The following is a 904523-nucleotide window of genomic DNA, read 5'->3' on the forward strand; positions in this document are numbered from 1 at the left end:
TGTAATAATTTTAACTACTCATACAATTTTCTAATTTATTCAATTTATAAAATTCTCAAATGACTCGACTTGCATTTTGTATGCATTTACAAATAGAATTTTGCAAAATTTAAAAAATAAATCTATAGTGTAATCGACACAAGGTCCACGACCTAACCACACACACACGTGTAACTTGTGTCGATAATTCACTGTCAATTTGTCGATCGCCAAACATCTTAAAACTAAACCGTGTCCACCTGCCCTAACTCATGCGAGTAGCAACTAAGCACGCGCATGAATTTAGAGCATAAAAATGAACACGGCCACATGTATTTTCACCTACCAGTTTTCTTCATGTGTGCTGAAAATCCTGAGCTAAAAAACTTGATTAGAAACATGCTAATAAAGTGTCTTCCAGCAAAAATTGACTCTAACTTTAAAAAATGTTCAAAATGGAAAATGGAAGATCACTTTGCAAAAATCTAAGTATATCGGTTGTTTCATTTTTAACAGATTTTTAATATCAAAGTAAATTTCTAAATGACTCAAACATTCGTAAATAACTTTGATATCAAAATCTGTTTCTCGCGATACTTTCTTGTACATATGTATTTAAAAAATTTTCACGCGTACGTAAAAATTGAAAGTGACTCTATAACTTTATAAAAGTGACTCGACAACTACTGTGAAATCGGAGGGTCATCCGACTTCTATGTACTAATTTTAATTTTAAATTGAAAAGAAGTTAAAACGCGATGTACAAGAAAACCTTGACCTGATCTAATAAATATAATAAACAATTTGTACGAATTTTGCACGATCGTACAGTCGTGGTCACTATGCTCGCTCAAAAATAAAAAATACAACCAGTTCCCGTGTCGCTTCGGACCATTCGTCCTACGACATGATGGGAACCGGAGGAATCGTAAAGCATGCGACTCACCGATCGCTGACTTGCATTACTGCGATCGTTTCGCCGGTAAAGCATCTGATTGACTGCTTGGCTCCTTGATTGATTGACTGCTTGGCTGCTTGATCGATTGATTGATTGGCTGCTTTCGTCAGATTTGGATTTGGCGATTTGTCCGTGAAGTTGGTTTGACCACTGTAATCATAAAAGGAACACAACGATTAATTAACTGTGTTTAACGATTTGCATTTTGATTAACATGCAGAAATACAATAACTACATTACAGAAATCGGTTATAAATTTGCAAACGTTTATCAATAGTAACACACTGTGAAATATTGTAAAACATTTGAGAATGTATGTCAAAATACTTGGGTAATTACTTATGGAATATGTTAAAACGTTTGCAAAAATATACCGGAATACATAGGTAACCACACCGTAAAACATACAAAACATTCACAAAAATTTGTAAAAACGCATAGGTAATAACACCACAAAACCCGGTAAAATATTTGAAAAATAACGATTAAGCACTTCTACAACTACGCAGTAAATTACATTAAAACACTTGCACAAGCATGTCAGAATATGTAGGTAACCACACCATAAAACTCATTAAATGTTCATAAAAATTTGTAAAAACACGTAGATAACCACACCATAAAACTCATTAAACGTCCACAAGAATTTGTAAAAATACATAGGTAATACACCATAAAACCCGGTAAAATATTTCAAAAATGGCGGTAAAGCACTTATACAACTACGCAGTAAATCACATTCAAACACTTGCACAAGCATGTCAAAACACGTAGGTAACCACACCATAAAACTCATTAAACGTTCACAAAAATTTGTAAAAACATAGGTAATAACACCATAAAACCCAGTATAATATTTAAAAAATAATGATAAAACACTTGTATAACTACGCAGTAAATTACACTAAAACACTTGACAGGTATGTTAAAACACGTAGGTAATCACACCATAAAACCCATTAAATGTTCACAGAAATTTGTAATAACACAAGTAATAACACCATAAAACCCGATAAAATATTTAAAAAATAATATTAAAACACTTGTATAACACCACTATAAAACACACTAATGCATTCGTATAAACATGCGCAATCATAAATTAAAACATCCCGGTAAACACTTTGACACATGAGAAATCACACCATAAATCGTATTAATACACTCCCGTATTTATTAAAAAACACTTGTTAAAACACACTAAACACTTGTATTAATACTGTAGGTAACACATAGATGAACACACAATAGGTAAAGTATGACTTTGACTCGCACCGGTAAGTGTTGACAGGGGACGTCCGACCTCCATGACAGCTTCAATAAAACTGAGACATGCGACCTCTTTCAAGTTCGCGCTAATAGGCTATTCGTGACGACCAATCAACAATCAGTAAATGGACCAATAGCGAGCAATTCTTTTGAGTGAGAGTATATCTTTTATATTAACAATTTTTTTTTAATTTTTCGTTTATTTATCGACTATATTTTTTTTATAATTATTAAAATTTACTGTTTTTACAAGCTTTTTGTGTATACACCTTACAAAATGTGTGTTGATTATTATATCGAAATTTATTTTCTTATAATTTTTAGTTATTCGATTAGTTATTAACTAAATTATTATTATAAATATTAAAATTCATTATTTTTTTAGCTTTTTCGGTCTATGAAAAAATTTTTGTTAATCATTTTTATTAATAAAATTAACGTGATATTAAAGGACAAATAAAAACTACATTTTTTTTTATTTTAATTCCAGTTTTTTTTAATAAATGTTCATTTCATTACTGACGTATTTATTGAACTTTTACGTGTTGGTACATTATAATTTTTGCTTTTTTAATTACATTTGTTTATTGTTATTGTTTAATTTACGATTATTTCTTGAGGGTTTCAAACACCAGATAGATATCAAATTTCACTTTTTAATTCAGCTACCAAGCACGTTGTGATGTAAATCTCCCAATCGATATGGTAGTTTTGGAATTCTTCTTTATCTAAAGCTGCAATCTCGATACAAAGTCGAATACGTCGGTAACTATCGATAATTATTGTTAAAATACACAATTAAAATATACAATTAGGACTATAAAAATTTGCATACCAAATGTATCAAAAATATAAGAAGTCTTCAAGTCTATCGAAGTCCCATGATTAAGAAAATTAAAGTAATAGAAAAGGAGGAGTAAAAGTATAACAAAATCTTATAATATACAATATTAATTTATTCAAGTTAATAGATTATTATATGAGTATTAAACGAATAAATAAAATTATTAATATAAATACTGAATAATTGAAATTAACACTTATAACTTTTAAATAAACTTTATATATTTATAATTAAGAAAAGACTTAGGAAGGAACACTTAAATAATTTGATATATTATATCCGTGCGCAATGCAGAAAAAAAATTCACGAAGAAGCAAGAAACAAAAGAGAATATTAAAATTATTTTATTTTACATTTGCGAATCCAAATTAAAGCGAATGGCATAATGTAAGTAATCGATAATCTAAAATTCATAATTATCGACGTCTTATTACCGACATCAGCATACGTTATCGACTTCTTAATACATTTATTTTTGCCACTTTAATATGGAAATTCAACACAAGTTACAAAATTTTATAAAAAATACAAGGATTAAACAAATATGCATTAAATTTTTACAAATTGCGCTGCTCAGTACATGAGGTAGTCTTCATTATAAATATTCAAAAGATGTTAATATAATATTTGCATAAATTTTCTACAAATTTTACATATATATACTGACATAGAATTTCAAGACATTCAACGCTCACTCAAATATTTACTCACAAGTTTCTTTATTATCAAACCACGAAATAAAGATATAAATGATTTTTTTATATACACATTACAAAGTATATTATAACTATTTTATAAGGTACTATTTAAAAATTCGTCGACTTTTCGTTGAACGAAACTAGCATACAAGGTACGTTTTAAAAATGGAAAAATCGAAGACTCACGATTATTATACACTCGAAGTGGTACAAAGAGCAATAATTTACACGTAATCTGAGCAAAAACTTCTTATCGTCAATATTAAATTAAGCTAAGTTACTACAGTATTCAATTTTTTATCTCGTGCTACCACTTTCACCCAAAGTCCTCCTTGCGCTCTGATTGTCATCCTGAATTTTGGTCTCACCTCCTGTTTGCCGGGAATAGACTCCAATCGACATTTCCTGAGAATTGCGCTGACCATACATTTCATTTCCAGCATCGCGAATTTGTAGCCTGAAAAATATTTGATCAACCATGTCAATTTTGTCAGAAGCTGTTCAGACAATTTTGTCAGCAGACGTTTGCTGAAGCTAATTTTACGAATACGAATTTTACTCTTTACTTATGTTATTCTCCTCACTTATTTTCAGGTCACATGAACACAGTGAGAAGAAAGAAGCTAAGATAAGTTAGAAGTAGATCTTAAGTTGTTTAAACACTACAAAAGGAGATTACAATAAAAACAAATGTTGAGAAATACCACATCATCGGAAGCAATATCTGCAGTCTTAGACTTTGGTCTTAAAAATTAATTTACCGATGCAATTTCTTGGCCCAGCACTGAAAGGTATGTAAGCGTAAGGATGCCTCTTCTCTGAGTTTTCTGGACTGAATCGTTCAGGTTTGAATGCTTCAGGATCTGGAAAATGATGAGCCAACCTATGGGTGCTGTAGGGTGATATGAACACACCACAACCAGCTGGTACTACGTGTTTCCCTAAACAGTACAAATAAAATTAATATGACTGCACTATAAATCAACCTTCCTTAATAGAAGTAAGAACCGTTCATCCTTCAATATTTTGAACAATTCTTTAAATAGCATAAATGTCATCAATAATTATACCGTACCATGTAACATTGCTCTTAACATAAAATTTAATTGCTTTTGCCATAACATCAATAGCCATTATTATGTCATAATGCTAACAGCTACAAATCATTATATTTTACATCAGAAGTGGAGTATATTTTCAGTAGTATTTATCAGTAGTAAGAACGTACCAATCTTGACATCCTCTCCAAGTATCCTCGCTATAATCGGCACGCTAGGATACAGTCGAAGAGCTTCTTTAATACACATCTCCAAGCACCTCATTTCTCTCAGATCCTTCATCGTAGGCGGCCTCGAGTCCCCATCAAAAATATTATCGACCTCCTCCAAACATTTCTCTTGCCATTCAGGGTGGTTTGCCAAAAGGAATATCGTCATTGCGGTCGCGGTACCAACCGAATCCTGTCCAGCCAACATGAACGTACAACACTCCTCCACGATGTCCTCGTCCGTGAAGCAAGGATTCTTTTCGTTCATTTCAACCATGTACTCGAGCAAAGAGATCTTTTTGGTATTCGTGACGTTCGTGGTAGCATCCTTATTTCGTAGGACGTCACGTTTCTCCTTCATCATTTTGAAGCAAGTGTCGAACAAGTCCTTTCGTTGCTTTTCTTCTTGCCTTCCGTGTTTTGTCAGTCGGTAGATCCATTCGATTAACAGCCAGGGTCTCACCATGCGGTATAGTAGCATTATTTGTCCTCTGAAAATGAAATTTCAATGTTTACTGTTTGACCGACGTCCACGTTTTATTGGAAGTAAAATAAAACTTGATTATTTGCCTAATTGAAATTGTACCTATCTTGTTTAGTTTAATTTTACTGCTTTGGCAAGTACGAGTGATATGTAGCTGTATAACTCACTAAATGTTAATACATGAATGCATAGATAATGTAAGTCTTAACGATATGACGTGTGATAGTATAACAGGTAGTGATACAATGTCTATACATGTCACAAACATTTGCCCCATAATAATTCTCTCCCAATTTCGAAGGAAGGATAAAAATTCTCACTTTCTGAAAGGTAAATCGTCGTCCGATGCTAAGCCAGACCGTCGGTTGATGCCCAAAACAGTTTCTGCAAACAGTAAATGATTACTTCAAACAATATTCATCGGTTGCTGGAAACCGTGCGTACCATCAAAAATACATGCGCAGTACGTCATCATCGACGAAAATTTCTGCGTTGTAATTTTATAACGTTCCACAAAAGTTCATTTCAAATGCTAATTGAGATTAGAAGAAAGACAGTTCGATGAAACGGTTTAACATGTACGTCTCGAATAGTTTTCAACGTGATGCAGTGCATAACAAATTATGTACTTCTTATCACGATACGAATCTCGGTACTATGCCACTGATTCAACAATGGAATAATTGGTACATGACGAGTTTCCACAAAAGTTACATATGTTGCACATAAGTTACATATAAGTTATTGTACATGTTAAATTTAAATTAATGTTACATATGAAAACGTGAGGCGACAGACATACGTGTATATTTAAATTCTTGCATTCCCATGTTTCTGAATTTTTGTATCCCTACATCTAGTACTTGTTAGTATTAATAGAGATGATATGTCATACGTCATAAGCATAAGAATGACGTATTTTAATTTACTTTGAAATTTCAAAAGAAGCTGTTGCAAGATGTAGATATAATGAAACGTGCTTCCACCGACCACTCATGATAGTTTGATGTTCCCACAAAAGAATTGCAAAATATCACGTTAAAATGTTGACATTTATACTTATACGCAAAGTGCATTTATGTGCATTTTAGAAAATCAAATGATGTGCAAACAACGTTAGTGTTACCCCTTTTCCGAACAAGTGCGTTTTGCAACCTAATGACCAATTCGCAAATAAAGAAAAATATGAAAAAAATCACAAGGTGAACAATTTGAAACGTGATTGTAATTTGAATCTTCTGTTCATAGGCATATTTACATTTTTTAATTTTTAGGTCTTTGAGTTTATAAGTCTTTACATTTCTGAGTGCTTAAATTTGTGAATTAATTTATTTATAATATCTGGGTTAATATATTTGAAACTTTTACATTGACAAATTTGAGATTTTTACATTAATAAATTTGAGATTTCTAAATTAACAAATTTAAGATTTCTACATTAATAAATTTAAAATATCTACATTAATAAAATAAAAATTTCTAAATTAACAAATTTAAGATTTCTACATTAATAAATTTGCAATATCTTCATTAACAAATTAAAAATTTCTAAATTAACAAATTTAAGATTTCTACATTAATAAATTTAAAATATCTACATTGATAAATTAAAAATTTTCAAATTCACAAATTTAAAATTTCTAAGCTAGGAAACTGAAAGATGTCTAATTTCCTGACTCCAAGAATCTGAATACCAAATTCCAAAGGAAACATACATCGAGACACGATTTCAGTTGTATAGTGCACTTACCACTCAAGATATCATACACGGAATCATTGATGAAAGAGGTGATGTTTATTTCTTGACGATCCTGCTTCAGGAACTCGTTCATCAAGCAGTCTGCGCATTCAGCGAAGCTACTCGTAAATCTCTCGAGAATATGGAGATGAAAAGCGGGCTGCAAGAATTTCCGGTGGGTTCTCCAGGTATCCACGTCCCTGGTGATCAAGCCTTTTCCGAGGAAATTGTCTAGTAGTTTATAGAAGAATATCTTGCGTGTGTGCTTCATACTGCCGAGGACTATTTGGATGTCTTCCGGTTCGACCAATATTACGTACGGCAATCCTGTCAGCCATATCCTGACGATGCGTCCGTACATTTGATTTTCGTGGGCCAATCTGTAGAGCACTGAAATAACATGTCACGTTTAAATCATATCAAGGACAATTTAATTCCATGCTAGTGATGGCTACAATCTCATAGCTTCTGTGAATCACTTGATCAAACAGTTAGAGTATAAATTATGAGTTATATAAGTATACTTTAATTTATTGTATTTAATATATTCTATAATCTATGATATTTAATTGTATGTATAAGAAATTAATTTATGTATGAGGCTTTTTCTAAGATAATTTTTGTACATAATAATTATTTCATTATAACATTATAGCATTATTGTAGATTTTATAACATGATACATTGATGACAATATCATTAGATTAATTTTTGTAAATATTCGACTACATACGATTATCTTTGAGAACGCATCTGGCATTTCCGAGAAAAGGCACAGTTTTCGGTCCGTCCAAACGAGACACAAATATCACGGTTCTGATATAACTCTTCAGAATATACAAAATGTAAATGCTGGCCAAAATAACGAGGTAAGTCCACACCCCACCTGGTGTCTGGTCCCACTGTTGGAAATAATTTACATTAACAAACTTCTATCAAAAAATTTCCAGTAAGCTGCAGTCAATTTCTATCCAAATAAAACATATTATTCAAATAAAAATTTTACAAATCTTATTCAGATTTGTTCACTTGAATCAAGATTGATTCTCAAGTAACACAGACAATTACTTTCACGACTTTTCTAGAGAAATCTTTTTCCACAACGGCCATCACTTCTGTTATCACGCTTCGGTTAATTATTTCGTGTTCGAATCGGCTAAAACAAATTAACACGTTAGCACACGTAGCGGGTACAACTGTGTACAAGTTTTTCCAGTAGAAGCACTTTTCGTACAAAATGTGTTAAAATCTTCTTTAAATAGTAAACGAAAATAACAAGATATCTCACTGATGTACCATTTTTAAAATAAAACTTCATAAGAAATATTGTAGGAGCTACATTGTTTAGCTTTACAAGGATCACCCCCTAGTCATTGATTATTCAAGTTGTATCTGCAATTAATTGATTTATTGGGACGTGCCATTCATGTATCAGTATGCGGATGGAATAATAATGTTTCTCCGCGTGCTTCCTCAAACGAAATTTACAACGATAATGAGACCGAAGATTATAACAATCGAAGCAAGATTTAAGAGAGTAATTTAGTTAAAATTTGCACACATCTTTTCATAAACGTTTCATGCAAAAATCACGCCACCAATATTCGATCGATCAAGAAACGTCACTTACTATTTGTTGCGTTGTAACAACCATACTTCCCGTACGTTAAAACACTGAATAACACCGTGGACGAAAATTTTAGAGCCGTAACATTGAACTCACGCGCACCCATAGAGATTCAAGCTATTTAAACGTTCGCTCCCACCAGATCCTTCTGGACCACTCAAGATTTGCACAAAGTCCATGATATACTCAGAACACGTCACATCATGCAACAGTCACGTAAATCATCCCCAAAGGATATTTTTCTCTTTAATTGACGTATGTATATTTTATCATTTACTAACATTGTCTGTTGGTACAGCGATCGCTACTTATCATTTTTGCACAAAGTCACGAGATTTTTATTCAACACGTTTCGCGCCTAATATTGAAAGAAAACGCTTGAACGTTTCAGAAATAATTATTCCCTGTCGATGGCAAACACTTTCAGTAAAACCTCGGTGTACCGAATTGTAATTGAAGGTCTTCTAATCGAAATTCAAAACTTTGTTTAGCTATGTTTTATGCAGTATTTGATTTTTGAATATTGCGTGTAATGGTCTTTGTAACTTCTTTTTTATTTGTTTGCAACTTGATAAATCATAGGAATAATTTGATCTTAATGGAACATAGTAATTAATTCAATTCACTTCTCCTAATAGTTACTGTATTAAAATATAGTGTATCTGAGCAACACCATCTTAAAAATACACTATTGTGAATTAATCCTACTCATATTAGGACATTTTCTTTTAATATACCAAACTTGTAAAATATATTTTTTCGTCGTTCAAGAATTTTTCATAATAAAGTAAATGATAACGTAACCCTGTTAAAATTGCATTTGCATAAATTTACACTCACAAGACCGCATCATCTAATATCTATGTTGTCTTTATTTAAAATAAATTGAAAAATTGTCACTGTTTTTTTCTACATTTTAAATAATTTTTTCAACGACTATTAATTACGAAGTAGCTGTGCAAGTGGTTGAAACCTATGTTGCCTTTATTTAAAATAAATTAAAAAATTGTCACAATGTTTCCTACATTTTAAATAATTTTTTCAACGACTATTAATTACGAAGTAGCTGTATAAGTGGACATAAAATTTAACGAGGTCCTAAACTAGTCCTAATAAAAAAAGTCCTAAAAACACCAATGACGTCTCACCTTTATCAACACCATAGGAATACCATAGCCCGTGGAGGCACAAAATGGGACAAACACCTCGTGCTCGCGATTAAAGTGATCGTTCAACTAAACCCTCGCCAATGGCTAGTAGTAGTTTATATAGGTGTAATGGAATACGAGGTGTCTTAGCAGGTGTATTAACAAGCAATTCAGAAGCAAATCACGTAACGTCGATATGTGCAGGCGTGCTTTATAAAATATCTTTCCCGCTCAGCTTCTGGGAGGCGATCACCAAAGATGATGTTTAACGCGCATCCTTCTCGTCAGGGTCGGGGGAAAAGAACCTCGAAAAAGTTTGCCCATTGAATAACTTATCACACTGCTTTCGTTAATAATCGCGCAAACACTTTTGTTTATCGTTACGCAATGAACTTCGGTATGAATCGTAAAATTCTTTTTCATCTTCAGCACGTTTGAAAACATTGCGATATTGAGTGCTCCACGTGTTTCACTGATATTAAAATTATTTCTGTGTAAAAAGTTCACACTGGCAATGTTAAATCTTTCAATGAAAGATTTTGTAATTAAAATTGTTTCTGTTGAACGTTTTAGTGTTAGAATTTTTGTCGAAATCGTCCGAGTTTGGGTGAAATAGAAAAACCTTGAATTAAGTTTACAAAAGCCATTACGTTTGTTTACTTTAAAATTCTTTTCCTTTTACGAGCTTTGTCGTATGCAAACCGGCTGTCGAATACAATTAATTGCTGTGCATGTACATTACAGTGCCAGTCAGCGGTCTTGCAATTTAGCTTGGAAGCTTGCCAACTATTCTATTGTATTATTCTTGCAATTTGCATTTACCGCATTTATTTTATTGCAAATGGTACGGTAATTCCTGTAAAACGTCATCGATTTATTCATTAAGTTAACTGAGAACGACAGAAACATCATGTTCGCAATATTCAATAAATAATTATTGAAAATTAACCCCTGCAGTACCTAATTGTTTTTGCAGCGATTGGTAAACGAGGAAATTGGAACAAGGAGCCCTTATGGTCGTTAGGAAATCAATAATCTTAGGTAAATAATTTTAATTGGGAAATACTCTTTGATGTATTTATATTACTTACTATATTTAGTAAGTAATACAAATGGTTTTTGTTAATCTTAAAAATTAACATACACCACTTTTCTATTAAGCTAACACGGTACCTTCTAAGTACATTTACTTTATGACATCATCTTTGCCGATCAGTTATCCCATAACACCATGTCCCTCACCATGAGTGTGCGCGTAAATTTTTACGTGAGATCTCACCTTGATTGACCAGTGTTGATGTACCTGTTATGGAAACTAATGGAATATTTTACGACATAAAATCAAATTATTTGATTCGATGAGACGATCAAAATAAAATATACATTTTACGCTATTAGCTAAATATGGTTGCAGACACTTGGAGTATGAAATTAGATTTAAATATTATTCGACTAGCTTTCAAATTTTCAACTAAATTTTAATAGAAATTTTATAGACATTCAAGGACAACCACTTTACTATTCAAAATTTACATTTTTATATGTGCATTAATGTATATAGATATTCAAGAAATTTGTTTGATTTTTATATCTTCTTACCCTGTTATTATTTTAAAAATTCATTAATATACTTGAAAATGTTACTGATATTTATATCACTATTTTAGTTATATATTTTAAATAAATTATTTAAAATTTAATTCACATAGTTTCATACCATTCCATAAAAGTAAAAATATTAAAACATTCAAATACAATACCGACTAAGCATTGTCGATAATACACCTGCAGTTTAGTTCCCAAGTACAGAATTTTAAAGTCAAATGGCGCTGGTACAATCATTTACAGAACATTATGTGATCTTAATAAAATCACTTAAATATTTCTTATTTTACCAAACTAAAATAATTAGAATAACATTATTTCAGACGGTAGAATGATACATCAACACCAATAAACAGTAATTTATTTTATAAAAAAAGAACTTTTACATTTTATTAGTTCTGTTATATCCTGTCAGATAGCGTTAGTGGTACTACTTCCAAAGCGCGCAATAATACGAAATTACAAACATTTAAAAATAAGGATTACATCATATTATCAGCTAATGAAATCAATCCTTTCTTAGTATTATGACTCTTCTTAATTACTCTACAAATTAGTCAGTTAAGAAGCAAATGTTGTACTACTTAATACTGATAGGTAGCAAATATCTCATACACTTAATAACATGACAGATAACAAAAAGATTAAGAGTATTAAATGAATTTTCACATAATAAACACATTGCTTCGAATGTTGCAATCATTAGTCATTTTGAAGTAGATACTAATTTAATAAACACGATACGGTTGCACAACTAAGTAATGCAGCCCAAGAGTTTGATACATTTTATATTTCTTAATTCTACAATAATATAGATGTTAATCGTGCATAATGTTATCTCAGAAAAATGATTAGAATATCATTTCGAAAAGAAAACTGCGACGCATGCGCAGTGAGACGTCACGCTTCGCGGCTCATGGATGCGCGCGCATCTCGGCGCGACTCGCGGCTTTAAGGAAAAAATTGAACGTACCGCTCGCCAGTAAACTGTGAGACTTCAAGCGATTCGGCAGGTGAAACTTTGTGTCATTATTAAATTTCTCTCAACGGCATCACTAAGCATCTTCGTCTATTACCGTTCATCAAGACCATCGATTTTATGAAGTTCACGACGATTTCGATGTGCTTCGAAGCCGCATCGGTTAGCTGTCAAATTAACAAAGATACGACTCCTAACTTCTCTCACAACATACCGTAATAGTAAAAACCGACGTCATAGCAACTATGGATATTAGTCGGCCACGAGCCGCGAAGTGAGTCACATCGTAGAGAGTTAATCGATTCGAAGAGCAGTGTACCTCGTCTATGCACTCATGTTCGCGTTGAAAACGTCGATTGTTAACCAGTTATTGGAAACGGATAGGCAGATTTTGGCGTAGTGAGTAAACCGTACGAGCAGCACGAGACGGTGACAACGAGAAACGAAAATAGAAACCATCGTAAAAGCACGCGACAGTAAGGGAATTCGTATGACAGCGAACGTGACAAGCAAACAATCGTGACGTTAGATGATTAAGCACACAACAGTTTGTTGTGGCTCGTGAAACGGAATAAAACATCGTAATTTCCCCCCGGAAAACGCGCAGTGAAGTTGTCCCGGTGGATGCCATTGACCGCCATATTCAGGACAATCGTCCGAGACAGTTTCGAAAAAAAACTGTAAGGTTAAGGGCCGGTTGCTAAACGCGTTTACGCGTGGAAATCGGCGGTGAAAAATCGTTGTCGAGATGGAGTTCAAGTTCAACGTAAATAAACTCTTGCCCAGAAAGATCAACAAGGTCACGCATACTCTCATTCCAGAAGACTTCAAAGGTGATCGTCGCGAATTACAGTGAGTACCTTCCTTATTATTACGACTGTAACAAGTACCTGTTTAATGTACTACGAATAGCAACGGCAATAAAAGCCTTTATCACAGTTTATTAAACAGTGTGCTGTCAATAATTTATTATTTGAAAGGACCATGTCAACATTTCACCCATAACTTGTTAGTCAAGATAGAATAACTAAAATACCAAATAAAATATATTTTTAGTAACTGTTTAATCTCAGCTGTCATAAAGCATGGAATAAAATAGTAAACAGCACTAAACTTGACATAGTTATTTCAAGGGTTAACCTTCAGAGTACACAGCTTATTTCTGAAACATGTAGAGTGGGATCACTGATATCTCCCAACTAGTTTTTGACGCGAATTTCATAACTCTGTATTAGAATTTGCAACATTTATTTCTACGAAAATTTTGCAAAGCAGAGTTTGTGGTATACTGTACAGGTTAATGTAAGCAAACGCGCGAGATAAAATGAAGCAGAATGTAAGGATTCGCAAGAAGCGGCAGATGCTTGTAAGAAAGGAAAAATCGATACACCGTAAGAGGTTATTTATCACGGTCGTCATCTTCAAGGTTATACCGTAATATGGAACATACATAGCACTTTCACTCGGCGTCGATGACACCAGCTATAGTCATTTGAAGTCATTCTTGCGTCCCGATCACTTCCTGGAACATAATCGCTTCAGTTTTAGTCGGAACGTAAATAAAGTGTATTCGAATACGTTGACACTGTCACATTGGCCGATATTGCCGGTAAATCGATGGCGAAAGTAAATGTCAATGAAACAGATACACGCGTTGGCGTCGCTTGAATTCTTTCGCGAGATAAATATTTTTGTAATAGTATACCCGTAAAAACTACCGTATTTCAAATTCTTGTAATATATAATTTTAACGAAAATTTCAGACGTTTCTAAGAATACGAATAGCGTGACTATTGCATAAGAAATATTTGAGAAAACTCGTTACGATAATCACGTTAGATGACGCGGTCAGATAATTCTTAAATGTTCGAACTATTCTGGTTTCATCGATTTGACAAATTACATGTAATACAAGGTTTACAACTAAATTTAATTATATACCATTATAAAATTTATAGCACAATATTCTGTAATAAAATGTTTAATCAAATTTTGTTCGTGCCAGGTTGCCAACGGTAGCAGCATTTTTAAACAGTTCTCACAGTACATAAAATACAAAGCCCACTCCAGTTTCTTTCTTCGAGTTCCCTCTATCCATTGTTCACAATGTGGGTGTTCAGAATAGGGGGCAGCTGAAAATAATGGTCTTGGAATACATATTACACGCGTCCTTTAGGTCTCGTCCCTTTCGTAAACACCGAGAAAGAAATTAATCAGGACATCTTTGATTCTGAATATCCTTGCGTTCCAAACTCAAATATTTGCCTACTTACATTTACTGTTTGATTCGAGTGTTTGCATATCATTAAAATGTTTAACATCGCGGTAGGATTAGGATTAATTTTCGCCAACTAAACGGCCGTTCAAACGTTCGAATTCTTAAACGGTGACTAGCAATCTCACGGAAGTCTATGATGAAATTGTGCCGCGGTTATTCGCCCTGTTCGTTGCTGCGATTGTGACGAAATCGATAATGAGTATCCTTTTTCCTGACTGCAATATACCAGGTACCTGAAGTTTATCGACGGAGATAAAAACATAATTCATCTAAAGAAATCTTTATTCGTGTTTTATTCTCATTTTATTGCATAAAAATAGAAATATATAAATTTACAGGAACCCTAAAAAATATAAAACCATATAAAAATATAGGGTTTCTTTTTTAGGGATGTGGAAATTTTAGCGTTTAAAAATTTTACAAGGCACACCGGAGGGGTCTTAATGACCCGGTATTCACTGTTCGAGGGTTAACTAACGATTTCCCTTTAGTCCCTCTTCATTTTGTTCCACGTGTGTGAGTGCAGCGATCTCCCTATCATCGCATGATACTTCATTGTGTCAATTTAAATCTCGGTTTTGTTGTCGGAGCAAAGTATGTTATGTCAGCAAAGTAATAGGTACTTAATCATGCTATAAAGCTCTAAAGGAATTTATCAAGCTTAGATTAATCAGATTGTATTATTTCAATGATAACATTCGTATCGGGTTATAAATCAAAATGTACTGTACCGCATATGGCCATATAGCGAGACTCCACTATACTATGGCGCATAATATAAACCCTCATATATTTCTCCACTATTTTTATTAATTTTATGTACATTAATGAATTATTCGAATATACTTTTAATAAATAATTTTAACCAATTTTATTTAAATTTTGTATAAATTAATTTTATGTAAATTCTGTAATGTATAAACATTAAATAAAATTAATATATTTCATATCTCATCTGTATAAATTGTATAACGTGTCTTCTCAAGAAGATTTTAGAAAACGAGCGTGATGATTTCGGAGTTTGAAACAAACTGCATATTCATGAGAACGATTTTCTTTTTCTCGTGAAAGTAACGATGGAACATTCAACTTCTACCATTTTTATTTCTCCCTCTTTATCAAATTGCTCCATACGTTTCACTTTTTATTCGTTTTCGATTACGCCCATTCGTGCGTTGGATTATAGTTAATTGATACGAAGCCTCTCATTCGATACGATGAAATATTGGCGATAAAAGGAGAAAAAAATTTTAATACCGTGCGATTGCGTTTAGTATCGTTGATAAACGAGTTAGCTTATCAGTATCGAGTGACGATTATGATCATTAGGTGATGCTTGTTTGGTTTTGTTTTGCTTACTTTCTGTTAAAGATATTTTAATGGATTCCTTGGCTTTGCTCGCGCTGGTAGATGGCTCGAAACGAGAACATTCGTACCTGTTTTAAAAATAGCTATGTACCTCTTTCGAAGATTATATGAAATCAAATTTAGATTTGAGCTATTCGCACGTGTACTGTTACTATTCATTTTTGTATAGTTGTTAAAATATATTTTATAATTATATAATAATATAAAATTTTATGTACACGTATTTATGAATATGTAATATAATATATATTTTATAAAATATGAAAAATTGTAAATTCGAAATTGCTAAAGTTAAAAATTTGAAATTTTTAATTTCAATTTTGCTAAAGTTGAAAATGTGAAATTTCCAATTTCAAAACTTCTAAACTCAAAATTGCCAAATTTTGAAAATGTGAAATTTAATATTTTCAAATCCAAATTAGCTAAGTTTCACGATATAACACATATTAAACAAAATTTACAACACAAAAATTATTATAAAAATCAACATATCTTATTATCACTTCTATAAGTCCTCCATGTCTAGCACTTGGCAACATTTCATATTACCTGCAAAGTTAAATTACGTCCAAAATATGGAACACAGTTACGAATGTGTTAATTTGTTCAATAATTCAAAGACACAATTTACCAATGACCTCGCTTGATACTTGAAACTTCACGTGTCCCTCGATGATCCATCATCGTACTTTTCAATGTCTCGTGAAAACATTACGTTGTTAGGGATAATCGATCGTAATTTGCATTGCAAAATAGCTGTACTGGCTGAATTCCAGACTCAGAATTGGGTCGGATCTTGTAACACATTAACTTATGGTTTCATCGACTTTCTTTCACGAATGGTTTCAAATGACAAATATAACAAGCGATCAAACAAATCAACTAGGGTACACGTATAACTGGTCACCTGTACTTATGGCATTTTATGTCATGGACAGGTGCGAGAAATTAAACGGGAAACGAGTTACTGTTTCCTTATACGAGTTTATATGAATGCAAGCATGATTATACTGGTATCGATATTATGTACTATAACGTAATACGTTACAAATGTGTACATTTATCGAAGATATTAAATTTATGTATGCTTTTATAATCACACGTGTTTTGGAATACAGTGACTTTGGAATTATGGAATTTGAAAATTTGGAATTCGAAATTTTGGAATTTGGAATTTTGGAATTTGGAATTTGGAATTTTGGAATTCGAAATTTTGGATTTTGGAAATTTGGAATTCGAAATTTGAGAATTTGGAATTTTGAAATTCGAAATTTTGGATTCTGGAAATTTGGAATTCGAAATTTTAGAATTTGGAATTTTGAAATTCGAAATTTTGGATTTTGAAAATTTGGAATTCGAAATTTTGGATTCTGGAAATTTGAAATTCGGAATTATGGAATTCAAAATTTTGGATTTTGGAAATTTGGAATTCGAAATTTTGAAATTTGGAATTTTGGAATTCAAAATTTTGGATTTTGGAAATTTGGAATTCGAAATTTTAGAATTTGGAATTTTGGAATTCGAAATTTTGGATTTTGAAAATTTGGAATTCGAAATTTTGGATTCTGGAAATTTGGAATTCGAAATTTTGAAATTTGGAATTTTGGAATTCCAAATTTTAGAATTTGGAATTTTGGAATTCAAAATTTTGGATTTTGGAAATTTGGAATTCGAAATTTTAGAATTTGGAAATTTGGAATTCGAAATTTTGGAAATTTGGAATTTGAAATTTTGGATTTTGGAAATTTGGTATTCGAAATTTTGAAATTTGGAATTTTGGAATTCGAAATTTGAGAATTTGGAATTTTGAAATTCAAAATTTTGGATTTTGGAAATTTGGAATTCGAAATTTTGGATTTTGGAAATTTGGAATTTGGAATTTTGGATTTTGGAAATTTGGTATTCGAAATTTTGAAATTTGGAATTTTGGAATTCGAAATTTTAGAATTTGGAATTTTGGAATTCAAAATTTTGGATTTTGGAAATTTGGAATTCGAAATTTTGGATTTTGAAAATTTGGAATTCGAAATTTTGAAATTCGGAATTTTGGAATTCGAAATTTTCGATTTTGGAAATTTGGTATTCGAAATTTTGAAATTGTGAGTTTGGAATTCGAAATTTTGGAATTTTGGAAACTGGAATTTGAGAATTTGAAAATTTGAAAATTTTGAAATTGGAATTTGAAAATTTGAAAACTTGTCTTTAACTGTAACTGCGTAACTTTTCACAAATATCCTCAAAACGACGCCAACCGCGTGAATAACCGCGAATACCGTTTCATTAACAGGTGTTATGCATTTGTCGAATTACGGTCAAACAATTTCCACAACATTCGTGACTGTTTGAAAACACACGGATGTTAACATCGTAACGCAATTACGACACAGAATCAACATTCAACCAGCTTTTCTTCCGGAAACTGTGATTCGTAAATCAATTACACAACCTGATTATACTTGGTTGCGTCGAAATTAGCTTCTGACTCAGCAGCGTGTGATTGTTTTCTGTTCCGCGTGTTTAAAAGTCAGGGAAAAAAAACAGAAGACGCAAGAAACGGTGTGAAGAATGATTCGCGCGTCGAACTGGTCGATTGATGTGAACAAACACTTTAAAATGGCAATAAAGGTGAAAGTATAGCGCTATCGTGTGCCGTAAACTTGTCTGATGTTACAAAACAATCACATACGATAAATCATTTGTAACACGTTGCGTGTTGCACCAGAATATATGGGGTGTTGAAAAAATTGCTGTTGCAAAATGAAAACAAATGAAATACGATTTCTGTTTTTTAAACGGAATAGAATCTAATTAGGAAAACAGTGCAAAATCGATACTCGTGATTTTTTCATTTGTTACATTTTTAAATTTCTAATTTTATCTTCTCATTGTCAAACTTATCGAATTGGAAAACTGTCAAGTTGTCAACATGTTGAATTACCCAACTTTCAACTTGTCAAATTATACTCTTCAACCAAAGTGTTAATTTACTTCGTTCCAAACTTTCTTCCTCAAAATTTTCTCCAATCTTCTGTACATCGACCCAGTGACTGCGCACTATTGAATATTTTAAACGATCATAAATTTCTGCAACCAAGTATATGGTTAAAAAGAAAGAACGGTAGTTTCTTAAAAGGAGAGAATAAAATGAAACTATTAGCGTCGAAAAAGAGAAAAGAGACAAGAACCGAAAGTGGAGCAGCAGTTTCGTGCTATTTGAGTTGTAAACCGCAACTTACGACAAAGTTAATGAATATCATCGTAATCGAGGTCGAATTACTAGAGAACTGATGTGCTCCTTAAGTTTGCGATAAAGTTTCCGGAAGCGCTATCTTAATTACGTATCATTCTCCTCGCAACAGGGGTAATCGATTTCTCTTTTCACCATAGCGGACTAACGCAATAAAAAATTAATTATAGGTAGAAATTAATTGAATCTAATTCATACAGTGTTTGCAAATGTGTGTTTCAGCGAATGTCAGAGGCAATTGGGCAGAATTCTTGATGACATGGGCGAGGCTTCGGCGAGGGCCCAAGGATTGAACAAGTCGATAACCAGCTCCCTAAAACTTCGAGATACGGACCATATAGTTTATTTATTAGTGGACAATGAAGCCAACAAGTGAGTCTCTTAATTATTTCATTGTTATTAATGTAATTTCACTGTGCATTCTTATTTGGATATTTAGTATGACAAAATTATATATACTTTGAAAATTACACTTAAGTATTAGAATAATAAAATTTTAAGGTTTGAAGATCTCAAAGAACAATTTAGCCTCAAATTTTCGAAGAAAAGAGATTATAAAAACCCACATATTCAAAGATCCAAAATTCCATGGTTAAAATTCTAACATTTCTAATTCCAAAATCCCAAAGTCAAAAATCTCAAATTCCAAACTTTCAAATTCCAAAATTTGCAATCCCGAAATTTCAAATTCCAAATTTGGAATTCTAAGATTTCAAATTCTAAAATTTCAAATTCCAAAACTCAAAAATTCCAAAATTTGGAATTCCAAGATTTCAAATCCAAAATTCCAAAATCCAAAATTTGAAATTCCAAAACTCAAAAATTCCAAAATTTGGAATTCCAAGATTTCAAATCCAAAATTCCAAAATCCAAAATTTGAAATTCCAAAATCCAAAATGTAGAATTCCAAGATTTCAAATTCCGAAATTTGGAATTCCAAAACACCAAAATTCCAAAATTTGGAATTCCAAGATTTCAAATTCCAAAATTCCAAAATCCAAAATTTGAAATTCCAAAATTTCAAAATCCAAAATTTGAAATTTCAAAATTCCAAAATCCAAAATGTAGAATTCCAAAATTTGAAATTCCAAAACTCCAAAATTCCAAAATTTGGAATTCCAAGGTTTCAAATTCCAAAGTTTGGAATTCCAAGGATTCAAAACCCAAAATTTGGAATTCCAAAATTCCAAAATCCAAAATTTGAAATTCCAAAATTTGAAATTCCAAAATTCCAAAATCCAAAATGTGGAATTCCAAAATTTGAAATTCCAAAACTCCAAAATTCCAAAATTTGGAATTCCAAGGTTTCAAATTCCAAAATTCCACAATTCCAAAGTTTGGAATTCCAAGGATTCAAAATCCATAATTTGGAATTCCAAAATTCCAAAATCCCAAATTTGAAATTCCAAAATTTGAAATGCCAAAATTCCAAAATCCAAAATGTAGAATTCCAAGATTTGAAATTCCAAAATTTGGAATTCCAACATCCAAAATTTGGAATTCCAAAAACCAAAATTTGAAATTCCAAAATTTCGAATTCCATAATCTCAAATTTCAAAATTTTAAAATTCCAAAATTTCTAGTTCCAAATTCCAAATTTTCAAAATCCAAAATTTCGAATTCCGAATTCCAAAATTTCAAAATCCCAGATTTCTAATACAAAAATTTGAAACTCTAAAATTTCAGATTTCCAGATTTTTAATATTCCATAATTTCAAATTCCAAAATCCCACGTTCACTATTCCAAAAATTCAAAGTCCCAAAACTCCAAAAGTACTAAAATTCCTCCCCATTTCAAAAATAAACATCCCACAATAAAGACCATAAAATAAAAATGCCTAAAGAATGCTCAATAAAGCCACTGTCATCAAAGTACATAAAAGCACGTACAGCCTATACATAGTACGTATAACGTCGATTCTAACGAAGAGCACATTGCAAAAGAGTAACTTGAGCCCCAGCCAGTAGGAAGGAAGCTGTATTTCCCAGGATAAGGGGTATCGCGATGTGCAAACTGGTTGCTGGATCGATATGTCGTGTCTGGTGTCGCCTTGGCTGCAGAAATCCAGCTTTCCCATCCAGAATCCTCATTCAAAGGGTTCTACGCCCATAGCGTTTTCATATTTTCTCCAACACTTTTTCATTTTCCACCGAACTATTTACTTCGTTCAGAAAATTCTTATCGCACGAGTACATGCATGCAAATTCTCGGTAGCGAAACAATGAATCGTTTGTGCACGATGATATTATTCACAACGTTTTTTTTTATGAGGTACGATATTAATTGCTTGAGGTAGCGGATACTACATAGTAGATACATTGGGGTCTTCATGACGAAGCGAATTTATTTTGTGATACGATCAAGCTGGTTGTAACATCACTAGGTGGATATTATCAACCGGGATGATGTGGGAATCATTAATGACCCGCATGAGTTTGATGTACTTGAAGCGAGAGAAAGGTGTTGGTGAAAGATATTGATCTTTCAATTAACGAATTTTATTTTGGTTTTTAGATTTTTTATTGAGTTACTGTTCGAATTTTCAAATATTATAAATTTTGCAAGTTGCAAATTAATGTTAGAATTTTAATATTCTAGAATTTCAATATTTTTAAAATTCTGAAGTTTTAAATTTTCTAATTTAATTCATTTTTAAGATTTCAAAGTATCAAGAGGTGACGTGGACAAACTTTCATATTTCACTTTCCTATATTGCATTTGTAAATTTTCCAAATTTCCTAATTTCCATATTACTAAATTGAAATTTTTCTAATTATCAAATTTCCAAATTTATAAATATAGAATCCTCAGATCCCAAATGCTCAAATATGAAATTCTCAAATTCTCAAATTCACATATATAAATTTCTCAAATTCCCAAATTTGCAAATATGGAATCCCCAAATCCTAAATTCACAAATATAGAATTCTCAAATCCCCAAATTCACAAATATAAAATCCACAAATCCCAAATTCACAAGTATCAAATTTTCAAATTCCCAAATTTACATATATAAAATTCTCAAATTCCCAAATTTGCAAATATGGAATCCTCAAATCCAAAATTCACAAATATAGAATTCTCAAATCCCAAATTCACAAATATAGAATTCTCAAATCCCCAAATTCACAAATATAAAATCCTCAAATCCCAAATTCACAAGTATCAATTTCTCAAATTCCTAAATTCACATATACAAAATTCTCAAGTTCCCAAATTTGCAAATATGGAATCCTCAAATCCCAAATTCACAAATATAGAATTCTCTAATCCCAAATTCACAAATATAGAATTCTCAAATCCCCAAATTCACAAATATAAAATCGTCAAATCCCAAATTCACAAGTATCAAATTCTCAAATTCCTAAATTCACATATATAAAATCCTCAAGTTCCCAAATTTGCAAATATGGAATCCTCAAATCCCAAATTCACAAATATAAAATTCTCAAATTCCCAAATTCACATATATAAAATTCTCAAATTCCCAAATTTGCAAATATGGAATCCTCAAATCCCAAATTCACAAATATAGAATTCTCAAATCTCCAAATTCACAAATATAAAATCCTCAAATCCCAAATTCACAAATATCAAATTCTGAAGTCCCCAAATTCTCCAATTCCCAAATTCACATAAAATTCTGAAATCCCCAAATTCTCAAATTCCCAAAATCACACATATCAAATTCCCACATCAATCTCTCAAATTCCCAAAAATAAATCTCCCTTCCCAAACACCAAACCCAAAAACAACATAAAAACCAAAAAAAAAACGTTCAATCAAGAAAGGAGCAATTCACAGCCCAACTACTTCGCACATTTCTCGTTCGCGCAAATAAAAAGTATTCCCCTCTGATCGTCATTAGCGCAGCGATGCATCAAAACATCCGTTGCATCGCGATCTACGCCTAGCGATGCAAACCACGATCGGTGGACCACAACCGTGAATCATTGTCGCATAATATTACAACCTTGCTTCGATTTAACAGCGGACTGGGCAGCGTGGTAGGACTGTTAAAGACCGGATCGAAGAACCTCTTCATGTTCGACGAGATGGGTGCTCATTATCAGCTAAAGCCGAGATGCATTCTCGACTTCTACATTCATGAATCTCGGCAACGTATGGGCCTTGGAAATATCCTCTATCAGTATATGCTCTCTGTAAGTAATCGCGATATTATTTAGATTTTAAGAGTAACGTGTAGTCGAAGAGTAACGTGTTCACTTCCGTGTAACATCACGGTTGCTCAGTTGCGTTCAAATATTTTATTCAATGCGTTCTGCTGCTGTAAACTACTGGTTTATATAATGATACGATTGAGATATCTGCTTTTTAATATTAGGGTCACGTTACTGTTATATTAATTGAGGCGCATAAAATAGGAAACTAGAAGCAAAAAATAAAAACGATTTATTCTCAATTAAATATTATCATCGCTTTCATTATTGTATTTATCAACTTCTAATAATTATACAAGGTGTCTCACAACTTTGAAATGAGAGATAGCCTGTATTATTATACAAAGAGTATACAAATCGTGAAAGAAGACATTTAACAATCTTAAAATATAAAAATATCTAAACGTCCGGAGAATATAATTTATAAAAATTATCAAGCTTCCCTTTTTCATCCGGTAAAAAAATAACGTATTGTAGCCGATTAAGAGCAAGTTGCGCACGACGTTTGTGAATTGATTGCGAGGAAGAAATCGAGTAATGCACGGTGCGATTAATTTCTAAGTGACGTCCATGAATTCGCGAGGCGGAAAAGAAGAAGAAGAAAAGGGTCGGCAAAGAATTGCCGTTCGTGTTTGTGGCTCGTATCCCACATTCTTTTTCGCCTCGCTCTGTTATGGTTGCTGCACTTCTGTCAGAATCACAGCAAGTGCCTAGCGACACGTGAATTCACCTCGGTCTCGTGCACGGTGCTCAGCTATTACGATTGCCAGCTTGTACGGTACTTTTCCGTAATTAAAGCTTATTTACTCGGTTTCACGATGTTATGCTGCCATTAGTCCGCGTACCGCATTTTGCAAAAAATTACTGGTTTTTCGTTTAATAACGTGCGCCAAACTTCCTAAAGTTCAGAAATATGCGTCGTATATTTTAATTCTGGACTGCGTTGGTAATCGCTTGCGTACTCAAATATCTCATGAATCCTTTGAAAGCCGTGTTACATTTTATATTTTATAATTTATTATTTTTATTTATTAATTTTTATTATTTAAAGTCAGTAGTTATTTTTCACTACTTAAAGTCAGTCAGTAAATTTCCACTATTTAAAATTAATTAATTTTCAAATTATTCTAATTTTTCATTTTTCTGATAGAGTTCAGTATGTTCAGTTTTTTAGAAAACTAAATGGACATTCAGATATTTAAACAGATTTGGTATTTCCTAATTATGCAAACTAACAAATGATTACTTGCACATGCAATCACCAGCGAGGTGAGACGAATTAGCATTTTGGGAGTCAATGGTCTCCCTGACCCCTATCTAGTTACGCGAATGATTTAATGACTATTCTGAATTCAGCGAACAAGATTGAACAGCGTTCAGAGTAATTAACATTAGGCACGTTGAAGGTAATCAACAGTCTTTCGATGCTTTCACCGGCATTCTAAGAATCTAAAGCGTAACTTGAGCTAAGGATGAATAACGAGCAGGTTAATTAACGCCAGGCATGGTTAAGGGTAATTAACAATTTCCCAACGCTTTCACTGCCATCTGAGAGTATTTAAAGTGTAAACGAAGGCTGAACAAGGCTTAGGAATTAAATAAATTTAAAAGGTATTCGCATAAATCTAAATATTTATTGTTTAATTGCTCGGTGATTTCTTTTGTAACATAACAAACGTAACTGCAAATTATTACTCATTGTTTTCCATTTTGTATATTAAATTCTTCCTCTTAAAAATTCTTAGACAAAGTTTAAATTTATGTAATCAAAAACCTAATAAATGTCGAAAAGTATAACATGTTCAATCTACAAAATTGTTTGCGTCAAGTAAGAAAATGAAATAAAAGTTTTCGTCGATAAATGGCCAGCGAACATTGATTAAGCACAAAAAATGTTTGCACACGAGATCTTGATGTCGTGACTGTTTCTTGGTAAGGAATTGTTCAGGCCGTGCCAGTAAAGTGGCAGTAGATGATCTTAAAGAGCAGCGTGACAAAAGATCATTATAGTTGGGTGTTACGGTCGAAGGTAACTCGAAAGGTGACTGAACTCGTTCGAACTGTATTCTACACGATTCATTCATCATTTACACCTATTCACACAGACAGAGAAACTAATCTCGAGGTCTGTTCATTAATAATCGTATCAATTCATTCGTGTGTTTTGTTTATTCGTTTTATAATAATTCTAATTATTTTGCAGGAAGAAAACATCAGGCCGGTGAAACTGGCGATCGATAGACCTTCGGAGAAGTTCTTAGCCTTCCTAGCCAAACATTACGGTCTTTCAAAAATAATTCCTCAGAACAACAAATTTGTCGTCTTTCAAGGATTCTTTGATGATGGTACGTTTCTATTTTTTACTTATTATTGCGCGAGTTCTAATTGTTAACATGTTCAGATGTTTTTAGACATTACTGAGGTGACCTTTGTGTTTTAAAATCACTTAATAACACGCGAAATTAGGAAAAGATAAGGATCTAATATGCTACATTAAAATTACACAAAGATGTATTTCATATACATGAAAATTTTACATCAGTACTTTATTGAGACTTCAGGAGAATTTAGAAGAGTCCAAGGAAAACCTAGAGAGAAAACCTTAGATTGTAGTTGTAAGAGAATCCAGGAAGAAATCAAGAAAAAACACAAGAAAGCTATAGGGAGCCTAGGAGGACCCAGATAGAAACTAGAGAGACATTAGGCAGAACCTAAGAAAGCCTAAAACTAGCCTATGCAAAACTAGAAAGAGTTTAGAAGAACTTAATACCTACAAAGTACTCAGGAAAATCTCAGGAAAAGTGTAAAGAGAACCTAGCTACAACCCAAGTACAAATACAAGTGGAATCCGGAATGAACATAACCTAGAATCTCCTATCCTTGCACATTCCTTACCTGATAAACACCTAAGATGCATGCAATCGTTGCCAACATTTATAATTCTCAAGCTAACTTATAAATAACTAATGAAACTTTTATAAAATTAGTCATTTATTAGAAGCTAATTCCAAAGCCATTTTCAAAATTGTAACAAACACCGTTAAGATAAACGACAGTCTAACGATAGTATAATTCATACAACGCCTCGTCTTGAAGGTGATTCCGTAAAAAGTCAGCCATGAACCCATTGTCGATCTGGTTTCAAGTTAAAGGTACAAGAATGGGGCAACGAAGGTCGGTTCGCTTTATAGCTCGTCCTTCGTCAACCGGTGCCCTAAATCGGTAATTCTTACTTGTCGAAGTATTAAATCGTGGTCAATGTCACTCTACAGCTACCTTATTATACGATTACCCTGATCGATTCGAAGCTGTCTGTAAATGATAAACTCGTTGCCTTGCTGTGTTGTCGATATGCGTAAGCTGATCCAATTCTCGTGACGTGGTATAAAACAAAAAATCAGACATTTTTATCCGAGGCTTCCGATAAGAAACGAAACGACGATTATTAATGCTTAAATTTGTTTTGCATTATACAACTTTTATCGGAGAGCGATAAACTTTCTTGTATAGGAGTTGCTTTCTTTTAAAATTCTTTGAATTATGAGGTTGCATTAATTCTGTATTTTTTTACTTTTCAGAACGTCAGGATGTAAGGTCAAACAGATACAGCTTGCCAGCTAATGCGACGATGGATATTGGTGCATCCAACTCTGCACATAATAATATTGGAAAAAGTAATTCTAGGTGTGTGAATTGTATTATTAAGTAGTTCTCAGCATAATTAGGGGATTAGGAAAGTAGGAAGTTATGCAACTTATGAATGAAATTAATATCTAATGTATCAAGTTTAATCGAGAAGCAAATGTACAAAAATGTAAAGTGTTTTATTCTTTTCAGTATGAATGGTGTCCCATATTCGGCGTCTGTTTCGCGCGCTTCATTTGGCAGATACGCCGCGGCACGACCACCTTGTTCCATGGCAAATGTAAGTACGAGACCATAGAACATGGAATCCAGGTTGGAACTTCCAGTATCGAGTGTTTGAAAAGCAGAAAATTGCATAAATATAATATACCGAGCTACTGATATTTATTAATAAAATATTTAGACTTCATCTTTACTTAACTAAGTGTAGTTGAAAACTCTTTTTAAGATTTTTAAAAATTTACTTCTTTGTTTTTTGATAAGTTATAAGTTAGTAATTGTTTTATTTTTAAGAGTAATTATTTTTACAGATAAATGGAGGAACCCAGAAATTTTAAACAAGATTATGTCGAAAATAATTGAACACTAATAACTAACGCGTCAATCGTTATCGTTAATAATCATTTCCTACAAATAATTTATATTTTAGAAATCGTGAGATATCCTTAAATCGATTACTTTGCTTTGTGTGTTACAATAACAAAAATAATTAGAAATAGAAATCTAGACTAAATATTATAATGCTTGCAACATCTCGACTAATACCGCATTAACGCTTTTTTTCTAGATAATCCATAATACCGCAGTGCTTGGTCCATCCGCCGAGCGTACTGGGTGAGTAAAATCGAAAGATAGTCATCCAGATCGTTGAACGATCTTGCAAAAAGCTGCTTGAATTAATTAGCTATTCATTTGTTTGTTCGTACCTTGGAGAGACAAGCTCTCTCGGACACCTGACACGAAGCTTTAATTGAATTCTTCGATGGACCGTATAGGTTGTTCTCGGCGAATGATAAAATAATAAATGTTACTGTAGGTGCCGTCAACAATTTAAACGAATTTATTGTTAAGTGCTCGTTAACAATATTAACATTTTAATGGCCGCATATTTTACAGAATAGCTCTTATAATTTTTTTTTATATTGAAAAAATATATTGACAACATAATTATTTATTTACTTGATACGTTCAAAAGAATGATATAAATAGATATAAAATGATACATGACAGCGGCCATGAAAGTGTTAAAAATCCAATCGCTAGTTCAATATTCATTGAGACCTGAAGATGCCCGAATTTGGTTGCTAAAGGGTTAAGGAAAACACGTATAACACAGCAATATGCAGCATAAACAGCTTTCACCTTTATTTACACCGAATGTGTACATGCTACCTCTTGCCAGCGCACATTTGAACGCGCGATTAATAATTTCCTGATCCTTTCTCTCTCGCCTGATTTGTCGATTATGTGACCTGTGATTAGAGACCGATAAGATCGTGTTGAAATACTGAGAGGCGATAGAAATATAGGAAACCGACGGCTTACTCTCATTAATCAGAAACCTAATGAATGTACTTTAATTTATTTAATCACCCAACTGCGAAAAAGTAGATCTTGTCTTTCATTGTTTATCATAATTTTGTAAAGAATGCCTCAAGTGACTGAAATAATTTTTTATTATATTGATTAATGACTGATAAACTGTAATTGCAATATGGAAATCATTTATAGCGTTGTTTATAAAGATATTGTAAAAACTCAGAGAAATTTATGAAGAATTTATTGCATTGAAAAGATGGATAAAAGAAAAACGTTATAAAAGATTTTCTATAATTTGTTTTATTGTACAGGTTGAAATATAAGTGTCATTTGTTCCAACGACACTCTTTCAACGCACAGACACTTGATTTATCGTTAGAACAATTTGCGCATGTATGTACGTTAGACTTATTTATTGCGATACCTATTATTTTTCAATGGTCACTCGCACCTGTGCATATAATTAAAAGATGTTCACCAAATGCTCGGCATGAATTTTATATTTATTTCCTTTTCGTTGACAGATATTAAGCGATTCCACTCCTACGAAAAACCAGTTCAATATCCCTCAAAATCCTCTGCACCGGCAACACATGATATCCTTTCATTCTTATTTGCAGAGTAAGTAATTTATTTTGCGTCACTTGCAACAATCGAAGTTTGTGCATGATTTTCTTCTGTTACAACGTTGCAGAAATGTGATTTTGTTTGATTACATCGGCGTACAATTGTATTTTATTATAATTCTACGATATAAAAAGAAATTATCAAAAAGGTTATTCTGATATTTTACAGATTTTGAAACAACGTGATAGTGTGTTTATTTCATTTAGTAGATGCCTTGAAAGATATTCAGATCACGGTTCACTGTAAGTGAAAATGAAAGGAAACGTATGCGAATGAGAGAGAATGAAATAACCCCTTATTCCAGCTTGTAATCTTACAAATTGCACTAGGTCTAATAGTCCTATTAGATCGTTGAGAAAATTTCGCTTATGTGTTATAAATTGTTAGATAAGAGAGAAAATGTAAAAGTTATATTCTTTAACTTTCTTTATCTAATAATTGTGTGACGTGATCTTTCAAGGGCAACAAGACAAATATCTTTCAAAGCACGATTATAATTTAATAATATACAATTGCACGTGATAAGAAATTGTGGTCGTGGAATGCATGCGGTTGCTTTCGTGCATGTCTCCACTACATCTTCATGGGAAGTTACTTTTTCAGTGAAAAATTGAGTACGCCAGCTACGACAGAATCGAAACCGGAACGCCCACGTTCATTGAGCCTTTATTCGGAAGAAGAACAGAAACAACGTACAAGCGAAATGTCCACGGTACCAACACCTGCTTTACCAGAACATCAGCCAACACCTTTCGCTACCATTTTACGGGAAACGGAGAAAACTGAAAAAAATATAAAGCCTTCGCCGTCGTGTAGCCAAGAAGTAGCTGGTACTAATCAGCATACACGACTGGATCTTAAATTTTATCATTCCCCTCTGTGGTAAAGAAGCCCAAAGTGATAGAAGGACCATGAAGCATCTTCACATCTGAGGAAAAGTAATTAACAAGCTTGATGGTAACTGAATGATTAGTAAAAAGATATGTTATATACGAATAATTAAGAAAAGTATATTCTAATGGAATTCATTCAAGTAGACAGTGGAAAATGTGTATGTATGACAATTGGTACATAACTTTTTTTTTCATTATCTGGGACATTCAATAAATTAACATTGAGTGTTGAACAAAAACTTTCTGATAATTAAGTCTGTATGAATTAATTGAAATTTGAAAAAGTGCTATATGCACTGTATAATATTAATTGTAAATGAAAGTTGAAATTTATAGGTGATATTAGTGATTTTGTTAGAATAAAAGGCTGGTGTAATTTTATTTTGGACCTGTGGATAGAATGATAGAATTAGAGGAATCATATTTATGATGATATTAAGTACAAGACATTTTCAATGATTAATGGCTATGATATTATAGTTATTAATTAGTTACTCTTAAAGGAATGAATTAAAATCGTAGTACACGACTTGGAATTATTCGTGTAGAATGCATATATAAACTGGCTTGTAATTTTATACACTTATAAAGATGTACAAGATGTTTTTCATATGCTATGGATATAGTAATGTATAAGTTCTTTTTATGACTGAATTCATCATTCCTTTGGTTTAGGTTTAAAATATGGATCTATAAGAGAACCTGTTACTGTTCATTTCCGAACTTTAGTAATTTGGAAAAACATGAAAATTTTTTGTAGAAAATATATTTACTAGTCATGCATTGAACATTTTGTATTTTGTATTATTAAATTCATAGACATTTAAAACGATGAGATATAAACTAATTATAAAGGTGCAATCAACACTATTGCAAAACAAATTATATCATGTGATAAAAAATAAACAGGTAAAGTACAAAATATTGTGATTTATTTTATAACATAATCATTCATTGAATTAATATATTCCAAACACATTTAAAGTTATCCTTTCCTACCATTAACATTCCTTATTTATACAGAATTTAAAATATTGATCTGATATTATATTAATAATTTCAATATTTTTGAGGCAGTCTTGTCAATAATAACATGTATAATACAGTTAACACTTTTCTGCTTTGGTAGCTTTTCTAATCAAAGTTAAGAATATTAAAATATCACATTTTTTAAATGTATTAATGTATTATAAATAAACGTTAAAATCAATTATATAAAAGAGTCAGTTAAAAAATAATATTTTTTTCGAGTCAGCATATAAACAGCATATTCCAAAAATAGTCAATTTTTAAACATCATATTCTGCACCATCTATTTTTTCATCAGTTATCCAAGCCACTAAATATGCACAAGTTTGAGCATCTAAATACAAAAAACCTAATAACATTCCTTCAATATATCCTAATAACAGTCCTACAACAATATCAAGAATATGGTGCCTTCTCATTAGAAGTCTTGATAAGGCTACTGAGAAAACCCATGCTATTATTGGAAGAAGGAAAATAACAGATACTGGATATAAATAATAATAAACATAAAGAATAAGCATTGAGCGAGAAGCATGACCTGAGGGAAACGAATATTTGTCAGGTCCCATTGCAAAAGGGTCATTAGTAGCTGCAGGTCTTCTTCGTCTGGCAAGGGCTTTCAATATTGCAACAATAACAATGTCCAACAGTAAACCTACAAATGTAATGATAATATAAAAATTATATGAGGCAATACATTTTGATTGTTACTAAACATTATATTTTATCTACTAAAATTAAATATCAGTAATAGCTTCAGCTTTGATATTTCACTTACCTAATAATAAATTCACTTGCATTTGATATAAACTTTTACTGTTAAGAATCCAAATAAATGCAAGTACTGATGCAAGCCAGGGTATACCATGACAAGATATCTACATAGATAACAAATATATGAAGATAAAAATATTTTTAAAACTATATTAAATATAACATAATATGAATGAAACAATATTGGGAAGATAATTTGTAAAATTAAGGTACATATAAATTATATTGTTCGACATACCTCTAATATTGTATAATGTACTTTTAATTGTTTCAGAGGCATACATTTTTCTACCCATTTTACTAATTTTTCTGTCACCTGAGCGTCAATGTCTAATATATTTCTTAGCATTGATGGGACTTCTCTTTTTTGATGCTGCAACAAAAATATATTACATTATAATATATATAATGATAAGAATTATAGCATAATTTCTTTGTACTATAAAGCAGTGTAAGGTTATATAAATAGAATTCTGTTGAATTGCGTTAAAAAATTCCACATGTACTGTAAACAGATAAGAACAATGTGCCGACCAAAACATACAATGTTTTGATATGTATGCATAGAATGATACTGTTTAATAAAAACATACCTTTCCCATTTTATTTTAAAAATAACAGATTAGAAAAATGTGAAATAACAACTTTTACAATTATAATACAACATGCACTTATTTGTTATCATCAAAATTATTCCAACTTTTATGTCTGTTATCACTCGTAGAGTATTCTGTAATGAATCTGCAATAAATATAGAATGACGTTTATAGAGGGCGACACTAGCATGAGGAAATAATTCGAATGGTTTTTAACTGACAATGTTGACGATTCATCGTTTAATGTGTCAATTGTGAATTCAAATGTAAAATTTGTTTAAAATTTGCAACATATTTAAATATTAGCAATAGTACTACGTTGTATACTAGTATTAGAATTAAATTGTTGGTAATATATAAGAATAAAGAAGATGCAGAAAGAGCAACCTGAAGCATCACAGGCACGTCGTATTAAAAGGTAAATAAATGATTTCTTATAATTTTTTCTATTTGAATATAATAATTTTTATAAATTTTTAGAACACGTAATGCTTCTACACCTGAACGAGTTAGAAAGAACATATTGGATACTCCAATATCCAGCATTCATTCACGTGGCCCTCATCATAGAGCAACAATGTCATCAGCAGATTTTGCTATACCACAAAGTAATCAAATTAAATATGTTTTGTAAATTGATGCATTTGGAAGTGGATTAATGGATTTCATTACTTAGGTTTTGCAAAAAGAAAGTTAGCAATGGATAGATCATCTATAGCCCCTGCACCATCAATTTTGGAAGCAAGTAAATTGTCAGACACCGAGTCCAGTGATGTAGAGCTTAAACTTCTTTATGATGAGTATTTACAGAAGATTATGATGGAAATAATTTTGAAAAAGAAAGCAGAAGAAAGAGAGCAGTTGTTTCTATCTCAATTAGCAACGATAGCAAAGGAATACGATCACAACGAAGAAAAATTGTTTAAGTTAAAAACTAGAGAGAGGGATATAATAAATTTGACCAAAATACAGAATAACATTGATGCACAAATTACAGATATAAATAATTGTATCAGTAAGTAGTATTCAAAATTATATATTCGTAAAATCATACAATCAGAATTATGATTTTAGTATTAATTATTTTTTCTTATTAATTATAGAAAGTGAAGATACTAAAATATTAGGAGATATTTTATCTCAGTTGCATAGCCTTTTACAACCTTTGGATAAACTTCGTTGCAATGATATAATTCTTCCTGAAACACCAGAAGAATGGGAAGAAACAACTGAAGCTTTGAAATCTTGTTCTGTTACTTTAGAATCAATCATGAATGTAATTGGAACAAAAAAAGAATCATATCAAAGTGTCAATAATGGTATTAAAGAATTTGTCAGTACTTTCAATAATATTGAGGATCACATAAAAAGGTATGGAGTTCAAGCATCATTTGTTAATGATTATTATATTAACTAATATTATGTTTTAGGTTGGAAAAAGAACTTTGTAGTTTAGAATCCCTTGTTCTGAGAAGTGCATCACTATCCTTAATGCAAAGTGATAATTAAGTATTAAGTTTCAATTTTGAATGTATACGGTAATTATGATACTGTTTTTATACATTGATGGTTTAGTTTAGAAATATTGTGTGTACACTTTTTGTGAAATTTGAGATTTCTTGTGCTTTATAGTTATAGCCACGTTACATACACAAAATAATACATACAATGTAACAAGTATTTATTTAATATATCAATTGCCATTAAATCTCTAAAATTATTTTTCTCAAGAAGACTAAAAGTGGACAAACAATATTTATGCACCAAAGTATTAATATGTAGCAATTCTATTTTTATATTTATTTATAACAAAACCCGTTATAAATTATCATAGCTGTATTATAAAAATAAAAAGTGATTTTAAATTTTATGACACATTTATATCTCTTTCATACTAACATCAAGAATTTTTGGTTCAGGCTCAAGAATTTAACTGTCCTAACGAAAAATATCTCACGTATGATAATTTGATGCAGACGTCGCCATGTTACAAAAATTAGTGCAAGCCTTTTAATTAACAATCACCAGTATCCTGCTACAATTTTCGTCGCAAACGTTTACTACTTCAGAAGTGAGAATCAAAAGAGGTAACGTCACAGAAAAGAAATGGAATAATATGCTTTTACAACAAAGGATATTTTTATGAGTTTCGGGAGATACGCGATGTACCTTCACACGAGGATAGCGCTGCCGACGGAATTTCTTTGGAATCAACGTGTACGTGCTGATTGGCGAGTCAGAAGACGGGGTTGGAGGCGCGCGTACGCATGATCGCGACCTCTCGCCATATTTAATTTTTCCCAAATTTTGCCAACCGGCGCTGCAAAGAAAATCAACGGGACGAGAAACGTTTTCGAGCGGACGATCAATCGGAGCAGTCGAAAGATTGACACGAGACGGTCACGTTTGATATTCCACGAATATATCATGATGGAGGCGGCGAGGCGCAGGTCGCGGTATTCGCGTGCATCCAACCCCCGCGGATTTTTCCTCGCCCGCGCGCGATTTTATTCTGCGCATGGAAAGCAATTTTGCCCAATCATAAATAGGGCTATTGTGGGGGGATGGTGTATGCTGCTGGCGCATTTCATACATCCGAGTGTAATGGTAACCAGATAGAGGCGTCGCGCGGGGCTATCGGCCGGTTAGCATCGTAAATACTTATTACTTACTTCCTACGAAAAATTTCGTCTTCCTTTACCACCTTCTTTTTCCCTGTTTTTCCGTTTCACCTCTATCGCACCCTTCGTTTTTTTCTATTCCCTCTATCTCTTTCTCTCTCACTTCCCATGCCTGTATATATATATATACATATATATCTATATATATATATATATCTCTTTCTCTGTCGCACGCGATACGCTTTTTTTCCTCGCGGCGTGGAAAGCTTACGTATGACGTACTCTGTGCACGAAACGGAAGTAACGGCGTGATGCACGACAGGTCGCGCGCGCGTGACCTCTTACGTACGTGTGTGTCGTAGCGATAAATCGTGTTTGTGCGTGGGGTTGAGCGAGTGATCTGTGACGTCAGTGGTCCGATCGGTTGTCACCTGTCAAGCAAGCGTATCCATCGTCTTACCTCCATTTTCTCTTTCACCCTTTGTCTTTCTTATCTCCCTGTCCCTCTCTCCGAATATGTATTACTTGTACTCGTTCCGTCTCCTCTCCTCCTACTTGCTTCCCCTAACTACATCTCTATCTCTTGCTCTCTTACTTTTGGTCCCTCTTTTATACCATTGCACTCATACTAGTCACTCTCTTGCCGACCACGCAATCCGATCCATTTTCCTCCCTCTGCTCGGCGAGTACCAGCAACTAACCCCCTCTCTCTCTGCTTAACCCTCGCGGTACCCCTCCTCTCACCCTGTCGTTTCTTCCGTCCACCCACTTTCTACCCCATTTCCTCCCCTTTGCTCTCTCATCACTGTGCCAGCTTCTATCCTTGCCCACCCATTTTCTCTCACTCTTTTCGGTGGTAAAAGCAGTGGCGTAGTCAACAAAATTTCCCTTCATTGGAAGAGGAACATTACATCTCTTTTCCTCTTCGTCGAGGGATGACAGTTGTAAGGGCCACGGTACCAGAGATATACAGTTCTATGCGGCTGTATATTCGTATCACGAAAAAGAATGATCATTGGAGGATCGAGGTATTATCCATATTTACTCTAAACCATGACCAGTAAAGGTTCATACCAGGACAGGATCCATGAAAAATTCGATATCGCTAACACAGTGGTTCTCAAAGTATTCAAATTTATAGAACCTTAGAAAAATATTATTTATTTTTATTTTTTTAAGCATTTTTATATGGTATAGGGAATATGGACTAAGTATTTGGGACCATTGTAACACGTTTGTTTAAATTTTTTATTTTTAATTATTATGGTTTGAGATTGTACACGCGACATATTTTATTCTGATTTTTAATGTATGCACAGTTTTATCATTTCTGTTATTATATAAGCTGTTGTTATATTCTTTAAGCTGGTTCTTATTTTAAAGAATAATAAATAATTTTTTGAGTTATGTGTAATTTTGGATAGAGAAACTGCAAGTTTTTGATAACTGTTATTTTATTTGCAATATCAAGATGATTATACAAAATTTTAGGAATTAAAATTTGGTTTAGAAAGTGCATTTTGTGATCTTGTATTTACTAAAGTTGTAAAGTTAACAGATTTTTTAATTCTCAAGTTTTGAGGTTTTAAGTTTGTAAAATCTTACAATTATGAAATTAATAAATTCTGAAGGCCCTAATTTCCAAAACTCAGAAGTTGACAAATTTTGTAAGTCGCAAAGTTTCAGAATTCCAAATTTCTCAAACCTCAAAGGTCCACAGCTTAAAAATTCCAAAACTCCATAGTTTCAAAATACAAAAATTATAAAGTTCTAAATTTTCATCTATCCTAAAGTTTCGTACTCGTAAAATTCAAAATTTTATAATTCTACAAGCTTGAACAAAACTCAAAATTTCAAAAATTCCAAAACTCTTAATTTCACAAATCCATAAGTTCCAAAGACCCCAAATTCGAAGCTTCACCCCAGGAAAATTAAGAAGTTTCAAATTATCGTCTCAAGTCCCAAAATATCAAATTTCCCAAATCGATCAGGTCCCAAACTTCTCGCTTAAGTCCCAAATACCAAAAATATCAAAATTGCAAAATCCGAAGTTTCAAAAAGTTCGACAATGCAGATCTCCCATACCGAGCGCCTCCCCCTTAAAAATCTCAGTGCCGTAACATAGATATCCGGGCACCCTCCGGGCGTCGCTCAGTTTGCGAACCCCTGTCGAAACCGACAGGGGTTACTACACCAGTGGGCAGGAGAGCGTGTGTATCTCTATTCGTCCATCTCTTTCGAGCTTCGAAAGTGCTCTCTTACCGCGGCGTTCCCTTTCCCCTGATCCAGGGTGGTAGCGAAACCACCCCCGGTTCGCCCTTCCTGGTCGCCTCTCTGTCGGGCCGAAAACCGAGCCTTTGAAGCAGCGAGCACGACTGCCAGCCACCCGGTCGCCCACTCAGCCACCCCCGTTCTCCCGTTTGGTCTCCGGGCTGCCACCCACCGATATATACCCCGCTTGCTCCGCTCGCCGCGACGACCGCAGACACAAAAACAATAACAAATCGATTCGCGAGGGCAATGGGAAGGGGTCAGCAGCGAGGTAGGACGACGAAGAAGAGAGGGTCGGGCGGGGGTGTGTGTGCGTCTCTCTGTCTCTCTGGCTCTCTTCCCTTCGTAGCCGCCTCTCTTTTCCCTCGTTCCTCCTCGTCCCTCTTTCTGGATATTGTATAGAGAACGTTATGCTAAAGTATGCATGCACGAGGGTTGGTCGAATGGTCAGGAATCTCGCGAGTTCGTTCTGCGGCAGCACGTATCCGGACACGTATTTCTCGCTGGCGTGCCCTCGTGCCACGTTGCTCGATCGCGCCCGGTACCGCTGCGTAACTTCCGCTCGACTGAGAGGATCGGCTGTGCAACAATGACCCCCCGTAGCGGGCAACCGGGGGATGATTTACCGTAATGACGATCGGACGGAATCGCGGTAGGCCACCGGACGGTCATCCGTAAGACGAATCTCGTTCATTGTTTATTTGTTTTCTTTAAGAGACATTTTTAGTTTTTGCTTTATTTTGCGGTCCGTCGACGGTGCTGCGCCGTTGGAGGAACGCAGTGATGGGCACACTATCGCCCCGAGAGGGCTAACGTGCTTTGGGCCCTGATGTGAGGTACCGGAGATACGTGTGGATCTTGAGCTCTCAAGTTTAGCAATTTACTTGTTTGTTACAAACAGAACAACTTGTTTATTAAAAAATTGAGAAAACTTGACAATTCAAATTTGACACTTGGAGATTCTAAAAATTGAACAGTTTGAATTACAATTGCAACATAAATTGTGGACTCAGAAACTTGGCAATTTGAAATATGAAATTTGGAAGTTCAGAACCTCGTTTATAAAATTTGTAAATTTGCAAGTACACAAACATGGAAATTTATAAATTTATAAATGTAAAAATATCAAATTTTAGTATCACCAAATATTCAAATTATCAAATTTTGCAGTGATCAAATATGCAAGTAATTACATTTCGCAACCATCAAATTTGGCTTCGGTAATTTAGAAATTGAGTAAATATCTGGCCATCAGTGTCCACAAGTGCATCCACATGCTCCGTGTTCTCGCGGACACAGTTGCCCATCACTGGTATATAGCTTTGAAAATGCATCTCTGTATCATATATCTGTAACATTAAATGTGTTATCAATTTGCTAATGAATATTTGATTGCATGTGCATATGTAGTATTAAAAACCAGAGCAAAAATGATGAATATGTACCTTGAGTTAAAATATTGTTCTTCATATGTTAGTGCAATTATAAAATTATACAATTATACAGACCGCAAAATGTTAACTTGCTTGTTTAGCAGCTTTTCACAATCACTGTTGCGAACAGTATCGCGATGATGCGATTTTGTTGACGATGCTGTCGTGACTAAGGTACATAGTTACACAGTTTCAAGTTATAGTACCTTTTTTGAGTGTACTGCTGTTGAGATTTGTATGCATGATTAATTTATTGTTAACTTAAGGAGTGGGTTTGACAACTTTATTTGTTATTTGCTAGATATATTATAGGTGGAATTGCATTGGGAAATTTGAAATTAAAATTTGGGGGTTTAAAAAAATTGAGAAGTTGTGTATTTTAATTTTTGAAGGGCGGAATTTTGGAAGGTTATAAATTTGGGGAATGGGAATTTAGGGAATGGGAATTTGGGGAGATGACAATTTGAAGGAATGGGAATTTGGGGTGATGGAAATTTGGGGAGATGGGAATTTGAGAAAATGGGAATCTTGAGAAATGGGAATTTGGGGGAAGGGAAATTCGGGGAAATGGAAATTTAGGGAAATGGGAATTTAGGGAAATGGGAATTTGGGGAATGGGAATTTGAGGGAATGGAAATTTGGAGAAATGGGAATTTAGGGAAATGGGAATTTGAGGGAATGGAAATTTGGAGAAATGGGAATTTGGGGGAATGGAAATTTGGAGAAATGGGAATTTAGAGGAATGGAAATTTGAGGAAATGGAAATCTAGGGATTGGGAATTAGGGGAAATGGGAATCTTGAGCAATGGGAATTCTGGGGAATGGAAATTTAGGGAAATGGGAATTTGGGGAAATGGGAATCTTGAGCAATGGGAATTCTGGGGAATGGAAATTTAGGGAAATGGGAATTTGGGGGATAAAAATTTGTGGAAATGGAAATCTGGGGAATGAGAATTTAGGAAATAGGAATTTAGGAAATTGGAAATTAGGGAATAGAAATTTATGAAATATAGAAATTGTTCAGTGTCGCCATTTTAATTACTAAAAATTAAATTAAAAAATTGTACAATTATAAACTTCTGAGTTCCACAGAATAAAAATACGAGACTTCATAAATCTCTAAATTTGAAAATATAAAAAAACTCTAAAACTAAAATATTATCCTCACTATGCAAAACCCGAACATACACCATATAGCTACATATCTATGTACATATAATATGTACCTTGCATGGTTCTCTACTATCCGCATATTCCAGCAATCTTAACGCGTTACAAGTGACCCCTGAAACATTTTCTATTTGCTATTAAACCTCCGCATTTTCAAACGTTCCAAAAGCTCGATAGAAATTGTGCAACTAGAATATTTGCTTGCATTATTGTTGTCAGATTTATGAGATAAAACGCAGAGTACCGCAAACAGCAGCGACGAATAATGCATTTCCTCATTTTGCCAAGCTATTTTGTTCGTCGAATAATTTCGACGCGCGGGCGTTCGATAAATTATTTAATAAATAAATTCTCCACGCGCTGAACGTTCCGACATTTTTTCTTTAATTTGCTTTAATTAATTGCCTCCTGATCCCCGATTGCCTTTACTCTCCTTTGAACCCGGAATCATTTGTCTCATTGTTACAAGAACACAATTAGCAAATAAATTATACAACTTTTCTTTTCATACTTTAATATCACGGATTACGTAATCGATGAATCGGGAAAATAATTTATTATGACGTTTCCACGAAAATCTGGATTAACGATCGATCGCAAACTTTTGTTAACTAAAACGGTACTCCGGTTCATTTCGATATTTTTTTTTTCAAACGGAAACGGTCATTAAAATGATTACATTGTCCTGACAGTTTTACGCGCTCGGATGAAGTTTTGGAAATAATGAGTTCAAAGCTTGCACATCGTGGACCTATTTATTAAACATTACAAAATGCACTGCAATTAAGCAGTGCTTCTGGCTGTTGCGAAAACTCTATTCAACATCGTTCCTCTTTTGTTTCCCTGTTGCTCTTTATGCACCAACGTAAATTTAGTGAACTCAATTCGTTTATTTCTCTTCTTTCTCTTTTTTAACACTACAATAACCGGTATGGACGCACACCAATTTTTATATCAAGCTGCACGTTTTCAATTAAACAAAATACTTTTGTATTCGCTGGGGAAAAATATTTTTTCATTAATAAATTTCTTTGGTAAATTGTTTGTGTTTAATATTTATTATGTTTTAGAGACTTTATTGTTTATGTTTATAAGTTTATATTTATAGGTTGGCAAGTTGACAAATTGTCAAATTTACAAATATACAATTTTTCAAATTTATAAGTTGTTGAGAAATTGGCAAATTTACAGATGTACATGTTAATAAGTTGGCAAGTTTTCAAGTTGAGAAAATGACAAGTTGAGAAAATGACAAGTTGACAAAATGACAAGTTGACAAAATGACAAGTTGACAAAATGACAAATTGACAAAATGACAAGTTGACAAAATGACAAGTTGACAAAATGACAAGTTGACAAAATGACAAGTTGACAAAATGACAAGTTGACAAAATGACAAGTTGACAAAATGACAAGTTGACAAAATGACAAGTTGACAAAATGACAAGTTGACAAAATGACAAGTTGACAAAATGACAAGTTGACAAGTTGAGAAAATGACAAGTTGACAAAATGACAAGTTGACAAAATGACAAGTTGACAAAATGACAAGTTGACAAAATGACAAGTTGACAAAATGACAAGTTGACAAAATGACAAGTTGACAAGTTGAGAAAATGACAAGTTGACAAAATGACAAGTTGACAAAATGACAAGTTGACAAAATGACAAGTTGACAAAATGACAAGTTGAGAAAATGACAAGTTGACAAAATGACAAGTTGACAAAATGACAAGTTGACAAAATGACAAGTTGACAAAATGACAAGTTGACAAAATGACAAGTTGACAAAATGACAAGTTGACAAAATGACAAGTTGACAAAATGACAAGTTGACAAAAGGACAAGTTGACAAAATGACAAGTTGACAAAATGACAAGTTGACAAAATGACAAGTTGACAAAATGACAAGTTGACAAAATGACAAGTTGACAAAATGACGAGTTGAGAAAATGACAAGTTGACAAAATGACAAGTTGACAAAATGACAAGTTGACAAAATGACAAGTTGACAAAATGACAAGTTGACAAAATGACAAGTTGACAAAATGACAAGTTGAGAAAATGACAAGTTGAAAAAATGATAAGTTGACAAAATGACAAGTTGACAAAATGACAAAATGACAAATTGACAAATTGACAAAATGACAAGTTGACAAGTTGACAAAATGACAAATTGTCAAGTTGGCAAATTTACAAATTGATAAGTTGACAAGTGGAAAAATTTTCAAATTGACAAGTTGATAAATTGACAACTTTACAAGTTAACAAGTTTACAAGTTGACAGTCTTTAAAATTTCTATTTAAAAATTTAGAAATTATTTAAATATTCAGAAATTCTTATAAGAAAATATATTTTAGTACTTAAACATTTTAATTTTCAAATGTACGAAATTTTTAATTTACAGACCTCTAAAATTAGATTTTTATAAATGTTTAAATTTCTCAATTTTAAAATTCTTTTGAATCAGTGAATGTTTAGTAAATCAATTTGAAAGACTTATAAATGTCTGAGTTTAAAAAATTATAATTTTGAAGTTCACAAAATAATTTCACACAAATTTGTATATTTGAAAAATTCATATAAGTATAAAATGCTAAAAATATATACAGATTGTTCATCTTTCGTCATTATTAAGAAACGAGCTCAGTATAATGATTTCCATGACGATTAAGAAGATCGTAATTTTAAAGTTTGCAATAATTCGCAAAATAATTTCCCTAAAGTTCATCAAATAGAAAACTTCATCCATGAAACATGAAACATAAAAGATAGAGATTGTTCATCTTTCACCGAGATTTAAAAACAAGCATGAACGAACCGTTTGACGATTAGTTATAAACCAAATCAAAGAACAATATTCTGTTCTAGTTGAAGCTCAACACGTTTTACCTTTCATCCGAAGCTTTTCAATATTCCCGTTCGACACAAACTAATACAATTTTCCCCGTTTTACCTTCGATCCCATCGTATGTACACACACGTTCTCGTATCTCATTACGAAATTTCTATTGTAACCTTCCATTGTGCAGTGAAAAGCACCGTTCTCGCTATATGAAAATTGTCTTCATTAATTTATTGAACAGCGCATTGAAGGTATCACCGTGAAAGCAAACGTATTAATGTGCACGAGATAATTACGATTCCATTGTACAATATCGAATCGTTTCTACCAATTGTTTCTGTTCTTTCACTTGTGGGTCTTTCTTCCGTGCAGATGACTTTGGAAATTTTGAAAAATTGCGATGGGGTAATTTATCTACGGGTATGGAAAGGCAAATTGGATGGGGGTGTAATAGAATTATAGCGTGGTCGTACATTTTTGTTATTTTTAATGTGTGCTTTGTGGTTGGTTGATTCGAAATATGTGAATTTCGGAATTTTTGGGGATGGAATTTTGGAATTTTTGGGGGTGGAATTTTGGAATTTTTGGGGGTGGAATTTTGGAATTTTTGGGAGTGGAATTTGGGAGTTTGGAAAATTTGGAAATTTGGAAAATTTGGAAAATTGAGAATTTGGAACTAAAAATTTGAAAATTTGAAAATTTAGGAATTTGGGAATTTGGGAATTTGGGAATTTGGAAAATTGGAAAATTGGAAAATTGAGAATTTGGAACTAAAAATTTGGAAATTTGAAAATTTAGGAATTTGGGAATTTGGGAATTTGGGAATTTGGGAATTTGGGAATTTGGGAATTTGGAAAATTTGGAACTAAAAATTTGGGAATTTGGAAAATTTGGAAAATTTGGGAATTTGGAAAATTTGGAAAATTGAGAATTTGGAACTAATAATTTGGGAATTTGGAAATTTGGAAATTTGGAAATTTGGAAATTTGGAAAATTTGGGAATTTGGAAAACAAAAATTTTCGAATTCAAAACTCAAAAATTCCAAAAACTAGAAACTTGGTAATTCAATAATTTAAAAACTAAAAATTCTAAAAAAAGTAAAAAATAAAAAAACGAAGATATCCCTCAGAACCATTCGAATACTCGTCTCATCCTCCCATACTCTTAAACCCTCATCAATAATTCTCAAACCCACATATTTCCAGATACCCCAAATTCGATATTCCCTTCCAAAAATTCCAAAATCCCCAGCCCTTCCAATAGTTATTCATTGAAATCAGTTCCATCGACTTCCTAAAGTGTCTCCTCTCTAGACGATCAATTATTTATTAACGATCGTCTCTATTCCCGTCTCCCACGTGATCTCATCAATCATTCATCCGTGGAAACTCGACTAGCCGGCATGTATAATTGTCGGGCAAAGAATGAATATCGCCTTTTCCATTAACCAGACCCTATTTTGAGGTTCTCCATGAACCACATCCACCAGTCGTTTTAAATAGTCACTCGTGGAACAACGTTTTCTCAGCAACGAGCTCCTGAACGTCATTGTCTCACAGTGTTCGACGTGGTTTTTTCAGATGGAATATGGAATCTGGAGTCTTCACGCCGCGGGTGAACTTTGGGCTGACCCGCGTCTCGCCCGAAGGCACTCGATTCTGCCACCCAGTGCCACGCAGTTGCTTCCGAGGGCTGCGTTCGCCCTGAGCGGTCTTCTTAGACCTGACATGGTGCCGTTACCGCTCACCTCCACTCCCGACCCCATGGAACCGTATGGACCTATGGAGTTGGTCGCCAAATCCTCCTCCAACGAGAGGGACGCGGAGAACAGCGAGCCCGAAGAGAAGAACGAGGAGAAACACGAGGACAACGAAGGAAACATCGAAAAATCTGACGAAAATGATAATCAGGTAAAATCATTTTATTATACAAAGTTTCCATTGAAATCGATTTTTATAGAACGTTGTTTGTTTGTGCAGGGTGTTTACGTAAGTTGCAGTTGTATTTGAAGAGCTTGCAGTATTTTACAAGACAGGTTTTAATGAATTGGTGATGTTAGGTATTGCAGTGCTATTTGAAGATTATTTTAGTCAGTTTGTTGCTTGAAATTAATTAGCGACCATGAGGATCAAGTTTTAGAAATTGTTTTATTTTTTATAAAAAAAGAATGATTTTCTATGAGACTGAAAGTTGTATTGATCAGTTTGAAGGCAGATTCATTCATAAATAATATGAATCACGTGATCTGAATAAAGTTAATCCAATACTTTTTCGCTTACTTTTGGAAGAGATTCTGGTATTTTATCGGCATTGCAGAGTTTGGAGACATCAATGTGTCCTCTGATAAAGTTAGCTGCAACGTTGGCAAGATTTCAGAAATCTTTTCCAGAAGTACTTGCACAGAAAGTCTATATAAAAAATCTGTTAAATGTTCAATAACACCTTCTTACTTTTTTAATTACCTTCTCCACAATTAGATTATTCATTGAAACTGAATCAATATTTGAAGATTTGAAGATTTTCATTAAAATTTTCAGCACTTCATTATTTATGATTTTGTAAAAGTAATTTATTATAATTTATTAATTACCTAATTGTAATTAGTTTATTACAGTACTTCATTGTAATTTAACAACCTTTGAAATTGTTATTTTATCAGTAATTATCCACTACCTATTCTATGATGATTGAAGCAATGAATATGAAATTTCATGTAATCAATATTAATTAAATATCAATTAAAATTTAATACATATTACAATATTTATAATTTATGTTTACTTAATAATAAAATTCTCTTGTTTCTTTATGGATGTTATGAAAACGCTTCAATTAATTAACTCATGTTTTAATTAAATGTTGAAGTTATATTAAAACGCTGCTTACATTTAACTGATTTATTTTGCAGCCTACTGTACCAAAAGAAAACAACGACAACGAGGATGCAGGGGAGGAGAGCGACACCGGAAGTACGAACAGTTCGCATCGGTCCGCCAACAATAATTTGTCGACGACGCTACTCGACCCGATGGCTTATCTTACTTTCGATAAGGTACTTTCTTTCAAAAAAGGAAGTATTCTTTAGTTTATTTTTGTGCAATGCAGTTGCTATTGATTTCGATTGAATTATTAGAACTTCTATTTTATATATTAATAGCTATGTTTGGATATAATGTATACAGCTTTTTAAAGTAGCAAGAATTATTTATTCATATCTGCTGTAGTTCATTACCAATAATAATGTGCATAGAGTACTCTACACACAAAAAAAATCATAGTGACTTCAATATTTGTACATAGTAAATTTATATAGTAAATTAATAGTGTACATAGTATGCAGTAAGTATATTGTATACAGTAAATTGTATGTATATTAAATTATATATAGTAAATTAATAGTGTATATAGTATAAAGTAAATTATATATAATAAATTAATAAATTTGCTTTTATTTCAGGAAGGATCAGTGACACCAGTCCTAAATGGCTTGGTACTCAGCGCCTACACCGCCATGCTCGGCAGACTTTCTGCAGCAACCGCGGCTCTGGAGGCTACAGAAATCCCAAACGTCCCTTCCGACAGTGATTCAGAGAGCGAGCATTCCTCTTACACAGAAAAGTACGCATCGACTTATCAGCCTTTTCCAATGCATCGCTGCTTTACATTACATTGTACTTAACCCACGAAACGTTCTAGAACAACGTAGAAGCAAGACAAACCATTTAAGGTTCGCCAGAAAATCGATAAAACATGCAATGTATCAGTCGATTTCGAGAATCCTCCTTTCTGTGTTCAACAATGCAAACGCGTTTCTGATATTTCAAAAATCCGAGATGAATGGCGTCGTAAATCAACGGCTTTGAAAGATATTGGCCAGCAGTTGAATTACGAGCCCTTCGTGGAAACTGGCTACGAAATTTCTACCATAGAAATCATTGGGAAATGAAACTACTTTTTATTCTGTTTTATGTAGAAAAACAACGCGCATTCTTTTATTTTAACTGGGTGAGGACTTATAGCGCGATTGAAAAGTTTTAATCCAGCAAAAGGATGTAAAAGTGATATGTGTTCATACTATTTATCTTTAACGTTAACACTTTATCTAATAAATGTTTTGTGCCAATTTTTAGGTCACGAGGTAGCAGTCCAAATGTTAGTAACGCGCATCGCGGATATTCCTGCGGCTCCTGCGACGTGGTTGCACCGACGAGGCCTGCTCTGCGAAAGCACATCGCCGACTGTCACCCAACAGTGTCTAGCACGGAAACGGGAGAAACGAAAAGTTGTCCGTCGTCGGGCTGTGATTTCACAACGACAAGTAGGTGCGAGATGGAGACTCATGTGGCTGCACACGTGGCTCAAGGAATGACTCCCACAGGAAAGAAACGTACCCTGGCATTGCAACGTGTCAGGTATAGGTACTTAGCGCTTGTCAGTATTTTTTTATACAACATCTAAAGTGTATTCAGCAAATTTAGAACTGTAAAAATCACCATACTGCTTCTACTTCTGATGACAGATTTAGAAAGATATTCTGCATAACTTCTGGGGATTGTTTGAAGCAGTATGAAGACTCGTGAGGAGCAGCTGCAGTTTAGTATTTAGGACAATGTTCACTAGGTGGTGCAGTAGATTTAAGTCTAACTCTAAGTCCAATCATAACCTTTAAATAGAAATGTTTTGACACTCCATATTCTTATCAATTTTTTATTGATGTAAAGTGAACAGTGTTCATACTAAGCTTCTGCTAAAATTCCTTATGTATTCACTTTAGAAACAAGAACTTGAACTTCAACATAATTTCGACTGATTGTACGCTTTAATTTGTAGATACGAGAGAGAAGAGTACCGGTGTTCGCTATGTTCATATGCCTGTACCATCGAAAAGGCGTTTCAGAGGCATTTAAGGGCTCACGCAAAAGGTACAGCACCGGAAACAAGGGTGAGCTGCGCCGTTTGCGGTGCGGACAGATCCTCAGAGGTCGATCTCAGCAGACACATGAGAAGGCATCGTGACGATCGATACTTTTGCTGCGACATTTGTATCTTTCGCACGGTTCAATTGAAAAAGGTAATATTTGGGACAGAATTTGAAAGTGTGGTGACTGCAGAAATCTATTTCTATTTTGCAAAGGTTATATAATCCCCTAGTCGATAATAAATTCTACGATATTGCACCTATTCTTTGAATTTTGTAGGACATTTCTACATTATCTGAATCGGAAATTATATTATGTCTCTTGTTCTGACACGTTCAGTTTGCTCTACAGTTGGGCAGACATAAGTATACATGTTTTACACTATGCAAGCCTTGATATATCATAAATGCATAAGTATCAGTAAAGAGTCCTCATAGTTACGTACACTTATTGTTCATCAAATGAATTTATAATGAATGAGTTTATAAATTAGTTCCTATTTAAAGCAGAATAAAAATGGTAATTGTTTTTTGTTAACCAGCTGATCCAGCATCGACGAATGCACACGGGCGAGAAACCACACCTGTGCCCACACTGCGCCTACAGAAGCGCACGCCGCGACAATCTGCGGAGCCACGTAAGGCGAGTACATAAAAAGGAGAATCTTTATTGCGACACTTTTAGTCCGCGGGGTATGCTGTTAACACCCACGATCGGAAGGGACAGTCCTGTGGTACAGAGCCCAGAATCCTCACCGTCCTCCAATTCGGAGTCCGCGAACTAGCGATGCAGCTCGTGAAGAAGCTGGAAGATCTCGCGGGGGATCTCGCGACAATTCGTCGTCGTTCTACACGTCCTAACTTTGTCAATATTGCGACTAGACGGTAGAAGTTTTACGTTGGCAAATCGCGTCGTGTCGTCGCTCTTTTGAGCTGCCTCGAAAGTAATTAGACCACCGAAGTTGTCTAGGAGAAATTTTTCTAAATTAATTTTGAAAGAAATGCAAAGAAATTAATAATGCAACGCTAATATGTACGATAGTCGGATATTTGAAGTAGCAAGAATAGCGACGATGAAAAGCCAGAAGTTGTGTATTTATGATTTTTAAATGAATGCAGCGGTTGCAAGCGCTGTTATAAAAAATACGTACAATTTTATCGATAGACTGCAAAGTATACGAACGAAATTAGAAGAAAGTACGAGGGAAGAGCGCAGCTTCTGGCTAATTACGACAAAATTTGCCACTAGAGACTAGGTAATATGTAGAGAATTGCATGCGAACGTCGATAATTCAATCTCATCTTCGAATTCTAACGAGATCTTTATTATTAGCCAATTTAATTATCGAAGTCTCTTCGTTGATCAGTCGTTGATGAACGAACAAAATAAAGCTGCGCAATGGTGCTAGAATCGTAGACTGGATTATTAGAGGAAGACTGAAAGTAGGAATGTTTCACGGTGTGACATCGTCCTTCGTTTCTCTTTGTGTCGATCACCGTGATACGAGCAGAGAAATCAGTGATTATTAAGACTGGCTGTTCTCCGATGATGTTTCAAAGATTCTCGTGCTGTGAATTATTACTTATATTCTCAATTATTTACTGAGACTTATGGATAAGTAAATTCTATTTGTCAGAACAAATGAAACCAAGAAAAATTCCCATTGCAAACAATTCTGAGGTGTATCTGTAATTTCATAAAAATTTTATTACATAATTTATTTTAGTTAAATGTTTATGTGACAGGGATGATATACATGATTTATTAGAGGTAAAATTCTACAGCATGAGATCTTTGATCCATGGAGAGAGGTGCTATTTTCCAAAGATAATTTTAATATTGCATCTTTCTGCATTTAACACCAACTATATTGATTATTCAGCTATAATTATGATTATTATCAGGATTATTGATAATGATATACATTGTTATTATTACTATTATTATTATTATTGCCATTATTACTATATAGCATATGTAACGACAAGGTGGTACTGTTCTAAAAGGATATTGCAAACAATACGTTATCGTGTAATGGTGTGAAATGCGTTCGTTAACTGAGGAAAGAGTAGCCGAGGGATATTTATCAAATTTCATATAGATAACGATAAGAGACTGAAGAGTCTCTGTTCGATGATATTGGTTCTCTTAACACGCTGACTGCTATGGTGGTCAATAATTTATTAATTCAATTTAATCAAACATTTTAAATAAAGATAAAGAAATTGTTTGATGTCGAACTAATGGCTAAAGTTTGTAGTCTTAATTGATTGTTATTCTTGATATTCTGATATTTTTGCTGAGTATCATTGTACAGTGGAGTCTCATTATATGGCCTTGAAAGACAGTGTTAAAAATTTGTAAATTTGTAAACTGAAATTTCTAAATTGGAACAAATCTCTAAATTTTTAACTATACAGAATAGTTTCATTATAGCAATCAGCGTGTTAAATCACTTAAATACTATCGATCAACCTCATCTCTGCTTTTAAAATAAATTAATGATAAAAGCAGGTGCTCGAAGTGCAGGAATTTCCAACGAATAACTTTATACGCAAGTAATCGGTAAGCGCGAAAATAAATTATAAAAATTCTTTAAGCGAATTCACAATACTCTGTCCTCATTTAACGCGAACAGAAATTCACGTCGCAAGTTTTTTCTCTCTGTAGGATCAAACACCGTCCCCTAACGAAAAAAAAAGAAATGAAAACGGTTCTACAAGTTTCTGCTGAAACGGGGAGGCGATAAGACGAAGCCCAGTACATATAACATAAATGTGTGTCAATTTTTAATGTATCATAACTACGTTCTAGTCGATAACGGTTTTTAAGGGAAAGATAAGAAGGCACGGGAAGAGGATCTATGCTGTTCGATGCGCAACGTTACGGCCGCAATTAGTAAAAGCTACGTTCTTTCTCGTCCGAGACGGCTGCATTCGCATTCAGAAGGAACATGCATTCGAGTCGACTGAATTTCGCGGGACGAATCGTTAGAATTGATCGAATTGTAAAAAGAAAGGAATACCAAACGATTTCCACTGCTTTGGATTTCGTTAACGTGCTCAAAGCGTCGTTTAGCCTTAAGTGTTTCCAACAAAGCGTTTAGTATGAAAGCTGCTTTTTTGTGAATTTGTGAGAGTATTGTTTAAAATAATTGGAGGATTTATTCTAAATTTTAGAAGATACTTTTGATGATTTTAAAGGTGTAATCCTCTAATCATTTTAGAAAGATTATTACTGGTATACTGATGTGTTAATTTGTTTTTAAAATTGTTATTGTATTGTGATTTATGGTTTAAGCAGCGTGTAGTGTTATTTATAGTTGTTCGAACGACTTGGTATGCAAAAATTGAAGAATTGTTATCAGCAAATGTGAAAACAATTGTTATGTACACTTTAATCTGTATGGTTATATGGTCTATATGATTTCAAGATAGTATAAATTTGTTATGCTATTGCTTACTTCATTTTCATCTACTTACGTGCTAATTATAATTAAAAAATAAGTAGCTTATGTTAAATGAATCTTAAATGTAATTCTAATACGAGTCACACAATGTATGTCATAGACTAAAAAATGGTGACAATTTATGTAATGATGATTATGTTAAAAAAGACCAAAGTCGTTCGAATAATTAGATATCCAAAAACTCGATCAATTTAACCAACAACGACGAATCCCTGTATACGCAATTTTCTCAGCGTACGATACTCGTACTTTCTTGCTTTTTGATATACGTGTATTTTAAACGATACTTTATATTTGTGAGCGATTTATTAAGACGGCGTTACGCGGCAAAATCGCGACAATTTTTATACGAATGATTTTACAGGTGCACGCCTAAACGAGCTCCCTAATTCCCGAGGGAGCTGAATGATCCGCGTCGTCTCTTTCATTTTTTCGATATTTCGTGTTGCTCGCAAAACGCGATGCTCCCTCTCTCTATCTCTCTACCTACGTGATATAGTATCTTTGGTAGTTGGTTGTGCCGCGATAGCAAGCTAAAAAAGTAATTATTATCGCGGAACGACGATTGTTGATCGTTGGTATATCGATGCGTTGTGTATTATGATATATTTATAACGATATTCTATTTTTGATAACTGCTCGATTGATTATTCCATTTAGAAAGGATCGTTCACGCGGCCGCGTTTTAGAATAATTTTCTAGCTTTTAAGGTGTCGCGGACTGATATGATCTGTGAAGTCGGTTTTCCTTTATCCATTCGCGTTGCAATTACATATATGTATAAATACGTAGCTCGATGTAGGACGATTTTCCACGGTGAAACGTCTCGGACGTAGATGATTTCGAACGACGAAAAACACACAGGCGTACATTTAGGGGTCACTTGAAGGAATTGCCTTTTGCGAGTGGATGTGGAGCCTCCTCGAGCCAGATTAATTTATTGGCATTCTGTCTGTTACGGTGCATGTACACGCGTAGTAACGTACAAATTTATACTTAATTAATTTGAGTATCTCTTGCATATTGATGAGTACTTCATTTACTGTAATCTTTAGGTATTGCCCTTTTTGTGAATGTTACTTTTGCAAACTTTTACTGTTAATCTAATTTGATGTAATTGCAATGATGATGTTTTTGCAATGTTTACTTATTTTTCTCATTATAGAGTAGTCACTTTTAGACCACTTTCAGCTTCATAGCTGAGGTGAATAATTTCTTATAATTTCTGTATTTTGTCTATAATATACTTCCATAATTTTACTTACTAATATAAGAATGAATTACTTTAGAGAGAATTAAAAGAATAGTTTCTCATTATATTACCACTGAAGGTAAAACACTGGGATTGGCAATAGAGGTTTAGTAAAAATGTTTACTTTGCTATTGCAATTTCTAAAACCCCATTAAAATGATGGTAACATGAAGATGGCAGTATAATGAGAGTCTAACCGAAAAATAATTCCTTCTAAGTCAGAACTTCTAAAAAGAAAGTGCTTAATTATTAAAATACTTTGTATTAATGCTTCAAGTTTGTAAAAGTTGTTAATAGTTTATAAAAGCGCAAAGAACTTTTGTACATTACTACGCGTACAACGAAGATCTTTAATTATCGTCCGAACGATCGATCCTCAGGTGCGTCCGAGATTTATTCTAATTAATTCTAGCAAGCTCATTGTTCGTAAATGTCGTGCCAATAGCGAGGAACAACGCGTGCCAAAAAGATGCGAGCAAGAGAAAGGAAACGTGAGTGTAGTAAGGTTTTAAGAAGAAAGGATAGGGAGAGACGAGTCGACCTTCTCGATCGATCGTTTTCTTTATCTAATCGAATAGAAAAGAATTAAAAAAAAAAAAGAAAAAGAAAAAGATTCGTCGAAAGGGAACGTCGATCGAGCCGCGTCGTCTCGTACTACGAAAACACACGAACTAGTTGTTATAATCTTTTAACTGTTGAATTTTTGCAGTAGATGGTAAGTGTCTTAACGTATACCTTATATAAACTACACGATAATATATTCTATATTAATGTTTCTTAGATTTACGTACGTACGATCAGGCGCCTCGCTTTCGTCGAAGATGTTTTTGGGAAGCAACATTGGCACGGAAGAAATTATTTAAAATTTAGAGGGAAATTGACACTTTTGTGCGGAGTTTAAAAAGGTGCTTTTGAGAAAATTTAATTAGGAAATTATTTAATAGCATTGATGGAATATGTTGAATTTTTTAATGTTATATGTTAAATTTATATTTTAATATACTCTCAATCATATTTTAATGTATAAAATTATATTTTAATATATTCTGAATTATATTTTAATGTATAGAATCATATTTTAATATATTCTGAATTATATTTTAATGTTGAATCATATATTCAGTTTATATTTGATATACATTGAATATTTCAATTTTTAAATAAATTTGAATATTACAATTTATAGTTACATTTAAAATTATTAGTTTATATATTAACACAGATTATTGATGACATTTCAATTCTAGATAAATTAATTTTAAGTGATAGTTTTAATCTGTGAATTTGGGTAAATGTCTACACAGTAAGCTTGTTATATTATAAACTTATATACTTGTTATATTAATTCTGGCAGTATACAATTTTAAGTTCTCAATATATTAAATTGTTCAACAAGATCTCCATTTAATATCACAGTAATTTTTTCAAGCTAGAAATCTATGTAAATGAAAACTCACTGAATTGGCTGTATAAAACAATACATACTATGATTTGTAACAAGCAGTAACAAGCAGGCAGTACAACAAGATTTTGTATTTATAAATTGCAGTTTGCAATTTCTTACGTAAAAATGTTCACCGAAATTTAACGCCTGAACAAACAGTATAATTTCCAACTTATCTAATCTGCACCTTCTCCAAGCACGAACGTGTTAATAAAAATGTACACTGAACCCGCTGACAATTTTTCGACGCGAAGCGTTAGGCTCGATCGATTTTGGAAGCCTTCGAGGAATTGACGCCAAAACTAATTACAAAGTAACACGAACTTTCCCCTCGTAACATTCGAACAATCGAATTTCACCGTTAAAAAAAAAAGAAAATGAAAGAAAACCAAAGAACATGGTAGATAGGGACAGGTGTTTGAATTTATCGAAGGACGTCCGGCCAGAAACGTTTTAATACATTAATACAATCTAAATGTGATATAATATATTTGCTATATTGAACTACGACGTAATTATTATTATATTATAATGATTAATACCGCGCGAATCGTACGGGAAATGCGAGCAATTTTAAAGAGTCCGTCTCCGTGTGAATAATGGCGGGTTTTGCGGCGAGGCGATCGACCGAATTTTCATTTGACGTAGGATGGGATAATCGTGCAACAGCTTCTGCAACCATCGATCGGCTTGGACAAGTACAAAGTACTCGGGTAACTTATTTTTGATTATCGCTAATGAGAAACGAAACCGATCACGCCACCAAAGGAGCGTACGTGTACGATGTACTCTTTAACCCTTCGAGGGCGGTCATTTTAATTAGAAACAATTGACTACTGTTGAAGAATCTCAAATTATCTTGAAGAATCATTAATTCATCGAATGATAAAATTACCTAAAAGAGATCATTGAATACTCGATAAATGTTTGATCTTAATCTAAAGTACGAATCTGAATCAATAAAAAGCTTTGTCCACAAAGGGTTAAATGAGGTACGGTTGTTCGAGCGTGTCGATGAATCAATTGAAAATTTGATGAAAATGGTCGTTTCACCTTGTCCGCGTTTGCGTTCGATAGTACGCCCGGCAAATCTTAAGTCCAGATTTACGATTTGCTTTACGAAGTATAAAATTGAAAAAAGACTCTTATGCCTATATATATATATATATATTATATATATATACATAAATGTATGTGTATGTGTGTGGGTGTGCCTAAAGATTTTCTCTTCGGACTATCTTCTCTTTCACTCTGTATTTACCTTGTCTCTTTGGCCTTCTGCTCTCTGTCTCATGTTCCTGGTAGGCAATTTTTTCTTTCATTTTTAGGAAACGAGAAGAGAGTTGATCGCTCTGATTGATCCTTAATTGATGAGGTACTATTATGTTATATATACAAATATTTTAGAAGATGTTTGAGTAAGATATATGTTTCAAATGAAGTGTTGTTAGGTTGTTATGATTTGGGAATGTAAAATGTTTGAGTTGAAATATTTATGAAATTACTGTGAAAAGCTTTTGTTAATATTCTTAGTAAAATAGTTGATAATCAGTTATAATAATTAATAGCTTTTGAAGCACGAGTTCCATATAGTTTTATGATATTACATTGTAGAAAAGTAGCACGCTTGAAGCTTAGAGTTTCTTTAAAGAACTATGCTTCGACTGATGTTCTTAAAACAAAATGGCTGTCAATTAGACATACATTTAAAATGTACTTCAATGTACTTAAAATGTACTACAAACTTTAGTTTCTATTCAAACTTCAGTTTCAATTTTTTAACAAAGTCTGCTGAGAACTCATTATTTAATTTCATCTCATATTTGTCAAACTTAATCATTTTAAACACACAAATCTTCAGAGTGTATCAACCAATTGATACAAATAAATAATTGCAACGAAAAGTATAATTTCGGACAGTAATTATCGAAGTTTTGTCACATCGAATATCAGCAATTATTTATCTTGTACAAGTTTAACTACCAGTAAGTTAAATCCGTCTTAAATTCATTCTGATTAAGCTTCTTATTATTTCAACAGCGTGTTTGGATCTGAACGAAGCAATGTCAATTAAGGATCAATTGCGTTGTTTAAGAATTGTCTCTCTGTGTTCCGGTTGTACCAATAATATACATATATATATTGTATTCCATCGATCGTTCCTCTTGATAGATGCAGTCGCGATGCAACAATGCGCGTGCGTGGTGCATCTGATTATACATATAAATAATAACGGCAACTATCTGTAAATATACAGGGATTAGATAAAATGTTGAAAACAGTTTAATATAATTAATATTTCAATTTAATGTTACAGACACGTATGTTTTACAGTATGACACATGTTAACAATTATCACCTGAGTATACAATGAGGATCCAATATATGAAACTCTTATTTTAAATATTTAATACAACTCTGATTATATTTAAAATTTATTGTAGTGTAATTAAGGTTTTTATTATGAATGCATAATATGGAAATTTTGTATTGAAATTTGAGGAAGATTGATTTTATAATTTGTTAATACCTCTGCTATTTTATCTGACCTCTGTATATATTTTTCAATCTTTGTTGAAACAAATTATTAGATAAGATAATTTGTTGTATAAATTAATATTTTAATATGATTAGAAAGCTATCTTTATTAGAAAGCTTTAGTTATTAAGTTTAAAATATTAGTAACTTCAAGTAAGTTTTTTGCATTAATTGTCAAATCGATCAAAATTCTATCATTTATTTAGGAATTCCTAGTATTTAATTAATTAAGTATTCACAAAAATGATATTCTAATTAGGTTACAACTATTTTAATCATTCATATGGAAACAATTTTTCAATTGTAAACTTGAATTCTATGTTCGTCAAACAGCTGTTAATCGTGCATCGTAAATGTCCGTTCATTTCGTCGAGAAGCGTCGCGACGCTCATTCTTAACACCGTCCCAAAGATCGTCGACTGTTCGTACTTTAGATTAATAAAATTGAAACCACGATCGTCGATACGCTTCTCGTCGATTCTTACAACGCGTCGAAACTCTCCTCACAAATTAATTACAACATAAACACGTTAAATACCGTAGATTTCACGAATTTAATAATTTTAGTAACGCTAATAATCTCTTGCGCAAGGTATTGAAATGAAAGAAAACGAAAATTTAATTGAAAAATGGAACGATGGTATGGTAAGCAATTGCATAATGTTCCATCTTACCTAGCATTTCTCATCGCGATATTTAACGTGTTAATAAAAATATTTAATGTGATTGTAGCAAAAAATAGTATATACTGTATTATATCTACATAGTATAGTATATACTACTTAAAAAAATACTAATTATATACAGTAATTATATTTCAAAATACATATTGTTTATCGAGTTTCAACCCTCAAATACGACAGTCAAGTTAACTTCAAACTCTCAAATTTTTCTGAACTTTTTAATTGCTCTCATTGACCTTCATTTACGGATTCGAAGGACAGTTTCGTCGCAGTTGCATGTGAACAATAAAACAGAAACGATGCACGTTCACGTATACGAACACAGAGAACCGTGCACGCGCGCGTCGCAGACTCACCCTCTAACGATCGCTCTTAAGGATCTAATTAACAACAAAGTAAACGAATAAAACTTGTCGTCGCCATTGTGATTTAAGGTAGTGGAATTCACCCGTGGCTGATCGCTCAACGTGCAGACCTAACTGACGATCATGTCTTGTTTATTTCTAATTCACGACAAACAAGTTGATTAGATTAACCGATGTTTGCTATTGGCCTTTTGCAAACAATTTACTCTTCTATGGGTTCAAGTAGATGTTCTTGGACATAGTAAATTCCTGAAACAACGAACAAGCATAAATGTGTATAATAATGCATACTTTGAGGAAAGGGTTACTTGTTTTATTTTATCAAAGTGTTATTACTTTGCCAAAGGTATCATCCAGTCTGCATAAAGTGACTGCTTCGTTTTCAATGATTAAATTTTTGAAATTTTGTTTCTTGAAAGAGGAAGACATGTCGTCGGTGGTGCATCTCCCCGTCGAGCAAGCTCGGGCCAATGTTCACCTGTTTGTATTGCCGGAGTCACTATTTGGCTTTAGCGTGATAAAGTCTTAATAAAGGTTTCATTAAAATATTCACATCGCATTCATCTTATTTCTCGTAGAACACCGTCTGTTTCAGGAACTGTGCAGACACTCTACGACTTTACTCCACTATGTGTACGACTTTAAATTAAAAATTAAAATTGGTCAGCCAACTTTTTTTCTTCATACTCATAAATTAATGATTTATTAATAATTAGACTTCGGCTCGCTAATATCAGTCCTTTAATTCTTCTGATTAGTTCGATATTAATTATCTTCTTCACTTGAATCAGTATTCAGTTGTATGAATACAAGGCACTGTAAGTCTCTGAAACCAGTATTACATATCAACAACGAGGGAAGTCTCGATAATTGTTATTGTATGTAATTCTTTATCATTTATTACTCATCGGTTTATAATCAACAGCGCTGCTTGAGAGGTGTGGAACAGCAAGAACCATTGATTAGAGAAGATTCAAAGAATAATATTAACATTTGCAACATCGTTTCGTCAAGAAATAAGTCGAAGATGAACGGTAATCAATGTGTTGAATGTTGCTGATTTCAAAGTTTTAATTATCAGATGAATACAGGAAAGGCAATCCGAACAGTACTTGTCTCTATCTTCTGTCACGTATATGATCCCTTTCAATTGCGTTACAGTTGATAAAAATTATCTCCCTGCCACTGAGGCTGGCAATTGCATGACTCATTCGTGGCCCAGATGATCAATGAAGTTTATTCCCTTAACTTTCATATAAGACATAAAGGATTCGAGAAGACCAACGATCAAAAGTACAGGAAGTGTCAAAAGTATTAGACCGTTCCTGAAAAGAAGTTAGGTTATATTTACATTTCGAAGAATATATTTACAAAACTTTAAGGCAAACTTTATCTGAATATAAGTAAGCTATGTACACTATCAGTGATGATATTCAAAAATATATATAAAAAAATATGTAATTCTATTCAAGAAAAATGAAGTTGACCTTCATTTGTCCTCTATCTGTTATGAAACATCTAAATATGTCGAACATACGTCTTTAGAGCATTCAACTTTTACTGAAATAATTTTAAATATTATAAAAAACAAGCTAGGTACTCCAGATGATAAAGTTAAGGTCATACTATACATTAAAATAAAAGTCTAAAGAATGTACTATCACTGAGTGATATCACTCCATAAGGTCACTTCATAAGGTTTCAAGTTGTAACTTCGCCGTGTTCTATTAGGGGATACTATACTTTGGCTCCAAAATAATTCTACGACTTCCTTATATCACAGCTGCAAACAATGTACCTGATAACTTCAATATTTTCTGTTATTTTATGTAATACATCACATAATTAAATATCTGTAATTTAATACTTACACTTTTTAAGTGATTAAGAAGTCCTCCTTATATTTCCACAGTGATTGATTATATTATTTTATTCCATCTTCTAAGATTTTCATCAGCTGTTGAACGATATTACAAGATGTATATTGTACGAACGAATATGGAAAGGGGAGTTAGTGGGCCCCTACTCGGATATCCAGTTATGCAAACAACATTGTGGCCCGATGAGTTAAACGGAGTTTTACCGTAATGAATTAATAATAATGAATTGATTCAGGTTGATAAGTACATACTGAACTTGATCCGTCACTAATATACACGTGCAAGTTGTGGGTTGCAAACGGTGATGGTGGGGATTGCGACGAGGAGGTCACTAAGAAGAGAAGGGATACGTTGTGCGGCAGTCGCTGGCGCGTCCGCGTAAGAATAGGATGTGATAGTGTCGTTGTGTGCGACCAAGTAGTGCCGAACTATCGGAGCGAACCTGTTCTGTTCTTTTTATCTTATCGTATCCGATTCTATCGTTGTGTAAACATAGAGAGAAAGCACTATTGTAAACTTTTATCGTAACTCGACGGGTCTTGTCAAATTCAAGTGGAAATAGTGTACACTGAGCTGTCAAAGAATGCGAGGAGAAAGGAGAAGCTCGATTGTAAAATGTGAGAGTTCAGTGTGTGTGCCACGTTGTGTGTGAATGTTGCGCGTCTAAACTATATCGTGGCAGTGTGTGTACGTGGATGTATCGTGGGCACAGCAGTGAACTTTTTTCAAACGTGGAAAGGAGGAGAGACGTGGAGAGAGATCATGACAGTGGCAACGGTCATCGGCCAGGTGGGTCTCTGACCCCACTGGACGATAAAGAAGCTTGAGTTTAAACAGTGTTGTATACTGGATTATTTTGCGTCGCTTCGTGAAAAGGAGTGGAATCGTGAATCGTTCCTCGGACTCGTCTTGGATGCGTCTCAAGGTATGTACGTGCTCTCTATATTCTTTCTCCTGTTGTTTTCTCGCCTGGATGACACCTGTGAATCAACAAGTAGTTTCAGTGTTTCTGCCGAAAAAAGTGCCGTGGTGCACTTGAAAATATGTGGCATTATGTGTAAACGTAAAGTCTCAATGTAACGTTGATATTTCCTTATACACATATTCATAACAAGATAACCTTGCGAAGTAAAAATTGTAAAAGCAAATAGTCGCCTATTTTTAGTACGTTTGGTGAGATGCAGACAGCGACGTTTTAGCACATATGTTCGAAGACATAAAGGGTTACGAAAAAGTATTACCGAAGGTAAAAATAGTGATCTACTTTTAATACGAACGCTGAACGAATATGTTGCGATGAAGATGTGCGTGTACGTGCACAAAATGCCGGAGCTCATTGATGTTTTGGCAAATATTTGCCCCTTGAACGAACAGTTGCCAAGTGTGCCACTCGGCACTCGGTTGATGGAGGTAATTGGACCACCTTCGTCATTTTTATGCTGATAGTCGGACAAAGAATTCTACCTAGATTGAATAGTACATTCCTCTTTAGCATAGATCAGTGTAATTGTATTTAAATGAGATAAGGAGATCCGTTTCTACCGTTATTTCTGCATTTAGGTAATTTAGCATTTTCACGATATAGCAGTCTCGATATATGGCCGGTTCAACAAGTGTTTCTTCGCATGGACTTCCATGCACAATAGTGTTACTCCTTCGTCACTGTAATGCAATTTAAAATATTCAGAAAAAGAAAGATTTAGATATATTCGATTTTTTAATTTAAATTTAGATTCTAAATTTTCAAATTTAATTTAATTTAAAAAATTTTAAATTATAGAAATTTTAAGTTTTCAAATACAGGAAGTTAAGAAGTTCAAATTTACCAATTTTGGCGGTAAACAACTTGCAACAGTGTTTTAGTATTACAACGGTCCAGGGTCATATAAAAACGTCGCTGCGCCATTTTAATAACAATGAGAATTTCTCCGTGGGAAAGTGGAACGGACAGTCCTTAGAATAATAGATTAACGTTTTCTGAAATATGGGGAATAAAACTGTACAAGTAACTGTACTGGTACTCCTCCAGTAGTTACAGTTTTAGAACAAAAGTCCTTGCTTATTAACATCGCTAAAAGGAAGTTCCGGACATTTAGAGAATAACGAGGAATACTTATCATTTGCAGCGGAGATATCAGTTAATTTTAGAAACTCTGATGGATCTGCTAGCGCAACTTTACCATGATTCACGTTCCGTTCTCAACTGAGGGAACAACGAATGGCTCTCCTTTGTTCAGCAACGAGGAACATGGAAATCTAGGTCCAGTCCGGTGATCCCCTGTACAAAAATCCGAGAAAAATCATGGAAACATCGACTTGATGTGGATGTCGGTTAGTGTAAAACCGGATATTCGATGCAATGCTATCGAATTTCAGAACGGTGACTCACTATCGTCAAACACATGCCATAGTATTCTTCATTGTGTTCTTATTGGTTGATCATTGATCACGTGACTTGTTTACGCCGATTCGAATGCGCAGGAATCACTCGCGATTAATCATTTTCGCGTGAAACAGAAACTGTCAATTATTTGTAATGATAAGTTATGACAGTTATTAGTATTACTTAAATTTGCTGATTGCTTTTGATAGTTATTTTTATTTTAATTCAGAGTGAGTTAAAGATTTACTCTCGTTTGAAATGTTAGATGTTCAGAATGTTTTATTGGTTAATTGATCACGTGACATGTTTGCACCGTACTGAATGCGCAGAAGACAGTTATTCGTTTTCGCGCCAAACAGGACAATTACTTGTAATTAACCGTGTTGACAGGTTATAAACTACAGATTTTAAGACTACTTTTTATTATTTTCATTTATTAAAGTGAATCAAGCATTTATTTTCGTGAGAAATGTTACAGGAATTGTTATCAAGTATTTGTGCGGTAGTCGTTGATTATGTGGCTTGTTTGCGCAGATTCAAATACGCCGAACTCATTAATCATTTTCGCGCGAAACTACGAACTGTTCGTAATTGAATGCGTTGATGAATAACAACGGATGGGTTTCCCGATTATTTTGCATGACTATTTATATTTTCTACAATCCCGGAATGAAGTTTTTGGTGTTAAATGTAAGATCTATGGACTAAGCAAAAATATTGTCGCTTCCTAACCTAAATCGATGACGAAGATGCAACAAGTGCCCCACAAATACGATGTTAATCAAACTTGTCAATTGATACTCGGATGTTAAAATGGATGTCAAAAGAGTTGAGCAGACTGGTATTTTTATCTACATGAACTGTTTATTTAAAAATAAATATGTTGCAATAATAACTATAGCAGAAATATTAATTATTTGTTTTAATATTAATTATTGGTACACTTAAGTGCAGTATGGACTTTTCTTTGATTTATGGAGATGTAGATAAACCTTGTAGGTAAATTATTTTTGCATAAGTAAGAATATTTTGCGTTTACAGAAATGATGAATTGAAAGAAATAATTTGAACACCGAAATAAAGTAACACATGGAAAATTGAATGAAACGATAAATTGCAGAATTGAAGAAGCGGAGCTAATCGACAGTGATCGAAATTATAAAACCCGATTTGTCCCAACTACTCATTGCTAATCACGTGACTCGGAAGCGGTGATTCAACCGTGCAGAAGTGCTTCGCGCTGAGCTGTCTTTATTTGCCAGTATCATTGGTATAATGCACAAAGAGAATATTGGTAGTCCTTCGAATCAGTGTCTAATGTATCGTCGAGCCATCGAAAATGAAGAACCGTCTACAAATTTCACAACGTATGCTGTATTGGATACCGTTACATTTTTTCCTCCTTTTTTTTGCATCTACTCGCTTGGTAACTTAACACGAAGCAACGTTTGCGGACCGTTCAAAGCATTTTTATGATTCGTGCGACTCTTTTGTTCTTCCATAAGGAATGTCCAATATTAACGCATGAATTATTGACGCATAAGGATCAATTTTTAAATTACGCTTCGATTATGCAACGTGGACATGGATATCAACAGGTTCACGCATGTATGTTGCAAGATCAGAAATGAGCTCGATTTGCTCAGTAAGTTTAGCATACTTTCACTGCATCATGCTGGCACCGCGATCCACTTTACGCTTTTCGTTGCTTGTTAACAATATCAATTTTGATTCTTATCAGTGAAGTAACCTTATCTTTATATGACTACGGATTTGTATTAAATTTCCGTTCAATGTAATTTAAAAAGCAGACTCATATCGTCAAAATCGATGATACTGTAATAAAATAATTATTAAGTTTTTAAACTGAAATTAGATCATAGATCAAAGTCTAAAACTTTGTTTCAGATCGGACAGAGAAAAAGATAAGCTGAAGTCATTTATTCGTTGCGAGCTGGATTTACGTTTATAAACTACTGAGATCAATGATCGATTGAATACCAAGACACAAAATACAAGATGATACTTAACACGTTTGCTACCCATAGCGCGTACATACGAGATTTCAGGAATTTGAGACATTTTCAAGCTTTCAAATATTGAGACATGCAAATTACAGGATTTTTATATTTTTCAATTTTGCCATTTAAAGGCTTTAAATTTTTATATTTCAGATACTTATATTATTGTAATATATATACTTATATTATTGCTTATATTAATATATTATTATTTATATTATTATTATTATTATTATTATTATTATACTTCTAATATATAAAGTTATATTTCCAAAAAAATTGCCTGTTATCAAATTTGCAATCAATGGAAAGCAAACGTGTTAATGTAATCAGAAATAGTTTTAAACTAATTAAACATAATCCACAGTCGAATGACGTAGAGTAAAGAATGTCGAATTAAAAATACGACTGCATTCAAGCACTTCTCCATTCCACATGTTGTTTTACACATCTGGCTCGTTTTACGTCTCGTGTTGCACTGTACGCAATATTATCAAGTCTTCAGGTCTGCGATGACACCCGAATAATTGATGTAGTTACATGATACTCTTATAATATGATCACCGAAAATTACGCGGGCATTGTACATATAATTTTACAGACTTTGACTTTACATTTGTCTTAAATGAAGCGGTGAACAAATTCTAAAAATATTTCTTTTGGAATTTATTTATTTATACAGGGTGTTTAATCGAATCAAACTGTAGGTGCACAGTGGTAGAGTACATATAAAATTATCTTTCACTGTTTTAGAGCTATCATTCAGTTTTGTGGAGCACATATTATGCATAAAATCAGACATTTGCATAAGATCATGTTTAGACAGTGAAGATACATATATCGCTTATAAAAACTATGAATAACTTTGCATCCATTTACTGGCATTGTGTTTGACATAAACACTCTTTTTATAAGCAGTAAACAATATCTTTAAAAATTGTACATACTTTCATACTTTCTTTTTTATATTTTCATTATGTTTCTTCTTAAGCAAATTAACCCTAGAACTCCTGAGGGAGTTTTTTGAATCCCTCTAGCCTTTCTAGTCTTAAAAAATGTATTTAAAATTATATACTAGTCTGTAAAGCATAAAATATTCAGAAGCAAAGTTTGGTTCAAAAAATAATTATTTTTTAATTGAAACTGTAAAATACAATGAAAGTTTGAGAACCCCCAAGAGTTGTAAGGTTAATCATTGATTGCAACATCCGTTGACAAATCAGAAAAATGTCTGAAATAAAATTTCCATTAGAACAATGCTAAAGTTGCAAGTTTGCATCAATGCAGCAATGCAAACCAATAAGAATGCAGCACGACTGACTCAGTCCAAATGTACCTACCATTTATACAACTGACTAAACTATTTAAGGGACACGAATCATGTGGCGCAACTTCTACGTTCCTGGGCGGTTTGGTTGAAGAGTAGCAGCGAGTCGGAGAAGTTCCCGATCGAGATGGAGGTGAAGCCCATACCGAAACCCAGGTCGATGCTGACCGAACGACCCGTACCCGCCCCGAGGAAGTTGCCACCCGCCCTTCCAGCGACTAGATGGCACAGTCACAGCGAATCTTCTCAGTCAGAAAAGAGCGACGACTCGAAATCGACACCGGACTCGCGCAGCTCCACGAACAACGAATTCTTTCGCAACCTGAGCACCAGCTCCCGTCAGCTGAAGGATGAGATCTCGGAGAAGATGACGATCAAGGGTCGGGCGGTGATATCGAGCACCATAAACGCCAGCATACGGCTGGAGAAATCGGTGAAGAATCTTCTCACGAGAAGATTGACCACCATGAACCAGGACGAGCTCCTGCGAGATTCGGCCGACAAGAAACTGAAGAGTCCCACGCAGGACGACAGATGCGTTTCATTGCCAGTGGACGATATTTTCAGCAACATCTCCTTCTATAGCCCGTTGAACAGCAATTTGAGGAGCGTCAGAAACGAGGAGGATCTTTCCGGGATGCGATACAGTCCGCCGCCTCCTGTCTATCCTCCTCCTCCGCTTCCTGACGAGTCTATCTATGACGAACTGCAGTCTGTTACGTCCGGCAGCAGTCGATACGACACTATCTCTGACAAAGTCGAAAGGGATTTTCCAGACTCCTTCGATCTTGCCAATTTAGTACTCAATCAGGTGGGTTCATAGAACTGCAGTTAGTAGGTGTAGTTAGTAGGTTAGTAGGTGATTTAAAACTTCTAAATTGGTAGTACTGGTAAAGTATTAATATTTAAAATTACAGAAGGCTGCTGACAAACATACGCATGTCGGAAAAATAACGGAACTTAAGTTTAAGGAAAGCTAGTAGCGTCTATTAAAACAAAATCTTGAAGAGTTATCTATCGATATGGTATTTTTTAAAAACATTCATTTGAACATTTTATTGAGCACATTTGTATATAATTGAGTAGACGAATAGTATATCTTTATTGTCTTTTTCTCTAGGTGGACATTCAATTATTTATTGAATTAGAGCATTAACCAGAATTAGAGCATAATAATATCGTAATAAGAATGCAGTGTAAACATAAAGTTACCACAGTATCTTTCTTGCTCTCAGACCAGCGACTCCGATCAGAGTTTGAACCTCTCCGACGTGAACGTGGCCGTCCCGTACGACAAGTCTGACAGCATCAAAAGGTTTTCGATATCCGACTCCTGGACGTACTACGACACAGCGCCAGGAAGTAAATCCGAAGGAGTGGATGACTTGGACAGGATATCCAGCGCAGAGGAAGATATCCTGGAGCACGATGTGCCTCTCCTCGACAGAGTCTCCTCAGCATCCAACGAGAGTCAAGCATCCATTCAGAATTCCTTGTATGAAAATCTGTCGACCCGGAAGGAGGAGAAAGAAACTATACCCGCTGAAAATAGACAGCAAACCAGCAAGTCTTTATTGTTCGAGTTTGATCCTCTCTCGAGAGCTCCTGAAGAGAATGTGTACAGTAACAACGACGATCTGATGTTGCTGGAGGCTCTGTTGTCTACGAACGATTCGCCGAGTAGTTCTGGGAGTATTCTGGACTTCCAGGAAGTGGTCGAGAACGAGGAGGAACACGAAGAGGTGGAGAACGAGCATCCACGAATCTTGGCTGTGCCACCCGAACCACCGAAGAGGTTCGATTCGTTGCCTAAGAGCGAGTGCGACACGGAGGCTACTGACAAGAGCGCTACTGGTAAAAATCCTGCTCTGCTACCGAAACTCGCTCATTTGGTGACGAGGAAACAACCTGCGGTACCTCCGAGAAAATCGGCGAAACATCGTTCCAATGCTGTGAACACTGCTTTGAAAACTGAGGCGACTACTAGCAATGCAAGTACACCAGGTAGATATTGAGGTCTTAAGAAAGTGTTATTTAGTTTATTATGGGTGAGGTAAATGAGATAGTGCGTGTATAGAGGAATAAGATAAATGAGATTGCACATGTTGAGTTGAATGAAGTAAATGAGATTCTACATGTTGAGGTGAATATGATAAATAGGGTTGTACATGTTGAGTTGAATGAAGTAAATGAGATTGTACATGTTGAGGTGAATATGATAAATAGGGTTGTACATGATGAGTTGAATGACATATATGAGATTGTAATGTTGATGATAAATAAGACAAATAGAGTTGTACATATTGAGCTGAATGAATTAGATGAGATTATACATGTTGATGATAAATAAGACAAATAGGGTTGTACATATTGAGCTGAATGAAGTAGATGAGATTATACATGTTGATGATAAATAAGGCAAATAGGGTTATACATGTTGAATTGAATAAAGCAACTGAGATTGTACATGTTGATGATAAATAAGACAAATAGCATTGTACATATTGAGTTAAATGAAGTAGATGAGACTGTATATGTTAATGATAAATATGATCAATAGGGTTGTACATATTGAGTCAAATGAAGTTAATGAGATTGTTCATGTTGATGATAAATAAGATCAATAGGGTTGTACATATTGAGTTGAATAAAGTTGATGAGATTGTACATGTTGAGGTAAATAAGATAAATAGGGTTGTACATGTTGAGTCAAAGTACATGAGATTGTACATGTTGTGGTGAATGAGATAAATGAAAGTGTACTTCTATTTATTATAAACAGTAATATTGAATAGACATCTAGAATGAATGATGTGGATGACACCAAGAAAAGGCTCTTTTATAGAATATAACTGTAAGATGTGTGTATGAAATATGTTATAATATGTATGTATGCATATATAACATGTTATAATATTTATAATATGCTATAATAGTGCATAGTGTGAAAATGAAATATGTTATAATATGTACGTATGCATATATAACATGTTATAATATTTATAAAATTCTATAATAGTACACAGTGTGAAAATGAAATACATTTACATCATCCTTAAACGTTACAGCTCCACCAACACCCACTACACCGAACACGCCTGAAGAAACAAGTCCTTCAACAGCAAAAGCAACAGAAGAACACAGACGCGTGGGTATGATACAGAAATTGAAAAAACTGAGGCACGAATCGTCGTCTCATGGTATCAAACCGAACGTGATCAGTTTCGTGAAGAGTGGCAGTAAATTATTGTCCAGAAATCGCGATCATAGCGGAGCTATACCGAGCGCTAAATTGGCGAAATTGGAAAGGCCAAAGGTGGCCGGATTACAGAATCCTGCGACACACAGAGGAATCGTTTACAGGAGCGGAGTCGGTATGGAGAGGGCGAAGGACCTGGTGCCAAGGGCACTGGTATTGGCGGACCAGAAGCTCTCGTTTTATACGGATAAGGGCATGTCTACTCTCAAGGAGGTCATTCAACTCGACACAGTGTACAGCATTCATCTTCTACAGGACGTAAAGTGAGTCTTTTTTGTCGGATAAGGCTTCGGATACTGGAGGAAGAAAACAGTAACGCCTGATGGAATATTGCATTTAGTTCTTCTCTTCAATTTGGAGATTGCTAATTTTCTTTATTAAACTTTCAAATCTAATAAATTAAAATCATGTTCAATTGTAATTATCTGAATTACAGTTTAACTATAATAATGTAACTACAGTAATATTTAACTTCGAAATTTAATTATTTGTAAATTTCTAACTTTATTCCTAAATTTGAAGATTCGATAATTTGTATATGTATAACTTCAAAAATTTCCTATTTTTAAACTTTGTAAATTTAAAGATAAATGTCTAAACAAGAACGTTCGTGAATTTGAAACTTCCTGATCTACAAAAGGAAAGTTTACCTTGCTGGTTCTAACGTATGGAAAGAAAGTACAATTTACATGCAACCAGGTCAAACGTGTAAATAACGGAATAACAAAGGTAATTTAAAATGTTCAGGGTAGTCGATGGCGAAACAGTACATTGCATAGCAATTAGCTGCGAAGGAAGACCGAGTGTTCACGTGTTCTACGCTAAAGGTATCATCGAACGTAGAGTTTGGGCACAGAGAATATTGGAAGCGATTACTTGCGTCTTTCCCACGAAATACACGACAGAGCTGACGAGAACGGGATGGGCTTACTTGAAGGTATTATAAAAGATACAGCAAACGAGATCGAATTTTTTCGAATCTAATTATGACCTTCATATTAGTTCACATGCATTCTAATAAGTAAAGATATTCTACCTAATAAGTAAAGGTATGTACACCTTTCAATACCCGATCTTTCTTTGAGAAAATGTGAAATATTGTAAGATTCGTTACGTCTTTTTTGTAATGTTTATTAGAAAGCTTTTACTTAAATTGCGATGACTCAACTGCGAATACGAATGCAATTTCATGTAAACTTTCTAATGATCTAACATCTGTTTTTATGTAAATATCATTTTTTTTTATTGTATGAAATATAAAATACGTCGTTAATATATTGTTAATTCTTTTATACAATGTTTAATATTTTGAAGTATTGAATATATTGTATTAAATATGTAATAGTAGTTGGTGCGTGTTTCAGGAAGGCGTCACAGGTACATGGTTTCCGGCCTGGGTTCTTCTGCATCAAAGAACTTTAATTTATACAAAATCTCTAGATCCTTTCATGGCCATAAATTTCGGAGAATTGGATCTTCGAAAAGCACGATGCATTGGTAAACTTCTTTCTGATTAAACTACAATAATTTTATCTACTAGAAATACAGGGTGCAAGCTACAGGGTACTTTTAAAGCAGGGATTCAAGGGTTTATAATTTAATTCAAAGAACAAATGTAAATAAATAAAATGCTTTGCACAATAGTTTCTCTTCAATCAATTTTACTTAAAAAGTACACAAAATATAAATTATAAAAATGTAGAAAATTCAATAACTCTAAAGGAAGAGACATAGGAAATATTTTATAATCCCTGTAATTATGATCGTTTAAATTTTATGTTACAGTTTTGCGAGAACAGGAAGGACCAAATCCCGGAAACGGCTCCATTCCAGTAGTGGTTGTGGATGCAGGAGGTAGCGGGGCCTTGCACGTGGCTGCACCAGGAATTCACGAAGGATCTGCATGGAGACACGCTATTTATCAAGCGGCTACCAATTGTGCTCCCGCCTTGGAACAACAACAACTCACGCAGGACAACGTACCTGTGATTCTCGACAAGTGCATTAATTTCATTTATGCTCATGGTAAACATATGCACATCAAAGATTTCTAGAAAAAAAAAAGAACTTTGTGTCAGGCTGATAGTGCCACAAAGAAGAAATGTATACACGTAGCTTTAATTATGTCCAGCCGTTGCAATCTTTATTTAGATTCGCTTCATACATATTTATTAGAGAGTCGCCGTGACACGAATTTAATTATATCTATAAAATGTTAAAGGTATAATGACGGAGGGTATTTATCGTCAAAGCGGATCCAACAGCGCTGTTGTCAAATTATTGCAAGCGTTCCGTCGAGACGCATGGGCGACGCAGATCACAAGGGAAGCCTATACGGAGCACGACGTGGCCACGGTTCTCAGAAGGTTTCTCCGTGATTTACCGAATCCATTGTTTCCTGCCAACATTCACGATCGGCTTTGTTTTACCTCAGGTAAGGGGCATTCACTGTCCTTGACTGGTCGGCAAACTCGCTTTGACAATGAAATTCTGCTTTAGGCGTGCTGGAGAGGTGCTAAATTAAAACGAAACTGGAAATATTAACACGTCCATATAAATCTGACGCCTTCATATGCATAGAAAAAACAAAAATCCTTTACCTGCACAAAAACATTACTACTAAATGTTATTTACATTGCTACTAAATTATATCTTTAACATGGATATAATATGTGAATATTCAAAATATGAATATTCACTTTGAATATTCAAAAAGAATTAGTATACAAAACATAGTTGCAAAATAATCTTATTTGTTCTTCCACGGTTCGTCAAACTTTCTACAATGATTGTCCCCGAAAGTACCTAGGAATTTCTCTTTAAAACTTCTATTGAACGTTTTCACTTGAATAAACGTGAAAGGTTCACGCATGAAGTATTTGTCCAGTTCGAATTGCACGAAGACAAATGAATAAGAAAAGCGAAGAAAAGGAAACATGTTTCCCGACGGTAATAGGTGCAAATAAATCCCGAGCCTTGCCCCCGACCATCATTTGCATACGTAATTATAAGAAGAATGTTAAGCTGGGTCGTGTTCGCACCCACGCGTATTTTCTCACATTGTAAGCCAGTTTCATCCGGAAGCGTAATACTGAATATCCGGTATCATTACTTACGGATTCAACAACTTTCGAACCATGCTTAATCATTTGATTTAATAGATAGTTTCATTAATTTGGAATTAAAAGCACTAGTTTATAATTAATTAAAATTATAAAAATTTTGTTCTGTGGTAAAATCAAATTTGTAAATGGGACTGTAAGTTATGTACATTGATATTATAAATTTGTAAATTATGTATATTGATATTATAAATTTGTAAATTATGTAAATTTGTTAAGTCATCAATGTACATGTTTACAAACAACATAATAATTCAGAATGTATGGTTATGGTTGTTTTATACGTATTAATGTCTGGCGACGTGATGCCTTAAATCACATATAAAATTAATTTGGTCCAAAGTGCATAAGCTGGCTACCAATAATTGGTAATTCCTGTTTATGTACCTTCCCGTCCGCTGTCAGGGGAGAGTCATATGTTTAATGGAGTGACGAAACAAATAGCACATCCGCTACACGACGAAACATCGCGTGAGAATCATACAGAGGTCGTCGATGAATCATAATTCTTCATAACGAGCCTTCGCGCTTCTCAGTGAAAGCAACTCTGTTAAGACATGCATCTCTGTTAAGACATCGCTTGAACCTCCTTGCAATTAGTCACTCCACTGAAAATAAGGTGCAAGAAAGGTGTAATAGGTTCACATTGATAACATCAACATTACTGATAATAAGTTATGTTTTCTCATTTAGTCTATGTAGGATACTGTTACTTTCAATTATTTATGAGAATGAAGTGTTACTGATTTCTGTGAAATTACTGCAGATATTGATTTCATTCTTTTTAATTAAATGGAGTAAAGATACTGATCATTTGATGTGTAACTTATTAGGATTACTAGAAGGACAAAGAGGATTTATTTAGTTACAACAAAGTTGTAACTTTGTTCATAAACATTGTACATAACTAGCTGCATCACATATGATTTTTTATATTATTATAAATAATAGGAATTCAAGCTGGACTTATTGCTCTAACTTGTACTTATAAGTTTTAGAAAGTTGTCCAAATATTTTATGAAACCTCCACCACAATCAGTTCATCAAATTCCATGAATAAAATATTGTAACGTATACAATTGTATTATATGCAATTTTATTATTTGCAGAAAGCAACAATGAAGACGACAGAGTTTCAACCTACAGAAAACTGTTGACCACCCTGAGTCCTATCCCAGCAGCAACGCTCAGAAGGGTTCTTGCTCACCTGCATTGTTTGAGTCAGCAAAGTTCCAGAAACCTGATGACCTGTGAAAATCTTTCCGCTATTTGGGGACCGACGTTGATGCACGCCGGCGAAAACAGCGCCGAAGAATGGAACAGAGCGGAAACCAGAGTGATCGGTGATCTCATCAAACTGTATCCGAAGCTGTATCAATTAACCGCCGCCGATATGGCGAAAGAGGCGAAAATTTTGGCAGTGCTCGAAAAACATCATGTTTCTAATAATGGCCTACGTGGAGCACCCTCCGGAGATCTCAAGATTTGGATATATATCTTTTCGAGGGAGGGCGAGTGTGTGAATGTCACTGTGAGACTTCTTTTAGTACTTATTAATAATTTGTAGAGTCTATAGTTATAAGTATTTTATAAGTACAGTAGATTTTATTCCAAATAGTTGTAAGATTTTCGAAGGTAAACTGATGCAGTTTGTTTTGCAGATTGGGCCACAGAAAACTGCGTACGATGTATGTCGGGAGCTAGCAGAGAAAACAAGTTTATCCGCTCATGAATTGTGTTTGGAAGAATACACATTGTCTGGCGCATTAGAACGGCCACTGCATCACACTGAGCGTGTCCTCGAAACAGTGGCGAGGTGGGGATACTGGGATCCAGACGATAGGAAGGACAATGTCCTCATACTTAAAAAAGATCAGCTGTTCAAGGATATAGTACCTTTGGTAAACAAACGAAAGCTCTATAGTTCCCGTCACGAAATAACATTCTTCCAAAAATCTAAATCTAACTCTACAATGTTCCAAAATTAAATATAAATTGATATTTCCTGCACAAAGATTATAAAAAACAAAGCGTATGTTCATTCTCAGAAACGTGTGTATCACATAACTGTAAATCTACATAGAAATGTGATTTGTATTTGTGCTATTTATGTTAAATGAGTTCAGGGACATAATGGAACTGTTTTTTATAGAGAGCTACTCAGCAGGGATCAGATTGCGTGACTCAGAAAAGAAAAGATAGTTGTATATTTGCTCGCCACATAAACAGGATGTGGTTTTATTGGGCTTAATAGCGTATCTTGTTTTTAATTCGTTTTAATAATGTGAAAATTGCTCATAAAATATATTATATTATCCCTTAAATTCTCAGAACTTTTTATTACGTTTAATATCGCGTTAAAAAACAGGATAAATAAATGTTACTTTCTTTTTTAGATAACTCCGCCAATGACAACGTCGGGTGAACTTAAGTTCGCTGATAGGAAATCGAAAAATTTTAAAAACTACCTCTTTGAGTTCAGTCAAGCGAAGCTTTACTGTTACAAAGACAAATTCTGTTCGAATAAATTGTGCGAATGGAAAATAGAAGATATCATTTGGTATTTAGGTCATGAGCCGAAACGAAATCCACAAACAGGGTAGGTGTTTTTAATTTATATTAAATGTTTCTTGAAAAATTTGTTAAGCTAGGTATTTTCTGTTGTAGATGGTCTATCACCTTTATAGCAAAAAATAAAAAACCAACGAGGTAATAATTATAAGGTTGTTTAAATTTTAAGAATTGTAACTTTCTTTTATTTTATTTTTTGTATAATTTTTTAGGTGTAAAGAAAGTCCGTTTTTTGGGAATACTTTAGCAGGGTCGTTAAAAGATGAGCAATACAAATGGTTAGCAGCTATGACCTTTGGAGAATATCAGTTAAATCTCCGGCCTCCTTCAGTCAATCTTATGGAACCATAAATGATTAATTTATTTTTATAAGCCGCAGTATTTAGTGCCTTCAACGTTTATAACAATTATTTTTGTACCATAATTAAATGTTTTTGATGCATTGCCTGTGCTTGCCCCAATTCAAGTCACGAATTCAATATTTTTATACAATAATTTGTGTATCTGTATCATAATAAATAAATGGTATCGTTGAGAAAGTTGAAATTCAAACTTTCGAACTTTGACCCTATGCGCAGTAGCAAACGGTTACAAATAATGCAGTATATGGATTAAAAAATTGGCGTCCATCTAGCGGCGAAACGGGTGAACTAAGCCTAAAAAATGAGGGTCCGAGCACGCATATAAAGAAAATAAAAAAATTAATATTTCGGCACTTTGACAACGCAGTATGGTTCCTGAGGCATATAGAAACAAATTTCTATTAGGGTTTGATGCGTTTTGATGCCTAATAAAGCCAGAAAATCAATTTTTGTCGGATTCGGTCCAAAACGGTACATGTGGCGCCATCTAGCGGCGAACGGCGGAACTACGAGAAACTAAAATCCCGATTTTCTCGAAAACTAAGCACTTTTCCGAAATTCTGAGATATACAAATTGTTCCTTGTCGCCTACGGAATCGAACGAATATAATTATAGCCTGCTAGGACCATTATTAAAGAAAATAGAAAAATAGCCCATTTCATGGACTAAAAAATTGGCGTCCATCTAGCGGCGAAAGTTGGAACTACAAAAATAGAAAATCCCGATTTTCTCGAAAACTAAGCACTTTTCCGAAATTCTGAGATATACAAATTGTTCCTTGTCGCCTACGGAATCGAACGAATATAATTATAGCCTGCTAGGTCCATTATTAAAGAAAATAGAAAAATAGCCCATTTCATGGACTAAAAAATTGGCGTCCATCTAGCGGTGAAAGTTGGAACTACAAAAATATAAAAATGCGATTTTCTCGAAAATTAGCAAACTCTGAGTACTTCAGAGGCTCAGAAAGTGTTATGTGATCGCATTCGAAACAAAATAAAGCAATAAAAGTTTCCTAAAGGCTTTAATAAAGAAAATAAAAAAAATGTCATTTTGTGGAGAAAATTTGTGGCGCCATCTAGCGGCGAAACTGCGAACTAAATTGAAAAAACGTATGTCCGAACACGCAGTAAAGGGATCAAATAAAAATTGATTTTTTGGGTTTAATAGGCAAAAAAATGAAAAACTAATTGAATAAAAATTGCTTTAAAATGTCTAAAGAAGCATACTACCCCGCCAAAGTTGCGAAATATTACTTTTTATATTTTTCCTTAACGCGTGTACGGGCAATCGTTTTTTCAATTTAGTTCGCAGTTTCGCCGCTAGATGGCGCCACAAATTTTCTCCATAAAATGACATTTTTTTTATTTTCTTTATTAAAGCCTTTAGGAAACTTTTATTGCTTTATTTTGTTTCGAATGCGATCACACAACACTTTCCGAGCTTCAGAAGTACTCAAATTTTGCTAATTTTCGAGAAAATCGGGATTTTCTATTTTTGTAGTTCCAACTTTCGCCGCTAGATGGACGCCAATTTTTTAGTCCATGAAATGGGCTATTTTTCTATTTTCTTTAATAATGGTCCTAGCAGGCTATAATTACATGCGTTCGATTCCGTAGACGACAAGGAACAATTTGTATATCTCAGAATTTCGGAAAAGTGCTTAGTTTTCGAGAAAATCGGGATTTTAGGTTTTCGTAGTTCCGTCGCTCGCCGCTAGATGGCGCCACCTGTACCGTTTTGGACCGAATTCGACAAAAATTGATTTTCTGGCTTTATTAGGCATCAAAACGCATCAAACCCTAATAGAAATTTGTTTCTAAATGCCTCAGCAACCATACTACGTCGTCAAAGTGCCGAAATATTGCACTTTGCATGCGCAGTAAAACTGACATAAGCGGCTCATGTACGTATCGCAATGCTGACACAAAATAATTAATTACTCATTACCCGAACATTATTTATGAACTTTTATGATCGAACCATGTAAATAATGCATTGCTGACCATTCTTCAATCATAAAAGTGCACAAAATATATGCACAAAACGTGTAATTAATTATTCAAAATGACCTCGTGTATACCGTTTGTCACCGTGGCTGGTCTTAGGTTATTAGTTAATAACTAATTAATTTCATTAAAAATCTGAACAAATATGATACGAGAAAGTAGCTGAGGGATCACTGAACATTCTTTTATAATAAAAGTACATAAATTGTGTTTAGAAAATGTATTATTAATTATTTTATATTAGCTCATACGATGTATTCCGCGTTGGATATTAATTAATAACTAATTATTTACAATAAAAATGTGAACATATGTGGTATGAGAAAGTAGCGCCTCAATCAAACAGACCTAGTTACGTAGTCATTCATTGAAATATTTTTATTGTACGTAGATCTTCCTTACTTCATAAACAAAAATGTAGAAAATGCAGTGTAAAATACTTTGAAGTTCTGATATAAAATTCCGGGGGTATTTATAATACATTGCTTATGCAAAGGTGCATACACAAGAAAAACAATGTGTATATGAGCGCAATACTTGATATTAACTTGGATTTACTTCCGAACTGCCCATGTTAGGATTGTCTCAGGAAGATTGAATTTCATCTATGTTTATGTGAGCAATAAAACGTAGTCTCATTTGCAACGCAGGCCTTAATCTTCGTATAATACATTCAACTTCATTCTTCATCATGTCACCAACAAACATGTATTTTATGTGATACCTATTAAAATTAATATTAAGGAAAATACTGGATCTGTTACACGATCATTTAACAGATCGTAAATAAAAGGATACAATAAATCACAGACTGGATCCATGTATTTTAAATGAGATTGAAGACGATCCACTTGTTCCAGCATCTCATATAAACAAACCGCTAGTTCCACAACACAATGTGGCCTTTCAGCATTAAATCTTGCTAACGTCGGGCCAATTAAATGGCAAGCATATATCAGTTGCTCTTCGCTATTCACAACTGGTTGAAGTTTCTCTTTAATAAATCTAAAAATTATACTGTATTAAAATTATTGTTAAATATAACTTGCTATAATACTTTTTTTTTAACTTACTGAGGCATACTAGTTATTTGTCCTACACCTGCATGATGCCACACAGAATGCGCCAATGCTAACATGTAACTATACTTATTTTCTAATAAACTATTATGGGTATTATTGAAATTGAACATTTGAAATGGTGTTAAATTATTATATTGCCAAGTCGCTAAGCCTGGACTGCTAATAGTTTCTACCAGTCTATCATGTAAAGCTGACCAGTAACATTCTGGTAAAGCTGCTAATAATAATCCTACACAATTTATCCATAAATGGATTTCATCTGATGGTATCACTGTGTACCTAGTAAATATTAAAATTGTTAAAAACAGATTCAAATGTTTCAGAATTTGTAAGTGTTTTAACTTACCCTTTTGCGACGACATCTAATAATGAATTAGCAACTAAATTTGGAGCAACAGGAACAGCCATTAATTCAACACATGTAACGTACAGTGCATGAGCAGCAGGATTAGGGAATTCATTGAACCTCCAATCAGTGGCAGGAAAATGAGCCGTGCCTGACATTGCTGTAATACGTAGTTGTTAGAAAAAGGTTACAATTTAAAAATAGCACACTATGAAGAAAAGATTACTTACTTTCGACGATTCTTTGAACTAAACGTATGTAATAATCTAATTCCGGTAGCCAAGTAACAACATCATCCGTAGATCGAGTCATATACATTTGATAAGCTTCTGAGAGTGCCCATCCTGATGCCCTGATTTCTCTGAGGGAACCCAGAACTGCTAAGACTAAACGTCGCTTAAGAGGTGGATTGTCCCTCAATTTTCGCTCATAATAGTGCAATGTATTATAAAGATACGTTACAGGTCGATCTGCAATTCAATATATTATATTAGACAAAAGCAATTTAAATATAAAGATTGTTTAAATTGAAAATAAATCATACCATGAAATTTGTACAAACATCCTAAGTGTTCTAACAATGTTTCTAAACTCTTTGAAACTGCTGGAATCTCTAGATATCTATGTACAACAATATCGAAAACTGGTAAAAATCGTAAGCACACGTTCCCAAAGTAAACTGGTAAACTTTGATATTGACTAGGTCCTCCGCTGGCTTGTTCCATGATACCTTCAGGAGCAAACTTTTCTGGGAATTTTCTATGGAACGCAAGATGCTTCTCATGCCAATTCGATTGCTTCCAGTGCTCCGGTGAATTTTCCTTAACAAACTCTTGCACTCTGTTACGAAACTCAATAGCCTTGAGTAACAACAACTGAATGATGAAAAAGCATACTTGAGCTTCACTACCTTCGTGAGTTCTTAATACTAGACACAGAATCAGTCTGTCAATGGTAACTATATTATATTTCCATATCATATCGTTGATTGTATCTACGCATTTATTTACATGTTGACCACCTACGCTGTTAGCAAACTCAAACACAAGATAATCACAGAACTTTCGAAGATGGGCTGACAGAGCTCGAGCTCCTATTCTCTCTAAAATTTTGTATGCAATTGGACTAATACGATCAGTCTCGAAAATCATCTTCCACAAAAGACACAAAAACAGAGGCGGTGTGCCAGGTACAGAAAAGTGCGCTATTATGTCATTTTCATTGCTCATTGAAGCCCAGTTCCGATACTCTTCTTCTACAGCTTTCTTAATCTGCTGTTTGTTCTCCTTTGGTACACTATTTTGTTGGAAGAATTCACTCAGAACTGGAGGGAAACACTGGAGAGTATGATTAGCCCACGAATGTGGTGTGTTCTGCATGATTGTGTTTAACAGTTCCTTGCACCATGTACCACTGTGACTATCTGATCCTGTTCCTGTCACGTGCATAGACCGTGCCAATGTTAATACTAAAGCTCTGTTTAACTCCTCAGACTCTGCCGATACGAGAGTCTTCGGTTCCGATAAAAATCTTGACAGTTGCGGCTGCACTTCGGCAGACCCCAAACCAGTAATTAAACGAAGAGCAGTGCTTTCTACGCACAGATGCAGTTGAGTTTGATTAGTTTGAGGCACAGCTGCGAGACTATGTAAATGGGACAGAAGTTGAACTCTGTAATGCGGTTGTATATGATGCATCCTATAACTGAACATTTCCAGGAGGGTATACAATGTTCCCCATGCGTGAGATTTAAAAACTGTAGGAAGTAACTGGCTGATGAAGCCTTTTATACCAAGACTTTCAATCTCGGTATATACAAGTAGTCTACTGTAAGTTTCCACTAATGCAGGAGCTAATGCCATGTTACTCTTAGACTGCGCTAGTTTGATAACATGAGTAACAATGCTGTGTATCAAACTCATTTTTGAATGCACAGTTAACGAATCTAAGATGGACATTGATAGCGGAGTAGTTGGCCCACTTGCGAGAGCTGCATTGTTTTGCAATGTTTGCATCGGTTGTTGTTGCTGACCTTTTTGAGTACCAAGTATGGTATCGACTAGAGCTGCCATAGGTCTACCAAAATATTCTTGGTTTGTTGAATATGCATTACAGAGTAAAGCAATGCGATAATCTGAACCCATACAAAGAGAAGTATTTGGCATAACTAGGTGTTGTAAAAATTCGTGATGAAGTTTCAAAGTATGTGGTATTGGTCTATGAATATTTGAATGTTCAGACTGAGCCTTTTTCAATAAATGTATCCATATACATGTAATGGCCATTTGATGAGTACATAATGCTTGAGTATAATCTGGAACAGGTAATGGTTCCTTTTCCGGATAAAGGAGATCATATAACTTTAATACTGGCAAAAAGTTTGATAACGGGTTTCTTTGGATGCTTCCAGATATGAACTGTAACAAGACCCACATTAAGTGGTCTCTTCCCTTTCTTAAGTCTCTGCCTGCTAATTTATCGTGTATTGCCATTACGATACTGGGGAAACAAGCGTACGAAAAAAGTACGAAATATATGAGTTGCGACGAGAGATGTAACCACACATAGTGATTTGCAACAGTTCCATCTGTCCCCTCTGCTGGTAGAGATTCATTTTCTGCGCGTTCCATAGCTAGAATTACCAGTTCCACTAACTGTTCTTCCAAAGCTACACATCGCTGTTTTTGCTACAATGTAAGGAAAATATTTCATTTAAATGCTAGTCTCTAAAAACTATAATTTTTTTGTGTGTTCGTACCTGTTTCTGTAAACCAAGCATTGAACACACCATATCTCTACTGTATGGTTGTTCTAATACGTATCTAAGTAATCCAGTCTGCGGTTTAAGCAAATCTTCATCATAAGGTAGATTTCCTTTCAATGAAAATTTTAATGTAGTTGTATCGAGCACCCATGGGTTAATCAAATCTGCATAGCCGGTATGTTCCACTACCGGCAACATTTTTGAGTGTCCTACTATGGACACCATTTGTGCCGTGTTGCGAAAGCTCTCAACAAAATTTGAAAGTAGCTTTGCTAGTTTCTATAAAAAATATTGATTATATGATTTTATCAACATAATGTAATAAGCTTTACCATCAGAGTAACATACCCAATGTGGCCAATTTTTTCCATCCGGATAAGCTTTCTGAATTTCATTCACTATAAAATATCCAGGTAAAAGGCAAGCACTTCTATCAAAAATGTATTCAATTACATTCTCTAGTGCCTTTAATTGTGGTTGAATAGATGTATTCAATCTTGCTGGGATTGTTTGAGCTTTTTCTTTGCATCCCTGAAACATTATTATTAATGTTCGTAAATTTATATTTACGATGCTAATTTTGTTACTTTGATGATAATATCTAAAATACTTACTTTCATTATTTCTCTAACGCCCTTGTAATCAACTCCTCCAATTATATGTCTAATAAGGACGAAGCATTCTACCCAAAAATCTTCTAACTGATACTGTAGTTTGTCACAACTTAATATACACTCGCATACAAGTCTGGAATAACATTATTACTTGAATGCTCTGCAAGTTTAACTAGCCTTCAATGTATATTATATCTATAACTTTATACCTTGCCGGCAACACATTAGAGGTAACTAAATTTTCTAGCAGCGACAATAATAATTGTAGCCTTCTATGATTAGTCATAGCTGCTGCCATAGATAAAAATTGCCTTACAGCACCTTCTTGCTGTTCTTTGGGTAAGTTGGACATAGCAGAAGTCAATTCTGTTTGCCATGTTGCTAGTTTTTCGTTTTCACTATTTGGATGATGTACAAGAACACAACTAAAAGCTTCTTCGATAGCTTCCACTTTCTGCAATAAATAAATTAGTACAATTATAAGTATACATTTATGTTATTAAACAATTATAATATATGTTTCATACATCAATGGAACAAGTACTAAAATTTTTAATACTTAGAAAAAAAAGATTTCTCTTCAATTTGGTGAAACATGTATAAAGTAAACATTTAAAAATCAAATTTTAATTCTAATATAAAATCGAAATAATATATACTTACTAAAATGTCATTTACAATATTAGTGATTTGCGTTTCACTAGTCATTTTTTTAATTCAATACTTTAGTGCTTTACTAAAACAAAAATCAATGATTAAAATGTCAAAGTAGGAACTACTTGCACGTGATTCATAGTTTATCTCTAAAATTTGCATTTGATGGATAATGAAAGAACTTTGTAAACATATTTTAGAATCTGTTTACGTTTGTATAACCTGTTCATACATTGAATGGAAAAAATGTGATGAGGAAGATGCACCTAAACTCAGTTAGATGTCACTACTATATATATTGCATGAAATGTGCGTTCAAAGATGGCACTGTAAGTAATTTGTATGGAGCGAACTATTAGGCAAACTAAAAGAACAACATAGACTTGGAATAAAACACAATATATTTCTTTGAATTTCTTATAACAACTTGCAGGATCGTCATACGAACAGCGTCTACTTTTCTAATTCAAATCGTGATTGTCCGTTACCTACTATAAGTACCAACATATAGAAAACTAACAAATCGCAGGAGTGCCACTACATGCAGTATAAAACATTTTATCGTCTATATAAACGTTGAATATACAGAAAGAAAGTAATGTTGCTATTATCTATATTTGTAATAAATAGTTAAGACAAAAATGAATTAATTGTATAAGCAAATTGATTCATAGATGTGAACAACTGATCTCTGATTGCTTTCGACAATTAAAAATCAAATAATCGCGCCAAATTGACTAGCGTGACACATCCTGCTGGTTTGCGATTACGTCACATCCTATTGACTGACGATGATGCCACAGCAGCAAGTATTTTGTTCAAATTTTTGCTGTTAGCTAGTGTTTATTAAACTACTACGCAAAAACAAAATAAACAGTAATAAAAAACTACTTTCAATCTTCCAATGTACATGTATCATTTTACAAAGATTTATTTTATAAATTACAGAAAATATCATTGAAGACAAGAAAGAAATTGTATCATTTATCTCAATTATTATATAACCTATATTCAATTTAAAAAATTGGAGTACGATGTTCTCAACGAAACATCTCGTGAAATCAACCTTACTTTATGGACCGGCAGAATTAAGCAAATCTTTTATGTTTGAGGTAAATTTATTAAAAAATAGAAATATTTATGATCTACATAATTTTAATACGTTACATTATAAAATAAAATAAATCTATAAATGCATACATTCCAACTATTGAAATAGATAGTACGAAATTAAAAATAAAACTTCTTAAATTCTTTTTTTAATAATTATTTATTTAAACTAGAATTTACATTCATGAATTAATATCGAATAATAAATTATGAAGTAATATTCATATTCGAATATCAGTTGTAATAAAAAGACGATCGTTTGAAAATTCGTGCGTAAAAAAAGTATAAAAGAACGTAACTTTTATATCGATATATAAATTGCTGTATCTAAACTTCAAAATCGAAACATGTGCGCACTATATCGATACGAATATTCCTATATCCCCAGATCCCTAGATTTCTAAATCGCTATATCCTTAGCATACTGAATTCAAAAAACGCGGGAAAATAGACGTAGTGCGTTTTTGGTTAATTTTCGTTACGCGCGTTATTATTGTGTGGGTAGGGTTCGTTATGAAGTTGCTTTGACAGAACTGATCTCGACATTTCCGGAATTGGATTTTCATTCGTAGGCAGCAATTTACTGGGCCGAAGAAGGACGCCGCGTCGTTTACATTACACCAGCTCCGTTGGAAAGCCTGCCGGCAGCCTGTCACGACAGAAGTAATCCAGCACCCGCGGCTTTCAAGCTGATGAGATTTATGTAAGCGGAACACTTTTCTTGTGGCGCTTCTGCACGTGCATCGGCCTTCAAGATTCGTTTCTAAAAAGAGCGTTAGATTTATATCCATTCGTCCGAACTAAATCGCTTATTTTGAAATCGTTCGTTTCGAGCGAAATTCGAGTCTTGAAGGTCAATAAATGTTTTACGTACTTCGTAATATACGAGACGCGAATAATTCACTTTATTTTCGAAGAGAGATTAAGATCGTTTACAAAAAGTATCGTTCTAAACGATATTTTTCTTTCGGTTAAAGATCACGTATTAAATCATAATTAGATTGTATCTACGAATTAATCAGGCGGTTACGAAACGGCGCCATAATATTGCGCCATAGAATAATATTAGATAGAACGGTTTTCAATCGATGAACATTGTTTAACGTGCCGGAAGCGATCCATCAAGGAACATTAGTTACTTTACACGTCACACGCGACAGATATTGACATTCAACGTGCATAAACATACACATTGTTTACAAGCGATCGTATTTTCAGAGGAGGCTACGTTAAACGCACATAGATCACGTCAAGGAACGTTATTCATCCGGAATCGTAGCGGATTACAGTGAAGTACGCAGTACATTACAGCACAAAGAACTTTGATTCATCGTTGAGTAGTCTTGAATAAATTTGCACAGGACTATCGTTACAAATCTTAAGTACAGGATGATTCAAAGATGGACATGGTCCTGTATATAGAATAACTACATAAAAGGGTCCCCATCACATAACATTTCATTATCAAGCTCTGTCGTCAGCAGATTGGTGCAAATAATTAAAAAATTTTAAATTTTCACATTTGAAAGCTGGATTCTCTAGCAAAAGAATTATTGCTATTTGAATAAATCATTCTATGGAATGATATAGTATGAAGATTTATTTAAAAAAGCACGCTGTTAGAAGCTATTCTTTATCCTGCTGTTTTCTTAATTAATTGTACTCACTAAAGATAGTGCTTTATGAATAAAACGAATCAGTTTCGGACGGTTTATTCTTCTGGTTGAAGCATAGGATAAACAACGAAATTCGCAATTTTTATGCGCGATTCATCGTGCCAGCAGAAGCTGGAGTAAAATAAACGATCGAACGAGGATCGTAGCAAATCAGTTGCCTCCATCGTCTACAGTTTATTTTTCAACCAAGAATTCTGTGTCCGCGCGGAGGAATCATTCGAGTGGCTTCAGGCTTCTGGTTAAAAAGAAAAATTTACATAATTAATTACGATTTGGAAATTTAAATATAATTTCAGAAATTAAATTTATAATATTTAATATACACTTTACTGTTAAAATTTTATGTAAAGAAAAAATATGCAATTGTTGGGTAAAAGTATTTGCGTCTATTCTTTCGTTTTAATAAAATTACATATTTTTGTTATGATATCGTAAATATATCAGAAAATATTCTCATGTAATTAATAGATTATTGAACTAATGTTTCCATTGTCGTAACAAAATATTTGCGCAAAAATAACAATTATAAAATTATTTCATGTCCATTATCGTATGAATCGTTTACATCTATTATGTATTTATGGCATTTTAATATTGTTTGTTTGCTCTAAACTACTATTATTTTCCGATACTAAACGCTTTTTTTCCATAAATTCCGAAGAGGTTTTCTGATGCTTACACTTCGTGTGCGTGGTATTTCAGTGAAATACTTCAAATTCTTTCCCTGATAGTCACGATTTCCATGACAAAAGAAAGATGCGATAGAAAACATTTTTATGTTAAAATAAACATTGAAAACATTTTATTCATAGATGCTTCGTTTAATAAGTCATGTAGGTTACTTTGTAGGTCTTTTCATAGGAATTTATCATAGTATTATTGTCGTATTGTATGTTCACTGAATTTTTTTTTTAAGTTTATCTCTATTGTTTACTTTACTATATAATTGCTATTTTTTATGTGTCAGGTACTTGGAGAATTACGAGGCCCTTATCGATCGACTTGTCGAATTGCACACGTTCACCACCTTGCCTTCTGTCCTCCTGATCGATGACTTCGACACCTATGCGAACGACTACAAAGAGACCGATGCGCCTCAAGCCACACATATCGCCAAATTATGTTCGATAATCCTCGACGCGATGAATTCCTGTTCACGAATATTAAAAAACAGTGTAAGTATAAAACGTATTTAAGTTAGATAAAATCTAACTTTCAAGTTAGAACAAAAATTTCATGCGAAACATTTACAGGTGTACGTGTGCGCATGGTCCTCCACAGCCATGAACGACATCAGCACCTACATGATATACTTCCAGAACATTTGGAACATTAAGAACGAAGACGACAGCAAGACGATTTTACTGCAAAAATACTCGAATGAAGCGTCCACCGAAAAATGTCCATCTTACAGATATTCCAGGCTTCAAGATGACACGAGGGTCTTGAAACAGGTTCTCTATGAATCCAGCGACAACTAAATCTACATTATTCAAGAAAGATCTTTGTTGAAAAGAATGGTTTAAATGAGTATCTGGAATTTGTGTCCTTGAGACATATTGAAGCAGCATGATTACACACGTTTGTTTTACTTCTGTATACCCCCGGCGAATTAAACTCGCAGAGCTTCAACGGCGATATTACATTTGCATAGTGGACGCGTTTCATAGCAACACGCTAGCCCATATTAACCCGTCTATTAAAACAGCTTTGATACTTGCATCATCCAGTCTAGTACACACGTTTCCCTAACAGCATAATGGATTAGGGGAATTCTGGAACAATTTATATTTATCAGTACTTTTCCCCTTTTTGCTATTAGTTTGTAAGAAATGTTAAAGCTAAAGGATATGAATTTTATATCTTTTAGATTTTCACAAATTTAAAATAGATAACAGATATATCTTCTTATATTCTGTTTAATATTCTCCTTTCTTTTCAAAAGTATTTTATTACATAAATTATTGATTCATTCTTCAGATGTACATAACAAGATTATTTTTCAATATATGTATATGTGTCAGTTTAGTATATCCTGATCTTATCCTGGTTATTGTCCCGTAACTAAAATCTTGATTGCATCTCAAAACATAAAAAGGTGTTGCCTCATAAAGGTAACACTATTTGTATTATAATTTTGGCATAATGTGTTCTAGTTTTGTTTGCATAATACTTGAATATGTCGATTGGTATCAGTTTCGATGGATGTAAATTATAGTTGTCAGGTGAAACTCAGATACATTTTGCCATAAATTGAAGAAAGACACCTCCAGAAGAAAAAAGTTTGAAGCACATAAACAACGGAGTTTACAGAGAACAAATGATTGAATGGAAAGTCAACGAACGATTTTTTGACCGTAATCTTCGGCAACATCTAAACCAACACAACAAACTGAAGAGACAGGAGCGGCTCAAAAAGATGAATGCACACAGTGGTTCAGATGTTGGCGTCCTATTGTCTGGCTCTTCTGCTCGAGCAGGTCGAGAGCCGCCTGAACGGGGAGAGCCCCTCATAGACTGAACCGACCACTTGTTCCAATCGGTCCGAAACAATCTGAAACCGTCAGGACTACAGGCAGTCTGCGGCCTTCTTCACGGTAATAAATGGAAAGTTGAAGGCACCGTAAGCTCCGTGAACGGGGAAGCAACGAAAAAGGATGAATCTCAACGATCCACCCAGCGGATGCACAATAGATTCAACGATAGTCCTTGCACCTCGGCGAAATTTATCTACCTTTAGGCTAGAATTACAATAGAGCATAGAAAAGTTAAATTATTTAAATAATCTTGTTATCTAGTAACTAGTAATAACTTAACAAGTAGTTATTAAAGTACCTGTCTTTGTCAAATATAAAAAATGACTGATACAGGAAAATAAGGACAATGTAATGTCTGTACATTAATCACTTCTTAAAAAATAGTGAGCCATCTGTTAATGAAAAATTAATTACTGGAGCATCGAAGAAGTATGTACGTTTATCTGCAGAACAAGCACGATCATTACAGAGCAGAAAATTGCAGGGTGGCTTGCGTTTGCAGGTTTACACGGCGGCGAGCGGATCCAGAGTCGAGGATCAGCGAGACAACGGTAAACCACCGTCGGTGCGTCGCGATGAGAAGCAAGAAAGAGACAAAAGGAAAGGCGAAGAGACGAAGAAGGGAAACAAACGAGTAAAACGAAGAGAGAACGAAGATCGCATACCTGAGTGAACAGGTGTGCCGGAGTGGACGACGAGTGAGTTGCTGTCCGAGCAGCCTGTTAAGTCCCTTCGTGCACACGAAGAACAGGGACGCAATCACCGGCCGATTTCAGAATTCGCGATCACACTCGGAATTCCATCGTGGAAAGTAAAATCTGAAATTGTCCGGGGACCGTAAACGTCAGACCTTTGGCTTTAATCGAACGTTTCTCGGCTCGGCCGTCGTAAAATTCTGTCAACATCGAAGGCTGCAGTTTAAGCTTGATCTTCGGGGATACAGGATGATTCAGAAAAAAGATTTTATAAAAAATACAGTTCTCAGAAGGGATACAGATGTACACTATTTTATTTAAAAATATGATGTTGCAGATTTAGGATGTTGTTATCTGAAACATTGTAGAAAAGACGAGGAGTAATTTATATGAGCTGTAAGACACAGGTCTTGAATACAGAAAATAGCTTTTGTCCTCACGTACATCAGAGGCACACTATAATTGCACTCACGATTGTCGCCACTTTCTCCGCTGGACCGAGTGCATTCGAGTGCCAACCAAACTCCTTCTCCAGAAACTGGTTCTCTTCTTTTTTCCCACTGTTCAATGTCATTTAGGAAGTTTGATATTTTATAATTAACTCAATTATTTTCGTATCGATGACACCTTTTAATAACGTTTCAGTTTAATTATACAAAAAAGAAATTGATACAAGAAGAAAAATATAAGGAGTTTCTTATCCAATAGCAAAGTTCAAAATTTTGTCGTAGATCCAGATCTCTCTGAGTTCCAAAGATTTCAACATGAAACCGTTTAAGAACGTCAATATTATTAAGGTAGTGATATAAATTATCTAGCGCAGATTGAATCTGGTAAACCAATAAAACGTTCTCACAATTTTCATTTTTTCGTTCCAGCCTGACACACAATCGTGTCAGTAAGTATTGGCCGTGATATGAGGCTGTTAAAGGCGAGTTAACAACGAACCCCACGGACGAATTACACCTATGGGCACGTAGGTAGTCGAGCAATAGCAAGTTATTATCTCGATCGCAACGGCTACCAGTTGAACAAGTTCAATCGAAGAGTTCGATCGTTCTGGACGATTAAACAGCATTGTATTTGCTTGTCCTGAGCAGGTGTCTCGAAGACAGATATTGCTTGCACGCGACAACGTTTGGAATTATTGATGGAACGAGCCGTGGCTCGGTCACTTTTAAATCTGGCTAGGAGTTTAATCTCGTTTTGCGTCATGTCTGCTAGTACAAATTGATACGTGTTTTATTCGTACTATTAATTACTGCTTTAGAAGTCTAACGTGATTTTAATTACTCACCGTTTGGTATCTTCGTTAACTTTTATTGGAGAAATCAGATTAATGTGTATCGTTAATATTGTTAGGTTCTTAATGTTTATTAATTATAATTTACCTAACGATAATACTGAAATACAATGTACAATGAAAATGTTAAAATATTGACGATATAAATTAACAGTGTGAAGTATCCATAAAATACTACTTATCGAAGCTGACATGTTGTAAATTCAGAACTATGGTATCTTTGATCATTTCCAAGCTCTCATTCATTAGATCGAAATCAATTTAAGTGGTTCCATAGACCACATGGCCTATCGCAAAGTGCTAGCTTTTAATCCCACTTACTTTGTTAATGAATGATTTCTTGGTTTGTTGAGAGCCGTAATTTCAAGTATGACTCATTAAACAAATGTTATTCTTATAGCTTAAGTAGTTCTAATTAAAGACTTCTACTTTTCGAGTACATTTGCGGTATTATATAATTTTTTAAATAGAAAGTATTTCCTATAACAGAATCGAAAAAATCATGTAACAAAGAAGGAGTCAAAGACAATATATTCTTAGGATGAAAGGCTGCGACATTGTTTTCTGATTCTGGACTTTTTTTCTAGAGGGGACAGTCGATCCGAATGCTGTGGAAGCGCGAACTAGGGGCACCGAAGAAATAAATCAGGGTACCGATTGAAATTTAATGAGGAACGTGGAGCACAGGTGTGCGTCCGCTCCTAAACGCATACGATCAGCCTCCTGCACCCTCTCACACCCTCCTGTCGGCCAGCTCTTGGCTCGCTGTTAAAAGCTACATTCCATCGACCAAACAACCAGTTCTGAATCGGTTTCGAATTCTCGATGACTCATGAATCTTCGATCGCACGGATCTACCTAGAAGTCTGTATCCCGCGGGGAAGAAAGCGAAATCAGCAACCAAATCGCTTTATTCGGATCGATGAAAACGCAAATGCCTTTGACTGAATCTGGAGGTGGCATGAAAGGGACACTTTGTTTGGAACATACGAAACACTACAAACACTACTCAACTACTCAACTAATAGAAAGGTTAACTAGCTTTAGATAACATAGTTACGCAATCTTAATTAATATAAAGAATGCATCTCTTAATGAACGTTCCTTTTATTTTTATAGATTTTACATGAAGTAACCACTGAAGAACTGTGACCGTTTTCAATGTTAAAATGGCAGAACATTATCAATAAAATCATATACCGGTACGAAAGGTTGCTAGGATTATAAGCTGATAAGGAAATAAGATAGCAAGAAATATATTAGTCATTTTGCAAATAAGAGAGTTAGTACAATACAGCATGCAAACACTTGATCTAAAAAGATGTGCAAACGTGTGCTATAACAAAATAATTATCAAAGGATTATTTGCATCATATTTAAAGTTCTAGACTTTAACCGAGCAGTACACTAAGAAATTATAGTTTATGGTTTATTTGAAAGAATACTATCAACTCGGTTATTCCGACCTCCTGCAAAACAAGCTAATTCTGTTATCTTCTTCAGAGGAACCGACTGAAAAATCACGTTTTCAAATTGCGAGTAAAACAAATGTAATTAAATGATAATGCTCTGACACGCCTTTCATACGTATTAGGGTAGGCATCTCAGAGAGACATGTGAGAGTTGAAGAGCTTAAAAAGAAATCAGTTCATATAAGTTTGAAATGAAAAATTTAAGACATTAACTTCTTTTTTTCTATATGGAAAATTTTTGCAAATTATTGTTACTGTGTTTTACATACATTATTTACATTTTTAAAATTAGTCACAATATTTCTGTCTTTGTACAACAAATAATTCCAATCATTATGTGCAAGTTAAATCACTATAAGATCATATTAGAGGAGATAATGTAAAAACAAGCGAAGATGGCGCTTTTTGTCCTTCTACTTGATTTGTTTACAATGTGTTTTCAGTTTGCACACCTACTGAATTTTGTAGTATTCTGTTTGAAAAACCAAGGGCAGTCATTTGTTTGGTTACACTTCAACAGGTGAATAATCAATTTTTGTGAGGGAAAATACAGACTAATCTCTCTGCATGACTAAGCATCTCAAATTTTCAAACTGTGAAATCTTCACATTTTCAAATTTATAAAATATTAATTTTTTTGATACTTTAGATTCCTAGATCTGCAAATTCTAAAATTATCAAGATTTTAAGTTCTCAAGTTTGTAAGTTCCCAAATTTGTACTTTCCCAAAAACCGACATCTCCAAATATCTTAGTTCTAAAATTCTTACATCCCCAAATTTTTAAATGTCAAAATTCCGCTCTGAACTTCGAAACTCTTCCCTGCGTTCGTCGATAAAAAATTATCTCCGTCGTTCCCAGCGCGGCGGCCATATATCCGGAGATGGTAAATTGATCGCGTACGTTTTTCGTCACATCGGAACCCATCGAAATTCCCTGATAGCGAGGAAGAGAAGCGTAGAGTGCAACGGGGAGTCTGCCATCGGGCCGAGAACAGGCTGCTCCAGCAGGCGAGCAAGTGCCAGTTGCTCGCCGGCAGTTGCCACGGCTGGACATACTTACATTTGCGTCCTTTTCGCCGAGGTGTTCGTTTGCATGTAACTACCCTTGTCGTTTGTAACAGGGAATCGGAGGCTGAGCTTGAAGCTAACCGGAAACGAAAGTGGCAAGTTACCCGGCGAAGGAACAACGACGCGTGCAGAGGAAAAGATCATGAAAAGGAGGATGCCATGTGCCAGAAATAGTGAGTGCGTGTGAGTGGCGTGCGTGTACGTGAGTGGCTTCGGTCCTTCGACCCTCGAGGACGTACCACCAGCCGAGGACACGATGATGATCCCGATGATACGCACTGCTATCCTCCTCTACGTCTTCGTTCACCTCGATGCCGCTGCGAACACCATCACTATGGCCAAGGTGAGTGATCTGTCCACGATATTTCACCACGTTTATCTCACCGTAGATGATAGATCTCGGTCACTAGGTGATTTTGAGCTAGGATTCGAAGTCCTACTTTCAAACGTTGGAGCGACGATTAAGTTCTTTGGAGTTTTAGGTATTTGGACGTCAGGACTTCTATTCTTTGATATTTTTGAACTTTGACATGAAGTTTTAGGATTCGCCACTTTGTGATGCTGAGAATTTGGAACTTTGGGATTAGGGAATTGTTTCGAGATGGATCTTTGAAACTTTGGATGGCTAGAAGTTTGAAAAGGAATTTTTTTACTTTAGAACCTTGGAACTTTAGAAATTTGCAGACTTATGACTTGAGGAACTACAGGCTTTGAAATTTTGTAGGCTTTAAACTTTGAGTCTTTGTAACTTTGTAGTTTTTAAATTTTGAGTCTTTGTAACTTTGTACTTTTTAAACTTTGAGACTTTGTAATTTTGTAATATTTAAACTTTGATACTTTGTAATTTTGTAGTATTTAAACTTTGAGACTTTGTAATTTTGTAGTTTTTAAACTTTGAGTCTTTGTAACTTTGTAGTATTTAAACTTTGAGACTTTGTAATTTTGTAGTATTTAAACTTTGAAGCTTTGTGTCATTCTTAAACTTGGAGGCCTTGTGATTTTATGATTCTTATACTTTGAGGCTTTGTAATTTTGTAGTTCATAAACTTTGAAGCTCTGTGTCATTCTTAAACTTTCAAGCTTAGTGCTTTTGTAATTTACTTTGAGGCTTTGTAATTTTGTAAGGTTAAAATTTTTAAACTGAGATACAATTCTTTAATTTTAGAAAGAGTTAGGAATCATATACCCACCATATTAACGTATCTTCAATTTTATTTTCCATATTCTCTAATACATTCTCAATTTAAAAATATGTACATAATAGATGATGTAGAATTGTTAGGCATCTCAAAAATTTTATTCTTCAGTGATTAAAATTTAATTACATTTCATAATATTTTATAGGGTGCTTATTAATATTAAGAATTCATACACAAGCTACTCAATAAATCTGAGAGCCGGATTATTAATTAATTACATACCAGGAACGAAGGAGATTAACAGTATTTATTGCTATTAATCAAGCAATCGTCGGAGAAATATCCTCGCATTAAGAAATCGACTTTATTATCCTAATGATATTGCGAAATAGATTTTCATAAATGTTAAGTGCCTGCTTAATAAAATTGTCGATTCAGAAGTTTACTTTGAAATAATATTCCATGCTTCAATTATAATATTTGCTAAACATACTTCAAAATTATAATATCTATAAGGAAATTGCATTCTTTTGAAAAACAAGGTTGATGTTTAGTTCAGTAGTTTATTTGAAGAATCAATGAAAAATAATTTGAAAAATAAATGGTCTCTTATGTTTAATTGAAAAAATTTAATATTTAATTGGAAAATAAATGTCCTCTAATATTTAATTGAAAAATGAATGTCCCCTAATATTTAACTGCAAAAGTAAATAACCTCGAGTATTAAATAAAAAAACATATGACTTTTAATATAAATTAAAAAATATTTTAAAGTGCCATGAGTAAGAATGCTTCCTGAAAAAAATCATTTTAATCAAATAAGCATCGGGTTAATACACAGGTATACAATGGGTCGTTTCTAGCGTAAAATACAGCGGTGCAACCGTATTTACACGAAGTATTAACCGTTTAAACTGTTCGTTGTGTAGTTAGATGTTCATAGTACGCGGTTGGTGGTTTATTAATTAGACTCAGTTTGCAAGTACAAGCAGAAACAATATTTCGACCAAACGAAAGAACGTTTTTACGGTCGTTACTCGACGGAAAAAATTATTAGCACTCGGCTGGTTGTACGAGCCAAAGGCCTTTTATGTGCCCCGCCATGCGATACAAATACGCTTTTGTTTGCAAGAGGCAAAGAAGAAAGGTAAATACTGTATATCGAATGCTCGATTAAAGATCCGACAATGCACTTTTTTTTCGCTATAATTATAAATAGACGATATACCTATCTCTCTGTATCACACTGTTTCTCTCCTTCACTAATGATTAATCGAGAAGTTTCATTGTACCATGCTCGCTGCTAACTTAATTATGTGGAGCACCCGATAAACTCGCTGCTTTCACACTCGAACAAGATAATTTTGATTTCTTGTTACGAAATTTTATTGCATTCTTTGCTCGGTTCTAAGAACCTTTCGAAACGACGATTCTTCCGTGAAACTTTCCTTGAGAGTTAGCTCGCGTTATATTGCAGTTTTTGGGAGAAGTTTGGGGAGCATTGGGTGGATTGGTGTGGGACTACTATCGCGGTTATATCATCACGTTATAGCGCTATGGGGGTATTTTCATGAAGGTTATATTGATAATGGGTAATAATGGTATGCGTACCACTATATTTTACATTTTTAACTTTTTTATCTATATGCTGTGTACTTGTGTTATATCGTCATATGTTATATATGTAGGTCTTGCATGTATTGTCATGTGTTACTAATATCGTATACATAAATTAACACATTTGCAAATTGTTAAGCTTTCAAATTTTCAAGTTGGTCATTTTGCAAATTTCCAAGTTGTTAATTTTTCAGATTTCTGAATTGTTGTTTTCAAATTAGGTTTCAAATTTTTTGTAGCTTTCGAATTTTCAAGTTGGTCATTTTTCAAATTGCCAAGTTGCTAATATTCCAAATTTTCGAACTGTCAAGTTTTCAAATTGGTTTTCGAATTTTTCAAAGTTTCCAAATTTCTGAATTGTCAAATTTTCAAAGTGGTTTTCAAATTTTTCAAATTTTCTAAATTGGTAATTTTATAATTTCTCAATTAATAATTTTCCTAATTTCCAGTTTGATGACTTCCTTAATTTCTAAATTTCTAAATCATCAAATCTTTAAATTCTCAAATTAAAAGAAGTTCTAAATTCTTTCGAAGTCGTCAAATTTATAAACACTAAAATTCTCAAGTTTCAAAGTTTACAAATTTTCAAATTTCCCGCGTTCAAATTTGCAAATTTGAAAAAGAATAATTAATGTCTATTATCAATGCAATATTGTAAATATTTCAGTACCATCAATTTTTCTAATTACTGAGTCTTCAAATATCGATTACCGTATTCTTACGTCTTGTACCTCTACCCATATTCTCACGCGTTATATCACAGTTCGTTATATCACCACACATGTTATATTACCAATCACACGAATTTTAACCTTAATAATCTTCTTCCTAAATTTCAATAATCTTCTAAAAAAACACAATTTTTGTCCAATATATTGTCGATTAAAATAATTTGTTACCTTTAACCCATCTGTGGCAATATAACAAGAGTGTATTCTAATTAAATGTAACTATAGACATCAATGTTATAAATGTAATAAGAACTTATATAAAATATAAACTAACAAGATTATGTAAATTTTTTTACAAATTTTTCAAATGTTCTCCAAATGTTCTTCGTATAAAAATGTATATAAAAATCACTAATTATTATACATTACTAGACATTTATATATGTTATTATTGACACAGTTTCATTACTACTTTTTTGCATTCATAAACAGGGAGAGAGACAATGATAGTAAAAGTAATAATAGTAATTTGTAATATGTGACGATTTGTCATATGTGATGATTTGTTATATGTGATCATTTGTAATTCAGGAATAGAGGAATTTGGGGATTGGGGATTTTAGGAATTGGGAATCTAGGGAATTGGGGATTTAGAAATTAAAAAATTGGAGTCTTTAGGAATTTGAAGACTTGAAAATTTGTGCATTTAGAAATTTTGAGACTTGAGATTTTGGGAATGTAAAAATTGTGGTCTTTAAAAATTTTTAAACTTGATTTAGTAACTTAGTGACTTGCAGGTCTAAGGATTCAGAAATTTAGAGATTTAGACATTTTGGGACTTAAGAATTTGTGAACTGAGAATTTTGGAGATTTAAGGATTTAAGGGTTTAGGGATTTATAAATTTGAAAACTTAGGTATTCAGGGATTTAACAATTTGAGGCTATAGCAATTGTGGTCTTAAAGAATTTTTAAACTTGATTTAGTAATTCAGTGACTTGAGGATTTAAGGATTGAGAAATTTATGGATTTAAACATTTTATGACTTAGGGACTTGTGAACGAAAAATTTTGAATATATGAGAATTTAGAGGTTTACAAATTTGAAGCCTTAGGTATTCAGAGATTTAGCAATTTAGGAATTTAGAAATTTGTGGATTCAGGTATTTCTGCAACTAGATCAGAAATAGCAAGTAAGCTTGAAAATAGAATAACAATCGAAAGCAAAACTCGTCCGAGCTCTCCACAAGGGGATAAGAATTTCCCTGTTATATCGAAGCTCTGCAATCTTTTCTGAAAGTAAACAGAGCAACATAAGACTCCGACGTAATTCTGCTATCCGCGTTATTAAGATCGCTGTTCCAAGCGATTCGGACTTTTTCGGGTCAGAAAATACGTGAAACGCTCGGTTGTGGAACGTGTTCCTAGAAATTCGAGTGCAGACAGTCGCACATTATCGCGGCCAACAAGAAACATCTTACGCTAAGCAAGTTATCTAGCGAAAGAAAATCTAGATGTAGAAAATGGCGTAGGAAAAAATGTGCGCACAAGCGAGTAATTATTACTCGGTGAAATTTCTGTTATCGGAACACGCTGGTAGCAGGGAACTATTGCACTATAGTTTACAAACAATCGACTCGAGATGGAAAGAAGAACGTAAGTAGCTAGACACTCGTGTACGCTTTTATCGTAATTAATTCGATAACGAACCATCGAGCAGTGCACAAATAAGTAGAATTTTCTCTTTAGCGGCTGCTACGGGAATCGTACATGTCCGATTGCACCGTATCTCTGCGGTGAAATTGATTAGACCCTTGTGATTTCTGTTTCAAGGAAATATTGAAATACTACATCTCTCCGTGTGATTTATAACGTTTTAAGGTGGATAATAATTGTTTTCAGTGGATAACAATTGCTATTTAAGGTGGAAATTGAGTGAAAGATTTAAGAATTGGCGAGGGTGATAATTTTTTTTATGAGAAGTTGTATTTTTGTGGATTGTCGAAAATTGGAGAGTATTTTGGGTTGTGAGTTATTGCAAACTGGAAGTTATTAGGGGTTGTAAATTATTGCAAGTTAAAAATTATTACAAATTCTAGGTTCCCAATTCCAAAAATCCCCAATTCCTAAATTCCCCAAATTCTCAAACTCCAAAATTCCTAAATCCCCGAATTCTTTAATCCTCAAATACCCTCTTTCCAAACTCCCCACTTCCTAAATCCCCAATTCCTAAATTCCCCAAATTCTCAAACTCCAAAATTCCTAAATCCCCGAATTCTTTAATCCTCAAATACCCTCTTTCCAAACTCCCCACTTCCTAAATCCCCAATTCCTAAATTCCCCAAATTCTCAAATTCCAAAATTCCTAAATCCCCGAATTCTTTAATCCTCAAATACCCTCTTTCCAAACTCCCCACTTCCTAAATCCCCAATTCCTAAATTCCCCAAATTCTCAAACTCCAAAATTCCTAAATCCCCGAATTCTCTAATCCTCAAATACCTTCTTTCCAAACTCCCCACTTCCTAAATCCCCAATTCCTAAATTCCCCAAATTCTCAAACTCCAAAATTCCTAAATCCCCGAATTCTTTAATCCTCAAATACCTTCTTTCCAAACTCCCGACTTCCTAAATTCCCAAATCCTCTAAACCTCAAATTCCTGAGCTCCAAATTATCAATATCCTCCAATTTCCAAATCCCTAAATTTCCAACTCCCAAAATTCCACTCACCCAAAATTTTCTCCATCATCTCCAACCGGTAGATTCCATAACGCCGCCATGTACGGCACGGATTTTTTGCCTCTACAAAAGTGTTTATCCCCCTCGAAGAAAGCACACCTGCGGAATGTGTCAAACTTTTTTTTCCCATACTCAAGTTCTCGGGACCACTTACGTAGGCATAGATCCGCCACCGTGTGGAATTCGTACGTGGGCATACTTGGCATCCGGACAGTCTCTTTTTTCTCCTCTTCTCTCTCTTTTTTTCGCCTCTCCATTTCGACTTTACACGCTCTCATCACGCTCCTGGCGCCGATAAATATGCCGTCTTTTTTTTCTCTCTTACCAAACGCATTTTGTCTTTTGATCGGCCTTCAAAATCGGTATTGGATCGCGTCATCAATCAGCAAAGGTCGCTTCTGATGCAAATTATTCTACACAATGAAATGCCATTCATTCGGAAATTCTTGTCTTCATTTCTTGTTTTTTTTTTTTATTCTGCATTCCTACATCGTTAATATATATTTGTGATTAAAATTTCGTTCAGGAACTTTCCATCTGGTTTAGCTGGATTTTTTATGCTAATCCTGACAGTTGTTCTTGTCGTTTTTAAATGATTTTATGTGCTCGGTTATGATTCAATTAGCGTCTTGATTCTTCGCTAAAATATATTCGATTATTCTTTCGATGGATTATATTTGCGAGAACTGTAAGTAGTTTTTAAATAAATTGTGTAGAAATAATTGATCAATTATTCATTTCAAATTATGCGTAAAAATTAGAGTGGTTAAAAATTTTAACCATACTTGACATCGGTTGATTAATTTTACATGAAGCTCTCAGTAAAATGTAAACATACACATGGTCATATTTATTTAATTCGACAAAGTATATTCTCTACTCTTTATTAAATATAAAAATACAGAACGTTTCAACACCTGCTTGATCAGAATCCCATCGCTGAGCCTGCGTGTATCAAATAAATAATTCAGTGAAAAATGAATATTCATATCCTAATAAAGTGATCAAGCTGTCAGGAACGATAACCGTTTTAATTAGATATTAGATAGTATTAATTGAAAAAGGTGGTTGATACCGTAGACGTAAGCGATATTATACATACTAAACGACATGTAATTAGACCTAATTAAAAAAGCAATTGGAATACCGGAAGCGTTAACAACATTCGATAGATATGTACATTAAACCCAGCCAGAAAGATGCGAGACATTAATATACAATGGCTTCGCGTTATTAGCAAGTATAATCATTTAGTACGTTAAATAGCCTTAATAATATTGAGAACCTAATGGGCAATGATTCCAACCGCGGCAACGATAACCAGCTTGTAACATTAGAAATACTAGCCTCTCCCTTTCTCTTAACGATATCATTAAATACTAGTAATACTACTCAAGGATATTAACGTTATTAGGATATTAACTGTCCGATTCAAGTGCACCTCTCTGTTTATCTATCGGGACTGTAAATCGATCGTAAATTTACGCATACATGCACACGAGGGCCAACTTGTTACGAACATAATCTATGTATTAGGTAATGGACGATCTTTTACTATGTAGCTTTGTAAATACATTTATTTCACGCATTCGTGTAAATACACTTACTTTATGCTTAGAAGAAATGCTTTGGTAAATGCACTTTATGGAAAGGATGCGCAAAATTTTATTAATTTCATGCTTTTTGTTAAATATATTTATTTTAGGAATTTCGTTATTGAATCGATTTTATTGAATTTTGAGTTTCAAATTGCGAATGGGTGTAATGTGAATTATGCAATATATGGAGAGGATTGGTATCGAGCGCATCAGATCATTATTTTAGTACAAGTTTTGATTGATTTTGTTAAATTTTAAGTTTTAAATTGTAAATGGGTGTAATGTGAATTATGCAATATAAGGAGAGGATTGGTATTGAATGCATCAGGTCATTATTTTCATACCAGTTTTGATAGATTTTGTTAAATTTTAAATTTCAAACTGCAAATTGGTATAATGTGGATTATGCAATATAAGGAGAGGATTGATATCCAGTACATCAAAGCATTATTTTGGTACTAATACTGATGGATTTTATTAAATTTTAATTTTTAGCTTGTAAATGGGTGTAATGTGAATTATGCAATATATAGAGAGAATTGATATCAAGTACATCAGATCATTATTTTGGTACCAGTTTTAGATTTTGTTGAATTTTAATTTTTAACTTGTAAATGGGTGCAATATGAATTATGCAATATATGGAGAGGATTGATATCGAGTTCACCACCAGATACCATTATTTTGGTACCACTTTCGATCGACTTTGTTGAATTTTAAATTTCAAATTGTAAATAAGTGTAAGGTGGATTATGCAATATAACAAGAGGATTGATATCAAGTGCACCACAAGCTACCATTATTTTGGTACCAGTTTTGATCGATTTTGTTGAATTTTAAGTTTCAAATTGTAAATAGGTGTAATGCAAATTTGCAATATATGTAAAGGATTGATATCGAGTGATTTGGTGTTATGTACGTGGTACTTGAACGACAATTATATCGTGGGTTTAGGTTTAATAAAAAGTTTCTGTCAGCAGCCATATACCCAACTGAAACTACTAAACCTTTGACATGTTCATTTATTTTAAATTATAATTTTATTTTAAATTTAGTAAGATGATCTTGAACCTGTATTGATAATAATGTATTAATTTGAATTTCAAATCAAGTATGCCCTATTAGTTAAAGCATGTGTCATACTTACAATTAGAGAAGCTTGCAAGATGATTTCTAAACGAAAGAAATTTTTGTGTCTCAATTTTGTCAGAAGGAGTAATAATTAATAAAAAGCAGGCTGCACGAATGGCGAGCATCAAGTCCAGAAAGAATGTGTCTAAGAAACCTGTTTGGGGAGAGCCAATATCTTACGGGGTCCTCTTTCTCCTGCTCTCCTCTCTTGCTACTCGTGATGAACACACGTGTGCAGCTTCTCGTGTGCATTGCGACACGAAGAGCTTCGCCCGAATGCTCAGGTGTTAGCATGTAGTCCCCTTTTTACCTTTTGTGTCTCGTTCTGCCTTTTGCATCCTCGATGGGGAAGCTTCTTCATCATTGTTCGATTAGAAAGGATCCGAGATCCATTAGAGGCGATTAGCGTTCGGTACTCGTTTGTGAAAATCTACGAACAGTTACGAAATGTGCACTTTTTTTTACCGGGAAGAGTATTATTAACTGTAGGCATCGATACTGTAATTTGCAACTGATGCGCGTTTGATAGTGGAGGGAATCAGAGAAATTTATTATTCCGAGATTAATTGCGGTGCATTCTTCTTATATCGCCACTCCTAGAAACCTGTTGGATTCAGGTTATTTGTATCGTTAAGGATTGTACGGGGTGGCGATATAACGAGAGCGATGCGATTTTGGTACTGTGATGGACTTCCTGGAGAAGTTGGGAAAATTGCAATTTGGGGAGATAGGAAGTGGGAAATTAAGGAATTGGGGTATTTAGAAATTGGGAAAATTGCAATTTGGGGAGATAGGTAGTGGGAAATTAGGAAATTGGAAAAATTGCAATTTGGAGAGTTAGGTAGTGGGAAATTAAGGAATTGGGAAAATTGCAATTCGGGGATTTAGATAGTGGGAAATTAAGGAATTGGGATATTTAGAAATTGGGAAAATTGCAATTTGGGGAGATAGGTAGTGGGAAATTAGGGAATTGGGAAAATTGCAATTTGGGGAGTTAGGTAGTGGGAAATTAAGGAATTGGGAAAATTGCAATTCGGGGATTTAGATAGTGGGAAATTAAGGAATTGGGATATTTAGAAATTGGGAAAATTGCAATTTGGGGAGATAGGTAGTGGGAAATTAGGGAATTGGGAAAATTGCAATTTGGGGAGTTAGGTAGTGGGAAATTAGGGAATTGGGAAAATTGCAATTTGGGGATTTAGATAGTGGGAAATTAGGGAATTGGGAAAATTACAATTTGGGGAGATAGATAGCGGGAAATTAGGGAATTGGGAAAATTGCAATTTGGGGAGTTAGGTAGTGGGAAATTTGGGAATTGGGAAAATTACAATTTGGGGATTTAGATAGTGGGAAATTAGGGAATTGGGAAAATTGCAATTTGGGGAGTTAGGTAGTGGGAAATTAGGGAATTGGGAAAATTGCAATTTGGGGAGTTAGGTAGTGGGAAATTAGGGAATTGGGAAAATTACAATTTGGGGATTTAGATAGTGGGAAATTAGGGAATTGGGAAAATTACAATTTGGGGAGATAGATAGCGGGAAATTAGGGAATTGGGAAAATTGCAATTTGGGGAGTTAGGTAGTGGGAAATTTGGGAATTGGGAAAATTACAATTTGGGGATTTAGATAGTGGGAAATTAAGGAATTGGGATATTTAAGAATTGGAAAAATTACAATTCGGGGATTTAGGTAGTGGGAAATTAAGAAGTTCGGAAAATTGCAATTTGAGGAGTTAGGTGGCGGGAAATTAAGGAATTGGGAAAATAGCAATCTGGGCATTTAAGTAGTGGAAAATTATGGAATTGGAAAAATTGCGATTTAGTGATTTAGCTAGTGGGAAATGTAGGAATTTGAAAATTAGAATTTACTGACGTCCCTCATAAAAATAGCAGAAACTACAATTAACACCACATCGATTCTTTGATAAAAATGCCAACATATTTCATAAATGCTCCCAGCACAAAATGGCCGCTTCTTTGTTAATAAAAACAATAGATCAATGAATCAACTGAAGGTTGCCAGTTATGAATATCTCATTTTTCAATCACCAATGCTACAAAATGATAGAAGAGTTTCTCATTCGTTTTGCAATAAGAAGTCCATAGTTTTTTATCATTCTGAAATATGATGTATTGAAAATTCAATGTTCATTAATGTAACACATTGGTTGATCCATTATGCACTCCAGTGAACAATCAGCTCGTTAGTATTACGAATATCAATGAAGTATTATAGTACATACAGTCATTTTTTACAAACCTTAATCTTTAAATTGGCATGCTGCAAGTACCTATTTATGTCACTTTTATTGTCAGCAGAGCATATCAAACTTCTTGTGTTTCGAAATCAGTCAACGTTCTGACAACCAGCAATTGCAAAATGTGAATAAAAAATTAATACAGTACTTTCTACATACCTTCAGCTCTAAATTGACATGTAACATGTATTATTTTGCCTCACTTTTATGTCATGAAATCAACCAAACTTCACAGTTATGAATCGTTACTGAATTCCAAACATTACAGAAACTAATTTAAGTATTAAACAGGAATAATTACTATAATAAGTTTGCACAAATCTCAAGCTTTATATTGATACCCCACAAGCGCTATTTTGCACCACTTTTATGTCATCAAATCACTATACACTAATTCCAAGATATTGATATCTATTTTTCACATAAACTTCACAAATATGTGTTCTACGTTCGAATAAAAGTGGTTCTGTATCCGGCATAGAAAGGTTAACGACATAAATCCAAAAGTTTTCATCCCGTAAGGCGATTACTATACCGTCCTTGCGAATCGAGAATTAGGTGCACGTGTATCTCGATTCTACGAAGCTATTCACGTTAATAGCAGCCTCCTGTCGCAGTTGCACAACTGTCTCAACGTAACACAAAAGTAATATTTCACCGTCGCCTGCCAGCTTTTCGCTTCCTCTCGCTTAGTATATCCCCGTATCATTATCGATGAAATTTTCAGCGAGTTCTGAATAAAAACACGAAGCGGTTCGTTTAGCTGTCTCAGCCGCATAGATGTCGATCTTGCTCGATCCAGCTAGCAATTAGCGTGGCGGTAACGAGAACCAATTAAAATAGATCGCAATAACACAATAGTTATTTGGAATGTTGTTCGTTCAACCGGCTTTGTAAAAAAGATTGAGAGTCCTTTGAAATTGAAATGATGCTATCTTTCATTAATATTGAACATTAGCACCACGAGATACCATTATTTTTGTATCGGTTTTGATCGATTTTATGCAATTTTAAGTTTTGAATTGTTAATGGGTGTAATGTGGATTATGCAATATATGGAGGGGATTGGTATGGAGTGCATTAGATCATTATTTTGGTACCAGTTTTAATAGATTTTGTCAAATTTTAAATTTTAAATTGTGTATGGGTCTAATGTGGATTATGCAATATAAGGAGAGGATTGATATCGAATGCATTAGATCATTATTTTAGTACTAGTATTGATGGATTTTATTGAACTTTAAATTTCAAATTGTAAATAGGTGTATTGTGGATTATGCAATATAAGGAGAGGATTGGTATAGAGTGCATTAGATCATTATTTTGGTACCAGTATTGATGGATTTTATTGAATTTTAAATTTTAAATTGTAAATAGTTGTAATGTGGATTATGCAATATACGGAGAGGATAGATATCGAGTGCATGAGATCATTATTTTGGTACTAGTATTGATGGATTTTATTGAATTTTAATTTTTAGCTTGTAAATGGGCATAATGTGAATTATGCAATATATGGAGAGGACTGGTATCCAGTGCAAGAGATCATTATTTTCGTACCAGTTTTGATCGATTTTGTTGAATTTTAATTTTTAACTTGTAAACGGGTGTAATGTGAATTATGCAATATATGGAGAGAATTGATATCGAGTGCATTACCAGATACCATTACTTTGATACCAGTTCTGATCCCATATATTGAATTTCAAGTTATAAATTGTAAATGAATGTAATGTGGGTTATGCAATATAAGTAGAGGATTGAAGTTGACTTTTGTTAGGATCAGTTTTGTTAGGTTTCATATACATCTATCACATAAATGTCCACAAAAACATCTCCCATCTTACAATCAAGCGATAAACATTTCCTAAGAAAGCGAATCATAAGTTCTTGCAACCATTTCCAGATCGAAAATGATACAAAATTACTGCTGACTGTTTCAATATCATCAGAACTATTGAATACGGAAAATTGTACAATTTCACAGTCGATCCGTTAGCGGAGGTTGTCCAGGACCTTGATCGTTGATCGCTAGGTAATACTAGGTTTTTATCTCGGTTCAAATCAATCCACTGTCTCTACTCTGTAATCAATTCTGTCGGTGTCAACCACGGGGCAATCGTTGCCGCATGGCGCCAATCCATGAATACGCTTCCTTTTTATTCCCCCTCCTTTTCCATCTCTTTCCCTTTTTTCGCCCGAGAGACACGCATATGTTTTTCTGCCTTCGGCACCGCGTGCCACCGATCTTTTTCCTTTTTCCTCCCTTTTTTTCCACGTTCCAACTGCTGGCAGCGGTCATTACGGTTCGTGACGCTTGCATCGAGCCTACAATTAATAGTAACTACCGCGGAAAATGTGCTCCGATAATAATTGGCGCGCGTGTCAACGACGACGGCGCCGTCAAGACATGCCTCGGTAATTAACACTCGTTCTGTTAATAGGAACAGCTCGTTCGCTGTTAATTCGAGTGTCACGTTACGCTAATTAATAATCATTCTCCACGGATAATGAATCGAAACGATGCTCACTTTTTTCTTCGGTTTAACGATGAAATATGACCGACCTCGAAATCGAGAGGATTAACTGAAACGTTTCATTTCTCATTCTCGATGCAAGCTTGATTTCGAAAAAAAGTTAACGACAGTTGCAGCGGCGGATGAGCGTCTCTTTTTTACATTTTGATAGTTAGAAAACTAAATATCTGAAGATATTTGCGTGTAGAAATATTGGCATCTAGGGATAATTGCATCTAGGGATATTGGCATTTAGGGATATTAACATCTAGGGATATTTTGCTTCTAGAGATATTGGTATCTAGGGATATTGACATCTAGGAACATTGGCATCAAGGGATATTTGCATCTAGGGATATTGGCATTTAGGAGTGCCATCATCTAGGGATATTTTGCATCTAGGGATGTTGGCACCTAGAGATATTTTGCACCTAGGGCTATTGGCATCTGGGAATATTAGCATCTAGGGATATTGTCATTTAGCGATATTGGCATTTAGGGATGCCATCATCTAGGGATATTTTGCATTTAGGGATGTTGACACCTAGGGATATTGGCATCTAGGAATATTGTCATTTAGGGTTGCCAGCATCTAGGGATATTTTGCATCTACCGATGTTGGCACCTAGAAATATTTTGCACCTAGGGATATTGGCATCTAGGAATATTGTCATTTAGTGTTGCCAGCATCTAGGGATATTTTGCATCTAGGGATGTTGGCACCTAGAAATATTTTGCACCTAGGGATATTGGCATCTGGAATATTATGCATCTACGGTTATTTGCATCTAGAAATATTAGCATCTAGGGATATTTTGCATTCAAGGATATTGGCATCCAGGAATATCGGTGTCTAGAAATATAGAAGGTTAGGCAGAACGTTTCTTAGTGAGATTTCTAGGAAAATCGATATTAAGGCAGATTTGTATTTAGAAAGATCTGAATATAAAGATATCGGAATCTAGAGTAACGGGACAACCATTTTGCATACAAGTTATTAATATTTTAACGATTTAGTGCTACTTTCATATCTAACAGTGTTTACGGTAATATATTTCTGTTATTCTGTTATTATTACCAGGTGCTAATTTGTTTTACCTTACCGGTTGTGCGTCGACTCCTACGTAATTCGGTTTCTAAATGTATCATTATGCGCCATTAAAAAAATGCGTTGTTTGTCTATGAAATTATCGAAAAGGAAATCTATCATGTCGTATCATGTTCTTATTACACACTTTCCTTTTTACGCGGGCATTTGAAAGCTTTGCATAATTCAACCGCCGTAACCGCGCCGCGATCCGATATTAATAGAAACGGTCAAAACGAGCATGATGAATATCCGACGGGATTTTTCATTTTTCGCCGGTAAACCGGCTCCTAGATACGAACAGGGTCGATTTGAATTTACGCGAATCATGTTGTCCACGTGATCGCGTCGAAACTTGAAACCCGCCACGAAACGTAGTTAAAGCGGCACACGAGCGTGCATATACGCGCATACATAGGTGATCGATAACAGGTGCAACAGGTAATCGCGGTGGTCGTGGCTCGTTTGCAGAAATTTACATTTACGTGTCGTCGAGTTGCGCTCGGCACACGCGACTCCGATCTCTTTCTACGAATTCTAATTAGCCGCGTGAAACGGAATTACACTCAGGCCTGCTTGATATTAATTGCCCGTTCAGGGTCGCATCTCGTCACTACTAATTACTGGCTGCTTCATTGTTTCGTCACTTCGATGCTTCTGCGTGCAGATTTCGTGGAGTCTTTTTTTTATTGGCGTTTCTTTGTGGAAATAGTTTTTGTGATCGATTGGGTTTTGTGGAAAGTGAGATTATTTGGTGAGATGTTGGAATGCGGGGGTATTGGATGGTGGGGATATTGGGATATAGGAATTTTGAGACATAGGGATATGGGGACGTGGGGATATGGGGACGTGGGGATATGGGGACGTGGGGATATGGGGACGTGGGGATATGGGGACGTGGGGATATGGGGACGTGGGGATATGGGGACGTGGGGATATGGGGACGTGGGGATATGGGGACGTGGGGATATGGGGACGTGGGGATATGGGGACGTGGGGATATGGGGACGTGGGGATATGGGGACGTGGGGATATGGGGACGTGGGGATATGGGGACGTGGGGATATGGGGACGTGGGGATATGGGGACGTAAGAATTTTGGGACATAGGGATATAGGGACGTGGGGATATGGGGACGTGGGGATATGGGGACGTGGGGATATGGGGACGTAAGAATTTTGGGACATAGGGATATAGGGACGTGGGGATATGGGGACGTGGGGATATGGGGACGTGGGGATATGGGGACGTGGGGATATGGGGACGTGGGAATATGGGGACGTGGAGATATGGGGATGTAAGAATTTTGGGACATAGGGATATAGGGACGTGGGAATATGGGGACGTGGGGATATGGGGACGTGGGGATATGGGGACGTGGAGATATGGGGACGTAGTAATATTGGGACGCGGGGATATGGGGACGTGGGGATATGGGGACGTGGGGATATGAGAACGTGGACATATGGGGACGTAGAGATATGGGGACGTAGTAATATGGGGACGTGGAGATGTGGGGACGTAGTAATATGGGGACGTGGGGATATGGGTACGTGAGGGTATGGAGACGCAGAGATATTGGGACGTAGGGACGTGGGGATATGGAGCGTAGAGATATGGGAACATAGGAATGTGGGGCATAGAAATATAGAGACGTAAAGATATTGAAACATATAGATATTAGAACATAAGAACATTAGAATACATAGATATTAATTGATAAAGATATTAAGACGTAAGACTATATGGACATAAGGACACCAGTTCGTGGAAATATTAGAATGTAAAAATATCAAAACCAATATTGAAATCTAAGAAAAGAAACATTGAAATATACAAGGTGTCTCACAACAACTGTCCCTGAAATGAGAGGTAGCTGACTTGATTCTGAACAAGATTTCCCTTTGCAAAAAATGGATTTGAAGCTTCATTTTCGAATTATTAAGGAAAAACACGGACCAACCAGAGGACGAGGATTACGCATGCGCAGGAGTTCGAAGCTGTCGCGCGCGCGTCTGCGCATGCGCAATCGAGCGCGTGCGCTACACACTAGTTGTGAGGCACCCTGTATGTATAATAGTGAAAGCAAAAAGCTATAAGAAGAGATAAAAACTGGCCAAAACAATGATCCAGCAAATAAAGAAGCACACATTTGTATTCATTAAATCGCAAACAAGAATTACAAGTCCGTATTCAGTTAATAATACCATCACGTATAATTTATCGACATCGCTGACTTCATTATTAAATGTTTCGATTAACATTCCTCAGGTAACAATACACAAATTACATTTATTTATGTATTCCTTATTACGCCTAATTGTCGGTCATTTTGCACTGAAAATATTAGTAAAAAGATTGGACAGTTATTTTCGTGAACGTCTGGCTTTAAATTACTTTGGCATAAGTACTGTTTAGCGATATTTTCAAGTTTCAAAATCGACCACTTGACGTACGGTAACCAGCTATTAAGGGGCACTCGGTGTTACATAATTTCTGATAGGAAGCGTAAGTCGGAATCCGTGCAGTTTTTTCTTCAAATTCGAAATTCCACGTTACGGTTAAAGACACCTTACAGGAACGTATGAACGTGTGCCTAATGACAGGGTTTCAGAGAAGGTGTTTCTTTCTGTTGAGCCGACCATCAGAGAAATATAGTGATTTGTCCGTGTCTCTGATTATAAGGTCGCTGGCAGAGCCGCTTGAAAATAATGATTAAATAAACGAGTGACTACTTATAACCCGCCTCTTGTTGCTCGAACTTCAACAATATACCACTGAACGATCAGCCGTACAGCTTATTTTAGCATTCCTCTTAATAAATAGCTTCTGAGTTAGAAATTCCATCTTCTCGGAACTGTCTGTCTATCCGATACATTTTAACCTCGATATTACGCAGCTTAATTCGCTCGAACAATTATTAATTTAAAATATATTTAGATACATGTGATAGAAAGACTTTTGCTTCTTAGAACTTTTCTATGTTTCATATTTTTTAATTTTTTAATTTAAAACATTATTAAATTTGTTAGTCTTTAAATTCATGGATGTACATGAATTTAAAATTACACATATTTTACATATTATACATATAATTATATATAAACAGGTGAGAGAAAAAAAGGCGGGAAAATCAATCGATTTTAAAATACATAACTAACAAAATCGAACCTATGTCAAACCGAAATAAAATTATCGACTAAAAATTACAACAAAAATTATAATATCTGCAATAATAATAACCACATAGAAATCGATACACTCTAAGTGCTAAAAAGTAACGAACACAAAAGTATTAAAGTCGTGAACGTCGGCAGCGGTCATCGAGGTATTAACAGAAAAATAAACTAAAACGTTCTCGAAGCTCCAACCTGTTCCTATCTAATTTACTTACTAATATACGCTAACGAGCCATTTCTCGCGATCGTATATCGGCGCCGGTCGTAAAATGTTTCGTCGAGATTTACGAAGTAATTAATCGCCGACGAAAATCACGCTTAATTGTAACAAACACTCGGATCTGGTTGGAGCGTCTCGCTTGTATGCAACACGCGCAAAAAAGAAGGAAATTGATAACATGATTTGGTGCGGGACGAAACGGGTTTTTCGGCGCGTAATTGCGCGAACCGAGTCGTTTTCTTCTGGCAGAGAATAAATTTGAAAGCACGATAAACTGCCTTGAGGCGGTGTCGAGGCAACCTGGAAACTTGTACCTCAGATTTCTTCGATGTCCGAAAATATTACTCTTATACCTGAAATGGGCATTGGGATGGGGAGGAAGTAGGGAAAATGGCGATGGGGAAAATAATATGAGGGAAATAGGGTGTTTGATGTTGAGGGTTGTGAGGCTTTATTAGGTTCAATCTTTGAATTTGCAAATTTAGAAATTTGGGATTTAGAATTTGGGGAAATTTGAGATTTGGGAACTTGTTAATTTAGATCACTGAATTTGCAAATTTAGAAATTTGGGATTCAGAATTTGGGAAATTTGAGATTTGAGAACTTGTTAATTTAGATCATTGAATTTGCAAATTTAGAAATTTGGGATTCAGAATTTGGGGAAATTTGAGATTTGGGAACTTGTTAGTTTAGATTATTGAATTTGTAAATTTAGAAATTTGGGATTTAGAATTTGGGGAAATTTGAGATTTGGAAACTTGTTAATTTAGATCATTAAATTTGCAAATTTAGAAATTTGGGATTCAGAATTTGGGAAATTTGAGATTTGGGAACTTGTTAGTTTAGATCATTGAATTTGCAAATTTTGAAATTTGGGATTCAGAATTTGGGGAAATCTGAGTTTTGGGAATTTGTTAGGTTAGGTCATTGAATTTGCAAATTTAGAAATTTGGGATTTAGAATTTGGGGAAACTTGAGATTTGGGAACTTGTTAATTTAGATCTTTGAATTTGCAAATTTAGAAATTTGGGATTTAGAATTTGGGGAAATTTGAGATTTGGGAACTTGTTAATTTAGATCATTGAATTTGCGAATTTAGAAATTTGGGATTTAGAATTTGGGGAAATCTGAGATTTGGGAACTTGTTAATTTAGATCATTGAATTTGCAAATTTTGAAATTTGGGATTCAGAATTTGGGGAAATCTGAGTTTTGGGAATTTGTTAGTTTAGATCATTGAATTTGCAAATTTAGAAATTTGGGATTTAGAATTTCGGGAAATTTGAGATTTGGGAACTTGTTAGTTTAGATCATTGAATTTGCAAATTTTGAAATTTGGGATTCAGAATTTGGGGAAATCTGAGTTTTGGGAATTTGTTAGGTTAGGTCATTGAATTTGTAAATTTAGAAATTTGGGATTTAGAATTTGGGGAAATTTGAGATTTGGAAACTTGTTGATTTAGATCATTGAATTTGCGAATTTAGAAATTTGGGATTTAGAATTTGGGGAAATTTGAGATTTGGAAACTTGTTAGTTTAGATCATTGAATTTGCGAATTTAGAAATTTGGGATTCAGAATTTGGGAAATTTGAGATTTGAGAACTTGTTAATTTAGATCATTGAATTTGCGAATTTAGAAATTTGGGATTCAGAATTTGGGAAATTTGAGATTTGAGAACTTGTTAATTTAGATCATTGAATTTGCAAATTTAGAAACTTGTTAATTTACATGTGAAAATATTCTGATTTAATGTTTGGTAAGTTTGCTAATTTAGATGTGTAAATATTCTAATTTAAGTTCTGAGAAATTTGCTAATTTAGACGAGTAGATATTCTAATTTAAGATTTGAGAAACTTGCAAAATTAGATGTGCAAATATTCCAATTTCCCCTTCATCTGATTTGACCACCCACTTCAACTGATTAACTCCCTAACCTAAACCACTCCCTAAACTAATTAATCTACATTACTACTGTTGACAATCAACCATAGATCAGTGTCCAACTCAATATTAATCACATATTCTCTTCATCCACATCTATAAATTACTCTAATACTAATTGACCTATACTGATCAACTATTCATCTAATCACCTTAATCACTTCCCCAGATCACCCAATAAAATCAGCAAATGTCTCATCGTATAATTGCATGCAAAATTTCTTCCTAACAAGATCGTTTCCGATGACTAACGACCATGAATCATTTTGCAAATACTCGTCGCGTAATGAACGTGTTAGGATAACATTGCAAGCAGCGTGGCTCCATTTCATGGGGATACGATGACTCCACCTCGAATGGGCGATACAAAGAAAGAATAAAAATTAAAACCGGCAGACGAACGTTTCGTTGGGTGACTAATTCTTTCACGATTTTCCTTGAATCCATCGACATCGTTTGGTGTTCCGAGAAGATTGCTAACGCATTATGCTATCTTACGCACATCCGCGAATCGCATTCTCTTACGGCCATAATTGGTGACCAGACATGAACCTTTCGAACGACTCACTCGAAAGGGATTTGGGATCAGATACATTTTCGATGTTTAAAGATTTTATTGACTGTTCTGGAGGTCTTGTGTGTAGTGTGTAGGTACATTCATTGAAGTGTGTGTAATATATGTATTATGGCTATGAGTTATGGCTGTTTATTGGAGAGTGTAGTAAGACACATATGTGGGGGTTTAGGGACTTTGGAGGGTTGGAATTTTTGGAATTCTGGAATTTTTGGTATTCTCGAATTTTTGGAATTAGGAATTTGGAATTCTAGAATTTTTGGAATTCTGAAATTTTTGGAATTCTGGAATTTTTGGAATTCTGGAATTTTTGGAATTCTGGAATTTTTGGAATTCTGGAATTTTTGGTATTCTGGAATTTTTGCAATTTGGAATTTGGAATTTTTGAATGTTAGAATTTTGGAATTTGTGGATTATTGGAATTACTGGAATTCTTGGAATTCTAGAAATTCAGAATTTTGGAATTTTGGAATATTGGAATTCTGGAATTTTTGGTATTCTGGAATTTTTGGAATTTGGAATTTGGAATTTGGAATTTTGGAATTTTGGAATTTTTAAATTTTGGAATTTTGGAATTTTGGAATTTGTGGATTATTGGAATTATTGGAATTCTTGGAATTCTAGAATTTCAGAATTTTGGAATTTTGGAATTTTGGAATTCTGGAATTTTTGGTATTCTGGAATTTTTTGAATTTGGAATTTGGAATTTTGGAATTTTAGAATTTTGGAATTTTGGAATTTTGGAATTTGTAGATTATTGGAATTACTGGAAATTTTGGAACTCTAAAATTTCAGAATTTTGGAATTTTGGAATTTGTGGATTATTGGAATTACTGGAATTCTAGAATTTCAGAATTTTGTAATTTGTGGATTTTTGGAATTATTGGAATTCTTGGAATTATTGGAATTCTTGGAATTCTTGGAATTCGTGGAATTCTTTTAAATCTTGGAATATTGGAATTTTGGAATTTGTGGATTTTTGGAATTATTGGAATTCTTGGAATTCTTGGAAATCTTGGAATTTTTGAATTTGTGGATTTTTGCAATTATTGGAATTTTTGGAATTCTTCGAATTCTGGAATTTTTGAATTTTTAGATTTGTTTGGAATTATTAGATTTTTTGGAGTTCTTGAATTTTTAATTTTGGAATTTTAAATGTTAAATTCTTGCAATTTTAAAAATTGTGGTATTTTTAATTTTTTGAATCTCAAAACTTAAACACTTCCAAAAATTTCAAATCTTGAAATTACAAAAATTTTAATCAAATACCACTTTCCTATGTAACAGCACATTCATAACAATTCAAACTTGATTTTCATCCTCAAATAAAACCAAAAAGATTCACCAAATCCCCTACATATTCCATACCAATCCTGCAATCACAACGAATGTAAATACTAGAACAAAAATTGATCAGTCAAAAACAAGTCTAATCTACGAATGATTCATACGAAATAGCGTGGAACAGAGGCTTCTTTAACAAGTAGTAGGCGCCTCTATCATGCAACGAAGGCGCCTCAAATCCATCAGAAGAGGCGCCTGGTTCATTACGTCATGCATTTGCATTGCACGGAATGTGAAAACCGATTTACAATCTTAAACGCACCACCGTGTCAGTAATTACCCCTGTTGAAATGATTTAATGTATCGCTCAGATATGCTAAGCTAATTATCAGACATGAAATATTACCATCTTCTTGCTGTGACCACTGTTTTGCACTCTTAACGTAACCTGTGTGCTGTTCGTATTAAGAAAATCTACTTTTTTAATTTAATATTTACATGCAATTACTGACTTGTGAAGGCTGAGTTTAATAGCATGCTTTGATACTACTTCAGAATCAATTAGTTGTTAAATGTTTTGAGGATGGAATGTTTGTGTATTGAGAGTGGTGGTTTTTAGTCAATTTCCAAATTTAAAAATTTTTAAGTTTCAAAGTTTTGTAAATTTCTATTGTTACAAATTTCTAAATTTTCAAGTTTCAATATTTGCAAATTTGCAAATTTCCAAGTTTCAATATTTGCAAATTTCCACATTTCCAAGGTTCAATATTTGGAATTTTCCAAATTTCCAAATTTCAACATTTGCAAATTTCCAAGTTTCAATATTTGCAAATTTGCAAATTTCCCAGTTTCAATATTTGCAAATTTCCAAATTTCCAAGTTTCAATATTTGCAAATTTCCACATTTCCAAGTTCCAATATTTGCAAATTTCCAAATTTCCAAGTTTCAATATTTGCAAATTTCCAAATTTCCAAGTTTCAGTATTTGCACATTTCCAAATTTCCAAGTTTCAATATTTGCAAATTTCCACGTTTCCAAGTTCCAATATTTGCAAATTTCCAAATTTCCAAGTTTCAATATTTGCAAATTTCCAAGTTCCAATATTCGCAAATTTCCAAATTTCCAAGTTCCAATATTCGCAAATTTCCAAATTTCCAAGTTCCAATATTTGCAAATTTCTAAATTTCCAAGTTCCAATATTTGCAAATTTCCACATTTCCAAGTTCCAATATTTACAAATTTCCACATTTCCAAGTTACAATATTTGCAAATTTCTGAATACCCAAATTTCCAACTATGCAAGTTCCCAAACACCCAAATTCTCAAATTTGCAAATTACCACCCCAACTTCTCAAAAATCCTCACTTCTAAATTCCAAAATTCCCAAATTTTATTTCCAAAATTCTACCTATACTCTTTCCATATCTTCAGATTCCTCTCAAGTTGTCCCCCAGTTACCCCTAGGTCCCACACCTTGTCCAAACCCCCGAGACCTACTCCCCCCAGTATGTCCCAGTATGTCCCACATATGTACTTGTTCTCACATATGACACACTTCATCGCAACATATACAATTATACCCCAATATATTCTACCCCACTATATACAATTTTATACAATTGTATTGATTGCTGAAATGCTGACCTTTCATCATCACGTGGGTTTGTTTTAGGAGGAGTGCAGAAAAAGGATAGCGGAGTGCACAATGAGCGACGGTGCAAGCACACCGGTATGTGGGAGCGACGGTGTTACGTATTCGAGTCAGTGTCAGGTCATTTCGAAGCAGTGTCAAGGCATGTCTATTCTTATCAAACACACTGGCCCTTGTCCAGGTAGGATGATGCATTCTCCTCGCATACAATGTTAGTAATTACCTACTGTATCTCTATAACTGCATGTGCAACCGTACGCTAGAATTCTGTGTCAGGAATACTGAAAGTGTTATTAACGAATCACGAATCTAATTGTTTCGATTGTAAATTGCGTTATCTTTGCGTATGCTGTTTTAAGCTTTTTGTGTTGTAGGAAAGGTTTACGAATTTGGACCACTCAGAAGTTCTTTTGGAAATATTTTTGAGAGGAGATATAGCGTGAATGATATGGTGCATGGCTCACGAGAAGTCTTTTGGAATGAAACAAGGATACCTGCTCTATTAATTAGCTTTAATATTTTAATATATTAGTTTCACTAGTATTTGTTATTTCAATTATTATATCATAGTCTTGTGTTAGAAATGTGATGATGATTCATGTGTTCTACTGCTAGTTTCAGTACATACATTTCAGAGGACTTCTTGTCTGACACGAATAACACCTATGATTTGAATCATAGAAAATTGTAAAGAGAGAAATTCAAACTGTACTTAAAGAAATTGAAGTTTTATAAATTTTAATTTAATCAACTCATGTAAAATTTATGTGACTAGCATTTCAATATGTAACTAGATTTTAATTTCTACATAAGTTGCTATGTAATTGTACTTTCCTTGTCTACAATTGATAAATCCAGATTTTGGAAGTAACTTAAATTTTAACTCTTGAATGGTCCAATTGAAGTAATCCTAAATGTATGATTAATGAACATAAATTGTAACTATGAATAGTTCTTAAAATGTAGTCATTTGCTATTTGTAGTTGATATTTAATAATCAAAATTAAGATTGAAAGCTTTACAGTCAGTCGAGTCTTATTCTGTATATTATTCTGTATATTATTAGCAAAGTCTAACAAGGGATGTAGACTATATTCTAGATACTGATTTGATCTAAATTGGATACAATTATAGAGGATGATGAAAATAATAATTATCCAAAATTATAAAACACAACATACCAAAAAAGAAGTGCGTCATATAATCTCCACCCTCTAAAAGATCTAAAAATGTGAAACCACCATATCCATCACCATCACATCAGTACCCACATCCCCACTTCACCAATACTCACACCATAACTTATCTGTCATTCCTCTACAATCATATAAAATCTAGATCAAATCAGTGCACCAAAGCTTTCTCCTCACAAACGTAAAAAGATAACATCTAACGAGAAACCATGTGATTTAACCTGTCTATCCAGAGACACCAGCGTGCTTCTCCGCAAGACTGACCGCCAGGCCGGGTGCACGACCAGTCTGTCGTCCGGATGGCACTTACGCACCGGTGCAATGTCACGAGGAAACCGGGTATTGTTGGTGCGTGACGCCGCAGGGCAGACCACTGCCCGACACCTCGGTAAGACACCAAAGACCAAGATGTTTGAAACCCGGTCCCAGATCTGCTGCTTCCACCAGGAGCGGCCAAAGGAGGCGCTCGCCGAACTGGAAGCAGCGAAGGCAGTACAACAGCAAACACAGGAATACGTGCGATCGCGCTGAGAAATCCAAGTTTAACGGGAACCTGATCGAGAACTTCAAAATCGAGTACAGACGGACTAATATCTCTGCCGATGGTTAGCATCTTTCTGAACTCTGCATACATATTTGTTAAATACAAACACGCGATATAATGATTTCAATATTAATATCTGGTGCACTTGTCCTGAAAAGTAGTTCTTCTAATTAATGATATTAATTTAATGATGTACTCATTAACATATAATACGTTTTTGTACAATGGATGTCGTCATGAAAAGGTTTTGTTCAATTCGTCATGGAGAATCGCCTATTTAAAATGCAGTGAAATTAGTTTTAATACACTTCAGACTAATAACGGACTAAACATTAATAAACAAAATGCATAAGTTAATAATACAACTTATACAACATAAGTTGTATACATCAACTTATACTTGTTGATGTATACAAAGTACTAAATACAATGTAACAAGTATTTATTTAAAAATGGTATAGTATGTGCCTAAACCTGTTTTCTTGAAAAGTAAATGTGTGTAAGCATTGATATTTTACTTATTGTAAGATCATTTGATAATAAATGGTTTTTGACAGGTGACAAAAACGTGGAACGCGTGTTGTCGTGGAAGTTCGTGACGCTGGACAAAAACGAGGATGGATATCTGGACAGGGCAGAGTACAAAGAGCTGAGGAGACTAGCGAAGAAGGCGGTAAGGCCGAAGAAATGTGCTCGCACGTTTGCCCGCACGTGCGACCTAAATCGAGATTTGAAACTCTCCAGGCAAGAATGGGGTGCCTGCCTTGCGAACGACTTCACTCGTAAGTTTAACACGTGGTGCACGTGCTTTTCAAACGATATGGGAGAAACGCGGAGGACCTGTTGGACCTCTTGGATCATTGTACGACTGACGATCTTCGATCTTCTCATTCTACTCATCTTACAATTAAAAATATATCAACTACCGATATTTATGCGCTTAGAACAAAACATATGTTTTTTTGTTCTTTATAAAATATATGTAAACTTTGTATTCCATACAATGTGTAAAAATGTGGACACTAAAATAGATCAGATTAATTTTGATCAGATTAATCTTCACATGAATTCAAGGTCATTTTGACTTGACATGTATTGTATAATATGTATACATACTTTGTTGTTTAATGAGTTGTTATTAGGTAATAGATAGAGTATATTCTGTAATGTAACTTCTAGTATAAAAGTTCATATTTGCATGAACATCTGCAGGATAATTATAAGATAATTGCTCATGTTAAAAAAGGTAGTAGGTATTGTTCAGCATAAAATTATCAAGTAAAACCGTAAACATCACTGAAATCTCTGTTTCTTGGCAGGTGAGAGTTTTCAAGGTCACAGTCGAGGTTACTGAGTGCATAAATCAATTTTGAGCATGATATTTGCGAAGCGGCGCCAAGCTATTGCGCCACGGTAGATTGTCTTCTATAGTGATCGTTAGATATGTATACAAGTTGACTCTAAAATTTGGTATTGATACTATACTCTTGTTTGACTGTAGAACCTTATTAATGAATAGTGGTATTTAATTTACATTTTGTATTTTAATTCTCTTTAATCAAAAGACTTGTTCTAAGTTTTGGAATCAACTTATATTTCATGTATACATTTTATTGGACAGATGAAAACTCTTTTATCAAGTGTAGTTTAGGACACTGCTGTGCAGTTTATTTTTTGTAATATATTTATTTGAGAAGAAACGAAAGAGAGGATCCAAGATCGTTTTCGTGCAAAAATGGAATATCTGTTAAACTCGATGTACAATCCTTGACTATGTCGCTTTTTTAATTGAATTATATTTAATTTTGCTCGTCAAACACTACTGTTCCTGCTCAGATCTATGAGATCTAATATGTAAATTATTTTAAATCTTTTTTCTAACATTCAATATATACATTTGAATGTTACGTTTGCTCCTCTAATATGAGCACAACAGATTCATTGATGTAACCAGAATTATTATGACAATAGTATGCAATATTTATATGCTTGATGAATGATAAATATTTATATTCTTCAAGAATAAATTTGAGAGCAATATGATTAAAATATAAAACAGAAGTTCTAATGTGAAGAACAAAGTTTAATTCAGCAAAGAAATGTTAAAATCCACATTCCTTTCTAATGAATTCAAAAGTACAGCTGACTGGCGATCGTAAATCGAGATTAACATCGATACCCTTATTTAACGCTGCTTAACACGCGCTAATCTCGTCTACCCGAGTAACATTACAATTGTCTGCGAGCGAATTACTATGCATACTGCTTTTCTTCTCTCGTTTCCTGGGTGAAGGTTGCTATTAAATCGCTTCTGAACACACGTCCACACCGAATGATTTTCTCTAAAAACCTACATGGTTTCCCAATTTTTTACTTCGTCGAGTGACTGGGTTTATCTATTTCAGTCGCCAGTGGTACGCAAGGTGTTAATTTCTACTAGATTCTTGAAAAAAGTGCTAGTAGAAATAGCATGAGTTCGATGTGGTTTTACTTGCGGTTGATTGAAACGACAGGCATGCATGTAAGGCTTATTAGTTACGAGCAATCTGGGATCACGTATTATGGCACATTACGAGCGAATAAAGCGATATTTCTCGCGGAACAACTGTAATTTATTCCATCAAGATCAGATGAATCGAAGCTCTACTATTTTATTAGCCGCGTTATTAGAAGGTTGTTGTTGACAAAATGGCCGACTGTAACCTCGCTAAAAAATATCTATAGAACATACTTTAATCAAACTCATTCTTGACAGAAAAATGGAGATGAAGCACAAGTCATGTCCTTTTGAAATGATAAATAAAAATATCAATCAATACTGAAAATATAATATTACAAACGAAACTTGAAAAGTTACATGTGACAAAGTTAGATGAGACTTTAAAGAAATTTTTTATCCGTGATCATCAAATTTAAAACTAATTATTAATACCCAATGATGTCAAGATAATTTTCGTCCATTTTCGAGGTTCAAATCGATACCCCGCATGCGCTGCTTTCCTACACTAATTTTTTGTCACAAAATCGTGTTAAATTCTCCGTGTCTACCTAATCGGCCATTTGATACGCAACAACCTCGATCTCCGTTTACACACGGGCATACCTTTCGAATCTTTTAATTCGTCATTCTCGTTTTTCATCCGACTCGATGTCGACGATCGTTTGACATTTTAATACGGCGTACGATAACTATAGAGAGCCGTGCTCGTTTCGGTCATGTAACAGAGGAGCGTTTAAAAAAAAGGAAAGAATATTTGAAGCGAGGAGGAGTCCCGCGGCGATCGTACAGTTTATTTCCACTGTGGCAAGCCATATTTGCATAAATATAACATACGTAGGTTTCTTTCGCTTCGTAGGACATCGAGTTACGATGCTTTTCTTTCCTGCATTCTTCGTTCAATCTCTCGGATATTATGTTTGATCATTATGTCTCCTTATAAATCTACCACCACGAGTATTAACTTTCTTGGATGCAATTTTTACACATTGATGTCTTAAAAATTTATGAAGTTTGACATTTTTTTAATAGGTGTATTCGAGGTACCTTCAACATGGTTCACCTTAACAAATTATTTAATTTTTTATCAAACATGAAATACTTACAAAGTTTATAATAGTAGCTGTCTTGTACTCTCTTCCTATATTTTTCTAAAATTTATAATACAAATTGTTCATCCGATTAAACTTCCCGTTTCCAACTGACTTAGAAGTTCGAAAACGCATACTAAATTGCTGGAAATCTCGCAGCGTGTTACAACGCGTATACCAGGAAGCGTCTCGGATCCGGCAATAAATAAAAATGTCACGAATCGTGTTGCTTATTGTGCGTCGTTTGAGGATAATACCGGAAGATCGTCGTCGGTGTCGTCGTCTCGGCGTCTAAATCGCGGTATAAATTACGAGCGGACAGGATGTCGCACGAGCCAAGGGCCGTCTTTCTCGGGGCCCGCTTAACATTCGTGAATCCTGCCGGAAGTTTGCCCACACTGCGACCGGCTACCGTAGAATTGAAGCAATTGACCTCGTGCATGGTCCACGAGAAACCACCGCCCTCGCAACTCGTCGCTTTGTAAATCCGCGCCTACGCGAAATACAATCAACACTATTTCAAACTATCCGCCATGGCGATCATCGCGTGTCTCGAAAAAAAACTACTTTGGTGCTGAATAAATTAAGTAGGTAGATACACACGATTCCGACGGAAAATTTAGAACTCAACAAATTCGTGCGCAACGAGAAATTTACTAGTTAACAGATAGAATCGCTGAGTTACGCACTTCACATTTATAAAAATATGTTTTTCAGATAATACTATTTGTAGTTAAGGATCTTGAGATTTCAAAAGCTAGGGATTTGGTAATTTAGAAATTTGTCAGTTTTTGAATTTGAGAATTTTGAGATGTGAAGATCTAAGAATTTTGGAACCTAGGCATCTGGGGATCAAGTGATTTAACGATGTAGAGATTTGAAGATTTGAGGATTTGAGGATTTGAGGTACTAGGGATTTTTGGATCTAGAGATTTTTTAATTTAGGTATTTTTGGATTTAGAGATTTTGGGATTTGGGGATTTTTTATCTAGGGAGTTTTTTGAATCTAGAGATTTTTTGGATCTAGAGATCTAGGGATTTGGGGATTTTCGGGTCTACAGATCTAGAGATTTGGGGATTTTTGGATTTAGGGATTGTTGGATCTAGGGATTGTTGGATCTAGGGATTGTTGGATCTAGGGATTGTTGGATCTAGGGATTGTTGGATCTAGGGATTGTTGGATCTAGGGATTGTTGGATCTAGGGATTGTTGGATCTAGGGATTGTTGGATCTAGGGATTCTTGGATCTAGGGATTCTTGGATCTAGGGATTCTTGGATCTAGGGATTCTTGGATCTAGGGATTCTTGGATCTAGGGATTGTTGGATCTAGGGATTGTTGGATCTAGGGATTGTTGGATCTAGGGATTGTTGGATCTAGGGATTGTTGGATCTAGGGATTGTTGGATCTAGGGATTGTTGGATCTAGGGATTGTTGGATCTAGGGATTGTTGGATCTAGGGATTGTTGGATCTAGGGATTGTTGGATCTAGGGATTGTTGGATCTAGGGATTGTTGGATCTAGGGATTGTTGGATCTAGGGATTGTTGGATCTAGGGATTCTTGGATCTAGGGATTCTTGGATCTAGGGATTCTTGGATCTAGGGATTCTTGGATCTAGGGATTCTTGGATCTAGGGATTGTTGGATCTAGGGATTGTTGGATCTAGGGATTGTTGGATCTAGGGATTGTTGGATCTAGGGATTGTTGGATCTAGGGATTGTTGGATCTAGGGATTGTTGGATCTAGGGATTGTTGGATCTAGGGATTGTTGGATCTAGGGATTGTTGGATCTAGGGATTGTTGGATCTAGGGATTGTTGGATCTAGGGATTGTTGGATCTAGGGATTGTTGGATCTAGGGATTGTTGGATCTAGGGATTGTTGGATCTAGGGATTGTTGGATCTAGGGATTGTTGGATCTAGGGATTGTTGGATCTAGGGATTGTTGGATCTAGGGATTGTTGGATCTAGGGATTGTTGGATCTAGGGATTCTTGGATCTAGGGATTCTTGGATCTAGGGATTCTTGGATCTAGGGATTGTTGGATCTAGGGATTGTTGGATCTAGGGATTCTTGGATCTAGGGATTCTTGGATCTAGGGATTCTTGGATCTAGGGATTCTTGGATCTAGGGATTGTTGGATCTAGGGATTCTTGGATCTAGGGATTTGTAGATCTAGAAATTTGGGGATCTAGAGATATCATAATTTAGAAATTTTGGTATCGTGAAATTTTGGAATCTTGGAATTGTGGAATCTAGGGATATTCTACTGTAGGTATTTGGAATCTAGAAATTTGAAGGTGTAGGGAATTTGAAAGCCTTCGAATTTATGAATCTAGAAACTTTATATTCTAAAATTGCGTGAATTTTGAAATTTAAAACTTTCAAAATTTGATGATCTTAACAAATTTCAAACTAGTAAAATTTGGAAATCTAAGAATTTAGAAACGTAAAGTTTTAAAAATTTGGTAATTCAGTTCTTTAATTTCTCATTTCTCTAATCCTCCAAATCCCTAAATTCTAAAATTTCCCAGATTAACAAACGTCACTTGAGAGATAAAACGTTCCAAAGGTTATTATAACGGAGTTATGTGCATCTACCTCAGAGTAGAACGTCGTATAGATCGGTCGATGCGTAGAATTGTGGTCAATTGCATGTTAAGTAATCGCATTCTGGTGAAGATTCTTCAGGATCGACTCGCGTGACCCGGGAATCATCGACGTTTAGACTCGTAGCTTCGAGCTATCGCTACTTATACGTTTCTTTTAAAAATACACTCGACAGACAAGAGAAACGCTAAAACCTTGAAAACTAACCACAAAAGAAATCGAAAGCCTATGAACTTTGTCGACCGTAGCTACCTCCTTACTGCACGTACATTTCGCGTACCTCGCATGATACGCTGAGACCGCATGAATAAATTCCCACTTGTAATTGCTATCAGTAAAAGGGAAAGTATTGTTCATGAAAAGAAGCATAAACGTTGCGTGATAGACACGTAAGAAAGAATAGAGCCCTTGGGTGCGTGAAAATAGTAAAGAGACAAATTCCTGCCTGAAAGTATAGTTCAATGTTCGCCACCGCTCGCTGCTCTGCTAGAAAACCTGCGATGCGCGAATGACAAAAAAACATTGTACATATAGGTAAGGCCGGTCGGCTGAGTGACATCATTGTTATCATTTAGTACGTTTGTTCTTGTCGCTGAACCCCGCAGACGAGCGCCCCGAGGTCCCTGAGGCCCAGAGGACCCGGGCCACGGACCAAGGTGAGTCCTAGTTCTGCTCATCAACAGTCTACCAATTTCTCTCTTAATCGTTACTCGGATTGCTCGGATTAATTGAGGATCTTTCACGATACAGCACTTGGCACGTTAAGCTTGTATGAGTCGATGTGCATCTCGACCATTTATTTTGAAAGCGGTCATTTGCATGAATATACATTATTTTATTATATTATTATATACATTATTTTAGTTACATCACCTAAAACAAATTTGTATAATAAAATTATTGATCAATCAATAAAATTCCCAGTCTTGATATAATTAACCTATATTTTTTCATTGACATGCCAACCTTTAATTTTCTCGAAATAAATGAAAATACACCACTTTCAAAATAAACGATCCATTTAATCCTCTTATATCGTGTATTTGTATTGTACACGAAATATTTGTACACGAAATACAGCACGAGTCTGGAATTTAAACATACCTGACATTTCAACTTTCTTTATTTGTCTTGACATTGCAGTGACGCAACTGACGTAAAAATCATAGGTTAGGGATGTCACGTGGTAGGACATTTAGTGTCGAGCACGCGACGTCGAACACCATGTTTAGTTATCGGAATTATTTATCGTCGATAATTTATCAAACAGTTACAAACTTAGCGATGTATACAAATCAATACAATTTGACTCACGTCAAATGTGCTACATATTATGTGCTACGTATAAGGTACGAAGTATTTTGCATTAAATTTAAAACATTTTACAAATTCGATCGAACACATAACCAAAGACACTTGAAACATACTGCAACATAAAACTTCACCGCTTCTTTACGGCTCATCGAAGCCGTCTATTTTATTCTAATTTATGATCCACAAGACTTCCAAGTTTATTGCAACGTGTTATAACATTAATTTTACCCAACGTAATATTCATAAAATTTCATCGAGAAGAAAGCCAAGTACTGTATCGAATGACTTTATGGAAAACGTCATAATACAAATTTAAATATTCCATAAAACATCATACGAAGATCCTCAAGAATTCTAGTTACGATCCGTTGATGATGACTTTATCCGAGAAATGATTGCCTCTCTCGGTCCTCGAGTAATAAAGGAAATCATCCTGGTTTTCATTCGTCAGCCAGTAAAAACGTCGTTTTCAGAATTATTCGAGTTTAGTGCAAACTTTCGTGGAACGATTGAATCACTTGAACGATCAACGTGGCAATGCTTCTTTCTAAAACCATGTGCTTTTATATGGATCTTTATCGATACGATGAATCATGATACAGAGAGATCTTTCGTTCATCAATTTTATTATGCGTCACCACCCATTCCGATCACTACAATTTCATGTAACATCAAAATTGTGTATTGGTAACTGTAGGTGGCAAGGGAAGATCTTGATGTGAAAAGGGGAAGTGTATGAACATTTTTGAGGTTGGGAATTTAGGAGGGGAAGAGATTTGGGGATTTAGGTAGTGGGGAATTAAGGAGTTGGGAAATTGTGGAATTGGGGAAAAATGTGATTTGGAGATTTGGTAGTGGGAAATTAAGGAATTGGGAACTTATGGGATTGGGAAAATTGGGATTTGGGGATTTAGGTAGTGGGGAATTAGCGAATTGGGAAATTCTCGAATTAGAATATTTAGGAATTGGAAAAATTAGGATTTGGGGATTTAGGTAGTGGGGAATTAGGAAATTGGGAAATTCTCGAATTAGAATATTTAGGAATTGGAAAAATTGCGATTTGGGAATGTAAGTAGTGGGAAATTAAGGAATTGGGAAATTGTGGAATTGGGAAAATTGCGATTTGGGGATTTAGGTAGTGGGGAATTAGGGAATTGGGAAATTCCTGAACTGGAACATTTAGGAATTGGAAAAATTGCGATTTGGAGATTTAAGTAGTGAGAAATTATGGGATTGGTAAAATTGCGATTTGGGAATTTAGGTAGTGGGGAATTAAGGAATTGGGACATTCTGGAATTAGAAAATTGAAATTTGGAAATTGGGAAATTCAGAAATTTCAAAATTTAGAAATTTTTCTGAATTTCCAAATTCGAGATCTTCCATTGTAAATAAAACTGCAGTTTGAACCTTTGCATTTGAAGTCTCACCATAAAAAAATAAGAAATTTATGAAATTTCAACGAAAATTTTTTGGACATTAAATTTAGTAAAAAGAGGTTACATAAAATATGTAAAATGGCTGTACTCAAATGCAAAGTAATATATTTGATCATATTCATGAACCGCTTTATTCGATTTCATTCAGCATGTGTTTTGTACAAAAAGATATCGTTTGCTGGGTGGTGACGGTTTTTCAAAATTATTTATCATATGTGTAAATAAAAATCTCTATTTCCATTTTTTATTTTGCAAATTAACTGCTGTATTAACAAACTACGCGAAAGCAGTGCAAGCTGTACAGAGGAACAGAGTTTCCGTTGCGTACGCACAAACCGGAAGTGAAACAATCCTTGTATATAATCGTGAATATTAATTTGGAAAATAATCGCCCGATGAGAAAGACGATTATTGTTCCTCCGAAAAGTTTTATAGTAATCTTGTGTGTTTCGTGTTTCACAGTGTTGAAAGGCAATCCTGCCCCAGTACATTCGCGACCAGCGTTCAACGATGATCAAATGGACACTAAAGAAGATAGCGATGGCAAGTTTTATTAAACATTTTGTTATACAGGGTTTATTACTTTAATTCGCAGAGTTAGAAAATTTTGTGCTTGGAAATTTTTAAGTTTGCATATTGAAGTTTCTTCAGTTTCAAATTTAGCATTTTTTTTTGTTGGAAATTTGAAATTTTTATTATTAAAATTTCTATAACTTGAAATTCCCATATTTCTAAATTCCCATCTTTCTCAATTCCCATATTCCTCAATTCCCATATTCCACAATTCCCATATTCCACAATTCCCATATTCCTAAATCCCCATATTCCTCAATTCCCATATTCCTCAATTCCCATATTCCTCAATTCCCATATTCCTCAATTCCCATAATCCCAAATTCCTAAATCTTAACCTCTCCATATTTCTACCACAATTACTTTATCCACATAATACAATAACCTAACCTTTATTATACAATTTACAGCAAACGATTGTTTAACGGATAGACGATCCGTGCTGGAGGACGTGAGGCAACACTCGCAAGAGAAATTTTACGTGCCTGAATGCACTCCTGATGGTAGATATCATCGAGTGCAATGTTATTCAGGCTACTGTTGGTGTGTCTATCAAGACACCGGTAAACCAATTCCTGGAACGTCATCGAAAGATCGTACTCCGAATTGTAATCCTGTACCTACACCGAGCAGACCCATGAAAGGTAACATTTCTTAAACTCTACCTTGTGTTGCACCTTTTTGTAACAAGTATTTCAAATTTATCGTTTATGGTATTTCAGGTTGTCCAGAACAAAAGAAACAGCTGTTCTTACGAGATTTAATGGATCTAATGCAGAAAAAGATGAAGGCGTCCGGAACGGACTCGGACGAGACGACGGCCAAGTGGCAGGCTTCGAAAGAGGAACAAATAGCGACTTGGCATTTTGTTATGCTTGATAAAAACAAGAATAAGGCATGAAATATTTTCCTCAAAATTTTTTTTTTATTATTTTCTTTTATATATTAAATTTAACGCATCATAAATGATTTTGTAATATTAGATTTCTTTTTATAATTGAAAGAAGGTATTGAGAAAATTGCTGGTTTTTAAATTGGAATAAATGTGGTCAGCAGACTCTCATTATTTATGCTTGAATGTATTGCTAACTCTAACCTTCCTTATATCTTAATAAAAAACATGCTTGAACTGCAAGGACTAAAAAATTGTTATTGATGTATGTACTATTTTTGCAGGTTTTAGAGAGAAAGGAATGGAAAAGTTTCCGCACAATGGTAGCAAATAATAGGCAGCTTCAAAGATGTGGCAAGAGATTGCCTAAATACTGTGATATCAACAATGACAGAAGGATAAGTATGACAGAGTGGCTCAGTTGTCTAAATGCTCAACGAACCACCACATGTAATTATATTTTTTATTAAAATATACTTAAACTATACAATGATAGGGTGTTAACATTTTCTAAGACATCAAAACAAAAAATTAAGTTGTAAAAAATTTTTAAACATGACTATACAGTGTTGGGTATAACAATGAATACAGTGCCAAAATTAGTATATCTTACCCTATATATTTCTTAAAATTTGAAACACATGATTCTGGAGAAATGTATTTTTAAACTGATGAATAACTATTTCAGCTGACAGTACGGAGAAAGCATCAACGAGTAAGCCGAAAAGAATGGGCCCGAATCCCTTGGAACAGCTTTTAAAGAACGACGATGATTAAGAATATATGTGATATAAATGTGTGTTCGTCATTTCATCAATACATTATTGCAGTGACCGTTCATTTAGCACGTCGATTGTAACAAGAGAAATGGAATATTTAAAACGAAACATGTTGCCTGTGTTAAAAGAATTTTTATTCATATTTTTATAGCCGGTGATAAATACCACTGTCGCGTCATTTATTTTTAATATAAATCATATTTATCTGTGCCTTACAGATATCGATTAGTACGATAGTTTATTTTATCGTAGTCGTAAGAATAAAAAGTAACAAAGTATTACGGGCATACACAATCATGTACATATTGAATTTTTTATTTAGGTGCTACGCACGACACTGCTTTCTCATGACAATATGATAATGCAGACGTGAAATTGGATGTACGATTGCTAAACGAGTTATCGAATTTACTAATTATTTCACTTTGGTTGCATGAGTACTACAGTTATTAAATTTAGATTTTTAGTGAATTTAGACTTGTATGTGTTTAAGATTTCTTTTATAGTTATTAATTGTATAACACTATTGGTTCGAGAATAATTGTAAAGTTGAAATTTGTTTATTGAATAAATTTTGTTTTGACATAATGCGCTTGGAAAATTACTTTCCGAAGCAACAATTAACGATTACTTTTATTTAAAATATCGTGATGTATAATAGTTCGAAAAATATCATCCATGCGTAATTATTATTAGTTCACTGTTCCGTAATAATCAAAAGTGTTGTACCAGTGTAAAAATAATAAAGTTAAATTAACAATATTCAAGTGTCGTTTCGTAAAAACAAAAACTGTGTAAAACACGATACACAAATAATTAACTAGAAACTAAGTAAATCTGGAAATAGAAGGCTTAAATCAGGAGACTGTTTCTGTTTGTACAAAATTTATATATATAAATAATATATATATATTTATATGTATATATGTATAAAAAAAATCTTACAGTTTGTTTCTGAAATTTATGTGAATCAGATATTTGACTTTAACGTAAAATTGTATATACATCAATGACATTAAAATCAAACGTTATACGATTTATCAAAATTTATACAGACAACGAAAATAAACGATAGAGGGCAGTATATATTTGTCGGAACGAAAAATATTAAAATACACGATCTTGGTAACCACTATCAGCCATGCTAGAACTAGGTTTTGCTGGCCCTCCAGATACTTGATGATGAGGATGACGTATATGACCAGGACGTCTTGGTGGGGCTAAGTACTCAAACATACTTTGTGTATGCTGTGCTAACATTTTGCTAAGATCACACGGCATTGGATCAGTCCAGAAAAAATCGTGATTCAATGCCGAATCTGAATCGTATCTTTTAGAGGGATCAAGAATTAAAAGTTTGTCTAACAAATCACATGCATAAGGATCCCTTAGATATGGCTTTAATCTGTCTTTAACCTGTAAACAAAAATATTCTTAATAACATTACTCACATGTATCATAAACTTAATTATGCAAAACTAATAGTTACTTTTCTTTTCTGGCCCTTAGGTAAATCCATTTTGTTAAATAATTCCAAATTTTCTACTCCGGGCCATACTTCTGTTGTTATAGAACCACACAATTGAGAAATTAATATAAGTTGCTGTTGTTCTGTGTTTCCTTGCATTATAGGTGACCTGCAATGTTGAATAGTAATGAGCTTATATTCCCATATTACCACAAATACCATCAAGATATTAACCTGGTCCACATTTCAGCCATAATACAACCAGCACCCCATAAATCTACAGGAGGTCCATAGTTTCTGTCACCAAGTAACAGTTCTGGTGGTCTGTACCACAGAGTAACCACCCTATTTGTATAACGATTTGGTTGACCATTTTTATTTGCACTAAATGCACGAGCTAACCCAAAGTCAGCTAATTTTAGTATACCATTTTTTGTTATTAAAACATTTGCAGCCTTCATATCTCTATGTAAAATCTATAAAAATATGTATACATGATACAAATTGTGATTATTTGGATCAATATTAATCATACAATTCATATACACTTACCTTATTACTATGAATATAATAGAGACCATTTAATAATTGTTGCATTACTTTTTTAATTTCTCCTAAATTAAATTTAACATTTACATTTGATAACAGACCAGCTAGATCATGTTCACAAAAGTCAAATACAAGATAAAATGTAGAACGGTAACGATTATATTGAGTTGCTGAAAAAACAATTTCAATAGTATCAACAAAATATTATTCTGTTGAAGTACAACTACATACAGGTATAGAATATTTACCTCTCGTTCTACATATTTCAATTAAATTTACTACATTTTCATGTTTCAATAATTGTAATATCCTTATTTCTCTTAAAGCAGTTATAGGAAACTGTAAAGAAATAGTTGATTAATATAAAAATGAGGAATACTGTTATACATATTCTACTTTAAAATATTTCATTAAAATGTAAATACTAGTGATGGACATGATACAAGCCTTCATGAGTCTACCTTCATTATTTTTTAGTTAAATAGCAAGATGATTAATTGGTGACTTACACCACATTTGTTTGCAACATTGTACTTTGTCATCATGCCCCATCATTAACAAGTACATCTTAAAGATATAACATTTTTTATTAAACAGAATATAAATACAACAAATTATTGTTTATATACAAACGTTTTGCATTTTTATATAATCAGACGATGTGGACAAAAAATGGAAAGAGATGCATTAAACGATCGAATATTTGAACGTGTACATACCCCTTCCTTTTCATTGTCCATCAATACTTTTTTCATAGCTACGAACTTTTTAGTACAATTTTTATCTCTAGCCTTGAACACCTCTCTACAAAATAATTATTAAAATTAAAAGATAGTAAAAACTTTTACCGTGTATTCAACCTAACCTAAAAGAGGATTACAATTTTGTGTCAAACATACCCAAAGGTGCCCTGACCAATTTTCGCGACCTTTTCATACTTCGAAGATTCGTCGCAATGAGGAAAATCGAATTCTTCGATGTATTTCTCTTTTTCTCTAGTGTTCATTTTCAATATTCATCAGGTAAACATGATTAATGTAACAAAACAGTGTTGCACATACACTTTGTTTCACAGATGATCGAATCCTTTTCGCGCACCTCAACTGAGCTTAGTATACTCCCTACCACTCTGTTGTTCTTCTATTTCCGTATATATATGGTGATCAGTAAATTCTCGACTAGTAAAAACTTAAAAATTTAAAGATTGTAGAATATCAATATCTTTAAATTTGGAGTTTTAGAAATTTGGAAATTCTCAAAATTTTAGAATTTGGAAATTTGAGATTTAAAAAAATTGAAAATTTGAAAATCTAAAAGTTCGAGTAAAAGAACTACAAGGTATATAATCCTGTCGTCGTAAATTTAATAAAAGCGCATGTGTGGTATACCCGGTTGCAGAGTTGCTAGAACCAATCAGAGCCAATATGCGCGGAATGAATGAAAATTCGACATATGAGAAGTTCCATTATCTGTGAAACGAGAACTCATATGGAGAAATTTGACAGAACATTCTTGTACCTAACCTCAAAATAAAAAATTGATCTCGATTCGCGCGGCACCTAGCGGAACCTAGAGTAGACAGTCTCACGCTTTCGGATCGAGAACGAACGTCGCATATTTATGTGTTTTGAACAACAAACAAGTAATCGTTTTACAGTGTTATACCGTTAATATCCGCCGAATTTCGTAGCGGACGTGTCGAACAAAATGCGCGAGAAAATTATGTCTCGTAACATCGTATAATCATGTTATATCCAGACCGGTGTCCAAGAACCGAAATAATGCGAGGTACGTTACATATGTACGAAGTGCGATCAATAAATCATTGAGAAAGGCTTGTCAAAAATATATTTAAGAAATTTCAACGTTCTATCATGTTATTTGAGAAGATTTTCGTTCATTCATGACTTCTTTAAAATAAATATATTATATTAAATTGTACTAACTTGGATGTTACTCTTAATACTTGAAAGTTAGTCGCACTTCGAATTTGTACGAAGATGTTTAAATGATAATCAACTAAATGTTTTTAACCAGTGTTTCTTAGATGTCAGAGAAGCTTAAGCCCTTAACAACGATTTTAAATTATATTTTGTGTACTACGATATGAAATTTTATTAATAAATCAATTAATCGGCATTGGATATATTTCGTTCAAATGGTGAATTCTTGCTTTGAACTGTGCTAGAATTGTACAAGTTTATTTTTGGCATTTGTATCTTAATTTATTCCAATTTTCAAACTTCCGTTTCATAGATTTATTTGAACATTTTATTCTCAAACGTATACGCAGGATTGTGTATTTAAGGTTAAACGCAAAGTAGCTGTATTATTTGCTTTCACTGATTATTAAATATGATTTAAAAGACACTTTCGAAAATATTATGTAATAATCCGCAATTGAATAGACAGTTCGTTTAATCTTATAATATATTAAAGATATAATGTGATTATTTATACATTTAAAATACTATGAAAGGTTTGATAATTACTATGCAAGGAGTATCTGCTGTGTTGACCTTGAAATTGTTATGTACTTTGTCAGCGATGCATACATTGTAGAAAGAAGTATTAGAGTCCTTTTTGCTTGACCATTTCTTTCAGCACCTATGATAAAACTCTGTCAATTATAAATGAAGCTAAATTCATTACAAATAAAAAAATTGTATAACATAGAATTAAATAATATAAAATGCTAAATGTAAAATTTGTATGCAACATACAAACCTGTGCCTACCTTTAAATTTATCTGTATTTTTTTTTATTCTTATACATATAAAAGTTTAACGGATTAAAGGTGGAAAAGTATGAAACATTAAACATGTCTCATGGCTGGAGGCAGGGGCAACAACAAGCAAAGTGGAAATTTAGACAGAATACATCAATGGCTTTATTGCCATCAGCTTTATACTTCTGTCAAGCTTGAACTTCCTTCAAGCGAAATATTTAAAAAACATCAACGCAAAGAAAAGAATCGGATTGTTACAAACAGTCTTAGAAATCTACAAGATAACATTTTGAGGTAAAATAATAATAATTTTATTTTATTTCATACATTCATATCATTAATTAAGAAATTGAAAAAATAAATAAAAACAATAATCAAATTTACAGTTGTATGAAACCTTTATAAATCCCAGCATGGTACAATTAAAATTTCATGAAATTACTTTTTGTTGTATAATTTTATTTGTACAAATAATGTGTATAATACTGAATATTGGAATGATTGGTATAATATATGGTACAAAATTATAAAATATCTGAAACTTTTAATTTAGAAAGTTTATCCGTGAGAGATTTGAGTTTGTAATATTTGTTGCATCTGTTTACAGTTTGTATTTGTATCAAATAATTTTTGTGTACAAAATGTAAATTTATAAATACATAAACTGAATAGAATGTTTTATTGTAGCATATTTACGGATTCTTTGTATTGTGATTTTAACATAATATATGGACATAATATCATACGAACAAACCAGTGTATTATTAAAACAAGAGCTCCACATTTTTACAAGGTTCTCAAGCCTTATTTTATGCACATTAACAATCATATTGATTGCGTCCTTGATAAACTGGAAATTTTTCATCATATAGAAGGCTTTGTGAGGTACTGCCATATTCCTAATCATTTATCTAGAAGCAGTATCTATAAAAACTGTATATATATTTATTACTCATATAATCAAATTATGTCTGTATGGACTCTTGTATAATGCAGAAACATTTGTGTAAATATACATTTGCTATAAACATTAAATTATTTTAAATATAAGAAAAATATCAACAATGTTACTGAATCACAAATTTTTCTGAATTAACATTTCAATGTATTCCCTATATTTAAACTAAAGGTCTCTGCATGCATTTATGTAAATTGTAAATAAAAGATGATTTTTTAATAAAGTATTATATGTTTTGTAATATATTAAAGAATTTGTTTATGATATATATTATGTTCATTGTCTTTAATTTATACTTATAAATAAAAAACTCTTTTTGATTATTTGGGATATGGCAAATGTCTTTCTAATTTTAAGTTAAAAATTTGTAAATTTAAACACATGCTTATTTCGATATTTTTGTGCACATAAAACTTTTACATAAAATTTGCATTTTTGTGATCAAACCTATATTTTAATGCACAGTGTAAATTATAGTTATTAGTAAGTTATCCTTTATATTTATCCTTTTACTATCACTGTTATAAAATGCACATGATAGAATAACATGTATTAGATTCATTTCCTTTTCTATATATTTATACTGATAATTCTTATATTTTCAGGCTTCTATATAGCAATTCAAATTTATTGAATGAAGAACAATTATTGGTAAAACACATTCTGAGTGCTTCAAAGTTTGTGAATTCATCCTCTACTAACAAAATATCAGATGATAATAAAAGGTTACAACTTAGAATTATAATATTTTAAAATTTATCTTGTTCATATTAAATACTACAGTATTTTTTCATCAATGGTTTTCTTTATGTTAAAGATATGTGGATTATACATCAGCAAATTGTCCCTTAACAAGCATTGAAAGTGCAAGAAATGTAAGAGAATATGCTCCAGTGGATGTAAGTCCCACTTTGTCCGATATGGCTGATTCTGGTTTAGAAACTGGTTCTGTAAGTCCACATGAAAATACTACATCTGAGAATTCGAGCACCGACTTTGAAGAATTGCAAGTCACAGAGTATGCTTCAACAAATGACAATACAGACAAAATACGGGCTAGACGTGGAAACCATAAAGATCACAAAGTAGTTATAGACAATGAGCATTACAATTCAACTAATTATAACAGCGCATGTCATTTGAAGGACTTGGTAGAGTCAGGGTTGATGGAATGTGCTTCAAATGATCATAGCGCAACATGCTCTTCTGTCGATGCAGAACAGCCTCAATTAGACTCTTCTAGTTCATCCACAGACAACGCTCAAAAACCCAAAACTCATACAGATGAAATTTTTCAATATGAAAACCAAGTACTTAGCGATCCATTTTATGAATCAGACTGTGGCAGCGATGAAAACGAATCATTCGAATTTATTGATCTTGGTAATGCATCATCAGTAAGTACTGATGTAGAAAGAGCATCTACAAAGGAAGATTCGGTTGAAAAGTTACAAGATGGAAATTTGTGTCAATCTAATTATTCCCAATCTGACACTACACAGTCAGGAAGCATAAAACATGAAGTTTCTCATGATGTACCCAAACAAAAAAGTTCCTGTAACACAAGCAATTATTATTTCATTGATGCATCAACGCTTAACGACGAAGTAGAGGTTCCAGCTTCAAACGTAGTTAAAAATCATTGTTTCGACGACAAACCACAATCATACTCTCCCTATACCTTCAAGTACCTTTCAAGTAAGTCCAACGACTTCGCTGAAGAACAATGTTACAAATTCACTCCGCTCAAAGCAACTAATTTACAAAGTGGACACGAAAGAGTGGCAGAATTCCAGAGAGAGTTGAAACTTACAGAGTACCTAGAACCGCTTACTGACACTCAGAAAGTAAGAAGAACTGATTCGATTTCCGAAGATAAGATAAATTCCAATACAGCAACAAACAAAGAATCATTAGCAGTAGAAATTAAGGAAGCAGACAGCGGTGAAAGTGCGCATCCTTCTCCCTGCCCCGACAATAATACAAATATAAACAATGACAGGCACGTTACATCACGAATAAATAACACTAGTGACTCCGTCACCGCATACACTAAGAAAGAAACGAACGATCAAACTAACGATAAAGACGTCGACTCAACGGAAGATACCCGACGACCTTCTCTCATTAGAAGGAACACGTTCGAGCTGGACTCGAATGACGAGAAACTGTCGGTGTTACGACAGGAATACGAACGACGGCAGGGCAATCTCGTGTTCCAGAATGCTATACCTCAGTATTCGGGGCACCGGGTTGACGGCGATTCGTGTTTTAACCCTCCAGACGAACCTCCGATTCCGATCAACCCTGTACTGAACAAGTTCACCATGGATGCTCAAATACCAAGCGACACTCCATACCACAAGATACCGTACCTATCCCTGGACAACGCAAAATATGAAAGCAATCACACGTCGTCAGAAACCGATACTTTCTCGCAAAGTAACATTTATCCGGTAACAAAGAGCGCCAGCGACGAAATAGTCACGGATTACCATACGGAGTTGGACAACGATTCGAGCAACTGTAGCAACAGTTTGCCCGTTACCTTAAGCTGCATCTTAGAGAAGGATAGTAGGACTGACACGATAAAGAAGACTAAGTGCGACGAGACTACGCCTATTATTTCCGGAGGTGTCAGCACATCGGACTATTCTAAGCCTACCGATAGTCCCACTGTGCGACGGAAAACGGAATCCACTCCTATCGTTTCTGGAGGTTCCGTTATCATGAACGAACCTGACCTTAGAATAAAACCTGCGAGAATGTCTTCTTCCATGACCGCGTGGGTGGTTGATATGAGCGACTGTAATAAAAACGACCCCAAGCCAAGCAACGCTCACGGAATGTCTCAGAGTTTCTCGAGTTCCGAATGCGTGAAGAAACCGGCGAGGAAGATCAGCAATCATGAAAAGCACGGGAGTCTAGGTTTCTTTGTCAATTTGAAGGACATGGACAGCAAGCCTGCCACGCAGCAGAATCACCCGACGGACAAAAAGGAACAGAATGGGTGCAGTAAATCGTACTGCGAATTCTACGTCGACATGTCCGGCGCGAACAATTCACCGAAGCCGAAGAAAGAGGAGGTGGAAGAAGTCAAATGCGAAAAACCTGCCGAGGGAAACGACAAAAAGAATATTTTCTCTATGTTCATCGATCTGAGCGATCCGCCAAAGAACAGTGAAAACGCTGCGCAGCCTTCGCACAGGAGGAGTTTCTCCGCGTTCTCCGACAAACAGATAGAAATAAAATCGGATGACACTAATTCCGGTAAAAATAGTATCACCACGAGGGAAGATCAATTGTCGAGCGAACAAAAGTGTGTCAGAGAGAAAGCTAAACCGAGTGTCTTTATGTACATAGAGTCTGATTCTCCAGTGGTGAGAAGAAGAACTCTGTCCACGTCTCGGCCGGCGTTCAAACGGCATTCTTGGAACGTGGACAAGACGCAGAATGTTAACAACAACGGGCAGATCGCGAAGGAACTGATGTTTAGGAAAGAGCACAAGCGTGCTCATAGTCTTTCCGTGGATCGAGGAGACTTGAAGAAATTACAAGGGAAGCCTAATTCCAGTCACTCGTTGAGCGACACAGCGAAGCCAGAGTCCCTTACGCAGAAGAAGTTCCTTCAGGACGGTAATGGCGCATCTAACATGGACACGTCTTCCGAAGATTGCTTTGAGTATGATGTCAGAGATACGCCTCCAAATTCCCACGTTGAAATAATCAACGAAGAACTGAGAGTTAGTATAAAGGAACACGAGTACACCGAACTGAAAACTGAACGGATCGAGAGTCTTAACATCGCCGACGTTAAGTACGAGGACGAATATTCGGAGACTTCCGCATGGGAAAAGACTTGTACAGAAAGTACCGAAGGACAAACGCGGAAGAGTGAGACGTTTGACATCAGCAGCGGCAGTGGTCCATCCCCCGATAGCGATAATCATGATTACGAATTGTCTGAGTTGTTGAACGGAGAAGTGCCAAATATGGATCGATCTCAAGTAGTTCCTGCTATAGGTAGTAAAATATCGGAAACGCATAAATCTTTGAACGAGACGATTAAAAAGATCGAGAGCGAATTGAAGAATCCGGATTATGTTCAAACGGAAACAACGTACGACCACAATGCGGCGTCGAAGAAGAGCGACAGGGTTATGTCGCATAGTCTGAAAACAACAACCTCAAACTTTGTTCGATTGTCTGATTTAGATAAGACACCCGTAGTATCACATAGCACTGATATTTTGTGCGTGAAGGAAGATAGGAGCACCTATCGGGTGCGCAACAATATTCCGGAGACTTCTTGGATTGAAAATAAATTGCTAATGTCAAGGACTAATGGGTCAGTGAGACCACCTCCTAGAAAATTCACGTCAATCATGAGCACTTCGTTACCGCCTAAGCAAAAGTCTCCTCTTGAAGAGCTGACTGGAGAATATGATGGGGAAGGGATTATATCTGAGTCTGATTTAAGCAGTATGCAGAGCAGCATGGGTCGTTCTGGGGCTGGTAGGTAATTTATTATAGTATAATAAAAACATAGATTAATACCGGTGATGTAGTATAAAGACATCTTGTGTTATAATATAATGAGACTAGAGAATCAACAAGCACCTTGAAATGACTAGAACTTTATGTTTATTTCAGAAGGAAGCACAGAAGAGACTGAGACATCAAGTTTAGCAGGAAGTAGACCATACAACAGATTGGGAGAAGATTTACTAAGGATGTTTTTAGAGGAGATCAATCCAGATGTAACGATCGACGTAGGTGGTCGTCGCATAAGAGCTCATAAATGTATATTAAGTTCTCGTTGTCAGTACTTTGCGGCGATTCTTAGTGGTGGATGGATCGAGAGTGTGGGAAATGTTATTTCTCTACAAGGATACTCTTATGATGCGGTACATTTTGCATTGTGCCACATTTACAGCGGAGAAAGTAATATACCAGATTCTATAAGCATAGTTGAACTTGCAACGCTAGCTGATATGTTATGCTTGGAAGGTCTTAAAGAAATTATTGGGTATACGCTTAAAGTTAAATATTGCCACTTGTTTCACAAGGTATATAGAATTTGCATTTGTTAGTTTCTTTATTACTGTAACAGTATCTTACTGATCTGATTTGTTGTAGCCTTGCCAAATATGCGCTGTTGGTGTATTAGAGTGTATGCCTCTGGCAGCAGCTTATGGCCTTGACGAAGTATATCGAAAATCTCTACGATGGGTTACGAGGCATTTTGTACGAATTTGGCCATGTAAAGCTTTCGCGACGCTTCCAAAAGAACTTATGGCAAAGTGTTATCATCAGCATATTGTACACATGGTATGTTTTTTAATATCTCAAATTTTTTTAAGTACTTTTAAAAGCTGGTACTTTTGGTATTGGTATTATCAAATTAATAATACAATTTGTTTTAATCATACATAGCATAATAAGTTGTCCTTAATTAATTTAACTTTCCACTTTTATTTTTCTGTTACAGTCTACTGATAATGTGCTCCAAACCATGATGGATTGTGATAAACTGTTGGCAACTCTACCAAACGTACGTTGGGCTGAACCTGTGTTCAGAATGGTATCGAATTTATTGGAAACATCGGTGAAATTCCTATCGGACAATTTCTCAGGAGTACTAGGAAATGAAAATTTCCAATCTCTTGGACGAGAATTAACGTGGAACATAAGCCGTTTAGAAGATAACTTCTTGGCGGCTGCTGAACGGTTACCGCCCGAACAAGCGTGCAAAAGTTATTCAAAATTGCATAAAATGTTAGCGTCGGTTCAACAGGACGAAGCCCAAGAAAAGATTAAATGGGGTCCACTGTTTATTGATTTCTTGAAGAAGATTCAGAGTCGAGTAGAGAAATGTTTGGTTAGAGACGCAGCACGCGCCGCGAGAACAACTATGTGGTTAAAAATGGACCTCGAACTTCGACGCAGGATACAGGAGTTGGCTTGCCTTGTAATTTTACCTCGAGAGACGATAAAACGTCAGCCGAAACATCCTAACTTTGTTAAAGTAAGCTATAATGATGATGATGTTATGACATCACTATGAGTTCCTAAGATGGCATTTTTGTCATTTACTGAATACTGCTTCTTTGATTAATGTGCTTATTTGCTACAGGAACCTAGACCAACATCAAGTCGTTCCATGACGAATCGAAGCTTAGATTTAAAACGCGTGAAAATGGTTATATCCGAGCATAATCATAAAACTTTGAAACAAATGGCAGTGGTTCAACAACAGCAAACGAAAAAAGTATTTAACAAGCCGAAGAGCGATCCACTTGAACGTAAAATGCAAACTGATAAACCTACCACTTCGGATACGACTCGACCAAAATCGTGGCCCAATAAATTAGAGGTACACTGTCTAATTTTTATAAGGTTCTCCATTAATAACACACCTACTGGGTACTTTTGTAAATACTAAACTTCTAACAATAATTGTAAACGAATTGCAGATGCTTTTCAAGAAGCTATTTTTATCCAGAATTTTTCACATACTAATTTTTTAGGTGAAATCAAGGTACTTGGAACCTAGAAATAAATCTGTTCCTAAAGAGACCACGCAACCGCCGCAACAAGAGAAGGTAATGGTACAACAACGACGGAAAATAATGATTTCGTCTTCAGATTCATCTCGAACGTCTAGTCCGGCAATGAAACGTGCTACCGATAAGAAACCACTGGCCAAGATAAAGTTGCCTATTAAAAAGGACGTGAAAGCTCTTTCTTCGGATAGTTTAACCGAATCGAACGCTAGTAGAACAAATAACAAAAAAGATTCAATCAGTAAGAGTTGTGGCATTACACGTCCAGAATCGCCGTCATTCAAACAAAAAAATACAGAAATAGGTTTATCCGTAGATTCGTTAGCAGAGTCGAAGAACAAGCCCGTAGTCGTTAAAAAGAAGCCGAACAAGATGGATACTTCGATGTCCACTGATAGTCTGATGACTGAGATAACAACAACGCCCAAATCAAACACGTCAAACAAACTTTCACCGACTTTAGGAAAAACTACGAATAAAGCGCAAGCTTTCGACAAAGGAGCGAAGAAAAATTCACCGCCTATGCAGCAAAGAAGTCCACTGACAGCGGCGAGGAGACCACGAAGATCCTTGGAAAGTTCGACTGCAGCTAGTAGAAGCAGAGCTGCAGCCATAAGTGCTTACCATTTGCGAAGAAATCTTTTAGACGCTGCAAAAACACCGGACGTCCCGAGTAAGTCATTGAATAATGTGTCGTATAAAACTGCAAACGCTCGGCCGGTTACGCAATCCACGGTTAATCACCCTAGCGTGACGAGAGAAAAGAAAGAATCGGTGTTGAATCAACAGGGCTCCGAAAGCCCTAGCAAAAGATCTTCCCCTAAATCGTCTGGCACTAATAAAATAAGTAAACCCGCTGTCGTTAACAAAAGAGTAACCGCTAATAGTAAAACATCCTCTGATGAAAAAGTTAAAAACAAGTGCCATAACGGGGAAGTCCCGAAACAACCTACGGTGGGTTCTAGATCGGGTACCTTTTTGAAAGACGAGCCCACAATACTTAAGAAAGCGGATATTAAATCTTCTCAGATTAACACTTAAATACACAGACTGGTCGCTATGTGTGTTTCTGTTCATACATCGCGCCGTTAGTTTTACGAATTATATTATTAAAGAGAAATGAAACTATCGTCTTTAACCGCGAAACGTGATAATTCTAACCGCGGACCCGTACTATGTGTAAAAATAGAATTATATAATTTTAATTTGAAGCAAGTTGCAGTTGATATTAATAATCAAAAGGAATATATTTGAAATGCATTTATTAGATATATAGAAAAATGTGCTATGATTTTGTTGTAACGTTGAAGGTAATTATGAAACATGGCACTAGGAGTACGCAAACTAAAGTCGTTTTTTTGGGTTATCTTCGATTATATGGCAAAGTGGGAATGTTAGAGACGTCTTAAGTATTGATTGCATTCGATTAAACTATTACACGACTAGGATGTCTTTGAAAAATATCACGATCACAAACGCAGCTAGCTTAATATCCCACCCAATTTTCAACCAATGTGCGCATTAATATGTCATAGTATTACACACTGCATATTTATAGATCGTAGATGTAACATGGCCAGTTATACGTACGATACATTTAGATAGATCTTTCTTTCTTCCACATTAAAGAGCCATATCATCCGTAATTATCTCGTAGAATTATTTACTAATTTGATTAATTGCAGAATGTGTAAAGTAACTTTTTCTTACCATTTAACGTTGCCATTTTACCAATTAATACTTGTAAGTAGAACTCCGTTTATCCTCCATGCGATTCTTATTGATGAATTATAAGTAGTTATTGTATTTATTTATTAAATTTATATCTCTATTTTGCAATGTACATTTTTATGCAATATTTGTATCTAGTCATTTATATTTTAAATATTTACTTTTATGTAATGTTAATAAATAATTCGATATAATGTTAACAAATGACTTAATTTTTTAGGATCATTACTTTTTAAGAAGGTTTGGTACAATAAAAGAATATAAGTTGAAACTCACAAAAGATTTATACAATATTTATTTTTTTACTGTTTTTTATATAAAATTTAATTTATATACACGACAATAATACAATCGATATTTACACATCCAATAACGTTCCTCTGGGTCTTGTCCTTTTTGGATCCGCTTCAGGAGGGGGCATAGCTTTTCGTTTATTCATTCCTTTTCTTTCTAACTGTTTCTCTATTATCCTCGCATTATTAGCGTATGAATCAGCAACTTCTCTCTGAAAGCATGAAATTTTTTAACATAAATTACTTGTTTAAAAACAAAACCCAAAAAATCATCTTCATAAATTTTTTTTAATTCTTAATATAGTACTGCTTTTAAGTAGTGTATATGTTTTGTTAGAAACAAATGTAGTTTTAGTTTGTAGCATTTAATACGTGCACTGATTCCTTTATCCTATTTCAGTATCATTAGTTTTTTATTAGCACCAATTATTTTACTGTGGTTTTTAGAAGAGAAATAAATAAATTACCGCTTCAATTTCATCTTCTTCTTCATCAATTGTAGAGACCGTAACAGAACTGAATTTTCCCATATTCTTGGTATGTTTTGTTACCATTATCTTCTTGGGTTTTTCGATAGCAACTTGGTTGTATATATCTGTCATTGGACCTTCACCAGAACTTTTAATTACTGCACCTTTTACTATAAATACAATGTTTGTTCCTTGATCATGTTTATAATACAAAAACAAGCCGCATCTGTGAAAGTATATGTACAAATTATAATTTACAGCTCTTACAAGGTATAGAAACGACTTATAATGTATATACGGATAATGAGATCTTAATTTTCAGAATCTCAAATCTCGTTTAAATCTTTAAGAAATATTGTTAAGTAAATATATATAAAAACATAACATTCTCACTTTTTACATTTCTGACGATACTGTTTTTCTATGCCTTCGGCGCGTTTTAAGTATACGACTTCATCTTGTTCGCAAGTCATCTTGTGGGCATGTTTACTTCCATCAATGACACGTGCACCATCTCTTTTTCTCAAAGGTAACTTTTCTATAGCACAATCTGTAAAAATATGTAAAAATACGTGTTATATATACCTTTATTTACAACTTGTATTGGAATAAAATAATGCATGTAAACAACTGAAATTATTCTAACCTAAAATCAATGTCATTTGCCCACATAAGCAATAATAAATGTGCAATGGTTTTTCTTCGCTGTATTCTTCTTGATCCTTAGTATCCGAACAGATTATACTTCTTGAGACTACTTTCGGCATTTTTATTTCAGAATTATACGATCACAATACAAATCAGCTGTCATTGACAGCTTTCGATCGAGTAAGCAGTAATTTCTCAACTAAGGTTGTCAAAAGGAGTATACTCTTTTTTTATGTTATATATGTTGTTTTGGAAAGAATACAATATTTTATATTTCTTAAATTATTTGTGCACATCTCTTTGCAACAACAAGTAATTTTATGCAAAATAAACTAATAAACGTTTCACGGAGCATAAAACACTGTAGCCATTTAGCGCCAGGAGGCGGGAAATAATAATACTGATTGTTGAATAAAATTTGTGTGTTTACTGATTTTTTCGACTTGTGAACGCAGTAGAAAGGCTCTAGAGTTAATTAGTGTTGATTTACTAAGCAATTAAAGCATACCGTCGTCAATTAAAATAGAAATATTTTCGAATTTTTTATGAAAACAAGTGGCGTCATCTCTTCTGCGAACAGGGTGAACTACACACTTTTGAAACTGTAGTTTAATTAGTTCTCATTTTCTACCGCTAGATGGCGATAGTCCAGTAAGTGCTCGTTAAATGCACGATTAGCAACTCTGTTTGCACGTAGGGTTTCCAAGTATCGTGCAATAAACACGCATGAATCAAACGGTTGCATAATAACGTTGTAAATCGTAGAGGGCACTACAAAACCTTTGATCTTTGATGATCTGTATTGCCTTATGATCTTAGTCTACTATTTATACTAAATATTATACTAACATTATTGAACAAGACGGAAAATAAGAAATGAAACGTAAATTTATTTCCAAATGTAAATTGTGAGGCTATATCACATAAATGTGACATAATACATATCTCTAATGTGAATAAAATTATAAAATTAAAAATTAACTGTAAAATTTGATAACGTCAACAATTTTTCCTTATCATGTATATCATCTTGATTATTAGAATTAAATATAATTTTTTTAAATTAAACTCCTTAGAATTTTAATTTTATTCAATAAATTATTTAAGAATAAATTTACCATTGTTATAATTGTTACTTTTATTTATTTAAAATTATATGTACTGATATATTTTCATTTACATTATGATAATCTTCGAAAATATTTTTTACAATTACACATTATTTTTACACATCTTTTTATTGAACAGTATAATTAAAAATATTCTAGCGCTAAAATGTGATTAAAATTAATGAAACAATGATATCTAATTCGGTCGGTATTAGACGTTTATTTTTTCCGCGTAAAAATTTGAATGGGCGTAGAAAAATGTCTGCCACTGGGCGCTAGGGGTTACGATGCCGAAAACGTGTTTCGAGTGTACCCAACTTAATGGTGTTATATAGGTCGTGGAACTACTGTGCCCGAGTAGTCGGGACAACAGGAAATATGGCGGTATTGGGCCTAGTAAGAAGGTGAATTTTGTGTAAACCACGTTCGTTTGCGACGATCGTTCGTTCGAGCGAAGGGAAGACTTCTCTCATGAAAACGTGCAATGCTGTGTGATAACATGTGCAGTGTTTTGTGACGAAAACAACAGCCCGTCGTGGCTGAATCGGATTTTTGTTCGCTGTTGGATTGTCGTCCCACGAGACGCATAATTGGCAGTACCCTCGAGGTGGCAGGTACGCAACTCACAAAAACACCCTTTAAACATTTAATCGTTATTCATTGAACGTTTCGAAATTTTATTTGACATACCTTTATCACGAAACACGCGATGTTCTTTGTGAGTTATGTTAGTGGATCATGTATGTATCAAAGTGGAATAAGTGAATCGTTTATGACCTGATTCGGGTGTGTTCCCTGTTGTCATCAACAGGACATTGACTCTTAGGATGTTGCCCTCTTTCGACCTTCTCGTTCGGTTGTTTTGTAGTCAAATTAGAATGATAATAGAGCGATATTCATCCGACGTATTTTGCATTGTATTCATTGTTTCAAAGTAATGAAACATCGTAAAATCTTCCAGTTGAAAAATTTTCGATAATGCGATAAGAGATAAATCGATCATTGTATTTTTTATCGATAATAATGATGTTTGTTGTACGCAAACAACGTGATCAATCGCGTGTTATTGACCTGAGTTAAAAAGGCATGCTCCCTTGGTTAGCTATTTAAAGCGACTTCTCTTTGGCAATGGCCGTGAATATCTGTTCACGTCTTTTGTTCGTCCCTAAAATTAATTAACTCGTAATCGATAACGTTCGATTGTTACTTTACATACTTGATCATTGATATCAACCTTGTTATCAGTAACGAATAAAACACGGCACAATAATACGTTTTTTGTCATTCCAAATGATGAAATTACTAAACGTCATTGTATTTTTCTTTTATCTACGAAACGTTACTATGCGTGAATTTTATTATCGGTAAATTTTCGGACGATAAGGTACTTCGAAAGGAACGTTGAAAAATATTAATAGGGATAATTACACGTAATGGTAGTTACAAATAATAGAACACGAGTTATACACGTGTACGCTTGCTGGATACATAAGTGATATATAGGTCAAGCGCTCCTCAACAACGAGGTCATTGCCCCAGGATTTACCCTGTCGATAAAACAGTTGTTAATTGGCTAAACTCGTCCCATTACCCACATACGTTCCGACGATAGAGGTCACCGTTTGAGATATTCATGATTTACCTTTTCTTTTTTTCAAGATTAATTTAGAGAAAAATTGTGTAATTTGTGATTATTAAATATCATAACTCTCCACTGTAAACATCTACCGTGGATCTCCATTTAAAGCGTCATTTTCTAGAGAAAGTGCTTCTAGTACTTTTCTCTTTTTGTTAATTTTATAAAAATTAATTATGCATTAGTTATCTCAAGTAATACATAATATACGAAGCGTTCAGTGTGCGTGAACCGAATGATAATATTCTTAGCTGTAGTATTCGTGTTACTATTGTTGGAATTTATTAAGTCACTCGTTCCTTTGTTTTGACCGTGGTATGATGAATTCAGGGTCAACCCGCTTCACTCGACTTCCTTCAAACGCGATTGTGAGAAATGTCATTACCATTCAATCGACCACACATAGAGAGTTATATATATACATTCGAGACGGAATTACGACAAAGCTACTCGATATAGACGCGTCTAATCGTATCGATAAGCACGGTCGTTGTTTTAGCGGCTTACGGTATATAAGCGTTTACAAGGTTTTCATGAAAAAGAAAAATTAGCTCGTATATATGAAACCGTATTAATTGTTGTCAATAAAATGGGTTAGAACAGAACTATCTTTATCTGAACTCACAAGTTTGAAGTTTCATCGAAAAGCTTAAACTTATACTAATATTCTCGAATATAATTTTTCAATTTCCCGCGCTAGCGTCATTGTGGATAGTTTTCAAATTTTCGTAACCAGACTGCGACGTCATTTTCAACTTTCCCGCGCAAACGTTCGGTACAATTTTCGAATTTCCCGCGCTGAAATTATTTGGCGCGCTTTTTAAGTTATAATATAAAAGTATATATTTAATATGTATATTTTTCAGTTATAATTCAATCACAAAATTATTCCACACATTTTTTTTAACATAAAAATATTGCAAGAACTTTTTGTGTTAAGTCAGTACACAATCGTAACCATAAATCTTTCTGTGGCCAAGACCCGACATATTTGTGGCGTTTGAATCGATATGCATAATGATCTTAAGCAAACGTAATTAAGGCATAAATGTTGCATACATTTACAGAGAGATATGAACAGAAAGGCCGTGTCGGTTAGGTTTTATTTCTTTTTAATATCGATCGCTACAGGAGAATGGGACTTCACTCGAGTCCACTCGTAAAAGAACTGTTCAACACGCTGAATATTATTTTTAGTATATACTGTGGGTTATTCTACTGACGAATTATTAATAAATGCCAGACTATTTTTGATTAGTCGAACAGTGCCGATCGTGACCCAAATAATAGTAGCGAATGTTTATCGCGCTTAAACTGTGTCAATCTTTATTGGAAGATGTGCAGTACTAATTATTATTAGTATTAGTATTAGGTTATTTGTTAATTCGAGATATGGATATTATGAGTCTGTATATTATTATGATTATGCTGATGTAATAGCCGACTTTGTACGTTTAATGTTTGCAAGTTCTCGAATTACAAAACTTATAAAATTCTCAAAATTGATTATGTTACTAAATCCCCCAAATTCCCTAGATCACCGAATTCTTAAAAAAATTCTAAATTTTCCAAATTTTTTTAATTTCTCAACTTTTCCATTTCCCCAAATTCTCTATCTCACAAAATTTTCTAAATTTGATAAATTCCCTAAATTCCCTAAATCACCAAATTTCTTAAATATTCTAAATTTTCCAAATTTTCTAAATTTCTCAACTTCTCCAATTCTTCAAATTCCCTAACTCACTGAATTTTCTAAATTTGATAAATTCCCCAAATTCCCTAAATCACCAAAATCCTCAAATATTTTAAATTTTCTAAATTTTCTAAATTTCTCAAATTCCCCAAGTTCCCTAAATCACCAAATTTCCCAAATATTTTAAATTTTCCAAATTTTATAAATTGCTCTTCCAATTCTCCAAATTCCCTAACTCACAAAATTTTCTAAATTCCCCAAATTCTCAAAATTTCTAAAATTTCCAAATTTTGAAATTTTCCAAATTTCCATATTTTTCAAAATTTTGAATCTATCAAAGTCCTCGAATTCCCAAATACCCTAGATTCCCCAAGTTCCTCAAATCTTTGAATCTCTCAATTTTGTCAACTTCTAAAATTCTAAAAATTCCCAAATTTTCAAATTTCATCACAGAAAAGTGTGTAAAACATAATTAATGATTGTACTTAGAATCGTTCTTGTTACATTAAGACGAAAACTATAAGAACGCATAAAAAATAGTTGCGTGTCATCTTCATTCATAAAAAGAAAGATTACCCGCGATGAAAGGCGATGAATTACCCGTACGATAGTAAAAGAGTTTACGGTAAAGAATCGCTCAAAGGCATGTTCTTTTTTTCCTTCGTGTTCTTTCTTCATAGGCGCGTTCTCACTTTCAACATCATTCTGCACGTTTAACAGGCGTCATAGAGTCATAGTGGCCATTATTAAAGCCGGACGTAACTACCTAATTAGTACAGAAGGATGATCGTGGATTAAACTAGGTCAAGCGAGTGACGCGCGTACATGGTCGACCGGATAATATTTATTCTTGGCACTGCATATAACGGAGTTGCTTGCAGCTCGTAAGAATATCTCTCGTACTTCGAACACGATTTTCCGGCATCGCCTCGTCAACGTTAATTTTCTGACGTTCGTATCCCGTGATGGACTGACGCGCGGTCTACTTTGGAAAATGTTCAGATTTTTGTTTATCGATAATGAATTTGCGTAATGGTAATAGACGGTGGAGGAATGCGTCATTTTGATAGTTATCTTTTGGCGGATTTTGGGGAGTTGGTAGGTAGTGTAATAAGAGGCATGTTATTTGTCGGATAGGAGGCTCGCGGAGGTTTGATGCTGAATGGAACATTCTTCACGTTGTGTTGGCATTTGGGAATTTTAGAATTTAGGAATTTGGGAATTTGGGAATTTTGAAAGGTTGAAATTTTGAATTTATAGAATTTGCGAGTTTTATAATTTTGGATTAGTGGGAGTTGCAATTTTTGGACTTTCGGTTTTCGGAATTGAATTTTTGGAGTTTCAGTCTTTTGGAATTGAATTTTGGAATTTTGGAATTGTGAGATTTTGGAATTTTGGTATTTTTGGTTTTTGGAATTGAATTTTGGGATTTTGGAATTTTTGGATTTTCGGTCTTTTGGGATTGCATTTTGGAATTTTTGATTTGTGAGATTTTGGAATTTTGGTATTTTTGGTTTTTGGAATTGAATTTTTGGATTTCCGGACTTTTGGAATTTTGGATTTGTGAAATTTTGGAATTTTGGAATTTTGATATTTTTAGTTTTTGGAATTGAATTTTGGAATTTTTGGAGTTTCGGTCTTTTGGAATTGAATTTTGGAATGTCGGATTTGTGAAATTTTTGAAATTTGGTATTTTTGGTTTTTGGAATTGAATTTTGGGATTTTGGAATTTTTGTATTTTCGGACTTTGGGAATTCAATTTTGGAATTTTGGATTTGTGAGATTTTGAAATTTTTATATTTTTGGTTTTTGGAATTGAATTTTTGGATTTTGGAATTTTTGCACTTTCGGACTTTTGGAATTCAATTATGCAATTTTGGATTTGTGAAATATTGGAATTTTTGGATTTTTAATTTTTGAATTTGGAAAATTTGGAAAATTTGGATTTTGGATTTGTGGGTTTTTGGAAGTTTTGGATTTTTGGTTTTTGACATTGAATTTTGAGATTTATAAATTTTTGCACTTTTGGTTTTTTGGAATTAAATTATGCAATTTTGGATTTTTGAAATTTTTGAATTTTGAGAACTAGGAATTTTGGATTTTGGATTTGTGGATTTTTGAATTTATGTATTTTCAATTTTTGGAATTGAATGTTGAAATTTTGGATTTGTAAGATTTTGAATTTTTGTACTTCGGTTTTTTGAATTTTGAAAATTTTTAATTTTTGAATTTTTGTACCTTTGGTCGTTGGAATTGAATTTTGAAATTTTTGATTGGTGATATTTTTGAAATTTTTGCATTTTTGGTTTTTTGAATTTTGGAGTTTTTCGAAATTGGAATTTTGGATTTCTGAATGTAAATCATGATTTCAAAAAATGACGGACCCTTTACTCGGTGACATTTACATCCCTACTTTGTTTTCCTTCAACATTTTCCAGCTCGGTTCTTCGACCAGCTGTAGGCCGTTCAATTAATTTCCAATTAACTTATAAAGGACGGTGGACGTTATGTTAATAAGTTATTGGTATTTTCTTATTACCATCTACTTCGAATAAATTGATTTATTAGTAAGTCTTCATTAGTAAAAATAACTATCAAGGTTATACAAAAATGTCCATCATTTTGTCTTCAGAATAATAATAATTTTAGAAAGTATTCTCATTATTCATATACTGTAAATTTTTTGTGAAATCAAAATTTAATATTAGTCGTTTATAAGAACGTTCATTTTCCAAACAAAAAAAAAAACAAATATATATACTGATCGAATTGAGTAACCTCCTCCTTTTTCGAAGTCGGTTAAAAAATGATAAACTTTAGAATATAAAAATTAGTTATGCTCAACTCTCAGGAACTCTATCATTCCCATAAATAGAATACTACATATCTCCATTTTCATATCTGTACTATTTTTACCACCCTGACTGTTCTGATAATGAATTAACCTCTCATATACCACATACTATTTTTCAAATATACCCTCACAAAACTTGACAAACATTGCACTTTTCTCCTCAGCCACAAAAAGTTTCCCAATAACAATTAAAAATCATATCGAAATATCCCGATCACCAAACACGAGTAGAAATAACCCAATAAAATCTGAAGAGAAAGTCGATCTAAAAGAACGAAATTAAGAATCCTAAAATGTGCGTCGTATAGCGTCACATCTCCAAGGATGAAAAACTTTTAAATTCAGACCAATTTACTTATCTCGTTATAATTTTAAAAGCGTCGCAATAAAATCGTTGCTAATATGGAAATTTCAATCCTCGACGAGAGATAGGCTTGCTAATTAAGAAAGAAACTTGTTTACAAGTATAGAGGAAATCGAAGGATATTAAAAAAGTGATTTGATTGGGTGGAGGGGTGATTGGGTTCAACGATACCCGGTCATTCTTTCGCGCTAGTCAAATCTGCAAAAGCTGTTCGTGAATTTCTTATTTTCGTTCGGTGGTGCACCTGCCGCAGGTGCAGCTACGAGCCAATGAAATATCGTTCCAGGACAACGACCAAAAGGTTCGGTTTAACTGCTTGTACAGGTTCTTTCTAATAATTTGGACTAACTATGTTTGCAAACATGTTCACTGCGTTTGAGTGCGTTGACTCGAAGATTTCGATATGGTTGATCTAAGCGAATTGGTTTATCGGTGAACTAATTGGTAAACTTTTTATCGAATAGAAATGTTTTACTTTACGTTGTTTGTCAAATTTATTATAAATTCATTTGTTCTGCGTTCGACGTAAATGTACGTCAGTCAAAAAATTTACTTTGGTGCAATCAATTTTGATGAATAAAAATTTTATTCATTTTTTGATTTATGTCAAATTTATGATAGATGTATTTGTTCTGCGTTCGACGTATATATACGTCAATTCAAAGATTTACTATGGTGCAGTAAATTTTGATGAATGAAAATGACATCCTTTTTCGTTTTACGTAGAATTTATAATAGTAGCATTTAATCTGCGCTCGACGTATATATACGTCAATTCAAGAATTTACTTTAACGAAATAAATTTTGACGAATGAAAATGATATCTTCTTTCGTTTTACGTAGAATTTATAACAGTAACATTTAATTTGTGCTCGACGTATATATACGTCAATTCAAGAATTTACATTAACGAAATAAATTTTGACGAATGAAAATGATATCTTCTTTCGTTTTACGTAGAATTTATAACAGTAACATTTAATTTGTGCTCGACGTATATATACGTCAATTCAAGAATTTACATTAACGAAATAAATTTTGACGAATGAAAATGATATCTTCTTTCATTTTGCGTAGAATTTATAATAGTGGCATTTAAATCTACGTTCGACGTATATATACGTCAGTCAGAAAATTTACTTTGGTACAGTTAGTCTTAACGAATAAAAAATGTCACCTTTATTCGTTGTATATAGAATTTATGATAGGAACATTTACTTTGTGTTTGACGTATATATACGTCAGTGTATAATTATTTCAATGCAATTGATCTTAACGAATTGTTAACTTTAATCCAATAAAAATATCTCATTCTGCTTTACATTTTTTTAAAATTCCTAATACAAACTTTGTATTTGACGTATATATACGTCAGTTTAAAAATTTATTTCTATAAGGTTAATTTTAACGAATTAGTAATTTTTGAGAAAGATGTAACCCTTGTTTTAAGTAAAAATTATAATAGAAGCATTTTCCTTGCATTCGACGTATATATACGTCAATACAGATTCATATCAAAATGGTTAACGAATAGCTAATTTTTGTTCACAAAAAAATGTCTCATTTTACTTCCCTCTTATATATTATTAATTATAATATAATATTCTTTGAAAACGTTTCTCAAACATCTCTCCTTTAATTCAATATTAAAACTGAAAAATCATTAATATTTTCATTATCATACAGCAGTACTCAGACCTACATAAAAAGTAGTCTGCAATCAAGCGCAAAAGACTGGTACATTTGCATTTATATGGATCGTTGCAGTTGTAAACAAGTTTAAACTGCAGAAACATACATTTTTTTAGACCATTAAGTTTTTTCCCACTGTAATCTTTGATTCATCTACAACCGTTTGAAAAATATGCCTCGTCCCAGTTACGAGAAACACCCTGTACAACTGCTGAGCGAAGTCGTACCTCGAATTTCGCGTTACACAGCGAATTCGAGCATTACCCTCACGACTTCAACCCTTTGCTTTTTTAACCGATTTTCTCGAAGATCGCATCTGTTTGATCTTCACGAGGTAGGTGGTCATTTTCAATATTCTTTGCTATCAATCAATATCAAGAATTATAACTCTGTAGGCACTTTTAATATTTATGAATCAGCACATTCTACACTGTGAACCAATGATCAATTTCAAATCGATCAATCAGTTTCAGAAACCACCAATTAATTATCAATTTCAAAAATTATGAATCAGTTATCGGATTCTAGAATTATGCACCGATTGAGTTCAAGAAAAGTTAAAATAATTTTTGAAGTTAAATAAAGTTAAAGTAATTTTTGTCCAAAGAACGCGTTTTCACAAAAACGAAAATTTGACAAAAGACGGAAGAGCAGAATATCATCGTTAATACGTTGCTAGTCTGCATTTACGTAGAACATGTTATCTTATCTAGTGCAGTAAACAAGTTTCTACACTGTTGCAATTTGTATGAAAAAAATTCGAAGGAATATTTCTTGTCGGCGTAACGACGTTGTAAAAGTGTCTATCCGATATCTTCCGAAGAAGAGACACGACGAGAAGAAGAGAGAGAGAGGGAGAGATCATCGATCACGTAAAACCACGCAATTTACACGATACTTTACGTATTACGTGCATGATGTTACATTTTTGAAGTTACACGTTGTTTCAACAATTTTCCCTGATCTCACGTTCCTTCTAACAGTGAGTTAAAACGTATTTACGTATTATGTGGATTTCGATGACGAGGTAAATATTTTTAGTGCGTCAATGTTTCGTATCGTTGAGGTTTGATACGAAATTTTCAGTTGGAGAATTTTGATACGTTCAAAGGCGATGTTATGTGTTTTGGGTGGTGCTTTGGGAAATTTGGATAATTAGGGAAATTAGAAACATTTGGACAATTCGGGAAATTGGGGAAATTGGAGAAATTTGGAAAGTTAAGAAGGTTTGGAAAATGAAGGAGATTTGGGATATTGGGATATTGGGAATTTGGGAAATTGGAAATTTGAGAAAATGGAAAATTGGAGAAATTTGAAAATTTCAGAACTGGGAAATTAGGAATTTGGGGAATTGGAAAACTGGAAAATAGGAAATTTGGGAAATTGGAAAATAGGAAATTTGGAAAATTTGGGAAATTGGAAAATTGGAAAATCGGGGAACTGGGAAATTAGGAATTGGGGAATTGGAAAACTGGAAAATAGGAAATTTGGGAAACTGGAAAATAGGAAATTTGGGAAATTGGAAAATTGGAAAATCGGGGAACTGGGAAATTAGGAATTGGGGAATTGGAAAACTGGAAAATAGGAAATTTGGGAAACTGGAAAATAGGAAATTTGGGAAATTGGAAAATAGGAAATTTGGGATATTGGAAAATTGGAAATTTTGGAAATTGGAAAATTGGAAAATCGGGGAATTGGAAAACTGGAAAATAGGAAATTTGGGAAACTGGAAAACAGGAAATTTGGGAAATTGGAAAATAGGAAATTTGGGATATTGGAAAATTGGAAAATTGGAAAATCGGGGAATTGGAAAATTGGAAAATTTGGTGGCCTGAAAATTTGAAACCTACGAAATTTAGTAACTCATAAACTTAAAATCTAAAAACTTCCAAAATTGTTAAATTGAAAAATCCAAAAATCCAAAATCGAAATAAAATAACAAAAGAAAACACGTGTTTTCATGAAAGGAATTGTACATCGATTATAACTCGTCAGAATAGTAAGCACACCTTTATCTGCAGCTCGCTTGCACCGGGTCACGTGATTCAAATAACTGCACCGGTTTCTCTGTATGCAGTGCACTCTTCGCACACATTCGCGGTATAATTCGACGAATCTTTGAATAGCATCCCCTTTCTAAGACCCTAATTCAACGATAATTTCACCGCGTAGGTGTCCCGCGAATCGCGGCCCGGATATAATGCATTCAAACTGAGTAACAAAAATTGTGCTCTCACTATCTTTACTGAACCTCTTCTTTCAAAACACGAATCTATTTATAACCAAATAAATTTGTCCTCCTGCAAAATATTAACGTTTTTATTATTTTTTGTGAAGATGCACTTAATACCCTAATAATTATCATTAAGCTTTTTTTCTTTTTCATTTTAATTTTATGCAATCAATTATTTTTGTTCATTAAGAAAAATCTAAGAATAATTGTGCTAGCAAAGATCTAGAAATTTTGAAGAATTTTTTTCTTTTAAAAATGATGGAGCAATTGTTTTAAAACATTTAGCTTGTTCTATTATTGAATTGAAGTAGATGATCAATTTTTTCAAATAAAAGTATTTAATCGAGTTTTTAGAAACATTCAGCATATTTTGTTATTAAATTGAAGTAGATGAACAAATTTTATTAATGAAAGTGTTTGATCAATTTTTGAAATACATTCAGAATATTTTATTATTAAATTAAAGTAGATGAACAATTTTTTTTTTAACAAAAGTATACAATCAATTTCTTAAAAACATTCAGGACATTTTATTATCAAGTTGAAGTAAATGAACAATTTTTTCTTTAATAAAATTACGCTCAATTTTTTCATAACGTTCATATTCCACTATAAAGTGAAAACAAACAAGAAAATTTGTTTATTAATAAAGAATATAAATGTTCATCAAGAAAATGGCAATCAATGAGCCACAAAAAAATGTCAAAGTATCACGACAATCAGAATGCAGATCCCGGTATTAAACCGCATGAAAGGGTTTGGAGAACCGTCACAGCGTCATCAGAATAAAAGCCCGTGGCATTCTATTATGAAAACGTTCTAAGTCGCGATTTTGTACGTGAAAACGTATGTTTTCAGTAACAGTGTATTTTAATAAATTCTACATTTTCAAATTTCCTAATCTTCAAGTATTCAATTTTCTATATTCTAAAATTCTCAGATTTCCAAATTCTTAAGTATCCAAATTTCTATATTCCAAAATTCTCAAATTTCCAAATTCTCAAGTATCCAAATTCCTATATTCCAAAATTCTCAAATTTCCAAATTCTCAAGTATCCAATTTTCTATATTCCAAAATTTTCAAATTTCCAAATTCTCAAGTATCCACTTTTCCATATTCCAAAATTCTCAAATTTCCAAATTTTCAAGTATCCAATTCTCTATATTCCAAAATTCTTAAATTTCCAAATTCTCAAGTATCCAATTTTCCATATTCCAAAATTCTCAAATATCCAACCTCTCAAGTATCCAATTCTCTATATTCCAAAATTCTCAAATTTCCAAATTCTCAAGTATCCAATTTTCCATATTCCAAAATTCTCAAATTTCCAAATTTTCAAGTATTCAATTTTCTATATTCCAAAATTCTCAAGTATCCAATTTTCCATATTCCAAAATTCTCAGATTTCCAAATCTTCAAGTACCCCAATTTTCTATATTCCTAAATTCCCAAATATCTAAGTTTCTATATTCTCACATTCTCACATATCTAAATTCTCAGATTTCCACATTTCCATATCCCCTTAATTCTCAAATTTTCATTTTTCTCTATTTCCAAATTCTCAATTATTCAACTTTTCAAACTTCCCAAATTTTCAAGATCTCAAATTGCTTGAATGTCTGATCTTGAATGTCAAATCTAAACTCTCAAACTTCCCAAATTACTCAAATGTCCAAAGTCTCAAATCCAAACTCTCAATCTTCCCAAATGACTTAAACCTCCAAATTCTCAAATATCCCAAATTCCTTTTATAAAACATCACAACGTCATCAGAAAGACCCATGGCTTCCTCACGTGAAAGCGTTCTGTTTCGCGATTTCCACGTGAAAACGTACATTTCCAACGAGAATGTACCTTACACGTGAAAACGTACAAGTCGCGACTTATTGTCACATACCTGCACCGTACGGTTGAACGAACGTGTGGATTCGAACAAAACAAACGTTCGGTCATTGTTTTCATAGAAGAACGAGTAGCATTAACATCGGACGAATACTCGTCCTTCGAGATGCGGTATATCGCTCCAGATAATGTTCCATGGTAAGCCACGTGTACATCCTGCCCCGTGCTCCAGGGGCAAAGGACTTTGCTTCTGTCTTGCCTCTTCTCCGATGCTCTTCGCTCCTCTTCTCCATGTACATAGACAGATACACGTGTATATACAATACATATATAAGCTTGAAATCCTTCGCGATATCTATAAAGTCACCGCGAACTTTCGCGATTACATTTCCGTGAAGGAATGTTACCGGTGCGCGACGATACTCGTGCGGAGAAATAAGTTCGATGCTACCTGAGGAGTGGTGAGTGGACCGAGTTTCAAATTTTGAAGATTTTACATGGTACATTATGGATGTGACAAGTTAGGGTATTATGTAAAATCAGATAGGATCAGTATTTTTGCTGTACGAAATAATTTTGGTGTTTTAGGAATATTTTTTTAAATTGATTTTTGGTAACAAGTAATGATTGAACCAAATTTGTGCATGATGGATTTTTAATAGTGAACTCAGTTATTTTTATTAAAAATACGCAAATATTACAAGAAGATGCCGGGCATCGTAAAACGTGAAGTCACCAACAGTTCTCAAAACACAAAACGCTGCACGGCAACCAAAAACAGAAAACGAAGGACCGCGAATTTCTTCGTTTAAGAGTTTTAAAAGCGCGTAAATTCAAAACTCCAACAGTATGTTATGTGAAATATATAAAATATACACATATATAATTAAGATTATGTCAAATTTGTGGTGGACAGCCATTTTTAGGTAAGCTTGTCTTAACAATATTCGTTGAAATTGATTTTTGGTAGCAAGTAATGGTTGGACCAAGTTTGTACATTATGTAAAATATATATATAATTAAGATTATATCAAATTTGTGTTGGACAGCCATTTTTAGGTAAAACTTGTCTTAACAATATTCGTTGAAATTGATTTTTGGTAGCAAGTAATGGTTGGACCAAGTTTGTACATTATGTAAAATATATACATAATTAAGATTATGTCAAATTTGTGTTGGACAGCCATTTTTAGGTAAAACTTGTCTTAACAATATTCGTTGAAATTGATTTTTAGTAACAAGTAATGGTTGGTTCAAGTTCGAGCAAAAATTTCGAAGAAGATTTAATATGTTAAACTCTGCACGTAACAAGTTATAATATTATGTAAAACTTACGTTAGACAGCCATTTTTGTGTAAATCTTGTTTTAATAATATTCATTGAAATTAATTTTTGGTAGCAATTAATGTTTGCATGAAGTTCAAACAAATATTTCAAAGGTATAACACGTTGAACTTTGACCCTAACAAGTTTGAATATTATATAAAATCTGCTCAGGTCAGCCATTTTTGTGTAAAGCTTTTAATAATATTTCTTTTACATGGTAGAATGCTTAGTTGAAGTTTTGGTATTTATTTACTTTTACACATTATTTTCAATATAAAAGTAATTAATAATATTTGTCGAGGTTGTTATAGGTGAGAAGTAATTAGGTGCATTCTTTATGATTTTTGAATTATTTGGATTTTATTAATAGAATAGTAGAATAGGTAAATAGGAGAATAGTAGTTTAAGGAAATAGTAGAATGCTAATGTAGTTGTATAGTGAAATAGTAAAATAGTAGTATCGTAGTATAGTAATATTGTAGAATAGTAGTATAGTAATATTGTAGTATAGTAGTATAGTAGTATAGTAGTACAGTAGCATAGTAGTATAGTAGTATAGTAGTACAGCAGTATAGTAGTATAGTAGCATAGTAATATAGCAGTATAGAAGTATAGTAGTATAGTAATATAGTAGTATAGTAGTATAGTAGTATAGTAGTATAGTAATATAGTAGTATAGTAATACTGTAGTATAGTAGCATAGTAGTGCATTAGTACAGTAGAATAGCAAGACAGTAGTATAATGGAATAGAAGTGGAGTAGGATAGTAATACAGTAGTATAGTAGAATAGTAATACAGTAGTGTAGTAGAATAGGATAGTAGTACAGTAGAATAGTAATACAGTAGTGTAGTGGAATAGGATAGCAGTGCAATAGAATAGTAATACAGTAGTATAATAGAATAATAGAGGAGTAGGATAGTAATACAGTAGTATAGTAGAATAGTAGTGAAGTAGGATAGTAGTATGGTAAAGTAGTAGATTAGTAGTGTAGTAAAGTAGTAGAATAGTAGTATAATGGTATTGTGGAACAGTAGGATATTGGAATAGTAGTCTAACGAAGTAATAATATAGTAGTGTAGTGGTATAGTAATCCTAATATAATGACATAACAAAGTAATATAGTAATAGTATAGTGGTATGTTAAAGTAATAAAATAGTACTATAGTGATTTAATAAAATAGTAGAGTACTCCTATAGTGATACGATGAAACAATATGGTAATAGTACAGTGGTACGTTAAAGTAATAAAATAGTAGTATAGTGGTTTAATAAAATAGTAGAGTACTCCTACAGTGATACGATGAAACAATATAGTAATAGTACAGTGGTACATTAAAGTAATAAAATAGTAGTATAGTGGTTTAATAAAATAGTAGAATACTCCTATACTAATACGATGAAGTAGTAGAATAGTATTTCAATAGTATAATGAAATAATAAAGTAGTAGTCCACCATTACAGCGAAATACTATAATACTAGTATAACCACACAATACAATAGTACAACGAAGCAGTATAATACAAGTACAATGACACAGTAAAATAATAGAACATCAGTCTAAGTCACGTGACTTCTACCCCGCACACCCCAATATCAGCGCCAAATAAGAAATCAGACTTCCCGATTAACCGATTGATCTCGTCCACTTGAAAATCGGGTACGAAGCTGATAATATCGACACGATTGAACGAAGAGTAGCTAGTCAGAAAGTAAAGTCAATTGGTTAGGTGAGCGTCGTTAACCGAGCGTCGCTACTCGAGAAAAGAAGACTGAGAAACGACGCGACAGGCGGTCGCGCGTGCACCGACACGGCCCACAGTTTCGTCCGTCGTTGATCACGAACGTGTCGATCGTCGACCAGACCTAAAACACATGCATACATCTCAGGGGTTATCCTCGTGTAACCATACTTTCGTTCTCTTTCTGTCTCTTCTCTTTTCCCCCGTTGACTCGTGCATTCCTCCGTCCGTGCTTACGGTTTACCCTACGCTCGACCAGGAACAACCCCCGAAAATCAGCCCCCGAATGAACAAAGAGAGTCTAGTGTCTAGACGGCTGGATATTACCGGCGACGACAACGACATGCACACACTGTGTTTTCGTATTTTCTTTGTTTCTTTCGCTCGCTCGATATTCTACTACCCGCCCGTTTATGCTTCGTATTTTTAACGAAGCCCCCGCTTAGGGAACGTAATACGGCCTACGGATTTCGTTAACTGCTCGAGCACTAGGCTCCGATGTGTACACTCAGCAGAAACTGTTCGTGGTTTAAGGGCGCGTTTCTGCCAGAGGATACGGGAGGGTGAGCTACTGTAATTAACCCTAGATTTATGGACTTTCATGAACACTTGCAGATTTTTATATTTTCTATTTACTGTATTTTTGGATTTTTTAATTTTTAGTTTAATGTAGTTTTGGAGTTTTTAATTTTCAATTTACTGTATTTTTGGATTTTTTAATTTTCAATTTACGGTATTTTTGGATTTTTCAATTTTTAATTTACTGTATTTTTGGATTTTTCAAGTTTTAATTTACGGTATTTTTGGATTTTTCAATTTTTAATTTACGGTATTTTTGGATTTTTCAATTTTTAATTTACTGTATTCTTGGATTTTAAAATTTTCAATTTACGGTATTTTTGGATTTTTCAAGTTCTAATTTACTGTATTCTTGGATTTTTCAATTTTCAATTTACTGTATTTTTAGATTTTTTAGAATTACTGTATTTTGCGATTAGTAATTTATCAGATTTCTGGATTTGGATTTTAGTGATCTGGTAATTCAGAAATGTAGAGATTCATAAAGTTTTTAGATTATCAAATTTTTGAATTATTAAGTTATTGAATTTCTGAATTTTTAGATTGTCAGATTTCTAAATTTTTTAATAGTACAATTTGTAAATGATCAAATTGTTAAATTTCTCAATTATTAAATTGTGAAATTTTTGAATTCTTAAATTGTCAAATTTCTAAGTTATCAAATTGTCAAATTTCTAAATTACCAGATTGTTAGATTTCTAAATTTTCAAATAGTATAATTTGTAAATTATCAAATTGTTAAATTTCTCAATTATTAAACTGTGAAATTTTTGAATTTCTAAATTGTCAAATTTCTAAGTTATCAAATTGTCAATTGTCTGAATTACCAGATTGTTGGATTTCTAAATTTTCAAATAGTACAATTTGTAAATTATCAAATTGTTAAATTTCTCAATTATTAAATTGTCAAATTTCTAAGTTATCAAATTGTCAATTGTCTGAATTACCAGATTGTTGGATTTCTAAATTATCAAATTGTCAAATGTCCAATCATCAAATTACCTCAGTTGTCCAATCATCAAATTTTTGAATTTCTAAATTATCAAATTTCTAAGTCATCAAACTGTCAAATGTCTGAATTACCAGATTGTTAGATTCCTAAATTATCAAATAGTCTAATTTCTAAATTATCAAATTGTCAAATGTCCAATCATCAAATTACCTCAGTTGTCCAATCACAAAATTCTTGAATTTCCAAATTATCAAATTTCCATCATACCAAATTTCAAATTTTCGATCACACTTTATTTTCAATTTAAAAGTAACTGCAAACAGAATGTAAACCCAGGGATAAAGAAGATAGCCACAAGAATATTTATTGAAAATGAACTCATCTCATGGTTGCTCATCTCCGTTCGAAAGCGAGTGCATCGGACGTAAGTTACCTCTCGTCATCTTATCAGTTCTGTTGCATAGCGCGTACGCAGCGGAACATAGTGATAGTAGAACGATGTCGACGACCCGGTATATCAACACAGACCTACCTGACGCCACTTTCATGATACCGTATGCAAGATGATTTAAAAAGAGCTCTAAAAAATACCTTTCAAATTTTTAAATACATAATTACCAAAATTACCAAATTACTAAAATTGCATTCAATTGCAAACAATAATTAGTAAAAATGATGGGAATAGAATGTTCAACAGGAGGACATGGGTTCAAGAACCCCTGCCCTAGATCAAACACGATATCAAATAAAGGATATCACATATTTGTATCCTCTTCCGCATTCATCTATAGCGGCATTAACGATAAGATACCATAATTTTCTATTTAGTTCTATTTAGTAAAGTAGTTCGTGCATCGATTGCTAAGCATTTTGGTGAAATAGAGTTTCCTATTTATCAGACCGATAAGGATGTTCTTTATGTATCGACTTCCGTCACATTCCTCGGAATAGTTGCGTTGGTACAATAGTCCTCTGTATCCTTTATTTCTGTGCATCTCGAAAAGTTTCTGTATATTCATTTTTTGGAAGGATTTGATTTAACAGATTTTAATTCTTGCAAATTTAAGACGGGCGATGCTTGTGAATTTTTCGGATTTTTCTGTTGTCATAGGTTTATTAAATTATGTAAAAAAATTCGAGAGACACGTGCGTACTTAGGACGCATAAAGAAGAATAACGAAGGAACGTAACGTTTGCAAGAGACTCGATAAAAATTCTGATAGCAGACTCGGTAGCCATTGAATACTGATATCGATTGAGAGATGCAATCTTATTGAATGGAACAGCGAGGGTTCTTTATGCTCTCAGAATAATCGATGCACACTTGGATACAATGCAGCTCTCAATTTAAAAAATTTTCTAATTTTTTACTTTCAAACTTATATACTTCTAAATTCTCAAATATTCAAATTTTCAAGTATTTTTAAATTTCTATACTTCAGAATTCTCAAGTATGCAAATTTTTATATTCCAAAATTCTCAAATTGCCAAGTTTCAAATTTTTCAAATTACTTAAACATCTAAAGTCTCAAATTTTCCAAATTACTCAAATATCGAAAGTCTCAAATTTTCTTAACACTCAAACATTCCAAATTACTTGAATCTCTAAATTCTCATATTTCCCACATTCTCAAATTGCTGAAATTGCTCAAATTTCCAAAATTACTCACATACGCAAATAGCCGAAATTCCTCAAATCCCCAAAATCATAAAATCCTCGAATACCGAACATTTCCACGTGGCGCAATCAATGGCATACGCATACATATCGAAGTTCATCCCAACCCGTGTCCCTTGTAACGGGATTGCATGATCGTGGAAATCAAAAGCACTTTGATCCCAAGTTACATCGGTTGATTGTTTCGTATTAATGTTGTTATCCAAGAGAATACGCAATCGGCCCACGCGATGTTGTTTCATTCGCGAGCACGTATCTCGAATTACTTCGATTGCACTGCATCGATGAGCATTGTGGGTGTCGATTTAACGTCGTTGTTCGCCAGCAAATTACACCCATGCAGAAACGGAATTTCGTTTTGCTACATCGAAACAGTATCGCTAATAATTGCTACTGTGGCTCCCGCTGATATATTCGCTTCGATTGTTCATTTTAAATTCGATTATTTTTGGTTGTCTTCTGGTATTGGGTTTAGCATATTGTTTAGCATGTTGTATTTGGTATTTAGGTATACAAGATGAGAGACAGTTCAAAGATTAGCCAGCAAGCTTTGATTTGAATATATTTTTGATAAAAGTAAGTTTTGTGATGATTATATTTTTGATAATTATTGTGAAGTATTAAGAGAAGTATTAAAAGCATTATGAAGTTTTTAGTAGTCTGAGAAGTAGTCTCAGTTTAGTATTTGTACCATAGAACTTCATATTATTATTACTGTCGTTTATTTAACAAATATATTATAATATCAAGTGTATTATACTATATGTATTATATGTATTATATTATACAGGGTATCTCACAACTAGTGTCCCTGAAATAAGAGGTAGCTGACGTGATTCTGAATAAGATTTCCCTTTGCAAAAATGGGATTTGAAGCTTCGTTTTTGAATTATTAAGGAAAAACACGGACCAATCAGAGCGCGAGGATTGCACGTGCGCAGACGCGAGAACGACAGCTTCGGATAACGCGTAGTTATCCAACGCGTGGTAATCCAACGCGTAGTAATGCAACGTGTGCTAATGCAACGCGTGGTAATCCCACACGTAGTAATACAATGCGTAGTAATCCAACGCGTACTAATACAGCGTGTGGATATCCAACGCGTAGTAATCTAGCGCGTGCATATTCTACGCGTAGTAATCCAACGCGTAATAATGCAACGCGTGGTAATTCTAAGCGTAGGAATCTAATGCGTGGTAATCTAACGCGTAGTAATCCAGCATGTGGATATCTAACGCGTAGTAATCCAACGCGTGGATATTCGACGCATAGTAGTCCAACGCGTAGTAATGCAACGTGTGGTAATGCAACGCGTGGTAATCCTACGCGTAGTAATCCAATGCGTAGTAATCCAACGCGTACTAATACAGCGTGTGGATATCCAACGCGTAGTAATCTAGCGCGTGCATATTCGACGCGTAGTAATCCAACGCGTAATAATGCAACGCGTGGTAATTCTAAGCGTAGGAATCTAATGCGTGGTAATCTAACGCGTAGTAATCCAGCATGTGGATATCCAACGCGTAGTAATCCAACGCGTGGATATTCGACGCGTAGTAGTCCAACGCGTAATAATCCTCTGATTGGTCTGTGTTTTTCCTTAATAATTCAAAAACGAAGCTTCGAACCCCATTTTTGCTAAGGGAAATCTTATTCAGAATCGCGTCACCTACCCCCCATTTCGGGGATATTAGCTGTGAGACACTCTGTATACATAATATTAATAATAAGTTACAATATAAATTATAAATATGTATCATAACATTAATCATCGTTGTCTGTATACAATGTATACATTATATGACTTCACCTTCATGAAATTCTACAATATATTAATTTTGAAATTTACCTGAGTAAAGTCATATACATATTAATTAATATTCCCTTAGTTAAAAACCCGCGTAGCATGTTATTAATCTAATACAAATATTTGTAAACTATTCTTCACAGGAAAGTGTAACTCTTCCCTAGATAAAGTGCCTAGTTACATAAAAGTGTCTATAAAATAGATATGTGTTGACATTAAAATATCAGACTTGCTACATTTTCCTCGAATCCCATCAAGGATGTCCACGATCGAGTGATTTATCGAAGAGTTGTTTGAATTCTTTCTCTTCAGACATTATGCCCGTTAAGCTGACATTTTGCAGCATTCTCAACATAATTCGCGCAGCGATTGTAGCAGGGTTTTTTACTCGATGTCGAGTTGTCACTGCATATTTTCACAGTGGTTTTATCAGCGTACATCATTTATTTATGTTATCAATCAATCGATGTCATCGTTGTCATTGGACGTGTCCTTTCGCTGCTATTGAAAGTATTATCGTTTTTTCACCTTGTTTCTGCACTCGGAAAAATATTTGCGAAGAATGTCGGTTGAAAGAAAATAATAATTCTTTGTGCGATTCGTCACATAACGATGGTATTTGTTTGATCCCGTTGCAGGAAAAATCTAAAAAATGAAGGATGACGTGGACGAGGACGATGCTGGCGCTTTGTCTTCAACATCTGCGCCGGAAACGACCATCTCCTACGGGTAAGAATGCAACTTTTCTATGTTAAATAATTCTCAAGGTTTCGGTTCTATTTCGATTCTACCAAACCCATTCACCGATCGCTTACCGTTCTACGATTTTCATATTTGTTTCGATAGCTGTGCTAGATATTCAACTTCCTGCAATTTTTAATTTCTAAATACACCAATTTTCCAATTACTAAACTACTAAATTTCCATACTTCAATTTCCAAATATTCAAATTTTTTAATTTCTAAATTTCACATTTATGTCAGACTTTCAAATATCTAACTTTCCAAATCTTTAACAAGTATCCAAAGCTCAAAAATATTTCTAAATCCTCTATTTAAAAAATCATAAAGATAGAACTATCTACGTTCATAAATTTCCAGTGAAATTACACTGCAAAATTACGCAACTGTCTTTAAAAAAAGAATTACAATAAAAATGACGTTCTAAACAAAGTAATCTAAAAGATATCCATAACAGTACATAAAATATCACCAGCCTTTAAAACCCGTTTTTCTTGAAAGCATCGAACACTTACAGTCATTTGCTGTAAGTCACCGATACATTTGCATGTAACTGCATGAATAATCGAAAAATGACAAAATGCGGAACAGCCGATAAGCGGTAAAATGCTCGATAACGTTCTCATACGCCGCGGTACTCGAATTCTCGCGCGCAAATTCGTTTCTTATCAGGCGAGTTGGAAACAGCCTTATACAAGGGATCCGCCTAAAACCGTGTTGTTATCACGCAGCGCGGTCCGAGCGCGGCCAGTATTGGAAGGCAGTAAGCGACTCTGCGATTGGTCCTTCAGCGCCGAGTGGGTGGAGTGGGGGTTCGTGCGCTGATTGTAGCGGGGAGTGGGGGCAGCGCTCAGCCGGCAGTTCGCGTTCGACTACCGTGCGCGTTGCATCTTGTAATACGCGTGTTCCTTTTCGAGTGTTCTGATCAACACTGCTCTCGAATAGTTGCGCTACCGGCGTGTTCTATCATTGACAATTAAAGAAACTGTGCGGTGTACTTATACAACGCTGTTCAACTGCCTGTCGACTATAAACGTAAATAGAGGAAGTGACGTTTATCGAGTCGTCTCGTATCTGCAGTATGCATAGTCATCGCGTATTTTCTCCGTTCTAAGAGGCATTTAGGACAGTGTGTCAAGGCCGAAGATTCCTCGGTGAAACATTGTCTGACACGAGTGTTGCTTTATCGCACGATGTAACGGAACGAGACGGCGGAGGAGGAGGAGGAGGCCATCGTGTGTGCATCTCGGTCGAATGTTATTGATCGTGGCCGTCGATCGATGCCCTCTCGCGATCGCTCCGGTTTCCTGCTGCGTCGTCGGGATCTAGAACACGGTGTCAAGGTCGTGAGTCTGGCGAACGAATCGGTGGACGTGTTCGCGGACGAGACTCGTACGTGATGCGATGCGGACGGCGTTTTTTCGCGCGATTGTCAAACGTGTCCGATGATTATTGAGAGAAGCAAGAAGGTTACGGCTGCGTCCCGCGCGATGGAACGCGTCACTCGCGTGACATATCGTAGCATCCACGAAGGACGATACGTTTCTGCACATTTTCTCGCGTCTTCGCTGGCGGCGTAACTTAATCGCGTGCGTAATACATGCAGCGGCACTGACGTAACAATTAGGCGGTTCTTTTATTCCCGACGCCGATTTTCGCCGAATGTTTGCTCCGAGTCCGACGCAGATAAAGAGACTTTTTTATCTGTCCGCGAAGAAACGAGACGAGCGATCGGACGGGCAAGATTAACCGGCGACCTAGCTAATTTTAATTCGGCCAACAAACAAGCCGCGAAGTTGTCGCGCGATAACGGACAGACACGCCACGGCCGCGACGTCGACTTTGTCGCAGTTGTCTGTTCTCCAATATGGCGAACGACGCCGAGGACGAGTCCAGTGTTTCGAACGTTTGTTTGTCGGACTGAGCGACGATCGCCGGTGTGCGTGCACTCGTGAAAGTGATCGAGAAAACGTTTGTCGGGGGTGTTAAATGGATAATACGGTCGAGGATGATCGGTGACGATGATCTATGGGATAAGGATCTCCATTGTAAACACACGAGGGAACTTAGAGGCCAACTTGCGAACTAATTTGTGCGCCGTTGAAACGTACCGTTGATATATCGTATCAAATCGTTCTAAAAGTGGCAGCAACAATGTGGAGGGAACAGGAGGTATACCTGCACCCCCAGCATCCGCAACAGGAAAGTCTTCATCCTGGGATCATCGCCACTGTGGACAGGACGCATCATCGAGCCACAACCATGGATTTGCCTGGTCCAAGGTCAGACTCGTTGTTCTATTAATGAAATATGCACCGAGGATGCGTCAAGGTGAACGGATATGCGTGTGACGTTAACCCTTTTGCTGTGGCGCCTGTTTCTGCATCGTTTGCCAATCGATTATCTATTACCTGATAAATTATTTAGTTATTTTCTTTATGCGGAAACATTTGTGCTTTGAGGAATTTACTGGGATACTACTTTGGTAATTATTTATGGATTATGGGATGTTTGAGAAACAGAGTTTGATTTTTGAATTTTTGAACAAGTTTAGGGAACGACAGGTGTATAAATGACTTAGAGGTTATGCAGTAAATGATTTGGAGGTGATAGGTTGACTTCGTTATAAAGAAAATTTGAAACTTCTTGAAGCTTTGAAAATTCTTATATTTTTGAGTTTTTAAATTTTTAATTTTTATTAACTTGCAATATCTACAAATTCCTAAATCTCCAAACCTTGAAATTTTCAAATTCTCCAACCTCAAAATTACCAAGTTTCCAAAGTTCTAAATTCTAAATATTAAAATTTATACATGCTCAGTTTTGAAATTTTTAAACTTGAAAACTCATGAATATGAAAAGCTTGAAAATACTAGAATTTTTCCCGCAGTCTCTATTTTTCCGTAAAGAAGTTTACGATTGCTTATCAACGCAGTATGAAAACATAATATACTTCGTCAAAAGCTACAACTTGCATTTCATAATCTCAGGAATGATATTTTTAAAAGCAAGAATTTAGGACGACTTTTGTTGGACTCGTACAATGGTATTACGCTGATAATTCGGTTAAAAGTCCGATGTTGATTATGCATTGTTTACTTCACCCTTGTTTGCCAACGCAAGTAAAAAATTTCGTATAAATTACGTCTAGATTATTTGTTGTTACCGTGCTATCATTTACATGAAATACATTTTTATGCGATTATGTTTGTAAACGAAATAATCATCGGTTTTTTCAAAACAACTTCATTTTGCATCCCTTTGCAATTTTGAATTTTTATATTTATAAATTTGGGGATTTTGGGATTGACAGATTGAAGAATTTGATAAATTTGAAGTATTGAAGGAAAGTTGTGGTTTGGAAAATTTAGGGATATTTGGAAGTTTGAATATTTGGAAATTTAGAGGACTTAGGGATATATGTAAGTGTGGAAATTTAGAGAATTTAGGGAAATTTGTAAGTCTGGAAATTTAGGGAATCTAGGGATTTTTGTAAGCTTGAAAATTTGTAAAATTTGAAACTTGCAAATTTAAAAAAAATTGCAAATATTTAAAAATATGAAAACTTAAATAATTTCTAAAATTCAAAACTTGTAAAAATTTGTAAATCTACAGAATTAAAAAATTCGTAAAATTAAAATAAAATTGTTTCTCCGTTCGAATATTGAGTTAAGTAACTCAACGTACGATTAAAGCAAAAGGGTTAGCGTCAATTGTATCGCGTTATCAATCCTCGGTTTCTTTTCTATTCCGTTTAATCGCATCGTGTACAACACACGTCCAGTTGTCCAGAAAACTGAATGCAAGATAGAACGGTGCAAATTATAATACACGAAGGCTGGAGCACACAGAGATTGCAAAGGTCACGATATTGCTTCAACCTTGCAATCTATATTCTACCAAGTCGAACACAGATAACAGTTGACATTATGTTTATTATCTATGTGTATTAACTGTCCTCGGAGAGTTGACTGTAATGGGTCAGTCGATCGCTCTACGGAGTGATCCATTTAAAACGGGTAATAATGTTTACTCAAAAATTTTGCATATAAATTGTGGTTCCATTATCGAGTTATTGATGTACATTGTATATTCTATAATGTATGTTGTAAATTCTTAACGGTGAAACGAAACTGGTTATTTAGAGATAAGCATTGGGAATGTTGTCTTATAGTACATGGTATATAGTAGGTAATATGTGATAATATTATTTTTATATATGTTACAATGCTATTGTATATTATAATGTACAGGGCGTTTCACAATTAGTGTTCCTGAAATGGGGGGTAGCTGACGTGATTCTGAATAAGATTTCCCTTTGCAAAAATGGGGTTCGAAGCTTCGTTTTTGAATTATTAAGGAAAAACACGGACCAATCAGAGCGCGAGGATTATTACGCGTTGGACTACTACGCGTCGAATATCCACGCGTTGGATTACTACGCGTTGGATATCCACATGCTGGATTACTACGCGTTAGATTACTACGCATTAGATTCCTACGCTTAGAATTACCACGCGTTGCATTATTACGCGTTGGATTACTACGCGTAGAATATGCACGCGCTAGATTACTACGCGTTGGATATCCACACGCTGTATTAGTACGCGTTGGATTACTACGCATTGGATTACTATGCGTAGGATTACCACGCGTTGCATTACCACACGTTGCATTACTACGCGTTGGACTACTACGCGTCGAATATCCACGCGTTGGATTACTACGCGTTAAATATCCACATGCTGGATTACTACGCGTTATATTACCACGCATTAGATTCCTACGCTTAGAATTACCACGCGTTGCATTATTACGCGTTGGATTACTACGCGTAGAATATGCACGCGCTAGATTACTACGCGTTGGATATCCACACGCTGTATTAGTACGCGTTGGATTTCTACGCATTGGATTACTATGTGTAGGATTACCACGCGTTGCATTACCACACGTTGCATTACTACGCGTTGGACTACTACGCGTCGAATATCCACGCGTTGGATTACTACGCGTTGGATATCCACATGCTGGATTACTACGCGTTAGATTACCACGCATTAGATTCCTACGCTTAGAATTACCACGCGTTGCATTATTACGCGTTGGATTACTACGCGTCGAATATGCACGCGTTAGATTACTGCGCGTTGGATATCCACACGTTGTATTAGTACGCGTTGGATTACTACGCATTGGATTACTACGTGTGGGATTACCACGCTTTGCATTACCACTCGTTGCATTACTACGCGTTGGATTACCACGCGTTGGATAACTACGCGTTATCCGAAGGTGCCGTTCTCGCGTCTGCGCATGCGTAATTCTCGCGCTCTGGTTGGTCCCTGTTTTTTCTTAATAATTCAAAAACGAAGCTTCAAGCCCCATTTTTGCAAAGGGAAATCTTATTCAGAATTACGTCAGCTACCTCCCATTTCAGGGACACTAGTTGTGAGACACCCTGTATATTATATTTCTTATAACCTGATAAAAACTGCTGAATTGTTTTTATTATAAATTTAAAGACTCATGAATTTGATAAGTGGTTGAAGTACCTCAGATTCGGGAGATCAGATGATTAATCAGCAAGAGTTTGTTCATATTTAAGGCTAACCCCTTATACTACAATATTATGACGCACTCGTGACGCATCTTAGTTCGTGACAAACCGCCCTCATAATTTCATTGCAATTTGCATTCAGATCTAATTACAATCTTGATAATCAAGGATCGCGGAATACAAAACCTGTCTAACTTTTCAATTTTTTTGTCTTAAGTTTGTAGTAGTAATTAAACTGCGACGCAAAAGTTGTAGGTGAAGGTTAATTAAAAATGATTTTGAAATTTTTAATGTAGTATTAAAAGAAAACGAAGGACATTGAAAGAAATTGTGGCATAACCTTTGAGAAGAAACTATGTCTAATTGACGTTATACAACGTAGAATTGCAAAAAGACGTATAAACAATTAACCTTCCGCGTATTTGTTGGGGAAAGGTTTGTCTATCAAAGATAATCGATTTAGCAGGAACTGCAATTTTGATGAGATAATCGACAGACGTGTCAATTAAATTTACATCGGAGATAAGAATATAAGGTACGTGTTGCTTGATCGTAAATTGATTTTAACAATGCTTGTCTTTATTCTTCGGTGATTCGACAGACATTCGGTGCTTAATTAATCCTAGTATCGATATCGAGTTTGATGGTTCGAGAATATCAGCTGTTTCAGGCAAAAGTGGATGAATGAAACCCTATTTTAGTTGTTGTACAAAGTAATTATTTTATTTTCATAAGTAAATAATTCATAAATGACAATAATAATATAATAAACTTCAAATATAATTAATTTAGAATATTTAGTTTTATAGTACAATGAAATGTTTACTTATTTAATATTTTATTATACAAGCTAAAGTAATTATGTTTGTTGCAATAAATAAAATATTACATAAAATTAATATGTGTGGGAGAAAATTCTTTTTAGAAATTTGTTGTATTGATTACAGCGTATCGAAATCGATATTTGATGGATGTTGTGTAGTCTCAGTGAATAAGAACCTTAAAAATTGAAAAATGAATGTTGAGAAACACGATAAATTATCTTATCAGTGTACACGAAATTTCGTGAAAAAATATTGAAAAGTGACAAAGTTATCTTGCAGTTTTCACAAAATGTGTTTCGCGGAAAACGCGTGAAACGTCACTGCAGATTTGTTGATTCAAGATTTTTAACGGTGCAAAGCTTTATATTGATATTTATTTTAGTAGAATTTTAATTAAGTTACAAATAATTTTGTTAAATATTTAAAAGTTAATCCAATTAAAATTATGAAATAAGTATTGTAAACTATTATATTGTATTTTGTCAGAAAATATTATACAAATTGTATTTTATAATGGATCATAAATTAGGTAGACTAATTTTAATTATTATAAATAGTTTAACTGGAAGGATACCTTTTTTCGGCAATATAACGAGAGACTACTTTATGAGATAATATAAACTGTATTTTATAATGAATCATAAAATAGATACACTAATTTTTATTATTATAAATAGTTTAACTGGAAGGATACCTTTTTTCGGCAATATAACGAGAGTCTACTTTATGAGAAAATATAAACTGTATTTTATAATGAATCATAAAATAGATACACTAATTTTAATTATTATAAATAGTTTAACTGGAAGGATTCTCTTTTCCGGCAATATAACGAGAGTCTACTTTATGAGAAAATATAAACTGTATTTTATAATGAATCATAAAATAGATACACTAATTTTTATTATTATAAATAGTTTAACTGGAAGGATACCTTTTTTCGGCAATATAACGAGAGTCTACTTTATGAGAAAATATAAACTGTATTTTATAATGAATCATAAAATAGATACACTAATTTTAATTATTATAAATAGTTTAACTGGAAGGATACCTTTTTTCGGCAATATAACGAGAGTCTATTTTATCAGAAAATATAAACTGTATTTTATAATGAATCATAAAACAGATACACTAATTTTAATTATTATAAATAGTTTAACTGGAAGGATTCTCTTTTTCGGCAATATAACGAGAGTCTACTGTATTAAAGATGACAAGATTTTGAATCTTCGCTTTCTAATTTTTTTTAGTGTATGTAGCATCATTTTTTAGCACATGAAAGTTTATAAAATAAAAATAGCATTTTTCGTTTAATAATTATTTAATTATCTCGTTCTTCTTCATTTATTTAATTATCGTCTTCTCTTTCGTTTTATTTATTTAATTTTCCGTCTGGTCTATCGTACATTACTCACTTAATTATTCTCCTCTTCATTAATTAATCACTTAATTATTAAACGTGTAACCATCAATGATTGCTAATCCTCGCACAGAGTTGAATGAAACGTAATTCGATTAATGCTAAAGATTGTGACTAAGTAAAGTCGCGTCAGTAATCGATATTTATTGATTACGCAGTTACGTGATTAATGAATACCTTCGGATACAAATGAAAGGACGATTAACTCACTATCCATTAATCACCAACTGATTACACAATTTCATTATAATTGAACCAGTTTTAAACATTTTATCGAATAATTTATCTGCTTCTTACGTGTTCAGTCACTCTCAAATGAAATCATCGTAAACTTTCATTCATGTTAACATTAATTCTAACAGAACATCAATTAGTGCAATTTTCTAATTTATAATCATCGATTTGAAATTGCGAATTTATGGTTAAAAATTGCTAATTTATAAACACACCGAACTACAATTATTAATCTATGAATACAAATTACGATGTGATTTATTGCAATAGAGAGTAATTATCGATTATAATGACGTCAACAGGTCGAAACGATCGATCGTTAACTCTGGTCAGTTCTCTCGAATCAAACCGATTTAATACAACGCTGAAATATTCGATCGGTTTCTCAAAATAGAAATCCAAAAAGCTTGTTGACTTCCATATTTGCCGATTGGCTGTTTCATTTACTTTCTCCGTCTGCCGCACCTTCTCGATAACGAAATTAGAACCGTCTGAATTTTCGAGCCTTTCACTGAAATCTTTTTTATCGAAATACAATATGTATACATGCGTCATTTAATTCTGTTGAAATTATTCTACATTGTTCATTTAGCTTTCCTTTCTTTTGCAATCTTTTCTTGAAATTATTTATTTATTTTTTATTATCACGCGATTTATAACGTCACAGAAATTGCAGTAATATTTCAATTTTGTATAAGATTATTTGGGGACAAATAATTAAAATATTAATTAAAACAATAGGTGTTTTCTTAACACATTTATTTATAATATCACAGAAATTACAATAAAAATATTAAAATTTTGTATATGATTATTTGGGGACAAATAATTAAATTTATTAATTAAAAGAAGTTGAACTACTTTCGTAAAAATCATGTTCTACGTCAGAATTATGTGTAATCAGGTGACAAGCTATTTCTGATGAGTTGTCTTGCATTGACAATTTATTTTTGAAAGGCTGTCTTGTGTTGACAATTTATTTTTAAAAAGTTGTCTTGTGATAACAATTTATATTTTAAGAATTTGTCTTGTGCTTAAAATTTATTTTTAAAGAATTTGTCTTGCATTGACAATTTATTTTTGAAAGGTTGTCTTGCGTTGACAATTTAGTTTTGAAAGGTTGTCTTGTGTTGACGATTTATTTTTAAAAAGTTGTCTTGTGATAACAATTTATATTTTAAGAATTTGTCTTGTGCTTAAAATTTATTTTTAAAGAATTTGTCTTGCATTGACAATTTATTTTTGAAAGGTTGTCTTGCATTCACAATTTAGTTTTGAAAGGCTGACTTGTGTTGACAATTTATTTTTAAAAAGTTGTCTTGTGATAACAATCTAATTTTTAATAATTTTTCTCATGTTAAAAATTTATTTTCAAAAAATTTGTCTTATGTTGAAAATTCGTTTTTAAAGAATTTGTCCTACGTTGACATTTTATTATTAAAAAGTACAACTTTTACCTTTTGACAGGTATTTTTAAAAAGTTGTCTTGCACTGACAATTTATAGTTAATAAGCTATCGTGTTACACTCATACTAAATTAAAATTCCGTATTTAAACGCATATCGAATCATTTACTCGTATAATGTCCAAACGAACAACGTTCAAGCATAAAACTGTACTAATTTTTTCTTCCCCAAGAATTCTGTGCATAATTTCTCTTCGTAATTAGGCGATTAAATTACATTTCTGACGTCAATCACCGGTAATATCCATACATAGTAATCAACGTATTAAACTAATTGACATTGCCACTTCTTATGTACCGTTTTTTGAGAAACCGCGGGTAATCATTAAATGACTGTTCAAACAATTCCGCAAGAGAGAAATGGAATCTGGTAAACTGATAAGCGATGCAATTCGCAATATACACCGAAACGTTATCAAAGATACCATAATTCAATCGAATAAGCTCCGAAAATAAATTCTTGAAGAAAGAAAAAATCAGGAGAACTTATCGTCGCAGTGGATTCAGACGTGCACGGTCAGACACGCTTTAACCAAAATTTATTATACTGCAAATGTTATTGAAATATTTATTAAAAACAGGGGGGACAAACATTAAATAAGGAGGAGTTGATTTAAAAGTTTAAATTGATTAGTTAGTCGATGTAGTTATTAATAATTATAGATTAATATGTCTTAGAGCATATGTTACACTTCTACTACAGTAGTTAACAAGATGGCCGCCGCAGTAGAACCAGACGCAGTCAGAAACGCTTCGCTTAAAATGTATTACACTGCAAATACGATAAAATATTTACTAAAAGCAAAGAAGACAAGGATTGAATAATAAGAAATCGATTTAGAAGCTTAAATTAACAAGTTTGACGATGTAGTTATTAATAATTATAGATTAATATGTCTTAGAACATGTGTTACACTTCTACTGCAGTAGTTATCAAGATGGCCGCCGCAGTAGAACCAGACGCAGTCAGACACGCTTCGCTTAAAATGTATTACACTGCAAATACGATAAAATATTTACTAAAAGCAAAGAAGACAAAGATTGAATAACAAGAAATCGATTTAGAAGCTTAAAGTAACAAGTTTGTCAATGTAGTTATTAATAATTATAGATTAATATGTCTTAGAGCGTATATTACACTTCTACTACAGTAGTTAACAAGATGGCCGCCGCAGTGGAACCAGACGCAGTCAGACACGCTTCACTCAAAATGTACTACACTACAAATATTATTAAAATATTTATTAAAAGCAGGAGGGACAAACATTAAATAACGAGGAATCGATTTAAAAGTTTACATTGACAAATTAGTCGATGTAGTTATTAATAATTATAGATTAATATGTCTTAGAACATATGTTACACTTCTACTACAATAACAAGATGGCCGCCGCAGTGGAACCAGACGCAGTCAGACACGCTTCGCTTAAAATGTATTACACTACAAATACGATAAAATATTTACTAAAAGCAAAGAAGACAAAGATTGAATAACAAGAAATCGATTTAGAAGCTTAAATTAACAAGTTTGACGATGTAGTTATTAATAATTATAGATTAATATGTCTTAGAACGTATGTTACACTTCTACTACAATAACAAGATGGCCGCCGCAGTGGAATCAAACACAGTCAAACACGCTTCACTTAAAATGTATTACACTGCAAATACGATAAAATATTTACTAAAAGCAAAGAAGACAAAGATTGAATAACAAGAAATCGATTTAGAAGCTTAAATTAACAAGTTTGACGATGTAGTTATTAATAATTATAGATTAATATGTCTTAGAACGTATGTTACACTTCTACTACAATAACAAGATGGCCGCCGCAGTAGAACCAGACACAGTCAAACACGCTTCACTTAAAATGTATTACACTACAAATACGATAAAATATTTACTAAAAGCAAAGAAGACAAAGATTGAATAACAAGAAATCGATTTAGAAGCTTAAATTAACAAGTTTGACGATGTAGTTATTAATAATTATAGATTAATATGTCTTAGAACGTATGTTACACTTCTACTACAATAACAAGATGGCCACCGCAGTGGAATCAAACACAGTCAGTCACTTATTAAAAACTTATTAAAATAGAAATACAATTTTCTAATAAACTGTACCACTTATTTACCACTATTACTAAAATATGAACAACATTCGAAGTTCTCTAATTTAATTATAATTTTATTAAGCTAAGCACGAGACTTCAGACTTCGGACACCGGTAACCAATCCGACAAGTAAACATGTTAATGATTCTAATTTTAATATTTCCTTCTAAATATAGTCACTTTCACCTTAATAGTCAACGTGTTAATGGCACGCATAAAGTTCTTAGCTCGTGTAGTTTAAACTCGTTAAAAACCGAATCCTTGAACTATCATTTTGATAATGTTATGGATAAACCATTAAGAATGACCTCATACTGAAACGCTTCTTTTACTATGCAGTCGAAGTTTCCAGTTAATTCAGTATAAATCGATTTTTGTAACGATTCAAAGAAGTATATTGTGCATTCATTTTGCTACTATTACAAGTGATCATTTTTAATCGAGTTTTTAATTAACAGAAAATTCCAGTTGATCGTCTACTACGCATGAAATATTGAGACTGTCGTTGAAATTTTATAAAGAAGTTATTCATTTCTTATTTTGATGTCCGTGTTCTTGCGTGAATTTATAATTCGCTTTTGAGCTTGTGTTATATGCCACGTTTGTCTTGTTAATGGTAATTTCGTGGTATAATTAGAGTTGAAGATTGAAGGATAACTTTCTTGTTTAGAAATTTAGAAATTGGACTTCGCAAATTTTTAGGGTTTTATTTTTTTATTTTAAGTGCACAAATCTTTGAATTTATAAATCTCCAAATTTTCTAAGCCTCTAAATTTATAATCCTAAATGTATAATTCTTTAAATTATCAAATTTTCAATATTTCTAGGTGCCTAAATTTTTTCAAGTCTCTAAATGTTGCAATCCTTAAGTTGTCAAACCCCTAAACTTCTAAACCTCAAATTTTTTGAATCCTTAAATTTTCAAACCCTAAGTTGTCAAACCCCTAACCTTCTAAACCCCAAAATTTTTAAATCCCTAAATTTTCCAACTTCTCAGATGATAGACTCCTAACCTTCTAAACCCACAAAATTTCCAAATTCTTAAATTTTCCAACCCCTAAGATGTCAGACCCTAAACCTTCTTCCTGGTGCGTCACTAAAATTTTTGGATTCTCAAATTTTCACCTTCTCAAATTTCCAATCTCTCAAATTTCCACCTTCTCAAATTTCCATCCTCTCAAATTTCCACCTTCTCAAATTTCTATCCTCTCAAATTTCCAATCTCTCAAATTTCCACCTTCTCAAATGTCCAATCTCTCAAATTTCCACCTTCTCAAATTTCCAATCTCTCAAATTTCCACCTTCTCAAATTTCCACCCTCCCAAATTTCCAATCTCTCAAATTTCCACCTTCTCAAATTTCCATCTTCTCAAATTTCCACCTTCTCAAATTTCCACCCTCTCAAATTTCCAATCTCTCAAATTTCCACCTTATCAAATTTCCATTCTCTCAAATTTCCAATCTCTCAAATTTGCATCCTCTCAAATTTCCATTCTCTCAAATTTCCAATCTCTCAAATTTCCAATCTCTCAAATTTCCATCCTCTCAAATGTCCAATCTCTCAAATTTCCATCCTTTCAAATTTCCAATCTCTCAAATTTCCACCTTCTCAAATTTCCACCCTCTCAAATTTCCAATCTCTCAAATTTCCACCTTCTCAAATTTCCACCTTCTCAAATTTCCACCCTCTCAAATTTCCAATCTCTCAAATTTCCGCCTTCTCAAATTTCCACCTTCTCAAATTTCCACCCTCCCAAATTTCCAATCTCTCAAATTTCCACCTTCTCAAACTTCTCAACTCTCAAATTTATCACCCCTTAAATTTTCCAAACCCCGAAACTTCTGAATCTCAAAATTTCCAAACCCCTAAATTTTCCAACCCCTAAATTTCCAAATCCTTAAATTTCCAACTCCTAAATTCCCATATTCCCACTCATCCATCACATTTCCAAATCCCCAAATTCATCAAATACCAAGTCCAACTTCCCCAACTCAGCAACATTACATAATAAATACAAAAACGTTTAGTTGTGAAGTTATTTTGTATGTAGTACACAAGGCAACATAGAACGAAGGATAATAGAAAGTGCATTCCTATGATCGCGATAATAAAACCGACTGCAATGCCAGCTAAACATCGGAAACATTTTGTACAAGGACACGTCCTCGAATAGTATTTACCGCAAACGTGTCTGTCAATAAAGCGATATTTACAGCATCGTGTACTTTATGAATGCCAACGGGGAAGTAACTCGTCTATGGACTATGGCGAATCAACGTTTAAAGACGTCTTTTAAGCCATGATCCTTTAGAAGAGAAACAGAAAAGAAACTTTGTTATTATTGAGTACATATACTGCTTAACACTTTTGCATTTTTAATTATTGTTTATTACGACGTTGGTTGTTATTACGTTTACTGGTTTATTACTGACAAAATTCACTGGCGAGACTTCGTTGAAAATTTATTTATTTTAGATAACCTCTTTTTTTGTAGAATATAGAAAAACGTGGAAGAAGGTGACATAAAATTAATTTGAGATTATGGACATTTTGTATACTATTTATATATTATTATTTTGTATATTATTTATATAAAATGTTCTACATTTTTTTTTTGTAAAATTTGTACATTATTTCTTAGATTATACAGTGAGTTAGATTGACATCAATTTATGGAGTATTACCAAATAATGTAATATAAATTTAGAAAATTGAACGTCATTTTGTTTATTACTTTCTATAAAATTTGTTTGTTATTTGTCGAAGCGTAGATGCAATACGCAGAATGTTTAGCATAAATTGAACATGTAAATTTTGACTACTATTAAAAGTAAACAAAAAATGACTATAGCTTTATACGATCACTAAATGCTTTTATTACCTGCTACATTCATTAAGTGTAAACTTTGAATCTATGTTAGTAGGCTAAGGTTATTTCATTAATATTTGACTTAAGTGAGACTTGCATATAAATAACTGGCTCTGTATAAATAAAATTTGTAAATAATTTTATTTGTTCGGGTAATGTACTTTTGTCTAAAGACTTGTCGACATTTGACTGATATATTGGGGATTATAGCTAATCGGATTTTAACTGTTGGGATTACAGCTAGTGGGATTTTAGCTGTCAGGATTATAGCTAGTGGGAATTTAACTGTTTTGATTATAGCTATAGGGATTTTACCTGTTGGGATTATAGCAAGTGGGATTTTAGCTGTTGGGATTATAGCTAGAGTGCTTTTAAGTGTCGTGATTATAACTAGTAGGATTTTAGCTGTCAGGATTATAGCTAGTAGGATTTTAACAGTCAGGATTTCAGATACCTCCACTTTTATTGACGACAGGTAACAGCAGTAAAACTTCCTGATTATAAAACTTTGATTGAATAGTTTCAAAGTTATTTTTCTATTATAAGTCTCTATTTATTATCTGCTTAATTTACAAATCACAAATAAAACCACAGATTCAGTTATGAATTTTTTATTTCAAATTATGTTAAACCATGTAATCCAACTTTCAAACAGTTAATATTAAAGCAAGAACTATTAGATTATAAAAGATTCTTTAGTTATCATTCTGTAGAAAGAGTAACAGTTTAATAAGGTCTGAAGGTGAATCCAATGCAAGGAAAGAATATTCAAGTTTATTACGCGTAATTCGCAAAATCTTGTTCAAGATCGACGGCGTAGTTTACATGAAAAATTAATTAGCAACGACCTTTATAAAGATCAACCGTGTTGCGTTCAGCAAAAGAATTTCGTTTCTTTATTCTAGTTAGTAGATATCTGACCAGTTGAATGGAAAGAGCAAAGGGTAGAGCCGCGTTTTTACGTTTTTCACGAATCAAACTCGTCGAACCAGTCAACGATGAGAATAACATTTTTATGTAGAAAAATACGTAACACGTAGGTCGTTCTCGTTCCCGATGAGTGTACCTTACGAATAAAGAATAACGAGGCAAAAATAAAAGGTCAGAGAGAATGATAAGGAATATTTGATATTTTATTTTGTTACTGATGAACATGTCGAATATTTCTTTTCATTTTTATGCGGGTGTTTCAGTCGTTCATTTTAAGCATTTTTATGAAATTTTATTGTGGTTGAGAAAATTTTAGGGATCAATTTTTGAATTGTTAAATTTTACATTTTATATGTGCGTCAGATATTATAAAGTGAATGACGCACCTGGTGCGTCAGATACTATGAAGGGAATGACGCACCTGGTGCGTCACTGAGATTTTTGGATTCTCAAGTTTCCATCTTCTCAAATTTCCAAGCTCTCAAATTTCCAATCTCTCAAACTTCTGAACTCTCAAATTTCCACCTTTCCAAATTTCCACCTTCTCAAATTTCCAATCTCTCAAACTTCTGAGCTCTCAAATTTCCACCTTTCCAAATTTCCACCTTCTCAAATTTCCAATCTCTCAAACTTCTGAGCTCTCAAATTTCCACCGTCTCAAATTTCCACCTTCTCAAATTTCCAACCTCTCAAATTTCCAATCTTTCAAATTTCTGAACTCTCAAATTTCCATTTTCTCAAATTTCCACCTTCTCAAATTTCCACCTTCTCAAATTTCCAACCTCTCAAATTTCCACCTTCTCAAATTTCCACCTTCTCAAATTTCCATCTTCTCAAATTTCCACCTTCTCAAATTTCCACCCTCTCAAATTTCCACCGTCTCAAATTTCCACCTTCTCAAATTTCCAATCTCTCAAATTTCCATCTTCTCAAATTTCCACCTTCTCAAATTTCCACCCTCTCAAATTTCCACCGTCTCAAATTTCCACCTTCTCAAATTTCCAACCTCTCAAATTTCCACCTTCTCAAATTTCCACCTTCTCAAATTCCCACCTTCTCAGATTTCCGACCTCTCCAATCACTAAACTCAGACCTCCATCTTCTCAAATTCCCATACTCTCAAACTCACCATCTCGAATCTTCATCTCCTCAAACTTCCAAATTCCCACAATTGAAAATCCTCGAACACGCAAACTCTGAAATCTGCCTTTCGCGAAAGGGAACGATTTAACCTTCACCTTATCCGCAGAATACTTGTACGTTTACCGAGCGTACGAACGGATTGGAGTGTCGTTCAGTCGGACGTATGAATGAACCATCAATAAGCGTAGATAGATGCCGATGGACGCATCGCTATCGTGACGTGAATTTTAAGTATCAGCACTTTGTACCATGACGTACGCACAACAACCGCGGGAACGCATTTCAATTTTCTATTGTACGTCAAAATTATACATTATACGGTTGAGACGACATTTTCTTTCAACGGAACCTGTCTCTACCCCGAATACGTAATTAACAACGTTCATCAACCACCGACCGAATAAATTACCCACTTAATCATTTCGTTGTCATTATTTTTTCTTTAAGTAAACGTAAATAAATCCCTCTCGTATTTTATTTGTGATGTGATATATTTTGTTACTTTGTTAAAATGCGAAATTGGTGCGTCGTGGCTTTCGGTAATATACGACGCATCTGGTGCGTCATGTACTGTATAGCATACGACGCACCTTGTGTGTCTTGTCTTGAATAATATACGGACGCACTTGGTGCGTCAGGTCTTGCACAATGTATGACGCACTCGGTGCGTCATTTCATGTACTGTTTGCGACGCACCTGTTGCGTCATTTCTTGTACTTTTTGCGACGCACCTGATGCGTCATTTCTTATACATTGTGTGACGCACATGATGCGTCATTTCTTGTACTTTTTGCGACGCACCTGATGCGTCATTTCTTATACATTGTGTGACGCACATGATGCGTCATTTCTTGTAGAACGTACGACGCACATGGTGCGTCATTTCTTGTACAATGTGTGACACACCTGATACGTCATTTCTTATAGAATGTATGACACACATGATGCGTCATTTCTTTTACAACGTAAGACACACCTGGTGCGTCATTTCTTTACAATACAAGACGCACATAGTGCGTCACTCCCTTTACAATACCTAACGCATCTGGTGTGTCATTTCTTGTACAGCTTATGACGCACCTTGTGCGTCACTTCCTTTACAGTACCTGACGCACCTGGTGTGTCATTCCTTTACAGTACCTGACGCACCTGGTGTGTCATTCCTTATACAGCTTATGACACACCTGTTGCGTCAATTCCTTTACAATACCTGACGCATCTGGTGTGTCATTTCTTGTACAGCTTATGACGCACCTTGTGCGTCACTTCCTTTACAGTACCTGACGCACCTGGTGTGTCATTCCTTATACAGCTTATGACACACCTGTTGCGTCAATTCCTTTACAGTACCTGACGCACCTGGTGTGTCATTCCTTATACAGCTTATGACACACCTGTTGCGTCACTTCCTTTACAGTACCTAACGCACCTGGTGTGTCATTCCTTATACAGCTTATGACACACCTGTTGCGTCAATTCCTTTACAGTACCTGACGCACCTGGTGTGTCATTCCTTATACAGCTTATGACACACCTGTTGCGTCATTCCCTTTATAGTACCTGACGCACACGGTGCGTCTTGTCTAGTATACAGCGCATTCAATCATTTCTAAAGAATAAATTAGTATAAATGCTTAGTACTTAATTTATGAATACGAAATTCTGAAATTATTTTCCGTAAAAAGTAAGAAATAATATCGAGAACGTAATAAAAGTTAGCGAGCGCAACAGAGATTGAAATATTCTACAGAAGCAAAGGAAGTAATTTCGCGCGCTTTGATACGAATCGACTCTGTATAATCGATACGAGGATTATGCATCCAGCGCGCGCGAGAGTATCGGTGTGTGTCAACGCGGTAGAAAAAGCAGCGAGACACCAGACTGTCTAGTAAGAACCTCGAATTTAAAATTCCTTTTCGCAGCGAACGCGAGACGAAAATAAAAACGAAAAACACGGCGATACGTAAGGTCGACGAGTCAATCAAACGACGATCCGTGTGCGCGCTTCGATTCGCGGAAAGGAATCCATTTCGATGCTCAACAAATGCAAAAAGCGTCGAAAATACCGTGTTTCTGCGCGTTCGGGGTACACAGCGCGAGACGAAAAAAAGAGAATCTTCTTTTTCCTTTAAATCGCGTGAATGTTGTTTAAACATCGACCGAGAAAACGAACGCCGAGAAGACCGGTGCTAACCTTCGAATTTGCATATTTATAGAATGACTTCTTAGATAGCGAAACATCGGAGGAAAGATAGGCTCTCATTTAATTCCTAATTACTATGATCGACGACTAATTTTAATCACTAATTGTAACGTTGTTCTACCTCGTAAATACACTTCTTATCTTCTGACAGCTCTCGAACAGTCATCAATTTTGTGGTAAAATATACTGGTCAGAAAACATATACTTGTACGATGCAACACGGTATAAATTAACGTGGAGTAAATAATTATTTTCGTGGAGGAAGTAAGGGGATCTAGGATCGAATGCAATTAATTCTCGTGGTTCGTATCGCGTTGAATTCAAATTGTAGAATGTTCTCGAGGAAGCGGAACTTCGGGAGAGATCGGCTGAGATCGCGACGCGGTGGAGTCTTGATATATGGCCTTGGAATGGGACGTTTGATAATGGCCGTATAAAGAGAACTCTATTCGTGCTGCTTTTGCTTGTTGTAGCGATGGAAGAATTTTTAATTTTATGATAAGTTGGGGAACTTTGAGAATTTTAAGGAATTTGTGAATTTTGAGGACTGAAAATTTTGAGAATTTTAGGAACTTGGAGGACTGAGAATTTTAAGAATTTTAGGAATTCTGAGAACTGAGAATTTTGAGAACTTGGAGGACTGAGAATTTTGAGAATTTTAGGAATTCTGAGAACTGAGAATTTTGCGAACTTGGAGGACTGAGAATTTTGAGAATTTTAAGTACGTTGAGAACTGAGAATTTTGACAACTTCAAGGACTGAGAATTTTAAGAATTTTATGCATTTTGAGGACTGAGAATTTTAAGAACTTTAGGAACTTAGAGAAATTTTAGTGTCGTACCTGGTGCGTCATTCCCTTTATAGTATCTGACACACTTGGTGCGTCATTTCCTTTATAATATAAACAATTAAAATTTGAAAATTCAAAAATTTGAAAGATTGACACTCTACAATTTGAACCCTTTGATTTCTAAATTTCCAAATCCCAGAAGTTCAAAAATTCCAAAATTGACATATCTTAGAGTGGAAAACCCCCAATTTCTAAATTTCTCACATTACAAAATTTTAAAGTTTCAATATTTGAATTTTCTGAATTTAAAAAATTGCAAAATCCCAAATTCCCAAAATCCCAAAATTCCAAACTCCCAAGATATCAACATCCCAAACTCCCGAATTCCCAAAATCCCAAAATCCCAAACTCGCAAAATCCCACACTGCAAAAATCCCAAGATCCCAAAATCCCAAAATTCTCCACACTCCAAAAATCCCAATCTCCCCAACTCCCGGAATCCCAAACTTCCAAAATCCCAAAAACCCACACTCCAAAAATCCCAAAATCTCAAAATTCTAAGATCCCAAAATCCCAATCTCCCAAAATCCCAATCTCCCAAAATCTCAATCTCCCAAAATCCCAATCTCCCAAAATCCCAATCTCCCAAAATCCCATTCTCCCAAAATCCCAATCTTCCAAAATCCCAATCTCCCAAAATCCCAATCTCCCAAAATCCCAATCTCCCAAAATCCCAATCTCCCAAAATCCCAATCTCCCAAAATCCCAATCTCCCAAAATCCCAATCTCCCAAAATCCCAATCTCCCAAAATCCCAATCTCCCAAAATCCCAATCTCCCAAAATCCCAATCTCCCAAAATCCCAAACTTGCAAAATCCCAAACTCCCAAAAATCCCACACTCCAAAAATCCCAAAACTCCCAAACTCCCAACCTCCCAAAACTCCCAAAACCGTCCTCCTAACAAAAACAAACCCACCCCACTTCCACTCAAAACACAATTACACCACCGCACCAAAACTTCACCTCAAACTCGCAACATAAATTGCGGTGTGTACTCGGCATAAAGCCTCGTACCTTCTGCGCAAATAACTGTTGAGGACAAAGTTGCATATCGCGTTAGAAAAGAGGAATAATTTGCGATCACGTGCAGCAAACATTGTAGCTCAGTGTTAAGAAGTTGCTTGATTAGATTGCTGCATTAGCATTATATGACGTCCATCTGTTTTCTTTTTTTTTTCTAGAATGCATAATTAACATCGTACGTTACGAACGTGAAGTTAGCTAACTTCGCGTTCAAATGTCTTCCTTCTAGTTAAACAATGTTATACGATAATTAAAAGCTATTTTATTCATTCTTTCTGTATTCAAACGATAATTTTTTCATCGTTTGAACAATAAGGTGCCATTAGAAAACCTTGACGGTGTCAAGACATAAGTGGGCAATTAATTTCTGGTTGCAACCGTACCTTGAACTTTGGAAACTTCCTTTTTTGCGGTGGTAATATTTTTTGGTTTATGGAGGAAATATTTGTGTTTTTTTAGGGATGAAGTTATAGGTGATTAAGTTATAGGTGATCAAGTTATAGGTGATCATGTTAGTGCATTGATTTGGGGAATTATTCGGTTATTTAATTATTGATTTAGGGTATTTTGAAGTTTTGGGTTGTAGGAATTTGGGGCTTTCGAAATTTTGATTTTTGGGAAGTTAGGAATTTGAGAAAGGGGGTTGTGAAATTTGGAAATTTTGGAAATTAGGAATTTGAGAATTTGAGTTCTTGGAAATTTAGAAAAATAGGAATTTGAGATTTTAAGAATTAGAAACTTGGAAAATTGGAAAATTGGAAAATGGGAAATTTGGAAGTTTGAGAAGGTGGAAATTTGAGAAATTGGAAATTTGAGAAGATGGAAATTTGAGAGTTCAGAAGATTCAGAGATTGGAAATTTGAGAGTTCAGAACTTTGAGAGATTGGAAATTTGAGGGGTTGGAAATTTGAGAAGGTGGAAATTTGAGGAGATGGAAATTTGAGGGGTTGGAAATTTGAGAAGGTGGAAATTTGAGGAGATGGAAATTTGAGAGGTTGGAAATTTGAGAAGGTGGAAATTTGTGAAGGTGGAAATTTGAGAAGGTGGAAATTTGAGAGGTTGGAAATTTGAGATGGTGGAAATTTGTGAAGGTGGAAATTTGAGAGTTCAGAAATTTGAGAAATTGGAAATTTGTGAAGGTGGAAATTTGAGAGTTCAGAAATTTGAGAAATTGGAAATTTGTGAAGGTGGAAATTTGAGAGTTCAGAAATTTGAGAAATTGGAAATTTGAGAGATTGGAAATTTGAGAGGTTGGAAATTTGCGAAGGTGGAAATTTGAGAGTTCAGAAATTTGAGAGATTGGAAATTTGAGAGTTCAGAAGTTGAGAGATTGGAAATTTGAGAAGGTGGAAATTTGAGAAGATGGAAATTTGAGAAGATGGAAATTTTAGAATTTAAATTTGGAAAATTGGTAAATTGGAGGTTTCGAGGTTTGGTAATTTGTAAAATGGGAAAATGGGAAATTTAGAAAAGTAAGAGTTGGAAAATTGGAAATTTCAAATTTTCAAACGACATAGTCATCTTTTCTCAAACCCCTCTACACCAATAACGAAAAAGCCTATTAAAAATACAAAAACCTACTTAACCTAGCCTAACCTCCATTCATTAAGAAGCATTACCCAAGCCAAATACCCACTCGACCCTTCGAATCTCCTTCACAAAATCGTGCTCACATTTGCCAAGAAAATTGCCGCTCTTCAACTAGAAATATTATTCAACGAGAGTTCGGTTCCGCGAACGATGCAATTAGCGGAATTGGTTGATGGAACTTTGTTGCATAAATGAAACCGCGTCACAAAGAGTCATCCTCGAGAGAAGAATAAAACGTTGTGTATCGGAGTCCATCGAATGCGCAACGTTTTCCTGTTCTCCATTTGTTATCGCCGCTATTTATCGATGGTTTTTATTGTTTCGTACGTTCGTTTTCTTCATATACATGGAATTTTTTACCGGCACTCGTGTAAACAGTTGTCGAATGCCATCACGTACTATTTTAGTCGACAACCACTCGTTACTATGCATTCCTGCACGGTCGAGGACAAGCTGATAGCGAAAAAGACAAGAAAAATTGAAGAAAAACAACGAGAAAGAATTTGGACGAATAAAGAAACTTGAAACAAACAAGATTCGACGGCAATTGACGCATTATAGTCCGCGCGGCGCAGCTTGTGCGTTGTTTCTTGCCAAATGCAATTCGCGACGCACCTGGTGTGTCATGGCTTGTATCGCATGTGACGCACATGGTGTGTCATATAATATAATGTGTGACGCACCTAATACGTCATATTTTATATAATATTGCAACTCAGTGTATGTATGATGCCTTGTACAATATATGACGCACCAGGTGCGTCACATATCGTATAAGGCGTGACGCACCTGGTGTGTCATACACTGTATTATTATGTGACGCACCCGGTGTGTCATACGCTGTATTATGTGTGACGCACCTGGTGCGTCATTCAGAGCATGCTCTATGACGCACCTGGTGCGTCATGCATTGCATAGTCCACAAACTTATATAGTTTTTTGAAATTATTGAAAATTTAAAAATTCGACAATTTGAAGATTGAATGATTGAAAAATTTGAAAAATTGTTCCTTGAAAAATATTTAAATTTCTGTTATTTATAATCTTGGATTTATTAAGTTTTTGAGTTATTAAGTCCTCCTCTCGTTATATTACCATTTAGCTGAAGGAAGACATTATGTTGAATAATTTCTTATGAGACTTAATTCTTAAGACGTTAATATTCCTAGGGAATTGTATGGAAAACGTATGAACAGTATGTATCGGAAGAACAAGGGAAATATAGTATAATTAGAACATTGGAAAAACATTTTCAACAGAATTGCAGAATCACGCGATCCGACGTCATTTTCAAAGTGGAATCAAAAGAGTTGGAGGTTAGCCATGTTGCGATGCATATTCGTCGACACATTACATACATTGTTGCAACTGCCAACCACGACCATGGCAATATACAAATTTATCCGTGAACTTCAACCGATCGCGATCGCGTCAACGATAGACACTCGATCAGCTTATTCATGCGACGTATGAAATTATCTAGCCGATGTGTTCGAAGTTCATTGAAATTTCTATTAATCATGAATTGCAAATCGTTCTTTATACAATTATGTAATAACAAATAGGGGAACTATTTCATTTATAGTAATTTCTTTATATACAAATTCTGAAGTTGTAATATTCTTATTTTTTTCGTATTCGAAACTTTGCAAATTAGGAATTTTCCAAATTGCAAATTTTCCAGATTTCAATTTTTTCCTATTCGAAATTTTGCAAATTAGGAATTTTCCAAATTGCAAATTGTCCATATTTCAATTTTTTCGTATTCGAAATTTTGCAAATTAGGAATTTTACAAATTACAAATTTTCCAGATTTCAATTTTTTTAGATTACAAATTTTCCAAATTACGAATTTTTCAAATTACGAATTTTACAAATTCCAAATTTTCCAAATTTCAATTTTCCCAAATTCCAAATTTCGCAAATTACGAATTACCAAATTTTCCAGATTTCAAGTTTTCCAAATTACGAATTTCCCAATTTTCCAGATTCTAAATTTTCCAAATCCCAAATTTCCCAAATTCTAAATTATCTATACTCCAAATTATTCAAATTCCAAATTTCTATAGGATCCCTTTTTGATCTATTTTGTATATAAAGTATACGACGCATATGGTGCGTCATACCTTATATGATATGCGACGCACCTGGTGTGTCATATCTAGTATAACGTGGAACTTATTTAATATGTAATATTATGTATAATATGCGACACATTATATGTGTGATGCCTTGTAGAATATACGACGCACCTTGTGCGTCATACCTTATATGATAAGGTTAGGTAAGACGCATCTGGTGCGTCGCGTACTTTATTATATGTGACGCATCTAGTGCGTCGCGCTCTGTATTATATGTGACGCATCTGGTGCGTCGCCCACTGTATTATATGTGACGCATCTGGTGCGTCGCGCACTGTATTATATGTGACGCATCTAGTAGGAGGTGGAAATTTGCGAAGGTGGAAATTTGAGTGCGTCGCGCTCTGTATTATATGTGACGCATCTAGTGCGTCGCCCACTATATTGTATGTGACGCATCTGGTGCGTCGCGCCCTGTATTATATGTGACGCATCTGGTGCGTCGCGCTTTCTATCATACGCGACGCATATGCATAAAGTAGTTGATATCTAATAGAAATTAAGAAGTGCAATGCGTTAAGACAAGTCCATACTCAAATTTAAATATATAAAAAATCATATCTTTTAAACTTCCACATTTCTAAACACCCAAACGCACTTCGTATTCGCCATTATTTAACGAAGGATTATTAATATTTGCACGTAGGTACGTAAACTGATATGACTGGCATATGGTTATCGATAACGGTTCAGCTTCGTAAGCAACGTTAATTGCAACCAGCTTTCAACAACAAAGTATTGTTTACAGTTCACCGAATACGATCGCGAAAAGTCATTTCAGATACGCGTTTTAATTAACAGTAAAAGAAAAGGAGAGATACGTATCAGGGTGTTAACGATGGTCAGGCTCTTTGTCGCGTCCAAGCTACTTATCAGATATCGATACCTGATAGACTCACGATACTATTATTATCTACGTACACGGTTGCAATAATCACGAAAAATGTTGTCGCTAACGTTTCCCTTATCACTTTGTCAATAATATATAAACTTGATACCGGATTATCAGGACGATCGCTTTCGTCGATGTTTACAGTCGGGCGTCTGATATGTCGGCTCTGTGCAACTGCGCCCCCTGGGTACTGATGTGCTTTCCATTTATTCTTTTGGTAATTTAGACAATGTTATGTTTAGATAAGTTTTGAGTTGGAGTAAAATTTTTGAATTTCTTCGTTTTTATTATTTTTTTATTTAAATTTTTTAATTTCTGAATTTTCAAGTTTACTGTTAGTAAGTTGACTCATTTTTAGTATTTTAATTTTTAAATTTTGAACTTCTCAAATTTTATATTTTTAAATTATCAAGGTGGTAAATTAAAACTTTTCAAGTTTCCAAATTTCTAAATTATGGAAATAGTATATTAACAAATTCTTATATTCTAACTTCTCACATTTGGAAATTTCTAAATTCCTAAATTATAAAATCTCCAATTTTCAGTTTTTCGAATTCCTAAATCCCCACTCTCTAATTCCCCAAACTCCTAAATCCCCACTTTCTAATTCCTCAAACTCCTAAAACCCTACTTTCTAGTTCCCCAAACTCCTAAATCCCCAATTTCCAATTTCCAGAATTCCTAAAACCCCACTTTCTAATTCCCCAAACTCCTAAATCCCCAATTTCCAATTTCCATAATTCCTAAATCCCCACTTTCTAATTTCCCAAATTTCTAACTCCCCACTTTCTGATTCCCCAAACTCCTAAATTCCCAATTCCTAAATTCCCTAATTCCTAAATTCCCCGATTCCTAAATTCCCCAATTCCTAAATTCCTCAATTCCTAAATTCCCCAATTCTTAAATTCCCCAATTCCTAAATTCCCCAATTCCTAAATTCCCCAATTCCTAAATTCCCTAATTCTTAAATTCACCAATTCCCAAATTCCCCAATTCCTAAATCCCCAAATCCCTAGATCCCCAATTCCTAAATCCCCAAATCCCCACTCCCTCAATTTCTAAATGACCAAATTCCAAAATTGCCAAATTCCTAAATATCCAAATGCTAAACATCCAAATCCTCAATTTCCTAACTCTCCAAACAAATTCCCAAATTGTAAAATTTCTAAATTACCAAATAATTTCCCTAATTTCACATATAAATAAATTAAAAACTTCCAGAAACCTATAAGTTAATAAGTCTGATTAAAGAAAACAAAAAAAAAGCTTGAAACTTCCATATATCACAACCTATTCCACGAGCACATGCGTCTACCTCTGATCCCCCCATCTTTTCATCTCTTCATCTCTTCACCTTTCTATCTTCCTATCTCCCATCCCTATATTAAATCCCCTTCCCACCTTTCACAACTAACCACTCACCCCTCAAACTCACCATCAAAAATATGTCAAACAAGCAAAAATATCGATGTTCAACGCAAAAAATCAACCTAACATAGCTCTCCGAAGAAGCATCGATGACGCCATTCACCTCGCGATTGTCCTCTACATAGGACATTGCGATCGTCGTTGCCTTCGAACGGCAGTCGCGATTACGTCATTCGTTCGATGCAGAAACTTTGTCAACAACAATAGGAAAAACTTGGAAGGCTTTATTAGTTACCGACTCAGCGATATAGCGCGACGATTGTCGAGGCTAAGTGCACCGAGTTGGCGGAAATTTAATCACTTTTATTTGCAGTTGTTCCTGTATTTCTACCGTTGTGTACTTTCTTACGACGCCTTTATTCATGCTTTTTACCTTGAAACTAATTTATCACGGTAACGCTGCGCGGATAAGACTTAATTGAACTCTTGCCTTGAATGTTGTTTCGTTTTTTCTTCGGTTTAATGGATATTACTTTTTCTTTGCTTGGATATTATTTTGATGGAAGATTTTTATACGGTCCTTTTAGACTTTAGTGTTGATTAGTGTACAATTTTTTGGATTCTTGTATAATATGCAACATACTATATGTGTGATGTTTTGTACAGTATACGACGCACCCGGTGCGTCATGCCTTGTATGATATGTGACGCACACGGTGTGTCATCTCTAGTATAACATGAGACGCATTTAGTACGTAATATCTTGTATAATATGCAACACACGATATGTGTGATGTCTTGTATAATATGCGACGCACCTTGTGTGTCATACATTATATGATATGCGACGCACCTTGTGTGTCATACATTATATGATATGTGACACACCCGGTGTGTCATCTCTAGTATAACATGAGATGCATGTAATACTTAATATTTTGTGTAATATGCAACACAGTATATGTGTGATGTCTTGTATAACATACGACGCACCTAGTGTGTCATATATTACATAATATGTGACGCACCCGGTGTGTCATCTCTAGTATAACATGAAACGCATTTAGTACACGTAATATGTATCTTGTATAATATGCGATACACTATATGTGTGATGTCTTGTATAATATGCGACGCACCTTGTGTGTCATACATTATATGATATGCGACGCACCTTGTGTGTCATACAGTATATGATATGTGACACACCCGGTGTGTCATCTCTAGTATAACACGCGACGCATGTAATACTTAATATTTTGTATAATATGCAACACAGTTTATGTGTGATACCTTGTACAATATACGACGCACCTTATGCGTCATACCTTATGCGTCATACCTTATATAATATATGACGCACCTGGTGCGTCGCGCACTGTATTATACGCAACGCACCCGGTGCGTCATTCCTTGTGTAGTATGCAAAATCTACCATATCAAATCTATCTATCAAATCTTATTTAAAATCTCATGAAAAAAAAATTCAGTGCTTACAACATGATATAAAATTGAATTCCGATTTATAAACAAAAAGTCTTCCATATAATTAAAAACAAAGCTTCAATTATTCAGTCTTTTCGAAGAAACGTTTCGTGACACACTGTTTACGTGTTATCGCGTGCAAAAGAATCAAAACGATGAGATAATGATGAAGTAGTTGATTGCAAGTATCTATAATGCATCGCAATATGTTTTTCCATGAATCGAGCCTCGGTTCCGGTTAAATCCGAGTGGTTTCTCGTTGCGCAACAGGTTCAAGGTCCTACCACAACCTCTCGTCCTACCGCAACGTTTGTTCGCCGGTGTTCCCGTATTCAATCGGGCGTCTTTCTCTTTCTGAACCTCTTATCCGGTACCTGTCCAAAACACCTGACAACCATCCTCTGTGGACCTGCGCTTTCTTCGTTGTCTCGTTTGATTCCGCTCGTTCCTTTGTTCCTTTGCTGTTCTAAATTTGACACGACGATATTATGTTTTGAGGTGATTGGAGACTTCTACTGTTTACGGTCGAGGCTTTTTGCTGGGTGGCGGGATTGGGAGAGTTTTTTTGTTTGGTGGGTAGGATGTTTGGGATTTTGGAGGGTGGGGATTTGGGGATTTGGAAATTTGGATATTTGGGAATTCGGGGGTTTAGGAAGTTTGAGAATTTAGGAATTTGGGAAATTAGAAAGTGGGGACTTAGGAGTTTGGGATATTAGAAAGTGGGGATTTAGGAATTTGGGGAATTAGAAAGGGGGATTTAGGAATTTGGGGAATTAGAAAGTGGGGATTTAGGAATTTTGGAAATTAGAAATTGGGAAATTGGGAGTGTGGGGAATTAGAAAGTGGGGATTTAGGAATTCGGGAAATTGGGAGTTGGGGATTTAGGAGTTTGGGGAATTAGAAAATGGGGACTTAGGAGTTTGAGAAATTAGATAGTGGGGATTTAGGAATTCGGGAAATTGGGAGTTGGGGATTTAGGAGTTTGGGGAATTAGAAAATGGGGACTTAGGAGTTTGGGAAATTAGAAAGTGGGGATTTAGGAATTCGGGAAATTGGGAGTTGGGGATTTAGGAGTTTGGGGAATTAGAAAATGGGGATTTAGGAGTTTGGGGAATTAGAAAGTGTGGATTTAGGAATTTGGGGAATTAGAAAGTGGGGATTTAGGAATTTGGGAAATTAGAAATTGGGGATTTAGGAGTTTTGGAAATTAGAAAGTGGGGATTTAGGAATTTGGGAAATTAGAAATCGGGGAATCGGGTGTGTGGGGAATTAGAAAGTGGGGATTTAGGAATTTGGTGAATTAGAAAGTGAGTATTTAGGAATTTGGGAAATTAGAAATTAGGGAATTGGGAGTGTGGGGAATTAGAAAGTGGGGATTTAGGAATTCGGGAAATTGGGAGTGTGGGGAATTAGAAAGTTGGGATTTAGGAATTCCGGAAATAGGAAATCGGGAATTTAAGAATGTGGGAAATTAGAAAGTGAGTAGTTTCTAAATTGCAAAATTTGAGAATTCACAATCTAAAGAATTTCCTTCCTGATTACCTAAGATCTGCGTGATAGAAATTTTTATATAATTCCCTGCAGTTTCAAAACGCAATACTGTAGTTAATAATTCACATTATCTACCGTGTCTGTCACGGCTGTTTCTACTCTATTAATCACACACAGTAGAAACAGTCATATCTAACCACGCGAAGCATAACATAGACGCGTATTAAAAACTGATTTTTCAATCTGATCGCTTAACTGCAATTCTCTGAATTATTAATAACTTTCAAATAAATTATTACTCTATATTATTAAACAATAAACCGTCACATAAAATGTTCAATTTTTCTTTCACTTCAAATGTCCCGTTAAAATAATTTGAATTGTTAGTGCAATTTCAGTGGCATTTAAAATTCACTTTTTTTGTGTACCGTAATTTGTACACTGATAATTCACGTTAATGAAATGTAATCGTAGTTTTTGTAGAAAGTAATTTATAGCTACTGTTCGTTCTGCATATTATCTGACATTCCTGTCACTTATTATTATTCGTAGCATCTCTCAATGTAATCATTCCGTGTGTTAATTTATTCTTGTTTGAGATTAGATTTATCGTACCTATGAAAGTTATAATTAAACATAATTTGTCATTTCTAATTTCAAGTTGCAACACTGAACAATTACATTATTTTCTTTTTCACTCTTCAAAATTGTTTACTTATGTAACAACGATACATAAATGTAAATTTTAAATTTATTTTATGGATCATAAATACACTTTGAACTTTGAAAACTATCTTCACAATTCTGTACTTTATTTATTAAAACAAATTATTCTATCTAAAATTTCTTTTATTTTCAAATTTGTCTTCACGCAATTCAAATTTCCCGCGCTATTCGAACATTCAAATTCTTTCACAAATTTCTTACTGTAAGTTATTAAATTTGCAAGGTGATTTTCTTAGAACTAAATCTCCTCAAGATAAAGAACAAATCTGTTTAATTTATGTTTCATCGTTTGTTTATTTATCAACTTCTTAATTTCGAGACAAGTTTAAATTTTAGAATTAACTCTGATATCTCTAACATCGTCAGATATCCGTCATCGAGGTAAATATTAAGAAATAGCATATGTTCGGTCGAAAACAATCCTGCATTGCACTTCGTAAATCAAATCGATTATTCTTGGTACACGCAGACATATTTGAACGCGTCGGCGTTCTGTTTTTCACGGCGGGGCGCGATTGCACCGTCTGGAAAGTTGCAGGATGAACAGGCAGACGTGTTTCGTCGCGCCGCAGCCGGCCCGTGGAAAGTTCCTTCGTTTCGTGCATCGACAGATAACGCCAGAAAGACGATAGCCTTGAATCATTTCTCTCGCTGCCGTAAGAAATTTTTGCGCGCGTCGTTTAATCGCCGCGGAGCCGCGTTCGTATCTCGCGCGCGTTCGAAACCTGACCGCGTCGATCGCGTTTCCCGCCATTTTCAAATATGGATCGTTCGAAATACCCTATGACTCATCCTAATATACTCGGTAACCTGTACTTTTTAGTCGATGGATGTTCATTAGTTTAATGATAGGAACATTATGCGAGATGACACTATTTGATTATTTTAAACTATGCTAAATAGGTTGGATAATTGGAAAATACAAAAGGTACTGATAGCTTTATGCAAATGTTAGTTGAGTGATGTTAATAATGGCTATTTTTTTACTTGATAATGAGTGAGATATAGTCTAGGGATATTGCGATCTAATAATACTGCTGAGTGGGAATAACGCGAGCTAGGGATATCGAGATCTAGGGATATTTGAATTCCGGGACATCTGTATTTTGGGATTTTGGGATCTAGGGATATTAGGATCTAGGGGAAACTGGAATCTAAGGGATATTGGGATTTAGGCGATTTAGGAATCTAGGGGATATTGGGATCTAAGGAAATTGGGATCTAGGGAATATTGGGATCTATGGGAGTTTGGGATCTAGGGAATATTGGGATCTAGGGGATATTGGGATCTAAGGAAATTGGGATCTAGGGGATATTGGGATCTAGGGGAGTTTGGGATCTAGGGAATATTGGGATCTAGGGAATATTGGGATCTAGGGAATATTGGGATCTAGGAAATATTGGGATCGAGGGGAGTTTGGGATCTAGGGGAGTTTGGGATCTAGGAAATATTGGGATCTAGGAGAGTTTGGAATCTAGGGAATATTGGGATCTAGGGGATATTGGGATCTAAGGAAATTGGGATCTAGGGAATATTGGGATCTAGGGGAGTTTGGGATCTAGGGAATATTGGGATTTATGGGAGTTTGGGATCTAGGGAATATTGGGATCTAGGAGAGTTTGGGATCTAGGGGATATTGGGATCTAAGGAAATTTGGAATCTAGGGAATATTGGGTTCTAGGAGAGTTTGGGATTTAGGGGATATTGGGATCTAAGGAAATTGGGATCTAGGAGATATTGGGATCTAGAGAATATTGGGATCTAGGAGAGTTTTGGATCTAAGGAATATTGGGATCTAGGAGAGTTTGGGATCTAGGGAATATTGGGATCTAGGAGAGTTTGGGATCTAGGGAATATTGGGATCTAGGAGAGTTTGGGATCTAGGGGATATTGGGATCTAAGGAAATTTGGAATATAGGGAATATTGGGTTCTAGGAGAGTTTGGGATTTAGGGGATATTGGGATCTAAGGAAATTGGGATCTAGGAGATATTGGGATCTAGAGAATATTGGGATCTAGGAGAGTTTTGGATCTAAGGAATATTGGGATCTAGGGAATATTGGGATCTAGGAGAGTTTGGAATCTAGGGAATATTGGGATCTAGGGGATATTGGGATCTAAGGAAATTGGGATCTAGGGAATATTGGGATCTAGGGGAGTTTGGGATCTAGGGAATATTGGGTTCTAGGAGAGTTTGGGATCTGGGGGATATTGGGATCTAAGGAAATTTGGATCTAAGAATGTTAGAATCTAGAGATATTTAAGTCTAGGGACATTGGAATCTAGGAATATTCGAGTCTGTGGTTATTGGAATCTAGGGACTTTGGAACATCGTGTCATTTGAATCTAGTTATATTTCAACCTACGAGTACTGAGATCTGGTGATCTTGGAACCTGTAAACTTCGAACCCTAGAGATATCGCGATCTAGTAATCTGATCTATTAGAATCTAGGGATATAGATATCTAAACATCGAAGGACGTAGTAACCTAGTAACATAAAAATAACAAACTAGCACTGTTAGTATCAACGAGGTGAAAAATTCTTTTGGTTGCCTTTTCAATCAAACTGTGTACCGTTCTCAACATCTCCCATTGTGATAATAAAGAAGAACGAATTTGTAATGTAAAAGAACATTATTTTTTACTGAAAGATAAATTATTCCGTCAGCAAAATGAATACCGAAACAATGAGTTATCAGTAAATGCACGTATCGCATACAAATCGAGTTGTTCCAAGCAAAAAGCAACGACACTTGCAGCAACATCTCACGTCAATGCAAAGACAACTGCAAAAACGCATATTTTTTTAACGATTGGCATCGTCGCGGTGAGAAAAGTTTAACAGCCCCGAAAAAATGAATGCACGCGGCACATTATGCTCGGTAGATCGGGCAACTCGAAAAAAAAAGGGTAAAAAAAAGCGGGCAAATTATACGAGCGAGTAGTTCGGCCGGAAAAGCTTTTAAAAATGTCTAGACAACCGGGGAGAGTGAAAAGATCTCATCTCGTTTAATTAGGTTCGGAATTAGTTAATTTTCGTAGTGTAACATGTATCGATAACATAATGCAGATTAAGTTGTGGACGGAGGAAACAATAACAATAAATAATTAATTATATCTAGTCATTTTTGACTAGATTGATGATTTATTATTTGACACCATCGTGTAAAAAATTATTCGTATGATGTTATAGGATTTTTGGTAAATGTATTGTTTAGTCGTTTGTTCTATTGCTTTTAATAAAATTACTTTCTTCATTTTAAAATACCTTCACACTATGGATAACTTCATACTAAATAACTCCATACGACAGATAAATTCACACTTATCTAACTCCACACTGTGGATAATTTTACACTAAATAACTCTATATTATAGATTATTTTACATTAAATAATTCCACGCTATGGATAACTTCACAATACATAATTCCACACTATGGGTAATTTCATACTAAATAACTCCACACGACAGATAAATTCACACTTATCTAACTCCACACTGTGGATAATTTTACACTAACCCAACTGTACACTAATTAACTCAACTCTATGAATAACTTTGCACTAAATAACTCTACACTATATAACTTCCCACTACAGACAACTTCCTGCTAAATAATTCCACACTATGAGTAACTTCACACTAAATAAATCCACACTGTATAACTTCCCACTACATATAACTTTCCACTAAATAACTCAACACTAAATAACATCATATTAAGTAACTCCACACTACATAATTCCCCACTACAGATAACGTCCTCCTAAATAACTCCTCACTACAGATAACTTCCTCCTAAATAACTCCCCACTACACATAACTTCCTCGTAAATAACTCTACACTAAATAACTCCACATCAAATAACTTCCTACTAAATAACTCCACACTACATAACTCCCCACTACAAATAACTTCCTGCCAAGCAACTCCACGCCAAATAACATCACACTAAATGACTCCACACTACATAACTTCCCAAACCAAATAACTTCCTCCTAAATAACTCCACACCAAATAACTTCACACTAAAACACTCATTATTCCCTCCGTCAAAATTTAACCTCCCATTTATTTTACCTTCGAATATCGTCGAGATTAAAGAACAACGAACATTCGTTTAGCGAAAACGTATGCTTACAACTGTTCGAATAAATGGTTCGTAGCGTCGAGCACCGGTGACCCCCATAACAACCGACGTCTTAAGGGTACGATAAAATAACGTTTACAGAAGTATGCTACCAAGGGAGCTGTATCGTGAACGGTAATAAATTTTTTGTGAGAGAAGGTACATCAAGGATTTCACGATAGTCTCATTTTATTTTTAACACCCTACCCACTGGAGGTCATTGATGAATGCTATAAATTTTATTTAATCAGTTATTTCGAAAGAGAAAATTTAGAGTATCTTGTTCCATGAATATTTGCTCAACTATTTATGAAATGAATTTCAATTTCATATTCTTTATTAAATTTTTAAAAAGATGAAGTCTATTCAAAGACGGAAGATTCAATTTGTGATTATATTTATAAGAAATGATGGAAGATTTAGTTAAATTTTTTTTTGTATTCTTTTGAGGAGTTTCGTAAATAGAGAAGAAAATATTCGAAAAAGTGCATTCACATTTTTATTGATGAGTTGTTGTAGAAGGAATATTTGGAAGAGTTAAATTAGATGCAATTCTCGATCGTTCGCGAACAATGATATTATCGACATATGTTTCTCACGATAGCGTGAAAGATTTCGAGCGTTGTTCGCGCAATCTCCTACTGGCAGTCGTTAGCTGATGCTGCGACTAAAGTGCTGACTGTTGCTTCCACCGGTGATAATATTTCAACTTGCCCGAGCTGATCAAACGGTCTGCTCTCTGATTTCATTACATGCTTCCAAAATTCCAAAATCCACTAATTTACATACTTTCAAATTCTCAAATTTAAAAATTTTTATGTTTTCGAATTTCTACCTTGTGAAATTTCTGAATTTTCAAATTTCCAATGTCTGAAGCTTTCAAATTCTCAAATTTTTAAGTTTTCAAATTTCTAAATTGTGGAATTTCTAAATTCTCAAATTTCCAAACTATCAAGTTCTCAAATTCTCAAATTTTCAAGTTTTCAAATTTCCACTTTGTGAAATTTCTAAATTTTCAAATTTCCAAACTCTCAAGTTCTCAAATTCTCTAATTTTCAAGTTTTCAAATTTCTACCTTGTAAAATTTCTGAATTCTCAAATTTCCAAACTCTCAAGCTCTCAAATTCTCAAATTTCCACTTTGTGAAATTTCTGAATTCTCAAATTTCCAAATTCTCAAGTTTTCAATCTCTCAAATTTTGAAGTTTTCAAATTTCCACTTTATGAAATTTCTAATTTCTCAAATTTCCAAACTCTGAAGCTCTCAAATTCTCAAATTTTCAAGTCTTCAAATTTCCACTTTGTGAAATTTCTGAATTCTCAAATTTCCAAACTCTCAAGCTCTCAAATTCTCTACTTTTCAAGTTTACAAATTTCCACTTTGTGAAATTCTTGAATACTCAAATTTCCAAACTCTCAAATTAGAAAACGAATCTTCAACTTCTTAAATTTCCAAATTCATAATCTTCCTAATTCTCAAGTTGAATTCTCAAATTCCAAAATTCGTAAATTTCCGAATTCTCAAATCATTGTCTTTGCATTGCGATGTACTCGTGTGAAACGAACTGTACATACGTTATCTTAAAAAGAGTCCATTGTACTATGTATCAGAGTTGAAGTAATCACGCGTCGGAATAAGTAGGCCATAAAAATGTCCATAAAACTACCGTCCTTTCAACGGATGATAGTCGTTATCTGGTTCGATTAGTCGTTTCGTTGTTCGATCGTTCGACTGAAGTTCACACCGAGATTCCGATCTTGTACAAAGAAACAGACGTGAGTGGCCAAAAAATAGCTATGATACTTTTTGTGTACTTCTGTTCTTTGTATAGAAAGCTGTATGTTGTAATTGTTTCAAGATCGATACGGCACAAATAACTAAATTTTTAAATCTCCAAATTCTCATACATCCAAATTATGAAGTTCTTAAGTTGTCAAATCCTTAAATTGCCAAATCTCCAATTTGTCAAATGCCTAAGTTGTTACATGCCTAAATTATCAAATCTCCTAATTGTCAAATCCTTAAGTTGTCAAATCTCCAATTTATCAAATCTTCAAATTGCAAAAATCCTAAGTTGTCAAATACCTAAATTCTGAAATCTCCAAATTGTCAAATCCCTAAGTTGTCAAAAACCCAATTTGCCCAATTGTCCAAATTGTAAAATTCCTACTTTGTCAAATACCCAAATTCTTGAATTTCCAAACTGTCAAATCCCTAAGTTGTCAAATACCCAAATTGTCAGATCCCTAAGTTGTCAAATCCTCAAATTGCCAAATTCCTAAATTGTCCAATATCCAAATTCTCAAATCTCCAAATTGTCAAATTCCTAAGGATTTTGGGCTATGTAGATTTCGAGACATATGAATCTAGGAACATTAGAGGCATCGAGATCTAAAAAAAGTAGGCATAAGTATCAAGGGATATCTGACTCTAGGAGAATAAGAATGCTAGAGATATAGGGATGTATGTTTCTAACAATATGTGAATCTAGAAATGCAGAGATCTAGGAACCTGACGATATAAAGACATAAATGCCTAAGCGGAGAGATCTACAAATCTTGTTACCAAAATTCGATAATTCACACAATTACAGAAAGAAGAGATTAGTAAAGATATACCCTGAACGTGACAGTTCGCTCAAGACACTTATTTGTTTTTTAATAAACGATACGTTACCCTTTGATGTTACGGCTAACTGCCTCACCGAATGGCTGAGCGCTAAAAGCTTCCGCCATAAACCTTCGCCAATTTAAGTTTCATACGTCGTTAGTCTTAAAAGCTTAGTTCTCAAGGCTGAGCTCGAAAGCTCCGAGGACAGAAGGTTTGCATGCACACACATCGCCACCGCAATCGAGCCGAGTGCAAGGGTTAATTATTCAGAGGCAATCAGTCGATTCGGTTGGTCCACGGATTGTAGCGTTCCGTGATTGCTCGGCACAGTTGGTCGATTATCAGCAAAATTGTGCGTATCGGGGCTTAATTGAACAGCCTTATTCGCACGGCTGCCACCTTATCAACTATGCGAACCGCAAACCGCGAAAAGCACGATGTCGCTTGTCGATAGTCCGCCATCGGACGTTATTGAATTCGACGTTCGCTAATAATCGAACGGTAATTGCAACGGAAACGGTGCAATTAGTGCAAGGTGCACCGCGGAAACCCTAAGAGCAAATTATACGGATACATTGAAATTACTTGGGCAAACGGGAAATTTGTGGGGAGGGTTGTAGGGATTGTTAGGGGACTTGAATTTTATTGTTTATGGATTTTTAGGTTGGATTCTGGATTTTTAGGATTCTAGGGTTTGGGATTCCACGATTTGGTAATTGATCAATTCTGAAATTTCTATGTTTTAGAGGTATGGATATTTGAGGATTTGGGGATTGGAGAATTTGGGGATTTGGGGATTTGGGGATTTGACAATTGGGGGATTTGACGACTTGGGGATTCCATGATTTGAGGATTTGACGATTTGGATTTAGATCCGGAAATCTTTCGACCTCAAAATCCCTAGAATCTAGATGCCTAAATCCCTAAATCCCTAGTTCCCCAAATCCCTAGATCCCCAAATTCCTACATTCTCAAATCTCTAGTTCCCAAAATCCCTAAATCCCAAAATCCCTAGTTCCCCAAATCTCGAGATCCCAAAATCCCTAGTTCCCCAAATTCCTAGTTCCCCAAATTCCTAGGTCCCAAAATCCCTAGTTCCCCAAATTCCTAGTTCCCCAAATCCCTAGATCCCCAAATTCCTACATTCTCAAATCTCTAGTTTCCAAAATCCCTAAATCCCAAAATCCCTAGTTCCCCAAATCTCTAGATCCCAAAATCCCTAGTTCCCAAAATCCCAAGATCCCAAAATCCCTAGTTCCCCAAATCTCTAGATCCCAAAATCCCTAGTTCCCCAAATTCCTAGTTCCCCAAATCCCTAGGTCCCAAAATCCCTAGTTCCCCAAATTCCTAGTTCCCCAAATCCCTAGGTCCCAAAATCCCTAGTTCCCCAAATTCCTAGTTCCCCAAATCCCTAGATCCCCAAATTCCTACATTCTCAAATCTCTAGTTCCCAAAATCCCTAGTTCCCCAAATCTGTAGATCCCAAAATCCCTAGTTCCCCAAATCCCTAGATCCCCAAATTCCTACATTCTCAAATCTCTAATTCCCAAAATCCCTAGATCCCAAAATCCCTGTATTCCAAAATCCCTATATCCCAAAATCCCTGTATCTCAAAATCCCTGTATCCCGAAATTCCTGTATCCCGAAGTCCGTATGTTCCTAGTTGAGCTGAAAATTGCAACGAACATGAACGCATCGCAACATCGAGATAGCAGATACATAGAAATGTAATTGGAATGTCGATTCCCCTAGGATTTCTTTGTGCTATTTCGACGTCGATGGCAACACGGAAATTGGTGTAACACACGAGACGCAAACGTTATCGGGCTCGTGATACTATCCTCTCAAACCAGATCCGCAAGATTCCGTCTGGCAGACGACAAACGATACTCGAGGATGAAAAGCGATCTTGCCGAGAGCACAGTCACGAGCGTACTTACTTCGCGTGTCCTTCGAGATCAGTCGATCCTTTTTTTGCCGGGAATTGCTACACGACCACTGAATAGATTGAACTCCTTCCGATTACGGTAGCATGCTTTCAACTGGTTGCAAACATGCAGCGTCACGGACAACTGTTAGAATGCAGTCAAACGTTGGATATACTAGATTTTTCTTATATTGCCATTTATGGGACTGTGGAAGGTAGTTGCAGTTGGGAATATAGCGAATTTTATTGCTTTTAGGGAATGTGTAGGAGTGGACTGTTGAAATTGGTAATATTGAGAACTCTTGGTATATTGCCATTTATGTTAGGAGTGAGTTATAGTAGTTGGAAATATTTGGAATTCATAATACGGTCTCTTGTTATATTGCCAGCGATGTAACTGTAAGAGTAGGAAATTTTTGATGTTGTCAATTTTGTAGACTCTTGTTATATTGCCACCAATGAAATTGTGGATGTAGAACATTCCTGAAATTGTCAATACTCTCTTGTTATATCGCCAGCAGTAGATCTCTAACAGTAACAAATTTTTTAAATTAACGATTCAACACTCTTTTGTTATATTGCCATCGATGGAATTTTAGTAAATTGAAATCCTTGGTATTGACTGTACTATAGACTCTCGTTATATTGCCAAAAATGAAACTGTAGAATTAGGAAGTTCCTGAAATTGATGATTTAATATACTCGTTATATCGCCACCAAGAGAACTGTAGGAGTAGAAAATTCATGAAATTAACGATTGCAAATTCTCTTGTTATATCGCCACCGACGGGATTTTAATAAATAGTTCTTGGAATTGAAAGTACTGTAAACTTTCGTTATATTATCTCGAGATTTAGAGATTTGAAGATTTGAAGATTTGAAAACTTGAAATATGTAGATTTGGAAATATTGGGTTTAAATATTTGACTATTCAAAAGTTCAGGGTTTTGAAAATTATTAGATTTATAAATTTTGAAATTTAAGAAATTAAACAATTTAGAGATTCCAAAACTCAGAAATACGAAAATTGGAAACTAGAAATTCAAAAATGAACAAGTTTGAAAATGAAGAAATTTATAAATTCAAAAATTCAGAAGTTTAGAAACTTGGAAATTTAGTCTCCGATTTTTCTCAATTAATTCGTGATCGTTCCAGCAGAACGGCTATTAGCGAGGACAAACACGGGTCATTAGTTAATGAGCTACTCCGGCAATGAATTCCTTTCGTCGATCGTGATGCATCCGTGCACTTTGGAAGCTAATTACACGGAAAATGTCATTGAAGCGAAACAAACTAGTTGAACTAAGGTTGTTAAATAATGATGCTTCGATTTAGAACTTATCCCTTAAACAGTATTAATTTCTCAAAGCGTTTAAGAAAGTACTATAATTTTTTTGTAATAAAATAGAATTACCTGAAATAGAATTAATAGAAATTTGTTAGATGGTAACCTGGTAAAAATCAGCACGTGACCCACTAATCGAGACCCGTACTTGAAGATACCGTTCTAAAAACAAATGAATCTAATTCGAAGAAATCCTATTTAAAACGCGTACAAGGGCAAGTATTCTGCCGATAAAACTCTGGCAAAGTTAATTTTACCTTGACCAACATTGATAACGATACTTCTTTTTGTATCGCAGGCCCTTTTGCCTGCGAGTCAACTTGATCGTGTCTAAAGTTACTAAAAGTAATTTGCTAATGGATGCAATTTCCTAGCTTCGAGAACAAGGGCATATCTGGTTCATTCTCTGTTAGGTTTCAATGCAATTTCGCAAAATTGTACTTGATTTTTACTCCGGTGCTTCGTGCTCGGCGTAATTTAATATCGACTTTCGACCTTCTACACAGGCTCTGACGTTGAATGTGCAAGATATTATAAACTGTAGATCAACGTACAACGTATTCAATCTCGCATTACAGAAATAACGCGCAACGGAAAGATGTTTTCTATTAGGTTGTTACGAGTAAAATTACGAAATTACTCTATTTTTGAGATAGCCGATTCAATACATAGACTAGAGTTATTTAAGGGATCTGGTTATTGGCAATATAGTGAGAGTTCACTGTACTGGCAATTTCAACTTCCACGACTACTTGGGTAATGGCAAGTCCCAAATTTCCTAGTTCCAAAATTCCCTAATCCCCAAATTCCCTAGTTCCAAAATTCCCTAGTCCCCAGATACCCTAGTTCTAAAATTTCCTAGTCCCCAAATTCCCTACTTCCGAAATTCCCTAGTTCCAAAATTCTCTAGTCCCCAAATACCCTGATTCCAAAATTCCCTAGTCCCCCAATTCCCTACTTCCGAAATTCCCTAGTTCCAAAATTCCTTAGTCCCAAAATTTTCTAGTCCCCAAATTCCCTAGTTCCAAATTCCCTAGTTCCCAAATGCCCTAGTTCCCAAATTCCCTAGTTCCCAAATTCCCTAGTTCCCAAATTCCCTAGTTCCAAATTTCCTAGTCCCCAAATTCCCTACTTCCGAAATTCCCTAGTCCCCAAATTCCCTAGTTCCAAAATTCCTTAGTCCCAAAATTTTCTAGTCCCCAAATTCCCTAGTTCCAAATTCCCTAGTCCCCAAATTCCCTAGTTCCCAAATTCCCTAGTTCCAAATTTCCTAGTCCCCAAATTCCCTACTTCCGAAATTCCCAAGTCCCCAAATTCCCTAGTCCCAAAATTTTCTAGTCCCCAAATTCCCTAGTCCCCAAATTCCCTAGTTCCCAAATTCCCTAGTCCCCAAATTCCCTAGTTCCCAAATTCCCTAGTTCCAAATTTCCTAGTCCCCAAATTCCCTACTTCCAAAATTCCCAAATCCCCAAATTTCCTAGGCCCTAAATTCCCTAGTCCCTAAATTCCCAAATCCCCAAATTCTCAAATCTCCAAATCCCTAAATCCGCGAATCCTCAAATCTCCAAATCCCTAAATCCAAATTTGCAAATCCACCATCCAAAGATCAGCCACCTGCTCTCTCCCTTGTCGCTAAATTTCCCCTAGTAAAGATACCACGACCACGTCACAAACATCACCCAACAAAATTCATTTGACCAAATTCACATCTCACTCCTTTACTCCTTCCGTCAAGTATCGCGACCAGAAAAAGTTGATCATCAATGCACAGTCTGTATTCTTCTCAACTTTCGACCTTACGAAATACTCATCGTTACGTAAAATGTCTAGAGAAATGTTTTCTCGTGTGCAAGGTCAATACGAATCGAGAATCCGAGATCCTTGAATATTCATAGTCTCAACAGAGAATCGGATTCGTTCTTTTTTTAGACGGTCCATACAGATTGTCCCGCGTGTACGTTTTCTTTCTGCATCGTCGTACCACGTAAAAATTACGTTCCAGTCAACAAGTTAACTCGGATGCTCGCGTGTGTGCGTTTATGTGTGTATGCAACTGATTAAACACCGTGTCGTGAACGACAATATCGTTAATAGTTCTCTCGGTCTCTTGTTCAACAGCTGTCCACACTTTGTCGCACTTGCGACCTTGTCGCTGTGTCCACATGTGCGTGGATTTCGTATTCCTGTTTCCTTTCTTTTTCGGAGTTTAGGTCGTTTATTGCTGAACTGATTCATGTGCGAGAATTTAAGTGTAGTTTGTGTGTCTCGAATGGTGGCAGACGGAGTGTGAATCTTTTAACTTAGATTGTTAATAACAATTGCATCAAAACTGAATTTAATAATAAATGCATTAAAATTGAATTTAATAATCGTTGCTTTAAAACTGAATTTAATAATGAATGCATTCAAATTGAATTTAATAATAAATGCATGAAAATTGAATTTAATAATCGTTGCTTTAAAACTGAATTTAATAATGAATGTATTAAAATTGAATTTAATAATCGTTGCTTTAAAGCTGAATTTAATAATGAATACATTCAAATTGAATTTAATAATCGTTGCTTTAAAACTGAATTTTAATAATGAATGCATTAAAATTGAATTTAATAATGAATGTATAAAAATTGAATTTAATAATGAATGCATCAAAATTGAATTTAATAATCGTTGCTTTAAAACTGAATTTAATAATGAATGTATCAAAATTGAATTTAATAATCGTTGCTTTAAAACTGAATTTAATAATGAATGCATTAAAATTGAATTTAATAATCATTGCTTTAAAATTGAATTTAATAATAAATGTATAAAAATTGAATTTAATAATGAATGCATGAAAATTGAATTTAATAATCGTTGCTTTAAAACTGAATTTAATAATGAATGTATCAAAATTGAATTTAATAATCGTTGCTTTAAAACTGAATTTATTAATAAATGCATGAAAATTGAATTTACTAATCGTTGCTTTAAAACTGAATTTAATAATGAATACATTAAAATTGAATTTAATAATCATTGCTTTAAAATTGAATTTAATAATCATTGCTTTAAAACTGAATTTAATAATTAATACATTTAAATAAAATTTAATAACCAATACATCGAAGCAAAATATAATAATTAATACATTTAAATAAAATTTAATAACCAATACATCGAAGCAAAATATAATAACTAATGCATTCAAACAAAGATTTAATAATTCATGCATCGAAATAAAATTGACTAACCAATTCATAAAAACAAAATGATGTAATGAATATAAAAATTATATTCGGTGTAATTGTACAAAATATTTGTTCAATACGTGAGCGTGCACCGAGCGGTTCAAATTTCGCGCGCCTGGGCTGAGCGTCTTTGCACGCTCATGTTTACATACGAAGACGAGTAAAAAAATATGATTGTCTCGTCTGCTGTTATTCTAGCGCCGAAATGTTTTTATGGAACCGCCAACGCTTGAATTAGACGTGCAAATATTTAGCTACAAGTTTGCCAGACATTTTTAACACTCTTTTATCGTGCGTTTAGCGAGTTGCACAAACTCGAAAAGATGAGTAATAGCTTGACGACGTTGGGAGCTTTTTTTACCCGTTTTCAAACATCAGCGAAATTGTAACAAGAATATAATGGGATGTTAATGTGATTTTGTACTTTTGTTGACGGTGTCAATGTTATTTTGTAACTGTTAGTGATTTTACATTGAGGGTAGGTGGAGGAGTGATTATTTAACACTTTGTGTGCCAGCGTACGAATATTTAAATAAATTTATTGTTAATTTTGATAGAAATATTTTGTATTATAGAACACAATTTTGTTAGAAATATGAGAGTTTGTCAAATTAATAGGGGTTGAATTTTGTGAAAATTGAATATTATGGAAAATTATGAAATTTGTATGTCAGTTTTAATTACAGTAAAATTACTTGCTAAAGGTAACCTAAATTATTGCACTCAAAATGCAAGTGGCACTCAAAGTTTTAATTAAGAGTATGTAGAGGAATAATTACTTATTAACAATAAGTAGAAGAATAATTACTTATTAACAATAAGTAGAAGTATAATTAAATATAAAATAACAAGTGGAAGAATAAATATTTATCAATAAATAACAAGCAGAAGAATTATTTATTAACAATAAATGATACCTATTATAAATAAATACCTATTAACTATAAAACAGCAGAATACTAGTAACCAAACCTATAAACTTAACTAAATAAATGAATCAATAATCTATTATCAGTTACACAGACTACTCCACTAAAGATCCATCGATTACAAAATCGATGAACGCAAAAATTAACAATCAGCTGACGCCCAGACGTTTGGATTTTACACAACGATTCCGCGGTACGAATCTCGATTCCGAAATAAGGATAAGACACGTGAGGCGAATATAACGTTGACATGCAGTCGGCTACGAACGGATACCGACTTCCGACCATTCTTTTCCGCCCTTTCTCGCCGAATTTCCGCGTGTATGTGTCTCGATAATTTTTAATCGAGCCACGTCCACGCGAAACAATGACTCAGAGATACAGCTGCGAACACGAATCGAACAGCGAAAGGGGATTACTCGGAGACGTTTCTCAGGAATCTGCATGTAAGATTAACATGTTAAATTACGATCATTGATAAGGCCTGATAAACAACCACGTAACGAAATAAATGCTTAATTGATTCTTATTCAACGTTTCCCAAGATCGATTTCTTATACTATCTCTACGAACACGAGTTAATTTGATGCATGAACAAATACATTTAAAGAAAAACAACCACTTAGAATATAATTAAACTAACAGGAATCTAATGCGTGGTAATCCAACGCGTAGTAATGCAACGTGTGGTAATGCAACGCGTAGTAATCCTACGCGTAGTAATCTAACGCATACTAATATAGCGTGTGGATATCCAACGCGTAGTAATCTAGCGCGTGCATATTCTACGCGTAGTAATCCAACGCGTAATAATGCAACGCGTGGTAATTCTAAGCGTAGGGAATTTAATGCGTGGTAATCTAACGCCTAGTAATCCAGCATGTGGATATCCAACGCGTAGTAATCCAACGCGTAGATATTCGACGCGTAGTAGTCCAACGCGTAATAATCCTTGCGCTCTGATTGGTTCCGTGTTTTTCCTTAATAATTCAAAAACGAAGCTTCAAACTCCAGTTTTGCAAATTAATCAATTATCTATCGATAGCATTAACATTAGGTTTACGGACATTTACTATCTCTACACGCGTCAATTTGAGGCAAGAACGAATACATTTAAAGAAAAACAACCACTTAGAATATAATTAAACACTAAAAGTAAGAAATGAAAATATGAGATATTTATAGAAAGTTTTTATTATTCAATAATATTTTAGTACATTACTTCGATATTCTACATTCATATTTTTACTTCCCTCTACCCTGCGAACTGCGATTTGTACTGCGACCCGGGTCCGAACCCGGCATACGGCTGAGCCGGCCGCGTGCGACCCCGGACTAGCGAAGTCCGTCGTTTATAAGGTATTGTCGGTGCATTCATATTTATTATTGTTGTAATTTTTGCCTGGGTAAAACTTATTTACTAAAAATTTTATTTACATTACGATCGCGTGAAATTGACGCACATCCGTAGAGATAGGACCACGTAGCAAATTTCAATATTTCAAAGCTTTCGAAGAAAATAGACCTCAATATATATTTACCTCGTTCAATGGATAAAAGTCAGTACAGTAAAATAAAAATGCGAACGGTTAATTTTCCTAAAAAAATTCGAAATGCGTCAAAATACGAATATAAAATTTGAAAGTCCTGAGACGTGGATGTCGAATTATCTAAGAATGTATTCTACGTAATAGAATTTTGTATTATCTTGAAGAGGCAGATGTGTAGATCTAGGTTAATAAAAACTCGGTTACCTCACGAAGTCTTATATCGACGCGGATTCGCGTTGCGTGTTCCGTCAGCATAAATTCGAGACCCAGGAACATAAAATCTACGTTTCAGTGACGTCACGTGAGCCTGTTCCACCTGCACGCGTGGAAACACGGGCCTTTAAAAATACTTTTCGACCAATTTCGTCTACCTCGACCAGACTCCTTGTGTCACGTGTGATGTTGATTAATTTGAAATCCTTTTTATGGCTAGAATGATTTATTTTTCGTCGCTAAGTGGTGGAACAATACATTATATATATATATATATATAAGATTCTTTATTCTTTACTGGATTTTAAAAGATAGTTTTTACGAGTTTGAAAAAGCTGTTTACAAGGATTTAATTCTTTATGAGATTTTAAAAGATTTTTAAGGTGATTTACAAGGTTTTGAAAGATTCTGTGAAATATCTTGAAAGATGGTTTATAAGATTTTAAAAGATTTGTTTGTTTTTGAAAGATAATTTACAAGATTTTAAAAGATAGTTTGCAGGATTTTAAAAGAATATTTACAAGATTGTAAAAGATAGTTTGCAAGATTTTGAAAGATAGTTTACAAGTTTTTAAAAGATAATTTACAAGACTTTTTAGTGATTCTTCATCAGTTTTCAGTTTTTATCTACTACGAATAAAATAGTCTTTATAACAGAATAATTTGTATAGAATCTTCAGCAACAAAAAATTTCCACCTGTAAGATAATACGACAGCCAGAATAATTGAATAATTCATTAGAAACTGTTCAATACAGTTGGAAAAGAATAGGAGTCTACGGCAGAAAACAAATATGGCCGACGTAAAAGTACTTTAACACGAAACTAATGCTAAAAATTCATAAAGAAAGTTTGTACAGAATGAATATTAAACATAATTCTTAATTATATAACTTATTGAAGCTTCTTTTATTATTAAAAGTCAACAGAATGTTATTAATGCTGAAAGATCGTTTATAACCTTAAGTAATGGTCGGCCATTTTGATTAGTTCTTACGTCGACCGCCAGAGTCGCACATTAAATTAATATTCCTTATTCTTTACTGTTTTATATACAAATGAACTATTATATAATACATACAAAATAATAAACCAGTAGTCAAACAATGAATCAAATGTAATTTACGTAACAGAATAAATTAACGAAAAGAATGCGTTTCTCACTCGCTAGCATAATCAAATTTCAATGACGTCAAAAGTACTTTTCTCACGTTTCGCATACCTAGTTACTTGAATAGACCATACATAATTCAACCACCTGTAATAACTCCGTAATGTCCTCGCAATCGGAAAATTGAATTCCAAGACTGTTCTACAGTAAAAACGCCAGGAAACACATCTTGATGTCCTCTAATTGCGCCAATTTCGGTACGACGTACAGCGTCGTTTTTTCTTTTAGACTGTTAACGATAATTGTACGGCTAAATTTGCGTCGATTGTCGTCGAAAAGTCTCGATCGAATTTTGGAGACGGCTGTATTTTTGGTAGCGGTGACACGTTGAAAATTGCCGTGTATTATGGTGGACAGCCTCGTGTAACGAGCGATGTATATCCCTCTGAATGCTTCGAACGAACTCGGTAATAATGTCAAATGGATATAATGATTTTCTCCCACGTACCCTTCACTTTACCTCTCATTCGTTACTTTTAATACGTACACCAAAGATATATCACCTATTTTGTGTATTCATATTACTTACACTATCAAGTGTCTCAAGACTCTTCGTCCATATCGTATTTCATTCATGAATTTGTACATTTATGATGGTAAGCTCATTAGTGAAACGAATAAATTATTTCGTTAGAACATTGACTTATTTTTATGATGGTATAAATTTACTTTGTTAATTTTTTTAATTTAATAAATTATTTCATACAATTGTACATAAGTGTTATATAAACTTGATAGAAATTTTATATAATATCATATCAATTTTAATATTATGCAATTATATCCAGTGCTGTACAATTATGTCTAGCTTGTATTATTTATTAATTGATGTCCATGAAGGTTTATTAAGACCCATAAATAAATATTAATATCACGAAAGAATGCTCGTGAAAGAAGCATCCCAAAATGATAGAAAACTTTCGCAGAAAATTTTATTGAGCAGATGCAATCTAAAGAAGTCGAAAGGAAGAAACGAAAGAAAATTCTTGCAGAAGAAACTCATGTATACACGCTCGTATCGTTCCCTCCCGTCGGATATTTTTAAAAAAGTAACAAGCCCCGCACGACACGTGTAAGCCTCTCTTCCCGAAGTCGAGGCACGAATTGTTTGTCGCTGAAACAACCGGCGGCACCACGGTCCATAAACAATTTGCAACCAACGTCTCCGATGGGAATTAAACAACGCAACAATTTTAATGAAATGGACGAAGTTTGCAACCGCGTAACAATGGAGTTGTGCCGGCGATGAAATTCAATTGTGAACGGTAAAGGTCGAACGGTCTGATCGCGGTCTGTTTCTACTTATTGTTACTTTCTGCTAAACGACAGCTTTTGCAAAAGTTTCTGACAAAAACGGCGAATGAGAATGGGAAGAATAGAAATGTCTCTTCGTGGATTTGCTTTCATAGCTGTGTGAAAAGGCGTTTGTTTCCATGACTGGAAAATTGTGCTAAAAATATTTCGTGTGGTAGTAGGTCATATACAGGGTGTTTTACAGGTGGTTCTTGAAATGGGGGTAGATGACGTCATTCTGAATAAGATTTCCCTTTGCAAAAATGGGGTTTGAAGCATCGTTTTTGAATTATTAAGGAAAAACGCGGACCAATCAGAGCGTGAGGATTGCGCATACCCAGACGCGAGAACGGCAGCTTCGGATAACGCGTAGTTATCCAACGCGCGGTCATCCAACGCGTAGTAACGCAACGTGTGGTAATGCAACGCGTGGTAATCCTACGCGTAGTAATCCAATGCGTAGTAATCCAACGCGTACTAATACAGCGTGTGGATATCCAACGCGTAGTAATCTAGCGCGTGCATATTCTACGCGTAGTAATCCAACGCGTAATAATGCAACGCGTGATAATTCTAAGCGTAGGAATCTAATGCGTGGTAATCTAACGCGTAGTAATCCAGCATGTGGATATCCCACGCGTAGTAATCCAACGCGTGGATATTCGACGCGTAGTAGTCCAACGCGTAATAATGCAACGTATGGTATTGCAACGCGTGGTAATCCTACGCATAGTAATCCAATGCGTAGTAATCCAACGCGTACTAATACAGCATGTGGATATCCAACGCGTAGTAATCTAGCGCGTGCATATTCTACGCGTAGTAATCCAACACGTAATAATGCAACGCGTGGTAATTCTAAGCGTAGGAATCTAATGCGTGGTAATCTAACGCGTAGTAATCCAGCATGTGGATATCCCACGCGTAGTAATCCAACGCGTGGATATTCGACGCGTAGTAGTCCAACGCGTAGTAATGCAACGTGTGGTAATGCAACGCGTGGTAATTCTAAGCGTAGGAATCTAATGCGTGGTAATCTAACGCGTAGTAATCCAGCATGTGGATATCCAACGCGTAGTAATCCAACGCGTGGATATTCGACGCGTAGTAGTCCAACGCGTAATAATCCTCGCGCTCTGATTGGTCCGCGTTTTCCCTTAATAATTCAAAGACGAAGCTTCAAACCCTATTTTTGCAAAGGGAAATCTTGTTCAGAATGACGTCCTCTACTAACCCTTTCAGGGAGTAACACTAGTTACGGGACACCCTGTATAAAGATATCCAGAAGTTTAAAAATACCGGTACATTTGCATCATAAACGAAGTCCACAGTCCACCTTCCAAAGACGTATTTTTACAAAAAAGGTATAAATGGCAATACTTGCGTCTGTTTTCGATGCGTAAAACCGCAAGGACACGCCTTGTATCCTTTATCGGCGTTACTCACCGTTCTCCCGAGTTTCTGCACTCGTCTCTGTCTGTCGTGAACCGCGTTCGACCATGACCACCCTTCGTTAGGGTGCGTGAGGGTGGTAGAGGAAGGTGACCTTCGCAACGTCGTTCCCTCCGCGTCCCGAAATTCCCCTCCGGGTAAAAGGGAGAGACCGGGCTAAACTCGTGAAAGCCACGTTCCGATGTTACCTCCTCCATCCTGGCCCCCCTGTCTGGCTCGGTTTTACGGCCAAGGGACACGAAGGGAGAGAACGTACTTCGTGATACTGCTATTCCGCCGTTGTACAGGCTGTCCCAGAAGGGTTGCACGATATAACGTCGTTTATCATTTTGCAACGGCGAGGCTTTGTTTGCCGAGATACGCGCGACTGGATATGGTTATTCGCTGAGTGTGCGCGCGAGCTTGGTGCGCTCGTGTTGGTGCGGGCCTAGGACAACATGCCGTCGGTTGTCCACTCAGCCGTCTGCTGTCTCAACCTCGTGCACACACAGCGATTGTGTATGTACTCGAGTTTTAGTCGCTATCCTATCTAACGATAGATTACCGATCGTTTCGAATTTATATTTACACGGTCGAGTACGATTGTATGTTCACGGATTAAGTGCGTGGCCGTGCGTACTTATCATTTTTAATTCGTTCTTAATATTTTTGGTGCACTTCGTAAGGGTCATTTTTTATACTTTTAAGTCTTTTACTTTATTATAAAGTCTTATTTTATTATAAACGTTTACTTCATTATTTATGAGAAAGTTCAACTTGTATATATACAGGTATGAGTTGAAATATTGGAGCAAGGAAGTTGATTAGGTATTTGATTAGTTAATTGTCAATACAGGGGTCGAAGTGTCAAATAAGCGGTGAGCAATTGTCATTGGTCAACGTAGGTTATTTATGTAGGTGAAAATATTGGATGTTGAAATAAATTATTTTTGAGTGATTTGAATATATGACGGTTGGCAATCTAGTGCATGATACTTTTACACCTGGCAATTCTACGTGTTGCAATTTCATTTGTTATGATACTACATATAGTAATTTTATTTGTAGTGACATAACTCGTGGACGCTGTGCATTGTACTTCCACGTGCGGCGATATAGCGCGTGGGAACTAAACATTGCGATTTCACGTGTTATAATTCTAATGCGTTACACTTCTGTTTGCAATAATTCTACGTGTGGCGATATAGCGCGAGGGAACTCTATTTATTGCAATTCCGCATGCGGCGATATAGCGTGAGGGAACTCTACACGTTGCAATTTCACACGTTATAATTTTAATGCGTAACATTTCTATTTGTAATAATTCTACGTGTGGCGATATAACGCGAGGGAACACTACGCATTGCAATTCCACATACGGCAATATAACGCGAGGGAACTCTACACATTGCGACTTCATGCATTATAATTCTAATGCTTGACAGTTCTATCTGTAATAATTCTACGTGTGGCGATATAACGCGAGGAAAATCTACGCATTGCAATTCTACATGCGGTGATATAACGCGAGGGAACTCTATGCATTGCAATTTCATATGCGGCGATATAACGCATGGAAACTCTACACGTTGCAATTCTGAACGTAACACTTGTACGTATGGTAGTATAGTATGTGAAAACTGCAACCGTTGCAATTTCATATATGGCGATATAGCGCGTGGAAATTCAAAGCGTAGCAATACAGTGCCAACTGCGTGCTTGGTTAATGCAATATACAATTGCATACGTAGTAACACCGCTCGCTGCAATATATTGCATAGCAACGTATAAACCCACCTAATTAAATTAAATCTCCAAATTACACTTCTAAGTTTGAAAATACAAAAATCCATCGAGTTGCAAATTTAAAAATTTGAAAATTTCCCCGCAAAGTCGTCGAATTAATAAAAAAACGTCGAAAGATTGGTCTTTCAACACCCAATAACGAGTCTTACAAAAAGCGATGCACCAATAAAATCCTTCTTTAAATAACCATCCGGGTTGGCTAAAATCGATCCGTGGAACGCGTAGCCAAAGTCATTAAAACTCCGCCAAAACGACTGGGTTGCACCTGGTGGCTAATTTTACGAAAAACCACGTCGTATGCAAGCGGCGTGCGGGACCACGCCCGACGAACGAGTCGAAAGAGAAAAATAACGTCGGTGAACCGATGTACGTGTGCGCGCGTGTGTGGAGGAAGAAAAAGAGCAATCGAGAGGCGCTCGATTAAGAAATAATGAAACAAAATGACAGTCTCCTCGATGGAACGAGACAGCGGCAAAGAAGGACGGCGTTGGCGAGGTGTGCGGCGCGGAAGGTAAAGAGAGGACAAAGTCTGGTCGATTGAACGCGGTGCGTCGGTGGAAAGAGGGGGCGTCGATGATTTACGATTCTCCGTTGGCGAAGAGCGACGGAGACGGTGGTCGACGGCGCGAAACGCGAAAGAGCTGGAGATATAGTAGGAGTCGGTGCGAAACGAAAACAGCGTGGCGGAGAGAGAAAGGGATTCGGTTTCGGTCGAAGGAGGGTGGGGATGATAGCAGAGGGGTGGTCAGGGTAAGGCGGGAGAGGACGAAAGGGGACAGACAGAGAATTCGGGGCTGTTGACCGGGCTCCGAATTCGAAAGGCTCACGCAGGCTCGCAGTGAGGCAGGACGCGGATCGCGACGCTCCGATGACGTCGACGAGGACGACGAAAACAGCTACAACGCAGCCGCCGACACCGCCCGAATTTCATTTCGACGCTGCCTTTAGCTGTGTGAGCCTGTCTCGCTATCGTGTCTGCCACCGAACACTTTTATAATCCACCGTTGCCATAAAACTGTTGCTAACAATCGTTTTATCAATGAATATTCGTAAACGTCGGTGATATGGAAATTTTATCGATAATTCAATATGATACTGTCCTCAAAATAGCAGAGCTACCTTGCGAATAAAGTAAAATGAGACTCACGATTTTATCATGCAGACTTCATTACTCGTAGTTGAAATTAGGTTAGATACTTTCTATGTAAATACAGACAAAAATATCTGAACAGGAACATTTAATGCAACTACCTGAATTAGTAGCATAAACCTAACCTCACCTAATTTCGTCTCTCTTGACCTAACCTAACTTGACTTCTCTTATCAAAGCCTAACTTAATACAATATATTGTACCTTGATCTAACCTAACCTAACTTCCCTTGATCTAACCTAACTTCTGATCTAATCTAACCTAACCTAACCTAACTCCCGACCGAACCTAACCTAACTTCTGATCTAACCTAACTTCTGATTTAATCTAACCTAACTTTTGTTCTAACCCAACCTAACTTTTATTCTAACCTAACCTAATTCAACCTAACTTTTATTCTAACCTATCTTAACTTTTGATCTAACCCAACCTAACTTTTGATCTAACCTGACCTAACTTTTGATCTAACCCAACCTAACTTCTGATCTAACCCAACCTAACTTTTGATCTAACCTGACCTAACTTTTGATCTAACCTGACCTAACTTCTGGTCTAACCTAACCTAACTTCTGATCTAACATAACCTAACTTGTTTGAATTTAACCTAATCTAACCTAACCAATTTTCTTCTGAGTCTAACTGTAACCTTATCTGATGCGTATAATCTAACCTGAGCTGTTAGGTTCTAATAGGAATGCCTAACCTCACTTTAAGTTTACTTCACTCTAACCTAACAGATTTTTATAATAAAGTCTGATCTAACCTAACTTGATATATAATCATATCATCGTAGTTTAATTACGAATACTTTAATTACAATGTTGTAATTATAAAATATATAAATTAATATTTTTCCCATAAATTTTATAACGACCCAAAAATTGTTAAGATAAACGAATATAAAACTGAACGTAGCAATAAGTTCGTACAATTAAAGAAGAAGAAATCGTAGAACGCAACAAAATTTCATTTGTGCACTTATCGCGTTCATGTCTTATCTCAAGAGGAGCCTTATCAGAAATGTTATCAAGAAGTTTGTTTTCACTTTTGCATTGACCAGGAATAATTGCAAACCAATGTAAGCAAACACGTTCGGATCGTTAAAATTCGCGTTTAAACACGCCGGAGATTCGACTGATTTATTCGGGACTTTTATTTATCTCTAAACATGCAACGTAAATTCATTTTGCAACGAAATCAATATCTAAATATTTAGTCAGAAACGTTCGAGACACAGGTGTAAATAAGGCGGTGCATGTACCCAAATAAAAGCCAGACCGTGTGTTATCTCGTTGCATTGTCTTATCGCAAAATCTATACATTCTTTAATTATGTCAGGTGTACAAGAAAGGTTGTACAGTCCGCTCTTTCGCGTAGTCGAATTTAAAGAAGTTTAACCTTGTTAGAAAATCTTGGAAGCCTTTGCATGCAACAGACGCCTGCAATCTATAGCGCTGATCTAAACAAAGTCACTGAAGCCTTCACTAGGTTTAATAGGGTCCATCAGGCTGCATCAGGGTTCTGATCAAAGACGTGGCCTTCTACACCTAGTCTACTCTAATAAACCATGCAACAGACTCCGTCAAAGACTTCTTCGCTGATTTTAATAAAGTCTACCAATCTACATTCGATCAAAGACATCATATTTACTCAGAATCTTCGACTTTGATAAACTCGACTACTTCAGTTATGTTATGTGATTACAAGACGTCGTGTGTCTTCTCTGCAGAATTTACTTGAAGAGATAAGGTCACCCTGAAGAACTCGGAAGAAGGAATATGTAACTTTATGTTGATTTGTATGCATCATAAAAATAAAGGGATTAATAAGAATCATTATGCACGTGCTTTTAATACAAAATGGCCGACTATCAGTTACAGCGAATAACCAGTTTAATAAATATGAAATTTCATGACATAAAAGTGTAGTAATATGGTACTTTTAATATATAAATTTGAAGATTGAAGCTTGAAGAAAATGACTACGTAAGTGCATCGGTTCTACTCTTAATACAAAATGGCTGACTATCAGTTACAGTAAATATTAATCAGTTTAAAAAACATAGAGTGTCTGGCTAAATTTCATGACATAAAAGTGTAACCTAATAACACTTACGATATGTCAATTTAAAACTCAAAGCTTAACAAGAAAGACTGCATAAGTGCTTCAGTAATATTCCCAACACAAAATGGCTGACTATCAGTTACAGCAATATTAACCAATTCAAGAAACATGAAGAGTGAACTTCATGACATAAAGACTTTACTTCATGACATAAAAATGTAGTCAAGTAGCACTTACAATGTAACAATTGAAAGCTTAAAACTTAATGAAAGTAATTGCATAAGTGCCTCGTTTATGTTCTTAATAGAAAATGGCTGACTGCCAATTACATCAAACATTATCCAATTTTAAACTATAGAATGTCTAACATAACTTCGTGACGTAAAAGTATACTAAAATAGTACTTATGTTATGTCAATTCAAAGCTAAAGGTTCAATGAAAATGTGCATATGTCTTATTAGTATTCTTGATACAAAATGGCGGACTGTCGATCAGCCATTTTATCACTGGTCAGCAGACAACTAGTTTCGTAATGTGAAATTACTTTCATGACATAAAAGTATTCTGAAATGGTACTTATGATACATGAATTTATAGCTTAAGTTCTAACAAAAGTAATTGCATAAGTGTTTCATTAATATTTTTAATACAAAATGGCTGATCGTCAATGTAGTCATTTGAACACAAGTTAGCAATGACCAGATTGTAATATAAAACTTCAGATTTAAATTCATGACATAAAAGTATCTTGAAATGGTGCTTGTGATACATCAATTTAAAGCTTGAGACCTACTGAAAGTGTCTATATAAATATTTCAGCAAGATTTTTTATATAAAATAGCTGATCGTCAATGCAGTCATATGATCACAAGTTAGCAATGACCAGAATGTAATATAAAACTTCAGATTCAAATTCATGACATAAAAGTATCTTGAAATGGCACTTGTGATACGTCAAATTAAAGCTTAAGACCTACTGAAAGTGTCTGTATAAATACTTCATTACCTTTCTCAACACAAAATGGCTGACTGTCTATTCAACCACTTAACCATAACTCAGAAAACAATCACCAGTTTTGTAATATAAAACTTCAGATTTAAATTCATGACATAAAAGTATCTTGAAATGGTGCTTGTGATACATCAAATTAAAGCTCAAGACCTACTGAAAGTGTCTGTATAAATACTTCATTAACTTTCTCAACTCAAAATGACTGACAACCAAATACAGCAGCTACTTTCACTAATAAATTGAACAGACGAAAGACAATAAATTTGTATATGTAAAAAATATATTGAACTTCCACTATAAATACACCTAAAATCTAGCTAGACATCATCATTACTAATGAGTCCAGACTCGTGTTCAATCGTATCCAAAGTCAACAGAAAAGACAATTATATAAAAACATATTAAACTTCCATTATAAATATACCTAAAATGTATCTAGACATCATTATCACCGATGAGTATCCAAAGTTGACACTTCAATGTCTACCACCTATAATATAGCTCGACGAGTAAAAAAGGTGGTTGTGTGCAGTGTTCGCGTAACTCGGTTTCGTCGTTCGACCTTGAACGTGTACACGGCGCAAGGATAGAATCGTAGAAGGGTACCCTCGTCATACACCGTCTGGGTATACCGGGAGTATCGATCCAGAAACTCCCGTAGTTGCCGGCCCTTTCCCATTCGCAAAGCTGCGTTGGCAACTCCTTCCCCGTCAGGGACGGATCGAAAGTCTGGAGGCCTTGACGCGAACAGGGGGTGTACCAGGACGAGCCGAGAGGCCGAGGACGAAGATGAAGAGCTAGGGTCATGGATTTCTTCGTCCTCGCTCAACTACGTTCATCGCAGATCAAGATATAACGCCCGTAATAAAAAGTCTATGATAAAACTTCTGCACAATGTTTTGCCTTTGTTCTCTGCTTTTATTCTGTTAATTATTCTACGAATCGTTCTTTCTTCTTTTTTTGGAGAAAGTTTGAATTACGTTGTAAGTGAGGAAGAGATATTTTAAGAGGATTCAGAAAGTTTTGCATAATTTTTGGACATTTTTGGAATGTAGTCTGCGTCGAATATAGACTCGAAATGTATGCTAATATAATCAACTGTTGTGTCTGGTATGTCCGAAGGCTGAGTTGTATCATCGCTAGAGTTAAAAGGCCGTGGCGCAAAGTGTCACGCGAACTGTGCCAATTAGAGGGAAGCGGAGTGTATCATCCGTAAGATAGACGTAACATAGTATTTTGTAGTTGCTGGATAACGGGACGGGTGATTAATTGGATGTGGGTTCTAGGTGTAGACTTCTTGATTTTAATGTGGTCAAACTTTTTCATTTTTATGTTGTCAAACTTGGATTTTAGAGAAGGTAAATTTTAAAGAATTTGCAAGTACTAACCTAACTTTTATAAATTTCTAAGTTTCTAAGTTTGCAATTCCCTATATTGCCAAATTCCCATATCTACAGATTCCCATATTTTCAAATTCCCATATTTCCAAATTCCCATATTTCCAAATTCCCAAATCTCCAAATTCCCATATCACCAAATTCCCAAATCTCCGAATTCCCATATTTCCAAATTCCCACATCTCTAATTCCCATATCACCAAATTCCCATATCACCAAATTCCCATATCACCAAATTCCCAAATCTCCAAATTCCCATATCTCAAAATTCCCATATCTCCAAATTCCCATATCTCAAAATTCCCATATCTCCAAATTCCCATATTTCCAAATTCCCATATCTCCCAATTTCCATATCTCCAAATTCCCATATCTCAAAATTCCCATATCTCCAAATTCCCAAATCTCCAAATTCCCATATCTCCAATTCCCATATCACCAATTCCCATATCACCAAATTCCCATATCACCAATTCCCATATCTCCAAATTCCCACAGTCCCAAATTTCCATATCCCCAAATTCCCATATCTCCAAATTCCCATATCTCCAAATTCCCATATCTCCAAATTCCCATATCTCCAAATTCCCATATCTCCAAATTCCCATATTTCCAAATTCCCAAATCTCCAAATTTCCACCACCCCCAAATTTTCAATAACCCCTAAAATCCCAAACTTCCAAATTTCCACCGCCCTCAAATTTCCAGTAACCCCTAAATTCCCAAGCTCCCAAATTACCTCCACTCTCAAATTTTCAATAACCCCTAAATTCCCAAGCTTCCAAATTTCCACCACCCCAAATTATTCAACAACCCCTAAATCCCCAAACTCCCAACTCTCCAAACACCCGCAACACCGACTAAAAATTGAAAACAAAATCATCATAAATCAAAGTAAAATCTAAACTCCGTCGATTCCAGTTCATAAACGCAAGGGAATAAAATTACACATGGTCACGTGAGATCGCCAGCAAGTGCACGCGAGTGGTTTTTAATCGTCCTCTCAATTATTTTTCCCGTGTCCAACAACGATTTCGCGTTTTATGGACACCTCGTATGCACGCTACGAATATTAGTCACGTCAGAGTTGTTCCACGATCGAGTTAAAATTATATGCACAGCATTCGATGGAGTTCTTCTTCTTTTTATCTTCTTCTTCTTCGTTGGCTGCATTGTTTTTGAACTCGTCACTCCAAACATCATCGCTATAAACGGCGCAGTATCGTGTGCAGACGATGACGTGACCACGGCGTTTTTTAGATAACGATGGAATATTTTTGACCTTGAACTTTAAGATCTTATTGGAAGCCCTCCCCTGAAATTTTGCATACTTCGTCGCGGGTTTTTGTTTTCGGAGATGGCGATGCTTGATGAGGTGTCGGTGCATTCTGTACATGGGTACACTGTGACCCTGGTTTAAGTGGATAATATTTCGTTTATTGATCGTTGATTGTATGTATGAATTGATCGTTGATTATGTGCATGAATTGATCATTGATTATTGGTATGAAATGATCATTGATTATACGTATGAGTTACACGTATGAGTTACATGTATGAGTTACATGTATGAGTTAAATGTATGAATTACACGTATGAGTTACATGTATGAACTACATGTATGAACTACATGTATAAGTTACATATATGAATTACACATATGAGTTACATGTATGAACTTCATGTATGAACTACATGTATAAGTTACATGTATAAGTTACATATATGAATTACACATATGAGTTACATGTATGAACTGCATGTATGAACTACATGTATAAGTTACATGTATAAGTTACATATATGAATTACACATATGAGTTACATGTATGAACTGCATGTATGAACTACATGTATAAGTTACATATATGAATTACACATATGAGTTACATGTATGAACTGCATGTATGAACTACATGTATAAGTTACATATATGAATTACACATATGAGTTACATGTATGAACTGCATGTATGAACTACATGTATAAGTTACATGTATGAATTACACATATGAGTTACATGTATGAACTGCATGTATGAACTACATGTATAAGTTACATATATGAATTACACATATGAGTTACATGTATGAACTGCATGTATGAACTACATGTATAAGTTACATGTATAAGTTACATGTATGAATTACACATATGAGTTACATGTATGAATTACATGTATGAACTACATGTATAAGTTACATGTAGGAGTTACATGTATGAGCTACATGTATGAATTACATGTATAAGTTACATGTAGGAGTTACATATATGAGCTACATGTATGAATTACATGTATGACTTGATTATTGATTAAATGAATGAGTTGATCATTGATTACACATGTGACTTTAATTATTTATTATATGAATGATTAAATATTTATTATATACATAAATTGATTATTAGTTACAGACATGAATTGATTATTAATTACATGTATGAATTGATTATTCATTACACATATGAATTGATTATTCATTACACATATGACTTGATTATTGATTACACATATGACTTGATTATTGTTCACACATATGAACTAATTATGAATTATATTTGTAAATTGATTTTTAACATTGAGTTATGTTTCATAAGTGTACTATAGAAGTCTTATGTGTATCCACATATGTACATACATATGTACATACACATATGTGTACATATGTCAAGATACGTATTTATAAATTCCTAGATCTTGAGATCCTTAGATCCTTATATCTTAAGTGGATAAACATCATTACACTCTATGTTCTTAGAGGATTAATTATCATAACTTAACCTTTCAAGTGTGCATGACGTGGTAACTCGTTATCAGACTGATTAATATTCAGTACGTCATAGTATATTTACTAACAATTTTTTTGCGTGTAAATATATACGTATCTATATTTTTATTCAACTGAAAATATTTTATTTGCATTTGTTGTCAGCTTGAATTTATTTGTGTTAATATTTCATCACACTGTTCTTTTCAAGTTTTTAGAAAAATATTTTAAAGGAAAATTAGGCAAATTAGATTTGATATCATAAATTTGTAAGATTTTTAAAAAAATGTACTAAAAAGAAATTATAATTGCAAAGAATGAGAAATTTTTCAGATAAATTCGTTAATTATAATATTTGGAATTTGTGTTTGATAAAATATAAGGAACCAATATGTCCCTAGATTTCTGGATTTATAAATCCCTAGCGGTTTGATAAAACAAAAGAAAACACGAGTAAAATGAACTCCGTTAACGCAGCAGTTCTTACGCGATAAATTTTATCAATGTTAATGCTGTTTTTCTTCTTGACGAACGTTTCGCTAATTTATCAGCTATTTTTCATTGCTACTTATCGACTTGCCGACAATTTACAAGCAATTTTTCAGTGAAACTCGTGTTCATTATCAGGGACTAATATTTGATCGATCATTAGCGAACTATGCTTCATTAACTCTGTTTTATTAATTCTCAAAATAATTCTGAAGTGCTCAAAAATTGAAGTTCTAAAATTTCTAAGTTTATGTATTTGCAATTTCTGAATTTTCAAATTTTCGAATTTTCAAATTCTTATTTTCTCAAATTTCTAAATTCCCAATTTCTCAAGTTTCCAAATTCCTAGGTTCCCAATTTCTCAAATTTCCAATTTCTCAAGTTTCCAATTTCTCAAATTCCCAATTTCTCAAACTCCCAAATTCCTAAATTCCCAATTTCTCAAATTCCCAAATTCCTAAATTCCCAATTCCTCAAACCCCCAAATTCCTAAATTCCCAATTTCTCAAATTCCCAAATTCCTTAATTCCCAATTTCTCAAATCCCCAAATTCCCAAAATTCCCAATTTCTCAAATTTCCAAATACTCACATCCCCAAACTCCTAAGTCCCCAGTTTCTCAAACATCCAAATTCCAAAATTCCCAAATACTCAACCCCACCTTCCCAATTTCCCAAATCCCCGAATTCCTCTCCCCAACATCTACCATTTCCCTTAACATTCCCCAAAAGACCCCTTACACATCCATCAAAACACCCAGCAGAACTCCCACCCCTCAACCAATATCCTTGGGTCATTCACGCCACGGTGTTCATTAATCTGCAGTAAATCCCGTGAATCCTTTGATTCGCAAGTTTTTATCATTTCCACGAAGGCGGGTTATCGTGCGTGCTTGGGATACGTATCCCATGGACCGTCTGCGAAATAATTCGAGCCGACTTCTTCGCGGAGGACTGGATACGGGTTCTTCTATCGCGTTGTATCTGTCTCGTACCTCGGTCGGATTCGCATACGTACACACGTAATCGTACACACGAGCACACGTGACGGGATGCGGTTACCATGCACACAACACACAAGTGTGGCTGTTGCGAACAGAGCCAAAGTCCTGGGAAGTTACAGGTTGGATAGGTCGGGATACCGTGACGAATGAATCGATGCATGTGGACAGAGCGGGCAACCGGCTTTAATACCCGAACCCTTTTCATCTGGCCAACCGTGGTCAGCTTTGTTTTATTCACGACGTTGCTGATATACAACACTGTTCAAAAGTGGATGTTGTATGATACTGTTCTAAAGCAGATTTTGTAACATACTGGTCAGAAGTAGATATTATAACGTGCTGTTCGAAGGTAGATATTATAACATGCTGTGCAAAAGTGGATATTGTATGAGACTGTTCAAAAGTAGATATTATAACACATGGTTCAAAAGTAGATGTGATAACATATGGTTCAAAAGTAGATGTGATAACATATGGTTCAAAAGAAGATATTATAACATGCTGTTCAAAGGTAGATATTATAACATACTGTTCAAAAGTGGATATTGTACTGGACTGTTCAAAAGTAGATATTATAACACATGGTTCAAAAGTAGATGTGATAACATATGCTTCAAAAGTAGATATTATAACATACTGTTCAAAAGTAGATATTATAACACATGGTTCAAAAGTAGATGTGATAACATATGGTTCTAAAGTAGATATTATAACATATGGTTCAAAAGTAGATATTATAACATGCTGTTCAAAAGTGGATATTATAACATACTGTTCAAAGGTAGATATTATAACACATGATTCAAAAGTAGGTATTATAACATATGATTCAAAAGTAGATGTGATAACATATGGTTCAAAAGTAGATATTATAACATACTGTTCAAAAGTAGATATTATAACACATGGTTCAAAAGTAGATGTGATAACATATGGTTCAAAAGTAAATGTGATAACATATGGTTCAAAAGAAGATATTATAACATGTTGTTCAAAGGTAGATATTATAACATACTGTTCAAAAGTAGATATTATAACACATGGTTCAAACGCAGATATTATAACATATGGTTCAAAAGTAGATATTATAACACATGATTCAAAAGTAGATATTATAACACATGATTCAAAAGTAGATATTATAACATATGGTTCAAAAGTAGATATTATAACATATGGTTCAAAAGTAGATATTATGACACATGGTTCAAAAGTAGATATTATAACATACTGTTCAAAAATGGATATTGTACAAGACCATTCAAAAGTAGATGTTGTACAAGAGCATTCAAAGTGTGTGATGAATATTGGGAAACATATGTACATATGTGATCCATGTTATGTATGAATGGTACACATATATAGTATGAACATATATGGACATGTTGTGTGTACACGTAGTATGAACATATGTATATGAACATGTTATGTATAGACATAGTATGAACATATATGAGCATGTTATGTATGAACATATGTATTATCACATATGAATTTTTATTATTTATGCACATGTATTAACATATGTATAACTATATTATAAACACATATGAATACGTGTAAACATATGTATATGAACATATTAAAACCACATATGAATACGTGTGAACATATGTATATGAACATATTAAAACCACATATGAACATATGTAAATGTATGTATGAAACATGTATGAAACTAATATTATACTAATAGTATAGACTAACATATGATGAACGTATGTACCAATACTATGAACATATATATGATGAACATATGTAACATTATGAACACACATATGAAAAATAATTATTCCAAAAGACAGAATTAAACATTTTAACTAGAAAGTTAAACAAGAATTAATTTTGAAAGTTAAACAAGAATTAGAATTCAGATGTTAAAATAATGTGTGGGTAGCGTAACATTCCGCTCTTTCGCTCTCTGCTGAGGAATCTGGTTAAAATTTTATTGCATTTCATAATGCTTGAGAGGGTGACCCCCGTTTCATCCCTTGCTGTGCGATTTATTAGTCAGATACGTCAGTCGGGTCTAATCTCTGCTGCAATATTAAAATAAATGAGGAAAGTTGAAATATTATGACTATTTTATATTCGGCTTGACTGTGCTAATTAGACTTGAAATTTGAATTGAAGTGTATGTAAAAGTGGAGTGGGATTTTATTCCATGGTTAAATCGAAGTTAAATATGTAATTGTTTTACTGAACAGTTAAATCAAAATTAAAAATTTAATTCTTTTTCTGAAAGGTTAAATCAAGATTTCTGATTTTATACAATTTTGTGTTATCTATGTCGAGTCCACATGTCTAATCTTTCAATTTTTTCCTTATTAGATTCAATACTATAACAGCGTTGGTTAAAAATTATTCTCTCTTTTCTTTGATTAATTTTCTTATATTAAGAATGGACTTCGTCCAAAAACTTCAAAAATCCCATAAATCTACGTTTTTCCTTGTAAACGGGAAATACCCATGGTCAACTGAACTTTTTTTACAATCGAATAACTGTTAAGAGGAAAAAGCAAGCTTGCTTAATAATTTAAGACAGAAGATAAGAAAAACAAGGTTTAATAATATTAACAGAATAACAAAGCGAAATTACTAAACGAAATGGAATTCAATGATGTCATCTTAACGTCCAGTAAATAAGGATAATAGAATATAAAACTGCGAATATTAAAATTTTCTTTCATTAAAGCTACTTGTATACAGGGTACTTCATAAGTAGTGGTCCCTGAAATGGGGGTAGCTGACGAGATTCTGAATAAGATTTCCCTTTGCAAAAATGGGGTTTAAAGCTTCGTTTTTGAATTATTAAGGAGAAACACGGACCAATCAGAGCGCGAGGATTATTACTCGTTGGACTACTACGCGTCGAATATCCACGCGTTGGATTACTACGCGTTAGATATCCACATGCTGGATTACTACTCGTTAGATTACCACGCATTAGATTCCTACGCTTAGAATTACCACGCGTTGCATTATTACGCGTTGGATTACTACGCGTAGAATATGCACGTGCTAGATTACTACGCGTTAGATATCCACACGCTGTATTAGTACGCGTTGGATTACTACGCATTGGATTACTACGCGTAGGATTACCACGCGTTGCATTACCATACGTTGCATTATTACGCGTTGGACTACTACGCGTCGAATATCCACGCGTTGGATTACTACGCGTTGAATATCCACATGCTGGATTACTACGCGTTAGATTACCACGCATTAGATTCCTTCGCTTAGAATTACCACGCGTTGCATTATTACGAGTTGGATTACTACGCGTAGAATATGCACGCGCTAGATTACTACGCGTTGGATATCCACACGCTGTATTAGTACGCGTTGGATTACTACGCATTGGATTACTACGCGTAGGATTACCACGCGTTGCATTACCACACGTTGCATTACTACGCGTTGGATTACCGCGCGTTGGATAACTACGCGTTATCCGAAGCCGCCGTTCTCGCGTCTGCGCATGCGTAATCCTCGCGCTCTGATTGGTCCGTGTTTTTCCTTAATAATTCAAAAACGATGCTTCAAACTCCATTTTTGCAAAGGGAAATCTTATTCAGAATCACGTCAGCTACCATTTCAGACACTACTAGTTATGAGACACACTAGAAAAAAGAATTAATTAGGTTACTGCGAAATTGTGTTGTACCCAATCAGTATTAAATATGGCTCTGTAACTTAATATAATTTCTAGTAACTATAATTTAATAACAATGTAATTAATAATGTATTAATCATAACAATAAAATTAACAACACATTAACCATAACTCACTAATACAATTTATAAAATAAAATAAATTTGCATATGTTGTACTAAATACATGCAAAGTATATAAAACACAAAACTCCAACACAAAATTTCCAAAATTAATTAACTGCAATCGATCCTCAATCTAATTAAATAATCCAACCGGACAGAAATAAAAACCAAGTCACAAAGATTCGATGAATTCTATCGTACGTTCAAAGGGAACGTCTAATTAAACCAGCTCTGAAATTTGAATCTCCTAGCAATTAATTAGAATTCGTAGAATGGATCCGTTCGCAGTGGAAACATCTCTCTGTCGTTTGGCTTACATCATCTGTAACTTTTTTCCTCGGTGTATCTGGCTGCCAGACGGCACAGAATAAAAACACTCGAAACCGGAAAAAGCAGCCATGAAAAGATCTATCTTGCTAGGGGAACCTATTGCTGTTTTATATTCGATGAATTCTTTTTCACCGTTCAGTCGAAACAAATTGAAACGTGTCATTGTCGATGAAACTAAACATCTGCCTTTGTTCGGGAATTTCAATTTTTAGCTTTTTTTGGTGCATCGTGGAAGGTTGTAGATTTAGTCATTTAGTAGAAAAAATTGTTGACAACAAATATTTAAATGTGCTATATATATCAAGTTAAATAATGAAGTTATAGATTTAATTACTTAGTAGCAAAATTGTGGAGTTAACTTTGACTTAGGTGTTAAATGACAAATCTCCAAATATGCTATCCATCAAATTATTGCTCAGTAGACAAATTACTCAGTAGAAACATTGTGGATCTACCTTTGACTTAGCCATCAAATAACAAATCTCCAAATGTGCTATCCATCGAGTCATTGCTCAGTAGCAAAATTAGTAGCAAAATTGTGGATCTACCTTTGACCTACCACCAACTACCGAATCTCCAAATTCGCTCCAGGTCCACAAGTACCAAATTACTCAGCAGAACTTGACTTCAAAATTAATTTACTCATCAACCAACAAATCCCCAAACTCGTTATCCATCGAATCTACAGATAACTTCTTACTCAGCAGTTAAATAAATTTAACTTTGATTTAGCCACCGGTATCTATCTCCCATGCTATCTCCCAGACCCAGTTAAACTTAAATCTAAATAAAAATAGTCCACAGTTCGACTTTCAGCGACCTGACCATCTCAATTCTACTTGAAACGGATCTCCACAAGGCTCTCTACCACACTAGCCTCCGCGACGATAAAGTCTAAGTTCGTTGTACCGTCCGATAAGAATACTCTTTCGAGCGAACCTGATCTATTCGCTCCACATGAGCACGCATTTATCTCGAACGTTGTAATTTATCGTTCAACTTCGATTTGCTATTCGGTAAATTAGAAATGTCCAGGTTTTAGCAGAAAGACAATCAGCTTGTGTCATGGAATCGGATTATCACTGTTATCTTGTTTTGTCAAGTCTCTCGAGGTCACTTCCCCATGGACTCGAAGCTATGAAAACATTAAAGCTGAGTTTTAGCTGTCGTTATCACCGTGATAACGCGTCTCAAGGCCGTCACCGGGATAATTGGCCAAAGTCATTTTAGCATTGTGTAACGACAAACGGATAACCCTCGAGCACTGATTCTCTTCGGGACGACATTGTCTCGTACGAAAGAATTAACCTATAACGTCCTACAAATATTTTTAGTACATAGGTAGATGCTAATGTGCTCAAAATTTATTAATTATCGAGTTGGTAATGATAGATGGTGAATATCTGGGTATTTTATTTATGATGTTGATTTGGCTACTTTTTTGACGAGGTGGTTATTCATTTTTTATGGTAGTTTAGATTTTATTTTAGGTTTGTTTAAGGAATTGAATTTGTGGAATTTTATAGTGGATTCTTTGGGAAGTTTTCAGAAATTGTGTTATGTAATTTAATTACGTAATCGAAGGTGCAGGTGAGTTAGAATAAAATTATTGAGGATTAGAGGTATATTAAAGTTACAGGGTTGTTCAAAGTTGAAGAGCAATTAAAGTTAGGAGATAATTCAAAGTTTGAGGTAAAGTGAAGTTACAAGGCACTTCAGAGCTAAAGATAAAGTAACAAGATAATTGAAAGTTGAAAATAAATTAAAGTTACAGGGTTATTCAAAGTTGAAGATCACTTAAAGTCATGAGATAATTCAAAGTTTAAAGTAAATTGAAGTTACAAGGCACTTCAGAGCTAAAGATAAAGTAACAAGATAATTGAAAGTTGAAAATAAATTAAAGTTACAGGGTTATTCAAAGTTGAAGATCACTTAAAGTCATGAGATAATTCAAAGTTTAAAGTAAATTGAAGTTACAAGGCACTTCAGAGCTAAAGATAAAGTAACAAGATAATTGAAAGTTGAAAATAAATTAAAGCTACAGGGTTATTCAAAATTAAAGATCAATTCAAGTTAAAAGGTAATTCAAAGTTTCAAATAAATTGAAGTTACAAAGTACTTCAAAACTAAAAGCAAATTAAAGTTAAAAAACAATCGAAAGCTAAAAATCAATTAACTTATAAGATAACTAAAATTATAAATTACAGTATGAATTAAAATTGAAAATTACAAAACTACAAAAATTACCAAACTCAGTCAAAAAAGTCCAAAAACAGCACAAAAAAAAATAGTAACAAAAATTGAAGTTACTAAAAATTTCTCTTTAAATCTCTTCTAACCAATGAACACCTAACCTAACCGTTGACAACAAATGATTGAGACGGTAATAAAAGATCTATTTATTTGAAGAAGCGGGCCATTGGAGTTCGATCGGGTCGCAGCGAGACATAAAACGTCGAAAGTGATTTCTTTGACGGGCGAGATATTTGAAAAGATCCAACGACCTGTTGTACACTTGTCGAGGAACGTGTGCGTGTTCGAACCATAAATCTATGCTGTTTGATATCTCCGTCCAGAAGCAGCTGTTGTGTACACGAGTGCGTAATCGAGGTCTGTACTACGGCTATAATCTACGCCTAACTTTTATAAATAGACGCACTGACGTAGTGCAGCGATGGTTTTAACTGCAGAACCTTCTACGTTTTAACAAATCGAAAAATGGATGTACTCGAAGTTCCGAACAACAGAATAATGGGTTTTTAGTAGATAGTTTTAATTTGGGTCTTTAACACAAGGTATACAGGACACGTCATTTTGACGCATTTCGAACTTTTTTAGGAAAATTAACCGTTCGCATTTTTATTTTACTGTACTGACTTTTATCCATTGAACAAGGTAAATGTATATTGAATGGAGTTTGAAGCTTCGTTTTTGAATTATTAAGGAAAAACACGGAACCAATCACAGCGCGAGGATTATTACGCGTTGGACTACTACGCGTCGAATATCCACGCGTTGGACTACTACGCGTCGAATATCCACGCGTTGGATTACTACGCGTTGGATATCCACATGCTGGATTACTACGCGATTGATTACCACGCATTAGATTCCTACGCTTAGAATTACCACGCGTTGCATTATTACGCGTTGGATTACTACGCGTAGAATATGCACGCGTTGGATTACTACGCGTTGGATATCCACATGCTGGATTACTACGCGTTAGATTACCACGCATTAGATTCCTACGTTTAGAATTACCACGCGTTGCATTATTACGCGTTGGATTACTACGCGTAGAATATGCACGCGCTAGATTACTACGCGTTGGATATCCACACGCTGTATTAGTACGCGTTGGATTACTACGCATTGGATTACTACGCGTAGGATTACCACGCGTTGCATTACCATACATTGCATTATTACGCGTTGGACTACTACGCGTCGAATATCCACGCGTTGGATTACTACGCGTTGGATATCCACATGCTGGATTACTACGCGTTAGATTACCACGCATTAGATTCCTACGCTTAGAATTACCACGCGTTGCATTATTACGCGTTGGATTACTACGCGTCGAATATGCACGCGCTTGATTACTACGCGTTGGATATCCACACGCTGTATTAGTACGCGTTGGATTACTACGCATTGGATTACTACGCGTAGGATTACCGCGCGTTGCATTACCATACGTTGCAATATTACGCGTTGGACTACTACGCGTCGAATATCCACGCGTTGGATTACTACGCGTTGGATATCCACATGCTGGATTACTACGCGATTGATTACCACGCATTAGATTCCTACGCTTAGAATTACCACGCGTTGCATTATTACGCGTTGGATTACTACGCGTAGAATATGCACGCGCTAGATTACTACGCGTTGGATATCCACACGCTGTATTAGTACGCGTTGGATTACTACGCATTGGATTACTACTCGTAGGATTACCACGCGTTGCATTACCATACGTTGCATTATTACGCGTTGGACTACTACGCGTCGAATATCTACGCGTTGGATTACTACGCGTTGGATATCCACATGCTGGATTACTACGCGTTAGATTACCACGCATTAGATTCCTACGCTTAGAATTACCACGCGTTGCATTATTACGCGTTGGATTACTACGCGTAGAATATGCACGCGCTAGATTACTACGCGTTGGATATCCACACGCTGTATTAGTACGCGTTGGATTACTACGCATTGGATTACTACTCGTAGGATTACCACGCGTTGCATTACCATACATTGCATTATTACGCGTTGGACTACTACGCGTCGAATATCCACGCGTTGGATTACTACGCGTTGGATATCCACATGCTGGATTACTACGCGTTAGATTACCACGCATTAGATTCCTACGCTTAGAATTACCACGCGTTGCATTATTACGCGTTGGATTACTACGCGTAGAATATGCACGCGCTAGATTACTACGCGTTGGATATCCACACGCTATATTAGTACGCGTTGGATTACTACGCATTGGATTACTACGCGTTGCATTATCACACGTTGCATTACTACGCGTTGGATTACCACGCATTAGATTCCTGTTAGTTTAATTATATTCTAAATGGTTGTTTTTCTTTAAATGTATTCGTTCTTGCGTTAAATTGACGCGTGTAGAGATAGTAAATGTCCGCAAACCTAGTGTTAATGTTATCGATAGATAATTGAGAGTTTAATCGATTCGATAAAGTAATATTACATAACGTTTTTCAAAGTACCCTTATATGGCCCGAATCACTACATGACCCAACTTTTGTAATTTTGAATTTTACGTGCAAACAATTTTGCCAGCGAATGAGCATCTCTGGAATGCGTTTTGTTTGATTAGTTCAGATATCGGTCGTTTACCTGAAGCTTTATGTACTCTCGTATCGCTGAACTTTGTCTGGATCTACAGAGAAAATTAAATAGCCGAAATCTGTGACTAGGAATGTAGACGTCTCGATTTTATGTTATCGTTAACGTCACGTTAAAGATCGACCACTTTATGTAATCTTCGAGTTTTCATCTGGGTCGTTAAAAAGTGATCCAAAGAAACGTTTCAAGGTTGCTGATACACAGATGTCGTGTTGGTATAGTCTATTAAAGAAAAAAAAAAAAACAGCAAACGATCGGGCTAGACTAACGAGGAACAGTCGGTTGGTCTGACATGTGACAAACATTTCCCTTCAAACTGTCTCCTCGACAGCGGTAGAACACTTCGCGTGATGATCGTTTCATGGTTCGTTACATGTGACATAAATTTAGCTTTTCAACAGGTTGGTTGATACGGAGGTTTTAGAATTTATGTATCACTTCCAAGTTTGATTTTTGTGTTTTTGTATTTTGGGTTTGGAATTTTGGATGGTGAGGATTTTTGGGTTTGAAGATTTTTATTATTTTTGTAGGAGGAAGGTTAGATATTTGGGGGTTTGGGTATTTGGATTTTTTGGGGATTTGGGTACTTTGGTATTCGGATACTTTGATATTTGGGTGCTTAGGTATTTGGATTTTTGGGGGATTTGAGTGTTTTGGAATTTTGGTGTTTTGGTATTTGGGTGCTTAGGTATTTGGACATATTGGGGATTTGGGTATTTTGGAATTTGAGTGCTTTGATATTTGCGTATTTTGGAGTTTGGGTGCTTTGGTATTTGGGTGCTTTGGTATTTGGGTGCTTTGGTATTTGGGTGCTTAGGTATTTGGGTGCTTTGGTATTTGGGTGCTTAGGTATTTCGGTGCTTTGGTATTTGGGTGCTTTGGTATTTGGGTGCTTTGGTATTTGGGTGCTTAGGTATTTGGGTGCTTTGGTATTTGGACATATTGGGGATTTGGGTATTTTGGAATTTGAGTGCTTTGGTATTTGCGTATTTTGGAGTTTGGGTGCTTTGGTATTTGGGTGCTTAGGTATTTGGGTGCTTAGGTATTTGGGTGCTTTGGTATTTGGGTGCTTAGGTATTTCGGTGCTTTGGTATTTGGGTGCTTAGGTATTTGGGTGCTTTGGTATTTGGGTGCTTAGGTATTTCGGTGCTTTGGTATTTGGGTGCTTTGGTATTTGGGTGCTTAGGTATTTGTACATTTTGGGGTTTGGGTATTTTGGAGTTTGAATGCTTTGGTATTTGGGTGCTTAGGTATTTGGGTGCTTTGGTATTTGGGTGCTTAGGTATTTGGACATATTGGGGATTTGGGTATTTTGGAATTTGCGTGCTTTGGTATTTGAGTGCTTTCGTATTTGGGTGCTTAGGTAATTGGGTGCTTAGGTAATTCGTAGAAATTCCCCTTATATGGCCCTTTCTATACAAACCTATTTATACAGCTTTTCTTCTTCAACGTTCAGGGCCATATAGCGAAACTCCTCTACATAATACTGGAACTCCACTATATTCTCTACCATCTAAATTTGCAATGTAGTTCGCCGTCCAGGGCCATATAGCGAAACTCTTCTACATAACAGTGGAACTCCACTATATTCTCTACCATCTAAATTTGCAATGTAGTTCGCAAAATATTTTTATTTATTTATTCTCTAATTTTATGACTAGTAAATTTTACCAGTAGCAAATTTCAGTAACTGGTAGCAAACGTTTATCGTACGCAAAACGCATAGCAAAAACAGTTTACAGAGTAATCAACAATGATCGCACGCGATTCATGGTCACCGTTTGATTACATACAAGTTTTCTTGGTCGAACACCAAATCGGCGCAGTTCCAACATACAAATATTTCCACTAGGAACGCAGAATGCTAAGCTTCCTGGTCGTTCGAATTTCACATCAGCTCGAACAAAATTCACGGACGCACGGAAAATATGAACCTTTCCTCTTATTCTTGATAAATTGTCTTCTACGCATCATTTTCATGTATGTGTTATGTATTTTGTGCTTACACGATGTCAACTTTCTCACGCGGTTCACGTGTGGGGATATTCCATTCAGTTTTTAATTGCTGACCTTGATAATTACTAGATATGAATTATGAATTATGTGGCAAATCAAGGCTGACTGATATTGTACGCGAATATTGTTACACGAAGTTCTTTAAATTTAATGTGAACATTTTTTTAAATTTTATGATAAATATATAAATTATATCAATTCTATAATGAAAAAAAAAAAAAAATCATATTTTGTAATTCATAACAAAAATTTGTTATTCATTTTTAAAATTATTTTATAAAAATTGTTTAATTTTTTCTTGCAAATTTTATACCTTAGAAATATTCATACGAAATTTGTATTTAATAAATTATGAAAATTTCATGGAATTATATTAAAATAAAAATTGTACAAAATTTATATTTAATGAATAGTGAACATATCAGAAAACAATTTATTAAAATAAAAAATTGTAAGAATTTTGTATTGAATAAATATTGAAATACATTGACAAAATTTTCATATTTAATCCTTAAACTTCGAAATTCAAAAATAATTTAGAAAATTAATATATTTACATTAAAAGCTCCTTAACATACAAATTTTATTGTATCTTTTTTATTTGCACAATATTTATTAAAAAAATGCTGTTCACATTAAATATAAGAGACAGTTTCTTGAACAACTTATATAAATCTAGTTTTAATAAATTCCTAATATATATTTTTGTATTGGTTTGTATATTTGTGATTGTATTATGTTTGAACAATTGTTGTAATTGGGTTTGTTGCTTATTGTTGCAGTAATCCGAGGGCATCGCGGAACATGGCGGAGAAACAACGCCGCGACAATCTTAACACAAACATCTCAGCGATGGCTACACTCATACCTACTGTTGCTGAGAGTCCGAGGAAGATGGACAAAATATCCATCCTGAGACTAGCTGCCGCTTATCTCAGGATACAGTACAGTAAGTTTTATCTATTTGTCTTGTGTGACCATTAGCACCTTTGGTGTCATTGTTCCCATCAATAACTGTAGTTACGTACTTATAAAACTTCTATGAAGTTTCATCGTCACTTTAGAATTATTAGAAGTTTTGGAGAAGAAAGAAATTTTCTATTTTGAGAACTTGGGAATTTGGGAAGTTGGAGAGTGAGAATTGCAGAATTTGGAAATTTGAAGAGTGGAAACTTGATAATTAAAGAACTTGAAGGGTGGAAATTTGATAAGTTGGGAATTTGAAGAATAGTACCTTAAAAATTTGGAAATTAGGATTGGGTAGGTAATAGACTTGAACATTGGAAGTTTAGATATTTGGAAATGCGGGAATTTGAGAATTTGGGAATTTGAAGAATGGAAATTTGGTAATTTGGAAATTGGAATATAGAAAATTTGAGAATTGGGGAATTGAGAATTTTGGGATTTGAAGAGTGGAAACTTAACAATTTGGGAATTTGAAGAGTGTGGAACCTTGAGAATTTGGAAATTTGAAGAATGGAAACTTGACAAAATTCGAAATTTGAAGAGTGGAAACTTAACAATTTGGGAATTTGAAGAGTGTGAAACCTTGACAATTTGGAAATTTGAAGAATGGAAACTTGACAAAATTGGAAATTTGAAGAGTGGAATCTTGATAATTTGGGGATTTGAAGAGTGGAAACTTAACAATTTGGGAATTTGAAGAGTGTGGAACCTTGACAATTTGGAAATTTGAAGAATGGAAACTTGACAAAATTCGAAATTTAAAGAGTGGAATCTTGATAATTTGAGAATTCGAAGAGTGGAACCTTGATACTTTGGGAATTTGAAGAGTGGAACCTTGACAATTTGGAAATTTGAAGAATGGAAACTTAACAAAATTGGAAATTTGAAGAGTGGAATCTTGATAATTTGGGAATTCGAAGAGTGGAACCTTGATATTTTGGGAATTTGAAGATTGTGGAACCTTGACAATTTGGAAATTTGAAGAATGGAAACTTAACAAAATTGGAAATTTGAAGAGTGGAATCTTGATAATTTGGGAATTCGAAGAGTGGAACCTTGATACTTTGGGAATTTGAAGAGTGGGACCTTGACACTTTGGAAATTTGAAGAATGGAAACTTAACAAAATTGGAAATTTGAAGAGTGGAATCTTGATAATTTGGGAATTCGAAGAGTGGAACCTTGATATTTTGGGAATTTGAAGATTGTGGAACCTTGACAATTTGGAAATTTGAAGAATGGAAACTTAACAAAATTGGAAATTTGAAGAGTGGAATCTTGATAATTTGGGAATTCGAAGAGTGGAACCTTGATACTTTGGGAATTTGAAGAGTGTGGAACCTTGACAATTTGGAAATTTGAAGAATGGAAACTTGACAAAATTCGAAATTTAAAGAGTGGAATCTTGATAATTTGGGAATTTGGAGAGTGGAACCTTGATACTTTGGGAATTTGAAGAGTGGGACCTTGAGACTTTGGGAATTTGAAGAGTGGGACCTTGACTCTTTGGAAATTTGAAGAGTGGGACCTCGACAATTTAGGAATTAAAATATAGAAAATTTGAGAATTTGGGACTTTGATAATATAGAAATTGAGAATTCAGGAATTTGAAAAGTGGAAACTGAAAAATTTGAAAATTGGTATCTCCAAAATTTGAGAATATAAAAACTGAAAATTTGAAATTAAAAATTACAAAACTTGAAAATTAAAAATATAAAAATTTGTTCACTTGGACCCACATTCTTTTGCAGCTCTCGGACGTGGCACAGTCGACTTTCTACCTCAAGAATTGGGCGAGCTGGACCTGGAACAATACATCGTCGATGTGAGTACTCGAAAATCGATCGACTCTATTACCTCTTGAAACACGAACCACCAATATATAACCACAAACAAATTGTTTTTTTCTGCAGAACTTGATTGGAACCGGAGGCTTTTTTCTCGTGCTCACTACCACTGGAAAAGTAGTTTACATCAGTCCGCAAGTCCAGGAACACCTTGGCCACTCTCAGGTAAACATTGCACTAGGTTTTATACACTAGGTTAAATATTGCCACTAGGATGAAACTGTGCCAATTTTATAATTACAACTATGCAAATAGATATACATTTCATTTTATTTATACATTGCGTTTATTTTCTCTTATTCAAAATATTATTGTTTACTCATTTCTTAGTTTCATGTTTTTTTGATATTTTCATCTTATTATTTCTTTACTTCATTTAGTATTATTTGTACAAGTAGATATATATTTTATTTCATTTATTACACCTGGCTTTTTATTTTTTATTACAAATTTTACTAAATTTTAAAGTTTTAGAATTTTACTTATTTTTGTTATGAATTTTTTTTATTTTTAATTGTATGATTTTTTTATTATATCTGTGTAAATATGTAGACATATTTTATTTATTTACTGCATTATTTTTTATCTTCATTAAAATACCAGAAGTTTTGATTATTTTTATAGCCATGATTTTATGTTAGGATGCAAATATGATTTTATATTATATTTTTATAAATATGTAGACATATTTTATTTATTTACTGCATTATTTTTTATCTTCATTAAAATACCAGAAGTTTTGATTATTTATATAGCCATGATTTTAAGTTAGGATGCAAAAATGATTTTATATTATATTTTTATAAATATGTGGACATATTTTACTTATTTACTGCATTATTTTTTATCTTCATTAAAATACTAGAAATTTTGATTATCTATATAGCCATGATTTTAAGTTAGGATGCAAATATGATTTTATATTATATTTTTATAAATATGCAGACATATTTTATTTATTTACTGCATTATTTTTTATCTTCATTAAAATGCCAGAAGTTTTAATTATTTATATAGCCATGATTTTATGTTAGAGAACAAATAAGTATGCATGTTTTATCTTCTCCATTCACAAAGAATAAAAATGTTCATTTAATTGAAATAATATTAAATCTTGTTATCGATTTATTATTTCTGTACGTACAATTATTTTTGTATACAAGGGTTTATAATAGAATAATTAAAGAGGATTGATGGATGTCCGTTAAATGTAAAATAGTAACGGTGATTCATAAATATAATCCTTTTCATCTTCCCTCCTTTTGTGTAGTACAGAACATGAAAACTCACTCGTTCTAAACCTTTCAAATAGGTTATTCAATATGCTCCGAAAGCTTCCGTTCTACTTGTTGTCCCTTTAGACTTCACCCTCATCGTTCGTTATCTGCTGTTAAAAATGCACTTATTTCCACGCTTACACGTATATACATTCTTTACATTCCTACTGTATGTTACATACAACGGACATTTTGTCCTACAAACAAAAATATAAAAATAGGTCCTACAAACAAAAATATAAAAATAAGTCCTATATAAAAATATTTTTATATTTAATTAACTACAAGGTGTAACTACACATGTGGATGTGATGTGTACATTTAAATGTACATTTCTGTATTAAATTATTTAAAAATAATATTGTATTAAGTTATTGAAATATGAAATATAACATTGAATTACCAAAAAATAAAATGTAACATTGAATTATTAAAAAATAAGATATAAAATCAAATGATTAAAAAATGAGGTATAATATTGAATTATTAAAATATAAAATATAATATAGAATGTTCAAAAAATAGAATATAATATTAAATTATTAAAAAATAAATTTTGATATGAATTATCAAAATATAAAATGTAACATTGAATTATTAAAAAATAAACTGTGACATTGAATTACCAAAAAATAAGATATAAAATCAAATGATTAAAAAATGAGGTATAATATTGAATTATTAAAATATAAAATATAATATAGAATGTTTAAAAAATAAAATATAATATTAAATTATTAAAAAATAAATTTTGATATGAATTATCAAAATATAAAATATAAAAATGAATTTTTAAAATATAAAATGTAACAATGAATTTTTAAAAAATAAAGTATAACATTGAAGTATCAAAAAATTAAAAAAATATTATACTTTGCACGTGTATAAATAACAACCTTGTTTATTATATCACATGAAATCTAACATATCAAATTAATAACTCATCATAAAGTGAAATTTGTATGCATTAAATCTTTGCATCAAATTTTTATATCAGTGTACTAAAAAATGATTGAAGTTACAGTTGCAACTGATTGAAGTTATACTTGCAATCGAAGCATAACTCGTGCAACTCAGTTTGAAATTATCGATCAAACGAATGCAACGTAAACACGCCTCCATGGCAACACTTGTGCACCCAGATATATTCTTTTTCACTGCAACAAATATTTTCGTGTATTTGTTCAGCTGACTCTTCATAAATCACTAAATTAATCGATCGTAAATTTATTTCAGAACCAGCCAGAATATTCTTGAATATACTAACATTTACACACTGATTAACACCGCAAATTTTGTTTAATTGAATAATCACTAAGTAAAAAAAAAGAAAAAACAATTGGAAAAATTTTTGACTTAAAAAATTACATTCTTATAAATTTAAAAAAGTTGTACTGTTGTATTAAATTTTTTTATTGAATTACTTTATTGTATTGTATGTTTATGTAGCATTGTATAATTTTATAATTTGTGTATAATTTTATATATTTATATATTTGTGTATAATTTTATATATTTGTATATTTGTGTATAATTTTATATATTTGTATATTTGTATATTTTTATACAATTTTATATACACAATTTCAATTTGATGTATTTGTATATTTTTGTATATTTGTGTATAATTTTATAATTTGTGTATTTATATATTTTTATGCAATTTTATATACACAATTTCAATTTGATGTATTTGTATATTTTTGTATATTTGTACATAGTTGTTTAGTTGTACATTTGTGTAGAATTGTATTGTTGTATATTTATGTACAATTCTATAGTTTTGTATTTGTTTACAATTGTATAGTTGTATATTTGTAGAGAAGTGTTTATATTGTACATTTGTGTACAATTGTATAATTGTATATTTGTGTACAATTGTATACTTGTATATTTATACAAAATTGTTTAGTTGTATATTTGTGTGCAATTGCATAGTTGTATATTTATGTACAATTGTGTACTTGTATATTTATACAAAATTGTTTAGTTGTATATTTTTGTGCAATTGTATAGTTGTATATTTGAGTGCAATTGCATAGTTGTATATTTATGTACAATTGTGTACTTGTATATTTATACAAAATTGTTTAGTTGTATATTTGTGTGCAATTGTATAGTTGTATATTTGAGTGCAATTGCATAGCTGTATATTTATGTACAATTGTATAATTATATATTTATGTAGAATTGTATACTTGTATATTTATACAGAATTATTTTAGTTGTACATTTGTATACAACTGTATAGTTGTACATTTATATATAATTGTATAGTTGTATATTTGTGTGCAATTGCATAGTTGTATATTTATGTACAATTGTGTACTTGTATATTTATACAAAATTGTTCAGTTGTATATTTGTGTACAATTGTATAGTTGTATATTTATGTACAATTGTATAATTGTATATTTATATACAATTGTATAATTATATATTTATGTAGAATTGTATACTTGTATATTTATACAGAATTATTTTAGTTGTACATTTGTATACAACTGTATAGTTGTACTTTTATATACAATTGTATAGTTGTACATTTATATACAATTGTAATAGTTCTCTATTTATAAACAGTTTTATACTTCTACATATATTTATGAACAATTGTATTGTTCTATATTTGTGAACAATTGTATAATTCTATATTTTTAAACAATTGTATAAATCTATATTTCTAAACAATTGTATAATTGTACACCATACCCCAGTATAAGCACAAAAAATGAAACCAAACAAAATCAGAGTACCTCCCTTCAACTACAACCAGAAACCACCCCATCATTGATTTTCTCCCTTATTTTTATTTATTTAATCATCGTTCCCGACAACATTCATCGTGTCGATAACAGTCGATTCTCCATTTTATTCAGAGAAATCTCGCAACGTTTCCATGTTTCGAAACAAAGGAGAAAAAGAACGAAATTTCAGAGATCGTTAAGAGCAACCAGGCAAAGAAAAAAGAGAACAAGAGAGGGGTTGAAAATGCATTGTGAAAATAGAGATTTCATTTGCCACGTGCTGCATACTGTACCTTTCCACAGAACGATATATTAACAAAAAAAAAGAACTAGAAGTGGTTTCAATCACTCGACACGTGTACACAGTTATTTTTCAAAAATTGTTCGGAGAATCGGGTCGATGCTTTTGCTGTGTTCCTTTTTTTCGCTGCGAGTAATAACTCGACGAATGTACAGAATACGCTTCGTCGCCTGTACGTTCGTTTTTATTCCACGCTCTACGTTTACTGATTCGAATGATGATTTTTATGCGAATACAACTTAAAACGAACGATCAAATAAAAATATATCAAGTCTTAAATCCAAAGAATGTATAAAAAAAATATGAAGTCTTAAATCCAAAGAATGAATAAAAAAAATATGAAGTCTTAAATCCAAAGAATAAATAAAAAAAATATCAAGTCTTAAATCCAGAAAATAAATAAAAAAAAAAATAGCAAGTCTTAAATCCAAAAAATGAATAAAAAAAAATATCAAGTCTTAAATCCAGAGAATAAATAAAAAAAAATATCAAGTCTTAAATCCAAAGAATAAATAAAAAAAAATATCAAGTCTTAAATCCAAAGAATAAATAAAAAAAAATATCAAGTCTTAAATCCAAAGAATGAAAAAAAAATATCAAGCCTTAAATCCAAAGAACAAATAAAAAAAAATATCAAGTCTTAAATCCAAAGAATGAATAAAAAAAATATAGCAGATTAATGTAAAGAAAGAATAAAAAAATAAAGAATTAAAAGAGGAACAGTGAGAATGAAAACTCAAGCCAGGAAGAGTAGGCTGAGTCCATAAGAAAAGCGAAAAAGGAAAAAAAGATGGGTTTTCTATCGATCCACGTGGTCCCGCGGAAATCTTAGCGTTCCAGATTCGAGCATAACGATAATTCGACATTCGAGCATAACGAACCTGCTTGCTGGTCGGCCGAGTTCCGACTTCGGGGTGTAAGGACACAAAGATGGCCGTCGTTAAAGGAGCAAGGAAGAAGAAAGACCAGTGAAGATAGAGAGAAAAGCGGGGGTGAAGCAGAGGGTTATTTCTGCGGGATCCGCCAGTTTTTTAAGAAGATACTCACAATCAGTCGGTATTGTTCTCAAGGAGAAACTCCCCGCGGTGAAAACGTGCCCCGTCGCCGACGTGGTGCACCATCTTCGTCGCGATTAAATCGCCGTAAGACTCAGGATGCAGAAGAACGAGGAACGTGGACGTTTCGTGTCCTTTTTATTCGTGGAACGTGTCGATTTTAATTATGATTAATTGTTTTTATTTATTACTGTGAAAATTTTTATGAGGATTGTGAAATTTATCTGCTGTGTTTGAAATTATTTTAGTTTGTGGACTTTAGATGGTGTTACATATCGAGGTTCGAAAAGTTTCACCCTACAAATATCTAGAGACAGCAAAGTTTCCTTCAGTTTTTAGATTGCCAAATTTCACAAATTCTTACATTAATTCCCTTGTAATTCCCTATGATTTCAAATTAATAAATTCTTTAATTCCCAAGCTTCTCAATCCTTATATTCCCAAAGTCTTGAAGTTCCAAATTCCCTAGTTCCAAAATTCTCTAGTTCCCATACTCCCTAGTTCCCAAACTCCCTAGTTCCCAAATTCCCTAGTTCCCAAACTCCCTAGTTCCCAAACTCCCTAGTTCCAAAATTCCCTAATTCCAAAATTCTCTAGTTCCCAAATTCCCTAGTTCCTAAAATCCTTAGTCCCCAAATTCTCTAGTTCCAAAACTCCCTAGTACCAAAATTCTCTAGTTCCAAAATTTCCTAGTTCCCAAACTCCCTAGTTCCAAAATTCTCTAATTCCCAAATTCCCTAGTTCCAAAATTCTCTAGTTCCCAAATTCCCTAGTTCCAAAATTCTCTAGTTCCCAAATTCCCTAGTTCCAAAATTCTCTAGTTCCCATACTCCCTAGTTCCCAAACTCCCTAGTTCCCAAATTCCCTAGTTCCCAAATTCCCTAGTTCCCAAATTCCCTAGTTCCAAAATTCCCTAGTTCCCAAATTCCCTAGTTCCAAAATTCTCTAGTTCCCATACTCCCTAGTTCCCAAACTCCCTACTTCCCAAATACCCTAGTTCCCAAACTCCCTAGTTCCCAAACTCCCTAGTTCCAAAATTCCCTAATTCCAAAATTCTCTACCTCCCAAATTCCCTAGTTCCCAAACTCCCTAGTTCCCAAACTCCCTCGTTCCAAAATTCCCTAATTCCAAAATTTTCTAGTTCCCAAATTCCCTAGTTCCAAAATTCCCTAGTTCCCAAATTCCCTAGTTCCCAAACTCCCTAGTTCCAAAATTCCCTAATTCCAAAATTCTCTAGTTCCCAAATTCCCTAGTTCCCAAACTCCCTAGTTCCAAAATTCCCTAATTCCAAAATTCTCTAGTTCCCAAATTCCCTAGTTCCCAAACTCCCTAGCTCCAAAATTCTCTAGTTTCCAAATTCCCTAGTTCCAAAATTCCGTAATCCCAAAATTGCCTAGTCCCCAAATTCCTAAATCCCTAAATTCACAAATCCTCAAATCCCCAAAATCCCTAAATCCCCAAATTTCCAAATTCAAAATTTCTAAAAATTACCATATAAGCTATGACAAAAATAACTAGCAAATTTCATGAGTAATCGCAATAAATAGATACCCACAGTATATTTTCACAATTTGCAATTTAATGAATGTTTATTAAAGAAGTTGCACGCAAGGTGAATGTGCATCTAATTGATTTAATTACTAACATAAACATTTCATTTACCCAGAGAATATTCGGTGTAAAGTTCATCAGTAGCACAGTTTAATTACTTTATTCAAATATACCCCGGAATGTATAATGTAGAACGATAATAAGATATTCGACATCTGTGTAAACAATAATCTTGAAACGAGCTCAAATTCGTAGCACATGTTGAAATTTTGAAATTTCGAAACTTTAATGTGCCTTTAATAACAATCGAGTACAATCAATACTTTTGTAATTTCATATCTCCTTTCTGTGGAAAGAGAAAATACGCAGAAAATAACAAATAGTCAAATTTTCAAGTTGGAATTACTGCAGACTCTCGCTATATTGCCGTTGACTTTTAACGAATTATCTTGCAATAATTAATTGTTTCCGTAATTAATTGAAGTGTGTTTCGTGGTCGATGTTACAGGCGGATCTACTCGGCAACTCGCTCTACTCGTTCGTGGATCCGAAGGATCACGAGGAACTAAACAGGAACCTCACCCCGGACGAGATGCAAGGAGTGAGTTCGTCGACGCCGCAGATGGACGGCATGAATGATAATTCCAATTCCTCGGAGGACTCGTCATCCTCCAGAAACGAGAGGAGGCCGTTCCGCGAGCAAAGGAGGAGCTTCGAGCTCAGAATACGGCATCGCACCGCTTCCAGGCGCGAACACACGCAATACGAATGCCTCGAAGTCTCCGGGATGCTCAGGCTTGCGGATGCTTGCAGAAATCCTGAATCGAACGCTAATCGAATGAGACATCAAGGTAACATTCAAATTTCAAACTCTTAATAATTCGAATATTCCTCAAGTAGTCAAATAATTCTGATAATTCCACATACGATATTCAATCAATCAAATTTAGTTAGGAATGTTCCCAACATTTGAACAGCCCAATGTTCCCAATAACCAAATTTCAAATCCACATGTGCCCAATATTGAAACACTCATTGAGCAATTTAGCAACCGAGTATTTCGCAGCTGTTCAAAAATAATGTGGCCATATTTTATCTTCCAGAAGTCAATTCGACCAGCAACGACATCGTTTTCGTGGGTGTAGCAAGGGTTATGATGAAACGACCCATCACCGAAATATCCATAATGGATGCGAATAAAGATGAGTACGTCACCAGACATTTGGTGGACGGCAGGATTATTTATTGTGATCACAGGGTATCAGTGGTTGCCGGCTACTTGTCCGAGGAGGTGTCAGGTTTGAGCGCCTTCAGTTTCATGCATAAGGACGATTTCAGGTGGACGATGATCGTTCTACGTCAGAGTGAGTTCGAACGTTCTGATTTGCTCTTCTGAATATTATCAATTGTAATAATACTCTTATACAATTACCACAAGTTGTATAAAAGTACACACGATTTTCTCTAACGTAACGAAATTGATTTCGCAGTGTACGATCGCGTGGAGACCTGTGGATCATCTTGTTATAGGCTACTGTCGAAAACCGGCGAGTTTATTTATTTGCGTACGCACGGCTACTTAGAGTTCGACAAGGACACGCAAACGGTCGAATCTTTTGTGTGCATAAACACATTGGTGTCGTAAGTACTGCAATGTGCTTTTAACGCGTTTGTTAACCAAACGCTACACCCACGTACTTGACCACGATCGGATATCCAATTTCCTTGCAGAGAAGAGGAGGGTATTAAACTGGTCAAACAAATGAAGAAGAGATTCTCAGCCACGGTGTCCGAATCCACTCGAGCGATCCAGAGCAAGGACGATGCGTCGTTCGACATGGTAATTTTAATGTTACTGACTCTACAAAACGTGCGTGCAGTAGATACAATCGTTATTATTTTATAGAACACGGACTCGCAGCAGTCGAACCCGAAGAGCAGCGTGGAAGACCCGTCGCAGCTGGAGGACGCAATCACGCACTTGGTCAGCGATTTGTCGTCGTCGGTGCCGGATGATCATCTGTCGGATACTCCGGTGCCTAACGAACAGTACGTGAAAGCTGCCATGGTGTCGCAGCATCTGCCACCGGCCGCTGCTCAGGCCAGCAAGCTGGGTATCAAGAAGATCGACCATTATCTGGTGGTGCAAGGCAAGGGAAGTCGAACTCCGAAGCAGGGATCCAAAACGAGCAAGCACGAGAAGCAAGACAGTCCGAGATCTATAGGGAAGACGATAACGATCCACGATGTCACCAACAAAGCTAATGAAACAATGAAAGATGTAAAAATTCCTTCACCAATGAGCGATGCGATCGTCAGGAAAAATACCACCGTAGAACCGAGCATAAATTCCCCACGCGACCCTGGAACGTCTCACCTGAACGTCCCTCGGGATCTGAATATCTTGAGCTCTGGAGCTGTAGTCAAGGATCCCTGCGAGATCAAGGTCGAGCACACCATGGACGTGTTCAAACACCAGGAACCCGTCATTGAATATCCTGATAACGGTATTGTAGATAACACTGCTGCCGGTACGAAGTCGACTCGCCAGTACCCGCTGAAGAGGATATACAGCGAGGAGGATATCAGGACGGGTTGCAATAAGAAGAGACATAGTAATGTCTCGTACGTGCCGGCGAACAGGAGCGATGAACCGCCGAATGTTTCCTACGTCGATTGCAGATCTTTTGTTACCGATGGATACCTGGAGATCGCCACGGACTTCAATCAGTACAACAATATGAGCTCTCAGTCGCCGAATTCCACTTTGAATGATGCTATTGTGGACTATCAGCAAGTGGATTCCAGCGTTCCACTGATACCACCGAATCCGGATGATGATCAGTTCATCCTTAATGACTTGAAGGATGATCCGTTACTGAGTCCAAGTCTGGATGCTAATCCAGGTACTGATGTTACTTTAATTTTAGTCTCATCTCAGTAAAGAGAAGCTGTCTTGCAGAAGACTTTGTCATATTAAGTCACAGTACTTGTCATTGTTTATATAACTTCATTAATGTCTCTTTCCTTTACAGATCTTATAATGAAAATATTCGATGATCTAAGGCACGTACCAATTTTTGAAAGTGAGTATAATATGATATAATGATAATATGTATATGTACATAATATAATGTACAGTCTTTACAATAATAATTATTTACCAATCTTTTCAGACTCCTTCAACGAGACGAAAGTACAATTAGCGGATAATAATGTAAGTATTAATTAAAGAAAATATTATTGAAACAAATACTAAATTATTATTTATCACAGGCAATCAATAACGAGATAAGGAGAAAACATTTACAACTCATGAATACCATGGCATTACAAGAATCACAACTAAATGTTCTAGCAAGGGATTTGAAAAATCCAGCTTTGCAAGCGAAACGGGGAAGTTTAACGCCGTTGCAGGTACATACAATTCTTCATAGTTCAATATATTTTATTTCAAAAATGACATGCTTCATTTTGTCTCTTAGGCGGAGCATAATATGCAGAAACAGATTCTCGAAACGCTGCAGCAAGATCATCATAATATTCAAATAAACATAAAACACAATATCGGTGTATAAAAGTTTTCAAGAGTAAAACACGATCTTAACTAAGTATTTCACGAAGAAGATAAATTAACAAGATAACCAAGAGGTACATGTTAACATAAATGGAATTGTACATTGAATATTTCGGTGAACTTCACTGTAACTCATTCCTCTGCAAGTTATCAATGACGCAATGGTAATGTGGAAAAATGTAACGGTTACTAGTTACATTGACAATCGACGACAGTGTAATAATGTCGATATCCTGTATTATTCCGTAACTGAACAAAGAAGAAAGATAACAGTTATGGTCAGATTCAATATCTAATTGAAGAAAGAAGAAATGTCGTAAGTAGAAAATCCACGAGATAATCAATATAAATATGCAGCCTGCATTATTGAACTGTTTTTGGAAGCCGGATTGTATGGACCCTGTTCTCGTCCACTTTGGCTCAAATATGAACTGTTTACCACACACAACGTGTGCGAGTTCTATTGTAAATGGCGGCTACGTTTTACGTTTTTTGAAGGTCCAATGTTACGCAACTTTCAAATTTTATGATAACAAGTTTGTAGATAGTGTGGACTCGATTTTTAAACGACCGCGCTATTCGTTCAGCCTTCTGGATCGTTTTACACTTGGTCATTGTTTGAAGGGGAATGAAAAAATAAAAACTGTTTCGACGTTAAATAGAGCACGCAACGTGCACACATATATCGGATGGATACAGCACCAGTTCTGTTTAAATCCTATCGTAGGATACGAAGAAATTGTGGATTTGAATCTTTCTAGCGAAAGCAAGATGGCAGTACAAAATTTGTATTTCGAACAAAAGAGACATGCTTTCAGGAAAAATACGTATTATTAAAAAATGGATATTAGATACGTGACTGTACCTAATTTTTATTATTGTTACAAAAATGTGTAACAATGAAATATTGACTGTAAATTCTTTTGTTTTCTTTAAAATAATCTTTTGCAAAAGGGTATGGACTGCTTTCTTCTTTATCCTTCTCCAGGTATGCACTACTTTTTTTTTTAATATACGCAGTTTGGAGCATTTTCATTATTTCTATCAATTTTTTATTTTGTTAACAATTCAACAAAATTAATAACCTTCTATGATGGTGTTAAACACGTAACTTTGAACGTTACTGGCCTCGTTATCCACCCAATATTATGTTGCTTTATAGCAGTGGTGGGCAGATGTGCCCGCCGAAAAAATTACTGGCACGGGCTGTGCACAATGTGCAAAATTTAGGTGTGCTAAGAAAAGAACTCTTCATATATTCCAAATTTTCAGATTCCCAAATTTTGCATTCTAAAAAACAGCACACTAAAAACTTGATACGTTTTAAATTTGCAAACTTCAAAAGTTTTAAATTTGCAAACAAGAATTAATTTACAAATTTCTAAATTAAAAAATTTAGAAATTGTCAGATTTACAAATTCTTAAAATGAGGAATTTAGAAGCACTGCATGAAAGGATCTCTTTCTGTATTGTCCTCTTCATGGCAATATAAGAAGAGACCTCGCGAGCAGAGTAGCCCATCACTGTTTTCTATTATTTTATTGAATATTAGTTAAGCTTTAGTATCCGTTAACGAGTAGAAGTGGAATTACCGTTTTTAGCTGATGTGTAAAGATGCATAGGCAGATTACATTTTTTTAAAGCTACAGTTGACAAGACCGTAAATAAGCATAATCAAGTAAATGAATCTGCGATTCAATGTAAAAATGTTAAAAAAATCTATAAAATGGAGTTGCGCGTATGGAAGATTAATTATAGACGCGCGTTCATTGTGGACATATGCAACATATATAGATATATATATATAAATATATAAATAATATATTGTTTACAAATACGAACACAAGTAGATATGTGCAGTAACACCCGTTCATTCTATTCTCATTGTTGGTCAAGAGTTCTTGACAGAATTTCATGGTCGATTTTTTCGAAAACCGAACTTTGAAGGAAAAAGAAATGTCATCCCATATTTTTGATTTATTACTGCACAAGAAATCATCTTCTTCCCGCTTGTACCATAATTTTTGGTACACCCTATGTACAAAGTGTCTCTAAAAGATTGTATAATCAAACAACTGGAGATTCTTAGTGGCGCTATAAATTAAACAAGTTTTCAGGTTATCTTCTGTGGCTTCGTTTCTGAAACTTTAAACATAATAATTGTAATCATTAATTTTGGTTAGTCACAATTGTGTTGTTATTAATTATTGAAGATGTGATTATTATATTATATGATCATTATTTGTGATTCAAAATGTTTTAACTATCAAATATTATAAGCTCTGCATATTAAAAAAATAATATCAAAACAAATGTTAAGTTTGATAAATAAATATGTGAAAAAATCTAAAATTAAGTCTATTAAGAAGCAAGTGTCAAGAGTATTAATATCTAATCAAACATATTGAAATATAAATAAGTTTCGTTATAAATGTATAACTCTCTAGAGTGTCATAAATTGATAGAAGTAAAGAAAATTTGTTTGAGCACACATAATCAACAAATTCAAGATTGTACAATCTTTCTGGGACATCTTGTGCGTATGTATCATTTAGTTCCATTTTCCTATGTACAACTATAAATAAGGCTGATACTGTAAATAAGAATTCCGTACATCTCAATGTAATCGGTAGTTGACCGAGTAATGAAATCACCGTTTTCTTTTGTGAATTTTGTTCATCGTTCATTCATATTGTACATCTATTTGCAACATCGTGTGCTATCCCCCAAATACATAGTAAAGAAGAGTATCTTTTTTCTTTTTCATGCTCCTGCGTACTGATACAAGTCACGATATCAGGTAGGGTTTAGAATTGTAGTTAACAAAACGATGTTTTTAATGTACGGGCAGCCCATCCCCCTTTTAACGTAAGTTCACGGTTCCAAGGGCAAAGCATCAATGTTCATATTGAAAAAGAAAAAGCAGTAACTTTAATTCGTACTATTTTATGAGCTTTATGACTTTAGCAAGAATTAATATAAACTATATATATATGTATATTTATTTTAATCCTTATCCTTTAAAAAAAGAAAGAAAAAGATGCTTTGAACGAGCAAGAATAACGAAATTACGAGAAGAGGGAATATTACCTGCGTATAATACTTCTTATATATGTACACATCATATGTTCATTGTAAAAAAAGAATGATCGTTAACTCGTTTTTATGTCATTTGACATCGATGTCAAGCGTATTGAGGTAGATCGTCGCTCGTGAATATACATTATTCTATTCAGGTGGTAGAGGGAGCGTAAAATGTACGATATTAAGAAAACTATGCTTGAAATACGAAACTTGTGCTCATTTTTTTATTGTTAAAACGGATGTGACTATTCTTCGCCTCATGATCGCTCGACGTTGATAAGAAAATTTCAACTTTTTTACATGCTTATTATTATATATATACTGTTTAGGAGATGAATGGTACCCGCACGCGTGTAATCCACGATTATTGTGAGCGGGCCATTTAGTTAAGCGAATGGCAGATTTTCCAATTCGTCATGATCATTATAGTACAAACAGCAAGTTTAAAGGTGTCTGTGTTTAGTGTCACTCTCGGTCCTTTTACTCTTACGAAAATTATGCACGATTTTTAACACACGATGGGTTTAATTTTGTACGATTGTCGAGGAGACTCGAAATTGGCGGGAAACTTATGTGACGTTCGAATTGTACAGTTGTAATACTTTGATTATTTAAATTGAATTAGAATATTTTTATAATTCAAATAACTTCGAATGCTAAATGTTTATTCATATACTTTAATTCTGAAAGAATGCAAAAATAAGTTGTGATTAAAATTAAGTTACTACTTCGATGTTTCCTCGTAATCGCAGATTTCTCCCAATCAGTGGTCCATAAATCGTGAATTCCTCGTCAAGCAAATTGTTCACGGTGTGATCCTTTGAGCTTAGCACCATGTTTTGTATATCCTATACGTGGAATATTTCTACAACACCTGATGAAAATCGTTTGACAAGATATATGGTATCCATGATATCTCGTTATTTAAAGATATAATACATGTGCGATTGTGTTAACCTCGAAAAATAATATCATGGTAAGATTGTATCGTCATCCATTTTGCCATCGCTTGAAACAGTAACCGAAAGATTTACCACGAAAATGCGTGACACAAAACAGACGGCACTACAGAATTCGCTAAACGTGTTTAATCTTATAACATTGTAAATATTACCTTTATTATATTTTATACTCTGCTGTTTGCACATAAGTGATTTTTACAATTTCTTTCTGTAAGTTTAACATACGCAAGCACAATACAACACGATTGTGTGGTACATCTTTCTTGTACGTTTATACATGTTAGGAGCATAATGCTGCGAGAATGTTTGTTTGAATCATTGGCGCGGTCGAATCATGTTATTCAGTTGCAGCGAACAGTCTTGTATACTTTTTCGTAATCTTGTTTGTGAGAAACGAAGAGAAAGGAAAATTAGGAAATTGTCAAAACTATGCGTAAAAATCATACTTGAAACGTTACGAAGACAGTATTACGCAGCAGCGTAAACATACCGCATAGTAATATGGTAATTATTCAATTGTTCGAATCAAAATCTTTATAGTATATGTGTCGTCTTCTGTTTTAATTTTGTCGATACTCTTTGTTAATTTGTTGGTACTTTTCAGGTGAAATAATGAGAAAACGACGCATATATTATTTGAATGTACAGCGAGCTTGGCGGGCTTTTCTGAGGAAAATGGCGGCGTAGGAAGACACTAGTGAATTTTGGTTTTAACAGTTTTAAAATTTTTAAATTTGGAATTTAAAAAATTTGAAAATTTAAATATTTGGAAGTGCAGAGATTTGGAGAGTTTAGAGAGATCTAGGGACTAGGGAAATTAGGTATTTCTAAAGATTAGAAATTGGGAAATTTGACAACTGTAGATAAGGAAGGTTTGACAATAGGGTTTGGAAATTTAAGAATTGGGAGATTTGAGAATTTAGAAGCTTGCAGAATTGGGGATTAAGGACTTGGAAATTTAGCTCCTGGGTATTTTGAAATTTTGGAAATTTAGAAATTGAAGAATTTGAGTTTAGGAATTTGAGGATGTAGAAATGTAATAATTGGAGAATTTAAAAATTTAAAAATGTAACAATTGAGGAATTTAACAATTTAGAACTGTAGCAATTGGGGAATTTAAAAATTTAAAAATGTAGCAATTGGGGAATTTAAAAATTTAATAATTTAAATATTGAAAAATGTAAAATCCCATAATATGTTGATTTAGATATTTAAAAATTAGGGAGTACAAGAATTTAAAAATTAAAAAATGTAAAAATATGATAATTTAACAAAGCAATTCATAATTTAAAAATGTAGAATAATTTGAAAGTCTTTTAATTCCAAATTTGATTTCTAAAAATTAAACACTAGTGACCTACTCGTTTTCCAAAGGAAGCCTACACAGCTCTCAAGTAAAAAAACAAATTATCGAGCGAATAATTGTACAGCTATTTTAACTTGTGTAACTCCAGTGTTCGACGAAACACAAATTGCATCGAAGCTGGTAAGACCGCGAATATGATTCGCATTTTAAAGAGCTTCTCTGAAGAGAAATGCACCTCTGTCGCTACATTTCACACACCGAGTACGAGCATAATAAAGCTAACCGATAATTTACATATATTTATTGCAATTATAAATAGTTTCTTCCCCTTGAATTTCGTCGATATTTATACTCTTGTGTGTATATGTGCTGCTCAATTAGAATGTACTGAAATAATAATAAACAATACAAACACAGTGTGTAAAATTGATAAAGAGGTGTATTGCTCTTCGTAGATTGCCAAAGATATAACCCAATTCCGTTCCTCTGTTCTTCCAAAAAAAAATGAGAAATTAAAATGATATTACTCTGTGCACGATGGAAAAATCTAATTCATGCAGAAATTTATAAAAATGTTTACAGAGCTGCTTGGCAGCGTAGATGACAATGGAATGAATCTTCTGAGAACAAGAATTTTAAATTCGAGGGACTCCACTCTCTGATAAATTTGTTCTTTCTAAAATATCTTTCGATTATTAAATTGCGTTCTTGCAGTGACTTTTCTTCTCTTTTAAAAATATCCAAACGAGAATAAGAAATGAACGAATTCTGAAATACAATTGATACAGAAATATTGTAATGATCGGGATCATGTAATACGTATAACTTGTGTCAAGACTGAATTATCAAGACTTCGTAGGAGGTGGAACATTTTTGTAAATAATACTGCCTGAAAGAAATATATGTAGAAATTATATGAAAATTACAAAAGATTGCAAACCCTCATTTCAATGTATTTTTCCCCTTCATATCCCGTCGAGCTATCACTGTTTCAATAAAAACGAGCTACGCTAAGATAATAAAAATATTTAAAATTACTTGTTAATTTATTACACAACAGAGATTCTTAAATTAATTGCGAGACCCCTATCGGCCTGCAAAGACAGTATTACAGACCTTATCACAATTAAATGCTGTCACACAACATACCCTCCGAGCTGTGTCTCATTTTGTTTCGCCCCCACAAACAAATTCTGCACTTGAATGTTTCTCATTGTTTTTTGAGCGTTCGTTAAAAAAACGATAGATTTTGCTAAGTATATAGGACTTCTTCTTTAATGCATATTTGCGGAAAACAAGTGTTCGACGCTTCGAAATATGCTTGCGAAGTAAAGAAGCGTGAATATTCGCTCGAGTATATACATATATGTTCGATAAACAAGGCCCTTCTTTTATTTATTCGTTCAGGACCGCCTGGGCGCCGGGCAGGGGCAAGTGCCCTGGGCAACGCGTTTTGGGTTTACAGATTTTCTGGCTGGGGGAAATTTAGTCAGAGATGCTTATGGGAGATTTGGGTTTGTTTGAAATAAATTTTTGGAACTTTGGGAATTTTAGTTTTGAATTTTTAGAATTTTACGAGGTTTGAATTTTGGGGGTTGGAGAATTTTGGGGGATGGAGATTTTAGGATTTTTGAATTTTGGAGGTTTGAGAATTTGGGACTTGGAGATTTTGGAATTTTGGAAATTTGGGACTTGGAGATTTTGGGATTTGGAGATATTTGAATTTTGCAAATTTGGGATTTGGAGATTTTGGAATTTTGGAAATTTGGGACTTGGAGATTTTGGGATTTGGAGATTTTGGAATTTTGGAAATTTGGGACATGGAGATTTTGAGATTTGGAGATATTGGAATTTTGCAAATTTGAGACTTGGAGATTTTGGAGTTTTGAAAATTTGAGACTTGGAGATTTTGGGATTTGGAGATATTGGAATTTTGCAAATTTGGGATTTGGAGATTTTGGAATTTTGCAAATTTGGGACTTGGAGATTTTGGAACTTTGGAAGTTTGGAACTTGGAAATTTTAGGATTTTAGAAATTTGGGACTTGGAGATTTTGGAATTTTAAAATTTTGGGACTTCAAGAATTTAGAATTTTAGAAGTTTGGAACTTGGAGGTTTTAGAATTTTGGAAGTTTGGGACTTGGAAAAATTTTAGAATTCTAAGGCTTTGAAATTGTAGAGCTTTAACATTTCAGAATTTTGGAAACTATAAAGTTTATAATTTTGGAAATTTGGGACTTGGAGATTTTAGAATTTTGGGACTTAAAGAATATAGAATATTAAGAGTTCACTATTGAATTTTTTAAAGTAAGAATTTTGAGGCATTGAAATTTTTGAAGTTTGAGCCTCTGGCACTAGAAAATTTTACAAGTATTTTGGGACTTTGAAACATTGGAACTTTAAAAATTTTTTATATTGTAACTTTCACATTTTTGAACTTCTGAAGGTTCAAATATTAAAATTTGAGAACTTCATAATGTAAGAATTTTAAAATATTAAAAATTTAGTACTTTGATAAATTCATTTCTTAAAATTTTACTATTTTCAATTTTCAAAATTTTAGAATTATAAATAATGAATTGAGAAATAGAATTGGCAATAATAAATAGAATTGATAAATACAATTAATGTAAATAGAATTGATAAATAGAATTTGTAATATATAAATAGAATTGATAAGTAACACATAAAGATCAAATATGATCAAATTCTCGAAAATATCCTCAACCCATAAGTAAGTCCATAAGTATAGCAAGTCTATAGATATCTCCACGTCAGTTATAATCCTAACCAAAAGAACCTCAAACCAGCAAATCTCAAAGCTCCCATGTACATCTCTGACCGAAATAAAACTATAATTCTACCACATTGAAACACCGTCAATGTCAATACGAAATCTATACAAAGGGTCAATATCATAATCTTTACAATCGATGAATCACAACGTCGAACAAGAAAACTTTTGCCCCGGGCCCCGTAGCTCTCTCGGCGGCTCTGCATCTACGACACCAAAAAGAAAACTTTACGACGAGTAACAAGGATCTTATTATTCGCTACTAAAAATTGCAGCTATGCCTTAATTTACACATCGGCAGCGCAAAAGTCGAATCGAATCCCCAATTGAGTGTCTCGACGACAAAATATATCTACGAAACACAAAAAGGAACACATAATTATCTCGTGGTGATCGAACGGGGGTGTTCCACTTGGACGTCGACCGATTGGACGCGTCCCGATTCGACGCGTTCCAATTCGAAGCATTCGAATTCGACGCGTTTCAATTCGAAGCTCTACCGATTCGACGCGTTCCAATTCCAAGCATTCGAATTCGACGCGTTCCAATTCGAAACATTCGAATTCGACGCGTTCCAATTCCAAGCATTCAAATTCGACGCGTTCCAATTCCAAGCATTCGAATTCGACGCGTTCCAATTCGAAGCTCTACCGATTCGACGCGTTCCAATTCCAAGCATTCGAATTCGAAGCTTTCGAATTCGACGCGTTCCAATTCCAAGCATTCGAATTCGACGCGTTCCAATTCGAAACATTCGAATTCGACGCGTTCCAATTCCAAGCATTCGAATTCGACGCGTTCCAATTCCAAGCATTCGAATTCGACGCGTTCCAATTCCAAGCATTCGAATTCGACGCGTTCCAATTCCAAGCATTCGAATTCGACGCGTTACAATTCGAAGCATTCGAATTCGACGCGTTCCAATTCGAAGCATTCGAATTCGACGCGTTCCAATTCGAAGCTCTACCGATTCGACGCGTTCCAATTCGAAGCTCTACCGATTCGACGCGTTCCAATTCCAAGCATTCGAATTCGACGCGTTACAATTCGAAGCTTTCGAATTCGACGCGTTCCAATTCCAAGCATTCGAATTCGACGCGTTCCAATTCCAAGCATTCGAATTCAACGCGTTCCAATTCCAAGCATTCGAATTCGACGCGTTACAATTCGAAGCTCTACCGATTTGACGCGTTCCAATTCCAAGCATTCGAATTCGACGCGTTCCAATTCGAAGCATTCGAATTCCACGCGTTCCAATTCGAAGCATTCGAATTCCACGCGTTCCAATTCGAAGCTCTACCGATTCGACGCGTTCCAATTCCAAGCATTCGAATTCGACGCGTTCCAATTCGAAACATTCGAATTCGATGCGTTCCAATTCGAAGCTCTACCGATTCGACGCGTTCCAATTCCAAGCATTCGAATTCGACGCGTTCCAATTCCAAGCATTCGAATTCGACGCGTTCCAATTCCAAGCATTCGAATTCGACGCGTTCCAATTCCAAGCATTCGAATTCGACGCGTTCCAGTTCCAAGCATTCGAATTCGACGCGTTACAATTCGAAGCATTCGAATTCGACGCGTTCCAATTCGAAGCATTCGAATTCGACGGGTTCCAATTCGAAGCTCTACCGATTCGACGCGTTCCAATTCCAAGCATTCGAATTCGACGCGTTCCAATTCGAAACATTCGAATTCGACGCGTTCCAATTCGAAGCTCTACCGATTCGACGCGTTCCAATTCGAAGCATTCGAATTCGACGCGTTCCAATTCGAAGCTCTACCGATTCGACGCGTTCCAATTCGAAGCTCTACCGATTCAACGCGTTCCAATTCGAAGCTCTACCTATTCGACGTATTCCAATTCGAAGCATTCGAATTCGACGCGTTCCAATTCGAAGCTCTACCTATTCGACGCGTTCCAATTCGAAGCTCTACCTATTCGACGCGTTCCAATTCGAAGCTCTACCTATTCGACGCATTCCAATTCGAAGCTCTACCGATTGTATACGTTCCAATTCGAAGCTCTACATATTCGACGCATTCCAATTCGAAGCTCTACCGATTGTATACGTTCCAATTCGAATCTGTTAGGTTACATTAGGTTAGGTTAGGGCATGTTAGGTGACCCCGGGGGGAACAGCCGTGCCTTGGTGGTCCGGGTGTCGCCATAAAATTGGAGCTTGCAGTTTTGAGAGAGGTCACTGGCCTCCCCCGGGAAGTGCTCTGTGCACTGGCGCTTTTGGAGAGGTCCCAGTTGAGTTCTTTGAGAGTTCCTGGGGCCCCTCCTAATGCGCCGAGGAGGACCACCGTAAAAATCCGGCATAGCCCTGCGCCCTCCCCCAAAGGTGCGGGGTATCTATTTGAAGATTTCCCCCACGTAAAAAAGAAAGATATGTTAGGTCCATTCGGCACTGCTTTGAGGCGGAACGCGTACAATCGGTACCGCTTCTAATTGGAACGCGTCGAATCGGGATCGTTCAATTGGTCGACGTTCAAGCGGGCATCACTCTGATCGAACGTTTACTGTCGCAGTCAAATCGATACGATCGATCAATGTAACACAAAATTGTAGTCAAAAATGTATTCTTCTTTTCATCACGCACCTTTTTATTCTACTTCCGATGACGTATCTTATGAAGAAAGGAAAAAGGAGATTTGTTGTCTGAAATCGCAACAATGACATACACACGGATGATATTAATTTGTACCTGTATGAGAAAATAATTGGAAAGGCACGATACTCGAGGCGATCTCAATCAAAGGCACGTGTAATTGATAGACGATGGTGACGATGATTGATGACTGATAGTGTCTCTTCAGCAATGAGTAAGCACTGCAGTTTGTCTCTCAATTTTTATTCAACATACTGTATAACCGAACGATTTAATAAGTGTACACAGCGTGGATCAAATCCCAAGCACGTGATTGGAGAAATTATGAATTGAAACAATTTTGAACGCGTTTATACACTTAATGTTAGTGGATTTTACTTGGAGTTCAGTTTTATTTTTTGTGGGGAATGCTGGTTTTTGAAAATTAACGAGTTTGTGGAGGAAGGAAATTCTTTGAAATTTTTGAGATTTTAGGTATTTTTGAATTTTTAGGTTTGGAAATTTTTGGAGATTCAAGTTTTAGTTTTATGGTTTTTCAATTTTTTCGTTCTTCAATTTTATGGGTTAATTTGTCTTGTTTATAAATTTTTTAGTCTATCAATTTGCATAGTTAGAAATTTTCAAGTCTGTCAATTTTCATATTTAAAAATTTTTTAATCTTCCAATTTGCATAGTTAGAAATTTTGAAATACACCAATTTGCATATTTAGAAATCTTCAAGTCTATTAATTTTCATAGTTAAAAATTTTCAAGACTATCAATTTTCATAGTTAAAAATTTTCAAGTCTATCAATTTTCATAGTTAAAAATTTTTTAGTCTTCCAATTTGCATAGTTAGAAATTTTGAAATTCACCAATTTGCATATTTAGAAATCTTCAAATCTATTAATTTTCATAGTTGAAAATTTTCAAGTCTGTCAATTTTCAAACTTAAAAATTTTCTAGTCTATCAATTTTCATAGTTAAAAATTTTTTAGTCTACCAATTTGCTTAGTTAGAAATTTTGAAATTCACCAATTTGCATATTTAGAAGTCTTCAAGTCTATTAATTTTCATAGTTAAAAATTTTCAAGACTATCAATTTTCATAGTTAAAAATTTTCAAGTCTATCAATTTTCAAACTTAAAAATTTTCTAGTCTATCAATTTTCATATTTACAAATTTTTTAGTCTTCCAATTTGCATAGTTAGAAATTTTGAAATTCACCAATTTGCATGTTTAGAAATTTTCATAATTAAAAATTTTCAAGTTTAATTTAAATACTTAAGAATGTTCAAATCTACCAATTTCCATCTGTAGAAATTTGCAAACCCTTAAATTATCAACCAAAGAAATTATCCTTCACTCAAGATTCAAGTGATCCTTCATAACTTCCAGCCCCGCCCCAGAGCCCCCGGCGCAGGGAAATACCAAACTACTGCGCAGTAAAGTTCCAAACTTCTGCGCAGCAAAGCACCAAACTTCTGCGCAGTGACAGACCATACAAAGCTTACTAATCCACTTGCATTAACCGACTTTCAGTGAATCCACTTTCCTCCTCTACTTTCAGTAGAAAGAATTCTCTATTAAATCTAAAAATTGTAACCAAACAAATCCCAAAAAGAACAAAAACTGAACCCCATCGTTTTACCACGTACAAATAGAAGAACAGCGAAGAACGATAAGATGAAAAATAATAATCGGTACAAATTAATAATGACGACATTCGACATTTCATCGTGTGGTGCGTGCGATTTGATTCGTACTGCATGAATGTTCTCGAAACGTTGCAACGCAGTACAATTGATAATAATTGAGGTACAGAGGCCAATGTGCGCTTCGATCAAATAGTCGTTTTGCGATTCGGATCAGGAATAGTCGCCTTAATCGTAGAAGATCGGTAGAACGTTTTATAAGGCTGATCGTTACAACGCAACGGATAATTAATTCATTCGGAAAGAAAGATAGAAAAATATACATACGTGTCTCTAAAATACGATAAAATATTTTTCTTGTCGTTACAGATTTCGTTCGTTTCGAACGATACTTTTATTTTTTTTCGTTGCCACGATGTTAAACGTAATTCGGAGATCGGAGAAAAGAGACCGGTTGAAACTGAAGTCGATCTTCGAGACACAATAAAACGATACATTGTTCGCGTTTTTAACGTCAAAACGATCCACGCTATTGTCGTTTTTGTCGTTCTATACGTGTCGCTATACGGATATCTTGGTCGAAGGATCGAAAGGTTAACGATTAGTTTCTTATCGGTAGTAATTAGTGTACGTTATTTAAATATTAATGATTTTTTCGTTAGGAGGTCGACGCGGTTAGTGACGTAGCTAGGACAAGAGTCGGGGGTGTATCGGTATCTGGGGAATTTTTGGGGAGTTGGGGATTTGAGAGTTTGGGGATTTGTGGGTTTGGGGGATGGGGAGATGGATATTTTGGTGTTTGGGGATTTGGAGGATATTTGAAGATTTGGGATTTGCAAATTTAGGGATTTGGAGATTTAGGGATTTGCAAATTTAGGGATTTGGAGATTTGAGGATTTGGAGATTTGGAGATTTGGGGATTTGGAGATTTGGAGATTTGGGGATTTGCAGATTTGGGGATTTGCAGATTTAGGGATTTGGAGATTTGGGGATTTGCAAATTTAGGGATTTGGAAATTTGGAGATTTGGAGATTTGGAGATTTGGAGATTTGGGGATTTGCAAATTTAGGGATTTGGAAATTTGGAGATTTGGAGATTTGGGGATTTGCAAATTTAGGGATTTGGAGATTTGGGGATTTGCAAATTTAGGGATTTGGAAATTTGGAGATTTGGAGATTTGGGGATTTGCATATTTAGGGATTTGGAGATTTGGGGATTTGCAAATTTAGGGATTTGGAGATTTGGGGATTTGCAAATTTAGGGATTTGGAAATTTGGAGATTTGGAGATTTGGGGATTTGCAAATTTAGGGATTTGGAAATTTGGAGATTTGGAGATTTGGGGATTTGCAAATTTAGGGATTTTGAGATTTGGGTATTTGCAAATTTAGGGATTTGGGGATAAGAAAATTAGGAGTATAGGAAATTGAAAATTAGGAAATTTAGGGATTTGCAAAATGGGGGTTGGATATATCACAATTTGGGAATTTGAGGATTTGGGGATTTGAGAATTTGGAAATTTGGGTATATACAAATCTAGGAATTTTGGAAATTAAGGAATTTGCAAAATGGGGGTTTGGTTATTTGACAATTTGGGAAATTAGGGATTTGGGGATTTGGAAATTTAGAAATTTGGGAATTTGGGTAATTAGTAATTTGGTAATTTGGGAATTTGGGAATTTGAAAAATTGGAATTTTGGGAATTTGAGTATTTCACCACATAGGAATTTAAAAAATTGAGAATTTGGAAATTTAGAAATTTACAAAATGAGGATTCCTACATTTGACAATTTGGGGATTTTGTGACATAGAAATTTGTCTTTGAAAATTTGAAAATTTAAAAACTTAAGACTCATTAAATTTGTAAATTAGAATATTTGAATACATGAATATTTGTATGAATTATTATGAATATAAGAATCTAAAAATTGAACAATCAAAAGATTCAGTAACTTGAATATTTTAGAATTTGCCTACTTAGAAGCTTGAAAATACAAGAACTTACAAGTTCCACAATTTGCAAAAAACTAACACTAAAATCTAAAAATCAAGACAATAAAATTTAGAAATACACGAATCGAAAAATTGTACTACTTGAAAAGAATTGTACTACTTGAATATTTTTAAATTTAAAACATTAGAAAGAGCTTCCATTAAGTAGAAAGAGCTTACATTAAGTATGAAAATTTAAAAGATACATGTACTTAAAATAGTCCCTATATTAAGAGATACCAGGTGCACCCTAAACTAGTTACGTCACTGCCGCGTTCTGTCGCAATGAAAAAAGAAAACTGATGAAAATCAAACGTGAACAATGAGACTAGTTCATAATGAAACGACGTTTGAATCGTGTATGACTGTGTGAAGCGAAAAATGGTTCTGATATACAAATAAATTAATGAACGTTAAAATCAAGAGACGGCGCTGAATCGGTCCCGTCGTGACGCTTCCCGAAATTCTTCGGTTAATGTACAGGGTGTTTAAAAAGTTGCGACCGAACTTCGGGAACTTATGATATTCGTGAGCAAAATTATTTGTAGTTATGTTTTAATCAATTAAGTATATGTTAGTATACTTGTACATATATATTGTATATATACTTGTATATATAGATATTAGTGTAATTAAATTTTTATGTATTAAAGAGTTTTTTTTGTGATTAGTTTAGGCCCTTCTCGAACGAAGTCGATATAAAAAATATTTTACGAGTCAACAGAGATAAACGTAGGAAACATAGACAATATAATAAATTAACATTTGTAAAAATAGATAACATAGACAATAATTAACTTATACTAAGAGGAGTGAATAGCGAGGCTATTGGACAGTAGTAAGATTAGGGCAATCGTAGCATTTGCTGTTTATTTTGCAACCTTGTAATATTTCTTAAATTAAAATTGTAATTATAGAAGATCAGAAATATTCAATTTAGATAATTAATATAGGAATATTTAATTAAGTTAAATTTTATTTATAATAAAGTTTTAAATTTAAGATCTTAAAACTTATTAATAATAAAATCAAAGATATTAAATATTAAATTTAATCAATAATAAAATTAAAAATCTTAAACGTATAATTTTATCAATGATAAAATGTAAATTTCTTTAATGTCAAATGAATTTAATTTTCAATAAATAAATTCGGGGTTAAATTTGTAACAATAAACATAATTTTAACCCTTAAAAACGCGTGGTAGTAGTTTTGCAATTTTAAATTTAATTACAGTTCGTAATTGAATTTTTGTAATTTTAAATTCAGTTACAATACATGGTTGAACCTTGTTAATTTTAAATTTAGTTACAATATATAGTTGAAGTTTTCTAATTTTAAAATTGAGGTCTACACCTCCATTTTTCATTCCTTTCACGAATACCATATGTAAATGAAACTCGGTTGCAACTTCTTTTCTGAACGCCCTGTAGATACACATATATGTAGATATACTTACAGATATATACATATACGTATATGTATATTAATTGGGTGTTTGATTCGCGTTAATCATTTTAATATCTACAGGCTAAGGGCAGTATGTACAGGGGACAAAGGAATGTGAGATTTATCTTTTCCTCCGTTGCCGCTATACGACAGGCCAGCAGTAATAATCTATTCGATATAGATATCTTCTACCGGGAAAGCAGTCTCGATGAACTTCGTGTAGAACCGATGGAAAGCACGCCTGTGAACAGAATAATTACATTCTTACAATTTGCAAAAATTAATTGTATGCAGGGTGTCTCACAAGTGGTCCCTAAGTAGCTGACACGATTCTGAATAAGATTTCCCTTTGCAAAAATGGGGTTTCAAGCTCCGTTTTTGAATTATTAAGGAAAAACACGAACCAATCAGAGCGCGAGGATTATTACGCGTTGGACTACTACGCGTCGAATATCCACGCGTTGGATTACTACGCGTGGGATATCCACATGCTGGATTACTACGCGTTAGATTACCACGCATTAGATTCCTACGCTTAGAATTACCACGCGTTGCATTATTACGCTTTGGATTACTACGCGTAGAATATGCACGCGCTAGATTACTACGCGTTGGATATCCACACGCTGTATTAGTACGCGTTGGATTACTACGCGTAGGATTACCACGCGTTGCATTACCATACGTTGCATTATTACGCGTTGGACTACTACGCGTCGAATATCCACGCGTTGGATTACTACGCGTGGGATATCCACATGCTGGATTACTACGCGTTAGATTACCACGCATTAGATTCCTACGCTTAGAATTACCACGCGCTGCATTATTACGCGTTGGATTACTACGCGTAGAATATGCAGGCGCTAGATTACTACACGTTGGATATCCACACGCTGTATTAGTACGCGTTGGATTACTACGCATTGGATTACTACGCGTAGGATTACCACGCGTTGCATTACCACACGTTGCATTACTACGCGTTGGACTACTACGCGTCGAATATCCACGCGTTAGATTACTACGCGTTGGATATCCACATGCTGGATTACTACGCGTTAGATTACCACGCATTAGATTCCTACGCTTAGAATTACCACGCTCTGCATTATTACGCGTTGGATTACTACGCGTAGAATATGCACGCGCTAGATTACTACGCGTTGGATATCCACACACTGTGTTAGTACGCGTTGGATTACTACGCATTGGATTACTACGCGTAGGATTACCACGCGTTGTATTACCACACGTTGCATTACTACGCGTTGGACTACTACGCGTCGAATATCCACGCGTTGGATTACTACGCGCTGGATATCCACATGCTGGATTGCTACGCGTTAGATTACCACGCATTAGATTCCTACGCTTAGAATTACCACGCGTTGCATTATTACGCGTTGGATTACTACGCGTAGAATATGCACGCGCTAGATTACTACGCGTTGGATATTCACACGCTGTATTAGTACGCGTTGGATTACTACGTATTGGATTACTACGCGTAGGATTACCACGCGTTGCATTACTACGCGTTGCATTACTACGCGTTGGATAACTACGCGTTATCCGAAGCTGCCGTTCTCGCGTCTGCGCGTGCGTAATCCTCGCGCTCTGATTGGTCCGTGTTTTTCCTTAATAATTCAAAAACGAAGTTTCAAACCGCATTTTTGCAAAGGGAAATCTTATTCAGAATCACGTCAGCTACCATTTCAGGGACCACTAGTTGTGAGACAGCCTGTATAATGATGTCTTAAAACATGAAATGATATCTTAAGACATTAAATGCTATCTTAAAACATCAAATGATGTCTTAAAACGTGAAATTTTATCTGGAAACATCAAATGATGTCTTAAAACATGGAATGATATCTTAAACATGAAATGCTGTCTTAAAGCATAGTATAATATGATAAGGTATTGATTGATGTCTTGAAACATCGAATGGCAAACATTAACACTGTGTGACGTTTAGAGAGATTAAATTAATATGTTAGGTATTAAGATTGAAATGATATGCATACCCGACAGCTTCGGCAACAGGCCTCGTAGATTCTTGACCAATGAACACGTGACAAGCAAACCTTTGCAAGGTAGGATGCTTCGTTATGAAGCCGAGGTAGCGATGATCGCGAGGATGAAACGCGCAAAAGGAAACGTTCTTCAGCGAGTAGAAATAATCGTGGCATGGACCTTGACTCTTCTGCTAAAATGTGATATATAAATTTTATTAAAACACAACATTCATTCATTTTATTAAATTAAAAGGCAATAAAAGAAGATTGGAATCGAAAATCAAGTTTGTTCAGATATTACTAATATTATGTAGAGAATGCAACTGATGAGAAAGGAACATTGTGAAGCTACTTTTTTAACTTTTATTAAGTTACAAAGTACTAAATATTATAATGAGGTAAACTAAAAGAGATAGCTAAAGTTGCATAAATATGTTACATAAATAAATAAATTAAAAATGAATGATTTTATGAATTTAATATTCATGAATGAATAAATTACATAAATTATTTGAACATCAGATAAATCAGACAGATTACATAAATTACATAAATTACATGAATATAAGATAAATCAGATAAATCAGATAAGTTACATGAACATGAGGTAAATCAGATAAATAACATAAATCATGTAAACATGATATAAACTAGATAAACATCAAGTAACTCAAACAAAAATAACATAAATTAAATAAATGTTAAAAAAATTAAACTAAAACCTTAGATCAAACAGAAATTAGATTAAAAGAATCTACTAAATATAGAAATGATCTGAACAAAGAGAAATGACCATTACTAACCCGTGGTTTACTCCTGTCAACCATTCGAAGACCCTGATCAGACACTTCCAAGATGCAACTCTGCGAAACCGGCGAATCTTGCGAATTTCCAACGATTCTTCGAACTGCTTGGCAAACGACACCAGTACCTTTATGCGCCAAAGTTTCCACAGAGCCTAAGTATCCCAGAAGATATCGTTCCCTCTTCACTTTTGGCGCTGAAGGATCAAAATCACTGTAATCCATGTCCACCGCGTAAGCCGAGGGGAATATACCTTGACGACCTGTTCTCAGGTTCACACCTTCAAATCATAAACAAATTATGATATAATTTTAAGTTTGGGATAATTTTAATATTAAAAAATATTGAATAAGAAGGTTTTAAGATTGGAACATACTGAATAGAAAAATTTTAAGATTGGAACTAATTGAAGAGAAAAATTTTAAGATTGAAACAAACTGAAGAGAAAAATTTTAAGATTGGAACAAACTGAAGAGAAAAATTTTAAGATTGAAACATAATAGGAAAATTGTGTGAAGGTTCATTCAGCAACATAGCTTCAGGAATTGTTTTTATGATAGATTTAGTAGCCGGAGATTAAATTGGACATCATGTTTTAATTTTGTATTGTTGTTTGTTAAATTATGATATAACTTGCACAAACCTTCGCACCATAGATCGTCAGCCTCTTTCTGAACGTAAATTGGATCACCAATTTCAAGATCAATCTCATCGTGATGTCTTGGCACGAATTTGTGTAGTCCTCGATGCGTCGCCTCTAGCAGTTCCAGTTGAGTGAACGGCACTCCACCACTCCCTTTCAAACAACATAGAAATGGGTATTAATTACATTCGTTGTAATTAAAATAAAAATTTTCAAGCTTCAAAGTTCTTTAATTTAGAGATATGCAATTTTAGAAATTTGTAAATTTGGTACTAGAATTTTGGGACTTTGAGATTTTAGAATTTTGGAATTTTAGGAGTTTGAAGTTTTGGTACCTTGGGATTTTGGTATTTTGCAATTTTGGAACTTTGGAAATTTTGAAGTCTGGAATTTTTTAATTTTGCAATTTTGGGGTTTGAGATTTTAGGAGTTTGAATTTTTAGAACATTGAAATTTTAAGATGTTACAATTTTGGAATTTTAGAAATTTAGAAGTCTGGAATTTTTTAGTTTGGTAACTTTGAGATTTGAGATTTTAGGAGTTTGAATTTTTGGGACTTTGAAATTTTAGGATGTTACAATTTTGGAACTTTAGAAGTTTAGGAGTCTGGAATTTTTTAAATTTGCAAGTTTGAAATTTGGGATTTTAGGAGTTTGAATTTTTAGAACTTTGAAATATTAGGATGTTACAATTTTGGGACTTTAGAAGTTTAGAAGTCTGGAATTTTTTAATCTTGCAAGTTTGAAATTTGTGATTTTAGGAGTTTGAATTTTTAGAACATTGAAATTTTAGGATGTTACAATTTTGGAACTTTAGAAATTTAGAAGTCTGGAATTTTTTAATTTAGCAACTTTAAAATTTTGAAGTTTAGAGGTTTCACTTTTTGGGACTTGAAATTTCAGGATTTTTAAATGTTGGGGTTTTAGAAATTTGGAAGTCTGGAACTTTTTAATTGTACAACTATGGAATAGAGATTTTAAGAGTTTGAAATTAAGGAACTTTTAAATTTTAGGATTTTTAAATGTTGGGCTTTGAAAATTCAGAAGTCTAAAATTTTTTAATTGTATAACTTTGGAATCTGATATTTTAAGAGTTTGAAATTAAGGAACTTTTAAATTTTAGGATTTTTAAATGTTGGGCTTTGGAAATCGAGAAGTCTAGAATTTTTTAATTGTACAACTTTGGAATCTGATATTTTAGTAGTTTGAAATTAAGGAACTTTTAAGTTTTAGGATATCTAAATTTGACATTTCAAGGTTTGACATTTTAAGTTTGACATTTTAAGGTTTTAAACTTATAAAAGAAAAAAATGAAGTCACCTGGAGTACTACTAGGTGACACGGAGTCCGTGTTCTGCAGGGTGTTACATGGAATCGGTGAAACACTTTTGGGCCCGTTTTCCGGCGAGTGGGCAGTAGAATGGCCACTGTCAGTAGCCATTCGCTCGCTGTCGGGTGAACTATCCTCGTGTCTAAGCCTCGAGTGACATTTTCGTAAAACTAAGTGCGGTCTATTAGAAGGTGAACCAGTAGCTGCGTTAAGTTCGTCCGCCAGAGAGGTCGACGACTGCATGAAGATCTGATTGACAGGCAGAGCTGCAAAGAAAAAATATTATTACACAAACTTGATTTAACTTATCTTACAAAACTCTCAAAAACTTGATAACTCAAATTATCTTCAAATTGATATTATTAATAAACATCGACTGCAGTGATATTTTTACCTCAAGTTAAACGCAACATCGTTAGACCTACTGAATATGATGAAAATACTGATAGTGACTGATTATAATTATCGCAAGAATCGCAGGTAAATGAGTCGATCCGTGGATCTCGAACGTGACGCAAGTAAATATTATGGATATTCTTTCATTGCGGTGATCGTTTCTGCGGTTTCATGCGTGATATCTTCAGTGCAGGTGATGATTCGTGACTGAGATTATGTTACTCGTTAAGGTCATGTCAATCGAGGCTGATATTTCGTGTAGCGAAATCTTCATCAGCTTCAGGAGAAATTAAGCAATGTTTGTGTGATATTTTCTGCTATGCTCAGGTCAGTTACCACTGTACTGAACATACTTATTGATTGTATAAATCAAGTATAATGTATGAAGATCACCAATATGGCAGCATATGACTTTCGAAGGGGAGTGTGGACAGAATGAGTGAGTTGGTGAGTTGTAATCAATGATTTAGCAGTAAGTGATTGAATTGGTAAGTGATTGAATCAATGAGTGACTGAATTGGTAAGTGACTAAATCAATATGTGACTGAATTAATTAGTGACTAAATCAATGAGTGACTGGGTCAATGCGTGACTGAATCAATATGTGACTGGATAACTAAGGAACTGAATCAATATGTGGCTGAATCAATACGTGACTAAATCAATGAATGACTGAATCAATATGTGACTGAATCAATAAGTGATTGGATCACTAAGGGACTGAATCAATAAGGGATTGAATCAATATGTGACTGTATCACTAAGGGACTAAATCAATACGTGACTGAATCAATGGGTGACTGGATCACTAAGGGACTGAATCAATAAGTGATTGAATCAATAAGTGACTGAATCAATACGTGACTGAATCAATGGGTGACTGGATCACTAAGAAACTGAATCAATGAGTGACTGAATCATGAGTGACTGGATCACTAAGGGACTGAATCAATAAGTGACTGGATCACTAAAAGACTGATCAATAAGTGACTAGATCACTAAAGGGTTGAACCAATAAGTGACTGAATCAATACGTGACAGAATCAGTACGCGACTGAATCAATAAGTGACTGGATCACTAAGGGACTGAATCAATAAGTGATTGAATCAATACGTGACTGAATCAATACGTGACTGAATCAATGGGTGACTGGATCACTAAGGAACTGAATCAATGAGTGACTGAATCATGAGTGACTGGATCACTAAGGGACTGAATCAATAAGTGACTGGATCACTAAAGGACTGAATCAATAAGTGACTAGATCACTACAGGGTTGATCCAATAAGTGACTGGATCACTAAGAGATTGAATCAATAAGTGACTGGATCACTAAAGGGTTGAACCAATAAGTGACTGGATCACTAATGGACTGAATCAATATGTGACTGAATCAATACGTGACTGAATCAATGAATGACTGAATCAATATGTGACTGAATCAATAAGTGACTGGATCACTAAGAGACTGAATCAATAATTGACTGAATCAATATGTGACTGAATCAATAAGTGACTGGATCACTAAAGGATTGAACCAATAAGTGACTGAATCAATATGTGACTGAATCAATAAATGACTGAATCACTAAAGGATTGAACCAATAAGTGACTGAATCAATAAGTGACTGGATCACTAAGCGACTGCATCAATAAGTGACTGGATCACTAAAGGGTTGAACCAATAAGTGACTGAATCAATACGTGCCTGAATCAATAAGTGAGTAGCTCACTAAGGGACTATATCAATAAGTGACTGAATCAGTCAGCGACCAATAAGTAACCATTAATATCAATAATCTATCTTACACTTTTTCGTCTTAGGTATCTCCGGAAGTCTCCGACGTCTGCGCTCGGTGCTACCGCTCCCTGGACGATTCGACGGTACATGTTCCGGTGTTGGCCAGGAACTAAGACTCGAACAGGAATCACCGACATCGCTGAACACGCTGTCTCGACCACCATGACCGGAAATAGTGGTGCTACCTCCACCAGGACCCGGTCCACCGACGCCTGCCGATCGACCCCTGCTGCTCAGTCCACCGAACAAGCTAATGTCACCCAAGGGTAGTCGTGTAGTGAGCTAAGCTACCTTTTGTCATGCCGTTCAGAGTGTAATTGCTTTTCTTTCTTTCCTTCCGTTGAATATTTTTGCGAATTATTTTAAGAACGGATCACAAAAATCTCACATGAGGGAGGAGTGATTTTTTAAAGATGCAGGAGTTACAATCACATGGACATGCAAACTTCTATTGAACACAGTATTTGTCACTGAAATTGAACAAATTTTTATAGAGTCTTTTATTTTATTTAGAAGAATGGATAGGAAACATTATTTTAATCTTGAAAGTCTGTTAAACGAGTTTAGTATAAATGTCTTCCTGCATGCAGTTATAGAAAGTTGTACTTGAAGAAGGTTTTGTAAAATATGTAAAACTGTAAAATGTCACTGTAAAAATCACTAATTGTAAGATTGAAATTAAAATGAAGAGAAAAATTATTTTTTAGATGTTAGTCTATTCTGAGAAATTAGAATTATTTATTGTCCGGATTCCTTTATTGTTTGTACTTGTTTATTTAGTAATTAATTATGTAAGGTATTAGAGAATTTAATATCGATTAGTTTGTAATATATCAAGTAATTAATTGTTATAATGAAACATTCTATTTCAACATTTTGAAAAGCCCGCCACAAGGGCTGTTATCACCTACGTCATTAAGTGCTATTATCAACTTCTCAAAGCTTGTTAAACATATTATATCGATATTATATATTAATTAATAACGTTATAAAGCTCTTGAAGCATTAAAATCGTTATAAATAAATAAAAAACATGTTATCGATACAAAAGTACTGACAGAGTTCAAGACGTTGCAGTCAGATGGCACTGCCAGTACGTAGCGCGGCAAATTTAAAATTGTATTAATGTACCCAGAGTATCAACAACAAATTATGAAACAAAAAGAAGAAAATAATATCCTGTAACACCTAATAAGTTGCGTTAACTATATTCCTATATCTTTCGACCTATTGTTTATGATTTCATTGTTGCAAAATATTTAGTTATTAATTTCTAATTCCTCAGAAGTTTCGTCATAATGAACGTTACTCTTCTTTCTCATTAGTTAGAAAATTTGAATAAATAAGATCTCTAAACATCATTCCATCTATTACACTCTAAAACAAACAGGAGTTGCATAGTTTCAAGAAAAAATGGTCGAACATTTAAAGTCAATGTTAAAATCAATACAAATCAAAATTATTTAGAATTAAAATTAAAATTAAAACTAAAGTGTTTTCGAAGATTAGATAATTTTAATTGGACACATTTTTCCTTAAACGCAATGTAAAGACAACACTAGCAAGAATTCAAATCTAACAAAGTTTCAGAGCCAAAAAAAAAAGTAGAACACTTACGAGGTTACCAACCTAAAGTCGCTGTCCGCAACAATGGAGCAATTATGATCGAGATCTTCACTGTCATCCCCGGAAGTGTGACCACTCTGATTGTCGTGCCGATGTATCACCACAACTTCCTCGTCTTCGGAATCGCCGGCGACTCCATTGCAAGATCTTCCGACCTCCGCGTCGCTGCCTTGCGACGAGGTCGGAGAATCGTCTATCATCACATCGTGAACGAGTCTGTTTTCAACAAAAATTTATACAGTTGTTACTTTATTCTTTAAACATGTCAAGGATCAGCTTCATTGATCGTTTAAAGATTTCGAGTGATAACTGTTAGTTATTAGTATTAATTGTAGTAGTTATCTATAAAATATTATAGATTGCAGCAGCGATTTTGTGACGATTTATATGTAGTAGATAGCTGAGTGGTTTTTTTTCTCATTCAAGGTGAAATGTTTAGTATTATAAGTTTATTGTTATATTTATTTATGTAATATTTAGTAGGGCATTTTTTTTATTCAAGGTACATTATTTATTGTTACAAGTTTACTATTATATTTACTTATGTAATATTTATTAGGTCATTTTTCTCATTCAGGGTTAAATATTTTCTATTACAAGTTTACTATTATTTTTACTAATATAATATTTACTAGATCATCTTTCTCGTTCAATGTTAAATATTTATTATCACAAGTTTACTATTATTTTTACTAGTACAATATTTACTAGGTCAGGCTTTTATAGTATTTACTATATCAGACTTTTATAATATTTACTATGTCAATCCTCTTCGATATTTACGACCTAATTAAAATTTTATGTATCTCCGTCTATTTTCCGTATAGTGATTTTTCTTGTTCACAAATAAACATAAATCTTGTACAATTTATATCAAACTAAAATTTCATACAATTTGTCTAGTTTCTATAAAACAGTCATTGACCTCATTCAAAATTAAACCTGAAGCCTTTTATAGTCACAATATCATCAAATGCTTTTAACATCATCGTTAAATAAATAAAATAAAAATCTGAAGCTAAAATTTTATAGTTCTGTGTCCATTTTTAGTGCTGCAACCATTTTTGCTCATCCAGAAATTAACATAAATCTTGTACAATTTATATCAAACTAAAATTTCATACAATTTGTCTAGTTTCTATAAAACAGTCATTGACCTCATTCAAAATTAAACCTGAAGCCTTTTATAGTCACAATATCATCAAATGCTTCTAACATCATCGTTAAATAAATATAAATAAAAATCTGAAGCTAAAATTTTATAGTTCTGTGTCCATTTTTAGTGCTGCAACCATTTTTGCTCGTCCAGAAATTAACATAAATCTTGTACAATTTATATCAAACTAAAATTTCATACAATTTGTCTAGTTTCTATAAAACAGTCATTAACCTCATTCAAAATTAAACCTGAAGCCTCCTATAGTTACAATATCATCAGATGCTTTTAACATCATCGTTAAATAAATAAAATAAAAATCTGAAGCTAAAATTTTATAGTTCAGTGTCCATTTTTAGTGCTGCAACCATTTTTGCTCGTCCAGAAATTAACATAAATCTTGTACAATTTATATCAAACTAAAATTTCATACAATTTGTCTAGTTTCAATAGAACAGTCATTGACTTGATTCAAAACTAAATTTAAATCTTGTTATAGTCACAGTATCAGACATTTTTAATATTTACTACATCAATCTGTTTCGATGTCTACAACCAAGTTAAAATTTTGTAGTTCATTTTCAGTCTATGTTCATTTTTAATACTCTAATCATTTTGTTCATTCAAAAGTGAACATAAATCTTGAAACATTTTACTAAAAATAATATTTTGTATTGTTTGCTCAGTTTCAGTAGAACATTAACCTTTTTCATTCAAACTGAAATCTGTTCATCACATCCGCAACATCAAACTTTGTTAACATTCATAATTAGTTTCAAATTTCACTTTGACATCTAAAAGTTAAAAGTTGCAAAACAACTTCTCTAAAAGTCAACGTTATTCAAAACTGTATTTGGTTCTTTCAGTCGCAGCGAATTGCATTAAGTTCGCGTTGTGTAACAAAGTTAAAGGTTAAGGGATGCAATTATTTTTGCACTAATTGCATTATTTCGTTTTGGGTTTTCATTTTGTCTTACAGTAGCTTTGATCGAAGTTTGGAAGACGATCTAATGAGACACTTTACTATGTCTTCTGTTAAAGCATTATCCATTTAAACAGCAAGTGGATCAAAGACTCGCTGCGACTCTCGAGGAACACTTCTTCGCGATGAAGAAACACTCGAATCCGTTTGACCAACAGGTAAACGACGATGTTATCTCATTTAAGTTACCATACACGGACTTTTCTTAGGCTTCGATCTGATCTTCGCGGAGATTTTGATAATCGACGGAAACGATGTTCATAAGAAACTGAAGTATCTTCATTCACTGATACAAAAATTGAAGGGAATGAAATTACTTATTTTAAAAAATAATAATTTTAGAAAATAATTGACTTGAACGGGATGCTTTAGAATTGTGAATAAAGATAGGCAATAAATAGCATGTAGGTGTAAACAGGGATTTTTATAGAATTTTTCTCTAACGACCTGCTATACTCTGACGAGACGTGACGCACTGCACCTCGACTGTGATAAACCTTGCTCGAATTTTTTGTTTCAATTCAATTTGTGTCCAATTATAATTTGACAGGATTAGATTTGTCAAGGATTCTGAAGTACAAAACTGATATAACATTTCAACTTTCTTTATCTATTTTATTACTGTAGCTGTGGTTAGTTAGTTCTGACTGACGCACCAGACAAATAAATCACAAGGGGTTGAAAACAAACAACAGATGAAAAAATATAATGTGTACGATTAAGAATTAAAATAAACCATCACCTTAAACATTTAGTTTTACAATTCAATTACATTCTTTATAAAATTTTATTTGTTCAAAGTAAATTTAATAAGAATTTGTTTCAATTTACGAATCTCGAAAATTCGTGCAAACTTCCTCACCAAAAAAAGAAATAAAAGAAAACGAAGTATGACATTTATATTTTGAACTGAATAATTAAATAACGATAAGAATTGAAGCTCTTCGTTTATTGATAGTAAGCTTGTCAGTGTAAAATAGGAATAGAGACGAATGTCTCGACTGAAAATGATCTCACGTACACGACGTGAACGTATCGATTTTATTTTATTCCCTTTTGCCTTCCGGTTCGGTTCGTGTATTTTCCGACGTAAATAAGTGAAATTGACGCGCACACTTTACGTTTCTTCCCTCCCGTATCATCAATTATTTGAGGCAATTCGTTTTTGAAGCTTCAATTTTAATTTCTTGGATTTATTGAAGTTATCTTGCACTGTTTCTACATATTGTGATTCTAAAAATTACTGTAATTTTTTAAATTTATCACAGGGAAGTTTTGACTTATTTTATTTTGATAATTTTTTAACAAGATTTAACAAATCATTCTTTTAATAACTTGTGCATCATGAATATAATTGTTTTCTTAATAATTTATATAATTGTTTTCATCATTGTATAACATTTCTGTAATTAATGGATTCAGCATTTATTACTACAGTGAGTATTAAAAAATTGCATTTATGTAAACTTTGAGAATTTTCTGCAAACTAGAACGTAGAGTATCAATAATTTGAAATTAAGTCACTTCGATATGCAAGTTATTAATATTTCATATCTCACAGCAACAAAGTTTAAAGGGTACTCAAACGAAGGTTGAAACGTAGGAGTAATAAAAAACTCTGATCTAACTTTTTCAAATCCTCGCCATATTCAAGGCATCTAAAATAGAATACTAAACAGAAAGTCTGAAAGTGTAATCAGTGGTTGCGGCAATCAATATCAAATCACTGAAGATTCACCCCGTGTTAAACGTTTTATTAATATTTTACTACAATTATTCAACTTAACTTTTTACTGAAATTATTAAACCTAACATTTTACTGAAATTTTATTAAAATTACTAAACTTGATACTTTATTTAAATTTTATTAAAGTTACTGAACTTAACATTTTACTGCAATTTTACTAGAATTATTGAACTTAACATTTTACTGAAATTTTACTGAAATCACTAAACTTAACATTCTACTGAAATTTTATTAAAATTACTAAACTTGACACTTTATTTAAATTTTATTAAAGTTATTGAACTTAACATTTTACTGCAATTTTACTGAAATCACTAAACTTAACATTGTATTGAAATTTTACTAAAATTATTAAACCTAACATTTTACTGAAATTTTCTTAAAATTACTAAACTTGACATTTTATTTAAATTTTATTAAAGTTACTGAACTTAACATTTTACTGCAATTTTACTAAAATTATTAAACTTAACATTTTACTCAAATTTTACTGAAATCACTAAACTTAACATTGTATTGAAATTTTACTAAAATTATTGAACTTAACATTTTACTGAAATTTTACTGAAATCACTAAACTTAATATTGTATTGAAATTTTACTAAAATTATTAAACTTAACATTTTACTGAAATTTTACTGAAATCACTAAACTTAACATTGTATTGAAATTTTACTAAAATTATTAAACTTAACATTTTACTCAAATTTTATTGAAATCACTAAACTTAATATTGTATTGAAATTTTACTAAAATTATTAAACTTAGCATTTTACTGAAATTTTACTGAAATCACTAAACTTAACATTGTATTGAAATTTTACTAAAATTATTAAACTTAACATTTTACTGAAATTTTACTGAAATCACTAAACTTAACATTGTATTGAAATTTTACTGAAATTCCTAAGCTCAACATTTTACTGAAATTTCACAAAAATTACTAAACTTAGCATTTCACTAAAATTTTGCTAAAAGTACCAGACTTAATATTTCACTAATATTTTACTAAAAGTACCAAACTTAACATTTCACTAAAATTTCACAAAAATTACTAAACCTAACATTTCTCTAAAATTACTATTTCCTTTAAAAATAATATCAGTTCCCAGTAACAGGTATAAATTAAACGCAACTTAATTCCCAGCATCATAACATTTAACATCTCAAATATTAAACCTCAAAAGAAGAAACATTCATTTCACTCTAACCATCTGCCATTATAACATCTACTAGAAAACAAGATAAGAAGATTATAAAAACGTTTTACCATCGTCACATTGAATTTATTTCAAGTACAAAGAACATCATCGACCGCGCCTCCACGGTTTATCTTTTCGATGCACCTATGCGGTACTCCCATGATCTCCTCCCCAAAGTATACTTCGTGTCGCAACACTATTAAATAATGAAACCCTAATGCAACCTCACTGTATTCCCAAAGAAATAACACAAGAAACTCATACATATGCAACAAACTGCAATACACTGATCGACCTAAATCACCAAAAGGAACTCTTCAAAATCCCCAAACTGGAACACATAAATTCTTAAGCAACAAATTTTCTAGCATTCTTCACATTTGCAGCACGTTAGCAAAATTTCAAATATATGACATTTTACATAACACTTGATCAAATTTTCGATCCATTCGATTGTCTCGCTGTGTTCGAAATATTTGATGTTCAGAGGTAAGATGATGATGAATAAGGAGGAATCAAGGAGAGGAATCTTGAAGAGGAATCATAGAGAAATTACGGCAGAGGAACTACGGAATCAAGGTTTTATAGGATTTGTAGCATGTAGGTTACAAACTTAATTATATCAGTATTTCAATCGAAGCTGAAACTGGTGGCAATTGTGTCGAAGACCCTACAACCCCTACTTCGGACCTACCCACTAATATTTCAGCACCCAAATCCAATGGCAAAGAAATACAAATTAAAACCTAAAAATTTAAATCTGAAGATTGTCTGAAAATTCCACAAGACCTATAGTGATCGTAAGTTTAATAGAATTGCTAACACCCCTCACCATTACAACCCCCATACGAATGTATCCTTAAAAAGAATGTATCCTTGAAAAATGATTACACCATGAAGGTATACAAAACGATAAAGGTGTAGTGTCCGTGAATGTCAACGCGAAAAGTGTACTCACGTGTAATTCGAAAGGGGTGCTTTCAGATGCTGCGGAAGTTTCTCGAAGTAATGTCTGAATTCTTCGAACTCGGTGTCGGCCATTCTGTCAAACGGCGGTTAAGACACGGCGTGGGGTCCTGAAGACGGCCGTGACGGCCTGGAGGATAGAGCTGCTCGTCGACCCCCAGAAAACGTACGGGCCAAGATGTCGCTGACGTTGGGGACGACGTAAAGCGACGACGACCGCTTCGACGCCGCTCGCGACGCCCTATTGATTCCTGCGTGGTGAGCGTCGCGCACACCCCCGCGTGCACTGCACGATTTTGCCGTGCACGCCGCCAGGAAATCGAACCGGAGAAGCCAAAACGTTGTCTTCCAGTCGACTCCAGTCGGGGTTGCTCGATTTAACCTGCTCCTTTTTAGACGGCTCGTTTTCCTACGTAACGTCTTTTCATTACTTGCTAATTAGTTTCGAGGCTGCCCTACGGCCATCACGATTACCAGCCCGGTACTTTTCGCTCAGGACGATTTTTAAAATTAACCCTTCAGATTTCAAGTTTACCGCTGGTTTTTGTATGAAGATATTTTTTGATATAGGGGGATGTTTTTTAGGAAGCTGTCTTTCGATCAGCGAGCTGTTTTTCTTAGGAAACTGTGCACATTTTTAACATGTACTTTTCACTGGGGTTGATGTACGACTTTAAAAATTAGATTAACCCTTGAGGTTTCAAGTTTACCGCTGTTTGAAGCTGTTTTTCAATGAGGGAAGGGAGATGTTTTTTTTTTTTATGAAACTGTATACATTTTTACTATGTCGGCTACTTTTCACTGGGGTTGATGTACGATTTTAAAAATTAGATTAACCCTTGAGGTTTCAAGTTTACCGCTGTTTGAAGCTGTTTTTCAATGAGGGAAGGGAGCTGTTTTTTTTTTATGAAACTGTGTACATTTTTACTATGTCGGCTACTTTTTACTGGGGTTGATGTACGATTTTAAAAATTAGATTAACCCTTGAGGTTTCAAGTTTACCGCTGTTATAAGGCTGTTTTTCGATAAGAGAAGCTGTTTTTTATGAAGCTGTTTTTCAAAAAGAAAGTGAGCTATTTTTCTTATGAAACTGTATACATTATATCAAGTATAACAAATTAATTTTTTATCAATGAAACTGTGTACATTATGTCAAGTATACAAATTTATTTCTTCTTTAAGGAAACTGTGTAAAATAACTGCAATATGTAAAATTACATGCATAGCGACATTGGTTAAGAATTTTTAATAAGTCAATATACTCCTTAATTTGGAGATTATTGAAGAACGAGCTTAAATGTTTGATTAAAACGAGGTTAAATGCCACGTGTCTTACTTGTTAGCAAAAGATATTTTAATGAATATCAAATTATTGAAGAATTTAGTCGATAAATGCGAATATTTATTATAGTATATAACAGTAAGTATTAGTTAGAACTATAAGTAATAAATACGGAGTATTATGAAAATTAGTGAGACTTGATGAGAATGGAAGTATGAATTTTTAACCGCTTCATTGCGGTAGTTAGCGTGTTAAGGAATCTCGTTAGCGGACACAGAATGCGGTTTAACACTTGCCATAATTAATTTGTCTGTTGCGACAACATTAACTGGTCTGTGCAATCTTGAAGCAAGTAGAGCGAGTTAAAATGTCATTTTTTAAAGGAAAATTAAGTAAGAAACGTTAAATATAGGAAAGTTAAAATGTTAACAAAATTTGTCTATTTTTATATGCTTGACAATGTAACAACAGTACTTGATAACATAAATTATTGTACACTTTATTGTATTCATTAATTAATTTATTCTTACATACTTGACAATGTAACAACAATACTTGATAACATAAATTATTGTACACTTTATTGTATACATAAATTAGTTTATTCTTACATACTTGACAATGTAACAACAATACTTAACAACATAAATTATTGTACACTTTATTGTATACATAAATTAGTTTATTCTTACATACTTGACAATGTAACAACAATACTTCACAACATAAATTATGGTACACTTTATTGTATACATTAATTAGTTTATTCTTACATACTTGACAATGTAACAACAATACTTGATAACATAAATTATTGTACACTTTATTGTATACATAAATTAATTTATTCTTACATACTTGACAATGTAACAACAATACTTGACAACATAAATTATTGTAAACATAATTGTATACATAAATTAATTTATTCTTACATACTTGACAATGTAACAACAATACTTGATAACATAAATAACTGTACTTAATATAACCTAATATAACCTTCACATTATACTTGAGCTTCAAATGGAAATGTATTAAATACATTTTTTAGTAAGTACGTCAAGAGTCAGACTCGTTAATGTCAAGGGGTTAGTTTAAGATGTAAGTAATTGAGTATTCAAGGTTTCTATGTAAATAAATCTTTAAATATAATATTACAAAAAATTGTTATTGCAACTTAAATATTGCAAAATAAATTATTAACAAAAATTTTTATATAATTATATTTAGTCATTCGATAAAATTACAAGTTTTACATTGATTGAATTTCGTTCATAATTGAATAAAATTATTATTACAAAATTGAATAAATAAAATTATTATCAGTTTAATTTATGACGTACTATAACTAACAAATTGTACATAACAAATTGTTAAATAAACTTTTAAGAATAAAACTGAATCCAATAAAAATTATACTACTTTCCTTAATAAAATAAACATAAACAATTATAAATAATAATAACTACAATCCAACTACCCCATATACAATAAATTATTTACTAAAATTTATTTACTAAAATATTTTTATGACAATTGCAAGAATACAATTCTATTATTTTATTTATATATGTCGTAGACATATTGAAAATGTCAGTGTATACATACACAGTGCAAAAATGGTTTAGAACGCGACGGAAAAATTGGATGCATGCATTTTTTATCGAGAGAGTTTATTCAAGGTTGAGGAACGTTGCAGGAATAGAAAGTAGCGTGAGAATTTATTTTGGTCATTTAAAAAGTACCAAGAATATTTTTATATAGTACTGTTTATTGAAAACTGAAACATAAGTTAAAGTAACGTGTAAAGAGATATATTACAGTTGTGTAGAAATAACGTGTCTTGTGTCAAGAATTTGTGGTATGAAAATTTTGAAACTTAGGAATTAGGGGATGTAGGAAATTTGAGGGTTTGACAAATTGGAAATTTGGGGATTTAGAAAATTTGGGGGTTGAGAAGTTGGAAGGTTAGAAATTTAGGGGTTTGAGAAGTTGGATATTTGGAAATTTGGGGATTTAGGAAATTTAGGGGGTTGAGAAGTTGGAAGGTTAGAAATTTAGGGGTTTGAGAAGTTGGATATTTGGAAATTTGCACATTTGAGAATTTGGGAGTTTTGGTGTTTGAAAATTTAGGAATTTGGGGACGTGGGAAATTTGGGGATTTGAGAAGTTGAAAATTTAGGAATTTGGGGGCGTGGGAAATTTGGGGATTTGAGAAGTCGAAAATTTGAGAATTTGAGAGCTTTGGAATTTGGAAATTTAGAAATTTGAAGGTGTGGGAAATTTGGGAATTTGAAAAGTTGAAAATTTAGGAATTTGGGGGCGTGGGAAATTTGGGGATTTGAGAAGTTGAAAATTTGAGAATTTGGGAGCTTTGGAATTTGGAAATTTAGGAATTTGGGGCGTGGGAAATTTGGGGATTTGAGAAGTTGAAAATTTAGGAATTTGGAGGCGTGGGAAATTTGGGGATTTGAGAAGTTGAAAATTTAGGAATTTGGAGGCGTGGGAAATTTGGGGATTTGAGAAGTTGAAAATTTGAGAATTTGGGAGCTTTGGAATTTGGAAATTTAGAAATTTGAAGGTGTGGGAAATTTGGGAATTTGAGAAGTTGAAAATTTGGAAATTTAAGGGTTTGAGGAATTGGAAAGTTGAGAATTTGGGGGCTTTGGAATTTGAAAATTTAAACATTTGGGGGTGTGGAAAATTTGGGGATTTGAGAAGTTGAGAAGTTGAGAATTTGGGAGCTTTGAAATTTGGAAATTTAGAAATTTGAGGGTGTTTGAAATTTGGGAATTTGAGAAGTTGAAGATTTAGGAATTTGGGGGCGTGGGAAATTTGAGGATCTGAGAAGTTGAAAATTTGGAAATTGGGGGGATTTGAGGAGTTGAATATTTAAAAATTTAGAAATTTGGAAATTTAAGTTGTTGGAAATTCTGAAATTTGCATAATTGAAAAGTTGGAAATTTGGAAATTTGAAAATTACAAACTTGGAAATTTAAATACTCATAAATTCACAAACATATAAATTTGATACACCAAAACTTTAAACACAGAAAGCCCAAACATTTTAGATCACTAAATTTGAAACCTAAGTGGTCAAACCCACCGCAGTCCACTTACCCCTATCCAGTAACCTACTTCTAAACTTCGCCTCGCAAGCTCCAAAGCACGCCACATATTTTTCGAAGGGTATATTCATTTTACCCCGAAATGATGTACATGCACGCATCACGTAGCAAAAATATGTTTTACGATGCAAGCGGGGAACCAGTTAACGAGAATAGGACGCTCAGCGTAAGGGGTAGTCGATAGAGACGACCTGGCGAGAGTAATTAATGTCGATTAATCGAGTTAAGGAAGTTACCAGCTTGAAAGTTTGAAGAGACACGGTTCGTAGACTATCATACAACCATACAATTTCTTCTTCTCGAATTGGGTCAATGATTATTTGCAATATATCCAGCTTTCGTAATATTATGACATCTGTAATCAGGTATTCGTATAGGTAAACAGCCAGCGGTTTTCGTTGAACTTTGGCCAAGATTAAATTGCGGCGATATATTAAATTTCTTCGATCGATGTTTAATTAAGAATATTACTAATTTTTCTGTATTTGTGCAAGCAAATGAAGCTGTTTTTCGATAGAGGAAGCAAATTAAATATCGGTAAGAAAATAAGAGAAATATCTATCTGAATTATATTATATTATTTACATATATTTTCAATTTATAATTTTTTATAATTGTTTTTAAATTTGTAATTTATATTTTGTGTAAAGCAAATTTTATATCTTTCATAAAAATTCTCATTAAGTATTAATTTTGTATAACTTGCTGTGAAGTAATAATTTCAAATGTTGTACTTTAACCAACACTTTTATTACAAAATAAAGACAGTGTAAAATTATAACAATAAAAATGTATTATAATAATAATAAAATTATTGTATCTCATTTTATATACTGCATTAGAGTGAAAAAGAATTTGAAACTAGATTTGAAGTCTAAAGAATAAATACAGTGAGCGAACGTCCATCTTGAGTGCAAGAGTTAAACAAAATGGCGGACAGTAGCCATCGAGTTCATGAGATTAAATTGTACTGCAGGAGGTTATGATATTAATTATAGTTTTTAACGAAGGATAATTACCTAGATTTCTGTTTCCTGCAATGTGTGCTGATTTTTTTATTATTCTCCGATTCTTCGTTTGAAACAGACGTTAATTCGTGCTGAGAGGGAGGTCCAAGAGGATCTCCCTGTTTGCAAACAGCGACTACCCATCTTGTCCTTACTTAGTTCCTCTATTTCTCGTTAATCGATGAAATCTTTTGAAGAGGTCTGTATTGAGATAGTCTACGGTAAAAGGAACTAGTATTTCACTGGATATTCCAGTGATATTGCAAGTGTACATAAAATTAATACAAGTCTAAAAGACAAAAGTTTAAGCAAGACAAGATGCTCTTTAAAATATAATGAAATTTATTCTAATTTTTCAGTGAGTGATCTGAAAGTTATAAAGAGGGTATTCATAAAGCAAATTGTATTTGTAGAACCACACAATGGTTTCGTTCATGAACTACTAAATTCTGTGTATATCTTTCATCTTGATCTCAAAGTTATTCGAAACACAATAGAGCATTCAATTTTCAGCTTAAAGGACCAATGAAGATATCGCATTTTGTGGAAGCTTGAGCGAAACAGTAGACCTTGAAATGCGGGTGGATGACGATGTCGTCGTGTTTTTTTAATTATAAAAGAATGATAAAAAATAATTATAATAGTTTGGAGCTGTTCTTTGTTATTGAAAGCTACGTTGTTAATATTGGTAGGTGTTATTGATATCAATAATGTGGACTGATTTCTCTGCAATGATTAGCATGTATACAATTATGAGGGGTGTAATGCTAACACTTATAGGAGTTAAGGAGTTCAATTGGAAAAATTGAAAATTGTACTTGATCATTTGAAAAAATACTTTACAAGTTCCTAAACTTCCACGTCTTCAAATTCCTGAATTTCTTAATTTCCAAATTTCTACGACCATAAATTCTCATATTCACAAATCCTCACATCCCCAAATTACCACATTTTCAAATTCCTACGTTCCCAAATCCTCACATCCCCAAATTCCCATATTTTCAAATTCCTACGTTCCCAAATCCTCACATCCCCAAATTCCTACGCCCCCAAATTCTCACATCTCCAAATTCCTACGTCCCCGAATTCCTACGCCCCCAAATTCTCATATCCCCAAATTCCCACGTCCCCAATTCCTCACATCCCCAAATTCCCACATTCCCCAAATTCCTACGTCTCCAAATTCTCACATCCCCAAATTCCCACGTCCCCAATTCCTCACATCCCCAAATTCCCACATTCCCCAAATTCCTACGTCTCCAAATCCTCACATTTCCAAATTTCCACATCCCCAAATTTCCACATCCCCAAATTCCCACTTCTCCAAATTTCTACGCCCCCAAATTCTCACATCCCCAAATTCCCACGTCCCCAATTCCTCACATCCCCAAATTCCCACATCCCCCAAATTCTCACATCCCCAAATTCCCACGTCCCCAATTCCTCACATCCCCAAATTCCCACATCCCCCAAATTCCTACTTATCCAAATTCCCACATCCCCAAATTCCCACATCCCCAAATTCCCACTTCTCCAAATTTCTACGCCCCCAAATTCTCACATCCCCAAATTCCCACGTCCCCAATTCCTCACATCCCCAAATTCCCACATCCCCCAAATTCCTACGTCTCCAAATCCTCACATTTCCAAATTCCTATGTCCCCAAATTCTCACCTCCCCAAATCTCCCAATTGCCATCCCTTAAATTCCCAAATTCCCAAATTCCCAAAATACCCAAAATTCTCAAACGTTCAACTTCCACCCTCCCAACCCCTCAAATCAACAAACTCAAAAACTTGCCAAACAATAATCTAATAAATAATTATTGCTTCCATTCTCCTCCTACTTAAAGTACATCAAAGGTAAATTTATTTCCGCATAAACTACACAGGTACGAAAAATGTTCCTAAAAACCATGTCATTTCTACGCATCAGAATCGATTTACTTCCCGACAAACATGACGATAAACGAAAGATCCATTTCGCAGATCGTACGATACTTTCAATTCTCCTAATGCCAAGAAAGAACTCTTGGTATAATTCAGCGAGGGTAAAGCTTGGATGGTAGCTGATAGCGGTAAGTGATGGACATTGGTAATGTGCTGCATCTGCTTTGCCAAGAATCGAGAAGTAGCTGCTTCTCGAGCTTTTATTAAACACCCTCTTTGTTCCAACGAAGGAAATATAAAGGGAGAACGATTGTCTCATTGAGAAAAAAATTCAATTCTCTGGAGAAGACTGCACTTTTCGGAAACACTTTCGAGTGTAAAGACGTTTGACATTTATCGACACATTTTACTTCTTTTGTATATTTTAAATATCACGTATCGACACAAAATTCGTGTTATAATTCAAATTTATTAGTACATTTTTATTTAGTCTAAATAATTTTGAGTAATTTATTTTGTTGACAATTTTGAATTATTTTAAATAGCATATTTTTTAAGTAGTTTGTCAAGACTTTTAGTAGTTTGTCTGTTAAAATTTGAACACTGTGATTGCAAATGGCTGACTTTGTACAATGATCAAACACTTTTTAATTTTTTAATTACCTAGCAATTTGACAAGTATAATTATTTGCATAACACAAATGAAATTATAATATTGTCTTTATTTTGTATTAATTTTCATATATTTTATAACAACTATTCAATTAATGTACCACTTTCTACCCCTATAAATATTATCTTTGTATTTATGCATCAAAAAATACTTGCATAACAAAATTTATATACCTGCTAAAAATAAAATATACATACTTAAAAACGTTCATACTAAAATTAAAAAGAAGAATCTTTTAATAAAAAAATATATAAATATTTTTCTCTTAAAAAAGAACAGTCGAAGAACTTAATAATCCGCTAAAAATAATTTTATCAAAAATCTAAAATTTTCAAAAAGAAACCCTAGTATTTCTCTAGACTTCTATCAATCCTTGTATCCATGGCGACGTTAAATTAAAAGACAGTAAAAGGCGACAAAAATCGTGTCTTTTCCCTGGTCAACCAATTTCACTTGTCCCAGAAACCCAGAGAACGCCCGCGAGCCGCGTGCGAATCGAACGCAAGTTGTGCAAGGGTGCAAGAGAAAAGAAAAAGCCTCGTTCATGAGATCTCGCAATCTCTTCTCCCGTTCATCGTCTTCGAACCACCCACGATTCGTAAGGTTCCAGTGACGTCACAAAGAATATACATTCAGCAACCGGCACACAGTTACGGTTAAATGGGGTGAGCCAACACTCCTCTTCAACCCCATGGAAAGTCTTATCCGACCAATGGGGAAACTTCGTACCACTGTGCGGCGACCAATCGCGAACAGATCGTCATTGAGAAGGACGAGTACGCGGAGGGGACCGAGGTCTTAAGAAGAGGCGAAGAGCAACGGTACCGGGACACTGTTGCTCGTGGTACTTCAAGGGATAAATTATAGTACTTACTATAGAAATTGTCATCGAGTTTATTTTTAACAGTTCGTGGTACTTCAAGGAATAATTTATAGTACTTACTACAGAAATTGTCATCGGGTTTATTTTTAACAGTTCGTGGTACTTCAAGGGATAAATTATAGTACTTATTACAGAAATTGTCATCGAGTTTATTTTTAACAGTTAGTGGTCCTTCAAGGGATAATTTATAGTACTTACTACAGAAATTGTCATCGAGTTTATTTTTAACAGTTCGTGGTCCTTCAAGGGATAAATTATAGTACTTACTACAGAAATTGTCATCGAGTTTATTTTTAACAGTTCGTGGTCCTTCAAGGGATAAATTATAGTATTTACTACAGAAATTGTCATCGAGTTTATTTTTAACAGTTCGTGGTACTTCAAGGGATAAATTATAGTACTTATTACAGAAATTGTCATCGAGTTTATTTTTAACAGTTAGTGGTCCTTCAAGGGATAATTTATAGTACTTACTACAGAAATTGTCATCGAGTTTATTTTTAACAGTTCGTGGTCCTTCAAGGGATAAATTATAGTATTTACTACAGAAATTGTCATCGAGTTTATTTTTAACAGTTCGGAATAGAATTTATTGTTAACAGTTCGGACGTCTGGTGTCCGTCTGGTTTTAGAAGAAGTTGAGAGTAGCAAGAAATTGGCAACGTCATGAGTGGATCCGGAAAAGGCCTTCTTGGGGTGTGGCTGTACAAGAGGGGTGAACATTGGGCTATCAAGGAAGGAAGTCCTATACACAAGTCGAGCGATGTGGGTTGATTTTTTTATTAGTGCAAAGTGTAGTAGGAAAAGGATCTGGTAGATCTGGGAGTAGAGAGATGGGTCGTGGGGTGGATCGGTGGTGGAACGCTGGAGAACGAGTTAACTGGATGTCGATGAGTATAGAAACTTTTGAGATTGCAAGAACCTTTTGTCAATTTTTTAAATTTACAAATTTATAATTTTTTGATTCATTAAGTTTTGAAATTTACAAATTGGTGAATCTCTTAATTTCTAAATTTCTACATTTCTAAATCTTCACATCCCCAAATTTCTACATTCCCAAATCCTCACATTCTCAAATTCTCACAGCGTCAAATCTTCACATCCCCAAATTTCTACGGATCCAAATCCTCACATCTCCAAATTCCTACGCTCCCAAATTCTCACATCTCCAAATTTCTACGTCCCCAAATTCCTACGCCCCCAAATTCTCACATCCCCAAATTCCTACGTCCCCAAATTCTCACATCCCCAAATTGCTACGTCATCAAATTCTCACGTCCTCAAATTCCTGCATCCCCAAATTCCTACGCCCCAAAATTCTCACATCCCCAAATTCCTACGTCCCCAAATTCCTACGCCCCAAAATTCTCACATTCCCAAATTCCTACGTCCTCAAATTCTCACGTCCCCAAATTCCCACATCCCCAAATTCCTACATCTCCAAATCCTTACATTTCCAAATTCCTACGCTCCCAAATTTTCACATCCCCAAATCCTCACATCGTCAAATCTTCACATCCCCAAATCCTCACATCCCCAAATTCTCACATCCCCAAATTCTCACATCCCCAAATCCTCACATCTCCAAATTCTCACATCCCCAAATCCTCACATCCCCAAATTCTCACATCCCCAAATCCTCACATCCCCAAATCCTCACATCCCCAAATCCTCACATCCCCAAATCCTCACATCCCCAAATTCCTACATTCCTAAATCCCCACATCCCCAAATCTTCCCAAGTTCTCAAACTTCCCAAAATAGTAAAATAATGTCTTCAGCAAGCATTTCATCCACCCATCACTGATCTGAACCTACGAAACATCTCTCAACCCCTTCATAAATATTAATATTATACTTGCTATAATTCTCGCTATATATAATTGCAATATTTAACGAAGAATTGTAGTTATAAAATTTGAATGCAAGTTGAACGTAACGCACGGATATGTTCTTTCCTTCGTTCAGATCCCCATGGTCGAACGAAAACCGAACAGCGACAATAAAAATTCAGTGGTCTTCTCTTTGAAAAATCAAGTTGGCGGTTTGGCACGAGCACTACAAGTGTTCCAGGTACAAGACTATTGTATAAAGATTACTTTTTTCAAAGATTTTAATGACTCTTTATGACTGTTTTTTGATAGCGATTATTAGTACTGATTTTATTAACATGGTAATTCTTTTTAACATTCGTATTAATTAAAAGAGGCTTCAAGTTATTTACTTGACTTCAATTTTATCTTTTCAACTTGTGTTTTTCCCATTAAAATATAATCGTTCATTTGTTTGTTCCTACCCAAAGAGTTTTTTTAGTTTAAAAGAGATTTGAAGAGTACTATTATGCAAAGATTTTGTTGAGAAGAAGCATTTTAATGTAAATTTTGTACGAAGGACCTCGGTGTAAACGTGGTTCACATCGAGTCGCGTAAATCGTTGCGTCGCGGTTCGGAATACGAAATTCTGGTGGACGTTGAATGCGACTCAAAAAGGATGGAACAGTTGACAAGAATGTTGAGCCGCGAAGTCGCAGCGATTAATTTGGCACAATACGAACAAATGGGAACTATTCCTCATGCTCCGTCGCTGTCCGCCGCTGCGAGTTTCGGTAAGTTCGACACATTTCTATTTCTTTAACACTAGGTTTACGGACATTTACTATCTCTACACGCGTCAATTTGACGCAAGAACGAATACATTTAAAGAAAAACAACCACTTAGAATATAATTAAACACTAAAAGTAAGAAATGAAAATATGAGATATTTATAGAAAGTTTTTATTATTCAATAATATTTTAGTACATTACTTCGATATTCTACGTTCATATTTTTACTTCCCTCTACCCTGCGAACTGCGATTTGTACTGCGACCCGGGTCCGAACCCGGCATACGGCTGAGCCGGCCGCGTGCGACCCCGGACTAGCGAAGTCCGTCGTTCATAAGGTATTGTCGGTGCATTCATATTTATTATTGTTGTAATTTTTGCCTGGGTAAAACTAATTTACTAAAAATTTTATTTACATTACGATCGCGTGAAATTGACGCACATCCGTAGAGATAGGACCACATAGCAAATTTCAATATTTCAAAGCTTTCGAAGAAAATAGACTTCAATATACATTTACCTCGTTCAATGGATAAAAGTCAGCACAATAAAATAAAAATGCGAACGGCTTTTGTAATTTTCTTAAAGAAATTCGAAATGCGTCAAAATAATACGTCCTGGAAACCTAGTGTTAAACACTTCGAACTCTGACAACCGTATTGAAATTACGGATACAGAATCTTGTCTGAATGGACTTTGCAGATTTCAGCGAGGTAGACATGCCGTGGTTCCCACGAAAAATAAGTGACCTTGATCAAGCTCAGAAAGTACTCATGTATGGGTCTGAATTAGACGCAGATCATCCTGTACGTTTTTCATGCTAGTTAAAATTTTATAATTTGCAGATAATTTACAAATTCATGATTTATAGTATTCTACATAATTTACAATTAGAAAAATTTTCTTTTTCTTGATAATCAGATTTAAAATTATTTACTTAATCTTTCTCTACTTTTAATAACATAGAAAATTATTTAGACTTATGTGGAGCACCTCTGTATATTAATTTTATGGACGCTATTTAACTATGTATTTTTAAACATTTTAGGGCTTCAAAGATCCAGTTTATCGCAAACGTCGTGTACAATTCGCTGACATTGCAAACAGCTATCGATAGTACGTGAGAAATAAACTTCTTTCAAAATAATTGAGAATATACAAAAATTAAACGATTGTGTACGTAAGAAATTATATTTTCAGTGGACAACCGATTCCTCGAGTTCAGTACACTCCAGAAGAAATCAGAACATGGTTTGTAAAATTATACTACAGTACAGAATATAGGAAATTTGTTTAAAATCTTGTTAACAATTTAGAAATTTTTGAATTTGAATTTTAGAATTCTGTCTTAAATCCTTATTTGCAACTAATATAAATTTTTTTCTATTTTATTCAATTATATTATTTCAACCCTTGTCACAAAACAACTATTGTTCTAATATTAACGTTCTGTTAGTTTCTGTATGTCCTTCATTTTTAATTATTCATTTACTTATTTCCTTTTATATTTACTTGCATTTTGAAGTACAATATTAATCATCAATAATAAATGAGTAATACTTATAATACATCTTGCAAAATATTGTATTTAACAAAAAGTAGCAAAATGCAAGAAATCTTGATTCTCCGCTCGTTACAAGAAAACCCAGTACGTGCTCTAAAGGATGTGAAGGCAATCTGTAACGAAGATTCTTTCGATATCGTCTCAAGTTTTTCCTTCGATTACGAAACAGTTTCTGAGCCTTGCCAATACAAAACGAAGAGTTTTCCTTCCACCTTCCTTCGTGACGTGTGAACAAGCAGAGGTTGGCTCGCATTGAATGCACCCCTTAATTGTCCTTATTCGATTTATCCTCACGATCTTCGAGTGACTTCCCTAATCCAATTCCCGGTGGATGCAATGGAAGTGTGGATAAATAAATTCGTGGATATCTGAGATACTCATCTTTGAACAAGACTTTCAACAATTTGATATTTTGATATTTTTGATATTTTGATATTTTGATATTTTTGATATTTTGATACTTTGATACTTTGATACTTTGATACTTTGATACTTTGATACTTTGATACTTTGATACTTTGATACTTTGATACTTTGATATTTCCATATTTTCATACTTTGATACTTTGGTACTTTGGTACTTTGATACTTTGATACTTTGATACTTTGATACTTTGATATTTCCATATTTTCATATTTTCATACTTTGATACTTTGATACTTTGATACTTTGGTACTTTGATACTTTGATATTTTCATATTTTCATACTTTGATACTTTGATACTTTGATACTTTGATACTTTGATACTTTGATACTTTGATATTTCCATATTTTCATATTTTCATACTTTGATACTTTGGTACTTTGATACTTTGATGCTTTGATATTTTCATATTTTCATACTTTGATACTTTGATACTTTGATACTTTGATACTTTGATACTTTGATACTTTGATATTTTCATATTTTCATACTTTGATACTTTGATACTTTGATACTTTGATACTTTGATACTTTGATATTTTCATATTTTCATACTTTGATACTTTGATACTTTGATATTTTCATATTTTTATATTTTTTAATAATTTTTATGAACATCTAGGGGAACCGTCTTCCGTGAATTACATCAGCTCTATCAAAAGCACGCTTGCAAGGAATATTTGGAGAACTGGCCAAAACTTGTGAAGTACTGTGGCTACAGGTAAAGATCCTTGTTCTAAAATGAATGATGCTCAATAAGAAGTAATTAATCAACCAGAAGTGAAGTAATATATTTAATGTTTAATAGGGAAGATAACATACCGCAGTTACAAGATGTAAACACTTTTCTGAAACGTGAGTAGTGAATCAATGATACATTGTTAAAGATCGAAACTATGAGTGAAAGTTATTATAAATTATCAGGAACCACTGGATTTCAACTTCGACCCGTGGCTGGCTATCTTTCACCCAGAGATTTTTTAGCTGGCCTTGCGTTTCGCGTGTTTCATTGCACGCAATATATTCGACACTCTTCGGATCCATTTTACACGCCCGAACCGTGAGTGTTCCGATATTACGACAGAATTTAATTTGATAAAATACTGTGTTGGACTATTTGTTCATTCTTTTGTTTCGGTGCTGCGGTTAAAAATTCGGGAATTTAGAAAATTGAAAGTTTGGGAATTTAGCAAGCTTGAAATTTGGAAATTTAGGAAGTAATGAATTTAGAAATTTGGCCATTTAGAAAAATAAAAAATCAGAAATCTAGCAATCTGAGAATCTGAAAATTTAAAAAATAAATTTAAGAACTTAGACATCCAGAATCCTAACAACCTGAAAATTTAGAAAATTAAAAAATTATTAATACAAAATAATACAGTAAAATAACCAAAATAGTTGAATAAATTTCTTGTAGATTCCTTAAATCCTACTTTACTTCGATTTACCGTTTCCTGTTCCTGACTTACAAATTATTTACAGGGACTGTTGTCACGAATTGTTAGGCCACATGCCGCTTCTAGCGAATCCAAGTTTCGCTCAATTCTCTCAAGAACTTGGACTGGCCTCCCTGGGAGCCTCGGACGAGGACATCAATAAATTGGCAACTGTAAGTGTACCGTGTTCAAGACACATTTCCTGGTCTCATAAAAACTTTAAAAAAATTTATCCGAACCAGAATTGCGTTAACAAAGAAGAATATTCCGTTACGTATCTTTCTCCACAGTTGTATTTCTTCACGGTGGAATTTGGATTATGCAAACAGGACGGAGTACTCCGCGTTTATGGGGCAGGTTTACTGTCCTCTGTCGCGGAACTGAAACACGCTGTTTCTGCCCCCGAGAAAACTTTTCGATTCGAGCCGGAAATTACTTGCAAACAGGAATGCATCATCACTGCGTTCCAAAACGCCTATTATTACACGGACAGTTTCGAGGAAGCTAAAGAAAAAATGCGGTATGTTAATTTAAAATTCTTTTTATAAAATATAATTAAATGCATACTTAATAAATTTATATTATGTACTAATGATACTTACAATTTTTTAATGACAATATTTTATGTGAGTAGTGACAATACATTATATTTTTAGGTCGTTTGCAAATCAGATACAACGTCCGTTTGGGTTACGTTACAATCCCTACACACAATCGGTAGAGGTTCTCACAGACGCTCAAAAGATTACGGCGGTGGTCAGTGAACTTAGGGGTGATCTCTGTATCGTCTCGAACGCTCTTAGAAAGATACACGAGCAGGATGATACGGTGGACGTTGAAAGGATAACCAGTCTTTTAACGCAAGGTATCGAGTTGCCTCAAGATACCTCCTCTTCTGATAGCGATATCGATAAAAGCCCTAATGTCGAAGCGCCTCAAAACCCGGTTGAAGGTCAAGAATATTCTGATGGTAACATAATCAGTGCACAAGATTAAATAGAGCTCCCAGCGATTAGTATGTTATGTGCGTTATTTAGTATTAGTTAAGAACGTAGTTCTTGAAACTTTCATCGAACCTCTGTAATGTATGCTTACAGTTAGAATTTATGCTTATAGAAAATTTGACTAGAAAATTACTGTGCAGATATTATGTTATGTAAAAAAGGAATAAATAAGAAATTGTAGATGGCATAATAATCGTATTGTATTTATCCTTCCTTTTAATTTATCCTTCCTCCTAATTTATCGTTCCTCCTCTTTTTTTTCTGTAATAACAATGATGGCGCGAAAACTTTTCATCGAGAATAAATAAGAGTCACATGCATACCAACTACCGATAAACTTTTAAAAAACGATTCTTTAGGAACAGTTTCTATGAGAAAAATAACTGTAGTATGTTCTAGATTTGCTCATACTGATTCGACACACCTGTCTCATCGCTGTATTCGCATATATATATACACATTGCTATACATATTGTACACATATGTATAGTTGCATACACACGAATGAAAGTTTAAGAGGTTATCTGAGAAGAAAAGTAAATTTTGTTGACAAGAAGTGAAAGACAAAATGTATCTAAAATGCGTTAAACGTATTTATATTTAACACGAATAACTCTTCTGATAAATTGTAAATACGTATTAATAAATGTCGAGTATAGAAAAAAACGTCTGTTCAATAAGTTAAAGTAATGGTTAACTAAAAAAAATGATTGATGAAGCAAACATTCCTTGAAAAGACAATGTACCTTCCATTATCAGGAAGGTAATGTATTAGTTTTAGTATCTAAATGAACACATGTTGTCTTAATAACTGTACTTTAAGTATATTTGTTTATAAACATGGCACAAATACAAACTTCTGCCATCGATGGATTGCCAAAACATTTTGTCAGTGCCATGCGTACACTTTTTGACATAATGGATGATCAAAATACTGGCTTTGTCAAGTTCTCGGATATTGAAGGCAGATGGCAAGATGATGGAACACAGGGCCTTCCGAAAGGTGTTTTAGATAGCCTCAAGAAAGTTACACCATCTAATGGTTTACTATCCTTTGAAAGGTTTTGCACAGGGCTTAAAATATGTTTACTGCAAATTCAAGCAGACTCTGATTCTAAAAAACATGATGGTCAACCAAATAGACCACCATCTGCTCCAATTCTTATACCTGATAGTCAAAACAAGACAACATGGACGTCCCCAAACACTGCGACTATTAGACCAAATAATGCTATATCTCAGCAACGTACTTTAAGTATGCCACAATTATTAGCAGGTCGAAAAGAAACTAATCATGGACAATTAGAACTAATTGATAGTAGAAATGGAACAGAAGCTAAACTAAGTAAAGCGTACGGACCTCCAAAACCTCCAAGAACAGGTGCTGCCTTAGAAGCTAGGACTACTAATTCTGATAGAAATTTTGATAAATCTGAGATTCGAACTGTATTGCAAAACTGGCAAATGGGTTTGTTAATGAATGATGATAAGGCTATAGAAAAACGGCAATTACCAGCAGTAAACTATAGAACAGATGCTAGAACACTGTTGAGACCAACCCGAATATTGGGAGATGGTAAAGCAGTTGAGCTACAAAATAATCAAGTTAGTCTGCAACCTAAAAAACCGTTGAATCGTCGCAGAGAACCTAGACGCCATACGTTGCAGAATGGTATTGATTACAATATGGTAAAGATGTTCTCTTCTAGGATTCCCAACTAACGATTGGTAATTGGTTTTGGGTATGCATGAAATTTGGTGACTATTAACATGTAGATAGTAGAAAAATTCTTATGCTTAATATTAGTCAACTTATCATATAACATGCTTTTATAATACTTGGACAAATTATATCAGTTGGGAAACCTGTTTTCTTATTCCTAGTAAAAGAAACTATTTGATAATATTTTTTATTTACAGATGAAAAGAATGAAGCAAATTGAACAGGAGAAAGATGTACTGCTACAAGGTTTGGCTGCAGTAGATAAAGCTAGAGAATGGTATTTAAAACAAATCTCTGCTACTCAAGAAAAAATTAAACATCTTGGTCGTATGGGATCTCATGTGGTATTGAAGCTATTTATGATTCTATAAAATTGTTTTAAATTCTCTTTACTAATGTATATGTTTTATATTTTAGGAGCAGTGGACAGAAGCACAGCAAGAACGTTTAGAATTACAACGAGCACGGGTATTGGAAGTTAATAGACATTTAGCTGCATTAATAAGCAGTTGGGAACGTGGTGGACTTCCTCTTCATATGAATCTTGCCTTCCTTAGTGCTCCAACATCAACGCAACTTCAGCAGGATATGTTATCTAGGCTGAAACAGCAAAATCATAGACTTACAGAGGTAAGAGAATGATAAATAAATGTTACACATTAATAAGAGTCATAGTTAACTTATTTGTGATTCTTAAAAATTTAGGAAGTCAGTAAAAAAAGTCAACGAATAACGATACTTGAACAAGAAAAAGACAATTTGGTCAGAGAATTGTATAACAGACAAAGCGGTATGGTTCAGTCTCGAAGAGCAACGATGATTCATGAACAACATGATCAAACATTCATGTAAGGTACTAACAGTTATTATTTTAATATCATTATATATAGTGCTAAGTTATATTATATATAAACCTTGTTTTGCAGAATATAAAAATAACCGACTATCATGAAGAGGATACGTAATGACGTATTACGAAGATACCAATTTTTATGCAAAGCATAGGTATTAAAAATACTAATTAAAACAATTGTTACATTTGGATTTCAGGTTATGTTTATAAAGTATTTGTCAAATACTTAATTCCTAGGTCCATGGTTAAATATTCTAGCATTGCTAGTACTTGAATTTAGTTACATAATGTAAACAAAGTGCCTTAAAAGTTTTATAATCCGTCCTCGAATCAAAAGACTATGTTTTTTTCAATAAATTATTATTCTAACTAATAAACCGCCTTGACCCAATTTTTAATTTCACGATATCATAATCTTTGCTCTTAAAATTCAATAAATCCGCATTCCATACTTGCTTATCTTATAAATAACAATATTTAAAAGAAAGCTGCACAAATTGTGCACAATCCTTCCAGTAGATGTGAGCCGTATCAACTTCCGGAATTATGACCGTACATGTCAAATGTTATCGAACTTTAAAACGTGATAATATATTTCCCTCACCGTTCAGCGCTTCTATATATATCAAATTTGCCGAGAAAAAAGATAAGGCGCCAAATATATTTAATCCTATTACAAAATCTATCATATTTAATACACACCAAAATACATTTTATTATAAAACGTTTAATAACTTTTATGTAATTATTTTTAAATATTAAAAAAAAATATAATTAAATTTCAAAACTCAACGATTTCTATTTACCATGTGGTTTATTACTGGAGAACTGTGTACAATCTTAAAATTATTTAAATTTAGAAATTTAGAGACACGAAAATTAAAAAATCTAAATATTTATAAATTTATAAATTGGAAAATTAAGAATTAAAAAAATTTAACAATCAGAATTTGAAAATTTGTGAATTTGTAATTTAAAAAAATGTATAGTAGCATTAAAGAAGATGAAAATGTCTTACAATTAATTCTGAAATGTTACAAATAATTAACATTGTACGATAATCCCTATAGAAGCTCTACATAAAAAATCGATATCCAACATCAATAATGAAAACTTCTTACTGGTCCACCCTGTATATAAGAGTCGTGTAACAAACGGCCGTTTTTACACCCCACGCATGGTTTCTTGGTTCACAGCAGAGTCCGATGGGCATCCTAACTAAGCTAAAGCGCGTTAGTCTGTACAAACATTTAGTTAATAGTCGTGAAGAGGCAGTTGCCTCCGGCTGCCTGGCTTCGGCGGTTCAGTTTGGTCAGCGCTCTCAACGAGGAGAGTTGTTCGTTGGAATCGGGGGCTTATTGCACCGAACAACGAATTTTTATCCTCACGATAGTGAACGTGTAAAGAACCCCTTTTGAACGCTCGACCTTTGACTCTATAGAGTTGAAGCAAAAGCCCTAACTGCAGGCGCCGGTCGTCGCTCTCTGTCTTCGAACTTCTCTGCGATTATCTGGATTATCGTTATCAGAACACTTCTCCTCTGGACTGCGTACAAGATTTTAAACCCATCATGCTACCTCGATTGGTATCACCAATAATTCTGCTACTTGTACTTATAGGTATGAACACCCTTTTCTTCTTTTTTTTTGCGCTTCATTTTAGCGTTGAACTCTTTTTTAAACTAAAGCGCTATTAACAATACTGAGAGATTGCATTGAATTCGTAAATCATTTTTTGCTAATACAATTTTTGAGAAATTTAACTTTGAAAAGATTGAAATTTTTAAATTTGCATATTTTGTTTAAATAATAATTTTTGTGCAAACATCTCTTAATAATCTCTTTGATATAAAAATATTTTTAAAATTACATTGTGACTATTATGGTTTCTTTAATTCGCGATGTTAATTCATTCAGAGGAAAATAAATCAGAATGGTTTATTTGAAAGAAACGTCTCGGTTCATTCACCGAGTGGTCAGATAACGTGTCTTGATAAGAGAGTATACTTTCGATGATGCACAACATTTCGCATCTCCCCTAAACTGATTTTACTTTGTCGAAGATCGTTTATAATTAACTACGATTTCACTGATAAGAGAAAAACTTAGCAACAATGATAAAGGTACAATAGAATAATAGAATTTACGCTTAAAATTCAATTAACCCACGCAATCGTACTTTATCTCGTTAAACATTTATCAATTTGGACAAGTGGGAAGTGCAATGAACATATCCGGTACAAATACTTGCCTCCGGCAAGTTTCATTATCTCTTTAGGGTAAATAAACTGCAGATACGTTCACTAGATATATATTTATATATATAGAACGTTCAATGAAGAAAACGTTCGCAGAAGTTAATATAATTTCATTGAGACTGCTTGTTAATTTAAACAAGTTCATTTGCTCTTCTCTGATATATTCCATAAAAAAGAAAGTTCAACTATTTGTAAAATTATTTTAATTCCAAACTTATGATAACAGGTACACTGTCACGGGCCTGTGATTTGGATCAAATGCAATATGGATGTCGTATTTACAACGCACAATGCAGGTGCGGTTACGGATGTTCCGCCGAATACAGATATAATAATAATGAAGACTGCAAAGAAGCTTTAAGAGGTACCAACTTACCTAATTTAATTCACATTAGAAGCAGCAATATTTTCCACTAATTCCAGGAAATATACCATCTTCAAGATTTTATATTATAAATAAAAATACATGCATTACTACTCACGCGATATCGCGTGCTAGTGTTCAATAAAATTGATCTATGTAAAAACGTTTGTACGTTTTGTAAAATTTTGCAGATATAAAATAATTATTATTTGTAAGAGAAATGATTAACGTCGATAGGAGCACCCTGTATACAAGGTACCTTTTTATTACTGTTAAATAATAATCATACCTTTGCAGGTAGACGTGGGGACATATGCTACAGGTCAAAACCTTGCTTGAACGGCGGATCATGCTTGCAAATATCATCGGACCCTGGGTATAAATGTCGTTGCGAAGGTACTGGTTACTACGGATCACATTGTGACAAACGTAAGTGATTCAAATTTCAGTTCCCAAATTTGTAAACTTCTAAAAATTATTTGTAGAGGACCTGCCTCCTCTAAAAATCCTAGTCACACAATTAAATTTTATCAAGAATAAAATATATAAAACATTGAGAAAAACCTATCTAATGAAACAATTATATTTTACAGCTTGCCCAGGGCCAAATAATAACCAACGCTTTAGAGGACCGTTTCCTTACGAGTGCGTTATAATTTGATCTGCAACGTTTATCTTCTCATCTATCCGAAATCAAATACATTCAGTATGTTAAGTACAAAAAATAAACATATTCTGCGGTAATTTACACATCTTTGTACATACATAATAAACATATTGTATATATCATAATCCTGTTGTTAGTAAAAAAAAAATTATTGTTAATATACGCTACATTGCACGAGATTAATTGAAAATAATATTTATTTAAAAAAAAGAAAATATTCGATACACGTTGTACATGTCCTAAAAAATTCATTGAAAAAGATACGTGTTTAATAGTTTCATTATTTATTCATCAATAATTTTACAATATGTATGCACATGATGTGTTGGATTCATGAATTATTTTCCGACAGACATTTAGTTTGTATCGTGCTTGTGTTAATGCCCGTTATCATTTTACTCTTTTCGTCTATTCCTAAACAATTTATATCTTGTTTTTGCTATTTTTCTGATGGCAAAACTTATAAAATGCGATTCCTTTACTTTTCACGTAAGTACTTTTTGTTATCCTTTTATGCATATTATATTATCGACTTGAATCGGTAATACTCTAGTTTGATTTTAGAACGCGCGACTGCATCAGGAACTTAACGACATGTATGTGTATATATATATATATAATATATATATTTATTTATTTATATATTATATATCATCTAGGACAAACAATTGGCCAAGTTATAATTTTTTTTTTACAAATTCAGAGGCATTTTTTTTTTCTTTTTTTTGTTTCAACATAGTGACATATTACAATGATTTATATAGTAAAATACATGTCTGCTTTTTCGATTATAAAATTATGTAAATTCACAAGTTTCAACAAGTTTGATTACGTGACCAATTACAACAAAATTATAAATTTTGTTATCTATTATACATTTTAACTGATCGTCGTGTACATTACAGGTAAAACAAATATTCTAAAGAAAATAATATAAATAAAAAATTGTATCAACATTTACGTATATTTTTATAAACACAGATGGGACATTAAACATTACAAACAGGCAGGTTGTCAACAGTATAATAGTAAATTCTTTTTTTTTTTTCAATCCGTAACTGCGTTTATAATAAATCGAATGAAGGAAATGCGTGTAAAATTTTTATTGAAAAAAGTATATATATGTATATAGTAATTAGAAGTTTCAGTAATATTTTGCAACTATTGTTGATAATTACAAAAGTTCGTTACACATTTTTTTTTCAAAGAAAGGAACAAAACATTTGGTAATTTTTTTAGAGAAATCAAAGTAATTCGGACAAACTGCCTTCTTGATTATTTTCATATTGTATAAAGATGATAAAATGACTCGTTGTTTTTCTGTTGTTTATTTTTATATTCTTCTGTTTCTCAACAAGATCATGATCCAATCGACTGATTATTATCAATGTTATTATTGCTGTCATATTAGTTTCAATTTGGCAAATGTTTACGATGCTTATAATAATAATAATCTCGGTACCGAAGTGTATGGACTAAAAACAAGTAATGTAGATTACAATTTGGATAAGCAGTAACCATTTCAATACGACATTACTCTTGGATGGCACCAGAGGTATGCTGGGATCTTTCCTGACTAAATCCACGCGTGCCGTCTGGACCTCTTGGTTGTCTAACTATGGTTAATTTAGGACCTGTGTCTTCCAATGATGTAGTACGTAATCGACTGATTAAGCGTTCCGGTCGTTGTTGACCTGCATCGCTGTATCAAAAATAAAATTAAAAAATCTGTTAATTACTCTAACGAATGTTGTTAAAAAGATAATGGTACTTATGCGTAATAAGTTAATAAGTATATCAGTTTTATTACTATGGATACCTTGAGACATGTTGAGTATTCTTCGATAAAAAAATATGGCGGTCACAGTTATCTGCTGAGATAGAATTTTTATGAATACTAATTTATGAGTAAGTTTATTATACTATATTCTTCTACTATAGCCAATATCCTACTGCATAAATAGCTGCAGTAAAACTTATATAGGGTAGTATATCCAATTGTAATATACTCATTGAGTACTGTTTTTTAAAGAATATTCCTAGTATAATATTAGCTCTGTGGATATTTTCTTTTTAATATGAACATGGATACATTATTATATTAGGTTAGATTGGGTTGGGTTAGCATTAGGTTAAGTCAAGTCTATTCAAGTTACGTTAGGTTAATATAACTCGAGATATCCATAGCAATCAAAATTATATATTTGCGGGATCGGAACCTTTTCATGCACAACAAAAATATATAATAGAAATATATAAATGTGAAATTACCTTAGACGCGTTACATTGCATGCGGATGATTTACCAGTACGTTGATTTGTGATTAAGACGAATTCAACCTGATCCCCTGGTTGAAGTATCGCATGATCTCGAACCTCACTCATGTGGAAGAATAATTTCTTACCCTCATCAACTTCATAAGCAAGAAAACCAAAAAGACCTTTTACTGCGTCCACTGTTGCCCTCCTCTTTTTCCTAACTGCTACAATATTGCAAGCATGGCCTGCCGAGTCAACTTGTAACTGTACAGGATCACCCGCTTGCAGCAACTCGCGTTTGTTAACAAGCCCCATAATTCTGAATTCATATTCCGGTGTATCTTCGTCTTCGTTGGTAGCGTTTATCTTTATCAAGCCAGCATACTCTGCCTGGTCAGGATTTGCACTTCGTAAGGGTCTTATGACCGTTCCATCAAGCACCTCGCTAACTGGTGTTGGCCTAGGAATGCTTCCACGAGGTACCAATTTAACATAATCCGCGGCTACACAACCACCGTTACCTCTACCATTACCAGAACTGATCGTACACTCGATATCAGCTCCTACTTCCAAAGTACTAGCGTCTCCCTCAAAATTACTAAACAATAAAAGTTAGTAACGTATACTAAAGAATAAAATATCAAATAATATTAACTAAGAAATAAGACTTTAATCCATTACCTGAAGTGAAAAAATATTTCTTTATCATGATTTACAGTCTCAATAAAACCAAATCCGTCTTTAAGCGCAGCAATGAAGCCTTGGCAAACTTGACCATTTAACTTTTTGTTGTTACCGTTTTGAGTCTTCTCACCAGAAGAACTCACTATGGATATGTCGACAGCGACAAGTTCTTTATTTCGTTTTACCTGACAGATACTGAACTGAACCTGAAACGTCGATACTTTACACAGATGAATCTATAAATTTACTATACGAACGTATTTTTATATACCTTGTCACCTAATCTTGGAATATTCTTGGGGTCGCAATCTTTGCTGAAGAAAATAACGCTTCTTTGTTGGTTGTCTTTCATGTATCCAATAAGACCGGGCTCAATACCATTTATACCCTGAATTATAGTGCCCAATATATCTTTTTCTATGATCGTTTCAAATTGGACTGTACCAGCTGGTAGATGTTTCAATCTAATTGCACTTTGTCGATTGTTTGAAAATGATGAGGAAGGATCCTATTATAAAAATATTTGTCTGAAATATGTCTCAGAAAAATAAACACGATCTGAAAAAGTATTATTCTTACTTGAATTACTGTGAATTCAACTTCATCTCCTACACTAATTTCTCTATCAACATCCAGAACCTCGTTAAAATGAAAGAAAAGTCGTGCGTCTCGATCTACACAACGAATAAAACCAAATCCATCTTTGAGTGCAGTTATAACACCTTGTTCTCGTCTTTCACCAGATACAGTAAAAGATTCAGGTAGTAGTAATATTTCGGTGGCTCTCTTGAGTTGATCTCTGGTATCTGTAGCAATACGAAATTGGACCCAGTCCCCGTGTCTGCAACATACATCAATCTATGAGTAATCTGATAAGATAAAATAAATTATGGCACTTTAAAAGTACATTCTGTATTTATACAAGTTTTAACTACTTTATGTAACAAGTAGTTTACAAGTAATTTAGGTGAATTATCTTGTATAACTACCTGAGAGTAAAATCTCCTTTTTGATCTTTGTCACCAAACGGGATTTCAACTTCAGAGTGATCTGTATCTCTATATCGAATTCTTCCAGGTAATGGATCATTTTGATGACGAGCTGCAGTACCTCTTTCTAGAGGTTTCAGTACTTGTCCCTTTACTACCTCGTTGCTGACTTCCTCAAAAACGATTGAACCAGGTGGCAGTTTAGTTATATTACAAGCTACCTCCTTTCCCTAAACATATTAAAGGCAATTAAATTTACGTGTACACTAGATACAAAAAGTTGTTTGTATATAAAAAATGTATGTTTACGTTTCGGGTTTGTATTATGAATTCAACATCGTCTCCCAGTTTAAGTTCTTCTTTCATAGATTTAGCTTCGCTAAAGTGGAAGAAAATTTCTTTAACTACATCAGCACGTTCAATAAAGCCAAAATTTTCCTTCATCGAGCATACCACTCCACAATAGCGTACTGGATGTGCGGGATTTTCCAATCTTACGTGACATGCACCCAAATTTCCACTGCAAATGAATTGCAGTACTGTATTAATTCTGCACAATTTTATGTTTTGAAGCAATCTACATACCGTTGATTGGTAGCAATTTGAAATGACACTTTATCGCCAGAACGCAAAGTAACATTCCCTTCAATATCATCTTTTGTATATGGCAGAAAAAAACACTCTCCCCGGTTTTCATAACTGATACGTCCCTGTGAGTCACCGCTTGCTTGTAGTTCTGTTGTTACGAGTCCAATAACTCTTTCCTCGCTTAGCACCTATATTATAAAAATATCTATAAGTTTTCCATTTTTTTCAACAGTTAATTGTAATGTTGTTACATTAAAAGGATTATAGAAATGTTAACTCTCGAATGACAAACTGCTGAGACAATCTATTTCGTTTTCTGTTTTGTTGCATTTAGAAATTTAAGTGCTCAATCTGGGTTGTGATTGACCCAGTTTCACCGTTCGAGAATTAATAATATACTAACCACTTCTGGAGCAATTTTGCTAACTGTACTAGCAATAGGTTTTCCTGTTCTTCGATCATAAGTCATTTCAAATTCAACAGGATCTCCAATTTTCAAATGTTCTATATTACCACTAAATTGGCTAAAATGAAAGAATAATCTTGCTTGTCTTTCGCAGCATTGTATAAATCCATAAGAATGCTAAAATAAAAGAAAAATATTACAATTGTTACAATTTTACATGTACTAATATTTCAGAGACAACCAAAATTCTTACTAGTAATTTTTCAATTATTCCGGTTTCTCGAGGTCCTTGGTTTGCTGATTGATCTTGATAGGTAGAATTATTTGTTGTTGCTGGCTCCTCTGTGTAGCCAGTATTTCCTTCCATTCCTGTAAATGTTCCAAAGGGAAATCTAGTAACTCCGTTGCGTGACACTTTGGTATTAGGATAACCAGCATAGTTTATGGTACTTTTTCCGTTTCTAGGAGGTGAATCCATCATATAATGATCACCACTGTAGTTGTTACCATTACGATAAATATTAGTTGTTGATTGATGTGATCCCGTTATGACTTTGGGACTTGGTATAGCCATTGACTTGTAATCCAGTATTGCAGGGTCAGAGTTCATGATTGGCGGCTGGAACGTTTTCCACTGAGGATTGTTGGACATTGTCTCAAATTTGCACAATTTTAAATGTAATCTTTACGTATAAGATTTCCTTTTTTTCTCTTTTTGTTGAAACAATTACTTAATTTTCTTTTATGTTCACTTCCGTTTCACCACAATATATATATGTATATATATATATACTTATATTTAGAAATTTTTAGTCTTTTCAATTATTTAAGTGTTAACATAGATATCACAGAACGGTTCTTGGTACCTTATATCTTCATTCACTATTATAATGTTACAAGAACTTAATACAGAGGAAGAGAGGCTCTTTAAAATGTTGCAGAAATGCAGACTCCTTTGTGACCAAGAAGTGGAAGGAAGGTTTTGAAAGTATGTTGACCTTTTTCATAAATTATTTTTAAGAGAGTACCTGGGCAACTCTGCACAAAATTGGCACTCTTTATACAGATACAAGTATTTTATTAGTCAAGAGCAGCACAATCTCAGCCGCAATCACAATCACGGTCACTTTTATGGCTCACCTAACTCTTTCTCACAAAGCTTGTGTACATAATATACAAATGAACAATATAGTTAATATTGTTTTACGAATTAATACAAGTACAAAATTCTTAGCACATCATAGACCATTGATACTTTCCACATACGTATGCACGAGTGTTATAACAACTGTTTGATATATGTACTCAATTCAGCATACTCTAGAATAACCGTGTTCCTTTTAAACAACAGTCATCCTTTATAAAAGGAGTAAATCAAAAAACATAGAAGATTTAAAAGATAAATGTTGACTTGAAAATCCTCAGATGTCTTCAATGCGTGCTGAGTGTGATTGTGTTGTTCCAATATTTCTATGTTAGCGTTTCTTTCTTCAGCATTTAATTATGGAATTTACAGTGAGCCTTGGTTTCAAAAATGTCCTAAACTAACAATTACACAAGCTGAAATAAAAACAAAATATTGATTAAATTAATATCTTTCAAAATAAACACTCATGTCATAATGATTACGAGCTTCATTCACAAGAAATTTAAAAATAGAACTAATGCAGATACAGATTATCTTTCATGATACTCCAAAACTTTGCAATGATACAGCTACTCCTTATTTACAAAAAAAAAGAAAATATGTTCTTGACTAAAATTTCTGTATCTCAAACAAAATATTTGAAAAAATTATCTCAATGATTAAGCTTAATTAATTTTTCAAAAAATTATTATGTTCAATAAATAATTATCAAAATTTTAGCAGTTATAAAGACTAAATACAATTTTACGAATTATAAACGAATAATACTTGTATTATATTCTATATATTCGTATGTTAAACTTTACCTTAAATAAATAAAATAAAAAATATACTTTTACCAGAGGTAGTATCTCATTTGTACATATAGGTTATTATATATTTTTCGCTCCACATTATAGGAATATTCAAATATATATGGCAGTTTACAACATATTTTGTGTATTCTATTAGTGGTTATACACGGGATAAATTAGATATTCACAATAATTGACTGCCAGTTTGACATTGACTTTTTATGCTCCAACTGGTATTACTTTTTCAATGTTTTCTACTTGTTTATCCAGATTTTACTTGTGTTCTAAATTTCGTTAATTGATATTACACAAGTAGTCAAGACATCGTTTCCATTAATTTTCTATATAAATCATAATTCTCGAACTTTACTACAAAAGGGACACAATACTTGGACACCCACATGAAAACGTTTAAATGTATGTAATAATACAGTCATTTTAAGTTCTTTGAAAAGTAAATAAGTGTTCGTTATCCTAAACGAAATTTGGTATGGCTAACTTTGAATTCAAAGTGACAACGACTATACCAAAAGGACGAGTTCAAAACAAAAATCCGAAATATTGTACGTACTCGCCAGTTACGAGATTCTAATTTTTTATGAGGTCACTCGTTTCTTTCGATATCGTAAAGATTTATTGAGCTTTCGTGTGCTTATGAAATATGGATACGATTGTCGGGAATCGAATAATTCTGCGGATCGTAAAGGTTTCATTACAAAGCTCGTAACCAAATAGCTTTAGAAAGATTTATAAAACTCACCACGACACAGCACAGCACTGACGACATGCCGCCATGTTGAATGTCAACATTCCAGCATTCACATACAAAACAGGAGCAACTGCGGAGTGATTACAGTTAACAAATTTCAGTTCATAGCAATCTGGTAATATTGTAACATCAACAATTATTCGCTTGTCCTGCTACGTATGAAAAAATTCAAAGGTCAATATTTAATAACTCATAAACATAATAAATAACTTTTTGATTATAATGTTCTAAATACAGGGATTAGAATATAGCCGAAAACAAGTACATATTATAAATATAACTTTTTCAGAATATATTCATGAACAAATGTTACATTCAGTTTTGACATAGTTATAGAGAGATATTTAATATATTTAAAAGCATAAAACAAATATATTTTATAAGGATAAGCGAAGGTATAAATGAAATACTGTTAAGTTCCAAATAAACAAATAACTTAATAAAGTAAAAATTTTAATGTATACAGATCTTTTATTTATACATTTATTTTTTGAAATACTTATTGATACTACACAAAGTAACTAATTATTTATAATTTACAAATAAAATTTATATTAATGATAATATTAAAAATATTTTTTGTATATATTATGAAATATTCAGTTTTTGAGAAGTCTCTCCACTTGATGTCCTCGAATATGCACCAAAATGATTTAGCTGACGCCAATGTAAATCTTCAGATTCTGGTGTTGGAGGAGCAGTAGCACATTCTAAACTCAACTGAAGAGCCCTCCTTAAATCATCATCTTCCTCTGTATCGTCGTTTGCACATGTTTTTTTGTTATAATCGTGAAAATCCAAACTCAGTTTCAGGTACTTATCAATATCATTTTTTTTATTTTCTTCAAAACTTAATTGAAGCGCTCTTTGTAGTTCTGTGTTTTCATCGTCTTCTTCGTCTTCACCTTTCTCAATTTTTATGGGAATTATTTTTTCTTGTGACTTACTCGTTATTGTTTTCTCTTTACTTAATAATGTTCTGGCAAATATATTTGATGCTATGTTATTAGTTAAACCTGTAAAAACAGATGTCCTAAGTGAATTAGAAGTAAATGTATCATTGTAAGTATACGAAATACTGCAACTTCTTCTATTATAAGGGTAATATTTAGGAGTTTATCTTCTTTTTTAATATTCAGATGATAACCTTTTATTTCTGGTTTTAACGATGATTGTCCTTTTGATACAGGTTCTATTGGATTTCTTGTAAGAATATCGTCTGCAGGACATTGAGGAAATATTCCAATAACAATAAAAATAGAATAACCTATAAAGAAACTTATAATTTTGTACTTATAGTTTTTACTTGAATGGACATCATTAAAATGCTTACCTTCTTGTAATAATTGGGCTAAATACATCGAAAGGTAAGTATCTGATATAAGTTCTGGCCCACTTAATACTGAATTTAAATTAAACCATTGCTTCCCAATTTTCCTTATAGTAAACCAGTGACCTTTATAATTACAAATATATGCTTTCATCTGTCTGAAAATGATATCTTTTTTAAAATGATATATATCATAATACATAATAAGCTTTTATTATTTCAATGATGATAATGAATGTAATTTGAAAAATTTGTTTAAATAATTTAATCACTTTTTGCTGATCATACAATATATTAAGAAGAATTTAAAGAAGAATAAACATACATAGGATCATTTTGTGCCATTATCGCTGCTGGTTCTGTACTATTATATGGAATTAATTCTAATCCCCAAACTTTTAATGCACTACTAATAACTTGAACGGAGAAGTATCCACTGTCATCCATGTTTCCTGATGGTTGCTAAGCAAAACAATTAATGCCCTTTACCACACATAATATTATTAGTAAATATTAGTATTTTAAATAAATCTTTTAGGTACATATATATAAACAGTGAAGCCTGGTTACGTGTCCACATATTTTTCTGATATAGCATCCGTTGTTATCCTTTTTATAAGCAACCATTTGAGATCATGTTCCCGTGTCAAATACTGGTACCTCACATACATTTAATCTTCCTTCTCCTTCTATTTGAATTCTAAAATTTATTTAGTTTTCTAAATAAATGTTCAAATAAGGCTTAAGCTATGAACACTTGAACAAACTTCACTGTATATAGACAAGAGTTATTAAGAATTATAATTTATCATAATATAAATGCATCTATAATGCTAATAGAGAATATTGGAAAGGTATAATGCATAGATTCACCTCTAAAAAAAGTTTGTAATCTTCACTGTCAACACCAGATTCTGCCATTCTTATCCTTTCCTCTTCATCCATTTGTTGGCCAAAATTTGCAAGGTCTACAGCATTGAAATATGGTCCTTGTAAAAGAGCATTTAAACAATGTTGTGCGCACAAAAAGCCTTCTTGCTACAATAAATAATACCGTTAATAATTTACGCGCAAAAAGAAAACATTACAAATTTCGCATATATTATTACTTACCTTTTCGTGAAATATGGTATCCATTTTTGTAGTACTATTTTAAGGTAATGCAAGAAGCATGTAAATATTAAGTAACAACGAAATCATATGTCGAATAATCTTAAAAGATTCTATAATCAAACGTCACCCACAAAAATATTTTTTGGTTATAACTAGAAATATGTCATATGCAGTTAGCGGTACTTTTCAATTTTGTAATTCATGTACCTAGTATTGCCATCTTGTAACAAATTTTGCAATTATCACGCATGTTTTTAATTTAAAATAATATTAACATAAGCATTATTATGAGTATTAAGTTAAAAATATTTCTCAAAACTATCAATTTGCAAAATAGGTAGTATTGTTATAAGTACCATATGATGAAAGAATATAAATGTCAAAGAAATAATTATATAAATTAATTATACCAAAAATAATATGTATGTATTATGAAATTATTCCTTTATAGCATTTTATTTATGAAGTCACATATTCATATCAGCTAAATAGTAATTGGTCGAAATAAAATTATATAAGAGAAAAGATCAACGATAGGCGGCGCATGGCGTTGCTTGATGCATAGGAAATATCTAGGGAAATTTTCAGTCATAAAAAGGTCCCTCTACAGACTGTTCTATCTTCGAGACCATATACATAGTGGAGAAACATAAACGAATAGCAAAAACGTGATGTATAAACATTTATACATACGTATAAAATAAAGAAATATGTTCAATCTTTTAGAGGTATAAACGTAAAGGAAGAAAGAGCATAATACATTTCGCCTAATAAGCAAATACATTGCAATCAACAAAAGTTAACAAATCATGAAACTTTCTGTTCACTGAGTACATTGCACTTTTAGAGACATAATGGTCATAAGAGCGCATACGCAGCATCATAGATTATAGAATGTGTAGAATCGAACAGAGATGCGCAGGAGGAACGAAAGCGTTTAATTACTGCAATCTTTCGAAGAATTCCTTAAGCCACATATAAAATATTCTACAAATTACATCGAATAGCGACTTTACGTTACATGAAGCATCGAAAACTACAGAATTATTATTTAAAGGTTTTAACCGAATTTGAGCCTCGTCTGCTACCACGGCATAGAAAAAGACATCAACTATTGAGTAGCAAGTACTAAGAGGTAGAAGAAGGAAATCGCGAGTGTACCGGAAAGGAAGGACTTTGTATTGGCAAGTGTACTGTTGACGTAAATACGTAACTCGGGCAAAAGGTTGAAGTGTATCGGCAAGCACGACGGCGTCGACGACCTGTAGCAAAACACCTGCTTTGCTCGAAACGCGAGACGGGGACACGGTGACGGCGGGGGCGGCCATACTCAAACAACCGCCGAGCGAAGTGCGCGGCACAGCGCAGAAATGAGACGATAATAAATCGTGTTATATTGTTCATAAGCCCGGGGATAAGGTAACGGGTGTAAGTATCTCCGTTGACACATAAAAGAAAGGATCCTGAAGAAAAGTGAAAACGGAAGTGTGGGACGCATAGAGAAAGAGAGGAAAGCGGCTCGACGAATCGAGGCGCAGGGAACGGTATGAGTACAAAGACGGACGTGAACAGGCGGGTCCTAGCGATTCAAGCTAAAAAAAAGAGGCACAAGCCAAGCAAACGAAAAGGGAAGGGCAATTCTCAGGGCGAATCGGATACGTCGGGTGCCCAGTGCTCGAAAGCACCGGCTGCTCGGCAAGGACAAGGATCGGGTTTCTATCAGGATGCCTCTGCACAGAGACCATATTCCAGCGACAATGGAAACAGGTATCTGGCTATCTGTGATAATATGTTATTTTATTTTGTTACGTTGATGTCCTCTTTGCGTGTAATTCAAATAGATCCCTTTCACGTGGTAGCCCCGATATCGAACTTTCTATTAATTTCTTTTCGTAATGTAACGATAATAAATCGTGACTTTGAATAGTTTAGTGAACAGTAAGAAATATTTAATAAATATAGTAACCTGCATTAATATTCGTACACCTTGGTATATGAGATATTAAGTATTATTGTTGTATGTATTTATTTATAATAATGCTTATGAATTCATTGTTTCTTTCACATGTTTGCTAGCATGCGTCACATGTGTGGTACTGTAGAAGCTATCGAGGCCTTAGTGTCATATATCTGTGATATTGAGTAGTTGATGTTGATGTACCTAACAACATATCATGTAAAATTATTAAAAAATTTGATATTTAAATTATGCAGAATAATTTTCTTTTTCCATGGTAGTAATGGATACATTAACGTATTAAAATGAATATTACAGTTGGTAAAAAGATATTCCTTTATTTGATGCAGTTTGATGTTTTCATAAAGCACAATTTTCACTGTAATACATTAGAAAGTGATTAATTGGTTAATTTATACCCTAAGGTATCCGAATATTAATGTAAGTCAGTGTATATATTTCTATTTAGTGTTATTTCATTCTAAAAGTTTATATAGTATTAAGGTTTGTTTCCATATGTCAATTAAAGATTTTAAACTTGATGTTCCATTTGTTATTTGTGATTCGCGTTCTTCTTCCCCACCTTTCGTTTTTTAAACTGTAACTTATAGATTGGAACCATGCCACAGCTCAAGTAATGAAACGATAGAGGACGATGACGAAGTATACAGTAGTGAAGATGAGGAACAGGAAGATAGCACTGATTATTGTAAAGGAGGATACCATCCTGTAAAAATAGGAGATTTATTCTTAAATCGTTACCATGTAACTCGTAAACTTGGTTGGGGTCACTTTTCAACTGTTTGGCTCTGCTGGGATTTGCAGGTATGTATTTGACTGAAGTCCATATTTGTTTTTCTGCTTATTAAGTTTAGGAGGGGAATGTTTTGAAATATTTTGTACAGGATAAACGATTTGTGGCACTTAAAGTGGTCAAATCTGCGTCTCATTTTACTGAAACTGCATTGGATGAAATTAAATTATTAAAAGATGTGCGTGATACAGATCCTAGTGATCCTAAACGCAATAAAACCGTCCAGTTGCTCAATGACTTCAAGATCAGTGGTATTAATGGTCTGCATGTTTGCATGGTATTTGAAGTGCTTGGACATAATCTTCTTAAATTGATCATCAAATCCAACTATAGAGGAATTCCAAGAAACAATGTTAAACGTATCATCAGACAAGTTCTAGAAGGTCTTGATTATCTTCATAATAAATGTAAGATATTAATAAACTTATACGGTATTGGATGTTGCTTTAGTAGAATATATCGATTTACATGAATAAATTATTTTATATTAATATTTAATGCAATATAAATTTAAAAGCACTGAAATTAAATTTTAGAAATGATAGTTTTGATATTGAAAATATATTAAAATTAATTTTTTACTATGTAATACCTTTTTTCAGGTAAAATTATTCATACAGACATTAAACCTGAAAATGTCCTTGTTTGCGTTGATGAAGCTTATATAAGAAAGTTAGCTTGTGAAGCTACTGAATTGCATTCTCTTGGAATGAAATTACCAGTCTCCTTAATTTCAACTGCACCAAAGGAATTTCAAGAACCTACTCCAAACTCTAAGATGTCAAAAAATAAAAAGAAAAAACTTAAAAAGAAAGCTAAACGTCAAAATGAATTATTGAAAAAGCAAATGGAACAAATCGAAGAACTTGAGGAGCAAAATAAACTTGCAAATAGCACAAGAGAGAATGGAGAATTAGAAACAAATAGTCCAGATCAGGATATAAATACAGAAAGTATAGAAGATAATACAGAAAGCAAAGGCTCACCTGATATTTCAGAACCATCTGCACCTTCATTACATATAAATGGCGTAGATAGTTTAGCAGGTGGAGAAAAAGTAGAAAATCAATTACCTCAACAGCCAGAGAAGATGGATAATGCAAACCTATGTGATGTAGAGAAAAATTGTGGCGAAGGTGCATTATCAGCTGATCATGAAGATGTAGACGAATGTAGTGAGGGTAAAATAAATAGAAAATAGCAGAATCTGTTTGAAATTAATTTTTATTTATTTTATTTATATTATTTTACAGGTCGTACTTTACAACCACCTGAAAGTAAACAATTAAAAAGAGCATCTGTAGCGCCCTTAGAACCTGCCTTAGTGGAATGTGATGTTGAAGTGAAAATAGCAGACCTTGGTAACGCGTGTTGGGTCCACAAAAAATTCACAGACGATATTCAAACTCGTCAATACAGATCGTTAGAAGTGTTACTAGGATCTGGTTACGATACATCTGCAGATATATGGTCCACTGCCTGTATGGCATTCGAATTAGCAACTGGTGATTATCTCTTTGAACCACACAGTGGCAATTATTATTGCAGGTAAGATTATTAATTTTATTTTTAAATTGTATTTATAATAAGTATTATTACAATGTATGTTCTGTTTTCCATTTCAGAGACGAAGATCACTTAGCACATATTATTGAATTGCTTGGAGAAATACCAAGGCACATTGCTCTTTCTGGCAAAAACTCGAAAGCATATTTCAATAAGAAAGGAGAGCTGAGACGTATTACTGGATTAAAACCTTGGGGACTGTACGAGGTGCTTACGGAAAAATATGATTGGTCACCAAGAGAAGCACGTGAGTTTGAAGAGTTCCTAACTCCGATGCTCGAGTTTGACCCGAGTATGCGAGCTACAGCAGCAGAGTGCCTGAAGCATCCGTGGCTGCAAATCAAAAAGTGATCGTATTTTTTATCATTTTATCTTTAAATTTTTCAACTCCAAACTCTACCATCTTGATGTAATCATAAGTCGAGAGTGTAACAAAAAGCAACGACCGATAATAGTCGGATCCTTTCATATTATATACAATATTTTATTTTCACGTAACAAGTGCATTATTATAAAAAACGCACACTATAAGATTATTTAATATTTAATGTAATATATATACATATATATATTGTTATACAATACAAAATTATTATGATTGTATCTTGTAAATTATAATTTAGAAACGTTTTACAATTTTTAGCTATTAATAATTTTATAATCATCATTGACATCCATACGCCTCTGAATAATTTCAAAAGCAAAGCAAACATGAAAAATTCGAATAATCGGAAAAGAAAGCCTATGACATTCCACCAAATTCCAATATTTTTAACAGTTGGGTGTGCTTTTCATTGTAACACTCTCGACAGTGGCTGCCTACTTGTGTATTTATAAATTTGTTAAATCATGTTTTTCATTTAGTAATGATATCTTAAATTAAAATTTCGTAGTAATTTATTACTTTACACGATTATCGTTATACTATCCTTTATACTTGTCACTTAATTTATCAAATATCCCAAGAGTCATGGGACCTACTCATAATGTACTTTAGAAAAGGGCAGGCCCATTGTTGTGCTATAATGAATATTGAAATCTTCATAATCATATACTTCTTTTTTCTTTACATTTATTATTCGAAATTTTTCGATAGTAGATTTTTTTTTACTGTGATCTCTCCTTGTGCTTAATTAATGTTCTGAAAGATATAGTAATCATGATTATTATCATAGTCTTGATACTGCTTTAGAAAAAAATACTCATTACACATACGCCGGAACGTGTGTTTAAGGAACTGAACCTTTGTACAAATTCAATGAATGCAGAAATACGTGTATCATTAATATAATTAAGAGTTGGTCGCCAGATTCTTGGTACGGTGATCGATATAATTCGGAATAAGACAGTGAATACCTTACTAAATCCTAGAAAATAAACCAGAAGGCGGTTAAACATGTTGGACTTGTATAAAATTTAACTACATTATACAATAACTTTGTAATTCTAAAAAAAATAAGCGATTCGTAATAAACTTGATATAGTGACATATACACTGTCCAATTTCGAATCATGACCGAATAGATTCAGTGGTTATGGCACACATTTATGTTCGATTCATTATACATTTTTTTAACGTAGGGCGAGTTAGCCATCTTGATCCTTTTAAATTACTCGTAAATTGTTTATTAATTGAAAATTATGTTTCAGACAAAAGTCATATGATAAGGAGGATGTACATTTCAATAATTAATTATTAAGTAACACTCAACTCGGATGAAAAAGAAGGATCTATGCTGTATGATTCTTTAGCGAAATATTTTCATATAACAAATAGTTTATGGATAATTCTAACAGTTAAGTTGGCTAACTTACTCTATGTATTGTTACAATGTATATCATATATATGTATATATATATATGTGTATAATGTAAAATGCTGAAGAAAGAAGACGAGTTTCTGCATCATGACTGATATTTTGGTGAAATATTTGTGGCAAAGGATATACAATGTTAAGTTCTGTGCGACCTTCTTTACTTTGAGCTATTGACTGATTATTGAGCTCTCTGCCGATAAGTTGTCTTCTATTTTATAACGAAGAAAGCGAAACAGTGCAACTCAACTGGATATTCAACGCAACAAGCATATTTTGTGTCGTTGAATTCTGTTTATGCTTCCAAACGAATGTTCTGTTTCGCTTTATCTGCCAATATTAAGATCATTCGATTAAAACAAAAAAAAGAACAAGTGTGATTAATTAAAAGCATTTTGTACAACACAGGTGGAGACGTATATGGGAAGGATATTTACGAATTAAGTTTGTATTAAAATGGGAACTGCACACGTTTCTTCTGGGTGAAAGAGGAGCAGTGATGATTTGAACAGAAATCGTTTTACACATTTTGATTAAATTACATTGGTTGTCGTTGAACGAATTCAGTAAGTAAATATGATTTTGATACAATTTAGAGGTCCATCCATCATTTGATACAAATTCATTTTGAACGTAAAACGAATGCATCGAGGGAGTAAATGTTAGCTTTCACAATGTGTACAGACACACAACGACCAAAATCATAATGGGACGTTTGATCTTATTTCATTTGTATCTGTATCCTTAAATGGACACCTCTTTTCTACCCTTGCTGTGATTCATAAGATTCAATTTCAAGTTCAACGTGACACTATATCATCTTATGAATTTAGACAAGTCTTCGTTTCGAAGTAAAACTCGTCTCAACTTCTTTTCCTCACAATCATGCGATCCCACTGTAGTTACAACCTTGGGACTGATGATAGCAATCCTGTTGAATTTGTACAGTATGACAACTGAGGTTATTAGTAGATATATATGTATATTATGTATAACCGGTATTATCCAGTGAAGTGCGGCCAATAAAATGCGAACAGAATGATTGCATCAGTAAATATTAAAGACACAAAAAAGGAAATGTCTTCAAGTTAAATACATCTCTAGTTTCTACCTTGACCGTCCTTATCGCTGATACCGATCGCCATGCGATTGTACTTTAACAATAAAATCAATGCTTTAACCAGAGAGTGTATAATACGATGTGACATTGCTGGACGAAGATCATCACTGTAAATTAATTGTTTGAAATTACGGGCGTTGACCGATGTGGTCAATAGCCCCACATCGCTGTAAACAAACAATAGTTTCTAAAATGTACAAGTACTCTCTTATGGAACAAACGGATGATCGGTCTCTTTAACAGCGGTTTAACGAATTCAAAGGACGTGTGATTTAATCGCGTAGCCGCACATGTATAAACATACCGAAAATATATATATATATATATATTATATACAAATACAAAAAACATATACATATATACATAGAAATAAATCGAATGACAGTTTACGTAGGTGTGATTCGCTGCTTGGCGCTAGGATAGTTAGGATGAAAATTAACAGACATTAATAGTAAAAAAAGAAAACATGTGTATAGCTTGATGTACGAGAGTCTCCCTTTCCTTCTGAAGTTCGAGCAAGTCATTGTATTCATATTAAAAGTTTTAAGGCTCGAAACGTTTTGTTTCTCTCTCAACAATAAGAAGGCGATATCTATACGTATAGAATTTAAAGACCAGTGAAGAGTCGAACGAAGTCGAGGAAACTATTATAGGGACCCAAATTTGAAACTTCTTCAGAGATCTATGTTCCAATTGATAGAGGTCTGATCACGAATCGTGTATCCGTTGAAAAATTGGAATCGTCGAGATACGATGAGGAGGTTCATTTTATTCTCTTCAATTCGATAGAACCGGGTCTTTGAGAAAGCTTCGTTGTCGTTTCTTTTCTTTCAGGCTGCTCTCGTTCAAGCGAAACTTGAAAAGATAGCGTGCTACGAATTTAAGGAAACACTTATTAACGCACCGGAGAACAACCAGTGATAATCAGTACCAAGGAAGCGCGTGTAAAAATGAGAGATACAAGAATCTCTAGAAAATACAATGTGTGATTTTTGTAATATTACAATGTTCAAAAATGAGGGTTTGACGGACGGATGAACCTGTTAGATTCAGTGATGGGCAACTGCGTCCACTGCGGACATAAAAGTTACGAATATGGGTAACGATTCTCATTATATTGCCACGGAACTGTAGTAATTGGCAATATAGAAAGAGATCCTCCGACGCCTGAAAATTCGCAAATTTGAAAATTTGTAAATTCCAGAATTTGTGATTTTGTAAATTTGTAAATTCCTTAATTTAAAAATTTGTGAATTTAAAAATTCCTTACTTCGTACATTTGAAAATTTCAAGGTTTGCAAATTTGTGAATTTGCATATCAATTCATCTCTGCCCGCGTCGAAATTTCGTCGGGCATCTGCCCATCACTGTATTATAGAAACGAAGCAAAAAAGTCGAATGTTTGCAAAAAAAAAAAAAAATGGTTTCAAGTGAACCCCAAGTTGTATTATGTAAATTGTGGCGTGTGTAACACGCGTCTATGCGATAATGTAAATATTGAAATGTAATTGGGGGTTTTACACATTTTTAGACCGAACGCGTCTGCATTATAAATCGATAACGTTAGGAAATGCTGAGGAACCCAATCCCAACGGATTATATTGTGACCTGTAAACGACTACTTTAACCGAATTATAATCCCTTGGAACTTTTTCTGTAATAAATGGGTGAAATCGAGGTATGACGTATTGTAATCTAACGGATTGGTATATATAGTCATACTGGTCATAGCGTTTGTAGAATCATTTAACTCTGCATGCTTAGCCGATTGCTCGATGTTGTACATACACACATGTACCGTACTGAGCAGCAATTATAAGAATATAACTATATCGATAAAAAGTGCATATAGAGATGCTCGTGATATACGAACATTTTTAGAAATTTATTGGATGATTATCCAGTGCGTGAATAATATTTGAGCAGATAATACGTATAACTAAATGACTGGAGCATCGACATAAAAAAAGGGAGGCAAGTGTGGTTAGCCATGCTTTTAGACAATACTTCAATGTTATAGCGAGGATGGTTTATTGAAGTTGACTGCATAGAATTTCAACTATCGTCAACGTCGAATAAAAGACGTATATAAATGAAACGGCTAAAAATGTTTCCCGTTTGTAAGGGGATAATCGTGAAAATCGTGCTAAAAAAAGAACGTCTTATATTGGGTTCAAATTTGCGCGCGAAATTCGTTACGATATTTCCTGTATTTATTATATTTTTGCATCGAGCGAGAAACAATTTATCATGAAATCAGAATGTGTACATTTTTATATTGTACACTAGCAAACGTGTTAGGCTTCTTTAGGAACAATGGGAGTGCAGGGAAAAGGCGACCCCTCCATTCAATTTTCGGTTGGTAAATTTAAGAATTTACTGTTTTAGAAATTTTTGAATTTGGGGACTTAAACATTTTCAATTTTGCACATTCAATTCCCTGAAGTCGAAGAGAAATGGTGAGCGGTTCTTCCTCTTACACTTATCGTTATCTAAAAGAAGCCTACATCCGGGTGTACTTCCACGTCATACCATTGCACTTTGCGATTGAAAAAAGGAAATATCTTAAAAGAAGATTCAACTAGCAAGTGCATTAAGAAGTTGAAAGGCAACTTACATAATTTTTCAAAAAGTAATGCCTCATGCTCCAGTCACTCGATGTACGACCAGATGAGGCATAAAAAACCGTAGAACATAATAAAGTAGCGATAACAAATCGAATAAATAAACGGATTTGATGTTTAGACGCTGCCTCCGTTATGTGCCCTGCCTCAAAAAAATAAGATGATGTACCCACCTCCCGAGATCGGTATATGATATATGATATTAAAAATAAATTCACATTAAAATAAAATTTCTTGTACATATTCTTCTATCCTCCCGTATAATCTTCGAATTTAATAAATGAATCATTTCTTTTTTGGTACCAGTGATTTATTGTACAAATTGATGTTATTTGTGTTCTGTACATATGTAAAATTGTCATTATTAAAATTAGAAACTACATTTCAGAAACATTCCTTTCAGATGAATTTTCATTTAGATACTATTTATATTGATTATATAATGTTTTTACTTTCATTTGAATTCAATTTAAATTAAAAAGAAATTAAAAATTTGTGTACTAAAAAAATCCATAAGAACTTGATATTTTGAGTTAAAATAGAGATATTTCAAATGTTAATCTGAACCAGAACTAATTACAGTAAGATATTTAAATGAAAATACATCTGTCATATTATGAAAATTAAAATATTATACAGTGAACATATAATACATATAAAATATGATAATTCTATACAACAATAGTTTAATACAATATACATAATACTAAAAATAGGATAACAAGATCAACAACAAGAACTTTCATATTTAGATTATATAGTAAAAATATCAATTTTACCAAACTGCGCTAATTGGATATAGAAATTAAATTTTATTCAAAATGTCTTCTGCCATTTTATATAATCAAATAATTTGATATATATATAAATTGTTGAACTTAATTTGACACATAATTATTTCAATATATTTATGTATCCATAAATCTAAAGTACTTAATAAATTATTTGCTATTAAGTATATTTTAGTGCCATATGAAATTTGTAGTATTATATAAATATCTTAACACATAATATACAACATAGACATTTCATAATGTATATAACCTTTTGTGCAGAAATTAAATATTTTTAAAGTATCACATGTTTGTTCATATCACTATACACTATACCTTGTTAAATACTATAACGTTCTAAAATTTGAATTACATGGTCAATTATGTACTATTGTACGTAGCACAATGTATGAACTTGTTATTTATAGACAAGTCCGGTACTAAGATTGTTATGCCAATTTCTGTAATATAATATATATAATACATATATTTCAATACTATAATATTTTTAACTGACGAAATAATTCCACAATTTTAGCTATATAAACTTGATTATTAATCAGACCAATCCTCGACGTCTCTGTAAATTAATTTAAAACTTATTAATACTTCCAAATTTTATGTGTATCAAGTACAACCCTTCACCACCAAGAAGCTTTGAGAGCAAAGCAAATGTTCATCACCAATCACGATCAAATGATCTACATGAAAATTGTTTTTCTAGCTAAATCGCAATAGTAAACTATTTGCTGAAGCTAACAAATAATTATTTTTGATTAATGTTTTAGTTTTTGCTTCCTTTTAACAACACCTTATTGTCATATGAAATATTATTTCATTTTAGTACAAAACAAATTAAACAGTTTATGATTTTGAACATTGAAAATATGTACTGTATACATTGCATAATGGAAATCAAGACTATATTTCATATAGCAATCACAGAAAATATCTTTTTTTTAATTCCTATTTACGTGCTTATAAAAGTTTGTATACATTCGCTGGTAAGCATAGCATTAACAGCAAATTTAGCACAGCACACAAAAATAAATTATATACTTAATATAGACCCGTGACTTGGACGTCCTTTGGTTTGTTTCCCACGTACTTGACCCTGGTTCTCTGCTGATAGATTTATAGTTAATTGCGCCGTTGACGCCGTAGTTACTTCATCGTCTGATTCCATAGGACTGATTCGAATCGCTTGATACCATTGATTCGTTAAATCTGTCATTTGAGATTTACAATCTTTTAATTCCTGTTGGGTGAACCTTCTAGTAAAGAATGGAATGAAGAATTTCAGATCCCATCTTGCAAAACCACGGATTCGGGATTGAAGAAAAGATACTTCAATTTCTTCTTCTGTAAGTTCTGACAGATGTTCAGAATCTATTGTTTGTCCCTGAGATAAAAATACAGTTCATAAAATACATGTATTTCTATTATGTAGGTACATGTACATAGATGTATAAGCTTACCCATTCCCTAGTTTTACTGAGTGAAATCTCTTTATCTTTCCTTTTCCTTCTGCTATTACTTTTTTGTTTCTTTTCTGCCCTTAAAAACTTTAATAATGGCATTGTAGAACCACCAAATACTAATGTTGTAAATAATACAATGATTAACGTGGTAGTAATGATCACATGTCGTGTTTCATCACTGAAATCTAAGTGCAGTGACAAAGCATAAGAAATAGCGCCTCTTAAGCCACTAAACCACATTATAAACATCATCTTTCTAGTAATTTGATGTTCTCGAAAACGATTGACAAGGAAAGCTAAAGGAAAGATGTTTGCAGCTCTTCCAATCAAACACAGAATAATAGACCATATAACAAGTGCTGGTTCAAACTGCAATTGAAACAAATAATATTAATTATGAATATAATATTGCATCAAGTGGATTTGAATATTACTTTACCCGATGTCTAAAGCTGAACAAAGCTAATCCTAAATATGCAAACACACAAGTTTCAGCAATAAATGCTAAAGTCCTCATTGTTTGTTGCATTGTAATTTGAGTTACAGTTGATAAATTAAAATGTGTGTAATGTGACATTACAATTCCATTAAATAAAATTGCCATAATACCTGAAATAATTTACATCTTTAGTACTTTCCTCATTGTACTAAAACAGTATCAAATAATGAGATTCATACCAGACAGTTGAATGCCTTCTGCCAGAACATATGGTGCATATGTAAATACCAGCATAAGTCCAAATTCAAGAGAAGGATTTTTTCTGAGATCTACATGTTTTAATAGTAATGCACTTATAAGAGCAAAGACAACTCCAATGCCAGCAGAAGCAAAAAACATTAGACAAAATCTGTTTAAGCCAAGAATAATGGCTTCACTAGTGGTTGTTGCATTATTGGACTCCAATACTGATGTAGTTAGTACAATAGAAATAGCATCATTTAAAATGGATTCTCCAAAAACCAACATATTCAATACTGGATCTACATCCAAGGCATGAAATATAGCTACTGTAGCGACAGGATCTACTGCTGATATTAATGATCCAAACGCGAAACTCTCAACAAAACTAAGTTTATATGCTACCTGAGCTAATCCCAATAAATAAATTCCAGCTCCTATAACAAATGCTGATATTGCTGTTCCAAATATTGCAAAAACTAAAATACTGCCAATGTTTTGGAAGAAATTTCCCTTGTGTAAATTATATCCTGATTCAAATATAATAGGTGGAAGAAGTACAAGAAAAAAGGCTGTTGGAGAGAAGGCTTCCTCTTTCCTCCAATTAGCTATATTTTGATTTGACATAAGATTTATGATCATACCTATAGCTCCTCCCAAAAATACAATAACTACAGATTCTGGTAGATATTGGAAATTGGTTTCTAACATAATATGTATAAGTAAAATGCCTAAAGCTAGAACACAGAGGACAAAAAATATAGACATAGAACTATTATGTTCTTCTTCTGCAGATCCTTTGTCAGGTAATACTGGTTCTGCTGGCGTAACTGTTGTTGTACTTGTATTCGTTGAGTTACTGATATCTGAACTCTGCGATGGAATTGTAAAATCTGACATATTATTTCCATTTTTATCATTAACAGTATTTGTAGATACTGTAGCAACTTTCTCAGTACTTTGATTGTTACTGTCATGATCTGATCGAATTGTACTTGAAGATGTATGATGAGATTCTGTATTTACTATGCTTGACGTTGTGACGTTTTCTTTCGCTTTATTATTATCAGAAGTATTTGGAGTGTTTAATTCTGTCGGAGTAGCAGTAGTCAAATTTGTCGGTATAAGAATTGGTTGCGTGATCTTTTTATTGCTTTCCGTGACAGCTTCATGTTTGAGGTTAGAAGCTTCTTGTGCATATGAAGTTGTTGTCAGTACACCAAAAATAAAAAATATTACACTAATAACAACACTTTTGTATAAAAGTTGATTAACTGAATACAAATTCATTTTTAAATTACTTTCACATTATCACGCAACAATTGAATGATTCTTTCGATTCTCGAAAACGGTATGAATAAATACAGCTGATCGTGTGGAATATTTCGATATGTCGCTACGTATTTGCGTCAGCAACAGTCCACGTGTTTTAACCAAGGAAAAAAAAATTTCTGCTATGATAAGCAAATTAACACTTTCGTCTTTATAATTTGAAATAAATAACAAGAAATAAAGAAAAATCAAACAAATTATTTTAATATATCAATAAATATTTATAAAAATATATTAAATAAATTTTATAGAAAAATTGTATACTAAAATATAAAAATTTTTATATTTGTTATATTTATTTCTTATCTTTTTCTACAGAAATAGGTTCATTTTCATAACTACTTGGTAAACCACAACGACCAACCTCTGCTGAGTGCACTGCATCTTTGCCCAACCTTTGTTCAACCCCTTTCCAAGATCTATTATATAAATATTCTGCTCCTGCTTTTCCAATTGCAACAATACCTAATTTGATTAAGTCAATGAGTATAAAATGAAGCGTAATTCAATATTATTTCTTAATTTGTGTTATATTGTACAAATACCTGCAGTGTTATTAATTGCTAAAGCATTCATTTTATCTGTACATGGTTTGTTTTCTGAGTCACAATTTCTAAGTTCACCAGTAATTAAAGAAATATCTGAATTTGTTGATGCTTTAAAATCAACATAATTCATCCCTGTAGGAAGTATTTGTCTGAAATCCATACAATATTGCGTGTAAGATTCCCTTGAACTATTAAATGCCAATTCTACTTCATAAGGCATAAGTATTGGTTTTAAGAATTCTCTAGAATCGAACACTTCATTTTCAGGACATGTTATTACAACAAAAGCATCAATCTGCAAATATACATTGTAATTTCATTAATATCAAAATTAATTTTAAATAATAATTGTAGTAGTACTATTTGAACGTACTTCTGGAAAATTAGCAAGTTTAACTGGATTAATTTTACCAATACTCAAAATGTAAGACTTTTTATTCTTTTGCTTTAAAATATCCTTCATCATTGTTATTACTTTAAGATAATCTTTAATACCAAGCGTTGCTACAACTATACCAACAACTTTAGCATCTTTTAATTTTTCAACTAAGAATCTTCTTCTCTTTAACCATGGTGTGTTCAAAGCTTCATATTCAATAATAGTATTATTTTCATAATAATACCAGTTTTTTACAGGAATTGTCAGTGCTAATGCAGCAAATGTTTTCCCATCACTTCCCAAGAAAAATGCTATGTAATCTTCTATTTTGCATTCTTCTTCTAATTTAAAACTTCTACCTAAGATACTTATAGGTGAACTATTTTTTGTTTGTACAAATTCCACATTACAGGTACAATTTAATGAAGTAAAGATTAAATTTTCATAAATAGGACTCAAAATTTGATGTATACTCTCTACAATTAAAACATTTACAGAATAAATAAATTGATTAAATTAAATTTTATTATATTGATTTTAAAAAACTTACCAATTTTATGTGCATAAGCAACATCATAGAAAAACAAGATTTTTTCAGACTTATTTTCGAAATTGGATTTAAATTTGTTAATTAATTCTACTATATCAATTTCTTTTTTTGGTAAAACATGAAATACAGGTAGACGTATACTAGGACTTAGACAAGTATGACCAAAATGTATTATACTATCACCATTAATATGTTCAGCTGCAATTTCATCAACACAGCAACTACCACAAGTGGTATCTCCCAAAATGTATACTTTCTTATTAATACGTCTCTCTAAGTGTAATGCAATTTCTACTGAATCTGGTAAAAGGTCATCAGGAAATTGTAGGCATACCTAAAAATATTTCATATCTATAAATACAATTATGTTTTTTACTTTGGTCATGATATGTTTATTTACATTTCATTAACATCATATGTAACTCTTAAGAAATATTTATAAAATTCTAATAAGTACAAGTGTTATGATGAACAGAATAACCTCTACAATACATCAAAATGAAAATTACAGAATAAGTCTTCTGCTATAATTCGATTAATTATAATTTACAAGACATTTATTACATAAATGAAATATTCAAACCTTATTTAAATTACACTCGTCAATCCATTTACTACACTTTTCCAGTTCGTAAAGGTTCTCTACAGAATCGTCCATTTTATGATTTATAATTTTTTTAGACACTTCTGGAGTCATGTTGCTTAAAACATTTATACAGTAAGATCGTAATTGTTTACAAATAAATATACATACTTATATTACATATCATTAATGCGTTAATAGTTAATATGTTACACACAAACATTGGTTTATGTATCATATTTATATTTTGCACAGTGGGAGAACATACTCAATCTGCGCAACGTGGTTAACTTCAGTATAGTTTGACGGTAGAGGAGGTTTGTAACTTCGAATGCTATCGTCGATACATAGAGAAAAAAAATAAATAAATAATATCTTTTTTTATATTTTTACTAAAGAAATGATTCCATTTTCCTACGAAAAATATTTATCAACTGATCACAAATTACCACTGCATAGAAAATAACTACAATTAAGACTTTTTAAATCTTTAAATTTAAATTTTTAATTTTTCAAATTTTAAAATTTGCGAATTCCCAAATTTCCAAAATTTAAAATTTAAAAGTTTAGCAACCAATAAGCAATGAGGTTGAATCCTTTTTCCCCTACGTTGCCATTTTCCCTAGAGAAACCTGCCATGCTCACCAGTGTACTGCCTGTTATCTTCTGCTGTCAAGTTGACAGGAAAAGGATGTGTCTGTATTCTTATCAGTATTAAAGTCTAAACAACCTATTTTAATTAACTTGAACGTATTAAATATGTGTGTTAAACAAATATGATATTTACAAGCAATTTGTCATTTCAAATAACATTTTAAAATCACTTTTATAACTTTGATTTGTGAACATTTACTACAATTCGAATTTTAAACCAATATCTTCATGATGAATACATAGTAAGTATGTTTATTATGAAATTGTTGTTGCTCAATGAAGTTTATAGTGATTAAAGTATTATGTATACTTTAAACAATATATGATCTCAGAGTGTTCATAAAAAGGTATCATCTGCTTACAGATTTAAAATTTGACCTATTATGTTTTTGGTTCTTATTATAGTTTGAAAAAGTTTTCATAATATTTATCTATTGTTATATTTTAGTAACAAAAATGGATCAGGTGTATCAGGAAATGCTTTCGATTGTTGGGTACAAAGAACTAACATGCACGATGATTCTGCCATAACAAAAATGCAACATCAGTTCTGGGTTACGAAGCAAGCTTTATCAAGAAAATTGGGAAAAAAAGAAGATGAATGTATAGTAGCATCTGATGCAGAACTAGATGCTAAACTAGAATTATTTCGCAGTATTCAAGAATCCTGCTCTTATTTGCAAAGAATTATTGATAAATATCAAGAAAGATTATGTGGTAAGTGCAGAATTATTCAAGAAATGAAAGAACTGACAAATAGCAAAAATAATTATAGCTAAAAATTTTGCATAGACCTTGCACAGGAAGAAAATGCAATGGGTAGATTTCTTAAAGATGCCGGTAAACAAGACAAAACTAGAGCTGGCAAGATGATGTCAGCAGTTGGAAAATCATTATCTTATTCTGGTCAACAAAGACTAGCACTGAGAGCACCACTTGGTCGATTGTATCAAGAAGTAGAAACATTTAGACAAAGAGCTATTGAAGATACACTGCAAAAGGTTCAAGCAATGGAGAAAGCTCGTACAGAATATAGAGCAGCTCTATCATGGATGAAAAATGTTTCTCAAGAATTAGATCCTGATACATCAAAACAGCTGGAAAGATTTCGCAAAGTTCAAACACGTGTTAGACAGTGAGTATAATATATGCATATACTAACAGTTATACTTAACTTATAGTACATATTTACATAATAATTTGAATACAGGGGCAAGATAGCTTTTGATAATTTAGCTTTGGATTGTCTCCAAAAAGTAGACCTGTTAGCAGCAGCAAGATGTAACATGTTCAGTCATGCCCTAGTTTTATATCAGAGCACGCTTCTAAATTTCACCAAAAAATCTGCACAAGCATATTCAACGATAGCAAGCAGTTTTAAAGGATATCAACGATACGATTTTATGGTTGTAAGAGAACTCGCCGAACCTTCGAGTAAACTAGCTCAGGAAACGGGGGGTGATGATGATCTTGATGATAAAGACAAGTAAGTTATAAGTTAAAAAAAAACTATCAGTAACTAAAATAATAATAATAATAATAATATTTTCTGCTGTAGATTATCATTCTTTGATATGGATTTTCATGATAATATTGAGGAAGCAGAAGAAGTTCAACCTACTACAGCAAATACAGTTGAAAATAATAAAGAGGATGAAAAATTGCTGGATATTGAATGTGACACAAAGGACATATTAGAATTTGAAGGATTAGATATAAATTCTAGTTCTTCGAAAAATGGAATCACAGAATCCACTTCTAACTTAGAACATAAAGATGATGTTGATCAACTTTTTAAAAGTTTATCTTTAGATAATACGTGTCATAATAATAAACAATCAACCAACGATATGCAAGAAGGAAATCAAATTCAACTTGATAAAAGCTTTGATGATCAAAGTTTAGGAATGGACATATTTGATAGATCTGACACCAATTTTAATTTGACTAACTTTTCTTCTTTAGAAGTACAAAATCAAGGGGAACAATCTTTGCACTCTCTCACATCTGAAAATATTGTTCTATTAAATGATCTTTTCAGTGATAAACAGAGTACTGAAAATGAATGGGAGGCAGCCATGTCTACTGATACTTTTTTACCACCAAATATTTTGAAACAAAGTTTAGGCGACGCGGCACTTGGTATTGGACAAAAGAGTACTTTGACTATGAATACTGGTGACAAAGTAAGTAGAAATTAATATTTATTGGTTGTTAAACGTTATCTTTTATCCAGATTATCGTATTTCAAAAAATAGCACTTTACTGAAAATTAGTTGATAGTATAATAGCATAATTAACAAATTGTTTGTTTTAGAAATCGAGTAAGACTGGAAAGCAAAAGGGTAATTCTTGGTTGGACTTATTTGCTGAATTGGATCCATTAGCTAATAACCCAATGGAAAATCTTTCCAACGACAGCAATGCCTCTGCTTAATTTTTTAAAGCAGTTAAAATGTATTATTATTATTATTATTATTTATACTTAGTTGCAGTTTATAGAAACAGTCAGAGCATACGTTTTTATTGTTTCAAACAATGCAATGTTCAGACATCATTCATTTATTGCGTTTGTACTAATATTTCGTATTTATTATTTAAAACTTAACATTCCCAGTTTCTAAAGTTTCACGGAAACCTAAACAATGTAAGATAATAATCAAAAATATTTAAATTTGGTATCTTTTTAGTTTCGCACCAAAGAAATAAGATCTGTTACTTTATAAATATGCTAGTCAAGTACTTTTTCTTAAATACATTAAAAATATTTTTTGCCATTTTTTCTTCATAACTTTCTTATTTGCATTTATAATCATTTTTTCATCAAGTTAAAATTATATTATCATATTAAAACTGCAATTCATTATTACTTCATAGTTTATATCTTTTCAAATAACTTCTTTAATATTATCACTGTATAAAACAATTCACGTTTAGAAAATTTATGATACAATTATCTTGTAAATGTAACGCATACCTTTTTTCAATATACTGAAATATCATATTCTGCTTTCTTTTCTTTTTTTAAATTAAATAAATACAACATAAGCACATTACATCGCCAGGGATATTGCTTTATATCTTTTCTATATAAATATAAAATGCTTATGCATTAAGAAAGTACAGGATCACAGTGTTAACACCAAAATATCATTGTAATTCACGCTTCAAAGAATTTTAAATCAAAATTTAATTTTAATCGGTAATACGTTTGAAATTTATGCGTCGTAAAATTGGGTCACGGCAGTTCTAACTCTGAAACAAAATGAACGTAAAAAATCAGAAATATTTTCATAATATTATAACTGAAAACCTTGTAAAACCATGCCAAAAAATGAAAAGAAATTTTAGGATGAAATTATTCGTCATACTTATCATATAATTGAAGATCCTTGCTTTGACGTAACTGTTGCAGAATACGATAAAAACCCAATTCTTTTAAACGCGCTTGCCTTTGCGCAGCACCAGGCTCTTCTCGCCAGACTAGATTGCACACACAAAAGACTGCAGCAACCTGCAGCTTCACGTTACTATGCATCTGAATTATTATAAGAGACTATAAATTTTTATCGTTACTTTGATAAAATATTATTGAAGAATAATCAGTATGGCTTATGAAAATCATAAAACAGAAAAACATATATTCTATTATTCGAGTAAGCAAAATGAAAATATAAAAAATAAAATTGAACATAAAAGATAAAAACAATATTTTCACACACCATATAATCCATAAGTTTTTTAAGCACATCTTCATTAGCCATAATATGATCTTTTGCTCGAATACCGTCAGCTACATTTGCTAAAATACACAAAGCTTGTTCTTTTACATCTGCTGGATGTCTTGGATCTTCTAAAACTAATATGACAGCTTGCATAACGTGCGCCGCATGTTCTCCCATTATACGATCTATATGTGCTTTTGTGGAGAGCAAGTTTCGTAATAAACCTAACGTTTTCATTAACACTGGTATATCTTGATCCGCCAGAAGACAAAAAATTTGATCAGTTCCCAAACATTGTAAAATCTGCAATTTCACTTGCTGTTCAGCTTGGAAAGCCACGTTCATTAAAGCCCAAATTCCATTTAATCGCAACGCTGGTGTACATCGTTTTGTAAGCGAACATAACAATTCTATTCCACCAGATTCGAGAATTGGTTCTTTGCTCGGACTAAATTCCAATAATAAGTTACATAAAGTACTTGAAGCAACAGTTAATAAATCAATTTCGCTTTCGCCTCTACCTATGTAATAAAACCACATTAATTACTAATAATAAATATCGTTAATAATATGATTAATAATAATTATGGATAAGTATTGATATTTTCATAAATGTTTGATATAAACAGATTTTGTGCAACTGAGATATTTTACAATCTTGTTAAAATTATATTATTCTAATAATAATTGCTAATAGATACATGTATCTCTTATTGAGTAAAAACACTATTATGTTTTACCCTCTAATCCTTTATCTGCACCATGTAACAGTTGCATCAGTGGTCTCCAAACGGCATGATCTTGAAAAGTTGTTCTGAGTTGTTGAACACTTCTAGAGAGAGAATGCAAACATCTAACTGCTGCTAAACGTACATGAGAACCTCCAGGATCCTGCAGACCTGCTACTACCTGTTCCATAAGACTTTCTGTCTCGATAATACGTTTTCTAATATCTTCATCATTTGCACCTAGAGATGCAAATGCTCTGAACGCGGCTTGTCGCATGTCTTGCGTTAACGTTGCATCTTGTACCTAAAGAGAGTAATAACGTTAAGCACACAAATAGATACACTAATAAATACATTACACTTACGTGTGGATGAGGTCGTAGTAATTCTGCGAGTGTAGGAATTAAATGATTACTGATGGAAGCTAGGCGTTGTAATTCAGTATTAACTTCGGTAAGAAAAGCTAAAGTTTCAGCCGCGGCTATTCTTTCACGAGGAGGATGGTCTCTGTGACAGAGTCTCACTAAACAAGGTAAAGCCCAATATATAATTCTCGGATCTTTATACAATAAAACCCCAGTTCTATGCATATATGTGACGCATCTTGCAGCTTCAAGTTGAATTAAGGAGCTTTTTTCACGACCCATTAATTGTCCTAATGCTACAGGTACAAGTCTACCATGTGGTGTATTACTTGTAGTCGCGGAAGCAACCATAAGACATACCCTATAATTTTTATAACACATATTTGCCAAACAAGCCAAAGCTGATAACTGTACATCAGGTAATGGTGAATCCAACTGCATTGCTAGTGTTTCTACTGCTCCACCTTTTGATAATGCATTCTGATCTTCTGTTGTCTAATAAAAATAATATAAATTATTATTGCTGATCATCTAATATTCAACTGTTACAACTTTAGCCTACCTTTACCTTGCATGCTGTCGTTAAAATTGTTGCTACACAAATCTGACATGTAACAGACTGATTTGCTAATGATACTAATCTTGGTACCAATGCAGGGTCCTGATATATTGAATGAACTGGAGCGGCTGGATGTTGAAATACAGTACGTAAACAACGTAAGCATGCTTCATTTAACAAATCTGTTACTTTTGGTTTCCCTTCTAAAGGTATTTCTGAGACAGGTGTAGATAATATGACCTGAAAAAGTAACGGCACTACACCGAGGTCTATAAGTGCCAATACATGTTGATCTGTTCCTTTGGCCAAAGAACCTAATGTTACAGCAGCCTCTAATCTTATATTATCTCCAATTCTATCTGATGAATCGCCAAGAAGTTGTAATAAACGAGGTACTACACCTTGAGCAATTACAGAACCTTTTTGTCTATTACTTCCAATCACAGAGTTTTTAAGACATCTAAAAATCAGGATAAAAGATTAATAAAATTGACCATTAAAGTAAAGAACATTATTATTAAGATTATTATAATGACTTCAATAAGTAACCATTTTTAGTAAACAAATTAAGAGGTTAAGTACGATTTTTACTCACATAATTGCTTCTAAGCATTTTTGTGGATCCAAGGAGTATAGTTCATCGATATAACTTCTCGAGCTCTCAACATCCTGTGATATAATTAGTTATTTATGTTTCAGAATGTTACAATGGAAATAAGAAAATAAGTTGCCATTGTCAAAAGCAGAAGAAAAACCGGTAACGCATTTTGTCTTTTCAATGTTGTCCACTCACCATGAATGGCTGCATTACCGAGACCATATTTCTTTTTTTTCAATTTTCATCAAATTATTATAGTAATCACTTAAAATAATTCCGTCGCCATTAATGGATTACCACGAGGAACCGTCAATCCAACAATTGACTTTGTTTGTTATAAGACCGCTCGCTCTTCTAATTGACAAAATTTGCGTTCTGAAAAAATTTTCACCAACATAGTATTACCACAATAATATAACTATTGTACTATAATATCTAGTAAAATAAATATAAATTTTCAAATCCTCTTACGCGAACATATAAATACCTCAGTATCACATTAGAACAATACATATTGTTATCTAATAATACATCGATATATTAATAAGATGAATGAATATACTATGAGTAAACGTATTCTGTTATTTGTAATTATTTATATTATTTATTCAACGAGAGATCATACTTATTAAACGATGAGTTTTTCTTCATTCTGCGCATGTCAATTCTGATTGGTTGAACCACGTTGGTAACCAAGAGCAACGTGCATGCGCTTGGTGATTTTCGTTACGCCAAATATATATACCTAGTGATCTTATAGTTTATATATTTTGTACATCATAACCTCTTCCTCTTATTAACATATTTTTGTCCACTGAGTATATTATCGATGGAATGAAAAACTTATGCTGACTGTGTTGCGCGATTTGATTATGATTTTCCATTGAGCAAATAATAAAGTAATTTTGAATTTAAAAAAAAATACAAATCGTTCATAACCGTTTCTGAAATTTAAATTTTGAAAAATAGAGAGTTTCTGCTACAGTAATTTTTTAATAATTGGTAATATTGGAAACTTTAAACCAGTTGCACGAAATTATTAACAAAAGACATAACCTTTATACTTGGATTAATTAACTATTATTTACATTAATTAAAAATTTAATCAAACATGATTATAGAATCGCTAGATGAATATTTAGAAACTGTGGCTGGATATATATTTGATGATGATAAATTAGTGAGTATTTTTAACATTTTTCTGGTTGATCATCTTTTAGATTTTATAAGTTTAGAAGTTATAAGGTGTTAATATTTAAAATAATTTTAGGTAACTTACAAATGGTTGAGTAAAGAGTTGGAGGTACATGTTGATATAGCGAAACAAATTTTGTGGAAATTCTGGCAGAAATACAAGAAAGAGAAAAGTTTTGATTGTACTCTTTTATTAATGGGCATTTTACCTGATGATGGCATGCGAGTTGAAGTTGTTAAAGAAAAAGATTTGGAATCAGCTAAAGAAAAATATGAAAAAGTTTTGTCTGAACATATTTATAGTCTCCAAAAGGTATTACCTAATATACAATTACTTGAAATGGCTGAAAATGGAGATATAAAATACAGTGCTATTAAATGTATTGAAAATAATGAACGTAGCAATGATGAAATGCATATGTTACGTTGGGGAACATTATCAAATGAAGTACAGCCTGCTTCTGAAGAAAAAGTAGACTGCAAATCTGAACCAATAAAAGTTAAAGAAGTTAAAGAAGAAACAAGTCCAAAAAACAAAGTAGATGACAAAAAGAAAGTTGGTCAGAAAAAAGGTTTTGATAATCTTTTTGGAAAAGTCACTAATAAGCAGAAAAGTATTTCAACATTATCTGATGCAAAAAAAGCAGATTCTACTCAAGCAACAAAAAAAGGAGATACATCCAAATCATCAAAAAAGCCTACCCAAGGTGGGCTTAGTAGTTTCCTCCAACCAACCAAAAATGAAGAAGTTAAAAATACAGTAGCTTCAGAAATTAAGAAAGATACAGAGTTAGTGATAAAAGAAAAAACAGAGAAGGAAGTTGTTCCAGATAATAACAAACAACAGAAGAAAAAGACACAAGGGAAAAAACGTAATCGAAGCAAAGATACTACTTCTGCTGCAAAAAGGCGAAAACGCATTACAATTCAGGATGATTCTAGTGATACAGATGAAAATGAAGGAAATGAAGACTTGACTTCTGATGAAGAACAAAGAAGAATAGTGGAATCCTCTCCTGAACATGTTTCTCCTGTAAAAGTACAAAATGATTCTCCACCACGAATCAAAGTTGAAAATAACAAACGTAAAGTTTTGAAAACAGTAGATAAAACGTTTGAAGAAGATGGTTTTCTAGTAACAAAAAAGGTACATGTTTATGAAAGTTGTTCTGAGGAGGAACCAGAAATTGTAGAACCAAAGAAATCTACACCACCAAAATCAAAAGAGAAAAAAAATAATAAACAAGCAGCTATAACAAGCTTTTTTAAAAAAATGTAACATATTTTATCAGTTTATAATTTACAATATGCATATTTTGAATTTTAAAATAATGTTATTGCACATAAAGTATCAATAAAGTTACTATTTTATAAATTTATTAAATAAACATTGCTTGTATATTTTATCTTTAAGCTGAAATTATCTGATTCCAAGTATGAACTAGATATTACTATACTTACTCAACATTATTATCAGATATCTTATCATGCCTGAAGCTAAATACATGCTACACCCAAAATATGAGTAATAGTAATCATACTCTAACTGTTTCAACCATTTAGTGTATATACACTTAGAACTAACATAATGTTTAGTTATTTATGTTTAATTGGAATTTATATTTTATGTATCATACAGTATTGTGTGTGTGATATATGTACAATGTGTTTGTGTTCAAATACAAGTAAGTTAAATTATTTTATATTTATCAGTAACAATTTCGATTAGATCATTGATTGAATATAGTTGCGAGTTTTCAATTATGAAATTAAATGGTTTTATAATTAAATACTACATGTATTTGGTATATTTCAGGAAATGAAGAATCTATTATTGATTGTCATGGACAAAATTTTGAAGATAATAACATGTTAATTCCTGACTTACTAACATTAAATGAATATCAATCCATTGACAAACTTATTTTGTCGCAAAACAATATAATTAATGTTCCTGGATATTTACTGAAGAGATTAAAACCTATGAAAAGTCTAGATTTATCTAAAAATCTTATAGAAAATATATATTCAAGTACATATATGAATTTGAATAGTCTTGAAGATTTAAATCTCTCTAAAAATATATTAACAGTCTTTGATGATTCATTGTTAAAAGTGCTTCCTACACTATTGACATTAAATGTTAGTTACAATAATATTCACACAGTACAGAGTGTACCAGACAAATATACATCGAAAATTTTTTCTCTTGATTTTTCTCATAATAATATATACAATTTATCTAAAACGTTTTTTGAACTGGTACCAAATCTGGAATATCTAGACTTGTCATTTAATAAAATTCATTCTTTGATGGATTATGATCTAAAACATCTAAGTTCTTTGAAAGTAATCTACATAAACAATAATTTCCTTACTTTGCTGCAAATGCAAATATATCCTAAGTCTTTAGTTGAACTGCATGCCGGATATAATCAAATTACAGAAATATTTTATGAATCATCTCAACTGCAAACATTAAACATTCAGCATAACAACATTTCTAAGATTAATACAAATTTAACAAAATTAGAGAATTTAAAATATTTAAATATTGGTGCTAATATGTTATCAGATTTCCCAAATATTAAACTTGAAAATTTAAAAACTTTAGATATGTCTGATAATAAATTTATTCGTATTCCTAAAACACTGACTATTGAAAATTTTCCATTATTGGCTGAATTTAACATTAGCAAAAATCCTATTCAAAACTTAATGTTCTATTCGGATTTAAAATTAGATTCATTTATTGCAAATAATATTAGCACTTTGGAAACAATCAGCAAAGAGGCATTTGCAAAGTTGATGACATATTCATCACATTGTCTAAATCTTACTATATCTAACAATAAAATCTTATCTTTCATTCATGAAGATACTTTGGCACACTTAAATTTATGTTCTGTAAGTTTTATCTTATTTCAAATATTAACTTAAAATATTATTTGACAAAAAAATAATAAATATTTTTATTGTTAGTTGGACCTGAGCAACAATAGATTTTCCTATATATCACAGAAGTTAGTGTTGAGGAATAATACTTTTGTGATAAATGATATCAATTTACAAGGAAATCCATTTAAATGTAATTGTTCTTTACAATGGATACTAAGTTATTTAGTACCAAATCTGTACTCCAGACGAGCCGATCTTCTAGACAATCTAAGGTATTTTAACAAATAATTGAATTATTACTTCTCTAAAGTAACAGGCACAGGTATTAATCAATATCTTATACTTTTGCTAGATGTGCTTGGCCTTTGCAAATATCAAGCATGAGGATGATACATTGGTATGGATGGGAAGAAGAAATTTTTTGTAGTAATACATCACACTTTAATGAAAATATTATAATTCAAGTCCCTAAAGTAGCGAACAGTCAGACTGTCAAACTTGATTCTAGTCGTGGTTTACTAATTGTTTTAGGAATAGCTATAACTGTATTATCATGTTTAATAATAATAGGCATTATATGGGCACAAAAGTTGTCTATGAAAAAGAGGAGAGTTAATAGGAGATTTTAAAATTTATTACTTTTTATTATATAAATTCAGCTGTCCTTTATATTCATTTTAATTTAACAACATTTTTTAGTTATTAATATTTTTATATTTAATGAGACTGTTCTTTTAAAACAATTATGACATCTTTTTCGCTTTCATAATAAAAATGACCGGCGGTAAATTATTTTTTTAAAATATACTATTTTGTACGTATTTAATTGATTTTGTTTTTCAACATATATTATAAATATTATTTAAACATAAGATTAAATAAAATATTTTTAATACACAATGTAAATATAAATACATACATATGCGTATATTTATGAAGATGTTATAGTCTTTTAAAAAAAAGTTAAAATAAATATATGTACATATATATACTCTATTCTTACATTCACACACACACATACATTATCACTTCTGTAATTATATATAATACGCTTTAAAATATAAAAACAGCCCACTTTCGATGAAAATAGTTATTTCAAAACTATTTGCATATTTTTAATCTACTGACAACCTTAACAAGATACTTTAAATGGAAGGACGTAAGTATTTATTTCATTGTTCACATATTTTTTCCAAATAAATATTATGTGAAATTCGAGTGATATAGTAATTTAATGTTTTCAAGCATCATATTTTTTCAATATCGCTAAAAATATTTCGATAAAATATTGATCCCCGTTATTAATTATGAGCTAAATTATGTTTGTAATTAAATTAATGATCACAATAGAGATCGACAATATGTTCAAATATACTAAACTAAATTTTTTAATTCTAAAGATATATCAAGTTAGTAGTAGATGATTTTTAAAATATAATTATCGCTTTGGACGCAAAATGAGCTGTATGACTATATGTCATCTATTTGCCAATGACTGGATGTTACTTGAACAGGATTTTCTCTTAACTCATTTAAGAAATTACATATATTTTGATAGTATCCTGGCTGACACCATGTTTCATTGTGAGTACCCCCGGAAATTGAGAGTATTTTTTTACACGAACTTTTGCAATTTTTATAAAGATCTTGCATCATACGCGGTGGCACCAATGTATCCGCCAGACCAGAAATAAATAATGTAGGTACCGTTACTGATCGTATTTTGAGAATTGACAAATACTATAAATTTATTAACAGTTAGTTAATTTTTTCATTATGTAAAAAATTAATAAACTACATGAAATATAATAAATAAGAATAAATTACCTTATTTTTATACAGAAAGAGTGGCAAATACTGTACAAATTTTACCCCAAAAAGCAAAGCTGCCATATCAGGAATACTGGTAAAAGTATTTTCAATGATAAGGCACCAAATTCTTTGAAAATTTTCTAGTCTTGTAGCTAAATTGATGGCTACTGCTCCGCCTATAAAAAGCAGAATAAGTGAAATAACACATCTATGGAAATATAAAATGAATATAAAATTAGCAATAATTCATTATAAATATATATTACCCAATGATCTACCAAACACAACTATTTCACTTGTATTTATATCAGTTCTACTGGACAAATAATCAATTCCAGCACAAGCATCCATGTACAAACCCTCCTCAGATGGTGAACCTTGCGATAATCCATAGCCTCTATATTCTAGCATTAAAATATTGCATTGAATATTGTGGTATAATCCAACCGCATTCTGAAGTCTAAAATAAATTCTAAGTTTTAATCTATAACTCAAGTTAAAATTAAGATAAACAAAGGAAATATAATCAAAGGATATTGACCTATGTCCCATATTACCAGCATTGCCATGAAGAAATAATAATGTAGGCACCTTTTTTGCTTTATCTTCTGGTTGAGAAATAAAGAACATATGTAACATGGTACCATCCTTTGATCTAGTATATATGCTTTGATAAGGTAAATTAAATATTGAAGGTGCAGGAACATAAACTCTAGAATTAGCTGGCCATTCTGGACGATATACAAGTTGATCTTCTCTATGATACAATATACCTATAAAAATAGATTAGAATGTACATAAATTTAACACTGTTAAAATTATTAAATTAAAGTATGAGTACATTTACTTAATATGTATACCTGTAGTTGCAAAACAAAGGAGAAAAAAGGCAGAAATTCCACCATATAACCAATATAAGAGAAAACAGGCAAGTATGTAAGTCCCAGAGAATGCCCAACATTTCATTGCAATACCTCCTAACAAACGAATAGGTTTGCTGCGAGCAAGTCGCACACAAAATGACATGGTTGTTGTGTAGTTCTTCCAAAAAATTGATTAACATTCATCTAATGCATTTCTATATTTATTAAACATATAATGTTATGCATTTTTATTTGATCATAATAAGTTAGTATGAACAATTTTGTAACCTAAAATTTGTATCGCAATTCATTTCATATACGCGACTTTTATTAAACTAATAAATACATGTGTTTCGCTTAGTAAATAAATTTATTAAATTGCAGTTTACATAACAACGAATAGTAAAATTTCAATTTCAATTGATTATGAATCAACATTTTAACAATTTGAACATATAGGTTATATTAATAAAATGTGCCATCGATAAGTGTAAACAAAATTTCTTTCAACGAAATATGTGTTTTATATCGCGTTTTCATATACACGAAAAATAGGTTCATATGCAAATAAACCGTAAGCGTAATCATAGTAACGTTTACAAGATAGTTATCATGAGTTTATCACGTGTCATTGTAAATGTCCAATGCTGTATCCTGATTACTGTTAACTGAGGCTATATAACTAATACTACCTTGCAACTCTACATTCGGCACAAGTTCCATTCTCCATATCGGGTTTTTGGTTAATTTGTCGCTTATTATATTTAAGCGCCGTTTAAAATTTATTCACAAATAATGGAGAAAATACTAATCGAGCCCCGGGACGGTTCCGTAGTGTCATGTTTGTCTAACCTTCTTGAAACGAGTGCTGAAGAGGCACTTGCTAGCGGTGATACATTTAAAGTTGGATTATCAGGTGACATGTTACAAATAAATATCAATTTGAATTACGTATTTAAAAATATTACTATTATGCGTTAAACTTTTGCAAAGGTATGAAATATATTTTAAATGAAAACTTACAGTATAATTTGTACTGAAAGTATAGTTGTAGGTTATGGAGTACATAAAAATTTATATCATTAGAGTTTTAGATAAATTTTTTTATTTACTTATAACTGTATGCACATTTAATACTTTTCACTTTCGGTTTAGTTTTTAACTTTTGCTTAATATTTATCAAATACATATATAATCTTTAACATAAGGATCGTTTATGTTAAAGTACATATTTCATAATGAAACATGAAATCCTTTTTTTTTTTATTAGGGGGGTCTGTGGTTTCCTTATTAGCACAAAGTTTACCTAATATATTAACTGATTGGAGCAAATGGTATTTTTTCTTCTGTGATGAAAGAGTTGTTCCATTTGATAGTAATGACTCCACTTACGGAGAATATAAATCAAAATTGATTGGAAAAATACCAGTAACTGAAGAACAATTTATAAAAATTAATCCCGATTTATCTGGTAAAATAACATGTTTAAATTTTAATACCTAGTCCATTTTAAATAACAATTTTATAACCACTCATTGTCCTACTTATAGCTGAAGATGCTGCAAAAGATTATATTAAGAAGATGTCCGTATTTTTCCCTCCTGATCGTGTACCATGTTTTGACGTGCTGCTTTTGGGATTAGGTCCAGATGGGCATACATGTTCACTCTTTCCTGATCATAAACTTTTGAATGAAGGAAGTCTATGGGTTTGTCCTATCAATGATTCTCCTAAACCACCTCCATCTCGTATTACTCTTACTCTTCCTGTAATAAATAATGCAAAACTATGCATATTTGCTGTTGTTGGATCTAGCAAAGCAGAAATTGTGAAGGTGATTATTTTGCTAAGGATTTAAAAGAATAATTTTTACCTTATAAACATAAATTTTGCTATTAATATTTAATATCTCACAGAAAATTTTGCAAGATAAAGAAAATTTGCCAGCTGCTCGTGTACAACCGCACAGTGGAGAATTATATTGGATCTTAGATGAAGCTGCAGCAAAATTATTACAAACAGCCTAAATAACTTATTCCATTGCATTTGACTATAACATTCTATGTTAATATCTTGTTCTGATGCTCAACAAATATCTCAGGCATACTTTTGTATACATATGTGTGCATCTTACTTAAAATGTCTAATAGAGAAACAATTAAATGAAAACATTTTTTGTGAACTATTGCTCAAAAATGATATTTGTTTATTATGACACTAGTATCATTAAAACTATTTTGTTATTCTGTTTATGTATTTTAATATGATAATTTCTGGATATTTTATTTTTTCATTTATATTTGTATACGTAAAATAAGTACAAAATATAAAATAATACGTTTTCTCAATTGTATAACTTATTTTTTATCATTATAAAATTGCAATTTTATTATGTTCAATAAATTATCTTAATAAGCTTATGAACACGTACTAAACAAAAATTGTGTAGACATTCCATAAGCAAGTATATCTCCAAAGTAATATTTATTTTTATTTAAATATAACGAAAAGACACAAGCAAATATATTTTTGTGATCATCTTGGTATTAATAAAAATAACGATTACTATTCAATACCGCATTTAAATAAATACAATGTGAAAATAATTAAAAATTTTCATATAATTAATTTATTTTCAAGATTAAATATCATAGTTATCGTCATTTGTATACAGAAGTAGACATATCAAGTATAATGCAATAAAAAATGTGTCTGGCAGATTGTAAGATACTCTTTGGTAATTTACATAAAATTAATAAATATGGATAAATAGATATACAGCAAAAAATGATTAGTTATATATAACGCGTATGTTCTTTTTTTATATTCATAAGCGAAATTCGTCACGTTAAGATGTGTATTACTCGAGGCAGGAATATCATTTTGTGACTACATGCTTAACACGTGATACCTCATCAGTTACATTTAATAACCAATGATAATTATTTACTTAAGAACTAAATTTTTACAATAAATTATATTTATTTCTTTTTACAAATATCTTACGTATGCATGGATATCCATAAAAAGAATTAAAAAATTATCGGTTTCATATCGCTTTTTTATGACTTGTCGGTTTTATCATAGTTTTGTAATCATACTATGCTGTGAAATAATTTTTACTTTCGTAAAACGTAATAATATTAATCTCGTACAGTTTTTCATATTTTTCATATTCATAAGCGTTATTTACAAAATGATTTTTGAAATATTATAATTTTATACAACATATAAAACATAAATCAATTTTTTGATCGGCCATATCTTTGTACAATGTATTTAGGATGTAAATGCTGCAATCACCTCAAAAATGGATTGTTTTTAATTTTAATTGCTTTGTTTACGTCGAGTTTTTATTGCATGAAAAACGATGAAAATGCTATAGGATACTTTCGATTTCAAAGATCTGTATTACAGATAAAACCTTTAACGTTTATCAAAAAGAAAATTGTTGAAGTGTTCGTTCTTTTTACCACCAACACTCGTAATTCCTTTTGCAATTAGTGTAAAGAAAAAAGTAAATAAATAAGCATACAATACTATTTTGCGATGTACTACTGCAAGCCTAAATTTACATATTTATAATATACATGATATACATAAGTTGTTCTCAAGGTTCATTCGTTGAAGAACTGATATTGGGAACATACATGTAAAAACAATATCGAGGATATCCATCTATGAAACAAATTTAATGTATAAATAATAAAAAGGATTAATGAAACGTGCAGTCTGTGATGTAATTCATAGCACAACATCATGATAATGGAGGACAATGATAATTACATCAATTTTTGAGTTAATAAGACGTTATGCATTGAATTACCTTCTCATTATAGCTTATAATCATATATATCACAGTATCAATATAACTCGATCCTCCCTATTTTCAGAACTTGTAATTTTATGTAATGTATTCTGAAATAATACATTAGTTCATAACTTGATAAAATTACATCTTATAGGTGTATTACTTGTTTAAAGAACATTTTTTTAAATAGTATAAAGAACTGTCTTGCTAGAATAATTGTAACTATCCGATACAATTAATTACCTTCCCTTTAAAAAAAAAAAGAAAAAAAAACAAACATTAAATTATAATACCTTCTTTTTAACAATATCTTTGTACTATCGTTACTATTTTTAAATTATGGATCTATGTTTTAGTTTTGCTTCATGGAAGTAAAATATGAATGCAAGTCACAACTGGGAGTAGCACTAAATTATTAATACAACATATTAAACACATACACAAAGTGTATTATAAATATAAAATTGTTATAAGTTAATTCGAATCATTAATGCTGGCCACTGTTTTACTTAATCTCTCTCTTGAAATATTTTATAAACGTATGTTCTTATTATATATCAATATCATGATACATTCGAAAAATAGAATGATAGATGTTTAAATAAACGTGGAAGCTTCGAGTTAACAATAAATAAGCGATATTACATTTAACAAAAGGCAGAGCATGCCAAATTGCTTATTATATTAGCCAATGACCGGCTAATTTATTATACACCTTAAAACGTAATTAAAGAATAATTTAATTAAATTAGTATCACCTAAAATAAATAATCATCACGTCATATTAACACCTAAAAGTTCCCTGAAGTTTTCATATACTATGTAACTAATTGATACAGCTGGCGCCACCTAAAATGTAAATAATATATACTTTGATTTATGAAATTTATTTATATTATTATTGCCTTATTATGTAATATATTTCATACCTTCAGAAAGTTTGGAGTTAAACCTCTATACAAACCACGGAATCCTTCATTTCTAAGAATATCTTTAAAAACACCTATCATTGTATTAGGAGACTTGTCCGGCGATATATTAGCTTGCAACCGTGTTCTGACTAGTGCTAGTGGATATGAACATACTTGACCAGCTGTGCTAGACGTTGTCCCACATAACAGTAATATCCAAAATGGTGGTGGTTCGTTTTTATCATGTGTTCGTAAATACCTATTTTTCAAAGTCTACAATAAAAATATTAAATTAATGAACAATGAACGGTATTAAATAAAATATGAAATTACGTGTTTCAATTTTATATTTACTTCATACACAGCCAGATCAATACCAGCATATGGAATTATTCCCATTAAATTAGGAACATAGCCTCTGTAAAAAGATTTCAGGCCTCCTTGCCTGTATATCTTTCTTGTAGCATCAACTAAACCCGAAAACTCTCCTGTTTTTCTAAGAGCAAATCTGGTCTTGAGTACCTGCAATATATTACTACATTTATATAATATTAAGATAACATACCAGCATGATTTTTTTTGTTTATTTTATACCTCCAGTGGATATATAGCTGACTGACTAATTCCGCCAGCTAAAGATCCAGCCAGCAATCTTTCATAAAGACCAAGCTCTCTAACATCGTCTCCTTTAATAGCTCTTTTAATTTGTTCATAAGCCATAAATTTTAAAGCGCTTTCTGGTCCAATTTTAAGTACATTGATACCGTTCCCTCGCCAAAAACTGGTTGATCCACCCTCTTGAAACATATACCTGCAGCAACTTCTGATTTTACAGTGCCGTGTTCCATGTACCTGAAAGCATTTACTATTGTAAATCAAGCAAATCAAGCCCATCTTCATTATAATATCTATTACTGAGCTCACTGGCGGATTTATCATTGAGGGACCAGAGGCGTTTTAAATTTTTGGGGCCCCATCTATAATCTTCTTCCTAAATATCTATATCCCCATATTCCTAAATTCTATATTTCCTAAATTTCAGTGTATTTATATAAGATACACACATATTTCTATATTAGATCTCTATAACTTTCTATATCCCCAGATTCCTATATTCCTAATTAAAATAAGAACAAAATGTACTCTCCAAAATCGGTTATAATCGTAAATATAGAAGTAAAAATTATATACCGGCCACCAAATATTAAATTGAAGTTATTACATGATATAGATTTATATTGTATTACGGGGCTCGGGACGACCGCCTTCACCGCCTGTGCGTAAATCCGTCACTGACTTAAATAATATGTAGACTGCAGTCTCGCTATACGGCCTTCGATGGGGCTGTAAGAGCGGATAAATCTGTGGAAAGGGCCATACAAACGAAGCTACTATTTATTTTATAAACCCACCTGTAGATAGACTTTAATACGATCCAAAGGCGCAGTACACGTGCGCGAGACGGCACCTGCTACACCACCAGAGACCAAATGTCGCCACCACATTCCAGAGACCATTTCACTAGTCGTGAAATCCTCGGGAACACCGATATCTTCCCCAATGTCCATATACTGAAAATACAATATGCGACGAACATGATTATCGGTTCCGAATGTTCTTATACCGTTTCAACGTAAATTTTCTTGTAACCGCACCGACACACAGACGCCGTTTTGCACGTTGATACAAATCATGCCGCGAAATAATGAAATAAATCTCGGTAACTCGTGCATGATTAATCTTTTATTAATTAACCTTATTTTACACCTCATGTTCAGAAACTTTGACATCTGGCTACTCTCTATACATGTGTGTATCGTACTTTTCTTTCAACGATATACATATACATACATACACATGAAAGAACACATCTTGATTGTTTGCATTTCTCATAATTCAAATATGTACATAGTATTCGAAACTGATTGCGATGCTCTTAACTTTTATTTAACTTTCGACAGAAATAATTTAAAATGTGCAGTTTAAAGGGAATTCATAAATTTATTTATTGCCTTTCTTGGTTCAGTTTATTCGTTTTACGCGTTTATGATAGAGCGAACTATGGTCTACTATGCCATAACTTCAGAGATCCGATAAGATCCCACACAGTTAAAGTAGTTAACTAATACAAAACGTTCTTAGACAAATGAAAGATTTCTCGCAAGATATTATCTGCCTGTATATTCGGAACCAGTATTCACTGGTTATATCTTCAATTTAACCGAATACATAGCTGGATATGTTTCACTTGATCCGCTGGTCGAAGTATCACGTGTCACATTTTTCTGCTTCGATCACTTAAAAACCTTTTCTCACTAACTCTTGCAATTCGCAGGTAATTTATTTTGTTTATAATCTGAACGGATGCAATTCACACCGTATAACACGACTAATGTTTAAACAGCTGCAATTGATTAAATTCGAGACTGTTACGTGCAACGCGGAAAGTAATCTGACCTTCGAGTCAATTGGGTTTTAAACAATCGGTAAAAGTTTGGTAGCTAAACTCTTTCACTTTATTAAATATTCTGCACACTAATAAATCTAAATGTTTAAGTACAAGAAAAGACGATTAGTGAGCTTTTTTATAAATACGTTAACATGTAATAATGGACAGACAAGGCCAGGTAAATACAGTCACGATAATTCTATGGTAAATTAACGTCAGTAAGATATTTTAAGGGTGCATTTAAAATAAATTAGTGAATACTCATCTTTTTCCCTATTTCGACAAAATTTAAATGCAAAATGTATTTGTTCATATAGTCAAAAATTTTGCACACATTATAAGAGAAAGAAAATTTATTAACCGTCGCGTTTATAGAACATTCTATTTATCGATATATCGCTGTTTAAAGTTAGACGCCAGTCACTGACACTATACATTCGAGATGCGCGCACCAAATGAAAAATGTTTCGCCTAATTTAGTTCCGAATTCGATCACATTCAAGTGTCAATGGAATTATAAAGCAAGTGAAATGAGTACTTCACCAAGAATATCGAACAGAGTTGTTCACCTTGGTACAAGGCGAAACTACAGTATCGAGATGAAAATAAAAAATCGCACTTTCGAATTTTTCCGTGCGCGGGAGAATATCAGACACAAAAGACGGAAATAAGTTCGACAAAGCCTTGAAGTTGGCAGGTTTCAATGAATTAGATTTCGAGCTTGTACATCTTCGATTGATTACACAAGCAGTTTTTACCGATATCTCTTACGTAGAAAAGCAAAAAATCGATTTAATACATTTTTTAATCGTGCAGGTAGTCTTTGAATTACAAAACCCACGACTATTTTCTAACACAACATAGTCGTTGTCAAAGTGAGGTACTCGACATCAAATCAATGGTACTTAACTTTACTTGAAGCTGAAAGATGATATCTGTATCGAAATCCAGACTATCCATTGTTCGGTAAGTAGCACGCACGTTTGATCTTGAAAAGTGAAATATACAAAACTTCGGAAGACACTCCGTTAAAATCGAATAAATTCACGGCACTACTAAAATGAAAGGATAAATGTACAGGCTTTATTTCATTAAGTCTGGCTAAAAGCCAACAATGCAGCTGGGGTTTCGCCCAATGTCAGCTTTAAAATTTCTTTTGAATCGACCAATATTCTGTTTCTAATGCGAAGATACTCGTGGTCACGAGACGCGCCGATTATTTTGATCCTGGCTGGCCAGACACCCAGGAACTAGATTGAAACCGACTATAGCTAATTCAAATTTTGGCGCACTTTATATCGACCAAACATTAATTTTTGTTCCGTAAAAAATAAAAACGATGTCAAACAATTATTAACAAGAAAGTTAAATAAGTGAATATTTTTAATTATATGTAGGTACGAAGTCAAATTTCACGCTATATAAATAGTTGCAAAAAGTCAAATATTTGTTTGTAAAGCATTTAAAGTTCCCGCCATTTTAATCGCATTTTAATCTTTTACAGTACAGTTTTTCTCGAAATTTCTTCGATCTACGTAATACGGTTGTTAAGACTTAATAGAACAAAGCACAGAATTGTGTCTGTGTTTAAACGTCTAATTTATCATTTATAAAATACGAATGGAAATAACGACGGCTGAAAATTACGAGGAAATCGATATCGGGACTCAAGTGTCAGATAACAATCGCCCGGTCACCAGTTATAATACTACACGTCGAAGCATTGTACTTCTCTTAGTTATGTACGGAAATTTTCTTCGCGACACTTCCATAAATATTTCTAATGATCGTTATCTTTAAAGGAAAAAAATATATAAAAATACTATTCCCTAGAAATTTTCGATGCGAAGTTTTTATTTTGTTTTACAGTAGAAACCTCAGAACATTGAAGTAGCTACTGTTTGAATGATACACGTAATAATACATATTTATATTTTTTATATTTATAAATGCGTGAACATTATCGTAGTATTATATATAGAAAATCTGTTCGTTTAAAATCTGATCTAACGCTTGAGCAAATTCATTAGCGTATGTGTGTGTACGCGCAAGTGCATGTGTTGCATTGTAAAATAGAAGTTAAGTTAGGTCAGGATTAGGGCAGATCAAGAGTGGATTAGTTCTACGTCAAAACAGATCATTATTAAATTATATCAGGATATGTTAAGGTTTGGGATTAGGTTAGATTAAAGTTAAGTTAGGTTATGATTGAGTTAAGATTGTGGTTAGGTTAGGTCACAATATTTTAGCAACTTACAATCATGATATTCAACAATCAAATTATTGGAATGTATAAACTGATAAGTATTTATGAAGCGTCATTTAATGACTTGCTATATGCTTTTAGAATAAAGTTCGTATAACTGTCAAATCAAATTTTTATCGCAACACTAATCAATATGGAGTATGTATTACTAGAATAATGGAGGTTTTATCGGCAATTCGTTTATTCATTATTTAACACGGATCGAATTGTGATGGCTAATAAAATCATTGATATAATCGACACCTACACGTAGAACTAGCATTTTCCTAGGAGGTTCTTTATGGGAACAGAGAGGAACAATCTCGAACAAATTAGAGAAGGGAACAGATTTACATTCGTATTCGCGATGAATCATTGTTTTACTCGATCGCTATTCAAACGTACACGCTTTGTCAACGTACCCTCAATTACAATTTCGCACGCATAGTGATTCATTCATGTTTTTTAAATACTTGTGCAAACATAATAAGTTAAAAAATCATTGATCATGTAATAATTCTGCATGAATAATTAATTTTCTTATAAACTGATATTCATTTCACGAGTTGCCGCAATTTAATAATTCTATTTATGTCAACATTAATTATACCTTTGATTCTGTTTTATTACCATATTAAGAGTAATGAAGGTTCGTATGTTTCGGTCCATAAAATCTTAACGTAACTGTCATGACTTATACTGAACATTAAAAAATATTACTGCTTATCTTATCGGATATACGTTCAGACTCATTATTGAAAAATTTGTAATTTTGAAAGATTTCACTTTAGAAATAGTTTATAAGAAAGCGTAAAGCCAGATTCTTGAACTTTCGCTTTCTCCGTCTACCACGTGACACATCTGCCAGCCATAACCTCTATGCGACTGTATAACCTCTCACGGATATCATTATCAATACAAAAATGTTCCCGATTTAATTAGTCAATGTATCTTACTAATAAATTTTATTTACTACTATTTGCAAGTTATAATTCGCAAATAAATTTTAAAGGATAACACGGAATTGTACTTTTTAAAAACATTTTCTCCCCGGAGAATAAGAACTGCTATCGAAGTTTGTAATAGATCAAGACTAAAGCAAAATTCTTAATAGCATTTCTACTTGTTAGTCCTTTTAGTGTCCATAAATAGTTACCCTGCTACTACAGGAGAAGAGACACTCACCCGTTGCAAAAGTTCATGGTAATTCTGAAGGAATTCTTCGCAAACCTGACAGGTGGAAGAAACGCATTCGTTCTTCAACAGTCCCGATTTTTTAAACGAGTACATTGTTTCTGAATGTAACAAGAACTGTGTTTGCTAAAGTTTGATCTCGTGTACAGAAAGCGTGGTTAAAACTTAACAAAAATCGGTTTGTACATTCATTAGATCCGAGGCGACGTAACAAATAAAAAACAACGGCAATTAATAACGATTTGATAAAATGTACACCAAAAGTATGTAAAACGAGCCTCGCCATGAGCCAACGATATGAGAGCTCGGAGTCCGATCTCAAGACTGAAGAGCGCCAAGAAACGGCAATGGAGTTAAAACCGATATTTAGTCGGGGAAACCCCCACCATGTTTTTGTAACGTCTACGTTGCATACTATAGTCTAGTTACATTACTCATTGCCTAACGCATTTCGTCAAAGAAAATACCTGTTACAATCTGGCTTCGATTTTTTACCCTCCAGAGGCAAATAATCTAATTATTTATTCAATATCATATATATGTCTGTATCAGAAAACAGAATAAAAGTGTAAAATAACACGTGTCATAATCTCGTGTTAACGAAGTCATTTATAGTTCAATAGAGTTTACACCTGTGTTAACGATTATTAGATAAAAATATAACAATATTAAATGTCTATTATTAATATCGAAAGTCCGTATTAACATAGAAGAATCATATGCTTCAGTCAGTACGTTGACACATTTGAGGAGCATATTTTACCGTGTGGCCTCTTTTCATGTGAAAGTTAACTATTCCGGTACGCAGAAATCGAATCAGGGCCGGCATGAGGTGGGTTTAGAATGTACCTCAGAATATAGCCTTACGATTCATGATGAGTTCGTCATAAATTTTTAAGTGCATTGTCGTATGTGTGTGGGTAGTTATAAAATATATAATTACTGCAAAGTTGAAGCGTTCGTAGATTCATGAATTCCGTATTCCACGTGTTTCGTGCGTTCTAAATTCGAAACATGGTGCGTTCCATCGTTTCAAATTTGGAAAGTGGTGCGTTTCAAATGTCCCGCGTTTGAAGCGTTCCGTGTTTCAAACGTTCCGAGTTTCGAGCGTTCCGTGTTTCAAATGTTCCGAAGTTCAGGTGTTCTAAGTTAGGGACCCGGATTTAAATGCATTCATTACACAATAAATACATCGCTTTTGTTCCTGCATATTTTAAGGACTTGGCGCCGTAAATATTTGTCCGGCCCTGGATCGAATACCGTAACAGGCAAAGTATGCTTAGTCACACGTGGTAATTCTATTTTTTCGTCTGTTACAGAGGTATCGTTCTCAAATAAGGTTGAAAGCAATGAAACCGAATATTAAAAAAATGAAATTCTGTTTATGCTACGTCAATTGACCGGCTGTATTTGCGTCTGTTACGTACGTAAACACAATTACAACGTTGTAGATATATGAGAGAACAATGCACTGCGTCATCGCATAAAAAAACCGACAGACAAAACGGCAGACGTTAATAACGAATGCCAAACATTTGGCTTCCAGGAACGATCTACATTAAGTATGTATAGTGAACCGTTACGGAAACCGTTTGCAAGCATAACCTGTGGTCCGGCCTAATACTAAATTCCACAAATTTTAATTTAGGTCCAAGGGCTTTGAAGATTCGTGGTACAGCACTACCGTATTCTGTACTCCTGATCAACAGACGCTGACCTCACACTGTTAGCGAATGGCTGACGAAATGTTGCGAGATATTTCAACATTTTAAAAAACCTATTGTTTTACAATTAATTTTAAATCCCAAGATTGTAAAAATACGACGTCGTCTTCCGTCAAGTATTATTCAAAGTTATCTATGCAATATTTTTTTCTCAGTCATTATTTTTTACACAAATGTATTTAAAATTGTAATTAAGTAACGTAATCACGGTTTTAGTGTGTAAAGAATAAAAGAGGAACTTAAGGATAGAATTGAAATGTAAAATGGTGTCTGATAGAGATTAAAAGTATAATTAAATATAATAAGAAAATTATAATAACATGATACAAGTGATTTAATACAGTGTTTCATACATTAGTAATTAATACTACTAATTATGTTAAACCAAACAGAAAAAAATTGAAACATGTTGTGTACCACGACCGAAATTCTTATCTTTAAATATTGTTTTCGTTTGTCACTGATTTACATTTACATCTTGTTTATGGTTGCAAATTCCGACAAACTTGTGTAATATTCTTGTACAAATCTCGTAAACAGCGATATTATATTACCGGACAAGAATTACAACAGTGACGTAAATTAATCTGGTTACTGTTTTCAATTTACCGGTAGCAAAGTCGAAAATATTTGTATACTGTATAAGAATGTTGCATAAAAGCTTCGAGAGAGCATAGAAAGATGTCTATCGTTGAAATTATTACCGAAGGTAATATCCACAAGTATTAACCGAAATATCTACATTCTAAATCACATTCATCGCAACGAACTTTTTCACTGTTTTAAATACGTCGTGTTGCGAAAGGACGAGTAACAACGAAACAATAAATTCAATGCCATCATCACGAACTATCGCATAATTCGTAACTTTTTTGTCTGCAATGCGAAATCGACTGTGCAAAGGGAAATCTGCACAACGCATGCGTCGGAAAATTATTGGCTCTTATCGCGCATGTGTAGATAAATCAAGCAGTTCGGGAAGGGGCTGCGTTACAGTGGGGAGAGGTGCTGGAAACAGCTGGGAAACTATCAAGGTCATTTTGAATGACAACTACTCTACGTCACACCTCCGGTCGAGCCTCCTCCGTCAACGAATCACAGCTTCGAATGGACTCGATCGTTTCTGGTATGCATGCAAACTACACCCTCGAGTTCATCGTACAACTGTTATACAGAATTCAGATACTTGAACCTATACACTCAACTGCTACGCTTGCGCTTTGTTACGAGTAAACCTTGCAATCGAATAATTTTCTACAAAAAATTGTCATCGAAACAAATTGGATTCCTTTTTAACGAATGATATCTGAGTCTTGTTGCAATTTCCTCGATTCAAAATTAATGATGCATAAGCAGGGCTAGCACGAACGTTTATGGGGCCGGGTTCCAAGATGGTGCGCAGACAACAAAAACGTATATGTACGTTTCCAGCCAGCTATAATCTCGGAAAATTTGGTAACTTGAATTTGGAACAATTCCAAAAGGAAACGTATCGAACTCGGAACGCTACGAAATTGGAACGCTTCAAATTTAGAATGCCAAAAATTTTTATAAGTACCCATAAAAGTACTTGTACGGTCAGGATTAGGTTAGTTCCATGAGTGATTATATTAGGTTAAGTTAGGTCCGGGCCGAGTTAGGTTATAATTAAATCTGTAACATATTGATAATACTTACGTTTGTATGATGCCAATATTCAATGAGACCCAGAAGATCGGTGCTCGGTGCGTAAAGTAAAAAATCTCGCCATTCGTTGAAACTGATTGTAAGACTTTCGTCTTTGTCCATTCTACGAGTATATTTTATATTATTACACCTGCTTAAATTTTTATTTTGAAAATCTGCGTTTTATTTTGTATTAAACTTACCGCTGCAGCAATTTTTTCGCCTCATTATAATCCATTTTTATGCCCAACTCTTCGAATGCTTTTATTAATTCTTCCAGATCGATTTTTCCTGTAAAGGCAAAATTCAGTTGTGAAAATATGAAAAAAAATCGTATATTAATGTTTTCGTGAATTTTTAAACGATCGATTTTTACAAAAATTATTTCAGATAATAATTTTATGTGGACTGGCCAATAGGTGTGGACACTTTCCATTTCCACTTTAAACTTGTTAGGTAATTAAAAATTTTGTCGTACATGTACTGACCATCCTTATTTTTGTCGAGATGAGAAAACTGCAGTCGCAGATTTTTTTCGTGTTCGCGAACATAATGTATGAATTCCGCTAAAGTTATATCGCCACTTTTAGTGCTGTCTGAGCTCGCTAAAAATTTCTGAAAAAAATATTAGGAGATATAATAAATCAGTTAAATATTATTTCCAATAGTTATTCACATATCGTTATATATAAGTCAACAAATATTATGCATTTACATGTTAAAATATGTCATTTTTTTCGATTGCGGAAAGTAGAGCAAAGATGTGTGTTAACGGTAATGAAATCAAAATAAATTGTATTAACCGCAAAACGTGCCGCTATGTGTGTAGTTCTGTCGGAAGAATAGATATTAACAGTAACCTTCCTCAAATTAAATAGTATAGATTAAATAATCTGAAATCAGTGTTACTAAACGATAAGTCCAAGGTTTCTAGTATTTTAATGTTCTGCAGTAAAGAATAAAAAACAATTGATTAATTAAAATTGTGATTAAACATTTCATAAAGCGTATAAAGTTTAAGGGTTTAAAGTTCATCATGAACTTTGCACAAATATCACGGGTTAAGCGTAGTGAAAGTTACTTTATATACATCTATTTTATGGGAAAATTGTTATTCATATTTTTAACACTATAAAATTTTCATTTTATTACTCGAAACATTCAAAAGTCATACATACCAATTTTATTCATGAACATGTAATTTGCATGTAACGTCTATAATACGTATCTATTATGCGTGTAAGTTCGAACGAAGTGAGACACATGAATATCAGAACAGTATTTTAAAAAATTAAATACAATTGTTATAGAAAGAAATGATCAAATGTCATACCGTTCTTAATTTAAAGTTTACGCTTAAAACCGGTACGAAACATCCGCCTATAGTTCAACTGTAACACATAGGAGTGTTTCAAAGTAAAATATAAATTACAGGAATTACAGGTACCTCGGCATAAGATTTATCCACTCCAACTTCACGAAGCGCTTTGGATAAATCTTTCACATCGATTCGTCCGTTTCCGTCCAAATCCAGTTTCTGGAATATTTTTTCCAGTCTTTCTTCGTCTTCAGCCGGCAACTCGTGCAGGTAGTGTGGTGGCATTACGCCATGCACTACGCTTGCTCGACTGTCAGGCATTTTTCCCTCACTTTCTATATGGCAAACTATCGAAATATACTGTTTTTACCATTCACACGCGTTATTATTCACGGATGTTCTCTTTTTCTCTTTATTTCTTGAACACACACGCCCCGCGGACCACTTGCTGCCTTTTTGTTAATATATGTAGTGTTTCGATCGTTACACACGCCTAGAAGAGAACTCATAACTGCATACACGTGGTGGCTACTAAACAACGTACATCGATTTTCCAACTGTTCGCGTACTTTTCGCAACGAGACAATGAAACGCTACGTACATAATGCATGATTAAATTTTTCATAAAATACCACCTGTACGAGTATTAACAGTAATTGGGAATACAATTTGAAGCCTCCACGCCTTTTCTCTGTCGCATAAATTCACTTCTACCGATTTTACATCTGCCACATATAATGAAATTACAACACCGTTTCCTATGCTCGTAACCGAACAACTGTCTGCGCACAACTAAGTCCAGCACTGCTGGAACGTCCTGCTCCGGTCGCGTCATTGATTAGTGGAGGCATCTAGCGGAAAACTTGAAAAACATTTGTACTATAAAAAACGAAATATAATTACCTTTCACATATCTCCAAATCTCTAAATTCTGATATTCCTAGATTCCAATATTCAGATGGAAATATTCTTAATTCCCAAATATTCGTAGATCACAAACATTTCAAAAACACGATATTATTAATTTACAAATATTGTGAAAATCTGCATCTCTATTTATTTATTCGTAACAAAATCCAGGAATCGTGCATTAAACGAGCGTATATTCTGCGGATAATTTTCATCGATAAAGACAATTTCTTCACCGGCGCTGTTTTTAATTGCGATTATGAAAAATTTTATAGAATTTTCAACTTTTTATTAATGTTTATTTATTCAGTGAACAAGTATTAGTATTTCAATTATAAACTAACTGGACATTTTTTTTTATACGCAATAGATAGATATATTACGTTTTTACTCTTAATAAACATATTTTTTACAAAATGCAATCAACTTCGTGAATGCTTATAGACGAGTACAAAGTATTTGAAAAATTTAATGTAGATAGGTGCAATATTGTCTTTTAATAAGTATATTTCTATTGTCAAATTTTCTTTGTGCTTGTGTGTATTAATAAAGAGAAATATAATGATCAAACATTGTTCTTACAGGTTTTGAAAGATGTTCTTTAATGTAGACTTAGACGCTTGCACAAATGAAATTTACAATTGTAACTACACATTAATATGATACAGGTTAATAAACAGTATAAATTTTTTATATGTTATACTCTTCCTGTACTTGGAACAATAAATGGGGTAATAAATTTTACTACTAATGTATCACATGTTTATATTATTATGTGACTTTTTCCATTGTTATTTATTTTAGAAAAATACATTAAAAATGCCAGACTAACATTACATTGAACATAATAGGCAATATAGATATGTAAACATCACCTAGTATGTACTAAAGAAATTTAGCAAAACACACATCATAACATTTTTCATTTTATTCCAAAAGATCTAGGTAACTTTTAATTACAGAAGTTCTGGATGTATATGCACATATACATTGCCCATTATGTTTATGAATAAAGTAACAAAAATCTTACAATCAGAAATTAATTTAACATAAATGTTCAGAAAGTACTATTCGTACTGCTAAGTGCCAAGTGCTTGCTGACTATATGCATTATATACCGATATGTATATAATTATTATTGTTTTATATGTTCAAACAAAGAACGTTAATAATAGATTGTATGTGGCTTCATACCATTAACATAGGTAGGTGTGTATTATTATACACATAGTGACATGTTTAACATGCAATTAATCTGAAGCTTGCACAAACAGTATTTGTTGCGCTTATTACTTCCCAGTGTACACAGCCCTCTTCACATTTACTCTATATTTATTAACGAGTCATACTACAAATAAAAACAAAAAAGAGAAAATGAAGGGCAACGTTTGTTAAATGGATCTCTAGAAAGATACATTGATTATAACTGTTTCAAATAATAAGAACATTTAAAAGATTACAAGGTTTTTAATCTTGCAGATAGCTTAAAACATAAAAAGTAGTTTGAAGCAAAAGTTAATAGAATTATTAATCATGTAAACATATATTTCATGTCAGAATTGACTATATGTATGGTATTTATTTACAGAAAGGAACATTTAATTTTGTGCTTGAATTAAAATATCTAACATAATTTAAATAGAAACTTAAAAAATTCATATAGAAATTTTTATTGAATTTGTGAAACTATTATGATTTAATTCTCAATTGAGTACAAGAAAAGAATCTTTTATCTTTATGTTTAAAAATTATTTCAACAAAAATTTTTATGTCATATGTTAAGACTATTTTATTTCATATGCAAAATTAAAAGATGGCCCCTTTCTGTAATATTGTCACATTTTTGTTTTTTTTTCTTTTTCAGTACAATGGCCAACTGTGTTTGAAATACTAAAATCAAATTTTGTGACAGGTACTTAAATTTTAAAGACCTCATAGTTTTATCGCGAAACTAGTAACAAAATAAATAAAGATATTAACGCATTTCTCAAATATATAAATATAGTCTTGAATCTAAACATAATCAACGCCAATGTTATATCACCAATGTAGAACAAATCATTAAGTATTTATGGTATGTGCTACGTCTGTAATGGAAATATTATTGATTGAAATATGAAAACATCCATAAAGTTGTACAAGAAAATCTGTTATTGCTTCGTGCGATTAAATATAAACATAATTGCATGTGAAATTAAAATCAATTATGTACACTGAAAAAAAAAAAAACATTAATTCTCCATACAATTTTTACACATATATTATTTTATATTTCATAGTATTCCATGACAAACAAAAGAAATTTGTATTAGTATACGATAAAACAAATAAAATTGCACCATTGTTCATAATTTTCACAAGAAACTAGTTATGTTCTGAGGTTACATTTCTTTCCACAGCTCAGGATAATGTGCCTCGTATTGCAAAATTAGAAAATACTGAAATTAATCTGCGCAACTGTAAAGTGCTTTTACAAAGTTTTATTCTGTTGCTGCATGATTTAAAGGCACATTTTAGATTGAAAGAAATATTCTACTTGAACATACCTAGTTCTGTACAGTAAGGTAAAACAATATCTTTAATGAGAAAGATAGAAAGATCAATTTTCTTTGATCTCTACATTTCATAAAAATCTGTCGCTTCCACTAAAACTGGAATTATTAATATCTATGCTATATATCATTTCATAAAAAATAGAACCAAAAAACTATTGCAATGCATAGATCGCTATATTAGTAAAGAGGATGTAACTTGATTAATGTACATGGTTTGATCAAATTTTGTATCACATTTATAAAGTATAATTGATACCAAATCACTCGACTGATCGAGTCAATGTCTCAATAAAGGAACAAAAGTTTTCAAGTAACAGAGATATTGTATCAAATGCAGAAAATAGTCATCAAAAAGTTACATATCTTGCCTACAGAATCAACTATATGTATCTCATTAAATTTTTCTTGTGAGAAATGTAAATTGTTGTTTTCGTTATACCGAAATAAGAACAAAATCTAATGCCAATAACGTTAAATATATTAGATCATGTTTATCATATGAAATTAAAGTAATAGTTAAGAGGAAGCCAATGTGACTGTTTCGGTTTCTCGTAAGTCCGTAAATCGAACATGTTTACAAACGTGAGAGCTGCAGCTCGCATAACAGTCTGTTCACTTCATATCTTTTACTTTTCAGTAAAATATAGTTTTAAGTCAGTGACTCGCAACACTCTATGCTATAAGAAATTTGTACAAAAAGAGAAGAAAAGAATAAACAAAACAAAAAGTGAAATAATTACAGAACTATAAAAATTGAAGAAACACACTTTATGATTTATCATATGAAGACTTCCGATTTTGACATTATGCATCATCGATTGAAAACTGCTGTCTGAAAATTATTCAAATAATTACAGTAAATAAGATAAAATGCAATGTTCTTTTTCACCAGGCACAAATGGAATCTATAGTTAATTTTTTATTATATATTGTCAAAATAAAGGAAAATTTTATACGCGTCATCAAAATTTTCCTTACTTTATTCCCTTTAAAATTTTAAGTATTTGAAATTGAAACATTATGTACTTAAAATGTCAAATGCGTCCATAATATTGATAATTTATCAAAAAAGAAGAAAAAAAAAACAAAAATGGAAACTTTTTAATGTTATAAAAGAATTAACGACCACAAGAAAATCACTTTCTTAACATTCGTATTTATAATCTTATTTAGCAACTTTCAATAAGTTGCGTTGATTTTGAGAAACATTCATGAATGATTGTCAAAAAGAAATAATGAATTAAAAATATTTTAAACAAGAAATCATATTAGAAAATAGACTTAAAACCAAAAAACAATACGTGAAGTATGTAAACATTAAACAAAGTACGATAGCATATATAAATTACCGTATTTTATTCGAAAACATATTTTCAAATATGAAAACATGAATCGTAAAACGGAGCACAATACGAAAACTACTACAGTGCAGTCTCGCTACATGACTCTTCTTTAAATGGAAGTCATACATATTTAAATTTCCAAATTTAGAAATTAAAAAAATTTAGAATTCATGATTGACAAATAGATTAACAATATAGAATTCTTGAATTTATTGACAATTAAATATTACGTGAAAAGTTCTACTCTTATTTTACAGCTTTTTACTCTTACATTCATCACGTCCAGGGTCATATAGCGAGACTCCACTGTATTTTAAAAAATTTTGCTTTATCAGCTAAAAATCAATTACCCTATATATATTATATATATGATATAATTAAGATATATATATATATATTTAATTAAACACGATATATATCTTAATTATGTAAAATTTTAACAGAATATGTTAATTTTATGTATGTATAACACCTATATGTATTCGTATATTTTTTATCATGTAACCTTGTTGCAGGTTAAATAGCATTCTTTCCGAATGTATCAGTAATATAATATTCTTTGCTTCATTGTGCAAACATATAAACAAAATATACTACATCCAGTCATGTTTATAAAACACTGACATTAATTTCTGTTAAATTTTAACAAATCTGCTCTTATCTGTTTAATCTGTTTGTTAAAGAATGTCCCTATTATGGTATTCATAACGGAACACCAATCAACCCTTCACCGGTTCTATAAATGTTAATTTTAATGCGGCAGCTAACTCTCACTTTTTACATTAATTTCTATAATAATAAATTTCTACTGCGGCTAGTAAAAATTAAAACGACGCGACTTCCTGCATAACTAAATATAAGTTACTATCGTCATGAAGGATTTGATGCGTTTTAACAAATTTGTGTCGAAATATCACATACATACACCTAATCTTTACATACTGATAATAACTCCAGGAAAAGTACGTTTTCACAGTTGAAAAAACAAGATTATATACCAAGATTTGTAAAGGCATAGTACATGGGAAAGTATTCAATCCACTTTATGTCATACTATACCAATACCAAAAATTTGCACGCTTATTCAAGTTAGAATAATAAATTCTATTTACCGAGATTTCCTGAAGCGTCATCATCCGGTGTTGTTTCATTGAAATTTAAATTCTTCTTATGCAAAGAGTACAAATTCCATTTACTTTCAGTTATTCCATTAGAAAAATTGAAACACGATGATGCATGGAAGTTCGCATGAAAGATTACTTGTACATGTCAAAAAAACATGTATGTTTTGTAAAACAAATAATGGTCAGATCTAAATGAAGAACTTCAGTAAGATTACAACGTCTTACTATTATTTTTTAGAATTGTCCTCTTCGCTCGACCAATGTTGTAGTTCTTGTAATTCTTGCTCTTGCAGTTCAAATTCCCATCGCAATTCTAGCTCGCGCATATCATTTGCGATACCAGCCTCATACGTGTCTTCCTAAGATTTAGGTCAAAATTTTATATAAAATTTTAGTAACATCCTCGCAATGAGAAGAAAATATACCGCATATTATATTTCATTTTATATAATTTACCTCTTCAGGTTTATAGTCTTGATTAAAATTTTGAGTACCAAGCATGTTATTCGACGACTGAATCCAAGGAACAGTACCGTACGGACTCCAATTTCGTACGTCTTTTTCTTTTTCTCTAATTCCAGCTTCAATCATTTGTAACTCCTGTGTTAACCTTTCTCCAGCCGTAAAGGTGGCTCCTTGAGTAGCGAGCTAGAGACATTTTTTTGTAATGTTATTGCATGAAATCCTTTATAAAAAAAGATATGATATTTATTAATACCTTTAAATCGTTAATTTTCTTTTCGAGATGCTTCAATTGTTGTTTCACTTTCTGTGATTCCAAAATCAAGCTGAAATAATTTATTTATGTTATATTTTAATCTTATCATACTTTTAACTAATTAACTTACTCTTTCGACATGCACTCTGATCGCGCAAATTGTGTGTGCGTAGTTGATTCTTGTATATTACGACCAAAAGTAATGTAACTGTCTTCGAAACCAGAATTATTAATAGATTGTATTCCTCCGTTTGCACCGATAGTGGCGTAAGCTGTAATTATTATACATTTTTATTTGATCTTACTTTTGAATATCTACTTTTCATATTATATTTACGTTGATGATTGCCATAAAACCAAGATGTAACTGAGTTTGTAGTTGGCATAGGACGATAGGCAGACATTGCAGGAGGTGTGCCTCCTTCTCCATAAAAAGTAGCGGGCTGTACACCATTGCTGGATCTAAAACAAAAGGTTATTAAGTTACAATGTAATGCTACATGTAATAAATCTTTTATTACGCAAATGTTTTGAACTATTACCTGATTAAATTTTTAGGTAATTTAGAAATTGGTCCATATTTATTACTAGATGATGCATCAAATGGCACAAATTCATCATCAAATAGAATAGAATCTGTACACGGGAAATTGTTGTTACAATTCATATTTGATGGGGGAATTATAGGACTACTTTGTGTATTTGCCCATATAGAAAAATTTGATGACAACGCATCTCCTTGTATATCATAATTCTGTAAACAAAACAAAACATGAACAAACTATCCATAATGATTAAAATAACAAAATGATCGTACCGATTTCATTTGCGGCACTTGTTTGTTAACAATTGTTTCGAGCTGATTTAAGATTTCCATCCTGCGTTGGAGTAACATCGCCAATGTTTTGGCCACTGTCCGCTGCTAATTAGCGTAAAATAATATTCGAATTATAGCGTGAAAAATTGTATTTATCAACAAATATGGCAAATAATTTTGTATTACCTTCTTGCTATTCGAAATTCCATTAGTTACATTAGAAGAGATCTGCGATGAATCCCACATACCAAGATTAGGTGCAGTATATTCGATAGGTGCATTGGGCATAATGTAATGAGAACAATGCATATCGATATTTTTAGTTGGTACTATAGGCATTATTCCTTGTGGAGACGGTAACATGTAATTTGTCAATGACCCAACAAAATTATTTTCATTCGTCGGAGTGTGATGTTGCATTGGATTAACTTTATTTATAGAATTAAAATCTAAAAAGAATCAATCGATTATTAATCAATCGATCAATATTAATGTATGGTATAATATATTTCACGAAAATACTTACTATCTCTGTGAGTATTATCGTGTGATTTTATGGAATGATAAGACAATTCGTCATTTTGCTTAAATGTCTTATTATTTGATCCAGTAATTACTTTATCTGTTTTCGTATCTGCATTATTGGTGACAGGCAGATTTGATCTAATACTTAACTTTCGGTTTTTTGATCTATATCTAAGTAAAAAATGATTAAAATTATATACAAGCAATTAAATTTTTTAGTTAAAAGTTGATGTATATATACATACTTATCCAATTCCATGTCGCTATGAGCAAATGTGCAATTAGTGGATCTAGGACAAGATCCTCTGAGTGCAAGATCTCGACACATGCTCACTTTATATTTTGGTTGGCCTGGGCCTACACTATGAGTACCATCTTGTGTTTTCCGATTACCATGTTGTTGAATAAATTCTACTAATGCAGCAACTACAGTTCTAACAGCTTCTAAGGCTGCACGACATTCCGCTAACGTGGGTGGTTCAGTTTCTGCAAGAAGACAATAAGTTTCAAACATCTCGTTGGTTCGTATAACATATTTACACGAAACACTGTACCTGGGCTAGGGTCTATTGCAGCTAATAATTCTAACTGAGGTCTTAAACTACTTAATTGTCCAGGATCAGGAGTACGTTGGAGAGCAATAACCAATTCTTGTACACTTTGAGCAAAAGATTGTGGAGTCTGAAGTTTGTCTATAATACTTTGCATGTGAGACTTATGGCTAGTATCTCCATACAGCAATGCAGACCACTGATCAGGTGCTATTCTTAAGCCAGCTTCTGTTGCAATTTGCACTATCTGTGCATCATGCTCCCTTCTTAAAGCTTCATATGTTCTGAATTCTTCTTTCAACTGCATTAATGATGAATCTCCGTCCCGCTTGGATACCTAATTATATAGAAGCAATTAAAAGTTTGTTGTTTCTTGATAATAATGATGAGTAAATAGTAGTTATATTTACATTACCTTGAAACAACTTGCCCTGTATAACAACTGTACAACATGTCCTATGCTTGTTTTGGAAGCTTGAGGAAAATGTGATTCTAAACGTTGAACTACAAACATAACTAACACTTTTCTAGAAAGAGCTGATCCATCTTCTAAAGCCAAAAGAACAAGCTTGAGTACCTCTTCCTGCATTGCTAATAAGAAACAAAATATATTTGAAAATTAACACATTCCAATGTTTTTATATAAATTACTTTATTGTATTATAATATACCTGGGCCAAGAAACTGACATCCTCGAGCACGTACAGCAGCCCATAAGTTAGCATTAAGTTGCTGTGGATTTTGATGTTGAAGTATTAATTCAGTAACTGACCGTTCACCTAAACTTCTAGCTGCTCTAACTGCACGGGCTCTTCCTTCTGGTTCAACCAACTGACAACCTACCAAAGTTACTAACTTTCTTTGCATTGGTCGAGAAACAAGACCTGCCCCTATTATGCATCAAAAAACAAGTATAAGTTACATAAATATTGAACAGTAACATGAAATAGATAGTGGTATTACCTGTAGCTAGAATAGGATTTGTTTGACATGGTTTGAGATATAGAGCAAGCTCCTCAATGCAACGTTTAGCAACCAAGTAATTAGCATGATCTTCAGGTGGTAATAATTTTTGATAAGCTGTTGCAACATTTGTGGGAACAGGATTTCCCACTAATTGTAATAAAGCTTCATTTACAGGTAATCTTTCTATTTCTGTATTAATAACACTCTAAAACATATATATTTTAGTAATACCAAATATACAACTTTTTGTGAATATACATTTATATATCATTTTCAATCATTTAGTTTGCTACCAAATAAAGATACGCATTAGGATTTGACTTGATAATATGTTAAAAACATTATTGCTTTGTACTGACAATATAAGAAAAACATATTAGTATATGTCCTATAAATAACTTGTTAATAATGTTACATACCTGATCAAAAGGACATTGTTTACGATGTAAATTTGCAAGGCACGTTCGACATATAGTATGACCACATCCTAAGGATATTGGGCCCCGTACGGCCACATCAAAATCATGACAGCAAACTGGACAAGAAAGAAATTCAGTCCACTGAGGTGCCTGTATTGGCATTCTGCAATAAAATTACATGAAAATGTTCAATTGTTTGATTTCACAATTCTCTGCAATACTGTTTTTTTCCAACAATAACTGTAAAAAAAATGTAATATTAACATTTAAAATGAATGATTTACATTTAAAAAATGTTTTGCTTATATTTATTTAATAATTACAAATGAACACGTAAAATTACGTTATTGCGTTATTCTAAAAAGCATTTTGTAATTACATCTAACAATTTTAATAGACAAATAACATTAAGAAAAATTATTGATTAACATGTTGTAAAACTAGTAACAAGTACAGAGAAACCTTTTCTTCAATTGGAAAATATTTATCTATAGATACGAACTTATTCGGAACTATAACGTTTGCTCATCAACTGTTTTCTACGCAATGATTATTATTTCTTTTTCTTTTTGTACTCCTTAAAGTATAAAGCCAAGTTCCATAAATATAAAAAGTACGCAAAAAATGTTTCAAACGCACATCGTTTCAATCACGCAATTAGATCAAACTTTTTTTAATTACTGTCGCTACTTCTCTCATATTCATTGAATATCCATTCTATGTAGAATTGAAAATACGATATTCGCGTTTGTCACAATAAAATACGTCAAATTAATGTAATGTCGTTAACGTTAGAAATAACCAAAAACTTACCTCGTTATAGCCCTCACAAAACATCACATTCACTACTCGGTTACTTTGCACGTAGTTCTGCCATCGAAGCAAGAACAGATGAATCATAAATAGTAAGATGAGCTCAGCACGATATCCCTCACGTCGTACGCCTTTTTATCTCACTAGTCCTCACTAGAAACTCGTGACGAAACAATCTAGAAAAATGATTTTCCAAGTTTCCTCAGTAGAGAGCGCTGTATACAACGTAATGTCCAATTTTCAAAATTCACGTAATTTGTATCTATTTTTAACGCGTCTCTTCATTCATAAAATTATTATAGAACAGAATATTCGAATAAATTTCATAAACTTAATGTATAAAAAAATGAAATTGTACAGAACATTAATTGGACAGTATTCTGTCTTTGAACATATTCATACAGTGCATTCACTTGTTTTTGATAAATATGATTGAGTTTCGTATCTAGCAAAATTATAAATGTACAATTTATTTCTTTTTACTTACTATCTCGGAATATATTGGTGACATTACCTAGTTTCCAACAGTTTCCGAATGCGAAAGACAGTAGCGAGCATGCGTTTGCTTAATGGGAGAACTATACCATATTCAATGCATTAATTGAAGCTTAACTGGAACCGTTCTTCAAAATCATTAAATAAACAATACTACAGAGTAACTGATACTTAAACAGGATAAATTCTTATTAAATATGATATCCCCGGAAGATGAACCGTTATGGCCCGATATCGCATTTCGTATGTTAACAAATACTGTTTCGCATCCAATTGAATATGCTAAAGTTTTAATACAGGTAAATACATACAGTAGATATACCATTTAAAAAAGACAGGATTATCGTAAGTCAATAATTTTTATTTGTAATATAATAGATAGGATATGAACCCATTCCACCACGACCAACAACTACTTTATTTGGACAACCGGCTTTAGCTTTACCTAATATTTTTCAATACGGTAAACACATTTTTAATAATAATATGTCTTCATTTTTCTTTGATGGGTACAGTACTTTGTAACACTTTGCTTTGCCCTTACCATTACAGATTATAAAACATGTTGAAATTATTTTGTCATGGAAGCACAATTTATTTGATATTTAATCAATACATTTTTGTCATTTTATTACTTTACAGTTAGGTATATAAAAAGTGTGGATGGATTTACTGGATGTTATTGTGGCCTTATGCCAAAATTATGTGCCTACACTGTAAGTGCTGTAGCTTTTGAAAAAACCTCCAAGCTTATAAAATTTAACGACGAACAAAATACAGATACTTACGATGAATGTCAAAGAGAAGAGTAAATATATGTATATGTGTATATCATAATATCTAAAATTAACAATTCTATAAACATGATAAATTAAAATTTTTTATTTGTTTATAGACATGAACGTAAAAACTGCATATATCAATTCATACGAGATCTAATTAGTAGAACAATTGGAATTATACTTAGTCATCCCCTGGATGTTATTGCATTGAGGATGATGGCACAGTTTGTTGGCGCAGAAAGAAAATACAAGTATAGTTAATTAAACAACATGAAACACATACATTCTGATACTAATTGTAGATGCATTATTTCTATAACTATTTTGTTTCTTTTATTCACTAATAGCGGATTATTTAGATCGTTTGTGGAAGTGTACAAGGAAAATGGAATTATGGGATATTATGCAGGATTAGTGCCCCGTCTTATTGGAAATGCTGCTGCATTGTTACTAGTCAGTTCTTCTACCTATGTTATTGATAAATATGTTATAAGTGACCGTGCATTAAAACCATTCGTAGTTTCCATCATGAGAGTAAGTAAATTATTAAATTATGATACACATAATATAACACCAACAATGAAATAATCACAAATATTTTACCAGTTTGCAGCAACAACAATTACATATCCATTTTTAGTGGTATCACACTGTATGGCAGTTAATAATTGTGGGTAAGTTCATTTAAAATACTAGTGCTACATGGACATAAGATGTACTTTGAAAGAAGCAAAACAGATATTAATTTATCGAATTTTATTTATTAAGGTTAATTGCTGGTCTTCCTCCACAAATGCCAATTTATAACAACTGGTTAGATTGCTGGTCTCATCTTTCTGCCACCAATCAGTTAAAGCGAGGAAACAGTCTTTTATGGCGTTATTACACAGGACCACAAGTGATAATTAATGGAAAACCAATACCTCTTAATAAATATAATTTCCAGTTGCAAAGTACAACATAGTAATAATATTACATTAACTTGTATTTGAAAGATTAACAGTAAAAACACTTCTCTGCTATATATATAAATATATATATATATTTTCTTTTTGTAAAGTTACTATTACAGTATATTGTTGCATTGGAATACTTCACTAAATTTATTGAATGACTTTTTCTTGGGTTTTGTGTACCATTGAAAAATATACTTTACATTGAAACCTAATTGACGCACAAGCATTCAATGAATATAAATATTAATAAACAATTTATCATTTCCAAAACCCACATTTGCTTCTGTATCCAGTAACTGCATTTAAATTATTGTTCAAATAAAATAATTACCTTTAATATTTTTCTTGTACAAAAATTAATATTCACAAGTTGAACAAAAACTGCTCAAAGTCTATTGAAATGCATAATGTAATATTTCGTGTATATACTATGTAAATTGGAAGGAAGCCAGTTTTCTTTTAAACTACATTAATTTTGTGCAAACTAATTATTTTACGAAATTATTTTTTGTAGAATTTATATGAAAATCTGTTATAAATATATATAAATACAATAAATTCATAAATATGAACAAAATTGTTACATGTATTGTTTTAATTATGTATGGAAGTAAACTTAGTAGAGAATTAACATAATATAAATTTACTGTGATAGTATTTTAGTAACTTTTATGCAGATTTGAAAGTTAGTTGTTAAAGAACAGAGTTAAAAATGTATCTCAACATATACATCACTCGTACAAGTACAATTTGCAAATCAATGCTAAATGGAAAAAAGTAAAATTTCTGAAAATAACTAAGCATTTGATTCATCATCTTTATTATTTATTAATTGAATAGTTTTAATCAATTTACAACATGATTTATCAGGCATAAAGAAATTACATGAGTATTGCATTATTAATTACATTGTATCTGTCTAAGTATTCTATGAATAATACACAGAAGCCTATACTATGTTGCGAATTTTTTAATTCTGTAAAAAAAATATCAACTGGAACTGGAACTATAGTTTTAATTATTACATTTGTTTCATCAGTATTACATCTGAATTTCAATTGATATATAGTACGGTATACGAATGTGAATAATGAACAAAACAATCAATTCTTTTTTAACATATACTTTAAAAGTAATTTAAGTAACAAAACCTTATACTGAAAATATTTAAATGTGTTTAATGCTGCTTTACTTATAACTTAATAAACACATGGTAATTTTGCTTTAACAGTACCACAAAATTATATTTTAAACTGGAATAAAATGCTACTTATAAATGTAAGAAACGTGCATTACTAAGCACAATACATCTTACATACTATAATTATAATATCTTGGGCATATATTTTAACTCCCTAAGGTTTCATTTCTTTGTCTTTAGGCATTACCTTTGATGTCAAAATCATTATTCATCTACATGCGAATAAAATTATAATTTATTTTGTTGTTTACATTATACAAACTTATTTTTGTATATTAAAATAATCTGGTTCTAAAATATTTTGAATATTCATGATTTAAAATAAAGTAATGCAGTATCAAAATTTTTATCAAAACGTAACATTTAAATTTATGGAATTTATTTCGTATTACATTTTACATTATTAATACGAAATACACGTAAATATTTGCGGTGTTTTTAAAACAACAAATATTCATTACTTATAATTTCAACAAATCGTGTATAAATATTTGTGTAAACAATTAAAGTGATAATTGAACTGTAAATAATTCTATGAATTGACAAATAACTATGTATTCATTTTAATAAAAGGAATGTACTTATCGAAGGTAAATTTATATAACTTATTTAATTTATTTTAATTCTTTCACAGCTATACAATTCCGTGTTTATCAATACTTTGTGCATAATTTTATTGATCTATTTCATTTCAATTTCTCAAAAGATTTAATGTCATGCAACCATTAGGAAAAGATTATCATAGAACTGTACACTGTTTGGTTAGCCTTCTTTACAATGTGATAAAGGTTCAAACTATTAACATTTAATATTTATTTAGCAAATATTACCTTATACTATTAGATATAACAAGTGATTGCTGTCAGGTTTATATTATCACCATAATAGTTGTAAGTTTCATATTCTATATACATTAAGGAATACTGTATGTCCAGGAATGTTCAACAGAACCAATTAATAATGAAGCACATTTTCATTACAGTTATTTTGACCTAAAATATGTCTTTGTACATTTAAACAATAAATATGCAGCATATTAAAGGACTGTTCAATATTCACATTCCTTGGCAAAGGTTCTGACAAATATCTTGCACGTTTCAGATCTAGGAATTTCTCTCAAATACTATGTAATGAAAGATTCCATCTTTCTTTAAATACTATGTATATACAGCAATATATTTGTTAGTAATTGTTGTAAAAAAATGAAACTTAAAATAAATAAAGTACTAACATTACAAGTGGCAGTATAGCACTTAATACATTAATAGAATGTAATTTTTTAAACGATATGATTATCATCTTACAATAGTCTATCAATTAAAAATTTCCCCAGTTTTATCTATTATTGAAATCATATTAGATTATTTAACCAACTCAGTTTCATTTTAGAAACAAATAATTAACAAATCACCTGAATTACTCTGAATCTCAAAAAAAAAAAATCAATCCAATAATTAAATATATTAACAATTTTAACAATCAGAATTTAATGTATCACTACATATTTTAAATATTTTATTATATAAAACGTAAATTTCTGCAGTAAGATTTTGTAATTAAATGACAGCATTTAATATGTTGCGCTTGAAATTAACTTGAAAAACAATGTACTATGATATTTATCTACTTGTAATTATGAGAAATATAAATTTTTGTTAAGATAAGTTTCTTCTGTTTTTTAGTATTATAAAAAATAACACAAAATTGTTTGATCATTAGATACTCTTAGAGTATGGAACTTTATGTATACTCTTTTATAATGTATACAATAACAATTTTCGAAGAAATATACACAATATTGAAAATATAATCATAACTATTCAAGAAATCCTATGCACCTACAGTAATCAAAATAATTTTTAGTATTATATGTACTATGGAAAATTGACTCATATTTCTATATGCACGTACAATGGCCAATTTTTACTATATCCCAAAATATTTTGTATATCTCGTTCATCAGAAGCAGAGATTTGGAAACATACTTTACAGAAATTATGTATACTTTACTCTTAACGTTTACATTTCTATATATGTATAATGTTATCGTAATTTCTTATACATGTATTAATATACATACAATAATCTGAAATTTTATCATTTTTAAGTAACTACTAAATACTATAATTAGCTTTAGCATATAATTCGTTTTTATTCTGCATAAAGTTCCATCTTCTTATCGTTTGAAATATAACTTCGTATAATAATAACTTGATGTATGACAAGTATTATGCAGCGTTTCAAATCTTTAAAAGTATTTGATAACATATACAAGTTTCATTGTTGAAGATATCGTTGACTGATTGACTAATAATAGATCAAAATTTATGATTCTATATTGTCTGTTTTAAATTATTTATATTGGTTTATGAAGGTAAATTAGGCCATAGTGGACAACTAATGATTTGTGTTCGGTATGAATTAGTACAATTATTCGTGACTAGTACGCATATCAGTATACTGATTTACATTCGAAAAGGAAATGTCACGATACATCATGTGTTGACTGCGATTCTGTGATTATCTATATGAAAAAGAAAATTGTACACGTGTTTTGTTTTAATGTTTACTGTTTATCACTGTTCTTAATATGATAACCATTTTTCTTCGCTATCTCGTCTCTACGTATATTACAATATAGACATAGATAAAACAAAAGATTGAATTCTGTTTACCTAAATCTACTTTTAATACTAATTGTAATGTCATGAATTAATTTCCTTGTATAATTTATATAACTATCGCGGTAAAAATAATTATATTAATTATTTCAAATCTAGTTCGATTTCTGGATTTTCTAAAGAAAATGGTTTCAGATTTTCTACTATCGGTGTTTGATCAGGGTCAACTCTTATGCGGATTCTGTTGGTTTCTAAAGATCGTGGGAGGGTACGCGGAAGATCGTCTTTATACGAACCAGATATAGGTGAAGTGTATGGTACATAAATTCGTACAACATCTGGACTTGGTTGATGAGGTGTCGCTCTGGGTGTGGGCAAGCCACCACTGCCAGAGCTAGCATTAGAAATATTACTTTGAGTATCAAGACTATTATCTAACGCTTGAGACCGTGTCGCCGAACTAAATACAGAAAGATCAGCTGTCGAGGTAACTGATGTATCTGCCAATGACCGACGTGAGCCATTGGGAGAGGCCCCATCATCAAGACTTGGATCAAATGAGAATTTGCTTCCTGCACACATATGTAACTTTTATTATACTACAACAGGATATTAAAACAAACATATTCCAACAGAATAACTTCGCATAGTAAGTGTAATACATCCAAGTTAAAAAAGTCTTTATCTTTAAATGCTTCCTTTACAAGTTATATGTTTTATTTATATGTTAAGAATAATATAGTTGTAACTGTTAATACTAAATGATGCCGGTTAAACCTGACATACTAATGTAATGCAAAAAGAAATATTGTACAACATGCATTAATGTATTGATTTTTTAAACTTATATATAGTCTTATTATTTGTACCGCTACGTATAAAATTTCAATACAGTGCGATATTTCACAGAATAATCACATTCTGCTACTCTTCATTTTCATTTCATTGCATTAAAAAAGAGTTATAAATGAAAATCTTTGATACAATGTAAGTTTGTTCACGATTATGTAGTAGCAATGTTTTCAAAATATATCTTACATAGTATTCTTTTGTAAAGTTCTGTATGTAAAATTGAGCAATATTGTATTTAATACTTTTAACATCGAAACCTTATCTGTGAAAACTATCTTACAATCTAGTATTGTATATAACCATTATATCAATATCTGAATCTCTATTCTGATTTTCCTTTTCATCTTTAATAATGCTTTCTTGTGACAAATGGAGAAGATGAGTATTCGTGTTACCATATACTATACTTTCACTAAATCGTAACTCACCGCCAAGACCACAACTGGTTTGTTCAACTGGTGTTGTACTTTCTCTATCATCGTCAGCGACTACTACCATGTCTCTGCGCTGTGTTATAGACTCACGCATCACATGTTGTGCTTCGCTAAATTCTTCGGTACGCCTACCAACCTATACGTATATAGTTAAATCATAAAATTAATGTATTGTAATTCTTCAACATTTATTATCACACCGTTGACTAATATCAATAGGCACACATTACCTTACTCGCAAATGAAGGTTCTTTGAATGTACCAAATGGAATTCGTGGTAACTCATGTGGCAAGGGAGGGCCTGGGTAATCTAGCTTAGAACGTTTTAATTCTTCCATACTACGTTCCATGGTGCTTATCACTGTGTCATCGTCGAAACAAAAGTCTTTTTCTAACTTAATTTGTAAATAATTACAAAATTCATCTAAACTTTCCATTGGCATAAGAAAACGTTTATGCATTTTCATAACTGTATATGCCATAGCTGGTAAAATACGATCGCCATCTAATAAAAATATATCCCAAATCCGAAGACCAAGACTTACTGGTGTCTATTATAAACAAATAATCGCATATGAATATATATATGTCCTACAATATCTTAATATGTAATAGAATATTCCCTTACCCTCTCTTGAAAAACAACAAAAAACCACTTTAATGCATAAAGAATAGAATCGCAACCACATTTATCAAGTTTTCGTTTTAATTTTGGCAAAAATTTATTCATAATTTTATCGTGATGTTCTATAAAACGATTTAATTTTGGAAATCCATCAACATAAAATCCTAAAAAAAATATGAACATTTATTTAGAAGCAATTTAAAACATTTTTAATGATATAATTATAAAACCAATTCAGACCATGCATGGTATACTTCTTGTCTGCAAGTAATACAGAAAGACCCCAAAATGCATCTTCTTCATCCATGTATAATAAAAGTAATCCAGCTAACACGGACATTCCTTGACAATAACCAACTTCCATATTGTACATACTATAGGCAGCCAAGACGTAAAACATAGATCGTTGTTTTATGCTATATCTTTCTCTATTAACAGAAATTTACTTTAATTACGTAGAAAAATATATAAACACTGGAATATCTAATACTTTTACAGTTATACATAATTGCATTTTACGTACCTATAATTGATATGATCTCTATATTGTCTAGCCACATCAGCATCAATTTGTCTTATTTCAGTGGACCATTGTCGCGCAAGTTGTAACATCTCTTCATATTTACCTGCTTGCTCTTTTTTCAAATTTTTAATACCTAGCAACAATGCCCAAACTTGCCCACGAAATCTATTAGGAATACCTTTATATACTCTGCGCCTTAACTTTTCTTTAGTTGAGGGACTATCCCATTGCTTTGTCATTTTTTCCCATTTTTTCAATCTTTCCATTTCCACTCGATGAGTTTTAATTTCATTTGGGTCTGGCTTTTGTGGTAAACGTTTATCACTAAAAAATTAAAAAATTTATATACCAAAAAAAATAATGGAACATCTGTTATGATTATTGTAAAAGTAATTACTGTATGAATCCATATCTGTCGGTGGTATGATAAACTTCAAAGGTTGGATCTTCCCAAGGATCAATTTCTGCTCCATTTTCTCTTCCACGGTCGTAGCAGCTAAATATTCTATCTCGCTCTGCAGCAGACCGTTTCAATAATTCTTCCTCATTCATCCCCCGTGAGAATTCGCAACCAGACTCTTACAAACATGCCGTCTTATTAAGAAGACTCTATTCAAGTTAGGCTGTAATCTACAATAGAACAAAATATTATTGATAAAATAATAATAAAAGCAATATTTGTATTTTACAAACAATTCTAATAATGTGAACTTATTTCTATATTTTCATGTCAAAATATTATTTTGATAACACATATTATAAAATTGTTATAGATGTATTACTGGTGCAATAACATTAACAGACCATTAACAATTTCAATGTGTTAAGTATCAAGTATTAAATAAACATGTATTATAATCTAAACATATAACTTTTATCTTTTACACACATACATAGATGGGTTGCAATTCTCCTTTGTATATAAATTTTCAATGTTCTAATCTTAATGTACTACATATTGACAAGGAAAAAGGTTATATACATAGGGATTAAATGATACGCCTGACAAAAGACCGTAATCTTACCACAAAGATATTAACTATATATTTATAAATGCTGCATGATTAAGGACTGACTAATTTTCTTCGTTTCATAATACATATAAAATAATTTTTTCAAAATCATTCGTTCAGCAAAACTATCGTTCGTACATACATACCAACACACATAAATTCAAGCCGGATTTGGATGTTTTCAGTCTCTTTTACGAGTAAGTGCTGCCACCAAATTCAGTTACAACAAGTGGCTTTATACGAATTTATGATCTTTTTATATAGAATATTACATATTTCTCCATGTAACCGTAAACTAATTGTCACTTTGCTTTATTCAATGAGTGCTATAATATTATTTGTGATATAATTTTTGAAAAGGTAAGAAATATATAATTATAATTTTCTGTACGTATTTTGTCATCCAAATCTTTTTTCAGAATATCCATTTATAAATTGTGATTCTTTAATGTTCTAATATGTTTGTAATAAATTCATTAGATCTGTTATGATAAATTATGCTTTTCCATTTACGAGACATATGCGGTTAATGTTCAGCTCAAACACGTGTTTAATACGCATCTTACGAAGATCCACCTTTAAAGGTTTAGTCAGTACTTAGTACAATGACATATTCTTATTTTTTATTAAATTTCACTCATTGAAAACTGCTTTACAACTCTACAATTATCTTATAATTCTACCAAGTCAGAATGAAGATTGTAGCTGGGAGTTTCATGACATAAGAATAGTTTCAACGTTTCTTTCGCAGAAGTCTACGAATGTCCAACAAAAAACTGCAATTCTTTCTTTTTGCTCTTTTATTTTTGTCACAGGTAGATATTTGTTGTGCTTTTGCGTGTAGTTTGAAATTCAAACAGTGCTATTATTCATTCAACGGGAGGTCACATTTCTCATCCGAAAAGTTTCTGTTTATTTTGCGCAACACTTCATAACCAAATGCAACGCGCAAGCGTATTTATAGGCCGTTCAACGAGAGAACACATTCGACAGTCGACTAGTTTTCGTTGATTCTGCACATGTTATTTCTGATTGGCCGAAGAATGCTTAATAATCAAGAGCAACGTGCACGCGCATTAATGATCATGTAGCACTCCGTCTATATACCCAGTGATCTTTCATTTTCTATACTTCGTACATCATCACATTTTTGTGATTGACTGATATTTTTTCATACTTTTGTCCACCATGCATATGACTGACCGAGTTGTAGGTAGAAACAAGCCTGCTGAAGTTAGCCAAGTTGCGCGAAACATGCATGTTCTCTTGCTAAACGGGTCGTAGGTTTTCTTTATAAAGGGGAAGTGTTGAAGCAGTAGTTTTCCACCACTTGTCTGATTATTGTTTTTTTTTCACGACGGTGGTAGGGATTTCTTTTTTATCTGATTCACTACGCACTTCGCGTGCTTCAGTCTTCGAAGTTTAGTATTTTGTTCGCGCCAGTGGTATTTCTGAACTTACTTTTAAATTATATAAAGTATAATGGCTCCTAATATTAGCATTGTTAAACGAGCGCGAATCACCGCATTTTGGGATGCAGGACTTAGCGTAGAAGAAATTAGTTACCGAATTCCTTGCAGTGAAAAAACGGTACGGCATTGGGTTAGGATGTGGCAGGAAGGTGGCGAAACTGCATTAGAAGATCATCGAAAATTAAAAAAACATTTGAGAAAATCTACAGAACCAAAGGACGTAACAGAAGTACTCATCCAAGAAATGGACGTAGATCCGTTACTTCCAACGTCGAGTATTGTCGATCAAACGGATAGGGAAGACGAAAACAGCTCTGGTTGAGTATACACGAAGGATCTTTGGAAAGAAGTTCGAAGCAAACCAGAAATGTTTCGCCACCTTGTGCAGTTTCACCCCTAATCCAGTGAGGCAGGTGATCGATCGGCAAGGAGATTGTTTAAAATACTGGAGTCCGAAGATTATTATAAAACATGGCTCTTTTCAGAGCCACCACGTAGTACTACGTTGGAACAACACGGGAATACAAATCATTCACCTTTTTCCTAATCAAACTTATCCCTTTCCTATTTCTGTATTCTTGTTTAACGTCTTTTCTTTAAAAGTAATTAGTAAGTAACATTAGTAATAAGTAGAAAAGAATCAATAATTTTATAACATTTAATTACAAATATAAAATTAATGATTATTTATATGGTTTTTATTTTATAATATGTTAATATTTTCTTTGTTTCTGACTTAATTCTGTTCATTACAGTGCATAAAAATTAATGTTTTACAATACAATTTTTTATAATTTATTCCCATAAAAGATCAGCAAAATGAAGGTATAAGGATGTAGTAGAAATATTGAAACTTCATCTTGAATTTCAATTATGACTGATTAGATTTTCTGAAATGATCTTTATTAATTCAAAAAGTTTTAGTTTGCAACACAAAAATTGCCGCTTTCAAATTTATGGAAAGTATTTGAGCAACTGTGACTTTTTTATTTACATTGTATATTACTCAATAACATCCTCTTACAAAATGTTTTCATTCAATGATTTATACAATTTTATAAAATGTTATTTCTTTATAAAAACAATACCTTTTTACATACGATTTAGAACACTTTGAATTGACCTAAGTTTTGTTATTAATTCCTGTCCATGTGGTTTGCTATATAGAGTGGTTAAGCACTTTGAAATGACATCTTGACACTTTGTTATTATTTTCCGTCTGTAAGCAGATTGGTGAATATTAACGAAAATAAAACAATTGTTATGTTATACATAGACTACAGATTGTGATACATTAAAGTCTACACAATATAGATCTGCAGTCTATTGATTACATGATTTATATATATTTTGTAGACTTCAATATATCATTAATGCATAAATATCTGTAGATATATAAATAACATATTTAATCAATATTTATTTGTGGTCTGTTTACAATAACTCACCTGATGAAGTTATTAGTAACATTAGAATGGGATATAAAATAATTAACCAAATTTGCTGTTGATTCTATAAGATGAAATTCATTTCCTTCATTTAACCATGTTCGAGTATCTTTACCGATCATTCTGGAAACAAAAATATGCAAATCATTTTTCAGTTTGATGAAGCAAATTAAAGTAACTTATAGTATAGCTTAAATGTACTTGTAAATATCTAAAAGATCCTCCATTGAAACTCCTAACTGTAGAAACCCAGATATAATTCCAGTATTTAATACATTCAAGTTACATGCTTTAATTTCCAGCTGTTTTATTAAAAAGTCTGAAACATATTATTGCAATTTCATTATTTCATGATATAATGTTACAATTATCTCATGAAACTTGTGTCAAGGTTTTATTATTACCAACTGGGAAACAATGTGGCGATCCAGAGTATTCTTGTCCAAGGGATATAATTTTACTCGTTAAAATAGCCATTTTATCATCTGCATTGGATGCAGTAGATGCTTTCAATTCTGTAAAACAATAGGTTACAATACTTTTTCGATAAATATAATACTGATGAAATGAAGCATACAAAACGAATACCATTGTTTATGATATTAGTCCAAATTTCTTGAATTAACATTGCATCTTGATGGCCGGAACAGTGAATTATAGATAATTTGCATTCCCATAATTGAAGAGGATCCGCATATTTTTCATACAACTATAATTATTACCCCAAGTTAATTGACCAGTGCAATATAAGTGTTTCATAAAATAGTAATACAATGATCTTTACGTACCTTTGTGATATCAAGTAACGAAAATTTTAATGCTTTAAGCGCATCTTCGCTAAGTCTATCATGCAGATGTTGATTGTAAATTGTCTCTAATATCTATGAAATAATGAAATTACGCGTAATATTATTAAAAGTATATCATTTTTGTTATATCATTTATAAATATTTACCTGTTGTTGAATTCTAGCTACTTCAACTTTATCTTCCAATTCACGTAGAAAAATACCAAGGTATGGAGCATAACCAGCTTGGTCACTTCGCATACAAACCACTGCCCGTGTTAAATATTCAACTCTTTGAGACAATGGAATATTTGATCTGTAAGAAGTAAAACGCGGTATTAAATAAAACGTTTCATATTCGGTCATGTTTATGATACTACTTACTCTTTAGTAGCTAAAGAGTCCAAAATTTTAGCTGCTGCAGCATGATTTTTATTTTTTTCATAAAATTGCCAAAGTAAATTTGGTGCATCAAAACGTGTAAGGTACGCTTCTAAAGAAGGCGCTGCGAAAGCAACGAGTTCGCCGTGAAGCCCTCTGTCAATCATCCAGGTATATACTGATGTGTGAAGAATCTCACATGAGGAATGTAATGCGTCATTGATCATTTTATGTAACTAAAATAAAGAATTATTAACAAAATTGAATCGATGACACTTGTTTCTTAATTAAGCGAAGAACCAACTGTATCTTACTATTTCCTTTGCAGGAGTAACAGGTGCAGTCGAAGCATTTTGAGGGGGAGGTCCAGGTCTGCTAGGTATACTTGGAGTCAACGGATTTGAAATGCTTTGATTATAAAGATGATCCAGCAGTGTAATGAATTCTTTATAAATTTCTGTCCTGTATTTAAACACAGTTATATTAATAAATCATCATGATAAGAAGCTTTGCTCAGAATATAACAAATACCTTTTCATATAAGCAAATCGTCCTTCTTGATCTTCAATTGGTTCATTATTCTTGTAATAATGTAATGCAGCATTATTGTGATCTACTCTTTCTGCACAGCAGAGACATAGCTCCAATACACCCGAATAAAACTGACAGGCAACAAATTGTTGACATACTGCACTTAAATTTAGTATAGGGGCAACTTCTTTACAAAGCTGTAAGTAGAACGAATGAAGAATATAATATATAAATATTAAGATAGCTTTATATATTTACCTTTAAGGCAGATTGCAAATAACATTCCTTTTCTTCTGGGTTTGTGCAACTTTTTGCTTTTAAAATGATTTCATTGGCCTATAATTTGCAAAGCTATCAAGATTAAACTGTGTTTTTCTTATAGAAGGTCAATGATTTATAATTCCATACCTTAGAACAAACAGCATCTTCGCTTCTGTATAAATTTGGGCAAACCTCCCGTAATCTTTGACTAATAATGTCAATGGAAGCATTATCTCCAAGATAACTGTGGAGTATTAGAAAAAAATGAATAAAGACATTTTTCGAAATACTCTATTTCATTTTTAGATAATTTACCTATCTATAAGATGAATAATTAACAACGAAGAAATTTCATGGCCAATTAAAATTAAATCCCGGAATGTAGCAGTAGAAAATTGATTGACCTGGTCCTATAAATAAAAATGATTATGTATCAGTTACAAATTTTCTGAGTCTATATAAAAAAAATGGTAGTTTGCATTCTAATAACCTTCGATAAACAGTTTACAATATTATTTAGATTATTTTCACATAAAATTCTCCAAAGTTCTAAAACTTCGCAGGCATGAATAATAAAGATTTTTAATGCAGCTAAGGAATTTCTTTCTTCGACTATTGGTTCTTGATAATGACTACCCATAGTTGTTTCAAAACCGTCGGAGATACTTCTGGTTGTCCCATGCCTGAAAATCAACAGCAGCTTAATGTATGTAATCACTACAGTTAAACGAAGTATGAAATACGTACTGCTTTGTAATATGGGTATTTTTATTGAGAAACGATCTTAATGCTTGAAGGAGACCTAGAATCCAACTAACTTGTCTTGTTGAAATTGTACTAGAGATCTGTAATTATAGAATTCATTCGTATATAACAGTACCAGTGGAAATCGATGATAAGTTATTTTACCTGCGTTTTATTATTTATAACTTCTTGCTTAATACACCGCATATTCCATATGGGTCGAAGTATTCTTCCTACGTATAAATACAAGCCATTGTGCTTAGCTGAAAACTGTTGTAAAGAAATATCTGTATTAAGTCCAAGTGGTGCGTGAGGTCGAAATCCTTGCAGTCTTGAATCATAGTTTGGCACTCTTGGTGTCGAAGTGCGCATATCACCTAGATTGGAGAGTATCATATATATACATATAAACAAAACAAATATAAGATTTAAATCATCAGTTCAATAATACCTGCGTTTATATTATGTAAATCGATGGCAGGTCCAATGTTGGTCGTTGGTTGACTACCGTATAAAAAAAATGCTCTTGTTGCCCACTCTGCCAACTGACAATAACAAAATAGTGATTATGATTTAGTTTCTTTACTAAATGAACTTTATATAACCCTGATTAATACCTCGGCATTTTGAGAACTTTCAAGCGTCGCTAAAATAAGACATGTTGCACATGCTTGTTCTAATGTTTGTGACTGAAAATATGCCCGAACCGCTTCAGTATCGGGCCCACGTTGTTCTAGTAGGAGCTGCTTCAATATATCCATTGGACGAACTTGTACAAAAATTATAGCGCCCTGTAAAACAACTAGTGAATGAATATGTCCAATAAAAAAAAATTCTTACTCAAATTTGTACCTGGGATGTCAGAAATATAAATTTTCGAGGAGCTTCCATGTGCTGTCTTACAATAAGAGGAGGTTCCCCTTGAGAAGTACTTTGTTTTTCAATACGTATAGCTGGTTCTACAAGAATTTCTGCCATGGCCCATACTGGACTATCAAGTAATAAAGGACTCTGAGTTTCAGCTAAATAAGTTGTAAATGGGTAAGCATCATTACTTAGACATAAAGCAGTTTCTGTATCTCCACCACAAACAAGGATTAAAGTTCCTATAATAAATAAACTGCATTACACAAGAACTCTGACATTTACTATTTAGTAAAGTAATTCAGTGTTACACACAAGACATACCTTTTCTGTAATGTGCCATTTGTACCTTTCTTGGCCTCATTACTGTAGCATTAGCAGCATAGCCTGGTGGTAGTCTAACATGTATTAACTGAAGACCTTGTGGTCTAGTTGTTGGATTAGTAACTGAAGTACAACTGAAGTAGAAACGCGTTCCAGTAGCTGCAACTACAACTAAGTTTAAATGTACTGACTCTGATTCTGTAATAGCAGATATGCTCACCAATGGTCGAAAATTATTACTATCCAAAGTTCTGAAAGAAGCAATAAAACTTTTAATTAATTAGTAATGTTGTTACTTAAAATTATTTAGTACTTATAAACATACTTAACAACGTGAACAGCATTTTGTACTAAAGAGGCTTGTGATAAAGATGCAATTTTGGATGCACCTTCATTATCAATATCCCAAACTGCAATTGTTCCCTTATCACCAAGAGTGTACAGAATATTACGGGTATCATCAACCGAAATTTGTATTATTGCTTCTTCTTCTGACAAAGCAATAGTAACAAATGATGGGACTAAAAATGATAATGGACCTTCGGAATGATTTATTTTTTTACAACGTTTTCCAAACCAACTACTTTCTGCCTATACAACCAAAACATAATACTTGATTATTATATTATTAAACTTATGAATGTTTAACTAATTTTACCTGGTAGTATATTTCGTAAAGAGAACCATTTCTACCACCTAGAAAAATTCTTCCACTATTAGTATTTGCTATTGTTGTAATACCAATACCATCTGTAGTGACTGTAAAAATTGGTTCAGGAACCAGTTGCATTTCAGGGGGAGCACCTAAATCAAGAATTAAGAAAATAAACAAAATGTTTAGACAAGTTTATTTGTAAAGTAATTTAAAAATCTTAATACCTTCAGTTGTTTCTGTTAACATAACTCCAAGAATAGTTATCTCCACTGTGGTTGTAAGAATCAATAAGTATTTTACATAAGATTGAAACACCCCAGATTTGGGTTTCACTAAACCTACACTTATAATAGTTTCATTTAATCCATCAAAATATGCAACATCAGACCTGAAAATGTATTAGCATTATAAATATTATTTGACATTTATAAGAATATATTTTACAAAATTTGAAATAAATATTTACTCATTCTCATATGACCAAACATATATATCGCTATCAATTGTAAGCCATGCTTTTGATATTTCTGTGAAAAGACCCATCATACAATGACATTGCATGTCTAAATAAATAATAAGGAATTATATTTCATATATCAAAACATACATGTTACATGTTATAATGTTTAATATTAAAAAGGATACGATGAAAATGTTCCATTATTTCAGATGGTAAAGAAATTTTACTATGCGCTTTCATTTGATTCATGTTTAAAAAACATTTTGACATTCCATTTACATTTGGATAATCATGACTGTCAAGACCACTAACTGTTGGTCCACCTAAAATGATATTTCAATGTTTAATAATTTGAATTGTAATTAAATATTAAATAGAAGAAAGCAATTACATACCTTGAACATTATATCGCATAAGATTAATTAAAGAAGGAAAGTTGCTATCTGCAGTAATATGTGTGTCTACCACTTTTCCTGCCATTTCTAAAGCATCTAAATGTATTTTAAGCGGTTCCATTTCTGTGAGAGTCATTTTTGTGCTACGTAAAAAACAATAAAATTTAAATTACTGATAATTTAATGATGATTCATATAGATCTAATAGATGTTTATACATATACCTATTTAGCTGTTGTAATATCTAAATTTAAATTTGAAAATATAGATGTTCTATCTAACAATTATTATGTAGAATGCAATTTATAAATATTTAAATGAAAATGTATCCCCTATTACTTGTTACACTGTTTTACCATTTTTATTTGTAACAATTAATTGACAATTTTTTAATTTTTGCAATTCCGGTGAAGTACTTTGGTAAAAGGTTAGATTTGTTTATCTACTTAAACATTAAATAATACACAAACTAACACGGTAACAACATACTTTTTGAAAGAATAATTGAATTAAAAAATTTTTAATATGTACAATTTGGTAAAAAAACACTTACTACAATATTTTCTTACTATTTATATATTTTCACTACTACTATTCGTTTCACGAGGTTTGTGCCGCTCGCGCCATACAAATAATTTTAACTTGTCACAATCCGTTGTACATGCGTAGAACTACAACAAATTTGATTGGTTCATTTTTTGAATGAAAGTGAACATAGCTATTTGAATTTAAAAGTGAAATACTGAAAGTATGTTTATAAACTGTTAGTATCAAAATAAAACATTGAATCAATATATCCAAGTTTGATTACAGTATGAAAACCTAAAATTATTTGATGGCAATGTGTTTTTTAATTCTTCTAGTCTATCTTATAACTATTGGTATATGAATAAATTGATGGTATTAACTTAATATAATCTCTATTCCATTATTACAGATGAAGTATCTAACACAATACAAGATCTTTACTGTGATCTTGGATTAGGAGATGATAAATCATGTCCTATAGATGGTGGTTGGACTTCTTGGGGTTCCTGGAGTGTTTGTTCTGGAAAATGTGGATTTAAAGGTAAAAGGACAAGACATCGTACTTGTAATAACCCATTACCTTCAAATGATGGAGCTCCGTGCATTGGTCCTAGTTATCAAATTGAAAATTGTCAAGTTAATGGTACAGTGAAATATAGATAAAATGATATGCTATAATCTTACAAGTAATTTAAATACATAAATTTCTATGTAGGTTGTAGAATGAATGATTACGAAGAAGTAGTAAGCAATCATCCTATACGTAAGAGGGAAATGGAAATTGTAAAAGAATTTCATAAAGAATTACCTGCTTTAATTGAATTGTGTTTCATTTTTGATTGCACTTTTTTGATTGTAGAAAAGATTCTTGGAAACAATGCGGTAAGAAGTAAAACAATAAACTTTAATGTATCATGGAATTTATAAGTATGTTTTTATATATCCTTCATAGATGCTTTATTGGAATGCTATGAACTGTGTCAAATATGATGTTGGATGTCCAAGTATGCAACTAACATGAAATTATATATTATACTGCAACTTTGATGTATACAAAAATATTTTTCATAGGGCCTGGAGGATGGAGTACTTGGGAAGCTTGGTCACCATGTACTGCAGTTTGTGGCAAAGGACAAAAATATCGTATACGAAATTGTAATAGTCCAGTACCTTCCAATTCTGAATTGATGTGTAATGATTCAGCATTTGAAGTGAAGAGTTGCATGGGATATAACTGCAAGAAACATTTAAGTACATTACTACAAATTTTATGTACATTAGAAAGGAAGCAGCATAATTATATTTATTTATATTTTAACAGCAGGAACTTGGATTAATTGGAGTGAATGGAGTGCATGCAACACAGAATGTGGTAATGGTATTCAAATAAGAAAACGTTCGTGTTCAGATGCACAAAATCTGCAAGGAAATTCATGTAAAGGTTCAACTAAAGAAATAAAGGGTTGTTCAATCAATAATTGTTTTAGTAAGAATATTACTTTATTTAAAATAAAATTAATTTCTTCATTGAAATTGTATATAAGTTTTTATCAGTAAATGGGATGTGGTCATCATGGACAGTCTGGACACATTGCAGTTCAAGTTGTGGAATAGGTACACAGTTAAGAAATCGGATGTGTAACAATCCTTCTCCAAGTGGTGGTGGAATGTCTTGTTCTGGTTCTGCTTCTGAAGTTCGTCAATGCTTTTCTAAGCCGTGTTTAGGTATATCTGAAAGATAATGTTATCACCACTAATGTTAAGAAATCATTTTAATCAAGTTTTGTTTAAAAGTTAGATCACATGAGGTAGCATATTTCACAGAAAAAAGCAGTCTTCTTTACAATATAAATGGAAAACATTCGCGTTTACTTCATATGTATCTAAGATTTTTACCACTTTCACCTTTGGGTGTTATCATTTATCGGTTTGAGAATAATTGTAAGGGATCAATATGTGATTTTATAAAACTGTTTCTACACAATGGAAAAATAGTACTTTTGTCTCAAATCTCTGGCTGTACTTTGAGTTTAATTTATGAACATAAATTGGAAGTAAGAGAAGTCTAATATATATGTGTCTATGCAAGAGAAGTTTAATGAATATTTTTTAGATTGGACAATGGCATGTAATATTAATTGCTATTTATGGGACACGTGGTATGTTACGAGTTAATGATGGTCATCACAAAGTTGCTATCTTTTCATGTATCCCAATATCATACAACCTGGATCATGCAATGAAAGTGGGAGAATTTCATGGTCAACTACAAGAAATTGCAATTAATTTTGCACCCATAAAATTTCATATATTAAAAGTTACTAGCACTCATTTTTTCTTTTATATTTATCGGCAATAATGTTTTAACGTTTTTAAAGCATAAAATGTTATATAGGATAAATATAATCAAAAATTTGTAAATACTCCGTACAGTAGTAACAATGTACAATATATAATAGCAGATGATGAAGAGGGTTTCATTCATATTGGTTTAACGGACTCTGTTACTGCACCAAGTCCAGAAAATATGGAATCTTGGCAAGTAAGAAGTAATAATTTTTATTACTTGTATATTACTTAACAGTAACTTTTAATTATATTCGTTTTGTATATTAGATTACGCTTGTTCTAAAGGCAGAAAATATAAATGGTATTATAGCAATTATCCCAGACAATTCTTTAAACAAATTTATTTTGCTACTGTTAGATGAAGGAAGAATAAAACTTAAATATCATCATGGAGATAATCATGTTACAATTGAAAGTACAGAGCATATCTCAACAAAAGAATGGTTTGAAATAATTGTTGTCCAAAATGGTAAAAATCTGTACATGCAAATTAATGGAAATGAGAGGAAATATATACCTGCAATGTCAGAGAAAATGATTATAACATCTATAGCCAGTATATACTTAGGAGCTATGCGCGATGAAATGAGGGTAAATTGCTTTAGAAAGGTTCAAATTTTGTATGAACTTATAAGTGAATTGTTTAAAATAGAAAAAGATATGTCCCAACTGCATGGAGATACAAATGAGTTTCACTCTTGGCTCTCTAAATATAGATGGAAACCAAATTGATCTTCTATCATTACCAGTTTTCGAAACAACAAGCAAGCACTTTTCAAGTCGCACTATTAGTATATCTGGTAACTTATTCATTTACCAAGTAATGCATTTTAAACGAACTACTTTATTAAAAATATAACTTCATAATTTATTAGACTACTATGAGGAAGTACCATTATTATTAGGTCAAGAACTTAAATTATCGTGTTTTTACAATAAAATTTTCTATGAAAAAGGGCATGCATCTTTTAAAAAAACATTTGTTATGTGGTTATTAATGGACAAACTATTACAATGTAATGATGAAAGGTAGAATGAATATTTGATATTTTCCATTGTATATACTGGTTTAATAAATATTTGCTTTTGTTTTTAAGCAATGATTTCTGTTATCTGAAAGATGATGGACGTGTTAGTTCTATTAACATTGCAAGCTACTCAACTCGTGAAGCAATCGAAAATTTTTATTCGTGTCATTTCTATCACAGAACTAAGTCAGATAAAGCTTCAAGTCAGACCATCTTCAGCTTTGGAATTACTGCAATAGACAAAAGAGAAGGTGATACACTATCATTGTATATATCTATATTTTATTTATAAACGTTCGTTTGCAGAGTTCGAAAGCGTATTTTGGAAAAGATGGAATTTCATTTATATAACCATAATTGTATCATTTATAATTTTGATAATCTGGTGTATATTAGAAATATTATTGGATGCTAAAAATGGGTAAACTGTAGTAATAACAATACCAAACTATAGAAATAAAGACTGCAAATAAAATATGTAATTATTTTTTAGGTATGGATTTTATAGACTTCCACTCAACAATGACTGCTCTTCTATTATAAGTTTTGTTTCATCCAAAAGTGGAGTAACTTTACTGGGTAGTAAAGAAGCTGCAAATGAAATAATATCAGAAACTGTTGAAAATAAGTAAAAGTTTTAAGTAGATGAAATGATGTTATAGAAATAATACACATTAGTACATATACAGTTTATTTAAAAACTAAGTAATAAAATATTTTTACTTCTTTGTTCTATTATTAACAGCAGATTTATAATTCCAATTGTAACATAATTATTTTTAATAGCGTATTTAAAAAAAATATAAATTTTGAATAGATCATAGTAAACGAGATGATCTACGCAGACAAATACTTAGAACAGTGCAAATTGAAATTTGAAAAAAATATATTTATACATATATCGATTTACAACGATGACAGCTTATATTCATATCTTAAAACAACACAACCAAACATTCTATACTATACCTTTTAACGACATCCTGCGTAACAAAATTTAAAAGTAATCTTATCATTTTCATTTAGAAAATTTGTACTAAATGTTATTTTATAGTAAAACAAATTGAGTAATTACTCTTGTTCAAATAACGTTAAAGATTAAGAATGTTATAAATTTTGCAAAGGATAAGATGGAAAAACAGGATGTATTCATACATACTTAAATCAATTACAGAAGTATAACTATTAAACTGTTTTCCTAAGAATCACTGCTACTGGTACTAATTACAGAGGAATGTCTTGTTAACTGAGGCAGTTCAAAATGCCATCTTGTATCTTCGTTTGTATTAAATCCGTTTGCTGTATTATTAAATAGTGGTGGTTTGGCCTTGATACCTAACGTTGTTGGTCTTTTACTAGGATTTTCATCCAACATCATGTTTAATAATTTATGCTAGAAAGAAAAATTCATAATTAAAAGAAAGAAAAGAGCAGATCCACGCTTTTCTGACCACTATTTTCTTACCTCAGATGGATAATCATTATTGAAATTTTCTGGAAATACTGATTTCCTTAAATTTATAAGAGTCGTTATTCTCTCCATTTCAGTAACAAATGGAATAAGAAGTTCGAATAAAATAATTCCTAAGGAATAAATATCGACTTTGTAATTGTAGCCCTGTCCATTTATTTGTTCGGGAGACATGTAAAGATGTGTCCCAACATACGCGGTGTGTAAACTGTTTTTAAAACTAATATCTTCGTTTTCTGCAGGAGTATGAGCTTCGTCATAACCTTCTGTCATCGCAGTTACAAGTCCAAAATCTCCAACTTTAATTTTATCATCGAAGGAAAAAAATATATTTGATGGCTGTAAATTATTTGTTGTCAGAGTGAAGTAAGAACTTATGTTTTAATAATGAAAAACAACTATAAAGTATTACCTTCAAATCACGATGAATAAGTCCTTGTAAATGAACATATTCTACAGCATCAACTATTTGTTGAAATATATTTAATACGCGAGGATAATTTCTTGTTGATTGTATTTTGAGCCACTCCCTAAGACTTAACCTTTGGCACAATTGCATCTGTATATAAAGGAACATTTTTGGGGACTTACGTACGTTTGATTTGTCGTTCAGATTTAAAGAAAACGATGCTTGTCGTTTTCTTCTATTTTCTTTTTCCGAGTGTTTACTAACAGTATCCTCGAATACGATGCTTTCAGATTGCGTACAATCACTTGCCGTGGGTGATTCTTTCTTTACTGCATTGGTTGAAATAGACGAATTAGAACTTTCAGTGGAAATACTAATATTAATTACATTTTCATCTGAACCCACTGATTGAGGTTTTTCAAAAATTATAAAAGAGTCCTCATTTGAATCGTAATTATTTAATTCACAGGCCTCATAAGCACTATCCACCGATGATTGATCAGTTTGACTAACATTAATGCAAACAGAATTATTCATTTTTGTTTCAGAATGAGTAGTTTCCGCAGTAAAGTCTGAACTAGCAGACATTAACTTGTTCATCCATTGAGGATCATGTTTCTCTTGCCATCCTGCAGGTGGACATTCTAGCCATGCATTAAAATATCTCACAATATTTTGGTGATCTAATTTAGCTAATGCTTTCACTTCTCGCATTACACGCTCTCTTGAGTATTTACTATTAACAATAAGATTTATTATTAAGAAATGTTTATGAAGTGTATTAATAAATTTAATTGCAGAAATATGAAAGCATACCTGTTTGGCAGAGCAATTCGTTTAATAGCATAATTGCAATCGTCGATTTTATTTTTTGCCTCAAAAACAACGCCATAACCTCCTTTACCCAAACAATCCACAGGCTCGAAATCTGTGAGATAACGTGATTTAAAATCTTCACCATTCTTTCCATTGTCACTCAATTGAGTATTGCTTACATTTGTTTCTATGTGTCTTTCAACTATTAAAGGCTATATAAACAAAGAATAAATAATTCTCATTTGCATAAATTATAGTAATATAGTATCAAGAAGAATTATAATATTTTTACCGGAAGTACTGCATCCTTAGCAGCTACTGTGGCATTTAATAGACGTTGTGTTAACATAAAGTTGACCAAAATTGCAGTGGTAATTGAAATGACCAAAACTTCCTTCCTGTTGGAACAAATTTTCTATCAGAAAATGCTATGTTATATTTGGCTTATTAATTTTACGTACCACCAACACCACAATGATACAATTATAATTTGAACAGGAGTATTATCATCTTCTCCATGAGTATCATTTGGTGTATGTATTTTCTGTTCTTTATTAATATGTAGTAAGTTTGGATTATTATGATTGCATTGTTTATTCTTGTCTAACTGTATTTGATCTTTAGAATACAAATAGTATCCATTTCCTGAAAAAATATTTTTTCATTAATGTCAGCTTCAGTGTTTTCTATTAGGAATATTTGAACTTATACTAGAATTATACCATTTACATATTCTGAATTATACAAAACTGACAATGCAGTAGTGCTTTGTGCATCTGTTATTTCAAGAAGAGCATTCTCTTCATTATCATCTGCTGAACTTGAAAGAGCTTTTCTAACTGCATAATCTGAAATATATCATATTTCGCCATCATTTATGATAAACAATAACTGTTATATCTGTATTTTTAATTAAGAATCAGTTACACACCAACAGCAGGGTAAGGTTGCCATGGATATTTCGAGTGTTGTATGTATTTTTGTGAAATTTCTAATGCTTTATGTAATTCCTCATTTTCCTGTATATATAGTTGCCTGTCATGCATACCTAAATAAATAGCTGGGCTGGTCGAAAATTCTGTACCCCATGACCACTGTTTGCTATCAAATAAATTAATTTCTTTTAAATTGTTATATTCACTGGTTTTCATATTTGCATCCTCACGCCATATAGCAACAATTGGAGAATCAAACTAATAAACAAAAAATATAAAATTAGTATATAGCTTATGCAAAAAAAAAAAATTTTTTTTATTGAAACTAACCTTCTGTTGCCATAATTTTACTGTAGGATCGTTTTTGTTAATAGCCCACACCAAACCATCAGGTATTACTACTTTAATTTCAATGTCTAAAGAATCAAAGGGAACTTTATTTTGGCAATAAACATCAGATTGAGGCATCAATATTATATTATGCTGTCCAACACTAAAGTTCCATCTATTTAAATAAAAATTCTTGAATATATTGTCATGAATAATTTCCAATAAATTAGACTTTATAATTTCAAATAATTTGTTTAAAAAATACCTTTCAATACCAGATTGAGGTTCAACTGCTCTCACAGTTTGTTGAAATCTTTGGACAACAAGCACTTCCTGTTCAACATAAGATTCTTTCTCTGTGTTATTAGTACAACCACTAATTCCACATTCATATAAAATTTTTCCTGTTGTACTTGAAATACCTATTAATAAAAATTCAAATCAGTTTAAAATGCAAATCAGTTATAATGCATGTAGTAGATAATTACACCTACTATCATTTAAAACTATTTACCATATGATTTAACTTCTCTACCACCTGAAAATACTAAATCATCTGAATAGCGGAAAGATGAATGTAGCAACTGATTTGCAGACACTGGTATTGCTTCTAAATTTTCACCATCAAATTTATATAATCCACCATTTAAAGATGGAATTAAACGAATCCATTGTCCATTATTATTCAGCTAAAAAGGATATTAAGATACTGAGATTGTTAGAATAAATGAAATAACAAAATGACAGTTTAATTTTATTACTTCTCTACGATGAATGCTTGATGACAACATAGGTCCTTCATTTAAATCTAATGTCCATTGTTTCTCTCCTAAATTATTAGCATCCAAAGCAGATATTTTTCCATCCAAAGTACTTACAAACAATAGACTGAAAAAAGAATGATGTAATTACATTTAAAAACTGGTGTAGTTTACAAATGGAACAAAACAAAATGCAAAATGTTACTTAAGTTTGTTTTTTGAATAATTTTATCGTTTTCATATATATATTAAAGTTTGTTATCAAATAAAAATGAATTTAGTTAAATCTACAAAAAGTACTTGTTCCCATTTATAAGCCTGCCATTGTAGACGTTAAATTTTTAGTAAAATATTGTAAAGTATATAAAATTACCTGCGTGAAGATTTTTGTTCGCAAAACGTCAATTGTTTTATGTGACTTGTGTCAATCAGCGGGAATATGAACAAAATCGTACATACTGAACAGAACCATATTCGTTTCCATAAATCTGATCCAATCATTTTTTATGTTCGAAATGGCTCATTAATTAAATATAACATTTTTAAATAGATGTTCATATGAAATAATGTCTAGGATGTTTTATCGTAATATTCGACTAAAATCCAAAACATACTGGTAGTCCAACACACAACGACAGATCATTGTAGGCTGTAGGCTGATGAAGTACAACAAACAAATTTTAGCGCCATCTCACGAATGTTTCGTACATATCAATTCTTTTACACGCGTTCAAATACTGTTTGTTTGTACGTTTTCAATTATAAAATTTGTCTCATGCGAAATAATTTTATAAACTTAAATAATAAAATTACACGAAACTTTATAGAACAGTATATCAATTATTATAAGTTCTATTATAACTTTTCACTGCAGTGATTATGAAGTACAAAAATTTGGAAAACAATTCTTAGTCGAAAGCCCATGATAGAAGAACAACTCTAAAGTGGAAATAAGACTACCGAAATTCGCTTAAATGCGTAAAATGTGTATTTTCCCTCGCAACATTGTTCATTCCACGATAGATCGTACTAAATTTGCGGAACTTAGCTAACTTCAATAGATTTCCACCATTTACTGCTCATTCAATGGCAGATCATATTTCGAATGTTTCGATAATATGTCGACAGGTGACAGTGCACATCGTTGTTGCATATAGTGCTGTACTTTTTCTCTACGTTACTGATGATTATGGCGAAGTTTGCCAGATGGATGTGAAGTGTTGTGTAAAGAATATCATTAACGGTTGTATCAAACAAATTTTATCGAGGTAAGACCAAACGGCAAGTAGAATTTCAATTCTACTTTATAACATTGATTAATCTGATCGAAATTACTTGTAAAAAAGTAAGAGTTTATTTCTTCTCTATTATGAGTCAATATCTGCTTTTTCCTCCAGCCATACCTGAAGGTACAATAATAGAATTGGCTGGAACCTGCAGCCTGATTAAATAAATAGTATTGTCTATCTCTTGAACTGCTCCTACCAGCAGTAACCTAACTACTCTTCTGTCCGGCATAAATAGGTGAAATCAAACGCAAGGAAATTTTTTGCAGTTTTATTAAGGGTTCTAGACACATAACCTTAATTGACTGCAATGTGTTCGAAGGTTCAATTTATTGTATTGTAATTCTATATCTTTTGGCAAAATATACTTATAATGAAGGATTATGTAAAAAAAGAAATAGTATTTTTATATTAACTTTTTACAGTTATCCACGGAATTGAATGTACACATGTTATGATAATCTTATTTGTTCAATTAAGTACAAACAAACAATTTTTTTACGAATCACGTTTTTTGTACATATTATATACTCTTCTTAACTAATATAATATTTATTTTACTTTATTAACAATATTAAGGAAATATGGAACATTTTATTGCAACAAAATTGAGTGCATAAAGAGAGAATTGATTAAAAATTATGTTTTTGAATACTAATTTTTCAATGTAAATATTTCAGATTCTTTCACCTATATCCCCTTTTTTATTATTCATTATTATGAATTCGAAATTTCATTAATTTTTTTAAATTAAATTTTAGTTTGATCATGCATTATTAGCAAATAACAAACATTCATTAGATATATGTTTTTACTTTGAAAACAATTATATAATTTTGATTTACAGTATAAAAATATGGAGGGTCAACAGTTCTGTTTACGATGGCATAACTTTCAAAATACATTGTTGAGCTCACTTCCTAAACTGCTTGATGGTGGTTATTTAACGGATGTCACATTGAGTGCTGGTGGCAGACACATACACGCACATAAAATTATACTTTCTGCTTGTAGTTACTATTTTAAAGAACTATTTAAGGTATTAAATATAGGATCATTTTCTAAATTATTAACCACTGAGCGATCTTCTGGACCTACTATAGTGATATTTATCTTGAAACAAGTATAATTATTGATAAAACTACAATGAAATTCATATGTTATTATAAAAATTATTACATAGTTTTGGAAGTCTTTGAGTCATATGGAAGAACGCACATGGGTTAAATGTGATTTTGTTAAAATGCAACCAGTGAAAATTTAAGTACATTAATTTTTAGGATTTAAGTTCTTTGCAACATCCTGTAATTGTATTACCAGGGATGGAATATGCCAATTTATGTGCTCTAGTCACTTTTATGTACAATGGTGAAGTGAATATTTATCAAGAACAATTACCTGCACTTTTGGCCATGGCAGATACTTTACACATTCGTGGGCTAGCCGATATTGCTGGGGTAAGGAAGTTCATCTGTTTTGATTAATATAATAAACATAATAAACACAGTGGTTGTACAGAATCTTTTCGATCGGTAAGTTTGCATTATAGCTAATCGTGTCATAGGATTTCCTAATACCTTTATTATTTTCTTTGGATGCATACTTTTAACTGTGAAATTACATATTTTTTATCTGTTTTTCTTCTACAACTGTTCTACCAAACCTCTTACATTAATGCTTTATACATCAGGAAGCATGATTGCATTTTAAGAACATCCTACATAATTAACTTTTTGTAAAATTTGAAATACTTTTATGATAAAATGTAAATTATAAAATAAACTTACTAGTTAATTTTTACTGAAGAAGAAAATTACAACTTAAATGGCATAACTAAACCCTCTCAAGTTAATTTATAAGTAATTCGATTAATAGTGTTAAATTGAACTACTTCTTAAATAATTATTATATACTAATTATTATAATTTATTGATTATGGAAAAGCAAAATGTAATTAGCTCTATTTAACAAACTATTGTTCCTTATCCAATGAAGCTTGTTCGGTGTGAATTGTAAAGAATATATAACATAGCATGTATTTTCTTCAGTGCCGTAAACATTAGCGATTCCTTGCTAAAAATTGGTTTCCTTGTATAACCTATTATCTATAAACATGTAGACATATTTATATACTGACAGATTACACTTTCCCTTACAATAATCATGGCACTATTAATTCATTTTGTTGACTAGCAAAATATCCAAATTTCTATATATGTTAAGATTTTTGTTTAAAAATTTCTAAAGATGATATTGAATCATCTTTTTAAGGAACCTACAATTCATTTTTAATTTAAAACAAATAGTTTCATTATCTACCACATTTGTTATGATACATTTTATAATTTGTACATAAAGTATTAAATGTAATAAAAAGGTATCTAATATTATCATTTCCTTTGTTCAGAATTGCAAGAAAGTAATGCATAAAACAAATTACTTATTCGCTTTTTCCTTTCTTAATCTTTATATTACCCTCTGATCGTGTTGTTTTGTTCAGGTCACTTAAATACATTCACTGTCGTTCCTCAAGAAGTATCTCACAAAGGAATTACCTACTACACATAGTATGTTCATGCGTGCATCGAAGGAACGATAATGAATATAAACGATATCCACGAGATCAAGATCGTTGTGTGTGTTGCAACTAAATGCAAGTGGATGCATCCCATGGAACCTTTCCCCATAGAATGAGTTTACAGGTATATCTAAATAGCTTTTTCCAAAAATCTCTACATGACTAAACTTTCAGTAGATATTTTTAGAAGAATTAAGTCTTTTTTACAATAATATGTATTTTGCATTATAATAATGCTTAATATTCTAGACGAGAGTGCCTATAACAAATGTTTAGAATTGATGTATAAATATATAAGTCTCATTTTCATTAAAAGGAAAAAAGAAAAAAAAAAAGAAAATTGAAAAAGGCAGTGCATGAAAATTGTTACACAAGAATAACATACTGTTATAAAAAGTACCATCGAAGTATATTTAAAAAGTCAAAAGGCTTAGTTTCAATTTCAATATATGTAGTTATATATTGAAATATATACATTAAAGTTACATTATAAAATATGCAATATCTTAAACTTTTAAAGATAAGTGTCTATTAATATCTTTTGATACTAAAAACTATTCAGAAATCTCAGAGGCTAGGTAGAACAGAAAATTGTATTTTAAATATCTAATGAAAAGTAAAAGTCAAAATGTGTATAAAAAATATTGAAATATCTGTAAATTTAGTTTTAAAATCAGGGCGCCAAAGTTTCACAAATCTGATTCGTTTCTTTTTTCTTTCTTTTACAGAAAAGTACTAGACACGATAATGGTATGTATGTTCAGCCTCCACCGCCCCAATTACAAGAAAAAATATTATCCGAAACACCAATAAAGAAGGAAAATAAAGACAATATCGTGAGCGGTGGAGAATCATTAGAAACAGTTTTGGAAACGGAAGCAACTGAAAATTTAGAAGAATCATTTAATGATCCAGAGAGTATACCATATTGTGTAAAAACTAAGCCGTATTATTCAATTAATGCAAAATTAAATCAAAGAGAAAAAGTCAGTATTCCTTCTGTTAATACTTCGTCTAATAAATATTCTGATAAAGGATATTCGGAAGGTGGAATGGATGAAAGTACGCCTATTTTAGAAGATCAGATTACACCGGTAGAAGATACCAAACCTCCTCCTGTATGGGATGCAAATTTTAAGTTTCTTACAAGCTCGATAAGCGGCAGAACTTCTCAGAATTATAACAAATCTAGTGTCACTTGCCTTATTTGTGGAAAACAGTTAAGTAATCAGTACAATCTGCGAGTACATATGGAGACTCACAGTAATAGTTCGTACAGTTGTACAGCTTGTTCACACGTGTCAAGATCGCGAGATGCACTTAGGAAACATGTTTCCTACAGACATCCAGTGGCCACACCGCAAAAACGTTCACGATACAATACGCCAAAACCATAGAAATTCTTATTCTTATAGATATGTTGATTTTTATCATGCCCTTGTTTTAGGATATCTCTTTGTTAAAAAAAGATGACCATTGTGTTACTCAACTTAAACCTAAGAATTTTGTTAGTTAAAGCAATTATAATCTTAAACTTAAAAAGTTAGATATAAATTTCCTGATTTTTCATTATTTATTGTTAGAGTATTTCATTTGTTTAAAAAATATTTTAATTGAGGAGAAATCGATCAATATGAAAGTATATTGATTTTTATTATAAAGTTATTAAAATGCTCCCTTATTTAAGTGGTATACTTTGTGCAGTTACAGTTCATTCAGTCGTTGGAAGTTAAATTGAAGAAAGTTTAATATAGTGTACATAAGCGAAATCAAAGAAAAGCGAAACAATAGCGACTTTTCAATTTTTCTAATCCTTTCACTTACAACTTTAATTTAACAACTAAATATTGTAATTAAATACAAAAATTGAATATCTAATGTAACAAAAATCGAGATTATTCAATACAGAACTTATGTGCCTCATCTTCTTTAAACCAAGTATTCGGTATACGACTGATTAAAAATAAGGCAAGCTATAGTAACACCTCAATTATTTTGTTTTTAAATGTACAGATAACTTAAAGCGTGATCACGTTCCTAGAAACCCTTAGTGTTCGAATTGTTACTGTTTTCTTGTTATCTTTATGCTGTTTTAATAAAGACAAAGTAGACAATAGACATTTCCGTTTGATTTCATTTCATAATTAATTCTTTTTACAATGACCCAGTAAAAATTGCAGAATCAAAAGATAAAAGGTATTTTTTTTTATCGTGTTGTAAATATTTAAAAAATAAATGTAGTGTGTAAAAATGCTATTTATAATTGACACTGCGCGAAAATGTAAAAAGATGTTACAGCAATCTCGTTTATAAAGTGTACGTCCTCCCATAATTTCAATTGTATCGAATGTAAAAGACTGTAATATAACTCTATTCAAATCTTATTCCAAAACCGCATTAAAAAATAATACATAATATTCCTTGACTAAAAAATAAATAAAATACATATTAAAAAATTAAGCTCTTTAAAACCGAGAGAAAGAAATATGTTTTTAAAACATTAATTAAATCTTTTCTATACGCCATATCTTAGTATTGCAATCTTGTCCAACTGAGATCAACGTTTCTTCATCGAGCCAAACTAAACGTGTTATCTGACTTTGAGGATGGGCATCTAAAAATACAAAGCATTTCCAATGATTAATCACTGATCATCAATTGAAATGATGAGCAATCTAGATATAAAATTACATAATTTAAACATACTTTTAATGATAGTATGTTTCGCTGGATTAGTTACGCTCCAAATAATGATCGTTGTATCAAGACTACCACTTGCGACCATAGTCGAATCAGGACACCACGCCACGGAATTTACTCTGGCATTATGAAAACCCCATTCTCTATTGTGTGCAAGCTGTAAAAATTATTCGTTATTAATAGATTTATTAAATTATATATTTTTTATGAACATACTGATGCAAATGTCAAGTGAAAAATGTTACTCACCCTCTAAAAATCCAACAAGCGTTTAGGTGGAGCAATTTTTACAAACAAATTTGTACATAAAAACACACATGTACACAGATACTAGCAGTTATGTATGCTTTGCTAATAATGGATATTTAATTGCACTATATACATTAAAAGCATATGTAATAAATTTATAATGGTCGTTAGGAGTGAAATTTGTTAATGATATGAACTACTTAATAACAATGATTAGTTCGGAAGCGATAAATATTTTGCTTGCAACGTGATACAAATGGTAGATGTACATTCTAAAGTTATTTTATGCTTTCCAAATTTTAAAGAATAATTATTTTTACCTTGTACTCCGAAACAGTATAAAGAACCACTTTTCTATTTGTGTCACAAGCCACCAAGTATTTGCTATCAGGACTATAAGCGACATCAGTTACTGAACCTAGATGTTCCAATTGAATTTTTGGAGATAGATTGGTACCTGAGAGCGTATAAACATGAATCTAAAAATTATTTAAAAAATTATTATATTATATTTTCGTGAGAGTCATCATGAGTAAATTAAATGAACATACTGAATTATCTGATGTAGCTCCTACAGCCACATCACCATTTTCTTGGTTTATCGATACACTAGATGGTTCATAATCAATAGGCACGCTTGATATTTTTCGACCATCCTGTGTGACTGTTATCTAAAAGTCCAGTGTCGTTAATATAAATGATTTATTATATTTGGATAAATAGATAATGAACCTACCTGTCGAACAGTTACAATTACAACTATATCATTGTAAATGTCTAAACCCCGTGGTTGAGAGTCTAGTTTAACCACACATGTTTCTGTATACGTGTTTGTAGTGATATCAACTGATCTTAAAGTGTCATCAATGCCAACAGTATAAAGTATGTTCTTTGCAGTTTTCATTCCATTAATCTGATTTCCATGACCATGGCCTTGAACACGGTCATTTTCCCCAGTAGTTGCATTCCAGTTGGTAATATAGCCGTCATGAGATCCGGTATAAATTGTACTTCTATCAGAGCTTAAAGTTAATACTGTTATTGGTTTATTATGTCCCTGAAAAATATCATAATTAGGAGCCCATTCCACGCGAGAAAAAATACTTATCCTCTAATAAAAGTATGTTACTTTTATTATTCTAATCGGTTTTGCGGGATTGTCAACATCAAGATAATTAATAAAACCGCTTAGAGATACAGATAGTAAATGATTTCCTTGCCATAAACAGCTGACCTAAAAGAAAATCATTGTTACTAATCATATTTCTATTTTTCTAAATTTACATATAATAATTTAAAACATATTATTAAAGAGTTACTTGTTGATCATCGACAGTTGATCCCATGTTAAATTCACTGACCAACGAGCGAGTTTCTACGTCCCAAAGTTTACATGTTTTGTCACCAGAAGCAGTTAATAACTGGGTTCCATCTGGTTTCCAAGCTACCTATGGAATTGATTAAAAATATGAAAAATATGTTTATTGGAACTTGGCTAAATGACTTAATTATTGAAAAAATTTATTACTTACTCCATACACTCCACCTTGATGAGCGGGAGATCCGACTTCTCCAACTAAATCGGAGCTTGTACCGTCATAAATAAACACTTTTCCATCGAATCCTGCAGATGCAAACAAATTGCCGCTAGGTGAATAACGCACAGCTTGAACAAATCGTGTATGTTCCTGCTTCGTCATTCTATATATACGATAAGAATTATTATTTCAAACTGCACATGAGGATATTTATAAACGCAGTACACATACTTAAATTTGAACGGCGGTCCTTCGAAAACGGCAATAGTATTGTCTTCACTTCCAGTGATTAATCTAAATGGTCTTGCAGGTCTAAAGTCACATGAATTGATGGGTTTACTCTGCCCAGAAATTTCACCTACAGATGTACCAGTTTCCGCCATAAATACGTGACCAAATCTAAAGTTATTTATGGAAACAAAATAATTACTAAACCTGAAGCTACATTCAAAAAACATTATGTTTCTCACCTTTCCCTTCCTTCTCCAACTACTACCATGCGTTGATTGTCAGGTGACCATGCTATATCTTTAATGGGCCCTCCAATAGGATGGAATTCATTCTTCAAAATATGTTCTTTGTTAACAGTATCCCAAATACGTACTTTACCTGACTGATCTGTAAATGAATGATTAAATGATTGTAAATGTCTTTAGTTAATTACTTATTTCTTTGGGTTCTTTTACATACCACCAGATGCTATGTAAAATCCACTTGGAGAATATTTTGCAACATTAACTGGGCATGAATGTTCTGTGTAAATGTCAGCAATAGCTGGATTCTAAAAATTGAAAAACATTTGAATAATATGTTTGAGTGCTGTATATGTTTAAATAAGCTGTTGCTATACTTACATCAATATTTCTAATAATCACACTATTGCCATTAGTGTATAAAAAGTTTTTCCCTTTAGGATCACCCCCTAATACAAGAGGTTGTCCTCTTTGTGTTCTGGGTAATGTGGCAAATATGTACTCTGAAAATAAATACAATATAAAATATTTATTCAAATACATGAAAAAGTATTAGAAGACATAGTTTATGTCATATATTTTGGAAAAGGAAATTGTGTAATAAATTGAATTTTGTAACTGGAACTCAAATATATTTCCTTGACAATCTGGCACATGTCCAATGTACAATATTTCAAATTATTTTGAGCATAGAAACTATATGCTGATCCAAAATTACAATTATTCAATATCCGTATTTTATCTGATTTTACTTCAAATTGAAATTTACAACTGATAAATATATTTACATTTAAAATATATTAAAATAAATTTTTATAATAAATATGTTATACAATAAAACAGTTTACAATGCATATTTCTGCATATCAAAGTATATTTGTTTTACTTAAAAAAAGTTTTTTGTATTTTTTACACATATGTAAATATTGAAATAATTTTTAATACAGTTTAATTCTTAAAAAATTTTTTTTTAATTTTAACATCAATCTCTTTTTACAGATTGCATATTAAAATTAGTTAAATTAAGTATAGCAAGCTATAGCTGATAAGTTATCTCTATTTCTGGTTGGATAAAAAAACAATACGTTTAAAATAATATGAATTAAATTACTAACAATATGCCGTGAAAAACTTAGATAACAAAGTAAAATAATAAAAAATATCAGAATGATCTCTTGAACAATAAGTATTTTATACATAAATAAGTTCACAGTTATTTTATCACAACATCAAGTACATGAATCACTGATGCACTTAAAGTGTTATGATTCGGCTTGAGATATGCCGAATGAAATTCGTAAGCTCGATATTTACTTGAAATATATAATAATAAATGATAAAAAGAATACAGCAAATTATTAAAGCACGTCCAGATTACTTACTTGTTTCATAAGACATGTTTATTCTGTTCTCTTGTTTTAAATAAGGATTCAAAAAATTTCACAATGTAAATCGGTACAATGCCTCCTCCTTCGTACCTATCTCGATCATCCTCCCCATACACTTTCCGGCGAAATACTTGTTCCGCCCTTGCCTTATTTAGCTGAAACATTGATTACCACGAAACTAGATAAGCGAATCACTATTGAATAAAGCAAACTACCTTAAAGGCTTATTTTCATTTTTGGAAAATAGGTACAGTTCACATCAATGAGCAGGATGTAAGTACACGAAAATGGCGGGAACAATTCAAAGATGCATTACAGATATTAGCCTTTTGCAACTTTTATTTTTATACTTTAGTTATGATAATACGTAACTATGAAAAAACAAAAGCGATTTAAAAAGTATAAATGAAATGTCAAATATCACATTTTATTTTGAATCATGTATACAATTTAGAAACATTATTGAACATGTGCAACATCCAGAACCGTAGTTAAAATTTGTGATGCCTAGAGTAAACATTGATATTATGAAAAACTCTCGTTATATCGCCACGAGATATCGTTATGTTTGCCTGGCACGTACGGCGTTACTGACGTTACATGACTTTTACAATATATTAATTGCTACAATGCAAACCTTATACATAAAAAGAGATGTTCTATCACTTAAATTCAATAACATAATTGCAGTAAATGCAGTAAGTGAACAAATAACATGACCAAAATTCAAACACGAAGATTATCGAATACATAAAAATGTCCTCCGTTAATCATACATGAATTTTGTACGTACATTCAATAGTCAACATAAGAATTAACAAATTTTAGCGAGGTAAGTTCCTTCGAAGCATGAGGATATATCTTAAAAAAGAAGTTTGAAAATATATGATGTAATTGACCCTGAAACGCTTCATACGTGTAACTATATTATAATTGCAAAAAATAAAACAGAAATTATATGTAGACTATTGAAAAATGATAAATTTACGGATAATGAAATAAATAACAAATGAATGGAAAGAATATGATTATAACCATTCATGGCCGGCGATTATTAGTGAATATAAACGTATAAAAATGTGGATAAATAGGATATATACAATCGAGTATGAAATATTCGTTAATATGCATAATTTTAAATTTTATAACGTACTCTAACTAAGAATTATCATAGCAAAAATAAGACATTTGATTGCCGACCAATCGTCATCTAACATTTTAAGTATTATTATCTATATTAAATATTTTCAAAGATCAACAAGATTATTTCTGAAATAAATGAGTATTGTTTGCAAACACAGTCTTTAAACTCACCACCGCTAACTATATAAGATTATCGTTAATATTCTATTCATGATTGATGATCAAAAAATATCACTCTTCACTCATTCTGTTGTCCAGTCACTCAACTAACTCAGAACAAGCAAATGCTTTAAAGTAACAACTTATAAAAAACAATGCTATCTAATGAACTTATCATAAGAACTAATTTTATCTCATCTATCATTTGTAACAATTAATTCCAACTGCATCGTGGAAGACCAGTCTTGTGCTAATTTGAATATTTGACGAGACAAATATAGTAAGTCCATAACATTTCAACTTTATTTGGATGATCCAAATACCTCACTATATCTGTTTCATCAACTATACACGTAAGTATCTTCCATTCAGCTTTTCCGGCTTTCTTAAAAAAAGAAAAAGCTTCTATACTTCGCCGTTCCTGGCAATTCTGCCATGAAGCTATTTCAGCTTTTCCTCCCTGACTGAAAGTAGTCAGTTTTCAAAATGACTTTACTCTTAACTAATAACGTAATTTACGTTTCGCGACGATCTCTTGAAGCAATCGTCTTTTAAATAAAGAATGATCTTTTCGAAGGCAAGGAGATTCCTCGTACGCTTGTCTATGATTTCTGATCACGGGAAACGAGGTCCCCTTCGATTTTTCATAAACAGAGCTTTTATTGGCTTCGATTTCTTCAATTGAAGGTATACGCGAGTGTCTGAAATCTTTGAGGTCTTCATCCTGAGGTAAAGGACGCTTAGAATCTTCTGGAACCGGTCGGCCATCCGGATACACGCGAATCACCATAGGTCCAATCAAATATGGCCCTGTGTGTTCTTGTGGAAGCCGAATATAATCGTGCGCCGATACTGTATCTTCACCTAAGCCGTTTGTTTCGCTACCACTGGTGGCTGTAACAAAAGAAATACTTATAATTAGTATTCAGTAGATTATGTGATGAGTCTTGGTACATTGACGAGCACAAGAGACAACTTGGTGATAATATAACGTCCGCTAATGTTCTTATCTTATCTATGCCGATAACTTTTATACGCAATGCAAATATAAATTTGTTATGGAACGAATGTACATATAATTGCATAATTAATTAGCCAAAAATAAAATCTGAAAGTTTAATCAGAAGACCAACAAGTAAAAATTCATTAATATTTAGGCATTTATGCTGAAACAACATATGAATTTCATGGTAATGGATCCACGTTTCGAATTACCATTGATTATAAATATTTTCAGCACGTTCCTCTTCTAAACGCATTCGTGTTACGTATACCGAATCGGAAGTCATACGTTTTTAGTCAAACGTGACCTTCGTGTTATGATAATTCGATGTCTAATATTTTCAATCCGTTACGATACCACTTCCTACTTCCGTCAGATGTTGAATGATTCTCCGTAAATACTTGTTAAGGGACGCACAGGAATTTGAGTACCAGGAGGAAATTACATGAATGACAAAGAAAAAGTGTCATGTAAAGTAACAGACTAACACTAAAGATACTTTGTATATTCATTCTTTCCTTTCTGAAGCTATCGAAAAAAACTTCCGTAAACGGTCGATTTATTCAGAAGATCGGGTGAAAGTGCAGTTAAGGAGACCGGTCGAATTGAAAACGAGCGTTTTACTATCGAACGCGATCTACTTTGGTCGAAGAAAACAGAAAAGATTTTGTGCTGGAACGTGCGCGATTGAGCTGGCGCCTCGAACTTTCTCACAGCAGTGCCTTCTTTTCATCTATTTCGGTCACGCGGATCAAGCAAGACTTATTTTCTTTTTGTCGTTTGTCGAGTTCAAAGGCATCTTGATTTCCATCATAATGCAGAAATTAATTGCCTCTATCGGTAGCTTTTCTTCGTTAATATCTGGCAGTCTCGCTCGTGTAAGTTTCTGCCATTCTTTTTATCGATAAGAACTTTCTCTTGCATTAATGAACTTTATGCGGCCGACGAAGATGTTTTTGCTAAAAGAGTATGATGCTATATTTAACTGTAAGTAATTCAATTCCAGTATATAAGCGATTCTTCAATACCTGTTATTTCTTACTAGCAGCCATTTAATAATTAAAAGATTAGTCTGAATTATCAATGGTTGTGCGCGTCAATTTCGGTGATATTTGCGTTGTTAGTTTTGGACCATACGCTATAAAATAAGCGTAAGTTATTAGGTTAATAAATTTGCGTAATTTTTTCCTGGTATTCGTAATTCATTTTCTTCTAAATTAATTTATTGATACTCTAATTACATACCTACTGCATCGGTACCGGTGGTGAAGAACGACTCGTTAGGTTCGTGAGCGACTCTTAATGAATATCCGTTCTTTACCATTGCACTCCAAACTATAATTAAAGAATAGATAGTTGACACGAATGAAATTAATTTCACATTATTAATTAAGCATAAGCTAGTACGAAACTTACTAATTTCTTTCGCGTCACGTTGATACGGATCCAATTTGTCGAGGGCATTGTCGTCCATATTAGCCAAATTCCGAAGGCCAGAAACTAATAAATTTTTGTTACAATCTGGCATCGAAGAATCAACACAGAATGTGGCTACCTGTTGACTAAACACTCTGAACAGGTGGCTCATCTGAAAGGAAACATGTTTTATTGTTAGAATTGTTCGATAACAATCGATATACTACTGATGGATCCGATAATTCTACGAATTTAATGCTTTTTTTCTTAACAATATTTATACCAATTATAAAAACATAAGATTCGACGCTGCCATAAGCATATTCGGAAAATTTGCGATAAAAAAATGGCGAACTTTTTTTTTTATTCATTTACAACGTGTCGATCATCGCGAAAGCTGTTTTCCATTTGGTAGAAACAAATGCATTCTGCGCGCGTCCGGTGAAACTCGGCAATGTGTAACACGCGGGATATCGGACACGACAGTTATAACAAACAAATATATATTCGCGTCGCAGCCCGTCGTACATCACGTATCGGGCTGATTGCGATACACGCCTTTTTTCTTTTTCGTCATGAGAAATTCTGTCCACCGGCCGAAACATGCCCCCGTTTGTGTTCTACGTAAAACGCAATGATCGATGTCTACACACTTTTGGCTCCATCTATGGGTTAATCGATTACGCGAATAATCGATCTTAGAATTTCTAATGACATTTCTGTAACACGCCTATCGAAATTTAACATATTTATGCCGACCATAAACTAGCGAAGGTTCATACATCTAAAAAGTACCGCCAAATTTATTAACGTAATAATAGAAATTTCCTAATACGGTATTGTTTTTTATCAATATTATAAAAACGAGGGACATTGACTTTATAAAAAGAGAGTCGCTGTTTACGCATCATGGTAAGTTCCAATGTTGACAAAGTGAAAATGCATGTACTTTGGTGTTGACCTACATAGATCGACAATGCGATCGATGATGGATCACTGTACAATTTTCGAATTCCCGAAACAAGAGAAAGTTTTAGAGAAATAACAGAATAGAAAACGAACAATTACTGCAAAAAATAGTGAGTATATTTTTTAACGTTCCAAAAATGTATAAACCCGCGTTGCAAATATACACGAAGAACGCACTGGAAAAACCATCAATCGTGCTAAGTAAAATGTTCAACATTCCAGAATACAAAATTCAATCTTCTTTCTCATAACAAGTTTCTAAGTATATTCAAGATCCTGTGATCTAAATATTTTACATTTAAAGCACCGATAATGAGCATTACCTAGGATGTCGACGGATTAAGGTCAATATTAAAATACGTCACGATGAGTTGAAGCACTTCAGGTGGTACCATTTTTATTAAGAATGCAGAAAATTATTGTTGATGTATCAAGAAACCATTGTTTATTAATTAATAAGTTTAATTTAGGACCAACACAAAGTATATATATAGGAAATGTAACATAACAAGAAGGGCACAATGTCATGAGAAAAGTCAACGTCCGAGACGCATTCGTGCTATCCCGCACGACTGCACAAGTGCACAAAGAGAGCATTTGCAACAAATATACTTGTCGACTCTGTTCGGTGAAAGTATAGTATCATGAATAATAACAAAGTTTGATTTATAAACAAAACATATAATTTGTTCTTTATACAGGGAGATAAACAGTATTAGTTACTTTAAATCTTGATTAACCCAGGAATGAGATGTCTCCCCGCCGGCATAGACAGTGCACACTACCACAAGTACTTACGATGATCCATCTTTCCCACCATTACTTGCGAAGTATCTTTATAAATCTACTTACTGACCAACCTCATTTCCAAATTTGTAAATTAGAAATTTAAAGGTTAAAGAGGTTGGTCATTTTAAAATAGGTATTTCTTTATTAAATAAAATAATTATTTACAGAAGAATTAAGATTTCATAAAAATATGACGTCGAAAGTCGTCTCTAAGGAAGTCCCTGTTAAAAACTTTTCGACGACGATGTACGGAGAACGCTGATGAAGAATGAATGTTAAATTTAATGATTAAATGCTCAACAATACTTACTTTCTCATCTCGCGAAAGGAATTCCCACATTGGTATCGCGGAAGCAGTGGCACATAATGTATGGCATCCCAATATTAGGACCGCAACAAAGAGCACAGAAGTTCTCGAGTTGCTCATTTTTAGTTCCTCACTTTTTTTTAATAGTCTCTACGAACACACTTGGTTGCACGTACCGTTAGTTCAGACACGCACAGATATTATTGATGTAAAATCAGTGCTCGTCGAACCAGGACTTTCATTAACACTAATTTTACAAACTGGAGATACAATTACAAGTGATCCAAATATTGAATATTAAAAACAACAATATATCATAATTAATTAAATATTAACAATATGATATTGAACAAAATTCACGTGGTCATGAATGAATGAATGGAACTACGATATGATCCACTCTTCTCGGATGGTGTTTGCGAACTGGCTTGATTTCCTCTCGTCCCTGATTATATGTTCTTACGCCAGTGACGTATGCGCAGTTTGAGTCCCCACTCCTCCACGTTTAGAACAGAATACACCACTTGTTCCACAGTATTTACGTCTTTCAGAACGTGATCAGATTCGCGTTATAAAAAGATGCTTTTATACTTCTTGAACCCCATTAATCATGTTATGAGATTTCACTATGTTGAAATGTAAGTTCATTAGCTTGCTTATCTTTAAACACAAGGAGTCTGAACCCGTTTGATAAAGTGTTTGATTGAACCTTTCCTCTTCATAAAACTGATATGTACGTTGTGACCAAGCTGTGAGCCAATGCTTGTTTGTTTAAATGAAATAGTAAGATAGAGTAATATTATAATAGTATAATAGTATAATAATTTTGTCAATATGTAATTGTATCTATTTTTATTGCAGCAGTATAATATTTTGTAAATAGACACATAGTGCAAAAGTTAATTGAAAACAAATGTACAACATTACACGAGGGGAAACACGTTCGAAATCTGCCTTGAAAGAATCCAATCTTGTTCATCCGGTTCTCTCGGCCGCTTTGAGCTAACAAGTCCTTAGAAATCACGTCCTTCAGAAACCACGTCCTTCGCGACATTTTAGATAACCAGTATACATACTCCTTCGTGCAGAACAACAATTATTATTCTAAAATGTATAAACACGTCTTTATATTTATGGTATATTTACCAAAATATTTGTTGTATACCACGTTCCGTTGTGCCCGGAATGTTTTCGAAATAATTTTTACCAGATAAAATTTCAGACGATTGGCAATTCAAAGAAGGTCAATGATAATTGCGGATAAATAACTATAGTGCGTCGCAAGTTGGGACAGTGACGACGACTCTTCTATGACGATGACCAACGTGAGAATTCAAAGCAGTGACGGATTTGATGACACACAGGGTGCGGATACTATAGACCCCCATACAATAATATGAACTTATATTTATATTATATAATAAATTTATATTAGCATTTATTAACCGGTAATTTCTGTTTGTATAGGAATACAAATTGAATACTTTTATTTTTGTGGTAGTCATAGAGTTCGGGAATTTTGTAACGTCTCGGGACCTTTGAAGACTACATCCATCAGTGCAAATGCCGCACGTTTTCACACATGAATTCGTATTGGTACAGGTATACACAATGGAATGAGGAACCTTGTATTATTCGTGCACTTGTACGTTAATAATGTCTACATGTGTTTGTTACCACACTTGTACCATTGTAAGTAATCTCGATTATCTTGTAGGCTCGTTGCACATTTAAACAGTCAGCATGTAGTCATCCCACTATTATGTCATTCGGATCCTACAAGAATAGACTTAACCAACGGTTCTCGAACTATAATCACACATGAACTTCTAACCAGAATTTTCAATTATTATAATACGTCGGCAAAGATAATTGCAATAAGTATGAAATACTTTATAGAAGAGAATGTGAAGAAATTTCAAGAAGGATTTCACTCTTTACGGTTAAGAAGCGACTCTTTTGATAATGGTAATTTATGGTATGTTCAATCGATATATCAGCTGTCGAAACGGCAAATTTATCGCTACTGAGCCGAAGAATTTGCTTTAAATAAAATGACCTCAGGAAAATCGTACATGGTAATTGGAAGAGTATGTTCTACTTTCCAAATCAATTAATCGTGCGCAAGGTATGCCTAGATGCTCACGGGCGTTAACCTTCTACGACTTCAATTTACAAGTTTCCATTACACGTTTCACGGATCAGCTGAGCAGAAATTACACAAACTGGGCCAAGGGTACTCATGATAAGTTTCGATTGATTTCCAATCGATCACACGTTACTGATAGCATTCTTCGAATGTTATACATTCATTTTATCTGATGATTTACTAAATGATGTCAACACATAATATTTTCTCTGACATTACAATTCATGCAAAAAAAAGAAACAGTTTTTATTTCGGTAAGGTTAACATCATTACGATGTTGCTTAATTTACTTATGACTAAAAATCATTTAAGAAATCTTCCTACAAATTGTTCCTACATTTATTTGTCGTCCTTAAAACGTAGAATTCTATTTTTATAGTTTATTCAACAATGAAGCTGTGCAGTCAAGCCAAACATCGTTTTTCTTCGTTCGTGAACCATGAAACGCTAACAGTTCCCACAAATGCATCTTGCAGTTTGATTTCCATTGAATTACACGTTAAATTGTTCTAAAAACGTGGTTTAAAAATCGGCTGTATCTTTGTACACTGATCTATTTACGACAAACGGTAAACTATCTAATGTGAGAGTTCTGAATTGACGAATTGCATCCAAATGAAATGTGGGACGATCGCGAACAGGAAACGGATTTGTTCTGTGATGAAAAAGGGAATGGAAATCACTTCCTCTTTTCCATCGTAACGATCGGATGGTCATCCGAGATCTAAAGGTGTGGAATTCGTTCCGGTCGACGTCATAGTTGCCGGATGCTTTTCGCTGACAAACAAATTCTGATGAACAGCTATCATTTTAAATGTTTTTACGTCATACTAGAAACACATACGCATTTCTAGTTTTAGAGTAGGTCGTATAAATAAGTGTAATATAATCATGTACGTCATGAATCTTTGGAATCTCCAAATTTTTAAAAATGTGCGGATCATCATGACTCATTTTGGTTGCAGGCAAGGAAATCGGAAGCGGATTGTAAAAAGTAGTTCGTTGCTGGCGCTTTTGGTATCACGGTTTCCTTGAAATCCATCTGCGTGATCGCATACGAAAGTGGATCCTTAATTTTTGAAATACTTTTTAACAGAGATCATCAAACATCTTGGAACTATTATAATTGCTTCGTCATTAATAATAAACAAGACTGGCCAGATATCGGGCGAAATTATATTCTGTTTTTTAAGGTAGGCATGATTGAGTGATGGCTCATACTAGTTTTGTCATCTCAATAAAATGCAGGGATTAATAAAATTTTCTAAATTCCTTAATTTCCAAATTCGTGGCTAGCATAATTTTTTCTTTTTGACTTTTTATAACTTCATAACAGTTATTCACTTTTTTTTTAAGTCGTCTGACATTTTTTCAGGAACATTATGCTCTCCAATAACTCATAGAAAGGTTACGATGCACAATACAACAAAATTTTTCACGTGTCCGTACGAAATATTATATATTCGGCAAACTTGAAAATACTAATACAAACGTGTATTGATTATGATCAAATTATGCATGCAGTATTAACTGAGTTACGGTTTGTTGTCGGTAACGGTGTCAGCGAACAGGATGATTATGCGTAAAACTTTTGGCGCCCAGATTGGCGCGAAACTGTGGCGCCGCTTAAGAATGCAGAACTATTGGTCTATGGAACAATGTTGAAGACTGATTAATGAGTATCAAATTATGGCTGTGAATTCCCAAGAATCGGTATGTCGTTTCGGAATGGCAATTTGTTAAGGCGGATAAACTGAATTTATCAAGTGGGCGTCTACAACCTCATCGTCGGGATACAATTACACGTTTTTTGCAAGAATTCCTTGGATGGCCTTTGAAGGTTGTCGAGGAATATCCGTGAAATAAATTATCGTGGAATCAAGTCAGCACATATACAACAAAGATTTATCTACCGTACGAGAAGAATCTATTTTCTTTTTTATTTTTACTAATGCGTGAAAAAAAGTTACAAATTCCGTGAGTCGCGTGGAAGTTTTCCACTAAACAGGTTTCTATACTATGTATTTACATACGTGTTTTGTACTGTTATCATACGTTTAAAGTCGAGAGTACGTGACCGTAGCGTAGGTCACAAATAAGAAGTGAAGTTCCGTCTTGTGTCGGCTAGTTTTGCATATGGGTGCAATAAATCATGATAAAGCAGTCGATGTGTTGTGTCCATTGGCGTAGCTATAGTTTCTGTCTATCTTTTGGACCATCTAGTTACGCCAATGGATGTGGTACATTCTCCTCAACTGTAAACAGTGAGTAATGCTTACTAAAAAGAACATGCAGGTGTAGTCATTGCTAATCTTATAGTTGCGTCTTGAGATTGCTGACACAATTAACGTAACCTTATCAATCTTGGACATATGCGTATTGGCAAGGTTGTACGCAAGGACGTCGAGTAACGCGGAGCCATCACCTTAGTTGTACTTTGAAGTCGACAAGTGTTAAACAAATTTATTCGATCGAAACTTTGTTACTCTGACGTATAATTTCGAAATATATATGTTTTTTGTAAATGTTACCTTTATAAATAATGCGAATTTTTATTATATTTACACGAATTCCTTCTACATAAATAAAAACTGTATAGGTTCAATGATTGATATCGCCACAGGAGATCTTTTAAAAGCGAAAGATACTTTATTAACATTTTACTTCCAACATGATTTATTCACTGGCGCATTCAACCTTCGAGGGGTCCCAGGCGTTACCCATTTTTGGGCCCTATTTATACCATAAAAGCGAAACGTGTACATACGTTATATTGTAATGTATGTACTGAGAGTCTTAACAAATTTGCATAAAAATTTAGTCGAGAAGAAAGTATATATTTATTGCATAATACGAAAAATTATGAGATAGATATTTCGTACAGAACACACGGGGACAAATGATCGATTCGCATATCTTTTGAAAATGGTTGACGTAAACTATAAAATATTTATATGCCGGACGCAATTTAAATACGATTTCGAACTAGTTTAATGAAGTCCGAATACAGGTAAACTTCTTAATCCCCAGGGTATTGACGTCAATATGACGAATATTGAAAAGTTGTAAAATGTTAAGTTGGCGCCGTTTAGTCGGACAACGGAATCGGTTTTATGGATACACGATTACGGATTCAAATGTTTCCGAAAATGATGTGAAAGATAGGCTCGCTTCTCTGTATTCCTTTGACGGTAATAAAGTACGGTAAATGTTCTTTCATTTCATGCCTTTTAGCATATACATGCACAACAGTAAAATGGAAATAATAATATAATGCTATCACAAATGTCAATTTTTCTATACTTATAATATTACAGTTAGCGTTGGATTCAAATTTTATAAGTATTCCGTTATTTAGTATGAATGTGTTTTTAGTCGCGTATACGTCACATTTATGTAGGTATGAAATGTTCTATAATACCATCATAAATAAATATAATAAAAAGTAGACACATTTGTAAATATAAAAATGTATTTGATATTTTAAAATTACAAATATCAACAATTTTTATATCATTTGAACTGCATATTGAAACAACATTAATGAATAGTTAGTAACAAATTAAGAATTTTCGTAGTTTTCCTACACTTTATTTTTGGTAGGTAATTAATATTTTAAAAGTGTTTAACTGCGACCATAGGCATGATGAGATTGGTGTGCTGTAAAAAATGATATAATCTTGACATAAATACACAACTCAATTTATTAACTGTCTAATTGATAATGAATAACAAGAGAATTTTAATAACTTACGTTTGTAAAATTTTGTGCAGTTCACATTAGGCAAGAGAGAATGAATTTTTTCTAAAATTGTTGCCTTTGATGCCAAAGCAGCATTTGTATTCCAGATCTAAAAAAGGAGAAGCAACCATATGAAAAGAAACCATATATTTTATGATTCATTAATATATGGGCATAAGCTTTGATTACATGAACAACATCTTCTCTGTCCCTTATAGATGCAGTTACTCCACAAATCTCATCTCCTTCAGCTACACATTCACCAAACTGTTCTCCAATAGCAGCAAGCACCACCTCTTTCCAGATTTTTTCCTAGAGGCATAAAAACTTTCATGAGTATATTTAACTTTTTTATAGATATTAAAAGCATTTACAGTATAATTTGTACAAATTTCTCAACTGCTGACACTAATAAAAAGATTAAGCACTAATATAAAGTATAGAGCTTACAGTATCAGATTTGTGGCACTTTAATCTCCAGGTCCCACCGTTTTGATTGACAGGTTCCTCCCATAATGGGTATCTTTCATCTCTCATCAAATGGTAATTATATCTGACCTGTAATAGAAGTAAATGAATATATATATACATATATTTCACATACACATTTACACACATGTTATGGTATAGGTATATAACAACTCACCTGTATAGCGCTAACACTAGGTATATTGTTAAAGACAGCCCAAAATCCTTGTATAGTGTTGACAGTATAAATCTTCAATAAATTTTGTTTATATTCTTCAACAGTTGTTGCAGAAATAGCTCTGTCAATTTTACCAACTCTTTAGAACTTTCTATACGCACTATGAGCAAACAAGAGTTCAACTTTTTCAGGATGACTTTATTACATTAACTTTACAAGATAACTAATCAATAGAAGATAACACTCAAATTATAATAATAGTAACCATGTAAATGAAAATTCATATTACAATCTACAATAATTCAATGACATCAATGAAAAACGTAATTTGTATATTTCTGACGTTTCATAGACGGGTAAGATAAAAAAAGAAAATTGATATATCATACTCAATTTGAAATGACAAGTTGAAACTAAAAGAATACCCATACCTTCCCAACCAAAATGTCCATGAAGATTTTAGCGGTACACCTGACGTTTCATGTTCTTCGAATTTTTTAACCGTTTCTTCCGAAAATACCGGCGTTTGTGACAAGTCCGCTGGACTTGCCTCGTCTTTCGACTCACACTCCACCGCGGCCATGTTCAAAACGGCGATATGCATATAACGTATAACGTCAAAATCATGCAATCAGAGTAACGTTGTAATACAAAACATATTATCGTTGTTTATTAAAAAACGTAACTCCGATAATCAGTCTGTTATTGAAGCTTTATATAATCGTACGCTTGTCGACACTTTAACATTTACCTACATATATTTGCCTACATATGATTCAGCTTTACAATAAAGTCTAAAATGCTTAAATTTAATATAAAATCTCACATTTATGCCTATATAATAGTGATTTTAATGAAGACTTATTAATTAAGTAAGGTAAAGTTTTTAAAAAGTCTAAATATGTAGTCTACTTCTTGACAGTATTTCCTAACGGCCCGTTTTTCTAACAGAGAACATTCGATAAATGAACTGTGCTTTTTTTGGAAAGTTTTACGACGCTGCTATATCTCAAACAGGATTATATTATCCATTGTATGATTGAATGACGTATTTAACAAGGAGAACGCACTTTGTGCCATCTATTGGTTGGTTAGCTGCAGTTTAGTTTAACTTGACCTGCTTGACAGTTTAGAGTTGTGTTTGGAAACGGCGAAAGTTGATGGAATTTCTTTTGTTTGCGAAAACATTTGCATGCTTACGAATTAAATACACCTGAAAGCATTAGAAAAGAAGTAGGTTCTGGATGCAACGTGTAACTGTATAATGTTGAAGCACATTATCCTCGTGATCGTAATCACATTGTTATGTTTGTCACAATCTGAGGTTAGAATATCAGTTTATAAAATATTGAAATTGAATTTTTCTAACGTATAATTTTCATTAATCGTTGTAGGCACAATACGATGATAAACGATGTAAATGCATTTGTCCTAATGTTTCATCCGTTGTGAATACAGCGCAATCATCATTAGTACGAAAAACGTACATCATAAATGTTCCACCTTCTCAATGGTAATCTCAATTCCGTTTTAATATATAGAACTTAATCCCACGTGTGTACCATCTGTGGACCTAATTTAATACCATGTAATTTCATTTGAATTTTAATTCACAGTAATTGCGAAGGGGTTGTCTTACCAAAGGTAGGAGATCAGTTAAAAGGCAAAGAAGAAATTTTTTGTTCAAGATGTGGTTGCAAGTATGAAAATAGGAATACCACTATTATTAAAGTTAGTTACTTATTTTATTATTGTTTTTATTAGTAAAGCAGATAATGGAATAATTAATTGTTTGCAGATAGTGGTAATTCTTGTTATTTGGGTTATATCTCTTTTAGTGATTTACATGTTATTCCTAATCTGTTTGGATCCATTATTGAATAAAACAATGCATAAAACTTCCACCAATATTGGTTATCATGAACACAATAATGTAGAGGTATGTTCATGTAATTTATGCATAATATATGCAGTATTTAATATAACTTTTGCATTACATAATTTTTGTTTCTATAGGATGATTCATCGATAGGACCTGGAACATCTCATCCTATGGGTGAAAGGGGTAATGTACTAAACCGTGTTGGTCATCAGCAAGACAAATGGAAACGTCAAGTTCGGGAACAACGACGTAACATTTATGACAGACACACTATGCTTAATTAAATTGTACAGCTTTGTTTCTAAACAAAAGTCAACTATAATAAATAGCGATATAAGGCTGTGGCATTTGTTTGTAGGCATTTGAAGTTTTATACCTAATTCTTTTCTTAATACGTTACATATGAATCTAACACCAAATTTAATTATACAGTATACATATATAACGGATTAACAAGATTTGTAAATGCCAGCAAATCAGGTCACAGCTGATATATTAATGTTGTACCAGGTATGTATCTTAAAATTCGTCAGATTTAGTGTATAAAATAATAAAGTATCAAAAATGTGTTATTTTTCTTAGTAAGTGTGTATATATTTTTGATGAAATATTTGTTTAAAATCAAATTAAAATAACAGGTAGAATGTTCATAAATTCATAAATTGTTGCAGCAAATCGAAGAATTTTAATACACAATGAATCATGCTTGAATTTGCAGAAAAATTAATAGTTGTCACTAAATTTTATTTGATCCTACAAGTTATTTTAGAATTACAATAAATTTAAAAATATTATTCCGAAGGTTTTGAATTTGTTGTTTTGAGCGCGTTATCAATCGTTTCTTTAATTATATCATACAATGTTAAAACTAATGCTCCTCCAGTACCTCTAAGAATATTTGAAAGTGACCCTTTAAAAAAAGCCCCAACACCTTCTGCTTTGGCTGTTTTTACCCAACAGTCCAATGTGTTTTTATACATTACTTCCGCTTTACTGCGCCCCGATTGCATCATCATGCGTCTTCTAACAGTATCAAAAGGATACGATACAATTCCAGCTATTGTTGTTACTACCTGTAAACAATATTACATGTTAAGAAACACACGTGGATTAAGAATCTTTATTTGATAAAACATGAGTTTACTTGGGCAATTAAAAAGTTAATGTGTAGTGGAGTGTTCTTTGGATCTGGAAGCATGCCTTTAGTAGTGTCGTAAAAACCAAAATATGCTGCTCTATAAATAACGATCCCCTGAACACTTACGTTGAAACCACGATACAATCCCATTAAACCATCTGTCTTAAATATTTTTACCAAACAGTCACCTAAACCTTTAAATTCTCGTTTGTCACCTTTTCCGATATCTGCTGCTAATCTGTAAAAAATATTTGATATTAAACTATTTAATGTTGTGTAAAGTTACAGAGAGGTAATACCTTGTACGTGCGAAATCAAGTGGATAAACAAATAAAAGAGATGTTGCTCCAGCAGCACCACCAGATGCCAAATTTCCAGCAAATTGTTTCCAAAATGCATCTTTTGGAACACCTTCCAAGAATAAAACTTTGAATTTGTCTTTAAACGCAAAATTTAAAGCTTGTGTTGGAAAATATCGAATTACATTAGCTAGATTGCCTCTCCAGTAACTAAGGAAACCAGTTTCTCTAGGTATACGTATAAACGCGTCCACCATACCTGCAATAATATAGATTTGAAATACAAATATAGAGTATTAAGAACACTAGTTTAATTAAAAGTAAAACATATACCCTTATATCGGTCTTCAGGTCTTATTTGTTTTGAAGTATGTTGTACCTGAAGTAATAACTTCACTCTTTCTAACGGTGCAACTGCAGTTTTTGAAACAGCAGCAGATATTCCACCGGCTAAAAAATCTACTAAAAACGATTTGTATGCATCCATGTTTTCAAGACATACACGTCTTTGGGAATAAATTGAAATATATTAAGATAAAACTAATTTGGATGAAAAATAATACTGTTCACAACTTTCATAAACAACTTGTATTCATCTTTTCACTTTTATGTAAAACTATTCTAACACACTGAAAATAACGAAAAAAATTTATGTAAATAAACGTTAACCCACATCCGACAACAACTGTCTTTGTAACGTTTTAATTTATATCTTCTATTGTTTTCTGTTTTTGTTTTTAACTTGGGGTAGGTAAATTAGTACGCAGCGATTCTGATTTTAACGTTTAATCGCTTTACATAAAATCGAATCTTTTTCATTAATTTAAGGCGTTAAATTGGTCATACAAATTTTGTCATCAAAGCTCTCAAATGTATTTCAAGAACTATGACTAGTTTTTTTTTTGTATAAAGAGTTTCAGATCACAGTAAATTCTAGCTAAAATCGACGTAAAATACATTAGTAGATTTTAAACTGTAGGAAATATAACTAAATGTTTAAGTGAAGATATTTCAGTTTAAAGACTAAACAAAATTGTTTAACATCAAACCACATTGAATGAGTATCAGAGTAGCATTTCCGTTTCTAAAATGCTCATACTGTTAATTATGTCAATACATTTGAAAGGTACATATAGCATGTTAGAGGAATGTTTCGGCACATAGTGGCAAAGTTACATATGTATGGACAAAACTGGACCATCTTTGGTCAATACGAGATTCAAAAAGATATATTTGCATTTTTTCTCTTCTAAGTGCATATAAGACTTATTAAAAAAAAATATAATAAAAGTAAAATTTTATTACAACTTCAACTAATATAAATATAAATATAAATAAAAATATATTAGATTTAGCATTCAATGTTAATCAAATAAAATACACATTCACTGCCTCTGTATCTCAAGACATTTACTCAAGACATCTATTGCGCATCTTGTAAATGATGGAATATGAATATTGTGCGGACATATTCATTATTATAATCTATTTCCAAATATTTATATGAAGTAATTTCTATTTTTAAAACATTTAAAATTGGCACTAATTAATATCAACTTGTCATCATTAAGTAATTGGCAGTGAAAGTACTGAACTTTTTATCCAAATAAACATTATTAAAATTAAAACAGATTAGTTCTAATATGCAACAGCATATTAAAATAAATGATATATCAAAGATTCATTAAATATTTCATACAATCATGGATGTGGTCAGGAAGTATTTAAAATTCGTGTATTGTTTGTTTAAGCAGCATGGACAGACTGAAAATAAACAAATATAATAAGTTTCCATATATCGCGTTTTTGAAATACTAATTTCTGTAGGAAAGTTTACCTTTGCAATATCTACTCCTGTTAAATTCTTAACCAGTTCCGGTACACGTGTTACAATGTTAAAGACCTCTTCTGTTAATTTCTCTGCTCCAACAGTTCCAGTTCCACTTGAAACCATTGTTATCTTCTTTGCTTGTGACAATGGTGCTGCGACTTCAGCTGCAACCTGTAATGAATAAGAAATTTTTGATATTTGTGTCTAGGCAAATTTAAGTAAAATATTGATTGTTAAATGTTCATGCAATTAATATTGAAATGTGAAAATTACCTTCGGAAGCGTATCAAGCATCATATCAATCATAGCAGCGCTCTTATACTCATCCCATGCAGCAGCTTTCCTTGCCATTTGTACTGTATCTGCTTTAGCTTTTGCTTCAATAGCAAAAGCTTCTGCATCACCGCGAATTTTGATAGCTTCTGCTTCTGCTTCAGCTTCCATTACTAAACGCAATTTGTTGGCTTCAGCCATTTTTTCTAGCCTGAAAATATAACATTTATTAACATCAATTTTTTACTTTTGTTTTTAGATTACCTGTATTTTTCGGCATCAGCTGGACGTCGTACAGTTGCATCTAATTCTCTTTCGCGTCTTAACATTTCTTGTTCTTGTACGGCTATTTCTTGACTGCGTTCAATTACTTTTACTTGCATTTGTTCTTCCATAATTCTTTGTTTGGTTTTTGCAGCTTGTAATTCGAATGCCATTTCTGCTTCTGCTTTCTACGAAGAGGAAACATGATAAATAAATTTATTTTTTATTTCAACAGATATGGAAACGGAAAATCTACCTTAGTTTGCACTTCAACGTCATAAGCAGCTTTCTTTAGTTCGAAATCTCGTTGCGCTTTTGCAATTTCGGTATCGTTAAGAAAACGTGCAGCCATTCTTTGTTCTTCCGCGATAGCTTCACGAATCTGAGCATCGCGACGAGCTTCTGCTTCTCCGATTCTTGCATCTCGTTTCACTTCAGCAGTTCGTGCCATTCCAAGAGCTTTAAGATATCCCTACAAATAATTGATAGATATAATTTAACATGATATAACTAAGAATAACATTGCTTTTGTTAAAAGTTTTGAATGATAACAGTAATTTTAGCACTTATATAGGCCTGAATTGCACAAAGACAGCATACAATAAAAAAATATCACATATATTTAAATAACAGATTTACAAATGCGTAGAAAATTTGTGCTACCATCAAAGCGAACACTTGATATATGCTCTAAATCCCTTATTAATTGAACAGTAATGATTTGTACTAATATCATCTGGAGAGCAGTGCATTGGCGTTATACGTAGTGATAAAACAAAATTTGAACGTACCTTTGCCCCCTGCAAGTAGCAAAACAAAAATGTATTCAATATTTACGATATACAAGATTGGACTAGATTAACTCATATTAATAAAAAGTACTTATAAATATACAACCACTTAAAGGGGGACTTTTGAGAGTGTATACTCTGATAACAGATTACTATTAAAAAGATTTCAAAAACACATATTATATTCTAGCATTTTCAACTGTTTGAATCATACTTTCTTCTATCAATTTCTTCTTAAGTTTTTGAATACAAAATAAATACTTTTTAATGAAAAAAAGATGAACTTACTTCCTCATCTCGAATATCTTTTAATGTATAGGACACAACTGTAATGCCCATATTGACTAGATCACTGCTTGCTACTTCAAATACTTCTTTACTGAACTTTTTACGATCTTTGTATATTTCCTGTGATACATAAGCAAAGTAAGTTAGAGACATTTAATATTTATATTTAATTTATAAAATCTAATAATGTAATGTTTATTATACCTCTACAGTCATGCTTCCCATTATTGCTCGTTGATGTCCTTCTAATGTAACGAGTGCAATATTATGAATTTCATCTTCAGATTTTCCAAGAAATTGTTCACATGCTGTAGAAAGCATTTCTTCATTTTGTCCTTGTATTTTTACCTTTAAATGTATGCACAAATGTCACAAACAAATTTATTGTTAAATTATTATCTTGTATACTATAAGTTGATATTGAATCTGTACCTGTGCAATTCCTGTTACAGATATTGGTACGCCTTGGCATGTATAAACAGTTGGACTCTCTACTTGTAACGTCATGGTGTTCAATGAAATTCTAAAGAATGTAAAGTGTAAAGATAGTGTTTGATCAATAGTTGCATATAGGTACATTATGAAGATAATTATTTAATTGCCAATTTACTTACTTTTGCACTTGCTGGACAATTGGCCATACAAAAACCCGGCCACCAGGTACTAGGAGAGGTTTGCTGTAACAGCATCCTTAAAAAGAAGAGCCAACAAATATTTTATTCAAGGGTGAGATTTAAGGGTGAATTAACATATTTTGACGTTAAATATATGAAATTAATTAAACGTAATTGACTGCATTACGAGTAATCAAACTTCTATCTCTACTGCGGATTAAATACTACGAATCAATTAATTAGTAAACTACTCCTCCCATGTCAATTTAATTGAGACGTATTAAAAATAAATGCACTGTACTAAAAATATAATTACCTGACACTACAAGGGCCTCGTTTGGACCGCAAGTAACAAATCCGCAACTCATAGTTACAAGTGTATACAAGGAAAAACAATAGTTGCTGAAAATTTAAAGGGATCGAATTTCGACGTACACCCCCTTCCACTAATTGACGGCGCTACGTATCGTCATAAGTCTCAAAGATCGTATAAAAGCTTATGGCAAGTTTACAATACATGTCACCGGCGGATATTTTGTCTACAATTTGTTGAAGACTAAATCCGCCCATGATAAACACCCATTTAAACATATATATTTAAATTGTTGATGACTAATCATTTGAAGCAGTTATTAACAATAAATGAAAATTTATTTTACATACATATTTTACATATTATATATATTTGATTATACATTGCAAAAAGATACATAAATTCTTATTTCAAGGTTACAACTATTTTTAAAATCGTCTAAATTGTTTTTTAAATCGCTCGTAGTGGTAATCATCGGTTGCTTTTTCTCCGTTATCTTTTCGTTTTCCTTTAAAATCATCCCTGGGAGCTGTTACTTTCTTTCTATCATCAGAATCTTGCTTAGACTTCTGAAAGTCTGCATCCTCTATATTAACTAAAAGAATAATGTTTTTATAAAGCATATAAGTTAAACAACGTTCATAAAAACATTAAGTACACAACATACATCTGTTGTGTTGTACAAAATTCACAGCCATATTTGTCGGTACAAATTGTGAAGGACCATCTTTCTTCCTGTGTCTGTCCCAAAGCAATTTCAACTTAGCTTCTTCCGTTGCTTCGATATTACGGATTTTTGCTCTGAAAAATATAAAAAGTTGATCACTGACAAAAATGAACTCTCACACATTAGAAGAAAAAACATAAAAGGTCATACTCTATTCCAAGATCTACTTCTGGAATACCAGACAACATTTGATTAGAAAGCATTTCTTCACTTCTATGAGCAGAACTTTGTCTTAAATGTTCAGGTACTGCTTGTAATGCTGCTTCCTCTGGTGAACAATAGGATCCTTTATCATTGCTGGATCCATTTTCTGTTTTGTCTTCATTTTTGCTTTTTCTTTTTGATAATTCTTCTTCTATATACTTCACCCTATAAGAATTATAGCAAATTTGTTACTAACAGTTTATTAATATATTTTATATATTAAAGAAGATATCCTTTGCATACATTTCTTCATCTTCATCTCTTTTGTTTGTTTCAGCATTAAATTGTGTACCTATACCTGTTTCATAAGCATCATTTTGCTTAAGTTTAGTATTTTTTAACGCAGCCATGTTCACCATTCCTCCAGTTTTCACGTTAAATGGATCTGACTAAAAGAAAGATTCTTTTTAAAGGAACAACTTCTACAATGCTTTAGATGAAACTAAATAGTAACTAAATAGTTACTTTGATTGAAACTACAAAACTTACTGTCATCACATCGGGTGTTACATTTTCTCCAAGAGCTAATCCAACAACATTCACTCCTTTTGGACGCTCACGAAGCTTCTGTATAATTTTCATCTCTTCCACTTTTTCTCTGGACAACAAAAATAACTATGTGCAATTTACTTATAATAATGCAGAACCTATGTAGGTACCTAGTTAGGGTTATTTACCTAATCGACGTTTCTTCATTTTCATTATCATCTTCATCAGACGAAACATGTCGTTTCCTTAAAGATTTCCTGGACTTTCTCTTAAATTCTATTTTAACTTCCTCTGTGCTAGTCATCTATTTTGAAGTGTGTAATCAAAAAGAAAATTGTGTATTAATTGTTTATTTACCACTTGGTTGTCAGAAATGTACATGCATGATTTATAGCTTACATTGCTTTTGTGGTTATTTTTATCGTAAACATTAATGTTCATAAATAATACTGCAAACTGTAAGAAAGCAGTAAACAACTACGGATGCAAACATTTCTATCGATGCAAATGTACAATCACTAAATACTGTATGTTTGTATTACTAGTTGAAGCGAAACTTCTAGGGAAAATGGCAGCCAAGGGGAACATATTCCCAGTATTGATATTTGACACAAATTATTTTATAGATGGAAAAAGTCAATATGTATTTTATTAGGACAAGTCGAATTGTAATTAAATTTATTGACAGCGCAATAAATTGAAAGATTTATAGGAAATTTTTAAAAAATCATACTTATCGACGATTCAGCAAAAATTAACGTACATCGATATATTCGAATTTTTATCGAGATTGCAACGTTAGGTAAAGTAATATTCTTCTTCGAATGAAGACACGCTCGCTAAATGCACTTTGGCGGTTAAATGCATTTCGGGTTTGTCGGCGTGCATTAAACGGGCGTGGATTAAACAAGCGTGCATTGTAAGTACTAAATTCATTGCAGTACTCATAGATGGCGTCACAAAACCGCTAATTCCTTTCGCACGATCGGTAAGTCGTATATTTCTTGTCAAGATTAAATATTCTTTTATATTTACTATTCTTTTAAGTATATCATTTAAATGCAGATCTCCAGACATTTTATTTATGCGCATGAAGAAATCGAGAAAAGACACTTTTCTCAACACGAAGTTCATTAGCACAGAAAATTACTGTCTATGCTTCAACTATGTTAGCATAATTTACAGGTTTGTCTGCAGAGAGATTCTATGAGCTTACTAATGATGTCGACACCCTGTACTATGGCAGGTTCAACTGGTATTTGCAAATTTGTGATATTTGGACTTTAGGAAAGGAGATTTTGAAATTTAGAAGTTTGAGAATTGAAGAATTTAAGAACAGAAATTTGCATATTGAAGAATTCACAAGTTTGGTATTTTACAAATCCAAATTTTACAAACTAAATTTAGAAACCCAGGAACGTGCTAATTGCAACAAAAGTTATACAAATATAACATTTATATATTTTTATAACCTTCACAACGTCTAACAGTAAATTACTAAATTTGTACAACTTTTTTTTAGCACAAAATTGAAAAATTTTGCAAATCAGATGTAAAGGTAGAAATGTCATTCGATGAGCATTCCCAGTGCGTCTGCACGCGTGCACCAGGAATGCGTCCCTTCTCCTCATGTTTGCTCATTGTTCACCTTCTGGGTGTGGTTTGATACGTCCGTGTTTTCTAATTAAACAGCATCTAATTTACATTCGCAGAAACACTGTGTCCATGCAAAGCATCTTGTCCAAACAATATCGGTCGAGATAGAGCACGCAAGGGATTCAACCCTTTCTGCAGTCCTGTTTTATCTCAGTCGAATTCCTGAACGCCAGCTCATCCCGTCTCATTGTAATGTTGATGTCACAGCGAGGCATGTCCATGCATTGATTCGCATGAATCAGAAATTAAAACGCGAAATGTATGCGCATATATTTCTTGGCTTACATTTTATCCGCTAACGCGTGGAGTACAGATGTCAACCCAGGAGTTGGCGCGTGATCGACTTGAAGTAAAAGAAGTTTCCAGCGTTACATTTCGGCAAATAAGAATAACGACAATAACAACTGTTGAATGCGATTCGCGATATCTCGCTCGCTCTTGAGACGTTTGCCGACTGTCACTGTTTTTGGCCTGATTGGTGTGTAACCGCTCGAGCCAATAGTACTACCGCCAAAAATACGCGGGAGTCCAGGCGTCCATTTTCCTATTCTGACCAACAGGAGCCGTGGCTCTTCTAAACACTTGGGTCAGCCTCTTCGCGCCAACGCATGGGTTGACATCGGTACAATGTGAAGCCTGAAATCAGTCGTTTCGACTGGTTAGGTTCTACAGTCAAATATTGCGCCGTTTAGAGTCGAATTCGCGTTCGACGAAAACGTCGAGTCGCAATAATAAAAATCACGTTACCGCTATCAAATTCCATCCAGTGTCAAATTAATATTTCGCAAAATACAAGCTTTATTCGCTAGGCATCTCTTCGCACCAACTCATGGGTTGACATCGGTATTTTTCATGAAATAAAGAAGTAATTTATGCGATGCATATTTAAATAAAAGTCAAGAAAAGAGGGTGTGTATCGATTGATTGACATTAACCTTTAGGTGATTAATAACTTACGTTTTTATAAATATCGATCATCTTTTTTCTGCGAATGCACTGTAATTAGATGCTTGTACTAATTAATCGGCGATCCATCGAGCGACTCCAATCATGTTATTACAAAGTATTGCGAAGATGTAAACCGCAGAGTTCAGAACGAGTGTCACGCGAGATAACCGCAAAACGATTGATCTTTTCCGTGATTGTATCACTGATCATTATTAGCTCTTTGTGATGATAATAGGATAAATCGTTTGGAGTTCTTTCGAGAATTTATTTTCTGGTTCTTGTGATATTTTGGACTGTGTGATGTAGAGTGCAATTTGGGGTTTGAGAAGTTGAGGTGGAGATTTGGGGATTTGTGGGGGTAGACTTTGGACATTTGGGGGTGTGGAAATTAGGGGGTGTGGAAATTTGGGGGTGTAGAAATTTGGGGGTGTAGAAATTTGGGGGTGTAGGAATTTGGGGGTGTAGAAATTTGGGGGTGTAGGAATTTGGGAGTGTAGGAATTGGGGGATGTAGAAATTTGGGAGTGTAGAAATTTGGGAATGTAGGAATTTGGGGGTGTAGAAATTAGGGGGTGCAGAAATTTGGGAGTGTAGAAATTTGGGAGTGTAGAAATTTGGGAGTGTAGGAATTTGGGAATGTAGGAATTTGGGGGTGTAGAAATTTGGGAGTGTAGGAATTTAGGGGTGTAGAAATTAGGGAGTGTAGGAATTTGGGAGTGTAGAAATTTGGGAGTGTAGGAATTTGGGGGTGTAGAAATTTGGGAGCATAGAAATTTGGGAATCTAGGAATTTAGGGGTGTAGAAATTAGGGGGTGTAGAAATTTGGGAGTGTAGGAATTTGGGAGTGTAGGAATTTGGGAGTGTAGAAATTTGTGGATGTAGAAATTTGGTGCCTAGAAGATTTGTAAATCTAACAATTTGTAAATGTAAAAATTCACAAACTTATAAATTAATTCCACAGAAATTTGCAAGCACAGGAATTAGAAAATATAAAAATTCATAAACCTTGAAATCTCTACATAAACAAATTTAGAAATCCAGAAAATAAACCTTGACTTTTCTATCCTCGATCCCCATCGCCTTTTCCTAACCTTCCTCAAAAAGAAAATATATAAATCTTCCTAACTATAACTATAGAAGTCTTCCACATCTAGTACAATAGTTCTTCTACATCTAGTAACAATTGCATCAAATACAAGCAAATACGCGAGAAACATTTAGCTTTCGTAGTTGTTGGTAATGAGCAATAAGCCACCCACACGACGCCGTTCATTCATTCACGATCATTTCCGCCGGCTTAATGACGCGCACCACCTACGACCGGTTCCGAATAAATTACGATTAATTTTCGACCGAAAGGAATGTAATAAACCGTGTCGGGCTGCTATTCCTGTGGTTAGAGCTCGTTCGAGCGCGAAAGCGACCGACAAGTTCACGAATACCTGCGGATGAAACCGGTCTCTCGAAATCGTCTAACTCGACGGCCACAAAAGAAGCATCGGCGAAATTCCGTTTCGTCCTTAACGTTGCACCGGTTAGAACATCCATCGAAAGTAAATCTGATAGCTAAGCTCTACAGAAAATATTGTAACCACTGGTGTGGGGAGAGATTTCTCTAAATTTTTAATAGGTGATTTTTAAGAATTTTTTGAGAAGTGATTTTGAAGAATTTCTTGAGAGATGATTTTTAAGAATTTTTGTAAAGTTTGTGGATTAGAAGATGAGTAGTTAATCTTTGATGGAACTCTGAAACATCTTGTAACACAGTTTTTTTTATTCATGGATGTACGAGACACCATGAACGGCGTTGAACTGGAAAGAAAAAAGAAGAGCCGGGGAGGAAAAAACGGATAATAAGCCTGTAAGAAATCGCTCAAGGTAAACGTCAACCGGTAGGCATGACCGATTCCCCTTCTTCTTTCACCCTTTTTCTCGCTATGACAACTTCCTTCATCGAGTCTCCTTCTGAAACGCCGAACGACGTGAAAGTGAGGAGGCAGTGGTACTCACGGTTTTAAAAGTAATACTATTTGGTTTAGTGGGGTCAAGGACTTTCAATTTTTAGAGCTTTGTTATTTTGAAAGTAGGATTTTGTTATTTTGGAGTTTAAAAAGATTTTGGGATATTGAGATTGAGATTTTGGAATTCTGCAAGATTGTCAGATTGTGAGATTAAGATTTTGGAAATTGTGAGATGATACGATTTAAATTTTTGAAGTTTAGAAAATTGTGTGACTCAGAGATTCAGATTTTAGAATTGTGAGACTGACATTATGGGATTGGAAGATTGAGGTACTTGAAAATTAGAAAATTGAGAAATAGGAATTTTAGAAGATTAGGATTTTGAAATTTTCAAGTTTTACAAGTTTCTAACTTTGAAATTCTTCCTAACCTTCTAAAAGCACAAGAGAAAGACTTGAAAATCCCATAAGCAGCCCAACAAAATTTGCCATTAACATTCCCTCAAACATTTCTCACAATTAAAAAATAATTGCACTATGTAAAACTACCTAAACCTAACCAAGCTAAAACCTAACCTAACCTCCAATAATTGGCAATTATTGTCACAGTAAAAATGTCTAGAACGCAAAAGAACGAATTAATAATTTCCTGAGTCACGACAGTTGAATTACCTAATGTACATTTTAATTGCACGATGAGAGTCACTGATGATATCGCAAACGATTTATTCACGCAAAAGCAGAACGTTTTGTCTGGTCGTGCAGACGATGATCACCTGCAGCCGGGATTCGTTCGGTTTGAAACCCGCTGACACCTGGTGCCTCTCGACTTTGGTGAACACTTTGGTGGGGTCTCCAGAGGCTCGTCGAGACGCGCCAAACCGGAGGCTTCAGTTGTCACCGCGACACCACCGGAGAAACATTACGTTCTTTTCTTCTTTTTAACTCTTTTATCGTTGTTTATTTTACGCTCGATTTCGTTTGTGGCTTCAAGAATACGCTCCTCTTTGCTTCACCGATTTTTCGACCCAACGTTCTTCCGCCTCATTTTTACCTGTAATTTTTTGTTCGAATTTGTTTATTTTTTGGCGAGCAATTCAAGTCGATAATTTAAGATGAATGATCGAATGTTTTAGTTCAGTTTTGTTAGTTTTTTCAGCAGTGTGATTTGAACAGTTCTTTTTTTAATTCATCAAACACACTTGCTCTTTTATTTATTTATTAGTTGTTGTTACTATTATTACTATTGTTCATAGTATAAGAAAATAAAAGTTCAAAGCTGTTGTACTAGTGATCAAAATTTTAAAAACAAATCATTTAAAAAAATACTTGTTTTCATTTTTAAAAAGATTATGTTGTAATATTGGCAATTGAATTCATGTACAGTCCTAAATTGTACGTTACAATTTCGCAAAAGAATTGTATAATGTACCAAAGAATTCTGTGCAATCATAAATTGATATGTAAATAAATAATTCTATATGAGTAGATTGAAACAACGTACGAATTGAATTGCCAATATAATTCGACGAGCAGAGTGTTTAAGTGCCGTAAATTCCAGAGAAGAAAGGTGTGCGTCGTCGCTATTTTATCAACGATGATGCTCGAAGAATTCAAGAATCGTGTGCAATTGATCAGTGTTTCCGTAAATTATGTAACCTCGCACGTTCAGTGAATTTTTATTGTATTTTACCCGAAGCAGTGTCGGCTGGTTGTTCGAGCAGCATAATAAATCTTGGGAATCCGTGGTCCTTGAGGAAAATCTGCGGAAGAAGATTACGTTCTTACTGGACAGATTAAACGATCTCAGGTAGGTTTTAGTTCGAAACTTCTCTTAATTCACTTTCGTTGGGTTGCAATTACTGGTGATATAATACGTGACACAGAGAATTACTGCCGTTTGCGTGAGAAGCGCATAAAATGCAACAGAGACTTCTCTTCGGCGACGATAGAACGCAATGTCAGTTTACAAGTTCACGAACTTATAAATTTTTAAGTTTTAAAATTCCTAAATTCGTAAATTTTTAAGTTTCTAAATTTTCGCTACAATTATTCACTGATTAAGTAATTCGTAATAATAATTCATAGTATTCATAACAGTACAAATAATAATTGTAATAGTATAAATATTTATTTTCGAACGCAAGCATTACATGTTAATTAAACATTGTTCAATGATGCAAATGAGTTAAAAGTACGCAAAGTTTATCATAGAGAAGTAAACGAACACCGAACAAGCAGCTGTACACTTGTTCCAAACGAGAAAATATTTGTCCCGTTTGATAACACCGCGGCAATAAAGGTATGAAAAAGACCATTACGTACCGACGTATCTTCGTGTACACTCGTAAATTCTCCACGAGAAAATGGTCTTCCTTTGAATACCTAATTTCTGCAAAAATTAAATCTAAATTCATCTGCGATTGTCAATTATTCTGTCATCTGTCAATCTGAGCATAATTATCATTACCACTATTCAATTTATCTTCATAATTCGTGTAAGGAAGGTTGGGAAGATTTCAGTTACCTGAGCGTCGAGATCTGAAATCATTAACCGTTTCCGTAAAATCGATGAACACGGACGTTGCGCAAACACGATCTTCGAAAAAGTGAAAAGAAAGAGTTACGAAAGCGTCGTTTAAAAGTCCCTTGAATTCGAGAGTCAAATGTCCGGATTCTCCGTAGACGGCATTCAAAAGTCCTCGCTCTGTATTGACTCTTTTAATGGCCATTTCGAATGAAAGACGTGATATAATAACGTCATGAGCAGCTTGATATCGTTGTTCGAGCTCTCGATAAGGGGCTTACATTCGTTCATGAACCCTGAGAACGGTTTGTAACTGGAGAATTTAATTAGAACAACTCGCGGGTCACACGTGCTGTACGTTTCTCGTCCGCGATAAATTGTTGCCTGGAACGCGGCGAATTATTTGCGAACGTTCAAATTTCTTTTTCTATAATGCTGACCGTCGAATTTTTACAACGTTTCGAAAGATAATACCGGGTTTCTGATTTCCATTCTTTGTAGCCCGTTTAGGAGGATCTAAGAAAAATAATTTTGTCAAAGTAACTTTAATTTCATCTTATACTTCATCAACTGTCAAATTTAAATTCTGTCAAAGTGTAGAATTAATAACTTTCCAATTATTGTCTATCAATTTGCTCTTGACATTACATGTACATACTCCTTTATGCATACCTCTTTACAGACTTCCTCATAAATATCAAGAATTCGTTCGAAAGATCGGCGACACACAGTATTTACGATTAAAACCATACCGGTTTCTTCAGCTTTTCTATCTTCTTTCTACTTATATCTCCGAACTTGTATCTCACCCTATGTTTCCCTAAAGACACTAATATAGTTCAAGAAATTATCTATAGATGGCAGGGTTGTAACTGTCAATAACCGGAAACGAAGAAAAGCGCGGAAAACACTGCACTATACAGGATGTAAACAGATGCGAATCGGTAAGCCGGTGCAACAAACTTTAAGTGGTTGTATTAGACATTTATTTAATTCTAAAGTAGGTTTATAGTTATTCGGTACTATCTTTTAGGAAAATTCCTCGGATATAAAAGATTTTTCTGCAGAGTCACCAACGCACCTGAAGAAATATGCAAATGATTCCAGTGTCGTAAAACAAAAGCATAATTGTGGATAAGTGCAGAATTAATGATATATAAATTTTCCTCGGTCGCATATTATAATTTGCAAAGAACTCTTTTTATTCTTCATAATTACGAGAGTTAAGACGTCAGAAATTGCATCACCGAGGTTAAGTGTCGTTTTCGTTTTAACACAACACGAACGATAAAGTAATTTTTATTTCACGATCATATTTTTTGCTGATTTCGTCAAATATGCAAAATTCTTCCCTTTAAAATATTCTGCCACGAACGAATTATACTTCAACATGGGATCATAATAATCGCGCTCTTAAGTGGCTTATACAAAGGATCGTAATAATTAATGTTAGCAACACAGTAAACATATGCGCATGCTGCCAGTATTATTAAAGAGGAAGTGTAAATATATAAAAACTCAGTCTAAAAAGTTTATTTCCAAATAAAAATTAAGAATACAATAAACATTTGCATTTATAAAATTATAGAAAACATCAGTAATATTTGTCTTGTTGCAGTTGTCAAAGTGGTAACTTTTGACTTTATAAACTTCCGGTTTAAGAATTAATACTTTTTTTATTCGAGACACATCTATGGAATCTTTTAACATTGTTAGAATCCTTAGTAAATGAATTTATCCTCAGTAAGTCCGAATAAGTGATGTTATCTTTTGTTGATTCTTATTATGTAATTTTATAAATTTTCGATCTTTCTTGTAGTTGGCAACGCTAAATTTTGGCAGTTACGTTTGCGGTACCGCGTAATGCACAAATAGAACGCAACACGTACATCCTCAGTATCGAATTAATGACTTGAGGTGCCCCAGACATAAAAAGGTTTTGGTACTTATTCATATATTCAACTTAAAGTACAAATCATAAAATAAACTTTCGAAATGTAACATTTGATTTTCAGAATTTTCGTATGGAAATTTTGACATTGAAAAATATGGTGCATGTCTTTGGTAATGAAAAATTTGAGTGATGCCCCCTTCTCTCGATGCTCGAAGAACGTACTTATCTCGTCTAATGATTATTCCAGCTTTGTTCGTCCTATTTCCTACAATTGCAAGTGCGAATGCTGAAGCCACGTCATTATTTAGAAAAACATATGAGGCAAGCTATACGATTACATGATTTGCTATAAAAAAGAGCCATGATGTTAGGTTGAAGTGAAGCAGACGTACGGCTAGAAATAGACAATAGTGACTTCACTCAAATAGTAGAATCATTACGAATTCTTTTGTTTTAAGGTTAACTCATCCGTGCAAGTTTCCATACGCAATTTAAACAGAAGTGTTGGAGGTGGTGTCCCCCTTTTCTCTTTCAGGAGAGGTATAAAATCTTCCAGAATGAAGTGATTATACATTTTATGTTACATTTTTGGGTGTGAGTGAGCTGTCAGTGTCAAATGAGTTAGTTACTTTGTGACTTCGTCTTTATTACTATTTTATCAGATATCCATATTTTCGAGTGTTTATCAAATTTCTGAGTCGTGAAATTTCCGATAGGTCAAATAAAACCTAAATTCCCTAGACTCGAAATTTCTTAATCCTCGCATTCCTAATATATCTACATTTTTATTTGTACGTATCTCGTTCTCGCTCCCGCCCAAATATGGTATTTGAATCTTCCCTACCCCACAGAAGTAAAGGTACGTGAAAAAGAAACGAAATTGCGTTAATATGATACTTATGAATTCACGATGAAAGATGAAACAGGAGTATGTCCACAATTTCTAGGTATCCGTGAATGTTGTAAAGAGTTCAGTAAACTCGCCGGTCATGGTGACGTGACTGTGAGCAGCGCATAAAGGGAGTTAATGGAGAAATGACTTATTTCCAGCCGTAACCCGAACACTGGCCCGGCCATAGGTAGGTCACATCATTGTACAGAGCCCTCGACGCGCCACGGTTTCATTGCGTTGCGTACCATGTTGCGTAACTACGCTCGGTATTAACTTAGTATCTCGTGACTGTGAAAGTAAAGTCCCGCTCACAATCGAATGCCAGAGAGAAAAATCGCCTGATGCAATCTGTCATTGTAAGCATCGACGATTGATCGAGGTACTTAATCATAATCAATAATATTACCATTGTGGTACTACTTCAGTCTTTCAGTTACTATAACATTAATTTTTTTTTATGGCTCTGTTGTTGTCACGTGTTTGCGATTTACATTGTATCATATGTATTACGACACCTATTATTATCTTACTATTTTATTCATGCGAACAGGCTCTTGTTTTACCTGATACTAATGAATAATTTTTCAGGGTACGAAGCTCTTAATTTTGGAATGTAAGAAGCGCGAAATTCAAGGCACAGATTCCCGAAAATATAATCGAAAAGTTAATAATATTAATTAATGATAATACGAATCTTAAAAATAAGATTTACGATGTAGACAAGTCGTTTATAATTAATGTTAATTAACACTTTAATACTATTTGTTCCGCCTTGCGTTAGAGATTGAAATCTGTGGCCTTAAAAATGGAAGGAAATGCATGTGGCATTGAGTGAAACTTATAAAGAATTGTTATCTGTACATCCTGCTGATACAAACCCACCGGATAAATTAACATTCTGTAACGCGATCGTAAGTTTCGTAACTACTATTTTTTACGTATTTAAAGAAGATCGTAACATTGTTTTCTATTGCATAGGATTTCACAAAGGTACACCTAATTCTTCGCATAACTTCCTGCATACGCGATACGTTCATTTTAATCTCGGCTCTGAAATGTTACGAAACATCTCGGCTCCAGATTTTGTTCCCGAAGCTACTCACTTAGATTTGTATTACGTGCGATCCATGGAATGGATATTTAATTGATCGATTCCTTGTCTCACGAGATCAGCAAATCGAATCAACCACGACAGGCGTTGCTCGTAGCAAGTACTGCGGTTCCCGTGGGAAAACACCAACTTTTTTCTTAAAGGGTCTATGCAGCTCCTGAGAAAACATTTTCTGTTCAACGAGGTGTGACGTTCCCTCGCCTTGTAATTTCGAGCGAATCATAATTTTACGAGGGTTGCGGTCATCATGTACACTGATGATAACGAAATTTTTTTTAGTCAGATTTCTTAGGCATTCTTAGGGAAAATATAGCAATTAAGGAGAATGGAGACTTCTCACTCGTTAAGTGTGATGATTTAGGGATCTGAGAAAGTGAAAGTAAAAAATTTCAGATGTACATTTGCGTTAAAAAAGTCTATGTTGCATTTGAGTGTACAACGTAACTCTGTTCAGTTCACTGAACATATTACCAATAGTGTATTACAGCATGTTATATAATCACATATTATCTTACCACGTATTATATCGCCACGTCTTTAACCGAGTCTCAGACCTTTAAGAAATTCTACTGTTAATAATTTATTGATGCAGTAACGCTTCGTTCGAGTAATTGATACAAATCGTTTCGATTGGAAAATGGCAGAGATATTCCCACGTTGACGATTTTCCTGCATTTTTCAGATCTTTACGGGGTGACGGATAGCGTGCGCACGTGACCGCTCACGTGAATGCCGATTACCTATATATATTATCCTTGCCCTGGATCATTGGGGAATTCGACGCGTGACTTACGACACGTAGAGGCAGATTAAGAGAAATTCCCCTTTTAAAGTGCGAATCAGCTACCGTGAGTCATACACACAACCACGACAAGGTGCAGGTGTGCTTCCGGGAAGTTGAAGATCTGTGGTCGAAGATCAGAGGGTCGTGTAGTTTCTCCGTTCATCGTGAAAGTGAAACCTTGATATGAGTTGACATGTAAATTCAGGTGCGGAATGTAAACGATGCTATAAGAGTTCACAAAAATTATAATTCCTTTGCGGTTTAATTTTTATAAGGACCATTATCTCGTTTAAACATTATTTCAAAGATTTAACTGATTTTCATGATTGTAACTTTCTACAAAGATAGAAATTGTCTAAGACTGTAAATAGTCCGAATGGTCTGAGGGTTAATTAATCATAAAAGAAACATGAGATTAAAGACGTCCTTGAGGAGAACGCGGAAAGATTCTTTTCATGATTTTCATCGTGACTTCGCAGTCGCCGGAAGTGGAAAAAAGAAGAAAAAGAGCAGGATGCCTGGCGAGATGCGCGCGCAGCCCTTGAACTCTACAACGTACAATGGTAACAGCATGATGCAGCCCGACGATGAGATTCAGTATGCGCCAAGGAGCCGTCCTGTTAGCTTTTATGACAATTTCAAGGTTAGGGTTCATTTCGTACCACGTGTCATTGTTTACGTTCGTATATTGTCATCGAATTCGTGTTACGGGTGACCCGTGTAAGGTACAGACGATCAATTAAAGAACTTTTCAGTCAGAATCGAGTGTGTTAACATTCTAGTTAACACATTTTATACTAATTTCATTTTAAAAGCTTTTGTAAATATTTTTTTATTTTATAATATTGCAGATGTGTATGATATTATAATATTACAATATAATATTATAATATGACATAATATAATATTATAATATGATGTAAGATAATATTATAATAGTAGACATAATATGTTTAATATTTTAAACGATTATGCATTGATAAGTTAGAGTAGCTTCCTCAGCATCTCTAACTCTTTAGAAATTATAACTCAGTTTTGCAATCAACTTGGAGCTATCTAAAGTGGTATCTGTTTCTTTAGGACGTGCCAATGGTGACACCTTGCGTGACTTCCGCCTTAAGCGCCGACAATTTAAATCAGGTCCGCGATAATCCGTCGATGACTGCGGCCAACAACAACAACAACAACAACAACAATAGAGTGAGCAACGCAGTCAGTGTTGGCAACGTGTCGAAGATCCAGGGCACCAGGGTCTCTGGTCAGTGCGATCAACGGTTCAGTCAATAATCTAGTTTGTTCAAGATAATTTCGGATGCACCTGCTGCAGACTATTTTAATTGATGTAACTATCGATAACGAAGAGAGTCGGTACAGACACCGTTACGACATTCTGCTTTCTTTTTTCTTCACTTTAGTTAATTAAAGTGGCCGACATTATTGTTGGCGCGAGACGAAATTGGATGTACCAATGCACTATCCTAGGAAAGTTCGGCCGAAAATAGAACGGTCTCGGGTGAAATTCGGTCGTCAGTTTGCTAGGACTGGTATTCGTGCAAACTTTCTCGAATTTCATTTTATTCGTGCACTAACCAACTGTTGTAAATATCGCGGGAAAACAAAGCCATGCTGAAAATTTCGCGCGCTTTCTAATTATGTACCGAGGATCTACCGAGGTATATTACTTCAGCCGATCATGTAGGATGAACGAAAAAAGATGATGATTCATTTTACGGAGTTTCAAAACCACGTTTACTTAATGTCGTAATTTCTGCGGTAAAAATATAGTATGGTACATTATCGCGTCGATTACTGGAGCTGTTACTATTATTTTATGTATCTCTGCTTGGCCATTGTTACTTGAATATATTAAATGTACTATCTGGGTCACTGGTGACCCTCAAGGCAGTCGGTATGCTAATTATTCCGAGTCATTATCATATTTTGTAATACCTGATCGAAAGTGGAAGCGGGTTATTATTGTTAACTCGGGTATGCTCGTTAAAGGGATGAATTAAAACCCGATTTGGGTTAAGCCCTATTAAATGCAAATGATAATAATTGTTTATCAAAGAAAGAAAATTAAACAATAATTTCATACCACTGTGCATGACAATACATTAAAAAATTATTGAAGCGCTTTCCTTTTCATAAATAATTACCAAGAATAAGTTAACTAATTATTCCAGTTTTTCTAGTTGTGTTAATTGCTCTAATATCTCTTTCGTCGTAAATCTTATTCTGAGTTTTCTAAATTACTTTCATTTATGATCATTACCCCATTATCTAATGACCGCAATTTATCATGATAGGCGCGGTTTCGACGGGGAACATCGGGAAAATCTATCGATCAGACAAGGAGAAGGAACTCGGTCGAGCTCCATCGATGGCCAACTGTTTGTCAACTACGGTTCCCGTTAATCTGGCAGCCTCTCAAATCGCCGGCCGACACACACCCACAAGGAATTCCCTCAGGCACAGCAGGATGATTGTGCTGCACAGGAGTGGCCATCGTAAGTGCACTTTCCTTGTTTTATGCATAAATTACTTGTTAATTTTCCTCGGTACCTTAAACACCTCTAAAAATGTAATCCCTTATACCAGTGATGATCGACTGAGCTCACAAGAAGTTGGTACATGGATGAGAAAATGAAGAGACACTTGCAAGAATTTTGTTATCTGGTTGCTTGAAGTGGAAGATGTTCCAGTCACCATAGGTTCCTTAGGGTTTTCCCACATTTCCCTTGGTCTTAGATTTTCAGTAAGGTTTAGGTTTATTTAGGTTTTCAGTAAGTCTTAGGTTATAGCCTTCTTAGGTTACCTAGATTTTATACTCCTAGGTCCTATTTGAATTCTAGGCTTCAGCTAGATTTCAGGATTTCTTTTTATGTCCCAAATTACACATAGGTCCTAGTCTTTATTTAGGTTTCCAGTAAGTCTTAGGTTATAGCCTTCTTAGGTTACCTAGATTTTATACTCCTAGGTCCTATTTGAATTCTAGGCTTCAGCTAGGTTTCAGGATTTCTTATGTCCCAAATTACACATAGGTCCTAGTCTTTATTTAGGTTTCCAGTAAGTCTTAGGTTATAGCCTTCTTAGGTTACCTAGATTTTATACTCTTAGGTCCTATTTGGATTTTAGACTTCAACTAGGTTTCAGGATCTATCTCTATGTCCCAAATTATACTTAGGTACTAGTCTTTATTTAGACTCCAGGTTCTTAGGATCTTTCTAGGTCGCTCTTCTCTCAGATCTTAAGCTAGGTCCCAGATTTTCCTTAGCTCCTAAGCTCTCCCTAATATCTCTAACAACTCTCAAGTTCTCTTTATGCACCCGTGACTTCTTTAATGGATACTCGTGTTAGCCATCACTGTTTACTGTGGACGGTTTTACGTTAACAAAGCGCCACGATCAACGGAATCAGAGGAACGGAACGAGGACGTCATCGAATATCACCGAACGGCCTTTCACGGTGCAACGAGCGTTCGTTCCATGGCAGCATACAATGTTTCTGCAACCGATTAATAATTTATGTCGTGTTCGATGCGTTTCTCCTGCATTATCTCCTTTATGAAAGTCAACCTTATATTACAAATTCGTAAGGTCTTTCGAAATCGAAATTTCCCGAGGTTTAATTGCTCGTTTCTCCTATCTTATCTGGCGATAATTTAGAGACCCTTCTTTCGGTCGAAGTTTAGGTTTTCAGAAATAGTTTCTTGTTGAATCATTTGCAACCAAATCTGCCTGGAAGTATCATTTTCTTTGAAGGACAAATTGAAGGAAGGTAGGTTCAACCGGATAATTAAAGTTAGGAATGCAACCAGCCCAGAACAGGTCAACTTTTCTTCCGTCCTTTTTCTTTCTTTTTTTCAATACTCCTGGTTATTTATCTGGCAACAGCTTAACACCTTAACTACCTTGTCATCTGTACTTAGACGATACATCCAGAACAGGAGATTCAACGTTCAGGTGTTGCTCTTTTTGTTAACTCGTCTTCTCTTGGGGTCATTGATCACTGATAAATAGAAGAGTATGAAATAATATAACTTGAGAAGCAATAGAATAATATAACTTCTACATCTACAAATATAGAAATTTATAGATTAAAACATGTATGAATTGACTCCTAAAAATGTGCAAATTCGGTAAACTAATTACCAAAAAATTTTGAATAAACTCACACAAGGCAGGTGACCCAAATTGAACGTTTTTTGGTTCGTTGACCACCGTGCTGGTTTAAAGTGGTTACACGTGCATCTCTGCACAGCGGAAGCAGCAAGCCGGATATACACCATGTGATCTTTTTAGAACACGTTTTAATCTTGGCGCCGTAGACACGTTTTCATTCATTCCCAATATTTTGTTATAGGAAAAAGATTTCTCTGGTGTTATGACCCTTGCTCAATTTCAATTAGCCAATTCCTGGCTGCAGTTTACGTAACTGGAGTCATATGATATTCGCTTTCAAAAGGAATACGATTGCAGCGTTGTGTCAGTTTCACGTTGAAAAAGAACGCAGGATTGTAAATATTATACCTTTTCTGGCGATTATTGATTACAGTACAAGTAAGGTATTATCGTGTTGCATAAAATGTGATCAGTAAATTGAAGCTATTTGCAAAGTTTGAAGTTTTGCGATCTGCACTTTGCGCATCAGGTGCAAAGGACTCGGGGCTATAAAATCTAACGACGGTACTGGCAGGGAAATTAAGGATTTTTCAAGGATAGAAGCATAATAGGCGATAAAAGTTTTCTACGGTGTAGTTGCACAAGTACCGTATTTCTTCTTACGCAAGTCAAGTACTCCGTCATTACCCATGCATCGAGGTCATCGGATAATGAAAATGTACCACCTAGTATGTTTGTACGTTCAGGTTTTTACGTAGTTAGGCGAGTTTGTAAAAAACATTTTGTTCGATTTGTTGAATATCCAGCGTACCAGATAGCACATATTTATAATACGATTTTATCTGTAATACGGTCATTGGTGTAACTAGAATTTCTATCTAGAACGGAAATTCAATGGTCCTTATCTAGTTACGTCAATGAATTACATCTCTCACAGAAACTAGTATTAACTTAATGTTCTTTTATAGGAGGTGCGTTGGGAATTTCCGTTTTCGAGTCCAGCTATCAACTAATTATAATACCGGTCTTGCATATGCATCTACGTGTTCATTATGAATACATTACTGTCTCAATGCCTCACTTAAAAATCGAGTTAATGCTTCCAAGAAGTGCAGTTGCACCCTGAAATGTTTGGAGACTAGTTGCGAAGTTGGATGAGTTTCAACAAAGCTGGAGTTCTGAGTGCTGCTAGATGAACATTTTAATTTGACCCCTGCACGTTCTACCCTAGCAGTGGCATTCTCTTCTCTTCTATTTGAGCATCACTCATACACGTGCGAGGAAAGTACACAATGGGAATGACACGCATTCAAGACCCGCATTCTTATACCGTGCGAATCATTTCACGTATGAAATAGCGATAACTGGCACGCATTTAGTATGCAGCTCATTTAAAAAAGAATTTCACATATTAAGTGTTAAACGACTTATCGTCTGAGAACGAGACCATCTTAATGACATTCATTTGTCGGAGGTTCTTAACTCATTAATAATCAAGCACTTTACTATACAAATATTTGTTTTTACTATTTATATACTTGAGGTATATAATTATTTAGAGTACAATAACTTGGTTACATTTATAGTTATTTTATAGAGTGTTGTCTTCAAATATTATCTTTAACCTGCATTATATATTAATGGGTTAGTAATCTTCTTACATATGTAGAGGTCTTAACCCATTAATACTCATACTTGCACTTTATGGTACAAATATTTATTTCTACTATTTATTTACTTGAGGTATATAATTATTTAGAGTAGAATAACTTGGTTACATTCATAGTTATTTTATAGAGTGTTGTCTTCAAATATTATCTTTAACCTGTATTATATATTAATGGATTAAGAATCTTCTTGCATATGTAGAGGTCAAAGAAGACAATGTTAAAAGATTTGTATATAGAAAGTCAAAACATGTAATTCATTTCAAAGATTTATTTATTTATATTTTTTAAACAATTGTACATGCCTTTAATAATTTTTGACTTCTTTCATTTGTTATTAATGAGATATGTACATAGTTTATAATTGTACATATAATGTGTCAAATTATATGTATGTATTATATGTGTAATTATGTATATGTGTAATCGTAGTTGAAAACACGTGTTAACGACGAACGTCTGTGTACTCCAATCTGACCAAAAGTGGCAAGTTTATTCTTGCTATTGCGTACGTCCGGTACAGTTAGGATTTGTTCTGTATGCAGACCCCGTGCAAAATAGACCCGGTATCGATTATAGCGCGACGAATCAGAATGCGACGTTGTCCCGTCGTAAACTTGATATTTCTTTTTTGCCACGACGCTCGCACGTTAATATTCCATCAACGTCGGCTAATATCCTGCAAACTGAACGAAAGAATTTCCTTCGAAGGGAAGCATTGTAGATCTAAGTACACAACTAAATTTGTATTCATTATTACAATACAGTCATTACAATTTCAAATTCTATTCAAACCAGCAAAACTCGTTCTAAGTACAATACCTAAGAATTTTCCTAGCTACTTCTTTTTGATCATACTTAGTGCTGGAGATAAAGCAGATTTTCATTTTTGAAATATTTTGTAGGTATCGATGAATGCACCCTGTTATGCGGAGGTCAGTGAACAAGGATTAAGGCGGAGCTCAAGAAGATTACTCTTCTGATTGTTATTCTCTTCAGGACGGAGGAACCTCTGGTTCACGCTCTTAAGCCGCAGGAATTATTTCCCCTTCTTTCGTGACCAGGTTTTCCAGCATTCTTCTAGGAATTCGTTTGAACCAACGCGAGTACCGAATGCGTAAACAACGGAAATGGAAGGCGGAAGAACAGCCTCATCAACGTTTTTCTTCTCACAGCTTCAAATTTTAACATCCTGTCTAGTTTTATTCCGAGTCTCTTTTATATTTCCAAGTCTTTGAATCTTCAAGTCTTCAAATTATTGTGCACCTTCAGTTGTGCACATTCAATATATGTTTTCATATTTTCCTGTTGAACACGATTTACATCCACGTGTCTCAACGGCATAAGCCATAACTATCGTATACCTACTTGAAAAATGGTAATCATAATTTTTTTCTATCACTGCCTCTCACTAATTTCGCAAGGTTCCAATGAACTCGCGGCTGATCCACTTTCAGTATTATCAACGTGAACAGTGGGCGAGCATCAACCTCACCTTTTTTCCTCGTATTCGCGAGGAACTCGCAACCCGTTGCAAATCTTGTGCAAACGATCCTAGTGGGCGAGTTTCCTGACAGTCCTATACGGCAAGGACGACACGTCCGATCGTCCGGTTAAGATACCTTGTAAGGAGGGACAGCGAGGTCGTTTCGTTCGGAAACTCTCCTTTCTTTCGGCCCTACATTCGTTTCTCGGAATCAGTCGTATCGACTGTTGATCGAGCCTTCAGAGCTATGGGAAAATGTGTGTCGCAAGAACACATAGATAGCATCACTCGCGACGGACAAAAAGAAGCGTGGCTGCTTCGGAGAAAATCTGAACTTATTTCGTTTTGTAGTAGTACCGTTTACGATTGTTCTCTTCATGTAAAAACTGAAACTGACTACAGATCCTGACTTGAGGGACAGAATAATATATTTGATCATAAAGAATGCTAGAATAGTTTCAACAAATATGAAATATGAAAATGTTAGCAATATTGTTGAAGGTTATTTTAAATATTTATAATTTTAAAATAATATTATCTTAGTCTATATTCATTTTGATTATGTGAAATATTTATAATCTTAAAATAACATTATCTTAGTCTATGTTCATGTGATATACAAACACTTCACTGAGACAGCCTGTACTTCTTTCACTTAATATATTTTCTAGACAAAATCAGTAAAGCGTCATTCTTATTAAAAATGTTAAGAATATGATCTGTAATGTAGAATGATTATAAATTAATGAACTTTGTTTCTATGTAAACAGATGTGATAGCAAGTATATGGTTTTCAGGACCACAAAAGTTCCTCCCTCCATTAGTCTACCACTGGCGGCTGGGAAGATGTCTAGCAGCTCTGCAAACGATTATTGGTGTCGCGGTGACTTCGCTTTCCTTGTGGTTATTGCTTTGGGCACCTCATCTGCCCGTTGCGGATAACCCCTACTGGAGTGGTATGCCGGTGGGTATCGTGAATCATTTTCCTGGAAAAGCGTACAGCAAATAGCTCATTTATCTTCCTTCTTTCGTTTACAGTTATTACTATCGGGGAGCTTCGGAGTTTGCTTGCTCTGTTGTTTCAAGAAGGAATACCCTGGGATGAGTCCTGGATTCTGTCTCACGTCGACGAAGGTGATTATCATTGTGTTAAGAAATTATAAATATAATAACATGATATATATATATCAGATATAAGATATTATATTAGATATGAGATGTTGTATATGTATCAAGGAATGTATCAAGGAACATTGTACAAATAGGGAGGAAGGGATTACCTCTCCAATGACAAACAGTAGGTCTTAGATTTAATATTAATGCTTAGACCTACTAATAGTAGGTTTAAGATTTAATATTAATGCTTAGACCTATTAATAGTAGGTCTAAGATTTAATATTAATGCTTAGGCCTATTAATAGTAGGTCTAAGATTTAGTATTAATGCTTAGACCTATTAATAGTAGGTCTAAGATTTAATATTAATGCTTAGACCTATTAATAGTAGGTTTAAGATTTAATATTAATGCTTAGACCTATTAATAGTAAGTCTAAGATTTAATATTAATGCTTAAACCTATTAGTAGTAGGTCTAACAATTAGTATTAATGCCTAGACCTACTAATAGTAGATCTAAGATTTAATAAGCTTGTTATATGGCTCTGGACCTTGCTACAAAAGCTACCATAGGTCATTATAATGTAATTCCTATGTACATTCAGTCTAACACATACTCCACTATAATATAATTATGAAAGGTTCAGTAGATTTAGCTTAGTTCAGACAGAACTATAAATGTGAAACTACTGTGCATATTTTAGTTTCACTCTTGAAATCCTACCATCACACAAGCTGCCTTATACTAACGCTTTGTTCCTTTCTCCGCAGGTAATAAGCGTGTCCCTGGCAATTTTGGCAACGGTGACCTGCTCCATTGCGTGCGTATTCTCAGCGATACACCTGGTGCGCCTGATGGGCTTGGAATGCAACCCAGCGCGCGTTCTGCACGCTGCCTGCGTGTGCAGACCACGTGAGGACACTTCGAATTCAACGGAAGCAGCGGTCAGGTACATGGATCTGAACTGTCCCGAAGTCGAAAGCATTCTTACGATCCTCCTGATCTTCTCGTCCACTTGCAATGCTCTGGGAGCCGTGGTAGCCGGTTGGTATACCTACCTGCACTGGAGCACCAGACACAAAAGGCCTAAATACATGCAAGTCAGAACCAGTCCTACCAGCGGAAACAGTTTCTTGAGCAGCAGACCGATCTACAATCCGAATCTGAACGAACGATGACAGTTTTTATCTGATATGGACGAGGATGTCTCGTACCTTCGCTATTCTTCTTTGACGATGGATGACGGAGTGTTTTAAGTTCACGAGTCTTACAGCGAACCAAACTTTCAATTTGATGGTTGTGTTTTCTACGAGTTATTATTTACGATTAACCCTGTAGTCTTAGATTTTCATGCGGACGCTTTAGGCGAAAAGTTTGTATTTGAACTTCATTTGTCAAACGTTCGAAATTCTTTGGTAAATTTGAGGAGAAGGGTTAAACAATTATTGCATGGATCTAACACTTAAAATCTAACAGAGAACTAATGAGTTATAATTTAGCTACCGGAGGCAAAAGCCTGAAGCGTGCATAAACTAGTCTCTCGGTTGTATGAGTAGATCAGTGGATGGTTCTCGAAGGAAAGATCATTGTGATCCTTGAAAAGAAGGACGAGTGATCGTTCTCTTCGATAGAATCATATTTAAAGAATAGACATTAAAGAATGACGCGAAGATCATAATGGATAATAACCGTCACGATGTGTTCTGAATATTTATTGTACTCTAAGCGTTATATTATCATGTAAGTACTTTTTAAATATTTATAAGGAATCTCGAACGTAACCGCATTTAAAGATCGGATAAAACGAAAAAGTAAATCACGTGCGACATTTACATATCATTAATTCGTGTCTAACGAGGAAGAAATAGATTTCTGTTCATAGCGAGAAATATTAATAATGCATGGAACACATTTAAAGGAAACTTATCCATGAAACGAGTGAAATACCATAATGATTGCGATCGAATAACGGGTCACTCTGCGTGCAATTCCACGTGGGTCGTCAGTATTTTAGGTTGTAATTTATAAGTGAAATTAAATGGACGTGTTGTGAGTGTTTGTACGTGTACGTATTTATAATATGAGCAAATGACGATGAGTGAAAGCTCGATAATGTCTTGGACTTTTTACCTCAAAATTATCGTCTAACAAGATACATGTATAATTACGACTAGTAACTTATACCGTAGAAATAGATGCGAGGACCATTTTGTCAAATCTTCATACAAAATAACGAATAAATTTTAATATTAAAACGTGAAGGATGAAATGGTAATCATGTTCTTTTTGATATTTTTTATTTTGTCTGATTTGCATTTTCCTTAGAAACCGACTGAGAACTCACTGACTTTCCTTCTGCCTCGTTTATGCGGATCTCTGGTATCATGGCGTCGGTGGTCTGCGATTCCCGAGAGTCCTGAAGAACCTTTGTCATCCTATTCACATAATTAACCACAATATATTTAAATATCAAGTATTTATATAAGAGGTGAATATTTAGGTACGTTGTTTCATGTTCCACATTTTTTACTTCCTCATACACACTGATAATTAAATTAAATATGTTTCTGTACCTGTTACTTGATCCTTTTGTATTACTATTTTCAGGAATATTCTGTGTGTGATCCTGTGGTATTTCCTGTCCCATGTCCATCAATTCAACAACTTCTGAAATTGAACGTTTCCTGTCCACATCCTCAGCAGAATTCTCCATGGTGACCAAGACTTCTGGTTCACCTATTATCAAGATTTTCTATAGAACACATTTTGCATATGAAATCATGTTAGTGGAATACCTTTGGAAGTATCAGTTTTAGTTGATCTTTTGGATAAGACCGGTAACATTTTCTTCCATTTTAAAAACGACGTATCGGTTAGTTCTTCTCTCTTCTTAACTATCTTGAATAATTTACGACGCTCTTCTGTGCGCTCGTGACGCAATTGTATCTTAAAGAAAAGTAATAGTTAATCAGACACTAAATCTTTATGACATGTTAATGAGTGAAGTCATAACAATGCAAATTTTAGTATGAAGATTCAAGAATCACTTATTGGAATCAAGGTTCTTTTAAAAAAATAATACCATGTTTTACAAAAATAGTGTGACAATATTTTCACGTTATTACTGAGTATCAGAACTGATACCTTTAAATCATTATTGGCTTCTCTCAACGACCCAGTCAATGACACCATATAATAAATAATAAGGGTCATCAGAACAATCAGTGGAATTACAATACCGGGTGAAGCAATGTAATCCAGACATCTGCAAGAAAAACGCTATCATACAATGTCAAATAAATGTTAAAAGAAATAGTGACCTCTGAATTGGCTCTGGAAGAGAATCCGTGAGCTGTTTTGTAGCCAAATGATAAATTTTCTTGTAACCAGAAAATGGTCCACAATGCCAAGATGGTTCCACCCAAACAATCGCATAGCCAACAGGTAACACGCATAGAAATAACATTGTTAACAGTAGGGCAAAATAAAAATTGTTAGACCTGAAACAAGTAATAGTAACTTTCATTGTTATTAATAATTTCAGTAGAATGAAGTAATGAAGTAATCATGAAGAATTAATTGTTCAAAGAAGAATGAAATGATTTATTACCTGGAAGCTCTAAAAATGACTTCATGAGGTACGTTGCACGTGAGGACAGCCCAGGACCTCAAGTACATAAGAATCCCAAGCTTCAATAAGTTCAAAACTATCAAACCAGGGCTAAAGAACATTCCCATCCAAATCATCCCTTGATTGTTCACCAGGTGAAGTATGTTCTCAGCAATTTTGAAGTCTCCATACTGAGGAAACTGTTTTTCAAGGTCCCAACACCAGAAGCTGTTCATGTAACGCACGAAGACTGCGCGAAGAAAATCTATACTGAGCGTGGCCATTACACTAAGCACCTGAAACAATGATGTTAAAATGAAGAGAACATTGACAACGTTCTTAGGAAATTTACCAAATCCATAACTGTGAGCTTGGCTAGTTCTTGACCGAACATCGTCTCCCAGCATAATTTACGAAGCTTCTTCCGAGTCTTCAAGTCTAATAATTTTGATGAAGCAGCTGTGATACAGAACAGAGTTTAATCTTCAGCTTTTTATAAATGAACTACACATTAACTAAGTTATCTACACTTTCTACGTGCTAAATTTTCTTCTACGTACTTGTATTTTGAGTTGTCGTTGTGCATACTTGTTCAAAGCACTTGACAATATAATTATTCTCAGATAAGGGAATCACTCTTTTGCTGGCTGAGGAACTATCTGTAGTAGATATCTCATAAATATCATTGGTAGATTCAGTGTATACTGAGGTTACACTTGATTCTGTACTTGTATCAGACATGGTCAATGTACTCAATTTGCTGGCTGAGGAACTATCAGCAGTAGTTACCTCATAAATAGTATCATTGATAGATTCAGAGTATCCTGAGGTTTCACTTGATTCTGTACTCGTATCAGACATGGTCAATGTACTGAATGTATCTAATTCAGTAGATGTATCCATGATTGTACCGAAATCACGAGTTACCTCACTCGTATCATTCGTTTCGTAAAATGTCTTCTCACTGTAAGTAGAATTTTCTAAAAATGGAATCCTGGTTTCAGTTGAATGGGAAGAGAAGGTTATGAATTCCTCATCAGTGGTGTTGAAAGTATCATTTTGTTGAAACATGTCTGAGGTAAGATTAAAAGTTTCAGTGATAATTTCAGTTGAATTTGACGTTTTATTTTTAATGTCTTCTCGTTCATAATTGTCGTAGATGTAATCCAAGGGTGGATAGTCCCCGACGTTGTATATCTCTTCCAGTGATTTGTCGTCGAGTATTGGATTCAAGTAGAGATTGTTCGGCACCAGGAAGAACGGTGGCAGTGCTAAATTAATGGAACGCTAATTTAAGAGATGTTATATATTTGTGATGTTTCCATAATACATAAAGTTTCTATCCATGAAAATAGAAGAAGTGTGAAACTTTACATACTATAAAAACTATGAAACTATGAAAACTATAAAAACTATGAAACTATGAAAACTATAAAAACTATGAAACTATGAAAACTATAAAAGCTATGAAACTATGAAAACTATAAGAACTATTAAACTATGAAACCTATAAAAACTATGAAACTATGAAAACTATAAAAACTATGAAATTATGAAAACTATAAAAACTATGAAACTATGAAAACTAGAAAAGCTATGAAACTATGAAAACTATAAGAACTATTAAACTATGAAACCTATAAAAGCTATGAAACTATGAAAACTATAAGAACTATGAAAACTAGAAAAGCTATGAAACTATGAAAACTATAAAAGCTATGAAACTATGAAAACTATAAAAGCTATGAAACAGTAAAAACTATAAAAACTATGAAACTCCATGAATGAATAAAAAGAGGCTGTCTCATGAAAAAAAACTGTAAATTGTTTGAGAAATATTCAAGACATACTTGTTTCAGAAATCTCACTCTGATTCTGCATCCCAGTAACATTACCCGCTACCATAATTAAACTCAGAGAAGCTAAGGTTGCTAATTTTCGAGAATTTGCCATATCGTCACTGCACGCTATTGGCTTGTAAGAGCAGTTCTTGATAGTTGGTTGAAGATCTCGCAGATCCTCTTTCTGTAATAAAAATACTCTCAGAGATCAGTGGTGAATATACAGTCACAGATAGTTCACTAACCATTGAATTTATTCTTCCAAACAATGCAAAGATCAGGGAGTAGAGATTCAATAAATTCAGGACCATTATTCTGCAACAAATGCATCACAATGTTGAAGAAGTAAAGGTTGATTACACAAAATGCTTCGGCTGCATAATTATGCTAAACCTAATTATGCTTAGGTTAAATTCTTATGTATACCTAGATCCTCAGATTCTTAGATTTCTGGATCCTCATATCTCCATGTTTCCAAATATAAATAAAGAAGATCCACTCACCGTGCAAGTTGTAAACGTAACTGCTTTCTGGGATGATAGTTCTCCAACAAACCTAATATCTCAAAAAACGTTGGAAAGAGATACGTGATCAGAGACATCACAACGGTAATCTCATTCTGTCTCCACCAACTGGCCTGTTCAAGTTCCTCTGCGCTTCGAGCAACCACTTCTACCACGGCATAAGCGGATAAAACCAGCAATAAGATTACAGAAACATTCACGAAGATCCTCATGGATATAATTTTCCAACTGAAATATATTACAATAAGTTACACGAATAAGCCTGAGGAAATTATAAAATTGTGGATGTAAAGAATGAATCCATTAAGAGCAGAATTTAAGGTAGATCTGGGTCAGGGGTTTAACCCTGCGCCATAATTTGAAAGTAAATGCTTCCGATAAGAAAAAGTTCCACAGTATTTCAATGTAATCTCACTTCCTTTCATCTTTTTCCTTTTCAGCCTCCTCCAACAGTGCTTCTTTGAATCCAAGGACGATGCTGGCCATCCGATTATGCGCAGTTTCCGTATTACCGATCATGAAATCCCATCCTGTGAAAAGCTTCCATGAAAATACGTACTCGTCCTCCTTCTCCGTGAGTTTGCTTAAACGAGAATTTTCTGCCATTCTGTAAATATTGTACAGTTTCAGATCTCTTCTTCGCGTTTCAGATGTGTTGAATCATTTACTTGCGCAGTATGGCGACGAAGCTGTAGACATAGACGACTAAGTTCGTGACAAAGTATGCCAAAGGCAATCTGTAGCCGCTGCGAGAGTCTTGATTAGTGTACCAGCCGTAGAAGAAAGGAGAGTACTTTAAAATCCCTTCGAACTCCCATAGAGTTAGCAGGTGCTTTGATTTGATCTCTTCTTCTTTGAGCATGATTTTTCTTTCTCCGGCAGCTGCGGGATCTGCTGCTAACATCTGTTATAAGAAAATATTAGCATAGGAGTAAAAGAAGAGAGGGATATAAAAAAAAATACAATACAAATAAAGAATATAAAAGAAGATAAATATGTGACTCTCTTTACTTCTTGCACTTTTATTTTGACAATGTGATCACTATATCAGAATAAAGGATGAAAAAGATATAAAAAGAAATACAAGATAAATGAAGAATATAAAAGAAGATAAATATGTGACTCTCTTTACTTCTTGCACTTTTATTTTGACAATGTGATCACTATATCAGAATAAAGGATGAAAAAGATATAAAAAGAAATACAAGATAAATGAAGAATATAAAAGAAGATAAACATGTGACTCTCTTTACTTCTTGCACTCTTATTTTGACAAAGTGATCACTATATCAGAATAAAGGATGAAAAAGATATAAAAAGAAATACAAGATAAATGAAGAATATAAAAGAAGATAAATATGTGACTCTCTTTACTTCTTGCACTCTTATTTTGACAATGTGATCACTATATCAGAATAAAAGATGAAAAAGATATAAAAAGAAATACAAGATAAATGAAGAATATAAAAGAAGGTAAACATGTGACTCTCTTTACTTCTTGCACTTTTATTTTGACAAAGTGATCACTATATCAGAATAAAGGATGAAAAAGATATAAAAAGAAATACAAGATAAATGAAGAATATAAAAGAAGATAAACATGTGACTCTCTTTACTTCTTGCACTTTTATTTTGACAAAGTGATCACTATGCTGACTATGATATTAATTCTGTAGAATCATAACGAAGATAATAATTTGTTCTACCTCTGGAATAGCCACGAAAGTTACTATAATGACCGCCATAACAAGATTGATCCAAAACAACCAACGAAGAAATGTGAAATACGAAGCCACCGCGGAACCAAAATGTGACTCGATCTCCTTGATTCGAAGTTCCCAGGGGATCAACCATGTTTGAAGATTTACTATCTCTCTTCGACAGTATTGCCATTTCTGTGATTAAACCAGAAAAACATAATTTAGTTATAATATCACTTATATATCAAGTATTATGTTAGGGTTAATGTTTAGAATGATTCAATTCACAACACATTATACTTTCAGGTTTCCTGTGAATCATTATGTGTATAATTCTTGCCTTTGTGATGAATAATGAAATGCGCGCAATGGCGTCTTTGGTGCTCCGAGTTTGGGCCAGCCTTTCCTGAAGAACACCTTCGTGCCTCCTCACGTACGACTTCGCTTGTCGTACCAGTTTGATTTTTCGACGAAGAGGCCATGGTTGCTGTTTGACTCCGCTCAAAACTTCTTTGTGCAGCTTCAGCTTCTCAAATATTAGTTCCTGGCTTCCGCTTTCTTCCATGGAGATTGCAGTTCTTTGTAATAGAGACATTATTTATAAATACATGTTTCAATATCTTCTGATAAAATTAAGGAATATTGAACAGATAAAATATTTAAGAGCACTGAGAAATATTTAATTATACTGAAGAGTATCTCAACATTGAAGAGCTTTGAATATTGAGGCAGAGTATTAAAAAATATTAGGATGCTATAGTATACTGTTACTAAAATATTGACTATTAAGTTGACTCTCCATATAATACTAACTCTCCAGAGCTGACGGTGTAAATGGACGACCTTCTCCGAAGAGAAGCTTCAGCTTCGACGCTGAAAGGTGACGACGGTCGACGTTTTCGTCTACTTTGCCGTCGACTTGAACTCCGTCGCTGCATGATCGCACAAGCTGACGCTGAATAATCATCTTCATCCGCTTCCTCCTCTGAAATTCACCCAAAAGTTATTTCAATCTAATTCCAAGAACATTTGGTCAAACTTGAAAGAAAAGCGTTTAGGTTCAAAAAAACATTTAATGAATTTCAAATGAGGAACATTTAATGAACCTCAACCAAAGAACATTTAATCAACCTCCAACAAAGAACATTTTATTCTTCTCTACAAAAAAGTTCAAGCTATTGTACTCAGAGAGCATTGTCCAATAACAATGAACTATAATACAAACCAGCTATAGATATTCTTTGCATATTAGAAGCGTTCTTGACGTCGACTCTGCTTTCCGTCTGCTGCAAACTTTTTGGAATATCCTTCTGATTATCCTGAAGGTTGTCTTCAACACCGGCAAAAGTAACTGACAGTCGGTCGACCGACGGTTGTGGGGAAGAAGGTTCCACCTACAGCACAAGGTGAAGCCAGTCAATTAGGTGCATGAATTTTCCTCGTACATCATCCATCGTCACGCTACATGGAACGAGAAGGCTGGACTTAATTTCAGTGGTGCCATTTTTATTGAATACTGAACCTCTGGAACAGTGTCTGTCTTTTATGGAAGATGGTTATTGATCAATGTGTAATAGATAGAGGTAATTCTTCTTTGTACTCAGAAAATAAAATGAGCTTTAAAAGAGAGTTCAGCATTGGTTTTTGTAGTCTGTCAATTCAGTTTCATAGACAGATGTTTTGCTGGTGATATTATTTCAAACAAATCTAATTTACTTGACATTAATAGAATAGCAATTAGTAGAACCATCTCTTCTTTTGTTAAGTTAAATCTGTTTTCAGGTATCAGTTGAAGAGGACTTCAATGATTATAAATAATGAAAATTGTCAGAGACAATTGATGTATTAGAAAAGAAGATGTAAGATGTCTTTTATATGTACTAATAAAAGAAGAAGATGCAACATGTCTTCTATATGTACTAAAAGAAGAAGATGTAAAAGAAATTATTGCTAACACAAGAAAGCTGCACCTACCTTTTACAAGAAGAAAGATTGCAAAGCTAAATGAAGAACTCGAACACATTTAATGAAGATTAATAATGATTAAATGCATCGTAAAAAGACACTGACAATAAGAATCTGAAGAATCAACGTCGATGGATTGGAAGCAACTGTTATCATGTCGATAGAGAACAAGGTCCGATGGTCGTCCCCTAGTAAAACCGCGCCTGTACGAAGCTCGTTTTAATGGTTGTTTCACTCGATATCAGAGACATCGTGTTTTCGTGGACGACACAAATCTTTGAAATCACGAAAGCTCGTATATCACGCGGTAAATGGATACCTCGCTTTACGATCCGATCGTTTTCTTACCGTGTAACTTACACGGCGTTAGAGTGATGGTTTAATTTAACTGGAGAAAATATTGTTGCTTGGTTGATGTAACATAGATTCAGTTTATGGCAATAGGTATCTTTTACTTTGGGAAATTATAGGTTTATTGTAATGAAGTATATATACATACTTTAAACGTTCATATCATGTTCATATGGGTAATATATTGAATATATTATACAATGGCCTTGGTAGTTATCTTTTACTTGGGGAAATTGTGTATTTATTGTAATGAAGTATATACACACTTTAAAAGTTCATATCATGTTCATATGGGTAATGTATTGAATATATTATACAATGGCCTTGGTAGTTATCTTTTACTTGGGGAAATTGTATATTTATTGTAATGAAATACATACACATTTTAAAAGTTTATATCATGTTCATATGGGTAATATATTGAATATACGAGGTGTGACACAAAAGTAACGAGACTAGTCCAATAAATCATTGTACCTACAGAATCAGTTCTCCGTGACATTATCACCTTCAAAGTAGTCCCCTTCAGCATTCACACACTTATGCATTCGGCGCTGCTATTGCTGTTAACAATTCTGGAACGAGGTTTTTGGAAGTCCTTTCGGACGATTCTCCGTTTTTGCCTGAACCTCTTCAACTGAGGTGAAATGGGTTCCCTTTAAGCAAAATTTAACTTTAGGAAATAAAAAAAGTCGCATGAAGCCAAATCAGGCGAATAAGGAGGATTCCCTATCACAATAATAATTTTGCTGGTCAGAAACTGCTTGACAGATAGTGCCGTGTGAGCGTGTGCTTTGTCCCGGAGCAACAGCCATCCATCGCTTCACAACTGTGGCCTTTTTTTCCTAATTTTTTCACGAAGTCTTTTTAGTATTTCAATGTAATAGTGTTAGTTAAAGGTCTGACCACTGGGAAACCACTCAATCATTACAATTCCATTAATGTCGAATTTTGATTTTGACATGCGTTCTTTTTTGGATTTTGGGGATCCTGAAGACTTCCATTGCATCGACTGGCGCTTACTTTGTGAGTCATAGGTAAAAATACATGTCTCATCACATGTTACAATAGATTTCAACAAATTTTACAAGAAACTTGATGTTTATTCGCTGTTCGGTTTTTACGTTAGACATTTTTCCGGCAGAATGCAGTTGCACGTGTTCACTAAATAACGCAATATTTCCAAATGGTATGACCGACTCAATCGAAATTGGCAACATGGATAGAGGAGGTATGTGGGATGATGCCACAAAAACAATTGCTGCTAATTCCATTGTTTTTTCAAGTTACAGACCTAGTCTCGTTACTTTTGTGTCACACCTCGTATTATACAATGGCCTTGGTAGTTATCTTTTACTTGGGGAAATTGTGTATTTATTGTAATGAAGTATATACACACTTTAAAAGTTCATATCATGTTCATATAGGTAATATATTGAATATATTATACAATGGCCTTGATAGTTATCTTTTACTTAGGGAAATTGTGTATTTATTGTAATGAAGTATATACACACTTTAAAAGTTTATATCATGTTCATATGGGTAATATATTGAATATATTATACAATGGCCTTGATACTTATGGTAGTCATTTTGAACATACATGTATAATTTTAAGGTTAAATGTCTAACCATATTTATTAAAATATAAATAGTAATGAAGTGTGTATATATTTTACTCTGTACACTTAATGAAGAAGATAATAATTTAATGAAAAAGTAAAAATTTGTTATCTAGAATTACTAGTATTTCTCTTTAAAGAAATTTACTTGTATTTTTCTACTTGAAAAAGCAAATTGTAATAAGTTGATAGAATATTCCATAATAGTTATACTGTATAACAAAATACAAGTAAGTCTATTTTATTAGTTTTGAAAGTTTGACACCATAGTGATGTAGATGAACTAGAAGCTCGAGGTCGTGTACGTGCCGCACCCTGAAGAGCCATCGTACACCTCTCATTTTTCACGAGACCCCACCTCGTATAATCATTTTTCTTCCAAACTCTGGCCACACTCGTGTTACACGCAAGTTTTAGGAGCTCACGAAAATCACTCCTTCACCCTCTCATAATGCGTTGTCCATTTAGAGGAAACTTATAACGTGATTGTAAAGTCACGGAAACATAATCGTTGTCGTTCATTTTTATAACACTCCTTTGAAATATGAATCATGCTTTAACATGTTTTGTTTGAATAAAAATTGCGGTATTTAAGTTTATAGTGCAAATAAAATAACATGGTTTTATATCTTTCTTTTAGTGGCCATGGACGATGTTTTGATGTAACGAAAGACAAAGTGAAATTTCATGTTAATAAAAATGACTCATCGAAGACGAGGAATGTTGTTTCGTATGAATAATTCGTTAATTAACATTAGGTGCGTATCAGTGATTAATAAACTTTCTGGGAACTAATCGAACTCTGTTACAGTTTTTGCTGCTCACGCGATGCTTTTTGTTGTCTATACATTTGCTGATTAAATGCACACGAAATAATTATACGAAGCTGCTTGCACTTTTTAGAAAGCAAAATGTTAAAACAGTGCTAAATGAGGTCATCGCAGCGTGTAACAAAATGGAGATAAGGGAACCACTGGGAATACAGGAGCTTTACCTTTGCGAGGTAATCAGCATTAATTCAGCTAGCGTTAAATAAGGTTTTAGTTACAGATAATTGGTAGAAAAGCTAATTTTTTATAATTAAATGTTTGTTGTATAGATCTAGTGTTTTTAAAAATTATATTATAAAATGTAAACCTTAGATTAAATTAAAATTTTTTTATTACAATATTTCATTTTTATAATATATGAATTATAATAAAAATAAATGTTACCTTCTGAGGCGATAATAATACTGTCGCCTTGGACTGAGGTCCAGTGTCGCTCGACTTCAAAATTCCAAATACTTTTCCTTCAGATTTATGTTCTGTCTCTTCATTCATGTTTTTCATTTAACACAACAGAAAGCACTACTTTACATTTAATTATCTATTCGATTAAATCTTTTTTCGATGAACTGATTGAATTTTTTACGGGGACTCCGCCGGAAATTGCACAGAAATCACTTTTTTCTTCACCTCTTCAATTTCCACGTAATCAGAGAAAAATTGTTACAATTCACTCTCAGTTTAATAATAAAAATATGAACAGTATTATTACATTTATCTCTGCAATTTACAATTTTGATAATTTGAAAATTTATATTAAATTTGAAAATTCACACCGAAGGAGTTAAATAATTTTTAAAGTCTCTTTAGATGGAGCTAAATTGTTCTGGTCTTTTCACGCTCTACCGATATACTGATAGGAAGGTAGAAAACTACGAGCACATTCAGAATAATGAACCTCGTAACTTGATTACGTTATGACTGATATAATATAGTAACACGCATTCGGTTGCACGCCATTAATAGTGGTGGCTACCCCGCCAACGCAAAAACGTCATTATAAATGGTTCTTCATTGTAAAATTCAATTAGACACAATTTTTTTACAGAATATTTTATTTATAGGTCATGTTAATATTTGAACAGACCATCATTAATTTTACATCCTATTTTTTATGTCAGCTATTCTAGCCTTTGTTTCAATTGTAACTTTAATATGTTTTCTATGAACAATTTTTGAGATTGACAGATTTTATACAAAGATTGTATCTGTTCTCCCAATTGAATACACTTGTTCTTGAAATTGTATATGAAAGGTTCTCTTCCTTGTTTTAAGATCATAAAAAACATTGAATAAAACTTACAGAGACTAGTCTAAAAGTTGTATCTTTGTTTTTATAACGACACAATCGTTTGTCATGTAAAATAATTGAAATTTAGTATGTACAAGAATAACACATTTTTATATACAATCATTGGTCACACGTTGATCACAAGTTTCTCAATTCAGAAGTATATTTAAAATAGCTCTACTTTGGCACGAGATCGCCAGTTTAAAAGATACTAAATATTTTACAATTCGCTTTACTATTCAATAACAATATAGACACTTAAAAAGTTTCTTCATTCACTAAATAAAAACTCGTACATATTCAAAAATTGTCTAAAAATTAACCATCTATTCTGATAACCAAAGACATACTGATTACCAATCATTCCATTAACTCAAAATGAAGAAAATATAGCACCGACAATATTTCATCTCGCCTACAATATTTTAATTAATTTTATAACAAACTATATCAGGTCTTAGAAATTATATAGTCCCAAAGTTTAACTCAATAGTATAAAATTTAAGAAACCATCTGTCAAGAATATTCAGATTTTGAAAATCTATTTGCAGGTCTCTTCACTTGGTCGTGTGACGTGCCCACGTAGTCCTTTGCACCTCAGACATCAGATCACTCCTCGAAGGCAAACGCGCGCTGGTAGTCCGCGACGGAGGTGGTCCAGATGTTCTCAAAATAGTTGCCAGATTCTTCTGCTTCAGTTGGCTCTTATTATTCGTTCCCTGCCCGTTCGAATTCTCTTTAGCCTGCGCTTTCTTAGCCGTAACTTCCGAACGTTTACCCTGAGGTGGAGGATCCAGCACGATTGGTGGTATTTCATCATGTAGGTTCATTCGATCCTGCTTACCCTTTGCTTCCTGGGCCAGGTGAGTATTGTTCTTCTCACCGGAACATGGTAGAGGCTTTATGAACGTTGACTTTGAGTCTATACCATCCAGATTTACGCAGTAGTTATCTACTTTATGCGTCATTACAGGAGACGACGAGAAACTGTTGGGTTGAGAGACTCTTAGCGACATGGAGTTTGGAGACAGTTGAGCCGAATTCTGTAAGTTAAAGAGAAGGGCTTTAGTACCTTATAAGTAAGATAAAGTATGAGTAATATAAGGTAAAATGGAGTAATACGTAGGAGAGAATTTAATCATAAATATACTTACAGATGGTCTACTACTAGGAGGCAGAAGAAGGTTGGGACCCATCGCATAAGGAGAAGGCGTATTGTACGGCGACCTCTGAGGCTGATATGGACTTATATTATGCAGTCTCTCCAGAAGCTGCGTCTGAAACTGCAGTTGATCCGCCGTACTGTTTCCTTGAATTCCTATTGTGTTCAGGTTCCCAGGATACAGCGAGTCTGGTGCGTAAGGGCAATATGGAGAAGGTGGATCCAGTTCCCACGGTGAACTTTGTCCGCCTGTTCGCTGACACTGTAGACACATAATTAATATTAGAAACTTGAAAGTATGCGAGATCGTGCACTTCAAGTATGCGTTACGTGGGAGAATCTGAATCAGTAATATTCAAACTATGTTACTACAGAGAATTTATCAAACTTTGCTATCTCCTTATACCAAGAGCCTTGAACTGAAAATGTTTGGCAACATAATTCAAAAGATGGAAAAAGACATAGTTCAAAAAGATGAAACAGGATTAATATAACAAATTATTATAATTTGAATTTTGAACATAAAGAAACTTAAACTTATAGAATGAGGTCCTGGTTACATGCTGCATAGTGGTTTAAAATTGGCAACGTTACCTAGCATTTGTTGGTAGCACAAAGTCCAAAGTCCCGTGCGAAGACCTGTTACATAACATCGTCACACCGGCGCTTAGCACGATTATTGGATTAGCGATTTAGGTTTAATGACAGCATTAAATAGTTATCTTCCTGTCGGCCAATTCAGAGCGCAACACGTCACTCATAAGCGATAGAGTTTTCAGAGTTTGACCGCTGGTATAGTTTCCTCGGAACGATTAAAAATTCTTCGTGAAACCTACATCAAACTCGTTATGTGTACGAAGTTGCTTAACAAATTTTAAAGCTTAACCGATTCTAGGAACTTGACACATAATCACGATAGTTGAACAAGAAATATTCTCACGTTATTCAATGAATTTTGAATTTCAAATTGGCAAGTACTTTCGAGCACACGAAAGCTTGTCGGGTCTTGTCTGCAAACAAAATACGCAATCAACCTGCACAGATAATGAAACAAATGTAAAAACAAACGGAGAGCATACACAGTCACATCAAATTCTGTATTAGACAAAAACAATTGTAAGTCACTGGTGTAACTAGGTGGTCCAAGTTCTTCAATTTTATTTAATTAATATTTTGATAGTATCCACCCTAGTTACACCATTGCAATTAGTTTAATTCACTCAACGAAGATGGATGCAAAACATAAAAAGTGCATACACAAATCATTTTATTAAGAAGTTTATAAAAAATGGTGATATTACAAAAGGTGGTACAAAAACATGGGGAACGTAAAAAATATATAAAATGTTAATTGAAATGCTATGTTTCCAGGCATACTGCTTGCTGGCTGGTGAACACTCGTGTCATGGTATTCGATAGAGCGTTACCTGGCCGAGGTTCGACAAGTCAGGAACGGTGGTGGTTTGCTGCATCGTTGCTGTGCCAGGCATTTGAGACTGTGAGCTGACATGGCTGCTGGAGATGCGTTCTTGTTCTCGTAGATGACCAACCAGTGCACCTATGTGTTCCAGTAGTTCCTTGTTTTGCATCAGCAGTTGGTGTGTCCTGGTCTGTGAAGAAGGATAAGGAGATAGTATTAGTATTAGTAATTATGGAGACTTATACTTATATAGTACTTATAGATCTTAAACTACATGGTACTATATACTAATTATAATACTTAAACTTATACTTATCTACTTTATATAGTAGAGGTATTTGATTAGGTTAGGTTAGGTTTATTTGGTTATCTATATACACCTGTTGGTAGACATAAGTTCAATAATGATAACTGGTATATTAGTATCTATCTAGCTCATTATTTAGAATTTGTAACCAATGAACTTAATTTGCAGATGTCTCCAAGATTTATATTGATGTAAGATGTGGATATCTATAATCAAAATGACAAGTATCACGACTTACTTGAGCTTCGACGCGGGCTGCCGTTTCAGCCGCAAGCTGATCCTGAAGAAGTCGCGCATGGGCAACGGCGGCTCTGGTTTGTTGGCTCTGTTGCTCTAATCGTTCTCGCAACAGCTGAATCTCATGCTTCAAAGCAGTTAACTCTCCTCCTACCAGTAATCCTCCACAATCGGAGGTCACCATGCCCTACAACATTTTGTCCATAAATTCATGTCACGGTGTACATAATTCTTAAGTGAAGATATAGAGATACTGCAGATTTATAGATATTTGAAATCTGAGGCCTGAAAGGATTGAACTATACAAAAATATAGGATACACTTGATACAACTACAGAGACATGGATAGATTTCTATGAGACATTTCGTTTAATATAATTTAAATAATTTTACCGATGGCGATTGTCTAATCGGCGAGGTAGACGCGGTGGTCGCTGGAACCTCATGTGACCTGAGGAGACATGGAACGGTTGTCTGTTCAGGCACCGAATCTTCCGTATCACCTAACAACGATATATCTGAAACATATTTTAAAATGTCATACAGGATGTTCCACTTAATTCTCTTATACATATATTAAATTATTTTCTGGATAATTATATGTATAGAAAAGAACACTGCAGACTTCAATGACCTTGAGGTATATTAACAAAGAAGTCATGTGAAGAATTGTTATCTATGCAACCACTGTTCAGTTTTAATTTGAGATATATTAACAAAGAGGTATATTAACTGAGGTTAATTAATTGAGGTATATTAACAAAGAAGCCATGTGAAGAATTGTTATCTATGCAACCACTGTTCAGCTTTAATTTGAGATATATTAACAAAGAGGTATATTAACTGAGGTTGATTAATTGAGGTATATTAACAAAGAAGTCATGTGAAGAATTGTTATCTATGCAACCACTGTTCAGCTTTAATTTGAGATATATTAACAAAGAGGTATATTAACTGAGGTTGATTAATTGAGGTATATTAACAAAGAAGTCATGTGAAGAATTGTTATCTATGCAACCACTGTTCAGCTTTAATTTGAGGTATATTAACAAAGAGGTATATTAACTGAGGTTGATTAATTGAGGTATATTAACAAAGAAGCCATGTGAAGAATTGTTATCTATGCAACCACTGTTCAGCTTTAATTTGAGATATATTAACAAAGAGGTATATTAACTGAGGTTGATTAATTGAGGTATATTAACAAAGAAGCCATGTGAAGAATTGTTATCTATGCAACCACTGTTCAGCTTTAATTTGAAATATATTAACAAAGAGGTATATTAACAAAGAAGCCATTTTGAAGAATTGCTATCTACACAACCCCTATTCAGCTTTAATTTTAGATGTATTTTAAGTACAGCCTTGTATACTTTCTGTATATTAAGAAGGTAAGAATATGTAATATTTCAAGCATTATATAACACAGCAAAGATTAAAGAGAAAATTTTGTAGGAAATTTATGGAACATGGAGGTGCCAAGAATTTCTACCACAAGTCCGCAGGATTTCAAAGAGGTTAACGACACTGTGCAATATAATAGTCGTGTAACAGAGAAGCTAGGTACTAAACCTTTGTGCACAGAAGACGGCGACGGCTGCGACTGGTCGTTCGGTATTTCGTCTTGGTCCTCGTAAACGTCACGATGATTCTCACCGTGATCCCTCTCCCGTTCTTTGTCTCCTCTGTCCCGGTCTTCCGTGGCGTTGTTTATACTTAATTTATGGCACACCTCGAAAGCTTGTCCTACCGTTCTGACCACCCTCATCGCTTGACTCTAACGAAATCCAACTCTTTTTTTCAATTGAACGTACCGGTGTAAGTGTATATACAAAATTTGAATTTAAGGGAAATGAGATAATGATTGCTTAAGAAATAATTATCATAAAATTTGCAAATAATTGTTACAAGTATTTGTAGCAACTTTTATAAGTTTACTCAAGTTAATTTTTACAAACTAATTATTAAGCTATTATTATGAAGATAAATCTGATCTTTCACATTCATTTCTTTTAGTAAAATTAATAATAATAATAGTATCATTATCCCATTCTCCCTCAATAAATGATTACTATACAAAAACTAGAAAAATTAAATTAAAATTAAAAATTAAAAACTAGATAAATTATTAGATATTCGTCAAACTTCGAACGTACCAAGATAAAATGTTCTTAACAAATAAAAATGATTTTTTGTTTTCAGGTTTAATATTGAAGACCCAGAGGCATCCTAAGAAAATTCTAATAACAGAGTTTCCAAGTATTCAAACGGTAGATGTATTCAAAATAATCAAACGTTCAGCTTCAAGCACCGAAATCACCATTCGAGCTCCACCATTCTCGTTAAACGACTACAAAATCTCAACCCTGCCACCCACGTTACCCACCCACACGATCGTTCCAAGAATTATACGCGATTTACTTGCTACAAACGAATTAAGCGTATTGCTCTTTCAATTGTAAAACGCGTTTGCTACCGGCGTTACACAAGACAGGACAGATGGTACCACTGGGTGCAGAAAATTTTATGGCGCAGATTAATGTAATGTGGGATATAACAGACTTGGGATTTAAGACTTAGGATTTGGATATTGTAAGATGAGAAAATGAGGATTTATGGATGTAGGGATTTGGAAATTTGGGGACTTGGAAATTTAGGAAGATTTGGATTTGAGAATTCAGGAGGATGGAAATTTGGAAATTTAGAGAGCTGAGAGTAGGAGATTTAGGGATTTGATGATAGGGGAGTTGGAAGTAGGGGGTTTTGGAAATTTGAGAATGCAGGAGTTGGAAATGTGGGAACTTGAGAATTTAGAAATTTGGGAGCTTGGAAATTTAGAAAAGGAGGTTGGAAAGTAAGGTGTCAGTGGATTTGAGGATTCAAGAAGATGGAAATTTGGAAATTTAGAGAGCTGAGTGTAGGAGATTTAAGGATTTAATGATAGGGGAGTTGGAAGTAGGGGGTTTTGGGAATTTGAGAATGCAGGAGTTGGAAATGAGGGAACTTGGGAATTTAGAAATTTGGGAGCTTGGAAATTTAGAAAAGGAGGTTGGAAATTTAAGTATCAGTGGATTTGGGAATTCAGAAAGGTGAAAATTTGCAAATTTATAAATCTGAGAATAGGAAATTTGGGAATATGGTAATAGGGGAGTTGGAAATAGAAATTTTTGGGAATTTGAGAATGCAGAAGTTGAAAATTTAGAAACTTGAAGACTTGCAAATTCAGAAATGTAGAAACTAATAAATACAGAAACTTAACAATACAAAATTGGTAAACATAAAAATCTGCAAATGTAAATTTACAACTCTAAAATTGAGCAATATTGAAACTTGAAAAGTACATCTAAAAATTCAGAAACATTTGCAACAGAAAATGAAGAAAAAGCTAAGGAAAATTCCTGTCTTCACTCATAAATAAATAGTTAGCTACATTATGCATAAATAAGGTGCAAGACACTTCTACCTTTGCACTTCCCCTAAGGGATATCTGTCAATAAATTGCACGCGACCACCTGTCCTGTCTCACCCCACATATAACACCTTCAACATAAAAATCTACATCGTGTACAAGATTCGTATCTTATGAATGTATTACACAATAGCCATTAAACCCCATCGCCTCATCTAAAAGTTATTCAAACAAACCAATCTTTAACAAAGTTATACCAAACGTGCTAATGGTATATACAAAAGTGGTAATACAAGAGGTGTGTAATTTATTTCACCCTCCATAGGGGAGCAATTTTACCACTGTCCAATCAAGTGTCAGGGAACGTACACCCCATACACTATGTTATTTCTGCGATACACATAGTGGCCCCTTTATACCTCGAGTTCTTCGAGGTCATCGTTCTCCTCCTCGAAGGGGTTCTCGTCGAAACTGAAATCAACGCTGCTGGTCGATCGAGCCAGTTGCAGGGGCGGTGGTTTCGGTTTCCCAAAGGGTTTCCTCAATTTCAGATAGCTCAATATTTCAGGTTCCTTGAACGACAGCTTCTTTCTTGGCTTCGGGGTGGAATCCGTGCAGGGACTCGCTGGACCGGAAGCGGGCGATACGGAAGCATCCGCAGAATTAATTTGCTTCGAATTCTTCAACATTGTGGCACAAGTTTTGCACTCGCTACTTTAACATTGTGGGTTTGATCTTTCACATTTTTATTTGTTCTTATGAGTTCTGCAATTATTTCAGATTATGTTTGTTTCTTTAGGTTGCTGGAAAAGTGATGACATAAAAGTATCAGGAAACTGTTCTTGTGATGCATGGATTTAAAGCTTGAACCCTGCTGAAGATGACTACATAAAGTCTTTATATATGTTCTTAATAAAGACTTACTAATTATTGGAAAATATAAGAGGTTATTTAAGAATCAAGGTTTTTATATGAAGAATAGTAATGGAAGGTTTGTCAGACATTTTATAGTAAAAATAATAACAAAATGTTTATGCAGACATTTTTAATGGACTTTAAGCTTCAAATTGATGTAACATAAGTGCTGTTTTATAATACTTTTATGTCATGAAATTTGTTGTTCTGTTTTCAATGTTGGACATTTTAAATGTACCACTTTAATGTCATCCTTAAACACATGTATGTATGTGTACATAAACTTGTAGATATATATGTATACATAATATGTACATACTGTATATACATATACATATTGTATATTCATATTTGTATATACAAGTTGTATGTATGTATACTTACATGTTATGTACATGCATATTGTATATACATATGTATGTCTGTATGTATGTCTGTATGTATGTATGTACATATGTAACAATGAAATAATATGTGCATACATATTGTTGTATTGTATGTATATTTACATGTACATATGCATGTATATTGTATACGTACACATATGAATGTACATATGTATGTACATGTGTAACAATAAAACAACATGTGCATATACATGTACATATGTACACATACACAAAATTCATTACTTCAAAATACACATCAAAAAAGCCCCATCAAAGAACTAAACCTTGTAACAATCCCATAAAAATACATAAATTCCTAAGTGTACACAGGTAAATAAAAAAAGGTATTGTTTCAGGTTATTCAAAAAGAGTATCCAATACGACAAAGAAGTAAAGCAATCCTCTCTATAGAAGGAAGATTTATGGATTCAGGATTAATTCCTCATCGGCGAGGAGAGACACGATGTTACGAACACCGCTTGTTCACGTACGCCTCGGAACAAATAAACGTTTGCGCTCGTTGCACGAAGCTCGGTCGTAAACGACCACGCGGATCCGTAATAGTTTCTAAAGCGAGCAAGATTTATCGGGGAGTTTGCCAGTCGGTCCACCGGCGGCTGTTTATAATTGGAATCGACCGGGAACACTACAACCCGTAAATATCGATTCTTTCGGCCACGAACATCGTGTTCACCGCGTGTTTCTGAAGCAGGTACAAGTGACTACAAGTGATTAGCTGGTAACACGAAATTAACATTTAAAATTAGAAATTTAAGTGATTTGTGTGGTAAAATACTGATACTGAAATAATGTTTGACAGGGGAAGAAATGGAGCTCGGGAGATTAGGTGGAAGATCAGAAGCTGACGTGGAGCCTCATCTGGAATCTCATTTAGGAGGACTTATCTATCAGGACTTATTCTAGGACTTCAGGAATTCGTTTAAGATCTTATTTAAGAGCTTAGAACTTAATTTGGAACATCAAGATCTCATCGAGGATCTGAAGACTTAATTTAGGAATTAGGACTTAATCTAGGACCTTAGGATTTAATGTAGGATATCAGGACCTCATCTGCAATCTCATGTAGGATCTTAGGACTTAATTTAGGACTTTAAGATGTCATGTAGGATCTCAGGACTTAATCTAGGACTTCAGCAATCAATCTAGAATCTTGGGACTAAATCTAGGATTTGAAGATCTTATCTGAAACCTCATCTAGGACCTCAGAACTGAATCTAAAACTTCAGAACCTCATCTAGAACCTCAGAACTTCATTCAAAGCTTTGGACACTTAACTTAGAGCCTTAGAACTTAATCTAGAACTTCAGAAGCTAATCTGAAACCTCATCTAGGACCTCAGAACTGAATCTAAAACTTCAGAACTTCATCTAGAACCTCAGAACTGAATCTAAAGCTTCAAAACCTCATCTAGAACCTCAGAACTTCATTCAAGCCTATAGCACTTAACCTAGAGCCTTACAACTTAATCTAAGACTTCAGAAGCTCATCTGAAACCTCATCTAGGACTTCAGAACTGAATCTAAAACTACAGAACCTCATCTAGAACCTCAGAACTGAATCTAAAGCTTCAAAACCTCATCTAGAACCTCAGAACTTCATTCAAGCCTATAGCACTTAACCTAGAGTCTTAGAACTTAATCTAGGACCTCAGAAGTCCATCTGAAACCTTATCTATAACCTCAGAACTGAATCTAAACCTTCAGAACCTCATCCAGAACCTCAGAACTTCATTCAAAACTTTGCCACTTAATCTAAGACCCTAAGACTTAATCTAGAACTTCAAAATCTCATCTAAGATCTTACCTAGATCCTCAGAACTTAATCTAGAACTCCAAGATCTCATCTAACATCTCATCTGTATATTCAGCTCACAATCTAAAGCTGAACCTCATCTATTACCTCAGAACTTCATTCAGAACTTCAACGGTGGATCAAAAAGAAGTGGAAGAGTAGATTAATGCATCATCATCAATGAATCTGAGCTCCTGTTCATAAATCTCGAACTTGACCCAGACCATCAGTGATAACGAGGATATAGTTGGTCACTTTGATTAGCGAGCGTGCGTAATGGGTATAAACACGCTCGTCGGTGATTAACTAGCGGCTTGATAACGCGAACTCTTCTCGATCGAATACACGCGATCGCGTTTACGATCATGCATGTTCTTTTTCGTCATTACAAGCGTCTAGCCGTAATTCATCATTCCTTTCTCATTTTGTCAAGCCCCTTGGCTATTAGGAGAGTCATTGCTCGTCGATTACGATTTCAATGTCAACGACTTCTGTATGAACACTGGAAACAGATTTTTAATATCTGATAAGCTTAATAAGTTTCGTTACTTGATATGTTTCACGATGCAAATGATGTTTAATACAAATACGTCGAGTCATAAATTATCTCGACGTAGTTAATATTAAATCTGATGATTAAACGTATCGACTCATTTGATGTTACACGTTATTGTATTAATAGAACGAGGTAATTTAAAAGATTAAATGTGCGGTTCAAAGATTGATACAGAACAGATAACTGAAATCGTTTGGTCTGAAAACACGAGGTACCATAAAAATAAATTTTCAAATGCAAGATAACAATTTGAAAGTTTAAATCTGTACATTTAAATGTATTTTCAAGAATTCGTATTATCATATGCATCTTGCTACAAATATCATATATGACGCATCAGGTGCGTCATCAATTTCATAGTATACATATGACGTACTCGGTGCGTCTTCAACTTCGTATTGTACATATGACGCACATGGTGCGTCATCGATTTATAATGTATATATGACACACCCGGTGCGTCATCAATTTTATAATGTATATATGACACACACGGTGCGTCATCAATTTTATAATGTATACATGACACACCCGGTGCGTCATCAATTTCATAGTATACATATGACACACCCGGTGCGTCATCAATTTTATAATGTATATATGACACACCCGGTGCGTCATCAATTTAATAATGTATATATGACACACCCGGTGCGTCATCAATTTCATAGTATACATATGACACACCCGGTGCGTCATCAATTTAATAATGTCTATATGACACACCCGGTGCGTCATCAATTTAATAATGTATATGACACACCCGGTGCGTCATCAATTTTATAATGTATATATGACACACCCGGTGCGTCATCAATTTTATAATGTATATATGACACACCCGGTGCGTCATCAATTTCATAGTCTATATGACGCACAGGGTGCGTCATCGATTTCATAGTATGTATATATGACATACCCGGTGCGTCATCAATTTCATAGTGTACATATGACACATCCGGTGCGTCATAAATTTGATTGTGTATACATGACACACCCGGTGCGTCAAGAATTTGATACAAAAGCGAAATATCAGATTGCGCAGAGTTTTATAAAAAGTAGAAAAAAAGGAAGAAAAATATGGTTACTTAAAAGTAGCGTATTGTTTCAGGCAACCGTGAAACAAAAACAGAAATCGCGAGAAATCAGAGGCACACTACGAAAACTTCATTTCCTGAAAGCTCTCTGTAAATATTTGCCAGCCAGAAAGAGGTATGTTAGGATTCGATTCACCGACAGAAAGAGTGAGTTCTCTGTGACCTCGTTACCCTAAGATCTTAGCGAACCGTCAAGGGTTTTCAATGAAAAGCACGCTGTTAGTTCTCCCATTGAGATAAGAGCGGAAAAACGAGACACTCGAGACAATGACAAATTTTACCGTGAAATGGCGTTGCATCGATTACTCGGCATTTCATTTATTATTTCTGCGATCAAGTCACGTTTGTTTGTTAATTTTTTTGGAACGCTGCGAGGACAGTTTTGTAAGATTCTTGCGCTGTAGCGTTCGTCGCTGTTCACGTGTTAGGTGCGTTTATTGAACTTCGAAGGCACGTGCGGTGAAACTTCCACGATTTTCTTGGTTAGTTTACATTCTACTTTTTCTTGGGAGGTCAATTTAATATTACCTCGATTTCCGTGTATCGTGAGTTTGCATCTTACTTGTTCGATAACTTTCATTTTGGTTCTTCATTCTTTCATTTTTGTTGTTCCTTCACAGTTTCCATTAACTTGTTAATTGAATTCTAGGGTTTATTGACCCAGTCTGTACTGTATTTTCATGTATTCTTCTTACTGTGCGTGCATGTACAGGTGAAAATATATTTCCAATTTCATGTAAATTGATAGTGATCATCAACAGTATTATTATATTGTAATGTGATCATATGTACTGTGTTAGCTATGGATATTCATCTTCCAAGAGTTAATATGAAGCTGTATCTTTTAACGTGTATCGAGCTACAACCCCTAACCAGTTCTCCAGTTAACTTCTCTAACATACAAAACCCTAATTATACGGAGCTTCATCGAACATCCACTTTGTTCAACCACCTCAAGTTCTCCAAACTTCCACAGCCACAAACTATACACCTGAAGACTCCCGATCACATTAAAAATTAATTGAAGTAATTCCCGTATATTGAATCCCAGTGAATTAAGGTTGTTCTCTCGTATCACGAAGGAATCACGTGTCCCCGAAGAAAAGCGTGAAACCGTGCGAGCGCGTGTTCTATACTCGAAATACTCGGCCAGGTGGAGCGGAACTAAAGCGTGTTGCGTCTGATGGACGCTGCGATTCGAAGCGACGCGGAGCAGAAGCGTCGCGACGCCACCTCCACTCGCTGGATTTTTCCTCCGGTTTATTTATAAGCGCATTAATATTCTCCCGTTCGGAATGGCATTTCCGTACCGATCGTCCCGAAACACCAGCTAATGACGAAAGTCCCGATTCTCGGCCTCGATACGCCGGCCCTGCTCTCGACGTCACTCGTGGGCGTGCTACGATCTCCACGGCGTAATGTATCCTATAGAAACATTCCTATCTTTAGCCTTCTTTACAGTTCTTTAGTGTTCTTCTTTCGTCTGTGGCGGAATATATTTAGTGGTACGGATATCTTTCTAATTGACACGCACAAGGTGCGTCTACCTTATGGACGCACCTTGTGCGTCTTGTATTAGACAATCTATCTAATTGACCTACTATGTGCGTCTTATATTAAACAATGTATCTAATGGACGCACCATGTGCGTCTTACATTAGACAATGTAACTATGTGACGCAACATGTGCGTCTTGTATTAGACAATATAATTATATGATGTACAGCATACGTTTTATATTAAACGATGTATCTCATTGACGCACTACGTGCGTCTTATATTAAACAATGTATGTAATTGACGCACTATGTGCGTCTTATATTAGACAATGTATTTAATGGACGCACTATGTGCGTCTTATATTAAACAATGTATGTAATTGACGCACTATGTGCGTTTTATATTAGACAATGTATTTAATGCACGCACTATGTGCCTCTTATATTAGACAATGTATTTAATGGACGCACCATGTGCGTCTTACATTAGACAATGTAACTATGTGACGCAACATGTGCGTCTTGTATTAGACAATATAATTATGATGTACAGCATATGTTTTATATTAAACAATGTATCTCATTGACGCACCACGTGCGTCTTATATTAGACAATGTATCTAATTGACGCACTATGTGCGTCTTATATTAGACAATATATGTAATTGACGCACTATTTGCGTTTTATATTAGACAATGTATGTAATTGACGCACTATGTGCGTCTTATATTAGACAACGTATTTAATGGACGCACTATGTGCGTCTTATATTAGACAATGTATGTAATTGACGCACCATATGCGTCTTATATTAGACAATGTATTTAATGGACGCACTATGTGCGTCTTATATTAGCCAATGTATATAATTGACGCACTATGTGTGTCATATTAAAGAATGTATCTTATTGACGCACTACGTGCGTCTTATATTAGGCAATGTATCTAATTGACGCACTACGTGCGTCTTATATTAGACAATGTTTCTAATTGACGCACTACGTGCGTCTTATATTAAACAATTTATCTAATTGACGCACTATATGCGTCTTATATTAGACAATGTTTCCAATTGACGCACCATGTGCGTCTTATATTGGTCAATATACCTAAGTGACGCACATTATGCGTTTAACATAAGACAATATAACTAATGCCGTATTACATGCATTTTATATTAAGCAATAGACTTAGTGATATACGGTATGTGTTACACAATACTCGATGACGCACCGTATGCGTCCTACATCAGACAACACAAACCGATGATGCGTCGTACATGTCTCACATTTCTCAATGGAAATTATAAGCGCATTGTACACGTCTCGTCTTAGGGAATACAAATAGCCGACGCACCGTATGCGTCCTACATTACAGAATACAATCAACGACGCACCTTATGCGTCTTACATTAAGCAATACAAACGAACACCACGTGCATATTACACTAAATATGAACTGATCTATAGGTTTCACATTAGGCAATGTAAATCGACAATGCACCACATGTGTCCTACATTATTCAATAGAATTAATAAAATACCATGTGCGTCCTACAGTAGTCAGTAACGTGATACACGATCTGCGTCCTACGTTGTTCGATGAAATCGAAAATGCGTGCGTACAAATTATCTGTCAATGTCGGGTGTTGTCTGTTGTATGAAAACGCATCGTATGCGTCATATGTATACTATGAAATTTGATGACGCAGTGGGTGTGTCATATATATCCTATGAAATTCATGACACACCAGATGCGTCATATATATATATACTATAAAATTGAAGACACACTGAGTGCGTCATATATATATATTGTAAAATTGAAGACGCACCGACTGTATCATATATGGTATGAAATGGATGACGCATAAGGTGCGTCATGTATACTATGAAACTGATGACACACTGGGTGCGTCACATGTACATTATGAAATTGAAGACGCGTCGAGTTTGTCATGTATGCTATGAAATTGATGACGCACCGGGTGCGTCATGTATACTATGAAATTGATGACACACTGGGTGCGTCATACGTACACTATGAAATTGAAGACGCACGGGGTGCGTCATACGTACACTATGAAATTGAAGACGCACGGGGTGCGTCATACGTACACTATGAAATTGAAGACGCACGGGGTGCGTCATACGTACACTATGAAATTGAAGACGCACTGGGTGTGTCATACATACACTATGAAATTGAAGACGCACGGGGTGCGTCATATGTACACTATGAAATTGAAAACGCACCGAGTACGTCATATGTAGACTATGAAATTGAAGACACACCGGGTGCGTCATACGTATATTACGAAATTGAAGACGCACCTGATGCGTCATATACTATTTCGCACCATGAACATTTTACAATTTTCATCCGCCAAAACTAGATTATTACAACCTACATTAGTATCAGCAAATTATATCGTTTCTAACTTGAAATAAAAAGTGAACAGTCCACGCGTTGAATTATATTCGACAATTACACAGTACCGGTATTTCGCTCGAAAACTTCACCTCTTCATAGAATTACACTACCCACAAAAAACCGAAGAACCATGCGAAACTATTTGAAGCGTGCATTTGTCACATTCTTCAGCACATTCCCGTTTCTCTTCGCGTTCGTTCATCCGACACTTTTCATGAAATTCGTTCTCCACCCACGGTGACCTCCGCCACGATTGCTTCTCATTACGCGAACGAAGAACGTTCACGTAAGCCGGCCAGCCTGACGCGTATCGCACGTTTGTTCTCCGCTTTCCAGTGTCTGTCGACACAGCTGACCAGTGTCTGCGCGTTTTGTCGAATGACGAGCGAGTCTCGGCTCGTTTCGGAACTCGAAAGGAGAGGAGGCACGGAAGAGCTTAAAGTGGCCCGGCACGAGGGGGCTAGTGCTTTCAGAACGCGGAAAGCAACGCTTGAAATTCACCGGGCGCGTCTCTTTGCGTTCCGGTGTTCCGTTTCGAGCACCCTTCACCGGGACGAGACCGGTAATTCGGTCGAGCAATTCTCGCAGACCCGTTTCCTTCGTTTCACTTGCAGTGATAAGCACCGTTACCAATTCACTGACTCACGGCAATTTCAAAAATTTAACAACTCGAGAACTCGTGTTAGCTTGAGGATTTAGGTATTTGGGTGGGAAGGCAATTTTGGGAATTTGGGGAGTTGGGAAATTATTTGTGGAAGTTTCAGAGAGTGGAGATTTAGGGGTTTGGGGATTTGGGAAATATGGGATTTCGGGGGTGTAGGAATTTGGGGAGAGGGATTTGGGAAATTAGGGGTTCGGGGTTGTAGGGATTCGGGAGATGTAGAGATGGAGGAACGTTGGGAATTCGGGGGCGTAGAGATTCAGGGACGTAGGAAGTCGGAGGCGTAGAGATTTGGGGACGTAGGAATTCGGGGGCGTAGAATTCGGGAACGTAGAGATTCGGGGACGTAGGAATTCGGGAGCATAGGAATTCGGGGGCGTGGGAATTTGGGAAATATAGAGATTCGGGGACTTGGGAATTTGGGGACGTAGGAATTCGGGGGCGTAGAAATTCGGGGGCGTTGGAATTCGGGAGCGTAGGAACTCGGGGACGTGGGAATTCGGGGACGTGGAAATTCGGGGGCGTAGAAATTCGGGGGCGTTGGAATTTGAGAGCGTAGGAATTCGGGGACGTGGAAATTCGGGGGCGTAGAAATTCGGGGGCGTTGGAATTCGGGGACGTGGAAATTCGGGGGCGTTGGAATTCGAGAGCGTAGGAATTCGGGGACGTGGAAATTCGGGGGCGTAGAAATTCGGGGGCGTTGGAATTCGGGGACGTGGAAATTCGGGGGCGTAGAAATTCGGGGGCGTAGAAATTCGGAGACGTGAGAATTTGGGGACGTAGAAATTCGGGGGCGTAGAAATTCGGAAAACGTAGAGATTCGATAATATTGAAATTCGGGAAACCCAGAAATTCGGAAACCTAGAAATCCCAGAAACGCAGAGCTTCGTCTTCACATTTCTAAAATAGTCACTCCAATTGAGGAAGTCTTGAAAATAAACGCAAAGTTCCCCTAACGAAGGAAAAATCAAACGATTGACTATATCGGACAAAAGCCAGAAAAGTTTCCCGTCAAAGTAAGGGAAGATATACAGAGCTTAATTCATTCTTGGAATAGTTTATTTTTAGAGTAAAACACGCTCGAAACGAGAAGCTACTCGAAAGTCGGATCACTTTGAAGTCTCCGAGGCATCGACGTTTATTTTCTAAATGACAAATTGTGCTTTGCGTGAAAACTTTACAACGCGTGTACAATGTACACACACCTTGAACTTTCGACGTCGAAAATGTTTCCAAATCGTGATTTAAAATCCCTTTGAAATCCATGTATCTTTTCTAGAATAATATAAATGATTCGCGTTATTTCTGCGATATTAAAACGGCGGTTTAAACAAATAAGATATATAGCTTTTAAAAATTCTTTTTGGACTTAATTTCAGAATTAAAAACAGTTGATCATTATTAATTTTTAATTTTGTCAATAATATTATGGTTTTTATGAATTTTTGTGTAGTTTTGTTAATAATTTTTCTTGTGTATGGTTATTCTTAATTTGCAATAGTTAATTACAAAATATAAATTCACTATTTCCCATTGAACGTTGACCTATACTACTTACACCATTAGTCCAACCATATATTGATCTACACTACTTAGAACATTAATTCGTTCCATTTACTATGCAACGCATTTTTCCTTTGTCACAAATTTTGTATAAAAAGTTCTCATGATCTACCAACAATTAAACATACAAAATTTTTCTTAATATAAAGAATATTCAAACAAAAAATTAATATGTATAATTCATACAATGAATATGCAATACTTGTTAAAAAAACACTATCTTTATATATTATTTATATAATATACAATTTTTGTCTTAAAAAATAATAAACATTTCATAGACTTTTATGTACCACAACTGTTACAAATTTTTTATAAATAAAAAGTATTGTATTTCGACTCGTTGGTTAGGTTAGGTTACCGAAACTGAATGGTCGATCGTTTTGTCGCGTGTTTACAATGGCAAGAGGTCGTTAAAATAATTTCGGTGAGACGTCGCGCGCAGAGCACAAAAAAAAAACGATCGCAAGATAAAAGAGAAAAAAATAGAGTCGGTCAGAAGGTCCGTAGAGAACCGTCTAAGCTTAGAGCTTCTCGCATCGCGTCACAATTTGTATACACGAGTACTCTTCTGCATCAAAAGACAAGCTGTATTTCGTTTCAAAACAAACTTTCGCAAAAGTGATCCTCCGCTGGAAAATACGAGATCGAAAGTGCGCTATGGGATTTATAAAACCATTGGGCATTGTTTTACAGTAGGTTCGAAGTTTGATGACGATGATTAAAAATTAATGGAGAAGTTGCTTACCTTTTTACTAGATTTGAAAACGTTGCACTTGAAAGTGTTACTGCTTCCATCGCGCGCAATATAGCTAAAAATCTTTAAGTCGTGGCTATCGTGGGAGACGTAGAATATCCTGCAACAGTAAAGAAAATTACTGTGAGCAAGTTTATAGGTTTAATTAAATAGTAACATTGTAAAATAATAAAATACTATTGCTGTATACATACATGTGTACTAGTAATAGTATAGTATTATTTTACAATATAATAATAATAATATTATTACAAAATATACAGTATAATAATTATTACAAAATATGAAATATTAGAATGACAAAATGGTGATCTTTAATCTCAAACATTAAAATATCAAATCTAATAATTATTTGTAAAACTTCATTCTTACTCTAATTCACTTATCTCTATTATAAAAATAAAGAAGCTATTAAAATTCTAATACATGGACACTCGTTATATTGCCACCAACAGCGTTGTATGAATAAATATATCATTCGTTAAACTGCTAACATCAGTAAAATGTTAAATTGCTACATGTTATAATTACCACCTGAAATACCTCCGTGTCAAACCACTATAATCACCATGAGTTATAATCGCCACGTGTCAGATTGTCACGTGTTATAATTGCTATGCGTTAAATCACTACTTGTTAGAATTGCAACGTGTTAAATCACTGCGTGTTAGAATTGCAACGTGTTAAATCACTACGTGTTAGAATTGCAACGCGTGAATCACTGCATGTTATAATCGCTATGAATTCAACTACAATGTATAGTAATCACATATTAGAATCCACATTGTGGAATCGTACATTACAATATCCTCACGTTATAATCACTGCGCGTTACAATGACTGTACGTTACAATAGCTACATGTGCTGAATTATAACACGCGACAATCGCTATAAGTTACAATCGCTATATGCTACATTTTATATGTGTTTAACTATCACAAGTATTATGTATAAGTTACAATAGGGTGTTACAATTCCTACTCATTATAACAACATATTTTTATTTCCACAGGTTGTGTCATCCTTCATCCATGAATAACCAAATCTCTGTACAATCCATAATTTAATCCATATTTTCAGGTAGCAGCACATTGCACAAAAATTTCATTCTCCTACATCGTCATCCTTGGCAATATAGCGAGAGTCCTTCATTAATGGAACAGTACTACATAGCAGAAAATAAACGATAATTATGATTAAATATAATCGCAAAGCAAAGAAACTTTAATTTCAAGATTCTAACTGACTATTCTAAGATAGAAGATGTAATTGAGGGAGCTACAGAATCTTGCTGGAACAAAAAGTAAGAAGAAAAACGTTCCCATGGTAGCAGCGGTCTTACCTGTATATGGGATGGTGCATCAGGTATATTTTGTTCTCGTCCATCCACTGCTGCTGCTTCTTCTGCGCAAACACAGAGCAAATGACTCATTAATCCATGATACGTAGGTTGTTACTGAGTAAGAGCTACAGTAGCACGCCTCGAATTTATACGTTATTACATCTAGAAAGACATTGAACTTCGTTTATTCCTTTCCTGCTTTCTCTCTAATTATATCAAAAAATTGGTAGATTAACTTGGATAGATTAACTTAGTTATGTCAGGTTTAGACTACATTAGTTAGGCTGCATTTGATTAGGTTTGACTAGTCAAGTCAAGTTGAATTAGATTACATTAGATCACAGACTGTATTAGATTACATTGAGGTCATAAAAATTCATGAAGATATTTGTATACATAGCAAAGTTGTTCAATAGCAAAGTTATTTAAAAACTCATAGCATAGTTCAAATAACCACAACAATATATTTCAAGGTCATCTACATTGAAGTGCACCTTTTTGTAAATAATTACCATACTGAAAATATTTTTCTAAATATCTCTGACATTAAATAGAACCTGTTCAAAATATTCTTGACAATATAATTCAATATCAATATTCACATACAATAATTATCATCCTTTCTTACTTCACAATATTTCTTAAATGGCTTTGAAATATTACAGTTTCAATATACTAGACATATGAAGCGAAACCATTATTTAACCAATTTTACAATTCATTTTTAAACACGTTACTTCTACTGAATGGTGATGGACACAGTATAGTTAGGGCAGATGGTGCAACAAGCCAAAAAGCTCGGCGCAATAAATCAGAGACCAGGATCTCTGAGTAATTGGACCGTTAACATTGAAATATTATGGACTCTTGATTCGGTGAGACCGGTATTTAGCATCTCGCTGCATTTCAAACAGGTGTATGAATAGACATTAATTTTATTCATGTTATTCTAGTAAAATTTAGTACCTGATGCCTTACTGTTTCTAACTATTCACCATGTAGTGTTTAATATTTGATACTCAATTTTAAATTTTGCATACGTTACATGTGTTCATTGTTTCATATTCAGTATTCACTTACTACATTGATACTCAAGATAGTACATTTGCTGTTCTGTACATAGTATTCAATTTTACAATTCTTTGCTGTGTAGTCAATTTTATAATTCTTTGTTGTGTACTCAATTTTATAATTCTTTGCTGTATAGTCAGTTTTATATACTTTGCTATGTAGACAATTTTATAATTCTTTGCTCTGTAGTCAATTTTATAATTCTTTGCTGTGTAGTCAATTTTATAATTCTTTGCTGTGTAAACAATTTTATAATTCTTTGCTGTGTAGACAATTTTATAATTCTTTGCAGTGTACTCAATTTTATAATTCTTTGCTGTGTAGTCAATTTTATAATTCTTTGCTGTGTAGTCAATTTTATAATTCTTTGCTGTATAGTCAATTTTATAATTCTTTGCTGTGTAGTCAATTTTATAATTCTTTGCTGTGTAGTCAATTTTATAATTCTTTGCTGTGTAGACAATTTTATAATTCTTTGCTGTGTAGACAATTTTATAATTCCTTGCTGTGTAGTCAATTTTGTAATTCTTTGCTGTGTAGTCAATTTTATAATTCTTTGCTGTGTAGTCAATTTTTTAGTTCTTTGCTGTGTGGTCAATTTTATAATTCTTTGCTGTGTAGTCAATTTTATAATTCTTTGCTGTGTAGACAATTTTATAATTCCTTACTGTGTAGTCAATTTTACAATTCTTTGCTGTGTAGACAATTTTATAATTCTTTGTTGTGTGGTCAATTTTACAATTCTTTGCTGTATAGTCAATTTTTTACTTCTCACTACTCTTGATTCGATTCCTGACATTGAATATTCAGAGTTCAACATAAATTGTCCTATTCTTGCATACTTAACATCCACTGTAGAATTTAAACCCGGCACTCAAGAGGTTAATAGACGGTATCCACAGTTAAGTATATCTATTACACGTCGAGTAAATTAAAAAAACAATTACACGGCCAAGGGGAAAGCCCAGAGTACCGGAGTAATTACGGTGAACGTACGATTCGCCGCACACGGTAAACTGCAAATAAACGAGTGATCACCTTCTTTTTCCGAAGAGTGACTTTCAGACCGTCCACCGATACCTCTAGCGTCACTTTCTTCTTTTTGATCCCTTTGGCCTTGAACTCGTACTGAGGACAGACAGAGCAAGACTGAAATTAACCAAGATCGGCCAGCGGGTGTAATTGGTCGCGGTTAATTAGAGATTATGCGAACTCACGCGGATTCTTCGCATCGCCGCCACGATCTCCACTCGGCTGGTCGGTCGAGGAACCTCCATAGAGCCGATGAACTGTAAGCAAATGCCAGACAGAATTAAAAGCTTTCCACTTGTTTGCATGCTTGCCAGTCAGACGTTGAATCATTCCTACGCAAACTAATTATCTTAATTACTCTAATGGTTTACTACTCTGATTCGCGTGAATACGGATGCTGAACATTAACGCGCTTGAAATATCGCATTTCAAACTCCGATGGAACTTTTATCTAATGCACACACCATGAAATAATATTTATTTACTGGAGCAGTTTGGAGCTTAATGACGTTAATAACCTATTATATTTTACTGGATTAGTACACTTAATCAAGTTACAAAATCCTGTTTATCCAAAGAGAACGGTAACGTGAACTGATGTAATGATGAAGAAATGAAGTATCACAATCATAAAATATGAACAGTAGCATAACATAGATATAGTCAGTAATATACTAGTATAACATAGCTGTATAATGTGACAAATACTGAAATAACAGACAACACTATAATACAATACTACAACAGTAGAACGTCAAAAACGATAAGAATAGTATAACAGTATCAAGGTACAATATGACATAGTATAACAGAATATGACATAATAGAAGAGTAGAACAGTAATATGGCAACATCATGGATCAATGTCCGCGAATAACATAAAAATATAAAAGTAATCATAGCCATCAACACAAAATAGTAAAGGAGAAAATAAATCATGTATGGAGGAACACAGGGCAGCTAGAAGCCGTATTTAGAATTTCCCTATTGAAACGATAACCTGGCCACGTGTTCGGCCGACTCGTTGCACACGTGCTGATCTCCCACGCGCGCTACGTACAAGGTACAAAAGAGCCAGACGATCAAGTTTCTAACGATCGATACGTCGATGCAACAGTCAACTTAAACCTAATCGGGGCAATGACAATTACATCAATTTCAAATCAATATTAACTACTCGTGAAAGATACTAATTGCAGATTTACAATAACAACATACTTCTTTGCAATATTAGTAGACAAAATTAATATACAAAATTTAATTCTTATTTAACAATGTGACGTTTACGTTTTAGAATATAGTACTCTTGTCATATTGCCGTGTTTGATAGTAAAAGAAGATATGTTGTTATTGACTGTATAGAGAATTAATGGTTCACTGTATAATGCACTGAGGTATACCGCGTGGGGTTCAACGTATCACGACACAACGCGTAGCAATGGAATGAAAGATTATATAATATATGACAACATCTAACACGTGGCAATGCAGCGTTAAATTATGCAACGTATGATATCTAACGTGTTGGATACTACGAGTGATGATACTACACGTGATGATATTTAACATGTGAGAATACTACGCGTGACAATATCTAACATGTAGTAATACAAACGTGATAATATTCAACGCGTGATAATATCTGACAGGTGACGATACTACGCGTGGCGATAGAACACGTGACGATACGAAGCGTGACAATATCTAACGCATAGTGATGCAACGCGTGACGATAGAGTACATGACGATAGAAAGCGTGACGATATCCATCGCGTAGTGATTCAACGCGTGGCGATAGAACACATGACGATATAAAGCGTGACGATATCCAACGCGTAGTGATTCAACGCGTGACGATACAAAGCGCGATAATATCCAACGCGTAGTGATTCAACACGTGACGATACAAAGCGTGACAATATCCAACGCGTAGTGATTCAACGCGTGACCATATCCATCGTGTAGTAATTCAACGCGTGACGATACAAAGCGTGACAATATCCAACGCGTAGTGATTCAACGCGTGACGATACAAAGCGTGACGATATCCATCGCGTAGTGATTCAACGCGTGACGATACAAAGCGTGACAATTCCAACGCGTAGTAATTCAACGCGTGACGATACAAAGCGTAACAATATCCAACGCGTGACGATACAAAACGTGACAATATCCAACGCGTAGTGATTCAACGCGTGACGATACAAAGCGTGACAATATCCAACGCGTAGTAATTCAACGCGTGACGATACAAAGCGTAACAATATCCAACGCGTGACGATACAAAACGTGACAATATCCAACGCGTAGTAATTCAACGCGTGACAATATCCAACGCGTGACGATACAAAACGTGACAATATCCAACGCGTAGTGATTCAACGCGTGACGATACAAAGCGTGACAATATCCAACGCGTAGTGATTCAACGCGTGACGATACAAAGCGTGACAATATCCAACGCGTAGTGATTCAACGCGTGACGATATAAAGCGTGACAATATTCAACGTGTAGTGATTCAACGCGTGACGATCCAAAGCGTGACAATATCCAACGCGTGGCAATCTAACATCACATAGTACGCATAGCAACCACGCATGGCGACACAACACGCTACAATAACTCATAGCGCCACTATGGCTCTAACTTTGAAATATCATGAGGTTTGTTTGACGTAGCACATGGTACATATGGTTGTATAAATACAGGGTGCAAGAAGCAGCCAAATATATGACGTGAAACAAAAGCAACGTAAACGTCGTGTTTGCCAAGAGAATCCGGCTAAAATTATTGACTTTACTAGGGCGAGATTTTTCTCTCTGAGACGCTTACAAGAATACGAATTTCATTTAGGAAATATAGATGATTATTATACACAAAAATTAAAATAGTTTATGTATGAAATTTCAAAGTTACTTCAAGTTCGTTTGAAATTTGAATCTACTTTCATGGGTAAAAATTGGACATGCATATGTGGATCGAAAGGGAACGCCTTTGAGCAACATTATCCCTTTCATCGAACGAAACCCGGCAGAAAATGAACAGTCGACGGAACGTGAGCTCTCGAGGGAACGAAGATTAATCGCTGTTCCAGAAAATCTTTGGAAGCTTAGACGGTTGTGTAAGCAGAATCCATCTAACAAGCTTTGGGAACGAATATGCTAGCTCTTATCCGCAAAAATTGGGATGCGAAAGGGAAGAGATTATAGATTATAGATTAGAGATAACTTAGAGTGGTTGCTGTAAGTTCAGTCCGTTCAATATATTCAGACGCAAAGTTCTAATCTTTTGTATTAACAAATTAGACACTAAATCATATTCCTAAACCCCGAAATTTCTAGATACTGAAGTTACTAAATCCTCAAACTCCTAAGTAGCTACCCTTTCCTCTCTGAAGCCAAAATCCTCAAATGTTCAAGTCCTCAATAAGTTCCTGAGCTTCGTACATTGTCGATAAACTAATAAATAACAAGAAGCAATAAATATATAATAAGTAACATATGTTGCTCCTCGATTACCGAGAAGCGAGATAAAACATGTAAAGTCACATTGGATATATTCTCGTCGACCGAAATTCGAAAGGAGGCTGACGGTACGGCGCCATGCAGGAATGAAAATTAATCGTCGTTTCGGCGTTGAACCCGAGGGAAACGCGAACGTCAGCGAGAGAAATCGAGAACGCCGCGAATAACCCGCGGTGTTCCCTCGCAAAGTGACCGCGTTCGCGCACGCTTTACGAGCTTAGACGCCGGCGTCCGCGCGAAAGCTTTAACCTTTCCGAGAAACGTACACCGCTGAAATAAACATGTGCACAATGACGTCACGGTTCTCCGTTGGCGACCGTCGACCAAAAATACCTCTCCCTGTCGCGATTGTTGCATTGCTACGCACCCATCGATCGTGCACCTACTGCCTCCCCTACCGTTCTATGGTACTCTGCCTTCGGAGGGTTGTTTCATACAACCACTCCACGGACAGTCGCATTTTACGCTTTCGACCTTATTCGTATCGTTCTTTATTACATTTCTTCGCTTTACTATTTAACTTCTTAAAGGACATCCCATTTTTCAATTAATATTGAATTACATGGGGATGTTTTAAATGTTTAACTACGTACAGGCAATTTATGTTGTTATTTCTTAATTATTATTAAAATGAAATGGTCTTTCAATATGTTGTAGATAGACTATTCATAATATATTAAATATATTGCACAATATTTCTTAGTTATTATTATAATGAAATTATCTTTCAATATGTTGTAGATAGACTATTCATAATGTATTAAATATATTGCACAATATTTCTTAGTTGTTATTATAATGAAATTATCTTTCAATATGTTGTAGATAGACTATTCATAATATATTAAATATATTGCACAATATTTCTTAGTTATTATTATAATGAAATTATCTTTCAATATGTTGTAGATAGACAATTCATAATATATTAAATATATTGCACAATATTTCTTAGTTATTATTATAATGAAATTATCTTTCAGTATGTTGCAGATAGACAATTCATAATATATTAAATATATTGCACAATATTTCTTAGTTATTATTATAATGAAATTATCTTTCAATATGTTGTAGATAGACTATTCATAATATATTAAATATATTGCATAATACTTCTTAGTTATTATTATAATGAAATTATCTTTCAATATGTTGCAGATAGACAATTCATAATATATTAAACATATTGCACAATAATTTATATGAGTATAGTAAGTCTACATAAATGAAAAGTTTAAATATTTAAATATTTGAACATTTGAAAGTTCCTAAATTTGTTTATCGAATTTTCTTAAAAAGTTAAACCTCACAAAATATGTTGTATCATGCCTATACGTTTAACAGCGTATATTTTTGTAAAAGTTGCAAAATTTCATTATTTACAATCAATTCTCGTGGACCGATGTACATCTACGTAGGAGCAGTTTCAACAAACAGATCAACGGCTTCCGTAAAGCAATGCTACACTTTTTAGGTTCTCGGAAACACTTGCGGTTTTATGTGGCCATTCGCTCGGGTCGAATTGGGCGGTAAATTATAGCGTGGCTTGTCAGGTATTTCGGGAAAACGGGATTCTCTCGGTAAATGGCTTCGCGATGCAATTATCAAAGGCTAAAGAAAACACATCAAACGTTGCATCCGTAACTGTTCAAAAATATGTTTGTAATATCTTTGCTCTACTTGCTGCAACCTCAAATAAAAACTATTAACAAAAATATAATTTTAATATCGTCGAACGAATTTTATAAATATATTTTCAATGTTAAATATAGACTCCATAACCTCTTCCCACTCATTAAAATACGATCTGCTAACAAGAATAATCGGGAGCTTTAAACTCGATGAAAAATAAAACTCCATGTTTATGATATAATTTTAAGCAACCTCACTAGAACCTCACTACTTTGTCTATAATAAAACGTCTGAATATAATCCAGAGTTTTGTTAGATCGTTGTGACCGTTCTCGTTTCAACGCCTTTGCCATCCGATCGTATTTCGAACACTTAACGTTTACCTGCCGCGAAATAACTGTCCTGTACCAGTTCCGTGGACCAGTAAGAACCGCTAGTATTCAGAAACGATCGAGCCTTCTTTCCAGAACACGCCGTTCCTTATGATACATTAAACTTTCTTGCTTGCCGCGTTTGGATACCATTTTCCCGGAAGTAATTTCAAATGAACGAATCGTTCGCTGGTGACTGATCTGCTCTTTGTTCCTTGATGTGGATAATAGAAATGGAATTGAAACGAACGCTGGATCAGTTTCCTTATTCAAGACTCGTAGCTGTAGGTCTCGTGAGTAATAATCCGCAGAAACTCCAATAATGGGGTTGGGATGATTGGGAACATAATGAAAGAACGTTCTTCGGAGTCACAGAGATCGTGGAAGTATTAACTAAAATCAGGAGAGAAAAGGATGAGTACATGTAGGAACATAATTGTAAATATTAAGTAGTAGGAGAGTCGGCGACGCACGGGTTATGACATAGTCGTTCATGAGGGTAACTGCAGGTAGTTTAAGATATGATAACATCACGAGGCATCAAAGTATCAAGTCCTAAAGTTCCTCCATTTTCCCTAACCTAATGTCCCTAAAGTTAAAAAGTCTAAAAATACTCGTACACAAATACTGTCTTACGCATAGACAACCCTCATCAACCCAATGCTACCTACGGTCTAAATTACATGCCCGCGCGTACTTCGAAATTACATGTTTCATTAAAAAGTTCCAGTGCGAAGGATTATTGTCGAAGCATAGAATTGTATGTACTTATATCCTTGGTAGGGTTAGTGGAAATAAGGAAAACTGGTTATCCTTATTTGAGACACTGATTGCGAGTTAAAATAACTTGCGAGGTACAAATTTGTAACGTAACGACACAGCCATTCAACCTATGGGTTAAAAATCTTATTGTAAGAGGTTGCAAGAACAGATGACGGTACAGCAAAAAGTATGAAATGATTTGTCGATGATTACCTTGGCGTGGAAGACGATTCCACGGTGGAACGCCTCTTCGCTGTGCAGTGGTATCCTAGTGTCGTACTCGTCATTATGAACGAGATTGTATTGCTTCTTAGAGGGCATGCTTGGCCCAGCTTCATCCGATTATGTTCGTCCAGTCTCGCTGAAACATTAAACTTTGTGTTAGCTTTGATACTATCGTTAAACTTTATATCCCTAACCGTCTTATACCTAACACATTAAGAACATAAACAAAATAAAATACCGAGTTAAAAGTACTAAACACATCATGAAGTTTCGCGCTATCGTTTAAAAACGGATATCATATTTCTTCGCCGTTCTTGGTGTCTGTAAAAACACACACGGATGCACACTAAGGGCGTATTTCTGAAGGACTAATTGATTGCAAATTCTTCCAGTCGACCGAGCTCTCTGAAAATAGTACGATCCCTGCTCCTAGAGAACCCGTGGAAGGTTGAACCCGTTCGAGAAACACGTGCTGCAACTGGTACCCGCATTCAAGGTCAGCCACGATCTATACGGCCTGTAGCTGACGCACATCTGACGTGTTTCTTGATCGAGTCCGAAGGTGCACCGGCCGAACAAAAAGGCTCGCAGAGAAGCTCGGAGATAGCATCGAGGCCAAGAATAAGTACCGATTTCCTGCGCCCTCCCGATTCGACGCCTCTCATTCATGGGAACGAATTGCCAGGTGGCCCAGGAACGCGTGTAACGCTCCACGATAATGTGCAACGTAACGCAGGCACGAGAAATTCGTGGGTTTCTCAACCTTTCTTGCCTTGAGGCAGTCTTTATCATCTTTCAAATGATTCTGCAATTTGGACTAAGCTAGAACTTTCTTGTGAACGAAGTCGGAAAAAGTTGGACAAGAAAATTTTCTACTGTTTAATCCTACAGTAGATCTCGATATATCGCCGTGTCCTTGGTACACATTAGTGTTACACTCGTCACGTTGTATTACTGCGAGGCTGTCAGAGTAAATCGATTCCATGAAAACTGCCGTAATATCAGAGAATTAAACTTTTTAACCTACCTAACATACTTTTTGCCAATTCCAAGAACTTTCTACCGCTACAACCTTGTCGATGGCAATATAACGAGGGTCTACTGTGATACAGATTATAAAATTAAACTTAAATTGTCATTGATTCAACAGTCTGCCTCCGAGGGTCAACAAACTCTATCATTCGACTATATGATTTTCTCCACAAGTTTAATGAGCCTGCCTAAGAAAAGTATATATTAGAACATAATGTTAAAAACTGATACGTGCTCTTTCCATGTATTTATTTGCATATATGTTTTTAAATTACGTATTAAAATTGATACATACCAGAATGCAAAGAAATAAAATACTTCCTACTTTCCTGAACGAATTTATTCCGTGAAACGAGTAAAATGACAGAGTTTTATCAGTTTCAGGTACAAAGAGAGATAAACATCTTCCAAATAGGAAGCAGTTTTATTACATCCGTTTTAACGGCGTGTTCGATAGTTATGGAATTATGGTTCGAGAGGGAAAAAAAGGTTTCTGATACTAGAACTCCGCTAGAAAGTCGCAATTCCTGGAAAAAACGATGACTAAGGTATTTCTTATGAAACAAGATATCGTAACCTTTGTAAACACGTTAATACGTAATATTAATTCGACAACTATTATTTGTAACAGTAAAGCTTGATCGCGTAGAATTATGTTTAACTGTTCATGTATTTGCTTCACTTCAAACGTCATGCAACTCTTAATTAATTTAACATGAAAATACTTACAATTTACATTGAATTCACATTCTATTTCTCAATAGCCTAACGAACGTTTAATCCTCATAAATAATTCGTAGAAAGTTACATGTTTATTGTATAAAAAACCGTTGTAACGGTTTACTAGATTTTTAACAAGGTACTGCATAACTGATTTAAAAAAGCGATACGTTAAATTACGGCACATGCGCATGCGCACTTAGTCATAGAATATCCGTCGCACTAGAAAAATTATCGACGCGGTTAAAATGCGAAAATTAAAAAGAAATTGAGCAAAAATAATATAATAATATCTACAAAGAAATTTTACGGTAGTATTTGAATGCTAAAAATGATATACTAAAAAAAAACGCGGTAAACAATATCCCACGCGCATGCGCGATACACCATAAAATAACCTAAATACGTAATTGTTAAAGAGACGCGTACACGGTCACGTCGAAACGCAGAGTTCAAGCACCGCCGAAGGGTGGCATCTTTGTGCACACCTGAATTAAGGTGGCATTCACAAAAGCGTACGTGAATCGAACAAAGAACAGCATTCTTGTACCTACAATCGGCATCCACCTATGGTGACAATAAGTATAGAACGGTAAACGCGGGTCGCATATTCATCGTACGAGTGTCTGATCTGTTTGTAATGCGACATTCATCGTAAATACGATCTGAGGAGGAAACGCTCTATCTCTTGTGTTAATCTGTTCCTTCTGCCAACTGTCGGATTAGATTTTCAAAGCGTTGAAAAACCGCGTTCGAAATGAAATTCTAATAAATAAAAAATATTGAGTTTGTAACAAATGAAATAAAATATAAGTGATCTTATATTCGTAAATAATTTTTAAAATTTATTTTTGACACCCTTCGTAAATTTGCTAATCGAATAGCTCGGGTGTTTATAAATGTTGCTCGTCAGCAACATCGAAGAGACCCATCGGAAACTGAGTTAAAGTGAAGGACCTCGTTTAACCACCCCACGTGTGTTATTGAACGTGTTTTACGGCCTGTGAGCATGTATCCCGCTACTTTCGCACGAGTCGTTAATTTCACTGAAAAATTCATCGGTTTCGTGATTTATAACGATCCGTTTCGCTTCTTTAAAGGAGCGTCACCGAAACAAATACAACGCAAAGAAAACGACAGGAAGAAGGAATCGTGCCAGAATGAAAAATACTTGTAAGTGAATCCAGGCGTTTTGTTACCAGACCCGAGAATACAGAAACTTTGTGCGAAGAATAAATTATTCAGCGGGAAACGATTGAACAGTTAGGGAGAAGTTTGTCTAATAAAAGGTGCACGAAGGAAATAAAAGAACCAGTATCGATGAATAATCGATTGTGTTCTTCAAAACTATTCCCGTCAACGATACGCTATCGCGTCACGAGTGTAAACAAAAATAAAAGAGAAAAATGAAAAAGTTGGATAAAAACCTGAATGTATATCAAAATAAAATTACATCGTTGTGTAATCGCATTCGCTCAAGTAACATTATCGAATAAAGCAACAAAGTTAGGTTCCGATTTAATATCTGACGAAATATTCGAGATCTCGTGACCTCGATCGATAAATTTCTCGATGATTTAATTCGGTGCGATGCAACTTGATACGATTTGACAAGATACAATTCAATTCAGCGCGGTTTAATTTGACGCGTTCAAATTCGCTGTGATTCAATTCCATGCTAACATTCGAACGCTGGATTTAAATTCTACCAACGTTCGCTCGCACTCAGGTGTTTGGTATGATCGAACATTCAGCTCGATGGTAATTTACGCTAAACGAGCACGAGCTCTCGCTTTTGTTCAAAGTTCTAACTCGCTTAGTTCAAACATGACCTTACCTGCTAGCCGATTGGACGATCGAAACGGGATAGTCTTCATTAACCGGTTCGATTCGTGTTCCTGGCAAGAACGACCGAGACACGGTCCTTGCCCGAAAATCGGCTTCCTTTGTGAATGCAGCTTAACGATGGAAGGCAGGCCAGTCAGCCAGGAGAAATATGCACGCATTCAGGTCCCGCCGTTCGTGAAGGACCAACACTGACGCCCCATGGCGCGCTTATACACTAACACAGAAACCGTCGACCTCTCTCTTCTTGGAAACAGATGACAGTGACTCGGTCACCGTAACCCACGAGACGTCCCACGGGAGCACCTTAAAGTCTCGATCTTATTCCACGCAACGCGACCACCACTTGATCACTGTACGTGTACGTGCCACCGGCCCCATTGGTTTCTCTTCTCTTCGCTTTCTTCTTCTTCTTCTTTATTTTCGTCTTTGATCCACCGCGTGTCTGTTCTTCCTACGGCGAACTACGAGAATTCGTTGATTTCGTTACGATACAAAGCAAGGTGATCGCGTGTTAACTCGACCGATTCAGAGAAAGGAAACGACGCACAGATTCACAATGTAAGCACGCGCGAGATAACGAGGAAGGGATGCGGCCACTAGCATTCGAATCGCACCATTACTTTCCTTACCGCCTTTTAATAATGTCCTCGGGATAATCGCGATACCTCGGTCACACCATGTCCCTCTCACCGTTCCTCTGATCTTTCTCTTGTTCTATACTTTCGAGGACTTCGCGTTACCGAGTGACGCTCATATTGTCCTTTGGTTCTACGTCCGTTTTATCCTATCGCGAAGAAGGAGCGCGTGTTTCATAGAAACACCGTGCACGCCGTACACGACCGTGGTATGTATGGTTCTCCGAGGAACGTGCGAATCACCCCCACCGTGGACGCGACCGGCATCATACTGAAAACCGGCTGGGTCGGTACATGTTTCCTGGGGGAGGAGCGGGAGTTCTTTACGATACTAACACCATCTGTCAAACACTTCCGGAAGCTTATCGTTGCACCTGTCGGTATAGCGGAAATTCATTTCTGGCGGGTTAATGATGCAGATTTGAACTGGAGCAATGAAAGCAGATTGTATCATAACATTTCCAATCTAGGTCATGAATAGTTTGTGCCTTTCTCGATAAAAATGCTACGTGCAAGTTGAAATCGTGTTATTCAGCGCATACTTGTCGAAGAAAGTGGATAAGTGGAGTTTGAGAAATGAATACCGTTACTTGTATCGCACCCATCAATATTGCTGTTATAAAATATTGTACGTATTTATTTTTGTTATTTTTTTATTGGAACTGCATAATCGTCATAATTATTATACCGTTTTATATGTTTATTAAAATAACGTATATAAGAAATTTATTCGTTCACATTACATACATTGCAATAAAATATATGTTAAATTACTAAATTATACTCTTATTCACTTTTTAAAAAAATATTTTATCAAATAAACGAGATAATATAAATAAAGATTATAATTCTTGTTTCCTATTCGAATGCCCGCCATTTTTAGAATTCCGAAAGAAAATTTGAAATTGATACAAAATTTTCTTTACTATTGCACAGTATATCATTTTTGTTAAATTCGGTTGCAACATACAGTTTTACATTCATATAAAAAGACACATTTAAAAGTATTATAAGCTTCTTTTGAAACTGACCTTTTACAGAAATTTGAATTTAAATAGATCTTTTCAAGTGTTGAGTGTAGAATAAATTGTTTAGATGAAGCAGCACAGGTCAATAAACCTTCTTTTTTTTATTTGCAGGGGGCAAAAGAGATGATAAACTTATTTTACCATTAAATGATTCCATCAGTGCTACTTTAGATACAGAGCAGGTAAATATACATAACACATTGTATAAATATCATAAACTTATTCCTGCATATATTAACTTTTAGTTATGTGCAAAAACTACTGTTATGATCAGTCCAAATTTCAAGAACGATTGCATATGGTTAAATGGAAAGTAAGTTTGAAAGATATATGTACATATTTTAAAAATGAAATATAATTTAACATAATTTTATAATTTTCCAGGGAAGAAGATATCAAGAATCCTAGGCTACAGAATTGTTTAACAGAAAGTATATAAATCTATAAAAATGTACTGAATGTTTGGAATTTACAAAAGTAATAAAGTGTGTTGTTTTAGTTAGAAAACGAGCAGGGCATTCCAAACATTTGAATCAATGGAAAATTCACATTTGCTCGGAAAATAACTTTCCAACTGCAGCTGGTTTGGCTTCTAGTGCAGCAGGATATGCGTGTCTTGTAACAGCTCTTGCAAAATTATATGAAGTAGAGGTATCATGAAGAAGATATATAGTCTTATGTTATCCAGTGTATGAAATTATTACAATTTTTGTATGTTTAAGTATTGTTTTCTAGGGTGACATTAGCATGATAGCCCGTCTTGGCTCTGGATCAGCATGCCGTAGTACAACAGGAGGTTTTGTAAGGTGGTACATGGGTTCTGAACCAAATGGAACTGATAGTATAGTAAAACAAATTGTTCCTGCTAATCATTGGCCAGAAATGAGAATTTTAATATTAGTTGTATGTATTATCTGCAATTATTATTTTGTACTGATATTGGTTTATTAAACATATTTATAGTTGCATTGTTTTGTATAGGTAAATGACTGTAGGAAAAAAGTTTCTAGTGCAATTGGAATGAAAAGGACTATGGAAACGTCTGAGCTTCTAAAACATAGAGTGAAACATGTTGTTCCTGAAAGAGCAAATAGAATACAACAAGCAATTATAGAAAAAGACTTCAAAACATTTGCTGAACTAACAATGAAAGAATCTAATCAATTGCATGCAGTAAATTTAGATACATATCCACCAAATATTTATATGAATGATATTTCACATGCAATTGTTGAACTTGTTCATTTGTATAATGAAGCTGTTCATGATGTGAAGGTGAATAGTAACAAAGTATTTTATTGATTGAATCTTAAGCTTTACAATTTAAAATAATACTATTATTCTTAGGTCGCGTATACTTTTGATGCAGGACCAAATGCAACTTTGTATCTTTTAAAAACTGATGTACCAAAATTTATGGGTGTATTAGATTATTACTTTCCACCATTAGAAGATGTTTTAGTAGAATATAAGAAAGGATTATCTATTGATGCTGTTAAACCTTCTGAAGTAAATTTTTATATTTATATAAATATCATTTATATAATAAAACTAAACATTTTTGTTTTCAGGATTTGTTAAATAAGATTAATATACGAAAACATAATTTAGGATGTTTCAAATATATTATTCATACACGAATAGGAGATGGTCCTAAGTATCTTCAAGATTCTAAAGATCATCTTTTAAATAACCAAGGATGGCCTATCAATCGTATTTAAGTACAATGTTTGAAGTATTTGTAAATGATATTTTCTAAGATTTGTTAGATAATAAAAGATGAAGAATCATCTGTCTCTATTATCTAATTATATAATATTTTCTTTATTTAGTGATCTCAATATGCCTTGATATCAAACAGATAATGCTAATTTTATGTGCATTACAGAAACATTTATTCATTCTGAATGTCATGTAGTCTATAGTTTTAAAAATCCGTTACGTCTCCGTTGCTTTCGTAATTCATGGTTAGCAGTAGGAATTTCTTAGCATAATAAATATAAATAGGTTACGTCGAACATAACGTGTATGACGTTTCCAAAGTGCAGGAAGTATCTGCAATATAAAGAAGTACTAATTGTTGTTTACACAGTGTATGAAAAACTTTTGTTGGACAAAACATATACGTATATAATTTTGAATAAAAATAAAAGAATATAAACGAAACTATGTCTAAAACAAGTCTTATAAAAGCAATTGTTGAGAACATTGTTAAAAGTAATAAGTATGGGCAGTGTTTAAAAAAGGTAAATATTTATATATGTTATAATACCTTTTCTTTATACATATTTTATGTTGAATAGTAATTAATATATTGAGGATCAATATATTGTACTGAATGTTGTTCATAACAAAACAGGATGAACATGTTTTATTAATTCTTATTTTCTGCTTTTTTCCATATAGCTTGAAATCATTTCAGCAGGAAATGGAAAATGTAAAGCAGAATTGGTTGTCTCCGAAGAACACTTGAACCATGGTGGTACTATGCATGGTGGTTTTACCAGTACTCTTGTTGACTGTGTGTCCACGTACGCTGTAATGACTGAAGGGACAGGTGCACCAGGTGTTTCAGTTGATTTACATGTCACGTACGAATACTTTTTAATATACCTTCCTTATATGTAGTTACAGCTAATTTAAATATATTGTAATAACAATATTTAGGTTCATGAAACCAGCACTTCCTGGTGAGAAAATAACAATTGACGCAACCACTGTACGAGCTGGCAAGACATTAGCTTTTCTTGCAGTAGATATTACAAAAAATGATGGGAAAGATATAGTTGCTCAAGGGAGACAAACAAAATTCTTTATACAAGGAAAGTAATGTATATATTGTTTTGTATAGCAAATTTTAGGTAACAAAGGAATTAAACATTTGATAATTTAACATTGTCAAATGGCTGTGAAGTACTTATGTTGTTATTGATATGAATACAGTTTTTCATTGAACATATTATGGTGTACATTTTTTCTACAAGTTTTTAAAGAATTTTAAGGATGCTACATATACATATACTATTACAAGTATACATTATAAATACTTATAATGCTTAATGGCACGTCATAAAAAATGTCCTGTTTTTTGATACATAGTAATCTATACCAAAGTTGGATCTATTAAGTAATACATATATTTATATAATAATTGTCTTAAAAAAAAAGCATCTCATTGTTTATGCTGGACATAAACCTCATTTAAAAGTCACATTTTTACATTATCAATAATTAATAGATACAAGTAAAATGATATGTATCTTGTACTGTTAACAAGGCAAAATGTCACAAAAGATAACAAAGTATTCATTATCTTCAAAACATTAAATTCAAATAGTCCATTATACATTCGTTTTAATAAAGTCGATTACATAAATAATTTGATATATGTAAATGTTAAAATGTCCCTATACTATGCTACAAAAGCGAAGCGTAATATTTGCAGTAAAAGAATGTTCAAAATAAAAAATAAAAATATTAAAAACGAAAACGAGTTGCCCCATTTTAAACATCATTGAACATATTACACGACCGACAATTTTTTATCACGAACAAGATAATTTGAGGCAAAGATTACATCGATTTTAAGTATATTCTTGCAACACGAGTAAAATGGGGCAGTATATACTTTCCTTGGCAGGGTGTCTAAGATATCGCATATAAGACTAGAGATAATAACAGACACCTAAGTACAGTAACCGCTCGTTAAATGCTAACGTTCATTTATCGAACGCTCGTTTAGCAAACGATTACCGTAAATCGAGCTCGAAAGAAGGCAACAAAGAATCTTTCCACTCGATCGTACTTTGTCAATCCGTGGTGTATGTACAATTAATAAAAGTGCAAATTTAACGAACCCTGAAAGAATCTAACAGAGGACATCCAAGCTCTGGCATTTACATCTTTCTCGAGATATGCCGATGTTTCAAAATAAAACGAATCCATAATATCTCTTAAGAGTAAAGAAGGATTGTCTAGGATGTGTCTGAACGATTTTATTACTGTGATTTTTTAATATCCTCTAAAAGATCCTTCAACTCTTCTATTCTATAAGACAAAGATTCTGCGAGGTCCTTTACGTTCCTACACTGTTGCTCCGTCTCCTTAATCGTTCTTTCCAGATGCTCTATCATCTCCCTTGGACCTAGCCCCTCCACATCCTTGGCGACAAAATTATTCTGAGCCAGCGAGTATTTGGCTGCGCTGCGTCTGAACCGCGAAATGGTGTTACTCTGATCCTCGCAGCCATCGCAGCAGTCGGACCAGACCCTCAGATCCACATAAGGTATCTCGTCGCAGGTAACGAACTTGTTGTCACCTTCCGGCAGTACAAACACGTTAGGTTGTATTCGATCGATCTGGTCCCCGTTGTCGCAGAGGATCCTAGCCAAGCTCGTCTGCTTGATCTGAGCAAGCTGGTCCGGTTTGAAGACAGTGGGACTCTCGTACCAGAACCTGTCGCCGTTTCTAGTACGCCTGAATTGCTCCAGCAGAAGACACTTAAACAGAGGACCCACTTTAGCGTTCGGTAGCTGATCCTCCAGAACTCCACCGACCCAGACATCTATATTCCCAGGATGACCGTACAGTTCCCTCAACTTTTGCCTAACTCTGGCGCTGCGTATTTCGCCGGCCAAGTCCTCGAAGGTCTCCACGTGCGTCATGTTACAGAATCGCCTCCATTCCAGGTATCCTGGCAGAGCGTGATCTCTGCCACGCTGGATGTTCATCGCCGCAAGATCAAGAGCCACCGCGTGCGCGGAGTAGAACAACTGCTCGGTCAGTTCCGTGTTGAGATTCTCTTCGGGTAATTTCAATTTAGCCGCCGTCGCGAACATCCCTCTCATCAGAGGATCAACGCCACCCTCTTCGACCAACCTCCACGGCGCGAAGAACGCGTCTCGCAGTTTAAGGGGACCTTGAGGTATCGACTGGAAGGAAGAATTAAGACGTTGAAGCCGAGGTTGTATCAACGTATGACCGAACCTGAGAGCCGCAGTGGCGAAGACGTTGGAAATGCTCGCGTCCAAATTAGGATCGTATCCTCGATACGGACCCAGAAGCTCCTCCGCAGTACCGTCGAACACGTGGGGTATCCACTGCTGATACGTGATGTGCTGCATCTCGGCTCCGACGATCTTCCTAGCCTCCTGGTACAGCTTCTCCCCGTTCCAGTGGGGGTTCATCTCGCGTAGACTGCGGGCGATGCGGTTGTGCTCTCGCAACCATATCGTGTGCATCGCTAGGAGACCGATCTGCTCGTTCGCTCGAATATCACCGGCTACGAAGCAGTTGATGGAGCTCTCGAGAGGGTTTCTTCGGCAATCGACGAACTGACCGGAGGCGTAGGGGAGCAGCGGTTTATGGCCGGGAAAGGTTGGTCCTTCTCTTAGCAAACCGTGGTCCGTGGTGAGGTCTCGCAGGTCCCTGGCTAAGGCATCGTCGTAGCCGTACACTTGAGAAGCGTCCATGTAGCTGGTGAGTTGGTTCAATTGTTCGCGAGGGGTGAAGCTGCCCCACAACACGCTGGTTGCGCCCGAACCGCAGACCGCGCTGGTCCTGATGAAGTCAATGCACCTTCTGTTGTTCACCCTAGGATCACCCGGTGGAACGTCCATGGGGAAACAAGGCGCAGCGTTGTCGCAGGACTTCTTACAATCGATGCCGTCCCAAGACTCGCTGGAGACCGACGGCAGAGCGTGGTCCAAATCGTGGTCCAGAAATTGACCCCACTGCATCACCATGTGCGTGATCCTTTCGTCGGAAGTCACGTTGTGAGTGGCCACCAAGGTAGTGGAGATCAGCCGCGCGGCAGGCTTCGGGTATCCATAGTAACTACGTCCTTTCTCCCATCCAACCGGTGATGAAAATCCGTTCTCGTAAATTGGTTGCAGCACCCTGCGGAAGCCGGTGTACGAGGAACCCCAGGTGGGGTGGCGCAGATTGTTGCAGCTGCCGTCTATGCTGCGGTATTTGGTGTGATAGCACATGTTCGTGCAGTTCTGACGGTGCCTGTGGCCGGTGCATCCTGACAGTCTCTCGATTTCTCTGACCTACGATGAGGATGCGACGTTACGACATTTATGGAAGATTTAATAGACAGATAAAGCTAATGGATTAACCTCTTGCACTATGACTTATTTGTCAGGTGCGTCAGTCAGAACTGCCCAATTAAGCTGTAATATTAAAATAGATAAAAAATTGAAATGTTATTTCGATATGTTATTATTCAATTGTTGACTATGCAAATTATAATTGGACTCCAAATTGAAGCGTATTCAAAATTTGAGTAAAATTGATCACGGCCGAGGTACGAGTGCGTCAGACTCGTCAAAATAGTGCAAGGGGTTAAGTTTACATCTTGTTTTGCTTATTAATACTAGCTATAGAAACCCACCTGTTCCGCGGTCAGAACTTCTTCGTATCTAAATTCGTTCGTAGCATTCGCGCTGATACCAGCATTTATCATACGTCGAATATTAACTAAAGTTCGTTCGAAAACTTCCGCAGGTCTGGCCGCGGCGCGACCAACGGCGTCCGGAAAACGCGCGAGTCTGAATGGACTCACTCGCGCGGACCCGTCACCGCTGAAGAGGCTTATCAAGGTGTTATTTATGGCGCGATCAATTTCCTCCGTGGCGTCCTTGAATGCTCTTATCACCAGAACATCTGTCGCCTCAGGCTGGCGAACGCGTACCAATGCTTGAGCAGTTGCGCGCCCATATTGGTTCACGGCTGAGCATTCGTATCTGTGAACAAACATAATTGCTAATTATTATCGCTTAACTGGGTATCCAAAAATATTTCAATTCAGCTCGTTGTCTCGTAAACAGTTAATCTTAAGACAAATAGAGAAGTTTATACTTTGCAGTTAACAATCCTTGATTGTGCAAATTAGCGTGAGTCATGATGTGTGACTTGATATTGTAAAAACAGATAAAAGGTTCAGGGACATCGGTGCAACGTTTCTTGGGCGTAATGGATGTCTTAATGCAGCGATGGATAATACGAGAATGTAGAGCGATTTTAGAGAGAACTTAGGACATGGAATAAGTCAATGTTGCGTTCAAATTCGCCCACGAGAACTTGGACTACCTATGATGGATTACCGAATCTCTCGAGCAATCAATTCCTATCCCAGACAGCTAATTAATTCACCTGCCAGTGTCCGTAGAGGTAACATTATAAAGGTATAAGCTACCCTTGCGGGATATTCGTACTCTGTCCCCTTCCACGGCTGTTCCATCCTTCTTCCATTGTATTACAGGTTTCGGAACACCTTCAACCCTGCAGGGCACCTCAATTATGGTTCCAGGTTCCGCCTCCATGTCATGAGGCTCGTACGTCATCCTAGGAGGACTGTAAGAGGTATCGACTACCCTCAAGTCCGCGCTGGTTTCGGCGTATCCGTTAGAGTTTCTCGCTTGACAAACGTATCTCGCCGAGTCGGACTCCTTCGCGGCAACGATTCGTAACACGTTGCCGTCATCCTCGATGAAGATTCGACCACCCACGTTCAACAACTGACCGTTTCGCCACCATTGGACACGAGGCGTGGGTTGTCCCTCGACTCTGCATTCGAAGGAGACGTCCGAACCGACTTGAACGGTTTGAGATTCCGGTAATTGGGTGAATCTCAGGGACGGAGACACCGTGATCAATGCCCGGGCCTTCCTGGACTTCGTAGAGCCCATCTCGCTTTTGGCCACGCACTCGTACTCCCCGTTGTCTTGCTCCGTCGCGTCAGATATTATCAGCGTTCCGTCTTTCTGGATCACGTAGCGGTTTCCGTCGGGAGATACCTCGTTCGAGTCCCGCATCCATTTGATCTCCGGTGCTGGGTCGCCTATCACCTCGCAAGTGAAGCTTATGGTACCGCCCAATCTGACTTCTACGTCCTGCGGACCATTCATTATGCGTGGCTTACCTGGAAAGTAAAGATTCGGTGAAACTTTCTGTGATAGCTATCTATGTACATTATTTTGTCCTTGGTGAGTACAGCTTGTCATAGGGAAACTGTAAGGTTCTTATACTACTGGGAATCTTTGATAGTCAAATTCCCAAAACCCTAAATCTTTACTTTTCAAATTTTAAAATTCTCTGATTCTAAATCTCTAAATTTTCAAACTTCCACCTTGCCTCCCAAAGTCCCTCACAAAGTTGTCCCTGTCCATCGTCGTTACCAAAGTAAAAAATCCGTGTCCCCTAATTAATTTCTGTCAGGACAAGACAAGCTCCCTTCACTAATATTAAGAGCGATGCGTCCTCCGAGAGTGATAAAGGACCCGTCCCTACCGTTTTCAGGAATTACTCAACTGCAATGGAAATCGTCAGGGGACATGGTCGTCAGCGAGCGTCCCTTCATCTCGTCGGGTGCCTGGCAAATGGCCGCCATCTCCGAGGATTTGCTTTGAAGCCTGTGCACAAGCCAGACCAGGTTGCAGTCACAAACGAGGGCATTGCTGTCGAGGCGAAGTCGTGTCATGGGCCCCACGTTATGAAACGCGTCGGCGGGAACGTGATGCAGCATGTTGCTGTGAAGGAACAATCTCTCCAACGACGGTAAATCATTGAATGTTCCTTTCTTGATCTCCCGCAGTTGGTTGTAGTGTAAATACAGTTGTTCTAATTTCGGCAGGCCGGAGAACGCACCCGGGGAGATACGTTCGATGCGGTTTTTGTAGAGGTAGAGGATCCTCAGCTTCGGCGCACCCTCGAAGATCCTTGCAGGCAGATGTCTCAGACGATTATCGTTAAGCAACAGAGTGTGCAACTCTGGGAGACCGTAGAAGGAGCCGGGACGGAGCTCTGCTATGTTGTTGAACCGCAGATCTCTGGAACATTTTATTACTTTTTCATTTTTATTGAAGTAACTGATTTAAGTAACTTAGTGCTGTAGAACTAACCCTGTCTACATTGCTGTACATGAATGAGATAGATGAAGACAAGTTATAGAACTTGCTCTACATTTCTTTTTAATTAATGAAAGCATAAGTTGCATTCAATATAATATGTAATCTATATTGTGGAACATTTCAATAATTTTTAATTGTGACTGAAATAACTGATATGATTTAAGTAGCTTGGAGATGTAGGACTAACATAATCTGTCTACATTCCTCTACATGAATGAGGTAGATAAAGACAAGTTATAGAACTTGCTCTACATTTCTTTTTAATTAATGAAAGCATAAGTTGCATTCAATATAATATGTAATCTATATTGTGGAACATTTCAATAATTCTTAATTGTGACTGAAATAACTGATATGATTTAAGTAGCTTGGAGATGTAGGACTAACATAATCCCTTCTACATTCCTGTACATGAATGAGGTAGATAAAGACAAGTTATAGAACTTGCTCTACATTTCTTTTTAATTAATGAAAGCATAAGTTGCATTCAATACAATATGTAATCTATATTGTGGAACATTTTATTACTTTTTAGTTTGATTGAAATAACTGATGTGATTTAAGTAGCTTGGAGATGTAGGACTAACATAATCTGTCTACATTCCTGTACATGAATGAGATAGATAAAGGCAAGTTATAGAACTTGCTCTACATTTCTTCTTAATTAATGAAAGCATAAGTTGCATTCAATATAATATGTAATCTATATTGTGGAACATTTCAATAATTCTTAATTGTGACTGAAATAACTGATATGATTTAAGTAGCTTGGAGATGTAGGACTAACATAAACCCTTCTACATTCCTGTACATGAATAAGGTAGATAAAGACAAGTTACAGAACTTGCTCTATATTTCTTTTTAATTAATGAAAGCATAAGTTGCATCCAATATAATATGTAATCTATATTGTGGAACATTTTATTACTTTTCAGTTTGAGTGAAATAACTGATGTGATTTAAGTAACTTGGAGGTGTAGGACTAACATAATCCCTTCTACATTCCTGTATATGAATAAGGTAAATAAAGACAAGTTATAGAACTTGCTCTACATTTCTTCTTAATTAATGAAAGCATAAGTTACATCCAATATAATATGTAATCTATATTATGGAACATTTTATTACTTTTTAGTTTAATTGAAATAACTGATGTGATTTAAGTAACTTGGAGGTGTAGGACCAACATAATCCCTTCTACATTCCTGTACATGAATGAGGTAGATAAAGACAAGTTACAGAACTTGCTCTACATTTCTTCTTAATTAATGAAAGCATAAGTTGCATCCAATATAATATGTAATCTATATTGTGGAACATTTTATTACTTTTTAGTTTGATTGAAATAACTGATGTGATTTAAGTAACTTGGAGATGCAGGACCAACATAATCCCTTCTACATTCCTGTACATGAATAAGGTAGATAAAGACAAGTTATAGAACTTGCTCTACATTTCTTTTTAACTAATGAAAGCGTAAGTTGCACTCAACATAATATGTACTTTACATTATAATTATTTTAAAAGACTTGTTAAAAAGAAGCTTAACAATTTGCTCATCTCGCAGATACCTTATATGAAGTGTATATGGCTGAGACGTATTGAATTCAAATGATGCAGAGGATGAAGAAAAATGAAACGTAGGAAGAGAAATATGAGTATTTTATGCGGCTTTCTCAACGTGGCATTTTTAGCTAAATGTTTTACGTCTTTTTCTATCCCTCCAGAGATTAAACAACCGGAAGAATGGTTTTAGAAGAGAATGAAGAACATCAAGATTAGACGAAATCACCGTGTAGGTTTTATGTTCGCGAAGAATCAGGCGCTTCGTATCGATTATGGCGTAACCGCGCAAACAGAATCGGATATAAAGACGTTGATACTCGGAGACGAAAGAGAAGTTCGTTTTTCTCGGAGCATACTGATTTCTGTTTGCACGATTAGATAAACGAACGACGTTGCCTCGGCAGCTGGTGTATGTACACTATCGAATAACAAAGACAATCGAAACGGTATGGCGCATTACACGGTTCGCCGCTGCAAAGATCGCTGGAGTCATAAAGCGCGAAGCTCTTAATTAACGATTTCATTCGACTCGTTGCACATTATTTCCTCCCTCTAAATTGCTGGGCTAGTTTCTCGGTTCGACGCGCCAGTATTTTAACCTCTTTATCGCTCCGGCTGATCTTCCAGTGGCTCGTTCCATGCCGGAGGAGGAAGGGGAAAAAATGGAACAAATCCTGCGAACGGTCCTCGATGCTTCTCGCGGTTCTCACGACCAGCCTCGAAATAATGAAAAGCTTTCGCGCGATGAATAAAGCTCTCGCGAGGAACCAGAATCGTTTTTTGCCCCTTCTCTTTTGTCTGCGTGCTACTTTTCATTCATGTTTTCGCGATTTTCCGTTCCGTCTCGCTGACGACGAAGAAACGATGTCAAATTCGTTGGAAACGAAGAAATTATTCCTGCGGAAAGGAAACTTTAACGAGTTCACCTCGAGGTTCGAGCCATTTGCAATTTTTCCACGGTTTGTTTGATACACAGAGAGCCTGAAAATTACTGAATATTTTCTTAAAATTCGCTCGCGGTAAATTTCCGATTGTTTTACGTCGGAATACGGTTCGGAAGCTCGATTCAATTTAACGAGAATTTTCTGCGATCACTTCTATAGAAATATACAAGAATATAAGTATATATACATATTGAATTCTCATAAAATAACCTGTGCTTTATTCTACGAATATCATTGTAAAAATATTTGTAAAGGAAACTGACCTACGTCTCTCAGTCTAACGCTGCATTTACGGTAGAAACGTCGAGCGAAACGAATGGAAAATTCGAAACAGAAGAGAGATTCCCTTTCACTAGTCCCAATGATCATATATTTTGACGCGTCACTAATAATGACACGTGATATTTGCAAAGAACCGCTTCAGTAACTCTCTTCGGGTACTTGTAGACGTCCATATTCGTTTGCTACGATTCGTTTCACGTTGATCGCTGTAACGCCATCCAAGTTGTTTACGGCTTGTAATGTTCCCGGGAACAAGTTAGAACATTCTTGATTTTAAATCAAATACGTAATAGAGGAGCGAGCAAATAACGTTAATCAATAACTTGTTAAAACGATAAGTGAATAACACTTGTCAACGCATTATGTAAATAATATTGGCTAACAACTTTATCTTTGCCAAAGAACATCTTTAAGACACTTCATGGTTCATAGATTGCTCTTATATGTTTTATATAAATTAAACAATTTGTATCTTTATTTATGTTCTGCATTTTATATAACAATTTAGGTTTTGCATTTTATTATTGTATTTTTGAATTGTTTGATTGTTATCTTTATCTTAAGACAAGTTGTGTCGTTCAACTTAGAGTTCAAAGTAAGTTAGTAAAATTAGAAAAGATGTATTTTATTATTGTATCTATAAATTGTTTAACTATTATCCTAAGTTATGAAGCTCAACTTAGAGTTCAAAGTAAGTTAGCAAAATTAGAAAAGATGTGTTTTATTATTGTATCTATAAATTGTTTAATTATTATCTGAAGTCATGAAGCTCAACTTAGAGTTCAAAGTAAGTTAGCAAAATTAGAAAAGATGTACTTTATTATTGTATCTACAAATTGTTTAACTATTATCCTAAGTTATGAAGCTCAACTTAGAGTTCAAAATAAGTTAGCAAAATTAGAAAAGATGTATTTTATTATTGTATCTATAAATTGTTTAACTATTATTCTAAGTTATGAAGCACAACTTAGAGTTCAAAGTAAGTTAGCAAGATTAAAATAGATGTATTTTATTATTGTACCTATAAATTGTTTAACTATTATCCTAAGTTATGAAGCACAACTTAGAGTTCAAAGTAAGTTAGCAAAATTAGAAAAGATGTATTCTATTATTGTATCTATAAATTGTTTAACTATTATCTGAAGCCATGGAGCTCAACTTAAAGTTCAAAATAAGTAAACAAAATTAAAAAAGAAGTATTTTAATGTACCAGAAAAGAATGTCCATGAAAAATATATATGGAGATACATTTTAGAATTTAGTAGATAAAATGATACTCCCAGACAAAATTTAAATTGAAATTTCGAAAGGTAGAACTGTTTCACTTCGGAAAAAGCGTTTCAATACATTGGAACGGAATAATCGATTAAAATGCACCGCTGGAAGTATATTAAATTACGTATCGTCGAGTAAAAAAAAAGTAGCGAATAAAAACCGATAATGAATAGGAAATAAATTTACTTTCACCTCGAGCAGGGATTTCGCTACTTTGCGTCCCGCTGTTGATATGAATATTAATGGCGTGCATTATTTATCGCGTCTGGTCGTTAGAGTTTCCTTCGCTGCAGTTCGACGTGCATAACGCGATCGGCCCTATTAAAAATCCTCGCTATTAATATGAACGATCGAGGTAAACAGAATTTACGACGACAGTTCGTCGAACAATCATTTTGTATTTTTAGAATTGTCGCGTAACATTTGGTAACTCGTTCTTCCAGTTAATATTCATGAATTAATAGTATAATGATGATGTCACGGTTTGTTTTATCGGTTTTCTGAGTCAGTGTTCTGGGAGATTAGTTTTGAGGTTTTTGACTGGTTCTTTACATATTGTTTCCGGTGATGGAGATGATTACATATGGTCTCAAATACATAGAGTCACAAATTTGTATAGTTTAGTGGAACTACTACTGACAGTCTCTATCAGTAGGCACTCTCTACAGTTCAAAATTTCTGTACTCCCAAATATCTATAGTTCAGTGGGACTACTACAAGGAGTCCCTCTATCTGTAGGCACTCCCACTACAGCTCAAATCCCTATAGTCCTAGACACTGCCTACAGTCCAAAATCTCTAGAGCCCCAAATCCCTAGAGTTCAAAGTCTCTAAAGTTCAAAATCTATAGAGTTCCAAATCTCTAGAGTCCCAAATCTCCAGAGTTCCAAAACTCCAGAGTTCCAAATCTCTAGAGTTCCAAATCTCTAGGGTCCCAAATCTCTAGGGTTCCAAATCTCCAGAGTTCCAAATCTCTAGAGTTCCAAATCTGTAGGGTTCCAACTCTCTAGGGTTCCAAATCTCTAGGGTTCCAAATCTCTAGGGTTCCAAATCTCTAGGGTTCCAACTCTCTAGAGTTCCAAATCCCTAGAGTTCCAAATCTCTAGAGTTCCAAATCCCTATAGTTCCAAATCTCTAGAGTCCCAAATTTCTAGAGTTCCAAATCTCTAGAGTCCCAAATCTCCAGAGTCCCAAATCCCTAGAGTTCCAAATCTCTAGAGTCCCCAATCTCTAGAGTTCCAAATCCCTGGAGTCCCCAATCTCTAGAATTCCAAATCTCTAGAGTCCCAAATCCCTAGAGTCTCAAATCCCTAGAGTTCCAAATCTCGAAACTCCCAAATAAAATACATAAATATTTTCATGTATGATGTATTCATTTTTATGAGATCAACTCTTGCAATGTACCTTACTTTAGCAAAACTTGTATTGTTCTTATACTTTTATAATTTAAAAGCGATTTTTGTAAATCTAAGAGCGATTCTTTAAAAACTGATCTAGTTTTGAAGCCCTGATTCGAAGGGGGAAATATATAGGTCCAAACTAGATTTTGAGAGCAGGTAAATGGACGATCAAGATTCTTTAAAAAATGATGAAATGAGCGGTGTTCATGCGGGTCGACGAGCGTATACCTATTATGGATATTGACCTGAATATCGAGTGTACATAAGTGGGGTTTGCCCTGGCTTCGTCGAATAAATACACCTTTGTTATATCACCGATAAACCATCCGATATACCATCCGCAGCGGTCAATTTTTAAACAATTAACCAAACATCATTTGCGAGAACCGTCTGTTACTTTCTCTTAGAAATTTCCACTTGAGCGACGAGAATTTCTGTACATTTACTTCTGAAGAAATATAAAAGAAATATGTAAAAGAATGTACAGGAGAATGTTCCGTTAGCGATGTATTTATTTATGTTAAAAATACGACTGAATGTTTGTTAAATGAGTTATGTGAATTTACGTTATCTCCGTTATCATATCAGCGTTGCAAACTGCGGTAATTTGGGAATATTGGAATTTGGGAATGTAGAGATTTGGGACAGTAGGGATTTGGGACTCTAGGAATTTGGAACTTTAGGGATTTGGAACTCTAGAGATTGGGGACTTTAGAGATTTGGAACTCTAGGGATTTGGAACTCTAGAGATTTGGGACTCTAGAGAGTTGGAACCCTAGAGATTTGGAACTCCAGAGATTTGGAATTCTAGAGATTTGGAACTCTAGAGATTTGGAATTCTAGAGATTTGGAATTCTAGAGATTTGGAACCCTAGAGATTTGGAACTCTAGAGATTTGGGACTCTAGAGAGTTGGAACCCTAGAGATTTGGAACTCCAGAGATTTGGAATTCTAGAGATTTGGAACTCTAGAGATTTGGAATTCTAGAGATTTGGAATTCTAGAGATTTGGAACCCTAGAGATTTGGAACTCTAGAGATTTGGAACTCTAGAGATTTGGGACTCTAGAGAGTTGGAACCCTAGAGATTTGGAACTCCAGAGATTTGGAATTCTAGAGATTTGGAACTCTAGGGATTGGGGACTCTAGAGAGTTGGAACCCTAGAGAGTTGGAACCCTAGAGATTTGGAACTCTAGGGATTGGGGACTCTAGAGAGTTGGAACCCTAGCGATTTGGAACTCCAGAGATTTGGAACCCTAGAGATTTGGAACCCTAGAGATTTGGAACTCTAGAGATTTCGGACTCTAGAGAGTTGAAACTCTAGGAACTTGGAACTCTAGAGATTTGGAACTCATAATGTAAAGAGCGTCGCAACAAAATACACCCTTCCACATGAAAGCATGTTCGTATCTGAATCCAAGAGAATCGTAGACATTTTCCCAGTAGTCCGTATCTTTGTTTATAACCAGTCGCAGACAAAGGGTGATCGAAGGTCCGTCGTAAAAATCGAAGCGTAGGAACGAACAGGGTCGTTCTCTTTTTTGCCTCCTCCGTAAACGGGGACCGAAAGACGGATGAATAAAAATGCTCTTCGAGGTTGAATGTTTTCATTAAACTGAACAGATTAAATTGCACTTCGATCGGAATATCACGGAGTACAAATGACCCTCGATGGCGATCTTCTTTTCGCCGGAGGATCACCGAGGATAAAACGATCTCGTTAAAATGGAGGACCCTGGCGAGGACAATGGAGGCAAGCTCGCTTGTTACTTGGATTGAATTAATTCGAACGTGGGTGGGGTTTTCTTTAAATAACGACTGTATTGTGTACGTAAACGTTTTTCATTTCCTTTTATGTTTTTGTTAGTTGTATAAGCAGGAGGAGTGATTTAAATGTGGACTACTTTGAATGATATATTTGATAGGTATATAGCAAAATTCTAAATCTCTAGAGTTTCAAATCTCTAGGGTTCCAAATAATTAGAGTTTCACATTTTTGGAGTTCCAAATCTGTAGGGTTTCAAATCTCTAGAGTTCCAAATTTATAGGGTTCCAAATTTCTAGAGTCCCAAATCTCTAGAGTTCCAAATCTCTGGAGTTCCAAATCTCTAGAGTTCCAAATTTATAGGGTTCCAACTCTCTAGAGTCCCAAATCTCTAGAGTTCCAAATCTCTAGGGTTCCAACTCTCTAGAGTTCCAAATCTCTAGGGTTCCAACTCTCTAGAGTCCCAAATCTCTGGAGTTCCAAATTTCTAGAGTTCCAAATTTATAGGGTTCCAACTCTCTAGAGTCCCAAATTTCTAGAGTTCCAAATCTCTAGGGTTCCAACTCTCTAGAGTTCCAAATCTCTGGAGTTCCAAATCTCTAGGGTTCCAACTCTCTAGGCTTCCAACTCTCTAGAGTTCCAAATCTCTAGAGTTCCAAATTTCTAGAGTTCCAAATCTCTAGGGTTCCAACTCTCTAGAATTCCAAATCTCTAGAGTTCCAAATTTCTAGAGTCCCCAATCCCTAGAGTTCCAAATCTCTAGAGTTCCAAATCTCTAGAATTCCAAATCTCTAGAGTTCCAAATCTCTAGAATTCCAAATCTCTAGAGTTCCAAATTTCTAGAGTCCCCAATCCCTAGAGTTCCAAATCTCTAGAGTTCCAAATCTCTAGAATTCCAAATCTCTAGAGTTCCAAATCTCTAGAATTCCAAATCTCTAGAGTTCCAAATCTCTAGTGTCCCCCATCCCTATAGTCCCAAATCTCTAGAGTCCCCAATCCCTAGAGTTCCAAATCCCTATAGTCCCCAATCCCTAGAGTTCCAAATCTCCATACTTGCCACCTTTTATATTGCCAAATTCTTTCACCTCCAAATCCCTATAATTCCAACTCCCATTGCCAATTCTCCAAACCCTAATATCTACACCCACAAATTCCTAAATGTACAAATCTGAACAAACACCAAACCTCCATATAACTTCCCTAATGTGTCCACCAATACAACCTGTCCACCCATGGCCATATAGCGAGACCCACCATAAAATTCTACCGAATCACCCATAAATTAACCGGAATATCTACTCGAGAAGTAAAATATTGTAGTTCCTAGATTACACGACTGGTTAAACTAGAAGAAATTCAATTTATGTAGAATTATGTCAGAGATAGACCAGTATGGGAACGTTATCTGAATTAACCGAGCAACGGTTCAATTAACTACGATTTCTCTTAATTATGCCTTCGAATAAATATTACACACTTGTTTCCGTCAGTGACTCATCTCCAGATGCAAACAGTTCGATCGAACTAGATTTAATTACCGTTAAATAACCGGCGCAATTAAATCTTCCGTTAATCGTTTATCATAAATACAAATCAGACTATCGTTTCCTGTGAGTTCGATGGGAACTTCAATTTCTCTTTTACGTTAAATGAAGTATAATTCGATACAGATTCTGAATGGTTGTTCGAGAACGGGATATTGTTTCGTTAACTGTAAAATTGTAATGTCTGGCGGAGTTCTATCGTACGTCAATTGTTATTTCGCTTGTAGATATGCAAACAATTTGGTAAAATTAGACTGGAGGACTTTCGAGTTATTCTCAGAGGTCTTTATTTTTGAAAACGTTATTTTTTAAACAGTCGTAGGAGTGAAACTCTCTGTATACCGAAATCTATAAACAGAGTAAGAAGGGTAAAGAAGAAGAACGACGAAGACAAATATCGAGACGTCCCTTAGTCGGATCGACTGACCGAAACGATAAAAACGTCTCGACGCGTAAATATTATCACCAGATAGTACTCGTTATCGTGTTTTCACCTGTGATCCACGTTTTCGAGGGAAAAATCAACTTCGCGAAGGGAGAGTAAGGCGTTAAACCGTTAAACAGCGTCGAGTTGTGTCCGCGTTTCGACGGATCGTATATAAAACGTGATGTCACGTTCCGAAATGTTGATAAGAACGAGGACGCTTCTTACGAAACGCTCTGAAAATATCGGCGGTGAAAAAAACATGATGGACAAGTAGTTCTTTTTCGTAAAAAACGTGAACTGGTCGGTGACCTTTTAAGATATTCAATGACGAGGTCGTGGCATAAATTTGCAGTCTACTGTGTGTTATCGTTAATTGAAACTGAGAACCGAAATCAAGAACGTTGTAATACTCGACTGTAATGCGAATTAGTAGAAATCGATAACGCTATCGTATTATCGTCGATGATACTCTTGAAACGAGTAGATCGATGATGCTAAATAAATTTCCACATCTACGGGTTTTCAACTCGATCGTGGGTTGCGTGGTAATATTATGTAATATAACGCGCGGTAAGGTTATACGTGTCGATATAACGCGTGGCAATATATCGCGAGGTTACTTAACGCACGACAATGTTGCACGCGGTGATATATCGCGAGGAAACTTGACGCACGATATCATAGCATACGGTAACATAATACAAGGCAATATATCGCGAGGAAACTGCAGGCACACTAATATAACATATGGCGATATAATGAGAGGCAATATATCGCGAGAAAACTTAAGGCACGATAATATCGCACGCGGCGATATATCGCGAGGAAATTTGGCGCACAATAATGTAGCATGCGGCAATATACCGCGAGGAAACTTGACGCACGATAATATAGTATACTGCGATATAATGCGAGGTAATATATTGCGAAGAAACTTCACGCACGTTAATGTAACGCAAGGCAATATAATACGAGGCAATATATCGCGTGGAAACTTCACGCACGCTAATGTAACGCACGGCAATATAATACGAGGCAATATATCGCGTGGAAGCTTCGCATACGCTAAAGTAACACACGGCAATATAACACGAGGCAATATATCGTGTAGAAACTTCATGCACGCTAATGTAACACACGGCAATATAATACAAGGCAATATATCGCGTGGAAACTTCACGGACGCTAAGGTTACACACGGCAATATAACACGAGGCAGTATATCGCGTGGAAACTTCACACACGCTAATGAAACACACGGCAATATAACATGAGGCAATATATCGCGAGGAAACTTCACGCTCGCTAATGTAACACACGGCAATATAATACGAGGCAATATATCGCGTGGAAACTTCACGCACGCTAATGAAACACACGGCAATATAACACGAGGCAATATATCGCGTGGAAACTTTACGCACGCTAATGTAACACACGGCAATATACCGCGAGGAAACTTGACGCACGATAATATAGCATACTGCAATATAATACGAGGTAAAATATCGCAAGGAAACTTGACGCACGATAATGTAGTACACGGCGATATAACACGAGGCAATATATCGCTGGAAAATTTAACATACGATAATATAGCAATTGGTAATATAAAGCGAGACAATGTAACGAACAGTAATATAATATGTGGTAATATTCTGCACGGTAATACAGCAGATAATAATACAGCGCGTGGTACAATATATGGTAATATAACGAGTGGCAATATAACACTTGAGAATGTAACACGTGTAATAACATGTTTTCTTTATGTCAGAAAAATAAATGTTCCCACATTTTAAAGCATACGAGACGTACAACAAGAAAGGATATAATCTGACGTGAGAAATCGACAACGTTGAAATAGCAAAGGTGCGAAAATAAAAAAAACTGGTAATCGGTGATTGGTCGTTTTACCGAACAACAAGTAGAACCTAAGTATGCACACGTGCAGCCAAGAATTTGCATTCACGCGATTCCACCTTTGTTCCTCTCTTCGGAGATTCATCCTCGTCCGCCTCGCCGTATCTTATATATAGTTTAAGCAACACGGTCATGCCTATTTTAACTGGATTCGTGGTCTCGATGCTGTACGAAGAAATATCGAAGCGTATGGACAAAGCACGATATAAATACTGACCGAACGAAACAGAATTTTGCAGACCGAAGCGTATTGAAATGGTATTTTCAAACAGAATCGTACAGAGTAACATATTTTATTTAGAATTCCTATCCCCGATTTTCATTTTTACCAAACCGAAGTTACATTCGTAATCCATATTTATTTCATTCAGAAACGAAAAGATCATTTTTATACGCGTAATAATTGAAAGTATATATTGGACATTCGATACGGGCGTTACTTCGGCACAGGTATATACAATTCCTTTTATCTTTAGTGAAACACGATCCTCCAATTATGTATATTGAACAGCGCGTCTTCGATCAACCATTGCTTCCACGGCACACGGAATATCAAAACGAAGATTCAATTAACCAGAAGCCTTCTGACTTTTATAACAGCTGCGTGAATCAGATTCCGCTGTATAATTAATTGAATACCGAATCAAACATACGGTGCACGTATAATTACACGGGCGGATTCTTAACAGCGTAAAATTCTTGCAATTGCCAATATACCCTATTAGGTGGTCATACAACGAGTGCTAATTGGCCGTAACGTTAAAAGGGTCGACGGAAAACGGAGTTAAAAAGCTCAGAGGACTTCTACAACTTTTTGGACTTTCGGGATTGTTAGAGCTTTTAGGATCTTTAGAGTTTTAGTGACTTTTACTAGTAGACACATATTCTTTTAGATACGTATATAGATAGGTATCAGATATAGGTATACTTATATACATAGGTATCATACATAGGTATACCTACATACATAGGTATGCCTACATATATAGGTATCATACATAGGTATGCCTATCTATATAGGTATCATACATAGGCATACGTACATACATAGGTATCATATATAGATATACGTACATACATAGGTATCATATATAGGTATACGTATATACATAGGTATACCTACATACATAGGTATCATACGTAGGTATACCTACATACATAGGTATCATACATGGGTATACCTACATACATAGGTATTATACATAGGTATACCTACATACATAGGTATCATACGTAGGTATACCTACATACATAGGTATCATACGTAGGTATACCTACATACATAGGTATCATACATGGGTATACGTACATACATAGGTATCATACATAGGTATACCTACATACATAGGTATACGTACATACATAGGTACCATATATAGGTATACGTACATACATAGGTATCATACATAGGTATACCTACATACATAGGTATCATACATAAGTATACGTACATACATACGTATCATACATAGGTATGCTTATATACATAGGTATCATACATAGCTATACCTATATACATAGGTATCTAGTATACCTATATACATAAGTATCCACATCTTTAGATTCATCCCAGATCCTTACATCCTTAGATTCCTATATGTCTAGATACCTACATTCCTACATCTCTAAATTCTTAAACCTATACATCCATAAATCCCTAGATCTATAAATTCGATTCCTAGGTTCCACTCTTCCACATCACAATACTTATACTCCAACATTCTCAAATCTCTAAAACCCTAAATCCTCAAATTACTATACTCGCGCATCTCCACAATCTTAAAGCTGTAGTCGAGGACTTACAGAACGGTGGTGTTGGTTGGTACCCGTGGTACACGGTTGAGCTTCTGAAACATGCACCGCACGGTACTCCCGAAGCACATGCACTTATGGGGGCACTCGGTCCTGCCATACTGCGACTGGTCCGCCCAGGATACTCGCAGGATCAGCAGGACCAAGCAAACGACGTTCACCTCTTGCAGCCTCATTGTCTCTTTGGTCCAGTCTCTGACCCCCGTTCACATCCACTCTGACCACGCTACTCGAGCCAGCACGTGCTTCTGCTCATCGAGATGAACGCTTCTTCGGCCCTCGATCGTGTTTGGCCACGCGGTACTTTCACTTCTTCGTGAAAATCAAACGAGGTTGACTCAGAGACTGTTGCTCGCACTTTGTGTACCGCGACGGAATCTTGTCCGGACAGTGGCGGATTTATGCGAACGCGGTGCAGCCTTTATGGGGTCCCGTGAAATGGGGACCCACGGTGATATTAATTTATACAGGGTGTCCGAAAATTGCGGTACAAACTATCAGATTCTACGTGAATGAACATGTGGAATACAGTTGTTTCGTGCAAAGCTTTTTGAGAAAATTGAACTGGGAAGTTTGTTAAAATATTTGTAAGAAGTTTTAATAATTCTTTGGTTAATTCGGTAGGTAACATATGTTATGATACGTGTAATTATTATCAATGAAGTTAATTGGTCATAATGTTACTTATACTTTTATTATTCATCTTATTTAGATAATATACTTCGGGCACCCTGAAACCTAAATCCGCCACTGTCTACATACTACAGGGTTGATCGTTCTTGATTATATAGGGTGTCGGATAATTTGTCCGAAATTTGGTAACACGATATGGATCATACAAGAAGCACTTTATGGAAACATTACAATCAAAATTATACTACTGCAAAGAAGTTTAAAGTACTCAATATTGATATACAATATCAAATAAATTTTTACCAATCAGGTTTACCTTTAGTTTTATTCTCGATCCCATAATGATTTACCAATTTTTACCTTTCACGATTTCACTCACAAACTTTGGAAATACAACTTATCGAAGTGCAATTTGTATGATCGTAAAACGTGCTACTAAACTTTGATCCGAAAATTGTCCGACAACCTGGTGCACGTTCGGCTCAAACGAAGAATTTCCAAACCACGAGATCTGCTGTAAAACAAATTGCAGAATCTCTTGGGAATCTGTAGGCGCAATCAAAATCACAAACAGAAAAACGATTCAGCAATCCATTGAATTGCTTCATCAATCTCTACGTATCTCCGTATGCAAAGTAATAAATCACCGGGTTACAGAGAAAGTGGTATCGATAAATCACGGTGCAACCAAAAACGAGATACGCAACAGAACCATTCACACATTTCGCAAATCAGCACATACAATATCCTTGAACGTCTAAACGGAACGTGCACCGATATGTTGATCAAAACGATCCCCGTTATAATGATACGTTCTCGAAAGCAACTTGTACCCTGAAGAATCTTCCTCACAGTTCGAGAGAACACGCGCGGTGAAGAACCTCGTACGAAATCCTCGGCGAGGAGCACTTTTGACCCGTGCAGAAGTCGGGAGTCGTGTGAGATCGCGAGGAACGGCGGTAAAGGGGGCGGCGAAATAGGGAAGGGACGCAGAGGTACGCCGCCGCTGCGATCTCGTCTCGTCGCGGCGGCTCAGCTACAACTGGAGCTGGTCGGCGCCGCTCCGCGCGCTCGATAGCCTGGAGATGGAGCGTACGCGCTTCGGCCGGCAGTAAAGAGCTTTTCCTCGACCGAGCGTCTTTCTTTCCCCCACCTTTCACGATCCGAATTCCGCTTCGCGCCAAGCGTCGAGCTCTCCTCGATCCTTCGTGATCCATCGTGTATGGATCCTCGTTTATTTAACCTACAATGTACATATGACGGCATTACAAGACAAGAAATAGCACCAGTTAAGTTTGGACTGGTGGGACTTAGGGATTTTGGAAGTTCTCAAGCTTCAAGATTTTTGGATTTTTGAAATTTGGCTCTTTGGAGTTTTGGAAATTTTGGAATTGCAATTTTGGAAGCTATTGTCTTGGACTTATGGATCTTTGGTAGTGTTGGATTCTGAGACCTTGGGATCTTTAGAGTTTGAGGTCTTTGGAACTTATGGTCTTCTAACTTAGGACCTAGGACTAGTAACCTTGAAACTTGGAAGCTATTGTCTTTGGACTTATGGATCTTTGATAGCATTGGATTCTGAGACCTTGGAATCTTTAGAGTTTGAGATCTTTGGGATTTATGGTCTTCTAACTTAGGACCTAGGACTAGTAACCTTGAAACTTGGAAACTATTGTCTTGGACTTATGGATCTTTGGTAGCATTGGATTCTGAGACCTTGGGATCTTTAGAGTTTGAGATCTTTGGAACTTATGGACTTCTAACTTAGGACCTAGGACTAGTAACCTTGAAACTTGGAAGCTATTGTCTTGGACTTATGGATCTTTGGTAGCGTTGGATTCTGAGACCTTGGGATCTTTAGAGTTTGAGGTCTTTGGAACTTATGGTCTTCTAACTTAGGACCTAGGTCTAGTAACCTTGAAACTTGGAAGCTATTGTCTTGGACTTATGGATCTTTGGTAGCATTGGATTCTGAGACCTTGGAATCTTTAGAGTTTGAGATCTTTGGGATTTATTGTCTTCTAACTTTAGGACCTAGAACTTGTAACCTTGAGACTGTAGGAGCTTTTGAACTTCTGGTTTTTGAGACCTTGGAGCACTATAGCTTTGGAACTTTAGTTCCAACTGATTCCTACATACACATATCCCCAAATCCCTACATTACAAATCCTCAAATAAAGATCTGATATTCCAAAACTATACCCAAAAATTTCTATACTCCCAAATACACATCCTGCAATTCCTATATCCTCATCCTCCTACATCTCAATATCCTTAAATTTCTAAATTTCTATATTCCTAAATCCCTGCAGCAGTATACTCCCAGGTTCCCATATGAACTAATATGTATGTATAACCATGCAAGGAAGTAAGGCGCACGCAAGTCAACGTTTTGTTGGCACCGTATATGCATATTTTAAAAGACTATGTGTACATTATGGGTGCATGTATGCATACGTCTAAATGGAGCGTTATGAAACGTGATTGTTGTTCAAGTCAGTGGTTCTAGTGTTAGACCCTTTTTGCGGCTTGCAGTTTCAAGGAAACCGTCGGTACATAATTGGCCGCTTTGTATCTGTCCACTTTAATGTTTTTACGAGCATCTTGTGTAAGACACTGTTCTCGTGGAACACGTTGCGACTGTTATTACATGCTTCTTTCCTTACTTCAGCATCTTGAACCCCCTGTTTTACACTGAACTCTGTATTCCGACGCAAGTTTGCGGCTTACGCTCGCAATTCGCTGTATGTGATTTGCGTTCTCTTGCGCATTCGTGTAATTTGATTGAGACTAGGGTGCGAAGGTTATTTCGCATTTATAAATTTTAAGATTTACTGATTTTCAAATTTTCAAATCTTCAAATCTCAAAATTCTAGATCTCTAGAATCCTACATCCCTATAATTCCAAAATAACAACTTTGAAAAATCACTCTCATTCCTAGTGATCCCAAAATGACCATATAAAATTTTAATAGACCTATAAAGGTCTCTATCAGTTCACGGTCTAATTAAAACCATAAGAGGTGATTTACCTGAATATTAATGAAATTGAAATTGATAAGCTATCAGAGCCGGGAGATCACGACACGACTTCGTCGTTAAATTCTAATTGTACGTGCATGATGGACTATGCATAAATGCAATATTTGGCGTAATTTGATGTTTATCGATCGTGCGTACACGTTCTCGTACATTTGCCATTAACATTCCGTATGAAATCCGTAGGCAGATAAGTGGAATGCTCGGTGCAGGGGCGCGTTTGCATATATACGTGCTATCTGCATGCAGTCGCAAACGTGGAACGTGCACGCATGCAGCTCCGCGTGCAAGTTCAACGAGCGCCAATCCGCTCCAGACCGCGCCGCGGCGCCGAGCGTCGATCTTTGACCACGCGAGCTAACTGGGGTAGATGTCCGTCTAACGGCCGTCGTTCGAATAACTGTCATTTTACTTATTTCGTTTAACTGAAAAAAGAAATATAAAAAGTCATTCTAGAAAAAATAAATATTCAATTAAAATTGTATACTGTAAACCTATGCATTGACACATGTGGAATTAGGCCAAGACTACCTTTGTGAATATTTTAAAAATAAATACTCTGTTCAACAATTTATAGTTAGTCTTCTATGCAGCATGCAATTAGCCTCTTCATATGTAGCTATAAAATAAAAAAAGAATTAGTATTAAAATTAAAAAATTAATAGAATGACAACCTTTATATTCTGTTTTAAATTAATTTATAAAAGTTATTGTCGTCGACAAAATTATTGTGTTAAATGAAAGAGTTACATACATTGTTACTGTTGAATATTCTTTTGTTTTTTCCGCACTGGTTAGAGGTGTTTTTAAATTGTTCAACCCTCGTGGAACACCGAATGCAACACACTTCATCTGTATGAAAACGTTAAAAAGATTTGTTATAACTGCATTTAATGAAAATTTAAATAAGAATACTTCTTATGCGTGGTTATCTTAAACATCGTTGTTGCAGGTTAGAATTATATTTACATGTTAATAGTTAATTCATAAAAATAATGCATTGGTCTGTTTCAACAACAGAGTAAATAAATTTGTTAAAACTAGATAAAAAACGTTTGTTCTTACCAGAAATTAAAATGTCGATTTTTATCAAAATTGATTGAAAGTATGTCTTTATACGCACAGTGAATGGGTCCTATAAAAACAAAACAATACAGGTGGCGCGTTTAACGGATGCTTTACAAAATACATATCCGGTGCATCTATGGTAGGCCTTAGATTTAATAGTCGATAGTAAGTCATAGTTAAACAAAGGTTAGAATTGAATTATTCATAACTAGGTAATTAACATAACTAGATCACGTTATACGTATTTATGATACATCGAGATCTACAAAATGTAAGTAAATCATATGAGAGTCATAGTCCATGAATTAAGTAATTTATCTTAACCTTATAGACTATTATAGTCTATTATAAACCACGTAGTCTATAACTATTGTTAAAAATATATATTTAAAGAATGCACGAGATTATTACTTTTATTCTAAAGTTATAATTATCGTGAATGGCAACGGCACGAACAGTCGACTTCATAATTGCAGTGAACGCTCGGGTCAAGAAAGTCATGTAGCGATATTCTTTCTTTTTTCCCGCGTCGCGGCAGAAAATGAATAGCAAGTTTCGATAAAAATTGTCGAGTCACCTAAATACGTTACCTTTGTAACAACGGAGAGCCTTCGTGGCTTTCTATGCCCATCACGAAAGATTCCCCGTTACAATCTGTTTCCTCGTCCACATAATTTTTATTTTGAAAGAAAGATCTTGATGGTACCGTGGATGTTCTGTCCAGACCGAGTGTATATCTACGGTGGAAGAATAGCCGAACGCTCGGAACGCGTTATTGGAAGCTGTCGTAAAAATACTTCGTAGATACCTTCGGTTCAATTCAATGAACAACTTCGACGGACCAGGAGAGAAAAAATCGGGTCATTACTTTCGTGACCCGTTATCGCGTTGTCACGAAACAGCTGTGTGACCAGGGAACAATACAGGTGCACTGAAACCGAGAACAAAAGAATACTTAACGAAAGAGAAAGTATTAACATACTGGGTCACCGGCTGTTAAACACCGCTACTATTAGATGCTTAGGGATCGAAAGATCGGGGCGCTGCGTCGCGAATGGCGGTAAGCGGCTTTTGCGTCTGAACACAATTTTTTAATTTTGAAATTTATTATGCAATTTTTTAAGTTTGATAATTCATTAATTTCCCAATTTTTAAATTATAAAATTCTTTAATTTTCAGAACAGTAAATTCCTAAATCTCTAAATTACCAGATTCGTTAATTTTCAAATCCTAAATCCCCAGATTTATAAATTTTCAAAGCTGTCAATATCTAGTTGTATAAATTACCAAATTAGAAAATTCCTAGCTCCTAAAAGTTCCAAATTTCTAAGTCTGAAAACTCTTAAATTCTAAAATTTTCAAATCTTTAAATCTACAAATTGTCAAACCGCAAATCCCCAAATCCCTAAATCCCTAAATCCCGTCAAAGAAGTCAGCATTAACAGAAAGAAATCGTAATGTACATCAAGTGAAGAGATCTTTGCGAACGAAGGAATGAAAATCGCGCAAATTCCTGCACGATGAATATATCTATAAAAAATAAGCAGCAACGATGCAGTGCGGCTCTCCGTGACATCTTAATTCGTTGAAATTGAGACTGCGGCTAAAGATGACCGTCTCGGATGAAAGTTTATGCGCGTCTGACTTGCCGCGGAGCAGAAGAAGAAAATTCATTGACCTTATTACTTAAATGGCGGCCACTCGTAGCGGCTGCAATCAAAGGATCCGTTGGTCGATCACGTTTAATGTTGCCGGAGCACTTTGAACTGGAAAATGTGCTTTCAATAGTTCCTTCAATTATCGATTACGCTTTCCCATTAAACTCCGCGAAAACTGTACCGTTCTTTACGCTCCGATGACTAGATATTTTATACGAAAATTAGATTCGATTATTCATTTGCAGGTGACGTTTTGAAATTTATAAATGTCAGACGGGATGAAGGTTTTTATACAGTTTGAGAGGAAAATGTGACGTAGCGAAATATTTCGATGCAAATAAAAATTTGGTAAGATTATTAAATTATTATTAAGTTTAAATTTATAAATTGTATAAGTTTAAATTTATATTATAGTGAGTGGTGGTTGACGACGAATAGGTTAAGTAAAAACGACAAGTATAGCGATCGGGTTAAAGTTGTCTACATCGCAGTAAATTCTTTCGATGTTTGCCACGTTCTTCAAATTTTCCAGCTGTTCGAGCCGAAACTACGACCTCAGCAATTCTGAAATGCTAAAACAACGTTGAAACTGCAAGCAAAGCGGGATAATCCATCGAGCCGAAATCAAGCCGAACCAACAACGTTCCTTCCGAACGATTCCCGTTCGGCTAGAAACGAATCATCGACAAGGAAACAACGCGTAAGCAGCGAAAAATAACTCCGGTGTATCTTCTACGACCACCGTCAAAGGTATCTACCATTTTGTGCCATTGCAGAAAGCAGAATACAAATTACATGCTTGTACAGTACGTCTACGCACTCTTACCAATTTATTCTATTTTAGGTACGTGTGTGGTGCGTCACGCAGGTTTCCACGTATTACTGGTGGCATTTAGTGCGAATTTAGGAATCTGGTAATTTGTAGGTTGAGAGGTTGGGAAATTGAGGATTTGGGGAATTTGGATTTTGGGGAATTTAGAATTGGGAGATTTGGAATTTGAGTGATTTGGAATTTGGGGGATTTGGAATTTGGGTGATTTGGAATTTGGGGGATATGGAATTTGGGAAATTTGGAATTTGGGTGATTTAGAATTTGGGGGGTTTGGAATTTGGGGGATTTAGAATTTGGGGAATTTGAAATTGGGGGAGTTGGAATTTGGGGGGTTTGGAATTTGGGTGATTTGGAATTTGGGGGGTTTGGAATTTGGAGAATTTGGAATTGGGGGAGTTGGAATTTGGGTGATTTGGAATTTGGGGGGTTTGGAATTTGGAGGATTTAGAATTTGGGGAATTTGGAATTGGGGGAGTTGGAATTTGGGTGATTTGGAATTGGGGTGATTTGAAATTTGAGGGATTTGGAATTTGGGAGGTTTGGAATTTGGGAAATTTGGAATTGGGGTGATTTGGAATTTGGGGGGTTTGAAATTTGGGTGATTTGGAATTTGGGGGGTTTGGAATTTGGGTGATTTGGAATTTGGGGGTTTGGAATTGGGAGGATTTGGAATTTGGAAAATTTGGAATTGGGGTGATTTGAAATTTGGGGGATTTGGAATTTGGGAAATTTGGAATTTGGAGGATTTGGAATTTGGGTAATTTGCAATTTGGATGATTTGAAATTTGGGAAATTTTGGAATTTAAAAATTTGTAAACATACCTAATCTTGAATACACAAAATACAAGAACATCTTCTAGCACACTAATTTAAATGATAGAAAACGTAGCCCAGTTCCATTCGATTCCATTGTTGAAAGAAGCTATTTATAGTAAGAAAGATAGTTGTCGTAAGTACCGATATTCACTTTCCATGGTTTCAGGTTTACGGTACTGCACTGCTTTATTTGGGAGCCACTGATTTACAAGGACATCCCGTGGAGAAGAAGCTATTCCAGTTATTGGTGTAATCGGATTGCTCCCTGTCGAGTGTCACTGATAGAACACTAAGGAAGCAATGGTACAGCACCTACCTCTACGAATAACTATCCCACGAAAAAAAGATTGATATTAATGCGACTACAATATTCGGTGAAGCGTGTTGATCCTGTCCCCGATGATCGTTTCATCGACTTTCATTAAAAGTGCCCGGATCGAACACAGCTGTCCCTGTCGATGCGTGTATTAATCATCATTATAACTCTTTAATGGAACGATAGTAAAGGTCTACTTCTAAGAATCCTTGCTGCTTTCATTCAAATTAATTAATCATTAAAAGCTCTTTATTGTTCCATCTCAGTATTACATAAATTCAATGTTATAACATTTTTTACTTTCTATGAAAAGGATTCTGTAACTGTAAAATTTATTTTATGAGGTAAACTCCTTCATTAAATATCTGAGTCGCTTAAATAGGACCATTAAATGCATATTAAAATACGTATCATATATTGCAGACAACATCTATATTAAGGATGAAGTTTGAGTGATCGTTGGATGATTGACGAGTTACACGATGCTCGCGAATGTCTAAATTCCGTGGAAATCTATTAATAACGCCAGTTTCACGCATTAAATCACGATCCGTGGCAGTGAATCGCACATTCTTGCGTGCATCGACGGAACATTCGTTGACCTCGAGCTGAAGTATCGAGGCAGACCTAATTTGTGCTCTTCGAATAATTAAATCAAGTTGAAATTTAATTTTACCAGCGCCATTCAATCTGCGGTTAATTCACCGCTGCGCCAGGAAAGACGACTACTTAATGCGGTATCCATTTTGTATCGTACCTCGTAACTCTTCTGGCTTCGTTAAAAAACTCTTTTCGTTTCACTTTTGATAGACAACTTTTACCTATAAAATTCTCTTTGATTACAATTCAATTTTTTATGATATACTTTCCTCTCGTACTTTTTGTATTTATGTGCAGACATAATTTTAACGATATTTGGACTTAGGTGGTTGAAGAATATTTTAGGTCTTTTAGGGACTTATAGGAATTATTGGTTAGGTGGAGATTTTTAGGGTTTTTGGGACTTGTGGAGTTTTAGGACTTTTAGGGACTTATAGGGATTATTGGTTAGGTGGAGATTTTTAGGATTTTTGGGACTTCTGGAGTTTTGGGACCTTTAGGGACTTTTAGGGATTACTGGTTAGTTGGAGATTTTTAGGATTTCTGGGACTTCTGGAGTTTTAGAACTTTTAGGGACTTTTAAGGATTATTGGTTAGCTGGAGATTTTTAGAACTTTTGAAGTTTTAGGATTTTTAGGGATTTAGGTCTGCAGGACTTTTGGATTATGGGACTATAGAGACTTTGAATTATAGGACTTTTGAACTATGAAACTTTGGGGATTTTGTACTGCAGAACTTTGAAATTATATTACTTCTGGGATTTTGGAGTTATGGTACTCCTGAAGTTTTGAAATTTTTGGACTTCAATAAGTTTCTCTACTTGATTTATATTTTAAGCAAACATTGTAACAATGGAATTTAATAGAACATTGTATACTATCATACATCACTATCTTAAATTAGAGCTTTTGTTACCCACTGTTCATCGCTTCTAAATCACAGCCTGATACTATTTCTTCCAGAGTGAATCTCCTGCCCAAATTTTGAGACTAAAGTCTAGGTAACTATCTAATTGAATCGACTTCCTCCATAGGAAGTAATGTACCTATTAGTTAATGTACTTTTGAAGAACTAAAAAATGCAGTTTAAGTTGGCTCGACGTGAAAGGTAAAGTTTATACGAATCGATTTCTCGTTTATACGGTGCGAACGCGTTGTTGCGCAACACACGACAATGGCCTGATTGTAAATAGCAATCGTAGCAACTGATAAATTATGTTGATTCGAGCAAAAGCCATTTTGCTTCCTCGGTTCGATTCGACGTATATTTTCGTACCTTATCGTTGCTTTACATCGACGAGCATAAAGTCATGTTTCCCTTGTTAATAATCTCAAACGATACGGTTGTTTTCGAAGGAGAATAGGATATTCTTAGAAGTGATCGCATCTGTTGTTTCTATTCGCTGAAATTGTTTTAGATACTGACATAGTCGAGAAAATTGTATGACCGGCAATAATCGTATCGTGTATCTCGTTCCTTTTATAAGAGACTGCAACTTCACATTTTACATTTCTTTATCAGAATTTAACTACTTATAACTATTTCCAATTTTTGTGTATCTACTTATAATACTCACAATATTTTTTAAGTGTTAACAAAATATTACAAGCAACGCTATTGTCATTTTATAAACTATTATAATACAAATTAATTAATAAGTCATTGTATCAAAAGAAACATACATTTGTACAACAAGAATTAAGTTAAAAATTTGCAACAAAATTTTTGTATATAGGACTTCGTTTTCAAGAATATTGAATTGGAAAGTTCGTCACAATATTTGTTTATAACAACAAGAATATTAAAAATACAAGAGAGCGTTACAATTATAATTATTGTAAAATATGTGAACAAGAAGTTTAGTTTAAAGTGCAGTGCGTTGCACGGTCCAATTTAAGCGCAATAAACATTTTAAAAGGGTTCAAGTTTCCGTCTCATATTAAACGTCCGTTTTTAGGCTGTAGGTCGAATTCATCCGTCACGGCTCTGAGACTTCCGTTCTTTGTTTGGTGCCTCTATTTCAGCACATCCTCAAGTACAACATGACGTAAAGAAGACCGTAGTTATCCCCTAATAGCATGTGAACAGGCTCCTAACCTTACCTCAGAATTACACTACTTCCGTTGTTTCTATATTTACTATGTTTCAAATTTCTAAATTTAGTCATTCTCAAACCCCAAATTCTAGATTCCCACATTCTCACATTTTAATCCCCTAAATTAGCAATTTCCTAAATTTCTAATTCCCTAAATACCCAAGTCCCAGAATCCTTAAGTCCCTAAACCCCAAGTCACAAAGTTGCAAAGTCCCAGTACTAAAAATTAATCCCAAACTATTAAAGAAAAGGAACCTCCAAGATTGCAATCAAACTCGCTAATTTTCAAGCATGAATTGACTACTCAAGATAAATGGCACTCCTAGACTCACATATTTCATCGATACAAAAGCACATGCATCTACCTGCTTGATTTTCAACGATGACAGTTTCTGCAATTACAATCACAATGGTTAATCAATTCTCCGACCATCCAGCAATAATCTACCATCATGTGTAAACGTCAATTCAGGCAGTACAATTTCGTCGAATAAATACGTTTCGGAAACGTTAAATTCACACTTCCTGTATAAAGAGTCGATCGAACAAGGTTAATAGTCGGCTTCCTGCGTTGATCGCGTAATTATGATAGAAACCTTGACGAAGTAATACATTGTATTCCGTTTGTTGCATCTACAGCTGCTAATTAACAATTAATTGACATTCATGAAGCTAAGACAGCAAAATTCAAGTATGTTACGAATATGAGCCCCTTTGACAGGTTCTTGGACGAGCAGATGCTCAATTTATTGGCCTCTTTGCACACTTTGAACATCTGAACCCTCTCAATGAGCCAAGGTCTTCTTTGATCCTAATATTAATCTTAGACTACCTTGTCTGCTCACGTATTGTATTAAATACTAAATATTTTCCCATATTCGAAAATTGAATTTATTTCGAAATACCTCATTTTTAGGTTACAATTATGTTCTTCGACTTGTCCTGATATTTTTTGATGACTTGTACATCCTATGATTTGATACATAAATCTTGATAAGTGTATAACTTGTGTGTCATTGTAAATTTGCCCTTGGAACTTCTTGAGGATCATCTGTACAAATAAAATATATCCATGAGTTTACAGTTACAATAAAAATACCTGTAGTTTATGTTAAAAAATATCTTTGTAAGAAAACACAAGTGTGAACTTAATAATTTTTAACGATTGTTTAAATTTCAAAATCTCTAAATTCCAAGATCCATAAATTTCTGTGTTCCTAAGTTCTGAACCCATCCCGTAATTTCAGATCCTCAAATATACGTAAAGCTCAACGAATTGTAGGTTTATTCACCCTTTGTTGACCCATTTTCTCTAGGAAAGCTAGATTTACTCTCGACTGTACTCTGATTGCACGCATATCAGTTCTACCGGTGATATATCACAGTGTTGACAAACACTACACCGTAAAATCGCGACTGACATTGAATTAACGTTACGTAAAGCTATTTATATTGTATGCAGTAGCTTTTAACAGGACAAGCCTGTATCGTGCGTAAGATAAAAATTCTAAAGTGCTTCCGATTCTGGTTAACTCAATCGAGAAACTGTTTCTAAAAGACGTACTATCTGTTCGCCATTATCCTAGTATGAAGACTATATATAATGTAGTTTACAGTTGTAAATAAAATAGCCTTGATCCATCAATACACGATTTCTATTTCTGAGACGTTACGGAAGATAACAAAAATACCAAACCTAACCTCGCGCGCAATTGTTTCGTAATAAGTTACGACTTATAATTACGGCGCACTCGCATTATATAGCCTTACGAACAGATCCTTCCACGAAGGAAAGGAAAAGCCTTGAAAGCGTATAAAAAGATCCGCAGCTAAGGGACAATTTTAAAATATCGTTCCAATGATCGGAAATCACGATCGGATCAATCGAGTAAAGGAGCTTAACTTGACTACCTATCCTGTAATCGTTACGCTTATTCTTTTCATCGTGGAAATCCATTGTCCGCCTCGTTAGCCGACTAGTCACGTTTTATGGGTTCACAAATCGTTTATATCGAGCTAAACGCGTATGCACTTCGTGTCACGAGCTACGAGACAGAACAAGGCTACAGAAATAGTCAGTGACTCAATATTTAGGCAGCATTGATTTTCCCCTGTACATTGAGCAACCATCGTCTCGCAGGATCACCAATCACTCTTTGCTAATCGAAAATTGATGACTGTTCAATAATTTCTGATGGTCTCTTCGTGACGTGACATCTATAAGACAGTGATTTGTGTTAATATTGATTTTACAACGAAATCTTTCGGTGTAGATTATAAATACTCATGTGTATTAATCGTGGTATGGAAATTGATCGATGTAGTTATCGGTTGCCAGGAAAATCTGATCGATAAATTAGAAAATGCATATTTGTACCAACAGAGGTACGATAGGTCAGTGACTGGTAGCGTTACTCACATTTCATACTTTCAAATATAGAAAGTTAGGAATTTAGAGATTTGAAAATATCAATGTTTTAAGATCTGTAAATCTGGAAAGTTCGGAATTTAATTTTTAAATTAATAAAATAGTGTTTGATACAATTGTTGAACTAATATCTACATTCTGAATATAACTACCTATGAATTTACTTTAGTGTTTCATACGATCTACTCACGTTTTAAATTAGTGGAAGCAATCCCATGCTTTAGATTAGAATATTTACTTACTCGATTCATCCTAATTTCATGCGGCTCGTTGAATCAACACAAAATCACCATAAATCAAAAACGTAATCGTATACGTTGCGCACAGTATCTCCAGCACTATAACCATATAAATTAATCAACTATCAATTTTAACGCTCTAATTCACCTATAATGTTTTTTTTAAGTTACTTTGCAACCGAAAAACACTTTATTAATATCAATAAAGTGCCAGTATCGCTTATTTCTTGCCAAAAGTAATTTTCCGATTTGCCACTTTTCCCGCTCGCCGCCAGGGCGCGCCTGCGCCACTTTTTGGCGGTCTTTTTGAACGCACAGTAGCTCTTGAAAAGCACAGGAAAAGGAAAATAATAATTCGATCGCTGTCGTTGTAAATATAAATTTATTGAAGTCTTCAAGTGCTTATACTGAACAGAAAGAATACGGCGAAATGAACAATTAAGTACACCTAAACTTCATCGCTAAATTCGCCGTATAAATATTGTACATCTATGCAGATTGTATCGTATTTGTTTGATGTGTCTATATATATCTATATATAACTTATATACAAATGAATGAAACATGACATATGTAATTTACATACATAACTGTCGGTAGAAAATACGACTTAGTCTTGATGAATTATTTGTTCGAAAGCGATTTTAGATCGTACGTAAATTGATCTTTGTACTGTTTGTACACATAAAATAGGGAATCAATATTCTCCAATTTTTCGATACGTTCGCACATTCTCTTTCGGTTCAAATTTTATTTTGACGATACACAATCTGTCAGAAAAGTTACATCGCGATTTACGATCGGCTGATAAAATTGCTCGTCTCGTAACGATCAAGTCTTTTATTGTACTCTTTAAAATATAATCGAGTGAAAAACGAAAGTGAATTCTAGTTGGCTTTAACGCGATTGAAGATGCTTTTACAAGTATATTTACAGACCTTAAGAACTAGATAATGGATATGGAAATACAGTGTCGTTCACGCTCAACGACGATCAAGATCTTTCCATTAAAATAATAAAAATGAAACTGAATGTCAAAATACGATTACGTACTTAATCAAAGTAATAAAAAAGAACGAGGAAATTAGTTATTTTGATATTGCCTCTCGTAAAAATCTCTCTAAGCCATTGCTGATTTTGTACCAAAATCGCGCAAACAATTTATACTAATTCATCAGCAATTTCTTCAAAATTGTGCTAATGTACACTCGTTGAAAAAGTAGGCTTCCTCCGCACTCTCAGTTTCCTAAATTCACAAAGTTCCAATTTCTAAATTTACAAATACTCAAATCTAAAAATATGTTAGATTTGAAAAATTCGTACTACGAAACCAACGAAACTTTCGTTCTCCGCTATCTTGAGGGAAGCCTACCACGCCGGTGTACGTACAAACACGACCGCCAAGTCGTTGTTAACCCAAGAACAATCTATTCGAAAAAGTCTATATACAAAAAGAAAACTAAAGATCGAACATCTCATAAAACAAGTATAATACATCATGGACGAAAGTTCTTGCAAATTTCTTGCTCCTCTGTTTCTCTTCGATCTCGACGCAGTTGCGATTGTTCCCATGCATAATCGGCTTCTCCGATCAGTCTGCATCCACCAACGTGGATTTGGGTTCAGACCAAGGACGTCTCGACGATCCTCGGGCAGGCGTTCACTCTAGGCAGTGGGTGAATCCGTTCACGCAAGCTTCATGTATATCGTTCTGTCCCTCATTTTACAGTGCTTCAGTTCTCTGAGGGCCCTCTGTGCCTCGCTGGGCGACGCGAACGCCACCCTGGCATCGCCCGTGGGCATGCCTCTCTCGTTGTAACGACGTATAACGTTCTCCCGTTTCACGTCAAAATCCCCGAAGAACTCGATGATCTCGTTGATGTCCGCCTTGAAAGGTACATTCTCCAGAGACAGAACACAGCCGGGTTTCCCGAAACCCTCCACATAATCCATGGACCCCGGATGTCGACTCAGCAGGTGTCTCGGTATGCCCATAGGACCTGGAGGGCACCTGGGTCCAAATGTAGAATTGCCGAAGCGATGTAGATGATTCATAGGCCCCGAAAACCGCGGTCGTTGTTCCTGAAGAGGTGGGAAGTGCTGCTGCTGCGTCTCTATGGCTTGTGGGTCCACCATGCCGAGCGTCTCCAGCATCTTAGCTCGAGGGACCAGTTCTATGGTGGGCACGTTCTTGCCGAACGGCAGACCGTTCTTCGCGGTAGCCCTGAGGGCCTCGTCGGTGGTGTCGAACTCGCAGAAACACTCGCCGGCGGGTTTACCGCTCTGGTTGAGCAGCATGTGTATCCGGTGGGGCACGATGCCGATATCCGAGAAGAAATCCAGGATGTCGCGGTCGATCGTCTGGAACGGAAGACCTCGCATGATCACGCAATCCGAGCTGGCGGTCTGGTTCATGCTGGCCTGCTCGTGGTCGCGTTTCGCTTGCGCGAACTTCTCCTCGGTGATCGCTGTAGCGGTTACAGGTTTGTTGCCTATCTTCAGCGACGCGTTGACGGACGCCTTCGCGTCCTCTATTCTAGCGAACTGCACGTAGGCCATGTACTGGGCGCTGCCGGACTCCTTGCTGCTGGTGATGAACAGGTCGTTGATCTTCCAGTCGTGGAACAGCTTCGCGATGTCCATTTCCTTGGTGAAGGACGGTAGGTCTGTTAACAGTATACAAGCGGATGACCTCACATCTTCGACTCCGTCCTCGCTTCGGTCTCTCTCTTTCTCGGGCGAGTAGGAGTCCACCGCTTTGTCGAAGATACTCTCGTCCAGGTGCAGCACCTCTACCTCGGAACCCCGGACGTATCTCGGTGTGCTCAGTGCGAGCTCCTTCCCTTCGGCCTTGCTGAACTTGACATAAGCGATACCGACGCGGTTCCCGTGATTGTCGTTGATTAACTTCAGTCCGTCCTTCCTTATATAAATACCCTGAAAAGCGTGTCGCACGTCGTTGTACGTCGCGCTCAGCGGCATGTTGCGGACCTCCACGCAATGCCCGGTCCCGCTACCGCTCTTGCTCTCGTTGGAGAACCTCGAGTTGCCCGTAGCGGCGCGACTCGCTTGTCTATCATTATCGAATCCGAACTGTGAGCTGTTCGCTTGAAAAGCATGCGGGTTGCGACGGCCCTCCAGCTCTTGCACCTTGCTCATGAAGGGATTATTGGGTCTGATCCCGGGTCTGTAGTTGATCGAGCCGTTGGAGCCGTACATGTCTGTACCGAATTGACCGGATCTACCGGGGAACCTGACCTGGTCCATTCTGCTCTGGTCGTTCTGGTTCCAGGGCTCCTTGGACCGGTTCAAAGTGGTCACTCCGGTGGTCAGATTGGGCAGGCTCGAGTTAGCTATGTTCTGGGATAAGGGACTCATGCCCACGGTGTGTCCGAGCGTCTGCACGTGCGACTGCATCAGCCCGACGCTGTTTATCCCGTTTATGGGGAACTGGTTCTGCTGGAGCAGCGACGGGTGTCCCATCACGGGGCTGCTGATCATCATGGAACGTTGCTCGCCGTCCTGCGACAAGGCAGCCACCCCAGCACCCAGTATCCCAGGTGCCAACATAGCTTGCATCTGCGTTTGAGGAGGAACCTCCCAGATGCCGTTCTCCAGCGGCTTCTTCGCGCTGGTCACCGGCTTGTCTTTATGAAACTGCCCCACGCAGACCACGTCGTTCGCGTCGTCGTCGTTCGCATCCTTCCGACGTTCCCCCGTGGAACTACGCTTGGTATCCCTGTCCCTGGACCGGGTACGGTCTCGGGACCTGGACCGATCGCGACGACGACGTCTGTCTCTCCTGTCTCGCTCTCTGTCTCGAGATCTGCTTCTGTCTCGACGTCTACGATCCCGACCTCTGTCCCTGTCTCGCCTATCTCTGTCTCGGTCCCTGTCGCGGTCCCGGGACCGAGACCTGTCCCTGGAGCGCGACCTGTCCCTCCTGTCCTTGCGATCCTTGCTCGACTCGCTATCGTTGTCCTTCTCCTTGTCCCTTCTGTCGCTGGGAGATCCCGGTTTCTGCACCACCGCCGCTACCGCTACTGGGGTGGATTGCATGAACGACTGCAGACTCAGTGTCTGCTGTCTCGCAGCCTCTATCACCTTCTGCATCTCCGTCCGGGAACTCAGCAGCAGCTTGATCTTCATCTCCTTGATCTTGCCGCCGTCGTGCATCATCGCCTGACGGGCGTCCTCGTCGGTGCTGCAAGGTGCACCATTTTTCTCGTGTAAGTTACATTGAGTTGATAATTTTTGTTACACGTTCACACGGTATTTATGATTTTTAATATTTGTTAAGTTTAACTATGTCCTACTCTGTATCTTATGGATTTTACTTGAAATGGAGTTTCAATCGTGTAAGTTTCATTGACTCGATAATTTTTATTAAATGTTCACTCGGTATTTATTAAGTTATTGTTTAATACTAAAACTACCAAATCGGTCAAACGACCGCTCCACAAGTTTCTTATTATAAGAAATACATTTTGTTAAAATACATTTCTTCAAATCAGAATTGATTTGCATCAAGATCAAGAATAAATGTGTGTACTAATTTATGTTTCATCGTTTGTTTATTCATTTTTTAACTTCAAATTAAAATGACCTACATGGTAAGTTTAGTGTTAACTATGTTCTACTCTGTATCTTATGGATTTGACTTAAAATGGAGTTTCAATCGATCACTCGAAGTACGTAGAATCTCTGTACGAGTTATAGATAACAACCTGTTGCTTCGAGAAGTATACCGTTGAATGTGTGAACGTGGATTCAGAGAAGGGTTTCGATTATTAATATTACCTGAAAGCTATGAACGCATCTCCCAGCTCACCACCGACGATATGCACCCCTCCTTCCGGTATGCTCAAGCCTCTGAAAAATTGGCGAATGTCCAAAGCGTTGGCGGACCATGCCAAGTTCTGTAGTCTAATTATCACGCTCATTTTCGACGTTTAAGGATCTGCAACCGAGTCGAAGGATTCGAATTAAACGGGGAACGAGTCCTCAACAATCAAGTGTTTACGAAGTACATTCGGATGGAACAGATGGGATAACATTAAAAAATAACACTGAGACATTCAAGTTTTTTAATGCTTTATTTCTTTTGAATTTTTGTACAGTTCTTTAATGTACATTTTAGAGTATACAATATCGGTATTATTGGTATAGTACTTTTGCTATTGTTAAATGTAAATAGGCAACAGGTTTATTTGGTCGTTTTTTATTGGAGATGATGTGAATAATTTTTTTTTTCTTTTGGAGGAACAGCGAGTATAACCAGGATTTTTGTAGCGTTATTGCAAATTTAGGAATATAGAAGTTTAGGCGTGTAATAATTTTGGGGATGTAGAAATTAAAAAATGTACACTACCGTCCATAAGTATCCGGACACAAGCGAAATATGCATTCGCGTTGCATGAAAGTTATTCAAGTATCTGCAACAGTAACTAAAATCGATTTTTTTCTGCGAAGGTCAGAATACTGGAACGTTTTTCGATTGATAATTCTCGTTTGGAACTCATATCTCGATGGAAAAGAAGCTACAGACGAACTAAACCGAAACTGTCGAGTGCGTAGCGTTACCTCCATTCTTATCTCCATTGAGGGAACCTAAACATCTACCAACAGTTTACAAACACTTGAAACATATCGAAGAACCCTCTGAATACGTTCTGCACCATAGAAATGAAACACAGTAGAAATGAAAATTTTTTTTAGAATCGAAAGCGTTTCATTAGATTCACAAATTTGAACTTTGTACTTCTGGACATGAATTTTACTTTCACACTTTCATTGTATAATTTGTACTTAAAAATTAATTCTATTACGTTATGACAACTCGAAAAAGATAATAATAATTATTACAAATGATATGATAACCCTGAATACCTTTCGTACAAAGTTCAACTATGTTTTATGTAACGAAACCAAGTGTCCGGATACTTATGGTAGTGTAAGTACTTGGAAACTTAGTAACCATAAAAGTAATCACTCTTTTCCCTCATTCTCCCCTACAAGTCCCATATGTTTTACAAATCCTTATAACCCTCTCACTGTTTACTTATCATAAAAATCAATCTCTCAACTAACAAACCATATTCTAATTTTTATCTCAACTCTATTTTATACATGAAATCTGAACTCTATTTTATACATGAACTCTGAACTCCATATACAGAATATGTAAATGTTTCACCGCAGAACACGAGCTCCCACAGAATTTTCTCCACATATCGACGATGATTTATGCTGCAACTGCATCCAATCAAACATATCGATCCTGGAGTATCAACGATGATTTCAACGATCGGAAGCTGGTTTGTACAAAATGGAAGACGATGAACGTAGGACTTTAGTTTATTTTTTAAACGCTCCCAGTTTAACAATACCGCGATAAAAATATTAACGATCAACATTTTTAGATTAATTTTGTACGAAAACTTCAAACATCTCGCAGAACATTTTCATGGCTTAAAATCTTGAACGAAGGAAGTACTCGTAAAATTAATTATACGAACGGCCACCATACGTCGTTCTCAAAGCAAATCCCATGCGTTACATTTATTGCTTCAGCAAATTCCACGAACGTAGATCCTTCAATGATTCGTTTAGCGCCGATAAATCCGTGAGACGTGTTGTCGAGCAATAAACAAGCGAACATATTGCTCGAATAAATCATCCTGTTGCAAAGTTTCCGAGACAGAAATAATATCCTCGTTATCTTGTGCGATCGATGGACCAAAAAAGAAATTTCGTGCGTTTCTAGTTAATGAGAACTCGAGTGAGAGGCAAAATTGCCATTAATTTTAGAGGTTCAGTGCAATTTTATGACATAAAGATATCCCTAAAATTTTTTAAAGGAATTTTTTTATCTGAGTGTAAGCTTGTTTTATATCTGAGTGTCAGCTTGAAATCATTTATAATGGTTTACTAATTAATTATTTACTGGACTATTTGCTAATTAATTATTTACTGGACTATTTGCTAATTAATTATTTACTGGACTCTTTGCTAATTAATTATTTACTGGACTCTTTGCTAATTAATTATTTACTGGACTAATTATCCAAGAATTAACATTTCTATATTGAAAATTAGTTGAGCTTCAAATTGACATAATACAAGTGCAATCTTGCGACAGTTTTGTCATTAGATTATATTAGATTTTAGAGAAGTTTAGAAATCGACTGTCAGGCATTTTTATCTGACATTAATTCAAGGTATCTTCATAGAACTTTAAACTTCAAATTGATATAACATAAGTGCTATTCTGAGGTACTTTTATGTCATCAATTTCTGTCGACTTCGAAATCGGTCATTGTACCCTGTACTTGGCTATCAGCCATTTTGTATGAACGCTATGTCATTTCTATAACAATATGGGTTTATCCAGTCTTATTTGTAGAACTTTGATCTTCAAAATTATGTACTCTACGTCACTTTATGTGTCATAAAATTCTACATTTCTTTATATGTTCCAAAATTAACGTCATTCGCTACAATCCGTAACAGCCATTTTGTGTTAAAAATTATTGAGGAAGAATTTATGTAGTCTCATTTACTAAACTTTAAGCTTTAAATTGATGTATTGCAAGGGCCATTTTGAAATACTTTTATGTCATGAAATCGTGTCAGATTTAAAAATCGATCATTCTTTGCTACAGCTGATAGTCAGCCATTTTGTATAAAGAATATTAACGAAACGTTTATACAGTCATTTTTAACAGACTTTAAGCTACAAATTGACATAGTAAAAGTACCATTTTAAAATACTTTTATGTCACGAAATCGTGTCAGATTTAAAAATCGATCATTCTTTGCTACAGCTGATAGTCAGCCATTTTGTATAAAAAATATTAACGAAACATTTATAGAGTCATTTTTAATAAACTTTAAGCTACAAATTTATATGGTAGAAGTACCATTTTGAAATACTTTTATGTCATGAAATCGTGTCAGATTTAAAAATCGATCATTCTTTGCTACAGCTGATACTCAGCCATTTTGTACAAAGAATATTAACGAAACATTTATACAGTCATTTTTAACAGACTTTAAGTTACAAACTGATATAGTATAAGTTTCATTTTGAAAAACTTTTATGTCACGAAATTGTCTTGGAAAATTTGATATATTACTCTAACAAATTTAATTTTCAAGCGTTAGTAATAAAAGAGCACCAGCTTTCAGTTACCCTAACGCCGGTGTTTTCAGAAGTCCGATTCGTCGGTTTAAAAATAGGAGGCCAGCTAGACGGGAGTTTAACAGCGCAGACGCTTTTCAAACGGAATCCTTCAAGGCCTGTTTCGATCTTCCATCTCAAATATCAATCCGTATCGAAACTTCGAAGCAGCACCGTCATTAACGCCGGGCAAACTCGCTTAAACTTAATTCTCGAAATTACAAATTCAAAGACATTTTAAAATTTAGGTACCATCAAATCAGAAATTCTTAGAGTGACAAATTCTCGAATTGGAGGTCCTCGAATTTAGAAATGTTCAAAATTCCAAATTTGTAAATGTAGAAATATTCAGAATGACTACTAGTAAGTACTAGAGTTTATTTTCCGAAAAGAGAAAACGCAGCAATATTCGAAACTCGCAAACGTTGTATTGGAAGAACCTCTTCTTATATTGCCGTTACACCCCCATCCAATGCAATACAACGAGAGCCAACCGAGCGGTGTCCACTATGATCTAACGCAGTCACCGTAACGCTGATTGCCCACAATTTTCGTTCCGCAACGCTCAAACTATCGACGGCACTGTTTTTTAAAAGTACCTGTCTATTCGCTTGGAACTCGAGCCCGTAGATCGGTTAAAAATTTGAGATTTTACGTAACATCGACATACGAGAGCGATCAAGAATCGTCGCGTTAAATAACCAGCGAAAAATATATCGGTTACAGTACCGATCGCGATGATTGCAGAGGGTGCTATATTTTTCGAACAGAGTAACTCGTGCAATCGACGACGACGACGACGTTTATTGCCAGTTTTCTCAGCTTCCATCCAAACAGCGGCGTCCATAACGTGGTCGAGAAAAAACGAGACTCCGAAGAGGAATTTGACCTTGAACGCGTTCCTCGCAATTTTTTTTCTCATAATCGTTTTCCTCTCTCGTAGAATTTTTTGCAACGTCTTGTACAAGTTCGATGAGGATGAATATCGATGCTTGAAAATCCGGTGTTCTTTCATCGAGTCTGTGTCTTAACACACCGCGCAGCGACCTTCGGTAAAATCGTAAAAAGTACACGAAATTAGGAGACGAGTACCTAAACGCTAGGTCATGGCCGTCACAACGGTATATTTCGTAGACTTGAAACTTTGCGCCTTCCGAGCTGCGTTGCTATTCCGGGAACGTAAGTAGTTTTTCGAGTACAGGGGAAGAACCCTCAAAATCTGTTCTGCTTCAGAAAGAGAACCAGACTTCGAATGCCTAAGTCGGACGCGAAAACTTCTTCCTCGAAGAATCGTACGTACTTAAAAATAATTTCAGTGTTTTATGGAAACGTAAATTAAATAATCACTGGAGTACCGCAGTACAGTTTCGTTTAAAAATGTTTCATCAGAATATTTTGTCTTTTAACACTTCACCGACCGTGTAATATTACACGTTTTAAAAGCGGCGATGTTTTAGGGCGTAAGACGTAGGACACAAAGTTTAAGAAACAGAGCCACTAAAGAATTGCTCTATATATTAAAACGGAACCCTAAAAGAGAACGTAGTATACGATCCTGAGCGCTGCGATAACAGATAATCACTTTTTAGCGCATTCGCTGCCAGCTGAAAATCATAAGACGTGTCGTGTGTACTTGCTGATCAACCTCTGATGTGGCGATAATCGACAGGTTATCGATACCCTAACACATCGAGTAGCGCGTCGACTAACGATCGCGTTAACGCGTTCAATGTGTACATAGACATCAATCACAATTTAGCTACTTCAAATTCTCAAGTTAAATAGTGCTCCGTTACATTCAACGCGCTAACTCATTCAGTTCCAGCTGTGTTAAACACATTCCAGAATCGGTGATCTCTGATCTTCTCGAACGTAAAAATACCCTAAGGAATATAGGAATAGTAATGAATTCGCTAGGGACCGTAGGATTATTTCGTAGACTTGAAAGTATTACGCCTTCGTTTTATAGCTGCGCCCATTATTTCCGGAATCGAACACGTTAAGACCCGGTGAAGGAAGGGGGGATAGGAGGTTGATGTCGGTCCAAAATCGCAGTAATTCGAAGCTGGCTGCACGTTCAGCTCGAGCACAAAAGAAAGGTCGAAGTACGATCCAAGATGTAACACGGGTTCCAACATGAGACTCGGTTCCATTCGCCAGGCTTTTATGCGGCCAATCTGAACCTGAAGCTGCATCAACTTACAACCATTCACGACGACCAAGACATCGTACACTAATTGTCACACTCTCTCACATATGGATTATCCTTTCCAGTTACATGCTCGAAACTTCCTCCGCACTCACCTTCCTCGATATCACACTACAAGATTGCATAGAAATTCCGTCAGTAAAAGAAATTTCGAATAGTGTTTGTTGCATAACCTCAAATTTCGCGAGGTCGCGTACAAACGCTTAGCGCGACTATGTGTATAAAGATAAGACGAAGTAAAATGTTATGTTGCTCACGATTATTGTAATAAGCTCTTGTGTGCACGATCTGATTATATGTCATCAGAAACTGTGTGCCCAAGACACAACAGAAGCATGTAATGAGGTATATGGTGTTGGTAAAACATAATTGCTATATTGCCGTTGTCCATGTGTTATGATAACGATGACAAATCAACGTGGTGACATCTTCGACGATGAGTCCAATAATGTTTACTCGATTTTTAAACGTTTTACATTTTCATATTTAAAAATTTAGGTTTTATACGGTTCTATTTTTATGATTGTTTTATCATTAGTATGTATGGTTTAATTATTTATAAGCGCGTAGAAATTTGTGCTATATTACTGCTGTAAAACTTAATTGCCATGGTGCCATATGTGACCATGTATGTATGTTGCTATTCTTGTACAATGGGAATTAAGTCAAAGGGTATACTGCACTTTGAGCACCAGTACAATATGTAAAATATGCAACAGAAGGAACAGTGTTCGGAAAAGTTTGCAGAGTAATTTGATGACCACTGTATCCACGTAGAACATGCAACAGAAATGCATTTGTATGAGAAGGCGATGACTCCCAGCTTTCAAGGACCACGTAAGAAAAATGCACTTCACAGCAAAGAAGAGTCAGGAGATAGAGATGCGGCAGATATTCCACTTCAGCATTTTTGTGCTCCTTTCTTTTTAGTTTATCTGACCACTACGTGAAAATCATAAGCTGCACCTACTCAATCTTTCCTAGTACTTTTCATTTTGCTTATTTTAATCAATTATGTATATATCTTTGATATCTATGAGATCTTATGTAAACATCAAATTTTAATAAATAGAATAGTTATAAAATTTAATTCCTAAATTATAAAAATTTTTTGAACCGTTTGAAAGTTTTGACAGAGTTTTTAGAGTGAAGGGTAAACTATTTTAAGAGAGCCTATTGCAATGTAAAATAATTTACTTCACAAAACATTTAGACATTTATTTATGCAAAGCTTTCTTTATGACAAATAAACTTACCTTTTTTCATAAGTAACAAATGAATTCAAGAAACATAGTTGCTGCATTTTATATGTTAAAAAAATACAAACATATGCAACAAAATAAAGGTTTAATAAAAAGTTTAACTGTGATGATCAAAGACTGTGAATACATATTTATAGTTTAAATTTATGCAATTACAAACAAAACCTATCATCATGATCAATGTTAAATTGGTCACAAAAACATATGAGTTATATCTCATATTTTATGTCATTGGAATTTGTGACATTATATGCTTTATGAATAACTATCAATTTTTTTTAATTCATTAAGGTAAGTTTATGATGCTAGGATTCACTGATACTGATTAATATTTTAAAGAAATGAAGAACATTAGATAAGCGCAAACACAGAAAATGTTCTCCATTTATATTGAATATTTTGTTTATAATTTCTTTATTACTCCTGCTACTGTTATTTTCAATAATTACTTACCATTTCTTATTGTATAAAGTAAATATAGAATAAAAACAAAAGTGTTTTGTATAAAATATAAATATGAAATTATAATGCTTAATTTTGAAGAATTATCTCAGAAGATCCAAGATAATAAAGAATGAAATGAACCTGTAGTAAAATCACAACACTTCCCTCCACAATTATGATCTAGATTTTATTACATTACTTATGAAGCATTACCTTCGGCCTTAGATACTTCAGAAATTTCTTCCTTCTTCACCCTCAGTTAAAATGTACGATGAAAGATAAGAAGTCGATGCGAATAAAGACGACCAAGCAGCGAACAGTCCATCAGCGAAGGACAATAAAATGGAGAAGTGGAAAAGGAGTCAACTGCACCATGTCATTGTATAAAAGTCCACTGATGATGCAGATACCTGATCTTGACACCTAACACACACTGACTTGCCTAAGATCCTGCAACACACACCATTTTTTCCATACTGTACCTACAACCTCGTATTACATACATTGTAACTATAAAGAAACTCTACTCAATTTGAATAAACTGATGTTATATGTTTTAAATTATTGTGATGCCTTATAAGTGTGTTGCTTCTTCATTATCAAAATTTAGGTACTCGTTACTAAATATATAATGTGAATACAATATAAATTGATAGAATGATAAATAAAAACAATTTAAGCTGAACTAATATCAATATCAGAATATGTTACATGTATGTATCTGATTGTATTGATCATTCGAATCTATTTATAATTCACTTATTTATTGATACGTAAAAAACAGTACTTTATACTACTATAGATACATGATCGATCAAACTCGTTTTGGTAATTTCTTCAATAACTTTACAAGGCGATAAATTCAACACAAGTGCACACAAAACGCATTATCCAAGATATGGCAACCATATTGATTTTCATCGTCCACGTCATTAAACCGTAGAAATAAACCGTCCAAAGAAAATTCAATACGAATAAACGTCATTAATGGTACGAAAAAGTTATAGGACAGTATACGAATTAAAAGGTTTCATGCACGAGATTGAGTTTTGAAGTAAGCAGCGAACTTATGATACGAGAGGAGGAACTCCTTTTTACGTTGCATTACCCATTCGCCATGTTCATGACTTAGAAATTTTGATGGAAATATTTGAGAAGCACACCAGAATATTTGACTCACCGAACTTACTATGAAAAAACGGTGGATCTCATAAAGAGAATGCTGATTACAGGCGTCGGAAATAAGTTTAAGCGCGAGAACAAAGAAATTTTCTTCCTCAATAAACGCCAAATGCTTCCTTAATTCTACCCTGGAATGGCTGCTGTTTTCCATGCAATTGGGTGTGTAAACCCCGCGGACGTGTAATTGTCAGTGTTGCCAATGTTGTAAAATGAAATTTTCTTTAAACCTCTGCTAATGATTTTTAAATTGTTAGTTCTACCAGTATTATAAATAACATATATGATTAAAATTGTTGCAGACAAATATTATTAAATTGCTTTATAGGTTAAACCATTTACGATAACATGAGGATAATTTAAACTCCGTTCTATAGAAGACCATATTCAGTTCGCGTATATCTGCTAACTTCGGTGCAGATTTCGCTATTTAATACCAAGGAAGATCATATACACGGTGGGCAAAGATATCTAAATATGTAATATGAGTGATACACGACAAGGTTTATGTTGGGTATAAAATAAAATATCACTAGGTATATTCGTTTAGAACCGGGTAAATTATCACTGCGCATGTGCATTATCTTCAATTTGTAAGAGTAGGGAACCAATCAGAGTAAACATGCGTAAAATTAACGAAACTTATCAGTGGATAAATATGACCTTGTGTTAATGAAATAATATGTTAATACATAAAAAAATTAACGGTTAAATTATACTTCACATACTATAACATTATTTTGTAAAAAAATTTAAATAAGTAACAAAAAATGTAGTTTTTAGCATTCTTTTTTAAACATAACACAAGAGAGCGCTAGTGTTGCGTGCGTCTTCGGCAACACTGTGTAGCCCGCGAAATAGTTTTGGGACGTTCGAGAAGCCAGGAAGTGGTTCGATTTCGCGGGTAGACGATAGTTCGTTTGGCTTGTGGAGGGTAATAGAGAGGAAAATGGCGATGGCAACAACTCAAGTGAAGGGAAGTGGTTGGCCAAGAAGAGCAAGTAACAGTTCATTCGAAGGGAAAGTGGTGCAGAACCAGTCTGTAACTATCAACAGGACAGTTAATTTGTAAGTGATAATCAGTATGTGACTTAATTACATTATTTTTTAGAGTTAATGTTTTGACTGCCTCTCCTGTAGAACAACTATGGCCGGTTAAGAGACGCTAGCAATTAAAATTATGTTCCTAACACCTTTCAATACATCTTACATGGTACAACCATGAGACGGCTGTTCATCTTTTCGTTAAGTATCTACGGAAATTTTAAGCAGCGCGCTGAAATTATTGCCTCGGTTATCGTATAGCGTATTAATTATTTATCTTTGTGTATCACCGTGTAACATAACCAATTACTGTAATACTTCTTGGAATCTACGATAAACGATTTTTTTCTAATAAATTTTTTTTAACTGTATTACGACTGTGATATGCTTAAAATTTCCTGATATAGAATAAAATTATACCTCCTGTGCTTCACCTGCACACAATATACAATCTTGATTAGAGAGAAGCTGAAAACAAATTTAATTTCTATTACATTATATTTGTCAATTTATGAAAGCTGTAGCCATCGTATATATGATGTACGTTGGCCTTCTTATATATTGAATGTATGTTTGCGTACAAAATGTTCTGTTATTTTTTTACAGTCACTGTAACAATGTGACTATTGATTTGTAATGCGTATATACTTGAAAGCAGTTGTATCATCACTGTTATTTTCACTTGTACATTATGAATTATTTTTATGTCTTGTATAAAATGAAAAATGTACAAAATAATTCTGCAAGTCGGATTGTTATGCCCTAAGACTTGTACACTACCTGTAATAATTAAAATTAATGTTCTTTGTATTTTTTTTTATTAGTAAATTGGCCTATCACTTTTCATGTAAAGTGCAATTTGCAATAGAAGATATTTTTGTATTTACATTATCATGAATGTATTTGTCTCAGGTAGTTGATAACTGTATCTAGTTGTTAATCTAATAAAATGTGCATTGATATTACAATCATTTTGAATAATACTTTATAAAAGGATAAAGTTAATTTAAAGTAGTCTTAATGCATTCTAAGATTGACATCTTTTAATAATGCGTTATTGTTAATATTTCATAATATCTAATATGACATCAAAAACTGTATTATAACAATTACATATTTACAAATATATCACAAAGCACTATTTGATACTTATAAGTAGGTATATTACATTATTTATATAATGTAATGATTCAATTATATAGGTATAAGTATTTTGATCACGTTTTTTGCATTTATAATTATATGGTACTTAAAAGTACCACAAAGAATTAGAAGATATTTGTATATAAAAAAGTGACTGTTCAAATTTAATCTATAATCTGCAGATCATATCATATATGTGATGATAATAAAAGTTATAAATATATGAGTATAATATAAATACATGTATTATGTACTTTAAAATGAATGCTATAAGTACATTTGATAAACATAATGTAAAGATGTAATGTTATAAGTAATATACTGCTTTGTACATATCAGATTACTTTTTGTATGTATAGTTACTATTTTATAGTTAAAAACCACATGTATGTGGTTATTATTGAAAAATTTGCAATTATATAAGAATATTGTTTAATTTATGTGGTTCCTTGATGTACATTGTTCAACATTGTATCTGTATACCAGCTTTGTAAATTTTACAGGTATAAATTCTTTTAATTGCCATTTGTTCTTAATTATATTATATATAAATATACTTTGTGCAGTATATATATATAAATATAATATACATCCTTAAACATAAAAGTGTCAAGCAAAATATTTATTTTTATATCATAAATCTGTATGTTACTCTAATTGCTTGCATGAAAAATTATATTTTCTGTTTTGTATAAAATGTGGAAATTAATTATTAAGGTTACCGGGTGCAAAATTACATGCTCAAACTATCTAGTGCATTGTGAGTACCTGTATAATCTTCACGATTATATATTGTAAAATTCTTTGTGAGAATAATGTTGAAGAAACTGGATTTAGTTACTGAAGGATTACATAAAAAAAATAAGAACCTAACACAGAAATAAAACTCATTTATCATAGATATCCTTTGACAAACTATACATTTGGAACAAAAGAGCCACTCTTCGAGAAAGATCCATCAGTACCAGCAAGGTTTCAGCGCATGCGAGATGAATTTGACAAAATTGGAATGCGGCGCAGTGTAGAAGGGGTCTTATTGGTACACGAACATGGATTACCACATGTCCTCCTTCTACAATTGGGAACAACATTCTTCAAATTGTAAGCATAAATTTTACTTGTAAACATTTAATAAACTTCGTGTTTTCTGCATTTATTAAATATTTTATACATTTGTTTTATTTTCCAGGCCTGGAGGAGAATTAAATGCAGGAGAAGACGAGGTAGAGGGCCTAAAACGGCTCCTAACAGAGGTAACAGTTAGCACGACGCCTTATGCTACCTTACAGGGTAGCTAGGAGTGGCACTTTGATATGTTAGATTGTAATACTGACTAGGAATCTATTGTATCATTCCTACAAACATTTGTAGAACTTATGTAACCGGGCCTGTAGCTCAAAATAGGGATTTTTTAAGTTATTATGTTAGAATTTATACTTTTAGTGTGCTGCATGCCCGGACACTTTATTGTTTATAATAATCTATTTATAATGTGTTACATTATATGTATCATGGTTAGCTAAGAACATTGTTCTTATTTCACTCATAGGTATTAATTCAGACAGAAAAAGGCAGCGGGTGAAGATTGTATGATTATAACAAGAAGATTGTAATGTACATATCTTTTAACACTTTGTTGTCATCTGTTGACAAAACGAAGGGAAAAATGTACTAAATAATACGTATAGTGTTACAGTTCTCATTAGAAATTAATTAAAATATGCAGGGTCCGTAATTTTTCTCAATATGGTTAATAAGTAATTTTCAGATTTTAACTTTATACATTTATTAAATTTCTAACTGAAATTACAAACGTATGTACAACAGCTGTTTCATTTAATTAGGTATCTGTAAGCAAAGGATGTCGAAAGTATTTGGATAAATACTTCTGACCTGTGTTATTGATTATGTAGTAGTTACAGGAACATGTTAGGAAATTGTTGATTAGATTGTTAATAGAATCGATAACATTATACAGCCGTTTTAAACCTGTAAAAAAAAACTTTTGTAACCATGTTCTTAGTGGACTGAGCGAAGAAGACTGTCTTGTAATATCTATGAACGAAATATGAAATTAAAAATTGTGATAGTACAATATTAAAATAACTTTTAGACATTTGGACGTCAAGACGGAGTTAAACAGGAATGGGTGATAGAAGATACCATTGGAAACTGGTGGAGACCTAATTTTGAACCGCCACAGTATCCCTATGTACCGCCACACATTACTAAACCAAAAGAACATAAAAGGTTGTTTCTTGTTCAGTTACAGGAGAAAGGTAATACTTTGTTACAAGAGTTGGAAGAATTATCTTGTACTCGTGAATTAAGATTATGATCAAGTTCTGAATTTCCAGCTCTATTTGCAGTACCTAAGAACTATAAGTTAGTTGCTGCACCGTTATTCGAATTATATGATAACTCTCAGGGATATGGACCAATTATATCTTCTTTACCACAGTCACTTTGCAGGTATATGAAATAACAGTCAACTAAAAATCATTAAATACGTCTAATCATTTTCTTCTAATATTTCATTTTATGTTTCAGATTTAACTTTATCTATATGTGAAAGAGAACCTAAGTGAGAAAGTGGAGTAAATTTTATTTAAGTTCATAGAAACTACTACTAGTACATGTATGTCTGAGACGATGAGTGAAACTGCAAAAAAGACTTGTGTTCTATGTATAATATGACGTGCACTACAAATTAAATCATTTTTTAAGTAGTACTTATACAATTAGCACTTTTAATCTCTAATCCTTATATTTATGTCGTTTATTCGCTTCGTGTTTAACGATAGCGATTATATCAGCGTTTAGTCTTAAGCTGTACATATATTGTTATATTTCATCGTTTGCATATAATTGTAAAGCGTGTTTATTTTATGTTCTAAATTCTCTACAGAAATCTATTTAATATACATATAATTTTGTGACAAATATAATTTTGTAAAATCGCAATACAATTCATAAAATGTCATCTTTGAAAAATTAAACCTTCGATTGATATGAAAATTATTGTAATTTTCCTTTCATTTTACGACTAAAAAGATATGGAAATATTAAATAGACATTATTTGATAAAATAATGTAAAAATGTATTGTAAATGTAAAGTACAAATTAATATAATCTGAGACTGAAATTCTGATTGGAAAAATGATATTGATACTATATTCCAGTATTAAATATTGTATTTTAATTAAATAACCAAAAAAGATGCAATAAACATCTGTATGTAAAAGATACGTGATTACATTTATTATTATATTGCTCTATGTCATGGTCATACAAATTGTGTTCTACACAGGTAGTTCCGCCATTTTGTATTTGATAAGGTATCTAAAGAACACGTGTGTCTGACGTTAAGAAATGTCAGATTTTGAAATGTGATTCAGAATTTATGTTTATTGTAACAGAAAAGTGTATGTATTTGTTAAGAAAATGACGCAGAAAGGTACATACATTATGATTATGAGAAAGGTACATATAAGAACAATTACTGCATATGTTTTATTCGAGATCGACAAACTTATCTTATCTTAACCTGAGCTTATGACATTTCTCACCTTCATTTTGTGCATCATAGATACAAAAAGTGGAAGATACTTTGAAAGACTCCATGTATAAGGTTGATTTACTCGAGAAGAAGCTTAAAACAAAACAACTCACTATAGAAAGTCGGGAGCAACTAGAGACAAAACTAAATGAAATTAAAAAGGTATTAAAAAAAAATGAAGAAAAACTGAAAAGATTAAGAAAGCAAAAAAGTACGTTATTCATGGTAGCAGCAGGCATGGTTTTTGCATGTTTTCTGTTTTATGGATTGTACTTAATGATTTATTTAAAGGTATAATTTAAAATTTTTACACATATGTATATTAAAGAGAATATCATATTAACAAGTACTTATGTACTGTTTTTATATTATCAATAATGATATACACTGCCATAAAAAAAAATAGATTTGTATCGCAATATAAATTTTTATACTTTACATGTTCTATTTTATATCATGTCGGTCTAATGATATTATATGATGCTGCATTTATGGCATGATATGACTAGGATTAGTATTGCATTTATAACAAAAGCAATATTTTATTCTCTTAGCTCATTATACAAAAGAACCTATAATATAAAATATAATTGTCACAATTAGTATGTAAATGATACGAGAAAAGGAGAATTTTTATTTATATTACTTTTATAATTAATATTTTTGTAAAATTTGAAGAACATTAGTCATCAGACTATTACCGAAATAAAGAATGTATTTTTAAATACAATATGTTACATCAATTTTGAAAGTGTAGCCCGAACAACCAGATCATACTGTGGTGTACCAGCCTGACGACTTTGTATGTATTTAGCATGAACTTCGGTATCTAAGTAACTGCACTGAACCGCAGGATTTTCCTTCATAGCAGATTTCCACTCCAACTGAAATTGTAAATAAAACAATTTGTAATTACATGTACACGTTAATTTTGTAAGATGGATAATTTTACATTATGATGTATAAATAAATTTTTAACTTACCAGTCTTTTAAAACGATCTTTAGGTATAATAAAATGATCTCCACGTAGAACTTTAATTATATCTGATCTTTCCCACCATGGCCAGATCATGAAGTCCACCATTCCAGGAGATTTGCCATTAAAGAATGGTGTATTTCTTGAAGTAAGTTCCCTCTCAAAAACTTCTAGTTCAGTTAATGCTTCATTAAATACATCACGATCTGAAGATGTATTGGCATAGCACTGAAATAAAAGTACTAGGAATTTTGTACATATAATATTTTATGGTTTTTCAGAAAGTATATACAGTGAAGTCTCGCTAACTGATGCTTGTCAATCTAATCTTGTTACAAGTTCCCCTTCACAAGGACTTTAGTCTGTAATAGTGACATTCACCATTTCATTATTTGACTGAGAGGCTAAAGGTAGTGGAAGCAGACTAGATTGAACAAGAGAATGCTACATAAGTAAATACACATTAGAAACAAATACAATGTATGCACAGGCAAAAGTGAAAGAACTGTTTACCCAGTCTGCAAATTTTTCTGTTTCTAAAGCCCTGTGCAGAGATAGTTAATGAGACTGCACTGTATCAGAATTTCATATACCTTATACATAATATTTATAACATTATTAAATCTAGAAATCAACAGTTTATCTTTAGCCCTGGCCAGAGGGTCATCAGGATAAAGTTTATTCTGGGGATATACATCTTCCAAATAATCAGCAATGATAAGGCTTTCATACAATGTTTCTCCACTCTCTAATTCTATACAAGGTACCTTACTCAAAGGATTCTTCTCTGCTAACCACTCAGGTTTATGAGTTAAATTTACATAAACAACATCATATCTGTAATTAGAAAATTTTTTGTAATTAAAACACCATTAAATAATAGCTACTGAAAAGGTCCATAAGAAATCAAAACAATTAATGCTGTAATAAATAATAGACTTATTTAGTGCAAATGAATAATATCCGAAATATAAACAGTGTAAGAGGAAGTATGATTAATGACATGATAAGCTAGATAAATCAATTTACTTACGGTATACGTTTCGCATCGAGTACTAAATGAACTCTTTGTGCGTATGGACAAAATCGCATACTGTATAAACGTAATTTTCCAGGAACAATGGGTGGGGCAACCGATCCTGGAACACAATAAAATAAAATTCTATTATTGTACTGATTTCCACTAATGATAATATGGTCTCACCAGTCGATAAATGCTTAGAACTCATTTTGTTTGTTCCGTTAATTACAAATTCTTAAGAATTCCTTCCTATAATTTTCGAACTTCTCCTTAGCTGCGATTAATGTTTCACATTTTCTTGTATCCAGGCGGCCTAATAAACATTGACAGCAGTTCAAGGTTCTCCGTATAGGCGTAGGTTACCTGCAATTAATCCAGAATAATCTCTTTCCATAATTCATGCATAAAATTATCATGTTTGTTATTATAAAGCGTTCTTAAAGTCATCTCAATAGCGAGCTATTGAATTAATGATTCGTAACCGATAATCGTTTTCCGCGCTTTTCTAATCAGCGGAAAATTTTCAACCGTGGAAATTTGAAATGTATATCGATTCATGATAGACACTTTTCGATCAGAAAGTTTCTAGCTTGTCACTCGGAAAATTGCGTATTTTCAGGTAGATAGGAACTTTATTGTTTCAATGTTGGTTATAGAAGTGAGGAACATTAGCGCCACCACGCATGTTCTAGATTTTTCAAATATGGTTCTCCGGAGGTGCGTAAGTAATAATTTATGTTTTATTTATTTTATTTTGATTTAATTACCTGATATTATATTAGTTTCCTTCTTTTACATCGATTTTGATTAGTATTGTTAGATTGAGATGCATGTGGACAATTGCGGAGAGAATCTATTTAAAATACGATGAAATATTTTGGAGGGAATTGTAAGCGATTGAAATTGTACGTTACATATGCGCCATACAATGGTGGAATAGAGAAGGTAATAAATAGATAATAATTTCATAATGTGTCATACATGATACTTTAATTAAATTAGGACAGGAATAGAAAGGCCACAGCGAAATAATAATTCTATAATTATTTGAGAAATAATTTGGAATATAAATAAAGCCTTGTTTATGAAGTATTTGTAAATGTCATTGTAAACATATTAATGGCGGATGTAGCGATCTATTTTGGAGGGAACATATTGGTAGATAAACAAAAGCAAATTTATTGCACGATATAAATTAAATTGGGGATATCGGAATTTGGAGATATAAAGATATAGAGCACAGACTCGAAAATTACATTCAGTTAATATTATCAATATTGATATTAATAAATGTCAGTAATTATAGTAAAGGCCACCGATTCCAAGTTTTTTTTACATATAACCGCCGGTCGGTGAAGGTCAGTAAAATGTACTCTTATTGAAATATCTATTATATTCAAGAAAATAAATTCAGAGTGCTAATCACTAACAGCTCTTAATTTTTAGAAACCAGGTTACCACGTCGAAACCCTGAAGAAAAGATGAAGAAAAAGGGGTTAAAGTCGATCGGTTTCACTCAACCTTTATCAAGCTGCAGCTCTTGAACCACTGTAATAACCGTACACACGGAGAGGATCAGAGGGTAGTACCGCTTAGGTAAGTGGTAGCGTGGAGGGCTCGCATAGGTGGGGAGAAGAATGGTGGTGGTAGCGGACGAAGAAGAAGGTTCGAGGGTAGAAACTCGGGTCGAGGAGCGAGGTTATAGCTAGGAGGAGAAGGAGAACGAGGAGGAACAGCGCGGGCGCTGATTGGTAGCAGAATCGATTAGCCGAGCCGAGCTAAACCGGCACCGCTTCGGCGACGCCACGAATTTCCCGAATGGGGGTTTCCCGTTGGGGCGGGCCCGAATCCAGGGAATACCCGGCGTTCACCATGGCAACCCGACCAATTCGCCAACCGCCGACAACCGAGGATGACCTACCGTGTGTTGCTTACTTTTTTTTCTCTTCTTCCTCCTTTTTATTTTTCCCGTTCCTCCTGTTTCCCTTCCGCGCAGTCCCTCAATCCGCTTCTCGTTTCGTTGCCTTCCTTTGTGTCTATTCCTCCTTTTACCTTTGTCTCCTTTTTTCCAGGTTTCGTTTACGCCTCGAGAAGGAGAAAGACTGCAGCCTTCCTCTTCGACTACCTATGTGTATGCGTGTGTGTGTGTGTATGCGCATGTACGAGTGCACAGATACCAGAGAGAGCCACATTGATTTTGCCGACGACTGATACAACCCCGTCGGCACGTTTAATTAGAACATGGCGACTTTAATACAAGCGCACGACAACAAGAACAACAACAGCGCCCCTTCCAACCCCACCGCGCTCTTCTGCTCCTCCTCTTCGCTCGTCACCGTTCGCTCTTCGTTCCTTGTCCATTTTCTTTAAACTCCTCGCGCGGAGGAAAAACAGCCCGCGTCTTTCGTTCTTCGATCAAGGTCTCCGCGTCTCCCGCAGCTCGAAGGGGTCGCTTATCTACCTAGCCTAACGCGGTCTATGCTAGAGTCAGACACCCCTCGTCCACCCTCTCATCCATCATCCTCAGCTTCGTCATCGTTACGATCATTCTGTGTTCCAGTTTGAGAATCACGCCTCTGCCATGCACGCTACGCTCGTTCGCGATTCGACTGTCTCTTTTTATTCTTTCAGTCTCACATAATCGTACATGCACACGCACGCACACAGGCATACGGATCATACACAGAAATACATTCTCGCGCTAAGACTATGATCCCTACACGCCTACGCTACACATGAAAACACCCTATCTACATTAGAGCCCGTCGACGTTCCATGAAGCCATCGTTGGAAAGCCAAGTTCCGAGGAGGCGTCATTTTGGTCCAGTCTCGGAGAACCGTCGACGCGATGCACCCCATGGAACGCTCGACCGGTTGGTGTACTAAATCGTTAGAGTAATTCTAGGGATGCTTACGAATGGTATTATACAATATACGACTTAAGAAGTAAGTTGTTTCTTCGATTGGTGTACATTGAAGAGCAGGGTTGCCTTTTATGGGGAAAGCGATGGAAGAGAAATAGGATTCACCATTTTGTAAATTTTCAAATTTAGGAAGTTGAGAAGTTAGAAAATTTGGGATTTGAGCAGTTGGAAATTTGAGGAATAGAAAATTTGGAGTTAGGAATTTAAAAATTTAATTTTTAGAAATTTGGGTCTTTGAGAAAATGTTTCAATTCATAAACCTGATTTTCCAAAATCAAACTGTAGTGGTGATGTACCCCTTAGTTGTCCTTATCCATAAGAAGGCTACCTTGCATCCGAGTGTACACCTTTGCAACGGGGTAGGTCGCCGTCGGATCAGTGCCAGGTGGACCACCGTTTCTCTGGATCCACCGTAATGGTTCCCGGGTATTCCTAGTGACCTACCCCTACGTTTGTACATAGATAGAGCGACCGCATCTCTCTGAAGTCGGTGAGAAACGACGGCGAACGCGGCTCGGGATTTTTGATATGACTCGACGCGTTGTACTTTATCAAAATCTCGATCGTTGCGATTCGAGGTTGGACCGACGGACAGGTTGGCTCCGGGTTCGCATTCTGTTTATTCAATTTTCACGGTGTCGTTTCACGACTGTTTCTTCTCGTACCAGGTACTGGGACTTCAGCTAAGACGAACTCGATGAAATCGAGAAGAGGAAGATGAAGGGGAATGAAACTTCGTGACTGAATCGTAATAACGTACAAATTTCGTTGGTCGCTCGCAGTTAACACCTTACCGACCGTTTGCAAATAAAATACATAAACATATTTTTAGTAGGGTAATGTATGAGCTCTTGGCTTTTTAAAACATGTTCTTCAATGCATTTTATTCAAGATGCTATTAAATAAAATATACTAAAGTTATTGCATACTGAAATGATAAATTGAACAATACAGAGAACATAAAATGTTTGAATATGTTCTTAAATGCTTGGTAACATAAAAATATCACTATGGAACAATTCTATATTCAGTAGAATTTAATTATATATTATGAAAGTCTTTTAGTTATCAGTAAGAATAATTTAAATAATAATTTCAATATAAAGCGAGTGGTTAAAAGTTAGCGATAATTTACTTTATGATCAATAGTTGACCTTAAAAAGTTCAGGTTGGTAAGGTGTTAAGTCACACACACACACACACAGTCCTGAGTAACATTGAAACACGTTAGCGCGCACTTCGTTGTAAAATTGTTGCGCATGGAATAGAGAACATGAAACGTAGCGTTTGATTTGTTGAACGAACGTGGTGTGTCCGTTGAATGTGCGCCAACTACGAGCAGCGTGTCTCGCGATGATTTTCACGAACGACGACATGCGGTTTCTCTATCTACACTTCGTTATGTAACAAATAAGTTAAAAGAGTTTATAATACACGCATTACTCTTGGCCCGAATCGAACATGTACACATTTTTTTGGAAGTAAAGATACGTCTTCGGGTTTCGTTAGAACCAGCTTTCTCGTATGATCCTTCTCTTGATTCATTGATAAGCGAATGAATGATGAACGAAAGTTATCTCCGTAAAAATGAGCATGTTCGATCCCATCCAGTCGGAAATGCCGACGTTTCTCAGCGGAAGTACGCCGGTTTGTTATTCGCGTACAAGGCGACGTCCTCTCGAACAGGATAATTCTCGACACACGGTTTATTTTATCTCGTGATAGGTTAAAATCAAGCTGCAATGAATTAAGAATAGTTGTGTGATATCTTGATGCAAAATAAATTTGTGAATTTATCTGCGAACATAAATTTGTTCGCGAAATACATTTTGCGGTTAGGATGTTGACACTTTGATGTCACTGTAACATTTTTCGTTATTTCACTTTCGTTCACTTTATCGAATGTTAATCACAATTGGGAAACTATAATCTTGCAACTTATGTCTGCGAAATGAAACTGTTAGCATAACTGTAATTTCTTGTTGACATGCTATAACCTCACCGGTTTATAACCTCGATTATGTCCATGTTCAAGGAATCTAAGAGCATTTGAGAATTGCACCGAAATAGTCAAAGTGTCGAATAAAAATTTGTTTCGAATACCGACGAGATAAAACGACTGACGAGAATCGTCTTGCGAACGTACCCTGTACTTACGTAATCCATTATATTGTATGTACAACGTTCTTACAATAATTCGAGCGCGCCGTCGGCCATCAACGGACGCATCTGGAACGATCGATCCACGCTGCCAAGGAAATGGATCGAATGATCGTGACAGAAAGGATGCGTTGATCTTGTCGTTTACGTCCTTCTGCGCTTTGCAATTCGTTCATTCTGCGTATTCCATCATCGACTCATAGCGTCCCTGGTATTTTCAAACGGATTCAGGGTTATATTGTAATATTATTCAACGCGTGGCAATTCTATGGGTAGTTATGCTGCGTCTGAGATTGCTACACGTGGAATTACATCGCATTGAATTTACGACGCCTGGAATTATAGTGCATAGAATCACGGCGCATGGAATTACGATTTGCGTGGAATTTAGAACGTATAGAATTATAGTGCGTTGCATTACGCCACGTAGAATTACAGCGTGTGGAATTACAACGTGTGAAATTATGATACGTGGAATTATAACGCGTTGGAATGCGACGTGTGGAATTACGGCACGTGAAATTATAATGCGTTGAATTGCTACGCGTGGAATTGCGATGTGTGGAATTACGGCTCATGGAATTATAACGCGTTGAATTGCGACGCGTGGAATTGCGACGCGTGGAATTGCGACGCGTTGAATTGCAACGTGTGGAATTACGGCACAGAATTATAACGTGTTGAATTGCGACGCGTGGAATTGCGGCACATGGAATTATAACGCGTTGAATTGCTACGCGTGGAATTGCGACGTGTGGAATTACGGCTCATGGAATTATAACGCGTTGAATTGCGACGCGTGGAATTGCGACGTGTGGAATTACGGCTCATGGAATTATAACGCGTTGAACTCCTACGCGTGGAATTACGGCTCATGGAATTATAACGCGTTGAATTCCTACGCGTGGAATTGCGGCACATGGAATTATAACGCGTTGATTTGCTTCGCGTGGAATTCCTACGCGTGGAATTGCGGCACATGGAATTATAACTCGTTGATTTGCTTCGCGTGGAATTGCGACGTGTGGAATTACGGCTCATGGAATTATAACGCGTTGAATTGCGACGCGTGGAATTACAACGCGTTGAATTGCGACGCGCGGAATTGCAACGTGTGGAATTACGGCTCATGGAATTATAACGCGTTGAATTCCTATGCGTGGAACTGCGGCACATGACATTATAACGCGTTGAATTCCTACGCGTGGAATTACGGCTCATGGAATTATAACGCGTTGAATTGTGACGCGTGGAATTGCAACGTGTGTATTTACGGCACATGGAATTACAACGCGTTGAATAGCTACGCGTGAAATTGTAATGCGTAATAATATAATCGAAAGAAATGAAAAGGTAAGCATATCACCACGTAAAATCCATCGTGTTTAAAACATAACGTAATGTCGACACCATTCATCTTCTCATAACGCAATATCGTTTCAGATCGGTTGGTAATCTAGAAGAAACGCAGAAGGACTAAACCCGATGACATACGGAAGATCGTTTCGCCGAATAAGAGGCCGACGGCACACCGTAGACCGCGATGTCTGCGGTCTCAGTATTCTCTCGGTAGAAAGTTTTAACGTGGCGTACCCAGAGCGCCCCAGTGTTCGGCGGTGGGTCATGCGTAATGGGGATAGGTGCCCAGATGAGGCGGCACATGACCGGAGGCCGTGTGGTGTCCCGCGTACAGGTTGGCACCTGGACTCGTGGACCAGTAGCTGGAGGCCGATTGGAATAGGCCTCCTGGAACGGAGACCGACACGGAGGCGGCTGGCGGTGGCATCAGGTTCAGTTTAGCGTGACCGTAGCCAGACATAAACAGCTCGCTCTGGTATTTGTACGCGGCTGGGTCCGCGGCTGCCGGCTGCGTCGCCGCTGCCAGACCCTGGAAGTCGAATTTGTACGCGTACCTCTTCCCGTGCACCTTTGTCATGATGTTCTTGTCGTAGTAATACCTGCAAACAGAACAGGCTGGTTCGAATACACCCTGAGGATCATTCAGGGAGCTGTTAGCGGATCAAACGAAGTTACGTGTTCATTCTTCCTTTATAGCCAGGGGATGTCGAGAGTCAGTGGGAGCCATTTTCTGGGTAACACTGGGTTAGGGTTGTTACGTTGTTGGTATACTGATTATTAGATTTTATTAGTGGGGTCAAAGTTTATTTTCAAAGCAAGCTGTTTTGTAAAATGTTTGTGAGTTTTTGACTAACAATTAGATTGACTGGGTGTGTCAATAAAATGTACACATACTGTTCAATAATCTTGCTGTCTTATTAATCACTGTTCTATTAATTTATTTAATGGTTTCAGTTAGAACATTGTGACAGAAAGGCAACGACATCTTATCTTATTAGATTGACTGGGTGTTTCAATAAAATGTACTCATACTGTTCAATAATCTTACTGTCCTATTAATCGGGCTGTTCTATTAATTTATTTAATGGTTTCAGTTAGAACATTGTGACAGAAAGGCAACGACATCTTATCTTATTAGATTGACTGGGTGTTTCAATAAAATGTACACATATACTGTTCAATAATCTTACTGTTCTATTAATCGGACTGTTCTATTAATTTATTTAATGGTTTCAGCTAGAAGCATGTAACAGAAAGACATCCACGTTATCCCAGGATCACAGGTCAAAGAACGTGCAGTAAACAGTCAATGATGTTAAGTGTTGCACCAACGAAAAATAAAGTCAAGACTCGAAGGATATTCGAAGCCATAAGCGACCCTTGCATTTTCACGAAGCTTTGAACGTACCACGAGATATGATCGAGCGAAGTCCACGGACGCGTTCTGCCATAAAGTCGCGATTTACGAAGCCGCTAGGAAACGACGAGGGTCGTAAAAATCCCGCGCAACCACGGAGTCTTATTTAATAAATTCCATTTGCCAGCGTCGATAACGGTGCCGCTTCCGCTACGACGGAAACGCTTTTCATTTTTCTATTTTTTCTTTCTTTTTATTTTTTTTCGTCGAGTTACCGGGCGCGGCTTGCAAACTTCTCGCCCGGCACGGGGGACGGAGAGAAATAGAGAGAGAGTCGAGCAGTCTCGCGTAATATAATCAGTCGATCTGATCGAAAAATAATAGCCGCGTCTGCCGTCGGTCTGACTGTCGGTGATTGAAATTTCTCTCCCCTGCTTTCCCACCCTCCTTTCTATACCATGGTTGCTCGTACCGTTTCGTTCAACGAATTTACTTTCTCCACCGATCTTCCATGTCTGCGCGCTAAATATCGACGTTTCGCCGTGTTTCTGTCACGAGGATGCGGTTTAATACGAACATTGTCATGACAGTCATCGGCGACACGAATTTAATTCGATTAAATAATTATGGAATATCAAGAGGAATAGATGTTTTATTAATAGTACGTTGTGCGATATAATGCGCGGCTATAGAGCGATGGTATAATGCGCGGCTGTGTAATGCGATGATGTAATGCATGACGTTGCAACGTGTAGATATGTCATGTGTAGAGATACAATACGTCGTGATACAATATGTAACGATATAACGCGTACAACGGAAGTACAACGCGTGACAAACTGGAGGCGTGGCGATACAACGCGTTGTAAATGCAATACGTGACAAGTACAACGCGTGACAAATTGGGGACGTAGATAACAACGCGTAGTAAACATAACGCGTGGCACATACAACTCGTAATAAATGCGATGCGTGAAAAATACAACAGTCGATGTAATTGTTACACGTAATGTATTGCAAATGCAAGGCAAATATGACACGCGACAAACTTCGCGTGCCGCAAATATACGGCGTAGTAAATATGTAACAAATTCAACGCGTGGAAGTAGAACGAGCGGCGATAAAATAATTAGCGATATAGTAAATCATTAGAACGTTTTGCTCACCTCAAAGCCCTCGACAATTTGTCGTAATTCATATTAGGCTTGGACTTCCTTTCGCCCCAACGTCTCGCCACCTCGTCGGGGTCAGTCAACTTGAATTCGCCGTTGGTTCCTTCCCACGTAATGCACGCTGCGTTACTCGAATCTGACAGTAGCTCGAGCAAGAATTGCCACAGTTGGATCTGACCGGAACCGGAGCTCGCCAGACGACTGCTCGTCGCTCCGAACATTTGATAGGGATCTAAAAATCATTCAAATGACGTATTCTTAGGAATAAACTTTACTTCTTTGACAAATATTGTAATTTATAATGTATTCGCTTTGGATATTTTATACACCTGATATTTTAAGGCCTTGCATGGTAATAGCAGTTCATTGTTATTTATAGTTTTAGTGGTATTATTAAGTTCTTTTGGATTGTTAGAGTCATTAAGAAGTTAATATATTAATTCATTAGAAGATTCTTTTATTACTATTACTGTACATACTGTTAGTATGTAATTTAATTACTATAATATTTTCTTTAAGTTATAAAACTTGAAGATGTAAGATTATTAGTTGTGGATACACTGAATGATTTATAGATTAATTTTGATACTTTGTTTTTGATACTTTGTTTTTAATTGTGCTTCTGCCAAAGCGTAAGGTAGTCTTTTTATACAGTATAGTTTTTAGGGTAAATTTTTATTAAGGCACTCGAAAGAATTCTTTTTTATCCCCATATTTCCCCCGAACATATACCTATCCATTACATGGTTGTTTCCCAGTGTTCCCTGTATCGCCCTTTAAAAGCCTTACAATGCGTCATCACCGTCGTTCGCTACTGCTCAGACCTGGAGTGCCCTACAACCGTACAAAAGGATATAATCGCAACCCTACAATAGAATAGAGTTCGTTTGGATCATAATAATTTCAATTGAAGGAAGGAACGAACGAACGAACGACCGAGTGGTTCAAAGGGCGTGCGCGAATGTCTTCTCCGAGAATCATTGTTCAACTGATTCTGAACATCGCGTTTGGTAACATCAGCTAAATATCTTTTGTTGCTCAGTGTTTTACCCTTAACTTCTAAATTTTTATCATTGTATATTTGTATATTACCATTGTATATTTCAATGTATATTTATTATTGAATGTGTACGTGTCACTGTATATTTCAGTGTATATTTATTATTGAATATGTACATGTCACTGTATATTTCAGTGTATATTTATTATTGTATATATACATTGAATATCAGTGTATATTTCAATGTATATTTATTATTGTATATGTACATTGCATGTCATTGTACATTTTTATATATATTTATTATTGTATGTGTACATTGCATGTCACTGTACATTTCAATGTATATTTATTATTGTATGTGTACATTGCATGTGACTGTATATTTCAATGTGTATTTATTATTGCATATATACATTGAATATCACTGTATATTTCAATGTATATTTATTATTGTATGTATACATTGCATGTCACTGTATATTTCAATGTATATTTATTATTGAATATGTACATTGAATATCACTGTATATTTCAATGTATATTTATTATTGTATGTGTACATTGCATGTCACTGTATATTTCAATGTCTATTTATTATTGTATATATACATTGAATATCACTGTGTATTTCAGTGTACATTTATTGTTGTATATATACATTGAATATCACTGCATATTTCAATGTATATTTATTATTGTATATGTACATTGCATGTCATTGTACATTTTTATATATATTTATTATTGTATGTGTACATTGCATGTCACTGTATATTTCAATGTCTATTTATTATTGTATATATACATTGAATATAACTGTGTATTTCAGTGTACATTTATTATTGTATATATACATTGAATATCACTGTATATTTCAATGTATATTCATTATTGTATGTGTACATTGCATGTCACTGTATATTTCAATGTATATTTATTATTGTATGTGTACATTGCATGTCACTGTACATTTTAATGTATATTTATTATTGTATATATACATTGCATGTCACTGTACATTTCAATATATATTTATCATTGTATATGTACATTGCATGTCACTATATTTCAGTATATATTTATTATTGTATCTGTACATTGCATGTCATTATATATTTCAATGTTTCATTCTTTGTAAATTTACAAACATATCATCAAACTTTTCAACATTCATACTTTTCAATTCTGAAATTTTTAAATATGTAACTTACAAAGTTTGCAAGTCTAAAAATGTTGAAGTATGTATCTCACATGTTTCTCAAGTATGAAATGTCTAAATCTGTAATTTTGAAAGTTTGTAAACGTGAAACTACAGAATCTGTATCTGATTTGCCACCGTAAACTGTAATTAGCGTAATAGCGTCCAATTGCGTTTTCAAAATGCGAAATCTGTTTTAAATGCAAACCGGAAAGAGCCATCAGCGGAGGAAGAAGAAAGTGGACGAGATTTCAACGACGATTGCTTCGCGACTGCCATAAAAATACATTTGAGCGATTATGATAGGGGACAGACGTAGGCGAATGGGGATGGTCGTTGAATTGCCGGACCTCAAAGGTCGTTTCGCCCGATGAATCCCCTGAAACGTGTGGCGGAGTGATCGCCTTTCGATCGAACGGTAATTCACTTACAAGTTAATAATGGCAAAGGGGCGCGGTACACCCATTTATCCGTTGAACGAGGAATCGAACGGAGGAATCGCTACTGTTTCCACGAATCGGTTCTATCGAATTAACCAGCCAAGAAAACAACCGAACGTATACCAGTGACCCTGTTCGAACTCTAGATCTTTCGATTCGGAATAGAATTTACAACGATTTGCATGGGAACGTTTCATGGACTCTGTTCTATGGAAATTCAATCTGTACGAAATGTAAACTTTCTAGAATCAGACTTTTCGTCGTGAATTAGATGATAATTGTATGCTGATTTCAGGTGGACGAGATTCTTGACTGATTAATGAAGGACTCATTTTTGTGGAAGAGATCTGCTTGTTTACATTCTTGGAAGCTTTACGACTTGGAAGCTTTATTTCAATGGTAAGCTAGATTCATGAACTTTATTGTGTATTCAAGGTTTTAAACTGGTTTGTTTTTGTTCGAGGTACCATGACCTGGGAGTTCCAGCGTTGTGGATTTATCTGGGATTTGAGGATGTGGAGATGCTGAGTACATTTCTTCAAGAGTTTCAGAATGTTAAGGTGGATCATCAGAAGTGAAGATATATTGGTATCAAGTAGTATCAGTTTCAAATGACTGACATCATGATTTATTTAGAATTTGAGGATGTGGAGATGCTGAGTACACTTCTTCAAGGGTTTCAGAATGCTAAGCTGGATCATCAAAAGTGAAGATATATTGATATCAAGTATTATCAGTTTCAAATGACTGTCATCATGATTTATTTAGGATTTGAGGATGCGGAGATACTGGGTACACTTCTTCAAGGGTTTCAGAATGCTAAGCTGGATCATCAAAAGTGAAGATATATTGATATCAAGTATTATCAGTTTCAAATGACTGTCATCATGATTTATTTAGGATTTGAGGATGTGGAGATACTGTGTACACTTCTTCAAAGGTTTCAGAATGCTAAGCTGGATCATCAGAAGTGAAGATATATTGATATCAAGTAACATCAGTTTCATCAAATGACTGACATCATTATATTAATTGTAAGCTTCATCAAAAACTTGAACACATACTGGTATTAAATATTGTTAATTTCTTCAAGATTTTGATGAGGTCTCTGCAACTAAGTGTACATGTTGTTACCTTCAAGATTGTAAGAATACACTGATACTAAATTAGTTGGCTTCATCAAACATCCTCAGACATGAAGATACTGAGTGAGTTTCATTAATAGTCTGAAGACATACTGATACTATATACTAGCTTCACTAAGATTTTGATGAGGACATACTGCAGCTAAGTGTTACTGCTATTAGCTTCAAGACAGTAAGAACACACTGATATTAAATTAGTTAGATTCATCAAATGTCCTCAGACATGAAGATACTAAGTGAGTTTCATTAATAGTCTGGAGACATACTGATTCTACATACTGGTTTCATTAAGATTTTGATGAGGACGTACTGCAACTAAGTGTAAATATTGTCAGCTTCAAGACTGTAAGAACATACTGATACTAAATTGGTTAGCTTCATCAAATGTCCTCAGACATGAAGATACTGAGTGAGTTTCATTAATAGTCTGCAGATATACTGACACTATATACTAGCTTCACTAAGATTTTGATGAGGACATACTGCAGCTAAGTGTTACTGTTATTAGCTTCAAGACAGTAAGAACACACTGATATTAAATTAGTTAGCTTCATCAAACATCCTCAGACATGAAGATACTGAGTGAGTTTCATTAATAGTCTGAAGACATACTGGTACTATATACTAGCTTCACTAAGATTTTGATGAGGACATACTGCAGCTAAGTGTTACTGTTATTAGCTTTAAGACAGTAAGAACACACTGATATTAAATTAGTTGCCTTCATCAAACATCCTCAGACATGAAGATACTGAGTGAGTTTCATTAATAGTCTGAAGACATACTGATACTATATACTAGCTTCACTAAGATTTTGATGAGGATATACTGCAGCTAAGTGTTACTGTTATTAGCTCTAAGACTGTAAGAACACACTGATATTAAATTAGTTAGCTTCATCAAACATCCTCAGACATGAAGATACTGAGTGAGTTTCATTAATAGTCTGAAGACATACTGATACTATACAACTAGCTTCACTAAGATTTTGATGAGGATATACTGCAGCTAAGTGTTACTGTTATTAGCTCTAAGACAGTAAGAACACACTGATATTAAATTAGTTAGCTTCATCAAACATCTTCAGACATGAAGATATTAAGTGAGTTTCATTAATAGTCTGGAGACATACTAACACTACATACTGCTAGTTCCTTCAAGCTTATAACGAAGTCACAACTAAGTGTAAATATTATTATCTTCATGAAGAGCTTAGCAATACACTAATACCAAAGTTCTGATATCTTCATCAAGGTTCTGAAAATACATTCATACTTAATACCGTCAGTCTCATCAGAGGTCTGAGTACATATTGATTCATTCTACTTGAAGCTCCAACAGCTCTAGTTGAATACAAAAGTACAGTATTTAAAACAGTATTAATTTGAACTGAATACAGGTGTGTCTTACAACATTGTACAATGAAATCACATGGACATAATGATCCTTTAATATTGGTAGATAAAGTACTGTTTAAGTAGATTAAGTATTTCGTGTGATTTCAGTTTAGTAATTTTTCATATTTTCTAATGACAGGAACGGATTCGTGGAGATCGGTCACGAGCTACTTATTCGAAGCTATTGATCAGTCGGAAAGAGTAATTTTTGGGCGTGGCGTTGAAAAGTCAGGCCAGGAACAGAGGGGCTCTGCGTGATTAGTGACGAACGTAATAATCGTGAAGGTCATTCCGTGCAATTGCTTTGGTGAAATCGTCGACGATTGGGTCACGCATGAATGCTTGCTTTTGTATAGGCTGTGATCATTTCTTTTTTTTGCACGCGCGACTGTGTCTATCGTTACTTTCCTAATTGACCGACAATCGGATACTAAACGGTTCATCAATTATCTTCCTGGTTTAAACGTTGGTTGCGTTACTGAAATATATAGACAGGACCTATAGGGTTTTTAATATTTCTGATCAGTTTAGAGATTTAGTTTGAGGAACAGGAGAACTCTTATACAATTCTTCTTTTTATTTTACTCAATAAAATAAACATTGGTATTACTATTTAGTTAGAACGTTTAAACTGTAATTATTTTTTATTTTTAAGTATGATTTATTTACAGAAACATCAAGAGTGCTATTTACATGGCTACTTCGTTTAAAAAAAGGTGTAGTGCTTTAACTTCTCAAAAATATCTACCTACTACATACCAGGCTGCCTGAGGTGGGTGTGCGTGTCCAGTGCTGACTTGGATAAGCTGCTTCCGTATCCTGTAAAAGAATAGTTACGAATTTATGCGACTTATCTTTCATAATATGGAATCTTTTATACATTTTGGCTGAGTATATCTAAGCAGTGAAGGTAATCATTAGACCGCCATGTTTAAATCACTCTGCAAAACTATACTTCCATTTGATAATTAAATAGATTTCCCTGAAGTAAGATTAATTTACTTGAGACCAACGTAATTTAGAACGTTGGTGAATATTCTTGATCACTGTAGTTATTTTTATTTTCAGCAATGAATTGCGACGCATGGAATTGGGACGTGTGGAATTACGGCACGTGGAATTATAACGTGCTGAATTCCTACGCGTGGAATTACGGCACGTGGAATTATAACGCGTTGAATTCCTACGCGTGGAATTAGGGCACATGGAATTATAACGCGTTGAACTCCTACGCGTGGAATTACGGTACGTGGAATTATAACGCGTTGAACTCCTACGCGTGGAATTACGGTACGTGGAATTATAACGCGTTGAATTCCTACGCGTGGAATTACGGTACGTGGAATTATAACGCGTTGAATTCCTACGCGTGGAATTACGGCACATGGAATTATAACGCGTTGAATTCCTACGCGTGGAATTACGGCACGTGGAATTATAACGCGTTGAATTCCTACGCGTGGAATTAGGGCACATGGAATTATAACGCGTTGTACTCCTACGCGTGGAATTACGGTACGTGGAATTATAACGCGTTGAATTCTTACGCGTGGAATTACGGCACGTGGAATTATAACGCGTTGAATTCCTACGCGTGGAATTACGGCACGTGGAATTATAACGCGTTGAATTCCTACGCGTGGAATTACGGCACGTGGAATTATAACGCGTTGAATTCCTACGCGTGGAATTACGGTACGTGGAATTATAACGCGTTGAATTCCTACGCATGGAATTACGGCACGTGGAATTATAACGCGTTGAATTCCTACGCGTGGAATTACGGCACATGGAATTATAACGCGTTGAATTCCTACGCGTGGAATTACGGCACGTGGAATTATAACGCGTTGAATTCCTACGCGTGGAATTAGGGCACATGGAATTATAACGCGTTGAATTCTTACGCGTGGAATTACGGCACGTGGAATTATAACGCGTTGAATTCTTACGCGTGGAATTACGGCACGTGGAATTATAACGCGTTGAATTCCTACGCGTGGAATTACGGCACGTGGAATTATAACGCGTTGAATTCCTACGCGTGGAATTACGGTACGTGGAATTATAACGCGTTGAATTCCTACGCATGGAATTACGGCACGTGGAATTATAACGCGTTGAATTCCTACGCGTGGAATTACGGCACATGGAATTATAACGCGTTGAATTCCTACGCATGGAATTATAACGCGTTGAATTCCTTCGCGTGGAATTACGGCACGTGGAATTATAACGCGTTGAATTCTTACGCGTGGAATTATAACGTGTTGAATTGCGACGCGTGGACGCATTATAATTCAACAACTATTTTTCTAACAAGGAACCCGTCAAGGTATCACTCAAGTTATTAGATAATTACCATAATCAACATATTAATTCCATTGTTATATAAAAGCTACCAAATTTCAGGATGAAGAGAAAACGGTCGAGGGAAAATAGTTGGCGACGGACCATCGAAGATGAAAAAGTACAAGCTCGGTCGAGCGTTAGAAATCCGTTAGAGAGGATTTCCGTGTAGGCAAACACGGGGCTGAGTGCTCCGTATACGTTTCTCCCCTGCTTCACGTTTCATCGACGTTTCGTTTCCTTTCCTTCGCCTTATCAACGTCGCGTTGGTTCCTCTTCGCGTGTACGCGTGAGCAACGCTGAAACATGCCCACCGGTCACGTTCGCGCCACTCTGCAATCTGTTTAAGGCACAATGCCCCTTAATTTCGCCTCGTTATATGCTCTCGTTACGGGAAATCCCCTCTGTCGTCCGGTAATCGCGCTATATCGCTTTGATTTCTACCGTTCGACCGAGAAACGATGAAACTGATCATTTTGAAAATCGATCAGAAGCTGCGAATGTCGTGTAAACGTTTTCAGAAAAACAAACTTAGGTATGACTTCATTTCATGGTCATTCTTTAATCATTTTCTACTCTGATTTATTTATATTTGTAACTGTAGTTGATTTATTTTTATGGGACTATAAATGATTTATTTATATGGGACTGTGATTGATTTATTTATATGAGACTATGAATGATTTATTTATATGGAACTGTAATTGATTTATTTATATGAGACTGTAATTGTTTTACTTATATGGGATTGTAAGTCATTTATTCATATGCAGCTGTAGTTGATTTATTTATATGAAATTGTAATTCATTTATTTATATGGGACTGTAATTGATTTATTTACATGGGACTGTAAGTCATTTATTCATATGAAACTGTAGTTGATTTATTTATATGAGACTGTAATTCATTTATTTATATGAGACTGTAATGCATTTATTTATATGGGACTGTAATTGATTTATTTACATGGGACTGTAAATCATTTATTCATATGAAACTGTAGGTGATTTATTTATATAAGACTGTAATTCATTTATTTATATGAAACTGTAATTCATTTATTTATATGGGACTACAATTCATTTATTTATATGAGACTGTAATTCATTTATTTATATGGGACTGTAAGTTATTTATTCATATGAAGCTGTAGTTGATTTATTTATATGAGACTGTAATTCATTTATTTATATGGAACTATAATTCATTTATTTATATGAGACTGTAATTCATTTATTTATATGAAATTGTAATTCATTTATTTATATGGGACTGTAAGTCATTTATTTATATGGAGCTGTAGTTGATTTATTTATATATGACTGTAATTAATTCATTCATATGAAGCTGTAGTTGATTTATTTATATGAGACTGTAATTTGTTTTGTTGACTTTGCACAGTCACTTAGAAGTTAAACTTCATTTTTCTAATACTGTAAATAATTTATCTGTATAGAACTTTAATTTATTTTGTTGATTTTGTACAATCACTTACAAAATTGAACTTTATCATTCTAATACTGTAAGTAATTTATTCATATGAAACTGTAATTGATTTATTTATATGAGACTGTAAGTCATTTATTTATATGGAGCTGTACTTGATTTATTTATATAAGACTGTAATTAATTCATTCATATGAAGCTGTAGTTGATTTATTTATATGAGACTATAACTTGCTTTGTTGACTTTGTACAATCACTTAAAAGTTAAACTTCATTGTTCTAATAGCAAAACTTGTAATCACCATGTAACTATTGATTTGACTTGTCATTATAATTTGACTATTGTCATTATATATGATTTACATTGAATAAAGCTAACGTTATTTTTCTTTTTGCAGTAATAAGAACATCTGAGGAATCCTGCAATTCATCTGCAGAAGGCAGATGCTACCTCTAAATAGCAGTTGGTGTCCGCTGGTGTTAAACAATTTGATTTGGTGTCTGATTGGGACGCGGGACAACCTTGGCCGAGGGTCTGGGACTCGTCGCCTCGGGTCCAGGTCGTGGGGTCCTCCGCAATCAGTATAGCCGCGGGGATACCAGTTAGCCTATGTCAGAACTCTGCCACTATCATAACAAGAAACCCTAACCGGTACTGCTTTCTCTTTTCTTTCATCTTCAATAAAAACTTGTAACACTTCTGTTTACTTATTGTTCTTTTCTTCATTTCAGTTTGGGTTATTGAAAAAAGTAAGGCTGCTGTTGCATGGTGAGAGTCGACGAGGTTAATTAAAAATACAGAAAAGAGACAGCTGGTATTAAACATTACAGTTTGGGTCACCTGTCCAGGATACTGATTTGCATTCCTTTTCCAGGTGTATAGTACATTGATTATGTATGAATTAAAACACTCATGAATTAACACAAAGCTACAGAATTTACATACTGTAAGTTTTTGCCTAATTTTGCCAAGGTGTCAGAACTGGTCATAATCTCTACAGTGTAGCAAATGGAATCCAATTAAATAAAAATGCCACACATGAACCTGAAGGTAAAAATAATAAATAACTTTATACACCAGCTTATAAATAATAAATAGCTTTATATACCAGTTTAAGTAATAAATAGCTTTATACACCAGCTCACAAATAATAAATAACTTTATATAGCAGCTTACAAATAATAAATAGCTTTATACACCATCTTACAAAATACTAAAAATCAAGAAACCTTATTTCAAACAATAAAATTATTTTCAGCGAAGCCAGACTAAAGTTTCATGAACAAGTCAACTGTGTCATCTATAACAACAACCTCTCCGACTTTCTTGGTCCGAAGTTAACAGTTGGACGAACGTATCAAAACAAGTAAACTTGTTTCTCGTCCAGGAGTCGAGGTCAGTAACGTAGGAACCGTCACGGAGTTTGTACAATATATGTATAGATTCGACTCGTGTCACCTCGAATCGACATGTTCCTATTGTCACGCGTATATCTGCGCATTCACGAGCAATTACTCGGGGCGGGGTAATCCCGTTAGGCAGCGTACGGCTTCCTCTTCTCGAGGGAGGATCAAAGGATTCGCTATTCCGAGCTACTGCACTCTTTGGCCGCGTACACAATGCTGGGCCAAGCAGCGGGATTCAAGAAGGGAGAAACAGTGGCACCAGCCTGGTACATTGGCGTAGCTGGGGAACTGGATTGTTGAAATTTGCAATGGTATTTTTGGAGGAGGGATGTTGGAGATGGGGTTACATTTCTAAAATCTTAGATTGAAGAATTTTTAAATCAGTTGCTAATTTGTACATTGTTCCTGAAGTCCAAAATCTCAAGTTCCCAAATGATTGAACTTTTAACACTAAACCTACCAGCAATGTGTACTTAATTTGAAATTAAAAATGGAGTTAAGAAATAAATAAACAACGAAACTTAATATACACATTAATTCTTTATCTTGATTAAAATCAATGCTGATTTTAAGGAATGTACCTTGACAAAATGTGTATATTATAATAAGAAACTTGTGGAGAAGTTATTTTACAGGTTTGGTAGTTACAGTGTTAAATCTTCAGGGTTCCTAATGCTAAATATCCAAATTCTCAAACTTTTCAATACCTACATTGCCAGATCACCAAATTCTCAAATTTCTAAAGTTCTTGATCTTCACATCTCCAGATTACTAAATCTGCAGATTCAGAAATTGTTAAATCCTCAAATATCAAGATATTAGATTCTTAAGATTTCCAAACCTTCAAATCCAAAATTTCTGTACTTTTAAATACTTAAGATTCTCAGTTCTATATATTCAAATTCTCAAACATACCAATATCTACATTGCCAGATCTCCAAATTCTCAAATCTCTAAATTTCTTGATCCTCACATCTTCAGATTCCTAAATCTCCAGATTCAGAAACTGTTAAATCCTCAAATACCAAGATGTTAGATTCCTAAGATTTCCAGACCTTCAAATCTCAAATTTCTGTACTTTTGAGTCCTTAAGATCCTCAGTTCTATATATCCAAATTCTCAAACATACTAATATCTACATTGCCAGATCCCCAAATTCTCAAATCTCTAAATTTCTTGAACCTCACATCTCCAGATTCCCAAATCTCCAGATCTAGAAATTGTTAAATCCTCAAATACCAAGATGTTAGATTCTTAAGATTTCCAAACCTTCAAATCTCAAATTTCTGTACTTTTGAGTCCTTAAGATTCTCAGTTCTATATATCCAAATTCTCAAACATACTAATACCTACATTCCCAAATCACCAAATCCTTAAATCTCTAAATTTCTTGATCCTCACATCTACAGATTCCTAAATTTCCAGATTCAGAAACTGTTAAATCCTCAAATACCCAGATCTCAAACTCTTTAAATCTCCAAAACTTCAAATCTCAAAATCCTTGGATCTCCCAACCTCCAGATCTCAAAATCCTTAAATCTCTCAATCTCCAGATCTCAAAATCTTTAGATCTCCCAACTTCCAGATCTCAAAATCCTCAGATCTCCCACTCTTCAACTCCCAAAGTCCTTACAACTCCAAATTCCTCAAATTCCCAAATAAAAATACTACCACACAGATACATTAATTTTGTTACAAAAGCTAGAGGTGCACTGCAGAAGAATCCTAGCTACGCCAATGTTGTTCCTGCCGATGGTTCCTTGACTCGGAAAACCTTTGGGCAAGTTCCAAATGCGTGGCACTGTTCGGTTAAAGTCGAAGTCTCGCGTCGTCGCGCAATTATCGTTACTGCTCCGCTTCCGTACCTCTCCGCCATTTTTTGCGATTTCCGGTCTTATTGTAACGATTTGCGAATTATGAATATTCCTCTTTTCCGATTCCCTTGTACCTTTTTATCGGCGTCAGCAAAATTGTACAACTTGAAGGATTGTAAAAATTGCGTCAATTAAGTAGAAGCTTATATTCGTCGCGCGATAATATCGCCGTATAATATTGTTGCGTAACATGTTACTTAACGAAGCAAACGATTATGAAGCATTATTCAAATAGCGGTAAGAAATAACGTACGCAGTTAATCAAAATTTTCATAAACCTGGTAATATTTAATTATTTTCATTGACACGTATCGGGTCACGCGCAGGAAAAGTCTCGCAGTCTTACACGAAACGGCAATTGCTTAATTATGATTAATTGCGACTTTACCGGGAAAAAGATCGCGCTGTAACGCGCGAGGCGATTACGCGATGCGGGGGCCAGAGTGATCCGCCATTAAAGACCGAGTTGCGTGCCACGCTCGTTTTCTTGCTTTCACGCATCGTACCGAATAGATATGATCACTCGACGCTTTCCACGATACATTCGCTATAATTATTCGGACCATCCGCGATTTCTCGTAAATAACTTTATTGCTGCTGTTAAAAATTATACTTGTATATTCAACCCCTTTCTGTTAACAGACCTTCTATAAAAATATACAACTATAATTTTTGTTTGTTCTGTTAACTGTGTTGACTGTTAAATTAACTTCTGTGCATGTATTCAATATTTAAGATCATTTAAAAATATTTGAAAGACTTCATGAATTAATCTTTGTCACTTTCAGGTGCAGTTGTCTCATTTTTGAAAGAGGAAAGGAAATATTAAATTGCAAACAGACCTTCTGTAAAATGATATACAGCTATAATTTTTGTTTGTTCTGTTAACTGTGTTGACTGTTAAATTAACTTCTGTGCATGTGTTCTATATTCAAGATTATTTAAAAAATATTTGAAAGATTTCATGAATTAATTTTTGTTATTTTCAGATGCAGTTGTCTCATTTTTGAAAGAGGAAAGGAAATATTAAATTGCAAACAGACCTTCTGTAAAATGATATACAACTATAATTTTGGTTTGTTCTGTTAACTGTGTTGACTGTTAAATTAACTTCTGTGCATGTGTTCCATACTCAAGATTATTTAAAAAATATTTGAAAGATTTCATGAATTAATCTTTGTCACTTTCAGGTGCAGTTGTCTCATTTTTGAAAGAGGAAAGGAAATATTAAATTGCAGTTTGATAAAGCACATATACTTTATACATGTATTATGTATATATTTTACAATGTTTGACAATATATATTTTACAATTGTTTGAACTGCTTCATGGATAAAAATCTCTGTCTATTAAACTTAATGCAAGAAACTCAAAGTAAGATCTTCCTCAACTTCTTCATAAAGGATAAGGACAATAAAAATTGTTTTAATACATTCATTATAAATAAAATTACAAGCAGAAAGATTTTCCATAATCATCTAGCAGTACCTATAAAACAAAATGTTTTTTAAAATATGTTTTACCAAATTCACTAGTAAAGTACATGAAAATACTTGTTTGTCCAGGATGGTAACGGATGACGTCTTCGAGGTTCGTCGCTTGAACGTCCGGTCGAGAGTCACGTCGAAAACGTAGCAATGGAATAATTTAATAGAGAGAACGTTGCAACACGGGCCAAAACGATCGTCATCGGTTCAATCGTCTCTGAACGAGGTTAAAACACTGGCACCCGCCGCTCTTATTTACGTCCGACAATAAGTCAATTCATCACTCTGCGATTTGGACTTAAGTGGTATCACTGACTCATACGCACACCCGCGTATAATACAACAGCGTCGATCCTATTTCGGGCATAAATCAGTGCGTCGTGTGGCGGGCCGGCCCGTGCGGTGCGTAATAATGAGCAAGCGAGCGTAGCACGCGACCCTTTAGTGTGTTGCTCGCTCAGAAACGAATGGACTGAGCTACCGGGAATTAGCTCTTAGTCCTTATTTCGATATTGAAAACACTGAAATATTGTATGGATTTGCTGGACTGAACAAAAGGAGATGTAGGGAGTTTAGGAGACATTGGATGGTATGCAACAAAGTTTGGATGATACTTTTTTAATGTTAGAAAGATACAAAATTCCAGTCACAGATCCTTGAACTACTGATGATTATAATGTTTCAAGATTCTGGAGTTTCTAGGTTTCAAAGTCTCAAAGAGCCAAAGTTCAGAGATTCCTCAAGTTCCAACGTCCCAATGTCTCAAAGTCCCAAACTCTCAAGGTCCCAAAGTCCCAAAGTCCCAAACTCTCAAAGTCCCAAACTCCCAAGGTCCCAAACTCCTAGGGTCCCAAACTCCCAAGGTTCCAATCTCCCAAGGTCCCAAACTCCTAGAGTCCCAAACTCCCAGGGTCCCAAACTCCCAAGGTCTTAAACTCCCAAGGTCCCAAACTCCCAAGGTCCCAAACTCCCAAGGTCCCAAACTCCCAAGGTCCCAAACTCCCAAGGTTCCAATCTCCCAAGGTTCCAAACTCCCAAGGTTCCAATCTCCCAAGATTCCAATCTCCCAAGGTTCCAAACTCCCAAGGTCCCAAACTCCCAAGGTTCCAATCTCCCAAGGTTCCAAACTCTCAAAGTCCCAAACTCCCAAGGTCCCAAACTCCCAGAGTCCCAAACTCCCAAGGTCCCAAATTCCTACGGTTCCAAACTCCCAAGGTCCCAATCTCCCAAGGTTCCAAACTCCCAAGGTCCCAAACTCCCAAGGTCCCAAACTTCCAAGGTTTCAATCTCCTAAGGTCCCAATCTCCCAAGGTTCCAAACTCTCAAAGTCCCAAACTCCCAAGGTCCCAAACTCCCAGGGTCCCAATCTCCCAAAGTCCCAAACTTTCAAAGTCCCAAACTCCCAAAGTTCCAAACTCCCAAAGTCCTAAAGTCCCAAAATCCCAAAATCCCAAAAATCTGAATCTCCAGGTCCCAAACGTCCCAAATATCCCAACATTTCCCAAAGTACCAAAGTCCCATTGGCCTCAAAAAATTGCCAAAAAATGCTAACATATCCCTATCAATGTCAGTACGTAATTTTGCGTTGTTTTAATCATAGAGAGCAGGAAGCAGAAAACCGAGCGGATTCTGGCACGGATTTCGCCGACGGAGCGGTGGCCGACGGCCACGAAAACCCGGGGGACACGGTTCGTGGGCAACAAGTCACCGGGAAACGGCGCGTGACCAACACGTTCACCCTGCCAGATTTACGACAATAAAAATGGGCAACAACGAACTCTGCTGATGAAATTATAACTTCCTTCGATTTTCCATGCGACGTTCTCCTTGAACGAGTCTGTTGTTCTCTTTGAAAGCTCGGAAATTGAGATACTGTGCTTTCTAGTGGATGGCAATCGTCTTTTTATGGAGCACTATTTTATTCTTGGAATAAAAAGACTGTAGCAGGTAAAGCGTAAGAGATGCATAAGAGAAGCATGTGTATTTAAACATATGTATTTATTTAAAGGTTAAGTAGAAATTGTTTGTTAAATGCAAGTTTGATAGCAATCATTCTTTTTGCTTTTTTACATATCATGTAATATAAACATTTTGCAGGTTATGGTGGATAGTACAAAACAAGGATTTGCTGGCGCTATTGGACATCCAGGTTACTACTTCAGGAAGAGATTATCTGATGGCAAGGAAATGATATAAGTTTAAAAATTGTTAGTTGATACTTGATTTATTAGGTGTACTATTCAGTAGTTTATACTAATATACATCTAGGTAGAAATGTAGTTCAAATTCAAAATGTGACTGTTCATAAGAGTCATATAACAGTGACTGATCATAAATATTGTGTTAAGTATTCCATAATAAATATTACATTATAGGAATAGTTGCACTTAAAGCAAGGTATGAATGTTATCACAAGATATGACATTACATACAAGCAGAGTATGATACCTAATATATTTTAATAAATGAGAACTCATATACATCTTACTATATGAGACTCATACTTTAATACATGTATGATACTGTGTAAGAAAATTCATACATAGTGTAATATATTAGACTCATACTTTAATACATGTATGATATTATGTAAGAAAATTCATAAATAGTATAATATATGAGACTCATACTTTAATGCATGTATGATATTATGTAAGAAAATTCATACATAGTATAATATATGAGACTCATACTTTAATACATGTATGATATTATGTAAGAAAATTCATAAATAGTATAATATATGAGACTCATACTTTAATACATGTATGATATTATATAAGAAAATTCATACATAGTATAATATATGAAACTCATACTTTAATACATGTATGATATTATATAAGAAAATTCATACATACATAGTATAATATATGAGACTCATACTTTAATACATGTATGATATTATGTAAGAAAATTCATACACAGTATAATATATGAGACTCATACTTTAATACATGTATGATATTATATAAGAAAATTCATACATAGTATAATATATGAGACTCATACTTTAATACATGTGTGATATTATGTAAGAAAATTCATACATAGTATAATACATGAGACTCATACTTTAATACATGTGTGATATTATGTAAGAAAATTCATACATAGTATAATATATGAGACTCATACTTTAATACATGTATGATATTATGTAAGAAAATTCATACACAGTATAATATATGAGACTCATACTTTAATACATGTATGATATTATGTAAGAAAATTCATACATAGTACAATATATGAGACTCACATAACCTCGAATTTGTTTCAGTGGTCAAAAAATGTTCAACGAGAAGAATGACAGCAGAGCAAAGAGATAGGCCGAATTTACCCACGATATTATTCTTCAGGCCGCTACAACGATCAGAATAGGAAGAAAGTTTCCCCGTAACATATTGGAAGGGTCGAAGGGACACATCGAAGTCGCTGTCGCGGCTCGTATTGTGTCTTCTCGCTAGTACATACACGGCCACGTGCCTATGCGTGACACGTTCACGCATCGCTGCCCGGCTTTCCACTCTCTCCCTCGTATCGGCCCGTATTCATCTCTGATTTCTTGTTGGGGTGTGCACGGATTGCGTTTCCACTTTAACCGTGCGTCGTTGAACGTCTATCAAGGGTACACGAGCTGCATGCTACTTAACCCCCTGCCCGAACCAACTCAGTCACTAGACGGGTCAATCTTGACTCATAGTGAAATAACATTTCTTATCAACAGAGACTATCATAACTTTATGTAACAATTCTGTTTCTAGGCTTTAGAAGTAGGTAGTAGGTTAGGTTGGTTAGGGGGGCTTTAGATTGTGATAATTCTTAGGATTTCTTTTAGATAGGGTTTTAGGCATTAGGGTTAGGTTTTAGGTATCTGGGACTGTACTAGGTTAGGTCGTTTCTGTGGTTCTTTTAGTATGGTTTTTATGGTTCTTTTAGGTGTTAGAGTTTTAGGTATTTGGGCTAGGTTTCAGGTATCTGGGACTGTACTAGGTTAGGTCGTTTCTGTGGTACTTCTAGTATGGTTCTTATGGTTCTTTTAGGTGTTAGGGTTTTAGGTATTAGGGCTAGGTTTCAGGTATCTGGGACTGTACTAGGTTAGATCTTTTCTGTGGTTCTTTTAGTATGGTTCTGATGGTTCTTTTAGGTGTTAGAGTTTTAGGTATTAGGGCTGGGTTTCAGGTATCTGGGACTGTACTAGGTTAGGTCGTTTCTGTGGTTCTTTTAGTATGGTTCTTATGGTTTTTTTAGGTGTTAGAGTTTTAGGTATTAGGGCTAGGTTTCAGGTATCTGGGACTTTACTAGGTTAGGTCTTTTCTGTGGTTCTTTTAGTATGGTTCTTATGGTTCTTTTAGGTGTTAGAGTTTTAGGTATTAGAGCTAGGTTTCAGGTGTCCAGTACTTTACTAGGTTAGGTCTTTTCTATGGTTCTTTTAGTATGGTTTTTATGGTAGATTTTCATCTTAGTTTGTATTTATATTTTTGAAGTCTTCTTCCTATGTAAAATTCTTTAACTAAGTTTCAAATATCTACATCCCTTATGCACAAGTAATTGTCATTTCATTTTAATTTCAAAGATAGATATCCACAAGAATATTGTGATGTTGTCACTGACCTATACTCTTGAAGTTTGTGAAGTATCTTTTTTTCTAAATAATTATCCATATTAATAATGTAACTTCAATTGTCTTCAACGAATCATATATAGTATATATCAAAGTTGTAAGCTATTTAATAAGAATTAGAAAGGTTGTATCAGAGACACAATTTCGTGCAAAAGGAAATCCTCCCCGCGTCGAGATCCTGACTCGAGACAAGAATCCTTTTTCTTCGAGTGTTCATTCGTTGTGTCGCGTTCACGCTATGCGATAATTAGGAAACGATTAATTTCACTCGGCGTAACACGTCGTTACAAACAGGATTTGCTACAGTAACGTGTTATCTGATGAACAAAAACATATTGCCGCGAGCACGAAAGCGTACCGAAGAAAATGCTTAATTCGGAACGATAAAAAAGGCCCGTTGACGGAACGATTGCGTTGCAATTACGTTTCACTTTCCGTAACACTTAATACGGCTTGATGGTACAATTTCATGGTACGTTTCACTTAGAACTCCAGATAGAATATGCGGTGCTTTTTCTTATAACTTTATACTTACTAGGAAATTAAGATGGTGGATGGTGGTTCATTTTTGGTGAGTGTTTTGGTTGATTTTTAGATGTAGGTAGGTTCTGTCATTGAAATTGGTGGTTTAGGAATTTGTAGAATTTTATGTTTTTTAATTGTTTAATTTGTGGAAGTATAATTTTCAAATTTCTGTATTTCTAAGTCTTCAGATTTGCAAATCTTCTAATTCCCAGATCTCTAAGTCCCCAAACTCTCAAATTTCCAAACTCTCAAATTTCCAAGCTCTCAAATTTCCAAGCTCTCAAATTCCCAAACTCTCAAATCTCCAAACTCTCAAATTCCCAAACTCTCAAATTTCCAAACTCTCAAATTTCCAAGATCTCAAATTCCCAAACTCTCAAATTTCCAAACTCTCAAATTTCCAAACTCTCAAATTCCCAAACTCTCAAATTCCCAAGCTCTCAAATTCCCAAGCTCTCAAATCTCCAAACTCTCAAATTCCCAAACTCTCAAATCTCCAAACTCTCAAATTTCCAAACTCTCAAATTCCCAAACTCTCAACTTCCCAAACTCTCAAATTCCCAAACTCTCAAATTTCCAAATTCTCAAATTCCCAAATCCCCAAATCCCCAAACCCCCAAACCTCCAAATCCCTCCACCTCCCCATCCCAAACCTCCCAACAATCCACATCCACCTCAACCCTCCTCAATTACCCCAAAACACCCATCAACACTTCCCTCACATTAGCACCTTCTCAAAGCTCCATTCTTCCAAGAATCTTCAGCCTTTCTCTGTTTACCGAACCCCCTTAAATCAAAGCTAATTTCAATTCCCCGTGTCTCAGAAATCGCACTCTTTCTAGGCTCCCTATAGGTCGTCGAAACGGGTGGTAGGGTCGTTACCTATGGTGTCGAGGTGTATGATAGTCACGGCATACGTGATCGGACGCGTGAGCGAACTGCCAAGGCACGCGCCGTGCCGGAGCACGTAATTATCATAGGGAAGTTAGGGTTGCCCCTCGTGGACACGTAGGTAGAGTGTGTATACAGACACACGTACACGAAGAAGGGAGGTCGAGGGTTCGGTTCGACTCGGGTCAGGAAGTCACGCGAGGCACACTCGCAGCGGACCTGGAAACAGGGAGGAGTACTTTTATTGTTCTACCAGTTGTCTTAGACGGTTTTCCTGCCCACTGGGCAGACCAGAAACTCTCGATTGCTCCCGCTGGAATAGTCTTCCTTTTATCCTAGAAACTTAAGTTATAGGGTTGTTTCTTCTTGTTTTTTATGTACTTTGGTGATTAGGGTGTATCTTGTCTGTATATGGTTAGGTTTATGGTTAGGTTAGGTATATGGTGTGTATTGTCTATATTTTTATGGTATATTTGTTTGGACTTAAGGGACTATTTTGTTTTGGGGCTTTGTTGGATTTTGTTAAGAGGACAGTTTGTTTTAATTTTTATGGTGATTTGGAATGAAATTCAGTCATTATAATTCAGTATTATTATTAGTGTTATAATTCAGTTATAATCTGCTCTTTGTAGTTCAGAAGCAAAAATATAAATTTACAATTGTATGTACATGAATCAGTAAGAGGTGATCCTCATCAAATTTAGACAACAGTTATCTCTCTTTGTAAAAGACAGGACTCACTGTTAGCTTCAAGTAGTTAATATACAATGGTATAATAGTATATATGTATATTGTATAATAGTATATAAATAATATAAGTACATATATATATATTTTTGTTTATACATCAATTGGATGACAGTGAGTCCTTGCTTTATCTGTTAAGCAAGAAATATTGTATTTATATCAATATAAGTATTGAAGTGTGCATTGAAGAGCGTCAACAGCTATCAGTTTCCAGAACAACTACCACTTTTAATAGACATGACTCATTATCAATGGCAACTGTATTCATACATTTTACTGTATAAATGTAAATGTATTATGTAAATATAAATGTACATTGATATTCATATAATTGTACAATGTATTGATATTCATATAATTGTACAATGTATTGATATTCATATAATTGTACAATGTATTGATATTCATATAATTATACATATAATATATTGATATTCATACACAGATAAGTCAAAGGTAGACAGCAGTCATCAGTCTCTAAAAATTCAACTACATCTCTCAATAAGAGTCACCATACATTATTATACGCATATCAATGTACATTATATATTTATAAAATTGCGACGAACTTCAAACACAATTACAGTAGCACGAATCATAGTTAAAAGAAGAACTGCCGTTGAAATGATGTCACCGAAATTTACGTTTGAAAATGATGTTATAGCGCGCACGTGCGAGCGAGACCATCAATTCCCTCTTTGATAACTGATCCATGGCGATTGCAATCTAACGAGGCGTCGAAACCACAAACCGTTTACATCAAATTGCCGCAGGCTGGGGCTTTGAACTCCGCGAAATGATCGTGTCACTTTGTATTAACCTTTGCTGTGTCAGAGATACCTGCCATAATCATCATATGTATTCTATTTATAATATTTTCTGTGTTTATAGTTATACTGAAATTGTGATAATGGTAGCGGTAGCGATACTAGGGTATGTTAAGTTTTAGTTAATAGTGTTTTTAAGGAGGAGAGCTGGAAGTTGGGGATTTGGGGAAGTTGGGGATTTGGGGAGTTTGGGGAGTGGAGATTTAGGAGTTGGAGATTTAGGAATTGGGGGTGTAGGAATTGGGGACTTAGGAATTGGGGACTTAAAAATTTGGGATTTAGGAAATTTGGAGACTTGAGAATTTGGGAATGTGGGAATTGGGGACTTGGGAATCGGGGAATGTGGGAATTGGGGAATGTGGGAATTGGGGGATGTGGGAATTGGGGACTTGGGAATTGGGGACTTGGGAATTGGGGAATGTGGGAATTGGAGAATGTGGGAATTGGGGACTTGGAAATTGGGGAATGTGGGAATTGGAGAATGTGGGAATTGGGGACTTGGAAATTGGGGAATGTGAGAATTGGGGAATGTGGGAATTGGGGAATGTGGGAATTGGGGACTTGGAAATTGGGGAATGTGGGAATTGGAGAATGTGGGAATTGGGGACTTGGAAATTGGGGAATGTGGGAATTGAGAAACGTGGAAATTAGGAAATGTGGGAATTGGGAAATGTGGCAATTGGGAATGTGAGAATTGGGAAACGTAGAAATTGGGAAATGTTGGAATTGAGGAATATGGAAATTGAGGAACGTGGAAATTGGGAACTTGAGAATTTGAAAATGTGGTAATTGAGAACTTGTGAATCTTCAAAATCCATAAATAGTCTCTCCCCAAATCCCCCAAATCCCTCCAAAGCCTCCACCTCCGTCAAAGCACAGTTCCACATCAAAAATGGTATCTCGTACAATATCGTAAGAGGCTCTGTAAGAAACAGCGATAGAACGCGATCGATGTCTACACGTTATCGTCTCTGCCACTGTACGATTGGAAGGTTGTTCGTCGTCCGAAGATTTTCCTTCTCGTCCTCGATTCGCTAGAGAGCACAGAGGCGAGTAAAGGGTGCCCGGAGTCGCCTCTGGGTGCAAGTTCACGCGTCGCGACTCTGGCTTGTTCGAGAATTCGCTTTGTGTGCACGCGGCCGTGTGTGTGCGGGGGTGGTTGGGCGTCCCGGCGCTTTGTGGCGCGTTGAACCGCGACCCCTTTGTCGTCGAGAGAGAGAAATAGAGAGGGAGAGAGGAGAGAACAAGCCCCGGGGGCTGTGTAGAGACGCTTGGCCGCACGGCAACACACCGACGAAGCCAGCCAGGACCCCACCCTGTGGACGCAACCTACACAGACGTACCCTCGCACAATCCTCTCGCGGATATCACAGAGCCTGCCCGCGGGCAACTTGTTATAAACGGCTTCTGGTCTGCCCTCGCCACGCTTGGCCAGCTTACAACCGAGCCACGCCATGGATCACCTACCAAAGAGCGAATTAACGCTTTGATTCTCGCCTGCATGCGAAACACCTCGCTACCGGTGGGAAATTAAGGTGGAGACCGTCTTGTTTTTTCTTTTATGAGATTTTCAGAGGTTTAGAGATTTTGAGCGTGCATTTTGGGGCGGTTGGTACCACTTGCAGGTTGCTTGGTTTTGGTACCGCTTGCAGGTTGGATGGTTTTGGTACCACTGGTTTAGATCGACGCGGAGAACGCAGGAGGTTATACTTTGTATTTGGAGGATCATTGAGAAGGTTTTGTTTTACTTACTTTCGAGTAGTTAGATTGGAAAGTAAGACTTTTTTAATTTTAGCAAGATTTTTTTAATTTTTAAGTTTACAAGTTCATAGATTTCGTTCCCTTAACCTCAAATTTGTGAATCGCGAAGTTTGATTGCTATGTTTTCGAATTGTCAAATTTATTGACTTCTAGATTTTTAGATTTGTAGATTTTCAAATCCCTATGATCCCAAATTCCCAAATCTCCCAAATTCCAAATCCCCCAAATTTCAAATCATCCAAATTCCAAATCATCCAAATTCCAAATCCCCCAAATTCCAGATCCCCCAAATTTCAAATCCCCCAAATTCCAAATCCCCCAAATTCCAATTCCCCCAAATACCAAATTCCCTGAATTCCAAATTCCCCAAATTCCAAAACTCTCAAATTCCAAATCCCCCAAACTTCCAATTCTCCAAATTCCAAATCCCCCAAATTCCAAATCCTCCAAATTCCAAATCTCCCAAATTCCCAATCTCCCAAATTCCAAACACCCCCAAATTACAATTCCCCCAAATACCAAATTCCCTGAATTCCAAATTCTCCAAATTCCAAAGCTCTCAAATTCCAAATCCCCCAACTTCCAATTCTTCAAATTCCAAATCTCCCAAATTTCAAATCCCCCAAATTCCAAATTCCCCAAATTTCAAATCTCCCAAATTCCAAATCCTCTAAATTCCAAATCCCCCAAATTCTAAATCCTTCAAATTCAAAATCTCCCAAATTCCAAATCCCTCAAATACCAAATCCCCCAAATTCCAAATCCCCAAATTTCCACACCCCCAAACATCCACCTACAAAAGTTCCCAAAATCCCCCAGTACCACCAAGTTTCCATAAACCGCGAAAAATATTAAAATTGAAACTCACCCTGTCCAGGGGCCGGTGACGTGGCGTGGCTCCAGCCTCCTTTGTACGAGCTGCTGGCATCTGCAACGATGAAATAAAAAGAGGACTCAATTAAAAAGCAACGATCGTACGTGTGAGTACACAACGGTCTGTCTATAGTACATATATCAGTTACACGATGTTGAAACGAGAAATGCAACATTGATCGAAGCCAAACTAGGCAAAAAGTGGCACGTGCTACGAGTACTTCGTGATCCCCGGTTAAAGATTACCGCCATTTTTTTTTTTACCTTTTTGTAGGTCACGTTATTAGAAGACGTATAACGTCTGCAATTGCAAGGTAATCTGTAGCAAGAATCGCGACTGGTCGTAAAATATATCTGATAGCTGGTTTTCGAGCAGCCTTCGTCGGAAAACAATTTCTTAGGAAAAATCTTTACGACACCTTAATGACACGTCGGTCTTGAAATACGATTTAGATTTCCTTCCTATGTTTCTATTCTTTATCGGAGATAATCAGTTTTTAGACGGTGGACACGAACTTTGTTGCTAATTTTGTGAAAGTGGATGTGTTTAAAAATTGATTTAAAGTTGGTAGTTTATGTATGTTATGTATTCTATAGACAGTTACATATTTTGCAGTTTATGAAGAACAAAAATTTGGAACATTACCAAGGATCTATCTGTTCAGTTATTTGACTTGCTACATTTACTTAACCTTTAAAATGTTACTTCATAGAAAGTGTTACATAGGTAAGTACTTTCTCTCTCTCAAATATTGTATAATAAAACAAACAAATATTTTGTAGTTTATGAAGAAAAATACAAAACAAGGAAGTCTATCAGTCTGTATCTACTCATGAAGCTATTTGACAGTGTCAGACCTATCACATCTACTTAACCTTCAAATTATTACATAAATAAAAGAGTTATATCTGTGAGTACACTTTTTAATCTTACTATAATAATCTCATTTAAGTATTGTCTAATAAAATAATAATATTTTGTAGTTTCCAAAGAAGAATACAAGACAAGGAAGTTTATCAATCTGTATCTACTTATGAAGCCATCTAGCAGTATCAGACTTGCTACTTCTACTCAACCTTCAAACTATTACATAAAAAAATGTGTTATAGTGGTGAGTACACTTTTGACTCTGCTATAATATTTTCCCTTAATTGTGTAGTATAATAATAAATATTTTGTAGTTTCCAAAGAAGAATACAAGACAAGGAAGTTTGTCAATCTGTATCTACTTATGAAGCCATCTAACAGTATTAGACTTGCTACAATTACTAAACCTTCAAACTATTACATAAAAAAAAGTGTTATAGTGGTGAGTACACTTTTGACTCTGCTATAATATTTTCCCTTAATTGTGTAGTATAATAATAAATATTTTGTAGTTTCCAAAGAAGAATACAAGACAAGGAAGTTTATCAATCTGTCTCTACTTATGAAGCCATCTAAGTATTTGACTTCCATCTACTTAAACTTCAAACTACCAAAAGTCCTGTCATGGTGAGTAATTTTGTACTTTCCACGAAACATAAAACAATGAATTTTATCAACCAGCACCTACGAAGCTATTAAACAACCTAATCCTCTGATTAAGTCTCAGATTACGTCTAAGATCAAGCCTCAGATTAACTCTGAGATTAAGACTTAGATCGCAGTCTCGATAAAGGTTAATAGGTCAAGAACCCGATCGATTAAAAACAACCAGATACAATTAGTTATCGTTGCAGTACGATAAGAAAATATTTATGCGAAATATTCATCTCGTTGACCGTGCTTTCGAAAAACATCGAACACAAAGTGGTATAGAAGTTTCTCCCGAAGTCTTGCCACTGTGTTTCCATCGCCGACGGTGTGTTTGCAGACAGATATATTTTCATTTGGCAGTTATTGGCACGAGGGTGGCAGCCGTGTGTACATACGTACAGCAGTACGTCATGCTCCTGCAGAAAGTCCGACGTAGTCGTCGTCTTTCTGTGTAAACACCGACCACGGTGTACTGAACGAACCGACCTTTTCGTCTTTCGCTGCCCCCTTCATTTGATCTACAGCCTACGGTCCATTAATACAGCCTCGGATTTCACGTTTCAGGAAAGCGTAGGGGTTGCGTACATCGACACCTATCGCTCACCTAATGCCGGAAAGCCGAGAATCTTTTACGTAAATCGGGTTCTTTTGTAAACAATTGCATTTGTTCCTTATTTTCAATACTGATCTCACAAGGTTTTCATGTTCATTGGGTTTCAGTATTTGTTCATTATCACATATCTGTACTGTAAGATTATTTAGATATTTACATTTACAAAGTCTTATATTTTTAAACTATCAAATGTAAGAATCTTTAAGTTTGCACATAGAGAAATGATTCAATCTTCAAATTCTCAAATTTCGAAATTTTCAAACATTTTTAACTGTACATTTGGAAATTCATAAGTATCCAAGTTGCTAAATTTCACTTGACTATGTTAACCTTGTTCAGAATGCTACTACTATAACAAAGAAAAGGCACCTTCCATTATTAAAATTTCCCAAGAGTATGAAGAGTGTCTGACACCACATCAGAAACAAAAATCAACCGTCGCACAAAGCACAAATATTATAATAAACCTGTTTGGTCCCATCAGTGACGGATTTAATTTTTAGGGGGCCTGACAATTATACTATATTTAAACACAATCTTTGTTTCAGGTTTCTTCCTGTAAGCAGATGACGATACGTGGATCAATTTAGAATACTTGCAGTTACTATAGCAGTTGATATGTATAAATACGGTATTCTATATGTACATATAAATACCTTGTAGGTGTACAGTAATTTATACGTATAAATTCAATATGTTGTATAGGTACAGTATTCTATGCGTGTGGATGCAGTACTTTATGTATATGAATTCAGTACTTTGTACATAGAGTACCTTGCATAAATACAGTACCTGATAGGTACAGATACAGTACCTCATGCATAGAGATACAGTACTTTATACATATGAAGTGCCTTATACGTACAAGTACAGTACCTTATAGTACACATTCAGTGCCTTATTGTACCAGTAGCTTATAGTGCACATTCAGTGCCTTATATGTACCAGTACCTTATGCACACATTCAGTGCCTTATATGTACCAGTACCTTACAGTACACATTCAGTAGTTTATACGTATAATTATGGTACCTTACGCGTACACAATACTTTATACATATGAACCAGTACCGTATACATACAAATACAATACCGTATACCTTACAGTAGCTTACAGGTAGTTGACACGTATCGAAAGGAATTAGTAAAAGGCTCACTAAGTAAATCCGTCACTGTTACCGCGAACCCCCACTGCCACGTGGCCCGTCGGTCTCCGAACACTGTACCGAAGAGGACGTACCGGCGAACAGCATCGAAAGATTGGTGAACGCCGTGGTGCGTGGTAGTTCCGCGGCGGTGGTCCCGCTGCTCTTTAAGTCGAGCATCTCGTCGCGTCCCGTGTGCGAGCGGCCGTTGATTACGGCAGCCTGCACGGGTCTTTTCCTCTCCTCTGTCTGGCTAGTCACGGCACTGTCAACGTCCGGATCGCAGCTAACGACGTGAGAAAGCTGCTCATAGCAGCCCCGGTTGACCGTTTAACGAACCACTGCGAACGGAAGTGGGATCGCGACACGCTGGATCACGGCCTCGGATCGGTAAAAGTTAATGGGCTGCGCGATAAGGGCGCCGATCATCTTGGCGACCCGCTCTGAGTGACACTGGCCCTCGAACCAAGAAATCCAGCTAACGGGGGGTTCACACCCCGTCGCCGCCCCCTGCGTCGCCAGAGGGCATTCGCGGAGACGGACCTTCGATCCGTTTGGCGAACAGGGCGGAGTTTACGCCACCGTTTTACACCCACGTTCCGAAGGGGCGGATTGACGCATGCGTCGAGGAGAGCAGTCGAAGGGGTTGCAACCCCCGCGGTGTAGGCTGCCTAGAACGACGCGGCAGGTTGCTAGGTGGCCGGGCACATCGGCGTACCGGACCTCCTGCACTTACCGACCGGCGTTGTCGACGACGTAGTTTGCCCCGGTAACGACGTGCCACCGGTTCCCTTCCGGAACAAACCCTCTGTGGTAACGCCGCCCGTTTACGGACAGAATGGTCAGGGAATTTTGGCAGTAATGGGCCAAGGTGTTTCCATTTATTCTTCGGAACCGACGTTTCATCCGTCTTTCCGTTTCCCGATTTTCTCTCTTCGCGGATCTTCGTTATTTCATTGATTCGTCTCGTGGACCGTAGGCTTACGGTATACCTTGGAAGCTTGCGGGAAATGTAGCGGATTAGGGTATTTGACTATTTGTGATTATTATAGTATGAATTTGATAAGTACAATTAGGAGTATGAATTTGATAAGTACAATTGGTAGTATGAATTTGATAAGTACAATTGGTAGTATGAATTTAATAAGTACAATTTGTAGTATGAATTTGATAAGTACAATTGGTAATATGAATTTGATAAGTACAATTGGTAGTATGAATTTAATAAGTACAATTTGTAGTATGAATTTGATAAGTACAATTGGTAATATGAATTTGATAAGTACAATTTGTAGTATGAATTTGATAAGTACAATTAGGAATATGAATTTGATAAGTACAATTAGTAAATGAATTTGATAAGTACAATTGGTAATATGAATTTGATAAGTACAATTAGGAATATGAATTTGATAAGTACAATTAGTAATATGAATTTGATAAGTACAATTGGTAATATGAATTTGATAATTACAATTGGTAATATGAATTTGATAAGTACAATTGGTAATATGAATTTGATAATTACAATTGGTAATATGAATTTGATAAGTACAATTGGTAATATGAATTTGATAAGTACAATTAGGAGTATGAATTTGATAAGTACAATTAGTAATATGAATTTGATAAGTACAATTAGTACTATGAATTTGATAAGTACAATTAGTAGTATGAATTGATAAGTACATTTGGTAATATGAATTTGATAAGTACAATTAGTAATATGATTTTGATAAGTACAGTTGGTAGTATCAATTTGATAAGTACAATTAGTACTATGAATTTGATAAGTACAATTAGTAGCATGAATTTGATAAGTACAATTGGTAATATGAATTTGATAAGTACAATTAGTAATATGAATTTGATAAGTACAATTGGTAATATGAATTTGATAAGTACAATTAGGAATATGAATTTGATAAGTACAATTTGTAGTATGAATTTGACAAGTACAATTAGGAGTATGAATTTGATAAGTACAATTGGTAGTATGATTTTGATAAGTACAATTAGTAATATGAATTTGATAAGTACAATTAGTAGTATAAATTTGATAAGTACAATTAGTAGTATGAATTTGATAAGTACAATTAGTACTATGAATTTGATAAGTACAATTAGTAGCATGAATTTGATAAGTACAATTAATAATATGAATTTATATAAACAAATATTGAATTGACAAATGACTAACTTTGTCAGGTTAACAAGCTGACTAAGTTATTAGATAATAAAGTACCTAATCCTTGAATCTTCTAAATTACAAAATTACAAAATCTTTAAATTGTTTGAAGCTTTGAAATTATAGTACACTAAAGTGTCATATTTTAAACTTTCCCAAATTATAAAATTCTAAAGAACCAAAGGTGAAATTACCAAAGTACTAAATTTCCACATTCTTGAATTTCTAAAAACATCTCCCAACTTGTAAATTTTTGAACTTTTTAAACTTGAAATTTTCAAATTTCTAAATTCACTAATTCTCAACCTCCAAATTTCCAGATTCTGAAATTGTCTAATTCCTAACTCCCTAAATTTCTAAACTCCTCAGTCCTAAAATTCTCAATTTCCCTTTTTAAATTTTTAAATAAAGTCCCCACATTCTCAAACCCCCAAAAGTTAAAATCTCTAAATTTTTCAATTCCCTAAAATTTCCAAATACTCCTAACAATAAAATTTCCCATCCCTCGCTACCCCTAACTCAAAAAAGCTACTTATCGCAATTGCAGATATCCATTACCGTATATCGCATTAACGCAGAGTTCGGTAAATGCAAAACACGTCCATTTATCGACGAATATAAAACGAAGCGTATCGCGGTAACCGGTCTACCTATATCGTAAACTTTCTTTGTCAGGAATTATAATCGCGGTAAATAATTAATTAATTAAGACAACCTCATGTTTTCCCGTTGCAAAGCAGATTTTATGGAAATAACGGGCGGGCATTAAACGCGGCCAGAGCCAACTACGGAGTAATTGCAACAAAATGCAAATCGGGTTAATAACGGGGTCATCGCGTAATTCTCTGAAATACATTCACGACCACCTGCGCCACCGCGTATAATTATTATAATTTGTCGGTGAAAATACCGGGCCGATTAAACGATACTCATTGACAAGAGAAATCTGTAGGTGGCCGTTGATCGCCGGACAATGTCGATAATTAAAATCTGATTTCTCTACTTCTCGTTAATTATCATCTATCCTCTTTTACGCTCGAGTAATCGCCCTCCAAAATTGTCATTGTTCGGAAAATTATTGTTATCGTTCTTTTCTTCATTATTCTTTTACTTATTAGACATACTTTTACTCGTACATTTTAGTATTATTAAGATTATTGTTAGATTAATTCATTTTAGTATACACATATGTATACACACATGTATTTTTATTTAATTATTTATTTGACTTAAAGGTTGTATGTTGTTTTATAGATAGTTTACTGGGTGAACATAAGCAGACATACATATGCATTAATATGTGATGGGTCATATGGAGTATGTGTGTACATCATGTGTGTATACATATATATACATACATATATTTGATCATAAGTGATCATACATGTATATGTAATCATGTATGTATATGTATGTGTGATCATGTGTGTGTATACATACGTTTGATCATATGTGTGTATACATATATTTGATCATATGTGATCATACATCTATATGTAATCATGTATGTACATGCATATGTATGTGTGATCATGTGTGTGTATACATACGTCTGATCATATGTGTGTATACATATGTCTAATCATATGTGTGTACACATATGTCTGATCATATGTATGTATACATTGAAATTATTGTTTTAATATATATATATATATTCGTTTGATGTATACATACAATTAATACGTATATCAAATTAACATGTATAACCAACTAAAGCATGTATTTAATTCACATGTGTTTTCATTTAACTTTGTCACATATGTTCATATACATATTCATATACATATACATATATGAACATATGTACATTCAATTCATGTGTACAAATTACCAAATATATTCACTTAATGTATACATTCAATCAATATAAACATGTACACACATATTATTAATATGTCACATATATTAACGTGTACATTACATATCACTTAATACATGTACATACACTTATCTTCATATTTAATCAACACGTACATGTAACTGTTCCCAAGTTCATCATGTACATATGTACATAATTTATGTACCTCCTCATATCTGAAACACATGTCTCACCATATATGCTCAGCGTTAGAAAGTCTCGTACCAAGATTCCCCATAAGAACTCCCACAACCCGACACAAAAACCGAAGACGTCGAAGGCTGAAAAGTGGCCATCAGTTAGCTCCTATTATACCCGTGATTCACGCTAACGGGACAGCCCCATAGTGCACGTAGGTAAGACACTCCTGCTCCACACACACATACGGTGTTCCATAGGTTACCTCGGGCATCCTTTCCATTGAAAATCCCCCCATAGGATGGCACGCGTACGCCACGCGACCGAGCGCGGCCAGCGGCGCATTTAACGCGCGATCGCTCTCGAGTGTCTGCGTGTGCAGCCTCGAAGGGGGTTAAGTGCACCCAGAGGGGGGTCAAACCACCCTTGCACCCCCTTGCCATTTTCCATTCACCTTCGTCAAGGTCCACGGACTCGGACATAGTGTCTTGTGACGGCTGGCGATTTTAGGCCTTGTGAGTCTCTTGATTTATTGTGCGATCGGAAGTTGAGGAAGTTGAGGAATGAGGAAAAATGATTGTTAGGGGGAGGTTCTAGGGTGAAGGTGGGGTATGTGGGATTCGGTGTGGGATATAGGATGATTCGGAGTATGAGATGGTGTGGTTGGTGGGTAATGAACTTTGGGTGGTTATCAATTTTTGTTGTGCTAAGGACTTTAATTATGTCAATCTTCTAAGTCCCTAAATTCCCTAATTTCTGTGTACCACAAGTCTCAAACTTCCAAATCTATAAATTCCCAAATTGCTATATCTCCCAATTCTCAACCTTGTAAATCTCTAAATCTCCAAATTCCGAAATTCCTGAAACCCTAAATCCCCATATTCTCAACCTCGTAAATCCCTAACGTTCCAAATACCTACACTACCGTCCATAAGTATCCGGACACTTGGTTTCGTTAATAAAATATAGTTGAACTTTGTACGAAAGGTATTCAGGGTTATCATATCATTTGTAATAATTATTATTATCTTTTTCGAGGTGTCATAACGTAATAGAATTAATTTTTAAGTACAAATTATACAATGAAAGTGTGAAAGTAAAATTCATGTCCAGAAGTACAAAGTCCAAATTTGTGAATCTAATGAAACGCTTTCGATTCTAAAAAAAATTTTCATTTCTACTGTGTTTCATTTCTATGGTGCAGAAAGTATTCAGAGGGTTCTTCGATATGTTTCAAGTGTTTGTAAACTGTTGGTAGATGTTTAGGTTCCCTCAATGGAGATAAGAATGGAGGTAACGCTACGCACTCGACAGTTTCGGTTTAGTTCGTCTGTAGCTTCTTTTCCATCGAGATATGAGTTCCAAACGAGAATTATCAATCGAAAAACGTTCCAGTATTCTGACCTTCGCAGAAAAAAAATCGATTTTAGTTACTGTTGCAGATACTTGAATAACTTTCATGCAACGCGAATGCATATTTCGCTTGTGTTCGGATAGTTATGGACGGTAGTGTATCTCCCCAAATCCCTAAGTTTCCAAATTCCAAAATCCCCAAATTCCCTATATCCCCAAATCTCTACATCCCTGAATGTCTATAACCTCCAATTCTCAACCTTGCAAATCCCAAAATCTCCAAATCCCTAAATTTTCAAATTCCAAAATCTTCAAATTCCCCATGTCCCCAAATCTCAAAATCCCCAATTCCCAAAATCCCCAATTCTCAACCTTCCAAATCCCTAAATCTTGAAATCCCTAAATTTCCAAATTCCAAAATCCCCAAATTCCCTATGTCCCCAAATCTCTACATCCTCAAATGTCTATAACCCCCAATTCTCAACCTTGCAAATCCCAAAATCTCCAAATCCCTAAGTCTCCAAATCCCATAATCTCCAAATCCCAAAATCTCCAAATCCCAAAATCTCCAAATCCCATAATCTCCAAATCCCAAAATCTCCAAATCCCAAATTTTCCAAATCCCAAAGTCTCCAAATCCCAAAATCTCCAAATCCCAAAATCTCCAAATCCCAAAATCTCCAAATTCCAAAATCCCCAAATTCCCTATGTCCTCAAATCTCAAAATCCCCAATTCTCAACCTTCCAAATCCCTACACCCCCAAATTCCCATCTCCATTATTCAAATTTAATTTCCAAAAAGAACCTATAAATAAACAATGCTTGTACACGCATAAGTCTCGTGTCTGTCTTTCCGTTTCCAAAAACATGAAACATATTCGGCTGGTCGGTTGTAAATGACTCACCATATGTCGGCCATAACTCTGCCTGGCAAGGATTCGTATCAAAATCATACGACAGGCTAAACGTGCTAATATATTCATTATTCAAATTCAGTCTGATGATATACGATGGGGTGGTCAATAGACGCGGAACACGCCATCGTTTGTTTCCTTGCTCTTTCGCTCCGATGACGATAATGACTTTACGCTGCTAGCCTTAACAACCTTATAAAAATGAAGATTTATAAGCTTGATCAGTTGCCTATCATAATCTTAATTAAACCTGGGGCTCTTTTATGCTTCGCATGAATTTATTAATATTCTGAATTTTGTAAGATGTTAGGCGAGGTTCGATGAACGTCTTTGTAGGTGTTTCTAGTTAGGTGATGTGTTCATCGTGTCGGGTAACTTGTTGGACGTAAAAGATATGCACTGTTTTTAGGCGAAATTGTTGTCAATTATCATAGCTGCGTGTAATAAAAATTTATGTACTGTTATTTCAATTTTATAGTACTGGAGTTTTGGTTTCAAAATTTTGATGTTATAAGGTATCAAAGTTTTAAAATTTTATTGTTATAAGGTATCAAAGTTTTATATTTCTAATGTTACAAGGTATCAAAGTTTTATACTTCTAATTTTACAAGGTATCAAAGTTTTAAGATTTGGTATTACAAGGTTTATCTTCGAAGTTAGAAAATTATAAAAAATGCAATTACCTATTTAAGAATTTAACGATCCCTTTATTTCTACTCTCAGACCTACTTCCGCTAGTTCTCAAGTAACTAAATTTATCAGTTTACTTCCCCATTAACCCACAAGCAATTAAAATTAACAAATATCCTCCACACCCTACGAACCCATTACTCAATCTATCCAAAAGTAGTTCTACATTAACCCTAAAATAATCAGGTAATTTCCACTCGAAAGACTTCTTCCCACGTGCTTGACCCAGGTGCAAAGGTCCACCTGTCCATATAGAAGTCCTGCAATCTCTTCCCATCGGTTGCGCGCACCGTTCCAGCAATAACAATAAACCCCATTAACCATGCATACCGCTGGCTCCCTTTTTCGTTCGAAAGGATGATTGCCTCGATCGGGATAGCGAGACGAGTGTCGTAATCGGTAGCACTATACAGGGTGGTTCTTGTAACTGGGCTGAAAGGAATCGATTGCTTTAACGGAAAGATTCGAGTGTTGCATTTAAGACTAAAGTGTAATTGGTACGTGTAAGTACTTGTAACTACTGTAATCTGCTTGCAGATTATAAGCTAGGTGCATCGGCTCACGAAGAATACGATTACATTTTATCCACTGTTTACCTCGAACCTCTCATTCATACTTTTTTCCTGTACGATAAGAGAACCGATCGGTTTAATCGACTAATCAAGTTTTCGATAAATTTAACGAGAGGATTTATTCACTTTCTGAGACTTACTGACGTTGCAAGTTTAATTCTCTTACCAGTAGTCCCTTTACCACTCCATGATCCTTCAGAAACAATGTTTCATTCAGACAACCTTTCCCAATCGTCCGCATTCGAACAAATAATCCCACACCGATCATGCGACTTCTCACCGACCACCTATCACCTCGATCACCCGCTTACGACCTCCCGTTCGCGCCTCACCCGGTCCACCCCGTCACAAATCGCGAAAGCAAAATAGCAGCGGGCAATCGCCTTCGAGCCTGAAAAATACGTCGCCGCTAACGGTAACTACCCCACCCGGCCCAAAAACGTACATACAGAAATCCGTAAGAGGCACCCAGCCGTTGGAGGCGCGTTAAAAATGGAAAGCACGAGTTAGAGCGGAAAAACATGGTATCAGATGCGTGCAACGGTTGTCGCACAATTTCCCTCGGTGGCAGTAGAATTAGGGGCGATAGGAAAAGCTGGGGGCACGGGGGTACGTTTAGCGATAACAATGGAGGCGAGGTCTATCTAGCAGGTATACGAGGTGGCGAGGTCTATCTAGCAGGCGACGTTGGTACGAGGTTGACTCGTGATGTGATGCATATTAATGTGCAACGGTTTCATTAGGCTTGTCGCCACTAGGCGGCGCATAGGACCGAGACTTTCTCGATAGTACTCAACCTTGCTTCGGTCAACTTTAGTCTTCTATTTACACAGATACTTCCTGTCCATTTAGTTCCATCCTTGCATTCAACCCTTTAACCTAGTATTTACTTGAATTTACTAGAATTTTGGGCCGAAAACGTAAACAAGGTTGCTAGTTACAGGTTAAGGAGTTACAGCTTGTTAGGTTAGCAGCTGTGCTAGTTTTAAGTTAAGGGGTTAGTAGCTAGTTAGGTTAGCAGCTAGTTAGGTTAGCAACTACACTAATTGTAGGTTATGGGGTTAATTCAAGGCTAGTATGCTTTACTGACGACTCCACTAGCAGGTCCTAAACGAAACTTTCTACCTCGCTTTCATTTTTTCTGTCTCCCCTATTAGTTACTCAAATCACCAGAATATAGTATAATTAGTAAAAAAATATAGCTTGCCCAAGTATCAGGAATCAGACTGTACACGGTGGGTCAGTTACAGGGGGAGCAGTGCATTATCTTGAGATATCGCTTCGGCATTAGGCGGTACTTGTAGTCGCGGGCCAATATCGGCGTTAGGGCGACGAGTATCATTGTACGGCATGAAACATGACAGGGACGGCTATTGTACGGGAGACGCATAGCTAGTCAGGGAACGGAACGACAAAGAGGGAGCCAGTTAACCAGCCCTCTTCTTCGTTTCCGTCCGCTGCAACAACTACCCTTCGTTCTTCTGGGTCCGTAACACGATAAGAAACGTGTCACTTTCCTAGCGCCGCGGACACCAGGGCCCCTTCAACGATCGCAGATACCCGCCACCCTCACAGATAATTCCCCGCATTCAATTTGTACAATATGCCGGATACCGTGCCCGACTATCGGACAACCGACTTTTTTTTTTTAGATAACACCCCTATCTTTTTAACGAAACTTTGTTGGGGATGTTTGCGAAATTTGTAGTTTTTGGAGGGTTGGATTTGGGAAGATTTGAATTTTGGGAATCTTGGATTTGGGGAGGTGGGAAGTTTTGTAGGGTGGAATTTGGGATTTTTTAATTTGGGGTGTGAGAGGTGGGAGTGTTTGAATTTGGAAGGATTGTATTTGGGAAGCTTGGAATTTTGGGAGAGTTGGATTTGGGAAGATTTGAATTTTGAGAGCGTTGGATTTGGGAAGATTTGAATTTTGGGAGGGTGGAACTTGGGAAATTCAGAAATTCGGGAGAGTGGGATTTGGGAAGCTTGGAATTTTGAAAGGGGTGTATTTGGGAATCTTGGAATTTTTTGAGAGTTGTTAATTTGGGAATCTTGGAATTTCGAGAGGGTGGGATTTGGAAAGCTTGGGATTTTGAGAGGGTTGGATTTGGGAATCTTAGAATTTCGAGAGGGTAGGATTTGGGAATCTTGGAATTTTGAGAGGGTGGGTTTTGGGAATCTTGGAATTTCGAGAGGGTGGAATTTGGAAATCTTGGAATTTCGAGAGGGTGGAATTTGGGAATCTTGGGATTTCGAGAGGGTGGAATTTGGGAATCTTGGAATTTCGAGAGGGTGGAATTTGGGAATCTTGGAATTTCGAGAGGGTGGGATTTGGGAATCTCTGAATTTCGAGAGGGTGGGATTTGGAAAGCTTGGAATTTTAAGAGGGTGGAATTAGAAAATCTTAGAATTTCTAAATATTGAAACTTCAGAACTTTTAAATATTACTCTCAAGAAATTTTGTACTTCTTATTTGGTCGCACCCAAATTTTGAACCACAAACCTTTGATAAATTTTCAATTTCAAAATTTTCAACAAAAGTATCATCTTTAACATTGGTAATCTTGATGTCGATTCCGTCAGGAATATTCCAACGAAAACGTAACACGACAAACTCTTTGTTGAATGCGGAATACGAAGGGACGGTCTCTCGAGCTTATGAAACCTTTTATCGAGTATCTTTGCATAGCATTTTAAAGTCCAAAGCATCCACGCTCCTGTAGCATGTTTGCTGACCTGCAGTCGGCATTCGCACAAAGCCGAACCTTTACAGAAAGCCCTGTTTCGATCGCGTCTCTCGCGATTCGAACCAGATAATCACGTTTATCGACACACCCTTTCTATTCTCGAACTACGAATCGATCGTTTCTGTACTTAAAACTGTCATCGATATTTTTTTTTTCAAAATTGATATCATGTTGCACTCTCAAATTATGCAGATTGTATAGATTATATTTGATTGGATTATGTTTGACCATGCTTGATCATGTATGATATAGTATAAATCAAATGTGATTTGGTTGGATTCGATTATGTTTAATATAACATAGGTTAGACTTGATTTGGTTGGGTTTTATTATGTTGAATCATGTTTGACATAACATAGCTTAGACTTGATTTGGTTAACATAGGCTAGATTTGAATTTGATTATGTTTGATTATGTTTAATATAACATAGGTTAAATTTGATTCGGTTGGGTTTGATTATGTCTAAGCATGTTTAATATAACATAGATTAAACTTGACTCGGTTAAGTTTGATTATGTCTGATCATGTTTAATATAACATAGATTAAACTCGACTTGGTTAAGTTTGATTATGTCTGATCAAGTTTACTATAACATAGAATAAACTTGACTTGGTTAAGTTTGATTATGTCTGATCATATTTACTATAACTTAGGTTAAGCTTGACTTGTTTAAGTTTGATTATGTCTGATCATGCTTAATATAAAATAGATTAAACTTGACTTGGTTAAGTTTGATTATGTCTGATCATGTTTACTATAACTTAGGTTAAACTTGACTTGGTTAAGTTTGATTATGTCTGATCATGTTTAATATAACATAGATTAAACTTGACTTGGTTAAGTTTGATTATGTCTGATCATGCTTAATATAACATAGACTAAACTTGACTTGGTTAAGTTTATGTCTGATCATGTTTAATATAACATATATTAAACTTGACTTGGTTAAGTTTGATTATGTCTGATCATGCTTAATATAAAATAGATTAAACTTGACTTGGTTAAGTTTGATTAAGTCTGATCATATTTACTAAAACATAGATTAAACTTGACTTGGTTAAATTTGATTATGTCTGATCATGCTTAATATAACATAGACTAAACTTGACTTGGTTAAGTTTATGTCTGATCATGTTTAATATAACATATATTAAACTTGACTTGGTTAAGTTTGATTATGTCTGATCATGTTTACTATAACATAGATTAAACTTGACTTGGTTAAGTTTGATTATGTCTGATCATGTTTAATATAACACAGATTAAACTTGACTTGGTTAAGTTTGATTATGTCTGATCATGTTTAACATAACATAGATTAAACTTGACTTGGTTAAGTTTATGTCTGATCATGCTTAATATAACATATATTAAACTTGACTTGGTTAAGTTTATGTCTGATCATGTTTAATATAACATAAATTAGACTTGATTTGTTCTAACATCGATTAGAAATGAATTATCCTTAAAATAATATGTCAGGATAAGTTTGTTCACGTCTAATAGAACCTTCCTCAAATCACTCAAACCAAATTCAATATCCACAACGTCAGATTAGACAAATTACCCGAAATCAACTAGAAAGGCTCAAAAATCCCAGAGAACTAGCGGGCGAGTTCAGGTTAGGTAATTCGTGATTCGTTTGTCGATCCGGTCCGAGCGGAGATGCGTGGAGGACTTCCGTGAAGAGGCGGGTATCCGCGCTCGTAGTAGACCATTAACGTAGAAGGCCATTAATTACGTCACGGAAGAATGCAGACGTTGGCTCAAACAAAGGGTCCACGGTCTCGCATTCCCCCAAAGTTATCGATGCGACCGCGTCGTTCGTGCATGCTTCATGTATCCAGCCTAATTACGACGGATTTGCATATCTCCAGTCGCGCTGGACCGAACAACTTCATGCTTTTGTTCCTGCCAACAGGACATCCGGTGCCATCCGCTTCGTTGCTGCCCTCGGAACCGGCCACCTTAGACCACCGTTTCGGTATCGCTCTTCGAAATACTATGCATAGTCTTTTCCAAAATGCATTTCATTTTTAATCTCATTCTAGGAATTTTTGATAGGAATTTTTACTGTTATTTATTTATTGGTTGGATACTTTTTTATTGTGTTGCGAGAGTTATCGATCAATTGATACATTCACTATTTTATATATCCACATACGATGTATGTATACATATGTATATTAATATGCATATGTGTATTAAGCTGTTATGTACTTATGCACATGATAACTGGCGATGATGATTATTATTATTATTGCATGATTATTATTTCCCTATTGTATTATTACATCCAGAGAGTCCATACTCATCGATCTTCAGTATGCAAATTATAATTGTTGGACTTCAAATTGAAGGGTATTAAAAATACCAATAAACCAATTACAGTAGGAGGTTAACATTAGAAGCACCATCATTGAAGCACACTTTCAAATTGAAAATAAAATAGTACTTTACCCGACAAAAATATTGAAGAAATTGAAGAGTATTAAAAATACGAATAACTACAGTAGGGAGTCAATTAGAAGTCCCATCATTGAAGCACACTTTCAAATTGAAAATAAAATAGTACTTTATCCGATAAAAATAATGAAGAAATTGAAGAGTATTAAAAATACGAATAACTACAGTAGGGGGTCAATTAGAAGTCCCATCATTGAAGCACACTTTCAAATTGAAAATAAAATAGTACTTTATCCGATAAAAATAATGAAGAAATTGAAGAGTATTAAAAATACGAATAACTACAGTAGGGGGTCAATTAGAAGTCCCATCATTGAAGCACACTTTCAAATTGAAAATAAAATAGTACTTCATCCGATAAAAATATTGAAGAAATTGAAGAGTATTAAAAATACGAATAATTATAGTAGGTGGTCAATTAGAAGTCCCATCATTGAAGCACACTTTCAAATTGAAAATAAAATAGTACTTCATCCGACAAAAATAATGAAGAAATTGAAGAGTATTAAAAATATGAATAATTACAGTAGGGGGTCAATTAGAAGTCCCATCATTGAAGCACACTTTCAAATTGAAAATAAAATAGTACTTTACCCGACAAAAATAATGAAGAAATTGAAGAGTATTAAAAATACGAATAACTACAGTAGGGGGTCAATTAGAAGTTCCATCATTGAAGCACACTTTCAAATTGAAAATAAAATAGTATCCAATGAAAATATGCTGGAAAGAATAAAAAAATGTAACATAACGAAACATTTAACTCTAGTTTTGATACAACAGGTTGTAACGCGATAACGTAAAAAAAATTTGCGCGTAAAATTCGGTTAGATAAAGGGGTGGAATTTTGAATGGTCGGCGACAACGATCCCAAAGACTCCGAAACGAAGAGAGAAAAGGAGAGCGGCGTTAAAGCGGGAGGGGATGAAAAGACGATAGGAAAGCGGAGAACCGAGAGAGCAGAGGCATCCGCGCGCTCATTTCCGTTTCGGAGCCGTCGAGGGGGATGAAAAGGGGGCGCTAACTCGCGAGATATTAATTCCGTGTTAGCGCTAGGAGGGTTGCAGGGGCGAAAACTACGTGCCGAGGGGGTGGCCAGCCCTCCAGCGTCTCCTCATCCTCCTCTTGCAGCCACCCACCCCTATCAAACGTCTCTCACCCCCGCGGACATACCGTCGGCCTAGAGGCAGCCACCCCTGCGATTCCGGCGCAACCCCCACGTAGAAGGGAGGCGTTACAAATCAGAGATTAGCCATAGTTAACTCGACTTGCGCAGTCAAACAGTTAATCAATAAACGATTATTTACATCGTGTGCCCGCAGCCACCGCGCCGGCTGCCTGGATGCCCTGCCGCCGAACACCGTTGCCCGACCATATTTTCTCTTACGAACCAATAATCGACGCAGCGATCGCACGGTGCTGTGCCAACGATTCGTCTCGCGATTTGCGATTATGACACGGTATCGATGATATTTGTCGATTTGGGGAATTTTGGGAGTTGGAGAGTTGGAGAGCTGAGAGTTTGAGAGCTGAGAGTTTGAGAGCTGAGAGTTTGAGAGCTGAGAGTTTGAGGGGTGTGGAAATTTGGGAACTTAGGGATTTGGAGATTTGAGAATGTGGGGAGTATAAGAAATCTTGGAGTTTAGGGATTTGGGAAGTGGGAGTTTCGGGGTATAGGGGATTTGGGGATTTAGGGATTGGGGTATAGGAAATTGAGATTTGGGAATTTAGGGATTTAGGAATTGGGGTGTAGGAATTTGGGGATTTAGAAATTGGGAATTTGAGAATTTGGGGAAACTGGAATTTGGGAATCTAGGGAATTGGGGGCATTTGGAATTGGGGGAATTTGGAATTTGGGGAATTTGTAAATTGGGGAATTTAGAATTTGGGAATCTAAGGAATTGGAGGAATTTGGAATTGGGGGAATTTGGAATTTGGGATATTTGGAATTGAGGGCATTCAGAATTTGGGAAATTTGGAATTTAGAACATTTGGAATTGGGGGAATTTGGAATTTGGGAATCTAGGGAATTTGGAACATTTGGAATTGGGGGAAATTGGAATTGGGGGAATGTGGATTTGGAGAAATTTGGAATTTGGGAAATTTGGAATTGGGGGAATTTGGAATTGGGGGAATTTGGAATTTGGAATATTTGGAATTGGAGGAATTTGGAATTTGGAACATTTGGAATTGGGGAAATTTGGAATTTGGGAATCTAGGGAATTTGGAAGATTTGGAATTGGGGGAATTTGGAATTTGGGATATTTGGAATTGGAGGAATTTGGAATTTGGAACATTTGGAATTGGGGAAATTTGGAATTTGGGAATCTAGGGAATTTGGAAGATTTGGAATTGGGGGAATTTGGAATTTGGGATATTTGGAATTGGAGGAATTTGGAATTTGGAACATTTGGAATTGGGGAAATTTGGAATTTGGGAATCTAGGGAATTTGGAAGATTTGGAATTGGGGGAATTTGGAATTTGGAACATTTGGAATTGGGGGAGTTTGGAAGATTTGGAATTTGGGGAATTTGGAATTAGAGAAATTTGGAATTGGGAAATTTGGAATTTGGGGAATTTGGAATAGGTGTATAGGAATTTGATAATTTGAAAATTTAGTAATATAGGGAATTTTGAAATGCGAGGAGAAATTTGTAAATATAGGGATTTATAAACGTACAATTGTTGAACTTCCAAAATTCACCACTTCACGAATTTTAAAATAAAGAAAATTTGTTAAAAATTTAAGAAACGAAATTCTAAAAACTTGAAAATTTTTAATAATCAAGTATTAAACCTTGAAATTGCAAAAATTAAATCTCCAATAAATCTCCAATAAATCTCCAATAAATCTCCAATAAATCTGCAAAATTCTAACACCATAAAAGTACGAAACCACCGAAAAGAATTTAGAATCACGAAGAAAGCATCGAAATGAAAATAGTAAGAGAGTTTATCAGAAAATAGAGAAGTCCGGTAATGGGAAGCGATTTTCTAATAAAACGGATTTAACCCCGTCGCTAATTCGCGGCGGACGATGAAAATAATAACGGAACCCTTTGTCGAAGGGGGTGGTCGGGGAGTGGGCGAGGGTTGACTGTGTAGAAATTACTACTATCGATCCTGCCGGTACACTCGTGTGCATACGCCGATCAGCACTTGGTATCTGTTCCATAATCTAAATGACGTATTCGCAGATTTTACATTCAATCTCCATTTGGAGGTGGCTCGAATGCTCGTTATCTGTGACCCGTAAAACGAGCCTCGAACTTGACGAGAAATATTTACATCGATCAAATGTACCAGCCACTTTTCCCGCCGTATCATAACTGCTACGAAACCTGCTACCTCTTCTACCATTTTATCTCTTTAACTCCATTTTATTGCAATACACGCTGCTTTTTTTCATTTATATACAACTTTACGCGAACTTCGGAATTTTGTGAAGTAATGAAGTCGACAGGAGAAGATTTTTCAAAGACTTCTTTCTTTTTGTTCGTTGGTAGAAATTGTATCTATACAGGGTGTTACCTGTAACGCTACTCACGATTTTTCTCTCACTTGCAGCCACCTTACGAAAAAAGTTTGGAACAATTTTTACAGGGTATGAAGTGCACAATAGATATTAGTAAAGCAAATTTTGAAAACAGTTTGTTCTCTTCGCAAAGTCAAGGTCACCTTGGGTTTTTTAAATAGGGACATACATTTTTTTTTATTCATAGCTTTAGAGGACGTCGAGACGAATTCAAAGCATATATTACATGATATTTTTATTAACATATTACTCGATTACTTCGATAGGAGGATACTAGTACGATGCAATAGTAGAATTGTATAATAGTAGTATTATGCTATAGTAACAATTTGAAAATTTCATAGTAAGCAGAAATAATGTTACATGAACTCGGTACCTTCTACTTCCATATTGCAACATTTTTATTTATAATTCCACTCAAAACCTTCCAAATTCTGCAAAATTGGGGGAATTTGGAATTGGGGGAATTTGGAATTGGGGGAATTTGGAATTGGGGAAATTTGGAATTGGGGAAATTTGGAATGGGGGAATGTGGAATTGAGTGAATGTGGAATTGGGGGGATGTGGAATTGGGGGAATTTGGAATTGGGGGAATTTGGAATTTGGGAAATTTGGAATTGGGGAATTTGGTATTGGGGAATTTGGTATTGGGGGAATTTGGAATTGAGGGAATTTGGAATTGAGGGAATTTGGAATTGAGGGAATTTGGAATTGAGGGAATTTGGAATTGGGGGAATATGGAATTTGGAACATTTGGAATTGGGGGAATTTGGAATTTGGAACATTTGGAATTGGGGGAATTTGGTATTTGGGAATCTAGGGAATTTGGAACATTTGGAATTGGGGAATTTGGAATGGGGGAATTTGGAGTCGGGGGAATGTGGAATTGAGTGAATGTGGAATTGGGGAATGTGGAATTGGGGGAATTTGCAATTGGGGAAATTTGGAGTTGGGGGAATTTGGAATTGGGGGATTTTGGAATTGGGGGAATTTGGAATTGGGGGAGTTTGGAATTAGAGAAATTTGGAATTGGGGGAATTTGGAATTGGGGGAATTCGGAATTGGGGTATTTGGAATTGGAGAAATTTGGAATTGGGGGAATCTGTAAATTGGGGAATTTGGAATTTGGGAATCTAGGGAATTGGAGGAATTTGGAATTTGGGAAATTTGGAATTGGGGAAATTTGGAATTGGGGGAATTTGGAATTGGGGGAATGTGGAATTGGGGGAATTTGTAAATTGGGGAATTTGGAATTGGGGAAATGTGAAATTGGGGGAATTTGGAATTGGAGTAATTTGGAATTGGGGGAATTTGGGTAAACCTTGAGAAATCTCCTAAACTCCTAGTAATCCACTGAACTCTGAAAAATCCCATGGAATCCACGAAATTTCCTAAGCCCCGAGAAAACCCTCAATCTCTCTAGAGGAAATCCTCTAGACCCCTATATATCCGTGATATCTATATAACCCTGAGAAGTTCCTTAAACCCCAGAAAATGTAACCCCGAGAAATCCCCAAACTCCGAGAAAACCCCTAACCCCAAAAATCTCCAAAACCTCCTGAAATTTCCAACACCCCCAAATCCCAAAATTCTTCCCTTTCCCTCGTCTCCCCAAAGACTTCCTACTCCCAAACCCCCTTCTTCCCCCAAACCCCAAAAACCCTCCTCAAAAGCCTCCCAAAAATAATAACAACCCGAATCGAATTTTCCCCCCGCAAGCAATTTCATCTCTGTTCCGAATCCCTGTTGCGTTTACCCCTTCGGCGAAAAAGCGCGAGCCCCAAGATGTAGGTTGGTTGGATAAGGTTGATAGCCGAAGATCGCGGATACGCGTGCATCCCGGAATCCTCGGCGACGGCTCACCATAGGTGACTAGAAAGCTGGTAACAAACGAGGAGGAGCGGGGTTGGGGGTGGAGGTAGCTGGATGACTGGCGGCGGAAGCGTCGTCATGGCGACGCATCGATCAGCCACCGCCACGCGAATCGAGTCGAGCCGAGAGAGCACCGCACACCCTCGCTATACTTCGCCACATCGATGGATAACACGCGTGTATTCACCGACACGAGTGTCACCTAAGGATTGGTGGCGACACCACAGCGATACCGAACGCCGATGCATCGCGACGCATCCCCCGCGAGAGCTCGCCTTAATTCGCCGCGAGTTTTCTTCCTACCTGTCGATCGAGCCGGAACTAACGTACTTGCTAACCGTTCAATGCGTGTCGATCTGGGCAGGATATGAGAAACGTTCGAACATGCTTTCTATTTAATTACCTTCTACGATTACGAATAGTACTTACTAGGTTTTGTTAGATTCTTAGCGACACTTTTGAGGAATTTATTAGATTAACCAGTTAACTGTGTTTGACGACTATATCCGTCATAGAGATGTGGCAGAATTTTGTGTCATGACGACTATATCCGTCATGCGTAAAATTTTGTTACAATTTAATATTTAATTTTGGCGAAAACTAAATTATATTCGTAAATTGTAATATGTTTAAAATGTTTAGAGGTCAACACGCAATGAAATAAACAAATACAAAGTGTAAATGATTTGAGATGGATTCATAAATTCTTGGGAGCTAACTCGTCATCGATTGATTATCGTGACGCACACTGGTGCGCGCTTTGCAAAAAGATCGCCATAGTTAACTGGTTAAGTTTTTGCACTCTTTGCAGTCAGATGCGCTTAGGATGTGAGGGTCAAAGGTGATGTTGACTGGAATTTTTAATAAGCTTCGATTGCAAGTTTCTGATTATAATTTGCGTAGGGGAGGTAGCTGAATGAATTGTTAGCTCATTGCAAATTTATTTATTGGTTTTAGTATTGTAGCTGTGGATAGGTCTCACTGACGCACCTGGTGAGGCATGAAATTGTAACAAACTTCAGAGCAGATGAACGTCTCAATGTTCCAATGGAAAGTCTTCAATGGAGGAACGTAATAAAGTATCAGAGAACTAAATTTTAATTAGAATTTCCATAGGCAAGGATCGTTGAATGAATTGCCACCTCGCTTCAACTTTATTTATCTTTTTTAGTATTGTAGCAGTGGATAGGTCTCACTGACGCACTCGGTGTGTCATGAAATTGTAACAAACTTCAGAGCAGATGAACGTCTCAATGTTCCAATGGAAAGTCTTCAATGGAGGAACATAATAAAGTATCAAAGAATTAAATTTTAATTAGAATTTCCATAGGCAAGGATCGTTGAATGAATTGCCACCTCACTTCAACTTTATTTATCTTTTTTAGTATTGTAGCTGTGGATAGGTCTCACTGACGCACCCGGTGTGTCATGAAATAGTAACAAACTTCATAGAGCAGATGAACGTCTCAGTGTTCCAATGGAAAGTCTTCAATGGAGGAACATAGTAAAGTATCAAAGAACTAAATTTTAATTAGAATTTCCATAGGCAAGGATCGTTGAATGAATTGCCACCTCACTTCAATTTTATTTATCTTTTTTAGTATTGTAGCAGTGGATAGGTCTCACTGACGCACCCGGTGTGTCATGAAATAGTAACAAACTTCATAGAGCAGATGAACGTCTCAGTGTTCCAATGGAAAGTCTTCAATGGAGGAACATAGTGAAGTATCAAAGAACTAAATTTTAATTAGAATTTCCATAGGCAAGGATCATTGAATGAATTGCCACCTCACTTCAATTTTATTTATCTTTTTTAGTATTGTAGCTGTGGATAGGTCTCACTGACGCACCCGGTGTGTCATGAAATAGTAACAAACTTCAGAGCAGATGAACGTCTCAATGTTCCAATGGAAAGTCTTCAATGGAGAAACATAACAAGCTATCAAAGAATTAAATTCTAAACATCCACGATTTTTCAAAAATCTCAAAATGACTCAGGTCCCAAAATGATTAAGTTTGAAACTTATTATAAGATGCACAGTTTTAGTCTCAAGTCCCAAAGTCCAATTGATATCATGATTTAGTCCTAGTTATATAGTCCTCAAATTATAAAGTTGTTAGGTCCCAAACTCCATTGATCTTGAGGTCCTCAGACGCTACTGAGGATGTGTTACATATGTTGCATGTATGTTGCACTATGGCTCGCTCAATCCTCCAAAGGTCTTCCTCTACTCTTTGACTTTTATATGTAAATATATGTGTACATAAGAAATATCAATTTTAGAAAATTTCATGATAGTCGTATTATGTAGATACAAATATTTTCCATTATAAACTCCAACATGAATTTACACACATGATGCAGATTAATGTTCCAATAGATTCTTGTTAAGACTTCAACGGAGAAAAGACCGCGTCAGTATACTGTACACAATATAAACTTCTGTTAACATTCTTATTATAGTAATCGAACGTAGAAATAAACGTGTGAGTGCATTCACATATGCTTTATTCAAAAGTGTGCAGCACTACCCTAGAATAAGTTATTCAGAAGTGTGCAGCACTACCCGCAAATAAAAGAACCTAGTTGATACATCGATAGTACCATCCCCCCCCGAGAAATCTGTATCGTATTAAAAAAGGCCCGCGAAAGTTAGTCGACTTAAGGTGGGTGAACACCTGAGCAGGGGATCACGCGATCTAGGTCTCTGAGCGGATAGAAAGAAAAGGTGTACCAGCGGGTCGGTTCGACTGGCACAGTTGAGCAGCTTCCGGTGGGCAGCCGGAACGGGTGTTACGTCGAAGCGGGTGTCGGTGGTCGATCGATCCTCCAGGAGCGTGCTCGTCGTCTACGTCGACGACGTCTGTGTCGTTTCAGCTCGCGTTCTCTGGCCTTCCGAGCTCGGACTGAATACCGCTGATTGTCCTTTGCTCTCTCGCTTTATCGCCCTCTTTCCCTTTCGTTCGCGTCGTTTCCCGTCTTCCTCGCGCCCGTATCGCACCCGCTCGACTCTCCACTCGTAACCACCCTCATCCTCGAAAGCCACCCCTATCCTCCGCCGTGCCGTGCTACTCCTACCCACTCCACGATAATGATGGCAATCAGACCCTCAGAAAGGATTTCAGGAAATTCTCTCGCCTTTTTGTCGGCAGCCGGGGCGGAGGCGGACGCCACAAACACCGCTCGTCGTCGTACGCCCTCTTCCTGCTGCTGCCGTTCCGCTGCTGCTAGTTATAGTCGCTCCGATTTCTCCTAGACTTTTACTCTCGTCAAACTGATCGACACTACTCGATACCTGGACCATCACGATTTTGAATCACTCGATTGACTTTTGCGGATCCTACTGTTTTTCACTTTTTAATACAATTTGATCTGATGTATTCACTTTGTAAATTTTATTTGCATTTTTACACTTCAACTTGAAGTTCAATTGCAAAGTTTTAAGCATCGAAAGAATAATTTATGAAAAGGGTAATTTTATGTATTAAATACTTTTATAAGTTAGTTACATTGAAACAAAAAATAATTTTAAAAATCAGAATGCAATGACAGACATATTTCATCGAAAGATAATTTTGCTGTAGGGGTTGTAAATTTATATATTAAATACTCTTATGAGCTACATAATATTAAACCAAAAAATAATTTTAAAAATCAGAATGTAATGACAGACACATTGCATCAAAAAATAATTTTGCCGTAGGGGTTGTAAATTTATATATTAAATACTCTTATGAGCTACATAATAGTGAACAAAAAAATAATTTTAAAAATCAGAATGCAATGACAGACATATTTCATTGAAAGATAATTTTGCTGTGGGGGTTGTAAATTTATATATTAAATACTCTTATGAGCTACATAATAGTGAACCAAAAAATAATTTTAAAAATCAGAATGCAATGACAGACATATTTCATTGAAAGATAATTTTGCTGTGGGGGTTGTAAATTTATATATTAAATACTCTTATGAGCTACATAATAGTGAACCAAAAAATAATTTTAAAAATCAGAATGCAACGACACATACATTGTACAAATTTTTAAAAAAAATAATCTTATTGTAAATGATAAAAAAATATATGTACATTCAAATCTACATTTAAAGGTTGTGGTAGCAAATGCATTAAAAAGATTTATAATTTGAACAGCTATAATATAACTCAAAACATGTATTTTAAGTTTCCTTGATTTCCCTGTTTTTTCCATTTGCAAATCTTCAATAATTAAACATCGTTATTTTCAAATGAATTTATAAATTTGTTCTTAAAAAAATGAAAAAGAACCAGTTTTTTAATTTTCTAAGTTCGTGATGATTAATCTAAAAGTCTTGAACAGTTTCTCCTCGAATTTGAATTATGAAAATGAATCGATTACAAAGGAAAGAAGAAAGAGCATAGAAGAACATTTCTTTCTTGAACTAATTGTAAGTTTTTCTGTCGTCTTCCTGAAGCAAGTATTTCCACCCCTTGGTGCGTTGTTTTCGCGCGGTGCTCGCGAAAATGGCCCGGAATTAACGTGTAACAAGCTACGAAACTCCCTATTCATAGAGCGCTAAAGAACTGCGACTACGTGGAGTCGCTGCACGGTCGAGTGATTAATTTCTATCCCGGGGGTGGTGCAACTAATTATCCTCGCGTTTTATCGCTGCTGGTAACTTAGTCTTCCTGGAACACACTCTCGATAAGCGCCAATGAAATTATCGCCCGCAGGAAAATGGAAAAACTGCTCGTAGTTATTCCGTGACATTTTTCAACGCGTTCTTTGCGGTTGGAAAATTTTATTAGGTGACATTTTTATTTTGGAATCTTTTTAAATTTATTTTACAAATTTTCACGTTACCGAATTCTCACATTGTTGAATTCCTGCATTTCCGAATTTCCATATTCTCCAATTCCCATATTCCCTAATTCCCATATTCCCCAATTCCCACGCACTTTAATTCCCACATTTCCCAATTTCCAAATCCCCGAATTCCCACGTTTCCCAATTCCCACATTCCCCAATTCCCACATTTCCAAATTCCCACATTCCCGAATTCTCACATTCCCCAATTTCCAAATCCCCGAATTCCCACGTTCCCCAATTCCCACATTCCCAAATTCTCACATTCCCCAATTTCCAAATCCCCGAATTCCCACATTCCCGAATTCTCACATTCCCCAATTTCCAAATCCCCGAATTCTCACGTTCCCCAATTCCCACATTCTCAAATTCCCACATGCCCAAATTCCCACATTCCCGGATTCTCACATTCCCCAATTTCCAAATTCCCGAATTCTCACGTTTCCCAATTCCCACGTTCCCCAATTCCCACATTCCCAAATTCTCACATTCCCCAATTTCCAAATCCCCGAATTCCCACATTCCCGAATTCTCACATTCCCCAATTTCCAAATCCCCGAATTCTCACGTTCCCCAATTCCCACATTCCCAAATTCCCTAAATTCTAAATTCTCAGATCCCTCAATTTGTAGCCCCCAAAATTCTCAGATCCCGAAATTCCCAAATCCCCAAAATTCCCAAATCTCCAAATTCCCAAACCCCCAAATTTCTACATCCCTCCCTACAATTTTTGTCAAACTAAAAAATGACCATTTAAGATGCCACTAAATAGTATAGAACAGTGAAGGATTTTGTATGGTATTGAATTGTAGAGGTTGTCGTATGCATCCAAGAAGATTAGAAATAGAAAATATGGCGATAGAGGGTGGTTTGAAGTCGCCATCGTTCGTCGAGGAAGATCGTTCGCTTCCGTTCGTGACAGAGGTACTTAAAAGGCAAGATTTCGTGTACTTTGTAATGGCTACTTCGGCGTATTTACGTGCTCGGCTACGTGTTCCATGAATCGGCACACGGACCAGGGGAAACGTAATGCCATTAGATCGATTTCGATACCCTTTCTCATGACTTGTTTCTTACGGCGCAACATGCTACTGCTTGTATTCGACAACACTTCCGCCATTTTTATTATTATCATTTCTATGAATTTCTTTTTAAGTCTTTTATAGACACTTCTGGGGAAGTTGTATTAAATATCTCACTGTAAAAATTGGGGTTATATTTATTAACCCCATATGAGTACATATGTGTACACATACACATATGTGTGTACATATGTGTACATATATGTGTATGATGCATAATGTGTCTTTTTAAACATATGAATTTGAATTGGTTTATGGGCACTTCTGGAGAAATGGTGTTATACATCTCACTGTAAAAATTGAGGTTATATTTAATAATCCCATATGTGTACATATGTGTACACATATGTGTATGATGCATAATGTGTCTTTTTAAACATATGAATGTTAATTGGTTTATAGACACTTCTGGAGAAATGGTGTTAAACATCTCACTGTAAAAATTGGGGTTATATTTAATAACCCCATATGTGTACATATGTGTACATATGTGTATGATGCATAATGTGTCTTTTTAAACATATGAATGTTAATTGGTTTATAGACACTTCTGGAGAAATGGTGTTAAACATCTCACTGTAAAAATTGGGGTTATATTTAATAACCCCATATGTGTACATATGTGTACACATATGTGTATGATGCATTATGTGTTCTTTCAAACATATGAATGTTACATGACTTTTTTTTACACCCTGCACCTGTGCATACATTTACATATGTACGTATGTATGTATACATGCAGTATGTATGTATGTATGTATGTATGGAAGCACGTGTCTATATATGTGTACATATATGTATGAACGTGTATAATTCCTCGTTAAAGAATAGAGTATTAAAAAAGAGAAGGTACGTTTAGTCAGGGACAAATTGTTGGGGCGATTAACGTCGAAAAACGTCTGTCACTTATCGGGAAAAAAGGTTTGACGAGGGGTGCATTCCACCCCCGTTGAAGATGATTCTGCAAAAGCGGCGTTGGCTCCCCGAGGAGCGTAGCAGCGGGAGAACTGTATAGAGAAAGTCATTAGCCAGTTAATCATGCGTTATCGTGTGTGCTTAATGTTCCGTCGATGAAGGAGTGACGAGGGAGTGAGGCCTTCGCTAAAGGGACTCCCTTCAGCCCCTTTTTCGGCCTTTTCTTGGCTTCTAGTCAATATTGTCCGCGTGCATACTACCCTCAGCAACAGATCACACTTTGCGACCTCGTTCTTTGCCTTTCATCGTTTTACAACCATCTTTTATTTCGTAATGTGTTAAGGTTATGTTAATGATACGTTTACACGTAGTTCATTCATACGTGCATTCATATGTATACATATGCGAGACACATATTTATATAATAGATATATGGACAGACAGTACAGATATTTATATAATAGATATATGGACTCATGCATATGTGTATGCACACATCATTCATTCATTGATGGATACATGTGCATATGTAGACATATGTGAGACACATGTACACACAGATATTAATAAATATATGTACTCATGCATACGTGCATACACACATCATTCATTCATTGATGGATACACGTACACATGTAGACATATGTGAGACACATGTACACGCAGATATTAATAAATATATGTACTCATGCATACGTGCGTACACACATCATTCATTCATTGATGGATACACGTACACATGTAAACATATGTGCATACATACAGATATTCATACATATATGCTTACATACACGCACTCATATATGCATACACATATGCATACATACACACACATATGCATACATACACACATATATCCACTTATGGATACATGCATACATACACACATACATCTACTTATGACTACATATTATATGTATGCACATATACATATATGACGAGACATCTATCGTGGCCCGATGTAACTGAAATAAGGGAAGATTTCGGAAGACACTGCCATCTACCCGAAGATTCCTCACGTTTAGGGGTTGTTAGTCGTCGGTTTAGGTATTGATCTGACTTGCTCGTTGAAAAATTCTTCTACACTAGTGTCTCTTGTACCTAGAATGGATTCTACGTGATCTTCTTAACCGATCATCGTTAATATTATTCCCTAACTTACATCTTCTTATAACAACATAAAAACTATTATATTTATTATTTATTTATTTTTGTTCATTACGAATGTCTTTAATAAGGTAATATTTAGACAAAGAGGTTGTTGGTTGAATTTGTAGATGTTATTTTATTTATCTTGTTATTTATTATCAATTTTATTTTGTCTTTTGTATTTAAACCCTCTTATGCTTTTTAAAATCGTAAATTTTGTTCAATATATTTATCGCAAAATTTTATTAAATTCATTTAAAAAAAATTCTTAGCAGACGTTGCAATTATAAGTCTTTAATAAATATATATATTCCAAAAGATTGTCTTAACACTTTACATTCTACAAATAACTTAAAATCCCTCAAATTCATTTACGTGAAAATTTAACCACCCCTCAACATTTTAATAATATTTACAATTTTTAAAATACAAAGAACATCAGCACCAAAATTACAGTGTTTACAAAATACAAAAAGAACATCGAAGATGATATTCCCAAGAGCACCATCAATTTCAATAAATTAATCCACCCCAAAAACGTCGACGCAATCGGCACGTGATCGAAACACCAATCATCCCCATAAAAACGATGCGTCGCGAATAAACGAAAGAGACTCGCGTTCGAACTTCCGTCAAGTCACGTGGATCGTTCTTTTCCTTTACCCTCCACCCTTACTATCGTATCATCTAGTTTTCTTTTCTTTTTTGCCTCCACAACCCTCTTTCCACCTTGCTGGTGGCGAGTTAGCCACTTAACGAGGTTATTTCACGACGTCGACCGGCGCGGGTCACGGGTCGCGCGAGGATGAATAATGATTCAGGGCTGCTAAGCCGAATTTAAAGCTTTCTTCTACGTACTAATTTATTTTTATCGCCGAACATCTCTACGCCTGGGAACGCTTTCGATGCAGGCTATTTTACGTAGCTTCCGTGCAATTTATAAATAAAATTATAAAATTGATTTATAAGAAGTCTTGCAAATTATGAACATATATAAGACTTACAAAATTAACAAGTTTATAAATCTTACAAATTTTACGAGTCTATAAGGTCTAGCAATTTTTATGAATTTATAAGGAGTCTTGCAAATTATGAACATATATAAGACTTACAAAATTAACAAGTTTATAAATCTTACAAATTTTACGAGTCTATAAGGTGTAGCAATTTTTATGAATTTATAAGAAGTTTTGCAAATTATGAACGTATATAAGACTTGCAAAATTAACAAGTTTATAAGTCTTACAAATTTTACGAGTTTATGAGGTCTAGCAATTTTTATGAATTTATAAGAAGTCTTGCAAATTATGAACATATGTAAGACTTACAAAATTAACAAGTTTATAAATCTTACAAATTTTACGAGTCTATAAGGTCTGGCAATTTTTATGAATTTATAAGAAGTCTTGCAAATTATGAATAAATATAAAATATACAAAATTAACAAGTTTATAAATCTTACAAATTTTACGAGTCTATAAGGTCTAGCAATTTTTATGAATTTATAAGAAGTCTTGCAAATTATGAACATATATAAGACTTGCATAATTAACAAGTTTATAAATCTTACAAATTTTACGAGTCTATAAGGTCTAGCAATTTTTATGAATTTATTAGAAGTCTTGCAAATTATGAACATATATAAGACTTACTAAATTAACAAGTTTATAAATCTTACAAATTTTACGAGTCTGTAAGGTCTAGCAATTTTTATGAATTTATAAGAAGTTTTACAAATTATGAACATATATAAGACTTGCAAAATTAACAAGTTTATAAATCTTACAAATTTTACGAGTCTATAAGGTTTGGCAATTTTTATGAATTTATTAGAAGTCTTGCAAATTATGAACATATATAGGACTTACAAAATTAACAGGTTTATAAATCTTACAAATTTTACGAGTTTATGAGGTCTGGCAATTTTTATGAATTTATAAGGAGTCTTGCAAATTATGAATATATATAAGACTTACAAAATTAACAAGTTTATATATCTTACAAATTTTACGAGTCTATAAGGTTTGGCAATTTTTATGAATTTATTAGAAGTCTTGCAAATTATGAATATATATAAGACTTGCATAATTAACAAATTTATAAGTCTTACAAATTTTACGAGTCTATAAGGTCTAGCAATTTTTATGAATTTATAAGAAGTCTTGCAAATTATGAATAAATATAAAATATACAAAATTAACAAGTTTATAAATCTTACAAATTTTACGAGTCTATAAGGTCTAGCAATTTTTATGAATTTATAAGGAGTCTTGCAAATTATGAACATATATAAGACTTACAAAATTAACAAGTTTATATTGGAGATAAAAGTAAAAATAATATAAGAGCGATACACGAATTAGCATTAACATTTGTCTCCATCTAGCGATGTTAATCATCATTGTTTGTTCCTTCTTGTGTTCGCATGTTTCGATTCAATTTTGTTCTTTAATATTCTTCTCACGTAATTCTGATTGAATTTTATATCGTTCTTAAATAAATAGTTTTTATGCTTTGTATATAATTAATTACGACACTATTTGTCCCCGGATCTCCTCGCCTTCAACAGTTTATAAATCTTACAAATTTTGCAAGACTATAAAGTCTGACAAGTTTTATAAATTTATAAGAAGTCTTGCAAATTTTGCACATCTATAAATTTTACAAATTTTACAAGTTTATAAGTCTTACAAATTTTGCAAGTCTATAAAGTCTGACAAGTTTTATAAATTTATAAGAAGTCTTACGAATTTTGCACATCTATAAATTTTACAAATTTTACAAGTTTATAAGTCTTACAAATTTTGCAAGTCTACAAAGTCTGACAAGTTTCATAAATTTATAAGAAGTCTTGCAAATTTTGCACATCTGTAAATTTTACAAATTTTACAAGTTTATAAGTCTTACAAATTTTGCAAGTCTATAAAGTCTGACAAGCTTCATAAATTTGTAAGAAGTCTTACAAATTTTGCACATCTATAAGTCTCACAAATTTGACAAATCTATAAATCATCTTACAAATTTGACAAATCTATAAGTAATCTAACAAATTGATATATAAAATTGTACATTCGTAAAAATACTAGATCATGAATTTACAAATTGCCCCCCAGTAACATTATAACAAAATAAATTTAAAATTTTCCCTTCACAAAGCATTCAAATGAAAAAATATCAGAGTATAAAAACTCGCAATTTGAAACCTCCCCAAAATTCGTGAAAAAAATCGTCCCCATATTCCCAAAATCCGTGAAAAAAATTTCGCAACAAAATTCCCCGAATGACAATGAAAACGCCGACAGCGAGGGTGGCAGAAAAAGTTGAGCGAGTAAAATCGTTGAAAAGCGACATCGATAATAGCGGAGAAAAACGTGGAGCCAGGGAAACGAGGAAGAGAAACATCGCTGGAGGAAGCAGCCACGAAAGACAGCGATATAGCAAGAGAGTTAGCGAAAGAGAGGAAAAGAAAGAAAACGGGGAGCGACGAAGAGGAAGATGTAGCAGGAAGATAAGGCAGCAGCAACGCAGCCCTTCGATCCTGTGCCACGTTCTTTGTTGCAAAGCGCAATAATTGCGCGGGAGGGTGAGCCACAGAGGGTGGCAAGGGGGAACGGTAGCACGCGCCGGAAACGGAACCGAGAGTCGTGTGTCCCCGGCGTTCCCGCCCGGAACTATCATGATTAGTCACGGGGCCTGCAATGAGCCGTACCAGAACAGAAAGACCCACCCTCTTCGTGGTACCCGGAATTCGTTCGACCTGGGAACACTGAATCGATCATTGTTCGATCTTAATATCGAAGGATACTTCTTAACCCTTCTTCAGATGATTTATGAATGGGTAGAGCTTCTGGGAGTTCCCTTTTCATTTTTCTGTCGTATTTCGCCTCTTTTTGGGGACGGTGTAGTTATTAGTAGTCAGTTTACAATTTTTTAATTCACTGTTCTTATTTTTCTAATGCACAAATTTTAGAACGGTGTATAGATACTTGTAAACGTGGACATTCTGATGGGACAAGAAATTTTACATACTTTCTTTTGTTATGAAAGCTGTGTTATTTCTGACCTTGCAGTATGAATCAGGTGCGTCAGAACTAATCACAGTAATATTAGAACAGGCAAAGAAAACTGAAATATTATGTCAACTTAGTTAATACTAATTAATGTTTAGTTAATAGTTAGTTAATACTGCATAATTGCAATCGACTATGCAAGACTTGAACTCCAAATTAAAGTACCAATTCGAGTAAAATATTACGAAGTGCGTACGTAAACCTGAGCGCAGTACTACTCTCAAGGGGTTGAAATGAGATTAAACGCGATTTGGTTTTAACTTTACCTTACTTAATATCACAATTTAATTTGTAATCAATGTTTGTTCTAAGGGATATCGATTCCGACCAATTAATCGTAGCCGGTTTGCGAAAACTGGGGCCACGACTTGAAGGGTGGATGACGGTGACCAAGACGCGTTGATAATTGCCGGTATCGGTTAACCCGGGCGAAGGGGTGGTTACGGGGTCCCGAACAGCCCTTGGTCTCAACCGTATCCCCACGGTGTGATCCCTTTTTGCCCTTCATCACCGGGAACCTTTGCTCGCCCCTTCGCTTCCGCCACCGGCAACTGCCGCTGGTTCCACCCTCGTTACACCCCAGCTTCAACGGGTGACTAACGTTCGGAGGATCGTAACTGTCTTACCTCCAGAAAAAATGGAAAGAATACATTAAAGAAATTCGGGGACGCGGATGACCCCGGATTTCCGTTTGAATACCCTCGAGATAGGGATAGAATCTTTCTCGGATTATCGGATTTGCTTCAGGATTATTTTATGAATACTTCTCATTGTGCGATGGTCTATTGTGAAGATTTATTTATTTATTAACTATGTTTATATTATTAATTATGCATTTATTAACTATGCATTTATTAACTATGTTTATTTATTTACACTGAAGTTTTATATGCATTTAGTAACAACTTCTGTCACCCGCTGCTCTGCTCCTTTGCGTTTAGTAACCTTCTTCTTGGTGATCTTAGGTTTGTCTTCCTTAGTGATTTCTTCAGTAACAGTGACTTGTTCGCGGACCTCTTCAACTTCTGATGGTTTAGCTCCTTTGGGTGCAGGCAATGCTTTCACGGTCTCTTCAACGATTTCTTCAGTAGGACCTTCAGTGACGGTTGTCACTGGAGCCTTACCTTCTTCTTCAACAGTAACAACCTCCTGCACCTGCTGTTCTCTTCCTTTACGTTTGATAACCTTCTTCTTGATGACTTTCTTAGGTTTACCCTCCTCAGTCACTTCTTCAGTAACAGTTACCTGTTCTCGGATCGTTTTGAAGTTTGTAAAGCATCTACCTAGAATTGTTATATCTTTCTGAAGTTTGTCAAACATCCATCTATAATTTTAGGATCTTCTTGATGTTTCCCAAACATTTATCTTAAATGTTGCACCCTTATGAAGTTTCTCAAGCATTCATCTAGAATTCTTAAATCTTCCTGAAGTTTGAGGAGCATCTATCTAGAATATATAAATCTACCTGAATTTTACCAAGCGTCTATCTATAATTGTTATATCTTCCTGAAGTTTACCAAACAATTATCTATAATTTTAGGATCTCCTTGATGTTTCCCAAACATTTATCTTAAATGTTAGCATCCTTATGAAGTTTCTCAAGCATTCATCTAGAATTCTTAAATCTTCTTGAAGTTTGAAGAGCATCTATCTAGAATGTTTAAATCTATCTGAATTTTCCCAAGCATCTATCTATAATTGTTAAATCTTCCTGAAGTTTACCAAACATCTATCTATAATTTTAGGATCTTCTTGATGTTTCCCAAACATTCATCTTAAATGTTGCACCCTTATGAAGTTACTCAAGCATTTATCTAGAATTCTTAAATCTTCTTGAAGTTTGAAGAGCATCTATCTAGAATGTTTAAATCTACTTGAACTTTCCCAAGCATCTATCTATAATTGTTAAATTTTCTTGAAGTTTACCAAACATCTATCTATAATTTTAGGATCTCCTTGATGTTTCCCAAACATTTATCTTAAATGTTGCACCCTTATGAAGTTACTCAAGCATTTATCTAGAATTCTTAAATCTTATTGAAGTTTGAAGAGCATCTATCTATAATGTTTAAATCTACCTGAATTTTCCCAAGCGTCCATCTATAATTATTAAATCTTCTTGAAGTTTACCAAACATCCATCTATAATTTTAGGATCTCCTTGATGTTTCCCAAACATTTATCTTAAATGTTAGCATCCTTATGAAGTTCCTCAAGCATTCATCTAGAATTCTTAAATCTTATTGAAGTTTGAAGAGCATCTATCTAGAATGTTTAAATCTACCTGAATTTTCCCAAGCATCTATCTATAATTGTTAAATCTTCCTGAAGTTTCTTAAGCATTTATCCAGAATTTCTAAATTTTCCTGAACTTTCCCAAGCATCTATCTAGAACTCAATATAAAAACGCGATGTACAATCGACAAGAAAGAACCAGTACCGAAAACCGCGATGTTTTCGCATAACACGAGACAGTGTTCCAGTTTTTCGCACCAGGCACAATCAGTAGCCGCTGTATCCCGTGTTCCAAGGCACTCTATGCACGCGCGAAATTGCCGCGAAGGGTGCGAGAGGCAGCCTCTTTTATGTCGCATCGTTTGTCTCGGGAGGTGCCCTTATTCCGTGCAATTAGACAAACGAGAGGTAACATTACCCTCGGTCATATAAAGCGTAGGCGTTCCGACGCTTTCCGGCGCGAGGGTCCGCTCAAACTCTCGCGACCGATACTTTTCTCGGCTTTAATTGCCCAAACATTCTATATCGCCGGATGACTCGTGTTTTTTACCCCCACTGACTCCTCTCGCTCGGAAAATCGTTCCTGTAATTTCGCAAGCACCTTCGAATTTGCAGCGCAATATGGCGGAGGAGACTGTTTCAAGCGTTACAGTTTCGATATTTACAACATTTTATAGAGTTTCATTTGAAAATTATTAGTGTAGGACTGTTAAGGTAGGACTGTTTCAAGTAGGACCGTTTAATAATTTATTGAAAGTAGTTTGGAGATTGTGTAAATTTGAGGTTCATTGATAGACTAACTTGGTGCATGTGAATTTTTATTGAGATTCAAAATGTCACAAATGATGTAGTATTCAGTTGTTACTCATTTATGTAATCTTCAGTTTAAGCAATTATTATGTACTTCAAAGTGACGAACATTTAGGCATTCATTAGATAATTTACATTACTTCTTCACTGAAATTCTTATTGTTCACAAACTTGTTGTATTCACCCAACCACATGTGATTTTGTCAGGTGTGTCAGACACACTGATCTAGTAATTGTCTTAATATAAAAACAGACAGAGTATGATCAAATGTTAGAGATATTTTGTACATAACGATCATTCATGAACAAGTTGTTCAGGCTATGGTCCACAAAACAGGTTCAACTAGAAATTCAATCATGGTGAAAATATGAAGTAGATTAATTGCACTTCACAGCTACGTGCGTCATGTGTGAGAGGCCATTTTGTATGGTAAGGTTGATGCAACTCTATGAAATTTCAGACGATATTCAAAGTTGATGTGATTCTATGAAATTTGAGACGATATTCAAGGTTGATGTAGCTCTATGAAATTTGAAACGATATTGCAAGGTTGATGTAGCTCTATGAAATTTGAAACGATATTGCAAGGTTGATGTAGCTCTATGAAATTTGAGACGATATTCAAGGTTGATGTAGCTCTATGAAATTTGAGACGATATTCAAGGTTGATGTAGCTCTATGAAATTTGAGACGATATTCAAGGTTGATGTAGCTCTATGAAATTTGAGACGATATGCAAGGTTGATGTAGCTCTATGAAATTTGAGACGATATGCAAGGTTGATGTAGTTCTATGAAACTTGAGACGATATTCAAGGTTGATGTAGCTCTATGAAACTTGAGACGATATTCAAGGTTGATGTAGCTCTATGAAATTTGAGACGATATTCAAAGTTGATGTAGCTTTATGAAATTTGAGACGATATTGCAAGGTTGATGTAGCTCTATGAAATTTGAGACGATATTCAAGGTTGATGTAGCTCTATGAAACTTGAGACGATATTCAAAGTTGATGTAGCTCTATGAAACTTGAGACGATATTCAAAGTTGATGTAGCTCTATGAAATTTGAGATGATATTCAAGGTTGATGTAGCTCTATGAAATTTGAAACGATATTGCAAGGTTGATGTAACTCTATGAAATTTGAGACGATATTGCAAGGTTAATGCAACTCCATGAAATTTGAGACGATATGCAAGGTTGATGTAGCTCTATGAAATTTGAAACGATATTGCAAGGTTGATGTAACTCTATGAAATTTGAGACGATATTGCAAGGTTAATGCAACTCCATGAAATTTGGGACGATATTGCAAGGTTAATGCAACTCCATGAAACTTGAGACAATATTCAAAATTGATGTAACTTTATCAGGCTTATAATAATATTATAAAGCAATAGTCGATATACCCACAAGATTCATTGACCACAAAGAAAATAACTTAACGAGGTAAAGCATAACAATTTACCAAAAGCGGTAATGTCACATTTTCCATCTAGTGAGTTTTGTATCGTGGAGCAGTCGGTTACACGAAACACGCCACGTTCCGTATCCGATCGGCACCGTTACATATCGGATATTGTGTCAGCGTGTCTGAGGGCGGTGCATGTATTTAATGTTCGTCGGTCGAGCACCATCCCGCCTTGTTTGCGCTGGTAATTGATGTTTGACAAAATGAGGTGACGCGCATGCCGACAACGTGTTGTTTGCCAGGGATCGCGGTAGTTAGCCCTTTTAAGGTTCACAGGGACCTCGACACCCTCCTTTAATTCTCTACTCTTTAACGTATTCAGAAGCTCGTCATTTTATTAACATTGTTTATTTACAAATTTGTCCAAACATTTTTATAATGTTTTATTACTTTTGTAGTTCTAAGTTGTTAATACAAAGCATACGGAGTTAATACTGACAATTTTATTGAGCAGCATTGTTTGTCTGCAAATCTCATATGTTTTCAAATATTTTTGTTATAGTTTTGTTGTATTTGTTACTCATCAAGTAGTTGATACTTGCAAGTAGTTAATTATATCTGCAACTGGGTTATTGAAGAAACTGTTTATGATATTGGTGATAGATTGGTTAGGTAACAAATTATAAATATTTAAAATTTTATTACAAATTTAAGCGGTCTATGTGGGCGACTCATGGACGGTAGTGTATATTAATATGTATTTATGGTGTAGTATCTTTAACATCCACAGACTTCTTAGTACAGGGAGCTCATAAACTACCTTCCTCATCATTAAACAATATTAGCCGCAAGAAATCACTTCTGCATATGCGCACATCTTTACCAAACTTAAACCACATCTTCAACGATCTTAAAAATGTCCAACAAAAATCTTCAACAATCATCTTCACCTTCTAACCAGACACGCAGTTCCATCTAAAAGTTCCTTCCTTCTAAATTTTTAATTCATTATACATTTTCTAACGTACCCATTTCTGTTCTGTTTATTTCTGGAGGGGTTAGAGTTTAATTGAAAGCAAGAAATCACTTCTGCATATGCGCACATCTTTACCAAACTTAAACCACACCTTCAACAATCTTAAAAATGTCCAACAAAAATCCTCAACAATCATCTTCACCTTCTAACCAGACACGCAGTTCCACCTAAAAGTTCCTTCCTTCTAAATTTTTAATACATTATACATTTTCTAACGTACCCATTTCTGTTCTGTTTATTTCTGTTGGGGTTAGAGTTTAATTGAAAGCAAGAAATCACTTCTGCATATGCGCACATCTTTACCAAACTTAAACCACATCTTCAACGATCTTAAAAATGTCCAACAAATATCTTCAACAATCATCTTCACCTTCTAACCAGACACGCAGCTCCATCTAAAAGTTCCTTCCTTCTTAATTTTTAATTCATTGTACATTTTCTAACGCAACCATTTCTGTTCTGTTTATTTCTGGCGGGGTTAGAGTTTAATTGAAAGCAAGAAATCACTTCTGCATATGCGCACATCTTTACCAAACTTAAACCACATCTTCAACGATCTTAAAAATGTCCAACAAAAGTCTTCAACAATCATCTTCACCTTCTAACCAGACACGCAGCTCCATCTAAAAGTTCCTTCCTTCTAAATTTTTAATTCATTGTACATTTTCTAATGTACCCATTTCTGTTCTGTTTATTTCTGGAGGGGTTTAATTGAAAGCAAGAAAGAAAGAAACGTATCTCGATAGTCTCGAGGTGGTCGAAAATTTTCCGCGAGATCGTCGCCGTTGCAAGATGGTGGGTCGATGATGGCGGCGTAGTCGCGAAAATGTGGATGACAAGGGAGGAGGAGGAGGAGCGGTTAGGGGTTAGCCGGGAACGTATCCATGACGACCGACCGCCCCACGAATCGCCACCCTCCGAGATCCCGGATGCACCCCTCGACATCCCAGCATCCCTCTTGCCTCCAACCCTTGCAAACCCTCCGAGCTATACGGCTTCAACCTCTATCTATCTAACCGTATCTCTGCTCCTCCGCGGGGATCACCGCGAGCTACTTAGATTTTAAGTCGAAACATTTCGTGCCGACCCTGCACCTGGCTATAATTCTTTCGGTCTTTCTAACCAAACGGAGATGCTACAAATTTTAACTCGCTCTGAAATTTTACCTCGAGAAAATTTTAGAGCACCTGTAATTTATTGGTTGGGAAAAGTGCGGTTTGTTTGCGGGTAATCTCTCGGAGTGGATTTATGAGGAAAGTTGTGAATTTGTGAGAAGGTTGTGGAAAAGGATATGTAAGAAGGAGGTTGAGAAAATTGAGTCTTTGGAGACGGGATGTTTGGAAACTTCGAAGCTGAGACTTTACAGTGTTTACAGACCACAGAATTGTCAAAGTTTGACATATATTAATTTAAGAATTATGAATAAAAGTTGAACAGTTCAGAAACCTTCAGTGAAGAGGTTCCCCAAAGTTCTACAACTTAACAATTCATAGATGTAGAAGCTCTCGGATTTCAAACAGCTCTAAATTCCCCGAATCGAAGACCTCAAAAATTTCAAGATACCAAAATTTCCAAACTGACCAAACTTGAATCCGATATTTCAAAATAAAATAGCAGTGTTCTAAAATAGATTCTCACTATTCCAAAATAGAACTGCAGTATTCTAAAATTGTTAAATGAATGGTTCCTTTCTCAATAAAAATAAATACACTTGTACACTCTTAATATACTTTATGAACAAAATAATAGAACTTTATTTGATTATTAATGAGGATTATTATTATAAACGTCGATGACGCGCACCACAGCAAAACGCCTCTTCATGGTGACCGTACGACATATTCGCAACGCGAAATTCATTTGTTCCTTCCAAACGCATCCAAAATTCCGTACATATCAATAAAAATATCAAAGTTCTAAGCTATCGACCTCGAGAAATTCATAGAAGCAACTGTACCAAAGCCCCAAAGTCGAAACCCAGCAGAAGAGCCTCAAAAGAGAGAGCAAACGAGTAAACAAACTAGAAAATAAAAAAGCTGGAAAGAGGAAAATCTCGGACAGAATAATTTGTCAGGGCCAATGGCGACCACGATACCGGCAACCTGACTGTTGCTCTTCGTTGTCGCCGATTTCCGATTGTTTTTTTAAAGCGCCGGTCGCCGAGGACATTAATTACCCGGCCAGTGTAAATCACGTTATCTACTGGCCACGTTCATTCCACCCTCTCCCTTCTCTCTCTCTCTCTCTGGGAAGAGAGGAGAAGGCTAGAGCGAAGTAAGGGTGGAGGGAGGTGAGTTGCAGGAGGGTTGCACCGCTGGCAACTGAGCAAAACGGTCGACGACTGCTCTCCATGGCCACACCAATATCCTGCTTACTTCTCGGAAATTTATCGACTATCGCATGAAAACTTTACGCGCTCCTTTCGATCACGAAACACTGCTTGTGTTCCGCGTTCCCGCTGAAAATACGCTGCCGTCGATTTATATTCCGCCGGTGTTTTATGGATTCCGTGTTAAACGCGCTGTCGTTCGTGCAAATCACTCTTTGGCGCGAAAATTTAAATTCCCGTTGCATCTTGGATATTTCGATGCAGTGGTGTTTGGAGATGTAGCGACTTGGGGAATTTCGGATTTGGGAGAGACAAGATTTGGGTAACTTGGAATTTAGAGAACTTGGAATTTGGGGAATTTGAAAGTTGGGGAATTTATAATTTGGAGAATTTGGAAATTGGGGAATTTGGAATTGGGGGAACTTGGAATTTGGAGAATTTATAATTTGGGGAATTTGGAAATTGGGGAATTTGGAATTGGGGGAACTTGGAATTTGGAGAATTTATAATTTGGGGATTTTGGAAATTGGGAAATTTGGAAATGGGGGAATTTGGAATTTGGAGAATTTATAATTTGGGGAATTTGGAAATTTGGGAATTTGGAATTGGGGGAACTTGGAATTTGGAGAATTTATAATTTGGGAAATTTGGAAATTGGCAAATTTGGAATTAGGGGAATTTGGAATTAGGGGAGTTTGGAATTGGAGGAATGTGGAATTGGGGGAATGTGAAATTGGGGGAATGTGAAATTGGGGAAATTTGGAATTGGAGGAATGTGGAATTGGGGGAATGTGAAATTGGGGGAATTTGGAATTTGGGACATTTGGAATTGGGGAATTTGGAATTGGCGGAATGTGGAATTGGAGGAATGTGGAATTGGGGGAATGTGAAATTGGGAGAATGTGGAATTGGGGATTGTGGAATTGGGGGAATTTGGAATTGGGGAAATTTGGAATTTGGGAATCTAGGGAATTGGAGGAATTTGGAATTTGAGAAATTTGGAATTGGGGGAATTTGGAATTGGGGGAATGTGGAATTTGGGAAATTTGGAATTTGGGGAATTTGGAAGTCAATGAATTTAGAATTTGGGGAATTTAGAATGTAGAGAGTGTGAAATTCGGGGAATCTAGGGAATTTGTGGAATTTGGGAAGTCTAGGGAATTTGGGGAATCTAAGGAATTTGGAATTTGGGAAATCTAGGAAATTTTTGGAATTTGGGATTTGTGAAATCTAGGAAATTTCGGGGCTTGAAGGGTTGGGATATTGAAGGATTTGAAGAATCAGAAGAATTTGTGGAATTTGGAGAATCTGAAGAATTTGAGGAATACAGATTTGGGGAATTTGTCTGAAATGTGACTTGAGAAATTTGTAATTTACGAAATTCAAGATTTGTTACATTTGATACCTGAAATATTAAACTAGTAATATTAAAGAATTTGATATATAGAAGATTATTCTCTCCCAATAGAACATACTAAAGTCTTCACACTTCCATAATATAAAAGCAAATATTAGCTCATAGTTAACGTAGCCAAATCGAGCCCAAGTTACGGTGAATTATCCCGTAAGTCGACGTGAGAAAAATGGAACCGGCTGAATACACGAACAGCAGAGAGCAGCGTAGATCGAAACGTTCGATTAGATGGTTGATTTCGTCAAAGTCGTGAGAAAAACAGTGACTCAGAGTAATTGTCCCGACCAATCGCGTTAACCTTTCGATTTGACGTGGTATTAAAGTCGAGGCAAGTAAATCCAGCGAACAAGTTGCTCGGCGGAACGACGTTTCCGATGTTAATCGCGGGTCACGCAACTACTTACGCGTGGAAAAGCACACGCGACTTGATTACGTGCAAGCTCGTGTTGGAAAGAGATAAACCATCCCCTTAATTAATATTCCAACCGAATCTTCTGTTTCATTTTAATTTCAAATTTCTTTCTTCGACCGACGTTCGAGTCGAATCGCGTGACGATACGTCGTTCGCGGCTTATTATTAACGCGCCAATTAAATTCGTATGCGGAATCGTTTATTAAAATTTTTAGGAAAGGGAGTTTGCGAGTATCAGTCGGCATTTTGTATGGCGATGAAATTTTTGGCGGAACAATATTTTTATTTCTGTTAGTGTGGACGAAGAATAGGGTGACTCATATAGACACCTTTATATACACATCTATCATATGTGGAAAGAATGACTTTGTTCGAGAACGACAATTTAAAATGTATCACTGTCTTTCCTATTTCTTCAGTTACGTCTACTTGTGATGGTAGATATATTGATCAAAATATGTCACGATTATAAAACAGAATAACATATACACTACCGTCCATAAGTATCCGGACACAAGCGAAATATGCATTCGCGTTGCATGAAAGTTATTCAAGTATCTGCAACAGTAACTAAAATCGATTTTTTTTCTGCGAAGGTCAGAATACTGGAACGTTTTTCGATTGATAATTCTCGTTTGAAACTCATATCTCGATGGAAAAGAAGCTACAGACGAACTAAACCGAAACTGTCGAGTGCGTAGCGTTACCTCCATTCTTATCTCCATTGAGGGAACCTAAACATCTACCAACAGTTTACAAACACTTGAAACATATCGAGGAACCCTCTGAATACGTTCTGCACCATAGAAATGAAACACAGTAGAAATGAAAATTTTTTTTAGAATCGAAAGCGTTTCATTAGATTCACAAATTTGGACTTTGTACTTCTGGACATGAATTTTACTTTCACGCTTTCATTGTATAATTTGTACTTAAAAATTAATTCTATTACGTTATGACACCTCGAAAAAGATAATAATAATTATTACAAATGATATGATAACCCTAGATACCTTTCGTACAAAGTTCAACTATGTTTTATGTAACGAAACCAAGTGTCCGGATACTTATGGACGGCAGTGTAAGTATGAACATTCATATGTAACATTCATATGAACACTTATAGAGAAAAAACGAGTTCGTCGAAAAAAGACACTGTAACCCCTTGCCTCATCAGTAGGTGCGTCAGTCGGAACTAACCGATCACATGCAATATTAAAACCGAGAAGAAAAATTGAAATACGTCAGTGTCATATGCAGTACTTGACTATGCAAATCATAATTGTACTCAATTTCCAAATCAAAGCGTGTTAAAAATCTGAGCAAGATTTGTCGCAGTTAAACCATAAGTTCGCCACGTGTGAATAATATAAGGCAAAGGGTTAACACGTGACTACCTTCCTCTTCAGTCACAATCTATGACTTCTAGTAATAATAAGATAATAATTATCTGTGATAATAATTATCTGCCATAATTATTACAATAATTATACTAGTATAACAAAATGGAAGAGCGATAGTAAAGTGATCGATTAGACTCACCGGTAATGGAGGCGGTGGGCGAAATGGCGGATGGATTGGCACGTGGTGGCGGTGAGAAAGCACCGGACAAATATCCACCGCGATCTGCGAGGGCTTGTTTAGCTTTGTCGACGCTTTCTTTCAATCTTTGAAAGGTGCTACCACAGGTTAGACCGCGATATGGCCAATTCTCTTGTTTGACACCGGCCGCGGTTACACCTGCGGCCGCGGCCGCGGCTCCTGCCCCGGAGGCTCCCTTTAATTCGAGCGCACCTGCGTACGAACAGCTAGCGCTGTCGTACATCACCAAAGAACCCCTGAAAAACAACATCGTGTACACTGCCTGTCCAAACCATCATACTACACAGATTTCTTTCCAAAAATAACCTTCCAAAATAATCTCCTTTATTGATTTCGCTTTTTAACAGATTTCATATCGCGATCTTTTGGGAACTTGAATATTTATTCTTTTTATTGGTTGAGTGTTTATTTCCATATTATGACGTTTTTTATTTTGAAGCACGAATGCGTGAATGTAGAATGATTGGACCACGCAGTATGTTTCAGAGTGTAACTACTATGGTGACTTATAAAATGACATCATTCTTTTCTAATTATCTCTTTTATATTCGACAAAGAGATAAAGTACGATGAGTAGGTCAAGTGCCCGCGGGATAGAGCTGGGCAGTGGTGCAACTGCGCAGAGTGGCCAATTAGGAGCTTTCGAATAAGATATCAATTTTTACATTTGGAAGTTTTCAAGCTTTTGGATTTTCAAATTTTTGTGTAAAGATTTAGCAATTTGGGGAATTGGGACTATGGTAATTTAGGGAATTTGGGGAATTTGAAATTTGGGGAATTTGAAAGTTGGAGAATTTAGAGTTAGGCGAACTTAGAATTTGGGGAATTTGGAAATTGGAGAACTTATAATTTGGGGAATTTGGAAATTGGAGAACTTATAATTTGGGGAATTTGAAAGTTGGAGAATTTAGAGTTAGGCGAACTTAGAATTTGGGGAATTTGGAAATTGGAGAACTTATAATTTGGGGAATTTGAAAGTTGGAGAATTTAGAGTTAAGCGAACTTAGAATTTGGGGAATTTGGAAATTGGAGAACTTATAATTTGGGGAATTTGAAAGTTGGAGAATTTAGAGTTAGGCGAACTTAGAATTTGGGGAATTTGGAATTGAGGAAATGTAGAATTGGGGGAAATTGGAATTGGGAGAATGTGGAATTTGGGAAATTTGGAATTAGGGGAATATGGAATTAGGGGAATGTGGAATTGGGAGATGTGGAATTGGGGGATGTGGAATTGGAGAAATTTGGAATTGGGGGAATTTGGAATTTGGGAAATTTGGAATGGGGGGAATTTGGAATTGGGGAAATGTGGAATTGGGGGAAATTGGAATTGGGAGAATGTGGAATTTGGGAAATTTGGAATTGGGGGAATATGGAATCGGGGGAATGTGGAATCGGGGGAATGTGGAATTGGGGGATGTGGAATTGGGGGAATTTGGAATTTGGGAAATTTGGAATTGGGGGAATGTGGAATTGGGGGAATTTGGAATTGGGGAAATGTGGAATTGGGGGAAATTGGAATTGGGAGAATGTGGAATTTGTGAAATTTGGAATCGGGGGAATATGGAATCGGGGGAATGTGGAATCGGGGGAATGTGGAATTGGGGGATGTGGAATTGGGGGAATTTGGAATTTGGGAAATTTGGAATTGGGGGAATGTGGAATTGGGGGAATGTGGAATTGGGGGAATGTGGAATTGGGGGATATGGAATTGGAGGAATTTGGAATTTGGGGAATTTGGAATTTGGGAAATTTGGAATTGGGGGAATATGGAACTTGGGAAATTTGGAATTGGGGGAATTTGGAATTGGGGGAATGTGGAAGTTGGGAAATTTGGAATCGAGGGCATGTGGAATTTGGGAAATTTGGAATTTGGAGAATTTGGAAGTCGGTGAATTTGGAATTCGGAGAATTTGGTATTCGGTTAATTTCGACCTGTAATAATTTAGAATTTGTAAAATCTCCACAACCCTTACAAAACCTCCATTCTCAAAAACCCATAACAAATAATTTTGACGTTAGAAACTGTTCACCGCGAAGAGATTCATCTCGTTCTTCGAACGAGTTACGTGAATTATCCTCGCGACAGGAAGCGAACAATGACCAGAAGAAGAATGGCCGCGCGTTTTACCTGCTGTCGCTTCGACGTTGTCCACGATAAAACGCGATCTGCACACCGTCCACGTTGACCATCGATCGATCGACGCGAGAGATGAAAAAAAAAACAACGCGATCGTCGATGATACGATTTAACGAGACGCTCCGTCGTCCCTTGCCCGGGGCATCGTCGTTCTCTCGAAACAAAGCAAACAGCTCGAAATGGACGCGCGGATGTTCACAATGTATCGAGGTCAATTTAATCACGTTCACAAAACTGTTCACATAATCACGGTGCACCTCCGGCGGTCTGCGAGTACACGATTTCCGTGTCCTGCTCGTTGTTACCGATTCGCAGAATAATTTATCCTCTCGATAAATGTCCTTCTATATTACGCTGTACATCTTCTCGATCCAGACAATTCGATCGAACATTTGCCAATCACCTTTCATTTCCTCTGCAATTACTTCGAATCGTTTCGATATTTGATTAATAAGTCTTCCATGTTGCTCTTTATACTCGATCTCATCCTTCAGTTTTCGATTTCATCCTCATCTCCTTTTTGCAGACGTCCTTGGATCATCCTTGGATCTCGAAGAGATTTGTCGGCATCTTTGCTCGGAGGAATGCGGGTACCGATGGTCACCGTACGTTTAGCAGCAGCGAATGGCAGAACGTGGATGGATATCGAGATGCAGAAGAGGCTGGACCCGATATCAAGAAGAAGGTACTCCGGGCAGGTTGTCTCGCGCAACTGCGGCCGCCGCGCCGCGGCCAGCAAATTGCCTGCTTCCGGGCCTCATTACATCACTCTGTTACTCTGTTAACGCTCGCCGGAAACCCCTCTGCCTACCTCGTCTCTAAACTCTCTCGTATGTACCTACACACACTATTTAAATGCGATGTCGCGAGCGGACGACACAACCGACCGGTGCCCGTGCGAAAGAGGGAGAAAACTTTATCGTACCTTGCTGATTTTCGTCTCTACTTTGGATCCTTTCCGAATTTATTACCTTTTATAGTATTTTGTATATGGAGACATGTGTGGATTTTATGACGTTCTTCTTCATTGGATATTTTTTTTCTTGTAATATTCGTTTGTGAGTTTTATGGTTAATTGCTTGGTATGGAGGGGTTTTTTGGAAATTAGTTTTATTGGGGGATGTGGAAGTGGGGGAATTTGGAATTTGGGAAATTTGGAATTGGGGGAAATTGGAATTGGGGGAATGTGGAATTGGGGGAATTTGGAATCGGGGGAATGTGGAATCGGGGAAATGTGGAATTGGGGGAATTTGGAATCGGGGGAATGTGGAATCGGGGAAATGTGGAATTGGGGGAATTTGGAATTGGGGAAATGTGGAATTGGGGGAAATTGGAATCGGGGGAATGTGGAATTGGGGGAATGTGGAATTGGGGAAATTTGGAATCTGGGGAATGTGGAATTGGGGGAATTTGGAATCGGGGGAATGTGGAATCGGGGAAATGTGGAATTGGGGAAATGTGGAATTGGGGGAATTTGGAATTTGGGAAATTTGGAATTGGGGGAATTTGGAATCGGGGGAATGTGGAATTGGGGGAATTTGGAATCGGGGGAATGTGGAATCGGGGAAATGTGGAATTGGGGGAATGTGGAATTGGGGGAATTTGGAATCGGGGAAATGTGGAATTGGGGGAATGTGGAATTGGGGGAATGTGGAATTGGGGGAATTTGGAATCTGGGGAATGTGGAATTGGGGGAATATGGAATCGGGGGAATGTGGAATCGGGGAAATGTAGAATCGGGGGAATGTGGAATCGGGGAAATGTGGAATTGGGGGAATGTGGAATTGGGGGAATGTGGAATTGGGGGAATTTGGAATCGGGGGAATGTGGGGGAGTTTTATAGCATTTTTATGGATTAGATATTTTTTGATTGTGATATTTAGGTACACAAGGATGTTAATTCACTTGGTGCATATGTAGAGACTGATGGTCATATATGGAGACACTTGTATATCCTGATTTTATCTAAATCTCGTTCATTAGATATGTTCCTCGATCATATTTTTTATGTATAACAAGTTAAACTGATTTTATTCCATATTCAGTATGTATCTCGTCTGTTCATAATATTCACATATGAAGGTTCGATAATTGAACACCTTATACATAGCAGCCATGTATTCAACCACAATATTCATAACATTCACATATGAAGGTGTTCGATAATTAAACACCTTATACGTAGCAGCCACGTATTGGAACATTTAGGTAAATTCTCCTTCTTCAATCATCATTAACTAAACATACACTTTCTTCATGATATAAATGTATAAGTAGACGTTCGATAAATAACCATTCTTCATAGTCACCATATATGATAATGTATATGTAAATTGATTTTGTTCAATCGTTATTAAATAAACATGTATATCATTCATGATACCAACATGTAAATACACATTCAATAACTGAACCTTCTTCACATGATGGCCATATACTGAGACATTGATATAAATTGATCTTCTTAATCATCATTAAATAAACATGTATGTCATTCATGTTGTCAACATGTAAATAAATATTTAGTGACTAAACCTTCTTTTCATGATGGCCATATATGAAGACGTTTATATAAATTCATCTTCTTAATCATCATTAAATAAACATGTATGTCATTCATATTGTCAACATGTAAATAAATATTCAGTGACTAAACCTTCTTTTCATGATGGCCATATACTAAGACATTGATATAAATTGATCTTCTTAATCATCATTAAATAAACATGTATGTCATTCATGTTGTCAACATGTAAATAAATATTCAATAACTAAACCTTCTTTTCATGAAGGCCATATATTGAGACAATGATATAAATTCATCTTCTTAATCATCATTATATAAACATGTATGTCATTCATGTTGTCAACATGTAAATAAATATTCAATAACAACCTTCTTTTCATGATGGCCATATATTGAGACAATGATATAAATTGATCTTCTTAATCATCATTAAATAAACATGTATGTCATTCATGTTGTCAACATGTAAATAAATATTCAGTGACTAAACCTTCTTTTCATGATGGCCATATACTGAGACATTGATATAAATTGATCTTCTTAATCATCATTAAATAAACATGTATGTCATTCATGTTGTCAACATGTAAATAAATATTCAATAACTAAACCTTCTTTGCATGAAGGCCATATACTGAGACAATGATATAAATTGATCTTCTTAATCATCATTATATAAACATGTATGTCATTCATGATATCATCAGATAAATGCACATTCACTAACTGAACCTTCTTTACATGACGGCCATATATTAAAACATTAATATAAATTGATTGTTCTAAATTATTATCGACTGAGTATATATTTTGTGCATGACATAAACATGCTAGTATATATTCAATAACAGCTATTGTATACTGATGACCATACATTAAGATGTTAATATAAATTTTCTTAATCCTTGAGGACCAAACATATATTCCGTTGATGATATACATAAATCGATTTTTCTTAGCCACAGTGTGTTTTCTTTATATTATCTGTACATAAAGCGTCCATTGATTGAACAGTATACGATAGCCATATAAGGAGACATTTATGTAAATTAATTGTTCCGATCATAATTGGCGAAACGTGTATTTTACTGGCAACGTCCCCGCGTAAGTGGGTGTTCGGTGGTTAAACCCGTTGCACAGGATAGCCATATACGGTGACATTTATGTAAATGAATTTCTTTCAATCATTATTTATCGAGCGTTTCTTTTGTCGACGATATACATTTACCGGCACGATCATTTTAATATTACAGGTTGATCTTCGAGCACAGGAGCGATCGTCTAACGAAGAAAATGAGTCGAAAGCAAAAGGAGCATCGACTATTATTAGTCGAGGTGCCCTTCCTTCGAAAACAGGAATACCTTAATGACAGAAATAAAGGTACAAGTTAACGAGTAGTTTCCACGAAGAAGACGCGTGTAATTTATAATAATCTCCGTCTCCTACGAAGCGGAAAAGAGAGAAGACGAGGAGGACGAGTGCAAGAAACGCGGATGATTGCGGTGCATGCGACGCGTCGCGCGACCGGCCTCCGGGGAGAATACGAAATTTATGGGGCGTTAAAAAAATCTACAACAACGGCGTAGAATAGGGCAATAAAAGGTAGGGAAGAAAAATCCTGAACCGGTAATTTACCGTTCAAGATACGCGTCGGCGTGGTTAAATCGTGGAACAAGCGCGTGGACAGGTGAGACAATTGCGAAAGAGGGTGCCACCTACAACTCTATATTACATATATTATCTGATATGTAACTGCGATATGCGACGAAAGAAATGTTGTTGCGATGGAGATGTTAATTATGGAACTGTAAACGCTTTAGCGATGGTCAGGTTAGGATAAGTAGGCGATTATAGTTGCATAGATCATTTGGTCGTTGATAAAGTTATCGACGTGATTCTAGTGTGTTTTTAATCTTACTTGTGTGTTGTAAGCGAAGTTGTATGTGTTGTATGCGTATTGTAATATGTGTTGATACTTGTGCACTCAGTTGTTGTCGAAGATAATGTAACTGCGAGTACAGGAGTTTTGTGATGTAGAGATTGTCGAGTACAAAGATTTGGTCGTTGATAAAGTTATTGACGTGATTCTAGTGTGTTTTTAATCTTACTTGTGTGTTGTAAGTGAAGTTGTTTGTGTTGTATGTGTTGTATGTGTATTGTAACATGTGTTGATACGTGTGCACTCAGTTGTTGTCGAAGATAATGTAACTGCGAGTACAGGAGTTTTGTGATGTAGAGATTGTCGAGTACAAAGATTGTGGTACATGTGTGGTAATGTGAGAATACATCACTGTATGTAAAGATATAGGTTATAGATAAATACAGGTTTGATCCAAACTTGGATTTGAAGATGTAGAGACATACATATCTAGAGATTTAGAGACTTAAGAATTTGCAATAGGGATCTGATCATGTAGAGATTAAATAATGCGGAAAGGTAGAAAGATGGTAATATTGAAATGTAGGAACTTCAGAGATCTGAATGTATAGGATTGCAAACATCTACGAATCCTGAAATCTATATGCATCTGTAGGTTACTATCAATTATGTCTAAGTTCAAAACTACCCCTATGCAAGATCATAATCTTCAAACTAAACTCCTACTACATTAGTTCCAAACTAGAGCTCCACAATACCTAAACCCATAGGGTCTTCAAAATAAGCTATCCAAAACTTGTTCACCGTATCCTTCATATAACAAAACATTCCACACAAAGGAACCCACGATGCAAATGAACTCGCCGATCTCTACAAAGATCATCCAACGACAAATCCATCGATTCTAAACGTAAAATCCATCGAAACAGCTTGTCACACGAAACACATTGTTCCCCAAAACTTACTCATCGTATCTTTCGTACAACGACCGTATAAAAACTCTTTAACCACCAATCTAAAATCAGCGTTGATCCATAAAGTATCGAGAATATTTACGAGTAAAATAATCGGCATAACTCACCGTCAATGCGGGGGCCTGCGTGTGTCGTTATCCAGCACTGTCAGATCCAGCTTCGCGAGATTGGAGATCCAGGTGTTCACCCCCGTGTTCACTCGCGATGTTCGATCGGTACCGCGATCGCGTCGGAAGCGGAAAGTGAACGGGGCACGATCAGATCCCCGTCGGGCCACGAAGAGAACACCTCGGTTTTATCGGCGGATTACAAGCTGGGGGATGTAACGACGAGTCTGGGAACGCGTGGACCACCGTGGCGAACTCGGCCGCGACGCGACGCGACGCGACGGACGCACGATTCGGCAGCGTCGTTATCAGTCGCGGTCCGACGATTGGCTGTATCGGAGCCTGCGCCGCCGCCGGGACGCCGGGAGAGGGTGGACGAGATGGCGTGGAGGAGGGTTGCACGCTAACCCCCGTCCGACGCTTCTGCCGCGAAGCGGCTCCTTAGAGGCGGGATCATCCACCAGGGTGGATCTTCCTCTCTCTCCCTCCTCGCCTTACCCGACCTTGTCTTTCCTTCCTCCTTCCTGCATTTCCATCTCCGTTTCCCCCACGTACGCGTTACGGTTTCACTTTTTCCCAGCCTTTTTCCGTCCCCCTTCAACCACCTTCTCATCCGACTCTTTTCTTCCTTGCCTTTTTACATCCAGGTGCACGGGGGTATTCTTCGTCTCGTGTTTTCGGATCGAGAACTTTTCTTCGACGTTTCTCTTACTATTCCGAGGGGTTGTTTACCTATTTAATTCGTACGTGCTTCGGTTACGATTATATCCGACTCTTTCTTTCTTTATATGCTTTTCTATCTTCAGGTGCTCGGAGTTATCTGCGGGGGTTGCGATTTCGAGCGTGGCAATATGGCGCGAGACTAATCTACGCATGTTATACAAATAACAATAGTTTATACATATTAGTCCTACGCGATATAGCATTCGTATATTTTACAATGTGAATTCATCATGTAACTAGCGTAACTTATAAATTTGACAATGTAAGAAAAGTCGAAAATTGCAGAATTTGAGAATTGGAGATATTGTATAAAATATTTAGAGATACAATGCCAATAACGTTGTAATACTAATCGTAAAATCTAAACAGAAGTCTCGAGGAAGTTGTGTCATTGCACCGACTTCCGTTTACAGTCAGAAGTTTAATCGCTCCTCTGATTCTGAACCGTAGCCAAAAATGTCCCTAGCAGTCGTAAGACGATGGAAAATCTCGGGATACCCCGAGATCAAATCGGCGTTGAAATAGGAGTCCTGGAAACGTATAAAGTATAAAACGCTCGATCGAATGGAGGCAATTGGGCGATTCGGTCAAGAGCGATCGGTAATTTCTATATTCCCGTCATCAATAATACTAAAAACACTCCGGAACACGATGTGACGTTCGAACGGAAAGCTTTCTGTCGGTTCCCACCTACACAAAGGGGTGGTCGAGTACACAGAGGGATGCTAGGGGGTGCGAACAGGACAAAACTCGGTAAAAAGAGCGTCGACGACGAGGATAGACTCGTTTCTTCGTGAAACGAACAAGGAACGAACTATGAAGAGATCGCGAACGGAGACGGAGATACGTGAAACAACCCTGAAAACGAACCACCGATGGACGGAAGAAGAGAATTTGGTAATTGGATAACATTACTGAGACCTAAACAAGACGATTTTATTTCATTTATGAAAAGCGAAGATGACGAAAGGTTAGGTGCAGTGTCTGTAAAAAGTTCAAGATATTCGAGAAAGATATTCGAGGACTATTCTTCTTATAAGAGTTATGGCGGCTCTTTGTAAAAAATCATGGAGTCTTTCTTGAAATGAAGGAACACTCTTTTAACAAAGGACATGGTAGCAGGAATCAAATTCAAGAAGTGTAAAGATTAAATTATAATGAATTAGTCTGAAGATATTCGAGTTAGCGATTCATCAAATGGATATGAAAAAATGTAGTCTAACTTCTATCAGAGAAAATTGATGCAGAAGAACAAAGACAGGTTTCGAACGAATATTTGCACTCCGTTGGACAGAAGATAAAAATGAACAAAAATGAAATAATCTCTTATGAATGCTAGAATAGTCTTCTCTTAAACAAGCAAGAAAAAATTCACAAATTTAGAGAATGCAAGAATGCAGAAAGAGTTCGATGCAAAAATTAAGAGCAAACCACGTATGAATGAAATTAAAATTCCATGCATGGAATTCTCATGCGCTATTGCAGCAAGCGTGGAATTACTAAGCGTAGAATAGTCTCGCGTTGTATTGCCATGCTTGGAATTACCTCGCGTTATATTGCCACGCGTGGAATTCTCATGCGTTATATATTGCCAGGGGTGGAAATCTTACGCGTTATTTTACCACACGTGGAATTACTACGCGTAGAATAGTCCCGCGTTATATTGCCACACTTGGAATTACCTCGTATTATATTGCCACGCGTGGAATTCTCATGTGTTATATATTGCCACGCGTGGAAATCTTACGCGTTACTTCACCACGCGTGGAATTACTACGCGTAGAATAGTCTCGCGTTATATTGCCACGCGTGGAATTCTCATGCGCTATATATTGCCATGCGTGGAAGTCTTATGCGTTACTTCACCACGCGTGGAATTACTACGCGTAGAATAGTCTCGCGTTGTATTACCACGCTCGGAATTACCTCGCGTTATATTGCCACGCATGGAATTTTCATGCGTTATATATTGCCACGCGTGGAAATCTTACGCGTTACTTCACCACGCGTGGAATTACTACGCGTAGAATAGTCTCGCGTTATATTACCACGCTTGGAATTACCTCGCGTTATATTGCCACGCATGGAATTACCTCGCGTAATATTGCCACGCGTGGAATTCTCATGCGCTATATTACCACGCGTGGAATTCTCATGCGTTATATATTGCCACGCGTGGAAATCTTACGCGTTACTTCACCACGCGTGGAATTACTACGCGTAGAATAGTCTCGCGTTATATTGCCACGCTTGGAATTACCTCGCGTTGTATTGCCACGTGTGGAGTTCTCATGCGTTATATTGCCACGCGTGGAATTCTCACGTGTCATTTCACCACGCGTAGAATTCTCACGTGTCATTTCACCACGCGTGGAATTACTACTCGTAGAGTAGTCTCGCACTATATCGCCACGGTTGTACAACTTTCGATCTAACATCACAAAACCGATACAATCGCACCATTCGATAACTGTACTACCCGTCTCTTAAAGAAACAGAAAATCCGAAGGTACAAATTCGTATAGGATCAAAAAGGACCCACGAAACCGTAACAGGATGAACGATACATATTTCCCAGGACAGGCAACAGATTCGATTAATATATCAATGATATCGGTCGATCTTTATGCAAGGTCAGAACGCGTGTGTAGCCGGGTATCTGGTTGTACGAAAATTATCTGATCCTACGGGTTGCAGTAACAACGGGGGCGCGACGCTATGGACACGTGGCCAGGGCATGATTTTCAAAGGGTAGCGGCCAGCGAGTGGTATATATTCTCGTACGTGTCGCGATAACAATATATCGTTATCGTCCAACTCGTTAACCGGCCCGATCGACATGAATTCGCGTGTCATCGATATCCATTTTCGTTGTTCAGATCGCGTTACCCTATATAGAACGATGTTAAACTTCAGCCTCCGATTAATTTCATTCTTTAGTTCTACTTTTCTTGTTTGTATTCGTTCTTTTCTTGTTTGTAGCGTTCTTTCTTTTTTTGTTGGTTGTTTTAGTTATTTCGATTTGTTGTAATGTTGTACTTGGCGTTTTATTGTAATGTTATATTTGGCGTTTTATTGTAATGTTATATTTGGCGTTTTATTGTGATGCTATATTGTCATCTGCTAAATTTGATACGTCGTGTTGTATTGACATATGTTTCAGTATTCTTTAGTTCTACTTTTCTTGTTTGTATCGTTCTTCCTTTTTTGTTGGTTGTTTTAGTTATTTCGCTTTGTTGTAACGTTGTATTTGGCGTTTTATTGTAATGTTATATTTGGCGTTTTATTGTGATGCTATATTGTCGTCTGCTAAAGATACGTCGTGTTGTATTGACATATGTTTCAGTATTATTGCGTGTTATTGTCACTCGTTATATTGCAATGAATTGTATTATTGTATGTTGTACATCGCTACGTGTTGTGATGCATATTTCTGTGTATACCATGCATTGTGTACTGCTGTGTGTTCTATTACTACATGTTATATTTTGCTGTACGTTACGTTACTACGTGTTGTATATTGTCACACGTATATCACCACAAGTTGAATTACCACGCGTTGTGTTGTTACTTATACTATTACGACGTTATATCACCATTCATTCATTACGCGTTGTACATTACCACACACTGTAGCCATTTATTATATTACTGTACACTCTTATATCCACGTGTTGCATTATTATACACTGTGTACAGCAGTATATTATTTTGCTACATCCTGCAAGCTTATATGTTACTAATTCAATTTGTACTGTGGTAAATTACAACCCCATCTTGTCAAACAAAAACTTAAAAAACATCTGTTATTATTAGACTAATAATAAGAACAACTCTCTTAGAGTCTGTTACTGATTCAATTTCTATTGTAGTCAAAAATTGCAATCTATCTTGTCAGCCAGAAACATCAGTGCTCTTCAGACATCTATTATTGTTAGACTAATAATAAGAACAACTATCTTAGAGTCTGTTACTGATTAAATTTCTATTGTAGTCAAAAATTGCAACCTATCTTGTCAACCAGAAACATCAGTGCTCTTCAGACATCTATTATTGTTACACTAATAATAAGAACAACTATCTTAGAGTCTGTTACTGATTCAATTTCTACTGTAGTCAAAAATTGCAATCTATCTTGTCAATCAGAAACGTCAGTGCTCTTCAGACATCTATTATTATTAGACTAATAATGGGAACAACTATCTTAGAGTCTGTTACTGATTCAATTTCTACTGTAGTCAAAAATTGCAACCTATCTTGTCAAGCAAAAACTTAAATGCTCTTCAGACATCTATTATTATTAGACTAATAATAAGAACAACTATCTTAGAGTCTGTTACTGATTCAATTTTTACTGTAGTCAAAAATTGCAACCTATCTTGTCAACCAGAAACATCAGTGCTCTTCAGACATCTATTATTATTAGACTAATAATAAGAACAGCTATCTTAGAGTCTGTTACTGATTCAATTTCTACTGTAGTCAAAAATTGCAATCTATCTTGTCAATCAGAAACATCAGTGCTCTTCAGACATCTATTATTGTTAGACTAATAATAAGAACAACTATCTTAGAGTCTGTTACTGATTCAATTTCTACTGTAGTCAAAAATTGCAATCTATCTTGTCAACCAGAAACATCAGTGCTCTTCAGACATCTATTATGATTAGTCTAATCATAAGAACTATCTCAGAGTCAATTATCTTAAAGTCAACTATCTTAAAAACCAATCAGTATGTATCTATCAACACCTTACGTTAAGTATTCTCAATGTCAGCGCCAAGAACAACTTCCGACATCTCTAGCGTAATTCCACTCTCTCTTTAACCACCCCTTCAATTTCCTACTGAAAAAAAAGATCAGTTCCTTCCTCGTAAATTGATGCTGCGTGAATAATCGATTAAAGCGATCCGAGCTAAGGGCTAGGATAGTTTTCCACGTTTCGACGACTATCCCCTCGGCCAGTTCGTTTCCGGTGAAAATCACGAATCGCGTCTACCAGTGGCTCGTCGTTCATGCGTGAAGCTTCCGATTGTCGAGCAAGGACCGGTGTCAATCGTGCGAGAAACATCAAACCTTTTGTATTCGAACAGTGAGTGCATTTTCGTGTACGGACTCGTTGGATCGGTTGCTGCTTCCGGTCCGGCCGATCGTTTCTAACTTGGCCGGAGGATCTCTGTTCGATGCTTCTTTTAAGCGATTATCTTTCATGGATCGTCTTTGAGTTTCGATAGGATCTTCAATTTTATTGTTAAGAATGTACAAATTAAATGAACTTTAGGGGACTCTTACTGTTGAGTCAATAGTATAGACTGACTGACTAAAGATGAAATTCAATGATTAAATATTCTTGTTACTACTACTATGTAATTACAGTATGTCTGACCACATACATCACTAATGTATTAAGTTCCTTGTACTAATTATATATTAAAACTTGATCATTTGCAGGAGAAGAAAGCAGAGGTGCACTTCAGAGGACTCTTACTGTTGACCCAATGATGTACACTAACTGATTAAAGGATGAAATTAAAGGAGTAAGTGTGCTTGTTACTACTAGTTTGTCTGACCACATACATCAGTGCTTCTTGTAATAATTATATATTAAAACTTGATCATTTACAGGAGAAGAAAGCAGAGGTGCACTTCAGAGGACTCTTACTGCTGACCCAATGATGTACATTAACTGATTAAAGGATGAAATTAAAGGAGTAAGTGTCCTTGTTACTACTAGTTTGACTGACAATATACATCAGTGCTTCTTGTAGTAATTAATGTATTAAAACTTGATCATTTACAGGAGAAGAAAGCAGAGGTGCACTTCAGAGGACTCTTACTGCTGACCCAATGAGATACACTAACTGATTAAAGGATGAAATTAAAGGAGTAAGTGTGCTTGTTACTACTAGTTTGACTGACCACATACAATCAGTGTTGCTTGTAGTAATTAATGTATTAAAACTTGATCATTTACAGGAGAAAAAAGCAGAGGTGCACTTCAGAGGACTCTTACTGCTGACTCAATGAGGTACACTAACTGATTAAAGAATGAAATTAAAGGAGTAAGTGTGCTTGTTACTACTAGTTTGACTGACCATATACATCAGAGCTTCTTGTAGTGATTAATCTATTAAAACTTGATCATTTACAGGAGAAGAAAGCAGAGGTGCACTTCAGAGGACTCTTACTGTTGACCCAATGATGTACACTAACTGATTAAAAGATGAAATTAAAGGAGTAAGTTTCCTTGTTACTCCCAGTATGTATTACAGTATGTCTAACCACATACATCAATATTCCTTGTACTGATTACTGATTAATTTTTAATTATTTACAGAAAAAGAAACCGAGAAGAACTTTAGATAGATCTTAACATAGGAACAATGTACCACAATGTACCATCTACACCAATAAATTAAAAGACAAAAATTGAAAGCTTGACTCCAATTCATACTAATCTGCTACAGCGTGTCTGACGACAAACTTCAGTCTCCACTGCAGTGATCAACCTAGCCAACCTACTATAATATAATCTACCTTAACTCTTGAAAATAAATTCGACAATGTGGTATTAGAGTCAGTTAAAAGCAACGAAGAATAAAGTCTTCCCATTTCAAGGTAAATTTCAGAGAACAATCGGACGCGTGTTGAAAACGTTCCAAACGGATCAGGATGATCCTGAATTGTTAGCGGCGATCACGAACGATCCGAGTGGCGTATACATATAAACCGAAAACGAGTCTATCGGCATTTAGCCGGGTTTCGTGAATGTAAACTAGGCGTTTCCTGCACGTATCGTACAAAGTGCTCGATTCGCTGGTCTTTTTTCACCGGGTCGATCGATAATGCCATTGCAAACACCCTGTATGTGCTCGGTTAATGTTAATAGCAGGGGTTGGCTCGGTTGAACGGGGTGGTTTGCCCCTTTGCCCGTGAGTTAGAGCTTCCTGAGGCTTTCCTCGCATCCACCGAAACCACCCTTACCGGCCCGAGCCTCGTGCTTGGCTAATGGTAAAGCCAGGAAATATCAAAAGTCGTCTTCGCTACCATACTTTTTACTTTCGTCCCTTCTTTCTTGCTGTCGCTCTTTTTATACCTGCGGAGGAATTCGGAACTCTTGTGTTTGCGTTAGAGAAACGATATTGACGCTTCGAACGGACCGTAAGTATGGAAATCACTTTTCTCACTTTTTAGGTTCATAGAAAATTACTATACACCTAATGATAACAGATGTAATTTTATTTAATAATTATTTGAGGTATTTTATTCAACATATTTTTTATAAAATATTTTATTCATGAATACTACAACAATTATAAATATATAAATGATTGATAATGTAAATTTTGTTAGTTTGCTTTCATTTCTTTTTAAAGAAGGTTTCATAGAGGTTGAAAGTGTAAGCACCATCTAGCGTTTGGCGTTTTCAGCCTACTCCTGGTAGCAGGATCGCAGGAAAGCAAGGAGGTATTCGGAGTATCAGGTCTCCCGCGCAGCAGCGCGCATGCGCGATAGAGCTAGGCTTGTGCCACCTCTCCAACATGGCGACTCTCTAAATAGATCGAAATAATGAAATACAATAATTAATTACTCATTATTTAAGTATGATTTATGCACTTTTATGATCAAACAATGATCTATGATTCAAGATCTTTTTTTGATACACTGTTAATTAAGATTTCATTTCGAAATAATTAATCATTTACACACGAAATAAATAAAATTAGTGCCTATACATTATAATTTATTATTCCTTTCCTGTACACAATTTATGCACTTTTATAATTTAAAAACAATCTCTGAATCATAATCTATTTTTTGACGTAACATACGTTAAGATTTTAGTTGCACGTAATTAATTATAAATTTTCATTCGCAAGCATTACACTGGTACGGTATCCTATCTGCACGTGTACCATTAGCGAAAAATCTGTCGGTAAAAATAAAAATTTGATCAGCGCCATCTAGCGGATTTTTCCCAAAGCTTGCTCCTGGTAGCAGGATCGCAGGAAAGCGAGGAGGTATCCGGAGTAATAAGAGGTTTCCCGCGCAAATCCGCGCATGCGCAGTAGGCGCAGACTCCCGCCACTTATCCAAGATGGCAGCTCTCTAAATAGATCGAAACAATGATTTACATTAATTAATTACGCATTAACTAAATATAATTTATGTACTTTTACGCTTTAAAAATATTCTTTGAATTTTTTGAAACCTTCTGATATAAAATTCATTAATGAAATCTCGCAGTAATATTATACCTGTAAATAGATATTAGTAATTAATTATTTAGAACTAAAATCTTAACAAACGTTGCATTAAAAATTATGGAATAAATTAGAAAACAATTATTAATTACGAAGGTGCATAAATTACACTCAGAAAAGGAGAAATTAATTATTAATTTTTATTAGGTAATAGGACGCCATATTGGAGAAGGTGGCGCGAACTGGGTCTGCCGCGCATGCGCGGATTTGCGCGGGAAACCTCTTGTTACTCCGGATACCTCCTCGCTTTCCTGCGATCCTGCTACCAGGAGCAAGCTTTTGGAAACTTCCGCTAGATGGCGCTGACCAAATTTTTATTTTACCGGCAAGTTTTTCATAAATGAACATACTCGTTTAATGCACGAGCCGTGCGTTAAGCGAGCACTTACCGAAAAACACCTCACCGGTGTTATACTTACAAGCAGCTCTTAATAAATAATTAATCGCAACTAAAATAGTAATAAATATTTCTCCACAAAATAAATAACGCAGTCTCGGGTCCATCGAATCATAAATTCGTCCCTGAAGGCGAGCTTGATCTACAACGATCCCGAACAGCCGTTAACGCGGTTATCATCGGTAACACGATCGTTGGAATGATAAAAAATGTATCTAACTCAGGAGAACAAATGTAATCACTGCTTGTCACGAACACAATGCATTCAACAGGTTAAAGTCTGCATATTAAAAAGAGTTTATTCCGAGTGCTTATAAATCCCGGTGATATTCTATTAAAACGTTTCTTTCAGTTCGTTGAGAACATTGTAGACGTAAAAATGCGAAAAAAGATCGTTCAGGTTTAATCTGAAATTTATAATCGGTTTGATTGATGGAGTGTTGCATGTTATATCACTGCAAGTTGTATTGCGGTGACATCGAGTTAACACACGCTGTATGGCCACTCGTTATGTTGCCGTGTGATAAAATACTAGTTGTAGTAAAATATTTTTACGCGTTAGAGTATCACGCGTTAGAATAGCTATGCGTTGTATTGGCAGACGTTATATCACCACGTATTTATTGTCAAGCTAGAATACCTCGTGTTATATTGCCGTTTGGTCAAATATTACACATAGTTGATATTTTTATACGTTATGACATTACACATTAGATCACCACGCGTTGCATTGTCAAGCGTTAGAATTCCTCGTGTTATATTACCGTTTGTTGGAATTCCACGTATAATAGATATCTTCACGCGTGGTGTTACTACGCATTATATCTCCACGCGTTATATTGCCAAGCCCTGGAATACCTCGCGTTATATCACCAAGCGTTGGAATTCCTCGCATTATATTGCCATGTGTTCGAATTCCACGCATAATAGATATCTCCACGCGTTGTATTACTACGCATTATATCTCCATGCGTTGTATCGCCAAGAATTGGCATTCCTCGCGTTATATCGCCAAGCGTTGGAATTCCTCGCGTTATATCGCCATGTGTTCGAATTCCACGCATAATAGATATCTCCACGCGTTGTATTACTACGCATTATATCTCCACGCGTTATATCGCCAAGCGTTGGAATTCCTCGCGTTATATCGCCATGTGTTCGAATTCCACGCATAATAGATATCTCCACGCGTTGTATTACTACGCATTATATCTCCACGCGTTATATCGCCAAGCGTTGGAATTCCTCGCGTTATATCGCCATGTGTTCGAATTCCACGCATAATAGATATCTCCACGCGTTGTATTACTACGCATTATATCTCCATGCGTTGTATCGCCAAGAATTGGCATTCCTCGCGTTATATCGCCAAGCGTTGGAATTCCTCGCGTTATATCGCCATGTGTTCGAATTCCACGCATAATAGATATCTCCACGTGTTGTATTACTACGCATTATATCTCCACGCGTTATATCGCCAAGCGTTGGAATTCCTCGCGTTATATCGCCATGTGTTCGAATTCCACGCATAATAGATATCTCCACGCGTTGTATTACTACGCATTATATCTCCACGCGTTATATCGCCAAGCGTTGGAATTCCTCGCGTTATATCGCCATGTGTTCGAATTCCACGCATAATAGATATCTCCACGCGTTGTATTACTACGCATTATATCTCCATGCGTTGTATCGCCAAGCGTTGGAATTCCTCGCGTTATATCGCCGGCGTTGCAATTCCTCGCGTTATACCGCCGTATGTTCGAATCCCACGCATAACAGATATCTCGACGCGTTGTATAACTACGCGTTACATCTCCACGCGTTATATCGCCGCGCACTAGCATTCCTCGCGTTATATCGCCGCGCACCAGAATTCCTCGCGTTATATCGCCGCACACTACAATATTACGCGCACCTAATATCTACGCGTCAGAATCCCACGCGTTATGTATTCCCACGATATATTTTCACACGTCGCATCGCTACACGTTATATTGCCACGCGTTTTATCACCAATTCTGAAAATTTTTGAAACTTGTAACTCTGAGACTTTGAAAACTTGAAAACTTGCAACTCTAATAAACAAAACTATGTAAATTTGAAGTCTTCAAATTTTTAATATCGCACAATCACTAAATCACTAATACAGCACATAATTTAAGAACCAACCGTGATATCGCCACGCGGTGTATCGCGAAACCGTCGACACCCGGATCTGCGAGATGAGCGCAAAGAAAATTGCAGAACTACTTAGTTCGAATGAACGAGCGTACTCGTTGTAAATCCCGTGCCCCTTAATTGGAAACAATGGGCCAACGAAGATAGATTAAAGCGTTGAAAAGGCGTGCACAATCGCGGCACGCTTCTGCCGCGCGCGTACATTTCACCCGAGGGAATCGTCGATATCGCGTGATTTAATTTGTTACAATTAGGGCAAAGGGTCCCTTAGGTGGGACAGCCGTTAGAACGGTCTTGTAACAGAGAAAGAGAGAGAGAGAAAGGGGAGAGACGCGCGAAGAGGGAGAGAAAGCAAGTAGGAGCGAGTTCACCGCGCCCTGCTATTAATATCAGTTAAGGACCCGATATGATCGCTCGTCTATACTCGGACAGGCTGCCATGCACTACGGTGTCCATGACTTGAACCATGTGCTCGTACCATGCTTTCGACCACGATTCACCATCGATCCAACGACCTCTGACTCACCGATTACATTTCGTCCACTGTTTGCCCTGAACCTCTCATTCATACTTTTTCCTGTACGATAAGAGAACTAATCGACTAATCAAGTTTTCGATAAATTTTCGTAATCGGTAGCACTATACAGGGTGGTTCTTGTAACTGGGCTGAAGGGAATCGATTGCTTTAACGGAAAGATTCGAGTGTTGCATTTAAGACTTAAGTGTAATTGGTGCGTGTAAGTACTTGTAACTACTGTAATCTGCTTGCAGATTATAAGCTAGGTGCATCGGCTCACGAAGAATACGATTACATTTTATCCACTGTTTACCTCGAACCTCTCATTCATACTTTTTTCCTGTACGATAAGAGAACCGATCGGTTTAATCGACTAATCAAGTTTTCGATAAATTTAACGAGAGGATTTATTCACTTTCTTAGACTTACTGACGTTGCAAGTTTAATTCTTTTACCAGTAGTCCCCTTACCACTCCATGATCCTTCAGAAACAATGTTTCATTCAGACAACCTTTCCCAATCGTCCGCATTCGAACAAATAATCCCACACCGATCATGCGACTTCTCACCGACCACCTATCACCTCGATCACCCGCTTACGACCTCCCGTTCGCGCCTCACCCGGTCCACCCGGTCACAAATCGCGAAAGCAAAATAGCAGCGGGCAATCGCCTTCGAGCCTGAAAAATACGTCGCCGCTAACGGTAACTACCCCACCCGGCCCAAAAACGTACATACAGAAATCCGTAAGAGGCACCCAGCCGTTGGAGGCGCGTTAAAAATGGAAAGCACGAGTTAGAGCGGAAAAACATGGTATCAGATGCGTGCAACGGTTGTCGCACAATTTCCCTCGGTGGCAGTAGAATTAGGGGCGATAGGAAAAGCTAGGGGGCACGGGGGCACGCTTAGCGATAACAATGGAGGCGAGGTCTATCTAGCAGGCATCCGGGCCAACGTCGAAACGAGGCTGGCTCGCGCGGATTACCATAAGCATTCATATATGCAGCGGCACATTATACTTGCATACCGGGCATAAAGGTGGCCGTGTCGGCGGTCGTGTTCGATACAGTGCACAGGTAGGTACATATATAGAGGCGTGTACGAATGGCATGCCGGTCGGCCGGAGCAGAGGGCCGGCTACTTTACTTACGTGTACCAGGCCGCCTTCACGAGTCGCTGGCACGCGAGCCTGATTGACTTGTAGATGAGGCGACACAGTCGATATACGCCCGCCAGTCGACTGCTTCGACCCTCTATCCGTCTCCTTTGCACCCGCTACCGTTATTTGCCCTTGCGTCGATTGAAAAAGTATTCGATATACTCTGGCTGATCGGAGGAGTAGGCACGAGCACTAGAACCTGGTACCTGTCACTGGTATCTGGTAGCAGGTGGATTCTTCAACGAAACTTAAGGTCTAGTGTAGACAGCTTGCTCTTATACTAGCTCTTGTACTGTCTAGTGTAGACGATTAGCTCTTAAGAGTCAGATGTTCAGATTGTCTGAGGTTGTCCAGGTTTGGTGACCATTTTGTAGACTGCAAGATGAGTGGACCACCCTGTCCTAGAAGTATGTCCTCTTACTTAGGACAGTAAGTAAGCTTTCTTTTGGAGAACAGTTCAGAGGTAGACTGTTAGTTGTCGTTCTTGCTTAGAGCCACATCACCTGTCTAATAAAGGAATTTAACCCGACTGTTGTAAACTTAGTGGTTGCTCCGATAATCCTACACGGGGAAATAGATATACTGGCAGCCTATGGCTTGAAGACCTTAGGAGTCCAAGAAAAACACCAGAGTTCATTCTAGCACCTAAAATCCAACTATGTAAACAATCCGGCTGAACCTAGAATGTCTGATCGAGAATCTAAAATGTCAAATCTAAAATGTAGAATCGTTTCATAGTATTAGAACCTATGTACCCTACTATCTAGTCTCCCAATAAAAAATCGTATCCTAACAAAAATTCTAAAAACCTAAAATCTACCCCCAAAGTCTAAATCCTAAAATTAAAAGAATGTAAAACTCCCCATCCCCAGAAGTCAGAATGTATCTAGGCTTTGTCAGCCCAGTCAGAATGTATCATTATAGAATATTGATAGTAATAAATAAATGGAGTTAGAAAAGTATAAAAGTTCGTGAGGGAAGTAGTTGTCTTATTGGTATCGATGGGTATGGTACGCTCTACTGTATCGTTTTACCCCCATGAGAAGCTATCGCGGTTTCTCCGTTGTCCCTCTTCGTCCAACGTTCCCTCGCAGCCACCGACCGTTATCTAGTTAATTAATCTCCGCCGACGGCGGTGGACGACTAGCAGGGCGGCAAAACTCCCACCCTTTCTGCAGCCGTAACGAGCCACGACAACGAAAGTGTCGAGCACCTCCCTCTTCGTTCGCCACCAGATTCCCTACCACCTTTCGCGCCCCCGACATCGGCCCTTCAGCTGCGAAATTTTAATTATTGGAAAATAAACGATGCGGCCTTTTCGAGGGAAATACGGATTTAGAGAGGTGGGCTGGACAAGTGGATTTTTGGTGGGAGTTAGAATCGTGTTTTGGGAGAATTGTGTTACTTCTTGAAATTCCTAATATCGCAACTTTCCAGCTTCGCCAAATTCTAAACTCTACAAATTCCCAATACGCCAAATTCCAAATTCTTCAAGTTTCAAATTCCTCAAGTTTCAAAATTCCCAAATTCCCAATTACCCAAATTCCTAATTCTAAAAATTCCAAATTCCTCAAGTTTCAAACTCCCCAAATTCCCAACTCTCCAAATTCTCAATTCCTCAAATTCCCAACTCCCCAAATTCCCAACTCCCCAAATTCCAAACTTCCCAAATTCCAAACTCCCCAAATTCCAAACTCTCCAAATTCCAAATTCCTCAAGTTTCAAATTCCCCAAATTCCAAATTTCCCAAATTCCCAATTGTCCAAATTCCAAATTTCCCAAATTCCCAACTCCCCAAATTCCAAACTCCCCAAATTCCAAACGCCCCAAATTCCAAACTCTCCAAATTCCAAATTCCCCAAATTCCAAATTTCCCAAAATTCCAAACGCCCCAAATTCCAAACTCTCCAAATTCCAAATTTCCCAAATTCCCAATTGTCCAAATTCCAAATTTCCCAAATTCCAAACTCCCCAAATTCCAAACGCCCCAAATTCCAAACTCTCCAAATTCCAAATTCCTCAAGTTTCAAATTCCCCAAATTCCAAATTTCTCAAATTCCAAACTCTCCAAATTCCAAATTCCTCAAGTTTCAAATTCCCCAAATTCCCAATCACCCAAATTCCTAATTCTCCAAATTCCACATTCCTCAAGTTTCAAATTCCCCAAATTCCCAATCACCCAAATTCCTAATTCTCCAAATTCCAAATTCCCCAAATTCCCAATTCTCCAAATTCCAAATTTCCCAAATTCCCGATTCTCCAAGTTTCAAATTCCCCAAATTCCCAATTACCCAAATTCCTAATTCTCAAAATTCCAAATTCCTCAAGTTTCAAACTCCCCAAATTCCCAATTCTCCAAATTCTCAATTCCTCAAATTCCCAATTCCTCAAATTCCCAATTCCCCAAATTCCCACAATCCCAAATTTCCAAATTCCACTCTCCAAAATTCCCCAATTCTCTCACTACTCCCACTTTTAATCACTCTCTTCCATAAATTCAATTTTCAATACCACAATACAGCGCGCTGCGAAGACGGTGATCTCATCGCCATCTAGTATCTACGATAGACATCACTGTAATACTAAACAGTATATTTCCCAAAAACTACTCAATTTTGAGAATCAAAAATACTTGAGAAACATGATACAGTCACAAAGAAAGTCAAACAATCTTTTATACAGTTTGTAGAAAATGTTAAAATCGACCGTAAAGTCAATTAAACAGAACGGCGCCTGAAGCACTGCAACCATCTAGCGGCCGCCATTACGCACCTCTTATTTTTCAAATCATACTTTCTCTTCTAACTCGGTTTCGCAATTTTTCATTGTTTCTAAAGAATTCTATATCGATAATATAATAATATAATATAATATATAATGCATGAATAGTAATGGAGACATAAAAATGTACATATGAACGCTTTTAAAATATCATCCTTCAGCTTTGGGAAGTTGTGGCGGGAATTGTAGGTATTTTGAAATAAAACATCAACTTTATAGTTATAGTTTATTAATTATATCTTATGTAGGTTGTAAGAGTTTATGGACTAAATAGGGATTCATAAATAAACGTATATGGAAAAATAAAGATATACTGACCTTGAAAGTTTATAAAAATAAGGGATGTAGTAACGATCTCTATATACAGAAATGTAGACAACTCATAAATATACATCTTCCAACTAAAAATATATAAATTCGCAAATCTCTAAACTCTCAAACACCAAAATTACCCAACTTCTATCTCATAAGAAACATTCCCAAAGAACTCCACCCCCGGAAAGAAACACCCAAACCTTGCATAAAGGTTTAAATAAAATAAATTCCATAACATAGTTCCATCACAGTATCGACATCCTAGCGAATCGCTACATTTACCAAAGCAGCATTAAACAGCGCACGCACTCCTTCAGGGGCTAATGACCACAGTAGTCGACGCCCGCAACAAGAATCGATCAACCCTCGATAAGGCAGCCTACATCGGTAAAACCTCGGTTCGTCCTTCCGACTTACCATGAAGCATAAATTAATCGATCTAGATGCGGGCAGGAGATCTATCCCGTGTTCGCACAGATGTCCCAGGCGTCCGTTGCGGGTCGGTGGTGGCCGGCGTGTCGCGTCGTCGTCGCGACGGTGGCGTCCGCGACACGCACGGTGCGCCCCCTGATGCGGGGTGGGCAAGTATTGATTGGTTCGGCGGCGCGTTCGTCGGCGTCTAAGTCATAGTGCAAGAGAGGGTGGCGGAATCGGCAGGCGCCATCACGCGGGGCCACCGCGACCGTCGTCTGAAGGGCCGTCCAGCCAGTGGCCGCGATCTCGATTCACCGAAAAGATGGTCATGATGGCTGGCATGGACGACCACGAGCGCAAAGTCGTCCTCGAGTTCTGCCACCTGCTCGAGAAGAGCAAGCAGCTGTTCAACGGGCTACGGGATCTGCCACAGTACGGGCACAAGCAGTGGCAGGGCTACTTCGGGCGCACCTTTGACATCTACACCAAGCTGTGGAAGTTCCAGCAGCAGCACAGGTGAGTGTCCAGTCGGTCGACCGGGCTGACTCATCGAGAGCGGCTTAGCGTGCACGGGGATCGATCGCGCGGAATCGCCACGAGGTCCAAACACGATTCGACCACGTTCTCGATCCTGGATTTTCCGCCAAATCTTCCCTTTCGTCGTGCGGAAAACGTGGCCGATCGAGATCCTCTCCCTTTCTCTTTCCCTTAGTATCCTCCCTCTCCGTCTCTCTATCTCTCTCTCTCTCGCGGTCTCGTTCTTTCTCCGTCGCTCTCTCTACGCAGGACTTCCGCCCTTTCACGCGCTGGGACACCATGTGACGAGCGTGAATGGAGATTGTGTGCGCGAGTGAAGGATTATGTGTGCGTGCGTGCGCGTGTTCGCGATGCTGCGGGACGTGCACAGATATTTTTAGTGGATCCCTACCGGGGTACAATTTTGCGATCCGATCGATCGTGCCGCGTTATTATTATCTTCTTATTTTTTTCTTCGAGCGAAGAACGCGAGTTTCGACGCGGGAGAGCTTTGAAAACCCGCGTACCCTCCTGTCCCGCCTTCCAACGCGGTCGATCCGAGTCCCACGATCGCTGCTACCACGGAAACCACGTGACCAGCTGATACCTCGTGTACGCTGGGGAGCGAATACGGACTCCCCTAGGGAACGTTGGGGGAGATGCGCCGCGGGCTATGGACCGTGAACGTTTCAACCGTCAATGGAACGCGCTCGAGTTTCCCGAGATCTTACAATTTCCGCGCTACTCTTTTGCCTTTCGAGTTTCGACGTTTTTAAATTTTTCCATTCATCGACTTCCGTACTTTTTCGATTTCGGAATTTCGCGATTTTTGAAGGTTGGGATTAGTGAATTTGGAGGTTGGATAATTTGACAGTTTTTTAAGAAAGCGGATTTAAATGTTTTGAATGATGATATGAATGTTTGAGAATTGTTCTAAGAACCTCAGAAACCGATGACTTTAACATAATTCTATAATGTATGCACTCTAGGATTTTTGAATTTCTACATACTCAGAAACCAACCACTTTAACATAATTCCATAATGTATGCACTCTAGGATTTTTGAATTTCTATATACTCAGAAACCAATGACTTTAACATAATTCTATAATGTATGCACTCTAGGATTTTTGAATTTCTACATGCTCAGAAACCAACGACTTTAACGTAACTCTATAATGTATACACTCTAGGATTTTTGAATTTCTACATACTCAGAAACCAACGACTTTTACATAATTCTATAATGTATGCACTCTAGGAATTTTGAATTTCTACATACTCAGAAATCAATGACTATAACATAATTCTATAATGTATGCACTCTAAGAATTTTGAATTTCTACATACTCAGAAACCAATGACTAACATAATTCTATAATGTATGCACTCTAGGATTTTTGAATTTCTACATACTGAGAAACCAATGACTTTAACATAATTCTATAATGCATGCACTTTAGGATTTTTGAATTTTTATATACTCAGAAACCAACGACTTTAACATAATTCTATAATGTATGCACTCTAGGATTTTTGAATTTCTACATACTCAGAAACTAACGACTTTAACGTAACTCTATAATGTATGCACTCTAGGATTTTTGAATTTCTACATACTCAGAAACCAACGACTTTAACATAACTCTATCATGTATGCACTCTAGGATTTTTGAATTTTTATATACTCAGAAAGCAATGACTTTAACATAATTCTATAATGTATGCACTCTAGGATTTTTGAATTTCTACATACTCAGAAACCGACGACTATAACATAATTCTATAATGTATGCACTCTAAGATTTTTGAATTTCTACATACTCAGAAACCAATGATTTTAACATAACTCTATAATGTATGCACTCTAGGATTTTTGAATTTCTACATACTCAGAAACCAATGACTTTAACATAATTCTATAATGTGTGCACTCTATAATTTTTTAATTTGTACATACTCCATGTATCCTGGTTTCGAACAGCCAATATGATATTTGATATATGACCATAACATGATCCTAGAAGTCCAAAATTCCTATGGTACCTACATACTAAAATATCTAAATGTTTAGTCCTTATATTCGTTGTTTATGTCTTTATCCTTGGATTCTACAATTGCAGCACTCTTGTGCTTCCTATATCCTCGAGTTCCTAAACCTCTGAGTTCCTATATCCTCGAGTTCCTAAACCTCTGAGTTCCTAAGTCCTAGAGTTCCAAACTCGCATTGTCCATAGATCCAAAAATCCGCAAACCTCAAAAGTCCTTGAAATCCACATATTCTGAACTACATAGGATGCAAAAATTCTTTAGCCCACAATAAAACCTTCAAACTAAAACCTTTCAAATAGGCCGACCAAGAAATAAACTATAAAGCACGAATTAAAATACAAATTAAGGGGGGCAATACCTTTAGAATCACGAGACGCGCCACTTCCAGAAAGAATTGTTATAATTCCGCCATTTTTGAATGTATTTAAAAACAAAAAATATTGTGTAATAGTTATAATAACTTATACCTGAAATTTCAAAAACGCAAAAGAAAATATCCTATACAAAAAAATTCACAAAAATCAGCTTATTTTCATCGGTCTAAAGATATTGCCCCTTAACTCTCCATCTCAATAAAAATTTCAAACTTCGACAAACGTAACTTGGAAAGAAATTTGCGAGGAGTAACCGCCCCGTAACTGTCCTCCTGATACCCAGCATCCCGATAAGTGGCAGTCTTCACCGACCACCGTTTCCTTTCCTACCGCGACTCTTTATTTACCCGTTCGATTCTGTTTGCCGGATGGCCGGCTAATCTTCGACCCTTTGTCCCTTTCCTTTTGATCGTAAAGTGTCATCGGTAGACAGGGGTGTAGCGGCGTGATTCGACAAAGAGTCAATTGTCTATCCAGCTATTCACGACACTCGCGTGTTCGCGCGTCGCACGCGATACGCTCACAAACGCGCGATCGTAGCCGCTCCGCGCCGTTGTCGGCTGTTAATAAATAACGGGGATGCTCTTTCAGGAGCGCGGCAACGCGCGTCAAAACAATGGAGAAACTTTCTGCTACGCGCGAGTACCTGTTTCAAAAGTATCGTAACTCGAGGCTGCTGTCTATACGGTTTTATTTTTTTTCCTTTCTTTTTTTATCGAAGACGCGGGGACAATCGACGTGGCCGCGATTTCGCAATGGAATCGTAAATTCTGCGATGCAATTCGTAGACTCTTCGCGTTATAAATTGGTTGGAGGGTTGATTAGAGAGTTGGAGAGGTGGTTTCGATTTTGGGGACGCAAGGTTTCCGGTGGACACGTGTGTGCATAAGCTTCCGATTCCCAAGTTCTCACGTTTATTCGTTTCAGAGGGAAATTTTGAGTCGCTTGATTTCCTCAGTTTTCTCGAATTTCGTGATCTTTCAATTACTAGATCATAAAATACTTAAATACTTAAATTAACCCTAAAGATAATTTGTCTGTTTGCAAACAGTAATTTTAAAATGTAGTTAAAAAGTTAAATGAATTCTCTTGAGGTTACTCTTTCTTTACTAATAATTTCCACTATGTTTATACAGTCAGTGTAAAAAGTATTCGTATAGTAATTAATTTCAACAAAAATGTTGTGAAACGTCATTTATTAAGAAAATTTGAACAAATAAAAAATACATACACATTCTTACATAGAATACATAGACATCTAAGAATATGTATGTATTTTTTATTTGTTAAAATTTTGTTAATAAATGACGTTTCGCAACATTTTTGTTGAAATTAATTACTGTACGAATACTTTTTACACTGACTGTACATCACAAGTGCCATATTATAGAATCAGTTAAAAAATGTTTATTTCAAATTATTGTATTAACACGTTGACTGCCACGTCACCCATATATGGGCGACACTTGACTATCTATACCGATGTAACATGTATATTGTTAAAAATTTATTCACTTTGATAACTGCAAATTACATGGATCTATGGAAAATAAATGTAACAAGATATTGTACAAATATTTTAAAAAATTGGTTAAGAATTAAAACACTACTGGATGCAATTGAATATTACTTTAGTGTGGCAGTCAACGTGTTAAATACAATGGTGACTGAGAGTCACCTCTCGAGCGCAAGGAGTTACCTGCAATGCTGGCGAAGCGTTGAGAGCTTGCTTCCTCTAAGACATGGTTCACAACCGAAAGCCTAAACAGCAATACTTAAATTGCCAAATTTCTTTATCCCAAGGTTCCTGTACCTTGTCATCCTCAGACACCAAAAATCCTAACATCCCTCAAATTTCTACGTCAAACACTTCAAGCACCGATAGAGTTCAACTCCTCACATGCTTTTACATTTAAGTCCAAAACTACGTCCCGAAATCTCTGTATCCAGCTGAGTAAATACCCGAAAGCAAAGTCTATTAGAAATTGTAACATAATTTGAATGTACCGTGGTAGTATTAGTACCGAAAAGTAATCAAAATTTCTTCGATGATTTCAAAGTTTTTCTATGAAAAATCGAAGGACTTTTTTAGGAAGGGAACAATTGCCTTCACGCTGGCAAAAAGCGTTAGAAAGTGATGGAAATTATTTTGTTGATTTAAGATTTCTTTAACACTTTAACGACCGCATGTCTACGCAGTCAAACGTCGCCAGGGGCCGGCAGTATTTTTAAAGAATTAATTTAAAAGAACTTTCTTAAATTCACGAAAAAGTTAACATAAAACAAAAAACGACAACAATTTAACAACAAATTTAATATTTCGTAGAGCGCCGACATTTGCTCCATAATTTACATGGTACACCACTGTAGTGTAAAATGTAAAATTAAAAATAGGCAATAATTACGTAAAATCAAAGACGTGGCGATGAAATACAAAGCCAATAGCAATATCCACACTTGTTTACATTCATAAATTATTACATAGAAAGTGTGGTACTGCCCAACAACCTTCGGCGGTAGCATCACGCACATGTTGTGTGAGCGGTCGTTAAAGTGTTAATAAATAAATATTTTTCGCCAGCTAACAAAATTTTGATTACTTTTCGGTACCCCTAATAAAAGCAAGACGACTAACGCAGAGATGTTTCAGGACGATACTGGACACAAAGTACGGCCTGAAGAGGTGGCAGATCGGCGAAATAGCGAGCAAGATCGGCCAACTCTACTACCACTACTACCTGCGCACCAGCGAGACCAGTTACCTGCACGAGGCCTACTCGTTCTACGCGGCGATAAGGGGCCGGGCGTACTACAGCCGCGCGGCGAAAGAGGACCGCAGCGACCTGATGGTGAAGAAGCTGAGGTACTACGCCCGGTTCATCGTGGTGTGTCTGCTGCTGAACCGTATGAAGCTGGTGCGCGAGCTGGTGCAGGAGCTGGACGCCCAGATCGCGGACTACACGAGCACCTACGAGCCGGACGATCAGCTCGAGTGGAACCTGGTGCTGGACGAGATCAAGGCGTTCGTGAAGGCCGAGTCGGCGGTCGGGGTCGTGCACTCGGACTCGAACCCGGTGATTCTGACCCACAGGCTAGGACCGCAGACCTCGCCGCCAGTCGAACGTACGCCACCCATGTGCCTATCCCTGCAGGAGATCCTGATCGTCGGCAATTGCGCCGACCAGGTGAAATTCAGTGAATTGTCGATGGACATGTTCAGGATGCTGCAGACCCTCGAGCGGGAGCCGAGGGACGACCCGAACCACCTGCACGACGCCTCGCCCGCTGGCAGGATGCCCTTCAGGCCTGGCCTGTATCCCGGCGCGGAGAACGGAGCGCCAAGACGCGACAATCCACACAAGTACCTGCTGTACAAGCCCACCTACAGCCAGGTACAGGTGTTCCTCGCCAGCGGATTCAAGGAGCTGCCCGCGAACGGGGCGCTCTTGCTATACCTGTCCGCGGACGGCTGCTTCTCCACCGTCAAACATCCGGAAGAAAGTGAGTTTACATTCCGATCGAACCACCACGCTTTGCCAGATTAGAGAGCCTTGGCTGAACCGTCTCGGGCCTGAATCTTACTAGCCCTGCTAGCAGAACTTCTTCGGGGCTGTTTGTTCTGAGACCTCTTGCCTGAACTTTATTCGCTGCGTTGTTACTGGGGGATCCTGGTTAGGCTGCGTTTGGACTGTGGTATTTTTCGCAGTGGCTGTTTCTTGGGATCTTGGATTAACTTGGCAGTTTGCGTTACTAGACGGAATTTGATGATATGGTAGTTAGGCTACTGGTGTCATTTATTCTTGGGACGTCAGACTGTTTGTTGATAGGATATCTTAAATCGCTTTTCGAACTTTATGATCTTGTCTGCGTTGCTACAGGAGCTTTTGGTGGTTAGAGGCTGTTGTTACACTTGAGCTGTGGTATACTCTTATTGTTAATCATTTATCAGTATATAATTTGATTATAACAAGTAGGAAGGAAAACTAGTATACAAAATTTGGTAACGAAGTAGCAACTGTATTCGAACATGTGGTATGTCCTACAGCATTTAAGTTTCGTTGGTAGGACAAGTTGATGTCTTGGCTGAATTGTGAGACTCATCTGATCTCTGTCGTTGTAGAAAATCTTGTGCTAACATTTGGTGACTGAGAGACATGCTGCCTTATTCTAACATATCAAGTATTAGAATTCTTCTAACACACCTAGAAAGTACCCTCGAGATGAACTAAATCTTTGCCAGAATTTCAAGTCTCGTATTCCCAAAAGAAGTACCCCTAAGGAATTAGCTACAGTAGTCTCTCTGTGCTCCACCATTGTCAAAATCTTGAAGAAATACAAAAAGAAAACCTTCACAATTTTCCAAAGGTAAAAAACATTGTCAAAATCTTGAAGAAATACAAAAAGAAAACCTTCACAATTTTCAAAAGCAAAAAACATTGTCAAAATCTTAAAAAAGTACAAAAAGAAAACCTTCACAATTTTCCAAAAGTAAAAAACATTCTCAAAATCTTGAAGAAGTACAAAAAGAAAACCTTCACAATTTTCCAAAGGTAAAAAACATTATCAAAATTTTGAAGAAGTACAAAAAGAAAACCTTCACAATTTTCCAGAAGTAAAAAACATTGTCAAAATCTTAAACAAGTACAAAAAGTAAACCTTCACAATTTTCTAAAGGTAAAAAACATTGCCAAAATCTTGAAGAAGTACAAAAAGAAAACCTTCACAATTGTTCAAAAGTAAAAAACATTGTCAAAATCTTGAAAAAGTACAAAAAGTAAACCTTCACAATTTTCCAAAGGTAAAAAACATTGTCAAAATCTTGTAGAAGTACAAAAAGAAAACCTTCACAATTTTCCAAAAGTGAAAAGCATTGTCAAAATCTGTAACAAATACAAAAAGAAAACCTTAATAATTTTCCAAAAGTAAAAAACTTGTAAAAATGTCCCACTATGAAGAATGTTAATCCCATCGAATAAAATTTGTATAGAATAGTCGAAAAATGAGTGGTCGCGTTAAAATGTAATGATTGATGCACGGTTAAAGCGAATCACCCGCTCGGCGAAGCCGAAGGCGAAACGCGTGTCGACGCTCTCGGTCAGTTTCCTCGGCGGCTAATTCGACGCTTTGGTTATCCAGGAACGGGTTTTCCGTGTTCGCCGAATCGGAACACCCGTCGACAGATAAGCCGTGTCGCAACGGTGTTACGTGCAGCCGCTACACACCCTCTTGTCGAACGATCGCGTATCCGTAAACCGCGTGTCCACGGGCTCAGGATCTGCCGCTTAATTGGATCACGGAGAATCGGACTTATCGCCTTTCTACTATTCGTTCAAGGGCTTCGTCACTGAACCAGCTTGTACGCTGATTCACTGAGCATACAACACCCTCCCGCGATGCTTCTTCTAGTTGTCCATGTGTCGCGATTATGTAAACTGCCCGGAAGACGACCAAGTGTTTCTCCGTTTGATACGCCTCGATCGCCTCATCGTGTCGGACATTGTTTGGATGCCTCTTTAGTCGATCGACGTGCTTTCACGGGACATTTCGGATTCTGGGCTTCTATCTTTGGATTGATGGGTATTTTAGGGGTAGCTTTGGTTTGCAAAGTTTGACTATATTTTTTAAATATGAATTCGGAAATTTTCGATTTTGATAGTACTTCGAAATTTATGTGTATATATATTTTCAAGTTCTAAAACGTTCCTGAAGTTCAAAATCCTAAATCCCTATATTCATGGGTCTTCAAATTTCTACCCCCAATTAACACTAAAAGTACCAAACCGGTCAAATGACTGCTCCACAAGTTTGTTATTATAAGGAACACATTTTGTTAAAATACATTTCTTGAAATCAGAATTGATTTTCATTAACATAAAGAATAAATGTGTGTACTAATTTATGTTTCTTAACTTCATTTATTTTTTAACTTCATTTTTAATTTTAAGTTGAGTACACATTATGTGGCGGTAGCTTTAGTGTTAATAAATCCCCAAATTCAAAAATTTTCTAAAATTACAAATTCTTAAATCCTCAAATTCTTAGATATCCAAATTTCTACCACCAATCAATGAGTCCTCAAATTCAAAAATTTTAATAATTCTAAAAATACAAACTCTTATATCCTCAAATTCTCAGATATCCAAATTTCTACCACCAATCAATGAGTCCCCAAATTCAAAAATTTTAACAATTCTAAAATTACAAACTCTTAAATCCTCGAATTCTCAGATCTTCAAGTTTCTACCACCAATCAATGAGACCCCAAATTCAAAAGTTTTAACAATTCTAAAATTACAAATTCTTAAATCCTCAAATTCTCAGATCTTCAAGTTTTTACCCCCAATTAATGAATCCCTAAATACTAAAATTTTTAATGTTCCTAAAATTACAAATTCCCAAATCCCCAAATTCCTATACTCCAATTCCTACATCCCTAAATTTCTATATCACCAAATCTCAAATCCCCAAATTCTTATACCTCAATTTCCAAATCCCCAAATTCCCTATGTCCCCAATTCCAAAATCCCCAATTGCTAAATCCCCAAATCCCTATACCCTAATTCCAAAATCCCCAAATTCTCAAACCTCCAAAATTCTATACCCCAATTCCCAAATCCCCAAATCCCTATACTCTAATTCCAAAATCCCCAAATTCTCAAATCCCCAAAATTCTGTGCTCCAATTCCTAAATCCCCAGATCCCTATGTCCCCAATTCCTCAAATTCCCAAATTCTCGAATCCCCAGATCCCTATGTCCCCAATTCCTCAAATCCCCAAATTCTCGAATCCCCAAAATTCTATACCCCAATTCCCAAATTCCCAAATTCCCTACATCCCAATTCCAAAATCCCCAAATTCTCAAACCCCCAAAATTCTGTGCTCCAATTCCTAGATCCCCAAATCCCTATGTCCCCAATTCCTCAAATCCCCAAAATTTTTTATCCCAATTCCCAAATCCCCAAATCCCTATACCCCAATTCCAAAATCCCCAAATTCTCAAACCCCCAAAATTCTTTACCCCAATCCCCAAATCCCCAAATTCCTAACTCCCCAAATTCCCAACCTCCCAAATCCCCAAATCCCAAATAACCCCCTAAATAACCAAATCCCGAAAGTTTCGAACTGGAAATATTTCGCCATAAATATGCAACGTGGTTGAGATGTGGAATATCTTGAAGGTGGAAGATGAAACAAACGCCCCGTAGAGCTACCATAGACCGATAACCAGAAGCTGCTACCATAGACGATAGCGAGCTCCTTAGTAGATATAACCAGGAAGCTTTACGCAGCTCTTATAGAAGATAAGAGGCTCATTTAGAAAGCGCTCTAATAGATAGAACTCTAATATCTAGCCATCTAATAGATAGTTACTCTTAAATATCGACTGTAAATCTTCACGTTTTAATAAGCTCCTATCAATCAAAATTTACTGTTCAAACTCACAATTAGTAATATTAGAGTTGCTTATTCTATAGACTAGAGTAACGCATATTATTTTTACTATCTGATATTATTATTAATTCTAAACGGTAGTTAATGTTAACTGTAAATACAATCTTCGTGTGTTGCAATATAAGATACGAGTTCTCGATACGTAAAATAACACGATAGAACATTAACGTATCTTATAGTATTAATATAAAATTATAAAATTGAATTGGTGCTACCGGTCACCGATGCCCCCGCGTCAGAAAGTGAAAAAGAGAAACACAATTGCGTCTGAGCTATCTAAAGCGCATTGTTAACGAACAAGCTCAACAATGTCTCATTTTCGTCGAACTCGACACCTGTCCTTTAATAGGACCGCGAAAATCCCCGAAAGGACCGACACGAGGGTACAAGGAGCACGGTATATTTCTTTTCTTGCGTTCTCTTTTTTTTCTTCTCCGTCTTTAATTAGTGCCCATCCTCGTGAAACTTTCATGCGGATCGAAAGAAGACATCTCGAGAGTCGGCTCGCGAGATGCAAGCGTGACCATGACCTCTTATCGCGGTGGCCACTGAATTAACTAAATAGAAAATCCAGGTCGTTTAGATGGTTTCCTAACATTCCACGTGCCTCGACTATCCGACCCGTCCCGATTCTCTCTCCTGTAGCCAATCTTCAACCGCCGTTTCTCGATTTAATCGACCGTCTCGATGTGCGCTACGCTTTCTGTGTCTTATCAAATTCTATCTGCGGTTGCTAGCTTTTACTTTTGTTTTTTTATTGTCGCATGAGTGTCGTGATTACTGTGTTCGATGTCGTGAATACGAAACATTTTTTCAGTAAGAGATTATACTGGGTTTGATTCGTTTTATTGCTGGGGGGATTACGTCGATATGAATGATGAATTCTCGATTTAATATGTGACAATTAAATGTTTACGTATCTCACTGAAATGGGTGAAAGCTGGTAATACTGACACGCGTTATATTACCGCGTGTTGTATTGCAATATGTTACATTGCAGTGCAGTGCATTTTGGCGCGTGGTGTTACTACGCGTTATATCGCCACGCGTGGTATTTCGAAGCGTGGTGTTACCACGCGTTATATCGCCACGCGTGGAATTTTGAAGCGTAGTACTACCACGCGTTATATCGCCACGCGTGGAATTTTGAAGCGTAGTACTACCACGCGTTATATCGCCACGCGTGGAATTTTGAAGCGTTGTACTACCACGCGTTATATCGCCACGCATGGAATTTTGAAGCGTAGTACTACCATGCGTTATATCGCCACGCGTGATATTTTGGCGCGTAGTACTTCCACGCGTTATATCGCCACGCGTGGAATTTTGAAGCGTGGTACTTCCACGCGTTATATTGCCACGCGTGGAATTTTGAAGCGTAGTACTACCACGCGTTATATCGCCACGCGTGGTATTTTGGCGCGTAGTACTTCCACGCGTTATATCGCCACGCATGGAATTTTGAAGCGTAGTACTTCCACGCGTTATATCACCACGCGTGGCTTTTTGGTGCGTAGTACTTCCACGCGTTATATCGCCACGCGTGGTATTTCGAGGCGTAGTACTTCCACGCGTTATATCGCCACGCGTGGTATTTCGACGCGTAGTACTACCACGCGTTATATCGCCACGCGTGGATTTTCGGCGCATAGTAGTACCACGCGTTTTATCGCCACGCGTGGAATCTCAACGCGTAGTACTACCACGCGTTATATCGCCATGCGTGGTATTTCCGCGCGTAGTACTACCACGCGTTATATCGCCACGCGTGGTATTTTGGCGCGTAGTACTTCCACGCGTTATATCGCCACGCGTGGTATTTCGGGGCGTAGTACATCCACGCGTTATATCGCCACGCGTGGAATTTCGGCGCGTAGTACTACCACGCGTTATATCGCCACGCGTGGAATTTTGAAACGTAGTACTTCCACGCGTTATATCGCCACGCGTGGTATTTCGACGCGTAGTACTACCACGCGTTATATCACCACGCGTGGTATTTCGGCGCGTAGTACTTCCACGCGTTATATCGCCACGCGTGGAATTTCGGCGCGTAGTATTACCACGCGTTATATCGCCATGCGTGATATTTCGGCGCGTAGTGCTACCACTCGTTATATCGTCACGCATGGTATTTCGGCGCGTAGGACTACCACTCGTTATATCGCCACGCGTTACATCACCATTCGCAGTATTTCGGCACGTAATACTACTACGCGTTATATTGCCACGCGTTATATTTCCTCGGGTTATATTGCCACGCGATATATTTCCTCGCGTTATATTGCCACATCCTATATTTTTACGCGTCATATTGCCATACGTTATATTGTCACACCCTATATTTCCACGTGTTGTATGACCACGCATTATATTGCGGTACGAAATATTTCCTCGCATTATATTTTGTATTTCCCATACTACTACTCTATTAGACTATATTACTATTCGTTATACGTTTAGCTTCGAGTTGAAAATAGCGAGGTAAAAAATTAGACAGTAAAAACCTCTTGAAATACTTAATAAAGCGCATCAGTGGTACTAAAGTTTCCGGGTGAAACTGTAAAAGTAAAAAGCATCGTTTGTATCTTAAGGAAAAAGCATTTCCATGACCTTAAGTAACAGAAGATACGTTTCTAAAATCTGATCAGCTATTTCCGTCTCTATACATCTCTGGCTGGATCTAGCCGCTGTTCGCGTAAATGTTAAGCGCAAAATGGTTCGAAAGAAAAAAGGGAAAAACGAAAAAGAAAATTCGTTAAGACCGAAGGTCGACGATGCTGAAAAATTCAGCGGGTGACCAGCAAAGGAAGCCGCTATTCAAAAGGCCGCGGGTGCAGGGTCGAAAAGGCGAAAACGGTCTTTCAACGAAAGTAGAGTAGCGCATCCGTGTCAAGGTCATTTCGCGATAGAGATTCGGAACAGCACCGATGGATTCTAAGTTCGCAATCGATATCGAAATACTAGACGCCTAGCCGATATCGAGGAAGCCCGCTGACAACGTCCAGCTGGCATGTTTGCTTCGAAAACGGATGTTTTACCCTCGTTAACGCGTTCAACGACTCTTTGCAATGAAATAATTACGGTACAACGATAGAAACACCATATGTGTAGTTAACATTAATTATAACTAGGTATTTTTATTTTTTTCTCTTTTGGAAACATATTTAGTTAAATAATCAGTTATGGGAGTGATGGGTTAGACCTATGGAAAATTGAATTAATTTTAGTTTCTTGGGATTAGGTTTCTTAGGAGATTTTTCCTAGATCTACTTTTCTTAAGATAAGTTTCTCTAGGTTCAACTTTCCTCTAAATTCTATTTCACTTAATTATAGTTTCCTCTAGATGGAGTTCTCTCTAGGTCCACTTTCGTGAACATTAAATTACCCGAAGTTCAATTTTTGAGAGATCAGCTCTCCCTAAGTATAGCATTCTCCTAAAACATTCTTCCCTAGATCTAGTTTCTCCTAGTTCAAATTTCCCCTAGATCTAACTTTCTCAGAACAAATTTTCTCCAGATCTACACGTCTCAAGATCAACTCTCCCTACATCGAATATTAGCTAACTTCATTTTTCTCCAAATCAATCTTTCTCCAAATTAATTTTTCCTCAGATGCAACTTTTCCCTAGATTTAACTCTCTCAGATCAAATTTTCTCCAGATCTACACGTCTCAAAATCAACTCTCCCCACATCCAATATTAGCTAACTTCATTTTTCTCCAAATCAATCTTTCTCCAAATTAATTTTTACCCAAATGCAACTTTTCCCTAGATCTAACTTTCTCAGATCAAATTTTCTCCAGATCTACACGTCTCAAGATCAACTCTCCCCACATCCAATATTAACTAACTTCATTTTTCTCCAAATTAATTTTTCCCCAGATGCAATTTTTTTTCTAGATGCAATTTTTTCACCTCCCCTGTGAGTTTAATCTCCCCCATATTGAATTATCCTCCTGTCTAATTTACCGTAGACCAAATTTCGCCAGTTCTACTCCATAGACCGTTTCTCTTATTTTTAAATAACAGACAGAAAGTTTGTTGGAAACAAATTACTATGCGGAGGGATTTTACACGAATCCGGTGTGGTAGTCGGTCAAAGTGGTAAAGTATGCCGTGTTATACACAGAGGTTTTCAGTGTGGCACAGTCAACGTGTTAAAGGGCTGTTTTCAAAGTAAAAACCACTTGTAGTTCCAACGAGGAACCGAGAAGAGGGCTTTGGCGGTTCGAGGTCTCAGTAGAATGGGCCGGCGATGGTCAGACGCGCGAAGGATTTCGTATATTTGAATCGTTCAAGTGTCAAACGCTCCTATTTCTCTTTCCAAATTGAACATTCCTTTTTTCCTCGCAAAATTTAACCAACCGGTTATCCCATCGATTTACAAATTATCGGTGCATAGAACCAAAGAACGTTGCAGATAAAATCTGTTAACACGTTATTGATACACATTCATCAACTTATATGATGAGTTATTAATATTATATTAATATTATATTATTGTTAGTATTATTGTTAGTATAAAATTATTTAACATGTCAGTATAATACTGTCTACTATGTCTGCTGACAAAACTTTGCACTCCAAAGGAGACAATTCAGTCTAAAATATTTACTAAACATTTATTGTATATCTCTTAAATAAATTTGTACTGTTATGCATTTAACATACTCATAGTGTACAACTTTTAAAAAATTCATAAAATTGAACTAAAAAGATATAGAGTTACTAACCTAACTTTCAAGAGCAGATTAAGGTTCACACAATGAAATTTTTTAATTCATTCATAAAAATGGCCGTGAAGTATATATTAAATATTAACCTTTGCACTCGAAGATAATTTTACTGTTTGCAAACAGCAACTTTAAAATATTAATTAAAATGTTAAATGACTTCTTTTGAAGTTATTATTTCTCTATTAATAATTTCCGCTATTGTCTATTTCACTATGTTTATACATCACATAAGCACTATTATAGAATTAATTAAATAATGCTTCTTTTAAATTATTGTATTAAATCGAATGGCGCCTCTCGAGCGCAGAGGGTTAAACCTATTAAGCCGATTCCTCTATCAAATTGCAACCGAGCGAAGTACAATGTTGCCGGTATCGAGTTTCAAAAATCATAGAGAAATAAATCTTGCAAGGATGTCGGGAACGATTTTGGGATCGCTCCAATTTCGACCACGCAGCGTCTCGAAAACCGACACGGTCCGACGAGCTTCTCATTGTTCCACCGAAATGAAGCTCGGCTTTCGACTCGTCCGAGCGTAAAGCCGATGCGACCGATCGCCGCTATTTATAGCAATGTCGGATACCAACCTCCGCGAAACAGTGCATGTTCCTCCCTTTTTATACGAAAAAAATTCAACGTTCCATGTTGCATGCATGCTGATATGAGGCCGCGTACTTGCGCGTCCACATGTGCATTAGTCCTGAATTTCGGTTTGTTTTCAAGTTGGGTGCGTACGAATTGAATTACATGTATGCACATTTGATACAAATTGTAATAATGTAAATTTATTGGATGTGCATGTGAATTGTACATTGGATTTGTATATGGACACGTGTAGACTGAATGTGTATGTTACGTATGTAAAATCTGGATGTGTGTGTGTTGGACATGTGTCTGTACATATGGGGTATGAGGATGTGGAGAATGTGGGAACATATTGGGAGATCATGTGCAAGTTGTTATTATTTATGAGGCAAGTTGGGTGCAATGTGTAACTTGTAATGCAAGTGCAAGTTGGATGCACCAGGATATGTGGTAACATATGATACAAGTGCAGGTTGAGTACAAGTACTAAATGGACATGTGGATTTGGATGTATGGTACTATATGGTACATGTATGTGATAGATGATAATTTATGATGCAAGTGCAAGTTGGATGCAAGTACCAGGATATGTAGTAACATATGATGCAAGTGCAGGTTGAATACAAGTACTAAATGGACATGTGGGATTTGAATGTACGGTACTATATGGTACATGTATGTGATAGATGATAATTTATGATGCAAGTGCAAGTTGGATGCAAGTACCAGGATATGTAGTAACATATGATACAAGTGCAGAATGAATACAAGTACTAAATGGACATGTGGGATTTGGATGTATGGTACTATATGGTACATGTATGTGACACATGATAATTTATGATGCAAGTACCAGTTGGATATGTAGTAACATATGATGCAAGTACCAGTTGGATACGTAATAACATATGATGCAAGTACAGGTTGGATATGTAGCGTCTGAATGTGTAACATACGATATGCAATTTGCATATGCCTCGTCTTAAATGTGTGCGTATTGAATGCACAAAATCTATACATACGAGTTAAACGTATAGAATGTGAATGCGTCCCAAAATGTACTTCATAAAAATTGGATGCGTGTAAATACGTGAACCTTGATGAATGGTTTCAATGCACCCAAGTTGAATTCAGACGCAACATGTAACGACGTTACCTTACATCCCTTACCACAGAAACCCTCCTGCAGGTTATTTACATCTCCCAATGAAAAAGAGTAAAGAAAGATGAAAAAGAAGGCGAGAGAGGTTAGTCAGGTACCACCAGACATCGAACCGCTCAGCGAAACTAGAATTGCACGATGTTGATAAACGTTGCGATCTTGCAGTGGGGTACGACCTGGGTGGCGTGTCGACGTGCAGCAAGAGGGACCCGGAGCACGGGAAGAGGCCGACAGGTGGGAAGGAGCCCCACTGTCTGTATCCGGGTGACCTCTACCCGTTCACCAGGAAGCCCCTGTTCGTGGTGGTCGACTCGGACAACAGTTTCGTGTTCCAACAGATCCCCCGTTACTTCGGTCAGCCGTTAATGGTGCTGATGTCGCCGCAGGACACACCGCCGACCCTAAGAGATGTCCGACACGGTGGCAGCCTGTTCACCCTGTTTCTCCACGCCCCTTTAGCCGCGTTTTGCCTTATTTGCAACATCGGCAGCCTGGCCGTGCACCACTGGGAGCGGTGCCAGCGTTACATCGAGCGATTCCTCATCGAGGCCTGTCAGCTCGTCACGCGCTCCAGATGCGGTAAGGATCCAGGACATTGTTTTTGTCGGCTGACACGACCTGGGATGCTGTGCTCCTCTCTCTCTCTCTGTCTCTCTCTTCTAATTGGATTGCCTCCGGGGATGGGGAACCCGTGTCGGTGAAACTTTCTTGGCAGTGACGCGACGCTTTTCGAGGCTTCCTGCGATGCGGGGAGGTGCTGCTTTTCGGAATTTATACAGGGCCGACTTTTGGCTTGGTACACTCTTGGCCGACGGTATGGGACCATCTTGTCCAAATTACGCTCGATGATATATAAGTGACGCGAGCCAGTTTCGATGCTACTTACTTCTCGTTAATGTAAACGTTGCCGTCATTTACTAATTCGTGTTTAACCCCATCGCGACCCAGATCTGCGAATCGTTTTAAATTGGACGGAAAGTGAAGTAGATTATACGATATGTCTTTAGGACTTTCTAGTATCCCTACATCCCCATATATTGATGTTCTAATATCTTTACATTCCATGTCCATGGGTTACAATGCTCTTAAATGCAAGTCACCCCTATCCCTGCACTGTGAGATCTTTAAATCTTGTTTCCAGTAATATCCTTAGATGACATCTTTTTAAATGAACCCTAGATCTGTATGATTACGTCTGAATATCTTTAGCTCCAGTATCTTTGCACTCAGATACTCTGCATCCATACATAGGATGTATTCATCCTACATCCCAATAGCTGTCCCAGTATCCTTAGATTCGAATAATCTTATTCACATACACCTGCATTTGTACATACACTGAATGGCTCCAGCACCCAGTACCTCTGTACCCAACTATCGCTGCATTTTTCTATGTTCCAATATCCCTAGATTCAAATAATCCATCCTCTAGCTCCACCTATCAAAGCTCCACCTATCCACTCTCTCGATTAAATACCCTCCATGTTAATAACGATCAGCAAAGAAAAATAAAAAGATATACAACGAGAAAAGAATGTAAGACGGTAGTTCGTTGACCGGTAGTAAAAAGCTCGCTGAAAGGGATTGACGATTGCGTTAGGACGATAAACAGAGCTGGCCTAGATCCAGATCGTGTTTATCGCTGAACTGGCAATCTCAGCTCGTAGACGCGTGATCTAGGGTCGGTTACAAAGGGGACTCTCTATTGTTTCAGCCGCGACAATGATACGTCGTACGAGTTTTCGAACGTACGAGTGGTTTCCTTTGTCGAGTCTCCGGCCCGACTCTAAACCTTTACGTTTCATTCGCTTTCAACTGGCAAGAAAGTTTCACCGGAATCGATCCTGTCCAAGCACCGAACAACGATAATTCGTTCGAAACTTCGAACAACAGGTTCTCGAGCACCGGCCACCACAACACCGGCTACGGTATTATGGAAATTTATCCGCCATTACGCGTTCGAGCCACGTCGATGATATACCTATGTACTTCGGCTCGAGTATAGCTACATGTTCCTAGATTCCTATATCCCCAGATCCTTGTATTCTTCAGATCTCTTCTTACATCGCTATATCCTCAGATCGATATATGTTCTTGTAACCACATCTTATAGATCTTTACATTCTTCTAAATCCCACATCCACGTATGTCTAGATCCTCAGATCCACATATGTTTACATCCTCAAATCCACATATGTTTATATCCTCAGATCCACATATGTTTGCATCCTTAGATCCACATATGTCTACATCCCCATATCCACATATATCTACATCCTCAGATCCACATATTTCTACATCTCCACATCCACATATGTTTACATCTCCACATCCACATATGTCTACATCCTCAGATCCACATATGTCTACACCCTCAGTTCCACATATGTCTACATCCTCAGATCCACATATGTCTACACCTTCAGTTCCACATATGTCTACTTCCTCAGATCCACATATTTCTACATCTCCACATCCACATATGTCTACATCACCACATCCACATATGTCTACATCCTTAGATCCACATATATCTCCACCCTCAGATCCACATATCTCTACATCTCTACATCCACATATGTCTACATCCCCACATCCTAACATAACTATATCTCCATATCCACACATTCCCAGATTCCTCCACTCCTCGAATCTCTACATTCCCCAGATCTACATCGCCAGATATCTCCCTCTCCCCAAATCCTGAAATTTCAAAATTCCTCACTGTACAGTCCTGTGTGGCGATTGCGGTTGTCTCGCGAATCGGAAGCTTCCTTGTGCTCGCGAACGGTATATCTGGAACAAGGGTTATCAACGCTTACGTAATCTTCGCGAGAAGAAGTTTCTTAACCCCTTCGCGTAGCTGCATCGAGGTCGACCTCGAGATCGCACTTAACCAACCGTCTTGGCCTGAACTCGTCGTGCGAACTCCTGGAAATGAGAGAAACTTTTTATCGGGATCATTGAACAAATTTCAGGATGGCACTGTTTCGTACACAGTCCCTGATGCTCGGGAATTTGGATATTTATTACTTCTTCCAAATTCTAAACCTGTCGGTATTTAATGTGTACTTTATTTGAAATTAGACATGAAGTTAAAAATTCCTACGCCCCCAAATTCCTACGTCCCCGAATTCCTACGCTCCCGAAGTCTTGACTGACGCACTTCATAAATAAATGGCACGGCAAGGGGTTAAAGTCAAAAGGTGCCTAACGAAGCGTCCACCTGATCGTGACAATCGACACCAAGCGCGTTGAATGACACACTAAACGTGTTATATATAAAATTGCCCTGATGAACTAACGAAAGTTTGGTTATTAACAGAGACCAGCGTGTTGCAATTCTTCGGCGACGACTTCCTCCGACTGTTGCTGGTTCGTTACGTGTTCTGCGACGTGGTGTTGAACCTGCACCGGTCGTTCAGGGGTCGTCAGCAGAGGCCCCGTTGCCATCCGCCGTTACCGGACGCCGAGGTCCTGGAACACCCTACGCTTCATCACCTGGTGCTCGACTTGGCCGCCTGTCTCGACTGTCGTGACCATTTCCCGGACAGCAACGAGCTCGCCTGACCCAGGCATCTGCCCTGCCCGGCCCCGGAGTCCGCGTCCCTTCTGCCTCCGTACACTCACGACTACGATTACGATTACTGTAACTACAATTGCAACAATAAAATCGTTACGCTGAGACCTCATTAAGCCGCGTCCACGAACGGGGGAGTGTAAGCCGCAAACGCTCGACGGAAGAGCGTCGGGCAGTCTCAGGGTAACTCGGGACGTCTTCGTGCGTCGCGTACAGATACGTCGAGGGTACAGGACACCGGGATCCACACCCCTTAAATACGGTGGATGTGGAACGGGGGAAAAAACATGGGGGAATTCTCTCTAACGTTCTATGTTAATCGCGACACACCGCTGCCAGTTTTTTGCTACGGACTAGTAAACGAAACACAAGAAAAAAAATAAGAGAAAAAAGTCTATATATATATATACAAATATATATATGATATATTCTGTCACCGCGTCGATGGGTAATATACGTATGAAAGAAAGATATTGTGATTCTGCATGTATAGACGAAGAGTGAATTTGTACGCACTGGTGCTTTGTACGATTATAAGATGCTTTAGCGTGTCGTCGAATCACGGATTCGATTCAGTTATGGCGCGATACAGCTCGGTTCGGTTCGGATACAGGCTACGCATGCGCGATCCCTCTCTCTAATCGTACTCTTTCTCGTCGGGGCTGATTTCAGGGAGTTTCTAGTAATTCGGCTCCTTCGTTCGGCCCTGTACTTGATATTTTTTTTCATACAACGTAATCGCACACGGTTACGAAGCAATTTGTGAAATTAAGAGTGACGGAAAGATTTTATTATAGTTTGTTACAGTGCTGATAAGGTTGCATTAGGTTACATATCGAATTTTTGTCTGATATGATTTGGCGATAGATTACGAGCGCGAATCCCCTTGCCGTACTTTGAGTCTCACTCGTGACTCGCAGCTCAAATGCGACAAACTTTTAAATTTTGAATGCACTTCAACTTGAAATTTACAAGTTACTCAATATAAAATAAACTGAAATTTACTCGATATAAAGTACTCGAAACCTTTCAATTTTCCTTGTTTGTTTTAAGATTATAGCTATGAATACTCAGTTTTGATTGACGCATCTGAAATAAATTGTACGGCAAGGGATTAGCAAATCTTGCGACGTTGACTGGTTCTAGACAATGATTGATTTCAGGGTGTTTCAAGTAATTTATGTGAGAGGAGCATCGAAATGATGCGCCATAAGCATACTTTTAGGTCGACGAATCGTGTCAGACTTTCTATGTTTCGAAATCGTTCATTGTCTAGTGTACCTGGCAGCCGGCCATGTACCTCGTAAATGCGAAACAAGTGTGCGAGATATATCGGGACGTACATTCCTAGGTCCTTAATGCCTAGATACCTAGATCTGTGTCCTTAAATCTATGGATCTCGATATCCACTTTTGTCATCTTTAGATAATAGTATCATTAGATCCCAATATTCGTTGATACTTATATTCTCAGATTCAGAAATATCTGCATTTTTGAATTCGTATATGGCGACATACTTTGTACTTCTGAATCCTTATATCTTTAATTTCCTACATTCTTGAATTACTATGTTTCTGAATGTCTAAATGAATTTCCAGTATCTCCGATTTCCTACGACTTTAAGTCTATATACCTTCGAACACCTATATCTTCAAATTCTTGAATCCGTGAATCACTATATACTTGAATTCTTGTATTCCCGAGTCCCCGAATCTCTACATTTCCTGAATTCCTACGCCCCCGAATTCCTACGCTCTCGAATTTCTACGCCCCCGAATTCCCACGTCACCGAATCACCAAGTCTCCGAATTTCTACGTTCTCGAATCTCCAAGTCTCCGAATTTCTACGCTCCCGAATTCCTACGTTCTCGAATTCCCACGTCCCCGATTTTCTACGTTCCCGAATTCCCACGTCCCCGAATTTCTACGCTCCCGAATTCCTACGTTCCCGAATTCCCACGTACCCGAATTTCTACGCTCTCGAATTCCCACGTCCCCGAATTCCCACGTCCCCGAATTCCCACGTCCCGAATTCCTACGCTCCCGAATTCCCACGTCCCCGAATTCCCACGTCCCTGAATTCCCACGTCCCGGAATTCCCATATCCCCCAAATCCCACATCCCCGAATTCCCATGTCCCCGAATTTCTACGCTCCCGAATTCTCACGTCCCCGAATTCCTACGCTCCCGAATTCCCACGTCCCCGAATCCCCACGTCACCGAATTCCCACGTCCCGGAATTCCCATATCCCCCAAATCCCACATCCCCAAATCCCACATCCCCAAATCCCACATCCCCAAATCCCACATCCCCAAATCCCTATATCCCCGAATCCCTATCTCCCTAAATCCCTACATCCCCAAATTCCCATACACCCAAATCCCCAAATTCTTGCATCCCAAAATCCCTAAATCCCCCTGTTTCAATATCCCCGAATCCCTACATTCCCTAAATCCCTACAGCCCCATCTGCGTCCCTAAATCCCTACATTCGCTACTAAAGTTTAACATCGTAGAATCATGGAAAATTTTCGTTAATTCGCAACCTACGCAACCTTCTCGTTCTATCTTCTGTTTCTTCACCTAGTGACTCATTTTGTCTCTTCTTTCTACGAATCGAAGTCCGTCTTCCGTCTCTGTCACGAGCGACGTGTTCACCCTAACCGTTTTCATCTTTCTGTCACCCACATTCACGCACCTTCAGCGGTTCGCCAACGTCACTGACTAACAGCCTCTCGTTTATTTATAAACAAAAAGTGGAACAGACAGTAGCTACGGAGTAATATAATGCTCGTCCCATTGAACTGTCATCGATGATTCGCCGAATTGAATGAAATCACTGATTAAGAGTCCGAAGAGCGATTTGGTTCGACGAAGAGAAAAAGAAAAGGAAATGAGATTACGACATGACAAGAATTCAATTGTGTTCACGTGTACATATAATATTTATGTAAAATCTATTCTTTGTAAGAAAATACGGCAGGAGAGAATCGATATTAATTTGAGAAAAATCGTGGTGGGTTTTGTGAGGATATCGTTTATTTAATCTAAGCGATATCGTGATTGCTAATGTACGGTAGAGATGCGAGGATTAAATTGAAAATGGCTAAATAGAAAGAGACACGGTTAGGGAGAGGGAGAAGTAACAAGTCGAGAGTAGTAGTCGAGCATTGTCGTTCGAAAAGTCCACACACGCGGCACAGTGTATTATAACAGAGACATACACACACGAAGTCACACGGACACACACGCATACACGTACACACAGATACACACATAGACACCTCTGTACATTCTCTATGTTTTATAAGAGTCACAGTTTCGAAGAACGCGTATAATACGCTGTGCGTGTCCTAACATCGCGACGATTTAACAGAGAAGATTCTATATTTACCGTTTCTAATGTTCACCGTGATTAACCCGTTAAGTGAAAATTATTAATTAACCCTGTTGTTCTCCTCAATTATACTTATGACATTTCTTCGAATTTTACTGTCATTCATTTCGACGAAATACTAATAAGGCGTGAGTACTGGACACTCGCTATATCGCCATTTTCCGTAAATACCCGATATAAAATATTTTGTTGGCGAAAAGATTAATACTACTTTTAGATGGATACGTTATGTTGTCACAAGTGTCGCCTTACGTTATATCGCCGCGGGCTGAGTTGCCTCGCGTTATATCGCCGCGCGTTAGAATAGAACGCGTTATGTCACCGTGAGCTGTATCTCTACGCGTTGAGTTGCGTCGCGTTATATTGCCATGCGTGGTATTTTGGCGCGTAGTACTACCACGCGTTATATCGCCACGCGTTACATTGCCACGCGTTATATCGCCACGCATGATATTTCGGTGCGTTACATTGCCACGCGTTATATCGCCGCGCGTGGTATTTTGGCGCGTAGCACTACCACGCGTTATATTGCCACGCGTTATATCGCCACGCGTGGTGTTTCGATGCGTAATACTACCACGCGTTATATTGCCACGCGTTATATCGCCGCGCGTGGTGTTTCAACGCGTAGCACTACCACGCGTTATATTGCCACGCGTCATATCGCCACGTGTGGTATTTCGACGCGTAGTACTTCCACGCGTTATATTGCCACGCGTTATATCGCCACGCGTGGTATTTCAACGCGTAGCACTACCACGCGTTATATTGCCACGCGTTATATCGCCACGCGTGGTGTTTCGATGCGTAGTACTTCCACGCGTTACATTGCCACGCGTTATATCGCCACGCGTGGTGTTTCGACGCGTAGCACTACCACGCGTTATATTGCCACGCGTTATATCGCCGCGCGTGGTGTTTCGGCGCGTAGCACTACCACGCGTTACATTGCCACGCGTTATATCGCCACGCGTGGTGTTTCAACGCGTAGCACTACCACGCGTTATATTGCCACGCGTCATATCGCCACGTGTGGTATTTCAACGCGTAGTACTTCCACGCGTTATATTGCCACGCGTTATATCGCCACGCGTGGTATTTCAACGCGTAGCACTACCTCGCGTTATATTGCCATGCGTCATATCGCCACGTGTGGTATTTCGACGCGTAGTACTTTTACGCGTTATATTGCCACGCGTTATATCGCCACGCGTGATATTTTGGCGCGTAGCACTACCACGCGTTATATTGCCACGCGTTATATCGCCACGCGTGGTATTTCAACGCGTAGCACTACCACGCGTTATATTGCCACGCGTTATATCGCCGCGCGTGGTATTTTGGCGCGTAGCACTACCACGCGTTATATTGCCACGCGTTATATCGCCACGCGTGGTATTTCGGCGCGTAGTACTTCCACGCGTTATATTGCCACGCGTTATATCGCCACGCGTGGTGTTTCAACGCGTAGCACTACCACGCGTTATATTGCCACGCGTCATATCGCCACGTGTGGTATTTCGACGCGTAGTACTTCCACGCGTTATATTGCCACGCGTTATATCGCCACGCGTGGTATTTCGACGCGTAGTACTACCACACGTTATATTGCCACGCGTCATATCGCCACGTGTGGTATTTCGACGCGTAGTACTACCACGCGTTATATTGCCATGCGTTATATTGCCACTCATGGTATTTCGACTCGTAGCACTACCACGCGTTATATTGCCACGCGTCATATCGCCACGCGTGGTATTTCAACGCGTAATACTACCTCGCGCTGAGTTGCTACGCGTCGCATCACCACGCGTTATATCACTGCGTGCTATATCTCCACGCGTTGAGTTGCTTCACGTTATATCGCCACGCGTGTTATTTCGTCGCGTAATACTACCTCGCGCTGAGTTGCTACGCGTTGCATCACCACGCGTTATATTACCGCGAGCTAAAACACCTCGTGCTATATCTCCACTCGCTCAGTCGCTACGCGTTGCATCGCCGCACATTTTCCACGAGTTATATCAACATTACGTCGTCGCGCATTATACTGCCATGCGTTATATCGCCATATGTTTGCGACGATTACCGAATGGCAGCAATCATACTATTAAACTTGAAAGTTGATTATTTTTCGAAATATAAATATGTCGAAACACAACGTTCATTTTGGGTCACATAGACCCGAGGGAAACAGCAGGGTTAACTCGACGTTCAGCGTTCTAGAACATAATAGCGACGTTAATTTGTATGAGAATTTCTGATTTAAATTTTGTCATTGTACCTGTATCAGAAAGAAAATCGTACCCGTTTCGTATTTGGCACGAGAGGCGATATATTTCGTATTTCACATGCTTTTTAATACAGGTACAGAGAAGTGATTCCTCGCTGATCGAAACGTTATGCAATTAATTAGTTGACGCGTCCTACGCCACGCGGGATATTCACGCGAAATTAACATAATATACGATTGCGGTTTACGAAAATCTATCACGATTAAGTAGGTCTTTCTAGTTTGAAAAACTTGTTACGAATAACTCGCGTGGCGGTGAACGCGTCGAAGGTGCAATCGCCGATACCGTGTCTGATATCAGAGACATTGTTCAACTATACTGCCCTCCTTAGTTAAGGCTGATTTTTTAACGGTTGATATATTTACTGCCGGTACGTATATTTCCGAAAAATGATATAAGCTGTTACGAAATAATTAGCAAACTTTTAACGAAAATCGTATAATCTCGTTTCTCTCGGACGAACTAAGAAAGGCAGTATAGTCCTGCGGTTCCCAGCTGATGAACATTCTTCTTTATTAAAAAAAGAAAAAACACTTGTTCAAAATGCGTTTTGATCCGCGTTGCAGTTAACTTTAACAGTCACGGTACAGATTTATCGTCCCTTTACTATTTTACCACTACCTCGTTACTGTATTAACCCTCGGAAGACGAGCCACTTAAACACTCTTTCGTTTCTCTTTTATACTATGTTTATACGTTATGTACCGTATACGGCACGCTAGTTGTAACTACTTCAAATACATTCGGTTTATTTTCTGTACTAATTCATATTCACTACCTTGTTAGACACCGTTAATATTAAAGTTTCATTTGCTAAACGGCTCTGATATTCTGGGGTTAACGTACTAATACTACTGTACTAGTATGACACAGTATCGCTGAAGTGTAGACACTGGCGTTACTAGGGACTTCTGGGTGGGCCAGATAATCCTATACCGCCTGGTATACTTGATGGGGTTATCTAGGGAAATTTCAACGCAGGGGAAGAAGGCCTAGGGAAGAGTCGATCTTCCCTAGAGAAAGTGGCGATATAGGGAGAGGTCTCCTCCGCATAGATAAACCAATTGAAATTTTCAAATCTTAAAATCTATCAAATCTTGAAATTCTATAAATCCTATAATCTCTCAAATCCTGACATCTTCCCAAACGTTGCCAAAATTTCTCAAAATTCTTCGAGTCTCCTAAATTTTTTTTAAAATTCTTCGAGGCATCTGAATTCCCCAAATCTTTCAAAATGCTCCAACTTCCTCAGATCTCTTAAAATTATACGAGTCTCCTAAATGTCCCAAATTTCTCAATATTCTTCAAATCCCATAAATTCTCCTTTTTTAAAATTCTTCAAATCCTCTGAATTCCACAAATCTCTTAAAATTATCCGACTCCCCAAAATTCTCTAAATTTCTCAAAATTCTTCGAGTCCCTAAAATTTCTCTTTCTCAAAATTCTTCGAATCCTCTGAATTCCCTAGATCTCTAAAAATCCTACGAATTTCCGAAATTGCTCGGATCTCTCAAAATTCCTCGAGTACCCAAAATTTCTCAAATTTCCCAAATTCCCAATTGTCCAAATTCCAAATTTCCCAAATTCCAAACTCCCCAAATTCCAAACGCCCCAAATTCCAAATTCCTCAAGTTTCAAATTCCCCAAATTCCAAATTTCTCAAATTCCAAACTCTCCAAATTCCAAATTCCTCAAGTTTCAAATTCCCCAAATTCCCAATCACCCAAATTCCTAATTCTCCAAATTCCACATTCCTCAAGTTTCAAATTCCCCAAATTCCCAATCACCCAAATTCCTAATTCTCCAAATTCCAAATTCCCCAAATTCCCAATTCTCCAAGTTTCAAATTCCCCAAATTCCCAATTCTCCAAGTTTCAAATTCCCCAAATTCCCACTTCTTCAAGTTCCAAATTCCCCAAATTCCCAATTCTCCAAATTCCCGAAATCTTCGAAAATCCTCCAAGTCCCCAAAATTGCCCAAGATCTCTAAATTCTAATAAAAGAGAATAGATACTAACGTTAGAAGAAATGGCCTCCTCTCGCTATATGGCCACTTTTCCTTGGCAAATCTACCTCAGTACTTATTCGACTAATTTCCTCTATTAGGTCCAGCGCTTATCGCGAAGGGCCGCCCTGTACCCTGCCTAGTTACGTCAGTGATTATAAAGCAGTAGCTGTTACGTGAACGACAGCTCTGAATCTTCGATAAGGACACTAGAAAGTGTTGATAAAAGAACAAAAAGAAAAAAAAGAAGAAAATATGAAAAGCAATTTAGCGGTGTAGATCGATTTCGATGAGGTGTAACGATGAACAATGATTCGATCGAACGTTTCTACGTATATTTTTGGATACAAACACATTTTTAGTGTCCTGTGATGTGAGCGACGAAAAAAGAGAAAAAAAAAATAACTAAGAGGAGTCGAGTTTGTCTGAAACACCTCGTCATGTTCCTTCCAGCAAGGATATTATTCAGTATAGCCTCCGAAATTGAATAAAACCGGCTGCAACCATTGATTCTATTCAACTGTTCAAATTCGACCCCACTGAAGCCTGATTATTCAAAAAGAGTAGTACTAACACGCGTTACATTGCCACGCGTTATATCGCCACGCGTGGTGTTTCGGCGCGTAGTACTTCCACGCGTTATATCGCCACGCGTGGTATTTCGGCGCGTAGCACTACCACGCGTTATATCGCCACGCGTGGTATTTCGGCGCGTAGTACTTCCACGCGTTATATTGCCACGCGTGGTATTTCAGCGCGTAGTACTTCCACGCGTTATATCGCCACGCGTGGTATTTCGGCGCGTAGTACTTCCACGCGTTATATCGCCACGCGTGGTATTTCGGCGCGTAGCACTACCACGCGTTATATTGCCACGCGTCACATCGCCACGCGTGGTATTTCGGCGCGTAATACTTCCACGCGTTATATCGCCACGCGTGGTATTTCGGCGCGTAGTACTTCCACGCGTTATATCGCCACGCGTCACATCGCCACGCGTAGTATTTCGGCGCGTAGTACTTCCACGCGTTATATCGCCACGCGTGGTATTTTGGTGCGTAGCACTACCACGCGTTATATCGCCACGCGTAGTATTTCGGCGCGTAGTACTTCCACGCGTTATATCGCCACGCGTGGTATTTCGGTGCGTAGTACTACCACGCGTTATATTGCCACGCGTGGTATTTCGGCGCGTAGCACTTCCACGCGTTATATCGCCACGCGTGGTATTTCGGCGCGTAGTACTTCCACGCGTTATATCGCCACGCGTCACATCGCCACGCGTGGTATTTCGGCGCGTAGTACTTCCACGCGTTATATCGCCACGCGTGGTATTTTGGTGCGTAGCACTACCACGCGTTATATCGCCACGCGTAGTATTTCGGCGCGTAGTACTTCCACGCGTTATATCGCCACGCGTGGTATTTCGGTGCGTAGTACTACCACGCGTTATATTGCCACGCGTGGTATTTCGGCGCGTAGCACTTCCACGCGTTATATCGCCACGCGTGGTATTTCGGCGCGTAGTACTTCCACGCGTTATATCGCCACGCGTCACATCGCCACGCGTGGTATTTCGGCGCGTAGTACTTCCACGCGTTATATCGCCACGCGTGGTATTTTGGTGCGTAGCACTACCACGCGTTATATCGCCACGCGTAGTATTTCGGCGCGTAGTACTTCCACGCGTTATATCGCCACGCGTGGTATTTCGGTGCGTAGTACTACCACGCGTTATATTGCCACGCGTGGTATTTCGGCGCGTAGCACTTCCACGCGTTATATCGCCACGCGTGGTATTTCGGCGCGTAGCACTACCACACGTCATATTGCCACGCGAATAAAACCGGCTGCAACCATTGATTCTATTCAACTGTTCAAATTCGACCCCACTGAAGCCTGATTATTCAAACAGATTGTTTATTCCTAACGACGATAGCGTATATCCAACCGATTAGGGAAGAGTACAAGGACGGTTTTTTTTTTAAGTACTTTTAGGACACCAGCACAGTTTCAGTGTCCTACGGCACGTAGGACCTTATAAAAATAAAAAAAGTCTACAGAAAGAGATAGAATTTATCTATTTGTATTTTGTGGAATAAACGCAGTGAAATCATTGAAGTTCGACTATCAAAAGCAGTACCGAACTTTTACTCTTTGTTGGATAAATCTTTTTCTATAAAATTTTTTCGAAACGGTAGAGCTAAAATATTTATAATTTATTGCTACATTTTTCGCGTAGAATTTTTTTAATATTTATTTGGGACGGTAAGGGAGCTGTTATATTAAAATCAGATTTATTTTTCATGTCCCGGAGATATTTTTTCATAATATAAAAATACAGGAAGGTAAAAATTGAAATATAAAATTGAAAGATAAATTGAAATATGAAGCAACGAGAATAAAAATGGAAAGGTGAAGGTAAATCGAAAAATGAGGTAGCAAGATTTTGTTAATGCTACATCGATAGTTTGAAATAAATATGAACAGGTTTTATAAGATCAATTTACAACCGTGAATATCAGAATTCGAATTGCGCTCTCGAGTATTGCAATAAAACATGGCCCACGTTTATCATCGGTGAAAATATCCCTGAAGTATTGCGTGCAGCCATTTGGATCACATCCACAGTCTTAAATTTCGCCTTGATCGGCACCGATTCGAAGAATGTAACAGAAAGAAACCAATGTGGTCCTGAGACAAAAGCTTAAGTGCCGTTTAACAACAAAACATCAACACCGACAATGTTGATAATAAAAGAAAAACTACGTAAAATAACGCGTATACACGTTTCACTTTTGCAATACTATAGAGTATTGCTTTAAGATTCTTTTTTAATTCAAGATTGTGATATGTGGAAAATAAGGTAAGAATTATTTTTGAAAATGAAATGTGAGAGGTAGAAAGGTTAGTTTTGATGAAGAAGAAAGAAGAGTAATTGGAAGGAAGAATGATAATCGTCCTCGAACTGAACACAACGTAAGTTTTACCACGTCTACCAATTTCTACATTCCCCAATTCCAACATTACCCATTTCCAATATTCCCCAATTTCAAAATTCCCCAATTCCCACATTACCTAATTCCAACATTCCCCAATTCCCACATTACCTACTTCCAAATTCCCCAATTCCCACATTACCTAATTCCAACATTCCCCACTTCCAAATTTCCCAAATTCCACATCCCCCAATTCCCACATTCCTCCATTCCCACATTCCCCGATTTCCACATTCCCCAATTCCAACATTCTCCAATTCCAACGTTCCCCAATTCCCACATTACCTAATTCCAACATTCCCCAAATTCCACATCCCCCAATTCCCACATTCCCCGATTTCCACATTCCCCAATTCCAACATTCTCCAATTCCAACGTTCCCCAATTCCCACATTCCCCGATTTCCACATTCCCCAATTCCAACATTCTCCAATTCCAACGTTCCCCAATTCCCACATTACCTAATTCCAACATTCCCCAGTTCCCACATTACCTAATTCCAACATTCCCCAATTCCAAATTTCCCAAATTCTACATCCCCCAATTCCCACATTCCCCGATTCCCACATTCCCCGATTCCCACATTCCCCAATTCCAACATTCCCCAATTCCTTATCCCCCAAATTCCAAATCACCCAAATTCCAAATTTCCCAAATTTCAAATCCCCCAAATTCCAAATCCCCCTAATTCCAAATTTCCCAAATTTCAAATCCCCCAAATTCCAAATCCCCCTAATTCCAAATTTCCCAAATTCCAAATCACCCAAATTCCAAATCCCCCAAATTCCAAATCCCCCAAATTCCAAGCCCCCCAATTCCAAATCCCCCAAATTCCAAATTCCCCAAATTCCCAATATGAAAGCTTGAATAAATTCTAGGTTAAAATAGTGCAGTGAATAGTAAGTGACGCTACAAGTTTATGAAGACAGTTTACTAATGTAAACTAGGCTTAAGAACGATCGAAGAATAGCGCGAACATCGGTTCACCGAACCGACTATGCGCAACGGAAACATACAAATACTAAAAATTCAAACTTCATCTCTTCTAAAACACTAAAGTGTCTATAAACCTTTGGTTCTTCCCTTCAATTTAGGAACCAATAGCCTCAAACAATTATTTCTTTTCAATTATTTCATTCAATAATTCTACAATATGTGCATTAAATAATTATAAGTGATGTACTGATGATAATTAATTTCAATATTCAAAAAGTTATATTATTTCTTCTTGTAACTTCAAAGAATTCCTGAAGAGAATGAAGTATTCCTAGGTTACATTGTAACATTGGACATAGTCACATTGGTAGGTATAGTAATCATTGTTACACGTGGACAAGGTTATCTGCCACATTATTTATAGGGAAACAGTAATGCTGATTAAATCATGTACTTTATCGATGTAAACTCGACTTGAGGGTTATAGAATCGGAAACATAAAACGTACAGCAGATACAGATATTTCCTTGAACGGACTAAACGGGGCAGAAAACGTTGCGACGCGCGCCGTCGCCAGAAAATCGAATTCCCGCGTCTGCGGCCAGGGGTGGATCAAGAATGCGTTTCTCTGGATTGCGAGATGTCAAATTGTCAAATTTTGAAGTATAAAATTTTCAAATGATTGAATCCTTAAAATCACCACATCCTCAAATCTCCAAAATCCCCAAAATCATCAAATTCTAAAATTCCTAATTTCCAAACTTCCAAATCCTCAAATTCCTAAATCCTAAACTTCCAAATCCCCAAGTCCTTAAATCCCGAAATTTCCAACTATCAAATTTCCCAATTTCTTACTTCACTAGTTCCTCAAATCTCTAAATCCCTAAATCCCAAATTCCTCAGGCCCCAGATCCCCAAAATCCCCAAATTCCTAAATCCCCATATCCCCAAATTCCCAAATCTCCAAATCCCTAAATTTCCAACTCTCTGATTTTCCAATTTCTCACTTCACCAAATTCCCCAAATCCCCAAATTCCCAAATTCCCAAATCCCCAAATTTCCAAATTCCCAAATCCCCAAATCCCCAAATCCCCAAATCCCCAAATTCCCAAATCCCCAAATCCCCAAATCCCCAAATTCCCAAATCCCCAAATCCTTAAATCCCTAAATTCCCAAATTCCCAAATCTCCAAATGCCTAAATCCCTAAATTTCCAACTCTCCAATTCTCCAACTTCTCACTTCACCAATTCCCCAAATCCCCAAATTCCCAAATTCCCAAATTCCCAAATTCCCAAATTCCCAAATCCCCAAATTCCCAAATCCCCAAATTCCCAAATCCCCAAATTCCCAAATCCCCAATTCCCCAAATCCCCAAATTCCCAAATTCCCAAATCCCCAAATTTCCAAATTCCCAAATCCCCAAATTCCCAAATCCCCAAATCCCCAAATCCCCAAATCCCCAAATCCCCAAATCCCCAAATCCCTAAATCCCTAAATTCCCACATCTCCAAATGCCTAAATCCCTAAATTTCCAACTCTCCAATTCTCCAACTTCTCAATTCACCAATTCCCCAAATCCCCAAATTCCCAAATTCCCAAATCCCCAAATTCCCAAATCCCCAAATCCCCAAATTCCCAAATTCCCAAATCCCAAAATTCCCAAATCCCCAAATCCCCAAATTCCCAAATCCCCAAATCCCCAAATCCCCAAATCCCCAAATCCCCAAGTCCCCAAATCCCTAAATCCCTAAATTCCCAAAACTCCAAATGCCTAAATCCCTAAATTTCCAACTCTCCAATTCCCTAACTCCTCAAATCCCCAATCCCCAGTTCCCACATTAAAAATCCCCAAATACCACATTCCCAACTTCAAAATCCCCAAAAACCCCACTTTCCCAAATTTCCAACCTCAACCTCCCCAAAAGCTCAACTCTCCCCAACTCCCCCATCTCCCAAAACCATCGACCTCGACTACCATCCAAACCTCCAAAAACCACAATAAAAACAATCTACCCCATTTCGCCCCCAATCGCGCCATCCCTGGTCGTCGCTCGTGTCGGTCCATTTCGCGGAACAGTCCGCCAGGTGGTACGATGATCATCCCGGTACAGGTGAATTCTGGCGAGCGATGTCCGGCCGACACGAAAAGTTTCTATAAATAATCCTCTGTCCGAGTCGGTGTTTCTCGGACGGTCAGAGGGTACAAGAGTCGCCTAGAAGCCGCGGCAGCGGCGGTCCGCTCTAGGAGAATACTACTCCTCTCCATCTCCCTCTTTTCTTTGACCGGTGCGTATGGGGTGAGGATCAACAGCGAGCGTAAACTGGAGGAGGAAAAGGCGGGCTCGTGAACAGCGTCGTGCTCTCAGGTAGGAGTCGAAGGCTGGAGGTGGACAAGTGGAATCCCAGGGGGTGGGGATGGAGCCGGAGCAACGTGGACGCGCTTCGCGAGCGTCGTCGACGTCGAGCCTCGGCCGCGAGGTCCGTTGTGGCTGTCAGTACTACCAGAGCGACTCGCTTCTGCCGGAACGACGTGCTCTCCTCGGTAGACCGCCGTCCAGGACGATGCAGCAGCCACCTGCGGTCCGCTGCAGGTCAGTAAATTACGGCCCTGATATACAAACATTACTTATCGAAACATTTACAATTTACGACCTTGCTATACCTTGCCGGAGAATGTACTTGCGCTTCGATCCCGATGTGGTAATGCCGCGTACTAATACCGGTTAGGGAGGTGGTATCATCGCTATTTACATGATACTTGGTTCGTGATATTTCGTGAGATTAAATAGGAACATGTCGAGTGATGTTTTATGACCGGTAACTTTGGTTGTTCGAAATTTTCTGTGAAACGTGCCGGGTAGAGGTACTGACATGTAGGTGTCTTTGTTGGATATGTAGTTGTAGATTTAGTATTTAGTGTCTAGATATAGTATCTAGATGTAGTGTCTACATGTAGTATCTAGATATAGTGTCTAGATGTAGTATCTAGATATAGTGTCTAGATGTAGTATCTAGATATAGTGTGTAGATGTAGTGTCTAGATATAGTGTCTAGATTTGATACATAGTTGGACATATAGGGTCTTTGAATAACTATACCAATAACGTATACCAATACCATCGACGTCCTGCCATTAAACTCACTCGGCATTATCCAACATAACACAGCTCACTTAACATCGATAATCTCATTTCACATTAAACAATATTATTAAACGGTTCATTGAGTTTTATTAAACAGTTCATGTGATACTAATCGATCTTCTCGTACTGTCACATGGTCCACATCTAAAGCTTCGACGTTTCAAATATTTTTACCAAAATTAACCAACGAATGATACCTCAACGATACGATTCATAAGACATGTCAGTATTAAACATTTTTAATTTTTGATGAGATAGAAAAATTGATCGGGATCGAACGTTAAATTCAATTAACCTCCTTCTCCTATTGGAGGACACTTTTGTCAATGTGTCAGTACTAAACATTTTTAATTTACAATATATTAGGAAAATTGATCGTGATCGAACAATAAACTCAATGAACCCCCTTCTGCAATAAATATGTCAGTGCTAAACATTTTTAATTTAGAACATATTAGGAAAATTGATCGGGATCGAACAATAAACTCAATGAACCCCCTCCTCCAATAAATATGTCAGTACTAAACATTTTTAATTTACAACGTATTAGGAAAATTGATCGTGATCGAACGTTAAACTCAATAAACCCCCTTCTGCAATAAATATATCAGTACTAAACATTTTTAATTTACAATATATTAGGAAAATTGATCGGGATCGAACAATAAACTCAATAAACCCCCTTCTGCAATAAATATGTCAGTGCTACACATTTTTAATTTACAACATATTAGGAAAATTGATCATGAACGAACGTTAAACTCAATTAACCCCCTCCTCCAATAAATATGTCAGTGCTAAACATTTTTAATTTACAACGTATTAGGAAAATTGATCGTGAACGAACATTAAACTGAATTAACCCCCTCCTTCAATAAGTGTTTCGGTAATAAACATTTTTAGTTTATGACTTGATAGAAAAGTTGATCGAGATCGAACGTAAAGATCGATTGACCGCCTTCATAAGTGTATCGGTATCCAGGCCAGCATGACCCATGCCTTTTCCAGACGAATCCCTCGAGCTCTCGAATGCGGCATGCACATACGCACGATGATCCAAGATGCTGTGTGGGTTACGCGTTTCGACTATGCTCGCGAACCACCGCAGCTATTTAAGGTTCGCCCGGGTGGCTATACATAGAATTCTCGATCAGCTCGCTTGGTTCCGCGTCCAAACTATGTATCTCGGTTCGCATGTACGCGTCATGTCAGTTATGATACAGGTACACATCTGACGTGTTCATTCAATAGGGCGTGTCTGAAAATAGAGTTTTGGAGTAATTATGGTTTATAGTGATCATGATGTATATCTTGATTTGGTACAGTATTGGGAGGATGACTGGAAGTACGGATACGCCATTTTGAATTGATATGACAGGGGTATTATGGATTAGGAAATTTGTAATTTAAGATATGTTTATAAATTTCCAAGTTGTGTTATCAATCATGAAATTGTTAAATTAGAAAAATTTTGTATTAATTCTTAAATATACAGATTTCCTAATTTTCTAATTTGTAAATTTTCAAATTTCACAAATTCCAAGTTTCACAAATTCCAAATTCCCCAAATTCCAAATTCTCACATTCCTCAATTCCCACATTCCCGAATTCGCACGTTCCCCAATTCCCTAGTCCCCAGATCCCCAAATTCCCCAAATTCTCACATTCCCCAATTCCCACATTCCCGAATTCGCACGTTTCCCAATTCCCACGTCCCCCAATTCCCACGTCTCCCAATTCCCACATTCCCCCAATTCCCACATTCCCCAATTCCCACGTCCCCCAATTCCCACATTCCCCAATTCCCACATTCCCCAATTCCCACATTCCCCAATTCCCACATTCCCCAATTCCCACATTCCCTAATTCCCACGTCCCCCAATTCTCACGTCCCTCAATTCCCACATTCCCCAATTCCCACATTCCCCAATTCCAACATTCCCCAATTCCAATATTGCCCAATTCCAAATTCCCCAATTCCAAATCCCCCAAATTCCAAATCCCCCCAATTCCAAATCACCCCAAATTCCAAATCCCCCAAATTCCAAATTTCCCAAATTCTAAATCACCCAAATTCCAAATCCCCCAAATTCCAAATCCCCCCAATTCCAAATCCCCCAATTCCAAACCCCCCAAATTCCAAATCCCCCAAATTCCAAATCCCCCAAACTCCAAATCCCCTAATTCCCAATTCCCAACTCCCCAAGCCTCCAAACTCTCAAATTCCAATTCCCAAGTTTCTAATCCCCCGAAACCTAAACCCCTAACTCCCAAAATCCTCAAATTCCTCCACCTCAAAATTCCCTAAACTTCCCACACCCCCAAAGTTCACAGAACCCCTCTTAACCATTACACACCTTCCACCTAATTTGCACTAATCAATTTCTGCCACTGTAACAGCACACCCACAGTATTACCGGAATGAAAATGTACCTGAATCAACCAAGACAGAGGAGAAATCAATTAAACGGTGCCCTCCTGCTTGAACCGTCTACGAATCAACTCTGTGATCCAAAGACTGACTCGTATCACTGCCGAGGACCCGCGTCCGACCACTGTCTGCTCATTCCACTGAGACTGATCTCGTTCCAGCGACACCGTAGAATAAGCATTCCGTCTGCATTTCAACTAACAAGACTGACTTTTAACTGTATCGCGCTCGTTCGATTATATATATTCATATATTAAGGAGACTGCAATATCCAGAGATGGTTAAATTACATTGGGACATATACAAAGTATATGTGAAACAAGGAGGGACAAATTGATCCTATAAGAGGGTGATAAACCTGAGACACCTGGTCAAAGTCGGAACAATATTTTTTATCGTAAACTATACTGCATATCAATAGAATAAATATGCATTTACTCTTTAAATATCAATATACTCTAATATATAAAAATATTAATATCTATGCAATATAATGGAATCTCCAAAATGAGTATGGATGTGATCCTTAATGGTTATCGAAAGAGCATTCCTCGACTAACTCCTTTCGAACTACCCCGGAACGTGTCAATTAACCAAGTCAATTACCCGGAACAACCTGCTCAATTAATCCAATTAACCGGATCGACTTAACTAACAAGACTGCAAGCAAGTAACTTGACTGTAAACAAGTAACCATGTCGCGCAAAATGCCGGTGAGAACCAGAAGGAAAAAACGAGTGACTTTTCGTAACAGCGAGCACGAGTACGAACCGATCGCCGCTCCGTCACCGTCGCCGAAACCGGCGTCGGCGCCGGTCGTGCGAATCACCGACACGGATGTGGTGCCCGTCGCAGACAGCGACGACAGCATCGACGACCGGGCACGTCTGCCACCGGAGCTGACGAAAGCCGGCGACCTGATACTACCTCTGGATGGCAAGATCGAGGACACCGCGATGGAGGGTCGCGAGCTCGTCGAAGCCGGCGACACCTCCGAGGAACTCGAAACGCCTCAACAATTGCAGGACAGACTGGAGGAGCGGTTCCTGAGCGCACCCACTCCTAGCGCCGAGTCGAGAACCGATGCCGAGGTTAACACTAGCCAGGTAAACGAATTTTAGATCTCTTACGTTCCCGCCTCACGAGTTGGCACTCGCCGCTCATTGGTTCGCTTCGAGTTTTCGGCGCTTCGGTAGCTTTCGTAGGTTTTCGGGTGAATTCGTTAGCTTTCGTAGGATCGACGGTGAATTCGTTTGTTTTCGGCGATTTTCGAGGGATTTGTTTTCGCCAATCTCCGGCGAAGTTCGACAGATTTCGTCAGGTTCCCGGGTGAATTCGTTAGCTTTCATAGGATCGACGGTGAATTCGTTTGTTTTCGGCGATTTTCGAGGGGTTTGTTTTCGTCAATCTCCGGCGAAGTTCGACAGATTTCGTCAGGTTCCCACGATTTGAATGTGGGAATGTAGGAATTTGATAATTTCAGGAAGTCTGAAGATCCTGAAATTTAGAAATGATGATTCGAAAGTTATTAACTTAAGAGATTTAAATATATAAATGTTTAGAAACAAAATATTGTTTCTTCAACAAATTATAGTTAAAGTTCAGATACAAAAATATACAATCTTCGAATTACATACTTAGACATGAATTTTCAAAAACATAAGCTAAGAAGAATATAGAAATTTCAGATACTCCTATTTTTTTAACCGACTTCGAAAAAGGAGGAGGTTACTCAATTCGATCAGTATATATTTTTTTTTATCATCGAATCAGTTCGACAATTCTTCTGGCAACATTTTGTAACGTCTCGAACAGTTAAAACGAAGCCCAAATAATATTAGACCTGTCTGTCTGCTACTCTTTTTCTTCAAGGAAGTCAGACCTATGATTTTACAAAACGAACACAGTTGTAAGAATGTCGCGCGAAGCTTTCTCGTTTGTTGCTCACCGGTCCTATATTTAGCGAAACACGCGTATAAAAAGCATTGGAGCCAACGTGTCACTGTCCGAGGCATTGTGCAATCATCGTCGCTACGTTCCAGAAAGCTCGGGCTTTTCCCATCGATTGCACAATTCCCCTAAAATAACCAGATTCACGTCGAAACGATCATCAACTACGAATTCATCATCGACGAATCCGTCGTATCTCGTTCGCGCGTTACGTAACGCCATTCGCGTAACTATCGCTTCTATCTCAGGGGGATCTCTTCATTCATCATGACTTACATAGTCTCATATCGCCGCTTTCTGCATTTCATTTCTCTATTTTTTCATTTCCGAATTTGCGCTTTACAAGTATCCTAACTTGCAGGTCTACAATTGTGCCTATTCTGTTTCTTAATTTTCCAGCTTCCTAATGTTGCAATTCCAAAACTTTTCGATGCCCAAATTTTCCGAAATTCGCCAATCACCAAACACCACCACCAGAGATAAATCAGCATCTGAAATTGAAATCCATCTGAGCAACCGACTGAAATTAATTCTCTCGTTAAATTGTTACGTTACCCATAATAACTCGTCGCTCCTCCGCATCCCTTTTATCCTTATTGACATTCCCGACGCTGCTATTTCTAAGTCCGCATACTTACCCCCCGTCTCTTACGACCGCTCGCAATGCAAAAAAACAAAGGTATTGCGTCAAGGTGCAGGTCGAGTATCGGTATCAGGTTGAAGCATCCCGCGAGCGACGCAACTTCGATATACGAAGCGAAGCATTCTTAAACGAGTTACGTTGTCGGTCACGTTTTTTCATTCCGCTTATAATCGATCGGCCAATGAATCAACGATTGCCAATCTTTTTATTTCAGGTAGACTCGTTGGCATTGGAGGAGCTGCCGCTGCGTCGCGGTGCCCGCGGATTGCCCCACAAGCTGAAAACGCAGGCTGGTAAGCTGCGTACGAGGTTGAGGAACATTAAACGACCGTCGTTCGCGTTCCCGGAACGACAGAGACCAGAGAAGACCAGGTCGGCGAGCAGCGGCAGGTCGGACAAGTCTAGGACGCAAGAGAAGAGACCCAGCCGAATGGACAGAATCAGATCGTCCTTCTCCGAGCGGCCGAAATTCAACCTTCCGAATCGGCCGAGATTCTCTCTGCCGGAGAGGCCCAAGTTCAACCTGCCCGAGAGGCCCAAGTTCAACCTGAAGAAGCCAAATATTCGTCTGCCGAACGCCCTGGCTCGCGGCACCAGGTCTCCGCCGTCGCACGACGAGCGTTCCACGGAGTCGACGGTCGGCTCCCGCAGAAATATCTTCGACTTCTCCACGTACCCTCGGATATTCGACCGAAAGTCGAAGAGCAGGGGCGAATACGCGACGTCCACGCCGAAAGACTCGCGAGCGCAGTCCACCGAGAGCGCCACGTTCCCGCGACCGCGCAAGGGCATGGTCGTGAGCGAGAAGTGGGCCCGGAGGTTCGAGAAGACGGCGTACATCGACGAGGATCGTTCGGACCCGGAGACCGCGGTGGAGAGATCGCGGCCCTGGCGTCGTCCCTCGATGGAACAGCCCAGGTTGTCCATCGGGTACGCGGAAGACACTAGAATACCCTGGGAGGAGAAGCAGCGACCGGAGGAGCTGCAATACATGGACTACGAGCAGGAGTCTCCGGAGATTTCTGAACGTCAGGCTCATCCGACGTCGGAGGCTTCAAGAACGGAGGAGGAGTCCTACGAGAGGGAACGAATGGAGTCGAGTCCGAGGTTGTACAAGGAGGAGGAGACCGGGAAGGAGGAGGAGGGCGAAGCGGATTGGAGAGCGGAGGAGCGGATGGCCAGAGAGGAATTCAGAGCGGTTCAACGATCTCGCTCGTTGGAGGAGGTCCTGCGTGGTAGGGAGGACGAGGGTTACGACGGGAACTTCGCAATGGTCGATCCCAGGAGATACGGGGTACACAAGACCCCGTCGGAGGAGGAGGAGTACGACGAGGAGATGGAGGAAGAGGAAGAAGCCGAACCGTCGTCCGCTCAGTCGGACAGGGAGCAACAACAATCGAGCGGCAGCTCGTGCGATCGACGACGCCGGGGAGTGATCGAAGAGATCGACTCCGACGAGTTCTTCCTGAGGGAGAGCGGTCTCAGCCAGGACGATATGAACCTGGGCAAGTATCTGACCAGCGAGATCAGAGACGCTCTGCGACCGGACGCGATGAACGCGTTGGCGGACGACTCGATGCCGATTCCTCCGCAACGTCCGATGAGGAAGAGGTCACTGAGGAGGCAGAAGGAGGGCTCGATCGAATCGTACGAGGTGATGCCACCGATCAGACCCAAACGAGACCCGAACAGGGCTCGTCGCAGCGAGTCCATGGACGATCAGTTCCGCGAACGCACCAGAAGCGGCTCCAAGCACCGCATAGTTTATCGGACCGAAGGGGAGCCTGCGGAGCTGCCCGTCGAACCCTTGGACGATATCGTGGTTGTGAAACCGGTGCGCAGAAAGTCAAAGTCCTCTCAGCGCAGTCAATCGCAGATACCGGAAGTAGATCGCCCACCTTCACCGGTACCTCCCGTTGTACCCAAACGTCGAAAGCGTTTACGCAAGGAGACACCCACGGAAAGAAGGAACGGTGAAGTGGCGGCTATATGCAATGGGCATACCGAGTGGGGTGGAGCTGATTCAGCTCCCGAAAAACCACTGCCGTTACCTCCCACGAGCATGGACCAGCTGCCAGACGAGGAAGCGTACACGGCCGAGGAGATCATGGCAACCAGCGAGGAGAACATTCGGATGCTGGCCACGCGCCTGCGAGAAGAGGAGTACATGGAACCAGCACCCGTAGCGCCAAAGAGGAGATCGAGGTCCAGAGGAACGTCGGTGGCCCAAGACGAGGATAGAACGTCCCACGGTGCCGAGTCGCTACCGGAGATCGGATACGCGGAAGAGGATATACCCAGAGACGACCTGGACTTTGGCAGAGATCTGTCAGGGTACGCGATTATAGATAAACGCGACAAACCACCCAGACCACCGCCGCCCAGGAGAAAGAGAGACAAGTTCGCTACGGCTCCGAGACCCGTCCCGCCGAAACGACCCCAACGCGCCTACAGTACCCTAGGTCCTAGTAAGTCCAGAGAAATTAATATATTAACCGACGCGTTCGAGACGACTCTACAAACAGCGGAATCCGCTCCCTACATCGAAATCGATTCCGACGACGGAGAACACAAGGATCTCCGCAGCGATCAAGTGTTGAGTAAGATGCAAGGACGTCCGCTTCCTGCCCCTCCGAGACCACCCAGAGCGAGAAAGGACAGATCACTGGAACGGTCAGCGAGCGCGATGAACCAGGAGTCCGTCATGGAGACGACGACCGCGACGCAGACGGACCCGTTACCCGACGACATGGTGATCGAGGAGGAAGTGACTCAGGCCAAGCTGGTCGTCGCTCCGTCCAGATCTGGCTCCCAGATCATGGTCTCCACCGAGAGAATACCGAGCCCGTCGAGCGCGAGCACACCGCCCGTTCCACCCTTGCCAATGTCCCAACGGGCACGGATTGACGAGCAAATGGGTCCCACCTACGACACTGTGTCCTTGAAGTCCCCGTCGCCCACCCGCGAACTCGAGGACAGACACCTGTCCGCGCCACACTTGGAACCCATTCGCGACGAAAGACCGCGTTCGCCACCCGTCCATTCCGCTCTGTCACCCAGCGAACCTGTAAGAATCAGCAACCTGGAGGTGGGCGACCTGAGAGTAGATCGACTGAACGTGTCACAGATAGAGGCGGGTAAAATCGTCGCGTCGGAAGTGGACGCGTTGGTTATCACTGCTTCCGAACTGAAGAGTATGACAGGTATGATAGAAGAAGGCCTGTCTCCGTCCATCATCAAGGAACTGATAGCGATCAGAAGTCACTTGGAAACGGTGGCCGCGTCTCAAGCCCAACAGAGTCGAATGGAGATCAGCGCGAGCAGAGCGGAGCAGGAAAAGAAGACGGACATTCCTATAGCGAGCAGGGAACAGGAACCGAAAATGCGAGACGAACAGGCGGTTCAACAGAGTTCTCCGCGAGAGGAGAAGTCAACGCCAGAGGAGCAAAAGGTTGTTAAAAAAGAAGTAATTGAATCGAAGGACAAAGATATATCCACCACACGCACACGAGCAAACGTCGAGGATAACGACATACCGGTAACGCATACATTATCAGTCACCCACGTAGAGTTGAGCGACAAAGACATCTTTCTCACAACACAATCACCCCCTGTCGTTCAGCCAACCGAAGATAAGTCATTACGAATTTCTGATTCAGAATCCCCCCTTTCTTTGAGCACGGCTACCAACGTGGAAGAATCCCGCGCTTCCCTTCCCCCGTCTATACCGAAAACAGGGGACCAGGTGACGGAATCAAGATTGTCCCCGGATCGAATGTCCGAACCGAGCGAGTTGGAAGGATCTACCGATTCGAAAGTACCGGCCGAATTCTCCACACTGATGGCGGAGCACCGGCATAAGGGTAAAGACAAAGAGAGCTCGCTCGAAAGTACAGAGCCGAAGTCTCGAAAATCGAGATCCAGATCACCGTCACCTATACGTTTGTCTAGCGAACGACAAACCGCTTCACCGGTACGATCCTTGCCACCAGCCATTTCAGTAACACCGGACACGCCTGATAATGTCACGCATCAAGGCATCACCAGCGAGACACAACCGCAACGTGCCGTTATCTCTTACACCTCGTACACCGAGGTGTCCGACAGGGACAGCCAAAGAGAGTCGTCCCAGTCACCGATACCCTCCTTTCCCCTAGGTGGCACTCATCTCATAGCGTTTCCAGCTTCACAAATTCCAAGTCAATTCCTGTCACTGACGAGTCAACGCGTAGATTCGGAGCCCAGCGTCGCGGATAGCGTTAGACAATTAACGAGAGTTCTACGGTTAGCGTGCATTAAAGCCATGAGACATTTCGTGCGGTACGCAGCATCCATGGTAGGCGAAGAATCCAGAGAGAAGATCAGAGAAGTGGAATTAACGATATGCGCCATGCTGTTGCTAGTCACGGGTCTGTTGATATTCTTGTTCGGTAGCACGCGAACGGTGACCCACCATCATCACTGGGATTACTTTAATCCACCTAAATAACGCACAGAAATAAAGAACATCAATAAACAGCTCAACGTCATGTATTTTATTTTTAATGTATCGTTCTTAAGATGTAAATTTATAACATTTCAAGGGGAACGAGAATTGCTAACAGAAAAAATGACGGAACTAATAATATGGACAGAAATATAGACGGATGAACAGAGCGTGTAACAAAAATAATAAGATTGGTAAATTAAAGCCTTGGAGCAGTTCAATTCATTGACGTAACTAAACAGAGACTCCTAGGATACCTTGTATGCTTCATATTAAAAGTTTAAAAATTTCCAGAAACCATTTGATCTAATTTAGGGTACTGACACTGTTAGAAAGTTGAAAGATTTGATCCATCCCGGAAATCCTAGTTACGCCAATGATGAAATTTCTTTTCTGCTCGAATGTTACATTTGAACGAAACGCAATTAACAACGAATTGACAGAAACCATCGTCTGAAAATCTTGTAATGCAAACAGTGGTGAGTGACTGATACCTGTAAAAAGGATATACCGCATAATTTGCTACGAGAATACTTGTACTTAAATAATAAGTGCTGCATATGTGTATATATATACTGATATATATATGTATACGCATATACCTTTCAATAATCAAATACCTATTACCGAAACAAGTGTTATAACTATTTTTTTATTGACATGAATCCTTTGTAGAAAAGATTGAAATTTCACATACCATCTAGATGCCAATAGTTCGTAAAGAATACGAGAAGAAACAGAATAACACGTTTTATATCGATTTAGAGCTCGACTAGATACAAATTTATAATACCAACGTAGTATTATAAAAGAAGCACGATTGAAACGAAAAATAGTTTTTCCATACCTTAAAAATATTGGAAGCTATGTACAATATTATCTTAAAACGAGATTGTAACCGTGTAACAATACGCCCTAGAACTATATGGATAAATTAAAAATATTGCATTCACATAAAAAGATCTTCCTCGTACACTTTCAGATCTCTCCTATCTTTGTGCACACTTTTCTGAGAATAGTTCGCCGCGATTGGTGACCACATAGAGCTAGATGAAACATCACTTATAGATTCTATTATAGGTTGTCTTCGTGCTAACGACACTTTTAACTGAATCGATGATACCATACTACCATCCATTTCACTTATTGCCCTTTCAGCCGATTCCGATTTGTCGAATGTTATGAATCCATGGCTAAAAAATAAAATTATGTATCAATAAAATTTTATGCTACTTCATTTGGCAAGGGGTGTAGGAGTAATACCTACTTTTTTTCTGCTTCCATTGAAATGTTAATGATATTTCCAAATGTTTGAAAATGTTTTTTCAAGAAGTCTTCTGATATTTTGTAACCGCATACAAATATTGTGTTCCCTGCACGTGGCTTTATTTCCTGTTTTGAAGGTGACTGAGTATCGTTTCCTGTACGATCCTCTGTATCTTGCGCGCTTACAAAACTATCGTACAAATCTTTAACCCTTGGTCGTGCTGTCTCTGTTTCTTCTTCTTCCATCTGTGTAGCTGAGAACGGCTGATAAGAACTTACTGTTTTCTCTGTACTATTTAGTTTCCTTACTAATCCACGTGGCCGTTTAAACGACTGCTCTGGTCTTTTAGGAGTTTTAGGAGCTGTGATCACACCAGACTTTATTAGCTTTTTAGCAACTTCTCTCGCATCCCTTGCCTCTGTTGGCCTTTTTGGAGTTTGTGGTATACGTTCAATTTCTTGCTTTGGTGATTTTAGATCTTGCAAAGCCTTTTTCTGGAAAAGATATCAAAAGTTGCAATTATCACACAGGTAATTAAAAGTAATAACATATAAAGATACTTAGAATTAATAGACATAAAATTATAGAAACTTATAATGTATGGCACTCAATTTTCTTTGTATATATAATTCAAGAAAAGGTTCAAGCATCATGAACAAGTTATACTCCTGTCACATTAACTCACAAAACACGATTAACTTGTAGTATTTTGAATTTAAAGTTTTGTTAAATCATCACAACGTAAACATAACCTATCTGTACCTTTCTTTTCAGTTTATTATATTTTGCCTGCAGCATTAACTCCTCCTCTGTTAAATTTGATGGGAAATGTAAGTACACCATATTTTGCATGTAACAAAAGCAAATGTAATTTACTTTCTATCCGTATAAATATTTTAATAACGCATCCAAAGCCAATATTTATCTTTAATCACAATGTTGCGAAATTTTTGAAAATTTTGATGACGCAGGTTAGCAAACATACAAATAACAAAAGTATTTAAATATACTTTAATTGTTCAATTTATAAATATCATTTATTTTTTACTTGGAAAGGTATTTCAACAACACATCCAAGACTAATATTTACGTCTGATCGCGGTGTTACGAAATATTTCAAAACTTTTATAACATAGATTGGCAACCATGATAATATACGAAATTGGGCGGGAAGTACATTATACAGTAGAAATGATGAAATTGATTACTGTGCATTCTTAAAACACGTTAAAATAATTTGTACAAATTTCATTTAATGTTCGTATGCGATAAACATCCTTTATTGCTTACGATAAAATACTATGAAACAAAATAACATGTAAAGTAGATCACAAAACACAAAATAATAAAGAACTTTCGGTGATTTATGATATCTAATATCATTTACATTTCGAATTTTAATATAACCGCGATAATAAAGTGTAAGATTAATTGTTATAATCGATTTTTGTTATCCTACATAAAATGTTAATTGTTTATTAGATATTTTTGTAATTACGAATTATATAGAAATTATAAATAATCATAAGTTAATTAAAATTCGTTTAAATAATTATTATGAAAAGTTTATATATGGATAAATGTAAATCCTAAATTGAATCAAATACTTTCAATATACTACATAATCACACTATTTCAAACAATTCACGCAAAAGATACATTAAGGTAAAAGGAAATATTTATAACTCAACGAATACAAACATAAATTGAATGAATCCAGTTACTTTGTACAAGTATATTTCATCCCTCCCAAACAAAGGTTCTGGATCCTCCCCTGATGAATCTCGAGTTTAAATTAAAGAATTGAAAGTTTAAGATAATAAATACAGCGAATACTAAAGATGTTAGTATAAAAGATTCTTTCTGAGAAGAAAATGAAAATATTCAATAACATTTAATCAATATGGAAAAAATTTGAGTACATTAAATAACTGATAATTTTCAGTCTTATGAATTGTTTAATAAATTGGACAAATAAATATTAAATTACTAATTTTAGAGTACAGATTGTTTAGTTTTTATCTCGTCATTGAGTTAATTTTTAAGTTCCAAGCTTTTGTTCACCTATTATTTTCATTTGAAGGAGTTAAGAAAAATAAAAGGATTAAAAATACTTTTAAATATCTATAATGACAGTCGTTTTCTAGTACTTTGTATGAAATTTTTCAATATGATAAAATATAAGGATAACAAATTGTGTAAATGTCTACACTGCATAATTACACTACTATTCATAGATCTTGAACAACTAATAAAATGAAATAATGATTAAAGTTTAATAAAATCAACAATAATACAATGCACGAACTTCTTTCTTTTTTTACTGGATTGTTAATATACTTTGATAAAATTTCTCTATATAAAACTTGTAATTTCTTATATTCTTCATTCTATAAATATCTAGATTGTCATATTCGTAACAGGCTGTTAGTGTATTCTGAACTAGGCTTGTACATAGCAAATACACCACAAATATAAATTGTAATTGTATCGAAAAGTGTAAGAGCATTGTTGTGATAATATATACCTCATAAATTTCTTTTTACCAAACATTCTAGTAGTAATAATTAACAACTTTTTATTTAACCCTTTCAGCACCAAAATACCTAATAATGGAGTTAAAAAAGAAAACGTCAAGCTAGGCTGCCGATAAATGCAAGAAAATGCTGTGCTCTATATGCATGCAACACGACATTGTACAAACATAATTTCATGTTCTGTTACGTATGGTGATACGAAGAAAGATATTGATATTCGATTCACAAGTTTTATTATTTACAAGCATTGGTCTATCATACAAAATGTAAATTTAGTGGACTTCCATTGAGAATCTTTTTTTTTTTCTTTCTTTATATTGAAAACTTAATCTGTCGGAAACAACAGTAGTGCCAAAGTAGCTAAGTGTACTTTTTCTTTTGTTCTCCGAGTGGTACAGATATTTTTTGTACAGACAACACATAATGAATGATAAACATACATAATTAAATAAACTAACAGACTGTAGGATACATGCCTGATTAAGATCGATCTTTGTAGTCGTACGTTTCCTTAATTTGATAGTAGTGGCGCAATTAAATCTAGATTTAAAGAATAAATAATGAACGAACTAATGAATTGAAAGAACCTCGTCATCGATACTTAAACAGCTCTGAATTATATCTTTAATCCTTTGACAAACTATATAGAGTATACGTTGAATGCATTTAAAACAATATGAAGCGTAAAGAACAAAAGTATAACCAAATTCATAGCTAATCTTGTCTAATTAATAGCTAACTCATCTAAGCGCTGCTACTACCAGATTAAACAATTGAATTTGGGACTTATGGTTCTATGAATATTGTAAGAATGCAATTTAACCTATACTGGCATTAAAAGGGTTAATTATTGTTGTGTCAGATAAATGTTTCTCAACAAACGAATATACTCTGTGCTGTATTCCAACACTAACATTTAATTTTTTCAACGAAACAGTAATCTAAAATACTTTAATACAGATATGCAAAGGTGTTAAAATCCTTGGGGTTAAGAAATGTATCGAGGAATTTGTGAAAATAATGTATCTGCAGGAACTCTGAATATATCAATTGTATACGTGTATATTATAAGAAGTCCATAGTTTAAATTCGGATTATCATCAAGCGAGTGAATTTTCTTCTCGTTATCATTTTCTTGTTCTTTTGTAATTTACTAACATTTAGTATTTCTATTATATTCATCAGTATTTGCTGTGCCTTTTAATGAGATTTTATACTTTAGTTATCCATAGATTATAGGAAATTGTATGACTTTTATGATCTTGAAACAGTTTAGAATGAAACGTGATAATCAGAATCGAATCTTTAGAAACCGAGAAAGGCTTTAGGATCACGGAAGATTTGAAGTATCGAAGACTTATATCAAAGCACAGAATATTTTGTGATTGTTGAATACTTGATTCCACAAATACCTGACACGATGTAATCACTTTGTACGCATTTCATGTTCCCACACATGCCTATTTAACAATTATTTTTCAAACGATACATGCTCGATAGACGATCATTCGGCATCCAAATTTATTCTAAGTGCTTTCTCTTTTCGCCCACTATAACGTGGCGTAGAGGAAGGTGATAATAAAAAAGATACATCTTGATGAAATGGTAGATCAGTGACCTCCCCCCGCGGTACATTTTTCGCCATTTCCCTGTTATCCCTGTTAAATAGAAAATTAACAAATTACTTCCTATACTACTCCTATACTTAGGTTATTCTTATATCTCTTTTTGACTAAATAATTCATGTTTAGAATACATACCTATATATGAATAGAGCGCCATCGTGAATACTAACTTCAATATCAGCATGAGTCTCCTCCCAGTCTACTTCATCCTGAATTTGAGAGATAAACGTATATGGGACAGAACCCCTTACTCCTTTTGCTATGTCTAAGTGATTTTCAGGGATTTCCGAAATCGAAGACACCTAAATAAATATTCATTATTTAACCTATTTATAATTAAAAATCACAATGTCGGAATTCACTTTCGCTTACTTTTTTGTACAATTCCTTTGCAGTTTTTCCATCCAAAACAATTTCTTCGAGCGGTTTAAGTTGCATTTCTTCAATTGACCATCTCTGAAGGAATACAACAACTTGGTTGCTGTTGGTAACTGGATCCTTACCAGGTAACTCTTGTATGATCAATTCGAATTGTGAGAAAAATGGAAATTTGAATTTCTGATCGTCTAAAAATACTTTTGAGGCTCTACTAAAGCACTTTTTCCTCAATCGACACCTTTCATATGGAATATCTATGTCGCACTTTCTTTTAATTTCTGCCAAAAGTACTTTTTTTGCTTCACTAACCAGCATACCCTCCGAAAGAACCGATTCACACAAGAATTTGTAAGGCTGCGCAGACAAGAATAAAACGTTACCGAATAATGGTAAAAGATATTCGAAAATTTACAAAATGCTGAACATTTTCTACATACCTCGAGTGAATTAATACGAAACTGATATAATGTTACTGGAAATTCACCGTTACGTAGAGCTCGTCCAAGCCTTATAAAAAGTTCCTCGCTATCCTCATAAAAAGAAACAAGTCGACAAAATAAATTACATTCAGAATCGCTAGATTCATCGAAATAACGAGCTATTTTGAAATATTCTGAAGGTACACCGACATACGATTCCAAATGTTTCTTTAAGGTGCTGAATATCATCCTTTTGTCAACCAGTACGTGTATAACTATAATAAAAATAATTCTTATTAAATGTTTTATGATACCTTAGACACATCGTGAACAAAAACTTCAAATACATACATTTTCCGTAACTACTGACGTAAGGGATGGCTTTGAAATAATATTCAGAATCGTCAATGATATTGTCCGGATTCTCGAGTCCGGCTTGATTCAACATTTTAATGGCACGGTTTTCTGATATGATAATTTTACCATACGGTGATTGAAAAATATCATCTTCTGGTGCATCTCCAACCAATGTTTTATCACTGTCACTGAGACTACTATCCTCGCTGTTACTCTGTTCAGGGGTATTCCATTCTTCACCTTCCCCCAACTGAGGACTCGTATTTCTTACAGGAGTATCTTCGGTAGTTTTTCCACTTTTTGACACTTCGTTACATTTCACTCCAGCATCATGATTCGAATCGTTAACATTTATTTTGGATGGACTAGTCGTAGCAGATATGTCTTTTTCCGTAGGTTCCTCTTCTAATGCTGGAATATTTAGTTCTTCCAACGTTTCTAAACATTTTATCGAAAGATAAAGGTAAATATACTGTAAGATTAAAAAATTAGAAATCTTGTTAACAGTCCTATTATATTATATTTACCTTTACTTGTATCGGGTAATTTTATACGTAATATTATGATGTTTTTTAATTCTTTTACAATGTCATATATCGCTGTCTTAAGGAAAGGTTTATATTCAGCATCTGCCATGCTACAAACGAACACATTTACCAAATCACAAAACTCTGCAGCTTGAAGTTCAAGATCATCATTTGATACAAGTATAGCAGATGATCCACGTTTTCTCAAAATAATCTCCATGTCAGTGAGATCCATATTAACCTTCTTTCCCACCATTTGTTTATATTCTCTTACGGTTTGTGTGTGCGATGCTTGTACAGTTATTGGCCCTTCTATAACTTCTCTTGTGGGTACATCAACAATAAATACTTTTGTAACGATACCTGTAAATCAATGTAAAAACGAATTATTACTTTTCACTCGTGATATGTGCGTACTTTCACGCGACAAAATAAATACTACCTTTTGGATATGATTCGAACTTTTGATCTTTGTCACGTGATTCTAATAACAAGCTATTCATTCGAGAATTCCAGATACTTTCAAATGTTTCATTTTCTCTTCCTTCGAAACTAGTCAGGATTATATGATTATGGTCGTCGTAAGCAACTAAACGGCACTGATCTAAGTCTACTTTATTTTCTAGACGGAATTTGTTATAAACTTGCTTTGTTATTTCTGCCAAAGTTGCATCAGGCATTATGGGAAGTCGATCGTTTAGTATTATTTTTTCATTGAAAGATGCTTTGTACAGCACTTTTATTTTATCCCTGCAACTTGATATGCCAGTTTTGTGTCGCGAAAAAAATTGTTGTTTCGGCAAAACTTTATGAGTTCTTTGTTGTATGAAACGAGAGTTATCAACCAATTGTATTTTCCTATCGTTATTCCATCTCGTCGTTTCATCTCCTTTCATTTTTTTCAGTAATTCCTATAATTGAACAATGTAAAATATAGAACAAACGTAAAACAAAGACGTCATATTGGACTTTATATTACCTGTATGTGTTTCGGAAAATCTTGGACCTGCATGGGTAAAGCGTTACGAGCAGGATCGATTTGGCGGTACATAAGCATGTACGCATTGGCACAACTACTTGATACCCTACAGTATCTGCTTGCACCACCACCACCATATGTTTTTTGAATATCATCATGAGTTATCTAGGATTAAAATAATTATTTTTGTACCGATAATAACAAACAGTTAAATTTTTATCTGCTCTTGTCTAATAGCAGTATATGCTATAAAATAAACTTATTGGATCTTAGAATACCTGAGTTACGCTTTGGTCGTTAAAACAAAACCATTCCTGTGTTCTGAAATCTTTTATGTATGCATAGTAATGACCACCACTAGCGCTACCACTATGAATCATAATTGAAAATAATTCATAATTATAAGGTCCTTTGCCAATACTCCCACTACGATTTTTTTCATTTTCATGATTTTGTACTGTGCAATTTGACGTTGAAGGCCCATTACTCATGTCTATACCTAAAGATAAACCGTTCAAATAATTGTTGATCTTGCAACATCTGTCAATTAAGAAATGAGTGTACCTTCATCGTCATCTTGATCGTGATTTGTCCAGTGATTACTATTAGAAAGATTATTTTCACAAAGCACATAATCATCATCTAATGTACCACTATCTGTTGTTGAACTATCGTCGCATTTTACTAAACCAATATTTTCATCACTATTTGGAGTTTCTTGATTTGGTGTCGAAGATATAAAAGGGTTTAAATTAAGTATATCTGGAAAAGTAACCCTAAAATCACAAGTGAAAAATGAACCAAAATGTAATATTAACAGAAAACTAATAGTTTATATATACTTACTTATCATTGAGTTTAATTCTGTGAAAAGTTTTGAAATCAAAATCAAACCGTTTGAGATGTAGTGTCAGAAGATATGGAAATTTTGTAAATTTTAATCCCTTATGAGCATCACACTTTTTATTACATTTTTCACAAAAATATTGATTATTTTCTTCCAAGGTTTCATACTGTACAAACGCTCTTAAAGCTTCTTCCTATTAAACATAAATTTTGCATACACTTGCAGTTAATGCATTAACTTAATTATTAAAATGCATTATATAAACTTACCACGCTATTATATGCCACATTACTACCAAATGGTCTTACTGGTAATGGAATATCAAGAAAAGTATCTTCTCTAGATTTCTCAGTACCACATTCAAGACATTTAACATAATCAATCATCTTTCCTAACAATACAAAAATCCAATTAAAAACGATTTACCAATATGCATTCTGACAATTCAGATTTATACCTTCATAGAATCTGTTGATTAAATCAGCTTGTTCTGTATTCTTAAACTTTTGTTCTAAAGCGTCAAACATAACTCTACAAAGTTCTTGAATATCATGTTGCTGCCAGGCTTCTGTAGAATCCCATCCAAAGCTTTTTGTTAATGCTGTGGTTTCTACTGCAGATTTTGATGATGTCTATAAATATAAAAATCTTAATTATTTATTTTATTGTAATCAAACTGTGTCATAAAATATATGAATATATGAAAATATGATACCTGCAAGTTTAGAAATAACTTTTGTAACTGATATGGTATACTATTAGCTTCATCTTTCTCTGACCCTTCTACATACTCCCAATTGTACAGGGCATTTCGAAATTCAGGAGTCATATACAGTGCCTGCAGTAGACTATTTAAATAACAAGTCATAGCTTGGTTCACTAAACCAACATAACCTTAAAGAATATTGTGCAAAAATTAATAATATATTTATATCCTAATGTAATGTATTTGCCTACATCAATTTCAAAAACAATCACATACATATTTCAGGTTCAGGAGAGTGATTTTCCTCAGAGACCTTTTTCTTGACACCAAAATAACCTTAAAGAATATTATGCAAAAATTAATAATATATTTATATCCTAATATAATGTATTTGCCTACATCAATTTCAAAAACAATCACATACATATTTCAGGTTCAGGAGAGTGATTTTCCTCAGAGACCTTTTTCTTGACACCAAAATAACCTTAAAGAATATTATGCAAAAATTAATAATATATTTATATCCTAATATAATGTATTTGCCTACATCAATTTCAAAAACAATCACATACATATTTCAGGTTCAGGAGAGTGATTTTCCTCAGAGACCTTTTTCTTGACACCAAAATAACCTTAAAGAATATTATGCAAAAATTAATAATATATTTATATCCTAATATAATGTATTGGCCTACGTCAATTTTAAAAACAATCACATACATGTTTCAGGTTCAGGAGAGTGATTTTCCTCAGAGACCTTTTTCTTGACACCAAAATAACCTTAAAAAATATTATGCAAAAATTAATAATATATTTATATTCTAATATAATGTATTGGCCTACGTTAATATTAAAAACAATCACATACGTATTTCAGGTTCAGGAGAGTAATTTTCCACAGAGACCTGGTCCTTGTAACTATTCGGGTTAACAGTGTATCTGCGCACTGCAATCTTATCATTAGGTGATGGAGGTGGAGGATTATATGTAGGTAGATTACATTCATCTTGTTTTTGTGCCACACTATTGGCACAGAAACTAGCCACAGGATCCAGAACTAAAAGTGTATGCTTATATTCAGTCGAGTCTCGATCAGAGGTAAAATCCACGCCAATTTCTGACATTGTTTTATCCTTCATTTCAGACAAATCAATCTAAAGCAAATAAAACATTTCTTTACATATGAATAAACTAATCATAGATAAGTAATTCCATTAATGACTAAATCAATAAATTATAATTACAAACCGTTCCTGTTGCTGACACCAAATATAATTTAAAACTGTCGGGTTGTATTTGTCCAAGCTCTTGGATATAATTGTAAAGCTCTTTACCACGAGTAGATTCACTTAATACAAATTTGATGTTAGAAAGGTTCTTATCTTTGGCGCCATGATATAGATTGAAGTCAATCAGACATGGTTGACCAATTATACAAACCATGGTCTGTAACAAGACACCAAATCGAACACATAATATATAAATAGAATTAGTATTTGAAAGTATACACTAATATGCAAATACCAAAAAAAAATTATGTACTTTCTAAATTAATAACATTACTTTATAATTTTTGCTTATATTACAACCAATACACATAAAAAGAGAAATGTATATTTTATGAAAATATATATTTAATCATATTAAAATAAAAACATTAAAGAAATCAAATATTTCCTGTTTATATCTAGATATTGGGTTACAAAAGTATTACTGTATGTGTTGTAAAGAATAAGAGAGAATCACTTTTGATTAACAAATTTAATATTTAAAAATATTATAAACTGATCAGCAATTTTTAGACAAACAAAATTGGCACGATGCCATACTAAAGGTAGAAAATGACCAAGATCTACGCAACACGGTAAGATACTACTCTGCACAGTATGACACAGTAAGGAAAGCCTATAGAACCTCCAGTTATATTTAGAATGTCTAAACGAAGACTTGGAAAATGGCTCTCTTCTCTGAGATCAGAATCCCCTCTCTTTTCCTTTTTCTTTCCTGCTCTATTATCATTTCTCTATCCTATATTTCGTACAACTAACTGAAATTACTTAATAAATAAAAATGAATCATTTTTATTAACAAAAAATTTAATCTAACACCATTATTCTAATATATCCAATAGTTAATAATAAATAATTGATAAACTGCAATTATAAATAAAAATATCATGCCTATTTTCTATGAAAAAGATGATCAACATATTCTATAATTAATTCAATGAACATTAATTTTAAAGTTTAAAGCATATAATAACATATATATGTATATGAACCTAATTAAACTATTTATAATTGGATCTTTATTCCAATTACATTAAATAAAATTTTTCACAGTCAAAACTCACCTAATAATCCTGGTTCAGAAAGGATATACTTCTTACGGATGTATATATGTTAGAATCCAATGCACATATACCTTCAAATTGCTTTTGTCTAAAAGGTTTAAAATAATGTGTAGTTACAATACAAATTCACAAACATAAATGCTATGGTAACTTAAAAAACTAACACTTAAGATTATAACAATATTTTATCAAGCTATGCATCACTGATAACTTTTTCAGAAGAATATTACCAAGACCATTACTACTAACAATAACAATCATTTCTTTTGATATTTATTACAATCACGAGCAAGGAAATAATTAAAAGAAACGAAAATACCATTCACAAATGACAAATTACAAATTTATTACCTTGCACTAGAATTTAGGATATAGTAACAAGAGTTTTAATAAAAACAACACATAATGTGTAAACAAACCCACAAAACAAAAATTCACAAGACTTTTTACACATCTGCCGGTTATGGTTGAGAAACCAAAAATGAAAAATGTATAACACGAATTCAAAATGTTTATGCGATGAAAGAACGATTGACTAGATGAACAAAAATTCAATGTACAATACTCAGAAGATCGGAATGCGCTCTCGTGCCAATATAAGCGAGTTAGAACGATGCTTTCCGTGTCGTGACGATCAACGAAGTGTTGTCCATCGAAATAAAATAACTCTTCGATGATGTATCAATGATCTAATGAAAAGGGAAACATCGAACTGATACCGCATCAGTTTGTTAACCCGACACTTAATAAGAATAAATATATCGTAGGTCTTATGAAATGGCTGGCCAAGTAGTAGTCTTGTTATAGTACACGTTTCAAACGTTTTACACCTGAGCAATTAGTTTAACCATTCATCAAATACTTTACATCTTTTTGTCACATAAATCTTGATAAAATATGTTTTATCACACGTTGATACAGAAAGATGCAACATAAGATTTGACCTCTTACCGAAATCACTGACACATGTGCGACATTTACTTTACGCCATATTTCCTACGCAATACAGCCGTGGTGCTGCTAGAGACCCTATAATCAGAATCACGAAATAATGGTATCGATTTTGATTGGTGCCGTCATTTCTCAGTAAACCATACCGCGAAATTTAATTTGTAAAAATGATAATGTATTTTAATTAAGAAATATAATTTACATAAGTAATAAATGTTAATGATAACACAATTTGAAAAGCTTTTCACTCCTGACATAGGTAAATTAAGCGCGATTTTATATTTATTTGTCATAATTTAAAAATAAAGAATTTTAAAATATTGCACATAAAAAATATATAAAGCGAATAAAATATTTTGATAATAAAATAACAGAATTCCACGCCATGAATTTCGCTGAAAAGTAGCGTACCTGACCTAATCTGATTGACTATTTCAGAACTCTAAGTAGAAGATCTTTAGGTGCTGCGATATGATAATACCACGCTAAAGCTACAAGTGCATACCACTATTATGGTCTCATACTTCTATTTGATTTCTATACTCCAATCAAAGAGAAATCATGCTAATTCTGTGTATTTGCTCTGATTGGTTTACTATACATATGTTTCGTAACCAAGAGCAACGCATATGCGCACTTGTGACGGTCCTTGCGCTCAGCATGTATACTCAGTAATACAAATTTTCAAATATCCAAGTCTCTAAATTTTGAAGTATCCAATTTTTCAAGTATTCAAGTTTCCAAACCTTCCAATTTAAAAATTCTTAAATTTTAAAGTCCTTAAACTCAAAAATTTCCAAGTTTTTAAATTTGGTCATTTCTGGCTACAATTCTCCGTCTATTCGTACATGTTGTCCACCGTATGTATGACAGGTAACTTGAAACGGTGGGATACCTACTGAAATTAGTCGCGTTGCGCAATTGAATTTAATAATGGATCCTTTCATTGAATGGAATACATACTTCAGTCAACGAAAGAGTAACCTCTATACCTTCTATAATCTGTGGTAACGCGCATGCGCTTTTGTGACCATCGTGATGCCAAAGCAGTATTGGGCAGTCGTGAGATTTTATCTCACGTGAGAGCTTTATGCGCATGCGTCAGCTGACGTCACAGCTTGCTGCCAATGCCGTACCTAGCCGGTACACACAGTGGTGACTGATGAGGGGACCATAATTATCGCTGGAATTATAATTATCCTTACTACTCTTATTATTATTAATATTATTACGCATATTACGACTATTATCATCGCTGGAACTGTAATTATCCTTACTACTCTTATTATTATCAATATTATTACGCATATTACTACTTTTATCATCATTATCCTTATTATTCTTATTATTATCAATATTATTACGCATATTACGACTATTATCATCCCTGGAACTGTAATTATCCTTACTACTCCTATTATTATCAATATTATTACGCATATTACGACTACTATCATCGCTGGAAGTGTAATTATCCTTACTACTCCTATTATTATCAATATTATTACGCATATTACTACTTTTATCATCATTATCCTTATTATTCTTATTATTATGGATATTATCACGCATATAACGACTATTATCATCGCTGGAACTGTAATTATTCTTATTTCTCTTCTTTTTATCAATATTATTACGCATATTACTACTTTTATCGTCATTATCCTTATTATTCTTATTATTATCAATATTATCACGCATATTACGACTATTATCATCGCTGGAACTGTAATTATTCTTACTACTCTTCTTTTTATCAATATTATTACGCATATTACTACTTTTATCATCATTATCCTTATTATTCTTATTATTATCAATATAACCTATATTATTACATATATAACTATTGTTATAATAGCTATATACAACAATAGTATTGTTATATAACTATTATTATCATTATAATCGCTCTTTTTATTATAAATTTAACCTATATCACTATCAATATTGCTACTTCTATTATCGTTACAACTATTAGTAATAGTAATAATCTATTTTTTATATAAATAATCCTTATTACTCGTAGTACTATGGGTGGAACTATAATTATTATCCCTACTACTGTTGTTACTATCAGTCAAGGCTCAAGGTTAGGTTGTATTGGGTTAGGTCTGGGCCTTCGCTTAGTTCAAGATAGGCTAGGTCTCGGCCTAAGGTTAGGTTATATCAGGTTAGGTCTGGGCATCTCACGCATATCACCTCACGTGAGCTCACGCATATCACCTCACGTGAGCTCACGCGAGGTGACATGCGCCCAGACCTAACCTGATAGAACCTAACCTTAGGCCCAGACCTAACCTGATATAACCTAACCTTAGACCCAGACCTAACCTGATATAACCTAACCTTAGGCCCAGACCTAACCTGATATAACCTAACCTTAGGCCCAGACCTAACCTGATATAACCTAACCTTAGGCCCAGACCTAACCTGATATAACCTAACCTTTGGGCCAGACCTAACCTGATATAACCTAACCTTAGGCCCAGACCTAACCTGATATAACCTAACCTTAGGCCCAGACCTAACCTGATATAACCTAACCTTTGGGCCAGACCTAACCTGATATAACCTAACCTTTGGGCCAGACCTAACCTGATATAACCTAACCTTAGGCCCAGACCTAACCTGATATAACCTAATCTTTGGGCCAGACCTAACCTGATATAACCTAACCTTTGGGCCAGACCTAACCTGATATAACCTAACCTTAGGCCCAGACCTAACCTGATATAACCTAACCTTAGGCCCAGACCTAACCTGATACAACCTAACCTTAGGCCCAGACCTAACCTGATATAACCTAACCTTAGGCCCGGACCTAACCTGATATAACCTAACCTTAGGCCCGGACCTAACCTGATAAAACCTAACCTTAGGCCCGGACCTAACCTGATATAACCTAACCTTAGGCCCGGACCTAACCTGATATAACCTAACCTTAGGCCCAGACCTAACCTGATATAACCTAACCTTTGGGCCAGACCTAACCTGATATAACCTAACCTTAGGCCCAGACCTAACCTGATATAACCTAACCTTAGGCCCAGACCTAACCTGATATAACCTAACCTTTGGGCCAGACCTAACCTGATATAACCTAACCTTTGGGCCAGACCTAACCTGATATAACCTAACCTTAGGCCCAGACCTAACCTGATACAACCTAACCTTAGGCCCAGACCTAACCTGATACAACCTAACCGTAGGCCCAGACCTAACCTGATATAACCTAACCTTAGGCCCAGACCTAACCTGATATAACCTAACCTTAGGCCCAGACCTAACCTGATATAACCTAACCTTAGGCCCAGACCTAACCTGATACAACCTAACCTTAGGCCCAGACCTAACCTGATACAACCTAACCTTTGGGCCAGACCTAACCTGATATAACCTAACCTTTGGGCCAGACCTAACCTGATATAACCTAACCTTAGGCCCAGACCTAACCTGATACAACCTAACCTTAGGCCCAGACCTAACCTGATATAACCTAACCTTTGGGCCAGACCTAACCTGATATAACCTAACCTTTGGGCCAGACCTAACCTGATATAACCTAACCTTAGGCCCAGACCTAACCTGATACAACCTAACCTTAGGCCCAGACCTAACCTGATACAACCTAACCGTAGGCCCAGACCTAACCTGATATAACCTAACCTTAGGCCCAGACCTAACCTGATATAACCTAACCTTAGGCCCAGACCTAACCTGATATAACCTAACCTTAGGCCCAGACCTAACCTGATACAACCTAACCTTAGGCCCAGACCTAACCTGATACAACCTAACCTTTGGGCCAGACCTAACCTGATATAACCTAACCTTTGGGCCAGACCTAACCTGATATAACCTAACCTTAGGCCCAGACCTAACCTGATACAACCTAACCTTAGGCCCAGACCTAACCTGATATAACCTAACCTTTGGGCCAGACCTAACCTGATATAACCTAACCTTTGGGCCAGACCTAACCTGATATAACCTAACCTTAGGCCCAGACCTAACCTGATACAACCTAACCTTAGGCCCAGACCTAACCTGATACAACCTAACCGTAGGCCCAGACCTAACCTGATATAACCTAACCTTAGGCCCAGACCTAACCTGATATAACCTAACCTTAGGCCCAGACCTAACCTGATATAACCTAACCTTAGGCCCAGACCTAACCTGATACAACCTAACCTTAGGCCCAGACCTAACCTGATACAACCTAACCTTTGGGCCAGACCTAACCTGATATAACCTAACCTTTGGGCCAGACCTAACCTGATATAACCTAACCTTAGGCCCAGACCTAACCTGATACAACCTAACCTTAGGCCCAGACCTAACCTGATACAACCTAACCTTTGGGCCAGACCTAACCTGATATAACCTAACCTTTGGGCCAGACCTAACCTGATATAACCTAACCTTAGGCCCAGACCTAACCTGATACAACCTAACCTTAGGCCCAGACCTAACCTGATATAACCTAACCTTAGGCCCGGACCTAACCTGATATAACCTAACCTTAGGCCCGGACCTAACCTGATAAAACCTAACCTTAGGCCCGGACCTAACCTGATATAACCTAACCTTAGGCCCGGACCTAACCTGATATAACCTAACCTTAGGCCCAGACCTAACCTGATATAACCTAACCTTAGGCCCAGACCTAACCCAATATAACCTAACCTTTATCCCTGACTGATAGTAACAGCAGTAGTAGGGATAATAATTATAGTTGCACCCATAGTAATACGAGTCATAAGGATTATTTATATTAAAACTAGATTATTACTATCACTAATAGTTATAATGATAATAGAAGTAGCAATATTGGTTGTGATATAGGTTAAATTGATAATAAAGAGAGCGATTATAATGATAATTATAGTTCTAACTATTATAACAATAGTCATATATGTAATAATTTAGGTTATATTGACAATAATAAGAATAATAAGGATAATGATGATAAAAGTAGTAATATGCGTAATAATATTGGTAAAAATAAGAGTAGTAAGGATAATTGCAGTTCCAGCGATGATAATAGTTGTAATATGCGTAATAATATTGATAATAATATGAGTAGTAAGAATAATTGCAGTTCCGGCGATGATAACAGGCGTAATATGCGTAATAATATTGATAATAATAAGAATAATAAGGATAATTATGATAAAAGTAGTAATATGCGGAATAATATTGATAAAAATAAGAGTAGTAAGGATAATTACGGTTCCAGCGATGATAGTAGTCGTAATATGCGTAATAATATTGATAATAATAAGAATAATAAGGATTATGATAATAAAAGTAGCAATATGCGTGATAATATTGATAATAGGAAGAATAATAAGGATTATGATAATAAAAGTAGTAGTATGCGTAATAATATTGATAATAATAGGAGTAGTAAGGATAATTACAGTTCCAGCGATGATAATAGCCGTAATATGCGTAGTAATATTGATAATAATAAGAATGATAAGGATAATCATGATAAAAGTAGTAATATGCGTAATAATATCGATAATAATAGGAGTAGTAAGGATAATTACGGTTCCAGCGATGATAGTAGTCGTAATATGCGTAATAATATTGATAATAATAGGAGTAGTAAGGATAATTACAGTTCCAGCGATGATAATAGTCGTAATATGCGTAGTAATATTGATAATAATAAGAATGATAAGGATAATGATAATAAAAGTAGTAATATGCGTAATAATATTGATAATAATAGGAGTAGTAAGGATAATTACAGTTCCAGCGATGATAGTAGTCGTAATATTGGTGATAATATATGTTATATTGATAATAATAGGAGTAATAAGGATAATACTAATTGTTCTAACCATAATAACAATATTAGTATGAGTAATAATAGATTATACTGAAAATTGTAAGAGTAATAGGGATAATTACTCTTATCATAGAGTAATTATTGTCCAGTAATTGGGGAAATAAATGTGTTAGGTCTCCGAACCTAACCTGATACAACCTGACCTAACATAATCCGACCTTATCCTGGGCCCTGACCTAACATAATATGACCTAACCTGACTGATGGAATATGGGACATTATTTAATTTAAGATACCAGATAAAATAATTTTTAGAAAAAAAATACGCCGACTTCGAAATGCACTAAAAAGTATAAAATAATTTCTATTTCCTAATGAAGTAATTTCTATTTCATTCAATTATACAATTACGTAACAGATATGAATGAAACCTATTTACTCGTTAGGTATTATATTAAATACATTTCAACCTTTTCGGAGGCGGCGCAAAATTAAATAACATATTCAAAATAATTTTGCGCCGCCTCCGAAAAGGTTGAAATGTATTTAATATAATACCTAACGAGTAAATAGGTTTCATTCATATCTGTTACATAATTGTATAATTGAATGAAATAGAAATTACTTCATTAGGAAATAGAAATTATTTTATACTTTTTAGTGCATTTCGAAGTCGGCGTATTTTTTTTCTAAAAATTATTTTATTTCACGCTTTTTATCGGCCGGCAAGACGTGTTTGTAGAAACAGTAGAAAATCGGCGACTGCATGTTGACTCATACACCACCAGAGACACGGAGGCATACGTAGAATTCAATATATTAGTAACAATAGTTTTTCGCTAATAACTCGAAAACTAAAGCTTTCCGCGAAATTTTTATATGAACAAAATTGTTCAGAATCATGTCCGTGATAAGATATTAAAAGCGCACTAAAATCGAGAAAAGTTTATTTCAAAAGTTGCCGGTTTTTTTGCAATAACAATACTTTGCAATTGAAAAATGAAAAATTTTTTGATAATGGTACCAATGGGGAGTCAGAACCTACCAGATGCAAAAGGTTTCGTTCCGATCGGTGCATCCAGCTAGGCGTAATCGGCGGGCACACATAGAAAAAAAAAAAAAAAAAAAAAAATATACTGATCGAATTGAGTAACCTCCTCCTTTTTCGAAGTCGGTTAAAAACACAATAACGTTTGAAAGACTAAATGAATTTACTATTTTGGAAATGCAACTGTGAAAACACTAAATGAATTTATTATTTAAGAAAAACGACTGGGAAGGACCTTTTTGAATAACTATATTTTATACATGTGAAAATTATAATATCAGAGTAACAATAACAAAGAAATACATGGATTTTATTTTGTTAACATGCATAGATCTGATAAAAATCGTGCGGTATCTTTTTCCTTTGCTCTTGCAACAAATATTGGTATTCGTATAACACATTGGCTGCAAACGTAAAAAATAATAATAATCATAAATAAATTTAATATTACTTTTATTATATATAATCTGTTGTATTATTTAACCCTTTTATTCTCTTTCCTGCAATTTTCTTCAGATTTATTTTTTTTTTCTCACTAGGGCTTAATGATGCCTTATATTTCATCAAAGTGTATACGCTACTGAGGACTTTTACGGATAGGTTACTGCGCATGCACTGGGACTACCCAACACTGGCCAAAAGCATATAAACAGTGAGCAAGAGTTTCATAATTTTTAATCCTTATTGATCACAATATATTCCGTTCAATAACCAAAATACTGTTTTTCTCTCAGACATATATTTTTGTATATATTTAAAAAATGGAGTACAATGTCTCTTCTATTTATATTTTATATTTTTTTACATTAGATATCACCGATTTTCGCTTTCCATTTATTTTTGCCCGCTGTGTGTATGATCATGAAATCAATAAAAGATCATAGATAGGTATCACATTGTGGTTAGGTGTGGTTAGATCACGTTAGACATCTAGCAGAATAGAATCCTCAAGCGCCATCTTCTGTGGAAGAAAATAAAAACTAAACTAAATGGTAGACTTTTAAGATACACAAATTTTGATACTCTTTCGTGGGACAAAAGATGATCAATATTTTTTGTTACAACATTTCAACAATTTTAAATGATAAATCAAATAAACTGAAGAACTGTTGTATTTCAAGTAATATCGATTATCAGAATTTGAATGAAGTACCAAACTTGGTTTATTTAGAATTTAATTTATTTATAATATTAACGTATATATAAGTATACGTATCAATTTGCATTTACAAAGTAATCATTCCGTAAAAATCATTTAATTACAATTGAAAGCAAAAAATGCCGGTACAGGTTTGAATAACTTTCGGAACGTAAATATAAAGAATAATTATGCGACTGTGGTGCTTTTCGTTTGTGGCGACACCAATGCGTATGTGCCAGACTATGATGTATCTGTGATGGTGTACCAGTCGCCATAAAACTCATAAAAATTGCTCGAAGTACTCGATGAGCTTCGGGTAAGTTAACTTGTTAATTTTCATTGATGTATTTATAGCAGTATTCAGGACATTTTATTTAAAAAATCAAGTAATATTCACAAAAGGTTTTTTGCAGACATTGTTCCGAATGACCTTTTTACGAATATCATAGGACTGAACCAACAGTTTTTTTATATATCCAGGATGAAATATGTACCAATAACTTAGGGATATCTTGTACGAAATTCTTAGTTGGATAACATTAAAATGGTATCGTTAACAGATATTTCTATACAGAATTACAGCTCTACAAATCATGTGCTGATTCACGAAATTGACAGTTCATGATAGCAAACTTTTACAAAAAATCTCGTATTTTAGAATTTGTAGATTAGATTCGTTTAATTCCATATTTCTTTGTTTCAGGTATTCCAAATTTCTTTTGCTTCTTGCGAAGCCTGCCTCACGTAACAAATGACAAATGGATAAAACTAAATTTTATATTTGCTTCTCCTTCCATTATATGATCAGACGATCAGGATAAGTATCGTTTGTCTATATTGGAGTGCCAATTACCACCAAAATGAACATTAATTCAATAGGCATCACTGATCTCTTTAACTTATTGGAATCTAATAAACTTGGAGAGGTAGAAGAAATAAAAAAAGTATTCCATGAATTCTTTTTATGTAGTAAGTAAGATTATAAATTTAAATCTCTCTGTAATCTTAATATTATTTTACAAATCTCTATACTCTTTTTTAGCAAAAGACAATTGGTTGGTGAATGGTCTTTTTGATTATTATCTATCTACAAATTCTTTGAGAGCTGTTGAGGTGTTAGCTGGTGTTCGTGATCCACATGACAAACATCTTTTAGATCGCTTATCAGAAGCTCTCTCTAAATCAGGAAGCAACAGCCAAAGAATTCAAACCCTTACATTGTTAGGTCATATTGCTCGGCGTCAACCTACTTGGTTATACAAGCTTACCAGTCATACTTTGTTTCGGGATTTACTCAAGTTACTTAAGGTATAATTAAACTGTAATCAAAATTACAGAATAAACTCATATTTATGATTCATTTAATTTTAGATGGAAGCAGATACATTATCTCTAATGAGTTCACTTCTCCTCTTGGTGATGTTATTACCAATGTTACCTGCTGCTTTAGGGCCATATCTTCCAGAAATTTTCGAAGTGTTTGGTCGATTGGCTTCTTACTATCATCATCAGTCGTCGTCCGTATTTTCATCTCCTATGCATTTTACTTCTACATCTGTAACAGGGGTTATTGATAAAAATCATTTATACTTATTACATTTGCAAGTACGTGTTAAGAATGCAAAGTAATAAGAGGCAATAATTACTATCTTTATTCACTTTTTTATAGGTAGGGCTGTACAGTTTATTTCACAGATTATATGCTCTGTATCCTTGCAACTTTATTTCATATTTAAAGCAGCTATATATTCAACGAGATCAATTAGCTACTTTTACTCATACCATTCGACCGATGTTGGACTCGGTACGGATGCACCCTTTACTTGTTACTGCATCAAAAGACACGGAAATTTCTGCTACTAGGTATGTTCTTTATTATGAGAAGCGGCGACGACACCAGAAGAAATTCATTTATTATCTATTTCGTTCAATTTTAGGTGGAAGAAAATGGAACATCATGATGTTATGGCAGAATGTGGTCGTTTTACGTTAGATAAATGTCGAGAAGAAATATTTAATAATACTAATTCACGTTCTACACCACCTTTAGGTTTGTAAATCTTACTAAAATGAGTAGATATTGTTTCTTACATCTATGAATGTGGTTTTATTAATATTACATATTTTAGACTATTCTTCTGTGTGTATTCCAATAAGTGCCAGTGGAGGAATAGCACCATCAGAAGCGATCAATGGTGAAGATGAAACTTTTTGGTCACCCAGTATGACTGTCCCACCGCAGAGTCCTCAGTTTCCAGCTACAACTCATGAACAACGATCTGCCCCGTCAACACCCAATAATAGAAGCGGTACTTCTCCTCCAGAAGCTGCGGTTGAAGCCACTCCCGAAACAACTCCTGTTAAAGTACGTTTATAACATTTGAAGAAGTAATTAAAATAATGCTTTAAATTTCGTGCAGGATTTACGGAAATTGTCAACGAGACAAATACCGATGGGATCTGCTGCTGTTCGTGCTCTTACTGCATTTGGTAATGGTACAGTAGGACCAAGTTCACGACCATCTACCCCGGTTCCTGTAAATCCACCTGTATCTGGTTCCGTGGTCGGAGGTGGAGATGGAAACAATGCACATGGATTTCTTTCGCACAAGATAAGCAAGATAATGTCAGATAGACAAATTGTTACTCAGCCAAAGTCATCTGTCAATGTCGATGAAGATGGAAGATTTTCTGAAACGGATACGAATCAGAACGGAAAGAACGATTCATGGCAAGAAGATCAAGAGGTTTTGTGTTTTATATACTTTTGCACGTGGATGTATTGTATAACAACAAGAGTTTGTTAATGTATCTGTTTAACATTATACTATGCAGGTTTTAGAAATCGTAAGCTCTCAAGCTGCTGGAAAATTCGAAAGTTCGAAACATATTGAACGGCCAGAACAACACAATGAAAAGTTGCAAAATGCTTTCACAGATTTATCTCAAAGGGTTTATCAGTTGCGCTTGTATTCTCAAAGTCAGACTTCAGAACACTTTTCAAATTCTAATTCTTTTCATAAGGTAATATATTTTTAGTATTACACGCATATGTATAATATTTCTAACGAAAGGGAAAGGATTTTCAACATAATGAAAAGGTATGTATATTTATAGATTCGAAAAAGTGAATCTTGTCCCGATATCGAAATTCAAAATCAAATTGGTCATAGTAAAGCAAATGAAGGAAAACTAATAATAGGGGCGAAAATAAATGAAGAAAAACGAATAATAGGGACGAAAAAATTGGAAGAGGCTGGAACTCAAACATTTGATTTGCTTCCATACGAATATCTGTTACTCGGTATCTTAGATCAAAAAACGCGAATGAACGTGCAGAATAATGTCCAGAAAGATACTAAAAGTAGATTATCGCCAACTACGATGCTAGATCAATATGTCGAAGCTTGCACGCGTATTAATAACTTTTCTGGCGATAAAACGAGTTAGTACAATATAAAATGAATAAACGTTACATTTTTAAATTGGCAGCAATTTTAATGGAGCATTTTCTTTGAAGGGGCTAGTACAGCGAAGAAACAAAGGAAAGAAAACGATGGAGATTGCGAGGCGGGGGAAGATGATACTTTAGACATCGAATGTGCAACTCAGTTGTTGCAACTTATGCAAATGCAATTGCAATTTGAGCGGCAGCGTAGAGAGGTTCACGCTGAACGTAATCGAAGACTTCTCGGTAAACTGAGGGATTCGCGCGCGTTAGAAGAACATAATTATGCTTTGGTCAGTTGGCATTATTTACTCGAAATAAAATTTGCTGGCGTTTCTCCATACTTTAGTTAAACACAACATTCTTATCACCTAGACTGATCGTTTGAAAATAATGGAAAAAGAAGTAGAGGGGTTAAAGGCTGAATTAGAACGTAACAAGAAAGAAGCTTGTCAAATTGAGAATCAATATAAAGAGGCAGTACATCATTGGAAAATTAAGGTAACCTCAATACACATCTATTAATCGAGTTGCAAAAAATAATCCATATAGTGATCTGATCAATAATGTACAGTGCGTAGAAGAACAACGACAGAATCAGACACTGAAAAATCGTTTAGAATCTGTTGAACTTGAACTAAAAGACGAACAAAAGAAAGTAACAGATTGTGAACAACGACTTCGTTCTACAGAGGCTTCTCTGTTTGATGCAGGGCATCAATTAAGGGTAGCTTTAAAGGCTGCAGATCGTAGTAAAGAATTAGAACGTACCCTTGATACTGTACAGAAGAAGTTCCTTCTACTTGGAGAGGTAATACTTTATAAAATTTGATATATATACAAAATTTGTAATTTATAAATTATTTAGCTCACGTTGTTTGTAAGATGGTAGTCAAGGTGGTAGCTTTTACTGACTCATCCTGTGTATATGAATCTTCGCTTGAATGTTAACCTGCAAAATTGTTTTTTGCATAGGCACAATTAAAATTAAAAGAGAGCACAGATGGTCTTTCACCCATGACCAAGCAAGAAGCAACGCAGATACAGAAATCGTATGCGGAAGAATTGACTAGTAAGTATGTTTGAATCATTTATTAACAACGTCGAAAGTAAAGAAAAAATTACTTAAAATACATCTTAATACTTGTTAGATTTGCGGCGGCAACTGGAATCACGAACATCTCTCATAGAAGCCTTGAAAGTACGCCTCAGTGAACTAGAAAGTAAAGAGGCGCGAAAAGAAGCGCAACTCGTAGAATTGCAGAGGCTTTTACAAGAAACAAAAGATCAGCATGAGGCGGAATTAGAAGCTGTCGAATCAAAGTATAAAGCGCAAGTCGAAATCAATCTTCTTCTTGAAGGGCGTATACTTGAACTTCATGGTACTCTAGAAACAGCGACTTGCAGTACCACCACCATAAACAATTTAGCATCCTCGGCGTCACCTAAGGAAAGATCCCCACCATTGTCAGCTAGTTTAGCTTCATCGAGCGAAGGAAGCCTTGCCTTTATTCATTCAAGTACTGGAATTATAATGAATGACTGCTGTGATACCGCAGGTGAAATTTCTAATCTTCAAGCTATCGTCGAACCTGCGCCAAGTCAAGCAACTTCGCCATCTCGTCAGAATCAACAGAGACGAAATCTTAAACAAGAATAACGCTACGCAAAAATGACCACCGAGTCTTTTCGCATGCAGCTATCCTGTTTTGCACGCGTGCAACTGTTACCTATTGCCGTGGTATTAAATCCGAAGAAAGTTATTTGTAGCTTTTTATCAACATATTATGCAGAAATCATAAAAAAATATTATTATCGCGTGATTTCAATAAATAATTGAAAATATACTGGTAATTAATAAAATTACTAGCATGATATGATTTCAATCTTAAGAAATGAATTCACAATGAATAAATGGTTGAGATATTTTGTGAGCAATTTTAAGTCTCAACTGAACATACCCTGACATAATTCTCCTTTTACATCTGTCGATCATTTCATTTATTATTTATATTTATAAAATCATTTTCTATCCGTTAATGAAATCAGAAAGATAAGAAACAATTTCACTTCAAAATATCAATATATTATTGAATACTATGTGTTACATCTGCTACATAATACTGAATAATCAACATTTATTTATAAAATAACGTTACAATAGAATTCCGTTTATCTGAACTCTATGTATATTGTTTTTATCCGAACTACGATCCAGCGAAGTTCCGGTTTATATGAATGCCTACTGATATGAGGAATGTAAGTATACAAACTTTTCTTGTGTTCACAATAAATTATATGTGCAACTTGAAGAAATAGTTGAACATAATATAAAATACCATCGACTTCAAAGCATATATCAACGTCAATAAAACGTACAGACTTCGATGTATTTAACGTGAACTCTTACTATCGGAACTAAATAAGTACTAATAAAACTAGTAAGCTCGTATTATCCGAACTATCCTATCCCCTGACATGTTCGGATAAACGGAGTTCTATTGTACAGAGAATGCTGTAAAAATGAATCACGAATATGGTTATACAAAAAATACACTATATTATGTTCAATTAAAATAGCCACATTTGAGTAAATCGGCTACAGGTATATGAAATTATTCTTATTAATACGTATGCAATTCACGATTCATTGTCAAAAGAATTGCATCGTCTGGATTGGCATAATTCACCAAATCTGGAAAAAATCAAATAACAAATATTTTTCTTCAGTTAAAAACTAGTTTCTTTAAGTACTCAATATAATTCTGATTGATGTTGCTTTCGTATCTACATAATCGTTACTCACGATTATGACCCAAATGTAACGGCGGTACTTTAAGTTTTCGCACCAACAACTGAATAAACCAAAAGCAAGCTAACCACAGTAGTGCACCTACTGAAAATACCCTCAATGTTGTAATACCTCCATATGAATCCATTAACCATCCGCATATTAAGCTGCCGCTTGACACCCCTAAAATTAATTACCAATATTAGCAAATCAGTTACATTGAATATTTTAGTTTTTATCGTTTACTTTCTCTAACCAATTCCTTCAAACACAGCACCAATGAACCCTTGTATTGTAGCTTTAGTACCAGGTGGTGTTACTTTATCACCATAAGATACCATTGTTGGCCAGCAAAGACCTAACGATGGCCCATGAAGGACTTCAATAATTAAAAACCACCATGGATTTGATATAGTACTATATGCCATAAATCTGTAAAAATAGAATGCTTATTATTACAAAAATTATAGTAAACAAAAATTACAACTTCCTTACCTAATCGCATAAACTAATAAAACTAAACTCATAACATTTACATGGCCCAATTTTCGTAATACATTTCCTGAGATAAAATTAAATGGTAGTTCTCCTATAAAACACTGTATACCAGTCAAAAGGCCTTGTAAAGTTTTAAGCCACGTAAATTGAGCGCTAGTCGCTAAGTCTTCGGTGTACCAGAATAGAAAGTTCCATATTACACCAGTACACATTCCAGCACCTATGCACCACCATCCAAATGCCAACACATTACCGTCTTTAAAGATGGTGGCTATTTCTCCCAATATTGATGGATCATCTTCAGAGTTTTCAGGATTTTTCTGTAATGATACTGCTTTCTCCCATTACCTGTTAATTTTTTATTCTTTTGATAAGTTAGAAGTATCAGACTTCTGTACTATTTAAGCTCGCATTTAATGAAAATATAGTTTGTATAAAAAGTTAATACCTTTCTTAAAGTTGCCGATACGATAATATCAAAAATCATGACGATCAACATAATATAAAATATACAACTATAATCTTTCTCAGACTGTCCTTTACTGAAAACGTCTACTAAATATCCTGCACTTATTCCAAAAATACCGAATCCGATACTACCCCACATTTTTTGTTTTCCATATTCCTTTCGTCTCTCGTTTCCTGTAATATATAAATGTAAAGAAATTATGAAATATTTAAATAATTGACATGATACCAACCAAGGAGATTAAAGCATATAGCATCCGCTATGCTAACTACAACTGCCATTCCAACCCAACTTATTACAGATGCTGATAAAAATAACTGAAACTGTGTAGTATTCTCTACAACTTCAGCTTCTTCCAACAATTGATTGAATGCTGGATTATCATGACACGTGGCAGTGCACAGTGTTTTTGTATATTTTGTACAAGCTGGCTTATGCAATTCGTTATTCGGGAACTTGGCCATAAAGTGATGGATATATACACATTTATCTAACTGTAGAACAAAATACTATTATATTTTTACTCTTATAATAAACATAATAAAGTATATGTACTCTTACATTCAAATCATGAAAGATGTCAAATTCTACAGTAAAATCAAATCTGTCAGTATCAGAAATGCTTGAATTTGTAATATTACAAAACTTTAATGCTTGCCAATGTAAACACATTTGTGTATAAATTTCTTCTGTGGCTTTACAAGATACCTAAAAGCATAAAGACATAAAATTTAATATATAATAAATGAGGAAATACAAACAGCCTACCTGACATGAGGAATTTCTATGCACAGTCTTCGATATCACGTTACTTATTACATTAGTAGAAAACCCATTTTTTGAACATATTTCCAAAGATGCTTCACCATCACAGTTAAGAGTAACAACTGCGGTCCTATCCATTTTTGGGATAAAAAGTATTGTGAACATAGCTACAGCGACTACAACTTGAAATAATAAAAATAATAGTTTGTGTATTTTAAATTTGTCAGCTAATCCTCCGAATAAAGGTTTTGCTATTAAACCAGAAACTGGTAATATTGTATATATTGTGCCTACTAATAACCCTGAAAAACCTATCTGTTTTGCTATTGTTGGTAAAAATGGCACTATTGGTCCAGTAGCTGAAATATGAATGATATAATTAGATGTTACAATTGCATATTGTTTAAAATTTAATATATCCAAATTACCTGCATTAAATAGGAAATAATGTGCTTTGATTGGTAGCAACTCTTTATTTATATTTTCAAACATGTTGGAGATTGTAGATGAAAGGCACCAATTATTATCTGTAACAGATACAAATTATTAAACACGTTTTTCTTTTTATGTGCTATTTGTGCACGACACGCTTATCGGTATTACAGTTCGAGATAAATTAAAAAAACACTGTCCACAATTACCGCTTTCAATAATTATGTACTTATAATATAATTACAAATGAAAACACGGAAATAATTTTCTTCAATCTAATACGTACATTAACTATTATTTTTAAAATAATAACGTAATATGTTTGCAATGAAGACTTCAAGTCATCTGTTATAAAGAGCACAACTACTTCGCATGCACTTTGGCCAAAAAGGCTGCTGCTATGTTTAATTGATATCATAAATCTGACTTATCTGCAGTTCTTCTTTTTGCTATATCGGCAGTATTTAATCGACTGAATCATGAAACGTAGATATCAAAGAGGCGGAACTCGTAGCTATTATATTTGCGTTATACGCGAAACTATCATTTGATATTTATACTTACGCGTTGGCGCACATATTGTACATATGTACACAGGAATTAAATTAGCTAGTATAATTAAAATGAACGTTGATTTAGTTGCACTTGCAGAAGTTTATCTGACTGATTTCTTTTTAATATCTGTGTCACAAATTTTATACATTTTTTAAGGCTAACGCAGTTCTGCTTTCTGCATTGTCAACATTTAGGAAGTCTGAAATTTTCAAATTTAAAAATTGATAATATTCTGAATACATCGTGGTCGACAGGAATTCATTGTTTATGAAAAATATGTCATACAACTTTGTAACAAACTGTGCTTTAATCTGTCATCGATACATTTACAATATACATTTACAATATATATGTATATATTTATAAGTTTTAATATACCGCTTCCTTCTGTCTTTTTTATCAGCAATAAGGTGGGTTAATGTATGATTGTGGTGTATTACACTTTATTCTATCCTCATCCACAAATCACACGACACATACTGACCACTCACGCGTCCACGCATACATACACAGACACATGCGTACACACAATTTTCACGTTTCCATCTATTTCCCTACGTTTTCCCGTTTTTCATCTATCGCGGACGACTCTACAAGGTCTTCGACATTGCAGATCTTTCTTTACATCGAGCACATCGTCTATGGAGGATATGTATTTTATATACAAAGAAACGAATCCTAGCTTATATCGCTAACAAGTCTATATACTCTACATAAGATACACCGGCAACAGTGCACTCGATATATCATACAGAAATCCTTCGAAATCAGAATTTACGTAAAATTTCTACGTGTTTGGCGATTTGCCATTGCAACGTAAAACAAGAAACCGATACGTATTCCGATAGGCAGGATAATTGCGAGCACTCTGTCATCAGTGGGCCGTAATTTTTGCTTTTTCTCTATAACAAATCGAATATTGCATATTCCATGTTTCGATATACCGTGAAAGAGAAAGGGACGTCCATTAGAAGAACAGTTAAGATAGAGGAACTTTTGATAGAAAGGTTACTTCCGGCACTAGCGACTTCAACTTCCGTCTAAGCCGTCGACTAGTCTCATTAGAAAAAACTATCAAAAATTCCTACGCAAAGTAGGCTTATCCTTTATATACATATGACTACAAAATAGATTACCAACTAAAAGCTAAACGTTCTTTTCCTTTCCACTTTTTTCCTGATAAATCTTCTGTAAAAATGTCGAAGATGCGTATTGTTTCGGTAAAAAAAGAAAAGATCAAAGAAATGCGAAGAATGGGGAAAACAAACCAATGGAGAAATCGGTTGTTTATATAGCAGGGTTTCGAAACTTTTAATTACGTAATTAATAATTAAATTATCATCGATAATTGAATATCTTTTAATCGACAATTAATTGAAAATTTTATTCTGTTAAAAAATAAATTTTAATCTTTGATCAAACGCGATCAAACTAAAAATTAAATTTTTAATCATAATTAAAAAGTCTAATTACTAAGTGTCGATTGTTAATTAATGCTCAATGAAATAAATTTAATTAACAATTTGAAACCCTGTTATATACATAGTTCCCGAAAAAGATTTTAAAAACCGTTGCTCGCTAGTCGATCAATAAAACTATATGTACAATAGAGGAAATAGAAGAAAAAAGAGAAAATTAACGATCAACTATTTTCACGCGTTTTTGACATACACGAGACTGCGGCGTTTCTGTCGGCTATCTTTCGAAATATCGTAATCAGAACTTTGTTCCATCTCTGTCATTGTAATATTAGAACTGCTCATCGTTAATTGATAAAAAGAAAAATAATGTTCATGCATTAATGAAATAAATCAATGACATATTCGTGACATTAAAAAAATATTGATTACTTTTAGCATTCCTATTAAAAGTATTAAAAAAGAAAACATTTTAGCGTCGTTGTATTTTGAAGCAAGTTCTGATTATGATCGTGTATGTAGAAGTAAAATTGGATAAAACAGTATCTATAATTGTGAATAGAGTATCTTACTATATTTCAGTGGTATCCAATCACGGATAATTTCGCGATTACTTCATCGATAAAAAAACAAATACTACTGTTCTGATTAGGGGTATGCGGAATCCTGGGATTCAAGATCGGACCAATTCGGACGAATTCGGGCGAGATTCTGATACTCTAATATAACCATTGTAACTAAATATGGTTCCAAAATCTGGTGAAAATGTGACAATTGAAAATTAAGAAATTCTATAAATGTAGAAATTGTATAACTTAGCAATTTGTATCAAGATCTCGTCCAACTTCGACCGAACCTTTCCGACCCATCATTCAGACTCTCGACACCAGGAACGATCCGCATAGCCCTAATTATTCGCCATTTTAAATACTGTTTCGTCCAACCGTATACCGCGACGATATACCCATCGATGTGTCGTTTGAGGAACGAACACCCTGTTACAAAGATTTTAACAGCTAAAGCCAGGACGGTCGATGATGATGCGGCGGCGGTTGAAGAGCATAGAGGGAATGGATGTACTGTTGATAGGCAGTTGGGTCCATGGTCAAATTCGGTCCATGCGGAGTCACGTAAGCGGATACCGGTGGACCGTAAGCTGCCGACCTCTGTGCAGAATGAAGAAAAGGATGAGGCGGATAGTTTCTTGGCGGTTGATTGGTAAGTTTGTTGCAGGCTTGTTGTGTGGCATCCGAGACGGGCGGTACTTGCGGTTGCTGCTGTTGTTGCTGTTGCCTTAGCGCCATGCTGTAATAACTGTTCGGATTCCGGAACTCGTCCAAAAAGGCGAATGCCGCAGCGGTCGCGTCCTTATCATAGAAAGGTGAACTGGTGGTGGTGTTGGTCGATGCGGCAAAGTTGAAGGCACTCCCAGCAGGCGGGACTATGGCGGTGTTCTTTAAACCGATCGAATCCGCAGACGTCCCCGTGTACTGTGGAAAACCAGGTATGCTCGCCTGGGGTTCACTGCTGACCGTCGACGAAACGTTCTGCTGCTCCTGCTGCTGTTGCTTGCTCTTCCTGCTTTTCTTCGTTTTAGCAGGCGTGGACGTGGAACCCGAAGACGCGTCTGCTCCCCTGCGAGACATGGACAGTATACCCTGCGTGTTCTTCGCGCTGGCCGTTTGCAGACTCTGAAGGAGATTCAGGTCCAGCTCCGCGGCTCCGGTGGCGGGACTGCGAGCGTACGCCAGGTGTTCCGCCTTCGTCGCCGGTGGTCTAGGAATCGTCAACAATTGTTGCTGTTCTTTGCCGCTGCGACCTACCAGACCCAGACCCAGGCGAGCGTACGCCGCCGAATTCGTTGCGACCGAGTCTGCCAGGTTCCCGACGAAGGTAGCGTCGAACTGACTAGCCGAGACTGTTTCCGGTTGCGGTAACGCCATTATGGGATCGAAACCGAACTGTTCCTGACTCGCTCTCGAGGCAGCCTCTTGCGTCAAACCACGCGACGCCTCGGCGGATGATTCGTTGTACGCCCGTTTCTTCACCGGTGGTAGGTTACCCGTGGAGCTATTGGCGGTTCCGCTGTTGGCAGTCTTCGAGCCGGTATCGAAATAATGCGGACTGGGGTACATCGGTCTGGAATTTGGCATCGGGTATCCGGATGGCTGGAAACTGGTCGGGTAGAGAGATTCGTGGGCCGTCAGGTTCTGCTGGAATGCTAAGAGCTGTGACTGATCCTGCGTCGAAAGCTGTTCGCCCGTGCTGGAAGTTTTACCGAGGAACGAACGTTGCTGAGCATACTTCTGGGCGTTCAGAGATTCGCTCAAGTCCGTGAAACTGACACGTTCCTGGGCCGACTGCTGTTGCTGTTGAGACTGCTCCTGACCACCGTGTCTCGAGACGGACCTCTGCAGATCGATGTTGGAGTAATTGTTGGCGAACGCGGGCGGGTACTGATTCGGTGATTGATATATTTGATGATTTGCGTTTAAGTTCAACGATGCCTCGGCCGACACGGCGAAATTTCTCTGTTGTTCTATGCTCGATGATTTTTCAGCGCTGCTGGACTTGGTGTAATCGGTCCGGTGTTCCGTTTCGTTGATCGACGACGGCGTCGGGGACTGTATGTAAGTATGATTCTGTTTGAATCCGTGGGAGTAGTTAGACGGCGTTGACGGGTTCTGCGGATACTCTTCCGTGTTTTTGGACGATTGCTGTTGCAGAGCATAGTTGCTGCTCTGCTGAGGCGATGGCTGCGAGTAGTTGGAAGGCTGTTGAGACGGTTGCGAGGCGCACACAGTTTTCTGTTGCGGCGAAGGTTGGGAGTAGTTGCGGGTCTGAGGTGACGGCGATGGCTGAGAGTAATTGTGGGACTGTTGAGACGATGGCGATGGCTGAGAGTAATTGCGCGACTGCTGAGGCGATGGAGAAGGCTGCGAATAGTTGCGAGATTGTTGAGGTGAAGGTGAAGGTTGAGAATAATTCGGCGGTGCCTGTTGAGGAGACAGTTGCGAATAATTCTGAGGCGTTTGAGGCGAATGTATCGCATGCGAATAGTTTGCTGGTTGCTGAGGAGACGGCTGGGAGTACTTGGCGGGTTGCTGGGGCGATGGTTGAGAGTACGGTGTGTTTTGCGGAGAAGGCTGGGAATACGAAGGTGGTGCTTGCGGAGAATGTTGCGGGAAAGTTTGAATCTGTTGTGGCGAGGGCTGAGAGTAGTTTCGTGGTTGAGGCGACGGTTGAGAGTACGCTGTAAGAGGTTGAGGCGACGACTGCGTGAAACCAACGGCATGCGTTTGAGGAGACGGATGAGAAAAGTTCGATGGTTGAGACTGTTGCGGATAGACGGGTGGAGGCTGAGGCGACGGTTGGGAATAATTCGAAGGCGGCTGAGGCGACGGTTGGGAATAATTTGAAGGCGGTTGAGGTGACGGTTGAGAATAATTCGAAGGCGGCTGAGGCGATGGTTGAGAATAATTCGAAGGCGGTTGAGGCGAAGGTTGAGAATAATTCGAAGGCGGCTGAGGCGATGGTTGAGAATAATTCGAAGGTGGTTGAGGCGACGGTTGAGAATAATTCGAAGGCGGTTGAGGCGAGAGCTGAGAATATCCGGACGATTGTTGAGGAGACTGCGCGTAAGGAGAAGGTTGCTGCTGTGGTGACGGTTGAGAGTAATTTGGAGGCGCCTGAGGAGAATTCTGCGAATAAGGAGAATGCGGTTGTTGAGGAGACGCTTGAGAATAGTTGGAAGCTTGCGGGGAAGGTTGAGAATAATTCGCAGCGTTCTGTTGTGGAGAAAGCTGCGAATATTTAGGAGTGGGCGATTGCTGAGGCGATGGTTGCGAGTAATTCGACGGTGGTGGCTGAGGAGATGGCTGAGGATACACCTGTTGCACCGGCTGTGGCGAATGTTGCGAATAGGTCGCGGGTGGATTTTGATTGGTAGCGGTAGATTGCACTGGTTGATTGAAAGGTTCGCTTTGAGCGGAGTTTTGAGGGAAGTTTGTTTGAGGAGAACGCTGTGGAAATGTAGGTGATAACTGGTGATACACTTCTCCAGAACTTTCCTGTGGAGATTTTTGAAACGTTTGATGCTGCTGTTGAGCTGGTATTTGAGAATAAAGAGGAGCCTGTTCATAAGACGACGATGGATAAGCAGGAGATAGAGGATGATTTTGTGGAGAAGGAGTAGGTGGTAACTGCGCACTGTATCTTGGAGGAGTAGCGTAATAAGGGCTATTGTAAGGACTACTTCCTGTCGATAAAGCGTCTTGATAAAATCCAGCTCCTCTTATTTGAGGTTCAACCGAAGCCATTATAGGTTGACCTTGCGGAGATCGACCGGATCGTCCAGGCGGTGATTCTTGAGAGAAACTCGAAACAGATTCACTTACACTACTACCACCCGTACTCATTCTCCTCTGTCTACCGTAAAACACTTCCTGCAAGTCACCATCTTTCTTTGTCGTACTATCCTCAGATTCCTCGTCTTTCTTCTTCGACTTAGGCGCACCAAAGGCTTTGAACCATGCGCTTAAATTAGGCGTTGCTGCTTTAGGTTTTTGCGTTTCCTTAGCGGTAGACTGATCATCTTTAGATTCCTCTGTTGCCGCGGGTGCTTGTGTCGCTGTCACGCCGGACGATGATTTTTCCTCTTTCAAACTAGACACTGGGATCGTAGGAACGGTATTGTGGTCTTCTTCCTCGTCGTCGTTTGAAAAATTAGGATTAGGCGAAGAAACTAAGCTCTTACAAATTAATTGAATGGAATCCACGTTTTTTAGAACAGTTCCTAGACTAAGTTTTGGTTCTTCGTCCGCGTTTTTATTCGTTTGATCATTGTCGCCGGTTGACGGATGTACCGTTGTTTCGTTGGTACCAGCATTAGGTAAATTCAACGGTTTCTTTAACAGCAAGTTTCCTTTACTTTTCCCAGGTTGCAAACGGTCTATTGTACGTTGTATTTTTTTTGGTCTACTAGGTCCATGAGGTCCAAAGATCTTGATAGAACTTGGTCGTTTTCTCGGCGCTTCTACCTTTGGTCCTGATCGACCAATTTCAACGGAAGAATGAAATACCGGAGAATCGCTTCCAGAAGAAAATTCAGAAAGTCTCGGTGCGTCGTCGAGCCATTTATTGATGTCCTATTAAAAGACAGAACGAAATTATAATATGTATAATAAAACGTGATAGTAATACGTTGCGTGAGAATAAAATATTATAGGAATTTGTATCGCTAAAAAAAAATGATTCATAAAATATGCTTACATGGAGTGTTTGCTCTGTTGCTTGATTCAACGCTTGTATCGAACTTTCTTCTTTTCCAAATCCTTTGGTACTTTTGGTCGGAGCCACTTTTATTTTCTTGGTCTCATTGACTTCTTGGTCTTGAGTTTTAACTGGATCTTCCGTAGTAGGAACTTTTTCTTCTTTCATTCCTTTTTTTAGCTTTGGTCGTTTTGCGCTGGCTTTATCGCTGTCGTTAAAGGTACTACCGTTTGAAGGCACTTTTTTTGAATACATATTGTGAAGGTCGCTTTTCGACGTTTTCTTCTGTTTCTCCTTTTCACTTTTTAACTTTTCCTCCCGCCGCCTCTCGCTTATCTTATCCTTTAAACCGTCCAACGATTCTATATCTTTATTACCTATAAATGCAGGGATTTTTTTAGATGCGTGCATTTCTTTCGATTCTATATCACTTTCTAGATCTACATCTTTGGAATCTACTTCGCTCGATATTTCGCCATTTTTAAGTTCATCGTTTTTCTGTTTTGATTTTTTCTCTTTATCCTTTATATGATTCTTCTCGGATTTTTCGTCGGATTTCAAGACTTTTAATCCTGCCTTTTCCTTTTTTCGACTTTTCTTTACCTTGATATGCTCAATTTTATCTTTCTCCTCCGACACGATTTCATTTTCGTGAGATTCGTTCTTTTTCACTTTGTTCTTCTTCGCGTTATCCGTGAATATTTCTGTTTCTTCGAGTTCTTTCTTTTCGATTTTTCTACTTTTACTTTTCGCGATGACTAGGGGCTCGTAATCTTCCTCGAAGTCCTCTTTTCGCTTTTTGTTTTCTTTCGAATCCTTTATCGGTCGCATACTTTCCGCTTCCTTTTTCTGTTGATGACGTTCTTTACTCATCTTTCTATCCATCTTTTTAAATTCCTCCGATTCTTTGGGCGACAGCTTTTTGGTTTTTAATAATAAGTTATTCACGTCAAGATGTTTTCTTCTTTTTGACGTTATAATACTCGATTCGGACATTGCATCCTCGCTTTCTTGCTCTTCCTGTTCTTCCTCGTTCACGGATTCCTCATCTTTTACTCTTTTACTCTTTTTCTTCCCCCTTTTCTTCTTCGGAAGTTTATAATTTTTCCCCCGTTTTTCTTCTTCGTCGTTTTTATCGCTCACTTTGGACTTTCCTTTACTTTCGGACTTGTACGATTTGGATTTCTTAGTCGACTTTTTCGAACGTTTCCTATTTTGATGAGGAGACGAAACACGGGAAGGGCACGACGGGGATGTAGGAGTCGTGAGACAGGATTTCGGTGATGAAGTATCTTCATCGCTGGATGTTTCCGATTCTAAGTAACGATTCACAGCTTTATCGAATGCTTCCTTAAGATTGAACGCCATTTCGGTATACTCTGTGAGAAAACAATAACACTTACACCACAAGACTATATTACATAACGATTCATTAGCAAGTCAAGTATAAACCACTAACCATTATCAGAACCATTGTATTGTCTACAATTATCTACTATTAACCGAAAATCACGTTTGAATTCGTTTAAATTTTTATATAAACCATTCTCGAGTTTTTCCTCCATTGTACTAAGATCCATGGGTTTGCGTACCACGCTATAGTATCTGTATTAAAACGTAAATTACCAATTCTATATTTATATTTCGAAGATAAGGAGTTTAGACATATGTATCATTCTATATACCTTGGTGCATATTCTTCGTCTACGGGATCGATGAATGGCCAGGCATCCACATGGTCCTTAAGACTTTCAAGAACCTTGTGCATACCAACTCGACGTTCTTCTTCCTCGATCCCAAATGAATATCCATATTTATATCCGTAATTAGAAGCTACATAATTTCCATCGCTATTACTTCCAACACCCTTTTTCTTCTCTGTTCCTTCCACTTCATCGGTATGAATTACAATTTGACCAACGGCTGAAGCTAACGAATTATTAGTTTGACGTCCTTTCTTTTGAACTGGAGGAGAAGGCAAGGGTGGAGGTGTCTCCTCTTTAACATAAACATTCTTTGAATTCTGTGTCCCCTTTTTATTTCCTTTGTTCGTTTTAGTTTTGATCTTCGATCTAACCATGACTGTTTCCATCTGTGCCGCAGGTTCGTGGCTTCGAAGAACGCGCGAACTATTACGTTGTAATAATTTGCGTCTTTGTTGTTTTTCTTTTAAATCAAAAAGTTTAGGGATTTCCGGCATGAAATCTTCGGATAGAGTACGGTAAAGTTTACGTTCGGTATCGTACTCCTAAGTGTTACAATAACGTTATTAGCGAAGCTTAAAAGATAAAATAATTAAATCGAAAAAGACAATTACCGAATCACGAAATTTTTCAACTAAACGACTCCAGTCCTGTTGAGTAAAGCAGACAACCTGCCAGACGCTTTCTTTTCCCTCCCCGTGTATTAAACTGTCCTCCTTCTTCTCCTCCTCTTCCTCTTCCTCCTTCGCCACTCTGTTTCGTCGTCTTTTACGCTTTTTATCCCTAGGTTTGTTTTTCTGTTTGTACGAGATGCTGTTAGAAGTATCAATGTAGTCCTCCCTATATAATCGAGTGCCGTAAAAGTACCAATAGGCAGAATTCTTACGATCATGTCCTAAAGGTTCGACTCGCAGGCTATCCGAGTCTAAATTACTTAATGATTGCTCCTACAAACATATGTTGAAAACACGGAAATATAATATCAACATGCTAGCATTACTATTATCGATTATACAGTCATTTAAGTTTGTATTTCAATCTTCTCCTAAACACGTACCACGTCTTCGGCGTCGAGCCTGAAGTCACAGAGAGCACGTAAGATTTCTACTTTCTGACGAAGAGGCAATAATTCAAAATCTACATCTGTATTAAAAGGATTCTCACACTTGTATTCCTGTAAATAAAATAAAACATTGATTAGTCTTAATACCAACATGATACATTCTTATGTTTAGAATACCACAGAATATAAAAATCATCTTTACCTGACATTTCTTACGAAAAAGTCTACGAAGAAACATCTGATAATTAAAGGTAGAGATGTCATTGCGGGTATCATTAGGTAAACAACCTTCCAGTAACCTGACTATTAGTTCCTGTACTAAACGTCCCTCTGTTCCACCATCCGTTAGTAAAGCTTCTTCTAAATCCTAAAATTGGGTACAATTAATATACATGTGTGATTAAAGAATTTATTAATGTAGGCATAAATAATAATGCATAAGCATTTAAAAAACATAAAAAAGCTGAAGCATGGTTTATTTAACTTCCTGAAGCTGAAGCAATACTAACAAGACTCATATACAATGCCTACTCATACGAGTCAGCATTTAGGTAGGTACCTCAATATCAAAGTCCAGAAGATTGAAGGCAGCCCTAAATAATGAGCAGAAGTGTGCTATACTTGGCACCTCCCACCACGATTGAATGTCTAAAAAAATAAAGGAACAATTGAAAGTTCCTTGATGTTTTATTTTCTTAATCTCTGGAATGCCTCTTTTTTACACGTAATCAAAGTGGTTCAAAAGTAAAATTGACTCAAAAACTTTAGCGATAAAAGTATGTACATGTCTATGTAGCTATTGTATAATTCTACAATTTGAAACAAATATAAACACGTAATCATATATCTGATTATTATATATATTTTGTTCACACCAACTTTTGTTATCCTTAAAATAAATCATACTTCATATTCTGAACAATTTCATTTTTAATGGCATTGAAATTTATTTATTACGAAAAGTAACATTGCACTAATCATACATATGTATGTCTTCTCGTTTTGAAATTTGAGAAAATAATTCATGACTTTCTTTAAATAAAAGATTTTTAATTAAATTTTTACTGTATGATAATACATAAAATTGCATAGCGAATAAACTCCTAATAATCTTCCTTTCATTAAACAACAATAAGCAAAGGTATCTACTTTTGATTGATAATGTACTACTAAACAATAAAATAGAACCTATAGTTACTCCCAAAATTAAATTATAAAAGTCTTGTTTATTCAATTAATAGAAAACAAATGATTCTTTCACAAATGAAGTTTTTCATTTACTTGATATACAATTTGAAACAATGAATCATTTAAGAAAACACAAATAATATATTCATCTTATTTTATTAACAAGAATAAAGGAAAGTTATACAATTTAACATAAATACATAATTGTTTGTTAATGCATATACAAAACTTGATTCATGAAAAAATTGTTTGTCTTCTGTTAATCAAATAAGGTTTTCATAAAATGTATATACTCAATTTTGTGAGTAACTGAATATTAATGAAACTACATCTTAGAGGACCAAATTTCTAAAGCTTTCACAAAATGGTAAAGTAAAATGCTTCCAACAATAATACCAGTCGTAAATATGAATATAATGCGGCCGTGCACTGATACCCTGTACAGAATGTACAACAATAGAAAAAAAAAACAATGAAAACGATTCTGTTGCTAAACTTGGGGTCATTGACAAGAGCTTCTCGATTGTAAGCATCGATCTTCGTTAAGAAACAACACAACAATCTAAAGAAAAAGATCGATAAATATTTTATCGTAATTGTTTTATTTCTTTTATTGAGACGGAAGGAAAGAAGAAGCTTACCTAGAATTCCGATGAAAGTGGGAAACATAACCCGTCCTGTGGCGGGCAAACCGGGCGAATCACGTCAGGGCGGATAAGGTAGTTGGAAACAGTAGTGTGGAAAAAAATGATGCGTTGCTGCTCTGTCGTGAATATAACTCAGGTGAGCGAGGAGAAGATAATTCGGTGGGTAGGTACGATGATAGTCGAAGAAAACACCTCCGCTCGGCGAAGCCGATCGCTTTTAAAATACCGGGATGCACATCAGCGGAGTATGACACCCATAGTCTTCAAAACAAAAGAGCGGGTAATCGCAAATCCTCATAGCTCGTCCCGCCGCTTGCGAACGAATCCGAACGACGGGGTACATTCGTTTACTGGCAGTAACCGAGGAAAAGCTAACACTGATTTATTTTGGCACAACACTACACGGGTTGCCAGCGATGCGCGCGACACTTGCAACCATTCTAATCGAGTAACACACCAGGCTCAAAACAACCACCAGCTTCGACGATAAATTGCATCGTCGCTTGACACAACCACGCTAAAACGAACGATAGACGTCTATCATTAAGGAAATCCCGAGCACCGATGATGTTTTCCTTGATTTTTAAAATTCGATTTTAGGTATAAGCGTATATGTGTGTGTATGTATGTACGACAGTGTTTCGATAAGGATAGTTTTCTGAGACGCACTACGCGAACGTACATACGGGTGCGGACTGTGCAGTAGCGACTGCAATTTACGGGCGTATACCTATGAATATGAATAGTATAGATCACTAACTTATGCGTTTGCCGCGAAACACTGTCTAAATCAAACTATTAATAAACTCAACTTTCTGTACTTGAATTATGTACTTGCACATATTAGTATAAATGAATTGTGTGCTTTTAAAAATTATAATATATAATATAACGTGCAGAGTGAATGTAATAAATTTATGGTAGTACATATGAGTAACAATATGAAACAAAAAATGAATAGCTGTTTCTTTTATAAAATCATAATTGATATATCATTTATTCTATAGTGTTACTTATACATACTTATTAGACAAGAAGTTTTCGTTCATTTTACGCATGTTAACTCTGATTGATTCGAGATGCGACTTTGCGATTTTTGTATCGCCAAATGTATATACTCGGTGATCTATTTTATTTTACATATTATTTACATTATAATTGTAGTTGTACATAAGGATATTCCATTTTTCTTTAACTCGTAAAAGTTTCAAAAACTTACTCCTATATTATATTTACTGTCACGTCTCTCTCAAACATGATTATCCTACATCCTTATTTACCTCCTCCTGCTGTTTATATATGATGTTCACCATATATATGATTAACTAAGTAGAAACCTGCTGAAGTGAGCCGAGATACACGAATTCAGTATATTCTATCGTAAAACAAACAACAGTAAATAAAAATTTGTTTTTTAACAGTTGGTATGCTTCTCCCGCGCTTGCTGTGTGCGTAAAACGCGTTCATATCGTAACATCATGATCATGAATGAGTGTTGATATTAAATGTCGAAAATATTATTTGTAGTACTGACTGTTTGGAAGTTTGTATGACAAAAATCTACTAAGGAACAATTCATTTATTAAAAGTTCAATTGGGTGTAAATAGAATAAATTATGTCTTCGTTTAATTTAAATGATCTTGGAGAGCAATTAAAAGGTGTTACTCAAAATTCTACCGGCTTCGGCGTATCTTTTGCGAAAAAGTCGCTTAAACTTGATTCTGCAGAAGATGGTAAATTGCTTTGATCAATATTAACTCTTATTTTCACTAGAATTGTTTATTCTATTTTTATATACTCTTATAAGGTTATGCAATATATTGAAAGTTACATGAAAATAAACATTTAATATTTTACTTTATTAGCGAAAGAAGTGGTCGAAGCAATACGAGCATGTACGAACTTAGAATATCTGGATTTAGAAGGAAATACTTTAGGGCCAGATGCTGCTATGGCTGTAGCAGAGGCACTAAAGGAAAATGGTTCTTTACTGAAACGTGCTCTTTGGAAAGATATGTTCACTGGTCGTTTGAAAGCAGAAATACCAAAATCATTAGAGTACCTTAGCAATGCTTTATGTGGTGCTGGTACTCAGCTTACTGAACTTGATCTAAGCGATAATGCTTTTGGTCCAGTTGGTGTTCGAGGAATAGCTAGCTTTTTAACCTCTAGTTCGTGTTATACTCTTCGTATATTAAAATTGCATAACACTGGACTTGGAGCAACAGGTGGCAAAATAGTAGCAAAAGCATTGTTAGATTGCTACAACAATAGTTCCAAAGCTGGTAAGATTTTAATGATTAACTGTGCGTTGATTGATAGAATATACTTAAATGTTTATATTTAATTTCTTTGTTCCAGGTACATCTCCTCTAGCATTGAAAGTATTTGTTGCTGGAAGAAACAGACTTGAAGATGAAGGTGCAGAAGCATTAGCATCTGTTTTTCAAAAATTAACTAGTTTAGAAGAGGTTGTAATGCCTCAGAATGGTATATATCATCAAGGTATAACAGCCATTGCTCATGGATTATCTTCTAACCCTGGATTAAAAATTTTAAACCTTAATGATAATACGGTTGGATTCAAAGGAGCTCAAGCTCTTGCTAAAGCTTTACCAAATTTTCAAAATTTAGAGCAACTTAATCTTGGAGACTGTTTACTCAAAACACAAGGCAGTTTAATTTTAGCAGAAGCATTAGGAGTTGAAGGCAACTATCCTTCACTTACTGAACTTAATTTGAGTTATAATGAAATTCGCAAGGAGGGTGCCAATTCCATAGCTCAAGCTATGGCTGATAAAAAACGTTTAATAACTCTGGAATTAGATGGAAATTCGTTTGGAAGATCAGGACGCACGATGTTATGTAATTTGCTTAAAGATTCAAGAAGAATTGAATCTTTAGGTTCATTAAGTAATGATGAAGAAAGTGATGATGAAGATACTGATGAAGATGATGAAGAGGAAGATGAAGAAGAAGTAGAGAAAGATGATGACGATGACGATGATGACAATGATGATGACGAAGAAGAAGATGAAGATGATGAAAGTGACATTGAAAACAAAGAAAATGGACGTGATCTTAAAAACACAGTAACAAATGGCAATGAATCGTCGAATGTTGTGCGACTGAAAATATCTGTTACAGAATTTTTAAAATCACCAACAGGAGAAAGGCTATTACTGTTGCAAGATAACATTGTACAAGACTTTATAGATCATGCCAAAGTAAGTAATGAATTTCATAATTACCAAGTATAACACAGTATTTAATGCATCTTTAATATTTTAGACTTTATCACGAAACGGTGATACATCTCCAGAATTAAGGTTCATAGAAGAATATACAAGAATAGTAATGAAGGTATCGGCACTGAGTACAAGCGGTTACATTGACGTGAAAACGAAAGCCCAAAATCTTACAGATATTTTATATTCGAAGTTATGTTCTTTTGCAAAGGAAAGTGATAAGATTTCAATATGGAATAATGCTTTACTGGTTAATTTAGGTTTAATAAAAGTAAATATCCAACAATTAATCTAAGTATATTTTAATTAAAAAATGTTAACAATTTATTTCATTCTAGGCTGAAGATAAATGCAGTGAAAAGATTGACTGGAATTTAGAAGGGTGTTTTAAAGCACTAGAACAAGTCACTCAAAAAGATTACTTTCCAGAGGAAATACGAACCACCTTAAAAATTTTCTTAGAAAAATCAATAAAAAATAAGAAAGCGAAAGTTACGGATTCAATACAAGACTCAAAAAATTCTCTTAATAACGTTTTGAGTCATATGCAAAGTACGTAATACAGATTATGATAAATATAATTGATTTGTTGAACATCGACATGAAGTATATCTATTTATTTAAGTAATTTGCAAATTGTAAGAAATATACGTAATTTTGTACAATCTTGTAAAAAAATAAAAAAAAATTATTCATCATACAATGTACCCATACAAATAATTCATTATTAGCGTTTAATGCGGATGTTTGTACAATTTTTCGTGAAAATCTTTTAAATTAACACATATAAATTAACTTTAAATGTTAAAAAAATTTTATAAGCATTCTTTTTGTACGAATAATTATATTATTGAGCATGTCATAACTCTGTATCGTTTTTGGTATATGAATTTCAAATCATATATATATATATATATATATTCAAAAATCAAATTAGACTAGAACTTTAATAACGGTCATAAAATTGCAATGCAATTGAATTTAGTAGTTTTAGCAATGTGGAATATGAAAAATAGATAGAAATTCATGTAGAATAAATAACCCTCATTCCTGCTACTGTAAAAATAAAAACTTTGAATAAAGGTTCTAATAATTAATCAATTATAATAGCGCGGAACTTTCACTGTTTTATGGACATTGCAGATGCAGGATCCCAACCAGGATGAAACAAGTCCACTGCTAATGGAGTACAGTGTGATGATGGCTGATCTTTCATATACATTGTTGCCTAAGATAATACAAGTATATCAGTCAATAAATATTAATAAAAATTGAACTTGTTTCAAATACATACGAGAAACAGGACGAGCTGTTGTTTCGTTTTAGAGTCACAATTTTGTCCAAGTGTAGAGGGATAGCTTACTACACCACCATTTTTTTCGATATCTTTTCCAATTATGTCTAAACATTGTTTTTCGTCAACATTTACTGTTTCAAGTATTGATTCTATAATAAGAATTTAAATATATTAATGTGCCACAATACTGAAAAATGCAGTGTAATGGAATATGTATTTATCAACATCCTCTTACTTCTTGTGGCAACATCCACCGACAGGAATTTTACTAAAAGTGCAGCACATTCTGAGGTTTCCGAGAAAAGAAGTGGATAACGACGTATCAAAAGTTTTGTAAGTAACATGTTACCTCGATTTCCTGATAAAGTGTTACTAGGCGTACATACTACTTCGTCATCTGTTCTTCGTATAAGCAATACTGTTCCATTATACCTTTAAGAAGAAGCAAACAATTATGATACTTTTCCATACATATTATGCTATAGCAAAATAGTACAGCATACCTATTCAATTGTTCTGCTATATTCAAATTGAAATAATCTCTTATAATGTTTCGTACCAAACCTTCTAGAGACGAGGACATCGTCATAATCGCTAACGGAAGTATATCATCGAATGTAGCGTCTAACACCTAATAAATATTACATTTTTAAATATGTTTCAAAAGATTATTTTAAATAAAACTTATAAAAATGTACACTGTTTATATCTAAATAAGTACTTACTAGACTTTGAATAGAAGGATAATTCATAGCAGCCCAAGTTGCAGGATATCCACCGATACTCCAACCATAGAGAATTATTTGATCCTCCGGAAATTTTAAGCGATCGATTGCAAAGCGCATTACGCAATCAATAGCATTCTCTTCTTGCAGAGGATACGGGGCACCCTTTGTAGTCATTTTCATGTCTTACTGTTATCATTTTATAATCATATTTTGATCGAAGGAGAAGTCTTGCCATTACTTCAATTATATTTAATTTGCATATACGACTGATATTAACTGCAACATTGTCAAAATTTTATCTTTGCAATTTTAAATATGAAAGAGTAACAGCAATTCTTCTCAGCTATATATCACTATAGATGTTGCATGAATAATCTTTTATAAGAATAATACTTACAGTGCTGCTACCAAAGCCTGGGTGGTTCCAACCTAATATGGAATATCCTTTATTCAATGGAGTTGATATAATACCACTTTCATAAAACCCACAGTTTCCTTCACATGTAATAACTAATATATTTCCATTTGAAGTTCTATAAAATTAATATGAGTATATAAAAATAATCTGTTGTACAGTGATAGTTTAGAAAAAAAATTATTAATGTTTACATTACTTGTTACGTTGATCAATGAACATAGCATCAATTTCATTATTATCTGCAGTTAACAATTTGTACCTTTCTCCACCTCGTTTTATTAAATCCATCCTTCCTTTTAAAAGTGTAGAGCCTACATCAATAATGTATGATGTTAAAGTGTAAGAAATAATTTAATATAATATACAGAATAGAACTTTTTTTAACTTACGAAATGCCCAATTGATCACTGATACACTTCCAGGATATATCATTTTGATACCAAATGTATGAGCTACTACGTAAGATAATAATTTACATGGCAATGTAAATACAAGTTCTTTACCACTTTGCTTCTTTATTCGTCCACTAGAAATTGCAATTTTTTCTAATGTCAATTTGTCTTCTGGTTTATCTCTACAAATACAAGTGCAAATCATGAGTAAACATACAGAAAAATAATATATCAATTAAATGTTCTAACGAAGAAAACATTTACCCCGTTACATCAGTGACATTAAAATCTACAGGTAATGCCCAAAATTCAAAATCATATTTCTGAAGTTCCTGTTTCGTTTCCGCGTTATAATGTGCATTAGCATCATCTAATGTTTTTAGAAATTTTAAATACACTGGATTATTAGCTCTTGAGCAACTACGTGCAACCAGCGATGCAATAAAAATTGCACCAGCACCAGCTACCAATTTACTCAAAGAGTAAATATTATCAGACAAAGAACCATTACGCTGATAGAAAAAGATAGCAACTAATGGTATAGTGTACAAGCTAATTGACCAAATTGCTGCAAACTGAAATAAATTTATTAATATTTATTATTTTTAACATTAGTAGATAGTATTTAATTAAGGGTCTAATAAGACTGTTAATGTTATTAATGAGTTAACAGTAATCGTTACCCCTCAAGCATAATTATTGTACAATATATTATTCAATGTTAGTATATGAAAGGAAATACTTACACAAATTACAATTTGATCACCCCATCGTTCTAGGCTGTTAGGTTCATACGATTTCTGAAATAAATTAAAGAAAATATAACCTAAAATACATTGATTTCAATAAGCTCAAATATTTAATTATTTCTACATACATCCACTAAACGACCAATCCATGTTATTTCATAAACTTTGAAAAGCCTCGGGCTAAATGTACATTTCCAAAGTGTCCTAATAAAAGACATTTCTCATTTGTTTCAAGTATTTCAAATAAATCCGTAGTCTAATTATCAATACAAAATACGAAACAGTGATTTAGCAGGTCATGCACATGTCATAAGAAAACAAACTACTACGACTAGCAACGCATTTATTATACTCGAGCTGAAGAATATAGTGTGGTCCTAATACAACGCATGGCGGTATAACACTGGGTCATATAAAAGTACGACAGTGTTTGACAATATAATGCGTGGCCATATAATAAGAGATAATATAATGCGTGACTATATAACGCGCAATGATAAAACAATGTTTCATATTCTAAATTACGAGCGCACTATATAAATTATTTATGTAAAATGATAGTGCGATTTAAAATAATATGCATATCATAACTTTAAATATCGCGGTTATTCATTCACATATAATAAATACAGAGAATCAACTGTATTTGCATATAATATAATTTTTTATCTAACAAAATAGAAATGTTAATTGGTAAATTAAATTGAAATAATTTTCTTAGGTAGTTAGATATTCAAATGAGAATCAATGACATGTCTAAGACTACGTTTCCATCGAGGGTTCAAATCGGGTCAGAGTCGGGTTAGAGTCGGGTTGGGGTAAACGCTTTTACGGTGGAAACACCAAAGGTTTAGTTGAACTCTACCCTACAAAATTTTAGGGTAGCGTTCAATTGGGTTCGGTGGAAACGACAAGAGTCGAGTTCGTGTTGCCAACATAACAAATCCAAATTGCATTGTGTATCACGTGTTGTATTAATCGGTGTAGAAGAGGTTATTATTACTTTTTGTCGGTGATCTTGTAATCTGAGAAATAACTTTTGTATGTTATTTTGATATTGTAAAATTAATATTGCTCTCCTTTACATGTCAGAATATGGTAGTTGACTTTGTGCAGTTGGTAATGTTCAACCCTGCCGCAACTCCAACCCGCTACTCAAACCCGACTCTAACCCGACTCTGACCTGATTTGAACCCTCGATGGAAACGTAGTCGAAGAAGGCGTCTAGGGTAGAGTTCAACTAAACCTTTGGCGTTTCCACCGTACAAGCGCTGACCCCAACCCGACTCTAACCCGACTCTGACCCGATTTGAACCCTCGATGGAAACGTAGTCTAAATCGTACACTAAAAGAAAGTTCGTATGAAATTGGACAAAGTCACATGTGGGTCGATTTTGAGATTAACCATTAAATTGTAGTTTTTGGAACGTTGAGAGAAATTACTGGAAGAGTGGAAGCAAGTGCAATAGTGAACAAAAGTTACTGTACATTACGTGAGGCTTTGATAGTATAATTTTCATTTTCTATTGACATATTCAAGTTGTTTCATTATGTCAGATTGGGACACTGCTCCTATTACCTTGCGAAAACGTCCTCCAAAAGCCTCTGTACTTAAATCAGAACAGGTAACTTTCTTAAGATGTATTTCACTGTATTTTGTCTCAAATGATTCTTGTATCCACGATTGTGTAATTGTGTTTATTTACAGGCGGTGAATGCTGCACGTCGTCAAGGATTCGTCATTGAAACACAAGCAAAATGTAAGCAGAATTAGTTACATTTAGACAATTATTTATGTACTTCCTTCATTTTTTTTCGTTCTTATTTTGTACAACAATTGTTATCACTATTAGGTATTATAGAGATTATAATCTGATGTATTGCACAATATTGTAATCATAATCATTTGTTACATGTGTTTTAATGACTATATAAAAAATGTAATATATGTAAACAATGTCACCTTGCATAAGTACCATATAAATATATGGTTTTGTGTTAGGGGGTGGTGGAACAAACAGGCAGCACGTAGCAACTAAAAATACTGCTAAATTAGACAGAGAAACCGAAGAACTTAAACATGACAAAATTCCACTTGATCTTGGTAAATTAATCCAACAGGGACGACAAAGTAAAGGATTATCTCAGAAAGATCTTGCAACGGTATATCATTGATTATTTATATAATTTATATAGTTTAAATGCTTACAGTTTATAAAATAATTTGTTTTCTATTATATAGAAAGTAAATGAAAAGGCACAAGTTATCAATGACTATGAAGCAGGTCGTGGAATTCCAAATCAAATGGTGATTGGTAAAATTGAACGAGTATTGGGAATAAAATTACGTGGAAAAGATCGTGGTAAACCATTAGCAGCTCCTGGGGCAAAAAAATGAATCTCGGGGAAAAAAAACTCTACTTCTTATCCTTATATATTGTTCCCTAAACAGAACTGCGAGAAAAATTGTAGGATCAAGAACATCTACTATTTCCACCTCCTTTACCTTTGGTTACTTTATAATATACTTTAAAATAAAACACTATTTTATTAAATATATTATTGTGTATAATAAAATAGATTCTTATAGTATGCCTTCATGTATAAAATACAAGAAATACATTTTTATTTAATTTTGAAAAGTTAGAAGTACTTAGTTCTAAAATGTGAAGTTATTAAACTATCTTTATACATCGTTTTCTTACGTTTTTCCTGTTTAAATAGATTCAACTATTTCTGCTAAAAGATCATTAATTTTTAAGTTTAATTAATGTAGGCTAGATAAAATAGTATTAATGTAAACAGAAATGAAAGGTTGTCGATATGTGTATGCATATGAATCATTAATTTGGTAGCATTTATACACGTAATACACTCATTTTAATGTATAATGTAATAATACAAATCATAGTAGTTGTACATAAAAGTAAATTATTAAATAAATATTAATTATACTAGTTAGTATTAACTTTATTTGTATAGAAATTTAACAATACATCATTTTCATTCCATTTCATTAATCTTTCCTTAATTCAAAACTTTCATCCTTTATACCATCTTTTGTTATAATTTTAATACTTATAGAATCACCTGTATAAATGTCTCTTTCTGCTGCTGAAATAAAAACATCTTTTATAACTGCAATGGCTTTTTCTTGCGTCAAGGGAACTGGTTCAACACCTTCTTGATTTTTATATCCAATCTGAAAATATTTAATAAGTTATAATGCAATTAATGAAATATAATTTTTAGATAATATGCTGTAATACCTGATTGTCAAGAAGAGGCTGTAGAAGTGCACCAGCAGAACCACCTGCTCTGTACTTTGCTGCTTCACAATGTCCAATTGGATCATAACTGTAAACGCATCCATGACCTTTGTCGTCTAATCCACCAATTATATTACTGATATAATAGGGGAAAAAACGTCTATAATACAGCATTGTTGACAACATTTGAGCTACTGCTGGTGTTGCCATTTCTTTCTGATGCTCATGTTCATACATCTATCATAGTAATAATATAATAATAATGTATAAAATTTTATGACATAGGAAAGATAATTTAAACTGTTTTTACCTGCATTCTAGCAGACAAAAATCTTGTTAAAGTCAAAGTGTCGCACCAACAACCAGAACATCCCAGAACAGTTTTGGATGATAAAGGAAACAATTTTTGCTGTTCACGTGTATAAATGGAAAAGCCTACACTAAGGCGAGTGTCTGCTGCTATTACACAAAAGTCATCTCCTGCAAGGGCTATGACGCTCCTATAATTACAACAAAAATATAAGATAGAACAATAGTTTAAAAAATTGTATATTTATCATTTAAACAAATTATTATATTGTCGGTTATATTGTACAAATTATTATATACAAATAAAACATATTTGTATACCTGCAACCATTATTGTTAAACTGAATTTAGGTTATATTTGAACCTTACCCTCCATTATCAGCATACGGGTTGAAACTTTGCATTTTTGCTGCTTGAGTTTCATAATCGGGCAAAGACCCACGAGAATTTTCAGTTAAAAAAGTCATTTTTCGTTATATTACTTGAAAAACTAAATTTTAATCTTCTACCGCCGTCAATGACACTACACTTTGCAATGAAAATGGCACCAATGCAAAATAGCGTTTCATACATGTACATATACACAGATAAGTCCCACACATATGATTGGACAATTTATACATGCTGCTTTATAAGAAATAAGAAATGTATCAGCAATAATAAATTTAAATCCCATGTAATAAATCAAGAAAATAATTAAAAATTTTGTATATTGATATTTAGAAAAGATATATAAAAATTCTTTTTCAATATACAATACATGATAAACAATCGTTAAATGATTGCAAAATGATCGATTTACAACTAATCAATTGAAAATTTAATTTAAACATTAAATACCATTATTATTCTTTCGCGTAAACAAAATCATTGGATTATACTGATTATCTTGCCGGTTTAGTTTTATAAATATATGTAGAGCGTAGTTTCATGTGGTGATATGATAAATGTGTAAACGTAACACGTCACATTTTATCAGTATATTTATATGGATAATATTTGCTTTAGTGGATAAAATTTGAAGAAGTTTTACAGCTCTTTTAGAGAAAAAAAACATTCTGTGATAATACATGGAAATGGCAACCGGTGATGAAAGACGAGTTGCATTAATTACGGGTATTACCGGACAAGTAAGATTGACATTTCATGCTTTGTTGATAGCTTTTAAGAAATTTTAATTTTGACGTGGACATACATTGATTTACATGACACGTGTCAAAATATCAATAGAATTATTTCAGTGGAATTAATATTATATTATGAAAGAGCTAATGTTTAATTTATTAAATATTTAGCATTGATGTTTTTTTTTTAGGATGGTTCCTATTTAGCAGAATTTTTATTGGAAAAAGGATATGATGTTCATGGAATAATTAGGCGAGCTAGTTCTTTTAATACTGCTCGAATTCAACATCTTTATGCAGATCCAAAATGTCATCGTCAGGGTAAAATGAAGTTACATTACGGTGATATGACAGATTCCAGTAGTTTAGTTAAAGTAATTAGCACTGTGCAACCGACAGAAATTTATAATCTAGCTGCTCAGAGTCATGTTATGGTACATGCTATTTTGTTTATTTATAAAATTTCAATTACAAAAAATTTTCTTATACCAATATTAACATTATTCTTTTATTGTAGGTCAGTTTTGAAGTCAGTGAATACACTGCTGAGGTTGATGCAGTAGGAACAGTTAGATTACTAGATGCTATACGTACTTGTGGTCTTGAGAAATCTGTAAAATTTTATCATGCATCAACATCTGAACTTTATGGCAGAGTAACACAGGTGCCTCAGAATGAAAAAACTCCATTTTATCCCCGTTCTCCATATGGTAATTGAGTTCATTTATCTTTGAAATAAGATTATATATTATACCAGTAAAATCTTTAACATTTTAGCTTGTGCAAAATTGTATAGTTTTTGGATCGTAGTGAATTATAGAGAAGCATATAATATGTTCGCATGTAATGGAATATTATTCAATCATGAGAGTCCTCGTAGAGGAGAGAATTTTGTTACAAGGAAAGTGACTAGGTCTATAGCAAAAATACAGTTAGGCTTACAAGATGTACTTGAGTTAGGAAACTTAGATGCTAAACGAGATTGGGGACATGCAAAGGACTATGTTGAAGTAAGAAATCTATGACATTTATTTGTGCTTCATAATATTATTAATTTTGTATATTTCCTAGGCAATGTGGTTGATGCTACAACAACCAGTTCCAGATGATTATGTTATAGCAACAGGAGAAACGCACAGTGTTAGGGAATTTGTAGAGGCAGCTTTTCGCTATGTGGGTCGTACAATTAAATGGGAGGGTGAAGGTGTAACTGAAACAGGGCAAGATGCAGAGACAGGACAAGTTTTGGTTAAAGTGAATCCTAAATATTTCCGTCCAACAGAAGTAGTAAGCATTAACGTTCTGAGTTAAAAATTATATTGTACTTTAATTATTTACGTGAATAATAAATATGTACTTCCTTTCATTTATATAGGATGTACTTTTGGGTGACGCTACTAAAGCAAAGGAAAAAATAGGTTGGAAACCTACAGTCACATTTGAGGTATGTATCACTTTTTTCCTTTTACACATGTATGTAATTACTTATTACTGGTTTTGTAATAAGTAATCCTATTTCAGGCTCTTGTAAAAGACATGATGGATTCTGATTTAGAATTAATGAGCAAAAATCCAGTTGCTTGAAATCATTTGTTACCTACCCATAATAAAACTCAGTGCATTTTCAAAATACATTCTATGTCTCTATGAGACAGTGATATATTTATTGTACTAACTAAACTTTCCAAGCAATAGAATTAAGAGAGGCAACTGATCTACAATATGTACATACAAATAGTGATACATAATGAACATTTATAGTAGATATATCGTTTAATTCCACTAAAAACCGGTTCATATAATAGCAAAGTTACTTTTAAGAGGACACGTAGAAGGAGAAATTAATTATAAGATCGAATGTTTTAGTCATTAATAAATGGCACAAGGTTGAAATAATTCTTGCATAAAAAATGTCTTCCTCGTACGTTATTTTGTACATACTATACTTTAGATTAAACGTTGAAGAGTATTATAATCTTTGTAAACAGTATCTCTATGTATAACTAAAAATATGACAAGATTTTTATAATAAAAAATGGTATCTCTTTTATTTATAAATAATTCTACCAACCTAGTTTTTACCTTCATAATTAATCGTTACATTTTAAAACCGCAATCATTCATTAATGCAAATAAATTATAAATTTTTACGAAGCAAACGCCAACAGTAAGATACACAATTATTTAAATGGGAGATTCATTCGTTGATTTTCGCAAAATATTCTCAATAGTGAACATCATCGATTTCATGCGTTGTCCCTGCGATTCGCTATATTTCGTTTTCATCTTCCGTGCATTTTCCTTACTGTCTTTAACTTCGATTATTTCAGGTCCATCGTTTCGTTCCTGATGCTTCAAATTGGTTAAAAGTTTCGACGAAACCTAGAATTACATTTCTCGTTAATACAAAGGAAAAGTATCGCTCTACTGACATCTCTAATTTCCATTACCGATACAATCGCCTGATCTTGATCCTGTTTATCGTTTCCAGGTCCTCGTTGCCTCCTCATTCTTCTTCTTCTGTAATTACCATGCTCGAACATCCCGCTGGCAGAAGGGTCCAAGGTCCAGTAACTACCTTTTCCAGCTTGGTCTTGCTCGTTATCATTACCAATAACCTTATCTCTCGGTATCTTCACAAAGCAATCGTTCAAGCTAAGATTATGCCTAATACTGTTCTGCCATCCTTGACGATTTTCCCTATAATAAGGAAATCTATCCATGATGAATCTATAGATACCCGACAGGGTGAGTCTCTGTTTGGGCGAAGAATTAATAGCCATGGCTATCAAAGCGATGTAAGAATACGGTGGTTTCTCGTAACGAGGCTGCGGTTTGTATCTAATCAGAGGAGAACCCCATGAAAGAGGTACATGCCTCGAATTCAGCGTGCTGGGTACCAAATTATAGTAACTCGGCAGTGGACACATCGTAGGGAAAACTTCCTCCGTGTTCCACAATTCGTAATTTCTCCACAGATCTCCGTACATCTTGGACACGTTACAGTTATGACCTTGGACGTTCGATTCCATCAGAACTCGATTAAAGTGCTGACACGTTTAGACCGATACTCTCAAATTAATATTGCAATTCTGATTTCAGGCGGTACTCTCTGGCGTATAACGGCAATTCACTGAACTTCAAGGACCAATGTAACTCTCTTCTGCTTCTGCTTTCTTCTGGTTCTTTAACTTCATCGTCGGCAATCCTCATATCTTCAAGTCATTGTTTAACAAACTACTTGCAAACACTGTTTTTAACTAATATAATTTGGCAGCTTTCGGTGGGAGTTTTACGCATTCTTGTACTCAAGAGGTTTCAGTAATTAAATTTGTAAGTTGATGCAATAAGATAGAAAAATTTCGCCCGAAACTGATTCGAACTAGTCCAGGTTCCGGTTAAGCGACGACTGACTACGATTTGCGGTCGGTTGGAGTAATTCTCTAACGAAGGGTGTTTAATTTGACACGAGGATCTAGAGGATGGTCCAGCTCCGCCCATCGTGGCTTCCGGAGAATTGCCGTTTGTGCGTTTCCACGCGAGGGAGGCGTGGGTTACCTATCCGGGACCATGGTACATGTTTTATTGCTGTTTACACATATGCTGTCTTAACACCCACGCCGGCAGTAAACGAGCCGATATGTAAACAAAGTTGCGGTAATTATACCGAAACTGTACCGCTTCTTGGAACCGCTCTTGTCTTCCTCTTCGAGATGCTTCCCTTGGGGATGGGGTGACTTTCACTTTGGACTCGACTCGGCATTAAATATTAAATATGATAGTGGGTGAAATCATTTGAAGATCGAATTAGACTTCAGAGAAGGAAGATGAAAGATATTCGATTACTATTTTAACAGGAACCCTGTAACCATTTTATTATATATGATTAATAATTTTACTCAAGAATTTGTAACGTCATAGTGCAGTTAAAACATCTTACCGATATGCAAATAGTATCGTATGCATAAGCAGCTTCATTTTTAACATTAATTTCAACTTTAAACCTCAGTTAATCGTACTCTATCATTATCGTTTATTAGTTCACCCAGTTGATTAACTTTTCAGCATATTTTTGAAGAGATATCCAAATAAGATTGTCTCCGCTGTTCACAATTTTAACCATGTTTTTAAAGCCGCTGCTTTTGAAGATGAAACGAGGGGAGAGATGAAGAGATCGAGGGAAGAAACGTTATTTGTTTGCACACCGCTGCCGTTCCGAGGCTGGTTCCATCTTGAAATATTAAGAAACAAATCACCGTGGATTTGACGGCGGAAGGAACCGACGGATTAGCTTTCGTTCAAACGAAAAGTACTTAGGCTGTGTTCGAACATCCTCGGAATGTTCTTCGAAAAACAGCCAAAATTGTCTTCGATGCGTTAATCCTGCGCCCCTGTTTTGCGTTCCTTAAATCATTCTGAAGGTGTAAGCAAAGAAAACATTCGCAGAGGTTGAAACAGATGGTAAAAATAATCTCCGTTCAAAAGAAAGTCACTCGCGTTTTAACTATACCTAACAGCTAACTTTAACGAACTGTTTTCTTATTTTATTAGTTTTACTAATTTACTGTTTCATTATTTTACCATCTTACTATTTTACTATTATTCTGTACCGTTATTTCTTCATTTTATCATTTTATTATTTTATTTTCCTATTAAAATAGGAAGATCTATTCGAAATGATCTCCCGGCGAAAAGGGGGATTCTTTCTGCTTTATTTAAGAAGCTGACCAACCGCAGAAGCCTTTCCTCTTCATCGGTTGAAAAGGCCTCATGAACACGAACGGACTTGTTTGCAGATCGTTTCGTTTTACTGCCTCGTACCCGGTCGAATCTAAACAATCGTTCCTTATTGACAAAATCGGCAGGCGTCTGCGGGTTGCTCGGTTTCAGATTGTTGCCTTTGCGACGTTTTACGAGTGTGGGAAAATCCACAGACTGCAGATCCGCGTTTCGCTGGGGCTCGGTCCTCCCCGTCTAAATCGCAAAAAATAAACTAACCCATCCTCGTGACCGGTGAATTTTCTTGGAAGTAACTGAGAACGCAATCGCAAGCGTCGCTGAAATTATTCATCGCCAAATTAGATATTAAACAACATCTTTGCAAGAATAATGTTTTTATTTATCTTATTAAAATCAAGATAATAAAATTTAATTATTGTAGTGATTATCCGGTTTATTTTTATATCATTTTTTTAACTTTCATACTTGAGTATCAATTAGCGAGAGCTTTTAACAACTGCGCCATTCCGTTGGGATTGTCCTTTGGTACCTGTATTATGAAATAATCATTGTGAACAAATTGGAATTTTGATGAATTCGCAATGGATAATATATTAAATATTGGAAGTCAAATAAATGTATAAAATAAGGTAATTGTTTACCATGTGTCCAGCTCTGTTCATCCAGTACATGGCGAAATTGCCATAAGACTTCACATATCCCTCCAAGACTCTATTAGCTACCACTGGAAGTCTTTCGGAATTTTTCCAGGCAGCGGCATTCTTCCACTTCAGTTTCTCAACCCACCGAAGAGTACCTGAATATTTATATCGATAGAAATTAGAGCTCCTTTAGTAGCAAAGTAAATGAGTACCTTGCTAGCGAGGTAAAAGCGCTTGATGATAAAGCGAAGTTATCTTTTGTTGCCAAGTCATCTTAATTTATAATAATAAAGAATACCTGGAGTGTCAACGATAAGATCCAAGTGACCGGTAAGCACCACCACTTTCAAGTCGGTTTGATTCAACAGCATCTCCACTGGTATTCAAATAAAATATTCAAAAATAATTTGAATGATTTACGATTCTTTGACTTTATAAATATAAAAATACCTTTATCGACAACGGGTTTCATGAAGTCCTCCTGCAATCTGGAGAACACGGTATTGGACTGTCCACCATGATGCACCGATAAACCAAGAGCTTTTTTCACTGGACCGTTCATTAACGCATCCAAATTAGCTTCGGCATAGACCGCCTTTTCTGTAATGTTTTAATAGTTGAATGATCTTCAAGTTGTCTTATCACGTAATTAATTTTAGAGTATTAACTGTTATAATAATAAAATTTGGAAATTTAGAAATGTCCCAAAATTTTCCTTGAAATATACCTCTGAGGAACCCTGAGTCCGACATAAGTTTGTCTGCAAGGGAGTACTGTCTATAGGAGGGCGATACTTTGGTTAAAATATTATAGAAGTCAATATTGTTGGTTGCTCTAGAAATTACAGCCTCTGTGTAACTCCACAAAGTTGTTGCCGTTTTCCATAAGCCTGAATCTACAGCCGCCTTCGTCTTCTGAGCAGAAGCGTCAACCTTTTTGAAACCTTCGCTGTCGATCATGCCCTGCAAAAATATTTTTCTTTGGTACAACATACAGTCCGTCATGTAAGAACACAATTAGGTATCTTGAGCGGTGAGTGTGTACCGTTGCCTGTAAGAAGGGTGCCCAAGTCATCACTGAGTCAATGGGAGAGATCCAAGCATCGCCCAAAACAACACCTCTTAAGTTACTCTTAATTTTTCCTTCACTTTGTGCCTGTGTTTCAAAGAAAATAACAATAAGTTATACTTCTGGATCTTTAGATTTCTACTTCTTTACATTTCTAGCTTTCTATGAATTTCTCAGAAAATTAAGTGCTGCATAATACTAATTGCCAGGAGTTTCACCTTGTACCACACGAGGGCGAATTCTGCGCCCATTTTTCCTCCATAAGACTCGGTGGTAATATACGTGGGCACATTCTGAAACTGAGGCAGCTTCTGCAGAAATCCTTTCATGCATGCCACGAGATCCTCCGCGATCTGCGCGTTTGTCGTCGCGTACGCTGAAGCTGAAGTGGTGTAGCTGAAGCCTGTTCCCACTGGATTGTCAATGAAGAGTACATTATAGTTTTTAACCTGCGAAAAAGAATTTAATCAGTATTATTTTTGAAGTATTTTTAGATTTGATAGCAACGAGAAACTCTGATTGAAATTGTGATATCAGATACAATCTCAGTTCAATCTGGGATTTATTTTATCAATGATGTCTAGATTAAAAACACCGTGATAAGGGAATGTAATTAAGAGATAAACAAAAATTGCGATTAATCGATTTATCAGAGTATTTAATTAGCACGCTGAGATTAGACGTCCTACCCAAGTGGAATTTCTTTCTTCCAGGTCGAAGTCGAGAGGTCCGATTTCTTCGAAATTCCCGTAAGAAGTGGACGATGCACCGGGTCCGCCTTGCAGCCAAATAATCAGTGGCCTTTCATAGTACGATGACACATTTGCACTGGTGTAATAAAGCCACCAGAACATGTTTGCATTCGCACGCACTTTCTCGTACCCCCATTCTTGCTCTCCTGGACCAAATCCTTTCTTCGCTGTGTTCAATCAAAAACATAAGATTACAACTTTGTTCAAAATAATAAATCATTGAATATAATTCAGTTGATTAATTAATAGCAAGCAATTTGTGAAGTAAATGATTATTCCGTAGCAAGTAAATATCTGAGAGAAATGAAATTCTTCAGTGAAGATTTTCGATAACTGAAAGTTAGCAAAATTGACAAAGCAAACATAAATTTCGCAGAATAACGGTTACTTCACTTCCTGCGTTTCTTGTTTACGGAATTTTACTAAATATCTTTCACGCGGATGAACTTCGCATTAAACGCTTTCATTTCTTAAACGTGTCATTCGTTATAACCGACATTCTAATTACTTTAAAAGTGATCTTCCGTTCTCCTTACATTCAATTATTTTATAATACAGAGATTAAATAAAATTTTTAAATCCTTAAATTCTTAAATTTATAAACTTCATAATACATTTTCAACTAATTTGTCAATGTCCCCAAATTTCCCAATCACCCCAGAAAAAATGCTAGTTACTGCCTCTACATTTTCGAAATAAAAATTATCATGTAATTTCTGTAATGACATCTCAGCGGTAAATGAATACTTACCCAGGGATCCGCAAGCGAAGCAAAGGGCTACTAGAAGCAATATCGGAAACTTCATGGTTGCTATTAGAACAACAGTCAGCCAGAGACTAAATATTAACAGTGTCTTTGTGGACAGGATAGTCTTATCTTTCATTAGCGAGCAATCGATTAGATATACGTGGAGACCGATTAATTCTTGCGTCCATACTTCCTTCATTTTTCGGTGTCTCAATCGATTGCAATCTAATTATTGTAATCAACAGTCCGACAGATTAAATTGATTCTTGTTAATTTGTTCCATTCGAAAGACTTCCTGAGATAATGAAACATTTCTCCCAACAAGTACCTGCAAACGTTGCTTCTTTTAGGACTTTGAAATATTTAAATCTCTTAAACAAAGATTTTTCAGTATTGTATATAAGATACTACACAATATTAATTTGACAAAAATTGTTCTAATAACAGTATGGTTGTTGATAATCCGTGTGGTAATTCATTGCATTTTCGTTGAGGTAATTTCATTGCAAAATTATACAAATAGTTTTATATTCTTTAGTTTTTCAGTTCTATGTGATCTTGACGAGTAGATCAGCGACGTCGTCTAACGGGAACGACGATAGATCATCCAGTATTTAGTTGGTCGAGTCGTTTATAATGATTAGCAAATCGGTTACAAGCGCATATATGTAAATCAGATGTTCGTGAAACCAAGACTCAAGGAGGAAGGTCAAACTCACGGGACATCCAAAAAAAACTCGAAGAACTCGTCCGTTTCTCAGTTTCGGTGACATTGATGTAATCGTGCCACTTCGAACTTGAACGGAACAGGAACTACGTTTCTGTGCCAACATCCTAGAATGTGGACACAGATGCGAGTCTATGCGATCAATGAATAATTCAGTGTTTTTTAAAATACTGTGGAATTTCGTCTCTCTGATAAAATTCTTGAAATAACTTTCAAATTACTGGTTGTTGAATTATAAGTTAAATTACAAGTCGGATTACAAGTTGAATTACGTATCGAATTATAAGACGCTGTACCATGTGTTGAACTAGTTGAACTAAGTACTATGCTACTATTAATGTCTTCTGTTATTTATATACATTTCGGTACTTCCGATGATGACCAACTTCCACTGGAATTATTCACGGCATATTATGTAAATGCAAGCGAGAAAAGTATTTGGGAATAATTGCGAAAGGTACGTTTTCACTTGATCATTATCTCCACAATCTTTCTCGCGACGTCGAAACTCTGTTGAAGTCGGCGAGCTACAAACATCGGGAAAGTGAACGAGACAAACCGAGCTCCAATTAACACGTTCATCTCTGCGTCAGTGAAATTTCTTTTCCTTTTTTCCTATCTGTGAAACGTTTCTTTGCTCCTTACAATTCAGTCTCCTATAAAAATTAAATTTCAATAATTATTATTTATCTTTTTATTTTCACTGTGATAAGATAATAATTTAATATTTGTTCAGCTGTTTAATGTCATCAGTTAATTCAATCATTATTGTACTAATAACGTACCATATATTATACTACAAAAGATAAAGTCGAATTAAATAAATAATAAATTTTGTTAAAATTAAACAGAAGTTTTTTACCGTCTTTGTGCATAAAAAGAGAAATCGCATCTGAGCGATCCCCAGAAAGAAGTCCATGTAATTACAGGCTTTTCATCAAATTTCGTAAAGTTTCCCGATAATGTTCTTGATGACTGCAACGGGGAAAATTGCAGTGAATACTTCATACACGTTCGACCTCATCGTTCAATTAAAATAAGTTTATATTTACCTGACTTCCGCTAGAAAACGGGGATTAGATGTAGGCATTACAATGTAGTCGATGCGTGTAACAGGTTATGCAATTGATTGCGTTACCAAGTCGAAGAAATGAGGCATAGTATCATAATAAAAATTCTAGTCACGAACATCTTTTATCATGTGGTTTGAGCTATGATCTTCCTTCCTATTGCAATATGAAGCAAGCATGAATGATTCTTTCAAAATATCTTCCTTGTTCTTCAGCTGCTTATATCGGTAGTTACTTGACAAATGTATGTTTAATTGACTGGAAAGATATCCTCGCATATGTAACAGTGATAAGACATGTAAACGTCCTCGTTAATAATAAATGAACTTCTAAGTTGATGTTTTAACTTGTCATACATATACTGATTATATAAGATTGATTAACTAGTATACATTAAGTCAATCCCCTTTTAAAAGTTTGAAATAGATTAAGAAACTTACAGTCGTGTATTTTCGTATAACTATGAAAAGAATGTTTCTCATTAATAGTACATCTTCAGTTACAAAAAATGAGAAAATCTAATTAAGGTTTGAGATTAAACGATTGAGATGTCGGCTAAGTGTCGAGAAGTTCAAGTAGATTGATAAAATTGTTCAGTAATTTTCTCTTAAACGAGGGTGATCATAACGATCGAAGTTAAGGGTAATTGACACCATAGTTATTAGTTCGAATAAATTGATACTTAATAACAGAGAAATGCTCTTCATCGAGCACTAAACGGGTGTACGTACGTTGAAAGTGAAAAATAGTTACAACGGAGAAAGTGACAGCGTCATTGCTTGAGTATTCGTTGTTGAAGCGCGATAATAAAAACATTTCTCAATGTTTACCGCTCAAATACGAAAGTAAACCATAGAAATTTGAACATCCAAATATTAAGTATGGTGGTAAGGTCAGATTCGTTAAACATAAATCTACATTTTTCTATTCAAAACCCGGTACTAGCCTCTAACTAATTATTTGACAAAACGACCACCATAATAAGCAAATATAAAGAATTGCTGCTTACACATTAAAGTTCAATATAAAATTTTGTGTCATTGCTAAGGTAGAATCAAATTCAGTTTTGAATTTAAAATAAAAGAAACTGGATCTAAGTTGATTTGTCAATTGCTTGTTCGTATGCTTTCGCTGTTGGTGTTTTCTAAGACAATATCAGTCAATCATTTGACCCGACGAAACACGCTTCCATGCATTAGTAATTGTAGATTATGTGATTCCTGAAATTGTTATGCACGAGGTGCGTAAACGTTTGATGCTTTGTCACGTACTTTCTACGGGGTTTCTATCTCCATAATTGCTGAAATAAAAAAAGTACAGCATATGAAGAAATGTAAATTTATAATATTCTAACATATCAATGGTATTTAAGAAAATACTATTCTTATCTATAATACGTGACTGACATAATTCGTGTTTGAATTAGGCGGCAAATTCCGCAGATAACATGTATCTTATACAAATTATGCATTCATTCTTTAGCCAAGTAATATCAGATTAAAAATGGACAGTTAATTTGCAGCATTCTTCGACAACACAAAAACCTATCCTCAGGGTGAATAAAATTTTACGTATGTTACACAAGACGGTTGTGACTATATTTCTAAATTGAAGGTAATTATCATTATATAAGACACTTGGAGTCTATTCAAGAAGCAAACAATTTCATCCGAATTCCATGTCAGCGTCGAGCAAAAAAATCGTCCTCTTACGTAAGAGAAATCTGTAATTGCTATACCGTGAAAGTTCAACCGAAGATGTAAAAATAAAGGTCGGGTAAAATGGGACACGTGCTCTGCCTCACGCTCATAGGGACTTTCGAATTTTGTAAATATAAATTATATCAAGTGTAATGGCATTCTAACGAAAAGTTAGCGTTTGCCCTGGGTCCCATAAACCCTAGCGACTGCTCTGCGAGTGGCCTTTAATCTGTAATGACGCAGCTTCTAACGGTGTAAGGTGGAAGCAGGCGAGATAACGCAGGTTCATTGACAAGACCAATTACATATCGACGTCGGTATGCAATTAGGAAGATCGATGAAATCATGAACGTTTCGTTTGGATGAATTCAAGTAATAAAGATAATAGAAATAATAGCCGACAGGATGCAACGATCGAGATAACGAGAGACAAGCGATAATGAGGGACGAAGCGATCAAAGAGCGCGAGGAACAACTGTGTGGCTATTCGAACAAGGTTCGTTAACGTCGACTCCTTCAGAATCGAATTAAGGGTAAGAGCGGGGGTGAGAATAAATTTAATCGCAATTCTAACTTGTGTGAATCCTGTCCACTTAACAAAATGCAACTCATACACGAATTTTTCATTACGCACTTTCGAATAGTATTTCACCTTCTTATTTTACGCAATGCCGGTAAAACAACTCTGCCTCTTCTTTTTTGTTCTTCTCAGTATCAAATATTTGTCTTTTCTCTTCCATTTTACAAATGAATTTGAAAACTGCTGATCTCCGACATCCTCTTGCTAATCTATAATTAATGAATTAATTAAGAAAAGACAGTAAAATTAATACATAGAAAAATACTTGACACTATTCTTTTAATTTAAAAAATTTCGTGAAGCAACTTCAAAAGAATTTCAATGTTAGGTACCTGTAGCTAAATAGTTTAGGAAAAAAACTGACTGTAAATGTTGTAATTTCAATCGAATCTACTTGCTGCTCACGTGGCGGTTCGTGTATTCGAACAAATCTAAAATCACAGTACGCGCTTATTGTACATCCTTGTTGTATCGTTGTTGCGTACAAACAGTGTCAACGAGTTTCTAACACGTTTTTGTGCGCTGGGTTCCAGAACATTTGCAATAATTATATAACAACGCGAACTTCCTAGGAAAGTTCGTGAATTCGTAATGACTAACATTATGTCTGCAAAGAAAATTTCATTACTTCATTATCGACGTTTCTTCTGAATACGAAGAGATATTGCTTCACGCGTGTGTCATAGATGACATGGATTTGTACCACACTCGATTAATGTTAGTGTTGGTTTTAATATTATTATTAGAAAAATTAACCGAGTGCGATACAAATTCACGTTATTAACCTATCAAAGGCTGTACCTCAGAAATCAGCTTAAATATATTCATAAGGAAATAAAATTAGTAAAACGGATATATCAGCAGTAGGATTTAATTTCTGAAAACACGAAACAGCATCACTCGTGTATTTTCGGCGAATTTTAATGACCGGCGTTAGTTTATCTTCGCAGACGAATGGCGTGAAACAGATTGGAATCGTATATTTCCACAGACACGCCTCCAAAGAAACAAAACCTGCGACTAGTTTATCCTGATCCTATTGCTTTATGCACGATAAAAAGTGACAGAAATATTTACTCAGTCTTCGCTGAACCTGTAATAAACATCATCAAATCACTTGTAGTATTCACCGTTAAACATCATTCCAATTATTTTAGTAGGCAATAAAATACCTCCGACTAACGATTACCTTATTGACGAACATCTGTTTAGAGATCATCGAAGCGTAATAATATTTCCCGGCTCGGAAGTGACAAACCGGAAGAAGTGTCGTAAATATTGTCTCCACCTGCTGATGATCATTTAATAATCTAGTTAGAATTGTTGGCACCTGCGATTATGTCTGGGTTTATCACAACAGAAATCGTGAAACAAAGTTTAACTTCATGTGACTACCATGCCGGAAGACTCTTTGGACTTTCATATAAGCGAGACTCATTACGAGGTACAGAGATATTACTTTCATTCGCCTACATATTTTTTCTTTGATGCTTCCTATCCATTCTGCAAATTAATCCGACATTACTGACAAAGTTTCTTTGCTCAATTTTATACTTCCTATTTGTAAAAGATGAAATAATCTTCCTATGTTTTTCGTTACTCTGAAATAGCAATCGAAAAAAGTAGTTCAATTTGTAAGTTATTTTTATCGAAATGTGGGGAGCGTATAGTTACGATAACCTAATTTAGAAATTTGTAAACTTATAAATATGAACTTTTGGAATTTTGGAAACTTTGGGATTTAGAAATTTGTGAATTTGCAAATTTGGACTTTTAAAGATTTTAAAATTAAGAAATTTGGAAATTCTTGAGAAAGTAACTTCAAATTACTTCACGTGTATGCAATAAGCATATTGATTAATTGCACAAGATGCCAGCAGAATCGCCCGCAGCAATTTCTAACCTGCCGGAAACTGAAGCTATAATCACTTTGAATCCAGCTTCCTGGTTAGATTAAGAACTTTTTTACCTACAACAATATTTACATATTATTATTAATGCCGATTAAAAGTTGACAATCATTTATAAATGATGGGTTATAAATTTGATAATGAATTATTCATAAATTAACATTCTAACCTATTTTACAAAATGTATAGAGATTTCGGTAAACATTTTCTTGCATAAAAATTATAGGGAGTATAAATCCTTCTTGATATATATGTTAATGGAAAAGTATTTAGACGAAAGATCTCTGGTACTATCTGAAAAAACATTCTTTTCGTTACCAAATGACGTAGTCATTAAAAATAGGATTAGTTTAAAGTTACTTTCTCCGACTGTTCACTCCAGGGCTTCTAACGATATTCAATGTCGATTAGATATTCATCTCGGTTACAAACGATCTTATGTGACAATGATATTATAATATATTTATAAACTGATCGGAGTGAAAACGTGTTCTCGATGCATAAAAAACTTTCGTCTCGATAGAAGACTAGAGATAAAAAACTAAAATTTTATGTCGCAAGATAAAGAATTATAGTCAATAGATAAATACCTCGTATTCTGTCAAGCTTTATTATAAGACTTCTAAAGAAGCTCCCATAAATATTCGAAGAAGGGAGCGTTGACCAGTTGTATCACCACCGGAAGTTGCGTTGAGAGTCGCGGGTGTATCTTTCAACCTGAAAGTCTACTCGAGTGCCTTAGAATGCGATTAACATTGGAACGGAGAAACGCATCGCGAAACACAAGTGAGAGATTCACGAACATGGTGCTCATCGTATTGCGGATACATCGACTTGATTTTACCATTGGCAGAGTCACTTTGACTTTCTTTTGATTCTGCTCATGTCTTCCTTCCTATAACGCGACATTATTCCATTTGATACCTTTCACCGTACCATCTTCTGCTTTCGTGGTCGATAGAAAGGATCGAAGTGAAATAATTCTACTTCTTTCGAATAAGGACAGATACGTGAAGTAATAATTGCGCGGGAAATCACTACGGCAGCTGTATTGATTCTTGATCTAAAAATACAATGGCGGCTTTTTAATTTAAATACAACTAGTCGCAGTTATTGTCTCGTTAAAAATAACGTAGGTAAATAACTGTAACGAGGGAGAGGAAAGAATGCCGATGTAGTGTTATGTAAACCGCTCAACTGACACGTTTACTCAAAGTATGGCTCGAAGCTACACTTGACAAAGAGTACGCTTAATGTAGTAGTTACGAAAGTTCAGGATTTTTCATTTTAAGAGAAAAGTTCAAGTACCAGGCTCAATGGTCCGTGTGGTCACTTTGTTGAATCGAATTAACATATTTGGTGAAGTCAATAAATGCAGGTAAGCACTTCTCACCTGAGTTTTGACACCTTTTCGCGCGTCTTTTAATTCAGGGAGCCAAATGGCGCCATTATTCAAAATTACGTATTTAATACAGAAATGCAAATGTATGCAAATATTGTTATGAATATAGTTTAATAAAATCTATTTTTACAGATTTAAACATGACACAAAATGGAGGTGTACTATAATCACTGGGATTAAAATTGGTGATTGACATATAAATTTACATAAATTAACAAGGTATGATACGTTTAATTTTACTAACTTATATTTATTTATATACTGAACTTATACTGTAACACTTTTAGTAAAAATACCGATGTTCAAGTGATGATATGGAAGATGATGGCCGCCGCTGAAAGTTGTACGCTTATTACATTCGTGTTCGTATAGCTTTGACTTTCTTTCAATTTAGGGTTGCAGCTGTCTTCTCCCCATTTTAAAATACCAAAGGATAATGGCGGTGGTTACTTTCACTGTGCCTGGAGCGCATACGATCGGCAATGAAGTTCGAATCATCCTACAAAACATGCGAAATCATCGTTCATCATAATTTTAGAGCTTCGTCGCTATACTCTCGAAGAAAGAAGAGGGACACATTCTTACACCACACTTCTTTTATCGGTTTTAAATCATTTCAAAATACTGCATAAGATTTCTACTTTGTAACTTGGTCAATTAAAACTGACATAACGATTATGAAACGGACGATAACCAATAAGTAGAAAGTACTTAATGTCGGTTCTACTGTCAACAAAAGTAGAGAGGTCATCTTTGAGACCAACAAACAGAATTCAGGGGATAATACTACGGAATAGATTTCACTTTTTTTATTGCTATTCCGTAAAAAGGAAACTCATCTTAGAGTCCCTTTTACTGCCTCTTATACATTTATGGATAGTTAATCATGTATATTGGCGGATGTGGTAGAATCTCTAGGGAAAATGGCGGTGTAGGAGAAAGGGAGAAATATAATAATTTAAAGCGTTAGAAATTTGGCAATTTCAGAATATGAATTGGGAATTTAGGATTTGTAATGTCATGATGATATAAGGGTATTTGACCCACACTAAACAAAAATTTTAGTTACATTAATGAAGTATATTTTTGAACCAATAAAATATGCTAAACATTTATGGCCTCACGTGAGTCACTGTGTATGCTTTTAATGAATTCAAGCTGGTTTTCGAGGCGATTCCTACATAATTGTAAAAGAAACCACGGCGACCATGACACCGAATGTTTTGCTCATCGATTTCTCGAAGATTTATTTTCTAAATCTTAGGAAGAGGTTGTGAAAGAGTTAGTCGTGGAGAAAGAACGAGTAGGCCAAACTGGAAAATACCAGAGACGCTCGTAAAGTATCTAATTATTTTCTTTAGATTAGCTCTCCGAGAGAAAGACATTAATTACTTCACTATTATCAACACGCGATTTCCATTTGCTTTACGTAAATTCCGACTGTTATCACTCGATTAATTCGCCAATTAGAATACACAAATGTAATGAGAAATTAATTAGAGAAGTTATGCAAGTTCCTAAATTTCCAAACTTCATGTGTAACGTAGTATATTAGTAAAATTAGGGTATAAAATTCAATCCGGGTAAAAATCCTAGTTAATGTTCTTTCCGTGGTTTTATCCATTATTTTTGTTGTTTTCGAACCGCCTAAAATTGTAGTTTCACCGTAAAGCAAGGACCCAGCCGGGTTTCCGTGGCACGCAAGCAAATTTCGCGAGCTCTGAGGGTCATTAATATTTTATACCGTGTACGACCGATAATTTCGTTCTCATTCCTCGTTCGTGGCAACTCTCACATTGCATCTAATCTTCTCCCGATGGTTGCGTAATCTGTGCCATGTTCTGTGCTCCAGGGCGATTCAGTTGGGCAATGAAATTCTGTCGACGTCACGTGGACCTCCGAAATTTGACCGCAGGGCTAAAAGACCGCACGTGTTCAACGAGAAATTTGTAACGTCTACCTGAACCTCCACACGGAATGAATTAGAAATGCAAAACCGATTGATTAATAATAAGATAAAGAAGAGAGTCTATTGAGATCCCTTTTGATACAGTAAGTATTTTATATTTAGTAAGTATGTCTTCTTTGTTAATTTGTTATGTTGTGTAGAAATATAATATTGTATACAAAGAATCTAATCTAGAATCTATTTTAGGTGAAGAATCTAGTTGTCTTCTACAGATAAGATTGATAAAGCTGATTGGATTGGATTGATGGACAATTTACAACTTCCACATTGCATAGAATGCTCAGTGAATCAGTGATATCAGTGAAAGCAAACAACTACACAATCATACAAAACTTGCTTTTACTCATGATTAAATACCAGCATTCGTAGGATCACGTTACTTCCTTCGTTGAACCAACTTCTTATTGCATCTTGTTCCTCTTCTTTTATTTCGATATTCTTCTTTCACTTCGGTTGCTTCCTCGAAAGTGTACAGATTACATAACTCATTAATGTTGATAGATCAACATATTACGAATCTGTAATTTATTCGTCATGTTACTTTAAACAAATAATCAATACCTGTCTTTTTACGTACTCATGTGCATAAATGCGATACGTATCGATATGTTCACACTTCATATTTGTTATGCTGACTGTCAAGATTATTAATATGCTGACTAGTACGTCGAAGCGATTGAAACTTTCATTAGTTAGTATATATTTCTACAATTTCTAACGATACATATTCATATATGTGTTGATGCAAATAGATTTTAAATGAACATTAATATTATTATAGTTAATAAATTTTATATTTTGAAACGATTAAATTTGTAATAAGATAACGTGATTTATTAACATGCAAGAATTTAAGAAAAAGAGGAAGAAGAAGTAAAAGAAGAGTAAGTTCTCATAGTATGAGAATATTCTTCCAAATAAGTACCTAAAACTCCCTGTATGAATGAACATTCTAATCCCTTTCAGTGACTTCAATGAAACGAAGAAATTACCTTAGAAGAGCTATGGACCTCACACGATCTTCAAGTTCTCCTATTGAGTAGTGTCGACAGCTCGAAACGTGGGAAAATATAGTGAGAAGTGATCGCAGAACAATGTTACGAAAAAAGCACACGTTTCATGTCAGGTTCGTCTGTGGCACCTAAATGCCCCTTTTACCTTCTAGTCTACTAGCTGCGAACGCAAGTCGAGGATCCCCTCCAGAGGAAGAGAGTTCAGGATGTAGTGTTAGGACCCCCATATTGGCATCGCGAAGCTACTCCATGCGTACCCCTCCTCGAAATGTCTTCTGTGCTTAGGGCGACTAGACGCTTAGGCGGAGGAACATTCGCTATAAAAGGCTCCGGTACCACGAGGAATTCGTCAGAAAAGTGACGAACCGTAACAAAAAAAAGGCGGCAGTGGTTGCCGTTCTTTTTTTTTCTTCTGTGAACGACACACGCACTCCGTCGTGAAGATGCGGTACAGCCTGGTTAGTGTAACAAGCATACCAACCCTGACTAATCCTCATGGACTCTTCGGTTCTCCGATAACTCGTGTATCCAGTGTACCTGCCTGTGAAATGTGAGATCGTTGCACGTGCACGTGATACGTTGATAGCAAGTGGTGAACCATTTATTTGGACTTTATGACACGTCAACTATAACTTCTATAACTATCTTCTATAACTATCGAAAGCAAGTTATGATAGTTCTTACTAGTGATGATATTGTAGATCCTCGTGGATACATTGGTACCGAGATTTCGGAGGACTAGAATTTCAGTTCTTGAAGAAGACACCTTTACCTTCTTCACTTGTGATAGGTTTTGGGTCGAAGTTTCTTTCATAAGATTTCTATAGTATTCTACACATAAAGAACGGTGTATTCTAAGCTTTGCCTAAGTATTCTCGTCGCTTCTCGTTGAGTAGAGTGGAAAGTCGAGCGCCGTGCTCGTGCCTCGAATGATCATCTCTCGTGAAACTGCACTGAAGATATTTTCTAAGCTCATTTGTTCTATCGAATTAGGAGACTAGTCTGCTAAGACACTGTTTGCTTTTTAAGTATGATAAATGCTTAACATTGTTTCATAGAATCCTATTCGTAACCTGATTTCTATATTTTCACCTGTATTCTATATTCTACATTCATTAGTCGCAACATTGTTAAGTATGTCTTCGTTAGCGTTTCTCTATTGAATAAAACTTATGGCTAGATTATTTCTTAATTTATCTGGTACATGTAAGTGTGATATATGAGTAAAATTCCTACATTATCAAATCTTGAAACTTCCAAGATCTTCAAATTCTGGAAGAAGAAATTCCCAGGTTTGGAATAACCCAGAAAATCTAACATAGACCTTGATGTTGGTTCTCGGTTATTACCATCGATTACACTTTCCCCTAATCGTGGGAAGCCTAAGCAGAGAACATCTTACGCATCGAAAGTACCACGGTACATTACGCTTTTCCCTTTCTATCGTTAACGTAACATCCCTGCTCACTTTCCATTCATCTGTCGTACTTTCGTAAATCTGTCCATGTGCTCATTATACTAGATCGACAATGACGATACATGTTAACGAGGGCACACGACGAAAAATCAGATAACGTTCTGCTCGTTAAACTTGTCGGTTATGTCGATCCTTGATCTTGACATCTTGGCTGGTGGTAATCGTCGGAACAGGAGCGGAACGCTCGAATGATTAACAAATGCCCAAAAGGCAGCAAATATATGTATATACTTTTATTATTAATCATATACGGTATATACATATTTAAATTGGGGTGAGAAACGAAACTGAGAAGGCCCACTTTCGCGCTGGTACCAGCGTTAATGAACAGCCTCGAGTTTCACGAACACCTGATGTCTCCTCTTTCCGGTTGTAAAACGAAGAAAAATAAAACAGGCCACGCACGACCCCGTTCACGGACTTGCTTACGTCCATTCGCGTTACTTCGCGCCTGGACACTTTCATTTTTTCAGAGATACGCTCGTAAAGCGGCGAAAACCCGCAAGATATATTATTCATAATTTTAGCCTTTTCTCTGTGTACAGATACTTAGCCGTTAACCGATGTAATTACACTGAACGTATTTGCAGTCAGAAATGTAAAGAAAAGGTTTTGGCTGTTTGAGTACAATATAACATTTTAAGAAGATACACGAAATGAAAGATAGCCTGAGGAAAAATCAAATTTGCATCCCTGTACACAGAAGGTTAAAGACCTCGTTCTTTCTTTGTCTTTATCGGTCGATCGATATTTATGAGAATGGTTTGATGCATTTATTAAACGTCAGCAGACGATGGGAAGAAGGATAACGCGAAGGCCAAGTATATAGATTGAAATCAGGCTGCTAATTATTAAGTATAATGCTCGCATACGGAGGTGCCGTTTCAGATCCTATCTGCGGTGAATGAATTTCTAGCGATTGTGTTAGTAGGTAATTACGAAGGTGGTACAGTCTCAAGGCAGGATTAATAACTACAGGAACCCCAAGCTTTTACAATTTTTGGATTTAATGACGTTCAAATTTTGAGACCTCCAGATATTGAGATGCTACTCCTTTGGAACAATGACAACTTACAACTTTGGAGCTTTGAGATTTTGAAATTTTACAAATTGTAGGCTCTAAAGTTTTTGAGATTTGAGGCGTTGAAACTCTAGAATATATGAACTATTGAAGTTTAGAAAATATGACCCAGCATTCAAGTCAGCAATGTAAAGTTTCTATATTATTCTTCCACCCTTGGTGCCCCAAACACGTCCTCTTTTTCTTAACAGTTACTCCAGCCTTGTAATCGCCTAGATGACTAACATACCATAGCTAACTCATTTACATTTCTGACCAGAACGTTCCACTGGTTACTTTCTTCCTGCTGCATCGATTTAACCCCAATTTGTTTTTCCGCAAACAACGCAGTTCTACTTAAGATTCGCAGTATTTATTCACGATTATTATCGTCTCTCACACGATTACTAATTATGATTTTCCTTTCAGCTGCTGCTAGGCTTCTTTCTAGTCTCCACCCTTGGAGATCCTATCAGGACAAAGAAAGAGTAAGTGCATATACTTAACCTTATTATTAATAAAACTATTAAACGTAAGATCGTAGCTGTAAATAAAAATACTGTACATTTTAGAGCTCCGTTGAGTCCGCCTCCGAGTCAATATGGTCCACCATCGACTTCTTATGGAGTTCCAAACGTAGGAAGTTCTTATAACGCACCGTCTGATTCCTATGGCACTCCACTAGCTTCGTCGTACAGTGCACCTTCGTCTTCTTACGGTGCACCATCAGGACCTTCGCACGGTGGATCAGGACCATCGTCCTCTTACGGTGCTCCGTCAGCACCTTCATCCTCATACGGTGCTCCGTCGTCTCACGGCGCTCCGTCTTCGTCTTACGGTGCTCCATCAGCTCCTTTGTCGTCTTATGGTGCTCCATCGGCTCCTTCCTCCTCCTACGGTGCTCCATCGTCTCACGGTGCTCCGTCTTCTTCTTACGGTGCTCCATCAGCTCCTTCGTCGTCTTATGGTGCTCCATCGGCTCCTTCCTCCTCCTACGGTGCCCCATCGTCTCACGGTGCTCCATCTTCCTCTTACGGCGCACCATCAGCCCCATCTTCCTCCTATGGAGCCCCGTCTGACCATGGCTCCTTCGGAGGTGACCAAGGTTACAGCAGTGGAGGGTCCTTCAGCGACCACCATAGCGGTGGAGGTCATGGATCCTTCGGAGGTGACCAGGGCTCCTTCGGAGGAGGCCACGGATCCTTCGGGGGAGATCATGGATCCTTTGGAGGCGATCATGGTGGCGGTGGAGGAGTATCGTCCTCCTATGGAGCACCGTCGCAGTCCTATGGACCCCCTGCTCAATCCTATGGCCCTCCTGCCCAGTCATATGGGCCTCCCGCTCAGCCACAAGGACGTTGGGAGAAGAAGCTAACGTGGAAGGCTGAATGGAAGCAAATCTGGAAGACGGAGCAGAAGTTGACCTGGAAACAGGAATGGAAAAAGATACAGGTTCCAGTATGGAAGGAGATCCAGGTTCCAGCTTGGAAGGAAATCAAGGTACCAGTCTGGAAGAAGGTGCAGAAGCCTGTCTGGAAGGAGATCCAAGTGCCAGTGTGGAAGGAAGTCCAGGTACCTGCTTGGAAGAAGGTCTGGAAACCGGTGTGGAAGGAAGTCCAAGTGCCCATCTGGAAGGAGGTGCAGGTGCCGGACTGGAAGAAGATCTGGGTACCTGAATGGATCAAGGTCGGCATCCCTGGAGAACAGTACGTCGGTAAGGATCAGCATGGATGGCAGTACACGAGTCACGATCTCTGGAAGAAGAAGCTGATCTGGAAACCGGTGTGGAAGAAAGTCTGGAGGACGGAGAAGAAGCAGGTGTGGGTCAGCGAGAAGAAGCTGGAATGGAAGGCCGAGTGGAAACAGATCTGGAAGACGGAGAAGAAGCAGGCTTGGGTGTCCGACAAGAAGTTAGTCTGGAAAGAGGAGTCGGTTCAAGTTTGGGTACCGGAGAAAAAACAAATTTGGGTCACGCAGAAGAAGCAGGTATGGAAAGACGAATGGAAGAGCAAATGGGTGCCAGTTTGGAAGGACGTGCAGGTACCCGCGTGGAAGAAGGTATGGAAGCCCGTTTGGGAGAAAGTTTGGGTAGCGGAGCCCCACCATGACGACCACCATGGATACAAGTAAATTCCTGTCGTGAGATCGTCTTCGATCTTTCCTCATCTTGACGATAAACCGTCATCGTTGTTAAGTTTCTGCTAGCGTAGTCGTGTTGCGATCAAAGGTCCCACTCGAAAGCACCTTTAAATTCGCGGTGCGTTTTGAGGCCTCGCTTGAGCAACAACCACAGTCTGCGATTACACGAATTTTTTAATATACGTGGGAAAGATTGTGGAATGAAATAGGTTTGAATCGAAGATGGAAGAGAAAATGTGCGATGCAACGTAGGCTTCTCTAAGGAAAGTCACTATCTTGGGGACAAAGAATAAGCACTCAGTTTCTGGGTGGAAAATATCCTAACTCGTTTAATTTAGTAATTTGAACATTCTTCAGATGTGGAAGGTTTGAAACTTGTATACTTGAGAATTTAGAGATTTTATAATTTAGTAACACAAAAGTTTAGTTTATAGGTTTCTTATTTGATCTTCAAAAAGTAAAGACAAGTGGTGGTCCCCTATGCTCTAATCTAAATGACACCTACGTTGCACCAAGTCGCACGATTTCATCTACGAGATTGATACATCCTTATTTACAAACAATAATTTTGACCACGGACGCAGTCCAAATATTTCGTGTACAAACAATATATCACGTAGTAAAAATATTAATCGTCCACATATCCTGGACAAATCCATTCATGACACTTATGTAATTATTCCTTTATTTGTAAATAACAATTTAGAAAGATATATACATAGATATTTTTGTACAACGTTTGTGTATATTATGACAATAAAATACACATCTTTTTTTATATACACGTACATTTAATTTAATTTCTTCTGTACGAAAAGAATGTTAAACACGCTTTCGTGCGTTTTAAATAAACATTGACGTGATAGAAAGTTCGTTTACGAGTAACAAAACCGCAAACAACTTTGTACGCATGAACGTTGAAAAGTCACACAACGTGGAATAAATTTCTTCGTTAATAACTAGTTTGAGAGCAGGAAGTATGAAAATTCACACGAGATAAAACCAAGTGTAATTAGTGAAACTAAGTTGCTTTATATGACATAGTAAGTTTTACTTTGCATTATTAGATACTCTAAATTTCTAGTTAACGCAAGTGTATATTGTTTTTCAAAATTCTGTAGTTAAATTATTAGACTACATATTAAGTTCCAAAGTTCAACACTCTTCAATTAAAAAATTAAAAAATATCAAAGTCCCAAACTTACAAAGTACTTCTTGAGTCTACAAATTCGAAAGTTCAAGAACATAGTGTCAGAGTTGCAAAGTCTCAAACATAAAAATTCTAAAATCCCAAAGTTTTAAATTCCTAAATTTCCTGAGTACAAAAAAGCTAAAGTCTAAATTTAAAAAGTTCAAAAATCTTAAAATTGTAAAATTCAGTATTTAACGCTATTTACAGTAACATCAATTTCTTTATGAATCTCGCATTAGATGATCCGAGTAAAAGTGTGAAATCATTTCTTTCCCACCATGGCGCTCAAACGTTTGAAAGACAAAGAATCGTCGAGTAGACATTAATTTTCTCGCGCCGGATGAAAGCGTGGTTTTCTAAGCATCGTCTAAGAGAGGTAATCCGGAGAGAGAAGAAGAAGGAAGATGCTTTCTAGGGATAAGATGAGATTCAAGGGAACCGGCACATCCGTGGGTCTTCGGGGTCGCGATTCAGCTCGTCCGCGACCTTAACTTTCACCGTTCTCGTGCACGACAACGTGTGCCACGAGAAAGGACCAAGAAGAAGCACCAGCCTGTAGACCGGAAGTGGCACAACCAGTCAATCATTCGTGCAATTTTAAGCGTGTAAACACGTCGAAAACAACCGGGAAGGGACTTTCGATCGATTATCTGTTTATAGGGGATGCAACTTTTCACGACAGGTCTAGAAGAGATCAAACGTGCGATGCTCGCCGTGTAAATAATAATGCTTAATCAATCAACCATGGGAGATCGACGTAACGAGAAGAAAGTTGCGGTGGGAGAAAAAGTACGGTATTAATTTGAAGCGAAGTTCATTGGGAAAAGTGTTCGTCCTCCGTGCAACCATTAATTCGAATCGGTTCTTCGATGTTACACGATCAAACGATTTCTCTTCCCCATGATATAATGAACAGAGCATCTAATGATTCATATACAATACTACTGTAGAAATATATGGTTTAACTTGCAATACAATTTGTATATACACTTGTTAATCGAATACATTATTTTTTCTGTTTGTGGAGACAATATTTGGAACTTCTTTTTGTTATAAATTGTGCTTTGTTTCTTTGCTTATTATTTGTGAGCAATGTTCATGTATAAGTTGTGTATATGAAACATGATGCATAGGGTTTTACATTATGTTTAAGTATTTGAAACATGTTGCATATTGTTTTACATTATGTTTGAGTATATGAAACATGTTGCATATTGTTTGACATTATGTTTAAGTATATGAAACATGCTGCATATTATTTTACATAATGTTTAAGTATATGAAACATGTTGCATATTATTTTACATTATGTTTAAGTACTTGAAACATGTTGCATATTGTTTTACATTATGTTTGAGTATATGAAACATGTTGCATATTATTTGACATTATGTTTGAGTGTATGAAACATGTTGCATATTATTTTACATAATGTTTAAGTATATGAAAACATGTTGTATATTATTTGACATTATGTTTAAGTATATGAAACATGTTGCATATTATTTGACATTATGTTTAAGTATATGAAACATGTTGCATATTATTTGACATTATGTTTAAACATATGAAACATGTTGCATATTATTTGACATTATGTTTGAGTACATGAAACATGCTGCATATTATTTTACATAATGTTTAAGTACATGAAACATGTTGCACATTATTTTACATTACGTTTAAGTATATGAAACATTATGTTGCATATTGTTTTACATTATGTTTGTGTATATGAAGCACCTTGTATACGAAATTTATAACTACACGAATATTCTTGTACTTTCTTCGTTAACTTCAGCAGACTTTCGTTACCGGATAAGGAAAATGGCTTTCGACGATTCACCTACAGGTGGAAGCAGCTTCCTCGCTAGTTGAATGTAAATACAGCAGACTCTTGTTATATTACCACCTTCACCAGAAACTGGTACGTGGTGGGAAGAAGCGTATATCTTGGGTACCAGTGCACAGCGAGCGTCAGAACATGCGTGATTTTCCAACAAGTTGAACCTGAAAAAGGTTTAAAATTTTAGTAAAAATCTTTTAGTTAAACTGTTTGTACAAAGTTGTTAGAAGAAATAAACATAAGACAATTAGTATAGAAATTAATACATTCATAACCTACTCGTGATAAAGCATCGAAAGTTGTTCATGCTTTATGTATAACGCACCACGAGAACATGGTCACAAGTATTACTCAATAGAAAGCGATTCATACGTTGAATTTATAGTAATTTACAATCGGTGAATATCAACAGTCTTGCTAAATACTATTTCAACATCTCAATAATATAATTACTGTACTTGATGAACATCTACCATATCTAGTTTGATTCAAAAACATTACATTTGTTTTGTACCTTCACTTCATTCATTGTTCTACAAAAATAAGTTAACCAAACTAATAAATATAATGTAGCCATAATATCCCTACAAATATAGCTAGCAAATAAAGAGTGAAGACATATCTACCAACCTAACCTGATAGTTATACTTGTCGCCAAATAACAAATAACAATATTTTAAGTTTGCATTTTTACATTTTGAGATTTGATAATATTACACTTTAAGAGACATTGACATTTATTTCACTATGTGTCCTAGAAAAGAGTTCAAGTATACCGAATAATGCTAGTACATGTTCAAAACGGTTAAACCGTGTTACAGTCGTAATTAACCAGACAGGTATGCGTTCGCAACAAGAAAAATATCGTTACGTGATCTATCATGCGAGCCGACACGTTTATTTGCTTTTACATGGCACGTAACATGAAATCATCTATAACGTGAATGAAACCATTCCGGTCAATGTATCGGGTAATGATAGTTTATGCCACCGTCTATTAGAAACGTAATTTCACCTAGATATCGTGCTCCGTTGGCCGCGGATAGAAAACAATTTCACTTTCAAACCGAGATCAAACGTATGATGCCGTTGGAGTCTTGCATGTTTGTTTCGCGAACGCCACGTGCTATTTGGTTTTGCGCTTCAATATTTGCGCACGGGGATACTAACTAGACGATAATCTATTGCATCAACATGGATACTGAACTTCAATTAGAAGACGAAGACTTTGACTGATAAGTTTCGTTGTTTGAAACTTTGGGACTTTGTGATTTTGAGTTCGTGAGGTTTAGAATTTTTGGGGTTTAGGGTTTTGGGAAATTTGGAATTTGGTGTTTTAGAATTTTGGGACCTTCAGAATTTGGTATTTTAGAATTTTGGGAATTTAGGAGTTTAGGGGTTTAGGATTTGGAACTGTAGAATTTTAGGACTTCCAGAATTTGGTATTTTAGAATTTTGGGAGTTTAGTATTTGGATCTTCAAGAATTTGGTATTTTAGAATTTTGGGAATTTAGGAGTTTAGGGGTTTAGGATTTGGAACTGTAGAATTTTAGGACTTCCAGAATTTGGTATTTTAGAATTTTGGTATTTTAGAATTTGGACCTTCAAGAATTTGGTGTTTTAGAATTTTGGGAATTTAGGAGTTTAGGGGTTTAGGATTTGGAACTGTAGAATTTTAGGACTTCCAGAACTTGGTATTTTAGAATTTTGGAGCTTTAGAATTTTGGGAGTTTAGTATTTGGATCTTCAAGAATTTAGGATTTTAGAATTTTGGGACTTCAGAATTTGTAGAACTCAGGTTTGAAACTTTAGAGCTTTAGAATTCTAAGACTAGGTCTTTGTAACTTCAAATTTTGAGATTTTAAAACTTTCAGAATTTAGAATTGGGACTTCAGAGTTTTAGGACCTAAGGACAATTAAACTATACAACTTCAGAATATGATTTTAGGACCTCTGCAAATAATACATACCAATAAAATGAATCACAAAAACATTTCCAAAATTGAATTCTAGCACATATCTAACTTGCTACGCATTACAGAAAATCAAAGACAAAACATCACTTATGGAACATGGAATTAAAGCTTGAAGTTTGACGAAAATAACAGGCACTGCACTTGAAGAACGTGACCCAGTTCTCGAAGAGCAAATGTAATTTCTAGAACAAAAGCAACGATCGACAGACGTTCCGTGACATTCAACCGAACAGCCGATTAAGCGTCAAGATTTCACTTAGACAAGGTGCATCATTGATCGTAAAGTAGAGTTTCACTTTCGAACTGGAGTCGTCTCGAATGCATCCATGTTCCTGTACTAATGACGAGTACGAAGCACGAATACCCGGAAGTTCACGAACTTTTTGCCTATTAAGAAGAACTACCTAGTCGAATAAATCACGTGAAAATTCGTAGAAATTCCGGAAGATATTGCTGGGTTATATAAGTAATCCGTGTATAATCCAAAATATGGGAAAAATTGATATTCCTCTGCATACAAAAGAGTGGTTATGCATTATTTATGAGTTTCTTTCAGGGAAAGCGATCTTTCAGAGGATATCGTTCTTTTTTATCTGGATAGCGCTCAGAGGTTCACTGTCACTGGTAACGGATTTAATAATGCAAAGCTGAAGTGTCATAATGCGTGTGACGATACGTGGAGATGCGACGCATAGAGAACGCGTGGAAAATATGACGCGTAACATAACCTAATAGGAATTCAACGCATTGAAAACACAACTTAGAGGGAGTAGAGCACAACGAGAATTTAACGCATCAAAAATACAACTCGAGTTTGAAGTTGTGGAGAATTTAACGCACGGAACACACTATGTGGTAGGAATTTAATTGTAGAGAACACAACACTGGCAAAATAATGAAACAATAAGAAATTTTGCATAATAAGAACACAAGAGAAATACAACACGTGTCGTCCTAATGCGCTACAATCTAATACACAACCAAGTAATATCAGTTTGCTATTTATCTCATTTACCCAACAAATATCTACAGTCTTCTACGACCACACTAATCTCGTTACCTCTATGAAGCTAACTAACTAAATCTACCTAACTCATTGTGCACTCTACTTCTAAATTATTAAAATTCTTGTAAACGATACCCATTAAAGATAATGAACTAAAAGTTTTCCACGCGTATAGCATTACCATTAAGTTAAAGAATATTTTCACGACCGCCGCGCAAAACCCGATACACCGGTTCGAAAACTGTTGATTCAAGAAGTTTCTTAATTGGGTGCAATCACGTTGCATCGAACAGTTTCACTCTCGACCTGGTAGGTTCGTCTCCGCTGCTTCCTCTACTCTCTACTCGTTCGTTACAGCGGAAGCGTGTGCACGTTCGTTGTCGCACGTCGAAAACGGATGGCATCTCTGTAGATGCGGCGGAGGATGGCCACGTTACATGACCGTGACTTTCCCATCGAGGAAATCGTCTCAAGAACCAGGAAAGAGAAGACCGAGTCACATGGGAAAAGGGTAGTCTGAACTTGATGACCTCGCGGATACGCGTTTCCTCTTCGTCGCAGTTTCACCGTCATGATCTGAAATATTCATTATATTAGAATTCGATGGAGCTTACGGTAGTCTTGAATATACCGTACATTGATTTTAGAGAATAATTCGCTGTCGCTTTCTATTAATATAAATATTTGCAGTTGCGGCACGTTCTTGCAAAAGAAATTCTGTCGCGCGATAAAATCGTTGGGCCCAGCGGGTTAATAACGCTTCCTGCTCGCTGAGAACATTTTTACACTTACGTTCATGAAGTTGTTACAATATGTGAAAGTTGATCCTGCTTGCTAGACGATTAGCGCATTCTGACACTCTCCAGTGACAATTACATTTTGTGTATGTACCGTGTTTCTTTGTTCACCCTCGTTTTGAAATCTCATGCAAGACAGCATAAAAATGCCTGCAATTCCGTGGCTTCCTAAACTTCGTGAGAGCGGAGCATCCGGTTTTGTATCCTAAAAAGAAAATCGTACAGTTTGTATTGCCTTGTAATGATCGTTAATCGGTCTAGTGATTGATAATTAAACGCAGCGATTAGAAAGCATGACTTTGTATTTTCTAAACGGTTCTATTATGATACTTGGAGACTTTCCTGGCGAACATCCTACTACCTGCAAATGTAATTTTGTTCTATTAATATCATGAACCATGATACTCCGAGGAACGAAATACCTTTCTCCTGAGTGTCCACGTATTAATTAAAAACAGTCCCAGTTGGGTTTAGGAACTGTAATGATCAGATTAACCGAATCACGGATGTTACATTAATCGCCCGCTCGCTTTTGTTACTTTCACTGAACCCGACGGAACAAGCGGATATTCCGAGATTAGACAGAAATATGCTAATGTACGATCATGTGGGCCGTGAAACGCACACCTGAAACGAGAACGAGCGTTAATAAGAGTTACATGATACGATGCTTCACAGTAATTTAACCGTATTCTAAACGATTGCGAAATGGTTGCAAAAAGTTGCAATTATAAAATATAATTTGTTATGCTTACTTGAAAAGTTAATAATAAAGTAAGTCAATTAAAAAGTATACATTTAGTTTCATTGTACCAGACAAGTTACGTGTTTGCTCTCAAAAGAGTGCAACTTCAAGCTTGGACAACAATGAAAGTTTCGACCTAAGACAAACAAGCATTTAAAATTTCCATAATCCTTTCTTTCTCCCATTTTAGCGAAATGGATTCGCACGGTCGCTTTAATTGGCGAAATGTCCGGGCTACGTGTTAATTGACAATGGGTGGCTAGTGGTAACGATTAGGTAACGTGATAACCGTTTGTTTATATGGTCATGCGAACAGTGCGTGTGTGCGACCGCCGGCATGAAATCATCTCCGGCGCCTTTCACTGGCACCAAATTACAGGCTTCAAAAGTCCAAGACAAATGGAAGGTTTTTTGGCGCAGAAAGATATAATTGTGCTCACAAGATTAATGGCGATTTATGATAAATGCGTCAATAGTTGATAGCAGTACAAGTTTTCACTGATCTTTCTGATTCTTTGTGCGTGGTGTATAAACAAGATATAAACTGCTCTTGTGTACAAACAATACTCGAAGAAGTAAAAAGAGTTGAAGAAAGTAAATAAGGCTATTCTTCTTCGGGACGTGCTGCGTTATTTATCCTCCGGATTAATAGACTCAATAACAGAGTATCTGATCCCGCAACATCTAAAAATAAAGATAATTGTAAATGGTTTCAATGAAAAAAATCGAACAATGTATTACAAAGTATTATTTAAAAAATTCCTATTAGAAAGACTATATTTTGTAGCTGAAGGTAAAAGCTACAAAATACACAACATCTAAAAATAAAGGTAATTGTAAATTTTTTCAATGAAAAAAATCGAACTAGTTATTACAAAGTATTATTTTAAAAATTCCTACTAGAAAGACTATATTTTGTAGCTGAAGGTAAAAGCTGCCATCAACTATCGGTGAGTTCATCCTTCGAGGAAAAAGTTAGGCTCACATGCTGACACCGAAGACATCTTGAAATGTGTTCTCGAGTCACGAAGAACGAAGTGTTCCTATAATTGAATCGTAAATGCGTTCCAATGCTTCCCACGAAACAGCTGATGATAGTTTAATCCATGATTCTTCAGCTTTTTCCATCAATTTGTAATATACGTTATGGTAGAAAGCAAAATCACGAGGTAAGAAGAAACGAAAGATATGTATCGAGTGGAAAATACGAAGGATAAAACTTTCTTCTATATGTCGAGTCTCTCGATGGATTATTGTCGGCTTCAAGATAGGGGCATGGCGAAGAAATCACTAAAGGAGAAATTCGTGTAAAGATTTAAACTGATTACCCATGGTGAGACACGCAAAAACACGATTTCAGAATTGATGCAAAAGTAGAATGACATTCCTTCATGAGCGATGATTCATTCTAGAAAGAAATGAGAAGCCGTTAAAAAACATCGTACATTTAAATACACGCAATAAGAATATATTTTTTAATGACAAACTAAAAATACTCGAATACCTCTTCCAAATGAAATATCTGCTTACAAGCTTAAAATATTCTAAGCTTACAAAAGATACCATAAACGGAACAAAACTCTCGCTCTATATCAGTCAACGGGTCCAACGTTTCCTAAGAAAATGTCGCAATTATTTATTTTCCATGAAGACTTAGCAGGTGAACGTAACCCAAATATCGAACAGCTAGACATTTCGAAAAGCGATATCAACTACCTTGAGGGACGGCACGTTTAGAAAGTGAATCGTAGGTACTCGTCCATAAACCGAACACTTAGAGTGCAAATAAAAATTCCTCAAACACATGCTCTTTTATTTGCTATCGTCTTTGGAATGTTTCAAACGTCGCTCTTTTAGTTCTACCCACGCGCTGAGCAAACAATATACGTTACATTAGATACAATCTCTCCGAATATTTATTGACATCTACAGAGTATACACTCGTTACTGTGTTGACTGTTATTACAAATATTTAAAATGACTTTGTTATCGGTGTTTAATACTTTTTGTGTGCGACTAATATAGTTTGTATATTTTTAGTGGACTTTTTTATATTTAGAGAATAATGAGATTTACATTATTTTCTAAGATTGATGCAACGAATTCTGAAAGAAAAGATGAAACATTTCTGAGGAGTTCGCAATCTAGAGCATAAAGAGGTTGAATGATTTACGAACCGGAATTGCTGGAACGTATTCTAACAATTTCATGTAATATACTCCTAGCTGTCCGCAGTAAAGCAAAGAATTCGCTTTCATCCGACAAATACACGAATGTATCTTGTGCGAATTTAACCACTTATCGCTTTCAGCTTGTTAGCGGATCGAGTCGAGTGACTCGTCACCGTGGATAACTTCCTGAAACGACGTCCAAGTTCCTCTAGCGTCTCCCTCGACGTCTATCCGTTAAATTGCAAAATTGATCCAGTGAAATTGACCTGTATCTCGTAATTGCTCGACTCCGTAAAATTTGCCTCGTAATTCCTCGGTCTGCAGGCCTGTTGCTTTTACGTTATAAATTTTCTTCCTTCGGTATGTATATACTTTCACCCGTGCAGGCATCCGTGATTATGAGCTTTTCAAATAAAACGCAACATCGTCGTGTTCCTTTTACGAAGATTCAATCTTGCGAAAGCTTATCGGTAACATCCTCTTCCTCTTCGCCTAAAAACAAGAAGGAGAAATGTACCTTCTTTGCATACCGTGACAAACTTTGACGACCTTGAAACTAAGACTAAATTACGTAAGCTGATTATAAACGCTGCGTGTGGCTTTGCCATGCTGGGATTAAATCACTTAATGATCAATAAAATTGTGCCAACGGTATCGTTGACGTCTACGGTCGGAAGCCTGTGTTTGCATGTTTAATTAATGAAAGAGGAATCGTTAGAAATCGTGCGAACCGGGGAAGGTTATAATCATTCATCGCGGAGAAGAGCCTATTCCTGGAAGCATCGATTGTGCCTAGCAGCGATAATTAGTTCCTTTAATTTGTGGGGACGCTTTTCACGCTTTTACTATTTATTTTAAACAAATAGTTTTGTACCTGATGTATTCCCTTTTGTTCTGAAATAAAAATTGTTCTATTATCAAAAAACTTGTTCATTTAATTTAATGAAATAAATAAAAAATAAATATATAGCATGTAATAACAGTATGTAGTATAACAGAATAACACAGTGGATTAAATAGCAATATTGTACAATACAAGCATTACATAATATTTTATACGTAATGTTCTATATAATAATATCCTACATATCCCTAAAACACGAGTGACCTTTCGAAAGCAAAGTGAAATTCGCTGAGCGGATCCTCCATACACCGCAAATGTTCAACCTGCCGATCTCTAACATTTCTTAATCGTTTCGATTACCCCTTGAGGGCAATCATCGTCGAAAACAATCCGCAAAAGGAAAAGCAATGGCCCAGGCCCGAGGGCTTCCCGGAAGAGAAATCGCCTGACGCTATTCTGAAATCGAATGAACCGTAAAAAGGGTAAAAAAGAATTTCGTCAAACGCTAGTTGCCGCGCTCCAACTGGTTCCACCACTCTCCCGTCTGCAGGTAATCTGGATCACCGGGTATAACCTTGCTACATAACCTTGCCTCCCCATGAACTTCGTTTTTGCCGGACACAGGCGCGTAAATACCAAGGGAACGAAACCGCCTGGCTCGCTCGACCGGATCATCGTGTTCCCGATCACTTTCTCCGGAACGATGGGCCCACTGTGGCACGAAGTAAGATCGCCAGGTTCGTAGGAGGTGGACAAAGGCGAGGAGGAAGGAGAATGGACGTAGCGATGGGATCAATTTCCTGTTGATACGATGTAGAGATTAATACCACGGATACTCTTCTCCTCTGAAATTTTATTGAAATTAATCAAATGTTAAACTGCATTTAAATCCTTTGCAGTATATTTGGAACGTTTCATACCCTTTTATAATCCTTTACAATTCTGTAAAGACATACAGAATTCCTTATAATTAAAAATGCTCTTCAGATTTCATGATACACGTTAAATATGAACTATGGTTTTGAATGTAGTCTCTTAATTCGGTCATCCTACATAAAATTTCACTGCCATGTAGATATCATTACTTCTAGTTCAGATCTGAAAACATATAATGAAGTGATACAACCACCTTGAATTGATGAATGACCAAATAAATAATGAGAATATAAATGATGAGAAATGAAATGAATTACAGAATGAACAAGTAGGAGATCGGGCCCATCGCTACACGAGATTCGAGCTTTCCGTAACCCGTGTCCGTTGGAACCCACCACCATCGTGAGTTCCTTTCCTCCAGCAACGCGAAATGCCTCCTCCACCAGGACGACTTTACCACCACCTTCGCAACAGCTGGCCCAGCACATCGCGAACCATCTCCGACGATAGCACTGGGGGAGGAATACGCGCCTATATAACTACGGCGTTCCGCTGATTGGGCGAAGTAACTTACGTTTTCCTGCACTTAGGGAACAAGAGTAAGCAGCCCGAGCCCGACGGGCGGCATTGCGAGAAAATATGAGGATTCGCCCGGGATGCGCGGTCAGTTTCTATTCAAATAACTCTCGGCTACGGTATAATTTATCTTTGGTGGCGATCGTAAGCGCCGTTTGATTGTTCTCGGAAGGGGTGCGTTCGGTTAGACAACGGTGACATCCCATCGTATCTGGAGTAAGTAGTGAGTGTCACGATCGACGAATGGTGATCGACCGATCGTTGGGAGCGTCTTCAAGATCCTTGAAAGAATCGATTGCCATTTACCGATTGGACGAACACTGAATGCTCCAGACGATATCTCAGGGATTGGCATAACTTCTAAAATAACACGAAGATTGTTATGAGATATAATACAACTAAATATAGTTTTAATTTAGGTCATTCTAAATTCTTAACATATTAAGTCATAATTTAGGAATATTTAATCTGTATCACCTTGTTATTTCAGGACAACCGTGACCTGTTGATTTGCTTTTTATCATCCGCAAAAATATGGGGTGTTTATTCGGTGTATAAGGCAATATCTGTTATGCCGGTACCGTTCACTAGATACGAAAGAAATCGAGAACACCAAAGGCGAAACTGTAAAATGCCGGTCATTGTCGATGAACGTATTGCTTGATTATCGACGGCCAGTTCGAAAGTGATATTCCATAAACGAATAGCCATTAATAGTAATGCCGGGAATGCTGTCGCGAAAGAAGAAGAGATTTCTCCGTCTCTTCGACGAGTCTTTTATCTTGATCCAAATAAAACGTTTAATTCGACCGTGACCGTGTTCAATGTCAGTGAAATGTCATGTCTATGTAATTGTCTTCTTTCCAGGCTGCACTAGTAGTGCTACTGCAAGTCGCTTTGGTGGCGAGCAAGGCATTGGATCAGAATCAATTGCAACAGCAGAAGTCTCAGCAGCAAATTCCGTACGTGACATTCTTACATTACTTCTATTAAAAAAAAGAATAAAATTAACTCTTTATTTATAACTTATCTGTCGAGTGTGTAGTACACACTGTGTACCCGCCTGTGGTAGCAGTACTGTAAACTCAATTTTTAATTTTGTGAATTTAAAATTATTTCTTTAACCTGTTTACTGGTCCCTGTTTCAACTGACAGGTTCTAACATATTTAAAATTTATTACTCGTGTTTAGTCAGCGTTATAAGATCCGAGAACACCCAAATGTCAAATGGGCACTGCTTATATCTAAAAAAATTGAACAATTATTACAGAAATAGAAACTTAATACTTGAAGCAGAAGATACTTGATACAGACTTGATACTTGACACTAAGAAGCAGAATACTAATGAACTTATTGTACACAGATATGGCACAGCAGCCCAGAAGAGATGGGGCGGTGACGCAGGTGGCCATGGTGGAGATCTTGGTACAGGTTACGGTGGAGACGTAGGTGGCCACGGTGGAGACTTGGGTGGCCACGGTGGAGGCCTGAGTGGTCTAGGTGGTGACATTGGAGGTGGCTATGGTCATTCCGGAGGTGGTGACATCGGCGGTGGTTTTGGCCACTCTGGAGGCGGTGGTTTCGGTCACTCTGGCGGCGGTGACGCTGGCGGTGCTGTTGGTCATTTTGGCGGCGGAGATGGCGGTGGTCTCGGTCACTTTGGCGGCGGTGATATCGGGGGTGGTTATGGCCACTCCGGAGGCGGCGATGTCGGAGGTTATGGTCATTCTGGAGGCGGCGATATCGGAGGCGGTGACGCTGGTGGAGCGCTGGAAGAACACCACGATGATCATCATCACGATAAGGGTTACTGGAAGAAGAAGCTGATTTGGAAACCCGGCTGGAAGAAGATCTGGAAACCAGCTAAGAAACAGATCTGGAAACCCGCGTGGAAGAAGATTTGGAAGCCCGTGTGGGTGCCAACGCAGAAGGCTATATGGAAAGACATCCAGGTACCGGCGTGGAAGAAGATTTGGAAGCCTGTTTGGAAAGAGATCCAGGTACCAGTGTGGAAGGACATTCAAGTACCAGCTTGGAAGAAGATTTGGAAGCCTGTCTGGAAGCCTATCAAAGTCCCAGCATGGAAAGAAATACAGGTACCCGCATGGAAAAAGATCTGGAAACCCGTTTGGAAGGAAATCCAAGTACCAGCTTGGAAGGAGATTCAGGTACCAGCCTGGAAGAAGATCTGGATCCCGGAGTGGGTGAAAATCGGCATCCCAGGTGAACATTACCACGGTAAAGACCAACATGGTTGGGAGTACACCAGTCACGATCTCTGGAAGAAGAAGCTGATCTGGAAACCGCTTTGGAAGAAGTACTGGAAGCCAGCGAAGAAACAGATCTGGGTACCTGACAAGAAGCTCGAGTGGGTCGAAGCTTGGAAACAGATCTGGAAACCGGCAAAGAAACAGATCTGGGTGGACGACAAAAAGTTGATCTGGAAGGAGGAGTGGAAACAGATCTGGAAACCGTCGAAGAAGCTCATCTGGGTGCCCGACAAGAAGCTGGAATGGAAGGAGGCTTGGAAACAAATCTGGAAGACAGAGAAGAAGCAGGAATGGGTGCCAGACAAGAAATTGGCCTGGAAGGAGGCCTGGAAGCAGATTTGGGTACCTGCCTGGAAAGAGATCTGGGTACCAGCGTGGAAGAAGATCTGGAAGCCCGTCTGGATATCGGAGTGGTTCCCTGCAGAGGACCATCATCCGCCTCATCACGGATGGGAGGACCGGAAGGACACTCAAGCTCAAGGTAGCCAGATCGTACCGTACAGTTCCGAAGCAGCTGCCAAGCAGAACGCTCAGGGTCAACAGCAACAGCGTCAAGTCGACGAGAACAAAGTCAGGTGGGACAGATCGTCTAAAACGGAAGCTCCATCGATCAGCCAGGATTTAGTACCTCCGCCAGCGACGAACAATCAAAGCGGCCCAAACTTCGCGTTCCCGAAACGCTGATAGAGTAGTCACGCTTGTACAAACACTTTGCTGACAGAGTATTGTAACATAAGCCGTTGTATATATTACCTTACGTGTTAGATAAGTTGTAGGGAATTAAGTTTTTGGAGAATCTAATCGACTGACTCGGCGCCTTTTCTGTTTCCGAGGTTCGCGCATTTAACGCGTTATGTATATTATCTCCATTTTTCTTTTTTATACTCGTTGTTGTTACCCTCCTTTGTTAACCACTGCCGTTACAAATAAAGTTGAGTAATATTTTGTTACATCCATCTTGTTATTATTCCGCCACCGTCCTGCGAGCGCTGCAACGCAAACGAAATTACTAGAAATCTTAGTTACGAAATTTATACGATCGCGCGCAACATATAGACTTCCCTCGATTAAGGGAAAGTGGAGGACCTGAGCATTGTCCTTATTATTTACATTCAAGGACAGCACGGTCCACATTACCTTTCCTCGGAATCAAAAGTAAATAGCGGGAGATATTTTCTAAAATAGAAAGCAAATGGTAGGAGAGATTTTCTAAAATCAAAAGCAAATGACCTCTCTTTAAGCCTACGTTGCATTCAAGTATACTTGAACCGAGTTAAAATATAACGTTAACAAAACAATGCTTCCTTCATGAAGTTGATTACTATTCTATGAGTACTGTCGCTAGTCTCACGCATTACAATCGACGTCCCAACTAAAACGTCGGTGTTACGAACTTCCCTAATATTTCGTTAACACCTCCGCATTACTGCGATTCGCTTTGTCATCGGTTTGCCCACGCTCGACATGACGCAACGTGGCTGCGAGTACGCCGCTACGAAACCGGAGAAAGTCGGATCTGTTATGGAAGGAAGTCGAGCCCGTTGGATATGGGAGACCTCGACCGTGGAGAAAGTGACCGTGCACCTTCTTACACGCTCGACCGTTTACCATTGGCGTAACTAGCATTTTTGTACACGTGATGGACCAGTAGATTAACTTCTTTGTGAATTAACAAACACTTCGCGATTAACTTTACTGATTCGGTGTCTCACGAAAATCGAAAATGTGCAAAATAAAGAATTTGTGAAATATCAAATTTGAAGGGCAAAGAATTTGGCAAATGTAGTATTAGAGAACTATGAAATTTTAGATGTAATTGGAAAATGAGATGAATATAAAAGTTTGTAAATTCCTAAACACTGGTCCATACGTACGCCAATGTCAATTGCCCACATAAGTAAACACACGCGCGTGTACCATCGGCAATAATTAATCCGTTTACTCTCCCGTGTGCTCAGCAGCGCAGTGATACGTGGTAAGTCGTGTGAATCGTGCAGAATCGAACGCGGGAGAAACTTTTGCTTCGATCCATCGTGTCGTATCGGGAGGTCAAGCTTTTCATCGTGCGTGTCGTTTGATAGCCGCAGGAAAAAACTGGAGAAATGTCGTATGCCAGTATTTTCTAATCCATGTCGACGGTATGCTCGGTTTTCACTTTCCTCGCGGTCTTTCTCTTATTCTCATTTCGTCATACTTTGCGTCAGCGTTTCTATCTGTTCGAAGCTTCTGGAAATCATGATCATGCACGGACGCATTTTGTTTTCTCTCGTTTTAATTTCTCTATACTTTATACTTCCCTGTAATTTGTTGGCAAATTATTCTATCGATTCGAATTAATAACATACGAATGATCACCATCGTTGAGATACCATTATCTGTCTGTCTGTAGCATGTTTTTTTTAGTTACATATTGAGGTATTTGACACTTGAATATCTCTGCTGTTGGACGTAGAAAAAATTCTTCAGTAACCTTAATACCAGTTGGTATATTAACAGCTTTTTTTGTGGGTGAACACATATGAAGATCAACTTAATTTTTTTCTAGTGTACATGTTTTTATACTTATAATCTACTAAAGCAGTTTAAAACGGGTTATGGTTATAGTTGAATGATCTTGAAAATCAAGATCATTGAAGATGGACTCTGATGCAAAATAATTTACTTTATAGAAGACAAGATTCATGTTTCTAAAATGTGTTATACAAAGACAAATAAATCACCGGAGTGTTTGATCATTTCCTCGAAATAAATTATTTCCCATCGCTCTTGATCTTCAATGACCTTGAACGAGTTATTGTAAACATCTTAAAGAGCTCTTTTAGACTGCACAAAAATAAGGCATTTCATTAAAAAAGAAAAATTAAATTGATTTTCATATACTCTTTGTATGTTGTTTCTTTTTGTTTGTTTGAAATTTACCATGGTGAATGTAATGTCTTTGGGTAATCTCTTGAAGTAATTTCATCTTTTATATGTTGCTTTATCCTGTATGTTCACATACGTGAATTTTTCGATTCGTATGTACTTCAAACACATTTTTGCAGATTTTTCACCACCGTTTTCCTGGAAATATATTTGGTTATTAAACAAATGTTGAGTTCGAAGAGATGCTTGAAGGACGCACGTAACTTCCGGTTAAACGTTAAAATAAACTATTCCTCTCGCTATTTGCAGTTGACCTGGTTCTATCTTCCATCGAGTTCCTTTAACGCTTTACCGCCGTTTCTTTTTCTTTCTTTACTCGCAGCATTTTCTTGATGGCACAATTGTGTACGTTCAAGGCCGTTTCTCCGTGAACGCTATCCTTTCAGGTTCCTCTTGCCTCGAAGCCCTAGTCAAATGGAAATCTCTCGCTTTGAATGGGCCAAGATAACGATCAATTTTGCACGTTAACGACGAGTTTCAAAGCATTAAGGAAATTTCGCACAGAAACGAAACAATGCATAATTAACGTGGTAGCACCTGAACGGTTTCTACCTTGTATTACAATCCGAAGTTCGCACAAATTTGACAGGTTTCGGGTACATGAACTTTTTCAAAACAACCGCGTTACGGTTTGCAAACTAGAAAGCAATTTCTAATTTCCAACAATCTCGAATCACCGTATTAGAGAGAATCCTCGACAGAAGAAAGAAATCCTCCCACTACTCGGTTGTTTTGAATCTGCAAATATCGCTGGTGAAACATCATTGGCATATATTCGCCATTAAAACATTCCACCACGTTGACGTTAGTATTTAAATGATCATCTGAAAGAAAACAGGATGTAACAAGAAAGTGTAAATAATAAATAGTATAGATCACTACTTACTATTGGTTTAAACATCTTCGGATCGATGAGTGCAAATTAATTTGCCATTTGATTTGATACAGTTTCTGTAATTCAAAAAAGAATTAAATGTCAAGCAATCGAATTTCGTTTACATAAAAACGATATTCTAGAAACGAAGTTACTTTCCAAAAAACTTTCTACAAAGATAACTCGGCGATGCATCGTGGGCGTATCGAAAGTCCGCATTGTGGAAGGTCAACAACGACTCCAATAAATCCAAAACGTATAATTAAAGCGGGTCCGTGAACCTGTAGAATTGTGTCATATTTTCCCTGCTGCTCATTGAAAAACCAGTTTGACTGCGATTAGCCTGTCAACCAGGAAATAATTCTTGACTTTCAAACATTGCTGCAATTCTACTCGAACCACTTTCTTTATAAACAAATAAAATTGTAGACTCTTGGTATTTTACAAAAATAAAATAGCTACTTGATTAAACATTTAACTCGCGTCTAGCATCATTATTCTTCGAGCCGGAACTTCTGTTTCCAGAGAAATCAAATTTTTGCTAAATGTCTTCCGTATAGAGAGTCCGGTGATCTCGTGTGTTTTGTATTCTAAACGGAAGCCATCAAGTATGCGATGCCAGCAAATTGCTCGTATGAAAATGAACAGGAATTACAGGAATACGATGGTTTCCTTCTCAGGAGAATAAATAATACGTTGTCGTAACAAGTAAAGTGCTCTCTTTTCCATCTTATTTTGAACTCATACACCCTGCATACTATAGATGTACCGCTGTATGGTTAACTGACCAAGACGTAATCTCCACGTTCTACTTCTCTGCTCCATCAAATACACAAATTGTTGTATCTAAAAATTACAATAATTGTTATTAATAATTCCACACTTCTAATATATTTTTAAATAGTTAATACATTTTGAAATAGTATGTCATACATACTTAATGAGTTAAACGTTGTGATACCAAAAAACATTGTGTTACCAAAAACCGATCAAAGTTTATACAAAATAAATATCTAAAAGAAGAGAACCACTATATCATGCTTATATCATGCAATAATTGAAAATGGAAATTCAGTACTGACGCACACAAAGAGAATGATCGTTGAATATGTAGCCAACTCATCCCGAGTATTGTGCTGTATCAGCTTCAAAAAAAAGACCGATACCGCTTCTATAACACGGTACCGAAGAGTACCATGTAAAGGATGTGTTCTCATACAAAAAGATATTTTTGTCAGAGGCCATGGGTGTCACTCCGATAATATCACAGGGTGGCACCAGAATCGTTTTTTTTTTCGTTGGCACACATATATATTCCGTGGCATAGTAACTGCATTCGAAGTCACCAAATGTGAAGTATCAGTGTTACCGAAGATGCTCTACGCGGTGATTTGTCTTCTCCTCGTTCTTCTCTGTATCTTCTGCGTCTACGATTGCGTCAAACCACATAATTTCCCTCCTGGTGCGTTAGTGTGTGATTATCAGGAGTTAATAACTCTGAACTTTATCTTGGAGCATATAAACTACACCGAATGTTTAATTGAAAGTTTTAGAACTTATCTAAAAGTTTCAATTAACGTGCTAGGGCGATACAAAAGTTCTGCTGTATTTGAAATAGATTCTAGAGGTACAAAATTCTTTAGAGTATACTAAAACTATACAATACAAGCTAGTACAGTTTTGACGATTGAACATTATTCCAAAGACTGCAAACAAAGAACAGCTTTAATTTCAATATACTTCTTATGCAGGCACATAATTAAAAAATTGGCTAATATTCAATTTAAACTGTATCCATGCATTTCAAATTAAGATACAGGTATAGCAAACTTTTGAAGCTAATCTAATTTGTACGAAGTTTTATCTTTTCAATGTAATCACGTGTTCTTCTGAATAGGTCCAAAATGGATACCATTGATCGGTTGCTTCCTCACGTTCCGACGACTGAAGTCGAAGAACGGCTACGTTTACTTAGCGTTTCATGAACTAATGAAAAGTTACGGCCCCATTCTGGGCCTGAAACTGGGAACTCAGAAGGTGGTTGTGGTTTCGACACACGACTTAGTAAAAAAAGTTCTTCTTCAGGACGAGTTTAACGGCAGACCAGATGGATTCTTCTTCAGGGTCCGTGCGTTTGGTAAAAAGAGAGGTAACGTATTACCTATATTTATTTCATCTAATTAATAAACGTTGAACTACCTTCATCCATGCATCCAATAGGTATTTTATTCGCGGAAGGACCAACATGGGCGCAGTGTCGTCGCTTCACGATGCGGCACCTCAGGGCATTTGGTTTGGGACAATCAATTATGGAGAAACAGCTGATCATCGAGGCAGAGAGCTTCGTGGATTATCTTCGTCGAGCTAGTGCGAAAGGTCCAGTGCCGATGCACACGGCTTTCGACGTTGCAGTTTTGAATTCCCTTTGGTCGATGCTCGCTGGTCATCGGTTCGACTATGATAATGAAAAACTGATGGAGATACTTGATGCTGTTCACGGTGCTTTCAGGTAGTATGATACTGTGAAAGGAAGTTATTTAACTACCTAATGCTCTCCATTGCACCTTCAGTCGAGTGCATTTACTGAATTTTCTATCATTAGATTGATGGACACCATGGGCGGTATAGTATCGCAACTTCCATTCTTACGTTTCATAATGCCAGAGTTGTCCGGCTACAACGAGTTAATGAGAATTTTGCGAAAGCTGTGGGGCTTCCTGGACGAGGAGATCACCGTTCACGAGAAACAATTGTCCGGTAACCAACCTCAGGATTTAATCGAAGCGTTCCTCCTGGAGATTTCATCTAACGGCCAGCATGACGATTCGATATTCGATCGTGAGCAATACTTTCTCCTATAAAGTTTAACAATTAATCTAAGAAGGATAATAAGGCTTTGCTTTTTTAGGAGAAAATTTGTTGATCGTGTGTTTGGATCTTTTTTTGGCCGGTTCGAAAACCACGACAGATACTTTGGCTGCCACTCTGCTATTTTTGTCCCTGCACTCTGACTGGATTAAAATACTTCAGGAGGAACTAGATAACGTTGTCGGTAGATCACGGTCTCCAGCTTTGAAGGATTATTCGTCGTTGCCGATGATGGAGTCGTTTCTTGCGGAGGTTGAAATGACTTTGATTATTTTATTAAAAATCTGCATCAACTTCCATAGTTACTAATTACTAGATACAAATATTTATTATTACAGTTACTAATCCTTGCATCTAGAATACAAATTAGAGGTTGAAATATATTATACGTTTGTTAGGCACAAAGGTATTTGAACTTGGCACCTTTTGGATTACCTCATAAGGCCATGAAGGATGTTACTCTGAATGGATATCACATACCCAAGGTAAATACAATAACAAGTGTTATTTTTATGTCATCCTAAGTGTGGGTACACTTGTTCCTGTTATTTTAGAACACGATGATTCTTCTGGACTTTCACAGTGTTCACAATGATAAGGCTTATTGGGATCGCCCAGAAGAGTTTCGACCGCAAAGATTCCTTGATGACAATGGTCGGTTTTGTCCAAACAGTGCGAGTATGCTTTTCAGTCTAGGTAAATCGTTTTATATATTTTCCATTATGATAGTAGTTGTTAGTTGATAGTAGACAAGTTGTTAGTAAAATTATAGAACCTCAGACAAATAACTATGCCAATGGAAGTTTCTTGAGAAATCTTCACATAATTTATGACAAAATTAAATTCCCGTGTTGCACGTTTCAGGTAAAAGACGTTGCCCAGGAGAAATGCTCGCTCGCTCAACCTTATTCTTATTCTTCACTCATGTTGTACATTATTTCGATATCGAAATTTCACCAGACCATGGAAAGCCGGACCCGAATGGCTACGATGGTTTCACCATATCGCCAAAACCGTACCATCTGAAACTCACTTTGAGATCCGAGCTTGTAAATCACGCACTCGTATAAGATTACAAAATATTGTTAGTACGACTACAGTTTGATTTGCATCAAATTTATAATACACATTTTTGTACTTCGACGGTACAGTCGGTGTCGTGTTTTTAAGCGATCTATTCCGTATTAACAAGAAAATATTTAGCAGCCACGACTCAATATAAAAGGACCGAATCGCCACGTGACGCTGGGGCGAAGGTACATTTGGACTTCTACGAAACGAGCCGATTTCGTCGAACGCGTAAAACGACTTTCACGCAGCAGAAACAATAAACAATATCCGAGAGAAAAATTTGTTGAAGTCAAACAAACGAGCTGCCGGTTAACAGGTCGAACTATCGTTTCGAAGATCAAGAACTTCGGCGCCTTTTTTTATTAAAATAAAAACCGATCTCAAGCAATAAAAACACAGTGAACAACTGCATCATCCCAATCGATACGTTCAAACAAAAATACACGAATGCATTCTTTTCTTCGTCTTTATTTTTCTTTTAGTTTTTTAGTTCGCACTGACATCGCTTATCGTGCAGTATTATTGTAGACAATGTATATCTGACCATCATTTTTTTGTCAGTTATAAATATATCCACATAGAATTACTCTGTTAACTGCACAAAGGTCAGTACAATGCGAACAATCACTGAACAAAATCACATGATGAATTATCGTGGCACAGCTAATATCTCGTAGGGCTTGGGTGTGATCGCTAGGCCAGAAGAAATTTCTATGGAGGTCGGTTCTTTGCCAGGTACCGGAAGTATAGAGTATCTCTGCAGTATACCTGTGAATAACAGAAACATCGCGGCTGTTGCTATTGCCTGACCTGGACATCGCCGTTTACCTAAAACCGAAAAAATGTAACTGAAGTAATTTATTATCTTTCATTGGGATATTTTATGTACCTTTTCCAAAAGTTACGAAGTCTGCATCTGATTTACGGACTCCGTTCTCTATGAATCTTTCGGGTATAAAGCTATGGGGATCTGGAAATGAATCGGGATCCATGTTAGCAGAATATATGTTGATTATCACGGTGGAATCCTTTTCTATGTAATAATCGCCGAGCTTTGTGTCAGCGAGAACTCTTCGCGGTCCGATTATTGGAAATATTGGCCACATTCGCTGTGTTTCTTTTATTACAGCTTCTGTGTAAGGGAGCCTGTAATGACAAAGAAATTTCAGTTGTTACATTTGCTGTAAATCGTCGATGTGGAGCGTAATGACTAACATCAATAATAGCGACTAGAGAATAGAGAAATTGAAGATTACTTTGGCCGATCACTCAAATCCGGTAGCCTGTCTTTCGGAATCATCGAATCGATTTCCTGTTGCACCTTCCGTTGAATGTCCTGATGCAACACCATATTTATAAACACGAAGTCCAGACTTGTGCTAATGGTGGTGCAACCCGCGAGGAATAGATCAACCAATATCATCGTCAACTGCTCCTCTAAAAATTAATATAAATAAGAATACAAAGTTGTAGATGCTTTTAGTTAGCAAAACTTTTAAATGACATAGAACATCACTATTTGCATCTGTGTTAATTAAACAAATACAAAGAAAAACAAACTGTGTGCGAATTGTACCAGTGAAAAGTGAAGTAGGTTCACTGTCGTTCTCTATTTTGTTAAGAAACATATCTATCAAGTCTTCTTTGTTCTCTGCACATCGTTTTTTATGTTCAGCGATGGTTTCCTGTATAAAATGCCATAAGCGATGCGAACATTTAATTATGCGGCGTTTATTAATATCTACGTGCAAAATTATAATTGATTTACATAACGGGCGTACCGTCACGAAGTCCTTGAGCTCGTTGTTCAACATCCTAATAACGTTATACCCGGAGATCTCAGGTGCAACGTAACGAAGCCAAGGGAAAGCAGAAAGAACGCTGCCGCTCATTTCGAAGGCTCGCGATCGACGTTCCATCAAGTCAGTAAAATACTGTAACCTACGGGTTGACGTTAGTAAGACAATAAACGATCACGATTCAATGCGCTTTAAATACACGACCCACTTACAACTTGTTCCCCCTCGAAACTCTCGCTATGGATCGTTACCTTCTGTTTAACATTTACCAAGTATCTCGAATTCTGTTTTTTCAATAAAAGTACAAAGGAGCAACAATGATATAGCTTGATCAGTGCGGTCAGAAAATTTTAAGTTTATGTTCGTATCATGGGTTATGCCGAAAATCACCTTATATGATAAGGGAAATCAAAATAGATTCATTACTTTTTATCTTTTACCTTATACTTCTATCTTTAGTCTTAATTCCCGATATCCCCAGTCCTATGTTTTCAGTACCTATTATATTCTTGTATCCTTATACTCCCACATCTCTATACATATATTTGTATCCACATATTCCTATATGTCACATCTCTATACCCCTATATATTTCATATTCCCGAGCCCGTGTATTTCTAATTGAGTATAAAAAATAAATAGAAGTATATGTACTTCTGGCCCTCGGCGAATGGTTTCCCTGTAGCTAAAGTCCAAATAACGTTTATCCCCACCGGGCTAATGAGAGGTTTCAATCTTTGTGCACCTCCTTGCTGCAATTTGGTCAGGATCGTGGTCAGTTCATTTTTGATTATTTCAAACATCTCCGTTCTCCCAAAACCGATATTTCTCATGGACCGCTCCGTCCAACTACGTAACTCCTTCCAGTCGTCTCCGTCGTTCATTGTGACACCTAACGTTGATAATTTTTTACAAGTGATATATGGTGTTGATAAAAATGTCGTATAACTACAATAGACTTTGAATTATTCGAATTAATAGAGAGAGATTAAATACTTTAGATAAGAGATATTCTTTTTCTTCTATTTCTTCTATTATGGCGTTATAAATTGATGTGTGTATGAAGGTACCTATAATAATGAGTCTACTATATGGTATCTACTATATAATAATGAAGGGCACTGTAACTTCAGTGTGAAGATATACTATATAATTTTTGCAAACAGTGATACCTGTTTTCTTTCCAAAATTGCGCACTTGGATAAACAAGTCCCAAGGACGGCCATTGAACTCCGGAGTGTTTAGTACCGTTTGAATATATTTATTTCCAGAAACCACCAAAATCCTTTTGGACCCTATATAATAACTTATCAGATTGCTGTTGTATCGTTTAGACAGTTCTAGGAACGCTAAATGCTGTGCTCCCAATTTACGGGATAAACTCTTCAGTAATAAGACATTGCCGATAAACGGCCACGGGAACGGACCTGAAAAAGATAAAACATCTATAAGGAAGAGAAAAATGAAATGATAACCGAATCTATCACTGACACCTTAAGTGTTGGATAGAAAATTGTGTACATTATGTGTGTATGTATGTAAATATTTGTACAAGCGAACTAATTTTGATAACCACAGGAACTATGTTTTCTTTGATTCTATTATAATTTCAAATGTCAAATATTCAAATTTAAAATTGAAAAATTTTTTAATTTTTAAAAAATTAAAAATTTTAATTTAAAAAATTAATTATTAAAAAATTAAAAAATTTTTGTTTTTAACTTTTTGAGTTTGTAAATTTTTCAATTTTTAAATTTAGTCCCTTTTCTATATTGTCAATTACTACAGTCCCGTCCGAGGCAATATAACAAGTATTAATCAATGTTGATCTAATGCAGCGTTCAATAGCGCAGGGAATAGTATCGATTCTTGTCCCGAATTCTGCAAACTTTGCAGGCTGTGACTTTATCAATTCGTTGCGCAAATAAAACGACTCTTCGTTTACCGCGTCAATCTCGAAACTTCCTTCTTCCGAGGGTTAAAAAGATTAAACAATATTCTTCCGTCCTAGTATTTCTATTATTCATTGTAATTTACACGGTGGATACCAATTCTTAAAAGCAATCTGAAAGAAGAAATTCGAAAGAAAACTACTTTCATTGATGCAGCGCAGTTGAAGGTCTAATTTAAACCAATTTATTTGTACATTTAAACCAATCATTTATAGTCGTACTACACGCGTCTGTCAAGCAAGAGCTCGTTTTCGTTCGAGACAATCTTCGAAGTCGTCATCGAAATTAATAAAAGAAAGTATATTTATTAACGCTTATAAACAGTTTATTATTATTTTTACTGTATTAATAAATATTCGTAAAGTTTCTGTTATCGTTATGACAAAAGTACAATACAATAAAAAACAAAAAATAGTAAGCACTAATCTTATAATTGGTTTGTAACGGACAGGACGTTTAAATAAAAAGTATCTGCGTGTCAAGTTTCTGTGTAAAAAAAAAAGAAACATGAAACCGAATATCAAATATCGATCGAGCGATGTAGTTGAAGGAATCTAACATAAAAACAATGAATTCTATTACCTGGCGGTTGTTTTTTTATTTTATGCCCAACTGCTATTAAAATCAGGATCACGATACTCAATATTATGGTGACGTACATCACTGTGTTCTTTTGTGCACGTACAACTTGGAATAGATGTTTCGATGATGAATAAAAACCTGCGAAGTAGAATTGGTTATACGAAGAACGAAGTCGGCGAGTTAGATGGTAATATATATACAATTTTCTAACCACAGTTAATATGCCAAATTTTCCGTCTTAATCGTCGTGTCGGACTTTTATGGTCCAACCACCGACGATAACACGACTTTTTCCGATAAGCTTGAACACGAGTAAACGATACTCGTCTTCTTACTTATAAGCATATCAAAGTTAAAGAAACAAAGAACTGCCAAGTTGGCGATGCTTCAAAGAGATATAGTTAGACAAGTTTTAGTCGCTGACAGAATGCATTTGGTAGCACGTAATATCACGCTGCTCATTACATCTTGTGTTTAACGACGGTACATCATGCCTTAGAACACGAGTTTTAAATAAAACGAAAGTAATAAACATTTCTAATAAAAGAAAATGATCAACAGTTTTTTACTCGATAATTCTTGAATATATCTTTGTTCAGAAATCTTCAAGTAAAATTCTGCTAAACCGGTAAAGACTACTGATTGTTCTCGAATAGCGTCCTGTTATATAAAATACTTGAAAATTATTCGAAACATGCCGGACTGATTCTATATAATTTCTGATATTAAAAGATTATTGTTAACATACCTTTATTACTCTAGGTTGCTCTTAAATATAACATGAAAAGAAGAAATTAACGTTAAATAAATTATTTGAAAATTATGGACTACTCTCGAAATATGAAATCTTACGCCGGAAGTCCGGAATTGGCATTCGATTAATCAAGAAAAAAACTACTTCTGTAGATGTGAAAAAGATGAAATGTAATAGAATTATTTTATAAATAATTAAAACGCATCACTTACGTAATAAAATTGAATTAAAGGTTTGTATAATATTATTTCGTCAAGTTATGTCATTCTGAATAATATTCACCTTAAAATGCCCATAAATTACATTATATTATTCGTTCCACCAGAGATCATGTTCAATTTGCGCAACACGGCTAACTTCAGTATGCTCTCCAGTACCATACACTTCTCATTCTTTCAGTCATATACAGGGTGGAGAAAAATATGTAAGTAAAACAAACAGATGATATTGATTAATACTAAGTATAATTAACTAATAGCTTGACAGCAACACGTCTAAAAATTCCTAAACTTTATTCTCTAAATTTTCAAATTATGAAATTTTTAAATCTCAGAATTAGAATAAGTATATGAAATAAAAGATCACCAGATATCTACGTTCGATATCATGGAAGTTGCAAACGAAATATATTTTAACCAATCAAAATTAACATGCGCAAAAGGAATAATACGTTACATTTTTAATTTCAAATACCTATGAAAAATACCTAAAGAATTCAAACAGGTTAAAGATATAGATATTGTGTATTGAAATATAACAATGTTACAGCATAAAAATTTGTATTTCAATAGATCGTTTTTCTAATAGACGTATTTTTCATTTTACAATAAGAGCTCGTAAAATGTTGAGCTTTCAAATAATAAAATATATCTGTATGTATGTGCATAATATATACATAAATAAATATATAATTTTTTTAAATATTTCATTATAATAGAAAACAATAATACATGCATATTACAGATTAGATTACTATTTAAATAGGTCGTAAACATTATAACTTTTACTCTTTTAGAAATTTACTTATACAAAATGGTTACATAACGTCCAAATCTATTTCTTTCTTAGGTCGCTTTTTCGTTCCTTTCTTCCCCCTCATGGTATCCAATTTCCTTTTCCTAGCTTCTTTCTTCTTTTGCTGCCTTGCAATTTTACGTTTAGCAGCCAATTCTGGGTCCGTGACAAACTGTAATAAAAGAATCCCAAACAGTGAAGATGTCAGCTACTGAAACAGATACCTTAAATAGAATCAAACACCTACCTGTTGCGTACGTGTTTTTCTTCTCTCTGTTTTCTTAATGTCTAACCGCTGTTGTACTCTACTCAATAACCCAATATATTCTTCATTACCCAAACGCTTCTTAATCATTGTAGCAGCTTCTTTTGCCAGTCGTCTTAAACTAGTATTCTTTTCGTCTATTGTGGACATTTCGCGTACAATTGGTGACATAATATTAAACAGCACCACATTTAAATATTCCATAGGTACAGTGGCCACTAATCCAGCAACCCATTTGAAGAAAGCAGTCCTCTGGAAAATAAATAAATGTTAATATTTTATTCTTAAAAAAGTCAGTACTAACATTATTGTTCTTACATACCACTGTTGTGGAATTAGGGGCTTTAGTTATTTCTATATTTACAGACTTCCTCAATCGTCTAACAAGCCAAGGAAGTGATAACTGGTTCCTATCTGTATCTGTTGTTTTGCCATCTTCGTCTTCTGTTGCAATATTAACTGGTTTTATAGATTTTAAGATTTTTGCAATGAATATCAAATTCTTAACAGTTTGATCCGCTAACTCCTCCAACGCCATATCGGGTTGCAATTGTGCAATCAAGTCTAAAGACAAACTTCTGATAGTGGTAATAGGATCAGAATACATGTAACGACTTTCCTCTTCACACTTTTCAGGATTTTCCACGAAGTCTATAATCTTATCGACATTAAGGGTAGCCAAGATGAAACCGATCAACTGAGATGCTGCTAAGCGAACCCATATATGAGGATGGGCCAATAGAGACTGACTGTATTCTAAAACATACAGAAAATTATGTTAGTGTTAAATAAATTATGTAATAATATGGTAACATACAGGACATACCAGCAATTGAGCGAACAGCATCTTGGTACTCGTCCTTCTTAAGGAATGTACTACAATTTGCTGATATTTTTAACAATAACTGTAAAACTTGGAACATATGATGATCTTTCATTCTTTCCGGATCCTTAATATTACGATTCATTTGTAATTTGGTTTCTTTCTCTGTACGTAATTTTACAAAACGGCCAGGTTTATCATCATCCATATTTGCGTGGAATTGTTTTAAAAGATAGGGTAATAATTCTTTTAGACGAGACTCGAAAGTATCTTTCTCCACTGTCACAAATATACCGCATAGTTGAGCAGCCAATGTACGATGCATTATCTAGAAAAAAGGTATAATGAAAAAATGTTGCAATCACTTAATAACATGCATTTAAGATATAATTACTTTAGTATCCTTTAACCATTCCATGACTATATCAAAAAGTTTGCTCCTTTTATTATAACGGAAACGAGAGATCATTTCTTTAATACATTTGGCACATAATTTGCGACATGTCGGATCATCGTCGTTTATCAGTCTTGCACCTGCCATTATGAATATCATGTCTGACTTCATAAGCAAGGTTCTCTAAAATTATAATTGTAAAAAGTGTTTATTAATACACATTCTAAAGCAAAGACTCCTGAGTGCGAAACTTACATAAAAATGTGAATGTACTTACCAAAGGGAAGCCGGTAACAATGTTATGAATCATTTCTAAGGCACTCAGTCGACCTGGTCGCATTTCATAGCTCAATTGTGTTAGATAAAACAGTATATGTTTATTTAGTAATTTACCAAGAGGGTATTCCATCAAATATGAATAAAAGACGGCCCGGGATTGTTGCCTAATGTGTTCTAACTCTGATGTAATACTTAAAGTAGCAACTTTTTCCATTACTTGATGCATTTCAGGAATAATCATTTTCCGGGAGATTATCGCTTTAAGCAAACTAAATGCAGTCGCATGTCTATCACTGTCGTACATATCTTGTTCAGCGTAGATGATCAAAGCTTTTAACTGATCTTCGTTAATTGTGTGATGTTTCACATCACGAACAAGTACGGACATACATTTGAATCCAGCCATTACAAGATCAAAATTATCTCCCTTACTCAAACCTTCTGCAGCATATTTGTGTAATATGTCGAAAATAGATGTACAAATGTCCGATATTGTGTCTTTTATTGAAGATAAATCTTTCTTAAGTAACCAATTTAAACACTGTAAACCTAAAGTGCTTAACTGGACAGAAATTATATGTAATTTAGTATACATTGAATAGTTCATTGTATTAACTTATAATAGCAATAAAATGAACTTACTTTGACATGTTGAGACTTCAAGCAATCACTTATGAGCGGTACAAATGGATCTAGGAAACAATCTAATTCTTTGCCAACTTTTTCTCTTTTCAATAAAATATGGAGAAGCTTTAAACCGAATTCTATAATAACATGGACATTGGTGTTTTTTGTGATTTTAGATGTAACTTTTATACCCATCTTGTTTTTTGGTTCAGGTGGTATAAGGAAACAATCTGGTTTTTGCCTAGCCAATGCCTCTGCTTCCTTCTCTGTAATTTCTTTATCCTTCTTCTCAGGCAAGAATTCGGGAATACTTTCAGAAACGATACCATAAAGAAATATCAGCATTTGCTCTAATGGTATAAAAGTATTATCAGCTAAACCCAATACAACATTCCTTAAGCATTCCACTATTTTCTGCAATGTTTTATGCGAATGCGTTCTTACAAGCACCTCTTTCAATGGCAAAATTAAGTCCACTAAACAAGATTCTGTGATATATTGCGCTAATATGTGGAAAATATCATAGCTTTTTGTTGATTTTGCTTCTGTAACAGTTTTCACGATTCCTAGTACTTCTTTCTCTTCTCCGGTTAAACCAAACAAATCTACTTTACATACCTAGAGTATTAAAATATATTATTAATACATTGAATTTAAAATTATGATCTTAAAATGCAATGTTACTCACGGATAAAATGCTCTGAAGATTCTGATTGATATCAAATTTCTGGAAATATGGTTTCAAAGCAACCAATACTGATTGCACTGTGAATGCAAGAACGTGAACTTGAAAACCTTTTGTCAATAATGTGTTCATTTCTCTTAATAGATAAGAAAGATATTTTGGACCTAGAGTTATCATAACTTTTTGTAATGTGTCCCGTGTAACGCGTCTCACCGATTCCAAACGCGATTTTAAAAATGTACATAATTTCATGAAGATTCTGAAACAATTTGTTAGATTAGTTTAAAATATACATTATGCGAAAGTGTATATGTATACATACCCTGGTAAATTGATATCTAAAATGCTTTCAGGTAGTTTCTGTAACAATTTAACCATAGCAAGTGCAATGGGAACTCGCATTAATTCTTCATCCTCATTTTTTGCTGCAACGTTTTTCTTATTGACTTTATGACTACTTTCGCCACTTGTTTTTGCTATGATGGACCGATGAAGTTGGGGCAACAAGTCTTTGGATATAGTAGTTATAACCTTTTGGGCTCCATGTGCTGAAAGTACTATTTGTTTCTCTATTACAGGCACATCCTCCACTTGATCTTTCTCCACAGTTTCTTCAGGATCATCCAACCCTTTAGATTTTAAAGTTTCCTCTAATTTTCCTTCAATATCTTGGTTTACAGTTTCATCATCATTCTCCACATTTTCTTCTTTTTTCTCAGCAGATATTTCATTATTTACAGATTGTTCAATACCTTTTATTTCAGAGGAACCTTCTGTGTGTTTATACTTTGATAAATTAAAATGAAAGGAATCTAATATAATAACGACTACCCTAACAACTTGCCTTTGAAAAATAACAGAAGTTTTTAGTTTGTCCAAATAGTGTTTTAATATAATTTCATACTGATACCATGGTAAAAGTCTACACACAGTTCCAACTGTTTCTATTGCAGCATCAATGATACTATTTTTATGTATGTAGCTTTCATTGCACAAATACATGGAAGCAAAAGGTAGAATGAATTGCGTTAAAGTTCTTGGATTGAACTTCTTTTTCATTGTCTTTGCTACACTACAAAATTTGAGCAACGCTCGACCTCTTCTGTGTAACTGCAAATGTTGCATATTTTCAAAGAAATCCACTTCAGGATCCTGCTTATTAGCTAGTAGTGCCAAATCCCGGAAAACAGGATGCACGTCAGGACATTCTATAGCCATATGGCCTAAGAAAGCGATTGACTGAAGTCGCACAACTTCATTTTTGCTAGTTATTCCACTTTTTAAAAGTACTAAAATTGTATCATCTATTAAGTAACGTCTGTTTGGTATATTTTCCTTGTGCTCTTTCGCCAATTTTGAACCAAGAAGTTTAAGACATTGTCCTGAATAATCCCTTAAGGCTAAATCTGCTTCAGTTTTTAGAAAATAATAACAATTATGTATAATAGCTACACCAAACTCCAATGTGATCTCATTCTTTTCTATTGCATTATTAATTTCAGAAAATGCATCCAGTCTTTTTTGAAAATCTGGTTGGTCGACCCATTTACGATCCCACGCGTTAAGTGCGCTAATTAAATTATAATTTCTTATGAGTGTCTCACGGCAATCATCAGTTGATCTTTCTACAATTGTCCCATAGAGTTCCAACAGCAGTTTCCTTGCAGGAGTTGCTGATACTATGCCTAATAAGGGTAAGATTGCACGCAAATGAATGGTTGGTTGCTCAACATGTTTTATAAGATTTTTAACAGTTGCAATTAATTCCAAAGCCGTTTCCTCTCCCCCAGCAGCTGCTTTTTTAATCAATATTGGTAAAGTAAGAGTAACAAGTATATCACATGCACTCGGATCTTTTACAAATTCTGAAATGCGTGATAAGATGATCAATTCTGTCTTATTTATTTTTTTGTTTGACTTGTCAAGCTTATTTTTAATATATTCCAAAATACTAAAAACATGAGGAAGAAGTATAGTAGATCCATAATTAGTTCCACTGGACAAGGCTTCCTCGTTTACTTCCAGCAAATTGGTAAGTACAGGTGTCAAAGGAACAAGAGGTGTATCAGTTTCCATGTCATTTTCATTTGTTCTTCCATAATCTTGAAGTGTTACCATTTTTTCAATCACGTCGAGAATAGCGTTAACTACAGATGCATGAGTGTTTGGTCCCAAAAGAAGCTGCATGATGTATGGAAGGGGACTTAGAGTCTTATCATCTTTTTGATGTTTTATAAACAGTGGGTAAAAACGGGAATTTTGCCCCCATGCCATAAATAGCTTCAGTAAAGGTGTTGGACTATAAATACCTTCCATAGGTAATTTTTGCAACCATGGAAATACAGCCACGTTGAATAAAGCATCTATTTCGTGTTCCCTCCATTCATAATCTTCAAAATGATTGAAGAATCTTGCTAATATTAAAATACAACTATTTCGAACATTTCTAACAGCTTGTAAATAACCAACAAACACTTTATCCCTCTGTTGTAAAATTCCAGTAACTTGTGCTAAGATACATAATACCAAACCAAGTAAACAAGGCAACAATTTTTTATTCATTTTGCTACCAAATTGTTCTATCAGTATTGTAAGTAAATTTACAGCACTCTGTAATCGTTTGGGTGGAATAACATTGTTTAAATCAATGGTATCAATGATATTCTGTGTAAGCTGGTTCAAATCAATTTTTTCATCCACTTCAAATGACATGTATGGCCTGAAAGGCTTAAATGCCATTTGTATAAATATTATCATTTCATTTTCTTGAACACCGGCTAGGAAACGTAAAATCAATTTTCGTCTATTAAGTCCACCAAGTTTACCGCCAGTTCTCATTCCTGTCTTTAAAGCCATTTTCGCATAAATTATTCTCATTAATATAGGTATGAATTCATCACGATGCTCACTTTGTATCATGCTACTTTCTTGATCAACTTTAAAGTATGTAACTTCATTCCTCAAATTCTGTTCACTAATTAAATTATATAAATTATCCTTGTACGGTAACAGATATTTGTATTTATAAGTAAGAAGACAATTTAAAGCAGCTTTTTGAATATCAGCATTTTTTGATGACAGTAAATCCAAATAAATTCTATGCATCTCTGGTTCTCTGTATAATGTTCTTGGGTTTGCTACCTTTCCAAATATCTCCAGTTGAGCAATGAGAAGCTTTGTCTTATAATTTTTGCTTATAAATGTTGATGTTTGTTTAGGTTCTTTAGAAGGTGGTGCAGATTCTTTTGCTTCCTCCTTATTTTCTTCATTTTCATCTAATTCATTATCACTTTCACTTTGTTCGTCAATTTCCATATTATTATTGGAAGAATTTAATTCTTCCTTCTTCAAAATACTACAACATTTGCCATCTTCAGAATTTGACTTAAAAAAATTGTCATTTACAAAATCAATAAACAATCCTGTAATATCTCTATTCTTCATTTCACAAAAATGTGAGAAGTTTATCATACATTTCCACAACAAAACTTTATGATTTGCATAATCAGGTTTGTCATTACTTTTTTGTATTGCAATTTCTATTTCGGAAATAGTTTTGCACTCAAATACTGGTTTATAATCTGTAAGTGCTTGATGTTCATGTTTTAGTTCAGCTAAGAATATTGACCAAAACTGTTCACAATTTTTATCTGCATATGTTGCTATAATTTTACTTACAGGTTCCCATAACAAAGAAAAATTTATGTACAAATTGCCTAATAAATATTGTAGTGGAAATTTATAATACTTAGGATCGAAATTTAACGCTACCTTATTTTCAAATGATAATGCTTGCAAATGTAGTAGCTTATCCCTATAACTTTGTACTGTTATAGGTTCACATTCTGCTAAATACATATGTTCCATAGCAGTTGTCTCTTTATTTTCACTGGAGACAGATAACATAATTTCTTCAACATTAGAAAACAAAGAATACAAATGAGTCACAATTAAACGGACTTCTCTGAATGGGGAACTTAAGTTTGATACAATGTTATCATTCAAGTTATCAAAAACAGTTTGATTCACATACATCTCTCGGTATTGCGTTGTACTAAAATATGTAATACATAAATCTGTTGCATTCAGAATGATTTTGTTATCAGGATATTTAGTGACAAGATCTAATATTTTAATGTCATTTGTGTCCATAAAGTTGTATAAAATTTCAGGTTCTAGAAGATGAATTGCTGACTCCAAAGCTATTAAAAATGGTAGACACAATTTAGTTAGATCAGTTTCTGTCCCATTATGATTTAGTATTCGTTTATATAGAGACAATACTCCTTTCTTAAATGCATCTTCGAATGCTTCTGATAAAGGCTCCAAATGTGGTAAAATGATTAACATTCTTAATGCATTCATTGGTATATCATCATCTGATAAACTTTCTAACTCTTTCAGAAGATAATTGATAATATCAGATGTAGCACCTCGTATATCTAATTTATACTTTGTCCATTTGCTCAAATTCATGCCATTAATGCATAGTGGAGCTTTAGTTTTTATGACATCAGTAAGCAGTGCCAAGGTATCATTATTAAAACTAGTAGAAATGCTGTATCGTATTATGTGCGGTAATATCAAAGTTTCAAATGATGAATGATTCATTAAATTATTGACAACATCATACAATAATTTAATATCTTGTATGCACATAAGTTGAAGTATTATTTGACTAGATGTTTCTTGCATTAATTTAACATTCGTGGCCAAAAGTATTGCTACTGCTACTTTTGTAATCTTTTCTAGTACATCATTTTCATTTTCAAAAGTTCTTAAAGCCTTTACAAGTTGTTTCATCAAAGGTACAGGATCTGTAACTAATCTTCCATCTTTGTAAATTACCACTGTATGCAATAACTGCATTAGAAGTATTAAACTCTTCTCTCTTTCATTTGTTGATTGGAAACATTTACTATTTTCAATAGTAATATCTATATTACTTAAAATCACTGACCAGAATACATTACATTTCTGTGGATGGATGTGTTGCAAGATGCAACTAATAATTTCTTTTAGTACTTTGAATGCCAAGTGCTGACTGACAGCTTCATTATTTAATGCACTGAAGTATAACATCAGCATCTGCTCTGCACATGAGTGAAATTGTCCTGGCAAACCATGTACTACCTCAAATAATAACTTTCCACATCCTGGTATTACAGTAGGATTATCTTCCAATATTTGTAGTACCAACTTCAAGAAAGATTCTTTATCTTTAATCTTGCGTACCACAAATGCAAAACTTTCAGCTGCAAAATTATTTATATAAGCTGGCTGTGTATCTTCCAATAATGGTAACAAGAAATCAAACACTGTTTTTACATTCTTTATCAAGTACCTCCATAAAAACTTAAATAAGTAAGCCAATGATGTAAATGTATATTCTATTTGATCTGTATCTTTTGTATGTAATAAATCAATCATAACAGTTAAAAATTTAGGAAAATATTCATAAAATTCTTTCTGCAAATCTTTTGACACAGCTACCACCAATCTATAGTGAAAAATATAGTCATTAAGAAATCATTTTAATCTATGTTACACAAAATTTTTAATCCAATACTTACTCTAAAATTGGCTGTAAGAAAGAGATATCTTTCTTTTTTAAATATTCTATCAATTTATTAACCACAAATTCTTTCTGATTAATCAACTGGGTAAGCGTAACAACATCACGAACTTCTTTTTTGAAACTGCAATAACCTTCTGTGAGGTTAAGGAAGTTCCATTTTTGTAGAGTTTCGTGAAAATATGTTTCAACTTCGTCATTTTCTTCATTCCGGTGGGCAACGCGATGAAATACATCAACGTCAACTTCATTGATTCTTTCAGAAAATGGTTTAAACTATAGCAGAAAAAGTTATTTAACGTAAAATCAACAGAAAAGAAATTTATATGCTCACGTTACATACCTGAAAAGTATTTGTTTCTTTATGACGGATTGGTTTATTCTTCATGGTGAATTACAAGCACTTTATATTCACTTAATTTCAACAGAACATCATTAAAAATATTTTAAAGAACATAGAAAAATGTTGATATTCCTTATTGTGACGCGCCGCAAGATTCGCACATGGCTTTACTTCTTGAAGTTAGTCGTATTACTCTTTCAAATGCAATTGCACCTCCTTGGGGAAAATGGCAACCAAGAGAAAAAGGTCTCTATCACCCACTATAATACTCGCACAATACGCCTATTGGTAATAGGAGTGCGAGCCAATGATAATGAACATAGTAGGAACTTTGTGTCTGAAATTGGTAGAAAAATATTTTGGGTCCCAGTAGGGAATAATTTTGAACAAATTTACAAAAGTATACGTAGAAGCATTTGCTGCGATTAGTCAACACCACTCGACATAAAAATATCCAAATAAGTGATTATAAAGCGACAGAAGGAATGAAAACATAATAATTCAATGGAAAAAACTGTAATTGTTCTGAGAAAAGAAGATAAAGAATAGATGGCGTGTGAAGTAATTTTTGATAAGACAGTCAGGTAGTAAAAGCGAACGCTTTCTTTGATTCAGAGTTAGTTTGAAGGATCGCACGACATTTGAAAATGATAAATCAAATGTCGGAAGAAACAATTACAACCGCACATACTAGTGCGGAAAAAACGCCTAATCAAGATTCAAAATCTCGAAAAGTGGGTGTGAAAACATTTGATTTTCTTTGGAAGCGTGATTCACGACGCGAAAACATACTGAAAAAGGACAGCAATCAGAAAAAAAAAGAAGATTCGATAGAAGTAAAAGTTATTGAAAGCAAGACAAAAAATGTTCTTCCTAATAAAAGGTCATTTAATTTTTTCAAGGATATTAAAAAATATATGCAGAGTAAAAAGTTGACAATACGTGATTCAAAACAAAAAGTAAGTATATAAAACATTAGCAATGTTTTGTATTTAAAGGGAATTTTTTCAGATAAAAGAATCATCTAGCCTGCAGAATGATACAGTCTGTGATTCATTAGTACTTCAAAGAAACCAATATACAATTTCTATGGAAGAGAACACAGAGTCTGAAATTAAATGTGAAGATACTACAAAACATTCTGATACTTTAAATAGCAATGAAACTTTAAGTGCTACGGATGTATCACAAAATGAATGTAGTTTAGAAAACCTAAATGAAACATTAGAAAGATATTCTGATTCTGAAAGAGAATCAGAAGCAGTAAATACACGAGTTGTTAACTTTCAAACAGATAATAATGATGAAATCATTTCTAATACGCATTATCTGTGTCCCAATAACAAAACAGTACTGACAAGGTCTGATGTGAGAGAAAATATTGCAGAGCAACATCGAATTGAAGATATTAAAGAAAGTGCGGAATCTAGTATAAATGACAAAGCAAAGGCAAGTCTTGCAGCAGAGCTGCTTAAATTAAGTAATTATGGATGGTATTGGGGACCAATATCAGGAACTGAAGCTGATGCCAAACTTATGTCAGAACCAGATGGTGCATTCTTAGTCAGGGACTCTTCAGATGACAGGTTTGTACTTCTATTAAAAGTACTTCTTAAATAATAATAGTTTTTAATATATACAATGCTTTTAATACTTGTTTGTATGTAGATACGTCCTGACACTTAGTTTTAAATCATCTGGAAAACTGCTCCATGCTCGTATGGAACATAGTGGTGGTCTATTTTCTTTATGTAACCAAAGTGAAAGCGAAGGATTTAGTTCAGTAGCTGATTTAATTAACTATACAATGAATTTTAGTCAATCAGCAGTATTTTGTTATTCACGACCTAAATATCCTGGTCATCCATCTTTCCCAGTCAGATTAACAAAACCAGTGAGCAGGTTTAATCAAGTTAGAAGTTTGCAGTATCTTTGTCGGTTTGTTATACGTCAAAATACTAGATTGGATAATATTCATAAGCTACCTTTACCAAAAAATATTAAAGGCTATATTGAGGAAGCACATTATTAACAGAAAAAAAAAATTGCAGGTATAAACATCCATTATGACATGGAATGTACTATATCATTGATATGAATTTTTATAGATCTAAATTTTTAAACTGTTTAGAAATAGTTATTGCACAAAAATTTTATTCTGAAAACAAAGAACAGATTAGATACAAACATTTTTATTTGATAAAAGCTGAAATACTTGTTGTTGAATTGAATCTTGTAGATGTTTTCATTTTTATAAAAGTTGATTGATATAGCTATGTCTGTTTTATTTATACTAATAATGAGACTTGTAAGAGTGATAGTTAAAATAATTTTAACTTGCATGAATTGTTTCATTATAAAATATGTTATATTCTTGAACATAATCAGAAGTTTAATCAACCTGTGAAGTACTTGGCTGTGTAAATACATTGTTTAGAATAAAACAATCTTCTGCTCAATTGAATGGTAAAGATACAAGTTGATCTTCCCTTGTTGTAATGGGAATAAAATTTTATTAAAAAAATAAAGGATCATACTGCCTTAATTACTGTAGTATTGCAGGGTAATTGTTAAATATTATTAGATCTATACTTTGTAACAATTTATACCTTTATATCTTGCACAAAAATTGCTCATATTTATTGAGTTCGACTTCAAATGTACAGAATTTGTTAAACTATGATATTAAAATAAATTAGATATGATTGTTAATTTAACTTAAATGTTTCTTTCTTGTTAATATTCCCACTGTATAATTGAAACTATATACATAGTCTTTTAAATGTATCTTCATTTACACTAAATTAATAAAAAAAGAAAATATTTGAAGTATCGTTTCTATAAGTGGTCGACATTTGTTTTCTTCTACTTGAAATTTACTTTATCTATTCCAGTTCAGTCCGAGTATATTACGTGCCTGTTAAAAACGACATTAAATAAAAATGTATTAATGCGATTATTTTACAATATTTTTCTATTAAATAATATTAGATTTAACTAAAACTTACTGTAATAAACGCAGCGCTTGCTGTTTCAGTAATACGATTCAAAGCTTGATCTGGTAGGGCCATATCAGAAGTTGTAAAAAATGCATGAATTTGTGCTGCATCTTTTATACGATTTTCTAAGAAGTTCCAAGTCTGTTTATGATCTACACTGTTATCTTGCAGCATATATAGTTCTGTGGTTTTATAGATGCCTGCTAATACTATTCTTCTAGTGTACCAGTTGGTCTAATCATAAAATGTTAATACAAAACATCTTAAATCACACAGAGAAAATAATATTAAAAAATTTTCTTACATCGACCGATCTATCACCGGCATAATAACAAATGTCATCTACTAAAGTAAGTAAATTAGCTAATGACATTGGTGCATTAGGTGGAAGTGCCATAAGAGCTAAAGCTTGGGGCCATGTTTTTTTGTATGGAATCACCATTCTAAGCCTTATTTCAACAGCATCGCGAACTTGTGATTCTAATGTCTTTTTTTCTTTGGTATTATTTTCTTCTGTAGCATCTGTTTGTTTCATAAGGATCTTATTTAACTCTGTATTACATGTTAAATAAAAGTATTGGACCAGATCTGCCCCTTTATTGGGAAATAATCCATGAATCACCCCAGGATATCCAATAGATTCTGCACCTTTAGTACACAACTTTTCATTATATACATTTATTAATTGTTTGTATTATATGTAAATAACATAAAATTATTATGCCTCAAAACTAAAATTAAAAACAGTTAATAAATATATCGAATTTGAAATATATTTATTTACTCATACAAACAATTGTTTCTACCTCATCAACTTAACTGAAAAAATGTTATAAATTACCAGCACTAATAGCTTGCTGACTCCATCCTAGATCATGAACATACTTTAAAGATGCAGCAAGAATTTTTGATTTGATATTTTTTTCATATTCTTCCTCACTTTCCTTGGTACATTGCTGATTTGTTTGTTGCGTATTGCCATCTTCAGTCTGATTAGTGAGTAATGTCCTACAAGTCCATAAACTTCTAAAACCTAATAAAATTAAAATTAATTTTTTTATTTCATAAATAATATACATTTACTTTTATCATAATCATTAGTATATTTATAAAATAAAACATGTGAATTATGAGGTACACTTGAAATAAATTAACTGTAAATAATAAAAATATTTTATTCAACAGCAGATAATGTACATGTTTCAAATACATATCAACATAGAATGATATTATTCTGAAATTAAATCCTTATTACTATGTTGTTTAAAAGGGTTATTAAGAATACATTCATTAACTCTAATTAAAATGCTTTCCATCACATCAAGTCCATTCACTGCTTGATAACAGAATGAAAGTTTCTTTGAAATTGGCATTGCTGGTAATTTTTCACCTCCTACAGTTAATGTTACTTCTGCATCATTTTTCTCTAATTCTATATTTCCATTTACTTTATTATTTTTCTTTTGATCTTCTAAATCCTTTATCTTTACTTTCCAATGTACTCTACACAAATTTATACCTTCTCTGAGTGGTTTCAAGTAATCTTTTTCTAATTTATCTACTAAATTCCAAATTCCAGTTTGATTGTGATTATCTCTAATAAATAAAAATCTTAAAAGATTTAAACTAGTAATTATCTCATCAGATAACTCTACTAAGTCTGATGCACTTCCATGTGGTAATTTACAAGCCAATCTAATCAAAGATTCTAAATTACTACCAAGAAAATGTGAAATAGGTGGAGTTGCTTGAAGGCATTCAATAACAGAAGCTTTGAATATTCCAGTAGTTAAACTAAGTAAACCAGAGTGTTCACTAGTTTGGTATAAACGAAAAACAATTAAATATCTGGCTTCCATGTCAAACATTTCAATGTATTCTTGAAATATGTTTAAAGCTTTCTTTCTTTCTTTATCAATATTACAATAAATCATAACTTTCACGATTACATCAAACAGCCGTGAATAAATATTAAGTTCCAATAATTGTGATGTTAGAGAGCGTTTTGTCAATCTTTTCAAAAATTCGTCCATCAGATTTAAACCTTTTGTAACAGTTTCTGGTTCTTCAAGAAGTTTAATAACAAGATATAAACATGCTTGAAAAATATATTGCAAATCATATATTTGTGGTACCTTTTCCCATAAATGTGATTTTGTCACAATATAAAAATAAAAATTGGCATATGCTAAATCTGATATATTTTCATCTAACTCAAACAATGTTACTTTAAGATTAGAACATTCTTCTTCTACATGTTTTCTTTTAAAACTGGTCCTTTTACTTCTTAAATTTACAACATTCAGATACCAAAGTAAATCTCCATTCATATGACTTGCAAGAATTATAATTCTTTCTGGTAAGGATTGTTGCAAATGTAATTTTAATTCTTTTTCTGAAAGAAAACACAATGGTTTTCCCATTAAAAAGATTAACAGACTTGTAAGATAATCTCTTAACATGGTATGTTCTTCTGAATTATCCAATCTTGCTTCCTCTACTAATGGTTCCAAAAATGATATAATTGCATCATAAACACTTTGTATTTTATTTATATTGGTGATGTTGTTTTCAGATTCTTTATCTGGTATTGATAAACCATCAACATAAGACCTTAATGTACTGATACACCACTCTATAGCTTTCATTTTATTATTCATTTTATAAAGGCATCTATTAAGTACCTTTAAAATTATACAAAATTTTACATCATCCTCTGGACCTTCAATTTGTTCCAACAGTTCTAATACTGTCTCAGAAGGATTACATTTTTCTACTAGAAAGTTTAATAATGCAGTGCAACATTCAATTAATTCTGTATTATTCTTTGTATTTTCAAGCGTAAGATAAGATGATATAATTGGTACAATATCCCATGAGTATTCTTGAATAACATTTTCAAAACGATCATCCTTAAAGTGGTTTAAAGCTTCTTGAAGTTTGTTTTCTTTTAAATAATTAGTTAAGTCATTGATAAATTTCTCTTTTACATTTTCCTTAGGCTCTGACATTTTTTAATAAATTTATTTATCACATAAATATTAAATTGTTAATAATTTTCTTGACAAAAATTTTCCTTGCTCATCATTTTCAAAACACACAACAATAACATAACCTTCCCCTCCAATGTATTAAATATATTATATTATTTCCATAAATTTATGACAAATGATAACACAATTATTATATACTTTTAAAAAGAAATTGTAATGTACAATGGATTACGAGATTGTACATACATTTAAGAATATTATTGTTTTGCCTATTTTAATGCATTAACAAAATTGTGTCCTGATCACAGGCACAAAACATATAATAAACAAATTGCACAATGAAACACAGTTATTGCATGTACTATACGATTTGTAATATTCTTTTTATGTATTTGATAATTAAGTCACAAATTTTAAGCAATAAATGTCCAGATCAAAATAATGTGCGTACAAATTGCGAGTGGCATATGTTATGCCTATAAGAAAACTTACTTACCATTGATTGAAAAACCTTTTCGTATCAACAAAATACTTGACATAGCCATATCCACAATTTCAAACAAACTACTTGTCTTACATTTATATATACATGTAATACAAGGAAACCAAGAAAGTACGATTAATATTCTACTTGTAAGATTCGTTGATGGATGTATACTTTGTGAATTATACTTAAAGTTACATTCCTTGTAAATTTATCTTAAATATTCTCTTTTATTTACATTTAGCCTAGATAATTGAATAAAATAAAAATGCATTAATTTAAATTATATCTAAAAACTGTAAAAAAATAGAATTAATAACAAAATCGTATAATATTCATTTTGAGATTATACTTGTTAGATGATCAGTTTTCGTTTATTCTGCGCATGTCAGCTCTGAATAATTCAAGCACGCTTAGTAACAAACAGTAACGCCTAATCATATTCAGTATATTCTGGACACCCAGTATATGTATCCAATGATCTTTTATTTAGCATATTTGCTCAGTTCTCTTTATTCACATATTTTTGTCTACCATATATATAACTACCGGAAATTTAATTTAACGGAAAACAATACACATGGCGCCGTCCAGTGGCAGTTTGGATAACTAATGAAACTGCTGTTTCAAAACCGTGTAGTTCACCCTGTTCGCCGGAGAGATGGCGTTTGTTTCATTTTCACGTGGCGCCGTCTAGTGGCAGTTTGGAAAACTAACGAAACTGCTGTTTCAAAACCGTGTAGTTCACCCTGTTCGCCGGAGAGATGGCGTTTGTTCTATTTTCGCTGATGACGTCACTTTTAAAAAAACCGCACGTAAAACGTTCGAAAAATACGAAACTATTATGCGTTCAAAATAGTTCGCACAAATAAAATATATCGTAATATATTTATTAACAATAATTTTGCAATATATCTGCAAAAGTGAGTTAAAAAAAATAATAAATTTAAACAATAGCAATAATAAATTTGTTAATAAACAATCGAAAAATATAAAATTATACAAAAATTCATGTTAGAATAATTATAAAACCTTCAATCATAATGGTTGCACCCTATTGGTGGATTACATGATGTCTAATTGGCCACTGTAACTACCAATCACTCATTATACTCGAAAAGGTCGAATATGGTCTATTGGTCGATTATACGATGTCTAATTGGCTGTTGTTAACAACCAATAACTTTCACGGTAGCGGGAGGTCAAATCCTCGCAGTTGTATTTTGGAAGTCTCGGAGGTCAGATGCCTGCTGTCAACACTTACCGGTACGAGTCAAGGGTTTACTTAATTGATACTGTGCTTGTCCCAACGTTACCTAATGTGCTTTAACAAGTGTTTAGTGTGCTTTAATAAATATTTTTTAATAAATATGGGGGTGTATTAACAAATTTTATGGTGTGATTCTACAAGTGTCAGTGACTTTACCGGTGTGTTTCCTTAAGTGATTGTGCATGTGTATACGGATTTATTAGTGTACCTAGTGTACTACTACTAGTGTTTAGTGTGCTTTAATAAATATTTTTTATTAAATATGTGGGTGTATTAACAAGTTTTATGGAGTGGTTCTACAAGTATCAGTGACTTTACTAGTGTGTTTCCTTAAGTGATTGTGCATGTGTATACGGATTTAATAGTGCGTTTTATGGTGCGGTTATTTAAATGTTTTATTAATTTTTTACTGTTTTATTGCATTTTATGGAGTGGTTATTTAAGTGTTTTTACAAACTGTTAGTGGTTATTAGTGCACTTTATGTAACAGTTATTGAAGTGTATTGGCTTATTGTTACTGGTGCTTTAGTGTACTTTATGCAATGATTATTTAAGTGTATTGGCATATTGTTACTGGTGCTTTAATGTACTTTATGCAATGATTATTTAAGTGTATTGGCATATTGTTACTGGTGCTTTAGTGTACTTTATGTAGTGGTTATTTAAATGTTTTGTCAAACTGTTACTGGTGTTTCAACTGTAGTTGCCTATGTGTTTCGTTATATTTTTGCAAACGTTTACCATGCTCTCTAAAGTAATTACCCAAGTGTGTTGACATGCATTTTCGAATATTTTACAATATTTTACGATGTTACACGTATTGACAAACGTTTGCAAATTTATAACCGAATGTAGTTATTGTACTTATTTCTGCATGTCAATCAAAATACAAATTGTTAAACACAGTTAATTAATCGTTGTGTTCCTGTTATGATTACAGGAGGCCACACCAACTTCACGGACAAACCGCCAAATCCAAATCTGACGAAAGCAGCCAATCAACCAAGTAGCCAAGCAGTCAATCAATCAATCAAGCAGCCAAGCAGTCAATCAACCAAGCAACCAGTCAATCAGATGTGCAGTCTCAGATGACTTACTGGTGAAACGATCGCAGTGATGCAAGTCAGCGATCGGTGAGTCGCATGCTTTACGATTCCTCCGGTTCCCATCATGTCGTAGGACGAATGGTCCGAAGCGACACGGGAACTGGTTGTATTTTTTATTTTTGAGCGAGCATAGTGACCACGACTGTACGATCGTGCAAAATTCGTACACACTGTTTATTTTATTTATTAGATCAGGTCAGGGTTTTCTTGTACATCGCGTTTTAACTTCTTTTCAATTTAAAATTAAAATTAGTACATAGAAGTCGGATGACCCTCCGATTTCACAGTAGTTGTCGAGTCACTTTTATAAAGTTATAGAGTCACTTTCAATTTTTACGTACGCGTGAAAATTTTTTAAATACATATGTACAAGAAAGTATCGCGAGAAACAGATTTTGATATCAAAGTTATTTACGAATGTTTGAGTCATTTAGAAATTTACTTTGATATTACAAATCTGTTAAAAATGAAACAACCGATATACTTAGATTTTTGCAAAGTGATCTTCCATTTTCCATTTTGAACATTTTTTAAAGTTAGAGTCAATTTTTGCTGGAAGACACTTTATTAGCATGTTTCTAATCAAGTTTTTTAGCTCAGGATTTTCAGCACACATGAAGAAAACTGGTAGGTCAAAATACATGTGGCCGTGTTCATTTTTATGCTCTAAATTCATGCGCGTGCTTAGATGTTACTCGCATGAGTTAGGGCAGGTGGACACGGTTTAGTTTTAAGATGTTTGGCGATCGACAAATTGACAGTGAACTATCGACACAAGTTACACGTGTGTGTGTGGTTAGGTCGTGGACCTTGTGTCGATTACACTATAGATTTATTTTTTAAATTTTGCAAAATTCTATTTGTAAATGCATACAAAATGCAAGTCGAGTCATTTGAAAATGCATACAAAATGCAAGTAGAGTCATTTGAAAATTTTATAAAGTTATTAAGTTAGAAAATTGTATTAGTAGTTTAAATTATTACATGTGCATATTACATTGAATATTCGAAAGAGTACGAAAATGAAATATGTATGTTCACTGTCGATTGTCGATCGATTTCAGCAAAAAGGTATGAACTTAGAGTGTGAATGTAGTATTGAACTCGGGTGTCGGAGACGTCCCGGGACGTACTCCCTAGGATTAGGCTTTTTTGCACCCGGGTGGTATGTGTGAGAACCGTGGAGTGTGTTTTTGTGAGAATGGACTTTGCAATTTTTTAAATATAGCGATAGGCAGGCAGGTAGCTTACTTCTGGTGTGAATGAGTTAGTTTTAAGTAGGTAGGGCCAGAGCAAGCTTTCACGTTTCTCTGTTCTCCTCTCTCACACGTGAGATGCTTGCATCTGGGGGGTTCACGAAAAATCGAGAAGAGAAAAATATTAAATATGAATTTATTTAATATTCTCTTGAACTCGATTGTTCGTTCAGGCCAGGCCTTTTTAGTTTATAAGTCGCAGTCGGGTTCTAGATCCGACTGCAAAAATGAAGTATAAAGTGAAGTGAAGTGCAGTGAAATAAAATATTCTGCTCGGACATTCTTTTACGGACAGCGTATTCTGAGAATCGCTGGTCGTATTTCTATTTTGAGTAATTTTTCTTTCTAACTTATTACACATATTATATAAAATTTCGATTTTGTTATCGATCGAAATAAATGGATAGTATTGCAATTTTATATCTATAAAATTGTAGGCTATCTGTTTATGGAGATTGATAGCGAAATTGAGAATTTATGTAATTGAAAACTAAGAATGTCCGAGTTACCGTAAAAATTCGCGAGTGATTTTTGTGAGGCTTTGCCGAAGAGAGAAGAGGCTATATGCCGAAGAGCCCCGGCAAAAATTGCCAAAGAAGAGGGGAACTATTAATGGCTGTCCATCTTAGGATGGACAGTCATTTTGTCACTATGCTCGCTAATTATTTTTTTGTATTTTATATGTGTTTTTTCGAACGATACAAAATGTATCGTTTTGCTCGAATTTTTACGAGCAAAGCCACCCGCGATTTTTATGCCCTCCCAATTAAATTTCGAGATTAAAGATTTTTGCTTAACTTCGCGATTAAATTTTGAAATTAGAGATTTTTGTGACCCTTCGCGATTCGAGATTTTTATGCCCGCCCAATTAAATTTTGAGATTAGAGATTTTTGTGTCCCTTCGCGATTCGAGATTTTTATGCCCGCCCAATTAAATTTCGAGATTAGAGATTTTTGTGTCCCTTCGCGATTACATTACGAAATTAGAGATTTTTGCATCCCTTCGCGATCACAGTACAAAATTAGAGATTTTTGTATCCCTTCGCGATTAAATTTTGAGATTCGACATTTTTATATCCCTTCGCGATTTTATTTCGAGCATCGAGATTTGTACACCCCTTCGCGATTTTAATTTCCCCGAATTTTATGTGCTAATTATTTTTCTCTGTTTCAGGAATTGATTTTGAATAAATTGTTTTATTGTTGATTCCTCTTAATTTCGTAATTGTCATTGTGTTTTCTGTTTTTCGATAGGGTTGTTTCACTTCTTCTCGTACAATTTTGTAGGATAATCAAATTTTGTATGTTTCAGATTTTACTTTTTGGTAAGATAATATGTTCTCTTCTCAAATTTCTGTTTTAATAATTTTTTGTCTGTTTTAGTGTTTCGTCTTCGCTAAGTTATGTCATTTCCTCAAATCCGCAATTTTCATTGCGTTTTGTTTTTTGAAATTCTTGTATGAAATAAAGAAAAATTTTCCTCCCTCTCCCACAATTTTCTGTGTTAATAGAATTTTGTCTGTTTCAGATTTTTATTTTATGTAAGTAATGAAATAATTTATATTTGTCTCAATAAAATTTTGTCTGTTTCAGTATTTAATTTTTGGTAAGTTCCTACATTGCTCCTTCTTCTCGAATTTCTGAATTAATAATTTTTTGTCTGTTTTAGTGTTTCGTCTTCGCTAAGTTATGTCATTTCCTCAAATCCGCAATTTTCATCGCGTTTTGTTTTTTGAAATTATTGTATGAAATAAAGAAAAATTTTCCTTCTCCTTCCACAATTTTCTGTGTTAATAGAAATTTGTCTGTTTCAGATTTTTATTTTATGTAAGTAATGAAATAATTTATATTTGCCTTAATAAAATTTTGTCTGTTTCAGTATTTAATTTTTGGTAAGTTCCTACATTGCTCTTTCTTCTCGAATTTCTGTTTTAATAATTTTTTGTCTGTTTTAGTGTTTCGTCTTCGCTAAGTTATGTCATTCCCTCAAATCCGCAATTTTCATTGCGTTTTGTTTTTTGAAATTCTTGTATGAAATAAAGAAAAATTTTCCTCCTTCTCCCACAATTTTCTGTATTAATAGAATTTTGTCTGTTTCAGATTTTTATTTTATGTAAGTAATGAAATAATTTATATTTGCCTCAATAACTTTTGTCTGTTTTAGATTTTTATTTTACGTAAGTAATGAAATAATTTATATTTGCCTTAATAAAATTTTGTCTGTTTCAGAATTGAATTTTTGGTAAGTTCTGTTCAATGAATTAGTTTTTTAATTCCGAGCTTGTGGGAGGAAGGGTGGGCTCGGGCGCAGGTTTTTCGTCACGATACGTGGCGAAAAGCTTGCGCAAATTGTAAGTGCCTTTTGTTCTAACTTGCACTCATCTTTACAATTTTTTAACTTGTTATATATTAGATTGTTACAAATTAGATTGTTACGTATTAGATTGTAGTAATAGCCTATCATTTTTATTGTCAATTGCTTGAAACTTAAAAGAAAGTTCTTCCAACTTTCTTCTTTAACACTTTTCTTTACAAAGTTTTACATTATACGAGTGCAATTTTAGAACAAAAGGCACATTTAGGGATTTTGTATTGTAGTATGCGTGAGTGTGTGAAAATGTGAGTACAGGATGCAGGACCTATTTAGTTTAAGAGTTTTTCTGATTTTAAATGATTTTATTTTTTATTTCGAAGATTTCAGGTCTTCATTCTATTTTAGTTCTTGCTTGGAAGTTTTCAAGTCTTCATTCTATTTTAGTCCTTGCCTGGAAGTTTTCAAGTCTTCTCTATTTTATTTCTTGCTGCAAAGGTTTCAAGTCTTTTCTCTACTTTTATTCTTGCTCCGGTTTTCAAGACTCTTCGTTATTTTATTTCATCTACTGTATTTTTGGTGATTTCAATTTTTCCAAAGTTGTGTTTCGGATAATGATAGATTTCATTCCTTGTCTTTCAATTTTCTGTCTTTAACTGCATTCGTCTGTTTCAGGTTTTAATTTTATGTAAGTAATTTTTAATATTTCTTTTTTTGTCTTAATTGCTTCTGTCTGTTTCAGGTTTTAATTTTATGTAAGTAATTTTTAAAATTTCTAATTTGTTTTAATTACTTTTTGTCTGTTTCAGGTTTTAATTTTATGTAAGTAATTTTAATATTTCATATTTGTTTTAATTACTTTTTGTCTGTTTCAGGTTTTAATTTTGTGTAAGTAATTTTTATTGTTTCATATTTGTCTTAATTACTTTTCGTCTGTTTCAGGTTTTAATTTTGTGTAAGTAATCTTTAAAATTTCTAATTTGTCTTAATCATTTTTGTCTGTTTCAGGTTTTAATTTTGTGTAAGTATTTTTAATGTTTCATATTTGTTTTAATCATTTTTGTGTATTTCAGGTTTTATTTTTATGTAAGTAATTTTTAATATTTCATATTTGGCTTAATTACTTCTTGTCTGTTTCAGGTTTTAATTTCATGTAAGTAATTTTTAATATTTCTAATTTTTCTTAATCATTTTTGTATTTTCCAGGATTTATTTTTATGTGAGTAATTTTTAATGTTTCATATTTGTCTTAATTACTTTTTGTCTGTTTCAGGTTTTAACTTTATGTAAGTAATTTTTAATGATTCATGTTTGTCTTAATTACTTCTTGTCTGTTTCAGGTTTTAATTTGGTGTAAGTAATTTTTAAAATTTCTAATTTGTCTTAATCATTTTTGTCTGTTTCAGGTTTTAATTTTTTGTAAGTAATTTTTAATATTTCATATTTGGCTTAATTACTTTTAATCTGTTTCAGGTTTTAATTTCATTTAAGTAATTTTTAATATTTCTAATTTTTCTTAATCATTTTTGTACTTTTCAGGATTTATTTTTATGTGAGTAATTTTTAATGTTTCATATTTGTCTTAATTACTTTTTGTCTGTTTCAGGTTTTAACTTTATGTAAGTAATTTTTAATGATTCATGTTTGTCTTAATTACATTTTTATGTTACAGGTTAAAATTTTAAGTAATTGTATATTTCCCAAATATATTGTATTTTATTTGCGTATTTTTATCGAGTCGACTCGAGTTTCATTTCACTTGTATTCCGAAAATGTTAATATGAATTTTGCATGTTAGCATGAATTGTGCATGCCTAAACATTATAACGTTTCTAATCTTGCATTTGCTTCTCTATTTCTTTTTTTTATTGTTACCTCCAATTATTGTATAGATAATGAATAGGTCATCACTGAAGACTTCCTTCGAGGGATATCATCAACTAATTTTAAGTAATTTTAAGTAATTTTAAGTTGCGTCTATTGTAAAACATTGTAGTATGAATGAGTGCATGTGTGAATGGCGTATACGCGAAGACTGAAGACATCAATCATCGAGAGATCATCGAGGAATCATCGAGGGATACATGCGTTAGTTTTAAGTTAATTTTATGCGTGCGTTAGTTCTAAGTTATGTGTGCTCGTGGGAGGGCGGGTGGGTCCCTGTAAGTGCCTCTCATTCTAACTTGCACTCATCTTCTCAATTCTCAATCTTTGTACACGTTAGCTTATAGTATACTCAGTTATTTTTTGTCAATCGTTCCGAACCCAAGTGGATCATTGGGGGTTCATAGCGCAGTGGACACGCGGCAGAGGTGAGCTGCAAGTGCTGGTGTAGCGCCAGGGACACATCTCTGCGGGGCCGATCGATTGATGAACCATCTCGATCTGCCGCCTCACGGCAGGGGTCTCCTCTCTGCGGTCAGACTTGCCTCAAACGCAAGCGGGGAGAAATGGGAGACCCTCCGCGGATGTGTCACTCGTTCTTGCCAGTATTTTCGGTTCATCTCTGTCTCGTGGTTCACGTAAGCCACTATGGACTACCCTTTGACCCATGGAAGGCGAGGTTCACTTGGCGAAAAATACTGATCCCCTTTTTTCATAGAAAGTTCTTCTAACTTTCTTTTCTTTTTGTCAGAAAGTTCTTCTAACTTTCTTTTGTTTTAGTAGAAAGTTCTTCTAACTTTCTTCCCTTTGCTTTTCGAGTTCGTTATAGATTATTTGAGTGCAATCTTAGAATGAGAGGTACCGTGCGGCGTTTAGAATAAGTTAAGCGTATGTGTGTGGGGCTCCATGCAATTAGTATTAAGTTAATGTATGCGTGTGCGTGTGGTACAAGTTCTTTGCAATTTTGTGGTAAAGAACTTGTATGTGCGAGCCTATGAGCTAAGTAGAGTCAGAACTCATTTATCCTTCCGATAAATGAGGTTGCATTTGGAGGGTGGAAGGGATTTGGAGTTAGGGTGGGTCACTATCGTAGCCACCTCCACGTGGTGTGACCCGGTAATCGGTATAGTTCTCTAAAGATTTTTTAGTCTTTAGAAAACTATACCGAGCTGAGAGCTACGGTTTTATTTCGCGATTTTATTTCGAATATTTCACTCCTGTGCTTAATTTTCTATGTTAATAAAATTTTATCTGTTTCAGCATTTAATTTTTCGTTAGTTCCTACATTGTTCTCTCTTCTAAAATTTCTGTGTCAGTAATTTTTGCTAATTTATCATGTTCTCTCCTCCAAATTTTTGTGCTAATTAATTTTTGTCTGTTTCAGAATTTAATTTTTGATAAGTTAAAATATTGAGTGTATTAGTTTCATGTTGATTCCGAGCTTGTGGGAGGAAGGGTGGGCTCGGGCGTAAGTTTTTCGTCACAATCTGTGGCGAAAAGCTTACGCATTTTTTAATGCCTCTTGTTCTACCTTGCACTCATTTTCACAATTTTTCAACTTTTTATATTTTAAAAATTTTTCACAAGTTTTATTTTTAATTCAATAGTGTATTCTTATAACTTGATTGAAACATAAAAGAAAGTTCTTCAAACTTTCTTCAAACTTTCTTTTTATTTCCTTCATTTTTCTTTCATTTAATTTTACCTTATACGAGTGCAAGTTTAGAACAAGAGGCACATGTAGAGTCTTTAGAAATTTTAATTTGTGTGATTGAAATGGAATTGCAGTTGCAATTACATTTTTTAAATGTGTAAATGTTTTTATTTTCAGGCTCAACTTTTATTTTCAGCTTTTATTTTCAGACAGGATCGAATTTTTATTTTGCTTTTTGATGTTCTTGAATTTTTCCTCATTTTTTCGGGTTCTGAAGTTTTCATATTTAATATTATTGTAGTATGAATAATGTGTGAAATGTGCATAGGTACACGAAGATTGAAGACATCGATCATCGTGGGATCATCGTGGGATCATCGTGGGATCATCGTGGGATCATCGTGGGATCATCGTGGGATGCGTGCGTTAGTTTTAAGCTAATTTTATGCGTGCGTTAGTTTTAAGTAAAGTGTGCTCGTGGGCAGGGCGGGTGGGTCCTTGTAAGTGCCTCTCATTCTAACTTGCACTCATCTTCTCAATTCTCAATCTTTGTACGCGTTAGCTTATAATATACTCAGTTATTTTTTGTCAATCGTTCCGAACCCAAGTGGATCATTGGGGGTTCATAGCGCAGTGAACACGCGGCAGAGGTGAGCTGCAAGTGCTGGTGTAGCGCCAGGGACACATCTCTGCGGGGCCGATCGATTGATGAACCATCTCGATCTGCCGCCTCACGGCAGGGGTCTCCTCTCTGCGGTCAGACTTGCCTCAAACGCAAGCGGGGAGAAATGGGAGACCCTCCGCGGATGTGTCACTCGTTCTTGCCAGTATTTTCGGTTCATCTCTGTCTCGTGGTTCACGTAAGCCACTATGGACTACCCTTTGACCCATGGAAGGCGAGGTTCACTTGGCGAAAAATGCTGATCCCCTTTTTGACAGAAAGTTCTTCTAACTTTCTCTTCTTTTTGTCAGAAAGTTCTTCTAACTTTCTTCCCTTTGCTTTTTAAATTCGTCATAGATCATATGAGTGTAATCTTAGAATGAGAGGTACCGTGCGGCGTTTAGAATAAGTTAAGCGTATGTGTGTGGGATCCTATGCGATTAGTATTAAGTTAATGTATGTGTGCGTGTGTGTGATACAAGTTCTTTGCTGGATTGTGGTAAAGAACTTGTATATGCGAGCCTATGAGCTAAGTAGAGTCAGAACTCATTTATCCTTCCGATAAATGAGGTTGCATTTGGAGGGTGGTAGGGATTTGGAGTTAGGGTGGGTCACTATCGTAGCAACCTCCACGTGGTGTGACCTGGTAATCGATATCGTTTTCTAAACATTTTTATAAAACTGAATTTTAGAAAGCGATATCGAGCTAATAGCTACGAATTAAATTATAATTTTATTTGTTCCACATTTTCTTTTACGAAAGTTTTTGAATCAAGTAAACATAAATTACAAGTTCCATTCTTGCAAATCTATAAGATTTACAAATCTTAGAATAAAATGAAAAACTTTGCAAAACTAGGTGACAGCAGATAAGACGGAAACCACTGGTTGTACAAACGAGCGGGAAATTTAAATCGAGCAAAACTACTTTAAGGTCAGTCTCTCGTAATTTGGAATACATTTGTAATCAATTTTTTGTACATTACTAATATTATTTTCTCAGGTATTTTTATCGATTTTACGATATGGAAACGATAAAAGAGAAAAGAATATACCAAAGCTCTACAAAATACATTTAAAGGGTAGGTATTACGGAAATGATTACTACAAATATTTTATAAGAAAATAAAAAACTTTATTTCACAAAAAATTACAGGTGCATGTGTTACAGAGATATAATAGAATATTTAATACAAAAATTGGTGAATATGCAGGTTTAAACTATTCTTCTTCGACCGCCATATTTCAACACTATGCGCGTGCGCACCCCCGCTTCTTTTGATTTTTGGCATTTAAATTGGTTGTGTCTTCTGTCTCTCTCTAAGAGGTAAGTTTCCTTGTCTTGTGTTATATCTACTCCTCTTGTTATATCCTCTTGTAATATATACTCTTTGGAAGCGGTAAAATTGCAGTATGAGCCTTTTGAAGTTAGTCTAGTTGCGCACATTTGACATGATATTTCGTGGCGTACTTTCATGAGAAACTTCATTGTAATCGACATCTAGGTCAACACTTGTTTATGGCAAAAAGTGTAATGAAGTACTGTGAAAACAAAGATACAGACAGGTTAAGGAAATTGAAATATTTTCAACGCATCGTTAATATAAACTTATCTAGCAATGGAAAATAGTGGTGAAAGTGGTGACGATGGAGGACCCTTAGGCACAACTGCATTTCTTGGAGGAAGTGGCGTTTCTGCATCGTATATCAGTGTACAATCAGATGACATGGAAGGTAGGTTAAGGATGTTTTGACAATATTTTGTTGTAAACGTAAATAAAACATAATTATGTAATTCTTATATTTAACTAATTTGTAATAATTGACAATTTTCAGTGTTGGTGTATATCATGTAATTATTAGTTCAATACGTATTTAATAATTTTAGATGTTAGTTTTACAAATTGATGATCATAGAAAACTGAATTATGATTTTTATCTAGATGATCCTGAAAACACAGATGATTCAAATCATGGAACAAGCGATCCTTTACAAGGTACTGGAGGTACCGGTGGTGGAGGTCCCCTTCGTGAACAGGATCGATTTCTGCCAATAGCAAATGTTGCTAAAATTATGAAAAGGGCTATACCTGAAGCAGGAAAGATAGCGAAAGATGCACGTGAATGCGTTCAGGAATGTGTGTCTGAATTTATATCATTTATCACGTCCGAAGCAAGTGATCGATGTCATATGGAAAAACGCAAGACTATTAACGGTGAAGATATTCTATTTGCCATGACGACTCTTGGTTTTGACAATTATGTAGAGCCACTAAAAGTATATCTACAAAAGTATCGAGAAGCTACAAAAGGAGATAATCCTCCAGGAAGTGGTACAACAGCAGGCAATGGAAAAGTTGAGCCACAAGGAACTATATACGAAGATCAGTTGTTTGCCATTGCCGCGACTGCTTCTAATGCTACCACTTCTGATACACCTGTCATATACAGTTACACGTCTACCGATCAAATGCAATTCCAGCTTTCCTGATCACTGCAGGTCAAAATGATATTACTATAAATTATTAAAATACAAAATGCGATTCGTGGAAACAACTGTCTTGACCGTCGCATATTTTTTTTCACGTACGATTGTGTTTTACAAAAGACTTAAGATCAGTTGTTGACGGTAAGCTAAAGTTACATCATAAGAATTAAAGTGTGAATGTTGCAAGATTTTGGAGAGGAAAATGAAATAAATTTAGACAATTCTTTGTAAAGAAAATACAAACGTGGAAGGAAATAAACCAGGAAGAAGTTAAAGACTCGTTAGTAATTACTTGTTTACTTTTTTAAACACGGTAGGGGTAGAAAAACATAGCCGATCGTTTATTTCACTATTGTTTTTAAGCGCTAGATTTCGCATTTAACTAAGATTAGGCTGTGATGGTTTTTTGCGAAAACGGTTCAGGTCGAATGGAAACAAGATATTCTATTTTGGACAAGAACCGGCAGTTAATCAGCGTGTAGATTCTCGTAGAAAACGTTCATAATGGTGTTTTCACTCTGGTAGTTGGGCAGGAGAGAGCAAGAGCTCGTGTGCTTTTGTCGATGATGATGCAGCGCCACTCGAAGACATGGCTGATTGTTGTCGCTGTTGTTGCGCTGGTGACAGAAGTGAGGCGGTAGGCAATGTTCCAGCTGGGCGTGCTTCCGTTTTCCTCACTTTTTCCTTTTTGTCAGAAGCAACGTGGCAAAACCGCCAGCGGCATTGGCCGCAACGACATAAACAGAGGCAGAGCAGCACCCGAAATAGGCAACACAGTAAACCGGCGCACAGTAGCGAAGGACCCACCAGCCTCAATTCAGGACTGAGGAATCCTTTCTCTCCAGTGCCGACAAACGAGATAACTAATCCGAGCGCTGTTGTTCCCAGCCCCGCATAAAGTACGGTATTCACTGCCGCACTCACTTCTCCTCTACGACGGTTTGCGTTACTGCTTCCATCTTCTTCGTCATCTTCTCCACTGCTTCCGTAGCAATAGCTCGCGTCTCTTATCTAAAAACAATAATAGTACGGAATGAAGAACATTTTAGTATAGTATATAAAAATAGAAACTATTAATGCTTTTTAATATTAGTAATTTAATTTGATATAATTTGCTTAAATTTCTGTGTTAAAGTTATATCGAATAAGCGCTCGTTTACCCTGTTTCTTTTCATCCATCGTCGATGAGCCTCGCATTGCTTTGTCTTGTAGCCATCTCCACGGCATCCATGAGGCGACATAGGAGATAAAGGAAGGGGAGAAGGTCTGCTGCACCCTTGCCATGCTGCTTTACCAGGTCCTCCACCACACTGAAATTATTTTGCATTCAGGTATTGTTATCGTAAACATTTTTAGCAACTACGGTTGAGATCATTCAACATTTTAATATCTATCAAATCTTTAGATGCTATTTACTTTGACTAAGATAATTCTGACCAATCTACAGTATAGAATACTTCTTAATATGTTTCTTTATTCTATGGTAAATATTATATATGTACTATTATACAAAATATAAATAAATATAAAACATAAAAGCATTATATAATAATTACTTAGTTTACATCTTTCTCTATCATGTGAAACATTTTCTATTATTTATGTACTATCTTAGATACTTTTAATTAATACGTTCTTTCCTCGTTACCCAGCACATAAATAATAATATAAAAAACATGCATGCACGTACTAAACAAAATACAGAAAAATTTTTATACAAAGAACCAATCGAGACATGTATAAACGTTTATACGTACATGTGTCGTAGAACTTGTCTATACAAGTGCACTGTAATCATTGCATTCTGATTGACAACAAAGAATTAATTAAATATAATTAGTAGCAATCGTTAACCATTAAACGTTGACTACTGTATAGTGCACATGGTAAGAATTACTATCTTCCATACCATAATATCAATCTCAAATGCATGATTTTTATTTCTTTCACATTATATGTAATGGAATCACTATGAATCTTTCAATCAAATGTTTTAAAGACTAAATTAAACTGATTTAACGTGCATTTCTAAGATGAAAATAATCTTTGTCTTTATTTTACTGAAAAGTTGATATAAAATGATAAAAAGGTATATCAAACTGGAACTCTTTTATTCATTTGGAGCTTCAACTTCTTTTTAGTGATTGCATCTTTTTCTTTTTTAATAAATATGTAACAAATATAGAAAACAGTCATCTGTTCTATGATAAGAGAAAGTAAAAAAGGGATAAACATCAAGTATACGCTACAATATAATATTTTTTTCCAGAAAGAGGTATATAGTTGATGCATAGATAATCAGCTAGGGAAGCAGCAGTTACCCTCTGATGCCAATAGCTTACTGTTGCTGATACAGCATATCGGAACAGTTGATACTTACCCCATAAACATAAGATCGTGGGGGATATCGCGGAAGCGGCGGAATAAGTCTGGTGGCCAAGTTGGAGGGTAATTCTCTAAAGTTCACCACCTTACCCCCCCGTAACCGTTGCTTCTCCCTTCTAATCAATAAAGCAGCCTGCATTCCGCTCATTCATTTGTTAATGTTTTTGATCATCAAGATCTCTCTCTACCGTCCTTCTCCTCCTCCTCTTTCTCCTTTCCAGTTTTTTCTTTTTTTTTATACACCTTATAAGTTAAACTTTTCCTTTTCCCTTCTGTTCCCCAGTCAAAATAACCACACCAATTTCTTCTCAAAGCTTCCCCAACCGTGATCGGTACCAGACACTACAACTTACTCCTAACATCGTACTGTCTGCCTCCAACATTAGTAGGTGCTCGTATCCGCTGGTAGGAACCAGTCGAGGCATGTTAATTACTAAAAGAAAATTACAATTGATGGATAACCAGCTGACGAACCTGTAGCCGCTCGAGGACGTGTTATCGCGGGGCTTTACATACGCCACCAGACAGCCAATCGATGGTGTGTTCCTAATGTATAAGTAAAGGTGTGCCAGCAAGAGAAGGTGCAAAGTGCAACGAGGATTATTAAGTACTTGAACAAGGACTGCGAGTAATAACGTGATCGGGTACCTATAGCAACAGCGACTAGTGTGATAGAGAAAGAAGAGAAACAGAGCTAAAAAAAGATAGAGATATATAATGAAACGACCCTAGGGCAATTAAATTACCGCTGAACAATCTACCCACCTGTAGCTCCAATGAAGATGGCGAAACTCGGAGATCAAGGATCGATGGTGGCGGGAAAGGGAAATTATTGGATTTAGTGGCGCAAGTAACCGAACTAGGCGATTCGAGAGACAACGGTGGTGGCGATATCGGAAACTGGATCGGTGAAACAGGTGCAACCTGCTGACACTTCTCGACATGACGCCGTCGATCGATGCTCGGATGGAATGCAGATGACGGTGGTTGTGGCTGTGGCTGTGGTGTGGAAGATGGTGGAAGAACGTGCGGACGAGCAAACTTGCTGGGATGGTGGTAGTGGTGCTGAGAAGAAGCTGCTGGAACCGGCTTCAACCGTGCCGGGACCGTACCCTCGGCGACACGTTTGTTAAGCTGCAATCTTTTCTGCTTCCTCCTGTTCGCAATACTGGCGCCACCCGCAGCTGCGTACATTGCTTCGCACCACGATTATACTCTTCCCGGTTTAACGCCTTCGGGTCAGGCGTTCTTCCTGTTACGAGTTTAGATCCCTTTGCATCGTCTTCCTGTCTTTTTCCTCTGGAAAGGCAAGAAACGTGACGGACATCCGCCCGCTATTGGCGGCCGTCATTCTAATCTACCGACTAAATATTATAGCGGAAAGCACATGAAAAGCGTTTCATTTACAGCTGAATATTTGCATATGCGCATTGGTTACAAAAAGCTGCGTTATCGTATAGGCAGGGCTGGCCAGAATCTTTACAGGGATATAAATATAAAACACCACAATTTTGGAACACGTTCAAATTCCAAACAATTTGAACCTTGATTATCTCCCGCCGACCCTGCGTACAAGAATTAAGAACACAGTTACTAAATGCTGCAATTAAAAGTGGTTTGAGCATTTAATAATAACTCTGCATTTGATAATTGTTCACTAATTTTTTATCAAATAAAATAGATTTTGTAGAATGGAGGGAGTTCAATGATACTTAATTTTATAACACTTCTATTTTATAGAACGTATATTAGTTTCTTTCTTTAAGCATGGAAAATGTACATTAAGAAGAATAAGGTACTAACACTATAATTGCTAAAAGCATAACATGTATCTATATTGAGGTATGCAGGTACAAACTAAGAAATATAAAAAAGCGATTTTATCGCAATTTATTTTCTTTACAGAAAGAGGAAATTGCAATTCTTCAAAATCTGCTTTAAAAACAACCTGTCATAAATAATCATTTTTGTTAAACATTTTGAATTTAGGTAGAAAATGTATATTCACTAATTAATTAAAAAATTACGTAAATAATTCACTGACTTCTACCTACGAGTCCTCAAAAGCTTTCCGAACCGAACATTACAAGGAGACCTCTGCATTGACACCTTTCTGTTCAGCTTCTTGACCCGTCAATGGGTCAAGTAGTTTCGACACGAATGTAACAAATCGAAAAACCCTCTTCTTCCTCATTGTTTTATACCGTGACACGTTCTAGTTATCCCTTCTTATCCTACCCTGACATTTTCCTTTTCGCCCTTCTTCCCCTCCCGCGCTTGATTACGTTCATTTTCAGCGCCCTTCTGCCGTCTATCTTTGCCTTCTTTTGTCTCGTCCTATTCTTTGTCTCTCTTTTTGATCTTTCTCCATTACCTTCGTTATAAGTGTCGAATAAAATGAACCATTTTACATACTCTTGCCCCGGGCCCCGTGTTTAAACTTCCAAATTTAGAAATATAGTAATTTACTTAAATTCTTAATTCTGAAATGTCTTAATTTGTAAATATCCGAATTTAGAAATTTCTCAATTTTCAGATTTTCAACATTACAAATTTCCAAACTCATTTATAAACTTCTACACTTTCAAATCATAGTGTACAAATCATCAGATTTCCAAATTTAACACAACTTTTAAAAGCGTCCATTTTTATCCCGGGACCCGGAAACTCCAGCTACGGCTTTGGTTAAAGTGGACTGCATAAAATGAGCCGTGTGTAAATACTACGTACTATATTTTACATGAAATAGTAACGATTCTGGTAATAAATACATTATTCGATACTCTAACTTCAATACTGAAAAAGAAAAAGAAAATAATCAATTATAATACACCTGCATATACTTAGTTCATGTAAAAAAAGCAAGTGAATGAAGGTAATTACCACGTACAACATATCTATGTATCAAGGATAGCAACCAAACAGTACTCATGCAGTGGTACGTGCGTGCTCGAAGCAAGTGAGGAGGGTATACGAAGCCAAATAATACATGAAGTCCCAGTTAAAAAATAAAAAGAAATATCGAAAGGCCAACGGGATCCACGATGAGCACGAACTCGACGACGGTTCGTTCTACTCGATTACATCCTAAAAAGAAAAAACGAAAGACACACATGAAAAAGCGCGTAAAAAAATAAAAGGCTGACTGGTGGCCAACGAGCACATCGCATTTATTATCTTTCCTCTGATCTCTCTTTTTTTTTTTTGAGCTCGCGTTATGAAAAACGCGCAGAGTGTTCTGTACAATTAAATGACGACCAACGACGAGGACGACGACGACGGTCAACAATGAAGGCTACATTTGTTTCTTTCTCTCCCTCTCTCTCTCTCCCTCTCAATTAACACATGATCTTTCTCTTTTGTTCCCGTTCATTTCGCATCGCTAGCAACTGCTGCAGCAACGTCGGCGACGGTTCGACGGCGACAGCAATAGCAAAGCAGGCATCAAGTCAGCCAGCAACACCAAAAGGCTGCGCGTACCAACGACTCAGGGTTAACCACTGCACCGTGTACCGAGAATTGCCTCTCTTTCTTTCTCTCCCAGCGCCTTCCTTCGATTACGTGGATGACATTTTCCTGCTCGTCGTGCCTCTCTTTGTCCTACTCGTGCACTTTCTCCTTTTTGTTTTATTTTTTTTTTTCTTTTTTTTTTTGTATGGAAGCGAGATGCCAAACTACTACCGTTAGAGGGACCGCGCGCACACAGAAGCACGGACACGGGGGGGAATAGGGGTGCGCGAAGGGGATACGCGGGACACGAATATCCAGGACACGATCCCCGTGTACACACGGCGCGTATCACTTGCTCGTTATAATTAACGCAGCCTCCATGGTTATCCCGCACTTCGTGGACGCGCCCGTTACTACCGAGCAACCACCGACTGACCACCGTCAGCACCGCGCGGTTACTTCTTCACCCTCCTGCTCGACAACCCCTCCTCGGCAAATCCTCGCAAGCGCGTTACGTCGCTCGATTATCTACAGAGACGGAGGAATGTACGGGCGAAGGGGGCGACTGCCCGGGGCACCACTTCGTCAGCTCTAATAAAAAGAACGTAGTTTTTGTGGGATTATTCAAATAGAAAAATTGTGTGGGTAGCTGGCACGTGAAGTAGGAAGTAACAAAATGTAAGAATTTGGAAATTAAAAAGTTTGTACATTTAATCTTAAAATTTGGCAAATAGATATTTATGTATTTTAAGGATCTATGATTTTGAATTTGTAAAGTTTGATATTTGGAAACTTCAATTTTCTAATTCTTACATTTTGAGGGAATAAAAAAGTAAGAATAATTGAATATAAACCTCTTATAAACACATAATCATGCTTACCTTAGCTAATAGGATATAATTTTTTTATTGCATTTCTCCATCGCTCACAGAAATTTCATTTAAAAAATTTAAGGAAGGCCATACTGTGATTTCATCCAGGATCATATTTACTATGAGGCCGCCCCTGATTATGTACATCTTTGGTTCACTCGCCTTATGCAAATACCTAAACTTATTTAAATTTGAGACACTTTCGTGAGCCATATTTCCTGTTAAATGGGAGGTATAGGCTAAATAGAAGAATTATAATTTATTTGTTTTAAAAAGTTCAAATATTAACTGGTTTCGCAACGATGATTATCAATATTGACTTACTGCATGCGGACGCGATGACGTTCGATTTTTATGTGTAGCTCGAGGTAAAAGCAGTTATACTCGATGTATAATGAAATATTTCAGTTTCGAAGAAAATCGAAGTATCGAGTTAGATAAAATCATTAGTTGAAGTTATTTTTAGGAATACAGCAGGTGTTTTTTCACTTTACCGTTACAAGTAACAGGGTTCACATCGTAAGTCGTCATACTTGAATCGATAGCGAAGGAATATCTTTGCAACATGCATCGATTGTAATTATCGATCGTTTCGATATAGAATTCAGTTTACGATACTATTTTCTTAGAATTGGAAACGATTAGAATTTAAGACTTTGTATGATTTTGTAGGGTAGTGAATTACATCATATAGTGATACTTAACAGTTTAGTGATCAAATAGGACAGGTAAATTGGATAATGTACTACTGCATTGAAATGTTATGTACATCATGCAGGGTTGTCTTGCTTTTGCTACCATTATATCAGCCCCGTATTATGATGTCAAATTGGGGGTTATTACGATAAACTGGTAATAGTTCTTACGATTTTGAACAGAACCTTATTATGTAAGTATTACGATTCATTTAACATTTGAAATAGAATCAAATGTATCGATAATTGTGACTGACATAGATTGCACGAAGTATCTAAATGCGTTTGTATTTCGTTCAAATGGCATTGAACGTGTATACATGCACGATACGTATAAAATCACATGCGGGGTGGAACCCCTTACAGATTCTAGGACAACCCGCTTTCGCACTTACCCTCCCTTATACCCGCAGCCAGGTTACCTCGCCCTCTCGAGTTCCCCGAGTCGATATCCCGTGCTGTTTTTGACCTTTCACCTTTCTCACGTTACCCTGATTCTGTGGCTAAGGGACAACCTGCCTTATCGGCTTGTAACACTACCTACATTTCGATTACGCATACATTTACTGTCTTCCTACTTAATTATTCCAGTAACAAAAATATATCCCTTGATTTACATTTAGAAAAATGTAAATTTTATCTTGAAGTCAATAAAATTAACCTATTCATAAGAAGGGTCAATATATTTTCTAAAATTTGTATTGAACTCGAAGTATCTAGGGATATTAGAAGCTTAGGTTAGAAATATTAGGGACTAGGGTTGTAGGTATAATCTATATAGATAAATAAATACAAGATTCTTATACAAATGTCATTTTATTAACGTTTTTAATGTTAATACACTTAACACTATGTATTAAAATGCCATTTGCAGTCAGTGTAGTACAAACAATTAAAATAACATAAGTATTCAATTCTTTTATCTTCGTTTCCTACCGCCTACTTTAAGCCGCATATCTCGATTTCCTTTTCCTCCTTTTGGTTTCTTTGCTCCCTTATGTTTTGTTACCTTTTTACCTTTCTTTGTTTTTGTTTCGTTAACCTTTGTTCTGCAAAATAAAAATATATAAATACATTGTACCTTTGTATTAATATAACTTTTCAAAATATTTAAAAACATACTTTGGTACAGACAAGTCTTCACGGAAAATTTTTATATTACTTTTGAGAATGTTATCTGCCAAATCTGTATTCCTCTTTTTCTCATCTCTTATATTCAATGGAATAGTTTCAGCCTTTCTTTTCATACCTGGTACTTGTTTTGCTATACCCTTTGCATCTTTCTCTTTTGGTAACCTGTACATATTATATAGTGAATATCTGTGTGAAATTTAGTCCATAATTGATATTGGGATAACATGATATGTAAAATTACCTGTCCTGGAATTTGCCCACAGAGGCTGTGGATGTACGTGCAATAGTAATGGCCTGAGCAAGTTGTTTTGACTCAGGAAAATGTTCTCTAGTAGGAAGTCCTACTTGTGGAACTTTAATATTCTTTGCCTTGGCAATATTACGCAGCCTCTGCAGTTCATTCTTAGACCGCCTTTCTTCTTTTGCTACTTTAGCAGCAGCAAATGGGTCTTCTTTGGCTTTACCTTCATTATTTACTTCTACCAACCATTCTTTTTGTTCCAAAGCTGCCTTACGTTTATAACCAAATGTAGGTATCCATTTCTGCAAAAGATATCAAAGATATATATACTTATATACTCAATACATATACATATAGAGTAAAATATAGCTTATGTAAAAAACATACCTGTAATTCCTCATCCCATTGAAGTTTAGATTTACCTTTCTTCTTAGATTTAATACCTTTTTCTTTAGCAAATTGTTGCCATTTCGTTAATGGTTTTGGTTTTGGAATTTGACGAGATCGTGGTAAAATATAGTGAGGCTTAGGTAATTTTGCTACTATCACTTCATCAATGCGTTCAGTTGGGAGTTCCCAGATTTTATTAATTAATATCTGCACATTATCCCTTGTTACACTTTTTAAATATGGTTCCTGCTGACCTCTAAAAATTATATAAAAGCAGTTAACACAAAATAAATCTGCTGAAAATATAAATAAATGCATTATAAAAATAAATTTGTAGGTTACTTTAGTGCTTTTATATCCAAAGTGTTATAATCAAATGCTAAAAGAGTTCCTATATCTGTTTCAACTTCAACATCTTTCTGTACTACCGTAGATTTACGTGGATCTTTTTCTTGAGTATCATTTTCTAATATTGACTGTACAATATCCATGCTGTCACCCATGTTTCATATTTTGCAGTATTTTGGATTATGTATAGGTTATGTTATGTTGCGGCTTTTTTGAAATACGCAACATGTGAGGTTAGCGTATTTCAAAACTGTTGAAAACTTATTACAACTTCTAGTGGAAATGTTATTTTGCACGTTTATCAAAGGGAAAGAAGATCAATGTTTGTGTTTCTAAATTAGAATAACAAGTACTACTATTAAACAAATGTCGTGAAATGTTTGTTCTTGCAGAATTGAAAGACACAGTTAGAATTCCCCCATGGGAATTCAAACGCAAATTAAATGACGCTGTTACCGATGAACTTAATAGGAAATTGGCTAATAAGGTGAAATATTATATCTTAATGTAAATATATTAATATAATTTCATGTACAGAATTAGATCATTGTTAAATTGTTTCTTCCAGGTTTATCTCAATGTTGGGCTTTGTATTGCATTACATGACATAACAAAAATCGAGGAATCATATATTTTTCCTGGTGATGGTGCATCTCATACCAAAGTAATATTTCGGTTTATAGTGTTTCGTCCATTTATGGAAGAAATTCTAATAGGAAAAATACGTAGCTGTAGCGTAGATGGTGTTCATGGTAACATTTATGATTTAGAATAAGTTATACTACTCATTCAAGTTTATATTTATAAGTTTCCATGTTCTTTCACAGTAACATTAGGATTCTTTGAAGATATTGTAATCCCACCTCATAAACTGCAGCATCCTTCGAGGTTTGATCAAATGGAACAAGCATGGGTATGGGAATATGATACAGGAGATGGTGAAAAACATGATTTATTTATGGATGCAGGTATTTGTAATGTTTGAAATAAACTTTGGAACTTTTGTTTGCTTTAATGTTTCAAGATAAGTAAATCAGTTGTAAACTTCAAAATTTGTAGGGGAAATTATACGATTTAGAGTAGTGAGTGAAACTTTCACGGAAGCGCTACCTACAGGACCAAATATGTCTGGAGAAAATGTTGAAAAATCAGAATCCAAAAACACATCTCCATACACTTTAGGAGTATGTACTAAACATTTAACAAAGTATTTATTGTAATACAGTGTTATTGTATAATTGTTTGTCCATATTCTAGGGTGCCATAGATGAACCAGGTCTAGGATTACTTACATGGTGGGAGAACAGCTAAGGGTACAAAAATAAATTCAGATCAATAAATTTTTATTTCACAGCACATTCCATCATGTTATCATATTTTCATTCTTAAAGTTACATCCGTGACTGGAGTCGCATGCGACCCGATATTAGATAGAATTTTCACTGTGCGGATATATTTATATTTAGTTTTGATTGGTAACAGAATTATTAATCATTATTTGTACAATATATACAAAGACATTATGTGCTAAACATGTGGTAACACGCAAAAAATAATTTCAGTTCGGTAGATTTCGAGGACATGCTGAACATTATTATAATAGGTTATTCGATAATATTTTATTTGTCAACATAAAAAAGAAAACATTGCACCCGTTCCATTGCAACGATGGCATAAAATTCGTCCAACACCATACAGAGCGGTGACACTGGAGCCATAGTGTAACACTGATTCGTCTCAAGAAATAGTTAACGGTATTAAACACATAAAATACGTTTCTCTCTATATTGCGATACATCCGTTACATTTAATGAAAAAACATTCGAGAACTTAGCTAGGTGTAAGCCTTAAATATAGGAAACATTAATTACATGACAGCAGAATATACATAGGTAAAATATAAGTTAAAAACTTCATCTAGACAATACATAGATGTGCAATGATCTTTAATTCTCCCCTCTTTTTTTCTTCACTATTTTTCATCAGTTTTCAGTTTTAATTTAGCAACACGTATCGTTGAACAAATCACGCGAATCGTACGACTGATAAATAAAAACTTTTCATTAAACCTGCATAATCGTAACCGGAATGTTTCTGCTCTTTTTTTATTCTGCTCGTTTTTCTATGTAGCTCTTTTCTCGAAGCAACGCGTCTAACGCGTCGTAATCGCGATTATTAACACGTTGACTGCCACAGTGAAAACGTCCTTGTATAGCATGACACGCTACAGTAGCAATTACTTAGAATACAACCGTTTCATTTTTTTAATTAAAAGCTTTCCATTTGCTATCTGGCGTAACTAGTATAATATGAATGCTATCTAACAGTTCCTTTAATTTCCTTTCTTTTAATTATTCGGTAACGTTAAATTCATAGTGCCAATCACTGATCACCCCTATGGCAGTTAACATATTAAACAATCTTGAAGCGGGATAAACAACGCCCTAAACGTAATCGTCGGAGTAGAACAATATACGTATAATAAAAATTTATCACAGTTCTAACTGTTTTTTTTTTCTTTTTTCTTTTTTTTTTCCATTTGAGGCTGTCGTGTCTCTCGTCGGACAATTCTACGTTCATCATCATTTTTTTGTTCTTTTTCAGCGAGAACCTACGAGTTAAACTGTCTCATCATTTATTTTTCCTATCATCAAGCGACGCGTGAAACTTTGTACAACATACACCGATGAAATCGAGAGGCGGATACCTGTTCGGCTTATTCGTGTCCGCTGTCCTTTCATTGCTGACGGAAATAACAAAAAGGAAACACTTTGCGATTTTATATCCTAAATCCAATTAGCGAAAGGAGGAGTGCAATTTGGTGATGGGAGCTCTAGCATTGGCGTAACTAGAATTTTTATCTAGGTTGGTCCAGATTCCCAAACTTTACAATTTGCGTTATTATGGATACACTGAGTTTATTCATTTTAGGAAATTGGAAACGTGGAGATTTAGAGATGTGGAATTTAGAAATGTGAAAATGAGATATTTGCGAATTAAAAACTTTCTTATATCCTGCATCTCTCATGCCAATAGGAGGCCTGATCCATCCTGGTTTCTATCTAGTTACGCTAATGAGCTCTGGTGTATTGAAAAAATGCCTATTCGCTACCTTAATATCGTGTTTACTTTTGCATGTTTAAGGGCTAGTGTTTTCCTTATTATTTTTTTGTCTTTTGTTCTTTTTTCCATCGTTATACAAGAGAGAAAAACGTATATCGCGTCTGGACGTCAATTAATAGCTTCTTTTCTATTCGTACGATGCATCCGTGGCTCGGTTTCTCGTACACCCTTCGTCGCTTTGAGTATTGCTTTACGTGAAACAATTTTGTTTTCGTCGTTTGGTTTCTAGGAATAGAAATTCGTCTGCGGCCTTAAACGCGAAGAAATCCCTTGGAGCTGCGCTGCTCCTTATACGATATCGTTTATTCGATGATCAAACAGCGAGGAAGGTGCTCGCGTAAATAGTCGAACAGTTCCTGAGAGGTTCCTGGACAGTTGGTTAGCTCTAGCTCGTGCAAATGACGGAGCTGTATCAAGCTGGACAATCCGCTACTCGTGAGCAATGGACAACCTGTGAAGATTAATATTTTTCGCTATTTAATTTCATCTTAACTACTTGTGTCTCGGTTACAGATAATTACTTGATGACTTAAAGCATGAAGGAGAGATTAATGTAATTAAATAACTGAATGCACAGAAATTGAGAAAGGTTTAAATAGAATTTGTATAAATTGAAACATAACGGGACAGTGTACAGAGAATTTGTCTTAGATTGTTCTCACCTGCCACAGAGAGTACTTGTAAGGATTTCATGCCGCACAAGTGCTGAAGACCAAAGTCTCTAAGCAGTATGCACCATCTCAAGAACAATGCGCTCAGTGATCCCATTGTGGAGATGTAGCCCACGCCTATATCGGTGATGTGCACGCATCTAGGTAGAAAAATCAGATTTTAAGTTTCAGTAATGTTTGGATGTATGATACTACAGCTCTTTGCGAGATGAAATTGTAATAAGCAAACGACGGGCCATTTTTCAACACGACACGAACGATCGTTTCACGATGATCATCGTATCATTAACGTCTCAATTTACGACAAATTGGCATGGACTTTCGAAGACGGAACGCCAGACAATCCGAGTCCTGTAATCGAGCCAACGAATACGTTTCAAATATGTTCGAGCGTCGTATATCATCGGGGCAACCGCTCAATCGGTCGCTTAAGCAGATTGCAATTCCGTCTCCTTAGACGTCTGAACGTTCCACGATAGATGATTCACGTTTATTGCGTAATAGCCGATCTTAAATAGAATGCTTGTTAACGCGTTCAGTATTTAGAACATGAATGAAGCGCGAACGGATCGTACGGATTCACCGCGGCTAAATGCCGGGCTAACGCGATTTAAGGTACTCGCTGTTTGCCGGCTGATGTCCCATTAAAGCAACTCTCACCTGTCCAGCGTAAGCTCCTCCAAGTGATTCAGATCACAAGCAATGTACTCTAAGGCTGCGTCCGTGATTCTTGAGCACCAGCTCAGATCTAATGAACGAAGCCTCGACAGGTTTTCAGCGATCAATTCGACACCGTCGTCCGTCACCTTACTGCATCCAGACAACGATAGGACGGTCAAGTTGGGTAACGAGTGCACTGAAAAGATGATCATAGAAATTTATTCTGCAGTCCACAGAAGATACATGGACATAAAAATTAGGAGGTTACTTAGGTTGTATGTTTGTGATTAAAAGTGTGAACAGTATGTTTGATTTACCTACGTTTTAGGTTAAATTGGCGAACAGGAAGTGAAAGACTGAAGGTTAACGGAGCACGTAGGTGATATGTTCGTGGTTAATTAGTAGCTAAACGATTAACACTTCCGTTTGGAAATATCTCACTGAAACGTAGCCAGATTTTGCTAGAAATTATGCACTGTGCACATAGTAGACAAACCGCTGACCTTCAGAATGTCTACAAAGGATTAAGACCCACGTACCGAATGATTTATCATGTTAAGAATCATTATGCTATATGAATCCCGCTGAAAATGTCCACGAATCTCAGAATGCAAAGTAGTATAAATAACGACATCCGGTCGTTGTCCTCGTAGCATCAACTCATCTAAGAACTTGAGTCTGAACGATCGCTGACAGCTTGAAAGCTAAATAAAGCTGTGTTCCTTAATTCTAAATTTATAATCGCCGGATACGTGTACCACCTGACTTAATTTCACGGTATCGTCATCACGTATTTCTACCTGGATTCATGCAGAACCGATGTCACAATCGTTCCGTTTTCTACACGCTGCTCTCAACTTCAAGGTCTCGAGTTTCATTTCGTGGCTTTCATCTTGCACGTTTCATTCAATATTTCGAAGTAAATGTTCACTTTCTGCATCAGCGATCGTCCACCTACTCTGTGCCAGCATAATTTTAGTACTATTCTATCTTTTTATTTTCCTCTCATATGGTTATTAAAAATATGGATGGATAGATCTGATGATGTATCGAGGATGAATTTAATATAGGGATCTTGATGTAGCATGTATGTAACGTCAAATTGAATTTGTAGAAGTTGTTCAACGGCCTTTAATCAAGGATCGAAGGAGAACCTTACCGATATTGACCACACCATGGTTAGTGAGTTCCCAGCAGGATTGGAGCCTGAGGATGCTGAGGGAGCTACTTTGCGAGGCATGAAAGTAACTGAGGGCAGCGTCGGTTACGTGATAAGCTTGCAACGAGAACTCATAGAGACTCGGCAACAATTGAGCGACGGCACCGACGGCTTCATCGGCCACGTTGATACAGTCTGACAGTGAGAGCGATACTATTCTAGGTGTCAAGCAGGTCCACAAGCCGGCTTCCGTTATCTCGTTGCAACCGGCTAATTCAAGCTCGAACAACGCCTACAAATACAAATGCACAAGATTAAAAAGAATCTAGTATTTTTTGTAGAATAAGATAAATTAGACTGCAAGTACACAGTGACACAGACAAATTATAACATAAATTTCTTGCAATTATAATTTATAATAGTGAGAGAGTTTTGTACCAATCATCAGTTACTAGTAAAGGAATATCTGTAAAAAAAGCTTACTTGTAAATGATCTAAGAGGGTTTCTAAACCCCTATCGGTAACCGCGCAGCATCTTAACGACAGAGAATGAATGTTTCTCTGCGCTAAAGGGAAGCCATGTGTCAGATCAGGGATGTCTTCGTCCGAGGCACCCAGCAGGACCAAGGAATGGAAACCTCTCCTCACCAAAGACGCATAGAGACGCGTGCGGGAATTAGGAGGCAGAGCACGTATCTCGCGACACCTGATCACGGGCACCAACCCTGCCCAAAGTCTTGGCCTAGCATAAAGTATGTCTCTCCATCTTGAGCACACCTGCAAAATTACATCAGTTACTTGGTTTGAATTGTTATCCTTGGAAATACGATTCTTTGATTCTTTGTGCACGTGTTCGTTGAGTACGTGTACTGTGGAGATAACGGATAAAAATGAAGGTATTAGCTTGGACAGCGTGAAGAATTGCACTGCGTGTTACTGAAACTAAGTAGTAATTCCGACTATAAAACGGCAATATCTTTCTCACTATTCAAAACGAAGGTGCACGCGGCCAAGAGGCTTAAAGCCTTCCAAACAAACAAGCTAGTTAACGGAGCATCTCTCTCTGCTGTCTTCCATCATTTTGATTTATTTTACGACCAAGTAGAATCATCCTCCACCCATATGCGCGTCCAAGGAGATGACGATTGCGCAACTTTACAGCCACGTCAAGCCTCTTGTTCGCGATTGTCCTATTCGTGACTCGTTTGTGAAGCGGCAGCGGTATCAGGCTTCTTTTGGATGCTACCGAAACTTGTGGTATGTTATAGACCGTAATATAATTTGCAATTCAAAATGAAAATATGAACAAATATTTTTGTTTTTCAGAGCACTTATTTTTGGACATCTTTGAAAACCTAAAGTAGGTTTTGAATTATGATGAGTTTTAAATGTACTCTATTGTGTATGAAGTTAAAAATAACTTCTCAAGGTGTATGATAGCTGTTCAAACTCTTAGGATGAAGGGCTTTGGTAATAAAAATTGTTACAAAATATCTAGTAGTACTTAGAATACAATATTTTAGATTTGCACTTTGATACCTAACACGTTCATAGTTGCAAATGTGATCTAATTAAATCTTGCAATTGTATAAACAAAAAGTAACAATGGTATAATAGGCTTCATAGGTTAATGTTCGATTAATCCTTAAATTCAAAAAACAAGTAGACTTTTTCTCTACCCTAGTTCTTATCCAAAGGAAGCCTACATGACCCCCAAGTGTGCAAGCGATGAATGCCTACAAATCCCAAACCGTGAACGTGTTAAAACCCTTGAACCAATTCCTGTTCACGACTATATATATTTAATCCTATCTAGCTCGATATAAGTCAAGAACGAGTTAACATGAAGAGCTATGAGAAAGAAGCACATCGTAAGGAAAATTAAGAGCCAGCACCTGCGCCAAGATCCTCCTGTCGATGGCGGTGAAGTAGAGGAAGAATTTGCCAAGGAAATGATCATCTTGCATCAGTTGTTCCCACGTAGCGGGTGGCACGTAGCCTCCTGTACCACCGCTGGCAAGGGGTACGTTCTTTGGTCTGTTCCTCGATATCCTGGCCCTGCTGGGTGTGTTGCTACTATTCAGACTCTTGTTGTTGGCCGCTGGCATATTACCCATCGACGTTGGTACGCTCCTGCTCGGCTTTTCCGGGGTTGCGTTCGCATTGTTCGCGCTCTGCAAATTCGTATAGGCAACCCCTCCGCTCCCGCAAAACACGTTCGTAACGCGTTCCATGACGCTCGCCTTTCCCCCACCTGAAACATGCCATCGTTCGTACGAATATAGAGGATGTTTTCCTCTCTCTGGTTATTCGACACCATTTGGGACCAACTCGTGTATTAGGAAATGCGTACACGTATTTTATTGTTAAATTACGATCTTAAGGAAAATGTTCAGGCTACTCTATTTCCTAACTTTGCGAAATTTAAAGTACTAGAAGAATTATAGTGGTAGACTATTGTCATGCTTTTATAATTGTAGCAGTTGCGTTATGCTGTGCGTTATATTGTCACGCGTTATATTTTCATTTGTTGTATTTTACACGCTGCATTACGTACATTCTTATGCAGTTGCATAGCAGATAAATTGTCACGTACTACCACGCGTTCAACTGTTGTATTACCGCATGTTGAATCACCACGTAGGATCATTACGCGTTGAATCACCGCGTGTTGTAATACCACGTGTTAGATCATTACGTGTTACCGTTCGTTGGATTACTACAGATTGTACTATACGCGGAATAGTACCACGCGTTCAATGATCATACGTTGTAGTATCACGCGTTGAATAACCACTGTACCAACATGCATTAGACAACAATCGACTTGTCAAATTATCACGCGTTGTATTTATCGTGCGTTGTACTACGTGTTGTTTTACTACGCGTTCTAAATGCTACAGTTTAGTGGCAATATAATAAGAGTCTACTGTTTGAAATAGAAAATAGAAGCCCCCTGCTAGAAAATTAGTATTTCACTTCAATGATTTAGTTATGGATTGAATAATTTTGTTTGCTACTGTACAGTTATACTATGTTATACAAACAGTAAACTTTTTCGAAAGATATACATATATAAATAACGCGTATTGGTCGATGGAGGAACACACACGACCTTCGGTATTACGCATGTCACAGCTAAAGGGTTAAAATAGATTTATCACTTTTATTTCGACGTTACTTTACATTTTAGAAGGTTGACTTAGCGCATTGATTTTTGCATTATTTTAATCGTCGTTCTTAAAGTGCATCGAAAGTTAAAGCGATAAAGGAGAATGATTTTGAGTCCTTACTCGAATATTCTCGAAACGTTTCTTCGACAGATAACTAGAACGATCTTAATTTATAGTCAAGAATATCTCCGTAATATTGTAAGTTTCTTATGCTCAAAACAAGGTCGTGGAAGCGTGTAAACGTGATCGAATCAATTTCCTTTTTCTTTTCTTTCGACGCTATTTTCCGCTGGTAGGATTGTATTGGCGAGCGTGGCATTAAAGTCGTTTCAGCAAAGGTAAACTCGGCAAAGATGCAGCAGTTATTCTCGTTTTATTTTCGATCTGTACGTCCTATTTGGCTCCGAGTACGTCTCTATTTCCTCTGTCTATCTCTTTATCGCGTGACGAGCATTTTTTCGCGAATTTTGCCCACCCACCCGTTCGCAATTAAACGTTTCCACCTCTGTCGTCCAACTACCCTCGTCAACCCTTGCGTTTCCCCAACTGCGTCGTTGTAAAATGAATAATTCCTTGATATCGCGAAAACATTTAAAATACGCCATATCCGAGACAAACACGGGAATTCAATCTTCGTTTAATCTGATATGCTAGCGGCTGCAAATTTATCGTCGGTGTATCGATCAGCTTCCGTAAATATTCTGGTCTATGAATTTTAATTAAAAGTCCCGTTGGACAGGCAAATGATTTCCAATCAAATCGATGCGAAAATATTTGTACTTCAAACGAATGTTATCGGTTAACGCAAATATTTTATTTGAAACTCAGGACAGAATATTGGGATTTATGGATATATGAGTTTAGGAAACTGGAGTCTAGGAATATTTTGATTTAGGAATACTAGAGTCGAGGTATCTGGAATATAGGGATGTATACACGTCTTCAGATACCGGAACGTGGGAGTATTAGAAATTAAAAATGTATGAATACGCTTCAATGTATCGTAAACACGTGTTACTGTATAACAGATTGTATGAGATCTTTCGAGATTCAAGAGGCGATGACGTTAACGCTTCCCGATGTCGAGTTTTGTTTAAACGCAAACAATGAACGTACGAAACAATAGCCCTATTGAGGCGTGAAATAATTAAAATTTACGTAATGAAGGTGCGAACAAATTAATCTAGCACGTTGACACAGTAGAAGCAGCCGTATGTGATACGGCACATAATAGGTTGTTGCTCGCGAAATGGTCGCTTTTAATTACAAATGTTCAACGACCGATAAAAATAATAAACGAAAGTTTGCGAACAATATTTTGTAATCAAACACGTTGCAAATATCGGTGATTAAAAATTGTATGTTTCAATGTAATTTATCGATGGAACTTTGTATCCTCCGACAAACATTTATCAAATTAACGTGTCACCGGCTGTATTTTCGATAAATATGTTATTCAATTATCAGTAGCCTTGATGGGGAAATACTCCGATTAAAATCCCTAAAACGGTTCAATTCAATTTGAGAAATTTAATTCATTATCTGCTGTAATTGACAAACAATCATTTTGCAGAACATCGATAAAAGTAATCATTTTTATCGAACTTTAAACTTCAAATTAATGTCACGAATGTTATCTTGTAGAACTTTTGTGTCATTTTATGTTTCGAAGTGTTCATTGTTTGCTGTGACTGATAATCAGTCATTTTCCGTGAAGAACATTATCGAAATAGTTACGTAATTATTTTCGTCGAGCTTTAAGCTTCAAATTGATGCAACGTAAGTATTACGTTCGGTACTTTTATGTCATCGAAACACGCAGCATTTGATATGCAACAATCTATTGACTTTAATATGAAATTACCACGTCTGCATTTATCAAATTCGTATCGTATCAAATGTACCATTGTGATCTTACAATTTCTGTGACATTCAGAAATCCCTTTGATTAATAAAGGTAAATTCATAGCATAAGTTAACGGTGACCTCCATTTGTAGTTACCATATTAAATTATTCATGTACATCAATATTTTGTATGCATTTACAATTATAAAACCCGGAGAACAATTTTACACGCGTACATTAATGCTAATTTCTTTCATATTTCAGAATGGAAATAAGCTTCATGGAATAAAACTATTTGAGACAAAAGGAAGGCTATTTCAAACGGATTGAGAGGAGCTAAAGCAGGCAATTTGAAGATCGGAACATCGATCGGAGCTGATCGCGACAATTTATTCGTCAGGTACCATTAAAAGCGGATTTTCGGTCGACGATCAGCGCAAAACGGATGATTAATTATCCTCGAGGAGCGTTGGCCCATCCTCTGCGATTTTATCAGCCAGTCTATGTGTTGGCGCCGATTCAGCCACCGTGATTGCCTATTTTACGCTTCAAAATAAATCTATGGCTGAATCTTCGAACAAGGAACCGTGTCGTTTTTAACCCTTTACTAATATCGAGTGACAAACGCAATTTACTCTGCATCGTTACATCCAAGGTATGCATAACATTTAATATAATTATAAGATAAACATTCGATTCTCCAATGTCGAAATGTGATATCACCTGTTTTATTTTAGGACTGTTTTGAAATTTTAAGTTTGGAACTTTGGACTCTGCGTGCTTTGGACTTTGGATTCTGTATTTTCAACTCTGGATTCTACGCTTTGTCGAATTTTGGAACTCTGGACCTTGAATTCTGAAGTTAGACTCTGTATTCTTTTAGCGTTAGATTTCAGAAATTTGAGACGAACCGCTAACACTAAATGCTCACTTATCTTGTAGGCAATCAAATTATCACGTGCGCTATTTTGCGACACACAAACGTGAAAATTCATGTCATAAGTACATAGTAACTATGTTTATGCATTTACGATATCAAGATGTGCAAAGTATAAATCATTTAATCTACACGTTGACCATCTATGACCTCGATGTAAATGTACTTTACAATTACGATACAATTCAAAAAGTTAACAATGCCACGTGAGTATAAAAATGTAACAAAGACTTTATTAATTAATGAATTTTCCATAGACTAAGAATTCGATGCACAGTTTCGTATATTTTCTTCCAGTTCGATGCTCTTCATAAGCCGTTAGCAAACGGCCGTACAAATATCGAATTACGATTAATAAGCGTCCAGATCAACAATGAAGAATACGAGGCACGTAGAAAATGAGCGAGAAATTAGGGATTAAATGGGACTATCGAAAAGAAGAGCCATGAGAGGAGATCCACTTGAGCGTACTCGCTTTTTACGTTTCCACGTGCACGAGGACGAATGGTATCGATTCCATTGCAGCTTGGATTGCGACTGAAAGCACCTGGTGGCCGTTTAACGACCGATCCGCGAGAAAATTGGTGTAACAAGGGGGACATGGTTTCGCTAGGTGCAACGAGCGATCGGGATACTGGGACAACATGCTCCGTAATGCAGAATTCGGTGAGACGGTCTTTGTATGACAGTCGAATCGATTGCTAGAGCTTGATAAATAACTTCGGAGTTTGCAGTTGCGAATTAATAATCAATAATCTTGATTTATAACTCCATTAACAGTTTCAGAACTAGCAAACTGGAGTCAGTCATTAGTAAGTTTGATGAATAACTTATTTGGAAGCTTCAGAGTAACAAGTAAAGTTAAGTAACAATTTTAAGGTAAATAGTAATCTTGAGAGCTGTGGAGAGTATGTTCGTGCCTCACTGTGACTTGACATAAATTCAGAATCTCGATGTCTGACAGTTTCAATCGCGAATAATTTGTTTTCAGCAACGTATGTATACGTCGTACGCAGAATTAAGAAACGGTACGAGGAGCGGCCGGGGGTTGCGGATTCGACAGAAATCAATTCGTCATCGGGATTACGTAATAATGGGCGAAGAAATTCGTGAATCTTTCGGTTTCGTCGCTTCTTTGAAATTCTACCTCAAGAATGAGAGTTCGAGAGAGAAACGAGAAGACTGACGTAACTAGCTGGCCACGAGGATGACAATCGCGAGAGAGGAAAAGGAATAAAAAATGAGGCGTAAAGAGAACGAACACATGCTGGATCTGGGTTAGGGTCGAGTTAACTTCGGGTTAGGTCTGAACCAAATGATTTGGTATTGATTACGAATTATTGTCAGCAATACTGATTTGCATGAAGATCGAAAACTTTACTAAGCATAGAATTAATAAAAAAAAGTTAAAGTACCATTAAAAAGATTACAAGTTACTTCAAAAAGAATTGTTCAATAAATCATATGTATGAGCAAATTTTAAAATAGTAAAAAAGTCGAATATTTATTTGCTTAATATAAGTACGGTATTTATAAATAGCAACAATAAATATTCTTTATGTTGAAGAACTATTCTTTAATATAAAAAATATTTCACGTTGCTTTTGCGTGCACATTACAATTTAATCGTGACTAGTGTACTAATTCTTTTAAATCAATACTAAGTTATAACAGAAAAACAGCCATCACTTTTGCATAAACGTGATATGTAGTGGAATGTTAAGCACTATTGACCTACATGATTGTTTTCACTGTTTCAATTTTTTTGTACGCACGATTAAATGAAATGTTTGTCAAAAAACTTCAAATACTAATAATAATGGTAATTTACAGACCATGATGTTTGGACGTTCTCAACCCCAGACCGTTGATTCTCTTGGTCAATTCAGCGCTGGCTCTTTCGACGACCCCTTGGGCTGATATCGAAGACATCTCTCAAGAAGGGGAGGCGCGCTCCCTTTGCTCAGCCGCGACTCGTAGTCAAGACGAACAGGGATCCGCGTGGCTGCGGTTGAAGCGTTTCATATTCGAGCGAAACTTCAACGAAACTTTTGCTGCGCCGCGTTCTTCCCCGTCCACGACAAAAGTCACGCGATTCTTCTTGCGTTGCACGAATCAATTCGACCTATTACCGCGAACGAAGGCGTTCGAGCGTCAATCTGTTCGTTGTATCCGACGCCCATCGAGATTTATTGCCACAGAGCGCGTGGCCGAGACGCGGAGCGTCGAACGAAAGCCTACAACCCCTTCGAGCACAGCGTAGCTCCGCACGACGCGCAATCGATGAAGAAACGTTTCGCTGGAAGGATCTATTTTAATCGACTGAGTCCATGGTGCCTCTGTTCGACGAGATACAACGGTGAACAAAAAACAAAAAAGAAATAAAAAATAAAAACTATCAACGAAAGAGTCACGAGCCTCTCACCGAGTTTATGTAACGAACTTGACCAAGCTCACTTGTAATACGCGTGAACGATAGAATGACTCTTTGCAAAATAATTCACGCGAATCGATAAGCATCATCGGCTAAGTGGATTCTATCGACAACGATTCGGTTTCTTCCTCGAACGCGCCACCTTAACCAGCTCGAAATGTTAGAACGCGGCACCCCGTGTTTCCTCGTGTACCACGATGTAACCGAGAGCTTTTTACTCTCTCTGTTTATGTGTCAGTCATGACACCGAGCGGAAAACAAAGCTAGAAGGTGGAGCTGCTGCAACGGGCACAGTACATGGGGGTGGTTTGCGCGAGACTGAATCGATATTCGCGCTGAACTTGTCTGGCTGCCCCCCCACTCGAGCCACGCAACCGTACGGTTTCCAGGCGCGAACCACCTTTTTACGCCTGACGAGCGGTGAACCGTCGTACATGTCGCGACGCCTGAAACTATGCAAACCGCTCGATCGTGAGAAGCGTCATGTAACTTGTATATACGATGTACACTCGAGTGCAACTTGGGCTTGCTTGGAGTACGGGTAACGGGGAAGGGAGGATCTACTATCGTTACATTTCGATCTTGAGAGATAATAAGGATGCATTTTGACTAAACGAGCAAATGCGAATTCTTTTACTTCGAGAAAATTTTAATACAAATGAACATGCCCAATGTGAACAAAAGTTGTACATATTTACGATTCAATTCAATGCGATTTAACTCTATATGATTCAAGGGTGATTAATACCACTGAAAGAGTAATGAGAAATCGTATATTTTTTCTTTTCATTTTAGATTTAACATTTATACATCTTTGCGTTCGATGTAATTTCTTCCATCTTCCTCCGATGTAAAAAAAAGATCTTACTTACGCGATCTTAAGACCAGCGATGGAATTCTCCAAGAGCTAAATGAAACATTTAGCATTATCAATAAAAAATCTTGTTTGTTTCGATATGTATAACGAACATGGTATATGTTACAAGACTTTACCTTAAGATCCCATACTACGAGCTGACCGTCTAAACCGCTCGTACTAAATTCGTTATCCGACACTTTACGTACACAGTTAATCGTGTTCTGGTGTATACTATCCAAGGCATTATCATTTGTACCGCTTCGCGCTTGGCGATCTAACGATTGGAATTTACGCATAGCGGATAATCCGGCGGCTTCTTTCTTCTGAGTGTTATCTAGTTTAGATACAAAATATAATTGTCCATTGTCGTCTATGGAATACAGCATTGGCATACAACTGTGACCCTAAAAGAGCATATTTTAGTCGGTGGTCGTTTACAGGTTTTAGAAATTACAGGACACAGATAAAAATTTATGTAAATACCGCAGCAACAATAGAATTGGACCCCATCCAAACACAACTTAAAAATGGTAAATGCTCTGTATACAATCTTATAACTGCATTTCCTTTAGTAGCATCTGCTATACATATAGATGAATTATGTGCTACCCAACAAATTTTATTACCGCAAGGACTAAATGCAACAGAATGTATCCAGCCACCTAAATATAAATGGGACAATATGTACCAAACAACAAATATTATTTGCATTAAAAGAAATATAATTTACATTTTTACCTCCATTAGGAGTATTCTGGAATTCAGCAAGTAATCTTCCAAGCGAATTACTGTGACCCCAAGGACAATCTCCAGGGGCATCTTCCATATCACTAATAAATGCACTAAAAACACGAACTTTATAATCAGTAGAACCAGCAACCAAAACCTTATTGTCTGGATGCCAATCAACGGTAGTTACGGTGGATCTTAAAGGGCGTTTGATGTGTTTACATTGCCACCAATTATTCTCTGATACGAAGTAACAAACAGCTATTACTCTACCTCCAGATCCAACAGCAAATTTATTTTCTATAAAAAGTAAAATTAGTTTAATCTTATCTAGAACAAGTTAATGATGCAATTTAATTTCTTTACTCTCCTCATGTATGACTTTTTTTGAATACTCATTGTTCAGAACACATAATTTTATTAGAAGTTTTTGATATTATTGCCAAATGGTTAAACATTAAAATGGTTAAACAAATGGTTAATACATAATTGTGTCTCATACCTAATGGAGACCACTTCACGCACGTTGCAGCTCGATTTATTCTTAAAAGCACCCATGCAGGATTCCATTTTCCATCTTCTTCTTGTGTCCAAACGTATGCATTTTTATCTGCAGAACACGTCACTATTCTATTGGTATTTGGTGCCCAGTCAATACCCATAACATGCATATCATGTTCTTGCAAGTTTTGTAATAATTTCCAACCACTCGATGTATGTTTATGAACTTGAATCTCATTATTATTTGGACAAATAGCAACTTCTGTAACATACGTGTTGAAACTGTTTATTAATTCACAAAGGAACTGTACGAAATTGGGCAAAAGTCATACCTTTTCTGTCTTTATTCCAAGCATGACAGCTAATAGCATCAACACCCAGGCTGTGAACTTCCGTCATTTTGTCAATAATTCTCACAAAGGTTAAATAAATTTACATACGATATCGCTTAAAGAAACGTGCGATGCTGTAAATTATCTTTATGAATCACCGCACCTATCACTCAAAAACGGGTGCGGTCGATTAACACATAAACGGCTACTCGTTTTTCGCGTTATTCTCCAACTGTTTTTGGGCAAAAAAGCAGGAGTTATTAAAGTCTTTAAAAATTCTCTGAACATTTTTGAATAAAGTTAATTAATAGTGACACGGTAACAATATCACGTTTACGGAAACATTTGTAGAAGTATCATATTACCTTCGTTCTCAAATAAATGCGGCAAATTATTTGAGTTTACATATATACACTGATATAATTAGGCATCTATTTCATCGTTTAAGGAAGTTTTTTAAACGTGTGTTAATATTTGCCCGGCCGTTTAAGTGTTAAGGTATGTACTTTATCAATAAACTCGATTTGAAATGTTGGGAAAAGTTAGTGATAAGAAAATCTTTGGAAATTCGTGGACTCTGGTCAGTCTACACGAATTTTCCAAATTTTTGGAAAATGATATAATACACGACACTTCTGTCTAAATACAACACAATTGACAGTTCATCCGCCGACGGCGGGTTATCAAGGCACCCTTGTAAGGTTATGTTGTTTCAGATAGGAATGCACTGTGCAGATTTGTTCCTTCCTTGTAGCGTCCTCTATTAAAACTTATTACCAACGTACAAAAACAGAATAGTTACATTTCTCTATTTTATGTTGGCAATTATGACGATAAACTTCTAATTTCAAAAATGCGATACGCAATAAGCATATACAGTTATGATTGATTAAAAGTATGTATTGTTTCAGTTTCGCATGAAACATTTCAGTAAGTTTATTCAAACGATGTTTTCAATATATGTAAAATTCGTATAACGAATAATTTTCTGAATAATACTTATTTTTCAATGCGTAGAAATTTTGAAATTTGCACGTTGTTTGAATGTATGGGAATCCCAGTGTTATCAATAACTGTCCTTTGTTTTCCTGACATTCATTTTATCTTGGGCAGATATAGTTTTATAATTTTGTCTTCACCTTTGTTATATTTGCTTGTTTTGGAATAAGTAAACGATTATACATTTGTTTCAATTACAGAAGTAAGTTAAATTTAATAATAAAAAAGCTTCTATATTTATCACAAATACAATATTATAAAGTAATAATTTTGTAGTTTACGAATTAAAATTAATTATTTGCAGAATGTAATTTATATTAATTATTTTAAAGATTATTGAAATGAATAGAAATTCTTTTAAATTATTGACTGTCTTGTCTAAAATTACATGTAGGAAAATTTATAACAATATGATTTATCAACTTCTGGATATTTATTAAGATCTCAGGAAAGATGGTTTCTTTGTTAGTTTATTAACTTCTTTTAAAGCTTTTCAATATTGAAATTTTGTTCTGTTTTTATGAACTACTTATTTTATTGTATTTCATTACAGATCAATTATTAACTATGTATTAATTTTATTCATATGAATAAAAAATATACATATAAGAATATATTGATTATTGTGCTATTGAAATGTACACAATCTTGCTAATAGTTTAATCTTGCTATGGAAATATATGATAAAAGGTATATAATTTAAGGAATTAATTCGTTTGAAGTTGAACTTTCCAATATGAATTGTAAAGCAATGACTGATAGAATAAGTGAGAGAATGAATGTAGATAAATTATATTCCAATGAATGGATCAATCTAATTTCAAGTGATTCCAGCTTAGCTAGTGATTATGATGATGATGATGATATTACTTACCTTAATATTGTTTCTCATAAATCATCGCATCCAGTTTTTGTAGAAGCTTGTGATGATACGTCTATGTCTATTAATGATGACACAGCATGCGATACAATTGATATAGAACTGTTAAAAACAATTGATGATGATTCTAAAATTTGTCAAAAGTTAACACCAGTACCACATAAATTGGAAGCTACTGTGTCTCATAATTTTGATGAGATAAGACAAGAAGCTCTTCAGATATGTAATCTCTTGTCTAACTTTAAATATGAAACAGTATATAAAGCTTTACGTAGGAATTACAAAGCAGAGAATCGTATAGAGCTCAGTTTATGGGACTTATTACCTAATAAAAGACCAAGAGTAAAACATTTTCAAGATTTATCAGTACATGGTATGCAGAATGTATTAAAGAATACATCAAATTCACAAACTGTATGCAAAAATAAGAACACTGCATTTCAAACAAATTGTGTAAACGGATTGCAGGAGCATTTAGCAAGAGATTCTAAAGTTTCTTCTCCTACTGCAGATGGAATATTAGATCTAGCAAAATTAACAATTAATCAAAAATCACAACATACAGAATGTGTTACATCAGACAGTTCTTTTATTTTACCTTCATCAAAGTCAGTTACTAATACTAACAAACATTTAGAAACTAGAACAACTGCAAATTCATCCATGTATGTGGAGAATTATGGAAACAATAAATTTAGTCAAAAACATGTCTCTTCAACAAAAAGTGAATTTAAGTCAAACTCAACAAAGCCATTGATAAATAACAATTCTACAGACCGAATTTTATTTCAATATATGCAGTACTTACAATATATGCAAATTGTTAAACAGCAAAAATTAACTGGTGAAATTAAAAATTTTAATTTTAACCAACGAAATGAGGCCCGAAAATTATTTCTAGAATCACATAGTTCAAACCTACAGGATATAGATATTCAGAAAATACAAAATGTTGCTAATGTTCCCACTTCCTCTGTACTTAAAGAAGGACAAGTCCTTAGCAATGGCAGAAGAAAGAAGGAGCAACATTCTAAAAGTAAAAAATACGCTGTAGAACGGTGCAATAATATTGCAGTAAAATATATACCACCAAAATGTCAATACGTAGATGAAAGATTAGCATTTGCATTTCCTCAGATAGATAAAAATTCTATTAAGCGAATATGTTTAAATCTTGAAAATGCAAGTAGTATTTGTTCAGTTGGACAATTGGAAATAATAGCTGGACGAATACTGGATACTATTATAAACTTTGCTGGATTGTTTGCTATCATTAAAGCTAATACTACATGCAGTAAAGCAGCAGTAGTATCTGTAACTAATTCGAATAATTTATTGTCTCATCCTATTAATTTTAATGACTCATTAAATAGAACGAATAATACTTTCACACAAGCTTCCAACAGACTTTCAATTTGTCCTTCAAATTATCCTATCTCTAAATCACAATTAGCATTTGGAGGGGCCAAAAAAAAAGTAATTGGAAAAAAAAAAATAACTGAAAGTAACAAAGATGTTGAAGAGAATATTGTATTACCTTTAAAATTTGAAAAAATGTATGAAACATTAATAACAGTGTATCCCCAACTTGATAAAAAGTTTATTAGACAAACGTGTAAAAACATTTCAAAAGTAGATGATATTTGTTCAATTGAACAGTTAGAAGCTTTAGCTGTACAAACAATACAAGATAAAATGCAATCAACTAAAGCAAATATCAAGATATCTCATCAGGAAGATGATGAAAATAAATTGTATACTTCCTTATCAGGAATCTTTCCTGAGGCAGATCCTGCATATTTGAAAAAAGTTATTGTGCGAGCAAAAAACAGACCATCTGAAATAGAAAATTTCATACAAACTCAATGGGACAATCCCACTTACCCGACAAAACAAGAAAAATTGGAAAAAATGAGAATTACACAGCAACAAATGCAGTGTACTAAAAATTTTGATGTGAAACAATTTTTGGAAATATTTCCAGACCCTGTTAAATATTTTACAAATCCAGAAAGAGTCTGTAAGTTTAATTCCGAAGCAGTTACATTTCTTACATCACATTTCAGTCACTTTGAGGTACGTTATTACATGTTATTTTCAATTGTTGTAAAATAATAAAACAGGTAAAATTTATAGGCGCCGCATTTGAAAGATATATATAACGTGAACAAATTTAATTTAACATTAACAGTACAAAAATTAGAAAATACGCCACCGCATAAAAAATTAGCTGGAAATATCGACTCATGGGGAAGATATCCACCCCAGGATATCCCTTTATTACAAGAATGTGCATACATAACACATAGAGAAGAAATTTGTGAATATTTAAATAAGTTAAAAGAAGCAGAAATGAGAGAATTTATGGCATTAAAGGTAACTTGTTTTATTTTAAATAAATAACAGAGGAAGAAAAAAGTTCAATTCATGTCTATGCTTTACAGAGCAAAAATGAACTTTTAGAATGTCAGTGTTGTTATGATAACGAATGTATGCCTTCTAAATGTTCTACATGTGATGATGGTCATATATTTTGTAATTCATGTATTTTAAGAGGAACTGAATCCCAATTGGGATTAGGAAATACGCGTATTTCGTGTTTCTTAAATTGTGATGGAGAATTTACAGTTCCAACACTTCAAAAGATATTACCTCCAACACAATTTAGCATTTTTATACGCAAAAGGCAAGAACAAGAGGTAATGGCTGCTAAAGTAGTAGGTTTAGTTTCTTGCCCGTTCTGTCATTTTGCCTCTATACCTCCTCCAGAGGATAAAGTTTTTAAATGTCTTAATCCTGAATGCATGAAAGAATCGTGTCGGTAAGTTACTTATAAACAATACAGAGATGTATTTATAAAATGCATAATATTTAAGATAATTTTTCATAAAGTTCAAGTAAAAAAATTTTTAATTATTATGACATATTAATTTTGTTTAAACAGACTGTGTAAAGAGCTGAATCATGTGCCTCTCAGATGTTACGAAGAAAGATCTGAAAAAGCACGTTTAGTTTTGGAAGAAAAAATGACAGAAGCACTTGTACGTAAATGTTATAAATGTAGTAAACCATATTTCAAAGCAGATGGATGTAACAAAATTATTTGTCAGTGTGGGGCTATGATGTGTTATATTTGTGATACAGCTATAGATAGTTATGCTCATTTCAGGTACTTAGTTCTATCACATTGGTGGTTATAATTACTGATTAATAGGAATAAATAAGTTTGTTGATATATACACATAAATTTGAATTTCAGTTCTAATGGATGCCCAACATATAGCGATAATTATAGTATAAACGCTGAAACAGTTAGAGCAGTTGCAGAGAAGACTGTGGAATTTTTGAAGAAAAAGGACCCACATGCTGATATAAAGGCAGATGATCTTTTAAAAAATCTTCCATCAGCGTCACCTAATGCAATTAGGGTAAATTATAGTTATTTTAATTTACAAGGTATTTTGTTTAATGTATCAAATATTTTCTATTTACTTTACAGGGACGAGTAAATAAGATAACAAAATTTGACGAATGAAGTTTTCCTTTTCTATTGGTTAATTTATTTTTATAAAAAAAGCAGAAGAAAAATTTTAAAAACAACATTTGCAAGATTAGAATTGTTTACAACAAAATTCAGTAAAATGTATGTATATCTTTATTCTGGTAGTTATTTGAGTAAGATAATTTTTTATGTTACTTATGTCTAAGTTTGAAATTAATCTTTATTTTGAGTTTGAATAATCTTAATTTTGTTTAATATATATATATAATATAAGACTGCTATTGTTAATTTTTATTTTTTAAGCTTTTTAGCAATAAGTAGTGTTATTCTTTGAAATTATAATACAAAATATATAAAATATGTTGAACATATTACAAAAATAAATGACTGATAAAAAATAAATGTATACATATATATTTTTTCATGTTTGATTTTACTGATATACATTTATTTCGTGTATTACAGAATAATTGAAGATACAACAAAGTAACAAAAAATTAATTCCTCCATTCTATTTTTATTTAGTATTTTTTTGATTCTGTATTCGATCTTATATCGATGAGTCCTTCCCCTCCATGGTGAGGAGGTTCTTCAGTGTTATCAGGTTTTGGAGTAACCGGATTTGTAGAGTTACTTTGCCCACTAATGATTATCGGTTCTTCATAGGGGGTGGTAATGGTCTGTAAGCAATCATTACAGTAAATTCTTCTTACTTTTTAATTATTTAACACTTCACAATCATTTAAAATATTATAACATACTATGTCACCCGTTTTTGAATTGCGACAAACCAATCCAATGTTACACCTGTCATCCATGGAATTACTTTGTTGATTACTTTGAAGATACACCAATTGTTGGCATGTTATCGGAGGTATATCTTTTGGTAGTAAACAAAAATGTTCTGGTGGTGGAGGACAGTTATATCCCGGCGGTGAAAAAGGTGGTCCTGGTGGTGGAGGAGCTTGTCCAGGTGGTCTAAAGAATGGTCCAAGCAAAGGAGGCGAATATCTAGGTGGGTATTGCCACTGGTAGGGCATGTTCCACTGATATCCTCCCCAGGAGGCAACAGGATTGCCTTTGGCAACACACAGTAACATTAAGAAGCTGAGGATCTTCTTCATCTCCTAAGAAGTAACAACAATTGGTTAATGTCTCTTCTGAAGCATATTAGAATCGTTTCCAACTAGGAGCATCAATATCAAGTAATTGGTTAAACAAAGAGAAGGACACTTAGCTATTAGTTTGAGAATAACAGAATCACGTGCCTGTGGAAACTTATAACTGAACAAAGCAGAGATACGAAAGACCAGTCACGATGCACTATGTCCCAGCGATGCTCGGACATTATTTATAAGGAAAGAAGAACTTGTGGTTCTTCAAGTAAAACCAGAAAAATAGCGAGAAAACCGTTCATTAAAATGTGACTCATTTCTGTATTATCCGTCTCTTCGTCAGTGGTAATTATGTATCTTCAAATTAAAACGTGACGAAACAAGAAAAGAAGATATTTCACAGAAAATCTTTCGTAGCTACTTCTGTATGGCTTTTCGTTTAATCATCAGAGTACAGAGAGGAAAACATTGAGTTTTCCGAAATTTTTGGGTTTTATAAAAATAAACCTTATGAGTTTTTATACAGAATTATGACTCGAACAGCGCAAGATACGTACAAATATATTTGATGGATGCTCGACAACCAAGGTCACAATGATGTAATTCACTTACCGTAGAAAAAGTGCAAAGGGCAAGACACTCGTTCACTGAACTTATTGACTGAAACTGAGACCCGAACTTCGAAGCGGTGATGCTCTTACAGACTATTTTACGTACAACTAGGCCTTCGGACTCTTATGAGCAAATACCATTAATTAAACGTTATTCCTTTATCGCTTTGTTATTTTTTCTTGCACGTTTACGGAATACAAGAGGCGATCACCACCGGTGCAATGATGGTATTTTTACAGTCAGTTCGGTTTTAAACGAGCTTCAATGATTTATTATAATTTATGCGAAATTAACAATAAGCATTTATCGTGGGAGAGGTCGCGAGGTAGTAACCTTCGCGGTTTACATATATCAGATTTACTATTTTCTTTTCAAGTATGGTTGTTGAAAAGTCCTTATCGAGACTGACGTCATAAAGAAGAGTCTGTTTATTCTCAATCTTTTGATGGAGGATATTTACATAGTATTTTGCGTTTTCAGCTTTTGGAATGATTAGTAGGGAGAGAGTACTGGATAGGAATATGGACAATGGTGAGATCATTCTTGATGGCCTTGAAACTAATTGTTTTTGACCAGTGGCTTTCAGTTAAATTAGCGGACTACATAAAACTTAACAGAACAGATTATACTAAAGTAACTTAGGATTTAGTTCAAATGTGCATGATGCATTGACATTGAACGCGATGGTAATTCCTTTACAATTCTCTAAAATATTCAACTGCAATAGATTTAAAGGAGTATATCTACAATTTATATGTTTTCTGCAGATTATAAAGAAGATCCGTGAGGCAATGAAAACGACGTTGTAGATGAAGAAGCATCTTGCATCGAAGACGTAGAATCTGACGATGAATATTCACGAATCGTAGCCGTTTCCGTTCCAACATCATCGATGTTTATTGCATCCGTCACCATTTTGGAATTTTGCAATGATGCAGAGTTTGACAGAAGAGAGGACAACAGATTCACTAAACGATTGATGTATGGCGACTCCAGTAAATCAGTGATATCCGCGTTTTTAACTTCCTCTATCAGGGTTGCGATTTCGCTAGCTAGCGTATTCAACAAGATGAGCTTCGCGGCTTTGATTGCCTCCCAGTTTGTTAGCCCGATGTCTACCAACGAGCTTACTATATCACGACTCGACCTCTTCAAGTCTGTTTCCTGGGAGAGTTCTTGTAGACTCGGTAAAAGACGGGATTTCACATTGATCACAGGGGTCGTGGTATCCATAACTTCCTTTTGTGACAATGTGGATTCCTGTACATCAGGGAAACGATCGTTCGTTCGTCTGTAAAAACGCCGTTGCGATGCTACCATCGTTAGGATAATCTGCAAGAAATTAAGTTTTGAATTAACTTGGTTATTAAAAAAAATTAAATTGTTCTCAATAATATATTTTAAGGAGAAGTTAATGAAAGGTGGTTACATCAGTATGTATATTTATTCTTTTGAAATTATGTTCATTATAGTTATAGGGATACAGTGGTAGTTCTAGAAATATACAGATGTAGCAATATAAAAATCTAAGAATATGATACAGGAATCTAAAAATATTTAGATGCCTATGAGTACTGGAATCTGTAGTTTGTTTAGAGAACTGTAACTTACTAAAAAATATGCGGTCCTTAACGTCCACATACCTGGGCTACTAGGAACTAGAATAACATAAACTTGTTCATGCTCTTATATACATTATCTACAAGCAATATTGATAATACCCTCACTTTCACGAATTTTCTATCCTTTGAGCATTTTTGGAAAACTTTCACTTTAATGTGGTGTCTTATCAATTTCCTTGATCGAATGTTATCGCGACTCGTTTAGTAAGAAGTTTTCGTAAACGTATCCATAGAATAGATACATATGTTTCATAGTTAAAAAACCTTCTGCATATATTCTTTCAAAACTTCAACATAGTCCAATATAAAAAATAAACATAAAATAGTCATAAACGCAACGTCAGTTTCAGGTGGCTTCTTGTCTTGAATTTTCAGTAAGCTGCGTTTCTATAACTCGTTTATTGCCACTAGAGGTGGATGCATTTCTAGTTTTCACGAATTCCAATTTCTGGTGCTCGTCATTCCGGAAATATGAGTCGTCCAGGACGAACACTGTGGTCATTGCAATAGACACTCCAGCAAAGATCACCCACATAATCAGCTCCAACGTGACCTGTTACAGGAATGCGTATAAGAATACATCTTCACACCTTATGGAGTCAGTTCAACCGAATTGTAATTTCATTTTTCTAATATTATAAATAAGTATACAGTATTTACAACTCATAGAAGAAGACTGTATCGAAATTTGAAAGTATACTTATTGCTCATAAAATAGCCTCATCAGGTAGGATTAACAGTAATTCTATCAAAAGATAATTATAAAAACTCACTTCTGCCACAACTTTCAGAATGATCCTCAAACGATCGTTAGCGTAGATCCACTGCCAGATTATAAATGGCAAAAGAATGATCAGAAGCAGCGTGTCCAGCACGTGTAACACAATCAGCGATATGGATTGCACCACTATCGATGTTCTGCGTGATTCCTGTCTGGAATATCAAGCTTTCCCTTATATGGTATTTATCATCTTTAGTTTTATCATTTTCATAAATCGTGTACCTGTTTTGCGTCCTTTTATTTTCTTCTGTCGTTTCAACTAGCTCTTTGATACTGCTACTGCCCCTGTGGTTCTTAATGGTTAGTGGTTGGATCTTGCCGTAATGCATGATGATGAAGTAAATGAAACGAAGGTATGTTTATTGGACAACGGTGTTTCTATCGATGGAAAACGATTAACACCGTGGGATTGTGATTAATCCGTTTCATTCTATAAGAATTTGTCAAATTCAGTACATTGGACAGTAATGAACGCGATCGAGCGAATAAAAAGATGGAGGATCATTAGCTTTTCATCTGTTTTATTTTGTATGGATGTACAAGGTGGACAGAAAATGTAGATAATCGTTTATAAGAGGATGTATAAAGGTAGAAAAAACAAGTTGATATTTGATTGAAGTTTTTTGAAAATATCTCAGAAACTGATTAATAATTTCTTATGCTTTAGTTCTCTTATGAACATCAGTGGTTCTGAAGCGGTTAAAAGTAATTGAAGTGGATGCTCAAGTCGGCAGGGGAAGCTTGAAGTAACAAAAGCTTCAGAAGCGAAACTTCTAAGAGCAAATAAGGATATAGAGTTGCAATAAACTTGAACAGAGACCTAGGATAGCGAAGATTATTTATTTACAACAATATTCATTATAAATGGAATAGAAAAAAGAGAAACGCTAGAAACGTGAATCGTTAATTGGCCACTAGTTACATAAATCTCGCTCTCGCGCTTATCGTAATACTTTTTGGTATTTCGCCTATGGCGAACGCTCGTTACATGGAGATTAATAACACTCGATGGAAATATTCTCTTCCCGTGCATCCTTCTCGGTCATTATCGAGCGTTTATCGTGCTTTCGATCATCATAAGTCATTCCCGTCGACAGGCTAAACGTGTTCAGGAGAGGGACGCGCGAGAACCGCTTTCTTCTTTTATGGCACAAAACGACTTTGCCTCGATCGGTTAATTATTATGATAATTAGTCGACTCAAGGATTATCGCAACGCAAACAGTGTGCTCAATGTTCGTTTGCATGTTGTAATGCAAACTTGTGTCTTTTCTGTTTGATCACACGATTGATCCTTCATTTTGTTTCCAGGCACTCGAGAAGCGAACACGTCGATCGGTGAAGAGGACTTCAGAAAAATGGACGTCGATCGTAGAAGACATTCTGGTTCATTTTTAAGAAACGATTCTGTGCACGGCGTTGCTTTTTCGCTTGTTGTTGTCTATACACGAATAGTGGTCTGAAGACTTTCGCGTCTTGAGCTTCAAGGTCATCCGAGTCACCTTTGCTTTCTTTCTGACTTAATCCTGTCTCTATGGATCTGGATACTCTACTTCCGACCTCGTTTGGCACTTGAAGTGAAATTGGAGAGCGCATTCTTTCAATTTGTCCGTTCATTTCGACGTGATCTTTTAATTTTCCATATGCCTCCACCTGGAAATACGGAAAATTGAAATATGTGAAGGTGTGGTAGACTAGCACTTGTAATCTTTAATTTTCACATTTCAAAGTTGCTAAATTTCCAAGTTTCTAAAAGACACATTAATACTATTAATAAAGCTATAAAAATTTATGTAAAAAGTTTGGAATACCAGAGCTTTAATAGATTACCTATGTAAAGATTAAAGATTTGTGTTATGTTACCTACCGAACGGGTTACTCTAGAAGCATCGTTAAGTTCTTCTTTCACCTCTTTTTCCAGCATCCTCTCGATGTAACCGTTATTCATCGGGTTCTTTTTCTGCAATCCATAAGCGCGAATTCCTGGAAGGTCTTCTTCGGAATTGATATGAATTTTCTCCACCTTTCCGTCAAATCCAGTTTGATTTTCAATGTGTAATCGCCTTGTACGACTGTTCTCCCTGAATCTTCTAGGAAGTCTAACTGGTGTTTCGTCCAGGTTTTTCAGTTTTGTTTGGGTAGGATCATGGTGTTCCACGAAAACTTGCGGATGTAATTGTTCCTTCGTAGCGCTGATATCGAACGACAATATGAAACAGATTAACTGAAAAAATATGCAAAGAATGTTGTCAAAATTATTATAAAACGTATAAGTCAATGGAAAATTTTGGTTGCATTGATTGTATGTAAAAGCAGGAAAATTGCGGTTTAGCGATAAATCTTATCTAACAGAGATTACTGGCTTCCTCTTATGTTCTTAATTGAAGTTTTGAAATAGTGTTTGAGAAAAAATGTCACTCACACATGCACACAGCTTTCTAATGGATCATGTGTTGCAATAAACATCAGTCACGTTTCTGATTTATCAGCAAAGAATTTATTTGTTAAATATTGAAAATTGAAGTTTTCCTTATAATTTACTTTTCCTTTATAATTTCAAAAGCACAGTTTTAATAGTGAGCTGTAAGATTCAAAGCTCCAGCAGTAAAAGTTTAAAGAGTCAACATTTCAATGTTAAGAGCTTCAAAACCAATACTTCAATGTTAAAAGCCTTAAAAACCAACATTTCAATACTGAAAGCTTCAAGAATCAATACTTCAATATCAAAAATTTCAAGAACCAGCTCTGCAATATAAAAAGCTTCCAAAACCAATGCTTCAATATTAAAAATTTTTGACAATAAAAGTTTGGAAAAGCAAACTCAATATAAAAAATTTCAAGTTCTACAAATTAAAACTTAAAAACTGAAATCTTCAAGAACTTCAATCTCTCATGCAAACTGTAAGATTTTTTATTTAACAAAATATATATCACTAAATATTTGTAACAACTATAACTTTTTTTTACAGGTAAATTATCCTGTTAGTGTACACATCTCTTCTTACCAGGAGTACAGCCCACATGGTTGCAGAATGGTTTTCAGAGATCAGCTTCAAGAACAGTTTCCGTCCCCGGCAAGACTTAGATCACGTTTGAAGGAAGAGATTGACCAAGCATCGGTTATATACGCACCACGTTTACGATCTTCGAGGATGGCGATTATAAACCGCTACCGCACACATGATATGCAGATTTCCCGTTGAGGGAGAGAGAGGGAATAGTCTTGTTCCCCGTAAGAATCTTCTTTACGAAACTTCGTCTCTGGAAATGAGTCACCTTCACAAGTATGCTTTGAAAAAGGAGGAAGAGAAAGATGTTGCTCTTCTTCTTCCTTGAATATGTATTTCCGACGGAAGCTTGAACACCTTGGATCAGCTCGCGTGATTTTTCTCTGTCGGTCGCGTGATAGCGGTATCGTTTGTGCCTTCCGCAACTTTATTCTCATCTTTAATTAATTATCAGAAATAACATGTGTAAGCTTTCGGTCCATTCACGTTGTCATTATACTGCAGTATTATTGTCATTTACAATTTTTCTTTTGCAGGTAACAGATATTGTTAAGTTTGTGATAGTCAATGAATAGAGCATTTTAAAAATTTAACATTATATAGAATTTTGGTTATCATTTCTGAGGTAAAGAAATTTTATTCTAACTTTAAATTACTTTTTTATTGTAGGCACAGTAGACTCTTGTTATATTGCATAAATTAAGCTTATTACTATATTCATTTAAAGGTAGCAATATAGGAAGAATTTATTGTAACTGTCCCCTTTGATGATTCAGCTATTGTAATTATTTTTTTTCTTTATTTACACTGAAAGGTTAACAGATCAAGGTGAAGAATTTCACAGCCGTTTTTCTCAGACCAGTCACGATGTTCCACAGGTGTTAAATGTCCACTCATCAATTATTATTGGAACATTTGTACACACCCCTGGTGAGCACATGTTGAATGACGATGAATGAGTCGATAGACAACCAAATGACTAACTATGAATTCCGCTTGCAGACATTAACGACTTTATGTTAATTGAGGTCGGTGATTATGATCGTTGAAATACATTCGTAGAAAACTGGTTTTCTAGGACCAATTCGTCGAATATGGATTACTGCTTAATCTGAGACTTTGGTGTATACAGATTTTCAGGAAATAAGAATGGTAAAAAAACTTCAGTTTAAAAGATGGATAATATTTCTATTTCAATCTGTAATTCACGTTTGCAGGTATTGTAACCAGATAGATAATTTCTTGAGTTCTCAGATTTACAAATTTCTATATTCACAAACCCTTAAAAATTATTTGATTAGGCTTAGGTGTGTTAATATTAATAGAACTGAGGTAGCCTAGCTTCAATAAGAAATTACGCCACTTATTGCAATAGTGTTTAATTCGTTGTACATGCTGCTAAAAAAATATTTGTTTTGAGTGATCAACATATCAGCATCCATGTTATAAATTATCTCTGTTTTTAAGCTATTTAATTCCCTCAGTTTTCCACAGAAAACAGTTTGTAAACACAGCTGAACTACAAATTACAATTTTTATTAAACTTTCTTAAGAATCACTATCAATATTATGTAATGATGACCTTGTCATGATATTCACAATTAAATATACATCTTTAAATTGCATAAGCTTCCAGCAGCTACTTCTCATATACTAGAATAATGGAGATATTAGAAACTTTATTTTCAAAACATATTTAGTAAATTCTAGAATTACAAACATTTACAATAGAAGTACACGGATAGTATAACTCTCTTATAAAAAGTGTAGAGGAAGAAATGGTCCACCATTTTCCTTGCTTGCGTTCTTCGTGAAGACAGGAAGAGATTCCCTGAATTCCTCTAACTTCACAGATCAATGGCAGAAGGTTCTTCCTTTTACACTTACTCTTAATAAAAAGTTTAAATTGCATCCAAATGCTAAAATGTCTGAGTCTGTTCCAGAAAGAGATGTTCTTTGTCTTAAGTCCATCGTGGCGTATCCTCCTCGCACTACTCCTCTTCGTTTCTAATAATCGTCGTATCGAGGTCTGTAAAAATAAGTGCGTCTCGGATAATCATCATATCGGTTGCTGTCATCATAGTACCTAGACCGTTGCTGCGTTTCCTGTCGGTATCTAAACAATGGTCTAAAAATAATGTCTTCAGCTACATCCATGTCACCTTTTTCTCGCGAATAATCCGCGTTGTCATCCTGATATGCCGGAACAATCATCTCCCAGCGTGACATCGTTATTGGTTTCAGATATTCTTCTTCCTGTTGATTCGACCACGAGGACAACGGCGCTGAAACTGTTTCCTGGCTTGGGGATGAACCAATCATCATCTGAAAGTAATTGATTGCAATACAGAAGTGGGAAGTATTGGAAATTTGGAAGGAAAGTACATGAAGAGTTAGTGAAGTATGCATATTCACTGGAAAACAAAATGGACTTCTTCAGAGAAAATTGTCATTGAAGAATTTGAAGATTTGAGGACTTGGAAATACATAGATTTAAAAATATAGAAATTAAAAAATGTAATAATTTAAGAATTTAAAAATGTACAATTACCTGTGGCGAGGTTGACTTCCAGTAATCAGGGACAATAGTTAAAGAGCTTTGATCGACATAATTCTGAGCCTTCTTTTGTATAACGTCGCTATTGTCATTCAGGAATTGAACCTGATTTTTTACGTCGTTGTTACTCAATTGATTCGGTAAAATGGCCACGATAGGGCTGTTCACCTTGCCTTTTTCCGCTTTCGAAGGATCAATGACCGCCACAATAGGCACGGCCACTTTCTTCGATTGATCTTCTGGTAACGGTACGTCATGACTAATTGTGTCTTTTAAGAATTCGGTTTTGCTTCTTAATTTTTCGTTGCTTGTAGTCGGTTGTACTGATTCTTGTTCGGAGAAGGATTGCAGATCCATCGTATTCTGCTGAGGTCCAGTTTGGATTTCCTGGAAATTGAAGAAAGCTGTTTACAAGGAAATTGTAATTGGTAGTTACCGAGGAAGTTGCAAGAAGTTTTATTGGCACGTGATGTATGCTTAATTTATAAAGTAGGTTTTATCTGGTAATCTTTTGATCATTATCAGCTTCTGTAGTTAGACTACAGATGTTTTTACAGATTCGCATTTTTATAAATAATAGAGATCAACTTGTAGAAAGTCGATGGATAATTAAATTTCTCTGAATCCTTAATCGGTCAAGTATAATCTAACTATCGTTTGGCACAGTTTCTCACGTTTCCTTCATTGTACATTTAGATGAACTCGTTTTGAATTAAAACAGAACTATATTATCAATAAATAAGAATAGAATTTAACGTCAGTAACTAATAATTTATCTCATAACTTTGTCACAACTAATCTTTAAATTTCAAGTTTATAACGTGAATCAAAAGTTGACAAAATACATCTTATTGTTCTCGTAATTAACATTAAAAAAGCGTAATAACAAGTATTATCATAGTAAAAGTATTTCAAATCTTAAAGTTGATCTTACAAAAATTTAACAAATTTCATAATATTGCCCATATAATTTTGTAAAGAAACTAATATTTTTCAGTATCTGCTCAAGGCTCCATCACGACTGTTTAACGATGATTAGCAGCATACACAAATTGTTCAATAGTGATGCGTGAAACGAGATTCATGTTTTCGAAGAGGATCAACTTGACATGCTTTTTCTTTGTGAACGGTCATCTGATCGAATGGAATGTGTTCATTGAATTATTGTCCTTTACCTCGGGTACGTATTCATCAGCGTCGCTTTCAAAGAACGTTTCACTTTCAGGCGTAGAAGCCTCCATGGCTTCTGTTTGTTTCGTTTCCGTAATATTCTTTCGCACGTCCTCCAAATTTTCCGTGGGGACTACCAGGATATGTTCACGTTTTGAGAGTATCTTTAATCAAATCCATTCACTTTTCTCTATTGTAATTTATTGCTAATTAAAATACTAAATTAATGGCCATTAAATACATGAATGAAGGATTAGCAGGAATGCATAATTACTATAACTCATTAAGTAATTATACACACTTAATGATAAATGGCATGGACTAAAATTACTTCAATTATTCCAGGATTTCAATCAACAGTTGAAGAAAAGGATGAATTATAAAATTATACCATGTTGGGATTACTAGCTGGCATTATGAAGACGTTTTTTTTAACAACGAGCCCATTTAATGACCCGTTGCTGGCTGCATGTTGTACTGCATCCTGGACAACAGGATCCTGAACCACGGCAGCAAGCGTTTCGTTCTTAGTCAGTGGTGTCGGTGGCAATAAACCCTCCACATCTTCAGGACTCAAGGGTTTACATGTTGCGATCTCTCCATAAAGGATTAAACAGAGGACAAGTTGAAACATAGTCATCTGAAATTAAATTATTCAATATGATGATCTTTATACAGGTTCGTTTATGGAATCATTATTGGTTTATTTATATAGTAGCTTCGTATTAGATTACAAATCTTTCGTATCAGTTCAATAAATAGAATATACTATTTATATTGAATAATTGAAGAAGTTATTGTACATTATACGCAGTAATTATGATAATGAAAATCATGTTACGTAACATTGCAGCACTTACATACAAGTGCCGCAACATATCAGTCTTAATTTTCGTTGTTTAGTTAGACATCAAGGTTTTTAACAACTGAGGAGATACTACGCAGTATTTTTAAACGCAGTATCTACGTATATTTTTAAATTTCTTTTTCCTAATCAATATGTGTACTCCATTTTAATACCATTTTGTGCTTCATTATTACAGCCTCAAGTGTCACTAGTGATTTTCCAATGTCCAAAATTTCTTTGGTCCACGTTGTTTCCACCTAAACTTCACTAACGTCTTTTCGAGTCTGACTAGTGATAACGGTCCGTTCTTATTTTATACTAGCTACCCAAAGAATTATCATTGTCCTGCTAACAGACGTGAGTATCAACCTTGCGGTACACTACTTTAGCCAATTGCACCTTGAACCTGGCTTCACTGCTTTGATTTGTTTCTCATTTGCGTTTATGTCTGTCCGTTCGTGATTTTGGATTACATTTCCAAACATCAGCAACTGCGTCAAATCGTCTTTTCCATTCTTGAGAATTCAAGTTTGAGAGCTTGGAAATTTGGACGTTTAGAAGCTACAGACTTTGGAGATATAATAATCTTTATATACATATCTTTCTTGATTCCCAGAGTCATAGATTCCTAGATCTCTGCACTCTTATGTTTCTACACCGTAGAACCTTATAATCCCTGATTTCTATAAGATTAGGTATTCAGATCTATAAAGCTCTACATCATACCTCTATATTTCTAGATCCTTAGTTAAAATGTGTTAAAATTTGATATTCTTATGATAATAGTATTCTGTATTTTTTCCAGGAAATACCAAGAAGTTCATAATACAGTACCTGAAGATCTTCAACAACGTGCGCTCTTCCAAGGAACAGAATTCTAACATCCAAAACATACTAACAGTTCTGGATCGCGCTGAAATTCTTCCGGGACTAATTTCGCAGTTAGTGGGTTGCTAACAATATTGAAATGTTTAGCGATCGATTTAGCAACTTCTATATAACTCAAGCTATAAAAGAACGAGCAACACCTTCTGCTTTCTTAGTTCTCCATTCTCGTCGAGCGCTATTCATTCACTTGGAATTAGATTTCAAATTTACAATTACGTTCAGTTTTTGGATCAGTGATCTACGGTAAAAATGAGATCCTTAGTTCTTTACAGTTTGATACTTTCATCAAGTATTATACTACGTATCAAATGCGACGACGTGGAAACAACTTCAATCACTCCAGAGTCTGCATCTAACGCATCTGATACTGATACTGAAGTTTTCATGTTCATATTAAACAATAATAATGATACGGAAAATGATGCTAATGACACTGCATCTAATTCGACAATCAGTTTGGGAGAACCTTTTGGATTAATAATTGAGACACGTTCCAAACGTGATTCTACGAATGAGTCTTCAGCAACGAGTACCATAGATTCAACAATAAACAAGACACAAGAAGGTGTGAAAGATGACTCAGATGTCAATCAAACATCCACTAGATTTGAAGAATCGATTAGGGAGATGTTCTTAGAGCCTTGGGGTCGTGCCAAACGTGACACCTTAGAAGAAGACGCAAGCGTACCAAATAGTTCAGATGCACCGCTTCCGGATAATTCCAGTGAATCTATTCAAGATGAGAACTTAAACGAATTTGCCAGCGACCATGATGTAACTGTAGAAGGTAATAGCGCATCGGACGAGTCCTCTTCGACGAGTGAAGAGGATCGAGAAGAAAGAGACGTTGGACAATCAGAAGAAAATTTGGAGGAAGGTGAATATCGTTATAGAACGCATCCTTATTGGTATCGTCAACCCATCGTCAGAAGATATTGGGCCAGCCAAGAACGAAAACCATCTCGTGATTTCATAAAAATTCCCATATTCCCTGGGAAATAATATTTGTTCGTAGTAATAGACTGATGCTATTAACTACAGTAGACCTTCGTTATATTGCCAACGACAGTGTAGGAGTAGAAAATATTTGAAATTGCTGGAGTTGAATGAAAATTTTCTTTTTCTATATCGCAAGAGTTTTTGTAGATACATGAAAGTGGCAATGTAACGATAGACTTATGTAGTTTCATATTTAATTCATTATTTAAACAATTTTTTTATACACGAATTGCAAATGGCTTTTTATTTATCGTCAATGACATTAAGTACTTTTGTATCATGAAATAGATATAGTAATTATCATTATTTAATCACACAAGGTGTCATAACTATTCATTTTTTAATAAAAATTTCAGTTTGACAAATTTTAATATAATTCTTCAGAATTAATGTAAAACCAGCTTCTGGAATTTGATGAATTATAAATAACTTATTTGAAAAATAAAAATAATTGAAGTTGGAACCATGAGAGGTTTCCATAGAAGTCTAAAATCTTTAAAAATAACTAAAAATAGCTAAAAAACATTATTATTATTTGTCAAAATGGAATTTTTACCGAAAAATTATTGCTTTTAAGAATAAAGTATTATTTATTTAAAGAAATAACACTTTGTTGCAAATAGTCAATATTTCTTGTTTAAATAATGGCCAACTCTGTCTTAAAAATAATACAATTGCGTGACTAACGAATGTTTGTAATAAATGAAGGTTAAATAAGTTCACATGTTCATTGTAGTTATTTTAAGAAATTTATTCGACGAATTCGTAAATAGCATACATAGAAAACAAAACACCTTTAAATTAACAACATATTTGTTCATATAATTAATAGTACATGCTTTGGTAATTAGCTTTTCGTCTTCTTAGCTTACATTAGAGTATTATTTTGAAATACTTTTAATTACATGCATTGTCACTCGCGCTCTCATTCATTATTTAATGTTATAAACTAATAATAACAATTGTCATCTTAAATTAAGTTATAAAATTACTTTATAAAAGTTACTCTTATCCAGTTAACTTAAGTTACTTTATAAACTTATTAGACTATTAATAAGCACGACGAGGATGTTGTTTTATTAGTGAAACGACGTGCACGTGGTTTGTTTGTTAAATTAACAGGTCTGCTATTTACAACTTGTTCATTAACGAGCTAACTAAATGGCACAGCCTTCTTCAAAACCGGTCTACTTCCGTCTCCGGTGGTTTTTCTCTTCTAGTTTGTTATCAATTTTCATAATGTCGTTGTAATTTATGTATCATATTCCAAAGCGAAGTTCATCTTCGAAAATTGAACGATGCAATCTCGTTCGTAAAAATTTCTTCCTCGAATATGAAGAAGATAAGAATACTGATTTTTTTATTCTCTTTTGCCGTCGATATTACTGCATGCTTTCACTTTGTCGAATTTGTTATGAAGCTGGGAGAAACAAATTTCATGAAACATCCTCCAATGAAATTACCATAAATGCACAATTAAACGAATCGTTTGAAGAAACGTGTTTCGTCGGTGGAATGCGAATGTCGCGTCCTTTTGCTTTCCAAATCATTGTCCTCTTGGTTGTCGGGTTGTCAACAACACAGGCGATATCCTGAACGATTCAAAAGCCGTTTCTACGACTGTATACGTTTCTGGCACGCTGCTTGTACGCTAATTGTTGTCTGTACACGAACAGTGGTCGAAAAGCGAAATTACCAGCCGCAGTTTCAAGATCATCTTCCTTCGTTTCTCGTTTTTCGATTAATTTCGCGGTGTTGTCTGCTTCGTCCAATTTGCTCAGAATAAGAGCATAAAGCATCGGGGATGAACCGACGCGTGATTCGTTGTTGGGTGAGTCTTCGACGACAAATGGAAGTATGGTTAGAGGACCCAGTTTGCTGTCCGGCTTGACCGGAAGTGCAATGGCGGAGACGAAGAGTGTCAGAAAGAAGACAGCTGCGAGAGTCTGGAAAAAAGATAACATTTTGATGAATATTTTGAGACTTATATTAATTTATTACATTTTTTAATTCAATGTTTAAATATTTTTTAGTATTCTACTCTACAATTTCACTGTGTTACTACCATTCTATTACTTTGCAAGTCTATTTTACTTCAACTATACTACTACTTTATTAATCTACTATTCTACTGTTTCGCTGTACTATTGTTTTACAATCCTAATATTTTATTATTTTACTCTAACATCATTTGACTTTTTAACACCATTTAACATTTGACTATTTTAGTACTGTATAGTGGATCAATTGGACAGTAGAATAGTGCGATTATAGTGCAATGCTTTGATAACCTCAATTGTTACACCCTCTGACTCAGAGACCTCACAAATATTCACACGATCAAAAAATACCACCTTTATTATCAATATTGCACAATATTACCACTAATATCACCAGCATTATATTAGCGATACTAAATCTGCTCCACGAATTTCAGGAAGAACCTTACCATCTTTGCGTCAAGTTAATCCCTCGAAGGCCGATTAAGGACGAGATTGCAGTTTGAAATATCTTCTCGCGAGTTATGGTGCCGAATGGACAAAATATCCAGGAAAGAAGTATCTTCGAAGAACTTTTAAAGACCACGATGTACCAACAGGAGCTGTTAGATTCGCGGAACTGCTCGATGGCAACTTTGTGCCTGGCAGTGCATCCTTCCAGCATTTTATACGAAACAATGACGTCAAACGGGACCACGCTAATCGTATAGTGACGTATCGTGTTAGGTGTTAACTGACCTGGTAAACCAGAAACATCCATGGATACTATGTAGTCTTTTTTTTTCATCTATGACCCCGAGATCACAAGATGCAAAAGGGGGTACGCGCATATCTGACGTAGTTCACGTCCACGTCAGTTGCACCAAACATACTGAAACTTGGTAATTAGTTGAACGTAAAAAATTGTACTGTATTTACGGCTGATGAGTTAGTTCCTTAGAATAGATCACCGATGTAGTACACCTTTAATGTTTCATCGCGAGAAGACGATACTGCGCAATTTACACGTAAACGATTTATTATTCAATTCATTGTATCTGGTTAATGATTAGTAGATTTTTGCAAAGTTCTGTATCGGTATGGATTAGGTAATATCAATTAAATTGTATAACAGATTGCAAATGATTCTTTATAATTTTGATGCGAAACCCGTCGATGAATTTTGTAAAGTTCTTTTAAATTACGCGCGCGTAAGAGCTTCTTTTAATTAACGATTGCATCGAGTGTTAATTTATCGTGTTCGATAATTGAAGAGCGACTTGTACATTCAAAGACTAGAGAGAATTCTTCCTGTATGGATGAATAGTTTTCTATGTGCCATGCAGGAAGAATTTCTATCCACAGAATAATACCAGAAATAATTTAGCACAGAAAATAATTTTTAACAAGAACATTTAAAGAGTAGATTCCTGGTATCCATAAGAAATAATAGTATAAGTGAGTTGACAAGAAAAGAATTTCTAAGTTATGTTTGCAGTTTCTCAATGAGAAGGCACTTCAAGATCGCGATGCTTTTCAAACATATTCCTGTGACATTCAACCGAAGCAATCGATCAAAAATGATCCTACGATGAAACAACGTGATCATGCAATGAATTACGAAGTTCTAAAGAAAGGATTTGCTGAAGGTTTTCCACGCAATTCTCTCTTCCGTCGAGAGAGTGTCTTCGAGATAAGGAGAGGAATCGCAAAAAAGTATATCGTGCATCGTCGGTTTTCGAAAGTATCAAATGTTGCATCAAGGTGTGTACCAAACAAAATCGATTTATTTTCAGTTAATCATTCGTATCTTGAATAAATAATAAAGCCGTTCGCTTTTCTACGAGGTGTTCGTGTAAAAACGAATCGAGGAACAAAAGACCGTTTCCTCTTTTCTTTTTTTTTGTTTTTGGTTCTTTTTTCGGTCATGTACGCGGGTGTATTTTTGTGTGAGCGTGTGCTTTTTCGTTCGAGGTAACACGATCTTGTCACGCGACTCTTAGGATCTATTAGATCTCAGGCTTCGCCTCCTCGGTTTCGCTGCTTTCGGTAGTAGTAGTAGTTTCGCTTTTAGATCTGAAAGAAATCACCAGATGAGGGTATTTCGTGGCTGCTGGGAAGAAGTATGATAATACTTAACGCGTTCGCTACGAACTCGGAATGAAAATCGATTATACACCGCAATGTACAATGTTCGTAACGCGAGCACGCGATATTGCATAACCGTACATTTAGAACTAGTAGGGTGTATGGTAACATCGAGTGAACTGCAGCGAACGCATTAACAAAACGGTTAGTAGTATTAGGAGGTTGCATTATGTTTCAAGATTGGTCGTAACTGACCAACTATCAAACACTGAACTTCGAATTGATCTTACACATTTGCAATACGTGCAGTTTTATATTATTAAACTGCGTCACGTTTCCTATTACTGAACTCTATATGCGCAATTTAGCATGCAACAACCTAATATCATTGTTAAAATACCAGGTCTCTGAGGTCAGAGGTGATCAGACACGGATACATTGAAGAACACTGAGGTAACATAGTTGCATGAACAAATAAATTTTTATAAGTATAAACATGTCTGTAGGTTGAATTGTAATTGATTGATTCATGTAATTAAATTGAAATGTGGATTCTAGTCTACATTAGAAGAGGACCTCTTTGAGAAAAAGGCAAATGAGTAAACTCTACTACTCATTAGTTTATAATTCATCAATTTTCAAAATTCAAATCAAGATATTACATTATACCATTAGCTTATTAACCACTCATTGTACCAATGTATCCGCTGGCTTAAAATCTCAGGATTGAGACAGACATTAGAATTATTAGGTGAAAGTCAGGGGCGGATGGAGCGATCGACATGCTTCATGATATTAAATCTACACAAAAAGTTACATTTCAATACTATAGCTTCTGAATCATTCCTCTAAATTTGTAATTAAAGAAAATGTATCATGTATTACTTATAAATTTAATAAGCATGAAACAGTCGTTCGATCGCGTTAGTTAAAACAGGGGGATAGAGTGGAATAAAAAAAAGTTGGAAAGTACGAAAAAATCCTTTCCTGTATTGATCGATCTAAATATGCAATCGGGGAACTTCGTCTACGAGTCTTTCTACATTTTGCGAGTTAAAAAAAAAAGAAGAATGTATGCGTCGTGAGGGCATCGATGTCACCGCACGTTTCATTGTTCCTTTTTTTTTCTCTTTCTCGCTCGCTCTCTCTCCCTCTCTCTCTTTCTGGTTCGTGTAAATAACATTGTATTACATGCAAATCGTTCATTATTCTATCCATAGTTACTTCGATTTGGATCTATTCTTTCTCTAACGGGTGAAGAAGCGAAATGATGTTCTGTATAAATTGTCGATTATTTTTTAAAGAGATCGCTCTCTTGCATCAAATTTAAAATGGTTGCTTTCAGTTCACTTCTTTCGCCCCTTCGTTTCTATGTCCTTTCTCACTAAATTCTACCGCTCGCGTTCAGCTGTTACATTTCAAACACCGCATCCGATACGCTTCTACGACGCTACAATTTTGCGAGTATAGTTTACTGTGCTTAAGTCGAGTCGCAGGAGATGCAATTTGACTTCGTAGAGAAGTAACTTTCCTATCGTTGCTTATTTCTTATTCGAACTCTGCCAAAAGCCGAATCTGACACTTTCGATCTTTGTTTTTCTTTCATTCAGATTTTCCTTGTTTTTCATTCCTATTTCAGGTTTCGCTTCTCGCACGCGCAACTCGTCCTTAGCTCTTTAGGTAAATCTGCCTGCCGCTAATTGTCGATCGAACCAACAGGACATACGGTTTAAATTCTGTATTCCACAGAATATGTATACTTGGCGGAAGATAAGTGAACTTCACGTTTGTTAAACTTATAAATTTTCAAATTTATCCGTACTCAGATTTACCACCTTTGAAATTTTGAAATTTCCAAATTTTAGGAAATTTAGAATTCTCAAAGATTTTAAGAATCATAGCAGCTTATTTCCCCTTATATGGTCCATTCTTCACTTTTACATGCCCATGGCCATATAGCGGGACTCCACTGTGCCAGTTTTCACATTCTAATTAATACATGATATATCACATGATAAAAATGATAAATCTTAGGTATAAAGTACTAACAATTTCACCCTATTTCTTCCACCAAATATACATTGCATCGATGAACCCTATGTAACTCGCTTCAAAAAAAGTTCTCTCTATTTTGATAAATAATCGCTATCCAAATAAAATACACCCAGTGATTCGATCGTTGGGCAAATACGTGATAATAGACTTACTGGAACGATAATATCTATCAACATATAATAATATGTACGTATGTATGTTATGTATGTATGTAATGTATATTGTCGGATGGTAAAGGATTCACTTGCTCGATGGCTACGCTCTTCCAAAAGGCGAGGGTTCGCGTACGTTATTGTAATTATTAACGCTATTATCGGTCGTATTCTCAATATGGTTCCCTTTCGATCCCTTCCTTTTGTTTCGTACGAGTAGGCACTTAGCTATGTTTCTGCGGTTCCTTGTAGTTAGAACGCTAGTTGAACGTGTCTATTGTACACGAGACGGAGAGAATATATACCAGGATGAAAAGAACAGAAACTGCTTGTACAAAAGCCTCCCCTCTTCGTTTTCTTCTTTTTTTCCCTTTTACGTTCGATTTCTTCTTTCGGAACAGTCACACTCCTCTCTTACTCTTCTTTGTATATTACGCTCATTTTCTCTCTCTCTCTCTCTTTCGCTCTCTCTTTCTCTCCCTCTCTCGCTCACTCGCTCGAGTAATGTTCATAAGATATCTGACGATCGTTATTCTTTAAAATGTTTCTTCTCTTCTTTCATTCTCTATGGTTACGTTCGCTCTCTCACGCATGCAAACGTATCAAAGCGTGTCTTATATATATCATATGCTTTTTTCCCTTTTCGTCTTTCTTTTCGTTTTCTGGAACTTTTGTTAGCACCGTGTCTTTCGTGGATTCTAGTTCTTGAGAATAAGCTTTTCTCTCGCACGCACTCTCGTTCTATCGCACTCATTCTCGTCAGGAAGTTTCCGATGATAAACGACAAGGGAGTTCCCGGGTTAATGAATGATTGTCGTTCAACCTGTGATTACCATTGGCGTAACTGTATGTTTCGTTTGAAAGTGTCCCTTAAATTTACTGTTAGCGTTGTCACTTAAGGATTTTGAAATTTATAAAGTTGGTCATTTGCAAAAGTGTAGTATTGGACTTGTACAAATTTGGACCCCTTAAAAACTGGAAATTTAGAAATTTGAGAATGTGAATATCTAAAAATCTATAATTTCAGGAATTTCTAAATTCCTAGTCTAAAGTCTATGAGCCCCCTTATTTGTTACGCCAATGACCAGGCGAACGAACGCTTGAAATTAAAGAATCTCTGGGCAAACTCGTGCATCCACCTTCATTACGAACGAACGTCTCTTATGAAAGACTAGCCACGAACAAATTTCATTCTGTAATTGACTCTTCGACGATGTTGGCTTCAACTGTTGGAGGCTTCCTATTTCACGCTGTGTCTTTTTTGGAATGTGACTTTTGTTTCTTTTCTTTCTGAAGACACATTAATACTATCTTCGAACATCCATACAGCAATCTAAGGACACAGAGATATTGAGAATTCCAAGTATTTTCATAAACTCAAATAGAACATGCAGTTCTACTCAATTTGAAAGATTACACTTGTGATATATCAATGTGAAGTTTAAAGTAAGATGAGAATAACTGCATAAGCTTTATCAGTTTCTTTGATATAAAACAGCTGATTCGCTAGAACAATGAATCAATTTCAAATAATTTCATCGAATGTCTCAACGAAGGACCAGCCACTTTATATTGAGAATACGATGAGGCATTTGTACGATCATTTTTCACAAACCTTAAACTTCAAACTGATATGTCATAAGTATTATTTTGTACTACTTTTACGTCATCAATTTATATCAGACTTTCTACTCAAGTTCTAATCCAAAACCAATTGATACTCAACCGTCTAATGGTTTTAAAGTTCTACTTGAGCTATTTTTATCCTCAGAATCCTAAATCCAACAATGCAATCTAGAAATGCAGATATTAGTTTACCAGAACATTTGATAAACAAGATATTTCCGCAGCGCTTCAATTTCTCAATACGTCCTTTGTACTGAATCCAACTACTGCATGGATGAAATGTTTATTCCAACATCTGGAAGCCTCTCAACAGTTTCAACCGCAAGAATCCAATTATCCTTGCGACATCCTGAAGATATTTCAACGGCAACGGTGTGTCTCTAAAAAGCAAAATATAAAAAATAGCGAATTTGTTGATTTCTGTAGGAACGCTAGCATCTCTCTTTCGTTGAACGAGATCGCTCTAAATGAAGGCACGTACACGCGTTGTTGTTGTTCCCCTCTGTTCAGAGGCATAACGATCGTGACCTTTATCCTTTTTCGCACCTTCTTCGAATGCTAGTTGCTCGATTCACGCTCGAACGCTTCTCTAGTTACACAAACATAATCTAGACCAGAGATTCCTAAAATATGGGTCGCATTAGACATTCATATTTTGAATGAAATTGGAACTTACAAATTTTTTAATTTTGAAATTGGACTTTTAAGATTTTTAAATTTGGGATTTTGAATTATAGAACTTAGGACTTCAGAGTTTTTTAAATTTGGAACTTGGAAAATTACTGTATCCAAAAGTGAGTCTGTACCCATAGAAGTTTAGGAAGTCCTGGTGTAGATAAAAGATCAGGTAACAAGATATACAATCGGTGCATACACAGGTGAACAACTGTACCCCACGACAAAATACTGTATTAAATTCGAACACGTTAACATTACTTCGAGCGGGAACATAGTATCTCTAAGATAATGCGTGAATGAATTACACGGACGCATATTAATGCAATAACACGTACCCGAAATGTCTCGTTTTAAGATCGTATTCCAATTTAGAGCTAACGACGTACAAAAAGGTACAAAATACGTCTGCTCATCACGCACATTTCCTTTTTCGAAGAAATTGAAACGCAAACTGCATCATCTCTTATTTTTTGTTTCTTTTGGAACACGATCTGACAAGTCTTCTTTTCTCAAATTTTTGATGATCGTGACTTACGTAAAAGCTCGACCTAAAGAGTACAAGTTTAACTTTTTTTTTGCTGACTTTTTTTCTTATTTTTTGTTCAACTTTGCTTCTCCTAGAAGCAACTAGACGTATATTCAGTCTTTCCATGATGCTCAATGTATGCTTAAACAGTTTACCATTGAGCAAGTCAGTTGGAGTTAGCATATTAGAAATTGGCTCTTTTAACCCCCTGTTTCAGTTCCGCTGCGAAAGCAGAGTCACCTGAGCTCTGTTAAGTATCTTACAGGCTACTCGCTAAAAAGCTCAGCTGATTGACACGCAGGAACATGCTCTAATGAGGGGTTAAAAGCGTACAAAATAAAATTTACTAACGCAACCATGACACGGTTCATGAATTCAACATGATCTGAATCAGAATCAGTTTTTGATATCAACTTTGATACACCAAGCTCAGGTTGCGTAGAAAATATCAACGTACGATGAACAATATCAAGTACCTTTCGATCAAACCAGTAGAATTATCACCAATAATTCTATGGATTGCTCATCTTTAAGAATGCGAGGAAGTTCCTACGAATCATCAGCTAACTCCTAAGAATTAGTCGATATGGTGCTTGATACTTGAAACATTGGTGTTCGTAGTAACAAGGCTAATATCAGAAATTGATTCGAAGCTCTACGTATCTCCTTATGCATGGCATACAAAATTGTTGTTGGCTTCTTATTGTTTGGCACCTACTACTTCATCACAAAAATTAACAGACAAATAATATGCAGTCGCGTAAGAACAGTGTGATGAGCACAGCATAGCAAATTGATTATTTTAAAGTCGTTGCTAATTACTTGAATACGTTGCGAAATTCGATATTATTAGTCTTCCGTATACCAGGCATGTTCTCGTGTAACAAAAAAAATCCTTAAAAAGGACTCGTGTGAAATATTACCAAGTACACAGAATGCAAGGCACAAGTTGCCATTTAAACGAAATATCTCGGTGATCTGCGTTTGTTCATAGAAGAGAGAAAGTCAGAAGTTAGTTTTTATTTACCAATAGCCCAAGGAACAAGTTCTAAACGAAATCAATGATTCTAAATAAACAACATCGATTCGTCTAAAAAATGGGCCATGGTACGTCACAAACATGACCTATGCTAATTCTAACAATGATTTCACCTGGTCGTGAACGTTCTATAGAAGAATGGACTCTACGTCGATGGGCAAGTTATTCATAAAAAACATTTACATGGTATACTATAATTAAGATTGTTAACATTTTCTCTACGCCTATCACGAATATACTCGTCAGATTCTAGTAAGGGAATCGGGTGCTTATTAACTCTAGGAGAATGATTTTGGTACCCTGGATAATTACTAACAGTAAGACTAATTTATTTGAAAATTATTCACTGAAAAAAATGATGAAAGAGACGAGTCTCTTTTCTCCTTAAACTGATTGTTAGAATTTAATATTAAATTACTGAATTAAATAGAAATCAAGTAGAAATGAATGATAAATAAAAAAAGTACTATATCTATTTAAATGTTCAAAAATAAAAAAAAGGCAAATTAATACTTGCGTTCGTGTTTCGATTATCACTCTGAAAGTAAATAACTGATTTCACTTACTGGAACGTTATGCACCCATCTGATGTGTAATACCTAACATATATGAGAGCCTACAGTTCTTACAATATACGAATAAGAAGACATTGATTCATCTTCTATATTAGATTTTTACACGTGCTTTTTTTCTTTCTAATTTACAAGACACAATTATTAACATTCTCTAACAAATAAAAAAGATATTCTGTACTTTTGTAATTAGGATAAAAAAAAGCTACACGGTAAAAATCTAACTCAATGTGCTTCTTATTCTAACTGGAAATACGATTACCAAAGAATCTACTCACTTCGTAAACTGCCAGTTTCAAGGGAACCTAATCAATGGATTTTCAAAAGAATGTGTACTTTCTAGTATTCTACATACTCATTGAGTGAATCACAATATAAAAATACAAATTGAATATTTCCGCCTTTCCTTCGTACTCCGTCGTCATAAATGTACCCATTTCTTTTCCTCTTTTTTTTTTTCGTTTTTCGTTTGTAGCTTCCTTGTCGTGCAACAATGTCCTTTACAAATGCACTTTGTTAGAATAAGTTACTTCTCTTTAACGTTTCTTTGTTATCTGGTGTCTCTCCGTCTGCCAACTTAATAGTCTCTTACTGATACAATGTTTCGTGATGACTGTTTCGCATCAAATTACGTAACATCGAATACTTCTCCCTAGTTAATTACTTTTTCGAATCAATGGCAATCAATGACGTGTGCAATGAAACTGTTAAATATCTCATGATGAAAGTAACTATTCTTGAATGTGCGAATCACCTAGTATCACTGATAACGCGAAGGTCCATGTACACGTGTGACATAGAAACAATTGTGTCCTAACCACGCATATACAAATAGCCACAGATTGCTATAATACCCCCACCAACAATTGCGGCGCCTATGCCTATTGAAAGGGGCTTAAATAATGACCTCTTGAGTTTCTGCCATTCTTCCGTTTCCTTTTGTCGACGTTTCATCTCCCGTACTTGTGCTGCCAAACGTTCCTTCTTCTCTTTATTACGGTGACGTACTTCGTTTTTCCTATAAGTAGAAAATAAACATTATTAAGAAAGTCGGTGTTGAAATATCTAAGCCTAACTTATTTTAAAATATCTCATTTTAAAGTAACTTACGAATCAGGACTGGACGGAGGACTAATTGTTTGTAAAGAATTTTCACCGTCACTGGTGTTTTCATTAGGCACTACAACACCATCAGAGTTCTTTTCATGCAAGTTATTTGTAATTACTGTAGAATTCACAATCGGTGAAGTAGTGGTTGTTTCTGTAGGAACCAATGGCTCTCTAGGTAGTGGTTTATCGGGAGGTCCACCCAATTCATCTGACATTAAACACGAAAATGTTATATTTTGAAAATTATTTAACTTCATGCTAACTCTTACCATTTTTAGTTCCTGGATTTGAAGTTAAATCTGCCATCATGCTACGTGTTAAAGATTCACCTCTTGGAGGAGGCAAAGGAGGTGGTTCATCTTCTTCTTCTACCACAGAATTATTGAGATTACTTACCACATCATAATGATTTGTTACCACTTCGTTATTAATGTTCTGTAAATTGCACAAAAATTAGTGAAAATCAAAGGTTATAACAGACCACAGCAGTACAATGTTATTATAGTTAATTTAAATCAAAGACAATTTTTACAACATAATAGATGTATAGTTATACATTCAAAAATCTTTTGGACAAATTAAATAGATTAATAACATTGTACCACTGTGAATTGGTATTAGTTACCACGTTGTTAGACAGTAATTGTTTTGCTCCTTCAATGATAGCGGCATATGAAAATCTTAGTTGACCCGGTGTTTGGATTAAACCCATTCTATATCTTCTCATTTCTATCAAGACATCTCTAACATTTACAGAATTCAAACCATTTTCTTCAATCTGTAATTAAGCAAAGAGTACATCGTTTTTTTTTTTCCTTAAACTTTCACTTTTTCCTCAAGGTAAAAGCAATACTTACCAAAATAAGACATGTGTCAACTAAACAGAATGTTCCGGATCTTCCAATTCCTGCAGAACAATGCACCACAGGAGGTCCAACATTTTGATCTAATGCACCTGATTGCCTAACAGTGGTTAAGAAAGATAAAAATGCTGTTGGACTTTGTGGCACTCCAAAATCTGGCCAAGTAGTATAATGAAAATGTAATATTTCTCTACTTTCATTTGTTTCCAAGTCAGTTAATCTGTATAAAATATAAATATAGTATTAAATATATTTTCACACATGTTTTTTGCATGACAAGCAATTTTTGCACTTTAATTCCTTATTTTTTCCATACTTTAATACTCTAGTTGTATAATCCGATGATTCTGTTTTGCTGATATACGTTACTTTTATACCAACATCCGCAAACATCATAGTATTATTCTCTGAATCACCAAGAGGCCAATACTGATAACACTTAACGTGATTCTTTTCAATTATTTTATTTAACATTAACACGGCTTTAGAATTTTGCTCCCATACCATTAGCCAAAAGTGGCCAGCAGTATTTTCCAATGGTCCTTGAGTAAGGATGTATTGTCTGTGAGCACGATCTACCTACAATAAAAGCAAACTTATTATCACATTCATTTTAAATATATTAGATGAGTACTAATGTATTCACAAATATATAAATATTAATGGTGTAATAATTACACATTTTAATGTAATAGTTACCCGTATGAGGTTAGCATTAATATAATCACATGGACCCCTCTTAAGGATGATCCTACTATGGTCGTATGGCAAAACATCTCTGTAACGGTTTAAATTTTTGTTCTGTGGCTTCCTCGATTCATTATATGTATATGAGAAATTGCTGCATTCGTTACGTATGTGCTGTAAAAGTAACATTCAATGTATCACTTTGTCACAAGATATTTATAATGATAATTTTTATTATCTAGTATAAATTTTATTTAATACCTAATAGACAAATGTCAAATGCCTATTTATTAATACAAATAAAACCGCTAAATATATACCTGGCATGTATATTTTAAATCAAGACATTTGACCTTGACTACAGAATCACAACACATACTCTACGTTGCGTTCAACATTTTTCTGTGAAAATCGCTTTCCAGGAAAGTAAGACGATACCCAGAAATTAAGAAACAATCCATGCATTGTACAGAGATAAAAAAATAAATGCCGCTGAACTTCCCACTCATTATCGTATCGAATCGCATCATTACGTAGTATATCGAATTTAACCATAGGACATAATCGAATACGTTATCGAGTAAAAGAAATTTTACGAAGGAAGTTGAACGACTGTACGATAAATAAATCAAACAGCGATAGTAGTTGTGACATACACGCTGCACAGGTCTCTCATTCAACGAGACCGTTAAAAATTCACCAGCGTACCGCGAAATCTCGCGACAGATGATAACACGCGTGTCCACGTTATATACAACAAACGTTACACGAAAAGAACGTGAATTGATCGTTATTCAAACGATTAACATTCGTGTCAGCGTGAAACAATTTGCAGTGCGGTTGCGTTCTGACACATTCGCCCGAGAAACCGGACGTAAAGACGCAAACACGGAAGACGGAAAGGGCAAATTATGTACCTGATACAGGATCGGCCAGGCATCTTTCGAGTTGATCTCGAGGTATTCAGTTTCCACGTTGCTGATCCCCTGCTCGCACGTCTCCTGACTGGTCATTCTGTCGGCTCGTTCGCGACTCGGTCTCTCCGGCGCTCGAAAACTGCAAAACGAGACGCAGCACGCGAAGAGGCTGGGCCCCGGCCGCGCACGATCTTGCTCTCTCTGTCTCCGAGAAAAAGGCGTCTCAGGCACGAAGCGGTGCCATGCGTGAAGCGGATTCTTGCGAAGGGCAGCCCCCGCCGCACGGGAGCAGAAAACGCGCAACCACAGCGTTCAAGATTGTACGTACACCACCACTCTCTACCGTGCTAACTGACTGCACCACTCACGGACCCAACCACCACCGATCACCTTCGCCGCCACTGCTGGCTACTACAAGCGCGAAATACGAGCCAACGTGCTGACATCTTCGGGTAACCAGACTTTCTTTCCTTCTCTTATTCTCTTGTATCTTTTTCCTTCTTTACCACCAAATGGGATCAAAGCATGGGACTAGGTAAGTATAGGCATGTGATATGAGACATGTATAGGCAACTTGAAAGAGAGAAGTAAATGAACGAGAAGGAAACAACTATGGAAGGGACATTCTCTTGTACTCCATCTTAGCGGGAAATTTGAATGAAAATTATTTTTCTGCATAAATAAAATAATGAACAGATAGTGTAAATATTTTTATTTACTGATTAAACTTTATTAGAGAATTATTTCTTGTCATTCATAAAACCATTTCAAAATTATTTCATTACTGTAACTTGAGATAACTTATGTAAAAACGAAAATAAAAATACTATCTGAAAAGTATTCACCATGAAGAAGTTTATTTTAGGTTTACAAAGGATAAAAGGAAATCCATTTTATTCTTCTATAACGATTGTTTATACGTAAGATAAATTTATAACTTAATACTAAATAAAATATATGTATATAGTACTTTATATACCTATAATGTGGAGATCTAATAGAATTTAATCTTATTACTTATATATGTGTTATAAAAGATTTAATACAAAAATATAAAAACTTCATAACTTAAGCAAATAAATATAAATATTTTAAAATCAATGTCGGGAATGTTTATACTGTGTAGGTACATGTACTGTTTTGATAATAAAAGCTCCCTCAATATTGAATTTAACATTTTTCCCAAAGAAAATCAAGTTTCCTTTGCACTTTTTGAAGGAACTTCATCATTTTCTTCAGTTCCAGTACTCTTTCTTTTGCTTGATTCTGTAGACCCCTTTTTCAGCCAGGAAGCCATAAGACTAGAAGGGTTGTTCTTTTTTTCTTCTCTGTACATAATAGAATTAGTAAATCAATAGCTTGACATGTCTCTCTATGGGATTACCAGTTCATAATTCCAGTAGTACAGCGTTAATTATGTGAAACTGTATGTATGTATACGTACATAGGCTTTGTCTCTCTATGGCAATTGTCACTTTTACATAATACATTGTTTACAAGAGTCGACACTGTATGCCAACTTAAATCGTTGTGCGATAACGTTAAGCTGTTTAATTTATCAACAGCATCACCTACTGACAATTCCTCGTTCAACCAAATCTAATACAATAAAATTTGCATTTATCAAATGCTCAAATGATATTCGAAAATATTATTGCATTTCTATATTAGTATTTTTACCTCTGTATCTTGCTCTGTATTTATAAACACAGGTACACGATCATGTAACCAAGACATGACATCGTTTGAATTTGTTGTTACTATGGTACAACTGTGTATCGTTTTACCCTAAAATATAATTCTTCTGTAATTTTTTGTTAAAATAAATCTAAGGATTTAATGTTATGCATTTACATCTCCAGTTTTGAATATATTAAACAATCCTGCCATTTTGAGAACTTTAAATCCCTGCCAACCCGATTCTTCTGACCACTCATCTTTCCACGTTGTAGGATCATCTGTTTTTACACCTTCTTTTTGAGTAGCATAAATGTAATATGGCTGCTTAGGATCTTTTTTTGTTTTCCCAGTTTTCCATTCGTAGAATCCTTCACATACTACGATGCATCTCTGTCCTTTACGAAGGGGTGGACCATATAATTTGGAACTCTTTATATTTTCCAAGCGTGCATTATGTGTTGACAAGTTAAATTTCCTATAATCACCCTATTAAATTTAAAATATCTTTTATCATCCATATATCAATAAAAGTGAATGGCAGCATATTGTTATCTACTAACATGATATACCACACGTTATCATGTTTATGTATGATCAAGAGCTATTTGCATCTATACATTCATTTGCAAATGAAAACATGAGTTGATATAAGTGTTTTGTTATAAATTCATTATTTAGAGAAGAGTTGATTTGAAGATAAAAATATTACCTTTTGAGTTATCAGAGTAATGAAAGATATTAGAAAGATATAGTGCTACTTTATAAGTGTTATTATATAAAAAAATCGATTTCTGAAAAATTATCACATGACATCTTTATCCTAATCATGTTTTCAATTAGATTTCAACCACGTGAGCGTCCCCCACTCGTAAAACGTCATTCAACCTAACCTTGTTTGTAAACACTGACCTCGTGCCAAGGGGGAATCATACTCCAAAACATAGCACAAAGAACTCTTTCTTCTTCTGTGTCAAAATGCGAGCCAGCAACGAGACATGGAAGAACTCCCTTTGGACCAATATTGCATGATGGAGTATATTGAACATCATTTTTGGCCCATGAGGTTATGCATTGTTTGCCATTAGCGTCCTTATAACCGCAACAACGACTCAAAGTGTCTGGGTTCAGGGAACTGTAAAATGATTCACAGATTTTCTCCGTTGATCAAAGAATATGATGTTTGCGTGTCACGAATTAATTAGTGAAATTAGGTGATCGGATTACTTACCAAGCAGCTCGACCACACATATTTCTCGAATCACTTAAACAATTTTGAAGTATTAATTGATATGTACTCCTATTCCTCGTTTATGAATTATATTTGCAACTAATGTATTATTTATTTCGACGTAAACTATGCTTAATTTTCGTATATTCAGGCTTATACCAACTTAAGTATGTATACTAATAGGTATCAGATTAAATTTTATATACATAAGTCCATACATCATTTCACATAAGATCATATTTATTTTGCGCAGCTAAACTAAATATCAGAGTCTGCCCAGCATAAATGTGGTGTCTCTCTATCACTTGTTTCTTATTTTATGGTCATACACTCTGTGGATAAAAATTTGTGTATAAGGAAAAGGGCAAAGAAGAAATTATGTAGAACAAATTTAATAATGTGGCATAACTGATATTTGGCTACAATCAAATCTCTACATCCCCAAATTCAAGTATTTTCATATCTTACACTTGTTACATGTTCACGGTGATGTCTGTTGTCATGATTTTGAAAATAAAAGATCACCGAGTATATAAGTTTGGCATCACTTAAGTCGGAATGCGCATGCGAGTTGCTTTTGCTTGAACCAATTAGAATTAACATGCGCGAAATGAATGAAAACTTGTTATTAGATGTTTATGGTCTTTTGTTAAACAGAGTATACAAAATACGTAAATGATCTAAAACATATCTAGTCTATGGAAGTACGTTAATATACTGTTGGTAACAGTGTCTAACAAAAGTTTAAATTTGTGTTGCATCTGATCGGTATCAGAAACTTACATATAATTAAAAAATTATGTTTTTGTGCCGACTGTGTTAATGATACTATTGTGATAAAGATAATGGATGATATACTGTCTTTTAAAGAGAAGCATATAAAAGTTTCGAATTCACAAATTAATGATCTGTTGCAAAAGCAAGTTAAACTAATTGATGATGTCAAATATAAACAAGATCATCAGTGCAATGGTAATTAATTATAGTGTAGTTTACATTTTATTGTACATACAGACATAAAGACATTATTATTTTTAGAAAATGAGGCAAAGATTCAAGAGCTAATATTAAAAGTAGCTTCAATGAAGGAAGATCTTCGACATGAGAAACAAGCATTGGAATACAAGAATCATGATTTATCCAAACATTTAGGCTATATAGTAAGTATTAAGATTTGTTACATTGTTTATTTCATTAATAATAAAAAATTAATGCATATATATTTAAAGGTAGAATTAATGGCAGAAAAGAAGAAATTTTTAGAAGAAAATCAATCATTGGAATTAGAAAGAAATAAATTAAAAAATTGTAAGCGGAATTTAAGGGATCAAGAATTATTGAATCTTGGCAGGTTCGTAATTTAATGTTTAACATTTAGGTTGTTAACAATTGTTGTACATTAATATTTCTATTATTATAATTACAGGAGAAAGTTTTCATTGTACAGAAAATTAACTAGAATACGGTGGGATTATGAGAAGCTTGAACAATTTGTTATAGGTTGTATCCTTTCTATAATGTAAAAACTATATTTCATTCTAACATATTTTTAATTACATTAATTATAAAATGTCCTCAATTGTGATATTAGATGTGACAGATAAAAAAAAATACGTTCATCATTTTTGCTATAAAAATGAAAATATGACAGATATACATAATCTTCTGTGGCAAGAAATATACCAGTCGACAATTGAAACAGAAAATAAAGAAAACAAGGAAGAAAATATGATATAAATAAGTGTAATATGTATATTTAACATTAAAGATGAATTTCTTATGTTTATAAAAAACCACTGCAGACTATTTATTAATTATTAGAATTATAATACTATTAAGCTATATTTTAATAAAGATTTATATGAAATTTTAAAAAATGGGGTATTTTAAGTTACTATATTTTAGGTAAAATGAAATCTACTCCATCCAATGAGAGAATATACCCAATCGCGCAACTTGGGTAACTTCGATGAGCCTGCCGCCCTTATTACTTTTCAATTACTATACAGTTTTGTGTATATACATGGTGGACAAAAATATGTGAATAAATAATAGAACTGATAGTATAGAGAGTATACAAAATAAAAGATCACTGAATATATACAATCGGTACCATCGACATCGTACTCAGTGTTGGGCAGTCGTGAGATTTCATCGCACGCGAGAGCTTTCTGCGCATGCGTCAGCTGACGTCACAGCTTGCTGCCAATGCCGTACCTAGCCGGTACACGCAGTGGTGACTGATGAGGGCACCTAAATGATCCTACATAATTTTTCAAAAATTCTTATAATTGCACCGTAAACTATGAATGTATAGGTTGGGTTAGATTACATTAGGCTGGGTTAGGTTAGTTATATATATGACTGTATAAAACTATACAACTATATATTTATATATATATATATATATATATATATATATATATATATATATATATATATATATATATACATACTATAGTATATAGTATACTATACTATGCTATAATATACTATACTACATATACTATACCATACTACACTATCCTATCCTATACTATACTATGCTATACTACTATACTGTACTATACTATACTATACTATATACACTACATATATTATCTATACTATATATACTATACTATACTATACTACATATACTATACTATACTATACTATACTACATATGCTATACTATACTATACTATACTATGCTATACTATACTATATCTACTATACTATACTATACTACATATACTATACTATACTATACTACATATACTATACTATACTATACTATACTACATATACTATACTAAACTATACTATACTATACTATACTATGCTATACTATACTATACTACATATACTATACCATACTATACCATACTATACTATACTATACTATACTATGCTATACTATACTATGCTATACTACTATACTATACTATACTATACTATGCTATACTACTATACTATACTATACTATACTACACTATACTATACTATACTATGCTATACTATACTATACTATACTATATCTACTATACTGTACTATACTACATATACTATACTATACTATACTATACTACCTATACTATACTATACTATACTACATATACTATACTACATATACTATACTATACTATACTATACTATACTACATATACTATACTATATATACTATATATTCTACATATACTATCTATACTAGATATACTATACCATACTATACTATACTATATCTACCATACTATACTATACTATACTATGCTATACTATACTATACTACATATACTATACCATACTATACCATACTATACTATACTATGCTATACTACTATACTATACTATACTATACTATACTATACTATACTACACTATACTATACTATACTACACTATACTATACTATACTATACTATACTACACTATACTATATCTACTATGCTATACTATACTACATATACTATACTATACTATACTATACTATGCTATACTACCTATACTATACTACCTATACTATACTATACTATACTACATATACTATACTACATATACTATACTATACTATACTACATATACTATACTATATATACTATATATTCTACATATACTATACTATACTATACTACATATACTATACTATATATACTATATATTCTACATATACTATACTATACTATATATACTATACTACATATACTATACTATACTACATATACTATACTATACTATACTATACTATACTATACTATATACTATACTACACTATACACTATACACTATACACTATAGACTATACTATACTATACTATACTATACTATACTATACTATACTATACTATACTATATACTATACTACACTATACACTATACACTATACACTATAGACTATACTATACTATACTATACACTATACACTATACTATACTATACTATACTATACTATACACTATATACTATACTATACTATACTATACACTATATACTATACTATACTATACTATACACTATATACTATATACTATACTATACTATACTATACTATACTATACACTATATACTATACTCTATACTATACTATACACTATATACTATACTCTATACTATACTATACACTATATACTATACTCTATACTATACTATACACTATATACTATACTATATACTATACTATACTATACTATACACTATATACTATACTATACTATACACTATATACTATACTATATACTATACTATACTATACTATACACTATATACTATACTATACTATACACTATATACTATACTATACTATACACTATATACTATACTATACTATACACTATATACTATACTATACTATACTATACTATACACTATATACTATACTATACTATACTATACACTATATACTATACTATACTATACTATACACTATATACTATACTATACTATACTATATACTATACTATACTATACTATACACTATATACTATACTATATACTATACTATACTATACACTATATACTATACTATACTATACTATACACTATATACTATACTATACTATACTATACACTATATACTATACTATACTATACTATACACTATATACTATACTATACTATACTATACACTATATACTATACTATACTATACTATACACTATATACTATACTATACTATACTATACACTATATACTATACTATACTATACACTATATACTATACTATACACTATATACTATACTATATACTATACTATACACTATATACTATACTCTATACTATACTATACTATACTATACACTATATACTATACTATACACTATACACTATACACTATACACTATACACTATACACTATACTATACTATACACTATATACTATACTATACTATACTATACACTATATACTATACTATACTATACTATACTATACACTATATACTATACTATACTATACTATACACTATATACTATACTATACTATACTATACACTATATACTATACTATACTATACTATACACTATATACTATACTATACTATACTATACACTATATACTATACTATACTATACTATACACTATATACTATACTATACTATACTATACACTATATACTATACTATACTATACTATACACTATATACTATACTATACACTATACACTATACACTATATACTATACTATACTATACTATACACTATATACTATACTATACTATACTATACACTATATACTATACTATACTATACACTATATACTATACTATATACTATACTATACTATACACTATATACTATACTCTATACTATACTATACTATACTATACTATACACTATATACTATACTATACTATACTATACACTATATACTATACTATACACTATACACTATACACTATACACTATACACTATACACTATACACTATACACTATACACTATACACTATACACTATACACTATACACTATACACTATACACTATACACTATACACTATACACTATACACTATACACTATACACTATACACTATACACTATACACTATACACTATACACTATACACTATACACTATACACTATACACTATACACTATACACTATACACTATACACTATACACTATACACTATACACTATACACTATACACTATACACTATACACTATACACTATACACTATACACTATACACTATACACTATACACTATACACTATACACTATACACTATACACTATACACTATACACTATACACTATACACTATACACTATACACTATACACTATACACTATACACTATACTATACTATACTATACACTACACACTATACTATACTATACTATACTATACACTATATACTATACTATACTATACTATACACTATACACTATACTTTACTATACTATACTATACACTATATACTATACTATACTATACTATACACTATATACTATACTATACTATACTATACACTATATACTATACTATACTATACTATACACTATATACTATACTATACTATACTATACACTATACACTATACACTATACACTATACACTATACACTATACACTATACACTATACACTATACACTATACACTATACACTATACACTATACACTATACACTATACACTATACACTATACACTATACACTATACACTATACACTATACACCTGATCTGACCTAACCTTCGGCCCAGACCTAACCTAATCCAACCTAACCGGTTAGGTTGGAAAAGGTTAGGTCTGGGCCGAAGGTTAGGTTGCATTAGGTTAGGTCTGGGTACCTAACCTACCTAACCCACCCTGACCTAACCTGATCTGACCTAACCTTCGGCCCAGACCTAACCTAATCTGACCTAACCTTGGGCCCTGACCTAACCTAATCTGACCTAACCTTGGGCCCTGACCTAACCTAATCTGACCTAACCTTGGGCCCTGACCTAACCTAATCTGACCTAACCTTGGGCCCTGACCTAACCTAATCTGACCTAACCTTGGGCCCTGACCTAACCTTGGGCCCTGACCTAACCTATTCTGACCTAACCTTGGGCCCTGACCTAACCTAATATGACCTAACCTTGGGCCCTGACCTAACCTAATATGACCTAACCTTGGGCCCTGACATAACCTTGGGCCCTGACCTAACCTAATATGACCTAACATTGATAATAGCATTGAGTAAAAACATTGATAAAAATAGGAGTAGTAAGGATAATTACAGTTCCAGCGACGATAGTAGTCGTAATATGGGTAATAATATTGATAATAGTAAGAACAATAAGGACAATGACGATAAAAGTAGTAATATGCATAATAATATTGATAATAATAAGAATAATAAGGATAATGATAATAAAAGTAGTAATATGCATAATAATATTGATAATAATAAGAATAATAAGGATATTGATAATAAAAGTAGTAACATGCGTAATAATATTGATAATGACATGAGTAGTAGGGATAATTACAGTTCCAGCGATGATAATAGTCGTAATATGGGTAATAATATTGATAATAATAAGAACAATAAGGATAATGACGATAAAAGTAGTAATATGCGTAATAATATTGATAATAATATGAGTAGTAAGGATAATTACAGTTCCAGCGATGATAATAGTCGTAATATGCGTAATAATATTGATAATAGTAAGAATAGTAAGGATAATTACAGTTCCAGCGATGATAATAGTCGTAATATGCGTAATAATATTGATAATAATAAGAACAATAAGGATAATGACGATAAAAGTAGTAATATGCGTAATAATATTGATAATAATAAGAATAATATGGATAATGATGATAAAAGTAGTAATATGCGTAATAATATTGATAATAATATGAGTAGTAAGGATAATTACAGTTCCAGCGATGATAATAGTCGTAATATGCGTAATAATATTGATAATAGTAAGAATAGTAAGGATAATTACAGTTCCAGCGATGATAATAGTCGTAATATGCGTAATAATATTGATAATAATAAGAACAATAAGGATAATGACGATAAAAGTAGTAATATGCATAATAATATTGATAATAATAAGAATAATAAGGATAATGATAATAAAAGTAGTAATATGCGTAATAATATTGATAATAAAAAGAATAATAAGGATATTGATAATAAAAGTAGTAATATGCGTAATAATATTGATAATGACATGAGTAGTAGGGATAATTACAGTTCCAGCGATGATAATAGTCGTAATATGGGTAATAATATTGATAATAATAAGAACAATAAGGATAATGACGATAAAAGTAGTAATATGCGTAATAATATTGATAATAATATGAGTAGTAAGGATAATTACAGTTCCAGCGATGATAATAGTCGTAATATGCGTAATAATATTGATAATAGTAAGAATAGTAAGGATAATTACAGTTCCAGCGATGATAATAGTCGTAATATGCGTAATAATATTGATAATAATAAGAACAATAAGGATAATGACGATAAAAGTAGTAATATGCGTAATAATATTGATAATAATAAGAATAATAAGGATAATGATAATAAAAGTAGTAATATGCATAATAATATTGATAATAATAAGAATAATAAGGATAATGATAATAAAAGTAGTAATATGCGTAATAATATTGATAATAAAAAGAATAATAAGGATATTGATAATAAAAGTAGTAATATGCGTAATAATATTGATAATGACATGAGTAGTAGGGATAATTACAGTTCCAGCGATGATAATAGTCGTAATATGGGTAATAATATTGATAATAATAAGAACAATAAGGATAATGACGATAAAAGTAGTAATATGCGTAATAATATTGATAATAATATGAGTAGTAAGGATAATTACAGTTCCAGCGATGATAATAGTCGTAATATGCGTAATAATATTGATAATAGTAAGAATAGTAAGGATAATTACAGTTCCAGCGATGATAATAGTCGTAATATGCGTAATAATATTGATAATAATAAGAACAATAAGGATAATGACGATAAAAGTAGTAATATGCGTAATAATATTGATAATAATAAGAATAATATGGATAATGATGATAAAAGTAGTAATATGCGTAATAATATTGATAATAATATGAGTAGTAAGGATAATTACAGTTCCAGCGATGATAATAGTCGTAATATGCGTAATAATATTGATAATAGTAAGAATAGTAAGGATAATTACAGTTCCAGCGATGATAATAGTCGTAATATGCGTAATAATATTGATAATAATAAGAACAATAAGGATAATGACGATAAAAGTAGTAATATGCGTAATAATATTGATAATAATATGAGTAGTAAGGATAATTACAGTTCCAGCGATGATAATAGTCGTAATATGCGTAATAATATTGATAATAGTAAGAATAGTAAGGATAATTACAGTTCCAGCGATGATAATAGTCGTAATATGCGTAATAATATTGATAATAATAAGAACAATAAGGATAATGACGATAAAAGTAGTAATATGCGTAATAATATTGATAATAATAAGAATAATAAGGATAATGATAATAAAAGTAGTAATATGCATAATAATATTGATAATAATAAGAATAATAAGGATAATGATAATAAAAGTAGTAATATGCGTAATAATATTGATAATAAAAAGAATAATAAGGATATTGATAATAAAAGTAGTAATATGCGTAATAATATTGATAATGACATGAGTAGTAGGGATAATTACAGTTCCAGCGATGATAATAGTCGTAATATGGGTAATAATATTGATAATAATAAGAACAATAAGGATAATGACGATAAAAGTAGTAATATGCGTAATAATATTGATAATAATATGAGTAGTAAGGATAATTACAGTTCCAGCGATGATAATAGTCGTAATATGCGTAATAATATTGATAATAGTAAGAATAGTAAGGATAATTACAGTTCCAGCGATGATAATAGTCGTAATATGCGTAATAATATTGATAATAATAAGAACAATAAGGATAATGACGATAAAAGTAGTAATATGCGTAATAATATTGATAATAATAAGAATAATATGGATAATGATGATAAAAGTAGTAATATGCGTAATAATATTGATAATAATATGAGTAGTAAGGATAATTACAGTTCCAGCGATGATAATAGTCGTAATATGCGTAATAATATTGATAATAGTAAGAATAGTAAGGATAATTACAGTTCCAGCGATGATAATAGTCGTAATATGCGTAATAATATTGATAATAATAAGAACAATAAGGATAATGACGATAAAAGTAGTAATATGCATAATAATATTGATAATAATAAGAATAATAAGGATAATGATAATAAAAGTAGTAATATACGTAATAATATTGATAATAATAAGAATAATAAGGATATTGATAATAAAAGTAGTAATATGCGTAATAATATTGATAATGACATGAGTAGTAGGGATAATTACAGTTCCAGCGATGATAATAGTCGTAATATGGGTAATAATATTGATAATAATAAGAACAATAAGGATAATGACGATAAAAGTAGTAATATGCGTAATAATATTGATAATAATATGAGTAGTAAGGATAATTACAGTTCCAGCGATGATAATAGTCGTAATATGCGTAATAATATTGATAATAGTAAGAATAGTAAGGATAATTACAGTTCCAGCGATGATAATAGTCGTAATATGCGTAATAATATTGATAATAATAAGAACAATAAGGATAATGACGATAAAAGTAGTAATATGCATAATAATATTGATAATAATAAGAATAATAAGGATAATGATAATAAAAGTAGTAATATGCATAATAATATTGATAATAATAAGAATAATAAGGATAATGATAATAAAAGTAGTAATATGCGTAATAATATTGATAATAAAAAGAATAATAAGGATATTGATAATAAAAGTAGTAATATGCGTAATAATATTGATAATGACATGAGTAGTAGGGATAATTACAGTTCCAGCGATGATAATAGTCGTAATATGGGTAATAATATTGATAATAATAAGAACAATAAGGATAATGACGATAAAAGTAGTAATATGCGTAATAATATTGATAATAATATGAGTAGTAAGGATAATTACAGTTCCAGCGATGATAATAGTCGTAATATGCGTAATAATATTGATAATAGTAAGAATAGTAAGGATAATTACAGTTCCAGCGATGATAATAGTCGTAATATGCGTAATAATATTAATAATAATAAGAACAATAAGGATAATGACGATAAAAGTAGTAATATGCATAATAATATTGATAATAATAAGAATAATAAGGATAATGATGATAAAAGTAGTAATATACGTAATAATATTGATAATAATAAGAATAATAAGGATATTGATAATAAAAGTAGTAATATGCGTAATAATATTGATAATGACATGAGTAGTAGGGATAATTACAGTTCCAGCGATGATAATAGCCGTAATATGGGTAATAATATTGATAATAAT

General features: G+C 35.0%; 96 protein-coding genes and 10 long non-coding RNA genes across 299 annotated transcripts; 48 read left to right on the plus strand and 58 right to left on the minus strand.

Moving 5' to 3' along the window:
- Positions 1–3417: 3417 nt before the first annotated feature.
- Positions 3418–14347, minus strand: Cyp4aa1 (Probable cytochrome P450 4aa1). 6 transcript variants are annotated; one of them, XM_012282463.2, is made up of 8 exons: positions 8868–9211; positions 8306–8393; positions 7971–8139; positions 7250–7627; positions 5820–5883; positions 4977–5506; positions 4510–4689; positions 3418–4205 (listed from the first exon to the last, which is right to left on the minus strand). In XM_012282463.2, exons 2-8 carry the CDS (start codon positions 8345–8347, stop codon positions 4021–4023), a joined length of 1548 nt encoding a protein of 515 aa, XP_012137853.1. In that variant the 5' UTR covers positions 8348–8393; positions 8868–9211; the 3' UTR covers positions 3418–4020. The 6 variants fall into 6 exon arrangements, with proteins under 6 accessions (XP_012137853.1, XP_012137854.1, XP_012137856.1 ...); XM_012282464.2 differs by lacking the exon at positions 8868–9211 and adding an exon at positions 8534–8845; XM_012282466.2 differs by lacking the exons at positions 8306–8393; positions 8868–9211 and adding an exon at positions 10013–10340.
- LOC100879560 (alpha-tubulin N-acetyltransferase) lies at positions 12582–31297 on the plus strand. The gene is made up of 8 exons (XM_003701971.3): positions 12582–13448; positions 19712–19861; positions 23482–23653; positions 25875–26016; positions 27250–27355; positions 27509–27596; positions 28104–28150; positions 30086–31297. Exons 1-8 carry the CDS (start codon positions 13345–13347, stop codon positions 30366–30368), a joined length of 1092 nt encoding a protein of 363 aa, XP_003702019.1. The 5' UTR covers positions 12582–13344; the 3' UTR covers positions 30369–31297.
- Positions 31291–35998, minus strand: LOC100883618 (polyisoprenoid diphosphate/phosphate phosphohydrolase PLPP6). 2 transcript variants are annotated; one of them, XM_012282477.2, is made up of 4 exons: positions 35856–35998; positions 32417–32551; positions 32183–32282; positions 31291–32059 (listed from the first exon to the last, which is right to left on the minus strand). In XM_012282477.2, the coding sequence occupies exons 1-4, from the start codon at positions 35859–35861 to the stop codon at positions 31665–31667; spliced, it is 636 nt and encodes a 211-aa protein (XP_012137867.1). In that variant the 5' UTR covers positions 35862–35998; the 3' UTR covers positions 31291–31664. The 2 variants fall into 2 exon arrangements, with proteins under 2 accessions (XP_012137867.1, XP_012137865.1); XM_012282475.2 differs by lacking the exon at positions 35856–35998 and adding an exon at positions 32772–32912.
- LOC105662135 (uncharacterized) lies at positions 32978–34906 on the plus strand. Its single transcript, XM_012282474.2, has 6 exons — positions 32978–33192; positions 33255–33382; positions 33451–33789; positions 33878–34145; positions 34205–34312; positions 34694–34906. Exons 1-5 carry the CDS (start codon positions 33146–33148, stop codon positions 34281–34283), a joined length of 861 nt encoding a protein of 286 aa, XP_012137864.2. The 5' UTR covers positions 32978–33145; the 3' UTR covers positions 34284–34312; positions 34694–34906.
- LOC100883729 (uncharacterized) lies at positions 34721–58336 on the plus strand. Of its 4 annotated transcripts, none has more exons than XM_076529368.1 (7): positions 34721–34861; positions 44697–45026; positions 46025–46168; positions 46574–46734; positions 47247–47534; positions 47947–48187; positions 48577–58336. In XM_076529368.1, the coding sequence occupies exons 2-7, from the start codon at positions 44697–44699 to the stop codon at positions 48817–48819; spliced, it is 1407 nt and encodes a 468-aa protein (XP_076385483.1). In that variant the 5' UTR covers positions 34721–34861; the 3' UTR covers positions 48820–58336. The 4 variants fall into 4 exon arrangements, with proteins under 4 accessions (XP_076385483.1, XP_076385484.1, XP_076385481.1 ...); XM_076529369.1 differs by lacking the exon at positions 34721–34861 and adding an exon at positions 37020–38340 and having other exon boundaries at positions 47247–47528; XM_076529366.1 differs by lacking the exon at positions 34721–34861 and adding an exon at positions 37059–38340.
- On the minus strand, positions 56483–61793 carry LOC105662173 (uncharacterized). 16 transcript variants are annotated; one of them, XR_013037441.1, is made up of 7 exons: positions 61493–61793; positions 61209–61328; positions 60944–61130; positions 59658–60646; positions 58691–59591; positions 58123–58612; positions 56483–58035 (listed from the first exon to the last, which is right to left on the minus strand). It is a non-coding gene; the product is annotated as an uncharacterized LOC105662173 (long non-coding RNA). The 16 variants fall into 16 exon arrangements; XR_013037440.1 differs by lacking the exon at positions 56483–58035 and having other exon boundaries at positions 58190–58612; positions 58691–59111; positions 59658–59743; positions 59918–60646; XR_013037435.1 differs by lacking the exon at positions 56483–58035 and having other exon boundaries at positions 58190–58612; positions 58691–59569; positions 59658–59743; positions 59918–60646.
- On the plus strand, positions 60451–77445 carry RhoGAP15B (RhoGAP_ARAP and RA_ARAPs domain-containing protein RhoGAP15B). Of its 5 annotated transcripts, XM_012282481.2 has the most exons (14): positions 60453–60591; positions 63170–63416; positions 65440–66208; positions 66633–67401; positions 68466–68919; positions 69404–69593; positions 70021–70153; positions 70442–70681; positions 70878–71090; positions 72888–73309; positions 73440–73679; positions 74175–74377; positions 74446–74487; positions 74562–77445. In XM_012282481.2, exons 2-14 carry the CDS (start codon positions 63325–63327, stop codon positions 74698–74700), a joined length of 3906 nt encoding a protein of 1301 aa, XP_012137871.2. In that variant the 5' UTR covers positions 60453–60591; positions 63170–63324; the 3' UTR covers positions 74701–77445. The 5 variants fall into 5 exon arrangements, with proteins under 5 accessions (XP_012137874.2, XP_012137871.2, XP_012137876.2 ...); XM_012282484.2 differs by lacking the exon at positions 63170–63416 and having other exon boundaries at positions 60451–60591; XM_012282486.2 differs by lacking the exons at positions 60453–60591; positions 63170–63416 and adding an exon at positions 61857–61997.
- On the minus strand, positions 77074–82435 carry MED23 (mediator complex subunit 23). Its single transcript, XM_012282488.2, has 11 exons — positions 82191–82435; positions 81737–81981; positions 81528–81660; positions 81262–81444; positions 80908–81192; positions 78694–80836; positions 78380–78619; positions 78150–78309; positions 77795–78082; positions 77520–77726; positions 77074–77445 (listed from the first exon to the last, which is right to left on the minus strand). Exons 1-11 carry the CDS (start codon positions 82233–82235, stop codon positions 77307–77309), a joined length of 4068 nt encoding a protein of 1355 aa, XP_012137878.1. The 5' UTR covers positions 82236–82435; the 3' UTR covers positions 77074–77306.
- Positions 82436–82947: 512 nt separating this feature from the next.
- Positions 82948–86998, plus strand: LOC100883950 (uncharacterized). Its single transcript, XM_012282489.2, has 5 exons — positions 82948–83057; positions 83130–83293; positions 83864–83994; positions 85935–86142; positions 86221–86998. Exons 2-5 carry the CDS (start codon positions 83216–83218, stop codon positions 86446–86448), a joined length of 645 nt encoding a protein of 214 aa, XP_012137879.2. The 5' UTR covers positions 82948–83057; positions 83130–83215; the 3' UTR covers positions 86449–86998.
- A 1536-nt stretch (positions 86999–88534) lies between these two features.
- Positions 88535–129335, plus strand: magu (SPARC related modular calcium binding-like protein magu). Of its 4 annotated transcripts, XM_012282492.2 has the most exons (14): positions 88535–88996; positions 89078–89175; positions 90090–90534; positions 90622–90704; positions 92097–92386; positions 115666–115825; positions 117071–117442; positions 117939–118163; positions 124155–124235; positions 126792–126872; positions 127313–127546; positions 127625–127797; positions 128079–128244; positions 128483–129335. In XM_012282492.2, the coding sequence occupies exons 5-14, from the start codon at positions 92300–92302 to the stop codon at positions 128569–128571; spliced, it is 1668 nt and encodes a 555-aa protein (XP_012137882.2). In that variant the 5' UTR covers positions 88535–88996; positions 89078–89175; positions 90090–90534; positions 90622–90704; positions 92097–92299; the 3' UTR covers positions 128572–129335. The 4 variants fall into 4 exon arrangements, with proteins under 4 accessions (XP_012137882.2, XP_012137884.2, XP_003702023.3 ...); XM_012282494.2 differs by lacking the exons at positions 88535–88996; positions 89078–89175; positions 90090–90534; positions 90622–90704; positions 92097–92386 and adding an exon at positions 96989–97123; XM_003701975.3 differs by lacking the exons at positions 88535–88996; positions 89078–89175; positions 90090–90534; positions 90622–90704; positions 92097–92386 and adding an exon at positions 108903–109064.
- A 303-nt stretch (positions 129336–129638) lies between these two features.
- On the minus strand, positions 129639–131789 carry Cdk9 (Cyclin-dependent kinase 9). Of its 2 annotated transcripts, XM_003701976.3 has the most exons (7): positions 131490–131789; positions 131310–131394; positions 130839–130929; positions 130594–130760; positions 130276–130517; positions 130063–130210; positions 129639–129989 (listed from the first exon to the last, which is right to left on the minus strand). In XM_003701976.3, exons 1-7 carry the CDS (start codon positions 131594–131596, stop codon positions 129681–129683), a joined length of 1149 nt encoding a protein of 382 aa, XP_003702024.1. In that variant the 5' UTR covers positions 131597–131789; the 3' UTR covers positions 129639–129680. The 2 variants fall into 2 exon arrangements, with proteins under 2 accessions (XP_003702024.1, XP_012137880.1); XM_012282490.2 differs by lacking the exon at positions 131490–131789 and having other exon boundaries at positions 131224–131363.
- A 136-nt stretch (positions 131790–131925) lies between these two features.
- LOC100880186 (uncharacterized) lies at positions 131926–142273 on the plus strand. Of its 9 annotated transcripts, none has more exons than XM_076529347.1 (11): positions 131926–132378; positions 132628–132751; positions 133373–133612; positions 134006–134203; positions 134882–135001; positions 135094–138791; positions 138930–139345; positions 139416–139607; positions 139768–140304; positions 140413–140652; positions 140807–142273. In XM_076529347.1, the coding sequence occupies exons 3-11, from the start codon at positions 133419–133421 to the stop codon at positions 141881–141883; spliced, it is 6672 nt and encodes a 2223-aa protein (XP_076385462.1). In that variant the 5' UTR covers positions 131926–132378; positions 132628–132751; positions 133373–133418; the 3' UTR covers positions 141884–142273. The 9 variants fall into 9 exon arrangements, with proteins under 9 accessions (XP_076385462.1, XP_076385461.1, XP_012137888.2 ...); XM_076529346.1 differs by having other exon boundaries at positions 133388–133612; XM_012282498.2 differs by lacking the exon at positions 132628–132751 and having other exon boundaries at positions 133388–133612; positions 140807–141083; positions 141147–142273.
- Positions 142274–142850: 577 nt separating this feature from the next.
- LOC100880299 (STING ER exit protein) lies at positions 142851–144367 on the minus strand. Its single transcript, XM_003701977.3, has 4 exons — positions 143983–144367; positions 143730–143886; positions 143334–143562; positions 142851–143078 (listed from the first exon to the last, which is right to left on the minus strand). The coding sequence occupies exons 1-4, from the start codon at positions 144101–144103 to the stop codon at positions 142932–142934; spliced, it is 654 nt and encodes a 217-aa protein (XP_003702025.1). The 5' UTR covers positions 144104–144367; the 3' UTR covers positions 142851–142931.
- A 1064-nt stretch (positions 144368–145431) lies between these two features.
- Positions 145432–258837, plus strand: LOC100884063 (uncharacterized). 2 transcript variants are annotated; one of them, XM_003702096.3, is made up of 14 exons: positions 145432–145707; positions 166132–166222; positions 239911–240077; positions 241845–241918; positions 242007–242105; positions 249380–249722; positions 249975–250235; positions 250362–250512; positions 250603–250711; positions 250778–251777; positions 251907–251957; positions 252048–252088; positions 252148–252288; positions 252357–258837. In XM_003702096.3, the coding sequence occupies exons 2-14, from the start codon at positions 166146–166148 to the stop codon at positions 252447–252449; spliced, it is 2607 nt and encodes an 868-aa protein (XP_003702144.2). In that variant the 5' UTR covers positions 145432–145707; positions 166132–166145; the 3' UTR covers positions 252450–258837. The 2 variants fall into 2 exon arrangements, with proteins under 2 accessions (XP_003702144.2, XP_012137893.2); XM_012282503.2 differs by lacking the exons at positions 145432–145707; positions 166132–166222 and adding an exon at positions 167081–168515.
- A 4599-nt stretch (positions 258838–263436) lies between these two features.
- Aplip1 (JNK-interacting protein Aplip1) lies at positions 263437–283089 on the minus strand. Of its 3 annotated transcripts, none has more exons than XM_076530046.1 (8): positions 282949–283089; positions 276907–277119; positions 275286–275506; positions 273070–273345; positions 271751–271903; positions 271107–271387; positions 270313–270494; positions 263437–268523 (listed from the first exon to the last, which is right to left on the minus strand). In XM_076530046.1, exons 1-8 carry the CDS (start codon positions 283029–283031, stop codon positions 268451–268453), a joined length of 1482 nt encoding a protein of 493 aa, XP_076386161.1. In that variant the 5' UTR covers positions 283032–283089; the 3' UTR covers positions 263437–268450. The 3 variants fall into 3 exon arrangements, with proteins under 3 accessions (XP_076386161.1, XP_076386160.1, XP_076386158.1); XM_076530045.1 differs by having other exon boundaries at positions 270313–270491; positions 276895–277119; XM_076530043.1 differs by having other exon boundaries at positions 276895–277119.
- Positions 273339–276472, plus strand: LOC105662136 (uncharacterized). 3 transcript variants are annotated; one of them, XR_013037700.1, is made up of 3 exons: positions 273339–273802; positions 274990–275196; positions 275301–276472. It is a non-coding gene; the product is annotated as an uncharacterized LOC105662136 (long non-coding RNA). The 3 variants fall into 3 exon arrangements; XR_013037701.1 differs by having other exon boundaries at positions 275007–275196; XR_013037702.1 differs by lacking the exon at positions 274990–275196 and having other exon boundaries at positions 273339–273922.
- Positions 283090–291945: 8856 nt separating the features above from the next.
- On the plus strand, positions 291946–299630 carry Trhn (tryptophan hydroxylase). 3 transcript variants are annotated; one of them, XM_076529271.1, is made up of 12 exons: positions 291946–292396; positions 292454–292586; positions 293790–293894; positions 294213–294426; positions 295128–295231; positions 295474–295541; positions 295626–295676; positions 297038–297136; positions 297224–297270; positions 297340–297475; positions 297898–298371; positions 298508–299630. In XM_076529271.1, exons 2-12 carry the CDS (start codon positions 292488–292490, stop codon positions 298845–298847), a joined length of 1737 nt encoding a protein of 578 aa, XP_076385386.1. In that variant the 5' UTR covers positions 291946–292396; positions 292454–292487; the 3' UTR covers positions 298848–299630. The 3 variants fall into 3 exon arrangements, with proteins under 3 accessions (XP_076385386.1, XP_012137896.1, XP_003702029.1); XM_003701981.3 differs by having other exon boundaries at positions 291951–292586; positions 297898–298024; positions 298142–298371; XM_012282506.2 differs by having other exon boundaries at positions 291946–292586.
- LOC105662137 (uncharacterized) lies at positions 295994–302139 on the minus strand. 2 transcript variants are annotated; one of them, XR_013037410.1, is made up of 5 exons: positions 301888–302139; positions 298454–301178; positions 297885–298355; positions 297238–297750; positions 295994–297151 (listed from the first exon to the last, which is right to left on the minus strand). It is a non-coding gene; the product is annotated as an uncharacterized LOC105662137 (long non-coding RNA). The 2 variants fall into 2 exon arrangements; XR_013037411.1 differs by having other exon boundaries at positions 301884–302139.
- On the plus strand, positions 299696–301808 carry LOC100880787 (suppressor APC domain-containing protein 2). The gene is made up of 5 exons (XM_012282505.2): positions 299696–300544; positions 300776–300922; positions 300996–301208; positions 301284–301426; positions 301505–301808. The coding sequence occupies exons 1-5, from the start codon at positions 299696–299698 to the stop codon at positions 301509–301511; spliced, it is 1359 nt and encodes a 452-aa protein (XP_012137895.1). The 3' UTR covers positions 301512–301808.
- A 500-nt stretch (positions 302140–302639) lies between the features above and the next one.
- Positions 302640–304844, plus strand: LOC100874659 (uncharacterized). The gene is made up of 4 exons (XM_003702097.3): positions 302640–303050; positions 303915–304052; positions 304350–304481; positions 304646–304844. Exons 1-4 carry the CDS (start codon positions 303002–303004, stop codon positions 304711–304713), a joined length of 387 nt encoding a protein of 128 aa, XP_003702145.1. The 5' UTR covers positions 302640–303001; the 3' UTR covers positions 304714–304844.
- Positions 304845–306031: 1187 nt separating this feature from the next.
- Unr (cold shock domain-containing Unr) lies at positions 306032–312494 on the minus strand. Of its 6 annotated transcripts, none has more exons than XM_012282513.2 (12): positions 312346–312493; positions 310095–311204; positions 309898–310013; positions 309642–309821; positions 309236–309426; positions 308960–309170; positions 308651–308880; positions 308241–308502; positions 307933–308169; positions 307659–307867; positions 306991–307575; positions 306032–306421 (listed from the first exon to the last, which is right to left on the minus strand). In XM_012282513.2, the coding sequence occupies exons 2-12, from the start codon at positions 310294–310296 to the stop codon at positions 306253–306255; spliced, it is 2592 nt and encodes an 863-aa protein (XP_012137903.1). In that variant the 5' UTR covers positions 310297–311204; positions 312346–312493; the 3' UTR covers positions 306032–306252. The 6 variants fall into 6 exon arrangements, with proteins under 6 accessions (XP_012137903.1, XP_003702031.1, XP_012137902.1 ...); XM_012282517.2 differs by adding an exon at positions 306539–306590 and having other exon boundaries at positions 306240–306421; positions 309898–311204; positions 312346–312494; XM_012282516.2 differs by adding an exon at positions 306539–306593 and having other exon boundaries at positions 306240–306421; positions 309898–311204; positions 312346–312494.
- Positions 312495–312786: 292 nt separating this feature from the next.
- LOC100874775 (ataxin-3) lies at positions 312787–315044 on the minus strand. 4 transcript variants are annotated; one of them, XM_003702098.3, is made up of 6 exons: positions 314798–315034; positions 314558–314722; positions 314010–314146; positions 313688–313842; positions 313502–313621; positions 312787–313370 (listed from the first exon to the last, which is right to left on the minus strand). In XM_003702098.3, exons 1-6 carry the CDS (start codon positions 314819–314821, stop codon positions 312943–312945), a joined length of 1029 nt encoding a protein of 342 aa, XP_003702146.1. In that variant the 5' UTR covers positions 314822–315034; the 3' UTR covers positions 312787–312942. The 4 variants fall into 4 exon arrangements, with proteins under 4 accessions (XP_003702146.1, XP_012137897.1, XP_012137899.1 ...); XM_012282507.2 differs by lacking the exon at positions 313502–313621 and having other exon boundaries at positions 314798–315044; XM_012282509.2 differs by lacking the exon at positions 314798–315034 and having other exon boundaries at positions 314010–314167; positions 314558–314697.
- A 668-nt stretch (positions 315045–315712) lies between these two features.
- Positions 315713–324922, plus strand: SRPK (SR splicing factor protein kinase). Of its 4 annotated transcripts, XR_013037388.1 has the most exons (8): positions 315713–316564; positions 317366–317579; positions 317660–317975; positions 318171–318749; positions 318822–319116; positions 319194–319481; positions 321357–321514; positions 322903–324922. XR_013037388.1 is itself a non-coding variant. In XM_012282565.2 (7 exons), exons 1-7 carry the CDS (start codon positions 316344–316346, stop codon positions 321454–321456), a joined length of 2013 nt encoding a protein of 670 aa, XP_012137955.1. In that variant the 5' UTR covers positions 315713–316343; the 3' UTR covers positions 321457–324922. The 4 variants fall into 4 exon arrangements, 3 of the variants coding, with proteins under 3 accessions (XP_012137955.1, XP_012137959.1, XP_012137958.1); XM_012282565.2 differs by having other exon boundaries at positions 321357–324922; XM_012282569.2 differs by having other exon boundaries at positions 315714–316564; positions 320785–324922.
- Nhe1 (Na[+]/H[+] hydrogen exchanger 1) lies at positions 318775–329100 on the minus strand. 2 transcript variants are annotated; one of them, XM_003702100.3, is made up of 5 exons: positions 327625–329100; positions 327386–327555; positions 326944–327315; positions 326536–326867; positions 318775–326045 (listed from the first exon to the last, which is right to left on the minus strand). In XM_003702100.3, exons 1-5 carry the CDS (start codon positions 328913–328915, stop codon positions 326021–326023), a joined length of 2190 nt encoding a protein of 729 aa, XP_003702148.2. In that variant the 5' UTR covers positions 328916–329100; the 3' UTR covers positions 318775–326020. The 2 variants fall into 2 exon arrangements, with proteins under 2 accessions (XP_003702148.2, XP_012137953.2); XM_012282563.2 differs by having other exon boundaries at positions 326525–326867.
- Positions 329101–329135: 35 nt separating this feature from the next.
- Dph2 (Diphthamide biosynthesis 2) lies at positions 329136–331320 on the minus strand. Its single transcript, XM_012282562.2, has 5 exons — positions 331018–331320; positions 330435–330768; positions 329879–330360; positions 329503–329800; positions 329136–329422 (listed from the first exon to the last, which is right to left on the minus strand). Exons 1-5 carry the CDS (start codon positions 331129–331131, stop codon positions 329253–329255), a joined length of 1398 nt encoding a protein of 465 aa, XP_012137952.1. The 5' UTR covers positions 331132–331320; the 3' UTR covers positions 329136–329252.
- A 342-nt stretch (positions 331321–331662) lies between these two features.
- Positions 331663–334870, plus strand: ICA69 (islet cell autoantigen 1-like protein). 2 transcript variants are annotated; one of them, XM_003702103.3, is made up of 6 exons: positions 331663–331913; positions 332120–332388; positions 332464–332806; positions 332882–333157; positions 333230–333857; positions 333989–334870. In XM_003702103.3, exons 1-6 carry the CDS (start codon positions 331900–331902, stop codon positions 334106–334108), a joined length of 1650 nt encoding a protein of 549 aa, XP_003702151.2. In that variant the 5' UTR covers positions 331663–331899; the 3' UTR covers positions 334109–334870. The 2 variants fall into 2 exon arrangements, with proteins under 2 accessions (XP_003702151.2, XP_012137951.1); XM_012282561.2 differs by having other exon boundaries at positions 331886–332018.
- Positions 334167–338296, minus strand: LOC100875449 (armadillo repeat-containing protein 8). 7 transcript variants are annotated; one of them, XR_013037387.1, is made up of 10 exons: positions 338134–338274; positions 337842–338021; positions 337644–337717; positions 337052–337508; positions 336490–336984; positions 336137–336428; positions 335394–335917; positions 335043–335209; positions 334649–334926; positions 334167–334584 (listed from the first exon to the last, which is right to left on the minus strand). XR_013037387.1 is itself a non-coding variant. In XM_076529263.1 (9 exons), the coding sequence occupies exons 2-9, from the start codon at positions 337866–337868 to the stop codon at positions 334890–334892; spliced, it is 2073 nt and encodes a 690-aa protein (XP_076385378.1). In that variant the 5' UTR covers positions 337869–338021; positions 338272–338296; the 3' UTR covers positions 334167–334889. The 7 variants fall into 7 exon arrangements, 6 of the variants coding, with proteins under 6 accessions (XP_076385378.1, XP_003702152.1, XP_076385376.1 ...); XM_076529263.1 differs by having other exon boundaries at positions 334167–334926; positions 338272–338296; XM_003702104.3 differs by having other exon boundaries at positions 334167–334926; positions 337058–337508.
- A 157-nt stretch (positions 338297–338453) lies between these two features.
- Positions 338454–340228, plus strand: LOC143263907 (uncharacterized). Its single transcript, XM_076529277.1, has 2 exons — positions 338454–338826; positions 338917–340228. The coding sequence occupies exons 1-2, from the start codon at positions 338758–338760 to the stop codon at positions 340117–340119; spliced, it is 1272 nt and encodes a 423-aa protein (XP_076385392.1). The 5' UTR covers positions 338454–338757; the 3' UTR covers positions 340120–340228.
- Positions 340229–340368: 140 nt separating this feature from the next.
- On the plus strand, positions 340369–342550 carry LOC100875561 (uncharacterized). Its single transcript, XM_012282556.2, has 4 exons — positions 340369–340525; positions 340657–341747; positions 341823–342010; positions 342091–342550. The coding sequence occupies exons 1-4, from the start codon at positions 340429–340431 to the stop codon at positions 342365–342367; spliced, it is 1653 nt and encodes a 550-aa protein (XP_012137946.2). The 5' UTR covers positions 340369–340428; the 3' UTR covers positions 342368–342550.
- A 641-nt stretch (positions 342551–343191) lies between these two features.
- Positions 343192–345246, minus strand: Bem46 (abhydrolase domain containing 13-like protein Bem46). Of its 3 annotated transcripts, none has more exons than XM_012282555.2 (6): positions 345106–345246; positions 344411–344628; positions 344092–344323; positions 343817–344010; positions 343566–343726; positions 343192–343478 (listed from the first exon to the last, which is right to left on the minus strand). In XM_012282555.2, exons 2-6 carry the CDS (start codon positions 344574–344576, stop codon positions 343209–343211), a joined length of 1023 nt encoding a protein of 340 aa, XP_012137945.1. In that variant the 5' UTR covers positions 344577–344628; positions 345106–345246; the 3' UTR covers positions 343192–343208. The 3 variants fall into 3 exon arrangements, with proteins under 3 accessions (XP_012137945.1, XP_076385400.1, XP_003702033.1); XM_076529285.1 differs by having other exon boundaries at positions 344411–344701; positions 345106–345236; XM_003701985.3 differs by having other exon boundaries at positions 345014–345115.
- Positions 345195–346560, plus strand: Pgls (6-phosphogluconolactonase). The gene is made up of 4 exons (XM_003701986.3): positions 345195–345329; positions 345684–345884; positions 345964–346247; positions 346330–346560. The coding sequence occupies exons 1-4, from the start codon at positions 345209–345211 to the stop codon at positions 346438–346440; spliced, it is 717 nt and encodes a 238-aa protein (XP_003702034.1). The 5' UTR covers positions 345195–345208; the 3' UTR covers positions 346441–346560.
- Positions 345502–365739, minus strand: SCaMC (Short Calcium-binding Mitochondrial Carrier). 11 transcript variants are annotated; one of them, XR_013037390.1, is made up of 12 exons: positions 359860–360548; positions 358901–359027; positions 358616–358703; positions 358425–358536; positions 350548–350706; positions 349730–349987; positions 349490–349657; positions 349154–349408; positions 348983–349073; positions 346287–346556; positions 345913–346224; positions 345502–345845 (listed from the first exon to the last, which is right to left on the minus strand). XR_013037390.1 is itself a non-coding variant. In XM_012282548.2 (10 exons), exons 1-9 carry the CDS (start codon positions 360049–360051, stop codon positions 348999–349001), a joined length of 1434 nt encoding a protein of 477 aa, XP_012137938.1. In that variant the 5' UTR covers positions 360052–360548; the 3' UTR covers positions 347017–348472; positions 348983–348998. The 11 variants fall into 11 exon arrangements, 8 of the variants coding, with proteins under 8 accessions (XP_012137938.1, XP_012137939.1, XP_076385387.1 ...); XR_013037391.1 differs by lacking the exon at positions 346287–346556; XR_013037389.1 differs by lacking the exon at positions 346287–346556 and having other exon boundaries at positions 345913–346179; positions 359860–360547.
- LOC105662142 (uncharacterized) lies at positions 352346–357085 on the plus strand. Of its 4 annotated transcripts, none has more exons than XR_013037402.1 (4): positions 352346–352550; positions 353089–356252; positions 356343–356585; positions 356672–357085. It is a non-coding gene; the product is annotated as an uncharacterized LOC105662142 (long non-coding RNA). The 4 variants fall into 4 exon arrangements; XR_001095530.2 differs by having other exon boundaries at positions 353089–355855; XR_013037401.1 differs by having other exon boundaries at positions 353089–356585.
- Positions 361402–370629, minus strand: roq (RING finger and CCCH-type zinc finger domain-containing protein roquin). Of its 4 annotated transcripts, XM_076529257.1 has the most exons (17): positions 370471–370629; positions 369658–369820; positions 369236–369443; positions 368944–369162; positions 368688–368863; positions 368276–368609; positions 367967–368207; positions 367723–367892; positions 367383–367645; positions 367197–367301; positions 366922–367133; positions 366717–366841; positions 366510–366651; positions 366380–366449; positions 366118–366309; positions 365887–366020; positions 361402–365796 (listed from the first exon to the last, which is right to left on the minus strand). In XM_076529257.1, the coding sequence occupies exons 2-16, from the start codon at positions 369817–369819 to the stop codon at positions 365889–365891; spliced, it is 2751 nt and encodes a 916-aa protein (XP_076385372.1). In that variant the 5' UTR covers position 369820; positions 370471–370629; the 3' UTR covers positions 361402–365796; positions 365887–365888. The 4 variants fall into 4 exon arrangements, with proteins under 4 accessions (XP_076385372.1, XP_076385373.1, XP_003702036.2 ...); XM_076529258.1 differs by having other exon boundaries at positions 361402–366020; positions 367197–367298; XM_003701988.3 differs by having other exon boundaries at positions 361402–366020.
- Positions 370630–370911: 282 nt separating this feature from the next.
- Positions 370912–373042, plus strand: LOC100881571 (mitochondrial carrier homolog 2). The gene is made up of 7 exons (XM_003701989.3): positions 370912–371264; positions 371344–371428; positions 371608–371773; positions 371861–371998; positions 372095–372281; positions 372354–372421; positions 372516–373042. Exons 1-7 carry the CDS (start codon positions 371163–371165, stop codon positions 372709–372711), a joined length of 942 nt encoding a protein of 313 aa, XP_003702037.1. The 5' UTR covers positions 370912–371162; the 3' UTR covers positions 372712–373042.
- A 3412-nt stretch (positions 373043–376454) lies between these two features.
- Positions 376455–380936, minus strand: RN-tre (Related to the N terminus of tre oncogene). Of its 4 annotated transcripts, none has more exons than XM_012282538.2 (8): positions 380656–380936; positions 379357–379589; positions 378960–379283; positions 378677–378864; positions 378440–378600; positions 378042–378362; positions 377806–377947; positions 376455–377097 (listed from the first exon to the last, which is right to left on the minus strand). In XM_012282538.2, the coding sequence occupies exons 2-8, from the start codon at positions 379509–379511 to the stop codon at positions 376670–376672; spliced, it is 1719 nt and encodes a 572-aa protein (XP_012137928.1). In that variant the 5' UTR covers positions 379512–379589; positions 380656–380936; the 3' UTR covers positions 376455–376669. The 4 variants fall into 4 exon arrangements, with proteins under 4 accessions (XP_012137928.1, XP_012137927.1, XP_003702038.1 ...); XM_012282537.2 differs by lacking the exon at positions 380656–380936 and adding an exon at positions 380119–380257; XM_003701990.3 differs by lacking the exon at positions 380656–380936 and adding an exon at positions 379985–380124.
- Positions 380191–384566, plus strand: LOC105662141 (uncharacterized). Of its 4 annotated transcripts, XM_076529309.1 has the most exons (4): positions 381253–382053; positions 383865–383997; positions 384138–384231; positions 384389–384566. In XM_076529309.1, the coding sequence occupies exon 1, from the start codon at positions 381455–381457 to the stop codon at positions 381764–381766; it is 312 nt and encodes a 103-aa protein (XP_076385424.1). In that variant the 5' UTR covers positions 381253–381454; the 3' UTR covers positions 381767–382053; positions 383865–383997; positions 384138–384231; positions 384389–384566. The 4 variants fall into 4 exon arrangements, 3 of the variants coding, with proteins under 3 accessions (XP_076385424.1, XP_076385423.1, XP_076385422.1); XR_013037398.1 differs by lacking the exon at positions 381253–382053 and adding an exon at positions 380191–380332 and having other exon boundaries at positions 383865–384231; XM_076529308.1 differs by having other exon boundaries at positions 383865–384292.
- Positions 382326–388951, minus strand: Nup154 (nuclear pore complex protein Nup154). 3 transcript variants are annotated; one of them, XM_012282536.2, is made up of 27 exons: positions 388864–388951; positions 388295–388437; positions 388085–388222; positions 387906–388002; positions 387664–387827; positions 387443–387588; positions 387110–387375; positions 386785–387035; positions 386449–386702; positions 386214–386387; positions 386048–386141; positions 385762–385973; positions 385600–385697; positions 385343–385535; positions 385168–385262; positions 385000–385096; positions 384850–384927; positions 384592–384788; positions 384375–384522; positions 384064–384296; positions 383848–383995; positions 383681–383773; positions 383481–383601; positions 383297–383407; positions 383094–383211; positions 382893–383015; positions 382326–382663 (listed from the first exon to the last, which is right to left on the minus strand). In XM_012282536.2, exons 2-27 carry the CDS (start codon positions 388428–388430, stop codon positions 382537–382539), a joined length of 3912 nt encoding a protein of 1303 aa, XP_012137926.1. In that variant the 5' UTR covers positions 388431–388437; positions 388864–388951; the 3' UTR covers positions 382326–382536. The 3 variants fall into 3 exon arrangements, with proteins under 3 accessions (XP_012137926.1, XP_012137924.1, XP_012137925.1); XM_012282534.2 differs by having other exon boundaries at positions 388848–388942; XM_012282535.2 differs by lacking the exon at positions 388864–388951 and adding an exon at positions 388519–388808.
- Positions 388952–389078: 127 nt separating this feature from the next.
- Positions 389079–396029, plus strand: LOC100875674 (uncharacterized). Its single transcript, XM_076529259.1, has 16 exons — positions 389079–389175; positions 389232–389465; positions 389538–389704; positions 389775–389826; positions 389894–390073; positions 390144–390308; positions 390377–390547; positions 390617–390876; positions 390936–391139; positions 391218–391364; positions 391439–391762; positions 391824–391971; positions 392047–392200; positions 392269–392450; positions 392506–392620; positions 392693–396029. Exons 1-16 carry the CDS (start codon positions 389130–389132, stop codon positions 392829–392831), a joined length of 2688 nt encoding a protein of 895 aa, XP_076385374.1. The 5' UTR covers positions 389079–389129; the 3' UTR covers positions 392832–396029.
- On the minus strand, positions 390301–397998 carry LOC100875787 (pancreatic eIF-2alpha kinase). 4 transcript variants are annotated; one of them, XR_013037385.1, is made up of 15 exons: positions 397295–397685; positions 396922–397048; positions 396675–396849; positions 396426–396582; positions 396161–396335; positions 395827–396088; positions 395618–395743; positions 395357–395540; positions 395188–395293; positions 394896–395107; positions 394083–394815; positions 393665–394009; positions 393359–393592; positions 392335–392429; positions 390301–390553 (listed from the first exon to the last, which is right to left on the minus strand). XR_013037385.1 is itself a non-coding variant. In XM_012282526.2 (14 exons), the coding sequence occupies exons 1-13, from the start codon at positions 397420–397422 to the stop codon at positions 393398–393400; spliced, it is 2925 nt and encodes a 974-aa protein (XP_012137916.2). In that variant the 5' UTR covers positions 397423–397684; the 3' UTR covers positions 390301–390553; positions 393359–393397. The 4 variants fall into 4 exon arrangements, 3 of the variants coding, with proteins under 3 accessions (XP_012137916.2, XP_012137915.2, XP_012137917.2); XM_012282526.2 differs by lacking the exon at positions 392335–392429 and having other exon boundaries at positions 397295–397684; XM_012282525.2 differs by lacking the exons at positions 390301–390553; positions 392335–392429 and adding an exon at positions 397882–397998 and having other exon boundaries at positions 393068–393592; positions 397295–397577.
- A 56-nt stretch (positions 397999–398054) lies between these two features.
- Positions 398055–402903, plus strand: LOC100881896 (uncharacterized). Of its 3 annotated transcripts, none has more exons than XM_012282520.2 (5): positions 398077–398189; positions 398319–398529; positions 399055–399246; positions 399488–399664; positions 401514–402903. In XM_012282520.2, exons 2-5 carry the CDS (start codon positions 398518–398520, stop codon positions 402180–402182), a joined length of 1050 nt encoding a protein of 349 aa, XP_012137910.1. In that variant the 5' UTR covers positions 398077–398189; positions 398319–398517; the 3' UTR covers positions 402183–402903. The 3 variants fall into 3 exon arrangements, with proteins under 3 accessions (XP_003702040.1, XP_012137910.1, XP_012137913.1); XM_012282523.2 differs by having other exon boundaries at positions 398319–398445; XM_003701992.3 differs by lacking the exon at positions 398319–398529 and having other exon boundaries at positions 398055–398189.
- A 245-nt stretch (positions 402904–403148) lies between these two features.
- On the minus strand, positions 403149–407300 carry flr (actin-interacting protein 1 flr). Of its 3 annotated transcripts, none has more exons than XM_012282519.2 (13): positions 407128–407267; positions 406127–406248; positions 405963–406053; positions 405743–405890; positions 405504–405671; positions 405267–405435; positions 405054–405182; positions 404864–404968; positions 404471–404791; positions 404286–404405; positions 404055–404213; positions 403492–403642; positions 403149–403399 (listed from the first exon to the last, which is right to left on the minus strand). In XM_012282519.2, the coding sequence occupies exons 1-13, from the start codon at positions 407141–407143 to the stop codon at positions 403290–403292; spliced, it is 1809 nt and encodes a 602-aa protein (XP_012137909.1). In that variant the 5' UTR covers positions 407144–407267; the 3' UTR covers positions 403149–403289. The 3 variants fall into 3 exon arrangements, 2 of the variants coding, with proteins under 2 accessions (XP_012137909.1, XP_076385385.1); XR_001095525.2 differs by lacking the exon at positions 403149–403399 and adding an exon at positions 403735–403836 and having other exon boundaries at positions 403503–403642; positions 407128–407300; XM_076529270.1 differs by lacking the exons at positions 403149–403399; positions 403492–403642 and adding an exon at positions 403740–403859 and having other exon boundaries at positions 407128–407300.
- A 239-nt stretch (positions 407301–407539) lies between these two features.
- Positions 407540–414249, minus strand: Reg-5 (Rhythmically expressed gene 5). Of its 2 annotated transcripts, XM_003701995.3 has the most exons (5): positions 414066–414249; positions 412923–413997; positions 410855–411026; positions 410684–410773; positions 407540–409329 (listed from the first exon to the last, which is right to left on the minus strand). In XM_003701995.3, the coding sequence occupies exons 2-5, from the start codon at positions 413037–413039 to the stop codon at positions 408938–408940; spliced, it is 771 nt and encodes a 256-aa protein (XP_003702043.1). In that variant the 5' UTR covers positions 413040–413997; positions 414066–414249; the 3' UTR covers positions 407540–408937. The 2 variants fall into 2 exon arrangements, with proteins under 2 accessions (XP_003702043.1, XP_076385401.1); XM_076529286.1 differs by lacking the exons at positions 412923–413997; positions 414066–414249 and adding an exon at positions 411413–412267.
- A 4273-nt stretch (positions 414250–418522) lies between these two features.
- On the minus strand, positions 418523–420362 carry LOC100875899 (eukaryotic translation initiation factor 4E type 3). Its single transcript, XM_003702108.3, has 6 exons — positions 419888–420362; positions 419457–419577; positions 419261–419368; positions 419000–419122; positions 418823–418919; positions 418523–418728 (listed from the first exon to the last, which is right to left on the minus strand). The coding sequence occupies exons 1-6, from the start codon at positions 420058–420060 to the stop codon at positions 418694–418696; spliced, it is 657 nt and encodes a 218-aa protein (XP_003702156.2). The 5' UTR covers positions 420061–420362; the 3' UTR covers positions 418523–418693.
- A 211-nt stretch (positions 420363–420573) lies between these two features.
- On the plus strand, positions 420574–421923 carry LOC100882330 (uncharacterized protein CG1161). The gene is made up of 5 exons (XM_003701996.3): positions 420574–420780; positions 420851–420969; positions 421073–421187; positions 421255–421395; positions 421473–421923. The coding sequence occupies exons 1-5, from the start codon at positions 420721–420723 to the stop codon at positions 421620–421622; spliced, it is 585 nt and encodes a 194-aa protein (XP_003702044.1). The 5' UTR covers positions 420574–420720; the 3' UTR covers positions 421623–421923.
- A 142-nt stretch (positions 421924–422065) lies between these two features.
- LOC105662143 (ADP,ATP carrier protein-like) lies at positions 422066–423899 on the minus strand. 2 transcript variants are annotated; one of them, XM_012282575.2, is made up of 4 exons: positions 423109–423899; positions 422776–423034; positions 422603–422714; positions 422066–422411 (listed from the first exon to the last, which is right to left on the minus strand). In XM_012282575.2, the coding sequence occupies exons 1-4, from the start codon at positions 423260–423262 to the stop codon at positions 422130–422132; spliced, it is 807 nt and encodes a 268-aa protein (XP_012137965.1). In that variant the 5' UTR covers positions 423263–423899; the 3' UTR covers positions 422066–422129. The 2 variants fall into 2 exon arrangements, with proteins under 2 accessions (XP_012137965.1, XP_012137964.1); XM_012282574.2 differs by having other exon boundaries at positions 422483–422714.
- A 156-nt stretch (positions 423900–424055) lies between these two features.
- Positions 424056–427313, minus strand: LOC100882438 (flotillin-1). Its single transcript, XM_012282573.2, has 10 exons — positions 427153–427313; positions 426837–426912; positions 426655–426745; positions 426427–426570; positions 426223–426342; positions 425400–425615; positions 425144–425331; positions 424880–425090; positions 424613–424777; positions 424056–424539 (listed from the first exon to the last, which is right to left on the minus strand). The coding sequence occupies exons 1-10, from the start codon at positions 427202–427204 to the stop codon at positions 424522–424524; spliced, it is 1281 nt and encodes a 426-aa protein (XP_012137963.1). The 5' UTR covers positions 427205–427313; the 3' UTR covers positions 424056–424521.
- Positions 427314–427465: 152 nt separating this feature from the next.
- Positions 427466–429135, minus strand: LOC100876011 (splicing factor C9orf78). Its single transcript, XM_003702109.3, has 7 exons — positions 428969–429135; positions 428758–428873; positions 428570–428678; positions 428324–428469; positions 428027–428245; positions 427817–427950; positions 427466–427744 (listed from the first exon to the last, which is right to left on the minus strand). The coding sequence occupies exons 1-7, from the start codon at positions 429008–429010 to the stop codon at positions 427578–427580; spliced, it is 933 nt and encodes a 310-aa protein (XP_003702157.1). The 5' UTR covers positions 429011–429135; the 3' UTR covers positions 427466–427577.
- Positions 429136–434046: 4911 nt separating this feature from the next.
- Positions 434047–436471, minus strand: LOC143264042 (uncharacterized). Of its 5 annotated transcripts, none has more exons than XM_076529290.1 (4): positions 435660–436471; positions 435458–435524; positions 434826–434895; positions 434047–434186 (listed from the first exon to the last, which is right to left on the minus strand). In XM_076529290.1, exons 1-4 carry the CDS (start codon positions 435862–435864, stop codon positions 434145–434147), a joined length of 384 nt encoding a protein of 127 aa, XP_076385405.1. In that variant the 5' UTR covers positions 435865–436471; the 3' UTR covers positions 434047–434144. The 5 variants fall into 5 exon arrangements, 3 of the variants coding, with proteins under 3 accessions (XP_076385405.1, XP_076385404.1, XP_076385403.1); XM_076529289.1 differs by lacking the exon at positions 434047–434186 and having other exon boundaries at positions 434724–434895; positions 435660–436175; positions 436332–436471; XR_013037394.1 differs by lacking the exon at positions 434047–434186 and having other exon boundaries at positions 434760–434895; positions 435603–435673; positions 436332–436471.
- Positions 434835–450994, plus strand: LOC100882553 (uncharacterized). Of its 4 annotated transcripts, none has more exons than XM_076529279.1 (8): positions 434835–434942; positions 440239–440545; positions 440820–440983; positions 441421–441598; positions 442650–442850; positions 448388–448581; positions 448656–448751; positions 449504–450994. In XM_076529279.1, the coding sequence occupies exons 3-8, from the start codon at positions 440855–440857 to the stop codon at positions 449909–449911; spliced, it is 1206 nt and encodes a 401-aa protein (XP_076385394.1). In that variant the 5' UTR covers positions 434835–434942; positions 440239–440545; positions 440820–440854; the 3' UTR covers positions 449912–450994. The 4 variants fall into 4 exon arrangements, with proteins under 4 accessions (XP_076385394.1, XP_012137967.2, XP_076385393.1 ...); XM_012282577.2 differs by having other exon boundaries at positions 448415–448581; XM_076529278.1 differs by lacking the exons at positions 434835–434942; positions 440239–440545 and having other exon boundaries at positions 440840–441065.
- Positions 450995–451013: 19 nt separating this feature from the next.
- Positions 451014–462391, minus strand: LOC100876240 (transmembrane channel-like protein). 2 transcript variants are annotated; one of them, XM_003702111.3, is made up of 18 exons: positions 461564–462391; positions 457634–457802; positions 457222–457393; positions 456749–456986; positions 456415–456603; positions 455377–455612; positions 455124–455315; positions 454688–454936; positions 454430–454499; positions 454194–454368; positions 452904–453614; positions 452696–452802; positions 452344–452639; positions 452054–452233; positions 451878–451998; positions 451529–451679; positions 451307–451469; positions 451014–451168 (listed from the first exon to the last, which is right to left on the minus strand). In XM_003702111.3, the coding sequence occupies exons 1-18, from the start codon at positions 461678–461680 to the stop codon at positions 451030–451032; spliced, it is 3675 nt and encodes a 1224-aa protein (XP_003702159.3). In that variant the 5' UTR covers positions 461681–462391; the 3' UTR covers positions 451014–451029. The 2 variants fall into 2 exon arrangements, with proteins under 2 accessions (XP_003702159.3, XP_076385370.1); XM_076529255.1 differs by lacking the exon at positions 461564–462391 and adding an exon at positions 460615–460994.
- On the plus strand, positions 457796–461567 carry LOC105662147 (uncharacterized). The gene is made up of 4 exons (XR_013037414.1): positions 457796–457991; positions 458191–459955; positions 460990–461107; positions 461161–461567. It is a non-coding gene; the product is annotated as an uncharacterized LOC105662147 (long non-coding RNA).
- A 136-nt stretch (positions 462392–462527) lies between the features above and the next one.
- LOC100882661 (carboxyl-terminal PDZ ligand of neuronal nitric oxide synthase protein) lies at positions 462528–495146 on the minus strand. Of its 4 annotated transcripts, XM_076529269.1 has the most exons (13): positions 494239–495145; positions 490638–490785; positions 484317–484388; positions 484138–484227; positions 482029–482090; positions 480677–480785; positions 467166–467370; positions 465987–466111; positions 465595–465780; positions 465057–465239; positions 463622–463891; positions 463312–463510; positions 463109–463246 (listed from the first exon to the last, which is right to left on the minus strand). In XM_076529269.1, exons 2-13 carry the CDS (start codon positions 490743–490745, stop codon positions 463242–463244), a joined length of 1614 nt encoding a protein of 537 aa, XP_076385384.1. In that variant the 5' UTR covers positions 490746–490785; positions 494239–495145; the 3' UTR covers positions 463109–463241. The 4 variants fall into 4 exon arrangements, with proteins under 4 accessions (XP_076385381.1, XP_076385382.1, XP_076385383.1 ...); XM_076529266.1 differs by having other exon boundaries at positions 462528–463510; positions 494239–495146; XM_076529267.1 differs by lacking the exon at positions 494239–495145 and adding an exon at positions 491677–491840 and having other exon boundaries at positions 462528–463510.
- On the plus strand, positions 465174–472773 carry LOC105662145 (uncharacterized). Of its 2 annotated transcripts, none has more exons than XR_013037412.1 (4): positions 465174–465274; positions 465525–467411; positions 467796–469993; positions 470663–472773. It is a non-coding gene; the product is annotated as an uncharacterized LOC105662145 (long non-coding RNA). The 2 variants fall into 2 exon arrangements; XR_013037413.1 differs by lacking the exon at positions 465174–465274 and having other exon boundaries at positions 466110–466984; positions 467049–467411.
- Positions 495147–495317: 171 nt separating the features above from the next.
- Mvd (mevalonate diphosphate decarboxylase) lies at positions 495318–497715 on the plus strand. Its single transcript, XM_003702112.3, has 9 exons — positions 495318–495512; positions 496024–496094; positions 496158–496225; positions 496297–496343; positions 496412–496563; positions 496648–496815; positions 496894–497187; positions 497260–497421; positions 497484–497715. The coding sequence occupies exons 1-9, from the start codon at positions 495461–495463 to the stop codon at positions 497631–497633; spliced, it is 1164 nt and encodes a 387-aa protein (XP_003702160.2). The 5' UTR covers positions 495318–495460; the 3' UTR covers positions 497634–497715.
- A 302-nt stretch (positions 497716–498017) lies between these two features.
- On the plus strand, positions 498018–498871 carry LOC100876467 (acyl-coenzyme A thioesterase 13). Its single transcript, XM_003702113.3, has 3 exons — positions 498018–498158; positions 498319–498503; positions 498580–498871. The coding sequence occupies exons 1-3, from the start codon at positions 498081–498083 to the stop codon at positions 498740–498742; spliced, it is 426 nt and encodes a 141-aa protein (XP_003702161.1). The 5' UTR covers positions 498018–498080; the 3' UTR covers positions 498743–498871.
- On the minus strand, positions 498492–523234 carry Pxn (Peroxidasin). Of its 5 annotated transcripts, none has more exons than XM_076529251.1 (11): positions 523094–523234; positions 522501–522570; positions 522190–522287; positions 521967–522054; positions 521589–521860; positions 519230–519639; positions 517755–518075; positions 504229–504746; positions 503071–503839; positions 502310–502661; positions 498492–501965 (listed from the first exon to the last, which is right to left on the minus strand). In XM_076529251.1, exons 7-11 carry the CDS (start codon positions 517937–517939, stop codon positions 499911–499913), a joined length of 3879 nt encoding a protein of 1292 aa, XP_076385366.1. In that variant the 5' UTR covers positions 517940–518075; positions 519230–519639; positions 521589–521860; positions 521967–522054; positions 522190–522287; positions 522501–522570; positions 523094–523234; the 3' UTR covers positions 498492–499910. The 5 variants fall into 5 exon arrangements, with proteins under 5 accessions (XP_076385366.1, XP_076385368.1, XP_076385367.1 ...); XM_076529253.1 differs by having other exon boundaries at positions 519249–519639; positions 521429–521860; XM_076529252.1 differs by having other exon boundaries at positions 517755–518072; positions 521429–521860.
- On the plus strand, positions 522398–527607 carry LOC105662149 (uncharacterized). Of its 4 annotated transcripts, none has more exons than XR_001095543.2 (6): positions 522398–522774; positions 523228–523563; positions 523683–524509; positions 524694–524911; positions 525976–526469; positions 526549–527607. It is a non-coding gene; the product is annotated as an uncharacterized LOC105662149 (long non-coding RNA). The 4 variants fall into 4 exon arrangements; XR_013037400.1 differs by having other exon boundaries at positions 523683–524338; positions 524407–524509; positions 525976–527607; XR_001095545.2 differs by having other exon boundaries at positions 522401–522774; positions 525976–526112.
- Positions 527608–531850: 4243 nt separating this feature from the next.
- Positions 531851–545092, minus strand: LOC100882770 (uncharacterized). Its single transcript, XM_076529260.1, has 4 exons — positions 544765–545092; positions 543798–544034; positions 536288–536447; positions 531851–535691 (listed from the first exon to the last, which is right to left on the minus strand). The coding sequence occupies exons 3-4, from the start codon at positions 536428–536430 to the stop codon at positions 533174–533176; spliced, it is 2661 nt and encodes an 886-aa protein (XP_076385375.1). The 5' UTR covers positions 536431–536447; positions 543798–544034; positions 544765–545092; the 3' UTR covers positions 531851–533173.
- Positions 545093–545603: 511 nt separating this feature from the next.
- On the plus strand, positions 545604–549682 carry Cpsf5 (cleavage and polyadenylation specificity factor subunit 5). Its single transcript, XM_003702000.3, has 6 exons — positions 545604–545831; positions 547851–548051; positions 548140–548203; positions 549064–549229; positions 549308–549422; positions 549501–549682. The coding sequence occupies exons 1-6, from the start codon at positions 545713–545715 to the stop codon at positions 549520–549522; spliced, it is 687 nt and encodes a 228-aa protein (XP_003702048.1). The 5' UTR covers positions 545604–545712; the 3' UTR covers positions 549523–549682.
- A 151-nt stretch (positions 549683–549833) lies between these two features.
- Positions 549834–551506, plus strand: LOC100876684 (uncharacterized). Its single transcript, XM_003702115.3, has 2 exons — positions 549834–550434; positions 550541–551506. The coding sequence occupies exons 1-2, from the start codon at positions 550396–550398 to the stop codon at positions 550805–550807; spliced, it is 306 nt and encodes a 101-aa protein (XP_003702163.1). The 5' UTR covers positions 549834–550395; the 3' UTR covers positions 550808–551506.
- Positions 551028–553061, minus strand: LOC100876794 (pyrimidodiazepine synthase). 2 transcript variants are annotated; one of them, XM_012282612.2, is made up of 6 exons: positions 552692–553061; positions 552521–552626; positions 552081–552324; positions 551494–551715; positions 551212–551394; positions 551028–551082 (listed from the first exon to the last, which is right to left on the minus strand). In XM_012282612.2, the coding sequence occupies exons 1-5, from the start codon at positions 552714–552716 to the stop codon at positions 551245–551247; spliced, it is 747 nt and encodes a 248-aa protein (XP_012138002.1). In that variant the 5' UTR covers positions 552717–553061; the 3' UTR covers positions 551028–551082; positions 551212–551244. The 2 variants fall into 2 exon arrangements, with proteins under 2 accessions (XP_012138002.1, XP_003702164.1); XM_003702116.3 differs by lacking the exon at positions 551028–551082 and having other exon boundaries at positions 551208–551394.
- A 148-nt stretch (positions 553062–553209) lies between these two features.
- Positions 553210–561486, plus strand: LOC105662152 (uncharacterized). Of its 7 annotated transcripts, none has more exons than XR_013037406.1 (7): positions 553215–553229; positions 553320–553453; positions 553511–553866; positions 553955–554430; positions 554581–559973; positions 560046–560113; positions 560188–561484. It is a non-coding gene; the product is annotated as an uncharacterized LOC105662152 (long non-coding RNA). The 7 variants fall into 7 exon arrangements; XR_013037407.1 differs by having other exon boundaries at positions 553320–553866; positions 554581–559626; positions 559910–559973; positions 560188–561478; XR_013037405.1 differs by having other exon boundaries at positions 553210–553225; positions 553320–553866; positions 560188–561486.
- On the minus strand, positions 554700–638378 carry Ets65A (DNA-binding protein D-ETS-3). Of its 4 annotated transcripts, XR_013037392.1 has the most exons (7): positions 632538–632895; positions 630350–630645; positions 585474–585533; positions 567423–567482; positions 561475–561712; positions 557579–559550; positions 554700–557169 (listed from the first exon to the last, which is right to left on the minus strand). XR_013037392.1 is itself a non-coding variant. In XM_076529284.1 (6 exons), exons 2-6 carry the CDS (start codon positions 630630–630632, stop codon positions 559214–559216), a joined length of 978 nt encoding a protein of 325 aa, XP_076385399.1. In that variant the 5' UTR covers positions 630633–630645; positions 638035–638378; the 3' UTR covers positions 554700–559213. The 4 variants fall into 4 exon arrangements, 3 of the variants coding, with proteins under 3 accessions (XP_076385399.1, XP_076385397.1, XP_076385398.1); XM_076529284.1 differs by lacking the exon at positions 632538–632895 and adding an exon at positions 638035–638378 and having other exon boundaries at positions 554700–559550; XM_076529282.1 differs by having other exon boundaries at positions 554700–559550.
- Positions 563687–645380, plus strand: LOC105662151 (uncharacterized). Of its 18 annotated transcripts, XR_013037395.1 has the most exons (32): positions 563694–564520; positions 564585–565155; positions 565215–566723; positions 566803–567573; positions 567732–568998; positions 569076–569547; positions 570858–571111; positions 571192–571274; positions 571335–571510; positions 571719–571855; positions 574529–575114; positions 575306–575816; positions 576828–577174; positions 577325–577434; positions 578511–578858; positions 585483–585585; positions 586095–586205; positions 586262–586389; positions 586463–586590; positions 586661–586788; positions 586859–586973; positions 608051–608386; positions 608479–608597; positions 608695–608813; positions 633073–633376; positions 636327–636454; positions 644209–644294; positions 644383–644468; positions 644558–644643; positions 644734–644819; positions 644909–644994; positions 645095–645380. XR_013037395.1 is itself a non-coding variant. In XM_076529305.1 (18 exons), the coding sequence occupies exons 10-12, from the start codon at positions 608787–608789 to the stop codon at positions 636438–636440; spliced, it is 300 nt and encodes a 99-aa protein (XP_076385420.1). In that variant the 5' UTR covers positions 578727–578858; positions 585483–585585; positions 586095–586205; positions 586262–586389; positions 586463–586590; positions 586661–586788; positions 586859–586973; positions 608051–608386; positions 608479–608597; positions 608695–608786; the 3' UTR covers positions 636441–636454; positions 636525–636676; positions 644209–644294; positions 644383–644468; positions 644558–644643; positions 644734–644819; positions 644909–644994. The 18 variants fall into 18 exon arrangements, 15 of the variants coding, with proteins under 15 accessions (XP_076385420.1, XP_076385419.1, XP_076385411.1 ...); XR_013037397.1 differs by lacking the exons at positions 633073–633376; positions 636327–636454; positions 644209–644294; ... (3 more) ...; positions 644909–644994; positions 645095–645380 and adding an exon at positions 608911–609593 and having other exon boundaries at positions 563687–564520; positions 608695–608818; XR_013037396.1 differs by lacking the exons at positions 633073–633376; positions 636327–636454; positions 644209–644294; ... (3 more) ...; positions 644909–644994; positions 645095–645380 and adding an exon at positions 608911–609593 and having other exon boundaries at positions 563687–564520.
- LOC143264043 (uncharacterized) lies at positions 577207–578623 on the minus strand. Its single transcript, XR_013037415.1, has 2 exons — positions 578490–578623; positions 577207–577400 (listed from the first exon to the last, which is right to left on the minus strand). It is a non-coding gene; the product is annotated as an uncharacterized LOC143264043 (long non-coding RNA).
- A 9456-nt stretch (positions 645381–654836) lies between the features above and the next one.
- On the plus strand, positions 654837–683455 carry LOC100883100 (protein SCAI). 2 transcript variants are annotated; one of them, XM_003702002.3, is made up of 4 exons: positions 654847–655301; positions 660378–661228; positions 671830–672243; positions 674990–683455. In XM_003702002.3, the coding sequence occupies exons 1-4, from the start codon at positions 655108–655110 to the stop codon at positions 675232–675234; spliced, it is 1704 nt and encodes a 567-aa protein (XP_003702050.1). In that variant the 5' UTR covers positions 654847–655107; the 3' UTR covers positions 675235–683455. The 2 variants fall into 2 exon arrangements, with proteins under 2 accessions (XP_076385486.1, XP_003702050.1); XM_076529371.1 differs by lacking the exon at positions 671830–672243 and having other exon boundaries at positions 654837–655301.
- A 5584-nt stretch (positions 683456–689039) lies between these two features.
- On the plus strand, positions 689040–700766 carry LOC100876904 (uncharacterized). Of its 4 annotated transcripts, none has more exons than XM_076530066.1 (4): positions 689040–689162; positions 689243–689467; positions 693205–693556; positions 695258–700766. In XM_076530066.1, the coding sequence occupies exons 2-4, from the start codon at positions 689292–689294 to the stop codon at positions 699530–699532; spliced, it is 4803 nt and encodes a 1600-aa protein (XP_076386181.1). In that variant the 5' UTR covers positions 689040–689162; positions 689243–689291; the 3' UTR covers positions 699533–700766. The 4 variants fall into 4 exon arrangements, with proteins under 4 accessions (XP_076386181.1, XP_076386180.1, XP_012138006.2 ...); XM_076530065.1 differs by having other exon boundaries at positions 689044–689173; XM_012282616.2 differs by having other exon boundaries at positions 689048–689467; positions 695258–698581; positions 698703–698866.
- Positions 699558–701700, minus strand: Nelf-E (negative elongation factor E). The gene is made up of 3 exons (XM_003702003.3): positions 701559–701700; positions 700797–701290; positions 699558–700722 (listed from the first exon to the last, which is right to left on the minus strand). The coding sequence occupies exons 1-3, from the start codon at positions 701646–701648 to the stop codon at positions 700479–700481; spliced, it is 828 nt and encodes a 275-aa protein (XP_003702051.1). The 5' UTR covers positions 701649–701700; the 3' UTR covers positions 699558–700478.
- Usp47 (ubiquitin specific protease 47) lies at positions 701559–712905 on the minus strand. Of its 9 annotated transcripts, XM_076530067.1 has the most exons (23): positions 712887–712905; positions 712476–712553; positions 711525–711612; positions 710420–710617; positions 710040–710325; positions 709892–709951; positions 709744–709803; positions 709596–709655; positions 709448–709507; positions 709181–709359; positions 708923–709097; positions 708735–708856; positions 708465–708658; positions 708183–708394; positions 707897–708117; positions 707619–707783; positions 707082–707550; positions 706640–707002; positions 706107–706550; positions 705774–706030; positions 705331–705690; positions 705094–705260; positions 701559–704991 (listed from the first exon to the last, which is right to left on the minus strand). In XM_076530067.1, exons 4-23 carry the CDS (start codon positions 710612–710614, stop codon positions 704838–704840), a joined length of 4203 nt encoding a protein of 1400 aa, XP_076386182.1. In that variant the 5' UTR covers positions 710615–710617; positions 711525–711612; positions 712476–712553; positions 712887–712905; the 3' UTR covers positions 701559–704837. The 9 variants fall into 9 exon arrangements, with proteins under 9 accessions (XP_076386182.1, XP_076386186.1, XP_076386185.1 ...); XM_076530071.1 differs by lacking the exon at positions 709892–709951; XM_076530070.1 differs by lacking the exon at positions 709596–709655.
- A 7730-nt stretch (positions 712906–720635) lies between these two features.
- On the plus strand, positions 720636–725766 carry Tsc1 (tuberous sclerosis 1 protein hamartin). 3 transcript variants are annotated; one of them, XM_012282621.2, is made up of 16 exons: positions 720636–720789; positions 720887–721020; positions 721177–721442; positions 721516–721781; positions 721845–722078; positions 722143–722336; positions 722411–722523; positions 722603–722838; positions 722894–723220; positions 723309–723497; positions 723591–723918; positions 723994–724214; positions 724297–724422; positions 724496–724732; positions 724897–724993; positions 725073–725766. In XM_012282621.2, exons 3-16 carry the CDS (start codon positions 721334–721336, stop codon positions 725579–725581), a joined length of 3186 nt encoding a protein of 1061 aa, XP_012138011.1. In that variant the 5' UTR covers positions 720636–720789; positions 720887–721020; positions 721177–721333; the 3' UTR covers positions 725582–725766. The 3 variants fall into 3 exon arrangements, with proteins under 3 accessions (XP_012138011.1, XP_012138015.1, XP_012138012.1); XM_012282622.2 differs by having other exon boundaries at positions 720678–720789; positions 720876–721020; XM_012282625.2 differs by lacking the exon at positions 720887–721020 and having other exon boundaries at positions 720662–720789.
- Positions 725767–725985: 219 nt separating this feature from the next.
- Sugb (Sugar baby transporter) lies at positions 725986–729588 on the minus strand. Of its 3 annotated transcripts, none has more exons than XM_012282619.2 (10): positions 729441–729588; positions 728873–728971; positions 728448–728803; positions 728241–728387; positions 727912–728173; positions 727659–727852; positions 727208–727530; positions 726969–727144; positions 726728–726895; positions 725986–726616 (listed from the first exon to the last, which is right to left on the minus strand). In XM_012282619.2, exons 2-10 carry the CDS (start codon positions 728934–728936, stop codon positions 726546–726548), a joined length of 1761 nt encoding a protein of 586 aa, XP_012138009.1. In that variant the 5' UTR covers positions 728937–728971; positions 729441–729588; the 3' UTR covers positions 725986–726545. The 3 variants fall into 3 exon arrangements, with proteins under 3 accessions (XP_012138009.1, XP_003702054.1, XP_012138010.1); XM_003702006.3 differs by lacking the exon at positions 729441–729588 and adding an exon at positions 729163–729408; XM_012282620.2 differs by lacking the exons at positions 725986–726616; positions 729441–729588 and adding an exon at positions 729163–729411 and having other exon boundaries at positions 726756–726895; positions 726959–727144.
- Positions 729589–729719: 131 nt separating this feature from the next.
- On the minus strand, positions 729720–741508 carry LOC100877127 (uncharacterized). 3 transcript variants are annotated; one of them, XM_012282627.2, is made up of 9 exons: positions 740716–741508; positions 739446–739534; positions 739089–739253; positions 738881–738997; positions 738438–738770; positions 737806–738368; positions 737580–737725; positions 736121–737499; positions 729720–735996 (listed from the first exon to the last, which is right to left on the minus strand). In XM_012282627.2, the coding sequence occupies exons 1-9, from the start codon at positions 740741–740743 to the stop codon at positions 731866–731868; spliced, it is 6951 nt and encodes a 2316-aa protein (XP_012138017.2). In that variant the 5' UTR covers positions 740744–741508; the 3' UTR covers positions 729720–731865. The 3 variants fall into 3 exon arrangements, with proteins under 3 accessions (XP_012138017.2, XP_076385686.1, XP_076385685.1); XM_076529571.1 differs by lacking the exon at positions 739446–739534 and having other exon boundaries at positions 740716–741507; XM_076529570.1 differs by lacking the exons at positions 739446–739534; positions 740716–741508 and adding an exon at positions 739396–739419.
- A 578-nt stretch (positions 741509–742086) lies between these two features.
- Positions 742087–745921, plus strand: RanGAP (Ran GTPase activating protein). The gene is made up of 6 exons (XM_003702121.3): positions 742087–742455; positions 742588–743007; positions 743084–743949; positions 744014–744241; positions 744309–744522; positions 745114–745921. Exons 1-6 carry the CDS (start codon positions 742338–742340, stop codon positions 745134–745136), a joined length of 1869 nt encoding a protein of 622 aa, XP_003702169.3. The 5' UTR covers positions 742087–742337; the 3' UTR covers positions 745137–745921.
- LOC100877471 (phosphatidylserine lipase ABHD16A) lies at positions 744573–747980 on the minus strand. The gene is made up of 11 exons (XM_012282631.2): positions 747683–747980; positions 747552–747605; positions 747070–747380; positions 746803–746987; positions 746610–746724; positions 746393–746528; positions 745993–746157; positions 745771–745898; positions 745503–745699; positions 745265–745416; positions 744573–745198 (listed from the first exon to the last, which is right to left on the minus strand). The coding sequence occupies exons 1-11, from the start codon at positions 747770–747772 to the stop codon at positions 745091–745093; spliced, it is 1641 nt and encodes a 546-aa protein (XP_012138021.1). The 5' UTR covers positions 747773–747980; the 3' UTR covers positions 744573–745090.
- Positions 747981–748793: 813 nt separating this feature from the next.
- mbf1 (multiprotein bridging factor 1) lies at positions 748794–750111 on the plus strand. The gene is made up of 4 exons (XM_003702007.3): positions 748794–749179; positions 749263–749314; positions 749557–749717; positions 749797–750111. Exons 1-4 carry the CDS (start codon positions 749105–749107, stop codon positions 749950–749952), a joined length of 444 nt encoding a protein of 147 aa, XP_003702055.1. The 5' UTR covers positions 748794–749104; the 3' UTR covers positions 749953–750111.
- Positions 750112–750503: 392 nt separating this feature from the next.
- Prosbeta6 (proteasome beta6 subunit) lies at positions 750504–751705 on the minus strand. The gene is made up of 4 exons (XM_003702008.3): positions 751502–751705; positions 751134–751323; positions 750824–751060; positions 750504–750756 (listed from the first exon to the last, which is right to left on the minus strand). Exons 1-4 carry the CDS (start codon positions 751597–751599, stop codon positions 750571–750573), a joined length of 711 nt encoding a protein of 236 aa, XP_003702056.1. The 5' UTR covers positions 751600–751705; the 3' UTR covers positions 750504–750570.
- A 263-nt stretch (positions 751706–751968) lies between these two features.
- Gmd (GDP-mannose 4,6 dehydratase) lies at positions 751969–753888 on the plus strand. Its single transcript, XM_003702009.3, has 7 exons — positions 751969–752262; positions 752448–752690; positions 752774–752966; positions 753034–753266; positions 753328–753543; positions 753632–753700; positions 753778–753888. The coding sequence occupies exons 1-7, from the start codon at positions 752203–752205 to the stop codon at positions 753838–753840; spliced, it is 1077 nt and encodes a 358-aa protein (XP_003702057.1). The 5' UTR covers positions 751969–752202; the 3' UTR covers positions 753841–753888.
- A 417-nt stretch (positions 753889–754305) lies between these two features.
- On the minus strand, positions 754306–755288 carry LOC100877579 (forkhead box protein C2). The gene is made up of 2 exons (XM_003702123.3): positions 754707–755288; positions 754306–754638 (listed from the first exon to the last, which is right to left on the minus strand). The coding sequence occupies exons 1-2, from the start codon at positions 755286–755288 to the stop codon at positions 754441–754443; spliced, it is 780 nt and encodes a 259-aa protein (XP_003702171.2). The 3' UTR covers positions 754306–754440.
- Positions 755289–755997: 709 nt separating this feature from the next.
- Positions 755998–760404, minus strand: LOC100877691 (retinoid-inducible serine carboxypeptidase). Of its 3 annotated transcripts, none has more exons than XR_013037573.1 (11): positions 760209–760404; positions 759395–759624; positions 758924–759154; positions 758682–758792; positions 758365–758599; positions 758088–758237; positions 757936–758013; positions 757638–757792; positions 757462–757525; positions 756197–756487; positions 755998–756118 (listed from the first exon to the last, which is right to left on the minus strand). XR_013037573.1 is itself a non-coding variant. In XM_003702124.3 (9 exons), exons 1-9 carry the CDS (start codon positions 760402–760404, stop codon positions 757469–757471), a joined length of 1443 nt encoding a protein of 480 aa, XP_003702172.2. In that variant the 3' UTR covers positions 757354–757468. The 3 variants fall into 3 exon arrangements, 1 of the variants encoding a protein (XP_003702172.2); XR_013037572.1 differs by having other exon boundaries at positions 756197–757313; XM_003702124.3 differs by lacking the exons at positions 755998–756118; positions 756197–756487 and having other exon boundaries at positions 757354–757525.
- A 7419-nt stretch (positions 760405–767823) lies between these two features.
- On the minus strand, positions 767824–787418 carry LOC105662153 (uncharacterized). 3 transcript variants are annotated; one of them, XR_013037574.1, is made up of 15 exons: positions 787280–787418; positions 787023–787217; positions 786750–786927; positions 785557–786674; positions 784992–785477; positions 784531–784919; positions 784319–784429; positions 784143–784222; positions 783800–783857; positions 782825–783498; positions 782492–782696; positions 782065–782274; positions 781454–781848; positions 773679–778454; positions 767824–773582 (listed from the first exon to the last, which is right to left on the minus strand). It is a non-coding gene; the product is annotated as an uncharacterized LOC105662153 (long non-coding RNA). The 3 variants fall into 3 exon arrangements; XR_013037575.1 differs by lacking the exons at positions 784319–784429; positions 784531–784919; positions 784992–785477; ... (2 more) ...; positions 787023–787217; positions 787280–787418 and having other exon boundaries at positions 784143–784307; XR_013037576.1 differs by lacking the exons at positions 784319–784429; positions 784531–784919; positions 784992–785477; ... (2 more) ...; positions 787023–787217; positions 787280–787418 and having other exon boundaries at positions 783715–784289.
- LOC100877803 (uncharacterized) lies at positions 770896–776032 on the plus strand. Its single transcript, XM_076529575.1, has 3 exons — positions 770896–771034; positions 773543–773601; positions 773686–776032. Exons 1-3 carry the CDS (start codon positions 771020–771022, stop codon positions 775241–775243), a joined length of 1632 nt encoding a protein of 543 aa, XP_076385690.1. The 5' UTR covers positions 770896–771019; the 3' UTR covers positions 775244–776032.
- On the plus strand, positions 787252–790504 carry LOC100884105 (uncharacterized). Its single transcript, XM_012282638.2, has 3 exons — positions 787252–787368; positions 788149–788243; positions 788646–790504. Exons 1-3 carry the CDS (start codon positions 787345–787347, stop codon positions 790234–790236), a joined length of 1710 nt encoding a protein of 569 aa, XP_012138028.2. The 5' UTR covers positions 787252–787344; the 3' UTR covers positions 790237–790504.
- Positions 790505–791560: 1056 nt separating this feature from the next.
- Positions 791561–799521, plus strand: LOC100877917 (methyl farnesoate epoxidase). 3 transcript variants are annotated; one of them, XM_076529572.1, is made up of 9 exons: positions 794447–794813; positions 795249–795500; positions 795572–795860; positions 795954–796189; positions 796260–796471; positions 796618–796704; positions 796774–796915; positions 797084–797303; positions 797423–799521. In XM_076529572.1, exons 1-8 carry the CDS (start codon positions 794447–794449, stop codon positions 797287–797289), a joined length of 1791 nt encoding a protein of 596 aa, XP_076385687.1. In that variant the 3' UTR covers positions 797290–797303; positions 797423–799521. The 3 variants fall into 3 exon arrangements, with proteins under 3 accessions (XP_076385688.1, XP_076385687.1, XP_003702174.2); XM_076529573.1 differs by lacking the exons at positions 794447–794813; positions 797423–799521 and adding an exon at positions 791561–791690 and having other exon boundaries at positions 795437–795500; positions 797084–797316; XM_003702126.3 differs by lacking the exon at positions 797423–799521 and having other exon boundaries at positions 797084–797316.
- LOC100878027 (putative cytochrome P450 305a1) lies at positions 797741–801988 on the minus strand. 2 transcript variants are annotated; one of them, XM_003702127.3, is made up of 9 exons: positions 801835–801988; positions 801624–801761; positions 800262–800516; positions 799744–799981; positions 799072–799231; positions 798867–798975; positions 798547–798727; positions 798180–798436; positions 797741–798118 (listed from the first exon to the last, which is right to left on the minus strand). In XM_003702127.3, exons 2-9 carry the CDS (start codon positions 801700–801702, stop codon positions 797940–797942), a joined length of 1458 nt encoding a protein of 485 aa, XP_003702175.2. In that variant the 5' UTR covers positions 801703–801761; positions 801835–801988; the 3' UTR covers positions 797741–797939. The 2 variants fall into 2 exon arrangements, with proteins under 2 accessions (XP_003702175.2, XP_076385692.1); XM_076529577.1 differs by lacking the exon at positions 801835–801988 and having other exon boundaries at positions 798001–798138; positions 801624–801808.
- A 1151-nt stretch (positions 801989–803139) lies between these two features.
- LOC100878139 (small subunit processome component 20 homolog) lies at positions 803140–812561 on the minus strand. Its single transcript, XM_003702128.3, has 11 exons — positions 812383–812561; positions 812038–812315; positions 806787–811964; positions 806468–806723; positions 805795–806397; positions 805151–805714; positions 804874–805056; positions 804483–804807; positions 803979–804412; positions 803639–803908; positions 803140–803563 (listed from the first exon to the last, which is right to left on the minus strand). Exons 1-11 carry the CDS (start codon positions 812425–812427, stop codon positions 803414–803416), a joined length of 8286 nt encoding a protein of 2761 aa, XP_003702176.2. The 5' UTR covers positions 812428–812561; the 3' UTR covers positions 803140–803413.
- A 211-nt stretch (positions 812562–812772) lies between these two features.
- Positions 812773–815099, plus strand: LOC100874699 (Suppressor of Cytokine Signaling at 44A). Its single transcript, XM_003702012.3, has 3 exons — positions 812773–813341; positions 813394–813968; positions 814051–815099. The coding sequence occupies exons 1-3, from the start codon at positions 813030–813032 to the stop codon at positions 814412–814414; spliced, it is 1251 nt and encodes a 416-aa protein (XP_003702060.2). The 5' UTR covers positions 812773–813029; the 3' UTR covers positions 814415–815099.
- Coq9 (ubiquinone biosynthesis protein COQ9, mitochondrial) lies at positions 814873–819393 on the minus strand. Of its 2 annotated transcripts, XM_003702013.3 has the most exons (6): positions 819211–819393; positions 818871–819103; positions 816223–816414; positions 815686–816029; positions 815391–815615; positions 814873–815299 (listed from the first exon to the last, which is right to left on the minus strand). In XM_003702013.3, exons 2-6 carry the CDS (start codon positions 818917–818919, stop codon positions 815264–815266), a joined length of 846 nt encoding a protein of 281 aa, XP_003702061.1. In that variant the 5' UTR covers positions 818920–819103; positions 819211–819393; the 3' UTR covers positions 814873–815263. The 2 variants fall into 2 exon arrangements, with proteins under 2 accessions (XP_003702061.1, XP_076385693.1); XM_076529578.1 differs by lacking the exon at positions 819211–819393 and having other exon boundaries at positions 818871–819123.
- On the minus strand, positions 816541–818610 carry LOC105662156 (glomulin). Its single transcript, XM_012282639.2, has one exon. The coding sequence runs from the start codon at positions 818390–818392 to the stop codon at positions 816611–816613; it is 1782 nt and encodes a 593-aa protein (XP_012138029.2). The 5' UTR covers positions 818393–818610; the 3' UTR covers positions 816541–816610.
- An 11198-nt stretch (positions 819394–830591) lies between the features above and the next one.
- Positions 830592–831763, plus strand: Nf-YB (nuclear factor Y-box B). Its single transcript, XM_003702014.3, has 2 exons — positions 830592–830734; positions 830944–831763. The coding sequence occupies exons 1-2, from the start codon at positions 830620–830622 to the stop codon at positions 831489–831491; spliced, it is 663 nt and encodes a 220-aa protein (XP_003702062.1). The 5' UTR covers positions 830592–830619; the 3' UTR covers positions 831492–831763.
- LOC100875265 (uncharacterized) lies at positions 830592–839412 on the minus strand. 6 transcript variants are annotated; one of them, XM_076529623.1, is made up of 5 exons: positions 839286–839412; positions 838205–838370; positions 834639–837914; positions 832649–832798; positions 830592–832499 (listed from the first exon to the last, which is right to left on the minus strand). In XM_076529623.1, exons 3-5 carry the CDS (start codon positions 835065–835067, stop codon positions 832002–832004), a joined length of 1077 nt encoding a protein of 358 aa, XP_076385738.1. In that variant the 5' UTR covers positions 835068–837914; positions 838205–838370; positions 839286–839412; the 3' UTR covers positions 830592–832001. The 6 variants fall into 6 exon arrangements, with proteins under 6 accessions (XP_076385738.1, XP_076385742.1, XP_012138048.2 ...); XM_076529627.1 differs by lacking the exon at positions 839286–839412 and having other exon boundaries at positions 834639–835172; positions 837387–837914; positions 838205–838853; XM_012282658.2 differs by lacking the exon at positions 839286–839412 and having other exon boundaries at positions 834639–835172; positions 837354–837914; positions 838205–838852.
- On the plus strand, positions 832736–855970 carry Polr3H (RNA polymerase III subunit H). 4 transcript variants are annotated; one of them, XR_013037593.1, is made up of 17 exons: positions 832736–832819; positions 841396–841490; positions 841572–841755; positions 841831–841971; positions 842063–842187; positions 842261–842316; positions 844356–844561; positions 844640–845729; positions 845786–847873; positions 847943–848086; positions 848433–848639; positions 851900–852290; positions 852373–852496; positions 852578–852778; positions 852870–853238; positions 853353–853849; positions 854406–855970. XR_013037593.1 is itself a non-coding variant. In XM_012282650.2 (7 exons), the coding sequence occupies exons 1-6, from the start codon at positions 832771–832773 to the stop codon at positions 842312–842314; spliced, it is 648 nt and encodes a 215-aa protein (XP_012138040.1). In that variant the 5' UTR covers positions 832736–832770; the 3' UTR covers positions 842315–842316; positions 842566–842930. The 4 variants fall into 4 exon arrangements, 2 of the variants coding, with proteins under 2 accessions (XP_012138040.1, XP_076385743.1); XR_013037594.1 differs by lacking the exons at positions 844356–844561; positions 844640–845729; positions 845786–847873; positions 847943–848086; positions 848433–848639; XM_012282650.2 differs by lacking the exons at positions 844356–844561; positions 844640–845729; positions 845786–847873; ... (6 more) ...; positions 853353–853849; positions 854406–855970 and adding an exon at positions 842566–842930.
- Positions 839688–841158, minus strand: LOC100875151 (ribosome biogenesis regulatory protein homolog). The gene is made up of 5 exons (XM_003702016.3): positions 840998–841158; positions 840653–840911; positions 840266–840567; positions 840013–840186; positions 839688–839939 (listed from the first exon to the last, which is right to left on the minus strand). Exons 1-5 carry the CDS (start codon positions 841156–841158, stop codon positions 839810–839812), a joined length of 1026 nt encoding a protein of 341 aa, XP_003702064.3. The 3' UTR covers positions 839688–839809.
- On the minus strand, positions 842330–854547 carry LOC100875038 (uncharacterized). Its single transcript, XM_003702015.3, has 7 exons — positions 854408–854547; positions 848512–848870; positions 847100–847393; positions 846617–846908; positions 845458–845653; positions 844789–844937; positions 842330–844577 (listed from the first exon to the last, which is right to left on the minus strand). The coding sequence occupies exons 1-7, from the start codon at positions 854502–854504 to the stop codon at positions 844429–844431; spliced, it is 1536 nt and encodes a 511-aa protein (XP_003702063.1). The 5' UTR covers positions 854505–854547; the 3' UTR covers positions 842330–844428.
- On the minus strand, positions 855766–857570 carry Arpc1 (Actin-related protein 2/3 complex, subunit 1A). Its single transcript, XM_003702021.3, has 6 exons — positions 857428–857570; positions 857097–857357; positions 856604–856894; positions 856349–856527; positions 856000–856269; positions 855766–855913 (listed from the first exon to the last, which is right to left on the minus strand). Exons 1-6 carry the CDS (start codon positions 857492–857494, stop codon positions 855875–855877), a joined length of 1107 nt encoding a protein of 368 aa, XP_003702069.1. The 5' UTR covers positions 857495–857570; the 3' UTR covers positions 855766–855874.
- Positions 857571–858265: 695 nt separating this feature from the next.
- On the plus strand, positions 858266–865867 carry LOC100878368 (uncharacterized). Of its 5 annotated transcripts, XR_001095567.2 has the most exons (10): positions 858266–858357; positions 858445–858628; positions 858980–861382; positions 861443–861682; positions 861751–862127; positions 862251–862475; positions 862566–862734; positions 862806–862949; positions 863274–865221; positions 865303–865867. XR_001095567.2 is itself a non-coding variant. In XM_076529617.1 (8 exons), the coding sequence occupies exons 3-8, from the start codon at positions 859163–859165 to the stop codon at positions 862839–862841; spliced, it is 3267 nt and encodes a 1088-aa protein (XP_076385732.1). In that variant the 5' UTR covers positions 858266–858357; positions 858445–858628; positions 858980–859162; the 3' UTR covers positions 862842–865867. The 5 variants fall into 5 exon arrangements, 1 of the variants encoding a protein (XP_076385732.1); XR_013037587.1 differs by having other exon boundaries at positions 862806–865221; XM_076529617.1 differs by having other exon boundaries at positions 862806–865867.
- LOC100875855 (uncharacterized) lies at positions 863223–863932 on the minus strand. The gene is made up of 2 exons (XM_003702023.3): positions 863570–863932; positions 863223–863488 (listed from the first exon to the last, which is right to left on the minus strand). Exons 1-2 carry the CDS (start codon positions 863930–863932, stop codon positions 863330–863332), a joined length of 522 nt encoding a protein of 173 aa, XP_003702071.2. The 3' UTR covers positions 863223–863329.
- LOC105662159 (uncharacterized) lies at positions 864946–866372 on the minus strand. Its single transcript, XM_012282643.2, has 2 exons — positions 866147–866372; positions 864946–865867 (listed from the first exon to the last, which is right to left on the minus strand). The coding sequence occupies exons 1-2, from the start codon at positions 866174–866176 to the stop codon at positions 865304–865306; spliced, it is 594 nt and encodes a 197-aa protein (XP_012138033.1). The 5' UTR covers positions 866177–866372; the 3' UTR covers positions 864946–865303.
- A 32-nt stretch (positions 866373–866404) lies between these two features.
- LOC100878590 (uncharacterized) lies at positions 866405–867296 on the minus strand. Its single transcript, XM_003702132.3, has 3 exons — positions 867161–867296; positions 866931–867090; positions 866405–866710 (listed from the first exon to the last, which is right to left on the minus strand). Exons 1-3 carry the CDS (start codon positions 867265–867267, stop codon positions 866504–866506), a joined length of 474 nt encoding a protein of 157 aa, XP_003702180.1. The 5' UTR covers positions 867268–867296; the 3' UTR covers positions 866405–866503.
- A 463-nt stretch (positions 867297–867759) lies between these two features.
- On the minus strand, positions 867760–870079 carry LOC100878703 (uncharacterized). The gene is made up of 3 exons (XM_003702133.3): positions 869943–870079; positions 868805–869161; positions 867760–868590 (listed from the first exon to the last, which is right to left on the minus strand). Exons 1-3 carry the CDS (start codon positions 869958–869960, stop codon positions 868288–868290), a joined length of 678 nt encoding a protein of 225 aa, XP_003702181.2. The 5' UTR covers positions 869961–870079; the 3' UTR covers positions 867760–868287.
- A 1033-nt stretch (positions 870080–871112) lies between these two features.
- LOC100878814 (uncharacterized) lies at positions 871113–874820 on the minus strand. Of its 2 annotated transcripts, XM_076529622.1 has the most exons (6): positions 874693–874820; positions 874064–874312; positions 873678–873836; positions 872497–872889; positions 872108–872270; positions 871113–871974 (listed from the first exon to the last, which is right to left on the minus strand). In XM_076529622.1, exons 1-6 carry the CDS (start codon positions 874705–874707, stop codon positions 871937–871939), a joined length of 1017 nt encoding a protein of 338 aa, XP_076385737.1. In that variant the 5' UTR covers positions 874708–874820; the 3' UTR covers positions 871113–871936. The 2 variants fall into 2 exon arrangements, with proteins under 2 accessions (XP_076385737.1, XP_076385736.1); XM_076529621.1 differs by having other exon boundaries at positions 871113–872270.
- Positions 874738–877128, plus strand: LOC105662157 (uncharacterized). Its single transcript, XM_012282641.2, has 2 exons — positions 874738–874876; positions 875325–877128. The coding sequence occupies exon 2, from the start codon at positions 875657–875659 to the stop codon at positions 876407–876409; it is 753 nt and encodes a 250-aa protein (XP_012138031.2). The 5' UTR covers positions 874738–874876; positions 875325–875656; the 3' UTR covers positions 876410–877128.
- Positions 877129–877136: 8 nt separating this feature from the next.
- Positions 877137–878997, minus strand: LOC105662161 (uncharacterized). Of its 2 annotated transcripts, none has more exons than XM_012282661.2 (2): positions 878856–878997; positions 877137–878352 (listed from the first exon to the last, which is right to left on the minus strand). In XM_012282661.2, the coding sequence occupies exons 1-2, from the start codon at positions 878856–878858 to the stop codon at positions 878008–878010; spliced, it is 348 nt and encodes a 115-aa protein (XP_012138051.2). In that variant the 5' UTR covers positions 878859–878997; the 3' UTR covers positions 877137–878007. The 2 variants fall into 2 exon arrangements, with proteins under 2 accessions (XP_012138051.2, XP_076385744.1); XM_076529629.1 differs by lacking the exon at positions 878856–878997 and adding an exon at positions 878789–878850.
- A 2446-nt stretch (positions 878998–881443) lies between these two features.
- Positions 881444–891251, minus strand: LOC100876079 (Protein tyrosine phosphatase 61F). 6 transcript variants are annotated; one of them, XR_013037590.1, is made up of 10 exons: positions 890699–891251; positions 889794–889955; positions 889411–889673; positions 889089–889314; positions 888857–889009; positions 888501–888666; positions 888232–888439; positions 888029–888139; positions 884499–884686; positions 881444–884013 (listed from the first exon to the last, which is right to left on the minus strand). XR_013037590.1 is itself a non-coding variant. In XM_076529618.1 (9 exons), exons 1-9 carry the CDS (start codon positions 890792–890794, stop codon positions 884590–884592), a joined length of 1482 nt encoding a protein of 493 aa, XP_076385733.1. In that variant the 5' UTR covers positions 890795–891251; the 3' UTR covers positions 881444–884589. The 6 variants fall into 6 exon arrangements, 3 of the variants coding, with proteins under 3 accessions (XP_076385733.1, XP_076385734.1, XP_076385735.1); XR_001095569.2 differs by having other exon boundaries at positions 881444–887148; positions 887400–888139; positions 890699–891248; XR_001095568.2 differs by having other exon boundaries at positions 881444–884686; positions 884788–888139; positions 890699–891248.
- A 153-nt stretch (positions 891252–891404) lies between these two features.
- LOC105662162 (abasic site processing protein HMCES) lies at positions 891405–893821 on the minus strand. Its single transcript, XM_012282662.2, has 6 exons — positions 893607–893821; positions 893288–893510; positions 892553–892864; positions 892379–892486; positions 892143–892297; positions 891405–892026 (listed from the first exon to the last, which is right to left on the minus strand). Exons 1-6 carry the CDS (start codon positions 893624–893626, stop codon positions 891891–891893), a joined length of 954 nt encoding a protein of 317 aa, XP_012138052.1. The 5' UTR covers positions 893627–893821; the 3' UTR covers positions 891405–891890.
- Positions 893822–894292: 471 nt separating this feature from the next.
- Positions 894293–895483, plus strand: LOC100878922 (uncharacterized). The gene is made up of 5 exons (XM_003702135.3): positions 894293–894578; positions 894645–894766; positions 894836–894957; positions 895033–895109; positions 895198–895483. Exons 1-5 carry the CDS (start codon positions 894452–894454, stop codon positions 895341–895343), a joined length of 594 nt encoding a protein of 197 aa, XP_003702183.3. The 5' UTR covers positions 894293–894451; the 3' UTR covers positions 895344–895483.
- Positions 895484–904523: the final 9040 nt, after the last annotated feature.

The sequence above is a fragment of the Megachile rotundata genome, chromosome 3, assembly GCF_050947335.1.
Source record: "Megachile rotundata isolate GNS110a chromosome 3, iyMegRotu1, whole genome shotgun sequence".
NCBI lineage: Eukaryota > Metazoa > Arthropoda > Insecta > Hymenoptera > Megachilidae > Megachile > Megachile rotundata.

Coding starts and splice junctions, on each gene's coding strand:
- Prosbeta6 (XM_003702008.3), bottom strand. CDS start 751,599: ATGACTTTTTTAACTGAAAATTCTCGTGGGTCTTTGCCCGATTATGAA. Junction 751,324..751,501: donor CCGTATGCTGATAATGGAGG/GTAAGGTTCAAA, acceptor TTGTAATTATAG/GAGCGTCATAGCCCTTGCAG. Junction 751,061..751,133: donor TTTTGTCTGCTAGAATGCAG/GTAAAAACAGTT, acceptor TTACTATGATAG/ATGTATGAACATGAGCATCA.
- Arpc1 (XM_003702021.3), bottom strand. CDS start 857,494: ATGACGGAAGTTCACAGCCTGGGTGTTGATGCTATTAGCTGTCATGCT. Junction 857,358..857,427: donor TTGGAATAAAGACAGAAAAG/GTATGACTTTTG, acceptor CGTATGTTACAG/AAGTTGCTATTTGTCCAAAT. Junction 856,895..857,096: donor CGTGAAGTGGTCTCCATTAG/GTATGAGACACA, acceptor TACTTTTTATAG/AAAATAAATTTGCTGTTGGA.
- RhoGAP15B (XM_012282481.2), top strand. CDS start 63,325: ATGCACAAAGAGAATATTGGTAGTCCTTCGAATCAGTGTCTAATGTAT. Junction 63,417..65,439: donor CCGTCTACAAATTTCACAAC/GTATGCTGTATT, acceptor AAACTATTTAAG/GGACACGAATCATGTGGCGC. Junction 70,682..70,877: donor TAATTTCATTTATGCTCATG/GTAAACATATGC, acceptor AAAATGTTAAAG/GTATAATGACGGAGGGTATT.
- LOC100878139 (XM_003702128.3), bottom strand. CDS start 812,427: ATGAAGAATAAACCAATCCGTCATAAAGAAACAAATACTTTTCAG. Junction 812,316..812,382: donor AAGAAACAAATACTTTTCAG/GTATGTAACGTG, acceptor TTTCTGCTATAG/TTTAAACCATTTTCTGAAAG. Junction 805,057..805,150: donor TTGTTACCGGCTTCCCTTTG/GTAAGTACATTC, acceptor TTATAATTTTAG/AGAACCTTGCTTATGAAGTC.
- LOC100875265 (XM_076529623.1), bottom strand. CDS start 835,067: ATGTACGCAGCTGCGGGTGGCGCCAGTATTGCGAACAGGAGGAAGCAG. Junction 832,799..834,638: donor CATCTTCATTGGAGCTACAG/GTGGGTAGATTG, acceptor AAATAATTTCAG/TGTGGTGGAGGACCTGGTAA. Junction 832,500..832,648: donor GATGGATGAAAAGAAACAGG/GTAAACGAGCGC, acceptor TATTGTTTTTAG/ATAAGAGACGCGAGCTATTG.
- Nf-YB (XM_003702014.3), top strand. CDS start 830,620: ATGGAAAATAGTGGTGAAAGTGGTGACGATGGAGGACCCTTAGGCACA. Junction 830,735..830,943: donor ACAATCAGATGACATGGAAG/GTAGGTTAAGGA, acceptor ATTTTTATCTAG/ATGATCCTGAAAACACAGAT.
- LOC100882438 (XM_012282573.2), bottom strand. CDS start 427,204: ATGAGTTGCGGATTTGTTACTTGCGGTCCAAACGAGGCCCTTGTAGTG. Junction 426,571..426,654: donor CTGTAACAGGAATTGCACAG/GTACAGATTCAA, acceptor ATACATTTAAAG/GTAAAAATACAAGGACAAAA. Junction 426,343..426,426: donor TGGGAAGCATGACTGTAGAG/GTATAATAAACA, acceptor TATGTATCACAG/GAAATATACAAAGATCGTAA.
- LOC100876240 (XM_003702111.3), bottom strand. CDS start 461,680: ATGAAAAACATGAATGAAGAGACAGAACATAAATCTGAAGGAAAAGTA. Junction 453,615..454,193: donor GAGTGAGATTTCTGAAACAA/GTATGTCTTGAA, acceptor CCATTAATTTAG/CACTGCCACCGTTCTTCCTG. Junction 452,234..452,343: donor GTCATTTTTAGAGCTTCCAG/GTAATAAATCAT, acceptor TACTTGTTTCAG/GTCTAACAATTTTTATTTTG.
- LOC100880299 (XM_003701977.3), bottom strand. CDS start 144,103: ATGCCGAAAGTAGTCTCAAGAAGTATAATCTGTTCGGATACTAAGGAT. Junction 143,887..143,982: donor GCAAATGACATTGATTTTAG/GTTAGAATAATT, acceptor ATATTTTTACAG/ATTGTGCTATAGAAAAGTTA. Junction 143,563..143,729: donor TATCGTCAGAAATGTAAAAA/GTGAGAATGTTA, acceptor ATACTTTCACAG/ATGCGGCTTGTTTTTGTATT.
- LOC100878027 (XM_003702127.3), bottom strand. CDS start 801,702: ATGTACGTCACCATAATATTGAGTATCGTGATCCTGATTTTAATAGCA. Junction 800,517..801,623: donor AATAAAAAAACAACCGCCAG/GTAATAGAATTC, acceptor TATCTTTTTCAG/GTCCGTTCCCGTGGCCGTTT. Junction 799,982..800,261: donor CAATTTTGGAAAGAAAACAG/GTATCACTGTTT, acceptor TATCAACGTTAG/GTGTCACAATGAACGACGGA.
- magu (XM_003701975.3), top strand. CDS start 108,918: ATGATCCAGCAAATAAAGAAGCACACATTTGTATTCATTAAATCGCAA. Junction 109,065..115,665: donor TTTCGATTAACATTCCTCAG/GTAACAATACAC, acceptor GGTTTGTTTTAG/GAGGAGTGCAGAAAAAGGAT. Junction 128,245..128,482: donor TGCTCAACGAACCACCACAT/GTAATTATATTT, acceptor TAACTATTTCAG/CTGACAGTACGGAGAAAGCA.
- LOC100882661 (XM_076529266.1), bottom strand. CDS start 490,745: ATGCCCTCTAAGAAGCAATACAATCTCGTTCATAATGACGAGTACGAC. Junction 465,240..465,594: donor CAGCCCGCGTCGAAGCTCAA/GTAAGTCGTGAT, acceptor CCTTCTTCACAG/ACCAGGACACACCAACTGCT. Junction 463,892..465,056: donor ACTTGTCGAACCTCGGCCAG/GTAACGCTCTAT, acceptor ATGTGTCTACAG/TGTCAGCGAACAGGCGGACA.
- Dph2 (XM_012282562.2), bottom strand. CDS start 331,131: ATGACTCCAGAAGTGTCTAAAAAAATTATAAATCATAAAATGGACGAT. Junction 329,801..329,878: donor AACTTGCTAATTTTCCAGAA/GTACGTTCAAAT, acceptor GTATATTTGCAG/ATTGATGCTTTTGTTGTAAT. Junction 329,423..329,502: donor AGCAATTAATAACACTGCAG/GTATTTGTACAA, acceptor TAATCAAATTAG/GTATTGTTGCAATTGGAAAA.
- Aplip1 (XM_076530043.1), bottom strand. CDS start 283,031: ATGGCCGACACCGAGTTCGAAGAATTCAGACATTACTTCGAGAAACTT. Junction 277,120..282,948: donor GCACCCCTTTCGAATTACAC/GTGAGTACACTT, acceptor TGTTGAAAACAG/ACTCGTTCACGATGTGATGA. Junction 273,346..275,285: donor GATACCTAAGACGAAAAAGT/GTAAGATAGATT, acceptor TTTTCTTTGCAG/CTCTGCCTGTCAATCAGATC.
- Bem46 (XM_012282555.2), bottom strand. CDS start 344,576: ATGTCATTTTGTGTGCGACTTGCTCGCAGCAAACCTATTCGTTTGTTA. Junction 344,324..344,410: donor CCTTTGTTTTGCAACTACAG/GTATACATATTA, acceptor CTATTTTTATAG/GTATATTGTATCATAGAGAA. Junction 343,727..343,816: donor TGTGTTTGGTAGATCATTGG/GTAATATATATT, acceptor TGCTTTTTATAG/GCGGAGCAGTAGCCATCAAT.
- LOC100875561 (XM_012282556.2), top strand. CDS start 340,429: ATGTTTAGTTATTTATGTTTAATTGGAATTTATATTTTATGTATCATA. Junction 340,526..340,656: donor GTGTTTGTGTTCAAATACAA/GTAAGTTAAATT, acceptor GGTATATTTCAG/GAAATGAAGAATCTATTATT. Junction 342,011..342,090: donor GATCTTCTAGACAATCTAAG/GTATTTTAACAA, acceptor TACTTTTGCTAG/ATGTGCTTGGCCTTTGCAAA.
- LOC100877579 (XM_003702123.3), bottom strand. CDS start 755,288: ATGGAATCGAACGTCCAAGGTCATAACTGTAACGTGTCCAAGATGTAC. Junction 754,639..754,706: donor AAGATCAGGCGATTGTATCG/GTAATGGAAATT, acceptor ATGTAATTCTAG/GTTTCGTCGAAACTTTTAAC.
- LOC100874699 (XM_003702012.3), top strand. CDS start 813,030: ATGATAAATCAAATGTCGGAAGAAACAATTACAACCGCACATACTAGT. Junction 813,342..813,393: donor TACGTGATTCAAAACAAAAA/GTAAGTATATAA, acceptor GAATTTTTTCAG/ATAAAAGAATCATCTAGCCT. Junction 813,969..814,050: donor AGGGACTCTTCAGATGACAG/GTTTGTACTTCT, acceptor GTTTGTATGTAG/ATACGTCCTGACACTTAGTT.
- LOC143264042 (XM_076529289.1), bottom strand. CDS start 435,864: ATGGCCATTAAAAGAGTCAATACAGAGCGAGGACTTTTGAATGCCGTC. Junction 435,525..435,659: donor TTTCAGATCTCGACGCTCAG/GTAACTGAAATC, acceptor TAATTTTTGCAG/AAATTAGGTATTCAAAGGAA. Junction 434,896..435,457: donor GTGTACACGAAGATACGTCG/GTACGTAATGGT, acceptor CTTCTTCCGCAG/ATTTTCCTCAAGGACCACGG.
- LOC100876467 (XM_003702113.3), top strand. CDS start 498,081: ATGTCTAAAACAAGTCTTATAAAAGCAATTGTTGAGAACATTGTTAAA. Junction 498,159..498,318: donor ATGGGCAGTGTTTAAAAAAG/GTAAATATTTAT, acceptor TTTTCCATATAG/CTTGAAATCATTTCAGCAGG. Junction 498,504..498,579: donor TCAGTTGATTTACATGTCAC/GTACGAATACTT, acceptor AACAATATTTAG/GTTCATGAAACCAGCACTTC.
- LOC100876904 (XM_076530066.1), top strand. CDS start 689,292: ATGGAGCCGGAGCAACGTGGACGCGCTTCGCGAGCGTCGTCGACGTCG. Junction 689,468..693,204: donor CCACCTGCGGTCCGCTGCAG/GTCAGTAAATTA, acceptor TTTTCGTAACAG/CGAGCACGAGTACGAACCGA. Junction 693,557..695,257: donor CCGAGGTTAACACTAGCCAG/GTAAACGAATTT, acceptor TTTTTATTTCAG/GTAGACTCGTTGGCATTGGA.
- mbf1 (XM_003702007.3), top strand. CDS start 749,105: ATGTCAGATTGGGACACTGCTCCTATTACCTTGCGAAAACGTCCTCCA. Junction 749,180..749,262: donor CTGTACTTAAATCAGAACAG/GTAACTTTCTTA, acceptor GTTTATTTACAG/GCGGTGAATGCTGCACGTCG. Junction 749,718..749,796: donor CTCAGAAAGATCTTGCAACG/GTATATCATTGA, acceptor TCTATTATATAG/AAAGTAAATGAAAAGGCACA.
- LOC105662162 (XM_012282662.2), bottom strand. CDS start 893,626: ATGTGTGGTCGAGCTGCTTG. Junction 893,511..893,606: donor ATGTGTGGTCGAGCTGCTTG/GTAAGTAATCCG, acceptor ATCATTTTACAG/TTCCCTGAACCCAGACACTT. Junction 892,298..892,378: donor ATACAGAGCAAGATACAGAG/GTAAAAATACTA, acceptor TTATTGTATTAG/ATTTGGTTGAACGAGGAATT.
- Coq9 (XM_003702013.3), bottom strand. CDS start 818,919: ATGGCTATGTCAAGTATTTTGTTGATACGAAAAGGTTTTTCAATCAAT. Junction 816,415..818,870: donor AAAAGGTTTTTCAATCAATG/GTAAGTAAGTTT, acceptor TAATTTTATTAG/GTTTTAGAAGTTTATGGACT. Junction 816,030..816,222: donor TCAGCAAGCTATTAGTGCTG/GTAATTTATAAC, acceptor TGTGTACTAAAG/GTGCAGAATCTATTGGATAT.
- roq (XM_076529257.1), bottom strand. CDS start 369,819: ATGCCAATACAGGCACCTCAGTGGACTGAATTTCTTTCTTGTCCAGTT. Junction 367,646..367,722: donor CGATAATACTCACAGAGATA/GTAAGTATTTTC, acceptor GATTCTTTTTAG/ATTTTAATTCTATAAATAAA. Junction 367,134..367,196: donor AAGTGCCGCAAATGAAATCG/GTACGATCATTT, acceptor TTTTGTTTACAG/AATTATGATATACAAGGAGA.
- LOC100875151 (XM_003702016.3), bottom strand. CDS start 841,158: ATGGGTGACAGCATGGATATTGTACAGTCAATATTAGAAAATGATACT. Junction 840,568..840,652: donor AATGGGATGAGGAATTACAG/GTATGTTTTTTA, acceptor TATCTTTTGCAG/AAATGGATACCTACATTTGG. Junction 839,940..840,012: donor GAAGACTTGTCTGTACCAAA/GTATGTTTTTAA, acceptor TTTATTTTGCAG/AACAAAGGTTAACGAAACAA.
- LOC100880186 (XM_076529347.1), top strand. CDS start 133,419: ATGGCTGGAGGCAGGGGCAACAACAAGCAAAGTGGAAATTTAGACAGA. Junction 134,204..134,881: donor CATATAGAAGGCTTTGTGAG/GTACTGCCATAT, acceptor TTATATTTTCAG/GCTTCTATATAGCAATTCAA. Junction 139,346..139,415: donor ATTGCCACTTGTTTCACAAG/GTATATAGAATT, acceptor GATTTGTTGTAG/CCTTGCCAAATATGCGCTGT.
- LOC100874775 (XM_003702098.3), bottom strand. CDS start 314,821: ATGGATACCATATTTCACGAAAAG. Junction 314,723..314,797: donor ATACCATATTTCACGAAAAG/GTAAGTAATAAT, acceptor TATTTATTGTAG/CAAGAAGGCTTTTTGTGCGC. Junction 313,622..313,687: donor AGCCCAATTATTACAAGAAG/GTAAGCATTTTA, acceptor GTTTCTTTATAG/GTTATTCTATTTTTATTGTT.
- LOC100882330 (XM_003701996.3), top strand. CDS start 420,721: ATGTTGAAGCACATTATCCTCGTGATCGTAATCACATTGTTATGTTTG. Junction 421,188..421,254: donor GGAATACCACTATTATTAAA/GTTAGTTACTTA, acceptor AATTGTTTGCAG/ATAGTGGTAATTCTTGTTAT. Junction 421,396..421,472: donor ATGAACACAATAATGTAGAG/GTATGTTCATGT, acceptor TTGTTTCTATAG/GATGATTCATCGATAGGACC.
- Unr (XM_003701983.3), bottom strand. CDS start 310,296: ATGTCCAACAATCCTCAGTGGAAAACGTTCCAGCCGCCAATCATGAAC. Junction 308,503..308,650: donor AAAGGAGATTTTACTCTCAG/GTAGTTATACAA, acceptor TGTATGTTGCAG/ACACGGGGACTGGGTCCAAT. Junction 306,422..306,990: donor TGCAATGTAACGCGTCTAAG/GTAATTTCACAT, acceptor TTTTTGATACAG/CGATGCAGGTCAACAACGAC.
- LOC100883100 (XM_003702002.3), top strand. CDS start 655,108: ATGGTCATGATGGCTGGCATGGACGACCACGAGCGCAAAGTCGTCCTC. Junction 661,229..671,829: donor CGTCAAACATCCGGAAGAAA/GTGAGTTTACAT, acceptor GCGATCTTGCAG/TGGGGTACGACCTGGGTGGC. Junction 672,244..674,989: donor CGTCACGCGCTCCAGATGCG/GTAAGGATCCAG, acceptor GGTTATTAACAG/AGACCAGCGTGTTGCAATTC.
- LOC100875855 (XM_003702023.3), bottom strand. CDS start 863,932: ATGAAGAAGATCCTCAGCTTCTTAATGTTACTGTGTGTTGCCAAAGGC. Junction 863,489..863,569: donor ATTCAAAAACGGGTGACATA/GTATGTTATAAT, acceptor GATTGCTTACAG/ACCATTACCACCCCCTATGA.
- LOC100876079 (XM_076529618.1), bottom strand. CDS start 890,794: ATGACCAGTCAGGAGACGTGCGAGCAGGGGATCAGCAACGTGGAAACT. Junction 889,956..890,698: donor CCTGGCCGATCCTGTATCAG/GTACATAATTTG, acceptor TTACTTTTACAG/CACATACGTAACGAATGCAG. Junction 888,140..888,231: donor CCTCCGTCCAGTCCTGATTC/GTAAGTTACTTT, acceptor TTCTACTTATAG/GAAAAACGAAGTACGTCACC.
- Cdk9 (XM_003701976.3), bottom strand. CDS start 131,596: ATGAACACTAGAGAAAAAGAGAAATACATCGAAGAATTCGATTTTCCT. Junction 131,395..131,489: donor ATTGGTCAGGGCACCTTTGG/GTATGTTTGACA, acceptor ATTATTTTGTAG/AGAGGTGTTCAAGGCTAGAG. Junction 130,930..131,309: donor TGGACAATGAAAAGGAAGGG/GTATGTACACGT, acceptor ATTTCTTTACAG/TTTCCTATAACTGCTTTAAG.
- Pxn (XM_076529251.1), bottom strand. CDS start 517,939: ATGAGGCTGCAAGAGGTGAACGTCGTTTGCTTGGTCCTGCTGATCCTG. Junction 502,662..503,070: donor ACCTCTACGGACACTGGCAG/GTGAATTAATTA, acceptor GTTTGTTCACAG/ATACGAATGCTCAGCCGTGA. Junction 501,966..502,309: donor AAGTTCTGACCGCGGAACAG/GTGGGTTTCTAT, acceptor TCCTCATCGTAG/GTCAGAGAAATCGAGAGACT.
- LOC100874659 (XM_003702097.3), top strand. CDS start 303,002: ATGCTACCTCGATTGGTATCACCAATAATTCTGCTACTTGTACTTATA. Junction 304,053..304,349: donor CTGCAAAGAAGCTTTAAGAG/GTACCAACTTAC, acceptor ATACCTTTGCAG/GTAGACGTGGGGACATATGC. Junction 304,482..304,645: donor CGGATCACATTGTGACAAAC/GTAAGTGATTCA, acceptor TATATTTTACAG/CTTGCCCAGGGCCAAATAAT.
- RN-tre (XM_012282538.2), bottom strand. CDS start 379,511: ATGAATGAGGAAGAATTATTGAAACGGTCTGCTGCAGAGCGAGATAGA. Junction 377,948..378,041: donor AACCTTCATTTGCGAGTAAG/GTAATGTGTGCC, acceptor ATATACGTATAG/GTTGGTAGGCGTACCGAAGA. Junction 377,098..377,805: donor AACCAGTTGTGGTCTTGGCG/GTGAGTTACGAT, acceptor ATATGTGTGCAG/GAAGCAAATTCTCATTTGAT.
- Sugb (XM_012282619.2), bottom strand. CDS start 728,936: ATGTTTGAAAATATAAATAAAGAGTTGCTACCAATCAAAGCACATTAT. Junction 727,853..727,911: donor TATATGCTTTAATCTCCTTG/GTTGGTATCATG, acceptor TATATATTACAG/GAAACGAGAGACGAAAGGAA. Junction 727,145..727,207: donor TTATTAGTTTATGCGATTAG/GTAAGGAAGTTG, acceptor CTATTTTTACAG/ATTTATGGCATATAGTACTA.
- LOC100881896 (XM_012282520.2), top strand. Junction 399,247..399,487: donor ATTTTAAAGAACTATTTAAG/GTATTAAATATA, acceptor ATTAATTTTTAG/GATTTAAGTTCTTTGCAACA. Junction 399,665..401,513: donor GGCTAGCCGATATTGCTGGG/GTAAGGAAGTTC, acceptor TTTCTTTTACAG/AAAAGTACTAGACACGATAA.
- LOC100883950 (XM_012282489.2), top strand. CDS start 83,216: ATGTTCTCAACGAAACATCTCGTGAAATCAACCTTACTTTATGGACCG. Junction 83,995..85,934: donor TTCAAGCTGATGAGATTTAT/GTAAGCGGAACA, acceptor TTTATGTGTCAG/GTACTTGGAGAATTACGAGG. Junction 86,143..86,220: donor CACGAATATTAAAAAACAGT/GTAAGTATAAAA, acceptor AAACATTTACAG/GTGTACGTGTGCGCATGGTC.
- Nup154 (XM_012282536.2), bottom strand. CDS start 388,430: ATGACTCTCACAGAAATGGAACCGCTTAAAATACATTTAGATGCTTTA. Junction 388,223..388,294: donor TATGCGATATAATGTTCAAG/GTATGTAATTGC, acceptor ATATCATTTTAG/GTGGACCAACAGTTAGTGGT. Junction 383,774..383,847: donor TAGCTAGAATTCAACAACAG/GTAAATATTTAT, acceptor ATTATTTCATAG/ATATTAGAGACAATTTACAA.
- SCaMC (XM_012282548.2), bottom strand. CDS start 360,051: ATGCCTGACAGTCGAGCAAGCGTAGTGCATGGCGTAATGCCACCACAC. Junction 358,537..358,615: donor GCGAAAAAATTGCTGCAGCG/GTAAGTTTAATA, acceptor ATATACTCGTAG/AATGGACAAAGACGAAAGTC. Junction 349,658..349,729: donor CAGCTATATATCCACTGGAG/GTATAAAATAAA, acceptor AATATATTGCAG/GTACTCAAGACCAGATTTGC.
- LOC100884105 (XM_012282638.2), top strand. CDS start 787,345: ATGAGGATTCGCCCGGGATGCGCG. Junction 787,369..788,148: donor GGATTCGCCCGGGATGCGCG/GTCAGTTTCTAT, acceptor TCTTCTTTCCAG/GCTGCACTAGTAGTGCTACT. Junction 788,244..788,645: donor AAGTCTCAGCAGCAAATTCC/GTACGTGACATT, acceptor TATTGTACACAG/ATATGGCACAGCAGCCCAGA.
- LOC100875899 (XM_003702108.3), bottom strand. CDS start 420,060: ATGCATATCGCCGTTTTGAACATGGCCGCGGTGGAGTGTGAGTCGAAA. Junction 419,369..419,456: donor CTAGTGTTAGCGCTATACAG/GTGAGTTGTTAT, acceptor CTTCTATTACAG/GTCAGATATAATTACCATTT. Junction 418,729..418,822: donor CTGCACAAAATTTTACAAAC/GTAAGTTATTAA, acceptor CATTTTTTACAG/CACACCAATCTCATCATGCC.
- LOC105662135 (XM_012282474.2), top strand. CDS start 33,146: ATGCAGAAAGAGCAACCTGAAGCATCACAGGCACGTCGTATTAAAAG. Junction 33,193..33,254: donor CAGGCACGTCGTATTAAAAG/GTAAATAAATGA, acceptor ATAAATTTTTAG/AACACGTAATGCTTCTACAC. Junction 33,790..33,877: donor AGATATAAATAATTGTATCA/GTAAGTAGTATT, acceptor TATTAATTATAG/AAAGTGAAGATACTAAAATA.
- LOC105662156 (XM_012282639.2), bottom strand. CDS start 818,392: ATGTCAGAGCCTAAGGAAAATGTAAAAGAGAAATTTATCAATGACTTA.
- LOC143263907 (XM_076529277.1), top strand. CDS start 338,758: ATGATTATAGAATCGCTAGATGAATATTTAGAAACTGTGGCTGGATAT. Junction 338,827..338,916: donor TATTTGATGATGATAAATTA/GTGAGTATTTTT, acceptor AAATAATTTTAG/GTAACTTACAAATGGTTGAG.
- LOC105662151 (XM_076529291.1), top strand. CDS start 633,008: ATGTTGCTCTTTATACTCGATCTCATCCTTCAGTTTTCGATTTCATCC. Junction 633,232..636,326: donor GACCCGATATCAAGAAGAAG/GTACTCCGGGCA, acceptor TTAATATTACAG/GTTGATCTTCGAGCACAGGA. Junction 636,455..644,208: donor CCTTAATGACAGAAATAAAG/GTACAAGTTAAC, acceptor GATCATTTGCAG/GAGAAGAAAGCAGAGGTGCA.
- flr (XM_012282519.2), bottom strand. Junction 405,891..405,962: donor ATTTTACATAGCATCTGGTG/GTATGTAAAAGA, acceptor ATTCATTTACAG/ATCAGTCAGGTAAAGTACGT. Junction 404,406..404,470: donor TAATTGTAACTGTTCGACAG/GTAGGTTCATTA, acceptor CTGGACTTTTAG/ATAACAGTCACACAGGATGG.
- LOC100877803 (XM_076529575.1), top strand. Junction 773,602..773,685: donor CCTATCAGGACAAAGAAAGA/GTAAGTGCATAT, acceptor TGTACATTTTAG/AGCTCCGTTGAGTCCGCCTC.
- LOC100878703 (XM_003702133.3), bottom strand. Junction 868,591..868,804: donor CTTCTAGAGTAACCCGTTCG/GTAGGTAACATA, acceptor CCGTATTTCCAG/GTGGAGGCATATGGAAAATT.
- Nelf-E (XM_003702003.3), bottom strand. CDS start 701,648: ATGCAAAATATGGTGTACTTACATTTCCCATCAAATTTAACAGAGGAG. Junction 701,291..701,558: donor ATAATAAACTGAAAAGAAAG/GTACAGATAGGT, acceptor TATCTTTTCCAG/AAAAAGGCTTTGCAAGATCT. Junction 700,723..700,796: donor TCAATGGAAGCAGAAAAAAA/GTAGGTATTACT, acceptor TTTATTTTTTAG/CCATGGATTCATAACATTCG.
- LOC100875787 (XM_012282526.2), bottom strand. CDS start 397,422: ATGATTGGATCAGATTTATGGAAACGAATATGGTTCTGTTCAGTATGT. Junction 396,583..396,674: donor TAGAGAAGTTAAATCATATG/GTAAATAGTTTT, acceptor TTTTATTAATAG/GTATTTCAAGTACAACAGGA. Junction 394,816..394,895: donor CGAATTGCTCTGCCAAACAG/GTATGCTTTCAT, acceptor TATTGTTAATAG/TAAATACTCAAGAGAGCGTG.
- LOC100876011 (XM_003702109.3), bottom strand. CDS start 429,010: ATGAACATTAATGTTTACGATAAAAATAACCACAAAAGCAAT. Junction 428,679..428,757: donor AATGAAGAAACGTCGATTAG/GTAAATAACCCT, acceptor TTTGTTGTCCAG/AGAAAAAGTGGAAGAGATGA. Junction 427,745..427,816: donor TTTTGTACAACACAACAGAT/GTATGTTGTGTA, acceptor TTATTCTTTTAG/TTAATATAGAGGATGCAGAC.
- LOC105662141 (XM_076529308.1), top strand. CDS start 381,455: ATGGCTCCTAATATTAGCATTGTTAAACGAGCGCGAATCACCGCATTT.
- LOC100877471 (XM_012282631.2), bottom strand. CDS start 747,772: ATGTCTTTTATTAGGACACTTTGGAAATGTACATTTAGCCCGAGGCTT. Junction 747,606..747,682: donor GGATTGGTCGTTTAGTGGAT/GTATGTAGAAAT, acceptor AATTTATTTCAG/AAATCGTATGAACCTAACAG. Junction 747,381..747,551: donor GTGATCAAATTGTAATTTGT/GTAAGTATTTCC, acceptor AATTTATTTCAG/TTTGCAGCAATTTGGTCAAT.
- LOC105662157 (XM_012282641.2), top strand. CDS start 875,657: ATGAGATCCTTAGTTCTTTACAGTTTGATACTTTCATCAAGTATTATA.
- Ets65A (XM_076529282.1), bottom strand. CDS start 632,599: ATGGTCAACGTGGACGGTGTGCAGATCGCGTTTTATCGTGGACAACGT. Junction 630,646..632,537: donor CAACGTCGAAGCGACAGCAG/GTAAAACGCGCG, acceptor GTTGTTTTTCAG/GGGTTCTTTGGTGATGTACG. Junction 559,551..561,474: donor AAATTGTCGAGGGCTTTGAG/GTGAGCAAAACG, acceptor TTCTGTTTGCAG/GTATTACTACGACAAGAACA.
- LOC100876684 (XM_003702115.3), top strand. CDS start 550,396: ATGACGCAGAAAGGTACATACATTATGATTATGAGAAAG. Junction 550,435..550,540: donor ACATTATGATTATGAGAAAG/GTACATATAAGA, acceptor TGTGCATCATAG/ATACAAAAAGTGGAAGATAC.
- Mvd (XM_003702112.3), top strand. CDS start 495,461: ATGAATACCGTTACTTGTATCGCACCCATCAATATTGCTGTTATAAAA. Junction 496,226..496,296: donor TGCATATGGTTAAATGGAAA/GTAAGTTTGAAA, acceptor ATAATTTTCCAG/GGAAGAAGATATCAAGAATC. Junction 496,816..496,893: donor TGAGAATTTTAATATTAGTT/GTATGTATTATC, acceptor TGTTTTGTATAG/GTAAATGACTGTAGGAAAAA.
- LOC100884063 (XM_012282503.2), top strand. CDS start 168,388: ATGTGGAGGGAACAGGAGGTATACCTGCACCCCCAGCATCCGCAACAG. Junction 241,919..242,006: donor TGGAACAATACATCGTCGAT/GTGAGTACTCGA, acceptor TTTTTTCTGCAG/AACTTGATTGGAACCGGAGG. Junction 249,723..249,974: donor TAATCGAATGAGACATCAAG/GTAACATTCAAA, acceptor TTTATCTTCCAG/AAGTCAATTCGACCAGCAAC.
- LOC100882553 (XM_076529278.1), top strand. CDS start 440,928: ATGAGATTCAGTATGCGCCAAGGAGCCGTCCTGTTAGCTTTTATGACA. Junction 441,599..442,649: donor CCAGGGCACCAGGGTCTCTG/GTCAGTGCGATC, acceptor TTATCATGATAG/GCGCGGTTTCGACGGGGAAC. Junction 442,851..448,387: donor GCTGCACAGGAGTGGCCATC/GTAAGTGCACTT, acceptor CTATGTAAACAG/ATGTGATAGCAAGTATATGG.
- Trhn (XM_012282506.2), top strand. CDS start 292,488: ATGAGTGGATCCGGAAAAGGCCTTCTTGGGGTGTGGCTGTACAAGAGG. Junction 292,587..293,789: donor CTATACACAAGTCGAGCGAT/GTGGGTTGATTT, acceptor TCCTTCGTTCAG/ATCCCCATGGTCGAACGAAA. Junction 295,542..295,625: donor ATTGCAAACAGCTATCGATA/GTACGTGAGAAA, acceptor TTATATTTTCAG/TGGACAACCGATTCCTCGAG.
- LOC100875674 (XM_076529259.1), top strand. CDS start 389,130: ATGGCAATGTGTTTTTTAATTCTTCTAGTCTATCTTATAACTATTG. Junction 389,827..389,893: donor ATATGATGTTGGATGTCCAA/GTATGCAACTAA, acceptor TATTTTTCATAG/GGCCTGGAGGATGGAGTACT. Junction 392,621..392,692: donor TTATTGGATGCTAAAAATGG/GTAAACTGTAGT, acceptor ATTATTTTTTAG/GTATGGATTTTATAGACTTC.
- LOC100878368 (XM_076529617.1), top strand. CDS start 859,163: ATGAATTGTAAAGCAATGACTGATAGAATAAGTGAGAGAATGAATGTA. Junction 861,683..861,750: donor GAGAATTTATGGCATTAAAG/GTAACTTGTTTT, acceptor TATGCTTTACAG/AGCAAAAATGAACTTTTAGA. Junction 862,128..862,250: donor TGCATGAAAGAATCGTGTCG/GTAAGTTACTTA, acceptor TTGTTTAAACAG/ACTGTGTAAAGAGCTGAATC.
- LOC105662159 (XM_012282643.2), bottom strand. CDS start 866,176: ATGTGGACGTTAAGGACCGCATATTTTTTA. Junction 865,868..866,146: donor TAAGGACCGCATATTTTTTA/GTAAGTTACAGT, acceptor AATTTCTTGCAG/ATTATCCTAACGATGGTAGC.
- Cyp4aa1 (XM_012282463.2), bottom strand. CDS start 8,347: ATGGCCGTTGTGGAAAAAGATTTCTCTAGAAAAGTCGTGAAA. Junction 8,140..8,305: donor TCTCTAGAAAAGTCGTGAAA/GTAATTGTCTGT, acceptor TATTTCCAACAG/TGGGACCAGACACCAGGTGG. Junction 4,206..4,509: donor TGGGCCAAGAAATTGCATCG/GTAAATTAATTT, acceptor AATATTTTTCAG/GCTACAAATTCGCGATGCTG.
- RanGAP (XM_003702121.3), top strand. CDS start 742,338: ATGTCTTCGTTTAATTTAAATGATCTTGGAGAGCAATTAAAAGGTGTT. Junction 744,242..744,308: donor TTAATTTAGGTTTAATAAAA/GTAAATATCCAA, acceptor ATTTCATTCTAG/GCTGAAGATAAATGCAGTGA. Junction 744,523..745,113: donor CGTTTTGAGTCATATGCAAA/GTACGTAATACA, acceptor TGGACATTGCAG/ATGCAGGATCCCAACCAGGA.
- Tsc1 (XM_012282621.2), top strand. CDS start 721,334: ATGAACATTAATTCAATAGGCATCACTGATCTCTTTAACTTATTGGAA. Junction 722,337..722,410: donor ACGGAAATTTCTGCTACTAG/GTATGTTCTTTA, acceptor GTTCAATTTTAG/GTGGAAGAAAATGGAACATC. Junction 724,215..724,296: donor AAGAACATAATTATGCTTTG/GTCAGTTGGCAT, acceptor CTTATCACCTAG/ACTGATCGTTTGAAAATAAT.
- Usp47 (XM_076530067.1), bottom strand. CDS start 710,614: ATGGTTTGTATAATTGGTCAACCATGTCTGATTGACTTCAATCTATAT. Junction 708,395..708,464: donor AGAATTAAACTCAATGATAA/GTAAGTATATAT, acceptor TTGTGATTTTAG/GGTTACTTTTCCAGATATAC. Junction 704,992..705,093: donor GGCGCTCTATTCATATATAG/GTATGTATTCTA, acceptor TCTATTTAACAG/GGATAACAGGGAAATGGCGA.
- LOC100879560 (XM_003701971.3), top strand. CDS start 13,345: ATGGAGTTCAAGTTCAACGTAAATAAACTCTTGCCCAGAAAGATCAAC. Junction 13,449..19,711: donor GGTGATCGTCGCGAATTACA/GTGAGTACCTTC, acceptor TGTGTGTTTCAG/CGAATGTCAGAGGCAATTGG. Junction 28,151..30,085: donor CCATCCGCCGAGCGTACTGG/GTGAGTAAAATC, acceptor TTACTTTTTCAG/TGAAAAATTGAGTACGCCAG.
- Reg-5 (XM_003701995.3), bottom strand. CDS start 413,039: ATGAGCAACTCGAGAACTTCTGTGCTCTTTGTTGCGGTCCTAATATTG. Junction 411,027..412,922: donor TCCTTTCGCGAGATGAGAAA/GTAAGTATTGTT, acceptor GTTTCCTTTCAG/ATGAGCCACCTGTTCAGAGT. Junction 409,330..410,683: donor CACCGGTACCGATGCAGTAG/GTATGTAATTAG, acceptor CTTTTGTTACAG/CCACCAGTGGTAGCGAAACA.
- Pgls (XM_003701986.3), top strand. CDS start 345,209: ATGGAGAAAATACTAATCGAGCCCCGGGACGGTTCCGTAGTGTCATGT. Junction 345,330..345,683: donor ATTTAAAGTTGGATTATCAG/GTGACATGTTAC, acceptor TTTTTTTATTAG/GGGGGTCTGTGGTTTCCTTA. Junction 345,885..345,963: donor AATTAATCCCGATTTATCTG/GTAAAATAACAT, acceptor TCCTACTTATAG/CTGAAGATGCTGCAAAAGAT.
- LOC100880787 (XM_012282505.2), top strand. CDS start 299,696: ATGGCACAAATACAAACTTCTGCCATCGATGGATTGCCAAAACATTTT. Junction 300,545..300,775: donor ATGGTATTGATTACAATATG/GTAAAGATGTTC, acceptor TTTTATTTACAG/ATGAAAAGAATGAAGCAAAT. Junction 300,923..300,995: donor GTCGTATGGGATCTCATGTG/GTATTGAAGCTA, acceptor TTTATATTTTAG/GAGCAGTGGACAGAAGCACA.
- LOC100877917 (XM_076529572.1), top strand. CDS start 794,447: ATGATCGTTGAATATGTAGCCAACTCATCCCGAGTATTGTGCTGTATC. Junction 796,190..796,259: donor TGACGATTCGATATTCGATC/GTGAGCAATACT, acceptor TTGCTTTTTTAG/GAGAAAATTTGTTGATCGTG. Junction 796,472..796,617: donor TGGAGTCGTTTCTTGCGGAG/GTTGAAATGACT, acceptor TACGTTTGTTAG/GCACAAAGGTATTTGAACTT.
- LOC100878590 (XM_003702132.3), bottom strand. CDS start 867,267: ATGCATTACGGCAAGATCCAACCACTAACCATTAAGAACCACAGGGGC. Junction 867,091..867,160: donor AATAAAAGGACGCAAAACAG/GTACACGATTTA, acceptor TTGATATTCCAG/ACAGGAATCACGCAGAACAT. Junction 866,711..866,930: donor TTCTGAAAGTTGTGGCAGAA/GTGAGTTTTTAT, acceptor TTCCTGTAACAG/GTCACGTTGGAGCTGATTAT.
- LOC100875449 (XM_076529263.1), bottom strand. CDS start 337,868: ATGGTCTCGGTAATGCAGCCATTCATG. Junction 336,985..337,051: donor CGACAGCATGCAAGGTAAAG/GTAGGCTAAAGT, acceptor TATTTTTATTAG/ACAACAGAAGATCAGAATGC. Junction 336,429..336,489: donor TACTACGACCTCATCCACAC/GTAAGTGTAATG, acceptor TACTCTCTTTAG/GTACAAGATGCAACGTTAAC.
- LOC100878922 (XM_003702135.3), top strand. CDS start 894,452: ATGGATGATATACTGTCTTTTAAAGAGAAGCATATAAAAGTTTCGAAT. Junction 894,579..894,644: donor ACAAGATCATCAGTGCAATG/GTAATTAATTAT, acceptor TATTATTTTTAG/AAAATGAGGCAAAGATTCAA. Junction 895,110..895,197: donor TGAACAATTTGTTATAGGTT/GTATCCTTTCTA, acceptor TTGTGATATTAG/ATGTGACAGATAAAAAAAAA.
- LOC100883618 (XM_012282475.2), bottom strand. Junction 32,283..32,416: donor TACATTATACAATATTAGAG/GTATGTCGAACA, acceptor TTATCTATGTAG/ATATCTTGTCATGGTATACC. Junction 32,060..32,182: donor GCAAGTGAATTTATTATTAG/GTAAGTGAAATA, acceptor TTACATTTGTAG/GTTTACTGTTGGACATTGTT.
- LOC100877691 (XM_003702124.3), bottom strand. CDS start 760,404: ATGAAGGAAGTATGGACGCAAGAATTAATCGGTCTCCACGTATATCTA. Junction 758,793..758,923: donor TCGCCCTCGTGTGGTACAAG/GTGAAACTCCTG, acceptor TTTGAAACACAG/GCACAAAGTGAAGGAAAAAT. Junction 758,014..758,087: donor GAAACCCGTTGTCGATAAAG/GTATTTTTATAT, acceptor TTTGAATACCAG/TGGAGATGCTGTTGAATCAA.
- Gmd (XM_003702009.3), top strand. CDS start 752,203: ATGGAAATGGCAACCGGTGATGAAAGACGAGTTGCATTAATTACGGGT. Junction 752,967..753,033: donor TTATCCCCGTTCTCCATATG/GTAATTGAGTTC, acceptor TTAACATTTTAG/CTTGTGCAAAATTGTATAGT. Junction 753,267..753,327: donor ATGCAAAGGACTATGTTGAA/GTAAGAAATCTA, acceptor TATATTTCCTAG/GCAATGTGGTTGATGCTACA.
- MED23 (XM_012282488.2), bottom strand. CDS start 82,235: ATGACTAGTGAAACGCAAATCACTAATATTGTAAATGACATTTTA. Junction 81,661..81,736: donor TCTAATGTGTTGCCGGCAAG/GTATAAAGTTAT, acceptor ATGTTATTCCAG/ACTTGTATGCGAGTGTATAT. Junction 78,310..78,379: donor AGTTCAAAGAATCGTCGAAA/GTAAGTAATCTT, acceptor TACGTATTACAG/CAATGTCAGGCACGGCTCAT.
- ICA69 (XM_003702103.3), top strand. Junction 332,389..332,463: donor ATATCAAGAAAGATTATGTG/GTAAGTGCAGAA, acceptor AATTTTGCATAG/ACCTTGCACAGGAAGAAAAT. Junction 333,858..333,988: donor CTATGAATACTGGTGACAAA/GTAAGTAGAAAT, acceptor TGTTTGTTTTAG/AAATCGAGTAAGACTGGAAA.
- Polr3H (XM_012282650.2), top strand. CDS start 832,771: ATGCTGCTTTACCAGGTCCTCCACCACACTGAAATTATTTTGCATTCA. Junction 841,756..841,830: donor TAGCGTAGATGGTGTTCATG/GTAACATTTATG, acceptor GTTCTTTCACAG/TAACATTAGGATTCTTTGAA. Junction 841,972..842,062: donor TGATTTATTTATGGATGCAG/GTATTTGTAATG, acceptor CAAAATTTGTAG/GGGAAATTATACGATTTAGA.
- LOC100877127 (XM_012282627.2), bottom strand. CDS start 740,743: ATGTTTCCCACTTTCATCGGAATTCTAG. Junction 739,254..739,445: donor TTCTGGACTTTGATATTGAG/GTACCTACCTAA, acceptor ACCCAATTTTAG/GATTTAGAAGAAGCTTTACT. Junction 738,369..738,437: donor TTGAAAAATTTCGTGATTCG/GTAATTGTCTTT, acceptor TGTAACACTTAG/GAGTACGATACCGAACGTAA.
- LOC100875038 (XM_003702015.3), bottom strand. CDS start 854,504: ATGTCTTCGATATCAGCCCAAGGGGTCGTCGAAAGAGCCAGCGCTGAA. Junction 845,654..846,616: donor CCATGGTGTGGTCAATATCG/GTAAGGTTCTCC, acceptor TCATCTTTTCAG/TGCACTCGTTACCCAACTTG. Junction 844,938..845,457: donor GAGGAGCTTACGCTGGACAG/GTGAGAGTTGCT, acceptor TTTTCTACCTAG/ATGCGTGCACATCACCGATA.
- LOC105662143 (XM_012282574.2), bottom strand. CDS start 423,262: ATGGATGCATACAAATCGTTTTTAGTAGATTTTTTAGCCGGTGGAATA. Junction 422,715..422,775: donor CTTGATTTCGCACGTACAAG/GTATTACCTCTC, acceptor TATTTTTTACAG/ATTAGCAGCAGATATCGGAA. Junction 422,412..422,482: donor TTAACTTTTTAATTGCCCAA/GTAAACTCATGT, acceptor TATTGTTTACAG/GTAGTAACAACAATAGCTGG.
- Nhe1 (XM_012282563.2), bottom strand. CDS start 328,915: ATGAATTTGTATTCAGTTAATCAACTTTTATACAAAAGTGTTGTTATT. Junction 327,556..327,624: donor AGAAGGCATTCAACTGTCTG/GTATGAATCTCA, acceptor AAATTATTTCAG/GTATTATGGCAATTTTATTT. Junction 326,046..326,524: donor AAGTCACGGGTCTATATTAA/GTATATAATTTA, acceptor ATTAATTTACAG/AGACGTCGAGGATTGGTCTG.
- LOC100881571 (XM_003701989.3), top strand. CDS start 371,163: ATGATATCCCCGGAAGATGAACCGTTATGGCCCGATATCGCATTTCGT. Junction 371,265..371,343: donor ATGCTAAAGTTTTAATACAG/GTAAATACATAC, acceptor GTAATATAATAG/ATAGGATATGAACCCATTCC. Junction 371,774..371,860: donor GATGAATGTCAAAGAGAAGA/GTAAATATATGT, acceptor ATTTGTTTATAG/ACATGAACGTAAAAACTGCA.
- Cpsf5 (XM_003702000.3), top strand. CDS start 545,713: ATGGCGATGGCAACAACTCAAGTGAAGGGAAGTGGTTGGCCAAGAAGA. Junction 545,832..547,850: donor ATCAACAGGACAGTTAATTT/GTAAGTGATAAT, acceptor CATTTATCATAG/ATATCCTTTGACAAACTATA. Junction 548,204..549,063: donor TAAAACGGCTCCTAACAGAG/GTAACAGTTAGC, acceptor AATAACTTTTAG/ACATTTGGACGTCAAGACGG.
- LOC100876794 (XM_012282612.2), bottom strand. CDS start 552,716: ATGAGTTCTAAGCATTTATCGACTG. Junction 552,627..552,691: donor TTCTAAGCATTTATCGACTG/GTGAGACCATAT, acceptor ATTGTGTTCCAG/GATCGGTTGCCCCACCCATT. Junction 551,716..552,080: donor TTATAAATATTATGTATAAG/GTATATGAAATT, acceptor CTTTTATTTCAG/TGCTATGCCAATACATCTTC.
- LOC100878814 (XM_076529621.1), bottom strand. Junction 873,837..874,063: donor CAGCTAGTAATCCCAACATG/GTATAATTTTAT, acceptor ATTTGATTAAAG/ATACTCTCAAAACGTGAACA. Junction 872,890..873,677: donor CTGATGAATACGTACCCGAG/GTAAAGGACAAT, acceptor TTCAATTTCCAG/GAAATCCAAACTGGACCTCA.
- LOC100883729 (XM_076529368.1), top strand. CDS start 44,697: ATGGAATATGGAATCTGGAGTCTTCACGCCGCGGGTGAACTTTGGGCT. Junction 45,027..46,024: donor CTGACGAAAATGATAATCAG/GTAAAATCATTT, acceptor TTTATTTTGCAG/CCTACTGTACCAAAAGAAAA. Junction 46,169..46,573: donor CTTATCTTACTTTCGATAAG/GTACTTTCTTTC, acceptor CTTTTATTTCAG/GAAGGATCAGTGACACCAGT.
- SRPK (XM_012282565.2), top strand. CDS start 316,344: ATGAGTACAAAGACGGACGTGAACAGGCGGGTCCTAGCGATTCAAGCT. Junction 317,976..318,170: donor TGATTATCTTCATAATAAAT/GTAAGATATTAA, acceptor ACCTTTTTTCAG/GTAAAATTATTCATACAGAC. Junction 319,482..321,356: donor CCGTGGCTGCAAATCAAAAA/GTGATCGTATTT, acceptor TGTACAACACAG/GTGGAGACGTATATGGGAAG.
- LOC100882770 (XM_076529260.1), bottom strand. CDS start 536,430: ATGAGCGTGATAATTAGACTACAGAACTTGGCATGGTCCGCCAACGCT. Junction 535,692..536,287: donor GATGCGTTCATAGCTTTCAG/GTAATATTAATA, acceptor TGCACCTTGCAG/CACCGACGAGGACGCCCGTC.